General features: G+C 40.0%; 1 protein-coding gene across 22 annotated transcripts; it reads right to left on the bottom strand.

Moving 5' to 3' along the window:
- Positions 1 to 521,126: 521,126 nt before the first annotated feature.
- Positions 521,127 to 1,138,486, bottom strand: MAGI1 (membrane associated guanylate kinase, WW and PDZ domain containing 1). 22 transcript variants are annotated; one of them, XM_045192247.3, is made up of 25 exons: positions 1,137,569 to 1,138,486; positions 756,589 to 756,705; positions 644,342 to 644,461; positions 628,881 to 629,087; positions 624,371 to 624,572; positions 614,696 to 614,778; positions 610,833 to 610,868; positions 605,491 to 605,548; positions 603,172 to 603,293; positions 600,613 to 600,705; positions 595,884 to 596,066; positions 594,728 to 595,348; positions 564,536 to 564,567; positions 555,063 to 555,279; positions 551,425 to 551,508; positions 548,527 to 548,618; positions 545,837 to 546,029; positions 542,784 to 543,074; positions 539,681 to 539,884; positions 532,342 to 532,435; positions 532,150 to 532,210; positions 531,138 to 531,281; positions 528,697 to 528,835; positions 526,588 to 526,676; positions 524,517 to 524,709 (listed from the first exon to the last, which is right to left on the bottom strand). In XM_045192247.3, exons 1-25 carry the CDS (start codon positions 1,137,879 to 1,137,881, stop codon positions 524,653 to 524,655), a joined length of 3,852 nt encoding a protein of 1,283 aa, XP_045048182.2. In that variant the 5' UTR covers positions 1,137,882 to 1,138,486; the 3' UTR covers positions 524,517 to 524,652. The 22 variants fall into 22 exon arrangements, with proteins under 22 accessions (XP_045048168.2, XP_045048170.2, XP_045048172.2 ...); XM_045192233.3 differs by lacking the exon at positions 526,588 to 526,676 and having other exon boundaries at positions 521,127 to 524,709; positions 610,833 to 610,871; XM_045192235.3 differs by lacking the exon at positions 526,588 to 526,676 and having other exon boundaries at positions 521,127 to 524,709; positions 539,681 to 539,881; positions 610,833 to 610,871.
- Between the last annotated feature and the right edge of the window lie 14,947 nt (positions 1,138,487 to 1,153,433).

The raw sequence follows: 1,153,433 nt of genomic DNA, 5'->3' as shown, positions 1-1,153,433 counted from the left end.
TCATTGAATCTTCATAATGACCCCATCAGAATATCATCTTTGTTTTTCAGATGAGAAAATTGAGACTCAAAAAGAATAAAAATATTGTCCAAAATTATTCAGTGACTGAATAATTGGGCTGGGATTTTAGCTATACTCCTTTAACTCCAAAGCCCCTGATCCTTGACCCTACTATCATGCTGAAGACAAGTGTGGGGCACGTGGTGGTTGAGGCAGAGAGGCACAGCATTAAGCCTACCCCTGACTTGAGAGAGCCACCCTAAGTCACTCCCCTCAGGGGCAGGGCTGCTCCCCTGGTGGTGATGGGTGTTCACAACTGGGAGTGCCACAGTTGATCTGTGGCATTTCCTCCAGGAAGCATCTTCCTCATATGTCCTCCTGTTTTGTTCCCACAAGGTTTTGAAATCTATTTCTTTAGTAGTTACAGCAGACAGATGTGGAGAAGCAGTTCCTGAAGAGCTAGATCATTGGTAAATGTCAGAAAATGTGTGGTTTCTAGAAGCTCCCCAGGGAGCTGCTCTTTCACAGGAACAGTGGCACCCTGGCCACTAGAGGTAGGAAGCTAAGCATCTTCCTAGGTTGCTTTTGAAAGAACTGATCATACACTTGAAAGTCTTGTTCTTGACTTGGCAAGTGTGGCTGTCATGAATGATCTCCCCAAGTCTGACCTCATTCCCTCACACCACAGTTCCTCTTTCCCATGGAGATTAGGATCTCAATGGTCTAAGAGGATTTTACTTGCAGAATGAAAGTCTTTCCATTCTCTAATGTATTTGTCTCATGAGGGTTGCAATGCAGTCACGTAAAATGACATCCATTTGGTCTATAAATGAAAGAGGTGGGTCTCTTGAGTGACTTTGGCCATGCAATAATAAACCTATTGAGGTAGTAAGGTATGAACATAAAATGACTGATGTGTGAATGCTTTGAAAAGTTAGGAGCACAGTGGAAATACACTTTGGAGATAATGAGGAAGAGGAGAAGGATGTTAGAACCCTTTTTTCTGGGTGCCCCAGATTTTCACAGCCTCAATCTACCTTGCATCCCAAGCCAACCTAAAAGCATAGATTCTGCCCTTTGTACCCACCATACATACATATATTGACTATTCTTATATAACAATGCCAACTAGTATTTCTTAACATTTTTATGTTTTGAAAGCACTATTCATGGACATTGACTTGTCTAATCTCATTCAAGTGACAAAACAAGCCACTTAATAAGCTGTAGTGATTTAAATCCTGTTTTGCCAATGAGAAAACTAAGGCAATAGAAATTCAATAACTTGCCAAGGCAGAGCTGGTGAATGATAAGAGTGTAACTCAAGCCCAGGGGCCCTGAGTCAAACTCTTATATTTCATCCCTGACTAGGAAAGGATGTTTGGTAGTAGACTCATTCAGAGCAGGAACAGTATGCTCACACTTTACCTGACTCTCATCTTCCTGTGTCTTTGTTTATTCAGGGTCTTTATTCTCTTCTCCCTCCCTCTGTCTCAAGTTAAAGTGTACTCCAGGGTTAAATGTGCAGAATAACTTCATTACAAGGTGGTCTTGATGCAGGCATTCCATGGCTCCATGACCCACTGTGGGTTCTTGGCTTCACCCACACAAAATTTAAATATGAACCAGCATAGAGCTTAAAGTGAAAGTGAGTTTATTAGTGAAGCAGTGAGACAGAGAGTAGGCACTCTACAGACAGAGCAGCCCCGTTTAGTGAAACTTGCTTCCTTTATTGAGGTTCATTTAATCAAGGAGTAGGGCATTCAATAAGGGGGATGAATACTCAGGATTTTTCTGGGAAAGGAGAGGAGATGTCTTGGAAGAGCTCTACTGGCCATTTTGTGTTCTTATTGGGGTTTTCTGTTTCTGATCATGGCAGCTGGGGCATGTCATTTAGCATGCTAATGTATTACAAGGAGCATATAGTGAGGTTAGGGGTTACTATGAAATTAATTGCCATGTTGGATCAAGCTGATCTCTGCCAGTTTTAAGCAATAAATCTGGTGGGGGATGAGGGGATGGTTTCACTTCCTTGTTGATAGAGTCTGTAGCTTTTATCAATTGCAGCTGTTTTGCCAGTACCCTATCTCGGTCTCACCTACAACATGATCCTGTGCCAGAGACCCCAAGAGAGACACTGTAATGAGACCTTAGTAAATTACTATGGACCTCTGAGCTGGCAGCATGACCTGGTGCCTCACAGGAGGTAAAAATCTCACTAAGAGCAGCATCTGGGATGGCATCCCATGACCGTGTAGGCTCACACAGATGGAAAGATGATCCAGGTTGCAGAGAGTCAAAGTCAAAACCCTTGTGCCTCGGGGCCCTTCCCGGTGACTCTTTTACATTCATCACACTATGATGTTTTGGCCTATCCAATATCTATCTCCCCACTTGACTGAGCTATGTAGAGCATAAAGAGTGTAAGGACTATGTCTGCCTTGCACAGTGTCAGGCATTGGGCAAGCCTTCACAAATATGTGGAGAATAAATAAGTGAATGAATAAATGAAGAGTTGATCAAATAATAATAGCTTAATATGTCATTTTCCTAAAAAAAATACTTGCATTTTGAAAGAAGATTCTAATCAACAATGTGTCTTACCTCATTAGAATTCACATGAAAGGAGTTCCACATCAAAGGCCCATTCTGGAGTGTGATGAGAAATGCATCTTTTCAGCATTTCTCAAGTGGTATCCCAGCATTTGCCTTGACAGTCAATCAATCTCATCATCCAAACCAAGAGTGGTTGGACCTCAAAGAACAGGAACTTTGAGGAAGCTCTGAAAAAAAGCACCTGAGGTTTCATTTCATTTCACTCTGGTTATTCTCTCCTGAATGCAAGGCAAACATGAAGAGGTCTTGAGTCACAGCCTAGAAGGCCAAGTTCTTGTGGGACAATAAAGATCTGAACCAACTGCTGGCCCTGCTGGGTTCATCTGTTATTGGAATTAAGTCCTTCTTTTCATTTTATTCAGAATGAAGAAACTTTCTGGCAGGGAGTCAGGTTTCAAATAGAAATGTCAGCCAAAGGCTCGTGAGGCCAAAGTCTGAGCAAACTTGAATCAATTTATGCTTTGGGTAAAAATTCATATGGAATTTAGTGGTCTGGTGGATCCATTTGTTAAATACTCCTCATTTGCAAGTGCTGGACTAAATCCTGCCAGAAGCTGTGTATAAAATCAACATCAGAAGCCAATGTGACTTCTACCCAAAGTGAGGGTAATTCAGTAAATGAATGTGAAGGGCATATTAGAGTGATTTTCTTACCTACCAAAAGAGCAGGAAAGAACTTGGATGTGTTCTAAATTCCAATTTAAACTTTGATCTGTATATGATCCAGTCAAAACTAACCCTATTGATGCTAATAACAACAAAAACAATAACCTTTAATGAATGTTTGCTATATGCCAGGCTTTATGCTATGCACCTTACATTTACTGATCAAGTAATCCTCTTGATGATTCCACGAAGTAGATTTTATTATTTGCTCTTCTTCATAATTAAAAATAAAGCAGAGAAACAGAGGTTCAGAAATATGTGTCAGTTTTTAAGCCAGCAAAGACCAGGACTGAAAGCTGGGCAACTTGCCCCCAGAATCCCCGCCCTTAGTGTTGGTCAAGGACTGGTTGGGTTATGAATCCCACACCCAGAAATATGAACAAGATGCTAACTGCAAGTATAGTTGATATTTCATAACCTACACAGCATATTTCAGGACTCAGACTCCATTTTGGTGGCAAAAATATGTAAGTCCTGTAAAAGAACTTGATTGTTTCCTTCTAGTTCTGGTACAAAGAGAAAGCACTAAGATAATTAACTAGAAAATTTAGTCTCCAAATGCTTTTGTTTTGTACCAATATACTGAACTGGTTAAGATTCCTCCCCATCACATGGGATATTGAAGACATGTTTAAATCAGTTCTTTTCACTCTTAGCATTTAGGTAAAGATACAATCAGGGATTGTCTAGGACTCTGACAGCCCTGAAGATCAGAATTAAAAAACAACATGGCAGCAAGGAGACACTTTGATGAGGGTTTGGCAGGCCTCACCCACTCACTAAATGATTTACAACTATATCCATACTCAGTGCAGCAAGGCTGAATCAAACCCAGGGTTGAATCAAACCCAAACCTAATCAACAGATATCTGAAAAAATGCCCAACTCTAGTAATATGGATAGAAATGCAAATTAAGTGACATTTTTCATATAGTTTGGTGACAGTTTCTAACTTTGATAATATCAATCATATCAACAATAGGAGGAGCAGGTAGGTACTTTTTGCTGATGAAAGAATGAATTGGAACAGCCATTTTGGAAGTATGAAAAATGCACACTTATTCATAGGACTGTTCATTGCACCATCATTTGTGCTATCAAAAAACTAGAGATAGCTGAAATGTAATATATCCATACCACGGAATGTTATACATCTCAGAAGAAGTAGATCTCTATGAACTGACCAAAAAAATGCTTAATTTAAAAATCCATACAGCATGGTATCATCTAGTGATATTAACACACACACACCAAATGGATACAAAAAAGGAATAGAAAAAATGTAAACCCAGAGATGAAATTACTTCTGGGGAAGCTCCATTGATGGTAACAGTAATCATTGCTACTCATCCATCATTCATTCATTCAACAAATATTTTCAGGAACATTCTGTGTCAAGCACTGATGCTACTTTGTGATCAAAAAGCCAGACAAAAATCTTTGCAACCATGATACTTACATTTTAGCATTTTTGTTTTTTTAAGTATGTTTATAGAATAAAAATGTATTTATATGTAATTTAAGTAATTAAAAGTAAGTAAAAATAAAAGCAAATTAAAAAACACATTTTTATACTAACAAAATGTCAAGTGACTATTTATCTGGGCTTCTGAGCATCTTTGCATACAGTCATGACCATAAATGTTGTATTGGTGACTGCTATGGCTACTGTAATTGTTTAAATGGTGTCCTTTGGATGTGCCAAATGGTTGTCACAGACAAGGGTGCAGTGACAGCCTCTCATAGCACAAAGGCTTACACAAAGTTCATTCATTTCTTCTATTAACACTTCTTGGGAGCATCATTAGGCATAAAGTATGAATAAACCCCAATTGCTTATATTTATATTCACCAAAAGACATGTACAGGAATAGTCTTAGCAGCACATTCAATAACAGCCCCAAACTGGAAACTACCTAAGTATACTATATTCACAAAAATAATACTCTATGGCAATGAAAATCAACATATTAAAACTATATGCAACAATATTGAGTAATCTCTCCAATAAAGTGTTTTTCAAATTTATTTATTTTAATTATACTTTATTGATTATACTATTACAGTTTTCCCAATTTTTCTCCCCTTACCCCCCCCACCACCTACCCCCCACTCCCTCAGGCAATGCCCACACCATTGTCATGTCTATGGGTCATGCATAGGTTCTTTGGATACTCCATTTCCTATACTGTACTTTACATCCCTATGGCTATTCTATTTGTACTTCTAACTACCAATTTGTACTTCTTAATCCCCTCACCTCTTCACCCCATTCCCCCCCATCCGACAACCATCAAAACGTTCTCCATATCCATGATTCTGAATCTGTTCTTCTTGTTTGCTTAGTTTGTTTTTTAAATTTAATTCTGGATACATAGGTTTATTGCAATGTTATTGTTTATAGTTTTGATCTTCTTTTTCTTAGATAAGTTACCTAATCTAGATAAAAGATTACCCTTTAACATTTCATATAATAATGGCTTGGTGATAATGAACTCCTTTGGTTTTTTCTTGTCTGGGAAGTTCTTATTTGCCATTTGATTCTAAACCATAGCTTTGCTGGGTTGAGCCATCTTGGCTGTAGGTCCCTGTTTTTCATGACTTTGAATATTTCTTGCCAATTCTTTCTAGCCTGCAAAGTTCTTTTGACAAATCAGCTAACAGTCTTATGGGAATTCCCTTGTAGGTTACTAACTGCTCTTTTCTCTTGCTGCTTTTAAGATTCTCTCTTTATCTTTAACTTTTAGAATTTTAATTATGACGTGTCTTGGAGTGGGCCTCTTTTCATTGATCTTGTTTGGGGCTCTGTGTTTCCTAGACTTGCATGTCTATTTACTTCACCAAATTAGGGAAGTTTTCTTTCATTATTTTTTCAAGTAGATTTCCAATATATTGCTATTATTTTCTCCTTCTGGCACCCCTATGATCTGAATGCTGGTATGTTTGAAGTTGTCCCAGAGGCTCCTTATGCTATCCTCATTTTTGTGGATTCTTTTTTCTTCTTGTTGTTCTTACTGATTGTTTTTTGTTTCTGTATTTTCCAAATCACTGATTTCATTTTCGGCTTCATCCATTCTACTGTTGTCTCCCTGTAAGTTGTTCTTTATTTTAATTAAAGTATTCTTAGTTTCTGAATGGATCTTTTTTTATGCTGGTGAGGTTCTCACTAAGTTCCTTCAACATCCTTATAGCCAGCATTTTGAACTCTGCATCTGATAGATTGCTTGTCTCCATTTTGTTTATTTCTTTTTTGGGAGTTTTGATCAGTTCTTTCATTTTGGACATGTTTCTTTGTCTCCTCATTTTGGCAGCCTCCCTGTGTTTGTTTCTATATATTAAATAGAGCTACTATGATTTCCTGTCTTGGTAGCGTGGCCTAAGTAGTAGGTGTCCTATAGGGTCCAGTGGCACAGCCTCCTCTATCACCCGAGCTGGGTTCTTGAGGTGCACTCTTTGTGTGGGCTGAGTATACCCTCCTCTTGTAGTTGAGACTTGATTGCTGTCGGCAGGTCAATGGGAGGGATTTACCCAGGCCAGTCAGCTGCAAGGACTAGCTGTCACCACTGATCACCAACTTCTGTCCTCCATGGAGGATCAGCTGTGTGGGGGTATGGGGGTGGTGCTCAGATGTGGTCTGTAGCTGTTCACTGGGTGGGTGCACAGGCTCTGAGGTTTCCTGGGTGGTGCAGGCATTGGGCCCCCACCTGTGTTTTGCTCAGGGCCACCCTGCCTGAGCTATAAAACAATCTGAGATGGCTGCTACTTGTTTTGGGCTTGGAGACTCCCAGGCGAAGCCAAGCATTGAATCTAGGCTGGTTGCTACTAATGTTGGGCCTGTGGCCACATAGCAAGGGGTCTCGGGTCTGGGGGCTCACTGAAGCTGGATGTTGCTTGGTTGAGAAAAGTTAGGAAGTTGTGAAGCATGAGCCAAGACTAACCATTCATATGGAGAAGAAGCTTGGGTGGGCCTGTAAGTTGGGTGGAATGGAGTCTCAGGGGATCTCCAGGGCTGGGCAGTCCTAGCCAGTTGATGGAGTCTCAGATATGGCACCCATCTGCCAGTTCTGTGGCTCTGTGGTTCCATGGGGGGAGGGTTCAGAGAAGGGACAATGGCCTCTGCCCACCTTTCTGTCCCCCAGCTCTTGCCTTGATGCCCAACACTTCAGCTTCTTCCTGTATACCACAGATGCTTTTCAAGCTTCTACCCCAATTCTGGAGCTCAGAGGGAGTGAGTTTGAGTAACTCTATTTGTGGGTTCTTTAAGAGGAACTGCTGGGTCCTCCAGAGGTTTTTTCCACAAACTCAGTCCCTGCTGGTTTTTGCAACCAGAACTTATCTTCCTGGCACTGGAATCCTGGGATGGAGGGTCTGGTGTGAGACTGGGACTCCTCACTCCCAAGATAATCCTCCTGAATTTTTATCCACCACACATGAATGTGAGATCAGCCCGTTATGCAAATCCATTCCTCCTATCAGTCTGGATGGATGTGGTTTCTTTAATTCTGTAGTTGTCACACTTCAATTCAACTCCATTCCTGATAGTTCTGAGTGATGGTTGTTCTATATTTAGTTGTAATTTTGATGTGGGTGTATGAGGAGGTGAGCCATGTTTACCTATGCTGCCATCTTGACCAGAAGTCTCAAATATAATGTTGAGTGAAGGAAACCTGGTACAAGAATCCCCTACTGCATAATTCCATTTACATGACATTTGATAACAGGCAAAAACAACAAATATTACCAGAAGGCAGGACGATGGTTATTCTTGGGAGGGAGCAGTAGCTAGAGTGCATTATGGAGACTTTGGGGAGTGTTAGAGATGTTCAGCTTCTGGCTTTGTGTGTTGGTTATTGGGTATGGTTAGTTTATTAAAATGTGTTGAGTTTTATGTTATGATGAGTAACTTTTTATACACATATTCTACTTCCATCAATAGTTTACAAAAAACAAAATTACAACATAAAACCCTAAAAATCAGTCTGTGTTTTTTGAATCTAATCTTTGGCAAGTCACATGCCTTCTCTGGACTTCAGTTTTAGCATCTATAAAATGAGAGAGGAATTTGCTAGCTGATCTGTAAGGGCCCTTCCAGCTGTATGGTTGTGTGTTGTACTTCTTCCATTCCAATTTCTGAAGCAATGGAAAAAAATAGAGAATGAGCCTTAGGTAATTTGTTATTAGAATTTGTAGAAGGCTTACAATCACATGTGTCCCATTTTCAAGGCATTTGTTGTAAATTAAAGACACAATCAATGAGCAAGGGAAATTCTTCCAGGAAAATGCCCAGAGCTAATTCTTTCCTCAAGTGCTTATGGGATAAGTGTGAATAGCCAAATACTGCTGCCAAGCCTCTTCTGTCATGCTAATTCATATACCTGAATTCAGTCAGGAAGAGGGAGGGCTGTTCCTGGTAGGAAGGATGCAGACACTACGTGAGACCACTGCTGTTTAAATAGGCACTTCCTTTCTGAGGGGAATTGGTTCATAGTTTTCCTCTCACAGCCATTGGAAGTCCTTGAATGGCAACATCACAGCTTGTACCCATTCACAACAGGAAAGTTTGACATCCACAGACAATATTCACATGAGAGGAGGAAAAGTCCAGTTCTGTGTATCAGCTTCTATAATAGAACCAGGAAAATACTTTCTAGAGTGCATGTAGATCATGCTGTATTCTTCACACAAGATGTTGGGCTCTAAGCAGGGAAACTTTTCCTATTTTTACGTGTAAGCATCACTAGCATTTGCAAGTCAGGTACCCCAAGAAAAGCAACACTTTAAGGCCCAGACACACTGTTAACTCTAACCACAAGGCAAGGTTCTTTGGAAGTGGGAGACAACCTCTGGTGAGTGACCTCTTTGTAGGGGTGTTTTCATGTCTGTTTAGGGATAGCTGGGCCTCATGTGAAGGGTCATATCTCACAGGAATGCTCAAGTTAGCAACTGAAAATAGTCAAACACAAAATCTTATAGGGGTCTTAGTTCATCTAAATTCTTAAATGATCAGAAGTGAAGGACCAGTTTTGTTATTTTATTTTATATTGTTTGGATATTAATTCTAATCAGTCATTTGTCAATGTAATTTAAAAAATGCAATAAATCAAAATGACTAAAATTTGAATTTTAGGCAAAATACAAACCCTAATTTTTTACTACATTAATCTGTCAAGTGGCTATAAATGTTTGCAACTGCTTCTTAATCTTGTTAGGGACAAATAGATTGGTCAAATAGATTTATTTATGAAAACCTGTTGAGTGATATGCAATGTCTACACATATCTCACATATCCATTGTGAGCCAGTGGTAGTCTGTGGATTTTAGGAACATTTTTGGTTGGACACTTTCTCACTCTCCCAAGACACTCTACTTTGGGATGTGGACAAAAGGTGGGTGCACACTAAACCCAACAAGCACAGGGGAGGCCTGTGTGATGGCCTTACAAACTCATAGACCTAAAGTAACGCATAGGATGGTCTGAAATTACAAACATTCTAACTAAAAGCAAATCATGGAAGGCAGTCATGTCCGAGGCTAGAATCTTACCTGACAAAAATCAGTCTTTACCTTAACCTAGCTTGCCTATTGTCTTTTTGCACCTATAATAACTTATTTGGAATATCAAATTTCCTTTTTCCAGACCTCTCAAAACATAGGACTGCACCAGAGGGAGCCCACCAATCCCCTCATTGTTATTGTTATCATGTTATCATGTTAATTGTTGACTGTTAACTATCCTATACCCATATGTGTGACAAAAAGTATGTGTTTATCATTTTACTTTTTATCCAATCCCAGAGGTCTCTCCCCACTTGCTTTCCCCTGCCTCCTTAATCTATCACCTGTAGATTTCATGTAACCCACTTATATCTTCTCTTTTGATTGTAATGTATAAAATAAGGTGCAAAACTGCCATTTTCTGGAGCATTTCTTAATCTATTGAGGTTTTGCTTCCTGGCAATTGTTATCAGTTTGGCTCAAATAAACTCATAAAATTCTTACAGGTTTGGACGTTTCTTACATTGACAGGGAATAAATAGAGTTACCACAATGCTCAATATAGGGGAAGGGACCGGAACCAGGAAACAGAATATTGTGGTAATGATGGAGACTCAAGAAAGGATTAGAAGAACAGGTAGGAAAGTAGGTTTCTCACAGATATCAACATTTATTGAGGAAGTGATTTTTAGTGCTGATGGGAGGAAACTTCTTTTTTCATAAGAGTAAGACCAAGGAATGTAACAGTAAAGTGCTTTTTCTCTCTGGTGGACTTCAGGCTAATAGGTCCTGCTACAAATATGAAACTGGAAAAGTCAGCATTCATGCTGCCTGTCACTACCAGAACCAGTAAGTAGAGAAAAGGATTGAATCTTTGTGGGTGCTTTATTGAAATGGTCAGTGATTTGAGAAGATGGTGGGTTATGTACCCTTAAAAACCCTCTTAACATCACATCTCAAGCAAACCTATTTATTTATAAGGAGAAGAAAGGGTAGGTAAGGGGTTTGGAAAACAGGTTAATTGGATAAGAGTTGCAGTCCAGGGCAATTTTCTTATTACTACTTTATCTGTTGATCAACAGCTCAGATACCAATTCCATTGCTTGCAGACCCCTTGGAGCACACAGGTGGGTTTGCTTGTGGTCTGATCTCCTGGAGTCACATAGGTCATGCATTCCAGTTCCCGGAATAACAGCTTTCCACATACATTAGTTACTTAAACCAATCAGCTAAGGCTAAAATCTTTAACTCTTGAGTATCCCTATCAGATATGCTTACTGATTCACTAGAGAATTCTTATTGAGGTTTGAGCAGCCCCTTTCTCAGGCAAGAGGTAAGGAAATATGCACAAGGAAGTGACTCCAGAACCAATTCAGATCAGTGGACAGAAACCAGGAACAAAGAGATCTAGAAATTTCCCTCTTTTTCTTGGACCCCTTTTCATTTCCACACTGTCTACAGTCCCAACTCACCTATTCGCCTTACCCATCTTCCCTTCTGTTTATATAGAAGACGCTTGAATTTTGATCTCTCTTCAGATGGATTTAAGCATTAGTTCTCCCAGTTTCTCAAGCTAGGCCTTTTCAATCAATAAACCTTTCCTTATGCCAAATCTCAGATCCATTGGATATTAGCCTTTCTTTTGAAGCATCAGGAACACCAACCTTGTGCCTGTAACGGGGACATCAGTAAATAACCAGACTAATTATGTAGAAGGTGGCACAGAAGTCTCCACTCATTGTGTCCAGTCAATCCTGGTGCTAATCAACAAATAGGTACCACGTGAGATATTAAAGTTATAATTCAGATCAACTTGGGCACACTGGGCAGGTAAAGCATAATTCTTCCCCATGTTTCCTACTGACAAATTGCAGATGGAAACCAATTTTTTACAAACCAATTTTCCTATTTCACTAAATACCAAATATAAGAAGAACTCATATTGATATAAGTACAGTTAAATGATTTTTAAAAGCTAGTTTAAAATTAGGGACGATTGCAACAAAACATTAGAAGAAAGGTTGTAAAACAATTTATTTAAAGTTACAGAAATAATTTCTCACTGAAGCAAGCCAACCATTTCTTCATTGTTTTGGTATTTTGGAAAGGAGACAGATTTAAGTAGGTAAGACAAGAGACTGAAACTCTAAAAGCATTTTAGTTTCTAGTCCCAGACAGCTGCTGGGTGCTATCACCCATCGTGGAAACAGTCATGCATGGAGGGAATTAGCAGATGAAAACTGAGCACACTTGATATGGAGTGTGTAAATTTGCTTTCTAGTGTCTTTCAATTCTCCTTGGAGATAGACACACCTAAAAGTGAAGTTACATGTGTGGATGTTTACATGAAGCATAAAGGATACAAGAAAGGGTATTGAGACATGAAACAGTGGAGGAAGGTAAACATGTTAAGATTCAGATCGTGTTGCTGCCCCAATTCAGAGTCTTTAAAGAAATAGCCACAAGAGCCATTCAACTCTCAGCTTCCTTCGAAGGAATTTTCAACATAAGAAATATCCAAACCTGTATGAATTTTGATGAGTTTATTGGAGCCAAACTGCCAATGATTGCCAGGAAGCAAAACCTCAATGGATTGAGAAAATGCTCTAGAAAATGGCAGTTTTACCACTTATTTTATACATCAAAATCAAAGGGGAAGGTGGAAGAGGGTGATATGAAATTCATTGGTGATAGATTAGGGAGGTGGGAGAAAGAAAAGCAGGGGAACCTCTGGGGTTGGGTAAAAATCAAAATTATCGACACACACTTCTTTTACATAGGTGGGTACAGGATGGTTAACAGTCAACAATTAACACAATAACAATAACAATGAGGGTATTTGTGGTCTCTGGTGTGGTGGCTGTGTTTTGCATCCAGAAAAAGGGAAATTACTGTTATTGCAAAGGCTTATCAGGTATATTATCCTAGAGGCAAAAAGACGACTCAATTAATGTAAAGACTGATCTTTGTTAGGGAAAAATACTGTCTTAGGACTTGACTATTGGCCAGGAACAACTTTAGTTAAAAAGTTTTAATTTCAGATCATCTCCTGTGGTTAATTTTAGGCCTCTTGAGTTTTTAAGGCCATGACACAAGCCACCCCTGAGCTTGTCAGGTTTAGTATGTGGCCCTTTTTTAATCAACAAAATAAATAAAGAGTTTGATATGAGCAAAGGCAGTGCCAAGATAATGCCTGTCACAGTAATGTCTGTCACAGTAACATCTTTCTTAAGGCTGAACATGGACGTTGAAAATATCAACTTTTGGCTGCAGTGACCACAGAAAGTCTTGAGGGTTTGATATTAGGTTCTTCAGAGGAGCTGAGGGAAACCTGAGAGGAGATCAAATTAGACACTAATTAGAAAATGTAGTTACACCAGAGTTTTACTTGAAACAAGTGGCAGAGTTAACCTTCTCATGGCACCTACGGTGAACTCAGAAAAATTGAAATCCTAAAACCACATTTGGAAATGATTTCACTGGAGGCAAAGATAGCTCTTTGGAGGAAGGAAGAGGGCAACAGGCAAACCAGAGTGAGATTCTGAAAGCCAGGGGACCTGGCAGGAACAAAGACAACGGGCTACTATCCTGCCTCAGACAAAGGTAGCCTTCAAAGGCCACCTTCCTCCTCTTTGGTGGAGTGAAGTTGCTTAGAATTACTACCAAAGCATTATACATATTTAAAACTCTCCTTTCTGGGTTTATAATTTTCATATAGGCAGCTTCCTTTGCAAACTTAAGTAGTGTATGTAAGATGATGCTCCTTTGGGGGTTGTAAAGACAATCTAAGACCAAGTCATTTCAGAGGAACAAACTTCACAGCAGGGAGATCATTTCCATTCATAATGCTCTTACCCCTGAAACTTTCATTGTTCCACTCTTACCCAGTTGTGTCATTAGTTTACTGACCTCATGGGGCAATCATTGTTTAAAAATCAAACACAAACAGTGAACTAGCTTTCAATTTATCTTTTCCTGGATAATAGCTTCCCTCCCCCACTTCCCATCACAGAAGGGTTAGGCCCATGTGGGTGATGAACTGCTCCAAGAGTCTGACAGTCCCAAAGAGGGGAAAGAGAATAAAAACAACTAGTTGATTACCAATAGGGAGCAAATTGGCCACATGAGAATTCAGTGGCTAGAATGACAAATGAAAATCCTCATCAAGAGACTAGACTTTTTGATTAGTTCAAGTGCTGATGACCACTTTCCGTGCCTCTCCCTCTCTGCCATGTGATGATTTACATCTAATTGGACATCGTTTTGTATTTGGGACAGACATTTCTAAAAGGGTGTTTGGAAAACTTTGAAGTACTTAATTATAACCAGGAGGCATTTAGGGGCTGAGCAGCGAAGTGGAAGATGCTCTGTCTTGAGCTGTAGAATGTTCATTTATAGAATGAACCCATGTCTGGGTGATTTGGTCTGGTTTTTCATTCCATCACCCCATACGGCAGCCTTCCAACATTTTCTGGACTCTGAAATAAAATAAAACTGAGAGTATTTTTGGCGAAAAGCCCCACAATCAAGGAAAATTCAAGGATTTCAATATGTGAATAGATGGCTTTCTGTTAATAGTCATCAACTACTAAAAATAGAAGTAATTTGTGATTTCTTTAATGGGAGGCCATTTTTACCAGCCCCTAACTTGAACAAATCTATCAAGTGAGGCAGGATATACAATGAACCATAGGTATAGTACCTGTCCTCAAAAAAAACAAAACTTAAATATATTAGCAGTGCTAAGTCATATATGCATGAAGAGATAAAAGAAGACCATCAACTATTACCCTCCAGTTGGGCATAGCCATATGAGCTGTAAAAATTGAGGAGTAAGGGGGCTTTTAAGTTAGGTAATCGGGATTCAGGGAGGAAGGATGATATGACCCAGGCTTTGATGGATGGATAGAATTATAAGTAAATTTCTGGGTGAGAATTGCTTGAATGAACAATGGTACTGTTTGGTGTTTTTTTAAAATGATTTGGTGCAGGGTGGGTAGAATGGTTTGTTTTGAGCAAAGGGGTCTGGAAAAGTAAATCTGGACATAAGTTCCCATGTGTGCATGGGCCTTCAGCACTAGGCAAGGAACTGGATTTGGTCTGAAGGGCACAGGAGGAACAGGAAGAGTTTTGAGTAGAGTTAGAATGGTTTTAGAGGTCTGTTATCTTCATCTGATGAAAAGAAAAGGCAAAACAATGTTCTCTAGCATTTTACCAACCGGTAAGATCAACAGATAAGACTGCCATTTGACTCTTCTTCAGTTTTGACATCTGTGCTATGGAAGAGAAGAATGAATAACACAGTGCCTGGCACATGGAAAAATTCAACTAATAGTGCTGAATAACATTTAGAACTGAAGTAGACCTGAATATTTCCTAGAATAAGTGAAGAAGACTTGAAGTTACCTCAGTCATCTCAATGGTCAACAATTAATAATTTGAAGAGGGCCAGATTAGGAGTTACATGAACTTGTGCATTTAACTTCACCTTCTTCGGTCTGTATTTCCCCTCCTGAAAGGACAGAGTAAGTTCTATCAATGGACTCTAAATGAGGAAGTTTTGTGAGTGTGTGTGTTTGTGTATGTATTTTCTTTAGACAGATGCTTTAGACATAACTTGTCTCAGATGCTCAGAGGGGCTTGTGATCCAAGACAAGGTTAAAAGGCTATGGATTATGTTCTTTTTAAGTTATAAGAGGCTGTGATTCTGAGAGCCCAAGGATGATGTTCCTCCCTGGAAGGACAAGTGGAACACCTGACACCACCACCCTGCCAATTTTATCACTTTGTGGAGGCCTGTGGCTGACGGGCTTGACTGAAATGAGAAGAAAAGAATTTTGTTCCTGTCAACTCAGTCTCAGATTGCCAAGCAATTTAAGGAGCATTATTGATCTGATCAGACATGCTAAGGTGTAACTGACCATCAAAAGAGATGAATCATTAAAAGACATTTGTTCCCATCCAGCATTGGCAACATATAACCATCAAAAAGCTTTTTTTGTAAATTTTTTCTATTTTTACTTCCTTTACAATGGCTTATGTCATAAGGTTATTGGAAAGAATAATAGTTAATGATGGAGGGAAACTACTTGAGAAGATGATATAATTTTGCTCTTAAGGCAATTGTTCAAAATAATATGTAAAAAAAAATTTTAAATGGACAGACAGTACTCAGGAATCACTCTGGTTTTGGGACTTGTAAGATGTTGAGTGGATAAAACACAAGCAGTTAAAGAAAATGTTATCATTCCCCAGAAGCTATTGTCAGTATAAAACTCCAGCATGGAAAGCCAGTTCTGGCAATTTATAATGAGGTAGATTCAATTAATGATTTTTGGCTTAATGTATTAATGACTAGAGATCTGAGGGATAAAGGACTTACAATGTAATAAGGAAAACTCAAGATTAGGCTTTAATCAAAATAAATTGTGGGGTTAAAATTTTTTTTAAATTCAACTCTGTTTCCCTTTATTCATACCAAAAATAAATGGATTGTGGTAAGCTGATTCATATCATTGAAAAAAGAATGGTATTATACTTTAATATAATATTAATAAACTAAAAATACCAATTTTAAAGAAGGAACCAGATATAGGCAAGAACAGATATTGTTTGTGAGAAAATATTTTGCCTATAAATGTCGGTAAATTTACTTTCTCTTTTTGAATAGTGTCTGTCAGATTTAATTATACAGCTGATTAGCACCATAGGAAAGAAAACTAAAGTGGTGATGTTATAAATAATGGCACTGAAACTTACTGTGATTACCTTTTCTTTCTATTCTTTCAATTTCTTCCATTTCTCTAAGTAGTACTGGCATACCTCAGAGATATTGCAGTTTCAGCTCAAGACCACCACAATAAAGCAATCATTGCAATAAAATGACTAACATGAATTTTTTGTTTCCCAATGCATATAAAAGTTATGTTTACACTATACTGTAGTATAGTAAGTGTGCAATAGCACTATGTTTAAAATATGTACATAATTCTATATTTAAAAACTTTATTGCTAAAATATGCTAACCATCATCTGAGCCCTTAGTGAGTCATAAAATTTTGCTGGTGGAGGGTCTTGCCTTGGCGTTAATGGCTGCTGACTGATTGGGGTGGTGGTTGCTAATGGTTGAGGTGGCTATCGCAATTTCTTAAAATAAGACAACAATGAAGTTTTGTCACATCAATTGACTACTCTGTTCACAAACGATTTCTTTGTAGCATGTGGTGCTGTTTAATAGCTAATTTTATCCAAACCAGAACTTCTTTCAAAATTGGAGTCAATCCTCTCAGACCCTGCAGCTGCTTTATCAACTAAGTTTATGTAATATTCTAAAATCTGTTGTTGTCATTTTGACAATCTTCATAGCATCTTCATGAGTAGACTCAATCTAAAGAAAAAAAATTTCTTTGTTTATCTATAACAAGCAACTCCTGAACCATTAATATTTTATCCTGAGATCAAAACAATTCACTAACATCATCAGGCTCTACTTTTCATTCTAGTTCTCTTGCTCTTTTTACTACATTTGCAGTCACTTCCTCTGCTAAAGTCTTTAACTCCTCAAAGTCATCCATGAAGATTGGGGTCAACTTTTCAATTCCTGTTAATGCTGATATTTTTACCTCTTCCCATGAATGATGTGTGTTTTAAAGAAAATTTCAATTTACCTTACCCAGATCTATCAGAATCACATCTGTGGCATCTATAAGCTTATGAAATATGTTTCTTAAATAATAGGACTTGAAAGTTGAAATTACTCCTTGATCTAAAGGCTGTAGAATGGAAGCTGTGTTAGTAAACATGAAGACAACATTATTCTCATTGTGCATTTCCATCAGGGCTCTTGGGTGACCATTGTCAATGAGCAGTCATATTTTAAAAGAAATCTTTTTTTTTTTTCCTGAGGAGTAAGTCTCAACAGTGGGCTTAAAATATTCAGTTAACCAACTTAGCTTTAATAGTATACATTAACTCTGGTTCTCTTCAGTTCTTTACCTTACCTCATGTTATTGTCACAAATTACATCTTTGTATATTGTGTGCCTATTAGCATAGATTTATATGATTGTCTTATGATTTGTCTTTTAAATCATATAGGAAACAAAAGAGAAATAACAAAAAACCACCAGTAATACTAATTTTTATGTAGTTACCTTTGATGTGATAGGACTCTACCTATAGTAATCCTTTTAGTATTTCCTATAGGGAAGGCCTAAGAGTAGTGAACTCCCTTAGCTTTATCTTGGAATATTTTTATATTTTTCTTCATTAGTAAATGCTAGTTTGTCAGATACAGAGCTCTTCTTGACATCTTTTTTTCTTTCAGCATTATAAATATATCACGTTACTGTTTTCTGGCCTCTGTGATTTCAGAGGAGAAATTGGCTGTTAATTTAATCTTATTGAAAATCACTTGCATGTGATGAGTCACTTCTCTCTTGCTACTTTCAAGTTTTTTGTCCTGGTTTTTTTCAGTTTCATTAGAATGTTTTTTGGTGTGGGTCTCTGTGTTTATTATACTTGGAGTTTTTGAGTTTATTAGATGTGTATATTTATACATTTCATCAAATTTAGAAGCTTTATTTTGTTATTTATTCAAATAATTTCTTCTCCTTTCTCTCTTTTCCTTCTCGGACTTTTATAAGGAATATAGTGGCACTCTTCATGGTGTCCCATAAGTCCCTTCGTCTCTGTTCACTATTCTTAATTTTTTGTTTCTTTTTCTCCTCAGACTTGGTATTTTCAATTATCTTATCATCAAGTTTGCAGATTTTCTGGCTGTTTAAATGTGCTATTAAAATCCTTTAGTTAATTTTTATTTCAACGTTTGTATTTTTTAGCCTTTCTATTTGGTTCCTTTTAAAAATTTCATCTCTTCATTGATATTTCTTAATTGTTCATACATCGGCCTCTCAATTTTCTTTGTCTTTGTGCATGGGTTCCTTCAACTCTTCACATATATTAACACAGCTGATTTAAGTCTTGTCTGGTATGTCCAATGTCTGTCAGTTATTTTCCCCTGTGAATAGAAGCATACATTTCTGATTTTTTGTATGATTTGTAACTGGACATTTCCAATATCATAATGTGGTAACTTTGGGAATCAGGTTGTCTTCTTTCTCCAGGAGGAGATGTTGCTTGTAGAGGGGTGTTAATGTTTTAATGACTTCTTTAAACTATTTTTGAAAAAACTATATTCCTTGTTATGTGTGGCTGCTCATTGAAGTCTCTGTTTTGTTATCTCAGCTATCATTTAATGGCCTAACATAATTTCTTTATTTTTTTAACTTTTTATTGTTATTCAATTACAGTTGTATGCCTTTTCTCCCCATCCCTCCACCCCACCCCAGCTGAACCCACCTCCTTCCCCAACTCCACCCTCCCCCTTCATTTTGTCCATGTGTCCTTTATAATAGTTCCTAAAAACCCCTCTCCCCACTATCCCCTCCTCACTCCCCTCTGGCTATTGTTAGATTGTTCTTAACTTCAATGTCTCTGGTTATATTTTGTTTGCTTTTTTCTCCTGTTGATTATGTTCCAGTTAAAGGTGAGATCATATGGTATTTGTCCCTCACCGCCTGGCTTATTTCACTTAGCACAATGCTCTCCAGTTCCATCCATGCTGTCACAAAGGGTGGGAGCTCCTTCTTTCTCTCTGCTGCATAGAATTCCATTGTGTAAATGCACCATGGTTTCTTGATCCAATCACTTACTGATGGGCACTTAGGTTGCTTCTAACACTTGGTTACTGTAAATTGTGCTACTATGAACATTGGGGTGCATAGGTTCTTTTGGATTGGTGTTTCAGAGTTCTTAGGATATAATCCCAGCAACAGAATTGCTGGGTCAAAAGGCAGTTCCATTTTTAGTTTTCTGAGGAAATTCCATACTGTTTTCCACACTGGCCTCACCAGTCTGCATTCCCACCAACTGTGCACTAGGGTTCCCTTTTCTCAGCATCCACTCCAACATTTGTTTGTGGATTTGTTTATGTTGGCCACTCTGAGTGGTGTGAGGTGGTACCTCATTGTGGTTTTAATTTGCATCTCTCTGATGGCTAGTGATGCTGAGCATCTTTTCATGTCTCTCTGGGCCCTCTGTATGTCCTCTTTGGAGAAGTGTCTGTTCAAGTCCTTTGCCCATTTTTTAGTGGGGTTGTTTGTCTTCCTGGAATGGAGTCGTGTGAGTTCTTTATATATTTTGGAGATCAGGGCCTTTTCTGAGGTATCATTGGCAAATATGTTTTCCCATACTGTTGGTTCTCCTTATATTTTAATGCTGTTTTCTTTAGCCATGCATAAGCTTTTTATTTTGATGAGGTCCCATTTGTTTATTCTTTCCTTTATGTCCCTTCCTTTAGGGCATGTGTCTGTGAGTATGTTGCTGCATGGAATGTCTGAGATTTTCCTGCCAATGTTTTCTCTAGGACTTTTATGGCATTACGATTTATATTTAAGTCTTTTATCCATCTTGAATTTATTTTTGTGTATGGTGTAAGTTGGTGATTGAGTTTCGTTTTTTGCAGTTAGCTCTCCAGCTCTCCTAACACCATCTTTTGAAGAGGCTGTTTTTGCTCCATTTTGTGCTCTTGCCTCCTTTGTCAAATATTAACTGACCGTAAAGACTTGGGTTTATTTCTGGCTCTCTGTACTGTTCCATTGATCTATGTGCCCGTTTTTATGCCAGTACCAGGTTCTTTTGAATACAGTGTCCTTGTAATACAGTTTGATATCAAGTATTGGGGTCCCTCCTGCTTTGTTCTTCTTTCTCAAAATTGCTGCAGCTATTCGGGGTCATTTATGGTTCTGTATGAATTTCTGAAATGTTTGTTCTATATCTGTGAAATATGTCATGGGTACTCTAATAGGGATTGCATTGAATCTATAAATTGCTTTGGGTAGTATGGCCATTTTGATAATGTTAATTCTTCCAATCCATGAGTATGGTACATGCTTCCATTTGTTTGTGTCTTCCTTAATTTCTTTCTTCAGAGTTTTGAAGTTTTCTGAGTACAGGTCTTTTACCTCCTTGGTTAGGTTGATTCCTAGGTACTTTATTTTTCTTGTTGCTATATCAAATGGGATTTTTTTTTCCTGATTTCTGTTTCTGCAGTTTCGTTGTTGGTGTACAGGAATGCCTTTGATTTCTGAGTATTGACTTTGAATCCAGCTGTTTTGCCAAATTCATTTATTAGGTCGAGTAGTTTTTTGGTGGAGTCTATAGGATTTTCCATGTACACTATCATGTCATCTGCAAACAGTGACAGTTTCATTTCCTCCTTTCCAATTTGGATGCCTTTTATTTCTTTTTCTAGTTTGATTGCTCTGGCTAGGACTTCCAATACTATGTTGAATAGGAGTGGTGAGAGAGGGCATCCTTGTCTTGTTCCTGATCTTAGTGGGAAAGCCCCAAGTTTTTGTCCATTGAGTATGATGTTGGCTGTAGGTCTCTCATATATGGCCTTTATTATGTTGAGGAATGCTCCCTTTGTTCCCACTTTGCTGAGTGTTTTTATCAGAAATGGGTGTTGTATCTTATCATATGCTTTTTCCGCATCTATTGATATGATCATGTGATTTTTGTCTTTGCTGTTGTTGATGTGATGTGTTATGTTTATTGATTTGCTAGTATTGTACCATCCTTGCATCCCTGGGATGAATCCCACTTGGTCATGGTGTATGATCTTTTTAATGTATTGCTGGATGCGGTTTGCTAATATTTTGTTGAGAATTATAGCATCTATGTTCATCAGCGATATTGGCCTGAAGTGTTCTTTCTTCATTGTGTCTTTATCTGGTTTTGGGATTAGGATGATGCTGGCTTCATAAAAGAGTTTGGGAGTCTTCCATCAGTTTGGATTTTTTCAAATAGTCTGTGAAGGATAGGGGTTAGCTCTTCCTTAAAGGCTTTGTAGAATTCTCCTGTGAAACCATCTGGTCCAGGGGTTTTGTGTGTAGGGAGTTTTTTGATGACTGCTTCAATTTCGTCTGCTGTTATTGATCTGTTCAGGTTTTCTGCTTCTTCTTCATTCAGTTTTGGAAGATTATATTTTTCTAGAAATGTGTCCATTTTAACTAGGTTTTCAAATTTCTTGGCATACATTTATTTGTAGTAATTTCTTACAATCCTTTGTATTTCTGTGGTATCAGATGTAATCTCTCCTCCTTCATTTCTAATTGTGTTTATTTGGACCCTCTCTCTTTTTTTCTTGATGAGCCTACTTAAAGGCTTGTTGATTTTGATTATCTTTTCAAAGAAGCAGCTCCTGGATTCAATGATCCTTATTTTTTTACTATATTTATTGATTATGCTGTTACAGTTCTCCCATTCCCCCCCTCACTCCACTCCATCCTGCCCACCCCCTCCCTCCCAAATTCCCCCCTATAATTCATGTCTATGGGTCATACTTATAAGTTCTTTGGCTTCTACATTTCCTACACTATTCTTACCCTCCCCCTGTCTATTTTCCACCTATCATCTATGCTACTTATTCTCTGTACCTTTAACCCCCTCTCCCCCTCCCACTCCCCTATTGACAACCCTCCATGTGATCTGCATCTCTATGGTTCTGTTCCTGTTCTAGCTGTTTGCCCAGTTTACTCTTGTTTTTGTTTTAGGTGTGGTCGTTAATAACTGTGAGTTTGCTTTCATTTTTACTGTTCCTATTTTTTATCTTCTTTTTCTTAGGTAAGTCCCTTTAACATTTCATATAATAATGGCTTGGTGATGATGAACTTCTTTAACTTGACCTTATCTGAGAAGCACTTTATCTTCCCTTGCATTCTAAATGATAGCTTTGCTGGATACAGTAATCTTGGATGTAGGTCCTTGCGTTTAATCTTGGGTAATGTAATTATGATGTGCCTTGGTGTGTTCCTCCTTGGGTCCAGCTTCTTTGGGACTCTCTGAGCTTCCTGAACTTCCTGGAAGTCTATTTCCTTTGCCAGATTAGGGAAGTTCTCCTTCATTATTTGTTCAAATAAGTTTTCAATTTTTTGTTTTTCCTCTTCTCCTTCTGGCACCCCTATAATTCGGATGTTGGAACGTTTCTAGATGTCCTAGAGGTTCCTAAGCCTCTCCTCATTTTTCCGAATTCTTGTTTCTTCCTTCTTTTCTGGTTGGATGTTTGTTTCTTCCTTCTGGTCCACACCGTTGATTTGAGTCCCAGTTTCCTTCGCATCACTATTGGTTCCCTGTATATTTTCCTTTGTTTCTCTTAGCATAGGCTTCATTTTTTCATCTTGTTTTCGAACAGATTCAACCAATTCTGTGAGCATCTTGATAACCAGTATTTTGAACTGTGCATCGATAGGTTGGCTATCTCTTCCTCGCTTAGTTGTATTTTTTCTGGAGCTTTGAAGTGTTCTCTCATTTGGGCCATTTTTTTTTTTCTTTTTTTTTTTTTGTCTCTGAGCATCTGTTACTTTAAGTGGCGGAGCCTTAGGTGTTCCCCGGGGTAGGTTAACCCTGGTTGCTGTGCTGTGATGCTGTACATGGGGGAGGGGCTGAGAGGGAGCCATGGCGCCCACTTCACTCTCCACCGGACCTCAATGTTTCACTCCGTTACCCACAATCCAACTGGGCCCTTCTGGTGCTGGTCCGGAGTGGGTGGGCTTGTGCATGCCTTAGACCCCTGCGGGTCTCTCCAAGGACCTCTCCTGCGAGGCTGGGAGTCTCTCCAGCTGCCACCCCAACCCCCACAGGCGTTTTTAATCAGAGGTTTGAGGCTTTATTTCCCCAAGCTATATCCCTGGGTTGCGTGGTCTGCTTCACTCCCCGCCTTTTGTCTGGTTTATCTGTGCACGAATGGGGGGCCGCTGGGTGGGTGCTACCCCTTCGCTCTACCTGACCCGTTCTCCGCAACTCTTAGTCTGGCCCTCTCAGTTTATCTGTGCGCAAATGTGGGCCCACAGGGTCTGCTAGTGGTCAGACTGCCTGCCCCGTTCTTCCCACACTCCACCAGTCTCGGTCCCTCCATGGCCACGGGAGTCTTCTCCGCCCCAGTGCCCATCTCCACCCCTCCTACCGGTCTGGATGAATGTTTATTTTTTATTTCCTTGGTGTTGGACTTCCTTGCCGTTCGATTTTCTGTCAGTTCTAGTTGTGCAAGGAGGCGCAGTGTGTCTACCTACGCCGCCATCTTGGTTCTCCCCTGTTGTCCATTGATCCTTAGAATTGTGCTTTTAGTCTCTATGTCATTTAACTCTGCTCTGATCTTGGTTATTTCCTTCCTTCTGCTTGCTCTGGGCTGTCATTGTTGTTGTTCCTCGAGTTCTTATAGGTGTAGGTTAGGCTGTCTGTTTAAAATGTTTCTATACTTTTAAGGTAGGCCTGTATTGCTATGAACTTCCCTCTCAGGACTGCCTTTGCTGTGTCCCATAGGTTTTGGGTTGTTGTGAGTTCATTTTCATTTGTTTCCAGAAAGTTTTTGATTTCTTCCCTAATCTTGTTCTTGACCCTTTCATTGTTTAATAGCATGCTATTCAGTCTCCATGATTTTGAGCGTTTTGGGATTTTTCCTTGGGGTTGGTTTCTAGGTTCATTCCCTTGTGGTCAGAGAAAATGCTTGATATGATTTCAGTTTTCTTGAACTTGTTGAGGCTTGTTTTGTGTACTATTATGTGGTCTGTCTTTGAAAATGTTCCATGTGCATTTGAAAAGAATGTGTATTTTGCTTCTTTGGGATGAAAAGCTCTATATATATCAGTTAAGTCCATTTCCTCTAGGGTATTGTTAAGTGACACAATATCTTTGTTGATATTTTGTTTGGAAGACCTGTCCATTTTTGATAGTGGGGTGTTAAAGTCCCCTACTATAATTGTGTTGCTGTCAAGATCTTTCTTGAAGTCCTCCAAGATTTTCTTAATGTATTTGGGTGCTCCTATGTTGGGTGCATATATATTTACAATGTTTGTGTCTTCTTGGTGGATTCTTCCTGTGAGTATTATGAAGTGACCTTATAGGTCTCTCTTTGTGGCACTTCTTTAGAAGTCTATTTTGTCTGATATGAGTATTGCTACCCCTGCTTTTTTTTCCTGTCCGTTTGCTTGGAAAATTTGTTTCCAGCCCTTCACTTTCAGTCTGTGTAAGTCTTTTGTCCTGAGATGTGTCTCTTGTAGGCAGCATATGTGTGGGTCATGCTTTGTTATCTATTCACCTATTCTATGTGTTTTGATTGGAGCATTTAATCCATTTATGTTTAAGGTTATTATTCATAGGTAGTTATTCATTGCCATTTTGTCATACCTGTGTTCCTTTCTCTTTCTCTTTTCCTTCCTCTCATTAACCCAGTCCCTTTAGCATCTCTTGCAGAGCTGGTTTGGTGGAGCTGTATTCTTTTAGACTTCTTTTGTCTGGGAAACTCCTTATTTGGCCTTCTATCTTGATTTAGAACCTTGTTGTGTAAAGTAGTCTTGGTTTTAGGCCTCGTCTTTTCATTACTTGGAATATTTTTTGCCATTCTCTTCTTGCTTGGAGCGTTTCCATTGAGAAGTCAGTTGCGAACCTTATTGGGGCTCCCTTGTATGTTACTTCCTGTTTCTCCCTTGCTGCCTTTAAGATCCTCTCTTTGTCTTGGAATTTTGCCATTTTAATTATGATGTGTCTTGCAGTGGGCCTCTTTGTGTTCTTCTTGATCAGGACTCTCTGTGATTCCTGGATTTGTGTGACTTTTTCTCTTATCAGATTAGGGAAATTTTCCATCATTACTTTTTCAAACAGGTTTTCTATCCCTTGCTCTTCTTCTTCTCCTTCTGGTATTCCTATTATACGGATATTGTTATGTTTCATGTTGTCCTGCATTTCCCTTATTGCCTCTTCATTCTTTCTGAGCCTCTTTTCCTTTTCTTGCTCTTTCTTGGTTTTTTTTTCTACCTTGTCCTCCAGTTCACTGATCTGATCCTCTGCTTCATCAAGCCTGCTTTTCATTTCCTTGTACTGTGTTCTTCAATTCAGAAATTGTATTCTTCATTCCTCTTGGCCCTTGTTGATAGTTTCTATTTCCTTTTTCATGTTGATATAGTTTGCAGTGAGTTCATTGTAGTTTCCCTGTAGTTTCTGGTATTTCTGTGTGAGCTCAGAGAGCTCAGTGAGCTTCCTAATAACAATTGCTTTGAACTCAGTATCTGATAGTTGAGTTGCCTCTTTTTCAGTTAGCATTCTTCTGAGGCTTCCTCCTTTCCTTTCATTTGGGGATTGTTTCTTTGTCTTCCCATTGTTTGTGAGACTCTTCTTGTTAGCCTCTGCTTCTTAAATTTATCTGCGCTGACTCCCTGGGTTTATGGTATGAACTTCTATGGTAGAATGCCAATGGGATTCAGTGGTGCTGTCTCCTTAATCTCCTGTGCTCACTGGTCTTGAGCTGACATTTATGGGTGTAACACGTTCTAACTCTGGTCATTTCAGCACTCCAGGTTTTCTTGTCTCACCTGTGGGAAAAAGAGAAAGGGGGGCAAACAAAAGGCGGGAAGGAGGGAAAAAGGGAATAGAAAAGGAAAAGAGGTAATGAAGAAGGAAAAAAGAAAGATAGGAGGCAAGGTAAGAAGGATTTTTAACAGAAATTAAAATAAAAGAATAAATGAAAGAAGGCAGGAAGAAGGATTAAAAAAGGTAAAGGATGGAAGGAAGAAGGAATAAAAAAAAGAAAGAAGGACAGAAAAGAAGAAGGAATTCAGGGGGAAAGGAGGAAAGAAAAGGAAAAAAAGAGAGTCTTCTGCTGGCTTTAAACAGGTCAGGTTAGTTCTGCTGGTCTTCCTGTCTGTGGAACAGGAGGGGGTGTTTGGAAGGATTGGTTTCACTTTTCTCCCTTCCTGAGCCACACTCTTCGTTATTGTTCAGCCTTCAGTCTAGTTCCTCAGGGTCCTTCTGCTCCCCACTAGGCCTTTAGTTCATCAGCTGTGCTGTCCTTGAGTTGCACCAATTAGGGGCAACTCACACTCCCCCGTCTTGCTCTTTGCTGTCTTAGATGCTAGGGGCTCTTGGTGCTGCTATGGGGTAGTTCAGCCCCCTACTGGGTCAAGTCTTTCCAGGGAATGCAGTCTCCCCTAGCCCTGCAGCTCCCCTCTGCTGGGCGTTCTGCCTTCCTCCTAGAGAGCCAGTAGGCCCTGCAGGGTTCTGTGTGCAGGGGCTAGGTAGGAGTTTTTCAGAACCCATGCTTTTGGGTATGGTTGCCTGCAGGCAGCCAGGCCATTGATCAGGTTGTGTGGCCGATCTCCGCTTTGGTCCTGGGTTGGCTGCTGATCGCCCGCTTTGGGTCTGTGCATGGGGGCAGCCAGCCACTGATCTGGTTGTGCACCCACCCGAGGTTTCAGGTGTGCGCACCCACCCAGGCACTTTTTGTGCGTGCGCCCAGGTAGCCAGGACGCTTATCAGCTTGCGAGCCCACCCGGGGTTTCAGGTGTGGGCCCCAGGCCACTGATTGGGGTACTCGCCCACTGGGGCACTTTGGGTCTGGTGCTCAGGCAGCTGGGCCGCTTATCAGGGTGCGTGCTCACCCAGAGTTTCAGTTGTGGGCCCCTAGTCCGCTGATTTGGGTGCGCGCCAACTGGGTTTCAGGTGAGTCCTGGGGCTGCTTTTCTGAGTTCACAGTCCAGGGCCTGAGGGGGGAGTGGCACCAGAAGCAGTGGCTGCTGCAGAGAGTTCTCCAACTAGCTGCCGAATGCCTCTATTTTCTTTTCCTTTTTGAGAAATTCTTCCTATTCAAGCCCTCCTTGTCCAAACAAGCACCTGGATGCTCACACAGCCCAGCCTGGCTCTCTCCCAAGAATCCTGCATCAGACTCTGCACCTGGGCCGGGGGTTCAGCCACCCTTGTCCCCATGCAGGTCCCAGGGACCTTATTGTCCTTAAGCACTCTTCTTACAGTCAGATCTTTCAATGTTCTCTATCTTTGGTCTCCAATCTTCATATATGCTGGAATACCGTTGGCTGTTCGCTCTGCTCCTCAGATCAGCTAGGTATTTCACTGGTGTTGAGGGGAAGTGGACTCTGCTCCCACCTATCTCGCCGCCATCTTCCTGAATTAGGGAATATTTTCAAATCTGATCTAAGTCTTGTTCTGATTGCTCCTCAGTGTGTGTAGTCTATTGTGTAGAACCTTCTCAACCTCTGTAATCCCAGGAGGGCATTTCTTAGTTGTCTCTTTTCACAGTTCTTTCTGTAAAACTTCTGATTGCTCTACTTTTCTTACTCATTGTTACCAATATTGTGGAATGATGTGCATCCTCTTGACTGCTCTCCACCAATATCTCTATTTTTTTTTTGACAATACAATGGGCAAGGAATTCAACATGCTTTTTTTTAAATAAGGTCACTCCTTTTGGGAGGAGCTGCAGTGGCCTGCCTCTCCCTCTGGATTGAAGTTCTATTTCACTACACAAGAGCTCAGAATGAAGGAAGAGGCCCACTTTTCCTGGCACTATACCCCTGTTCTATAAGTAGACATTAGGGAGGGGTGGTGGCCCCTGTTCTTCTTGGCTTGACCATCCTGTCATGGGGTTTCTGCTCTACCGGGAAGCTGCTCAATGATGATTCAAGTCCAGCTTTTTAGGCATCATATCTGGCATATCCCACAAATTTGGGCTAGGTGGAGAAACAGATCCCTAGTCTTCTCTGAAGAGAACTTCTGCAACATGGGGCTTTGGGGGAGGATGAAAAGTGCTGGTATCCTCTTCCTTCCATGGTGATTCCATAGATGTAGCTGAGGGGGGGGGTTCATGGCTCAAATATTACAGATACTGTATTCTTACTGAGATTTAGCAAATTTATTTGAATAACTATTTCTCCTGCATGTCCTCAGGACAATATACAGAGGATTTAAGGACTTTAAGTGAGATTTATATATTTATATAATTTGTATACATTTATATAATATGTTTATGTCATTTTATTAGAGGGATATATAGATTATAGATATAGATAGGTATATATAACTCTCCATAGATAGACAGTTTTTCTTCAGGTAATTGTTATTTTGTTGGGCAGAAAGTTTGTTGTGCTCTTTACTCCATCATCCCAGAAATTGGTCTCCTATTTTATCTCTTAAATATCATCTATTACATAAGGATGCCCATGTGCCTGTCTCCCACCCAGCCTTTCATCTGGATGCCAGTCTTCCATATCTAGCAGACTACTTGTCATCAAGAAGTTTTAGTTTTTCTTCCTCAAAAGTGTTTTCTAGAGGTCATCTTTATTTCAGGAAATTAAACTATCACTGACCCAGTTAATCAAGTCAAAAACTGGAGCAACAGCCTGGATTCCTCCCTCTAATCAACCACTTGTAATTTATCAGCAAGTCTCATTAATTCTATCTGTCAAATATACCTAGAAACCATTCATTTCTCTCCACTTCAATGCCCCTTGCCTGGATTTAAGTCATTCCCCTTCTCCTACTCTCTAAAAATAGCCTTCTAATGGACTCTGCTTTCATTCCTGCTCCCTCTCCAATCTATATGGCTTGCACAGCTCCCAGAGTGATCATTTTACATATAACATAAATATATGTCCCCTGGCATGCTCTTTACCACTGGCTTCAGCCTTGTATGAACTGGCAGCTCTTTATTTCTCTTTCTAAACTTATCTGGAGCCCCTCTGGTGTCCACTCTCTTATAGTCACGTTTTCCTCTTTCATAGTGTGCTTTTCTCTGTCTGGGGTTCTCACTCCTCCTTCTCCCTTTGCATAGCTGCCATTTCTTCTCTCTCTCTCTCTCTCTCTCTCTCTCTTTCTCTCTCTTCTAGCTTAAATGTCACCTCCTTTAAGGAGCTTTCTAGGTAGCTTTTCCTCTGTTGTTTCATACCATTTATTTCCTTTGTAGTTTTTATGTAGTTTGTACTTATTGATTTGTTTAATGATTTATTGTCTGCTACCCCTACTAAATGGTAAATTCCAGAGCAGCAAGAATCACAGTTGTTTTGTTCATCATTCTGTGATAAATACCTACTACTAATAATAAGAGCTTCCATTTACCAAGCACTGAATGGGCTAGGACTACTGTTCTAAGATACATATGAATATATGTACACATATATACTCAAATATATACACACATACATACATTTATACCCATACACATGCAAACACACTCATTTAATCTTCATATCACTGTATTATGTTCATTTTACAGATGATTAAACTAAAGCACAGGGAGGTTAAGTGACTCGCCCAACATTACACAGTGAGTGAGCCTCTGAATCAGGCTTTTCCAGAGTCTATGCTCTTCAACATTTCCAAGACTTCTCAGTGCAGTGCCAGGAACAAAGTAGGTACTCAGTATTTGTAGAATGAATGAATATGGAGTGAAACAACATGAAGAGTTTATCATCCCCTAGAGCAATGCTGTCCAACAGAGCTTTCAGAGCTGATGGAAATATTCCATATCTGTACTGTCTTCTATAGCCATCACTAGTCTTATGTGGCTGCTGAGCACTGGACATGTAGCTAGTGTGACTCAGGAACTATAATTTTAGTTTTATTTAATTTTAACTTAAACAGTCGCATGTGACTGCTGACTACCACATTGGACAGTGCATTCCAAGATTTTTATGAGGTGGTATTGCTTTTGAGAACTTGAGGTTTATGCAGTCCTAAATTTAACTCTAAGGACAGAATACAAAATTCTCTTCTGCATTTCTTTTTTCCCTAATGCCTTGTTCCCCCAGTTCTTCAAACATCCTTTATCCTCCCACTTTTCCTCATTCCAGCCTATAGAACCAAGCCTCCTCCCTCATGAGCAACTCCTGCAAAGCCATTTTCCCACCCCTTTAACAGTGTCCTAAACAGTCCTCCAAAAGCACTTAACTAGTCATCAAACATCTAGAGCCTACTTGACAGAGCACTGGCCCAGGTCCTAGGGAGGGGTGTAGGGAGACACACAGACAAGTTAAGGTTTCTGTCAGAGTGAAGAGAGGTAGTTAGACTGATAAACACACTCATAGGAGGCCTTGGTCAAGGGAGAAAGGCCAACTATCTAGGTTTTCAGCCTCAGAGTTCCAAATTGAGACCCTGGAATGTCCACTTTCCAGAAATTGCTAGAAAAATGGTACCAATTCCAGTAGTGCCTAGAACACAAAAATAAATGGGTAGAACTTGTTGTCTTTTCAAAACCAGCTCATTATAGACATGAGAAAATCTTACTGATGTCTATAAAGAGACAACTGGCCAAGAGGGGCAGAACTGTTATTATATTTCACCTTGATGGCCTGGGTTGATATGTGATGGATTTACTTCTTGGAACACAACCCCAAGAAAAAGAAATAATCAAAGAATATAGGTAAAAATCAGACTGAGACCCAAATACTGAAAAAAGAAATGAAAGAAGAAAAAAGTAGTGCACATTAATTGTCCAAATCATGGACAATTACTACTCATATTCTAAACAATATTCAGTAATTGGGGTAGTGAAAATGCATTTTTTTCCTCCCACCATTTGCATACTTGAAATCTCACTTACATTGTATGTAGGTTAGAGCAAAAAGATGTTGCTTTGTTTGGATTTTGCTTCTTCTGTAGAATCCATCATTAAGCAATGTGCTTTTGTGTGTCAAAGAGCAGAACAGCTCCACTTCCTCTTTTCAAAAGAATTTGGGCAGAAGTCAACTACTGTATTTATTTCATGCAGCTCTCCTTTTGATTACTAAATGTGTGCTGGTTGTAGATGACACAGAAAAGCAGTGAATTTTCTCACCAAAAAGTAGTTTCTACCTTAGGATGTATCTTACAGCATCATGCTTCTGAAAGTGAAATTTTTAGTCAGTCATCTAAATGTCACTCGATAAATAGTAAGCATTGAAACATGCAGAAACACCAGATGATGACTAAGTGCTTCATTTCTCATCCACATATCTGCTATCAGTGCACGGGTGAAATGATCATGTCTTTCATTTTCCCCAAACTTCCTTAATTTACTCTTTTCAATAAAAGTAGTTAATTAAGTGCAAAATCAAATGAGAATTCACTGTGATGCCTCTCCAACACTTCTCTTATGAATTACATCACAGATCAGAACATTAAAATATACACAACAGAAAAAACAAGGTCAACTGTCCCTTTCTACTTCAGGCTGATGCAAATACTGCTTAAGAAATTAGCTTCCTGATTGAGAGTTAAAGCCACATTTTCCCAAAATGTGTTCCTGAGAACACTAGTTTTATAAACCGTATAACAAAATTACTACATGGTGAATACTGTAAGCCCATTTGGTTGTGCAAAACAGTTGAGTTGTTTTCATAATTATTTCCAGCCTTCAGGTATACCTTCAATCTCTTATCCCTGCTGCCAAATTATAAGTCTTAAGGTGAGCAAGCCTTAGACAAAATTCTGCCAAGCACACATATGTGTAATTGCAAATAAGCATGGAAAATGGAAATGCATATTGTTCTTTTAAGCTCTGGAAAGTCTGAGTCTGCCTTTAGGGTCTTGTGTAAACCCCTTGCATAAAATATTCACTCTGCCTAAGACAGGCTGAAACCACAGTCCTCTGTTGGCTGGACCAGCTGACTATAGAATTGTGTCAAGTCACAGATTCCTCCATCACTGGGGCTATAGGACCTGAGGATCAAATAGATTAGGTAATTGGCTCCCCTGGCTGGAAGGGTGTGAGACCATGCACTCATTTCAGCTTATAACATATTTGAACATCCCTCATTTTAATAATAAAAATAATTCTGTTTCTGTTTTTAAAATTTACAAAACCTATGGTTCGATTACAATAGTGATATTCAAAATGCCTAAGTAACCACCACTGAAGATAGATTCTTTCCAAGGGTGCTTGAACGATGCTTTTCCTACTGGTTAGGCTAACCTGAGTTTACACATGAATGCACTCACACATAAACAATACTCTGTTTAGAAGCAGCCAAAATGGGGAGACAAGTAAACATGACCTAAATGAAAGAACAGAACAAATCCCCACCCCCGCAAAGAACTAAATGAAATAATGACAAGCAAGAGTTCATGTAGAGTTCAAAACAATGTAAGGATGCTCAACAATCTTAGAGGAAGAATGGATAAAATCAGTGAAAAGTTAAACAAAGAGATAGTAAGGATAAAAAAGGACATAGATGCCATATAAAATAACCAGTCAGAAATGAAGAATAAAATCTCTAAAATGAAGAACACCCTAGAAGAAATCAACAGCAATCTAGATGAAGCAGAGAATCAAACTAGCAATTTGGGAGACAAAGTAGCAAAAAATATCCCAATCAGAGAAGCAATAAGAAAAAAGAACTTAAAAAATATGGATAGTTTAAGCATAAGAACATTTACATAATATGGGCACCAGAAAAAAAAGAGAGGGAAAGCAAGGGATTGAGAACCTATTTGGAGAAATAATGACTGAAGACTTTCTTAACCTGGCAAAGGAAAAAGATACACAAGTCCAGGAAATACAGAGAGTTCCAAACAAGATGAACCCAAAGAGGCCCACACCAAGATATAGCATAATTAAAATGACAAATGTTGAAGACAGAGAGAGAATCTTAAAATCTGCAAGAGGAAATCCAGTTACCTTCAAGGGAGTTTCCATAAGACTGTCAGCTAATTTCTAAACAGAAACGTTTCAGTCCAAAAGGGATTGGCACAAAACATTCAAAGTGGCGAAGTGCAAGGACCTATAATCAAGACTACTTTACACAGCAAGGCTATCATTTAAAATTCAAAGATAAATAAAGAGCTTCCCAGACAAGAAAAAGCTAAAAATGTTCATCACCACCAAACCAATATTGCAAAAGACATCTTTAAGAAAAGGAAAGAAAAAAAGAGGAACATAAATGTGTATAATAAAATGGCAATAAATTCATACCTATCAATAATCAGTTTAAATGTAACTGGCCCAAATGTTCCAATCAAAAGACATAGGGTAGCTGAATGGATAAAAAAACAGGACCCACATATATGCTGTTGACAAGAGACCCACCTCAGAACAAATGATACATACAAACTGAAAGTAAAGGGTTGGAAAAAATATTTCATGTAAATGGAAATGAAATAAAGCTAGTAGCAATACTTCTATCTGATAAAATAGACTTTAAAACAAAGGCCATAATAAGAACCAAAGATGGCCATTGGGTTATGATAAAGGGATCGAGCCAACAAAATGGTATAACCCTTATAAACATTTATGCACCCAACATCAGGAGCACCTAAACATATAAAGCAAATCTTGATGGATGTAAAGAGAGAGACTGACAGTAATATAGTGATAGTAGGTTACTTTAACACCCCAGATAGAAAATCAACAAGGACACAGCCACCTTAAATGACACACTAGACCAAGTGGATGTAATTTATATTTTCAGAGCATTTCACCCCAAAGGATCAGAATATACATTCTTTTGAAGTGCACATAAAACATTACCCAGGATAGACCACATTTTAGGCCACAAAATAAGTCTCAATAAATTTGAGAAGATTGAAATTATATCAAGCATCTTCTCCAACCACACTGGTATGAAACTAGAAATCAACTAGAAGGAAAAATGCAAAAAACACTCAAACACATGGAAGATTAATAACACATTATTAAACAATGAATAGTTAATGATGAGATCAAAGAGGAAATCAAATACCTTGAAGTAAATAAAAATGAAAACACAGCAACCTAAAATCTATGGGAAACTGTGAAAGCAGTCTTAAGAAGGAAATTCATAGCAAAAAAAGGCTTACTTACATTTTCTTAACAAGAAAAATGTCAAATAAATAAACTAACCTTACACCTATAGGAACTAGAAAAAGAACAACAAATATAGCCAAAATTATTAGAATGAAAGAAATATTAAAGATTAGAGCAGAAATAAACAAAATGAAATAAAAATATACATAAGATAAATGAAATAGCTGGTATTTTGAAAAGATAAATGAGATTAATATTCATCAAGAAAAAAAGAAAGAGGAACCAAATAAATAAAATCAGAAATAAAAGAGAAGTGACAACTGACTCTACAGAAATATAAAAAGTTATTAGAACATATTATGAAGAACTATACGTCAACAAATTGGACAGTCTGGAATAAACGGATAAGTTCCTAAAAACATCCAAGACTGAATCAAAAAGAAACACAAAATCTGAATAGACAGATTACAACTAACAAAATTTAAACAGTAATCAAATAACTAACAAATGAAAGTCCTGAACTGGATAGCTTCACAGGTAAATTTTATCAAACATTCAAAGAACTAACACCTATAATTATCAAACTATTCCAAAAAATTCATAAAAAGGAAAGATTCCTAAGCTCATTTTACAAGGCCAGCATTATCCTAATTCCAAAACTAAATACGACACTACAAAGAAAGAAAATTATAGGCCATAACCCTAGATGCAAAAATCCTCAACAAAATATGAGCAAACTGAATTTAGCAATATATTTAAAGGATCATACTCCATGATGTAGTCAAATGTACTCCTGGGATGCAAGTTGGCCACAATATCTGCAAATCAGTTAAGGTGATACACCACATAGAGAAAATAAAGGATAAAAATCATATGATTGCATAGATACAGATAAAACATTTGACAAAACCTAGTACCCATTTATGGTAAAAACTGTCAGCGCAGTGGAAATAGATGAAACATACCTCAACATAACATTAACATAATAAAGGCCATATATGAAAAATGTTTTCCTAAAGGTCAGAAACATGACAGGGATGTTCACTTTCACCACTCTCATTCAACATAGTACTGGAAGTCCTAGCCACAGAAATCAGATAGGAAGGAGAAATAAAATTGGAAAGGAAGAAGTAAAACTGTCATTATTTGTAGATGGCACGATTCTGTATATAGAGAACCCTAAGTATTCCACAAAAAAATTACTAGAACTGATAAATGAATTCAGTCAAGTGTCAGGACATAAAATAAACATACAGAAAATGGTTGTATTTTTATACACCAATAATGAACAATCAAATGGGAAAGTAACAAAACAACTTCACTTACAAATGCATCAAAAAAAACTACTTAGGAACAAATGTAACCTAGGTGTTAAAAGACTTGTAGTCAGAAAATTCTAAGACACTGAAGAAAAAAAAATCAAAGAAGATATAAATAAATGGAAGCATATACTGTGTTCATGGAAAGAAAGAATTAACATCATCAAAATGTCCAGACTTCTTAAATCTATAGATTCAAAGCAATTCCTACCAAAGAATCAATGACACTTTTCACAGAGCCAAAAACAAAAAAAAATCCGAAAATGTATATGGAATCACATAGGATCTCGAATAGGCACAGCAATCTTGAGAAAGAACAAAGTTGGAGGTATCAAACTATACTACAAGACTACTACATGATATAAAACTATACTACAAGACTATAGTAATCAAAAAAGCATGGTACTGACATAAAAACAGACATATAGAGCAATAGAACAGGATAGAGAGCTCAGAAATAAACCCACATAAATATGGCCAATTAATATATGACAAAGGAGGCAGAGAAGTCTATTCAAGCCCTGGCCAGGTAGCTCAGTTGTTTTAGAGTGTCATTCCAGCATATCAAAGTTGTGGGTTTGATCACTGGTCAGGGCACTTGCAACAATCAACCACTGAATCCATAAATAAGTGGAAAAACCAATCAGCTCTCCCTTCTTCTCTCTAAAATCAATCAATAATTTTTTTAAAAAGACAGTCTATTCAATAAATGGTGTTGAAAAAATTGGAAAGATACATGCCAAAAGAATTAAACTAGACCACCTTCTTACACCATATACAAGAATAAACTAAAAATGGATTAAAGACTTAAATGTAAGATTCAAAACCATAAAACTCCTAGAAGAAAACATAGGCAGTAAAATTTCCAACATTTCTCTCAACAATGTTTTTTCTGATATATCTCCTCAGGTAAGGGAAACAAAAGAAGAAATACAGAGGACTATATCAAACTAAAAAGGTTTTGCACAATAAAGAAAACCATCAATAAAATGAATAGACAACCTACTGAATAAAAGAAGATATTTGCCAATGATATATCCTATAAGGGGTTAATATCCAAAATTTATAAAGAACTCATACAACTCAGTGCCAAAAAATAGTCCCAAACAATCCAACTTAAAAAGTGGGCAGAGGATCTGCCTGAAAAGACACTTTTCCTAAGAGGACATACAGATGACCAATAGCCATATGTAAAGATGATCAATGTCACTAATCATCAGATAAATGCAAATTAGAGCTATAATGAGATGTCACCTTACACCTGTCAGAATGACTATCATCAATAAATCAACCAATGACAAGTGTTGGCAAGGATGTGGAGAAAAAGGAAGCCTTTTGCATTGTTGGTGGGAATGCAGATTGGTACAACCACCATGGAAAACAATATGGAATTTTCCCCCCAAAATTAAAAATGGAACTGCCTATGATCCAGCAATTCCATTTGTGGGTATATATCTGAAGAAACCCAGAACACTAATTTGAAAGAATATATGCATCCCTATGCACATTGCAGCATTATTTACAATAGCCAAGATATGAAAGCTTCCCAAGTGCTCAATAGACAAGTGGTTAAAAAAGTGGTGGTACATATGTGTATACAATGAAATATTACTTACCAATAAAAAAGGATGAAATCTTACCATTTGTGACAGCATGAACAGACCTAAAGGATTTTATGCTCAGTGAAATAAGCCAGGCAGAGAAAGACAAGTACCATATGATTTAATGTATACTTAATCTAAGGAGCAAAATAAACAAAAAAAATACAAACACATTTATAAATACAGAGAACAGACCAATCGTTCACAGAGTGGAGGGGTATTGAGGGACCAAATGGAAAAAGTGATGGAATTAAGAAGTGCAGATTGGTAGTTGCAAAATAGTCAGGGAGATGTAAAGTACAGCATAGGGGATATAGTCAATAATACTGTAATAACTATGTATGGTGTCAGGTGGGTACTGGAAATACCAGAGGGACCACTTTGTAAAGTATATGATTATCTAACCACTATGCTGTACACTTGAAAGTAATACAAAATAATATTGAATATAAACTGTAATTGAAAAATATAATTGCAATTAAAAATGCCCAAGCTACAATAATTCTTGCCAACTAAACTATGGCATATTTGAAAAATAAATGAAAATCAAGACTGAACTTAGGACAGTAATCAACACTTTATCAACAACAGACTTTTGCTATCTAAATTAAGTGGTCGTTTAACACCGGCATTAATATGGATGAATTATATAAAGTCATTTTGAAATGCTGTTTTCACCATGTCTATTTAATTCTTCAGTCTGCAGTGATGATCAACATCAAGTACTATTAAGTTTTCAAACATGTAAAAAATATGATTTCACAATGATTAAATATTCACTACAGCTGGCAGAGTTTTTACATCTCCATTTGTCATTGATGATTTTGTCCAATTCAATGACTAGCTTTTAAAAAAGTAAATAGGTAAACATTCCTCTGTTTATGTTAAATGCTGACTAAAGTAAATCACCACGTTGACCCAATAATGGATGCCTGGGTAAATTTACAGAACCTTTTGGGCATTCACAGAACTCATGAACATGCTGAAGGTTCTGACAAGTCTTACAAAAAGGAAACCTTGGCTAAATCCAACAGATTTCAACTGTGTTTGGCCTTGAAAATGTGGACACATACATCTGAGGAAAATACTAATTTTGTGTTCTAAAGCAACCTACTAACATAAACATTGTTTCCAAAGTGGGTTTTGAATAAGAACTGATGTTAGATGTCACGTCAAGTCCAGCCAATTCTTTACATATGAAGAAATGGACATTCTAATTTATGAATCATTCTCTTGTGAGTCTAATGTGCAAGGATCTGCCTTTCAGAGTGTAATATCCTCTGTCTAACATGGTAAAACTGAGTTTCTGAATAAGCAAAATTGACAGGTCATAGCAACCCTCCACTGAGGTTGTAGTATAGACACATACCAGTAATGTGGTACAATCAAAACATAACATCCATCATTCAATTTACTCCTTTCAGTAATATACAGAACAGAAAATACTGCCACTTTTCTATAGAAGAGAAAGCTGAATCACAGAAAGACTAAAGAATTTTCTAAAATCATTGAGCAATTAGGTAGCAGCATTAGGATTAGAATACAGACCAGGACTATTCAAAAGTGTGAACTCTTAACCATCATGCTACACCACACCTGTAGCCAATCACTTAAGTTTGGCCTCCTCTGAGTCCAGGCTTCAGCAGTGAACCAGCACCCTCAGCCAGGGCTGAGTTTGTGGACATGTGATCTGTACAGTTGCACACGGCCCTGTGCTTGCTTTAGTGCTTTGCCCTTGCCATTTTGAAACTCTTGAAAAATTTTAAGCAAGGAGCCCTACATTTTATTTTTGCATGGAGCTTCACAAATTATATAGCCAGCACTGACCATAGCACATGAGCTATAATTTGACACAAGCATTAAAAGCTGTACATAGTTCAGCCTAGATTGCTACCTAGTCTGAAGGGAAGTCCTGGAAGCTAATTTTGGAATATATTTTCCAGCCCTAGGTTATGAAAAAAGTCTGCCTTAAACTGATAAGCCAAAGTTCAGTCCATTGATTTCTCTGGCAAGAGTTTTCAAAACTAATGAGCAACAGGGCAGGAATTCCCCAGCCACCAATATGTGACCCATATCTATATGATTAACTCCAACTAACTGACCAGTTAATGATTGTGTGGTCACAAATGGTTGGTCACAACACTTAGATATATGAGTAAGAATGCTGTCATACTCTTTCACATTGTGGCAGAAACTATTGATTAGATAGTGGAGAACCATTTCTGTGTCCCCTGTCTGCTTTGCCCAAAAGAAAGAAAAAAGCTGAACACTCTTGTTTCCCATTCTTTTTGAGTAAGTGTTATCATGTAATTCAATTCTGCCTAATGAGGCAATAAAGAAAGTCTTCTGGGAGACTTCTGGGAAAAGCTTTTTCTCTTTGTTAATAAAAAGTCAGTGCCACTACAGGAAAAAGCTTTTCCACTACCACTCCCTTGTCCACTTCTTACCTTGATGATGTTTGGAGCTACAGCAACCATCTTGTGACAATGAGGTAAAAATACATGAGTATGCAATGCCAACAACTAAGGTGATAGAATACATAGATAGGAGACTGGTGACACTGTGCTGCAACTGAACCAAGGTTATTTACTCCCTAGTTAACCCATTGTTTATTTAAATCTCAAAGGTTTCTTTACTAAGCACACAATTTTTTGCAAAACTTGACCCCTTTGATTAGAGAACCAGTGTTCTACTCCCTACTGGGGAAGACCCAGTTCACTGGCTATCATGGGTAGCTCAAACTAAGCCCCTTTACACTTTGGCATACCCTCTACTTCAAAACTCAAATAGTTGCCTTTCACCTGTCTGTATCTCTATCACCAAGCTGCATTCACTCTTGTGGTACTGTCTGTGCCGTACCATATATCTCAGTGCCTAGTATAGAGCCTGGCACCAGCAGCCTCTTAGGAAATGTGTTTAATGAGTCAATAATGTACATTCTGTTACATCCCTTGGTAATGTAACAAACTCTTACTCAACAGAAATTTTGTCCTTTTGCAAGTGAATTTAAAAAATGAAATACCTACCATTTAAAGTTTTATTAGGTGATAGCCTAAAAAACAAAAGAGGATACTCTGTTGCATGATAACTGAGAAACACTAAGTATAAAATGGATTGGGTTGTAATGGGGCATCATTGGTTCTGGCCAGGGATTGCTAAGATCTTCCGTGGCATGGCATGTTGTGTGGCATGGCATAGAGGTCAAAGCAAAGGCCAAGGAGCCAAACTACCCAGGCTCAACTCTCAGTGCTGTCTCTGACTGGATGAATGTACACAAGTGTTTTCTCTTCTCAAAGCCTTGGTTTCCTCATTCTAAAATGGGGATGGTATCTAACTCTGGAAGGCTGTATGAAGATTAAATAAATGAAGGAATGAAAACATGCTTAACACAAGGCATGGCATTTAGTAAGCAACTAATAGGTTTTAGTTATTATTACTTTTAATTTCAGGTGCTATCTGGAAGTAATTTCTCAACAAATCTCAACACATTGCATTGTGCATCTAGTGTCTGACACTTAGAAGACATACAATACATATTTAATGAACATTTATATTTTAAAAACATCAGGCTAGCATACCTATTAGAATGGCCAAAATCTGGACAGTGACAACACCAAATACTGACCAGGATGTGGAATGACAGAAATTCTCACTATTGTTTGTAGGAATGCAACATGGTACAGCCACTTTCAAAAACAGTTTGTGTTTGTTTACAAAACTGAACATACTCTTTACCAAAAGATCCAGCAGTCATACTCCTTGGTATTTACTCTTAAAAGTTAAAAACTTATGTCCACACAGGACCTGTACACAGTGTTTATAGCAGCTTTATTCATAATTGACAAAACCTGAAAGCAACCAAGATGTCCTTCAGTTGGTGAACGGATAAATAAGCTGTGCTACACCCAGGCAATGGAATACGATTCAGTACTAAAAAGAAGTGAGCTATCAAGCCACGAAAAGAGTTGCAGGAACCTTAAATATATATTAAGTGAAAGAAACATCTTTGAAAAAGTTACATACCATATGGCTCAAACTCTGGGACATCTGGAAAAGGCAAAAGAATCAATAAAAATACTAGTAGTTGCTGGGGTTGGGTGAGAAGAAGTGGGAAGGGATGAATAGATGATGCCTAGAGGATTTTTAGGATTTTTAGTGAAAATAATCTGTATGATGCCATAGTTATAGATACTTGTCATTTTACATTTGTCCAAACCATGGAACATACAACACCAAGAGTGAGCCATAATGTAAACTATGGACTCTGGGTGATAATGATTGGCCAATGTAGGTTCATCTGTTGTAACAATTTTTACCACTCTAATGGAAAATATTGATAATGAGGAAGGCTACACATGTGTGGGGATGGGGGTATTTGGGAAATCTCTGTACTTGTCTCATAATTTTGGTGTGAACATAAAAATATTCTAGAAAATAAAGTTTTAAGATCCCCCCCCAAAATAAGTATCCATGGGTAATTTCTAAATAGCCAAACTGATCTTTGTATCAGCTCTACCTAGTGTGTCAGAGCTTGGGGCCTAGAGTTCAATGATCTAAAATTCCCTCATGGTTCAGCTGTGCCACCAAATACAAGTCAGTTAACCTCAGAGTTCCTCAGTTTCCTTAACTATAAAATGAGAATAATAACCGTGCCTTCCCTATAGGGTTTTTGGAAAAGTGACTGGGTTCTATCCAGTGTCCGACACTTAGCATGCATTCAATAAATTTTAATTTTTAAAACAAACCCTGTAGGAGGCTCTGATGCACTGTGCTGAACGACAATGTACATTTAATTAAAATGTTGCTTTTTTGCTATCTGAGTCTCTTTCTAAATCTTGTGGCATTTAGCTATCCCTTGAGCACTGGTCAGTCTTGGAGCTTTTTCATGGCCTATGTAACAGTGAACCTTAACATGCTAATAAGTACATAACAGACACCATGTCATCTCTCATTTAATAAAGCAAAGTGCTCCACACAAGGGTAGCAATTATCATTTGCAAATTCACATATAATTAGTCTTTTAAGTGCAATTTGCAAATTGGATTGAAGCAAATAATTCTTGGTATACTTGCTCTGGTGGATGAAGATGACCTGTGGACCCAGTTTGCAGCTTGTCAGATGCTGCATATGGTAGAAAATTGTGTACATGTTTCCCAGGAAATCCCAGAAGAAGCTCCTCCTGACTGCCTGCAACTATAGGCATTGTCCTTCCTTCCATGGTGAGAAGGGGATTGCAAGAGTTTAGTGACAAACTTATAGAGATTAAGAAGGCAAAGGGGAGCCAATGTGACAAAAAGAAAATCACAAAGTGACATTTAATCACATAGGGAGAGAGAGTCAACAGCTAGAGAAGTGGGACCTTGCTGAGGTTCACGTGGTACAGCAGAAAAGTAAAGGGAGACTAAATGCACATCCTTTGTAGGCAAGTGGGCAATTGACAATGGTATGTGGGAGAATTTTATTTTAGGAAAACTGGGCAAAATAGTAATGGGAAACAGAATCCTGACTCAGAGGAAAAGGATGTAAAGATATTTACTGCATTTCCCTGCCCTGGGTCCATGCCTTCCTCTTATGATATCAATGTCTCAGTTTCCTTTGGGGAGTCTTCAGGTGCTGCTGAGGCCAGTCCCTTGACTGGTAAGCATGGGGGGACGAATGACCCAGGTGCAGCCAGAGGGAATTTTGAGAGCTTCTGCTTAAACACTTTGGAAAATCACTTTCTTTCTTTATGGATGCCAAGCAGGCAGGATATAAGCCCAGGTCACCCAAAGAGGGAGCCTGCTTGAGAATAAAATCAACACAGGGAAATGAGAGTAAGGAGGCGAAGAATGGTGGCTTCTCTGGGTCACTGACTGAGAATCTGCATCCATCCAGCCATGAATCCTCTGAACTTCTCAGTCACCAGGGAATTCCCTTCTTGCCCAAACCAGTGTGAGTTAGTTTCTCTCACTTGCAACTGAAAAAAGTCTTCCTCGTTTTTGAGGTAAAGGGGAAATCATACCTACTTACAATATAAAGTAGTTTTTCCACAACTACCACAGATCTTTGGTGTGATCTTAATATCAATGTATGGTGGCCATATTTTCCCAAGTACTGCCCCTTCCCACTGCCCAAATCAGCACATCTGCTCAGACAAGTAGAATTTTATTCATAGAACAACAGAGCAGAATGTTTGAAAATCAGAAGTGTTTGGAAACCTGGGGCATGTGAAGAAAACATACTTCCTGATAGTAATGATCGCCCAGCCCTGCTTCCCCCAGTGGAATCCTGAGGCTTGCATTAAAAAGCACATTCCTTCATTCAATAATCAAGCTAAAATCCATTTGCTACACTGTCTTAGCAAAGATTGAAACACATTGCTCAAATCTGTTGCACCAAACTCTAAACTGGTTACTCAACATTTGGAGCCAATGGAGACAATCCCAGGGCCCACACACCCCTCCTGCCATCTTGTCAGTTGGTTCCTCAGTGTCTCAGTAACCACTGTACTATGCAAGGGGTACACACCTCATGCTGTAGAAAAGGTCTCCTGAGAAGCTGTGCAAACTCAATTTGTTTCCTCCAGACCTACAATCTATGTATTACACATGCTCATTTCAGAGATGATCCACTTCCAACTTGCAAGGATTGGCAGTTGAAAAGGAGTCCTGCTGGTGTGGCTTCTGGTGTGACTGATGGAATCCATTACCTTGCTTTTGTAACCTAGAGAGCTAGCTACCACCAAATTTAGCACACACTATGTACTAGGCACCATAGTGAACACTTTACATGCATTGACCAATTAAATATTCACAAAACCTCATGACATAGATCTATTGATGTCTCTTATTTACAGATAAGGAAACCGAGGCTCAGAGCAGTTGAGCAAAATTCCCAAGATCATACACTTAGTAAAAGTTGGGGCCAGAGCTAAATTCTAGGGCTATCCCCTCTCCTACCTGTAGTCATATTCAGACTTTTATGAAAACTGTGATATTTTATCTGGGAATCTCAGAAAATTTGAAGATAATTGATTAGGCATAAGTGTAGCTGGAATACACAACAGTAAGAGTTACTTAGCACATTCCCTGTGCCAGGCACTGTGTTTGGCTTTGGAAACACAGCAGAAGACAAGAGAGACATGGCCTCTGGCCTTAGGAAGCAGCACAGAGAAGCAATGACAAAGAAGGCACATGGTGTTCTGGGGAAACCTGGGAGTTAGGAAAGCAGATACTTCCCTTCTGGTGCTCACTCTGCCCTGCTGCCAGCTGGCAGTGGTGCCTGACAGAACTGGTTGCTCTTTAAGGTTGGACTAGATGATCTCTAAACACCCTTCCAGCCCTGGCACTTGTTGAATCTCAGGCTCTCTTCCTGGGTTCCTGGAGGCTAAGATATGTAGGCAGACACATGCTAGAGCATAATTCTCAAATTTAGCAAACACCAAAAAAACCTGTGGAACTTGTTAAAAACAAAGACTTCCAGACCCACAACCAGAGGGTTGCATCCAGAAGCTCCAGGATATGTCTCCAAGATCTGCATTTTTAGTAAGTCTCCTGCAGGATTCTGATGTATGAATTGAGATTTGACACTCTGGTATTCAAAGCATTGGCAGCACTTGGGAGCTCTTCAGAAATGCAGACCTTGGGTCTCTCCCAAGGTCCACTGAATGAGAACCTACATTTTTCCAAGGTCCCTAAGTCATGCTCATGTATATGCAAGTGTCCTTAGAAAGGGGCTAACCCGGTTAATCTTGATACCAAAGAAACCACAGTAAACACCCTTAACTACTTACTTTAATTTCTCTTGTAGTACATTTTCTTAACCAGGAGAGATATATAACTGCCACTCCTAAAAGCATCATCTGGAAGAGTGTTTTTCAAGTTGAGTTTGGCAGAGGCCTAAGCTTCAGTCCTCCAGAGCCATTGGGGGGTAGGGATTGTGTGAAGCAGCCTGTATTGAGCTGGTTTCCAGTCTACAAACTCTACTTCAAACAGACCTACTCCACTTTGATAAGCTTTAAAAACTTGGATTCCAGTTTGATTTCCTTTGAAGAAAGTGTTTTACTCTTTTAATTATTTTTTCAAACAGCCTTATCCGCCACAGTGCCCACCAGTGCCATTGGTACTTTTCCCCATGTTACCTAAGAGATGGGCTTAGGAAATAACCTGGCTCATTTTCCTATATACTTCCCTTGGGGACAAAGACATGACCTTCAAATGTCAAAACCTATTCCTGTTCCCAGGAGGACTGTTAAGTTACTTCCCTTCTATCCTTTAATATGAAATGACCCAGAAAGACACTAATATGGAAAATTCTTAATTCAGCTTATATGTCAACCCTATTTTTTCTTCTAACAAAAGCTCCATCTATCTTATAAACCAAAATGTTTATAAGATACCAATGTTTATAAATTCCCATTGACTGGAATTCCCACCAGTCAATGGGAATTTGATCCTTAAGGTAAACATGAGCAGTCCAGATCTTTCTTTCTTTATATATTTTTTATTTTTTTAATTAATTTTAAAGAGAGAAGAATGGAAAGAGAGAGAGAGAGAGAGAGAGAGCAAGAGAGCACTCCATTTGTTGTTCCATCCATCCATGCATCCATTGGTTGATTCTTGTGTGTGCCCTGACCCAGGGCCTAACTGCAACTTTTACGTATTGGGTCGATGCTCTAACACACTTAGCTACACAGCCAGGGTAAGAAGTTTCTTTAAACCAAGTATTTTAAAGAATATCTTTAGTGATTATCAAGTATTAGAATTCATGAGTCTCAATTTATTTAACAAAGAGTCACTAGAGGCCCAAGAAAAAAATAATTCGTTTTAGTAACACCTAATATGTGGGTCTCAGTTGGGTGTGCATAATAATCACCTGGGGAGCTTTGAAAAATCTTGTCACCTAGGCCATACCCCAGCAAACTACAACAGAATTCCTGGGAGTTGGACTCAGGCGTCAGTGAGACTCTAGATGATTCCAATATGCAGCTGAGGTTGACAGCAACTGCCCAGTGCAGGAGATTTGGGAGCAGTGAACAGGCAGTCCTGTAAGACACATGCTCCAGCACATCTCTTGATCTCCTTCTCCTGTGTCCAGATGGTCATTCATTCATTTATTCAGAGGTTATTTACTGAAAATATACTATGTATTCATTTGGCATTGGGAATTAGAAATTCCTAAATCCTGTTCTTATGGAGCTAATAGTTCTACAAACAAAATTTATTATTTTTTTAATTTCAGTTATGAATAGGTGCTAAAAGAAGATAAAATAGGATGTTATATAGTATGTAGACAAAACCTCTCTGAGGTGACATCTAGGCTTGGTGTGACACCTGAATTTTGGGAAGCACAGAGCTCTAGGAAGATCTGAAGATTAAGATCATAAACAGAAAGAATCATAAGTTCAAGTGCCCCAAATTGGGAATGAGCTTGGTACATCAAAAGGACAGATTGTTTTTTATCCTCACCCAAGAACATTTTTTTCATTGCTTTTTAGAGAGAGAGGAAGGGAGAGAGAGAAACATCAATGCAAGAAAGAAGCATTGACTGGTTGCCACCTATATGCACCCAGACTGGGGACCGAACCTGCAGCTTAGGTACTGGGAATTGAACCTGCAACCTTCTGGTTATGGGACAATGATCCAACCAACTGAGCCACAATGGCCAGGGCAGGACAGATTTTTTAAAAGTCAACATGACAGGAGCAAAGTGAGTGAGGAATAAAGTTAAAGGAAATGAGTTGATAGTGGTAGCCAAGAACCGGATGGTTCTTTACAAAGAAATTATATAACTCAACACCAAAAGGACAAACATTCCAGTTAACAAATGGGCAAGGGACCTGAATAGACACTTCTCCAAAGAGGACACACAGATGGTCAATAGACATATGAAAAGATGTTCAGCATCACTAGTTATCGGAGAAATGCAAATCAAAACCACAAAGAGATATCACCTCACAACTGCCAGAATGGCGATCATCAATAAATCAACAAACAACAAGTGATGGCAAAGATGTGGTGAAAAAGGAAGTCTTGTGTACTGTTGGTGGGGATGAAGATTGGTGCAGGCATTGTGGAAAGGAGGTGGAGTTTCTTCAAAAAATTAAAAATGGAACTGCTTTATAACCCAGCGATCCCATTTACAGGGATGTATCTGAAGGTACCCAAAACACTAATTCAAAAGAATATATGACCCCTATGTTCCTTGAAGCATTACTTTCAATAGCCAAGATCTGGAAACAGCCCAACTGCCCATCGGTATATTTTTTATCCATTCATCAGTACATTTAGACAATGTATACTACTCAGCTATATAAAAAAGGAAATCTTACCTTTTATGACAGCATGGATGGGCCTGGAGATTATTATCCTAAGTGAAATAAGTCAGTCAGAGAAAGACAAATACCATATGATTTCACTTATATGTGGAATCTAATGTACAAAATAAACTGATGAACAAAATAGAAACAGAGGCATAGATACATTGAACAGATTGACAGCTGTCAGAAGGGGTGGGGGACTGGGTGAAAGATGGTAAACGGATAAAGCAAAAATATATACAACACATAGACACAGACAACAAGTGTGGTGATAATCAGAGGGAAAAAGGAGGTAAAGGGTGAGTGGAGGTGAGCAAAAAAGCAGGGGAAATGGGGATAGAAAGAGACTCTGCTTGGGGCAATGGGCACACAATGCCGCACGGAGATGATGTTTTATTGAGTTATACACTGGAAACCTATGTGGTTTTGTGAACATTCAATTTTAAAAAAAGGAAAAAAGAAATCAAAGGCATAAGCATTAGAAAGAAAGAAACAAATTTGTCACTTAAAATATATTTTATATGTATAACCCCCCAAAGAAACTATAGATATGTTGTTTGAATTAGAGAATTAAAAATATTTTTGAGGTATACTAACAATAGAACACTAAGTACTACCATTTACTAGAAAACAAAAAATTAAAAAGAAAGCATTCATAATAGCACCAAAAATATGTAAGATTAAATTAAGCAAAAGTTAACATTTCTACTGAGTAAATTATAAAATATTATTAATGGGCATTAAAGAAGACCTAAAGAGATGGTCATGGATTGAGAGTCTTTTCCTCTCGTGGCACACATAAACTAAATACTAAAATTATGCATCACACCAAAAATATATTTTTTGCTGATCTGACAAAAAATAGGTATAGTTTTGATTCATTCACACAGGATGGCTATTGTTGTGTTTTCTGTTGTCATTTTTTAAATTTGACAATCTAAGGTTAAAGAGGTGAGTGCCCCTGATGAAATAGTCAGGTATTCCATGTTTTAAATATTCCTGTGGCATACATGTTAAAAATTGCTGGCTGAGAGCATTGGGAATTCTCAAACACAGCTGGTACCAATAAAATAATCCCATATTTTGGTATTACCTAATCAATTGAAAGATGTACTTATCCCATGACTCAATGATTTCAGTCTTGGGTGTATACCTTAGAGAAATGGGTGCATGTTTCCTAAGAATCTTGCAGACTGTCTGTCTTAGTAGGATGGATAAATTATACTATATTCACACAATGGGGTGCCATGCATTAATGTAGATAAATGTATGGACAAATCTTACAAGTATATATTAAGTCAAAGAAGTTTTTTTATTGTAGTAAAAATATATATAACAAAATTTACTATTTTAACTATGTTTAAGTGTACAGCTTGTTGCATTAAGTACATTCATATTGTTATATAACCATTGCTGTTCATTTTTACAGTTATTTAACTAAAAGTAAAATTGTCATATGCACTTTTCTATGCATTTGTTTTATATATGTGAATATATATAAATCACAAGAAATAAAGCAAAATCAGTACAAATTCAAGGGTGTATGTAAAAAAAATTAGTTACAGAAGTATTAACCATAACACTATCATAGGAAAAAAATCTGAAACATTGAACCACTACTTTGGTCAACAATTCACCTTGCACAATATATTCATTTTTGAATTATATAATAAAATTTCAAAAGTAAATAAACCACTACTTTGGATTACATAAAGGAATTGATCACATACTGTATTTTGCAGTGTCTAATGTGCACCCATGATTTTGTGTGCATTATACATGGGTTTACCCATTATTATACCCATGGTATATAATCATGATACCCATATATAATGCACATCCTTATTTTTCTGTCAAAAAATATGGGGAAAAAGCATGTAAAATACATGGAAAAGTGCGTATATAATCACACACAGAGCCATAGAAGGGAAGCTCACTGAGTCTGCAGAAATGATACCAAGACAAATATGGCATATAGTAACATAGGAAAAGATGTTCCTAATATATTATGCACAGATATTCTAATGTTTTAAAATAAAGTACTATTTATGCAAGAAAAAAGACTGGGAGAAATATACTAAATGTTAACTATGATTCAACTTATATGGTGGTTTTTTGAATGATTTTTGTTTTCATTGTTTTGCTTATTTGCCCATTGGTCTGTCCAGAAAAAGTACAACCATTGTTAATATAATAAGAACAGATTGAGCCCAGGTTGGTGTAGCTTAGTGTATTGAGTGCAGGCCTGCAAACCAAAGGGTCACTGGTTCAATTCCCAGTCAGTGCACATGCTTGGATTGTGGGCCAGGTCCCCAGTAGGTGGTGCATGAGAGGCGATCACACATTAATGTTTCTCACCCTCTCTTTCTCCTTCCCTTTCCCTCTCTCTAAAAATAAATAAATAAAATCTTTAAAAAAATAAGAACAGTTTGAACAATATTGATGTAACCTGGCAACAAAGGAGAGTGGACTGGAATGTACAGGCATGAACAATGATGACTTCACTATACTAGTCAGTGGGGGAAGTAAATGCCTTTGAGTGAGTGAGTGTGTGTGGCTGTCGCATTCAAAATGACTGAGTGAGTAGGGGAACAAATCTGCACCAAATTTTGTGTTAAGCACCCTGGCTGGTATGGCTAAGTGGACTGAGTACCAGCCTGTGAACCAGTGGGATGCTGGTTTGATTCCCAGTCAGGGCATATGCCTGGGTTGCAGGCTGGGTCCTCAGTTGGGAGTGTGTGAGAGGCAACCACACATTGATGTTTCCCTCCTTCTCTTTCTCCCTCCTTTCCCCTCTCTCTAAAAATAAATAAATAAATAAATAAATAAATAAATAAATAAATAAATAAAAATTTGTGTTAAGCTTGAATATTCCCCCACAGAAACTATTTGGATGATTCAGAGGGCTGCAGCTATGGGCAACTTGTGATTAGCAACTTCATCACAACACCACACCTGGCCATGCATCATGTCTTCTGCAGAGTTTTCTGGTAAAACATCAAATCACCCAGCTGGCTCAACCCTCCCACAGCCCACATTTGGTGCCCTGTGACTTCTGGCTTTTCCCAAAACTAAAATCATGTTTGAAAGGGAAGAGATTTCAGACTGTTAATGAGATTCAGGAAAATACAACAGGGCAGCTGATGTTGATTGGGAGAACTGTGTGAGGTCCTAAGGTGCCTACTTTGAAGGGGACTGAGACATCATTGTCCTATGTACAATGTTTTTCCTCTATCTTGTATCTTCTTCAAAAAATGTCTCTATTTTTCATATTGCTGGGCTGGATACTTTATGGACAGGTGTTGTAATTTCAGTTTGGAGTAATGAATATAGATTACTTTTTAAGCACTGAAAAGGGGATAATATATTCTATTTGGAAACAATAACAAAAAAAGAGCCCAGAAATCTCAAAATGGGAGTTAGAAACCTGGTATTAGCTAATTGGTATATTTGGAAAACATCTGGAATCCTACCAGCTACCATCAATCCATTGGAACATAACTTTTCCCTGCAGTTACCTCTTTCCTACATGGTTACCTTTTCCCCTGAGTCCTAGATCTGATGGTAAAATCGAATTCTGCCTGTCTGCTTTGGAAGCAAGCACAGTGGTTAGTACCTTGGTATCCTCTGAGAACAGCCTGCTCTTAATTGAAAGGAAGTGAAAATCCTCCAAATATTTTGGGGAGAGTAGATAGACCATCCTTCAGTTCTCCTTAATCTGGTCTGCTGCCTCTTACAGAAATCTGGCCAGGGAAAGTGAAGTGGACCTAACACAGGAAGTGAAGGTAGTCATTCAGGTGATATAGCACTAGCTCCTGGTAAAACATTAGGGTGGGGTGGGCAATAAAAGAAAGGGCACCTCTCATAGCTCATAACTGACTTCACACAGGGTAGTAAATACTTGAAGGCACAAACAAAGGGAAAGCGAAGAGGACTCCTCTGTCAGTGCACAAATATTCCCACTGCTGGCGTGGTTTCTTCCTACACACACCTGTGAGCTCATCAGAATCAAATCCTGGTGTGTAAGCGGAAGTGTACTGGTTCACCCAAGGTACTGATTGCCTCAGCCCTGGGGGCTGGGGCCTCCTGACAGGGCCATTGCTTCATAGTATAGAGTAAAAGAATTCACAGAATATTTTATGGCAGATAAACGTAGTCAAAGAGCATTAAGTGGAAAAGTATTAATAACCCATTATGTATATGTGTGGCACACAATTTCCATAACTTGAATTATACTTGTCCATGGGTGACATGACATAGAAAAGGTTGGTCAGTATTGGAGTTACTACAGATCATCCATGCATTAAATAAAGTCTGAAGAAAAGGAGGACTAGTGGCAGGGATGGAAAAGGTGCTTGGAGGATGTGAAACTATTTTTGAATATAAGTCTAGTTATAACTAATAAGTATGCTGTAAAATGGGAACAAATGAATTTGGGTAAAGTTAAGTTATATAAGAGTATATACATGGTTTCATGAATTCTTTGGTGCTTTCATTGACTAAAATGCATTTTGACTCTCTGAAATCAAATAATATGGAGTTATAGTGTAAAAGGTTTTTTTTTAATTTTTTAATTGTTGTTCAGTTACACTTGTCCCCACTTTTATCCCATTATTTCCCCTGCCCTACTCACCACCCACCTCCCACATTCAATTCTCCCTCCTGTTGTTTTTGTCCATGGGTCCTTTTTACAGGTTCCTAGACTTGACCCGTCCCTTTCTTTAACCCATTACCCCGTGCCACCCTCCCCTCTGATCACTATCAGTGTGTTTTTTCTTTTCATGTCTCTGGTTCTATTTTGCTCACTTCTTTGTTTTCTTGATTAGGTTCCACTTATAAGTGAGATCATAAGGTATTTGTCTTTCACCACATGACTTATTTCACTTAGCATAATACTCTCCAGTTCCATATATGCTCTCACAAAGGGTAGGAGCTCCTTTCTTTCTGCTGCATAGTGGTCCATTGTGTAAATGTACCACAGTTTTTTGACCCACTCATTTACTGATGGGCACTTAGGCTGTTTCCAGCACTTGGCTATTGTAAACAACGCTGCTATGAACATTGGGGTGCATAGGTTCTTCTGAATTGGTGCTTCAGGATTCTTACCATATAATCCCAGCAGTGGAATTGCTGGGTCAAAAGGCAGTTTGATTTTGAGTTTTTTGAGGAAATTTCATACTGTTTTCCACAGTGGCTGTAACAGTCTGCATTCCCACCAGCAATGTACTAGGGTTCCCTTTTCACCACAACCTCACCAGCACTTGTTTTTTGACTTGTTTATGATGGCCATTCTGACCAGTGTGAAGTGGTATCTCACTGTGGTTTTAATTTGCACCTCTCTGATGGCTAGTGATACTGAGCATCCTTTTACAGGCCTATGGGCCCTTTTTATGTCCTCCTTGGAGAAGTGTCTGTTCAGGTCCTTTGCCCATTTTTTAATTGGGTTGTTTTTCTTCCTGGTATGGAGTGGTGTGAATTCTTATACATTTTTCAGGTCAAACCCTTGTCTGAATATCATTGGCAAATATATTTTCCCATATAGTGGGTTCCCTTTTCATTTTGCTGATGTTTTCTTTAGCCATGCAGAAGCTTTTTAATTTGATGTAGTATTATTTGTTTATTCCTTCCTTTATGTCCCTTGCTCTAGGGGACATATCAGTGAAAATATTGCTGTGTGGAATATCTGAAATTTTCCTGTAATCTGCCTGTAAATCTGCCCTAGGACTTTTATGGTGTCACGTCTTATATTTAAGTTTTTTATCCATCTTGAGTTTATTTTGGTGTATGGCGTAAGTTTGTGGCCTAGTTTCATTTTTTTTGCATGTAGCTGTCCATATCTCCCAAAACCATTTGTTGAAGAGGCTATTTTTACTCCATTTATGTTCCTGTCCCCTTTGTCAAGTATTAATTGACCATAGAGACTTCGGTTTATTTCTGGGCTCCCTATTTTGTTATATCGACATAGGTGTCTGTTCTTATGCCAGTATCAAACTGCTTTGATTACACTGGCCTTGTAATATAGTTGGACATTGGGTATTGTGATCGTCCTACTTTGTTCTTCTGTCTCAAAATTCTGAGGCTATTTGGGGTTGCTTATGCTTCCATACAAATTTTTGAAATGTTTGTTCTAAGCTGTGAAATGTGTCGTTGGTATTTTAATCGGAATTGCATTGAATCTATAAATGGCTTTGGGTAGTATGGACATTTTAATGATGTCCATATCCATGAACATGAAATTCTTCCAGTCCACAAAATTGGTATATGCTTCCATTTATTAGTGTCTTCCTTAATTTCATTCCTCAGTTTTCTGTAATTTACTAAGTACAGGACTTTTACCTCCTTGGTTAGGTTTATGCCTAGGTACCTTATTTTTCTTGTTGCTATTGCAAATGATATTATTTTCCCAATTTCTAGTTTTGATATTACATTGTTGGTGTACAAGAATGCCTTTAACTCTGAATATTGACTTTTTATCCCACTGCTTTGCCAAATTCACTTATTAGATCGAGTAGTTTTTGGTGGAGTCTATAGGGTTTTCTATGTACACTAATATGTCATATGGGAACAATGACAGTTGTACTTTCTCCTTTCCGATTTGGATGTCTTTTATTTCTTTTTCTTGTCTGATCACTGTGGCTAGGATTTCCAATAGCATGTTGAATAGAAGTGGTGAAAGCCGACATACTTGTCTTGTTCCTATTCTTAGTGGAAAGGTTTTAGTTTTTGCTCATTAAGTATTAATGTTGGCCATAGGTATCTCTTATATGGCATTTATTATGTTAAAGTATACTCCCTCTACTCCCACTTTGCAGTTTTTTTTTTATCATAAATGGGTGCTATACCTTGTCAAATGCTTTTTTGCGTGATCATGTGATTTTTGTCTTTTCTTTTGTTTATGTGATGTATTACATTTATTGATTTGCAAATATTGTACCATCCTTGCATCCCTGGGATGAATCCCATTTCATCATGGTGTATTATCTTTCTAATGTATTGCTGGATTCTGTTTGCAGTATGTTTTTGAGGATTTTAGCGTCTGTATTCATCAGAGAGATAGGTCTATAGTTTTCTGTCTTTGCTGTGGCTTTATCTGATTTTGAGATTGGGATGATAATGGCCTCATGAAATGAATTTGGGAGTCTTCCATCTTCTTGGAATTTTTGGAATAGTTTGGGAAGGATAGGGGTTAGCTCTTCCTTAAATGTTTTGTAAAATTCTCCTGTGAAACCGTCTGGTCCAGGTCTTTTGTGCAACTGGAGTTTTTTTATTACTGCTTCAATTTCAACAGCTGTTATCAGTCTGTTCAGGCTTTGTGCTTCTTCTTGATTCCATTTTGGAAAATTACATGTTTCTAGAAATTTGTCTATTTCACCCAGGTTGTCAAATTTCTTGGCATATAGTTGTTTGTAGTCATTTCTTACAATTCTTTGTATTTCTGAGGTATCAGTTGTAATTTATTCTCTTTCATTTCTGATTTTATTTTGGGGGGTCTTCTTTTTTTATTGATAAATCTGGCTAAAGGCTTGTCAATTTCTTTTCAAAGAACCAGCTCCTGTAGTTACTGATCCTTTGAATTCTTATTTTAGTCTCTATGTCATTAAATTCTGTTCTGATCTTGATTATTTCCTTCCTTCTTACTCACTCTGGGCTCTGTTTGTTGTTGTTCCTCCAGTTCTTGTAGATGTAGGTTTAGGTTGTTTACTTGAAATGTTTCTATTTTTTTAGGTAGGCCTCTATTGCTATGAACTTCCCACTCAAGACTGCATTGGCTGTGTCTTGTAGGTTTTGGACTGTTGTGTGTTCATTTTCATTTGGTTCAAGAATCTGTTTGATTTCTTTCTTGATCTTATTCTTAACCCATTCAAAGTTTAATAGCATGCTATTCAGTCTCCGTGAGTTTGAATGATTTTCAAATTTTTCCTTGAGGTTGGTTTCTACTTTCAAACCCTTGTGGTCTGAGAATATGCTTAATATGATTTCATTTTTCTTGAATTTAGTGAGGCTCCTTTTGAGTCCTATCATGTGGTCTATCTTTGAAAATGTTCCATGTGCATTTCAAAACAATGTGTATGTTACCTCTTTGGGAAGAAAGGTTCTATATATATTGTTTAAGTCCATTTGATCTAATGCATCAGTCAGTTCCACAATATCCTTGTTAATATTTTGATTGGAAAATATATCCATTGTTGACAGTAGGGTGTTAAAATCCTCTACTATAATTGTGTTGCTGTCTATATCTTTCTTGAAGTACACCAAGATTTTCCTTATGTATTTGGGTGCTCCTATGTTGGGTGTATATATGTTTACAATATTTATATCTTCTGGATGGATTCTTTCCTTGAGTATTATGAAGTATCCTTCTGTGTCTCTTTTCATGGCCTTTGCTTTGAAGTCTGTTTGTTTCATATAAGTCTTGCTACCCCAGCTTTTTATTTTCCTGTCTGTTTGCTTTGAATATTTTTCTCCAACCCTTCACTTTCAGTCTGTGTAGGTCTTTTGTTCTGATGTGGGTCTCTTGTAGGCAGCATATGTGTGGGTCATATTTTCTTATCCATTAAGTTACCCTATGTCTTTTGATTGGAGCATTTAATTCATGTACATTTAAGGTTATTATTGATAGGTATTCATTCATTGCCACTTTACTCCCTTTGTACCTGTGTTCCTCTCTCTCTCTCACTCTTTTTCTTCATCTTCTCAAAGCAGTCCCTTTAGCACTTCTTGCAATGCTGGTTTGGTGAAGGTGTATTCTTTTAGCCTTCTTTTGTCTGGGAAACTCCTTATTTCACCTTCCATTTTCATTGACAACCTTGCTGGGTAGAGTAGTCTTGGATGCAGGCCTTCACTTTGCATTATTTGGAATACTTCTTGCCATTCCCTTCTGGCTTGTAGTGTTTCTGTTGAGAAATCAGCTGCTAGCCTTATTAGAGCTCCTTTGTATGTTACATCTCTCTTTACCTTATTGCCTTTAAGATTCTTTCTTTGTCTTTGGATTTTGTCATTTTAATACTGATGTGTCTTGGAGTGGACCTCTTTGGGTTCCTCTTGATTGAGACTCTGCATTTCCTGGTTTTTTGTGTGACTTTTTCTCTCATCAGATTAGGGAAGTTTTCCATCATTACTTTTTCAAACAGGTTTTGTATTCCTTGCTCCTCTTCTTCTCCTTCTGGTATCCCTATTATAAAGATATTATTATGTTTCATGGTGTCCTGCACTTATCTTAATCCCTCTTCATTCTTTTTGAGTCTTTTTTCCTTTTCTTGCTCTTTCTGGGAGATTTTTTTCTACCTTGTCCTCCAGCTCACTGATTCAATCACATGCTTCACCTTGCTTGCTTTTGATCCCTTCTACTGTGTTCTTTAATTCAGAAATTGTATTATTCCTTTCTTCTTGGCCCTTGTTGATTTTTTCTATGTCCTTTTGCATGCTAATATAGTTTGCAGTAAGTTCCTTGTGGCCTCCCTGTAGTTTTTGGTAATTGTCACTGAGCTAATTAAGCTTCCTGATAACCATTGTTTTGAACTCAATATCTGATAGTTGACTTGCCTCTATTTCATTTAGCATTCTTTCTGAGGATTCTTCCTTTTCTTTTCTTTGGAGTTTTTTCTTTGTCTTCCCATTATTTGTGAGCCTCTTCTTGTTTGCTTCTTTTTCTTAAATTGATCTGTTTTGACTTCCTGAGTTTGTGGTGTGAACTTGGTGCAGTCTCCTTGATCTCCTGAACTTGATGCTCTTGGGATACCTTTTATGCCATTTTTGTTGGCTCTCTGGATGTAATTGAGTGTTGATTGTTGTTGAGTCATTCTTTGGTGGATCCTTCCTTCCAGTTGATTGACTTAGATTCACTCCATCAACAATGATTGTATGTTATCCTGCAGGTGCTGCCAGAACAAAACCACAAATCCCTGGAAACAAATTATACCCGAAAAAATCCCCCCCTGCAATCTCACTATCAACAGCACATGAATCAGTATTAATAAGGGTATAAAGAGATTAAGGCTATTATAAGAAAGGAGAGTGAATATGAGATCACCTACTGAAAGAAAAATTATTTTGAGAGGGTATAGGGAGGAGCACTAGTAAGAGTTGGACATCGGAGTAATGTGGAGAGAAAAAGTAAAATTTACATCATGAATAAAAAAGGAAATGAAGAATGTGGAATGGAGTAAGAGAAGGGAAGTGTATAGTATTAGGTTTAAACAGAATTTAAAAAAATAAAATAAAGTGAGACAGAGAAAAAAAGGAAAGAAAAAAGTAATTAAATAATAAAAATATAGGAACCAAATTGTAGAGAAAGATCCAACACAGCACTACCAACAATAAATGAACTAAAATTAATATAGGTGGTATGAGAATAAGAGGGAAAAAAAGAAACAAAGAAAGGCTGAAGAGATTTCTAGAAGAATGGGAAGTGATTTTGAAATGATAGAGTAAGAGGGGATCCTAAAAATGAGGAATAAAAACCAGGCTAAAATTAAAATTTGAGATGAAAAGAAAAAGGAAGAAAAGGAAAGAAGGAGAATAAAGAAAAATACAAGGGCAGGATGAAAGAGAACTAGAAGAAAGAAAAACAGAGAAAAAAACAGGCAAGACAGGGCAAAATTAAAAAAGTTGAGACAGAAAAAGAGTTGGAGAGGAGACCAGCGAAATTTGATATTTAAAATACATGATTAGTGAAGATCTAGAGGTAAAATGTTCATGGATATGGACATCATTAAAATGTCCATACTACCCAAAGCCATTTATAGATTCAATGCAATTCCGATTAAAATACCAACGACACATTTCACAGCTTAGAACAAACATTTCAAAAATTTGTATGGAAGCATAAGCAACCCCAAATAGCCTCAGAATTTTGAGACAGAAGAACAAAGTAGGACGATCACAATACCCAATGTCCAACTATATTACAAGGCCAGTGTAATCAAAGCAGTTTGATACTGGCATAAGAACAGACACCTATGTCGATATAACAAAATAGGGAGCCCAGAAATAAACCGAAGTCTCTATGGTCAATTAATACTTGACAAAGGGGACAGGAACATAAATGGAGTAAAAATAGCCTCTTCAACAAATGGTTTTGGGAGATATGGACAGCTACATGCAAAAAAAATGAAACTAGGCCACAAACTTACGCCATACACCAAAATAAACTCAAGATGGATAAAAAACTTAAATATAAGACGTGACACCATAAAAGTCCTAGGGCAGATTTACAGGCAGATTACAGGAAAATTTCAGATATTCCACACAGCAATATTTTCACTGATATGTCCCCTAGAGCAAGGGACATAAAGGAAGGAATAAACAAATAATACTACATCAAATTAAAAAGCTTCTGCATGGCTAAAGAAAACATCAGCAAAATGAAAAGGGAACCCACTATATGGGAAAATATATTTGCCAATGATATTCAGACAAGGGTTTGACCTGAAAAATGTATAAGAATTCACACCACTCCATACCAGGAAGAAAAACAACCCAATTAAAAAATGGGCAAAGGACCTGAACAGACACTTCTCCAAGGAGGACATAAAAAGGGCCCATAGGCCTGTAAAAGGATGCTCAGTATCACTAGCCATCAGAGAGGTGCAAATTAAAACCACAGTGAGATACCACTTCACACTGGTCAGAATGGCCATCATAAACAAGTCAAAAAACAAGTGCTGGTGAGGTTGTGGTGAAAAGGGAACCCTAGTACATTGCTGGTGGGAATGCAGACTGTTACAGCCACTGTGGAAAACAGTATGAAATTTCCTCAAAAAACTCAAAATCAAACTGCCTTTTGACCCAGCAATTCCACTGCTGGGATTATATGGTAAGAATCCTGAAGCACCAATTCAGAAGAACCTATGCACCCCAATGTTCATAGCAGCGTTGTTTACAATAGCCAAGTGCTGGAAACAGCCTAAGTGCCCATCAGTAAATGAGTGGGTCAAAAAACTGTGGTACATTTACACAATGGACCACTATGCAGCAGAAAGAAAGGAGCTCCTACCCTTTGTGAGAGCATATATGGAACTGGAGAGTATTATGCTAAGTGAAATAAGTCATGTGGTGAAAGACAAATACCTTATGATCTCACTTATAAGTGGAACCTAATCAAGAAAACAAAGAAGTGAGCAAAATAGAACCAGAGACATGAAAAGAAAAAACACACTGACAGTGATCAGAGTGGAAAGGGGAGAGGGATAATGGGGCAATAAGGGAAAAAGTGGTCAGGGAAGATGTTAAAAGACTCATGGACAAAGCCAAATGGGGGAAGGATAGAGGATGAGAGGTGGTGGTGGGGTGGGAGGGGGAAGTGGTGTTGGGAAAATTAGACAACTATACATGAACAACAAAATAAGGTAAAAAAAGAATATAGTAGGCTAAGACAGGAAAAACTAATATTTGATATGGAAAAAAGAATAATAGAGGTAATGGTAAAATTTGAGATTTGAAATACAAAAATGGTGAAGATCTAGAGATACGATTGAAAAAGTGCAACAAAAACTACCTTATCCACAACCAACAAGCAAAGATTGCTAACACTGTAGAGAGAACATGGGTATTTTAAGAGAGAGAAAAAGAATGTGAAATGACCATTGACAAGCAAATTGCTTTTGAGGGGCTGAGCAGGGGAGAAATAGTAAGAATGCAGAAAGGAAACAAGTTGTAGCAAGGGAGAAAATAAAATTTAAAACAAAAATAATAGGAGGAAAGAGAAGGAAAACTGGGGTAAGACAAGGGAGGAACAAAATATAAGAATTGAAATAAAATAAAATATAAAATCTAGTGACAATGTGCACAAATTTGCTGGACAAGAAATGAATGTTAAAAACCTATGCAGGGGAGAACCAAGATGGTGGCGTAGGTAGACACACTGGGCCTCCTCGCACAACTAGAACTGACAGAAAATCGAATGGCAAGGAAGTCCGACACTAAGTAGATAAAAAAGAAATGTACATCCAGACCGGTAGGAGGGGCAGAGATGGGCACCAGGGCAGAGAGGACTCATGTGGCCGTGGCAGGACCGAGACTGGCGGAGTGTGGCACGAAAGGGGCAGGCAGTCCGACCACTAGCAGACCCTGAGGCCCCACATTCGCACACAGATAAACCAAGAGGGCTGGACTCAGAATGGCGGAGAACGGGGCAGGCAGAACAGCGGGTAGCACCCCGCGGCCCCACACTGGCGCACAGATAAACCAGGACTAATGGTGGGGAGCGAAGCAGACCCAGTAACCCAGGGCTCCAGCGTGGGGAAATAAAGCCTCAAACCTCTGATTGAAAACACCCATGGGTGTTGGGGCGGCAGCAGGAGAGACTCCCAGCCTCACAGGAGAGGTTGTTGGAGAGACCCACAGGGGCCTAGAGCGTGCACAAGCCCACCCACTTGGGAACCAGCAACAGAGGGGCCCAATTTGATTGAGGGTAGTGGAGGGAGTGGAATGAATCCAGTGGAGAGTGGAGCGGGCGCCATTGCTCCCTCTCGGCCCCTCCCCCACGTGCAGCGTCACAGGGCAGCAACTAGCGTTACCTCGCCATGGGGAACACCTAAGGCTCCGCCCCTTTAAGTACCAGTGCGCCAAGACAAAAAAAAAAAAAAAAAAATGGCCCAAATGACAGAACACTTCAAAGCTCCAGAAAAAATACAACTTAGCGAGGAAGAGATAGCCAACCTATCGGATACACAGTTCAAAACACTGGTTATTAAGATGCTCACAGAATTGGTTGAATTTGTTCGAAAACCAGATGAAAAAATGAAGGCTATGCCAAGAGAAACAAAGGAAAATGTACAGGGAACCAATAGTGATGGGAAGGAAACTGGGACTCAAATCAATGGTGTGGACCAGAAGGAAGAAAGAAACATCCAACCAGAAAAGAATGAAGAAACAAGAACTCGGAAAAATGAGGAGAGGCTTAGGAACCTCCAGGACATCTTGAAACGTTCCAACATCCAAATTATAGGGGTGCCAGAAGGAGAAGAGGAAGAACAAAAAATTGAAAACTTATTTGAACAAATAATGAAGGAGAACTTCCCCAGTTTGGCAAAGGAAATAGACTTCCAGGAAGTCCAGGAAGCTCAGAGAGTCCCAAAGAAGCTGGACCCAAGGAGGAACACACCAAGGCACATCATAATTACATTGCCCAAGATGAAACAGAAGGAGAGAATCTTAGAAGCAGCAAGAGAAAAGGATACAGTTACCTACAAAGGGGTTCCCATAAGACTGTCAGCTGATTTCTCAAAAGAGACCTTACAGGCAAGAAGGGACTGGCAAGAAGTATTCCAAGTCATGAAAGGCAAGGGCCTACATCCAAGATTACTTTATCCCACAAAGCTATCATTTAGAATGCAAGGGAAGATAAAGTGCTTCTCAGATAAGTTCAAGTTAAAGGAGTTCATCATCACCAAGCCATTATTATATGAAATGTTAAAGGGACTTATCTAAGAAAAAGAAGATCAAAAATAGGAACAGTAAAAATGACAGCAAACTCACAGTTATTAACGACCACACCTAAAACCAAAATAAAAGAAAACTAAGGAAACAACTAGAACAGAAACAGAACCACAGAAATGGAGATCACATGGAGGGTTATCAACAGGGGAGTGGGAGGGGGAGAGAGGGGGGAAAGGTACAGAGAATAAGTAGCATAGATGATAGGTGGAAAATAGACAGGGGGAGGGTAAGAATAGTGTAGGAAATGTAGAAGCCAAAGAACTTATATAACCCATGGACATGAACTATAGGGGGGGAATGTGGGAGGGAGGGGGTGAGCAGGATGGAGTTGAGTGAAGGGGCGGAAATGGGACAACTGTAATAGCATAATCAATAAATATATCAAAAAAATCTATGCAGGAAAGAAAATATCACAAATCATGGAGAAGACCATGGTAGAATTTGTCTCATTAGCATCTAGTATTTACCACTATTTTTTCTTTATAGATCTGCCTCTGGTGATGTCAGATGGTGACCCTGTCTGGCCTGGGCAGCCTGTTGGAGACTAGGAGGAATCTACTGTCTGTGGCTGACTTCTTCAGTTGTTAATGGAGCCACTATGAACTCAGCAGTCAGGCTTAAGCAGCACAGGGCCAGGGCAGAGTCCCGCCCTGGGGCAGGGCTATTGCTTCCCCTTAGTGAGGGGAGTGGTCTGCCTGAGCAAGATGGCTGCTGTACTATGATGGATGAGTCACCACTAGGATCCTGGGGGCTACTCTCTCAGTTCTCTCCCCAAAGCCTCCATCCCCAGGCTCTCCTCAAGTGTCTCTAGCCCACTCTGCTTCACCTTTGCCAGAGCCTAGGGTAAGTGGCTACAAGTGAAAATTTGTGCATTGGTCCTCCAAGTGGCTCCTTGCATCTCTAGCTGCCTGTTCTGGCAGAGAGAAACCCTTTTTGCTTCTCATAGGGAGAGACCCATGTCACTTTTCACAGCTGGATATTATGTGTATACTTTTCAGGCTCTGGTGATGTAGGCTGGAGGTCTCAGCTTAGGGTTTAGACCTCACACTTCTCAGGGGGATCCAACTGGCTGCTTTAAACATCCCCTTGTGCACTTCAGCTGCCCCCTGTCAGCACCCAGACAGCCCTCTCACATCCCTACCACAATCCCTACCAGTCACATTGTGTTGAAGCTGTTTCTATCTGTCTGTTGCTGTAAGTTTTCTCTCTTGTTATTGTTCAGTTGTTTGTTCCACATGATTTCTCCACAGATTAGTTGTAATTCCATATTGGTCCTGGGAGGAGGTCAGTGCAACTCCACTCACTCCTCCACCATCTTGGATCTCCTCTTGTGTAAAACCTTTTTGACCATAGAATATCATCTAAGGAATACTCTTTGGAAATTGCTTCAGTAAAGGAATCCCTCTCTCACTGCTTTACCCACACAGAAAAGGGACCATATGTTCTTCTTTTGCATGGTTTCACTGAATATATGATATAGGATGAGTTTTTCTCCACAAAACATTTCAACCATTTTCTATCTGATGATATGGTTGTCCCATATTGGCTTTTCCTTGCATTTATGGCAAGTGATAAACCTGACAAACTACTAACAAGTATCAGTGATTTTGATCAATCAGACTAAGTCCAGAACCTTTGCAAAATGAGTAGGCCGGTTCCTGGAGTGCTGAATACTCACCAGAAAGTAAATTTTATCTTTGTTTTCAGTGAATTTCCTTTCCCAGAAGAAAGAAAACAAATGAGCTCAAAGAAATGAATAGAGGAATATGTGGAAATACCTTAAAAATGGCATCTACATGTCTTTGCCAAATCTCTAAAGAATGAAGTCATAATTTACCTCGGTACACTTAAATGTTTGTCACACATACCTGTCATTCTATATGGCACTCTTGGTTTTCTTTTAAAATAATGGAATGTAAATATTCAGTCAGAGGGATTATCCTATAGATGGAATTTGGTTAATTTGTAATAAGGACCAAATTGATTAAGATCATGGCTAAGAATTATGTAGCCTTCTTACTTCACTTTCTTTAAGCTTCCAGGTAGCCTTTTATTTTGCAGTAATGGAAACTCCAGCCATATGAGTAAATTCAAATGAAGTCAACATGCCAAAAGAAATAGAACTCAGCATTTATTCTCTTTTCCTGCTTACACTTGCAAAGTGTGCTTCCCCTAAGAAGTACATTTGAAAGAATGTAAAAGTGGCTTTCTATTTTTGGCCAGAAGCAGAAAATGAAAGACAATGGAGAAAAATATATTAGCTGAGCTTTCTCAGACTTGAAATAATGTGTGATTTTTGCCGTTTTTCCAACTTTTGAAACCAAGTATGGTAGAATGCTTAATTCACTCAGCTAGTGAACACCTTTCCTTTGTGGGACTATTAATGCCAAGCTGAAATTTCTCCATATGAAGGAAGAAAAAGATTTCAATATAGCAAAGCAGGGGTAGATTGATGCCTCTTCCTCATTTACCCCTCATTGTTTGGAGATCCTGTGAGCTACAGCAGGGCATTACTTAAATGGACCTTCAGGTGTTTCATGCAGACATAATTAAAATTGAAGTTGTCACCTGATGTTTCCTTATGCAATTTGTCTAACTCCTTGCAAATGACAAAACAGAGCTCTTCCTTATGACTTTGTCCTTTTTGATATTGCCCAAGATGTTGCCCAACATTTCCTTGGGATACTCTGGAAAACTGTTGAACAACTGGTCCTCAGCAAGGATTTCCTTAGCAATACATCTGTGTGGTCCACTTGAATGAACCTACCATGATTGGCAAGTCAGTACCCCCACGATATCCTATTTCATAGTTGAACAGCACTGATGACTTTTTAAAAAAATCTTATATTTATTTATTCTCTCAAAAGATATGCATTGCCCATTGGTAATAAAGCCACAATAAGACAATGAGATCTTATCTCTTAGTGGAGCTCATAGTAGCAGAAAGGCAGACATCAAACTAGTAATTAAACATAACCTGTGATGAACACATCAAGAGGAAGTAACCAGTGCTGTGATTTAACCTAGGGGTCATGAAGGTCACCCTCCCTGAGGAAGAGAATTCAAGAAACCTCCTGAAGGATGCTGAATGAAGGTGGGGCTGAGGAAGCTAGGAGCATCAGAAATGAAAGAGCTAGGCACTTGCTCCCTGTCTTTCAGATTTGGGTGAAATTTCCTCTTCAGTTTTACATAGACTAAGACCACTTTCTCCTCATAGAAAACTAATATTAATTAAGATTCAGTTTCCTACTATTTTCATTTCTTTTGTGTTTCTTTAGAATATAATAACTTAAAAATAAGAGCTACTATTTGTTGACCATTCACTTTGTGCCAAGCTTATTAAATTCTCACAAAACCTTTTATCTACTTTTGAGGGACTGTGGGGTTCAGAAGTTCACCCAGCCAGGCCATGGCTGAGCTCGGCTTCAAAGCCAGAGCTAAGTTGTTTGAGTACAGGATTTTAACCACTTTACTGGTGTTTCTTCATGTGTATTTCTACAAACTACATCATTAAAAAGATGGGGATGTTGGTCTTGCAGGGTGTTGGTTAAAAAGACAGATTCCCAGGGCTCACCCAGCTGTTACAAGTCTGAATCTTTGAGGATGTGGTCTGAGAATTTGCATTTTAACAAGTTCCCCAGGTGTTTCCCTTGTATTTGAAAATCATTGAACTTCCTCCTAGTTCCACGCCTTGTGAGAGAGAAAGGGGGTGGGGCTGGGGAATCAGGAGGCAAAGGGAGGGAAAGACAAGAAGAAACAGGGAGGGGGAGAAAGCAGACAAACTACTGCTAAAGCAGTTCATTGGACTCTTGTCCCTATCTTTGGAATGCTCTCCTGACCATTTGATGAAATGCTACAATGCAGAATGGTTATGATTTTCAAACTGCAAGCAATTTAGCCTTATACATTGGCCACATGTGTAGGCAGGATTCAGAGAGAGTGCCTAATTCAGGCTTCAGCCAAGCTGTGAAAAGTGAGGCTTTTTCAGAGGAAGTGAGATAAGACAAAAACTTAGAAAAACAAACATTCTGAGGCCAATGTTCAAAAGGCCACTGCAAAATCTATAGTCTAATGCTAGCGAGCTAAACAAACACATTACTAGCCATCCAGGAAACGCAAAGCAGATGCCTGGAAGAGAATGTGTTTTCAACCTGTGCAGAAATATCCTGGGGAGTGATGATATGGAATCAGACACAAAGTTCAGATAAAAACAACATGGGGTATTTGCAACAGGCAATGTATCCAGGATGGACAAGAGGTACTGGAGTCCAGTGGTTCAGAGCAAGTTCAGGGTAGCAGGGAGACTGAGGCTCCCATCTCTTTTAAAGTTGTATGCCCTACTTTTCTCCTCAACATGGGGATTATCTGATGGCAACTAGTTACATAAGGAGTGGTGGGGGAGACCCAGTGACCAGGGCCAAAGCTTCAGAGCTTTTGAATATTGAAAAGAATGCTCCATTATGTAATTCAAAATAAAAACAATACCATTGAAAATATGAACAAAGGTAGTTCAGCAACATTCTAGATTTTCCTCTGAGAGTAACTCAATGCTCTTTCAGAAATGGAAAATGCCAATTTCTGAAAAGAAAAAAAAACCCATTGGGTGGGTTTATGCTTTGCTGGTGGCTTATTTACAAGCATAACCTGGCAAGACGGTGTTCATAGAGTGTTTATCAAACTCTCTGGCACAGAGGAGGCACTGACTCAGTACTAGTTACTATTATTTTTAGTAACAGGAATGTATGTTCCAGATTACATTTACTGTGGCTTCCTTCCCTTTAAAGGAAACCTAAGGCTCTCCCTTCTGTGGAGGCATTTTTGAGAGTATTTGCTATTTGGCACTGTTTGAACCTGGCTCTGAAATGAGGATGTTGCCCCCAGCTCCTCAGTGTTCAGATTCAGAGCCCAATTCTCTGACGTGGTTTCCCACTGAGCCCACCCTTTTCTGCACCTTCCATGTCCCATCATGACATTTAATTAGTCATCATTCATTGCTTGCTTTTACTTAAAGAAACATTGCTTGCTCTTGTCCTGGAATCATTCTCTGAATGTCATCTAACTCTTGACATTTATTTAGCAAGCAACATTTTGCAGAATTTTAATAGCATGAGTAGTTGATGACTAGGAGAGTACATGGCCTTCTCCAAACACAGCTTCATTCTCCTTCATCTATAATACTAGTTAGGTCAACCCTTAAATTCAGTATGACTCCATGACATTGATATTTCAACTGCATTTGGGAGTTCCATTATCAGTAATAATTGGGAAGATTGTAGTATATTTTAAGGTAAACATACATATATTTTTGCCTTGAAAAATTATATATATTTTCTCAGCAAAAATTTTTCCATGAAAAGTGATTTCTTTTACTACCAGCAATTTTTAAACATTGTAGTTTTCACAGTAATATGTAATTATTAGTACAAATAAATTTTTCCAGACCATAATCTAGGAGAGGCAAGACATACTCCAGGAAAAAAAAAAAACAAAAACTCTTAGCTGCTATTTCCTTTGTTAAAAGTTGCATTCAGGTCACTGAATCCTACTGTGACATGAAGGATGCCTATCTTTATGAAAAGCTGGTTTTACAGCAGGAAAATTGGCTCTTTCCTTATGATGCCTAATGATTCATGGTTGTTAGAAAACTTGTTCACAAAACAAAGCAGATTGGCTTCAGTTGGTGGAGTTTGCATTTCACAGCATCTCTTAGGATCCCTAAGGGGTCAGGGATTTAGGTCTTTGAAATTGTGTTTGGGCTTCAAATTGTCCAGTCCCATTTTCTGCAGTCTCTGAGGGAATTGTAAAATTGGTAAAGAGGCAACAATGTGAATTGAAGCAAGACGCCACTGCCCATGAAAAGACCCAGGGTCACCTAGGGTCTCATTTCTTAGTAATGAGGCAGCAATACTGGCTAAGAAGAAACTGAAGTATGAGCAGTAGAGAAAGGTGGCCATAATAGGGGTGACCAAAATGCATGTAAAATGGTTTGAACTTTTAGAAACTACATAGGCATGTTCTCTAAGTGTGCCCTGGGATGGCCAAGGTTTTCTGGCCTCAGAAGCATCTCATTGAGGGCTGTGAGAGAATTCTGTCCTCTACACACATGCTCCTCTCCCTGAGTTCTGATTTTTTTTTCATTTAGGTCTTTACCTAAGGGCCAATTTTTGGTAATCATGGGACAGATCATGCTTTAACAAACTTATTCTAGGCACTTACTATATTTAGAGTGTTAAATACCCGATTTCCTGAGTTCTATAAAGTCCATCATCAAGTTAATACTGTGGTATAGGGAGAACACTGTTTTGATATAGTCAAATATATACCAAGTTCAAAACTTTAAAAGATGAAAAAAGAGTTATGTTAGAGTAAAGTACTTGTGGGATAATAAAAGAACAGTTATGTTAAGAATATGACTTTAAATTAGACTGACTTAGGTTTAAATCCTGGCTCTTCCATGGGTGAGTGAATGTCAACAAGTTATTTAACCTCTCTGTACTTCATATTTTTCACCTTCAAATTGGGATGTTGGAAACTATTTCACAATTTTTGAAAGGCTGAAAATAATGTGAGTAAATTATCAATATCATCATTGTCATTCTTCTCAACTCTGGGCTAGACATTCAAAATGTGACTAGGGACTAGGTAAGAGGGTAAACATAAGTATTAAGAATTTGGAACTTGCTACCTGGGTTTCCATCTCAGCTCTGCTACTTCTTAGCTGTGTGATCTTTGGCTTACTTAACCTCTTAAAGCCTCAATTTTCTCCTTGGTAAATGGAAATAATAATCTTCAATAATTAATACAAGGGTTAAATTAATGACTATACAGAAAATGATTAGCCTAATGCTTAGTATATGGCAAATATTCGCTATTATAAAATATACATATATAAAATTTATCATTTTAACCACTTTTACCTGTACAATTCAGCGGCATTAGGTAAATTCATGTTATGTAACCATCACCACCACCAATCTCCAGAACTTTTTTTATTTATCCCAAACTGAAACTTTGTACTCTTTAAGAAATCTTCTCTATTCCCCCTTCCCTCAGCCCCTGGCAGCCATCATTCTACCTTCTGTCTCTATGAATTTGACTACTCTAGAGTCCTCACGTAAGTGGAATCATGCAGTATTTGTTCTTTTGTGTCTGGCTTACCTCGCTTAGCCTAATGTTTTCAAAGTTCATCCATGTTGTAGCATGTACTAGGATTTCCTTCCTTTTAGGGATGAAATAACATTCTGTTGTATGTATTTACAACATTCTGTTTATCTATTCACCCACCAATGGACATTTGGATTGCCTTCACCTTTTGGCTATTGTGCATGATGCTGCTATAAACATGGGTGTGTGCAAAGCTTACTAAAATACAGCATCAGGGAGCGTGAGAGAGAAGCAGTGAGGTATGGGGAAAACCCTGGGGCACCCCAACATTTAAAGGCAGGCAACAGAAGACTTGCTCCTTTAGGAAAGTTAGATTATTTGAAGGGTTTTAAGTAAAGAGAGGGTTTGCAGTAATCAGAACTTCCCAGCCCCTTTGAGAAGGATTTGCTATCCTCAGGTACTGCCAGTGTACCTGGTACTGTGCTAAGTTGTTTTTTTTTCTTTTGTCTGAAAATCATTGTAATCACCTTTATTCATGAAAGATTCACTAAACATGCATTTCCCTGTTGACAGTTCATTTTTTTTAAGGACTTTTACTCCTTCCTTCCTCCCTTCCTTCCTTCCTTTCTTGTTCAAGTACAGTTGTCTACATTTTCCCTCCACTACTCCCACCCACCCCACCCATCCCCACCTCCCACCCTTGATCCTACCCCGCTTTGGCTTTGTCCATTTGTGCTAAGTCCCCTTCATCAAACCTTAATCCTCTCTCCTGCTCCAGAGAGTACCATCCCTATCTAGCAGGTGAGGACATCAAGCGTCATTGTGTAACCACTATAATTCCACAGAGATAGTAAGTAGTCAAACCATTTCACCCCAGCATTTCTTCCACCTACGGATACCTGGGTTCAAAAGCAGTGTGCTCTATGCCAGTGCTGAACAAGGCAAAGACTCATTTCATACTCAGTGGAGATTCTTCTGAATCCTTGTCTGTCTTTAAGATATTTCCAGAATCAAAGGTACCCCTTTGATTGTCTAGTGGACTTCATACATTTATACCCATATACTTTTAACTTGTCAAGATGACGCAAACAACAACTCAGCATCTGATTCGCTCCACCCCTACCCACAATCTTTTCTTCTATTCAAGTGATGTATTATATATTATAGGTCAATGCATGGAAAAGCCACACAAAGAGTAGATCAGAGGCCAGGAATTTTTCTTCACCATAATTCTCTTCTGTTTCAGGTTCTCTAAAATAAGGCAAGTAAGAAAATCACTTCTAAGATCTTTAGCTGCCTTCTGAAAATATGAATGGTTATAAATCACATGTGCGTCAATTGTGGAATAGCATAAAATTTATCACTCCCAAAGCAATCTGTGATGTTCTATTTTCCTCTTCATAAGTCACTTATGCCCAGTTATAGAGGTATGAGTCACCCACACCCTGAATATTTCCTTCTTGGAAATATTTGACATGTGACAGATTTGTTGGTGACTCCTCAATAATTAAGATGTTATAACAAGTTTAAAAAATTTCAGGAGACACAATAGGCAAAGGTAATTTTTTCTATAAAATGGTTATGATACCAGCTATAACTCTTTAACAAGACACAAGCAACAAACATGGTGACATATGCAAATGTATATGCACACTGTGAAGTGCCTAATATGTAAGAGGTTATCGTTTTTATTACAAATGGACCCATTTTACATTCAATGTTAAAAACTTGAAAGCACTTTGCATCAGAAAGCTAATGATGTATAATGTTGAACTCTAAATTAGCTTTTTAGTTTCTTGTCTTAGCATACTTACAAACCCAGGAAACTGGCACATATGATATGGGACAAAAGTGGTGATATAGACATAGGTTTCTCAACCTCACCGCTGTCACTACTGACACTGTGGTCCAGATAATTTATTTTTGTGAGAACTGTTCTGTGCATTGTTGGAAGTTTGGAAGTATCCCTGGCCTCTGCTTACCTCTACCCTTGAGTCATAACAATCAAAAAGTGTTTAGAATTACAACGTCCCTTGGGGGTCAAAATTGCCCCAGATTGAGAACTACTGCTCTAGACAATAGAGTTGGAAAGGCTGGCATAGATCTTTCACTGGTGTTCCTGCTCTGAAGCGATCTCATCTGAAACCTTCTCCTTGACCAATATGAGAAACTGAATTGAAGATTCTGTAGAGTGCCACTACATTTTCATGGCTGACTGCTGAGGCTTCTAGGGGATTAGCCATACTTGGCTAAATTAACTTTGGGGATTATATCACATGGGGACTCAGAAATGTCAAAAGTAAAAGCAACTGAGGTAGACTTTATTCTCTACTTCAAATGTTTTACATTTTTGGTATTTTAAAAAAAGACAAATAATCAACATTGTCCACACACAACTCAACATAACACACACAATTTTTAAAGTCTCCAGGATCCTGTGCTCCTGTCTTCTAGGCAAAACAGCAAAAATTCAGAGCAAATCAGCCTGCTAAGCAGTAACTTTTTTTCTTCTTCTTTTGTGAACAAAAAACTTCACCAAATTCTCAACCTCTGAGGAGAACTTTATCAAAGATTCTTGGTGTTGCTACCTACTAAAAAAATCTTTGGAGTTAGCAGTTTCAGAGATATCTGAGACATAAAATATGTGTCATATATTTTCAGTTACATCTTTCCCTGATATGCCACCAAGGACTCCATATTGTAATTAAGCCTTAATTAAGAGGACAGCAAAGATTTACCCATGGTCATGTAAACAGAAAAGGACAGACTAGGAAGAGAACACCAGAGGGATTTTAAAGTCCCATTTCCTAAATTATTTTTCATCCCTGTCTCATAACTTTTATACTTTTTATATATCATTTTGCTTCTCATAGCTTATTACTGAGGACTCTGTTAACATATTCCTTGGCTCACAGAAATATAATCAAGAAATATCTATTACTCAACAAAAGACTCAAACCACAGATACCATGGGAAATAAATTAAAACAACTTCCCACTGAAGATACTATTTGCCTTAAAATAAATGCAATTGTGATGGTTTAAAAGTAAAAGTGCTAACTGACATCACTTTAAATTCACGGCCACAGATCTCAAATGGATGTTCAATAGTGCCCAGCAATCCTATTGTGTAGAACGTCCAATTCCCTGCTTTCTCCAAAATGATGATTTCAACCTCAGAAACTGCACAAACATCTTTGGTGGACTTTACTAAAAATAAAAACAAATTTACAGGCAGAGGTTGGCCCAGCACTGCTTAAAAAAAAATGTGTGCTTTTGATGGAGCTTGTTCACAAGCAGTGGATCTTGTAAAGCCTAGTCAAAAATCTCCACTGCAGGTTTCAGAGTAACAGCTCTTTAGCCTCCACACACTGCCATTTGAAAACAGATGTCATGCCTTCTTTCTTTTCTTATATTCCTTGAACATACACACAGAAAAATAAAAAACTCATTGTGCTGGTTATACTCTGCCTTCGTTCATACTAATATCAGGAAAATGGAAAAGAAACCAAGGGCAAGTATACCTTCTATATCCTTGCCCAAGGAGATAACTACAATGGAGTCATAACTGCACATCACAGGACTCCAAAGTTCAAGTATTTTGCACATTGCTATAATCACAAATATTGTGCTTTGGACTCTTGCTGTCTCTGGCAACAACAAAAAGCCACAATAATGGTTTTCTGACTTCCTTAATTGTTATTTCTCCTGAAAATGCTTAATGGAGTTCATGCAATACAATGAGACTTATGCAAACATTTCACATTCATATCAGCTTTGATGGAGGTCCAAATGAGTACAGCCAACGACAAGAAATGTATAAATAAATTAAATACATCTCACTTGTGTTCCTTTGCCCTGATGCACTTGAACTATTGTAATCACTTGCTGTCACAATTATCTGCTTCCATTGCATTCCTTTTCCAGTTCTAGCTGCAGTGATGCTTCTAAAACGTAAATGGAACCATGTCACCTCTTTGTTTAAAACTCTCCAGAGCCATTTCATTTTCTGGGATCATCTGGCCTCTGCTTGAGCCACCCTCTCAATGTCCCATTTCACTCTTGCCATAGTCTCCTGTCAGCCCAAGCTCTTCCCTGTCTCAGAGCCTTCCCATGAGCATCCCCTAGCCGTGGAAACTTGGCCCTTTCTCACTCTGCACGTGTCTCCATTCAGATGGTATCTTCAGACACATCTTTCCCATGGACTTTATCTACATAAAGATAGATAAGAGATAATGGTGGTCTCCCCCTTTGTTCTTCATCAGAATACCTTGATTACTTTGTTATGTCTCAGTTTGCAACATTTGTTTATAAATAGTTGTGTTTACTTATGCATTTCCTCATCTCTGTACTCAAAGACTGTAAGAGATGGTGCCCATTTTGCTCTCTGCTGCTCAGCAAGTTTCTAACTGTGCCATACATGAGGTAAGCACAGAGATATTCCTTAAATGAATAAACATTTATTATTAGAGAAAGAGGATGATAAATTTGAAGAGACACATTTGCCTGAGAAGAGACCAAATTTCTGCCAATGATAATATATACTCATTTAGCTCTCTATGTCTTTTCTGATCTGTCCTCTTGTCCTCCAAATTTGGGAGTAACTTGGGGTTCCCCAATGTGGTAAGGCCCAAGGAAACCCCAAATCAGTCTATTGTTTATGTTTCATTCACAGATTTTTGACCCCTGTACATATTTTTTAAAGACTTTATTTATTTTTAGAGAGCAGCGGGAGGAAGGGGGAAAGAGAGGTAGAGAAACATTCATGTGTGAGAGATACATCTATTGGGTGCCTCTCACATGCCCCCAGCTGGGGATCTGGCCTGCAAACGAGACATGTGCCCTGACTGGGAATCAAACCAGTGACCTTTTGGTTCACAAGCTGGCACTCAATCCATTGAGCCACACCAGCCAGGGCTGACCCATGTATATTTTAAGAGAAATCTAACCTTGATTCATTTACAGTTGGTGGAAACTATTTTATCTAATTGCCCTCATTTTTAAAAAAATCAAAACCTTTTTTTGCTGACACAGGAAGTTATATTTTGTCAAGACTACATGAACTTGAACCCAAAGAGGTTTGAATTCTCCTGTAACCTCAAAAACCACAAAAATGGGAAAGATTCAGGAAGTCAAATGTCAAATGTCTTTGTGCCTTATCGATTGGATGTAACATTTTGTTCATTTCGTTAAGATTTGTGTGTTACCAGTTTTTACCCCTTCCACAGTTTCTTGGTACAGACATGTGAAACAATGTGGGGCCTCTGACTTTATAAGGGTGTTTTCACAGCAACCCCTTTTAGCCTTTGAGTTTCTAATGTAACCTTTGAAAACAGCTGGTCCAAATTCCATCTTGTCTCAGACCCACACAGACCTCCTCTGCCTTATGTTCAGTTTGAGGACAAAGGAAGTTCAGGGAGGCACACTGAGCTACATGTGATCTGGCCAAGTGATTATAGCTGTTTTGCAAGCAGTCACCCGGAATGGAGATTTTATTGTTGTTCTTGTTTTTTAAAACATTTAAATGATTTACGGATCTATATACTTTTATACTTTTTTTTTCACCAAAGCTGAGATAGAAGGATTAATCCTCCTGTGTGTTCTACCTAAAGGATATCTCCTCATGACCTAGTTAATCCCCAGATACACAAAAATGACTACAGCGTTAATTTCCCTCAATGAGATACAGTAAAATTTAATTAAATAATGTATGTGATACCCTTTGACTTTGAATGAGAGTTGTATGTAGGCACCATAGTGTAAGAGAAGAGATCTAGCCCTGAGTCTGAGGTCAGACACTCTGAGGGTTATATCTTAGCTCTTTTACCTAAAAACTATATTACCTTGACTTCAGTTTTCTCATATGAAAAGCAGGGCTAAGTAATAGAAACTTACATATCAGAGGATTATTCTGAGGCTCAAAGAACTTAATGCAGATAAATACTTAGCACATGGCCTGGCATATTTTATGTACTCAATAAATAGAAGCCAGTATCATGATTATTTCCCCTCCACTCTCTGAATGAGGAATAGGTAACAGCAAAGCTGTCTGAGGTAGAATTTGGGCATTTGTTGGGATCATTCAATAGTGTGCATCAGTCTTGGTACACAGTTCAAGTCCCTGCTTCAGTAAAATGGTGAATGACTTTATGGCATAAATCTTAGAGACTGCTTTCAAAGAGACTAAACTGGAAGTGTTAAGTGTCTGCTCTTTTTAAAATTTCATGTACTGAAATTTGAGATATGAAACTAGTTAAAATTCAACTACATATGAAAATATTTTTCATCCCTAAATTAAGAGTTTCCCTTAACATACCCTGTTTAAAAGATATGAGGAAGAGGTGTTTCCATATACAATTAGTGGGAAAAGAAACTCATACAACATTTTGGAAAATGGTACAAAAATATTTATTGAATTGTAAAGCTCATGCATCTGAAGACCCAGCAATTCCACTGTATTTACCACTAAAGAAATGCATAAATAAACTCAAGATGGATAAAAGACTTAAATATAAGTCGTAATACCATAAAAGTCCTAGAGGAAAACATTGCCAGGAAAATCTCAGATATTCCATGCAGCAACATCCTCACAGACATGTCCCCTAAAGCAAGGGACATAAAGGAAAGAATAAACAAATGGGGCCTCATCAAAATAAAAAGCTTCTGCAGGGCTAAAGAAAACAGCACTAAATTACAAAGAGAACCAACAGTATGGGAAAATATATTTGCTAATGATACCTCACACAAGGGCCTGATCTCCAAAATATATAAAGAACTCACACGACTCCACTCCGGGAAGACAAACAACCCAATTAAAAAATGGGCAAAGGACTTGAACAGACACTTCTCCAAGGAAGACATACAGAGGGCCCAGAGACATATGAAAAGATGCTCAGCATCACTAGCCATCAGAGAGATGCAAATTAAAACCACAATGAGGTACATCTCACACCAGTCAGAGTGGCCAACATAAGCAAATCCACAAACAAATGTTGGAGAGGATGCGGAGAAAAGGGAACCCTAGTGCACTGTTGGTGGGAATGCAGACTGGTGAGGCCACTGTAGAACACAGTATGGAATTTCCTCAGAAAACTAAAAATGGAACTGCCCTTTGACCCAGCAATTCTGCTGCTGGGATTATACCCTAAGAACCCTGAAACACCAATCCAAAAGAATCTGTGCACCCCAATGTTCATAGCAGCACAATTTACAATAGCCAAGTACTGGAAGCAACCAAAGTGCCCATCAGCAAACGAGTGGATCCAAAAACTATGCTACATTTACACAATGGAATTCTATGCAGCAGAGAGAAAGAAGGAGCCCTTTATACCCTTTGCAATGGCATGAATGGAACTGGAGAGCATTATGCTAAGTGAAATAAGCCAGGCGGTGAGGGACAAATACCATATGATCTCACCTTTAACTGGAACATAATAAATAGAAGAAAAAAGCAAACAAAATATAACCAGAGACATTGAAATTAAGAACAATCTAACAATAGCCAGGGGGGAGTGGGGTGGGGACAGTGGGAAGAGGGGATTACAGGAACTACTTTAAAGGACACATGGACCAAATCAAGGGGGAAGGTGGAGGTGGGGGAGGGAGGGGGGTTCAGCTGGGGTGGGGTGGAGGGATGGGGAGAAAAGGCACACAACTGTAATTGAATAACAATAAAAATTAAAATTATAATAAAAGAATGATTATATGAAAGTTAGAAAAAAAGAAATGCATACACCTAAGAAGACAAGTATAAAATATTCAGAACAGTGTGGTTTGAAACTAGGATAACCAAAGGTCTTTCATGTTTAAGAGAAGCTAATTTCTATAAGAAATAACCCTAAACAAATATTTCAACACTTACCAGTTTGGTGTGGAGTTCATAGACAGCCTATTGTGATGAACCAGTGACCCGGTCTTCTATTACCTTGTGGCTCTGCCATCCCCAAGGACTTTGGAATCTTCTGCTAAATCCTTTGCATCTAGCTGGTATATGCATGTTGAGAAAAGGGATAAAAGACCTCTTGAGGTTTTAATAGATCAGGCCTAAAAGTATCATACATCATTTCTCTCCATCATACATTGCACATAACTCAGTAACCTAGTCATAGCTAATTCACGATATGGTCTAGATACAGGTTCAGAAAGGGAACCAGGGCTTTGATGAACATAGTTCCTGTTCTTTGATACAAGAATATTAAAAGAATCAGGTAGATCTATGTTTACTAGTAAATGAGCCTTCCAGAGAATATTACTGAGTGAAAAAATAAGCAAATGACATGTCACGGGATAGGTTCCTTAGGAAGCAGAGAATGAGTTAAAGTTTACTGTTTGGGATATTTATTAAATATTTTTGCAATCAACATCTAAGGAAGCAGCAAGGGGAGGGAGAATTTGGAATGTTATGAAAGCCCAATAGCAGCCTCAATCATGCCATTAGAGATCTCTGAATCTAGAAAGGTTATTCTGAGTTGTCCTAAGTTGGGCCAACATGGCTATACATATAGGTTTACGTTCAACTTGTATAAGAATTTTCACCTTCGTATCCAACAGAACTGCATCAATTATTGGATGTTGGTTGCCTCTGGAAGGGACAAGATTTCAGTTTGACATGCCTAGGAAAAACTGAGGCAGTCCCTGACAGCTTCCCCACTGAGACGATGAGTCCTTCATTGAAGAGGGATTTGGGCATCAGAGTCTACTACATAGTTAAACAATAGAGATAGTGTATTATAACTGTAAAACAAAAGGGCATGCTTATTATCTCTGACAAATTTCTATAGAAATATGTAGAAAAACCTAGATAGAGAGAAAACTAGAAATTTTATTTGTTAATAAATAGGCATCAGGACTGTGGTACAGATCTGAGACTGAGAATAAAGGTAAAAGAAAACCTCAACCATACCTGAATGTTTAATATTTTTAAACAAATAAAATAAATTGATATTTTACTTACATAATAGAAATTTAACAAAATTGTACTTGAGACATGTTTATTGTACAAGTAAGTGTGATAAGGATATTGATCAAAAGAATATTCTACAAGGAGCAAAACCTTCCATTTCAAAAGCATCACATTAAAACAGCTCTTATTTATTCAAGGATTGTTCTACTTTCCTTCTCTCTTCTTCCTCCCACTGCATTTTGGCCATTTTATTGCTCACTAACATCTCCATCAAAGGATGATTGGGGTTGGGGGCACTGGGTGTGGGGAGGAGAGGAAGGAAACTAGAATCAGCAATTTCCATTACTAGCAACTCTGGTAAATAGGTTTAGTGGGGGAAATGCTGAAAATCAGTTATTTGGATTATCTGAGCTGTCAACCATCCACATTACACCCTCTTCCCATTAGCACAGACTCATGAGAATTGGCCATAATTGCATTTGCAGAGATGGTGACTGAAACAAGATTGTTTTCAATGATTATGTGGTTCTGATTAAACTATTTTTTTTCTTTTTCAAATGGCACATTCTAACAGGACATTTTGAGGAAAGAGACATTTCTTATTGTATTTTCACCTGTTACACATCTACACATCTTTCAGAATGAGACAGTTAATCTAGATAGACAAAGATAATTTCCTTGAATTTCAAAGGCCACTTTATCTTTTTTTTGGTTTGGTAATAGAATACAGTAGTTTATTTAGGGTGCCCAGGTGGCAGGAGTTATAATATAATCAATAAAAAGACACACAATAAATATTTGAACAAATATTTTTTGAATTCAATGGAATTAAATATTTTTATAATGCCAGTGCTTAAAATCCCTCTGTCTTTAAAACTCTTTCTTTAAAGTCTCTGTTTTATGACTGCCCATACACTGCGTTTTAACAATATAACTTAAGCCAATGAAAAATGAGCAATTTTCTCTTGGAATTACAATACTGTGGAGGAAAAAGCTTGGAATAAAATTCAAAAGACTATTATTCCAATTCAGACCATAGCTTATTTCACTTAGTAATTTTAAGGCAAATCCCACAGACTCTGACTCAGTTTGTTTGGCTATGGAATAAACATACAAGGACAAATTCTGTGCTTAACGTCTTACATGTATTTTTTATCATAATTTTAATTCAATACTGATGTTAATCAGCTATAGAAGGGTTTCATTAGCATCAAATGGAACTGAATCTTGACTTAACCTCTTATTGGCTGTTTGATGTTAGGGAAGCTAAATAGCCATTCCAAGATTCCTTATCTCTGTCCTCATTTGTAAAATCACTGAGCTGCAATGGATGTCAAAAGTAAAAGAGCATGTTAGTGCATAGCACAGTGCCTGGGATATATATAGCAAGTCCACAGTAACAGGGAGTTAGGTATCCTCAAATCTCAGCTATCCCTCTAATAAGACCCACTCTGTTTTTCTCCTTTTCTAAGAAAAAACACACATTGTAAAATAAGGATTCTTCACTCACAACTTGAAGACATCTGGGAATTACAAAGGCTGAAAATTCCAAGAGTTCATACCAGCTTTCCCTAATGCCACTGATCTAAAGATAAAAAAGAGAGTAAACTGTGTGCCCAAACTCATTTCTAATGATTTCTTCTATCTATCCTTTTTGCCTCTCTGGGGGTGGTTGTGCCTGTAAAAAACATTGAAGTTGTCGGGAGCAGAGTTAGCTTTCAAGATTGGAATGTCAGAGTGCACTCTTCTTTTCCTCAGACCAGAAGGGGCTTGGTTGGGTTAGAGTGTCCAGGTCTGAAAGGAGACAGAGCTGTGACATAGAAACTGATATACATAAAGAGCATAAACACCATGGGAGTCGGTGATATATCAAGAGAGATGAAAATAGGGTAGGAACAAGACCATGAAGCAAGATGCTAAGAAACCAAAAGACCTGTCTACAAGCTTTAATGTGTGTTGCAACTAGAGACTGACTATATCCTAAAATGTTCCAAATTACATAATTATAATGGGTAATGAGCTCTTCCTCATAAAACAGAGACTTGTTTACCCTTTTTGGCTAAAGCCAAAAGTATGAGAAGTAGCCCCATTAGGAAAAGGAAGTATCATAAGAACCGGTACATTTAAGGTGAGTAAGACTGAGATAATTATCAAACTGGATTAATTTTATATATGGAAAACCCTTATTTCTAAAGATGGTGAGAGACAAGATGGGGACACAGATTGTCTTTTTTTGTGAATAGGTCATTAAATAATATATAGTTGGGCATAAAACCAAGGAAAGGCTTCTAATCATCACTAGAACATAAACACCAAAAGGGTGAGCCTGTTTTGTTCACTTTTGTATTCTCAGCTCCCTGGCAATTATCTGTTGAATTAAGTAGCCAGTTGTGAGGTCTTAGGAAAGAACCATTCCATCTCTGAGACTGCTTCATCATCTGTGAAATGTGGAGGTTGGATTAGATGCCCTCTAAGCTTATTCCAATTTTAAATTTTATGGTTCTATCAGAAACTAAGTATGAAAAATGGTCATTACATTTTTATCTCCATCACTCATGTCACATCTTCATTCAATGCATGTTTGACCTATAAGTATTCCAGTATGACTAGGGTAGAAAAGTACCATGGATGGAATATAAAATGTCTTCAATAGTCTAAAGATACATCTCATTTATTTTAAAGAATTATTTGTATATTTTAATATGTGTTAGTAAAATACAATTAGCTTCTCAGCTCAATTTATGATAATGCTATAGTATTTATTTTTCAAATAAATTTAAGTTACAAATAAGACAACTTGAAGAAAATGTTTAAAGTAAATAACAATGCAAAAATCACAAAGGTGGCACCAAATAGCAACTACTGTTTGGGAAATAGTCATCTACATCAGTATTTATGGCATATATCTTAAACTCCAATTTTAACTAGTTCTCAAAGGGAATAAATCAAATAAATCACATCTAAAGTGACCATAACATTTAGCTGGGGGCCTTTAGCACTATACGTATATTTGTGGTGTAGTACATGCCTTAATTGTACTTTTTAAAACATTTTCCTAAAATTAAATTAGGAAAAAGTTTTGGGTGACATTGGTTAATAAAATTATATAGCTTTCAAGTGTACAATTCTATCTGTACATTGCACTGTGTATTTACCACCCAAAGTCAACTTAATTGTACTTTTAAATATATTTGTTCTGCTTCTGGACATGATTGACTATTTAAGAGACCAACTTTCATAAACAATTAGAAAACTGAAAAATAATACATTACAGGCAGCACAAGAGTATGAGCCCTGAGAGGAAGGAAACAAGTGAGCTGAGGTGATAATAGCCCAGACCTTTTTTTGCCTGGAGACACAGTAGTTTTCCCTTATCAAAGGGACATACATTTCTAAATGTCCAGTGGATTCCTGATACCACAGATAGTACCAAACCCTATATTAACATGTTTTTCTTATACATACATTTCTATGATAAAGTTTCATTTATAAGTTAAGCACAGTAAGAGATTAGCAACAATAACAAATACTAAAATAGAACAACTATAATAATATACCATAATAAAAGTTATGTGAATGGCTTTGGGGCCATTTTCAACTAAAATAAGGATTATGAACACAAGCACTGTCATACTGACACAGTTGATTTGATCATATCAGATGGCTACTAACTGACTAATGGTCAGGCAGTGGAGACTGCATGGATACATTGGACAAAGGGATGATTCACATTCCGGGTGACATGGGGCAGAACAGTGAGAGATTTCATAATGCTACTCAAAATGGCATGCCATTTAAAACGTATGAATTGTTTATTTCTGGAGTTTTTCATTTAGTATTCTTGGATCATGGTTGATGTGGGTAACTGAAACTGCAGGTGAAAACCATAAACAATGGAGGACTACTGTACTTTCCAGACTGCCTCTCAGGGAACAGAAACATAAATCGGACATGGAGCTTCGCTGAGTAGAGGCAACAGAGATCAAAGATTGAGGAAACTGATGTTACTGCAATTTGTGGGGCAGAATACTATAGAGAAAGGAGATACGTAAAAAAAAACAGTTTAATAAATATGCTATCTTTGGTTGATACTAAGCTGTACTTTGGTTGATACTAAGCTGTATAGGGTAAGACTCCACAAGGGAAAAAACAAGTACTGAGGTAAAAACAATAACTGAAGAAGTATGAACTGAACAGTTACCACATATCACATTGAAGTGAGATATATTCAAGTTCTCAGCCAGCCAGACAGTGAAGACCCCAGAATGTCCATGCTTCAGGAGTGATGCAAAATTATCGCTAGAACAAAGACTACTCTATACCTTCCTTAACACATTTTAAAAACAATTCTCAAAAAGATTAAATTAACCCATGTATAATTTAACTGCCTGCCAGATCGAAGTGCAACACTCTTTAAAGGAATATAATAAAATCTAGACATTCAACAATTAACATAAGTTATACCCAGCATCCAATCAAATATTACTAGACTTGCAAATGAGTGGGGGAAAAAACATTTCTCCATATGTAGGAAAAAAGGTAGTCAAAAGAAATAGACTTAGAAGTGAAAGACATGATGAAATTAGCAGACAAGGACTTTAAAACAGCTATTATAAGTAGTTTCATTATTTATATTTTTAAAAATAAGTACAGTAAGAGAAGTGAAAACTAAAAATACCAATGAACTTCTAAAACAGAATAATATCTGAAGCAAACAATTCACTAAATGGTTGTAATTGCAGTTTGATGCTGCAAAAGAAAAGGCCAGCAAGCTTGAACAGAAAACATAGAGGGGGAATACAGTTTCAAAAGCTGGTGCTGTAACAGTAAGATGTCTGCATTGAAAAATATCAACTGTGAACCCTACTTCTTACCACATACAAAAGTGAACTAGAAACAGATCATAGAACTGAATGTAAAATCTAAAACTATAAAACTATGATTGTGTGTAGGCAAAGATTTCTTAGGACACAAAAAGTATGCACTGCTAAAAAATGAATTGGTAAATTGGGCCTAATTAAAAAGTAAAAACTTTTGCTACTGAAAAAATATCATTAAAAATAGGTGTTAAGTCAAAGATTGAAAAAAATATTTGCAATTTCTGTTTTAACATAAAATTGTACCCAGAGTATGAAAAGAACTCATAACTCAATAATAAAAAGACAACCCACTTTTTAAAATGAGCAAAGATTTGAACATATACTTTACAAAAGAAAAATGAGTGGCCAATAAAGACTAAAAGACTCGACATCATAGTCACCATAGAAATGCAATTTTAAACCAAAATATGATACCACTCTACATCCACTAAGATGGTTGAAATGAAAATGACTGACATTACCAAGGTTTGACAAGGATGTAGACCTGGAAATGTCACACATTGGGGATGGGAGTGTGAAATGGTATAAATGTCTTCAAACACAGTTTGGTAGTTTCTTGTAAAGTTAAACTCACCATATATAATCCATCAATTCATCTGCTAGGTATGAACCTAAGAAGCATTAAAACATATGTCTATGCAGATGTATATTTGTATATGAATGTTTGTTGATGCACACAGTATGAATGAATCTCAAAAACATGTTGCTGAGCTAATGCAGCCAAACAGAGAAAAGTGCATACCACACAGTTCCATTTAGTACATGTAGATCTGTAACAGGTACATCTAGTCTGTGTTGATAGAAATGCAATGGCAGTAGAGTTGATTGGGAGGTTGTCAAGGCAGGGGTAGAGAGAGTCTTTTAGTGTTCTGGAAATCTTCTGTCTTGATTCTATGATGGTTATTTGTATTTATGAATATATAAAAACTCATTGAAATATAATTAAAATGAATGCATTTATTTTCTAATATGTAAATTATACTTCAATATATTTGATAATATGTACATATTTACACTCTCATAGTATAAAGTTATTTCAGGTTTCCACCTATACATCTTCTGAAACAGATATCTTTTTGATATTTCTTTTGTATCAGATTTGTTATTCTGTGTCTCTCCTACTCCTGATAAGTTTCATCTCCTTCCCCAGTCATGATATATGACAAACACAGCACAACATAATAAATGATAGCTATTGTCATGTCTATAATACCTTCTGTTGTACAAAATGAAAACTTCACAGACTATTCCCAATTAGGTGACATACCTGTGAAAGGTTTGTGGTATACCAATTGAGACCCACAGACCTACAATCTCCTTGCTCATATTAATGCCATAATGCCTAAAATAATTATTGCTTGTGCAGATCTTAAACAACTCTGCATGTTTTTCTTCTTCCCAACACAACAAAGATGTTATCCCAAGTCTCTGCTCCTGAATGCCATGCCTGGGAGTTAAGACTCAACATGCTTTTCATGATCCAAAATCTTCTTTGGACCAAAGATAATACAGACTATGGATTTTTTTTTTGCCAAAGACATCAGATTTTTGGTTTCAGCTCATGATCCAGAAGCTAAAACTATATCAACTGGGTAATTGTATCCAGGAATAATTCAGTTTAATGGTCATTGTAGAATGATAGACAAAATGACTGTCAGGAACATTAAATAGCCAGAAAACAAAAGTACATTGTCAGCTAGCAACAAGGAGAGAATCTTAACAGATGTAATTTATAACATTACTGTTGATGAAGTTAGTAACCTTTGGCAAAGAGACAAAGAATCAATAACTGCCCGAGAGTATGCAGCTGCAGAAACTTTGTGGAAATTGACCTTGAAATCAGGTGAAAGAGGTGCTGGCAGAATATTTAAATCAGATGAAAAAAATTGAGGTTAATTATAAATAAGTCACCAAAGGTGTGGCATTAGAATAATGATTTCTTTAATTTCCTAGGAAAACTGAACAAATGTTTATTAAAAGTATAGAAAACTTAGAGAATTATACAATGATGGATTCATGGAGAGGACTTTGGGGTATGTAAACTGTGGCTTTGAAAGTACAGAATGGGAAAACGTATTTTTAAAATTCAGTGCACGCTCTTCTATTTACCAGTCCCCATCTATTTCTCTTCTTAGATTTTATGGTCTTATTGTTGAAATGCTTCTCAAATAGCCTACTCAATTGGACCATGGTATATCGATGAACAGAGTTAATCAACAGACTAGGTAAGTGATAAGGCCTCAGGGAAGCAGCACCTTAGAGCTCAACTCCAACACAATGAGTCGTTAGCACCTTTGGGAATGTATAGCTGTTGAACAAAACAAGGATGCCATATTGCTCAGGGAATTCAATAAGATCTAATGGGAATTTCAGAGTAAATTTTAAGATGTATAGGAAGCTTAATAATAAAAACTGCTTTTTCCATTCCAAATACAACCATTTCACATCTGTTCATTTAATACTGATCAGTTTCTTAATGCATTATGAGGGAAAGGATGACTGCAAGTAGAGTGATGACTCCAAGTACAGTGACCCTTTTTATCTCTCAATAGTGTACTTAAAACTCCTTCGCAGCCTCCTGGAAATCTATCTCTGCTATCCCAGTAAAGCTATCTTTTGACTTCAGGAAATTTGGAGATTTTTAGGAAGATTACTTTTTACAGTATAAAACACCTCCACACACAAAGGGCTCAGCAAAAATAGAAGATACTGTGAAACTGACAAAATATGCAGGTAATTTTGAGTAACTTCAATGCTTAATGTAACAAATGAGATATGTTTATATCCTCAAACATTCCATATTCCCATTTCAAAATGCATATTTAAAAAGTGGTGCTAAAATAAACCTTGACAGTTTACAAGTTTTTGCTGTTTATCCCCTTACCTACATTTACCAGTGTATCAACTCGAAGGCAGATAGTAAATAGTGTTCTGTGATTTAAAAAAAATAGTAACTATTTCATTTTAGATTCAAGGTCCAAAGATATTTGGACCTCATTCTGTAAATAATTGAGTGACATTCCATAGTTTTTTTCACTTTTCATTGTCTTATTCAGAAACCACAAATAAAACATTACATTCAAACTAAATAAAATTAAGAATGACTTTTATGAAAGAGGATGAAATTTTTAACAGTCATCTCTTTAACTTGGGAAGATTTGATTGAGGGTTTGAATGCTCCATTACTCACACTAGCTCTTTGTGTGTGACCAGTGGCCAACTCTTTTGCTCGCTGCCTGCATTTGTCCCAGTAATAATAGCAACCACAACTACGATATTTTCTCTGTTCAAGTGACTATTCTAAGTTCTTTCCATGTAACTCACTGAGCTCTCTGAATAATCTTACACATTAGTTAGTATCATCTCCATTTTGCTATTGAAAAAGACACAAAGAATAATTAAATTGCCCAAGATCACAGAGCTTAGGAAGAGATGAAACAGGGGTTTGAGATCTGTATAAAATGATGTCCTTAAATGCATAGGGAACACAAGAGGAATGGATATATAAAGTATTACCTGTGAATGTCCTTCAGCTAAAAATACCAGCCAGGTAGAAACGAAATAGCAAAAACCTAATCAGGTAGGGTCAATATCTGTGTCCAATTGAGAACTGAACAGATCTCTCTTACAGTTAGAGAGAGACTATTTAGAGAGTCTATATGAATTTGTGTTAAAGAAGGAACAAATTCCAAAAGTAGGGCAGGGTATCCTTTGGAATAGAATAAAGAAATTTTAGAATAATTTCTGGTGGTACTTCATATTCCTAAAAAGTGACATCCATCAGAATGCAAATTTAAGAGAAGCCACAGTTTGTGGCTTACTAAATGGTGAACTGGTCAAAGATGATGGATTTTCTGGTCTATTACTATGGAGTGGGGCATCATCAATGTTTGCTAAACAGGCACTGAGATTGGCACTTTACATGTGGCATGGCATGTAAGATTAGGAATTATGTCCTCTCTACAGATTTGTAACATGAGGCTCAACATATATTAAAGGTCACACAGCTGCTAGGTGATAATGTTGGGATTCATATTCTAGTCTATCTGATTTCAAAAGCTCTTACTTTCTACTACCCTAAGCTTTGAATCCTAGCACAGAAGCCCTAAATGCAAAAAAAGAATGGATATGGATGTCCAGGATGAGTTTCAATTGTTAGCTCATCTGCTGAGTCAACATTTTGGCTTTGGAAAAGCAAATCCTGGTTAGACTTTCACCCTGTTTTCACCTCTTCTCTTTCAATTTATTTATGAGATGATTACCTTAAATGTTCATGGTTGTCATATCTGGTGATTTCATATTAGCTATATTTTCCAAACAAACAAGGTATAGGAGGGGTAGAAAAATAAGCCAAGCTTGTTCTTGAGAGGGAAGATGCTTAAAGGCATGTGTAAAAAGCCCCCAGGGGAAAATATTTACTATTTTTTACTAGCTCAGTTCAATTTCTGTCACATAATCATTTTCTTATCAGCAAATATTATATATTTACACAGGTGCTTCTCTGACTTAATTGTTTGGAAGCAGTCACTGGAAGCAAAGTGATGTCTATGTGACTCAGCTTTGGTGATGCAGTCCAGCTGGGATCTGACAGGTAAATAATTACCACTAATCAAAGCCTAACTCAATTCAAGTTCTTCAAAGTCGTATGTGGTAGATGGGGTAGGGGTTATAAATGAACTGCTAGGAATATGGGGAGAAATAAGAGCTGGGCAGCCTAGTCTTAGATAAAAACAACAAAGAAAGGAGTCACCATATTTTTTGGGCTATAAGGCTCACTCCCCCCACCCAAATTTGGGAGGAAAATGGGGTGCACCTTATAGCCCGAATGTAGCTTACCTGGCTTACTGGGGGAGGGCAGTGGGCAGTGGTGGAGCAGGGTCACAGGAGGCAGAAGCTGGGTCGCCACTGCAGGAAACCCTGGCGGTGGCAGGAGTGGGGCAATACTGTGGGCCCTGGGCTGGGAGGAGGGGGTGTCCCAGCAGTGCGAAGCAAGGGAGGCAGGAGCGAGTCCCTGCTATGGCATACCATAGTGCTAGGGAGGAGGGTACAGTTGGTGCAGGCACGTTAGGAGAAGAAAGCCTGCGGCGCCCACACATGCCTCCATCACGTGACTGGTGTGTCCCCCATTAACATTAACATAGGCAAATTCCACTGCAGGGTCACCTGTCAATGTGGCCCTGCAATAGTTGCAAAACTACAACTCCCGTCATGCTTGGGCAGGTTGGGATGATGGGAGCTGTGATTTGGCAACAGCTGCAGGGCCACACGGGTTGTGCAAAACTGCTGTCCCCATACAAGAGTGTTGCACAACCTGTGGCCCTCCAGCAGCAGATGCCCCCGTAACAGTGTCAGCAGCAGATCCCCCCATAACAGTGCGTCATCCACTGATGTTCTCAGCTACAGTGCCCCCATAACTATGAAGGACAGAGTGCTGATAGTTCTGTCATTACTGTATTTTGTTGTAGAAAGATACGATAGTGTACCATAGTCTCCTGCTGAATCTATCATAATTGTGGAAAGACGTCAAAGCAGAAAAGGATTTCTGCTTTAAAGGATGTTATTAAATATTTTACCACATTTTTTGCTTCAAAAATTTTTTTCCTATTTTCCTCCTCTAAAACCTAGGTGCGTCTTATGGTCTGGTGTGTCTTATAGTCCAAAAATACAGTAACAACAGTAAGACCTTGGCTGCCAAATGTATTATAGCAGAAAGACTTCGGCTGAGGCTCTGCTATTCCCCGTTCATGCATAATTAGCCTGTGGATTTTCGGATCCTGTCTGTAAAACTGAGTCGGATGATGAGTTAGGTCCTTTTCAGTCCTTGAAGTGTATAATCTCATGATTTCATTATGCAGAATTCAGATTTCTTGACACAGAGAGGGAAAAAATGTCTCTCTCTAGCCTCCGTATCAGTATTATTTAAAATAAAAATTAAGGTTGAACACATTCGCACTTTAAGAGCAAATCATAAGCTCTGAATGCTTAGTAAGTGAACAGAGTTAGGTGAGAGGCTATCCATCATCTAGGGGCTAGAGGCTTTCAGTAGAGATTTCCATGGGGTTATTATGAAGGATACCTTTCCCAAGGTCTGAGCTCCTACATGATGTATTCATGAGCTTTGAGCTTTGAGGACATTTGTTTAAAAGTCAGCCTGACTGACTGTAGAAAGCCTTTCAGCCTTTTTGCAGGACATTTTTCAGCTTCCTGGTAATGAACAAAACAGGTCTGATAATTTTCAATAATGTACTCAGGAAATGTGTGGTGTGGGTCTGCAGCTTTCAAGTAGTTCACACAGAAATCTAGTCCAATCAGTGCTGAGAGCCATGCCTCAAGACGCCTTTTGGGTTTTGGGACCTGCCAGGATGGCTGTATCAACCACAACAAGGCCATATTTTGACTGGTTTTCATCAATTTGACTCAGGCATTTTCTTTCTGCCTCTTGTAAAAACATTTGGCTTCAAAGCAGAAAAAGAATTTTTCAGTTGTAACTCAGAGTACTGTCTTATTGTCTCTCATAAAATGTGGGTTGGAGAATTTACCTTTTGGTTTGGCTCCTGGCAAGAAGTAAGCAAGAGTCTAACATCAGAGGAAAATATTAATTAACCACTTGAGTGTCTCTTTACTGTCTTCTGAGATTGCGGTGCACATCCCTTCACCCTGAGCAGAATTCTTGCTATGACCTTGAATGTGAGGATTTGGAAGAAACACATGCTTCCTTTTATTCAGAATGAGCACCCCAAATATCACCACCCCAAGAAAAAATACCGTTGTAAGGAAATGGCTCTGACTGACTGTGAGGTCCTCCAAGACTCAAAACCATGCTCTGACTCAGGGAAACTTAGGGTGACATGCTGAAAACATTTGCATGTCTGGAAAATAACTGGTTTAATAATTCAAGATGATTTTAAGTTACAAAAAAATACATAAAAACAAATAAACCTCCCTTTCCAAAATAATGTTGTAGGATAAGGTACTTCTGAAATGAAAAAACAGAGCTTGCAATCAAATGTAAATTAGGCTTTGTGAAACTCCTAAACAATTGACAAAGTACCTCACTACCCCACATCCCAAATGGACCAATGGAAATAACTATTTCATAATTTCAAAACATTCAGATGAAAAGTGAAATATTTAGTCAATACCCCAGATGTATTTTCACCTGAGTGTCATACAGCACTGTGCTTGCAAAAGGATTTTCCAAGTGTTTCATATTCCTGGGTGATGTTTCAACCATGCATTGAACACATTTGCCCTCTGCTTTAGTGTTGCTTCCCTAACATTTTAAAATTTTAGCCAGAACAACTATCTTGTCAATATACTACTATAATTTATGATTGAAAATATGCTACTCTTTGAGGATGTGCTCAAGGAAATCAATTACGTACCTCCTCCTTGTCTTTCAGATAATGCCATGAAGTAGGTAAGATGAAAATAAAATGCATCAAAGAATTCATCCATGGAAATCTTTGCAGGAAATAATCTATCAGCCTTTGAGATAGTGAGTAAGGCTCTTAAGCCAGGGTGACTACCTGCATAAAAAACCATATTTAATATATCGATAGAATTAGAACAAGCCCAACACCAGATACTGTCAAACAATGAAAGAAATGGAGCATAATGAGAATTTGACTTCCAAAACGCAGTGTGGATTTAGAATTAGCCAAGGAAATGGGTGTTCTGATATTAAGAACTATTCCTTCTTATCAAAATGTTCTTGGCATAGAGGAATTTGACAGAGCAGAAAGGTGCTGGGCAACACTTTAAAGCAACACTTACCTTAATTTTTAGTTTAAGGTCACCATGCATTCTTCCACTGCAAAGATTAGTTTTCAGAGACAACTCATCAGTGTCCAGTACCAATTTCATTGCCAGAGTAACTCTCACGGAGAAAAAGTAATCTCTCATCTTATATAACAAGGTGGCCTAGTGGGACAAAATGAACCCAGCACAGGGTTCTGTGAAAAAGTGAGTTTCTGAATCTGCATAGCTGTGCAGTGTTCATAGACACCCTCAAGACTCAGCTAAAAATAGGCTGCCACTTTCAACAATCTCCACTGTGGTACCAAGCCTTCCTCACAGATTAGTAGCAAGCATTGTTCTATGCTATGCAGGGATTTCTTGTTGCTAAACACTCCATGAAACCATCTTTTGAGACTCTTGCATATCAAACACATGATACTTATTAATAAACTTCTTTTCCCACTCTATTATTCCAAGGCCTAAATCATTTGCTCACCTAGGTTTTGAATTGACATCATTTATTCATCAGTAAATATGTATGGAATATAATGTGTTACATGCTAGGGACATAATGCTGACTAGGACTTGGTGGCTGCTCACAGTGTGACAGGGAGAGCAACAAGTAAGAGGAAGAATGAGAGATAGCCAAGGAAGGAAATACAGGAAGAATGCTTTTGGCAAAGGGAACTACAAGTTCGGGGCTTCAAGGTGAGAGAGCAGGTGAATTCCATAAGAAAAGGTTTTTAGTAGGCAATATAGTCCTTCAATGCTTCATTTTGGTCAAGTGTTTGCTTTCAATTAGACAAATTGTAAATTTTCCTCAGATCACTGGTGCTATCACATACCTCTAAGGATTTGTAGAATCCCACCTGAGAATAATAAAGGGATTTGAGCCAAACAAATCCAAGCTAAATTCCCTGTTCCAAAGTTGAGTGTCTACACAAGCTTGGGCAGGTCACATGTCATCTTTAAGCCTCAATTTTGACAACTAATAATGGAAGAATAACTACCTTATTGTGTAATTACGACTATTAAATATAGTGATGATTCAGTTAAAGTATCTAATGTATGCCCTGACACATGGTAGGCACTCAAAAGTCATAGCCATTAGCCATCACCGATAGCTGTGTAAAATTTCAACTGGCAAACACTGATAAAGCACCTGTGGTCATAAACCAGGTATATCATATTTAGATTTTCATGTTTTGGAGCCGAAAGTCCTCATTAATAATAATCATCATCTAATGATAATACTCACTACTACTGAATGCTTAGTCTGGGCTAGATACAATGGGAAGCATTTACCGTATTTTTCAGACTATAAGATGCACTCCCCCCCAAATTTGGGAGGAAAGTGGGGTTGTGTCTTATAGTCCAAATGTAGCTTACCTGGCTCACTTGGGGGAGGGGGGCGGCAGTGGAGTGGGGTTTTTCTTCCTATTTTCCTCCTCTAAAATCTAGGTGCGTCTTATGGTCCGAAAATACGGTATCTTAAATTCTTAATTATTCTTGCAACAATGCTATGAGGTCACTTGTATTTCATGAAACACTGTTCCCATTTTCTACGTAAGAAAAAAAAAGTTCATGAACTCAAATATATTTTGACATGTTGGATCAAATAAAGTTAAACAGATTTATGTCCTTCAGACAATGTGCATTATTAAATCTAAATGAGAGGAAGATTCTGAAAGGTTCTCCAAATGCATTTGACCATTAAATCCCTTTTTGGTTGAATGCATATTAAAATACCTTTCAAACACACCTTGTGATAGGTGGAAATAAGAATTTTCAGCTTTATTTTATACTTAGGAAAATTGGGACTCAGAGAAGTTAAGTTGCCTGTCATATAGTCAGCAAGCAGGATGGGCCATGGTTTGAAACCAGGTCTTTCTAACTCCAAAAAGCACATTCTTGCCATGAAACAGTTATTTTCAACATTGTTCCAATTTTTAGAAATTCTTTAGGCTGTGAAAACATAGGCTGCAGTGCTAAGCTCTGACTGTTCTGAGTAGAATAGCCTCCTGAACAAGACTAAAGAAAACCTGAAGTTATCAAGTCAGGAGTCTGAATCTGAAAGGATGGCACTCGCCTCCCTTGCTGGGGGAAGGGCAAGATGGATGCCGGGGCCAATTCTCTCCTAAGCTCTGGATACAAAGACCAGCTAGGCACCTGCCCTTATTGTTTCTTTCTGTACCCTGAGCTGTTTCCCCTAACTCTCAGAGCTCATACCCCTACTATGTGGCCCAATTTTTCTTCATACCTCTCACTATTTCAGTGGTGGCTAGTGACAGCTCACACCTGGCTGTTCCCTTGGCAAAGGCAATTGCAGCCCACCACTGAGCATATTGGTAAAGTAAATAACTCAGCCCAAACCTAATAATCCCTACACAAAACTCAGAGAATATGAAAAAGAATTACCCCATCCAGTTCCCTCGGCATTATGGGAATAGGCGAGACTTTCATTGACTCCAGCAGCCCATATGTTTGAAGGTCAAATAACACCTGGGTATTTCTTTGAAATAAACTAATTGAGCCTGGATGATTTAGAGTCAGTCTTGCTGAAAGGCTCTTGGATTGCCAATGGTTAAGGCAAGACCTTCTTTTGAAAACTCTGGATCCTCCAACGCCAGCTTTGTCAAATGGCAATGAATATTTGATGCTGTTTAAAGATTAAGACCTGGACCAAACTGGGTAAAGAGAAAAAGAAAAGATTGGTTTCAAACTGCTATGAAAGGATCCTCAGCCCCAGGTGTTCAAGGTGGTAAAGAAATCAGAGGCAGCCAAAGGAAAATCAGGCAGAGGGCCTGAAAAGTAATAGTTCTTAGCCACTAAGTGTACATAGAAAGCATCTGGGAAATATGTTAGCATTGCAAATTTCCCTGCCACCTTCTCCTTTGTATCCTTTTTAGCTAGTTTTCATGGAAACCCTCTTTGTAAGAACAACACAGAATTAACATAGACACTGGGAAAAAATATTAACTTCCTAGGGAAAGTTAACATCACATGCCACCACAAAAACCAGTTAGTGGGTTTGCTTTGTGCACAGTCAGCTCCCACCTCAGAGCTGAAGGTGGGCCTGAGGGTGGAAAAGCCACTCCCACTTAGGCTTGGCCTCCCAGTTTACATACACTAGGACTATGTACCTCTCTTTAGCATTTATTGGCATTGTGGTGAAATATTGTCCCACTGGACTGTTAATAACGTTTTCCCCACTAGACTGTGAACTGTGTGAGGGCCACACTAGTCTTAGTCGCTATCACCTCCTGGAACCTAGCACAGTAGGTCTAGGTGCTCCCTAATTATTTGCTGAGTGAGTAAATAAATGGCATTAGAAACCACTGACATAAGGCTAATAAGAATTTCCTGGAGAAAATGTATTGGGAGATGAGTAATTTTTGGAAAAAAAATTGCATAGTCATTGATTTTTATCTAATAATTTAAAAATGTACATTTTTGCTAAGAATTACACTCTTTGGTTTTAACCAAATTCAATCATTACAATTGAGGGAGATACTGGAAACTGGAATAATGATAAAAGTGTAGTTGTAATAATAATGATGATCAGAGCTAACTGGACTTGTGCGCCTGGGCCTGTGCTAGGTTTTATCCATATATTACCTCATTAAATCATCTCAATAAGTCTATAAGGTTATAGACTTATTGAGTCTATAAGGTTATAAGTCTATAAGCCCCATTTTATAAAATGAGGAGACTGGAATCTGACCATGAGAATTCCAGTCTGCCAGTGTTCTCAAACAGTATGGAGATACTACATGAAAAGTTTATTCATTTGTTCATTCATTCATTCAACAAATATCTGAGCACAGGCTAGTCTATCTTAGTACTAGACTATAAAAAATAACAAGTAAACACACATACAGCCCAATTCTTTTTGAGTTTATAATTTAGTGGGGGAGATGCATATTAATCAATAACCATAAAAAAGTATAACTATTGTAAGTGCTATGAAGGAACAGTATATAGTATTAGGAGAAATTAGTTCTGGTCAGCTTTCTTGAGCTAAGGCATGAACCAGTGAAGGGAGAGAGAGAGAGAGAGACTTTCAAGGAAGAGGGAAGAGTTGTGCGAAGGTGCTGTGGTAGAAAGTAAACCTGGTGTTATACAAGTGAATGAAAAAAAGTTATAAGAAGTAAGAATAATAAGAACAAGAAGCCAGATAGATGCAGGGTAGGCTCTAGAGCAGTGGTTTTCTGAACTTGAGTGTAGAAACTAGAATCACCTGGAGGACTTGTCAAAATATAATCTCTGGATTCCACCCCCAGAGTTTCTGATATCTTAGATCTGGGGTGGGGCCAATACTTACATTTTGAAACATGTACCTGGGTGATGCTGATGAATTAAGAGCCACTGCCCTTCACTATGTAGTACCTGGTGGGCCACGGTATGGATTTCTGATTCTGCCCTACGAGGAGAAAAAAGTCATTGAAGGATTCCAAGTACCCAGGTAACATAACCCAATTTATATTTTGGAGAGAAGAAAGTCACTCTGGCTGCAAGGTGAAGAAAGAACTGTCTGTATGGAGGCCAGTGTGGGTGCAGGTAGGCCAATCAGAAGGTCTGTTTTCATTTTAAAAAGACATAATTGTAACTTGGACTAAAGTAATGGACATGAGTTAGAAAGAAGCAGATGGATTTGAGAGAGATTTAGAAGGATGGGATTAATAGGACTTGGTGATGATTATGAGAATTAAAGGAGAGAAAAGCTCCTTGGCTTCTGCTCAAGCAACTAGACAGACAGTGGTGCTGTTCACTGAGATAGAACCTGGACGAGGACCAGGCCTGGAGGAGATCATGAGCTACACCACAGACTTGATGAACAGGAGGCACTTTTGAGGCATTCAAAAGATGGCAATCAGACAATTAATAAATATATGGGTCTGGAGTTAAGTGGAGAGATCGAGACTAGAGATTAAAATTGTGAGTCATCTGAGAATATGTGTGATATGAAACAATGGTGGTGGATGAGATCACTGGTGAGAGGAATCAGAATAAGAAGGGCAGAGGGCCTAGGACCGCCAGCATTTAATGGCTGAGTAGAAGATGAGCCAATAAAGGAGAAAGACAACTAGTAATCGGACAAAACTCAGAGAGAACTGTGCCCTGAAGCCAAGGGAAGGGAGGAAGCAATAGGCAGTAATGCAGGTGCTGTTCAGAAGTCAACTAAGATGAGAAGTGAGGAATGTCTACTGGATTTACGAAGGTGAACGGGACCATGAGGAAAGGGAGTTTGGCAAAGGGAGAGAGGAGATATTGGGAGTAGGCTACTGCAAAAGTTGGAGAAAGAGAGTGTTTCATCCCCAAACTTCATTTGGTATTATTTTCAATTTCCTTTCTCTCCACTTACAGCCCAAGGTTATTATTCTCCCCATTTGTGCCATGTGAATCAAGAATTCACTGTTAGCATTTTTTACCTCTTATTTACTCTTCCCACCACTCTAATTTGACTTCTAATTCCATTACATTTTTATTAAATACCATATCCATTTTTAATTTAGTGTAGCAAACCAAAGAAGAGTTTTAAAAAAACAAAACAAAACTGACCTACTCTTAACAAGAAAGAACCCATCTCTTATTTTTCATTAAAGGAGATCTTAGGAATGCAAGACTGTAGGTCCTATTCCTATTTCTGTCATTCACCACTTACCTTTGGAGAGTGGACAATCATGGGAAGATCTGCTGACTAGACCAGTAGAAGGTAAAAGCAATGTAAAGTTAAAGTTCACAGAAGTCCTGTAATTATGTGAGGAGACTATCTTTATTTATGTGAGGAGTCTGTGTCTATGTGGGAAAATATTTTTTTTCTGGCCCAATCACTCCCTGCTTAATAACAAACTTCAAGTTTGGGATTCAGGGCCAGCTAGACTAGGAAACAGACCTTGGCTTGCAATTTACCTGAGCTTAGGCAATATGCTCAACCTCTCTGAGTTTGACTATTCCTGGCAGTGCCTAACTCACACTAAGCAATTAACTCATTACAACAGTGATTGTAGTGGACCAAGCAAATACAAAGAAGGAAGAAAAGCAGCCCTTCAAGATGGTATTATTTTCCAAATGTTATCCTTAAATCCCAAGTATTTATTTGGGTTTTTCTACACACTAGTTCCTTTAAAGGACTTTTAAATCCATTGCACTTTTAAATTTATTTACTATGTATTGTGCCTTTTTTGGTCAATATTTTACTCTTTCCAAAAAAAGAGTTTGTTGAAGTTGCTTTTTAAAATTAAATACTCCCAAGCTTTTATTACTTAGCTTCTATTTTTAAAAAATGCTGTAAGTTATACAACAGGGAGGAAATATAGTAATTGAACTGTTGGTTTTATTTAGGGATATACAGATATATGAAACATAAGAAAAAATAAAGCAAAGCTCAACACATTTTCCTAGAGAGCCTGGACGATGAAAATGTATACAATGAAAATGTGTACTATCCATCCATTATCCATTGATTCAACAAATCAGCCCTAAATATTCACTTACTAAAAGGACCTGGATTAGAATCAAAGTAAAAAGAATTAGATTTGTTGTTGTTTTTCATCTCCCATCCTGTCAATACAACCTTGCCTCATTGTTTAAAGTAGAAGCAAAGTCAACAGATCAAATGCTAAAGAGAGGAGCAGAGATGTGATTTATGCAAGGATTTTCTGCAGTTTGCTACAAGTAACCAAGAAATTACCGCATCCATATTTATACATCAAGTTCATTATGTACCTATTGCCAAGGACAACAGAAATGTTTGGAAACATTTCTCCATCTGATATCATTACTAATCAGCCCACAAGAATAATATTAGTAATGATACAAACTTTTACCTTTAGTATTTTAAAGCAGTGTGCATGTGTTTGCCTATGTTATCCCTTTTACCCTGGTGGAGAAAACCTCATGGAAGGGACCCTGTCATCCCCATTTCATAGACAAGGAAACAAACTAGGATGGGTTAAGAAATTTGTCGGGGCAAAACTGAGACCTAAAGGCATGTGCTCAATGGTATAACTCTCCTTTTTAAAATTAATTTGCTTTTGTATCCAAAAGAAAAACACTCTCATTCTGGATTTTTTTTAAAAATCTACATTCTTATTTACCCTGTCCACTGACTCTTTGAAGGTCATAATGATCCTTACAAATCAAGTGTGAAATTACTTTTTCCCCCCAGCATCCGTCCCCCATCTTTTTTTTTTTTTGAGCTGCTCTGCAAAGCAGCCTGGGTACCCAGCACATTTTTCATCTTCCAAAACTACCATAGTCTTCTCTTCCATCTGTCCAAGCAGGGGAGCCCCATCTGAGTGGCCCTTGAGAGCTTTCTGCAGATTAATCACTCTGAATTCTGAAGCTCGGCAAAATTGTCTCCTTCCAGCCCAAGAGCAACAACTATTTTTGGCACCAAAAGAATGTTTTCACTCACTAACACAAAGGCTTCTGAGAATCACCAGAAGAAAATGGCAGGACTATTTTTAACTGTGAGGTAAGGTCATCTAGTGTTGGTGGCCCAGAGACATTAGGAATTAGGACATATTTTCCTTAGGGTAAGATTTTCTAGCCATAAACTTGTTATTGTATTGTACCTACTATTTTTTCAAGGATGGTCATCTCCCTAAGGAACTTTTTTAAAAAACCTGGGCCATCCCTGGCTGGGTGGTTCAGTTGGTTGGGATATCATCACATATACCACAAGGTTGCTGGTTTGATTCCCAGTCAGGGCACATACCTAGATTGCTGTTTCAGTCCCTGGTCAGGGCATGTATGGGAGGCATGCATAGGAGTTTCACTCTCACATCTCTCTCTCTCTTTATCAAATCAATAAACATGTCCCCAGGTGAGAATTTTTTAAAAATTAGATTAAATTAAAGTAAAATAAAAAGTCCCCTGGGTAACTCAGTTGGCTGGAGCACTGTCCCTATGTGCTGAAGTTGTAGGTTCCATCCCAAGTCAGGGCACATGCAAGAATCAACCGATAAATGCATAAATGAGTGGAATGACAAATTGATGCCTCTTTTCTCTCTCTCTCTTTTTCTCCTGCCTCTCTAAAAATCAATAAATTTGTTAACATTTTAAGAAATAAAAAAATAGAAACAGAAAACACTTGCTTTTAGGAACAACAACAACAACGACAAAACAGGCTTTCATGGATCATTTGGATTTTCACTGAGACACAATGCTGGTTAGATAAGCATTGGATTTCTGCACTATTTTGGGGTTTACTTTTTAACACAAGATGTAATCATTTCATACTAAGGCAGTGTATGCTTTGTGAATTTTGAAGGCCAGCAAAAGCACAAGAGAATCTATTTTTCATTCAGCGCAGGCTGTGGTATCTTTACACCAAGGATATTCTTGATTTATATTTGAATAAAGTTTTAGAGCATTTATTACACACCAGTCTTTGTGCTAAAAGGTCATATATACTATTGCTTTTATAATCATTATAGGAACTCTTGAATGTGTGAATTATTATGACAGTCGTCCCCCCTTATCTGTAGTGCATAGGTTCCAAGACCCCCAGTGGATACATGAAATCAAATAGTACCAAACCCTATATATACTGTTTTTTCCTAGACAGACATTGCCATGATAAAGTTTAACATTTAAATTATGCACAGTAAGAGATTAATAAAAATAAGTCATAATAAAATATAACAATTATAACAATATATTGTAACAAAAATTCTGTGAATGTGGTCCCTCTTTCTTTTTCTCTTAAAATATCTTATTACATTGCACTCATGTTTTCACTTAACAGAAGCACTTGCAGTTTCTTTGTGGTATATGTGAATTGCCAGGATCACTCCTCTTACACTTTGGAGCCATTATGAAGTAAAATAAGGGTGTTGACTACAAGCATGGCAATACAGAGACAGTTGATCTGATAACCTAGGCAACTACTAAGTGACTAATGGGCAGGTCGCATGTATAGCTTGGATATGCTGGACAAGGGGATAATTCACATCCTGGATGAGACAGAAGGAACAGCATGAGATTTCATCACTCCACTCAGAATAACACACAATTTAAAACTTAAGAACTTTTTATTTCCAGAATTTAATATTTTTGGACTGCCATTAACCACAGGTTACTGAAACAGCAAAAAGCAAAACCATGGATAACTGGGAACTACTGTATTCTTATTTTACAGCTCAGAACATTAAGCAACTTGCTCAAAATGTTGGCAATTTCTGAAGCTGAGTAATGAACACATAAAAGCTTATTGCAGTGATTTTCAACCTTTTCCATCTCATGGCACACATAAACTAATTACCAAACTTCTGTGGCACACCAAAAATATGTTTTTGGCATATCTGACCAAAAGAATAGGTATAATTTTGATTTATTCATACTGGATGACTATTGTTGCATTAGTGTTGTCACTTTTTTATTTGATAGTCTAAAGGGAAAGAGGTCAGTGCCCCTGACTAAACTGTCAGGTAATTCATGTTTTAAAAATTCTTGCAACACACTGCTTGAAAATTGCTGGCTTATTGTACAGCAGGTCCTTGAATAGTATCATTTCCTTCAACATTGTTTGTACATTCTTCCCATGTCTGCATAGGTTTTCTCCAGACTCTGGTTTCCTCCCACCTTCCAAAGATGAGCACCTGAGGTAAAAAGAGTTTCTGAATTGTTCCCATCTGAGTGTGTGAGTGGCCCTGAGATGGAAAGGTGTCCTGTTCAGGCCTGGTTCCCATCACCCTGAACTGGAATAAGTGGGCTGGAAAATAATTATCTTACTTGGTTTTATTCATTTTTCTTAAATGTCTATATAGCTCATATTTATTTCAATGTTTACTATTTAAAATATTTTTTGTCTTTATTAAGAACTTTGGAGATATTTTTGTGACCAGAAATATGCTATAAGCACTTTACTCTTTTTCTTTTCAATTAGCCCATGTTAAAATTGATTCATTATATTAATTTTGCTTGAATCACAGTTTCCAAGAACGTACTGACAATGTTAAGTGAGGACTTACAATATTATTTTCTCTAATTTTATTTATGTTTAAGATATTTCGATTTTTCTGATGAAGATGGCGGCAACATAGGTGGGAGCGGAGTCCACTTCCCCTCAACGCAAGGGAAATACCTAGCTGATCTGAGGAGCAGAGCGAACAGCCAACAGTTTTCCAGCATATATGAAGATCAGAGACCAAAGACAGAGGACATTGAAAGATCTGATGGTAAGAAGAGTGCTTAAGGACAATAAGGTCCCCGGACCCGGGACCACGCGGTACAAGGGCGGCAGAAGCACTAGCCCAGGTGCAGGGGCTGCTGAAGGAGTCTTGGGAGAGGGCCAGGCTGAGCTGTGAGCAGCCAGGTGCTTGATTGGACCAGGGGGGCTTGAAGAAAAGGAGGAATTTCTCAAAAAGAAAAAGAAAATAGAGACACTCAGGGGCTAGTTAGAGAACTCTCGGCAGCAGCCGCGGCTCCTGGCGCCCCTCCCCCGTCCGCCCCTGGACTGCGAGCTCGGGATAAGCAGCACCGGAGCCCCGGCGCTCACCTGAGGCCCGGTTGTGCGCACGCAGATTAGCAAACGGGGGGGCCCATACAGAAACCCCTGAGGGGTGCCCACACCTGAAACCCCCGAGAGCATCTGGAGCAGAGGCAAGCTGCTCCACCCACAGGCCCAAAATCTCGGAACGCAGTGCTGAGTGATTCAGTCCCAGGGCGGCCCCACCTGCCCGAGAGACTCAAGCCCAGGGCAGCTGGATCGGCCTCCCAAGCACAGGGCCGCTGGCTCAGCCGACTGCGCGCTCGCCAAGCGCAGGGACAGCTGGCTGCGCGTTTTCCAAGCACAAAGCAGCTTGCGAGCTTCCTAAACCCAAGGCGGCTGAATCCCCGCCTCCGCTCATCCGCTCCTTCCAAAAACAAAGCTACAAAGCTGCTGGATTGGCTGATCAACTGCCTGATTGCCTGCCAGGGACCACACCTACAACACCTACCTAACACCTGTGCACAGAGCCCAGCAGGGCCTACTAGCTCTCTAGACAAAGGCAGAAAACCCAGCAGAGGGGAGCTGCAGGGCTAGTGGAGACTGCAGGCTGAACAACAGTGAAGAGTGTGGCCCAGGAAGGGAGAAAAGTGAAACCAATCCTTCCAACCACCCCCTCCGTTGCTCAGACAGGACAACCAGCAGAACTACCCTGACCCGTTTAAAGCCAGCAGAAGAATTTTCTTTTTTTTCCTCTTTCCTCCTTTCCCCCTGAAATCCTTCCTCCTTTCTCTTTCTTTTTTTTTTTTCATTCCTTCTTCCTCCCATCCTTTACCATTTTTATGTCTTCTTCCTGCCTTCTTTTATCTATTTCTATGTTTTAATTTTTGTTAAAATTCCTTCTTATCTGCCCTCCGATCTTTCTTTATTCCTTCTTCCCTCCTCCCTTCCTTTCCTCCTTTTCTATTTCCTTTTTCCCTCCTTCCCTTCTTTTTTTTTTCTTTCTTCCCCCCCTTCTCTTTTTCCCACAGGTGAGACAACAAAACCTGGAGTGCTGAAAAGACTAGAGTTAGACCGTGTTAAACCCATAAACGTCAGCTCAACACCAGTGAGCACAGGAGATTAAGGAGACAGCACCACCGAATCCCATAGGCATTCTACCATAGAAGTGCATACCATAAACCCAGGGAGTCAGAATAGATCAATTTAAGAAGCAGAGGCTAACAAGAAGAGTCTCACAAGCAATGGGAAGACAAAGAAACAATTCCCAAATGAAAGGAAAGGAGGAAGTCTCAGAAAGAATGCTAACCGAAAAAGAGGCAAGTCAACTATCAGATACTGAGTTCAAAGCAATGGTCATCAGGAAGCTCACTGAGCTCTCTGAGCTCAAAGAGAACTACCACAAACTACAGGGAAACTACAACGAACTCACTGCAAACTATATCAACATGAAAAAGGAAATAGAAAATATCAACAAGAGCCAAGAGGAAATGAAGAATACAATTTCTGAATTGAAGAACACAGTAGAAGGAATGAAAAGCAGACTTGATGAAGCAGAGGATCAGATCAGCGAACTGGAGGACAAAGTAGAAAAAAACACCCAGAAAGAGCAAGAAAAGGAAAAGAGGCTCCGAAAGAATGAAGAGGCAATAAGGGAAATGCAGGACAACATGAAACGTAACAATATCCGCATAGTAGGAATACCAGAAGGAGAAGAAGAAGAGCAAGGGATAGAAAACCTGTTTGAAAAAGTAATGATGGAAAATTTCCCTAATCTGAGGAGAGAAAAAGTCACCCAAATCCAGGAATCACAGAGAGTCCCAAGCAAGAGGAACCCAAAGAGACCCACTGCAAGACACATCATAATTAAAATGGCAAATTTCCAAGACAAAGAGAGGATCTTAAAGGCAGCAAGGGAGAAAAAGGAAATAACATACAAGGGAGCCCCAATAAGGTTAGCAACTGACTTCTCAATGGAAACGCTCCAAGCAAGAAGAGAATGGCAAAAAATATTCCAACCAGAGGCCTGCAACCAAGACTACTTTACCCAGCAAGGCTCTTAATCAAGACAGAAGGCCAAATAAAGTGTTTCCCAGACAAAAGAAGTCTAAAAGAATACAGCTCCACCAAACCAGCTCTGCAAGAGATTCTAAAGGGACTGCTTTAAGGAAAGAAAGGAAAAGAGGAAGACAGAGGAACACAGGTAGGAGAAAATGGTAATGAATAACTACCTATCGATAATAACCTTAAACGTAAATGGATTAAATGCTCCAATCAAAAGACATAGAACAGCTGAATGGATAAGAAAACATGACCCACACATATGCTGCCTACAAGAGAAACAATTCAGGACAAAAGACTTACACTGACTGAAAGTGAAGGGCTGGAAACAAATTTTCCAAGCAAACGGACAGGAAAAAAAAGCAGGGGTAGCAATACTCATATCAGACAAAATAGACTTCCAAAGAAGGGCCGTAAAGAGAGACCCAGAAGGTCACTTCATAATACTCAAAGGAAGAATCCACCAAGAAGACATAAACATTGGAAATATATATGCACCCAACATAGGAGCACCCAAATACATAAAGAAAATCTTGGAGGACTTCAAGAAAGATCTTGACAGCAACACAATTATAGTAGGGGACTTTAACACCCCACTATCAAAAATGGACAGGTCTTCCAAACAAAATATCAACAAAGATATTGTGTCACTTAACAATACCCTAGAGGAAATGGACTTAACTGATATATACAGAGCTTTTCATCACAAAGAAGCAAAATACACATTCTTTTCAAGTGTCCATGGAACTTTTTCAAAGATAGACCACATGGTAGGACACAAAGCAAGCCTAAACAAATTCAAGAAAATTGAAATCATATCAAGCATTTTCTCTGACCATAAGGGACTGAAACTAGAAACCAACCCCAAAGGAAGAAACCCAAAACACTCAAAATCATGGAGACTGAATAGCATGCTATTAAATAATGAATGGGTCAAGAACGAGATTAGGGAAGAAATCAAAAAGTTTCTGGAAACAAATGAAAATGAACTCACAACAACCCAAAACCTATGGGACACAGCAAAGGCAGTCCTGAGAGGGAAGTTCATAGCAATACAGGCCTACCTTAAGAAGACAGAAACAGTTCAAACAAACAACCTAACCCTACGCCTACAAGAACTGGAGGAACAACAACAAAGACAGCCCAGAGCAAGCAGAAGGAAGGAAATAATCAAGATCAGAGCAGAACTAAATGACATAGAGACTAAAAGCACAGTCCTAAGGATCAATGAATCCAGGAGCTGGTTCTTTGAAAAGATAAACAAAATTGACAAGCCCTTAAGTAGGCTCATCAAGAAAAAAAGAGAGAGGATCCAAATAAACACAATTAGAAATGAAAGAGGAGAGATTACAACTGATACCACAGAAATACAAAGGATTGTAAGAAATTACTATGAAGAACTGTATGCTAAGAAATTTGAAAACCTAGATGAAATGGACACATTTCTAGAAAAATATAATCTTCCAAAACTGAATGAAGAAGAAGCAGAAAACCTGAACAGACCAATAACAGCAAAGGAAATTGAAGCAGTCATCAAAAAACTCCCATCACACAAAAGCCCTGGACCAGATGGTTTCACAGGAGATTTCTACAAAGCATTTAAGGAAGAGCTAACCCCTATCCCTCACAGACTATTCGAAAAAATCCAAACTGATGGAAGACTCCCAAACTCTTTTTATGAAGCCAACATCATCCTAATCCCAAAACCAGATAAAGACACAACGAAGAAAGAAAACTTTAGGCCAATATCGCTGATGAACATAGACGCTAAAATCCTTAACAAAATATTAGCAAACCGCATCCAGCAATACATTAAAAAGATCATCCACCATGACCAAGTGGGATTCATCCCAGGGATGCAAGGATGGTACAATATTCGCAAATCAATAAACATAATACATTACATAACAACAGCAAAGACAAAAATCACATCATCATATCAATAGATGCGGAAAAAGCGTTCGATAAGATACAGCCCCCATTTCTGATAAAAACACTCAGCAAAGTGGGAATAAAGGGAGCAGTCCTCAACATAATAAAGGCCATATATGAGAGACCTACAGCCAACATCATACTCAATGGACAAAAACTTAGAGCTTTCCCAGTAAGATCAGGAACAAGACAAGGATGCCCTCTCTCACCACTCCTATTCAACACAGTATTTGAGGTCCTAGCCACAGCAATCAGACAAGAAAAAGCAATAAAAGGCATCCAAATTGGAAAGGAGGAAATGAAACTGTGACTGTTTGCAGATGACATGATAGTGTACATGGAAAATCCTATAGACTCAACTAAAAAACTACTCGACCTAATAAATGAATTTGGCAAAACAGCTGGATACAAAGTCAATACTCAGAAGTCAAAGGCATTCCTGTATACCAACAACAAAACTGCAGAAACAGAAATCAGGAAAAAAATCCCATTTGATATGGCAACAAGAAAAATAAAGTACCTAGGAATCAACCTAAGCAAGGAGGTAAAAGACCTGTACTCAGAAAACTACACAACACTGAAGAAAGAAATTAAGGAAGACACAAACAAATGGAAGCATGTACCATGTTCATGGATTGGAAGAATTAACATCATCAAAATGGCCATACTACCCAAAGCAATTTATAGATTCAATGCAATCCCTATTAGAGTACCCATGACATATTTCACAGATATAGAACAAACATTTCAGAAATTCATATGGAACCATAAACAACCCCGAATAGCTGCAGCAATTTTGAGAAAGAAGAACAAAGCAGGAGGGATCACAATACCTGATATCCAACTGTATTACAAGGCCACGGTAATCAAAACAGCCTGGTACTGGCATAAAAACAGGCACATAGACCAATGGAACAGAACAGAGAGCCCAGAAATAAACCCAAGTCTATACGGTCAATTAATATTTGACAAAGGAGGCAGGAGCATAAAATGGAGCAAAAACAGCCTCTTCAACAGATGGTGTTGGGAGATCTGGACAGCTACGTGCAAAAAAATGAAACTCGATCACCAACTTACGCCATACACGAAAATAAATTCAAGATTGATAAAAGACTTAAATATAAGTCGTAACACCATAAAAGTCCTCGAGGAAAACATTGGCAGGAAAATCTCTGACATTCCACGCAGGAACATCCTCACAGACATGTCCCCTAAAGCAAGGGACATAAAGGAAAGAATAAACAAATGGGACCTCATGAAAATAAAGAGCTTCTGCATGGCTAAAGAAAACAGCACCAAATTACAAAGAGAACCAACAGTATGGGAAAACATATTTGCCAATGATACCTCAGACAAGGGCCTGATCTCCAAAATATATAAAGAACTCACACGACTCCACTGCAGGAAGACAAACAACCCAATTAAGAAATGGGTAAAGGACTTGAACAGACACTTCTCCAAGGAAGACATACAGAGGGCCCAGAGACATATGAAAAGATGCTCAGCATCACTAGCCATCAGAGAGATGCAAATTAAAACCACAATGAGGTACCATCTCACACCAGTCAGAGTGGCCAACATAAACAAATCAACAAACAAATGTTGGAGAGGATGTGGAGAAAAGGGAACCCTAGTGCACTGTTGGTGGGAATGCAGACTGGTGAGGCCACTGTGGAAAACAATATGGAATATCCTCAGAAAACTAAAAATGGAACTGCCCTTTGACCCAGCAATTCCGCTGCTGGGAGTATACCCTAAGAACACTGAAACACCAATCCAAAAGAATCTGTGCACCCCAATGTTCATAGCAGCACAATTTACAATAGCCAAGTACTGGAAGTAACCTAAGTGCCCATCAGCAAACGAGTGGATCCAAAAACTATGGTATATTTACACAATGGAATTCTACGCAGCAGAGAGAAAGAAGGAGCTTATACCCTTTGCAACAGCATGGATGAAACTGGAGAGCATTATGCTAAGTGAAATAAGCCAGGCGGTGAGGGACAAATACCATATGATCTCACCTTTAACTGGAACATAAGCAATAGAAGAAAAAAGCAAACAAAATATAACCAGAGACATTGAAGTTAAGAACAATCTAAGAATAGCCAGAGCGGGGGCGGGGGGGGGGGGGGCGGACAGTGGGAAGAGGGGATTACAGGAACTACTATAAAGGACACATGGACAAAACCAAGGGGGAGGGTGGAGGTGGGGGAGGGAGGTGGGTTCACCTGGGGTGGGGTGGAGGGATGGGGAGAAAAGGCATACATCTGTAATTGAATAACAATAAAAATAAAAAAAATTAAAAAAAATTAAAAAGATATTTCATACATTATTGTCATTGTTGTTGATTTTACATTGCCTTCCTCAAAAACATCTAGCTCATGCGTACAGCCTATGTCTTCAAACCCAAGTCTAAGTGTGCAGATCCCAACGTCCTAAACTTGAGCCAGGTGTTGACTATTGCCCAATGAATAATGTTAGCCAAGGTCTATATGATGCCAAGAAAACTCCATAGAAAATCAAAACCCAAACCAAAATGAGTTAGTCCATTAGATATACTCAGCAGCAGGTGGCCATACTCAATGGTTCTTGGATCAAAGTCCCTGGGTGTACAACGTTACACAAAGCATTTCCTAGGAGAAATACAGGAGTACCTTATTCAGACCAATCAAAGCTGCATGTTCAGCATGAACAAATTTGTTTGCTGAATTTACTTATTTACTTATTTATTTTGCATGCCATTTGTGGCATAAGCAGCCCCTTCCTAATGGATATCACAGGCCCAGAAAGAGCAAACATGGCATCTGCCTGCAATCCCCAAATAAAATGAACACTATATTTGCTATTTCCTGGTTTTTTGTCCCTTAAAATTGAAACTCAACTCAAATAATGACCAAGGGATTTTTGAGAATGGGTCTAGGCAATCCTTTTATTAAACAACTAATAGCAACATATAGTTCATGTTTCTGTAATCAAATACTATTGATTTTATTTTATGGTTTTATTCCTATGCTTCTTAAAGTAATATATAACATTTATTTGTTTTCTAAGTAAAAGCAATGCTTATTTTCTCCTCATAGAATCTTCTAAGCACCTGTGATACATGCTGCTATCTTCAGATGTTGGGAAACCAGGACTAGGGTTTGCCCTGGCACTAATTCTCTAATAACATCTATGACTAACTCTAGATCCAACTGTTAGAGCCTTCATCCCATGCTTTACAATTTCATTAGATCCACGAGGAAACATGAGATTTCTCCCTCTTGCCTAAGTTTGGTTTAAGTGGACCTCATATTGCCTGAGGGATAATTCTGGAGAAGCATGGAGTTCTGGGAAGCATCAACCATCTGTCAAGGGGTAGAGGAAGCATCACTTGTAAAAAGAAGAAAAAGAAACTCTGTAGAGCTTAAGAACATAAGTAGGGGTCAGGGAGAGACTGTTGGGTTGTATTCTTTACTTATAACTAAAATGGCTTGTTCAGATCAATCTTCCAGTGGATGCCCCTCTGATGCTGTAGTTACTAAACATGAGGAAAACATTTTTGAGCCACTAAAAATGCTGATAAGGCAGTCTTACAACAGTCATTTTCTTGTCCAAATTTGTTATTCCATAAATATCTATATCAGATATAACGTACCTATTTAAATACGGCAAAAAAAATTTAAAGTCATATCTACCTCTTGTTAAACTAGATGACTAAAAATCGATACATTTGAACAGATATTATCTTTGCACTGTAGAGGTAAGATCAAAAGCTGAACAATATTTCACCTCCACTCACTCCATAACCATCCCACTACCAGCGAATTTAAACAAACCAGTCCTTGAAATTCTCAGGCTTGATGTCATAACCCAGGAGTTTTGTTCTTAACAAACCCTACATTCCCTTTCTATTACAAATATTTCATAACATAATCAACCTACATACACATTTTGAAAAATGTTAACATAACCTCACTGTAATATAAAGGAAAAATAAAGAATATTAATATAATAAAATAACACATTTTAAAATCTAAGTGCTTAGGAATGATTACATTAAAAAACATACTGAAGATTTCATCTACTTACATCAAGTCCTTTGGAATTTAAGAAGTTAGAGTTCTCACAGAATGTTCCCATTCCTTCCCTTTCCATATCACATTTTGAAATGGGAACTAAATAAGTAAGTTTGCATATACACACATAGAATTACTATGAGTGTGACAGCAACAAACTCAAACTGATATTCAAACCCAAATTGTCACAAATGGTATTGTCATCAGTGACATGTTTTCTGAAATGGTAAGCAATGAACAATGTTAAAACTCTGCAGGTAATCATGTATAACCTACCCTTTGTAGTTTCATTCCTGGAAAATATAATGATATTAAACTACTTATCCATCTACCTATGCATCTATCATATATCCAGTCTAGTTTCTTTTTTTTTTTTGTATGTATTTTTTTTATTGTTATTTAATTACAGTTGTATGCCTTTTCTCCCCATCCCTTCACCCCACTCCAGTCTAGTTTCTATGTAAGATAATCACATGTAGGTTTTTCAACCAAATGAATGTCCAGTAGGATATTTCAAAGTCATATAGGACACAGGACAATTTCTTATTTTGAGCATTCATCTCATCCATTGCATAACGGCTTGCACCCCCATACTCTACCCACTAAAGGCCAATAGTATCCTCCCAAACGTGACATCCTAAATCATTTCCACAAATTTCTAAAAAGCCTCCTGATGGTTGTGCTCCATTTGTGAACCAATATCTAACAGCAGCACCAAAGCTAACACCCTCCCATGCTCTCCTGCATAATTTATACTGTGGTTCCCACAGGAACACCCTATGCTCACCTTCTTCCTTTATCTCTTTTAGAGCTCAGACAAGTTGGTCCTTTACCTCTGACTTGGTCTGCCACTAACCCTTTTATTTGGACCACATCTCTCCTACTTCTGAATTCCCATTTCATTGATTATCTCTGAGGTTCATGTAATTCATTAACTCCTAGCCCATGCTTAGCTTTGAAAGTTTTATAGGATCATGTGTTATCTCTCTAAATTAACTGTAATTTTGTTAAAAGCAGTATTTTCAGAATTTCCATTAACACAGTTCTGTAGAGGCACTGTGCACTAAGGCTGAGTTAATAAAGCTAAAAGCTTAGGGAAGTGGATTTTGCATTTTTTGGACTTGTAAGAATGCAAATTTGGAGCAATTCAGACTGTAACTCAAAGTGCCAAGTCATGATACCACCTGAATGGTAATCCCACGGTACAAATTCATCTGAACCCGACTCACAGTGCCTGGCACTCTTACTCATACCCATTTTGAATTTATTTTTATGACTCTCAGAAACCAAACCTTCTACCTTCTCTAAAGCAGTTCTCAAATTGAAGCCTGTATATACTGCTGGTGTCAGAGTCAATTGGAGATTCTTGTTAAACAAGATAAAACAAACAAAAGAGCCAACATTAGAGCTGTTCCTGAAATCTACTATTTGAGAAACACAGCTCTGTCTAATATGTGCCAACTCAATTAAGTTTGTTCCTTCATTATGCAACCATTCGACCATGCTTCTTGAATATCAATAGGCCTTTTACATTAAGTAGGGAATCCAGTCAAAATGGCAAGGCAGCCTCTAAGTTCACCCTTAAAATTCTACAGACTACAAATCTCAAAAAGACCAAGGTCAAGGAGTAGAATCATTTTAGCAGTTGACTTTTACTTATACTCCCTAATTTATTTCAGGGTTTCAGCATTTGGTGTTTGCTCATTAATTCATCAGTGTTTTATCTCTTCAATGTATCATTTTGTGAGTCAAAAATCAATATTTTATTTCTTAATATACTCAAATACATACATTTGAAAAAATAAATTCATGCTTAAAGTCCTTCATGAGACAAATTCCTGGGGCAAAAAAAATCAAGAATGGGTAATTCCTGGCAATGCATTTCTTCTGCTGGATTTGAACCTCCAGTACTGTCTGTCCTGTTTACTACTATCTCCTATCCCCCCTTTTCCTACTTGGGCCTGGAACATATTGGAAAATTCATGAGAATAAATGAATGAAACATTCATATAAAAAGGGACTGGAATACTCAACATTAATGACAAGTGATAAATCATTTATTTAGTAAATATCTGTGATTTCCCACTATGTGGATTAAGGCCATGGCCGCTGTTTGCAAGAAGTTAAACCTAATAAACACAATAGCTACATTTATGGAATATTTAATGTGTGTAAAGTACTGTGTTGAGTGTTCCACAGATATTATCTCATTTAATACTTATAGCAACCCCAGGGACACAGCTACCCCTCTCCACATTTTGCAGATGAGAAAACTAAAGCTCAGAGAAGTAAAGTATCTTTCCACTTATAAGTAAAAAACCAGAATACCAGTCAAGATCTATCTGCCTCCCAAGTCTGTGCTCTTAATCATACTGCCCTCTGTTCCAAGTTGGCGTGATGGGAGATTTATGTACAAAGAAAGGCAATGATCAGAGAAGTGGAGGTCACAGGGATGATCAGGATGAAACATCGGGAGCTAATAATAACCTTATAAGGAATGAGTTCAGAGCCAGAAGTGATGATGGAAGGCAGCAATGCAATTGTGGGGGTTGAGGTCATTGTTGGAAGGAGAATGGGATATGCCAAATAAAAGAGGGCATTCTGGGGATGGAAGCCAAGAAGGAGGTAGCACTGTGCCCACTAAATGTACAGGTGGTGGTGGAAGTCCCTAATGAGCAAACAGGCAGAGTGAATGACTCAGAAGCTTGTGGGAGATCCAGCTGGAAGCAGAGAAGGCTAGGGGAGCCCACACAGCTGCCTGCTCTGATGCCTCATAAGTGGCCTGCAAACAAATGGCGTGTGCCTCACGAAAGCCTGTGGCCTTTGTTTTCCAGCTCAGTCAACCAAAGCCTACAAGTCATGCCCTGGCCCCTCACATCTGTCCTTAGCCAATTGTCTGCAGCTATCCAAAAGGAGGGAAAATGGAATTACATGTCCGGCTTTCACTGCAGGCGGGGCTGACTGTGATCATTGGTGGGGTAACCTCTGGAATTCAGGCTTAGTTTGGAGAGTCACCAAGAAGTGGATTACAGCTGCAGAGGGCTTCTGTGACCCACCCCCAGCACCATAGGCAGGAGCAGGTGGATCTGAGGCCATGGCTAAGGGAGGACTACCCTCTAGGAGGGCTGGAGCATTCACCTGTGGTCCATGTCTCCTCCCTGAATCTGTAAGAGCCACTGAGGCCATTTCTTCTCACTGCCTCCTCCCTGAGGACATGGACTACAGCCTGTCTGATCAGGCAGGTTTTCTTCTGAGGAACAGGAGACTTAGTACATACATCAGGAGTGCGTAGGAGTGTGTGCCTCTGTTGAGCTCTGTGTAAAAAGGTGAATCCCTCTCTCACCAAGAAGTGACACTTGTACTCTAGTAAACTCTCCAAATCAAACTTAACACAACATGCAATGTTGAATGCTTAGGGAAAAGGCACCACCAAGCCTATATGTCAAGCCCAGTACTAGACATTTGATATGGAACCATCTTGTGTAATTATGATCACAATAACCCTATAACCTGCGAATTCACAGATGAGAACAGAGGCAGAATGAGAATAAATATGAATACATTCAGTGTGGTATCACACTTCTTTACTCCAAGGTAACTGATGTTAGGGAACAATTTGAGCCTACTGTAAATCTGTAATTTTCGTGTTTACCTCCCCTCATTCCTTGCTTCAAGAAACAGTGAATTCAGAACTGTGCTCTACTGAACTGTGCTGCATGGAAATACGCAGAACGCACGGCTGCACACCCTGCAGTCATCCAGCATCCGTCTCTGCGCACTGCCTGTGTCATGAGCTACACCATCCACATGTGGCACAGCAATTTCCTGTCCCATTTCAGATAACCCTGCTTCTGCCACTTTACAATTGCCCACAAGCTGCCACCTTCCCAAGCCCACTGTCACAAGTAAGTGACAGCCCTTTTTCAGGGGAAAGTGAAGTATTTATTGTCACATTTATGTATTTCCCAGCTATTTAACAAGTGTAAACTACCAGATAATCAATTCCTGTCTCTTTTTTAATGTTTCACTAAGTTTTCATGCATTGTGTTCCTAGCCTCATTTTCCCCATAAGCTCTGTAGTTTTTATGGCTGATTTTGCAAAGCACAGTGATTTTTTAGGAACACATGGTGTGTTATAGCATAACTATTTGTAACTTGCTCAAGATCACATGGCTAAATAGTGGCCCAGCAGAGATTCAGACACAATCTGCTAAGGGACCCAGCCTAGCTTCTTAACTTCTATATTTTTCAGCTTTGATATATATGATCTCTTCTAATCTTCATAGCAGCCTTAAGACAATCTCATAATTCCCATTTTGCAGTTGAAGAAATTGAGATTGAGAAATTAACTCACTCCAGGAAAACTTGAACTAAGTTAACCATAAGAGGTAACTGAAATTCACACTCAGGTCTGTTTTCCTCTAAGTACATACCCAGGTCAGGATTCCACAGTCCATACAAATGGTTAGTGTTTGTGGTGAAGGGGTAATGCCACAGCCCAAACAGGTCTTCAGTGACAGTTCACTAATTCAACTCTACTTGATCAGGTAAAGCATATGTCCTCAAAATTTGAAGCCATTATCTCAACTATTTATTTATTCACTCATTTTTTGTTGTTCCTTTATTCATTCATTCTTTTATCAAGTATTTATTTAATGGTGTGACATTGTTCCCTCTCTCTGGCATGCTCTAATTCCAATACCTGACCCTTAAATCTTACCTGAAATATCTCTCCCATGGCTGCCTTCCACAGTCTATGCCCCACCTGACCAGGTAGGAAGTTCTCTTATTAACAGTATCCTTTGTTGAACTTTTCTAATACTACTAGCTAAGATGACATGATTATTGTTGAAGAGTTCCTTGATCATCTTCCTCAGGTGATGGCAAGTTCAATGAGAGCAGACCATACTTGTGTTTACTTTCATGTGTATCCCCAGCATCCAGTGCCATTCTAGAAACAAGTAGGTACCCAATAAATATTTGACTGTTTTATGGATAACTTTGGACCTGGCACTGATATAAAATGAAGCCCAGAGCAGAGAAAATATCTTCAACCTAGACAGACCCCTCCTCAACAAAAAAGTTTTAAAGATTATTAAAATGCTCAAACTGGAAGGATTTATCCCTGTAGTGTGTGCTCAAAAGATCTGTAAAGAAAAAGTAGCTGACAGACAGAAAATGGATCTACAATGGTTTCTATAAATGGTCCATGAAATCAGCAGGTTCCCTTGGTCTTTTATTTGTTTCTGGATGGAATCCCAGGCAGGAAAGATAACCTTTGCCTCAGAACAATGCAGAGCATCATATGTAAATGCAATGAGATGATGAATTATTCTAGTGTCATTATGCCTGTGATTTATGGGGAGACATTACCTGCTAAAAGCCCAGACTGAAAGAATATTGATTTCACTTTTACTGAGATGGCCATTTAAAACTTTTTAAAGACAGCCAATGATTGTTTAAAAGACTAACTTCAAAAAGCCCATTTCAAGCCATTTGGTGGGGAGGGGTGGGAGGATTCAGAAACAGTGATGCAGTTACTTTAAGAGTCAGTTATGCAAGGTTAGGTCCTCTCGCTCTAGATCCTTCTGGAATACCTTGTACTTCTTTTTAGCCCTTGGCTGCACTCACAAAATTTTATATCAAATTCTACTTTAGGACCACTTCTAGTTTCAATGATGAATTTTATTTTTTCTGGGGAAATAACTTTCTTTATTCTTCTCACCCAATTTATTTTGAAATCCAGAGGCAGCAGATCAATGCTTTTTCTTTTTTTTAAAATTTTTTATTGTTATTCAATTACAGTTGTGTGCCTTTTCTCCCCATCCCTCCACCCCACCCCATCCACACCCCCCTCCCTCCCCCACCTCCACCCTCCCCCTTCATTTGTGTCCATGTGTCCTGTAATCCCCTCTCCTCGCTGTCCCCTCCCCACTCCCCCCATCCATTGTTAGATTGTTCTTAACTTCAATGTCTCTGGTTATATTTTGTTTGCTTTTTTTTTCTATTTATTATGTTCCAGTTAAAGGTGAGATCATGTGGTATTTGTCCCTCACCGTCTGGTTTATTTCACTTAGCATAATGCTCTCCAGTTCCATCCATGTTGTTGCAAAGGGTATAAGCTCCTTCTTTCTCTCTGCTGTGTAGAATTCCATTGTGTAAATATACCATAGTTTTTGGATCCACTCGTTTGCTGATGGGCACTTAGGTTGCTTCCAGTACTTGGCTATTGTAAATTGTGCTGCTATGAACATTGGGGTACACAGGTTCTTTTGGATTGGTGTTTCATAGTGGTAGTGGTAGTGGTGGGGAGTTTTCTTTTCTCCTTTAAATGAAATAACACAATTTTCTTAATTATATATAAGCTATCCTGTTGATAGTAAATTATGCTTCCCCAGAATACCAGCAGAGCAAAATGGTGAATTTGAGAAAATGACAATATGGAACAGGATGGTAGATTTGGTTCTATTGAAGAAATTTGAAGAAATATTTTCCTGTACTCTATAGCATCTTAAATTGTTTGACTGGGTTTTTATTTATAGATAATGTAACCCAGGCCTGGGAATGGTGGGTACAAGCCTGAATTGGAACCCACCTACTGGTCCTATATATTAAATGTTATTTTTTTTTCTGGGTGAGGCTTCTTTAATTCCTGCCATAAAATGAAAATCCTGAAGTTTAAGAGTATCTTAGGGAGATTCTGTTTTAGGCAGCACAAATTGATCATGTATGGTCAATATAAATATAACTCCAGGCATGATTTTTGTTGTAGTTTTTCACTGGTCATTCTCTTTTAGCTGGCATATTTTCTCATGTATATAAACTGATAGAAATATAATTCACATATGATACAACTCACTCATTTAAAATATAAAATTCAATGGTTTTTAGTATATTTATATAGTTAGATAACCATCATCACATTCAATTTTAGAAATCACACCCGAAAGAAACTTGTACCAGTCATTCCCATCCTTCCCCCACAACCAAATTCCCCAGCCTTAGGCAATGAGTAATCTAATTTCTGTCTTTGTGTATAAGCCTATTCTGGACATTTCATATCAGTGGAATCACACACTGTGTGGTCATTTGTAGCTTCTTTTGCTTAGCACAGTTTTTTCAAGGTTTTCCCATACTGTAGCATATTATCATTGGTTTTTATGGTTGGACAGAATTATATCCCATTGTATGACTATATCATATTTTATTCATCCATTTGTCAGTTGATGAATATTTAGGTTGTTTCTGCTTTTTGACATTATGAACAAGGCTGCTAGGAATATTGTTTTGGGACGAACTTATGTCTTCATTTCTCTTGGGTATGTATTTAGGAGTGGAATTGCTACACCATTTAGTAAATCTAAGTTTAATTTTTTGAGAAACTGCCAGACCGTTTTTCAAAATGGCTTCAAATCTGTAATTTCCCACAGTAGTGTATGAGGATTTTCATTTATCCACATCCTCACCAACACTAGTTACTGGTTTTTATAATCATCTTACTGAGTGTTAAATAACCTCATAGTTTTTATTTGTATTCCCCTCATAGCTAAAGATCTTTTAATATGCTTTTGACAATTTACATATCTTCTTTGGAGAAATATCTATTCAAATCATTTACCCATGGTTTAATTGGATTATTTATTATTTTATTGTCATAAAAGTGCTTTATATATAATTTAGATGTAAATCCCTTACCAGATTGATGGTTTGTAAATATTTCCTGCCTTTTATGTGGGTTATATTTTTAATTTCCTTATGGTATCTTTTGAGCACAAAAGTTATAATTATAAAGTCCAAGTTATCTATTTTGTTGTTGTTGTTGCCTGCACTTTTGATGTCTTATCTAAGAATCCATTGCCTAACAAAGTCACAAATATTTACTATTATATTTACTTCTAAAAGTGTTATAGTTTTAGCTCTTGCATTTAGATTTCTGATCCATTTTGTGTTAATTTTTGTATATAGTGTAAGGGATCCAACTTCATTCTTTTGTATGTGGACACCAATTTGTCCCAGCACCAAATACTGAAAAGACTATTTTTACCTCCATTGAAATCTCCTCATGTCTTTGTAGAAAATTGATTTACTGTAAATGTGATGATTTACTTTTAGGTTCTCAAATTAATTCCCTTGACCTCTATACTTATTTATCTTTATGCCAGTACCATACTGCCTTAATTACTAGCTTTGTAGTAAGTTTTTTAATTGGTTTGAGTCTTCCAACTTTGTTCTTTTTCAAGTTTGTGTTGCCTATTCTGGATCCCTGAATTTTCATATATATGTATTCATCTTGTCAATTTTGGTGGGGAAAAAGCCTGTTTGGATTTTGAAAAGGATTGAATTGAATCTGTGGATCCATTTTGGGAGTTACCACTATCTTAACAACAGTAAGTCATCTAGTCCATAAACACAGAATGACTTTCCACTTATTTGGCCTTTCAAAATTTCTTTCAGCAACTCTTTGTAGTTTTCAGAGTGTAAGTTTTGTTCTTCTTTTGTTGAATTTATTCTTAAATATTTTATTCTTTTTTGGTGATATTATAAATGAAATTTATTTCTTAATGTCATTTTTACTTTGTCTACTGCTACTGTATAGAAATACAATCGATTTTTATATATTGATCTGAGTCGCAAATTTGCTAAACTCATTTATTTAGTTTTTACATATGTTAAAAATTATTTTCGAGTTTTCTGTATATAAATAAGATCATGTCATCTGAGGCAGACACCGGCCTGCAGTGTCCACGGCATTGTGGCTGAGACAAGACAAATTCACTGGGACTACTGAGTCCTGTGGAGGAAAAGGGACAGCAGGGCCGCTCTCTCAAAGGGAGAGTGACCCCACCCTTGCCTGGACAGGATTTTATTGCTTTTCTGGGCACAATACATTGGGGATGGTCCTCATTTAATATGCACAGGTTCCCTTTAGGTGTTTACCTTTTACAGAAAACAAAGGAGAGGATGTTGCTAATTACATCAAAAAAGAAGGATATTTACAAATGTAAAGGGAAAAGTGGTTGAACTGGTGACACTCATCCTTGAAAGGTTTAGCATAGATTTTAGGAAGTTACTTTAAAGATATGCAGTAAACATTTGCTGCCTCAATTCAGGGTGAGAGAGTTTTAGCAAAAAGCAAGTCTCAAAGCGGCCTAGGTACAACGTAGGCCTGATTCCCCACAAGAGAACCTATCCATGGGCGTGGGTCCTGTGTGCTGGACCTCACTTTCCACTGACCTTTCCAAGTAGGAGCTGGGCCCACGCCATGCAGAACAGTCTCCTGTAGTCATCTACAGATGAAGATACTTTTACTTCTTCCCTTTCAATTTGGATGCCTTTATTTCTTTTTCTTACCTAACATCCTTAACAAGAACCTCAAGTATAATATTGAACTAAAGTGGCAAAAGTAGATATTCTTATCATGTTTTTTTATCTTAGAGAGAAAGTTTTCAGTCTTTTGCTTTTAAGTATAATGTTAGCTTCAGGGTTTTTACAGATGCCCCTCATCAGGTGGAGGAAATTTCCTTCTATTTCTAGTTTGAGTGTTTTTGTCATGAATGGTTTTAGATTTGTTAAGTGCTCCTTTTTCATCTGTTGAAATGATTATGTGCATTTTGTCCTTGCCTCTTGATATAGTATATTACACTGACTGAGTTTTGGATATTAAAACCAAACTTGTGTTCTTGGGATAAATTCCACCTTTTTGTGCTATATATACTTATTTTTCTATACTGCTGGATTCAGTTTGCTAGTATTTTGCTGAGAATTTTGTACCTATATTAATAAGAGATATTGAATGTAGGCTTTTTTTCTTGCCATGTCTTTGACAGGTTTGGATATCAGGGTAATACTGTCTTTAAAGACTGCATCAGGAGCACAATTTACAATAGCCAAGTACTGGAAGCAACCTAAGTGCCCATCAGCAAATGAGTGGATCAAAAAATTATAGTACATTTACACAACGGAATTCTACTCAGCAGAGAGAAAGAAGGAGCTTATACCCTTTGCAATGGCATGGATGGAACTGGAGAGCATTATGCTAAGTGAAATAAGCCAGGCGGTGAGGGACAAATACCATATGATCTCACCTTTAGCTGGAACATAATCAACAAAGGAAAAAAGCAAACAAAATATAACCAGAGACATCGAAATTAAGAACATTGTAACAATAGCCACAGGGGAGTGAGGAGGGGACAGTGGGGAGAGGGGTCTATAGGAGCTACTATAAAGGACACAAGAACAAAATCAAGGGGGAGGGTAGAGGTGGGGGAGGGAGATGGGACTGGCTGGGGTGGGGTGGAGGGAAGGGGAGAAAATGCAGACAATTGTAACTGAATAAAAATAAATTAATTAATTTAAAAAAAGATATACAAAAGAAAAGAAAAAGAAAAGCCTGCATCAGGAAATTTAGAAACTGCATTCCTTCTCTTCTATTTTGTGGGAGAGTTTGTGAAGAATTTGTATTAATTCTTTAAATTTTTGCCAGACTTTATCACTAAAGTCATCTGGCCCTGGGCTTTTCTTTCTGGAAATTGTTTTACTTACTAATTTAATTTCTTTTCTTATTACAGGTCTAATCTGATTTCCTATTTCTTCTTGAGTCATCTTTGGTAGTTTGTATCTTTCTATAAATTTGTCCATTTCATCTAGGTTATATAATTTTTGGCACAGTTTTTCATAATGTTCTTTTGTAATAGTTTTTATTTCTATAAAGTTAGTAATATTGCCTCTTTTATTTAATTTAGTAGTTTGTGTTCCTTCACTCTTTTGTACTTGTTTGTACTTGCTGAAGGCTTATCAATTTTGTGATTTTTTTTTCTAAGAAGCTAGAAGATAATTCATTTTCTTGCCTTTTCTGGCTTCTGGAGCTGCATTACTTGCCTCATGGACCCTTCATCCATTTTCAAGTCAGCAGTGTAGCATCTTACTTCAGTTATGACATCGTCTTCTGCCTGCTATAGTCAAATCCCCCTCTGCCTCCCTTCACAAGGAAACAAGTGGTGATATTTAAGGCTGACTGCATAATCCAGGATAATCTCATTTTAATATCCTTAATTAATTTCATCTGTGACTATAAGACACTTTATAGTCACATCTGCAAAGTACTCACTTTTAAGACATTTAATTACTCACATCTGCAAAGTACCTCTTGCTATACAAGGTAACACTCCCAGGTTCTGCAGATTAGGACATGGACATATTGAGGGACAGCCTCCTGTTTGCTGGATTCAACATGTAATGACTGGAATTCTAGCAGCTCCTTAGACTATGCGAATGAGGACCACAGGCTAGGAATAGCTTAGCAGAAAACATAGAGAAATATGGTTCCTTAATGAGTTTTTAGCACCAACACAGCAGCTTTGGACAACAGCAGAACCTAATCCTAATATACCATAATAGTCCCTTGATTTAGTAACTCATGCTTCCCCAACTGTTCCCTTTGTAAATGAGGAAGTTGAAACATAGAGGAGGAAAATAACTTCTCCAAGGTCACTTCACTACAAATAGTGGGGTTCAGCAGCCAGGTTCCCAACTTCATGTGAATTCAAGAAAGGCACATTCACTTTAACATTTTCCTAAACTAAATCTGAACAGAATTTAAAGCTACTGTGGCAGCTTGACTACATGAATGGCTGCAGGTCTTCATTTCTCCTTAACTCAGTAGTCTCTATAATGTGACTTTATAGTCCCTCCTGTAAAGAGTAAGAGTCCATTTCCTTATTGCTTGAGTGCGGGCATGCACTACAGTTTTCTCTGACCAATAAAACATGGCAAAAGTGAGGTGATTCCAGTTTCCAGTGGAGATCTCAAGAGACCCTGTGGCTTCTGTTGCCTCTTGGATCCCTGCAACTTGAGAACAAGCCTAGCATAGTCTGATGAAAGATGAAAGATATATGGTCCAATCAATAAATTAACCCAAGGCAAAAGCCAGGCAAACACCAGAGCTGTGAGTAAGGTCATCCTTGACCAGCCAGCCAAAGTCAGGTGACCACAGACACATGAGAAAGCCAGCCAAAATCAGTCAAATCTGGACTAGAACAACAGAACCACCCAGCTGACACACAGACTCTCAAGTAATAAATGATTATTGTTCTAAGACTTCGAGTTTTGAGAAGTTTTTTACATTGCAATGACTCATTGATAAAGCTGACAAAAGAATAGCATCAAAATGTCCCATAAATATAAATAATAAATAGTCTGCAGATTTCATACAATTTTGAATTTTCTTTACTTATGACCTCATCTAAATGTGATATCTATAAACTGGTGGTATGCAAGATACTTTAAAATAACATTAAAAACTTTTAAAATTTAATAGATATGTGTTTACATTAATGTATATTAGATAACACTGATTTTCTACAAATAACAGTTATACATTTTTTTTGCCCTAAATAAACTCTTAAAGCAAAAAGTATCTCAACTTAAAGATATTAAGTAAATGATGATATGAGTGGTAAGCAGATATAGTAAAATCTGTGAAGCTGGAAAACAAATGTCTGGGGTTCAGGAAACATTGCAGGAAGGCAGGTGACTGGAATTGACTGTGGCTTTCAAGGCTTAACCACGGAGCCTTACCCAAGCATTTGGCAATCCTTGGAGAATGTTGGCCTGAAGGAATTTATGTGCTGGGCATGGGACAACAAAACTAGCATAAGGCATGTTGAGGTGATGAAGAAAACAATGTTGTTAGATAATTCAGTTTTGTAGACCCAGCCTTATATCCGCATGTGGCGCATATGTATACAGACATGCACACATTACTTAGTGTTTACACAGGTTCTTATCTGAAAATCTTATTACCCTTCACAAGCTTTAATTAAACCCCACAATACTTCTGATGAAACAGCTATTATTTTAGATGGGTAAATTGAGACATTCTTAATCAAGACTCTTCACACTGATGAGGCAACCTGCCTAAGGTCAAGCAGGAAATGATTATCTCAGCTGTGAACAGAAGCTACTAGTCTTTCTCTTTGGTTTTGCCGCAGAGCCTGAGGGAAGAGAAAATTACCTTTATAAACTGTTTCTTAGGGTATCATGAGATTGTCTCTCTCCCTGGCCTTAACTCATGTTAAAGTAGGATGAACATTTTGCTTGTCTTTTGTTTTTTGTTTTTTAGTCACAGATAAATAGGTTCCTTATTCCTTCCCATGGAGAATATTCCAAAACAGAGGCCTTTCTCAGAAATGTTGTGCAATAATCTATCTACCTGTTACATTAAGGCAGAAACCAACACTCTGCTTTTAGGGAGCATTTTCATCCCTTATCTTCAAAAGCCTTGTGAGTGAAAACGAGCTTGAAGCTGTGCATGTTTGCTGCCAGGAATAATGATCCATGGCTAAGCATTATCTTTGGCTCATTTAGACTTCCTGGAACCATGAGTTCAAATCCCGCCAGGTCAACTGGGGCCTTTATCCTTCCAAATTAGATAAATAAAGCAAAAGACAGTTTACTGCACTAGATTTCTTGGCTAAGACTTTGGAAACCAGAGTTCTAATTTAAAGTTATTGAGATGTTGGTTCTTGAAAAAAAGTGTTGACTTTGCTTTGGATCAGTAGATCAAAACTCAATGCTGCTAGGTAAGCAACTCTTCAAAAGAACTAATAATATTTTCTTTTAGAAATTTCTGCCAGATTTTTTTTACAACAGAGGCTATACATGAATGTTTTCTGGGACATCAGGTTATTTTTCTTGTAACCAAAACAAGGTAAACAATTGTTTACCTTGCACTGAAACACACACACATATACACACAATACAAAATACACACACATAAACATACACTTGAATTGATCTTAATACATATTTTTTACTTATACATTTTGTCAAATATTTGTACCAAACTGGAACAAATGACTCACAGCAGCTGATAGGAAACAATTGCCAGGATCCAAATGGAGTGTTAGGAGAGAGATAATTCTGATTATGACCCTTCAGGTCACTTTCATTGACTTTGGAGAAGTTTCTCAACAAATCTGTATCTTAAATCCTCATATAAACTGAAAATGACAATCATCATCTATTTCATATAGCTACTGTGAGCAGAATGTGTACAAAAGTCCTTTGTGAACCATGGGGAATTATGGAGCTACAATGGGCTAGTTATTTAGGTAATGATTCTTAGCATATTTATTATTTATATATTAATGTATGCTGTCAAAGTCTTTCTGAAAAAAATGTGTCACTCCTAAATAAACCAAACTCTTCTTCTGGAGTTTTATTCAATGCACTACTTTGGTTATAAGTAATAAAAACTTCATCTAATATTGTCTTAAACAGAAAAGGGAATTGGTTGGTTTGTAGCAAAGTCAAACTTGGTATAACAGAATTACTATTAATTTTGTTATGTGTGTTTGTATTGTAGCTATGTTTTTGAAAATACCTTATCTGCTGAGAACACAAAATACAGTAGCTATAGATAAGTGAAGTGATGTCTAAGATTTGCTTCAAAATACTCCAGCAAGAAAAAAAGGAAAGAAATGGTGGGGACAGGGAGGAATGTATTGATAAAATGTTGATAACTGCTAAACTTGCACAATAGGTATAAGTCAGAGCAACAAGTTTAATTTACTTATCTCTCTACATTTACATATATTTGAAAATATTCATAATAAGTTAAAATATAATATTTTTAAGTGCCACTACCAAGCATCAGTCATCATTTCTTCATCCTCAGCTCTCCGTTTTCTTCACTTGGTTCTGTACTCTCTAAAGCGATCACTCCCCTTGGTGATGGTCATGGGATGCTTGAGGCTGACATGGTTCTTATAATTAAAGATCCTCAAGAAAAGATGGTGTGATTTTTTTTTTCCATTGGCTTCAGTGAAATTCTTAGAAGAGTCTAACTGGGCTAAGTTGGGCCACATCCCCTCTCTGAACTAATCACTGTGGCCTCTGGACAGAAGTGTTTTGTTGCGATGGCCCAGAGATGTGAGGCAAGATGGTGCAATGGTTATATCATGCTGGACAACCCAAGTTCAAATTCTGCCTTGTCACTCATCATCACTGAACAAGTTATAGTTATTTAGCTTCTCTGGACCTCAGTTTTCTCACTTGTAAAATAAAGATAATAATAAAAGTACCTACCTCATCCTGTCATTGCGAGGATTAAACAAGTTACCCATAGTGAGTGATTAGAAGAGAGTGCCTTGAATATAGAGAGTCCATTACTACTAAATCAGTAAGAATATATCATTATCTGTCAATCTCTGTAGTAATAAAAGTAAGTCATTTCTATGAGAACCAGGTGTGATGCATTACCACAAATAAAAGGAAGGTTAGTTTACATGAGAGGAAGATATGAAAAACCATGTTGGTCAGATAGAAATTCTTCTACAAGTTATAGACACCCCACCATCATATGCATATGCTTCATTGGTGTAGTCAATCTTCCCAGTGCCCCCTGCAGTACGAGATGTAAGAGGTGCATTCTCATGGCTAGCACATCTAGATAGTTGTATACCTACATTGTTCCAGACTTGGTAAGAAAGAACTGGGCTCCTTACATCATGAACTGTGATCAGTGCCTGACCACACAACAAAGCAAATATTGCAATAAAATGAGTCTCATTAATTTTTTGGTTTTCCAGCTCATATAAAAGTTATGCTTACACCAGCAATTTTCAACTGGTGTGCCACAAAAATTTTTAAACCATGCAATACCTGACTATTTAGTCAGAGGCACTGACCTCTTTTCCCTTAGTTTGTCAAATTAAAACAAAATGACAATAACCAACACAACAATAGCCGTCTGGTGTGACTGTATCAAAATTAAACCTATTTTTTACCAGATCAGCAAAAATATATATTTTTTGATGTGCCACAGAATTTTAGAAATTAGTTTATGTGTGCCACAAAATGGAAAAGGATGAAAATCGCTGGTTCATACTATACTGCTGTTTGTTAAGTGCACAATGTTTCAAAAAGTATACACTTTAATTTAAAAATGTTATATTGCTAAAAAAATAAGCATCATCTGAGCCTTTAGTGAGTTTTAATCTTTTTCCTGGTGGAGGGTCTTGCCTCAAAGTTGATGGCTGCTGACTGATCAGTATGGTGGTTGCTGAAAGCTGGAGTGGCTGTGGCAACTTCTTAAAATAAGGTATCAAGAAAGTTTGTTGCATCCATTGACTTTTTCTTTCACAGATGACTTCTTTGTTGCATGTGATGCTGTTTGATAGCATTTTACCTACGGTAAAAATCTTTATTTTATTTGCAATAAGGTATTGGATGAAAGCTCTATAGATATCCTGACCCCCAGAAAGATAAACATGGGGTTCCCAGCACAAATTAAGCCTGAAACATCGCTGGAGGCGAAAATGAAAAACTGAAGCTGACTGACTTCAGGCACATCATAAGGAAGTCAGGGATCTTTGGAAAAGACAAAAGCTGGGAAAAAGAGAAAGCAGCAGGAAAAAAGGAAGACCAAATATGAGATAGACTGACTCCATAAAAGAAATCAGAGGCATGAGTGTATAGGAGCTGAGCAGGCTGTTGAGGACAGGACATTGTGGACATCACTCATTTATAGGGTCAGCAGGAGTTGGAGCTGACTCAAGGACACATTACACAAAAAACTTCTTTCAAAATTGGAATCAATCTGCTCAAACTCTGCCAGTGTTTTTATTAACTAGGTGTATATAATACTCTAAATCTTTTGTTGTCATTTCAACTATCTTCAGCAGGAGTAGATTCTATCTGAAGAAATCACTTTTCTTTGCTCCTCCACAGGAAGTAATTCATCATCTGTTAACCTTTTATTATGAGATTGCAGCACTTCAGTCACATCTTCAGGCTCCACTTGTAATTCCAGTTCTCTTGCTCTTTCCACCATATCTGCAATCATTCCTCCGCTGAAGTCTTCAACCCCTCAAAGTCATCCATGAGGACTGGAATTAACTTTTTTCAACTCCAGATAATGTTGATATTTTTATCTCTTCTCATAGATTACAGATGTTCTTAATGGCATCTAAAATGGTAAATCCTTTTCAAAAAGTTTTCAATTTACTTTTCCAGATCCATCAAAGGAATCACTAATTATGGCAGCTATACCTTTATGAAATGTATTTCTTAAATAATAAGACTTGAAAGTTGAAATTACTCCTTGATCCATGAGAATGAATGTTATTTTAGCAGCCATGAAAACAACATTAATCTCATCATGAATCTCCTTCAGAACTCTTAGGTGAACTCTTCAGAACTTTTACTGCCTATATTCTCCTCTAGGACTTTTATTGTGTCATGATTTATATTTAAGTCTTTTATCCATCTTCAGTTTATTTTGGTGTATGGTATAAGTTTGTGGTCTAGTTTCATATTTTTTTGCATGTAACTATCCAGATGTCCCAACACCATTTATTGAAGAGGCTATTTTTACTCCATTTTATGTTCCTGCCCCCTTTGTCAATTATTAATTGACCATAGAGACTTGGGTTTATATCTGGGCTCTCTATTCAGTTCCATTGATATATGTGTCTGTTCTAATGCCAGTACCAGACTGTTTTCATTACAGTGGCCTCGTAATACAGTTTGATGTCAGGTATTGTGATCCCTCCTGCTTTTCTCTTCTTTCTCAAAATTGCTGCGGCTATTCAGGGTCATTTATGGTTCCATATATATTTTTGAAATGTTTGTTCTATATCTGTGGAATACATCATTGGTATTGTAATAGGGATTGCATTGAATCTATAAATTATTTTGGGTAGTATGGACATTTTGATGATGTTCATTATTCCAATCCATGAACATGGTATATGTTTCCATTTGTTTGTGTCTTCCTTAATTTCTGTCTTCAGTGTTGTATAGTTTTCTGAGTACAGGTCTTTTACCTCCTTGGTTAGGTTTATTCCTAGGTACTTTATTTTTCTTGTTGCTACATCAAATGGGATATTTTTCCTGATTTCTGTTTCTGATATTTCATTGTTGGTGTACAAAAATGCCTTCAATTTCTGAATATTGACCTTGTATCCCACCATTTTGCCAAATACACTTATTAGGTCAAGTAGTTTTGGGGGGGTCTATAGGGTTTTGTATATACACTATCATGTCATCTGCAACCAATGACAGTTTTACTTCCTCCTTTCCAATTTGGATGGCTTTTATTTATTTTTCTTGTCTGATTGCTGTGACTAGAACTTCTTGTACTATGTTAAATAGAATTGGTGAAAGCAGACATCCTTGTCTTGTGTCTGATCTCAGGGGGGAAGCTTTTAGTTTTTGCCTGTTGAGTATGATATTGGCTGTAGGTTTCTTGTACATGTTGAGGTATGTTCCCTCTACTACCACTTTGCTAAGTACTTTTATCATAAATGGGTGCTGTACATTATTAAACGTTTTTTCTGTATCTATTGATATGATCACATGATTTTTCTTTTTCATTTTGCTTATGTGATGAATTATGTTTATTGATTTCCAAATATTGTACCATCCTTGCATCCCTGGCATAAATCCCACTTGATCATGGTGTATGATCTTTTTAATGTATTGCAGGATGTGGTTTGCCAATATCTTATTGAGAGTTTTAACATCTATGTTCATCAGTGATATTGGACTGTAATTTTCTTTCTCTGTTGTGGCTTTATCTGGTTTGGGGATTAGGATGATGCTGGCCTCATAAAAAGAGTTTGGGAGTCTTCTCTCTTCTTAAATTTTTTGGAATAGTTTGGGAAGGATAGGAGTTAGCTCTTCCCTAAATGTCTTGTAAAATTGTACTATGAAGCCATCCAGTCCAGGGCTTTATTTTGCTGGGAGTTTTAGTGTGCAGGGAGTATTTTGATTACTATTTCAACTTCACTAGCTGTTGTCAGTCTATTCAGGCTTTCTGCTACTTCTTGTTTCAGTTTTGGAAGATTATATCTATCTAGAAATTTGACCATTTTACCCAGGTTTTCAAATTTCTTGACATATTGTTGTTCATAGTAATTACTTACAATCCTTTGTATTTCTGTGGCATTGGTTGTAATTTCTCCTCTTTTGTTTCTGATTTTATTTATTTGGGTTCCTTGATGAGTTTGTTTAAAGACTTGTTGATTTTATCTTTTCAAAGAACCAGCTCCTGTTTTCACTGATCCTTTGAATTGTTCTTTTAGTATTTTTGTCATTTCTTTCTGCACTTATCTTGATTATTTCCTTCCTTCTATTTGCTCTGAGTTTTGTTTGTTGTTGTTCTTCCAGTTCTTGTAGTTGTAGGTCATTGATTTGAAATGTTTCTATATTTTTTAGGTAGGCCTGTATTGCTTAATACTTCCCATCCAGGACTGGCTTTGCTGTGTCCCATAGGTTTAGGTTGTTATGTGTTCATTTTCATTTGATTCCAGAAACTTTTTGATTTCTCCCTTGATCTCAATCTTAAACCATTTATTGTTTAATAACATGTTATTAAGTCTCCATGAATTTGACTGTTTTGAGTTTTTTCCTTTAGGTTGATTTTTTGTTTCAAGCCATTTTGATCTTAGAAGATGCTTGATATTATTTCAATTTTCTTGAATTTATCGAGGCTTGTTTTGTGTCTTACCATGTGATCTATCTTTGGAAATGTTCCATGTACTTTTAAAAAGAATGTATACTTTGATTCTTTGTATATATCAGTTTACTCCAGTTGATATAGGGTCATGTTTACTGCCACAGTGTCCTTGTTGATTCTTTGTTTGGAAGATCTGTTCATTGTTGACAGTGGGGTTTTAAAATCCCCTAGTATAAATGTGTGCTATCTATATCTTTCATGAAGTCCTCCAAGATTTTCCTTATATATTTGGGTGCTCCCATGTTGGGTACACATATGTTCACAATATTTATTTCTTCTTGATGGATTCTTCCCTTGAGTATTATGAAGTGTCTTTCTATGTCTCTTTTTATGGCCTTTGTTTTGAAGTCTATTTTGTCTGATCTAAGTACCCTGGGTCTTTTTCCAGTTCATTTGCTTGGAATATTTTTTTTTCAACCCTTTACTTTCAGTCTGTGTAGTTCTTTTGTTGTGAGGTGGGTCTCTTGTAGGCAGAATATGTGTGGGTCATGTTTTCTTATCCATTCAGCTACCCTATGTCTTTTGATTGGAAAATTTAATCCATTTATATTTAAGGTTCTTATTGATAGGTACTTACTCATTGTCATTATCCCCCTTTGTACCTCAGTTGTTTTCTTTCTCTTTTCTTCAACTTCTAAAAGCAGTCCCTTTAGCATTTCTTGCAATGCTGGTTTGGTGAAGGTGTGTTCTTTTAGCTTTCTTTCATCTGGGAAACTCCTTATTTCACCTTCTATTTTAAATGAGAGCCTTGCTGGGTAGAGTATTCTTGGTTGCAAGCCTTTGCTTTTTATTTTTTGGAGTACTTTTTGCCATTTCCTTCTGGCATATAGTTTTTCTGTTGAGAAATCAGCTGCTAACCTTATTAGAGGTCCTTTGTATGTTACTATCTTTTTCTCCCTTGCTGCCTTTAAGATTCTTTCTTTATCTTTGAATTATGTCATTTTAATACTGATGTGTCTTGGAGTGGGCCTCTTTGGATTCCTCTTGATTGGGACCCTCTCTGCTTCCAGCACTTGTGTTACTTTTTCTCTCATCAAGTTAAGGAAGTTTTCTATCATATTTCAAACAGATTTCTGTCTCTTCCCTTCTTTTCCTTATGGTATCCCTATTATGCAGATATTATTATGTTTCATGTTGTCCTATAGCTCTTCTTTGTTCTTTATGATGGTTTTTTTTTCATATTTTTGCTCTGTCTGGGATTTTTTTTTTCTACCTTTTCCTCCAGCTTGCTGATTCAAACCTCTGCTTCATCTAACCTGGTTTTAATTCCTTGTACTGTGTTCTTCATATCAGATGAAGTTCTGAAATTGGAGTTCTTGGATGTTCTCACTGAGCTCCTTGAGAGTCCTTATAACCATTATTTTGAACTTGATGTCTGATAGCTTGGTTGCCTCGGTTTCGTTTGGCAGTCTTTCTGGTGAGTCCTCCTTTCTTTTCAATTGAGGGCTGTTTCTTTGTCTCCCCATTTAAATGATTTTCCTTGTTTTTTTCTGCTTGTTAGATTTATCTGCTTGACTCTCCATCTTCATGGTATGATCTTTGGTAGGAGACCTGTGGGACTCAGTGGAGCAATCTCCTTGAGCACCTGTACTTGATGCTTTTGTGCTTCCTTTATGCCTTTTATGTGGTTGAATTGTGTTTTGGTTATTGTTGGGTTGTTTTTTGGTGGGTTCTTCCTTGAGGCTGGTTGACTGAGAGTAACTCCACCCTCCACATCTTGTATGCTGTTGAAATGAATGTTAAACAGCTTTGCAGTAGAAAAGATAGATAGCATCTTGCACCTGTCTCTATTTTCTCTGATCTGCTGGGTTTAGTAAATCGGGGCCCAAGGAGCTGTTGTAGTACATAGTGTCCAGTGCAGGGCCTTCTTCTTCTTTCCCTTGAGGAAATGTACACATCAGCTGGAAACTCCTAGGCCTGACTTCGCTACTCTGCTGAGCCTGTAATCCCACAGGTGGGTTCGCCTGTCTGTGAAAGGCTCTGGCTAACTGGGGAAATCTCAAGTATTCAACTCCTGCTTTCCAGCCCCAAGCCCGCTGTTCTCTCACAGGAGGTTCAGCTCAAATTCTCCACTCTGTTCTGCCCTCTGCTTGTGAGCTGTTTTGGGTTGGGTTTTCCCATTCCTTCAGTTTATTCTGTCTCTGAGTGTTTTGGTTAGCAAAGCTGTTGCATCTGGTCATGCACACAGGCCTGTGAACCTGGGTCCCTGCCAAGCCTCAGGTACACCTCAGCTACCCTTTTAAAAGAGTGTCTCTATGACCCCTACACTGTCGCATGGGTTCCTGTGGGGTCCTGTTCTCCATGTTCTCCCTCTGTCCCCCAAATCATAGTCTCTCACAGTCAGGGCTGGCCACCACTTTAAAGGGCCTCTGACAATTTTAGATAAAGTTTTTCTCTGAATCTTTCCTGGATGGCATTGGGAAGATCTCCTCAGCTCTACTATAACAAGGTATTGATGGCATGCTGTTCCTGCTCTCTCCAGAGGTCTTTAACCTCCGAGCTGCCTGTTCCTGCTATGCTGTTTCTGAAGCCCGAACCTCCCAGGCCTTCTCTCTCTGCCCTGGTAACTCAGAGGTACTGAGCTGATTTTCAGCCACCCCAATTCTGTGCAGCCAACAGTGCTAGGCTGGACAGCAGTGGTGGTCCTCCAAGAAACCCGGGCTGTCACTCCCGGGTGCCCCGCACATGGGCCAGTTCCTGCATACTTCTGCACACTCCTCACACTCTCCCCCACATGTGCTCTCACTCACAGACACTTTCACTCACCCTCTGCTCTGAATTCTGACTTTAATTCTTGTCCATGTCTGAGAGCAGATAAATGGAGCTGCCTGCTACTCTGCCACCATCTTGGATCTTCTCCTGTTCTTAATTTTTTGAGGAACATTCGTAGTGTCGTCCATAGTGGCTGTACCAGTTCACATTTCCACCAGCAGTGAATGAGGATTCCCTTTTCTCCACAACCTCTCCAACACTTGTTATTACTTGTTTTGTTGATGATGGCCATTCTAGCAGGTGTGAGGTAGTATCTCATTGTAGTTTTGAGTACTTTTAATATTGTCCTTTTTGTCTACTAAATGTCTGACCCATGAAGGCATAAGCTATATTTCTTTCATTTACCATTTCATCCCCAGAGCCAGGCATAGAGCCAATGAACATTTATTGAATAAGTGAATACTTTGTGTCAGATATGCTAAAATAAACAAGATAAATAATGCAGTCCTTACCTTCAAATACTTAAAACCTAGGGCAGGATTCTCAGTAGAGAGTGGTATAAAACTATTCAATTAATTAAATACCTGAATTAAAGGGCTTTTTAAAAGACATAAAGTTTCAAGTCCCTAAGTCAAGAATCAATAGCCAGTAGGATGTTAAAAGAAAATCTTATCAAGCCCACTTTAATAATAGATAATACTAATGTTGATGAATGCTCTATCTAAATGTAAATGAATACTACTAGGGGAATTTTAAGTGACCTCTAGGAAAGTGACCTTAGTTTTCAGCCTTCTAATTTGAGATTTTAGGTCCTTTCACCAGGGGCACAGTTGGTCATAGTTTGTAACATTTGAGCTTTGATCTGCCAATCCATTACACTGAGGCCATTCTTCCCATAGGCTCCCAGCCAATGACTGAGCACAAGAAGAATACTGAGGCAGACCTGTTTCCTGGGAGAAGAGAGCTCTTCTGATGGGCAACCCTAGCTTGATGATACCCCTTGAGCCAAGCTGAAGAGCACTGCATCTAGGCTTCCTTCCTTGCCTCTTTTCTCACAAGGTCAGACTTGCCTGCAGTCTGATGCCTCTCCCCACCTCCTACATCTCCTTCCCTGTTTTCCTTCGCAGGCATTTCCCCAAATAAAATGCTTGCACACCTAATCCTGTCTTGGTGCCTGCTTTTAAGAGAATCCAAAGTAACACTCCAGACAACCATATATGAATCTTATCCTACAAGGGTAGATGACACAGATATAAATATTTTCCCTGTTAACCAGTTAGGCATAGACATGGAATCCCAAATAATATTTAGTGAGTTATTTCCTTAAGGTAGAAGTTATCATGGGCCATGTTGTCGAAGGCTTATAAACTAAGAGATGGAAGGAAAGAAAGGGAGAGATAGATGAAGGGAGAGGGATGAGAGGAAAGCAGGAGGAGAGGGAAGGGAAAGGAGGTAGAGGGAAGGGAAAGGGTAGAGAGGCAAAAAAGGAAGAGTGGGGGGGAGGGGAGAGGACAGGGGAAATTGAAAACAAAAGAAGTTTGGTAGAGAAGGTGAAGAAAAAATATAATGTCCTTATTTATTCTGATGGAATGACAATCTCTTGTCCTTGGAAGGCCCAGTCAGTCTCCTCTTTAAGAAGCAGGTTTCATCACTGTAATAAAATGGAACCTGTGTGATTACTTAAGTCTAGAACAGAGAGAGGCACTCTTTTAGGAAAAGTATATGTAGGAGATCAGGCTTTACATCAAACAGATTTCATCCAAAGAGTTTAATTTTTAGCTTTAACTCCCCAACCTTTTTTTTCTTTCTGATATTCCCTTGGAGGCCAGGTCACATGGGAATCTCTTTCCCTTCCTTCATTTTCATGATCCAAATATCCTTATCAAACGAATCAGAAACAAAGTGTAAAGGAGGTGAAAGAATGACAATCTATGACTGAAGTCAGACCCAAGAAGAGATTTGACCTGGAGAGGTGAGTGTAAGGATGTGAAATCTGCACTTTCCACTATGATAGCTACAAGCCACATGTGACTATTTCCTTTTAAACTTAATTAAACCAAGTAAAAAATTTAAAAATCAGTTCCACAGGAACACCAGTGACATTTTAATTACATAGTAGCTACATGTCACTAGTAGCTAGCATATTGGAAAGTATACATGGGAAAAGTACACTTTTCATCAGAAGATGTTCTACTGAACAAAGCTGTGTTAAATAGACAAAAGTGCAGCTGGAAAAGAGGATGGAGATGGAAAAGTGTGGGTTCAGAGGGATCTGGCTCTCTGTAAACTGGTTCTAACGTTAGCCTCATGCAAGGACTAAAAATCATGAACAAGGTACCTAGATTAGGAAAGTCCTTCCCACTTTTAACCAATCATGTGATCATGTGTTCTCTGTGAAATGGATTATATAGGTTAAACCTTAAATTCAAATGTATTAGATACTCCTAGGTATTTCATTTATGTACTAAGAGAAAAAATTTGAACTGACTATGCCATATTTTCCTTCTATAACAGTTTCTTGATTTTGACACAATTGACAGTTTGGATGAGATAATTCTTTGCCACAGAATAATTTTTTGTTGTTGAGAGGTTGTTCTGTGTGCTACAGGATATTTAGCCCCATCCCTGGCCTCTATCCATGAGATGCCAGTGGCATTTCCATTTCTTCATTATAACAATTATAACTGTCTCCAGACATTGTCCAATGTCTACACAAAGAATAACTTGCCTGTTGTTAACTATAGATCTAGCATATGATACATGGTGTCTGTAATACTGATATGACCTTGGGCCTGGTTGGAAAACTAAATGCTACCTCCTACACTGAGCTATAACAAAGCAAAAGAAGACTGACCTGGCAAAAGAAGCACTTTGTTTAGAGGAATCTCATAAAGTGATTCTGGCCAAGAGGATGAGCTAAGCTCATAATAAGTACTTGTAGCAAGAAACCACCTCCCAAATGCATGATGTGTACCATGACTGGGATTGACTTAAGGAGGGTGAAGAGATCATATAATTTGCTGTCTTACAGATATGTAAGTAACCCAAATGTGTGTTTCTTTTTTTGGTCTCAAAAGATAACTCTAGAATAAAATTCATCATCACAGTAATTTTAAACTATATCCAGACTGTCAAGAGTCTAAATAACTACATTTTTATTCTCCTCTAAAAATGGAAGACACTAAATAATGCAGCACTATGTTTTAACCAGAGGATTTTCATACTCAATTCTAACTCAAAAATATATCTACTGACATTCATGCTTTGTAAAATAATTCCTGTATTATAATTACGTACCTTGAACAGAATTACAATGCATTTGTGTTGAACAATTGATATATTCTACAGGAAGTGTCTTGAGAATTTTCAATTCTGTTGTTGCCAAGAGAAAGAGGTATTAACCTTTCAGAATGAGATGGTCACACTAGATTTTGTGCATAAAGAAAATCACAACGAAGACTTTGAGACTTTAATAAAGTTTTCTCCAGTGCCTACAATAATCATGACTATTGAAAAACTATAGATTCCTGGAGGATAGGGTCTGCATCTTCTCCTAGTTCCTCCAAGAGTGTTTATACATTTTAGGCACTTGATGAATTATTTGAGTAAACTAACTCAGATCAAACCCTCTTAGTATACTGCTATAAAATACGGATCAAGATACAAGTCTCTCAATTCCCAACCTATCTTGTGTTATAATGAAGTAAAGAGGAGTTATGGTTAAGAGACTGTGCTGCTCTGTATCTAAGGGCCCGAATCTATTTTCAGTCTCCCTGCTTCCCCCATTGGTTATGTGTTAGGTGACCTTGTAAGTTCCTTAATTTTTCTGAATTTCAATTTCCTCACGGTAAATCAAGACTAATCATAATGCCATGTTATTTTGAGGTCCAAATGAGAAAATCTGGAGATGCTCCATGGTGAGGTACACCAGTTGAAGTTGATAGCAATCAAACCAAGACCTTAATTAAAAACTATTAATGTTATACCATGCAGGAGATAACTGACTGACTCAAAATATCCAAATCAATAAAGTTATTGGTGAAAATGAAAAATGTGTCTTTTGTTTTATGGAAAAAAACCAAAACGAACATTTTGACCAACACAATAGAATGAATTTCAGAATCTAAAAAACGAATTTTTCTAGATAGTTACAAGTTATTTATAAATAATTACAGTGGCAATAAGAAGCCACTATTTGAGAGGAAAATCTATTTGTACCTTTTAAAAAATCATTTGAAAAGCAACCCATAATAAGTACATGCTTAATGTTAAGAAATGTGGTAAAAGTGGGTCAGCCTTAAATACAGAAATTTAATAATCACTTTTTCATTTTGATTTTATATAACATTGAATTTATAAATGAATTCAAGGAGAATTGATATAGAGATAATACTGAGTCTTGCCATCTAAAACCATGATTTCTCATTTACTTAGGATTTTCTTGTGTCTTTAAATAATTTTTAAATTATTTTCTCCTTAAAGTTTTTGAATATTGTGTAGTTTTTATGGATTTGTGAGTGGGAAATTATTATTACTGTTACTACACTTGTATCCTGCAAACTTGCTGAACTTCCTAGTTTTTATCAGAGTTTGCAGAATGTTATATATTTGCAAAGTTGACAATCATATGGAAATAAAAATAATTTTGTGTATTTCATTTTAATTTTTATATAAATTATTTTTTTACTTATTTGACAAGAATGTTCACTCACTATTAAATGCAAATAATATTCAAGAGAACTATTTATATATTTTTCCCTGAGTTTAAGGGAAATACTTCTAACAGTTAACCATTAACTATGATATTTGCTATGGTTTTTTATTTGCTAGGAATCCTTTTATCTAGTATGAGTGGACTTCATCACACAGGGCCTCCTTAAAAAAATGTGAAGATTTCTGAAGACTTATGCAAAGACCTTTCAAGCCATGAACATAATTTTAGTTTAATAGTAGAAAAAAAGGGGGGAAATGACACATAAAAGAGAAGAGAAAGTACAAGAGATAGAAATGGTTACATTAAGGGCCAAAAGAACACGTCATTTTCATTGCTCTCCTAAAAGGTCAGCCTGATCTAATTCCTCTTTATGGAGTCATTCCAGGGTAATGAGCAGAAGTTGGTAGAGTGTAGGTTATTGGGAAACAGGCCTGTATTGCACTATTTTTCCATTTTTAGTATTGTGAGACCAAAATGTGTCCTAAAATGTGACAGAACATGAGATTTCTGCATTGGATTGGCTGTTTTCCTTGCTTTGAATATCTAAAGAAGCATGGCCTTATTCACTTGAGATTGGTATATAATTCTATGTATCAAAAATTACCAAAAAATATAATATTCAATAGGTGGTTCCACATGATTTCTTCCCTTCAAAGCAAGCCATACTAACTGCCATACTCTTTCTTAAATGTGGGTCATGCCTGCATCTGCCCATTCACCACTCTTGTGTATCAGGCCCCAGACAGCTGTAGCCTGACCTACATGTTGTAATTTTAGTTCCTCTTCCTCTCTCAGCCTCAAGTGAACCTTTAGAGTTGCCCGGCTGTTCCTTTATTTATCACTTTACCTTGGGTTGGCCAAAAAGTCTGTATGGCTTTTTCTGTAAAATAAAAGACACATTTTTCATTTTCACCAATAACTTTATTGATTTGGATATTTTGACTATGTCAGCTATCTCCTGTGTTGTATAACATTGATAGTTCTCAGTTAATGTCTCGATTTGATTGCTATCAACTTCAAATGGTTGACTTGACCATGGACAATCTCCAGTGAGAAATCTCCATCATGCAGCTTTGCAAACCCCTTTTGACACATTTGATTAGTAACAGCACCTTCTCCATGCACTGCACAAATCTTTTTATTTTTCATTTCAGTTGTGTTTTTACCTTTCTTGAAATAATAAAGCATAATATGTCAAAAATTTGTGCATTTTCTTCCATCTTCAATATTAAAATGGCTACACAAAAATTCATCAAGTTTGATAAGTTTTTTTTAATGTACTCTACTATGACAGCTGTCACAATACAATCTAACAAAATTGTCTTGAATGAATTTAAAGACAATTAAGCACTACGAGAGCCATCTTACAGAAAAAAAACAAACAAAATTTGACCAACCCAATAATTTCCTACCAAAGATTTACAGTTGCTGTTCCATGCATTTTCTCTTCTGTAGGCCCAATCCAACTCTTCCCTCTTGAGACTCAAAGCACATAGTGTGTGTCTGACTTCACGAAGACAGTGACCAGCAGCCCATCCACGGGTCAATCTGTCTTCTTTGTTTCTTCTCCTTGGTATCAATCTTAGGAGTAAAATGAAGCTCCATGCTGGCTCTTGAAGAATATGAATTCCAGAGAAACCCTTTAGATGGAGAATTAGTTCAAGAAGGACTAGACTTTCTGTGGCCACTTAGCAAATCTTTCTACTGCCATATGCCAAGACATCAGCTTCTAGGACTGAGGAGCAAAGTGAGATTTTGATGAGCTGCTCCACTTGCTATTGAGTGCCTCATTCTAAATTTATGGTATATTAGGTGCAAGGTTGTTTTTTCTTAGAAAAAGAAATTTCTGATGATGTAAGTAATAAGTGCTTATGATAGAATTTTAACATAAAAAGTATAAGGAAGATATTAAAATCAATAACCAAACACTGTATAAACACTATTTTATTCTATCTTCACAAGTCAGCTATAAGAGCCATTACTATTGGTATACTTCCCACCACGCTATTTTTAAAAAATAGACTTTGTTAGAACAGTTTTAGATTTACAGAAAAATTGAGAAGGTAGTACAAAATGTCCCCATATAACTTCAGGCCAACTTCCCCCATTATTTACATCTTAAACCATTAAGATACATTTGTTACAATTAATGAACCAATATTAATGCATATTACTAACTAAAACCCACAGTTGTTTTCTGCAGTTTGGGTTTTTTGTTTTTTTTTTTTGCATTTTACTAACTAATGTCCTTTTTATCTTCCATCCACATAATCACATACTAAATAGTCATCATGTTTCTTGAAGCTTCTCTTGGCTACAATAGTTTGAGTATTTTTGGTTTTGATGACAACAGACTTGAAAAAACTTCAAATTTCTATACAACAGGTTTAATGGTTTTGAGAACTACTAGTCAGTTATACACGTATTATAGGATGCCCTTGGACTTTTCTGAGGATTTTTTCATGAAAAGGCTGGGGTAAGATTTTTTTTAAAGTTATTAATTGGAGCTGATTGTATGGATTCTGTTTCTGATAGTAAAACAATCAAATAGCTGTTCTAGACTCCGAAGATGGTGGTGAGGTAGGTGGGAGCAGAGACCATTTCCCCTCCACACCAGTGAAACACCTAGCTGATCTGAGGAACAGAACGAACAGCCAACGGTATTCCAGCCTATATGAAGATCAGAGACCAAAGACAGAGGACATTGAAAGATCTGACGGTAAGAAGAGTGCTTAAGGACAATAAGGTCCCTGGGACTAGCCCTGGGACAAGGGCGGCTAAAGCCCCGGCCCAGGTGCAGGGTCTGTGGCAGGATTCTTGGGAGAGAGCCAGGCTGGGCTGTGTGAGAGGCCAGGTGCTTGTTTGGACCAGGGGGGCTTGAATAGGAAGAATTTCTCCAAAAGAAAAAGAGAAAATAGAGGCACTCAGCCTGCTAATTGGAGAACTCTCCGCAGCAGCCAATGCCTCTGGCACCCCTCCCCCCTCAGCCCCTGGACTGTGAACATCGGATAAGCAGCCCCAGCGCCCACTTGAAGCCCAGCTGGCCAGCACCCAGATTAGCAGACAGGGCGCCGACACCTGAAACCCCAGGTGGGTGTGCACCCGGATCAGTGGCTGGCTGCCCCACACACAGGCCCACAGCGAGGATCGCCCGCACACCCCAGGCCCAAAGCTGTGGATTGCCCGCACAACCCAATTAACAGCCTGTCTGCGGGGGGGGGGGGGGGGGGGGGGGGTGACCACACCTAAAAGCACTGGTTCTGAACAACTCCTACCTAGCCCCTGCCCACAGAGCCCTGCGGGGCCTACTGGCTCTCTAGGAGGAAGAAAGAACACCCAGCAGAGGGGAGCTGCAGGGCTAGGGGAGACAGCAGTCCCCGGAAAGACTTGACCCAGTAGGGGGCTGAACTACCTTGTAGGAGCACCCAGAGTGCCTAGCATCTAAGACAACAAAGAGCAAGAAGGGGGAGTGTAAGTTGCCCCTAGCTGGTGCAACTCAAACACAGTAAAACTAGCGAACTGAAGGCATAGTGGGGAGCAGAAGGAACCTGAGGAACTGGACTGGAGGCTGAACAACAGCGAAGAGTGTGGCTCAGGAAGGGAGAAAAGTGAAACCAATCCTTCCAACCATCCCCTCCCGTTTCACAGACAGGAAGACCAGCAGAACTAACCTGACCTGTTTAAAGCCAGCAGAAGACTTTTTTCTTTCTGTTTTCCTCCTTTCCCCCTGAATTCCTTCTTCCTTTCTGCCCTTCTTTCTTTTTTTATTCCTTCTTCCTTCCATCCTTTACCTTTTTTATTCCTTCTTCCTGCTTTCTTTTATTTATTTTTTGGTTTTAATTTTTCTTAAAATTCCTTCTTATCTTTCCTCCGATCTTTTTTATTCCTTCTTCCTTCCCACCTTCCTTCCTTTCTTCCTTCCTTCCTTCCATTCTTTTTCTATTCCCTTTTCCCCTCCTTCCCTTCTCCCTTTTTTTCCCCTTCTTTCTCTTTTTCCCACAAGTGAAACAATAAAACCTAGAGCACTGAAAAGATCAGTTAGACTGTGTGAGACCCATAAAACTCAGCTCAAGACCAGTAAGCACAGGAGATTAAGGACACAGCACCACTGAATCCCATTGGCAGTCTACCATAGAAATTCATACCATAAACCCAGGGAATCAGCACAGATCAATTTAAGAAGCAGAGGCTAAAAAGAAGAGTCTCACAAACAATGGGAAGACAAAGAAACAATCCCCAAATGAAAGGAAAGGAGGAAGCCTCAGAAAGAATGCTAACAGAAAAAGAGGCAACTCAACTATCAGATACTGAGTTCAAAGCAATGGTTATCAGGAAGCTCACTGAACTCACAGAGAACTACCAGAAACTACAGGAACACTACAATGAACTCACTGCAAACTATATCAACATGAAAAAGGAAATAGAAACTATCAACAAGGACCAATAGGAAATGAAGAATACAATTTCTGAACTAGAGAACACAGTAGAAGGAATCAAGCAGAATTGACAAAGCAGAGGATCGGATCCGCAAGCTGGAGGACAAAGTAGAAAAAAAACACCCAGAAAGATCAAGAAAAGGAAAACAGGCTCAGAAAAAATGAAGAGGGATTAAGGGAAATGCAGGACAACATGAAACGTAACAATATCCATACAGTAGGAATACCAAAAGGAGAAGAAGAAGAACAAGGGATAGACAACATGTTTGAAAAAGTAATTATGGAAAATTTCCCTAATCTGAGGAGAGAAAAAGTCACACAAATCCAGGAAAGACAGAGAGTCCCAAACAAGAAGAACCCAAAGAGGCCCATTGCAAGACACATCATAATTAAAATGTCAAAATTCCAAGACAAAGAGAGGATCTTAAAGGCAATAAGGGAGAAACAGGAAGTAACATACAAGGGAGCCCCAATAAGGTTAGCAACTGACTTCTCAAGGGAAACGTTGGAAGCCAGAAGAGAATAGCAAAGCATATTCCAAATAATGAAAAGAAAGGCCTGAAACCAACACTACTTTACCCAGCAAGGCTCTCAATCAAGATACAAGGCCAAAGAAAGAGCTTCCCAGACAAAACATGTCTAAAAGAATACACTTCCACCAAACGAGCTCTGCAAGAGATGCTAAGGGACTGCTTTAAGGAAAGAAAGGAAAAGAGAAAGAGAGAGGCACAGAGGTATGAAAAAATGGCAATGAATAGCTACCTATCAATAATAACCTTAAATGTAAATGGATTAAATGCTCCCATCAAAAGACATAGAATAGCTGATGGATAAGAAAGCATGACCCACACATATGCTGCCTACAAGAGACCGATCTCAGGACAAAAGACTTACACTGACTGAAAGTGAAGGGCTGGAAACAAATTTTCCAAGGAAACAGACAGGAAAAAAAAGCAGGGGTAGTAGTACTCACATCAGACAAAATAGAATTCCAAAGAAGGGCCATAAAGAGAGACCCAGAAGGTCACTTCATAATACTCAAAGGAAAAATCCACCAAAAAGACATAAACATTGTAAATATATACACACGCAACATAGGAGCACCCAAATACATAAAGAAAATCTTGGAGGACTTCAAGAAAGATATTGACAGCAACACAATTATAGTAGGGGACTTTAACACCCCACTATCAAAAATGGACAGGTCTTCCAAACAAAATATCAACAAAGATATTGTGTCACTTATCAATACCCTAGAGGAAATGGACTTAACTGATATATACAGAGCTTTTCATCCCAAAGAAGCAAAATACACATTCTTTTCAAATGCACATGGAACATTTTCAAAGACAGACCACATGATAGGACACAAAGCAAGCCTCAACAAATTCAAGAAAATTGAAATCATGTCAAGGATTTTCTCTGACCACAAGGGACAGAAACTAGAAAGCAACCTCAAGGGAAAAAACCCCAAACACTCAAAATCATGGAGACTGCATACAATGCTATTAAACAATGAATGGGTCAACAACAGATTAGGGAAGAAATCAAAAACTTTCTAGAAACAAATGAAAATGAACTCACAACAACCCAAAACCTATGGGACACAGCAAAGGCAGTCCTGAGAGGGAGGTTCATAGCAATACAGGCCTACCTTAAGAAGACAGAAACAATTCAAACAAACAACCTAACCCTATGCCTACAAGAACTCAAGGAACAACAACAAAGACAGCCCAGAGCAAGTAGAAGGAAGGAAATAACCAAGATCAGAGCAGAGTTAAATGACATAGAAAATAAAAGCACAATTCTAAGGACCAATGAATCCAGGAGCCGGTTCTATGAAAAGATAAACAAATCGACAAGCCTTTAAGTAGGCTCATCAAGAAAAAAAGAGAGAGGGTCCAAATAAACACAATTAGAAATGAAAGAGGGGAGATTACAACGGATACCACAGAAATACAAAGGATTGTAAGAAATTACTATGAAGAACTGTATGCCAAGAAATTTGAAAACCTAGGTAAAATCACACATTTCTAGAAAAATATAGTCTTCCTAAACTGAATGAAGAAGAAACAGAAAACCTGAACAGACCAATAACAGCAGATGAAATTGAAGCAGTCATCAAGAAACTCCCAACACACAAAACCCCTGGACCAGATGGTTTCACAGGAGAAATCTACAGAGCATTTAAGGAAGAGCTAACCCCTATCCTTCACAGACTATTTGAAAAAATCCAAAAACGATGGAAGACTCCCAAACTCTTTTTATGAAGCCAGCATCATCCTAATCCCAAAACCAAATAAGACACAAGAAAGAAAACTTCAGGCCAATATCACTGATGAACATAGACGCTAAAATTCTCAACAAAATACTGGCAAACCGCATCCAGCAATACATTAAAAAGATCATACACCATGACCAAGTGGGATTCATCCCAGGGATGCAAGGATGGTACAATATTCGCAAATCAATAAACATAATACATCACATCAACAACAGCAAAGACAAAAATCACATGATCATATCAATAGATGTGGAAAAAGCATTTGATAAGATACAGCACCCATTTCTGATAAAAAACACTCAGCAAAGTGAGAATAGAGGGAGCATTCCTCAACATAATAAAGGGCATATATGAGAGACCTACAGCCAACATCATACTCAATGGACAAAAACTTAGAGCTTTCCCAGTAAGATCAGGAACAAGACAAGGATGCCCTCTCTCACCACTCCTATTCAACACAGTATTGGAGGTCCTAGCCACAGCAATCAGACAAGAAAAAGCAATAAAAGGCATCCAAATTTGAAAGGAGGAAATGAAACTGTGACTGTTTGCAGATGACATGATAGTGTACATGGAAAATCCTATAGACTGAACTAAAAAACTACTCGACCTAATAAATGAATTTGGCAAAACAGCTGGATACAAAGTCAATACTCAGAAATCAAAGGCATTCCTGTATACCAAAAACAATACTGCAGAAACAGAAATCAAGGAAAAAATCCCATTTGATATAGCAACAAGAAAATAAAGTACCTAGGAATAAACCTAACCAAGGAGGTAAAAGACCTGTACTCAGAAAACTACACAACACTGAAGAAAGACATTAAGGAAGACACAAACAAATGGAAGCATGTACCATGCTCATGGATTGAAGAATTAACATCATCAAAATGGCCATACTACCCAAAGCAATTTATAGATTCAATGCAATCCCTATTAGAGTACCCATGACATATTTCACAGATATAGAACAAACACTTCAGAAATTCATATGGAACCATAAACGTCCCTGAATAGCTGCAGCAATGTTGAGAAAGAAGAACAAAGCAGGAGGGACCACAGTACCTGATATCAAACTGCATAACAAGGCCACTGTAATCGAAACAGCCTGGTACTGGCATAAAAACAGGCACATAGACCAATGGAACAGAACAGAGAGCCTAGAAATAAACCCAAGTCTTTACAGTCAATTGATATTTGACAAAGGAGGCAGGAGCATAAAATGGAGCAAAAACAGCCTCTTGAAGAGATGGTGTTGGGAGATCTGGACAGCTACATGCAAAAAAATGAAACTCGATCACCAACTTACGCCATACACAAAAATAAACTCAAGATGGATAAAAGAGTTAAATTTAAATCGTAACACCATGAAAGTCCTAGAGGAGAACATTGACAGGAAAATCTGAGACATTCCACACAACAACATTCTCACAGACGTGTCCCCTAAAGCAAGGGACATAAAGGAAAGAATAAACAAATGGGACCTCATCCAAATAAAGAGCTTCCGCATGGCTAAAGAAAACAGCATTAAAATACAAAGAGAACCAACAGTATGGGAAAACATATTTGCCAATGATTCCTCAGACAAGGGTCTAATCTCCAAAATATATAAAGAACTCACACGACTGCACTCCAGGAAGACAAACAACCCAATTAAAAAATGGGTAAAGGACTTGAACAGACACTTCTCCAAGGAAGACATACAGAGGGCCCAGAGACATATGAAAAGATGCTCAGCATCACTAGCGATCAGAGAGATGCAAATTTAACCACAATGAGATATCATCTCACACTGGTCAGAGTGGCCAACATAAACAAATCCACAAACAAATGTTGGAGAGGATGCAGAGAAAAGGGAACCCTAGTGCACTGTTGGTGGGAATGCAAACTGGTGAGGCCACTGTGGAAAACAATATGGAATTTCCTCAGAAAACTAAAAATGGAACTGCCCTTTGACCCAGCAATTCCGCTGCTTGGGTTATACCCTAAGAACCCTGAAACACCAATCCAAAAGAACCTATGCACCCCAATGTTCATAGCAGCACAATTTACAATAGCCAAGTACTGGAAGCAACCTAAGTGCCCATCAGCAAACGAGTGGATCCAAAAACTATGGTATATTTACACAATGGAATTCTACGCAGCATAGAGAAAGAAGGAGTTATATCCTTTGCAAGAGCATGGATGGAACTGGAGAGCATTATGCTAAGTGAAATAAGCCAGGTGTTGAGGGACAAATACCATATGATCTCACCTTTAACTGGAACATAATCAACAGAAGAAAAAAGCAAACATAATATAACCAGAGACATTGAAGTTAAGAATAATGTAATAATAGTCAGGGGGGAGTGGGGAGGGGACAGTGAGGAGAGGGGATTACAGGAACTACTATAAAGGACACAGGGACAAAATAAAGGGGGAGGGTGGTGGGGGGGGAGGGAGGTGGGTTCAGCCTGGGTGAGGTGGAGGGACGGGGAGAAAAGGCATACAGCTGTAATTGAATAACAATAAAAATTTAAAAACAAAACAAAACAAAAAAACAAATAGCCTTTCTATTCAGTTTGCCTTTTCAGTGAAGTACATTGTCAGATTTCAAATGTTATATTTTATAGATTCCTGAGATAAACCTACTTCATCATAATGCATTTTTTAAAACTGGTCCTGTGATTTTCATTTCTCATACCATCCTTGTCTGGTTTTATTATTGTCTCAATCATGTTCAAAAAAGCAAACTCTGGGACAGAGATTTATGTGTAAGTTTACTGGGGAGGTTGTCAGAGCAAAGAGTGAAACTTGAATGAAGCTGCAGCAGAAGCCTCATCAACAAATTTAGGATGGTCCTTCGATGTTGTCCCAAATTAATTCAGTGGATCCAGGCTCTTGGACCTTTGCATCTATCAGTCTTAGATATGGGCTCTAAGCCATTTCTTGGAAAGGGACTTAGCTCTGAGGATCAGCAACCACCACTCTCAGTGGCTGGGAAATGCATGCCTGGGTCCTGAAAGGGACACCTGGGAAGTTTGCCATAGCATGCATGTAATAGATAAAGAATATGCTTTCCTCAAACCAGGATTTCAGGCGGTTTTTCTTCTGAAGAGTGTTAAACAACTCATAGAAGCCAGAAGTTATGTCTTCTGTTGACTATGGTAAAACTCAACATGAAAACCATATGGGACATGTGTGGAGATGGGAAGAGAGGTGAGGGTGGGTAGATATTTGACTCCCAAACTAAATTCTTTAACAGGTCTCTAAGTCCTTTTCCCTACCCAAATCAATGTTGGTTACCTAATTTATATTTTATCTAGATAGAGATCAATTTTATCAGTTTTCAGATTTATTAGCATATAATTTTTCATAATAGTCCTTACAATATTTTAAGTCACAATTCTATAGTTAAGTATATCCCCTTTTCCTCTTGTTTTTTGTACCATTCTTCATTTCCCTGTCTCACCTGGTGCTTGTCTACTTGATTAATATTTCCAAAATCTGTCCTTTATTTTTGCAGATCATTTCTATTGTTTGTTTTCTATTTCATTGATGTTTGCTTTTATCCATGTTAGTCTCTTCTTTCTGCTTTATTTCGGTTTACTCTGTTTCTTTTTCTAACTCTTGAGTTGAGTTATTGGCTCATTGTCTATTGTTTTTCTATTTTAATATATACATTTAAGATTACAAAGTTCCCCTCCAAGCACTGATTTAGCTGCATTGCATGCATTTTGCTAAATGTAATAAAGATTTTCAGTTGTTCTACAATTTCTATCCTATCCTTCTTCCTTTCATAAAAATACACTCAATTTTTAGATGATCATATGACTTCCCAACTAAAGAGTATTTCTCAGCTTCTCTTACAGCTAGAGTGGTCATATTCTGGAAGCAGATAGAGATCCAGGAACTCGAAGCATTTCTTCCAGGACTTTCTGTGTACTAACTCCAATCTTTCAGCAGAAATGAGTTACAGAACCCCCAGGGTGGTCATACAACAGACTGCTCAGTCAGCTTGGAGACCTGAGAGCTTTGTCAGGCCAGGAGAGCACAGGGAAAGGCTAGTTCCCATGATGCTACAAGGGAGGTAGCAGATTGAAGGCTTTTCCCTGGAAGTAATTTGTCCAGCTACAATTTAGAGAGTCCATAACTGAAATGAGAAAGGAAGAGTAGATATTTGACAAGTATAAACAGTATCTACCATAACTGCATGTCAACACACAGGGGGTGCTGCCATGTGATCTTGGTTTAGACAGTGGAGATGTGAGCAGAAGTGATACATGTACTTTTCAATTCATGTTTTTAAAGAGAATGAGCATGCCCTCTCCTTCCCTTTTTTCCTTTCCCATTGGCTGGGAGTCAGCAAGATGCCTGGAACTGGAAGTTATGTTGAAACCTGAGATGAAAAGTGCATGTTGAAGAAAGTTGAACTATCAGCTAAAAGGCTCTGAGAAAAATAGGACCTAGTTAGAGTCCCCCTGGAGAGCTTCCCTAGACTGTCCCAGCTTACAAACTTGGTGTCAGATATAAGCAGGGCAAGCCTCAGCAGCTGGTCACCATGGGGTCCACACGGAAGGGCAGGGAAAGAATTCTAGTGGTGATAGACAAAGAAAACTGCAACCTTACCTGTAGCGTTGTATTTTATTTTTAACAGTTACTTACATATTGCTTACAAAATAAACATTGACTTTTAAAACTGTAAAGAAATTAAAAAAGAAAGAAATATTTGAAAAGAATATGTTCCCAAGTCATTACTGACATGCATTGGTCACATAAGAGATAGGTATAGCTTCCTGGATTGTGGCATGGTGTTACAGGGTAAGGTTGTAGGGCACCCACAATGTAGCAGAGTGTTAAGAGCTTTGCTACACCCGAATAGATTCTGCCCCACCTCTTTCCAGCTTTCAACCTTACTTTCTCTAAAAATACAGCTATTTTGAGGTTCTAATGATACTGTAACTATTATATAAAGTGTTTTATTGTGCCTGGTGTATAGTGAGTACTCAGTTAGTGACAACTATTCTTATTTCCAGAACTTATAGCGCTAGTCCAGCTCTGGAGCCTTCTTGACGTTGTCTCAAGCCCCTTAACTTCCTTTCTCTTTTTCCCTCTCCCAACATAGAAAGACTTGCCACCAAATTCTAACTCTCTCATAAGGTTTCTTAAGTGTAAGGATTCAGCTTCTAAAAAAACATCAGTACCCTGTTTTATGGAAGCTTAAGAATCAAATTTCTATAAAACAGGTTTACATAGAATGACAAGTACTTGTGCCATGCACAGGATTGTTAATGTTATTGTTTCTATGGTTAACTGCACTGAACAATTAGGTATTCAGAAAATAACCTGATGCCATAGAGAGAAAAGGGTCTTCTTTATTTATTAATTCTTGACTTCAATTGCCCTTTGACACTCTTGGCTCACCATTAGATCAGAGTAGTTATTATCACTGAAATGTAAGGTTAACATTTCCATCATCACTGGGGTAAAAATTTGCATACTTCTGCGTAATTGTTGTACACAGCTGCTTGTATGTTTCATCTTTTATCTTGGTTTACACAATTCATCTGGAATTTCATAAAACTAAGCAATAACAATGTTGAAAAAAACTTCAGGGGGAATGTTAAGTTCAACTTTTTAGCAGCATCCTTCACTTAAATAAAAAGCTTCAGAGCCTCTTCAAGACATGAACAGTTTTGACTGAAAAGTTTAATGTCAACCACATGGGCTCAATGATAGCAGAACAAATTTTTATTACATTATAAATCTGCCAAAAACTACAACAGAAAAAGTTATATATCTCTTCCTTACTTCTTGTTGGCATTTTGAAATTATCCTCTTTTCCTTCCTTATTTCCCAAACAAAGCCATGGTATTCAACATTGTCACAAATTCTCTTTGTTAATGATATTCCTTCCATAGGCTGTTGAAATGTGTAGGTCAGATGAGAGGAAATCACACAAAAACTGAAGCCATTTTTTAAAATCAAGATTGACTAAAAAGACTAAATAACTTCCATTTTATAGAATCAAAAGAAATTGGTCAATAGCCATTATGTGAGATGAAGGAAAGGCAGCATAATAGAATAGCTTGAAAGGAAGGATCTCTGAATATTAGCCCTGACTTTGTCTATAGCATCATCCCTCAGCTCCTTTTCCTGTAGGTCAGCTCCAATGTAGTCAAGCTTTTCACATTCTGTGGAATGATGGTTATCTGCTTTCTAGTTTATCAGTTCACCAATCCCAGTGCAAAGAGAGCAGCACTTTTCCCATTGTTCCTTAAAAGTGAGGTGACCTTTGGCTAATCCTTTTGGGTCTCAGACTCAACCTTAAACCAATGGACAATGCAAAATGGCCAGGACTAGACTACTATGTCACACACTGCATGGACTACAATTTAAATTCAGGGTACGATAAAAGTGGGGAGTTCGTGACAAATGGAGGGCAGACAAAAACAATATACTTCCACTGCAACCTCTTTTGGATTTCAGAATACTCAATAAGTTACAGAATTCACAGTTGATGGCATAAAGCTTTTTACTCTAAGATGTTCCACAGAGGAAAGGCTGATTGAAATGAAATATTCATTTTCCTCCTCTACCTTTATTAATAGAACCGCCTACTTTGTGATAGGTGCATAGCAATCAGCAAAAGACTCTTACTTCCTATGCTCCCCTATAGCAAAATGTGGCTATATGACTGACTTGATAGTCTGAATTATGGCCTCCAAAAATTTGATAGTCTGAATTAGGCCTCCCAGGTCCTAATCTCTGGAGCCTGTGAATTTCCCTTATCTGGTAACAAGCCCTTTGCAGATGAGAGTGATTTAAGGTTCTCAAGATGGGATATTATCCTGGATTGCCTAAAAGGTTCCTAAAGGCAATCACAAGTGTTCTTACAGAATTAGAGGCAAAGACAGATTAAATACAGAAGAGGAGAAGGCAGTGACCATGCAAGCAGAGATTGGAGAGAAACAGCCACAGCCATGTGGACACCTCCGTTTCGGCTCAGTGGAACTGAGAGAGAAATGCAAGAGTGTAAAAGTTCTGTGTTTTGAGCCATTAAATTTGTAGTGATTTGGTATAGCAGCCATAGGTAAATAATATAACAGTTCTGACAAATAAAATATGAGCAGAAAGGGAGGTATCCAGCTTCCAGATCATACCCTTAAAGGGAAAGATGTTACCCTCCTGACCTCCTTCTCCTTTGTGCAGTTGGCTGGAATGCTGACATGCTGGTGAGCCATCATGTGTACCACCCATAAGGTGCATCATGGTAACATACTAGGACTGTAGAGCAACAAGAAAGAAGGAACCTGGGTCCCCAATATCTAGCTTGAAATCCCAATTTGAGATACAAAATTCTCTGTGGTTTAAGCCATTGTATTGTGGGCTCTCTTATTATAGCTAATCTATATCCTGACAAAATTACTATTTTTGTGTGACATGAGACTGCACTTCAAAGATTTCTTACAGAGAATGTAATTAACCAAAACCCAAAGGCTGCTATCTGAAATCCACCACCACATCTGCACCCAACCCCACTTCCCTCAAGCTGTTCTCACAATCTGGGCGTGGTGGGGATACTAAAGCAGTCGCATTCCTGGGGGGAAGTGGGAAGAAATGGGACTCCTCTAACAGCCAACTTTAGCTCAAGAACTTCTCAGTGGCTTTACCAAACCCTCCTTAGACAGCATGGCAACCTAAGATGCTTCCACCCACCCTTCTTTCTCTCTTCCTTCACATGAGGCAGATGGTTTCACCATCTGATTGCACTCCCAAACTTACCAGTTCCTTCCCTGTTTTCTCTCACAGGTGTTGCCCCCATTCAAATCCTGGTTTTATTTAATGCCATCTTGGCATCTGCTTCTCAGACTAACACACCATCTTCTTCCAAATGTTGAAGAACAATGAGGTCCTCTGGTGAATTAAAAGATAATAATAATAGCAAGATATTATCAAGTAGTAAAAGTAACTTGTCATAAACATATTTACCCAAGGTAAGTCTCTGTGAAACAAAAATGACTTGGTCATCTTATACTTTATTTTCCCCAAATAGCCTCTTGATTACTTCCAAGTTCTCTCCTACCATTTGAAAGTGAATTGGAATGGCAATAGAGTTTTCTCTCAAGATTTGACAAACTGCATTATTGACTATTCAAAATAAGTGAATGGAAAGTAAAATTCCAACAATTACACAGATGCTTTGTCTAAATATCAAACATATGGATGATTGAAGGGAAGCAGGTAAAGATTCTGGAGGACTAAATTCTTCACTAATCTTTGGCCTGATTTAACCTACAGTAGACATAGCCCATTATCTCTGAATTTCCACAGATTTGCATGTTTTGTCTTGGGAGGTGCTTATCACTTAACATAGATAAGCTAATGTCCACACAATTTGAAGTCTTGCCTTAACTTCCCAAATTAAGTGTCACTCTTCTATCTCACTTCAGTCCATCATTTGCCCCTAGTTATAACTTCTTTATGCTTCATATGTTTATCTTTTATATCATCATACTTTTTATTCATTTTAGTGGTCCTATAGCAATTTCTTGCATGTCTGTCTTCATCACACATTTGCTGAATTGAACCAAATGTGAAAGAGTTGGGAAGTAGGGTGCATTAATATTGCTGGAGACTAACATTTCTTCTATAGATTCTGGCACAGGAGTTGGGAATGTCCTTCCAAGAATGGTTGTTAGAATGAGAAAATATGCCATTGAGAAGATCTCAGGGAAGGAAATATAACTCTTGACAAAGGCTTTGGACACAAACCAGAGAAAATTGAGAATGAAGAGTTCTAATCTTTCCACATATGGTATATTTATAACCACGTTGACTGAGGGAAGCCTCTTAGAAGCTCATTTGCTTGAGTGTGTGTGTGTGGTGTTCTAGGGGGGCAAACACCACGGCTTTTCTGTCTACTGTCATGAGGAACAAAGCTTTTCTACTGCCCTTCTGAAAACAGGATACACACACACACACACATATATATATACACACATATATGTATATGTGTATTATATATATTTTTTAATTATTACAGTCTAGAACTGTTACTGACATAGCTCCCAACTAAACATTTGTTTAGATCTTAAAGGTCCTTTCTTTCTTTTTTTCTTTTTCTTTCTTTGTTTCTTTCTTTCTTTCTTTCTTTCTTTCTTTCTTCTTTCTTTCTTTCCTTCTTTCTTTCTTTCTTTCTCTTTCTTTCTTTCTTTCTTTCTTTTCTTTTTCTTTCTTCTTCCTTCTCTTCCTCCTTCCCTTCCTTCCTTCCTTCCTTCCTTCCTTCCTTCCTTTCTTCCTTCCTTCTTTCCATCTTTCCAACTTTCTTTCTTTCATTCTCCCTTTCTCTATTTCTTTCAATATCAAAGGAAAACACAATATCTGTTCATGTTAATAAGAATATGTTATCAGAAAAAAAGTGATTCTTAGAATTGTGGTATATTAGTCATATTAAACCAAGAAATAGAAAACATAGATTCAGACTTCTAGTTCTGAGTCTACCAACAACTAACAAGGAAACTTGGGTTCGGCACCTAAACTCTCTGATTCTTGTCAACCTAATCTATACAAATAAAAGAGTTGAAGTATCTCAGAGGTTAAAAACTGATGGTTTAGGTATCAAGTACAATCTAAAGATGAGTTTTCTTTGGCCACTTAGCATTTTTTAACTAAATTATTTGCCTAAATATAAATCAAGACATTTTGTCAGAAAAAATATACAATTTATGGCTCCTTTTGAAAAACCAAAAGGTATAACCAACCTCATCTTGTATTTCCACAGGGCAACCACTGGGTAAAGCTAATGTCCCACTGTATACCTGGCCACTCCACTCATTTATGGCCTACTACACCTGACATGTATTTGCACAGACAAGTGCACGGCTTGACTCTCCATGGCCAAAAGGACTCGTCTAATTGTAGAAGCCTATGAGCCTGGAATATAATTGAGAGTCCAGAGACAAAACCATATAATTACAGTCAATTGATTTTTCAGTAAATGTGTCAAGACAACTCAATGGGAAAATAATAGTTTTTTTCAACAAATGATGCTGGGACAGCTTGATAGACAAATGCAACAGAATCAACTTGGACTCCTTCCTCACACTGTACACAAAATTAATTCACAATGGATTAATTCAAAATTAACTTGAAATATACAAGATAAAACTATAACTATTAGAAGAACTTTAAATTTATGAATATGCTGAAAACACAGAATTGTACTCTTTAAAAGGTTTATGTTATAGTGTATGAATTGTATCTCAATTTTAAAAGTACATGAGCCTTCTGTAAGAATCTATATCTTCATCTCTATTATCCCTTTTATCATTATCAATATCATCGAATTACTTTTCACAGTCATAAGTGAACCAGTATAAGCTATTCACTTCACTTTAGCATAAAGCATAGTAAATTGTAGCTAATGTTGGAATAAATACCATTTATAAAAAATGAGATTTGAGCCTCCTCTTTCAAAAAAGGAAAGTTTGGGGAAACTTTTTTAAAGTGACATATTTTACTCTTTTTCTGAAGGTGAAAATTTTTTGTGTTTCATTTTCTCAAATATCTTAACTCTATAGGACCACATAAAGTGTCTCTCCTCTTGTTTGCAGGCTGATTCTTGGCAGGGAGGATAAATCCTAATCAATGCTAAATTGATTCATTTAAGTTTTCATATTATTTTGTATAATTACCCTTACGATTATGAGTGCATGGTCTCTTCTGAATCTTACGTCAAGCTGGGGCATCTGAAAAATCAGCAGCACCTACAGAGGCTCATTTCAAGCCACTTCTCACCACCAACCCCACTACAGTACTCATTCAGGGAAATATCCAGTTGCTTTATACTATGACTAAAAAGAATTAACCTACTAATTGAAGAAGTGGTATGTAAGCAAGTGAATTATACTATCTCCTTAGGATTTCTATCTTGCACCTTGGCACAGCTGAAGAAGAAACCTGCACCACAAAACATACACACAATATTTCCTCAGCATTAACATAGCTGGAGTTCCAAAAGTATTTTCTTCCTGTGTTGACCAAGCACAAAACATAGTAAATTATTTAACATTAATTATTTAACATAAATTATTTAACCAATTTGGATAAAATTTAGAAACTGCCAGTGAAAACTTGCTTGCCCTTAGAAAGGGGCTCATGTGGAAGTGACTATGAATATAAATAAGTATGTGAGCATATGTAATGAAAAGTGGCAAAAAATATGTTATTTCTCAGTTGTCTACTGTTTGATTTGGTTGGAATAGTAGTAGTTCCTATTCTGTGGCAGAAATTTTCCCTTTATTTAGAACACCTTTATGTGTCTCTACCAACCCCCAGTCTACATAAGAGCAATCCACAAAGAGAATAAAATAGATTTACATAATGAAATAAAAACGATTCCTTAAAAAGTGATTTTTCCCATGGCGTCGGGCATGGGGATGCCTTCGGCCCCGTGCCTTACCCTCTCTCCTCTGCTCTATGTTTAGCCTGCTCTCTGTGGACACATTACACAGGCACCTTAGTCCACTGGCTTTCAATTGGGTTCTAGCAATAGGAGATAATTGCCAAAGATTGGAGGGTGGGAGGAGGGTGAGGTCAAGCTGTTTACTCCACAGGCTGTCTTTATGCTGAGCTTCTGGCTGGTAGGAAGCTGGGCAACTCTATCCTTTAGGGCTTCAGAGACTGCTTCTCTGCCCTTGTCCTTTGACTCAGAGTGCAACAGCTCCTTTCTATTTCCAGCCACAGAGTGCTTCAATGTACAGCCAGTTCTGCTATAAGTAATATATGTGTTCCTCAAAAATATCATGCTGTGCAAACTCGTGCAAAAAAAAAAAACATGGGGTTTACGGGAAAATGCACTTAGAGGGGAACACATTTGTGTGTTCTTGCACTGTTTGGTTCAACTGAGTACAGATTTCTGTGTTCACCTAACATAAGCCAATGCAAAACTAAGCTCAAGTTGTTCCTGAATACATCAATGGCATTGGAACAAATTGGCATTTTCAAAAAAAGTGGTATAACACAGCTGACTCTGCACAGTTCATTTCCCTACACCTCACTGCATTCTTCTCAATGACATCTGCATACATTCTCTGTTTCCTGTGAAAACACCTACAGAGAGAATTAGGGGCAGTCTGGGGACAAGAGCTCTGGAAATATGGTGGGAGGTCAGACCTGAGCTCCGAACAGCCTTTAAGAAATTTCTATTGGAAGCAGTTGCCAAGGAACTTTGAAGGGTCATGATGTGTCTCAAAATTCTAATTGTTTCACATGCTATACTATCTAGCAGTCTCACCACAGCATGCCCCACCTTCCAGCACATTACTGCAACAGCTCTGTGTTAGCAGGGCTTTGGGCGTGAGTGGGGAGGAGAGTGGGGTATGGGATATGAAGATGAGCAGAAAGGACAGGGGTCACAATAGCTAAGATAAACAATTGAGACACAACCCCTTCCCTCAGAATCAACCAAAGATAACCTCTGAAAGGCAGCAGGCAGCGCCATTCTGTATACCATACATGTAATTTTGCTAGGTGCTATTCCCTTGATAGAGAAATGGACTCCACATACAGGAAATGTGAATACGGCTTTTACTTCCAGATTTTCCATCAAGAAAAGCTTCTCACCAATACTTTCTATTTCAAAGGCACTTGTTCTACAAGCAACAAAAATCTAGGAGTAAAAATAGTATTTTTTCTCCCCTCAACTAGTCCTTTTATTTTCTTTGCCTGAGTCAGAACATAAATATAACCTGGTTTTTGCCCCGAAACACTACATTAGCCACAGAAGCAGAGCCACATGAAGGGATTATTAATATTCCAAAAAGCCTTGGCAGAATTTGATGAAAGCTGAGATGTATTTTCACACATGTTTGTGCTATGGTATACTGGATTTGAAAAATATTAAACAAAGCAATAACCCCATTTCTGTTTTATTCCCTGAAAACAATTATTACATGAAAAGGTAGACAGGCAGGACACAGTTAACAAACAAAGACTAAAGAGTTGTCATCAGCTTAGAAATGTTCTGGAAAGTAAATGAGGGCCACTTGCCAATAACTTGACTGTAAAATACAGAAATAAAAAACCTATACTGTGAACATACACATACCGATATCCCACATCACAATTTGATGAGGCAAGAGATAAATGGCTCAACATTTATTGTTTTTACAGGAATATGACAACCTCCCAAAGAAGAGAAACAGAACATCTCTCCCCTCACATAAAAAGCAAATTACAGATGGAAAAAAATATTCACTACTCTCAGAGCAAGATTCAATTAAAAAAATATGTCTGGCTCAGACAGGGCAAATTCCAGGCACAGAGTATTTTCATAGAAGTTCATCTTAAAGGAAAGATTTGAATGCTGCAAAAGCCTGTGGAACTTTTCACGGCTTGTCATATTTTCTCCATCATACTAAACAAGGATTTCCGCCTCTTTGGCTCATATTTTTCCCCTAACTGATTCTGCAATATGTCATGCTTTTAACAGTGTACTTCCTTTCGGAAAATCACACTGCATAATAGTTGCATGGTGGATACTGAATAATAATTAATCCTGTGAAACAGCAATATTGTGATATACAGTGCTTTACCAAGGACTGTCTGTGTGTGTGTGTGTGTGTGTGTGAGAGAGAGAGAGAGACAGAGAGAGAGACAGAGAGAGACAGAGAGAGAACACATGATTAAATAACAGGATGAAACTGTGGAAAGGAAGACCAGAGGCAGCTCATCACATCCCCTGTTCCATGAAATACTGCAAAGACAGCACAAATGTCATTATTTAAAGAGAAGATAGCACTAACTCTGAGATATCCATTTTTATCTTCAGAAACTTTAAGCAGGAGCTATTGTCTCTGTGTTGTACAAATGTTGAAGCCATCAAAAAGAGCCTCTAAAAGTCACATGGTTTTTTAGCTTAAACTTCTGCACATGTTCCCCTCCACCTTGTCACCTTTCATCCACTTTGTACAGAGTATCATTAAGTGTTTCTAGACATCGAGTTCTGGATCTTGTTATAATGCTTAGAATGGCTGTTAATGGACAGGAAAGGAGCTCCAATAGTCAGGCTTGAAATGTGGAATAAATACACTCATTTAGGTGTTATGAAGCTGTTCCATTTGTCTTATCATTCATTCTTTATTTGACATTATGACCCCTGGAAACCCAAAGAAGGCATTTCTTCAGTTTTTTACCCTTGACCTCAGAGCAGCAAGGCCTTTATTCTCTGTCCCCCTCTTGCCCTTTGGAGATAATTGCCTACATTTGGGTGCCTATATTACATATGTTTCAACCTGTTCTCCAAACGCTAACTGTTTGGGATTAAAATAGTTTCTAAGAAACATTTGCAGCCTTTCCTTGAACTCCTGCCAATCTATGTTTCTGCACTGAAAGGAAAATGCTGAGCATTAAAAACAAAATGAGGATTAGTCAGAAGGAGATAATAAATAGCACATTACTGCATGTGGCAGAAGCAAAGAAGGAAGAGAGAGAGAGGAACCCAACAATTTGATTATTTTAATGGTTTAACCATGACGACCATTTGAGATCTTTGTAAAAGTAAGAAGAATATAGGCTTGTTTCAGGAAGTAAGAAATGGTAAGAAATGATTGGAGAAAAGCTTTACCATGGAAATTATATCAGATCATCACTATTGTTTCTTTAACATATATTTTATTGACTATGCTATTACAGTTGTCCCATTTTTTTCCCCTTTATCCTCCTCTGCCCTGAACCCTGCCTCCCACCAGAATCCACGACCCCTTAGTTCATGTCTATGGGCTGTACATATAAATTCTTTGGCTTCTCCATTTCCTGTACTATTCTTAACTACCCCTTGTCTGTTTTGTTCCTACCATTTATGCTTCTTATTCCCTGTACCTTTCCCCCATTCTCCTCCTGCCCGCTTCCTACTGATAACTCTCCACGTGATCTTCATTTCTGTGATTCTGTTCCTGTTCTAGTTGTTTGCTTAGTTTGTTTTTGGTTTTGGTTTTTTTTAGGTTCAGTTGTTGACAGTTGTGAATCTGTTGTCATTTTCTTGTTCACAGTTTTGATCTTTTTGTTTTTCTTAGATAAGTCCCTTTAACATTTCATATAATAAGGGCTTGGTGTTGATGAACTCCTTTAGCTTGACCTTATCTGAGAAGCACTTAACGTGCCCTTCCATTCTAAATGACAGTTTTGCAAGATAGAGTAATCTTGGATGTAGGTCTTTGCCTTTCATGACTTGGAATACTTCTTTCCACTCCCTTCTTGTCTGAAAGGTTTCTTTTGAGAAATCAGCTGAGAGACTCATGGCAACACCTTTGTAGGTAACTCTCTCCTTTTGTTGCTTTCAAAATTCTCTCCTTATCTTTAAACTTGGGTAATTTAATTATGATGTGTCTTAGTGTGTTCCTCTTTGGGTGCAATTTCTTTGGGAATCTCTGAGCTTCCTGGACTTCCTGGAGATTATTTCCTTTGCCAGATTGGGACAGTTTTCCTGTATTATCTTTTTCAAATAAGTTTTCAATTTCTTGCTCATCCTCTTCTCTTTCTGGTTCCCCTATGATTAGAATGTTGGAACATTTAAAGTTGTCCGGGAGGTTCCTAAGCCTCTCCTCAATTTTTTTGAATTCTTGTTTCTTCATTCTGTTCTGGTTGAATGTTTATTTCTTCCTTCTGCTCCAAATCATTGATTTGAGTCCAGGTTTCCTTCCCTTTTCTGTTGGTTACCTGTATATATATTTTTTATTTCAGTTTGCATAGCCTTCACTACTTCCTCTATTTTGTGTCCATACTCAATCATTTCTGTGAGCATCCTGATTACCAGTGTTTTGAACTCTGCATCTGATAGGTTGGCTATCTCCTTGTCACTTAGTTCTTTTTCTGGCATTTTGATCTGTTGTTTTATTTGGGCCATGTTTCTTTGTCTCAGTGTACCTGTTGCATTGTATGGGGTGGAGCCTGAGGTATTTGACAAGGTGGGGCCACCCTCTTCCTTGCATTGTGGGGCTGTATGTGAGCAAGGGATCAGAGAAGAAACAATGCTGCTTACTCACTAGGCTCTCACCCCCCTTTCAGTCACTACCCCTGCTAATTCACAAGCAAATTGGGTCCTTCTGGTGCTGACCCCTGGGTAGGTGGGTTTGTGTACATTCTAGGACCCTGTGGGTCTCTCCAACAAACTGTCCTGTGAGGCTGGGAGTTTATCTTACCACCACAATCCCCAAAGAATTTTATAGCCAGAGGTTTTGAGACTTCAGTTTCCTGTGCTGGAAGCCTGGGTTGTGGGGTTTGTCTCACTCCCCAGTTGTTCCTCCCAGCTTATCCATACATGAATATGGGACCCCTAAGTCCGTTGCCTTGTCCCATGTCCTCTGTACCCCAGCTGCCCATCTCCACCACTCCTACCGGTTTGGATGAATGTATCTTCTTTAACTTCTTAGTTGTTGGACTTCCATACAGTTTGATTTTCTGGCAGTCCTTTTTGGTTTTGGTTCCTAACTTTGTTGTTGCCCTTCCTTAGGTTGTGTGAGGAAGCAAACAGTATCTACCTATGCCTCCATCATGGCCAGAAGCTCTAGATCACTATTGTTTATGCAACCAGACTGAGAGTCAATTTAAGTATTCCCACAATGCATTATTTGTAATCAAATATTAATTAAAGTAAGAAATGATGTAATAAATCATGATGAGGATGATAACATAGCTAGGAGTTGGACTGCATCTGCAAGATCCAGTTCTCTTAAAGTTATTCTAATGAAGGGGTGGATCAAACTATCCAAACCTTTCTGCTAGTTTTTGTGGGTTGGGGTAGAGAGTAGCTTTGCTGCCACTTGTGAAAGGAGCACCATAGTAGTAAAATAATAACAAAAACCAACACCACAACTAGTTTCAATTAATAAAAATCCCATGAAATTAATGTACACATTTTCATCCCCATGTTACAGATTAGAAAATCAAGGCACAAAGAGAGGTTAAGCAACTTCCCAAAGTTTACACAGTTGACAGGTGGTAGTGTAAAGATTTAAACCAGAGAAAGATGGTGGCAAGATAGGTGGGAGCAGTGTCCCACACAGGTGAAACACCTAGCCGATCTACTGAAGAACAAAGGAACAGCCAACAGCACCCCAGTGTTTATAAATATAGGAGACCAAAAAGTATAGAGGACACTGAAAAAACAGACGGTAAGGGGATTGCTTCAGGACAAAAAGGTCCCTGGGACCAGAGTGGGGACCAGGGTGATTGCAGCCCCAGGCCTGCACCAGCCGGGCCTGCCACAGGACTCCTGGGAGAGAGCCAGGTTAACGGCTCCCTCCCCTGCTGAACAAGGCTTGAGTAGCACCGAGAGAGACCTGGTTGCTTGAGGTCTCAGGGAGGGGAATAAGGACGAAGTGTGATAAAAACACTGGAGACCATGGGCGCCGGCTGGGGAGAGTTGGGCATGTTGGGCCCTGACCTGGACAGTCCCTGGCCTAGCTGGAGAGGTGGGCTGTGCAAGAGGACAGGCCCTTCCTTGTATGGAGTGGCAGGACTGAGCAGGAGGATTTTCCCAAAAAGAAAAAGACCCTTGGAGGCACTTTGGGGAACTCTCCTGCAGCAGCAGCTCCAGTCTGCTCTCCACCTGGCTGCCCAGAACTCCCGCAGGGCTGTGGGGGATATCGAGCCCAAATCCTAAGCACAAGGAGAGAATGCACACCACACGGAGACCACAGGCACCGACGTGGGACAGTGCAACTCAGAGAGACTTGAAACCAATGGCACCGGGGAGAGTGTGAATCAAGGAAGCCCCCCACCCTCACCCGGTGCACACACACCCATAGCCCGGAGGAGGGTGAATACTTGAACCTGTGGGTCCGGGGGCAGCTGGAGAGCTGGGCTGGAGGCTGCCTGAGTGCTGGGGCTAATTGGGATGGAGAAGAGCTGGGCTAGGCTGCCCGAGTTGTCTACAGACAAAAAAGACCAGCAAAACTGGCTTGGCCAGCAGGCTTGTTTTTTTGTTTTTGTTGTTTTTTTTTTAAGTAATTCTTTATTATTTTTTAATTATTTTTTTCTTTCTTTTAACACCTTCTTCCTCTCTTTCCTTCTTTCTTGTTCTACTCCTTCTTTCTCTACCTTTATATCTCTTCTTCCTTCTGTCTTTTTTTTTAATCCCCAAAGGTAAGACAACAAAACATGGAACTCTGAAAAGACCAAAGTTGGACCCAAAGAGGGCCCATCCCAAAAGCTGAGACAGTGAAACAAATTTCACTTTGCTACTCCAGAGAACTTGTAAGTTATTGTATATTTGTATTACTATTTTATCATTATTCTTACATCACTGATTTTATTAGTAGTTTTGTATCTCTTTTTTCTGTTTAGTCTTCTGCACTTGACTGGTTAATTTGCATTGTTTGACTGATTTCCCCTTGTTCTCTCTTTCACAGTGCGTTGTTAATTAACTGTCTTTCACTTCACTTGGGTTCCATTAGCACACTACTCTAGGACCTATAGTCCCTATTTTAGTTATCCAGATCACATGGATTCTGTCATATGATTGTTGCTCCATTACTATTGTAAATAATAGCTGTTCCATACATCTATAAATACTACACAGAACTTCTGCCAGATCTCAGCCCACTTCACTGTTTCCTTAACTTTATTTCTGGTGTACTTAAATCTATTCTCTCACACATTACACCTATTTTCTACCCTTTACTCTCACTTTACCTCATAATCTGACTTCCCACAAGCTCACAGCTTTCTAGATCCAAATCACAATCCTTCCCCCCCACAACAAGAGTCTTATCTTCTTTCCACCCTTTCTAAAAAGTGGCTAGGTGGGTGAGATATCACAGTTAACACTATATATATCCAAAAGATCTCCTATCTCTTCACTAAGGGCTGGTACTTCAAATATCATATACTACACTCCTGCTGTCTTAAACCACTTCACCTTCCCCCTACAACCTACCATTAAAAAGAATAGGTAGAAGCCATGAACACCAGGATACCTCCTGGAAAAGGAAACCCACCAACAAAGGAAACAACAACAGCTAAGAACAGAAGAAGGTGAAAGAAGGAGTGGAAGTCACAGTAACTCAACCCAGGACCTATCTGGAAATACAATTAAATAGTGAAGAAATTACTAAGAACAAACAACTAAACAAGAGCAAGAGGAAAGCCTCAAAACCTTGTACATATGGAAGAACCACCTCCAACACAACCTGCCCACACCTGCAGAACCGAAAACAAGAGGTAGGGAACAAACTGGCCTTCACATAACCAGCTGGTAGGAAAGACCCACCAAAGAAAGACTCAACAAGAACCAAAACCCGAAGACATACACAGAGCCAACATATACCACAGCCCAAGATAAGTAAGATCGGGAGATCAAGGAGACTGCACGACTGAATCTCAAGGTATTCTACCACAGAAGCTTACACCATAAACCCAGGGGGACAGAACAGAGCAACTTAAGAAGCAGAGGCTAACAAGAAGCGTCTCACAAACAATGGGAAGACAAAGAAACAATCCCCAAATGAAAGGAAATGAGGAAGTCTCAGAAACAATGCTAAATGAAAAAGAGGCAATCAACTATCAGATATTAAGTTGAAAGAATTGGTTATAAGGAAACTTAATAAGCTGACACAGAATTACCAAAAACTACAGGGAAACTACAATGAACTCACTGCAAACTGTATCAACATGAAAAAGGAAACAGAAACAATCAAGAAGGGGCAACAGGAAATGAAGAATACAATTTCTGAACTGTAGAACACAGTAGAAGGAATAAAAAGCAGACTTGATGAAGCAGAGGATCAGATCAGCGAGCTGGAGGACAACCTAGAAAAAACACCCAGAATGAGCAAAAAAAGGAACAGAGGCTCAGAAAGAATGACGAGGGGTTAAGGGAAATACAAGACAACATGAAATGAAATAATACCCGTATAGTAGGGATACCAGACGGAGAAGAGAAAGAGCAAGGGATAGAAAACCTGTTTGAAAAAGTAATGATGGAAAATTTCCTTAATCTGATGAGAGAAAAAGTCACACAAATCCAGGAAACACAGAGAGTCAAACAAAGAGAAACCAAAAGAGGTCCACTGCAAGACACATCATAATTCAAATGGAAAAATTCTAAGATAAAGACAGGATATTAAAGGCAGCAATGGAGAAACAAGAAGAAACATATAAGGGAGCCCCAATAAGGTTAGCAGCTGACTTCTCGATGGAAACCCTGTAAGCCAGAAGAGAATGGCAAAAAATATGTAATGAGAACCAGAGGCCTGCAACCAAGACTACATTACCCAGCATGGCTCTCTATCAAGATAGAAGGCCAAATAAGGAGTTTCCCAGACAAAAGAAGTCTAAAAGAATACAGCTCCACCAAACCAGCTCTGCAAGAGATGCTAAAGGGAATGCTTTAAGGAAAGGAAGGAAAAGAGAGAGAGAGAGAAAGGAATACAGGTAGGAAAAAATGGCAATAAATAACTACCTATCGATAATAACCTTAAATGTAAATGGATTAAATGATCCAACAAAAGACATAGAATACCTGAATGGATAAGAAAGCATGATCCACACATATGCTGCCTACAAGAGACCCACCTCAGGACAGAAGGCCTGCACAGACTGAAAGAGAAGGGCTAGAAACTATTTTCCAAGCAAATGGACAGGGAAAAAATGCCGGGGTAGCAATACTCATATCAGACAAAATAGACTTCCAAAGAAGGGCCATAAAGAGAGACCCAGAAGGTCACTTCATAATACTCAAAGGAAGAAGCCACCAAGAAGACATCAACATTGTGAATATATATGCACGCAACGTAGGAGCACCCAAATACATAAAGAAAATCTTGGAGGACTTCAAGAAAGATATTGAGAGAAACACAACTATAGTAGGGGACTTTAACACTCCACTGTCAAAAACGGACAGGTCTTCCAAACAAAATATCGAGAAGGATATTGTGTCACTTAACAATACCTTAGATGAAATGGACTTAACTGATATATAGAGAGCTTCTCATCCCAAAGAAGCAAATATTCTTTTGAAAACATTCTTTTCAAATGCACATGGAAATTTCCAAAGATAGACCACATGATAGGACACAAAGCAAGCCTCAACAAATTCAAGAAAATTGAAATCATATCAAGCATTTTCTCTGACCACAAGGAACTGAAACTAGAAACCAACCCCAAAGGAAAAAACCCAAAACACTCAAAATCATGGAGACTGCACAGCATGCTATTAAAGAATAAATGGGTCAAGAACGAGATTAGGAAAGAAATCAAAAAGTTTCTGGAGACAAATGAAAATGAACCCACAACAACCCAAAACTTATGGCACAGGGCAAAGGCAATCCTGAGAGGGAAGTTCATAGCAATACAGGCCTACCTTAAGAAGATAGAAACATTTCAAACAAACAACCTAACCCTACACCTACAAGAACTGGAGGAACAACAACAGAAACAACCCAGAGCAAGTAGAAGAAAGGAAATAATCAAGATCAGAGCAGAGTTAAATGACATAGAGAATAAAAGCACATTCTAAGGATCAATGAATCCAGGAGCTGGTTATTTGAAAAGATAAACAAAATTGACAAGCCTTTAAACAGGCTCATCAGGAAAAAAAGAGAGAGGACCCAAATCAACACAATCAGAAATGAAAGAGGAGAGACTACAACTGATACCACCGAAATACAAAGGATTGTAAGAAATTACTACTAAGAACTGTATGCCAAGAACTTTGAAAACCTAGATGAAGTGGACAAATTTCTAGAAAAATATAACCTTCCAAAACTCAATGAAGAAGAAGCAGAAAGCCTGAATAGACCAATAACACCTGAAGAAATTGAAGCAGTAATCAAAAACTCCCAACACACAAAAGACCTGTACCAGACAGTTTCACAGGATATTTCTACAGAGCATTTTGGGAGAGCTAACCCCCATCCTCCACAGATTATTTCAAAAAATTCAAGAAGAGTGAAGACTCCCAAACTCTTTTTATGAAGCCAACATCATCCTAAACACAAAACCAGATAAAGGCATAACAAAGAAAGAAAACTTCAGGCCAATATTGCTGATGATTATAGATGCTAAAATCCTCAAAAAAATACTGGCAAACACCATCCAGAAATACATTACAAAGATCATACACCATGACCAAGTGGGATTCATCCAAGGGATGCAAGGATGATACAATGTTTGCAAATCAATAAACACAATACACCACATAAACAAAAGCAGAGGCAAAAACCACATGATCATATCAATAGATGCAGAAAAAGCACCCATTTCTGATAAAAACACTCAGCAGAGTGGGATAGAGGGAGCAGTCCTCAACATAATAAAGGCCATATATGAGAGACCTACAGCCAACATCACACTCAATGGACAAAAACTTAGAGCTTTCCCACTAAGATCAGGAACAAGACAAGGATGCCCTCTCTCACCACTCCTATTCAACATAGTATTGGAAGTCCTAGACACAGCAGTCAGACAAGAAAAAGCAATAAAAGGCATCCAAATTTGAAAGGAGGAAATGAAACTGTGACTGTTTGCAGATGACATGATAGTGTACATGGAAAATCCTATAGACTGAACTAAAAAACTACTCGACCTAATAAATGAATTTGGCAAAACAGCTGGATACAAAGTCAATACTCAGAAATCAAAGGCATTCCTGTATACCAACAACAATACTGCAGAAACAGAAATCAAGGAAAAAATCCCATTTGATATAGCAACAAGAAAATAAAGTACCTAGGAATAAACCTAACCAAGGAGGTAAAAGACCTGTACTCAAAAAACTACACAACACTGAAGAAAGAAATTAAGGAAGACACAAACAAGGGGAAGCATGTATCATGCTCATGGATTGGAAGAATTAACATCATCTAAATGGCCATATTACCCAAAGTGATTAATAAATCCAATGCAATCCCTATTAGAATACCCATGACATATTTCACAGATATAGAAAAAAACATTTCAGAAATTTAAATGGAACCATAAACGACCCTGAATAGCTGCAGCAATTTTGAGAAAGAACAAAGCAGGAGGGATCACAATACCTGATATCCAACTGTATTACAAGGCCACTGTCATCAAAACATCCTGTTACTGGCATAAAAACAGGCACATAGACCAATGGAATAGAACAGAGAGCCCAGAAATAAACCCAAGTTTTTACTGTCAATTAATATTTGACAAAGGAGGCAGGAGCATAAAATGGAGCAAAACTAGCCTCTTCAACAAAGGTGTTGGGAGATCTGGACAGCTACATGCAAAAAAATGAAACTCGATTACCACCTTACACCATACACAAAAATAAGTTCAAGGTGGATAAAAGCCTTAAATATAAATCGTAACACTATAAAAATCCTAGAGGAAGACATCGGCAGGAAAATCTCAGACATTCCATGCAGCAACATCCTCACAGACACATCCCCTAAAGCAAGGGACATAAATGAAAGAATAAAACATGGGACCTCATCAAAATAAAAAGCTTCTGCACGGCTAAAGAAAACAGCATTAAAATGAAAAGAGAACCAACAGTATGGGAAATCATATTTGCCAATGATACCTCAGACAAGAGTCTCTTCTCCAAAATATATCACATATGACTCCACTCACACAACTCCACTGCAGGAAGACAAACAACCCAATTAAAAAATGGGTAAAGGACTTGAACAGACACTTCTCCAAGGAAGACATACAGAGGGCCCAGTGACATATGAAAAGATGCTCAGCATCACTAGCCATCAGAGAGGTGCAAATTAGAACCACAATGAGGTACCACCTCACACTGGTCAGAGTGGCCAACATAAACAAATCCACCAACAAATGTTGGAGAGGATGCGGAGAAAAGGGAACCCTAGTGCACTGTTGGTGGGAATGCAGACTGGTGCGGCCACTGTGGAAAACAGTATGGAATTTCCTCAGAAAACTAAAAATGGAACTGCCCTTTGACCCAGCAATTCCACTGCTGGGGTTATACCCTAAGAACCCTGAAACACCAATCCAAAAGAACCTGTGCACCCCAATGTTCATAGCAGCACAATTTACAATAGCCAAGTACTGGAAGCAACCTTAGTGCCCATCAGCAAATGAGTGGATCCAAAAATTATGGTATATTTACACAATGGAATTCTATGCGGCAGAGAGAGAGAAGGAGCTTATACTCTTTGCAATGGCATGGATGGAACTGGAGAGCATTATGCTAAGTGAAATAAGCCAGGCGGTGAGGGACAAATACCATATGATCTCACCTTTAACTGGAACATAATCAACAAAAGGAAAAAGCAAACAAAATATAACCAGAGACACTGAAGTTAAGAACAATCTTAACAGTAACCAGAGGGGAGTGAGGAGGGGATAGTGGGGACAGGGGTTTTTAGGAACTATTATAAAGGACACATGGACTAAATCAAGGGGGAGGGTGGAGGTGGGGAAGGGAGGTGGGTTTGGCTGGGGTGGGGAGAAAATGCAGACAACTGTAATTGAACAGTAATTTAAAAAATGTTTAATTAACAACAAAAAAGATTTAAACCAAAGCAGTATAGCTCATAAGAATAGCCCCACTCAACCCTACATTCTTTTGCATGTATGAAGGAGCTGGGAAAGTAGTAGCCTTCATACCATGTACCACATCAGAAGTAGGCATTTATCTAACCACCCATGTGTTCAACAAATACATACTCAGCACCCACTATGTTAATACAGGGTGTAAATACTGGATACTAGGGGTGGGAGGGTATTGATAAACAAGCAGATTAATTCCCTGCTCTTTTGAAATTTTTAATCAGGTTGGGAGGTTGGTGGGAAAATTCAGCCTGCCTACAAAGCTGTGGAGAGAAGTATAGTGAAATAGGTGTGGAAGTTTAACATGCTTCAGAATTTACAAGAGATCTTATTAAAACACAGATTTTAAAACCACAAATCCATAGTTTGTGGGGATATGTTGAGACCCCATAATTTGCATTTCTCATAAGTTTCCAGATAAGGCTGATACTGTTGGGGTAAGAGCTGTACTTTAAGACTATTGTTTAAAGAGCCATTTGGTTGGGTGAGCAATGTTTATGCTGTATTGTACATAGAGGTAATCCTGTGCTTAGAAAAAAATGGTCACTGACCTGCATAGATATAATCTGAGGCCTACCAGTATCTCTCACCCTGTCTTAAAACATCAATATGCTCCCTAGCATAGGCAAAACATCCAGCCACCAACAGCCATTCACACATGGGATCCAACAGAATGATAGATAAATTAGGTAAGTTTTGAAACCATAGATTTGAAAGGAAAGTAAAATATGAGGCCAGAGTGTGATGTCTTGGTACATTTTTGAGGAATGAGAAGGTAATAAGATATTGATACTCTAAAAAGTTGGGGTGCTAATGACAAGAAAAGAATCACTGCAGGGGAATTTTCTACCTATCAATTTAAAAAATGCTTTCATTCTTACAGATAATGATGTACTATATTTTAATTGACATGATAACTAAAATTGCCTCTAATTTCTTGGGTCTGGTTTCAGTGTAGTTGAAAAAAAAAAGGCCTAAGTTATTGTTGTCTATAAAAGTGGAATTTTCCAGGTTCGTGGCTTTCTTGTCTATTGAAAAGATTCATGGCAAGAGTAAAATGAAGTATTTGGAAAGGGTCAATTTCTTTGATAAACATATGTGGATATAAAAAACAGCATTATTCATGATCAGAACAATTATTTATGTATGCATATATATACATATATATCAATATTTTTCAAAAAAGAGCTGATAGAACAGGAGGGCTTCCAATGAAGAAAGGAGTAACACTTGTTCTCATTTGGCTGACCTTCCTTCCAGATCAAGCAGAATGAACTTCTAACATTAGGGATGTCATTTTGTTATACTCTGCAGTCAGTACTAAAGTTGTGAAAGTGCGTATCTAGTTGGATAAATAAATATACAACCTTAAACACAAATGCAAGTGATTTGCAAAGTCATTTAGAGGTTTATTGTTCTATAATATCAGCTATCTGGTTACCCATTCTTTGTCTTGGCCCAGGTTATTAAAATCTAGCTAGTTTTGTTAGTAACCAAATTCCTAAATTGACACCCCATAGGCCAAATCTGACCAATAAATACAATTGCTTAACTTGAATATTATGGCCCTGTTGCTGTGCCTTTAAATGTTGAACTAGAAATTCTCAAATGGAGACTTGCTCTCCTTTGCAAACTTACCCACAATTTTGTAATATCTTTAGCCTGGATGGATGACACCTTTAAGTTACTGGCCAATCCCCTGGAGAGAAGTGAGGTTTTAACCCCGCTATATAATGTACAAAATCTCCCTTCAACTCCACCATTATTTTCTAAGAATTTCATGTTTTTTCTTCACTTCACTAGTGAAACAACAGGATTTTTTCTATAAGAATTGTAATTGTTTCTGGGTGAGTGATATAATACTATAATATATGAAACTTTGGGAGGAAATAAGTCTCACAGAAAGAGTACAGAATTACCTTGTTGTATGATTCATAGTATGGTCCAGATTGTTGATCTGTTTTCAATAGGCTTGGATATTTTGAGCTGATTAAATGAAACAGCAACACTGGGAAGTGCCTTGATTTTAGAAAAATGGGCATGTCACCACTAGACATGAATTAGCCCAGAGAATACATTAAGTATTAGGAGGTTCACAGAGTGGGCTTAAATAAAATTTTTTGAGAAGGCTGAACGAATATGAAGTGCCTCCTGACATGTTCATTTTTATTCTACAGTGAATAGGAAATATACTGCAGTAAGAACAGAATTAGTGATTCAAAAACAGCTGGAGATATTGAAACAGAAATTAATCTTACTTTTTTAACTCTTAAAATTGGTTTAAAAAAAAAGGGAAGGTAGGGTGGAAAGTTGGCACCCAAAGGGAATTGGGATGGTGACATTGAGAATTTGTTACCAGCCCTGGCTGGGTGGCTCGGTTTGTTGGAGCTTTGGCACATAAATCAAAAGATTGTGGATTCAATTCCTGGTCATCACCCATGCCTGGGTTTGCGGGTTCAGTCCCTGGTCATGCATGCAGAAGAGGCAACTGATCGACATTTCTCAATCCCTTCCCCTCTTTCTAAAATCAATAAGCATGTCCTCTGGTGAGGATTTAAAAAAAAAAAAAGGAATCTATGACCAGTCACTTGTAGGTCATTCACAAACAAGCGCAGCAAAGCCCATAAGTGGCAAATCTCACTAAACTGGGGTGATGGACACGTGGAATCATTGTGAAATCTGAAATGCGGACAGTTTATAAGGAGATGGATCAGTACCGCTTTCAAGGGCAAAGACTAACAGCAAATGATTTTCCAAGGACAGCAAGGTCCCACTGGAGGCACTCAGGGGTAAAACCATTGGTAGTTGGCACTTTCATTATAGACCAGGGGCTGCTCCTCAGGTTGTATCAATCACTGTACCACAGTTTGATGTTGCAAAGCTAAGCACATATCCAGCTATCTTATCTATGCTGTTTACGTGATCATTTTCTTCAAAGATGATAGGAAAGTTTATTTTAGCCCAACCTCTTTCCAGAGTGACAAATTTCACAGTATTGGTTGTCCAACATACTGAAGTTGTCCCATGATCTTAAAAGTTTTTACTGTTACAATTGGGAAGTGGCTGGAAATTGAAACAGGTATGTGTGTATGTTTTTTTGTGTATATGTGTATGAAACCTAGTCTTGCCATCTTCTATTTTGCTATAACATTTTTGGTTGAATAGACTAAATTCCAGGAGGCAAATTTGGCTTCCAGCTGTTCATTCTGTGGGTTTTCTTCTTGAGTATATTGAGCAGTGATAGTCATCATGACCAGGGCCTCTCTTCACTAATGAACATTCTGGTGACTCTTGAGCTAATAGAGAATTCATCTGGAGACTCAGTTTGACTGGTGTATATATCCCTAAACCTATTTCGGACAGGAGAATGGTATTCATGTCAACCCTATGTCAGCAAAAGCTCTTAAACCTAAAAAATGATCTTAATAGAATTTCCAAGTCCTAAGTGCTTGTTTAATTCCATACCCAGTGCCCATCAAAGAAAAGACTAATTCAGGATGGTTGCAAATGTCTTTTTGCATTTAGTTGTGGTCAGTGTACAGATGACTTGCTCAGACATCCTGGTGAAGACTGTCTGGGACCCTCTAAGAAGTAAAGAAAAGAATTTGCCTCAAGTATCTTCTCACTACCAGGCCCTTAATCATAAACTTTATGTTTATAATATGTAAAACATGACCTTCTCAGTGAGCCTTTGCTGGCCACTTTATTTAAAATTACAACACCTGCTCCTTAATTTCTTTCCTTAGCATTTATCACTTTGCACTATAAAATTTACATATTTTGCTTAGTTTCTGTCTTCTTCTTCTAGAAGCTGCATGAGGGAGGAATTTTGCCTCTTTCTCACTGGTCCATCTCTGGTGCCTGGAACTATCTGGCAGTCAATAGATACTCAACAAATCAGTGTTATAAATAAGTGAACAAATGACTAAAAATAAATATCTATGGATATAATCTCATTATCTTGTGTGCCAAAGACTCTGCTTCAGGAGGAGCAGGGCTAGAATCCTACCTCTGTTGTTTACGACCTAAGGGCCTTAGTTAAGGGAAAATCTCGTTGAGTCTCAGCTTCTTCATCCCTGAAATGCAGACCCTGATAGTTGCTTCCCCATAAGGATGTCGTAATGTAGAAAAAAAAAAAAGGTTCATGCCAAGACACCTTTTGGCATGGTTTTTGGCACACTGTAAGTGTTCCAAAATTGTTGGCTGTTAATACTGCTGTTTTCTTTGCTCCTAAACTAGAAACTAATGCAGAATAATAATTCAGTGAATATACAGAGTTCCACACCTACTTGTTTTTCTACCATCTTTTTTAAGAGCTCTGACATAGGGCTAGGAGTAAATTGATTGGTGAAGAAGCTGCCTTACACTTGCTCATGTGTTACAAATTCCAGTCTTCAGAGTGGAGGAGCAGAGAGGGCATCCTAGACATAACACAATGAAGGACAGTAGGTAGCAGCTGGCCTGTCTGACTCACACTTGTGTGCTTTGTAATACAGTAGGGTCTCAGGCTGTCCAATCTATTACCTTCCCGAAATCTTAAATATACTTTAAAATCAGTTATTTTGCTTCTAGATTTGGGAAGGATTATGTAAAGAGAGGCATAACTGAGGTGAAGCTCATATTTCAAGGCATGTCAGGTATTGAGATGGATGATTCCCAGATAACAATGGAAATGAATGCAGGTTGGACATTGTAAAAGATAACCTTGGGTAGACTCAAGACAAGGCCCACACAGGGCTCACCCCTGCTTCAGAGTCCAGAGGAAATGGAGCCACAACATGCAAACACAGGGACAGAGAGTTTTAGAAGAAAGGAAAGCTAAGTAATATATCATATTAAGGGTTCCCAGAAATAATGATAATGTTTTAATTGTGTTGCACTGGGGTTTTGTGGGCAGAAATTCTCCAAATGGTGTCAACTTTCCTACTTCTTGTTTTCTGTGTTTAATTGCTTGGTTAGAATTAACAGTAAAGCTATTTTTTAAAAGCATTTATTTGATATCTAAGTGCTTATTTGGTCCTTTTAACAAGCCATTGAATTAGGAAGTGCTTATTCATGTACCCATTTCACAGATTGGGGTAAGAGGTTAAGTCACTTATCTGTAGTCATAAAACTAGTAAGTAGGACAATCATAATTGACACCTGTGTCTGTCTGAATTTAGCTCCTGCACTATTCAACCCCCTGCTCTACACCACAACACCACCAACTATATTAGGTAACCTGTGATACTTTCATAGCTCCTTGTACTTTTTCTTTGTAGCATTGAACTTAATTTGTAAATAAATACACTGTAAGTGTGTGATTACTTGCCCAATACCTGACTGAGTACTAGACAGCATATCTATGTCTGTAGCACAGAGCACAGACCTAATTCATGACAGAAGCTCAGAAGACATCTGTTGAATATTTTAATAAATACAAAGTGAACATAAATTGAAATTTCAAGTTAAGATTGAAATTCACTTAGTTTTTTTAAATGAATAAAAAACACACAAAACTCATTTATGCAGTGATTTTCACCCTTTTAAGGATAAAAATCAGTGTGTAAGTGTTTCAAATAACCCTTCTCATAGTTAGTCCCCAATAACATGGCAAATTCAAATAATTGTGCAATTTATCTCTTTATTATTTGACTTTTCCACTAGACAGCTGCCAGTACAGGGTGGGACCAAAGTAGGTTTACATTTGTGAGTACACAAAACACAGAATTTATTATTGTATTACTATTTATTAATTATGTCATTTACCATACAAACAACTGTAAACCTACTTTGGTCCCACCCTGTATGTATCCATCTTGTGCCCATTTCCCTATTTTACTTTTAGTCCTTAGTAGTCACTCAACTAATATTTGTGGAGCAAACCAATAAAAATACTGCTGATCACCTGTTGCTGATATTTTCATGAAAGTAAAAATGCTGGCACCTTTAGAGCCATTTTTTTCTGAATTTAGAGGTTTTCAATGACAGTTTGTGAATTTATAACATTCAAGACACAACACAGCAATGTCAACCTGATTCAGAGATGAAACTCTGTGGTCATGAACCCAGGCTAAAGAGAAACAGCCTGGCTGATTTAGTTTGGTTTTCCCAAACAAAGTCAGGAGGTAAACCACAGCTTCTGACCACGTATTTAAACATTTGGAAAATCTGCTGAAATTGCTTACATGTAAGCAGCAAGAGATTAATACTGTGTTTTTCAAACTGACTTTAATGAATTCTGTGAGATTTCACCACACAAAAAGTTAAAATGATTGTTCTCAGAAATAAATAAAAGGAAAGTAATATAAAGTTAGCTTTCTCTCAGCAAACAAAATAAAATAAAAACAACAACAAAACAAACACCCAAAGCAGACTAAACAAACAAAAAGCAAAAGAACAAAAGGATCTGGAAAGAATGGAATGGTGAAGAATTAAGAATGGGGGAATATGCTGGGAAGCAGGAAAGGAAAGGTTCCAGTGAAATAAACAAGCAACGCTGAATGAAATACACTGAGTCAGGGAATGGTCAGAGACTGAATACAGAAGAAGGGGATTCAAGCTCCTGGCTAGTGAGCCAAATGCTGCAATAATCCAACTTTAATTATACATGAGTCTCATCTTTGTTATTTGTTTAATTTTATCCCATCTGCAAATACAGAGACAGCTGTTTCCCTTTTGACACAATTATCTTTGTCTAGATAGAGGCTTGGGAAATGTCGCTTTGAAAGGTTTGTAAAACTTACAAGAAGGCTGAACATATTAAGTGACAGATCTTTTGGATTTTAGACAAGGAAGGAATTTCACTCAGGGCTTGAATCTAAGAGCCTTGAACCTAAAAGCCAAAGGATCAGGGATGATGGAACAAAATACTTTGAGATTCAAATAAGATGAATCTCAGCACTTTCTTGATATTGGAATTCAACAACCTGATCATTAGCTTAATTTTTCTGTGAGTGAAAATTGAACCAAGGTGTCAACCCATTGGCTGAACAGCAACCAATCAGACTGTGATTATTGAGAATTTTATCTAAGATATTGCTGATGGGCACTAAAACAAAAAGTCAAGTAGATTTTTGGACTACTGGTCAGGTTGACCATGTTAAGTCAAGAGATAGAAAGAGAAGATTGAGGAAGTCAGTCAACAGAGAGAAAAGACCAAAAGACAGAAAGGAAAAAGACTATGAATGGGATAGAAATACTGAATGTGTGGCCCTAGAGAGATAGTATTATCTTCCATTTCTACTAACTTTCCACCCCCTGTCTCATGAAGACTCAATATCCAAATATGTGACAAATAATACAACATATTATCAAGCACATATCTAAGGCATTGTATATACATTGCTTCATTTCATCCTCAAACAACAATATGAAGTAAAACCTATTATTCCCATATTACAGATAACAAAACTGAGGATTAGAGAGATTAAGTAATTTACTCATACATGTCTCATGATTGGTGACTGGTAGCAATAGGATTAAAACCCAGTTCTCTCTGATTCCAAAGCTGTCACTCCTAAATGTTTACTACTGTTTGTATCCTTAACTTAGCTTCCTCTTTTCTTGAACAAGCTTGAGAGTTTGTTTTTATAGAAATCAGCCTGATTCCTGATTAAGGTGAAATGAAAAATATAAGAAATTGGACAAGGAGAGAACTCTCACTCGACACTGAGATTGTGACACAGAGGCACTTCTGCGGCTTAAAGCCCCATTAACAACTATGGAGGCAGTAAAAAGACCAGTGGTTGCCAAGGGTGTAGGGGGGAGGGATAAACAGGCGGGGCACAAGATTTTTAGGTCAGTGAGACTGTTCCATACAATTTGCAGTGGTAGATCCATGTAATTAAACCCATAGAATGTACGCCACCAAAAGTGAACCTTAATGTAAACTACGGACTTTGGGTGACGATGATATGTTGGTTCATTGATTATAACAAATGCACCACTCTGGTGGAAAATGTTGATATGGGGAAGTTGTGCATGTGAGGGGCCAGGGTGTGTACAGAACACTCCATACTTCCTATTCCATTTGTTGTGAAACTAAAACTGGCCTAAAAATACTTTATTAATATCAGGATTTACTTTTTGATATGAGTTCAGTTTTTAATATTATTTTTCTCCTACACTTTCCTCATTTTTAGATTTTTACATTCATCGAGTTGATTTGTATAAAACACACTTCTTACTAACCTCGGTATTCTGTTGTTCTCTCCCGTGTTCTAACACTTTTAAAAAGATGTGAAGTAATTTAAAGTAATTTTTAAAACTGGGTAGGATAAAAACAGGAAGAGTTATACTTTCAGTAATAAAGCAAACAAAGTGGAGGAAGTTGGATACTCTGGTTTCCTACCAAGTAAATGTCAGAGGCCATTTACATTTGTCCAGATATTTGTGTGTATATCTTTAAAGCTGTCCAGATGCATCAGGTGAACACAGCATGACAATGGTCACACTCTCTGCCCTCTATTTCACTTCTGTACATTGGATTGCCTGAATGTAAATGAAACCCAGAGTGTTCATTTAAACAAGGCACTGGATGTGCTCTCCGAGCAAGCTGTCCAAAGATATTTTCTGTTCCACATACTAGATTTTCAATCTCTTTTCTTTGTAAGATTTCTGTTGGAGAGAAGTGAAGAGAAATTGGAAGGAAGTGAAAGAATATCTGATTTGGGCCTGGAGTGGTCATTAGCTAGTTGTGTGATTTGAGCCAGGTACTTGCCTCATGAAGTGGAAAAATTGAAAACCATATTATTTATATGACAGGCTAAGTAAAGTAATAGTCACCTCTTAGCCGCCGGGGAATATACAGTCCAAGATCCCCAGTAGATGCCTGAAATCATGGATAATACTGAACCTTATATACGAGGGGGAACCCCCCCAAAATCAAAATTACCTTCTGGAGGGGGGGCCCTTTGTAGTACAGGCTTCTCCTACTAGGTGAATATTCTAGGAACCCACCTGCATCAGTGTACCAGCTGGTGTTGTTGTGCAGTTGGCTTTACTGAATTTTTTTTTGAAGATTCTTTCAACACATTTGCCCATATCATGATGGGTGATTTACGAGCACACCTGCCCACACTGTGCTGAGTATTTAGCAGTTTTTCACCAAAAACAGCATGTCCCCCATGCCCCACCCTGCCTATTGACCTGATCTTGTCCCAAGTGACTTTTTTTTTTTGTTTCCCCAAATGGAAAATGTCTTCAAAGGGAAATGTTTTGCCAATATGGAAGAGGTGAAACAAAAAACAGCAGAATCACCAAAAGGCATCAAAATTGACAAGTTCAAAAACTGTTTTGACCAATGGAAAAAATGTCTTGGTAGGTGTATTCCAAATAGATAGTACTTTGAAGGTGACAAAAGTTTACACATGTAAGAATAAATGCACATTTTTAATAAATAAATTATGGGTTTTGGGGGTCCTCCTTGTATACTATGTTCTTTCCTGTAATACATACATTTTCACTTAAAGGAAGCACTTTACACTTTCTCTTTGGTGACTCAAATTGCCAGCATCACTATTCTTGCCCTTTGGGGCCATTACTAAGTAAAATAAGGATTATTTTTTAAAAAGACCATGATACCAGAGCAGTTGATTTATGATTAACAGGCAAGGAGTGTATACAACATAGATTACAGACTGGGATGACTTGAGATTTTATCACACAACTCAGAATGGTGTGCAATTTAAAACATGAATTGTTTATTTCTGGAATTTTCCACACTGCAGTGACTGAAATCGAGGAAAGCAAAGCTGCAGATAAGGGGGTGCTACTGTAAGAAGATTAAGTGAGATAGAGATATCATGGGTCAGATTTAGGGTCCTCGAATGTTTGTGCAATTTGTTGAATGGTGTTGAGAATTGTTTCAAGGGAGCACTACCTGAAACTCTGCTTTTGCTGAAGGAAGAAACCACATTTGTTTCCTGTGTGTGGCATTTGCTTTCTGCTGTAATCTTCAGGATCTCACAAGTTGCACTCTAAGTTGGGTTCCTTTGATTCACAAAATAACAGATGAGGGAAAGCAAGATCGGAACAAGACTGCAATGAAAGAATCTACTCACCCTTTCCTGCCTCAGAATCTTCAGCCTCAGGGCCCCTGCAGATGGGACACAGGTTCACTCAGCCTAGGGGGGCGGGGGGGATGGTGACAGGGAGGCTGCTGTCACATTGCCCCTGGGTCCCAGCCAATGCAGCAGGTGCCAGCTGGCAGTGAAGAGAAGGTGCTTCTCCCCTTCTAATCAGGTGTACATTGTAGGTTCCCTGTCCCAGTCTTATAGTCTTCTGTTTGTAACATCAGAGGCAAGTTTTTCATAACCTATTTAGAGGTACATACACATTTACATGAAAAAAGGTTTCCTATAAGAATAATTTTTAAGCAAATGAGACTTTCAACAGAGAATATATAGTATTACACGTTCTCCTACCCCCGGCAAGTGAGCAGTGTATTTCTAAGGAGGGATGCCCAGCTTGAGAACATTTGTTGTAATTTGTGATCATCAGCTTCTCATAAAAGGAAAGAAAATCACAAGGCCAAGCCACAGTGTCTCACAACCAAAGTAGAGAATTTTGTGGAATCAGGGCGGGGGGTGGTGGGGGGGTTGACTGCATGAATTTAGTTTTTATTTTCATGTTTTTTAAAAACGTATTTTAAAGTATATTTTAAATAATATATTATGCTTATTGCATAACATGCATAACATGATTATGCTATTACAGTTGTCCCATTTTTTCTCCCCTTTATTCTATTCCACCCTGCACCCCTCCTCCCACCAGCATTTCCCCCCTTAGTTCATGTCCATGGCTTGCACATATAAGTTCCTTGACTTCTCCATTTCCTGTACTATTCTTCACCTCCCTCTATTTTGTACCTACCATTTATGCTTCTTGTTCCCTGTACCTTCTCCCCCATTCTTTGCCCTCCCTCTCCCCACGAACAACCCTCCATGTGATCTCCATTTCTGTGATTCTGTTCCTCCTGTTCTAGTTGTTTGCTTAGTTCATTTTTGTTTTTGTTTTTGTTTGGGGTTCAGTTCTTGATAATTGTGAGTGTGTTGTCATTTTCCTGTTCACAGTTTTTATTTTCTCTTTCTTAGATAATGCTATTTCATATTAACATATAATATAATGCTTATTATATTAATATTTCATATAATAAGGGCTTGGTGTTGATGAACTCCTCTAACTTGACCTTATCTGGGAGGCACTTTATCTGACCTTCCATTCTAAATGACAGCTTTGCTGGATAGAGTAACCTTGGATATAGGTCCTTGCCTTTCATGACTTTGAGTACTTCTTTCCAGCCCCTCCTTTCCTGTAAGGTTTCTTTTGAGAAATCAGCTGATAGTCTACGGGAACTCCTTTGTAGGTAACTCTCTCCTTTTCTTTTGATGCTTTTAAAATTCTCTCTTTATCTTTAATCTTGGGTAATTTAATTATGATGTACCTTGGTGTGTTCTTCCTTGGGTCTAACTTCTTTGGGACTCTTTGAGCTTCCTGGACTTCCTGGAGTCTATTTCCTTTGCCAGATTAGGGAAATTCTCCTTAATCATTTTTTTCAAATACGTTTTTATTTTCTTGCCCTTCCTCTTCTTCTGGCACCTTTATGATTCAGATGTTGGAATACTTAAAGTTGTCCTGGAGATTCCTAAGCCTTTCTTCATTTTTTTGAATTCCTGTTTCTTCATTCTGTTCTGGTTGAATATTTTTTCCTTCTGCTCCAAATCATTGATTTGAGTCCAAGTTTCCTTCCCTTCATTCTTGGTTACCTGTATATTTTTCTTTATTTCAGTTTGCATAGCCTTCACTTCTTTCTCTATTTTGTGACCATACTCAGCCATTTCTATGAGCATCCTAATTACCAGTGTTTTGAATTGTACATCTGATAGGTTCACTATCTCTTCATCACTTAGTTCTATTTTTGGAGCTTTGATCCGTTCTCTCATTTGAGCCATATTTTTCTGTTTTGGCATGCCTGTTAAGTTGTAAGGGGCAGAGCCTTAGGTATTCTCTGGGGAAGGACAACCCACGTCACTGTGTTGTGGCACCGCCTGTGGGAGAGGGGTCTGAGAAGGACCAATGCCACTTGCTCAACTGTCTGTTGGCTTTCAATCACTTCCCTCGCTACTCACAAGTAAATTGGGCCTTTCTGGTGCTGATTCCCAAGTGGGTGGGTTTCTGTGTGTTCTAAGACTCTGTGGGTCTCTCCAACAATCTCTCCTGTGAGGCTGGGAGTTTCTCCTGCTGCTGCAAACCCTACAGATTTTTACAGCCAGAGGTTTTGAGGCTTTTTTTCCACATACCGGAAGCCTGGGTTGCACAGTCTGTCTTGCTCCCAAGTTGATCCTCCTGGTTTATTCGCGTGCAAATGTGGAACCTCCAGCCACTGCCTTGCTCTACATCCTCTCCTTCCCAGCTGCCCATCTCTGCCCCTCCTATCAGTCTGAATGAATGTTTCTTCTTTAACTCCCTGGTTGTACAACTTCCATAGTTTTATTTTCTGTCATTCTGGTTGTTTTTTGGTTTTAAATTTGTTGTTGTCCTTCTTTTGGCTGTGCGAGAAGGCAAAGTGTATCTACCTATGCCTCCATTTTGTCCAGATGATCAACTGAGTGCATGGATTTAAAGAGCAAAGGCCAAGAAATGTATCTGAAGGGATGACTAAGATCATCCTCCATCAGGACCACTATGGGGGCAGCAGCCATCAAGTCATAGTGATAGAGTGGACATAAAAACCCAAAGATAAATGAACATATCACAGTGAGCAGAAGGCTGTCCACCATATTTGCAAGAGCCTGAGCAGTTCTTCAGACATGTTGGCACTAAAAGGAGCCAGTGCCCAAGAGAGGAGAAAGCCTTGGGGTATCATATGGCAGGTGGTATCTGGGGGAATGGCAATAAATGGAGGTACAAGGCCTAATGAAAGTGGGATAAGGAGTAACTAAAGACTAGGGAAACCACAGAGTTTGTCATCCAAACAAGGCAAGGACAATTTTTGGAGCATGGGCACTGTTAATTATACCAGGCATCACCTGGACTGTTTTGGGCAATTTGGGACATAGAAGCTCTCTATCAAAAGTTAACAATTGGCCCTGATCAAGCTATTGAGTCTAAGAGTTAGGACTTTGGGATCAACTGCCCTAGTTCAAACACAAACACTACTGCTTACTGACGGTGATCTTAGACAGGTTGTTTTACTCCTCTGTGCTGAGCTTTCCCACTTGTAACAACACCTGCAGAGCAGACTTGTGGAAAGGACTGAAGAAGTTAGTTTAAAAGGCTGAGCAATGTGCCTGGCACATAGAAGTCACTCAGTAACTACAACAATATTATTATCATGAGTTTATTAAGTGCTTTCATGCAGTACACACATGGTGCCTGGGATACCAACTGAGAAGTATTTCATTCAAATGGTTAGGGTAAAGGGAATGGAGGAGACAGGGGGGAAGAAAAGTATCAAAAATTTTCTAGAAAAAAAGTGACATAACAAGGGGAACCAAGATGGCGGCATAGGTAGACACACTGCGCCTCCTCGCACAACCAGAACTGACAGAGAATCGAACAGCAAGGGGGACGACACCAAGGAAATAGAAAATAAACACATCCAGACTGGTAGGAGGGGCGGAGACGGGCACCAGGGTGGAGAGGACTCCCGTGGCTGTGGCGGGACTGAGACTGGCGGAGTGTGGGACAAATGGCGCAGGCAGTCCCAGCACTAGCAGACCCTGCGGCTCCACATTTGCACAGACAAACGCAGAGGGCCGGACTCAGAGTGGCGGAGAGTGGGGCAGGCAGAGTGGCGGGTAGCACCCTGCGGCACCACATTCGCCCACAGATAAACCTGATGAACGGCAGACCGTGCAACCCAGGGCTCCAGCTCCGGAAATAAAGCCTCAAACCTCTGATTGAAAGTGCCCCTGGGGGTTGGGGTGGCAGCAGGAGAGACTCCCAGCCTCACAGGAGAGGTTGTTGGAGAGACCCACAGGGGCCTAGAGTGTGCACAGGCCCACTTACTCGGGAACCAGCACCAGAGTGGCTGAGTTTGATTGTGGGCACCGGAGTGAAAGATTGAAATCCGGAAGACAGTGAGGCTGGCGCCATTGCTCCTGCTCAGCCCCTCCCCCACGTACAGCGTCACAGGGCAGCCACCAGCATTACCCCGCCCCAGTGAACACCTAAGGCTCCGCCCCTTAAAGTAACAGACGCGCCAAGACAGACAAACCAAAAAAAATGGCCCAAATGACAGAACATTTCAAAGCTCCAGAAAAAATACAACTAAGCGACAAAGAGATAGCCAACCTATGGGATGCACAGTTCAAAGCACTGGTTATCAAGATGCTCACAGACTTGGTTGAATCTGTTCGAAAAACAGATGAAAAAATGAAGCCTATGCTAAGAGAAACAAAGGAAAATGTACAGGGAACCAATAGTGATGAGAAGGAAACTGGGACTCAAATCAATGGTATGGACCAGAAGGAAGAAAGAAACATTCAACCAGAATAGAATGAAGAAACAAGAACTTGGAAAAATGAGGAGAGGCTTAGGAACCTCCAGGACACCTTGAAACGTTCCAACATCTGAATTACAGGGGTGCCAGAAGGAGAAGAGGAAGAACAAAAAATTGAAAACTTATTTGAACAAATAATGGAGAACTTCCCTCATCTGGCAAAGGAAATAGACTTCTGGGAAGTCCAGGAAGCTCAGAGAGTCCCAAAGAAGCTGGACCCAAGGAGGAACACACCAAGGCACATCATAATTACATTACCCAAGATTAAACGCAAGGACCTACATCCAAGATTACTGTATCCAGCAAAGCTATCATTTAGAATGGAAGGGAAGATCAAGTGCTTCTCAGATAAGGTCAAGTTAAAGAAGCTCATCATCATCAAGCCGTTATTATATGAAATGTTAAAGGGAGTTACCTAAGAAAAAGAAGATCAAAAATAGGAACAGTAAAAATGACAGCAAACTCACAGTTATTAACGACCACACATAAAACAAAAACGAGAGCAAACTAGGCAAACAACTAGAACATGAGGGTTGTCAATAAGGGAGTGGGAGGGGGATAGGGGGGTAAAGGAACAGAGAATAAGTAGCATAAATGATAGATGGAAAATAGACAGGGGGAGGGTAAAAATAGTGTAGGAAATGTAGAAGCCAAAGAACTTATAAGTATGACCCATGGACATGAACTATGGGGGGGAATGTTGGAGGGAGGGGGTGGGCAGGATGGAGTGGAGTGGGGGGGAAATGGGACAACTGTAATAGCATAATCAATAAATATATTTAAATTAAAAAAGTGACATAACATCTCATAGATTATGACAAACAAAAGCTCATTAATTCCAACCTCACCAATTTTTAAAATTTGTATGGCTACTTAAGCAAGCGTGAAGTAAAGTTATGAATGCGAAATTAAGTTCATCATGTTTGTGCATGTAAATGTACTGTATTCCAGATTACATGGGAGAAATTAAGGTATCATTGAAATAAATTTCTATGCCTTGTAGAATCAGCATTTCAAAATTCACACTTCAGTTCTCTACCATTTCAATAAAGCGGGAGACCTTATATGATAAGATAATCCGGCAGCTGGTTTCAGACACCGATTACCCATGAGACACATAAAATCTTCCTCTTTCATTTTTGCATTTCAGTAACTCAGTCTGATCTTCCACATATTTATATTTTAGCCTCTTGAATTTGTGAGCATTCACTCAGATAACACTAGTTAAAATTCAGCCCTGATGATGGGTAACATTTATGAATTTATGAAGCAACTACTGCACACCAAATAGAATGTTAGGTGCTTTATGAAAACTATTTCAGTAAATAGTTTTGGGACTAGGTCATCCCTATTTTACAGAGAGAGCACTGAGGCCCAAGAGTGGTGAAGTGAGTCACCCTGGCTGACTGAGCTAGGAATCAAACATAATTCAGTCTTAGACCAAGCTCAGGCTCCTTAACCCCACCACAGTAACTAGACTACACAATCAGCAGCTGCCTTGGTGTGTCAGCTTACTTACCATGAGCAACACAAGATGGACCCATATAGGCAAGTTTTAACTATTTTTCTCCTTGACCAGTATTTTTGGAATTACAAACATATATCTCTCCCCAGCTTTGTAATGCCCTTATTACCCCTCCCCCACCAAATCTCACCCTGGAATGTTTTACTTAAAATTTATTCTTCCCTTTACAAACAATTTCCCTGCCTTACAGAATGTGCTCTCCCTGGCCAAAGAGAGAAGGTATCTGTTTGATTTTAATCACTCTTCTTATAATCCCAGCTTAAGGGGATACAGGTAAAAACAAGAAAAAGAGTCAGCTGTAAAGACAAAGTTCTTGGCTCCAATTTGAAAACAATTCTGAATACTCCATATCTGAAAAACGTAAAAATGATTCCTGGGAGGGACTTGGAAAAGAGCTTGCTTTTCACAATAATATGTCAACTGTCAGCATCTGAACATTACAGAGTAAAGACACATGAAGTTCTGCTTTTGAAGGCATGTTCTTGAGGGTACATCAACAGCGATTTATGACTATTTCAAAATCAGTATTTGCAAACTTCACCTATGTTTAAAATCCAACATTTATGTGTGTTATAGGCAGCATATAAAATGATTTTAAATTAGATAATATGTGTAAAAACCAGTGAAAAGTTAAAGCCACCTATAAATGCAAATGTTGTTGTTATTGGAAGAACATTACTATGTAATGCATGTCAACCTCTTACACAATATTGTACTAGAGAAATGGGTTATGCTAGTAAAATATTCCAGTAAATCTGACTTTAAATGAAACATGGACTGACATTATTCTCACATCTCTTGTTTTCATTCTCTGAGTTTGACATATTTCCAATCAGTGAATGAATTCTTAAGGTACTCAAATGAAACATATGGTCTTTTCCCTCCAGAACATTATCACTGGTTACGTGTAATACAGCTGATGAGGACAAGAAATGCAGAAAATAACTATTATTATCTGTACAACCTTTTTAGCTCAGGTCCTGCTAATTTGAACATTTCAAATATTCAGCTGAATACATGCTGAAGTTTGATTCTTGCTGCTTTCTCTGATGAAACTGGTTGTTAAGTAAATGAAAATATAAATAAATAATTCAGAGGAGAAAGTTCAAAATACTTTTTAACTCTTTAATACATTCCTATGCAAAATATCAAGAAATATAATGATTGAATATAGTCAATCACATATTACCTAAACTTTTATACTTCTTTAAAAAGAATTTTTAGTGGTTGGCCACAGGTTTACAATATACATGTTAAACTAATCAATTTGTCTTCAAATAATATTATACTGTATCCCATGGCATGCAAGATGTTATTTAAATTGCTTTCCTTATCTAATAGATGGAAGCAGAAATATAACTAGAGTTATAAGTTCTACATTTCTGTCTATTTTTATTAATTTAGACTGACCAGAGAGAAAAATTTCCCTCTGTTTACACGTAGCTTACTTTTAGATTCTGGGGAACTGGAAATGTTGTCTTGATTTAGGTGATGGTTACCCAAGTGAATACCTATGTAAAAATTCATTCTGTACTTTATTATATGTATGCTGTACCACAATTTTAAAAATGTGATGCACAGTGTAAGTCTTTATTATTGTTCTCCCAAAAGGAACTTCCACATTGTAAAAAAAATATGGATGGAGCATTTTTTTTTAAAGCTGTCTGAGCTTCCTGTGTCAATACTCAGAACTCAGGATGCTAAGTATCATTACTCTAATCCTAGGACGCCTTCTCATCCCAGCCACCCAGCTTAGAGATGTTGTCTATTTCTCAAAATAGCCAGAGTCACATCAAGTAAATTGTATCTTAACCAATGAAACAATAAAAACAATAACTTACAGCCCACATCGCAACTGAAGGATGGTGGCAGATATTTTGTATTCTGGTCAGATATGAAGAATGCCATCTAATTAATGATGGGAAATCCCAGCCAATTGAGAATTATTCACATTTACTCATTCACTGAACATTTGCTGCATGTTTGTTATGTGGCAGACTCTGTGAAGGAATGCACAGTCATTATTCCTAGGAGCTCACTATATTTGGGGATATACAAGCAATTACAATGCAGCAACATGGTGAATGTATGACAGAGGACATGCAGAGTCCATCACAGAGCAGAGTTGGGGTTCCCCTCAAGCTGGAGAAGAGCAAAGGGCAATGGATGTGGAAGTCTTCTTCGAGGATATGAAACATGATTGTTGGAAATAGTCTATCTAGTGAAAAATTCTTAATTTCTAAACATATTCCTCCCTTATTTAACTTGCTTTAGTTACACCATTATTCTTTAAGGCATTAAAGTAAAAAAATCTAGGAGTCCTGCAAAGGGGCACAAAGAATTGTTTAGAGTTGGTAAAAATGTTATATATCTGTGTACTATGATGGGGTTTTAAAGGTGTATGCACCTGTCTACACTCATCTAGTTGAACAGTTTAATAAGATGAAGTTTAATTAATAAAGTAGATTGAGAATCTAAGTTTTCTTTCACTAATCCTTTTCTCTTATCCCAAACTTATCCATAAATGCAATACATTTGATATATTTTTAAAATGCCAACCATCCACTCCTCTTCATTGCTACCACTTTCGTCCAAACTACCAAAACCTGTGGCCCAGATGATCATGGTAGCATCATGACTGGTCTTCTACACCTCTATGCTTGCTCTCTATAATCCACTCTCTACATCTGTTTATGATGCAAATCTGGTCATCTTACCCCTTTGCTTTCTCTCAAAGGGCTTTCAATTACACTTAGATTAAACCTAAATTCTTTACTGGGGCCACTAAGGTGCTACATCAAATCTAAAAGCTTTTGGTCTCAGGACCTTCTTACACTCTTAAAAATTAGTGAGAAACACAAAGAGTTGGGTTATATTTATTGGTACCATATTAGAAATCAAAGCTGATCTTTTTATGCCTCTTGTGATGCAATTTTTAGTGGTTGCTCTAGAATTTACAGTATATTCCTATAGTCTACCTTCAAATAATATTATATATGCTTCACATGGCAGAAAAGGAACTTAAAACAGTGTCTTCTCCCTACATCTATTGCTATTGTTTTATACATTTTTACACATTTATACATTTTATACATACAAGGTCTGTCTGGAAAAAGTCCAATGATTGCTAATATAATGAGAATGGTGGGTGCAACATCTATGCAGCCTCACAGTCAAGAAAAGTGGACTGGAATGTGCATGAATGAACAATGATGACTTCACTCTACTAGGCAGTAGGGGCAGTAGATGCCTTTGAGTGAGTATGTGTACTGTGTGGCCATGACATTCAAAATAACTGAGCAAGTAGAGCAATGAATCTGAATCAAATTTTGAGTTAAGCTTGAACATGTCTGCACAGAAACTAGTTGGGTGATTCAGAAGGACACAGCTATGGGCAACTAGTGATTAGCAACTTCATCAGGACACCATGTCCACCCATGCATCACATCTTGTGCAGAGTTTTTTTGTGAAACATCAAATCATCCAGATGACTCAGCCCCCTGTAGCCCAGATTTGTAGCCCTGTGACTTCTGGTTTTTCCCCAAACTAAAATCACCTTTGAAAGGGAAGAGATTCAGGAAAATATGACAGGGTAGCTGATGGCAATTGGGAAAACTGTGTGAGGTCCCAAGGTGCCCGTTTTGAAGGGAACTGGAGTGTCATTGCCCTGTGTACAATGTTTCTTGTGTCTCAACAAATTTTTCATATTACATGACTGGATACTTTCTGGACAACTTCATATATGCTTTAGATACACGATGTATTATTATTTTCTTTAGAGAGTAAGTTATCTTTTAGAGCAGTTTAAAATTAAAATAAAGGAAACTTTATATTCACCTCCATTAATGTCATTTCCAATACTCTTTATTTCTTCACATGGAGCCAAGTTTTTATTATATTATAGTCTTCTGCCTGAAGAACTTCCTTTAACATTTTTAGTGGAACAGATCTGCTGGTAATGAATCACTCAGTTTTTGTCTGAAAATTTTTCTACTTCTCCTTCATTTTGAAAGGTATTTTTGCTGGGTATAGTATTCTGGATTGATTTTTTCCCCAGTGCTTTAAAAATGTTATGCTGTTGTCTTCTAGCTTGCAGAGTTCTGATGAGAAATCTCTTGTAATTTTTAGCTTTGTTTCTGTTTAAGTAATGTGTCTTTTTTCCTGTATCACCTTTAAGATTTTCTCCTTATCTTCAGTTTTCAGAAGTTTGAATATGTGTCCAGGTTTCTGTTTGGTTTGCTCTTGTTTTTTTAATCAGTTCTTGGTGTTCTCTAAGCTCCTTGGGCCTATAATTTGGCATTCTTCATTCATTTTAGAAAATTATCAGCTATATACTTCAAATATTGTTCCTGTCCTACTTTTTATCTTCTCTTTCTAAGATTCCAATAATATGTATGTTAAATTGTTTAATATTGTTCCACAGCTTTTGGATGTTTGGTCTTTTTTTTCCCCTCTCTCTCTCTTTTCTACAAGTGTTTCAGAGTGGATAATTTTCATTGACCTGTCTTTAATTTCACTTATTCTTTCTGTAGCTGTAATGACCCTACTGATAAGCTTGTCAATGACATTCTTTACTTGTTTTACATTTCTAGCATTTTTGTTTGATTGTTTCCTACAATTTTCATTTTTCTGTTGAAGTTCATCATCTATATATTGTGTGCTGTCCAGTTTCTTCTACTATCACCTTTAACATATTAACTACATTTATTTTAAGTTCCTTGTCTGATAGCTTCAACTAAGAACTTGGTTGGGGCTTCATGCCTTTCCCAGAAGTGTTACTCCCCTCTCCCAGGCCTGCACCACCAGCAAGACTTATTTTGGAACCTCATTCTGCTTCCAATGTTTCTCAAGAGTACCCAGTGAGGACCACGAAAAAGATCCTGTGAGTGGATGTCAAATTCCTTTGAGTCTGAGGCTCCCAAGGGTTCTACACTTCCATATTAGCCATGCTCAGCCTTTGGCTCTCCATTAAAAATATTAGCTGAATTTTTTTCTGGTCAACCTGTGTGGCTCATGTACCTTCTCTCCTTGGAAGCACACAATTTACCTTAAATTTTGGATTAGTTTTTCAACCTCAGAACTCAAATTTTGAGACATTCAATAAAGGTTATGTGTATCATCTGGAAAACTCTATTATATGCTCATGAGAGAATGAAGGTGAAAAGGCAAATACTATTTAGTATTATTCTAAAAATAATTTTAATGTTTTGGATTCTTTGAAAAGTTTTGGGAATTTCCTATTGAGCCTTTGAGACCTGTTGTCCTATATGATCAAATCTTCACCCACCTTTCTGACTTTATCACCAAACGCTGTCCCACTTTACACACTACACTCAGCCATGCTGATGTTTTAATTCTGCCTGCACACCACGCTCTCTGATGACCCAGATTTTTGGACTTCACTATTTCCTTCGCATAGAATGAATTCTGTTTCCTATGCCTTTGAATGACTGGCTCCTTATTATACTCCAAATTGCATCTTGAAAGTAGCTCATTCAAGAGTTTATCCATGATCACCTATTCAGGTATTTAAGATATTTTCTATCACAACACACTATTACTTCATTCAAAAGTTATTTGGAGTTTCAACATAGTTTTTATTTTCTTATTTTCTATATATTTCCATCCTTTTTGACTTATTTACTACAATATTTAGAGTGCCTAAAACAGCATCTGTTGCATAATATCCCTTCAAAATGTATATGAATAAAATGTCTTAGACTATCTTAATGACTGAATTGTATCAATCATTACCAAGTTAACTGTGTCTTTTGTAATCATGAAAAATAACAACAATAATAAAAATATTCCCTTGGGTTTGTGCCACTGGCCAGGTATAGTTGGTATGTAGGGACAAATGTTCTTTGAACTAAACTGAATTTTAATATAGGCCCAGTTGAACTCACTTCAGAGACAGGCTTATCCACCAGAGTCATGGAAGCATAGCTGAGAATCTAAAATACGATTTTAACACATGATAAAGCAAGGCTGTTTCAACAGCATGGGAGATGCAATTCTCTGAACAGCCAACCCTGGCTTTTTGTATCACATTACTTGGAAAACCACTGTTTTCTTTTCAATAATCTTTGGTTTACCATCCTTAGGCAACGTGAAAAACTAAAAGGGAAACTCTGAGCCAGGAGGCTAGTGGAAACGCCCTGCTTTCAATTCTGCTCTACTTGGATTCCCAAAATGATATTTCCACAAATAAAGATGTTAGGAGTTAATGTAGACTCCACGATTAGGTACATGATTAATCTCCTGGTACTTTTCCCACTTATGGAAGACTATGAAAATTGGGAGGGAAAAGCATGGTTCTCTTTTAATTTGGATTTTTTTTGGTCAAGATCGTAAGTGCAGGTAATTTTGTGTTTGTTTTTCACAAGTTAAATAGATGTTTTAGAAATAAACTCTTACTCAACTCTTCCAATATAACTAATCACTTTTCCTTGGGTGTCTGATTATATATGTATGTTTCCCAAGGGCTAAATCTTTCTTAAGGCTTTGATAGGGCATATGCCTAAAAACAAAACAAATGAACAAAAACCCACAAGGGTAGTTATCCATAACAGTCTTCAGTGGTCTGAATAGTCCCTAATTCAGTCTTACAAAAAAGTTGTGATGTGGTAGACAATGGAAATTATGGGGCCAAAAATCTAAACCATATTCATATGCGTATATATTTATGCATATGTATTTATTAACTCAATATATATTATTGAGCTGCTACTGTATGACAGGTGCTAAGCTCGGTGAACAATGGTGAGCACACAGTTATAGCTTCTCCCTTAATAGGCTTCAAAATCTAGGAAAAAAATAAGGACATAAGTATATATGCAAAATACTATATATTGTAAAATGGAACATGCTGTGAGGAAGTAAATAGTTGTATGTATAAGACTGAAGTTCAAAGGAGAGACTAATAATAAAGATGAAATTTTGGGTGGAATCAACAAACAGTGCTATTATGAGCAGATTTCTGACCTATAATGAGAGAAAAAATATAAGACAGAAGGGACCAAAGAATAATATGATTTAAAGTGTGGCTCAGAGGTGGAGAATCCAGCAAATAAGCTTAATTAAAAGACATAGGAAAAAAATTATTGAAGAAACATACCACTGAACTTAAGTCAGTGATTTCAAGGCATGGGTATTGGTTTCAAATACTGTAGAGAGGTCGAATGAAATAAGTACCTAACACAGATGTTGAATTAGACAACATGAAGCTACTCATGATCTAAATAAGATAATTTAGTGGTCCAATAGAAGCAGAAACCAGATCAAAGTAAGTTGAAGAATAATGGGAATTGCCTGCACCAAGTTGATGGCCTGAACACACATCTAATTCACTTCCTTCCAGAACTTCAGTAAGACTACAATAAGAGGATTTTTTAAAAAGCATAAGCAAAAATGATGGGGAGAACAGGAGCAGAGACAAAACCAACAAATTTTGGAATCCTGAAAGCAGATGGATGAGTGATAAATGGCTTAGCAGACTCAGGGAAGCTAAATTCCAACTAGTCATAAGAAAATCAGAGCACAAACCAATTTACACTAGAGTCCTTAACAAACACAGCAGCTGGTAACTTGACAACAATGAGGTTTGGGAAGTTCACCAACATGAAAAGGACTGGGTGAAAGTTGTTTGAAAAACAAATTCCTAGATTTTCTCCTCCATTTTACCTTGTGGAACAACTCTCCCTTTCCTACCCCACAGAAGTCTAGAGGATTTTTCTTTATAGAAAATAAAACAGAAGGTCTCTGGGTTACTTTACAAAGCAAATTCTATAATGAAAACAAAGCAGATTAAATGACCATATATCAAATGCTGAATACAGAGACAACTGCCTCTTTTCCTGCTTGGCTCTAAGATCACAGGAATTCAGAACCTATTCCTTGAGGCAAGAGATAGGAAGACACTTCCTGGGGAACCCAATGAAATCAAAAGAAAAGGAACTAAAAGTACTTACAGTGAGGGTTCATGCAAAATGACCCACCTCCTTGCTCTAAACTAGAACTCAGAGTTGGTAAGCCTTGTCAGTTCACTCAGGTCATCCCATCACTTCATTCCCACCATTCTTAATCATGGGCACATGGTAAAGAATCACCATATGAGAAAAAAAAGAAAAAAATAGAATCACCATATGAGAGAACAACTCTAACGGAGAAGAGAGAGACCATTAAAATATATAAGGAAAAAAGTAACTTGGAGGAAACAGACGCTATGCAGAAATGAACTTCAAAACATTACCATTTCAATATCTTCCAGATGGTAAAGAAAGATATTGCTTCCATAAGCAAAATAAGATGGTCTTGAAAATTAAATACATGATAACAAAAATGAAAATTATGTAGATAAATTGGAAGATAAAATTAAGGAGATAGCTGAAAGGGGATAGTAAAAGAAAGAAAGAGAGAGAGAGTGGAGAGAGAGAGAGAGAGAGAGAAAGTGGAGAGAAGAGAAGAAAAAAGAAAAGAAAAGAAAAAAAGAAAAAGAAAATTAGAAAAAAAAGTCCAGAAAATCCAATTTCTGAGAAGTAAGACTGCTATACACAAAGAACAGAATGGAGTAGAAACCATCAACAAAACAAACTCCAGATTTCCTGAAGGATATCAGTAACAAGACTGAAAGGGTCCCTGAGTAGCCAAAATAAAAGAAAAACACATGAAACAGATGAAGATAAGAATGAGTCTACAAATTTTCAGAGAGAAAAGAAAAAATAATAGATCAAGAACAAAGGATCAAAAATCAGAATGGCTGTGAACTTCTCAAAGCAGCACTGGAAGCAAGAAAAATTATTTTCTACCTAGAACTGCACTCAGCTAAGCTATCAAGTCAAGTTGAGGACAGGAGGATCACAGATAAACATGCATGTCCTCAAGAGGAAGTACTTCCTGTGTTACAATTCTTTAAACACTACCAAAGAATGAGTGCCATCAAAAATGAGAAAATAAAGTAAGAAATGCATACAGAAAACCCAATTCCAAGAGAGAGGCAGAGGGAAGAATCCTGGGTGGCAGTGATGGAAATTCCAGAATGACATCTCTGCACCATACATAGAAGAGTATGAGCCCAGACTGATAAGTGGGACTCTGGAAACAGAATCCAGAGGTTGCCTCACCATTTTACCCTGCTGCCAGTTTACCCTGACCTTTGAACAGAATGCCCCAGATTCTTAACTGTTCTTGGCCAGGATAAGAAACGTGCTGAGTCCCTGCTTCCCTTTCTGTCCTTGCTGCCTAGATCAGCTGAGGACATTTTACCGTACAGAACAATTCTGCTCTGACATATTCCACAAAGGGAAGTCATGGATCACTTAAAAGCAGAATATACAGAGTAGCCCAAATCTTGTGACCATATTTCTGCTAGTCAGAACTGTTCAAAATGCCCAAGTGTGGGGAGCCCTCCATTTTCCTGGTCCTCCCTTGCCCTTGCCCGCTTACTTCTCAGAATACACTCCTATAAATTTTCAAGAAAGTTGAAGCCAGACTATGACTCAGAAATGCTGTTGAGCTTCTCTTGCCCTGAGCCCTTCATCTAATAACGAAAATATTGCCTTTTCCTTGCACAGCTAAGCTTGTGTTGGCTTCTTAGTTTTTTAAAACTAAACCACAGATTAACACATACAAAGATGTGGAAGAGGATGATTAACACAACGCCATAATATGCTTACATTGGGAGTGGGGAATGGGGAAGGACACAATAGAGGGTTCAAAGATATGGATAGTATTGTATTTATTAATTTAGAAAAAAGGTTTATAGGTATTTATATTATTTTCACCCTTTAAACTGCATAAATCATTTATACACTTTTCTGTATATGCAAGATACATTCGAAAGTTTCAAAAAACTTATCATAAAATATAGTAAAAAAAGAGAAATTGAAAACTGGAGTTTTAAGGTTTGCTAATGAGCAGAAGCAAAGAGTAGTAGCTCAAGGAGGAGGTGAAATCCATAAGATTTTATTATGATGGGAGATTTGTGAGTGTGTTTTTATGCTAAAGGTTTTATGCAACAGAGAATTTGGAGCTGTCAGGAAGAACGGGAGCACCAAAGATCCAAAGTCCATTTGTAATCTCATTGCCTATCGCCCTGTAACATAAACCCTCAACTACAGCTATTTGTTGCATTATATGTAATTTACTTAAAAATATTTCAATAACTCAAATAATATGTAGGTATATGCATATAAAAATCTAGAATCCAGTCAGGTGATTAAATCTGAAGAATCCTAATCAAGCTAGCATTTGAACAACATTAATCAGGAGTCCTCAATCAAGTAGTTCTTTTTTTTTAATCATTGTTTTTTTAATCATTGTATTTTTTCCATTACCATTTGTCCCTCTTTGATCCCCCTCCTCCCTGCATTCACCACCCTGTTGTCCATGTCCATGAGTTCTTTTTCCTTTTTGCTGAACCCTCCACCCTCTAGCCTCCATGCTGCTATCATCCTGCTCTCTATCTATGAGTCTGTCTCTATTTTGCTTGTTAGTTCAGTTCATTAGATTCCACATATGAATGAAATCATATGGCATTTGTCTTACTCTCACTGGCTTATCTCACTTAGCATAATGTTCTCCAGGTCCACCCATGCTGTCAGAGGGTTAAATTTTCTTTTTTACAGCTGAGTAATATTCCATTGTGTAAATGTCCCATACTTGTTTTATCCACTCACCTACAGATGGACACTTGAGCTGCTTCTATATCTTGGTGATTGTAAATAATGCTGCAATAAACACAGAGTGCTTATGTTCTTTCAAAGTAGTGTTTTGTGTTTCCTCGGATATTTTCCCAGAAGTGTGATTGCTGGGTCAAGAAGGAGTTCCATTTTTAAAGGTATCTCCATACTGCTTTCCACAGTGGCTACACCAATCTGCATTCCCACCAATAGTGCAAAAGGGTTCCCCTTTCTCCCCATCCTCACCAGCACTTGTTTGTTTATTTATTGATGTTAGTCATTCTGGCCTGTGTGAGGTGATATCTCATTGTGGTTTTAATTTGTATTTCTCTGATGATCAGTGACTGAGCATCTTTCATATGCCTATTAGCTATCTATATGTCCTCTTTGGAGAGGTGTCTATTCAGGTCTTTTACCCATTTTTTAATTGGATTGTTTGTTTTCTTAGTGTTGAGTTTTATACGTTCTTTATAAATTTTGGATATTAAACCCTTATCAGATGTATCAGTGAATATATTTTCCCACTCCATGGATTGTCATTTTATTTTGTCAATGGTTTCCTTTACTGCACAAAGCAAACATTTCTAATATCTCTACCTAAAGTTACAGCAGATGACTCATGCATCAGCATTACAGATGTTGGAAGTAATTATTTCTTTGGTCAAGTGAATCTGATTTAATATACTCTACTCTTACAATGATTGGGGTGAACAAATCTGGTGAGCCCAGTAGCCTAACAATGCTACTACAGGGGAGCCGTTTGTCATATGTAGGCCCACACCATGGCTGTTTCTGTTGCCTCATACAGCTAGTTTACGTAATTCTATCATCAGAGCCTGACCATGATTGTCTTGGAGTGACTCTTTCAAGGTGTTATTTAGAAAACTTAAAACAACAGAGAAAAAGGTTAGCCACAGAATTATGGAAGAGGCCTGTTAGTGTTCATACCTGGCACAAAAATTGGTTTCTTTGTCTCATTAATGACCCACCACCTTATAGAAAAACTTGTAGGGAAAGAGATATCCATTCCACACCCAGTTCTTACAGTCTTAATCAGTAATCGTAGTTACTAAAAGATCTAGGCAAATGTGAATGAACAAACTAGGTCCATTTGTGACATTTATTTACCTTACTTGCTGCATAAGCAATGATCAAGTTTAGCTTTCCTTTTGGATTCAATCATTTCTTTCACTGCCCCCAACTGAAAGTGTCCTGTCTTCTCTTGTACACCAGACCCACTCACCTCATTACAATAGTAAAACCATTTATATAATTACATCACTCATATTACAATATTGCTTGACAACTAAACTGTATACTCAGCTATTTTAATAGTAATAACAATTATAATGATAAGAATCAACCTCTCCAGCTCTCTTGTATGTACAGTGTGCCAAACACTGTTGTATGTGCTTTATATGAATTAACTCCTACACTCTTCACAATAGCCCTAAGTGGCAGGTACCATCAATATCCTCATTTTTGGACCTATCATCTTTTTTGAGGGAAGATGGCAGCGAGATAGGTGGGAGCGCAGTCCATTTCCCCCTCGGCACCAGTGAAACACCTAGCTGATCTGAGGAACAGAGTTAACAGCCAACGGTACTCCAGCATATATGAACATTGGAGACCAAAGATTGTAGAGGACATTGAAAAATCGGATGGTAAGAAGAGTGCTTAAGGACAATAAGGTACCTGCGACCAGCGCAGGGACCAAGGCAGCTGAAGCCCCCAGCCGGGGTGCAGGGTCTGCTGTAGGATTCTTGGGAGAGAGCCAGGCTGGGCTGCGTGAAGGCCAGGTGATTGTTTGGACTGGGGTGGGAGGCGTGGGGGGGGGGGGGCTTGAGCAGGAGGAATTTCTCAAAAAGAAAAAGAGAAAATAGAGGCACTAAGCGGCTGTTTAGAGAATTCTCTGCAGCAGCCATGGCTTCTTGCACCCCCACCCCCTCAGCCCCTGGACTGTGAACACTGGATAAGCAGCCCCAGCACACACTTGAAGCCCAGTTGGTGCACACCCCGATCAGCGGCCTGGGCGCCCACACCTGAAACCCCGGGCAGGCATGAACTCTGATTAGCGGCCCAGCTGCCCAGGCACACAGGCCCAAAGCTTAGGAACAGTGCGCAACCCAATCAACGGACTGGCTGCCCCCAGGCAACCACACCTGAAGCACCAAGGACTGATCACCTCTCACCTAGCCCCTGAGCACAAAGCCCTGCAGGGCCTACTCGCTCTCTAGGAGTAAGGCAGAATGCCCAGTAGAAGGGAGCTTGAGGGCTAGGGAAGACTGCTGTCCCTGGAAAGACTTGACCCAGTAGGGGGCTGAACTACCCTGAAGGAGCACTGAGAGCCCCTAGCATCTAAGACAGCAAAGAGCAAGAAGGTGGAGTATGAGTTGCCCCTAATTGGTGCACCTCAAGGACAGCACAACTGGTGGACTAAAGGCCTAGGGGGGAGCAGAAGGATGCTGAGTAACTGGACTGGAAGCTGGAAAACAGCTAAGAGTGCAGCTCAGAAAGAAGAAAAGTGAAACCAATCCCTCCACCCAACCCCTCCCGTTTCACACACAAGAAGACCAGCAAACTGACCTGATCAGTTTAAAGCCCGCAAAATATGTTTTTTTTCTTTCCCCCCAAATTCCTTCTTCCTTTCTGTCCTTCATTCTTTTTGTATTCCTTCTTCCTTCCTTCCTTTACTTTTTTATTCATTCTTCCTGCCTTCCTTCCTTTCCACTTCCATTCCTTTTACCTTCTTTCCCATCTCCTTTTTTATTTTTCTAACTCCTTTTCCCACAGGGGAGACACCTGGAGTTCTGAAAAGACCAGAGTTAGACCCTGTTGGACCCATAAACGTCAGCCCAAGACCAGTGATATCAGGAGATTAAGAAGACGGCACCACTAAATCCCACTGGCATTCTACCATACAAGTTAATACCATAAACCCAGGTAGACAGAGCAGATCAAATTAAGAAGCAGAGGTGAACAACAAAAGTCTCACAAACAATGGGAAGACAAAGAAACAATCCACAAATAAAAAGAAAGGAGGAAGCCTCAGAAACAATGCTAAATGAAATAGAAGAAAGTCAACTATCAGATACTGAGTTCAAAGCATTGGTTATCAGAAAGCTCAGTGAGCTCAGAGAGAACTACCAGAAACTACAGGGAAACTACAATGAACTCACTGCAAACTATATCAACATGAAAAAGGAAATACAAACTATCAACAAGGGCCAAGAGGAAATGAAGAATACAATTTCTGAACTGAAGAACACAGTAGAAGGAATGAAAAGCAGACTTGATGAAGCAGAGGATCAGATCAGCAAGCTGGAGGACAAGGTAGAAAAAAACACCCAGAAAGAGCAAGAAAAGGAAAAGAGGCTCAGAAAGAATGGAGAGGGATTAAGAGAAATGCAGGACAACATGAAACATAATAATATCCGTATAATAGGGATACCAGAAGGAGGAGAAGAAGAGCAAGGGATAGACAACACTTTTGAAAAAGTAATGATGGAAAATTTCCCTAATCTGAGGAGAGAGAAAGTCACCAAAATCCAGGAAACACAGAGAGTCCCAAGCAAGAGGGACCCAAGGAGAACCACTGCAAGACATATAATAATTAAAATGGCAAAATTCCAAGACAAAGAGAGGATCTTAAAGGCAGCAAGGGAGAAACAGGAAGTAACATACAAGGAAGCCCCAATAAAGTTAGCAACTGACTTCTCAATGGAAACGCTCCAAGCCAGAAGAGAATGGAAAAAAATATTCCAAGTAACAAGAACCAAAGGCCTGCAACCAAGACTACTTTACCCAGCACGGCTCTCGATCAACATAGAAGGCCAAATAAAGAGTTTCCCAGACAAAAGAAGTCTAAAAGAACACACCTCCACCAAACCAGCTCTGGAAGGGATGCTAAAGGGACTACTTGAAGGAAAGGAAGGAAAAGAGAAAGAGAGAGGAACACAGGTAGGAAAAAACGGCAATGAATAACTACCTATCGATAATAACCTTAAACTTAAATGGATTAAATGCTACAATCAAAAGACATAGAATAGTGGAATGGATAAGAAAACATGACCCACATATATGCTGCCTACAAGAGACACATCTCAGGACAAAAGATTTACACAGACTGAAAGTGAAGGGCTGGAAACAAATTTTTCAAGCAAACGGACAGGAAAAAAAAGCAGGGGTAGCAATACTCACATTAGACAAAATAGACTTTAAAAGAAGGGCCATAAAGAGACCCAGAGGGTCACTTCCCAATACTAAAAGGAAGAATCCACCAAGAAGACATAAACATTGAAAATATATATGCACCCATCATAGGAGCACCCAAATACATAAAGAAAATCTTGGAGGACTTCAAGAAAGATATTGACAGCAACACAATTATAGTAGGGGACTTTAACATACCACTGTCAAAAATGGACAGATCTTCCAAACAAAATATCAAGAACGATATTGTCTCACTTAACACTACCCTAGAGGAAATGGACTTAACTGATATTTATAGAGCTTTTCATCCCAAAGAAGCAAAATACACATTCTTTTCAAATGCACATGCAAACTTTTCAAAGACAGACGACATGACAGGACACAAAGCAAGCCTCAACAAATTCAAGAAAATTGAAATCATATCAAGCATTTTCTCTGACCACAAGGAACTGAAACTAGAAACCAACCCCAAAGGAAAAAACCCAAAACACTCAAAATCATGGAGACTGCACAGCATGCTATTAAAGAATAAATGGGTCAAGAACGAGATTAGGAAAGAAATCAAAAAGTTTCTGGAGACAAATGAAAATGAACCCACAACAACCCAAAACTTATGGCACAGGGCAAAGGCAATCCTGAGAGGGAAGTTCATAGCAATACAGGCCTACCTTGAGAAGATAGAAACATTTCAAACAAACAACCTAACCCTACACCTACAAGAACTGGAGGAACAACAACAAAGACAGCCCAGAGCAAGCAGAAGGAAGGAAATAACCCAGATCAGAGTAGAGTTAAATGACATAGAGACTAAAAGCACAATTCTAGGGATCAATGAATCCAGGAACTGGTTCTTTGAAAAGATAAACAAAAGCGACAAGCCTTTAAGTAGGCTCATCAAGAAAAAAAGAGAGAGGATCTAAATAAACACAATTAGACATGTAAGAGGAGAGGTTACAACTGATATCACTGAAATACAAAGGATTGTAAGAAGTTACTACGAAGAACTCTATGCCAAGAAATTTGAAAACCTAGATGAAGTGGACAATTTCTACAAAAATATAATATTCCTAAACTGAATGAAGAAGAAGCAGAAAACCTGAATAGACCAATAACAGCAGATGAAATTGAAGCAGTCATCAAAAAACTCCCAACACACAAAAGCCCTGGACCAGATGGTTTCACAGGAGAATTGTAGAAAGCATTTAAAGAAGAGCTAACCCCTATCCTTCACAGACTATTCGAAAAAATCCAAACTGATGGAAGACTCCCAAACTCTTTTTTTGATGCCAGCATCATCCCAATCCCAAAACCAGATAAAGACAAAATAGAGAAAGAAAAATTTAGGCCAATATCACTGATGAACATAGATGCTAAAATTCTCAAGAAAATATTGGCAAACCGCATCCAGCAATACATTAGAAAGATCATACACCACGACCAAATGTGATTCATCCCTGGGATGCAAGCATGGTACAATATCACAAATGAATAAACATAATACATCACATCAACAACAGCAAAGACAAAAATCACATGATCATATTAACAGATGCAGAAAAAACATTTGATAAGATACAGCAACCATTTATGATAAAAACACTCAGCAAAGTGGGAATAGAGGGAGCATTCCTCAACATAACAAAAGGCATATATGAGAGACCTACAGCCAACATCATACTCAATGGACAAAAACTTAGAGCTTTCCCACTAAGATCAGGAACAAGGCAAGGATGCCCTCTCTCACCACTGGTATTCAACACAGTATTGGAAGTCCTAGCCACAGCAATCAGACAAGAAAAAGCAATAAAAGGCATCCAAATTGGAAAGGAGGAAATGAACCTGTCACTGTTTGCAGATGACGTGATTGTGTACATGGAAAATCCTATAGAATCCACCAAAAAACTACTCGACCTAATAAATGAATTTGGCAAAACAGCTGGATAGAAAGTCAATACTCAGAAATCAAGGCATTCCTGAACACCAACAATGAAACAGCAGAAACAGAAATCAGGGGAAAAATCCCATTTGATATAGCAACAAGAAAAATCAAGTACCTAGGAATAAACCTAAGCAAGGGGGTAAAAGACCTGTACTCAGAAAACTACATAACACTGAAAAACGAAATTAAGGGAGACACAAACAAATGGAAGCATGTACCATGCTCATGGATTGGAAGAATTAACATCATCAAAATGGCCGTATTACCCAAAGCGATTTATAGATTCAATGCAATCCCTATTAGAGTACCCATGATATATTTCACAGATATAGAAAAAAACATTTCAGAAATTCATATGGAACCATAAACAACCCCAAATGACTGCAGCAATTTTGAGAAAGAAGAACAAAGCAGGAGGGATCACAATACCTGATATCAAAGTGTATTACAAGGCCACTGTCATCAAAACAGCCTGGTACTGGCATAAAAACAGGCACATAGACCAATGGAACAGAACAGAGAGCCCATAAATAAACCCCAGTCTTTACGGTCAATTGATATTTGACAAAGGATGCAGGAGCATAAAATGGAGCAAAAACAGCCTCTTCAACAGATGGTGTTGGGAGATGTGGACAGCTACCTGCAAAAAAATGAAACTCGATCACCAACTGACGCCATACACAAAAATAAGTTCAAGGTGAATAAAAGCCTTAAATATAAATCGTAACACCATAGAAATCCTAGAGGAAAACATCAGCAGGAAAATCTCAGACATTCCATGCAGCAACATCCTCACAGACACATCCCCCAAAGCAAGGGACCTAAAGGAAAGAATCAACAAACGGGACCTCATCAAAATAAAAATCTTCTGCAAGGCTAAAGAAAGCAGCATTAAAATACAAACAGAACCAACAGGATGGGAAAACATATTTGCCAACGATACCTCAGACAAGGGCCTGATGTCCAAAATATATAAAGAGCTCACATGACTCCATTCCAGGAAGAGAAACAACCCCATTAAACAATGGGCAAAGGACTTGAACACATACTTCTCCAAGGAAGCCATACAGAGGGCCCAGAGACATATGAAAAGATGCTCAGCATCACTAGCCATCAGAGAGATGCAAATTAAAACCACAGTGAGTTACCACCTCACACCACTCAGAGTGGCCAACATAAACAAATCAACAAAGAAATGTTGTTGAGGATGCAGAGAAAAGTTAACCCTAGTACATTATTGGTGGGAATGCAGACTGGTGAGGCCACTGTGTAAAACAGTATGGAATTTCCTCAGAAAACCAAAAATGGAACTCCCCTTTGACCCAGCAATTCCACTGCTGGGATTATACCCTAAGAACCCCGAAACACCAATCCAAAAGAACCTATGCACCTCAATGTTCATAGCAGCACAATTTACAATAGCCAAGTACTGGAAACAACCTAAGTGCCCATCAGCAAATGAGTGGATCCAAAAACTATGGTACATTTACACAATGGAATTCTATGCAGCAGAGAGAAAGAAGGAGCTTATACCCTTTGCAACAGCATGGATGGAACTGGAGAGCATTATGCTAAGTGAAATAAGCCAGGCGGTGATGGACAAATACCATATGATGTCACCTTTAACTGGAACATAATCAACAAAAGAAAGAAGCAGACAAAATGTAACCAGAGACATTGAAGTTAAGAACAATCTAACAATAGCCAGAGGTGAGTGGGGATGGGACAGTGAGGAGAGGGGATTACAGGAACTACTATAAAGGACACATGGACATAATCAAGGGGGAGTGTGGAGGTGGGGGAGGGAGGTGGGTTCTGCTTGGGTGGGGTGGAGGGATGGGGAGAAAAGGCAGACAACTGTAATTGAATGACAATAAATTTTTTTTAATTCCTCATTTTATAAAAGGGAAAACTGATTCGGAGAACAGTTAGGTAAGCTGTCCAAAGTCACACAGCTGTCATTCAAACCAAGCCAATTGGGTCCTGGAACCCAAAACTCTTAACTTCAAACCTGCAGTACTTTAAGATATAAATGTGTGCTGTTCTAAATCACCAAGATTGTCATAGTTATGTCAGCAATAGAAAATGTGTACAACTATACTACTCTCATATGCAGTCAAACTACAATCACAATTTTCTTCATATAAGAAACTTTACAATGTGAAGATTGTGTAAATATAAATTTGTTGAATTTATTACAACTACCATAATGACTTAGGGCCACAGAAAACAAAAAGTATATAGTTATCATTAGGAAAAGTTACGTAAGTGTGAATTTCCAGGAAGTGGCAAAGGAACCAGGTGTAGAAAGCAGAGATCTTGATTCTGGGCCTCATTTTGTCTAGAGCTGCCTCATGATTTGTGCACATTTCTAATTTCTTTGGGCCTCTGCTTCTAAATTGAATAATAAGCAAGTGGGACCAGGTCATTTGGACTTTTTTTTTCAATATTAGAATGTCTTTCTAAATATGTTTTCTTGCTCTCCATTTATTTGGATCCAATAATAATGTGCACAGTATTTCCTCTGAGATAGCCAAAATATATCATCACTAGAAGCACTAATAATCAGATTCATGATGAAATGCACAAGGAAATGTCTAAAGCCAACCTTAAGGACCACAATCTAATATAAATCTGAAGTTTCCTCCTTCCACTGTAACTGATTCTGTTTAGTGACTTGCCATTCATCACAAAAACTGATCACACAAACCACAAGAGTGTCAATCATATTTCTTGAGTCTATGCATTTGTATAACCTTATTGTCTCCATATAATGTATAGAATAAAAATTTCTGACATCTCTCTCTCCACTGAAAAATAATAGACATTTGTATAATACTAGTGATACTGGTTTTCTGATGGCCAGCTCAGTGGTTTACAGTTTCCAATAGAGTATGCTTTTTATGTATTGTTTTTATAACAGCACTGCTACTGTAAAAAAGTAATGGGAAATCGTGTTGGTGAGAATGAAGGGGTAGAAAAAGAATGAAAGAGAAGAAGTATAGGCTTTAGCTAAGGGAGCTAGAAGACGATTGAAACTATTTGGTCTTGTATCCACAACTGACAAAACCATTTAAATTTTTGTGGGTTGTGTAGCGCTATCTAAAATTCAGTTGGCATAATGAAAAAAATACATAAAAATTAGATGCAGAGAACTGAGCGTAACAATTATCATGTGCAGAAGATTAGAGGCTTCAGGACCAACCTCTGTTGCAAATATTTGGGCAGACAACATAGTTTGGGCACAGCATACATCCCTCACAGCCACATAGAGTAGCCAAGGACGAGGATGAGCAGGACATTCAGACAAAGGAACCCCTGTAAGTCATGTTAACATATGTTCTCAGTAAACAATGGGATTACATCCAGTTTGAGTTGTGGAAAACATAGCCACAACTTTTTATTTCTTTAAATATGTTTTGTTATAAGGGATAAGGATATGGGAGGAATAAAGAGAAGGAGAAAACTTTATTAGAGACAAATATTGTTGGGTGACAACGTGAAAACGAGACATAGGATAACAAGATTTCTGGAAATGGATCTCTTGGGTACCAAAGGAAGCAAAAGTATAGTCTGAGAAGGCAAATAAGTAAGTAAGTAAGTAAATAAATAAATAGAAATACCAAGAGGACAAGAAAGTGGTAGAAAATAAAGACTGATTTTAAAAAAAAAAAAGTTTGTGCAAAAGAGAAGAACAGAAAATAGGAAAAAAATTGATAGGAGAGGAAAGGAATGGAAAAAAGAGAAAGCAGAGGCCTTTTGTCTGTCCTTCAGGTGATGCACATTAGAATCTTTATATATCTGATCCATCATTGCCTCCACCTCCTCTTATACTTTTTTCCCACACCAGAATGGGGAAAATAAGGAGGTGCTCCCAGGCTCCTCTTTACTTCCATCATGAGAGAAATGCACAATTTTATTTTCTGTCCCACCAAGAAAGCAAAAAATTGAGGTCTGTACTAAAGAGACTGTTATAGGGCAGCATGAAGTGGAGCCCGCCAAAAGGAAATCAGTGTACTCTTAGATGATGCAAATGACGTTGGGCAACCAAAATACAATCAATATCCACAACAGAATTGATTCTCTGAGCAGATCCTATCTTGCATTAAGCTCTAATCACTCACAATTTTATGAAGGAGAACTGATAAGCAGAGATACTTAAAATATATATATATAACATATATATATATGTTATATATATATATGAAGCTTTAAAAAGGATAAAAAATAAGTTTTTTGACCCACCCTCATAAATCAAAACTACAAATAAAATCTCAATGTAACTTTCCTAGGCTGTGAATCTGTTCCTACAATGAAATTCCTAGAATAATTGAACTCTGACTTCTTCAAATACACATTAAAATGGGAAAACATCGTTTTACCATGTCCCCAAAATTAAAATTAGCTCTACTCTAAATCATTTTGTAGCTTTTATATTTACATTTGCCTTGTGTTTTATGCTGCCCCACCTCCCATTTTAAGAATTAGGTATTCTAAATTTTATCTCATAGAATGAAATTCATGTATTTATTTGCCATTGCCTAAAACACAAACAACTTTTTTGTTGTTACTTTTGACGTTTAAGAATACATTATTCATTGTATTCTTAATTTTTTAATCTTAAAAGGATCCTTTCATTGGTTTTTCTTCATTGAAAATGCTATTCAAGTCTCCCAGAACCTGTCATGTTATCTTTTTTTCTTTTTAAATATATTTATTGATTATGCTACTACAGTTGTCCCATTTCCCCCCCCCACTCCACTCCATCCTGCCCACCCCCTCCCTCCCACATTCCCCCCCTATACTTCATGTCCATGGGTCATACTTATAAGTTCTTTGGCTTCTGCATTTCCTACACTATTTTTACCCTCCCCCTGTCTATTTTCCACCTATCATCTATGCTACTTATTCTCTGTACCTTTCCCCCCCTCTCCCCCTCCCACTCCCCTATTGACAACCCTCCATGTGATCTCCATCTCTATGGTTCTGTTCCTGTTCTAGTTGTTTGCCTAGTTTGCTCTCGTTTTTGTTTTAGGTGTGGTCATTAATAACTGTGAGTTTGCTGTCATTTTTACTATTCCTATTTTTGATCTTCTTTTTCTTAGGTAACTCCCTTTAACATTTCATATAATAAGGGCTTGGTGATGATGAACTTCTTTAACTTGACCTTATCTGAAAAGCACTTTATCTTCCCTTCCATTCTAATGGGGTCGGGTGGTAGCTTTGCTGGATACAATAATCTTGGATTTAGGTCCTTGCGTTTAATCTTGGGTAATGTAATTATGATGTGCCTTGGTGTGTTCCTCCTTGGGTCCAGCTTCTTTGGGACTCTCTGAGCTTCCTGGACTTCCCGGAAGTCTATTTCCCTTGCCAGATTAGGGAAGTTCTCCTTCATTATTTGTTCAAATAAGTTTTCAATTTTTTGTTCTTCCTCTTCTCCTTCTGGCACCCCTATAATTCGGATGTTATCTTATTCTACCCTAAATTTATACACAATTATTGTAAAATGCATTTACAAATGACTAAATAGCAAATATTAACACACATACTTGCAGACAACTATACACTCAATATTTACCTTATACATAAGATTATTTTTTGTCAGGCTGTATGTGAAATAGATGGTTATTAAAATGTCAAAATCTGGTCCTAAGATTATAGTTTTATAACTTTGGGATAATTATTTATTGACAAGGATTATTGTCAAGAAATATTAGGTGAATAAATAAGCTGCAAACCAATAGGCAGACTGATCTCATTAAATTTTTTAAAAATCATTAATTGTACAGGTATGTATGTATTCATCAGGTTATGATTGATTTTGCTGTGGTAACAAATTAACCCTGAAATCCTAGTAATTAAACACAGTGAAGGTATGTTTTGTTTATGGTACATATATAACACAAGTGTGCAGAATGAAAAGGACTTCAAATACATATAGTCACTCAGGGATGGAGGCTGGCAGAGGTTCTACCACTTTGTATCTGCACTATTTAGAACATGGGTCCCTCAGTCTTTACAACAAGGAACAAAGCTCACGGAGAACTCATTCTACTATTATGTGCCTCAGCCCAGCAATGACACATGGTCACTTCTCTTTATAGCATACAAGCTAGTTTCATGGCCTATCTGAACTACAAGGAAAGTGGGAATGGGAAGAGCACTTTTTTACTGCTATACAGTAGTTAGTGGTAAATGTTTCTGACACACTAAATATGGATATAAAAAGCAAACAAAAATCTCCTGATGGTAAAACCATATTTAATGAGAAGGGGAAGGGAAGGGAAAGGGGAATCAGATTAAGGAATGAATGAAGATGTATATTGTATGCTTCCAATTTTTTTTTTCATTTAAAAAATAAAAAACAAGTTTCACATTTGCTATTAAATAAAAATATCTTAAAAACTGTTAATTATGAGTTTTTCTGAGTTAACCAACTTAAAATAAAACTGATAAATAAGTGGTTAAAAAGGAATAGGCAAACAGTTTTCATCAATGGCTCAGCACCAAGTGTTTAGCCTAGTGTTCAGGGATCAGCCAGGGCTCTCTCTGATTTAGTGGCTGTTGTTTGATCAATGGCTGAAATGATAGAGTGGAAAGCTTGCTAATTAAGTTTATGGATAAACCTATGTTACCTATAACTTTGGGAGCCATGTTTAAGATCCAAACAGGCCTGTCAGAAGTGAGCTGTGGCTGAGTGTGGGGTGTAAGTGTAGTGAGGAGTAAAGAATGAATCTGTGAAGGCTGCAAGGGTCAGCCAAAAAGTTGTTCAGGGCCTCTGGATTTTGTGTAAATCACATGCCAGATAAATGTCTGGAATAAATGGAGTTGTCCCAAGAAACATGGCACTGCTTGGGCATTTCAAGCATTAAGAGAAGACAGTAGTGGAAGGATGAAACATTCAGGGCTTGCTGTATTCAAGATCAGGAAAAATATATGGTATATATTTATTGAATATGGTCAACTGTGTAAAGCCATGTGCTACAATGGCAAATAAAACAGACATCACCATTGTTTCTTTTTTTAATATTTTATTGTTATTCAATTACAGTTGTGTGCCTTTTCTCTCCACCCCTCCACCCGACCCCAGCCGAACCCCCCTCCCTCCCCCACCTCCACCCTCAACCTTGATTTGGTCCATGTGTCCTTTAAAGTAGTTCCTGTAATCCCCTCTCCTCACTGTCCCCTCCCCACTCCCCCCTGTCCATTGTTAGATTGTTCTTAACTTCAATGTCTCTGGTTACATTTTGTCTGCTTCTTTCTTTTGTTGATTATGTTCCAGTTAAAGGTGACATCATATGGTATTTGTCCATCACCGCCTGGCTTATTTCACTTAGCATAATGCTCTCCAGTTCCATCCATGCTGTTGCAAAGGGTATAAGCTCCTTCTTTCTCTCTGCTGCATAGAATTCCATTGTGTAAATGTACCATAGTTTTTGGATCCACTCATTTGCTGATGGGCACTTAGGTTGTTTCCAGTACTTGGCTATTGTAAATTGTGCTGCTATGAACATTGAGGTGCATAGGTTCTTTTGGATTGGTGTTTCGGGGTTCTTAGGGTATAATCCCAGCAGCGGAATTGCTGGGTCAAAGGGGAGTTCCATTTTTAGTTTTCTGAGGAAATTCCATACTGTTTTACACAGTGGCCTCACCAGTTTGCATTCCCACCAACAGTGCACTAGGGTTCCCTTTTCTCTGCATCCTCTCCAACATTTGTTTGTTGATTTGTTTATGTTGGCCACTCTGACTGATCACCACTGTTTTCAAGGAGTTAGAGTCTAATCACTTTTTTTTTTAACATATAGATGTTCTCTCTCTCCCGGTACCTAGTGGAACTGTTCTTTTAAAGCCTTAAGATTTGCAGTGTGGTCCAGGTACAAGCAGCAACAGACTTTCCTGGGAATGGATTAGAAATGCAGAATCTGAGGCCCAATCCCAGACCCACTGAATAAGGATCTGCTTTTTAAACAAGGTTCCCTGGGTAGCTCATGTGAACATTCAAATACGAGAAGCAGAGGTCTGGGTTCTATCTGCCTCTCCCACCCACCCTATTAAGGACAAATGCTCCTTACTTACTTTGCAGTCTTCTTGCCTTTGACTTCTAAAATGCATAGCAAGGGAACTAAAAGTGACATGAGAGGCTAAGCAGAGCTACATAATGAAGAGATGAACAGTCAGGCAGAGTGAGACTGTGAATGAAGTTTAGGAAAGACTGAGACAGGAAGGAGGGAGGTGGAGACCTGTTGTAAGTAAATATGGAAAGAGATGGAGAAAGCATATTTGAAGCATTGCTGTGCAATATTAGATGGGTCTCCATCAGCCATTCTTTGAGATACTTCATAAAAGACTTAAATTTCTTCACTATCTTTAGGTGTCATGACTGGTGATTTTTCTATGTGACACTAGTTCAGAGGGGTCACTATGAACCTTGACTTTAGATGTGTTACATATTTGTGAGCTTTCCTTGTCCTTTTTTAGGCAGGAGGGTGGGGATGTCAATAAAAGTTTAAGATAACTACAATCGAGGAAGAATACAGTTAACATTCGATGCCATTTCTACAGAGGAAGGATTTTTTTTCACAATGATTTGTTGACTTTCATCCATCTTAGCACTGAATTTTTCAATAACACTAAATTAAAGGTAGATTCCAAAGTAGCTATAATTCAGAAGTTCCAACAGACTGGGTGGGACAAGATAAATCCTTAAAGCTGATTTTATTTAGTTCTATATTTCTAAGTCTCATGTAAATGAAAATAACCTCTAGATTATGGAACTGTAATATCAGTGAGAATATTTCAGTCCTGGTTATCAGCTAAGTGAGTTGCTTGGGCATCAACAGCCATTATTCCATGTGTATACAGGGTATTGATTTTGGAGCTTAAATAAAGGATGGTGATAGTGGAAAGGAAATTTATCAACCACTTGGTAAAATATAGTAACCCCAGTATTGTGATTGCTGTATATAATCTGTGTACATCAAAACAATAATAAAACAGAAAAATCTGTCATGAAAAGTCTTTAAAGGTTATTGGAAGGGTTTTCAGGAACTACTATAAAGGACACATGGACAAAACCAAGGGGGAGGGTGGAAGCAAGGGAGGGAAGTAGGCTTGGCTGGAGTCAGGAATGGGGTGGGGAGAAAATGCAGACAACTGTAATTGAACAACAATAAAATATTTTTAAAAGGTTATTGGAGATTAAATCATGGTTCTCTTTAGAAAACAACTCTTAAAACATTTCTTTTAAAAATTGTTTTTAGACTAGAGAAAAATAGCAGAGGAACTTTTCTTGGCTCTTTGCTCTTTTTGGTGCTTATTGGATTTGAACTAAGGTTGGGGATTTTTATGACAACAAAATGAAGGACTTTGTTTTAATTTCAGCAAAGATATTGGTGTTGCATTACCTGCATGTGTGACACATGATCCTGCTTGAATTAGATATGTTACTGTGTATTTAACTATGGAACAATTTCAGAGACCTTCATGGGACTAGGTGCCCTTCTTGTATAAGGTATATTTAACTGGCTCTTGGAAAGAGGTTTTTAAAAACACACACACACAAATACCAGTGGTATAAATGTTGAACTTTATCAAAATATGGCATGAGTACTCAATTTTTATGAGTTATTATCACTAACTGTGTTGTGGATATCACTAAAGTATTCCAGTTGAGAGAGACAAATTGCTGATCTGACTGTGTTTTCCAAAGATCTTATCAAGTCTAACATCTCAAGTGTTTCAGACTATATACGAACATTGTGAAAGCAAAAAATTGTGTTGGGATTGCTGATCTCAAAGCTCACTATGTAAACCTCCAAGACATGGGCACTATATCTCTTAGGAGACTTTTAAATCCTCAGGATACGCTCTACTGTCAATGTGTTTTCTGGCTTGAAATGTTAGTACATGAACTCTAATTACAGTTAAAACACTAATCTTAGATACTAATCTCCAATCCCTCAGCTACCAAATCCATTGCAAAAAAAAATGGCCAAAAGTCAAGGCCAGGGTGTTTTAAGGGAAAATAAAATGCTGAGAGGTATAAGATCCTGTCCATCTTCTGCTTAAATGGTTTTTCATGGCTTTTGGGATTAAGGTAAAAATCTTTAGGATACATTACCTGATCATGCACAACCTGGAATCTTCCTAGCACATGCTGCACCCACTCTTCCCTCAGCTCTCTATTCTTCAGCTGTACCAGCTTTCTCCCACCACAGAAGCTTTGCCCAGATCACTGCCGTGGGCCCACAGCCTTTCTAGCTCTCCTCATCCTTCAAGTTAACAGTGTAAATGTCAAGTCCTCAGAGGTCAACACTCAACACTCCAACTAGATAGTTTGTTCCCTATGTAATGTGATCCAGCAGGACCCTAAACTCTTTTCGTAATGTATACCACAATAGCAGTTATATTTCTATCTATGCAATTATAACTTTTAATTGCCTCCTCTCCTAGGCTTTAAGCTCCAAATTCCTAGTACTGTGTCTATCACAGTCTCAATAAATATTTGTTAACTGAATGATTAAAAAGAAAAAGAGATGTGAGTCATTCTCATAAGCCACCTCAATACTTTGTGCATCTCTAAGGGCCTCTTTTACCAATATTATATTTTTTTGTTTCTTAATCTGTCACCCCAATTTAATTGCTTGAGTTTCTGGCAGAGAGTCCTTCTCTGCCTTTATGCATAGCTAAGGGCCCAGTACATATACATTAGCTCGAAGATAAATGGGGGGAATATATGCAGACAGAAGTGGATGACTAGAAGGAAGGAGACAAGGTAGGGATGTGGTAGGAACAAAAAAGAACACAATAAAGGATAGAGTTTCTCAAGTCTCAAAAGATGGTCATAATCTAATTATTAGTCATTCTTTAAAACAAGTTAGATGAAATATAAATACAAGAGAAGTGTATAATTAAAACCTTCCTTTGGAAGAAGGAAAGGTTTATGCAGTCCTTATAGAGTTCATTACAAATAACTGTGGCATGCTGACAGCATATTTTAAATAATACTGATGAAAAACATTTTTATAAAGATAAACAGAAGGCTAAAATTCCTGCTGCTAATACTCAAATTATTAATAATGTTATTTCCAGGTTAACACTTTCTTGGGGGGAAGAATAGAGGATTTAAAGGACATTTTATTTTATTTTTAAGTATATTATATTGACTATGCTATTACAGTTATCCCATTATTTTTCTGCCCTTTATCCCCATCTGCCCTGCACCCCCTTTCCTCCAGTATATTCCACCCCTTAGTTCATGTCCATGGGTCGTACATGTAAGTTCTTTGACTTCTCCATTCCCCATACTATTCTTAACCTCTCCCTGTCTACTTCGTGCCTACCAATTATGCTTCTTATTTCCTGTACCTTTTTTCCCCATTCTCCCCACTTCTCCTCCCTACTGATAATCATCCATGTGATTCCATTTCTGATTCTGTTCCTGTTCTAGTTGTTTGCTTACTTCGTTTTTGTTGTTGTTTTAGGTTCAGTTGTTAATAGTTGTGAGTTTGTTGTCACTTTACTGTTCATAGTTTTGATTTTCTTTTTCTTAGATAAGTCCTTTTAACATTTCATATAATAAAGGCTTAGTGATGATGAACTCCTTTAACTTTACCTTATCTGGGAAGCACTTTATCTGCCCTTCCATTCTAAATGACAGCTTTGCTGGATAGAGTAATCTAGGTTGTAGGTCCTTGCTTTTCATGACTTAGAAACCAATATTTTACTACTGGTATTAGTGATTCTCTGGGAAATTTGTAATGTCACTTGCTTTCAACAATATGAGGACCAACTCTAAGTGGTACAGAGTGAAGGCCAATGACAAATGCTCACATGCAAAATTCAGACTTATTGAAGAGGACCTGTTGGGCAGCACCAGATTGTTAAGTTAAATTATTAGCTCATTTTAATTGCAAGTGTGAAAAGATATTGCACTTTGCAAGATGGTGTCCAGTCAGCCTGATTCTTAGCTGAAACAACCTCACCCAAAGCATTCTTACAGTGTCAAAGCTTTCAAGTATGTGTTGTCAATATTTTAGTGTTGATATTCTGTATTTTTATAAGATGTGTTAAATATGTATTTGGCTACATTCAATAAATGGTTCTCAGCCCGAAGTCTTCAATTACCTTACATTTTATACTTTTATTTATACTTACTTATCCAAGACAGTATATTTGTTCACTCTCAGAGAAGATGGTTACTAATCTGCATCAACACCTTGGTTTTTTATTTCTAGGTCACAAACTTTTATTGACAATCTTACGCTTTCTGTAGAAAACAAACTGAATGAAATTTATTAGTAAGTACTTCATTCCCATTCAAGGAAAGATGTTTAAATACCTTGGTTTGACAGAGTCTCTTAAGTCAAGCCCAATGAGTTTATAATATAATTAGTCAGATTTTGGCCAAATGCAGGCAAGTGCTAGCTAAACTGTGTGTAATAGCAGATGGTGACAATGAACTGGATTTGGAATGTGTGTAAGTAGCACATCTGAATCCTGGGTCATAAGACTATCTCACACAGAAGCTGGTAACCCTAAATCAAGCAAGATTCCTCCCTTTTCCTCACCCTACCCTATGTTCAATCTAACTCCAATCCCATTAACTTTACTTCCAAAATACGTTTTGCACTCACGCCTTTCCCACTACCTGAGCTACTACAATAGTCTTCTACCTGGGCTTCTGGTTTAGATCCTTTGTTTAATCCATGCTCCACTCCACATGGGCTCAAGGGATCTTTTAAAAACACAAATTTGATAATATCACCCTCAATGATTTCCCTTGCACATAGGATAAGATATAGCAAAACTCTCCACACTGACGTAAAATGTCTTGCTGACTTCCCAAACTCATCTTGTATTATTCTCTGCTGATTTTCTTAATATTTATTTTAATCTTAAAAGTTAAGGTTTATTACCCTGGCTTGTGTGGCTCAATTAATTGGAGCATCATACTCTAAACCGAATGGCTGCGGGTTCAATCCTCTTGGTCAAGATGCATATTGAAGACAGATGATCAATGTTTCTCTCTCATGTAGGAGTTTCTCTTTCTCTCTCCCCCACCCTTCCTCTCTCTCTAAAAGCAATGGAAAAAAATGTCTTTGGGTAAGGACTAAAAAAAAAATAAGGTTTATTAACACCCTGGTGTCCCCACTCATCCTGTACCACTCACCTGGGTCAGTAAGTGTGGTGCTTCTCTGGATGGGGCCCAGCTCCTGTTAGCTTTAGAGGTCAGCAGAAGGAGTTAGGATGTTATTTTAAATGAGAGGGGAGCCACTAGGGCATCTTGATTAAGGTATCATCTGTTCTGGTTTATGTTTTTAAGGAGTTCACTCTGACTCTGTGTGGAGAACAGAATGGTAGTAGGTGAGACCCACTCAACAGACAGTAAGGTCTTTAACACCCAGCACCAAGCTCAGAACAAATGGGAAAGCAGTACTTAGTTGTCAAATGAACAAATTAACTAAGAAGAATTAGTAAGCAATAGAACAGAAGAACAAGTCAAGCCAGGGGTGACTTATAGCCCACAGAAACTCACCCATACCCATTTTGACCCTTCCAGTCAGAAATCAGGACAACTGACCACAGACAGCTGTTCTGGATGTTAGCCAGCCCTGTGCTTGTATATCAGTCAGAGTGCACTTTACAATTAATTTTAATTCTCCTGCCTTTCATAGAAGTAAATCATCTAAACATTTTGATCAGAGGAGGAGAGATGGGTGAATAATCTCTCCAAACATCCCCTTTAAACTTCTTTTGATTTCCAAACCCACACAATCAAGTGGGGACTAAATGGTCATAAACAAATGCCCTACCTCTGCCTGTGAGATCTTGGAGATGACTCCCGCATCTGTCATCACTGACAAGACTGTAATACAGACATGAACTCTACACCCATTCTTGCCTTCACGTCCAACTAACTATAATCCACAGGACAGAAGCTGCCCAGGTTAAAATATGAGATTGCTGTGGTCTCATTCACTTGAGTCCTCACACATCTTTTTTTTCTTTACTGGGCCTGGGCTTTTCACTCCTGGCAGGGATGCCTCTCCCTAATTTGAAGATCTCCTTCCAGAGTCTATCTAAATGGCAGACTTCTTTAATCTACAGCCCAGTCAAAGGTGGCATCTGTATTTCCAACATTCAGCACAGGCAGTCTCCCTGTTGACATTAATTTTCTGTCTTTGCCAGGTCTAGACCATAGGGTTTAGAGAGTGTTAATCTACAGATTTACCAGACACCAAGCTGTAAATCTGCTATAGGGTAGGTAAACTTCTGGCATTTTCTATTTGCTTCTCTCAGAAGACTCTAGGCTTTGTGTGCTCTCTAGGCTTTGTATGGTCCTGCACTGCCTTTGCCCTGAAAGAGTGAATTACTCACAATGCTGAAATTCAGTTTCTGCAGCATATCTTATATCAGCAAAGCTGAGAAGGAGCACAAAAGTACCATCCATTCATTTCAGAAACTGATTCAGAAAACTCAAGGGAAGACATTGTAGATATATGATGTTTAGTTTTTTTGAGGAGCTTTGTTTTCCAATAGAGTAAAGCAAGGGAGATGTTTCTCATTTCATAGTCATGTCCCTAATGTAACACTGAGATTTCTTCTACTTGCAGTATCCATAGGTGCTTTTTAAGAAAACCCATGTTAGGGTGAAAGTTCTCAGTTAGAATACAAATTGTAAAGTGTTTACAAGAGAATACTACCAATAAACTGGATATCTGCAGTATATTTTCACAAAATCTAATTGTTAAATAGCAAACCTGATTTCCCTGTATACAAAATGATAGATCAGGCAATTGTGTCTGCATCATTATATATTGTCTGAAATTACAAATGATAAATGATTTTCCTTGCAAAGTGATTTCATATTTTTGTTTTGACTTTTGTTTCCTCTGAGATTGACTGGGCTGTCAATGTGTGTGGCTACAGACTTAAAGATGATTTTCCTCTCTTCCTCTTGTTTTGTCACAGAAATCTTGGACATACTAAGTAAGTTACATCACTTAACCATTTCTCCTTGTTCTAGCTTAAGAAAACCTCTATTTGAGGATGCTGGTCCTATGGACGAGCTAAAAGGTTGAAAGCTCATACCTTCCAGTGTGAAAGCTTTGTAAATAGTAGGCAATTCTCACTGCAGGGTGGAGGGGAATAAAGGGGGAAATGGGACAACTATAATATCATAATCAATAAAATATATTTAAAAAATAGTAGGCAATTCTCTGTATTCTTTATTGCATCTCTCCCAATAAAGTTGGGGTTCCTTTAAACTCTTGGGATCATCCATATGTGAATATTTAAAAGGAATACCCTAATGTGTACAGAAAGAAATGTGTTATTACATGTGTCAAGAATGGATTGGTAGTGGCTTTTTAGAACTCTTTTTTTGGAAGGATTCTGAAATGATATCCTTTCTTAGTAAGAAGAGAGCCAAGACCAACACAGTGCCTTCCACAGGAATGGGAACTTTCATAATGGCACCATCTTCCCTCTTTTTTTTTTCCTACATAACACTGTTTTTATTTTTTACAAGTTTGACATACAACATTGATGGTCATTCTCATTAAACAGAGCTTTGTGATTTTAGTGATTTGCATAAGTGGTACCAAGTTACATGATTTATAAGGCTTGACAAAGAAAGGAGCCATACTGAATACTATAGAAATGTTCAATCAATACACTAACGCATACATTTAAGATGTGAATCATGTATCTACTGCCATGACCAGAACAACTTATACATTGATTCTGAAAGACATTACCAGGTGCCAGTAAAAGTGAAGGGGACCTTCCAGGACCCCAGTACTTCCCCCATCATTTCTGAGAAAAAGTGTCACAGCACAAGAATGGTCAGTGATAGAGCCTCTGCAGCACCAAGCCATGAAAGCTCCACAGTTTGCTGCTGCTTACTTATGCTTCCAGTACCATTTAATTTCAGAATAAGGGACTGGGCTAGTGATCCCTAGAAATCCCCAAGTACCTGGCATTGGGAAGTTCCCACTGTCAAAGTTAAAGTCACAAGCACCTTCTTACACAACTGACCCCTAATGTGTGTTTTCTATTGATAGACTTCACCTTGAACTGTTCACTTTATCCCATCACTTGATAAATCATTGATTTTTATTCCATTTTTTCCAGTTTACCTCCAAATTACAGACTAGACCATGGACACTCACTTCAACCTCAACTTACCTGCAATATGGCTTGGTCTTTGTCCGTCAGTTTTAAGGTTAATTTTCTAAGTTGCACTAGAATAAGCTTAAGGGAGAATTTTCATAATGAATTATGCTTCACAGATAATATATTTACCTTTTAACACCATTTTAGGGCTCTACAAAGCATGAAAAACAGACTTTCTCCCACATATATGCACATACAGAATTTGTGGTTCATTGCACCATAACCAAAATGGCCATTCCTACCTTGTTATGTCAGCCCTGGAAATGCATTCTTTTTCTTTGCTCATGAAAGCAACACTCAAGAAAATCTTGTAACCTCAGGATTAAAGTCCTTTAAGAAGTGAGCTCTAAACCTATGGCCAGGAGAGGCCAGTATTTTCTTGTAACCATACAGAAAAGATTTGGGTTGCAGTTTTGACTACAGTGCACTTTTTTGAATAAAACTAGCCCAGCATTACACATTAAGTGCAGATTTAAAATCTCTTAAAAAGTGGTAACCAAGAAACAGAGCTTAAGAAACAAACCTCCTATAAAAAATAACCTGGGAAGCAGGGAAATTATCACATGAGGTAAATACACATTTGTAGTCAATGCAGTAAATCATGAAACAGATAAGTAAATTATCCAGAAACATACAAAAATGTTCTCTAAATTCTTCTAATGTGACAGCTCTCCACTGACTCATTACTAAATTATTTGCCGGTTAATGAATTTTCTTTTCTTCAAGCGCTTTTTTTAGTTGGAAGGAGCTGGCACTGATGAAATGCTTTCTGAAAGGAGAAAGCTTGTACCCACACAACCCTAAATCAACTGGTTGTAAACTAGAAAAATTCTGTTGAGCCACAAGAAAGTTTTCTTTTTCTGTAAAACAGTGGTAATCAGCCATTTATTTTACAACACCCTCTTATTGTTCTGAAATAAAATTCAAAGGTAATATAGCACATCAGCATATCATTTAAATAAATAAATATGCCCTAACAGGTGAAAGTCACTTATCATAACATATTGTGCATTTCAATATTTGCATGGTTAAGCACTAAACTAAAATTCATATTTTAAAGGAGTCAGTAGATTTTGTATGTGCTTAGGAGCACAAAAGATACACATACTCTCAAACCTTGCAACAACCAAAATTGTACTCATATATTTCCCACATAACCCCTAGTGGGATGTGTTTTTATTGGGAACCATTGTTTCTATAACACTAAATGATTGGTTTGGTAGTCTTTTGTTGGTTTTTTTTTTTTTGATAGTATTGGTTTGTGGTTTGTTTCACGATTGGCTGAGTTACTACTGAAATAGTCATTGATGAGAACTTAGAACCACAAACCTTAAGTTTTTTCATCCTTCTTTATGAGTATAATTCTCTAAAATTACTATTCTACTGAACACATCTTAGAAACGTGCCCAGTTCCGTGGCCTGCCACATGATTGTACCTATAGAGAAAAATAGCAAGAACTTAGTCCACTCTACAGACATCCAGAGATTTGTCATTTAGAGAGAAGTTATAAGGTATTCTCTACTTCCTTTCAGCTAAGTCTCTAAAACTCAGAAAAAAATTATTTTACTTGTGGTATCTGAGTCTGGAGAGTGGCTTGCTAGTATGCAAAAACGGGCAGTATCCTTCTTGTGTGTCTACACTGGATTCCATTTCTCACTAGGTAGTATTTAAACTTCTCTGTATCTCACCTGTGAAGTGGGGGCTGGAGGTATATAAATGCTCTCACTTATTCTGAAAGGGAATGAGTAAGTTCTCTCTATTAGGTTTTACTAGACAATACTACCAAGATAGAGAAGAATAAATTATTCCCTCAGGGTTGTTCTTCTTAAGTTACCCTGGAATAAAAATAAGTTTGAATTTGTCTTCGGGTGAATTGCAGTGATAAAACAAAAATAAATCAAAGCACTTCAACATGTCAACAGTATGCTTCCTTCTTAGCATAGTTCTGTGATAAGATCTCATACTTGCCAAAATTTCTCTCTCTCTCTCTCTCTGTATATATATATATATATACATATCCTCTCTATCACATTATCCTGTACACACGATCCAGGTATTCAGGCTACAAAAATACTTTGTTCTTTCTATTCAATCACTAATTTACAAGAAGATACCCTCCACTCCTTTGGATAATTTGCCTCCTGAAGAGAATAGATAATTTCCATGATTGGCCCTCAAGCAGGCAATGATTAAAAATAACATAACACAAATACTATACTATCAGTATTGGAAGAGTACAACAGGTACAAACATATACAATGTCAGGACCTGTTTCATGTGAAGCCAATTTCAGAAGAATTGCTCAGCATGTGTATTAGAAAAAGCTTCTGCTCCAGTTTTTAGACCCCACCATCCTCAACACAGGAGCTTTACTCAGGTGGGCTCTCTTTGTGGTCACAAGATGCTGCCACATAGTTCCAGGTTTCATGTGCAGATGAAACTAGATCTAACAGAAGAGACAATGCCTCTTCCTGAACTTAAGAGTGAAATGGAAACTTGTAGAAAAGTTCTTTCTGAGAAGTTTCCCTAGCCAACCTCTCATTTTGAAGGAGCCAGAACTAAAAGAATTTATTGGAAAAGGGAATTCTTGATTGGTTCAGACATATTAGGATCCACCCTTCAGCTGGAGAGAAGTTTATCTTTCATGAAGTAAAACTGGAAGGGGAAAAAAGGGAATTCTATTGAAAAAGAATAAGCGGTTTCTCTCCCCTTCCTTCCCCTTTTTTGTAGTACATGGGAAAGACGTCAGGAAATACTGTCACATAAGAGTTCTAGCAACTGTCAAATAATTTCCATTTTCTAAGTTTTCTTGTTTGAAAGATTCCTCAAGCAATTCCACACGCCACACCCTCCAAAAAGTGGCATTTCTTCTCATCTACACTTCATTCTATCACAGCTTGATTGCTTGTACAGAATTTTCTCTTTGACTTACTCTTCACTGAGACTTCCAAGCCTGGTCATTCAGGATGTTTATAAGAGCTCACTCAGTTGCACATTATTATTATTTATTAATAATTTAAATAAATTTGAAAATTGTCTTTCACTGAGTGTTTACTGGATGTCAGGCATGATGCTAAATGTTCCCCATGTGTGGACTTACCTAACCATCATAGTATATCAGAGGAAGGTACTGTTTTATTATTCTTCTTTGATAAAGAAACTGCATGTCAGTGAGGTTAAGGAACTTGCTCAAGTTCACACAGTTGAAAGTGACAGAGCAGGCCCTTAACACCTGTGCTTATCTGATTCCATAATCTATGTTTAATATTTTCTTTCAGATTAGAAGCTATAGTGAATGAGTAGATATGATTGATTGACTTCCATGTTCATAATTACTCATAGCTCCTGCCTTCCTAATAGCTCAGGGAGTATAAACATTTTGATATCCTGTCCTCAGAGTTTGAAAGAACTGGGAGTGGGTTGGAGTCATTACCCAAATGGCTAAAGATCAGAAAAAGTGAATCAGAGGAAGAGCTGAGAACTGAAATAAGAGCTTTCTGACTTTGAGGCCAGTGTTCTCTCAATAGATCATCGAGTTTCTTATTCAAGAAATAAACCATTCTTCCATAAAGTTTGGGATCTTAGCATCATGGTCCAAGTGACACTATGAAAATCAAGCCAGGAGACATTAACCATTCACACCACTGCTTGAAATGTGGCCTCTAGCCCAATAACAAAATTGAATTTCAGAGCTTTGAGGAACAACTATCCTTGCTGGTAGATGAAGGGCAATTTCTCCATGGGAAAGGGGTGCTGACAAATTATTGCTTTCTCTTTCCAAATATGTATTGGACTCCTACAAAGGTTAATCAGATTTAACATGGGATAAAGCCATTGTGTTTATCTAAAATTTGTGATTTGCAAATAGAGACTGGCAGGATGAACCACAAGTTCTGTTATCAAATATCGCTCAAATGCACTTACTTCTAGTCACTATTTCAGATTCAGAGCAGCCTGCTTCTGGGAGGACAGAGAAACACTTCAGGAACTGATATGAGTGTGGGTGGCAGGCTTAATGAGATGATGTTGCTTTGGAATTCTCTTTGAGATATTCATAAGTTAGAGTATTTGTGTTGTTATAGAGGGTTCTGTGACTCTTCAGACCAAGTTGTAATCCCTAATATATATTCCAAAGCATCCTAAACTTTTCCTTTGTGGTATCATGTGCTCTTAAAATTATATACTTAATTGGTTAGAAGTGTTTATTAAATATCTGCTTTCCTCTTGGGATAAAGATCGTAGAACGTGAGGATTGTGTGAGTCTTATTCTCTGCTGTATCCTCAGAGCCTAGAAAAAGTATGTGACACATTATGGGTACTTCGTAAATACCTGTTGCCTATGGATGAATGCCTAATTTGTGCAAGCTGCTTTATGAAGCTTTGGGTTGTGCGCTAAGAAAGACACATGAGTATTAATCCACATTCAGGAAAAGATTATGCAATAATATTTGCATTGATTGAATTAAACAGACATTTAATGAGCACCTGCTTTTTGCATATGAATAAGAGTATTGCTCCTCAAGGAACTCACAGTGTAAGAGGAGCAGAAGTACTAATCATTTTGCAGTATCTATTTTCCACTTTTTCCCATTAATAATGGAATTTTCATTCACCCACCAAAGTGTCAGTAGGACATGTACTACCTTTGCTAGAGACAATTTTTCTAGCCTCCCTTTAATCAGATATGGACATATGACCAAATCTAGCCAATGGGATGTCAGCAGCAATGATGCATGCAACTCTGAGAGATAACAATAACTAGAGTTACTTCCTTGGACCCAGTGACAGAAGTCCCACATTTAGGATGGTACAGACATTCAGGACTGTTCATTCTTTATTCTCTGAGAGAAAAATAAAACTTGAGTTTTGTTTTAGCTACCATATTTTGGAGTCTCTCTCTGTTACTGCAACTTAACTTACATTCAAATAATAGGGCCAAAAAAACAACAATATATTATGCTAAGTGCAAGAACAACAGAAGTATAGCAGTAGAGCCTGATCTTACCAAGATATTATTAGTGTCTAAAAATAAATGTTTTGCATCATCTACATTATCTCTAAATGACCCAGAAAATATAGTAATAGTCAATGTTTCTCATGGCCTTTACATTATTCTTCAATTCCTCCAGAATATTGAGGAAGTCTCAACTACTTCCTGAACAAAGTATCAGACATCAGTGTCTGTATTGGTAAAATGCCTGAAATCATTCACTCGTTCTTTCTCCATGTTTTACTTTCATGCCTGCCTCAATTTCACCCACTGACTGTTGTATGCACTTGAGCTTATGTAAGTCTTGAGGGCATATAAAGGTCTTCCATGGAGGTGAATTTAGTGTTTAACTCTGTGTCTGATGAGTGGGGCATGGAATGCTTTACAGAAGAGATTAACAATATTCCACATGAAAGGAAAAAGTGAATTTGTTCATATCTCTATCAGACATGACATTCAAGACATTTAAGCTACTGGATTTGCTGAGGCTCCTCCTGTCTGATACCATCTTGAGTGATTTTATATATCCCATCATTCATTTGCTCCTCTCCAGAAGTTGTGATACATCTCAGCAACCATGGCCATGGGTGCACCTGTGCTGACTGGGTGCATGTGTTTATGACATGTAATATGCTATGACACTAGCTTTGTAAAAAGCATTGGTCACAGACTTCTGGCCAAGATGGAGGTGTAGGTAAACATGGTTCACCTCCTCACACAACCATAGCAAAAATTACAACTGAACTATAAAACAACTATCACCCAGAATCATCAGAAAATTGAGCTGTATGGAACTCTGACAGCCAAAGAATTAAAGAAGTCACATTCATCCAGCCAGGTAGGAGGATTGGAGAAGGGAATGGAATAGGCAGTCAAAAACCCATGTGTGGTAGATAAATATCAGGAAGGATACCTTGGCAGCAAGGGATCCCAGCCCCACACTAGACACCCCCAGCCCAGGATTTCTCTACCAGCAAGATAAGTCCCCATAATTTCTGGTTGTTAAAAACAGTGAGGGTTGGGTTGGCAGAAGAAACTGCAGGATTCTCAGGTGTCCCCTCTTAAAAGGCCCACAATGGACTTAGGACTTACACAGACTCATTCCCTCTGGGATCCAGCACTAGGGCAGCAGCTGGAAGAGCACCAGTGGCATACGAGGGAAAACTGAAGTGTCTGGCATCCGGGAAAGTGCCAGGGGACAGTTTCTTCATAGGAAAAATTCCAGAGGCCAGGCAACAGCATTATTACCTTTCTGAGCCCTCCCCTGCACAAAGCCACAAAGTGGCAACACCATATCACAGACTCCATCAACCTGGTTTAAATGTGTTGCCCCTCCCTGGTGATTACCTAAGATTCTATCCCATCTAACTCACAGGTGGGCTTTTCTAGAATAGGCCACACTACTTAGACTGTGATTCAAAGCAGCTCACCTGATACATAAAAACAAACACAAGGAGGATGCCAAAATGAGGAGACAAAGAAATATGGCCCAAATGGAAGAACAGAATAAAACTCCAGAAAAAGAACTAAACAAAATGGAGATAAGCAATCTATCAGATACAGAGTTCAAAACTGGTTATTAGGATGCTCAAGGAACTCATTGGGTACTTCAACAACATAAATATGATCCAGGCTGAAATGAAGATTACACTAAGTGAAATAAAGAAAAATTTACAGAGAATCAACAGTGGTGTGGATGAAGCCAAGAATCAAATCAATGTTGTGTAACAAAAGAAAGGAAAAACATTCCATCAGAGCATCAGGAAGACAAAAGAATCCAAAAAGAAAATGAGAATAGACTAAGGAACCCTGAGACATGTTCAGACATACCAACATTCAAATCAGAGAGGGCCAGAAGGAGAAGAGAAAGAGCAAGAAATTGAAAACTTATTTGAAAAAATAATGAAAGAAAACTTCCCTAATTGGTGAAGGAAACAGGCATACAAGCCCAAGAAGCACAGAGTCCCAAACAAGATGAATGCAAAGAGGACCACACCAAGACACATTAAAATGAAAATGTCAATGCTTAAAGATAAAGAGAGAATCTTAAGAGCAAGAGAAAAGCAGTTAGTTAGTTACCTACAAAGGAGTTCCCATAAAACTGGCAGCTGACTTCTCAAAAGATACTTTGTAGGCTAGAAGGGACTGGCAATAATCATTCAAAGTGATGAAAAGCAAAGACCTACAACCTAGATTATTACTCTATCCACAAAGCTACCCTGTACAAAGGACAGGCAGAGAAAGTGCTTCCCAGACAAGGTAAAACTAAAGGAGTTCATCATCACCAAGCCATTATCATATGCAATGTTAAAGGGACTTATTTAAGAAAAAGAAGATCAAAACTATGAGGATTAAAATGGCAATAAACTGGAGAGAAGATGATGATGAGATAGGTGGGAGCGGAGTCCACTTCCCCTGGGCATGGGTGAAACACCTAGCAGATCTTCTGAGGACCAGAGCAAACAGCCAAGGGTATTCCAGTATATATGAAGACTGGAGGCCAAAAATTGTAGAGGACATTGAAAAATCATGGTAAGAAGAGTGCTTAAGGACAATAAGGTCCCTGGGACCAGCGCAGGGACCAGCACAGAGACCAGGGTAACTGAAGCCCTGGGCCTGGCCCGGGCCGAGTCTGCTGCAAGATTCTTGGGAGAGAGCCAGGCTGGGCTGTGTGAGAGGTCAGGTCCTTGTTTGGACCAGGGGGCTTGAATAGGAGGAATTTCTCAAAAAGAAAAAGAGAAAAAAGAGGCACTCAGTAGTTGTTTGGAGAATTCTCTGCAGCAGCCCCCGGCCTCCTACACCGCCATGACCACAGCCCCTGGATGGTGCACACAGGATCAGCGGCCCAGTTGCCGCAGGCACCCACACCCAAAGCCCCAGGGACAGAACACCTCCCACCTAGCTCCTGCACATAGAGCCCCGCAGGACCCACTGGCTTTCTAGAAGGAAGATGGAATGCCCAGCAGAGGGGACATCCGTGGAAAGACTTGACTCAGTAGGGAGCTGAACTACTCTGAAGGGGCACTGAGAGTCCCTAGCATCAAGGACAGCAAAGAGCAAGAAGGTGGTATGTGTTGCCCCTAATTGGTACACTTCAAGCACAGAGCAACTGGTGGACTAAAGGCCTAGGCAGGGAGCACAAGGGCGCCGAGGAACTGGAATGGAGGTTGGATATCAGCAAAGAGTGCAAAGAGTGAGAAGAGTGCGAAGAGTGCGAAGAGTGCGAAGAGTGCGAAGAGTGCAGCTCAGGAAGGGAAAAAAGTGAAATCCTTCCCCAGCCTGATGCAGACAGGAAGACCAGCAGAACTGGCCTAACCGGTTTAAAGCCAGCAGAAAGCTTCTTTTTTTTTTTTAATTCTTTCTTCCTGTCTGTCCTTCTTTCTTTCTTATCTTCCTTCTTCCCTCCTTCCTTCCTTTCATTTTTCATTCCTTCTTCCTGCCTTCTTTTATTTATTTTTTTAATTTTAATTTTTTTAATTCCTACTTCCTCTTTTTCCTTCTTCCTTCCTTCCTTCACTTTTTTTTTCTTCTTTTCCCACAGGTGAGACAATAAAACCTGGAGCTCTGAAAAGACCAGAGTTAGACCCAAACAGGAGTCATCCTAACCACAGAGATGGTGAGACAAATTTCACATTGCTACTCCAAAAACTTGCCAGGTGGGAATGGTGAACACCAGTACACCTGCTGGAAGAGGAAACCCACCAACAAAGGAACCACCAACAGATAACAATAAAAGAAGGTGAAGGAGGAAGTGGAAGCCACACTAACCTGAATCCAGGACTGATCTGCAAATACAACTAAACAGTGGAGAAATTACTCAGAACAAACAACTGAACAAGAGTGAGAGAGAAGCCTCAAAACCTTCTACACGCAGAAGAATGAGCTTCAACACAACCTGTCCACACCTGCACAACAGAATACAAGACGTGGTGGATGGAGTGACCCTCAGGTAACCAACTGGAGGGAAGGACCCACCAAAGAAAGATCCAACAACAATAAAAACCCAAAGACAAACAGAGAGCCAACATAAACAAAAACGCAAGAGCAGAGATTTCAGATCAAGTAGACTACAGCACTGAATCTCACAGATCTTCTACCATAAAAGTTCACATCATAAATCCAAGGAGTCAGAACAGATCAATTTAAAAGCAGAGGCTAACAAGAAGAATATCACGAACAATGGGAAGACAAAGAAACAATCCTCAAATGAAAAGAAAGGAGGAAGTCTCAGAAACAATGCTGAATGAAAAAGAGGCAAGTAAACTATCAGATATTGAGTTCAAAGCATTGTTTATAAGGAAGCTCAATGAGCTCACAGAGAATTACCAAAAACTACAGGGAAACCATAATGAACTCACTGCAAACTCCATCAACATGAAAAAAGAAATAAAAACTATCAACAAGGGCCAAGAGGAAATGAAGAATACAATTTCTGAACTAAAGAACAAAGTAAAAGGAATCAAAAGAAGGCTCAATGAAGCAGAGGATCACATCAGCGAACTGAAGGACAAAAAAGAAAAAAATACCCAGGAAGTGCAAGAAGAGGAAAAGAAGCTCAGACACAATGAAGAGGGATTAAGGAAAATGCAGGACAACATGAAACATAATAATATCTGTATAATATAGATGCCAGAAGGAGAAGAGGATGAGCAAGGGATAGAAACACTGTTTGAAAAAGTAATGATGGAAAATTTCCCTAATCTGAGGAGAGAAAAAGTCACACAAATCTAGGAAACGCAAAGAGTCCCATGCAAGAGGAACCCAAAGAGGCCCACTGCAAGACACATCATAATTAAAATGGCAAAATTCCAAGACAAAGAGAAGATCTTAAAGGCAGCAAGGGAGAAACAGGAAGAAACATACAAGAGAGCCCCAATAAGGTTAGCAGCTGACTTCTCGATGGAAACGCTCCAAGCCAGAAGAGAATGGCAAAAAATATTCCAAGTAATGAGAACCTGAGGCCTGCAACCAAGGCTACTTTACCCAGCAAGGCTCTCAATCAAGATAGAAGGCCAAATAAAGAGTTTCCCAGACAAAAGATGTCTAAAGGAATACACGTCCGCCAAACCAGCTCTGCAAGAGATGCTAAAGGGACTGCTTTAAGGAAAGGAAGGAAGAGGAGAACCAAGATGGCAGCGTAGGTAGACACACTGCGCCTCCTCGCACAACCAGAACTGACAGAGAATCAAATGGCAAGGGGATCCGACACCAAGGAAATAAAAAATACACATTCGTCTAGACCGGTAGGAGGGGCGGAGACAGGCACCGGGGTGGAGAGTGGCAGGACCAAGATTGGTGGAGTGTGGGACAATCGGGGCAGGCAGTCCCAGCACTAGCAGACCCTGCAGCCACACATCCGCGCAGATAAACCCAGAGAGCCAGACTAGGAGTGGCAGAGAGCAGGGCAGGCAGAGTGCGGATAGCACACCGCAGCCCCACATTCGAACATAGATAAACCGATGAACGGCGGGCAGCGAAGCAGACCTCGCGACCCAGGGATCCAGCTCAGGGAAATAAAGCCTCAAACCTTTGATTGAAAACGCCCGTGGGGGTTGGGGTGGCAGCAGGAGAAACTCCCAGCCTCACGGGAGAGGTCCTTGGAGAGACCCACAGGGGCCTAGAGTGTGCATGGGCCCACCCACTCGGGAGCCAACACCAGAGGGGCCGAGTTTGATTGTGGGCACCGGAGTGAAAGATTGAAATCTGGACGAGAGTGAAGCGGGCGCCATTGCTCCCTCTGGGCCCCTCCCCCACCTACAGCATAATGGCACTGCAACCAGCGTTACCCCGCTCCAGTGAACACATAACACTCCGCCCCTTACAGTAACAGATGCGCCAAGACAAAAAAAGAAGAAAAATGGCCCAAATGACAGAACACTTCAAAACTCCAGAAAAAATACAACTAAGCGAGGAAGAGATAGCCAACCTATCGGATGCACAGTTCAAAGCACTGCTTATCAATATGCTCACAAAATTGGTTGTATCTGTTCGAAAACCAGATGAAAAAATGAAGCCTATGCTAAGAGAAACAAAGGAAAATGTACAGGGAACCAATAGTGATGCGAAGGAAACTGGGACTCAAATCAATGCTGTGGACAAGAAGGTAGAAAGGAACATCCAACCAGAAAAGAATGAAGAAACAAGAATTCAGAAAAATGAGGAGAGGCTTAGGAACCTCCAGGTCATCTTGAAACATTCCAACATCTGAATTATAGGGGTGCCAGGAGAAGAGGAAGAACAAACAATTGAAAACTTATTTGAACAAATAATGAAGGAGAACTTCCCTAATCCGGCAAAGGAAACAGACTTCCAGGAAGTCCAGGAAGCTCAGAGAGTCCCAAAGAAGCTAGACCCAAGGAGGAACACACCAAGGCACATCATAATTACATTACCCAAGATTAAACGCAAGGACCTACATACAAGATTACTGTATCCAGCAAAGCTATCATTTAGAATGGAAGGGAAGATCAAGTGCTTCTCAGATAAGGTCAAGTTAAAGAAGTTCATCATCACCAAGCCCTTATTATATGAAATGTTAAAGGGAGTTACCTAAGAAAAAGAAGATAAAAAATAGGAACAGTAAAAATGACAGCAAACTCACAGTTATTAACAACCACACCTAAAACCAAAACAAAAGAAAACTAAGCAAACAATTAGAACAGAAACAGAACCACAGAAATGGAGATCACATGGAGGGTTGTCAATAGGGGAGTGGGAGGGGGAGAGGGGGGAAAGGTACAGAGAATAAGTAGCATAAATGGTAGGTAAAAAATAGACAGGGGGAGGGTAAGAATAGTGTAGGAACTGTAGAAGCCAAAGAACTTATATACATGACCCATGGACATGAAGAATAGCGGGGGAATGTGGGAGGGAGGGGGTGGGCAGGATGGAGTGGAGTTGGGGGGGGAATGGGACAACTGTAATAGCATAATCAATAAATATATTTTTAAAAAAGAAAAGATGAAATAGAAACTGAAAAAAAAAGGAAAGGAAGGAAAAGAGAGAGAGAGAAAGGAACACAGGTAGGAAAAAATGGCAATGAATAACTACCTGTCAATAATAACCTTAAATGTAAATGGATTAAATGCTCCAACAAAAGACATAGAATAACTGAATGGATAAGAAAACATGACCCACAAATAGGCTGCCTACAAGAGACCCATTGCAGGACAAAAGACCTACACAGACTGAGAGTGAAGGGCTGGAAACAAATTTTCCAAGCAAACAGACAGGAAAAAAAAGCCGGGGTAGCGATACTCATATCAGAGAAAATTGACTCCAAAGGAAGGGTCATAAAGAGACACCCAGAAGGTCACTTCATAATACTCAAAGATGAATCCACCAAAAAGACATAAACATTGAAAATATATATGCACCCAACATAGGAGCACCCAAATACATAAAGAAAATCTAGGAGGACTTCAAGAAAGATATTGACAGCAACACAATTATAATAGGGGATTTTAACACACCACTGTCAAAAATGGACAGATCATACAAACAAAATATCAACAAAAATGTTGTGTCACTTAACAATACCCTAGAGGAAATGGACTTAACTGGAATATATAGAGCTTTTCATCCCAAAGAAGGAAAATACACATTCTTTCCAAATGCACATGGAACATTTTCAAAGATAGACCACATGACAGGACACAAAACAAATCTCAACAATTTCAAGAAAATTGAAATGATATCAAGCATTTTCCCTGACCACAAGGGACAGAAACTAGAAACCAACCCCAAGGAAAAAAACCCAAAAAACTCAAAATCATGGAGATTGAATAGCATGCTATTAAACAATGAATGGGTCAAGAACGAGATTAGGGAAGATATCAAAAATTTTGGGAAAGAAATGGAAACGAATTCACAACAACCCAAAATTTATGGGACACAGCAAAGGCAGTCCTGAGAGGGAAGTTCACAGCAATACACGCCTACCTAAAAATAATAGAAATATTTTAATCAAACAACTTAACCCTAGGCCTACAAGAACTCGAGGAACAACAACAAAGACAGCCCAGAGCAAGTAGAAGGAAGGAAATAACCAAGATCAGAGCAGAGTTAAACGAAGTAGAGATTAAAAGCACAGTTCTACGAACCAGTGAATCCAGGAGCTGGTTCTTTGAAAAGATAAACAAAATTGACAGCCTTTTTTTTTTTTAATTTTTATTGTTATTCAATTACAGTTGTATGCCTTTTCTCCCCATGCCTCCACCCCACCCCAGCAAAACCCACCTCCCTACCCCACCTCCACCCTCCCCCTTGATTATGTCCATGTGTCCTTTATAGTAGTTCCTGTAATCCCCTCTTCGCACTGCCTGCGCCTCCCCACCCCTGGCTATTGTTAGATTGTTCTTAACTTCAATGTCTCTGGTTATATTTTGTTTGCTTTTTTCTTCTATTGATTATGTTCCAGTTAAAGGTGAGATCATATGGTATTTGTCCCTCACCGTCTGGCTTATTTCACTTAGCATAATGCTCTCCAGTTTCATCCATGCTGTTGCAAAGGGGATAAGCTCCTTCTTTCTCTCTGCTGCATAGAATTCCATTGTGTAAATATGCCATACTTTTTGAATCCACTCCTTTGCTGATGGGCACTTAGGTTGCTTCCAGTACTTGGCTATTGTAAATAGTGCTGCTATGAACATTGGGGTGCACAGGTTCTTTCGAATTGGTGTTTCAGGGTTCTTAGGGTATAATCCCAGCAGCAGAATTGCTGGGTCAAAGGGCAGTTCCATTTTTAGTTTTCTGAGGAAATTCCATATTGTTTTCCACACTGGCCTCACCAGTCTGCATTCCCACCAACAGTGCACTAGGGTTCCCTTTTCTCCGCATCCTCTCCAACATTTGTTTGTGGATTTGCTTATGTTGGCCACTCTGACTGGTATGAGATGGTACCTCATTGTGGTTTTAATTTGCATCTCTCTGATGGCTAGTGATGCTGAGCATCTTTTCATATGTCTCTGGGCCCTCTGTATGTCTTCCTTGGAGAATTGTCTGTTCAAGTCCTTTGCCCATTTTTTAATTGGGTTGTTTGTCTTCCTGGAGTGGAGTCCTGTGAGTTCCTTATATATTTTGTAGATCAGGTCCTTGTCTGAGGTATCATTAGCAAATATGTTTTCCCATACTATTGGTTCTCTTTGTATTTTAATGCTGTTTTCTTTAGTCATGCAGAAGCTTTTTATTTTGATGAGGTCCAACTTGTTTATTTTTCCTTTATGTCCCTTGCTTTAGGGGATGTGTCTGTGAGGATGTTGCTGCGTGGAATGTCTGAGATTTTCCTGCCAATGTTTTCCTCAAGGACTTTTATGGTGTTACAACTTATATTTAAGTATTTTATCCATCTTGAGTTTATTTTAGTGTATGGCGTAAGTTGGTGATCAAGTTTCAGTTTTTTGCAAGTAGCTGTCCAGATCTCCCAACACCATCTGTTGAAGAGGCTGTTTTTGCTCCATTTTATGCTCCTGCATCCTTTGTCAAATATTAATTGACTGTAAAGACTTGAGTTTATTTCTGGACTCTCTGTTCAGTTCCATTGGTCTATGTGCCTGTGTTTATGCCAGTACCAGGCTGTTTTGATTATAGTGGCCTTGTAATACAGTTTGATATGAGGTATTGTGATCCCTCCTGCATTGTTCTTCTTTCTCAAAATTGCCGCAGCTATTCAGTGTCGTTTATGGTTCCATATAAATTTCTGAAATGTTTCTTATATATCTGTGAAATATGTCATGGGTACTCTAATAGGGATTGCATTGAATCTATAAATTGCTTTGGGAAGTATGGCCATTTTGATGATGTTAATTCTTCCAATCCATGAGCATGGTACATGCTTCCATTTGTTTGTGTCTTCCTTAATTTCTTTCTTCAGTGTTGTGTAGTTGTCAGAGTACAGGTCTTTTACCTCCTTGCTTAGGTTTAGTCCTAGGTACTCTATTTTTCTTGTTGCTATATCAAATGGGATTTTTTTCCTGATTTCTGTTTCTGCAGTTTCGTTGTTGGTATACAGGAATGCCTTTGATTTCTGAGTATTGACTTTGTATCCAGCTGTTTTGCCAAATTCATTTATTAGGTCGAGTAGTTTTTTGGTGGAGTCTATAGGATTTTCCATGTACACTATCATGTCGTCTGCAAACAGTGACAGTTTCATTTCCTCCTTTCCAATTTGGATGCCTTTTATTGCTTTTTCTTGTCTGATTGCTGTGGCTAGGACTTCCAGCACTATGTTGAATAGGAGTGGTGAGAGAGGGCATCCTTGTCTTGTTTCTGATCTTAGTGGGAAAGCTCTAAGTTTTTGTCCATTGAGTGTGATGTTGGCTGTAGGTCTCTCATATATGGCCTTTATTATGTTGAGGAATGCTCCCTTTATTCCCATTTTGCTGAGTGTTTTTATCAGAAATGGATGCTGTATCTTATCAAATGCTTTTTCCGCATCTATTGTTATGATCATGTGATTTTTGTCTTTGGAGTTATTGATGTGATGTATTATGTTTATTGATTTGTGAATATTGTACCATCCTTGCATCCCTGGGATGAATCCCATTGGTCATGACGTATGATCTTTTCAATGTATTGCTGGATGCGATTTGTTAATATTTTGCTGAGAATTTTAATGTCTATGTTCATCAGCGATATTGGACTGAAGTTTTCTTTCTTCGTTGTGTCTTTATCTGGTTTGGGATTAGGATGATGCTGGCTTCATAAAAAGAGTTTGGGAGTCTTCCATCAGTTTGGATTTTTTTGAATAGTCTGTGAAGGATAGGGGTTAGCTCTTACTTAAATGCTTTGTAGAAGTCTCCTGTGAAACCATCTGGTCCAGGGCTTTTGTGTGATGGGAGTTTTTTGATGACTGCTTACATTTCGTCTGCTGTTATTGGTCTGTTCATGTTTTCTGCTTCTTCTTCATTCAGTTTTGGAAGATTATATTGTTTAGAAATGTGTTCATTTTCTCTAGGTTTTCAAATTTCTTAGCATACAGTTCTTCATAGTAATTTCTTACAATCCTTTGTATTTCTGTGGTATTAGTTGTAAATTCTCCTCTTTCATTTTTAATTGTGTTTATTTGGATCCTCTCTCTTTTCTTCTTGATGAGCCTACTTAAAGGCTTGTCAATTTTGTTTATCTTTTCAAAGAACCAGCTCCTCGATTCATTGATCCTTAGAATTGTGCTTTTAGTCTCTATGTCATTTAACTCTGCTCTGATCTGGGTTATTTCCTTCCTTCTACTTGCTCTGGGCTGTCTTTGTTGTTGTTCCTCCAGTTCTTGTAGGAGTGTGTTCAGGTTGTTTGTTTGAAATGTTTCTATCTTTTTCAGGTAGGCCTGTATTGCTATGAAATTTCCATCTCAGAACTGCCTTTGCTATGTCCCATAGTTTTTGGGTTGTTGTGAGTTCATTTTCATTTGTTTCCAGAAACTTTTTGATTTCTTCCCTAATCTCATTCTTGACCCATTCATTGTTTAATAGCATGCTATTCAGTCTCCATGATTTTGAGTGTTTTGGGTTTTTTCCTTTGGGGTTGGTTTCTAGTTTCAGTCCCTTGTGGTCAGAGAAAATGCTTGATATGATTTCAATTTTCTTGAATTTGTTGAGGCTTGCTTTGTGTCCTGTCATGTGGTCTATCTTTGGAAATGTTCCATGGACACTTGAAAAGAATGTTTATTTTGCTTCTTTGGGATGAAAAGCTCTATATATATCAGTTAAGTCCATTTCCTCTAGGGTATTGTTAAGTGACACATGATCCTTCTTGATATTTTCTTTGGAAGACCTGTCCATTTTTGACAGTGGGGTGTTAAAGTCTGTACTATAATTGTGTTGCTGTCAATATCTTTCTTGAAGTCCTCCAAGATTTTCTTTATGTATTTGGGTGCTCCTATGTTGTGTGCATATATATTTTCAATGTCCATGTCTTCTTGGTGGATTCTTCCTTTCAGTATTATGTAGTGACCTTCTGGGTCTCTCCTTATGGCTCTTCTTTGGAAGTCAATTTTCTCTGATATGAGTATCACTACCCCTGCTTTTTTTTCCTGTCTGTTTGCATTGAAAATTTTTATCCAGCCCTTCACTTTCAGTCTGTGTAAGTCTTTTGTCCTGAGATGTGTCTCTTGTAGGCAGCATATATGTGGGTCATGTTTTGTTATCCATTCAGCTATTCTATGTCTTTTGATTGGAGCATTTAATCCATTTAAGTTTAAGGTTATTATCGATATGTAGTTATTCATTGCCGTTTTTTCCTACCTGTCTTCCTTTCTCTCTCTCTCTTCTCCTTCCTTTCCTTAAAGCAGTCCCTTTAGCATGTCTTGCAGAGCTGGTTTGGTGGAGCTGTGTTGTTTTAGACTTCTTTTGTCTGGGAAACTCTTTATTTGGCCTTCTATCTTGATTGAGAGCCTTGCTGGGTAAAGTAGTCTTGGTTGCAGGTCCCTGGTTTTCATTAGTGGGAATATTTTTTTCCATTCTCTTCTGGCTTGGAGCGTTTCCATTGAGAAGTCAGTTACTAACCTTATTGGGGCTCCCTTGTATGTTACTTCTTTTTTCTCCCTTGCTGCCTTTAAGATCTTCTCTTTGTCTTGGAATTTTCCCATTTTAATTATGATGTGTCTTGCAGTGGGTCTCTTTGGGTTCCTCTTGCTTGAGATTCTCTGTGTTTCCTGGATTTTGGTGACTTTTTCTCTCCTCAGATTAGGGAAATTTTCCATCATTACTTTTTCAAACTGGTTTTCTATCCCTTGCTCTTCTTCTTCTCCTTCTGGTATTCCTATTATACGGATATTGTTACGTTTCATGTTGTCCTGCATTTCCCTTATTGCCTCTTCATTCTTTCTGAGCCTCTTTTCCTTTTCTTGCTCTTTCTGGGTGTTTTTTTCTACTTTATCCTCCAGCTCGCTGATCCGATCCTCTGCTTCATCAAGTCTGCTTTTCATTCCTTCTACTGTGTTCTTCAATTCTGAAATTGTATTCTTCATTTCCTCGTGGCCCTTGTTGATAATTTCTATTTCCTTTTTCATGTTGATATAGTTTGCAGTGAGTTCATTGTAGTTTCCCTGTAGTTTCTGGTAGTTCTCTTTGAGCTCAGAGAGCTCAGTGAGCTTCCTGATGACCATTGCTTTGAACTCAGTCGGATAGTTGACTTGCCTCTATTTCACTTTGCATTCTTCTGAGGCTTCCTCCTTTCCTTTCATTTTGGAATTGTTTCTTTGTCTTCCCATTGTTTGTGGGACTCTTCTTGTTGGCCTCTGCTTCTTAAATTGATCTATTCTGACTCCCTGGGTTTGTGGTATGAACTTCTATGGAAGAATGCCAATGGGATTCAGTGGTGCTGTCTCCTTAATCTCCTGTGCTCACTGGTCTGGAGCTGACATTTATGGGTGTAACACAGTCTTACTCTGGTCTTTTCAGCACTCCAGGTTTTCTTGTCTCACCTGTGGGAAAAAGAGGAATGGGGGGAAAAAAAAAGAACGGAAGGAAGGAAAAAGGGAATAGAAAAGGAAAGGAAGGAAGGGAGTAGGAATAAAGAAAGATAGGAGGCAAGATAAGAAGGAATTTTTTAACAAAAATTAAAACAACAGAATAAATAAAAGAAGGCAGGAAGAAGGAATAAAAAAGGTAAAGGATGGAAGGAAGAAGGAATAAAAAAAGAAAGAAGGACAGAAAGGAAGAAGGAATTCATGGGGAAAGAAGGAAAGAAAAAAAAAAAGGTCTTCTGCTGGCTTTATACTGGTCAGGTTAGTTCTGCTGGTCTTCCTGTCTGTGGAACGGTAGGGGGGTGGTTGGAAGGATTGGTTTCACTTTTCTCCCTTCTTGAGCCACACTCTTCGCTGTTGTTCAGTGTTCAGTCTAGTTCCTCCGGGTCCTTCTGCTCCCCACTAGGCCTTTAGTTCACCAGCTGTGCTGTCCTTGAGTTGCACCAATTAGGGGCAACTCACATTCCACCTTCTTGCTCTTTGCTGTCTTAGATGCTAGGGGCTCTGGGCACTGCTATGGGGTAGGTCAGCCCCCTACTGGGTCGAGTCTTTCCGGGGAATGCAGTCTCTCCTAGCCCTGCAGCTCCCCTCTGCTGGGCATTCTGCCTTCCTCCTAGACAGCCAGTAGGCCCTGCAGAGTTCTATGCGCAGGGAGTAGTAGGAGTTTTTCAGAACCAGTGCTTTTGGCTGTGGTCGCCTACATGCAGCCAGGCTGTTGATCGGGTTGTGTGGCCGATCTCCGCTTTGGACTTCGGTTGGTTGCCGATCCTCTGCTTTGGGTCTGTGTGCGGGGGCTACCAGCCACTGATCAGGTTGCTTGCTCACCCAGGAGCTTTTTGTCTGTACTCCCAGGCAGCTGGGCGCTTATCAGGGCGCCCGCCCACCCGGGGTTTCAGGTGTGGGCCCCAGGCCACTGATTGGGGTACGCACCCACTGGGGCACTTTGGGTCTGGTGCCCAGGCAGCTGGGCCGCTTATCAGGGCTCGCACTCACCGGGGGTTTCAGGTGTGGGCCCCTAGTCTGCTATTTTGAATGCGCGCCAGCCTGGCTTCAGGTGAGCACTGGGGCTGCTTTTCCTCTTTCACAGTCCAGGTGCTGAAGGGGGAGGGGCACCTGAGGCTGGGGCTGCTGCTGAGAGTTCTCTAGCTAGCTACTACGTGCCTCTATTTTCTTTTCCTTTTTGAGAAATTCTTCCTATTCAAGCCCCCCTGGTCCAAACAAACACCTGGCCTCTCATACAGCCCAGCCTGGCTCTCTCCCACGAGTCCTGCAGCAGACCCTGCACCCCAGGCCGGGGCGTCAGTCGCCCTCGTTCCCGCGTGGGTCCCGGGGATCTTATTGTCCTTAAGCACTCTTATTACCGTCTGATCTTTCGATGTCCTGTATCTTTGGTCTCCGATCTTCATATATGCTGGAATATTGTTGGCTGTTCGCTCTGCTCCTCAGATCAGCTAGGTATTTCACTGGTGTTGCGGGGAAGTGGACTCTGCTCACACCTGTCTCGCCACCATCTTCCCTTCAATTGACAAGCCTTTAAAGTAGGCTCATCAAGAAAAAAAGAGAGAGGATCCAAATAAACACAATTATAAATGAAAGAGGAGAGATTACAACTGATACCACAGAAATACAAAGGATTGTAAGCAATTACTACAAAGAACTCTATGCCAAAAAATTTGAAAACCTAGGTAAAATGAACAAATTTCTAGAAAAATACAATCTTCTAAAACTGAATGAAGAAGCAGAAAGCCTGAACAGATCGATAACAGCAGTCGAAATTGAAGCAGTCATCAAAAAACTCCCGACACACAAAAGCCTTGGATCAGACAGCTTCACAGAATTATACAAAGCATTTAAGGAAGACCTAACCCCTAACCTTCATAGACTATTCAAAAAAAATCCAAAGATGAAAAACTCCCAAACCCTTGTTATGAAGCCAGCATCATCCTAATCCCAAAACCAAAGAAAGAAAACCTCAGACCAGTATCACTGATGAACATAGACGCTAAAATCCTCAACAATATATTGGCAAACCATGTCCAGCAATACATTAAAAAGATCATACACCATGACTAAGTGGGATTCACCCCAGGGATGCAAGGATGGTACAATATTCGCAAATCAATAAACATAATACATCACATCAACAACAGCAAAGACAAAAATCACATGATCATATCAATAGATGCAGAAAAACCATTTGATAAGATACAGCACCCATTTATGATAAAAACACTCAGCAAAGGGGGAATAGAGGGAGCATTCCTCAACATAATAAAGGCCATATATGAGATACCTACAGCCAACATCACACTCAATGGACAAAAACTTAGAGCTTTCCCACTAAGATCAGGAACAAGAAAAGGTTACCCACATTCACCACTTCTATTCAACATAGTATTGAAAGTTTTAGCCACAGCAATCAGACAAGAAAAAGCAATAAAAGGCATCCAAATTGGAAAAGAAGAAATGAAACTGTCATTGTTTGCAGATGGCATGATAGTATACATAGAAAATCCTATAGACTCTGCCAAATAACTGCTCAACCTAACAAATGAATTTGGCATAACAGAGGGATACAAAGTCAATATCCAGAAATCAAAGACATTTTTGTACACCAACAATGAAACATCAGAAGCAGAAATCAGGGGAAAAAATCCCATTTGATATAGTAACAAGAAAAATAAAATACCTAGGAATAAACCTAACCAAGGAAGTAAAAGACCTGTACTCAGAAAACTACACAACACTGAAGAGAGAAATCAAGGAAGACACAAACAAATGGAAACATACACCATGCTCATGGGTTGGAAGAATTAACATCATCAAAATGGCCATACTTCCCAAAGCAATTTATAGATTCAATGCAATCCCTATTAGAGTACCCATGACATATTTCACAGATATAGAACAAACATTTCAGAAATTTATATGGAACCATAAACGACCTCAAATAGCTGCAGCAATTTTGAGAAAGAAGAACAAAGTGGGAGGGATCACAGTACCTGATATCAAACTGTATTACAAGGCCACTGTAATCAAAACAGCCTGGTACTGGCATAAAAACAGGCACATAGACCAATGGAACAGAACAGAGAACCCAGAAATAAATCCAATTCTCTACAGTCAATTAATTTTCAATAAAGGGGGCAGCAATATAAAATGGAGAAACAATAGCCTCTTCAACAAATGGTATTGGGGAGCTGGACAGCTACATGCAAAAAAAAAAAAAAGAAACTTGAGCACCAACTTAACACCATACACAAAAATAAACTCAAAGTGGATAAAAGACTTAAATATAATTTGTGACACCATTAAACTCTTCGAGGGAGAATATAGGCGGGAAAATCTCAGATATTTCACGCAGCAGTATTTCCACTGATATGTCCCCTAGAGAAAGGGACATAAAGGAAAGAATAAACAAATGGGATCTCATCAAAATAAAAAGCTTATGCATGGCTAAAGTAAACAGCATTAAAATACAACGAGAACCAACAGTATGGGAAAACATATTTGCCAATGATACCTCAGGCATGGGTTTAATCTTCAAAATATATAAAGAACTCACAGGACTCCACTCTAAGACAAGCAACCCAATTAAATAATAGGAAAGGACTTGAACAGACACTTCTCCAACGAAGACATACAGAAGATCCAGAGACATATGAAAAGATGCTCAGTATTGCTACCTATCAGAGAGATGCAAATTAAAACCACAATGAGATACCATCTCACACTGGTCAGAATGGCCATCATAACCAAAGCAACAAACAAGTGCTGGAGAGGTTGTGGAGAAAAAAGAACCCTAGTGCACTATTGGTGGGATTGCAGACTGGTGCAACCACTATGCAAAACAGTATGGAATTTCTTCAGAAATCTAAAAGTGGAACTGCCTTTTGACCCAGCAATTCCACTGCTAGGATTATATCCTAAGAACCCTGAAACACCAATCCAAAAGAACCTATGCACCCCAATGTTCATAGCAGCACAATTTACAATAGCCAAGTGCTGGAAGCAACCTAGTTGTCCATCAGTAAATTAATGGATCAAAAAACTATGGTACATTTACACAATGGAATTCAGTGCAGCAGAAAGAAAGGAGCTCCTACCCTTTGAGACAGCATGGGTGGAACTGGAGAGCATTATGCTAAGGGAAATAAGCCAGGCGGTGAAAGACAAATACCATATGATCTCACCTTTAACAGGAACCTAATCAACAAAACAAAGAAACAAGCAAAATATAACCGAAGACACTGAAATTGAGAACAGGCTGTGACCAGAGCGAGAGGGGAGGGAATTTCAGGTGAAAAGGGTGAACAGTTTGTAGGTACAATTATAAAGGACACATGGACAATAACGGGGCATGGGGGGGATGTAAATGGGAGGGAGGTGGGTAGGGCTGGGGATTAGGATGGGGTTGGGGGAAAAAGCAGAGAACTGTACTTGAACAACAATAAAATTCAGAAAAAATAAAATAAAATAAAATGGCAATAAATTCACAACTATCAACAAATGAATCTAAAAAGCAAACTAAGCAAACAAGTAGAACAGAAACAGAATCATAGATATGGAGACCATTTAGAGGGTTATCAGCTGGGAGGAAAAATGAGGAAAATGGGGGAAAAGGTGCAGGGATTAAGAAGTACAAGTTGGTAGGTACCGAATAGTCAGGGGAATGTTAAGAACAGTATGGGAAATGGAGTAGCCAAAGAACTGAAATGCAAGACCCATGGACATGAATTAAGAAGGAGGGATTGCCAGAGAGAATGGCTAGGTACTGGTAGGTGGCAAAGGGGAAAAATTTAAGGCAACTGTAATAGCACAATCAATAAAATATGTTTTTAAAAAGCATTAGAGAGAAAATATTTCACATCATCTACAATAAGCCTCGTATAAGAAAATAAATGTCACCTAAATGGTAGATGTTTTAATTTTTCATTTAGTATATCCACTTGGCTTATAATGAAGGCTTACTGCCAGTGAATTCACATGCTGGTCCAATTCTTCATTTCATCTCAAAACAGAATCCCAGAGTCTATATCTTGTTATGCTTTTCTCCTGAGAGCTCCTGAGATTGTGGTCAGGATAATAGGAACTAGCTACCTCACAACTCAATTACTCTCCATGGTAGTTTGTCTGCAAAAATAGTCTCCTACAGTTACGCCCATCCCTCACACACATGCCATGCCTCCTACCAAGTGTGGAGCCTGGTCCCCTTACCTTGAACCTGGGCTGGCCTCAAAGCTCTCTTTCACCAGTAAAATGCAGCTGGAATGATGCTATGTTACTTCTGGGCCCACACTTCTAAAAGACTTTGCAGGCTCCACTTTGGCCCTCTTGGGATCCAGCCACCATGTAAAAAAGCTGAAGCCACATTGTTGAAAGATGAGAGATCATGGAGAGACAGAAATAGAGGCAATTCAGTCCCCTGTTGTTCCATCCTCCCTAGCTGAGGTTCAGGCATGTGAATCAGACCATCCTGGTTCCTCCAGCTCAAGTCAAGCCCCACCAGCCAGCACCACATGGAGCAAAGATGAGCCATCCATGCCAAGCCTTGGCATAATTGTGAGAAACTAAGTAGTTGTGGTAATTTTAAGCCACTAAGTAGTGGGTGGTTTTTTTTTTTAAACCATTTAAAACTAAAACAGGCAAGGAGAATGAAGCACAAAGTTCACCATAGCTAGTCAAGTTGCAAAGCTAAGATTTGAACCTAGGCAACCCAGCCTTAGAAGCCACACCTTTAACCACGATTCCATGTTGACTGCTTGGATGTAAACAAAAAGCAAAGCAGATGAAAAGGTAGATCAAAACCACAGTCTAAGAGGCAGGTACAATTAAAGGAAGGAAAAAAAACACAAAGTGAAAAAAGGTCAGGCCAGACATCTGAGGTAATGTAGTCAAGAAAGGAAACAGCACGAATTTTAACATCTTTTTTCACCCTTTAACCCCTGTCTGAGGCAGGACACATTCACCTTGATCTTCATACACATATACTGTCCCTTAGGAATTCCATAGGAAAGACAGTGCTTAAGAGCTTGACCTCTCAGTGAGGTATCTCCAGTCTCAACCCCCTTCATCTTAGCTGTGTCGTCTTGTCACATCACATTTCTGAGCCTTAGACTATCCATCTGCAATGTTGTCTAACTCGATTTATTGTAAGGATTAATTCGAATAATATACTCTTGTTTAAATCTCAGTAAATGAGAGTTATTATTTTGATGGAAACCTACTCCACACTGTGGCCCAGAGACCTTCCCCATCATATTTTTGGCACTGTACTATGTTTGGTTTGGTTTCAGATCTTCCACATTCTACCTCCAAATTCATGTGCAATGTCAGCCACCAGATGTCTGTTCTCCCACAGGGCTGTAGATTAATTAGTCTTTATGTGCACACTGCTAAACTGCCATACCTGTTTGGCCTAGAGGTTCAGAAAACTCTAGTTTAAGCCCCCAATTGATTGCCAAATCTGTAATCCCCCTTTCCAACTCAGGAGTCTCATTTTGCATCTCTTGCCATGTTAAAAGGAAATAAATTACTTCCCTGATCAAGGCAAAATCTCTGTCAAAGGGCCCTTCCCTTTTCTTTCTTCTCTTATCATCAATCTTTGTGGCTAACCAGGTCATTTTTTCATAATGACATTTAAGCTCTCTGCTCCCATGGGCTTCTGATACAGTCTGCTCTGTCTCAGTGCATAATGTCCCAGTCCTCCCTCTCTTTTCCCGTTATCTCAAATTCCCCAATCACTGGAGTGATACTAACAAGCCAGCCACTCACTTGGCTGCCAGACCTCTTCTCAGCACTCATTAATTCAGCTGGTGATTAAGGAGCAACATGCTTTACCACCAGGCGAAATTCCTTTCCTTCACTTTTCATTTTCCAGGCAAGGTGCCTGCACCTTTGAGTAGCCATGATGGATTGATTTTTACTTTAATTTATTCCAATGTGCATAAAGAAAGCATGAAGATCCCAATTCCCTTGATTAATGTACCAATCCACCCTCAAGAGCCTTCATTTTTTGCTTCTAATCATTTTCAGAAACATTCGCTCATGACATGTAATACTGGTAGTTGCCACATTACCTTGGATGATATTCCTTCCCTGAGTTTCCTCAGACTCAACCTGGAGCTTCATCCTCTGAGCTGGGGTGGCTTGAAAACCATCCCTCACCTTAACTTCCATCATGAGTTTTGCATCTTCACCTTCTTCTTGGGATATCAAGAGACACTTGACTTTTAGAAGAAACATAGAACACATTCTCCAAGAACCTGGCCCAATCCCATAATGATACCTCACATTTCCAGCAGTGAGAAACAAGTCACTGTAGCATAAAGCATCAGTGGTTCCTACCCAAAATACTGCTAGCACTTAAGGAGGGTTTCCATAGAGACAGAAAGGACATTTTACTCAGAAAGAGAGAGGAGAATGAGTCCAATGACATTTGCTCACTTTCTAAAAACTTGAAAAACAACAGATGAAAAGATAAGTCAACAGTCTCCTCACAAACCCATTTTCCTAAAATAGTTGGGAGAGATGAAGGCCCAGATAGAGCCAACCCTTCTTTTAGGGAATAACAGGGATATTTGATGAAAGTGTCAGAAAAATAATGAAGACATTTTTGTTTCAAAGCCATCTTTGCATATTTTTACTACAAACTGTACAAAAATTATAGAATAGGTCTGGAGGAGTGGAGGAAAAGGCTTTCTTTGTTCACTGCATATAAATGAATAGATCACAAAAACGTGAGGTCTTTCTTTCTTTGGGATCTTTGGCACTAAAAGTGGGAAGAGCCAGGAAGAAGGAGAACCCTATGGAGACCAGGAATCAGGTGACAGCAATGCTGCAGCATCTATCTAGTTAAACACAACTTTATTATCAGTAACTTAACATTTGAGACATTCCCCTCAAAATGAGGCTCAAAATGTAAGTAGAGAGCAGATAATGGAGAAAATTTTAGGCCAAATTGAGGCAGCCTTCTTATTCACACCTCATGTGGCTTGGGGCATAGTGCTTGATGAGAAGCTACTAATTGTTTATTAAAAATCCTTTCTATCCTTCTCTCTAAAAAACACTTGTTTTTTTTCAAAGCTCTGCACAAGGCAGCCTGGAATAAAATTTGCATTCCCTTGCTCCGTTTACAACTAGTTATAAAACCTTGTTAACTAAGTGGCTTGTGAGATAAAACCAGAAATGGTGTGTACAACTTTTAGGAAGTTTCCTTAAAGAACGCAGGAATGCCCTTTGCCACTCCTTTCTCTTTATTGTGGGTTAGAATACAGGTGCAATAACTAAAGTTGAACAGCCAGGTTGGACCATGAGATGTACATGGGAAAGGAAATCACATGTACAGAAAAATGGGAGAGAAATCTTGTTTTCTAATGCCATGTACCATTACACCAGCACTGGATGGATTTCCACTAGTTTTTTAAACATGAGAAAGAAATTCACTTCAACCTTCTTTAATAACTGTGAAATGGGGATTTTTTTGTTAATTTCATTGAAATTTAATTTAAACCAGTGTTAAATATTTTTTTAAATATTCACTGTGCATTTATTCTTTTTTAAAGTTTTATTGTTATTCAATTACAGTTGTATGCCTTTTCTCCCCATCCCTCCACCCCACCCCAGCTGAACCCACCTCCCTCCCCCACCTCCACCCTCCCCCTTGATTTTGTCCATGTGTCCTTTATAGTAGTTCCTGTACAGTGTTAAATATTAAACTAATGCATTAAACTCCTCTAAAATGTTAGTGCACATTTTAGGAAACTGGCATAATCAAACTGGAAGATAAATTTTCCTTCAAGGATTCTAAGCAAGGAACTTTTTTTCATAAAATATGGTTTTTACTTTCAAAGGTTTGCTGCTTGACTACTTAAGGCACATCCATTTTAAAAAGAATACCATTTTAAAACACATTCTTCAAATCACTGGATGCTACTGAGCAAGTCAGTTTCTTAACAAACCAACTTACGGAGGGTGGAAACAGACATCTTCCAGCAATCTGACTAGATCTACTCAGACCACAAGAACTCATAACTAGAATGGTGGACATCTTTTGTTCTGTCTTTTCAATACCTGAGAAATTTTATGAAAATTAAGATTCTGACTTTTTATGATTTGGGACACATCTAATTTGGAGACAAGAATGGATGTAGTCCCAAACTCTTCTTACTTGCCCTCAGATGCCCTGTGTTTTCCTACCTGAGAACTCACACCCAAGAAGGGTAGTGCAAGGTTTGAGTCACTGACCCCAGGCATTTTGCCAGGAGATGGAGGTAAGGCAGACCACTTACTGCAGGGACACTGAGTAAGAGATGCTTAGGATTGCCACCAGACATCTGCATGGAGCATTTGAGGTTTCCACCTCTAGACATGGGGAAGTTAAAGATAAGCAGAATGCACAAAACAAACACATTATCCCTTAACTTTGGAGGAGGTGCTAATGTTCAGCTGTTGATCTGGTCATAAGCAAGGGTCAAGCTTTTCTTCCATGCGTCCCAGGAAATAGCTAAGTCTAAAAAAGGTGGAAATGACCATGGGTTTAACAAATAAATAAGCTGTTTAAAAACCCTCACTGGTCTTTGGTGTGATTCTACGTCAGTCAATAAAAGTAAGAGCAGAAGAGGGTTTTGTGAACATAGATCTAACTCTGCAGTGACAGTAGAGCAAATGATTGGGGTGCAGAGAGAGGAAGTCAGTTCCCTGTAATTACACAGCTGGGGACTTCTGAGCTAGCTCCACAGTGGGGCATTGGCTCAGCTTTTCTCTCTGGGACATCATGCTGGGTGGAGGTGCCCCACCTCCACTGCTTCCTTCTGTTCCTTCTGTTCCTTCTGTTCCACTGCACAAATTACATTGTGCAATACCACAGTGTCTTCAGGAGTCCTGAAAACCAATGTGAGTGCAATGATGCTGACTTCTGTCACCACTTTTCCCTGCCTCCTCCTGAACTTGTGGGAGGGCTATGTGCTGACACTTGCATGGGAATAAGAGAAGTGGGAGAAACAGCCATAACCATTAACTGGAATGCTCCAGTGTGAAGGGAAGGCCTTTGTGCTGCCCACAACCTCCACAGTTCCTTTGTTTAGCAAGGCCTGCCAGAAAAAGAAGAGAAAAATGGGAGTCTAGACTACTGATCTTTCTGTTCCCATTTTTCAGATGAGAAAACCAAGGAATGGTGGGACTAAGGCCCTACCAGGATTCAAACTCAGGTCTCCTGATTCCCATGGTAATGCTTTTCCCTTATGACACTCTGCTTCCAGTAAACCTCAGTATGAGAGGACTAAATAGTAATGGGGAAAAAATTAAAAATAATAAGTAAAGGGGGGAAATCTAAGAATGCAAAAAATTACCCAATCCTAACAAAGTAAAACAGATTTCTATTATGAGCTAAGTGTGTTCCATGGAAAAGATATGTCAAAATCCTGAATGCTAGTAACTCAGAATGTGACTTTATTTGGAAAAAGGTCATTGCAGATATAATTAGTTAAGACAAAGTCACATTGGAGTACAGTTGTCCCCTAATCCGATATGACTATTGTCCTCGTAAGAAGAAAGCCACGTGAACACAGAAAGAGAAAGACAGAACACCATGTAATGATGAGGACTGAATAATGCATCTTCAAGCCAAGGATGCCAGAGATTGCCAGCAAGCCATTAGAAGCTAAGAAAAGACAAGGAGGTGTTCTCTCTCCCATTTCAGAGGGAGCATGGCCCATGGGCACTAACCTCCAGAACTGAGAGACAGTAAATACCTGGTGTTCTAAGCCGCCCAGCTTGTATAGTTTATTATAGCAGCCCTACATAATTAATATAGTTTTTATTTAGATAATTCATAAACAAGAGGAAAATATAAACAGTTTAATGTCTGATAGAGAGAGAAAAGCACCCAAGCAGATTCACTTGGTTTCTGGCTACAGCTCTAATTCTCCATGTGACTAGGCACATTACTTCTTTTCTCTTTCTCTCTGTTTAAACAACAGTAAAGTAGAGATGGTAATAGTAGCCCCCATGTAGTTTGAGGTAAAGATTACATGAAGTAATACATGTCAAAACACATATACAGACAATACCCAGCACCTAATAAGGACTCAAAAATGTTACTATCACCATTACTAATTTTTAAGGCAGATTTAAACATAAGGGAATACTTTAAGAACTTAATAGAAGTCTCAATAATCAATCTACTGTTCATAAATATTACAATTTGCCAATGAGTAGCTACTAGTCATATGTGACTATTTAAATTAATAAAATGAAATGAAAATTTTAGTTCTCAGGCATACTAGCCACATTTCAAATGCTTAACAGCCTCCCATGGCTACTGGCTATCATACTGGACAGTGCAGAATAGAACCTTTCTAGCATTGCTGAAAATTCTATTGGAAAACAATGTCACTACCCTTGCTACTTGGAGGCCTAAGGCAGTCTTTGCAGAGATAAAGGTTGAGTTGTCAAGGGTGTGTTATATTCTTTTCCAGCTTATAAAGGACTTCCAATGTTGCATCAGTAATTAGACATTTATCAGTAGTAAACATAGAAGTTGATTTTTATCACAACTTCTAATGGAATGCATAGCTACCAAGACTTTTTCATCTGTACTTGGAGATAGTAGAAGTCATGAAATAGAGTGTGCATTAATTATTTGAATACCAGGATATGAATATTTTCCTTAGCAGTATCCACAAAAATGGAAAGGGCTTTGAATTGTGGAAGTAAGAATTGCTACAAACACATGTAAACCAAGCCCCAAAATCACTCCAGATTAAGAGAGGCCATTCTGGTGTAACATGCTGACCACACAAATACATTTTTAAAGTTCAGCACCTGGGATGGATTAAAAACCACATGGGTGAATGTAGCCAAAGCAGAGAAAATACAATAAAAAGTGATAGAACAGAAATCAAATTGACAATATAGTTTACAAGCCTCTGGTTAGATGTCACCTAAAATGCTTTGTTCACTGTAATTATTCTATCAAGAAGACATTATGCTATGAAAAACCCAAGAGACAGCCCATGAGGTCTCCAATCTTGATACAATTTCTGGAAGGGGAAAGAGTCCAATAAGAAAATCATTGATGACTCAATAAAAGGGGGAAATCATAGTTCAAGAACAAGCAAATCGAAATGGAGAAATAAAACTTAGTTTCCTACTAAGCATAAATAACATTGAAAAGGATGACTAAACTCTTAGATTTAACCCCAAAACTCTAAAGAAATCATTTAATTCCAAGGAGAAGTGGGCAATAGGATCATGATGCTGGTAGGCAGAGGTGTGGGTAAAATGAAGTTCAGATCTCACTGAGCCTTTCGTAGCAAGAAAATGGCCTAACCAACAAAAGTGATAAGGCAGAGACATGTGTTGGAAGTAAATCCAAAGGAGTCATCATGAAAGCCCTTTGGCCTTCTTGTCTAGTCGTGCCTTATCTCACAGACATAGCTCACCATCATATGAGTTCCTAGGATAGACCATGAGTGTCTGCCAGTCACTGTGTCAAGACCTCCCCTGACTCAGGTAATGATCACTTCCCTTTGGTCATTCACATCGACTCTTATGGACTCTCTGGGCTATCTTCTTTCTGTCTCATCAGTGTCAGTGTGGGAGATGAAAGACTCTGGGGAGCAGTGCTCAGTAAGTTTCTTCCTGAAACTACTGTCTATTGAGACCTCTCTCTGGAAAAATAAGTAAAAGAAGAAAGATTAATAAAAAAGATGATTCACACAAAGAAAAGGATCAGAGAAAGAACAGCTGAAGAAACAGCTTTTCTTAAGGAGGAGGAACCCTGCAATACAAACTCACCATCACCTCTTTGACAGTTCAAAAAGAAATCTCTGAGATTTTAACATCAAGGGAAAAACCCACCAAAGTCTCCACATCCCTTTCCTATTACACCTGCCTACCACCTGGAGAGATGGGCTCTGCTCCTTTCCTGAGAGGGTTTCTACAGATGGCAAAGTGGCCTCAAGTCAAAGGTATGCTGCAGGTTGGATACATAAGGGACAAGTCTTTGAGATGTATATGAAATCAAATATTGAACTGTTCCTACCCCCAGATATTACACAATAGCTATCATACCCTTGCTATTTTTATTGTTGAGAAACACAAGCAATATATTGCATGATTTATTTCTGGATACTCCCCTTATACCTAAAATAGGTTTGTTTCTCTACCTGAGCAAGATGTTCCAGGCTATACTACCATCTAGAAAATATATACTTTAAGATAGCATACACATTTTGCAAGATAATGACTGAATTCATTGTTGAAAGTTGAGGTTAGTAAAAAGAGTGATATCAGAAAATTACTCCAAAGACATTAAAATGCCTTAGTAGAGCCCTGACTAGTGTGACCCCATGGGTTGGGCATCATAGTCCCCCAAAGCAAAAGGTCACTGGAATAATTCTGATCAGGGCACAAGCCTGGGTTTGGGCCAGGTCCCTAGTAAGGGGCATGCAAGAGGCAACCAAGCGAAGTTTCTCTCCTGCATTGATGTTTTTCTCCATCTCTTTCTCCCCCCTTCCTCTCCACCTAAAAATAAATAAATAAAACCTTTTTAAATTAAAAATTAAAAATTAGAAAAAAATATGTCTTAGTCAAAATTTTAAGAACACTCTCCATCCATTCTAAGAACCTAATCACCCATCAGACCAATAGAGGTTGAAGTTTTTAATACATATTGGTGATAAGATAAAAAATCTGTCACCATCTGGCTTAAAAGATTTGTTTTAAATCATCCCGGCATGGGCATGGACAACAGTGTGGTGGTTTCCTGGAGGGAGGGGCAGGGGGAGAGTATAAGAGGACTAAAAGATAATGGAAAAAATAAAATATTAATTAATCAATCAGACTGGATCCCTGACTCAGAAGCGACATCGAGAGGGTCTCAACCCCCTAGTTTTTTTTTTTTTTTTACCAGTGTCCACATAGACTGATGGATTTTTTTTAATTTTAATTTTTATTCTTATTCAATGACAGTTGTATGCCTTTTCTCCCCATCCCTCCACCCCCGCCAGCTGAACCTCCCTCCCTCCCCCACCTCCACCCTCCTCCTTGATTTTGTCCTTGTGTCCTTTATAGTAGTTCCTCTCATCCCATCTCCTCACTGTACCCTCCCCACTCCCTCCTGACCATTGTTAGATTGTTCTTCACTTCAATGTCTCTGGTTATATTTTGTTTGCTTTTTTCTTCATTGATATTGTTCCACTTAAAGGTGAGATCATATGGTATTTTTCCCTCACCACCATGCTTATTTCACTTAGCATAATGCTCTCCAGTTCCATCCATGCTGTTGCAAAGGGGATAAGCTCCTTCTTTATCACTGCTGCATACAATTCCATTGTGTAAATATACCATACTTTTTGCATCCACTCGTTTGCTGATGGGCACTTAGGTTGCTTCCAGTACTTGGCTATTGTAAATTGTGCTGCTATGAACATTGGGGTGCACAGGTTCTTTTGAATTGTTGTTTCAGGGTTCTTAGGGTATAATCCCAGCAGCGGAATTGCTGGGTCAAAGGGCAATTCCATTTTAGTTTTCTGAGGAGATTCCATACTGTTTTCCACAGTGGCCTCACCAGTCTGCATTCCCACCAACACTGCACTAAGGTTCCCTTTTCTCCTCATCCTGTCCAGCATTTGTTTGTTGATTTGCTTATGTTGGCCACTCTGACTGGAGTGAGATGGTACCTCACTGTGGTTTTAATTTGCATCTCTCTGATGGCTAGTGATGCTGAGTATCTTTTCATATGTCTCTGGGCCCTCTGTATGTCTTCCTTGGAGAAGTGTCTGTTCAAGTCCTGTGCCCATTTTTTAATTGGGTTGTTTGTCTTTCTGGAGTGGAGTCCTGTGAGTTCTTTATATATTTTGGAGATCAGGTCCTTGTCTGAGGTATCATTAGCAAATATGTTTTCCCATACTATTGGTTCTCTTTGTATTTTAATGCTGTTTTCTTTAGCCATGCAGAAGCTTTTTATTTGATGAGGTCCCACTTGTTTATTTTTCCTTTATGTCCCTTGCTTTAGGGGATGTGTCTGTGAGGATGTTGCTGCGTGGAATGTCTGATTTTCCTGGCAATGATTTCCTATAGGACTTTGATGGTGTTAAAACTTATATTTAAGTCTTTTATGCATCTTGAGTTTATTTTTGTGTGTGGCATAAGTTGGTGATCAAGTTTCAGTTTTTTGCAAGTAGCTGTCCAGATCTCCCAACACCATCTGTTGAAGAGGCTGTTTTTGCTCCATTTTATGCTCCTGCATCCTTTGTCAAATATTAATTGACTGTAAAGACTTGAGTTTATTTCTGGGCTCTCTGTTCAGTTCCATTGGTCTATGTGCCTGTTTTTATGCCAGTACCAGGCTGTTTTGATTACAGTGGCCTTGTAGTACAGTTTGATATCAGGTATTGTGATCCCTCCTGCATTGTTCTTCTTTCTCAAAATTGCTGCAGCTATTCGGGGTCGTTTATGGTTCCATATAAATTTCTGAAATGTTTCTTATATATCTGTGAAATATGTCATGGGTACTCTAATAGAGATTTCATTAAATCTATAAATTGCTTTGGGTGGTATGGCCATTTTGATGAAGTTAATTCTTCCAATCCATGAGCATGGTACATGCTTCCATTTGTTTGTGTCTTCCTTAATTTCTTTCTTCAGTGTTGTGTAGTTGTCAGAGTACAGGTCTTTTACCTCCTTGGTTAGGTTTATTGCTAGGTACTTGATTTTTCTTGTTGCTATATCAAATGGAATTTTTTCCCCTGATTTCTCTTTCTGCAGTTTCATTGTTGATATACAGGAATGCCTTTGATTTCTGAGTATTGACTTTGTATCCAGCTGTTTTGCCAAATTCATTTATTAGGTCGAGTAGTTTTTTGGTGGAGTCTATAGGATTTTCCATGTACACTATCGTGTCATCTGCAAACAGTGACAGTTTCATTTCCTCCTTTCAAATTTGGATGCCTTTTATTGCTTTTTCTTGTCTGACTGCTGTGGCTAGGACTTCCAATACTATGTTGAATAGGAGTGGTGAGAGAGGACATCCTTGTCTTGTTCCTGATCTTTGTGGGAAAGCTCTAAGTTTTTGTCCATTGAGTGTGATGTTGGCTGTAGGTCTCTCATATACGGCCTTTATTATGTTGAGAAATGCTCCCTTTATTCCCCCTTTGCTAAGTGTTTTTATCATAAATGGTTGCTGTATCTGATCAAATGCTTTTCCCGCATCTATTGATATGATCATGTGATTTTTGTCTTTGGAGTTATTGATGTGATGTATTATGTTTATTGATTTGTGAATATTGTACCATCCTTGCATCCCTGGGATGAATTCCACTTGATCATGGTGTATGATCTTTTTAATGTATTGCTGGATGCAATTTGCCAATATTTTGTTGAGAATTTTAGCGTTTATGTTCATCAGTCATATTGGCCTGTAGTTTTATTTCTTTGTTGTGTCTTTATGTGGTTTTGAGATTATGATGATGCTAGCCTCACAAAAAGAGTTTGGAAGTCTTCCATCTTCTTGTATTTTTTGGAATACTCTGTGAAGGATGGTGGTTAGCTCTTTCTTAAATGCTTTGTAGAATTCTCCTGTGAAACCATCTGGTCCAGGGCTTTTGTGTGTTGGGAGTTTTTTGATGACTGCTTCAATTTCGACTGCTGTTGTTGGTCAGTTCAGGTTTTCTGCTTCTTCTTCGTTCAGTTTTGGAATATTTTATTTTTCTAGAAATGTGTCATTTCACCTAGGTTTTCAAATTTCTTGGCATACAGTTCTTCATAGTAATTTTTTACAATCCTTTGTATTTCTGTTGTTTCAGTTGTAATCTCTCCTCTTTCATTTCTAATTGTGTTTATTTGGATCCTCTCTTTTTTTTTTCTTGATGAGCCTGCTTAAGGCCTTGTCAATTTTGTTTATCTATTCAAAGAAACAGCTCCTGGATTAATTGATCCTTAGAATTGTGCTTTTAATCTCTATCTCATTTAACTCTGATCTGATCTTGATCATTATCTTCCTTCTGCTTTCTATGGGCCGTCTTTTTTGTTATTCCTGGAGTTCTTGTAGGTGTAGGGTTAGGTTGTTTGAAATATTTCTATCTTTTTAAGGTAGGCCAGTATTGCCATGAACTTCCCTCTCAGGATTGTCTTTGCTGTGTCCCATGGGTTTTGGGTTGTTGTGAGTTCATTTTCATTTGTTTCCAGAAACTTTTTGATATCTTCCCTAATCTCATTCTTGACCCATTCATTGTTTAATAGCATGCTATGCAATGTCCATGATTTTGAGTATTTTTGGTTTTTTCCTTTGGGGTTGGTTTCTAGTTTCAGACCCTTGTGGTCAGAGAAAATTCTTGATATGATTTCAATTTTCTTGAATTTGCTGAGGCTTGCTTTGTGTCCTATCATGTGGTCTATTTGGAAATGTTCCATGTGCATTTGAAAAGAATGTTTTCAAAAGAATATTTGCTTCTTTGGGATTAGAAGCTCTGTATATATCAGTTAAGTCCATTTCCTCTAGGGTATTGTTAAGTGACACAATATCCTTCTTGATATTTTCTTTGGAAGACCTGTCTGTTTTTGACAGTGAGGTGTTAAAGTCCCCTACTATAGTTGTGTTTCTCTCAATATCTGTCTTGAAGTCCTCCAAGATTTTCTTTATGTATTTGGGTGCTCATATGTTGGGTGCATATATATTTACAATGTTTATGTCTTCTTGGTGGATTCTTCCTTTGAGTATTATGAAGTGACCTTCTGGGTGTCTCTTTATGGCCCTTCTTTGGAAGTCTATTTTGTCTTATATGAGTATTGCTATCCCGGCATTTTTTTCCTGTCCGTTTGCTTGGACAATTTGCTTCTAGCCCTTCTCTTTCAGTCTGTGTAGGTCTTTTGTCCTGAGATGGGTCTCTTGTAGGCATCATATGTGTGGGTCATGCTTTCTTATCCATTCAGCTATTCTATGTCTTTTGATTGGAGCATTTAAGCCATTTACATTTAAGGTTATTATCGATATGTAGTTATTCATTGCCATTTTTTCCTACCTGTGTTCCTCTGTCTTTCTCTTTTCCTTCCTTTCCTTAAAGCAGTGCCTTTAGCATCTCTTGCAGAGTTGGTGTGGTGGAGCTGTATTGTTTTAGACTTCTTTTGTCTGGGAAACTCTTTATTTGGCCTTCTATCTTGATTGAGAGCCTTGCTGGGTAAAATAGCCTTGGTTGCAGGCCTCTGGTTCTCATTACTTGGAATATTTTTTTCCATTCTCTTCTGGCTTGGAGCGTTTCCATTGAGAAGTCAGTTACTAACCTTATTGGGGCTCCCTTGTATGTTACTTCCTGTTTCTCCCTTGCTGCCTTTCAGATCCTCTCTTTGTCTTGGAAATTTGCCATTTTAATTATGATGTGTCTTGCAGTGGGTCTCTTTGGGTTCCTCTTGCTTGGGACTCTCTGTGATTCCTGGATTTGGGTGACTTTTTCTCTCATCAGACTAGGGAAATTTTCCATCATTACTTTTTCAAACAGGTTTTCTACCCCTTGCTCTCCTTCTTGTCCTTCTGGTATCCCTTTTATACGGATATTATTATGTTTCATGTTATCCTGCATTTCCTTTAATCCCTCTTCATTCTTTCTGAGCCTCTTTTCCTTTTCTTGCTCTTTCTGAGTGTTTTTTCCTACTTTGTTTCCAGCTTGCTGATCCGATCCTCTGCTTTATCAGGTCTGCTTTTGATGCCTTCTACTGTGTTCTTCAGTTCTGAAATTGTATCTTCATTTCCTCTTGGCCCGTGTTGATAGTTTCTATTTCCTTTTTCATATTGATATACTTTGCAGTGAGTTCATAGCAGTTCCTTGTAGTTTCAGGTAATTCTCTGTGAGCCCAGTGAGCTTCCTGATAACCATTTCTTTGAAGTCAGTATCTGATAGTTGACTTGCCTCTATTTCACTTTGCATTCTTCTGAGGCTTCCTCCTTTCCTTTCATTTGGGGATTGTTTCTTTGTCTTCCCATTGTTTGCTAGACTCTTCTTGTTAGCCTCTGCTTCTTAAATTGATCTATTCTGACTCCCTGGGTTTATGGTAGGAACTTCTATGGTAGAATGCCAATGGGATTCAGTGGTGCCGTCTCCTTAATCTCCTGTGCTCACTGGTCTTGAGCTGACGTTTATGGGTGTAACACAGTCTTACTCTGGTCTGTTCAGCACTCCAGGTTTTATTGTCTCACTTGTGGGAAAAAGGAAAGGGGTGGGGGAAGAAAGGAGAAGGGAAGGAGGGGAAAAGGGAATAGAAAAGGAAAGGAAGGAAGGAAGAAGGAATAAAGAAAGATAGGAGGGAAGATAAGAAGGAATTTTAACAAAAATTTAAATAAAACAATAAATAAAAGAAGGCAGGAAGAAGGAATAAAAAAAGGTAAAGGATGATAGGAAGAAGGACAGAAAGGTAGAAGGAATTCAGGGGGAAAGGAGGAAAGAAAAAAAAAGTCTTCTGCTGGCTTTAAACAAGTCAGGTTAGTTCTGCTGGTCTTCCTGTTTGTGAAACGGGAGGGGTTCTTTGGAAGGATTGGTTTCACTTTTCTCCCTTCCTGAGCCACACTCTTTGTCTTTGTTCAGCCTCCAGTCCAGTTCCTCAGGGTCCTTCTGCTTCCCACTAGGCCTTTACTTCACCAGTTGTGCTGTCCTTGAGTTGCACCAATTAGGGGCAACTCACACTCCCCCTTCTTGCTCTTTTCTGTCTTAGATGCTAGGGGCTCTCGGTGCTGCTGTGGGGTAGTTCAGCCCCCTTCTGGGTGGAGTCTTTCCAGGGAATGCAGTGTCCCCTAGCCTTGCAGCTCCCCTCTGCTGGGCGTTCTGCCTTCCTCCTAGAGAGCCAGTAGGCCCTGTAGGGCTGTGTGCACAAGCACTAAGTAGGCATTGTTCAGAACTGGCGCTTTTAGGTGTGGTGGCTAGCAGGCAGCCAGGCCTTGGATCAGCCAATCCCGTGCTTCTGGCCTGTCTTGTGCGGCTGACCGATTCACTGCTTTGGGCCTGTGTGGGGGGCAGCTAGCTACTGCTCCTGGTGCGCACCCACAGGAGGTTTCAGGTGTGTGCGCCCAGGCCACTTATGGAGGTGCCCTCCCACCCTGGCGCTTTGTGTCTGTGTGCCCAGGCAGCTGGGCCGCTTATCAGGGCGCGTGCCCACCCGGGGTTTCAGATATGGGACCCAGGCCACTGATTGGGGTATGCACCCACTGGGGCACTTTGGGTCTAGCGCCCAGGCAGCCTGGCCGCTTATCAGGGTGCACGCCTACCCGGGGTTTCAGTTGTGGGTGCCCAGTTCGCTAATCTGGGTGCTGGCCAGCTGGGCTTCAGGTCAGCGCTGGCGCTGCTCATCCTGCGTTCACAGTCCAGGGGCTGAGGGGGGAGGGGCACCAAAAGCGGGGGCTGCAGTGGAGAGTTCTCTAACTAGCCGCTGAGTGCCTCTATTTTCTCTTTTTCTTTTTGAGAAATTCTTCCTATTCAAGCTCCCCTGGTCCAAACCAGCACCTGGCCTCTCACACAGCCCAGCCTGGCTCTCTCCCAAGAATCCTGCTGCAGACCCTGCTCCTGGGCTTCAGCTGCCCTGGTCCCCGCACAAGTCCCAGGGACCTTATTGTCCTTAAGCACTCTTCTTACCGTCAGATCTTTCAATGTCCTCTATCTTTGGTCTCAGATCTTCATATAGGCTGGAATACCATTGGCTGTTCACTCTGTTCCTCAGATCAGCTAGGTGTTTCACTGGTGTTGAGGGGAAGTGGACTCCGCTCCCACCTATCTCGCCGCCATCTTCCCAACCAATCACCTGATGGATTTTTGATTCCCACAAGAGGATATCCAAATGAGAAGACCTGGGATTATAATTTGCTAATTCGTATCTGCCTTCATGTTATAAAGACCAGTACAGCTGTGAACCACATGAAAGGCAAGACAAATGGGTAGATCCAAAGCTTAACACAATTCAGTAGCCATACTAACATGATAATCCCCAAAAAAGCAAAAATTACTATGTGCTTACTATGTGCCTGACACTATTCTAAGTAATTTACCTGTAATTCGGTAAATCTTTGCAACAACTCTATGAAGGAGGTGCTATTAGAATCTCCATTCGACACATAAAGAAATCAAGGTATGGCCAGATTTTCTTAAGTAAGGAACTTGCCTAAGGTCACACGCACAGGCAGAATATTTCCAGAGACTCTGCTCTTGACCACACTCTTCTGCTGGCAAGGGGATGTAAATAAAACAGCATCCTTGTTGCTTCTCTTCATAAAATACAAACAAAGGCAAAGACTGTGCAATGTACCATTAGAGTGAGAACTTTAGTTCATACAAGATATTTTTAAAAAGGAAATTGTCTTCAGGTGTTGCTATACACAAGCATAGAATAGTATTGGATGACTTGAGACACCCCTTATACTTGTGTGTCCTAGCTCTGTGGTCAAGTTCAGTGGAAGTTGCCAGTGAGAACCTATGAGCAGGTCATACGTGTGATATTTAGCCCACAAAATATTTTCAGGATTTAAAAATATTTGTTGCCAAAATACAAAAGTTGAAGATTTTTTACATAAATATCCAGAGTTCAGACTTTTCTAAGAGAAGCAGATTTGTCTATGCTCCCTATGCAACACATGGTGAAAGCTAAAATGTAGTCTTGTCCTTTACATGGGGCATGTACTCTAGTTTGTGATACTCACCACCATCCCCTATTGTACTATACCTGAAAGCTTCTGTCACTTATATTTACCACTAGGAACTCATAAAACATTTGAGCACAAGGGCCCTGATTTAGGGAAAAAAAGAAGTTACAGAGGAAAGGATTCTGAACCAAGAGGTAAAATAGAGATTCAAGCTATGGTACTGGTGGCACTATCTTACTCCCCATATACTCATTCTTTAAATGTAAAGCCAAACTAGATACTAGAGTTGCACAGTTTTTAAAACTTAGAGAGGAAATTGAGGCAATATGTCACTACAGTGAGAAATGAGATTTTCACTATTTCAAAGGTTGCCCAGGACAGTCCCTTCCTGTAGAAGACATGACAAAGAGAAGAAATGCCTTGAGATGGTTAGATAAGACATGAACAGTCCTTTGGGGCATGAGAGGCAATTCCCAATGTTGCTTCTCATTAGTGTATTTAGCTACTCTTCAGATAAGAGAAAATAACTCTTTCACACTGCAATGTTCTAAGCTTTCCACTTCCACCTTGGTATTTATAGGTGAATGGTTTCCCCCTTTTTATTTATTCATGCATATATGCACAAATTTATTAATTCATTCACTAAATGAGAATGGTGCTCTGGGCACTGTGCCAGGCACTATGATATGAATCTACAAGGTGAAATATTGGGTAAATAGAAATTAAAGTATACTTTTCCAGATGGCTGCCATTGTGGGGAAGTTTCTCACAATACCTGAAGGTCACTGGTAATTCCCTGGATGACTAATTTTGTGGGAGTGACAAGTATGCTGACAAACATTCTGATCCAGTGCTTCTTCAAGGCCAGATCACCTTAAGGTACCTCTTAAGGAGATCCTAGGTACCATCAACTCCCTTCTTCCCAGAGTCACAGGTTTAAGGCTCCAATTCCTGTCCTTTTCTTTCCCATAGACTACCACTCAACTACCCATCCCCAACCCCCAATTCTACTTTCTTTGTTTGGATCACTTGGAAAACTCACTGCCTTATTTAGAGAAGATTCTGAATTCATCAGGTAAAACTTTGGTTGATTTTCCCTTAGAAGAGGAAAGGCTTGGTTATTAAAACAAAATTATTTAATTCCATTTCAGGAAAATGAGAGGAAATATTTACTTGTCATCCTTCAGGAAGACACCTCCTACCCAGGTGGGTTAAATTACCTCTTCCAAAGTAGCAGCAGCAACAAAATATCTTCCACATCAGAACAGATTGAACCTTAAACTACACTGTGTATGTAACCTCACTTTCTGGCTAAGCATGTTGAATTAGGAGAAAATTTTACTTTTATTTTTCAAGTTCTATATTTGGTTGGACGCTACTGAAAATTTCAGTATGGACCAACAAAAACTTCTTATAGACTGGCCTGAGTTACAGAACAGGGAACAATTATAAGGACAAAGCAATACCTTGAAATTCAGATTAGTACCTGAATTCATCTAAATTCCAATTCAAACCTCAACTTAGATATTTAACTATTGTGTATACTGAGCCAAGTTACTTAACTTCTCATAGCCTCCAGCTTCTAATCTAGAGAATAAGAGCGATAAAGATTCCCGACTCTGCATGGCCCTAGGCAATACACCACTGTTGATATATGGACAAGCACACAGCACATGCCTGAAACAGAGCAGGGACAGGACACACAAATAATATCAATGCCTTGGCATGGAGAGAAAGCAACTAAAACCAATAGAGTTGGCTCTTACTGCATTAATACTTAACAGAGCACCAGATAAAGACTAACATAAGACTAAAGCTTCAACTGGTAGAACAAACTATTCTTAAAGATAATTTTTTGGGGAAAATAATACCAAATAAATATATCAAAAATTCACAAAGTGCCTAATAAATAGAGAGCTATTCCATGTTCAGAAAAGGAAGACTCAATGCTGTCAAGGTGTTGGTTCTTCCAACTTAATCTATAGATTCAATGCAATGCCAATCAAAATCCCAGCAATTATTTTATGAATATAAACAAACTGATTCTAAAGTTTATATGGAAAGACAAAAGATCCAGAATAGCCAATACAATATTGAAGAAGAAAAACAAAGTTGGAAGACTGACACTAACTGACATCAAGACTTAATATGAAGCTACAGTAATCAAAACAGTGTGGTACTGGTGAAACAACAGACAGATAGATCAGTGGAACAGAATAGAGAACCCATAAATAAACCCACATAAATATATTCAACTGATCTTGGGCAAAGGAGCAAAGACAAAACAATGAAGCAGAGATAGTCTTTTCAACAAATGGTGCTGGAACAACTGAACATTCACAGGCAAAACAATGAATCTAGACACAGACCTTACACCCTCACAAAAATTAGGTCAAAATGAATCATAATATAAATTATAAAACACAAAACTAAAAATTCCTAGAAGATACCATAGGAAAAAAACCTAGATGACCTCGGGTATGGCAGCGACTTTTTAGATTCAACTTCAAGGCACAATCCATGAAGAAAATAATTGAGAAGCTCTACTTCAGTAAAATTAAAAACTTCTGCGCCCTGGAAGACAATGTCAAGAGAATAAGAAAACAAGCCACAGACAAGAAGATGCTTGCAAAAGGCAAGTCGATAAAGAATTGCTGTCCAAATATATACCAAAAAAAACCCTCCTACAACTCAGCATTGAGAAAACAAACAAATTGATTTAAAAATGGGCCAAAGACTTTAACAGATACCTCACCAAAAAAGTTACATACATGGTAAATAAGCATATGGAAAGATGTCCCACAAATGTCATCAAAGGGACCAAAACCCTGAACAATGGCAACACCAAATGCTGACAAAGATATGGAGCAACAGTACTCATTATTGCTGGTGTAAATGTAGAATGGTGCCACCAGTTTGGAAGACAGTTTGTGGTTTCTCATAAAACTAAACACATTTTAACTCCTAAAGGAATTAAAAATGTATGTCCACAGAAAAACCAGCACACAGACATTTATAACAACTTTATCCATAATTGCCAAACTTGGAAGCAACCAAGCTGTCCTTCAGTAGCTGAAAGGGCAAAATGTGGAACATCAAACCAATGGGATATTATTCAACACTAGAAAGAAATGAGCTATCAAACCATGAGAAGACATGAAATAATTTTAAATGCACACGACTAATAAAAGAAGCCAATCTAAAAAGGCCATATGCTGTATGATTCCAACTGTATGACATTCTGAAAAAGGCAAAACTGTGGAGACAGTAAAAAGATCACTGGTTCTTGGGAGGACGGGGAGAGATAAACAAGCAAAGCAGAGGGGATGTTTAGGGCAGTGAAATACCTGTATGACATTATGATAAAACATGTCATCATACATTTGTACAAACACAAAGACTAAACCATAATGTGAACTTTGAGTGATTTTGATGTGTCAATGTAGGTTCATCAATTGTAAGAAATGTAACACTCTGGTGGGGGATGTTGATAATGGAGGAGGTTGTGTTTACATGGGATGAGTATATATGGGATGTCTCTGTACCTTCCTTTCCATTTTACTGTGAATCTAAAACTGTTTTTTTCAAGTAAAGTTTTAATTTAAAAAAATTCAGTTGTTAAACAACATTGATTTATTCTACATTGAGTAACAACTTTATATACGATGAAAGCTAAGACTAGGGGTATAATGGTGAAAAAGATCCAGTTTGTTCCTGTTATCATGAATCTATGAGAAACAGAGGTAAATAAACAAGTGACAATATTACATTGAGATAGTGCTCAGGAAAGTAGAGGATACCTGTGCCTAAGAAAGACTCCGTTGGGAAAGAGGGCCATCTCAGCTGAGCTCTGCAGGGCCAAGAGGAACTAGGAAGGTGAAGAAGGTGCGTAACAACAGGTACAAAGGGGAGGTGAAAGCAAATACGCACTTTCACAGAACTGAGAGAAGTCAGGGAAGTTACAGAATGTAATGGGGCCAATAGGTGTGCTTGGAAACTCAGTGAGGTCTAGGTCAGTGATCTAAACATTATTAACATAACTGAGAAAGCAAATCAAGAATTTAGAAATAGGAGAGGGGTAAATATAGCATCTTTAGTGTAATGCATTAATCAAGAGATTTAGATCATTTGAGATGCAGACCAGGCACTACATCCTTCAACATGAAGTACTCAGAAATCAATATCGTGAAGATGTCAGAGAAACAAACTGGAAAGAAGCTTACTTTGAGACCTTCTAATTGGTTTTCAAATTTTCAAGAAAAAGCCTGTTTTTTTCTTTTCCAAATGAAATCTTAAACATATAATATGTACAATATTACTTGAAGGTTAAACAGGATGGGGAATGCAGTAGGGACACACAAATTATGATGACTTTGTCATCTTTATTTCCTAAGCTTAATCCCCCCCCCAAGAACTCGAGGCAAGGGTCCCTCAAACAGTATGAAATGTACAGAACTAGATTCAACATCAGCTCACAGAGGGGAAGCTAAAGCTCTTAACACTGGAAAGGATTTGTACAGATTGTGGGTTAGTGCAGACTAGGGGCAAGAACACAGACAAAATTCTACAAACACCATGGCTTTGCCCCCCAAAATGATTAAAAAATAATTGCCAGAAATTAGAATGTGTGATTCAAGGAACTGGAGTGACAGCCGGAGCAGGACATCTCTTTATGGACCTCCTTAGCCCACTTTCCAGGAAGCAGTTGTAAGAGGATGGTCTGGCTAGCTCACTGGGGGGCAGGGAGAAAGTCCCATCTGACCTGAGAGGCTGCCCCACCCAAGAATGGAGGGATCAGAGGAAACCCCAAAGTGGAGGATTGAAGCAGCAAACAACCAACCAGTGAAAGAGCCTACCTTCCTGGAGAAAGGAGGGACCCCTGAGAGGGCTTGGGAAGTGCCAAAGACAGCCTGAGATAGAAACTAGAGCTGGGGTGCGGTTCTATACCCCCAGGCAACAGTAAACAACTAACACATCTTGTGGTACTGCTTGCACAGAGCCTGTGGGGACTGTGGGGGCTGAACAGGTCACAACACATGTGCAACACGGTGGCATCCTGCTTCAGGCTGAGATGCTTGTGCCCCTGTGTGTGGCTAGAAACTCCTCCCCTTCCAGATGATGGCAGCCAGAAGAGGGGCAGACGTGCTGCAAAAAACATGATGGATGCTGGCTTGGATGAATGGTGCATGTGTCAGTCCAGTGAAATTGCTGGGGAGAGGAAACACCATCCTACTGTCTTCTGACATGGGTATGATTTTAAAAATGGAGCACATGTAGAAGCTTGGGTTTTTTCCTTCCCCTAGCAAGCTCGGTCAGAGGTTAGGGGCCAGAGCGTTCCTAGGCCAGGAGTCCATGGAGACTGCATGGCCAGGTGCCAAGCCCCAAGCCCATCCTGCACAGAAAGCAGTGGCAGCATGCTGTGCTGCACTGTCCTGCTCAAACAAGTGCATGGATGCACCCGTGAGCCAATGGCCTAAGGAATGGAACACAAGTGCTGGGCTGGCAGGTAGTGGCCAGAGGAAGAGGCAGCACACCACAGGGATGCCAGCACACACAGACTCCAAAAGACATCTAGAGCCAGACTGACCGGGAACCTGCCAAGCCACCTGGATAATCATGTTAAAGCCATGGATGTATCACAAAGGATGGTGTTTTAAAATGGGAGAAAAAATTCCAGGTGCATCCTTGAACTGAGTTGGCTAGGGGTGGAGAAGTTATTTGCCTTTGGGTGTGTTAAAGGGAATGGGCTTTGAGTCAGGAGCCCATTATTATTCTAAAAATTGTTGGTTTTGAATAAATAACCCCTTTTCTTTTTCACCAAACCTCTACCTCAGGAGTTTATTGGTGGTGAGCAGTATAACCCCACATGGCTATATGATATAACACAGTCAAGTCTGCAGGTGGCCACCTTCCATTCTGGCAAGCATCCCCCAGGCAGTTCTGTGTATTAGTTTGGATTCCAACTTACTGGCTCCATTATAGGGAAAGGCTGAACTCAGTTATTCTTGGCATGGCCAGATCTCCAAAGGACTCTGTCTCACCATCTCTTGGCTGAGCTTTCCTCTGTATTTCTACATATTGAAGACAGATTCTTTCCACTAATGTGGCAACTGACAACTCTGAGTTTAAGTTTCCTGACATCTAAGATCCTGAAGCATTCCTTCAACTCTTACCTGATAATTCCAGCAAAAAAATCTCAGGAAATCTTTGATCTGCCTGATTTAGGGCAGGTGCACATACATCCCTGAGCCAAACATCATTGTGATCAGGTGAAATAGGATTGACCCAGTCTGAGTCTTGAGCCCACCACTAGAATTTCAAAGTAGAATTATCCTCATCTGGAAAGTGAGGAAGATTGAAAATCAGAGATTGGTGGTTTGTAAATGAACACATGCACTGCTGTTCTCTAAAGAAAAAGAATGCTTGGTCAGCAAATACAAGACATGTCCTTGATAGTTTGTGTCTATATCCAGTCACTTCCTACTTGCTGAAAGTGGGACTGTCTGTAAAAGGGCACACTTAGAGGTCTACTGTACAAGGTGCTACGCTTTTGTTCACTGTTGTGAGTAGTCAAATATTACAATCCTAAGTGAATTAGGCCCCCAAAACTAGGTTGTGTCAACTAGAACTGAAGTGAAGTCAATCCAGCTGAATTATTGGGTGGGCCAAAAGACCATTTTTTTTCCATAAAATAAGACACATTTTTCATTTTCACCAATAATTTTATTGATTTGGATATTTTGAGTTTATCAGCTATTTCTCATTATTGTCTTTTAGTGGGTAGAGGCCAGGGGTGCTTCTAAATATCTTCCAAGGCATAAGAGAGCCCTACAGTAAGGAATTATTTGGCCAAAATGTCATTAATACCAAAAAACTGCAAACCACTTTTGACACATTTGATCAGTCACAGTACCTTCTCCATACACTGAACAAATCTTTTTTTGTTTTTCAGTTGCATTTTAAAACTGTTGCTTATGTTCTTCCACCTTCAATATTAAAATGGCTACACAAAAATGCACCAATTTTGACAAGTGTTTTTAAATGCACATTGATGTGACAGGTGGCACCATACAATCTAACAAAATTATTTCAAATGAAGTTCAAGACAACTAAGCACTACTAGAGACTTTATACAAAAAAAACCAAAACAAAACAAAAAAACAACCCTCAATGAGTGTTTTGGCCAACCTAATAAAAAATTTCTGTTTTGAAATTTATTCTATCAGGGTACTAGGGTATAGGGTTTTTTTTTCTTTTCTAAATCTCTCCTTTTAAACCAATTTCCTGTATGAAAGTAATTAATGAGATCTATGCAACTTCAATGAGGGCAACTTGTGATTCAGTGATTAAATAAAAATATTTAATGTTATACTTGGAAAAAAAAAATTTCTGTTTTACTTGAAGTTAGATGGTTCCCAACCATTACTGAAAATGCAAATCCTAAACCTGATATTGCCGCTTATTCTTTGTCTCTACTACAGGTAGCTATAGGAAAAAAAAAGAGTATTTGAATGCATTTTATTAGACTTATTATATCCACCCTTGGGATAAATAAAAAAGTTCAAAAGTTCCAAACATGATACAAATTTTTAACACCAAATTTTAAGGATTTATACAAAGACCACAGTAGAAAATGTTGTATGTATACCTATAATTATAGTAGCATTAATGGGGTTTTTTTATGAACACCATCTTCTCAGAGCATAGAAAAAATGCTTAGCATCTACTTTTTCCTTCCCTGCACTATGGGCAGGGGGAATAAGGTCAAACGCATGTTTTGGAATTTAAGCATTTCAAGTTTTCTACTCCTTAGGTTTCCAAAGAAGCTCTCAAGTTTCCTCAAAGGTTTATTCACAAAACAGAGCTAAAATATAATGAGAAAAGGCTGAAAGAAAAGCTCTAACCCAGGGACATCAGGTGCTTTGAGAAGCACTGGAATGACAAAGCTGAAATCGACATCTGTTAGCACCTTTAATGATGCCCCTTGGAAAATACACTGAATCCACTTAACTCCTGGCATCCCACAAGAGGCAACAACTATTAGATGCTCTAAACAGGAGCCATGGACTGGCTCCGCTGGGATAAAGACAAAAACAAAAAGAACCAAAATAAAACTCACTGCTCTTTGTTTGTCCTGCCCTGAAGGGAAAGATGGGGAAATCCACAAGGGCTAAATCTCTACACAAGTGAACCATGGGGAAGGGCTTCAGGTCAATCCAGGACAGGAGAATGACATCTGTTAATGTTTGGGGATGGAAACATTCCCTGGAGACCTTTAGAAACAATGCCAGCTTTGAAATAATGTTGGTCAGTACCCCCCTTCTTCCCCATATAAACATTATCCTTTAAACTTTAATAATAGGAACCAAACCTCATGCCACACGTAACATGGCAACATAGCTGTTCCATGACTTTGCTATGGAGAGTCTTTTTTTTTTTAAGCAAAAAAGTTTGTCTACCATGCTAGCAGAATGCAACTGTTTAAAAAATGCTTATGGTAAATAAATTCAAAAATTGGATGTTTTGAGGCTTTAAAATGTTATCTTCCAGAACTAAGTTTAGCGGAATCTTTATTCTTACTTAAATTACTCCTTCTATAAAAAGCAGTCCAAGTAATCCAAAAAATGTATGCAAACATGTTTCTTTTGCCCAGAGTGAAGCACATGTCTGTGAATACCTCTGTAGGGAGAATGAACTCTAGGAGAATATTGTGGAACTCTGAGGAGATTTGCACCTTGACCTTAAGTCCTCTAGTCTTGCTCTTTTAGCTGACATTTTTTTTGAAGGCCTAATATATGCCAGACTTAAGAAATACAAAGATGAGCAAAGTTCACCGACACACAAGTCAGGGAGATAAACACATAACAAAATGATTACAACCCACGTGACTATTGAAAGCAGGTGACCAGTAGCCACAGGGAGGCTAACTTAGCCAGGCAAAAAGAACATCATTAGGGAAGATTCACTGGGTAAGTTACTTTTGACTTTTAAATTTAAATAAGAATTCACCAGGTGGAAAATGATGAGTGGAGGGGATAAAACAAAGAGCAGTGAGCATACTCCAGACCAGAAAGAAAAGTGGACTTCATCTCAAAGCACTACCCTAATTGATTGGGAGGAACTGCTCAAAGTGTGGCAATGAAAAAGACTGGAGCTATGTAGCAGACATTATTGGAATCCCACTCCATAATGCACCCCATAATGTGGCCTCACTTAACAGTTCTTTTACATGCTGACAGCCTCCCATTTAAACCACATGCAGTGATCTGCTTTGCTGACTGAAGATTTTCTCTGACTCCTTAGGAGCAGTGCCTAAGGGCAAAGCAGCCTGGAAGTATTGAGGATTTAATACCCCCATAGGCAACCTTCATCCAATGAGGAATGGGAGTCTGGAAAAATACACACACTTCCCTATCCCTTGGTAATAAATTCTCAGGTATGAACTGAACAGTCTTCAAAGGCTCTCCACTGGGACTAAGCCCAGTTGCCCACATTAACATACCCTTTATTAACTTATCTCTCTTCCCTGACTCATTTTCCTCTCTCCCTCATTTAAACTACTTAAAATCACCTTTCAAACATTACACATTAGTTGTCTATTACTTGCTAACAGGTTATCCCCAAATTCAGCAGCTTAAAACAACTGTAAACATTTATTATCTCTCATAGTTTCTATAGGTCAGGAAGAAAATCAGAAGAAGCTTCACTGTGTGGTTCTGGCTCAGAACCTCTCCTGAGTTTGCAGTCAACTGAAGGTGTGACTGAAGCTGGAGGATCCACAATGGTGCACTCAGGTGATTGTCAGGTTGGTGCTGGCTGTGAGGATGAGGCATCACCATGTGGATTTCTCCGTAGCCAGAGGGTCCTCCTGACATGGCAACTGGCTGCCTCCAGAGAAGCAAATCTAAGAGAGAGTAAGACGGTAGTCACACTGTCTTTTATGGCTTAACCTCAGAAGTCACACACTTATAGTTGACTTGTGCAGGACTCTATTGGTCAGACAGGCCAGCTTTATACAATACGGAAGAGAACTATATGGGAATCTAGGGCCATTGGGGGCAGACTAATATACTTTATCTTAGAGTTTATCAGAGAAGTTTCTCCTGTTCCATTAGTGATATCTGTCTTGAATGGATATGGTAATACTATCCCTAATTCATTCATGCATGCATGCTGGGGATCTATTACCCTAAAATCCTGGGTTGACTCCTCCAAAATTTCAGAGATTTATTCTGAAAATGCATTCCCATTTTGAATGGATTTTTTCCAAAATTAAGGCAACACCAATTTCCTAATAATTTATTCTTCCTTTTTGGGTTCATGTAGCTGAACAGGTCTGGCATGATACCTTTCCACTTTAGTTAGAAATGTTTGCAGATCTTTTGATTGTTTATGATAATGCTAGATAACTTGAGGCATCAACACAAGTTCAAAATTCTAAAGATATTCCTCCTTCTAATTTGTTCTTTATATCATTTTTTTAGCCAAAATCACTCACTAGGGAAAAGCAACAGAAAATCTCAACTACAATGAACATAGGGGCACTTATGTTCTTTCAAATTAGTGTTTTATTGGACATTTACATAATGGAATACTACTCAGTCATAAAAAAGGAGAAAACTTTACCCCTTGGGACAGCATAGATGGACCTGGAGAACATTATGCTAAGTGAAGTAAGCCAGTCAGAGAAAGACAAGTACCATATGATTTCACTCATTCAGAATCTAATGAAAACACTGAAATAACAAGGAAAATAGAGACAAATTCATAGATAGAGAGGAGGATGACAGTTATGGTGGGGGATAGAGAGGTTAGAGGGTGAAGGGATTGAGCAAAAAGGAAAAAGGACTCGTGGATATGGACAACAGTGTGATGATTACAGCAGGGAGGGGAGTATAGGGGAGCTAAATGGTAATGGAAAAAACACAATAAAAATGTATAAATAATCAGATAATTTAGTTTACAGATAACAAATCCAAGCCTTCATTGTCCTCTTATGGCAAACCTAAAATAAATATTACCAGTGTCACATAATTGTCCAATGGCAAAAGAGATTCACCAGGAGGAAGAGTTACACTTGATCTATGTTTCAACCTCTCCCTGAAATAACTTGTCAGTATATAAAATGAACAGGATCTTTAGTTTGCTCCCATGGGATATTTAAATTGCAATACAATTTTGCAATTACAGCTCCTCAGGTGTACATCTTTGGTGCACCAAGACCATAATAGCATATAAACATGTAGAATTTAAGTTAGCAAACACAGAGCAAAACATAAATATTTATGTATATGAACACCTAAAAACTAAAATCTTTAAACTCAAACTGTTGAAATTTCTTACATGCCCCCTCTTTTTACTGATGCACCTGGTTATATCTAACAGCAATTAAAAGCATCCCAGCAGGAAATTATTAAATTATAATATATATTCTTGTGCATCCAAGGGGCTGGGAGTAAAACATCAGTATTAAAATGTTAAAATAAAATGTGATCATTAAATAAACAAAGATATTTATCTGGAAAGGAACAAACCAAACCAACAAGAAATACAAAAAAACAGTTCATGTTTGAAGTCACCTTCATTGCCAAAAGCTCAACTCCTTTGTCAATTCTTATCTTTGACTATGACATAGGTAGAAGAACTTAGTTTTTCTTTTGTAAGGACACATTAGTGTATTTTTCACCATACTGCAACTTAAGGGAAAAAATATTTAAAGTCTGAGATATAGGTTTTATTTAGGATTCCAGGAAGACAGATTCCAATTAATTTAATCACAGTGAAATCTCACAATCTAATTTGTTGAAGGTAATCTGTAGAGAGAACAAGGCTAGACAGTTAAGGATCTAACAAAAAGCCTTTTTATTGTTGTTAATCAAGAGCAGAATCATCAGGCTGGGAATATTCTGCCTAAACCTCCCCTTCCTCTTTTCCTCTGCCCAATTCAAGTTCAGTGACCAAAGTGACTTGGATGTGTTTATGGGTAATCCCATCTCCACGTGGTGCCTGTGAAGAAATCTGTTTTAAATGGGACCTCATCAAAATAAAAAGCTTCTGCATGGCTAAAGAAAACAGCATTAAAATAAAAGGAGAACCAACAGTATGGGAAAACATATTTGCCAACGATTCCTCAGACAAGGGTCTGATCTCCAAAATATATAAAGAACTCACATGATTCCACTCCAGGAAGACAAACAACCCAATTAAAAAATGGGTAAAGGACTTGAAGAGACACTTCTCCAAGGAAGACATACAGAGGGCCCAGAGATGCATGAAAAGATGCTCAGCATCACTAGCCATCAGAGAGATGCAAATTAAAAACACAGTGAGGTAGCATCTCACACCAGTCAGAGTGCCCAACATAAACAAATCAACAAACAAATGCTGGAGAGGATGGGGAGAAAGGGAACCCTAGTGCACTGTTGGTGGGAATGCAGACTGGTGAGGCCACTGTGGAAAACAGTATGGAATTTCCTCAGAAAACTAAAAATGGAACTGCCCTTTGACCCAGCAATTCCTCTGCTGGAATTATACCCTAAGAACCCTGAAACACCAATTCAAAAGAACCTGTGCACCCCAATGTTCATAGCAGCACAATTTACAATAGCCAAGTACTGGAAGCAACCTAAGTGCCCATCAGCAAATGAGTGGATCCAAAAACTATGGTATATTTACACAATGGAATTCTATACAGCAGAGAGAAAGAAGGAGCTTATACCCTTTGCAACAGCATGGATGGAACTGGAGAGCATTATGCTAAGTGAAATAAGCCAGGTGGTGAGGGACAAATACCATATGATCTCACCTTTAACTGCAGCATAATCAATAGAAGAAAAAAAGCAAACAAAATATAACCAGAGACATTGAAGTTAAGAACAATCTAACAATAGCCAGAGGGGAGGGGGGAAGCAATAGTGGGGAGAAGGGTTTTCAGGAACTACTATAAAGGATACATGGACAAAACCAAGGGGGAGGGTGGAGGCAGGGGAAGGAGGTGGGTTTGGCTGGGGTGGGAGAAAATGCACACAACTGTAATTGAACAATAATAAAATAATTTAAAAATTGGATAAAAAAGAAATCTGTTTTGTTTGTCTCATCGATAATAGTGATATGTGATTATTACATTCTGTTTAATGTGTCCGCAGTGTTTCAAAACAGTTTGGCTATTTTAAAAATATAAGTTACAAACTCCTGAGTTCTGCTGAGTCATTCATCCACAGATGACCTGAGAGCATTAATTGATAATAGCTGGTGAATTCATTTTTAAAAAGTAGTAATAGCTTCATTGAGATATATTTCACATGCCATAAAATTCATACTTTAAAAACACACAGTGTTTTTAGTATATTCACAAAGTTGTTCAATCATCACCGCAATCTAATCCCAAAACATTTTCATCACCCCCAAAAGAATGCCCATACCTATTGAAAGTCACTCCCCACTTTGTCCTCCACCTAGCCCTGCACCAATTTTCTTTATATCTCTATAAATTTGCCTATGGACAATTCATTAAAATGAAATGCTACAATAAATGGCCTTTTGTAATTGTCTTCTCTCAGCATATGTTTCGAGGTTCATCCATGTTGTTGCATATAGCAGTGTTCACTCTTTTTATGGCTGAATAATATTCTACTTATACATATTTCAGGTTTTGTTATACATTCATTATTTGATGGACCATCTGGCTTGCTTCTACTTTTGGATGTCAAATAATGCTGCTATGAACATTTGTATAAACATTTTTTCATGGACATATGTTTTCAATTTTCTAGGTTATATACCTAATATTGGTATTTCTGGACCATATGATACCTCTATGTTAAATTTTTGAGAAACTGCCAAACTGTGTTTGAAGTAGATGTACCATTTTATATTTCCACCAGCAAGAAATTTCCAAATTCTCCATATCCTTGCCAACACTTGCTACTCTTTCTCTTTTTGATAACAGACATTCTAGTGGGTATAAAATGATAGCTCACCGACATTTTGATTTATATTTCCCTAATGACTAATGATATTGAGCTTGTTTTCATGTGCTTATTGACTATTTGCATGACTTTTTTTAAAAAAGTTTTATTCAATACTTTGTCCATTTTTAATTAGTTTCTCCTTTTGTTGTTGAGTTATAAGAGGGTTGTTTTTTTTTTTTTAATGTATTCTGGATACTAGACTCCTACCAGATGATGTGCAAATATTCTCCCATTATCTGGGTTATTCTTCTTTCAACCATGGTGTTCTTTGAAGCACAAAAGTTTTTAATTTTGAAGATTACAATTTATCTATACTTTCTGTTATTGGTAATTATTGTGTTGTCATTTTTAAGAAACTATGCCTGATTCAATGTTGCAAAGATTTAAGTTCTTAAATTTAGATATATGATCCATTGTGAGTTAATTTTTGTATATGATGTGGGGTAGGGATACACCTTCATTCTGTTGGATGTGGGTATCCAAATTGTCCCAGCATTACTTTTTGAAAAGATTATGCTTTCTCCACTGAATTGTCTTAGCATGCTTGTTGAAAATCAATTTAAGCATAAATGAAATTTAATTTAAGCATAAATGAAAATCAATTTAAGCATAAATGAAATTTAAGCATAAATTTCAGGGTTTATTTCTGGACTTTTAATTCTATTTCATTTATTTATATGTGTACCCTTAATACCAGTACTACCCTGTCTTGAAATCAGGAATTGTGAATTCTCTAACTTTGTTCTTTTTCAAGATTTTTTTTGGCTATTTTGAGTCTATTGCATTTCCACATTAATTTCAGGATCAGCTTGTCCATTTCTGCAAAGAAAGGCAACTGGAGTTTTGAAAGAGATTGCATTAAGTCTATAGGTAAATTTGGGGAGTATTGTCTTCTTAACAATATTAATTTTTCCAATCCATAGACACGGGCTGGCTTTCCACTTATTTTAAATACTTGTTAGCTTCAATCAACGATGTTTTTTAGTTTTCTGTGTACAAGTTTTACATTTTTTGTTAAACTTATTCCTAAATATATTCTTTTTATATTATTTAAAATGAATGGCATTTTAAGTTTCATATTTAACTTATTTATTGCTAATATAAAAATACCATTGATTTTTGTGTTCAGTAGTTCCCCTAGATCTATGAGGATATGTTTCAAGATCCCCGGTGGATGCCTGAAACCACAGATAGTACTGAGCCTTACATTTTCTGGTGTTTTTTTCCTATACATACCCACATTTTCACTTAAAAGAGACATTTTACAACTTCTTTTTGGCATACCAAAATTGGCACCATCACTGTTCTTGAGCTTTAGGGTCATTATTAGACCAAATAAGGTTTTTTGAACACAAGCACTGAGATACCAAGACAGTCAATCTAATAACCTAGATGGCTACTATGTGTGTTACTAGGCAGGTAATGTGAGCAGTGTGAATATGCCAGCTATAAGATGACTCACATCCAGAGTGGGACAGTGAAAGCTTTCATCACGCTGCTCAGAAGAGCATGTAGCTTAATACTTACAAATTATTTATTTCTGGAATTTTCTATTTAAAATTTTCAGAGCACAGTTGATCATAAGTAAATAACTGTGAAAAGTGAAAACATGGATAAGGACTGCTGTATAGGTCTGGTGTCCTGCAACCTTGGTGAACTCATTTATTAGCTCTGGGTGGGATTCCTTAGGATTTTCTACATAGATTTTCTGTGGCCTTCTTGATTCCCAGGAATATGTCAGAGATTTTAAAAGTCCCCTATATCGGCCCCCCATTCTTCAATTTGTCCTTTCAAGTATTTTGTTCAATCCCAACTAGTAATAGTACCTCAAGCATCTGTAATGTTAAACAGTTGCCACTGATAGTTCTAACAAATATCCTAGATGGAATGCTGTTCATACAGGGTTATGAGTCAAGTTTAATAAAAACAAGCCCTGATGATGGAGCTTTTCAGAAATCTTTGAGACAGGCCAAACAGTGGAAGTTCTCTGTGGACTAAGTTTTAGGGGAAATACAAACTGTATTCCCCCACTCCAAAGGCTGGCAAGCTGCTGGTTCCATAGTTGTTATTGTACAAGGCTATTGTTAGCTTGCGAGACTATCAGAGCTGAAGAAGGGGGTAGAATTATGGCAAGTTTTAAAATGTTATCAATATTGCTGTTCTTGCCAAAATTCAGCAATTTACCTTGAATAAACACTTTCCAGATTGTTGCAAACTTTTAGTTAATTTCTGGAGCTCCCCAAAAGTTGATATAGACAGTTTTTGCCAGTGTCCTCATTTCTTATATGGAGGAGTGAATTTTGGATATCCTAACTCCACCATTCCAGAAGTTATCCCAATGCCTTTTTAAAAAAATGAGATTCTTACTCCAGAATTCTGAAAAGAATGATCAAAGATAAGATCTGAGCCAGTTTCCTTGAAATATGCATTTAATAAGAAGTGGACAAGTGGAGTAGTTTCCAATTATAAAAAATAAAAAAAATTAATGTGCCAATTAACTTAAAGTATTGGAAATATTTTCCTTAAGTGACACAGCACAATCTTTGTATTTATAAGGTTCTTTTCCCTTTGCTTGCTATAAGTTCAGAACCAAACAGAATTGGAAATATTATTTTCATTATACTATGTATGCAAGTCCTTAATTATATTTCTTCATTGTAATAACTGTTGAGAGTGAAGAGGGGAGAATCCCTGTTTTTGTGAATTTTCCATGCCAGAAGGATGTCTCAACTGCTGTGTTACCAAAATGAAGCATGTCGAGGCAGCTACCATAGATGAGGGAAAATGTTGAAAAATTAAACCCTTTCAGACTTGTTCTTAAAAAAATTTAACCCTTTAGTGTGATAGCAACATCTCAGGGATTACTCCCAAATTCAATGGAGGGGGAAAATATCTTACTGCTAATAGTAATACATACATTTTTTTCAGTCTGGATTTTTTTTTGCAAATTTAGGAAAGCACTTAATATTCAATTTTCAAGATTACATAGAATCTAAACATTTGTGGAGACTACTGTATGAAATAGAAACATTTCAATATAATTATATTTCTCGACATTATACATAACTGATGGCCCTAAGGAATCCATCCTATCACTTCCCAAATCAGTTGGTGATGTTATCAGCGAGAGGGCAGCAGAAGTTATCCCCTTCAGATATATCCACAGAGCAGCACCTACTACTCTATTTATAGTTCAGGCACCAAACTAGTATATGCTTCAGTGAGATGGGAGCAAAGCAAGATTCTCAACTTCAATATGAACAAGCTTTGAGACAGAATAATGGTGTACTATGTTCCTTTTTTGATTCAGCTAATTAATTACTGAATGACATTTTAATAAGCACTTGAAATAGGACAACCCTGCTATTTATATTAAAATTAGCCCAGAGCTACAGACAAGAATTTTGACTATAGAATCCAGCAGGTATGCCTGGATACCAAGGCTGGGCATGATAAAAACACCCCAATCACTGCATATCTTTGAAGTCCATAATGAAGACATAGAAAAACTTGATCCCCTTCCTATGAGAAGAACCAATTCCAAAGGCTAGAGCACGGGTAATTTCCCTACATGCTGTTAAAATCCCAATTAGAACTTCAATTGGAAGATTCTGACAGTTATTTGCTCTTACTTTATCTGTACTAACATATAAGATGATTGGTTTGTGATCTTCCAGAAAACCTTGTTTCAGGATAAGCCCTTTCATCTTTCAAATGGCTTGGGGCATCTTTCACAGTGCCAGGAACACAGCCATCCATTTCACAAATGAAGCCAAATAATGACATTACTTGGCCTTCCTTTCACAAACTTTCTTCCTCTTTCTGACGAGGCAGTGAGTGTTTCAATGGCATCTGAGGCCTACAAATTATCTCTGTAAATCTCCTCACACAAGGAAATCAATAGATGTTTTTAGAAAGTCAAAGAGTTTCCCTATATACTAATAAGCTTAACACAATGAGGAAAAGAAGTGTTGGAGGATTTTACTTCTATGATGAATCTTATGGTCCCTTGGCCTGTTTTCCTACACTAAGATTGAAGCCTGAGAGAAGACAATTTTCCTCCAAAAAAGGCAAGTTAGTCCTTAGCCAATGTGACCATGAACAAATCACCTAGTCCTCATTTGCTTCAATATTCCCATATACAAATAGGAATAACAACAGTACCTATCCTATTGGGTTGTTCTGAAGCATAAATTTACATACATGCCCAACACAGTGCCAGGCTCCTAGTCATGCCCAATAAATGATAGCTCTGATGACAACAAGGATTAGATTTGTGGACAAAAAGGGGGCTACACAGTAAACCCGACAAGCTCAGGGGAGGCCAGCATGGCAGGCCTTACAAACTCAGAGACGGAAAGTAACCACACAGGATGGTCTGAACACAACCACACCTAAAACAAAAACAAAAGCAAACTAAGTAAACAACTAGAACAGGAACAGAACCACAGAAATGGAGATCACATGGAGGGTTATCAACAGGGGAGTGGGAGGGGGAGGGGGGGAAAGGTATAGAGAATAAGTAGCATAGATGATAGGTGGAAAATAGACAGGGGGAGGATAAGAATAATGTAGGAAATGTAGAAGCCAAAGAACTTATAAGTATGACCCATGGACATGAACTATAGGGGGGGAATGTGGGAGGGAGGGGATGGGCAGGATGGAGTGGAGTGGGGGGGGGATGGGACAACTGTAATAGCATAATCAATAAATATGTTTTTAAAAAATTAAAAAAATAAAACCAGTACACACACACAAAAAAAATTCTAACTAAAGGGAGTCACTGTACGTAGTGATGTCCTAGACTTGTAGCTTCCCTGACAAAGGTCAGTGCTTACGTTAAGTGAGCCTGTCTGTTGTCTTTTTGTGTCTAAGATAACATACCTTTGAAATGTGAGAGTGATCTCCTTTTCTAGACCCCTGAGGACACACCCACGCACCAGAGCAGAGACCAAGGAACCCCTCATTGTTACCTTGTTCCCTGAATACCTTCCCTATGTGCTCTATATGTTAATTATCTATCCTGTACCCACCAATGTAAAAGAAGTATGTATCTCTCCCTTTTACTTTTTATTCAATCTCTGAGCTTTCCTTGCTTTGCTTTCTCCCGCTTCCCTAATCTATCACCAAGGGATTTCATGTAAACCCCTTACTCCTTTTCCTTTGATGCTAATGTATAAAATAAACTGCAAAATTGCCATTCTCCAGAGAATTTTCTTGATTCTTTGAAATTTTGCTTCTAGGTGATTGTCTTCAATTTGGCTCAAATAAACTCATTAAAATTCTCTATAGGTTTGGACATTGATGATTGGTAATAAAGAGGGTACTGATGATTGCCTGACATTGACATTTAACTCAGAAACTCCCTATTCTTTTGATCATCTCCTTTCCCTCTCACTTGCTACGCTCATTTCTCAGCACTCAGAGTTCAGATCCCCCAGAGAGTATCAACAGTGTAATAACTTCAAATATCTGCAATTTAAGCAGGACTGTAAGAAAACAATAAGTACTGAATTGCCTGAGCAACTTTTTGTGGGTAACCAAAGAGAAAGGAGTGAAGGAGAACAACTGAAAAGTAGAAGCAACAGAGACCACCTAGATGATGGTCTTTGCAAAGTCGATCCAAAGATATCACTACAATGACACCTTTGTTGGAAGAGCTGTGCCACGGTGACTTTCCCTAGTGCTGCCTGGTTAGACTACTACACAAAGCAGCACAAATGTAATCTTCCCTTCTCTCATCCTAATCCCCCTCCTCTCAATTTTGCAGATTGATTTGATTACTAAATTTAATTTTTCAGTTAATTAAGGTATTTCTTCCCTGCACTAGGGTTATCCTGTTTACTAGATGACAATAAAACTTATTTCAAAAACTAAAAGGAAGTATTAAATTCTAATTTATATAAGAAAGTACATTTCTAGGTATTGTGAAGAAAAGTGCATTCTAACTATAAAATTTAAATTCCTAGTTTTTTTGTGGCAGGGTAATGGTGGTTTTTGTTTCTGTTTGATTTCGAAGATGTGAGTATTGATGATTAGAAAAAATTTTCCAGTTAGTAAATATATGGAGGGCCAATCTGGTATAGAAGTAATCATACAGAGGTTGAAGTTGAAGACCTGAAATCAAATTCAAACTCTGGCTCTAATAAGCTGTGTTACCATGAGAAAGTCATTTCATATTTCCATGCTCAGTTCTTTCACTGGTAAAATGTGAGAGCTTGATAACCTATTTTCTTTTGTCCACGTGCATTTAAAAAACTTTATATATTCTTATCATGAAAAAAATCAGGGGTATGTCAAGGTAACAGCAAATGTCCCCCATCCCCAATTCATTGCCCACAATTCCCACTGCTCAGGGGTAACTACAGTTAACAGTTTGCATACATTCATTCATATGTATGAGATAAAGACATATATTTTACAAAACAAATTATTCTACTATATCAACAATTATGTAATTGCTTTTTTATTCCTAATAATGTCTCATGAACTTCATTTCATGAGTCCAGATAAATCTACTTCATCCTTTCAAATATTACATAGTATTCTATATGCAATGGTTTATATAACTTCTTGTCTATTTGGAAACTTAGGTGTTTTTATTTTTGTTGCTTAGCCCCTGCAAATAAGGCAGCCATGAACATTCTTGGCCAAATATTTGTGTGCACTTAAGCTCATATCCTTGTTGACAGTGACTACTATGCAATATGTCTAAGAAATTCATAGTTTTCTTCTTTCCTAAACCATATTTTTTGTCTAAAAACATGTTGTATGGAGATTTAGCACATGATTCTGAATGGCCTCTCTTAAAGAAATAAAGATGCAAATGTAATTACATTTTACTGAAAATATAACAGAAAATCTGAAGAAGGGCTTTCAGAATGTGTTATTTAATGTTATTTAATATCTTCAATAATGGAATAGAGTTTAACCTGTCAAGCTCCTCAGAATTTTAAAGAAATATTTAGAACTTGATGAATGAGAATAATAACAAAGTAATGGCATGGTGGAGAAGGGAGAGAGATGTTAATTACCTAAAGGAAACCACATAGAGCTCAGCTGAGAAGAAAAATCTCCTTTCTGACTGACATAACTGAACAAAGAGAATAATTTAACTTCAAAGCCAAAACAAAAAATTTCACTACTCACTATGATTTAAGAGTAAGAGATTGACAATTTGCTATAAAAGTTAATCTCCTGATTCATGTTTAAGGTATTTTTTCAATAAAATAGCATCATTTATAGTATTGCTTAAGAATGAATAAAGTTTGCTATTGAAGATTTTACAACTTCCTGTGTTTAAGAAAAAAACCTCTTGTAAAAAGAGAGAGAGATGTCATTTTCGTTGTTGATGCCCCTTTTGACTCAAATGCTGCATATCATGTCAAGTCAACAAATTAAAACCAGTCAAATTCACTACAAAGGAAATGTAGGCTATGATGGATGGCATGTTCATCTGTTTGTGAAGGTGGAGTATCAAGTAGAAGAAGGGGAAGTCAAGTCAATGACAAGACCACCCTCTTATTTTCTTTCAACAGTGCATTTATCCAGCAATGCCCATTTAGCTTTCATGGGCTTTATATTTATTGTGAGCATCCATCTTCATCTATGAATGCAACACATTTTCTAGATGTAAAGGAATATTTTCAAATTAATAAGTTATTTATGTATAACATTTTATGAATGGAATAAGAAAAATGCAATGAGAAAATTACCAAACCCAAATCTTTTAATAGACAAAATGTGTACATTTGCTCTTTAAGGTAGCCACTTGTAAGGGGACAAAATGATTCCAGGAACCATTCTGGTTGGGACAATTATTTATATTAATGCACTCTAAAGGAATTCCTGAGTCCATAATGAGGCCATGTAACAAGTAACTAAAACTGAAGTTTTTATGATTTCATAATATTCAATCCTTACTTTCTCAGAATTATCCTTGTGAACCAAAAGAGTTCTATAGGTTTCTAATATTTTCAATGTTGGTCAGTATTATTTCTGTTAGTGTAAAATTTCCAACATAGAGAAACAGGTATGTTTTTTTATAAATTTCACAGAAATGTTTATTTTAGGTAATAATGTTTCACTTGGAAATATGCCATTAAAGAAGTATGAATTTCTATGCAATGACTACTTGAGAGAGAACTCAAGCCTGGATGTTTTCTGTTGTTACCTGCCTGACTTCCATTCTTTCATCTGTTGCATCTTGATTTTTCTTGTACCACCCTTTCCATAATTACAGTAGGGTGGTATTCATCATCTCCATAGCTCCAGAGGTAGACATGTGATTCAAGCCTGACAAATCACAGCCTCACATCCCTGGGACCAGAGTGATAATTGATTAGTTCAGGGATGAACAAAGGAGCTCAATTCAGGCTGCGTAAAGACAATGAGTTTCAATGTCAGGACTCTACTTTGGAAGAGAGACTTTCTGTTCCATGGGGTTTGCTTTTAATTCATGCATACCTTCCCAAGTAAAGTTTCCTTTATTGTGGTTTTGGCCACCTTCTCAATTTGCTCAAAGCTTTTGGCAAATGAAATCAATCTCAAACTTGGTTATTTCAGCCTTTGTTTGTTTGTTTGTTTTTCTTTGTTTTGATCATTTGTACCCCACTTCATATTACAGACTTTTTTCTTAAGTTTTACTCTGGCCAACTCTCTCCACATCTAATTCTTTTAGAACCACAAGAACTCTGTGTGTGTGTGTGTGTATTCTTCAAAATGATCAGAATGTAGTCACCAGGTATAATTCCTTTTGAGAGTTTTTTACATTTTTTTACAAAACAAAAATAAACAACTACGATCAACATGTAGCCAACCTTACGCTTCTCTTTTTTCTTGTAGCTTGGCTAGGTACTCTGCAAAACAAAGCAATTGCTGGCAGCTTCAAGTTCATGCAACAGTTGAAAAGTTAACTCCAGTGTAGCAGTTGGCTTCAGGATGAACTGGATTCTGGATGCAAATGATCTTAAGACCCATTTTCCCTCCCTGTCTTCTCTGTCTTCCACTGTGTTGGCTTTATAGTGAGAATCCTCATGGAGACACTGAAAAATTAGGGCTTGAGTACCCTTTATAACTAGAAAAAGAGAAAGAATATGCAATCCCTTCATTCATTCATCAATCCCTGTTTCCACAGAGTTGTTTTCGGTTTACAGACACACCTCTGATTATTGCACCCCTAAGATGGCTTCAAATCACCAGTCTGTATGATTTTCCAACTCATCTCTCCAAAGTTAACTAATTCAATCATTGTGCCTAATTGAAAAATCCTGGAGAGAGGCTCTGATGGGGCCATCTGTGTCTACCACTAGACAAATCAGAGGAGCTATCAACACTCTTTCAGGCCTGCAAGGCAGTCTCTACAATAGTTGAGTAGCAAGAGAATAATAGACCTCTCACCATGATTGGTGTGGTTCAGTGGGTTGGGCATCGTCCCACAAACTGAAAGGTCGCTAGTTTGATTCCTAGTCAGGGCACATGTCTGGGCTGCGGACCAGATCCCTGGTTTGGGGTATGCAAGGCAACCGATTGATGTTTCTCTACCTCTCATTTTCCCTCCCTTCACTTCTCTCTAAAAATAAATAAATAAAATATTTTTTAAAAGAAATAATAGACCTCTCAAGCTTAACAGAGTCCCCATCACAATAACACATATTTCAGAGATACTTAGGGGTCTTCCTAGTGTGCCAACCTATCCCCCCATGTGGTATAGAGATGGAGAAGAGGTTGGAGAACTCTCTTCATTCAGACTAGACATAATTTCCATTTCCAGCCTCTCCCACGTACTCCTAACAGGCAAGCTTCCTCACAGACCACTAAGAGAGGGTCAGCAAATCCCTCAGATTACTCTCTAAACACAAATGAGTCCAGTGAAACCTTTAGTCAACTCTAGCTTAATTTCTAACTCAAAGAAATTAAGATACTAACTAGCAGTATCTAACTGGCCAGATATGAGTTCAAATTTTGACTCCATCAGTGATAAGCTATGTTGCAAGTCACTCCATTTCTCTTTGCCACATTTTCTTTGACTGTAACATGTAAATCATCATTTTGCAGTCCCTCCTTCCTAACATTCATGGGTTATGATTTTCCACAGTAGGCCTGTTAGATAATATTCTCTTATATTTAAACCTCTGTTGATACTCTAAGTTTTCTACTACCAAGTAGCACTAAAATGATTATATGCAAGAGCATCAATGTGGAAATACTAATCTGAGTTCTCTGCCCAGCCCTGACCCTAGTCATTGTGCTGCCTGGAGAAGGCCCTCAATTTGGTCCTCAAAATAAAATGAGGGAACTGGAGTAATTGTCTCTGTGTTTCCTTCCAGCTTTATGCTAATAATACCTCTAAGTGTAACAACTATTTTAAGATGGAACTTGAGGTAACTTCAGTGTTACTGTCATGGAAAAATTAAGATGCCTTTGTTAAATAAAGGAAGTACCAGGATGCTGTCAAATATGGAATTCTCTTGTACACATGTGGCTGGAGAAAAAAAATCAGAAAGCAACCTCTAAGCCAGGCTTCTGATAAACTGAGGGAATATCCTGAGAGACTAGAGCTCCAGATGCCTGAGCCCAGCACTACAGAAAATAAGAGAATATCCAGAAGAGTTTCCCTTGTCATATGTCACTAGTCTTTTGTGAGTCTGTATTTTTCCCCTTCCTTGATTCTATATATTATTTACCTACTAGTGGTTTCCTTGGCCAGGTAGTAAACCCCATTTGTGATATATAAAATGGATTCCAAAGCAATATTTGTTTTGTTGCAAGCAGAGAAATTGGCTTGCTGTAACTATGGCCTTGGGGTTCTGAAGGAGACTTAACCTGAACACAATGTTATTTCTGAGTAAGGAGTTGAGCAGTACTTGGGCAGCCACAGCTGTATATTCATGGTATGCCAGGAAATATACTTTGGTTTAAGAATAATTTCAAGTCACTGCCCAGGCCTCTCCACTGATTCTGTCATTACATTCTCTATGACCTGTGCTTGAGCACAAATATGTTTCCCCACAGCATTCAACACTGTTCTGTGGAGACTCCAGCCTCAAACTATCCTAGAAAAGACATGGACAGAGGATACCTAGCTTCACAGCATAACTACTTTTGAGTATGTGCCCTTTTTTGTGAACCTAATCACACTTTCATATAAAAAGCAAAAAAAATTAGAGAAGCAAAACTGGGTATGAATAGGTATGATATCTGGCACTCTAGAGAAATAAAGATGGTGAAAGAAGTCATTTGTTGAGCACTTAATACTGGCTTATCTTTAAATGCATTGTCAAATTAAACCCAAATAAGAACCCTAGAGACAGACTTCCTCTTTTTATATGGTTATGAATCAACTTGCCCATGGTTGCTTAGCTAGTCACTAAATGAGCTGGGATCTGACCTCAGGTCTTCAACGCCTGTGCTTTTTTTCCTTATGCCCCAAATACTCAAATATCATTTGACGTAATTGGAAGGGCATGTGTCTTGTTTCCTAATTTACATTCACATCGATACATATTATATGATCTGTCCTACATGGTAAGCCGGTCCTCCTTCTGTGGCATTTTCTTAATGCCCTATAGAGTGAAGTTTTTCTCCAAAAGAAACACATAGAGAGAATGTTAATATCCTGCTCACTTGTAAAGGAAGATTACACTCCATAATCAAAACAAAATAGCTCCCCCTACAGTTTTTGCTCCATCCACATCTTAGGCTTTGGCAAAGGAGGCAGAGAGAAACCTCAGGTCAGATGGGAGAAGGCAGATCTCTGGGTTTGCCCCTTAATGATGAGGAGAATTTTTAGTCCCTTTGCTTAGAGAGTATCAGCAGTGTGCTCAAGAAAAGGAGAGGTCCCTTTTAACATTTTCCTCACTTTCAGCAGAATGAATCTGTAACTACTGAAAGATATGTTGATTTTGACAGGCTCCAGACTGGAGTGAAAGTGAGCCTTCTGGAGGCCAAATCCCCTTCTGACTCCAGAGTATAGCTGGCAAAGGCATTCTGTCAGCCTTCCAAGTGCTGAGATTCCTCTGTGACATCACAAGTCCCAGCTCGGCACGGTGCCCAGTGTTGCTTTGGAACTATTTGGTGCCTCATAGGGCTGTGCATCAGCATCTCCTCAGGTCAGGGCCCAGACGAGCTCTCCCATGGGGTTGCAACCAGGGGAACAGGGATGAGACAAGGGCTGGTGGGAACTTCTCTGCAGTGTCATGGTGCTCAGGGGCCTGGGAACAACATGACTTTGAAGTAGTCTAATGCCATTTGCTCTCATCATCATCCTTTCCACAAATAGTCCATCTCCTCCCCTCCACCATTTGAGTCCCTCTCCTACAGCATTTCCCAGAAAACATGGGGAGGTGGTGGGGACCCCTCATATATCCATGTAAAACCTACCTAAGTGGATAAACTGAGATGGATAATAACCAGACCCCCTACACACACACACACACACACACACACACACACCTTATTGATAAAGATGATTAAATGAGCCCTGGCTGGTGTGGCTCAGTGAATTGTGGGCCTGCAAACCAAAATGTTGCCAGTTTTCCCAGTCAGGGAACAAGGCTGTGGGCTAGGTCCCTAGTTAGGGGTATGTGAGAGGCAACCACACATTGATGTTTTTCTCCCTTTCTTTTCTCCTTCCCTTCTCCTCTGCCTAAAAATAAATAAATAAAATCTTTTTTAAAGGATGATTAAATGAGAAAATACAGTTGAAGAGGGCCCTGTAAAATTTAAAGCAGATAGAAATAGCAAGAGCTAGCATCTAGTGAGTTCTTTACATAGACTAACCACTGTGTTAGAAACTTCCCATGAAATATTTCTTTAATCCTCAAAGCAAGTTTATGAGATCAATTCTACCAATTGACTCAATCTGCAAAGGAAACAAATTCACAGAAGTTAAACGATCTCACCAAATGCCGAGTGTAAAATTGAACCTATATCTGCAGTACTCCAAAGTCAGAGTGCTCAGCACTCTGCAGTAGTGCTTTTACAAATAGAAATTCCAGCTGTTAAGTAGCTATTTAGAATGGAAAGTACACTTACATCCTGCAATGAGACTTACAGACACAGATACTTGAGAAAACTGAAACTTTAAAAAATAAGCATTCTCTCCCCATGGAGTTGTCCCTTGCATCCATCAATCTCAATGACTGGACATGACAGTTAATATGTATAAAATGATCTGCAGCTTTTTAAACATTTCCACATATGCCATTTTAGTAGATACTTCCAGGAATTTCTGAGAAACAAAGGGCAGGCAAAAATTATTATTCCCACTTTCTAGCCAAAACAACTAAGGCTTCAGGAGATTGTGACATAGCCAAGGTCCCATAGTTTAAAAGAAGAGTCTCCTGATTCTCAATGCACAGCTTTTCTACACTCCTGGATGCCTGAAACATTTGATAACTTCAATCCTTCCACCTCCCACTTACAGCAGACCTGCAGTCAGACCTGCCTTCCTCCATCTCAAAGACATTAACTGTGCTTTCACTTAGACATCCCTATCCAAGCACAGTATTAAGTCCCTTATTTGCCCTAATTCTCCCTGACTGCCCTATTTGATCAGTGGCTTCTTCAGAAAACTCCCCAAGTTCTCTTAACCAGCTCAAACTGGTGAGCAATGGAGAGAATTTCAGGCAGGAGGGATGAGAAGGAGTGTGGTAGACATCTGGAGATGGTATTGCCTAAAAGGGCAACTTTATTTTAATCAAGTAGCTTAGGTCAAACCATGATTAGCTCTCCCATGTCAACTGTATCAATGGAATGACCTCCTAAAAGTTCTTGCTGATCTAGTCTGGCCACTTAGGTCCATTTTTCAGTGAAGCCAGTATAATCTTACAAAAATGCCAGTCCCTCTCTAGCTTTAAGCCTTTCAAATGTTTCCTAAGAATTTTAGGATTAAGAAACCAAATCCTTCTAATAATGTATGACCCTATCTTACCTGTCCAAATTCCTAGCTTATCCCCATGTACTACCTTTCCCTTCTGAGTCTTCAACTTGTCTTCTTTGGTCAGTGTACAAGAATTTTCTTTACAGCATCTCCAACAATAACCCCCAACCAAGGCTTAGGCATCACCAGAAATAGCCTGGCAAGGTGACATTTCCCTTGATAAGCACACCAAATTATCATTTGCTAGTTGAATTTCAATCTGCTCCAAGAGTCACAAAGATATGGGCCCAAATCTCATTCTATTATGGCTGTGTGAGCTTTATCTCAGAGCCCTAGTTTCCTCATCTGAAATATGGGCAACCTCATAAAGTTGTTATAGCAATTACATGAGAACATGTTAGAGTGCTTCAAACAATGTCTTACATAGAGTGTTTTCCATAAATATTAGTCATCACCATTATCATATCACTCCCCCACATAACTTCCATTCGCTTGGTACACACATCAAGTTTCTTCAAACAATGCATAGTAGTGTTAACTACTTTAAAATTCAAGTCCCCACAACACATAAGACCCACTGTCTTCTTATAGACAGAAAATGCCCTGGATTATGGTTAGAAGTTTCCCAACACTACTGCCAAGTTATGAGTTTACTGACCAAAACCACAGCCTTCTGCTACCCCTTTGTGGGGAGGGTGCCAGAAAGCCATGCACACCTCATGCCCAGCACACAAACCAAAGAGTAAATTAATTTCCCAGTTCAGTTGCCCTTAGACATGGATTTCTAATTCAGCTTGAGTTTGCACTACATCAACCCTATAAGTGTATAGGGAAGAAGCAAGAAGGGAGATAAGCTAAGACCAGGGGCAGCTGCACAGAAAACTTCTTTTTACAGAAAGATGGAGAAATTAAATAACTAAAATAAAACAAAAACAAAACAAAAACCAAACAAACAACAAAACCCTTGACGTAGTACTCTCATTTGTGTTTCTGGTTCACACTGAAAAGTCATTGAAGTCCCTGAGTCTCTGTTTTATAAGAACTCAACCGCTTCCTACTAAACCCCAACCATCTGTTTAGTTACTACCTTTCACAGGGATCCAAAGTGAGACATTAATTTGCACAGCATGAACTGAATTTCTGGAGGCATCACAGGGGGAGTGTGTACAGGAAGAATCTATGGGTGCCAGTGAATGAATCACAGTGCCCTGCACTGACACTATGAGAGTCATGCTCAGCCACATGTCAGCAGACTACCCCTATTTCATCATGCTCATGTCCACAGCCTGGGGGCCATGCCAGATGTATCATGAAGAAGCACTATATTTTCTCTGTTCCTATGGCCTCTTGTAAACATGAAGAAGTGGGTAAAACAGACAACTGATAAAAACTGTAGGCCTGTATTTTTTCACCCAAATACAGTATACTGACTAGAGTGATGAAACATATGGGAGAGAGGAGTTTGATCCATCTTTAAAGCATAAATTTTAAGTGATTCAAATTAAAAAACATCCAAGAAATCCAGCTCATCAGGAGGATAGCCACTCCTGGTGAGGAGAAGAAATCAATTTCTTGGTCCACATTCTCTTTACAATTCCTCTGCTCTCCTCACAGTGTCAGGCTCCGCTCTAAGCAAATACAGTTGAGAAAGTTTACAGCAACACCTTCTCTCGTCATCTTCATGGCCCTTCTCCCTCATTGCTGCCACCTATACCCTTCTATCCTGAAGGCACTAAGAACATTGCTCAATAATTCATTGGGACTCCTTTTTTTTACAAGTGACAGAAACTAAAATTAGTTAAGCTAGACTAGAATGATTGGCTCAAATAGTGGGGAAATCCAGAGGTAAACTGGACTCAGTTTGCCCAGTAACTTAGTATGATTATGTTTAACATCTCTCTTCATCTCCCAGCTCAGATTCCACCTAATGTTTTCCTTCTAAGCTATAGACTGGCTTATTCCTTGTGGCCAGGGTGAGAGATGGAATGGTAAAAGAAGTGTGAATGCAGACAACTCCAAGCTTCCATCATTCCTGCTTAATCACATGAAAGCATCTCTTTTCCATAGCAGGAAAAGATTCTGATTGTCCTGAATAGGGTCATGTGCTCATTCTATGGCAACAAAACAGGTTAATATGGTGGGCCAGGCCTACTTGTGTTCCATTCATGTGGCCACAGGACTAGGTCTTATGATTGGCAGCTCCTCAGAAAAACATGGGGTGGAACATGAACAGTTAGTTCCTAGGAGGATGAAGATGTTTGTTGTACTCAGAAGGTGGATGGAAAGACAAAAATAACAGATATTCACCAGATCATCCCATTAAGCTTTTATTTCCAGGATATTTACATACTCTGACCTTCTTTCACCTTAATGCACAATCTCTGTTTCCCATTCAATATTCCATGTAATAACCCTTAAGAAGGCAGACCTTTTGGGTCTAACCTGAAACCCCTGCTTTTTTTAATGCTACCTCTTTCCATTTATTTTGGTCTTTTCACTTAGTAAAGTTTTAAAAATATTTTTATTTTTTTCAGTTATAGTTTGCATTTAACATTATTTTGTATTCGTTTCAGATTTATAGCATAGTGGTTAGAGAACCATATACTTTGCAAAATGTTTTCCTTGATGAAATCCCCATTTCTAATCTCATTTTCATATTTAAAGAAATTTATCTTGGTAATTAAAAGTAGTAAATAAAAACCAGTTTCAATGTTTACTACAGTTTGATAAGTAGGAACACCAACCTATGAATTATTCTTACAATACCCAGAAAAACATTCTCATACCAAGCATTCAGTGTTTCTCACACTTCAAGATACATGAAGGCTGCTCTCCAGATAGTCACCTGCTCTGCTCAGACTGACAACTGCTTTCCAAATCTGTCCCACTGTGCATTTTCCCCTTAATGTTTCCATTATTTTCCTACCATTTGCTCTTTGACTTTACTTGAGTACGTAGCTAGAGTCTGCAGACATTACCATTCCCAGTAATATATAATAAAGCCCAAGAAGCTGATGATTGACTGAGAAATATATTTGGTTAAGGAGAAGTGATGGAACCAAGCTGGCAAAGGCAACTTTTTCTTTAGCAGATGAAGGAGGAAGAGGTCTGTGAATGTTCCCATGTAAATAATATTTTCCAGCCATAGCCTATTCACTAAAATTCCAAACAGTTGACAACAGCCACTATTTTACAAACTCAATCATGGCCAAGCAAGGTTGTACAAAGCATGTGGCACAGACCATGTTCTCATGAGATGTTACATCAGTCTTTGTAATTAAATAAATTTAGGAAATGTTTTATATTATATTCTTCCATTTAAAATTTATAATGTTCTGCAGTAAAAAAAAATGTGTTTAACATGTTTTACCTGGCATTTCAAAAGTAGTTTGTTGATAAAAATCTTTAAGGTAATACCAATCAACAATCTTTGGAATATAATTTGAGACTACAACACCATGAGACATGTGATAATAATGCCATCTCAGGGAGCATTTCCGTTTTTTGAAAGGTTCACCCCAATGACAAAGCTCTGATTGTGGAGACACTGGTCATTCATCTGGCTAGGGTTAGGGACATGACAACAGGACCCTCTGGCAGCTAGTCTTCCACTGAGTGTGTTTTGTTTAGAATTGTTTTCCATACAAAACTGCTGAGTTACTGGGTACCACAGGTAAGAGAAGAACAATTGTGGTTCTGTTAGAAGGCTTCCCTCCCATCAAACCAATTTAATGCTTTCACAGCTCCTATTGTACCTTGTGATAGTTAGCAGTTTCTTACAAAAAGGGCCAGGTGCCAGTATCATTGTTTTAGAAACTTCTCCAGGCTTCTTCCACATTGCAGCTTTGGAATGTGCTTCCTCCATCTTCCTATTTCTGGTTGAAAATCTTTGGTTTCAGACTGGGTTCCCATCTCTCTGTCCAGCCCCATTTGATTTGTTGTTTTGTTCCAGAGGTTTAGCTCCAACTCAAAACTACTCTTATAACCCATAACTATCAGTCAGCCTCACCTTATTGAAGTCAGATTTCAGAATCCCAGCTCAGGGATGAACTTATAACCCACAACTGGAGTTATTCTCCTTTAAAATATCCTCTAAAATTTTACTTCTTTCTTTTGTCATACTTAGTGTTCCCTACTGCATTATAGGTATGTGTATACATGACCTAAATCCCTACCTCCACCTCAGACCTCAAATTTCTTAAGGACAAAAATCTGTATCATTTTTTTGTATCTTTCACAATGCATGGATAAAGTTCATTGTATGCAGTAGGCACTAAATGAATGTTTATTAACTCATTAAATAAGAGAATGAATGATATCTTATATAGCAAATGAAACTGTGCTTTTCTGGACCAGGAGGAAAGACAACATATTTATTAATGCAATGCATAAAAGTAAGATAACATTACCTGTTGTTAATTTAGGATTCCCTAATCTGAAACCTGTGTTAATTCCCATAGTGCAGTGATTTTGCCTGCCTCATTCCCCTACCCCCAGGTACATCTAGCAATGTTTGGAAGCATATTTTATTGTCACACTGGAGTGGGGAGAGCAGAGCTATTGACATCTAGTGAGAAGAAGCCAGGAATGCTACTAAACATCTTACAATGCACAGCCCCCTAAAACAAAGAACTATGTGACCCAATATGTCAGTAGTGCCACTACTAAGGAACCCTGCAACAGAAGTCAGACAAAAGCCTCCTTTTTCACTGCCCAATAGCAAAAGCTTCCTAAGAAATCAATAGCCAGACATCAGAGAAATGGCATGCAAGAGATCCTTTTGGTCTCTCCCCTTGAAGTTTCAACAATTTAAGTTAACTATAATTCAACAAAGGATTCTCTATTCAATGCACAGACACATTTGAGAGATCCATGCATTGAGACATCTAAAGGTGAGCAAGTGGGAGTAAACCAGGAAGGTAAGGGAGAAAAGTTGAGACAAGCCATGGCTGCAGCCCTGCAGCCCAGAGCTCACTGCAGGGCTCAGCTGGGAGAGGAGGAGGAATCCAAAAACCAGTGGAGGTGCAGGGGGGACACCACAGAAGTCCACTAGTTGCCATTGCTGGCTAGGCAAAACAGCAAAGCAGGCAGCTGGGTTCCCCTAGCTTGTCTCGCCCCTAAAAATCAAGGCTGCACTGCCAGCAGCATCTGGCTGCAGGGGGCAGCACTAGGATTTCATGAATTTGGAGGCCCATCACCTACCATGTTCCCCTGCAAGAACAGTACCCTGGGACTGGAATGATTGAAACATGGGGGATACACCCATCTTCCCAGGGAACACAGGCCACATTCCACCATACTGCAGAGATTTGAAAAGCCGGAGAAGTACAGAGCTTGGACTGGGGCGGGGGGGGGGGGGGGGGGGGGGGGGACACGACAACCTTGTGATTTAGTGCCATCTACTGGAAAGCAATAGAAAGACTTCTTTTCAATCTACTAGAGACGTATCAGTCATACAGAGATGCCTAGACAGAGAAGGAATCCCAAAAATAGCATGAATAACCAAGATAATAAGATATTCAGAAAGAAAATGTAAAATATCCAGAAAATAAACTTAAAGACATGGAAATATGTGACTTAATAATAGAGAATTCAAGATTGCAGTTCTGAAAGAACTCGACAAGATGCAAGAAAACACAAATGGGCAGTTTAATGAACTCAGAAACAAAATCAATGAACAAAACAAATATTTTACCAAAGAGATTGAAACTTTAAAAAAGAACCAAATAGAAATTCTGGAGATGAAGAATTCAATAAAAGAGATCAAGAATGAAGTAAAGACTATAGGAAATAGAGCTGAACAAATAGAGGAAATAATTAGTGATATCAAAGATAGAAATCTAGGAATAAGGCAGAGGGAATAGGGAGAGACTTGAACATAAAAAAATGAAATTTATATACAGGAAATACCTGACTCCATCAGAAAGAATAATATAAGAATAATGGCTATTCCAGAAGAAGAAGAAAGGGAGAAGGAAATGAATAATCAAACAAATAGTTGACGATAAATTTCCAAACCTATGGACAGCTAGATCCTCAAATCCAAGAAGCAAACAGAATACCTGGTTACCTCAACCCAAAAAGACCTTCTCCAAGGCATATGTATTAAAACTGTCAAAAAATAATGACAAAGAAAGAATTCTCAAGGCAACCAGGGAAAAGAAGGAAGTAACCTACAAAGGATGCCCAGTTGGTTATCATTGGGCTTCTCAGCAGAAATGCTACAAACTAGAAGAGAGTAGAATCAGATATTCAAACTCCTAAAAGAAAGAAATTACCAGCCAAGAATAATATAGGCATCAAAGTTATTTTTTAGATATAAAAGAGAAATAAAGACTTTTCTGGACATACAGAAGCTGAGGGAATTTATCACCAAAAGATCTCCATTTCAGGAAATATTCAAGGCGGGAATTCTACCTGAAGCAAAGAACAAAAGTATGAGTAAGATCACCAGCAAACTTACAGCCTAAACAGGGATAATTTGTGACAACAAAAACATAAAAGTGAAAGGGTAAAGGTCTGAATTTGCAAAGAAGGATGGAGATCAGAAGCATTTAAAAGAAAAAGGACTACTGTATATGTGGAACTTTTTTTCTTCATAAACCTAATGGTAACCACACACAAAACCCCAAAATGGAGATACACAACTTTAAAAATAAAAGGAAACAGAGGGAAAATATGGAATACTACCAAACAAAAACAACAGGCAGAAACACAAACGAAAAGCACCAATGAAGAGGAGGCACTGAGCTTCCAGAAAACAAATGACAAAATAGCTATAGGAAATCCTCATACATCAATAATCACCCTAAATATAAATGGATTGAATTCACCAATAAAGAGACACAGAGTAAAGATTGGATCTAAAAACAAATCCCAAACATATGCTGTCTTCAAGAGACACATCAAAGCTGCAAACAGAAAGGTAGAGTCAAAGTGAAAGGACGAAAATAATTCTTGGAGCAAATAACATCCACAGAAAAGCAGGTGTAGCCATACATATATCTGACAAAATGATTTCAAGCTAACAAAGTTAATAAGAGACAAAGATGGACATTTTATAATGATAAAGGTGGCACTACATCAGGAAGATATAACACTTGTCCATATATATGCATCTAATCAGGGAGCACCAAAATATGTAAAGCAACTACTAACAGAACTAAAGGGAGAAACTGGCAAAAACATAATCATAGTAGGGGACTTAAATATTCCCCTGGCAGCTCTAGATAGATCATCCAAACAGAAAATCAGTAGAGAAATATTGGCCTTAAATGATATATTATACCAAATGGATATATTTGTCATTTACAGAGCCTTTCATTTCAGAACATCAGATTATACATTCTTCCCCAGTGTACAGAGAACATTCTCATGGATGGATAATACGTTGTGTCACAAAACTAGCCTCAACAAATTTTAAAAGATTGAAATCATTCCAGCATATTTTCTGACCTCAATGCTTTGAAATTAGAAATCAACTGCAAAAAGGAAGTAAAAAGCCCCCACAAATGTGAAGATTAAATAGCATGCTACTAAAAAAGACTGGGCCAAAGAATAAATAAAGTATATAGAGACAAATGAGGATGACAATATGATATATCAAAACTTTGGGGATACAGCAAAAGAGTAATAAGAGGGAAATTTATATCATTAGAGGACTATCTCAAAAAACAAGAAAAATCTCAAAAAACAACCTAACATTACATCTTAAAGGACTAGAAGAAGAAGAACAAAAGCAGCCCAAAGTCAGCAGAAGAAAGTTTCAAAAATTAGAGCAGAATTGAATGAAATAGAAGACTAAAAGACTATGCAAAATATTAATAAAACAAAGAACTGTAAATGATTAATAAAATTGAAAAAAACACCTGGTTAGACTCACAAGGAAAAAGAGAAAAGATTCATATATAGAAAATCAAAACTGAAAGGAAAAGTTACCACAGACATCACAGAAATACAAAGAATCATACTAAAATGTTATGAAAGACTATATGCCACCAAATTCAATAACCTAAAAGAAATAGATAAGTTCCTAGAAATATATAACCTTCCTAGACTCAAAGCATGAAGAATTGGAAAATCTAAATAGACTGATAAACAGTCAGGAAATTGAAACAACCATCAAAATCCTCCCCCAAAATGAAAGTCTATTTTTGAAAGTCAACATGGCTTCATTAGTGAATTCTACCAAACATTCAAAGAAGATGTGATACCTATCCTTCTCAAACTCTTTCAAAAAACAAATTAAGAAGAGGCCCCAGCCAAACCCCCCTCCCTCCCCCACCTCCACACTTCCCCTTGATTTTGTCCATGTGTCCTTTATAGGGGTGGAGGGATGGGGAGAAAAGGCACACAACTGTAATTGAATAACAATAAAAAAATTTTTTAAAAAGAAGAGGCAGCAAACACTTCCTAACACATTTTATAAGGCCAACATATCCCTGATACCAAAACATGGCAAGAATACCACAAAAAAAGGAAAACTACAGGTCAATATCTCTGATGAATACGGAGACAAAAATCCTAAGCAAAATACTAGCAAATTGAACACAATAATACATTTAAAAAATAATAATACATCATGATCAAAACCTTATCCCAGAGGCACAAGGATGGTTCAACATATGCAAATTGATCAATATAATACACCACATTAACAAAACAAAGAATAGAAATCATATGATCATACCAATAGATGTAGAAAAAGCATATGATAAGATACAACATCCAAAGGATTAACCAAAGAACATATTCATATATGCATAACCCATAGACACAGACAACAGTGAGGTGATGGCCAGAGGGAAGGGGGAAATGATAGCTGGGTGGAAGCAGGCGAGGGTAGGGGGAAGAATGAGGACATATGTAATAGTGTGAACAATAAAAATAAAGAAAAAAGATACAAATCCACCTATGACTAAAATAATAAAATAGGTATAAAAGGAAAGTACCTCAGCATAATAAAGGCCACATACAACAAACCCTCAGATAATATCATACTCAGTGGTGAAAGACTGAAAGCTTTTCCACTAAAATCAGGAACAGGACAAGGATGTTCACTCTCATCATTCTTATTCAACATAGCACTGGAAGTCCACTGGAAGTCCTAGCCAGATCAATCAGGCATCCAAATTGGGAATGAGATAGTAAAAGTGTCACTTTTTGCATGTGATGTGATTCTTTATATAGAAAACCCTAAAGATGCCACCAAAAAAGAAAAAACCTATTAGAAACAATAGACAAATACAGTAAAGTTGCAGGACACAAAATCAGCATACACAAATTCAATGCATTCCTATACACTACCAATGAAATTACAGAAAAAGGAATGAAAAAAATATTTTGCAATTGCAAAAATATAATAAAATACATAGGAATAAACTTAACAAAGGATGTATAAAGGACCTATATACTGAAAACTACAAAGCATTATTAAAAAATATTGAAAAAGATTCAATGAAGTGGAAAGATACTTTGTGTTCATGGATCAGAAGAATCACATAGTTATAATGTTCATATTACACAATGTAATATACAAATTTAATGCAATCCCTATCAAAATCTCAAAGATATTTTTTAAACAAATAGAACAAAAAATCATCAAATTTGTATGGAACCACAAAAAACCCAAATAGCCAAAACAATTCTCAGAAAAAAAACAAAGATGGAAGTATCACACTACCTGATTTCAAATTATGCTACACAGCTACAATAATCAAAACAGCAGGATATTGGCAGAAAAACAGACACACAAACCAATGAAACAGAATTGAGAGATCAGAAATAAAATCACATGTATATGGGCAAATAATTTTTGACAAAGGAGCCAAAAACATACAATGAAGAAAAGGAAAGCTCTTCCATAAATGGTGCTTGGAAAATTGGAAAGTCACATGCAAAAGAATGAAAGTAGACTACATTTTGTCTCCATATACAAAAATTAATTCAAAATGGTCAAAGAGCTAAATATAAGATCTGAAGCAATAAATTAAATAGAAGAAAACATAGGTACTAAATTACAGACCTTGATTTTAAAGAAGACTTTATAAATGTGATGCCAAAGACAAGGGAAGTAAAGGCAAAAATAAATGAATGGGACAATATCAAACTAAAAAGTTTCTGCACCAAAAAAGAAACCACCAACAAAACAAAAAGGCAACCAACTGAACAAGTGAAGGTATTTGCAAACAACAGCTCTGACAAAGGTATGATATCCAAAATACATAAACAATTTATACATCTCAACACCAAACAAACAAATAATCCAACTAAAAAATGAGCAGAGGCCCTGGCTGGTGTGGGTCAGTGGATTGAGCATTGGACTGTAAAACAAAGGGTCACCAGTTCTATTCCCAGTCTAGGACACATGCCTGGGTTGCAGGCCAGGTCCCCAGAGGGGGTCGAGTGAGAGGCAACCACACATTGATGTTTCTCTCCCTCTCTTTCTCCCTCCCCTCCCCTCTCTAAAAATAAATAAATAAAATCTTTTTAAAAAATGAGCGGAGGACCTGAGCAGACACTTCTCCCAAGTAGCCAACAGATATATGAAAAGCTGTTCAACTTTACCAGCTGTTAGCGAAATGCAAATCAAAACTACAATGAGATACCACCCCACACCTGTTAGAATGGCCATTATAAATAAGACAGGTAATAACAAGTGTTGAAGAGGTTGTAGAAAAGAAGCCCTCATTTACTGCCAATGGGAATGTAAACTAGTACAGCTACTATAGAAAACACTATGGAGACTCCTAAAAAAATTCAGACTAGACTTACTATATGACCCAGCAACTCCCTTTCTGGGTATTGGGTAGGTACTTGAAAAATTTGAAAACACTTATTCGCAAAGATATATGCACTTTGTGTTCAGTGCAGTGTTATTCATAGTGACCAAGAAAGACATGGAAACAACCAATGTCCTTTGATGGATAATTGGATAAAGAAGATGTTAGCCATGAGAAAGATGAAATACTGCCATTTGTGACAACATGGATGGACCTTGAGAATATTATGCTAAGGGAATTAAATCAGTCAGAAAAGGCTAAGAACCATATATTTTCACTCATATGTGGAATATAAAACTGAAACTTATAGCCATAAACTACAGTATGGTGGTTACCAGGGGGAAGGGTGTGGGGAGGTAGTAAAGGGTAAAGGTGGCCAAATATATGGTTACAAAAGGTGATTTGACTTTAGGTGGGGGGCATACAATGCAATATATAGATCATGTATCATAGAATTGTACAGTTGAAACCTATATAATTTTATTTAGCAATGTCACACTAATAAATTAATTTTAAAATATAAAATAAAATTAAAAATGCATCAATAGCCTAAAAAGATTGCAAATAGAATTCCATCTTTTTCAAGTGCTTTAGGCAACCTGATTTGCTTTCATCAAAGAGTAGACTTCATTATTGTTATTATTATTCTACCTTGTAATCACCCAGAATTCTTTGCTCATACTATGTGTTCCACCAATTAATTGGTGAGTTGAATTGCTTAAATGCTTTCTCTTCTTAGTGAAGCTTTTGTCTATGTTACAGGATAGGAACCAAATTTAACCCCTAGTCATAAGACAAATATTTACCACAAACAATAGCATTCTGACAATTTGAATCCTTAACTGCCAGCATAGCTGTTACAAAGAAAATTATAAACACAAATACTCCATATTGAAAGGCCCAACTGCTCCTAAGCCAGACAGCACATGCACAAATTATCACTTTCTTCACTTGACAACTGCTATTTATGTCTTGATACATCCACTTAAAAATTATTTCTGACAAGAATCTTAACAGCTTTAAATCAGTCTAATTAAAGGTAATACATTTTTTCTAGAAAAATGTTTGAAATTATACAGTATTGCAGATGTCACTTTTCAAATGAAGTTACTGAGTGCATTAGCAAATGATAAAAACACCTCCATTGACATATGACCTTCTATCAAAAGGAAACACTTCTGTTATTTTTATGGAAGTTCCTAACTGCAAAGTAATTGATTAAAAAAATGCTTAGAAAGTTTATATGTAGTTTAGCAGCACCATTTCCTCAAATACTGCTTTGTATCGATGCAGCAGGCAGTGTCTGACAGGGTTCTCAGTGATGCCTGGGATTCACATCCTTGCATAACCCACTTCCCATCAGTGCGTATGAGACCTAGAGGCTCACTTCTAGCAAACAAAATATAGTACACGTAATGGGATGTCATTTCCATGGTGAGATTATAAAGGAGTTTAGCTTCCATCTTGCTAGTTTTCTCTTGTTTACCTGTGCTCTCTTACCTTCTTCATCCTTGCTACCATGTTGTCAGTTTCCCAGGGAGAGGTCCCCATGGAAAACAACCAAGGGTGCTCAACAGCTCATGAGGAACTAAAACTCAGTTCAAAAATGTGCAAGGAACTGAATCCAGGCAACAAACACATGAGTGAGCTTAGAAACATATCCTCAGTTAAGCCTTGAGATGACTGTGGTCCCGTGAGAGAGCCAAAACCAGAAGACCCAGATAAGTTGAACCTGGATTCCTGACACACAGAACCTGTGAAATAATAAATATGTTGTCATTTTCAGCTGCTACATTTTGGGGAAATCTGTTGTGCAGCAATAATAGAAAACTAACATATGATATGAACTTTGATTCATTCTCTTTTTAAAAATCTATTCTTACATGAAAGGCTCATTTCTCCTATTCCTTGATAGATTTTTGTTATGGTTTCACCATGCTCTTAAATTGAATTCTGCATCTTCTTACCTCCACACACATCACACATGTGTAATCTGATGTCTATGTTTTTCAAAAGCATGCTCCTTTACACCTTTTTTCCTCTTCTCCAAAGTCCAAATGAATGCGATGAGAAGTGTAACCCCAGTCATTTGGGTTCTGAGCACTGATGTCATCATTAATGTCTCCATTTTTTGCCTTGATAATCCCACACACAGTCATAATGCCCTCACATGTGCACCTTTCCTTCACAAAGGCAGCCACACCTCTCCTCCCTTCTTATTGTTTCTTTTTTTCTCAGAACTATTGTAATTGTTCAAAACAGATTTCTTCAATTCATTTTGTACATATAAAGCCTGGCTACACCTTCTAAAATAGCTCTCATTTTACATGAAGCTTTTGCCTAAAAATCTAGAGAATGCTCGTTTGTGTTCAGAAAATTACCTTTGACCATGACATCCAATCTGACAGTGCACCTGGCATGCCAGTTCTATCTCTTTTGTGACCAGAGTTTTATGAGAACGCCTTCTAAGGTTTAGTTTTTCCAAGTCTTAGAGCAGAATAAAACAGCACAGCCAATTTGATATAACATATGCATCTAGGATGTTGTGACAAGTCAGGTTCCCAGGAAGCAGACTGTGAGCTGGGGATTCTTACCATGAGAGAAGATTGTTAGGGAATTCTTGTAGGTTGATTGTTTGGAGTGTGGGGAGTGGAACTGGGCAGAGGGAGAAGTTGGGAGACAATGCAATTATTATGAAAACCTCAGCCTTATTCAGAACAGCATCCTTACTCATAGAAGAATAAAATTGGGGACAAGGTAATATTGTTCATCAACGAAATCAATTGTGGAGTATCAGACAAGAAATATATGCACTATTTTTTTCAAATACAAACTACTTTTAATTTAACAACATGGATGATTTTCATAGACATAGAGTGATCAAAAGAAATCAGTCACCCAAGGGTAATTACTATAGGATTCCATGTATATGAAGTTGAAGAAGTGACAAAACTAAGCTATAGTAATAGAGATCAGAGTAGTGGTTCCATCTTAAGGGAGAGGGGTTATTGTCTGAGAAGGACCATGAGGGAACCTTCGGGTACATGGGGACTGACAACCTTGTCTTGATCTGGGTGGTTGCCATATACCTATGTAAGAATTTCTCCAACTGGAGACTGAATATCTGTGCACTATGATGTATGCATGTTATAACTTCCTTTAGAAGGAAAAAATTAGTGTTAGCCTAAACAAAATAACAATTATCTCAGACAAATATATTCATCTTCCTCGACCAATGAGCTAAAGTTGCAGCCAATTTATAACTTTCCTCAGCTGTAGGGCTATGTGTGTACCTCTATTCATAAAGTATAAGATACATGCATTAAAACAAAAGGAAGACACTTGAATAACAACAATAGTAAAATCTGGCCACTTTGATTGCATGTAAATTTTATTTTCTCTTTTTTACCTCTTTGATTTTTAAAAAGTGAACATTGATTACTCTTTAAAAATAGATTATAATTCATTGGAAATGGGCTCAAATAGAAAGGCAATGCCAAAAGTGATGTTATAAACATTGTAGTTACTTAGACTCTAAGTAATTTAGTCTTAGAGTATGTGATAAACAGCAAGGTGAAATAGTGTGGTTTATTTTTTCCAGGACATGAGAGTGAAGATTAGTATAGAATGCCAGTTAAAAACTAGCTGAAAATGACCCACACTGAAATGACAGTGCATTCAAATGGGACCATCTAATGTAAAGGACCACAGCATAACTACTGACATCAGTGAGGGGTTTCTGGCAAGCAGCAGGCAGAGACAAAGGGGCTGTCCCAGCAACATGGCTCTGATTTCCCAGGAGGCCAAGAGAGAACCCCATCCTCTGACAATGAAGGCTTTTCCCATGGTGGCAGCTTCCAATGCTGCACAGAGGACAGGCTATGCAGATGCAAAGCATGAAACCCTTTCTGTCATTTCCAGATGCCAGGGTAACCGGGATGTCAGCCCTGTTGCCTAGGAATACTCAGAGTAAGCCACAGTGACAGGTAAATATAGAAGTGTGTGAATTTGTCGGGTTCCTAAGGCTTCCAGCCACATGGATTCAGTGCCTACTAAAATCATTTCATGATGATCAGACTATTTCAGGACCCCTGCAGTGAAGCATTGCATTCTCTGCCAGCACAACTCAAGATCATGGATCCCCAGGGATGGCTGAAGGAACACAGAAATTTTCATGTAGAAGTTTTATAATAACAGGGAAAAGAGACTCTCTCCCACAAAGAATGCTGAAAGCTCACAAAAAGAAAAGGTTTAATTTCTTTATCACCTAATAAAAGTAAAACAATAATAAAAATAATTTAAAGCTTTATATTTGAGGAAGGAACAGGTAGATAGAGCAGCAGCTGTGAAAAAAATGCCATTTGTCTTTGCAGAAGCAAAAATAGCCTTGAGATTAAAAACATTAGTGTTGGCTGCATGGCCTCAGATAGTTTACCTCTCTGTGCATCAGCTTCCTCCTGTATGGAGTGGGAGAATGATAACACCCATCTCATAGATAGGTGTCAGTGAAGAGTAATGGAGTCAATATATATCCTGTATACTTAATACAATGCCTGACACTTAACAAGCATGTATTAACAATACATGTTACCTAATACATGATATTCTTGATTCCCACTATATATTGGCAGTTCTCATTATAGTCTCTTTTGACACTTCCCAGTTTCATTCCTGGTGTAAAGTCTTCTTTCATACCTCTTGTGTGTTCTTATTTCTAAAATAGAATCTAGCCTTACAAAAGGTATGACAAAGACTAGCCCAAGCCAAGTGGCACAAGGTCACAGAAAATGGATTGAGGGCAACACATTACAAATCAAGAGAGATAGAAGCCTAGTTAAGACAAACAGTCAAAGTCAGCTTACCTGGTTTTTCCTATTGGAGAGACATCAGAATCTTGACTCATAAAGTCTGGTGTGATCCATCTAAGTACCTACATATGAAAATACCAACATGTGTCCTTTACTGTAATCAAAACAGCCTGGTACTGGCATAAAAACAGGCACATAGACCAATGGAACAGAACAAAGAGACCAGAAACAAACTCAAGTCTTTACAGTCAATTAATATTTGACAAAGAAGGCGGGAGCATAAAATGGAGCAAAAATAGCCTCTTCAACAAATGGTGTTGGGAGATCTGGACAGCTAGGTGCAAAAAAGTGAAACTCGATCACCAACTTATGCCACACACAAAAATAAACTCAAGATGGATAAAAGACTTAAATATAAGTCGTAACACCATAGAAGTCTTAGAGGAAAACATTGGCAGGAAAATCTCAGACATTCCACGCAGCAACATCCTCACAGACACGTCCCCTAAAGCAAAGGACATAAAGGAAAGAATAAACAAATGGGACCTCATCCAAATAAAAAGCTTCTGCATGGCTAAAGAAAACAGCATTAAAATACAAAGAGAACCAACAGGATGGGAAAACATATTTGCCAATGATACCTCAGACAAGGGCCTGATCTCCAAAATATATAAAGAACTCACACGACTGCACTCCAGGAAGACAAACAACCCAATAAAAAAATGAGCAAAGGACTTGAACAGACAATTCTCCAAGGAAGACATACGGAGGGCCCAGAGACATATGAAAAGATGCTCAGCATCACTAGCCATCAGCAAGATGCAAATTAAAACCACAATGAGGTACCATCTCACACCAGTCAGAGTGGCCAACATAAACAAATCAACAAACAAATGTTGGAGAGGATGCGGAGAAAAGGGAACCCTAGTGCACTGTTGGTGGGAATGCAGACTGGTGAGGCCACTGTGGAAAACAGTATGGAATTTCCTCAGAAAACTAAAAATGGAACTGCCCTTTGACCCAGCAATTCCACTGCTGGGATTATACCCTAAGAACCCTGAAACACCAATCCAAAAGAACCTGTGCACCCCAATGTTCATAGCAGCACAATTTACAATAGCCAAGTACTGGAAACAACCTAAGTGCCCATCAGCAAATGAGTGGCTCCCAAAACTATGGTACATTCACACAATAGTATTCTATGCAGCAGAGAGAAAGAAGGAGCTTATCCCCTTTGCAACAGCATGGATGGAACTGGAGAGCATTATGCTAAGTGAAATAAGCCAGGTGATGAGGGACAAACACCATATGATCTCACCTTTAACTGGAATATAATCAACAAGAGAAAAAAGCAAACAAAATATAACCAGGGACATTGAAATTAAGAACAATCTAACAATAGCCAGAGGTGAGTGGGGAGGTAACAGTGGGGAGAGGGGATTACAGGAACTACTATAAAGGACACATGGACAAAATCAAGGGGTAGGGTGGAGGTTGGGGAGGGAGGTGGGTTCGGCTGGGGTGGGGTGGAGGGATGGGGAGAAAAGGTAGACAACTGTAATTGAATAACAATAAAAATTTTTTCTTAAAAATGTGTCCTTTAACCACAAAACCTGAGACTCATAGGTAGATGGAATCCATATTCTGTAAGGAAATCTACATTCTGTGAAATTGATAGTAAAAGATGAATAGTCTCTAGTCACTTCTTATTAAGTAATTGGTGATAACTTCTAAACAATGAAGTTGAGGAAAGAGTTCTCATACCATGTCTGGTAACAGAGAAACTTATTTGGCTTAGGTATTTGCCAGAAGCATAGTATCACAATAAAAAGGCAGACTTTGGCATCACACTGCCTGGGATTCTAACCCAGCACCAATATCTGCTAAATGTGTGACTTGGGTATGTTAGCGTTTCTGTGCCTCAGTTCTGTCAATAGTAATTGGCATTAACAATAGTACCTATCTCAAAAGACAACTATAAATATCAAACTTATTTATGATAATGTAAATAAAGCACTTTAACCCCTGCACACAGCAGTTAAATCTTTAACTATTTTTATTAATACATTTTTTATCAATGAATGTCTTTTATTGGCTTTTTAATCATATTCACTTTAGAAATTTCAGAAAATAAAAGGGAGAAAAATAAATTAAAAGAAAGAAATATCTTATTATCTAACCTCTCAGAGTTAACCACTATTAATGTTTTAGAAGTTTCTTTTTAAAAATATAATTCAGAACAAGACAAAAGTATACTAAAAATTTTGTAACCTAATTTCTTTCAACTTAACCACCAATTATGGCAGGGGCAATGCCATATTTTTCATTTAATCACGCTTTCTGGGAAAAAAATCCTTGTCATTAAATATTCTTCTACAAAAATATTTTGCCCAAAAATGCAGAATATTACATTGACTAGGGATACTCATTTAACCATACCTTCATTATTGGGCATTTTAAAAGTTTCCAAATTTGTATTATTTTAAAAAAATTAAAGTCCATCCTTAAAGCTGAATGTGCAGATCTAAAATTTTTTCTTCAGATAAATTCCTAGGAGTGGAATTTTCAATATCTGAAGAGAAAAACATTATTAAAGCTTTTGATATATTTAATGGATTTCTATTGTAATATATTATTTCTTCTAAGATGTTCTTTAAGACCTGGCTGGTGTAGCTCAGTGGATTGAGCACAGGCCTGTGAACCAAAGGGTTGCCGGTTTGATTCCCAGTTGGGACACATGCCTGGGTTGCAGGCCAGGTCCCCTCTACAGGGCATACAAAAGGCAACCAAACATTGATGTTTCTCCTCCTCTCTCTTTCCCTTCCCCTCTCTCTAAAAATAAATAAATAAAATCTTTTAAAAAATAAATAAAAATAAAATGCTTTCTAATATTCTTGCCTGGAACATGTTATGCTGCAGCTCTTTGTCTCTCTGATCAACAGGTTCTTTCTTCATTTCTGTTATGAGATCCACATTTTCTTCTGTGGCATTAGGAAGAGCTTTAAAAACTCTGATTGGAAAGAATCCTCCTCTCTTGCCTGCAATTGGATTATGAAAAAATATGAACCAAGATACTTATTGTGCAGCCTCTGGCAATAGCATCCCTAGATGTTACCTTTTCATCACTTGAAGCTCAGTGTTTTATGTTTCATTTTTCACCTGTTTGATGCTCAGCTATAGTGAAGAGCTTCGACACTTCTTGACCATCTCTCCACTTTCCTTTTTCACTTTCTGAACTTGTGATATTACATTTTATAGGACAAAGTAAAAGTTAAAAACATTAAATCCCCAAACTTCAACTATTTTACAAGCCGATGTTTGCATTGAATTTCCTCTAGTGGCACCTCCTTGGAATTAGAATATATATCAAACACACTGACATGAAGAACTAGCCCCTGGCTATTCTCCAACTGCTCTGCTCCCATCTCCCCCTTGCCTACCAAATTCTAGTCATACAAAATATTACTCAGGTCCTTTAACATGCCAAGAAATTTTGACCCTGGAAACTGGGCCCAAGCTGTTCCCTCTGCCTGGAATAATGTTTTGCTCTTACTTGTCATTCAAATCACAGCTGAAATGACATCTGCTCACAGACCTCCCCTGGCCAATCAGTCTTAAGATACCTCTCACTTACTTTCTGACGTCACCCAATTTAAATCTCTGCATTGTGCTTGTCATTTTCTGATCTTGAAAAACAGAAAGGACCTCAATTTTCTTGTTCCCTGATGTAGCCATTGGTACTAGTGCCTGGCACATGGTAGGTGCTTAATAAATATGCACTGGAAAATTTTGTTGAACAAGTTATAAAAAAATTGCTTCTTATGCCCTGCTCAAAATTGCCGTCAAACTTGAGTTCTGGATCAGAGGACTCAAGAGGAATGTTGTAATGAGAATAAGGTGAACCCCTGTAATAATAAATCTGTTATATAACTAGTTTTAGGATACCAATTGTGAGCTATAGATATTGGATAGGATATGATAGGTTTGGGGACTTTTAAGTGACGGAGAAATGTCTTCCTGATTGTCAAAAAGTGATGGAATGAGAAAATGAACAGGATTTAGAGAAGAGAGAAATGGAAGGCGAAGGAAAGAAGGGAAAGGGGGAGGAGGTAATGAGCAAGGAAAAGAAAGAGTGAATTCAAAGTTGGTCTTTGAAATGCTATGTGGTTGAGATCTCCTAGGGAGGGGTTTCAAGCTCATTTTCACTGGGGGGCCACATTAGCCTTGCAGCTGTCTTCAAAGGGCCAAATGTAATTTTAGGACTGTATAAACATAACTACTCCTTAACTGTTAAATGAGAGCTCGGCACTGCCTCCCCGTAGAAACAAGGTGCTGAGCCGCATAAAACAAGGCAGAGGGCTGGATTCGGCCCATGGGCTTTGTGTTTGCCACCAGTGTCCTAGAGGATTGAGCCAATGTAATGATGCACATAAAGCAAGAATGATATATTATAGGGCCAGCCAACCAAAGAGAGTTTCAAAAAGGAATTTGAACTGAGCTTGAATAATCAGTAATTTTTTAATAGGAAGAAATGAATAAGAAAAAACAGAGGATCCTGAGCAAAGGCAAGTGAAAATAAAGTGCATGGCTGGTTCACAGGAATGGAGGTCATTTTGTTGGGCTGCTGTATGAGGAACAGGTGGTGATGGGAGGGAATTCTGATGGCTAGTACCCCTATATTAGGTACACTTATTCCCCAGGAGAAATGGTGAGGCCTGGCCAGTTTTGACCTGTAACAAGAAGAGAAGTCAGTCATGAAATCCATGTTCTTAGTGGTTTTCCTCAATTTTCCTTTTCCATTTTTCTCTTTCTTGGTATCTTTATTGAGATATAGTACACATACCATCCAATTCACCCATGTAAATGTACAATTCAATGGTTTTTAGTATATTCATTGAGTTGTGCAACCAACATCACAATCTAATTCGAGAATATTTTTATCATCCCCCCAAAGAAAGCCCATTCTATTAACAGTTAGCCCTCATCACTACCCTCCATCCCCAGGCAAATATTAATCCACTTTTATCTCTATGGATTTGCCTATTCCAAACATTTTATATAAAGGACTCCCACAATATGTGGTCTTTTCTGACTGTCTTCTTTTACTGAGCATAATGCTTTCAAAATTCATCCTCACTGTAGCACCCATCATTATTTCAATTCTTTTCATGGCTGAAGAATATTCCACCTTGTGGGTAGACCACAATTATAGCTATTCATCATTCGACATATATTTGGACTATTTCCATTTTTGGATATGGACTTTCATGTACAAGTATTTCTGTGAACATATGTTTTCATTTATCCTGGGTATATAGCTAGAATTAGAATTGTTGGGTCATAGTGTTTATGTTTAATATTTTGAGGAATTGCATAGCTGTTTTCCAAAGTGGCTGCACCATTTTACATTCTCACCAGCAATATATGAGGTGCCAGTTCTTCTACATTCTTGCCAACACTTATTACATCTATTATTTTGGTTATAGTCTTCCTAATGGATGTGAACTGATATCTTTCTGTGGTATCTCATTACAGTTTTAATTTGCATTTATGTAATGACTACATGTTGAGCATATTTTATTGTGCTTTTGGTCATTCTATTCTGCCCAATCTATTGTTCACACTGTAGCAAAATCATAGTCTTTATCCTATACCAGATCTGAATACTACTTACCTAAAACTTTCAAAGGCTACCCATTACACTTAGACTAAAATCCAAATCCCTACTACAATATACTAAGCCCTGCATGATATTACAACTTGCAATTATTTTGCTAATTTGCACGTTTCATTTGGGGGTATGTTTCAGGCTTTCCCACTCAGAAGGGCAGAAATAATGTCTACCTGTCCTCCATGAATCCCCATGTCTAGAACAATGGCTGGCATATGTAAAACAAGTACTCACCAAATGCATGAACAATTAGGAAATTACAAAATAAATGATTCCTCCAAAAAATAGCTAAATAATATACAATACTATGTGAATAAAAAGTGACAAAAATGTGTGTCCTTTATTTATTTATATGGAATAATAATAGTTTGTTAACCTTTGTCATAAAAGTATATATACTAGTTGATCTAGAAGTAGAGGATGTAATTAAAATCAACCTACTTATTGCAGTTGATTCAATTCAACCACAGTCCCTAAAGAGTGTGTCAGCTGTTGTGATATTCTCAGCCAGCACAACTCATATCTATGTGCTGTATATTTGCCACTCTGAACTATAAAAAAGAAGAATAAATTAGTCAAGCAACAGGCCTATTACCATTATACAGATATATAATGCAGGCTTGTTTGTATAGATTGCTATTGATGTGGTTATTCTGATTGTGTTAACAATGAATGTGTAACAGCCAGGTGAAAATGTCAGCTGCTCCATTGTGAGTCTGTGTCTTAACACATTCCAAGGATACTGTGATCATTCCACAAGTCAGCCTTTGTTCAATAAAACATAAAAGTCATTTTGAACTATGCTATATGTGTAAGTGTCTTTGGGGTCTTGATGTTGCTATTGCTACACCCTTAGTAATTTAAAGTAATTAGAAGTTAATAGAGAAAGAAATTATTTATGCCATGTGTTACTTAAAATGTAAAATCATCATTACAATGACTTGTGATCTTTTACATGGAAAGCATCATTTGCCCTGGCTGGTGTGGCTCAGTGGATTGAGTGCCAGTCTGTGAACCAAAGGGTCACTGGTTCAATTCCCAGTCAAGGCACATGCTGGGTTGTGGGCCAGGTGTCCCCAATGTGGGGGCGAGGGGTGCACGAGAGGCAACCACACATTGATGTTTCTCTCCCTCTCTTTCTCCCTCCCTTTCCATCTCTCTGAAAATAAATACATAAAATCTTAAAAATAATTTTAAAAATTAAAAATAAAATCTAAAAAGAAGAAAGCAACTTTTACCTTAGTCTTTCTAAATGTATGGCTTCGAGGATTCTGAACGAAAAAGGAAGTAGTTCCCACCTAAGCCTCACAGACTTCTCATACTTTATATATTTGCCGCCCAAGAACTCATCTTGTTTAATTATTTAAACTTAGGTAGGTTTACCTCCCACATAAGGATTCTAATGAGTCTATCTTATCTTAAATCATCCACTTCTTTCCACCTTGTCAAGTCACCACCATGGTCTGAGACACTCTTTTCTTTTCAGGACAACTGAGCCAGTACCCTCGTGTCTTCTGCTCCACTCATGCTTCCCTCCAACAAACCCTCCACCAAGCAGGTCAGACCCTGGCACTCCTATCACTACTGAATGAATAAATCAGTGAATGAATGTCTAACCTATGTGGGGAGGAGCAGCAATTCTAATGATAATATTCTCATATGTACAAAGCATTTGTTCATATCTTCAAACCAGCATTTTGATGAGAATATGTAAGAAGTATTATTATTATTTGCAATTCACAAATGAAGAAACTAATACTGGAATAATGGGATGATTTTCTCAGAGTTCTACAGCTAGTTTGGGGGCAGATAGAGCCAAGATTCTAACTTGAAATTCCAAATCCCCTGCCCTGTGCTCTTTCCATGATGTGTCCTCTGTCTTCCCTACCTAAACACACACACACACACACACATACACACCCCAATTCAGGTAGAATCTAGGATGCCCAATCTGCTTCAAAACAAATCTAAAAGCTAGTTATGTTTTCTGTCTTCAGACTGAAAGAAACTACTGCTTGAACATCTGCAATAGCAGAAGTATACCAGTCGGAGATTATTACATTTCCAAGACAGAACCAACCATGCTGTCCTCAGAACCGCCCAAGAAGAAACTCCCAATCTCAGAACATGAACAAAATTCAAATTATCAGGAAAGCCACAGAGATAAGAAAGCCTTGATCTCCTTTGTAAAGAGCTGCCTCAAATTAATGTTCTGTTGAGCATATCTAGAAAATACTTTCAAGCAAGTTATTTAATGAGACAGAGCTCTTTGTGAGGCCCCTTTTTCTTGTAGCTCACAAAAGGAATTTACAAGATAATGGACGGATGCTCTGATTAGGCAGGGCAAAGGAGAATGGAGAAAATCTAATAAAAAATAAAGAATCATAAGGTATCTTCATACCAAAATACATCTTAGAACAGAACACACGCAGGGTACACAGTGTCACAAAACTATTTCACCATGCCATCTTATTTCTTAAAAACCATCTTAATCTCCTTTCTCATCCAGGACAAGAATGACACCCTCACTTTCTTGAAAAGGTGGTCAGGTAAGTACAAGGAAGAAAACGCTTCCATGGTGACATGAAGGAGCTGGTTTCCATATGGTACATTTTCTTTCTTTTTTTTTAATTTTATATATTTAGGGAGAGGGGAAGGGAGGGAGAGAAACATCAATTCATGGTTGTCTCTCACGTGCCCCATTACTGGGGACCTGGCCCCCAACCCAGTATGTGCCCTGATTGGGAATGAAACCAGCAACCCTTTGGTTTGCTAGCCTGCACTCAGTCCGCTGAGCCACACCAGCCAGGGCCCATATGGTACATTTTCTATAACTAGTCAAAAAAAGTAACTCAGACCTAAAGGAAACTAAGGGTAATCAAATAAAATTATCCTAGACCAAGGAATCTAGAAGAAAAAAAGAAAAGGTATGATTCAGAGCTTGAGTTGGAAATACTTATAAAGTCAAAAATTCTTCTTCAAGACCTACCTCCTCATTTCCACATGTATGTAGTCCCTCTTACCTGTCTCTTTACAATTTCTGCTTGGTTAGTTAGTACCACACCCCACCCAGGTCAGTTCCTCTTTTTTCTCTTGATTTTTAAGTATGGAAAGTTTTAAGAACAAGTATAATTGACCTGTGGACATGGACAACAGGGTAGGGATTGACTGTGGAAGCAGGAGGTGGGAGGGGCAGGGGAGAATAACAAGGGGAAATTGGGGCAGCTGTAATAGAACAACAATATAAACAAAACAAAACAAAAACTTTCAGATGCCTAGGTAAGTGAAAGCAGAGCAGCCATGAGCTGCCAAGACCTTTCTTCTACCATATACAAGTCTCTCTCTCTCTCTCTCTCTCTCTCTCTACTTTAACCACTCCACATGTTTGATTCCTGGGGACCTTCAAACATTTTTCTTTCCTCCTCCTGGAATGCTTTCTTTTACTCCTCATTTTTTGGGGGGGTGCTTGCCTTGAACCTGCCCCCTTTCCCTCTTTTAACCAGACCTGATTAGTTCACTTTGTCTTACTCTCATGGTACTTATCACAGAAACAAACTAGTTAATGAAGTAATTATAATTATTTATTGTGTGTCTTCCAATTAGACTGGGCAATACAAGAGGAACATGATCTAATTCTTCTATTGGAATCCCAATGCTTAACTCATTGCCTAGCACATAAAAGGTGCTCAATAAAAATTTGTTGTTCCTTTTGCTACCTGTCATCTTTCAAAATCTTTCTATTCCATCATCTTTCTCAAGTTGTAATTCAGTATATACTGACCTGGATATAAAACACAGGTGACCAGAGGGAGGCTCTTAGGCTTAATGAGCAAGAAGCAGTAGGGTTGTCCCTCTTCCATAATTATCTAGTTGACACAGTTCACCGTCCCTCTTGCTGCATCACCAGAAATCTAGACATCAGGTTTGATACCTGTCTCTCCTCATCTTCACATCTCAAATATTACCCAGGAATGCCTATTTTTATCTCCTATCTAATGCTGTACAAACCACTCTCCAAGTCCCCTTCACAACACAAGTCCAAGCCACCATTCTATCCCAGCAACAGCTTTCTTCTCACTGGTCTCACTACATCTCTGTTGACCCTTTCTCCTTCATTCTCCACTTGGCTGCCAAAGAGTCTCTTATGAAACATCTACCATGCTGTAGCTCTGGCTTCAATGACTTCCCATGATTCTTAGGATAAAGAGTAAAAGACTTAATTAGTCTATAAGGCCCTTGTAGAGAAGACCACTGTGTACCTCACTAATTCCTTATGTGCTCAGCCATCTTATTGTCTTGTGGCCTGCTAAGCCCTTGGTGTCATCTGTCTTTGCATGAATTTCTCTCAGTCCACAGTGCTCTTTTAACTCCCTCCCCCATGAACTCTGATCATTATTCAGATTCCAGCTCAATTTTCTTGCTCAGGAGAGCATTCATTGACCACATTCCCTTCCCAACTCTAAAGCCAATTCCTTCCCTTTACAGGTTTAGATGTTTCCAGATGTTTCTAACTGTGCATTCCTTCAGTAGGACTGAATGAGGAATTCCTGTCTTTTGTACTTGACTCTAAGTTCCCGGACAGCAGAGACTTGATATTTTAATGCATCCTCAACATGTAACACAGTGCTAAGTGTATATAGAAGGCACTAAATAAACTTTTGTGGATGGATGAATGGACAGATGGATGACTATTTTAAGATGCCATTTATCTGTCAGGTAAGGCATTACAAAATCCTCCCTAGGGCTGACCAAGTGCCATAAATGTGTGAATTATGCTGGGGGTAGTAAAAAGAGTAGTAGAGAGTGCATTGAAATTTAAAATTTTCTTGAAACATTAGGTTGGAGCAACAAAATGTTTGCTGGCTCTTCTGCAGCTTTTAGTTTAGGCCTCTGAGGAGATTGTTCCAAGAAGCTCAAGTCCCACCTACTTGGCCCTCAGAGAGGAAGGAAGGCTTTGTTGCTGACAGGTCATGACTACAGTCTCTCCCCCAAGACCTCTGGTTTCAGAAGGCAAGTTCTGTTCACAGGAAGCAAAGAGTCTCCACACAAGTCCAAGTCCAGTGAAGAAGGCTATCACATAACCAAGAAGCCAGAGACTGGAGTTCCACTTATACTAATACATACCATGGAGCTTAAGAGACTAAAAGAGGTTTAAATCTTAAACATGTGGTATAACCCTAACAATTCATTTGTTCAATATTTTTTTTCAAAAGAAAAAGAAAGGAAAAAGTTAAAGTTAGTAACAATAGTATGAACACAAAAACATTTCCTGGGAGCAAAAGGAATATTGTGTCTTTGAAATTCTGCTTTAATCTTCATGAGAAAAGCAAGAGCTTACAAGCTGAAAAAAAATAAGTTTCCTTTTGATAAACTCGCAGGCTATTGCTTCACCTGACCTCAACTGATTTTTTGCTGATCTATGCCTTGACCATGTAGAAATGTTCAAATGAAAATCGATGTCATTTTCACTTATTGTTCTTATTCTTTTCTACAATGAGAACTAAATATATTCTAAGTTTACATATGATTTTACAAGATTTTTGCCATTACAAGTCTGTTTTCCCTTAATTGCAAACCACCTGATTCTGATTTTCTCTTTCTGTAAATCTGAAATTTTATAACATTTTATCTGGAATTTACAACAGATGGGCTATGAACCAAGAAAAATACAAGGGGAAGAAAGAGAAGATAAAAATTATTGGGCAAAACCATACAGAATATGAAACAACTCTCAGATAGAATATGATGGGGATGAAAGATGTAGTCCCAACAAAACAAAAAATGATTTTACCACTAACTTTAATGAAAAAAACATATTTTCTTTATTAAGAAAATTAATAAACAGCTGCATTCACCTTTAGTGTTGTTGCAACCCACAAAAAAAGAAGCAGCCTTGGCATTTTATCAACAATATTTTTATGTGCTGCCATCAAAATTTTCTTTCCACTGTTTTCTGCGTACTATCTGGTCATAAAAGAGGGTGGCCATTTTCATTGATATTAAATCCACCAGCTCCTATACTCCACCCCAAAACTGCATGTTTTCCTGAAACAAAACTCAGTAGACAATTTTCACCAGGCTTACAGAAAGACATTATAGAAACTAATGTCCATCCAAATATTTTAGAGAACACACAGGTAAGCGCAGTCAATTGACTAAAGGAGTGCCTACTATTTTAAAAGTGATGCTAAAATTCATGATTAAAAGCAGAAGAACAATTTACACTTGATATAAAATATTTAAATAGGAAAAGTTAAATTCATCATATATGTACTATGTACTATGCTTATATTATGCCAAACAGATTACTTGATAGTTGCACATTAAAATAGCTGTCTTCATGTTAGCAACTTCTAATTTCTATATGGTTGTGGTCCTGTCAAACTTGTCTGATGTACACTATTATCCTATTTTCTAAAATCCCTTAGCAGAAATTCAAGAACTGCCTTTATCTGATAGAAAAACCCCATCTTTCATTTTTTTAAAAAAAGCCATTGATTAAAATTGACTTTCAATCAAAACCAAACATTCAGTTTTTAAAATCTCTACAACGCAGCTTTCAGCAATTTAGAAAAACATGTAGATTAGAGTTTTTATCATTGTCAATTTTTACAAGGATTTATCCCTTTTGTATTAAAGGCTCATTTGGTCCCAAGTAGCAGAAATTTATTGAATCTTGCTTTGGGATGGAGGAAGAACAAGAATACATTTTAGAACTCAAGGACAGGAAACAGCTCAGGAAGCACAAGACCCAAAAGCTGGATAACCAGTCCCTGGATCACTTGATCTCTCTGCATGAAGTCCGCCACCACCGCATCTCTGCATAGTCAGTGCTGGTCTTCTGTCTGTACAAAAGCCTTCTCTACCACTAAGCCTGCTTAACAGAAACTGCCATTCCCTCAGCTTGAAGATTGTGGGTTCCCAACTCAAATGACTAGACAGGCTACCTTTTCTGATTTTAAATTTCCAGATGGACTTCAACTGTCAATCACCTTTTAGCAGAGGGGCACATTTTCATTGAAGAGTAATCCAGAACTACTCAGGCAAATTATGTCTATGCCTTTCCTAGAAATTCTACTCCAAGGAGCGTTTCACAGAGGTATTTAAAGGGACATGATGACGCTGCAGCACCAAGTTAGGGGCTCATTCCTGGGAGAAGAGATTAGGCAAAATTCAGTGGATGCCCATCTCAGAGTATTAAGCAGAAGTTAGAAGCAAAGGACTACATATAGCCACATGAGAAATCTTTGTTGAGTTCAGGGTTTAGTCACATTATATGTAAGCTTCACATGGACAGACTAGAAGTCCCAGAAAAAAAGGGCAGCAGCCAGAAATTGGCCACATAGTTGCATTCACCACAGCATCCCATGAAAAGATGTTCTGAGAACAGAGTACAGCCAAATGTATCATGGGCCGTGTGCTCCAGGTGGGAGAACCACCCCTCCTTCTAAGGCTTGTGAGAGCTGCCTTGCAGAGCCACAACAAGCAGTGTGATAGTGTTGGCTCTTCAGGGGAGTTGTATGTCCATGCTAATTCCACCTGGAGAAACTTCTGGGAAATTGAGGCTGGGAGCAGTCCACCTCACTGGAGAGAAGGAGCTCCCCAAATCCCAGCCAGCTTCCAGCTAACGGGAAGAGAAGACTGGATTTACCAGGTGACATTTTCATGGTCATTGCAAATCTTAAATAGAAAAAAGAAATATAAAACCACAATGAGGTCTCACCTCACACCAGTCAGAGTGGCCAACATAAACAAATCAACAAACAAATGTTGGAGAGGATGTGGAGAAAAGGGAACCTTAGTACATTGTTGGTGGGAATGCAGACTGGTGCGGCCACTGTGGAAAACAGTATGGAATTTCCTCAGAAAACTAAAAATGGAACTGCCCTTTGACCCAGGAATTCCACTGCTGGGATTATACCCTAAGAACCCTGAAACATCAATCCAAAAGAACCTATGCACCCCAATGTTCATAGCAGCACAATTTACAATAGCCAAGTACTGGAAGCAACCTAAGTGCCCATCAACAAATGAGTGGATCAAAAAATTATGGTACATTTACACAATGGAATTCTACACAGCAGAGAGAAGGAAGGAGTTATACCCTTTGCAATGGCATGAATGGAACTGGAGAGCATTATGCTAAGTGAAATAAGCCAGGTGGTGAGGGACAAATACCATATGATCTCACCTTTAACTGGAACATAATCAACAAAAGAAAAAAGCAAACAAAATATAACCAGAGACATTGAAATTAAGAACATAGTAACAATAGCCAGAGGGGAGTGGGGAGGGGATAGTGGGGAGAGGGGTCTATAGGAGCTACTATAAAGGACACAAGGACAAAATCGGGGGGGTGATGGTGGGGCTGGGGGAGGGACATGGGACTGGCTGGGGTGGGGTGGAGGGATGGGGAGAACATGCAGACAGTTGTAACTTAATAAAAATAAATTAATTAATTTAAAAAAAGAAATATAGAATCAGAAGGAGTACCATTCACATAAACAGGGGAATGTGTGCTAATAAAATGGGGTTAATGATGAACAAATAGAACAAAAGAGAATTTTTCACAAAACGATGATGATAATGTGGCAGCAACTGACCAGAACTCAACTGGATCCTTTCTACTGGAGATCCATCAACAATGACAAACAGAAAAAAATTGTAAAATAAGTAAATAAAAGACTTATATGCCTGCAGTTTCAGAAGGGCTGGGGGTGTCAGGCTGAAGAGATTGCCTCAGAGCTATTTATGAAAACCTGTCCCTAATCAATTGCACAGACATTAGATTCTGATTCTGAACCCAAAATGAACGTTGTTTTACAATGTATCTGGAATGACCTTTAAATCACAGCCTCTCTGTCAGCAGGGTATTTTTCACTGAACAGTAGACTGCTAAGAAATAAGATTAACTATTTTTTCTCTGAAGGTGATAGTGATGGTGAGATCAAATACCCTCTTGACCTCAAAAATCACATAAATAACAGCTCAACAATCTAATGCTTTATTGTTCACATGGGAAATCTTATCAATGAATATTTAAGCATTTGTAGAGAAAGATGAAAAGGAAAGTATCTGGCAAATATTTTGATAAATCTTTACAGCTTGGAAATGTGTCTGAAAGTGCATGGCATAAATTGATTTCTAGATTTCTTATCTTAAAGTCTTGAACACACTCAATATCTGTAATAACACATCTATTTCAATCCTCATCACCTTTAAAATAAACTTAAAATGAGTCTAAAGTAGTCCATCTAAAGTCCAAAAACATCTTTGACTAATGTGGAACAGGCATATATCCTACATCAGAGGACAATTAGACACTGGATTTTTTTAAATTTTTATTGTTATTCAGTTACAGTTGTCTACATTTTCTCCCCATCCCTCCACCCCACCCAGGGAAACCCACCTCTCTCCCCACCTCCATCCCCCTTGATTATGTTTATGTGTCCTTTATAGTAGTTCCTGTAAACCCCTCTCCCCACTATCTCCTCCCCACTCCCCTCTGGCCATTGTTAGATTGTTCTTAACTTCAATGTCTCTGGTTATATTTTGTTTGCTTTTTTCTTTTGTTGATTATGTTCCAGTTAAAGGTGAGATCATATGCTATTTGTCCCTCACCGTCTGGCTTATTTCACTTAACATAATGCTCTCCAGTTCCATCCATGCTGTTGCAAAGGGTATAAGCTCCTTCTTTCTCTCTGCTGTGTAGAATTCCATTGTGTAAATATACCATACTTCTTGGATCCACTCGTTTGCTGATGGGCACTTAGGTTGCTTCCAGTACTTGGCTATTGTAAATTGTGCTGCTGTGAACATTGGGGTGCACAGGTTCTTTTGAATTGGTGTTTCAGGGTTCTCAGGGTATAATCCCAGCAGCAGAATTGCTGGGTCAAAGGGCAATTCCATTTTTAGTTTTCTGAGGAAATTCCATACTGTGTTCTACAGTGGCCTCACCAGTCTGCATTCCCACCAACAATGTACTAGGGTTCCCTTTTCTCCGCATCCTCTCCAACATTTGTTTGTTGATTTGTTTATGTTGGCCACTCTGACTGGTGTGAGGTGGTACCTCATTGTGGTTTTAATTTGCATCTCTCTGATGGCTAGTGATGCTGAGCATCTTTTCATATGTCTCTGGGCCCTCTGCTTGTCCTCCTTGGAGAAGTATCTGTTCAAGTCCTTTGCCCATTTTTTAATTGGGTTGCTTGTCTTCTTAGAGTGGAATCGTGTGAGTTCTTCATATATTTTGGAGATCAGGCCCTTGTCTGAGGTATCATTGGCAAATATGTTTTCCCATACTGTTGGTTCTCTTTGTAATTTGGTGCTGTTTTCTTTAGCCATGCAGAAGCTTTTTATTTTGATGAGGTCCCATTGGTTTATTCTTTCCTTTATGTCCCTTGCTTTAGGGGATGTGTCTGTGAGGATGTTGCTGCGTGGAATGTCTAAGATTTTCCTGCCAATGTTTTCCTCTAGGACTTTTATGGTGTTATGACTTGACACTGGACTTTTAACTATAAACTTTCAATTACACATCAATTTAGGCTTCCAACTTTTGCCTTGTACACAGACCAGGATTGCCAGAGGGCAGGTTTCAGAGGGTGAAATGCTAATTAAAGCCAAGCCAGGGTAGAACGAGGAGTTGAAAAGAAGTCTGCTCTTTTCCCTGGAACTTCTGGGGCTCACAGAGAACACAGATGATTGAGTCTGCAAGGAGACAGGCCCCTGGCCACCAACAGGCAAGCAGAAGTTCACTAGTTTAACGATGTACACAATGTCATGGTGACCCTTCACTTCAGTCTCAGGGTCCACAATTTCTAGTTTGGCATTATGTGACCTCTGGGAGTTTATTGAGAACCATTAGTTTTCATTAGTAGATTTGTTTTAGCTCCAAGTTTTTTTTTATAGCTCACCTCCAATATTCTTACAAAGGGCACTATGTTTATAAAACAACTCAACATCCAAGAACTTGGCTGAACCAAGGCAACCCTGGAAATGGCAACAACTCTTTTTGTATTCCAAACCTATCAGCCTTCTGTCCAGTGCTGTTCTATTAAACCCTCCCTTCCCCAAATAGATAACCAGACCTGCATCCTTGGTCCCTACACATATTTAATTTCCCCTGCCCTGGCTGCCCCTCTTCCAACTTGGGTTTTGCTAGGAGACTGCTGATAATAGAATGAATTCAAAATGTGCAAGAATCAATAGGTGCCAGTGTTTTAATACCCAGGTTCTCAAAGTTCGGCACGTGTCAGTAACTACACCTGATATTAAGTAGCATCTGTTCTGATAGCTCAGCGCCCATGCCACATTGGTTGTTAAATACTTTAACATCATTGTGCATGTGGAGCTTCTGGAAACTGCATGTCATTCCTTCCCTTCCCTCTGATTTCTCTGTTCCATAACCCCAATCCAAGATTCTATGTTATGCCCAAGTGTGTCACTATGACTAATGAATACATATAGTAATCTGTAGGTGTTTTAATTCAGAAAAAATATATATCCAAGGACCAGAGCTTAACTTGTTATTGCAATCATTTCCAAGCCTGGCTGTAAGTTAGAAAATTATATGGGAGGGATTTTTTATTTTTTAAACACTGATGCCCAGTACTACCCTTTGCCAACTAAATTATATTTCCTTTTAGATGTTGAATGGCATCAATATTTTTAAAAGAGTTTTCTGGTGAATCTAGTTTGCAGTCATGGTTGATAACCACTGGCCTTGATGTTTTTCTGTGCTTTAGGACATACAATGCTTTAACTCAAAGGAAAATTTTACAGAGAATTTTCAGCAACTGTAGCTGAATAGAAGAAATATTTTTGATCAGTTTGGATATCACATTATGTAGACAATTTTTTTCCTTCTAGGCATGGGATGACAGCATTTTGTCTTCATTCTCATCTTATTTAACCAAAAGGGAAATCAAACTGGCTGAAGACTAGTGAGAGGTGCTCTGGTACCCACTGGGGTGTGTCTGATGAAAGCCTTCTCTTGGCAGTTATGTCCATGCATGGAAAAGCAAACTCCGTGGTACTGTGCTGTTGAACATTGAAATTTAAAAAAAAAAAAAAAGCAAAACCTTAAGACACTCTACTTCATGCTTGATTTAGACTACTTAAGTTTACTTCATGCTGGCATTTCTATATTAAATTATTTTTCCTGCTGTCTTGTATTTTAAAGCCCTTTGAGGAGTCCAACATTAAATTGGCCACACAATAGAAAATTGGAAGAAGCAGAGTTCCTCCCACCCTCTTTTGTTACCATGATTGTTTTTTATTAAGTAAAGTCCAAAATGAAAACCACAGGGGCTTTCCATCACAGACATCCATCATAAGTCATGTTGAAGGCATTCTCAGAATCCTTATTAGAAGCCCTACTCATGTAAACACAGAGAAACTTGCTTGAACATTCTGATATCTCAGAATCATTTTTGAAGTGTCAGGTTGGGGATAGAGGTACAGGAAAGGATCATCAAGCTAAACTACTCAAGATTAGAGAAACATCTCCCTAAATTAACATTTTTTTCTATTAAAGTTTTTCCAAAATGTTATCATCACAAAAATCCAAGTGATTGTTTAATTTTTATGGGTTTGGCATTTCTTCTCCACTCAGTTGTTTTTGTCTGTAATTGTGAATATTTTCTATCTTATTCTGATGCCTCCATACCAAACTTCGTATACCATACATAGTAAAGTTTTTCCCCAGAGAGGATGGTGGCCAGGGCATTTTTATTTGACACAGAAACTGCTATCTATTTTCCTAACCACAGATAACAAATATAATAAATGCAGCAATCACGTATTCTGCTTACAACAGATGCTTATGGGCAGTGACTGTTAAAGGCTCACTTTAGGAGGGCTAGCCATAGCTTTGTCATACAACTATCACTTATTAAGTCTTAGTATGGGCCATGCATACTGTTCTCATTTTAAATCCAATTTCTTGTTTAATCCTCACTATCGATATTATTCTCCTCATTTTGCAAATAGAGGAACTCTCTCCATAGTAGTTAAGTTACTTGATCAAGGACACACAAATAAAGAATGGAAATCCAGTTAGTCTCAGCCCAAAGATCTCCATAGCAACTCTCTTTCCTTGTGTGACAGAGACTATTAAACAAATGGTGAAAGGGAAAGCAAATGCACACATATATTCTGGCCTGAATCCTCCTGGGCCACTTTGACTGACACTGGATGGAGGAGGTGGGGAGTGTGCAGATCAGGTCATTCATGTAGGGCAGGGTTTCTCCACCTCTTACTACAGACAGTGGGGCTGTCCTGTGCAGTGTGGCATGTTTAGCACCCTTGGCCTCTACCCACTGTGTACCAGGAGCAACCTTTCCCAGTTGTGACAATGTAAAATGACTCAAGACATATACAATGTCTTCTGGGTGCAAAATCATCCCCAGATAAGTACCAGCTACACAGACTAAAATGGGGAAAGGCTCCAAATGAAAACTGAGATCCAAATGAAGTAAGTCAAACCAAAACTGAGTGGATGCTACTAGAACAGAGTGGTTTCAGACTCCTCTAACCAGCAATTTTCAACTGGCTTGCTGCAAGAAATTCAAAACATGCAAAACATACCCTATTTATTTCTAAGGGAAAAGAGGTCAGTGCCTCAATTGGCTCATTTTTGTTAAAAACAAAAATGACAACAGCCAATACAGCAATAGCCATCCGGTATGAATGAATCAAAATTATATCTATTTCTTTTGTCAGATTGGCAAAAAACACAATTTTTTTTTTGGTGTGCTGCAGAATTTTAGTAATTAGTTTATGTGTTCCATGACATGAGAAAGGTTGAAAATTACTGCTCTAAAGCATCTTTGCACCACCAGATTGACTGGATTGGAGTCTGCACCATTCCCCAAGCCAGTGAATCATTACTTTACAGACAACCCTTGTTCACATTCTTTTAGGATCAATGTAGTTGGTGTCACATTGCCATGTCTGGTTTATGTCGCATCCTAAGAGATCTATTGTATGCTCTGTGCTGAAGTCTGCATTTCCCATCTTTCAAAAGCAGAACAGAAAATGGAAGCAGTAATGAAGTTGGCAGAGATGAAGTCTAGAGGTCAATGTGCAAAGTCTGGTTTCCTTCACAGCATATACATTATTCCTGTTCTACAAAATGTCCATCTCATGTATTCTAAAGATTTCTGGCCTAACATTATTCAAATTGCTGACATCGTCTTTCACCCTTACCACCAGCAAGAAAACTAAGCAAACTGAGCCATAAAAGGCAGTTCTTTAAATCTTGGGATGTTAGGCTTACATTAGAATTAAGACCTTGACAGGCTCATGTAATGAATTTTAACCTGAACACCAGACCATTAACAAAAAAGAGTAACCATGACACAGATTGAATTTATTTGTTGGTCTTGGCATTTTGATCTTCTTATCTCCCCAGTGTTGGTCCTAGTAGAGTTGCAGACACTTTCAACTCCAATTCAAGGCAAAACCTAGGATGAATGCAAGCCTTTTCATTAACAGTTGATAACAAGTAAAGTGGGAGTGGGGACAGGAATTCTCTAAGATTCCAAAGGCATTTTCTCTGGACCAACTTGCTCACAAGTCTGTCTGCAATTTGTTTCCTTTTTTCCAATGGGTTCAAGTCAGGGGGTGCTGCACACAACCTTGAAAAGCTTTTAAAGCTTGGTCTTTGCACGTCCTGTTACCTGCTGTCATCTCTGGGTGTCAGAGGAGGTGTTATCCCCTTGTTGTCATGTCAACAGGATGCTCCTAGTTTGGCTGCCAGACACTGGACCCTGGAAATGATATTCAGGTTACATGGACACTTCTCCCTTGGCACACTGGAGTCCCAAATTGAACCAATGACATTGTGTCCCTGCTAGGAATAACTCCAGGGATTTCCCTCAAGTGAATTGGAGACTAGGCCCACACTTGGCCTTGAAAGTTCTTCCTCCCAGCCACTTAACAGAGCCCACAGGATGAGTTATTTTGGGCAGAAGAGACTCCTTTGAGCCTAGGATTTCTATGTTCCTTCCAGATGACTCTAACAATAAATTCAATTTCTCCTCCTTGTTGCTAATGTTCAAGCCATGTGTGTGTCTCACAAACATTTTCACAAGTGGGAAAGTAGGGAAAGAAGAAACAAAGCAGCTCAGTCACTCATCCACCCATAAATTTTTTTCTAGTACATAAGCCTCAGGGAACTAAAAAATCATTGGCTGAAATAAGCACATCTGAAAATGTGACTTTTTCTGGTCAGGATTATGCCATGTTTTGGTTTTATCAATACCTGTGAGTTGGCAAGGTCTTAAGCCCTAGTGCTTGGCATTGCGATTGGTATGTCGGGAATATGATGCACATGTAAAGCAGGTGAACTCACTCAAATAAACTCAGAGTTTAGAGGATGGTAGTCAACAAAACACAGTCCAGAAATCAAAAGAGAATTCAAATACATGAACTCTTTACACCCAGAGAAACACCAGATGAGGAGCCCCTACCTGGTCTCTCTGCTTCCTCTCCTAATCTTCAGCAGTCTGTCTCCCATAAAGCAACCAGAATGAGCAAATGGAAATAAGGCCATGTTACCCTCCACTTAGGACCATAAAATCCAAAGTTTTATCAGGGCCTCCACGTTCTGGCCCATGATCAGCTACCTCTCTGATCTCATCTTCTACCTGTGCCCTCTTAATGACTCAGTCCAGACCTCTAGCTTTTTTCTTTTGCTTTGTGAACTAAAGAGGGCTATACAATAAACCTGACAAGCTCGAGGCTGGGGGACATGGGGAGGGGTGTGGGGAGTGGGGAGCGGACGGCACAGGTACATGGAAGCCCTGACAAGCTCAGTGACTGAAAGTAATCCTACAGGATTGTCTGATCACAAATTCTTAACTGAGCAGGTCATAGAAAGTAGTCACGTCCCAGGCCTATTGCTTCCTTAACAAAGGTCAAACTTCACCTTACATGAGGTCCATTGTTCTTATGCATCTAGGATAGCATACCTTTGAAATGCCACAGTAATTTTCTTTTCCAGACCCCTCAAAGATATAACTGCAGACTCAAGAGCACAAGACAACCAGATCAAGAGACCACGAGGCCCCTCGTTGTTACCTTTTTGCCCACATTCTACCTGTATTTACTGTAAATGTTGTGTTAACCATTCTGTACCCACCAATGTAAAAAAAATGTTTCTTTATATGTTGTCTTTTATCCAATCCTAGAGATTTCCCCACCTTTCTTTCTCTTGCCCCCTTAATCTACCACCACTGGATTTCATACACCTTTCTTACATCTTCTTCGTTCAATTCTAATCTATAAAATAAGCCACAAAACTTATTCTCTGGAGTATTTGAGGTCTTGCTCTCTGGCAAATGTTGTCAGTTTCACTCAAATAAACACATAAAAATTCTCTACAGGTTTGGATGTTTCTTAGGTTAACACTTTCAAAGTACAGACCTGTCCTTACCTGGTTCAAATATCTACCAATCAGGACTTTGCTGACTGGTCAATATAGCCTTGTCACAGCATCTCACCCAGATTTTTCTCTTTTTCCCTTACCCTTACTTGGTTTCTTATCATATTAAACACTAATTAATCTTTAATCAATTTACTTGTCATCTCCTCCCAAAAAGGTCAGCTTTATGAAAACAGAAAGCTTGTCAGTAGAGTGGTCAAAGAAGGTTTCTTTGAGGAGGTGACATTTGAACAGAGAGCTCAGTGATCCCAGATAACCAGAGGGATCAAACTTGGGGAGGAAAGCTCCTTCCAGGACATAAACACAAAGACTCTGAGACAGGGCTGGGCTTAGCAATTACGAAAAACAACAGGAAAAAATTAATAATTTCTTAATGTTAGTTTCCTCTCTTTCTGGGGAAAAAAAAAACCACCTCTTTCCAATGCAGTTCATTATATTTGATAGAATTAGATTAAGCCTTTGTGTTTGTGCAGATTTACAAATTCTCTCGTCTGAGCTTGAGTATTCTCTGTAGTAAGACAAGTGGAATCAATAGATGTTTTGTGAAAGATGGCATGCCAGGGGAAAAGAAAGTATAGACTGCCAATTCATCTCTCTTCTAGTTACAGGAAGATTTGCCTCTGGGAGTTTTAAATGTTTTCTTCCAGTCTGAGTCCATCTCTAATGTCTTTAGGAAATAGAGACTATCTAAGCAAATGAATTGTCACCTTGACTAATCAATCCCCCAAAACACTAGTTTACAGAGTAAACAGGCTAAGTCCTAATTTTCTAAAAGAATTTTAGAAAGACAGCCCAGATGTCTGTCTTCAGAGAGTCTAAGTTCTAATTCATGGTTTGTTACTCCGTCTTGCACCCCTGTATGTGTTTTCTTTTCTTAGGGAGAGGTGGTGTTACAGGATTTGTGAATCTGTGAAATGCATATGAGACACACATACCAAAGCTTAGTTTAGAGCAAGGAATTACCTGCCAGCTAATACTTGTGGGTAGATGAGAGAATTTAGGCAAGGCATCTGTAATTCAAAAGAGCTGAATTGGTCATTTTTTAACAAGCTTTGACCTCTTTACATACTTCTGAATATGGAGCCATAGGGGATACCAGACCCATCCACCACCCAGCATTCAGGAAAGGATCTTTTAAGCTTTTTCACTCCAAGGAGATAGAAGCTTAATCTGCTACTTCTCCCACAGTTATTTGTATTATAATTTCACGTTGCTAAAACATTTATTAAGCACTTACTATGAACAAGGCTTTCTGTTCACTGATTAAACCTGTCTTATATCAGTGATTCTTAATAGAATGGGGCCATTAGAGTTAAGTTGGGGGTGGGCATAAGTAGTTTTTAAAAATATGTATACTAACTATTATTTTATGATATAAACTATAGAATCTAAAGCTCAACCAAATTCCTCTTGGATAGTTGCCTTGTGCCAATTGATTCTAGACCTTGAACTTAAGTAATTCTACCTCTTCTTTTTGTCCCTCGACCCTCAGAGTACACATCCTGCTGTTGCTATCTGCTTGCTAACTCCTATTGGCTTCTCAGTCTCTCTTCCATCACCCATATGACCAATTCAATGCAACATATCCTTCAATTTTAAATACAGAGAGTTCTGTTTTTATGGTTGGGTCCTAACTGACACAGAAACCATACATAACATATCCAAGGTCATACTTAAAAGAGGTAGAACTGGGAATGAAACTCAAGTCTGCCTGCATCCAAAAGCCAAACTCTTTCCACTACTTCTTGCTACTTGGACAGATTAAATCATTCAACAAATATTTATTGAGCTTCCACTGTCTGCAGGCACGGGACGAGGAAGTGGATAAATAAGATTCTGAAAGCAAAGGCTTATAACTGATTCAAAGGTGGTCCTAGCTTAGACCCTGTGGTAAGAGGGTTCCCTTCCCAAACATGAGCTCTCCCTGCACTTAAGGCCACATACTCCAGCTCAGGCACTGAGGGAATGCTTGCCAGACCTCAATGTCTAAGAAATGAATCACAAGAATCTCCTAATTTTAGGAAATTATTTTGTCCATTTACACTAACATCAGGAGTGGCAATTGTGCTCAGAGATGGTCAGAGGGGTTGTCTGAACTCCACAACTTTCACCACTCCCACTTCCTAGATACATTCTGTCTGCACTCATGGGTGTCATCTCCTGATTTGTTGAATCCTCAGAACCATCCTCCCTTTGTCACCTCCCCTACAGAGACAAGCTGGCAGGGAGTCTGGTCTCAGCACACAGGTTGTCATAAATTACTGTGTCATTGTCTCCTGCTTCCATAGCAGGTTACCCCAAATAATATCATGAAATCCATCTTGCTTTTCCTTCTTTTCCTGTATCTTCCTGTGTGATGTGTGTGTGTGTTTCTTTTCACTTTTTCTTCCTAGTGCTTTCCACTGTAATTTTTAATTTCTTTTGGTAGGTGGTGGATATTTATAAGTTCTTAAAGCTATTTCCATTTCTTTTATTAAAATTACTGAAGGCAGGAAACAAAGCTCTAATTCAGCTGTAAATTCTACAGTAGGCACAGGTTTCAATTCCTTGAATAGAAGTTCATGGAACTACTTATTATCAAAAGAATAATTAAAATCACGTAATCATTTAAATGTCACAGTTAACACTGCTCGCTCTTCTGTTTATTCACATAACTTTCTTTTGCTTTATTAAAAGTTTCCTTCACCATCAAGATATTATTTTAACTTGCAAATGATTGTAATAAAATCTTGGGTTTATATCATATGTTGCTTCTTAAACAAAGAACAATCTGATCTTTGGCTGTAAAATTGTCTCTTTCTGTATCTTATCAGCAGGGAAAAATTGAAGCATGTGATAGTGACACAGAGACAGTGGGATTTATTGAAAGGCTGAGCATGTTAATTTTAAGATTTATGGGTTAAGGCATCTAGAGGAATTAGGTAAGATACATATATAGGAGGGCTTTTGTTTTGTGTGTGTGTGGCTGAGCACCTCAGGCTGTAAGGTTTGTGGGGCTTAGACATGAGCTCCTGAATGCATGAAACCCCATGCCCAATATAGCCTGACAGAGAATACAAGGTACATAAAGATGACATGATTTTCCCAATGTCATAATCTGAGTTTGTTGCAAATAGAGCTGCAAGTCAGCCATCAAAGTTTTTCTCAGGCAGGAAAGAATGGCTGCTTAACTTGTTTTGGCTAATAAAACATTTTAAACTATTTATTTATACACACACACACAAACACATGCAATTGTAAGTTTAGAAACCCTTCTACAAATAAGGCATGAAAAGAGATTAGACAAATCTAGAGAGTAAAAAGCCATTCTACTATTTGGCATAACTTTCCTCAATAAAAATAATTATTTACACAAGAAAACAACCCCCTAAATATATCCAGGACCCTCTGTACACACAGGAAATACAATGGCTCACAAAAGAGTGAGTACGCTGTCTTCCCCTCACCAGGAGCATCACTCAGGTCAATAAATAAAAATACCTATCTCGGTGCATACATAAATTCTCAACATGAAATTGAATTTCTTTGGGATTTGGAGTACTGATTAAGAAAATATATGTAATTTTTTCTGGTCTAGAAATTAAAGACCTCAATTCTTAAACTTAGTGAACTTATCACCTTCCTCTGTTAAACACACATAGATCTCAGTCAAACTTGCACTCATGTAGGAATAAATGTCAAGTGCTAGCTCAGAAAGGCAAAAAAGATTGTTTTTAATTTTTATGTTATGGTTTAAAAATGTGTCCACAAATTCTTTGAAGCTCCTCTCATTAAGAGCAGATTCTCGCCCTGACTGGTGTGGCTCAGTGGTTGTCATCCAGCAAAGTGAAAAGTTACCTGTTTAATTCCCAGTCATGTTATATGACTGGGTCACTGGCCTGGTCCCCAGTTGAGGTCTGTGTGAGAGGCAAATGATCATTGATGTTTCTCTCACACATTGATGTTTCTCTCCCCCTCTTCCTCCCTCCCTTCCCCTCTCTTTAAAAATAAACACAAATTTTTTTTTTAAATGTAGGCTGACGTTCCACTCCCCTTAAATATGGCTCCCTTCTAAGGAACAGAAGGCTGCAGAAGTGACACCATGTGACTTCTGAGGCCAGATTCCTCCAAGGTACCTGGCTGCTTCTCTTGGGACACAGACCTCTGGAGCCCCAAGACATGGTATAATAAGTCTGGCTACCTGCCACACTGGGGAGACCACAGAGAGATAAACAAGCGATTCCAGCTAGTAAAGTCTTCCTAGGCCAGGTACCAACTATGAGTGGCGATAATAACTCCAGGTCAGCCACCAGATGGCTGCAACAGCTTCAATGACCTGAGTGAGAACCATCTAGCTGAGCCCTGTCAGCCCACAGGACTGTGAGAAATGGTAATAATAAATGATTATTATTGTCTAATGCCATGAAGTTGGGATGACTTCTTATATAGTCACATACTGCATAACAATGTTTTGATTAACAACAGACTACATATATGACAGTGGTGCCAGAAGATTATAATGGAGCTGAATTTCCTATAAGAAATGGAAGAATATGTGGTTCAGGAGGAATTATTTTCCTATGACAGGAGCAATATCTTTGAGATGTGGCAATAGAGTCCCCACTCAGTCACAGCACCTCAATTTTAAGTTCACAGATGACATCCCAGTCAGTCAGCCAGTAGCAAGTTTCAGCACAGAGGAGCCAGACCCCCAGATCTAACTTGATGGTCTTCAGAGTACGTTGCTGTAAATTCCTTGTTGGGGACCTAAGGTTCTATACAAGGACACAGGTCCACAGGAGCTACGTTAATAAGTACTAAGTGCCACTGCCACTTGAGTGAAAGCTTTCTGTGGTTGTGTGGGGCCAGCCTGTCCCTGGACTTTGGGAATATTTTCAGGTTGAAATGATGAAAAGCATAGGTAAGTTTTATTTCTTCCAAAAATTCAATGCCAGAGAGAGTCTTTTCTGCTAGATAGGGTTATTGAAACCAAAAATAAGTTTCCAAGGTCGAAATATCAAGTCCTAAGTTCTACATGTGAAACCTCCTCTTTTTTCTATGAATACCACAAAGTTCCTTAATCTGGCCACTGCTCCAACATGCAGTAGCCAAAAACACATTGCCATGTCAGTTCCTTGTGCTCCTTTATCTTTCCATGTTGATTTCTTATTTCTATACTAATCCTCAGGCCACCTTCCACTCCTTCCTGATAGTCACTGTTGTGGTAATCTATGCCTTACCCAGTCTGTTCCTCTTCCATATTTCTCATCAGTCTAGCCCACATCCCTATTCATGGAGCTGCATTGACCTTTCTTTCTGACCCCACTGGAAGGACACAAGGCTTGTGGGATAGAATTTATAAAGTCTACAGTAGTGTCCAGTCATATGTTATGCCTTCACATTCACTGACAACTCACTCATGGACTCACCTAGAACAACTTCCAGTCCTGCAATCTCCATTCATAGTAATTTTTACAGGTGTATCATTTTCTATCTTTTATAGAAATACTTTTACTATACGTTTTCTGTATTTAGATATGTTTAGATACACAACTACTTAGCATTGTGTTACAACTGCCCACAGTGTTCAGTATAGTAACATGTTTTATAGGTCTATTGCCTAGGAGAAATAGGCTGTACCATATAGCTTAGGGGTGGAGTAGGCTAGGCCATCTACGTTCATGAAATTGCACTCTGTGAAGTTTGCACAATGACAATTCTCAGAATGTATACCTTATGTTAAGCTATGCATGACTTTATAGCAATAAATAATCATAACATCCTAAGAAATAGATTGTTACCTTTCTACTTAGTGCACCTCTGGTAATTTTTAGCTACCTAGAATTTCTCTTTTAGGAATTCTTCTCTTTCCCAATTCCATATGATTTTTCTGGAACTTTCCACCAGATAACGTGGAGCCTTCTGACTCAGGGACAGATGTGTGGCCCAACCTAGACAATTATAGTATGACATCTCAGATAGTGATTGGTTCAAGACAGGGAACACATGACCTAGCAAGTCCCATCAGAGACCCTGGAGGGAATCAATGCAGACTTTAGAAAGAGGAGATGGTGTCCTTTTTTCTGGGTTTTCTAACTTTGGGATGGGATCTTTGAGAAGAAGAAAGAGTTAACATGGAAACATGGATGGGAAAAGAGAATGCAGAGTGCAGACACAGAGCTATGGAAAGCAGAGGTGAGGAAGTGAAGAGACAGAGAAAGTGATTGAGTCACAGGACCTGATTTGACCTCTTAGCATCTAGTCATGCTGAAGGCAGGATCCACCTTCTTGTATTTTTCACACACATGACTAAATAAAGCTTCATTTTTGCTTAAGCTACTTTGAATTTTGCTTCTGACACATGCAAAGTGAGTTCTATATAATTCAATATGTTTTCTTTTTTTAAATTTTTTATTGTTATTCAATTACAGTTGTGTGCCTTTTCTAGCCATCCTTCCACCCCACCCCAGCCGAACTCACCTCCCTTCCCCACCTCCACCCTCCCCCTTGATTTGGTCCATGTGTCCTTTAAAGTAGTTCCTGTAATCCCCTCTCCTCACGGTCCCCTCCCCACTCCCTCCTGTTCATTGTTAGATTGTTCTTAACTTCAATGTCTCTGGTTATATTTTGTTCCCTTTTTTCTTTTATTTATTATATTCCAGTTAAATGTAAGATCATATGGTATTTGTCCCTCACCGTCTGGCTTATTTCACTTAACATAATGCTCTCCAGTTCCATCCATGCTGTTGCAAAGGGTATAAGCTCCTTCTTTCTCTCTGCTGCATAGAATTCCATTGTGTAAATATACCATACTTCTTGGATCCACTCCTTTGCCGATGGGCATTTAGGTTGCTTCCAGTACTTGGCTATTGTAAATTGTGCTGCTATGAACATTGGGGTGCACAGGTTCTTTTGAATTGGTGTTTCAGGGTTCTCAGGGTATAATCCCAGCAGCAGAATTGCTGGGTCAAAGGGCAATTCCATTTTTAGTTTTCTGAGGAAATTCCATACTGTGTTCTACAGTGGCCTCACCAGTCTGCATTCCCACCAACAGTGCACTAGGATTCCCTTTTCTCCGCATCCTCTCCAACATTTGTTTGTTGATTTGTTTATGTTGGCCACTCTGACTGGTGTGAGGTGGTACCTCATTGTGGTTTTAATTTGCATCTCTCTGATGGCTAGTGATGCTGAGCATCTTTTCATAAGTCTCTGGGCCCTCTGTATGTCTTCCTTGGAGAAGTGTCTGTTCAAGTCCTTTGCCCATTTCTTAATTGGGTTGTTTGTCTTCCTGGAGTGGAGTCGTATGAGTTCTTTATATATTTTGGAGATCAGACCCTTGTCTGAGTTATCATTAGCAAATATGTTTTCCCATAGTGTTGGTTCTCTTTGTAATTTGGTGCTGTTTTCTTTAGCCATGCAGAAGCTTTTAATTTTGATGAGGTCCCATTGGTTTATTCTTTCCCTTATGTCCCTTGCTTTAGGGGACAGGTCGTTCAGGTTGTTGCTGCGTGGAATGTCTGAGATTTTCCTGCCAATGTTTTCCTCAAGGACTTTTATGGTGTTACAACTTATATTTAAATCTTTTATCCATCTTGAGATTATTTTTGTGTATGGCGTAAGTTGGTGATTGAGTTTCATTTTTTTGCATGTAGCTGTCCAGATCTCCCAACACCATCTGTTGAAGAGGCTGTCTTTGCTCCATTTTATGCTCCTGCCTCCTTTGTCAAATATTAATTGACCACAAAGACTTGAGTTTATTTCTGGGCTCTCTGTTCTGTTCCACTGGTCTATGTGCCTGTTTTTATGCCAGTACCAGGCTGTTTTGATTACAGTGGCCTTGTAATACAGTTTGATATCAGGTATTGTGATCCCTCCTGCTTTGTTCTTTTTTTTTTAATTTTTATTGTTATTCAATTACAGTTGTATGCCTTTTCTCCCCTTCCCTCCCCCCCACCCCAGCTGAACCCACCTCCCTCCCCCACCCCCACCATCCCCCCCGATTTTGTCCATGTGTCCTTTATAATAGTTCCCACAATCACCTCTTCCCACTGTCCCCACCCCACACCCCCCTGCCCACTGCTAGACTGTTCCCAACCTCAATGTCTCTGGTTGTATTTTGTTTGCTTTTTTCTTTTGTTGATTATGTTCCAGTTAAAGGTGAGATCATATGGTATTTGTCCCTCACCGCCTGGCTTATTTCACTTAGCATAATGCTCTCCAGTTTCATCCATGCCATTGCAAAGGGTATAAGCTCCTTCCTTCTCTCTGCTACGTAGAATTCCATTGTGTAAATATACCATAGTATTTGGATCCACTCATTTGCTGATGGGCACTTAGGTTACTTCCAGTACTTGGCTATTGTAAATTGTGCTGCTATGCACATTGGGGTGCATAGGTTCTTTTGGATTGGTGTTTCATGGTTCTTAGGGTATAATCCCAGCAGCGGAATGGCTGGGTCAAAGGGCAGTTCCATTTTTAGTTTTCTGAGGAAATTCCATACTGTTTTCCACAGTGGCCGCACCAGTCTGCATTCCCACCAACAGTGCACTAGGTTTCCCTTTTCTCCGCATCCTCTCCAACATTTGTTTGTGGATTTGTTTATGCTGGCCATCAGAGAGATGCTTTGTTCTTTTTTCTCAAAATTGCTGCAGCTATTCGGGGTCCTTTATGGTTCCATTCAAATATCTGAAATGTTTGTTCTATATCTGTGAAATATGTCATGGGTACACTAATAGGGATCGCATTGAATCTGTAAATTGCTTTGGGAAGTATGGCCACTTTGATGATGTTAATTCTTCCAATCCATGAGCATGGTACATGCTTCCATTTGTTTGTGTCTTCCTTAATTTCTTTCTTCAGTGTTGTGTAGTTTTCTGAGTACAGGTCTTTTACCTACTTGGTTAGGTTTATTCCTAGGTACTTTATTTTTCTGGTTGCTATATCAAATGGGATTTTTTTCCTGATTTCTGTTTCTGCAGTTTCATTGTTCGTGTATAGGAATGCCTTTGATTTCTGAGTATTGACTTTGTATCCACCTGTTTTGCCAAATTCATTTATTAGGTCGAGTAGTTTTTTGGTGGAGTCTATAGGATTTTCCATATACACTATCATGTCACTGCAAACAGCGACAGTTTCATTTCCTCCTTTCCAATTTGGATGCCTTTTATTGCTTTTTCTTGTCTGATTGCTGTGGCTAGGACTTCCAATACTATGTTGAATAGGAGTGGTGAGAGAGGGCATCCTTGCCTTGTTCCTGATCTTAGTGGGAAAGCTCTAAGTTTTTGTCCATTGAGTGTGATGTTGGCTGTAGGTCTCTCATATATGGCCCTTATTCTGTTGAAGAATGCTCCCTCTATTCCCAGTTTGCTGAGTATTTTTATCAGAAATGGGTGCTGTATCTTAGGAAATGCTTTTTCCACATCTATTGATATGATCATGTGATTTTTGTCTTTGCTGTTGTTGATATGATGTATTATGTTTATTGATTTGCAAATATTGAACCATCCTTGCATCCCTGGGATGAATCCCACTTGGTCATGGTGTATGATCTCTTTAATGTATTGCTGGATGTGGTTTGCCAGATTTTGTTGAGAATTTTAGCGTCTATGTTCATCAGGATATTGGCCTGAAGTTTTCTTTCTTGGTTGCGTCTTTATGTGGTTTTGGGATTAGGATGATGTTGGCTTCATAAAAAGAGTTTGGGAGTCTTCCATCAGTTTCGATTTTTTGGAATAGTCTGTGAAGGATAGGGGTTAGCTCTTCCTTAAATGCTTTGTAGAATTCTCCTTTGAAACCATCTGGTCCAGGGCTTTTGTGTGTTGGGAGTTTTTTGCTTACTGCTTCAATTTCGTCTGCTGTTATTGGTCTGTTCAGGTTTTCTGATCCTTCTTCATTCAGTTTTGGAAGATTATATTTTTCTAGAAATTTGTCCATTTCACCTAGGTTTTCAAATTTCCTGGCATACAGTTCTTCATAGTAATTTTTTACAATCCTTTGTATTTCTATGGTATCAATTGTAATCTCTCCTCTTTCATTTCTAATTGTGTTTATTTGGATCCTCTCTCTCTTTTTCTTGATGAGCCTACTTAAAGGCTTGTAGATGTTGTTTATCTTTTCAAATAACCAGCTCCTGGATTCATTGATCCTTAGAATTGTGCTTTTAGTCTCTATGTCATTTAACTCTGCTCTGATCTGGGTTATTTCCTTCCTTCTGCTTGCTCTGGGCTGTCTTTGTTGTTGTTCCTCCAGTTCTTGTAGGCATAGAGTTTGGTTGTTTGTTTGAAATGTTTCTATCTTTTTGAGTTAGGCCTGTATTGCTATGAACTTCCTTCTCAGGACTGCCTTTGCTGTGCCCCATAGGTTTTGGATGGTTGTGAGTTCATTTTCATTTGTTTCCAGAAACTTTTTGATTTCTTCCCTAATCTCGTTCTTGACCCATTCATTGTTTAATAGCATGCTATTCAGTCTCCATGATTTTGAGTGTTTTGGGTTTTTTTCTTTGGGGTTGGTTTCTAGTTTCAGTCCCTTGTGGTCAGAGAAAATGCTTGATATGATTTCAATTTTCTTGAATTTGTTGAGGCTTGCTTTGTGTCCTATCATGTGGTCTATCTTTGAAAATGTTCCATGTACACTTGAAATGAATGTGTATTTTGCTTCTTTGGGATGAAAAGCTCTATATACATCAGTTAAGTCCATTTCCTCCAGGGCATTGTTCAATGCCACAATATCTTTTTTGATATTTTGTTTGGAAGATCTGTCCATTTTTGACAGTGGTGTGTTAAAATCCCCTACTACAGTTGTGTTTCTCTCACTATCTTTCTTGAAGTCCTCCAAGATTTTCTTTATGTGTTTGGGTGCTGCTATGATGGGAGCATATATATGTACAATGTTTATGTCTTTTTGGTGGATTCTTCCTTTGAGTATTATGAAGTGACCTTCTGGGTCTCTCTTTATGGCCCTTCTTTGGAAGTCTATTTTGTCTGATATGAGTATTGCTATCCCGGCTTTTTTTTCCTGTCCGTTTGCTTGGAAAATTTGTTTCCAGCCCTTCACTTTCAGTCTGTGTAGGTCTTTTGTCCTGAGATGGGTCTCTTGTAGGCAGCATATGTGTGGGTCATGCTTTCTTATCCATTCAGCTATTCTATGTCTTTTGATGGGAGCATTTAATCCATTTACATTTAAGGTTACTATCGATAGGTAGTTATTCATTTCCATTTTTTCCTACCTGTGTTCCTCTCTCTTTCTCTTTTCCTTCCTTTCCTTAAAGCAGTCCCTTTAGCATCTCTTGCAGAGCTGGTTTGGTGGAGCTGTATTCTTTTAGACTTCTTTTGTCTGGGAAACTCTTTATTTGTCCTTCTATCTTGATTGAGAGCCTTGCTGGGTAAAGTAGTCTTGTTTGCAGGTCCCTGGTTTTCATTAGTTAGAATATTTTTTTCCATTCTCTTCTGGCTTGGAGCGTTTCCATTGAGAAGTCAGTTACTAACCTTATTGGGGCTCCCTTGTATGTTACTTCCTGTTTCTCCCTTGCTGCCTTTAAGAGCCTCTCTTTGTCTTGGAATTTTCCCATTTTAATTATGATGTGTCTTGCAGTGGGCCTCTTTGGGTTCCTCTTGCTTGAGCCTCTCTGTGTTTCCTGGATTTCTGTGACTTTTTCTCTCATCAGATTAGGGAAATTTTCCATCATTACTTTTTCAAACAGTGTTTCTATCCCTTGCTGTTCTTCTTCTCCTTCTGGTATTCCTATTATACGGATATTGTTATGCTTCATGTTGTCCTGCATTTCCCTTATTACCTCTTCGTTCTTTCTGAGCGTCTTTTCCTTTTCTTGCTCTTTCTGGGTGTTTTTTTCTACTTTGTCCTCCAGCTCGCTGATCCAATGCTCTTCTTCATCAAGTCTGCTTTTCATTCCTTCTACTGTGTTCTTCAATTCAGAAATTGTATTCTTCATTTCCTCTTGGCCCTTGTTGATAGTTTCTATTTCCTTTTTATGTTGATATAGTTTGCAGTAAGTTCATTGTAGTTTCCTTGTAGTTTCTGGTAGTTCTCTTTGAGCTCAGTGAGCTCAGTGAGCTTCCTGATAACCATTGCTTTGACCTCAGTATCTGATAGTTGACTTGCCTCTTTTTCAGTTAGCATTCTTTCTGAGGATTCCTCCTTTCCTTTCATTTGGGGATTGTTTCTTTGTCTTCCCATTGTTTGTGAGACTCTTCTTGTTAGACTCTGCTTCTTAGATTGATCTATTCTGAGTCCCTGCGTTTATGGTATGAACTTTTATGGTAGAATGCCAATGGGATACTGTGATGCTGTCTCCTTAATCTCCTGTGCTCACTGGTCTTGAGGTGATGTTTATGGGTGTAACACGGTCTAACTCTGGTTTTTCAGTACTCCAGGTTTTATTGTCTCACCTGTCGGAAAAAGAGAAAGGGGGGGGGGGGAAGAACGGAAGGAGGGGAAAACGGAATAGAAAAGGAAAGGAAGGAAGGGAGAAGGAATAAAGGAAGATTGGAGGCAAGATACAAAGGAATTTTAACAAAAGTTAAAACAAAAGAATAAATAAAAGAAGGCAGGAAGAAGGAATAAAAAAGGTAAAGGATGGAAGGAAGAAGGAATAAATTTAACAAAAAAGAAAGAAGGACAGAAAGGAAGAAGGAATTCAGGGGGAAAGGAGGAAAGAAAGAAAGAAAAAAAAGTCTTCTGCTGGCTTTAACCCAGTCAGATTAATTCTGCTGGTCTTCCTCTCTGTGGAACGGGAGGGGGTGGTTGGAAGGATTGGTTTCACCTTTCTCCCTTCCTGAGCCACACTCCTCCCTGTTTTCAGCCTGCAGGCCAGTTCCTCTGGGTCCTTCTGCTCCCCACTATGCCTTTAGATCACCAGTTGTGCTGTCCTTGAGTTGCACCAATTAGGGGCCACTCACACTCCCCCTTCTTGCTCTTTGCTGTCTTAGATGCTAGGGGCTCTCGGTGCTGCTATGTGGTAGTTCATCCCCCTACTGGGTCGGGTCTTTCCGGGGAATGCAGTCTCCCCTAGCCCTGCAGCTCCCCTCTGCTGGGTGTTCTGCCTTAGTCATAGAGAGCCAGTAGGCCCTGCAGGACTCTGTGCACAGGGACTAGGTAGGAGTTGTTCAGAACCAGTACTTTTAGGTGTGGTCCCTGGCAGGCAGCCAGGCCTTTGATCAGCCGATCTGAGGTTTTGAGCCTGGGTAGAGCAGGGCCAGTCTTTCTGCTGCTTTGGGCCTGAGTCACGCGTGCGAGCGCCTGGTCTGGTCCGTGGGCCGCCTTGGGCCTGTGTGTGGGGCAGCTAGCCTCTGCTCCTGGTGCACACCCACCCACCCGTGGTTTCAGGTGTGGGCGCGACTCCGGGGTCTCAGGGTTGGGAGGCCAGCTGGGGTTTCACTTGTGGGCCCCTAGTCTGGTGATCTGGGTGCGCGCAACTGGGCTTCAGGTGAGCACTGGGGCTGCTTATCCCACCTTCGCAGTCCACGGGATGAGGGGGGAGGGGCGCCAGAGGCCGGGGCTGCTGCGGAGAGTTCTCTGACTAGCCCCTGATTGCCTCTATTTTCTTTTTCTTTTTGAGAAATTCTTCCTATTCAAGCCCCCCTGGTCCAAGCAAGCACCTGGCTGCTCACACAGCTCAGCCTGGCTCTCTCCCAAGAATCCTGCAGCAGACCCTATGCCCGGGCTGGGGCTTCAGCAGCCCTGGTCCCTGTGCAGGTCCCAGGGACCTTATTGTCCTTAACCACTCTTCTTACCGTCAGATCTCTCAATGTCCTCTATCTTTGGTCTCCGATCTTCATATATGCTGGAATACCGTTGGCTGTTCGCTCTGCTCCTCAGTTCAGCTAGGTGTTTCACTGGTGTTGAGGGGAAGTGGACTCTGCTTCCACCTATCTCACCACCATCTTCCTCTCTGGAGCCATTTTTGACTGCAGTTCTCAATATGTTTTCAAAAAGAAGCATTCAGGAAAGAATCAAAACAAAATTATAATTATTCATATAAATCTTACATATTAATGATGGAAAACAAAACATGCAATTCATTATTTTATCCTCATCTGAGGACATTTTTTCATTGCTTTTAGAAAGAGATAAAGGGAGACAGAGAAACATTGATTGGTTGCCTCCCATATGCTCCCAGACAGGAGATCAGACCAGGCATCAAACCCACAATGCTTCGATTACAACACGATGCTCCAACCAACTGAGCCACACTGGCCAGGCCACAGTTCATTTTTAAATACACATTACATAATCTAACTGAAAACAAATGAATAAAAGTTCAAAACAGAGGGTCAGGATAAAGATTGGTATTAGGCTTAGTAATGATTTTATTTAAGATGTAAATATTACTTTAAAACTTAAACTTGGTGGTCTAGAACATTTATTATCTCACAGTTCTATGGGTCAGTGATACAGAAGTGGCTTAGCTAGGTTGTCTAAGGATCTTTCAGGCTGAAATCAAAGTGCTGCCCAGAGCTAGGGTCCCATCTGAAGGCTCAACTAGGAAAGGATCCACTTCCAGGCTCACTTCTGTAATCATTGGAAGGATTTTTATCCCCGTGGGCTGTGGACTGAGAGTCTCCATTCCTCAATAGGTGTTAGCAAGTGGACACTCTCAGCCCCCAGCAATGTGGACTTCACCAAAAGCCAATTCACATCATGGTAGCCAGCTCCCATCAGAACAAGCAAATGAGAAAGTGTGAGAGAGTGAGAGCAAGGCAGAAGTCACAGTCTTTTATAACTCAATCCTAGAAGTGACATCCCCTCACTTTGCCTTATTCCATTCCTTAGAAGCATGTCATTAGGTCCAGCCCACTTTTACACAAGGATGTGAATACTGGAAGACAAGGATCACTGAGAGCACTTTTAGAAGTGAAATATCTCTACAGAGGTATTCTCATTTCACAGAGGGTCTCCATGTCCTTTAAGGCCAAACTTAAAGCCATAAGAGTCTTATAATAGAGTTCTCAGAACAGAAAGCAACAATGGCAGAAAAATCCTTTTAGGAAATTGAAGGAAGGGATTCTCCCAAACCTAGGCTGCTCAGAATTTCTATATATTGGGGGATTATGTTCTATAGTCTTTTTAAAAGATGAAAACTAGATTTCTCTCATTTTCTTTTAGTTTGTCTGTGGTCAGTTGAGGAGTGGGGGTAATGAACAGAGGTTATGATGGTACTGGACCTTCTCCATGCCTCAGGTATACCAGCATCAGAACTTTTTGAGACATAACACAAAAGCCACGACTTTTTAGTCTAAAAGAAAACTGGCCTTGGACCAAAGCCTTTCCATTCAAGTCACCAAGGTCACTCTCACTTTTCACCCCTGCTGAGGATCATGGGTGCATTAGGATCTGTAGGAATGGGGGCTAAAGTCCAGAGCAGATGAACTGGTGGAATTGTAAGAACATCACAAGCTATCTGTTTATTGGAAGCACTTGGGTCCCCTGTAGTTGTTTTTTTTTTTTTTTTAATGTTTGTGCCTCCTTCTTTCTAACCACTGATTACTCCATAAAATTTTGTTGGCTATTGTAAACATGTTCCTACAGCTAAATGAGTCTGTAAAATAAAACTGACACCATTGGAACAGCTCTTTGTTGAGCTTTAGAAAAGGACTAATCATTGTTCTTATGTGGCATAAGGAAAAGAATAAAATTATTTGCATAAAAATCATTGGATGTAGAATTTTAAAGGAAGCTTCAGACTTCAGAGTGCTTTATTCTAAAAATAGTTTCACTTTTCTTTAAAAAGCATTTATAGAAGTAGTTGTTTATCATTTTTAGTTACTTTTTCCCCACATAGAGAGGTACATTCTAGATTTTGTATGTTTTTTACTGATTCTTGAGTAAGTACCTCTATTTACCCATTTTTGTGAGAAGCAGTGTTAGATTGTCTCTGGAGAACAATGGGCACAAGCCAGGAGGTGGAAAATCTCTCCTGTGAGTGTGTTTCCTGCGTGGAAAGGCCAAAACTGAGGCAGAGATTAAAGTCTCTATTGAGACTAATTCTCAATAGAGAATTTTCACAGCTTGATTCAAATTGTGTATGTGTTAAGTTCACTCAAGAACCCAAAAAATGACCTGCCATCTAGCTATTATTAAAACAAGACATGTGATCTACAGAAGAAATTGTATGTTGCAGAGATCTCTGCTACTTCCCACCACCAAAATACCAATATAATAATTGATACTTGATAGTTGGTTCTCACCTTTAAAATTGTAACCAAGATTTCTTAATGTTCCTTCCCAAACTAATTATGAACACTGTAAGCACAAAGTTTAAGACTTGGATGGTTCTGTGAGAAGTAGTGTGAATTTTCCTCTCCTTTCCTCTACCCTTTAACACAAGGAATACAAACAAGGTCAGTAAGGACACATGTCTCCACTCTGTGTTCTCACTCAGTGTTGTCCATGAAAGGCATCTCACATAAGTGGGACACTGTGTTAGTTAGAACAGTTCTCAAGTCTTGTGGCTAAAAGGGTGACAACCATACCATATATCCAGGAATTCCAAGGTGGAAGTTGCCCTTGAAGCCATTTTGAAGTGGCTTGCTTCAATACATAATTCCATTGGATGCAAACATGGCAGGGGACATGATAATCAAAAATGTGGCCTTATTGATCTTCATTCTCAGATCCTCCAGCTCCAATGCAAGAGTCCTGTTTTTCCTACCTGCACAAGGAAACACTACATTTGTCTTTTCTCTATCCTAGCCCCCCTACCTTTATAGTTGATTCTCAGTTATGAACTACTGAAAACTTTTTAACTGGACTTAAATTATTTTTAGCAATATTATCTAAAGCCCCAGATTAGACATTGTGATTATCTCCAAATATTTATTTCACTTTTTCCCAACTGGGAAGAAGACACAGAGTTTGGGAAAATGGACTTCATGCCCAGGACCCCCAGTCCAGATGGGTTGTGTTGAGGTTTCCCAGTTTTCATTTCTCACGGGAGACAGCCTGGGGACTAGGAGCACAGATTTTGCTGTCAGAGAACCTAAGCTCTAATTTTATTTCTGCCTCTTACTCTCTCTGGGCTTAATTTTCATCATATCATATTGGGGATGATAATGGTATCCACTTTATAAGCATGTTGCATGGGTTAAATGAGACAATCTTTTACTTTTAATAGTGCATATAGTAGACGTTCAAAGCATAGCATAAATTGGAATATAGCAGGGTTCAATACAAGGAAGTAAATGCCATCATTATATTGGTGGCACCAAGTTTGTGAAAATAGTGACTTCTTGCATTCAAAAACCAAAAAAAACCCCAAGAAACAACACTCAAAGAGTGACAATGCAAATGCACAAGTTTCAAATGAAAGTGTAAAAGGTGGGTGGGAAAGAGAGAGCCTGAATGGACCAGTAGCTGGACAATTGGTTTGTGTGTACTGTGTCTAGAATGATGAGACAAGGAAAACACAAGCTCCTGTGCCTTTTGAGTTATTCTTCTCCCAACCACTAGGGCCCTGATGAGCTCATGACAAAGTCTTAGTCCTAAGGTCATAGAAATTTAGAAGTATCAAGTACAATCCTCTAATTTTATGGGTAAAGAAATGACAGCCCAACAAGGTGAAATGAATTCCCCAAGGTTATGCAATGCAACTGCTTTGTGGCGGAAGTAGTAATGAAATACAATTTCATGGCAGCCAGGACTGTATTTTTGTATCCACCAACCAGTATCTAATTAGCTTTTGCTTTTTTCAAACTAAATTTATTGGGATGACCTTGGTTCACAAAGCCATACAGGTTTCAAGTGCATAACTCAATAAAACATCATCTGCACACTGCCTCGTGAACCCATTGCCTCAAGTCTCTTTCCATCCCCATTTCCCCGCTTTGCTCATCTCCACATAGCCCCCACACACCTTTCTCACTCGTTTATCACCACACTGTTGTCTGTATCTATGTGTTATGTATATATGTTTTTTGGTTAATCCCTTCACCTTCTTTCATCCAGTTACCCCATGTCCCACCCCTCTGACAGCTGTTTTCTCATGAGTTTATTTTGTTTATTAGGTTCTACATATAATTGGGATTGTGTGGGTTTTGTCTTTCTCTGACTGGTTTATTTCACTTAGAATAATAGTTTCCAGGTCCACCCATGATGTTGCAAAAGGAAAAATTTTCTTCTTTTATGGTTGCATAGTATTCCCTTGGGTCAATGTACCGCAGCTTTTTTATCCATTCACCTACTAATGGGCACTTGGGCTGGTTCCACATATTTGCCTATTGTACATAAATACTGCAATGAGCACAGGCGAGCACAGATTCTTTCAAGTTAGTGTTCTGGGATTCTTAGGATATATTTCCAGAAGTAGGATCACTAGGTCAAAAGGCAGTTTCATTTTTAATTCTTTTGAGGAAACTCCATACTGTTTTCCACAGTGGCTGCACCAGTCTGCATTCTCATCAACAGTGCACTAGGGTTCCCTTTTCTCCACATCCTCACCAGCACTTGTTGTTTGTGGATTTATTGATGATAGCCATTCTGGCAGGTGTGAGGTGATAGTTCATTATGATTTTAATTTGCACCTGTTGATAATTAGTGGCATTGAGCATTTTCTCAGATGTTTATTGGGCAACTTAGGTCCTCTTTGGAGAGGTGTCTATTCAGGTACTTTGCCCATTTTTAATTGGATTGTTTGTCTCCCTGGTGTTGAGTTGTATAAGTTTTTCATATATTTTGAAGATGAATGCCTTATCAAATGTATCATTGAAAAATATGTTCTCCCATTCTGTGGGTTCCCTTTTCATTTTGTTGATGGTTTCTCTTTCTGTGCAAAATCTTTTAGTTTGATGTAGTCCTGTTTGTTTATTTTTTCCTTTGTTTCCCTTCCCTGTGGGAATACATAGGCAAAAATATTGCTATGAGAGGTGTTTGAGATTTTTTTGTCTATGTTTTCTTTTAAGATTTTTTATGTTTTCAGGATTTACATTTAAGTCTTTTATCCATTTTGAATTTATTCTTGTGTGTTAAGTTGGTGATCATGTTTCTTTCTTTTTGTTTTTGCACATGCCTGTCCAATTTTCCCAACACCATTTATTGAAGAGATAGTCTTTATTCCATTGTATGCTGTTGACTCCTTTGTCAAATATTAATTGAACATAAAAGCATGTGTTTATTTATGGGCTCTCTGCTCTGTTCCATTGATCTATATGCTTGTTCTTATGCCAGTACCAGACTGTTCTTATTACAATGGCCTTATAATATAGTTTGATAACAGGTAGCATGATTCTTCCAACTTTGGTCTTCTTTCTCAAGGTTACTGAAACTATCTGAGTTCTTTTTGTGTTCTATATAAATTTTTGAAATATTTTTACCAATCTGTGAAATATGCTGTTAGTATTTTAATAGGAATTGCATTGACTCTATGGATTATTTTTGGGTAGTATGGACATTTTATTGGTGGTAATTCTTCCCACCCATGAACATGGTATATGCTTTGTATTTTCCTCCATTTCTTTCTTCAAAGTCTTATAATTTTCTGAGTACGGGTCTTTTAACTCCTTGGTTAAATTTATTCCTAGGTACCTTTTATATTGCAATAGTAAATGGGATTGTTTCCTTAATTTTTCTTTCTGATAGTACATTATTTGTGCATATAAAAATGCCACTGATTTCAGAATATCAATTTTGTATCCTGCTACTTTGCCAAATTTATTTATTATATCTGGTAATTTTTAGTTAAGTCTTTGGAGTTCTCTATGTACAGTATCATGTCATATGCATGTAATGAGTTTTACTTCTTCCTTTCCAATTTGGATACCTTTTATTTCTTTCTCTTGTCTGATTGGTGTGCTAAGACTTCTAGTACTATGTTAAGTAAAAATACTGAAAGAGGACATCTTTGTCTTGTTCTTGATCTTTTAAAAAATGCTATTATTTTTTGCCCATTGAGTATGATGTTGGCAGTTTTTCATATATGGTCTTTACAATGTTGAGGTGTTATCTCTCTACTCCAACTTTGCTGAGAGTTTTCATCAAAAATGGGTGCTGGATTTTACAAAATGTTTTCTTTTGTATCTATTGAAATAATTATGTGGTTTTTATTCTTCATTTTGTTTGTGTGATGTACCACATCTATTGATTTGCTAATAACATAGCAACCTTGCATCCCAGAAATAAATGCCACTTGATCATGGTGTATGATTTTTTAAATGTATTGCTAGATCTGATTTGCTAATATTTTGTTGAAGATTTTGCTTCTATGTTCATCAGGGATATTGGCATATAATTTTCTTTCGTTGCAATGATTTTATCTGGTTTTGGAACTAGGATAATGCTGGCCTTGTAAAAATGTCTTGGAGGTCTTCCTTCTCCTTGAATTTTTTGAAATAGTTTGAGAAGGATAGGTGTTGCCTTTTCTTTGACTGTTTGGCAAAATTTACTTATAAAGCCATCCAGTTCAGGACTTTTTCTTTGCTGGGAGTTTTTGAGTACTACTCCAATTTCATTAGTTGTTACTGGTCTATCCAGGTTTTCTGCTTCTTCCTGAATCAGTTTTGGAAGATCATGTTTCTAGAAATATATCCATTTAACCCAGGTTGTCCAATTTGTTGGCATACAACTGTTTATAGTATTTCTTACAATTCTTTTTTTTCTATGATATCAGTTGTTACTTCTCTCTCATTTCTGATTTTATTCATTTGGGTTCTCTCTCTCTCTCTCTCTCTCTCTTTGAGGAGTCTGGTTCAAGGTAACTCAATTTTGTTTATCTTTTCAAAGAACCAGCTTCTGGACTTATTGATGTTTTGAATTTCTTTTTAGTCTCTGTCATTCATTTCTGCTCTGATCTTAATTATTTCCTTCCTTCTACACCCTTCAGTATTTGTTTGTTATTGTTTTTCTAGTTCTTTTAGGTTAGTGTTAGATTATTTATTTGACATTTTCTTGCTTCTTGAGGTAGGCCTGTAATGCTCTCAACTTCCCTCTCAGGACTGCCTTCACTGTGTCCCATTGATTATGGGTTGCTGTGTGTTCATTTTCACTCATTTCCAGGTAAATTATTTCTTCTTTGATATCATTGATAAGCCATTCATTATTTAAAAACATGCTATTTAGCCTCCATGTATTTGAATGTTTTTGAGTTTTTGAGATTGATTTCTAGTGTCATGCCATTGAGATCCAAGAAAATGAATGATATGATTTCAATTTCCTTGAATTTTTTAAAAATATATTTTATTGAGGACCAAGATGGCATCCTAGGTAGACACACTGCGCCTCCTCGCACAACCAGAACTGACAGAGAACCGAACAGCAAGGGGGACCAACACCAAGGAAATAGAAAATAAACATTCATCCAGACTGGTAGGAGGGGCGGAGGCGGGCACCAGGGTGGAGAGGACTCGCGTGGCTGTGGCGGGACTGAGACTGACAGAGTGTGGGACAAATAGCGCAGGCAGTCTGAGCACTAGCAGACCCTGCGGCCCCACATTTGCACAGATAAACCCAGAGGGCCGGACTCAGAGTGGCGGAGAACGGGGCAGGCAGAGCAGCGGGTAGCACCCCGAGGCACCACATTCACCCACAGATAAACCAGACAGAACGGCGGGGAGCGAAGCAGACCACGTAACCCAGGGCTCCAGCTCAGGGAAATAAAGCCTCAAACCTCTGATTGAAAATGCCCCTGGGGGTTGGGGCAGCAGCAGGAGAGACTCCCAGCCTCACAGGAGAGGTTGTTGGAGAGACCCACAGGGGCCTAGAGTGTGCACAGGCCCACTTACTCGGGAACCAGCACCAGAGTGGCCCAGTTTGATTGTGGGTAGCGGAGTGGAAGATTGAAACCCGGAGGAGAGTGAGGCGGGCGCCATTGCTCCCACTCAGCCCCTCCCCCACCTACAGCATCACAGCGCTGCGACCAGCATTACCCCGCCCTTGTGAACACCTAAGGCTCCGCCCTTTAAAGTAACAGACCTGGCAAGACAAAAAAAAAAATGGCCCAAATGACAGAATACTTCAAAGCTCCAGAAAAAATACAACTAAACGACGAAGAGATAGCCAACCTATCGGATGCACAGTTCAAAGCACTGCTTATCAATATGCTCACAGACTTGGTTGAATCTTTTCGAAAAACAGATGAAAAAATGAAGCCTATGCTAAGAGAAACAAAGGAAAATGTACAGGGAACCAATAGTGATGAGAAGGAAACTGGGACTCAAATCAATGGTGTGGACCAGAAGGAAGAAAGAAACATCCAACCAGAAAAGAATGAAGAAACAAGAACTTGGAAAAATGAGGAGAGGCTTAGGAACCTCCAGGACACCTTGAAACGTTCCAACATCCGAATTATAGGGGTGCCAGAAGGAGAAGAGGAAGAACAAAAAATTGAAAACTTATTTGAACAAATAATGAAGGAGAACTTCCCTCATCTGGCAAAGGAAATAGACTTCTGGGAAGTCCAGGAAGCTCAGAGAGTCCCAAAGAAGCTGGACCCAAGGAGGAACACGCCAAGGCACATCATAATTACATTACCCAAGATTAAACGCAAGGACTTACATCCAAGATTACTGTATCCAGCAAAGCTATCACTTAGAATGGAAGGGAAGATAAAGTGCTTCTCAGATAAGGTCAAGTTAAAGAAGCTCATCATCACCAAGCCCTTATTATATGAAATGTTAAAGGGAGTTACCTAAGAAAAAGAAGATCAAAAATAGGAACAGTAAAAATGACAGCAAACTCACAGTTATTAACGGCCACACATAAAACAAAAACGAGAGCAAACTATGCAAACAACTAGAACATGAGGGTTGTCATTAAGGGAGTGGGAGGGGGAGAGGGGGGAAAGGTACAGAGAATAAGTAGCATAGATGATAGGTGGAAAATAGACAGGGGGAGGGTAAAAATAGTGTAGGAAATGTAGAAGCCAAAGAACTTTAAGTATGACCTATGGACATGAACTATAGGGGGGGAATGTGGGAGTGAGGGGGGTGGGCAGGATGGAGTGGAGTGGGGGGGGGAAATGGGACAACTGTAATAGCATAATCAATAAATATATTTAAAAAATTATGGACACACACAAAAATAAATAAATAAAATAAAAATATATTTTATTGATTATTCTATTATAGTTGTCCCATTTTCCCCTCTTTATTCCCCTCCTCCCTGCACACCCCCTCCCACCCACATTCCCCTCTTTTAGTTCATGTCCATGGGTCGTACATGTAAGTTCTTTGGCTTCCACATTTCCTATGCTATTCTTAACCTCCCCCTGTATATTTTCTACCTACCATTTATGTTACTTATTTCCTGTACCTTTCCCCTCTCTCCCCCTCCCACTCCCCTGCTGATAACCCTCCATGTGATCTCCATTTCTGTGATTCTGTTCCTGTTCTAGTTGTTTGCTTAGTTTGTTTTTGCTTTAGTTTTTATTTTAGGTTCAGTTGTTAATAGTCGTGAGTTTTTGTCATTTTACTGTTCATAGTTTTGATCTTCTTTTTCTTAGATAAGTCCCTTTAACATTTCATATAATAAGGGCTTGGTGATGATGAACTCCTTTAACTTGACCTTCTCTGGGAAGCACTTTATCTGCCCTTCCATTCTAAATGATATCTTTACTGGATAGAGTAATCTTGGATGTAGATCCTTGCCTTTCATGACTTTGAATACTTCTTTCCAGCTCCTTCTTGCCTGCAAGGTTTCTTTTGAGAAGTCAGCTGATAGTCTAATGGGAACTCCTTTGTAGGTAACCACTCTCCTTTTCTCTTGCTGCTTTTAAGAGTCTCTCTTTATCTTTAATCTTGGCTAATGTAATTATGATGTGCCTTGGTGTGTTCCTCCTTGGGTCCAACTTCTTTGGGACTCTCTGAGCTTCCTGAACTTCCTGGAAATCTATTTCCTTTGCCAGATTGGGGAAGTTCTCCTTCATTATTTTTTTTTGAAATAAGTTTTCAATTTCTTGCTTTTCCTCTTCTCCTTCTGTACCCCCTATGATTCAGATGTTGGAATGTTTAAAGTTGTCCTGAAGGTTACTAAGCCTCTTCTCATTTTTTTGAGTTCCTGTTTCTTCATTCTGTTCTGGTTGAATCTTTATTTCTTCCTTCTTCTCCAAACCATTGATGTGAGTCCTGGTTTCCTTCCCATAACTGTTGGTTCCCTATACATTTTCCTTTATTTCACTTTCATAGCCTTCACTTTTTCCTCTCTGTTGCAACCATAGTCAACCATTTCTGTGGGCATCCTGATTACCAGTGTTTTGAACTGTGCATCTGATAGGTTCGATGTATCTTTGTCACTTAGCTGTATTTTTTCTGAAGCTTTGATCTGTTCTTTCATTTGGGCCTTTTTTTTTTTTTTTTTTTTGTCTTGGCTCTCCTGTTACGTATAAGGGGAGGAACCTTAGGTGATCAGCAGGGTGTGATAACCCACATCACTGCATTGTGACACTATATGTGAAGGAGGTGTCCAAGAGGGAACAATGCCACTTGCTTCACTCTCTGCCAATTTTTAGTTACTTCCCCCACTATACACAATTAATTTGGTCCCTTTTGGGGCTGATTTCTGGGTGGGTGTATGTATGATCTAGGACCCTGTGGGTCTCTCCAATGAACTCTCCTGTGAGGCTGGGAATTTCTCCCACTGCCTCAACACCCACAGGTATTTTCAGTCAGAGGCTTTGAGGTTTTATTTCCCTGTACTGGAACCCTGTGTTGGGTGGTCTATCTCGCTCCCCAGTTTATCTGCATGTGAATGTGGGACCACCCAGTCTGCAAGCTGCCACCTTTCCTAGTCTGCCAGCCACCTCCTTGCCATGAGTCCTCTCCACCTGGCTGCCCATCTCCACCCCTTCTATTGGTCTGGATGAATGTTTCTTCTTTAACTCCTTGGTTGTCAGACTTCCATACAGTTCGATTTTCTGTCAGTTCTAGTTGTTTTTTGTTTCTAAATTTGTTGTTGTCCTTCTTTTGGTTGTTCACCTCCATCTTGGCTGGAAATGCAATTTTCTTGAATTTGTTAAGACTTATTTTGTGTCTTAACATGTGGTCTGTCTGAAAATGATGCATGTGTACTTGAGAAGAATGTGTATTCTGCTCCTTCGGGATGAAATGTTCTGTAAATATCAATTAAATTCATTCAATATAGTGTATCATTTAAGGTCACTGTTTCCTGGTTGAATTTTGTCTGGAATGTCTATCCACTGATGACAGTGGGGTGTTAAAATCCCCTGCTGTGACTGTATTGCATTGATCTCTTCCTTTAAGTCCACCAAGATTTTCTTTATATATTTAAGTTCTCCTGTATTGGGTGTATACATGTTCACCAGGGTTATGTCCTCTAGTTGGATCAATTCTTTTAGTATTTATATAATGACCTTTTTTTGTCTTCTGTTATGGCCTTTGTTTTGAAGTCTATTTTGTCAGATATAAGTATTGCTATATCAGCTTTTTTTCATTTCTATTTGCATGGAATATTTTCTCCATCTCTTCATTTTCAGTCTCTGTGTATCTTTTCTTCTGAGGTAGGTCTCTGGTAGACAGCATATATGCAGGTTGTGTTTCCACATACATTCAGCTACCCTATGTCTTTTGATCGAAGTATTTAATCCATTTACATTTCAGGTTATTCTTTAATAAGTACTTATTTGTTTTCATTTTATTCTTTATGCCTATGTTCCTTTCTCTCTTGATTTTTTTTATTTCCTCTTCTTGAAGCAGGCCCTTTACATTTCTTGCAATACTGTGTTGGTGGGAATGGACTCCTTTAGCCTTTTGTGGGGGGTCTAGAAGCTCTTTATTTTGCCTTCAATTTTAAATAATACTCTTGCTGGATAAAGTAGTCTGGTTATAGATCCTTGATTTTCATCATTTTGATTATTTCATGCCAATATCTTCTGGCCTGAAGAGTGTCTGTTGAAAATCAGCTAACAGCCTTATGGGAGCTCTCTTGCAGGTAACTAATTGCTTTCCCCTTGCTGCTTTTAAGATTCTCTCTTTGTATTTAATCTTTGACATTTTAATTATGTGTCTTGGTGTGGGCCTCTTTAAATTTATCTTGAATGGTACTCTCTGTGCTTCCTGAACTTGTGTGACTTTTTCCTTTGCCAGGTGAGGAAAGTTTTCAGCCATCATTTCTTTAAACATCTTCTTGATCCCTTGTTGTCTCTTTTTTCCTTCTGGTACCCCAATACAGATGTTGTTATGTTTGATGTTGTCCTAGTGGTCCCTTAGACTTTTCTCATTTTTAAAAAATTCCCTTTTCTTTTTGATGCTCTGCTTAGGTTCTTACTGTTATCTTCTAGATAACTGATTTGCGCCTCTGCTTCATCTAACCTGCTGTTGTTTCCTTATAGTGCATTCTTCATTTCAGATATTGTATTTTTCATTTATGAATGGTTCATTTTCATGGTTCCTGTGTCCTTTTTAGTGCTCTCTGTATTTAAATTCTTACTGAGATCATTCGTTCTTCCCCTAAGGTCCTTGAGCATTCAGAGCCATTGTTTTAAACTCTGCATCTGGTATTTGGGTTGCTTTCATTTCATGTTATTCTTTTTCTGGAGATTTTCCTTGTTTTTTCATTTGGGGATGTTTTTTGTCTCCCCACATTCCTTCTGTGTATTATGTAGATCTGCTATGACTCCCAAACTTGTTATGATGACTTTATAATGAAAGTGTCTTGTTGGGCTCAGTGGCACAATCACCCAGATCACCTGAGCTCCCTGCTCCAAGAATGTTCCTTTTAGATTATGTACATCCTTCTGTTCTATTTGAGTCAAATTCGGTTGGCCCTTTCATGGGTGCAGTTCCCTTCAGGTTGGATGACTATAAGGGTAAACTTCAATCACTGTGAAAGAGACACTGTGTGAGAGACACTGTGCAAGGTCTTCCCACTGAGGCAGAGTGGTTCCCAGCAGGTTCTGGTGCCTACTGGAATCCCCCTTTGGTTGTGCCGCTTGTATATCTAGTTGGGTTCAACTCTGGTGTGGTCTGAAGGCCACCACTGGTTGTGTTGGTTCTGGGTCCACTTGGGTGGGGTTCAGGTATAAGTCAATATCAGATGTTATGTGTAACTGGCTTTGGGCTACCTGTGCAGAGTTACCATGCTGTTCACTGTTCGTGGCTGTGTCTACTGAGCCTGTGTGTGCATGGGAGGGGTCAATGTGTATATAAGGGTCAGCTTCCTCCATCTTACATCTAGGAGAAGATCTATAAAAGGGCCAAGGCTCCCTGAGGTCCACCTCTACTTGTTAGCTCCTCCACCTCCTCCTGAGGTTGCTTGGTTTTCCTCCAGGGTCTTCCAAAATAAACTGTAGAGTAGACCCAGACTGGCCACACTCCACAGACCCTTCCACAGGTGGCAAGCTCAGTAGGGCTGGGCAACTGGGGTTGGGAAGACAGAAGTAGTGGTTCCCCTGCTTGGGTGTCAGGGAGTCAGGCACTCAGTGAGGGGAAAGTGGCTGCTACACCAGAGCCAAACCACTCAGTCTCTGCCATAGTCTCCAACTCTAGTTTCCCCAAGAGGGGCACACAGCAAGTTCAGGTTGGGTGCAGCCAGGTGTCCCCTCTGCAGGAGCAATCTCAGCTGGTCAGAGTCACCAGACTCAGGGAGACAAATTAAGAGTCTTCATTGGGGGTAATACCAGCCCAGCCTACAGGAGGGGATTAAGCACTTTGTCCCAGTCTGAGACAATAGCTTCTGAGGGACTCACATTATGAATATCTCAGCTCTGAGCAGCTCTCCTTTCCCTTGCAGAACTGAGGCCAGTGTAGCAGGGTATCCAGGACTTGACAGGACAGTTCCAAAAGTCTCCTATTATAGGTGATGCCTACAAGCCTGTAAGAGGGTGGTGGGCACTTGTTTCTCTTTCCAGGGTAGCATGAACTGAGCTTGCTGGGGAGATGAGAGTTGCCCTGCCCCTATAATGTAGCCACACACCCCAGCACCTGCCCATCTTGTTCCCAGACAAAAGTTTTCCCAAGAGACACACTCCAAAAGTCCCCACTCTGTGCAGCACTCTGGTCCCCCTGCACAGTTGAACTCAGCAAGTGATTCAACGTGTGAGGGGAGTAGCACCAGCTGTGCACTCAAGGGGTGGGGGTGGGGGGGCTGCCTTCCTTCCAAAGCCACACAGTTTAGTTATTGTCTGAGTCTACATCAAGAGTTTCCCCATAAGAAGAGAGTCCCAAAAGTCACTGCTGGGTGCAGCCCAGAAGACCCTTCCACAGGACCAAGCACGGCAAAATGGCCTTGCCAGCATTTTCAGACTGTGTAGTACACTCCTGAAGCTGGTGCTATAATAATAGGAGTGCTTGTCCCTGGGAAGGTGAGTCTCTCAGGAAGACTGAATTCTCACTGATTTTCACCACCAGATCTTATGCAGGCTCCTCTTTCCTTCTCTGTTTCTCAGGGTTAGGGATCACTGCATGGGGTTGAGAACTTTTGCTCCTGGGGAGAGGGAGTTTTGCAGCCACAATATCCTTCTGGCTTCTCAGCCATTACACCTGGGTGTAGGGGCCACACCTTTTCATGTCTCTGCCTTCCTTACTAGTTTCTATGTAGCTTCTACTGTAAATCCTTGACTATAATATTTCAGTCCAGCTAGATTTCCATTGGTTATTCAGGCTGATTGGTCTGTGCTTTAGCTATAAATCTTGTTTGGGGTCAGAAGCAGGTGAGTGTAGCTTCCTCTGCAGCCATCTCGGAATCACCTACTAATTAGCTTGATTATAATATCATCATGAAAGTGTTTCAGGTGTCATGACTTACAAATCAACTTTGCACGATAAAAGTTTTTAAAAAACAGTTTAAGTTTGCATTATTGAGGAGGTGAATGTAGCAACCCAAATTACTGTTCATCAGTAAGAAATCCAGAAAGCAAATATTATTATTGTAAAATTCCCAAACCATTGGATCATTGAACAGAATGAACTTACATTTAGAACATCGATCTATACATAAAACAGAGCAAATCACTAAACACAAACTGGATACAGGCAGAATGGGGAGGGGTGAGATGTTGACTAACAAAACTGGTCCAAGATAAACCAGAAGTAAAAGTACTCTCTCCAACCCCAATTTACCATTTTATTCCTTATAACTGTCACGAGACCCAGGACACAAAGGCCTACATTTCAACTCTCTTCTACTTACTAATTATGTGACTGGAGCCAGTTACTTAAACTCTCAGGGCTCCAGATTCTGCTTCTATAAACAGAAGATAATAACGTCTGACTCACAGTGCTGTCTTCATGAGGCATTAGAGAGAAATTGCTGATGATATCCAGAGTAGTGCCTGGCCCATGAAGTTTGGCACTGCCTCTCCCAATCCAGGTATAGTCAAAGATTCATGTTCTAAAAAAGCAGTAATTATCTGTTGCACAGCAAGTCTTTCCTAATTGGGTTTTTGTTTTGTTTTGTTTTAATGATTTCTCCAAATTAAATAGAAAACAAAGAGCTGGTTTAGATTACAGGGTCACCACAAAATAGCTGAAGCTGTAGATATGACCTACTTTTAAGCTGCCACAGCATAATTGGGAATATATTTTTTTTCTTGGAAGGGAGCCAGAGCTGGAAGCCTTCTCTCCTCTGCTTTGTAGGTCATATCAACAAGGCAGCCACTTTGACAACTCCAAGGCTCTGGTCCATGCCTGGTAGCTTCCTCTGAACCTTCCTGAGGTTCCTCCCCTGAAGGCTTGCTTAGTACACTTCTCAGATTTATTGAAATTCCCTCTACTTGCAATTAAACTCCAACCAAGGTGATCATAAATGCATTTATGATGCTATTGATGAAACATCTAATGCCTCTAACTCCAGTGAATGGCTTTGCTGAATTCTACAACAATTTGTGGTGGATTTTCTCCAAAGATGGTCACAAATTCATCTTATGATAAATACTACAGGAAGTTTGTTAGGCTGAATGAAAGTATTCTGAAATAGTAATCTGACTCCACATACATACACACACACAAAAAAAAAAAACAAAGTACACACCAGTTAAGGTGATTACGTAATTATAAAAAATATCATGAATGCTTATTGCTTTTTCCTTCTTCTCTCAACTAATTTAAGTAGCAAATATACAAAAATATGTATATCATTGTATTATTAGGGATATAATACATGGAAATATGGAATATTTGACAACAATAGCACAAAGGTAGTGGGTCAGAGCAAAACTGCATTGGAATAAGAAAAGGACACCAGATGGTAACTTAAATCCACAAAAATGGAAAAAAAAAGAAATGGCAAATAGGAAGGTTAATATAACAAACTCTATAAATATATACTTGCCTTCTTTTTCTGTTTATTTATAGATATAAATTATACAATGCAATAATTATAACAATGAATTGTTGTGTCTGTAGCATATATACATATCATATTATGACAACAGCACAAAAAGGAGCAAAAGGAATAGAGATATATAAGAGCAATGTTTCTGTATCTCACTGGAACTTCATTTGTACAAATCTGAAGTCAATTCTGACAAGATCGCATGTATGTGGTTCAGCCCTAAAGCAACCACTAAAAAAATAACTCAAAATATATAGTAAAAAGATCACTAAGGAAATTGAAATGTTTCACTAGGAAATATCTACTTAATATTTTGCAATAATATTTTACTGCAAAAGAAACAGTAAAGGAATAAAGGAGCAAAAAAAATGCATCATATAGAAAACACAATGTAAAATGTCACACTTAAATTCAACTATAGTAATAACATTAAATGTGAATGAATCAAGCAATTCAATTAAAAAGCAGAGACTGTCAGAGTAGGTAAAAGAACAAGATACTACTATTAACTTCCTACAGGAGACACACTTTAAATTCAAAAACACAAATAAATAGAAAGTAAGAAGATGGGGAAAAGATGTCATGCAAACAGCAAAATAAAAAAGCTATCCTAATATTAGACAAAATACATTTTAACCACAAAATGTTATTACAGACAAAGAAGGACATTTTATAATGGCAAGTTACAATTTTTTGTAACTCAATCAGGAATATATAATAGTTATAAATGTCTATAGTAAAAACAGACCCTCAAAATACATGAAGCAAAACTAGGAATTAGAAGGAGATATAGACAATTCAATAATACTTCACTTTCAATAATGGATATAACCAGGGTATCAACAAGGACACAATAAACTTGAGTAACATGATAAACAGACATTTATAAAACACTGCAACCAACAACATAGAGGATACATTTTTCTCAAGGACACATAGACCTTGAGAAAAGACCTTTCACATTCTTGAAAATAGGCCATATGCTAAGCCATAAAATAAGCCTCAGTAAATTTAAAATGATTGAAATAATGTACAATATATTTTCTGATCCAAATAGAATGAAATTAGAAATCAAAACAGGAATAAAATTTGATATTAACAAGTATGTAAAAATTAAGCAACTCACTCCCAAAACTCCAATGTATCAAAGAAAAAATCACAAATAAAATTAGAAAATACTTTGTAAAAAATTAAAATAAAGACACAACACCACCAAAACTCATGGGATGCAACTAAAGCAATGTTTACAGGGAAATTTATAGCTATAAATTACTACATTAAAAAATAAGATATGATATCAATAACTTCCACTTTAAGACACTTGAAAAAAAAGAGTACACTAATCCCAGAGTAAACAAAAAATGGAAAATAATAAATATTAAAGCAGAACTTAATGACTTAGGGAATAGAAAAACAGTAAAGAAAATCAATAAAATTAAAGACACCAATAATCCATCTGTTTTTGGACACACATGCAGCTTTTCCCATAAAGAAATGGGAGTCTATTTCTTTTCCATATGATTCTCTACTCTCATTGTAATTTGCACTGACTAATCAAATAAGACAGAAATGATAGTTAAAAGAGACCATCATGTTATATAAGTCCAGACTACCATGCTGTGAGAGAGGCCTCATGAAGAGTCCTGGGAGGATGAGAGAACATGAGGGGAAGATCCACAGTTTCCTAATCATCAACCAGCACTGAAACAGGATTTCTGGAAACAGGATTTCTAGAGCCTTTGAGCCCTGCCCAGCCACCAGCTAAATGTAACTTCATGAAGTACTCTTGCCAACACCATGTGTAGCAAAAGAACCACACAGCCAACTGATAAAAGTGTAAGAAATTACACGTGGTTATGTTAACCCACTAAGCAAGATATAACTGAAAACAGTTTTTATTTTTAAAGCTCAAAAGTAGAGGAATTTCCAGTAAATGTTAGCTGGATCTCAATCTTATGTCTCCATAATGTTGAAAATAAGAGGTCTTAGCCTCCCCTAGATGAAACTGGATGAAAGTTAAGTTTCTCTGGTTAAATAAAGATGGTGAACTCAGAAACCTACCTGTTTGGCCTCTTTCATTACCCCTCCGAGGTTTCTCCCAGCCAGAACCTTTGAAAAACAAAACGTTGTTAACATTTTTTGAAAATCCGTGATTTAAGTTGACAGTGTGATTTTACAAACCAGGCAGCTCTGGAAAGGAGAGAAAGGAAGCTGCCCAAGTCATATAAAAAGTTACTGGCTTACTTGTAATCAAAGTCAGGTTTCCTGAGTGTCATTCAGGTCTTTACCTTCAACACCAGGGCTTTTCTGAAAACTACTTCATTCCATGACCATTTGGGGGACCCTTTCTCACTGTTAATGGGCCATAGACTTTGGAGTCACATTTCCTTAGTAATTGTGTGACCTTAACCTCTCCCAGCAGCAGAGACCAACACTGAGTCTCTGATATGACACCATTCTCCATGGCGGTCACTCAATTACCTGGCATCAGATTGATTATATTGGACTACTTCTATCATGAAAGGGACAGCAGTCTGTTCTTACTGGAACAGACACTTATTCTGGATACGGACTTGCCTTCCATTCATGCTATTCTACACAGCCAAGCTCCTGATCCAGGAACTCACTTCATAACAAATGAAGTACTGCAATGGGCTGATGCTTATGGAATTTCTGGTCTTGTATACTCCCTACCATCCTGAAATGGTTGGCTTGATAAATTGGTGCAATGACCTTTTGAAGACTCAGTTACAGTGCCAGCTAGGTGTCAATGCCTTGCAGGGTTAGAACAAGGTTAGTCTCCAAGAGACTATAATATTTTCCAAATCAGCATCAAATATATGGGGTGCTTTTCTTTCATAGGCAAGATTAATGGGTCCAGGAATCAAGGGATCATCTACTAGCTAACATCCCTAATAATCCACTAGCACATTTTGTGCTTTCTGTCCTGGCAACCTTTCCTCTGTTGAACTAGAATTCTTACTTCCAGAAGGGGAAATGCTTTCACCAGGAGACAAAATAACAATTCTATCAAACAAGAAGTTAAGAATGGCACCAACTAACTCCGGGTTCCTCATACCTCTAAATCAACAGGCAAAGAAATGATTTTCTTTGCTGACTGGGATAACTGATCGTAATCACCCAGGGGAAATTGCACTGCTACTCCGCAATGTAGGTAAAGATGAGTAGGTGTGGGTTACAGGATATCTCTTATTGTCTCTTAGTACTCTTTTGCTTTGTGATTGAAGTCAAAGAAAAACTAAACAACTCAGTTCAGGCAGGATGACTAATGAATGGCCCAGACCCCTCAAGAATAAGTTTTGTTTGGGTCACCCCACCAGGTAAAGACTTACAGCCACCTAAAGTGCTTACTGAGGACAAAGGGAGTATAAAAAGGGTAGTGGAGGAAGGTATAAATAGCAGCTCTGACCACATGACTAGCTATAAAAATGGGGACCCTAGTTGTTATGTATACTTCCACATTTGGTCATAAATGTGTGTAGTAAGCTAATATTTTTTTCTCTTTCTTATTCTTTTATCACATTAAATAATATGCATTAACTTTACATTATGGTCCTTAAGTATTGTTAATTTTACATCATAATATTTAAGTAAGAGGATATCAAAAAGTGTATATCACTGAAAAAATTTGTATCTTTTTCAGGGAAAAATATTAGTACATTTTTGGTTGTAAATGGACTATTTGTATCATATTAAGGAAAAGTATGACCTAGTTATTGTTTTTATCAATATACAGCGATTAAATATAGTTTAAGGGGATGTATATAGGTGTCAGGTTGATAAGAGGTAGACCATAATGGTTAATTTTATGTGTCAACTTGGCCAACTAACCAGAACTCTGATGGTTAATTTTATGGTGCCCAGTTCCTGCTCAAACACCAGTCCAGATCTTGTTGTGAAAGTATTTTTTAGATGTAACTAACATTTAACTTAGTAGAATTTGAACAATACAGGTTATCTTCCATACTGGGGGAAAGGGGGCTGATCCAATCCACTGAAGGCCCTAAAAGAAAAGTCCTCTAAGGAAGAAAGAATTCTGCCACCACACTGCCTTTGGACTTGAGCTGCAACATCAATCCTTCCAGCCTGCCAGCCTGCCCTCTGGTTTTTAGACTTGTCAGCCTCCAAAACTGTGTGAGCCAGTTCCTCAGAATAAATCCTTCTCTCTCCTTCTCTCTCCTTCTCTCTCTCTTCCCCTCTTCCTCTGCTTCTTACCATAGAAGGCGATCAATAGATAGATAGATATTCTCTTATTGCTTCTGTTTTTCTGGAGAACCTTCACCAATAGAAACACTACATAAGCATGTGCTATTATTATAATATACTTTATTATTTTAGGTATCATTTTATGTCATCTCAATTTTCCTTTGAACTATTAGATCAATTTCTATCCATGCAACACTTCAAATCACAGTGTAGATATTGTTCTCCCTTTACTAAAATGTAAAATCTTGAAGACAAAAGCTAGTTTTATCCATCTTTATATTCCTATAGCAAATAGCAGATGATTGATAACTATTTTTGAATGGATAAATGAATGAATGGATGAAAAAATTCTGCCTTATAGCAGACACAAAAGTCTACTTTCTCTTAGTTCATGTCACATTAGTCTGATCAATTTTGTCAATGTAACTGATGGCTAAATTGTGGTTATGCTAAAGGAAAAAAAAATGCTTGATGACAACTATTTCAGAGATGAACCACTTATTATAGGATCTATAATGTCTCTGTCATTCTTTAGATAACATGTGTTAACTAAAATTTTCCCAAAGTTCTTAATCATAACACAGGAAAGAATCTATTCAGGTTTCTAAAGTCAATTACTACAGTATAAGTTGTCTTCAGGCTGAAGGTGCTTAAGAACTATGAAGGCATACTTTGAAGAAACATGAGCAGCTCCCAAATACTTTGTGATTTCTCAAAACCAAAAAGCCAGAAAGAAGCGAAAGCCCATAATCCTCAGTCCATCATCCTTTACCTGATGGCATGGAATTAGTGTGATGAGCATTTAACTTACTACATCTTGGTCACCTATTCTTAGCAATTTGTTCTGTCTTCCATTTTAGCATATTTGTTGAATTGGTGCAAACCAGAAGACAAGTAGTATATCCGAAACAATCAGCACATACTTCTGTGGGCTAATGAGAATCAATTGCTAGAATTTCATCAGACACAGTCTTGTAATTATCATTATAATTAATAATAATGATAATAAGTAATCTTCTAATTAACAAAGGTGAAATAACTCAAGCTTGACAGATAATCTCAGTCATGATTATAGGCTCATCTTTTTAGCTGCTTGGAAATCTAACCATTCTCTTGTCACTTTAAGGACATGAGCTTGAGGATTTTGGAAATTTGGTTTATAATAAGTCATAGAATCCCAGAACCTCAGAAGGTCAAAGCTAAGAAAATGATCTATATTCAATCTCTTTAGAAGAAGTTGATATATACTGGTGTGGGAAAATGTACAAACTTTATTGTCGAGTTGGACACAATAAATTGTGAGACAATACATATAGTACCAATTTTTCATAAACATAACAACCACAAAAATAAAAATAAATAAAGTGTTTTCTGAAAAATATGTATTCTCTAAAATAAAAATAAGTGTAAGTATTTTGGATAAACCTAGAACACTATACATCAAAATAGTAACAGTGATTATTTCTGAAGGAATAAAGTTATGTAGTGATTACAAAAATAGCACCAATTATTTCCCCTTCCTCTATGTATGATGCTTTTGTGATTTTACAACTCCCCCAACCAGAATGTGGAGTTGGTTTCTCCTTCCCTTGAATCTTGGCTGGTCTTGTGACTTGCGTTGGCCAATATAAGCAGCAGAAGTAAGTGTGTCAGTTACAAACCCAGGCATCAGTGGGCTTCCACTTGTTCTTGTAAGGTCCTGCTCAGCCACCACGAACAAGCCCCAGGCTAGTATGCTGTGTGATGAAAGATGCAACTCTCTCACCCCACTGCCATTGCCCTGACAGTCAGCACCACCAGATTTGGAAATGAGACCATCCTAGACCAGTCGTTCCCTAGCCAAAATACCAGCTGACCACCGACACATAAGTAACCTCAAGTATGATCTAATTTTGGATCAGATCAGCAGAAATACCCAACTAACATTTACAGTTCTGAGCAGTAATTAACACTTATTTCAAACCACTGGATTTGAGTGTGATTTGTTACACAGCAATCATTAACTGATGCAACCTAATGACAGTGGTGTGGACATAACCAAATGATCCACTTCTATAATGCCATAATTTTAAAATAAGCATAGATTGATTTTTAAATCAGACAACAAAATATTTTTTAACTACATAACTCTTTAAAGAGAAGCAACCTGAAGGCCTGAAGAGGAATTGCCCTACTTGTTACAACTAATAAAATCTTCATTCACAGTTTAAGCAAATCAGCTAACTTACTGATTCACAGGAACTTCAAGTCCAAGTGAACATTTTCAGTTTTGGTAATAGGTGAATTCAGGTGATCAAATCTTGTTTGTCCGGAATACGTTTCTCTTCTTTTACATTGCTTTTCTTCTAGTTTGGCTTCATTCTCAGGCAGGCACTCCTAACAGTGAGAAGATGGCCATCTACAGGTTTAGCACAAGAATTCTCCTTTTCCAAAAATTCTAGCAAAGTCTCAAGATTCATTGTAATTGACCCAGTTTAAGTCACATTCCCATCTATCATTCAATCACTCTTGTTCTTATTGGCCAGGCCTATTCATACTCATCCTTCAATCAGGGATGTGCCCTGAATGAAGAAGGAGCAGTTGCTCAAATGAAAATTGGGGTACTATTTTCCTAAGAAGGGACAAGTGAGAGTTTGACAGGAAAATAAAAGGTTCACAACACCCAAGGATAAATAACTAGTAAGTAACCAAGTTGGGATGAACCCCCAGATCTCTGACTTCCAGTACCACCCTGGAAAAATGCCATTCCACATCTTGGCATAAGATGGTATTCATTTCTGCCCTTGCACTCTTCCTCTAACTGGCAAGAAGGCTTAACAATTATGAAATGTTTTGCTGCTATGATACCTTGTGACAAAATACTGTGCTTTCACAAGTTAAAATGAAGTAGCTATAGCCCATTATTGGGAAGCAACAAAACTTGCATTCATTCATTCAGTAACTATTTTGTGGCCACCACTGTCTACTACATGCCTTAGTCTGTTCAATGATTCAATCAGCACATAAATGAAAAGCAATAGACACTAAAAGGGAATAAAGTTTAATTTTATCCTCTCACAACTCATCTGTTTCTCAAACTTTCTGGAATAGAATGGAAAAGATGCCTTATCACAGCAGAGGCACAAGGAGGCCCTCATTTGATATGTGAAATGAGCTGACTGTAAAAACAGAACCTTAATTTTTAAAAAGATATTATTTATTTATTATTAGAGAAAGGGGAAGGGAGGGAGAGAGGGAGAGAAACATCAATGTGTGGTTGCCTCTAGCGCACCCCCTACTGGGGACCTGGCCTGCAACCCAGGCGTGTGCCTTGACTGAGAATCGAACCAGCGACTCCTTTGTTTGCAGGCTGACACTCAACCCACTGAACCATACCAGCCAGGGCTAAAAATAGAAACTTTAAATGAACTTATACTAGAGTTAAGTAACCTTCATGCTTTTCTCCTAAAGTTTCAGAATATGTACATATTGTCACACTTACCACAACCTCTCATAGCTAAGCCTCCTGTTCACTGTAAAATTAAAGAACATTAAACCCCAGAGAGAGAAACCACCATGCTCAGTTTCACTGTTTGACTAGATGTGTGTCGGCTCTGATGATCCAGGAGTGGAAGGATTTTACCCAGTGGGAGGCAGAGACATTTTCTTCCATATTTTGATATCACACCGACAAAGGTGGTACATATGGAAAGCATTTGATGTCCTCCTCCTCCGATTCATTTGGTAATTAATCATGGACTGCCTTGTAGTATTCCTCCTTTCTTCAGTTACTTTGAACTGAAAGTTTAATCTTTCTACTTTACTATTTTCATGTTTGCCTTGGAAACAGGGACTCTATATCAAGCCAGCAAAGATCAGCAGGGTGTTTCCTGGTGTACCCTCTTCAATCAACTGCTGGTAATTGATGGGGTGTTGAGAAGTTTGATGCCAAGGTTCTGTGGGAAAGGGGACTGAAGTCACCGTTAATCCCTACCATGACCTCAGGCAGGTATTTGATTTGACTCCACAACTTCTTGTCTTTCTTGAAACATTGACTAGTACCCTTTATCTAGGATATAGCTTTGTATGGGTGTGGATTGATAAATGTTAGATATGCTCGTATTCTTTCACAAAACAATTTTTTTGTTTTCCAATCAGAAAATGATCACGTGCTTTCTGTAGTAAATTTAGGGAAAATTACAATAAATATAATATGATAAATAAAAATTAATTATGTCATCCAACGATAACCACTAATATTTTTGGAGTGTTCCTTGACAGTCTATTTTTCTATTTGGGTTCTCCCCACATTTGGTTCATGCTAGTATATAGTTGTAGATTATTTTTATAACTTAGCACTGTATCTTGAAGAGTTTAGGTGTAATTATTTTTCAAAAAAAAAGTGTTTACCGACCCCACTCCAGGAAGACAAACAACCCAATTAAAAAATGAGCAAAGGACTTGAACAGACAATTCTCCAAGGAAGACATACAGAGGGCCCAGAGACATATGAAAAGATGCTCAGCATCACTAGCCATCAGAGAGATGCAAATTAAAACCACAATGAGGTACCATCTCACACCAGTCAGAGTGGCCAACATAAACAAATCCACAAACAAATGTTGGAGAAGATGCGGAGAAAAAGGAACCCTAGTACATTGTTGGTGGGAATGCAGACTGGTGAGGCCACTGTGGAAAACAGTATGGAATTTCCTCAGAAAACTAAAAATGGAACTGCCCTTTGACCCAGCAATTCCACTGCTGGGATTATACCCTAAGAACCCTGAAACACCAATCCAAAAGAACCTATGTACCCCAATGTTCATAGCAGCACAATTTACAATAGCCAAGTACTGGAAGCAACCTAAATGCCCATCAGCAAATGAGTGGATCCAAAAACTATGCTACATTTACACAATGGAATTCTATGCAGCAGAGAGAAAGAAGGAGCTTATACCCTTTGCAATGGCATGGATGGAACTGGAGAGCATTATGCTAAGTGAAATAAGCCAGGTGACAAGGGACAAACACCATATGATCTCACCTTTAACTGGAACATAATCAACAGGAGAAAAAAGCAAACAAAATAAAACCAGAGACATTGAAGTTAAGAACAATCTAACAATAGCCAGAGGGGAGTGGGGAGGAGACAGTGGGGAGAGGGGATTACAGGAACTACTATAAAGGACACATGGACAAAATCAAGGGCAAAGGTGGAAGCAGGGGAGGGAGATGGGTTCGGCTGGGTGGGGTGTAGGGATGGGGAGAAAATGCAGACAACTGTAATTGACTAACAATAAACAATTTTTTTAAGTGTTTACTCCAGTAATATTCCTTTACATGTGCTGATTTTCAATTTATTTGAGGATTTACAATTATTAAACTATATCAGTTTTGATGATTTATATAACTATTTATAGCTTTCCTTAAAACAGTGGGATTTCTCACTGCATTATTACAATAAATAAAACATTTTCACTGGTTATGCTTCCAAACTGGAATAACATCCTGAACTCAAGCCTCAAATATCCTGAATTCAAACCCCACCAAGACAACAATAAAATAATTTTAAAATAAAATAAAATAAACTGGGAAGGAAAAAACCCCCACCAAGATAACAATTTGCCTTGGCTATACTGCTGGAAAAACAGTATTATAAGGAGAGGAGAGTAGTAGTTGGGTTATATGTGTCTATTGGAATATGATATGGAAGAAAATTATACTTTTTATTCTTCTTACTGAATTAAGAATTTACACTAAAGCCATCTAATTAACTTTTTCCCTTAATTGCCCTTAGAACTTCCACGGCCTTGAATCTAGGAGAAGTAGTTATATTACCAACAGAAAATTTCCCTTTAACCTCCTGGCAGATAATACAGTCTTCACATTTTATTCAGGAACATTCCACAGAAGCTGTCCTTGGGATAAGATCAGAGTGAAAAAAAGCCGGCAAGAGCTAGAATCCAAGATAGATCACCTATAAGCATCCTTATTTTTTCATTGACTCAAAAAGAAACTTTCAGCTTAACTATGATTAGTGTTTTTCAAGTTACTTAATGTTGGTATACATTAGCATGTCCTAAGTTCAGTTGTGCATAATAAATACCTGGGAGCTTGTTAAAGTTTCAGATTCCCAGACTTGACCCTAGACCTACTAAATGAGAATGGTAGAGTAGAAGAGAGGGAAGCCAGAGATTGTGTAGTGTAGAAAGTTCCCCAGGGATTCTGATGCAGCTCATGGAAAACCGCTCTCTGGAAACAAGTAGAATTTGAAATCACAGTCAATAATCTGCTATGTCATCTGCATGATTTGATGTCAAACACATTGAATAATGTATTTTGATGAAACAGAGTCCCCTATCCAAGCCAACTAATAATATATTAAACATTAACAAGTTTATCTATGTTCTCTGCCAATGGTTTACAATTTTTTCTCTATCAAACTATATGGGTCTGATAACTGGTCCACACACATCCCAGAAATTTTGTTATTGGCCTCAGCAACCATCTGCTATATCTGGCAAATAAGAATAAAACATGTATTACCACCCTGTTCATATAGTTCCAGCCAAGAGAAAGAAAACTGACATTTTGGTTGACCCAGCTATCTTTAGGATGGGAAAATATAAATGTCTGGTTGACATTTTAAAATGCTAAAAATAAGTCAAGAATCCTCATATGCTAGTCTTTACTTACAAATCTCTAGAGGTGTGGGTTTACTAGGAGAGCAAAGTATAAGGCATATCCTTACTTAAGAAAATCAAAAGGGGATGAGAACAGAATTTATTCCAAGCAGCAAAAAGGGGAAAATATAAGACACTGAATAAACAAATGAAGGAAGGATCCTAAGTACTAGAAGTTGGTGACCAGAAAAACTATATGAGATTTTTTTTCTCTAATTACTTTAGCCTTGCTGATAGAAGCTTGCTTACAATTAAATAGTTTATCGTAATTTTTATTTTTAAATATATTTTGTTGATTATGCTATTACAGTTGTCCCAATTTTTCCCCTTTGTGCCCCTCCACCCGGTACCCCCCATTTCCTCCAGCCATCCCCTCTTTAGTTCATATCCATGGGTCATACATTTCAGTTCTTTGGCTACTCCATTTCCTGTACTGTTCTTTTTAAAAAATTTTTGTTATTCAATTACAGTTGTGTGCCTTTTCTCCCCATCCCTCCACCCCACCCCAGCTGTACTATTCTTAACACACCCCCCGGACTATTTTGTGCCTACCAATTTGTACTCCTTAATCCCTGCACCTTTTCCACCATTCTCTCCCTTCCCCCTCCCAATTGATAACCCTCCAAATGATCTCTATATCTATGATTCTGTTCTTGTTCCTCTTCTTTTGCTCAGTTTGTTCTTTAGATTCAGCTATTGATAGTTGTGAAATTTTTGCCATTTTAATATTCATCATTTTGATCTCCTTTTTCTTATATAATTTCCTTTAGCATTTCATATAATAATAGCTTGGTGATGATGAACTCCTTCAGTTTTACCTCATCTAGGAAGTACTTTATCTGTCTGTCCATTCTACAGGATAGCTTTTTGGGATAGAGTAATCTAGGTTGTAAGTCCTTGCTTTTCATCACACTGAATACTTCTTGCCAGTCCCATCTAGCCTGCAAAGTTTCTTTTGAAAAGTCAGCTGACAGTATTATGGGAACTCCTTTGTAGGTAACTAACTGCTTTTCTCTTGCTGATTTTAAGATTCTCTCTTTATCTTTAACATTTGGCATTTTAATTATGATGTGTCTTGGTGTGGCTCTGTTTGGGTCCATCTTCTTTGGGATTCCCTGTGGTTCCTGGACTGGTATGTCTATTTACTTCACCAAATTAGGAAAATTTCTTTCATTATGTTTTCAAATAAGTTTTCAATTTCTTGCTCTTCCTCTTCTCCTCTGGCATTCCTATGATTTGGATATTGGTATGTTTAAAGATGTCCCAGAGGCTCCTTATCTTATCTTCGTTTTTTTTATTCTTTTTTCTTTTTGTTGTTCTTAATGAATGTTTTTTCTTGCTTGTATTCCAAATTATTGATATGATTCTCAGCTTCAGCCCCTCCACTGTTGGTTCCCTGTAGATTTTTCTTTATTTCACTTAGTGTAACCTTCATTTTTGCCTGCATATTTTTTATGCTATTGAAGTATCCAGTGCATTCCTGGAGCATCCTGATAACCAATGTTTTGAACTCTGCATCTGATAGGGTGCTTATCTCCATTTTGCTTAGTGCTTTTTCTGGTGTTTTGTTCTATTCTTTCATTTGGGCCATGTTTCTTGTCTCCTTAATTTGGCATCCTCCTTTCATTTGTTTATGTGTATTAGGTAGAGTTGCTTTGACTCCCTGTCTTAGTAGCATGACCTATTATAGAAAAGCACACCTGTGAGTTGTATGGGGCAGAGCCTTAGGTAGTCACCAGGGTGGGGCAACCAGTGTCACTGCTCTGTGGCTCTGTGTGGTAGAGGGATCAGAGAGCAGACAATGCCATGGCCTGGCCTCTAGAGTTATGTCCAGGAGGAAGCTATCTCTTGGCATTTGCCCTGTTGCCAGTCACTTCACCTTCTCCCTGTCTGCCACTGATGCCCTTCCAGGTGTTGCCCTGGTGCTGAATCCCAGAGGGGATGGGTCTGCATGAGTCCTAAGTCCACTGTGGGCCTTTTAAGGGGAGTCTGTTGAGAACTTCAGCAGTTTGTTCTGCTGCCTCAACCTCACCCCTGACCCTAGTTTTTAGTATCAGAAGTTATGGGCACTTATCTTCTTGGTTCTGGAACCCTGGGCTGGGTAGTCTGTGGCTGGGACCTCTCACTCCTGGGGTATCCCTCCTGATTTTTATCCATCACATATGGATTTGGGACCACCTGTTCTACATCTCCATGCCTCTCCACCTCTCTGCACCTCTCACACATCTGTGCATCTCTACCACTCCTACCCATCTAGATGAGTGTGGCTTCTTTAAATCCTTGGTTGTCAGACTTCCATACAGCTCTATTTTTTGACACTTGTGGGTGATATTTGTTTTATAGCATAGTTGTAGTTCTCACTATAGTTGTGCAAGGAGGCAAGGCATGCTTACCTACATTTCCATTTTGACTGGATATCTTTGTGATCTTTATTTTAAATGTGTCAGTATAATATCATCTCTGGATCCTGGATGGGTTAACCATTTTTGTTTGCTAATATATTTCAGGAACTTTTTTGAAAGCCTAATTTCAACCATGAATCAGTCAGTTAAGACTCTAAACATACAATCCATTTAAAGAAGCAACTATAATTCATCCTGTCCTTCTGACCTTACTAAAATAATTTTTTTTGCCACAGCAATGGCAGTTTTTTAACTCCATTTGATAAGGAGTTAATATCCAAAATTTATAAAGAACTTATAAAACTCAACACAAAAAAATCCCAACAATTAAAAAATGGGCAAAGAACCTGAATAGACACTTCTCAAAGGGGACATACAGATGGCCAACAGACATATGAAACTATTCTCAACATCTTAATCATCAAAGAAATGCAAATTAAAACCACAATGAGATATCATCTCACACCTGTCAGAATGGCTACCATTAACAAATCGACAAACAACAAGTACTGGTGAGGATGTGGAGAAAGGGGAACTCTATTGAAATATTGGTGGGAATGCAGATTGGTATAGCCACTGTGGATCTGCCTTTCAACCCAGCTATCCTGCTTCTGGGAATATATCCAAAACATTAATTCAAAAGTACATAAGCACCCCTATGTTCATTGCAGTTGTATTTACAAGTGGCAAGATATGGAAACAGCCCAGGTGTCCATCAGTAGATGAGTGGGTAAAACAACTATGGGACATTTACACAATGGAATACTGCTTGGCCATAATAAAGAAGGAGGATGGACCTGGAGAACATTATGTCAAGTGAATAAGCCAGTCAGAGAAAGACAAATGCCATCTGATTTCACGCATATATGGAATCTAATGAACAAACTGAACTGACAAGGAGAATGGGGACAGACTCATAGACGGAGAGCAGGATGACAGCTGGGGATGTATGACTAGGGGGTGAAGGGATTGAGCAAAAAGGATAAAGGGCTCATGGACATGGACAACAGTGTGGAAAATAATAGTAATAATTTTCACTCAAGCAACCCAGTTGTAAATTGCCCAAAATATGTCACTTACAGAATGGTTTGTCATGTAAAATAAAGAGGGGATTGATCAGTTGTAGCCAGCATCATTTCCCTATCTCACTTGGAAGAAAATTTTTCTTTTAATGTAATGGAAATTAGCATTTAGAAAGCAAATGCTACTGAACATTGCTATTGATATAAATGTATTTTAATATTAAATATAACTTCAGAATATTTGTATTTCAAAAAACTTTATGCTATAATTCCACCAACCAGAAAGAAGCACTGTTAACACCTTGGCATATAACCTTCCAAATCTTTACCTAAGTGTATCACATGCACACACATAGATATATTTGTATAAAATACATGATAAAAATATAAAATTATACATAATATATTTTATAAATAAGGGATCATGTTATACACACATGTATAATCTGGTTTTTCAACTCTACATGCATATATATTTTTCCATATCAAAATGTTCATCTTCAATGTTATTATAATGGATAATTTGAATTCTATTAAACAAATTTGCCAAAAAATGTATTCAACAAGTTCCACATTGTGAGGTATTTAGATTTTTTTCATAAATTTTTTTCTATTTTATTGATATAAAACATAACAATGAACATTGAAAAGATAACATATTTTCTCCAGTATTAGTTATGTTCTGAGAATAAATTTCTTGATTTGGAATATGGGGACCAAGTATAAGCTTGTGGTACACATAATGCCAAATATTCCTTGGCCCCAGCCCAGACCAGAACGATTTACCTGTGTTCTCTGCATCAGAGGGGAGTAACTGCCTGGCACACCTATCTTTCTAAATAATATCGGTCTCCTGTCCTAACACACATTATAGTCCTAACACATTAAAGGAGCAAAAAGACCTCCTCCCCACTACAGGTGAGTTGAGGAAGGTCAGTAAGGTGAAGGGTGAGAAATTTCACCAGGCACATTTCATTCATTCATTCCATGAGCAGTGATTAAGCATATACTTTGTGTGAGGCACTGTGTTTTGTGATGGCAATTCAAAGTTCACTGAGCAGTATTTTGAATAGAGATAATCACAGATTCTCATAGACAATCCTAGAAGGTTATGTGTACCATGTGAGAAACTTGTGCAGGGCACCTTGAAAGCACAAAGAATAACGTCACAGACTCTACAAGAGAAGTCAGAGTCACAGGTCATAGAGAAGGTCACTTATTTGCAGCATACATGGAAGGACATTACAGTCAGAGGGAACAGGTGTGCAAAGGCTTACCAGCCTGTGTGAGAATGGAACATTCTGAGAAATTTTAATATAATTGTGGCTATTAGGGAGCACAGAATCCCAGGTATAGACAGGAGATGAAGATGGGAATGTGACCTGGGCCAGACTTCAAAGCCCCTAAATATCAGGTTAAGGAGTCAGGACAACAAAATATTTCTGAGAAATATTTTTCTGAGAAAAATATTGAAGAAAGAGATTTTTTATTTTATTTATTGATTATGCTATTACAGTTTTCCCATTTCCCCCCCTTTACTCCACTCCATCCCGCCCACCCCCTCCCTCCCACATTCTCCCCCTATAGTTCACGTCCATGGGTCATACTTACGAGACCTTTGGCTTCTACATTTCCTATACTGTTCTTACCCTCCCCCTGTCTATTTTCTACCTACCATTTATGCTACTTATTCTCTGTACCTTCCCCCCTCTCTCCCCCTCCCCCTCCCCTGTTGATAACCCTCCATGTGATCTCCATTTCTGTGGTTCTGTTCCTGTTCTAGCTGTTTGCTTAGTTTGCTTTTGTTTTTGTTTTAGGTGTGGTTATTAATAACTGTGAGTTTGCTGTCATTTTTACTGACAGCAAACGTTTCAAGATGTCCTGGAGGTTCCTAAGCCTCTCCTCATTTTTCTGAATTCTTGTTTGTTCATTCTTTTCTGGTTGGATGTTTCTTTCTTCCTTCTGGTCCACACCATTGATTTGAGTCCCAGTTTCCTTCCCATCACTATTGGTTCCCTGTACATTTTCCTTTGTTTCTCTTATCATAGCCTTCATTTTTTCATCTAATTTGCGATCAAATTCAACCAATTCTGTGAGCGTCCTAATTACCAGTGTTTTGAACTGTGCATCTGATAGGTTGGCTATCTCTTCATTGCTTAGCTGTATTATTTCTGGAGCTTTGATCTGTTCTTTCATTTGGGCCATTTTTTTGTTGTTGTTGTCTTGGCGCACCTGTTATGTAAAGGGGCAGAGCCTTAGGTGTTCACCAGGGCAGTGTAATGCTGGTTGCTCAGCTGTGATGCTGTACGTGGGGGAGGGGCCAGGAGGGAGCAATGGCGCTTGCTCCACTCTCTGCCAGATTTCAGTCATTCCCCCCACTACCTACAATCAAAATGGGCCCCTCTAGTGCTGATGCCCAAGTGGGTGGGCTTGTGCATGCTCTAGGCCCCTGTGGGTCTGTCCAACAAACTCTCCTGTGAGGCTGGGAGTTTCTCCTGCTGCCACCTCAACCCCCATGGGTGTTTTCAATGAGAGGTTTGAGGCTTTATTTTCCCAAGCTGGAACCCTGGGTTACGCTCAGTTTCGCTCCCCCGCAGTTCATCCTGGTTTATCTAAGCGAGAATGTGGGGCCCCAGGGTCTGCTAGAGGTCGCACTGCCTGCCCCGTTAGTCCTATAATCCATCACTTCTCTGGGTCCAGCTGTGTTGCTGCGACTCCTGTCCACCCCGGCTGCCAGTCTCCGCCCCTGCTACTGGTCTGGATGAATATATCTTCTTTATCTCCTTGGTTGTGGGACTTCCATGTGATTAGATTTTCTGTCAGTTCTGGTTGTTTTTTGTTTTTAAATTGTTGTTGTCCTTCTTTTGGTTGTGCGAGGAGGTGCGGTGTGTCTACCTACGCCTCCATCTTGGCCGGAACTCTCTCGAGATTTTTTATTTTTAAAGACATGATCTCATTTGACCACACTTAGAGTGATTAAACATAAGGCTTTGAAGTCACCTTAAACTGGAGATATTTGTCTTAATTATTTGCCATTAATTAAGTTGACATTCATAAAGAACTCAGCAACTGCATGAGTTATACTCTGCACTCAATAAATAGTAGATGTAGATGACACAATAACAGGCATAATAGTTTATTATTAATCCTCACAGCAACCATTCAAAGGAGGCACGAGGGGAAAGGAAAGTTCAAAAGCTGAACATCTTGCCTAAGTTCCAATAGATATTTGCGAACTTGACTTCAGCATCAAGTTTTGTGGCTTTAGGTCCAGTGTTCCCTTTTTTTCACATCACACTGGGTTGCCTCCACAATGTTTTAACTGACTGGAATGATTTCCTCTGATATTCAGCCAAGATGGAGCAAATTGGAACCCCTTTAAAAGACCATCTCTCCAGCCTCTCCAGGAAAGCAAGGCTAAGAAAAGTAACAAATTTGGGCTAACCACTAGCTTGATTGAAAATAACAACATCAATGATAAGACTAACACAGCAGTTAACAGTATTAACAATCATGAGCTATTATTGAGCATTTTTTAGGTTCCAGGTACCACATTTTACATGCCTTACAGTGTAACAACCTCCAACTCCCACCAAAAATTAAGCCATATTCTACAGGTGAACAAATTGAGAATCGTAGAGTTTAAACAACTTGCCCAAAGTTTCAAAAATGTAAGTAAGATTCAAACATGAGCCACATAATTCCTAAGTCAGTATTTTTAGCCTCCATCAACATTTTATCCAAACAATCCAGATATCCCACTTTCAGAAAAAAAAGGAAGGGAGGAAGGGAGGGAGGGAGGGAAGGAGGGAGTGGGAGGGAGAGAAAGAGAGAAAGAAAAGAAGAAAGAGTCTTGACAAAAGTCATCATCAGCTTGGACATAGGCATTTTCCAGAACTGATGTTCCTGTGTTGGTCGCCAGAATCACTGGCTTATAAGGCCACTGAGTGACCCCTAGCATGCTATGATTCTGTCTCTTGCAGAAGGACAATCTCACATTTGAAAGGCCACACTGGGAAAAGGCTCTTTGCTACTTTAATGGGCTGATAGGATCATTTGTAACTGAGTATCACTGCCTGGCCATGCACCAAAGGTCAGTGATGAATGGAAGGTGAGAGTGAAATTTATTAAATCAAGTAGCATCCTCCATGCACAGGAATGAGGAGCACAAGTCAGCAAGAATGATTCACTGAACCTGCTTTGGCAATCGGTGAAGACTTTACTCCAGACGCACAGCAGGAAAAAATATCCTTAAATTATATTACCCACATAGCTCTCTGGGAATGAAACCTATCATGTCACTATAAGGGGAGAAAGAGAAATAAGCCCTGCAATTGTGCTCTGTGTCTAGTGACTGACCACTGCTGTCAATATTCAAATGTCCCCCAGATGTGCAATGAGATGACATCAGCAACACCTGGCCAATGGGCTGGGGAGGCTCCACTGGGCTGTGAGCAGCTTTGAGGTGGTAGGAAAAAGCCTCATTGCATAGAGGATGAGAAGAGAGCTTGCTTGGAAGGCTCTACACTGTCAGGAGGAAAAAAGCAGAATTCTAAGATGGAAAACACACTGCATCTATCTTCCCTCATGGTCAGTCATCGTCCTCCTAAACCAGGGGTGTCAAACTCATGTTCACCGGGGTCCACACCAGCCTTGTGGTTGCCTTCAAAGGGCCGAATGTAATTTTAGGACTGTATAAATGTGACTACTCTTTAACGAGGGGAAAGGAGCTCGGCACTGCTGCCGGGTAGAAAGAAGGTGCTGGGCAAGATAAAACAAGGTGGAGGGCCAGATTCGGCTTATGTGCCTTGTGTTTGCTACCTGTGTCCTAAACTGAGTGTGAGCTTGATATGAGGTCCAGCCTCTGTGCAGGAGAGGTGGGTCAAATGCTTAGTAGTAGTCATGGGTAGGGGGAGGCAGAAAAGCTTTAGCAACTACTTACCACCTCATCCCCTTCTCTAACCATATTGTCTGCATCATGAGTCCTAATCTTTGTTGAGCCCTCACTATATGCCAGGTACTGTGCCATGTTACGTCTATTTGTAAAACAAACCTCCAAAATGGGGATTACTGTTATCCCTATTTTATAAATGAGCTTTTAGTGACTTGCCTGGGGTCACCAAAGTCATGAGTAGCTTTTCCAGGATTTATATAGAGCCTTATAATCTAACCACTGGGCTCCCCCACCTCAAGTGCCTACACTAGGTTCTGCTCTCAAAGGTCATTGCTACATTACTACTTGTAATGGGGTGATACTGAACCTTTATTGATTTCCCAGTTCATTTCCTGTATCATACAGAGGTGGGAAAGTAGTTTTTATGGGGGAAAGGCAGGTTTTGATTATTACTATAACTTTATCAACTGTGTGTTTTGCATACTCACAACTGTAAACCTACTTTTGTAGTCTCCTCTCCTAAATTCATGTCCACCCAGAACCTCAGAGGTGATCTTTTTGGAAATAGTCTTTGCAGATGTCATTAGTCAAAGATCTCAAGACTTAAAAAAAAAAATCCTGGATATAAGGTACACCCTCTTCCTTCTAAGAGGAGATATTACAGAGCAACACAGAGAGCAAGTCCACATAAAAACACTGAGACAGAGATTGGAGGTATGTTGCCATGAGCCAAGGAATGCCTGGAGCCACCAGAAGCTAGAAAGATCAAGATTTCTCCTCCAGAACCCTCAGAAGGGAACATAGCCCCACTAAAGCCTTGATTTCAGACTCTGGCCTCCAAAACTATTAAAGAATACAGTTCTGTCATTTTAAACTATCCAGTTTATAGTAATTTGTTATGGCAGACCTAGGAAACTAATACAGTAGTGACTGTACTTGAGAATACAGCTTAACTTAAATACATCATTCATACATACATATAGAACAACAGCAAGTGACCCAAATTTGAAGCAGTTCAGGGTCCCTCTGGGAATAAGCTTTATGAATAAAAGTCTTAATTCATAGACAAGATGAATTACAGAGACAAAATCTTCTTAAAATGATTCATTACAGGATCTCCTCAGAGCAAGATTCAATTTAGCAAAATGTTTACTCACAAATTCTCACCCCACACTTCTTGAGCAAAATAAGAATAAATTATAAAAACCATTGTCCTTGAATCAACCACATTCTTTTTCTTTGCCTGATAAAATGAGATAGACTGCTTATTTATCAGACTTCTCCCTTTATGACCTTTTTTAGTAAATGATTTCATTAAAGTATAACATAGATATGTGAAAGTGCCCAGCATATATATATGAGACTCAATAAATTTTTACAAATTGTTCACACCCATGTAATCAGACAAGAAATAGAATGTGACTCACATTTTAGAAACTTTTCTCCTGCCCCTCCCAGCCACTATTTTAACCGCTAACACCTTTGACCAGTGTAGCCTGTTTTGAATATGTGTAACGGAATCTCACAGCATGAACCCTCTGTCTGCTTGTTTGCCCAACATCACGTCTTTGAGATTCATTCATGTTATGCATACACAGTAGTTTGTTCTTCTGTATTTCTGTGTAAACAAAACACAATTTACTTATCCTTTCTACTGCAAATAAAATTTGGGTTGATTCCAATTTCATAGCTATTAAAAACAGCACTTCTATGAACTTTCTTATATCATCCTTTTGATGCACATTTGAATACATTGCTTTGAGATATTCAACATATTAGTGTTGAATTATAGTGTTATAAAAATACATATATGCATTCAGCTTTCCGACATAGTCAATTTTAGTCAATTTAATGGATTTCTAGTGGTATTTCATTGTGGTTTTAATTTGCATCTCTATGATAATTAATGATGTTGGGCACCTTTAAAATACTTTCAAATATTGATTGTCTACTTTGTTATCCTCTTTGGTAAAGTGCCTGTACAAGTCTTCCCATGTTACAAAAAAATTAGGTTGCCATCTACCATATTTTTAGTTTCAAGTTTTCCACAAAATTATTTTACAAAGTTCATGTGAGAAGAAACATTTTAACTGACTAAGTACTGTAAACATAAGCCTGACTACAGGAGTTCCATTTTGCTATGTGATTACAATGCTTCCGTCTTTTGTTGGACAGGCAAAAGCCTTAGAAAACACTAGGCTTTGGAGTATTGAGGCTAGAGTTCTATTTTGGGCCACAAAACCAGAGTTACTATTGCAAACAGGCTGTGGAATTCCCGTGGGAGCCACTTGGAGAATATTTTAAATCCTTAGTTTCCAAGTTAGCAGCCATGTTTTTCTCTCTTTCCTTTCTCATAAGTAATTTGAATGTAGTACAAATGACTGAGGGTCCTTATACCAAACTGATTTAGGACCTTCAAATGCTCATCTCTTTATCAGCTTGTGGGGAACTCATTCATCAGAGACCATGTTGTCTTGATAGGCAGAGGTGAGGTTTTTCAATGTCAATCCCTGAAAAGGAAAAAAAAACAAGAAGAAAAAGGAAAAAGAGAAATCCTTTTTTTTATTAAAAAGAATTGATTGTATTTCTAATTTCACTTTGCTTTTAGAGAAAATATTTTTTATAATAAGTATAATTGGTTGGCTTAGATCTGATTTCTGTCCATACTGTGCTCTTTCTACTAATTACTGAAGTGACCAATTTGGACTAATTTGTTCTCATTGATGGTAAAATGATACACTTTTCCAGAATTCAAACTGTGAAGAAGTTACCTAAAATAGAGTGAAGAAACTTTTATACTCAATGGAGAAATCACAGTTCCTACTGGTGTTTTAGACTTTGGATCTAGAGGCAGCTGTACAGAAAAACCCTGGGGAAAAAGTCTGCAGAATTGAATATGCAGTCCTCAGGCATTTTTATTTTTATTAGGTGAATTTCCCAAATACCATTCTGCAATGTTAACACTGAGACACCTGAGAGTAGTTGTAGCCTTGGAGGATGCTGGATGTAAGTTGGGGGGGGGGGTGCAAATTTCATCATTCAGACAGTCTTTTCCTCCATCAAAGACCCACGTTTCTACCTGGGGTTCACATGCTGAACCTAGTGGAAGACCTCTCAACCAACACTGGTGACATATAACTTTGTTGGTTCTGTTTGCAAACTATTCTAATGAAATAATTAAGATGTACACAAAGAGTTGCTGACAAGGATGGTCATGTCAGCATTATTTATAATGGTAACACATTGCCAATTGCCTAAATATTAAACAGTAAAAGATTGGAGTTATGTGTTATGTTTTCCTTATTTTTGCTTATGTTTTCTCTCCATTTTCCCACAAAATTTCTTGTTTAATTTAAAATATTTTAAAAAATCAAATGATACTAAAATCAGGTTAGATTTTTAAAAAAGAATACAGGAGAGTAGTTGTAAAGAAGTATTCTACAATCTTTGAATTAGAGCTTCAGGATGGGGTGGGTGGGGCTGGGCTTCCAGTTGAAGAAACTTTCTTTAGAAAAGGAAGATAATGGAACAATAACAGATGAGGCAGCTGGTTCCTGTAGAGACTCTTGTTTGATAGAAAATAGTAACAATGGATTCATCCTTGGGTCTAGTGATAGTTACCGTTTAAGTGCCATGTCAGACCACGTGCCAGACATGATAATTATATGTATCACTTAATTCGGGCAAAGATGTGATACAGACTTCACGACCTCCACCTCTTCTGCAACTCCATCCTTCCTATCTACACTACTTCCCCAACCCCCCACTCCCAATTCCTACTCCATGTCTTATTCCCTACCTTCTGTGTGAGGAGTTGTGCTGCCCTCCTCTCTGCTAGTCATCCAGAGCATTCTGGACCGACCATCTCCACACCCCGCAGTCATGTTGTGTACAGCTAACTCCCTCAGTCATTCATTCTTCCACTCAACATTGAGTAAAGACCCAAACTCAGATAGACAAACTCTGGAATCAAGCACTTCTCACCACTCTGTTCTAATAGTTCAGGGTAAATGGAGGCAGCCTGGCTTCCTCACCCAAGTGTCTGGGAAACTAAGGGAAGCAGTCTTCCCATAACTTTGAATAAGCATGATGAATACTGTTCACAGCCTTGAGACTGGGTCTGATAAATGGTTCCCATCAATAAAGTGGGCTCGCATGCACACAAGCATGCTATGTTATATAATTTATTGGCTTTCACCAGCTTTTTTTGTCTCTAGTACTTCAGCAGGTAGGGGCTTCTCACTAGAGGGACACATAGCTTTCAGCATTCGTGGCTTGCCCACCTGTGAATAAAGGCATGTCAGACATCCCAATGGCTCCATGAATATTCTTCCATCTGCTCGAATCCTGTAAACCTGTCCAGCTTTGAATGGTCACAACACAACTAACCTTGGCATACATACAAGCTTTGACCTACATAGAGAGGGTTCAAATCCCTATGCTTCCAGTTTCCAGCTGTTTAAAACCTTGGGCAAAAGTTCCCTAAGCCACACTGTCTTTACTTGTAAAAATGGGTTTACCAATGATAACTATCTCATAGGCTTAATGTGAGGGTTAATTTAAATAAGACAATGAGCAGAAGGTCTTGCTCAAAGACTGACATATAGACAAATTAGTTTGATTGATTATAATTGAACTGAAAAATTGGCCCATCAAATCAAGTTTCTGAAAGAAAAAATTATTTTTTACTATAACACTTGGGAAGTGGTGGGAAATGAACCATGTCAGCGGAGCTTTTTGGTCAGTATAAATACTGAGTTTCTGTTGAGGTCAATTTGTCCCCAGTCATCTCAAATTATCATTTTATAAAGGGCTAATTGAGGGCCTTCTGTTCTGAGAAGTAAATATCTCCTGAAGCAAAGTTTTCTCTAACTTGCTTCTCTCTCTCTCTCTCTCTCTCTCTCATCTCTCTCTCTCTATCTCTCTGATATAATCTTCTGATCTTTTTGATTTGCCACAGTAAGATTTAAAATAGGATATTATGTTATCATACCACACTCAAATATTTACAGAGTATTTGAAGGAAGGAAAGACCCTCCAAGATTATCCCCCTTGTTGCTTCTCAATCTTTAATGTGCACACAAACCACCTGTGGTCCTTCTTAAATATGGCTTTCCATTCAGCAGATCTGGAGTTGGGCCTGATATACTGCATTTCTAAGAAACTCCCACATGATGTCATGCTGCTGATCTAAGGATCATACCTTGAATAGCACAGCAACAGAGCCCTGGTTTTCAAATGTCCCCATATATTTGAGTCACCTCAGAGCTGTTAAAATACTGATGCATGGTTCTCATGCCCAGAGTTCCTGATTTCAGTAATGTAGGGTGCAGCCTGGACAGTGGGTGCATTATAGCAACTAAGAACAATAGTTAGTAGCTATACATACAAGATTTTAAAGAAATGGTAGCATGTTTTTCTTGAAGTACTCACATATCATAAATGCACAGAATGTACTGTGATCCCCAGAAATAAGAGGATAGATGCTTATACACACAGCCCAGATTGCTTTCTGTCAGATAAAATCCCCAGTAAAGGATAGCTGCTAATTACTGGGTCTCACTATGTACCAGGAACTTTGCTAAAAGGCACACATATTTCACCTGACTCTAAGACAATTTCTGGGTTAGATATTGTTAGACCCATTTCACGTTTGACACTCAAAAAATTAAGTGATTTCCCAAGCTAACACTATCAGTGAGAGGCATAGTCGGGACTTAAAACCAAGTCTGTCTGATGGCAAAGTGTGTGTTTTTTAATTTTTTAACAGCTTTGAGGCTTATTTGACATACAATAAATTATGCATATTTAAAGGATATGACTTGATGAGTTGTAAAATATGTCTACATCTGTGAAGTTACCACCACAATAAAGAAAAGGCTTCTTTCCAAAAAGCTTTTTTCTGACCTTTTATCATTCCTCTGTCCATGTCCCCACCCCATGCTCAGGCAACCACTACCTTTCCATCACTATACCTTGGTTTCCTTTTTCTGGAGTTTTATATAAATGGTATCAGAATGTGTGCCATTGTGAGCTGCTTTCCATGTTCTTGAGTGTATCAATGGTACTCCTTTTTATTTCTGAGTACTATTCCATTGTACAGATATATCACAACTTGTTTATCTATTTACCTGCTGACAAACACTAGAATTGTTTCCAGTTTGAGGCTATTACATATAATCTGCTATAAGCATTCAAATATAATAATCAAATATAACATTTGGGTTGATATGTGCTTTCATTTCTCTTGGGTAGATAACTAAGAGTGGAATGTCTGGGTAACATGTTATCTGTATTTAACTTTTTAAGGAACTTCCAGATTGCTTTCCAAAGTGTCTGCACCATTTTACATTCTCACCAGCAGAGTAGGAGAGTTCCAGTTGCAGCAAATTTTTACCAGCATTTGGTATGACTTAGTCTTTTTAATTTTAACAATACTGATGGACATGTACTGATACCTTGTTGTGGTTTTAATTTGCATTTCCCTGGTGACTACTAATGATGGTGAGCATCTTTTCATATTCTTATTTCAAGTACAAGATTTTACATTCAATATTAGTGTTTCTCAAACTAATACCATATGATTGTTTTAAGTGAAAAAATAAAATCAGACCCATCTCCGAGCTTTACTTAAATAAGTTATAGTGACATTTATTTTATTATAATATTAATAAAATGCCAATATAAAACCAGGCAAACATTTATTTTACTTATAAATTTGATATAACTATAAAAATTAAATCCAAACAAATCTAAAAATTCATTCTAATATAAATAACAATGAGACATAATGTTGTTTGTTGACCCTAAGTCATGACTTGCAAATTTTTTTTGAGTCATCGACATAGTATCCCATGATATTATACAGCCTTCCTTTGGCAGGAAGTCATAATTTATGCACAAGTCTGTCTTCACTCTTTAGCTGGTGTCAACCAAAGAAGATCTACCTTGTTCCAACACTGTCATAAACACCAATGCAAATGTGGGCACTGGCATTGCATGGCAATACTGGGTTATAAGGAGAACCAGATGATTCAAAACATGTTTATATCATTTTTGTTAGATTTTCATCCAAATGAAAAACACAATATTGAAATGCCCTCACAGTCATCATCCCCTGAAGACAGGGCTATGATACCTTGTCAGATTGGGACAGCCCATAGTTAGAAAGTCTCCATGCTGTGATATGGTGCCCTGTGCTGTCTTAACCTGACCACACATTCTGCCTGCACTCAGTGTCCAATACTCCTTGCATTATCCCATGTGCTAATGACTCTTCCAACAGTTTATATGTCATTGTGTCATTGATTCCCCTTCCCTGCTACAGATTTCTGGATGAGGAAACTGAGGCTGAGAACTCTAGGTAAACCCTCCCACATTCATATAAAAGAAACTAGTGGAGTCAACACTAAAGCCAGTTCATCCAAGTCCAGGTTGCATTTTTTCCCTATATCACAACCTCCCTGGCCATAGTACTAGAAGAAACATTCTGGAGAACATAAAAACCTGGAGCTTTTTAACTAGCTCTTCTTATGATCAAACAACAAATGTTTCCACCCGTCTCATTTCCACTAATCCAAAACATATTCAGTGCCCTTTGCCTATAATTCATGTCTATTCTTTTAGTCATCTCTTTATCCTCTTCAATAGGATGCCCAAAGTCCTGAGCACACAACTGGGTATGACACAATCCAGATGCCACCCACATGCAGCTACTGCCCATCATGTAAAAACAAGGACCCTTTCCTCCCTCATTCCTGCAGACAAAACCCTGGTGTTTTTATAATCACACCAGCTTTCCGTATTCTCCACACATTCACATGTGTCATTAAACATGCCACATTTTTTTCCATGTGGACCTTTTCAAATAAAGCTCTAAAAACAATTACAACAGAACCACGACGCCTGCCATTCCTTGAGCTTTTGTTTCAGACCAGGCTTTATGCTAAAAACTCACATGTGCCTCATCGCCATGCCATGTCTCTTGTGAGGCAGATGCTACTTATTCTCATTTGGGAAATACTGCAATGAGTTCAGAGTGACAATTTTGCACAGCTAATAACTAGTGGAGCCAAGAATCAAACCTGTCTTTTAAGTGTCAGTAATGCATGCTGCTATTACCTCAGAGAGGTCATTCCCAATTTCTGCTAGCTGTAGGGAATAGTTCCTTCCTCTAAAAAGTCATAACCCTTCAATTATATCTCTTACTCTACTTAGCACTTCTGACTTTGCACACTCTTAAACTGTGAGTCTCATGCAGGGGTTAGCACACTGCTGCATCTATAATGGGCATTTAGTAAAGGTCTATCTTTTTTTGGGAGGGCTGGCTAAATGACTGGATGGGTAGATACGTGGATGAAGAGAACCCAGTTGCTTTCCTCTGCCTAGCATCCTTATTTCCAGTAGTGGGATAGCACCCACTACCATTACCACCTGTTCCATGAGTGGACAATCATCCTGTCCACTCCCTCGCCTAATCATATGAACAACATGATTCCTGAATTTCCCTGCAATAGCAATTGATCCAGAAGGGTCAGTTTATCCAAGCAGACTCACTTTCTGAAGTCTTACATGGACAATGGCAGAGAGAAGTACCTCTTCCTTTTGTAATGGCTTAACTAGGACAATGTGACTCTGAAATAATTGGAGCTTATTTTTCCACACCTTGAAGAGAGAACCTCCATGTCAGATGAGGGAAATATCCTTTGAACCCTGAATTCAGCCAGCCATGCCTGAAGCGTGAAACCCCACCAGGCTTATTAATTAAGTGAGCCACATTTGGCCTATACTCATTTGAGTACTGGTCACTTCCAATTTCAAGTGGCCTGCAAAATATAAGAAACAAGGGTCTCTATAAGAACAGTTTCATTTACATAAATTATAACTGTATTATTATTATGAACTTGGTGATGGTACATGAGGAAGGTAGACATGACACATGAATTTTATGGAATCTGTCATCATTCACAGGTCAAATACTATTTCACAGAGCTAAGATACCATGGTCTTCACAGGGATATTCTCCTCTAATCTTTTATTTCTATTTTTGTGCATTAAAAAGAGCAATTGATTTCCTCACCTAAATGCAAAGTCCAGAAGTAAAGCTGATTTCAGGGTAGAGTCAAACAATACCATCAAGGACCTGGTTTCTCCCTTTCTCTTCAACCTGATTCCTACCCTGTTGCCTTTACCCTCAGGCTTTACATGGTGGGTGCTTGGTGGCTCCAACCTCTCTTGTCATGGTGTCAAATGGCTGCAATATTTCCAGCATCACATCCTTATATTGCACCATACCAAGAAAAAGGAAGACTTTCTTCTTTTATTTACATATATATTCTTTTTTTGTAATCCTCACCTGAGGATATGTTTTTCTTAATTTTAGAGAAAAAGATAGAGACAGACAGAGAGAGAGAAACATCTATCAGTTGCCTCCCATACATCCTCTGACTGTGGACTGAACTCACAACCTAGGTATGTGCCCTGACCAGGAATTGAACCCACAATTTTTGGTGTATAGGCTGATGTTCCAACCAACAGAGTCACCTGGCCAAGGCAAAAAGAATCTCTTCTGGTATCTCCTACAAGAGAGCTTGGTATAACTGAGGTTGTCAGTCTCCAATCATCACATGATTAAAAAGGGTGAAAGAACAGGGCATGTATATGCAGAGAGAGAGAGAGAAAATAGAGCTCAGGTATGGTAAAAAGAAAAATTAAATCTAGGTGTGGAAGGTATTTGGGATTCAGTTCAGTGCATTATTTTTTTCAACAACTCTATACATCTATAATTTTTATGATAAAATGTTGATAGAAAAAGAGGATATGGAGGTCATTAGTGGTACCCACCAAGTATTCAGTTCTCAGCCTTTCCGACACAGAATGAGTTTACTCTTCCTCCTTTCTTTGAATTTTGATGTGGATAAGTGAGATGTCGACGTCAAAGTGAGGCTTTGACCTGTGAGATGTGACTAGTGTCACTTCTGGAAGAAGCTCTATAGGCCCATTTATTGTGATCAAGGAAGTATATATTGAGATGAAGCCTCCCTCAACCTGGATCTCTGAGAGACTGTACGGAAACCACCCCAGGCAAACTACAGTGAGTATACATTTAAGCAGGAAATAAAACTTTCTTGTTACCCATCTCTAAGATTTGAGGGTTGTTTGTTATAGCAGCAACACTTAGATCATCCTGACCAATATAAAATTGATGCTATGCAAGAAAAACAATACTACTCCATTCATAAAGTTTTAATTCCTAGATCATTCCTAAATAGGAGATTTCAAGCACACACTCAGAGTAGGCTTACAATATTGATTTTGTTTTTATTTAAAACAAAATCAGTTAGATCATGGCCCAACACCAAACACAATGTGTTCACTCTTTTAAGATATCTGTGCTGTTAAATAACATTGGGGAGATAACCCCAATTACTGTATTTCCTTTCTTTTTCTGTCCTCCAAGAATGCATTCCAAATGGTGCTGGAGCAGTAGGCAAGAACTTTTGTACAGTGCTGGAGTCTGTCCCATTGGCTGATTGCTTGTGGACATGAGCATCCGGCAGCACACTATAAGGCAGATCACTGCCCATTATATCTAACTGTAAGACATAGAAAAGCAGCAAATGTACCTGGCCCTTGGAAAGTTTCCAAAAAGTTGTAATAGTAAAGTGGAATGAGAATGAAGTCACCAGCAATATCAACCAAGGAAGTAAATGACTTCTCTTCACTACTTAGAGGAAGTCTTTCTAAACTGTTCAAAATCCATTGCACCTACTCCACAAGCATTGCGTGTGTGGTAAGTGGCACTCGGTAGGTCAGTATTGGATTTTTAAAAGTAACTGAAATGACCTCTCCAAAGAGAAATCAGTTAAAAGTGAAGAAGTCACCTGGAGTCCAAATTCAATGTGGAAAAGATTCTCTGAGAACAGAGAAAAATAGGTAAATGGCCTGATGGATAGGCCTGTATTTTTTGGCAAGAAAGGATCACAGAATTTCTGGTGAATGATGGGTCCATGTTGACTGCAGCATAGGAGTGGCTCACACCAACCTTTGAGGCCCCACCCCCTATGTTACATCTCAACAATTCCTTCAGCAGGTGTCTGAAACCATCATATTTTTCTCCATTGACTTAGCAGCCATGTGGTCTTGGGTAAGTTACCTAAAATCTCTGAGCTTCAGTTTCCCCATCTATAAATGGGATAAGGCTATTGTAAAGATTAAACAAAATCAAAATATAAAGTGCTTAGCAAGGCTTGGTACATAGTGAAAACTCAGTAAATGTTTAGTGGCTATAACTATAACCTTTGTGTCTTTCTTGGATATCTTGTGTGTCTTTCTGTGTTGGCTAGCCTATTCCTTTCTAACTCTTCCAGGTTTCAAGTCATTCTTTTCCTTACTCTTTAATTCAAGGATAGTGAACTATGTGCCAGGCACTTTCCTCTAGGTTGGTAACAATGGGTGAGGCAGATTTACTTGTCTTCAGTAGATAAAACACAGAATATAATGTGATCAGGTTGTAGGTGGTGGCACCATGGAGGAGGGACACAACAGCTGTTCTATGTTCTGGCTCTCCTACCCTATGGAACAGATATCTGAATGGAATTCTCTCCACAGGCCCAGCTCCACCCCTAGCAGGACCTGCAAACACCACTCTACCTGCACTTGTTAGGAAACTAAAGCAAAACTCCTCACCCAGCTTTCAGGGCTACTGAAACTGGCCTGAAGAAAAAGCTTTGGGAGTCACAGGTAAACCCTAGACTCCAAGCTATTGGGCCTGGGGCTTGAGGTACCAGTAGGCATGGTTTTCTAGCTTGTGTATTGGACATATTCATAACAAAAAACATAAAGATAGAACTTCTATTCCAAAAATATTAAGAAAACAATTTCAATTGCTGTCTATCCTTCTTTCTGCAGTTTCTGCAATAGGCATTTCTCGTTGCATACTTGTGTAATAAAGCCTTACTGGACAGTCTCCCTGCATCTCCACATCTGACTTTATTGTTTCAGCAAAACCGGAACATGATATTAGTGTGATCATACGTCTTGATTAGGTTGGGATAGTCCTGCTTTATGCCTACTGTCCAAGTGTAATTGTTAGTAGTATTACCTTTCACTTTCAAAGGTGTCTTAGTTTCAATAGTAAATTATAATTATACACTGAACCTAATTTTAGTAAATCTCTCTAAAATTAAAAAGGTTTAAGGGTATTTTGATGCTGAAAATTCCTTACAATTATAAGAAAAGTTGAACTCATTTTCAATATTATTTATATCATTGATAGAATCATAATAGTAATAAAATTATATACCATTTATTAAAGAGCAAATATGTTAGTCATTATGCTAGGGACTTTCCTCATTTTATTTCCTATAAACTTCATAGTTTCATTTTGACTACTTTCTACAGATGTGGAAATGAAGCAGAAGACAGGGAAGTAGCTTATTGAGGAATCGTCAAAGGGTAGGTGGAAGTATGCAGTAGGGGGAGACAAAGGCATGGTATCTGGAGGGAATAGGGAAGATGCTAGAAGAGACAGGCAAATAGGCAGAAAGCAAAGATAAAGAAGTCTGCTTTGTTCAAGGCCAGTCATACTCCTTGGCTAGCACCTTGCCAAAGTTGAAACACTAATGATTCTTGGCTTTGGAGCTTGAGTCAAACATTCAGCTGCCCAGATGCTTAAGTAAAGCCCTGAAGACCGCTGATCCTAGAACACTGTGATGCAAATCTTTGCAATAATGAAGTTTTTCTCATCTCAACTATCCATCTCCCCAGCTCCCACCCTAAGCTTTGTGACCTCTCTCAAGAGCTCTCTAGAGCAATATCAAATTATAAAGATAAGCATGACTCAAAACCCAAGGATTATCAAAAATGAATTTGAGAGTTGTCATGGCCTGCAAAACCCCTGATGTGGCTCAGTGGCTGAGGACAAATTTTATACCTCTTCTCAGATTAGTCTACACTAAACTGAAGCATGGTCAGTGAATCTGAGCACTGGGAGGGTGGTTCCAATCTCCCTTCTCATATTATTCAGTCTCACTGCTACTAGCATAGGAGTCTCATTTCCAACATCATGATTAATCTGATCTTTCCAGGTTTTCACTACTAATCACATCTTCATAAAGTTTAATTTAATGTAATTTAAAGTAATACTGCCCTCTTGTGCCTCATTGCACAAGGGGCCTTTTGGAGGAAAGATTTATTTTTAATTAAAAATAAAATTTATAATTGCAGCACCTTATTGAACATTATGATGGGAAAAAGAGGACATATTTCTTGTTTATCTCCCTTCATCATTTATCCCAGCCTTTTGCCACATTGGTTTACATCATTGATAACTGCTGGCCATGGAAATCAACTCTAAGGGTAGACTTCAATGTAAATCCATATGTGATTATTTTAAAGTAGCATATGGACGGAAATAGAAAACAATGAATCCAGGCTGCCCGGGAATGAGGAGTGCAGGAGAAACTGAGTAAGAAATCAGGAAATGAAAGAAAGTTATTAAATAGACTTGCCACAGATGGCTTAGTGATTTCAATAGACTTGGTTAATGGAAAAAACAATCATAGAGAGCCCTTTAATTGCTTTTCAGCTGAGCTCCTTTCCACCTCTTTATGTTTGCAGAGATTAATTAGGAGTCCCAATCACAACCTAAAGCTAAACTCAAAAAGACAGATCAGAGAATTTTTTTTAATGGTGGCATGCTCCAGAGACTTCTGAGCAGTGTGGCCCATAAAAGCAATGATCAGTGGCTCTGGTTTGCAGAAAATTACTTGCAAGGAATAAGTAATATAAGTACGGAACCTAACATCAGATACTACACAAATCACCACTTTCTGAGTCTTGTTTCTATTCCAAAAAATAGATCTTATATTTTTCTCTTAACTATCCACTGGTCCACACTCAGGGGGAAAAACTAATGGGAAGGAAGATTATCTAGAAAAACTTAGATATTCCATAAATCACCAAAGAAGAAAGGTTACAGCCATGCTGACCTCCAAGATAAGGTGGAACACAGGGGCTGCATACACACCTCTGGAGGTGTGCTCTTCACTCTTGCAGGGAAAGATCTTCCAAGATTGTTTCATTTCCATTTGGTTTTCTGACTCCAGCCTCCATCTCTGTGATTATCTCAAAAGATGGGTATGTTGGCCAATGATAGATATCTGAGAACGGGGTACGTAGCAGGGGTGCCTACTTTTCCCCACCCTTACTCATCTCCTCTTAGGTCATACTTTGCTTTCTGAGGATCTCTTTTTGCCAAGTCCAGAAGTTTTGGCTTTGCCTTAGGCTCTGGACACTCCTAATGTCTTAAACTACCAAGAAGCCCCCTTTTGCTTTATCTTGTATTCTCTTTTTCATTTTGTTTTCAACATTGTGCCCCTTGCTGGTCTGTGTCACCCAGAACCCCATCAGGGTTCCATGACAGACAAGCAAAAACTGAGCTCTGAGAGATTGGGAGGGTCAACTTACCTAGTTTGGCAGGTTTCCCTAAGGAACTTTCACTCTCCTTGAAGAAGAGGGCCCTAAGGGTGGGTAGGGGAAGAGGAGGGTGGAAGGAGAGGAGGATTCTTTCCAATGGGAGACATAGCAAAGGTGAAAATCAGAACAAAATAAGGAGCTCAGTGTGTTGGGAGAATTTATAAAATTATAGTTAAAAGCAAATAACTATAGAAGGGTGACAGTGTGATGAGATGAGACTGGAAAGGTACATTTTATGCCATTTTTTAGGAGAGATTAAGAACTCTTATGATCATTATACTATGGTCCCCCTTTCTTGATCCTGGATATCCCATTTCTCAGGGCACACAAAGTTCTACCTCTGGCAATTCTCTCCATCCATCAAAATTACATCTCAACCATGCAGCTGATGAAAACATGGTCACATGGAGAAATGACTACAAAGGCTGCATGAGTCACGCCAGTTCATGAAGTCTTGGTAAACTACAGAGCCCATAGAATCTGTACATAGCCTGAATTCAAATCCAGTGCTTCACTCTCACCTTCAGTTTCCTCATTGGTAAAGTAAAAATATCAATAGCACCTTCCTCATAAAGCTTTTGTGAGGCTTTAACAAGATAGTAAAAATAAAGCATTTAGTATAATGCCTAGAGTATCATAGCAGGATAGTCTTCGCATTTTGATTATGGGAACAAAGCTTTAGGTAGAAGGAATAAATCCTGGTAGAATTTTAGGTGAGAGTGAGCTGGAAAGGGATTTAGGGATATGCCTTTTGTTCATCTTGGAGTCATGTGCAGATCTCCAACTTGGCACATCGAAAAACAACATTTATTATCCCATGAAGCAAAGTGGAACACACTTTATAAACCACTTCATTGTGCCTTGGACCACAATGACAGTACAGTATTTATCTTGGAGGGGGCACCGGAAGTGTTTCTTCTTTTTTTTCTGACTGGCTTATATTTACAGATCTATTGGTAATGAACATGAACGGCTTTTGCAACTTAAGAACACATTTTTTAAATTTAAATTTAAAAACATTCTTCAAAGAATTTTTATAGGTTTGGATACTTGCAAGCCTATAAAATTTTACTTAAAAAATTTTTACCAAATTTGGATGTTGAAATTATTTCACTCACTTTATCATATACTATGTACATTTTTCTTTTGCAGCAGTATCTATTACTATTTAATGTAGAGTAATAATCATATTTTCCCGATAAATCATTACCTTTTGTGTATGGAGCATTGATGTAGACAGTGCACATATGTTGAGGTTGGAGAAGATATAGGAAAGGGGGCAGAGACTAATGAGATTTTAAATCCAGAGACTGATGAGTTTTAAATTCAGAGGAGAGTCATACACACACGATTAACTGCTCCACAAGGCGGGAAAAATCAGTGCCTTCAGAGGTAGGTATCTGTGGCTCTTAGCCTTCAGTATACATCAGAGCCACTTGGGGAGATTTTAAAAATTGCAGATATCTCAGTCTCACCCCTAGCAATCCTGATTGTTCCATCTGTCTGGAGCAAGATCCTGAGCATTTGTAATTTTTTTTTAAAGACTCTCAGGTGATTCTCATGTGTAGCCAAGGTTGAGAACTACTAGTATAGATAAATAGGTGTGGGGATTGAAAAACGTATGAGGTTATTTGTTCTTGAAAAGAATGAAAGAAAGAAAGAAGAATGAAACAGTGGCTTCATAGAAGAGGTGGCATTTTACATGTAAGTACTTGGGAGATGAGTGCTAGTGAACATATATGTGATGTCATCCATGTACCCAGCCCCAGACAAGCACATAATTATCAGTCATTCTTAACTCAAGAACTGCATAGACAGGTAACCACCAGTGTAAGATATCTTAGAGATTCTCAAGGACAAAACCAAACACAAATGTGCAAGGAGCCATTTCACATGCCATCAAAAAAGGTAAAATACTGCTTGGTGGAAAACGGAAAGGACTTAAAATGTTGCAAGTTTGGAATTAGTACAACTCTGTAGTTCTAGAACTACAAATTGGTAAAATGAAAAAGCACATCCTGTTGTTACAGGAAATGTTACGCTCAGCCTTTCAGCTGATAAGAGAGAAGGGGGTGATGGGTGCTGTGAACATGGCAGCGGTACTAATCGCATGTGCACTCTCTTCCTTGAGTATCCCAAAGTGAAAGGAAGAGCTCCAATTGCTTCTTTCAGGTTTCTGCCTTGCTGAGAAGGTGAGGAAGCAGAGGAGACCTCTCAAACTCTAAAACCATCCTGTATTTATTCTCTTTCCTTTCCATCTCCATCACACTTCTACTTTTGTTTGAAAGGATTGGAATGGCAATGGACATCTTTGGGATTAGGCTAAAGTTGGGAATATGCTTTGTTAGTATTTAGTGGGTGGTATTTACATGTTTACAGTCATTTCCATGTAGTGACATGACGATATAGGGCTAGGAGTCATATCCCACTATAACTTGTCCTACAGTACCCTGCACCACAAACATGTAGAAAAGAAAAATAAGTAAATTGTGTAGAGCTAGAGGCTCGTATGTAGATAATTTTTTCAATTCTTACAGGCTTCCTAAATTTGACAATTCTAAAAATATTTAATACTGCCAAAAATATGTGTGAAGTTGAAATTAACTTTTGTAAACCACAAATAATAAAAATTAAATGATAATAAAGTATGTTAAAAAACAAGACTAACAACAATATTATAAATTTAAATGAAGAGGAAGTCAATTGCAGAGATGTATCAAGCAGTTAACTAATAAAAGTACATTGTTATTTTTCTGGATTTTGTGTGATGTTTGTGATATTTGTCAGCTTTTTGAAATCTATAATTTGTTATGATTTCTCATTCTAAAAAAATAAAAACACACTATGTTTACATTAGTATATTGTTTTTGCCTCTCCTAAAATTTGCAAGAAAAGCATCAAGGTGAATACTTTAAATGTCGCAAGAATGTGTCTAGTCTTTAATCTCAGATGAAAAAGAAATGTTATATTTATTTATATATTTAAATCAAATTATCTGATTCCCAGCTTGCCATGGGATCAGGGAATTGTCAGTCATTATTGGTGTTTCTGCTCCCCAGGATTGTGGGAAGGTCCCAGGGACCTTGGGATTGTACTCAACCAGAAGCATGGGGGGATGGTGAGGAGGTGACACTGTTCATTTGCTAGGCATCTGTGGCACACTGCTCCCAAGGAGAGGCTCTGTGGCTACCATGCTATGCTGAGCAAATGAGAATCCTGGACTAGTGCTGAAGCCCTTGAGCTTACTTATATTCCTGTCCCTGGGCTCCCTGGGTAGGCCCGACCCCTCCACAACTCAGGAACACAGCCTTAGATAGATCTGCTAAGCTTCCCGTTGAGCTTCACCATGTTTAGGCTCTTCCCCATTCTTCCTCTTATCCTCTATCCTTGACCCCACAAGCTTAGATTCTTAGTCTCATATCTTCTAAAAGCTTAGGCTCTTCAAAAGGCAAGAACAGTGTTATCCTTAGGCAACTTTGGCTACCAATATGGGACGGGGGAAAACATGACTAAGAGGAAATATCAAGGGTCCGGCCACTTGGAACAGAGAGAAGGGAGAACTACAGGAAGAATACTAGCCAAAAATATTTAAATAATATCTCAAATTAAAAAACAAATATGGCCATACCACTCCCTAAACTACATCTTTTCAGTGGCTTGCCATCACCTACTAGGCAAAGCATGTATCCATTACTGAAAAGACCATTTATGACATTGCTCCCATACAATAAACTCCATACAAGTTCTTTCTAAGATTCAATGTGCATCAAATTGTTTGGGTTTTCTTAAAATTCAGATTCTGATTTAGGAGGTCTGGAGTGGGGTCCAGGCTTCTGCATTTCTAACAAGTTCCCAGGTAATGATGCCAAGGCTCCTGCTTCAAGAGCCACACACCAAGTAGCAAGGGATAACAGCTTTCGCCTCTCAGCATTCCAAGCCCTCCCGGGCCCACTGCCAGTCTGGAGTGACTACACTTCTGTGTGGCTTTCAAGCATCCATGAATACATACTTTAATCCTTATATTCTGTCTGCTTGGATGTCTTCCTCGCAGCTTGTGAACTACTTGAGAATAAGAAATTCTTTATCATTTATACACTATGGACATTACCCAGTGCCAGGGATGAATAAATGGATGGATGAATAGATTGATGGACAGACAGATAGATAAATAATGAATAAATCAAGTGCAGATCAGTCTTTTAATCTAGACACATACAGAAGTTTTACTTGAATGAAATTCATGGGAGTAATTTAAAATACATTTACTTAAAAACATAGTGATGATTGAGGAAGATGGCAGCAAGATAGGTGGGAGTGGAGTACACTTCCCCTAGGCACTAGTGAAATGCGTAGCTGATCTGAGGAACAGAGTGAACGGCCAATGGTATTCCAGCATATATGAAGATCAGAGACCAAAAATTGTAGAGGACATTGAAAAATCAGATGGTAAGAAGAGTGCTTAAGGACAATAAGGTCCCTGGAACCAGCGCGGGGACCAGGGCGGTGGAAGCCCCCCGCCAGTGTGCAAGGTCTGCTGCAAGATTCTTGGGAGAGAGCCAGGCTGGGCTGTGTTAGAGGCCAGGTGCTTGTTTGGACTAGGGGGCTTAAATAGGAGGAATTTCTCAAAAACATAAAGAGAAAATAGAGGCACTCAGCGACTGTTTAGAGAATTCTCTGTAGCAGCCGTGGTCTCTTGCGCCCCACCCACTCAGCCCCTGGACTGTGAACACCTGATAAGCAGCCCTAGCACACACCTGAAGCCCGGTTGGCACACACCCAGATCAGCAGACTGGGTGCCCACACCTGAAACCCCGGGTGGGTGAGCATCCTGATCAATGGCCCGGCTGATGGAGTGCACAGGCTCAAAGCCCGGGATCAGTGCACACCCAAATCAGCAGCCCAGATGCGTGGGCACACAGGCCCAAAGCCCCCGGTGGGTGCATACACCAATCAGCAGCCTGGGCACACACACCTGAAACCCCAGGTGGTGCAAACACCAATCAACAGCCTAGCTGCCCCCAGGCAACCACACCTGAAGCACCGGGGACTGAACACCTCCCACCTAGCCCCTGGGCACAGAGCCCTGCAGGGCCTACTGGCTCTCTAGGAGGAAGGCAGAATGCCCAGCAGAGGGGAGCTGCAGGGCTAGGGGAGACTGCAGTCCCTGGAAAAACTTGACCCAGTAGGGGGCTGAACTACCCTAAAGGAGCACTGAGAGCCCCTAGCATCTAGGAGACCAAAGAGCAAGAAGGTGGAGTGTGAGTTGCCCCTAATTGTTGTACCTCAAGGGCAGCACAACTGGTGGACCAAAGGCCTAGGGGATAGAAGAAGGACCCTGAGGAACTGGACTGGAGGCTGCACAACAGCCAAGTGTGTGGCTCAAGAAGGGAGAAAAGTGAAACCAATCCCTCCACCCACCCCCACCCTGTTTCACAGACAAGACCAGCAGAACTGACCTGACCAGTTTAAAGCCAGCAGAAGATGTTTTTTGGGTGTTTTTTTTTTAATTCCTTCTTCCTTTCTGTCTTTCTTTTTTATTCCTTCTTCCTGACTTCTTTTATTTATTTTTTATATTAATTTTTTTAAAAATCCTTCTTCTTTGCTTTCCTCTGATCTTTTTTACTCCTTCTTCCTTCCTCCCTTCCTTCTTTCCCTTTTCTATTTCTCTTTCCTTCCTTCCCTTTTACTTTTCTTTTTTTTTCTCCTTTTCCCACAAATGAGACAATAAAACCTGGAGCTCTGAAAAGACCAGAGTTAGACCCAAACAGAGGTCATCCTAATAACCAGGACAAGTCAGACAAATTTCACTTTGTTACTCCAGAGAACTTGCAAGGTGGGAATGGTGAACACCAATACACCTGCTGGAAGAGGAAACCCACCAACAAAGGAACCACCAACAGATAACAATGGAAGAAGGCGAAGGAAGGAGTGGAAGTCACACTAACCTCAAACCAGGACTGATCTGGAAATACAACTAAACAGTGGAGAAATTACTAGAACAAACAAATGAACAAGAGCAAGAGAGAAGCCTCAAAACCTTGTACACACAGAAGAACCAGCTTCAACACAAACTGTCCACATCTGCACAAAAGAATGCAAGACATGGTGGACAGAGTGACCCTCAATTAACCAACTCCAGGGAAGGACCCATCAAAGAAATACCCACCAACAATCAAAACCCAAATACATACAGAGAGCCAACATAAACAACAGTCCAAGACACGCAAACTAGGAGATTAAGGAGAGGGCACCACTGAATCCCACTGGCATTCTACCATAGAAGTTCATACCACAAACCCAGGGAGTCAGAACAGATCAATTTAAGAAGCAGAGGCTAACAAGAAGAGTTTTGCAAACAATGGGAAGACAAAGAAACAATCTCCAAATGAAAGGAAAGGAGAAAGCCTCAGAAGAATGCAAAGTTAAATAGAGGCAAGTCAACTATCAAATACTGACTTCAAAGAAATGGTTATCAGGAAGCTCACTGGGCTCACAGAGAATTACCTGAAACTACAAGGAACTGCTATGAAATCCCTGCAAACTATATCAATATGAAAAAGAAAATAGAAACTATCAACAAGGGCCAAGAGGAAATGAAGAATACAATTTCAGAACTGAAGAACACAGTAGAAGGCATCAAAAGCAGACTTGATAAAGCAGAGGATCAGATCAGCGAGCTGGAGGACAAAGTAGGAAAAAACACCCAGAAAGAGCAAGAAAAGGAAAAGAGGCTCAGAAAGAATGAAGAGGGATTAAAGGAAATGCAGGATAACATGAAACATAATAATATCCGTATAAAAGGGATACCAGAAGGAGAAGAAGAAGAGCAAGGGATAGAAAACCTGTTTGAAAAAGTAATGATGGAAAATTTCCCTAATCTGAGGAGAGAAAAAGTCACCAACATCCAGGAAACACAGAGAGTCCCAAGCAACAGGAACCCAAAGAGGCCCACTGCAAGACACATCATAATTAAAATGGCAAAATTCCAAGACAAAGAGATGATCTTAAAGGCAGCAAGGGAGAAACAGGAAGTAACAAACAAGGGAGCCCCAATAAGGTTAGCAACTGACTTCTCAATGGAAACGCTCCAAGCCAGAAGAGAATGGCAAAAAATATTCCAAGTAATGAGAACCAGACGACTGCAACCAAGACTACTTTACCCAGCAAGGCTCTCAATCAAGATAGAAGGCCAAATAAAGAGTTTCCCAGACAAAAGAAGTCTAAAAGAATACACTTCCACCAAATCAGCTCTGGAAGAGATGCTAAAGGGACTGCTTTAAGGAAAGGAGGGAAAAGAGAAAGAGAGAGGAACACAGGTAGGAAAAAACGACAATGAATAACTACCTATCAATAATAACCTTCAATGTAAATGGATGAAATGCTCCAATCAAAAGACCTAGAATAGCTGAATGTGTAAGAAAGCATGACCCACACATATGCTGCCTACAAGATACCCAAATCAGGACAAAAGACTCACACAGACTGGAAGTGAAGGGCTGGATAAAAATTTTCAAGCAAACGGACAGGAAAAAAATGCCGGGGTAGCAGTACTCATATCAGACAATATAGACTTCAAAAGAAGGGCCATAAAGAGAGACCAAGAAGGTCTCTCCATAATACTCAAAGGAAGAATACACCAAGAAGACATAAATATTGTAAATATATATGCACCCAACACAGTAGCACCCAAACACATAAAGAAAATCTTGGAGGATTTCAAGAAAGATATTCACAGCAACACAATTATAGTAGGGGACTTTAACACCCCACTGTCAAAAATGGACAGGTCTTCCAAACAAAATATCAAGAAGGATATTGTGTCACTTAACAATGTCCTAGATGCAATGGACTTCACTGATGTATATAGAGCTTTTCATCCCAAAGAAGCAAAATACACATTCATTTCAAGTGTACATGGAACATTTTCAAAGATAGACCACATGATAGGACACAAAGCAAGTCTCAACAAATTCAAGGAAATTGAAATCATATCAAGCACTTTCTCTGACCACAAGGGACTGAAACTAGAAACCAACCCCAAAGGAAAAAATCCAAAACACTCAAAATAACAGGGATTGAGTAGCATGCTATTAAACAATGAATGGGTCAAGAAAGAGATTAGGGAACAAAGCAAAAACATTCTGTAAACAAATGAAAACGAACTCAAAACAACCCAAAACCTATGGGACACAGCAAAGGCAGTCCTGAGAGGGAAGTTCATAGCAATACAGGCCTACCTTACAAAGATAGAAACATTTCAAACAAACAACCAAACCTATGCCTAAAAGAACTCGAAGAACAACAACAAGGACAGCCCAGAGCAAATTGAAGAAAGGAAATAACCAAGATCAGAGCAGAGTTAAATGACATAGAGATTAAAAGCACAATTCTAAGGATCAATGAATCCAGGGGCTGGTTCTTTGAAAACATAAATAAAATCGACAAGCATTTAAGCAGGCTCATCAACCAAACGGAGAGAGGATCCCAATAAAAACAATTAGAAATGAAAGAGGAGAGATTAAAACTGATACCACAGAAATACAAAGGATTGTAAGCAATTACTACGAGGAGCTATATGCCAAGAAATTTGAACACCTAGGTGAAATGGACACATTTCTAGAAAAATATAATATTCCAAAACTGAATCAAGAAGCAGAAAGCCTGAACAGACCAATAACAGCAGACAAAATTGAAGCAAGCATCAAAAAACTCCTAACACACAGCATTTAAGGAAGAGCTAACCCGTATCCTTCACAGACTATTCGAAAAAATCCAAAATGAAGGAAGACTCCCAAACTCTATTTTTGACACCAATCATTAGGATGATTAGCACCATCCTAATCCCCAAACCAGATAAAGACACAACCAAGAAAGAAAACTTCAGGCCAATATCGTGATGAACATAGACGCTAAAATTCTCAACAAAATACTGGCAAACCACATCCAGCAATACATTAAAGAGATCATACACCATGACCAAGTGGGATTCATCCCAGGGATGCAAGGATGGTACTGTGTTCGCCAATCAATAAACATAATACATCCCATCAACCACAGCAAAAACAAAAATCACATGATCATATCAATAGATGTGGAAAAAGCATTTGATAAGACACAGCACCCATTTCTGATAAAAACACTCAGCAAACTGGGAATAGAGGGAGCATTCTTCAACAGAATAAAGGCCATATATGAGAGACCTACAGCAAGCATCATACTCAATGGACAAAAACTTAGAGCTTTCCCACTAAGATCAGGAACAAGACAAGGATGCCCTCTCTCATCACTCCTATTCAACATAGTATTGGAAGTCCTAGCCACAGCAATCAGACAAGAAAAAGCAATAAAAGGCATCCAAATTGGAAAAGAGGAAATGAAACTGTCACTGTTTGCAGATGACATGGTAGTGTATATGGAAAATCCTATAGACTCCACCAAAAAACTACTTGACCTAATAAATGAATTTGGCAAAACAGCGGAATACAAAGTCAATACTCAGAAATCAAAGGCATTCCTGTACACCAACAATGAAATTGCAGAAACAGAAATCAGGGAAAAAAATCCCATTTGATATAGCAACCAGAAAAATAAAGTACCTAGGAATAAACCTAACCAAGGAGGTAAAAGACCTGTACTCAGAAAACTACACAACACTGAAGAAAGAAATTAAGGAAGACACAAGCAAATGGAAGCATGTACCATGCTCATGGATTGGAAGAATTAACATCATCAAAGTGGCCATACTTCCCAAAGCAATTTACAGATTCAATGCGATCCCTATTAGAGTATTCATGACATATTTCACAGATATAGAACAAACATTTCAGAAACTCATATGGAACCATAAATGACCCCGAATAGCTGCAGTAATTTTGAGGAAGAAGAACAAAGCAGGAGGGATCACAACACCTGATATCAAACTGTATTACAAGGCCACTATAATCAAAACAGCCTGGTACTGGCATAAAAACAGGCACATAGACCAATGGAACAGAACAGAGAGCCCAGAAATAAACCCAAGTCTTTTTTTTTTTTTTAAGATTTTATTTATCTATTTTTACAGAGAGGGGAGGGGAAGGAGAAAGAGAGGGAGAGAAACACCAATGTGTGCTTGCTTCTCACATTCCCCCTACTGGGGACCTAGCCTGAAATGGAATCCAGGCATGTGCCCTGACTGGGAATCGAACCTGTGACCCTTTGGATCCCAGGTATGTGCTCAATCCACTGAGCTACACCAGCCAGGGCCTAAACCCAAGTCTTTATGGTCAATTAATATTTGACAAAGGAGGCAGGAGCATAAAATGGAGCAAAAACAGCCTCTTCAACAGATGGTATTGAGAGATGTGGACAGCTACCTGCAAAATAATGAAACTCGAATACCAACTTACGCCATACACAAAAATAAGCTCAAAATGGATAAAAGACTTAAATATAAGTTGTAACACCATAAAAGTCCTCGAGGAAAACATTGGCAGGAAAATCTCAGACATTCCACGCAGCAACATCCTCACAGACCTGTCCCCTAAAGCAAGGGACATAAAAGGAAAGAATAAACCAATGGGACCTCATCAAAATAAAAGGCTTCTGCATGGCTAAAGAAAACAACACCAAATTACAAAAAGAATCAACAGTATGGGAAGACATATTTGCCAATGATACCTCAGACAAGGGTCTGATCTCCAAAATATATAAAGAACTCACACGACTCCACTCCAGGAAGACATACAACCCAATTAAAAAATGGGCAAAGGACTTGAACAGACACTTCTCCAAGGAAGACATACAGAGGGCCCAGAGACATATGAAAAGATGCTCAGCATCCCTAGCCATCAGAGAGATGCAAATTAAAACCACAATGAGGTACCATCTCACACCAGTCAGAGTGGCCAATATAAACAAATCAACAAACAAATGTTGGAGAGGATGAGGAGAAAAGGGAACCCTAGTGCAGTGTTGGTGGGAATGCAAACTGGTGAGGCCACTGTGGAAAACAGTATGGAATTTCCTCAGAAAACTAAAAATGGAACTGCCCTTTGACCCAGCCATTCCGCTGCTGGGATTATACCCTAAGAACCATGAAACACCAATCCAAAAGAACCTGTGCACCCAATGTTCATAGCAGCACAATTTACAATAGCCAAGTACTGGAAGCAACCTAAGTGCCCATCAGCAAATGAGTGAATCCCAAAACTATGGTATTTTTACACAATGGAATTCTATGCAGCAGAGAGAAAGAAGAGCTTATACCCTTTGCAACAACATGGATGGAACTGGAGAGCATTATGCTAAGTGAAATAAGCCAGGTGGTGAGGGACAAATACCATATGATCTCATCTTTAACTGGAACATAATAAATAGAAGAAAAAAAGGAAACAAAATATAACCAGAGACATTGAAGTTAAGAACAATCTAACAATGGACATGGGGAAGTGGGGAGGGGACAGTGAGGAGAGGGGATTACAGGACCTACATAAAGGACACATGGACTAAATCAAGGGGAAGGGTGGAGATGGGGGAGGGAGGGGGGTTCAGCTGGGGTGGGGTGGAGGGATGGGGAGAAAAGGCACACAACTTTAATGAATAACAATGAAAAAATTTGAAAAAAATATTCAATGCATTCAGAAAAAAATAATTACATTACCCAAGATTAAACAGAAGGAGAGAATCTTAGAAGCTGCAAGAGAAAAGGACACAGTTACCTACAAAGGAGTTTCGATAAGACTGTCAGCTGATTTCTCAAAAGAGACCTTACAGGCAAGAAGGGGCTGGAAAGAAGTATTCCAAGTCATGAAAGGCAAGGACTTACATCCAAGATTACTGTATCCAGCAAAGCTTTCATTTAGAATGGAAGGGCAGAAAAAGTGCTTCTCAGATAAGGTCAAGTTCAAGGAGTTCATTGTCACCAAGCCCTTATTATATGAAATGTTAAATGGATTTATCTAAGAAAAGAAGATAAAAAATATGAACAGTAAAAATGACAGCAAACTCACAGTTATTAACAACCACACCTCAAACAAAAACAAAAGCAAACTAAGCAAACAACTAGAACAGGAACAGAACCACAGAAATGGAGATCACATGGAGGGTTATCAATAGGTGAGTGGGAGGGGGAGAGAGGGGGGAAAGTTACAGAGAATGAGTAGCATAAATGGTAGGTAGAAAATAGACAGGGGGAAGATAAGAATAGTATAGGAAGTGTAGAAGCCAAAGAACTTATATGTATGACCAATGGACATGAACTAACCGGGGGTCAGGGATATGGGAGATAGGGGGTGGGCACGTTGGAGTGAAGGGGGGGAAATGGAACCACTGTAATTGCATAATCAATAAATAGATTTTTAAAAATTAAAAAAAAAATGATGCAGCCCAGGCCCACACCATGCCACTTGAGTCAGAATCTCCAGGGTAACACACAGGCAATTGTGCACTAGCCTATCCCCATCTGCAGTTTTGCTTTCTGCAGTTTCAGTTACCTGCAGTCAACCACAGTCTGAAAACACTAAGTAGAAAATTCCAGAAATAAACAATTGTTTAGTTCTAAATTGTGCGCTGTTCTGAGTTGTGTGATGAAATTTTATGCTGTGTCACTCCCTTGCTCCCAGAACATGAACCATCCCTTGGTCCAGCATCTCCACACTGAATATGCTCCCCACCCATAAGTCACTTAGTAGCTGTCTTTGATATCAGATCTGTCATGGTATTGCAGTGCTTGTGTTTAAGTCACCCTTATTTTACTTAGTAATGTCCCTAAAGCACAAGAGCAGTGATGCTGGCAATTTGAACATGCCAAAGAGAAGTTGTAAAGTGCTCCTATAAGTGAAAACATTAGTATAGTATAAGATACTTGGAGAGAATGAAAAAGAAAGATGTCATTCACATAACTTTTATAATAGTATACTGTTATAATTGTTCTATTTTATGATCGGATGTAATTGTTAATATCTTACTATGCTTAATTTTCAATTAAACTTTATTATTGTTATATATGTATATGAAAAAAACATATATGAAGTTTAGTACTATCCATGATTTCAGGTATCTGCTGGGGGTGTTATAACGTGTCCCCCATTGATAAGGAGGGACTATTATACTTCCTAAATGTCCCCCAAGTAACTCTGAAGATATAAACTGATATGTTTATCAGCAGCTGTCTTTGTTTGGTGGGATTATTAGTGTTTTTATTTTCTTCTTTTGGCTTATTTTTTTCCTCCTATGAACATGTAATGCTTTTGTGATAAGGAAAAAACCCACTTTCAGTCAAAGCAGAGGTGGGGAGAAGGGTAGAATGGAGACAATTTTTAACATCAGCCAGCTCCTTATGAGAAGGAAGCATAGTGCACTGTTTAAATTCAATTCCACAGCTCAGTACTACATGCGGGTCAACACCAGCCACTGGGAAAATGATTAAACAATAAGCTGGGAAGCTCTAAACCCTGGGCTCACTTTTCTTTTTCTTTTTTTTTTTAAATTGAATTTGTTAGGTGACATTGGTCAATAAAACCATACAAATTTCAAGTGTACAACTCTATAACACATCACCTGCATACTGTATGTTGCACTCACAACCCAAAATAAGACCTCTTTCCATCACCTTTTATTCCTTGCTTACCCTCTTCCACCTCCCCCAAACCTGCCCCTTCCCTCTAGCAATCACCACACTGCTGTCCTTATCTGGTTTTTGTTTTTGTTTTTGCTTTTGTTTTTGTTCTGGTTTGTTTTGGTTTTGCTTCATCTCTTCACCTTTTCCACCCAGCCCCCCAACCTTCCTCCCCTCCAGCCCCTCTCAGTCTGTATCTCTCTTCTCAGTAACACTGAGCTGACTTTTCAAGTTTATTCAACTTTTTGTTCGTTGAAGTCCAGCTTTAACTGTCCAGTGCCATCAGACTTGCACTAAGAGAAGATAGTGTTCACAGAAGCCCCCCGATAGTCCCTAAGACTGCCTGAGATGTCTTAGGTGCCAGTGGTTACTGTACAAACAAATGCAATCCTCTGCAATGTATAGAATTTGAAAATAATGTCTGAGATCTCTCTAGATTTCAAGATAATCATAAATTTCAGTATTTACATAAATAGTGGGCTGGGTAGGGAGATCTGAGCCCACCCTGAATATCTGCAGGTCCTGGATCAAGAGTACAAATGGAGGCCCACATATTAGATGTCTATCTTAAAGTCATCCTAACCTAAGTGCCCAGCAGTAAATGAGTGGACCAAAAAACTATGGTACATTTACACAATGGAATACTATGCAACAGAAAGAAAGTAATTCCTACCCTTTGCAACAGAATGGATGTAACTGGAGAGCATTATGCTAAGTGAAATAAGCCAGGCAGTGAAAGCGAAATACCATATGATCTCACCTATAAGTGGAACCTAATCAACAAAATAAACAAGCAAGCGAAATATATCCAGAGACATTGAAATAAAGAACAAACTGACAGTAACTAAAGGGGAGAGGGGAGGGGAATAATAAGAGAAAAAAGGGGAAAGGTCATCAAGGAACAAGTATAAAGGACCCATGGACAAAGCCAAAGAGGGGTATGATTGAGGGTAAGAGGTGGGGATGGGTGGGGTGGGGGAGAGTGGTGGGGATAAAATGGAGACAACTGTACTTGAACTACAATAAAAAAATCCCCCCCAAAATAAAGTCAACCTAACAGACTGTTAAATAAGAAAAAACTAAAGACACATGATAACCAAACCAAATGTAACATGGGATCCATGCTTAGATCCTCTTGCTATAAAGGACATTAATGAAACAATTGATAAAACTTGAATGGGGCCTGTGGATTAAATGGTTGCCATTTACTAATGTTAATTTTCTGATGTTGTGTTGGTCATTGTGCTGTTAAATAAGATAATATCCTCGTTTAGGTCAGGTGTACGCTAACATCTTGGGGGATGACTGGGCATTATGTTTGCAGTTTACCCTCAAGGAGTTTTGGGAGGAGAATGAGTTAATTGTACTGTTTCTTTAACTTGCCTGTAAGATAGAAATTTAAACACTGTTTTTATTTTTTATTTTATTTTTTAATTAAATTTATTGGGGTAACATTAGTTAATAAAATTATATCAGTTTTAAGTGTACAATTCTATGATACATTATCTGTATGTTGCATTGTCTGCCTACCGCCCAAAGTCAAATCTTCTTCTGTCACCATATAATTGACTCCCTTTACCCTTTACTATCTCCCACCCCCATTCCCTATGGTAGCCACCATATTGTTGTCTGTGTCTATGATTTTGTTTCTTCATTTTTCTGGTTTGTTCATTTGTTGCTTTCAGTTTTATATCCTACGTATGAATGAAATCATATGGTTCTTAATTTTTTCTGTCTGACTTCATTGAGCATGATTTTCTCAAGATCTATTCACATTGCTACAAATGGCAGTTTCATCTTTTCTTATGGCTGAGAAATATTCCATTGTATATATGTACCACATCGTCTTTATTATCAACCAGTAATAACAAGTGTTGGAAAGAATGTAGAGAAAAAGGACCCCTCATTCACTGCTGGTGGGAATGTAAACTGGTACAACAACTATGGAAAATAGTATGGAGATTCCTCAAAAAATTAAGAATAGAGTTACCATACGACCCAGAAACCCCTCTTCTGGATATCTACCTAAAACATTTTCAAAGATGTATGCACCCCTATGCTTACTGCAGCATTATTCATGGTGTCCAAGACTTGAAAACAACCACAGTGTCCTTTGATAGGTGGTTGGATAAAGAAAAGAACAAACTGACAGTAACCAGGGGGGAAAGGGGAGGGGAATAACAGGGGAAAAAGGGTAAGGGTTATCTGTGGTGGGGCTCTGCCCACAGGGACACCCCACCCCCAGCCATCTGCCATGGATAAGAATAAGTATACCAAGACATGATCTGCTTGGGGAGGAAAGGTGGCTGATCTCTCAAAGGAGAAGGGCCAGGAACCTGTTCCTCAATGGGCTTTTATTGGGTTTAATTTGCATAGGAATACAGGTAAAGCTCATCAGTCATTGTCAGATAGTAAGGATCAAACAATAGATAACATTCAAAGAACTATGAGGGCTTATTCTGAGTCAGGGTCAGTTAGCTAAAAGGCTATAAAATTTGGGGAACAAACTCACTTTATGCTTGGCCCCTTATCTGAAAACTAAGGACATTCTTAACAAAGAAGTTTTCACAGGACTTTATGCATTCTTTCTTAGGCCTGATCACCCCAGAGAACTGCTCATTCCTGCCCAGGGCTGTACCACCCTCCAGCATTGTTTCAGGCTTAAGTCAGATGAGGGAAGTAAGGCAGCCAAGAGATTAGGAGACTTCTTACAGGTAGAATGAGGACTCAGGCTATGTCAAAGCCAAGGGGTGAGGGTCCATCATCCCCCTTTTTTATAGCCACCCAAGTCCTTCCCTGAGGGCCCCTTCATGACCATGTCTGTCTTAGGTCATCCCTCCCGTGAGGAATCTTACCCATCATTGGCTAACCAGTCATCCGCCTGGGGCCAACCAGGGTGAAGTAAAAGGGGACAGAGGTGGCTCCCTTGCCAGGGAGATAAGCTTTGTCTCCTTAGTGGCTTATGGCCCCAAGGTCTCTCTACTCAGCCTTTGCCATGGGGGGTTACAGCTTCTGAAACCAGGCAGGGCGGTTCCCAACAGTCATCAAGGAACATGTAGAAAGGACCCATGGACAAAGCCAAAGGGGGAAAGGATTGAAGGTGTGGGGTGGGGGTGGATGTGGTGGGAGAAAGTGGTGGCAGGAAAATGGAGGCAATTGTACTTGAACAACAATTTTTAAAAAGGACATAAAAAATTAAATAAATAAATAAAAGAAGATGTAGTGCATAAATATTGTTTTTAAATCACCTATCATCCTGAAATTTCACAATTATTGACATTACTAATTCTTCTACTATAAAAGCTTTATTCTCTCCTAACTCCTCTTTTTAAACTACTAATACTCCTAAAGGAGATTAACACTTTCTATGATCTATGATTGATTGATTCATTAAATAAAATTTTACCCATTTTTCAATAAATATTTTAGCACCTATTATGTTCAGGGACTATATTAAGTGGTAGGAATATGTTGGTGAGTAAAATTAGTCTTGATCCTTGCCCTGTTAGGCTGCTGATCTAGTAAGGAAGACACAAATTAATACAAAAGTCACATTAGCAGCTATAAAATTCCAATGTGACAAATATTGCAAAGAAATGTGAGGATATTATAGAGGAATTGACCTAGTTAGTTTGGAGCACTAAAGATAACAAAGTCAATGGAATACACATTTGCTCATAGTGTAATTAAGAAAAAATATGAAACACTTTATTACAATATGATAAGTCAAATAAGAGTAATGTGAAAAAATACACTGGGAGCTCAAAGGACAATATGATCTTAATGTAAAAATCAGTTCATGGACTAAGTGCTGTCTGATCCAAATCTTGAAAAATGAGTAGGCAAGGAAGTACATCTGTATTCAAGAGATTGCATAACAAATGTGGTGGTGGTAGTAAGGGGAGGGTTACAAGTCTTATTAAGAAAGAGGCAACTGGACTCTGAGAAGATGGCGGCAACATAGGTGGGAGCGGAGTCCACTTCCCCTCAACGCCAGGGAAATACCTAGCTGATCTGAGGAGCAGAGCGAACAGCCAACAGTATTCCAGCATATACGAAGATCAGAGACCAAAGATAGAGGACACTGAAAGATCTGACGGTAAGAAGAGTGCTGAAGGACAATAAGGTCCACGGGACCCAGGACCGCGCGGTACAAGGGCGGCAGAAGCGCCAGCCCTGGCGCAGGGGCTGCGGCAGGAGTCTTGGGAGAGGGCCAGGCTGCGCTGTGAGCAGCCAGGTGCTTGATTAGACCAGGGGGGCTTGAAAAGGAGGAATTTCTCAAAAAGAAAAAGAAAATAGAGACACTCAGGGGCTAATTAGAGAACTCTCGGTAGTAGCCGAGGCCCCTGGCACCCCTCCCCCTCCACCCCTGGACTGCAACGCTCACCTGAGGTCCGGTCGCGCGAGCGAGCAGATTAGCGAACGGGACCCACACTTGAAACCCAGGAGGGGCGCCCACACCTGAAACCTCCGAGATAATTTGGACCAGAGTCTAGCTGCTCTACCCACAGGCCCAAAACCTCGGAACCGAGTGCCGCGTGATTCAGTCCCAGGGCGGCCCCGCCCGCCCGAGAGACTCAAGCCCAGGGCGGCTGGATTGGGCCCCCAAGCACAGAGCCTGTGGCTCAGCGGGCTGCGCGCGCTCACCAAGCACAGGGCCGGCTGGGTGCCTGTTTTCTAAATACAAAGCTGCTGGCGAGTGTCCTAACCCCAAGGCGGCTGAATCCGCCACCTGCGCGCCAGCGTTCCAAGCCCTGGCGGCTCTATTGGTCCGCCGGCTGCGCGCTCAGGGCACAAAATAACGTCACAGACCCAAAGCGGCTGGATTCCCCTGCTGCGCGTGCACGCGTCACAAGCCAAAGCAGCTGGATTGGCTGATCAACGGACTGATTGACTGCCAGGGACCACACTTACAAAACAGCGAAGAGTGTGACCCAGGAAGAGAGAAAAGTGAAACCAATCCCTCCAAACACCCCCTCCCGTTGCACAGACAGGACACCAGCAGAAATAACCTGACCGGTTTAAAGCCAACAGAAGTTTTTTTTTTTTTTTTTTTTTTTTTTTTTTTTTTTTTTTTTTTTTTTTTTATCCTTTTTCTTTTTTTTCCTTTCACCCTGAATTCCTTCTTCCTCTCTCTTTTTTTCTTTTTTTTCATTCCTTCTTCCTCCCATCCTTTACCATTTTTATGTCTTCTTCCTGCCTTCTTTTATCTATTTCTATGTTTTAATTTTTGCTAAAATTCCTTCTTATCTTGCCTCCGATCTTTCTTTATTCCTTCTTCCCTCCTTCCTTCCTTTCCTCCTTTCCTATTTCCTTTTTCCCTCCTTCCCATCTTTCTTTTGGTTTGTTTTGTGTGTGTGTGAGTGTGTTTTTTTTGTTTTTTTTTTTCTTTTCTTTCGCCCCCCCTTTCTCTTTTTCCCACAGGTGAGACAACAAAACCTGGAGTGCTGAAAAGACTAGAGTTAGACCGTGTTAAACACATAAACGTCAGCTCAAGACCAGTGAGCACAGGAGAGTAAGGAGACAGCACCAACGAATCCCATTGGCATTCTACCATAGAAGTTCATATCATAAATCCAGGGAGTCAGAACAAAGCAATTTAAGACACAGAGGCCAACAAGAAGAACCTCACAAACAATGGGAAGACAAAGAAACAATTCCCAAATGAAAGGAAAGGAGGAAGTCTCAGAAAGAATACTAACCGAAAAAGAGGCAAGTCAACTATCAGATACTGAGTTCAAAGCAATGGTCATCAGGAAACTCACTGAGCTCTCTGAGCTCAAAGAGAACTACCAGAAACTACAAGGAAACTACAATGAACTCACTGCAAACTATATCAACATGAAAAAGGAAATAGAAACTATCAACAAGAGCCAAGCGGAAATGAAGAATACAATTTCTGAATTGAAGAACACAGTAGAAGGAATGAAAAGCAGACTTGATGAAGCAGAGGATCGGATCAGCGAGCTGGAGGATAAAGTAGAAAAAAACACCCAGAAAGAGCAAGAAAAGGAAAAGAGGCTCAGAAAGAATGAAGAGGCAATAAGGGAAATGCAGGACAACATGAAACGTAACAATATCCGTATAATAGGAATACCAGAAGGAGAAGAAGAAGAGCAAGGGATAGAAAACCTGTTTGAAAAAGTAATGATGGAAAATTTCCCTAATCTGAGGAGAGAAAAAGTCACCCAAATCCAGGAAACACAGAGAGTCCCAAGCAAGAGGAACCCAAAGAGACCCACTGCAAGACACATCATAATTAAAATGGCAAATTTCCAAGACAAAGAGAGGATCTTAAAGGCAGCAAGGGAGAAAAAGGAAGTAACATACAAGGGAGCCCCGATAAGGTTAGCAACTGACTTCTCAATGGAAACGCTCCAAGCCAGAAGAGAATGGCAAAAAATATTCCAAGTAATGAGAACCAGAGGCCTCCAACCAAGACTACTTTACCCAGCAAGGCTCTCAATCAAGATAGAAGACCAAATAAAGAGCTTCCCAGACAAAAGAAGTCTAAAAGAATACAGCTCCACCAAACCAGCTCTGCAAGAGATGCTAAAGGGACTGCTTTAAGGAAACGAAGGAAAAGAGAAAGACAGAGGAACACAGGTAGGAAATAATGGCAATGAATAACTACCTATCGATAATAACCTTAAATGTAAATGGATTAAATGCTCCAATCAAACGACATAGAACAGCTGAATGGATAAGAAAACATGACCCACACATATGCTGCCTAAAAGAAACCCATCTCAGGACAAAAGACTTACACAGACTGAAAGTGAAGGGCTGGAAACAAATTTTCCAAGCAAACGGACAGGAAAAAAAAGCAGGGGTAGCAATACTCATATCAGACAAAATAGACTTCCAAAGAAGGGCCATAAAGAGAGACCCAGAAGGTCACTTCATAATACTCAAAGGAAGAATCCACCAAGAAGACATAAACATTGTAAATATATATGCACCCAACATAGGAGCACCCAAATACATAAAGAAAATCTTGGAGGATTTCAAGAAAGATATTGACAGCAACAAAATTATAGTAGGGGATTTTAACACCCCACTATCAAAAATGGACAGGTCTTCCAAACAAAAGATCAACAAAGATATTGTGTCACTTAACAATACCTTAGAGGAAATGGACTTAACTGATATATACAGAGCTTTTCATCCCAAAGAAGCAAAATACACGTTCTTTTCAAGTGTCCATGGAACTTTTTCAAAGATAGACCACATGATAGGACACAAAGCAAGCCTCAACAAATTCAAGAAAATTGAAATCATATCAAGCATCTTCTCTGACCACAAGGGTCTGAAACTAGAAACCAACCCCAAGGGTAAAAACCCAAAACACTCAAAAGCATGGAGACTGAATAGCATGCTATTAAACAATGAATGGGTTAAGAACGAGATTAGGGAAGAAATCAAAAACTTCCTGGAAACAAATGAAAACGAACTCACAACAACCCAAAACCTATGGGACACAGCAAAGGCAGTCCTGAGAGGGAAGTTCATAGCAATACAGGCCTACCTTAAGAAGTTAGAAACAGTTCACACAAACAACCTAACCCTACGCCTACAAGAACTGGAGGAACAACAACAAAGACAGCCCAGAGCAAGCAGAAGGAAGGAAATAACCAAGATCAGAGCAGAACTAAATGACATAGAGACTAAAAGCACAATTGTAAGGATCAATGAATCCAGGAGCTGGTTCTTTGAAAAGATAAACAAAATCGACAAGCCTTTAAGTAGGCTCATCAAGAAAAAAAGAGAGAGGATCCAAATAAACAGAATTAGAAATGAAAGTGGAGAGATTACAACTGATACCACAGAAATACAAAGGATCGTAAGAAATTACTATGAAGACCTGTATGCTAAGAAATTTGAAAACCTAGATGAAATGGACACATTTCTAGAAAAATATAACCTTCCAAAACTGAATGAAGAAGAAGCAGAAAACCTGAACAGACCAATATCAGCAAAGGAAATTGAAGCAGTCATCAAGAAACTCCCATCACACAAAAGCCCTGGACCAGATGGTTTCACAGGAGATTTCTACAAAGCATTTAAGTAAGAGCTAACCCCTATCCTTCACAGACTATTCGAAAAAATCCAAACTGATGGAAGACTCCCAAACTCTTTTTATGAAGCCAACATCATCCTAATCCCAAAACCAGATAAAGACACAACGAAGAAAGAAAACTTCAGGCCAATATCGCTGATGAACATAGACGCTAAAATTCTCAACAAAATATTAGCAAACCGCATCCAGCAATATATTAAAAAGATCATCCACCATGACCAAGTGGGATTCATCCCAGGGATGCAAGGATGGTACAATATTCGCAAATCAATAAACATAATACATCACATCAACAACAGCAAAGACAAAAATCACATGATCATATCAATAGATGCGGAAAAAGCATTTGATAAGATACAGCACCCATTTCAGATAAAAACACTCAGCAAAGTGGGAATAAAGGGAGCAGTCCTCAACATAATTAAGGCCATATATGAGAGACCTACAGCCAACATCACACTCAATGGACAAAAACTTAGAGCTTTCCCACTAAGATCAGGAACTAGACAAGGATGCCCTCTCTCACCACTCCTATTCAACATAGTATTGGAAGTCCTAGCCACAGCAATCAGACAAGAAAAAGCAATAAAAGGCATCCAAATTGGAAAAGAGGAAATGAAACTGTCACTGTTTGCAGACGACATGATAGTGTACATGGAAAACCCTATAGACTCCACTCAAAAACTACTCGACCTAATAAATGAATTTGGCAAAACAGCTGGATACAGAGTCAATACCCAGAAATCAAAGGCATTCCTGTACACCAGCAACGAAACTGCAGAAACAGAAATCAGGAAAAAAATCCCATTCGATATAGCAACAAGAAAAATAAAGTACCTAGGAATAAACCTAACCAAGGAGGTAAAAGACCTGTACTCAGAAAACTACACAACACTGAAGAAAGAAATTAAGGAAGATACAAACAAATGGAAGCATGTACCATGTTCATGGATTGGAAGAATCAACATTATCAAAATGGCCATACTACCCAAAGCAATTTATAGATTCAATGCAATCCCTATTAGAGTACCCATGACATATTTCACAGATATAGAACAAACATTGCAGAAATTCATATGGAACCATAAACGACCTCGAATAGCTGCAGCAATTTTGAGAAAGAAAAACAAAGCAGGAGGGATCACAATACCTGATATCAAACTGTATTACAAGGCCACTGTAATCAAAACAGCCTGGTACTGGCATAAAAACAGGCACATAGACCAATGGAACAGAATAGAGAGCCCAGAAATAAACTCAAGTCTATACGATCAATTAATATTTGACAAAGGAGGCAGGAGCATAAAATGGAGCAAAAACAGCCTCTTCAACAGATGGTGTTGGGAGATCTGGACAGCTACGTGCAAAAAAATGAAACTCGATCACCAACTTACTCCATACACGAAAATAAACTCAAGATGGATAAAAGACTTAAATATAAGCCGTAACACCATAAAAGTCCTTGAGGAAAACATTGGCAGGAAAATCTCAGACATTCCACGCAGCAACATCCTCACAGACACATCCCCTAAAGCAAGGGACATAAAGGAAAGAATAAACAAATGGGACCTCATCAAAATAAAAAGCTTCTGCATGGCTAAAGAAAACAGCACCAAATTACAAAGAGTACCAACAGTATGGGAAAACATATTTGCCAACGATACCTCAGACAAGGGCCTGATCTCCAAAATATATAAAGAACTCACTCGACTCCACTCCAGGAAGACAAACAACCCAATTAAAAAATGGGCAAAGGACTTGAACAGACACTTCTCCAAGGAAGACATACAGAGGGCCCAGAGACATATGAAAAGATGCTCAGCATCACTAGCCATCAGAGAGATGCAAATTAAAACCACAATGAGGTATCATCTCACACCAGTCAGAATGGCCAACATAAACAAATCCACAAACAAATGTTGGAGAGGATGTGGAGAAAAGGGAACCCTTGTGCACTGTTGGTGGGAATGCAGACTGGTGAGGCCACTGTGGAAAACAATATGGAATTTCCTCAGGAAACTAAAAATGGAACTGCCCTTTGACCCAGTAATTCCGCTGCTGGGATTATACCCTAAGAACACTGAAACACCAATCCAAAAGAATCTGTGCACCCCAATGTTCATAGCAGCACAATTTACAATAGCCAAGTACTGGAAGCAACCTAAGTGCCCATCAGCAAACGAGTGGATCCAAAAACTATGGTATATTTACACAATGGAATTCTACGCAGCAGAGAGAAAGAAGGAGCTTATACCCTTTGCAACAGCATGGATGAAACTGGAGAGCATTATGCTAAGTGAAATAAGCCAGGAAGTGAGGGACAAGTACCATATGATCTCACCTTTAACTGGAACATAAGCAATAGAAGAAAAAAGCAAACAAATTATAACCAGAGACATTGAAGTTAAGAACAATCTAACAATAGCCAGGGCGGGGGTGGGGGGTGGGGGCGGGGATAGGGGGAAGAGGGTATTACAGGAACTACTATAAAGGACACATGGACAAAACCAAGGGGGAGGGTGGAGAGGGGGGAGGGAGGTGGGTTCACCTGGGGTGGGGTAGAGGGATGGGGAGAAAAGGCATACAACTGTAATTGCATAACAATAAAAAAAATTAAAAAAAAAAAAAAAAAAAGAAAGAGGCAACTACCACAGTTTATCTGCCACACAGACTCTGAGAAAGAATGGTAGGAGCTGTGGTATCAAAGGCAGTTTAGGATTAGATTGAGAAAGAACCAAAATTTGACCTTTTTCAAGGCAATGTGGAGCCATCAAAATTTGTAAACAGTAGTTATATGGCCACTTCTTTGTTTAAAAATTAACTGCACTCACCCACAGAATTGAGATTCCAAAATGTTCCATGAATAAATGAATTAATAAAGTAATCTTACACCTAAAAAGATGGCTATTAAAAAGACTTCTGAGAAAAGTACAAGATATAATCTAATGTTTATTGCTGATACGGTCACTCCAGATTTAAATGATACAACAACACTACCCACTGTACTACCACAAAGGGCTAAATTGTCCAGACTCTCACCCACAAAGAGCTCCAATTTATGCCTAAAGTGAGCCTCTCAGAGTCCTTCCCACATAACTTTTATCAATGAGATGTGGATTCCTATAATAAATAAAATGCTATAATCTTATACAACCTCTATGGTCATTTTTACAAAAAGGGGTGGTTTCTATCTATATATACAGGAGGGGGCACATCAAAATATGTTGATTCACATAATTATGAGTCAGAACTTTGTAATGTAAGTAACAGAAAGCCAACTGAAACTAGAATAAGCAAAAGGGAAATTCTAGGGTCATATAGCTGAGGAATCAAAAGGTTGATAGACAGGCGCAGTTTGATCCAGAGGTTCAAATGAAATCAAAGGAATTCTGTATTTCTCTCCATTTCTCACATGTTCCTGAATCTGACATTATTTTCAGATATGTCTGTCAGGATGGGCAGGGATATCCACCTGGCAACCTGAGCCCGAGGGGAACCAGCAATGATGGATTGTTGCTTTGTTCGAGGAGACCAATCCCTAGCCCCCAAGGAGAGCCAACCAGAATTTGGTGCATAAAACCCCGCCATATTCCCTGCTTGGGCACAACTTCCCTGGCCCCACTCTGTGGACCAGGGAACCTCGCCCGGGTGCACAAACCCCAATAAAGCTCTGTACTGCCTAATTTTGTGGCTGATTGGCATTTCTTCCTTGGCGGAGCCTAAGAAAGACTTTCAATGACCTCTTTCCATGGCGACAAATTACCAGTTAGCAGTTCATATCCTGAATGTTTAGGATTCTCAGTAGTAATAACAAGCTTTTTTTATAGCACTGGCCACAGAGCCTTGGAGAAGACGCTAACCATGTCCAGGGGACATGCTCATCTAATTGACAGATCTGAATCAGTGTCTACCATTGAGTGAATTGTTCCCTCACAGAAAAATTAATAAGTAAATAAATTCTGTTTCCAGAAGAAATAGGATGATGTGGTACCAGGCAAAAAACAACAAGAGATGTGGTAAATTGTGCAGATTAGCTCATGACTTTCTACTCCAACCCACTTGTAGCATGCCTTCCTGGATGCTAGAGGCTGGAAAGCTGGAAACTATGCATCCCAGACTCCCTTCCAGCACAGATGTGCACAAGGCAGTCTCTGCAGAAGACATACTCATGCAAAATTTAACAACTTATGTTATTTATTCTGGCAAGTGCAGTCATGGAGGCATTTGGGTGAGATAATTATAGATGGGCTCCAGCTTCATGGGCAACAGGAAGAACAGTTTAGGGCATCTAATTTGCTGGAAAGGGTCATGGCTGAGACAATCTGGTCTTGGAGCCAATAGCTATGGCAACAGCTTGCTCATCATTGCTGTGGTAGCAGCTCCTTTGGTAAACCACTTTTGTAATGTTATTTTGGAAACACTCCACGTGAGCCCAGCCTACAGCCTGCTCTTCCAGTCCTTCCAAAGACTGTGTAAGCCCCTAAATGCTTCTGTATTTAATCCCTTCCTATTTAAATCAGGTCAATTATTTTCTGTTATCTTCAACTGGACCTTGATCAGTAAAGTTATCCACCATAATTTTTGAATAATGCTCAAAAAACTTTCTTCTTTTTTTATTTTTATTTTTTAAATACAGTTGATATTCGATAGTATACTAGTTCAAGTATACAGCATAGTGGTTAGACATTTATACAACTTACAAAGTAATCCCTCAATACAAAAACTTTCTTCTGAATTTTTTACATAAATGGAATCCAGCTTAGTGGAGTTATCTGTCCTTTCACTGATGGGCCTCAACAGTTTGAGATAATACTTTTTTATTCTGATATACTATACTTCATGGATTTGTTCTTCATCTTTATATTATTTGCTATTAAACTCATCTATTAGGATGTTAATTTTGATTCTTATAGTTTTCAATTCCCATGTTTGTGTTTTGTTCTTTTCAAATCCATTGTGTCATTTTTCCAGTTTCCTGACAAGATTTTTAATTTTTCAGGGATAGTGACTTTGAAACACGTTTGATCTTTTTAACATTTGGGTAAGGCTTAGCTCTACTTTCTATTGTTCTATTTGGATTTAGTCATGTGTAGTCTCCTTGTGTACCTGGTTATCTATGGATATAAATGTATTTGAAAAAGTGTTCACAGAAATAATTTGAGAAATCACGTTATTTTCTTCCAAAGAGGAGTTTCCACTTACTTTTGTCAGGCAACTAGAGTCATTGAGAATATAGAATCACTTCTATCCAATTTGTAGGACCACTTAGATAATTCAAAGGTGTGCGCTGCAGACTCTACGTTTCCCACTTATTATATATACCCTTTACTAGTTCTCTACCCTTAGTGGGTACTGAACTTCAATTTTTGTCCCCCTAGTCCCACCAGATCATCAGAAGCAGTGCTTAGCCTTCCAATGCCGCTTCCAAAATCAGCCAGTGCACCTGGGGTTCAGGCAGCCAAAACCACTGGTTTCCCCTCTCTAGAGTGCTTCTGTCTCCTGCATCTCAGCCCAATAATTTCTCATAACCTAGTTAGCTCTCTTAAACCTTCAAACAGAATTTTTATATATAATGTTTTGTCCAGATTCCTGGTTGTCACAGATGAGAGGGTTGTTCCAAATTACAAAATCTGCCAAAATCCAGGGGCATTTTACTTTCTGAAATCCCAAAATAGCTTTTCTTTAAAAAAAAAAAAATTTATTGTTATTCAATTACAGTTGTGCGCCTTTTCTCCCTATCCCTCCACCCCACCCCAGCCAAACCCCCCTCCCTCCCCCACCTGCACCCTCCCCCTTGATTTTGTCCATGTGTCCTTTATAGTAGTTCCTGTAATCCCCTGTCCTCACTGTCCCCTCCCCACTCCCCCCTGTCCATTGTTAGATTGTTCTTAACTTCAATATCTCTGGTTATATTTTGTTTCCTTTTTTTTTTCTATTTATTATGTTACAGTTAAAGGTGAGATCATATGGTATTTGTCCCTCACCGTCTGGCTTGTTTCACTTAACATAATGCTCTCCAGTTCCATCCATGCTGTTGAAAAAGATGCTCAGCATCACCAAAATAGCTTTTCAAACTCAGTCTATCTCACATTGTACAAAGACTTAAAAGAAAATTACAAATTTGTATAGAATGTTCCAGCTGTTTTTAGAAAATCAGACTGGGTACACTTAAGGGATAAACCAACCATTTTGAGGAAGTTAATGGCCAAGAACTTTTGTCTTCCCTCAAACACAACAGTAACTGGAAACTCTCTTGTGAAGCAGCACTCTTCATGGTAAGACAGGCAGTTCTCACACAGGAGTCTGCTGCTCAGGGAATCTTCATTACTGACAGCTACTCTGCTCTCTCCTCACTCTTAACAAGCTGAGAATGGTTCTCCTAGTAAACTTTTTTATTTTTTGGTCATATTTCATTTTTAGTTGGCAGGGCATAAAATATGTGTTTTGGGTATAAACAATTTTCTCTCAGTGAATAAAAATAAAAGTAAGAAGGAGGCTTGCCTCAAACATGTTCTACAAAGGATTTAAGTTTTAAATATATATGAGATTTCATCATATTTTGTATGTTTTTCTTTGGCATATTGCAGGAAATGCTCCTTTAGATGAACTTTTGCCTACATTTAATCCTTATCAAAAATCTGACCTGGTCTAAGCCTGGCTGTCTTCACAGTCTCTTAGCATTTGCTTCAGTCCTGATGCTGAGGGGTAACAATCACAGTTACCTCTTTGACTTAAAGTCATTGAGTAGAAACATCATGCAGTAGCACCAGGAAGCCCCAGATGCCCTGCTTTCTCTTTATGAACAAAATTTTTCATTCCTTTGTATAAGAAAGAGAGTCCCTCCATGCTGCTCCTCTGGTAGGCAGATTCATTATTGCTGAGAAATCCTGGAAAAGTTCCCATGAAATACTAAGGACTGCCATGTTGATTGCATTTATTAAGCAACCAAGGATAAAATATCAGCTGCAGAATTCCGCAAAATGACCCATGAAAAACAGTAACTCTCAACAGGTCGGGGGAAGGCTAGAGAGGCTGGTCATCAGAGCTGCCCAGAAAAAAGTTATTTTTTGTAAATTGTGCTGCACTATAAGTTACTAACATGAAGATAATGTACAGAACAATGAGACATAGTCAAAAGACTAAGAAATTAAAACTCATATAAAATGAATGTCAGAGAACATAAGAACATAGGTCTTTGAAGTTTAGTTTTTCTGTATGGACCTATGCAATAGAAAAACAATTCTCACAAAAGTAGATTAAAAGTGAGCTCATTGCTTACTAGTTGAATGAGTTTGAATACATTTCACAGTCTTTCTACACATCAGTTTTCTCATCTCTAAACTCCAGTTGGTAACAGTTGCCATCCTCAAAGATCAATTGTATATGAAGAGGTTAGAGTAATCTCTGGCATAGAGTAAGTGATCAATATTGTTATTGTTGATATTTCCACAATATTATTAAATTATCTTTCCATGAAAGCCAAAGTACAAATGACAAAATCAAGTGGTCCCCAGACAAACTGATGTTAGCCAAAGAGGAAGACAGTTCAGTGGCTTAAGACATCATAATAAAAAATCCTTAAATAAAAATCCGCTACTTCAGATCCAGTAGTGCTATAAAAAGTGCCTCACTGACATTTCCCTTTGAACCACTGATTTTTTAAAAATGTTTTTAAACAAATGAAATAATGGAAAGCTGATTATATGGATTGAATATTACCAACTTCAAGAGAAACAGGAATCTATATGCCAGGTCAGTACTCAAAGGTGACTCTGCTTTCAGACTTGTTTAAATAATAAACCACATTCCCCTTGGCAGAGAGCTGTTCGTACAAGCAACAAAGGTTCTCCTCTCATTTCTATGATATTCCTGTCTTCACATTCTTGGCAAACTTCTGTACATCCACTTGCTTCTTAATTTGCATTATCCCCAAATCCTGGTGCCTTGCTCTGCTGGAAGATGTACCAGTCAGGTCTTTTTACTTGTGCATGCAGAACCTCACCTTGATTTGACTTCACTTGAAAGCCAAGGGTCAATTGGGCATCAGCATGTGAAATTCTGATGATCAGATGATATCCATTAGGAATCTGCTTTTATCATGTCTCAACTGTTTTCCAAAGTGGTGGCTGGCTCCCCTCGCAATCACAAACTGACCACCAGATGCTGATCTACTTAGAACACCAGCAGAAAGAATGAAAACTCTTTCTCATACATTCATTATATATTGGAGCTGATTCTTAGTGAATTGACTTGGGCCCCTTGCCTGTCGCTGAACCAGTCATTGTGCCAAGGGGAAAGAGAATACATTTAGCCAGACCTCTATTACATATCCATTCCAAATATCATAAAGTGAGAGTCAATCACATCCAGTCTACCAGTCTGAGAGCAGGAGTACAGTGACCCAGAAGAAACAGGTAGGTTCAACTAACAGAAGGGAAGCTGCGTATACAGAATAATAATTATTGCGTGCTCTAGGTCTTTCCTGGTCTGGCTCTACTGTCTTCTCCCAACCCTCTGCACACTTTCTACTAGTGAAACAAAAGGAATACTCCTCCTCCCCCCTTCCCTCTATAAATGTAATCTTCACTCATCTTGTAAGACTCTACTCAGTTATTACTTTCTCCAAGAAGTCTTCCTGACTGTTCATATCACCATAACCCCAGGCAGAGTTAGGAACCCTCACTAATCCTGAAATTCCCTTTTCTTCTATCATGTACTTACACATTTATGTGTTACTCTCTACTCCTCCACTGAATTCCTTGAATATAAGGAATATCTAAGTCAATTTCATATATCTTGAATTTCATATACTAACTGAATACAGTAGGCATTCAGTTAGTCTTTGATAAATGAATGAGTTGATAAAAAAATTCAACATAAGGTCAGATGCCAAATAATTATACACACACATACACACAAAGAGATGATACTCAAAATTGTCAGCAACCTGTAAATTCACAGACCAATCAGAAAGAACATGCTGGCTGTAGAAATGGGGCAGGGGTCTGGAGGTACCCTCCAAGAGTCAAAATTTGCCACTCAGCTGCTGGATCACAGGGAGACTGAGTTATGAGAATGACAAGACGAACACTCAAGGGCAGCAGCTATTTACCAAGTTCTATGGGGATATCTCAGTATTTCCTCAGGACAAATAGTTTTACTGATGCATACTTAGTAATTATCAGCTGTATAAGTGTTTGTATTTATATGAACATATAGTTAATATACATATGTATGTATGAAATATAAGCTTTCCATCTGTTTCCATTTTATACATTCTCCGATCTAAAAACTTTCAACAGTATCTAGGCAAGTCTCAAGATTTCTGAGAAATAGTGTGTGTGAGCGGGAGTGAGGGATGCTGGCATGGGGTGTGTGCATCTGGAACACTCCAGAAGCCAGGCTGCTTTCAGCAATATCTCCATTGTTTCCCAAGTTAGTTCTTTCTGAGCTCCACATGTTCATCAGATGGTTGAGGCAGCTTTAATTTCATCATCCTCTTCGTTCAAGCCTAGCTAAGAGAAAGTTTATTTCCTAATAGTCAAGCAAAACCCCAGATTTGCTTCTCTTGGCATGATAGCCTGTTTTGAGCTGCATCAAAACCATAACTGAGACACATGGTATGATGTGCTGATGGGTGTATCCTGGGTCATATACCCCATCCTTAGACCCATTCTGGAGGTAGCTTCACTGGGTCCTCTGAAGCATAATAGAGCTTTTGTGGCAAGGACAAGTGGTAGTAGACAGACACTGGGTGATCAAACCACAAATATCCATCTGCCAAGTTTGTCATTTTATTCTCCAAATATTATAGTCACTGGTAATGAGGTAAGTGATGATTTGATTTACAAAGTTACGCTGAACAGTGATTTGGTCTTTGGATTCATTTATGGTAGATGAAATTGAAGTCTCAACACCACACCATTAATCCAGATTAGAGAGGGGATCCAGGATGGCAGAGGAGTAAGTAGAAGCTACACTAACCTCCTCCCAGGACCAATCTGAAAGTACAACTAAATGGCAGAGAAATCATCCAGAATAAAGAACTGAAAAATAGTAGGAGAGACTTATAATCATGGACAGACTGTAGTCTGTAGTGCAATCTCTACAATCTGTAGTGCATATTGTAGCTGCACTACAATATGACTGGTACAGGGTGCAGAGGAGACATGAGAGGGCTGACTGGGCTCCCACAGGTGTCAGCTGAAATGCTGGAAGAATACTTCAGCAGCTGGGGGTATCCCCTGAGAAATTTGGGGTCTCAACTCCAAGTTGGGCTCCCTAAACTATAGCACCAGAGCTCAAAAAGAGCCCAGATAACATCCAGCTGTGAAAAACAGCAGGGTTTCTCTCCACCAGGGACAGATGTCTGGAATTACAGAGAGCCTTTTAAAGGTCCAATGCAAAAAATTTCATTTGCAGCCACTTACCCAGGGCTCCAGCAAAGGGGGTCAGAATGTACTGGAGACACTTGAGGAAAAACTGGGGACAGTCACTTTGGAGAGATAACTGAGAGAGCTGCCACCAGGACAATGGTTCTGAATCATCCTCCATACTCCAGGAACCACCCTGCTCAGACAGAGCACTCCCCTCAAATTGGCAGCAGCCTGAGGGGAAGCACTAGCCCTGCCCACAAAAATAACTCTACACCGCACTATGGTGCTTAAGCCTGACTGCTGATCACAGAGTGACTAGATTAACAACGAAGGAATCATCCAGAGACTAGATCTCTGGTAGTCTTGAACAGATTGCCTAAGGGCAGACTGGGTCACCATCTGACATCACCAGAGGTGAATCCAGAAAGAAAAAACAGTGCACCTGCACAACAGCATATAATACATGGTTGGCAGAGTGACTCATGGTCAGCCAGATGGAGGGAAGGATCCACCAAAGAATGACCCAAGAACAAGAAAAACCCAATTACAACTAGAGAGCTAACATAAATGGCATAAAGGGCATCCCAAGAGCATCATGTTCAGGAGATCAAGGAGACTGCACCACTAAATCCCACACATTTCCTACCATAGGAGTTCACACCATGAAAACAGGGAGTAAAAGCAGATCAACCTAAGAAGCAGGAACGAACAAGAAGAGTACCTAAAATGGGTAAACAAAGAAACAACCCCCAAATGAAAGGAAAGATAGAATCCCCAGAAAGAGTGCAAAATGAAATAGAGGCAAGTAAACTATCAGGCATTGAGTTCAAAATGATGGTTGGTTATAAGGAAGCTCAATGAGTTCAGTGAGAACTACAGGGAAACTACAAGGAACTTACTGTGAACTATATCAGCATGAAAAAGGACATGTAAACTACAAATAAGAGCCAGGAGGAAATGAAGAATACAACCTGAACTGAAGAACACAGTGCAAGGAATGAAAAGCACGCTAGATGAAGCAAAAGACCAAATCAGTGAGCTGGAGAACAAGGTAGAGAAAAATTCCCAGACAGAGCAACAAAATGAAAAAAGACTCAAAGAGAATGAAGAGGGTTTCAAGGAGCTGCAGGACAATATGAAGTGTAATAAATTCATATAATAGGAATACCAGAAGGAGAAGAGGAACAAGGCAAAGAAAAGCTGTTTGAAAAAGTAATGACAGAAAACTTTCCTAATTTGATGACAGAAAAAGTCACACAAGTCAAGGAAGCAGAGAGGGTCCCAATCAATATGAATCTAAAGAGGCCCACAACAAGATACATCATAATTAAAATCACACAATTTAAAGACAAAGAGATAATATTAAAGGCAAGAAAGGAGAAACAACTAGTAACATACAAGGGAGCCCGGCTAAGGGTATACACTGATTACTCAATAGCAACACTACAAGCCAGAAGGGAATGGAAGGAAATATTCCAAGAAATGAAGAGCAAATGCCTACAACCAATACTACTCTACCCAGCAAGACTCTTATTTAAAATGGAAAACAAAATAAGGAGCTTCTTAGACCAAAAAAAAAAAAAAAAAAAAAAAAGGCTAAAAGGACACATCTCCACCGTACCAGCATAGCAAGAGATGCTAAAGGGACTGCTTTAAGAAGCTGAAGAAAAAGAGAGAGAGAGAGGAATACAAAAACAAAGGGGAAAATGGCAATGAATAAGTACCTATCAATAATAACCTTAAATGTAAATGAATTAAATGCTCCATAAAAAGACATAGGGTAGGGGAATGGATAAGAAAACATGCCCCGCACACATGTTGCCTACAAGAGACCCACCTCAGAACAAAACATATACACAGACTGAAAGTGAAGGGATGGAAAAAAATATTCCAAGCAAACAGACCTGAAACAAAAGATGGGGTAGCAACACTTATATCAGACAAAATAAATTTCAAAACAAAGTCCATAAAAAGAGATAAAGGAGGACACAACGTAATACTTAAGGGAACCATCCATCAAGAAGATATAACCCTTGTAAACATATATGCACCCAACATAGGAGCACCCATATATATAAGGAAAATCTTGGAGTTCTTCAAGAAAGATATGGAGAGCAACACACTCTTAGTAAGGGATTTTAACACCCCACTGTCAACAATGGAAAGCTCTTCCAAACAAAGAATCAACAAGGATATTGTGGCATTGAATAACACTCTATATCAAATGGACTTATTGATATATATAGAACTTTTCACCCCTAAGAAGCAAAATATACATTATTTTCAGATGCCTATGGAACATTTTCAAAAATAGACCACATGGTAGGTGACAAAAAAGCCTCAACAAATGCAAGAAAATCGAAATCATATCAAGCATTTTCTCGGATCACAATGATTGAAATTAGGAAGCAACCTCAAGGAAAAAACCTAAAAACATTCATATTCATGGAGACTGAATAATATGCTATTAAATAATGAATGGGTTAGCAATGAGATCAAGGAAGAAACGAAAAAGCTTCTGGAAACAAACAAAAATGCACACACAACAGCCCCAAACCTATGGGACACAGTGATGGCAGTCCTGATAGGGAAGTACATAGCAATATATGCCTACCTAAAAAAGATAGCAAAATTTCAAATAAACAATCTAACTTTACATCTATAAGAACTAGAGGAACAAAAACAAACAAGGCCCAGAATGGATAGAAGGAACAAAATAATCAAGATCAGAGCAGAATTAAATGACATAGAGACTAAAAGAATAATTCAAAGGGTCAATAAATCCAGGAGTTGGTTATTTGAAAAGATAAAAAAAATCAACAAGCCTTTAACCAGCCTCATCAAGGTGTGTGTGTGTGTGTGTGTGTGTGTGTGTGTGTGTGTGTGTGGAGAGAGAGATAGAGAGAGAGAGAGATGTAACCCAAATAAACATAATCAGAAACAAAAGAGGGGAAATTACAACCAATACCACAAAAATACAAAGGACTGTAAGAAATTACTACAAACAACTATATGCCAAGAAATTTGACAACCTGGGAGAAATGGACAAATTTCTAGAAACATATAATCTTCCGAAACTGAAGAAGAATCAGAAAGCCTGAATAGACAGATAACAATTAGGGGAATTGAACTGGTAATCAAAAAACTCCGAGCACACAAAAGCCCTGGACCAGATGGGTTCACAGGAGAATTTTACAAAACATTTAAGGAAGAGCTAACCCCTATTCCAAAATATCCAAGAGGGAAGACTCCCAGACTCTTTTTATGAGGCCAGCATCATCCTAATCCCAAAACCAGGGGTGGAGGGGAAATGGAGACAACTCAAACAACATAAAAAAATAAATGTGAAAAAAAATTTAATTAAATTATATTATATTACATTTAAAAAAGACACAACAAGGAAAGAAAACTTCAGACCAATATCACTGATTAACATGGATGCTAAAATCCTCAACAAAATATTGGCAAATGGCATCCAGCAATACATTAAAAAGATCATACACCATGATCAAGTGGGATTCATCCCAGGGATGCAAGTAGGGTTCAATATTCACAAATCAATGAATATAATACACCACGTAAACAAAATGAAAGACAAAAATCACATGATCATATCAATAGATGCTGAAAAAACATTTGATTAAGTACAACACCCATTTATGATAAAAACATTCAGCAAAGTGGGAATAGGTGGAGCATATCTGAACATATAAATGCCATATACGAGAAACCTACAGCCAACATCAGACTCAATATGCAAAAACCACAAGCTTTCCCCCTAAGATCAGGAATAAGACAAGGATGTTCACTTTCACGACTTTTATTCAATACAGTTTTGGAAGATCTAGCCACAACGATCAGACAAGAAAAAAAAATGAAAGGCACCCAAATTGGAAAGAAGGGAGTAAAACTGTCATTATTTGCAGACAACATGGTAATGTGCATTAAAAAAACAGAGGTTCCACCAAAAACTGCTCAACCTAATAAGTGAATTTGGCCAAATAGCAGGATACAAAGTCAATATTCAGAAATTGAAGGCATTATTTTATACCAACATTGAAATATCAGAAACAGAAACAAAAATCTCATTTACTAGCAAAAAGAAAAATAAATTATCTAGGAATAAACTTAACCAAGGAAGTAAAAGACTTGTGCTTGGAAAACTACAGAACACTAAAGGAAGAAATTTAGGAATATACAAACAAATGGAAGCATGTGCCATGTTCATGAGTTGGAAGAATCAACATCATTAAAATGTCCATACTACCCAAAGCACACCATAGATTCAATGCAATCCCTATTAAAATACCAATGACATATTTCACAGAACTAGAACAAACATTTCAAAAATTTATATGGAACAAAGAATGACCCCAAATAGCCACAGCAATCTTGAGAAAGAAGAATAGAGTAGGAGGGATCACAATACTTGATATCGAACTATACTACAAAGCCACTGTAATCAAAACAGTCTGGTACTGGCATAAGAACAGACATATCAATCAATGGAACAAAATAGAGAGCCCAGAAATAAACTCATGCCTCTATGGTCAATTAATATTTGACAAAGGGGACAGAAACATCACATGGAGTAAAAATAGTCTCTTCAACAAATGGTGCTGGGAGATCTGGAATGGTACACACACAAAAGAGAAATTAGATCACCAACTTATACCATACACCAGAATAAACTCAAAATGGATAAAACACTTAAACATAAGCTGTGACTCCATGAAAGTCCTAGAGGAAAACATAGGCAGTAAAATTTCAGATATCCCATGCAACAATATTTTTGCCAATACATCCTCTAGGGCAAGGGAAATAAAGGAAAGAATAAACAAATGGGACTACATCAAATTAAAAACCTTCTGCACAGCTAAAGAAAATATCAGCAAACTGAAAAGGGGACCAACCATATAGGAAAACATATTTGCCAATGTTACCTTGGACAAGGGTTTGATCTCCAAAATATATAAAGAACTCTTATGACTCAATGCTAAGAAGACAAACAATCCAATTAAAAAATGGGCAAAGGACCTGAACAGACACTTCTCCAGGGAGAACATGCAGAGGGCCCATAGGCATTTGAAAGGATGCTCAGCATCACTAGCCATCAGAGAGATGCAAATTAAAACCACAATGAGATACCACCTCACACCTGTCAGAATGGTCATCATTAACAAATCAACAAACAAGTGCTGGCAAGGATGCAGAGAAAAGGGAACCCTAGTGCAGTGTTGGTGGGAATGCAAACTGGTGAGGCCACTGTGGAAAACAGTATGGAATTTCCTCAGAAAACTAAAAATGGAACTGCCTTTTGACCCGACAATTGCACTGCTAGGATTGTACCCTACGAAACCTGAAAACACCAATTCAAAAGAACCTATGCACCCCTATGTTCATAGCAGCGTTATTTGCAATAGCCAAGTGCTGGAAACAGCCTAAGTGCCCATCAATAGATGAGTAGATGAAGAAGATGTGGTACATTTACACAATGGAATACTACACAGAAGAAAAAAAGAAAGAATTCCTACCTTTCATGACAGCATTAATGGAGCTGGAGAGTATTATGTTAAGTGAAATAAGCCAGACAGGAAAAGGCAAATACCATATGATCTCACCTATAACACAAACCTAGTGAAAAGAACAAAGAAATGAGCAAAATAGAACCAGAGGCATGGAAACAAGCAACAAACTGATAGACAGGGACCAGAGGGGAGGGAGCAGGGGGATAGGGGAGGAAAGAAGGGGAAGGGCCTAGTTAAAGAATAAATATAAATGACCCATGGACATGGACAACAGGGTGGGGATTGACTGTGGGAGCAGGGAGAGGGCAGAGCAGGGGAGAGCAGCCAGGCAAAATTGGGACAACTGTAATAGAACAACAATAAAAATTAATAAGTTACAATGAAAAAAAGATTTCTGAGAAATATATCTTTGCCCAGAATGATAATATAGCACTCTTCTTCATTATACTTTCCACCAAAGAATCATCTGCTCTGACTTGAGCTCCCAAAACAACAATTCCTGTAAGATTTCTGGAGATGACTCAAAGATGATGTTCGTCTGTGACTGTTGCTCCTACCATAGCAATCTAGGCATACTCGTAGCCTTCCCCCAAGCTTGCATTCATTTCCCAAGAGGCTTCACAACCCTTCTCTAAAAAGATGAAATAAACATTAAGAGTCTTCACTGATCTAAAGGCACCTGGTTTGGGAAAACCTTTAAAAAAGCTAATTTTGCATTCACAAAGGAAGTGGCAGTAGTCAGGTCCTGCCAGTGAGTGAATTTACAACATATAATTCTTTCAGAATGAAATATGCAAATTAAATCAATTAAATCCTGGCTGTGCTTGGCCATTCTAATGTGCACACTCATCAACATATTAATTGAAACGGCACTGAAGGAGTCTTAAATTCAGAGTAATAAGTTGTGTCTGAGATAATCAACAGGCAATGCATTAGGGCTGAGTAGAAATAGCTGATTCTAAATCATTCAAGAAGTAAGCATTGCATGTGAGAGAGGCTAGTCATGTGGAGCTGGTAACCAAAAAAAAAAAAAAAACAACCCTGTTTTTTGATTATATTGGTAAGAGGCACAACTTGCTCAGAATAGCTGTTTCCTCCCCCCACTCTGGACACTGAGCAGGCATGAGGGTGAGGAAAAGCAGTAAGTAAGATCTTGACTTAGCAAGAACTCAAGAGAATAAAATTAGGCCAATTGCTAGAAGTCAAGCAAGACAATTCCCTACCATGTGGCAGTGAGTAGCTTAAGACAGAAACCTGGTTGTTATCCTGGATTCCTACCCTTCTGATGATCCCTTTCCACCAGCCCATCAGTCAGCAGATCCTCCTTTTTCTGTCTCCTAATTATACTCTTAATCCATCAGCCTTCCTCAATTTCCATTGGCACCACCACCCTAGACCAAGCCATCACCATGTCTTCCCTGAACTTTTGTAATTGCTTCCTCATTGGTTTTCCTGATTCCACTTTTGTTTACTTCATCTATTCTCCATGGTGGCTTTTATGAATAGAAATCTGATCATGTTACTTCTTACTTTAAAAAATCTCAATGGTTTTGATATAGGGTGCAGCCAGGAAGCCCCCAAATAGGAATTTGTAATGGGGTCCAGAACTCAGGGTGTCCAGGAAATATTAGAAAAAAATATATATAGGATGTCCTCATCCCCCACAAGTCTGAACTGGGGGATGGGACACATGGAGCAGAGCCATTGAGAACTGTTTTGCATAGCAACAGCTTTGCAGCTAACCTCTGGCATGGTCATTTAACATATCTATAACTTTTAACTGGTTTCATGGATATGTTAAACAACTGTGGCCATGGTTTGAGCCAGGGAGATAGGAGTGACTTCAACCCATGGTGTAACTGGGAGGCAACTTCCCCTGGTTACAGAGCCTGAATGAGAGCTAGAAGATGATTGGCTCCACACCATGGGGCCATGCCTGCCTGGAATTACTGTGGCAGCCCAATAAAGCTGGAAAAATTGTGGGAATGCTGGTAGGTGTAACTCATTGTAGGAGGAGTCAGAAATGGGGCTGCAGAGGAAGACTGGCGCTGGGATTTAAACCCAGGAACAGCAGCCATTGTTGATGGAGACCACGCAGCTTTGGGGTGCTTCCTTTTGCCACATAGCTTAGGAAACAGGAGAGACTTTTCTGGGAAGAAAAGGGGTGAAAGGATTCTTGCTGGTGGGCCATGAGAAGGTGCCACATGGTTTAGGATTAACTGGAGATCACGGTGGCGACACAGCGGATGGTGCCGGAACTGAGGGGCTACCTGAGCCATGGAGTTTGACTTCTTTTTCTGAGATACAGTACCCCCAACTGGGCAGAAGGAGAAGGAAGGACTGTGTGTGTTTGTAGGTATTCTAAAGGACTTTAATATATTAATGAAGACATTAAGTCATTACTCTAAGTCTGTATAATTTTTTGACTAAATAATTACTTTCTTTTTCACCAATCTCTGGCATTGAGAGAAGTCTTTCCCTGGTGGTAAGCAAGGCGAACCTAGTATGGGGGAGGGGGTACCCCTGGAGCACAAGGGGGGGTCCATTCTGTAATAGTATATCATTCACCACCCCCCAACCCCGGGTCTGTTCTGTAACAGTTTCCTATTGCACTTTGAGTAAAAGCCAAACTTCGCATCGTGGTCTAATTGACCAAGCATAATGGACCCTTTCCCCAGTTTCCCCAATCTCTTTTCCCCCACTTCTCCCCAACTCCCTAATTATATGGACCACCTTTCAGTTCGTCAAATATACCAAGTTCTTTCCTCCCTCAGAGTATTTGCTATGCCGTTCTCTATACCTGGAACATTCTTCCCCCAGCCTCATCCCTAACCTCTTTTTATGACTGACTCCTTCTGATTTTACTGGTCTCACCCTAAATAGGACCCCCTCAATAAGCCCTTCTCTTACCACCCTACCCAGAGAACATTCCTTTCCCACTCCAAAGCCCAATGCCATGCAACCCCACCTCCCCCAAAGGAAGTTTGACACCAACTTCCAAGGTTTTCACAGTATCCTGTTTAGCTTGTTTAAAGAGACTGAGAAACAGAAACCCCAATTGTTACCCAGGTCATCTGAAGCCTGTCATTGCTACTGCAATAGCAGTGAAAAATTAAGTACTCAGAGATCTGCTCCTTCTGGGATCCATTTCCTCTACCAGCAGGCATGCTCCAAAAGGAATAGCATTTGGATGACTAGGACCCACTGGAGCTGATTTGCCTTAAATCCAGTCAACAGACAAGGCAATTTAACCTCACATTTAGTACCACTTGCTTTGCTGAGTACATTCTAACAAGTTTTAATGATCCAGGGAGCCTTCTCTCTACGTACATATAAGTTGATTGGTTGAGAACTTTGATTTTCCCACTGGTGATGTCCCTATTAATCCATCATTTATTAAGCCATTAGTCAAAGATTTCAGCACCCCAAACATGCTATCATTAAGATTTTTGCTACTCTCCTATCTCTCACCCTTCTGTTCCACTTCTTGGAATGACTTCTGGGTGCTGCTGCAGCCTGAGGGTATCTGCCTCCCAAACCAATGGAATCCTCATCCCACCTCATGTTCTGCCCACACCCTTCAGCCTTCAACTCTGAATTACCCAAAAGCCTCAACAGAATTGCCACAGTAGTCTTAACCAACTTCTCTACTTCTTAATCTAACTTCACCCATCTTGGCTCTGTAAGGACTTTTAATATGCCCAGTGAGAGCTTCCCATTTTTTCTCAATTGATTTGGCTAACACACTTAATTAGATCCATCTTCTGAAAACTCAATCACTTTTGCAAATATGCTTGAGACTGTGACACAAAAGAGGTATATATAATGGATACTTCTCTACCAAACATAGTCCTTCAAATTGCTAATTGAGTATAGCTGTTTTTAAATGTACTTTTTAAAACAGGATCTTCTCTTTTTCACCTTTTCTGGGGTTAAAGAAGAGAAATCTGGGGGGGTGGATAATAACTCCTTATCACCACCATCGTATCTTGTTAACAAGACATGCTCTTCATACTAATCTACTCATATAAGATAATAAGCATTATTCTAGGAGCAAATCAGGAACTCACAGAATCAACCAGAAATTCAAGCAGGATTGGAAAATGTTCAGGAAACTGGTACACTGGGAAGCTGGGTTACAATATTTTGGCCAGTTACTATTGTTATAAACCCCAAAAGGCAATTATGTTTACTGTTGCTATACCCTATGTGAATACTAACATACCCTTCTTCTTTGTGTCCATGGATAAGATTGCAAGTCCTTAGAGAATATGATGAGCTGAGCCAGCTCCCGTACACATGCCATAGAAGGCAGGCATCAAGGAAACAGGGAAGCTGGATCCAGGGATGTTGCCTGCTGATGGTTTACGGATGAGTCTCTCCTGAGGAACCACCCTCCACTGGGAGGAGCTTCCTCACCCAAGGGTACACCCTCTACTGAGGGCAGTCTGCATTCAATGGCTGGCTGATAGGAGAACACAAAGGCTGATCTCTGTGCCTCAGTTTGGGACATCTTTGAAGGGCCACCCTAGACTTAGAGCACCAGTGGTGGTAGCTGGAGTCTCTAATGCAAACTATGTTATATCACAGTTCAATGCCATCCTCTCCCAGTCCTTCGTTCCTCAGTCTCTTACAGGTGTTGTTCCTAAAGTACTCTCTAGTGAACCACCTATAAACAAATGTCTATCTCAACATCTGTCTTCAAACTATGACAGCTCCCTTCAGCTTCCATGATAAAAGGAGTACCATGATAGGAGAGTCTGTCATAAAGAAGACAGGGCTTGGATACTGGAAACAAAATGAAATGTCATGTGTTCACTACATATCCAAATACTTTTCCATGGTGGTTAGATTAGACACTGTCATTAGCAGATAGTTTGCCATTTATAGTTTTATATTTTTAATCCTAGAAAATTCCTATCAAGTCAGGTAAGCTTTCTTACCTCACTCATCTGTCCCTTCCCCCTTCTCCCTCCTATATCTCACTTTTGTCAATATGCCCATCTATATACTTCTATATCTCTCTATGTATCTATCTCTACCTCTAGAGATGATAGGGATGAAAGTAGAGATGGAGAAGGAGAGGGAGAAGGAGATACAGGTACAAGTATAGACACAGACAGAGATACCAAAAGAAATTTTACTTCTGTCTTCCCTCATGTTCTTCTCCCTTCATGGAATTTCCTCTTCTTTTCTATTTCTGCTGGTACAAATCCTACCATTCTTATTTATAAAACCAATACCTCACATTTGAAAAGCACTTGAATAGTTCAAAGTGCCATAATATACTTTAATCAATTTGATCTCACACAATTACCATGAAGAAAGCAGAGCAGGTATTCTTATTCCCATTTTGCTCATGAGTAAGATCTCTCCTGGAGATGTCAGATACTCATCCATGTTCATTTTTCCGTCATGTATTCTGAGAATCTCCATACCCACTTTGACTCTTTTCTAAACTACTGTAGTGATTACAGTTTATACACTAAACTGGATTTAGAGCATCAGGTACTGTTCTCCTGGTATTCCTTGCATGGATGTATTTTGTTTCTGTCCAACACTTCCATCTTCCAGCCCACCCCCACTCTGCCCCAGGCTTCCTGGGGATCAGGGCCTCATCTTTACTCCTACCACACTACCCAGAATGGTAAAAATTCAGAGACCCTGTCCTGGCTTTAGCTCTTCCTTGCTGGTTGATCCTTAAACAAGTTGTTTCATTTTTCTGAGCCTTAGATTCTTCATCTATAAAATGATGAATGCCTACTTTACAAAGTCACTGTGAGAATTAAATAAAGTAAGGCATTTGGAAAAACTTATATCTGATTGGCAAAGCACCAATAGAATGACTCACTTTACTCAGATGTCTATTTTCACCCAGTATGATGGAGTCATGGAGGAGGATAGTTACCGTATGTAATACAATCATAACTGCAGGTCGTCACTTCTGTGTGTGTGGAGTCAGACAATTTCTCAGAGAAAGAGCAGCTCAAAAGTAGCTACTAGAATAACCTTGGCTATTAAAATGACTGCCTAGTATTCAATCATCTGGCTTCTCCCAAGCTTCTCAACAATGGGCACCTCCATTTACACATTATGACAATTCATGCATAAAGAGATATGAACTCTATAACAGTGCCACAGTCATGTAGGTGCACAGCTCAGTTCTCCTTTCAAAAGACTCTGCCATCTCAAAGAGATATTTGCATACCCATGTTTATTGCAACATTTTTTCACAATAGCCAAAGGTAGAATCAAGCCAGTGTTCAGTAACAGACAAATGGGTCAAAAAATGTGGAATAAATATATAATAGAGTATTACTCAGCCTGAAAAAAGGATGGAATTCTGAGAAATATTAAAACTTGGATGAACATTAAGGACAGTATGCTAAAGTGAAATAAGTCAGTCACAAAAAAGACAAATCACTACATGTTTTCACTTATATGAGGTACCTAATAGAGTCAAACTTTTAGAAACAGAAAATAAAATGGTGGATGCCATAAGGAAAGGGGGTACTTGTTCAATAGATATCAGATTTCCGTTTTGCAAGATGAGAAAGCTCTAGAGCTCTGAAGTACAGCAATATGAATATTTAAAATGGTTAAAATGGTAAATTTTATCTTATGTGTTTCTGAAGAGAGAGACAAAGAGGAAAGACAGCTGTTTGTTTCCACCTGTGGGTATCATCTGGCTGCTTAAATCTTCATGGAAGGCCCCTGGTCCCAGGCACACCCCAGCCAACGACAGACACCATGACAGCACAGGACTCACCAACACAAGATACAATGTCTGAGCACCATGAGAGCATAGGTAATCTTTTTACCAGTGCTCGCTTTGGGCTGGCCAAGACTTTCTCAGTGCTGTCCTGAACTCTGGGACTCTTCCTTCTTCTCCTTACTTTTCACAGGTGTCAGCCTGACTTCAGAATCTGGAGCTTTACCTGCCTGTTCTTTCTCCCTTCCTCTCACCTTTCATAGGAAATATCCCCAATAAATCTCTTACCCTTCCACCTCTGTCTTGTCATCTGTTTTCCAAAGAATCTACCCTTCATAAGTCACTAAAGCTACACACACAAACAAGTTGTCCCATGCACCCCAAAAGAACACCATAGGGGAAAGCCCCCTGAAGGCTGACAGTGACTTCCCCCAACAGCTTCATCTTTCCTCTATTCCCATTGCATTTTAGCACACTTAGCACATCTATTCACACTTAGCACTTGTTTAACAAGTCCTTGATGCCACTGTGAATATGCTCCCTGAAGGCTAAGGACTTAACCTTATTTATTTCTGTATTCTGAGCAACTGCCAGGATTCTGGAAGAAAGGACATATTCAGAAAAAAATTAAGGAAGGAAAGAAGAAAAGGCAAGAGGGAGAAAGTGAAGGAGGAAGAGTTAGAGGATAGGGACCATTCAATACCGCCCACCCACAGGTATGTGTACAGTCTGCACCTTCCTGTGATCCACTAAACAGTTAATAAATATATACTGAGTGCCTAGTTGTGCCATATGGAGAGAGACTGTCACCACATGACTTATGCCTGTGGTCACTGTCCTGAGCACCAAAGCACAGGGGCATTTGATTGTACTGTAATCAGTTGGTGTCCATGTTTTCCCCAGCACTATTAGGTCAGCAAAGCATCCCATGCACACTGTGGATTTTAGGAGGAAAAGTAAAAGTCACTGCTCAGGAAAATAGACATTGATGTCACTGATGGTTCTTCCAAGAAGGTACATGGAAACATTTCACTTAATAAGCCATTAGTCATTTTCAGGTATAGCCTATTGTTTCTCCTCTCTAATTATGTTGACCTTTCTTGAGGCAAAGATTTACACTGTGAATATATTATCTCTTTCAAGAATCATTGGTTTAGAGATGTAATGATGTCTTGGTGCTTGGGGAGGTTTGCAGACTTGGCGTCATGAACATTCCTTCCATTTGGAAGATTTTACCACACTTACGTCATTTAAGACCTTAAAACAATTGTCCCAACAATTATAAAATCATGACTTTCTTCAAGAACAAATACCACTAAGTATAGCTGAATTTTAGCTCAATCTTTAAAATTTGTATTGCTGACTTATCCTGGCTTTGGGTGGATTTCTGAGTTCCAGAGTGGAGTGACCAGTAAGTGATGGAGATTGGTTCAGTTCAGTGTCCCTTAGCAACCATAATTTCACTTTCCTGTTGCCATAACAACCATAGCAGGAACATCAAGGTCATCAAATCCACTGAGCCTCTCTCAGGAAGCTCAGCCTCTCATACTCTCTAGGTTTCTCTTCTCTGTTTGCTCTCACAGGAAATGTATTATGGAAAACGACCTTTGCTTCTCCCTTCCTCCACTCTGTGTTGCTTGAGAAAGCAATCTATTTAAATAAACAGAGGAATCCATAGTGAAAGAGATGCAAAGACCTCACCTCTAGATTGAAAGAGCCACTGTCATCAAGCATTACAATTGTGCAGTATTTCAATTTTTTGTTTTAAAAGAATGGAGAGATAACATGGCAGGAGGAAGAACTTTGAAATTCTGAAAGTCTTGAGTTCCAGTGACATTTCTCACAATCTTAGGGCTTAGGTAGGTCCTCTAGCTTGTAGTTTCTGGAAAAGAGGGAGAGGCTTAACTTGATAGTCTCTAAGGGCCACTACATAGGTCTTACATTTTGTGAATCCACATTTCAGTGCATCGCATTTTTCAAAGGCTTGCTTGTAAGTGGTAAACTGAAGTTAGTCCCAGCAGGCTTGTTCAGCTCCAATGAAATAATCAGCTTCATGGAACAAAGGCAAAAGGCCCCTCTTGATATAAGCTTTTGTGCTTGTTCCTATGTACACAGGGTAGAGATGGCACACCAGAATGTTGAATCACTATGAATAATTATGCAGCAGGGAGACTTCCCTTTCTCTGTGTTCTCTTAAGAATTGTAAGCAGTCAACATTAAAAAGTGGCTTTTTGCCTCAGTTCTCACCCAAAATCAGAGGAATTAGCTAGGTATTAGCACTTGGAGATAGTGTAGTTTTGTAGCTCTATTAAGGCAGACAAATCAATCTCCCAGCAAATTGATTCCACTTTGGGGGAAAGAGTAAGGGATCCTGAGCACATTCCTGGCAGGCCCTATTTGCCAAGCTTTCCAACCATTATTGTCGACTGCAACCATCTTCTGAAAGTCTGCACTGCCATTCACGCAATGTAGGTCTTAAAGAGTGTCAGATAAATTTGATTTTAGGACATGTGCATGTGCTCATTTAATGAACTGAAGACCTTATCTTTTTTCCTCTTACTTTTTATTGATTTTTTGTTGGAAAAAATATTTCATTAGTTCAAAATACTTCTTATGGTATTTTGCCTTTTTCTATTTGCCAAAATGTTTATAACATTGTTGCAAGGTTTTTCTTTTTTTTTCCAAGATGCACTGCTAGCAGGTGTTGATGTTTGAAATTACCATCTGGCCCCTGGTTAGCTCTTCCAATCCACACTAACATCAGAATCTTACTGTTTGTGGCCTTATCCCCCACCAGCATGCACACCTCCAGAAGCTGCTAGGGGGAAATGGGGCACCAAGAACACCACTGACATAGTTGAAAAATTTTTTTTCTTTGGGGTAAGGAAGAACACAGTAATAAAGAAAGGCTGCTTCCTTGGTTGCCCTGGTTTTACCAGTAGTTCCTCGGGAAGGGAAATAATGTCTCTTGGCAAAGGAGGCAGGACACCTGGAAACTAGTCAATAACTTCCTCCTGAAGGCTGAGACCTGAGTAGTGTGTTCCTTAGAACTGGAAGAAGATGACAGATACAGAAAAAATGATAAATTCCTAAATTCCTAAATGATAAAATGCTAATTAGAAACCAGTGCCTGGCACACAGTGGACACTTAATAAATATCTACAGAATGAATGCATGAATCCAATGTCAGTAATTAGCATGTGATGAGTGCAGGTAAAATAAAGTTGAAGCACTGAAGAATTAAATCAAAGTCATCCACTCATGGATAATCCACATAATTCTATGTCATATTTATAATGTATATGGCATTTTTGCTTTTCAGTTCTCTGCCGAATTCTCTCACTGGCACTCACAATATCCCTAAGGGCAGAAAATTTTCCTACTCCCATTTTATAGGTGAAGAAACTGAGATGGACATTAAATAACTTCCTGGAAATCATATAGCTAAATAGCTACCCAACTAGGGCTTTGGTTTTCCTGACTCCAGTCCAGTGGCTTTACCTAAGGTGGAAATTTTTTTACAAGGTAGGTGAATTTGGAATTAGAATTCCTTACCTATAAAACACAGTTAAAACAAAAAAAAAAAATTAACAAAGGCATCAGTTAGGATTCCTGGCTGCAAGCAAGAAAAACCAGCAGTGACCACCTTTAGCCAGAAGAATTAATTGGAAGGATATCAATGGCTCTCACAACTGGCTGGAAATAGGGGTTGGTAATGGCAAGGGCTCTGGGGCTGATTTGCTGGAAGCAGAAATCCCAGTAACTCTCTCTCTTCAGAACTAGTCTGGTTAGACATTGTACGGGACACTGCTCTTGTCACTGCCAATATTGCCATCGATGGCCATGAAAATTCATCCAAATATTTTCTTTATGCTTATTTCACTGCTTCAAGATTAAAGTCCAAGGATAGAGTGTCTGGTTGGCTGAACTTCTGACTCTTTCAGAGAGCAGGTAGAGCAGGAATCTGCTTTCCTTGCCCCATCCATCAGTTTCTATAGCAGAAGATGAAGGATTACTGATCCAAATGAAGGTTAAATACTTGCTATTCTAGGTTACAGACAAATATATTATCCATAGAATTTTATGAGTAAGTTAAAGTCCCAAATATAAAGAACTGGGCCACCACCCATCATTTGGACCCTCCTGAGGTCCCAGAGGTTCACTCTGGGAAACAAAATGAAAAGAGAAGCTAGGAAGACACATAGACTCTGAGAACACCTGGTTGACTTTGAGAGATGATCTGACATCACGGTAGAGGATATCTTCAGTTCTGCTTAAAAGAGAATGTTTTTGCAAAGGCTGGTGCTGGTTAGCTCTGCTCTACACTGCACTGTATTTCCTCACTGGCCTCCCAGTTCCATGTACTCCTCCATAATAAGTCACAGCTCACACCTACAGTGGGGTTCTTACTAGTAGAAAAGAGAAAAATAAATCAACACATCATTTTGCCTTTAATTTGGAGTATGCCGCTGTGGGTCTCATCTGTTGATCTGCTGAACCCTTCAGGCCAATTAGCTCTTCTTTCTAAAGCTGTTTCCACCTCTTAGCTTCATGGATACTTGTCAGTCTTAGAAGTATGTTGGCACCACAGTGAATTAGTTTAGTCTATCCAGCCCCTTTTCTTCTTTCTTCCAGACATTGCCTTGGGGTTCTGGCAGAAGGAAAAATGCCTTCTCTATCTCAGACTTCATGGTTCTGGTATGGCTGACTACACTCTCCCTTGATCTGGGATGAACATGACCAAAGCCTGAACAAATCCTTCCACATGGCAATAATGATTGGTTCAGGAAATATGTGTGCTATTCAAATTGGACCAATGATATTCAAGTCTGGGACTTCTGATGAAAGTCTCAAGAAAAATAAGCTTTTTTTTAGTCTGAGATGACTAAATTGTGAGGATGTCATCCTGCAGTGAGCCAGTGGTAGTCTATTCACCATAAGGTAACAGATTACCCTACACAGGAAGAGAGAAGCAGAGCTGAGAGATGGAGACAAGAGATTTGATCCCTACTGGGTACTTGGATGTAGTCATTCATGCATCCATTCCTGAATGTATACCTGAATTTTCAATTACGTGAGTCAATAATTCCCTTTTCATGATTGAGTCCCTTTGAGTTGTATTTTTTTTCTCCATGTTTAGTCTTCACAGTATAAGAATGATAAAGCTATCCATTCACTCAGCAAATACTTATTGAATTCCAGGCACTCTAATAGGTAATGGGGATATGGAATGTGTAAGATAGACTTGGACTTGACAGTCTGGGACTGGAAAGAGACATTAGTCAAGGAAACACACAGATAAATGTTTTGAGAAATTGTGACGAATGCTAAGAAGGATGATATAGAGCAGTATAACATTGGACACAAAAGAGATTATGAAATGTCTACAGGTGAGTTCAGGGAAGATGGCAGCGAGGTAGGTGGGAGCGGAGTCCACTTCCCCTCGGCACCAGTGAAACGCCAGGCTGATCTGAGGAACAGAGCGAACAGCCAACGGTATTCCAGCATATATGAAGATTGGAGACCAAAGATTGAGGGCATTGAGGATCAGACGGTAAGAAGAGGGCTTAAGGAAAATAAGGTCCCTGGGACCAGCGCAGGAACCAGGGTGGCTGAAGCCCCCAGCTGGGGCACAGGGTCTGATACAGGATTCTTGGGAGAGTGCCAGCCTGGGCTTTCTGAAAGGCCAGGTGCTTCTTTGGACCGGGGGGGGGGGGGGGGGGGGGGGACATGAATTAGAGGAATTTCTAGAAGAGAAAAAGAGAAAATAGAGGCACTCAGCGGCTGTTTAGAGAACGCTACGCAGCAGCCCTGGCCTCTTGAGCCCCTACCCCCTCAGCCACTGGACTGTGAACACTGGATAAGCAGCCCCAGCACACACCTGAAGCCACGTTGGCCCACCCCAGATCAGCGGACTGGGCACCTACAACAGAAACCCCAGGCGTACCCTGATCAACGGCCTGGCTGCCCCTGGGCAACCACGTCTGAAGCACCAGTTCTGAACAATTCCCACCTAGCCCCTGGGCACAGAGCCCTGCAGGGCCTACTGGCTCTCTAGGAGGAAGGCAGAACACCCAGCAGAGGGGAGCTGCAGGGCTACGGGAGACTGCAGACCCCAGGAAAGACTTGACCCAGTAGGGGGCCAAACAACCCTGAAGGAGCACCCAGAGCCCCTAGCATCTCCGACAGCAAAGAGCAGGAAGGTGGAGTGTGAGTTGCCCCTAACTGGTGCACCTCAAGGACAGAACAATTAGTGAACTAAAGGCCTCAGGGGGAGCAGAAGGACCCTGAGGAACTGGACTGAAGGCTGGACAACAGCCAAGTGTGTGGCTCAGGAAGGGAGAAAAGGGAAACCAATCCCTCCACCCACCCCCTCCCTGTTTCACAGACAGGAAGATCAGCAGAACTAACCAGACCAGTTTAAAGCCAGTGGAAGACTTTTTTTTTTTCCTTTCCCCTAAATTCCTTTTTCCTTTCTCTCCTTCTTTCTTTTTTTATTCCTTCTTCCTTCCATCCTTTACTTTCTTATTCCTTCTTCCTGCCTTCTTTTATTTAATTTTTTTTTATTTTAATTGTTTTTAATTCCTTCTTATCTTTCTTCTGATCTTTTTAAATTCCTTCTTCCTTCCTTCCTTCCATTCCTTTGCTATTCCTTTTTCCTTCCTTCCCTTAGCCTTTTTTTTTTTTCTTTCTCCTTTTCCCAATAAAACCTAGAGCTCTAAAAGACCAGAGTTAGACCCTGTAAGACCCATAAACGTAAGCCCAAGACCAGTGAGCTCAGGAGATTAAGGAGACAGCACAACTGAATCCCATTGGCATTCTACCATAGAAGTTCATACCATAAACCCGGGGAGTCAGAATACATCAATTTAAGAAGCAGAGGCTAACAAGAAGAGTCTCACAAACAATGGGAAGACAAAGAAACAATCCCCAAATGAAAAGGAGGAAACCTCAGAAAGAATGCTAAATGAAACAGAGGCAAGACAACTATAAGATACAGAGTTCAAAGCAATGGTTATCAGGAAGCTCAGTGAGCCTACAGAGAACTACCAGAAACTACAGGGAAACTACAATGAACTCACTGCAAAGAATATTAACATGAAAAATGAAATAGAAACTATCAACAAGGGCAGAGAGGAAATGAAGAATACAATTTCTGAACTGAAGAACACAGTAGAAGGAATGAAAAGCAGACTTGATGAAGCAGAGGATCAGATCAGCGAGCTGGAAGACAAAGTAGGAAGAAACACCTAGAAAGAGCAAGAAAAGGAAAAGAGGCTCAGAAAGAATGAAGAGGGAATAAGGGAAATGCAGGACAACATGAAATGTAACAATATCCGTATAATAGGAATACCAGAAGGAGAAGAAGAAGAGCAAGGGATAGAAAACCTGTTTGAAAAAGTAATGATGGAAAATTTCCCTAATCTGATGAGAGAAAAAGTCACCCAAACCCAGGAAACACAGAGAGTCCCAAGCAAGAGGAACCCAAAGAGGCCCACTGCAAGACACATCATAATTAAAATGCGAAAATTCCAAGACAAAGAGAGGATCTGAAGGGCAGCAAGGGAGAAACAGGAAGTAACAAACAAGGGAGCCCCAATAAGGTTAGCAACTGACTTCTCAATGGAAACGCAACAAGCCAGAAGAGAATGGCAAAAAATATTCCAAGTAATGAGAACCAGAGGCCTGCAACCAAGACTAATTTACCCAGCAAGGCTCTCAATCAAGACAGAAAGCCAAATAAAAAGCTTCTCAGACAAAACAAGTCTAAAAGAATACACCGCCATCAAACCAGCTCTGGAAGAGATGTTAAAGGGACTGCTTTAAGGAAAGGAAAGAAAAGAGAAAGAGAGAGGCACACAGGTATCAAAAAATGGCAATGAATAACTACCTATCAATAATAACCTTAAACATAAATGGATTAAATGCTCCCATCAAAAGACATAGAATAGCTGAATGGATAAGAAAGCATGACCAAATTGCTGAGAGAAGATGGCGGCGAGATAGGTGGGAGCAGAGTCCACTTCCCCTCAACGCCAGTGAAATACCTAGCTGATCTGAGGAGCAGAGCGAACAGCCAACGGTATTCCAGCATATATGAAGATTGGAGACCAAAGATAGAGGACATTGAAAGATCTGACCATAAGAAGAGTGCTTAAGGACAATAAGGTCCCTGGGACCAGTGCGGGGACCAGGGCGGCTGAAGCCCCAGCCCGGGCGCAGGGTCTGCTGCAGGATTCTTGGGAGACAGCCAGACTGGGCTGTGTGAGCATCCAGGTGCTTGTTTGGACCAGGGGGGCTTGAATAGGAAGAATTTCTCAAAAAGGAAAAGAAAATAGAGGCACTCCGCAGCTAGTTAGAGAACTCTCTGCATCAGCCCTGGCCTCTGGCGCCCCTCCTCGCTCAGCCCCGGGACTGTGAACACGGAAAAGCAGCCCCAGCGCTCACCTGAAGCCCAGCTGGCGAGCACCCAGATTAGGGGACTGGGGGCCCACAACTGAAACTCCGGGTGAGCGCGCACCCTGATAGGCGGCCCAGCTGCCCGGGCACACAGACAAAAAGCGCCTGGGTGGACGCACACACCTAAAACCCCGGCTGGGCGCAACACCTGCAGCCTCGGGTGGTTGTGCAACCGAATCAGTGGCTGGCTGCCCCCGTGCACAGACCCAAATTGGGGGATCAGCAGCCAATCCAGGACCAAAGCGGAGATAGGCCACACAACCCAATCAACAGCATGGCTGCCTGCAGGGGACCACACCCAAAAGCATGGGTTCTGAAAAACTCCTACCTGGCTCCTGCACACAAAACCCTGCAGGGCCTACTGGCTCTCTAGGAGGAAAGCAGAACTCCCAGCAGAGGGGAGCTGCAGGGCTAGAAAGACTGCATTCCCCGGAAATACTCGACCCAGTAGGGGGATGAACTACCCCATAGCAGCACCGAGAGCACCTAGAATCTAAGACAGCAAAGAGCAAGAAGGTGGAATGTGAGTTGCCCCTAATGGTACAACTCAAGGACAGCACAGTTGGTGAAGTAAAGGCCTAGTGGGGAGCCGAAGGACCCAGAGGAACTGGTCATGAAATGTAATAATATCCGTATAATAGGAATACCAGAAGGAGAAGAAGAAGAGCAAGGGATAGAAAACCTGTTTGAAAAAGTAATGATGGAAAATTTCCCTAATCTGATGAGAGAAAAAGTCACCCAAATCCAGGAAACACAGAGAGTCCCAAGCAAGAGGAACCCAAAGAGGCCCACTGCAAGACACATCATAATTAAAATGGGAAAAGTCCAAGACAAAGAGAGGATCTTAAAGGCAGCAAGGGAGAAACAGGAAGTAACATACAAGGGGGCCCCAATAAGGTTAGCAACTGACTTCTCAATGGAAGCGCTACAAGCCAGAAGAGAATGACAAAAAATATTCCAAGTAATGAGAACCAGACGACTGCAACCAAGGCTACTTTACCCAGCAAGGCTCTCAATCAAGATAGAAGGCCAAATAAAGAGTTTCCCAGACAAAAGAAGTCTAAAAGAATACACTTCCACCAAAACAGCTCTGCAAGAGATGCTAAAAGGACTGCTTTAAGGAAAGGAAGGAAAAGAGAGAGACGAACACAGGTAGGAAAAAATGGCAATGAATAACTACCTATCAATAATAAACTTGAACATAAATGGATAAATGCTCTGATCAAAGGACATAGAATAGTTGAATGGATAAGAAAACATGACCCACACATATGCTGCTTACAAGAGACCCATCTCAGGACAAAAGACTCACACAGACTGGAAGTGAAGGGCTGGAAACAAATTTTCCAAACAAACGGACAGGAAAAAAAAGCAGGGGTAGCAATACTTATATCAGACAAAATAGACTTCCAAAGAAGGGCCATAAAGAGAGACCCAGAAGGTCACTTCATAATACTCAAAGGAAGAATCCACCAAGAAGACATAAACATTGTAAATATATATGCACCCAACATAGGAGCACCCAAATACATAAAGAAAATCCTGGGGGACTTCAAGAAAGATATTGACAGCAACACAATTATAGTAGGGGACTTTAACACCCCACTGTCAAAAATGGACACGTCTTCCAAACACAATATCAAGAAGGATATTGTGTCACTTAACAATGCCCTAGATGCAATGGACTTCACTGACGTATATAGAGCTTTTCATCCCAAAGAAGCATACTACACATTCTTTTCAAGTGTCCATGGAACTTTTTCAAAGATAGACCACATCATAGGACACAAAGCAAGTGTCAACAAATTCAAGAAAATTGAAATCATATCAACCATTTTCTCTGACCACAAGGGACTGAAACTAGAAACCAACCCCAAAGGAAAAAAACCCAAACACTCAAAATCATGGAGACTGAATAGCATGCTATTAAACAATGAATGGGTCCAGAACGAGATTAGGGAAGATATCAAAAACTTTCTGGAAACAAATAAAAATGAACTCACAACAACCCAAAACCTAAGGGACACAGCAAAGACAGTCTTGAGAGGGAACTTCATAGCAATACAAGCCTACCTTACCAAGATAGAAACATTTAAAACAAACAACCAAACTCTATGCCTACAAGAACTGTAGGAACAACAACAAAGACAGCCCAGAGCAAGCAGAAGGAAGGAAATAACCAATATCAGAGCAGAGTTAAATGACATAGAGACTAAAAGCACAGTTCTAAGGATCAAAGAATCCAGGAGCTGGTTATTTGAAAAGATAAACAACATCTACAAGCCTTTAAGTAGGCTCATCAAGAAAAAAAGAGAGGGGGTCCAAATAAACACAATTAGAAATGAAAGAGGAGAGATTACAACTGATACCACAGAAATACAAAGGATTGTAAGAAATTACTACGAAGAACTGTATGCCAGGAAATTTGAAATCCTAGGTGAAATGGACACATTTCTAGAAAAATATAATCTTCCAAAACTGAATGAAGAAGGATCAGAAAACCTGAACAGACCAATAACAGCAGACGAAATTGAAGCAGTCATCAAAAAACACCAACACACAAAAGCCCTGGACCAGATGATTTCACAGGAGAATTCTACAAAGCATTTAAGTAAGAGCTAACCCCTATCCTTCACAGACTATTCAAAAAAATCCAAACTGATGGAAGACTCCCAAACTCTTTTTATGAAGCCAGCATCATCCTAATCCCAAAACCACATAAAGATACAACGAAGAAAGAAAACTTCAGGCCAATATCTCTGATGAACATAGATGCTAAAATTCTCAACAAAATATTGGCAAACCACATCCAGCAATACATTAAAAAGGTCATCCACCATGACCAAGTGGGATTCATCCCAGGGATGCAAGGATAGTTCAATATTCGCAAATCAATAAACATAATACATCGTATCAACAACAGCAAAGACAAAAATCACATGATCATATCAATAGATGTGGAAAAATCATTTCCTAAGATACAGCACCCATTTCTGATAAAAATACTCAGCAAACTGGGAATAGAGGGAGCATTCCTCAACAGAATAAGGGCCATATATGAGAGATCTACAGCCAACATCATACTCAATGGACAAAAACTTAGAGCTTTCCCACTAAGATCAGGAACAAGACAAGGATGCCCTCTCTCACCACTCCTATTCAACATAATACTGGAAGTCCTAGCCACAGCAATCAGACAAGAAAAAGCAATAAAAGGCATCCAAATTGGAAAGGAGGAAATGAAACTGTCACTGTTTGCAGATGACATGATAGTGTACATGGAAAATCCTATAGACTCCACCAAAAAACTACTCACCTAATAAGTGAATTTGGCAAAACAGCTGGATACAAAGTCAATGCTCAGAAATCAAAGGCATTCCTGTACACCAACACGAAACTGCAGAAACAGAAATCAGGAAAAAAATCCCATTTGATATAGCAACAAGAACAATAAAGTACCTAGGAATAAACCTAACCAAGGAGGTAAAAGACCTGTTCTGAGAAAACTACACAACACTGAAGAAAGAAATTAAGGAAGACACAAACAAATGGAAGCATGTACCACGCTCATGATTGGAAGAATTAACATCATCAAAATGGCCATACTACCCAAAGTGATTTATAGATTCAATGCAATCCCTATTAAAGTACCCATGAGATATTTCCCAGATATAGAACAAACATTTCAGAAATTCATATGGAACCACAAACGACCCCGAATAGCTGCAGCAATTTTGAGAAAGAAAAACAAAGCAGGAGGGATCACAATACCTGATATCAAACTGTATTACAAGGCCACTGTCATCCAAATGCCTGGTACTGGCATAAAAACAGGCACATAGGCCAATGGAACAGAACAGAGAGCCCAGAAATAAACTCAAGTCTTTACGGTCAATTAATATTTGACAAAGGAAGCAGGAGCATAAAATGGAGCAAAAATAGCCTCTTCAACAAACGGTGTTGGGAGATCTGGACAGCTACGTGCAAAAAATTGAAACTCGATCACCAATTTACGTCATATACAAAAATAAGTTCATGGTGGATAAAAGAATTAAATATAAGTAGTAACACCATAAAAGTCCTAGATGAAAACATTACCAGGAAAATCTCTGACATTCTACACAGCAACATCTTCACAGACATGTCCGCTAAAGCAAGGGACATAAAGGAAAGAATAAACCAATGGGACCTCATCAAAATAAGAAGCTTCAGAGGGAACCAAGATGGAGGCATAGGTAGACACACTACGCCTCCTCGTGCAACAAGAACTGACAGAAAATCAAACCGCAAGGAAGCCCGACACCAAGGAGATGAAAAAGAAGCATTTATCCAGACCAGAAGGAGGTGCGGAGACGGGCAGCTGGGGCTGAGAAGACTCGTGTTGCTCGATCCAGAGACAGACAGAGTGTGCGCAGGCAGTCCGACCGCTAGCAGACCCTGTAGCCCCACATTCGCACATAAATGAACTGGGAAGAACGGCAGGGGAGCGAAGCACACCACACAAACCAGGGCTCCAGCACGGGGAAATAAAGCCTCAAACCTCTGATTGAAAACACCCGTTGGGGTTCAGGTGGCAGCAAGAGAAACTCCCAGCCTCACAGGTGAGGTCACTGGAGAGACCCACAGGAGCCTAGAGCATGCACAAGCCCACCCACTTGGGAATCAGCACCAGAAGGGTCCAATTTGATTGTGGGTAGCAGAGGGTGTGACTGAAATCAGGCAGAGAGTGAAGCAAGTGCCATTGCTCCCTCTCGGCCCTTCACCCACATACAGGGTCACAGGGCAGCAACCAGCATTACCCCACCCAGGTGAACACCTAAGGCTCCGCTCCTTTACAGGACAGGCGTGCGAAGACAAAAAAAAAAAAAAAAAAAAAAAAAGGCCCAAATGAAAGAACAGATCAAAGCTGCAGAAATAATTCAACTAAGCAGCAAACAGGTAGCCAACCGATCAGATGCACAGTTCAAAACACTGGTAATTAGGACGCTCACAGAATTGATTGAATTTGGTCGGAAACTAGATGAAAAAATAAAGGCTATGCTCAGAGAAACAAAAGAAAATGTACAGGGAACCAATAGTGATGGGAAGGAAACTGGGACTCAAATCAATGATGTGGACCAGAAGGAAGAAAGAAACATCCAAAAACAAAAGAAGGAAGCAACAAGAAGTCAGAAAAATGAGAAGAGGCTTAGGAACCTCCAGGACATCTTGAAACGTTCCAACATCCGAATTATAGGGGTGCCAGAAGGAGAAGAGGAAGAACAAAAAATTGAAAACTTATTTGAACAAATAATGAAGGATAACTTCCCTCATCTGGCAAAGGAAATAGACTTCCAGGAAGTCGAGGAAGCTCAGAGAGTCCCAAAGAAGCTGGACCCAAGGAGGAACACACCAAGGCACATCATAATTACATTACCCAAGATTAAAGAGAAGGAGAGAATCTTAGAAGCAACAAGAGAAAAGGACACATTTACCTACAAAGGAGTTCCCATAAGACTGTCAGCTGATTTCTCCAAAGAGAACTTAGAGGCAATAAGGGGCTGGAAAGAAGTATTCAAAGTCATGACAGGCAAGGACCTACATGCAAGATTACTGTATCCATCAAAGCTATCATTTAGAATGGAAGGGCAGATAAAGTACTTCCCAGATAAGGTCAAGTTAAAGGAGTTCATCATCACCAAGTCCTTATTATATGAAATGTGAAAGGGATTTATCTAAGAAAAAGAAGATAAAAAATATGAATGGTAAAAATGACAGCAAACTCACAGTTATTAACAACCACACCTAAAACAAAAGCAAACTAAGCAAACAACTAGAACAGGAACAGAACCACAGAAATGGAGATCACATGGAGGGTTATCAATAGGTGAGTGGGAGGGGGACTGCGGGGGCATAGGTACAGAGAATAAGTAGCACAAATGATAGATAGAAAATAGAGAGGTGGAGGGTAAGAATATTATAGGAAATGTAGAAGCCAAAGAACCTATAAGTATGACCCATGGACATGAACTAAAGTTGGGGAATGTGGGAGGGAGGGGGCAGGATGGAGTTGAGTGAAGGTGGGAAATGGGACAACTGTAATAGCATAATCAATAAATATATTTTAAAAATAAAAATAAAAAGCTTCTGCATGGCTAAAGAAAACAGCATTAAAATAAAAAGAGAACCAATAGTATGGGAAAACATATTTGCTAATGATACCTCAGACAAAAGCCTGATATCGAAAATACATAAAGAACTCACATGACTCCACTCCAGGAAGACAAACAACCCAATTAAACAACGGGCAAAGGACTTGAACAGACACTTCTCCAAGGAAGACATACAGAGGGTCCAGAGACATATGAAAAGATGCTCAGCATCACTAGCCATCAGAGAGATGCACATTAAAACCACAATGAGTACCATCTCACACCAGTCAGAGTGGCCAACATAAACAAATCAACAAACAAATATTGGAGAAGATGTGGAGAAAAGGGAACCCTAGTGCACTGTTGGTGGGAATGCAGACTGGTGAGGCCACTGTGGAAAACAGTATGGAATTTCCTCAGAAAACTAAAAATGGAACTGCCCTTTGACCCAGCAATTCCGCTGCTGGGAGTATACCCTAAGAACACTGAAACACCAATCCAAAAGAACCTGTGCACCCAATGTTCATAGCAGAACAATTTACAATAGCCAAGTACTGGAAGCAACCAAGTGCACATCAGCAAATGAGTGGATCCAAAAACTATGGTATATTTACACAATGGAATTTTATGCAGCAGAGAGAAAGAAGGAGCTTATACGCTTTGCAACGGCATGGATGGAACTGGAGAGTATTATGTTGAGTGAAATAAGCCAGGCGGTGAGGGACAAATACCATATGATCTCACCTTTAACTGGAAGATAATCAATAGAAGAAAAAAGCAAACAAAATATAACCAGAGACATTGAAGTTAAGAACAATCTAACCATATCCAGGAGGAAGTGAGGAGGGGACAGTAGGGAGAGGGGTTTATAGGAACTACTATAAAGGACACATGGACAAAATTAAGGGGGAGGGTGAAGGTTGGGAAGGGAGCTGGGTTCAGCTGGGGTGGGGTGTCGGAATGGGGAGAAAAGGCATACAACTGTAATTGAATAACAATAAAAATTTTTTAAAATGTCTGCAGGGGAAAAACACTGTTGATGTTAGAGAACAATGAAGTGTTATCTTCAGGAAAGATCAAACAAAGTGAGGCAGATCAGGCCAGCTCAATAAGGCAGTTTTACCTTAAATTTATTAGAGTATTCCCATTTTTAAAAAATTGTGGTAAGAATACTTATCATAAGATCTATGGTCTAAACATATTTTTAAGTACACAATATAGTATTGTTAACTGTAGGCACAATGCATGGCAAATCTCTAGAACTTATTCATCTTAAATAACTGAAATTGTGTACCTATTGAAAAGAAACTTCCCATTTCCCTTTCCCCCAAGCCCCTAGCAACCATCATTCTATTCTGAGTTTCTATGAATTTGATGATTTTAGATACCTCATATAAGTGGAATCATGAAATATTTGTCCTTTTGTGATTGACTTATTTCATTTAGCATAATGTCTTCCAGATTCATCTCTCATATATGACAAAGTTTCCTTTTCTAAGGGTAGGCCCTAAAGAAGGCAAACAAAGAACCATAAAAACTCATTGTCCTTAAGGGGCTCTCAGTGTTGGTATAGATGAAAGAATAAAAGTAGTCAGTTTACCGAGGGCATGATTGTGTGAAGCACACAAACCATGTTCAAGGCCAGTAATTCTCAGTGGAGAAGGAAATGATTGATATTTAAAAAAGCATTAAATACCACAAAAAACACAAGGCTTTACTAAACAATTTTATAGCTGGTACAGATACAGAGAAAACAGCTAAAAAGTGTTCAGGGAACATGGGTTTTTAAAGGTGTAGAAATTCTTTTTCTAGAGGAGAGGTTCAGGACAGGTGCAGCAGTAGCAGAAGGCAGCACTTTTTTTGGCAGTAGGACTTGAATTGGATGATCCAGGCTTCAAGTCCTAGCACTGGCACGCACTAGTTATAAGGACTGGGACTCAGGACATGTGCCTTCACTTTTCTGATTGATATGCCTCTTTTAAACAATAGAGATAATAATGAGGGCTACTTTACTTTTTAATTTTTTTATTATTGTTTATGCTGTTACGGTTGTCCCAATCCCTCTTCCCCCCTCCAGTCCCCTCTTCCCAGCCTGTCCCCCACCGCCATAGCCTGTCCCCCATGCCATTATCTATGCCCATGGGTCCTTCATATATATGCTCTTTGACTAATCCCTTCACCATCTTTCAAAGTGTCCACCTTCCTCCTCCCCTCTTACCACTGTCAACCTATCCATGATTCTATGCCTCTGGTTTTATTTTGCTCATTAGTTTATTTTGTTCATTAGATTCCTCTTACAAGTGAGAATATATGATATTTGCCTTTCACCAACAGGCTTATTTCACTTAGCATAATAGTCTCCAGTTCCATCCATACTGTCACAAAAGGTAGGAATTCTTTCTTTTATCTGTTGTGTAGTATTCCATTTTCTGCTGTGTAAATGTACCACATCTTCTTTATCTACTCATCTACTGATGAGAACTTAGGCTGTTTCCAACTCTTAGCTATTGCAAAGAGTGCTGCTATGAACATCAAGATGCATAAGTTCTTTTGAATTGGTGTTTCAGGATTCATGGGGTATATTCCCAGCAGTGGAATCATTGTGTCAAAAGGTAGTTCCATTTTTATTTTTTTGAGGAAATTGCATACCATTTTCCACAGTGGCTGAACCAGTCTGCGTTCCCACCAACAGTGCACTAGGGTTCCCTTTTCTCCACATCCTCATCAGCACTTGATGTTTGTTGATTTATTAGTGATAGCCATTTTGGCAGGTGTGAAGTGATATCCCATTGTGGTTTTAAATTGCATCTCTCTGATGGTTAGTGATGTTGAGCATTTTTTCATATGTCTATGGGCCATCTGTATGTCCTCCTTGGAGAAGTGTCTATTCAGATCCTTTTCCTATTTTTTATTTTTTATATATTTTTATTTAATATTTATTGTATTTGTTCCATTACTGTTCAATCTTTTTACACTCTTCTCCCTCCTAGAATCACTACACTGTTGTCCATGTCCATGAGTCCTTTTTCCTTTTTGCTCAATCCTTCCATCCCTCAATCTCCACACCTCCAGCTGTCATACTGCTCTCTATCTATGAGTCTGTCCTCATTTTCCTTGTTAGTTCATTTTGTTCATTAGATTCTACATATGAGTGAATTCATATGGCATTTGTTTTTCTCTGACTGGCTTATTTCACTTAACATAATGTTCTCCAGGTCCATCCATACTGTTGCAAAGGTAAAATTTCCTTCTTTTTTTTGGCCAAAGAGTATTTCATTGTGTAAATGTCCCATAATTGTTTTACCCACTCATCTAGTGATGGACACTTGGGCTACTACCATATGTTGACAATTGTAAATAACACTGCAATGAACACAGGGGTACTTATGTACTTTTGAATTAGTGTTTTGGGTTCGGATATATTTCCAGAAGTGGGTTCGGATATATTTCCACCCAGAAGTAGCTGGGTGGAAATGCAGATCCACAGTGGCTGCACCAGTCTGCATTCCCACCAACAGTTCAAAAGAGTTCCCCTTTCTCCACATCCTCACCAGCACTTGTTGTTTGTTGATTTATTGATGGTAGCCATTCTGACAGGTATGAGATGATACCTCATTGTGGTTTTAATTTGCATTTGTCTGATGATTAATGATGTTGAGAATCATTTCATATGCCTATTGGCCATCTGTATGTCCTCTTTGGAGAAGTGTCTATTCAGCTCCTTTGTGCATTTTTTCATTGGGTTGTTTGGTTTTTTGGTGTTGAGTTTTGTAAATTCTTTATAAATTTTGGATATTAATCCTTTATCAGATGTATTGGCGAATATGTTCTCCCATTCTGTGGTTGTATTTTTATTTTCTTGATGATTTTCTTTGCTGTGCAAAAACTTTTTAGTTTGATGTAATCCCATTTATTTAATTTTTCTTTTGTTTCCCTTGCCTGAGGAGATATATCAAAAAAAATATTTCTATCAGCAACATCCAAGATTTTGCTGCCTATGTTTTCCTCTATGATTTTTATGTTTTCGGGTCTAACTTTTAAGTCTCTGATCCATTTTGAATTTATTCTTTTGTGTGGAGTAAGAAGGTGGTCTAGTTTCATCTCTCTGTGTGTATCTATCCAATTTTCCCAACACCATTTATTGAATAAACTATCTTTAGCCCATTGTATGTGCTTGCTTCCTCTGTCAAATATTAATTGACTATAAAAGTGTGTGTTTATTTCTGGGTTCTCTATTCTGTTCCATTGATCTGTGTATCTGTATTTATGCCAGTACCATGCTGTTTTGATTAGTATGGCCTTATAGCTTAGTTTGATATTAGGTAGTGTGATTCCTCCAACTTTGTTCTTCTTTGTCAGGATTGCTCTTGCTATGCAGGGCATTTTGAGTTCCATATACATTTTTGAAATATTTGTTCTAGTTCTGTGAAATACATCATTGGAACCATGATAGGAATTGCATTTGAATCTATAGATTGCTTTGGGTAGTATGGACATTTTAATGATGTTAATTCTTCCTATCCTTGAACATGGTATGTGCTTCCACTTATTTGTATCTTCTTCAATTTCTTTCTACAATGTCAAATTTTTTTGAGTACAGGTCTTTTACATTCTTGGTTAGGTTTATTCCTAGGTATTTTATTCTCTTTGTAGCAATTGTGACTGGGATTATTATCACCATTTCCTTTCTGTTAGTTCATTATTAGCATATAAAAATGCAACCTATTTATGGATATTAATTTTATATCCTGCTACTTTGCTTAATTCATTTATTAGTTCTAGTAGTTTCTTGGTGGAATCTTTCAGGTTCTGTATGTACAGTATCATGTTGTATGCATATAATGACAGTTTTACTTCTTCCTTTCCATTTTGGATGCCTTTTATTTTTTCTTCTTGTCTGATTGTTGTGGCTAGGAATTACAGTACTATTGTTGAATAAGAGAAGTGAAAGTGGACATCCCTGTCTTGTTCCTGCTCTTAAGGGGAATGCTTGTAACTTTTTCCCATTGAGTGTGATGCTGACAGTGGGTTTGTCTATATGGCCTTTATTATGTTTAGGTATATTCCCTCTGTTCCCACTTAACATAAGTGGGTGCTGGATTTTTATCAAATGCTTTTTCTGAATCTATTAATAATGATCATATGGCTTTTATCTTTTATTTTGTTTATGTGGTAAATCACATTTATTGATTTGAGAATGTTGTACCAATCTTGCATCCCCAGAATAAAATGCACTTGATCATTCTGTATGATCTTTTTGATGTATTGCTGTATTCAGTTTGCTAATATTTTGTTGAGGATTTTAGCATCTATGTTCATCAGGGATATTGGCCTATAATTTTCTTTTTATGTAGTGTGTGTACCTGGTTTTGGAATTAGGATACTGCTGGCCTTTTAAAATGAGTTTGGGATCCTTCCATCCTCCTGAATTTTATGAAGAAGAGGTGTTAGTTCTTCTCAGAATATTTGGTAAACTCACCTGTGAAGACATCCAGTCCAGGGTTTTTGTTTGTTGGGAGTTTTTTTATTACTGCTTCAGTTTCACTAGATATAGTCTGTCTATTCAGATTCTCAGATTCTTCCTCATTTAGTTTTGGAAGATTGTGTTTCTAGGAATTTATCCATTTCATTTCATCCATGTTGTCCGATTCATAACATTTTCTTACAATCTGTTGTATTTTGTGGATGTAAGTTGTAATTTCTCCTCTTTCATTTCTGATTTTATTTATTTGTGCCCTCTTTCTTTTTTGTTGTTGATGAGTGTGTTTTAACATTTGTCAATCTTGTTTATCTTTTCAAAGAACCAAGTCTTGGATTGATTGATCTTTTGTATCATTTTTTTAGACTCTATATTCTTTTTTTCTGCTATGATTTTATTATTTCCTTCCCTTTACTTACTTTGGGCTTCTTTGTTGTTCTTTATCAAGTTCTTTTAAGTGTAAAGTTAGTTTGTTTATTTGAGCTTTCTTGTTTTCTGAAATAGGCCTGGAATGCTATGAATATCCCTCTTAGCATTTCTTTTCCTGTGTTCCACAGATTTTGGACTTTTGTGACCTCATTTTCATTTGTTTCAAGGTATCTTTTGATTTCTTCTTTGATCTCATTGTTGACCCATTGATTGTTTAATAATATATTACTTAGCTTCCATGTCTTTGAGTGATTTTCAGTGTTCTTCTTGTGATTGATCTCTATTTTTGTAGGATTGTGCTCAGAGAAGATGGTTGATATGATTTCAATCTTCTTAAATTTATTGAGACTTCTTTTGTGTCCTAACACTGGTTTATCCTAGAAAACATTCCATGCGCACTTGAGAAGTATGTATATTCTGTGGCTTGGGGGTGAAATGCTCTGAAGATATCAATTAAATCCATTTGATCTAGTGTGTTGTTTAAGGCCTCTGTCTCCTTGTTGATTTTCTGTCTGGAAGATCTATGTATTGAAGTCAATGAGTGTTAAAATTCCCAACAATGACTATATTTCTGTCAATCTCTCCCTGTATGTCCACCAAGATTTGCTTCATATATTTAGGCACCCCTATGTTGGGTGTATAAATGTTTACTACAGTTATATCCTCTTGTTGCATTGTTCTCTTTGTATTTATGTAGTGTCCTTCTTTGTCTCTTATTATAACCTTGGTTTTAAAGACTATTTTGTTGGATATAAGTACTGTTACCTCAGCTTTTTTTTCCTTTCCATTTGCATGAAATATCTTTTCCCATCCCTTTACTTTTACTCTCTGTGTATCTTTCAGTCTGAGATGTGTCTCTTGGAGTCATCATATATACAGGTCTTGTTTTCTTATCCATTCAGCTGCCCTATGTATTCTGGTTAGAGCATTTAAGCCATTTACATTTAAGGTGATTATTTTTAGATACATATTTAGTGACACTTTAATGTTAGACTATTTTCCTCTGTTGTTGCTGTTGTTGTTGTTGTTGTTGTTGTCATTGTTGCTCTTCTTCTTCTTCTTCTTCTTCTTCTTCTTCTTCTTCTTCTTCTTCTTCTTCTTCTTCTTCTTCTTCTTCTTCTTCTTTTCCTCTTCTTCTTGTTCTTTAAGCAAGCCCTTTAATATTTGTTCAGTACTAGTTTGGTGTTAACAACTCCATCAGCTTTTTCTTATCTGGGAAGCTCCTAATTTCTCCTTCAATTTTAAATGATAGCCCTGCTGGGTAAAGTAGCCTTAGTTGCAGGTCCTATCTTTTCTTCACATTGAAAATTTCACACCACTCCCTACTTACCTGAAATGTTTCTGTTGAGAAATAGATGACAGTCTAATTGGTGTTCCCTTGTATGTAACTACCTACTTTTCTCTTGCAGCTTTTAGGATTCTTTTCTTGTCTTTAAGCCTTGTCATTTTAATTATGATGTGTTTTGGTTTAGGCCTCCTTGAGTCTAACTTTTTGGGGACTTTCTGAGCTTCCTGGACTTCTGTGTCTTTTTCCATCTCCAGATTGGGGAAGTTTTTGGATGTTATTTTTTTCAAATACATTCTCAATCCCTTGTTCACTCTCTTTTCCTTCTGGTATTCCCATGATGTAGATGTTGTTACACTTTATGTTGTCCAAAATGTTTCTCAAGCTCTCCTCATTTTTAAAAATTATTTTTTCTTTTTGCTGCTCTGCCTGGGTGTTTTTTTCTACCTTGTTCCAAATCACTGATTTGATCCTCTGCTTCATCTAACCTACTGTTTATTCTTTCCAGTGTATTATTTATTTCAGATATTGCATTCTTTTTTTCTGACTGGTGCTTTTTTATGGTTTCTATGTCTTTTTTCATGCTGTTGAATATCCTTGTAATCATTACTCTAAGTTATCTGATACATTGCTTGCCTCCATTTCATCTAGCTCTTCTTCTGGAGAATATTCATGTTCTTTCATTTGGGGGTCTGTTTCTTTGTCTACCCATTTTGGCTGCTTCTTTTCATTTGTTTCTATGTAGTAGGTAGATCTGAACTCTGGTAGAGGCCTTTGTCCAACACTGCTTGTGACTGACCCTGGTCAACTTGTTGTTTGTAACTATCAGCAATCCACAGCATGTGGCTTCCTCTTCTGCACCTGTTTTTGCACAGAAAGAACCAGGCTGTGCACAAAGTCTGGCTATTATCAGCACCAGGCCTTTGGGAGGGTCAGCTAAAGTTTCACAGAGCTCCCAGAGATCTGTCTTAGTTGTTATTTAGTGATATAACCTCAAACTGTAATCAGCAGCCCTGCTTAAACTCCACAGGGTAGGGCAGAGTAATCCCTGTGGGTGAGACTGTTGTTTCCCCCAATTCTGATACCATTCAGAAAGGAGTGCTCTGCTTGCTCTGCTTGAGAAAGGGCTTCTGCAGCATAGGGAATGACTCAGCACAGGGATCCTGGCAGCTCTTCCTTCAGTTCTCTCCCCACAACCACCAAACCCCAACTCTTCTTAATAATTTCTAGTCCACTCTCCCCTCCCTCTTCTGGAACCCAGGGTAAGTGGCTACAAACAAAATTTTGTGCATTGGCCCTTTAATAGGCTCTCTGAGTCTCCAGCCATTTCTCCTTGGAAGACAGAAGCCTTGCTGCTTTTCACAGCTGGCTATTATCTGAGTTCCTTTCTGGCTCTAGTGCTATATGTTAGGAACTCCAGCTCAGGGTTTAGACCCCACACTTCTCAGGCAGCACCCCCTGGCCACTGAAATACCCTCCAGAACTGCAACTGCCACCCTTGGGAGCCCAGCCAGCCCTCTTGCACCTCCTCCACACTCCCTACCAGTCTCATTGTGGTGAAGTGGTTTGTTCTGTCTGTCCTTGGTTATCAGGCTTCTCTCCAGCTAGTGTTCAGTTGGTTGTTCTGGATGATTTCTCTATGATATAGTTGTAATTCCAGATTGGTCCTGAGAGGAGATTAGTATAATATCCACTTACTCCTCTGCCATCTTGGAGTAATTGGATACTACAATAGTATCCACTTGGTACCAATTGGGATACTAGTACCCACTTAGTGGATTGTTTGTCTTCCTGGTGTTGAGTCATATGAGTTCTTTGTATATTTTGGAGATTAAACTTTTTTCCAATGTATCATTGGCAAATACGTTCTCCCATACAGTCAGCACCTTTTCCATTTTGATGATGATTTCTTTAGCTGTGCAAAAGCTTTTTAATTTGATGTAGTCCCATTCATTTATTTTCCTTTATTTCTCTTGCCATAGGAGATATACCCACCAAAATATTGCTTCATGAGATGTCTGAAATCTGAAATTTTACTGCCTATGTTTTCTACTAGGATTTTTATGGTATCACAAGTTATATTTAGATCTTTTATCCGTTTTTAATTTTTTCTGGTGTATGGTGTAAGTTGGCCATCTAGTTTCATTTTAATGCTGCCTATTTTAGAAGTAGTTGTGATGGCAAGATGAGATATTTATCAAAAAGGACTTTGTATTGTCTGGTACATAGTAAATACTAAATAACTCTTAGTTATTATCATTAGTATTATTGTTTTGGGTTTTGATGGATGCAGAAAGTGTGGATAGATTTGGCTCTTGAAAACTAACATTGCCCTAATAGCTAATAATAATAGTTGACTTATATAGAATATTGATTCCATTCCAGGCATTATGGGGCACTTATAGCACACTAAGGAGTTACTATTACTACCCTCATCTAACAGGAAACAACACAGGAATACAGAGAATTTAAGGTACCAGTCTAGGCTTGCACAACTGAGAAGCAACAAAGCAGAGAGTAACACTATACAGTCTGCCTCAGAGGCCGCAACGTCCACCACTATGCAGTGCTGCTCAAAGCATGTTCACCAGAGTGTCCAGTCTTCAGAACTCCTGCAGAAATTTTTTCCAAAGACTTTGTTTTAAGGTCTCACACTCAAGTCTTCCTTTCAGTAAGTTGGGGTGGGGGTAGCTAGGAATCAATATGCTTAAATCACTCCAGGGGATTGTGAAGATTAAAAGATTTTAGAAACCCAAGCCTTAAAGGGCTATGACCCTGATCACTCTGGCAGGGAGTTAACTGTAGCTGCCTTCCCCCCACCACACCTCCTATTCTGGCCTTCAGGTAGACAATGCTGAGTCTCTCTCCATTATCAAAGAATTGTTTTCCCGCAGTATTAACTCATTTGGAACCAGGTATAACTCAGTAGGCAGGGACTTATTCCATGGGCTGATTCCCTGCATCAAAGTCAAGAGTGTTATTTGCCCAAACTAAAGACCACTCAAATATTAATTTTAGTTCCATTATAAATCATGGTTGTAGCATGTGCCTACATGCTTTTAAAATGTTTTGAGCTTCCTAGACTGATAAAGTCTGTGATGAAACTCCCCTTCAATTTACCCTACTTTCTCCAAAATGTTTGGCTGTCCATTAATGACCATCCCTGGTTCCCCAACTCACGCCAAGCATGGCTTCTCAAACACTGCGGAGGAGACAGAGCACTCTCCACGTGGTCCAGAGCCAAAGCTCCCATTGCAACTCTCATGTAGGCTCAGAGCAGGAGTTACTTGCTTGAGTGGTCTCACTATATGCGTGGCACAGACTCACTGCACCAAGTAAAAGTTCTATTTGATTTTCTGGGAACACTGAGAATGAACTTTGCTCTCAGAAGGTCACCTAACCAAGACTGGAAGTTGTTCCCTATAGCTGTAAAAACTGCCAGAACTGAGGGCTGCAAGCAGGTGGCTGTCAACTCAGTCCAAACAAAGCTATCACGTCATTATATGATGCCAGCAAGCCATTCAAGACATGTGGTACTGATACCCATATATTAATAATTCAGGTTGATATATCTACAGCATCCAAAGTTAAGGGTTCCCAGTAAATGTTTAATCGTGGCCCAGAATTTACATGCAGTGGAACTATTCAGCTGCTAAACTCTTTTCCACCTTTTCTGGCATGGTATCCCAGCAGTCATTGCTGCTACCTGGTGCAGCAATAAACCTTGTTTAGACAAGTGTTTGAAGCACATTGTTCACACAACAATGGAAAGAGAGACATGAGCAAAAGCGCTGTGCTTTGACTGATGTGTGGTATAGCCTAAGGTTGACATATTATAAAATATTTAGTTGGAACAATGAACATAGCTGGAGCTCTTATGCAAATATAAGCACTAGCGCCTTCACAGCAACTTCCTCATTATCTGCTGGGGGCTGTTCTGTACGGTGCCTTTGCTTTATCCTCTTGATAGAGCACTTTTGGGATCTTCTTCTACTGGCTTTCCTGTGTTTTTAATATACATTTTAAACTTTATTAAAGATATTTTTTAACTCTAGTCAAGAAATCTGAGAACAATGTACTCTGAAATCCAAAAAACTTTATTTTCTTCTTGAGGAAGGGTATGAAGGTAAGCAATGCTACCTGGTAAAAAATGATGTCAATCTGTGAAATGGGTCTCCTTAGGATATGTGTAGAAAAGTAGGAAAATGACCTGCTTTCCAGGTGATCCCCCATGACCTCCTGCCCTGGAATATGCATTTAAAATAAATTCTCAGCATGTCAAATAACCTATTCTTGAATTCCAGATGAACAAGCAAACCATGAAATTAAATGGAAACAGGTGAACTTGGGGAATGTCAACTCTAAGATTTTTCTACCCCTATTTCTTGTTTCTCTCCATAAAAATGTTAAATATAACTATGTCCTGTTATTCATGTGTCATAAAACCTATACTTTTGTGCCCATGGGGAAATTTATTCTCTGTTAGTAAGAGTAATTTCCATATTTTTACAATCTATTCCTTGCTCCCATTTTTCTTGGTTAATGGCACATTTAGGATTCACTTTGCAGAGCCTATTTAATTCTCAATGCTGCAGTGATTAAACACATTCAAGTGACAAACACATATTGAGCATATCATGTATGATGAAGACATAGCCTCTACTCACAAAAAATACTAAAATCAAAATAAGGCACACATCTTATTCTTTCCCTCATCCTTCCAAATGAGCAGCTCTCTCTTCACCGCAGTCACCAAATCATCATTTGAGAGTAACCATTTTCTAAAATGTTGTGACAACCTCCTAGTTTTTGTTGTCTGTTTATCTGTTTGGGCTACTTAAAGCCAACAACAGTACCTCAGTTGCAGACATAGTTGGTCATGGCAGTTAAACCAGAATAATGGAAAAAGAAAATTAAAGCTTAGTGGATAACTGGTGGCAGTTTCCCATGCTCCCTCCCTCTCCTTCCTCAACAGCCTTCCATGTAAATTTGGAAATCCACATGGTTCTGGGGAGCTGATTCCACCCCAAATTTCAGCAGGGGAGCATGTGACCTCAGCTGAACCAATCTACACATCTCATCCTCCCCATTAGTAATTGGCTCAGGAGTATGTAGGTGTTTTTAAAAGGAGATGGCTGTAAATGGGACAGAGACACAAAATTAACAGTGACTTAAGCAAAATCAAAGTTTGTTTTTCTATCACATAAAACTTAAACTGGTATGATGACTCTGCTCTTTAGGGACATCAAGGGCCCAAGCTGTCTTGTTGCTCTTCCATTCCTAGAGTTCTGCTCTTGTCTTCATGGTCCCAAGACTGCTTACAATTAGGAAAGTTCCCATGTTTCCTCTTCTTTACTTTAGGGGCAAAACCCCCCAAAATTGCACAGAATAATTTCATTCACATCTCATTGGCTAGAACTGTTACATGGCCACACTAGCAGCAAAGGAGGTGGAAAATACTATCTTTGGTCAGGCATATATGTGCCCAGCTAAAATTCTATCACTAGGAAAGAAGGGGAGACTAGATATTAGAGGTCAACCAGTAAGTAGCTTCTACCCAGCATGTGACTTAAACTATTCCAGATCCTCATGTTTTTGCTTGAAATCCAGGAAAGTAGGTGCATTGTCCCTCTGGATATATGGTTTGCTGAAGTGGGAACTAGAGTAACAGTAGCAATATTTGCATCCCTAAGGAAACCAATATTAGGATGAAGCTGACATGCAGAAGGGGGCATGATCAAGCAAGTCCCAGAGAAAGGTACCTGGGTATTTAGTGGTATCATAAAATTCTGGATTAAACTACATCTGAAACTCTGTCTCAACACTTTTCACTTATGTCAGCCAATAAATTTTCTGAAAATATATTTTCTGAAGAAGCTTAAATTCTATATTCTAACATATAGAATAAAAATGGACAGTGAGACAGGGAGAAAGACTGTGAGGTAAAGATCAAAAGCTACCAGATAGCCATTAACATGAAATCTTGACAAAAAGTCACTTTCAGAGTCTTGAAGGGTGTAAGCTACTTAGAACAGAAAAGCTGAATAGTAACAAAAGCAGGGAATAGCCTAAATATTATGAAAGCTTCTTAGAACAAAGAGCTGAGGACAAATAGCTGGTATTGAACAGCCAAGAAGTATGTTTTAAACAATTCTTTCCAAAACTGTTAGCTTGGATTAAACTCTGCTGTTACATCACACTCAGTTCCACCATCTGCCATAGAAAAGGATTTGTTGGCTCAGATAATGCCTTGAATATAAAACCTCATTAGATTGGCAGTTTTTCTAGATCAAAACCTTCAGTAGATTCTTCAACAAATTCTACTGTGGTGTCAATGTGAGGCTGTGAAATCTAGCTTTGAAACATTTTAAATATTTAATCTATGGTCCTTTAACTTTTGGCCCTGAGGACAAGACCAAGCAATTATGCCCCTTCCGGCCTATATTTTTCCCTAAGATCATCATCATAAGCAAAACTTAGAATATAAAGGAAGAAGAAATAGGTACAATTATTAAGGAAACTATTAAAGGAGTTTCTTTTTTCTACAGGATAAGTCAAAGTTGAACAACAAGACATGTTTGAATAAGAGATTAGAAAAAATAAGATGGAAAAGATTTTGTTCTTCAAAGTCACAAATAAATTAGAGATAGAATTGGCATTAGAATTCAGATCTCTTGTTGTGATAGACATCATACCAAAAAGTTCTTCCGTTTTATTGATTTCTAGACTGAGAAGACATATATAGTAGCGGTAAATATTGAGAGAAATATTGCTTAAAATTGGCATTCTCCTAAAGGGTCATTAAGATTCAAAAGCAAAAGCCAGACATTTCAGTAGATATTGTCATATATTATTTTTCATGTGAGACAGGTAAAGCTAAGAGCAAGACTGTTAAGAATACAGATTATACAGCAGGACTGTGGGGGTGCTCTGTCCCACAGAGCCCTCCTGGCTGCCACAGGTGAGAATAAGTCTACCAAGACATGATCTACTTGGAGAGGAAAGGCTGACCAGTCTCTCAGAGGAGAAAGGTCTTTAGTCTCTCTCTCAATGGGCTTTTAATTGAGTTTAGCTTGCACAGGGATGCATATCAAAGAAAGGAGGTATAGTTTCTGGGATCACAGGGGTCCTTTGGAGTCAGGGTCTGGTAGACAGGGTGATGCCAATCAACTGTAAAACCTTGGGAAACAAACTCATTTTATGCTTGGACCCTTAACATTTCAATTGAGGACATTCTTAGCAAACTAGGTTTCACAGGACTTTATGCATTCTTTCTTAGGCCTGATTGCCCCCCCACCGGGGAACCACCATTTCCAGCACAGGGCTGCACCCCCCTTCGGCATTGTTTCAGGCTTGAATCAGGCAGGGGAAGCAAGGCAGACAAGAGATTAGGAGACTTTCTACAGACAGAATGAGAACTCAGGCTTTGATAAAGCCAAGGGGTGAGGGTTTTTTGTCCCTACTTCACAATCCCCTAAGTCCTTCCCTGATGACTCCTTCATAACAGTGCCTGTCTTAGGTTGTTCCTCCCTTGAGGAATCTTACCCATTATTGACTATCCAGCCATCCTCCAGGGGCCAAGCAGGGTGAAGTAAAGGGGGCAGAGGCTGTGCCTCTGCTGGGAGGATAAGTTTTGTCTCCTTAGTGGTTTATGGTCCCAAGGTCCCCTAGCCATGGGGCCTTTTCTCCTGTCAGCAGGGTTACAGCTCCTGAAACCAGGCAGGACAGTTCCCAACAGGGTAAGAGCAAGACTGTTGAGAATACAGATTATAGAGCAGGACAGTCATTCATTCATTCCACAAATACTGATTACTCCAACCACATGCCATGAACTACCCTGGGTGCTGAGTATACAGACAAGAAACACCGTCCTCAAAGCCCTCACCAGGTAGTGGTAAGAGCTAAGGAATTCTGTGATAAGAGCAGGGAAGGAGGGACAGTTTTAAGTAGGGTAGTCAGGGAAAGATTTTCTGAGAAGGTGACAATATAGGTTGTCTTTTACTCCATAGAAAATTACCTCTAAAACTTTGCATCTTAAAACAACCAACACTTATTATTTCACCATTTTTGTGGGTTAGGAATTCAAGACCGGCTTAGCTGATTCTGACTCAGGGTCTCTCATGAAGTTGCTGGTGACCAGAAGTGCAGGCGTCTGAGGCCTGCCTGGAGCTGGAGAACCTGCTTTCCAGGTGCAGGTGGTCACAGCTGTTGGCAGGCCTTGGTGCCTGCATGGACTTGCTGTGTGGACTTGCTCTGTACACCTGTGTGAATGCTCACAACATGGCAGTCAGCTTCCCTCACCCCGTCACCCCAACAAATGATGACCGGGAGAAAAGCCCAAAATCAAAGCCACAGTTTTTATAACTTGATCATAGAATTGACAATAGCCCTTCTGCGGTGGGGTCTTGGTCATGGACTAAAGCTGGAACGTTGTGGGAGGTCACTTCACAAGGGTGTCAGGAGGCCAGGAGCAGCAGGGGCTCTTTTGGAGGCTGGATAACTCTGATATTGAGGAAATAATATAAAAGAGGTAAGCTTGATGTCACATAACTTTAGGCAAATCACTTAAATTTTATAAATTTCAGTTTTCTCATCCACATACTAGAAATTTTTAAACTATCTATGCTGTAGTTGTATTGAGAAGACTTAGATAATGCAAACAAATTTCTTTAGCTCAGTGCCTGGCATTCCACAAATGAGCATTACGTGTAGCTATAATTACTATTATCATTATTGTTGATGTGGTTATCATTATCGTCCTCATTTTGCAGATGAGAAAACTGAGGCTTCAAAATTTAAATACTCAGTGACAGTCACGCCCCTGAAACAGATGATAATTACATTCAAGCTTTCTGAATTCAATAGCTTCTTTATTTAATTGTGCTGCCACATATATTCCATGGGAAGGATGAATCAAAATGTTAAAAATTAATCCAAAGCCGGAATTAGAAAATTAGCATTATATGAGGAGTAAAAGTCAAAAGAATATTCAAAAACTACCCCACTGGTAATAACCAAACAGAGCTGTTAAGAGTGCTCTGGGCTTAAAGTAATAGAAAACCCAACTTCTCCCTGGCTCAAACAACAAATATAAAAGTAGATAATTGCTCACTTTGATCCTGATGGTAACCATTTGGCTTTTTGTCTTCATGCTTGTTTGCTCATCGTTACAAGTTGGCTGCTATAGTTTCTGACACCACAACCACTCTGCAGGAAGAGTGAAGGGCGGTGTCCGTGAGCTCTGCTTTCTAAGAGGCCTCAGCAGACTTTCATTTATACCTAATTGGCTAGAACTGTGTCAAAGGTTATCTTAGTACAAGGGTAAGAGGTAAGTGTATAACTTAAACCAATCACAATGCACCCCCTCCCCCCAGGCCCAGACACATTACTGCCCGAATAAAATCTGGGTTCTGGTTTGGCAAAAAAGAAATGTCCATGTCTTTCTTAGGCAATTGATCAGTTCTGCCGCAGTCAGTGATTTCCCAGACAGAAAATCACCCATAAAACAGGGTTATCTGTTCCACACTTACCAGGTTAAATCCATTCAAAGTGAAATACTTTCATGATAACAGCAGAGTTACCATAATTTACTAGAGGTCAGAGATAAAAAGTGCAGATAAGCCCCTGGGCAAATGCACACCTGCCCACTGGAAGCACTCCACCTTGTTTATATGAGGTCTCAGAGCTGCAGATAAGAGAAACCTGCCTTCTTCATCAAGGTTTTCAAAGGGCACCAAAATAAATAAATAAATAAATAAAGTAAAATAAAATAAACTCCAAGAAACCCACCTGGCAACTCAGCTGGTGCGTACTGTCACTGCCCCTCCATCTAACTTCACTTCCCTCCCCACATGACTACACTGAGAAGTATTCCCTTTTGTGGTAATTCAGGATAACAGTTCTTGCTCTCAGTAGGCAGTAACAAATGTTCTCATTATTCCAAACCACAGATATGCTCATCAACATGTAGCATAGAATGAATCATTTTTCATCATTTTTCAAATGTGATATTTTGTGACTATTTTGCACTCTTCGTGGGCCCAGAGACAGTCCAGAGATACATTTTACAGAGGAAAAGTTTTCAAAGGCTAACAGAAGTTTAAGACAGACTTTAAAAAAAAAAAAAAAAGACAGTCTCAGATAATCAAATGGAAGCACAATTCAGAGGACTTTTAAAAATTAATTCAAAGAAAGCAGATGATTTTTTTAAAAAACTTCCTTACCATTGGAGTTATGAGGTGGGGTGGTATATTAGGAAGAGCATCCAAATCCCCAATTCTAAGCCCTATTTGTCCAACTATAAGCCCTGAGGCATAAAGTAATTCAACTTTGCTAAGGTGGAGCTATTTTCTGCCAATTCCATAAGGTTGAGAGGCGGGCATAGTACTGACCAAAAACATGATATTGTTGTGTGGGAGTGCTTTCTAAGTAGCCACATTTTATTATGTGACAAGTTTGTGGAAAATGCTACAATGAACAGTTTACACTGATCTCACTTGCACCTAATCTACATAGTAGATACTGTTGTCACTGTTCTAAAGCTGTAGAAATTGTGGATCAGAAGAGCCAAAGTGACTTAGTCTTGATTACATAGAGAGAAAATCATCAAGCTAGATTTGGGCCTCTATGGCTCTTTCCACCACAAAATTATTTTCAGTTCAGAATCAAATACACACACACACACATGAATGTACTACCTGTATTTATATTCTCTAGCCTTGTCTACTTTCCAAAACATCTCCTTGTCCTTCAGATCTGCCCATACAATATTTAAACAAAATCCAGCCACTTACTTCAGTATCTCTGTCCTCCACCAAGAAATCTATTATTCTAGAAACACATGCACATATATACAAACTATTTTGGATTTTTTAGTTTGGAGTGAATAGTCAGAAAATGAATAAAGTGACTGAAACACACTAATTGAAAAAATGAAAGAAATAAAATTGCTGAAGCTACAAAATGTTTAGAAGCCAATAATTTTGGGACAGAGAAGCTTATCGACATTTTGAACAGACTGAGAAATCAAAAAGATGAGAATTAGGAGGAGAAAATGATTCTGCCTTTTAAAAATGCAAGGAAGGAGGGAAAAAGAACCGCATAAGCTAGGGAAGTAATTATACTAGAATACATTTAGTCTCAGAAAAAAAGTTCTTTGATAACCAAAAATACCACTTTATAAACTTAGAGATGTAATACTTGTAAGTCCATTACAGATATAATCTTTACCATGCTGGAAATAATTGAAAAACATAGTCACACAATTGACCACTTTACGGCTTCTTTGATTTCTCCATGCTGTTTGAAGTGTTGAATTCTGGAAAGAATTTGAAAACTGGTCATACCAATCCTGACCAGCTAATTGTCAATGAAGAGAACGAATTACTCAGCAATTATATTAAAGGTGAAGGAGGTCCCAGGGAACAACTCTAACAAAAAAAAAAGGGCTGACATGGGATAAAAGCTTGACTAGTGACAGCCATGACTATTAAGATGTTGAGCCTGAGTTCAAAGGGAGGACAAGATCAACTTCATATCTGACAATCTTTAGACAGGGTCACCACCCTGTACCAAGCATGTGCCAACTTATTCAGATGCTATATTTAATTTCATATATCCTTTCTTCAGCCACCAGAGTTTTAAAATGCTATCAGATTTGTTTACCATGACTTGTACCTGAATTTGTTCAAAAAGTTTTCTACCCAAGTTGGCCATTATCAAGCTACAGATAAATGTAAGACAAAGCAGAATAAATAGACATTCTTCTAGAGCTGTAGATGGTTAGTCACCTTATGGGACTCATTAATCCCAAAAGCTGATAGAGCTTTAAAATAGAAATAGATTGCAAGCAGGTTTTGATAATTCTTGGATGACAGCTCATAATGTATTTTTTTTAAAAAGGGGTCCAAAAATTATCTATGGAACCTCTACTGGGGTTGCCACACACAACACAAATTTTAACCCTATTAAATTTGAGTTTCATATTAAAAAATGAAAAATATTTTAGTATAAGCATATTCCATGCAGTATTTGAGACTTATTAGTACTAATAAGATATTGTTTATCTGAAATTGAAATGTAACTGGTCATCCTGATTTGTTTGGTTTTTTGTTTTGGGGGGTATTTTGGTTTTGGGGGGTATTTTTTTTCTTGATGGTTTCCTCACTTTCTTGTCTGCTTGTTGTTGCTAAATCTGGCAACTGCATCCTCCTTTGTTATGGAGTACTATCTCCCATGGGTTAGTTTCTTAGTTGGTAAGGAAAAAATTTCCTGTCTTACAAATTATCATGAAAAATCTCCTAAATCACTCAAAGTCAAGTCTACTTGATTTAATATTATTGTACTATTTCTCAGTGATTCCAGAACATACCATTTTGCCTGTGTTGAAAAGTTCTCTAAGTACAAATTGTTAATATTTCCCAAATGCTGCAACATCTCTGCTACACACCCATGAATAATATTTTCCATTTACTTAAACACATCAGTTCCATATTTTTCTTCCCCAAACACCTTCCACCCAGAGCTTTCCACCCCTTTTCTCCATTTTATACCTTCCTTTCTAGACCTGCTGATCAACTGACATTCTTGGTCTTTTCCTTTGTAGTTCTCCTGTGTTGGAGTGCCGATTGTTGATACCATGTTTGCTTTTGTTGTTGTTTATCCAAGTATTGATAAGAGCACACCCTCCAGAATCTTCCTAGGGGAGGCTACCCTGGAAGTAAATATTTTGAGCCCTTGCAAGTGTGACAGTGTCATTTGTCTATTCTTATTTGACAGACTGAGTAGAATTTTAACTTGAGAATTATCTTCACTCATAATTTTGTTGGTCCATTGCTTTGAGTTTCCAGTGTTGCTGATGATGAGAAATCTGATGCCATCCTGACTCCTGATTCTCTACATGTGACTTATTTTTCCCCTTTTGAAGCTTTTAGAACTCATTCTTTAACTTGGGGTTTTAAAACATTGTGATTTTTATTTTTTTTAGTGTGGATCTAATTTCATACATAGGGTTGGGAACTTGTATTAGTTTCCTAGGACTGCAGTAACAAAATACCACAAGTTGGGTGGCTTAAAGGAACAGATATTTAGTGTCTCCCATTTCAGGAGGCTGGAAGTCTGAAATCAAGATGTCAAGAACTTGGTTTCTTCAGGAAACCCTGAGGGAAAATCTGTTCCATGCCCCTTTTCCAGCATCCAGTGGTTGCTAGAAATCCTTGCCAATCCTTGGCTTATCATTGTATCACTACAATTTCTGTCTACTATCACATGACCTTTTTCTGTGTGTCTCCTCTGTGTTGCTGTATGGCCTTCTTACAAGAACACCAGTCATTGGATTTAGGACCCACTCTAACCCAGCATGACTTCATCTTAGTTTAACCAATTACATCTTCAAAGACTGCATTTCCAAATAAGGTCACATTCTGATGTTCCTCGTGAACACAAATTTGGGTGGTCATTATTTAAACTACAACACTGCTGAGGGGGTCCTGGCTGGTGTGGCTCAGTGGATTGAGTGCCGGCCTGCAGACCAAAGGGTCACCAGTTCAGTTCTCAGTCAGGGCACATGCCTGGGTGGCAGTCCAGGTCCCCTGTTGGGGGCATGGGAGAGACCACCAATCTATGTTTCTCTTCCTCTCTCCTTCTCTCTCTCCTTCTTTTTCCCTCTCTCTAAAACTAACTAAATAATATATATATATATATATATATTTTTTTTTAAACCACTGCTTAGGGGTCCCTTTCATTCTGGAGGTCACTGCCTTCACTTCCAGATGTTTTTCTTAAATAATTCATGTTTTCCTTCCTCCTCTTTTTTTCTAGTTTTGCTCTCTGAAATTCTTATTATTTGTATCTTGGGCTTCCTGAAATCATTCTCTAATTTTCTTATCTTTTCTCGGTTGTCCATTTTTCCTTTTTTGTTATGCTCTTCTATAAAACTTTTAATTTTTTTTATTTTTAAAGATTTTATTTATTTATTTTTAGAGAGAAGGAAAGGGAGGGAGAAAGAGTGGGAGAAACACCAGTGTGTGGTTGCCTCTTGTGCACCCCCTACTGTGGACTTGGCCTTCAACCCAGCATGTGACCGGACTGGGCATTGAACTGGCAACCCTTTGGTTCGAAGGCCAGCACTCAATCCACTGAGCCACACCAGCCAGGGCCAGGGCTAAAACTTTTAATTTCAGCTTTTGTTTTCATTTCAGTTCAGCATTTAACTTCTAAAAGTCTTTTCTCTTTCTTAGATTTTTCCTTTTTATATCATCTTGTTCTCACATCATATATGCCATATCTTATAATATCTCTGAGGATATTGATTACTCTGTTGTTGCCACTGCTCTTGTTGAAAATATCCCTCTCTGTCAAGTTGAAGGCTTTTCTCAAAAATGTGGTGATCCTTTGCTCTTCTTAACTAAAACTTGAGATAGTAAAAAGGCAAATTGGAATCTCTTTGTACAAGAATGGGGGTTAGTTGCAGGATGATGACAAAATAAGCCACTTCTCGATTCAATTTCTCCAGAAAAAAAATATCCAGTCCATTGTCAGGGATGGATAGGGAAGGGTAGTCTACTGACTAAGACAGTAGAACAGAAAATCTAGGCTCTAATAGCACCACACATATTTTTTTTTTCTACCAATCTCTGTTTCTTCAACCCCATTCATCACCCCTGCCCCTGGTAATAGCTTCTTGAATCAATACAAAGTAAAAAAATAACCTGTTTTTCAGGGCTTAGTGTATACCACACACTTTAAGAAAGTCATATTTCTAGCATTTGAGGCTGACATCACCCAAATCTTCTCAAATATTACTTTTTGAATAATGATAAGAATGACTCAAAATGTCCTACCTTATATGATATAAAAAGAAAGAGATGGCATTTGCTAATATCCCATCAAAGCTGCTTTGGGGAGTTCCAGAACAGGTACGGGGTGAGGATGCAGTATGGAGTTGAGAAATCCCTAAATGACTACGATGCAATACTAATTGGGAAATAATAGTGCTAGTGGGCTATACATAGATAAGGTCAGTGGGGGTGGTATGTGGGAAAGATGAGGCTTCCGTGCTCAGGACACTTGTGATCAAGAACTGGGGTCTGAGTTTGAGTCCCAGCTTACATGTCTTCTCACCAGCTCTGGCTCCAGTTTCTAACTCATGCTGAATTATCCTGCTTTGCTCAGAATCCTTTCCTTGCTTGCACTTTTTTTGAAGTGCATTGGACACACCCTAGTGCCTTCATACCACAAAGTATGCAGACAAAAGATAATGTATAAGCTCCTCTATAGATGTTTTAGGAAAGAGTGATGGGGCAGTGGTAAAAGAATGGGTACTCACTCATCACAGAGACTGACTAAAGTCATGTTTTCTTTTTTTTTTAACCTTCTGCAACTCCACTGGCTTGCAGTTTGTCTCTAGCTAATTTGCTGGCTAGCTCTCCTTCCTCCAAGCCCCATTTGCTTCTTTCCAGAGTGGCTCCTGAGAGCTCTCAGATTCATATTTCATTATGAGCAGAATTTAGTTCTCATTATTTCACTTTTCTACTTTGAGGACCTGTACAGAGCCCATCATTTTGCTGATAAATGGCCTATTTAATGTCTTTTGCTAAGCAAAGGTTATCTGATCTAGAAAGAAATGTTGCCAACCCTTAGAGACAGATGTGTCTACACATGTTTTACTAGTAAAGAACAGTCTGTTTTTCTCATATTCATAGGGTCAAATAAGTGTGGTCACACTTTTATGACTATATATGTGTGTATCCACATACACATACACATACTTCATAAAAAGTGTGTGTATGTTATACATATAAATATATATTATACAAAGTTCATACATATATAGAGAAAAATAAAGAGAAGTTTAGAATAGTATTTGCTAAAATTGTAAGTAGAACAATAGAAATTATCTCTGGAAAGTGCCATAAAGAGCTTTGGTTTGCTGCATTTTCACAGGGATGTATTACCCAAATAATGAGAAAATAAAAACAAAGCCATCTCCATTTAGAAAGAAAAGGTAAACTGAGTATGTGTCAGATGAGTAATAAATACAAAATGTCTAAAGAGGACCACAGAGAATTTAAAAAGAAAGAAAAGATACATTTATAATAGAGAGGGAGGAAGTCATAGTCTTACAAAATTTATTAAACAGAGGATAACACATATTTTGTAACTTTCCAATAATAACAAAACAGAGGGCCTAAGTGCATTTCATGAAGCATAAGAAATACAACTAAAGGTTAATGAAGAGCTAAAATGGCAGAATTTCATTTTAAGACTTGCAAAATCTATGCAGTCTGGAATTGCATTCACATTAAGGAAGTGGGTGGCTCATACTTCCCTTCCCAACTTACCTCTTTATGGATATCTCTGGTTTTTCTACCAGATTAATCTAGCCTAGATCACTTTCTTTATGGAAAAATGTTAAATAAGCTAACTAAGTTACCCAATTTGGTTGATCTTATGGAAAAATGGTAGTTATGTATACAATCCCACATCCCATAAAGACAAGGGTTATGGCCCAAATTTCATTGCAGTGGTTACCATATGCTCACTTCACCTCCCCTTCACACTCTGAAGATGATGGTTGCATTGGGAAAAAAATATGGATTCCAAGAAGCTAGAAATGATCTCAGTTAAGAAAAGAAAAAAAGGAAGGAAGAAAGAGAATAGGATATAAGTTACATAAAGTTTTAAAGTTCCTGAACTTCTTTTTTTTTCTAATTATAAAAAGGAAACTGTTATTGAAGATGATTCTTTAAAAAGTTGATGAGGTGTAATAACAGATCAGGTTACAGTGAAAAAAACTAAAACCACTGCATTAAGCATTTGTAATCCTTTTAACAGCTTCAAAGAGCTGACAAAATAGAAAGGAAATACTAAATAACTACTAAAATAAAAGAGGTAAATGGAAAAGTTCATAGTTGCTTTAGCACTGGAGCCATCTGCAAATTGGGAAGAAACTGAGCTGTGTTTTGGATGGCTGTGTGGTCTCGGGAACAAAAGTTAAAGCAGGAGGCCCATTCAGTCTTGTGTGTCTGTAAACCACCTGCCAGAGGCATTAAACTGAGGTCTCAGAAGGCTACAGCATCAGGGAAAAGATAAATCAGGAGTATATCCACCCCCCTCCCCCCTTCTCCACCCTAGAAGTTTTTGAGAGATGTACCTTGGCAGTGAGCAGAGCAGGAGAAGATAAAAGAAAAGAAGAAGGAGAGAACTGTCCCTAAGAAAATATAAACCATGGATAGCATTTTCAAGGATGTACAGCCCCAATTTTGTAGTATATAAATGGTCAAAACATGTAAACTTATTTTAAATTAAAGTAGTTCTTCAATCATAAGGAACTACCCTCCCCACACCCCTTCCATCCCACCCTACCCCCCACACAAATAGTTGTTTATGGGCAGTGAGCAGCACATAGACAACAAGTACATAAGGAAATAAGGTACCATGAGTGAGAACCAACAGAAATAACAGGTACCTAAATATTTCAGATATTATAATTATCAGACATGGATTGTAAAAAGTTATGTTTCTATGTTTAATGAAATAAAATATAAATTGAAAATAAAAGAATGGTACAGGAAATTATAAAAAGTGTGTTATAGATTTAAAAAGAACCAAATTGAACTTGCATAAATAAAGAAAATGCAATAACCAAAATTTAAAACTTTTTCAATGTCTGCAACTAAAAAAACTGATATGATCAACAGATATTTATAACAGCTTATTAATTACAAAACACTGTATTAAGAAAGCATTACAGTTAAAAATATACATGTTATCACATGTGAAATATATGTTCTTTCTTGAAGAACAAGAGCTTCATAAAGATTTTGTGAGGGCAAGAGGGACCTCAGTTCTAACCTGATTCTTCTACTTGCTTGCTGTGCAGTTTAAACGACTTATGTAAAGTCTATCTGAGGTTCATATTCTGTTTGCAAAATGGAGACAACAGAATCAGAAGAGGTAGTACACAGAAAGCAGTGACAGTATGCATGGAATTTGGTAGATGCACAGTAATGCAAGTGTGATTGCATTATTAAGTGAAATTATTTTTTTGAGGCACTGGTCTTGGAGAAACTTGCATATAATATTTAATTTCAAATTACTTGTGAATCTACATAATCTCCAAAGCCAGTGAAGTGCTGAAATCTATCCTCTGATTTTAATATGGTTACCTAACAATTTGTGGAGAATATTACTAGTGCCCTACCCAATACGTATCCTCCCTTCTTCCTAACAGAACCTAAAATGTATCTGTGGCAGTAATATGCTGAGCTAATAGTCTGTCTCCCAGACCCTCCCTCAGAAGCCAGAGCATCCATGTGGCATACATCTGGCCAATAAGGTATTAGCCATGCTGCTGTATGAGACTCCTCACAAGCCCATTTGGCCTTTTACCCCTCCATCACCTTCCTGCCTGGCATGCAGATGCAGCTCCTAGATGTGCAGCAGGCACCTTGTGAGCATGAGAGCAAGCCACACAGACGGGCAAAGAAGGAACACAGACGGAGCCTGGGTCTCTGTCACTGGGCTGCCATGTCAATCCAGTACTGCCTACTCCCAGACTACTTTTCATGTGAGATAAGTAGACTTCTTATTTATTTAAGTTTTATAGGCTTTTTTATTACAAGCTATATTAGCAGTGTTCTCCAGAGAAACAGAACCAACAAGATGTAGATGATGATAGATGATTGATTGGTAGATGATAGATAGATAGATAGGTAGATAGATAGATAGATAGATAGATAGATAGATAGATAGAAAATAGAGATAGGTAGATTTATTATAAGAATTGGGTACATGATTATAGAAGCTGAGGCATCACAAGATCTGCAGTCAGCAAGCTGAAGGACTAAGGTGTAAGAAAAGCCAATATTTCTATTCACATCCAAAGGCAGGAAAAGACAGACATTCTGGCTCAAATACTCAGGCAGGAGGAGTTGCCCCTTACTGGCAGAAAGGTCAGCCTTTTTGCTCTTTTCAGGCCTTTGGTTAACTGGCTCAAGGCCACCCACATTAGGTAGGGCAATCTGCTTACTCATCTACGAATTCAAACATTAATCTCACCCCAAAACACAGATACACTCAGAATATTGTTTAACCCTGTGGCTCAGTCAAGTTGACACAAAAAAATCAAGCATCACACAAGCAGTCAGAGACAATCCTGATATACCAGCCCAGACCTTCTCCTGGGTACCTGTAAAAGAAAATCCAAGTTCTCATTTAAGAATAAGCTTCTTATTCTTATTCATTCTTCTTATTCTTAATGTATATGAAGCTTGGAGATGAAGTGTCCCCACCATCTACAATTTTACTTTTAGAAAATCTAAGAGGGGACAGGTAGTAGAACATGGACACAAATATTAAGAGAGTTAAGAATAGCAAAGGAAATGGGCTACTGTAGTATAAAATGTTAACTAGCCCTCAAGGAATAGCTGTAGTAAAAGTCTGGGGAATAATTAGAGAAAAATTATGAAGGACACCCTCCCCCAAGATGTCCTTTATAATTGCTCTGAAAGGAGTTTGGAAATCTCAGTGTTCAACTGGAAACAAGATACAAGCCACAGGTCACACCACTGGCCCCAAGAGAGAGAACAGAACCATGTACCTCATCACTACTACAAAAGCTTTTATGATGTTCTTTTAATCATTTTCCCTGTTACTTTTGAATTTGTGTATAATGAGCATGTAAGGCACAAATTTGTTTACACAATAAAAGTGGTTTGATGAGCTCAAAGAAAGGTCCTAATTTACATGTGACATTTGCTCACTCATTCATTTACTTGTTGGATAAATTATGGAGAACATTCTATGTGTCAGGCTCTGGGGATACAAAGTCAGGCACTCTGTGAAGAGAGTCAAGGAGCCAGTTCTTCCTGTAAGAGTTAATAATCTAATATTAACACTGACATACATGCAAATATTTCATGGCACAGAATAAAAGAATTCATTTAGGACATTCTCAGACAGTGAAGTATTTATGTCACAGACAAATTAGCTTAGCATTGAAGTTAACGTTTGCAAATAAAAGTAATTGGGAATGTAATGAAATGTGTTTCTGCATGAACTTCCATTCCCAATCTAGCTGAACGACCTTGGGCAAGTAGCAGAGCCTCTGTGAACCTCATGCTCATAAAGAAAACAAAGATAATATCTAGCAAAGCAGATTCTTTGATGATTAAATAACAGCTTATAAGATACATAACACATGTAGCCCAGTGTGCAGCACAGAGTAAGTGGAATATAGTATTAATAGCTGCTCCTACAATCATCACAATTGTTGGAATAATATTAATCTCACTAGAAAAGTAAAGGGCTTTATATACCACAAGCATGTTTGAATTTCACAGACTTACCATTCTGCTACCAAAGAGTCAAGGTCCTTAAACTAAGTTCTCATCAAGGCAAAAAGTTTTATTTGAGCAAATAGTATAGGGGGCTCAAATTATAGAAAGAAACCAAATTAAGTGATACTTTTAAGTGCTTTTCCAGTCATGGAATTAACTATGTCTATTTCATGTTATCAACTACTGGTTTTCTGAAATTTCTCAGTCAATTAACCTGCTTCTTAAAATGAGCAATTTTTTTTATTGTTAAACATTATTTTCTAGGTCCTTCTTTTAAGGCACTCATATTTCATTTTAACAACACACTACTTTTATTCATTTGTTTACTCTTTTATCAAAAATATGTTTTTAGTACCTACTAAAAGCCAGTTACTGTTTTGAATTTAACATGTTAAATAATATCACCAAGATAAACACAGTTCCTATTCCCAGGTACCTTAGTCAAGGCTGTTGTTCCATCTAAAATGTCTTTCAGATCCTCTCATGTCATGTACTTTCCTGGCTGATCATTGTACACTTTCGTCCCTTCAAGATGGTTCACAACATAAGTGTCTACTAAACCTCCATCTTTATTTAGAGACTATATTTCATCAAGCTTATTTTGATTTCTGCTTCTGTTCACTAATTCTGAGTTTCTCAAATTAGTGGGTCCCAGTATAGACAGAAGTATAGATACCTAATTTTGGTGCTTGGAAAACTGTTTGTGTTAAGGTTTGATTGAACAGTAACTCATTCCTCTGACACAAATGAGATCCTAATGCCATGTGATGATGACACATGAAAAGGAGGCTTTCCAATAAATTCTTTATAGTTTTCATCAATTCAGCAGGTAGAAGAGACTGAATATCAGCTCAAAGCATATGTTTTTCAGAGATACCTGTACTAAGACATAAGCTATCACTTTTCCAAGCAAGATCTGAAACTCCAAGTACTGCCATGTTACAAGACATGAAAAAGCACTTAGCATTCAGTGCATGAATTACAGTCGTTTGCTGTGCGGGGACCAGTGGGTAATTCTGTGCACATCAAATTTTCTATCTCTCTCTTGACGTTAATGCTGGCCTTGGCTGACCCCCATGAAAGAGTAGTATACACAGACCAGGCATTCAGAAAAACCTCAGCAAATTTCTGGGAAGAGTTGAAAGCATGTTTTTGTTTTAAATGTTCATCCACCTGTTCATGTGAGATGAGATAAACACATTTCCAAAGTTCAGCAAAACATTTTCAGAAGTTAAACAGAAACTCCTAGAAAGCTGAAAGGTATTGATTCCTTCCAGCCCAGCAGCGCTGTCCCAGACAAGCACTTAACAAATGGTGGCACAAAGACTTATATTGATGGCTTTTCTGAACCACGTAATTTATACCCAGGAAGTGACTCACACAGCAGGGCTTGCCTCTTTGTTTAATCATCCACAAACCCCAGTCATGATGATAAAGCACATCACTGGTCCTGCTGCTGGTTGGCAGGCAGAAGCACCCCTGAGTGCTCACGGGCTTGCGAGTTCTCTGCCTCTCAAGTTGCCTGCCTCATGCTTGTCTGTCAGTGTCCACAGCAATCTGACCAACTGACTCTCTGCCTCTGTGTCTATCGCTGTTCCGGATTCGCCCCCTCTCTCCGTTTCTGTCACTATGCGAGTCTGTCTCTGACTCCCTCTGTTGGCATGCCTTTCTTTCTGCTGCTCTCTGTATCTATCTCACTGTCTCTGCATTTCCCTATTTCTCTCTGTCTCTCTTTGTTTCTGTGTGTCTGTACGTGTGAGCTTTTTGCTGTCTCTCTCTCTCTGTCTCTGTATGTCGCCCTCATACATGAGTTATTTTTCAATCCAGTAGGTACACCCACCATACATTTTTGCAAATATATATATAATTCATATATATAAATATAATATATAACAATGCAAATATATATAATTATATATTATTGAATTCATATATATGAATCTTATGTGTGCATTATTATAATATATTATATAATGATGCAAATATATATTATATACAAATTATATATTTGCATTATTATGTGTATTATAACATATAATCTAATATATGTAATATATTGTATGTTATTATAATATATGACTATATATTATAATATATATAATAATGCAATATATATAATTCATATATATATGTATATAATTCAAGGTTTCTTAATATAGAATCCACAGATGTCCCTAGGGACTCATGAACCCATGAAGCTGAATGTAATTTCTTGCCTATAAACATTTTTCAGGAGAAAAGTTCAGAGCTTTCAACAAAATTCCCAAAGGAGTTCTTATCATACAGACAAGAAAAGTTTAATCATCAATGTGGTTTTCATTTTCTTTTTTTAAATAATATATTTTATTGATTATGCTATTAGTTGTCCCATTTTCCCCCCTCTATTCCCTTCTGCCCTGCACACCCCCTCCCACCCACATTCCCCCATTTAGTTCATGTCCATGGGCCATAGAGATAAGTTCTTTGGTTTCTACATTTCCTATGCTATTCTTAACCTCCCCCTGTATATTTTCTATCTACCATTTATGCCACTTATTCTCTGTACCTTTCCCCCCTCTCTCCCCCTGCCACTCCCCTGTTGATAACCCTCCATGTGATCTCCATTTCTGTGATTCTTTCCTGTTCTAGTTGTTTGCTTAGTTTGCTTTTGGTTTTGTTGTAAGTGTGGTTGTTAATAACTGTGAGTTTGCTATCATTTTTATTGTTCATATTTTTGATCTTCTTTTTCTTAGATAAATCCCTTTCACATTTCATATAATAAGGGCTTGGTGATGATGAACTCCTTTAACTTGACCTTCTCTGGGAAGCACTTTATCTGCCCTTTCATTCTAAATGATAGCTTTGCTGGATAGAGCAATCTTGAATGTAGGTCCTTGCCTTTCATGACTTGGAATACTTCTTTCCTGCCCCTTCTTGCCTGCAAGGTCTCTTTTGAGAAAGCAGCTGACAGTCCTATGGGGACTCATTTGTAGGTAACTGTCTCCTTTTCTCTTGTGGCTTTTAAGATTCTCTCCTTCTGTTTAATCTTGGGTAATGTAATTATGATGTGCCTTGGTGTGTTTCTCCTTGGGTCCAGCTTCTTTGGGACTCTCTGAGCTTCCTGGATGTCTATTTCCTTTGCCAGATTGGGAAAGTTCTTATTATTTGTTCAAATAAGTTTTCAATTTTTTGTTCTTCCTCTTCTCTTTCTGGTACCCCTATGATTAGGATGTTGGAATGTTTAAAGATGTCCTGGAGGTTCCTAAGCCTCTCCTCATTTTTTTGAATTCTTGTTTCTTCATTCTTTTCTGGTTGGATGTTTCATTCTTCCTTCTGGCCCACACCATTGATTTGAGTCCAGTTTCCTTCCCATCACTGTTGGTTCCCTATAGAATTTCCTTTATTTCACTCAGCATAGCCTTCATTTTTTCATCAAATTTGCGACCAAATTCAACCAATTCTGTGAGCATCCTGATTACCAGTGTTTTGAACTGTGCATCTGATAGGTTGGCTATCTCTTCGTTGCTTAGTTGTATTTTTTCTGGAGCTTTGATCTGTTCTTTCATTTGGGCCACTTTTTTTTTTTGTCTTGGGGTGCCTGAGCCAAGAAAGGTTGGTTAAGTGCCTAAGGCAGGTTCTGCTGAAAGGACTGACGCACCTGATTGTCTTGGAACGTGCAGGTAAAAATGCTAGAAGAACTTGTCCCTGTGTTAAAAGTCTACCCACATTCACACAACTGCAGTTCCTCGGAAAAAAGTACGTTCTTGGTGGAAGGGACCACTGCTCTTTTCTTTCCAAGTTTTCCACCTGCCACATTCCTTCCCTCAGCACATCGGCCTCATTTTCAATAAATTATAAATTTATTGTAAAGGTTTAATTTAGGCCAACATATACCTTACCAACCAAGGATACTCACAGGAACACACCACTGTTACATGAAAGGTCACAAACCATTTCACAATTAAAATGGTACAAGTAACTGCTTTACAGGCTTAGAAATTCTGCCTACAGGGAAATTTCTCATTTGGCACTGCTGTTATTTTTCAATCTTTTCTTTAATATTTGAGACCTACTTATGACATAGTCTGATGAGCTCCATCTCCATAAATTTTTATCTTTCTGAATATTTCCACAAGAATCTTTTTTTTTCTAACATAGCTCCTTAAAAGACACTCATAGGTGAGGGTAGAGACATGAAGCTTTTAGGAAGTAGCACATTCTGTTCTCTACAAGTAGTCCTACGCAAGTTGTTCTAGAGAAAATTGTGAAGAGGTTATATACTGTCTGGCTTCTCAGTGCAGAATGAGTTTGTGTGTTTGGCTTCAACAACTCCCCAAATGACAAAACCATAGAAAATGGTCAAGGTTAATTCAACATAGATACTTCACTTTAAAATGCAATTGCCATTTTATTTTATTTTTAAGTATATTTTATTGATTATGCTATTATAATTGTCCCACATTTTCCCCCTTTGACCCCTCCCTCCAGTGCTCCCCATCCCTCCAGCAATCCCCTCTTAGTTCATTTCCATGAGTAATCACGTAAGTTCTTTGGCTTCTCCATTTCCTATACTATTCTTAGCAACCCCCTATTTTGTACCTACCAATTATGTTTCTTAATCCCTGCACCTTTCCCCCCATTCTTCCCCTTCCCCCTCCCAGCTGATAACCCTTCCAATGATCTCCATATCTATGAGTCTGTCCCTGTTCTGGTTGTTTGCATAGTTTGTTTTTGTTTTTGTGTTTTAGGTTCAGTTGTTGATAGTTGTAAGTTTGTTGTCATTTTAATGTTCATAGTTTTGATCTTCTTTTTCTTAAATAAGTTCCTTTAACATTTCATGCAATAATGCCTTTGTGATGATTTTCTTTAGCTTTACCTTGTCTGGAAAGCACTTTATCTGCCCCTCCATTCTAAATGATGGCTTTGCTGGATAGAGTAATCTTGGTTGTAGATCCTTGCTTTTCATCACTTTGAATACTTCTTGCCTTCAAAGTTTCTTTTGAGAAATCAGGTGATAGTCTTATGGAAATTCCTTTGTAGGTAATTCTGTGCTTTTCTCTTGTTGTTTTTAAGATTCTCTCTTATCTTTACCCCATGGCATTTTAATTATGATGAGTCTTGGAGTGGTCCTCTTTGGGTCCATCTTGTTGGGGACTCTGTGCTTCCTAGACTTGTATGCCTATTTCCTTCACCAAATTAGGGAAGTTTTCTTTCATTATTTTTTCAAATAAGTTTTCAATTTCTTGTTCTTCCTCTTCTCCTTCTGGCACCCCTATGATTTGGATGTTGGCACTTTTGGAGATGACCCAGTGTCTTCTTATACTCTCTTCATGTTTTTAAATTCTTGTTTCTTCTTTCGGTTCTGGTTGAATGTTTATTTCTTCCTTATGTTCCAAATCATTGACTTGAATTCCTGCTTTCTTCCCTTCACTGTTGGTTTCCTGTGAATTTTTCTTTATTTCACTTAATGTAACCTTCACTTCCTTCCTCATGTTTTTGACATACTCAACGAGTTCTCTAAGCATCCTAATCACCAATGTTTTGAACTCTGCATCTGATGTGTTGGCTATCTTGTTTTCATTTAGTTCTTTTTCTGGGGTTTTTTTTTTTTCTGTTCTTTCATTTGAGCCATATTTCTTTGTCTCTTCAATTTGGCAGCTTCTCTGTGGTGTTTTTTTTTTTTCCCTGTATATTAGGTAGAGCTACTTTGACTCCTTGTCTTAGCACAGCTGTTAAGTTGTATAGGAGGAGCCTTAGGTATTTGCCAGGGTGTGGCACCCCATTTTACAGCTCTATGGCTGTGTGTGGTGGGAGGGGTCAGAGAAGGGACAATGCTGCTGCCTGGCTTCTGGGGGTTTGCCTGGCACTTACCCCATTTCCAGTCACGTCACCTACTTTCCATATGCAACTGGTGCCATTCTAGCTGTTGTTCTGGTGGTGATTCCCAGTGGGTGAGTTTGTGAACCATGCAGGCCCTTTAAATGGACCCTCCTGAGAAACCGGCAGTTTCTTCTGCCATCTGAACCCCCACTGATTTTGATAGCCAGAAGTTATGAGGCTTTATTTTCCCAGTGCTGGAACCCCAGCATGGGTAGTCTGGCCTGGGGCTGGGATCACTCACTCCCATAGTATCTCTCCTGATTTTTATCCACCACGCATGAATGTGGGACCGCCCTTTGCACCACCACCACTGCCACTTCTCCAGCCACACTGGGTAATCTCTGCCCTGACTCTGCAACTCCACCCCTCCAATATGTTTGTATGAATATAGCTCCTTTAAATCCTTGGTTGTCAGACTTCCATACAGTTCAATTTTCTGGCAGTTCTGGGTGTTTTTGTTTTGAGGTTGTAATTCTTCTTGTGGTTTTGCAAGGAGGTGAAGCATGTCTACCTATACCTCCATTTGACCAGAAGTCCCAATTGTCATTTTATTTATAAAACAGATCTAAAAAAAAATGATTGCTTGGAAAATGGGTATCTAAGCAGAGAATCAAAAACAAAAAATGGGTTACTCAGCAAGGATGCTGACTTCAGGAAACAACATGAGGCCAAGGATAGAAACATCCTTTAATAAGTTCCATAATGCCAAAAGACAAATCTTTCAGACTGGACTTCAAGGCTCCCTAGAGTGTAGCACTAAACTCCCTAGAATGTAGCACCATCCTGATCTCCAACATTCTTTAACAGCCAATCTATCTCTTTCCTTCTATTTTGAACCCAATATTCTAATATCTCTCCATATCTTTCTTTGCTACAATGGCAGAGAGAGTACAATGTGTCCACTGATATCTCCAGTGTTCCTGGCATCCACATCTTTGTATTATTCTATGCTTGGGTGTGTACATCCAACAAACAGAATATGGCAAAAGGGATATATTACACTATGTAAGACTGGAATCAATCTCTCTCTTTCTCTCTTTCTCTATCTCTTCCCCAACCCTTCATCCTTCATCTCTATTGTTTGCTTTAAAGAAGCAAACTGTCATGAAACCTATAGCCCCAAGAAATTCTGCCAGCAACTCAATGAAACCTGAAAGTTTATCCTGCTTCAGTTGAATCTCTGATAGATCCAAGCTATTGTCACCACCTTGATTGCAGGCTTCTGAGATCCTGAGCAAGGAACCCCATCCAGCTGCCCCCAAATCCTTAACCCACAGAAACTGTGAGATAATAAATGTGTGTTGCTTTAAGCTCCTAAGTTTGTTACATGGTAAAGAAAATTCATAACTATTAGTACTTTTCTTTTCTTCTAGAATTCTCTCACTCCTCCTTTGAAATCCTGTCCCTTTGTCAAGAATCAGATCGAAAATTTCTCCTTCAGCTTATTCTCACCTAAAAACTGGCAATTTGTCTCAGGACTTTTCTAGCAATTTGATTTTTCAGCCTCTCTCCAATGTCCCTTACCCACATGTGTGACTTTGGGCCTTGCTGTCTTGCAGGAATGAGTCTGCATGTTGCCACGTGGATATACATCTGTATAATTGACCACTTGGCCTGATTACTTCCTCATGGCTTTGATCCTGTTTCCCTGGGCACCTCACTCCTCCTTTTCCTACCACTCACCTCTCTTCCTTTCTCCACAGCAAAGGTATTCCCTATGCTCTACCTGACTTTAGTGAGACCACAGCTTTAGACATGTGGCCTGGTTTCTCCTTGGCTCTGAACCCAAGCTGATTTCCCCAGCTGACCAAACCCTCTGTCTCAAGTTTGAGAGAAGGTATAAGGGCTTGAATCTGAGTGTTCCCATCAGTGAGCACAGGTCTCTCATCTGATCAAGAAGGCCCCACCACTGGTACACTACAGCAACAGCTGTGACACAAGCCTCTCATCAGGCCCCCATCCACCTTTTTTAAACATTCTATGTGTAGATGAGCCAATATTTGAGTTCACATCCAGGCCACAATAGATATATCTCATTTACTTGACCTGGGCTCACTAAACATAAGGTGAGGTTGAGCTGGCTTTCAATGCCCACAAGGTATTATCCAGAAGGGAGTGTAAACTGGGAAAGTCTTTTTTGGAGGACATTTTGAAGTATATATCTAAATATAAGAAATTATACCCTTTGACCAAGCAATCCCATTCCACTCTGATTAATACCATAGAAAAATATCCTCATGGGTGTACAAGACCATTCAGTGGAGCATGGTTTCTAGAGTAAAAATCTGGGAAAATGTGGAAGATGGGTGAAATAATTATGATATATCCATACATTCATACTATAGGCTGGTACACAGCAATTAGAAAGGATGCTGGGACTTCTGCCTCCAGGAAAAGTAAGTAGACATACTTGTGTTTATTCCTCCTGATAAATATAACTAAAAACACTGGACATTATATATAAAACAAACATAAGGAAACTCGGAAAAGAATGAAGAAGGCAGATCCGCTGGGGGTCTGCAATCAGGGAGATGGCATGGCAGCCAATGTCCTAGGTTTCCTTTTCTCTTTACATCCTAAAATTGGAGTTGAGGAAGGTCACAGCCCACCTGTACCTGAATGTTTGTAACATTCTTAATGGCCCCAAATAGAAATAAGCAAGATGTCTTTCAATGGGTAACAAAGGCAAATAAACATTGGCATGCCCACACTATGGAACACTTCACAACAGTAAAAAAGGAATTATCTATTAATACATCTAACAACAGAATGCATGTTCAGAGAGGTGTGTTGAGTGAAAAGAGTCAATCCCAAGATGGTACATATTATAAAATGCTGTTTATAAAATGTTCTTGAAGTCACAGAATTATGGAAATGGAGAACAAAGTAATAGTTTCTGGGTTTACGAAGGGGGTGGGGGCAGGAGAGGAGGAGGTGCAGATGTAAGAGGCTGACACAGAGTACCTGTGGTGATGGAAAGGTTCTCTATCTTGACTGTAACAATGTCAGCATCTGGGTTTTGATATTGAACTTCAGTTTTACAAGCTGTTCCCATTGGGTGACACTGTGAAAGGATACACAGAGGATCTCTTTGTTTTTCTGCATGTGAACTTACAATCATCTCAAAATCTTAAATTTTTTTAAAAAGGAAATCTAATCTCTAATTCCTCCAAGATGCATTGTTAAAAAAAGTAAGTTGTAGAACTCACCTAAGTATGACCCCATTTAGACTAACAACATTAACTAAACTTTACAGAGACTTACTGGGTGGCAGGCACTGTTCCAAGTCCTTTACATACATTCACTCATTTTATCCTCACTATGACTCTATGAGTTAGGCTTTACTATTATGTGCATTCTACAGAGAAGGAAACTGAGGCTCAGATAGCTCAGCCAAGGTAACTCAGCAGAGAACAGAGTTAAGATTTGAATTCAAGCTGCCAGACTCCAGGATTCATGCTCTAAACCTTTAACTCATTTTTCTAGCTATCAGTCCAAAATGAATTTTTACATGTAAATAAGTAGAAAAGTGTCTTAATAGATATACATGACAAGTGGTATCCTTCTAAAAAATTATTTGCAGGGGGAGCTCTAATTTGTATTCTCTGACAATTTACATAGCACAAATATGGCCAATTTCAAGCTATAATGTGATGTCCCTAAACACAAGCACTGATAGAAGCCAGCTCTGACATATCACTGGTTGTTGTGTCCCAGTGTGTTATACCACACATTGAAACTAGGATGCCCCTGGGGAGAGGAAAGGAGAGATACCATGTGATCTCACCTACAAGAGGAATCTAATGAACGAAATAAACTAACGAACAAAATAGAACCACAGGTATAGAAACATGGAACAGACTGACGGTGACCAGAGGGGTGGGGAGAGGAGGATAATAGTGAAAAGAAGGGAGAGACTTGTTAAAGAACAGGTATGAATGACCCATCAACAGGAACAAAAGTGTGGGGATTGACTGTGGGAGCAGGGGGTGGGATGAGCAGAGGAGAGAAATGGGGGATAAATTGGGACAACTGTAATAAAATGACAATTAAAAAATCTTTAAAAAAAAGAAAATACAAAAAAAGTAAAAATAAATAGAATGATTTTACATTCTAAATTAACTGTTTACAATAAGAATACACACATTGCTCATGTATTTGAAAAATACAAAATAAAAGCAATTTAAGGATGTATCCTATAGGCTTAGAACTTAAAATCCTTTATGGTCCCAGGTCCTTCTAACATACAGGGTGTGGCAAAAGTAGGTTTACAGTTGTGAGTACGTGAAACAGAGGGTTTATTCTCGTATTATTATTTATTAATTATTGTACTGCTTTCCTTATGAACAACTGTAAACTTGCTTTTGCTGCCGCTATATTCTTGTGCTCAAAACGCATCAGTGCACCCATTGCCCCAAGAAACACCTCAGTCCCCTTCTCAGGACGTACATGTCCTCCGAAGTATTTGGCCTTGGTCAGGTCCCAGCCTCACCTTGTGCCTCTCCATCCACAAACTCCTGGGCCTCGGACTACTTACCATGCACTGTCTGTCACAATGCCTTTGTTTACCCCGTTTCTGCTCTGGGCGGTCCTTTCCCACCCCATGTCCCCATGCATGCACCACAGCTGACATAAAGCCTCCCACTGAACTATACCCTCCTTGATAAAAGGAATCATTTCTTGGAGAACCAAGATGGAGGCGTGGGTAGACACACTGCACCTCCTCACACAACCAGAACTGACAGAAAATCGACGGCAAGGAAGTCCGACACCAAGGAGATAAAAAAGAAACATTCATCCAGACCGGTAGGAGGGGCGGAGACAGCAGCCGGGGCAGAGAGGACTCGCATTGCCGTGGGGGGACCAGGGGGACCGAGACTGGAGACCAAGACTGGAGGAGTGTGGGACGAACGGGGCAGGCAGTCTGACCACTAGCAGACCCTGCGGCCCTACATTCATGCACAGATAAACCGAGAGGGCTGGACTCAGAGTGGCAGAGAACGGGGCAGGCAGTGTGGTGGGAAGCACCCTGCAGCCCCACACTCGTGAACAGATAAACTGGACAAACGGCGGGGAGCGAAGCAGACCATGCAACCCAGGGCTCCAGCACTGGGAAATAAAGCCTCAAACCTCTGATTGAAAACACCCGTGGGGGTTGAGGTGGCAGCAGGAGAAACTCCCAGCCTCACAGGAGAGTTCCTTGGAGAGACCCACAGGTGCCTAGAATGTGCACAAGCCCACCCACTCGGGAATTAGCACCAGAGGGGCCCAATTTGATTGTGGGTAGCGGAGGGAGTGACTAAAATCTGGCAGAGAGTGGAGGAAGTGCCATTGCTCCCGCTCAGCCCCTCCCCCACGTACAGCATCCAGTGCAGAGACCAGCTTTACCCTACCCCCACCTGGTGAACACCTAAGGCTACGCCCCTTTAAGTAACAGAGGCGCCAAGAAAAAAAAACATGGCCCAAATGAAAGAACAGATCAAAGCTCCAGAAATAATTCAACTAAGCGAGGAACAGATAGCCAACCTATCAGATGCACAGTTCAAAACACTGGTAATCAGGGTGCTCACAGAATTGGTTGAATTTGGTCAAAAACTAGATGAAAAAATGAAGGCCATGCTAAGAGAGACAAAGGAAAATGTACAGGAAACCAATAGTGATGCGAAGGAAACTGGGACTCAAATCAATGGTGTGGACCAGAAGGAAGAAAGAAACATCCAACCAGAAAAGAATGAAGAAACAAGAATTCGGAAAAATGAGGAGAGACTTAGGAACCTCCAGGACATCTTGAAATGTTCCAACATCCGAATTATAGGCGTGCCAGAAGGAGAAGAGGAAGAACAAAAAATTGAAAACTTATTTGAACAAATAATGAAGGAGAACTTCCCTCATCTGGCAAAGGAAATAGACTTCCAGGAAGTCCAGGAAACTCAGAGAGTCCCAAAGAAGCTGGACCCAAGGAGAAACACACCAAGGCACATCATAATTACATTACCCAAGATTAAACAGGAGAGAATCTTACAAGCAGCAAGAGAAAAGAACACAGTTACCTATAAAGGAGTTCCCATAAGACTGTCAGCTGATTTCTCAAAAGAGACTTTACAGGCAAGAAGGGGTTGGCAAGAAGTATTCCAAGTCATGAAGGCAAGGACCTATATCCAAGATTATTGTATCCAGCAAAGCTATCATTCAGAATGGAAGGGAAGATAAAGTACTTCTCAGATAAGGTCAAGTTAAAGGACTTCATCATCACCGAGCCCTTATTATATGAAATGTTGAAGGGATTTATCTAAGAAAAAGAAGATAAAAAATATGAACAGTAAAAATGACAGCAAACTCACAGTTATTAACAACCACACTTAGAACAAAAACAAAAACAAACTAAGCAAACAACTAGAACAGGAAAGAACCACAGAAATGGAGATCACATGGAGGGTTATCAATAGGGGAGCAGGAGGGAGAGAGTGGGGGGAAAGGTACAGAGAATAAGTAGCATAAATAATAGGTGGAAAATAGACAAGGGGAGGGTAAGAATAGTATAGGAAATGTAGAAGCCAAAGAACTTATAAGTATGACCCATGGACATGAACTCTATGGGGGGAATGTGGGAGGGAGGGGGTAGGCAGGATGGAGTGGAGTGAGCAGGGGGAAATGGGACAACTGTAATAGCATAATCAATAAGTATATTTTTTAAAAAGGAATCATTTCTTACTCATCTTTCTCTCCTTTAGTCCCCATAGCAACCGTACATAAGGGGTCATTTTTTATCCACATTTTACAGGTAAGGGAACTCTGATTAAGAACTCATTCAATATGTATTAATTATCTATTGCTGCATAACAAATTACCTCAAAACTAAGCAACGTAAAACAATGATATTTATTTTTCATAGATTCTGTGGGTCAGAAATCTGGGCACCATTGAATGTCTGGCCCATATTCTCTCACAAGGCTACACCAAGTGTTGCCTGCAGTCTCATCTCAAAGCTCCACAGGGAAGGGTTCACTGCCATCCACTGATGGTTGTGGGCAGGACTGGCCTCCTTGTGGACTCTTGGACTGAGGGCCTCAGCTCTCCACTGACTGTCAGCTGAAGCTGCCTTTGTTTCCTAGCCCATCAGCCCCTCTCTAGGGCAGCTCAGAGCAGCGCAGCTCACTTCATTGCAGAGCAAGGGAGAAGAGTCAGAGAGAGAACATGCAGATGAGCAAATAAGCCAGTCTTCTAAAACCTCGCATGGAACCCCTTCCCCCACATCTCCACATGCATTGCTCCCTTTCTTTCTTCATGTCTCTGCTCAGAGAGGCCAACCCCTCCCTCAACATCCATCTTTATTCTCTTACCTTTTTCATTATCTGATATAATTTACACTTTCTGGTTTGTGTGTTTATTCCCTGCTGTCCCTCAGCACCCAGGACAGTTCTTGGCACATTATATGCATTCAGCACATATTTATTAAAAGGATGCATATAGTGAGCTAGAGAACACTAGCTGTGTACGAAGGCAGATAAAAGACACTGGATATCCATGTAAAAATGCTGGAAATGTTAGTATGTCTGCATTCGGCCCCTGGGCAGCTGCTAACAAATGGTGCCCATGACTTCTGCCGCCTCCTGGTGTCCATGCCCTTTTGTAACTCTCTCCCTTTGTGTGAGAGTGGGAGCTAGTAGTGACTTACTCTAACAAATGAAATGTGGCAAAAGTGATGGGATGGTACTTCCAAGATTAGGTAATGGTGGAAGAGAGTTCCAAGCAGAGGGAACAGCAAATGCAAAGGCCCTGAGGTGGGGCTATGCCTGATGGGCTCAAGGAACAGAAAGAAGGCTCAGAGGGGAGTAAGGGGTTACGATGGAGGGAAAAGGTCAGAGGAATTGGCAGGGCCTTGCAGGCAATGGTAAGAACTTTGGTATTTTACTTTAAGCATGTCAAGAAGCCACTGGAGGGTTAAAAGATTTCTTTTCAAGACCCACTCATGTAGTGAGAGACTGAAGTATTTTTTGAGCCTTTCTCTGACCCTCACCATTGTCCTGACTTTGACAGTCTTTCTTTTATCTGTTTCAAAGGAAGGAGATTTTACAAATCGTCAGCACATCACGTACCCATGCCAGGGTTCACCATCATGAACCTAATGTCCTTGCACTGAAGCCTTCGCTTTTCTCTTTCGGGTTTCATTTAGGAGGTCAACAGCAAGTTGCCAACAAAATGGCAAAGAGATATTTTTTCCTTTCCTTTTTTAGGCAAACCCCCTGAGTTTTGTCTGAACAAACACCATCCAGTTTGACTAATAACACACAGACACTAGCCAAAACGAAGTCCAAAGCTGCTTAAGATGAAAGCCAAGCTGAGCCATTGAGAGCACCTGTGTAAACAAACATTCCCACACTGTCCAGTGTGTACTCAGGGAGTCCTCGCTGCTTAAAGAAGCTTTGTGTCATCTCTATGTGTCTAGATTTAGACTTCATGCTTATCTTTTCCTTCAGATTTGAAGCAAGTAGATCCAAGTTCTGATCTGTCTATTGCAGGAGTAAAACCAAGGTTCTCAGCCTCGGGGCTACTGATGTTTTGGCCTCCACAATGCCTTGCTGTGGGGCTCACCTATATACACTGTTGGACATGTACTAGCACCTGGCCTCAATTCACCCCTCTGAGGTGAATGCCAGCAACACCTTCCCAGTGTGACAGCCAAAATATCTCCAGACATTTGCCCTCCAAATGTCTGTTGGAGGGCAAAATGGTTCCATTTGAGAATATAATTCTATAAAGGCTCAGCTGTGTGCCTTTGGGGAAGTTACTAATGCTCTTTGTCCCTCAGTTGTTCACCTAGACAATGAGAAGAATATTACCCTAAATGCCTAAGAATAGGAAACTGGACAAGGTGACTTTCTGAGAGCTCTGTTCAAGAGGCATGTTTACGTAAATCTGTGATACTCAGTGAAACCACTACATTCAATTGAGAGTATTCCTGTGATACTCTGAGCTACTTGAAGGTCAGAATGAAATCTTCCACAGCATTGTGTACCAATGTCCACTTTGTGACATGCAGTACATTCTTAATAAATGTTGGCTTAATTATGATTAAATATTATTCATAGTGTTCTCATGATTGCACTACTAGACATCTTATGCCTAGTATACCTAGGTACTTAATAAATGCTTAATGCTGTTATTTAGTGTGGTGAGGACACCTTAAAATCAGGTCCATTGTTAATTCAAAAATGTTCAAGTTAACTAACGTATTGATTATTGACAATCACCCAAATACTGGACAGATGGATATAAATGGAACATGTCTCCTGTCTGTCAGAGAATCATGCTAAGTGACATAAGGCCCACATAAGAAGAGATTCCACTCTACAATGAAAGATGTTACAGTCAAAGATGACAGAGGGTTCCAGAGACAACTGCATGACTCTGCCAATCATTTCCTTGCATGGATCTCTAGGGTAAGGAATAGTGGAGAATTGAGGTATATTAATAGTATAAACTATATTTTATACAAATTAAGTCATTTCTTGGTAAGAACTCTTCATGAGATGGGTCACACATTTCCCCACCTTCCTAAATGAATCACATGTATAATTGAATCCAGTGATGGCTTCATGTTGAGTGCCAACTTTGACACCTATTTGTTTCCAGGAGAACTATGTCAAGAATGATGCTAAGGCCACATTCAAGCCCATGCTCAATGTCACCATGGGTCCAGCATGAAGAAATGGTGGTTCACTTCCAGATATTGACCATCTCTGATTTAACCTCTTCTTGAAAAGTCATGATAACATTGTAAATACAGTCCACCATGCCAGTAAATGACAATGCCATCATTTCATTTGCTTGGGCATAAGTCTTTGGAATCATCCCAAATTCCTCTTTTACTGTTACAGGTCACATCTAAATTGTTAGCAAATGCTACAGTGCTACCAGCAACAAATATACACTTCACTGCTTCCACCCAGGTACAAACCTCCATCATTTGTTTATCTCCAGCTACTCTCCTTTCCACCATACTATTCATTGAACTACCAAGAAACCTCCCAACTCAGGACTTTTGAGCTTCTACTTCCCTCTAGCTGGCATGGTCTTTCACCAGGTAACTTTACAGCTTGATCCCTTACCTCCTCCAGCTTCTCAAGGAGGCCTTTCCTGGCCTTCCTATTTACAATTGTAACTCCAGCATCCTCCCCTTTCTCTGACTTATAGGTATCACTCATCAGCAGCTGATATCCTAATGTTTTTATCATTTATTTAGTGGAGAAATCTCCCCACTAAAATACATGCTGCATGAAGACAAAGATTTCTCTCCATTCTGTTCACTGTTATATCTCCAACACCTAGAAAAGTGCAAGTGCATGGTGGCTGATTAATAAATATTTATCAAATAAAGAGTGGATAAACAAGTGTATGATAAGAGCTATAATTCAAAGACACTCAGTGATTGTGGTATTTTAGGAACCCCTTTGTTCCTACACTAAGTGACCCAATACAATAATGCTTTGGTTACTTAATTACAGCAAGGAAGTCTGTCTGGAGCTGTACCATCTACTATTAGAGCTACCAGCCACATGTAGCTTTTTACATTTAAGTTTACACTAATGAATATTGAGTAAAATAAAAATTTTTGTTCCTCAGTTACATTAGCCATATTTCAAGTGCTCAAAAGCCACACGTAGCTGGCAGCTACCATATTGGACAGCACATATGTAGAACATTTTCATCATTGCAGAAAGTTCTCTTGGCCAGCACTCTTCTGGAATATTCACTCACACTACCCAAAATCAATGACTATAATTAATCTGCTTATTTAGAGATCAATTAAATCAGCCTGTGGGTGGGGGGATGGGTGGGGTGAAGGGGAGTTGGCAGGGGGAAATGGAAACAACTGTACTTGAGAACAATTTTTTTAAAAACCCTGTGTACAACAAGAGTATCTGTCAAGGCCTGAAGAATTCTCCCATGAGATTATTTGCCTGGGCTGATCTATACTGTATCCTTCAAAGTCTTTTCTTCCTTCCTTTTGGCTTTTTTTTTTTTTTTTTTTTTTTTTTTTTTTGCTGTTCCAAAGTGATGAATTTGCCCAATAGATGGTCTGTAGTTCAATGAGTTGCTATAGTATCACCTCTACCAGATAAAAATTGCCCCCTGAACTCAGAACTCTATTTTGTCAATCTTTATAGATAACGGACATATGACACAACTATCAGAAATAAAGATAGAAGTGGGAAAATATTCTCTTTGCGTTTGAGGATCAGAGGAGGGGTAAGTGGACCACTTATGAAGACTGGTGGACAGAATATTGTAATGTCAATAATAGTTGAGATTCATAGTATAGGATAAACAGGTACAGGAACATGGTATACATTCACAGTTTGAAGATTCTTGTCAACTCAGGAAGAAAAGTCACATAAATTTGAAGGTCTATCATAAGGTTTTTTTTTAGTAGGTTATGGGACCCACATACTGCTTCACTATTGACCCCTCCCATATATACCTCCAATGCTCTTTAAATAATCCAGCCAAGCCACCTGAAGAGGTCACTGTGGGCAAACATCCCTGGAAAGGACGTATTTTACCTTACCCGCCTTTCATTCTCTCCTGGCCTGAGGACAAACAGATCTGTCACTGATGAGGGGAGTCTGCACTTCAACACTTGTAACTGTCACCTTCAGAAACCACCTCAGTCTCTCTCCCTCCTCTTGCTTAATTACAAACTGCCTTCAGATCCATCTAAGGAACTTTATCTATCCCTGATTGACAACAAGCCTTCAGAGCCCTCAAAGCTAAGATCAGAGGTTGAGTTTAAAGGAGCTACCTGTACAACCTGACCTAATTTTTAGCCCTGTTAACTAACTAAAGGGAAAATTTTAAGCAAACTATTTAAAACAACACCCAAAATGGTCTTTTAATCTACAATTAAGTTATTTATTTTTAAAATGTACCATGCCCTGGATGGTGTAGCTCGGTTGGTTGGGGCGTCGTCATCTTGTAACCGAAAGGTTGCCGGTTCAATTCCTGGTCAGGGGCACATACTTAGGTTGCAACTTTGATACCTGATCCAGCCCAAACAATTACCAGCCTGGGCACGTGTGGGAGGCAACCAATCAATGCTTCTCTCCTGCATTGATGTTTCTCTGTCCCTTCCTCTCCTTAAAAGCAATGAAAAAATATCCTCGGGTGGGGATAAATTAAAATAAGATATGCTACATTTTATGTGTTTTACCCCTTCTTTTTTCTAGTCTAAGGAGTGTTTTGCATTTCATAGCCAAAATGTTCTTACTGTTTTCTGAAGGCCAAATCTTTAACATGGTGACTTTTTATTATTTAATGTTGTTTCATGAGTAACAGGATTGTGTCCTAATTTCCTTCCATGATTAACTGGTTCTCCCCTTATCTATGCCTCCATTCCATATTTTACAAAGCTGGCCAGTGGATCTTTGAGAATTCTGAATAAGTCTTGTTCACTTTTTGTGTCCCTCATGGTGCCTGATAGATAATTGACCATGAACTGGTGTGCCATTCTTGAATAAATGTAGGATGAAAGAATGAATGAATAAATACAGAATAACTAGGGGAAGACTCATCACAGCTCTTGTCCTGTGTGTCTTCACTTCGAGAATGCTCTCAGAGCCTGCAGTCAGAAACACCTTCACCAATGGGACTTGGCTGGTGTGCAGGATAATCTAGCTTGGTCCAGTTCAAGAGTAATCAGGAGCAGATCATGTAGAGATACCATGTGAACACAGGGATGGAACACAACTTTGAACAATAACAAAGACTCAGATAGATGCCATGTTCCTGAATGGGTTCCTGAAAGGCAAAGCACAGGTGCAATACGTAGAATGTACCAGGGAACAAAGAAAACATGAAATTGCTCTCTTTTAAGCCACATACTGGCACCTGGATTATCGTTTCTGAAATGGTTCTCGGTCACTCCTCTGTTGGTGTCTAGAGTGGCAGTGAAATGCAGTCTGAGCTCTAACTTAGCAGGCCACCATGTAAACACAAATGCCAAGGCGGCTGAGCATCAGAGACTCTAGAAAGCTAAACTAATGGTCAAGGAATGAGTATGGTCTCTGAAACCAGACTCCCTGCTCTGCCACTTGTTAAGTCATACTTGGCCATGATACCCAGCCAAGTTACACCTCTGTGCTTCAGTTTTCTCATGTACCTACCTCGTGGGGTTTTTGTGCAGATTGGCCAAATTGACAAATGTAAAGCACTCAGGGCAGTACCAGGCATGTAGTATGTCATCAAAAAGTTATTAATGCTATGACAATAATGACAATGATGATGATGTTGGAAATACTTTACTTTAGTTATAAATTGCCATTCTAGGATGCTGCTTGTGATGTTGGCCAATCTCGATTGTGTTCATAAGCCTATGTTCCATTACACATTCCAGATTAAGGGTTCCACTGTGCTTCCACGTACATACACACAAGCAAGATGATTCTATAACACAGATGTCTGGTCCAGCACCACAAAAGCAAGAGGCAGCAGAATGTAGTGTTTATGAGTAAGAGTGGCGTGAGCTCAAATCCCAGCCATATCACTTACTATCCAGGCACTGTGGACAAAGTAGTCAACCTCACTCTTTCCTCTTCTATGAAACAGAGATGAAAGCAGTGCCTGTTTTCCTAGTACTGCTGTGAAAATGAAATAAAACACCACATGTAAGCTTTTTAGTCTTTGGTGCAGATGAATTGTTCAGTAGAAGGTAGCTATCATAATGTGTCCTTTTGGTTAACATGCTGGTGGCAAACATTGACCTGTTTCTTTGAGTCCATCTCAGGACTTTGATTCAAAGGCCCCTCAACTCTCTGAACCGGAAAGGGCTCCAGGATCATTCACGCTATGGTCCTTTCTTTACAGATGAGAAAATCAGAGGCCCAGAGAGGGGAATTTATTTGCCCAAGCTTACCCACATGGGTGAAGTCAGAATTGGGATTAGAAGACAGTTCTGATTTCTTAGTCTGGGGCTCTGTTAGCTGTGTCCCATGCCCCCTGTGTGAACATGACCCTCCTCATTCCAAGACACTGTTTTCTTCACCATGTTTACTGCAGCAGGTGCGTTCTTGCCACACCTTCACCCTCAGCACTGGTTACTCAGCGCATAGTGTCACTGTTGGGGAACACCTCTGAGGATGTACAACACAGTCCCCCCAGGACTGGGCCCCAGCAGAGGTAGTCTGTTCACTAGTGCACCTTGAATTGGCTTTATTTTATTCTCTTCCTCATAACCTTCCCAGTGCTTCCTGGGATCACCAAATAAACTACTTGTACTCAATGGCCGATCTTGTGATCAGCTTCTGGGGAACACAATCTAAAATACTCACAAATAGGATGAATGCTTAAAAAAGGGAAAATGGAGGAATAAAATAACAGGGAAAATAGCACAGAATGAAGCATGTGGCTTGCAGAGTACACAGATGTGATCTGGGCATCACAAAGAGTTGAGTCAGTAAAAGGTGAAAGATTTATATGATCTGAAGAGAGACAAAACCAAGGGGGAGGGTGCAAGCAGGGGAGGGAGGTGGGTTTGGCTGAGGTGGGGTGGAGGGGAGGGGAGAAAATGCAGACAACTGTAACTGAACAACAATAAAAAATAAATAAAAATAAAATAATAAAATAAAAATTTAAAAATAAAAAAAAAAACCAAAGAGTTGAGTCAGGAAGTGCAAACTGGTCATTGGGAGCAACTCAGACTAAATAACCTCAGGTTCAAGTACTCTGTCATGTCTCTGGATCAGACCTTCAGTTGATGGAAAAGTCACTGTGCCCCCCCTATGGACAGTCCCACAGCACAACACAGCACCTCTCTCCAACAGCAAGTACCCATAATTCTGCCAACCTATAAAATATCCTTTTTTTCTTCTCCCCCCCAAATTTCCCTTCCCACCATGTACTCTTCAAACAGAAAGTCCTAACCTCAATGAACTCAGTTCCTCATTTGCCTTCCCATATACATGAATGGTGAGGGAAATCTTTCAGACTGACTCTGGGCTTAAGTTTTACAGCCAGAACAGCTGGTTCACCTCCAGGCTTCAGAGCCACTGCTAAATAGGATAAGCTATTTCAGCATGATAAGCTTTAGTTTCTGACATGTAAAATAAAGGAGTAATAGCTGCTTGAAATAATGTTGTGATGACACAATACAGTGTCTGTAATGCACAGACTGGCATATCGAAAGGGCCAACAAGCAGCAGCAGCACTGAGCCTGTACTGCGTTGTTGTTGTTCTTGCTCTGTAATGGCTTCATTTGTTCCCACTGTCATGGCCTCCTGGGGCTCTTTCCTGGGTGGCAGGTACTCTCAGAGAAGGTTTACAGAAGCAAGCTTCCTCCCTTTTCATCATAAAAGACTGATTTGGAGTCTGTCTTTGAGCCACTAAGCAAGGAGAGAAATAGAGAGTCCTCTAAAAATAGAAACAGCCTGCTAACAAACCTGAAGGAATAGGCCTTAGGAGCCAAGGGCCAAGGTAAAACAAGAAAAAAGCTATTGTGATGAAGTTTAAAGCTTCCTTGCAAAAATTATGCATGGCTCTCTTCTTCTAATTTAAGTTTCACTATAGCTTATTGGAGATCTTGAAGAAATATGCCAATTCTCCTCATTGTTTTTATAATCAAGACAAGTCAAACTCACACAAGAAATTCAACAGGGAGATGAACAGCTTGATATCTGTTTCAAAATATGAGCACCATCAAGTCAGGATTCTTCTATATTACACTGAGGGAAGAAATTATTATTTGTGAAACCACAGAAGCCCATTAATGCAATGAGCCTGGGATAGCAAAACAAAGTAACAAACAACTTCTGGCTAGGGGTGGGCTAGCTGCTGTAACAAATAGACCCTAAAGCATATAGTAACACAAACATAACACAATTTATCTCTGACTTATAAACAGGTCTGAGTAGGTAAATAGGGTGGCAGGGGTCCTCCTCATGCAGTTGTTAGGGGATCCAGACTGGCAGAGCTCTACCGTCACCAGCACAGGACTTCCATGAGTGCCTGGAAGCTGTCTCCATTTGATCCACCTGGCAAGGAAAGAGCCTGGAGAACTGTGTGTGGGAGGCTTGTGGGTCAGCGCCCAAGTGGTGCTCATGCGTCCTTCCCAGTCCATTGACTAGAACTTGATCTAGTGGCCTCAGGGTATTTGAGGGAAGATGATATAAATGGTGGTGTGTACACAACAGTGTCTTCCACAGAACCCCAGGTTTTATTCAAGAGCCATGACTTCTAGACCTAGCTACTAACTAGCAGTGATAAAGTAACTCAACACCTCTGAGTCAAAAGGAGAAGTTGGAACCATTTTTATAACATGAATGGACAGTGTATGAAAGTGTTCTGGATGAGTTTCTCAAACTGCACAGTGACTCCAGGATGGATTCTCTAGACTTGAGCACTCTAGTATGACACCACAGCATTGCGTCCCTGGTCCAGCATCACTGGCGCTGGGCACTGATGGCAGTATATGGCATCATGTGTTGCTGAGGTGGAAATAATCAGGCTATAGCAGATGCCTAAGGTTGCTTTCAGCTCCAACTTTCAACAATTAATACTCCTGCATATAAAAACAGTACACCAATTATTCCCCTAACAAGATAACAGTTGTTATTGAAGAGAGTGGAAGCTGTAGTCTGCACTTACCCGTCATGTTCTTCTTTATGTCTTCTTCTAGTTACAGAACACAGAGATCCAAAGCCAACACGGAATGCAAGCAGAAGCTAGGGAAGGAAAGAGGGAGAAATCTCTGTGACATTATATGAGATCCTGGATTTGAAGGTGCCTGAAGACAGCACAGCTCCTGACTTCCTAGGTCACAAGCTAATAATTCTTTTTTACTTGCATATCTTAAATTTGATTTCTGTCATTGGCAAACAGGAGTACTAACTCATACAAGTTCTTGGGTAATTAGCAAATTTGGACCAACAAAAGCATAACTTAAACATAAAATAAATGTATTAGAGGGTCTTAATAATTACAGCCCTGTCCAGGTAGCTCAGTTGGTTGGAGCATCATCCCAATATGCCAAAGTTGTGGGTTTGATCCTTGGTCAGGGCATATACAAAAATCAACTAATGAATGCATAAATAAGTGGAACAACAAATCAATCTCTCTCTCACTCTCTCTCTTTCTCTCTTTCTCACTCTCTGTCAAATCAATAAATTTTTTTAAAGTAATAATACACAGAGGCAAAACAAGAACAAAACAACCAGAGAAGCTGACAACCTCTTTAGGTGTTCACTTACCTCCTTTCTGGAATAGTGTCCAAACATGACTTGGTTCCAAAGCCTTCCATCTATAAGTACTACCGTTTGGGTTTTCCAATTCTTTGGAGAAAAGACTCTAATTGGCCCTACTTGGTAAAGACATCTCTGCACTTCCACAAGGGTTTCTCAACCTCAGCATTATTGACATTTTTGTCAGGATAACTTCACTGTGGGGCCTGTTCTGTGCATTGCAGGTCATTTAGTAGCAACCCTGGTTTCTCCCACTAAAATGCCAGTAGCACTCACTTAAGACATTGACAAATGTCCCCAAAATGCAAAATTGTCCCTGGCTGAGAACAGCTGTCTTACACTGATGAGCTCTGACTAGGAGCAGGTCACACCAACTTGGTCACTGGGACATTTGGCGAAAGCTAGACAGCCAGCCTAGTGTATGTCTACTCAGAAGATTTCTCCCTTCAAAATGAAGTTCACTGAAAACTCTTCCTGCAGGTATCTCTGGACATCGCCATGTGATATATAAAATCAAAGAGAAATGCAGTATTTTCTCTTGAACCTGTTTCCTCTCTTATATTTGCTATTTTTAAATATTGCCTATCATCATAGTAATACTTTTATTGCAATTAATGCTTTACACAAAGAAGTATGGAGTTAACGTGCCACTGTTTTTGATTAACCATCTAATAGTATTCTCATTGAAATCACTTGAGGAGTTCCGACCAAGATGGAGGCATAGGTAGGAACCTTTTGCTTCCTCACACAACCAAAAGGAGGATAACAACCAATCTAAAATCAATAAATAACCAGAAGTGCCAGAAAATCAAACTTCATGGAACTCCGACAACCAAGGAATTAAAGAAACAGTCAGAACAACCAGACTGGTAAGGCAGCGGACCATGGGGGTGGGGCTGGCTGTGGCAAGGCGGCAGGCTGTGTGGGAGGGGCTAACTTAAGGGGCACCTGAGACACAGAGGTGGCTGTGAACTATGGCGGCAGTTGCCACAGTGGGAGAAATCCCAGTCTCACACGAGAGAGTTTGTTGAAAAGTGCTCTAGAGATGAGTAGGCAAGCTGCATTGTTCCCTCTCTGGCCCTTCCCCCACAGGCAGCATGGCAGCACACCAAGGAGGTTTGCCCTGCCCTGGTGAATACCTAGGGCCTTTCCCCTTATAACTTAACAGGGCCTGGAACAAAGAAATAGGGCCAAAATGAAAGAACAGTGCTAAACCTCATAAAGAGAGCTAAGCAACGAGGAGATAGCCAACCTATCTGATGCAGAGTTCAAAGCCCTAGTAATGAAAATGCTCACAGAACTGATTGAGCTTGGTTGAGAAATGAAAGAACAAATGAAAGATACCCAAAATAAAATAAAGCAAAATACTCAGGGAACCAACAGTGACAGGAAGGAAACCAGGTCTCAAATCAACGATTTGGAACAAAAGGAAGAAATAAACATCCAACTAGAACAGAATGAAGAAACAAGAATTCAAAGAAGTGAAGAGAGATTTACAAACCTCTGGGACGATCTGAAACGTTCCAATAACTGAATCATAGAGGTGCCAGAAGGAGAAGAACAACAGCAAGAAATTGAAAACTTATTTGAAGAAATAATGAAGGAAAACTTCCTCAATCTGGCGAAGGAAATAGACTTTCTGGAAGTCCAGGAAGCTCAGAGAGTCCCAAAGAAGCTAGACCCAAGGAGAAACACACCAAGGCACATCATAATTACATTACCCAAGACTAAACAGAAGGAGAGAATCTTAGAAGCTGCAAGAGAAAAGGACACAGTTACCTACAAAGGAGTTCCCATAAGACTGTCAGGTGATTTCTCTAAAGAGAATTTACAGGCAAGAAGGGGCTGGAAAGAAGTACTTGAAGTTATGAAAGGCAAGGATCTACATCCAAGAATACTCTATTCAGCAAAGCTATCCTTTAGAATGGAAGGGCAGACAAAGTGCTTCTCAGATAAGGCCAAGTTAAAGGAGTTCATCATCACCAAGCTATTATTATAAGAAATGTTAAAGGGACTTATCTAAGAAAAGGAAGATAAAAAATATGAACAGTAAAATGGCAACAAACTCACAAATATCAACAAATGAACCTAAAAAAATAAAGAAAAACAACAAAAAGAAAAACTAAGCAAACAAGTAGAACAGGAACAGAATCAGAGAAATGGACATCACATGGAAGGTTTTCAGTGGGGAGGGGGAGGGGAAGAATAGAGGGGGAAATATACAGGGAAGAAGAAGCATAATTGGTAGGCATTAAATAGACTGGGAGCGATCAAAAATGGTATAGGAAACACAGAACTGAAAGAACTTATATGTACAACCCATGGACATGAACTAAGGGGGGCATGCTGGAGGGTTGGGGGGTACAGAGTGGATGGGGAATAAAGGGGGGAAAATTGGGAAAACTGTAATAGCATAATCAATCAATAAAATACACTTTAAAAATAAATCACTTGAAAAGATGAATGATAAGTTTTGGGAAAATTAATTTTAATTTGAAATCAGAATATTTTCCTACTAAATACAAAGAGAAATCCCTGTAATTTATTAAGAATTCTCCACCTCATCTTTTCCTGTACACTTTTTACTTTTTAATAAGCTTGAGGTGCACAGCATTATAATTCCACATCTGTATACACTACAAAATGATCACCACCACCAGCCTAGTTGTTATCTATCACCATACAGTTGACCCTCTTCACCCATTTGACTCACCCCCTAACCCCTTCCCCTCTGGTAACCACTAATCTGTTTTCTGTATCTATGAAGGTTTTTTTTTTTGTTTTGCTTTGTTTGTTCATTTGGTTTACTTCTTTTAGAGTCCACATGATTGAAATCATATGGTATTTGTCTTGCTCTGACCTATAAGCATAAACTCACAAGCTTCAACCATATTGTTGCAAATGGCAAGTTTTCCTTCTTTCTTATGGTTGAGTAGTATTTTACTGTATATATGTACCATATCTTCTTTTCCAATCATTCATCACTGGACATTTGGGTTGTTTCCACGTCTTGGCTCTTGTAAATAATACTGCGATGAACATGGGAGTGCAGATGCCTTTTTGAATTAGTGTTTTCATATTCTTCAGATAGACACCCAGAAGTGGATTGTTTGCTATCTAGACAAATAGTAAAACCGCTGCCCATTCTCCCCAAGCTGACACATGACTCTCACCTCAGCTTCTTCATCACCCCTACCCAACTTCTAGGCCGACAAACTCTGCCCAGCTTGTCCCACAATCCTCTTTCTTTTGAACCCTAATTCCCATAGTCTCAGATTTGGCCCACATCATTTTTCGCTGGACTTTGACAATAGCCTGTTGACCAGGTTCTACCAACACTCCTCTTGGCTGTCCATCTTCCAATCAACAGGGTGATCTCCCAACAATTGTATCTCGTCCTGGCACACCCCTGCCCAAAGCATTGTGTGCTCTTATTTCTTTAAGTGACCAGTTCAAATTTTAAGATTGGGACAAAATGTCATTCCTTTCATTGCTTCAGATTACTTTTGTACATTTTCTTTTCCTTTCCTATTCTTTGTGTTACACACGCACACACACACATACATGTCAATGTTTCCAGAGGTATGCCATGCTGTTGTCATGCTTTTATATGCACTACTGTATCATATTGGAACATATTTTGCTTCTCTTCCAAATAAACTTCTCATTCTCAAGTGTCTCTAGGGCACAGTCTGACATTCTCAGAAAGAGTTACATGTTCTCTTCTCCAAGTTTTTGCTGTGAACTGTGCTTCGTCTACTATGGCAAGCCATTGGTGGAGTTAAACTGACCTGCTTACCTGTTAATCTTCTCCACAAACTCATTGCTTCTCAAGTCAGTGGTGATATCTGTCCAGCACCTAACAGAGTACAGGACATCCAGCAGACAGACAGATGAGTTTTACTTAATGTGTTTGTTCATTGAAAGTTTAGGCTATTATTTCAAGGGCAGCCTAAAATTGTTAAGTGTATGGGCTCTGGAATCAGGAAGAGCCAAGTTCCCAAGCTGGCTTTTCCACCCATGTTACCCTGCCTTTCTGCCTGAGTTTCCTCATCGCTCATGTGGGGATAGGCAGACCAAGCTCTGCATGGCATTATTATGAAACTCATTAAATGAGGGCTAAATAAGATCACCTCTGTTAAACACTTACCCAGGGCCTTTGCAAGCCCTAAATAAGTATTAGCTGCTATTATTTGCAACATCACCATCACTATTATCCATTCATACTCTGCCAAAAGGCACTTAAGTCCTCTGTTGAAAAGCCATTACTGACTTTATGTTGGAAGAGAGCCAGAAAAAACTACCCAGATTTGAAGGGCTGTGGCCTGGTGACATTACTCAGTACAAGCTCTGCAGGTAGTTAGTGCTTTAATGAGGCTGAACGTCATCATAATGTCAGAGTGTTTTGAGGCTCCAGACAATGGTGTGACCCTCATACCACAGTTGGGAGGCCTGTGGGGATGGGGAATCTGGCTTTAATCCTCCACCCATCAAACTTTGGGCAAATGGCTTCTAGGCCTCAGTTTCCTCATCTATAAAATGAGCACAAAATTATCATCTATACCTCTCAGGGCTATTGGTAATGACATTTTATTGTCATAGCATTTTGCAAAGCTTTAGTACTCAGTACTAATGCAGGGGCTGTAGTTTTTCAAAGCCAGTTGTAAATGGTCTCCATCAGGTGTCCAGAAGAATGGGCTGGGCTGAGGATATTCAATCACAAGCAGGAACAGAGTATTCAGAGAATCAGACTAGAAACTTGGCCAATCACTCAAACGATTCAACACACACAGGTCACAAGGCTGATGGGATGCATGTTAGTGCACACACTGAAAAGACACCTCAGATTCCTTAAATAGGAGCATTTCAGGGGAAAGCTTGTGGCCCAGGGTCATGAGGTAGGTAGTGGAAGAAACCTGTTAGAACCCAATCACAGACTGTCTCTAGATGAAAACATAAACACTGGAGTTTTCACAGAAAAAAATATTGCATAGTTAAGGTTTTTAGTAAAACTGCAAAATGCCCCTACTATGTTATGTGTCAATCACTTTATTATGCATTATACATACTTTATTCTTGATCTTTCCCCAAATTCTAAATCCCATTTTGTTGGGGAAACGGAAGCCCGGATTTTAGCCTGGGTCACACAGCTTGTTCACAGTAGAATAAAATTTGAACCAAGCCCTCCTCCAAAGTTTGAACTCTTCCCACTCTGTGACATCCTGCTTCATGTTCATATACACCTCCTCCTTGAAATGTTAATTGTCCTAGTTACTTTCTCCTGGACTTGGCTAACTTAAATTTTGCAGCCAACACAACAGCTGCTCAAATGTGATTCAAAGAGCTTCAAGGCTTCTGAAATGGAAGACCTTAGGGGGTTTATGGAGAGGGAACAAATGCAGCTTGTCTCCTAAAGGGAAGGTAATTTGGATAAGCAAGGCTGGAGTCAGGCTAGCCTGCAGGCTGCTTTCCCAGCTAGAGCGTCTGTGGGAGTTCAAGGTTGACAGGAAATCCCAAATGAGAAACTGAAGTGCTCAGCCACACATCAGAAAGATTGCAAAAAATTAATTCTTTAAGGAACAGGCTTCAATGCCATGAAAAGCAGACAGCTTTTGATAAGGGCAGAGAAATAGGACCATAGCCAAAAATCAGGGACGTCCTTCAAGGAGGAAGTGGCTTCCTCCATTTTGCAACCTTTGTGACATCCAGCTAAAGGTTCCCTGTGACAACTGGTTCTCTCAGGTCAAGATCATTTTCATGGTTACCATGGCTATTCATTCATTCAGCATCAGAAGTGATTAGTTATTGTGTGTGTGTGTTTGTGTGTGTGGACTGGGGGAGCAGAGGTGGGATCAAGGAAACTATAGAGAAATGGGAAAGGCCCAAAATGAAAAAAAATTAACATTAAAATATAGAAATGGCACTGGCTTGTGTAGCTCAGTGGATAGAGCTCTGGCCTGCGAACCAAAAGGGTTACTAGTTCAATGCCCAGTCAGGGCACAAGCCTTGGTTGCAGGCCAGGTTCCCAGTAGGGGGCGCATGAGAGGGAACCACATATTGATGTTTCTCTCCCTCTCTTTCTCCTTCCCTTCTCCTCTCTCTATAAATAAATAAAATCTTTAAAAGATATATAGAAATGCCAAGTCTTTGAAAAATAAAATTTGAAGTCATTCTATGGTACAGAAAAGTCAAGAAAGGGAAATAAATGACTTTTTTTAAGCTCATACTTTTGCATGAACAGAGGACACTCACTATATTCTGTTCATAAAAAACCCCCCAGAAATTCACACTTTAAGTTAGGATGATCATGTCAAGCCTCCTCTGCCAATGCCAAGTTGGTGCTGAAGGAAACTGGTAATTTTGTCTGGGAGGGAAAAGCTGCCGAGAACATGAGGTTAAGCAAGCAACTAATCCAGTATTGACAGTGGGTTTGCTGACAGACTGACAGCTTGGTGTGATCTGGCTTCTAGCTGCCTCGCATATAGACTTCACCTGTATTAGTCATTTTTTTATTGGGAAGGCAAGTGAGAAAGGAAAAAGAAATAAGCATTTGTCAAAGGGTCAGAGAATCTGGGTTTTAATGGATCTAGCATTTCTATGTAGGACAGACTTACAACAAGGCATGGGGAAAGTGTGAAAAATTAGAAGGGAGAGGTGAGAAAATTATCTTAAAGCTGCATTTGAATAATCAGCACTAAGCTGTTCTTTGGGTTGTATGTGTCTTTGCAGCATTTTAAAAGAGCTGATAGACACGTGGGTGGCTTTGCTTCTTACTAGCCACATGGGACGTTCAAAGTTATTTAACCTGTCCAAACCTCAGAGATCTATCAACATTTATTGAAGGCCTACTGTGTGCTAGACATTGGCTCAGACACTGAAGAACCAGTGGTAAACCAGATGGATGTCCTGCCCTCAGGAAACTTACATTCCAGTAAGGGCAAGAGACAAAAAGCATAAATATACACTCTAATTCCAGGGAGTGTTATGCTGGATGCGGGAATAAGGAATGAGTGGGGCCAGAAGAGGAAAAAGCTATTTCTTAAAGAGTATGTCAAAAGCTTTCTCTGAAGAGAAAACAATTAAGCAGAGAACTGAGTAGGACCAGGTTTCCCATCAGCAGTACTACTGATACTTGAGGCTGGATCATTCCTTGTCACAGGCTGACCTGGGTAATGCAGGATGTTTACCAGCATCCCTGGCTTCTTCCCACTAGATGCCAGTAGGGCCCCTTCTCAGGGTGACAAATATGTTTCCGAACACTTGTCAAATGACCTCTGTGGGGCAAAGCTGCCCCCATTGAGAAGCACTGGAGAAGAGGGATGGGGAGAGCAATCCAGTTGTCCAGAGGTAGAACCTTCCAGGTGAAGGAAGGGCAAGTGCAAAGGGGTTGAAATGAACCGGTGTTTTGGAAGAACAGGAAGAAGCCTCAATGGCTAGATGGCTGAAATCAGAGAAGAAGAAACGGGTAGAAGGTGAAATCAAAGAAGTAGTGAGGGACTAGATCATTCAAGGCCTAAGTGATGGCAGGAAGAGGTTTAGGATTTGACCTAATCTTCATCTTGAAAGATCACTGTGGCTGCTATGAGAGAACTGACCCTAGAGGGGAGAACCACTGACAGATAGATGCTCAGGCATCTAAGGAGAGATGCTAGTGCCGAAGACTGTGATGATAGCATGGGGATGTGCAGCAGTTGTCAGATTTAGGTTGTACTGCATTGGAAGAACTGGCAGAATTTGATGATATATTGGAAGGGAGAAATAAGGGGAACAGAAGCCAAAGAAGTACAAGTTGGAGGTGTGAAACCTGGGTGGGACTGGGCTGAGGAAGACTGGGCAGAAAAAGATTGGGGTAGAGGAACCAAAAGTGCCAACTTGGATGTGTTGACTTTGACATGCTTCTCCAGAATTCAAGTGGGGGTTTTGCACAATACTGGCTCATAGCAAGAGTTAGATCAATAGAGCAAGAAGATTCGGGAAGGTGGGGAGGGGAAGCAGATACACCTGAACAATCACAGCATAGAATTATTTACTTTACAAAGGCTTATGAACTGTTCATTTAAATTATGCATTATCCTCATGCATTTCAAATAAGACAACTATAAGTTTATTCATGTCATTTGCCCATTGCTTTTAGTTCCCAATATTTCCATGCTAACATGGGATAGTTGATAGGAGGAACTATTTAAGTATCTGGGATCCATCATCTCTGAGAAACTTGGTAAATCTTCATGACTCTCCCTCTACTTATTTATTTATTAGACAGTAAATTAGTGGCAGAATTAATTGAAATCAATCTCTTTATAATATTTTTCTCTATGGTTTCTTACATTCCAAAAAAAGTTGCACTTTAGAGAGAAAGATTACAGACTCTGAGATGTTGACTACAGAGAAAAGCGATTTTTCAAGGAGTTTAAGGGTGACATTTATACTTAGAACAACCTAGACTCCTGTTGTTCAGTAGAGAAATTGCTTCTGGTCATTACTTACATAACCCCCGCTGCTTCTCCCTGGGCAGTGTGTGTCCACGTGTCCATGTGAGAAGTACCTGCACCCCACAGGGGTGGCTGCCATTCGGAGCACCTACCTCTGCAACTTCAGGTTTCTGCTTCTCATCTCAAATTGCTGTTTTCTCTGCCCTTGCCTCTTCATCCATGTGGAACATCTCTTCTAATTATTAGTACATAGAACCTTCATTTTAGGTATTCTAAAGCTGAGATTGGCAAACTTTTTCTCTAAAGGGTCAGATAGTATTTATTTTAGACATCAGAGGTCTTATAGTCGCTATCAAAATTATACAACTCCACCATTGTGGCAAGAAAGCAACCACAATAAGTAAATACATGAGTGTGACCGTGTTTCAATAAAACTTCCTTCCCAAAAACTGGCCATGGGTGGGATTTGGCCCATGGGCGCACTTTGGCAAGCTCTGCTCTGCAGGATTAACCTCTCTCAGATAGCAGCCAAGTCATCTGTATAATGACTTCCACATATACAATACAGCCATATTAAGAAAATCATATGGAATATAGCCTTCAACACTGTTTAAAATCTATAGTAATGCATATAGGTAGAACTATAATATCTTTTCTTTTTCAAGTTTTGCATTAGAACATTAGCATTTGTAATTTCAACGGAAAAAATATTTGGTAGCATATCAGCTATACCTGTTACTATTATGAAGAAATATAACAAATCACTGCAAAACTTAGTAGCATGAAACAACAGCCATCTTTCATTTCTCCAAATCTACAGATCACCTAGATGGTTCTGCCAAGTGGACCTGGTTTGCTGATCTTGGTCAGGCTTGATTTTGTGTCTGCAGTCAGTTGCTGAGCTGGCTGGGGCTGGCCGGTCTCAGATGATAGCCCTGACTAGGATGACTTGGGTATACTCCATGTGGTCTCTCATCCTCCAGAATACTAGCCAGGGTGGGTGCTCATGGCATGGCTGATGCTCAGGGCATGGCTGGCTGGTGTCCAAGCACGAGCAGAAACAACTGAGCAAGAGAGCAAGTGAAGTGTGCCAGGCTTCTTGAGACTTAGGCTCTAAAGAGTCATGCTGTCATTTATACTACATTCTTTAGGCTAAAGCAAGTCACAGAGCTGGCCCAGAATCATATTGAAATGGAACAATACAATTTTGGGGCAGAGGAATGAATATAGAGAGGCCATTAACCGGGTCATCAGTGCAGATGGTTTATCATTATGGCCACTCCAATACCAGCTGATTCCTGGCATGCTTTTGCAGGGTTGGAATACCTCATAGTATCACTTAAATAAGGAAAGGTGGGAGAAATCAATTAATTGATTCAGAGTCTTTGAAAACCTGTGTTCCAATGATCACGTTTTTAGAATAGCTGAAAGATGTCATTGTTTATTTCCTCTATCTAACCACGATTAAGAGAAGTACTTTATCATTCCAAGGTTATCACCAGAAAATATACTTTTCCCCCAAAGTTAGTATTTAACAGAGACCAGAAGTCTCAAGAAGTAAAATGGTGCCAAAATTCTCTAGTTGGATGGGCAAACTAAAGGGGGAAAAAATCCAAAAAACAAAAGCCTGTCAGTAAATCTAAATACAAAGCACTGTGCCCCCCACCATCCTTCATATAGTCCTCTTCTGGGCCAGGAGTCATATTGTTAGGCCACCTGAGTGATCTGAACAAAAGTCTCCCACTAAGAAAGCACATCAAAGATGATCCACTTCTTTTGTAGCAAGCTAGCAAGCTCCATGGAAACTGTATTCATTTAAACCTTCTGGCTGCAAGTAACAGAAACTAACTTGAACTAGCTAAAGCATTTTTTAAACGTTTTAAATAAGGGTACAGATTGTCTCTCAGAACCCATGGACAGAGATGCTACTGAGCTTTGGGAGGAAACTGGAAAATTAGTCAGGAACCAGGATAATTCTCCTGTTTGCTTACTTCTCCCTGATTTATTCCCTCTCTCTGCAGAACTAGCTTTTTCTGTGACTTAGCCCACATGGTAGAAAATATGGGGTGGATGGCTATCCCATTATGCCTTCTATTTTTCTTAGCTGAACTAAAGTGCCCAAGTACTAACTCCATATTTCTGAAAGAACGAATTTCATCCAGGCTGGTTCAGAGAGCCATTCTGGTCCAACCATCTATGACCAGCATTAGAAACTATAATCATGGTTCCCAGGGCCCTGAGTTTTGTGGGTGAAGGGGCACTTAAAGAATAGTTGGTAGTTGTTCAATCAAGTCCAAAATGCTTATCATAGCAATTCTCCCCAGCTGTAGGATGAGTGTCAGGAAGAGGGAAAGCAGTGAAGCTTGTGATATAATAAAGAGGAATCATTCAAACACTCCTGATTTTATGAAGCTCTTTGGTTCTTTATGTTCTCCCACTCATCAAGCACAAGGGCTATTAGTGATCTAACACCAAGAAAATACTCCTAAGTGTTTAATACTGTCTTGGTTTGGGAACCCTCTCAGCAACAGACCCCGAGTTAAGGATTTGACAGCAAATAGCTTGTTTGGGAGGTGGTTGTAGGAAATGCCAACACAGAAGTAAGAAAAGTAGACAGTGACCAGAGAAACCAATGCCGAATTAACAAGTGAGTTAACAAATTACTACTGTAATCAACTGAAGCTTAATCCTGCTGGGCAACTCTGAGAAAGAGTGTGGGTCATAAACCCAAGGATTGTCAAGCATTGGTTGAGGGCTTTCTGGGGCTAGGATGTTAATTCCCTGGCACTGCCAGCCTGCAGCTACATGGTAAGAACTGGCTCCACTGACCAGAGAAAACTCACAGGCATCAAAATCTGGGTGCTTGCCATTGGAAGTCCAGCTGGTGTGCACTGAAATGATTGACATAACCAGCAAGCACAATGGGTGTGATGAATTAGGGAGAGGCCACCCAGGCAGATACAGGACAAGACCTGACCTACTGCTAAGAAGACCCACACTAGAAGGGGACAAGTGTGGAAGCAGTAAGATCAATTCGAAAGCTATTGGATTAGTCCAGGTTCAAGATGCTGGTATCTTGAAAGAACACCAGTGGTAGGAGTGGGGAGAAGTGGTTGACAGATGGTAAGGGTTCTAAGGAAATCTAAGGAACAACTAATGGGTTACAAGGTGACAAGGATGACTCCAAGGTGGGTTTGTTGGATTTGTTTGTTTTTATTGTTAGGAAGGGGATGGCATTTGAGGCCAAGCAGCAGCCATGGAAGAGGCAAGTGCCAGGACATGCTTTCTTTAAGCCTGGGGTGCCAGGGTTGGACAGCTTCCAGAAAGTTAGGTCCAGGTCTGATTCTGAGAGGCAAACACTGCCTCGTCTTGTATAGGGAAGAGGGACACAATCAGATCTGTGTTTTATAAAGCTATGTTGGCCAATTATGGAAATCAGATTGTCAGGGGAAACTGTGTGGAGGTCAAGGGGTTCAGTTACAAAACTAACATAATCCTGAAACATTGAGAGGATGAGGGCAGATTGAGGCAGAAGCATCAGCAAAGAAGTGAGAAAAAAAGATTTGAGAAGCATTTCAGGTTTGCAGAAGATGAGTCGAAAGAGCTGGTGACTGGATGTGGGGCTGGAAGAGAAACACCTGGGTCAAAGGAGGCTCTGAGGATTAGCACTGGGTGGTTAGGAGGATGGTGAAGCTAAGGAGCACAGGCAGAGAGGCAATTCAAAGACAACCGTTTTGTCTTCTGTGGAGCTGCCAGATAAAATGTGGAAGGCCCAGTTATGTTTGAATTTCAGATAAACTACAAATATTTTTTTACGATAATTGTGTCCCATACAATATTTGGAATATACTTATGCTAAAAACTATTCATTGTTTGCCTAAAATACAAATGTATGGAGCTTTCTGTATTTTTACTTGCTAAATTAGGCAACCCTACTCTTTGGAAGAGCTGGATTTGGGGTGTCCATTGAATAAAGGGCACAGGTGGAGACATGTCTCACATTGAGGGGCAAGGTCTCTGCTAAAGGCACACACTTAAGAATCACAGAGAGGAGGATTCATACCTCTGGTTCTCGTACTTGGCTGCAGTTTGGAATCACCTAGAGAGCTTTAAAAAAGAAAAACACTGATGATCAGATATTCTGATTTAATTAGTCTATAGTGCAACCTGGGCACTGGGATATTTTTAAGCTCCCGCAGGTGATTCTCATATGCAACAAAGTTTAGAAAACGCTTATCTAAGCCATGTAAATAGATAAAATCACTAACATAGAAAAGAATGCACAAGGTGGTTCTGTGAGGGTATGTCTTAACATACCATCATGTCTTAACACGCATAGGGACAAGGAGACCACAAAGAGTGGTGAGGATATAGGGCGGAGGGGGAGGAAGGAAACAGCAAAGGCCAAGGGGAGAGTCAAGGAGGATGTGATCAGCTGTGTCCCAGGCTGCAGGAGTGGGGAAGTTCCACTGGGCCTGTCTATTAGGACTGGGGGGCTTTTATGAGCTCAGAATCACAGGGGGGCAATGTGGAAGCCAAATTGCAGGGGTTGAGGAGCGTGTGAGAGATGAGCAAGGTGAATTCACCAATGGACTTGTTGGTATTTGTAGGACAATGCCTCATCTCGTCTCCTTATCTGAAGAACTGAGACAATGCCACCTTCTCTACTAGATTCCCAAGAGGACAAAAGTTGGATAGAAAAAAAAGGGGGCAGTGAAATTTCTTTTAGATGAGTTTCTAGAAAGAATACAATATTGATTTTGAAACAATTAGTCCCAGGGTGATCGCTTCCCAGCTGTGATCGAGACAGCAGCCTCTGTGAGCCTTAGTTACTGCAAACTGGGGATAATGGTACCTATGTCAATGGTGACATGAGGATGAGATGTCGGATTCAGCCTCCAGGGCAGTACCTGGAATATTTGGGCTTCCATTTTTTTTTCCAAGCTACAAAATGCTATGCAAATATAAGATGATGATGACAATGACAATGGTGATAGTTATTAGGGAAGAAGGAAGCAAACTCCAAGGGGGTTAAAGATAACATGTACATGTTACAGAAAAGCCTCCCTGCCCCTGGGGGTCTTGTTATTCTATGGTTGTTTTTGCCTGCTGCTGATAGGAAGCGTGGCTTTCAATGCCAGAGTTTAGAAAAAAGGAAAGGAACTTTTTATTCCAAAATTACAAAGGTTTAGAGTAATGGTGGAATGTTGCTGTTAAATCTCAAAGCTCCTTTAAAACACCCACAAACACATACACACAGTCCTGCCTCACCTTGCCAAACCAGGCCAGTCAGCAGTACCATATCTCAAGAAAAGAAATAGAAGTTCATAGCTCAGCTAGGCTCCCATTCTTAATCCCAAACTGCATCCTCATGGTGGGCTGGGAAATCCTTCAAGCGCCACAAGGCTGCTACATCCTGCTTTCTTGCTTTCTAAGCTGCATGGTCAAGAGAGCCCCCTCTCCACTCACAAACCACATAGTAAAAAGCCCCAGCATGGCTGCAGGCCTGGGTTTAAATCCCAGCATGGATCTTTTTCCATAACCCCATTTTTGATTCTTCCCACATTGGGTTACACCTGCCAGTAGTCTGGTTTCTTCTGCCTTTCTCAGCTGCCATTGTTAGTCCAGGCAAGTGTGGCCCATGATGTAGGACCCGCCTCCAAACCTCCAAGCCCTTCTGGCTACATCACCTCATGGGTTAGAGTCACACCCATCTCCCTGGCTCTGAGCAAAGGCACAACTTTTAATGTTATTAAAACACTGGCCAAGTTTTTCAGATATGCAAAGTAGTTCTCAGTGGCCCTGCTCCACTCCCCTCATCCCCCAAGCAATAGCTATGCGGATTTTCTCCATTTTGTGGGATCTCCAGCTCAGTACCCTGTTACATACACAGAAAATAAAGATTTCCCTAAGTGTGGTTTACTTGAGACATTTCTACCAGTCTCATAATCACGCTGACCTCTTCTTGTCGGGGGTGGAGGTGGGGTAGCATGGGGGAAGGGAGGTGGAAGGAAGAGACAGTGAATGAATGAATTAATGTGAATGAGAGAACACAGCATTTCTCTAATTTACTTATTGGTATTTCAGAGGTAACACCCTGAAGTCCTCCATCACCACTAAGGGATTTTAATTTCCTTTGGGGATGTTTTTCTCTTCATCTCACCACTAAAAGAGAATCTGAAAGTAGCCATCACAAAAGAGGTTTGCATTTTTCCACTGTGAGATGACTGCTTATTCCACTATCCTTCCTCCCAGTGAACCAGCTGCTCAGGCAAATGAGCAGACAGACAGGATCAAAGCTATTAGCAATGACTAAAAAGTCCTAATTTGCTTAATTATAATAGTTAGAACCCGAAGTGAATTTTTTATCTTTAAAGCCCCTTACCAAAGTTAACTAATTAATCCCCGTAACACCTTCTGAAGCATGTACTATTGTTTGTTTTTTTTTAACTCAAGGTGAAGAAGCTTCAGTTGGTGGCTGAAATTTAAATCAAGGCCACTTGATAGTGAGAAGTAATATAACTGAATATGCAGCTGAACTCAGGTTGGCTGTTAATGTCACACACTGTTCTCCAAGGACCCTGCGCGTTACCACTGAGAAATTTAACAGACTGCTTCAGTATCAGTCTGAAAGCAAAACAAGGAAATTGTTTACTAAGATATTCCTTTCAAAGAATCATTGAAATCAGCAATTTTGGAGGAATTCACACTTATCTAAGAATTACATCTTCTGCAAAATTAAGATGTGAAGCCCTTGTCAGGTGGCCCAGTTGACTGGAGCATCATCTCATGAACCAGAAAGTTGCTGGTTCAATCCCTGTTCAGGGCAGGTATGGGAGACAACCAATCAATGTTTCTCTCTCACATCAATGTTTCTCTCTCTCTCTCTCTCTCTCTCCCCTCCTTCCTCTCTCTCTAAAATCAATGAACATATCCTTGGATGAGGATTAAAAAATTAAGTTATCAATAGTCTTTGAAATTATTTGCCCCACTGCAAGGCTCCAGCATATTTCTATCATTTGGCTTAGAGCACTTTTTCTTAGCCTTGGCACTACTGAGTACATTTTGGCCTGGATAATTCTTTGTTTTGGGGGATGTCCTGTGCATGGTAAAATGTTTAGAAGCATCCCTGCCTGACCTGTACTTACTAGATGCCAGTAGCATACCACCCTCTCCTTCCCCCAGTTCTGACATTCAAAATGTCCCCAGACATTGCTAACTGTACCCTGGAAGGCAAAGTTGCCCCTGGGTGAGAACCACTGGCTTAGAAGAGAAGTCAAGTTATTCTTGTCCAGTTTTGCACACATCTAGATGGCTCTTGATTTACCAGGAAAGCAATTTTTTGTTTCTTCAGTGGGTCATTACTCTTTGATCTCAATGAACAAAGAACTCCAGATTTTCTCATGGTATAAGGTGACAGGTATATGCACACAGAAGGTTCTCAAAGGTGCACAGAATAAAAAATGTTGCATTTTGGTAAGTGGGTGCAAATACTGCTGGACAGTTCTGGGTAGTGGTTGGAAACTGGCCTAGGGGTGTCTCCCTGTAGCCTGGAGTTTTGCTGTCTTCCCAGGTTACCCACTGGAAATGCTAATTTTCTAGGAAGGCATGTAGCCCCCAAAGGACATTTCCAGCCTTGCTTGACTCCTCCAATTTTCGATCCTCAGATGCCAGATTCTCCCACTTTCTTAGCAGGGGCGAAGAAGCTGAAAACTCAGTGTGCTAATGAGATTGAGTAATTGGATATCAGTCTTTTAGAAATCAGTCTTTCGCTTCCCTATCCCTCCTCCTCTCCATTCCCACTCTCTAGCCTTTCCACACCCCCAAAGATGAAGGAAATCTTGGTGTCTTTTATACCAATCAGACAAAATCATGTTGTAGTTAAGCTTTAAAAAATGTAAATGAATTTATCCCATGGCAGGTAAAGCAAAATGGATGGACTAAATTGTGTACCTACAAAATTCATGGGTTGAAGGCCTCATTCCCAATGTGACTGTATGGAGATAGGGCCACTAAGGAGGTAACTAAGGGCAAATGAGGTCATAAGAGTGGGGCCCTAATTTGAAAGGACTAATGTCCTTATGTAAAGAGCGAGACACCTGGAGTGCACATGCACAAAGAAAAGGCCATGTGAGATCGTGGTGAGAAGGTGGCTGTTTGCAAGTCAGGAAGAGTCCTCACCAGGAACCAACCCTAAACCTTGATCTTAGACTTCCAGGATCCACAATTATGAGAAAATAAATCGCTGTTGTTTAAGCCACACTCTCTATAGAATCATGTTATGGCAGCCTGAGCATACTAAGACATTATAGAATACTATCCAGAATTTTAAAAAAAAGAGAAGAGAGGAAAAAAGGCACAAGAATCCTCGCTAATGTGGAAAGATCTACAAGATGTATTAAGTAGGAGAAAACAAATACCACCACCGAACCACGCGGACATTGTCATGCACTGTCATCTGTGCACCCCACGGACAAAAACTATCTATGTGGATACGCGTTTGCACAGACACAGCGATGTGTCTGGGAGAAGAGCCCCGATCTGGCTATAGTGACTCAGGGAAGGCTGGGGTTTGGGACAGGTGTGGCCATAAGGGGCTTTTATATTATTTGGGCTTTTTAAAACCAAAGCTAAGATAGTATGTGTTAATTATTTCATAAAACAAATAAAACTTTAAGCCTTTTAAAAATCTCATCTGCTGTCCTTGTATTTTCAAAGCTTGAGTTATGTTCTCAGTGATGCCCACACCTGGCCCCTCCTAAAAGTAGTATAAAACCATAGAGAATATGGAATTCTTTTAATCTAAATACTATAAATGAATCAATTTCCTGACATTTGAATGTAATATTCTGCGATGCTGTGTTGGGGGAGGGTCACAAAGGAAAAAACCCTTCCTCAAAATACAAATTAAAGTTCATTAATAGGAAGGAAAATGAAGATATTGTCATTCTGTAGGCCTGTGACCTTGAGATCTCTTGTTCAACTCTTTTGATTGGAATTCAGGGAGAGAGAGAAGAACTTGTGATAAAAATGAAGATAGAAATAGGCAATCCAGACAAAATACACTGAAGTAATAAACCCCCCATGAAGTAGATTACTAAGATAAAACCAGAATTGGTTGAGAGGAGCAGATATTAGAACCCTGACTGGGTAATTTCATGGGATCCATGACACTGCTCAATCATTCTGCCCGTCTGACTACAGGAAGTGTTTCTCTGTGGTGAGCTTATAATAAGACCTGCCCCATAAAAGACAGTGACTGGCAGCTAAGGCAGTCCCACGCTAGGCACGCTTTCCCTGACCCACATGTTGGCTCTTGCAGGAAGAATAAATAAAATATTTGCTCTTTTGTAAAAAGGAGACGGATCAACACAGGATTCCCCCTGCATATGTTTGTGGTTATTCTAGATTTTAGGATTACAGAGATTTAGAATGCGGGCTGTTCTCACTGCTTTTTGTCACAGGAGTTGTTTTAGCATTGGGCCGGGAATGTAAATTCACAGGTGATTCCCTATAAATTGCTCCTTTGGTCTCTTCTCTCCCAGAAGGAATAGGCAGTGTGCCTCTCTCCCTGAGACTCACAGACACTTTCCAGGTCTTGCTTCTCTCGTCTTTCTTTGCCATGCTAGATCTTCAGGCCTGCAGGTTGGGACTTGCTGTGCTCCAGGAATGAGCATAAGGCCATTGCCCAGGTGGGGCTTTCTCCTCAGAAAGCCATGCCTCCTCCTTTCGTTGCCTCACCCAGACTAAGCCCCTCTTATAGACAGTCGTGGTTACCACATACAACTCCATAGGTCTTACCATCATTTCACTCAATTGTCTAACACTTGTCTGTCCTGCTAGACTCTAACGTCCAGAAAGGCTGGGGTTTCTGTTGCCTTTGTTTGACACCAAGTATCCAGCAGCATGGCTCCAAAAGTCCTCAGCAAGTATTTAATAACAAACTGTTTTGAACTAAAATATATATTTCAGGAGATAATAGAATAAGTTAAAATCAACTAAGAAATAATTTCCAAGGATAAGTGAAGAGCCTGCCTCAAAAAAATTCTTTGTGCATGGGGTGACCATAGGGAGGGCTATAAAATTGATGGGCTGGGAAGATAAATGAACTTTTCAGTGGTCTTGCCACAATTAGCAGCCAATGAAAGAGGGGTACTACTAATCTTATATTTCAGGACCATTTCAACCTTATTCTTAAGTTTCCCTTTGGTGAAGAGTTAGGGCTAAAAGGATCAGGATGGATTCTGCTCCACTGGCCTGGGTCAATGTTAGAGTCTCTTCTGTTCACACAGGAGTCTAGGTAGGCTGCCTTTATTCCTAGCAGTATTTTCCTGAGATTTTTGTTCCCCTTAAAATTTTTTTCCTTTTTATTAAATTTATTGGGGTGACACTGGTTAACAAAATTATACAGGTTTCAGGTGCACAGTTCCACAACACATCATTTGTTCACTGGACTGTGTGCTCACCACCCCAAGTGAAGTCTCCTTCCATCACCATTTATCCTCCCTATATCCTCTTCTACCTCCCTCTACCCCACCTCCCCCTGGCAATCACTGTACTATTGTCTGTGTCCATAAGTTCTTCTTTTTCATTTTTGCTCAATCCCTCCATTCCCAACCATTCTCCCAACAGCTGTCAGCCTGCTCTATCTATGAGTCTTTCTCTATTTTGCTTGTTATTTCTTTAGATTTCACATATGAATGAAATCATATGGTACTTCTTTCTCTGACTGGCTTATTTCACTTAGCATAATGCTAGTTTCCCTTAAATTTTAAGGCACATGTGTTGTTTTAGTCATAGGAATGTCACATCCCCCTTATTCAGCCATGACACAATTACTCAGCCCCAAAATTGTCTACTGAAGTAGTTGGGGGGAAGGGGTTGAGTAGCATCACAAATACTCCAGAAAAACTTGTTAGAAAGAATCTTTTATCTGCATGACTGCTAGTCATTATTGAATATTCTCCCCTTTTCATTAGGTTTTAATATAGCACATGTCCCATTTAATAAGAGCACTAAAATATTTCTCAAAGTAATTTAAGTGAAAGTGTTAGTGGCGAGAAATGGTGTTAGATCTTGGTTCATCCACCTCGGTACCTGAGTTTGGCTTGAAAGAGTTCAGAGTCAACGAACTCAAATTATAAAGGAAAGTTTTTTTAGAAAGTTTCAGAAATAGTAGAAGGGCCCTTGGAGCTTAGGAGATAGAGGGAGAGATACATGCCTTGAAGAATAAAAGAGGGAGGGGAGGTTCAGGAATGAGACAGAGAGAGACTGAGAGACAGAGAGAGAGAGAGAGAGAGAGAGAGAGAGAGAGAGAGAGAAAGAGAGAAAGTGAGAGAGACCCTCTTCACCTGGCTTATCGTGTCTACTTGGCTCCTGCCTAACTACCTACTACAAAAGTACTCTGGCTAAATCTTGGATAAATGATAGTGTTTGATCTCTTGTCAAGAATGTAGACGGCTCTCAATTACCCTTATTACTGAATAAGTTTAGTGGTAACAGGAATATAGAACAGAATTCACAATCGACACGCATGTGCCCATTATGTTTATATTCTGCTAATAAATTCTTGGAATCAGAAGACTGTTTAGTTTACATTGGAGAAAAATACTTTCTAACCATTTTTCCTTGGGGCTGCTGCTATATTGCAAACTAAAACCAGGCAATGGTAAGCAACATAAAGAGAGAAAGAAGCACAGCAGACCCACTAAATCCCAGTCTATGAGATTACAGCAGATGACAAATGTAATGGCTGCCTATTACCATCACCTGTGGGGACAGACTCTTAGATGGAGAGCAGGCTGACAGCTAGTGTGGTGGCAGGGGGAAGGCTAGGAGGTGGAGAGATTGAGTAAGAAAGGAAAAAGGACTCATGGACAACAGTGTGGTGATTGCTGGGGGGAGGGTGGATAAGGGGACTAAAAGGCAATGGAAATAAAATACAATAAAGATTAAATAAAAAATAAAAAGTAAAACACTCAGGCCACACTCAGTCTGATTACATAAGAATCTCTGGAAGGCGGGCCTAGACTTTTTTAAAGCTCCCGGGCTCCCGGGTGATCCGAATGTGTAGTCATGGCTATGAACTGTGCATAGTGGCTTCACTGTGCTTGGTAACTCTCATCTGATGAGATACGTAGCTCTGAAGCCTGCAAGTACTTTGCTAAAAACAGTTGTTTCCAATGAAAGCATGAAAACCCTCAATAATATCAGTGTCACCAGAAATAAAAAAGAACTAGGAGTCACAATGTATCCCTTCAAAAGTATTTAAACCAAACCACTCGCAGATACCAAGTTTTACATATAAGGTTGTTCACCGCAGCATGTTTTTGTAATCCATAAGGGACTAGTTAGACAGACGGTGATCAACTCCAGGACATGAACTGCTAAGAGAGACCAGGCAGAATACTTCTATTTCCTGAGTGCCTACTATGTGCAACTACTAGAAATGTGATCTTGTTCCAGGGATTTGGAATTCACCAGAGTTCAGGACAAAGATCCCTACCTTTGTGAAACTTACCTTGTAGATAAGGTATATCAGCTATGTAATTTGTGGGACCCAGCACAAATTGAAAAGGCAGTGTTCCTTGTTGAAAAATTACTATAATTTCAATATAGTGACTGCAGAGCATGAAACCAAACCCAGGGCCCTTCTGAGTGCGGGCCTTGAGTGACTGCAGGGATGGCATGCCTGTAAACCAGCCCAGGTTATAGAGGGAGACAGGTGATAAAACAGAGGTAAGTACATAAATTATCCAGCAGGTTAGAAGGAGATAAGTGCCAAGGAGGGGAAAAAGGTAGAACAAAGAAGGGAAATCAAGTTGCAATTTTAAACAGGGTGGTCAGGGTGGGCCACATTGGAAGAAGGAGATTTGAGCAAAAGTTGTAACAAAGTGAGGGAGTCAGACGTGAACATTTGGGGAAAGAGCTATTCAGACAGGGTAAGGGGCTAAAGCAAAGGCCCCAAGGAGGTGTGGGAGTGTGCCTGGGGCACAGCTGGAGCAGGGATGGTGAGGAAGGGTCAGAGAGGAAAGGAGAGGCTGGACCACACAGGGCCTTTTTAAAAGAATTGCTATGGCTGCTGGATGAAGACTCTGTGGGTGGATGGGCAAGGGTAAAGGAAAGAGAGCAGCAAGGGAGCCACTGCAGTAATCTGGGAGAGGGGAGACAGAGAATGAGGATAAATTTGGTATATGATTATATATATACATATATATACACACACACACACTATATACACTGTGTGTGTATACATACACACACACAGAGTGACACAGAAAATCACCCACAATATATGTGATAAAGGTACATTGCATAAAACAGACTGTACTTAATGACACATTCTTTTGGTATAAAAACAAAACCCCAAACTATGTGTAGGAGCCTCCCCTTACCTGCATGGGATACGTTTCAGGACCCCCAGTGGATGCCTGAAACTGCAGGTAGTACTGAACCTTATATGTACTATGTTTTCTTTCTATACCTATATACCTATGATAAAGTTGTTTGTAAATTAGCCACAGTAACAGATTAACAGCAATAACTCACAGTAAAAAAGAACAATTATAACAATATACTAGTAATAAAAGTTATGTAAATGTGATCTACTTCCATTCATATCTTCCACAAAATTTAATGCCTTTTCCATCCTAACTAAGCACTTACGCACTGTGGCTATAAGTTTTTCAATTTGAGGTGCAACAGCAAAACTTGCACAAATTTATTTTTTCTTCACAATTTCACAGATAGATCCATTTTTACTGTAGAGCTAAGCCACCTTGGCATACGATTTTTTTCCTTTCCTTATTAAGTCACAAACTTTCACCTCCTCGCTTAGAGGAAGCACTTTACAGCTCCTCTGTGGCATATCTGAATTGCCAGCATCACCCACATCTCTTGTGATTTGAGGCCATTGTTAACTAAAATAAGGGTGACTTGAACACAAGCACCATGATACCCTAATAGTTGATCTCATCACCACGACAGACATCTACTGAGTGACTGACGGACATGGAGCTTCTATAGCACGCAGACTCTGGGCAAAGGGAGGGTTCATGTGTGATGGACACGATTTCATCACACTGCTCAGAATGGCTTGCAATTGAAAACTTATGACTTATGAATGGTTTATTTCTGGAATTTTTCATTTAATATGTTCAGACCACAGTTGATAACTGAAACAGCAGATTGAAACTGTGGATAAGGGGGTTACTACTATATATACATTTATATATAAATAGAAAAAGATAACAAATGTCAAAACCAAATTATTAGCAATAGATATTTCTGTGGCTTGGGAATTTTAGCTGGCAAGGAACAGCCTATGTTTTTATTTTATACTCTCCTGACATGCTTGAATATTTTACTGTAAGTATAGTTTTGTAAATTAAAAAAACCTGCTTCTCAAAGTAGGCTATCATAGGAGCAGCCCCTCTCTCAATACTCAAACATGAGGAGTATCTGACAAAGACGACATAATAATTGGGCTTCTATAGATTGAGAAAGACTTCATTAATCTCAAAAAAAAAGAAGTGAAAACAAGATTACAAGGTTTGAAACCAGGATCTGGAAAAAAAAAAGTGGATATTTCTAAACCTAGGGAAGACCAGATAGCATCATAAATGACTGACTTTACTCAAGAAATCCAGTACAAAGGGAAAAGAAGAAAGGATTTAGATTGGAGGGAAAATGAATTCTTGTAAGAGTAAACATGGGCCTGGAGACTTCGGCTCTGAGAAATTCTGTCTGACCTTGGTTTTCCATAAGGGCTGCTGCCTGGGCTCACAGACCCTAACTGTATTCATTCCCAACCTCCCCTGTGTTGTTCTGAGGCTATTTTTCTGAAGCTCAAACCTGAGGTGGCCACCATCCTCTGGCTGAGCTCACAGGGAGGTCACTGGGGGCCCCGTTAACCTCTTCAAAGGTTTCCTATTACTCTTAAATCTAAAATTCAAACAAAGCCAGCCAGACCCTTCATGGTGTAAGCCCTTCCATTTTGTACCAATCACATCTGGGCTTTGGACTCCATCTTTCCCCAGTTCATTCCTTCTCCACCTTCTGGAATTATAACCTTCCTCAATCTGGCTAACACCCCTATTAACTACCTTCAGAGGACTCTATACATGGTTCACAGGTATTTGTCTTTCCCCACCAGACGGTAAGCTCTCAAAACCAGGAAGTAGTTTAGTCCCACCAAGTACCTGGCAGAGTCAGTCCTCAGTAAGTATTGAAAATGAGTAATCTAGTACCAAGCCTTGTCTATTGTGCATTAGGGAATAGTAGCCTTTCTGAACTATTTTCTGTTCAGCTCTGATCCTCTGAGATCAGAGATTTTATTCCCTGAGGGATAAATATACTTAACTTGCAGCGCTTATTAGTGTGGTATTTAGAGGTCCAGGCTGCGAAGACCAAGTGGACCTCCTAGGACATCACAGTGAAGTGGAAAGGTGATAGAGGGTAGCAGTCACATGCAGTACTTGAGTATCTACTGTTAATACCACCTTGCTTAAATCCATCTCCTTTTAAAAAGACGTGGTGATGCAGTGTTCACCTCACATTAGGGATTAAAACCATACTCCTTTATAAAGGACACATGGATAACAACAAGGGGGGTGGAAATGGGGGAGGGAGGTGGGGAGGGCTGGGGTGGTGGGGAGAAAAGGCAGAAAACTGTACTTGAACAATAAAACATTTTTAAAAAAATTAACTTGGAAAAAAAAACCCCACCATACTCCTGCTCCTGATAATGAGCACAAAGCATAAAAATCTCAGTGGGTGAAACCAATCAAAAATTTTTCATAGAAAGCCCATTCCTACAAAAAGCACCTCAAATAAATATTCTGGAGTGCCCAGCTTTGTCATTTCTCAGCTTCAAAGCTTGAAATGATGTGTATCCCAAAAGCAGTAGGATCTTATTGGGCTGAACACCCCACCCCCAGTGCTGATCATGTTGTCTGATTATGAGAAAAACCACCTGGAAGAACTTGAAAGGCCTCTTCCTTTAACGATTAATGGAGATCATCAAAGGTGGTCTCAGGCTGCTCGCCAGCAGGAAAAATCCCCAAGAGCTATGATTGAGTCATATCCAATTTTTTTTCGTGTGGCTATTTATGGCAGGCAAAGAACTTGTGTGACTTAGGGTTTTACAAATAGCTTCCAATGTCAGTTAAGCCAGAGACCATTTCCAGATGCCACCTTTAACAGAAAAGATACTAGTAAAGTGAGCAGTGTCCATAATTATCACGTTGGTAACAAAATAAAGCAAAATACAGCAAAAGAGACAAATTGTAGGAAGGCCTACTATTAAACCCAACACCCCTCTGAATGCCCAGGAACTCAGGTTCAGTAGGAAGCTAACTACTAAATTATACTGAAGAAACAATCCAAAACCTGTGTGAGGGAACCTGGAATATCATTAGAAACTATAGGATCAACAAAGCCATATATTAAATCACTCACTAATAGGTTATATTTTTCATCTAGTATGACTAGTTAGGAGCATGTCTAACTCCACCTTCACCTCTATCTCCAAGTTATTCTCCTAGACTATTTTTGTCTTAACTTTCACAGCACAGCCTTCTGGTTTCATATTTCAAAACACTGGTGAGTGCAATTATACTTGTGAAGTAGCTTGAGCCATATTGTTTGTGAACTTTGTCATTAAAATGTAAGGCCATCCTCCCCATTTTGAGCAAGAAAATATTTCTTCATTTTGACTGGAAAATAAACAGAATACTGATTGCCATATAGATAATTCCTCCTTCCCCTCCCCCCCAAAAATTGTCTTTCACTGAGCATTCTTCTGATTGTCAGAGGTGTGCTAAGCATTTTGCATTTATTCGTCCCAACTCTTGAGGTGTGGCCTTTCAAAGATGAGGAAACTGAAACTTAAAAAGAAGTTAAGGAATTTTCCCACAATCACAGGTAGGAAGTGACAATGCTCTTTGTTTTTGAAGGCTTTTCTTATTGCCAGGGTTCCATGCTCTACCATGCTGCTCAAACTTTCCTGAGCCTACAAATTAGCTGGGCGTCTTGTTAAATGCACATTCTAACTTGGTAGGTTCAGGGTGGGACCCGAGATCCTGCACTTCTAAGAGGTTCTGCAGTGATAATGAGGCAGCTGGTTGATGGACCACTTTGAGTAGCTAGGTCCCACCCTGCTGCAAAGGTGTAATTCCTTCTCTGTGAAAGGAATAGTATATTTCATCCAGCTGGAGTCAGACACTCTCACTTGACTACTTGACATTGATACATTTGAGACAACACAGAGACAAGAAAGATATCAATCCAGAAGCAGTAGTGGTTATGGAATGCATACATTTCCATGTATTTTTACAGTAAAAATGCATTAAAAAATCTTTCACAAAAGAAACTTAAAAAATACAAGTAGGGTGTTCAGTCCCCCCACCCCGCATTCTTCCAGGGATTAACTGTGTAATGGGTGGGAGGAAAATTTCTAAATGGTTTGATTTCATCGTACAAAATACTCATCCATCATCTCTCATCAAGACATTTACATGAAGTGGGGGATTAGGGAAAGAAGGCTCACAAGAATCAGTCTCCAATTTAAGGTTACAGTAGTTCAGAGAAAACTATATCTTTCTGTTTAGTGCATAGTCTCTGTACAGTAATTTCCAAAGCAAATCTGTGTGAAATTCGGAGGAAACTGCCATACCAAGTGTTCAGATTGAGATAGGCGCAGGTGGGTGGCACACAGATTTTAAAATGTCAAATGTCATCTTTGAGAACAAGAAAGACATCAAAATATTAACTTCAGGATGTACTCCCCAAATCTACTTTGACTTCATTTATTTAAGACTCTGGACCACAACTGAGAGCATCAATCGTTTAACATCACAGATTTTGCTAGAAATAGTGAGAAAATTCCTAGCAGTGGAACCTTAGGAATAAAGTCCCCATGTTGGCTCTTTGGAAATGGATGAAAAAGAACATCATTATTCAGTTGTATTCTTCCTCGGCCTTACTGCTACAGCTCAATGTACGCTTTGTATGGAAAACTTTGGGAAAAAAAAAAAGCAGCCACAGACTTTTCCCTCTTTTTTAGATATAGAATGTTCATTGTGTCTGTTCCAGGAAGTGAACCTGTTTTGTGAATGTCCACACAACTATAGTTACTCATTCTAATGTTATGTATAAACCCATAAGTCAAATAAAGCTATGAACAATGTAATTTTATATATGCATAGTGTTTTATAAAAAGATTGGCCCGCATACTGCTTTTCATCAATACAGAAACAGCATCAAATCCATAGCACACGGTAAGAAATGAGTGAACACAATGCAAACAAGTGCTTAATAATTCACAAGCAGGCTCACCATGGAGGAAATGATGATATTCAAACTGACTAAATCTTTAGAGAATTACTTATATAGTCTCCCACTTTAAAACAGCTTTACATACCTGATTTAGTTTACATTAAAATATATCCCAATTAATCAATTTTTCCATATTTAGAAATATGAACACATCACATTCCTCACAGCTAAATTTTTTTGTCATAAATTCTCTTTTATACAAGGAAAAAAAGGCAACATTTTTTAAAAACAGGCTCTATTAATTACAATTTTTAACTCTGTACACACAATGATTGGCTGGTTTTCTTTGTTCTTGCCTCCCCCCCTTTTTTAAACAGTACCATGAGAACAACAGTGATTGACTCGCAAAGTTTTGTGTCTGTATGGAAAATGCAAAACAGTACTACAGAAATATACAATGTATTGTAAGCAGCGGTTTGCTACAGTGGTCCAACAAGTACAAGCAAACACTTTGGCTCAGCTAGGCAGTAATCTATTTCACCACTTCCTGGGGCTACAGCCGACCCAACTACACCTTATGTGGGATTGCAGAAGAATAGGTCTTTTCTAAAAAGGAGAATCATTATGTTTTGTTCTGCTGTCCCAAAATTCAAAGGACAGGGTCAGGAAGACATAAGTTTGCCAACTAGATCTACAACCATTGAGATCACGTCCTTTCTCCTTCATTCGTTCTGGAGACAGTTACGGTTTCAAAGGGAAATCGGCATTTCTAAGAATAAGCACCTCCAACCCTAAAAATCAACAAAGAGCTAACTCCACCAAGGTACATTCCCTTCTCCCCAATTTGGCAAAGGGCAGCCATGGCCTTGTGCTAAAAAGGGGGATAATGTATTGTGGATTTTTACGGCTCCTTCACACTGGGCATCTTGTACCTCACTCCATCTACTCTTAAGCCTCAAATCAGACATGACAACACAGAAGGTGTTCGTTGTGCATTCCTTGCAGTAGTTGAGTGAAGCTGTGACAGCACTGCCTTAATGAGATCTTGGTAGATGTTGGTAATGCTAATGAACCTGACCGTCTGCACTTGGATAATGGCAGCCAACCTTCTCCTCTCTATGCCTTTCTATGGCCAGGGGAAGTCCAAACTGTTTTCTGAACCAACTATGACTCAAGAACATAACATTCCTGTGTGTGCTGTGTGGGTTTGCTATAAATACCCTTCATTTGCAGTAGTAGTCTCTTCATACAGTTTGATTGATTTTAGGATCATTGGCAATCCTAACCCATCTCAAAGAGTTCTCAGCTTTTACAAATATAGCTTTGCCTTTCTATGTAAAAGGAAATCTAACTACAGTATAGCACTATATCATTACATAACAGTCTATATCAAATTAATTAAACTTAATAACATCCCCTACTTGAGAAAATGATCAACAGCCCTATTTAACCAGGAGAGAAAGAGATTGCCCAAAAAAGGGAACAATTCTTGAGAATTCTACAGTTTATGTAGAAACAAAATTTATATCCCTTTGGGGCAGCATTTGGCAAATAATTTCCAAAAAAGTATGCATTTAAAAATACTTTCTTTAATATTATACATCAGGCACAACACTTTTCATATATATATATTTTTTATAAGATTTCAAATGCATAAAATGTTTGTTGCTATTCATGGGGTCATCAGGTGTCAGATGCTTCATTAGGTAAAACTAAATTATTTCATGTTTGTGACCTTCCTCATAGAACCTTTGACATGGTAAAGGTTGGAATGTGACTCCGAGCTCAGATACTGAGGTCGGTGCTGCATTCTTTGTAAGGCCTCCTTCTCTGCTCGGCGGCATGCCTGCCACTTCGGCTGGCATCCTGCTTCAGGCTCGGCTCTTCTCGTTCTCGGGGGCTGACTCTGTCCTCTCGGTTCCTTTTCTCAAGGGACCGCTCTCGCCTCCGCTCGGGGGACCTTGCTCTCCTGCGGTCAGTCGATTTTGCTCTCCTTTCAGGCGAGCCCCCCCTCCTCCGCTCTGGAGACCTTCTCTGATCCAGCAGCCTTTCCAGAGACCTCCTACGCCGGCTGGGCGAGCCGTCCCTTCTGCGGGTGGGCGACCGATCTCGCCTCCCCTCAGGAGAAGTCTCTCTTCTCTTGTCGTGCTTCTCCCTCCTCTCCAATGTGTTGTCAGCGCTCCGGGTGCCTTCCCTCCGCTTCTCTGGGGACCTCCTCGTGGGGCCATTGGTCACCAGCCGCTCAGGTGGGGCTTCTCTTCGCCCCTCAGACGCCCGGTCCTTGGGTCGGCAAGCCCCACTGTCGAGTGTCCTGGAAGTTCCGTTCCATGTGTGATGCTCACTGGGTTGTCTGCTGTACTCTCGGCTGCCTTTCGAATCTTTCCCGTGTGCCCGCTTTTCCCCATGTGGTGATGATTTGTGAAGATCGGGTAGATAACTGGACTCCAATGGCGGGTGCGCCCGGCGGCCGGCTGGCCCAGGCCTCATTTCCGGGACACCCTGTGCCGGCCCGGGCCTCATTTCCGGGACACCCTGTGCCCGCCCGGGCCTCATTTCCGGGACACCTTGTGCACCGGTGGAGGCGCCGTTCCGGTCGCGGCCGGGGTCTGCAGGAAAGTAAATGAGAGCAACAGCTGGGTGAGAAGGACCTTGGGCTCCCGTCCCCACTCCCACGCTTGAGCTGTCATTAGTGACAACACACACACAACTGTTAAAGCAGTCAGAATCAAAGCCAGCTGAGTCCTAGTTAAGTATAACTGCAACTAGTTCGGTTAAAAACTAGTGCGCACGGATTCTAGGGTCTAGCCATACTGTTCTCTCTACTCAACACATAGACGATTAACGGAACTTAGAACATAAAGGCATGACCTTATCAATAGGCTGTCTGTCTCTCTAGAGGTACTCAAACACTCCCACTTTGCCCCTTGCTCTTCTTCCCCCACCCACCAACCCTTCTCCCTTACCCACCCCTCCCCTGTCCCCATGAAAGAAAATATTTCCTTTAGAGAATACTTTTTTAAATTTGCTTAAAAATGATCTGGGCATGAGCAACTCTCTGGGGGAATGTTAACAGCCTGTGTTTTGATCTGGGTGGTAATTAAATGGGTGCACAGAGGTGAAAACTCACTGCACTGTATAGTTAGGCTTCAGGCATTTTACTGTATGCACAGTACATGTCCATTTCAAAATACTTTTATTTAGAAAATAATAATAATCCAGGATGGTGGTTGGCTCTATGGAGCCAACACAACCAGATGTGGACAACTGGCAAAGGTGACATTAAGTGACGGTCCATTAAACATTTTCTATGCCCTTGCATATGTTTATTCAGCTATTTAATTTTGTGTAAGTTTAAGAAACCTTTTAAAATATGGAGTCTTCTGACAGGTAAAAGGGAGTGGAAGGGAGGTTGTGAGGGACACAGTTGACATCAGATGGAGTTCAGATAAAGTCTTTAGTTTAGAGGCACTTTTCTTTATACTCGGCCATAATTCCACCCATTAGCCATGGAGTTGCTGGACTGCTTCTTACAACATCAAGATATCTATAGATTTAAAAGCAGGGCAACACTCATGGGCTTTTGTTTACTATTACACTATTTAAAATAACACTGTGCATGTAGGTAGAATCCTGAATTTATGAGAGCTCTTTCGAAGCATGGATGCTTTGTTACCACTAAACCCAATAGGTCTTACACACTACTATACCATTTTAGGCAAGGCACCAGGGGTGGTGTGCTACAGCATGGTGGGCAAACCAGGGGGACGGCCACAGAGACAAAGCAGATGCTCTGTAGGGATCTTTCATGAAGCAACAAGATCAATAGTAAGCAATCTGTTTCATGAATGATTTCCCACAACCTTGGGTAGGTGTTAACAAAAGCAGGAATATAGTCTTGAGCAGGGGCTGGCAAACTTTTTCTGTAAAGGGCCAAAGAATAGATATTTTTGGCTTTGCGGGCCACATAGTTTGTTACAACTACTGAACTCTGGCACTGTGGTATAAAAGCAGCCTTAGACAACACATAAAATGGGTCGTGTCACTCAACTTCACTTGCAAAAATATGCTGTGCACGTTTTGGCCCATGGGCCGCCCTTTGCCAAGAGATAACTGATCAAGCAGGAAATCTCATCTTCTTGTCTAGCAAAGCCGTATATACCTATATACCTGGGTGAGAGCTCTGTGATATGATGTTTGTTCTTTCTAAATGCTAGGTAGGCTATTAGAATTAAAACAAGCCATTTTAAGATCTGGGTGAGGGGAGGTGCTTAGATTGTTATCATAAATCTAAACTTGGGGTTTCTTACACCTACTTTTAAGGTAAGGGACAGCAAGACTTCAACAGGGTCAGCGGTGTACTTACAATTCAAAGAACGCAGGGTGCTCAGAATGAATTGTCAAACATATCAAAATAGAGCTAAGCAGAAGCAATGAGGAAATTAGGCCACAGCACAGAAACACCTAGTATTGATTGAGCTACAAACCGTAGTTTGATTATGGCCCATAAGGTAGAAGCAAGCCTCCCCGAGCTTTTCATTTCTCATACATGCAGCGATATTAGGAGGTATCATCGCTGTAGAAGGGAGGGCCCAGCACCAAGAACAGTCAGAGAGAAAGAGAGAAAGAGAAAGAGAAAAAGTTGAACATTTAGATTCCCTATAACAAAGAGGAAAGAAAAAAATCTGCATTTGTTAACATAGGGCAAAGAGAGTTTATTTGTCCAGTCAGACAGTCTAAGGCAACACTCAAATAAGGCTGCAGAGACCGCAATCAGAACAGTGACGTTTTCAGACAGCCATATAAGGTGACTCGAGGACCCAGACAATAGATGCATCCTTTTTTCTTTCTTTTTTTTTTTTCAAACAACTGGAACAATGACAGGCTGGCATAGGAAAGCATTAACAATAAACAACAAAAGAACAAAGTCCCTCCCACCCCCCTTAAGACCGCGGCAATTAAATTAAGTACAAAAAACTCATTACAAAAATAGCCTCACAGAGAAGCAGGTTCCAATCAAGTCAGAAAAATATTGGAACTTAACATATTATAACCCATTTGTGACTCTAATCAATAGAATTAGAGAGATTTAGTCCAAATGACACATGGAGACATTACAGCAGCACAATCCTGGCATGTTCAACCCTTCTTGGAAAACCAAGTATTTAAATGATCTTTATTTCTGGCCCAAAGAACATCTGTTAGTGTTGGATTTTCATCCTCAGTGCAACAGACATAGGTTTTGAGAGGGTACACAGGTTACTGACGGTGACTCTCAAATGGAATATCACATCCAACAGAAGCATAGGGAAGACAGAAAAGGGAAACAATGTTACACAGTTTCAGTGACATCAATATACCTATCAATGGTTCAGTATGCACAGCTGTAACATCTTAGCGTTGTCAGACTACCTTCCCCGTTCGTGGCTGGCCATATCTAAGGGGGCCTGATCTGATAACCACCCATCTCCCACCTTGGGCCCCTCATACTTTGCACCTGTATGGATGTCCAACACCTGGGAAGACTATCCTTCAAAGGAGTTATCTTGTTCTTGAGCTGCATCTGAATTGAGGATCTCAACAAGTCCAAAATGCAACTGGGAATTGTGCAGAATGACTTTCAGAAAAGAGGGTGATAACAGATAAAATCCCTAATAAAGGGGACCGATGTACGTAGGGACCATTCAATCACAGTTTCTATAGAAACTTTTGTAGACCTTTGGTTGGGAAGAAAAGCCCTACATCTAGGGCATAGCTTTTTTTCTTTTTTAAATTTTTAAACAAGAATCTCAAATAAATAGGACATAATTATTATAATATATAATATTTTGCCATCAGGACACTAAGCTATGTAAAGATCATTGCTGTTCAGTCAAATCACGTCTATAGATATGACAAAGGAACTCTATGTATAATCTGGCTTTCCCCATAGGAAAGGTATAATCATGTGTTTCCCTCATGATGAGCACTGGGAATCTATTTTACCCTTTATCATTTAAAAACATATGGCTAACATATCAACAGTTTTGTCTGTTTTCTAGTAGTGGGCTCAGGTGGTTTGGGTTGGGGCAGGGACCAGAGGGGGGGGATGCAGAAGTGTTGTATACAGAGCATAAAGGAGGTGAGCAAGGCCCCAAATAATCTCAAAGTTTCACGTCTCATAAATAAGACATCAAGTTACCACAAAAGAAAAAAAAAGAATTGTGCCTCAACATATCACTCAGGAAACCTGCTTTCCTGCTTCTTAAAAGGAGTATAGTCATTTTGTGCTAACAATTGGATCTGAGAAACAGTTTGGCACAGTTCAAACAATCATTCCTTCGCTCCTGGTCGGACTAGACAAAGTGTTCTCTCTGATTATCAGAAAGGGGGCTATAAAGATCTTGTCTTAGGCCATGCCCCAGTCCATGTAAGCAAGCAAAAGGATGAAATGTGTAGAGATTTCAGAACAAGCGAGGCAAATAATCACATGGTGCAAAAGGCTGGTAAGACACTGGTGAATAGGGGAAACAAAAAGACTTTCCTGCTGCAGTTCTGGAGACAAATTCATGGAGTCATGCCAGGGAAGGAAGGAATGTTTTCATAGTTTGACCCACCATATTCCGGTACTGAGCCGTCTCCCCGCTTCAGAGACAGACGCACTCTGCGGCCACCATTCTTGATCAGTTCTATAGCCCGAGAATGCTTCATGTTTTTGGTGGTTTCACCATTGATCTCTAAAATTTCATCACCGATCTGCTCAAAGCAAGAGAGAACAAAATGAGAACATCACAAAAGGGGTTCACCAGCTATTGAGGTGTTTTATTATTTAAAATTCTTTCATTTATTGATTTCCTAAATATTTATTGAATGTATACTAGAAAATCTATGGCTTAAGATGCAGCAGTGAAAAAATTCCTGCCCTGATGGAGATGACATTCTAATGGGGGAAATACAATTAACAAGAAAATTGGAAAATTACATCTATGTCAGATAGTATTAAGTGCTAAGGAAAAAAACTAATAAAACAGTAAAGGGAATATTAACTGTTGGAGAAAGGAAGATGTGGTAAGCAGCTTCTGGATGGCCCCCAATGATCCCCACCTCCTTGTATTCACGTCCTATGTAATTTTCTTCCCTTGGAATGTGGTTTGAAATTGGTGACTTGCTTCTAACAGAATACAGCAAATATGATGAGAGGTCAGTTTAAAGATAAAGTTATGAAATGATTCTGGCTTCTGTCTTGCCCTATTTTGTTCTCTCACTTGTTCACTCTGATGCATGCTGCCCTATGGAGTCCATGCTAAGGACATATAGGGAGGCCCAGGCCAGCAGCCCGATAGGCACTGCATCCTGCCAATGACCCTGTGAGTGAGCTTGGAAGCAAGTCCTTCCCCAGCAGAGTCTTCAGATGAGACAGCAATCTGGCTGATATATTGACAGTAGCATTTCCAGGCACTGGAGATAGAGGAGTAAACAGAAAAGGCCAGATCTTCCTGTCATGGAACTTATATTCTAGAAGGTAGAAGAGAAGCCCTGGCTTTGGACTTTAAAGTCTTGAATTTGAGCCTATCCTTTGTTAGTTACGTGATCTTGCTCAAGTCCTTTTAATGTCTCAGAGTTCACTTCCTCTCCTATAGAAGATGATAATATCCCATGCTTACCAAGCTCAGGATTTGAAATTGGAGAATACATGTAAACGTGTCTTGTGATCTATATAGCATTATACAAAATATCATGATCATAGTATTCATTCAATCAGAAACCCTTTTAAGTGAGTAAAACCATGAAAAAGCATATCCCATGTGTTTGAAGTTTAAACAAAAGAAATATATACCAGTATACAGGGTCCAGCACAAATAACGCCTTTTTTATTACAACATCGTAAGCATGTAATTCTGTAACATAACAATATCACACTGAAGCACATCATATGACATTTTAGGTGAAATTCTCAAATTAAAACTATAAATCATCACACCCATATCATTACCCCACCAACCACACTCATACAGGCGTTACCTCGCCGGGCCCTGTATATTGACTTGTACAGGCACAAATTGTGCATGTACGTGCATGAAGAAACTGATACACGGTTTGATCCAGGGAACTGTATTGTGATTATGTAACACTTTTAACTGTTTAATTTTTAAAAACCACCCATGTGCTCTACTTCCCCAATGGAAAAGAACACTCATAAAAAATTGAATCTGAAGAAACTTAAAATTCAAGATTGTGTCTTAAGTACCAGTATTAAGTTCCCTACCCTTGGTCACTTTTTTCCTCTTTCTGCCCAGGCCCAGTTTCATTCACTTTTTTTTTTTCCTGACCTGACTCCTGATTTTTTTTTTTTTAAATTTGCTGCCAATTGCTTCCTATGCGTGTATCTCCATCTATGTGACCTATCTATAGCAAGCAGATGAGTTTTCTTTTTTTAGTCATCTAATCTGCCAAGGAGAGCAACACATTCATATGCAATAACAGTATCAGATATCTAAACAGAGCAGAGTGGATTTTTGTATTTAAATTTTGTAGTTTTGACTACTATAGAGTGACCCTGAATATTCATGCCATGGAGTGACTGTCCCTTTGCTGAGGCAGAGTCAAATGCTGCTGAGGCTAGGGTAAGATGGCTGGTGACTAGCTAGCGGCCAAATGGAGCTCGCCATGCAAAACCTACAGAACTACAGAGCTCTCCTGCTCTCTAAGCATCCTGGTACACTCAGGAATTCCTATGAACATAGTGATAGGTCTGCTTCATGAGATTAAGTATAACAAGTATGAAATGATATTCAGAAAATGTCTCCCTTAATAATTTTGTAAGTAATTTTAATCCTTTTTCCAACCCCAAAGAGTTGAAAGGGTTCACCGAACCTTGGCAGCTACATCTAACTATGTTTCAGGGAGAGATCTACACTAGGGTGGGAGTCACGCATTTCGACTGCCCTGAAAGCTGTAAAAAATAAAATTCTCATGAAGAAGTTTCTAGCCATATAACGTCAAAAAGTCGCTACAGATGATGTATTTACATTGACTCTGAACTCCTCTTCCGACTTACCCTCATCTTTCCACACCTTTCTGCAGGACCATCCTCTGCTAAGCGCAGAACATAGAGGTCCATGTTATATTCTCGGCCCCCTCGAAGACTAAAGCCAAATCCCTTGGCTCCTCTTTCCAGTTCCACAGTGTAAAACTCCTGCTCCTATTTAAAAAAATTTAATGTAATCACTCTGGGAGAACTTGTATCCACACATATTTCTCTCCATCTCTTCCCAAACATTCTCTATTATGATGATTTGACCAAAAGGCATAATCACTATCCCCTTCTTGGTGATCCTCACTTGTTTGTTAATATCCATTAACCTTAGAAGTTTGGAGATTCAGAATTTGAAAACATTCATGAGTGTGCCTATAGACTGCATGCCAACATGCATGTATAAAAATTGAAATCAGTGAGGCTGCAATTCTCCATTTACTGCAGGAAAATTCATTACATGACGCCCTGCAAATTGTGGGACGTTCAGCCTCCCTGTCCAATGACTGAAAAACACCAGCAGTGCTCATTATTAGGGTACCAAAGGGCTTGGAAGGCCAATAAAAAAGGAGCCTGCTTAACTTTGCATCGTACAATGTTTCCCAAATTGGCTTCACCTGCTATTTATTATTTATGCGCCCTCCACCACTACTGTAAAAGACAGTTTGCTCTGTGGGTCCCACCTGAAATTCACAGGTCTGAGACATACCTGAAGAAAAAGACATCTTAGCATAAATGCAATTAGGAATACCATGAGCAGATGTCAGCTGTTTTGCTCTTCCATTGGTCACCAATTACAGCTTTTTATTTTGTTTTTCCCCCCCTAGAAAAGGATATCTAGAAATATTTTTCAAAGGTAGTAAAATAAAATGTCATTTCCTAGACAATCAAATATGAGTCCATATTTAGTGCATTACCTCACAAAAGGTTATTTATTTTCATTGGGTACCTTGTAAAAGATATCTCATAAAAATAGCTCAGAAAGCTAGAAGGAAATGTACAAAGTAAACAGAGAAAAAAGAGAAACAGCCCTCACCTGTGTTGCCTGGGGTGCTTTGAACTCAAACTGAGATTCCAGCTTTGGTTTGGTGGTATTCCTGCCAAAGTGAAAGAAATATATAAAAGCAACTCATGGGGAAACTGAGAAAGAATGAACGACAAGTGTCATCATGCCAGGAGTTACTTTTCCCCCTTTAAGCTAACAAAAGAAACGACAGCTATGTCTGACCTGGTCTCCTGGGCCCCTGGCTGAGAAGGGGTGTGTGTGGTGGTGATGGTGGCAATCTTCTCTGCATTGGTTAGCAAAGTGGCATTCGAAGACTCTGTAGGATGAGACAGAGCACAATGAAATGTGGGCCCCAGAGAAGACACTGTCACACTAGGAGGTATCCACAAGCCCCATGTCTGAATGACAAATTGGGCTTCTCTGTCACCGTTTCAGAAAGTTCTGACTTGAATTTGTAAATAATTAAGACTTTAAAGTACTATTTTAAGATATTCTATGATGTGAGCCATGTAAACCCCATTCCCTTTCTTCCAATCAGACATCCCAACAAAGGAAATAGTTTGCCCAAGAAAATGGCCCCCTAAAACTCCAGCCAAGGCAGGTGTCTCCCACCCCTCCCCCACCACTTACACGTACTGCACCAAAATTACTTCCTAGAATTTCACAGGCTGGTAATAAATATCTTTCCAAACGTTTCCTGCAATTTATTAGCAATATTTAACGAATCTTTATTTCCTCATGTGAATATTAAATTTAGAAATGTGCAGTGTCTTGTTAAAAACACACCGTCTACTTTCTTGCCCATTGCTTTTAATGAAGTACAACGGAAAATGTGGAGTTCTTGACAGATCTCGTCTAGTATCACTCATGAGAAATTAATTTTAAAATCTGCAATTGTTAGAGCTACAGTTTGTAAATATAAGCTGTATAAATTATGAAGCCACCCTAGCATAATAGATGTGATTATATCCCTAGGTAAATTGACTTTCTTCTCTACTAATCACATTCATAGACAACTTCATTAATCTCTAGAAGTGCGGAGACCCAGATATAGGAAATGTTCATGGACATGTCTACACACTGCACACCAATGCACACATTAAAATGTAATCATTCGTATAGTAATAATTACATGTTCGTTTAAGAATCATCTCTCATTATGATCAAGGCAGACAGCAAGTGACTACGAGCAAGTTGCACTTGTTTTTACGTTGACTGTTGGAACATGGCGTACGTTTTCTGTTCAAGAAAATGATAAATATGGTGGTGAGATTTTAAGATCAGCCACAAATGCCTGTTTAATTCACAGTGTGTCAAGAAGTCTAGAAGTTTCTAGAAGTCCTATGGCTTTTAGGAGGCACTCTAATGTTTATATCAAATACATATATCTACCCATGATGTATAACGAAGTTTCTGCGGGGAAATGTTAAGTATCCCCACCTGGGATACCTGGACTACATTTCTTTTCACTGCAGTCCTGTGTGAAAAGACACCCCTCCAATCCCAGTCATTTGTGGTCTGTCTTCCATTATGTGTTAATTTTCATTACACACAGTTGGTAAAAGCGTGGACTTGAGATTGACACCAGGTTCAAATCCTCCTTTCCTCACTTATCAGCTGAGTGACTTATTTTCCTCATCTGATAGACATTAGTTCTTTTCCCTTGGTAATGTATGAAATGTTTAGTACAGTACCAGCCATAGAGTAAGCACTCAATGCTTATTTCCTGAAGGGCTGACCCTTGCCACTGCTTCTACTTTTTATTTACTACTGTGAACTTGTATAAATCATTTAAATTCTCTGCAAAATGAGAAAGTTGAAATATGATTTTAACAGTTCGTATTCCAGCCATAAAGCCAGTGATTGTTACAGCTAAAGTACAAGTTAACAAGAAAATGTAACTAGATCTAGTGAACTGAAATGTGTATCCTGCTCCCGCATGAGGACAATGTTTCTCACAACCTGTTTCGCCAAATGTTTCTGCAGATTCTGAAGGAAAAGGAACCTGTGCTCAATTAAGGGTGAGAGACCATAGGTGAACAGAGTGAAATGTTCCTGCATGTCTGTGTTTTCTTTCCCGAGGCCTCCTCCAAACCTTTAATCATGTCACTATGCCTTGTGACCCTCTGAGCTGGGGAGGTGAGGCTTCTCAAGTTTACTGGGAAGCAGTTTAGCAGAACAGTAAGTAGGTCAGATTCTGAAGTCAAGACTATTTGGCTTTGCATCCCAAGCTCTGCAATTACCAGCTGGGACCTTAGCAAAATTACTTAAACTTTCTATGCCTCAGTCTCCTCTACCGCACATGTGGGAGAACAGAAATATGTTAGAGATTTGGTTATCTGAAACCAAATTATCTGAAAGATTATCTGAAAGAAAAGTGTACGTGATAGTGCCTAGAACATAAAAACTGCCCCCAAAATGCTTAGCATATTTTTATTGGTAGCATGTGTTTATTACTGTATCATAATACTAAAAGCATATTTTTATGATTGCAGTTAAGTGGTACAACAAGGTGATAAATTTAAGATATTTCATAAAGTATGCCCACTGTGCGAGTATAAAGGAAAGGACTAAGACTGCACAGCCTCTCATTATGATTCACCAGACATTTCATAAACACTTGTACTGGACCTTTAAAAAAACCTGATATTGCTCACTGTAGTTAAATTTATGGAGACTCTCTCGGAAATCACAAGGTGGTCCGTCCGGGCCATGGGGAAATCATAATCAGGATACCAAAAAGGATGTTCTCTTGTAATTACAATGATTATAACTACCGAGTTGAGTAGGGGTTTCACTTCAGAGTGCTTGTGTGTTTTGGAAGCCAGAGTTCTCCAGGAAGATCACATCTCATTCTCAAACAATTTTTCTATTTCTGCTGCTTTCATGATTGCTGCGATATAAAAGATAACTACTCAATATGCATTTTAACAGAACTATTTTATTAATTTTCCATCTATAATTTGTTATTTTTCACCGATTTGTATGCAAATTGGTTTTGGTTGAAGCTAAACTTTAAGCATTTAAAAATTAACATTTAATATGCAGCCCTGACTGGTGGGGCTCAGTTGGTTGGGTGTCTTCCCATGAACCGAAGCATGCCTGGTTCAATTCCCCATCAGGGCATGTGCCTAGGTTGCAGGTTCGGTCCCTGGTTGGGGCGCTTGCAAGAGGCAACTGATGAATGTTTCTCTCTTACATCGATGACTTTCTCCCTCCTTCTCCCTCCCTTACCCGCCTTCTAGAATCTATAAAAGAAAAAAAATTAATATGCAAATAGGCCTATTTGAGCTTCTTGAATTTCCTTGTAGTTTCTCTTAATCTATGAACAACCACCATTTCCTAGTAATTTACACTGTGCCAAGAACTATGCCAGGTGCTGTATCACATGCATTATTTCATTATTTATTTCAATGAAACAAGTGTAATTAGTACCCCCATTTTATAGATAGAGACACTGAGGCTTAGAAAAGACAGGCAATATGTTCAAAGTCTGGCAACTTTTAAGTTTTCACTTAGAATGAACCAAGACTTTAAGTGCTGAAATTCCCCCCAGTGTTTTAAAATAGAGAAATGAAGCCCACTATTATAAACTCCTAACTCTATTCTAAAGTACAATTTACTGCCTATAATAGAAAAAATATAAAAGAAGAGCCTGATATAAGAGTAGGCTCCAACAGCATTACTATAAAGGTGTGTCAATGTATTTGACTTTTAAAACTCCAAGGCAGATGGCCAGATTGGCTGTTTTTATGATAAATGACAGAAAGTACCCTACATCCTTGATTGAACAGTGCTTATACCTATGTTAGCTCCCTCAGAGGAATGAAAATGGATATTACTACACTTTGCATAGCAATTGTGCACCAAGAAAACCATGTGCGAGCTCTCCAGGTGCTGTCAGGGTGCTCAGCTAAATCAGGGAACTCACTTCTGACAGCAGTGTCTATCTGGGGTTTCAACATATCTCCACAACAAGAGATTACAGTTCTAACCTTGTTTCCATGGTAATATCCTTAGCCTCCCATACAGAATCCACATTACAAAGCCAAGCAAATCAACAAAGGATACAATCATTCCTTTCATAAATATTGTAATGCACAAACACATATATAATAAACATCTGAAGGAAGCCTTTGGGAGACTTTTTAAATGTGTGTGTTGGAACCCTGTTCTTTTGCCCGAGTCTATGCTAGCCTCATGTCCACAGAGCCTTCTAGTAAGATAAAGTTACACTCCCCTGTGCCTTTACCAAGGAAATAGCAATACCTGTGCTGCCAAGCCTTACCTCTTATTTAAACAAATACTTTGAATCAGAGTGATAAGTACTACAAATTCATGACCATAATTTAAGAAATATATTTTAAGCTCATAAATATTTTCATTATCTTGAACTCGACTCAGTCTGATGGTCCCATGTTAGCCTGGTTCACGCCAGGTCTACCCTATCTAATTAAAGTCTCATTTCCATCCAGACTTCAGAGAGCATCTCTATACAACCCAAGTGGTAGGAGGCGTGTGTGGGTGAATTCGTCAGATTTCAAGTTCCAGTTCAGTATAGTTATGGGCTGGCTTTAGCTCAGCGGGTACTTCAGTTCAAGCTTCACTTAGTAACAGTACAGTCAACTCTTCTCTGGGCCTTTTTGTGATGCCATTATGTACTTCCTATCCCGTGCCTTTATCTCATAGGAGAAAAGGATCTGTCCTACTCCACCTCCACCCTGGTCCCAGATATAGTAAAAGCAGAGATGGTGAGGCCTCCCCTGGTCTAGGCCTGTCCAACATTGGAATGTCACAGAGCTTTTGTTGGAGGGGGTTGGCAGAGAGAGAGGGAGAATGGAGAGAGCAAGATGGAAGACAAAGAAGTGAGGAAAACTATAGACCCAGATAAGTGAAGTTGGAGAAAAAATGAGGTGAATGATGATGAGAAAAAAGAATTAGGCAGCACGAGTAAGATAAAGAAGCAGATTTGGAGTGGGTTTCAAGCACTGTCCAACCAAGAGTGCATCCTCCTGAAATGCCTCCCAGGATTTCTGAGAACAGTTCTCTGGACAAAATGGATTCCTAAGAGCTTTAGAAATCATTCTGATTGAGGAATTCAGTCTCCTCATGAGGATCACAAAACAAACTGTCTTTGGGCTATCTGGTGAATTAAACATTAGAATGAAAGATCTGAAGGAGACCAGAGAGCACTTCCCTTTCCCCTACACTCCATCATGTCTAAACCACTTTCACAGAGAGGAAGTGGAACCACCATGCATTTCCCTTCATCAAAGTGCAAAATCCTCCAGGATGGCTCCAGCCTCTGCCCAGAAATCTAACTCCCCTGCCTCAATGCTAACTTCCAAGAAAGCAACTGTTGACCCCAGTTACGAGATGAGTATCACAAGCCCACCTCTGCCAGACTTGACTGACTTCTGGCCTCCAAAACTTACACAGTAACTGATGGAGAGTTTTGTTACCATGGCAACGAATTCCTGTAGTGTCTTGGATGAAATTGTGAAATTGCATCCTTAGCAGTGCACCAGTCCTTAACTATATTGTATCAACTCCAATGTTTACTTCTTCTAAACAAGACTCTCTGTAGATATTTCTATCTGAACTTTACATTTTTTAAACTTGAATTTTTAAAAAATGTAAACTTCATTTTTTAAACTTATATTTTTTAAATATTCAAGTTTAAAAAATGTCTTTTCATCAATAACTATTATTGGATAGTTTACCTTGCATTATATTTTTTGTTTTTCAGGTTTTCCAAAAATATTTTCCATTGCGCTTTTTAAAAATCAAGTCAACACTTAGTATGTGCACAGTAGTATAAGTTGCTTCTATTTCTGTCTTTCCTGACTTCAAACTTTTTTGCCAAGCCCTTTCCTCAAGGAAGTGCTTTCTTTCCTTTGGACACTGTCATTTCTACATTAAGGCTGACCAACATAGATTCGGCAAGTCAATTCTCGTGTCCAGTTCTTTTGGACTAGTTTTTTGAAATCTTTCCACGTGTTTAAATTTATATACTACATTTGCTTCTCTCAACCATTTCTTATTTAATTTTTCTGGTTTTTTTTCATCCTTTCCATAAGGAACTTATGCTCTATCATCTTGTGATCACTTTCCTAAATTATAATAGCTTTTCAGGGTGGTGAACTGGTGGAATGGACTCCAGACCAGATGGTCCATTACTAACCATGCATTTGAGCCAGTGTGGAGGAGACCATCATTCAAGTAGTTAATTTTTCCTCAACGTTTGGTATGGGGTATTTTTGTGCAGAGAAAATTCTTTCTTCTTGGAACCAACAATTTTCAATATTATTGTTTGATTTTGGATTTACTTTTTCTGAAAGTCATAGTCTATACTACCCAAATGTTAAATTATAAAGCTCACTTTCCAATAATTCATATATAAAAACATTCATCTGGTGAATTATGTTTTGATAAATATCTCTAATTTTAAAAATTGTACATATCAATGGCATAACACTTCTATCACACTAGCTCTATAAAACCACATTTCCTCTTGAGAAATACTGACTTTTAGAGTGTATATTTTATTTTATCACATGCATAGCAAAAATGAAAAAAGACATTGAAATATTTTGGGACAGGTAATCAGTTTCCTTCCAAGGGCCAAATCTACTTAAAATGAGGTCAATATTCAGCACTTAATTCTCTGAAGAATCTATACTTGGTGACATTAGTGCATCAACTTCATTTTCATTAAATATGAATAATACAGTGAATAATGATATTTTTGGTTGGATAACTTTTTGGGGGGCAGCTGTCCAGTATACTGTAGGATGTTCAGAACCATCCCTGGGTCTACCCACTACATGCCATGAGCACTCCCTCCAGACAATACCAAATATACTGGGGAGCGGAGGCGGGGTGGGTCGGGGGAATATCACCACTTCTGGAAAAGAATCAAAGACCTGAATTTAACCAACCAACCAAACAAGAACAGGCCAGTTTAATGTATATAAAACCTGTAATTAAATAAAAATATAGAGACTTCATTCATATGTAAAAACTAGAAACAAATCAAGGCTAAACAAAACCCTAAGGCTCTCCCAATTAAATAAAAAATGAGATACATTCACTTATTCTGAAAAAAAACAACCACTACTGGCTCTGCACTGTCATTATGTAGATTTTGTGATGTCACCATATTATACAGTTCAATTTTAGTAATTATTTAAAGGAAAAATCCTTAGTGATTTCCAGATGGAATATCAGGAGGTCTTTACCACCTATATTCAAACTATTCTATTATTTTAAAGCCAGGAGCACCAAAACCAAAATTTATTGGGGAAAGTTGAAGACTTTCTGAAATGTTCATATCTGCAGCAAGACAGGTCTTAAGGCCTAGAGGATGAAGTAAAGAGGGTGAGGTGAGGTTTGGTAACAATGGCTCACATTTGTTTGATGGCTATGCTCCCTTAGGGATGGACAAGGCCACCTTAAATCAACACTATTCAATTACACGAACACTAACCATAAAGAGATCAAGAGACAGAGATATAGGAAAAAGAGATACAGAGAGAGAGACACAATAGGTATACTTTACCATCCCCAGGAATGATGCGGAGGGTAACTGTGTTTCCTGCTTCTTTGATTAGGTTGACAATGTCTGAGTGGGACTTGTTGGTGATGGAACATCCATTTACCGCCAAGATCCGGTCTCCTACTTTCAGCTTGCCACATCGGTCAGCAGGGCTCCCCTCAATAATCCGACCTATTTTGTGAGGCATAGCCACACATGCATTGCCTGCTTTGATATTGAGTTTTAATTTTTTTTTAAGTTACGTGGGAATATTGTATAGGGAGGAGAAAAAGGGTTGAAAAGGGAAAGAGAAGGTTAAGTTGTTAATTAATTAAAGCATTAAGCAAATGTTATTAAAGGAGAGCTCTGCGTCGATGGTCAAAACATTGGCAACACTCAGGGCGTCCATGTAAGAAGCTACCGCCCTGGCCTGCAGTCCTTCCCTGACTACAGGGGAAAACTGCAGTGCCCCTACTTGAATCAAGTATAAAATTTGGGATACTTAGCAACTTCAAAGATTCTCAAGAGCCCCAAGATAACTTGCCATTGGCTTATTTTGGGACTTCAAATGTGAAACCCAGAGCTGGGATGGATGCTTTACACATTCTGTGTTCATGTCGCTTCACTTTCGCCAGCTGTTGTTTCAGCTTCTGCCAATGTTTTGTTCCTTCTCCATTTAGAAAAATAATCACTGGGAGTCTGGTGAGGCATGAGAGTCTGCTAGCAGCAAAAATTCCGTCTGAAAACACCTACTGGACAAACACTTAAACTTCCTGCCTTCTCGCCAGGATGAAGAAAGCTTTGGAAACTAGAGATGAGCCAACAAAGCTCCCAAGCTTGACATATATTTTTGCTTTTATGACCCTCGATCAACCAGCTTACTTCACTTCGTGTGCTTCCAGGGTAGGACCCAAATGGCTCATGAGCTCTGAAATCATCCTCCATCCTCCCGAAAATCTCAAAGGAACATGAAAATCTAGTTCCTACTCAAGCTGAGGACAGTGATCCAAAGCTAGGTTCAAATCATTCCTCAGTGCTTTTCCTTTAATCATTTCCTTTCACATTATCAGTTACTACCCATCAATAACACGAAACACCAGGAAGAGTGCATTTGAAGAGGCAGGTTTACTGTGCACTTTGAGGGATCCCACGTCTCAACCAAGAGCATTGTTAACTTCTGAGCGTGGAAAATGGGCTTTGAAGACTGACACAGAGTTTTCAGCTAATCGTATATTAGTTTCAAAGTTTCTTATGCATATTCACCGATTTGGGGAATTTGTCTTTCTGGGGACTGTGAAGACAGTTATGCAGTTGAGCCACCTTTTGGAAAGGGTGACAAAATTAACATGGGAGACGGTGAAACTGAGTAGGCTCTTCTAGCACAATTTGGACCTTGAGGATAAAATGTGTGGGGAAATAAGCTATAACTCATTTGAATTTCATCATATTTGCCTGAGTTTGTATTATCAAATGTAACATTATGGCAAAAAGAATTTTTTAAAAGGAAGTTAGACAGTGTTTTTCTTTCCCTGAATCCAACAAGCAGGTGTGGTGGAAAGTTTCATACTCAAATTCAAGGTCATAAGTTTAGCCCATCTCCAAGGACAACCCAAATGAGAAAGGTATCAAAGAGCAGGTATGCAGAAAGCTCTGCATAGCTTGAAACAGAAGTCTCATGCAAGGTATTAGGGATAGTTTAATTCATTCATTGTAAGAACCAGAGAAAAACAATCAAAGACCAATTATGAGTGAAGACATTCAATATTCATTAAATAACACATAGCCTCCCACCTCCTGACATATCTGCTACTTCCTTCTAAAAAGTAAAACAGAATTCTGAAATCCCGCAAACATTAAAGGGTGCTTACAGACACTAAAAATGTGGGTCTGAAGTTTCACTTGGGAGTTCTCACACCCCCTGCCTTTCTTTTTATTTTTAAATTAAGCAGAAAAGTCTCCAAAATTATTTTAAAAACAAAAGATCCTTGCCTTGATGTCATGTCACCCATCCATGGATTATTAAAGTCACTCACAAAAGCAATGTTAGTAATGGGTGTTTGTTACTGCAGCCACACATGCACAGACCGGCAGACTCAGTCTCCTTGAAGACAAGCCTTAGGGAAAATAGCTTTAGCACTAAGCAATGGACAGAGGCAAGGGAGCTCTACAGAAGCAGGAAGCTAAAGGGATGGAACATGTAGCTGAGCTCAGCCAGCAAGTGCCCTGGTCCACTGATCCTCAGACTCCTGGGTAAGTCATTTGGGGATAGAGCTGAGGTACATTGCAAAGCCTGCACAGCCCTTCCCACCTCCCATTATATCAGCAAATGTACTTGGGGAATAACAAATGACTTTTTATCCAATGAAAAAGGTGGATCATTCTTGGAGTACATATATATAATCCATTCAATCAGAAATAGATTCATAGATTAGTAGTTCCTGGAATCATCTGGTTTCCTCTTTGTCTCTGCTGGTGCACCCAGGAGAGAGTGAACCTTTTGAGAGGGTTACAACTGAGTTTCTCTATACTCTGCTGAAATCCCTAACACATGGATGAGATGGGGAAATCACCCCTGTTAGAATTCAAGGGCAATGAAGACAAATGACTCTCGGATTTCAATTAGACTTTTAACCAGGTGACAGTAAAAATATTATTTAAAATTAAATTTAAAAATTTCAAATGGGGATAGAGTAGGGAAAGGACACAGTGGAAAGGGCATTTCATATAATATTGTTACTCCTTACACCTTTAGTTTTTCCTAAGTGTATTTTTTATGGCCATAAGCTTCTTTTAAAAACTCTCAGACTTTCTAATGCTACTGCTATCAATGACATCTCACCCAGGACCTTGCAAAAGGTTTTCCCTGGCAAGAATTTCTCACTCTCTATACTGTCAAGGGGTTGTTCTGCAAATTTCATGCAGATTTCATGTATGCTTTAGGTTGCTGCGTGCCTGTTTACAGGCATTCAGGGTGGACGCTAAATGGTTACCAAAAAACCCCTCCAACCTCCAGGAGGGGAAAAGCTACCAAATAAACTGCACCCCCAATTAAGACTGTAATTACATGAAGCAAAAAACAGGGAAGCATTTCTGTTAATGATACTGGAGAAGAGCTGCCAGCACTCACCAAAGGTTGTGCCTGCCTCAGGCCGGCTCACTGACGACACGATGACAAAGCCGAAGCCCTCGCTGTCCCCTCGCCGTATCTCCACGTCATAGGGCTGCAGCGCACTCACCACACCGCTGCCCCCTCCCCCGCCACTGCCGATGCCGCTGGTGCTGCCGCTGCCCGAGCTCACTGTGTTCAGGGAGTTCTGGCTGCCCTGTGGGGTGCGCTTGTCCTCGGTCAGGGAGGCGGGCTGCGTACTGCTGTGGTGGGAAGAGGCGGGCGAGGGCACCTCCGTCTCCGCTTTGGGGGCTGTGCAAACAAGGTATGAGCCTCTCAGTAACCTGGCTGGGCTCAAAGCATGCCTGACACCCTTCCTCCTCCTCTCCCAACTGCAAATGGGCAAGAGGTTAACGTGGCCTCACAGAACCCAGACAGAAGAATTTCAAAAAGCTTCTCGGGAAGAAAAGTATTTACTTCTCAGTATTTACTGACACTGACCCATGGAAATGCCAAAAAGGACAGCCAAAACGTTTCTCATTTACAGCATACTAATGCATCAATATCCACACCCCGACTCCAGCTGCAGCACTCTGAAGTCACTCTGATTTGTGCCCAGGGCACAAATCAAAGGCAACCTGAAGGAAGTGCAGGTGTGGTCCACAGCAAGGATGACCCCGTCCTTGCCTCAGACAAGTGCCCAGGGCAGCACATTAATATTGCCGTTACCCAGAAGTCTCAGCCTACTCAGCTTTCCAAACAGTTTCTGCTTTTGAGTTTTCCATCAGGCAAGAGATTGTAAATTGACAGTACTATTGAGGTTGCCATCCTGTGGGAAATCTGACAATACCTGTCAGAGGTATACTTCCTAGTTTCCAGGTGTCAATTACATGCTCTGATCACACACTGGATACACCAGCCTCCCTCAGCATTCCCATTTTATAAAATCCCAGTGTGACTGCTTTGTCAGGTGACAGGGCAAAGCACTCCTAAACTGCCACAACCGTTGGTGGTACCAATGTATGTTTCATGCCAAAACCAAAAGGTGTTGTGCACAGCTTTTGGATAAGATTACATTTATTCAAGAAATCCTGCCCTTTCCTAGATTTCTTTTTTATTGTAGTAAAATAGAAATATAAAATTTATCCTTTTCACTATTTTTAAGTGTACAGTTCAGTGGCCTTAAGTAGTCCCACTGTTGTGCAACCATCACCATTATCATCTCCAGAATTCTGTCATCACCTTCCCAAACTGAAACTATGTACCCATTAAAGGCCAATTAACTCTTTCCCTCTCCCCCAGCCCCTGGCAGACACCATCCTACTTTCTGATTCTATAAATCCGACTACCCTAGGTACCACAAGAAAGTTGAATTATGTAACATTTGTACTTTCGTGACTAGTTTAATTGTCTCTTCATAGATTTAATATCTTTGACTCAGAGCTAAACACCCAAAATACTTAAGATTTAAAAAATAATTCTGAAATAGACAAAAACCACATTGCTCTACTATTTTTACTTAGGCCAGTGAAGTTAAAAAGTTTTCATCGTGCAGCAGAGAGAAAGAAGGAGCTTATACCCTTTGCAACAGCATGGATGGAACTGGAGAGCATTATGCTGAGTGAAATAAGCCAGAAGGTGAGGGACAAATACCATATGATCTCACCTTTAACTGGAACATAATAAATAGAAGAAAAAAGGAAACAAAATATAACCAGAGACATTGAAGTTAAGACCAATCTAACAATGGTCAGGGGGGAGTGGGGAGGGGACAGTGAGGAGAGGGGATTACAGGAACTACTATAAAGGACACAAAATCAAGGTGGAGGGTGGAGGAGGGGGAGGGAGGGGGGTTTGGGTGGGGTGGAGGGATGGGGAGAAAAGGCACACAACTGTAATTGAATAACAATAAAAAAAAAGTTTTCATCACATCTCACAAGCTACTTGTGACTGACTGCTACTGGTGGCATGGAGTACTATTTGCAGAAAGATTCTGAGGACATAAGTGAGCTCTAGGGACCCTACTGGTTAACACTGTTTCCCATAGCTGCAGTAGGCAGGACTCTCACACTGGAACCTAACATCTTCATTCTGTAATGAATTATATACCATTTAAATGACTTACACTGGTTTTTTTTTTGAGAAGGTGCCAGTTGATTTTATCTGATAAGTATTTGTTTGACTAATATTAAAACTACAGAGAATTCATACTATTTCATATCACACTTCAGTAACTCAACTGATACAACACTGTTTCTATAGCCTTCTGGGTTCTGTCTTGGACATTTGGAGGTGGGGGCTGCAGACAAAGATTAACCACCAACAGTGTGCTTTCAGGAAGCTGGTGAGTGAGTGGCAAGGACTGACACATGGTGAACTGTCACTAACTGGTAGATTCTGATATAGGAGTAAACCCTGATTCACAAGAATGGCAAGAAGGGAATGCTAAAATCTGGAGGCATTTGGAGGAAGGAGGGACTATCTGAGGGTGTCACAGAGAAGGTTATATTTGAGTTGGGCCTGAAAGGATATGTAGTAATTTGAGAATTCAAGTACTTCGAAGCTTTTAGGAGGAATGAATTAAGTATGACCTAGACCTGGGCAGCTTTATGCCTTTCTTATAGAGGAGAAAAAATCTTGCATTAATAAATATTACTGTCAACAATAGAGTAACTTTTCTATGAGCTTATTTTGTGATACAAACCTAGTTTTTGTTCTCTTTATTTGAAGTTACAATGCTCCTGACTGTCACAGTGACCTCTTTTGTCAAAAGTTATCATCAGATGAAGAGGACAGCGAGGGTCTAGCTGGCAAGAGGTTGGGGGAAGTAATATAGTTCCAACTAACCTTCTTCTAGAAGTCTTTGCTGAACAGGTATGAATGGCACATTGAAGTACTTTTGAACGACAGTAGTTTTGCAGAGTTTGAGATGCAAACCATCTAGAAATTCTGAGCTTAGTCACAGTTGCAAACATTTGCTAAAACAGATGCTTGAGGAGGCAGATATAGAAAGGGGTCCTCTTCTGTGCATGAAGTGACAATGCTCTGTCTGAAGGAATGAATGAGAAACATACCCGAAAATACCACTTTACGTCGCACTGTGAGGTTGACATGGCCTTGCTTGGCGGCTTGCTGCATAAGCTGGACCACAAGCTGGTGTGATTTTCCAATTACTGGTGTCCCATCCACACAGATTAATTCATCCCCAGACCTGAGGCGGCCATCTGTATCAGCAGCACCCAGTGGTACGATGTGACCAATATAAATCTGTTGAGTAATTGGAGGATGGATAAAACATTGACCTTTTGGTTTGCTATTATACTGATAGCCTTCACATCTCTGAGAACATTTTAATCCATCCATTCATTCATTCATGTCTGCATCCATGCCAGAAACATTTACTGAGTGCCCACTGGGTACTAGGCACTGTGCTAGGTACTACAACAGTTTTTACAAGGTGGGAAAAACAACTTTTTCTTATTTGGTTCCTTGACATTTATCTGTGGTGACGATTTTCTTCTTCTCCTTTGCAGAAATAAATCACTTTTGTTTGCAAAATCCTCGTTCCTTTTCTATCTACCTAAGGACTCTCCTTTCAGAAAACTCTGCTAATTATACTACTTTCTTTAAAATCAAGCAATGCACCTTGCAATAGCAAATGCACAAAAAAATACTGTTAAATAAAGAAATGAATCAAGCAAAGTCTTGTCTGACACTCCCATTTCTGTACTCCCAGCACCTGCATCCAAGTAGTCTTTATGTAGTGCCTTGCTATTGCATTTACCATGCATTAAACTTTAGTTGAAATATTGGTGCTTTCCTTGCCTTCTCGCTAGGTAATAACGCTATAGCTACCTTTGCATGACCTGTATAGTTTACAAAGAACGTTGACAAAAAGACTGGTTAAAAATATGGACTCTGGAATCAGACCCTTTCCAGTCCTTCCATTTACTAATTCTATAATCTTGGGGAAGTTAATTAACCTTTTTGTGTCTTCATTTGCTGATTTGAAACAGGGGGATAAGTTCATGGATTTGAAGAATAAATGAGAGAATGTATGTTAAAATCCTTTAGCATGGCATCTGGCACAAAGTACTCAATAAATAATAGTTTTTTTTATTATGATGAGGGAATTAATACCTTTCTTTAATTCTATTTTCCCCTTTCAAAAGGATTCTCTAATGTAATCCTAAATTCATTCATTCTAAAGATGAGGCCCAGAGAGGTTAAATGTCTCCTGATTGTTGTTCAGGATTCTTTCTCTTCTTTTGTAAAGACAGGGTCCTACTTTCCCTAATCTCTCAGGATGCCGTGTGAAGTGCTCTCCCTGCTGTTGCTACTCAATACACAAAGGCAGTGGCAAATCTAACAGAATTGGCCAGAGGACCAGGCCATTTTTTTCTTAATTGATACCAATTCCTATTTTGCTTTTTGGTTTCATTTTCTTTGATGGGCATTTCAGATGTATTAGCTCCCAGTTTTCACATACATGAACATAAACTTTTTTTCTCTTTTTTTAAATATATTTATTGATTATGCTATTACAGTTGTCCCATTCCCCGCCCCCCGCACTCCACTCCATACTGCCCACCCCCTCCCTCCCACATTCCCCCCCTATAGTTCATGTCCATGGGTCATACTTATAAGTTCTTTGGCTTCTACATTTCCTACACTATTCTGACCCTCCCCCTGTCTATTTTCCACCTATCATCTATGCTACTTATTCTCTGTACCTTCCCCCTTCCCCCTCCCACTCTCCTGTTGATAACCCTCCATGTGATCTCCATTTCTGTGGTTCTGTTCCTGTTCTAGTTGTTGGCTTAGTTTGATTTTGTTTTGATTTTAGGTGTGGTTGTTAATAACTGTGAGTTTGCTGTCATTTTTACTGTTCATATTTTGTATCTTCTTTTTCTTAGGTAACTCCCTTTAACATTTCATATAATAAGGGCTTGGTGATGATGAACTCCTTTAACTTGACCTTAGAAAGGATCTAGTGAACTGAGGGTCCTTATGTCTTTGATTAAATTTAGCTTTAAATCCTAGCTCTAGCAATCATTTCTCTGTGTGCCTATACCCCTCAGAGACCTAGCCTTTCCCCAAGGTAATCAGCAACCCCAGAGGCAGGAGAAGACAGGAGCCCAGACCTGACTAATGGTCACAGGGTATGGACCTCTGGCACCATAAAGGTAACATCTCCAACCTAAGTTATGTTTCAGCTCCTGAGCCCTAAGTGGAATGGTGCCCTGGCTACTTTCGCATGAGACTGGACAGAGGGATGCTGGAACAGACCTCAGAGCTGTGCTCAAGACCTAAAGAAATTATTTACTACCCTGACCTCATCTCCCACCAATCAGCTCCCAGGATGACCCTGAACCCCTAACCCATAGTGTCCTGTGATTTTTCCCTATATAACCTGTATACTACATGCCATCAGGGAGTTTGGCCTTTTGAGTATTAGCTTCACATTCTCCTGAGTGGTGCCATTCATGGTAAAACACCCGGTCTTCCTCTACTGCAATTCTCAGTGTCCAGTGTTTGGCTCTGCTAGCACCAGGTGGACGAACTCTTCCTGTTTTCTAACACTAGTCTCTCACCTCAAGACAAAAACATCTCTCCAAAACCTAAGGAAAACCTCCACTGCCTGAGATGAAGCAGTGTTACACCTAGAGGGACTCCAATCTTGGTGATTTGTTACTGCTGCCAATTTGCTTTGAAGTCGTAGAAAAGAACACTTGGAGAGGGAGGAGGGAGACAAAAGACTCACAGGTTCCCCTGGTTCATTTCCACCAAGAATCCTAAATCCAAATCCAGTCTCTTTTCTCCAGAGGAAGATGTCCTGTTCTTGGTAATCTGGACCTAGAGAGGGGAGAAGGAAGAGAGAGATTACTTCTCTGATCAAAGCAATCACACCCCTAGGTTACACAGTTATAGAACCAACACTGATGGTGTTGAGCAGGTGACAGTTTTCGGACACAGACAAGGCAACAACATAATCTGGACGTGAAGTGATGGAGGATGCTGGGCAAAAGTGAACAATGGAAGTAGTCATTGAGCCCTAAGTTTTTTTCAAAAGACTAATAACCACTGTTCGATAATTGCTAATCAAGCCCAAGTCATGATCCCTGACGAAGCCAGAAATCAGCATTGACTGCTCTCCTCGCACTGCTGCAAGGGGACTTAATTAAAATCATCATGTGCTGCACCGCACTGTGGACGCCCGTGTCCCTGAGAGCGATGCTGAGTCAGAGCGACCTCTGAAGCAGGGGATGGCCCGCCCAGTGGATTTAGGAGGCCCGTTAAGTCACCTGATGTTATAGCAAGTAAAAAAGTTTGCAGTAAAGAGTGTTTTCTCAAAAAAAAAAATCACTTCTTTCTCCTTTAAAGTAATCAAGACCGGCAATACCAGTAATTTGATTTGCTAGATCATCTTTGCCAAGAAAAGTTAGCCTTAAACATCCTAATATTCTTAAATTTGCAAAGTTTACTATGGTTTCAGTACTATTACCATAAAGTAGCCGGACTCCTATAACCTAAGATTTATGGCGACAACAAAATTGTTCTGCATCAATGAACCATACTTCATTGTTAAAATGACTGACTGCTTTACTCCAAAATTTGCTATAGTGTTTCAAAGTTCAAAGTATTAGTTTATTATCAAATAACTTGATATTTCACTTCTAAAACTCAATAGTTCAGGGTTTAAAATTTTTTTTAAATCTCATTTTTTAAAAATGAAAGCAATTTTCATAAAAGCATGCTCACTGCACATGAAATTGTTCTATATACCACTGTGTTACTTAACTAAGGTAATAAAAAGGGTTATTTGTATTTAATTCTTATTTTAATATTTTAACATATAGTATTTTATAGTCTGTAAAATGACACATCTTTTATTTAAAGAGAAAGAATATAGTTTAGTGGCAGTGAATCTTAAAAAAGAATTTCAAATACTGTTCTGCACACTTTCTGGTTTATTTAATTAATTGGATTTTGGGCTGAAGCAATGTATGGGCCTGAGAATTTAGCTCTCATCGACTCCAATTCTGTACGACACAGAATAGGGAAGAAGGAGGTGGTGTTTACGTTTTAAGCTAATGAGAGATGTCCCTCTTCAGTGACTCGACCACAAGCTTAAATGTACAGTGACTGAATGTACCGAGAAAGAAGCAGCTAAATACACGTCAGAGGGGTTTGAATCCAGTATTTTGCTTGAGCTATCTTAATGCCATGGCTTTCAACTGTGCTTTTTATCCAATGCTTTTTTATTATAATTACTGAGGCTAAGCTGTGAGACACCATGGGACATGGAGTTAAGCTACATCATGGCGCTCCCATAAACACGATTTGAGGATAATATTTTCTTGAGCATACGAAGGTAACAACATTTTCTTTCTGTTTGAGTAGCTGGCTTAAGGGTATTTACTATAATGGACTCATTGAAACTACAAATTAAATCAAGTTGGGTCTCCATCTTCGTTTCACTCAAGCAGAGGATTATTCCCAGAACAGGCCACGGGGCTTCCCAGGCAGCACCAGGGGCCAGGTAGAGTGGGCCTGAGTCTGCAGGGCCTTTCTGTGAACAAGCAAAGGGCCTCTGCAGAGACTGCAGCCCATCCACACCCATCTTTCCCAGCATCATTTATCTCAGGAACACTCGTTCATCCTACAATGACACCAAATGTAGCAAGTTTTTGCCTTACACTGCTCAGTTAGGTGTAAGCTAGCACAGTCTGGGCGGTTGTAGCCAATTGACTTGGGCTTATCATACAGATTAGTCCACAGGAAAAAAAGCATTTGTTTTTCTCTGTGAATCAGTGGGAAATGGCAAATTTTATAAAAAGCTTCCTGTTGAAAAACAAGATGCCCAATGATACCAAGACTGTTGAGGACTCCAGTGATGAGCCAGAAAAACAGAGACACAAACACAATACACCGACACACGGAGATACTGCAAAGAAAGTCTTTCGGCACCTTAGCTTTGGCATTTTAACAATTACACTCTTCTTCCACCAACCAAAAGCCAGGGACACAAGTACGTAACTTTGGTGATAAATTGGTGCTGCCACATAGAGAATTACAGAATTTCTTTCTCTGTATCCTCAGCTGCCAGGGGCACTAAGGTTTCTAAACTACTCCCCCAACAGGGTTTATTCTCTTCTTGATTTCAGGCAGATTCCATTATAATCACATTTTTAGGAAGTAGCAGGGTAGAGCCGTCTTTCTAATGTTTTTATCATTTTGCTTTTCTTTTCAGTGAGGCTAAATAAAAAAGAACTAAGAAAACCTTGTCCAGCTTTCTTCACTTTTAAGCCCTTGCATAGGAGACAATCTCAGCAGTTAATCTCCTTTGGTAATGCAAGCGACAACTCAATAAAGTGGTCAAAAGACTTCCTTTGATAATTAGAAAGAATGGAATCACCAGGTTTGCAGAGAAACCTCCCAGTGTCTCCATTACTACAGAACACACATTTTCAGACTTAGCAAAAACATGCCCATCACTTTTTATTTCATCTTTTCTTTGGTCCATGCCTGGTCCACAATAATAGCAAAACATTTTTGTTCATGGCATTTCTCTTTCTGAGTTTCTCCCCAGCCCCCCAGACCAATGGGAACATCAAACAGGATGGATATAATGAAGAAAAAATTTTCAGTGAATCCTTACTCTGACATTCTCCAAAATTCGTGGAATTGATTTCTCTCTCTCTTTCACCCTTGCTCAATCCCGATGCTGGCGAAGGTGACATAGCTGGAATATTAATTTCACAATTTTGCAAAGCTTAATGCATGTGCTTTCTCTTAGTTCACGTTAATTTCGCTTTGATTGATAAGGAACGTGCAGTTAAGCTTTCACAGTAAAGGTCATGGCTGCTGTGAAGTTTAAAAGACTACAGTTTGATTCTGCTTTATTTTTTAACCCATGGTGCTTTGCTTGTCAAAAAGCTAGAATTTACAATTGTAGTGTTGAGAATTTCATTAAACTCCCATTACCATCTAAGACTCTTCATATTTAATTAAACCCCAAAGTATACATTCTTGTATGACCTTGTTTTAATCATGTCATGAACTTTAGAGTCATCTAAACACTTATTTCCTTCAAAAAAATTAAGTATACTTTTGTAACTGCCACACTGTGGCATTTATTTATTCCTGATGGAATTCATTCCTGTGCTAATACCTGTTCAGGTGAATTCTACACAGTTCAGCCAGAATGGTGTTTTCTTTGGATGCACAAATCATCAGATCTGGCCAAGGTCTGATCATGCACAAATAAGAACTGTCATAATAGCTCTTAAAATCTAGAAGTGCACACAAGCTCCTTAAACTCACTTTGAGGAAGAAGCGCGTCCACCGCTTCCAAATTTGTAAGCATGTCTCTCCCGAGCAGTGCAGCTTAACCTTGGTTAATATGACAGCTTGGATATTTTTTCTTTCCAAACTACTTTGTAAACAGGCAAAATTTCAACTGGAAGTTTTAGACTTTCTTTCAGAGTAAACACTAGTGGATACTAGCTGGTCCTGAACATTAACTAATAAGATTGCATCAGTGTCATTTTTAAAAGCATGCACACAATAGGTATGTCACCTGGAGAAAACACAAAACTGGCCATGTGGCTCTTAAAGGACTTCCATGGTTGCCTTTGTTTTTAATTAAACATGTAAGCCCTTCGAAGGGGTTTATTAACACATCTATAATTCCAGATTGATTCATCTGACACTGCTGTTTTGACAGATGGCTGTATTAAGAATATGGTATTTTGCACAGTAGTTAGACCATGTGAAGGAACTGGATCAGACTATTAATCTTCTCCACATTACCGCTCACAATAAAATGAAATATAAGGAAAATATATTTTCCTCTAAAAGGGGGCATAAATTAAGGGTACACTTATGGTACTATGGCTGACTTCAATTTTCTGGGAATACTTTGCTCATTGTAATGTCTTGCGGGGAGCGGCATCAAATCACATCGTAGGCTACACATTTTTTTCCTTCAAAAAACAAGATAAAAAAACAACCAAGAGAATGTCAGAAACGTATTGGGGATGAAGCAAAATACTAAATAAAAGGCAAGATTGATGTAGGTTCAGTCACAGGTACTGTGAAAAATAGAAAATCTGTGACAGATTCAGAATAATTACCATTGGGGGAAAAGGTTTCATCGTTATTCTCATTTAGAAGCTAGGAAGAAATCCAAGTGAATCTTACCATCAATTACGTGTCTACAGTCACTCAATTACCGAGCCTCCAATCACCAAAAAGAAATAGATTCTCATTTGTGTGGCTGGATTCTTCAGATGATAAAGAAAGGGACGACGCAAAACCGGCCCCATCCCAAACATTTCAGTTTGCCTGCCACCTGAACAATTCTGATGCTTAAGGCGGCTGGCTATGGCAAGATTCTTATTGTTTGGGGCGTGGGGTGAAAATGTTTTTTTTTTTTTTTAAATGGAATAAATACTAAATTCTGAAGAAATTTTGCTCCCATCAGGGTAAAAATGGCATTTGAGCTGCAGCTTCCTATTAACTGGATTAAATTAGCATCACCTGTCAATTGTGATGTTCCCCCAGCGCTTCAGAATACGATTTCTTTTATCAGGAAAGGATTCCTACATGGGGAACTCAGTCCTAAATGTGTGCTGTACTGAGAAAAGCAGAGGCATGGTCCATAAAGCAGTATCTCAATATCAACAGAAGTTGGGCCATTGATTGGAGAAGCCACATGGTTAAAGAGAAATGTGAAGAGAATTCTAAAACATCCCTCTTTGGAAAACAGTTCTTCAATGAACTCAATACATTTTGTGAGAAGACACAGTCAGAACAGACTCCAGGTCCATACTCAGTAAATACTGCTTATGAGAGACGTTCCAAATGGGACCGTCAGGGTTACTCTAGGGGTCTCTCCAGTCCAGGGATGACATAATAAATCCCTCCTCAAATCATGTGGCTTTTGTTGGCACAGAGAACCTTTAGTCAAAACAGCCTATTTAATTCCACGCACAGTTGGGAGAAAAGGGCAATTCCCCCTGAGGAGGAAATGATGGAGGGACTCCTGAGTGTCTTCTAAAATTTGATAATCAGCTAGACTCCATCTTGTCTCGTGCCACGTAACTGCTGAAGTGCCCCCGGTAGTGTGTCCAACTTTCCTTCTCCGACAGGGATGCTGGCTTTGCTCCCCTGTTTTGTGTTTTGTTTGGGTCACTGAGGAGTTGCTTCAGCCAGCAAAGGAAATGCTTCCTAGCCACGTCTGGCGAGGTGGGCCGGAGCTGGGGCGCCTCCCACTGCCCCACCTCCTCTGTGCCTCATTCTCCAGGGGGCTCTGCCTGAGAGGTAGCGCACCTGTGCTGAGGGGGATGGGCAAAGAGGATGGGCTGAACAGTTCTCTTTTCCCTTCCAGTTCTAATCAGACCCTTTACCAAATGCCTCCTCCACCCTTCAACGCTCTATCCTATACCAGTCCAACAGGAGAAAATGAAGTGCGTGTCCTCCACAGTTGCTTTGTACAGACAATCATCCTCGGGAGAAAAGGTCAGCAACAGCAACAGCCAAAACAGGACCCGTTTGTATGCCCCCAAATTAAAGCATTCTAGGGACTTTTCATCAGTGATAAATTAAATGAAGATTTTTTTATGGTGAAGTCTTTGGAAATCACTGCATAATAAAGTTAATATTTTGTTTATAAGAATCAAAAAGTTATGATGCATGCCACCACTAGCTCATATTTATTGGAAATGTACAGCCAGAGGAACACATTTAAAACCACAGTATAAATAATTAAAGTACAAACTACTCAAAAATTTTTTTTTCTTTCTAAGGGGAATGTTTACAAAGACTGATAATATTGGTAAAAAAAAAATTACCAGTATTCTTAAAAACTAAGAAACCGCTAAGAAAGAACTTAATTTCTTCTCATTACTCCTGCAATCCGAACCAATCCTATGTATGTTCTAGTATATACTAGAGCTGTTTCACAAGAGCATGCTACAGTCTCCACACAGGGGAAAATTAATGAGACGGCAGCTCTTATCTGCTACTTCTTTAAACTGAAAAGAAAAAGAAATCCATTATTATCCAGGTCCTTTATTTGACGGCCGTCCATATCCATCCCTCCCCAAACTGAGGACATAATGGAGCCTCCATGACCATCCAGCAGATTCTTTCACTGCTGAGAAGCATTCACCTCTCACCTTGGTTCACCTCTACCTGGTCTACACATTGAAAATCTATTTTTAATAAGCCTCGAGAGAAAGTTGAAGCCCTGGAGTGGGGTCGCGGAAAGGCAGCAGCCACAGTGCTACTCACGTCGGCTTTCATACATGCTCCTGGACTGGGCCCAGATTTTGAAAGGATCTGGTTTTTTCTGCCCAGTGCTGTCGGTCTGATCTGGAGCTGGGGCCTCTGCAGGTGGGTACTCAGGGAGCGCCTGCGTGCTGTGGCTGGGGGACGCGGTGTGGAGGCTTCGGTGGCTGGAGACACTGTGTTGGGAACTGTTCTGGCTGTCTTTTCTTTCCAGAGGTTGCTGAAAGTAAGTGAGTGAGAAGGGCAAGAAGAGAAGATTATTGGTTCTCTAAGTGGGTGTTTTCCATCAGTTTGTCTTTGTTCAGCATTTCTGCACACACATATACAAATACATCAACAACATTCTGGCTTCCACCTTCCTCCGGCTAATGCTGAATGCAGATAAAACCCCAAGTGATTGGCTGACAGAGAGGGGGTGGGCCAGATGCAGAGACATAATCACAAACCTTCCTGCCCTCTGGGCTGTGGCAGAAAACAAATCCAATTTTCATCAAAGGTTTTTGGCTAAGACACTGGGCTAATTTACGATGAGATGCATCAGTTTTAATATCCTCATTTTTTCACAAAATGTGTGACACAAAATACCACTAGTAGTTTAAATGTAAGGCTATGATAGCCAAAAGAAATACAATCAGTGCTAAAACCGGTTTAGGATTCCATGTCTTTTATTGTTCTTTCAATGATAAAATACCTGTCTCTTATCTAAGGGTTTGCCATCTGTTTTTCTGGACCTTAAGAAAGGGAGATTAGATCTTTTAAAAATCACTGTGTGTGCACTTGAACTTGTAAGTATATAAATAACTATTATATGAAGAGTTTTCGTAATTCTCAGGCGATCAGTTTTGCAGGCACCACTTCCCGCCTTTATCTCCTGACACTACTGTTGGCACCTTATATTCGGGTTGGCCTCGGGGGTTAGCCTTCTTAGGTCTGCACTCTGTTCAAAGTCCAAGAAGTATTCTAAGGGAAAGAATATCATTTAAATTTCAACAAAATAACAGTTTCCAGTTCCTTAAAACATGCCCAGCAATGACCCTTCCCATTTTATGAAATGTTCTTTATTTGAATGGGGAGCAAAAAATAAGGGGAGGATATGAAATAATTTCAGTTCTTATTTCTCCAATAAAAGATTTGTAAGCCCAGTTGTTTGGTTTCCCCCATTCAAAATTAAACCCTGAGATCTTGTCCCTCACATGATGGATGCTATGTCCCTACGCATCCTGAAGGGACAGAGGACAGGAAAGGGAATCTCTGTCCTCTCTTACAGCTCTTGTACAGCTTATGATTTTGAACTACTTAATAAGATCTTTGGCCCAGAGCATTCTGGGTCTCTATAGTTATTTACAGAATCAAAATCTTCTCCTTGGTCTTCAATGAATCTTATCAACAGTTCTTTGCTTTCTCCCTGGTTATCCTCCATTTTTCATTCCCCATATTGATGGAAATTTCCATGTTCCCCTTCATTTAAAACTCATGTCTCTCTGCCCCTCTCCACCCAGTCCTTAATTTAAAACAAGTATCTGAAGAAAGCCCATGGAGGACAAAAGCTTCATTTGCCCTTGATAATTACAGATTACAATCTGAAATCAGGTTTTGGCAAGGATTCGAAATTGAGGAAAATTGGGCATGCATTTAATAAAGGTAAGATAGACAATTGAAAATTTTCGTCTGTGTGCCTGTGGCAGAAATTTGAGGACCATATTCTATACTAGCAGAGAGGTCTTGGTAGACTGTGTGAGGGGTCTGACTCAGGACATATTTTGTGGAGGGGATGTTGGGAAAAACATGGTTTGAGTGCTGACAAAAACCATCAGAAACCCACAAATCATCCTTCTCTTTGAGGACAAATTACTCGTCTCAGACCTGGGTGGATCAGCATTCCAAAGACTTGGAATAGAACCTGGTTCTGCCAACTTCCAACAGCATCCTCCTCAACATCGAATTTGGTTCTTCAGGCCAGCTATCTGATTTCTGCCCCAGAGAGTCAATACCTGCCTTCTGCTTCCCCTGGAGGGCACACTGAAGATTTTCAGAATCAGAAAACATCAATGGCAGATAGAATCTCCATTCTCTTCTGTGCACAGAAATTTGTTTTTCTCTTCACTGTGATCTTTACCAGGATGGTCTTCACAAACCAGCAGGAGCAGCCCCAGCCCGGTTTGGGTGTGAACACACATTCACATAAACAGAAAGGCCTGGGGTTCCGGGTGGGTTTTCCCCCCCTCTTCATACTTCCTTGTATTGCCTACTTTTAATTGCAGAGAATGCTTTTTATTATCGACACAGAATTTAAAGCTATTTTAATTTTGAAATTAGCCTTGGTAACAAAAATTAATGGGGCTTATTACTTCTATTTTTACATTTTGGTGGTACTTTGTTTTTGTTCACCTCTGGGGTGAGGGAAGGAGATTTTAAATGTAAAAGCAAATAATTCAATGAAGGATCTCCCAGTTTACCCTGGGAGTTACTTCCCTTCCTTCAAATGCCTACCCTTCTCTTGGTCTCTCAAATAAGTAGTAAATGCCACATCGTGGGGTCTGTCCCCCTGACACTACCTTCTGTTTATAGTTAAGTCTCTCTGACCTTTGAAGCTCCGGTCTCCCTCTGGTTCACACTACTCTTTTCAAAGTCTCATGGGGACCCCAGGTGAGCTGCACTGCAGGCTTACCTGAGGGACACATCACAGTTCTTCCTACCTGGGGTTACTCTGTAGTCCCTGGAACCTCAACTTTAACCTCTTCCATTAGCTCCCTCTTCCTGAACTGGAGAAAAATCTTCCTGGCAGCCCTGCCCCACAGAGGGAGTCTGATGAAGACTGGGCCCTTTTCCTGCTGAGAACGTACACGAGCTTCTCCACGCGCACCCACAGGGCGTGCAGAGTCTGCACGTCACCTCGTGGGTGCTAAGACCCTTCCACAGCTGTCCCAGTGTAACCAATCTCTGGCACGGAGGACCGGGCCTCCTTAAATGAAACGAAGATGTAGCTTTGGTATAAAGAGAGGTGCAAATGAAGTCTAGTGGACACAGTTTGAGCCATTTTTTAACTTCTAATGCCCCTTCTCACTTCCCCAATAAATGAGTCATATAGGTCCAATTTAACACAAAATGACAGATACAGTTGGGAACAAGTTTGCAAAACTGTCTCACAATCAAGCTGCACTTCTGCAACCCTTTTAAATGCCATCTAGACTTGGTTCTTGAATTTGGAAAAGAAACAGTAAAGCGGCATCTTGAGAATGTGCCCTAAAACCGGCCACACTGGGCTTTCGTGAACTGGCACGTTTGTACCCACATGGAGGGCTAACTACATATAATGGTCTGGACACTTGTCGGATTTCCCCCCAGGTAACATTGGCCTCACTTTGTTTCTTCTCAAGTTCAATTACGAAAACTACTTAATTTGAAGATGCATTCTTTATTACATATTTTGCTGGCACTCTGGGCTTTCTGAAGTTTTATGTTCTCCGTATGTTGAAACGTGCCTTTTTATTAAATTAAAAAATGTGCCTTTTTCTTTTCTGTGAGCATGCTAGTTAGCTTTGGCGTTGTCTTTTATCTGGTTGGAGCCCAGAATTGTCCAGGAGGAAAGCTATGTTTGTGTTTATCTCTCCAATCACAGTCAACTTATGTGCCTCTTCAGCAGGCTGCATCCCGTCCCAGAGACTTGGGGCATGAGAACAAATTCACTTCTGAATTAGTTATGAGATCAGGATCAGATCTGCATCTAATGTGATTGGCTTTCACCTCATTTTCTAGGTGAAAACCTGGCCCAAAGACAAATATCTGCAGACAAAGATACGCTTTCAAACCTGTTGCAGTGATGAATGCAAACCAAGCACCGGGGTGGAGGGAGCACCCAGTTCAACAATGACAGAACACCCAGCCTGGGGCCTCCTGAGTAACTAACTAGCTGCAATATATTTATTCCCTCCTCCAACAAGTACAGACGGACCACCTACTGTGAGTCAAATTCTAAGGGAAGCAGTGCATAAATAAGAAAGAGATGGTAGCTGAGCTCTTAGAATTTATACCTCTGTATGTATGTAGGGTTGTGTGTGTGTGTTTATGTATAGATGCATATTAATCAAATAATTGTAGCAGACTGATAACAACATAATGCAATGAATGCCCTTTAGCTAGGTAACAAGAGGTCTCTGAAAGAACATTCCATTAATGGAAGCAGCATGTGCTAAGTCTTCAAAACAAAATGAGTTTGGAGTGTTTGAGAACAGAGAGAAGGCTAGTGTGGCACAGGAAGGGGCTGGGGCGATCTTAGATGAACTTGGAGACTAAATAATGTAAGGGCCTTGTGGGCTACTTTAAGGAGACTGAGTTTCATTCTTAGTTCAGGGGAGGAGGGATTGTATTTATATAGGAAAGCAGATATGCACCAGGAGCCACCTTGCATCCAGAAAGTTTGCTCTGGCTGCTGGGTGGTGTAAAGGTTGGTGGGGATGGGAGTGAAAGCAGAGAGCAGTCAGGAAACTACTGCGTGTCCAGGGGAGGAGCCCGATGAGGTTTATACTAGGGGAGAGGTAGTGATGAAGCAGACGGACAAGTGAAATTAAAAGACATTGGTTGCCAGAGTCAATAGGGACTGCTCACAGGCTGAACAGGGGACAGGAGCAGGAGGAGGAAGAGATCTCACAAACATGGGCACTCACTTCCCAGGTCCTGGCTTTACTGACTGGTTGGAAAGGGTTGCCATGTATTGAGGTGAGTATTTCCAATGCTCTGTTGTCACTGTGCTGATATTTTTGAATCAAGATTTTAATTTCTGAATATAAAATCGGAACCAACTAGAAAAAAAGAAATGGGCTTAATTTTGAAAACTCCATAGAAGTCCTTGGCCACATACTAGCCATAAGACTTTTAAAAATAAAATTGTACCAATCTCCCTATAATGAATGATTTCCTTACTACTGACAGGCCAGGGAGATTGGGAAGATGCAATGGTTTTTATAAACGGAAATGGGAAAAAAATCAGCTCACCAGTATTTCACAAATGATTTCAAAATGAAGGTACTTATAAAGTGAGCTGAAAATATTCGCTTGGAAGAGCAAATGAATTATAGACAGCACTTAGGAGCTTTAATGATGAAAAGAATTCATGTAGCTTAAAAATGACAAATCAATACATTTTAAAACAAAATTATTTACAGTTCACTTATCTGCCAAGATTGAAGGCCACTGCAGCAATTTACATGGACAACAAGAAAAATTCCAAGTGCTGATGAGATATTAGGCCAATGTCGTTAAAGGCTGTACGGAAATCACAGACTCAAATACAAGGCAAGCAGGTGATGGTCCTTGTTTTTGACTCTTTCTTTTACTATTTATAGGTCTAAGTCAAACAACTTCTTCTTCCAAAAAGGCAGGCCAAGAGGAGGTAATGGAGAAGAAAAGGGAGGTATTGATTGGAAATGAAAATGAATTTTAGTTCACACTGAATGTAAAGCATCTAACACAACTGCAAAGTCTATTTTCTAGGACTGCAAAGGGTGAAGTTGCTATGGGAGGTGAGAGACAAGGAGGCTTACTTAAGTGCTTCTCCTGTCCATCCACTCCTCACCTTGCAGCCTGCAGGAACTTTTGATGGGTTTTATTGTTGCCCTGGCTGAAGGACAAGTGGCATCAGAGTCCTGCTGACAACCAGGAGAGGCAAGACAGATGAAACCGGATGAGCCAGTCTGGGCTCACTCACAGTGCTCGGCCTCTTAGAGAGCTCTCCCTGACATCTGTCAGTGAAGTCCTTAGCATCCTTCCCAGGGGAAAGGAACAGAGGACAATGGAACAGAAACTTGTCACTACGGCTAGCTTTCAACTTGCTACATTTGCAAGAGGTTGTTGCAGAGATGTCTTTGCCCCGCATTCAGTGCCCACCTTGTGAAAACTCTGGCGTGAGAAGTTTTTTAGTAACTGGGAACATTGTATCTCCTTAGTGAATGTGGCATGCTTTCTTTGATTTGACACAGTAAATAATGTGGTTTCCTACATTGCTCAGGCTGCTAGTGAACTTCGATGAACTCCACAGCTCAATCATAGCACCTAACTCAACTTCGGGTCTTTTTTATGGCTTTGTATGACTACTGAACTTAGGTTACTGCAGTTTAGAGCTGAATGATTTTCATTAAATGTGTACTTGGTTCTGCTTTGTCAACTTTTGAAAGTATATGCTCATCAGACTTTAAGCCCTGTGAGGAAGGTCTATGTCAATCTGTGTGGCTGTTGGTCTCTCCTCAGCTGCAGGAGGGCAGGAACGGTTTCTGTTTCAGTTCTTGTTGTACACCGGCACTGGTCTGACAGAGAAGGTACTCAGTTAACACTGATTGTTGGAACAGAAGCATTACAACATTTTGGTGATTTGTGACAATGAATCTATTTTTTGAAAGTAACAATCAATAAATTTTGTGTTTGTAAGCTCCAAAAACAAAGGTACCATGACGTCTTATTTATTATAGCATTCCCAGTGCCGCACACAACACCTGACACTTAGTAGGTTCTCCACTCACTTGCTAAATAAATGAATGGATATTTGGATTAATGAATAAAAGATAAATGTATTGATAGATAAATGGAGAGATGGTGGTTGGACAGATGGACAAGTGGACAGATGAAGGGAGGGAGAAACAGAAGCACAAGTTAGAAATGAACAAGTGAGAAAACATAAATGGATATTAACTTAAAATTCTGGGTTTTCTATGATATTTAGAGTTTTAAATCCTTACACACAAAACCCTTGTATGTGATCTAAACCAACACTCTGTTACATGGGTTTCCAGTCCGAGTGACTACGTTGGGCCACAGAATCAGTTTCCTAGTTAGAGCTGAAACCTGACAGCCAATATGTCTTATTCTTGTCCCTGCCATTTGGCAGAAAAATCTCTGATGTTATGGATGTCCCAGTATTAATTTAATAAAATTTCATTAAGACAATGCCATTGTTCCCAGTGAGTATATAAACCATAAAGTCAACATTTAAATTAAATCTAGTAGGTGAAATTGCTTATTAAGAGTGAGCTATGAAGGCCATCCAGGAGGGGAACCTAGATCAAAAAGATAAGTCCCTCTGTTCTATTAAAAGCCCAACTACTTAATTATTGAAAGCACTATTTTTTTAAAAAAAGGCATGAGGGCCAAAAGAAGCTGTCAGTCACATGAGCAAGCCAACAATGTCAGGAGCCTCTAAGAAAAGAGAAAAACACATGTTGCTGGGTAAGACAGTATATTCACAGAGCTGATGGTAAATCTTCGCACATCACAGCCCAGGCATTTCACTACACAGTTTGCAAACCTGGCCCCGTCTGTCATTACTGAATGGTTGTCTGGGACCAAGACATGCAGCATCCCCATGGATTCCCTCAGACCCCACCGGAAAAGCCCCATACTCATCTGTCTCTCTGGCAGGACATCACCGAAATTCAGACTGGGAAAGGGAAACAGCATTCGGCCCACCTGTACAGCGCTTCCACTGATCACAGATGTTAGCCATGCTCCACTGGCAGAAGCAGACCTTGCCTGAAATACCCCAAATTTTGTATAGCAGGTGCCAGAGTGTGCCAGCAGTGCTGTTGAAAACCATCATCCTTGTCCTGGCACAGAAATTGGGCAAGGACAAGCCCCAAGCTAGGGGCTTCTTCTTCTCTAACCCAGCAACACTCCAGCCTCTTGGCTTGAAGTAATTAAGAGCCAGCAGACTGTGGGCAAAGCAGTTGAGAGAGCTTTTTTCCTAGGAATGCAGTCTGAGTAATTGGCTTGCTCTTGCTAATGACATGGCTTCTACAAAAATAAACTGTCATTGGAAATTCTTTCAGCTGACTCTGAATACAGGCTCTATACCTGTCTGATACCTTTGAGTGCATCAGGGAATTCCAAAACACTTTGGGCAAGAGGAGTTGCAAATCAATCTACAAAAATCCTCGTGCACGGTAAGTTTGAATGGGATGCAGAACAAAAAGAACACCATGCCACTTGATGTCTTGTTGCCTGTGAAAAACGGCTGAATCTCCCCAGTATGTTCCTGGTCAAGACTCCGTTCCATGTGGGTGTGTAAAATAAGTCCATCGTGTAGCATGGCTGAGGGTGGGGGAGAAAAGGGATGGCTCCCACTAACTCAAGCTCATGTGATACATCCTCCAGATTTCTTCTCTTTTCTGCAGGCTGAACAGGTTCCTGACTGTGACCCAGAGATGGGAAGGCCCATGTGCATGCGTACACACACACACACGCACACAGACAGGCTGTGGCATCTTGGTGGGCTTCTACCAGCACTTTTCTGCCTGGACATTAACACAAACTGACAAGGGAAGGAGCCCTGAAGTCACGTGTCCCAATCACCATGGCATTAGGCCATTGCAATCACATCAATTATTGCAGTTTTTCTCTTAGGAGAACTTGGGAGCAGGGCTTCAGAATGCAGGAAGCTCCCTCTCTCATCTCCTTAATAAACTTCTGCCTCCTGCTGCCAGGCTTGGAGGCAGGTGGAAAGAATTCAGCTGCAGCGCCATGAGCCACAAAGTTTTAAGGTTCTCCTTTCCTGGTGACAGTAAGCTGTAAAATTTCCCTCCCCCAAATATTCTAAGCCACATGGAAGTGACTGCTCTTTATCTGAATGGCAATGAATTGGGAAGCCTCTTCCACCCAGATCAATTTCACAGGCATCGGGGTTCCAGATTTTGAGTTTGTAAGTAGCATTCTAATTTGTTGTCAGTGCCCCAGGAGAAGCTCATACCACCAATCAAAACACTACAGCCTCTAAGCTATTAGCTAACATGTCAACTAGGTAATGCATCTTCAGGGAAACCAGATTAGAAAGGACAGCAAACATTGATTTTTTTTAAGAATCCTATACCTGCAGCATAATGCTGCTAAAGCTAGCAAAACAACAAAGGACTTCCACAGCAAGGAAATGTCTTATTCTCAGCGCCGGGGCAGTGAACATTGTTCCATGTGAGCATGGACATGCATCCAGGGCACAGCGTTCTTCCTTAAACCTACAGGCTTTTTAATTTTGTAAATCATTAGTCATCCAGTGCATAGGAAAGCTCGGGGGAGCATCTACCCATGTGAACGACTGGAAACACCAGTTGAGAGCAAGGCTACCCAGGAAGCAGGTGGAGCTTTTTCCCCCTTCTCCTCCCAAAATAAACAATAGCATTTCTCTCAAGTTAAAACATCTAAGAAACTCATCCATTTGAAAGAGAGTTGTAATGCATTGATATAGAGAAGATTCCAATCCTGCATTCTTTATCCTGGTTCCCGCAGCCTTCCCACAATCACTAGACAGTTAAAGACAAACCCAAATACCTTCTATACTAAACAGATCCCCAGAACTTAATCTACGGAGCCAGGCTCCTGTCTCCCCATCTGCTCTGAAACACACGTATTTTAGTGGAGTCAAGCCAGATAGCATCCCCTCCCACCACCAACAGCCCCCCACGCCCCAAATAAGCACCAAGTAACTGGCAAGTCCTTACCGACTTAGGGCTCTTCTTGGGAACTGGCAGTCCTGGAAAAAAATGCAACAAGGAGGGGTTGGGGTGGGGGGGAAGATCATTAGCATATAAATGTTACCTTTTCCTGAAAGAACAACCCCCAGGTGTTTCAGGGCAACCTAGCCATCTGCAGAGTTATGTCAGATTCCTCCCCAGCACTGGAGTTACCAGGCTGTTCATATCGAATCAAAGCCGGGGAGGAGGAGACGGGAGGCAGGAGATCTATCTGCATTAGCTATGCTGACTTGTACTGCAGCAGCCTGGAGGCTGGGAAAAGAAATTCACAGACCTCCTCGGCCTGGGCAATTGAACACTTGGACAGAATCTCAAATGCTCTTCTGGATTAAGAGAGACTTAATTTACAATTAAGTCCAGGGTATTTCCTTTCCACCGATCCACTTGTCAATTGAAGTGGACCAGTAAGAACAGAGGAAGGGGTGTATATTTAATTTCAGTGGAGTACATGGTTAATATTTATTTATTTCCTTTTTTTTGTCTTTTCTTTCTTTTTTTTCTCTGCCTGTCAGCAGAGGAAATGCTGTCTTTATTTGGATGAGGAGAACACCCAAACAAAGATGATGCTCTTCTGCCAGCACAGAACAAAATTTGAACTGGTCTAGGACCCCCATCAGGGTCATGGACACACCTCTCCATGTGCAGCAGTCACCCAGGCAAACTCCTATTCAGCCTGCTGGAAAGAACACAGCTAGGACCAGCCCCTCACGGGGAAAGCAGGTCGTTGGGGAGTAAAAAAGAAATTTTACAGAGCTGAGAGAGAAAGATAATAATGGAGAAAGAGGAAGGCAGAGGGAACAAAGATGGTCACGGAACCTGGCTGGCTCTTCCAAAACCCTGTCCTTAGTGGGAGTAGGACAGCTGGAAGGGACCTTGGATCTCCTCACTTCCAGGCAAGTCTGGAGGGATGGGGCAGAGCATGGGAAATGTGCCCCCAGGGGAGTGTAGCAAAGGAGGTATAGAAAGGAAAATTGAAGCACCCAACAGTGTTTCAAAAGTAATCATTTCTGCGAGCTGCTCTCTCAAATTTTCCTTTTTTTTTTTTTTTTTCTTTTCTGGTTTGAGCAAGGATTAGAATGCAAAATGCAGATTCCATCTGTACTAGACACCAAAGATATCTTTGGGATCTGATGACTTTGCACTGGAAATTTCAACCTTTGTAAGGAAAATGATCCCCATGTAGTGTGAGGATGTCTGTTCTTTGTGAAGTGACTTGACAAACCATGAACCAATCTTAAGTTCAGTGCAAGTAGCACAAAGCCCCGGAAGTGGGTGAGTAAGGAAGAAGCCGCATCCAGGAGCAACGGGAATGTGTCCACTGTAGTTAGGCCTGAGGGGGGTCACTGGTCCTCAGAGGCATGAGGGCACTCTTCTGGCAGGGCTTATCACATCACGAAAATGAGGTCACCACGGTCTGGCAGAGTGGCTCTCGGACTTCAGAGTGCTTAAGGCGCACCTGGCAGCTTGTTAAAAATGCAGGATCCCTGGGCCTCACCTGGCAGGGGCCCAGGAATCTGCATAGGAACAAATATTCCAGGGGTATGAGGACCACATCTAAGGAAACTGCAATACACTATAGAGAGTATTACTCCTTCAGGTCAAGTAGACTCAAGAGGCAACTTTCAGTGAGCTGCTTTAGAGCCCTCTATGCTTCAGTTTCTCAATTTGTGAAAGGGAGATAATAAGACTCACCAAGATTGTTATGGTAAATAAATGGGCAGAATGTTTAAAAGCCTCGTACCTGGTAAGGGGTAGGCCCTCCATCGTCCTCCCTTTTTCTCTTCCTTTGCTAATTGACACCATTCAGGAAGGAGGTGGCTCTGGTTTTTTTACTCTAAGCAAAATCACTTGTCTAGCATGTTAAAATATAAAACATATTGTAGGGGAAATATTTTACCTATGGATGAGAATAACTGTTGGAAAATTTAGATATGCCATTATTCTTAAAAAATAATTATTATTAAGTGCTTTTTATTTATTCATTAATATGATTCCATTAATGAATGTTATCAAGTTATATTAGTGTGGTTCACTGTATGTACTTCAAAATTACATAACATTACATCTTAAAGTTCAGACTTTTCCCCAATTCAGACTGACCATATTCATTAATTAGAGTGAATAAGGTTTCACCGTAGTTAGCTAGACTTGGCTTTACCCAGGATCCCTAGGACTTCTACAAAAATTTACAAAGTATGTCCAACTAGGAAAGAGGAGTCAGGGAAAATGGCTTCAACCCACACTTTGCTCGTCATTTATAAGGCTATGGCCATCTTCAATGCCTGGCCTCTAACGATTTTCACATGTGAAACAAAGGGCACCTTTCCTTCTCTGTCACAGAGATACATACGCGTTCAAAGGAGCCTGTGTAAGGATGCTCACTGCAGCATTGTTGGTATAAAGGGAACCTGGAAACCAGTGGAAGTTCTAAATAAATGATGGTACAGCCAACCTATAAAGCAGTCCACAGAGGTTAAAAGGGATGAGCCATCTCTGTGGGTAACACCATGGATGGTTTCTAAAACACAGGGCTGAGTGAGAACAGCAGGCTGCAGAGTGGCAGGTGCGGGAGGAGACGGGTGGTAACCTCACTGGGACGCAGGCACAGCAGCTGCCTTCCATGACAGTCCGCACCAAACTGGTAACACGGGCATTTCTGGTGGGACAAGGAAAGGTAGGGCTCTAGGGACTAGTTTAGGCAGAATTTAGCCTTAAATTAGTATTCTTTTTCAGAAACACCATATTTACATTTGGCTAAGACAATGAAATATTAATTTTAAAATGTCCACTACTTAGTGAATGGCCCTTCCACCACTAACTGTCTGAAGCACACTGGGGTGATGAGTTCCTCTGAGGAGGCCGCCCATGGGACATTTTGACGGTCCCAGCTCAGCTGACACAAGTTGTATTTTACAACAAAAACAAACTTCTTTTAATTTAAAGAGGAATTTGTTCCTGTTTATTAACTAGTTATTGAAAACCTACTTTTTAAAAAGCCACACTTTTTACAGGATGTAAACTGGCCACAATTTAGTTTTAAAAGTCAAAAGTCAGGAGACTCCATTTGACTGCTTTGTAAAACAACAACAAAGATTTGTTTGGGGTCCATGCATTCATCAGGTTTTACAATCTAATGAATATGAATGCTGGAAGAAAGCTTCTGATACAACTTATAATTTATTTTATCCCAAACTATTCAGATGGACTGAAAACAGCTGGGAGACTAATGGAAAACACTCAAAAAAGGTCACCGTTTGGCAGAATCCTCCAAGGCCTAGCAATAAGAGGATATCTAACTGGAGTTAACTGTAGGCTACCCCATAGTGGCTGGAAGACAGCAAGAAGCTCAGTCCCAAACTTCACGGCACATAGGTGGTTTTCCTTAGGACAAATGCACACTTCGTGTTCCTAGTGGGAAGATTTTGTTGTATAAATCACATGTTCCATAGGAAGCACGTGAGTGGAAAAGAGCACCTGGCTTAATAGGTTCATCTGCTCCCTCCAGGAAAAGGAAGGGGGATTGTGAGAGGAGGCAGAAGAAAGAATTCATGGATGGCACCGTCTGCTCAGAGAGCCTAGAAGGTGGCAAATGCTACTTCAAAGGGGCCCCAGAAAACTTTTAAAGGGAAGCGTATATTCAAAGCATGAATCCAAGTGCGATTTACAGAAGTGAGAAAAGCCTGGCAACTGAATTTTTAAAGGTCCCATCAATAAGGTGTCCCTTTGGAGAAACAAATGGCTAATTGTCTGCTAGTGACTGGGATCTGACCAATTAACACGAGGAGGAGGAAACTCCTTCCTTTTAAATATCAAGGCCATAAACTATGCTTCTGAACATGTTCTCATATAACTAAATGGCAAATGTTATTCTGGTGAAATTCTATAATGGTGATACACAATTTATATAAAAAAGTAAAAATATAACAGAATACACATGCATTTGGAAACAAAGACTCAAAGGTTATACACCAAAACAGCATCATTCTTTTAACTCATGGGATCCAGGATGGCTTTATTACTTATTTTACTTTCTACAACATGAAAAGCTTTATTCATTTATAAATACACACATACGTATATGCACAGACACCACAATAAACAAAGCTGTATACCACCTTTTTAAGCAAGTTAAATTTCAGGACATTTTATTGCACTTTTACATCTGTAGAGCCCTCACTGACCTCTACATCCAAGAGTTATTACTTCCATACACACAGAGTTTCTTTAAGCATCCTGTTGAGATTAAGACTTGTGTCTTCCCTGTTGACTAAATGGAAATAGGAAGAATAGGAATGATGTTGGATAGCTCAGCTGCGCTACCTGGGAACCAGGCAGAAGCACAACCATGGGAGCACAAAGATGAGCAAAATCTGAGTTGTTTGGAAAGAGATGGGACTTCCCTGAACCTTACTTATTCTTTTAGGTTTAAAGAAAGTGAGAATGTCAACCAAACTCACTAACAGAATCAAGAAAATTCTACAAAAGGCTTTGAAGGGGTAAATTCTAAAGTCACTATCACATACAAAGTGGATCAACAAATCATAAAAATCTACTTTGTCATTTTGGTTTCCTCCTCAGCATTCTAACAAACACTGTGTCTATGTCACTAATCCACGTCACTGAACACACAAGATACTTCAGAGTTTTGCGTAGCAAACGTTGCATTAAAAACTGTATCACACCTGAATCAGGTAATGCGATGTGCAAGGAGCAGGGAACTGACATATATATATATATATATATTTAGAGAAATAGAGCGAGAAAGAGACAGTAGTTCGTGGAGACCACCGGACAGCCACTGAAAGCAGAAGACTCTGAAAAGTTGGTTAGGGGATGATGTTAGGTACAAAAGAGGACAAGGCTACTCCTGAGTACATTCATCTCAGACCCCTAGCCTTCTCTCTTATTCTACAATCTATCAATGTATAATCCTAAATGCAGGACAAAAAAAACATAGCTACCTTTAACTCAATAAACTCATTGTTAGGAGTTTATTTTAAGGAAATAATTAAAATGCCTCCAAGATTTATATAAAAAAGATTTGCAAGCCCTGGCCAGGTAGCTGAGTTGGTTAAAGCACCGTTCCGATACACCAGGGCTGTGGGTTCAATCCACGGTCAGGGCACATACCAGAATCAACCAGTGAATGCGTAAATAAGTGGGACAACAAATTGATGTTTCTCTTTCTCTCTCTCCCTTCTTCTCTTTCTAAAATCAATAAATAAAAAAATAAAAAAGATGTTCAACACAGGATTATTTAAAGAAGATTAAAAACTGGAAACAATATGAACTTCTCTGAACAGAGGGCTGAGCAAACAGATTATATCAACAAGTTCAAAAATTATGAATCTATTAAAAATTAGTACACAGAAGAATAGTGATGTGGAAAAATGGTAATGAAAAGCAGGACAGACTGCCATAGAATATAAATTTATTGTTTATATATATATATATAAACAATAAACACATGCATATATCATACACCCAAAGACTAGAAACAAATGTATTAAAATACTGTTTCTGAATGCTATGATTAATAGGTGATTCAAGTCTTCTTTTCAATATTTTCCAAGTTTTCTAGATTTTACATAAAACACAGCTAGAAACATGAACAGCTAAGCAGTGAGTACTGCAGCCGCCCTGAGTGGGCTTTTCACTGGCTTTAGTGCAGTGTAAATTACAAAATAACTGGAGTTCTAGCTCTTTCTTGATTCAGTGACTGCCATTTCTACTCAATTGTCTGTGTTACTAAATTACTGGTCCATGGCTTGGTTGAGGACCTTAGCATTAGAAGCTGTTAAGAGCCTTTCTCAAGCAAAGCTACACAGAAGCACACACTTTTGCACATTATTTTAAGCAGTCTCTGAAATCTAGACCAGTGGCCTTGAGAAGCCCATTCCGTAGGGTCCTATAATCCTCAGGTTAAATAATCCTTGCCCAAGCACATCTCTATGGTGTTAGATGCAATCCCTAGGGTGAGATCACACCACCAAAGTTTGCGCCTCTGATAAGGGCAGGGTATGTAAGATACTGTATCTGCAAGTAGAAGTGACAATGAGAAGGATCAAGCAGAACAGGAAAAGTTTCATTGCTTGCTTCTCCCTTTCTTTCTTGGAAAGATCTAAAGGGCACATTAAAAAAAATTTTTTTTTGAAGGGAGAAAATTCATTAAAGAACACACCAAGACACTAGTATTTATCAGCAAAATGCTCCTGCATAAAAAATAATGAATCTTATAGGTAATTGAGGAGGAGTATGATGACGGAGCAGAATACTAAGAATTCAATGAAGAAGAGATATAGAGAGGGGTGCAGAAAAAATACAGTGAGAAAATCTATGATTTGCCCAGAAATGCAGAATTGATGGTTGACTGCAAACCAGTGGCTCTAAACAATTAACATTAATGACCAGTAACCCTTATAAAAAGAAGCCGTGTGCACCATCCTCTGCCAACTAGTTCTTTTGTTTGTTTCATACATAATATATAAACCATGAAATAAATATTAAGTGCCCTGACCTTACCAATAAAATGCTAAGGACAGTCCAGAAAACTGGAAAAGGTAGGTAAAGTCAGTCTTAACTTTTTCAGCTGAGGGCAGGAAGGAAAATGGGGAAAATTCACTTACTCATTTAATCAAACTGTGCTAAGGGCCTACTGTGTGTCAGGAGTTGGTATGAAATAAAGCAGTGAACAAGGCCTATGAGAGCCTGTTTCCACAGTCCTCACGTTCTGTGGGGAAAGAGGGAATAAACAACTTAGTCAGTAATTGCAGTGATAACCTGGGTGAGGAAAGTAAAACAGGCTAACGAACAGGATGTTCTTGGTATGCAGAGCTCATTGTACTGGGCGTTCAAGCACATCTTTGTTTAAGAGACAGTATTTGAGCCAAGACCTGAGTCATGAGAAGAAACCGACCGTGTGGCTATTCAACCTTACAAGATTTACTGAGCTCTGCCATTTGCCAGGTAAAGCATTACTGAAGAGATAAAGGTAAATCAGACATGGCCCTGACCTGGACGAGTTCACAGTCTATCCTTTAAAAGAGAAGGAAGCAAAGTGAGTTATAATTCAGCGTGGTCAGTGCCCAGGCCATGACACAAAGAAGCAGGGCGCTCCCGGGAGCACAAGGAAGGAAAGCGAATCCAATGTAAAGACGGTCAGAGGGATGAGCTAAACACTGAAGGAGGCCCGGCACCGAGTCAAGGGGCGGGGACTGGAGCAGCGTGCAGCGATCGACGCTTCATTGCGCAATGGCCACGAAGTCTCTTAAGGTTATTTTATTTATTTATTTTTTTAATTTAAAGCTAAATTAGTGTGCCAGCATAAACTCAAGGCCAAGTTTAAACTAGAGTACATTTTCATTGAAAGACCTTACAAACAGTATATATCACAAAACAATCTATAAAACCAAATAAAAAAATGGTTCTAGTTTAAACATGTTTCATTTTTTTCTCCTCTCTCTGGTCAAATGTCATAATCAACCCCATGGTACAATTTTTCAATATAAATATGATACCAGTTGCCAAGAATAGAAGCATCAGACCCAACGTCTCCAAAAAGATGAAAACACTCTTTCCTTTGGGAACCTTGTAATGGTCATTATGATATATTATAGCCATCACAATTTAGAGAGATGGTTGGACTTCAGATGTTTAGAATAAGTAGCTCCCAATGTTGTGTCAGTTGGCATTTTATTAAGAAGATTAAGAGTATGATTGTATAGCTTTACAGCTATGGAGAAGCCTGATTCAATTACACAGTACGTATACCCTAATAAATATGTCCTAAGGAGAAATAATGGCTTGCAAAGCTGGTGACTGCTAATGGTTTACAGAACCTTTCACCTGAAAGTCATAAGCCCTGTACTGGCACAGGTGAGGAGACACTTGAAGTCATTAATACTTTGAGCTGCTCAAAACGCTAGGTAAGATGGGTAAATTGTCATCATGCAGTTCCTGACAGATAAATGGTCTGAAGTGAAAAGGTGTCATTGAAACAACAGAGAGAGTCCTATTGTTGACTCTCAAAAGAAGGTAAAGTAAACCGTGAAGGGTCAAAAACTTGGCTTCTCTTTACATTTCTAAAAATAAAAAGAAAAGGCTGAGTGCAAAAATAACTAGCAAGAACTGGGAGCTTTGGCATAGGTGTATACTTCATAACTGCTGTTTGAGTTAGGCACTAACACCATCCCTATTTCACAGATGAGGAAATTGAGACACTGATGGTTAAATAACACGGCAAGGTCACAAAGTCAGGTGCGCGGTTAGGAAGAGACTTGGTCGAATGCTGGGCCTGTGCTTTCAAACACTGAACTGTCTCATTCAAAGATGCTTAATCGGTTTTGGATCATAACCACCTATAAAGGAATTAAAACAACACTGTACATACTAAATGCATTCATAGAAAATTCTGCTCATAGCTTCATAGAATATATGGACATCAGCCCACAATTGTGTTGTGAATTTAGGAATTTCCTTTTGCAGATAGCATGGAAGTCTAAGCATAGTCAACTGAGTTCTTCTCATGTCTCTGATACGTTACTCCAAGTGACAGCACCCAAATCACTGACTATTCAAAATCACACATGTTAAACATGGGTCTCTAATTTGGGGGAAATGAAGCAAGTCTTTAAAGCTACCAAATTAACAAGTTGGCTGGCCACCAATCCATATGAAGTACTTTCAAAAGTGGGAAGGAACTTTATCTAGCTTGTAAATGTATTATGACACTCCCTGATAAGAGAACTGTTTATAAAATAAGGATGGGGAAAAGATGGAGTGAAAATTGTAGGGTGAGCTACAATGTCTTCTCTCTAGAAGGGGAAGTAAAAGAACTGTCAACTGAAAAAGACCACTAATTTGTCAGGATGGACCTACACGAGGCCAGTCTTTCTTCTCTGGGGAGTATTTCTACCAAGATCTACCTTTTTTAAGGGTGGAATTAAACCAGCTTCTCAAATAGCTCCAGGAAAACTCTCTAGCTCTATGTGGGTTGAAAATATTCATAACTAGGCTGTTTAGGCATAGGGTCTTACTTCAGTCTGTAAGTACTTCTACTTCTGAGAAGAGACTCCCCAGCTGGCACACTTACAGCTTGACTTTCCTACCATCTATATGTCACATTTGAATTGCTTTTTGAGCAACGGCTTAAGGATTGGCCCTGTTACCCATTCTTCTTATCCACGGTTCATCGAGGTCTCCCTGGGATAGGGAAGACAACTTGTGTCCTGGAAGTTCCAAGTCAGTTCCTCTAAACTTGAAATTTTGATTCTTAGCTACATGGGATGCATGGGTGGTGGTTGGCGGGGGGAAGGGGAGGATATGAAACAATAGCTCAAAATAACTCACTGATAGAAAAAAAAGTAAGTATTCCTTTTTGGGGTTGGAAAAACAGGATGCTGTGTGAGGCTTTTATCTTAAGGTCATTGGCCCTAAAGAGAAACCTATCACTGTAATTGGTGCTGAGCTGTTTCCAGGTTCATATATATATAATATGCACCATGATCCTTTATTTCAGGATTACTGACTTTTAGGATGATCCTTACCCCGCTTGCTTATTTTTAGCAACATAAGTTAGGCACAGAACCAAGAAAGAGTATACTAAATTTTATCTTTATAGGACACCAAACCCCTGAAACATACACACTTCTTGAACATTCTTAATCTCTCCCACCACACATCTCCAAAACATATCCTGACTCCATCCATGTTTGTCCATCTCCACTGCCACTGACCTTTCTTTCCTAAATGAGTTCAAGAGCCTAAAACCTGGGCTCTCTGCTTTATTCTCCAACCCCCTTAAGTCATCATCCACACAGAGGCCAGAGACATCTCTCTATGGCATAAATCAGATAACATGGTCTCCTAGTTACATGTCCCTGTGGCTTCTGAGCACAGTTTTCATGAAATACAAATTCTTTTTCCTGTCTCACAAAGCCCTCCTTGATCTGACCCTACCTACCTCTTTAGTTTTACTTGCTTCTCTTCTCCTTACTCATTTTGTTCCAGCCAGGCTGGCACCCACTACTTCTGGGCTAATTCCTTTCATTCCTCTGGACATTTCCACTGGCACTTCCCTCTGCCTGGAACACTGTGCCTGCACAGCGATGTGTGGGTAGCTTCTCATCACTCAGGGCTCCCCTCAAATATCACTTCTTCAGAGAAACCATCCAGGGATACAGGCCATCAGCAGATCTGAAGTGAGGCTTCTTGTCACACTTTATTCACACAACCCAGTTTGTTTTCACAGATCCTAGGACTCTCTAAAATTATTTTTTGTGCCCTGGCCAGGTAGCCCAGTTGGTTAGAGCATCATCCCAATACACCAAGGTTGTGGGTTTGATCCATGGTCAGGACATATACAAGAATCAACCAATAAATTCAGTGAATAAGTGGAACAACAAATCAATGTTTCTCTCTCTCGCCTTGTAAAATCAATAAATAAAAGTTTAAAAAATAAAATAATTGTTTATTTTGTTTGCTGTTATCATTTACTTATTTCCTGTCTCTATTTCAGGGACCTAGTCTCTTATTCTAGGGCTAGTTCCCAACTCAATAAACATCTTTTGAATAAATGTGGGAATGTGTTGCGCTTATGAAGTGAATTTGTATCTCGAGGGCTGCAGGAAGAGCTGATGCAGTGAAGGGAGGGGCAGCTTGGTCTTTCTTTTGATCACCATTATCACTGCTGTGACTACCTCACAGCTCTTGATCCTTGGGCTGCTCCCTGATTTATTGGTGAGCTGCCAAGCCTAGCTCAGCTCACCACTCCGTCCCTCCATGCAGACAGCAAGGTTCTGCTGTGCCACCTTGTGTTCTAAATTCCTATCACAACGGATGGATCAAGTCCAAAGTTAACTGAAGGCTTACAAAGAACCCCAGACCCTACAGCTCTTAGCCTCAGTAAATGGATATGTTCCCTGGGATTCTTTGAAAGTCTAAAAAAGCTTAAAGACACGTTGGTGTCTTTCCTTAGAAAAGCATTTTTATGACAAAACTGAGTTAAAAGGCTCCAAATGCCTCACCATTCCCCACAAAAAGCACTCACTCACTCACTCAAATGTCACTGATGAAAAAGAACATTTCAGATCCTTTTCTCTAGCCAAATCCATGAATCTCTTGAGGAGTTTTAACAACCTCATTGGCGTGACAATCACTTTTCTGTTGCAATGTACTTTTGCAAAATAGGAGGGATATTTTCCTGTTTTCTCCATAAGGGCATCTGTTATTTAGCTACTTCAATTAACTTTATTACCAAACTGTTTAATTGCACTGTAAGCCAACCCTGGCATCATATAAAACTTTATCCCAATCTCTCAAATTTAGGAAATCATCTTAGACTTAGAAAGCACTGGTCATGGCCAACAAAGACAAGGTGATCCCATGTTGGAACCCTGTAGCACTGCATTATTCAAAGTGTCTGGAAGTCAGACCTAAAGAGCCATTTACTGAAGGAGTCAGGTTTTTCCAAAGAGCAAAGGACATATGATGAAGAGCCCATCCATCTCCCACGGAGATATTAAATGTCTTGAAAACCCTCTTTCTGAAACAATATCTGAACTGGTTTTTAGTGATTATGTGAAATACAGAGGGAATAAGGCTGTTTCCTTGACTTCGTCAATTTCTTATGAATTGCTGCCCCAGACGGCTATGGAAAGCAGGCGCTTATGCTCTCGTCAAATATTCGATTCAGGTTTCAGAGAGTCAATACTCATTTTGCCAATTGGATTTGCTTACAGGCAGAAGAGGGGAATCAGTTTCACTCACACACACCACAGCACACACACTGTCCCAATCAGGATGAATCTCAATTAAAAATAACTTTTATAGGTCAAGTACATTTAAGATGCAGGGGAAATTCAAGAACTGCAAGGTTATTTAATGAAATTTTTTTATCAGGAACAAGATGTATCCAAGAGGACCAAGGGCAGTGCCTTGAAGGAGTACTTTGTATTTTCCGCAGGGAAGGGTAAGTAAAAAAATTCACACTGGCAATGAAATGTGTGCTTACCCAGCAAGCGTTTACAGCGAGGAAGATACTCAACAAGTTTCTCACACTGGAGATCAAGTGCCAGGATAATTTTGCTTCCTCTCCTGTCTGACTTTGGCTATTCCCTGTTGATTTTTCTAGGTAAATGAGGCTCTAATCAAACTTAAAATCAAGGTACATGGAGAACTTCATGCGAGCAGATACTCGTACAATGGAATGGACTTTTAAAAGCTGTCAGAAAGTTTTGAGACTGCTTTGTACACACAAGAAATCAGCCATAGATACTTTGGGATGTCTGGCACACAGTAAATTTACCCAATTTTTCTCTTACTTTTGGATTTAACATTCCTCAGAACAAAAGAATTCATAAAAGAGTCAAACCCACAAAGGTAGTATGTAAGGGCAACATATAGGCAAGTGATGAAATCTAATCCTGGACTTGAACCCAAACTCAGCCTCTCTCTAAATTAAGAGGTCTTGGGAGCAATGGGCAGAGAAAGTGTGGAGCTCCCACCGCCTGCCTCTGCTCTGGATCCCAGTCCCCACTCACACATCTCTCCTACGCATCCCCATTCCTATTCTGTCTTCCCAACCTCCTCCAGGCCTCCTAAATTTTAGATTTCACAGACCAGAAAATTTTTGTAAAACTGATTTAAGCAAATGGTCACAATCTGTCAATTTCTTATTTTGTAAATTAGGAACATTAAAAAGGGAGAAGCAAATAATCAACCACCTTTCCATAAGTAAAAGCCTATTTCATCAAAAAAAAAAAAAGATAGGAAGGATATCATCTGTAAAGGAGCATTCTTCACCTTGGAAAAACTAACTTCATGAAAAACCTATTCACCTCTAATTTTTCTCATTTCCCTGCTTACTGGAAATCATGTCATCACAGACCAGAAGGAACACATCTCCAGCTACCTTTTCCCCGAGGCTCCTACCTTATTGCCTTATCTTTTTTTGAGCCCAGAAAATTACACTAAAACAGTAGGAACACCTGAATATTTCCTCATCTCCTTTCCCTTGGGCCCCATCCAATTGAGCAATAGACCCTTCATCAGGACAGGGTGCCATTGTGGGTCTTGTTCCATGCTTAGTACAAAGCAGAGGAAAGTACAGTTCCTCTCATATTTCAGATGACAACGCAGAGGCTCAGGGACACTGCCCATGGCTGACCCAACCTGCACTGCTAGCTAGCAGCAGAAAGGAGGTTGGAAAGGAGATTGTGACACCTGGCCAAGTAGCTACTTCCATTACTGAGATGATGCAGAAGCAACGACTGAGAAGAAATGGGGGAATTCTCACATGAAATTTCTCCCATCCGAGTTCTACAAAAAATAATCCATGAAATGATTTCATTGGCACCTACACAAAATAGAACATAGCATTTTTAATAAGCAAAACAGATGGATGTCAATGGGGTTAAACAATGGTTCTCAATCAAGTTTGATGTTGTCCTTCAGGGGACATCTGCCAGTATCTGAAGACACTGTTGGATGTTACCACCAGGGAGGACGGGGGGTCTTACTGGCATCTGGGCAGGGAGAGGCCAGCAAGACTGCTAAGCATCCTGTGATGCGCAGGGCAGCCCACACAGCAGAGAACCATCCAGTCCAGGATGTCAACAGTGCCCAGTTTGAGACACTGTGACAAAAACAGCTGTTTCCTCCTCCTCCAGTCACCAAAGTCTAAGTGACAGTTGCAGGGGCAAACTACATAGACGATGAGTCCCATTCATTCATGGGCAGTGCTATTGTTTTTAATGAAATCATTTCCCACTTTTGTAAATGATATTTATGGCAAAAGTAAGCACGGAGAAAATTTTAGAATTTAGAGTTGACAGAAATATCTAAGGAAGTAAAGACCTAATTCCAACTAGTTCCCAAAGATTAAAAAATAAGTTTATGTAAATATAAGAAAGCATTTTTAAATAGTTTTTTTTAGATGACCACATCATGACAGGCCTCCTGACAAGCCAACTGCCAAAATAAAAGTATAATAAACACTCAGGTGGCTGAATGAGGTGAGTTGATAGCCGACAACAGGGACAGAAAGAGATTCCTTCTGTTGCTGTCTTATCATTGGCCCACGTTTCAGTTTCCTAGCTACCGTGACTGCTGCTCTACAATACCGCACAAAGGATAGTTCAAACTTCCTTGCTTCAAGTGTTAAAATTAAAAAAAATAGTATATTAGAATTTTGCATCATAAAGGTTATATATCAGGTGAGCTTTCTAGAAAAATAATTAAGCAGGAAAAAATGGGGAGGATATGATTAACCACACTGCATTTTTACAGATGTTTGCTTGCATGCCCTTATCTATAATGGAAGATTAACACAGTGTTGATGTTTGGTAAGTGAAAGAAAAAATGAACGGTGTTTACCACATATGGTGAGAAACAAAAAATGTTCAGAACATTAGAAACATAAAAAGAAACAAAAGTATGAAAAAAAGCCAGGTAACAACTTGGCACAAAAAAAAAGGCATGTTGCATGTTGCCAATGGAAACAACACTCCTATGGAAACAACACTATTTTCAAAGACCTTAGGATTCCACCAGTGAGATTTCCAAACCAAAAAAAGATTGTGTTCATGAATAGGGGACATGATTAATATCTGAGCAGGAATACAACCAGGGAAAATACCAGGTAAGGTAGAAGCTGGGGAACTCTTTAAAAACCCGCAGGTGGCAATGTAAAGACAGCTTCTGTAGAAACCATGGCAAATATTTCACTCCAGATGGTGGTAAAGAATGCGGAATTTCATTTGAGGGCAATGAAGGAAGGTGAGAAAATGTTACATACAGTAAACTCCCTGCCTCAGATAAGTTTTTAAAATGATCAGAACTGAAAGAATACTGAGAGGAGAGGGGAGGCTAGAAACATACCTCTTGCAATAAAGAGAAATTCAGCGAGATACGGTTGCAAAAATAGTGTCAGCGAAGGGAGAAGCTGTTATAATGTTCCCCATGGCAGAGACTTTTCACACAGGAGACACCATCCAAAGGAGGTGATAACTACAAAATTAATTTTTATATGGAAGCAAAGTAAAAGTAGAAAATAAAATTAATTTTTATATGGGACCAATACAAAGTAAAGGCAGAAAATTAACTCAAAATTTAAAAATAAAAGTCTAAAAAATATCTTGTTTCTTCTGTTAAAAAAATGTATACATGAAACCAAAAAGGAAGGAAAAGTAGCCAGTTTCTGGTATTTTGAGAAGATGGTGGTAAAAAGAAATTCCTGAGAAATGGTCCACAGGTGGTCTATGCATGTCTCCTGGTACATTCATTCACACGTGCTGTCTTCAGTTTAAAAATTAATTATCAGACCAAAACCAAGAATTTCTTAAGATGCTGAAAGTGAGGGAGACTTTTTGTGTGTTATATAATGAAATACAGACCCAAAATAGAGACATTTTATATTTGTCTCATCTTTTTCTATAAGTCATCTCAAATATAAATATGATTTAACATTCTATAAAAAAATTCTGAAATAAAATCCTTGATAACTGTACACCATGCAATGAACAAAAACAGCAACTTAAAACTGCATTAGTAATTAGCCAGAAGGCTCCTTACTAGCAAAGGTGACTGCTATGCTGGTCAGCACCGTGGAAGTGCTAGAAGTTTGCTAATTTAACTTGAACAACTTTTAATAGCTAGAAACATACTAGGCTGCAGTGGATCTATCTACAGGATTCGACTTCCAATATTGTTAGAAAACTAAGCACCGTCGTAAGCAGGAAGGCCAATTAGTTTGAGATACCGAATCAGATACATACTCCAGTGAGACTGCAACATCTTTTTATGTGGCTGATAGCTCGTGTGGCAGATTATACATTACTTTATATGTAAGAATTTAAAGTGAATCTTGTGTTTTAAAGGTTCTTCCTCTTTTTGGGTTAAAGCTATTTTACATAATAAAATCACCTAAATTAAGCTTTTTGAACAATGTCAGTTCAGTGTATGTGAAGGTCCTATAATTCCCATTAAAACTTGATAAACTGTTCCTCCCCAAGTGCTAATACATTACAAGTCTTTTAATTTCTTGAGTCTCAATTCCCTGTGACACCTTAACATCTGGTTACCAAGTTTAAAGAGCTTGAAGTGGTGCCTGCACATGGAAAGAATTGAATAAATAGGATCTATTATTATCATTATCTGTATACAACAACCCATTCACCATGAAGTTGCTTTCTATTTCATATTTTCCTTATATTCCAAGGCATACAAATAAGAGGAAGAGTAAAATAAGAAATATTCAATGTTGGGAACTGCCCTGCCTGGTTTCAGAAGCTGTGACCCCCCATGGCTAAGGCTGAGTAGAGAGACCTTGGGACCCTAAGCCTCTAAGGAGACAAAGCTTATCTCCCTGGCAGGAGCATCGCCTCTGCCCACTTTACTTCACCCTGCCTGGCCTCCAGTGCATGTCCGGTTAGCCAATAACGGGTAAGATTCCTCAAGGGAGGAACAACCTAAGACACGCACAGTCACGAGGGGGCCCTCAGGGAAGGACTTGGGGTGCTATAGAGAAAGGGGGTGATGGACTCTTGCCCCTCAGGTTTGACATGGCCTGAGTCCTCATTCTGTCTGCAAGAAGTCTCCTAATCTCTTGGCTGCCTTACTTCCCTTGCTCAGCCTAAGCGTGAAACAATGCTGGAGGTGGGTGCAGCCCTGTGCTGGAAAGGGTGGGTTCCCTGGGACAATCAGGCCTAAGAAAGAATGCATAAAATCCTTTGAAACCTGCTTTGCTAATATCCTCAATTTAAATGATAAGGGTCCAAAAGCATGAAATGAGTTTGTTCCCCCAAAGTTTTATGGTCCTTTAGCTATCTGACCCTGACTCAAAATAAGCCCTCAGAGTTCTTTGAATGTTATCTCTTTGATTATTACTGCCTGACAATGACTGATGAACTTTCCATATATGCCCTGTATTCCTATGCAAATTAAGCCAATAAAAGCCTTTCAAGGCAAGGGTCAGGGCGCTCTCCCCTTGAGAGAGTGGCCGTGCCATCCCTTTTCCTCCACAGGACTCCGTGTGAATTTGTCTTGTCTCAGCCACAATGCCGCGGACACTGCAGGCCGGTACCTGTGTCAATTCAAAATCTCACTTCTGAGGGTAGAATATGAAGCTCTCTAGAGCAGTGCTGTGCAATAGCACTTTCTGTGAGGACAGGAATGGTCTATGACTGAACTGTCCATATAGTAGCCATAAGCCACAATGAGCTCTTCAAAGTGACCAGCTGGACTGAAGAGCTGAATTTTACATGGAATTTAATTTTATTTTTATATATATTTTTATCCTCACTCAAGGATATGTTTATTGATTTCAGAGAGAGAGGAAGGGAGAGAGAGAAATATTATGTGAGAGAGAAAACTGTATTAGTTGTCACCCTGAAGAGGACCAAACCAGCAACCTATGTATGAGACCCAACCAGGGATCAAACCCACAACCTAGGTATGTGCCCTGACCAGGCATCGAACCTGCAACCTTTTGGTGTATGGGACGATGCTCCAACCAACTGAACCACCTGGCCAGGGCTTTGGCATTTAATTTTAATTAATTAAATAGTCACATGTGGCTAGTGACGGCTGTGCTGGATGTTGGAGAACATGCTTATTAATTGGACCAGTGATTCCATGATGTGATTCTCCACTGCATTTCCTTGTCATGTAGAGTGGCCTGCGACAGACAGCCCAGGCTTTGAAGGCAAACAGGCTGTCAACTTTCTACTATGTGCTTTTGAGATGGTCGATCTCTCCTGCCTATTTCTTCAGCTATAATGATGACGTTCACTTTAGAAAGTGCTCTTGAGAATTGGTGTTTATGAAAACAGAAAGCCTGGTATTAATTTCTATTTTTGTTCAACAAACATGACTATGTGAATACCTTAATGTTCCAGGCACAGTTGTAGGTAGTGGGGGTGAAGAAATGGCTGAGACCAAGCCTCTGCCCTTGAGGAGATCACAAGGAAGTTTAAGCGCCAGGAGGGAAAAGAAGGGAGCAGAGAATGACAGTGGTGGATGCTACTTGATTTTCTATAGAGGCCAGAGTAGGCTTCTCAGAGAAAAGGACCTTTGAGCAGAATCCCGAAGAACGTGCATGAGCCCTGTGGCTCTCTGGAAGAGGGAAAATACAGAGCGAGGAAAAGTGCAAGCACTCAGGTCCTGGCACAAGACTTTAGAGTTCACTCTGAATGATGAGAAGACATTCCGACATGAGGAGTGACTTGATCCAGTGGATGTTAACTCACTGTGGTTGAAAGTGGACTGCAGGAAGCACTGAGACCTGTTGCAAGGCCCCTGCAAGGCCAGGTGCCACATGGCGGCTGGTGGAGGCCAGGGGAGAGCTGGGAGGCACACCAAGCCTGGGCACATGGAGATGAAATGCTGACACCGTTTGTTGGTGTGCATATACCGAACTATTAGGCCATCACTCTGCAAGCAACCTGAGTTCCCTTTTTAGAGGCCCTGCACCTCAATTTGAGAGCTTCTGGCAGTTAAATACTTAAGCAGCGTATTTACAATTCATTCTCCAGTCAAAGACCAAGGGCAGAGAGAGGAGTGGTGCCTGATCACCCCCAGGTTTAGATCTCTAGCACATAGCTCACTGCAGTTCTGATTATGATGGTTGTGCATCATTTCAGAAGGAAAAAATACACACATAAAGAGGGTCTGATGCTAATGATGGGCTTAGATGATAAGATTAGATATTGCTTTCCCTATTTGGATCAATGATGATTAGTTTAACTAAATACCATCATTAAATCTTGATGGACATTAAGCGGCATCAACTTGCCCATGGACTTCAGACTGTATTCATTCCTTTATGTGCAAAATATATTCCTTAACAATTTAACACATAAGGCTGCTTAGTATAGTGGTTAGGGCCTCAGTCTCTATGACTTACATTCCTGGGTTCAAATCCTGGCTTTGCCAATAATCAGCTCTGTGATTCTGGGTAAATCATTGAACCTCTCTAGACTCATAGTCCTCCTGTCTAACATGGAGTTAACATTTTCCTTACCTTAGAGTGTTCTTTTGAATTATGAGATAAAAATCTGTCTAAAACCAATGGTTGCTGGCACATTTTGAGTGTTTATTGTTTTTATTACAAGGGGTTTATACATGCTTTTCTAACCAAACCAGAAATTTCCCCTTTCAACACTATCAACAAAAACAGTTTCTCAATTTCTCACCCTCTAGCGTAGAGACCAACAATCACAGACTTCACTGCCCAGAGGGGCCTACTCAGAATTACACTGCGAACTGGTAGCAGTTCCGGTGCAGTCACAACAACAGATGTTGTGAGGTGTTCTGTGGGTGTATGGCTTGTACCATAACAACAAGCCTGGCACATAGTAAGTACTCATCGATGACAGTAGTAACAGTATCATTACCATCACCACCATCTTCATATTTAATATTTGCCTTTTAGCATCTCTTTATCATCTTTCTACAGCTATGAGGTGTGACTATAAAGCTCTATAATTAATTTTCTATTGTGACTTGTGGAGCAAGTTTAATTTATTTAGCTAGGATTTACTGAGATCTTACCACATGCAATTTCCCCTGAGGTACCAGGGATATAAGTCCAAGGTAGAATGCTAACATTTCATTACTTTATATTCATATCCTAAAATTACTTAGTGACCTGACAACAGTATTCTGTATATAGTTTGTACAAATTAGAAAGCAAAACATCACTTCTATTACTCTTGTGATCAGCAAAAGTCACTGGGAGGTTGTTCTCAAAATGAACATTTCTGAGATCAAGTCCTCCCTTTTGTTCTCCTCAGAAGTCAAAAAATGTAGAGCTTGGGAGCTGAAATGCACCTTAGGGAAGACTGAGAAATCTGTTGCTTATAAAGCAACAGGAAGGATAGGATATTTATCCTTTAAAGGAAGGATATTACTCTGAAATCAAAGTAGTTATTTAGTGTTTTTATAAACTTCTTTCTCCCTAAGTTATATGTCATAGAGTCAGAACTAGAAGGATCCATGAGGGCAAGAGCTTAACACTGGTTACAGCTCGGGCTGCACATCAGAATTGCTGGCAGAGCTTCTAAAAACATACAGAAGCCTGGTGGTCAAGCACTGAGATTAAGATACTATAGGTCCAGGCTAGAGCTGTTTTAATTTTATCTTTTTAATAAATAAAAAGCCAACCCTAGCCAGCAGCTTCTAATATTAGGTAATATTAGTAAAATACCACTAGTTTATCATGTGACTACTTCTATGTCAGGAATTATCACAAATGCTATCTTATTTTTATCTCTATCATGTGCAGGCATGTGCAAAGTAGGTGTTACCTTTCCAATGTTTTGAAATGACTTGCCTAAGGTCACAAAGCTAGTAAAGATAGGAGCTGGAATTTAAATTTGCACAATCTGGCTCTAGAATCCTAAAAACAAGCCAACAAGCACAAAATGGAGTCACTTATGCTAAGCTCCATATCACCAAACCCAGACTTTAATATTTTAATTACAGTTTTGGCCTCTATCAAGAATGGAATATTAGGACTTCTGGCCAAGATGGAGGAATAGGTAGATACACTGTGCCCCCTCACACAACCAAAAGAAGGGCAACAGCAATTTAAAAACAAAAAAACAACCAGAACTAACAGAAAATCCAACTGTATGGAAGTCCGACAACCAAGGAGTTAAAGACACATTCATTCAGACAGGTAGGAGGGGTAGAGAAGGGCAGCAGGTAGAGAGAACTCCGAGCAAGGCGACGGCTGGTGGACCAGGGCAGGCAAGGCTGCAACTGCCCGGCAAGGAGCAGCTGGCTGATCCAGTAAGGCAGTGGCTGGCAGACCCAGCAGTCCCACATTCACACACAGATAAAGTGGGAGGAACAAAGGGGGAGCAACACAGACCCAGCAATGACAGGGCTCCACAGCAGGGAAATCAAGTCTCAAACCACTGGTTGAAAACACCTGTGGGGGTTGAGGCAGCACTGGGAGAAACTCCCAGCCTCATAGGAGAGTGCATTGGAGAGACCCACAGGGTTCCAGAACTTACACAAACCACCCACACAGGAATCAGCACCAAAAGGGCCCACTTTGCTTGTGGCTAGTGGGGGAAGTGACTGAAAGCCGGCAGAGAGTGGAGCAAGCGCCATTGTTCCCTCTTGAACCCCTTCCCCACATATAGTGTCACAGCGCAGCTACCAGCATTACCCCGCCCTGGTGAATACCTAAGGCTCTGCCCCTTTAGGTAACAGGCACTCCAACACAAAAAATAAAAAAATAAAAAGGCCCAAATGAAATAACAGATCAAAGCTCCAGAAAAAATACAACTAAGCAACGAAGAGATAGCCAACCTATCAGATGCACAGTTCAAAACACTGGTAATAAGGATGCTCACAGAATTGGTTGAATCTGGTCACAAATTAGATGAAAAAATGAAGGCTACGCTAACTGAAATAAAGGCAAATGTATAGGGAACCAAGAGTGATGGGAAGGAAACTGGGACTCAAATCAACGGTGTGGACCAGAAGGAAGAAAGAAACATCCAACCAGAAAAGAATGAAGAAACAAGAATTTGGAAAAATGAGGAGAGGCTTAGGAACCTCCAGGACATCTTGAAACGTTCCAACATCTGAATTATAGGGGTGCCAGAAGGAGAAGAGGAAGAACAAAAAATTGAAAACTTATTTGAACAAATAATGAAGGAGAACTTCCCCAGTCTGGCAAAGGAAATAGGCTTCCAGGAAGTCCAGGAAGCTCAGAGAGTCCCAAAGAAGCTGGACCCAAGGAGGAACACATCAAGGCACATCATAATTACATTACCCAAGATTAAAGAGAAGGAGAGAATCTTAGAAGCAGCAAGAGAAAAGGACACAGTTACCCACAAAGGAGTTCCCATAAGACTGTCAGCTGATTTCTCCAAAGAGAACTTAGAGGCAAGAAGGGGCTGGAAAGAAGTATTCCAAGTCATGACAGGCAAGGACCTACATTCAAGATTGCTCTATCCAGCAAAGCTTTCATTTAGAATGGAAGGGCAGATAAAGTACTTCCCAGATAAGGTCAAGTTAAAGGACTTCATCATCACCGAGCCCTTATTATATGAAATGTTAAAGGGATTTATGTAAGAAAAAGAAGATCAAAAATATGAACAGTGAAATGACAGCAAACTCACAGTTATTAACAACCATACCTAAAACAAAAACAAAAGCAAACTAAGCAAACAACTAGAACAGGAACAGAACCACAGAAATGGAGATCACATGGAGGGTTATCAACAGGGAGTGGGAAGGGGAGAGAGGGAGAAAGGTACAAAGAACAAGTAGCATAAATGGTAGATAGAAAATAGCCAGGGGAGGGTAAAGAATAGTATAGGAAATGTAGAAGCCAAAGAACTTATATGTATGACCCATGGACATGAACTAAAGGGGGGGGAATGTGGGTAGGAGGGGTGTGTAGGGTGGAGGGTATTGAAGGGGGTAAAATGGGACAACTGTAATAGCATAATCAATAAAATATACTTTAAAAAAGAATGGAATCTTAAACCAGTCAATCCAGAATTACCTGGTTAGCACTAGTGAGGTGATCTGCCTAAATAGACCCCTGACATCCCCTAAACAAAGGTGACCTAACAAAACCACTCCATTTTTTCATATTATAATTTCCTGCCCTGCTCCCTCTGCCTGTAAGTCTTCCACTGTGTACAGCTCCTTGGAGCTCCTTTCTGGCTGTTAGATAGGATGCTGCCCAATTCACAAATCACTGAATAAAGCCAATAAGATCCATAAAATTTACTCAGTTGAATTGTTTTTCTACACATCATGAAGTCATTCTTTGCATAAAGTTTTAACTAAAGGGGTCACCCTAAAGGTGATCTAGTTCAAACCACTCATTTTTTTTTTTTGATAGAGAAATGAGTCTCCAGGCAGAAGCAGTAACCTGTCAGAGGTATAGAGAGGTAAGGGCAGAGTTTGAACTAGAGGTTGGCTCCTGACACACTCAGTATAGCTTTCTTTTCAATACACACTTTCTCTCAAAAGCAAAACCAAAACATAAGTTTTCCAATTTCATAAAGCACTGCCAAATCTTCTTTTGAAACAGAGTATTCTGATTCAACCCAAACTATATCTTAAAGAATGACTTACCTATTAATTGGTATGAATTAGCCAAATACATAAAATATTTTTTAAACATTTTTAAAGAGATTTTATTTATTTTTTAGAGAGAAGGGGAGGGAGGAAGAAAGGGAGGGAGAGAAACATCAATCAGTTGCCTCTCGAATGCACCCCAACCAGGGTCTTAATCAGCAACCCAGGTATGTGCCCTGGCCAGGAACTGAGTTGCAACCTTTCACTTTGCAGGATGTTGCCCACACTGGTCAGGGCATATAATATTTTATGCAGAAGGGCAGAAGTACTTATATGCTTCATATAAAACCTTTCTTTTCCTTTAAAAAGTAAAAAACCTTTATGGAAGAAATTATCTTAGTAAAGTAAAACAAAAACCTATATTTTAAAACAGTAATCACCTTCTAGCATAATTTTCCAAATACCTAAAAAAAGTCTCTAGGGATCCAAGATGGTGGTAGGGTAGGTAGATGCTATACTCACCTCCTCCCAGGACCAAACTGGAATTCCAACTAAAATAAAGAACATCCAATCATCCAGAATGAACAACCGAAAATTAGCTGAGGAGAAGTCTTATAACCAAGGATTTACAAAAGAAGCCACATCGAGACTGGTAGGGAGGGTGAAGACACGAAAAGTGCAGGCCCACTCCCACAGGCTGTGGCTGAGGTTCTGGGTGGATATGTCAGCTGCAGCAGGGAGTGGGGTCCCCTGTGAGAAGTGTGGGGTCTAAGCTCCAAGTGGGGCTCTCCAGCCCAGAGCAGTAGAGCACCAGAGCCAGGAAGAGGCAACTACATAACATCTGGCTGTGAAAAGCAGCAGGGTTTCTGTCTGCTAGGGAGAGATAGCTAATGACAGAGGCATCCTCTTAAAGGGCGAATGCACAAAAATTTTTTTGCAGCCACTCATACTGGGCTTTGGCAAGGGGAGGGCAGAGTGACTAGAGTCACATGAAGAGAGTGTGGGGTTTGTGGCTCTGGGGAAGGAGTTGAAGGATAGTTGCTAGGATCTCTGTGCTAAGTCATTCTCTGATACTGCATATACCGTCTTTCTTGGGTGGAGCATGCAACTCCATATGGCATTAACCCGGGGGAATGCAATACAACCACCTCTGGATTCCCTCTTGTCCCACCCTGTGGATCTTATGCCCTGATACGGAGTGAGCCAGAAGTTCTAAGTGAGTGAGCCTAATAAGCAGCCTGCAGCAGAGGCAGGTGGAGGGTCTTGAGATGGCTTGGGACTTTTGCTGATCTGGCCTGGGCCCAGGGCTGGTGAAAGCCAGCCTTGGTGCACAACTTTGTCCTTTTCATGTGCATTCAGGCCCAGCAGAGGCAGCCACAAACTTTGGATTGCTTTGTAGCTCCTAACAGGTTGCCCAGAGCCAGTCACAGTCAGCACCTGACACTGTTCTGCTCGGTGACCAGCTTCTGAAAATAACAGAGCAGATTCCAATAAGATCACAAGCAGCATAGCAGCATATTGAAAGGGAGATACTGCAGGCACCAAAGCTTGCGGGGGCAAATTCCACTTCGTGAGGTCTGCACCTGCACAGCAATTTGCACACTGTGGTCAGAGTTGAACCCCACAGTCTGCTAGCCAGAGGGTCAATCCGAAATATGAACAAGCCAATAGGAATCAAGACTCAATTACAACAGGAGGGCCAACACAACACATGTGGGACATTCCCAGTGTACCCAGGTCAAGTGATCAAGGAAACTGCACTACTGGATCCCTCGGGACAGCTACTGTATAAGGCCACCCTACCAAGACCGGGAGTCATAGTAGGTATACCTTACACATAGAAAGAAAGACAAAGAGGCAGCCAAAATGAGGAGACAACATGCCCCAAATATAAGAACAGAAAATTCTGCAGAAAAAAAGAGCTAAATTAAATGGAGGCAAGCTATTTATCAGATATGGAGTTCAAAGTAATAGTTATAAGGATGCTCAAAAGCATAAAAAAAGACAAACTACAAAAAGAGACCAATTAGAAATGAAGAATACAGTATCTAAAATGAAGAATATAGAAGGAATAAACAGTAGGTTGGATAAAGTGGAGGATCTAATCAGTGATTTGGAAGACAAGGTAGAAAAAAACATGCAATCGGAGTAGCAGAAAGAAAAAAGAGTTTTAAAAAATGAGGATAGTTTAAGGGACCTTGGGACAAGACGAAGTGTAAAAACACCGGAATCATAGGGGTAGCAGCAGAAGAGAGAGAACAAGGGATTGAGAACATATTTGAAGAAATAACAATTGAAAACTTCCCTAATCAGGTGAAGAAAAAAGACATACAATTCCAGGAAATGCAGAAAGTCCCAAATAAGATAAACTCAAAGAGGCCCACGTAAAGACACATCATAATTACAATGGCAAACATTAAAGACAAAGAATGAATCTTAGAAGTTGAAAGAGACAGTTATCTACAAAGGAGATCCCACATGATTGTCCACTGATTTCTGAACAGAAACACTTCAGGGGACAATGGATTGGTATGAAATATTCAAAGTGATGAAAATCAAGGACCTACAACCAAGGCTACTCTACTCAGCATGGCTTTCATTTAAAATTAAAGGAGAAATAAAGACCTTCCCAGATAAGGAAAAGCTAAAGAAGTTTGTTACCACCAAATCAGTATTACAAGAATTGTTAAAGGACCAGCTTTAAGAATAGTAATAAGAAAAAAAAAGAGGAACATAGTTAAAAGAATAAAATGGTAGTAAATACATACTTATCAAGAATCACTTTAAATGTAAATAGCTTCAATGCTCCAACCAAAAGACATAGCGTAGCTGAAGGGATAAGTAAACAAGACCCATATATATGCTGTCTACAAGAGACCCACCTCAGAATGAAAGATACATACAAACATAAAAGTAAAGGGATAGAAAAAGATATTTCATGCAAATGGAAAGGAAAAGCATGCTGGGGTAGCAATACTTATATTAGACAAAACAGACCTCAAAACAAAGGCTATATTAAGAAAAAAAGAAGGAAACTACATAATGACAAAGGGGTCAATCTAACAAAAGTGTATAATCTTTGTACATTTATGCACCCAGCATAGGAGCACCTAAATATATAAGGCAAAGCCTGATGGACATAAAGGGGTAGACTGACAGTAATATGGCCATAGTAAAGGATTTTAATATCCCTGAAGAGACACTTCTCCAAAGAGGACACACAGATGGCCAATAGACCATAAAAAGACGCTCAACCTCACCAATTATGAGAGAGATGCAAATAAAACCACACTGAGATATCACCTCATACCTGTCAGAATGCCCATCATCAATAAACCAACAAACAAGTGCTGGTGAGAACATGGAGAGCACACCGTTGGTAGGAATGCAGACTGGTGCATCCACTGTGGAAAGCAGTATGGAGATACCTTGAAAAATTAAAAATGGAACTGCCTTATGACCTATCTATTCTACTTCTAGGAATTTACCTGAAAGCACTGGAAACACTAATTCAAAGAATACACGCACCCTCTGTGTTCACTGCAGCATTACTTACAATTGCCAAGATTTGGAAGCAACCCAAGTGCCTATCAGTAGATGAGTGGATAAAATAACTATAGTACATTTAGACAATGGAATACAACACAGCTGTAAAGAAGAAAATTTTACCCTTTGGGACAGTATGGATGGACATGGAGAGCATTATACTAAGTAAAATAAGCCAGTCAGAGAAAGACAAGTACCATATGATTTCACTCATATGTGGAATCTAATGAACAAAATGAACTAACAAGCAAAATAGAGACAGGCTCACATATAGAGAGCAGGGGGACCACTGGGGGGTGGCGCTGGGTGGGGGAGTGTAGGGATTGAGCAAAAAGGGAAAAAAAAGAGAAAGAACTCATGGACACAGACAACCATGTGGGAATTGGAGGAGGGCATGGGTATAAATGGTAATGGATGGAGACTTGAATTAGGGTGGTGAAGACACAATACAGTGCACAGATGATGTGCTGTACAATTGTGCACCTGAAACCTGTATAATTTTGTTAACCAGGGTCACCCCAATAAATTTGATTGAGAAAAAAAATAAAAAGCTAAAAAAAGAATCACTAAACAGGCAATGTGAATGCAAATGCTGTTAAAAAAATAAATAACTACAAAGTATTCTTCTGACTGCACAGTAGAGGGAGAAGGAGGAAGGAGAGGCACGGTAAGCTGGGGGCCAGGCACAGGAGGAAGGTGCCACCCTGCAGAGAACTTGACTGACAGACCTGTACGCAGCAATGTCCACAGAGAAGAGATTTATGAACAAATAAGCGATGGCCCCAGCTGCCAGGGACATGGATGGACACTCCCGGCAACTCTGAGCCTGACCCAGGAAACTGACTCCAGAAATGGACTAATGATATTTCAACCTCTGTTTGATTTCCAGGTTGGGAAAGGAGGGTGGAAAAGATGAAAAATACCAAAAGCCAAGATGTACCTGATTCTGACAAGAACAAAAAGCAAAAATGAACTATGAGATTAAAAACTAAAACAAACTACAAACATAGTCACTTATACCCCAAAGTAGAAAAAGGAAGTTCTTTAAAGCAAAGAAAGCCTCATCCTCAGACCTAAAGTCCTGAGATTCATAGAAGGTGTGGATTTAATGAGTTTATCAATCTGCTTAGTTGGAGTTATGAAATGAGATTCATGAGAAAGAATCAGTGAAGTGGACCTTTATGTTCTCATTAACTGAGCTTCTGTCTTTGTTGCCTCATCAAACCTTCTCAGTTACACCCCACCAGGACAGGTGATTAAAATGTCAGTGCTGATACAAATAACTAATGTGCGGCAGAAACAGATATATTTATATGCTGTCTAGAAAAATTAATAGTAGCTACTGCTGGCCTGCCAACTGAACACGTTCAAACTTTCTGTCCTACATGTAAATCAAACACAAGGCATATGGTATATTTTAAAGATTGCTCATGTTACAGTTATCCTAAATCATTCAGGTCCTAGAGTAAACTATGCAGATATTGACTAATGAGGCAATATATTCTGGGTCTTTCCATATTAATTTAATGTTATAAAATGTAATAGCACTAACAAAAAGGTCTCAGAAATTAAGAAGAGAGAATGCAAACATTTGAAATCAAGAGATATGTTTTTATAATCAGTTGTTGCTAGTTTGGGTGTATTCATTATAATATGATTCCAGTAATCAGTGTCAGTTAGTAGATTGTGATGATACTGTATTTTTTGGTCCCCTTAAAAGTGAATCTAATAAAAAAAAAAGGTAAACTGAACACACTGACAAAAGAAGGAGCAAATAAATTAGGTAGGAGAGCAGAGTGCTTTGTGACAGTCAAATGAGCAGGGGCGGAGCACAGATGCCCCAATGAACTAAAGACTGCTGAACGTTTTCCACGTTGCTAACTACGGAAATCAACAATTATGTGAAGATCAGTATCTTTCAGAGTTAAGGAAGGCAGAGTACTGGACTGCAAACTACAGACTGCATACCATTCGCAGTCATACCATGGCCTGGCACCTCCCTACCTCTCAGGGACATGGTAAAAATGAGAGGTGTGTGACAGTGTGAAAGTGCTTTGTAATTTGCCAATTTATGTATAAGTGCCAGGTACTATCATCGTTATCCTTACACTCAAGCGATCTAGACACGAGAGACTTCGAAGTTGTATGGGTGGAAACATTTTTAAGAATCACACCTGCACAATGGCTTTTATAACTGTTCAAGAAAGATCGAACATTTCAATTCCCACAGACAGCTGCTCTGAATTTTGAGTTTCCTTCCAATGACACTAATCATTTTGATCACAGAATGCACGGCTTCCTGAGAGCATGAGAACAGGCTGCTATGACAGAAATGAGTGCAACTGTTGCAATGGAATCAAGAGAAAATGAAAGCCTGGTTCCTCATCTCTTTTCAGAGGGTCAGAATATGCTATGCCCGAAACAAATCATGTTGGCAAGGATTGAGGGGACAATCAATCTTAGGCACATTGTGTGAGGTGATCAATCAATACTAGTCACAAGTACATATTTAGAAACAAGACATTTCAACATTGTAAAAAATATTTCTCAGTGTGAGGTCCTGGGAGTTCTGGTGGAGCAAGGGTGAGCATGAAGGCAGGGGAAAGGAGGAAGTCTGATGTCTCAAAATTTAGCATATTCCACTTCTCTGAGATCCTCAATCACTTCATTAAATCATGGGTATGCTGAGATATGTTGTTAATAAAATCGGTGGAACTGTTGTTCCTGACAAGTATAGATAATCACATACTCATTCATTCATTCATTCAATACCTATTTATTCACGAATACCTAGCAGGAGCCAGATATCGTGTTAAGTGCTGGGGATATAGCCATCTACATTCAGATATGGACCCTGGCTTTGTGTGTCTTATATTCTAGTGAAAAAGAGAGCAGCAAAAAATAAATATACAAATCAATGACTTGTGGTAATCACGATGAAGGCTATGAAGAAATGAGGTAATGCAGTAGAGATTACATAGAGGTGTTGGGGGGCTACTTTAGATAAATGATAAGTGAAGCCTTCTCTCAGGAGATGACTTGAATGAGACTGAGCCAGCCAAGGGAAGAGTTGGGAATAGTATATGCCAAGCAGAGGGGCCAGGAAGAGCAAAGGCTCTGAGACATAAGGGGCCTGGAGCTCAAAAGGCACTTCAGAAAAGAAGCCAGGTCACTAAAGCATAGTGAGCAGGGGAGAAAGGTGTGGGAAGAGTGGCCAGGAGCCATACTTCGCAGGCATGCCCGTGCAGGCCAGGTTCAGGAGAACTAAAGGATAAAAGTTTTTAAATCTTAATGGTCATTAAAAGACACAATCTGATTTATATTTAAGAGTATCACTCTAGCTGCACATGTGTAACCTAATGTATAAACACAATCTTTATTCTAAAGATTCTGGCATTAGAAGAAATTAGAAAATATCTTGAATGCATTTGCAAACATTTAAATAAAAAAAATCTTAGAAAAGTAGACATTTAAAAAGCTCTAAATAGCCAACTGAAAACCAGTTAAGTTAGACAATGATCATGGGTTAAAAAAATAATCAAAGAACAAAATAAACCTACATACCTCCTCGTTGCACCAACAATGTGACCTCACTTCCCTTTGGACATTCGATCAGCATATCCACGACCTGGTTGTGAGTCAGAGCCTGCACATTCTTCTTATTCACTTCCACGATAAGATCCCCTTCTTTCAGACCTCGGCACCTTGGACTGTCAACAATCTGTTTCACTCTTTGGCCGCCTCCACCAGGACTGTCTGCGATAGTAAAACCAAAGCCCATTGGCCCTTTGACTATATGAACAGTTATAAGTTCTGGCTGAGTGGCTATGGAGGAAGCCAAAGAGACAGTGTCATTGGGGTAACCATGGGAACTGTTTGAAGCCACGTCTGCTGGGCTGCTTGGCCTGGCATCCTTCATGCCATTGACTTTGCCTGTTTTACTGCTGTGACTGGCAGGCGAATCATAGTTCTCTTGACCATTCACAATAATTGGTTCTTTGTCCAAAATGGCCACGGACGTCACTAAACTCGTATTGGGGTCATCTGGGTCAAAAGGCAACGGATAACCTCGGCAGAGTTCAAGGTCCACGCTGGCACCAATGGGAATGGACTGGAAGATTTTCACAACTTGTGCATGTGTGTGTCCCAAAACACAAGTGTCGTTCACACTGACAATTACATCTCCTGCAAAAGGTAAGAGTTTGGGGGTTAAAAAAATACACAGAAAGTTTACATCAATATAATAATATAAATGCATACCAATAGGAAACTGAACTGAAGCTGGATTTGGGGGTGGTACAGCAGGACAGAGAGAGACTACTTACTTTAATGGCTGATAAGGCATTCTTTTAGAGTCTAGTGTCTTCCCTGCCAGCGAGAATATAAGATCACTGAAAGAACATTGGAGCTTTCTTCTAAAACAAATCCTCACTGCGGAAATCCAAGCTCAGAATTCAGTCACTCAAACATCTACAATTTTAGGAAATTACTGCTTTACTCTACTCAACAGCACCTGAAGAGTTCCCCAAAGTTGAAATGGCTTCTAAGGTTTTCCTCTATACCAGGGAATGCATTTATGTAGTATAGGAACTTTGCTCACGTAAAGTTTTTACAGGAGATTTATAAACTCATGAAATCATGCTGCTGTTTGGTCCTGTTTGAGTGCTGGGTAGAAGTCTCAGCACATAAGGAATGCTGCAAGGCCATGTGGTCTCTCTACCTGTTTCCATCTTGCCGTCCAATGCAGCAGGACCATCTAGGACCAAGCTCTTGATCTGCAGAAACTCATCAGGTTCATCCCCTCCAACAACCGTGAAGCCAAAGCCACGGCTGCTCTTCCGCAGCTTCGTGTGAATGAACTTGCCTTTCAACTCTGAAGGGTTTCGTGTAAAAAAGGGTTTGCCTAGATTAAAACAAGAAAAGTATGAAGAAAGTCATGACGAGTGAAATGGTGAACTAAATAAGAGATGATACAACTTACAGATAATTCTCCAAGCTCCTGTGCTGGGGTATTTGGGTACATAAGTGTCTAAGAGAGTCCTCTCTTGATTTCCATAATTGGGGTGATTCTAGGTCCCTTTGTTTAAGGAGGGGCACATGGAACCGGTGGCCTGTCAGCATGGAGATCCAAAAGGAAATATAAGAGAAGGATCAAACAGATGACCGTCATCTGATACCCGCCCATGGTTTCAGTTCATGTGGTTTGACAGCAGTGGAGCTGCCACAGGGCCCTTTACAGAAAGAGTGGGCCTTCGCTTTGTGTCTTTTGTGTTGTTATGATTTATACTTTGCAATACAGCTTCTAATGTATTGCTTTGAGGTTGGCTCCCATTTGTAAAACCAAATCAGCAAAATGTTTAGCTTTTAATCAAACAGAAAACCCTTCTGAAAATACATAGATAATACTAAGAAACATAGTATAGTCACAAAGAATAATTTGTTAAAAATGTACGATCACTACTTTCAAAATGAAAAGTTATAATTTTACTTTGATTTAAATTCTAAATTCAACTGATTTTTCCTGTTAATTTGCAACTTTTAACAATCTGTTAAATAGTCTAGATACATCTACTGCTAAAATTTATTGTTTCAAAAAAAATTTAGGGGTAGGGAGGTAGCTCAGTGATATAGTGAGTGCATGCTTTGCCAAGTATGAGGCCCCAAGTTCAAACCCATGCATCAAAACACAAATAAATTTAAAAATTTAAAAAATTTTAGAAAAGTGGTTTGGAATATTTTAAAAAATAAAACAAAATAAAAACCTAAATGAAGGGAAATATTTACTAATAAGAGTCATATAACTCCAAATTCTGTTGTTTTATTTAAAATAAATTGATATATAGTTAAATAACTTCCAAACATGCTGCCTAAGGTTTTATTGAATTTTCTTGATAACATTCATAAAAAAGACGTTGTACAGAAAGAAACCAACAGTTTTGTGTTTTGTTAGTTGGGCATTTCACTGTAATTTAGAAACTTACTGGAATTTCTCTGGTTTTCCCAAAAGCTCAGACTCTTTCAATTCTCCTAATTATACTTCCTGTCTCATCCTTCCCACTGTTTCCTTATATGCCCTGTTTCTTTCCTATCAAAAATGTTATTTAAAAAAACAGAGGAAAAACTCTCCAAAACCCCTGCTCCAGAGCCTGGCACCCAGGAAAGTTATTTTTGGTTAGCTATAACTAAAAGGCCTTTTAAAAAATGTCTCTGGGAACACATAGCATTTCTAATTGCATATTTCAAAAGCTTCTGGCTCTTACTGAGGCTCTTTAAATTGCCTCTTAAATTGGAGTCACAGGTCTGCTCCTCAAGCTCCTCGTCTCTGGGCCAGTCCCAAGGCTGGTGGAAGCCTGACAGGCCCCATCACCATGACTAACGGAGGTAAAGACACAGCAGGTTCCCCGTGTAAGGCTGTCTGCCAAGGCACCAGGAGGCCAGGTAAACTGCAGCCAGGGCTTCTGGGGCGACAGCTGCCATGGCCATCATCCACTCAGGACAGATAAGATGACCCCCAAAGTTTACTTTGGGGAGTGTGTGAGTAGGCTGTCTGAGGGCTTACAGGGAACACTGCCAAGACACGAGTAGCTGTCACCTTCTCAGTGAGGCCTTCCTGACCACCGTATGAAAAATTATAACACCTCCTCCAATATTCCCAACCCACTTTTCTGCTTCATTTTTGTCCTTAGCATTTATCACCACCCAACACAGTCTATGTCTCACTTACTGGTTTGGCATTTTGGCTCACTGTCCCTGCCCCATGTGTGAGGGGCAGCACATGTGCACACACGGAGGACCGCTAGATGGAAATTCTGTGAGGGTCTCTGCTTGTACATCCAGTGTGCAGAATACCGTCCCTTTCATTTTACGTGCCCCCCAAACATGTGCCGAATGAAGGAATGAACAACAGCACAAAGAAACGAGATTTAACATGTGTTTGAGAAGGCTGGAGGAGGTGGGTATGTGTTTAAACTTTCCACCCTATTACAGGAGAAGTTAGAAAAGGTGGAAATGTACCTGGCAGTTCATCTGAATGAATTTTTAAAAGGCATTAGCATATTTTCAGCTTGGTATGTTTTACACTTATTACAGTCATGAGCAAAAGTTTGAAGTTGACCACTGACCTCATTTTCAAGACTTAACGAGGGAGGGACGATCAGAGGGTTTCACACCTATGCACATTTTATTGCGTTTTATGTATGGGAGGGTCATCAGTTAATGAAGCCTGGGAAAAGCAATGCCTTTCTACCCACAAGCAGTGAATTTGGAGCTCTCTCTGCTGCAGCCCTGTGGTACATGTCATTTTCCAGGAGATCTTAGTCTGTTGTTAGCTGCCAGTTGTAATATCTGGTTATGGGAATGTCCCTGTTTAGCTCTTTATTAAATGTACTCATTTTTAGGGCCAGCACCAGACTCACTGAATCAGAATCTTCTGCATCGTGGTCCTCAAATCTGCTTTTGAACAACCCTTAGGTACCTGCTTCCCTGTGAGGTTGGTACCATTCTTGGCACCACTGTGTAAAGGCCCTGCACCACCGAGGTCCAGTATAGGTTCCTTGATGAAGTTAACTGTTGAAAGACTGGGCTCAGCATGGAGACACATAGCAGAAGTGCTGGAAGAATCTGCATGGTCCCCAGGGAGAGTGCCGTGAGCCTCTCCCAAATCCCAAACCCAAGTGGGAATTAAGAGTGTCAAAGAAGAAAAGAAAGAAAAAAAGGTCTAGAAAAAAGAAGGAATCTGAGATGAAACTCCTAACACAGATAAGTAACTTTGGACCCTTACCTCATCAGTGCACTAAGTTTTTGTCACCCAGATCTGAACCTTTAAAGGTTTAATTTATTTAACCTCTAAGAGAATTCTTTAAGGAAGCTGGGCTGCTTAGTATGTATGTATGTATGTATGTATGTATATACACCTACATTCTTTCACTCCACAATGAATTGATATCAAAGGAACTCTGCCTAGTTTGGAATACCCCACAGTGAAATAAACAGTCTCCTGCTCTGTGGGATTTAAAGTCTAAAGAGAAAACTATTGTCAAACAGCTGAACACAAATAAAAAATTATAAACTGTTAAATTCTATAAATGAGAATAAGATGGGAAGACTGAATATAACAGGAGAATCTAGCAATAACCTGAGATGGATAGAAGTTAGCAAACACCAGCAGGAAAAGACAGTTACAGAGGGAACAGCATATGCAAAGGCTCTGACATGGTCTAAGTTCTGCTGGTTTAAGGAACTAAAGAGAGGTTCAAGGAACTGAAGAGGTAGTATAGCTAACTTACCAGGAGAGGGGCAAGTAAGACAACATGAGGCTACTGGAGAAGTTCTATATTTAAAAAATATGAGAAGGCCACAATCATGTTGATATTAACTAATGTTATTATCTGCTATGTTATATCTTTATTAAAACCATTATCACCATAAAAAAGTACATACAAACCAACAAAAGTTATTTTATATAAGTTGATATTAATACTTATCTCATGACAATATCAGCTAGCAGGGAAACAATTTCTTTCTTATGATAATTATAACGGAGGAATCAAAATTAGAGAAAATAATTACTTTACTTATTTATATCTCTTTAAAAATGGAGAACACATTTTATAGTCTTTTTAACAGTTTTGTACCACAAACATTCCTTAACTCTTATCAAATATGATGCTTGTTCTATTTTTTTATTTTAAAAGAAAAAAACTAAACAAACCCAAAAACCTTTTCTATCATTGAACAGTAATGAGGCCTGAAAGTAGTAAGATTTGGGAGCTTTCAATTTTCAAAAATGAGCCTCTCTAGGGGATCAAACTTTTTGTGAATACAGAGAAGTAAGCCCCAATGAAATGTTGCAAACCATGTATAAATGCCAAAACTGCAGCAAGAATCAGAGATGAGAATGTAAAACAACATCGAACCATTTTAAAAGTACAGAAAAACTTTGGTTAAAAGCAAGTATGTTGACTACAATCTTGAAATATCTAATGCTTAGTTTTCAATTTACCTCATTTAACAAAGTTGTTAAGTATCTGTGGTCTCTAAATCAAAGGTTCACCGCTCTGGATGACACCATTGAGACATTTCTGATTGTTACGACACGGGGCGGGTGGTCCTGGCATCTCGTGGGTGAGACCCGGCATGCTGCTAACCATCCTACAGGACAGCCTCAACATAGCATTATCTGGCCCCAACCATCAACTGTGCTAAGGTTGAGAAACCCTGGCTTAATTCATCCTTAATGACAATTAGTCATTAATTTTATAGCATTACAAATAGCTGGAGAAATTCATAGAGCAAAGTTTCTAATCTTTTTTGACAATTCCGATTAATTCCAATCATTATGGTTTTTACTATCAAAAGAATGGGCTGGACGTTACAAGATTCCACTCTTTGAAGTACCTTTAAAAATCAGGTTTTTGACCTGAAACAATGTGACTATAAAAACCCTTTACCCTGAAGTGGAGCTTCTCTGGCAGGCTCCGGATTGCTTGGAGGGTGGTTGGGAATAACAGGAGGCACGAGCGATGAATGGTCTTCTGTCCATTCTGCAAGAAAGGGAATAAATAGCTCACTTAGGATTCACCTTTTCCTTCAGTATAAAACTGCCCAAACCAATAAAACCAGGGCCCAATAACTTTTTTTTTAAAAAAAGTTATTTATCCTACTCTATGTTAAGAATTTCAAGATTTTCTCTCTGTCTCTTTTTTTCCTAAGGCCTTGTGGATAGAAATATTGTGATATACCCAATAAATCTCTAGTTCTCTCTGGCTAGAGATTCCAAAGTGAAACCAAGTCAAAAATATCTGAAAAGATCCAGTCAACTAAAGTCAGCCCAATAAGGGAGACACTTCTCTAACGCAGTTGAGACATGGGCTTGGCTGCTAAGCCAGCCAAGGCAGTGAAGGTGAATTTGCTAAGGTGCTCTCTCCTATCACCTCTGAACTCCAAACTGGTCCCTCACTGTAGTCCCATTCCCCTTGGAGGCCCAGAAATAACTCAGTGAGTGACCCTTGACATTTACCCTGAAGTTCCTTTCCAGCTCAGCTCACACATTCAACTGAACACTCCCATTCCCCAAACTCCACTAACACTACCAAGTTTTACCAGCCGAGGAAAATATTAAAAAACATTTTTTAAAAAACAGAAAAGAAATAGAGGTAGAAAGAACAACTTTTTAATAGGTGAGTATTCTCTCTCTTTCTCTCTTTAAAATGTAGTCTATGGCAGTGGTTAGCAAATTATAGCCAAAGGGCCAAACTAGGCTTAATGCTTGATTTTATACAACTTGTGAGTCAAAATGGCTTTTATGGTTGAAAATAGAAAGAAGAATATTTCATAACACATTGGCATTAAATGAAGTCTAAATTTCAGTGTCCATATATAAGGCTGCTGGAAAACAGGCAGGCCCACTTGTGCACATGCTGACCACGCTGCTCCCACCCCGCTACGCACAGCACATGGAGGTGTAAAGAGACTGTGTGAACAGCCCACAAAATTTACTGCATGCCCATTTGCAGAAAAGTATGCCTGTTTCCAATCTATGATCTATTTTTATTATATGCAATATTATAATGAGAAGTGTTATATTTGACATTCATGTGTTATATACTAAGGGTGTATTAAGCCTATTGTTTTAAAAGAGTGCAATAAAAACTGGGAAAAGCCTAAGCATCTATTAATAAACAGATGGCTAAATGAAGTGGTGACATTTATAAAATAGAATATCATTCCATTAAAATTATAAAATAAATCTATACTAACCAACTTTCAAATATGTGCAAGGAATATATTTAAGTGAAAAAAAAAAACAGGTCACAAAACTTAAATATTGGGTTAGCCAAAAAGTTCACTTAGGTTTTTCCATAAAATAAAAGACACCTTTTTCATTTTCACCAAAAACTTTATTGATTTGGATACTTTGGGCATGTTGGCTATCTCCCACATGGTATAATGTTGACTGTTCTCAATTAATGTCTTAATTTGATCGCTATCAACTTCAACTGATCTACCCAACCATAGAGCATCATGCAGCGAAAAATCTCCACCACGAAACTAGGCAAATCACTTTTGACACGTTCCATCAGTCACGGCACCTTCTCCATATACTGTACAAATCTATTTTTGCATTTCAGTTGCATTTTTACCCTCCTTGAAATAATAAAGCATAATATGCTGAAAATGTTGTGTACTTTCCTCCTTCAATATTAAAATGGCTATACAAAAATTCACCCATTTTGATTAAGTTTTTTGGCAAATGCATGCTTATGTGACAGCTGTCACAATGCAGTCTAACAAAATTGTTTTGAATGAAGTTAAAGACAACTAAGTGCTACCAGAGCCATCTTACAGAAAAACAAAAAACCTTGACAAACTTTTATATGTGTATCTAGTGGCCAAACCACTAGATACACAAATAAAATATGATCTTATTTTTTGCTAAAACATGCATATTTGTATATACCTAGAACATTTCTGTGCAGTTTTTATCTCTGAGAATGAGTTGGGAGCAAGCAGGGGAAATTTTAATATTCTATACTGAATTGTTCACATTTTTACAGAGAGCATGAATTAACGTGTAGTTTTTAAAAAGCTGTCAAATCATCAGCCTTCTGTGATACTTGCATGTAATCTCCCTAAAAGTAAAAGTCAGTTTCGTACCCAGTAACTTCCCCTAAGGTGCTAAAAGTGGTTTAGACTTAGACACCAGTTGCTGTGCAAAGGCTGCTGGAGAAAGAGAATTCTTTCACCATCAGTAAGTTCTCCAATCTAAAGACAGGTCCTTTCTAAATTAAAGTGGAGATTTTGGTGCCTGTGAATGGGGCCCCCCCCTTGAGCTGTCTAAGTTCTCGGGCAGGAACTCTAGCAGCTCTGTATTCCTCCCAGCAGGACATCGAGTCCTTAGGGCAGCAGGAGGACTTGACCGAACAGGCCAGCTCTGGCCACACGGGGGTGTCAGTGCCAAGACTTTGCCCTGTGCTCCTCGGCCCACAGATCAGGAGAGAGCTGCCAACCTTCTGATGGCTGCTGCTGCTGCTGCTGCTGCTGCTGCTGCTGCTGCGGCTGCTGCCCAAGCTGCTTCTTCCGTTTGGCTTCTAGAACTGGGTTCTCATATTGTGTCTTCCTGTTGATGTGGCTGGAGCAGAAGGCAGATAGTACCCAGTTAGAAAATATTTCATCCCACAAGCAAAATGCCAATCAGGCCAACTCCCATGATTAGCGCCTGAGCAAAGCAGGTGATCCGAGATGCTGACCATCTTGTGTCAAATGTGCAGTTAGGTAGAGGAAAGGACAATGATTTCCAATACTGACTCCTTCTATGTACCAAACATTGTGTCGTGAGATATATGCACACTTTATTTTAAAATCTTTAATAAATTCCAAGAGTTAGGTTCTATTATTATTATTAATATTTTATGGATTAAAAAGGTAAATTTCTGAGCAGTGAAGTAATAACTCACCTAACATAACATAGTTAGTAAATAGTAAAGAGGCAGACAAGCTCAAGTCTGCCTGCTTGCAAACCCTAGAACTCTCAATGTTCACGGAATGCACTCTCCCAAACAACAAGGTTCAGAGAAGGACTCTACAACATCTGTCAGCTATTCGGATCAACAGACACTGGGTCAGGATTAAAAGTATAAACCTTAGGAAAAAGACTCCAAATGTAACTAACCTAACTGTGATATGTACAAAGTAACAAAGACCCACATACTTTAGATGGTCCTAAAACTAGTGAGGCCATGGCAAAATACACACACACACACACACACACGCACGCACAATATGAATACACAGATGGTTTTTTGACATGGCCATATTTAGTGTATGTATATATACATACACACATTATATAAATACACACAAGCATAATAAGCATATTCATATTTTTTCTTTCTTCATCAAAATTATACTTCACTAGAAATTTGGGACCATATCAATTATATGATTATTTAGAATCACATAAGGTGGATAGACTACCCTTAATTCCTATTGTACGACTGCTTGTTTCTTTCCCAATTCTTGTAGGCAATTTCATGCTAAGATATACTTTAACACTAACCAGCCATTAAATCTGAAAAGATACAGGGAGGTAAAGTGTAGAGTAGGAAAACAACTTGCCACTTAAACCAAATCTCTTCATCAAAGCTGCGTTACCTGTTCCTTTTCTGTTAATACACAGTTAGCTGAGCGAGCACTCAAAATGAGCCCCAAATAGGCAAGAACCTCACTGTACCGGTGCAAGAAAGATGATATGCTGGGCACATAAAGGGATTTTATTTTATGAAGGTCAGAGAAATGACTGAGCCTGCCTTTCTGTTGCCCCAAATCACAGTCCTGCCTGTTATGAAAATAGGGGGCGATGTGAGTAAAGGCCAAGGACACCTGCCATTTTTTACAATCAGATGCTGACATTTTATGACCTGGCATTTTTACATCCTATGTTCTTATCTCCAGAATATTACACAAATGACTTTCACTGCCAGCAGCACGTGGGACAGAAAGCTTGCCAGTTATTTCACTGTGGCAGGTAGAATTACGATGACAGGCCACTTACATGGCATTTGTGTCTTTCAAAGGATCTTTTATTAGTTATTTCTCATCTTCCTCAGAGGAAATGATATAAAGCGTATTTATTCAATGTTTAATCACTTGGGCTTCTTTTATTTTCATTGGTGTCACCCTACTAATCGATAGGTTGGAGGAAAAGGCAAAGTCCATCGCCGGTGCCAGAATAAGGTGCACAGGGAAGAGGTCATGATGAGGGCTTGAGGCTCTTACCAATGGCACAGGAGCCACGCGTGTGGCCCTCGGGCACGGGAGAGACAAAGGGGCATACAAGATCTTGCAGGTGAGGCTACTTCTCAGTTTCCTTCTTTATCTTGGCAACATTTCATACATTATTAAGGTTTGTCTGACCCAATAAAGTCTGAATGAATAAATAAGTAATTCTGAGAAGCTTAGACTTGGGCAGGGCAAAACGTAGGCAATCAGGTCCTCCTCCTGAAATAGTCCCTGCTCATTTGGTCTATTAAATTTTTGCTTTTCTCATTCATTCATCCATTCAACTAATATTTACTAAGTACCTGCCATATGCCAGGACTATGTTGGGCCTTAGCAATGCAGTGGTAAACAAAAGACACAGCTATGTGTAATATGATTTGCTACCTTCAGATTCGCTGAATATTTTCTCATTCATTAAAATAGACATATTTTCATTATAAAATATTATTATCATTATTTATATTTTATAATGATGGCAAGTTCTGTACAGCATAAATGTACATAATAGCAGAGGGCACAAACTAAAGTGTGGATCAAGGGGCACTTACTCTACATAGTAGATACCATAGACAGGGTCTTCAATCTTTTCCCAACCAGCAGGCAGTTCTGAAAAATAAAAGAATATTCAGAGTAAGAAGAGCATACTCTTAAAGAGCCTAGGGATTTTCAACAAGTTAGGCAAAAGAGGAAACTCATAGAAGTACCTTAAATACAATAGAAATTGTGTATCCTAAAAGCAAAGCAACCACTGTTTTTATTTTATCGATGTATTTTTTCTACATGAAGAACAATTATTTACTTATATTTTAATCAAGCAAATGAAACTTAATAATATGTAGTCCCAGGTGCCTTCATTCTAAGCCAATTATTAAATTAGATTTTAATAAAAATAGAATTAAAATTCTGCCTTGAATACCTAGTTGCTGTTTTAAATATTTATAGTTTTCTCATTTTATTTTTAGACTATGTTAACAAAAAAGCGAAATTGGATAAACATTAGTTTCTTTTCATGTTCGATAGAATAGTGCTGTTTTTCTCTTCCTGCAATAAAATAAAATTTACATATGGTTTTCTCCTTATTCCTAATTATAGTGCTACTGAGTAAGAAAAAATGTCCACATTGCACTGGGTGTTTGAACTGCACGCACCCATCGCCCAGATCGCTGTATTCGGCCGGCCTGTCTTACCAGCAGTTTGCCTACCAAAGCAGAAACACAGGTCCTGCTCTCCAAGAACTCACCAGATTTTATTTTCTTTAAATATGGAAATTGTAAATATGTACATGGGAAATTGTACTGGCGCATACACATGCCTTTCTGTAAACTCAACTGTGCTCTACCACACTTCACTTTGTAAGGTTTCATATCAAAGGTTGGAACTTGATTAACTAGGTTAACAGTGAGTTCTGTCACAAGACTCTATTGTGAAAAGGCCCTCTGCAATAGATAATCTGACTTGGTGAAAGCAGCAGCCAGGTGGTTGTTTTGTGTCATTAAGCAATTCTTTCAGGCAGAGAATAATTACTCAACTTAATTTGAAAGGCACCCAGATACATACATAGATACATAGTTAAGGCGAGCTTGCATAAAACAGTGCTCCAAAGTCAACCATTGTTCCTGGAAGTAGCCATTAAGACCAGCTTGAATGGAATATTACAAACTCTTGAAATATCACTTATTTTGAAATACTAGATTTTTTTTAATTCAAGGAATCATTTGATCACTATTTTCAAACAGTGACTGTGTCACCAGGGCTTACACATGTCACAAACAGTTCCATACTGAAATGGGGTCCTGGGTGTCACCCAAACACAAAGGCTAATTGCTGAAAATTTATGTTTTGCTCAAATTTGGCTGTACATCAAGACACATTAATTTCACAGTTTTTGCTCCATGTTACATATTTGCAAACAAAGAGATACGGTTTTCCCCCTTTCTTCTAAATAAAAAAAATCCAGCAGGTTTTAAAGAAGTCTTTGAATTCTGGGAGATGTAAGCTACTAAAAATGCAAAGAAAAGTCCAATTTGCAGATGTTGATAGAACTTCGCATTTTTATACGCAGTCTTGTGCACTAATGCAGATCAAATGCTGGGAAAATGGTTTTCCCTTACAAAGCTGGAAATTACCATTTAAATTAAAAGGAACCAGGAAAAGAATTCCAAAAGCTAGGAAATTGAATATTAAAAACATGCAAGTTGATGCACAGTCATATATACTCATTCTGGTGTGGGGCGGAAGGACAGGTGACTGTGAGGGTCTACATTCTGCTTAATGAGTCACATCTTTTCCCAAAATCTGCACACTTAAATATTTGGCCCTATTATCTCTAGATAAAATAGGGAAAATAGTAAAAATTCAATTCACTCCATTATTAGTCGTTAAACATTTGTTGAGTGCCTACTGTCTGCCTGAGAGGCACCGGGACACAAAGATAATCACGAGTGTGCCATCTGAGCAGGCGGCTCAAACACCACAAGCTAAGCACCCGATGGGGGTCCAAGAGGATACCAGAAAAGGTGCCACTTCTGACTTTGTCCTGTCAGCCAGTCAACAAAGAGAATGAGGCTGGTCAACGAGGGTTTCTGGATTCTTGTAAATTTAAACACATTTTGTGGGACATATTAGTAAATGCCAAAAATTTTTCAGTTTTTTAATTAAACTTCATTTAAAATTGAAAAGGTAGATTTTGATTTCTCACTTCCAAAATGGCAATTAACTTAATTATAGGAATTAGTCCCCTATTGCTTAAAATACAAATGTTTGTCCTTTAATTTGCCATTTGGTTCTAAAAAATTGAAAATAGAAAATATTAAAGCTTAGAAAAAGATGACATGACTCTTCTTACTAAACACTCTGAAGATGCCTGAAGAGCCACACTGCCCTCCCTGCCTCGTTTAACCACTGCTGGACCTCAGGCCAGACTGCACAGCCTGTCACAGACGCGGGGCAGCCAGGCCCATGGGGTGGCCCAGGTCTGAGATGAACCTTACCTCCACCACCTCACAAATCTGGAGTTGAGCTACTGAACATCTTGGAAGCAGACCTTTCTCTTGGATTTACCACAAAGGTCAACTGCAGAGGACATGGGGTTGTTTGTAAAACATTTTGCACAGCCCCTTACTGGCACACAGGCTCAGACAACTGTTCTGGGAAAGCAGACGAGGAACTGTACAGATCTGTATGGTCCACTTGCTGTTCCTGCCTCTGTAAACCTCACACTGTGCCAATCATCACCACAAAAGCAAATATGGAGCAGTCAAATGTTCCAAGTTCTTTTCAAAAGGGATGTGTCAGCATACAGATTGGAAGTCATGTTCATAATCTGAGATAAATCTCAAAAATGTGACTTAGTTTTGGTTGGGAAGAGACTTCATTTCCACCTCTCAACCTCTCCTAGTTGGTTTCAGAATAAGAATATCCTATAATTCCAAAAGAAGGTTTTCATGGGCCTTTCAATTCTGGGGAGATGTTATCACAGAGGACGTGGTAAATTCTGTAAACCAAAAGTGCATAACGGAGCTACTGACCCTGATCAAACAATAAGAGTTCAGAAATGACAACTCTATAATCACACGATCTTTGTCCAACACCCATGCCAACACCCTGTCTCTCAGAGGCAGATTATAGAGAGGGCTTCCTTTTCACACCTGGAATTGCATTTTCCCCTGAAGACCTGATAGTTGCCTTGTTTAAGATTAGGATCCTCTTATTACAAAAATGGGCAATGAGCGTATCAACAGATTCTGGAGTGAATGCGAAAGAAACATGTAGGTATGTACACCACTCTTTACAGTAGACATGTGCAGGCAAAAATCAGAGTAGAAAACCCTATTTCTACTTTACCCACAAGGAAACATTTGGGACATTTCTACAGTACATATGCACCTCTCCTGTCCCACACTAAAGGCAAAAAGTACCATAAGGAAGTACTGAAAAGTCCAACAAGAGGGAATTCGGTAATAAATAATAAAATTGACGGGTATGAGGGGGCTAAATGGTAATGGGAAAAATACAATTAAAAAATAAATAATAAAACTGGTAAAAACAATATGAGCTGATCACAGGGACAAATATTAAAACACATCTACAAAGTCTCCTCAACAAGCACCAAGGGAGCTCGTCTTTCAGCTTCTCCGCAGATAAGGAAAGGGAAGCTAAGAGAAGGTAAATGAGTTGCTCAAGGTCATAAAGCCAGCGAGGGCAGATTTGAGGCCAGGAAACCTTAAAAAAAAACAGTCCTTGATTTCCAAACCACCTCCTGGAACTGTGGCCATGACGGATACTATGCAGCCACTAAAACTTATTTGTTAGAGTCCGGATATCATAGGAAAATTCTGACAATATTACAGTGACTTGGGAAAAAAAGAAACAGACACCTCTTTCCTAAAGAGGAAAGACACCTCTCCCAACATTCAAAGTTGCACAGAAGCAAACTAATGTGTGCTGGGTCCTGGGCCGTACCATCTCCGCCAGCCACACACAGACAGCAGTGGTCACACACATATTAGGTGGGCAGCAAGAATGGTTCGAATCGGTTCAACAAGTGATTAACACACTCATTTTATGTCTGGAAAACCTAGTTCTTTCTTTTTCAATTACTTTGTCTAATGTCACTGGACTGAAAATTTTCAAAAAATAAAATTAGTTTCAAATTGTTCTATTACACAGGTTGAACCTCAAGTTATTCCTACTCTAGTGACCACAAGGATAACTTATTAATCATGTTTAAAAATAGATCTATCAATGGTTATCAACCATCACTGGCATATGCACCAATTACCATAGGATATGTTCCAAACATGAAGAAAAGCAGACCTAAATTCTAGTATATCATAACTCCAGTCACCCATGATTATCTTCATCCATATAACAAACAAAATCAAATAAAAATAATAATCTCTATTAAATATTATTTTCAGTTAAGGCAATCTTGAAAATGCTAGGCTGATTATTCAATGATCTCATTATAGTTCCATTCACAGCGATATCAAATAATTTTCTATTTTAAAAATATTCTATGGTCAATTTTTAATCAGCCAAGGCTTTCTTGTACGGTTTGGCCAGAATCTGAGTTTTCTCATCTGTCCTTCTGAGGAGGAATGAGGTGGAATGCAAACTGACCTTAACATTGTTCAAAGCTGAACTCTAAACAGCTAACTTAGGGAACACCATTCAATATATTCCAGCAGCAAAGATAAAAAACAGTTTGGCATTTTCTGCTAATGTAAATTACTTCTAAACTATAACAGCTAGGGTAGTAAAGACCTGATTTACATAGATACATACACTCTATGGAAAATGGATACATAAACAAATACAGCATCTGGTTTTCAAGTCATTCACGACAGTTACAAACTTGTGGCCAATAACTTAATAACAACATTATGCTGAAGATATTAACTATTTATTCAGTTAAGAATCGCTGAAGTTACTGTACTGCTGTCACTCCTACGATGAACCTTGGATAGTCTGATAGGTTTTTGCTTGTTTTGCTTTGCTTTTTTTGTATTATCTATGTAGATAACTACCCATAGCAAACAAGTAACAAAATGAGGCTGAGACAGGTTATACGAGAGAGTGCAAGGGACATGGCAAGGATCGATCCCCTCAGTTTTTTCTTAATCCTCAATTTACAAGAATACCTAGCAACCATTTGCTAACTCTCATCGTACTCTCAATTCACTCAGACTTTTTCTTTGCAGATGTAATTTATTACAGCTCTGCATGATGTCTGAAGCTAGACATGTGGTGTAAGATTGACCTTTTGAGGATAAACTGGAAAATCAGAACTGAAGAAGTGTAAACTAAAGAAACTGGGAGGTTAAGCAATTCACCGGAGACAAAACCATTCGGGACAAGCCGTGCAGCAGCCGCAGGCTGGAGGGTTTACCTAGTTCGCTGTCCAGCTCCTCGGTGTGGACCCCTTCTTCTCCAAAGGAATAGCAGGAATGAGACAGAAAAGAGAGAAAGAAAAATTCAGACACCAGCACCAAGAAAGAAACTCCCCTCAGAAAAATAGCAGCAAGCACATCACTTGATTTTGTCCTTACCTGCATTGTGGCTTATTTCATTGGCTTGGCTAACAACCTCGAGACCTCAGTGTAAATCATAAAATGGTAGGAGCTGGGTGGTATTGGCAACATAATTACGTGGCTCATTTCCTTTCATACCAAAACAGGGTTTGATTGGTGGTAAAAGATGGTAAGTACCTTTGCAGTTTCAATGTTCTTAAGCATTGTTCTTAAGCAGAAAGCCACTTATTACAGGCCTTATTTCAAGCCAACAAAGCTGTTAGACCTTTCAATATCAGTCCTTTCAATCCTTCAATAATCCTCTAATCATCGAGGTAATTATACTCACAATTAAAGCATTATCTTTAAATGATACTGCTGCCTGAACAATGAGTGGTGAGGTCAAATTGAGAATGCAGATTGTAAAATGAGCTACACTTCAAGATCTTTTAAACAGGATTAGAAAGATGAATTATGTCATGATGATGTACATTAGGGAAGCAAAGCTGGAAAGCTACCCTGAAGGAGGCAGTTTACTTTATATATTTCTAAGTCAAACAGCTCAGAAGTATTATAATGAAAATGTTCTTAGTGATTTCAGTGAGTAAAACAAGTCAAGACCCTTTCCATGCAGACCCCTCTTGCTGTCAGTAAAACATTTCATTGCCTGTGGGAACACAGGACAGCACACACAAATCACTTCATACATCAAATCTCTGCAGCTGCGGAGGGGCGGCCGTCCCCTCCATGGCAAGCTCCACAAGCCAGGGAGCAAGCCTGTTTTCAGTAAAGCAACGGGCTCATGCCCAGTGTAGTTTTGCTACATGAAGGGGGCAAAACAATTTCGCAAATTTATGAAACAAATGAATCTATTATTGACAATAGCCAACATGGCCCTAAACACCTTATACACTTTTTAAAGACTATACAATTGTAAACCGTAAGTTCTGACACTGGCATTATATCTCAAAGGGGGAATATGATTTAAATAAAATATTTCATGAAAATGCTCATTTAGGTACTATTTAATAATGTCTTTGCAGGAATTCATTTCGTTGACAATTATTTAGTGAGACCAACTATGTGCCAGTCACTGTGCTAGGTGACCGAGATATCAAAATGAGCACAATCACATCTCTATCCTTCTGGAGGAGAAGACAAGTCCAGAGCTCATGCAAATAAAAATTAAGTTAAAACTGTGATAAGTTCTCTAGAATAAGACATATAAAGAGCAACCTAGTCATATCTGGGGGCAAGGTCATAGGAAGAGTCCCCGAGATATAATTTGAAGGATAGGCAAAATTTAACAAGAAGTCGTGGAGTGAAAAATGACTAGAATTTAAGTCCTCTGAAAGCAAGGCTTTTTGTTTATTGTGTTCATTCATACATCTGAAGTTCCTAGAACACATGACGTGTAGAAGACACTCAATATATAGGTGTGGGACTTAAGAGTTTTTGAGGAGAGAGACTTGCACATCTAACTGGCATGTAGCATGTTGTCCACAGAGAATAGAAAGAAATACAGAAACAAAACTATGACCTGCAATGTTATTCTTCTTTGTGTCAGGATATAAACAATAACACGAGGCAGCTTTGTGTTAATCGGCAACAGAAAATGCAGGTATGGGAGCCTATACTTGTCATGGTGGTGTAATCTGGTTATATGTTTCTACTGTTTTGTACACAGGCACACAGACATACATATAATTTCTACTAGAAACAGAATATAGAGATTATAATGTTGAAGGGATAATTACTAAACTAAGTACATTTGGTATGAATACATACTTGTTTCAAAGGAAATAACATTATAACAACAGTAAGAAACCTAAGAATTCAAATTTACTAGATTTGGTAGCAAAATCATGGAGTAATTCTACTCAATACTTTCACTGCATTAACATTTTTTCTCAGTAAAAACTATTGGAGTTTTCTACAACTTATAAAATTATACTAGCAGGTATTTTCATACATTCCATACAACTATAATGGACATTGACATGGAAGACCCTACAGTAATAAGAATGCCTACACATGCCTTAGATATCACCAGGCTTCAAGTAAGTTTAAATTTTGTTCCATGAAGTTTTACAGTTAAATGTATTTTATATTCTGATCTTTGAATATTGGTCACCTATACATATCAAACAGAATATTTGGATATTCAGGATAGCCCACTATCCCTTAAACATTCAAAATAATGCAGTTGGCCACACCTATTCCACTCCTTCAGGGAAAAACCAAGCAACCCAAATAAAATGTGCATCTCAGTCATGCCCTGTCAGTCAAAGGATTTGTATTTCTACTCGAAGTCCATGAGTTAAATATGAACTTGCAATTCCACGTTCACTTCCTGTGACCTGCAGTCCATGTATAACGGGAGGATCTTGGAGTACAACGTTCTGACACTACTATACTTTCTTGGCTTACATTTTCAAACCAACCGCAAGGATACATATAACAACCTGCCTCATAGGGTGAATTACTAAAGTCTCACTATCTTACTGTGTAATATATATTCAATAATTATACGAATTCAAATGTAAGAAATGAAAAACGAGTAGCAAAGCAAACCATTTCCCTTTTGATTTGTCCATGTCGAAAAGTAATTTTGGTAGAATTTGGGCAAGACTTCAGTGTACTGAAAAGGAACACAGTGTTCCATCTTACTTTTTTTTTTCATTTTGGAGAAGTCATTAGAAATCCCAAAGCCTTGAAATAAACTTTTTAAAATGGTTACTTTTATAGCCAGTTGGTTCTTTTTTGATGTTAACAAGGACAGAGAGGTAGAGTGATACCTCAGCCTCTTTCTTGGAAAAATACACTGTTCATGTACCTAGGATACACTCAAAGTTACAGGGGTTCCCAAACAAGTAGTATCGGCTTTCCCTACCAGGGGTGTCCAATCTGCGGACTGCGGGCTGCACGGGGCTCAGGATGGCTACGAATGCAGCCCAATACAACCTTGTAAATTTACTGGAAACATTATGAGATTATTTTGTGATTATGTGTCACAATGTATTTAATGTGTGGCCCAAGACAACTCCTTCCAGTGTGGCCCAGAGAATCCAAAAGGCTGTACACACCTGCTACACCAAGACTGGGAAAATAAGAGTTATAAAACATGGACAGTTTAAGAAAAGCTGATATTTCTGCCCCCTGCCCCCAAAGACTTTCATAATAGAGGATTAGTGTTCAATAAGTCAGTCTTTATTCTTAGACTTTATAGAGTTTTCTCCAAGTTCCTGAAGGTAGAGGTTGTATCTTCATTTAAATAATTTCTGACTGTGTAAAGTTCTGTTTCCAATGGAAATATGACTACATATCTGCCCTTTTGTATAAATAAGTCATTCTCTTAAACAATTCCACCAATTTCCCTTCTGCCTTTAGAAACCTCAGTGCATTACTAGAAATTGGATTACCTTTTTAAAAAAAGATTTTATTTATTTAGTTTTAGAGAGAGGGGAAGGGAGGGAGAAAGAGGGAGAGAAACATCAATTGTGTGGTTGCCTCTCGCGCGCCCCCTGGCCTGCAACCCTCTGCATGTGCCGTGACTGGGAATGAAACTGGTGACCCTTTGGTTCACCAGCCTGCACTCAGTACACTGAGCCACTCCAGCCAGGGCTGGATTACCTTTTAAAAACTCATTGTTAAAACTGGTTTGACCTTGCCACAACTCCAGAATACGCGTGTGTGAACAAACAGCCAATGCATTTAAACTGAGACCTTCTGAGCCCCTTACCATCATCTTCACACTCTTCCAGGGGCTTCTGCTGCTTGCTCAGGCACCGAGGGTCTAACCATGATGTTGTTTTTGTGTTATGACTGAAATCCAGAAACAGAAACAAGAATATGTTTGAAAAGGAAAAGCAAAGAGCTCAATGACAAAAGACTTTTACACCCTTGAATATTTGTTCTTCAACCAATCAAAGATGCTTTCACAACAAACCCAGACCAGAGGAGTGCCCGAATTTGGAATTATAACACAGCTTAAGGAAGATCTCTGGCAGGCTTTTTACTTATGTAAGATCATCATTCCATTATTGCGAGCTAAAATTGTAATATAATACCAGTTTTGTTTTTTAAAAAAAGAGTTCCAACGACACACCTTGTCTATACCGTCCACCATCATCTAGACTTATTTTAGTCTTCACCTCTGCTGAAGAGCGAACTCCAATTTATTTCAAGTTTGCTATGACTTAAATCTCCAATGCTGGAGTTCACAAGGAAGGCTGCTATTCCATTCATTCTACTACACAAGAATTCTCATGACATTGGGGAAACCCCCACAATTCGTACATGTAGTTCAAAGCAGCTAACATGTATCATGAATTGCAGTGTCTCAAATTATGATGTAGATCTAGTGAAGGCGGCCTAAAATCACTTAACATAAGTAAAACCTGGGCCAAGAAAAATCTTCAGGAAGGTCAACATTATACCCAACTGCCTTCTGGAAGGTATAACTCTAGATGAAATGTTTGAACAGACACTGATTTGGGCCTTGAAAGTCTGAAGTATACGGGAACATTTCAAAGAATGCTGGCTTTAATCGTATTAGATGTGTCACGAGAATGACTGGCAGAACTGGCCAAACAGATCAACACGGGGGCAGCTCTGCTTGAGTGTCCCATACACTCAGCGCACACGAACGAGGAGGGCAGAGGGCTGCAAGTCCAGGAGCTCATGCTGCAAACCAGAAATGAAAATAAAAAACTAAAAATAAATTTTTTGAAGTTTAGGCAGTAACCTAAAAATTTTTGAACTCTAAAGTTTAAGTTGTAATTATGTTTTTAAAATTGCCACAATTTTAATCTTAGATTAAAATCTTACTGAATGTTGGAAAATAATTATTTCAGTGAAAAAGAGAATGTGCAAATGTATGTAACACGTCATCTCAACTGGGTTAAAAGAAAGGTATATAGTAACAAGTATTACCACCAATACTACTTATTTGTCTGGCTACAACTGCCAGAATCTGTTCTTTCACATGTTACAATTTATTTAATTCTTTCGATAACCCTATGAGAAGAGTATTATTAATATTGAAATGATTACTCCCCATTTTACAGATAAGAAAACTCAGGCCACAGAAGTGAAGGAATTTGCCCAAGGGCACTGCTGATACAAGGCAGACCTGGGGATCAAACCCAGGGAATCTAGCACTAGAACCCATGGTTTGCACTATCCCTGCACAGTAAGACAGTAAACATGGTCATTGCTAGGAGGGAAGAGTATGTATGGTTAAAAAAAGAAAAAAAAATTTTTAATTTACTTTTTAAAATAATTTTGAGATAACTGCAGATTCACATGCATTTATAGAAAAAAAACCCCCAACAGATATTCCCACATTGCCTTTTCCCCAGTTACACCACTGGTCACATCTTGCAAAACTATAGTACAATACAATGCCACATCCAGGAAACTGATGTTTAGGCAGTCAAGATGCAAAATATTTTCCATCATCTCAAGGATCCCTCCTGCTGCTCTTATACCCATACCTGGTGCCTTTCTAATTCCTCCTTCTAAAACCCATTTTTAAAATAGTGGCAACCACTAATCTGTTTGCCAATCTGTAATTTTATCATTTGGAAAATGTTATATAAATGGAACAATACATCATACAATCATTTGGGGTTGGCAGTTTGCATTCAGCATAATTCTCACTGAGGTTGTTGCGTACAGGGGTTGGCAAAAGTACGTTTACGGTTTTAAGTACGTGACACACAGAATTCATCCTTGTATTATTATTTATTAGTTATTGTATTATTAATTTGTATTACAAATATAAACCCACTTTTGCCCACCTCTCTACATCAGTAATTCTTTTATTGTTGAGTAGTATTTAATGGCATGAATAGACCACAGTAACCACTGAAGGACATCTCGGTGTTTCCAGTTTTTGGTATTGGGTTGGCAAAAAAGTTCATTTGTTTTTTTCCATAAGATGGCTCTAGTAGTGGCTAGTTGTCTTTAACTTAATTGAAAGCAATTTGTTAGATTGTATTGTGACAGCTGTCATATCAGTGTGCATTTATAAAAAACATCAAAATTGGTGTATTTTTGTGTGGCCATTTTAATATTGAAGATGGAAGAAATATGCAACATTTTCAGCATATTATACTTTATTATTTCAAGAAAGGTAAAAACGCAACTAAAACACACAAAAAAGATTTGTGCAGTGCATGGAGAAGGGGCTGTGACTGATCGAACGTGTCAAAAGTGGTTTGCAGAGTTTCATGCTGGAGATTTCTCACTGGACAATGCTCCACGGTCGGGTAGATTAGTTGAAGTTGACGGTGATCAAATCAAGACATTAACTGAGAACAATCAATGTTGCACCATGCGGGCGATAGCTGATATACCCAAAATATCCAAATCAATAGTTATCGTTGAAAATAGAAACGTGTCCTTTATTTCACAGAAAAGACTAAGTAGACTTTTGGCCAACCTGATATTTTGAATAAATCTACTTAAATATTCATGCATGCGTTTTCATGTGAATGAAAGTAAATGTTCACTTCTCTGGCCAAATGTGCACCTGCTGGGCTATATTGCAGTTGCCTATTTAGTCTTTTAAAAAACCGCCTGGCTGTTTTCTAGAAAGCCACACAATTCTACTTACCCACTAGCAATATATGAGTGGTCTAGTTTCTCTGCATGTGTGCCATAATTTAGTGCTGTTACTTTTTTTTCATTTTAGCTATCCTAATAGGCACATAATGATATCTTTGTAGTTTTAATTTGCATTTCCCTAATGGCTAATGTGTTGAACACTTTCTCAGGTACTTATTTGCCATCTGTATATCCACTCAGTGAAAATTTATGTTCATGTCTTTAGCTCATTTTCTAATTGGATTTTTATTTTTTACACTGTTGAGTTTTGAGAGTTCTTTATATATTCTAAATTGACATCAGTCAATTTTTAAATGTGGGGTTTGCAAATACTTTCCCCAGTCTATAGTTTGTCTATTCATCCTCTTACCAGGGTCTTTTCTTAAGCAAAAGTTTTTCATTTTGATGAATCTGAATTTATCATTTATTCCTTTTATTTTTGTTTTTAATCACTATTGCTGACATCCCCTTTGTTCCCCCTATCATTTAATCCTTTTAGGAATAATGTGTATGATGTAAAACTAAGAATTCCTTGCCTATTCTCAGATCTCAATCTAGGAAAAATCTGTACATTTTGTTACAGTTTTTCCACCTAAGTTTTATTGCTTTACTTTTTATATTTAAATGTATGGTGATCTATTTAGAGGTGTTTGTTTGTTTGTTTGTTTGTTTTTGTATAGGTGTGAGGTGGAGGTTGAGGTTGATTTACTTGTCTCTGGCTCTCCAACTGCTCCAGCACCACCTTATTGACAAGGCTGTCTTGCCCACATTAAATTGCTCTCTGCTCTTCATTAAAAATCAGTGAGACCCGCATGTGGGTTGGTTTCTGGATCCCACCGACGTGTGTGTCTGTTCGTCAGCACCACACAGCCTTTGTCTCTATAGCTATATGAAAGCCGGCATCAGACAGACTGACAACTCTGATTTGTTCTTTTATTTTCAAAACTGTTTTACTTATTCTAGTTCCTCTGCCTTCCTATATAACTTTTAGAATAAACTTGTCTACACTAACAAAAATGCCACTGAGATTTTGGGAGGATGTGCAATAAACCTGTATAGTCATTTGGGGAGAAGTGACATCTTCACTATACCAGTTCTGAGTCTTTTGATCCATGAATAGGGTATGTCTCTCCATTTTATAGACTTTTCATTTCTTTCATCAGCACGTTGCAGTTTACAACTTACAAAATCTTGTATGTTTTGTTGGATTTAAACCGAAGTTTTTTAAAGTAAATATAAATATTTTATTTAGAATTTTGTTGTCCGTATATCCAGCGCTAGTATATAAACATACAACTGACGGTGTATGCTCACCTTTTATCTTGTAGTCTTGATGAACTCACTTATTCTAGAAATTTTGTACGTTTCTTGTTATTTTCTATAACCATAATCTGCAAGGAGGAATAATTCTATTTGTTCCTTTTCAATTGTAAGTCTTTCATTTCTTTTTATTGATTTATCATCCTGGCTACAATTCCAGCATGATGTTGAACAAGAGCCGTGAGAGCTAACTAATATCCTTGGCTTATTTCCAATCGTGAGAGAAAAATATTTTCTTCCACCATGAAGTATGTTAGCATTAGATTTTTTTGTAGAGGTTCTTTATCAAGAAAATTACCCTTTATTCTTATTATTCTGAGAATTTTTATTGTGAATGAGTGCTGAATTTTGTCAAATGCTCTTATTGCATCGATGATTATGATATGATTTTTTTCCTTAGTCTCTTAATATGGCAAATTATATTGATTAAATTTTCAAATATTGAACCAGTTTTGCATCCTTTAAATAATCCCCACCTGGTCAAGGTGTATAATGTTTATCTAAATTACTGAATACCATTTGTTTATATTTTGTTACAGATTTTTGCATCTATTAATACATGAAGATATTGCTCTGCAGTTTTCTTTTGTTCTGGGACCACCCTTGTTTTTGGTAACAAGGTAACACTCACTTCATAAACATTGGAAAGTATTCTTCCTCTTCTACGTTCAGGAAGAGAGTGTAGAAATTTAATCCTTTGAATGGTTCTCTAGTGAAACCATCTGGGCCTGGAGATTTCTTTTTCATGAGTTTTTAAATTAAAAAATCATTTTCTTAATAGTTATAAGGCTATTTATATTATCTATTCCCTATTGGATGAGGTGTGTTCACTCACGCTTCTCTAGGAAGAGGTCCATTTCATCTAAGCTGTCAAATTTAGGTGTGCAGAACTGCCAACGGCATTTGCTTACCTTTTTGATGTCTCCAAGGTCTGAGGTGATTTCTTGTTTAATTCCTAATATTGGTAACTTATGTCTTCTCTGGGTTTTTTTTCTTTTTCAGTTTTGTTAGAGGTACTTCAATTCCATTCATCTTTTTGAAGAATCAGCTGTTTGTTTCATTGATTTTTCTCCACTGTTTTCACTCTCAATTTCACTGATATCTGCTCTTTATTATTTCCTTCCATTTATTGATTTCATGTTTAATTTGCCATTCTTTTTCTAGATTCTTGAGTTGGGAGTTTGGATGGTTTATTAAAGACCTTTCCTCTTTTCTGATACATGTGTTTAGTGCTATAAATTTACCTTTCTCTCTCTCTCTTTTTTTATTGTTATTCAAGTACAGTTGTCTCCATTTTCCTCCCACCACTCCTCCCCACCCCATCACTTTTTTGGCTATATCACACCTATTTTGAGATGCTGTATTTTCATTTTAATTCAGGTCAATGTATTTTTTAAAAATTTCCCTTGAGATTTCCTACTTGACCCATAGATTATTTAGAAGTATGTTGTTTAGTTTCTAAGTGTTTAGAAATTTTCCTATTTTATCTGATATTAACATGTAACTCTTACTTTCTTCTGATAAATGTTGTAAGGTATATTTTTCCAAACTTTTACTTTCAACTTCCCAGTATTTTTTTTAATTTGAAATTAGTTTTGGTAGACAGTAGATAGTTTGGTCATATTTTTAAATATCTGCCATTCTCTTTTAAATGTTGTATTTAAATTCATTTAATGCAATTATTGATGTGTTAGGACTTAAGTCTTCCATTCTGTTTTGTATTTGGCCTGTTTTTTCCACCATGTGAGAACACAGCTGTCTGTGAACCAGGCAGTGAATTCTAATCAGACACAGAATCTGCCAGCATCTTGATCTTGAACTTCCCAACCTCTGGAACTGTGAGAAATGTCTGTTGTTTAAGCTACCCATTCTATGCTATTTTTGTTACAGCAGCCCAAATAGACTGTCTCTCAGTATATATATATTGTCTCTCAGTATATATGGTCACATATCTAGCCACTAATATATATGTGTTATATATATATATATATATAATACACACACACATATATATAATATATACTATATTATATATATTATATTATATATATAATACACACACATAAATATCCCTTTTCCCACCCTCATTGATAATAAAATTGTCTTAAATATTTTCTGTACATCCACTTAAAAGATATTAGACAATGTTATCATTTTTGCTTTACTCTCAAACCTAATTAGAAAATTTAAGAGGAAAAAAATGTATTTTATTTACCTATAGTTTTACTCTTTCATTGTTCCTTCTTCCTTTCTAATGTTCCAAGAATACTGCTATTATAATTTTATTTTTGTTTAGCAAATAACCTTCAGTCATTCATTTAGTACAAGACTTGGTGGCAAATGCTTAGTTTTCCTTCATCTAGGAATGTCTTCATTTCCTTTCATTTTCACTGGATACAGAACTGTGCATTTATCTTTCTTTTCCTTCGGTACATGAAAAATGCTGTACTTCTTCCTGCTGGCCTGTGGCTTCTGATGAGAAATACAGTGTCATTTGAATTGTTTCACCAATATAAGTAGTGTATTATTTCTGTCATTGCTTTCAAGATTTTTCTTTGTTTTCAGAAGTTTGACTGTGATGTGTCTTGGTATAGTTTTTTGGGGGGAGTGAGCCTGTCTGCATCCACTGAGCTTCTCTGTAGGTTTATTTCTTTGGTCAAATCTGGAGAATTTTGTTCTTTGAGTACTTTTTCAGCCCCACTCCCTTTCAATTCTCCTGGGACTCTGAGGATACAAATATTAGATCTTCTATTACTGTTCCAAAGTCCCCCAAAGTTCTTTTCATTATTTTACGCAGTTCATTTTCTCTCTGTTGTTCAGAGTGGGCAATTTCTATTTTCTACCTTGCAGTTTACTGACTGTTTCTGCTCTCCCCTCCATTCTGTCATTGACTCCACCTACTGAGCATTGTATTTTGGTTATTTAATTTTTCCATTGTAAAATTTCCATTTTTTATAACTTCTGTTGCTTTCCTGAGACTAATCTGGATGGTGGTGAAAGTACTGTCTCTCCACCAGACCTCCTCTGAAACCATCCTGATAGGGAGGAGGAGGCTGCCTCACTACTTCGTGGTCATGGTGAGGGGCCACGCTTTCCCCCACATGGCTTCCACTGAGTCCACACAGGGAGAGGGGGAATGTCTGATATCGTCTGGCTACAAGCAATGTTGCAGCTTTCTCTGTGCCACTTTTGACACCACTGTGAAGAGAAGTTTGGGCTCCTAGTTGCAGCCCATGGAAGGTAGGGCCTAGGGTCCCCACTTGGCCTCTGTTGGCAGGGGCAGGGCCACAGGTTTTTCCTTGTTGTTGGCTAGACTACAAAAGTTATTGAAGAAAAGCTTTCGGTCTTGTAGGGTGACCCTTTCCTGGTCCTTTGGCTAGACAGAGCAGGCTTTTAGTGGGCCTTTTTTTTTTTTTCCTGGTCTCCACTTGGTATTTCTGGGTTACTGGTTTCTTCAGGTCCAAGTTTGGGATATATAAGGTAAAAACTTACTTTGTTCCCAACCTTCCCAGCTAGTGTGCCTTTTCTTCCATTCAAAGTCTTCTTACATTGTTTTCTATATTATGTCCAGGGTTTGTTAGCCCATGCTTCATTTTTAGTATTCCTTCAAATTCCAGCATTTCTTAGATTCCTCATAAACTATATATAAATATTCACACTCATACATAAAACCAGGCACATCTGATTCTATAGAAATTTAACTTTGCTATTCAAGGTAAGATATTCTAAGATGAAGCTCTTCAGAATTAAGGACACCTGAAAACTCATTAATCAGGATATGTAATTTAGGCTAAAATATAAATGGTGTACATCTAATAACTTAATATTCACAGAATTTGATAGCTTCTGACAAAATCCCATTGTTGTCAAAAGCCACACTTTTGCATAATTTTTCTATTAAATATTAGGTAAATGTCTAATATTGTGGAAAACATTAGCATCAGGTAAAAGCTAAATCAGGTTATGAAAAGTAAGCATATTACTGCAGTCTCCTAAAAGTTAGCCAGTCTTGGGTCTTCACCAAATATCTTCACCAAACATCAAAATAACCAATTCACTTTTTTCAAATTTATGAACTCAAGCATTAGCAAAAATTATTGGTACATTCTTTTCCCAGAATGTGAGTTTCACATATTACTCTGTATCAGGAATTCCTATTATATTTCCCCTTGCTCCACATAATTTTTCCTACTAACAGATGTACTTTCAAAAGCAATTTATTGCAAAAGCTAATCGCAAAATCCTACGCTTACAGTTGAAATCCATTTTTATAACAATATTTGAAATCCTCTGTAATAAGCAAAGGATGATCATGAAAATGTAACTGTGACAATAATGCTCACTAATTAGTACTAGTGCTTTATAGCCAGTATCTCATCAAATTCTCATGACAATCTGACAAGGACGGTATGATTCATAATATTCACACCTTTTACAGATATGGCAAATTGAGATACAAAGAGGTAATTAAACTCAAGTTTCCAAGGTCACACAACTGGTAAGTAAGGGAAACAATATGACTTTCTTGGTATGCTCTTAACCACTGTATCTCTGGCTCCAAGGAAAGGACTACATCTTCCACCTCTGTCTTAAACAAGCATTTGTCATTAACGTGAAGGCAGAAACGCGGACTGCCCCTCCTTCTGGATGGAAGACAGCACAAGAGCTCTAGTTCACTTACCTCAGATTTCCTAGGTTGGTTCTAAAAGAGGGTGTTCTAAGAGCCAAGCCTTTCCTTCGCTCTTACTTCTTTAAGAAAATTATACTTTCTTATCCTCATGATTTTTCTAATTGTAAAATATATGCTCAAATATAAAGGATCCGGAAGGAGTAATACCTGCTTGAGTGTGGTTGGTAGGGTAATAATACGGGTGTAATGATTTATAGTTTTAATTTGAACTTTTCACCTAAAATGTCATCTGCCATGCTCGAGTGTGATATCATGTTACAGAATTACACAGTTATGATTCTGTAATAAAAGATTTTGTAATAAAACAGGGGTCTTATTTTTGCCAGACCCCGTATATTGAATGGGAATATATACTTAAGCTACACAGAAATGTATTATATGGTTAGAAAATAAATTCATTAAATTCTTTATGCAACTTCAAGTATTAAGATACTTCTAGAATTTGTCTACATACAGAACAGTATCTATTGATACATATTCACAGAAACAAATGGCTAATGGCTAGATATATTCTTTATATATTAGACCATAATTTATATATACACCATAATTTAGTTTTCTAACACTTTAGGTAAATTATCAACCTTATGTTTTCTCAAGCCAGTCAGGCTCAATGACTAGGATGATATGCTAACTGCCTTTTTTGTGCAAAGCTTGTTATATTGTATAAAAGAATACCACCAGCCTGTGATCCATCCTTTCAGATTAAATCTGTATCTGAAGCTGCTAGACAGAGGGAAGGAACGGGAATAAAAGAAAGGGAGAGATTCGGGTAGAAATAATGGTATACTTTACTCTATAAAATAGACTTCTCCATTTTCGGTATAGGCCATCTCCCAGTTTTCAGGTAGAGGACCTAAATTATCCTCTGCAGAAAGAGGTAGGTATTGAGGGAACTTCTGAGAAGGGTCCGTGATGGGAGCAGCGATGATGCTACTATTCACAGGTGGTAGCGCTGTTTCTTGGAGGGGGCGTTCTTCCTGATCACCAGAATCGGCTATTTCATCATGGGGAGAGAGAGAAAAAACAAATCATCAATCATACCCCACACTGGGGCCTTAGCCCAAACACTGTGTGCATCTAAAAGCCCTCATCCTTTCCTACTTTCTGACCATTGACTATATTGTTTTGTATAGATAAGAGTTTTTAAATATAAAACATAAAAATGATGGACCAAGTAGATTTTATCTAAAAATAAAGAAGAGAAAAACATGTTTAAATAATGCATTGTTCACTATCTTGGACATGTCAAAGAAGAAACACATCACGACTAAAAACAAACCCTTAAACTAAGAAGGCTGTCAAAACACAGACTGAGATGCCCTCTCATTCCGGAGGCATCATTTGGCTTCATGACTCAGAGGACTTTTGAATGCAAGAAAGAAGTCCGTGATGAAAACACAGATCTAGTAGTATTATTGTCCATTTCATATAAGTTATTTAAAACATTTTTTGTAGACAGTAGCAAAGACTCACAAATCAAGCTGGAAAGCACATAAAAGTTTAGAAGTTAGAGACAGCTATACCAGTGATTCATACTGAGTATATTGTGTGAAAGTGAGGAGATTGTTCCTGTGAAAACCAAGACAGTCACCCCAGAACAGTATTATGTGGGTGGATGGATTTAACTTGGGTCTTAAAAGAAGGCTCTAAGTATGAGTCTGCTTGCCTTCTTATCACTAGAGACATCAAGATGTGATGTCATCAAAGCATCCACACACTGCGGCAATGTTGACATTCACGTTGAATTTTTATAAAGGCTGATGATATTAAATATCAGCCTCCAGGGTGGCTGAAAACAAAATCAGGAATGGAGTTACTTTCTATCTCCCCTAGTGATTATCCCGTCGACATTCTGATTTCCTGAACGCAGACTGAGGTATAATGAAGGGCTGTAACTAGAATCTTTCTCTGATCAGTAGCTCCCAATGACAAACATGAGAACAAAGGTAAACAATAGTTAGATGGAGGATGTCAAGCCTGTGAAAGAGCCACCGCCACCAAAACCCAAAAACCATTGAGGAGGCTGTCTGTGGTCTTTCCTTACTCTGCATCTATTCCCTCCTCTGGGACCACCACTCAGATCTCCCTTTAAAAATCATTCCCTCTACTCTGGGTCCAGGGGGAGACTGCCTTAAATGAACTCCTAGCTTATGTGGTGGGCCCAAGTCACACTCCTATCACTCTTGCCTTTGTGACTGGACCAGGTGCCTGATCCAAGCCAAAGCAATGAGTGTCAGGCATGGAAGTTTTGCTCTTATCAAGGTGGCCTCTTGATGCTGAAGTTACTATGTTGATAGGTTCCTGTACCATAGGTGCTAGTGGCCCTCTTGACACAGCTTGTGAAGACCTGTCTGACACACAAGCCTACATAAAGGAAAGCAGAGATGAAAGATACAGAAAATCACCTCATACCATGAGCAAGCCCCTGATTTCATGTCTGAAATCAAGGCTACCCACAATCCCCTAAATGCCCATTCCTACTTAAACTAATTTGAGTTGGTTTTATAATTTATATCCAGGAGTGCAGATTTAAAAAAAACAACTATAAGTTTAAAGAAAAAAAGGGAAATTAAACCAAGAGAGAAGAAACCTTTTGAAATTACTAATAAATATAAAATAAACTCATAATCTGGCAAGAATGAAAAGATTCATCCTTACTTCTCTAGAAGCCAACATGTATTCATTGCTAGTGCATCTTTGGAAGGTATGTAGGAATCACCAGGAGAGACTGTTAACATGCAAGACCTCTATTGTCACTCTATGGTCAAGGTGGCTGATGGATTGCCACTCAAAGTGGTGCAGAGTGCAAAATGCTTTGACACAGTTTGATACACACATCATTGGCTGGGTGGTGTCAGTTATTTGAAAGAATTTATGAATTAGCATATCACAGGTTACCAGCTGTCATTGGTTGTAGTTTGGTAAGCGAGGGCATTCATTCAACATATTTCTTACATCACAGGTGGCAAACACAAGGCCCGCGGGCCGAATCCAGTCCTCCACCTTGTTTTATCTGGCCCGGCACCTTGTTTCTATCCAGCAGCAGCACCAAGCTCTAGCTTAACTGTTAAGGAGTAGTTACATTTATACAGTCCTAAAATTACATTCGGCCTTTTGACGGCAACCACGTGGCTGATGTAGCCCCCGGTGAAAATGAGTTTGACACCCCTGCCTTACATCAACACATTCCTTACACACTGGGATGTCCCACTGCACATGTATATATTGAGGCAGTTCGTTCTCTGTGCACCCTACAGGTTTTCTTGTTGTTAAGACAGGCACCCAAAAAAGACCCCCAGGTGCCACTTTTTGGTGCAGAAACTGATGATCAGACTGACTAGCAAAGATGATCTGGGCTCAGTTTTCCTTTGATGCCAGGATTTCAAGTGGAGATTTTATGGCAACAGATTTTTTGAGGCATGACATCTAGAGACAAGAGATTTTTCTTGTTAGAAATAGGAAAAGCACCAAGACCTGCAGTCAACACCCCTATGTGCTTTCTATCAAGAAATATGCCTAATACATGAAGGACAAATAAAGACACATGCTTCCTGGGGACCATTCAGCCGGCTTAGCAGAACTATTTCACTGCACGTTATTCCAAAGGTCTTCTGCTTCTGTACCCACATCTGCATTTTGGGTTACATCATGATTTACTATTCTTATTTGTTGAAAGATTAAGACATTAAAGTATTAGCTATTTTTAAAAGAAATATTGACTTTTTAAAATAATTTGTTCTTGCATCAATGAGGGCTACTAATTATAAGTGGATAAAATATTTATTTTTAAGTGGATGAAATCACCTGATTTCAATAAGGCAAATATAAAAGATGGCAAATTTCTCCCAGCTATTGCAACTACAGGTTAGCCACTAGCCTAACCAATTCTAATTGAGAAAATAAAAATTTTCATGGAATCAAATTGTTAGAGCTAGAAGGGAAGTACATAAGATGATTTAATCCTAGGTAGTCATTTTAGCGATAGGGAAGTAGATATATTATGTTTAGGAACCAAGCAGGGATACCAAACCGGGTCCCCTCCTTCTTTTTCAAATGCTTCTTGCAGAGGGCTTGGGCTACTGTTGTAACAATAATGTTTTTGATTGTTTTTACATGTTGAAGAATTTTAGGTTTTTGAGCTTAAAGAATGAGAAAACCTCAGAGAGGCCCATACAGGCTGCAGAAAGCATTCAAATAACACAAACTTTTCCCTACATATTCTATCAGACTTGGTAGTACAAAGAAGAAAATACAGAATTTAAGTAATTTCCCTTCATTGGGGTTAAGTTTAACCAAATAATGACTGAATATGGTGAAGAGGCCACTACGAGAGAGGAAGATTTCAAATACTGAAAATGGATACCTCCTTGAGAACTATAACCCCAAAATATTAAAGAAAATATTTAAGTATAAGAAAAATAGAAGAAACAATATATTGTTCTAAGCCATAAAACTGTAGAAACTCACATATCATGCAGTTGTTACATTTTGAGTTACTCTATAAGGTCAAACCCCCACATAGTGAAAAACATTTTTCACTATGGTCACTGCACCAACTCAGGGAACATGTATCACGCCTCTGTGAATGGTCCCTCCTGGAAATATGCAAGACCCAACCTATATAGTCTTACCCAGAGAGGCCTTTCCTTGAAGATCTCTCCATAAAATACACATACCTAAGTGTGGGGGTAGAGAGCCCTGAATATATACAAATAGATAATGCAATGAGTAATATATGCTATATAATATAGAATGCATGTGCAAGATTAATCAGTTATTTCTTATCTTCCACCTTATCGGGCATATAGTAAAATTCACCTGTGTTAATAGAACAAGTGATATATTTCCACTGTATCTCTACTTACAAAGGTATGATGTAAAAGGATGATGTTAGCCTTCTGTATGGCATCCATTGTTATTAAACTGTTAAATTCTCATATGTCTCTTTATAAGCAATCAGCCATAATTATGGAGCAGTGTCAAGGCCAGGAAATAAATGAACAAAATACAAATATGCGTATTTTATATATAATATATATATATTATATATTTTATATATATATATAATTTTGAAGAGACAGAAACAATATAATTATTCTCAATGCCCTTCTACAGACATTTCTCTTAGGCCCGTTTAAGATATTTGGGTAAAGTTAAAATAGTCTTGTGAAGAAGCTTGAAAAACAGATTAGAGGAAAGTCCACCTCTTCCAACATTGTGTGGTCAGAGTTTGAATTTTAGTGACCCCTCCCATTGCCCACTTTCCCCAAGTCCACTGACGGGAGTGTCATCTGGTTTTTACCTGTAAAGCTACTGTTCATTTCAGGAATGTCATCCTCCTCCTCATTCTCCGCATGGACTATGCCAGCATTTTGCATATCATTGTAGGACTTGGTTCGCTTTGGGGTTGACTGCTTGGAGCCAGACTGAAGGCTTTGCAAGGCATCCGTTGTGATCACTTTCCCACTGACTGGCTGGCTAGGAGGTTTGGGTGTCCCATAATAGTTTCCTAGGTGATGGAAAGACACATTTGCATGTTTCAGAAAGAATACTGTTTTTTTTCAAGACTTTATATCCAAATCTCTCAGCACATTTAGAAAATATTAAAAAAACAGAACAAACTGTATTTCATTTTGGAAATGGGTTAGAAAAGATGCTGACCCTACTCAGCCAGACAAGATGATTTCAGAAGCTAGAAGGAAAGCTGCACTATTTTGGTGCAAAGACCTCGATAGGGCTCAAAACAAAGGAGGCTGCGCTGAATAGTACACTTCACCCTCATTATATTTGAATTCAGTTGGTCACCTTTTTACATACATATGCACTAGCCAAAGCTGAATCCCATTCAGAATGAGCCTCACAGAAAATTAAAAATTCATTACTGCCTGTGCCCTTACAGGCCAACCAAGTAGAGGTCATCTTCCTTTAATAAGGGGACTCCTCGAGGGGGAACCAGGGCAATATTTAAAAAGAAGGACAGTGACCACCACGTGGCGCCTCTTTAACTGAATGGCAGGCTTGACTCTCAGGGCCATTCAACCTTGCCAAGTTTTAACAGAAAACTGTGTCAACAGTGGCACCCCTTACGGGTCACTCTTTTAGTAATTACCCGTCTTCTTTCAGCCGCTTTTCTCTAGACTCTGGTTCAGGTCTAAACAGAATGTGCTTCTGAGTAGTACATGGATGGATTTCAGCATTTTAATAAAAGTGTATATTAACAAGTACTAGAAAAAATCTAACTAGTAAATTATGGTAGGAAAATAAAGTTCACTTTCCAAAGTTAAGTGAAAAAACAGTATTTTTAAAAATTGAGTTTTTTAACTTAAAGTTTAAAAAAGCAATTATATGTAATAAGAAATTAATCACCTAAGTAAAACATAACAATGATTATGAGGCATTTCCTTTTGAAAACTTAAGTTAGAAAGTAAGCTTTTCAAAAGAAAACTTTAATAACAGACATTATGTTCAGATCATGAAGGTGACTCATAAATGGCCAAAGTTTGAAAAATAGATCTTATAATCAATAAATTCCCTGACTAGATGACAAACAACATCAACATCAGAATGCCATTGATTTATTCACCATCTCACATCTTTTAGAATAAGCCCACAGAGAAAAATCACATTGAACCCTTCAATAAATCCTAAACTTGTGTTGTTATTCGGTGCTTAGTAAAGTAGAATTGTTACCGGAGGACAGTTGGTCAGACACCAGGTAGTCTCCCTGCAGCCAACGTGGTGGTAGGGGAAGGTTCTTATACTGAGCCTGGGAAAAGCCCTTCCTCCCTTCCAGACTGGAGGCAGGACCAGAGGAAGGCAAGCACATGCACCATAGAAGTCAAAATAGCAGAAGGGGGAGGTGCTACAACAAAGAGGCCTGTCAGTCTAGCCTGGGGAAAGAAGGGATTGGATGGGAGATGGACCCACTCTAAGCACATGAAAGTATGGGAAGTTGATTGGTCATTTTGAGAAAGCACCTAGTCCATCCCACACCCAAGTTAAAATAATTCCAGGGAAAGAAACACTCTCTTGCTCATCACTCTTGCTGGTGACCTGGACTTGCACAGTGGACTTGTCTCTTCTCTCCATGGGCCACATGGCCCGTGGCCTCCAGAAGGGAACTTCTCTCTCTTTCCCTCTTGCCCACCTGGGACACACTAGCCTGTGTGTTTGTATGACCTTGCGGCCTTAGCAGCCCAGTCGCCCATGGCTGAGCAAGCTCCACATGAAGCCTCCAGGAGGGGGCCAGAAATGAAAAGCAGCTGGGAACAAGCTAAGCTACCTTTAACAGCTGCCTGCAGGTTCTAAAGGACTGGACTTTAAATCGAAGCAGGAGCTTTGGACCCTGGATTTTGTCTTGGTTTTGCGGAGGAGATAAGCCCAGCATCTGTCTCATGAATTTGGCTTTTGATGGCAGCAGGCAGCTGAACCTCCCTTTTTTTTTTCCAGTAACAGAATTTGTAAATCACAAAAAATCCTGTACATGCTATTTTTTTTCATGGATCTCATCCCATTGTCTAACTTTTGTTCATAACATAAAACATACATTTAAAAAAACATACATTTTATGATACAAGCACGAAGGGTAAGAAGACAGTGAGGTGTTGCTCTTCATGATACGCAAGCAATGAAGAACTTGCTTCCATAAAGCTGTATCTTTATAGTTAAAATGTTTAATTAGTATTATTTCTCTAAAATACTTTTCGAATCACCAAATTTATGAATATACACACCCACTTTCTTTGACAGGGGTGTAATACTCGTCAGTAGAAGAATGCCGAACGCTGAAATTTAAAGGTGCAGTGGAGTAAAGGGCGCCATGTTTGAATTTGAAGGATACCGGACAGAAGCGTCATACACACGTCCTGGTGAGCTGTACTCAGGCACCGTAGTTCTTTCACAAAAGGTGATAGATGTATCAATCTCTTAAATTTCTTTCAGGCTTCCAACTCAAAAGGTATAGGGGCTGAGCAGAACTAGCTTGAAGAATGGTACCCGATGTGTATTTTTAGGAGCTAGTGGATGTGTGCAAGGAAGAAGGCGCACATATGTGAGCCAAGACTCAGCCTGCACTTCTACAGAGGTCACACTGGAGGATGTCCCAGGCCTCTTCCATTAACAGGAGACCTTTAGTGAGGTTTAGGGAAGTAAAGCAGCTAAATATATTTTTTTAAATCTTTAGAGTGAACAAAAAATAGAAATAAAACTTTACTGAATTTAATTCTAATTCCTTCCCATTACACCAAAACATCATGTGTATTTTTGATAAACAGGTTAAACTAAGGCGATGCCTATAAATAAGAGTCTTCCCCTGAAAGATGTGACTGAAGGTTGGGTCCCTTAATTCATAATTTTATAATTAAATTTTACAATCATATCAATTTTCAGTGGCATTAAATTCAAGTAACACTCATAAAATATTGTCATTTAAGCATCAATTAAAACTTAGAAACCCTCAGTTTATGACAGAAATAAGTGTTTGGAAAATAAAAGTTGTACCTGAATCTGACAAATATATGTGGATTTTCCTCAGTTTTCAAGTTCAGGGTCTTTCTTAAGTTAATAAATGTTAGCAGATTTCTAAACACAGCTAAAAACACAAAAACAACCCCAAACAATCTACCTGTTCATAGTTGTTTCCTGTTTCTGGAAATTAGCTTAAGATTGACTGGAGACAGATACGGTGCATTTCATTAGGTCGAGCCAGAAGAAACTGCTCTTGCAGAAGACGAACTGTCAACATTGGCAGTTTCATGTGGGTGAATCTAATGAGAGGGGCCTTCGCAGCACTCAGCACACCATCATGGTAGTTCAAACTCCAGATTCACCACCCGCTCATTGGATTCTAAGAGTACCTAGCTTTGACCTAGAATATCTGCTATGGGGATACAATGAGACAGTCCATTTGAAGCCTTTAGTCCATGCTGTAGCCACTAGGCTGAGGCTTGATAAATGTTTATTAATGTTGATGGTGTAGGTTTCTAATCTTTAAAATGAGGCTTGTTACAGTTGTTGGGAGGATTAATGAGACAATGTGTCTGAAGTGCCTACCACCTGGTAAGCAAGTATTTTTCCTTGATATAAAGGAATAAGCAAGAGAATCTACCAATGACCAAATAACCTTGGGCAAGTTTTTCATACTCAATCTAATACTTCCTCTGAGAAATGGGACATTTCTCTCTGACACAGCACCAGCCCTAGCAACCTCACAGGATTATCATAAAGATCAAATAATATAACTTTCTTGAAGGTGTCCTGTAAACTATAAGATGTGGCAAGCTGGAGATGGCGGTGTCATTCAAATCGCTCTAGCATTTCTCACTTTCCATACTGCTACCACCTTTACAGAAAGGCTTCTACTTAGCGGTTTCTAACTGCAGAGTGTTCGATTTCCTTTGCAGATGTGAGTCTTCATATTTTAAAATAAACAATTATGAATTAGTGACTAAATTTATTGCAAAAACTGAATATTTCAGATTATGCAGCCCCCCCAAATTTGCCAGTTACCCAGAGGTCTCCACTGCCTCAACCACCCTAGTACACCCTACTCACTCCCTCACTCTACCTGTCAAGTCCCCACACCCCCTGCCCTAGAATTTGAATTCACATCTCCTCCCTTCCACTAAACTCTTGATCTTGCCAACAGTTTGCACTCCGGTCATAAATAATCAGGCCAAGCCTAGCCATGGCAGAAACACAATTTTTATAGAGTACGCACAAGAGACTTACTGTGAAGAATATATGGATCACTTAATGGTATTAAATAAAAATCATGTGAGGAATTATAAATGACTAAAAAATTAATTTGGTTCATCACTTGGCAGGCTGCACAGTTTCCAGGAGACATGAGCCGGACTCCCCCCAGTCTCCACATTAGTCAGCACGCACTTCTGGAGGTGACTGGGCTCCCTCCCACGTGGGGATGTGTGTGTTTCTCTTGCTATTTTCAGAACTGGCTCTACAATAAAACTCAACAGGGATGGCAGCTAGACAGAGGGGAAGGGCAGGGCACATTGTACAGGGAAGCCACTGCTGGTCTTAATTAACTGGCAGAAACTTTGGACACCACCTAGCCAAAGAAAACATTTTCTGATATGCATTTAAAAATTAATGAGGACTGCAAATCAATTCTTAGAGCTTGATAAAATATTAAGGAGAACTATACCCTAAGTTTTAAGTGAGAATGAATCAAATCTATACCACCTCTCACTATGTAAAAATTTAATATTCACTCATTTATTTCCTTAAGAGAAGCTTTTTGTGCCAGACACTACACTAGGCACCAGAAATAAAATGTAAAACTGGGACTAAAACACTATCTTCACAATTGCTCTGCATGGTATACATCAGTTTCTTTAAGCTTTGTGCAAACAATACAGTTTCACACTAAATGATTCAGTATGCCAGGGTGGGGCCTGAAATCAAGAGTTTATAGCCAGTACTCAGGTGCTGCCGACGCAGCTCATCCATGGACTACCCTTTGCACAGCAAGGTAAACAAACAGGGCAGTGCATGAAGGACAATGAGACCCAAAGCAGCAGAAATGCCTTTCTTAGCTTCAACCTGACTGGTCCACAGTAAACACCACTCAGGCCCTTTGTCTGCAGGCCCAGGTAGGGGGAGGGAGAGAGACTTGTCTGTCTTGTTATAGGAAAAGCTTTTAGAAATGAGAAGAATATGATGGTAGTGATCACCAATAGCTGGGAATCTAGAGCATACATTTTCAATGGGACAATGTCAGCCCCAAGAGGGTAAAACACAGTTTTATTGGGCAGGGGTTTGGTATACAGGTCTACACAGAGAATGTAAAGACATGACATCCAGCACATCTGTTGGATCCACCTTGGCCCAAGGCCATGTATAACTACCCTTCCTGGCTCTGCAGGCACCTTCCATAGTCATTGTCCACAGCTCCTTCTGCTCTAATCCCACTGGTTTTCCTTCAGCCCACACGCGAGCTGTGCCCACCTCACCTCACAGCTCTTGCATCTTCTCCTCTCTCTGGTTAACACCCTTCCCTCTGCTTCTTTTCCCACTGTCACAAACTCACCCTCAGGGATTCTATCTGACCCCACACACTGGATCAGAGCTGCTCTTAGAGGTTCTTATGTGTCCTCAGGGAACTATGTGCCTCTTCTTCCCAACTCCCTTTGCTGTATTTATCAAACTGTTTAATTTAAATTAATCAATACCTGTCCTTACCTGTGGACTATGAAGTCCTTGAGGGTAGGGACTACATCTGCTCTTATGCACCACGCGTTCCATACCTAACACGGTGCCAGGTCACTCAGGAGTTCTTTGTAGCATGAGCAACTGAACATACGGAGCAGCACCCATATTGCAGCCATGAGTTGCTATGCTGTGGATCTGGTTTTTAATAGCATGACTCAGGGCAGTTTCTTTTCAGTCAAATTATATGTGAATCACCTCAGATCCACATCACTTCCCATCACCCCTTGCTAGCTCAACACTTGATGGCATCATTCATAAAATCCTCATCACTTTCTTTTCACTCTTCCTTTTCCTACCTGCTCTGCCCCACAGAACTATGAATTATATGCACAGAAGGTCGATAAGCCAACATCCTACAATTAGATGTTTGTTCTTGCCAGAGTCATTTGGCTTTAAATACAAGACCAAAGAGGGTAATGTAAGTTAATAGTTTTGTTATCCTGAGCAGGTAAGGGACCTCCTTCTTCCCAGCCTCAGTTCCCATGGTATAAAATAAAGACAGGAATAGCACCCATCTAACAGGGTTTTTGAGAAGACTAAGTTAGGTGATATATATATAGTACTCAGCAATGCGCTTGGGACAAGGTTAGCAGGTAGTAAACCGCAGAGTCTTAAATTGTACCAGATGCTGGAGGCAGATGAAAGCTTTACACTATAGAAGAGGGTGTTGTTATCAAAACACATATTCAGAGAGTATTAACCAAAGTTACATTTATTATGTACCTACTAAATGCCACTAGCCTTATATTCACTTACTCTAATCTTCATTAACAACCCTACAGAAAAATGTCATTAGTATTTCCATTTTCATATAAAGAAACTGAAATTCACACAATGTGTGATGACTGGTATGTACACACAGGTTCCTGTGTCTTCAACATACATGCTCTCAACTGTAGAAATCTTCTGGGCTCTCAGAATAGAGAAGCAAGTGAAATGTCCCTAGCCCCAGGCCTCCTCCTCTTCTTATGCAGAGGAACAGCCAATAGCAACACAGATTCCCTCTGGTTACTTTCATTATCAACAGAGGCCATTCTATGGTGGAGTTTGCCAACAGCGCTTATTATAACAGAGGCTTCCAAGGCCTGCCAAAGAGCAGGACTCCAGCCAGTCTCACTTTCCTTAATGACAAACAAGAACTCTCTTCACCCCTTCTTTATCTCTGAGTCCCCCATAAGTATGTCCATGCAGCTGCTTTTATGCAGACCTTCTAGGAAGCAAAACAATAACATTATTGAATGCTGACATCCCCCTTCTAATTAGCATGCAGAAATATGCAACCCTTAATTTCAATTTGAAATGTCACACTGGCACTACACTTCCAAGCCCAGGGAAAATCTCTGCAGTGCTCAGAGTGCATAATCAGCTTCTTCTGCCCAGAGGCATTTGTAAAAACTGGCATGCATGGAACCTCCCTCACGGAAGAGTCTGTCCCTTGTAAACGTTCTCCTGGAGAAGTCCCACAGGGTGGCTGAGGCAGCAACCTGTCTTGCTGAGAGAAAATATGAAGAGGAAAAAACAAAAAACTGAAAGCGAGGCAAAAGGGAGTTGCTATAACTGATTTCCAGCGCCATGTCAAATACATGAGTGCCACTATTAGGAAGGTGGACCAAAGAGGAAAGACATATTTACTCTTGTCCTCTTTGCCTTGACTTGTCTTGATACTGATTCTGTCTAGTGACAGAAAGAGAAGTTGGTTCCAATTGCAAACTGGAAATCAGTTTCAAGCTCTTTGCCTTGTGAGGGGTGAGTTAGGCACTTTACATAACCAAAAACAGCCTCAACTCTGTTGGGGTCTACATGACTGTTGGCATTATAGCTGGTAGGGCTGGACAGTTTCATCAAGGAGCCCCTGCCCCACACCTGGCTTTCTCCAGTGTTTCACATTTCAGCAAATGGTAACAGCATCTGTCCAATTATGCACGGAAGAAACTAGGAGTCATCCTAGTCATCCTCGGAGGGTTATCATCACCTGCTTCCTTCCACCCTTATTATGATACTACTTTACCCAGCCCAGCTTTTCAATCACTTAAGTATTCCTATATTAATTGACTGATTACCACCACCACAACCAATGTGGTCCAAAGCTAACTCCAACTAAGGTTGCCAAACAAAATGCCAGATTGGGTCTTTTATATATTTATTTGCTAAACCTAGCAACTCGACTCCGGCTCAATCATTAGAGCTCACCTCAGTTATTACTTCTACAGGGGAAGCTTTTCCCAAATCCACAGAGATCAAATCTCCCCATCCCACAGTCTCCTTTATAGTTCTTAACATTTACTATAGTGTATTTATTTCTGTGATTATTTAAGTAATGTACCTCATGCATTAGACTTTAAGACCCAGAAGGATAATGACCTTGTCTGGTTTTGCACAGTATTTCATCTTTAATGAATGAACAATTTGTAACAGAGTCTATAAAACAAATGTCAATATTCAGGCAGCAGACATGGGAAATGTTGGCATTCTAGTCCTGCCTGGGACATGACCTAGGTGACAAGCGTTTGGCCAGGCTTTGTGCCCCAACTCCCTTTAGTGTCTTGACCAGTCTCTCTGGATCTTAGTTTTACCACCTGAAGAATAAACTCTACCACATTTCTAGCTTTAAAATCTACAACCTTGCAATTCCAAATCCCAAAGAAATATTAGGCCTGAAAAAAGGTTATCAGGCCCTGAGGTTTCATTGGTTCACTATATTTGTCTGCCATATCGCGTGTCGCTGAATGTATTCCCAAAGGAAGATCATCATTCCTCTGTAGTGACATTATTTTAGGGAGAATTTAATCTTATACCTTTTTTAAAGGAGCTTAACACTTAGAGATGTACTCAGCTCTCTGAAGTCAGCTGGGTGAGAAGGGAAAAATCTTTCTAAAGAAGTCCTTACACTTCCTTGCAGAAGCTTTTATTCTAAAATTGCACTGTAAATATGGCAGCCACCAGGCACATGTGAAACTTGTTAAATTAAATCTGAAATGAAGTTTCTCAGTTGCAGTAGCCACATGTGACTAGTGGTTACCATGTTGGACATGTAAGAATACTGAGCACTCATTTTTATCACTTAAGAAAGTTCTAAACTTGTCTTGGTTCATCATCTTGCTTTCTCTAGATTCAGGTGTGATGGCCAGCGCTGACTTTGAACTGAAACATAGTGATAAGCCTGTCACTTAAACTCATGAAATCTTCTGACAAGCTTCAATTCAAATGTCACTTTCTAAGGGACCCTACTCTGATTAGGGATTAGATGAGATAATCTTTTTAGCTGCTTCTGGAGCACCCTGTTGTTCCCTTCTCAGAGCAATCATCACTTGTCTTGAAATTTGATTAAATTTCATTGCCTCACGAGATGGAGGGGCTGAAGAGTATGGACCCTGGAGCCAGACTGCTTTGGTTTGGATTCCAGCTTTATCTGGAGCTTACCACGTGAACTTAAAAAAAGATAACTGAGACCTCTGGTCCAGATGGCAGAGTACACAAACATGGTATTCACCTCCTCCCACAACCACTTCAAAATTACAACTAAGCTACAGAACTTCCATCACTGAGAACCACCTGAAGTCTACCGAAACAGACATCCTATAACTAAGGATACACAGAAGTCATGATTAGACTGGGAGGAGGGGCAGAAATGCAGAATGGTCTAGTCCTAGACCCATGTACAGTGTTAAAAATCAGGAGGGATAGCTTGGCTGCAGAGGTCCCTGCCCCACACTAAGCTCCCCAGCCCAGAGTTCAAGTGCCTGGAACAGAATTCCCCATAACTTTTGGCAATGAAATCCAGGGGAAATTGTGGCTGAAGCAGAAGATGCTGGAGGCCCATGCATTCCTCTTAAAGAGCCTGCACACAGACTGACTCGTTGGTGGACTCACTTGCTCTGAGCTCTAACACTGGGGCAGTAGCTAGAAAGGTGCATGAAACATACGGAGAGAAATGGAATTGTCTAGCATCAGGGCGAGGGTTGAAGCGGCAGCTTTCTCCCAGACAGAATGCTGGCAGAGGCCATTGTTCCTCTGTTGAACTCTCCCCCTACAGAGCAGATAGGTAGGCACCAAATCTATGAGTCTCCGTGAACCTGGCTAATACCATTCACCCTGCCTTGGTGATTCCATGACACCCAGCCCCACCCAACTTGTGGGCCCACCCAAGTTGCTTCCAGTGGCTTTTTCATATAAATGGCCTATTTTGGCTCATGATGCAGGTCTTCCCCAAATCTCTCAAAGGTCCACAAACCACAGACAAGCAGCATCTGACCTTGGCCTGTCCCAACCCTCTTGCTAAGGAGCCCCAGGCCTGGCACTAGTGGTAGCTGGCCTCAGTTTGCAGCTTAGCTTCTTAGCTTCTTAGCTCCAAGCCTAGCACAAGGGACAACCATTTGCATATCACTTTGTAGCTCATACCAAGTAGCCTGGGGCAGGGCACAGGCAGTGACTGAACTTGGCCTGCACCAGAGACCCTCCAAAGAGGTCCCAGAAACAACACACTCATTGTTCCACTTCAGACAACACCAGAGCACCACCCAACCACCTCCACAAACCACACACCTAAAGAGCAGACTCGGCAGGCACCAGAGCCTCGCTAAGGCAAATCCTGAACAATAGCCCTACTGTAGTCGTGGCCAGTCCTCACCAGCACTCAGGTTGAGAGATAATCCCTCCCATTGATGTGCCAATAGCAATCATGGCTCATCTACAACAGGAGGCCACATACAACCCACACAAGCAACACTCCCAGATCACCAGGCTCAGGAGATCAGGGAGACTGTGCTACTGGGCCCCACAGGCCACTCTACCAAGACCGGAAGGCATAGCAGCTATTCCTAATATATAGAAACAAACAAAGAAAGGCAGCCTAAATGAGGAGACAAAGAAACATGTCACAAATGAAAGAATACACAGAAAAAGAGCTAAACAAAATGGCCCTGGCTGGTGTGGCTCATGGACTGAATGCCGGCCTGCAAACCAAAGGGTCACTGGTTAGATTCCCAATCAGGGCACATGCCTGGGTTGCAGGCCAGATCCCCAGTAGGGAGCATGCGAGAGGCAACCACACATTGATGTTTCTCTCTCTCTCCCCCTCCCTTCCCCTCTGTCTAAAAATAAATAAATAAAATCTTAAAAAAAAAGAACTAAACAAAGTGGAGAGAAGTAATCTACCAGATGCAGAGTTCCTAACACTGGTTATAAGGAGTCTCAATGAACTTAGGGTAAGAAAAGAGGAAGTTAATGAAAACTTCAATAAAGAGACAGGAAACATAAAAATGGAGATAGAAAACATAAAAAAGAACCATTCAGAAATGAATAGTACAACAGATTACGTGCATGTAGTAGAGCACTGAACCAGTGATTTGGAAGATAAGGGAGCAGAAAACACCCAATCAGGACAGCAACAAACAAGCAAAAAACAAAAAATGAGAATAGTTTAAGGGGCTCCTGGCACAATATCAAGCATATCAACATTCTCAACATTGGGTACCAGAAGGAGAAGGGAGAGAGCAAGAAATTGAAAACCTATTTGAAGACATAATGATGGAAAACCTGGCAAAAGAAATAGACAAATAAGTCCAGGGAGCGTAGAGAGTCCTAAACAAGATGAACCTAAAGAGGCCCACACCAAGACACATTATAGCTAAAATGTCAAATTTAAAGACAGAGAGAATTTAAAAGCAGCAAGAGAAAAGCAGTTAGGTACCTACAAGGGAGCTACCATCAGACTTCCAGCTGAGTTCTTAACAGAAACTTTGCAGGCCAGAAGGGATTGGCATGAAATACTCAAAATGATAAGTATGTCAACCATAACTGAAATATTAAAAATTATTTTAAAAAATATAACTGGCATCTCTGTGCCTCATATTTTTCTTCTGTAAAATGGGGATAAATTGTAACTACCTCATAGGATTGTTGGACCATTGAGTCAGTTGGTGAATGTAACACCCTTTGAACAGCACCCAGCACGTAGCGTACAATGGACAAGTGTTGGCAAAAATAAATAACTAAAAAGCCTAAGCACCTTCAAAGGCAGAGCTGCTTTGGTCTTCTGCCCCGGACGCCACACTCTGTGGCTCAGGACAATGACCCAAAGTAAATGCTCAATATATACCTGTTGAAACAAACTGTACTTCTTTAAAAGGGCTTGCCTTGAAAATACACTGCCAGAAATTTAATCTATAGACATATTCAAAAGTGTAGTGAAATATTTTACAGGAATGCTCACTATAGCATTATTTACAAAAATACCTAAGTGTCCAGCTACTACAGGGCGACTAGTTAAATAAATTACATATATTCATACACTGGGATACTGCGCCTCATTTATAAAGGATGAAGTGGAACTGTATGGGGTAATGTGGAGAGATCTTCCAGAAATGTAGGTGTGAAGGGCAAGCACAGAGTGAAATATACAAGAACACACGTGTATATGTCATTTATGTGTAAGTTCTCTGAATCTCTGCACCAGATCCACAGTGGTGACCTACAGGTAGGAGGGGAAGCAACAGGACTTAAATATTTTTAAGTTCCTCACCATAGGAAGTATTCCATCATGTACATTTATTACTCTTAAAAATGTTTCAAGTGTCTTACTTTAAAGAGTATTTTGTGTTGTTGCAGCGTAGTTTTCCTCTCTGGAGCAAGGATAAGCTGAGGGAAAAAAAATTGAGCAGGGAAAAAAGATGGTGAGTCCCTGGAAAGCACATAAAGCTATTTTCCTGGCAAATCTATTGGCTTACTGACCAGTAGAAGGGGAAGGGAATGCCCTCAGGTGGCAATTTAGTACCAGTCGTGTGTGGAAATAAACAGTACAAGAGCTAATGCTGACTGAAAGCTTGCATGTGTCAGACACTGGGCTCAGCCCTTCCAATTATTGCATCATTTCATCCTACCTATGATGAGGCATGATGATTATCCTCGTTTTTCCAAAGAGAAATGGAGACATGGTGCATTAACCAACTTGTGGGAGGCACACAGCTCAACAGCAGAGCGGCCAAGATTCAAACCCAGGCAGAACCAGTCTGCGCCCCTTTACAGTCCAGCAGACAGGAGCCACCACGGAGGGGTGATCCAGGGCACACGAAGGCAGAGGAAGCTCTCAAAACTCTAGTCAGGCCTATTCTTGTCACAGCACCTGGCATTTAATAAAAATTCCACTTTGCTTTCAGCTTATAAGAGTCAACATCAGAGACTCCAGTTGGTCCCAAAAAATGATGAGCCATTTCATATGGTAGGTAAATTATACAGCTAAAAGGTCAAAGAATGAAATACAGTGCAGTCAAATGCCTTAAAATGGAATGGATTAATCTTGGGCATAAGAAAATTTCAAGCCCAAAATAGCTGAGCAACATTCAATGAAAACCTGTTTCATATGAGATGATCAGACATTTTTTGAAAAACATCTCTGTGTTGCCACATACCAGGAAGTTAAGTCAAGCTACTAATGCATTGTTTTTCCAACTTTTTAGTTACATCTAGGATATTCCTTTTTCGAGATTTTCAGAAAAGAGTATGGGATGTAAAGGTCAAACTGAGCTGGGTTTGGTTCCTGGCTCTAATATTCTAGAACTAGCTGTACAGCCTTGAAAAAGTACAAGCTTGAGAAAATTACTAAGTGCTACTTGGCCTCAGCATCCCCATCTAAAAACTGGTGATAATAACTACCTCTGTCAGAACAGTAAAATTAAACAGGAGAAGAAAATGATTCCACCTCTGTGTCACCTGCAACATAAACAGCTCAAAGGAGTTCATTTTTCTTTTTTCCCAGACCAGCTATTGTCCAGGTCACATTCTTTGCCTTTTCAGCCCAATACTCTTTGGCTTTGCACAACCACTCTTAATCTTAACCCTTCCCCAAATGCAAACGGATGCTTTTTATACTAAGGGACTCAAGCTCCCCAGGTGGGCATAGTAATTGATTTCAGAAAAGGACTATTCATTTTCTGCTAACCACAGAGCATTCACATTTGCTTTGTCCTCAGCCACTTGGATTTTTAACTAGATTCACATCTATAAGACAACATGTAGAAGATGTTCCTAGTATCCCTCCCTCCCCTCACCTCACTCCTAGTCCTTAATGAGCATCTTGCTTTGGGCATTCTGAGATCCCCTCCTAGTCCCTCAACCAACAGGATACTAAGACAACTGATAATAACCAGTGCTCAAAGGAAATATTCCTGAGTTCACAATCAGAAATTTGATTAATATCTAAACAATGTCCATTATATATTCACAATTTGGAAATCAGCACACCTAAGATTCATCATCACTTAACCGTTAGCCACTGCCTAGAACAGGGGCTGTTCTCACATCAAGGTCATGTCCCTAATAAAGTAATAGTCAACTTTGTATTTACCTCTGTTTTTAAATTCAATCTTGAAAATGCCCCTGTAATATCCAATAAATCCAAATGTTCAGCATTCATAAAGAGATATGATAATAATTTGACTAAGTTAATAATTTGACCTAGGTAATAGTATCATATTATATCCTCCTGTCTCAAATAATAACACCCAATAGAGCAATCAAGCTATAATACTGTTTCATAAAATGTAAGTTTAATTTTTTCCCGACATTTGGCTTTGACCTTGCAATCTCATTTGTGGTATCTTATCCTATAGATATATTTTCACTTGCGTGAAATGATTCATGTCCATGTCATTCAATGCAATAGTGTTTTAGAATATTAAAAATATTTATCCAACAGGAACCAGTTAAATAAATGATGATATGCCCATACAAAAAGATGATATAGCCACTGAACAAGAAAACAAGAAGTGCTGTGTTACTGAATTGCAAAGACCTATTAAGACATACTATTGAATAAAACAGCAAGGTACCAAACCTTGCCGTTTGTATGTATTATACATACAAACATGTATGCATACAAACATGCCATGTATGTATTATATACTACCTGTTAGGTAAAATAGGAAAGAAATATGAACACACACATAAAACACACACATGTATGTACACACACATCTGTATTTACATAAAGAAATTTCAGAACAGTAATCACAAACTACTAACATTGGTTATAATGTTGGGAGGAAAAAGAACTGGAAATTAGGCAAGTGGAAAACAGGTATAGGAAAGAGATTAGTTATTGAATATTTTTGAAATATTTTGCTTTATGAACCATGCAGATATATTATCTACTCGACAAATCCATTAAAAATCAATTAGTGGTAAAATGACATTTCATTCCTTCAAGGTTAAAACAACAGTACCAATAAGGTCACATTTTGCTACTGATCATGATTCTTGTTCATCTTCCTTCTAATACCATACATGCTCATATTAAAAAACAAAACACATATATTTAAAATAAAAAATCAGAAACAGAAGAAAAAAACCCCAAACTGCTTTTAAAGAGCTAAACAAAGCTTTATTCCATGTATTTTATTATTCACATTAAGGTGAACTGCAATGTTAGTTGTTTAGTCCTCACTAGTCCACAAAGCACTACTGCCTAGATAGCCCTGGATCTGCTGAAGTGCCAGGAGAGAGATGTCCTTGTCACTGCCACACACAGAAGCTCACCTTCATAGGTGCCGACTTCCAGAAGAGTCCCACTCTGCTCAAGGTCCAGGAACTCCTTCACAGTCAGAAAGTTGTAGTCCACGCCAGGCACTTCTCCTTCCCTCCGAGACCGGGTCGTGCCTACAGCAGACAGGACAAAGACATAAGAAACCATCAGTCACATAAAACAGGAAGCTCCACATCCAGGTGTAATTAAAACAACCTGTTGGGTAAGCTGGAGTACGGAAGACTCTTAGGCTGATCTGCCCAGACAGGGGCCTGGTGAAGACAATGTCTAACAGAATGACATCCTCACCTCCACCTGGCCAGTGCCTGGGACTCTCAAATAGGAGCAAGAGAAAACCAAGCACAGTGTGGTAACCCAAGGAGAGTTTTATTCTTTTAAAAATGTACTGCATGAAGAAGGTGAACTGGATTTTATACAACATTCATCAGCAGCAGCTTTGAGGACTCTAGTAAATACTAAAAAGTTATCCACCTTAAGCTCAAAGCCTAAGGGGTTTATATTTTTATCACAGTCCTCGAGATTCTTGTGTTCCTCAGTACATCCGGCAAGCTCCAATGTAATAAGCCCTTTGATGAAAATGACACCCACTGCACAAACACATCACTAGGGAAATGTGATTGCCCAAGAGCTGTGGTTGGTATCTCCCGGGGACTAAATAATGCTGCGCTCTCCATGTAATTAATATGTTGGGTAAAAAGAGGCCACCCATAGTTTTGACTGGAGAGAAAGGATACTGCATTTTGCTAGATAATTCTCCCCTTGAATTAAGCTGGCTATTCTGGCAATGACTAATAAATAGAACAATTCCTCTTATGAAATAATAAATATAGAGCTTCTACAGAATATAAGTGACCCAATTCAGGTGCTAGGCATTGACCTATCATTTTAGTTCAATCTTGACTGAAAGTGTGGAAGCAATGTGGAGTTATGTGGTTTACACATAAACCAAGAAAATAAACCAAGAGGCAATTATGTATAGCATAGTAGGAATCTATGTTAAATATTAGGAAAGACCAACCCTCCCCCCTGCAAAAAAACAAAAAACAAAAAACTACCCCACAGAACAGCAAAACACAAGATTTCTGCTTCCATGTTCAAGTTAGGGGATATAATTGACATAGTTCCTTTTGAAAGGCACCATCACCTATGCAGCTTTAAGGTCAATATTTTCCTATACAGAAGACAGGGATTTCCCCCTATTCCAGGGAATTTTAAAGCAATTAAACAACCAACTGTATATACCTAGTGGCCCTAATGTTCCTAGCACAGTGCAGTCCCTACTCACTTACCTATATGACTGATCATACCCACACACCTACAGTGGATATCCATAATTTTCTTAAGTCAAAAAAAAACTCAACACAGTTTGTGTATTTTACTCAAGATAAGTACATATTATCTAAAATCTGAGTGTTTTCAATAGTGGCAAATTTTCCATAGAATGGTTATATTACAAATGTTTGCTTATCATGCTTAGCATGCTGGGGCTGTCTGGTAACACAGCCTGCTTGTGCAGTACTCAGAAGTCCACTCTTGTACTGTTTCCTGGTTTGTTCCCATTTCTGGCTTCCTTGGCATGCGATGACAAAGAAGTCCCTTAAGGTAGCTCACAACTTTTCAACTTCCAGCGTCAGGCACATAGTAGGAACTCCAGAAACATTAGGAGTATCATGTGGGGTAGACTAGCAGGGGTCTGGAGTGTGAGCAAGGGGTTCATGGTCTGGCTCCCCAACTTGTGATCTTGGGTAAGTTCCTTAGCTTCTATTATTTCTCAGTTTCCTCACCTGCAGCATAGGGATCATAATGGGACCTCCGCCACAGGATTTTTGTGTGTATTGCATGGAATAATCCTTTTAGAGGACTTAGCTCAATAATCATTAGCACATATTATAGTTTATAAACAATAACATCATTTGTTATTGTTAGAATTAAACCAGTTAGTAGAATCTTGGAGTTCAAATGATTTATATATTCATCATTACATAGATCCTTATTTTCCATTTATTTAATAATTTTTTTCTGAGGTTCCAATAGATGCCAGGCACTAATTTTGGCACTGAGAAACACTCATGAAACAACACAAAGCCCCTACCCTAGTGGAATTTATATTTTACTATGAAAGACAGAAAGTAGATGGGTATGTAAATAGACACAGAGTTTAATTCCAAGTAGAAATCATTCTTTTGTAGGAAACATAGGTTAAAGTATTAGAAAGTATTTCCGAGCAACATAGATTAAAGGGCTTAAAAATGTCTTGGAAGAAGGAAAGAAGGTGGAGGAGAGTAGAGAAGTGATTTTAGAGAGGTGATTAGGAAAAGCCTGGCTAGGCAGGTGCCATCAAAATTGAAAGCCCTGCAAAGGTGATGGGGAGACCATCCCAGGAAGGGGTTCAGGCCCAGAGAAACTGCAGCCCAGCAATGGAAAAGAGGTTAGTTAGAAAGAAAAGCCAGGGTCCAGGTTGTGTAGCCACAGAAAACACTTTCTATTTTATTCCAAGTGTGAAGGGAAGCCACTAGCAGGGTGTCCAACCTTTTGGTGTCTCTGTGCCACACTGGAAGAAGAGTTGTCTAGGGCCACACATTAAATACATTGCGACACATAACCATATGCACAAAAAAATCTCATAATGTTTTAAGTAAACTTATGATTTTGTGTTGGGCTGCATTCACAGCCATCCTGAGCTGCACATGGCCCGTGGGCTGCAGACTGGACACCCCTGCACTAGAGGGTTTTGAGCAAGGTGATGCCATGATTCATTTTTAAAAGATCACCTGGCTTTACAGAGAACTGTCTATGGGCAGAGTGGCAGGGGCATGTAGCCAAGAACAGAAGCAAGTAGGCCATTCAGCTGCCGTTACAGTGTCCAGGACAGAAATCAGGGCAAGGACAGGAACAGTAGAAAGAAGGTGGCACGAAGCCCTCAGATTTCTATCACAAATTACTGAGTATCTTAAACAGCGGTAATGTAGTCCACAGCATAGACGTGTTAAAAGTACATCAACTCATCAGGCCATGGTAGGTCTATATCGTTGACAGAACTTGCTGACGGAGTGGATATAGTATGTAAGAAAAACGGAAGAATAAAGACTAACATCTAAATTTTGGTCTGGACAAATGGGTACTGCCATTTTTAGAGATTAAGAAAATGGGAGAAATGATTTTTAGGGAAAAAGAATTAAGTGAACTCTTAGGTAAAGTTTGAGATGCTTACTGAGGTGTAGAGAGCTATAGACAGTTGATTACATAAATCTGAAGACCAGACTGAAGGTTGGGACATAAACCAATGGTACTTAAAGACAAGAGAAAAAAAACAGCCAATTGAGGGACAGAGAGCGTAGAAACAAGGAAGCCAAAAAGTTTGGGTTGAACACTAAAACCTTGTGATATGTAGAAACTGGGCGAAGAAGGGAGATCCTCAATGGAGACTCAGAGGCAGCAGCCAGCAAGGCAGGAGCAAAGCATGGGAGTGTGATGTTCTGGAATCAAGTGGAAAAGCTGGTCAGCCAGCTACTTGGGAAACACTACGTTGGGAATTCCAGCGCGGTGCAAGAACAGAATCTCTCTGAAACTTGCTGTGAAAGGATCTGTCCTAAATAGGTTCTTTATGTTGCCATTAACTTAACCCCCACCCCCACCCCCGACTCCCACCTAGTAATAAGCATGAACAAAACCAAACAAAAGATTTGTTGGGTTTTTTAAGTCTTACCAAACCAGACAATCACCCCTGAGTCTTAATTTCCTGAAAGGATTCAAGATAAGGAAACACTTCAAAAATGCTACATTTTAGAAGAAAAATGAAACTAGCAGATACCATTTTCCCTTGTAAACGAATATACTTAGATGGCCTTTGGTGGGGGGAGGGGGTGGGCACGTCTCGACCCACAAAACCTTCAGGGTTTATTACCGGACAAAACCTTCCCACTCCGCAGGCTTGCAGGAGGTTTACTCCCAGTCACCCTCTGAGCAACGCGCCCTGGGTCTGGGCCAACCTGACCGGGCTCCATTCAGTGATGTGAGGGAGGAAGGAGACTCTGCCTCCTTTCTTACAGCAGAATGACAGGCTGTCTGCTGGACACACGCCTGGCAGATGGCATTTCAAAGGGTTTTCAGAAGCCATCTGGGGTGGGTACAATTATTACAAACCATGCTTCTAACAAAGCCAGAAGGGTTATTTCCTGGCAGAAGAGATGTAAAACAAATTCTATCATGTTTTTCAGGGACAGCGTATTAAAAAAAAAAAAAAAATCACCAGGCTGACAAACTGGAGTTTTCTACAGCCTACAACCCTGCCTTCTGCTCATCTAGCTAGAAATTGGCCCAATGATATCTTGTTTGTTATTAGCTTTAAATAAATAAATACAGTGCCCACCTCCCATTTTCAAAAAGAAAATGGAAAGAGATTATCAAATACTAAGAAAAGAACAGTAACTTCCATTTATTGTATATTTCCTTATGTCACTCTTAGGCAAGGTGGTAAGCATGCACTTAAGACTATTGTATATGACCTTCATTAGAAAGGCAGAAGTAAGGATCGTATTATACTCATTTTAGCGATGAGGAAGCTAAGAGTCACAGAAGTAACCTGCCCAAGGTCACACAGCAAGTAAGCTGGGCAGCACGATGATTTGAACATAGACATTCTGACTTTGGCATTCCTCCTTCCAAACCATCACTGTCCAATGGAACTTTCTGCGGTGATAGAAATGGCCCATATCTGTGCTGTCTAACGTGGTAGCTGCTAGTTACATGTGGCTATGGATAAATGCAATTGTGACAGAGCAACTGAATTTTAAGAAGTTTAAATTTAAAGAGCCACACGTGCCTGGGGGGCAACGGGATTGGTCAGTGCAGCTCTAAACCATCAGGGTACTCGAGTTACCCGCACTCCACTGGGTCTGGTTCATGTCCCGCAAAGCACTTCTGCTTTCAAAATGATAGCGAGGATCACACTTACATTAAACAGCAGACATCTTGTACTCACACAGGAAAGCTTTCTGTTTAAAAACTCATGCTTTGAAAAATGATCTAGTGTAACTCTGTTTCATAGTAAAAAATCTGTTTGGTTCCTATTGGCTCTGGTCTCTTAGAAATAAAACCTCCTTCAGTATTTCTAACAGCATGGTTTGTAGAAAACAACAACCAAACAAAAGCAGCCTCCAAAACAAAACATTTGAGTGCCCATTAATAAAGGAATGACTGAATAAAATAGGTATTTTCACCCTTAAAATTTTGTTCACTATGTAAAGGATAGTTAGATCACAGTTACCAGAAGGAACATCCATGATATTGAATGAGAACACAAATTACAGAATAAAATGCAAAAATGTCACTGCATTTTATTGAAAAATAAAAAAGGAAGCCCTATGGATGCTGCATATTTTATGAGTTAATAAACAGTTACAAGGGTAGAATAAAACTAGAACTTTAACAGTGGTAACCTTTGGAGTGTGGGTTCAGAAATGGGAAGAGAGGAAATGATTATTTAAACACCTCTCGCATTGAATTGTATCATGTGTATGTAGTTGTTGTAGCATTTTATAAATTGAATAAAATAATTGCTTAAGGAATCTTGACAGACCTAATTCTTGGGCATCCTACTCAAATATCTTCAATAATAACTTAGTCCATTCAGAAGCATGCACAAAAATACAGGGTCCAGCTGGATCAAATAAACACATGCTCCAAGGTTTCCCAGCTCACAGACAGCATCTATGCCAACAATACCTGCCTACAGTCATTAGTGGGAACATACTGCAAACACAGTGGAGATACGGTGGCACTACTTTTCTGCCTGACTTTGTTTTAAACCTCAGACTCACTTAAGCAGAGTTCTTTTTAAGTTTTAAAATACCTACAAGATTTGTACCAGAGTAATGAATACTATACTATCAACCCTTTCTGCCCCCAGATAATACCTTAATTAATTTGAGCTATGCCCTACTGCATGTCTCAGTATGAATTAGCAATGCCCCCCCAAATATGCCCCTTAAAACTTGAATGGCTGCTTGCTTCTTAAGCACATTTTACGGTTCATAAACTTTTAACGTACCTGGCTTGAGTGGCCCTTGCAGAGGAAATCAGAAAGTGACCTTCCTTATCCAACTCCACAAACCATGGCAACAGAAAGGAAACCATATTCAGAACTCTTATGCTCTCTTTCCTTATTCAACTGGAAATTCTCTTGAAATATTGAGCTGAGGTAACAAAAGTATCCTAGAGCCGAGACGCTGTCACACCATTCACTTGGCTCCATGTTCCTGACACTATCAGGTCCCTGGCGTCAAGGCCAGGCTGCTAACAGAGGAATCATTACCCTATGAAGATTAATCAAGTTGCTAGTACTCAGTATCGCCAGGTATTACCTTAATCTGGGCCCTGCTTATCAAAATCTAACAATAAGACTTCAAACATTATCGTTACCTCAACTCCATGTTAAGAAAAGATCATCATTTTCCATAATGAAACAAGTGCTTGTGTTGCTTGCAACGGTTAGATACCCAGGACAGCCTCACGCTCCGCATCCTTCAGCTGATGGAGATGGAGGGCAGTGGAACACGGTGTTCACTCAGCTACCTACTCAAACACCTTGGCCGAATCTCAGGACCAGCAGTGGTATTTACTCAATATCCTCCCTTCAAAACAAACTGAATATATACATTCTCATTCATGTACAAAGGAAATATTAACTGCTACACACCTATTAGTAAAATATCTACACCTCAGGGTTCTGTGTGAGCATCCAACCCGGCTGCCCTGCTGCAGACCCCATCAGTGTCCAGTGTGTAATTAAGCATCTGAAACAAACAACAGGTGTAGTTGATATTCAGCCGACTTTGATTTGGCTGGCTTAAAAACTGGGATGTGAATCTCAACACCATTCTTAAAGATATGATCATGGCAAAAATCTCTATGCTTATGACATAGCTACAATATATATTATTTCGTGTTCATGCAAAATATCGTCAAAGCCAAACGTGCATCGTTCTTTGGATTCTGGCCTTCAGTTAATGCAAACTTCTGTGCCCTGGCTAGTTTTCCCGCCTGTGTACTATTTCAATCCTGTTTCAAAAGAAAAATGGAGACAGCATACACCCTACAGCTAGGCAGTCTTTATGTTTCCCCCCTGAAGGGAAGTCCTGACTCCTTGGCACGAATTCAAGAATGATCCTGTCCTCTTTTCATCCTCCCAGAAATACAAATAGTGCAATAGTTTACACATCCAGTGCAAACTATTCTCCAACGAACTGGTAAATGGTACATCCCTACGATGAACACCACTCCACAAACAACGGACACACACGGTGACCCTCAAATTCACGTGCTAAGGGAATGAAAAGCCTTTTTCTTAGGGAGCCTAATCAATCACGGTAAGGATGTAAATCTCTTTATCCTCAGAGGTTTGGAAATAATGCCTACAAATTCTGACCATAGCCTTATATGCATGTTAAGGACTCAAAACACTAGTGACTTTTCTCTGTGCCTCCAATGTAGCACCAGGCACTCACATGTGCAGCCACGAGCATATGCACTGCTTGTGATCTTCCTGGAGTTTTTAAATAAAATGTATGCACTTTTACTGAAGCTTTTGTGTTATTAATGCCGCTAGTTAACAAGAAGTATTGTCAGGGAACTGCGAGAGAAGACCAATAGACCTTTTCTCCTAAGAGGATGTGTCTGTGTTTAACACAAGGTCACCTGGCTTCTTGCTTGTGTCCTTTCACATCCATGTCCCTTGGAAAAGGGGGTCTGAACTGACTGTCCATAACTGTGGGGCATAATAGGAACAATCAGAAAGCATTTGAGGAGAGGGAGAAAAGAGCTAAAGACAGGAAGCACAAGGCTGGCCCTAACATGACTATTGAAAGTATTGCCTCATTAAGGAACACAGGAACAATAATATTATTAATAGCTACTATTGATTAAGCACTTATTAGGTGCCAAGGAATTGCTCAGTAAGTCACAGTCCTGAGGCTTGGTAAGAGTAAAAGTCTTTAACATCACCCACTTTCTAACGGATGCTTGCAATTCTTTTATTATTCCAACAACTATTTCTAAAGTGCTTACTATGTATGGGCCACATACTGTGTAAGATGATGGGGGTGAGCAAGACAGACGCAGACCCTTCCCTGAGAAAGCTTAAAGTTTCTGTGGGGAGGATAAAAGCAAGTAATCACAATAATGAACAATAAGTGATGTTAAGGAAAAACTCGAGAAGGCTCTCAGTGGTCCCATCAAAGAGACCTATATGTGAGAAGACCCAGGTGAGAGGAGGATATTAGAGTGTAAAAAATTCCAATGGGACAACAGGAGAGAGTTCGACAAGATGGTCATGGAGCCACAGAAAGGTCTGGAAATATTCTGTGGCTTAAACTTGGTGTGTGTGTGCAGGGGAGGGGCAGCAAAGGAGAGGGGGTGAAAACCCATAATACTGTTGGTCGTGGATGCGACAGCTGTGTTACTCAGAATGGCCACAGGAATGAATGGGTCCCAAGCCGTCATTAGTGTCACTGAGCATCACACACACACACACACACCAGCTGTGCTGCGTTTCCAGCAGAACAAAGCTGAAAAGGTAAGGTCCCCGCTTCAAAGAGCTCAGATCTACTGGGCCTGTGTCCAATAAGAATTGATGTCTCATCATAAATGGGAAAGCAACTAAAAAAGGACATGACTGATTAAAATAAAAAGAAACAAAGAAGGGCACCCTAATCCTAGGGCTGCTAGAACCGAAGTTTTGAAGCTGTGGATATGTTCTTTAATGCTCCACATGGTGATCATGACTCATGGCCTCTCACTTCTTCCCTTCCAAGGCCTCTGCACAGGTATGAAGGTTAATTTCATGTGTCAACCTGACTGTGTTAAAAGATGCCTGGTTATCTGGTAAAATATTATTTCTGGGTATGTCTGTGAGAGTGTTTCCTGAAGACTTAGCATGAAGTCGACAGAGAAAAGACATTCACCCTCACCAGTAAGGATGGGCATCAATTCATCCATTGGGGGACTAAATAGGACAAGAAGGCACAGGAAGGGCAAATTTGCTCTTTCTGCTTGAGCTGAGTTACTGATCTATCTTCTGTCCTCAGACTACAGGGCTCCTGGTTCATGGGCTTTTGGAATCAGACTAGTACTTACAACCCATCAGCTCTGCTGGTTCTCCAATAAGTTGAGGGCAGATAGTAGAACTTTAGGCCTCTGTAACCACATGAGCCAATTCCTATAATCAACCAGCATCTCTACGCACACACACACACACACACCCACACCCACACACACCCATCAGTCCTGTTTCTCTGAAGAATTCTGACTAATACACAGGCAACATAAATCACCCCTTTTGAGAAACACCATTTTGACTGAGTATTGTCCCTCTCCAAATCTCCCAAGCCTCCTAAAAACGGTCATAAGCAGTACCCTTATCCTTCTATCCTGGCCACTCACACAAAATACTCAGTACCTGTGCATGTCTTGAGTGGAACACTGCCAAGCTGCTCAGCAGTGGGTTGTCAAGATAATTATTTCATGCCAGCTACAACTCACGTGCTTGGGGTCAGAAGACCCTTTCAGGTTCCATCTTGCACATGGGAACACTGTATGATGGAGGCACAGAAATCTCATCCACCACTTGAAATAAGCAAGGACCTGGCATTTATTCCATGATGCCGATGATTCAGAGAAGTGCTGTAGATATCAGGGATGGCAAACAACTGATCTGGTTTTCAGTTTTTCTCTACAACTGTGATTTAGGATAAGATGAAGAGAAAGGAGAAATTTTTGAGTGCTAGATCCAGTAAACCACCTAGTTGAAGGCAGCTCAATAGGAACTGTTCAAATTGCCCATACATCCTTTTCTTGGAGGCCAGTTGTCCTCTGTTATTAGGAGGTGTTGGAACATCCTACCTTTTAAGGAGATCCACCCAATGACCGCTGAGTGAATCGCATTATGATACAAAATGAGGGTATATTTTTCCTATGAAAGCCTTTGGCAAGCAAACAGCTCCCCAAAATAAACAGAGGCAGCAACTGAAAAGAACTGGTATAATAAGAAGAATCAAGGTCTAGTTTCAGCTCTGCTACTAAATAAATGATGCCACTGACCTTGGACAGTTCCTTTTTTTATGTACTCACATGTCCTTATTTGTCAAACCAAAGGGTAACCATTGCCCCAGACTATATCACAGAATAATTACAAGATAACAAATGGACTCCGGTGCAAAGACACAAAATCTCTGGTAAATTTAAGGCATTTAAATTTTGTTCATATTAAAAAATCTGTACTTTGGCCAACATTTATACTTTATATGTGTTACCTCATAACAAGCCTATAAGGTAGGTACTACTACTACCCTGACTTCACAGATAAGAAAACATGCATAGAGAGATGAGGTGACTTGCCCAAAATTAACCAGCTGGTAAGTGGCAGGGCTAGGATTTGAACCCAGGGTGATATTGCCACATAGCAGCAAAGGCTTCTGTACCCAATGTACATATTAGAATGGGGGAACAAATTGGTGGGGGGAGGACAGCTGAATCTTCGCAGCTTTCACCTGAGGGTGAATGAATCCTCACCTGAATTATCAAAGAAAGGAAAGGGGTGCTGATGGAGTTGAGTGAGGGGGAGAACGTCCCTTTCCCTTGACCTCCTTGATCCAAAACCCAAGCTTTCAGAAATTGTCTTACTACCTCTTAACCGGAATAATAAGGTAAATTATGCCAGAATCCATTGAACAGGAAAGTTAAGTACAGTACTAACCTGAACTTGACTGTTAATCATTCTTTCTCTTTTATACGAGAGAGTAAACTTTGGTACCCGTAAACTCATGGAAACCATTGCATTCATTAGGAAGAGGAAAGTGAAAGTTCTCAAGCTGTCATTTTGATTCATTTCAAATATTCAGCATTCAAAACAAAAGATAAAAATCCTCCAATACTAGAGACATGCTTATCAATAATCAGCTTCTGAGGAGGGTTATCTTGAGGCATTTTTACCCAGAAAGGAACTCCAGAAATCAGTGGTGCCATATCCTAGTACTACAGACTCTTTATGTAAAGGTGGATTAGACCAGATAAACCTCTGTTTTGATTTGTAATCCTTTCACTTTATCTGAGTTAATGACAGAAACTGATTATGTAAAATTGAATGTACAAATTCCAATTATTTCAACCAGATAATTTCAAAAGCATAGGAAAGAAAATGATTATTTTGATGAAAAGCTACAGTTCATTAAGAAATCGAGTTTCCACAGATTAGGTGACTTCGTATAAACAATATTGAATGTTTCTAATATTTGGCAGCTTTCTCTCTCTACCTTAAACAAATTCAGAGTGACTGCAAACAGGCACACGGCTTTTGGGGGGTATGAGTATGTTCTAACATTAGGTAGTTGCAATGGCTCCAGAGTTCTAGGAATATAATAAAAATACTGAACTGTGCACTTTAACAGGGTAAATTTTATGGAATGTGCATTATATAACAATAAAGCTGTTAAAAATAACATTAAACTACACAGTTCAAAGACAGAAAAAAGTGTCTTCAAGAATGTCATAATTTAGTAGACAAATTGTTGTATTTCCATAAACAACATGTTTATGGAATGATTCATTCTTCAACAATTTCGTAGCCCCCTCAATTAGTTCTTCTAATACATGAACCAAGAACAAGTGTGAGATGAGAAATTACTGACCATGTTATGGTATTTTCCTAAAAACTGCAGGGTTCCAGAGTTCCCCCAGAATGAGAGTATGGAAAAATTGTTACAAAAATCTAAAAATCAGACTTGGTGAGTTCAAATTCCAGCTCTGATATTTACAAATTGTGCAGCCATAGCCAGGTTAAACATTTGAGGTATGAGTTTCTCATCTCTAATAATACCGACCTCATACGACTGTGTAACGATTACAAAAGACAACATATACAAAATGCTTAGCAAGGTCATAATATGCATTCAATAAACACTGGCCATAGTAACAACAGAAGCACCATCACCGGCACCACACACTCTGCTTTTAAAGGGAAACGGTTGTTAAAGAAAGGAAAGAAGCTAGCTATTGATCTTTTTTTCTGCTGCTAACATTGAACATAGGCTTTCTACATGTAATGCCTAAATCAATGCTCCCAAGAGGGGCATATTTTCCCTATCTTCACATAATTTTCTCTCCTTAATTACCACTTTTCAAAACTTCTCATGCAAATGCACACAACTCCCAACTACAATCCTTTGAGTTAACCTTTGGAAAGAATTCACAAAGTCTGAAGAAAAAAAAAAGAAATCACAAAGTCAACACACTCTGTCAATACCTTAATTGTAGTTCACTGTAGTTCACCATTCGTTACTGAGCACTAGCATCCCTCTGTAAGAAAATGACTTTGTTGGAATATAGTGTCTTAGTTTGAGGACCTCAAGTCCCCTAATTTCACATTATCATAGTATTCATGATTAACTTCTAACAGAATGGATATGATACATAATTATTCAACAAATACTATGTGGTTGGATATAAAGAGAGAAATCAACATAAATCTAATACTAAACAATGTAATCACAAGAGCAAGTCAAGATGAAGGTAAAACAAAAGCAGTTTGTGTTGATTTAATAAATACACTGGTTCCCAGTCGACCTACGCGTGCTAGTTCTTGAAGCCTTCTCAGGCATACGGCCAGATATTCAACTCTGTGTAGATTTAATTTTGGCTCCCATCAAGTGTATGTACTGTATGTCAAAGTACACAAAAGGGAATATTGTGTAATGTGGATATTAAGCCTGTACCAATGAAATATGTACTACTGTATCACTTATGTGCTTCCTTACTGTGTACGGCTGCTTTCATAGTATAAAAGAAAAGAGAGGGAACAGTATAATTTCTAGGATTATAGTTCAGCATGGCATTGAAGGGTTACTGAGTGAAGAGTGTAAAAACTGGATGTTTCTTTCCACTTTTAAACATGTGCTTTTTCCTTTTTTTTAAAAATAACAACATTCACCCTGAAAAAGCTTTACTGATACCCAAAACCCTAACATTCAGAAAGCATTTTATGAGCAAAGACAGAAACTTGAGCATTTGAACATCACTTAAGTGGGGGGCAGTGCCCAGGCAGCTGAATTCACTCTTGAGACTCGATTGCTCATGAGCAACTTATGTTTGAAATGATGACATCAGCAGGCTCCTGGAAAACTGAATTACCACCTTGACTACCCCTCCCCCGGGACCATCCCTTACCTCATCTAATGGTTGCCAAATATCTCTATAACTGTAAGTCAGAACCCCAAAAGTGTGAACTTGGATTAATTGCAAAATGATCTAGACCCTGTTGATTAACTATAATTGCCTTCACTGCAATTAGTTCACTTCTCAATGAGCAATTATATTCTCTTATTATGCACTATTTCTCTTGTCATAATTCTGGTTCATTTTATGTCACAGACTGTACTTTTCAAATAGATGAGTTCTATAAATTATTATTTTTCACTTTGACTGTTAAGCCAAATTAGGTAGCTTATAGAGGTGAAATTATAAAAAAGTACTAATGCTTAGAAAATGAGAACAACAATGAATAGAAAAGCCTGTGCTGATGTGATAAAATTAAAAATCTGGTCTTTGCCCACATTCACTTTTTTAAAAAATTGTTTCATTAGAATACTATATGAAGTATCAAGTGTATTATGAGAAAATAAGTGGACCGTTTTTTTTAAAGATTTTATTTATTTATTTTTAGAGAGAGGGGAAGGGAAGGAGAAAGAGATGGAGAGAGACATCAATGTGTTGTTGCCTCTCATGCGCCCCCAACCGGGGACCTCGCCTGCAACCCAGGCATGTGCCCTGACTGGGAATCCGAACCAGTGACCCTTTGGTTCGCAGGCCTGCGCTCAATCCACTGAGCTACACCAGCCAGGACCGAAGAGGCCAGTTTTTAAAATGTAAAATCAAGAGGAAATCTTCATTATTATAAGTCACTAAGAATGATTACTATATAAAACAATAATTATTCTATGCCTCCATCTAATAGAAGTTGGTGGTTTCAAACAAGACTTGCTTCAGAGATGTCCGTTGAGTGAGTGCACTGCCTTCTAAGACGGCCACATCAGTTTAAGACTCCAGACTCCCTCAAATGCAAACTAATAGCACTTAATCTCTCATTTTTCTCTTCAGATATAAAAAATGCATGCTGTACAAAATGTGGAACCCACAAGAAGAGCACAAGGAAGACAAGCATCCCCACCACTAGAAATGGACACTATCAACAGTGAAGGATCCAAGATGTCCTTGTCATCTGCACAAACGAGACCTAATGTGAGTCTAGATAAAATCAAATCAACAACTTTTTATTAGAGACAGGAATTGCAAGATCAAGCCATTAAAAGATAACACCATTTTAGTTGTGACATATATGCAATGTATTCTTCAAAAGCAAAAATTGAGTGGTTTCGTTTGTTTCTGCTTTGCTTTATTTCATACATATACATATACATATATACATATACACATACATATATATAGTTATATATATATAGTTATATATACATATAACTATATATATATAACTATATATATATAAATTAAGTGTCCTATCACACAATGCTTATTGGTTCTCTCTCCTGGGTTTCATCTAATTCATCATGCCTGTCAACAGCCCTGCTGATCAAGGGCAAGGAGAGGGGAGAGACGATCTTTATTTCCTGGACTTGGCAGTGGGGTCTGACTGCCATTAGCTCCCTGTCAGCAGGTGATGTGATAGACGGTCCTGGAGCTCTCACAAGGAATTTTCATCAGATGCCTGCCTCTTAACCTATTTACCTCGCAATTACACTCTCATCTTCTGGGAAGCCCACATTGTTGCCCAGCGGGGAACAAAGAGTCAAAGTCTTTCAAAAATCCAGATGCTGCCACCAAGGCCTCCTACAGTCTTGGCTTCTCAAAACAAACCAAATAAGTAAGAAACAAAAACAAATGGGTACTTAAATGAGCCAATGAGAAATGCAGAACACTTCTTCTAATCTCAATATATAATACATTTGAAACGAGTAATAAGAGATTAAAGCTATTCATTTGTAAAGTCAGCGACTTCACAAAATTTTATAGAAAAAACTTTTGGTTTTATATAGGTAAAACAGGAAATGAGACATTTAAGAGAAAACAATTGGTTTTCTAAACCCTTAAATGAACACGGGCTAATATCAATTTATGATATTTACACCCCCCAAAAAATAGCAGTAGAAAATTAAAAAAATCACAAAATAGGACCTGATCAAATTTTGGATAGAAGTGGTCAACTTTAAAACTAATAACACTTAATCTCTTATTTTTCTCTTCAGATGTAAAAATGCATGTTATAGAAAATGTAGAACCCACAGAAGAGCACAAGGAAGACAAGCATGCCTACCACCTAGGAATGGACACTATCAACAGTGAAGGACCCAAAGCCCCCAGTGACCACTCCAGGCCCACGGATGAAGTCCTGGAGTCTTCAGGGAAATTCTTGGTCCCAGAATTGTCACTAACCACTGCAGGCTTCATTACAATCAACACTCAACCACAAGCCAATACTTTGCAAGGAGAAAGCATATCGGCACCCCTGCCACTCACCTGCTTTAGGTTACATGAGTACTGAAAATGAAAGTGAGAAACATCACAAAATTTATTGGAAAATGAAGTACTGACTGATGTACAATTTAGAAATCTTTAGGTGGGGTTAAGGGATTGGAATAATAAAAATCCCAAAATTTATCAGAAGCAATTTCTTGCCGTAGGTATTAAGCCCTAGATCATCAAATAAGTATTTACTACTACTACTACTAATACTACTACTTGTAATAATGAGTAGTAATGAGGAGGAGGAGCATAAGCAGTAATAGCAGATGATCAATTAATAATACAGGTCTACTATTATTACCAGCACAACCAAATTTTAGTAAGCATTTACTATATGTCAGGCACTGGGCAAGTACTTGAAGATTCTTTCCCCCCTGAGACCTTATCACAACCATGAGCATAGGTTTAATATCCTCACTTCTCAGGTGAGAAAACAGAGGATTGGAAAGGACATATTGACTTGCCTAAGGCCATCACATAGTTAAAGAGGGAGATGAACTGGGATTAAAACCCAGCATTTTCTGATTCGAACCTAAGCTCTCAAGTTTATTCCCTTATGGCTTCATGTGTCACTGTGTCAGCCATGTCGGTCTCCTCATTGCTAAAACACTCTAGGCAGGTTCCTGCCTCAGGGCCTGTGCACACTCTCGCCAGGGCAACACCCTTGCACCAGATAGCTTCGTGGCTGCTCCCAAACCTCCTTCAAGTATTTGCTCAAATGTCACTGGTGTTGACAAAATCGTATCCTCCCCCCACCTCAGTTTACACGTTGAAACCCTAACCCCAGTATAACGGCATTTGCAGGTGGGGATTTTGAGCAGCCATTAGGTTTCCATGAGGTCCTGAGAGTGGGCCCATGATGGGATCAGTGTCCTTATAAAAACAAACACCAGAAAGAGCTCTTGCCTCCCCCTCTCTCCTATTCCCTCTCCCTTTCTCCTCCTCTCCTCTTCTCTACTTCCCCTCCACTCCCCCCATCTGCTATTTGCACAGAAAGAAAGTAGACCATCTGCCGGCAAGGAAGAGGGCCCTCACCACAACCCAACCATGCTGGCACCTTGATCTTGGACTTCCATTCTCACTGTTCAAGCCACCAGTATAGGGAATTTTGTTATGGCAGTCCAAGCAGACTAGTCATCTTCTCAGTAAGGAGACCCCCAATGTCTTATTTTAAACTGCAACAGCCTTCTCCCACTCCCCTCCACCCCTACACTTTCCCTTTCTCCACAGCACATATCATTTTTTTCTGGTTATTAAAGTAGTCTGAACTCCAAATCTGCCCTTCCATACACAGCTCTGGGAAGCTAGAACTAGAAGTCTGCAAACTGTATTTCCCAGGACTCTTGTGCGGTAGAAGCCAACTGAGGAGGATTAGGAGGCAGGAGGAAAGGAGGGCCTTGCTTCTTCCTGCTGTTTGCTGTCAGTGTGTCCCCAGCAAGGGTCCTTAACCTGGTAGCGCAGCTGGTTTAGGGAATAGCTCCCAGAACAAACTGTACCCCATCTGAGAGGTACCAGCATCATGGGGTAGGCAGGCACCTGGGGCTGTTTCTAAAGTCTCAGCTCCCAGTCAACTCGGCCCTCCTCTCAGCTTTCAGAGTTAAACCCCAAGGACTTCATTTTGGTCCTTCCTCCCTAAGAGTGCAGGCTGCTCCATGGCGCTATTTTCTTTGTAGAACCTCAGCTTCCATTCTGGTTTTTGAGATCTCCGATACTAATTCCCTTTAATGTCATAGAGTCACCTGTTGAAATACCTAATGTTGTTTTTGTTCTCTTGACAGAACCCTGACTAATATATTACAAAATAGTACACTATATTTTAATTGTAGATTATAAATGACATTTAGAAAATACCTTCTTACATGAGAATGTAAGCTCCATGAGGGCAGGGCTTCATCTGTCTCATTCCTGCCGAATCCCTGGAACCTGGAACGGTACGTAGTGCATGGTGGGTGCTGAATAAACATTAGGTGAATGAATGCTCCCTGTAGTGAGTAGCTTAAAACTAACCAGAAGCCACTGTCTAGGCTTCAGCCTAAAGACCACGTTGCACCCGAAGCCTTCCCTGACCCTATTTGCAGTTAGTCCCTTCTAACTGTCCTTCACAGACCACTGGGGATTTATTTTACAGCACTTTTCACTAGCTGGAAGGGCTCGATGTATTTACACACTTATTTGTCATCTCTCTCTTTCACCGTGATATTAATACCATCAGGACTTGGTTTATGTCCGTCCCCCATGCCCTCAGTGCCTAGCACAGCCTGGGCATGCAGTAGCTACACAATTATTTGCTGATAAAAAGGTGCTTTGGGGCTTAAAAACCTCACAGGACAATAATCCCTTTTAATGTTTCCAGAAAGACAAAGTAGGAGAAAACAGGAATTAGTGTGGTCTCACCCTGGAATTCCTCAGGGTGACCTGGAAACCCAAATGACTGTTAAGCCAAATATGATGTCCCATAGCATTATGAGACAATAAGTTATGGTCATAAATTTAAAAACTTCATAAGCATCAATACTATGAAAAACTAAAACCTATGTTAAAATCAAGTTCCTCTGTGTAATCAGTGACTATTTACTATACACCTATTATGTGGCAGGTGCTGTTCAAGGTGCTGGGATACAGCAAAACAACAACAAACACACCAAAGTTTCTGTCCTCATGGAGATTATATTCTAATGGGTGGAGATATACCATAAATAAGCTAATAAATATGTAGAATGTCACTTAGTGTAAAGGAGAAAAGGCAGAGTAAGAGTGGGAATTCTGGGTGATGGAAGTAGAATTACACTTTTCTATGGTCGGGAAGGGCTCACTGAGAAGGTAAAATGTGCACAAAGGTCTAAACATAGTGAGAGTGGGGACCATGCAGAAAATGCAGAAAAGTGTTCTAGGTGGGGCACAGAATAGCAAATGCAAATGCCCTGAGGCAGGAACGTGCTTGGTGTATGAGTCACAGCAAGGAGCAGAATGAATGGGGTAAGAGTAAAATTTTAGATCAGACAGATAACAGAGACTTGATAACAAAGGGAGATGTAGGCTACCAGGCCACCGTAAGGACTTCAGGTCTTACTCTGAAGGTGATGGAAAGACACTGGAGAGTTTTCACCAGAAGTGTCAGGACAGTTTACAGACTGATTCTAAAGAGGTCGCTGCAGATGCTGGGTTGACAATAAACTCCATACTGCACTACAGAAAGAGGAACAAGAGTTAAGAGAGTGTTAGAGTAACTGAAGTAGTAGATTGTGATAGGGTCAACGAGCCACTAATCCCTTCCATTAACATGGAGTCCCCTTGAATCTGTACCCGCTCAGTGACTTGCTTGACCAAGAGAATATGGCAGAAGTGACACTATTATTTCTCAGGCTAGTCAGAATTCTTGCAGCCTCTGACTTGGCCTGGTAGAACACTTGCTCTTAGAACTAACTGCCACACTGGGTGGTAGCCACAGAGACCCAGGGGAGGAGGAACTGAAGCTCCACCCCCCTGCACCCCCCAACAGCCCCAGCAAGGCTCTCAGGTAGTGGCCAGCCAAGCCCTGCAGGCCCTGGAGTCAACCAGCATAGAAGTGAACCCTCAGGCTCCGCGTGAACCAGCCAGTCCCCTCACACTGGAACAGATAGAACTACCTCACTGAGCCCTGGCCTAAGTGCAGACTCATGAACAAAATACGTGTTTGTTATTGTTTGGGGTTAGGAAGTGCTGGGGTGGTCTGTGACACAGCGATAGAAAACTCACGGGGTCCTGGACCAGCCACAAGGATAAAGATAAGTCCTAAGCACTAACTTGGGAGATGTTATGTTAATACAGTTAAGAACTTGGACTTTGGAGTCAGAACGATTTGTTATTTGAACCCAGCTGTGCCACTTAACAGCTGACCCTGGGCAAATTAATGGATTCTCCCCGCCCCAAAACGTCAGTTTCCTCCTCTGTGAATGGGATTCATAAAAGGGCCTGGTTCCTTGAGACAGGGTGAGGTTATACTGAGGTAGTGTACGTAAAACGTTTTGCCGATGCCTGATACACGATAAGTACTCTTTAAAACGAACAATGAGCTAACAAAGGATTGGTTTTTCACCTTTTTAAAAACGGCACTATATCACTGAATATATGAGGAAAATGGGAGCTTCTGTGGCATGACTCCCTGACTCCTATCACATTAAGAGTTCATATGCACAAAGAGTTAGTCCCAGAGAAGTCCACCGCCACAGCTGTTGACCCACTCACCTTCTAAAAGCAAGAACAGTGTTTAAGATGTGGTAAAAGATCTGCCAAACAGCCTTTCAGAAGCCCCTGGTGACTGGGGAGCTCCGTGGGAATGAAAGGAGCTAACTGGTCCCAACTCTCATCACACCTTCCCCCAGTGTCAACATCCTCACATCTATTTTAGCAAAGACTTTAGCTGACTCAGTAAATCAAACTATAATAGCACTCTGTAAATTCATAATGAGACTTTGTAAATTCATAAAATAAAGAACATAATTTTATCATTCCGTCAAAATTTTTCTGCAGAAAATGAGTGTAAATGCCATTCCAAAACCCTAGATATGTGACCTAACACGGACCACACAGTGGGAGAGATTCAAACAGAAGGATCGCTTCAGCACTTTATTAACCTGGGCTTGATAACAGATCACGGAGCTATTCACATGCACTTCCACTTTATTACAGAGATTACACTGAACAGAGAGCTGATTTTAACAGTAAGAGTCTTTCTGTGGCATTTAGCCAGAAGCAATAAAATTCTGACCTAATAGCTATAACAATACAGAACAACCCACTGCCACATATGTCTATAAACAACCAGACTTCAAGATAAATCATTGGGAGGATGCTCGCTGAAAAGGAATGTTGCTTAAAAAATATCAGTACCCCATGACACAGAAGCAAGTACAACAGACGTTTAGAACTGGTTTGATAAGTGTTGAAATATGTACGCCAACATGCCATTAGTTTGTGAAATATAGATTTCAGAAAATATTGACTTGAAGTCACTGAGAAGATGCAAAGTATAATGAATATTCATGAACAATGAAAATTCACTATTTTAATGTAAATATGCATACCTGAGTTCCTAAGTGACTTAGCTTCCTATTTGCTGGCTGTTAGATTATGATAAATGTTATGTTCCTTATCATATGTTAATGAGTAATTTAGAGCACAAGAGCATTATAAAGAGTCAAGTTTTCATTTTAAACTACAAAATGTTGAAATGTGTTAGAAAGTCATTACAAACTAACAGTCATAAAACTTACCATTTTTACAAGGAAGCTACCATTTATCTGCTGAAGCATAAATGAGAATTTTGTTATTTTTAAAAACTTGTATTGGCTATTAAACTTATTGCTTATTTCAACAGAATTTAATGTATCTGGGATGTGTTCCACTATCATTTTCATTATTCCTCTTTATAGCTACATAAGCTTAAAATGAGTTCCCCAAGCCCTTTTTATTGCTACAGAGAGGTAGAAATAAAGGGAACATACTATCAGAGAGGAAAGAAAAACACCAGTTTCATTCCCCCTTCACTCTCTCAATGGCCTTCACACAGAACTTTGCTTGCTCCCAGTGTGGCCTGCCAATGTTAACATATTTTCATCAATCAAGAGATGAGAGTCAAATAATTTTGGAAAATACTAGGTTTAATCCAATTAAAATATTTACTTCAAGACTTCATCGAAACCCTTAATGTGCTGATACTCAGTGAGAATTTTTTTCCAACTCTTCCTTCGCCGGGCCTTTCACAGGACTAGGGAACCCTGGCGCACATTTTGGAAAACAGCACAGGTTCTGAGTACCATTTTCCTTAATCCCGTAGGCAGCTTACTTATGTTTTTATGTCAAAAAAAGATTCTCGTTCTTATTTTCTCCTCCACATAAAGCCAAGATTAGGGTGAAATCTCACAATGATTTATGAGGCAGGGCACACTTTCTAGGCCTAGAAGACAAAAATAGCAAATAAAAATCTAATTATAAGGGGAGACTCCCCCAAAACCCTGGAATTATCTTCTGGAGGGAGGGCCCCTTGTAGTACAGGCTTCCCCTGGTAAGTGAATGTTCTAGGATCCCATCTGTGTCAGTGTACCCGCTGGTGTTGTTGTGAGAGGCTGCATGATGGGTGATTTATGAGCACACCTGGCCACACCATATTGTGTTCAGCAATTTGGGACCAAAAATGGCATGACGCCTGTGCCCCATCCTCCCTATTCACTAGATCTTGCCGCAAGTGACTTTTTTTGTTTGCTTGTTTCCCCAGATGAAAAGAAGCCCTCAAAGAGAAATGTTTTGCTAATGTAGAAGAGATAAAACAAAAAACGGCTGAAGCACTAAAAGGCATCAAAATAGATGAGTTCAAAAACTGTTTTGAGCAATGGAAGAAACATCTTGATACATGTACTGCATCAAATGGAGAGTACTTTGAAAGCCACTGAAGTTTAAACATGTAAGAATAAACATACAGTTTTTTTAATAAATAAATTCTGTTTCTTGGGTTCCCCACCGGTATATCATTCCGCTGTTTGAGGTCCTCCGATGGCTTTCCAACGCCACAAGAGAAAAACCAAAATTCTGTAGAATTCCTGAAAGTTTTTCTAATCCAGTCATGTTTGTCAGCAACCAGACCCCAATTCTGGTATTCCTGGCTCCTTGCACACCCTTCCCAAGTAAGTGCCCCAGTGGCACAGAAGTCTTGGCTAATTTAGCTCAATGTGGCACCCACTCTGATTGTCCACACTTGGAGATGTTACACCTATTATTCCTCTATAGGAAAACAGTACACTACCAATTACAGCTGGGTTTCCACATGTTATTTTAGCTTTAGGTTCAGCTTAGACATTACTTCTTCCAAGAATCCTTGGACGATACACAAAGGCTGGGCTGGGTATCAATATTACGGGTTCTCATAGCATCCACTCCCTCCCCACACCACAGGACTTACCATTCTCCATTAAAATGACCTCTTTACTTATTTTAACCAGCATTTATATCCCTGGGGGCTAACGATGGGGTCTTTGCATATATATCATTTCTAGTAGAGTCTCTTCACCACAATTAATTGTTAACGTATATGTAGTCAGTAGTGTTGTTTACCCAATGCATGCCTACCATTTAATCTCAAGAGCAGAAAATTCTCCCTCAGATGCTCTGGATGTTTAATGAGACCATGCTTCTACTTCCACCATTGTGAAGGTCCAAGAAACGGTTAGAGGGCAATCACTACAAACACCATTTAATGTGTGCAAACTTCATGAGTGGAGTCAGAAAATACAGGGAGCGGAGGGAGGAAAGAAAGGATGTGAGGTACAAAAACAAGGGAAAGAGTGCCGTTGTTTGTCCACTTCAAGGAACTCCCATCCTGGGTGACCAGGAGGTGAGAGGCTGTGCTCCCACTGGCTGCTGCTCCACATGCATCTCAGAGTGATCGCCTCGCCCCACACAGTGTTAGACGCTGCACAAGTTAAGAGACTTTCAAGGGAAACCTTGACCTTAACCAATGTTGTTTTCCTATGTGCTTGGAAATGGACTCATTTGTAAGTTAGGACCAACTGCCTAAGTATTCTAAGAAAAGAATTATTTCAGTGTTGGCAAGACCTGGAAATAGTGGCTAGAACTAAAATGTAAACATAAGTTTGCTACAGGGGCTAAAACATCCCTTCCAGAATTTCGTGTCATTCAGGATAACCAGCATAAATATTTCCAGAATGCACATCCTGGGAAATCTCACTATAGAAGAGTTGATGATATCTTCTTGCTCCTGACATCAACAAAAATTCGAATTTCAAGACCACATAAAACACAGGCTGTAAGTTACTACAGTAGCTGTTACGAAACAAATGCTCAGTGAAGCTTTGAAAAAGGAAGGAAGGAAATGAGAAAGGGAGTGAAGGCAAGTAAGAGAAAAGGAAAAAGAGAGGGAAGAAGGGAAACAAAGGGGAAGAAAAGGAAAAAAGGGAAAGAAGAAAGGAAGGATAATTTTGGCCTTTACAAGAGCTTTGTTATTCCAAAGCAACCACTTACAATTAAAATTTTAATCTACACTCTCAAATCACAAAGCATGGTGAACAATGAAAACAGATAATACTTCCCAGTGGAAAATATCTGCTGTGTTCATTTTGGAAACAATGGAATCTCTCCTAAATTCCTAAGAAGAAAAACAAAGTGTCATAGGTAAGACAAAAGTCCTCACTGTAATCAGCAGCTCAGAGAATTGTTCTGAGAGTTCTCAGAGACAAGAAAAGGAAAGTTTCTTTAACACAAAGCTTGGCCCTTCCCAGGACTTAATGAACATTAAGACTCCAGTTCTACTGCTCTGTTCTGGCTTATAGAAAAGTGACAGGCATGTAGCTGTTTTCTGTCAAAGTTCCAGGGCAAATGCTGGACCCTCAGAGAATCACTCAGCTCTGCAGTTGGCTCTGCTAGAATGGGATGGGACCACATACGACAGACAGACACAGAAAAATGGAGCAAATGTGACCCACTCCACAGGTGTCAACCCATCCTGCCCTCCTGGCCTGCTGTGAAAACAGGCAAATAGCAAAGGGTGTTGTCTTTATTAACCAAGTTGAGGAAAACAACAGAGGATGACAGGTGGATATTTGGACGAAAAGTCCAGCCATGCATAATTCCCTGTGGTCACTTACATTTTGACTCTTTCAGCTGCATGGGCTCCCTCTGGAGGTCAGTGCCCATCTACAAGGGCCTGGCAGTGATCCAGAAAATTTACTGGGAAAAGTGGCAGAGCTCCCAGCCCAGCCCATCAAACCCTGCAGACTGTCACGACCACAGGTCTCGGAGGCGCAGCCTCACATATGTCTTCCAGAAACAATATTTGAAAACAGAGGTTCATCTGTGCTGTTTGCTAGAAATGGTTTCCTCTTCTGTCAGCTCTAACCTTCCTCAACCCTGATTTTAAACACCTACTTGGAACTGCATCTCTAGACTCAAACTGAAACACTGTCTCGCTATAATAGGTCCATGGTCCCTTTCCAGCTCACGACCCTCAGCAGCAAGTTCCCCCCCTCCCCCGCAGACGCAGCCAGCCCTCTGCCTTGATGTCATAGCTGCCTCATTTGTGGGTAACCTTTGGGGAAAATTCCAACGTGGGCTGAACAGAGAACACCTCCCTCAATTGGCAGCTCCAATTGATTTCCTTACCAACTCCATCAGCTCTCAGTTGATTCCCCTCTTTCCCCTCACAGTCTTTAGCCCAAGCACACTACTTGCTGTACTGAGGTTGTCCACACAAAACCATCAGCTAATGTTAGGAGTACTTTGAAAATCTATACAATTAAGATGAACTCATGATACTCAAATATTTTATTGTCACTGAAGGATCTGAGAAGTGTAAATACTAAGTTTAGAATAGTGAGGTGTCAAGTCTACTAAAGTAGCTTCTAAGAAGGTAAAAATACGATGACATCTTAACTTAAAACATGGACTATTGTCTGAAATAAATCTATATGCTCCACTGTGTTCTCTTTTGAAATTAATGTCATGGAGTATTTCAATCACAAAGAAACTCTGATGAGTAAAAATTTATGAAAAAGCAAAAGGAAACAAAATAATTATCCGTGATGTAGAATGTACTTAATTCTTAATATCCACAAGTTCAGTGACAAGAATCCGCTTCATTATACAAATATTTACTGAGCACCTACTATGTTCAGTCCCATGCCTGGTGTAAGTGATGAGAACAGACACCACTCAGTTCCACAACTGGCCATACTAGAATGGAATGGGATCGGAGCATGCTCACTTCCCGGGGACTGCAGTGACTTTACCAAATCACAGCCAGGGAGAGACGGCAGTTTTTAGAAAATGTGTATAGAAAAAAGGTTTCCTGATCTTCACAAAAGCAACATAGAATCTTTTGTTACATATAATAGTTTCCAAAAACTAATCTCACACTCTCTGTTTTCATCACAATTTACATTACTCTGATTAAGTAGAACTGCAAGTTAGCATCTATTTTGATTTCGCACTCCAACAACACAACAGGATATCTGATTCCTTTTCCTGCCCTTCATGATGCTCAGTTCACTGTAAAGGTGTTGACATCATTGCCATCTTTTGCCAAAATGGCTGCACACATTAAGGTAACTTGGGAAATTATTGCCTGTAAAACAAATGGGGCGTCACTGAAATGGATACTTCTCGCTTGTATATCATTTGAAACTTAACAAAGTCAGGGAGATGGGTCCCACGAGCATACATCTAGTAAAAGCTCCAGCTCTCACTAGCAACGTATGTTATGCAGTAATTACGCTACCAAGCTGTCCAGAATTCCTATCTGCATGCAAATTAGTTCATATGTGCTCCAGCTGCTATTATGACAGTATTAAAACAAGAATGTGATAATGAAACTATCCTCTTTACGCAAACACCATTCAGTTACTCTGGTAACACACTGCACGTACCTGCAATTGCTCACCAACGGAGCAGCCTATTCCCTCCTCACATGCAGGACCCTGCTTTTGACCCATCTTTTTATTGCTGTAAATAGGTCAAAGAACAGCCAAGAGAATTTCTGGGCTACCTTGGACAGACCGAACTCTTTCAGTGATGTGGTGGGAGTACTCCTCAACTGACAATATGGGTAATTGGAGCACTCAAGATTCCCACAATCCTCTAAAGGTTAAACAATTAAATGGCTATCAAACCCACAGCTGTTAGCTCCTAGCTTTGACGTCAATCATTAACATTAAGGCCTGGGACTTATTTTAAAGGCCACCAGCAGGCAGGAGTAAGCGAGGAAAAAAAAAAGAATATAAGCTTCTAATTCCAGGACTAAAGCATAAGCATAAAACTAAGAATGCAGGTTCTAAACCATTTAGAATGATCATTATATAGGGTGGGCAAAAGTAGGTTTATCGTGAGTACACAAAACACAGTTTATTCCTGTATTCCTATTTATTAAGGATTGTATTATTTTCCATACCAACAACTGTAATCCTACTTTTGCCCCACCCTATTTATAGGAAGGCTAACTTTCACACATATTCTCTCCTTCCTCTGGTGATTTTCTAGATTTCTCGAACAGCTGTCCTAAATCATTGCTTTTAGGTGGAACCTGCAGGGAAAAGTAAGCTCTGCTGGTCACACCAGCCACCTTCTTTCCAGGATACTTTCCAGGAAGCATCCGCGGGTGCTGAGCTCAGGATTTCCCACGAAGGCCCTTCGAGTCTCACACCCACATACCTGTAATGTTGTTTTCAAAGTTGAGAGCAAGTGGCAGGCAAGTGGCAATTTTGCAAAAAGTGGGGAGGATTGATCTTCACATAAAGTTTTTTTTTTTAATCCTCACCTGAGCACTGAAATCATGCTTAGTGATTTTAGAGAGAGGGGAAGGGCAGGGAAAAGAGGGAGAGTAACATCAATGTGAGAGAGAATCGTTGATTGGGACTGAAACTGCAACCTAGGTATGTGCCCTGATTGGGAATTGAACCTACACCCATTAGGTTTACAGGACCTCGTCCCAACAAACTGAGCCACACCTGCCAGAGCTAAAGTATTTTTATAGACTGCCTTGTTTGGTTGACTGAAAAAATACAAAGGCTGTAAGAGGACCATAAATTAATCCCAAACTGCTTACATATTTCTCCTTTCCCCTCACATCATAAAAGGACTGAAACACCTTGAAATAGGTGGCTTGAAACACTTTCTGAAACAGAAATACCATATTTTCCCCCCTGACTTTTACTCTATATCAACCGATACAGATTTATCTAACGGTGCAAATTCCATCTTTTTCCTTAAAACTGATCTTTTCAAAGTGGTTCAATTACCAGGAAATATGGTGCTACTTTACATAGCTGAAGGTCTCGGCCATTCATTCACCAGATTCAATACGTACACCACAGCAGGGCAGGCCTCAGGGCCTGAAGTCCCCATGGATGAACAAGGACAAGGGGTGCCTGTCCCCTCGGAGCAGAACCCTCATAGGAACAGCATCTCACTCTGTGAGACACCGGACAGATTCCAGGACTACCTCCATCTCAACTTCTGAATCTGTAACATGGAGAAAATGCCCCCCCCAACAAAAAACTGTTGTGATTATTTAAATTGATAGCATAGTTCAGCACTTCTCATGGGCCTGGAAAAGAGCAAATATGTACCAAATGTCAAGTCACATTTCCTTCTTCTCCCCAAGGTGCATTTCACCCCTGCCCCAGTATATTACTTTTAACTATTCAAAATATTGCCATTAATTATCTTATTAGAATACTCTCTTTTCTAAAAATCAAAAGGAAATCCAAATTTCAGTTCCCATTTTTAAAGCAAAAGATTTTGAATATATATTTTTATACTGGTAAAATATAAAAACAAAAGTTCCACCATTTGACCTACTTTAAACTGTACAAGCCAGCAGCATTTACTACATTCACAACGTACTGCCGCCATCACTATCTAGTGCCAAATCTTCTCCATCACCCCAAGTGGAAACTCCATACCCATTCATCCCGATTCCCATCTTCCCAAATTTCCTGGCAACTGCTATGGATTTGCTTACTCTGGATATTTCCTATAAATGAAACCACACAGTATGCGTGCGGCCTTTTGTGTCTGGCTTCTTTCCCTTAGCGTAAGGTTTTCAAGGTTCATTCATGTGGTGGTATGTATCTTCTTATAGTATGTAGTATTTCCTTCCTTTTCAAGGCTGAATAATACGATCTTGTGTGAATATACACATTTTGTTTATTTAGTCAGCCGCTGATAAACGTCTGGGTGGTTTCCACCTTTTGGTTATTGTGAATAGTGTGTTGCTGTGAACATTCATGTGCAAGTTTTTGTTTGAACATTTGTTTTTAATTATTTTGAGTATATAACTATGGAGTAGCATAGATTTTAAATATTTTAAACATACACACAAATTAATATAAATATATACATAAAACATATAAACACATATATACAAACATACAGTACATATACATACATAGATATAATACCTAAATACATGTTGTCCCTTGAACAACATGGGTTTTAAACTGCACAGGTCAGTAACAGTTGCACGGAGACAAAGAGATATGGCCCAAATGAAAGAACAGATCAAAGCTCCAAAAATAGAATAAGCGATGAAGAGATAGCCAACCTATCAGACGCACAGTTGAAAACACTGGTAATCAGGATGCTCACAGAAATGGTCGCATATATTCACAAAGTAGAGGAAAAAGTGAAGGCCATGCAAAGTGAAATAAATAAAAATGTACAGAAACCAGCAGTGAAGGGATGGAAACTGGGACTCAAATCAATGCTTTGGAGCAGAAGGAATAAATAAACATTCAACCAGAACAGAATGAAGAAACAAGAATTCAGAAAAATGAGGAGAGGCTTAGGAATCTCTAGGACAACTTTAAATGTTCCAACATCAAATTCATAGAGGTACCAGAAGAAGAGGAAGAGCACAAAATGGAAAACTTATTTGAAAAAATAATGAAGGAGAACTTCCCCAGTCTGGCAAAGGAAATAGATTTCCAGGAAGTCCAGGAATCTCAGAGAGTCCCAAAAAAGTTGGACCCAAGGACACACACACCAAGGCACATGTAAATACATTACCCAAGACTAAAGATAGGGAGAGAATCTTAAAAAGCAGCAAGAAAAAAAGGACACAGTTACCTCCAAAGCAGTTCACAGAAGACTATCAGCTGATTTCTCAAAAGAAACCTTACAGGCAAGAAGGGACTGGAAATAAGTATTTGAAGTCATGAAAGGCAAGGACCTACATCCAAGATTACTCTATCCAGCAAAGCTATCATTTAGAATGGAAGGGCAGACAAAGTGCTTCCCAGATAAGGTCAAGTTAAAGGAGTTCATCATCACCAAGCCCTTATTATATGAAATGTTAAAGGGACTTATCTAAGAAAAAGATGATTAAAAATATGAACAGTAAAATGACAAACTCATAACTATTAACAACTTAACCTAAAAACAAAATAAACTAAGCAAACAACTAGAACAGGGACAGAATCACAGAAATGGAGATCACATGGAGGGTTATCAGTGGGGAGGGGTTGGGGGGAAAATGGGGGAAAAGGTACAGGGAATAAGAAGCATAAATTGTAGGTACAAAATAGACAAGGAGAGGTTAAGAATAGTGTAGGAAATGGGGAAGCCAGGAACTTATAGGTATGACCCATGGACATGAACTAAGGGGAGGGGGGCAGAACTGGTGGGGCGGGCACAGGGTGGAGGGGAATAAAGGGGAGATAAAATTGGGACAACTGTAATAGCATAATCAATAAAATATGTTTAAAATGCTAGAGAGCAAACATTTTTCTAAATGGGGAAAAGGTAGGAGTAATACACTAAAAAAAAAGAAAAGAACTGTGCAGGTCCACTTCTACATGGCTTTGTTCAAAAATTATTCAGAGATTTCCTTACTACCATGAAGCAATCAAATCTATTACACCAGGCTACCATAAAGCAATTATGTTGCTGCTGCTTTGTTATCGGTACATGAATCTTTATACCTATAAATAAATATGAATTTCTTTTTCATATTATCTTTTCATTTTTGATGTCTAGTGTTAATATGTATAACATCTACAGTGTTTTTGTATCATAAAAAATAATATTTATGTAGGTGCTGACACTGATGATTCATCTTGTAATCAGGTGATTAAAATTATGGTATTGATACAGTATAGTACTATAAATGTATCTCCTGTACCTTATGATCTTCTTAATAACATTTTCTTTCTCTAGCTTACTTTGTTCTACAAAAGAATATACTGTAAAAGAATACAGTATAACATACAAAATGTGTTAATCAACTGTTCATGCTCTTGGTAAGGTTTCCAGTCAGCTATTAGTAGTTAAGTTTTGGGAGAGTCAAGAGTTACACATGGAGTTTGGACTGTATAGGGGGTTGGAGTGTGAGGGCCCCTAACTACCTCCTTGTTCAAGGTTGAACTCTACGTAGGTAATAGAATTAACAGGCAGTTACACTAAACACACATGTGCCCACAGCAGGCAACTTCTGCAGCAAGCCTTCACTGTACTTGTTCAGGTAAGGACTTTCCTGTTCCTTTCTCCATCATTAGAGGATTTTGACCCCTCCCACCTTCACATTTATAATCTCTTAAATGACCTGTGTCCTCTCCATGCTCCACCTACCTTTGTTACCCATATGTCCAGGAAAGTGCCTAGCTCCTAACAGGGTTCCATAAATGTTTGCTGAATAAATGAATGAATGAAGTAGTACCCTGGATACAGCAAAGAAAGATAAAGTGTGCACTCGAGGGAAAACCAGCCCCATAGTCATCCAAGGTTAAAATAAAGAAGGGCATTCTTTAGTGTTCAGAGGGCTACCTTGAATGTCACTGAATACCTATCACCAATGTTACCCATGCTGTTGAATCAGCAAATGCTGAGACTGACCTTGATTTCTCTCTTTATTATAAAATTCCTCCAAATGGTTTATTAAAGGGGTTAAAAACACAGGTTTGGAGAGAGATATCCCAGTGTTGGCATCTCAACTGGTCATGTTACTGTTTGCAGTTCCCATAAGCTTCTATTTGCCTCTCTCTAAAAAAAAAAAAAAAAAAAAAAAGGACAATAATCCCCATGCCTTTACGTTACTGTGGGAATTAAATGACATAATCCCCATCAAGTGCATGGCACACAGGTAGTGTAATCAAAGGTACCTTTTAAGTAAGTAGGTTCCAAGCATGAATGAAATCTCTCTTAGGGCATGCCTGAATCTGTGGGAACTTCAATACCAGTTGCTCCAGTCCAGACTCATGGTTCTACATCTGTATATTGATGAATCTCAAATTTATACCTCAAATTTAGAGCTAGAGTTGCAGTCAGAGCTGCAGACTTGCCTGTTATCCAACTGCCTATGTGAAATCTCCACTTAACTCTAAGATCTTTGAAACATCTTAGAATTAATATAGAGCCTGATGAAGACATTATTATTGAAGGAATATACACAGGAACTCTCTGTATTATGTTTGCACCTTTATGTTTGTCTTAAACTATTTCAAAATTAAAAGTTGTTAATAATAATACTAAAATTAACATGGACCATACTCACAGATTTGCTCTCCTGCCCTAATTTGCCTATCGATCTCGGCAAATGAGCCACAGAGCACCCAGCCACTCAGGTGAAGCACTTAGCATCACCCTCAAGATTATAGAGACAGCAGCAGTAGGAGCACACGCCCTGAGGTCAGACTGCCAAGTAACCTTGAGCAAGTTAATTGACTTTCCCATACTTCAGTTTCCTCATCTGTAAATGAGAATAAATGGGACCTATGCATAGAATTATTATGAAAATTAGTGAGTCAATTACTAAAGTGCTGCAAATGGTGCATAGTGCATTCCACGTTTTCAGCAATTAGCCCTTATTTTTCCTGTGCCTTATACCCACACCCAACATGTATTCAAAACCTGACTTGTCTAGCTCGCCCAACTGCCAACAGCTATAGTATAATCCACACCACCATCTAGTCCCATAAATCCGCATATCCTCCTCCCATATGTCTCTATTCCCTTTCCTGTCCTCCTACATACAGTTAATTTTCCATAGCAGTCAGAGTAAACTTTCTAAAACCTGAATCAAATCATCTTATCTTTTATACCACTGGTTTCTGTTCAATGCTCCAAAGGTTTTCCATTAAGAAACAAAAAAAATTTTTTTAATTCTAACAATAACCTAAAAAACTCCAACTTCTTTCACCTCATCTGTCTCCACTCTTTTCACCAATCTCCAGTCTTAATGGCTTGAACATGGCAAAGCTTTTGCACTTGCTGTTTGTGGCAGGGATTGCTATTGACCTCCAACATCCACTCTCGCATTCTTCCTTAATCAAGGAACTCCCAATTTCTCATGGCCACATGGTGTCCTAGAATGGAGATTGCATGTCCAGTCTGCCTATGGTTAGATACAGACCTAGATGTAGACACAGGGGACTACATTCCAGCCAGTGGAATCTAAGCAGAAACATGATGTGTGACTTTCAGGAAAAGACCTGAAATCCAGAAAGCACATCTCCCTTGAGCACTGCTTTGGTCAGACAGGCTGCTGTGTAAATATGACAGCTGAGGCCTGGATAGCATTTTGGAGCACAAAGTTGGAAAAGGAAAAGCAGCACGACAGGAGGGGCCAGAAGCCATGGAAGGCAAAGCACGAACGTAGCAGGAATCTGGGTCCAGGAGATGGTCAGGCTCCATTATCACCTCTGGATTCCTTATCTCCATATTGTTAACTTGAGGGAGAAACAGACAGTGCTCTCCTATTCTGTTTAAGACACTTTAATGTGAGTTGTCTCCCCATTTCTTTGCAGAACAATTTCCCCTCCAGATTTGTGCGTGGCTGCCTCTTTCTCATCAACCAAGTCTCCCCTCAAATGGCACCACCTTTGGGAGGCCTCCCTGACAACCCTGATTCGATAGGACCCTCATCTGCCTCCTTGTGTCTCTACCACATGCTATATACTTTCTTCTTTGTAGCCCTTGATAGCACAAGAAATCTCTTTACTTCTTTAATGTCAGTCTCCTTTCACCAGTGGTAAGCTTTTCGGGGGTGGGGGGGGGGGGTCCTCTGTACCCTCCAGCATTTAGAGCAGCTCCTGGCTCACAAAATGAATGACATACTTATCTTTTGACTGACTGATTGGTGGTATGGTGAATGAATGGCTTGGTTTTGTGTTTTTCTCCACATACTGGTGACCTTCTCATCTCAAATTAGTGGGTTTAATTTAGTTAAACATTTATTAAATACCTACTGTGTGGAGACACTGGAGAACAAAGATAACTGAGACCCAACCACTGTCTAGGGTGGGAGGGGAGGGGAGGGGCTTCATAATGTGGCAATAATGTATTCCACATTTCTCAGCATATCATTAAATATTCAAGGAATAAATAGTAAGTTGATAGCTAATTTTGCTCTGTGTATACTTAGAAGCTTAGACATTACCCATTATTTTCATTTTTGAGTCTAGTTTTGAAACATACTGCAATCATTACATTAGTTAGTGTTTTGACTATCACAAAGTATGGACATCTTCCAAAATACAGTTTCAAAATGTCACTAAACACCCAGTTATTGAGAAAGTCTGTGATTGCACCATCCTCCCCTGAAAAATCACTCTCCAGAATTCAAAGACTCTAACTACTCCCTGAGAATAGTAACAAGTAGGATTCTACCAAGTCCTTTTAATGAGGACAAATGTTCCCACAAGAGACAACTCCTAACAAATCTCCTCCATCAAAACATTTTCTGTGCATCTGAATAAGAAATTATCTACACGGTTAAGACAGTCTCTTGGTCTAATTCTACGTAAATTGGAAGCCTTGAAAATTAAACCTGCAAAGTCTTGTGAGACTATGCCACACATCACATCCATCCAATCCAAAATTCTCAACTGTCTAAAGAGCACTTGTGAAAGCTTGTATCACTTCAGTAAAATCTAGACTTGGATGTTTTATAAAAAGCATCAGTACTAATGGTCCCATTTCCAGATTATGTTATGAGTTGGAATACAGAATAAAAGTATAACTTAATATTAGATAGTATCTTACAGTGAAAAGGTACTACTACTGGTTAAGAAAATGGGATTTATAAAGACAGAGTCTGAAACTGGCATGAGACCTGTAACTCTGACAAGCAAGTGTCTTAATCACCATTCCAAGCCTCAGTTCACTGAGAGCTGATATGATAAATAAGTAAGATCTGGAAAAGATCGCAGTGCCTGGCATAAATGCTCATTATGTTTGTCAGTGAGACCAATGACATAATAGCATCAGTGAGCCAGGATTTGAACCCCAGTCTGACTACCTCCAAAACGCAATCTCATTTCACTATCTCTTGTTTAGTTTTTTTCATTGCTGATCGTCAATCTACAGAATATAGAGGAGGCTTCACCTCTGATTTTTACGGCACAGAGTCTCCAAAGCCTCTGGGGTGGGGGGGGGATGAGTTTGTTCAGCTATGGCACCATGGTAGATAATTTGTGTAGCAGAAAGAACAGAGATTGAATGGAGAAAAAGTGCCAACTCTCCATGTGGGGGACGAGGCACCATATGGCCCTGCAATTAGGGAGGAAGAAGACTGCCAAGGGCAAAAATAACCCTGGCCAATCCAATACCGCTGGTAGGAGATGCCAGCCAGGGCAGCTCTTTTTTGGAGTTTTTCTTGCTCCCCAAGGGATTTTATTGTCACCCCTAACCATGACTTTGAAAAGGATTTGAAAGATGAAAAGGAAGTCTGATGTTAGTGGATATTTCTAAGGTCAGGTCATTAAAACAATTTCCCTCTTTCCTAAAAGCCTCACATGAACAACTCTTCAAAGGCAAGATCTGATTCAACAGAAGATCACTGTTAACGTTGAGGAAATTTAACAACCTCACTCTCCTCTCCTGTAAAAGAAGTGAACCACATGAGATGCCTTGTCTCTTGCAGCTCTGACATGAGCCTCTGATGCAGCCAATATGCTAGAGACAGCAACAGGGAGAAGAGGAAGGAAGCTGTATAGATCATCCTACAGTCCCAATGAGTGAAGTTCACATTCAAAGGAGAAGGGGAGGGAACTTTGAAATAGCATCCATAACGATGTGTTAAGACCTCAACTATGTTTCTACCAGTATACAGGTTTGTTTCACACCAGGACAATGAACATGGTAATCTTTTAAACCCAGAAAGTAACCTAAATGTTCCTTTTCTTTCTCTTATAATGGAATAAGACTATCAATGACATTCAAACACCACCATTCATTCAGCTGAAAGCTATTTATGCATTTGACTACGAGGAGTGATTCAAAGAAAAACAGCTAAGGCTTGAATTTGGCAAAGTTAAAATTAATATTTCTTAAAATAGAGATCAGTTAGGTAATCTCTATCTTAATGTGACACCTCAATATTTTTGTCTTGACAGCTTATAGTCAAAATCACATTGATTGCTGCTTCTCTAGTTAAGTAGCAGCTGAGAAAGCTGGCTTGGATTCAAGGACTATGTTGAATTAAAAAAAATACATAATAAGCACTAAAACCACACCGACTTGGTCATCACGAGGGGCACACGGAAACAGAAAACAAATGCAAGAGGCCAGTTCACGCCCTAACTCCTCTTCACGTGGACAGCCTCACCTATTGTTTATAGGGTTTTTTCCTTATAGATTGTTGATTTTCTGGTTTTTATATACTCCCATTTCACTATATTATTATTATTTTTGTTCTGATCTTATCCCCCCACCAAGCTGTAAATTCTGTAAATACAGGATTCATCTTTTTATAATAATTCCTAGCACACTGGAAGTTTCTAGCTTCAACTTCCTACACTCCAGGTTCTCAGGAGCCCGGCAGTGAATAACATGAATGAAAAAAAAAAAGTGATCTGATATTATGTAGCCATATTTCATATTTAAAGCCATGGCTTTAAAAAGCCATAAAAATATTGCTACAGCCTACCCTTCCTAAAGATTTCTACAAAAAGGATGAGCCTCTGTGTGGCCCCCTTACAGCAGTTATGAAGGTAAAATAAATCAGAAAGGATTCCAGGGTATTTTCAAAGGAGCCAATCCTTTTAATTGTGTGGGGTTGAATTGGTAGTATGGGAAACGTACTGTTTTGGCCTAACTAGTCTCCATTCCCCGTTTCTTCTGCAACCAGCTCCCAGTTCCAGAGATCAGCTCATGACCCTGACCTAGCCCATCAAACAGTCTTTTCTCCACCGAAGCGTTCAGGGCTGGCAGTATAACTCCAGCTAATCCAATTGGACTCAATCTCTAACTTTGGTTGTAACCAATAAGAGAAAGAAACTTATTTTCAGGGAAGATACTAAGCACAAGGATGGAAGTCTAAAGCTGCCAGGATTAATCCCATCCCACCAGAGATGAGCCTGTTGATGAAACCAACACAGCAGAAGGCACAGCTGAGGTAGAAGGACAGGTTCACAACAGCGACCTTTGGGTACCCAGATCTTCAGCCACGCCTGAATGCAGATATGCATCTTTGAACTTTTCCATTGTATAAGCCTATAAATTCTCGTTTCTGTTTGAGTCAACTTGAGGTCAGATTCTGTCTCACTATGTTATTGCAAAGGGTTCTAAGTGAAACATGGGAGCCACTGAGGATCAGCAGAGGTTCACAACACTCAGATCCTTCACAACATACCCTCACTTACCTTCTCTAACCCCACATGCCATCATCCATCATTCATTCCACGCATTTAAACAATACACACACTCCACCATATATTGCCCATGAGTAGACCATGCACATTTATGCCACCATACCTTTGCTCATGATGTTACCTGTCTTGCAAACTCCTGTTGATGCTACAAAGCCCACCTTTCTGTGTTAGCCATTATCAACATTCACAAGCAGAAACAAGCACACCTTTCTCCATGAACCCTTTGCATTTTCTGCACGATGTATGGCATCTCAAGCCATTTACCACACTGGATTATTGTTATTTCTTCATTTATCTCTCCCCCCTGCTCAACAGTCCATACTGAAGAATTATAACTTATTCTCTTTTGTCTCCTCATAGCTTAATGTTCAATAAACAACTGGGAAGGAAAACAGAATCAAAGGGGGGAGCACAGAAGAAAAGGATGCTTTCTGAACAACAGTCCCTAGGACCCAAATATACCTTAAAATAAAAGCAAAAATCAGGACACCAATATTGCATTCAAGTACGTATTCCCAAAATAACATTTTAATCTTTCAATATACAATGAGAAGTCACTAGATTATTAAGTAAATGCAAAGGAAACAATCACTGTTAAATTAATAGTCAAATTAGGATTCCATGTTCTTCCCCACACCCTGAAAATTATACATTTAATGAGACACAGAATGAAGTTACTGGTCATTTAAATGCAGTCCAGTTGCTTCTGGCTGCCACTTTCCCTAACCTGCAGGTGGAGCCTAAGAATGAAGCCAGAGGGCAGAATTACAGGAATCAGGACAGCCAAGGCCTCAGAAGCTCCAGAGTCTAATATAATCAACAAACTGCCTCAGCTAAGTTTGAGGCTTCAACTGGGATAGACTCAATGGGTAATTTCTTGGCCAGACTAAAAGGTACACAGCACACTTTCAGGGTAGTGAAGCACCAATCTACCTTCCTCATCCTGAAATATTTGTTAAGCATTTCCTGAAAGAAATATACCTATCTAGAAATCGCCTACAGGTAGATTCATGCTAAGTTAGGCCGGGTTTACCTGTAATATTACAAAAGCTCTTTGAAATCTGGAAAATAAAACACATCAAAAGTAGCCTGTAATTGAGCTGAAGAATTAATTAGTCTCAGAGTAATTCTCTTCACCTGGTAAGAGCCGCTAGATGCCGTGCTGTCACCTAACTCTCAGAAGGCAAGATTCACGGCAGAGCCGCAGGGGTGTGTTGGGCGGCAGTCAGACCCAGGGCGGCCACTTTCTTTCCTTTCGATGCTCAATATTTTTGTCTTATTAAACAAAACACACATACCAACAACCGTCAAACAGAAAACTCTCTTCCCCACAATGCTGCCCAGGGGCCATCTGAAATGGATATCCCCAATTCTCCAGGGAATGAGCACCACAAAAAAAGATGCCGGTGTCCTTTTAACCTGTATCCGCATTTGTGATCTTGGGCCAAAGCAAATGTGCTCAATAACGGGGTGTAAGGAAACATATGTTAAATAACTCACTATAGCCCAACTGGGATCAAAAGCAGAGCCTTTCCAGGCTATTCCTAGACACAAAAAGAGCTGGTTTCCTCTATACTCAGCAGACCCAGGGCAGCTAGTTAGCATATGAAGAGAGGCCTGTCATGGATATAAATATAGTTTACATACCAATGGTTTCTAATTAACCTATTACCAGTAGTTTTGACTACAAGTGCCTATTCCTTCCCATTCTCAGGAACCTAGGGAAGGACTAACTCTAGACTTAAACACTGCCTGGATTTGAGTACCAACTCTGCTACTTAGGAGAAATGTGAACTTAGGGCGGCAATTTAACCTCTCTCACTCCTCACACACTTCCATTGAAGCAGCATCATAACTAACTCATGAGAACAATAGGAATACGAGATTAAATAATATATGGAAAGTAATTGCCATGAAAGGGAAAGTCACCAACCACACACAGTGACAACTGGTAGTTAGATGTTCATTAAGATCGAGGTCCTAATGAATATTCTGGAATATTCTGGAATATTCTGGAATGAATAACACAGCTTTGTTATTTTACATGACAGCATGTAGCATTCCTTGGCATTTCACATTTACTTGAGGTTTACTTTCTGTATCCATGAAATTTGGTTGAGCTCACTGCTACACCCTCAGTGCCCTTAGGAGTGCCTGGCAAAGAGGAGGCCCTCAGTAAGTACTTGCAGGATGATGGAATGAATGTAAGTAAGGTCAAAATGTAGGGAGTTATAAACTTTTATATTTGGTTTTAGAAGGGAACTGTATTTTATTAAGAGAATTCTTAAAATTGCAGGTTGCTTTAAGTCTGAAACAGGACTCACATCTACATAGGCAACAAATATTTACTAAACAGCCTATTTTACAAAGCTGCCTGGTAGGTACTGAAGAAGAGGTACTTACCAATGAGATTCTGGCCTTAAAGAGGTATTGGAAGAATACAGTTCATGCACACTGGGGTGCATGAATGCACAATAATCCTCCTTCACTGGGATCTTTCCCTTTCCCGTCCACATGGTGACAGCAAATGCAGCCATGCTGGTAACATGCAAAACCCAGAGTGCATGAGAGGGAAGGAGGAATCAGATGTTGGGAGCAGCAAAAGAGGCTGAGAATTCCAGGGCTCCCCAGGTGCCACAAGTCTGATTATCAAATCTAGGGATAAAATTTTTGTTTGAAAAATAACCACACAATACTTCAGGAGAATGTTTTACAAGTATTTACATTTCTATGTTTCTACGAAAATCTATCCAAAAGAAATAAACAATAATTTAAGCATCATTAAAACACGAAGATGTTGATCACAATAGTTACAAATGAAAAACTGATGATTTTAGACAGAATAATTTAAGAATGTGTCTGTCTGTATATATGGAAAGAGGGAGGCAGAGGTAGATGTGTGTGTGTGTGTGTGTGTGTGTGTGTAAAGGAAATATCGCTGAGTGTTCACAATGATTATTCCTGGGTTATGGAATTCATGTAAATTTTTATTTTATTCTTGAAATTTTTTATACTTTTCAGATTCTTTATAATGCATAATTACTACTTTACAAACAAAATGCTGTGTTTCACTTTAAAATATTACTCAAAGGCCCTGTCTGGTGTGGCTCAGTTGGTTGGGCATCATTCCACAAACCAAAATGACCCTGGTTCAATTCCTGGTCAGGTCACATACCTGGGTTGCAGATCAGGTCCCTGGTTCAGGATGTGCAAACTATTGATGTTTCTTTCACACACAGATGTTTCTCTTCCTCACTTTCTCCCTCCCTTCCCCTCTCTCTAAAAGTAAATAAATAAAATACTTAAAAAAAATAAAATATTACTCAAAGACTTCTGAAAAGTTCTTCTGTTTCTAAACATCTAAGTAGCAAATGCTTCAAAGACCACCAGGAACATACTATAGTTGAAAGAGTAGGCTAATGACTCATTGCAAGAGGGAGAATGTACCCTATGGGGAATTGGTGGTACTCAGTAGGAAGTATTGATTGCAACGGGCTTTTATAGGAGTCGGGCATGTGTCCACCAGCTTCAAGTGATCTGAGGAAGGGTTCAAGGAAGTAGGGCTTTGGTCTGGACTTCTCTTCAGAAGTAGAGGTAATTCTAATGTGTGTGTATCCTAATAAATCACACCTGGAACCCTTCAGGGATGGGTTCCTGGTTGCAAAAATAAAGAAGCAGAAGTCAGTCATACAGAAGCAGGGAAAAATGTTTGGTCATTTCTGTGGTCTAGACAATTTTTAAGTTTCTGTCTGTGTTCAGACATGATTATGAGTAGTCTTGTTCTGATCTATCATCAAAACCTAATTGATAGGAGCAGGCCAAACCCACAATGCTGTTAGAAACAATGAGGAAAAATCAGTATGATTAGTGTTACCTCTGATAACAAACATAATGCAAATTTGATGAGGTTATTTTCTGCATTAAGTTATACATACACAAGAATAACTTACAACCTTCCATAACATGTTAATATGTTGCTAACATCTTCACTATCACTGTCATCTATATCCATCACTTCTAGGACATAAGGATCAGTATCTCTTTCTGGAGGACTACAATAGACTTGTGTGCATTATTTTAGTTTACCAAGATGGTCAAGGATAATGGAAATAAAGACCCAGATCTTAGGAATTCACACATACTAAGAATTCAAATAACAATGTAAGATAGATAGTTCTTCCAAACTCTAATGTCATTCTTCAAAATTTCATAAGAAATTAAAAAATGTAATATCTATCTAAAAATACAGTACCTTAAAAGAAGCTTAAGAATTTAAGGAAAGTGTTGGCAGAGGTGAAGTGGCATACTGTGGGCAACTAACTTTCAACAGTTCAGTCAAAACAAATCAAGCAATGAAAGAAAGCAAATACTATTAATATTTGGGCTATATAGGATGTTTTAAAAATAATAGTTTAAAATTGTACAGACATAGAACTTGAGATAGTTTCTTCCTGCATTCTCATGGGTCATCTTGCACTCAGAGCAAAGACCTATACAAGAGGTCAGAATTTTAGAAGTATGTATTAAGATGCTTCTCGAAGGCTAGAAAGTACCCATCTTGAAGCAAAAATTGCTTACTTTGAGATCTGCCCTTATTGCTATGAAACTATAAATTCTTGGGTGACTCAGACTCTAACCATCTATTCACTTTGAAATCTCTATGGAGTTCCTGAAAAGGACAAGCCTCTGTCTAAGGCATGTTAGGTTTACAAAGACTACAAAGAACAACAGTAAGGTGTGCTTCATGAGCAAACTCACAGGCAGGACAATGCACCACTTACATAGGAATCCCATCTATAGGCATCCCCCTCCCCTTCCATGCTTATTATCCTATCAAAGGGTTGCTGTATTTAAACAAGGCAAAGAAATTAAACAGCCTGTAATAAAGTGGTAACAAGAAGGGCGAGTTACACAGAATAAAAATTAAAAACAGGGAGGAGAACCAAGATGGCGGCATAGGTAGACACACTACGCCTCCTCGCACAACCAGAACTAACAGAAAATCCAATGGCAAGGAAGTCCGACACCAAGACACTAAGGAGATAAAAAAATAAACCTTCATCCAGACCGGTAGGAGGGGCGGAGACAGGCAGCCAGTGGGGAAGAGGACTCCTGTGGCCATGGCAGGACGGAGACTGGCGGAGTGTGGGACAAAAGGGGCAGGCAGTCTGACCGCTGGTAGACCCCGTGGCCCCACATTCGTGCACAGATAAACCGGACAAACGGCGGGGAGCGAAGCAGACCGCATAACCCAGGGATCCAGCGAGGGGAAATAAAGCCTCAAGCCTCTGATTGAGGACGCCCGTGGGGGTTGGGGCGGCAGCAGGAGAGACTCCCAGCCTCACAGGAGAGGTCCTTGGAGAGACCCACAGGGGCCTACGGTGTGCACAGGCCCACCCACTAGGGAACCAGCACCAGAGGGGCCCAGTTGGATTGTGGGTAGTGGAGTGAAAGATTGAAATCCGGAGGAGAGTGAAGAGGGCACCATTGCTCCTCTCGGCCCCTCCCCCACGTATAGCGTCACAGTGTCACAGGGCAGCGACCAGCCTTACCCCGCCCCCGGTGAACACCTAAGGCTCCGCCCCTTTAAGTAACAGGCACTCCAAGACAAAAAATAAAAAAAAAATGGGCCAAATGACAGAACACTTCAAAGCTCCAGAAAAAATACAACTAAGCAAGGAAGAGATAGCCAACCTATCGGATGCACAGTTCAAAACACTGGTTATCAAGACGCTCACAGAATTCGTTGAATTGGTTCAAAAACCAGATGAAAAAATGAAGCCTACGCTAAGAGAAACAAAGGAAAATGTACAGGGAACCAATAGTGATGGGAAGGAAGCTGGGACTCAAATCAACGGTGTGGACCAGAAGGAAGAAAGAAACATCCAACCAGAAAAGAATGAAGAAACAAGAATTCGGAAAAATGAGGAGAGGCTTAGGAACCTCCGGGACATCTTGAAACGTTCCAACATCCGAATTATAGGGGTGCCAGAAGGAGAAGAGGAAGAACAAGAAATTGAAAACTTATTTGAACCAATAATGAAGGAGAACTTCCCTAATCCGGCAAATGAAATAGACTTCCAGGAAGTCCAGGAAGCTCAGAGAGACCCAAACAAGCTGGACCCAAGGAGGAACACACCAAAGCACATCATAATTACATTACCCAAGATTAAACATAAGGTGAGAATCTTAGAAGCAGCAAGAGAAAAGGAGACAGTTACCTACAAAGGGGTTCCCATAAGACTGTCAGCTGATTTCTCAAAAGAGACCTTACAGGCAAGAAGGGGCTGGCAAGAAGTATTCCAAGTCATGAAAGGCAAGGACCTACATCCAAGATTACTGTATCCAGCAAAGCTATCATTTAGAATAGAAGGGCAGATAAAGTGCTTCTCAGATAAGGTCAAGTTAAAGAAGCTCATCATCACCAAGCCCTTATTATATGAAATGTTAAAGGGACTTACCTAAGAAAGAGAAGATAAAAAATAGGAACAGTAAAAATGACAGCAAACTCACAGTTATTAACGACCACACCTAAAACAAAAACAAGAGCAAACTAGGCAAACAACTAGAACAGGAACAGAACCATAGAGATGGAGATCACATGGAGGGTTATCAACAGGGGAGTGGGAGGGGGATAGGGGGGGAAAAGTACAGAGAATAAGTAGCATAGATGATAGGTGGAAAATAGACAGGGGGAGGGTAAGAATAGTGTAGGAAATGTAGAAGCCAAAGAACTTATAAGTATGACCCATTGACATGAACTATAGGGGGGGAATGTGGGAGGGAGGGGATGGGCAGGATGGAGTGGAGTGAGGGGGGCGGGAAATGGGACAACTGTAATAGCATAATCAATAAATATATTAAAAAAATAAAAAACAAATTCAGGAAAATCAGGCCCTCTGATTTTTTGTTGTTGTTGTTTTTAATTAGTACACGCACATAGTGGTGAATGTTACAAATAACCAACCAATCAACACAGTCACTCCCCTCCATCCCCCCCATCCCTCCCTAAAAACAACCACTGTTTTCTACTTGTGCACAGACATAAATTCATTCATTTAAAAACATACATGACAACGAACTAGAGACACTGTTTAATACCTTGCTTTGTCTCAGCGAACACTATTCACTCAGTTGTTCAATTATTTACGAAGCAACTTTTAAGTAGCAAGCACTGTTCTAGGAGGTGTTAAACATGGATGAAATTCTTGACCTTATGGATTTGGTATTGCAGTGGTCCATCCCATACCATCACATAAACAACACCTCATTCTTTTGACAGGGGTCTATTCACCTCATTACAATTATATATTTACACAGTTTACACTATACAATATCTTTAACCAGTCCCGTATTGATGGGCATTTAGATTGTTCTCCATCAACACATTCTGTTTTATAAACATTGATCTTACAGCATCTTCTTCATTTGTAAACAAATTTCTTGGTCAAACTCTAAACAGCTGTTTAAAACACATTAATCTGTATCAACAATGCATTTTTGAAACTTTCACTCAAAGACTTCTTTTCACTTACCAACATCCATAAAACCGTATCTGAGAAGAAGCTCATTCTAGAATTGTGTAAGTTAAGATTCCAATTGGTTATTTGTAAGTTTTCAGAATGTGTAATCGATTTTAAGAACCTATGGAGAAAGTAAATGTCATAGTCAATCCGTTTTTTCCCTTGTAACCGTTAGGTGTGGTGCTAATTCTTCCAGATGGTTTTCAGACAGCTTTAAAATTAACTCTGGTGTTTCCCTAGCACTTAGAAGTCAGAGTGATTGCTTTGCCAACAGAAACGGAGCTCTTACAGAACTCGGAATTCACTCCGTTCTTATAATTTCAAGTGTAGACATTCTGGGGTACGTGCATGTGGGTCTGTGTGCATGCACACACTCAGGCACGCGTGCCCAAGAACATGTGTATGGGTGCACTTGTGTGCCGACAAACTCCTTAAGCTAAGATTTGTATCATAAAGGTATATGATGCCCCGCAGTCCAAGGAGTAATGCAGAACCACATTAATCCAGATATTACAAAACTGGTGACCCAATGCAGTAGCCTGTACTGATTTACAAAAAAAAAAAAAAAAAAAAAAAGCGCAACAGCAACATTTCGTGAGCACAATGAATGCATGCCAGGCCACGTGCTAACTGATTTAAGTACATCTATCGTTTGGTTGCAAAACAATCCATACTACAGACGTGAAAATGGAGGCTTAGGAGGTTTCGGTGTTTTGGCAAGTTCATTAGTCCCAAAGTGAAAGAGTTAAACATAAGCGCAGACAGCCTCTGCTTTAAAGTCTATAACTGTTATGGCATTGTGCTTGCAACTACATAATACATCTAATAATATCTTTATGAATTATATGCTAGACATTTTATACTCATTATTGTATAATATGCCATGTCCGATTTATACAGGTTAACCAGAAAATTCTGTAAATGTTGAATCCAAGATGCAACCTAAATCTATCTCATTCCACAGCGAAGAGCATGAGCTCTGCACAGATTCAAATCCCAGTGGAACCATGTGGTAGCTGTGGACACTGGATAAATTAATCTCCCCGTACTTCTGCTTATGTTAACTGGGGATTCTTGACTGTGCATCAAGGAGCACAACAGGTGTGAAGAACCAAGAACAGTATGTGGCCTGTGCTTACACCCTCCATACAACTGGCTGTTGTGGTTATACTGCTTGTATTCATTCTATAACAGACCAACAATTACACGTTTTCTCCCACATACAAACCACCGCTGGACCACGTTAGGACAGAGCCTGGGGTTGGGACATCCCACTTGTAGGAAAGTCCAAGTATGAAGCTGCATTATTAGGAGACAATTAAGGACAATTCTCAGCTGAGGAGTAACTGGAGTAACTGAGGAATTTCCAAATTTCTATGTAAGACTTCCCCAAGCAAAGGTCTCTAATGAACCCCCAACCCAGACTAGAATACAGGCAACCCCCTGATGGATCCTATTTGGTCTGAAGGAAGGAACTCCGCTCAAAGTATGATGGCCAAGAGGAGAGTTGCATTTCCTGTGAGTGGGCAGGGAAGCCATGGAAACTAGAGTCAGAGAGTATCTGGGGGCAGCCAGGTGAAATGGAGCCCTCACGGCTTCAGAGCTGCCTTTGGCTCACAGAGGAAGAATCCCAATAGGGGAGGAGATGGGGCAGCTGACAGACAAGCCAAGGAGCGCAGTGGCCTAACATCCATCTTTCTGTTTGGGGGACCTGCGGAGACTCTGGGTGGGAGAGAAAGCCTGCTCTACAATGGGGCTCTGCATACAAGGGCCTCTTCTTTTCAGACCCTCTCCATTTTCTCCAGCTGAGCCCAATTTTATGCAAACAACACTCTTAAAGGAGCTCAAAATATAGGCTGGGGGTGGGGGTAAAGGAAGCCAACAATTCATTAAGTGGCAGCAGGCCAGTCAAGTGGGGACAGCAGAATGGGAGGCGGCGAGGGAGAATGGAGCCCGGCTCTCAACTGACCGGAGGCAAAGTAAAGCATCCTCCCCTTAACCCCCACTCCTAGCAGCGCAGGCCTGGAGGAGACTGGCCATTTCCATCTCTTTTCACCTGCGCCCACGCCGCCGCTGAGGCTGTCCCGGCGCGCTGGCTTGCCGCTCCGCCGTGCCCGGGAAGCTCGCCCAGAAAACATGGCTGGCTGCGTGCAGCCTGCCGAAGCGCGGGAGCGTTCCGGGCAGGCAAGCGGACCGCACCCGCTGGAGGGGAGAGGTCGGAGGTGGGGAACTTGAATGTCTGGTGTGGCTGCAAGTGCAGCGCGTCCGAGCTGCTCCCCGGCTTGGCTCCTTCCTTCCTCCCTCCCCAACCCTCCCCCCACCGCCTCTTCCTTCCTTCCTTCCTTCCTTTCCTTCCTTTCCTTCCCTTTTCAGCCTTCCCCCTCATTCTCATCCCTGCCCAGCCTCCACCCAGCCCCCCGCCCCTCCCCTCCTCCGGCTGTCACTTCCAAGCCCAAGGACAAAACCTGCCAGCGGCGCATGGTTACCTGCTGGCCCCTTGGGCCCCGAGGTCCGCCTCGGTCACTGCCGGAGCCCAGGAGTGCACTCAGCAGTCACCAGCCTCATCCCTGCGCGTTTGAGCGGCCCCGGCAGCAGCTGCTCCTTTTATGGGGCCCGCTGGCAGAGGCAAAGCTCCGTAGTCCCCAGCCCGCGCGCTCGCTAGGGTGGCGTCGTCGTCAATGCGCACTATTCACACTCCGAGGCCGCTGCTGGGTCCCTCGGGAGTACAAGGCTTCCAGCCCGCCCCATCCACAAAGTCTGGGTAGGGGGGGGTGGGAGTGGGGGTGGGGGTATAAATATTGCTTTCAGGGCACCCAGCAGGGGAAAGGAGGTCACGTGGTTCGGTCCCTGGGTGGCCAGGGAAATATGGGCCCCACCTTGGAAATGGATGTGGAGGTGTGGGTCAAACAGGACAGGTATTTTATACGTTAAAATAAAGCAGGAATATCGCTGAACCATCCACGTTATATTCCTTATAATAACATTTTTAAATAGCACCTGCCATTTTATTAAATGATTATTATAGGCCAAAAAATATTCTCTACTGGTGCAGACCATTTTGAAAGCACGGTGATGGTATTACAGTCTACCACGCCCACTTTGTTCAATAAAAATCCAATCATACCTCGACTCTTCTGGAAACTTACATTGGCCCCCAATCCATGAAATACAAGAAAAACCCCTTAGCTTCACATCCTAGGTCCCTTAAAATCTATCCTAGCACTATGCTCCAGCCACAATATGGATGCATCTCAGCCTCCTGCAACCCAAGAAAGGGGTAACTATTTGTCTTCCCTTTGAAAGATGGGAAAGGTGAGGTTCAGAGAGGTTAAATACCTGCCAAAGGTTACTTAACTAAGAGGTACGTGGAGCAATGTCTCAGGTCAGTCCCAGTTCAAAGCCTTGGGTCTCCGTCTCCCCATGCTACTACTGCCTTTTGTGAACTCTAAGGCCAAGAGAGCATGCCTTTTGAATTTTGAAACGTAATTCATTTGTTCTTTGGCAAGGATAACGGCCCTCCCTGCCCCCAAAAAGAAGGAAAGAAAAACTGGACTCCCAGGGCTACAGGAAAAAATACAAAACTCAGAGAGCCCCCTTGAACTTGTCACCTCAGGGCAGCTCATCCTTTTGACTCATACAGCATTTTGGTTCTAATTTCAGGTGGACTGTGGCAATAGTGAGAGGGCATTCATGGGAAATAACTGAGTTGACTACACTGGGTTTGGCCCCTGGCATGCTTGCATCACTGCCCAGGACAGCACAGCCTCTGTCAGGGTGCGAGCCAAAAAGCCATTATTTGATATACTTTATATAATGTTAAAATGATTTTTCCATGTGAATTATAGAAGCAGGACAATAAAATCCACAATATAAGTTTGAAACAGGCCTCCCCTCAAGGGTGTGGAAATGCATTAGCCAAATGAGAGAATAATATCACATTCACTGGTGTCTATTTTTTTTGTAAGCTGCCACAGGAAACGGATTTGACAAGAGGGGGTCCCAAAAGCAAAACCAGTACAATTTTCATTGTGTAGAGCTCATCAGAGAGCCCTGATTCTGATAAGATGCAGTAAAGGAATGTCTAAGTAACTTCAAAAGAGAAGGGTGGGGTTGAGATAGTGAAAGTGATTTTCAATTTTAAATAATTACATTAGGTCATTCAATGTGTCGAATGGAGTGTCTGTAGCACAGGGCGTCCCTGCTGAGTGTCCTCAAAGGCAGAGTGTTAGGTGGCAGAAAACCTGTAATTGAAGCCCTGAAGCACCCACCTTTCCTTAAAGAGGGCTGGGGGCAGGGGAAGAGCCAGAGCGAGAGATTCTATTTCCCAAAATTACCATCTAACTATACCAAGCCTTATGAGCTTCAAGGGGGTGGGAAAAGAAGAATTAAATGCAAAGGGAAACAAAAAGGCCACTTGAATAGAACTCTAAGAAATGTGATTTAAAGAAAGAAATATTTGAACCCACATGCAAAAGAAGCTTGGTCTAGCACAGGGGTGGTTTATCCTTTGAAGCAGCCAGCAAAATCCCTAACCACTCAGATTCTGAGCTCCACAAATTTCGTTTCATTTGCACTTGTGGTAGATTTTCTTACAAGCCCTCTCAGTGCTGCTGGGAAATGCCACTGGGAATAAGAAAATGAGGACTTGGTGTGATGTCACCATCCTTTTGTCTATCTCTACTCATATATATTAAAATGGGCTTCTTTTGAGCCATGCTACCCTCTCTAGAGCCCTGATCCTCGGAATTATGTACCTTGGGAAGGGCTCTGAAAACTGACATTTGCACTTGGCTGTAAGGGCGTAGTTGGGCGTAGTCTAACTCAGTTTTGTAGCCACTCCTGAACCTTCAACCTGGCTCAAGCAGATGCACGTGTTATGTCTCAGTAAAGATTATAAAGTGAACTTTTTAAGTTTTGTGTAATATGCTAATGTGTTTCTTGTTCATAGATGGTTAAAGTAAAATTTCTTAGGGAGAGGAAATTTCAAAATTTCTGGTACATCCTCATACAGCTCGGGATTTTGCACATGTGTCCAATGCAATGAAACATCTCAGGTAGGCTGAGTCCCCACCTCAAACATTAACAGCCGTCCTTAATACTCAACTGCTTTATATCTCACTCAATTGTATTATCGTCAGTCTATCTCAAAGAATAATACTGTGGGTTCTTTCAAGCCCCTCAAAATGGATGGGAAAATTAAGTGTCATTTAATCTCTCAGCCAAACAAGATATAATGATATTAAGTTATACATGTGGAATTTGAGTTGATAGAGGTGGTTTCTGTATCAAACTCAACTGGCCACCCAGAACTTAACTTTCTCTGTGGTAGGTATGAGTCTTCTATATATTGGTGGTTGGTGTTTATTTTTTTTAAGTACAAACATCATAGCTCTAACATCAAAACAGAATTAATTCAGTTTGGCTTTGATTTTTTTTCTTAAACTATAATATCCTTTCCTCTTTATTCATTCAACACATATTTTTTGAGCACTTCCTATTTGTTGCATTGTTCTGGACACTGAAGATGCAACAGGGAACAGACAAAAGGCCCTGCCTTTATGTAAGTTTATGCCTGTCCCTGAGTAGAATCCTAACATCATTGCAAGTGTACACGGAGCGGACCTGCAATTATTTACCCTAATTATAAGGTAATATAACAAGAAATCCCAATAAATAACTAAGCCTAGAAAAGTTTTCCTTGATTTTAGGATACACTATGTATTTTTTTCTATTGACTTTCTTTTTTTTTAGTCCTCACTTGAGGAAATGTTTCCATTGATTTTCAAAGAAAGAGGAAGGGGGGGTGTGGAGAGAGAGACATCAATGTGAGAGAAACATCAGTTGACTGCCTCCTGTACATGCTCCAGAGACCAAACCCCAAACCCAGGCATGTGCCCTGACCTAGAATAGAAAACACAACCTTTCACTAAAAGGAACTATGCTCCAACCAACTGAGCCTTGCGGCCAGTGCTAACTCATTTTTAATATGAATAAGGCTACTCATTGATAGGGATGATCAGTGTTTTGACCTTGGCCTTTGGAATCTAGGATATCCCCTGTGCCCTGGGCTCCGTGACCTTGGGTAAGTTACTCAATTCCACTAAACTTGTTTCCTTATTTGTATGTTTTAATGGAGAGAATAAGAATACTTAATTTGAGGGAATGTTGTAAAATTAAATGAGATAATATAGGCAGATCATTTGGCCTAAATCAATGTTTCTCAACCTTCTTTTCATTATCAATCCTACCAATAAGCCTTTTTAGATTTCATTTCCCCTAGTCAATCCCCCCATAAAACTTTAATACTATAGACATCCTGCATGTCTTTTCAGTTCTATCTGTACATATACGTGAAAAGAGTAAGATTTTTTTCACCCCTTCCCCAAAGAACCAATGTCTGCACCCTTAGGGCAGTATCATTCCCCACCGAAAAGCCTGGACTCGGATCTGGCATCTAGTGCTTGCTAAATCTTAGCAAATATAATAGTAATAAGAAAAATAAAATAAATATAAAACCTTATGTCCCCAGATGGAAAAGGGTGTAACGTCTGGTGAAACGATGATGAAGCACATCTCTAAAACCCAGGAAGCCAAAGCCTGAGTCCAACCGCACAGCAGGGGGCATCTGGTGGCTGGGCTTGAGCCCCCAGCAAGAGGACCTGCTTGCTGATGGGGGCACGGTGGCTGGACAAGGAGTGACTACAACTCTTAACCAGTCAGCTAAGGCTCCCCATTAACTTGCACATGCAAAGAAGAACCGAGATAGCACCAAAGGGCTCCAGGACAGGTATGTTTGCACACCATTCTCCTGGCATGAAAGGTCCTCTTTCCATTTTTCTGTCAAGTAGCACCCTTCCGTCAAGCCCACCAAAAGTCCCACTTCCTTCATGCGGTCCTTTCCAGTGTGAAGTCTCGGCCAGCCCTCAGTCATCAGTTAACCCTAAAGTGAAGGCATTTTACAAAATAACTGACTACAGCTCTTCCTTGAAAATGTCAAGGTAGTGTAGGACAGGGAAAGACTGAGGAAGTGTCTCAGATTTCAGGAGACATGACAAATCAAGGCACTGTGTGGGGTCCCGGACTGGATTCTGAACCAGAGGAAGGACATGAGTAGGAAAAATTGGTGAGATCCAAATAGTCCTTAGCTCACTTAACAGTGTTGTGACAATGGTAATTTTCTGGTTTTGATCATTGTACCATGTTGCATAAGATGTTATCAGGGGAACCTAGGTGGAGGATATATGGGAACTCCCCATAATATTTTTGCAACTTTTCTCCAAATCTCAATTATGTCAAAATAAAAAATTAAATTAAAAAAAAAAACATGGTGATTTGCTCATTCTTTCTTTCAACAATTGTATCCTGATGGCCTATCCCATGCTAGGTCCTTTCAGGGGCTTGGGAATCAGCAATGAACTAAATTAGACAACAATAGCCACGAGGCAATACCTATGGGCCTTGTCTTGTCTATTATGGCCATGCCACATCCATTTCCCCATGGCGTGGTGTAAGTTGCTCAAGGGCAGGATATGGCTGTTGTTCTCTGTCACTCAAAGGAATGGATGGGAGAGGAGAGCTGTTAGGTCCATTGCCTGGCATGTAACAGGTTCCTAAAACAATGTTTGCTGGACAGTAAATCTTTGATGGGCGAGGAAGGTACCATTTTGAAAAATATGAAAGACCTTGACACAGAGTCTGGCACAAAGGAGGCGTTCAATTAAGATATTTCTTGCCTAGAATATAAGAATAATCAGCTCCTGATCCCCTTAGACTTTCAAACATTGTAATTTGATGACATGTCATAATTCTTTTACAAATAAGAGTATATGTGTGTTTGTGTGTGTGAGAGCAAGTTAGTGAATTCATTTTGGAGGTACAGGGTAAGAGGAATGGAGACCTGAAATAATATATCATACTTGATAAACCGTAAAAAATTACTTCAAAAATTACTTAAACTCAGATTTGAAAGATTTCAACAACTTGCTTTAAGAACAAGAATGATAATCAAAAGAGAAATACCAAGAATTCCCTATACATTGCCAGACTTCAGCACCTCACATAAATTAAAACAAAAAACACCACCTGTCATATGGTACTAAAGGTGCAGCATGCTTTTGTGAATCAGAGTGGGATTACATTTTTCTTGGCAAAGACCTGCCTGCTTATCTCCATACTTGACCAACCTGATACAGCTACTCGATATATGCAATGACATCTCAGTTCAGGGTCATTTCTGTCATGTCCCCTTCCAGGGTTCCCTCTCTTGGTGAATGTTACCTCAATACATCCCATTCTATTAAGTCGGCACTTCTGCAATCATCCTGGATGACCCCTGAGCTGCATCTCTAAGTTCTGATAAATTTTCCCCTGAACTCATCACGTTCATCACGTCCTCACGTCCTCATCTCCATTGCCAATGTTCTCATCTACCGTGTTCTTTAGCCTGGACAACTATAACAGCTTCCACACTGGCTCACAGTAAGAAGAAGTGTTGTTTTTTTCTTTTTGTAAAGGGGTAAATGTGATTAGGTCACTCACCAATTTAAGTCTCCAAAAAACACAAAGTCTTAGACTTTAAAGAACATGTTGGTCTGGTCCCTGCTGACCTCTTCGGCATCATCTTCCAGCACATGATTCCTAGCTATTTCTGCTCTATTCATGCTAGCTTTCATTCAGTGTCAAAACATACCATGATCTAACCACCCAGGAAAGGCTCTCTACCATGCCCCTCCCCCAATCGACCTACTCATCCTTTGTATCTCAGCTTGAACAGCCTTCTCAGAGAAAACCTAAGAAAATCCCCCAGACTCAGTGAGTTGGTGACCTCCAAGATAGCCCTTGTTGGTTGGTGCCCCTTTCCTGCTATTTCAACTTATGTATTCTCCATCCACAGTGTACTAGGGGTGCTCTGCGGGAACAATAGAAAGTAGGAGAAGTGATGGTATAGGTCACTTTCAAGGTTAGGTTATAAGACTTCCAAGGAATAGGGGCTTGGCCAGTACTTGCACTAGATTAACTGTAGTGGCCAAGGTTGTCCAGCATTCCTCAAATATACATTTTCAACTGTAGTGCTGCTTTAAAAAATACACAAAGTAGCAAAAACATATAACAAAATTCACCCAACTAGATTCACCCAACATGTTTCTACCAACTAGAGACAACAAAAGCAAACATGTGGGATATGTGTATGTATGTGCAAACCTATGTTGTTTATTTAAGAATCATAATATATATTGTCTTGTAACCAACTTATTTCACTTAAAATATTCGGAACATCTTTCTATGCCACCAAATTTTCTACCATGTCAAAAAAAATTACAGATTTAGAACCCCATCCCGATCTATCCAGTCAGAATTTCCAGAGAAGGAGCCTATGAATCTGCATTCTAACCAGTAACTCAAGAAATAGACTATACAAGCTCATGTGACCTAAAATCACTTCCACTATAAAGGGCTACGATCCCACAAAAGCACATATTTGCTCTAATACGGATGACAGAAAACTAAGGAGAACAGTGACAGCAAAAAACTTTAGGAACTTCATTCTCAAGTGTTACTCTTCCTGTAAATTGGGCTTCTCACAAAGGAACTAAAGGATCAAGTTATACACAGACTGCACACCAGAGAGCTCAAATCGTTTGCAGGGCAGGTGGGGGTAAAGAAAAGTCATACAACAATGAAAGTAACAGCACTCTTCTTGGAGTTCACTTTCATGAATGAACTCACATGTGAGGAACCCCAACTTTAATATCTCCTTGAGGATACCTCCTTCAAAAGGTAATCATCAGAGGAAAACTACCAGAAAGGTTTGGTTTTGTCACTTATCACTATTAAAATCAATTGTGTTCCAAGGCAGAGGACTTAAGCATCTTTACACTTTTCTTAGCCATTCTTTCTTATCACATCAGGGATCATGAATAAGAAGCTGTTTTTGACCTGAACTTCCAACCCACTTTAAACAACCCTACCTAAAAATCTGAGGGACATTTCCATGTGATTGGCTGATTCTGCAATACTATCAGTTTTGAAAATACTAATTATCTATTTGAAAACATTTGTCTGCATCTACTTTAAATTTAGTTAAAATATTTTTTCCTTTGCCCTTTGTTAAAATATCTCCAAAATTCTTTGGGTGCTTACTTAGTGTATGCCAGGTGCTACACTGTTATTTAACCCATTACTTATTTTAATCTGCCCCAAATTCTTACAAGGAAGGGATTCTTCCCTTTATATAGATCAGAAAATGGGGGCTCAGAGGGGTTACAAAAGTTCGCATGGCTCATGGGTGATGAACCAGGATTGAAAACAAATGTGAATTATCCCACAATCCCACTCCTGAGTATATATCCAAAGAAAGTGAAATCAGTTTCTTAAAGAGAGATTTGTATTCACTCCCATGCTCACTGCAGCATTATTCACAATGCCAAGATGTGGAAACAACCTAAGTAAGTTTCTACCCATGGATGAATGGATAAAGAAAATGTGAAAAAGTATATACAATGTATAATATACATGTACGCATTATTATATTATATAATTATTAGTAAGCATTATTCAGCCATAAAAAAGTAAATCCTCCTACCTGTGACAAACGTGATGCACCAGAGGACATCGGGCTAAGTGAAACAAGCTGGACACAAAAGGTAAACACTGTATGACCACTTATACGTGGGACCTAAAACAGCAGAATTAATAGATCCAGAGACCACAACAGTGCTTTCCAGGGGCTTGGGGGGTGGGGAAAATGTGGAGAGGGTGGTCAAAAGGTACAAATTTTAAGTTATGAAATGAACAAGTTCTGGAGATCTAATGTACAGCAAGGTGACTGTGGTTAGCACCCTGTTTCATATACCTGAAATTTGTAAGTGAGTGGGTCTCTTTGAAGTATTCTCACCACACACAAAAAGTAACTGTGAGGTGACGGATGTTTGAACTTGATTTTAGTAATCAGTTCATAATGCAATATGCCACACTGTATACCTAAAATATATATAATTTGTATTTGTCAATCCTACCTCAGTAAATCTGGAAAAAATTAAAATAAAACAAATCTGACATCAAGCCTGTTTTTTTGGCAAAATACCAAACTCCAGATGCAGAATAAAAATAATTAATACCGTTCCATTGTGACATTAAAAAGATTGATTTAAGACAAGTAGATAGGGGATTCCCTGGCCCATATCAGTGTTTTCTATTACTCCAGAGAAAGTGATACAACATTGCTATTAAATCATTCTCTTTTAAGTTAAAATTGTACATCAGGATGGTGCAATGAAAAATGGACCCCCATCACTTACTCTGACCTTTAATAAGTAGAGACTACAACTGCTAGACTGAATTCTTAAGGCAGTTTTGGAGTCTAAAAATGCCAGCCACCTGTCAATTAATTCAATACAATTAGAGGAACTTCGACCTGTTTCCTATCCCCTACGTTATGCGATATGGAAAGATGGACACATGAAAGAAATGGCACTGTGCGTGAAAAAGGAAGGAAAGCCGCCAAGTTCAGAGCCACAGTGCTGAAGTTTGTCCCTGGGGGAGAACTTCCTGTCATGGTGACCATTAAAGACAATGAGGGACACATGGCCAATCTCCAAACACTGGGGAGTTGGAGGTGAATGCTGCTCTGTGATTAATCCAGGTGGCAACTGCTAAGGTTGCTGATTTGAGCACCACAGAAGGTGACCCACTGAGAGAAGTGCTTGCGTCGGTACAAATCATGCCCACTTTTTGAAGATGTACATGCCAGTACACTGTTCCTTCAGTAATTCTTATGGGCACCACACAACTAGCATGGCTGATATGTAGAGGAAAAATAAGCACAAGCTGTTGAAGGCATTTAAATGTTGGATCTCGTGCTTTCCCTATTGCTTTAATGGACTCTATAAATGGGGGTTTTATTGAGCCTTTGGACCTCCAAGTAGGTAAAGCTTTTATAAATGTTCAAACACTACTAAGAAAACTCAAAGTACAGTATAACAATGATTTTTTTCTATCAATAACTCTTCCTTATTTGACAGAGCTTTGAGCTATAGATCCCTTTATGAAAGTATTTTGAGAGCTTTTTTCCCTCGGTAGTTGTACTGGCCCCCAGACGGACTGGCTAGGGAACTGGCAAGTCAGAACTCCAGATGGATTAAGGTGGAGGACACTGGTGAAGGTCTGAGCCTTAATGAACAATCCATAGACTCAGAAGAATTCAGAAAGTTCTACTTTACGTATTTTTAATGAAGAAAAAACCTTAATACAGAAAACTGCAAACTCAATAAGCAAAATTCAAGCATGTGCTTAGGTGTTCAGGAGCAGGCTCTGGGTGGTCAATTAAACCCTGAAATCACAGGCAAACTTTGGGAACATGCCTTACGGAGCGGACACTGTGCGTTGCAGAGGGCTGATGGAGCTCATCCTGTTATAAAGGACATCTGACAGCCCCCAACAGATTAACAATTAAATTCTATTTTCCTCTAGAAAAGACCCAGAATCCTAGAATGTTCAAGATGTCAGGGCATTTAGACACAATTTATTTCAACTTTCTCATTTTACACATGAGAAAACTTAGACACACAGATGTGATGTTTACTACCTTCACTTTGAAAATGCAAAATGTGAGTTTCTCACTTTTTAAATCAGGTCACTGCTTTAGAAAACTTTATTAATAAATTTAGACACACTAAGTTAAGCAAACCACATCTGGGGAGACACGCCCTCCTCAATTCTAACAAGGAATTCACATGTATTTGACATATTTTCTAGAAAATAAAATCATAAAAATGACCATGTTTAATCAATTATAAGACAATTATAGTTTATGAAGCAGTAAGGCAAAAAAGTACCGCCAACTAAGTGACAACAGGCCATGATGACAGAATGCATTTCAATTTCTCAAACATTAAAATGCAGAAAACAAATCTCAGAACTGACGAAATATGATATTGCAAGAACTTTCTTGCAATGCCTTGATTTATATGGTTCTTAAAAGAAAAGAATGTGGTGAACTTCTTTTTGTAATAATTAATAGGTAGGAAAGAGCCTGTAGAACATCTCATACAGTAAAAGCATTTTTTCCAAAAGGTATGAAACCAACATATAGTAAATTAATGAAAAGAGTTCCACAAAATAAATCAGAAAAATTATTCATATATACATGAAGTATCTTATTGTAACATACACAGCATTCATTAATTCATCCATCTTTAAATTAGATTAAGAACATTTTTTTAACCTAGTTTCCTTTTTTGGGATTCTATAGAATCTTTCTTGGTATATACTAGTATGCTCATAATTCAGAGTCTAACATTTCCAAATCGAAATGAAGTGATAATGGAAAGACACTTGCAAAGTAATTTGAGTGCTTTAGATTTTTAATGACTTCTCTTTATATTTTATAATCCTTCCTAAACATGATTTAACCATTTTTAAGCAACCAACCTTTGTCAAGTAAGTTTTCAAGGAAACATCTCTTTTTTCTCACTTATGTTTCATTGGTTTATGTATATTTAAGTATATGTCATTTTGTTAACAATATAGTAAGTATAAGCAGATTTTGGAATAAACAAGGGACTACTGGAAAGCATGCAGTAGGAAGAGAAGTGTGCAGATACCCACTTTCCAGGTGGCACCCACTGATTCTTGCCCTCAGGTATTCAAGCTCCTATGTAATGTCCTCCCACATTGAACAGGGCTATCCTGATACTTCAGAAATGATGAAGTGTGATTTCTGAGGTTAGGTCATAAAAGACATTACAACTTGCAACTAGCTCTCTCTTTGGTCTCTCACTGGAGGGAAGCCAGCTCTCATGTCATGAGGTCATTCAAGTGACCCTATGGAGAAGTCCACGTGTCCTCTGCCAACAACCAGCATGAACTAACTAGGCACGAAGTGACACACTCTGGAGGTGGATCATGCAGCCCAGTCCAGCCTTTCAAAGACCACAGCAACTTAGGCTGACATGTAGACCCCAGTCTCATGGGACCTTGGCTCAGGACTACACAGCTAAGTCATCCCCAGTCTCCCGACCTATAGAAACTGTATGAGGTGACATATGCTTATTGTTTTAAGCCACCACCAGTTTGCTACATAAAGGTGATAACTAATATGACAGTTTACTAGCTGATACGGACCGTCAGCTGGCTGTGGGCACCTTTTAGAATGAAGAGTAAGCTGGTTCCATAAGAAAGGTTCTCTGGATTTCTGGGCTCACAGAGTCTAAATATCCCTTTATAGGTGAGGCTCTTATATCCTTTCCTAATTCCCCACTGGGGAATTATGAGTAATACTATTACTCGTATTCTTACAAATATAGGAATAAATTAAGGAAGTGTAAAACAGCACCATCCAGCCACAGGATTGGGTTAAAGACGAATAAACCCTGTACACAAAAGGAAGCTGGTAAGAAAAGAAGATACCAGAAAACCAGGTCTTCCCTGTGCTCACAGCCTCCACGATGGCAAACAAGTGCCCACAGCCAGGCATCCCACCCTGACACCGACAAGAGGTGTCCAGCCACGAACCTCAGTACCACCTGCAGGAAACATATCCCACCTCCCAAGGTCTACACCCAGGACAGCCTGACCCTGGGAACTGTCAGGCTCGAAAGAATGGATCTCTGAAGCCCACAAACAAATCTGTTTTATAACAAAACAAAATCGAGGGCATCACAAACAAGAAAAAACTGATCCAGAAAATACCTACATTTCCAAATATTCTATCCAGTTCATCTTTGTATGCAAAGAAAATCAATTGGCAGAAACAACTGCCATCCTAGTCAAATCCCACTGTCAAGGCTTAGCTAAACAAATATGTTTTGTAAAATACAGAAGTAGGCTAAGGTATTTTATGAGCATGTGTTCAGTGAAGCAGACCTCAAAATTCACAGAAGGACAAGAATGGGTTTTGATTGGCACTAAGAGAAATAGATGCCATGGGTCTCAGGTGCCCTGAATATACTTTATTTCTTATAATTACCCTATAAAGGCCATCTTATCATCCCAACTTTACAGATAAGAAAACAGGTCATGGAGATTAAAATTCTACCCCCAAATCATAGTCAGCTTAATTTCAGTACACCCATTATTTCTGCTATACACTAAGAAGGGACAACTGATATGTGGATGCTTCTCTCCCTATCCTTTCTCCCTTAGGCACTGGTCAGAGCGGGGGCATTCAAGCTGCTCACTCTCTGGCATGGTGGCAGATTCCCTCTAACTAGCCACCAATTTCACCAGCTATAAGGAGAGTAGAAAGGTTGCAGAGAGAACTGAAGAGGAAAATCACAGTTGAACTCCACTTCAAAATTAGGAGCCTGATTTTGGAAAAAATACAGGTGATTCCCTCTTCAGTTTCTGGGTCTCCAGGACTGAAATGACTAAAATAGCCCTGAAGATAGAATCTAGGATTGAATTCAAAACTCAGCTCCACCTCTTGTGAGCTGTGTGAATATTGGGTTAAGTCAGATAAGACTAACATCACCAGGTTGTCACAAGTGTAAATGAAAATGTCTATAAAATGGTTGCAAAGAGCAAGCACCTATTAACAAGTGGTACTGATCACTAATATTATCGGTGCCTATGTGCACAAATGTTGTAATCATCCCAGCCTGGGTCTGAATCCAGGCTCAGCCACTTACTAACTGGGTAACTTTGGGTGAGGTGCTCCACTTTCCTAAGAATCAACATTCCCACAAATAAAATGGGGTTGGCCACTGTGTCTACTCATTGGGTTGTCGCGAGTTGTTAAATTCAATATAAATATTGCTAACAAGCAATTATTACTGAATACATACTTATGTCAGAACACTGGGCCAAGCCCTTATATTCACAATCATTATTATGGTGATAAGCCTTCACAGTCCTTATCTTCTCACCTGCCAGGTAGGTACTAGTGCACAGCATTGGGAAGTACTTAATGAAGGCAGCTTCCATCAACAGCACATGTGGTAAGTAAGCAGTCCTGCAACTACAGGCGGGGCTGCAACAAGACACAAGTCCTGACTGGCCAAATGGCTGGCCCCAGCTCCTGCACATTCCCCTTTCCATTCCTTCTCCCCTACCAAAGCCGCCTTCCTGACTAGGTCAGTAAAAACCAATAGGAAGAGCATTAGTGTGCAGGGCTGGCAAGTGACCTCATGAATCCTGGACAAGCTCCCCTGCCTTAGACAAGACTACAAAAATAGATAACAAATCTTTTAAGGAAAAAAAGGCAGAACAAATCTATTTTAAAGATTCTTTCCTTCCTTTTACAATCACAATGTGCTTCGCAAGTGCCCTGATTTTGGTGTTTCCACTGCCATCACTGCCCTTGCATTTGGCTGTCTTCCACATCTAATTTTGATTTTTCTTGTTCGCTGAATAGATCTATCCAAGGCAAAGGACAAATAGATGGCATAAGAGTAAATGAGATTTATTTTTTTAAAGAAAGATCCCCAATAAACAACTCCCGGCAGAAATTTTGAAATAACTGTAGATAAGAATTGTCATCCAATTTACAATCCTAACATGAATACAAAAAAAAAGGAAGGAAGGAAGGGAGGGAGGAAGGGAGGGAAGGAAGGAAGGGAGGGAAGGAAGGAAGGAAGGAAGGAAGGAAGGAAGGAAGGAAGGAAGGAAGGAAGGAAGGAAGGAAGGAAGGAGGGAGGGAGGGTAGGCCAAGTAACGGCTACACCTGAATCCTCTGGGACTATTAACAATGGGCACAGCCCTGTCTCACGTTCAATAGCAACCTAAAGATTTATTTGCTTAACATTTTGATGGCCTTACAGCATTCTAACCTGCAGCCAAGGTCTTTAGCAGAGAGACTACTTGTCAAAAATGCTCTTAAATGGCAGCATTAATGTTTTATCATTAAATGCCTGTGAGAATAAATTTACCAGCCCCACAGTGCCAACTAACTCAGAAACACAATATGTTTCCAAAGGCTTCAGACCAAATGGGACAACAACTTAAAAACAGAGATGAGCCAGAAGGCTACATACCCAGAGTACTGGTTCCCCAGAGAACACAACAACAGACCTTCCTCAAGGCCAGTGGAACTGCCAAGACACCGTCTAGCTCCTTCTAAATCAAGACACCCACAAGCATCAACACAAGACCATATGCAATCATGCACACATGTACATACACACACGTACATACACACAGAAGCAATTTGTTAAAGGGTTAAACACATCTCTAATGACAAATGAGAAAAAGTGTGCATGATTTAAGATAACTTCTCCCTTTTTCTTTTCTATTATCAGATGCTGTGACCTCTATCAGATGCAGACTCTGATAGAAAAATAAATATTTTATCAATGGCCCATCATATCCCTTGCTGTTAAACCACAATACATAGCCAAGTCTAGCAAGCCAATACTAATTAGAAAATCTGTAGGAACAGGCACGGACAACAAATACTCTACAAGACTGGAGCGGTAGTTTAAAAGAGTAAAAGCGCACCACAGCCATTTGCACTCATGGTCGTGAGGTCCAAGTGTTGGGTTGATTTACCATCCCCGCAGTGTGGTTGTTTGGGCACTGCAGCTGTCATTAGGGAACATTTGTGGAGCAACCTCCACCGCCTCCAGCAGGGTGCTCGGGGACCTGAAAATCTATCACACAACACAATGAGAGGGAGCCCTTAACAATCACGTGGCAGTTAGAGGAACTGGAAAAGAAAGATGTCACAACATTTTACATAGAAAAAAAGGACAAAAAAGCAGTTTTGGTTACTATAGACAGATATGCTACATATCGACGTGTCACCTGTATGTGCACCAAAGAAAGACAGGAAAGATGGCAGCACCAGGTGTTAACAGGGACTAAGTAGAGGGATTCAAGGTGATTTTGGTTTCTCCTATTTCGCTTCTCTGTCATTTCTTTCTACAATAAACACAAATAATCTCTGTAATAGTCACATTGACTGCAAATGGTAACAAAGAAAAAAGTACACACTTCATACTAACAACCTGGGGGAATCTTGTTTCCAAGTTTCTTGTGGCATTGGCTAACGTGACAAGTTAACTGAGAGGTCAGTTCTCCCAGGTTAATGTTACTGAGGTTTGTGGTTTGTTTGTTTTGGAATGTGGACCATATGCTTGCACAAAAGAGTTTAGGGATTTACCAAAAAGCAACCCAACATACAATATAGGCAGTGTTAATAGCAGAGTTTCTCTAAAAGCAGGCAAAATCGATAGGGTGTCTGTCTGACATGTCACAAGAGGCCCAGGATGCATGCAATTTTTGAGGCCTTCAAGTACAAAAATATCCATAAATGGTTATGAAAACTATGGCTTATCTTTAGATGTATTGTGACTACATGCATGTGGCTCACATGCCCACTTACATTTGGAGAGAGTGTAGAAGTCTAAATCCGAGGCCCTTATCCCTCCCCAGCCACCCTGATATGGGGAAAAGGAATGCCTGCCCCCCCCAAAAAAATGCTACTAAAATTTTAAAATAATTTTAAAAGCATTTGATGGCAACCCCTATAATTATGTCCTTAACATTTTGGTTGAATCTAGGAAAAGAAGGAAGAAGAGGGTGGGAAGTTGCGAGCGCTGCTCAGGCTGCTGGGACTTCACACACTGCTGGGACATGGCCCACTGGGTGTCATATTCACACATTTACATAACTGAGGCCACCCTCAACTCTAGCAACTGAATGTTTCCTTCAAAGGGATGTCAGGATATAAATCCTGGCATCAGCTTCCACGTCAACGCCAACACAGGAACCTTTAAGAGCACCTTCCTAAGGGAACCTATTTCCCAGGGAAGCGACACGACCAGAAGGCATTAACATGAAAGTGAAAGGCTGGTGGTGAAGGTCAAACATCTACGTAAGACCAACTCTTCAAAAGTCCTATACCCATCTGTAGCAAGCAGTGTTCTTATAAGTAGTAAAGCAGGAATTATTTCCCCATCTCACTCCCCCTTCTCTCCCCAGTTCAGATCCCAAGCTTTGTGGCAGAGAAAACAAAATAATTTTTGACTGGGAAAACACAATTTTTTTCCTCTCTTGGTTGTTTACTGGAGGTTAGAGAGGCCTTATTATATCCATCCAAGCATCCCAGGTAGTGCCTTGCTCTCAAGTCAATCCTTAACTGTAATCAAATCAGGGCACAGAATGGAGTCATCTGTGGGAATCCTCAAGTCGGGGAGCACAGCACATGAGAAGGGAGCTGTGGCTTGATTATGCCCAGGCTCCGCTCAGATGGGTGATTCGCCAACAGTGTACCGGATAATAGGGGCTGTGCTCTCGGCGCTGCACTGTGTTTGTTCCTTCTCTGTGCACCTGCTCGGCGCCCGCTTTGGGCAAAGCTCCGTGCAAGGTTCTGGATGCTGGTTCCCAGAGGAAGAGGACTCCTGCCAAGTTTCCTTTAGAATGTGAACCACACTGAGTATGAAATGTAAGTGCTGGGAGTCTTGAAAAGTCTCTGATAATGCTTCATAAATTTCACTTAGAAAATTAGCCAAGCCTTTAAGTAAGTAGACGGAAACCTGTCCCATTAGTGTAATTTCCAGGGTTACTTTACCCTTCGTGCTTCCAAGGTTTCTATGACTTATAGCAATGAGTTAATAATAATGCGTACATATAGTTTTATTTTCTATGTATGGCGGCCAACACAAAATGGCAGTCCACGTGCTAAATTCAGCCAGCTGAGAAGTTTTTTTTGTCTGGCTGACGAAGTGCTTTCAATTCTGTTAAAAAAATGAGTTGCCAAGCACCCCAAGTATACATCAGTGGATAACTGGATACGCAAAATGCTGAATACACACATAATAGAACATTAATTATTCATTCTGAAGAAGGAAGGAGATTCTGGCACATGCAACAACATGGATGAACCTTGAGAATGTTATGCTAAGTAGAATAAACCAGTCACAAAAAACCAAATATTAAGTGATTGCATTAATATGAGCCCCCTAGAAGAGTCAAATTCTTAGAGACAGAAAGTAGAATGGCGCTGGCCAGGCGCTGGCGGAGGGGAAGTGGAGAGCTGTGTAATGAACCGGTAGAGTTTCAGTTTCACAGGATGAAGAGCTCTGGAGATTCCTGGTAAAATAGTTAAATGTGTCTCACACAGTTGTACACTCAGTGTGAATGTAATGCGACCAAATTGTACACTTAAAAATGATTAAAACTGTACATTTTATGGTATATATATTTTAATTCAATTAAAAATAATTAGTTGCCTTAAAAAATGGAGAAGAGCTGGCAGCACGGGCCTGCACGGCTGCCCGTGCCCCAGTGCCCCCAGTCTCCACCGCCCCTGCTGTCACTCTCCACAGCACACTCCGTGTCTCCTGTCGGAGTTCCCAGCAGGAGTGCACGACGGCTCCTGATGTGAATTATGACTCTTGGTCCCAGTTCTAGCCAGAGCACTTTATCAACACCATGAGAGCTGGTGTGCCCAACAAAGGGCACCACCTCTTCTGAGGACCAGTACATTAGAACTGCCTGATTTATGAACACATGAAGCCTGACACTGGATGGATGGAAGTTAGAGAGCCAGATTGGGCAACAGCTCTAACTAAGACCAGCAGACTGGGACTCACTAAGGATGAAAAGCCCCGAGCTTTCCCAGCTCAATGACATGGGCTCTCTCTGCAGGGGTGAATGGAGCCCTCCATTCTCCAAATACAGAAGGTCCAGTCTCTGAGCAGAGGTTCTGAGCCTTGCTCTGTCCAGAGGGCATATCAGAGTCAATTCACAGTGATGATCCCAGTGGTCACTAGGAACAAACATCCTTCTCCCTCTCCATGGTGACTAATGGACCACTGCAGACACCCATCTAGAGATAAAGTCCTGTAGCCTACTTACGCCCCCCCCCCACCCAAGGATTGTGTGTGTGGTGTGTATATAGGAGGATCTCTTTTAGACAGAATCATTTTATGTAGACAATCTTTTGTTGTTTGGAATAACTCCATAATAATAGAAATTACTTGAAAACACTACTTCCGGGCAGTGTCCATATGACTTTACATCCAATTGGGGGAGTGAATATAAAGCAGTTTGCAAGTCTTAGACCCCACACATTTGATGGAAAGGTAATGCCTACTAACTCTGCCTCTCCTCCCCCTCCCCCTCCCCAGCAAGGAAGCATTCAGAAAAGGTGTGAATATGATTTTCACTGGCACATAATGAATGATATCCAGTATTCGTGACAGTGTCACACAGGGGAACTCTCCCACCCAAACGGCCAATAAGACCCTTAAATTAAGTAAAGAGAAAACCACGCTGGCATTGGCAGCCCTCTAGCATGTGCCCCAGGATGCAGAACTGTTGCACCAACGCCAGAATACTAGAGCTGAAGTCCCGAGGTCTGCCTGCAAATCCGAATACCTTATATCTATTTGCAGGCCTATCGACTTTCTCAATCTCAGTTTCCAGATCTATAAAATGAGGCCAGTGACCCCTGCCCACCTTCAAAGATTTCTGGAAGTTCAGATAAAACACGGATAGCAAAGGTTTTTAACTATGAAGCAAAGGACACATTTAATAGAAGACTTTTAAAAAAACATGGAAATAATGCAAATGCCCGTCAACAGATGAGTGGAATAAAAAATGTGGTAAGATATGTATATATTGGAATATTATTCAGCCCCCGAAAGGAAGGAAATTCTGACACATGCTATAACGGGTTAACATAGAGAACATTATGCTAAATTCACTAAGCCCCTGTAAAAGACAAAGACAAGGTAATTCCACATATATGAGGTACCCTGAATAGTCAAATTCAGAGAGACGGAGAGGAGAACTGTGGTTACCAGCAGCTGGGGGAGAAGGGAACAGGGAATTGTTATTTAATGAGTACACAGTTTCAGGTTAGGAAGATGAAAGAGTTCTACAGACAGATGCTGGTAGTGCTCGCCCAACAGTGTGAATGTACTTAATGGAACTGAATTGTTCACTTAGAATGATTCAAGTGGTAAATTGTGTCATTTATATTTAAACACAACAAAAAGTTTACAGAAAACCTTCCTCATTTATAAAAATGAATATATGAGCATTGTGGAATCAGAAAATACAGATAAATAAAAGAAAATATAAATCCTTCCATAACTCAAATAATCACACTCATTATTTTGGTTTATATCATCCCAGGATTTTTTCTCTTAAGATCCTTTAAGATGAAAAATGTTCAAGCAGACCTATGTGGTGACGACTGACTTGTACTACTTTCACTGGATACTCAGCTGGGCCAAGACAAGGAGGGGTTCGCGGCATTAGGAGGAAGGTGAGAGGCAATTCTGCCTCTCGACACGGAGGTAAGTTCCTGTCACTTCCACAACACTTCTTAAGGAACACATGTAATCAAATCAAATTAAAAGTATAACAATGAAAGGAAAACATTATAAACAGAATGGAAATTAAAAGCTATACTAAAAAATAAAGAATACCAAGTATTATAAAAGGTTTTCTAGCTATAAGACTTCTAAACCGTATCAAACACAAATGCTTGAAATGCTTACAAATGAAATTATATGCGGTCCAGAACCTGTTTCAGGACAATCGAGTGAGCAGAGGAGAAAACTGGAGGGGATTACAGATGAAAGAAGAGTGACCAAGAGAGGATGATTATTAAAGCAGGTGACGGGTACATCCAGATTGATTATAATATTCTTTTTACTTTCGGAGTGGGTGGGAACAGATGAAGTTAACAACAGAAAACAGAACAAGATACAAATAAGGACTCAACTTTTTCCACTATCACACTCCACTTCTAGCTGTCAGTTGTTGGTGACTATTTTAAACTCAGGGGTTCAACAGAACTACTAATTTTTTTAAAAGCACTCACACAAAGCTCGTTCACTACTGAATAACAAATTCAAGTTTGCCAACTGTATCTGTGGAAAAGTAGGTTTATGTGTTTTGAGAAATCAGGTGCATTTACTAATTTTGTTTCCTTGAATACAGCGGACAGAAAGGTCATTTCTTTTTCTGGAGACTTATAAACCCGTTTGCTTTTTATTGTTTTTCATTAAAATTTTAAACATGAAATATGTTCCAGCAAGTGAAAACTCCAATGCACCAACCCACATTAGGGATTAATTGCTTGGAAAATTCCATTTCAAAAATCACGGTGTTTGAAACTAAGGGGCATTATTTTATGTTTTGCTCTTTACTCAACTGCATGCGAAGTATTTTGTATAACTCTTGACCAGGGCAATACAAATATATAATAGGAATTTTTCCTCAAATTTTGTATCTCGGAGAATATAAAAAGAAAATAAATGTTCTTTCAATGGTTTTTTAAATTATGAATACATATAATGAAGGCCTATCACTCAAAGAAAATTGTGTAGTGTTATTTATAAGAGCACAAAGATGATCTTCAATTAAATGTATAAGCTAACATTTCAGAGGGCTTTATTAAATAGAATTTTTCTTTTTTTAAGATTTACTTATTTGTTTGTTAATTTATTTATTTATAGAGAAAGGGGAAGGGAGGGAGAAAAACTTTAATGTGTGGTTGCCTCTTGCATGCCCCCAACTGGGGACCTGGCCCACAACCCAGGCATGTGCCCTGACTGGGAATCAAACCCGCGACCCTTTGGTGTGCAGGTCAGCACTCAGTCCACTGAGCCACACCAGCCAGGGCTATTAAATAAAACTTTTTACTTAATAAGTTTGTGAAATGGACCCTTCAAAAGCAATTAATGATTATTGGGATAGACCATGGGATTACCGAGAAAGAATTGTATACAATCAACTTCTTTGAGTAATTCTTACGGTTCTATACTATAGAACACAGGTCAAGGAATATAGCAAAGAGTGTCTGGATTTCAAAAGGCATTTGGTAGGGTTTTCCTTTGATATCCCTAAGAAGGGAGGAGCCATAGTGAATAGATAACCACACCAAAAGGGTATTAATTAATGGGTCAATTTTCAGAGATGTCACCAATCTCAGATTTGGCTTTGCCCCATTCAGTGATGTACGCAGGTTTTAAATGAAAACACAAATGGCACGCTGATCAAATATAGCTCTAGGACAATGCCGATAATTTGATCCATAAAGGGAGGACTTAAAAGCATTTTGTCACGTTAGACAAATATACCCAACCTCACAAGAAAAGATTAAAAAATAAAAGTCCTATATTTTTGGGTGAGTAAAAAGAAAAAAATATTTCACATATACACAAATTGGAAAAAAAAAAACACTTAGGAAAAAAGGAGACAGAAGGAAATTATCCTGTAACAGAGAAGTAAGGTATAAAACAAGGAATGTATTAATCCCGTTTATTTTTGACATGTGAGGATGAAGTAGATCAGACAGGTTTATAGTATTGAGTACTTACTACATGCCAGGTACCATCCTCAACACTTTACAAGTATTATACAAGGAGACAGCATTATTAAGACTCAAGGGGGTTAAAGAAAGATCTAAGGTTACATGAATTGAGAGCTGATTTGCTTCCCAGGCTAAGAGAAACATAATGAAAATACAAGAAATTAAGAACAAGCTAAAGGTGTTAGAAGAACAGGAAGAAAGCCAGTGTTGCCAGCGCATGGTATGTGGGACAAAATGAGGGGAAGCTGGACGACCAGCTGGGAAGTTATTGCTGACCTCACCAGTGGAAGAGTGAAGACTTCACGTTCCTAAACATCTGTCCTTCAAAGTGGTTAAGCAGAGGTAAGAGATCACTTGTCAAACGTGGGGGCTGGATGTTGGCGGTGATTGTAAAACTAAACTAGAGACCTGGAATTTCTTTGATTCTATCAATAGGAGCAGCAGGAATAGTGTTAGTAGAGATTACATTTTTAGAAAATGTTCTATGTGCTAGGTTTTTGTATTATCCTTTATCCTTATAATAATAATTGTCCATTATTATGCGTATTTTAAATGCAGAAAAACCAAAGGCCCATAGCAAGTCAGGATCCAAGGTCAGACATGTTTCGTTACAAAACCCCGTGCCCACCACACTACTTTCCTTCCCACAAGAAAACCAGAACATGGGAGCATTGGATTTGTTCAACAGCTTTAGGAAGGACCCAACACCAGCCAAAAACCAGATTGTTTCCCTCCTACTTACATGGTTCCCAGAATTTTAGCCTACCCATGAATTTCAATTTAGGCTTGCAAATTTTTTTTTGAAGTGATGAGGTTGCTGGGGTTTTTTTTAGGATTTTATTTATTTATTTTTAGAGAGAGGGGAAGGGAGGGAGAAAGAGAGGGAGAGAAACATCAATGTGTGGTTGCCTCTTGTACACCCCTTACTGGGGACCTGGCCCACAACATAGGCATGTGCCCTAACCAGGAATTGAACCAATGACCCTTTGGTTTACAGGTGGGCACTTAATCCACTGAGCCACACCAGCCAGGGCTAGGCTTACATATTTTTAAAAGTAGACATATTACAGACATATGAAGGCAAACTTAACTATCCTGTCCCTTTCCCTCAAATACATTCCAAAATAACCAATGTAAATATGCTGGTGTTTATATTCACTCCTTTCATACAAAACTATATAAACATAGTTTTTCTTTTTATTCCTTTCAACCAGATAGAATAAAACTATACATTAATGCCCAACATCTCACATAGATATTTATATAAAATTCTAAATAAAATATTAACAAATCAAATCCAACAATAAATAAAAAGGATAATAAATCATGCCCAAGGGGGTTATCCCAGGAATGCAATATTGGTTTAACATAAAAACATTTATTAATATAATTTGCCACAGTGATAATTTAAAAAGAAAAACCCTATGATCATCTCAATCGACACAGAAAAAGCATTTGACAAACTTCGACACTGATTGCTGATAAAGTAAAAAAAACCTTGGCAAACTATAAATAGGAAACTTCCTCGACCTGATATAGGGAATCTATGCGAAACCTAACATCACACTTAATGGGGAGAGGGCAAACAAGACATCTTCTCTAACCATTCCCATTCAACATTTTCTAGAGATTCTAGCCAGTGTAATAAAGCAAGGAAATAAAAGCATCCAGATTGAAAAAGAAAGATGTAAGACTGTATTATGTTTTCAGAGAGCACATTTGTTCATGTCAAAGGTTGGAAAACTGTGGCAGTTTTGTAAATAAAGTTTTATTGAAACACAGTAACACCTAATTCACATATGTATTGCCTATGACTGTCCTCAAAACCCTCTCACCAACAATGGGGAAAAGTTGAGGAGTTGCCACAAAGATTCACAAATCAAAAATATTTACTATCTGGCTTAAAAAAAAGTTTGCTGACTTCTGATCTATGTAGGAAATCTGACAAAACCTGCAATACAATTGAATAGACAATTTTAGCAGTATTTCAGAATACAAGATCAATATACAAAAGTCCATTATGTTTCTATATACTTATAATTTATAATCAGGAATTAAACATTTAAATACATTTATAATAGCACCAAAATTGTAAAAAATACTCAGAGAAAATCTGATTAGAGATGTGAATGAACTGCATGAAAACTGTAAAAATTTACTGAGAGAAATTTAAAAAGATATGCACTGTTCACAGTCAATATTTTTTAAATGTTGATTCTCTCCAAACTGACCTATATATATAGGTCAATGCAATCCTAATCAAAATTCCACCACACTGTTTTGGAGAAATGGACAAACTCTCCCATCAATCAAGTAACACTTATTAATAATCCATTCAACAGTAATGTTAACACCGGCCCTGTGGAAATTCTGTTAAAGGCACTAGAATAATCTATACAGTGACACCAACACAGCGATGCATGTGACATATTAGCATGGAACTAGTGATGATCCACAGCACCCCCATGCAGACCTTGCCATTGGTTACTGCACTTTCCTCAATGGGCCTGGATAAAGGATTCGAGTTAAAATAGCTTGGAGCTAGTACCCTCTTTAATATCTCAGAGATCTGATGGATGCTACTGATTAAGGTAGGCAAGTATGTTTATACCTTTATTGTTTTTGCCCAGCCTTCTCTACTATTTTTTGCTTTGCCAAAATCAAGGAAAACGGGTTCTGTATTGCGGGCTGTATTTAGTCTTGCATTTAAATGTTATGTTCACATACTGTTCTCCTTTAAGAACAAATATACAGCTCATATATTGCAGGAAGCTTCCCAGTCATTAAGCCCATGTCATAATAAGTTTGACTTTCTCTGAATGCTTTCAACCCTATATTCTGTGCTAGACAATGCCATACTCACTTCTCTGCTGCTAGGGAGACTCTATGAGCCTCATTTTTCTCGCCTGTAAAACTGTGAGACTGTATCTGTATCACAGAGTTGTGAGGACTAGAGAAGATATGTGGTTACCACTGGGACGTTAGCTCTACAGTATCTGTATTTTGTCTAATTTGTGTATTACTGTAACCCCAGCACCTACAATAATGCTGAGTACATAGAAGGTGTTCAATAAATAGCTATTAAATGAGTGAATGTGTAACTAGCTTTTTACATATTATGGCACATAAAAACAAGTTCAATTCATGTGCATAGTTAATATTCTTTTGTGGGGGCCATAAAGTCCATTTGGTTTTTTCATAAGATGGCTCTAGTAGTGCTTAGTTGTCTTTAACTTCATTGGAAACAATTTTGTTGGACAGTATTGTGACAGCTGTCATATCAGCGCACATTTAAAAAACTCATCAAAACTGGTGAATTTTTGTATAGCCATTTTAATATTGAAGATGGAAGAAAATAAGCAACATTTTCAACATATTGTGCTTTATTATTTCAAGAAAGGTAGAAACACACACAAAAAAAGATTTGGGCAGGGCACAGAGAAGGTGCCATGACTGACTGAACATGTCACAAGTGTTTGCCAAGTTTCGTGCTGGAGATTTCTCACTGGATGATGCTCCATGGTTGGGTAGACAGACCAGTTGAAGGTGAGAGCAATCAAATTGAGACATTAATTGAGAACAATCAATGTTATACCATGTGGGAGATAGCTGACATACTCAAAATAACCAAATCAATAAAGTTTTTGGTGAAAATGAAAAATGTCTTTTATTTTACAGAAAAAACTAAGTGGACGCTTTGGACAACCAAAAAGTCCAAGATATATAGTAATTTTCAGCTATTTTCATCGATTGGCTCACAAAGTACTAAAATTTTGCAGCACACCAAAAATTATATATTTTGCCAATCTGACAAAAAACAGCTATAATTTTGATTTATTCACACTAGACAGCTATTGTTGTGTTAGGTATGTTGCCACTTTTTATTTGACAATCTAAGGGAAAAGAGGCCAATGCCTAAATAGTCAGGTGTTACATGCTTTAAAAATTCTCGCAGCACAGCAGCATGCCATGGCACACTGGTGGAAAACCGCTGTTTATGAGAATTGAGCCGCTTGAACACAATCACCCAAGGTCCTCTATTTGTCCCCTGGAATCATATTTTACCCAGGGCTTCTAAAGTTAGAAATTAAAGCAAATACCACAAACAGAGCCAGACTAGAGTGAAAAAGTAAGACACAATCCTGGTGTGCAAATTTTAAAGTGCCAGGAAAACACAGTAATGAAGAGAAATAGTATTTTCATGCAATATTTTTTAAAAATCAAAACTAATACAAAAAATTTCATGGTGAGCAAAATCAGTTTAAAACAAAAACAAGATCAGTTAACAGTATCATGCTAAGCCATACTGAAGCCTGACACAAAGGGGGGAAAATCGGTAGCACTGATCTTATCATTATTTGAAATAATTACATTTTAAATATCACATTGAAATACTATTTCTCTCAGTTATCAAGTTTTTATCACCCCCTGAAATTCTGTCTCAGGTGAGTGTCTCACTTGCTTCCCCTAATCCCAGCCTTGCACAATAGTCCAAGTTGCCTTTGAAAATCCCTTAGATTGTCCATGAAATAACATAACATTCTATTCTTCATAAATTCAGCTCAGTCAAGTTTGTGGCCACTGGTGGAACAGCTCACCATTTCTCCAGATGAGCCCTGCATGAAGAAGTTGGCTTACGCTGAAGGAGCCATACTATCCACAAAATGTGTGTCTTTTACCAGCAAAGCCACCCTCAGCTCAGGGAGGTGCTAAGACTCTCCTGGTCACTGAAAACAGCAGAATCATGTCTCCCATGTCACCATTAGTCCTGGCAAGGCCTCCAAAGCAAGTGGACCCACTATACTATTTCATGTATGTTCGTTCTTGCTTATATTATTCCTCTCTCTCTCTCCCTCTCTCCCCCCCTCTCTCTCTCACACACACACACACACACACACGCACGCACAAACACAACCTGTGTGATTTGGATGCATAAACGATGTGACTCTGATAGAAAGCCCTTTGGCTCTGCCCAGCACGCCTGTTTGCTGACCAATTGATTCTGTCCTCAGGAGCCTCAGCTCCCACAAATCTCCCACAATTTGCTAGTGATTTCCTTCAGCTGCCAAGACAAAGGCGACTCTGGAAGCCAGGCCATGTGTTCCTCTTGCTTTTCCTAAGTACCCATACCATGTTGCTTCCCACAAATTCACAGTTTTATCCTGAGATGAAATTGCACCATTTCTGCCAGGAATCACACATGGAAATGGTTTCATTTTGCTTCTGGACATACTGTATTTGATAAAATTAAAAAGAAGTCAGCATATCAACATTTCACACAAGAAGAAAGGGGGAAAAGAGGAAAGTAAAACTCAACCAGCTATGAGACCTAGTACGGGAAAAATATGAGAAAACATTCCTTTCCTTAAAGGCTCCAAACCTAGAGGTATAAAATACCCTCGTATTTCTCTTTGTTCCCACTATGGCATCTAGCCAGTCACCAACTGAGAGCTGGGTGCCAACTCCTTTACATGTATTTAAACGTAAATGCTCATGAGGGGAAATGAAATCTCCCTGTCCAAGTCTCTCAGTGAGAACAGATATTCCCTGCAAGCTCTCTGAAATCAGCTTCATTCTTTGGGTCACCGACACAAAACATGGACGTGGCACAGGACAGGCCATGGCGGAAGGCAGGTCTGATAACTATGTTCATGTAAATATCTATTAGGTGAACAATCTTGAAGTTGTGTTCAGGCGCTGTCCAACACCACCACTGCGCAAATGCAGGAGGCAACAAGTAGCAGACTCCACATGTTTCTTCCAGGTGCTTTCCTGGAGATAACAGGTGAAGTAACAGGCTTAGCAAGGCCAGGTGACTTGTCTTCGGTCACACTGACAGCAGGTGCAACCCCCCACCAAAGCTTCTGCCAAGGAACCATGATGGGTTCCTCTGCCCTGGGGTAGGACCATTTGACCCATGGCACGTGTTCCTCATGCAGCCTCTCCCCATGATGAGGGGAGTGAGACCCCCTCCCCAGTGCAACGAGATGTGCCACATGATATGAGTGGTTCTAGAAATGCAGCTAGGAGTCACACAGCCAGCCACAAATACTTGCTCCTCTGAGACCACAACAGGGAGAAACGCGGATGCAGAGTGATTCATAAAAACTCACTCAGTGCTGGTACACAAAAAAGCCAATGACACAAGTTCAATTGCATTCTTTCTTCATTAATCAATGTATCCTTTTTCTAATTATAAAACTATAATGATATCACAAGGCTATTAGCCCCCTAACATTGCAAAACCTTTTTCTTTCTCTCTTGTTCATTGGTCTATTCCTCACCAGGTCAGAATCTAACACTCAATACACATTTCCTGAATAAATGAAAAGATACAGATAAATAGATATACATATACACACACATAATACATTCATTGATAAAATCCCCAAAACATGGGAAAGTATTATAAATGAAACAAAACTCTCCCATCATTTCACAAGACAGATTTACATTTTAGCTACATTTACGATTACATTTTAGGGTATTCTGTTCAGAATGTATTCAATCTAATTTGAGATTAGACCATATATAGAATTTTGTATCCTTTTTTTTTTTGTCAACTAACATATCTTGCTTTTAATTTTAGCTTTCCCTTTGGTTCTCTTTTCTTCAACTCAAGTGCATTCGTAGCTAAAGACCGCAGAAATAAGTAAATCAATATACAGTGTCCCAAAGTCATCCAACACCAGAAGTTGCTGGAGTTAAACACTTTGGTGGAGTAGAGTCGCTCAGAACCAGTACTTCCTCACTCCTAACACAGGTCATTTTTTTCAGTTAACAAGTCAAGCAAACACCAGGACCACTATAGTCACACTCAACTTTGTAGTATTCTTTGTATAGAAAAGATGTCTTTCTACTAATGTACAGCTAAAGAATAGAACTGAGGGACAATAGCAGAGATGCGGAAGACAGCAATCCTGCGTATGAGATTACTCAAGCACTTCTGAAGACCGTGAGAATCACGGATTTGTTTCCAACTATTTCACAATGTGCACATTGTTTCTAAATATGAATTGTGCATTTCAACTCAGCAGACTTCCCTTTCAGTATCTCTGCTTGGATACCTAGTATACAGTGAGACCCATGTTCCATAGTTGAGCAATAATCTTCCCCTTCAAACCTGCAACCTGCCCACCCCATCTCAGTAAATGATGACTCCAGGTTTCCGTTGTCTCAGGGCAAAAATCATGATGTCATCCTTTCCTCCTCTTTCTCTCACACCTCCCACCAAACCTCTACCTTCAGAACTGACCCCAAATCTGACCACTTCATATGCTCCCTGGGGAGGCACCCGTCACTGCTCACGTTGATGACAGCGTGGACATCCCAACTGGTCTTTCCACATCCATGCTTGTCTTCTCACTAACAGCCACAGGCCATCCTGAATTGTCCTTTAAAATGTTAAGGCAACAAAGTGGCAGCACAAGGAAATCTTCTGGAGTAATAAAATGACGATGGACTCTGTATACTGACTATGATAGTGGTTAAAGAACTGTGTATGTTTGTTAAAGTTCACAGAACTATATACCAATAAGGGGAAATTTTCTTATATATTAAAAAAATTAAACCAAAACATAAATCAGACTACTGAAGTTCTCCGTTCAAAACCTCTAGTAAAAGTGGACTTTGTACATGACCCAATTCCCTGTTATGTCTTTGACTTCATTTTCTAATGTCCGTTATCCTCTTTACACACGCTGGTCCAGGTACACTGACCCCTTGCTGCTCCTCAGACAGGTGACTTCGTACACAGGCTGTTCCCTCTCCCTGAGCGTGTTGCCCCCACTCCCTACCTCCCAGATACATGCAAGGTTGACACCCTCCGCTCCATCTCTTGAAAAAATGTTACCTTCCCTATTGTGCTTTATTTAAAGATGCCACCCATCTTCCATCAGCATTCCCAATAGCTCTTACCTTGCTCTGACTGTCCTTGTTCTTTTGTAGATTTTATCAATTTCATACATTCCATAAAAATGACCTACTTATATTTTGTGGCCATTGTCTGACTCCCCATTACCCACCTCCAGTGGAATTCAAGCTCCTGAGAACAATAATTTTTCTTTTGTCCACCAATATATCACCAACACTTAGAAAAGTGCTTAGAGTAGAGTACGTGTTTAATAAATATCGACTGAATGAATGAGCAGACACAAAAGGTGCCTACTATATGTGAGGCGATGCACTAGCCCCTACAGTAGATTACAAATGTAAAATGACACTTACCCTTGTTTTAAAAAACGGGTAGGGCTGCATACTCCCCACGTAGCCCATCTCCCCGCAGCTCACAAGTTCATTCCAAATGAGTGTTTTAAATTACAGGCTACAGCAGAATGAAAGCTCCCCAAAGGCTGGGATCTTAGCTTTCTTGCTTCTATCTTCAGTCTCAGAACACTGTGTGGCCCATAGTAAGCACCCAGTATCTGGTGAACAAGTAAGCTCCCTGTGGACAAGGAACACAGCTCTTGTTGGTTCTGAGCTTCTGATCCTCCCTAGCACACAGAAGGAACATCAGACACGGAGGACCCCGCCCTGGGTCTGTTGCCTTTAGGAGACTGGCAACAGTGCACACAGACTTTCCTCAATGTTCTTGGGAACATCAGTGAGAAGGGTGATTTTTAGCATGCCACAGGAGCACTTCACTTCAGGTGATAGCCCTTTGGGATTCCTACTGGGCACATTGCCTCAAAGAGAGGCTCACCCAGGGTGACATGGATTCTAAGCATGAGAACAAGGTCAACAACTAAAACGCCTATGGACAGCAGCAAGAAACTGCTGAGTTTTCCTTTGTATTATGACCTCGTGACCTCATTTCTTCATCTTAAACCTCACAACAGTCACCATGAGCCCAAATATCCAGGAAAGGAACCTCAGCCATCATCTACCCCAAGGCCTTCTGCTCCGCCAGAACTCTCAAAGGCTTTGCATCCCTGAATGTGAGTTTTCCAAAGATGGAAATGCCTCATTGGCAAGTGAACAGCACCTGAGAGATGACTTCAAGTTCACAACCATGGTCACATGCAGTGTTTCAGCACTGCTCAGTAAACACGTAATGTGAACAACAGGTTTGATGTTAACTTACATATATGACATTAAAAAGAAGTAAAAAGGGACAAGTGAAATTAATTCAATAATATATCTACTCTGACTCAATATATCCAAACTGCTACAGCAGGAGTTGGAAATGGCGCTGCAGAGGAAGACTGGCACTGGGATTTAAACCCAGGCACAGCAGCCATGACTGGTTGGGCCCATGCAGCTTGGGCAGAGAAGAACCGTGAACTTCTTTTTCTTTTTCTGAGATACGGTACCCCGGACTGGGCAGAGGGGGAGGAAGGACTGTGTGTTTGTGGGTATTCTAAAGGACTTTGGGATCTCAGTGAAGACATTAAGTCATTACTCTTAAGTTTGTATAACTCTTTAAATATATAATCCCTTTCCTTTTCACCAATCTCTGGCATTGAGAGATGTCTTTCCCTGGCAGTGGGCAAGGCAAACCTAGTACAGGGTGGGGGACCCCCAGAGCACAAGGGTGGGTCCATTTGGTAATAGTATATCATTCACCCCCCCTCCAGGTCTGTTCTGTAACAATACCACTGAAAGATGTTACAACTGATTTTTATAAGTCTTCTAAGCTATACTGACATCACTTCCATTATTTTTAGCTTCAAGACATCTTCTTGTAAGGCACTTAAATAAGGCAGCATCACAGAAGGAAAGGGCTTCTCAGTATAGCAAAGCTAGCCTGTCTCTCTCACTTACAAATAATATGTGTTTCTCTGACCTCTAACCTGAACCCATTTCATTGAATTCCAATGACTTCCTTACCTGTTTTGTGTGGTATTTCTTACCGATGACAGAGCAAGTGTGTTCTGACTACTAGGTATTTTGAAACAGCTATGTCAACAACAACAGCAAATAGAAAACTGAACAGAAACAAAAAGGAGCCTGGAAGCAGGAGGAAGTTCAAGGGCATTTACTTTCTTATTATAATTGCACTGCTGTATTCCAGCTCCTAGTGTTTTAAGAGGTACAACCAAAATGAGGCTTAAATGCAACAGGGCTCTTTAAGGACTCGGCATAATGTTCTAACCAAGTTTTTAATGAAGGGGAACTAAAAACACCTTCAGGTTAGGTGGTAATTCACCAAGTGAGAAACTTGCTTTGAAAATCTGTACCAAGTCCTTGTCATTTTTTTCCTTGAAGATGAGAATATTGTTTCTACTAGTCTCTCAGAGATGAAATGGATTACACATGAAAGGCAGTTCAACAATTTGGAGAACTTTCCAAGGGACAGCAGTGTGAAGTTGGTAGCTAAGTGGAACATAAGATAATTAACACATCAGAGAGCATACAGACTCTGACGTTCTCAATCCCCTATTTCCATTTTCCATGACCTCAGAAAGCTACTTTTGCAAAAGAAAGCAATCTGGATTAAAGTTAACTTTCAGTGCAAGATTGGTTTCAAGTATTTCTCAGCCTACGGCATGAGATATTCTGGCCCAGTTCTAACACCTGACTCAGCAGACCAGCTACAACAATGCTTTTCAGGAGACCAATGCTGAAATTGGTGAGACTCTGGAAGCACCATACTGAAGTTGGCAATTTCTTAAAAATGAGGTCACATTATAGGACCCCTGATGCTGTATCTACAGCCCTGGTTTCTTGGAGAGAGGAAAAGACCAGCCTAAAACATACTCCCTATCCTAAGAACAGCCAAGAAATAATTGGCAGCAACCTCAGTAGAAATGATTGATACTCAGCGCTTGGCAAAGAGCTGGGAAGCAATTGATTTGTTCTGCAATTACTTGCAGATATCACCTTGAAGGGGAAGAGAAAGCTAAGAACCTGTCATGGACCATGGCTCTTTTGGCCTTTGCAAATGCATACAAAAGCAGAGAGAAGAAGAGGAAACCACATGGCATCACAAATCCTTATGGCTTCAGCCTCCGAAAATAAATTTGAAGTGTGTGAATAAAAAGACCAATGACTACAGCACTAAAATTAATGGAAAATGTAATAAAGGTACAACTCAACAAATACTCCTAGATTCAGGACAGTGCCTAATATCACTGTATTTGTGATATTTTTGATGAGTCACGCACAAACAGTACTCATTCTTTTCTTCATTCATGTATTCATTCAACCAGGCCATCCAAGCCTTTCACATGTGGGGTACATGCCAGACACTGGTATCACAACGGTAAATTAAACCTGCTCATCCACTACGAGCAAGGCAGACATAGCTACATAAATTCACCTGAGTCAGTAATATTGATAATATTTGTAACAATTGTCGTTTAGTGAATGCCTAATGTGTGTTGGGTTCTATGCAAGGCATTAACCTAACAACCATCAGCAAATAGGAATTAAGACCAATTCACAGATGAGGTAACTGAGTCTTATAACTTGCCAAGGTCATCCAGATAGTAAATGACAGAACCAGGACATAAGCCCAGATTTGTCTAACTCCTATCATACGCCTAATGTTTGAAAATAAGATGTTTGGCCCTGACTGCAGAGGCTCAGTTGGTTGGGTGTCATCCTGCAAAGTGAAAGGTTGCTGGTTTGATTACCAGTCAGGGCACATCACTGGGTTGCAGGTTCTGGGTTCAGTCCCAGTGAGGGGGCATACTAGAGGCAACTAATCGATGTTTCTCTCCCCCTCTTTCTCCCTCCCCTTCCCTCTCTCTAAAATTAAATAAATAAAATCTTTTAAAAATATGTTTGAAAATATTATCACGATATTTTGAACAAATTAGGCCAATCAATGGTTAGCAGGATTGAGTGGTGGTTTGTGCATGCCATTAAAGTTCCTAACTGAAGAACAGCAATTTACAATATGCATAAAGAATCTGACAGCCCCGGGTAGTGTGGCTCAGTTGGTTGAGTGTTGTCCTAAAAACCGAAAGGTTGTCAGTTCAATTCACAGCCAGGGCACATACCTGGGTTATGGGTTCAGTTCCTGGTTGTGGTGTGTACAGAGGCAACCAACTGATATTTCTCTCTCTCATCAATATTTCTCTCCCTCTCTTTCTCCTTTCTTTCACCTCTCTCTAAAATCAAAAATAAAATAACAAAAAAGCCCTGGCTGGTGCGGCTCTGTGGAGTGAGTGCCAGCCTGTGAACCAAAGGGTCATTCGTTTGATTTCTGGTCAGGGCACATGCTTGGGTTGCAGGCCAGATCCCCAGTAGAGGGCATCCACACATTGAGTTTTCTCTCCCTCTCTTTCTCCTTCCCCTCCCCTCCATCTAAAAATAAATACAATCTTTTAAAAAATTAAATTAAAAAAAAAATTTGAACAGACCCTTCACCAAGGAAGATATATAGGTGGCAAATAAGCACATGAAATCATGTTCAAAATCTTTAATCATATGGAAAATGCAATTTAAAATTACAATGAAATACCACCATACTATTAGAAAGGCAGAGGGTTTATTTGTTTGTTTTTTAATTTGACAACAGAACATGCTAGTGAAGGTGCAAGCAACTGGACTCTTGAGTCCAGAATGGTAATTGGTTTGGAAAACAGTTTGACATTTTCTTATAAAGTTAAACATACTCACCGTACAACCTAGCAACTTTACTCCTAGGTATTTACGCAAGGAGAATGAAACCTGTTTACCACAAACCTCTCCAATACACACTTGGTTCTTTCCCTGGGGGTTTGAGCCTATTCTCTTGCTTTCTTTGGAAGCTCCTTCAGTGACTTTATTCATAATCTCCCAAAACTGGAAATAACTCAACTATCCAAATGGATAAGCATATTGTAGTACAGTCTCACAATGGGACACTATGTAGCAATACAAAGGAACTAATAATACAAACAAAAAACAACTGATAAACCTGAAAATGAAAGAACCTAAATCCAAAAACTTCATACTATATTATCCTGATTACACATGACATTCAGAAAAAGGTAAAATTTTTAGAACAGAAAACTGATGTGGTTGCCTGGGGGTGGGAGATGGGGGGTGGGGTGGGGTTGACAAAACTATTCTGTATGCATTTGTTAAAACTCAGAACTGTATAGTAAAGTGAGCAAATTTTATTGTAATTACATTCAAAACATGAATAAAATTCATTTCAAAAATCATGATTTTTAATGTGAGAAATTAAACACCTCTCATAAATACACTGAACTACTTAAAAGTCATCTAGCTTAAAGCATCTCAAACTACAAGAAGTTTTCTTGATGACAAAATGTTGAAACATGCATATTTTCAAACTGGCAAGTAATTGACTTTTTTTTGTAACACCTTCTCTCTGGTTGGCAAGCAACACAGTTTGCTCCAGCACCTTCACTCTTCATGGGGGGAAATGCAAACAGCGGGCAGGACGTTTCTGGAATGGGGATGCAGGTTTCTCCTCAGCCTGTAATAAGTCACAAAATCTGCTGTAGCGAATGTGTGTCTTCACAGAGGAGAAACTGCCAGGAAGCTGTACTTTTCCAAAGGCTTGCTGATTTCTCAGTGAGAGAGACACACGGTAAGAATAACCTGGTCAATTGCCTGGGAGTTTCTATCCTTATCCACTGCTGGTAAGTGCTCTGCTGTCAAAGTCCTGGTTACAATCCCTTTGTCATCCTTTGTCATTGCCAATAAGATATTGTGCTCGAAATCTTTCCTTACCATGTGCTTCTTTAAAGTCACTCACCCTCCATCCCACTTCTTTGCATGATATAACACAAAGACACCTAATACAGGACACCAATCAGTCAGCCAGTGATTTTACAAGCATCTGGCAGGCTGGAGAGGAGCTCACCTCGGTAGTAGTGCCGGGAGAGCAAGACCCCTAGGTCTCTACTCTCCAGCACACACCTGGTTCTCCCGTGGGGCCCTGGGGCCCCAGGGCCTGTTCTCCTGCTGTCCGTACAGGCTCCTTTGACAACTGCCCTCAAGCTCTGGCTCATCTGCCCCCCAAAGACTCACTCAAAACCCTGTATTACAAGCAATCCAAAGCATGAAATGAAAAATGATGCTCTCAAGAACTCCTGCAAAGATGAAGACAGGAAGCTGCCAGAGCCTGTGTCCTTCATTTTCCATGTCAGTTTTCAAGAATATAGTTACCAGCACGCAATATAAGATAAGAATATGGGTGGGAAGAAGCATTCCTCCCTAAATTAGACCCCATTAAGGCAGTGCTTTTGCAGTGCAAGATAAGTCTGGTAGGGCTACATTAATAGAAAAAAGAAAAACTTCAGAATCAAAACTCACCAGAGTAAAGATGACAAGCAATTCCCTTATATAAAGGTGTATTAAAATAATGAATTACAGAGAACCAAGATGGCGGCGTAGGTAGACACACTGCGCCTCCTCGCACAAGCAGAACTGACAGAAAATCAAACGGCAAGGAAGTCCCACACCAAGTAGACAAAAAAGAAACATACATCCAGACCGGTAGGAGGGGCGGAGATGGGCACCGGGGCAGAGAGGACTCGTGTGGCCCTGGCGGGACCGAGACTGGCGGAGTGTGGGATGAAAGGGGCAGGCAGTCTGACCACTGGCAGACCCTGCGACCCCGCATTCGTGCACAGATAAACCGAGAGGGCCGAACTCAGAGTGGCGGAGAGCAGGGCAGGCAGAGCAGCAGGTAGCACCCCGAGGCCCCACACTCGTGCACGGATAAAGCGGAACAACAGCCGGGAGCGAAGCAGACAAAGCAGACAGAGTAACCCAGGGCTACAGTGCAGGGAAATAAAGCCTCAAACCTCTGATTGAAAACGCCCCTGGGGGTTGGGGCGGCAGCAGGAGAGACTCCCAGCCTCACAGGAGAGGTCACTGGAGAGACCCACAGGGACCTAGAGTGTGCACAAGCCCACCCACTCGGAACCAGCACCAAAGGGGCCCAGTTTGATTGTGGGTAGCCGTGGGAGTGGCTGAAATCTGGTGGAGAGTGGAGCCGGCACCATTGCTCCCTCTCGGCCCCTCCCCCACGTACAGCCTCACAGCACAGCAACCAGCGTTACCCCGCCCCCGGGGAACACCTAAGGCTCCGCCCCTCTAAGTAACAGACAGGCCAAGACCAAAAAAAAAAAAAAAAAATGGCCCAAATGACAGAACACTTCAAAGCGCCAGAAAAAACACAACTAAGCAAGGAAGAGATAGCCAACCTATCGGATGCACAGTTCAAAACACTGGTTATTAAGACGCTCACAGAATTGGTTGAATTTGTTCGAAAACTAGATGAAAAAATGAAGGCTATGCCAAGAGAAACAAAGGAAAATGTTCAGGGAACCAATAGTGATGGGAAGGAAACTGGGACTCAAGTCAACGGTGTGGACCAGAAGGGAGAACGAACCATCCAACCAGAAAAGAATGAAGAAACAAGAATTCCGAAAAATGAGGAGAGGCTTAGGAACCTCCAGGACATCTTTAAATGTTCCAACATCCGAATTATAGGGGTGCCAGAAGGAGAAGAGGAAGAACAAAAAATTGAAAACTTATTTGAAGAAATAATGAAGGAGAACTTCCCCAGTCTGGCAAAGGAAATAGACTTCCAGGAAGTCCAGGAAGTTCAGAGAATCCCAAAGAAGCTGGACCCAAGGAGGAACACACCAAGGCACATCATCATTACATTACCCAAGATTAAAGAGAAGGAGAGAATCTTAGAAGCAGCAAGAGAAAAGGACACAGTTACCTACAAAGGGGTTCCCATAAGACTGTCAGCTGATTTCTCAAAAGAGACCTTACAGGCAAGAAGGGGCTGGCAAGAAGTATTCCAAGTCATGAAAGGCAAGGACCTACATCCAAGATTACTGTATCCAGCAAAGCTATCATTTAGAATGGAAGGGCAGATAAAGTGCTTCTCAGATAAGGTCAAGTTAAAGGAGTTCATCATCACCAAGCCATTATTATATGAAATGTTAAAGGGAGTTACCTAAGAAAAAGAAGATCAAAAATAGGAACAGTAAAAATGACAGCAAACTCACAGGTACTAACAACCACACCTAAAACCAAAACAAAAGAAAACTAAGCAAACAACTGGAACAGGAACAGAACCATAGAGATGGAGATCACATGGAGGGTTGTCCATAGGGGAGTGGGAGAGGGAGAGGGGGGTAAAGGTACAGAGAATAAGTAGCATAGATGATAGGTGGAAAATAGACAGGGGGAGGGTAAGAATAGTGTAGGAAATGTAGAAGCCAAAGAACTTATGACTCATGGACATGAACTATAGGGGGGGAATGTGGGAGGGAGGGGGTGGGCTGGATGGAGTTGAGTGAAGGGGGGAAAATGGGACAACTGTAATAGCATAATCAATTAATAAAAAAGGAGAGAAAAAAATGAAGAGGTTAATAAATATACAATATATCAGGGAAAAACTAGTTACATGGTTAAGTGTTACCACGTACAGACAGTAAACTTCATGGTTGGGCAGGAAGTGGAGAGCGCTACTTAGGCCTGAATTCAAGACAATACCTTTGTAAAAGAAATGGGACTTGAAACGGGCTTACAGGAATAAGTCACTGATGATACACAGAGGAAGAGGAACATCATGTGAGATGGAAATAGGGGAGCGCCTTCAAGTAGAGGAAATATGAGAGACTTGGAAAACAGATTTCAGGTCTGTGGAACAGACATTGTTCCTTGATTTTCTTTTCTCTCTTTAAAAAGCATTTATTCGTTTGTTTGTTTTTTCTATTTATTATGTTCCAGTTAAAGATAACCAGAGACACTGAAGTTAAGAACAATCTAACAATGGACAGGGGGGAGTGGGGAGGGGACAGTGAGGAAAGGGGATTACAGGAACTACTATAAAGGACACATGGACAAAATCAAGGGGGAGAGTGAAGGTGGGGGAGGGAGGGGAGTTTGGCTGGGGTGGGGTGGAGGGATGGGGAGAAAAGGCACACAACTGTAATTGAATAACAATAAAAAATTAAAATTAAAAAAAAATAATGAATTACTATACTCTTGACTGGGAATCAATCACATCGTTCAATCTGGACAACCCAGATGAAAGTCTCACCACTCTCCTGGTGAGATGGGCAGTTCAAGTTCCAGCTCTATGCAATTTAAACATCTGTAAAATAAGAGCTGAGCAAGAACAAAACCTCAGAGTTCTCTTGCAATATTATGCTTCATAGCTTTATGAATTAGAAAAGCAGAGACGGCAATATATTGTCTGTCTTCCGCTCTTAAAATACAACTTCCATGAGGACAATCCTGGTACCCTTAGTCTAGCAAAGTGTCTGGCATATACAGTGTGCTCACTAAATTTTTGTTGAATGCCTGAATGAGTCATATAAAAGGCAGGATAAGTTTGCTTTGCCCCATCATTTGACTATCAGATTCTACAATTAATAGTTATACACCTAAATTGTGATTTCATGGTAAACCTGGTAGGCACAGAAAAGAGTATGAGACCCTGAACTTACCCTTGATGTTCTAGATAGAGAAATAAATGTTTACTTGAGCAAAGAACAATCTGGGCAGTAAAGAGTCTGCACTGAAACTACGCAACGGTTCCGAGCAGGGACAGGTCACAGTGCAGAGCGCACAGCCTGCAGTCTACAGAGAAGGCTTCCTGGAGTGTACAGACATGAAGCCAAGCCTCACCTGACTGGTCAAGAAATATTAAAAATGGCAAAGATGGGGTTCATGTCAAGAACAGGTTACTATACTGGGCATTGGGATAAGGTGCTTCTGGACTTTTATGTATTAACGAGATATAGTGAAAGCTGGTCCAAACTTAAACTTCACATTTTGAACACCCACTTATGCCACTCCCAGGTTCATTTATCCCACAGTGTGCTGCACATTTCCATGTAGATGCCCCTGCAACCTTCCGGTGTACCTGCCCACTCTTCCCAGGACACTCTGCGCCATCTTGGACTCCTCCCTTACCTCCTATTCCATCTCTCACTAAGTTCTCTCTCCTGAATACCTCTTGGGTGTCTCCCTTCCTCTTTTGCCTTAAGTTGTACTTTTCCTTTGACCATATAGGTTCCCTGCTGCCCCTCCTGCATGGATTTTATGCCCTATATCAAGGGTCAACAGAGTTTTTCTATAAGGGGCCAGGTAATAAATAGCTTAGACTTTGAAGGTCATACAGTCTCTGTCTCAACTACTCAACACCAGCATTGTTGCCCAAAAGCAGTCATAAACAGTATGCAAGCCAATGACTGTGTTCCTATAGGATTTTTTAACAAAAAGAGGCAGGGAGCGGAATTCTGCCTGAGAACCACAGTTTGATGACCTCTCCCCCCCCCCCCCCCCCTTGGATGACTACCACAGTACCATAGTGGTTTACAAAAAATACAAATAGAACCATGCTATTCTCCTGCCTAAACTCTTTCAAGACTCCCACTGCCCTCAGGATAAGTTCCAGGGTCCTTGGCAGGACATACAAGGACCTCTGTGTCTGTCCCGCTGCCTGGCCCTCCAACTCTTACCACTACACATTCAACAATCAACGACTTGATGCTTCCCAGAAATACTAGCCTCTTGTGCCATAATTGCACATGCTTGGGTTCTATTCATGTAAGATCTCCACTTCTCCATCTGGGAAGCTCTTGTCTGTCCTTCAAACCTACAGCCAGTCAATGTCTCTTCCATGAAACCTTTGCTGACCGGAATTCTGAACAAAGTCAGGCCAGTCTCTACTCCCCAAAGACCTTTACATTCTTTTATGGCGCATGTGACATTGGACTGTCATCGCCAGGTATGTGTTTCTCGCCACCATCAACTCCACTAGACCCTAAATGAGGGTAAAAGCTATATTTTGCATATCTTTGTATCCCCTGGATCTAGCAAAATCTAGCACATATCTGGGTCATGGCAACTATATGTTTTATTAATCTGTAAAAACAAATCACAAATATTGCAACCTGGTTCTCATTTGACCTTGTATAACTCAAAAGAAATCTGATTTTTCTCAACATTCTAACTACTGTGGTTACGCCAATGATTTAAATACAACACCTGCTATTAAAATTTGTCCAAATGTCACAATGAATTGTTCTTTCTCAGGATGTTATAACTCAAAATTTCCTCTTTTAACAGAGAGGTACTTTAAAAACTGCTACTTAGCTGTCTCCCCATTTGTCTTTCATTAGCTGCTTGAACAATGGTAAACATGTTACATCCTCTTGCAGACAGCGTAAGTCCTCAGCAATTAGTTTGTCCCTCCAAACACAGGTATACTTTGTTTTACTGCATGTCACTTTTTTGTGTTTTTTACAAAGTGAAGGGAAGTCCCTTCACCAGCAAAAAGATTATGACTCGCTGAAGGCTCAGATGATAGTCAGCACTTTTTAGCAATAAAGCATTTTTAATTAGGTATGTACATTTTTTAGACATACTGCTATTGCACGCGTAATAGACTACAGTATAATGTAAACATAGCTTCCATACGCACTTGGAAACAATTTTGCATGACTCCCTTTATTGACTTATTAGCTTTATTAGGGTGGTCGGAACTGAACCTGCAACATCTCTGAGGTATACCCGTGTGCCCTGGTCACCACATGCCCACAATGAGCAAAACTTCACAGAGTGGGGAAAATTCCTGTGTCTTCCAGAAGCTAAATGGAGCCTGAGGCCAGAAGACACATGAGCTCGTCTTTTTTTATAGTTTGTACTGATGAGCTCGTCAGTACAAAGTATAAAAAAAATCTTTCAACCATCAAGCTGGCAAAACTTGAAAAGATTATATTCGGTTTTGGTAAAGATAAAAGGAAAGATAAAAAGATAACTTGTACACACTGATGGGAATGCAAATTATACAGTTCCTTTGGGGGGGTAATTTGGAAGTACTTTCTACTCCTAAAATACACACCCTCTTAAACTCGGCGATGCCATTTCCAGGACTTTAACCTGTGGAAAGATTCACAGTCGGGCACCCAGCCCTGTGTGTACCGACGTGCCTTTCAGTGTTGTTTCTGGTACTCCCAAACTGGGAAATGACCACCGGAACCAGGCTATAGTGATGTTCTCCATGAGCTTCACACTCTAGGCACACTGCCTTCCGGACAGCCCGCTTCCATGTCTAATAGAAAGACATCTTAAACTCACAAAGTCCAAATGAAACTCCAGATCTTCAACCAAAAGATGGCACAGCACAGCATTCTCCATCCAGGGAAGGGCAGCTCCGCCCTTCCAGTAGTCCAGGTTTAAAAACACCTTGGAGTCATTCTCAACACCTCTCTTTGCACAGCCTTCATCTTATCCAACAGACAATTCTCTGGGGCATACCTTCAAAATACATCCAACAACCCCTTTTTACACCATCTTTACCACTCCTATTCTGATCTAGCCACCATTAGTAACAGCTTCCTAATGGTGTCCTTTGCTCCCAACCCTCCATACGTCCTTAACACATTACCTAAGGTGAGACTCTTTCAATGTTGAGGCGTGTCATTATCCCAGTCAAGACCCTGCAATGGTTCCCATTTTTCTCTGAGTAAAGTTAAAATGGTCTGAAATGCTTGGCATAATCTGTCTGCTCTCTCTTACACTCTGACTTCTCCTTCCATATTTATGACACTGCTCTTCCTGTTCCAGGCCACTCTGGCCTCCCTGTGGTCCCTCAGACAATGCACGAACCACTTCCGCCACAGGGCCTTTGCACAGAGCCTTTGCACTTCTGCCACAGAGCATTTGTACTTTACCCAGGTACACACATGGCTCCTGCCTTTACTGATTCAAGTTTCTGCTTAAATACTACCTTCCCCATGCAATCTACCCTGACAACCCTATTTAAAATTGGGGCAACACACCCTATCTCCACAGTCTTGACCACCTAACTCTGCTCTTGACCCTACCTTTAATATCACTTACCAGTTTCTTCTTTTTAAGATTTGATTTATTTTTAGAGAGAGGGAAAGGAAGGGAAAAAAGAGAGGGAGAAAAACATTGGTGAGGGAGAGAAACAACTGATTGCCTCTTGCATACCCCAACCAGGGACCTGGCCCACAACCCAGTCATGTGCCCTGAGTGGGAATCAAACCAGTGACCTTTCAGTTTGCAGACTGGCACTCAACCCACTGAGCCACACCAGCCAGGGCTCACCAGTTTCTAATATACAAAATAATTTATTTATTTAGTATATTACTACTTATTACAGTCTCCCCGACCAGAATATAAACCCCATGAGGGACCTTCATTTGTTTTGCCCAATACTATCCCACATAAAGTTTGCTAAATAAATATTTGCTGGATGAATACATATATCTTAGACTTTTTGTGAAACCAAAATGAACCAGCCCTAGCAAACAGCCATCTAATCAATTTAGGTTCCAGTTATTATTAGAAAGAATGAAATAGGCATACGTATCCTAATGTGGTAAGGTCCCCTTAGGTAATGGCTATGAGAAAAACCAAGCTGGACTAGGGTGCAACAGTAGTTATTACAGAATTGTTGGTAATACTGAAAAGATGAAAGCAATCTATAATCTCTCCATCCAGGGAATGGTTAATTAAATTATACCAACCCTCACCTCCATGCTTTGGATACCAGGTAGTTCTTACCAAGAATTATATTATTGTATTAAGATACCAATTTTAGGTGGGAGAAAAAAGTGACTTATTGATTGAATAGGAAGTAGAGTGTGATACTATTTTCTTTTAAAGAAAAAAAATCTTTGTACATATTAATGCAAAAAGGTTTGGAAAGAAACCAAATGAAATATATATGCAATAGTTACTTTTGAAGAGTGAGGGTTAGTACTTAATTTTATACTGTATTATTCCATTTTGCTTAACTATTTTTGCAAGCAATCAAGCAAACTTCAGTTTTGCCAACCACAATACTTTTTGGGAACAAAATTTTTACAACCGAAAGATTTCATTTTAACTAATCACTTCAACCTTACTCCCTATTCCCTGATCTTATTAAGCCTAAATTAATATGGATTTTAATGTAAGTTTTAAGAGGGTGTGTGGCAATATGAGGAGCGTGGGGGTGTCTGTTTTGTCTCCTGCACTATCCTTAATACCTAAAAAGTGCCTGGCACATAATAAGCACTCACACATTTATAAAGAAAGTTAGTTCTTGTATGAGATCACCTTCAGGCAAAAACATAAGTAGTGAATTCAAGGGTCCAAAAAGCTATAAAAAGAAATAGTAAAGGCCTCAGTAAACTCAGTAAACTGGAGTGTTAAGCCTCATAAAAAGGAGTTAAATGTTTTAGAGTGTTTTTGCTTCCCTTTCAGATCTCTATCTACAATCAGTGGGTATTTTTAAAGCAGCTCCCTTTGGCAGTGTGCCACAATTAATTAGAAAATTAGCCCTGATGCTGTGGCTCAGTGGATTGAGCACCGGCCTGCGAACCAAATGGTCACCAGTTCGATTCCCTGTCAGGGCAAAAGCCTCAGTTGCGGGCCAGGTCCCCCCGTTGAAGGCATGCAAGAGGCAACCAATCATTGTTTCTCTCACACATCACTGTTTCTCTCCCTCTCTTCCCCTTCCCCCATCTCTGAAAATAAATAAAATCTTAAAAAAAAAACATTACAGCACTTACTGTCTTATAGGCAAGTATTTCATGTGGTTGTTGTTAAATTTGTAGATTCCCACGGATCTAATCTTTACTGCAGCAAAGAAACAGACCCAGTGCGATAATTCAGGAAAGGTAGTGAGAAAAGGAGATTCTTTAAAAAGAACAGCATCAACCTTTAAGATCAATTAAACAGTGAATAGAAATCTAAATGATTTTTATTCCAGTAGAACTACATGATAAACTAGTTTATAGAAAAGAATGTGTATTATTAAATACAAGGGAAAGCTGTTCCCTTTTTTCCTATTTTTAAAACTATTTTTCATGGGATTATACTTTTTGCTCTATTTTGGTAATAGTAACTCCACTCTAGGAACCAGCCCAAACTTCTCAGTGACTGGTCAGAGTTCTCAATTCATCCACTCATTCAAGAATTACTGAACACACATTATGTGCTAAGCATTGCGCTTAGAACTGGGATGTAGAAAGAAAAATAGAAACACTCCCCATCCTGACAGAAGTGTTAAGACTCACAAAATAGAGTTAAATGCACTACGTTTTTCTGCTGCCCTTTCAAATCAGATAAGCACAAACATTCAAACTGTGAACATCTTTTCATTTAAGAGAGTTCCGTGCCGTTCAGATTCATTTTCTTTCTTTTGTTAAAAATTTTATGTATTGAGTTTTTTAAGAGAGAGAAGAGAGAGAGAAAGAGAGGGAGAGAAACATTGCTTTGTTGTTCCACCCATCCGTGCATTCATTGGTTGCTTCTTGTATGCGCCCTGACAAGGGATAGAACCCACAACCCTGGCACATCAGAGCGAAGCTCCAACAGAGTTAGTGGGCCAGGGCACCCAGTGATTGATTCATTTTCAAGCTCAGACTTCCCCTTTACTCTCGTGCTTCAGATGTCGAACATCTTAGTAAAAATTAAGTGATATTTTCCCCATCCTATTTTTACTCTTGAATCTGACAGCACACCGAAAGTTTAAGGGATGTCAACCTCATTATGAGGAGGAATAAAAATCAATAAGAGCAGTTCAAGGATTGTCTCAGACGGGGGGTGGGAACCCCAACAGACAGCTAGATAGTGTTTAGGCATCAACTCATTAGACTACAGGGGACTGAGCAGACTTAGTGACATTGTTGGCAGCGTGCAACCACACATCAAATGCGTTTGCCAATGCAAAGCGGCCCCCACACCAGTAACGAGCACGGTTTGGGCATCATCTTCCTGGCTTAGGGCACCCTAAATTAACTATGCACGTGTGCTGGCAGCCGATAATGGCAGAAATGTGCCATCAAGACCTGATCAGTAAAGGAAGGCCAGCAAGGTCTTTGGACTTCGGGTTTATACCACTTCAAAAGCCTGACAGTCATCCAGGGCCGACACCTGCTCTCAGACACAGTCATCCACAGGGTGGCTGAATTCATGGTTGGCATCGCTGTCTTCTCTTCCTACCAGACTTCTCAAAAATGCTATGACAGTTTTTCTGGTGCCAGAGGGTGTCAGTGTGACTGCAAGGGATGTGCTTACAGGCAAATATTTGGGGTCTGATTAGCAACATAAGAAACATTTTTTTAAAAGAAGGAACAAACATGTTGACAAAATGGTGATTACCAAACTAACTAGATCTTGCCATAAATATATAGTTGCAAAGAAAACGTGAAATGTTTTGACCAGTGTGAAGGACATCTTTTTAAACTATCATTTCTACATTTATGTTTAACTTTAGAAATCTTTTACCTTTAGTTATAGGTGTCTCTCAAATTATTTTCCCTACAGCAACTCTAATAAGCCAACCCCCAAAAAACCCATGTGTCTACATTGTTACTGCGATCATTAAATGGGCAGTCACAGCTGGTCTCACATCACCTGCTTTATATGACACGGCGAAGAAACAAGGTCAGAATTCAGTTTTTCAGTAACTCAATTAATCCCGGTGGCAGGCTCCTTTGTGAACATGGAAATCTCATTCTCTCCACTTTTCCCTCTCCTCTACCCACACCCACATGCCGAGAGTGAATAAAAACCAAGGTGGAGAGGAGGAGTGCCTTATTAGCAGCCTCTGCTAGATGTGTCTTAGTAATATCTGCTAGAGTCATTGCTTATGGTGCCTTTAACAAATGGGTACAATCTCTGTCCCTATACATAAGGGTGTCAAAGACGTATAGCTCAAAACAGTGCTAGGTATGAGAAAAAAATAAAGCGGTTCAAGGAGATCCCTTCGGTTAATGAAACGTATCTGCAAGTTTTTGGAGAACCTGGGTCAGGCAGACACACCTGGGACACATTATAAACTGCTTCTTCTGGCCACAGTTAACTTAAAAGGCAGGGAGGCTCTGGTCTCCCCTGGGGGAGGTCTCTTAATAAACGCGACTGCCCGTGCTTTTTGCTCAGCAAGGACTGGCAGGAAAGACTCAAGTCTAAAGGTAGTAATAGACCCATTCAAGAGCCATAATTAAGTGAAAAGAACAACAAACTGACCCCATGCCTGTTTATTACAAGCACAACAAAGCCAAATACTAAACCCCCAAATTTTTTAAAATGCTGCCACAGAAATACAGCCTGAAATAAGCAGCCTAAGAAAGAAACCACACAGAAATGCAAACCAGTAGGGTGGGGGTGGGAGTTAGAGCTGAGTGTCCCCAGCTGGGACCCTCCCCTGGGCCTCTTCCCCTTTCCCAAAACCAGAGGAGGAAAAGCCTTGGGAGGCAAGGGCAGACTGCTTCTGTTCGCTCAGTTAAGAAATGCAGGAATCAAGTCTCTGTTGACATCATCAATCCACTAGAGCTTCCAACAGCACTAAAATTCATTGGCAAGTGATGAGCTGTGTCTTGTTGACAAGTTACAGTGCAAGTTAAATTATGAAAAGAACCTAAAAGCATATCCAATCAATACTCGAGGGCTTCCAAAGTTACCATAAAGCACTAATTTTCAGAAGTTAATAGCCTTACAGATGATAAAACACAAGGTTTGCTCAGCTAAGAAATGCATTTATTTTCCCAGGATGACAATGTTATTCTGTGGGTTACCCAGTTAATGTACATGGGTTCGGGTACATGGTACATATACCCACACTTAAATATTTTTAATATAAAAAAATCATAATGCCCTCATGCAAAAGCTTCCAGTTTTATAGTGAACCCCCAACAAATATGTCTGAACCTTCTGAAAGCACTGAATACTTGTTCAAGAGGAACGTCAAACAGACAACAAGCCCAGACAGGGTTACTTGGCCTGCACACACTCTTGAGTAGTCTCCTAAAAGATTCTCAGTTGACAGAGCCCTAAGCATGGTGGGTGAACTCTAGGAAAGAGAATGGGAACTACGCACCTAATCCTTCCTTATAAATAGGCTACACGTGCCCCCAAGTAATTTGGCCCAGGTACAAATCCACTCCCTTTTTTTGTGAGACAAAGTGCATGTACCAACACCATGGACATGACAGCTTCCTTGCTTTCAGGTACCCAAGGTAATCGAACTTAGGTCTTAAAAATACCCCAGCCTTCCTGACTTGGCCCATTCACTTACAAGAACAAGATAGGGAGACTGGCCTTTCAGCTCCCAAACACTCAGCAAACCAGACCCTGGATTCCAGTTCCTATTTTCTGGATGCCTACAGATAAGATAGTGCTCTGACACACACATGTTAATTTCCAGGAAACAAACCCAAAAAGCCTTCTGCAAGTACATTCTTTCCTTTTAAAATGGGGAAAACAGCAGGGAGTGCAGATGCAAGTCCTTCCTCTTTTATTAATTCCCGGGAGCTTGCAAAGCCCTCCAAAGTGCAAAGGTATTTGCCACCGCGTCTGCCCGGGAGAAGCTGCTCTCCCTCTCCCGGCCTTCCCGGCCTTCCCAGCCTGGAGGCCTGAACAATGCAGCAATATACATTTACCAACACCTGCTGGAGCCTATTAATATGCACGGGGACGTATTGATTTCCCCCCTCTCCTTCCCCTGCCCTCCAAACTGAGCAGGCTTTCATCTCCTCCTTTACCATCCATCAGGAACTCATTTCGCCGGCCCCCTCCCCTTACGGCCCCCAGTCCCCATTCAGCCGAGCCCCTCGCTCCAAAAGCCCAGACTGACGAGCACACTTTGGAATGCACTTCATTAAAATTTAGCTGCCCAATTCCAACCTGCAATGCGGAGGAGGCAATACAAAGAGCGCGCCACACTTCCTCCAGCATCCCCTTCAAAAGCCCCATTGTTCGCCAGGCATCTGCTCCAGAGCCCGGCCTCTCCCTACCCACTGACCCGATTTTTTTCTACCCCTCCCCCACCCCTCCCACCCTGCCCGGCCAAAGGGGCCAGCCCGGTGAATTAAAACGCAGCCTCAGCCATCTGGCCCTCCCAAGCTGGCCCGGTTTCTCCCGCCCCTCCCTCCCTGGTCCACACACACACACTACACACGGCATCTTCACCTCCATGGATGTTCCCACAACCCAAGCGCAAACCTCCAGCGGCCGGGCACCTCTGCCACCGCCTGCCTGGCCCCAGGCTTCCTCCAGCGGCGGAGCGTTTGAGTCCAGAGGTGGGCAAGGCGCAGCGGGGGTCGGTGAGGAGGAAATCTTGGACCACTTGTACTTGCCTGCAAACCCCAGCCCGATCGCCAAGATTAATCCTTCTCTTTGTGAGCCTGAAAAAGCCTGCCACCACGATCGTCCTCGGCTCTGCAGCGACTGTAAAGAGAGGCGGGGGGTGGAGGTGGGATCCGAACCCCTTCCTCGGCGAGTTGGGGACGCCTCGGCCACCTGACCACAGAGCGGTTTGCGAGGGAAGAAGGCTCTGGCAGCAGGAGCAGCTGACCGTGCGAGAAGGGAGAGAAGATGCCCAAGCTTGCGCCTTTTATATTACTGGCGACATTTCTAACACATGACAACAATTTCCATCTGTATTTAAGCCGGGAGTGTGAAAAAAAAGAGCATTACATCACAGAGCCCGGGTTCCCAGAGGCTGCCGATATCTAGGCCAGGGGGATTAAGGCCGCACCTGTGGAGCAGGCGGAGCAGAGCGGGGTGGGCACTGTCTCTGGGGCCAGGCATGTCAGGTCCCCATGGCCCGCGTGGCCCTGTGGGAGCCCCAGGGGAGGGAAGGCGGGAAATGGGCTGCTCCATTGGCAAGACGCTGGAGGCTGGGTGGACGAGTGGGTGAAGGCAGGGTGGGGGTAGTGAGGACTCTCTTGGCTTAGGGTGCAACTCTGACTTCAGGAGACCAGGGGCAGAAGGCTTCCAGGGAGCTCCCATGGGTCCCACTTCTGCCTCTTCTATCATGCTGCCTCTTCCCCAAGTCTGGAGGGAATTTCAAAGATAATAACTCTCATATTTGAAATAATATTTTCTGTGGAGTTAAGATAAAGGTAGATGGAGAGGCTTAGAATATTAATTTGAAGAATCCACTTTCAAGGAACAGCCACTTCAAGAATTAAGAATAGAATCTGGTTCAGAATCAAGCTGTTTCTTTATTGCTTATCTCTATGTCATTCAAACCCATTCTTTAAAGAATCTGTAAGAGCCCAGGTATTATCTCCATATTGTTCCTGATGAGACATCCCTCCCCTACCCCTCACCCTCCTTGGTGAGACAGGCTTTGGAGAGGTAAGCTTTCTCTGTTGTCGAATGGCCAATCCTCAGCAACTGCTGAAGCCACTCCTTGTCATAAGGCAGAGAATGCCCAGACTGTCAAAGCAGAAAGTCAGCACTGCCGGCCTTTCCCTCAGCCAGGTGTTACACAGTCAGGTGCAACCATCCTCCAGGAATTCACTACCTACTACGGTTCAAAGAGAAGGAAATGAAGGGGCTGGAGGAGGCTCTGAGGTGAAGAATAATAAGAAAATGGTAAAGGGAGGCAGAAGCAAGGGACAGTTCTCCTTGGGAGTGGGGGGACGGGTAGGGAGGAAGAGGCAGTGCAGACCCTTGATTCAAAATGGGTGGAGGTCCATGTGATGAGAAAGCAGTTTTGAGAATGAGAGTGGAAAGGTGATGGGACTGCAGAGCTGTTCAAGAAGGTAATAGATCTTTTCCTCCAAGGCAGTCAGTGGGATTTCACAGATAAGAAAATTTTTTCTTGTACATTCATTTCTCAGTAAACAGTCACTGGGTGTGTGGATGTCTGAGTGCCCCATTCCCTGAACACCCACAGTGTGGAGCATTTCTAATGCTCCTTGACCTTCTGGTCACGCATCATGGTCAAAGACTCAACTCTCAAGTCACACTCACTGGGTTCCAACCCACCTCTCCATTTCCCTGCTGTGTGACTTTGGATAAGTTACTTTCCAGGTCTGTGCCTGTTTCTCCATGAAGAAAAAAGTGGAACAAAACCTACCTACCTGTTGTGAGGACAATGCATACCTAGTGCCTGGCGTAGTTCACCACACCTGAAGAGCGCTCACTAAATGTCACTTATTATTACTTTCATTATTATGATCCTATCTCTGTGTAAACTGTCTCCACAAAAATGAAAGCCCCATCCTCTACTCCTGCAAGACCTGCAAACTGGAAGAGCTCCCAGGGCTTCAGTTAGCAAAGTGCAGAGGCCAGCACCCCGGACACCACTCAACCTGTCAGAAAGAGTGAACATAGAGGCCTTGAAAGAAAAACATATTCCTTTGCTTTTTGCTTTTTCACATCTACTTTTAGGAAGGTGAAAATACCTTAAGAGCTGCATATGAAGTATTAGTTTATATTTTTGGTTTGAGGGAGAAAAATAAACTTAAGGGAATAGTGTCTTTCTTAAGGTATTTATTCATTCATTCATTCATTCATTCATTCATTTTTAGAGAGGGGAAGGGAGGGAGAAAGAGAGGAAGAAGAACATCAGTGTGTGCCTGCGTGTCCTCCACTGGGGACCCAACCCACAACCCAGGCATGTGCCCTACAGACTGGGAATCAAACCAGCGACTCTGGTTTGTAGGCTGGCACTCAATCCACCGAGGCACATCAGCCAGGGTAGGAATAGTATCTTTATCAACCATGAACATAATACATGTGGACATTTACATCATATCCCCTTCAATCATTACCAAAGAAGAAAAAGAAAGCAAGCAGATTCGACTTAAAACCTTTGCAATCCACCCTCTCTGGGTGGCTCAGTTGGTTGGAGCATTGTCTCATGCACCAAAGGGTTTTGGGTTTGATCCCCGGTGTTCCTCTCCTATTCTCTCTCCCCTACACGTTCCTCTCTCTCTAAAATCAGTGAATATATTCCCAAGTGAAGATTGAAAAAACAAAGAAAAAACTTTTGAAAACCTTTAGCCACAACCTAATGTTGAAAAATGGGATTTGTATTTTATTAGTTTTCCACAAGAAAATGATTGTGCGGTATAAATTAAATTGCTTTTTTGCAAGGAAGCTGCACAGAGACTGCATGGAAGGGAACAAAATACAATAGCCATTCTCTCTATGAAAGAAAGAAGAAAGGTTTTATTCAGTAAGATTCAAGGATAGCTCCCCAGTCTTCAATAGAAGGAGAATAATAGCCCTCATTTGGTTTGGAAATATCCTTAACAATAACAAATTATTTTCAACCAGAGCTCCAAAGCCCAGGTTTCTATGCATAAGTAAAGTAGAAGTAAAAGAGTCTATGAAAACCTACTTGCTTTTCATCAGAGTACATACTTGATCTCAAAAACCAAGCCTTTCTGAGCTTGTGTGGTCTCCAGCATAAACCAGGAGAGATGCTTAATTGCATTTCTTCTGAACTCTCTTTTGTCACACACAAAAAATTAAAACCAATAGGTCCTGGGCCAGCCTTTCTTCAGGGGTGCCTGACTTCTCAACCTTCAGGTCAAGCTATGCAGTGTCTTCAGGGCACACTTTAGCATGGCAGCAAAGTGTAGACACTTCTTCTCCAGCAATTTTTAACAAACAACTGTGAGAAAAGGGCTAAGAATTTACCTCAATGGACAATTCAAAAGCAATTAGGGAAATGATCAGGAATCAGGCCAATTAAATGTTGTGAAAATGTGACCATCGATAGGGCTGGTTCCAACCCACCTGGGGCTGTGTAAGAGACTTTACCGGGCCACACTTTCACTTTCTCACTGGGGAATGGGAACTAAGAGTTCCTGCCTCACGTGACTGTTATGAAGCCTGAGACGTACAGGGCAAAGCACTTAGATGAGCGCCAGGCAGAGAAGAGTGCTCAGTGCTAGTTTTCAATGCCATGCCAATCACTTCTAGCACAGGTGTGAATTTCCTCCAAAAGCTTATTCTGAACAGAAGAATACATGTTTGTATTATTCCATTTATATGAACTTCTAGAACAGGCAAAACTAATCTAAGCTGATAATTCACAACCATGGCTACCTCTGGAAAGAAGAAATATTCAGTAGGAAGAGACAGGACGGAGCCTGCTGGTAGCTCAAGTGTCCTATATATTTATCCGGGTAATTGTTACATGGATGGATGCATATATGTGTACATGTGGGAGCACATGTGTGTATGTGTGTGTGTAAAAATACATCAAGCTCTGCACTTAAGATGTATAGAGCTTACTATGTGTATTTAATACCTCAAGTTTTAAGAAAACTCTGTTGGAACCCAAATATGCCCAGGTCCAGTAACTGTCATAACTGTTCCACAACTTGGCTATTCCAGCGGAATCTGGAAGATGGGGAAGAAATACACCAGTTTGTGGTAGAAGGAAAGGGAAGAGAGAGGAGGAAGGAAATGGAGAGAGAGAAGTGGGAGGAAGGAAAGAACAGAGGAAGGGAGAGAGAAGGATGATGCAGCAGGCAAGTCAAGCCCCTAAAGCATATAATACAATTTCAGAATAAAATAACGATGCACTGGCTGGTGTGGTTCAGTGGTTGGGCACCCGCCTGCAGATCAGGGGGTCACTGGTTCGATTCCTGGTCTAGGGCACATGCTAGGTTGCAGGCCAGGTCCCCGGTAGGAGGCGCACAAGAGGCAACCACACATGATGATTCTCTTCTCTTTCTCCCTCCCCCTCTCTAAAAAAATAAATAAAATCTTTAAAAAAAAAAACCCAAAACAAAACAGCAAGTGCTATTATTAACAAGTTATTTTTTTATCTTGTCAATGTTTCTTAGAGATAGCATACTTGTTAAGTTATATCTGACAGTGTTTCTCAATTTTTAAATGATCCACATCCACAATGAACTGAGAAGATGGGAAATTCCCCCACAGGATCCCAGACACAGAAGATTTGCATGGGGTGTCTAATTCTAGCGAAATAAAGGAGTCTGAATGCCCACAGGTTCAGTGGGTAGCCTATGGGAGGACAGATTCAGCAGCAAACATGAAACTCAATCAGACCTCTATTAGCCACAAATTTCTATCCCCTGGGAAAAAATTGGGAGAGCTGGGTCCAAGACTTTCTTATAGATTCCCAGAATTAGCTGTGGTCAAGCAGGCAACACTGCCAGAACTTAGGCTGAATTTCAATCGCCCTGATGCTTTTTTTCATTTTCAAGTCATCTCATACACATGAAGAACATTTCATCCACTACTCAAGCAGTATTTCCTCAAAATTCCACTGAAATAGGTGTGGTGTTTTTTCCCCCAAATCACTAATTAAGTGAAGTTGAGACTGCAAAACCATTTAGAGATGGAAATAAGAAATATACATTCCTCAGAGCAAATGATGATGAAAACAAAGAAGACAGATGCTGTAACTCCTAGCAATCCTGTAAGATCTGTTTGTAGTGATGTCATCCTATGAGACGGGAAAGGAGAAAAATGTCAAGTTCATTTATGTACAGCAACTGCAATTAGAAAGCCAAAGTAATAAATATTTTACAGGTCAGCAGCTTGTTGACCTTGAAAATTACTTCATTTCTAGCATAACCAAATTTTGACTCACTTTTCAAAGCAAAGCACTTAAGGCAATTGTATGGCTCCACTTCAATTAGGCAGGTCTCGAGAGCAGAGAAGTCCCAACTAGAAATGTGGCAACCTCAGAAGACATGGTCCAGGAACAAAGATTTTTCTTCTGATGACAGGAGTGATGAGAAAGGCGACGAGAAGGCTGTGCCCTGGCAACGCTGGGATTCTGGTAGCACCAACCTTGCCTGCTTACACAGTCCTTGAGAACTGTCCCTCGCCCTGCTTAGATGTCTTCCATTAACAAGCAGCAGACGCTGGGTATGAAATAGCCAAGCCTTGGCTCAGAGATGTCACCCCATAACCCTTCCTATCCCTCAACAGTACCAAGGAAAGGAAAGGGCAAGAAAGTCATTTGACCCAGTCATGAAGGACATCCAATTTAGACTTTCATTCTCTTCAAATAAAGTTGTGCCCACAGTTACAAAGATACACTAAAAGGAATAAAAGATATTTAAACCTGGGGTCTATTACCAGACTATTACTGATTTTAGTGCCCCTCGAGTTAATGTCTTTTCATCTTGCAATTAGTCAATAGTACAATTATATTGCATTTTTTATGTGTGGTAAAAGCATCAATTAAATGCAAACATTAAAACCATGTCCTAACTTGTGCTGTTGCATTGGTATTTGTTGTTGTTTTTATATTTCAAGAGACTGAAAAACCTAAGTGATCTCACAAACCTTAGGAGGTCCTCAGGAGCAAGCATCATCCAAAGGACTTCATTATCTAGAGACTGGGCCTGAAGATTAGGATTCTTAATGTATCTATTATACCCCTAATAAACAGATTGCTTTTTAAAGAGAAGTTAAGCTTAGAGATGTTAATTTGCCCACAATCACATGGTTAGATCGTTCCTGACTCTCCGTGGGAAAGAGGTTCCACTACTTTCATTTCACCTCTCCTTTGGTATTTATAACACTTCCTGGTCACACTGAGTCACTGGTCTCAAGATGCTGGTGCTGGTCCTTGTTATGTCATTCCATCCTGGACTTACCTGATCTTGGGATTTACCTTACTCTGGTATAGCCGCCTCCTATTTGTCTTCCCCACTACACTGAGAACTCCCTGAGAGCCAGAAATGTTACCTGCTCATATTAGTATTTACTACATGTTTGTTGAATGGACAAATAAATGGAAGAAATATAGAATGGCAGGGTAACTATAACTACATGGATCAATTGATTGATAGAAATAAAAATGCAAGAAATAGTAGTTACTACCCAATAAGATCCAATTCTAATACTGTGTCCAGCCTTGAATTAGCTGAACTAAGAATGGAGAGATCTTCTAACTTGATTGGATTAGGCTTCTGGTGTTTAACGTCCCAGTGGATATTAGCCTTACTGGGGTAAGGCACCACCTCACCATATTTGGAGAGGGTGACTAAGGCATGCAACTCCCAAATGAATGAAATTTGATTCTATCTCTCAGGCTTTACATCTAGCTGAGTACGTACAGTGAGAACTCAGCCACTGCAGTAAAACCACACAATCAGGGTGCTGCCAGCAGGGCACCATTCACACAGATTACAAACTACATGGTGCCCTCTGGAGCTGTATAATAGTGCCTTTGATGGGATCTAAGACTAGAAAGTACATAGAAAAATAGGAGAAGACACCACCTCAAAGAAGAGGTGGTATATGTTTTCCTCTTTTTTAAAAGAAATCTTTTCTGGCACTATAAAATAGGCAATATGAGCCACTGGTTAAGAGCAAAACTTCTAGAACAATACACCGTAGCTCTACCACTTAACAGCTGTGACATCCTGAGCAAGTTATTTAACCTTTTTGTTCCTCAGTTTCCTTGAATGTGGAGAGCAATACCATCTACACTACAGGGCCACTGAGAGGACTGAGTAAGTTACTATGCTAATATGGAATAAGACCTAGCACATAGCAAGTGCTCAATATGTTAGTGATAATAATTATTATATTTTTATATTCACCTAGAATCTCATTAGCATATATTTGAATCATTTAAAATATGTTTTCTTTCTTTCTAAAAATAGTCAGTATGTGCATATGTATCTATACATATAGACGTGCACATACATGGTCTGAGCAAATCAAAGGTGGTGGTGACTAGGAGGAGCTCTAGTAGCCATCTTGATGTGGATCCCAGTCCCATTCCACACCTGAGAGGCAAGTCACTGAACAGAGCTATGCCCCAGTTTCCTCACCTGTAAATTAGAAAATATTATTAAAATATTTAGCATATTCTTGGTATTCCATAAGTGGCCGATCTTTTTTTCAATATATGTACAATGTTGGCTCTGGCTGGGTATTTTATTTGGTTAGAGCATCATCCTGATACTCCAAGGTTGCAGGTTCGATCACTGGTGAAGACACATGCAAGAATCAACCAATGAATATATGAATAACTGGAGCAAGAAATCAGTGTCTGTCTCTGTCTCTCAAATCAGTAAATAAAAATTAAAACAATAATATATGTACAATGTCTTTCAGGCTAGTCTCTCTATACTTCAATAACAAAATCTCAATTATAGGCTAAAAACACTAATGATGAATAAGGTGGGAAAATAAAAACATAATACTCACATGTAATCCCTTTCTCCAAATTATACTAATTGCTTTTTAATTTTTTGTATGGATTTATTTTTTAAATATTTAGAAATAATTTCAAATTTACAGAAAACTGTAAAAATAAGAATAGTACAAAGAATGCTGCATACACTTTACCCAGATTCACCTAATATTGACTTTTCAGCCTATTGGCTTGTCATTTGTTCTCCTTTTCTCTCCCCACACATAATATATTTTTAACTATTTTTAATGATTTGCAGCCATTCAAGAGCAAGTTGCATTTACCGCGGCCCTTTACATTAAATACATTTGAGTGCATTTCCTAAAAATAGGGACATGTAATTGCTTATTTTTAAATGCAATCATAAAATATGTCACTGAGTGAAGTCTACTCATATTATGGCTGAAATAACACAAGTGACATATTCTTATTTAAATTTAAGGTGATAATTTGGGGCAGTGCATTCCCTTGGGACTTTGGCAAGCCCATCAGAATATCGCCGGTGAAGTGACCCGAGCTGGGCCTTAGCATAAATGTGCATCATCCACTACAGAAGCTGGAAAATCATCTGTAATATTTTTGTTGAACATATTTGATACAAGATTTGTATTAAAATATATTGTACTTTATTCCCTTTACTTAAATGACTCTTGGAAAACTAAAACATGCCATCTCGTAAATAATAGAGGGTAAGGATACTGTGAAAATGTCCATATCCCTACATAAATTGCTGTGGAAATTGCTTTATAATTGCAACAAATCTTGATGAAAAATGTTAGCTAAAATTATAAAGCAATTAAATAAAATAACATGACTACCACAGAGATATTTTAGTATCCTAGACCCAGCCAAGGACTAATCCATAGGTTATTAAGACTCTTTTTAAAATTCAATGCATTAATTTCTAAGGGGACTGCACCCAAAGAAATTCACCAAGACCTTGGACTCTTGGATGCACTTAAACTGAAGTTGAATCTGGGTTCCATCATTAGTAAACTGTATCCTTGAACAAGCCACTTACCTGAGCTCCCCATATCTCGACTGCCAAGCTCATAATATGGGATGATAACACTATGCCTCTCAGGGTTTGGAGAGGATTAAAAGAGACAGGACTTGTAAATCACTTAGCACAGTGCCTGGTACATAAAGTAACCACTCAATTAATGATAGATATTATTATTAAGCAGTGAGGCAGGTCTAACATGTTTTCATAAGAAGATTATAAATTACATCCTCTCTAATTATACTTAAATATAAACTCCTATGTCTTTTCCTTTTCTCCAACTCCTGAGAACCTTAGAACAAAGAACACCAGCCAAACTGTGTTTATATGAGTCTATTAACACTGGACATATAAATCAAGTCCAGTGTTATGAGCTCTTAAGTTTGTAGCTTTTCTTTCGTTTTTCCCCCAATGACTTCATCTACTCAGCAAATATACAATGGCAACTAGGGTAACAACATATAATAAGAAACAAAAAGAAAAAGAACACGGAGGAATTAGCTGACGCTGGGAAAATGCAGTGAAAGTGCTGTTTCAAGCACGCCTGCTCTTGGCTAGCTCGCCAATTGTTCATCTTCATATGTTCTTGCCTCGCTTCTAGTGTTAGGTTGTTCCTCAACAAATGTTAGAAAATCATTTTTTTAACTTAGCTTGCTCCCCCCCCCCAAAAGAATCATACAAATCATACAAATCATTAAAAAAAGAGAAAGAGTCATATAAATAAGGCACAAAAGCTTAATGAGAACTTGAAAAGAAAAAAGGGAGAATGTGGGCTTGAGGAGTCATGCTAGAAAAGAAAGGGACAGAGATGTCGAAAAAAGAAGACTGATATAAAGGAGGACCTATGACGAGCCGTGCTCACTGCTGGGGGCTTCTGTAATTCTCATAAACATCAGTAATGGTGATGAGGAAATGGAGTCCCACAAAGTCTCCGTCACCTGCTCAAGTCAACAAAACTGGTAAGTGGTTAAGCCCGCCAGCCACTCTAACCCACCAAACCTGAAAGTCCATCACACCTGAATGTTCTGGCCCCAAAGAAAGGAGGAAACGCCTGATTCAGGAATGTACAAATCCTCCTCATGCACTCACTGATGGCAACTCAGTGTGGATTCCAGCCTGGCGCTTTAGTGCTCCTTAAGGGATCGTCCAGAAATGAGATGTGCCGTTGTGTTTTGGGTGGTCACAAACATGGGGTGTGCTCCTGGCATTTACCTGGTGGGTGTTAGGAGAGTAACAGACAACTTTCACACCCCCTCACAATCCTCAGTGACCCTCCCAACATTCATGTGGAAGAAAATTTGTTCATAGTTACCTGAGCCCAGACCCTAATTCCAAATTATATCTAAATAAAAAGTAATTTTTCTAATCTCATGTTTCTTTTAATTTGACATTAAACTCCTTACCTAGACTACTGCGTTACTTTGTAAAACAAATCATATTCCAGCTTATACCTGGTAGAACAGCAAACTGTATGAGAAGTGATCCAGCAAGCAGAGGGGAAAATGCCCTTGATACAGGCAATCCTGTGTTTAAAGTGTTTTCCATTTATATAATGCTGGGCCAAGCACTATAAGAAGTACAAAAACAAATGAAAAGCATAAGAATTCAACCCTACCCATGAATCTGCTTTGTTGGCAGAACATCCCATTGGGTGTTTTTAGCAGCACCACATTTAAAGTCATCTGTTAAAAAATATATATTATGTAGGATGGAGAACCCTATACCACAGTATGAACCACTCACTTCTTCGTTTTAAGTCTTGGCCTCTTTGAGGACAACCCAATGGGAATCCAATGTAGAACAAATACGTTTTGATGGAGAAGGAAGGAAAGGCTAGGCGGCGGTAGTAAGGTGGTGAGTCAGTGACTGGGAGTAATCTCAAGACCACAGACCAGCCAGAGCACAGGAGAAAATACAATATTGATGGGTAAAGTTAAGGGCGGAGAAGAGTTGAGAACTGATGGAGAATTAATGAAGCCAAATACTGATTATGTTATAGGCAACAAACATGTTTGATTGAGTAGAAATAAGGCAGGATTGAAGAGACAAATGGGCTTGAGTTCAGACCTCTAATAGTCTGTGTGTCCTCGATGAGGCCAGAGTTAGAGAGGACACATATATAAGGATCATGGCAGGTACCTCATAGGCAGCAGGAGAGGCCAAAACTGAAGAGCTATTACTGCTGCTCCTGGTGAGAGTTTCACAACAGGCTAGGCTTCGTAAAGGCTGAAGTGATACCTGTTGTAGACCGCACTTCATTTTGCCAGAGGACAAGAGCAGTACACACAGTGAGAAGTTCCCAGTGACTTTTATCTGATCAGTTCCGGGGATGCTTGTAGAACTGTGTAGTTCATAAATTACAACCTGAAGCATTCCACACGTACCAGACACAACCTGAACACAGGGATACACATTCTAGGAGAGAAGCAGAGTGCCAACACCCAGTTCTTTATCCTGGCCCCCTCCTAATAAACTGGTCTAGCTCATATCATCAGCTCGAATTCAAGAATAGGTTGACTTTCGGCAAGCAGTGTTGGAAATAGCTATGCTTAAGAGAAATGAATAGGTTCAAATATGTTTAGAAATGGCACAAATAAAATTAGGATCCTTTATGTTTACCATCACATTTAAATTGTCTTGTAGATCTAAGCAATTTAATCCCTTTGTAAACTTTAAATCCATGATGAATGCCTCTTACACAGGTTACAACGGACTTAGTGTCAGGCAGAGCCTGGATCAACAAAGTGTTAAGCTAAGAACAAAAGTGACCTATCCTTTCCTCTTTCGGATGAACTTTGATTGAAAAATAAAGAGACTATCATAAACAAATCCACAAACAAATGTTGGAGAGGATGTGGAGAAAAGGGAACCCTAGTGCACTGGTGGTGGGAATGCAGACTGGTGCAGCCACTGTGGGAAACAGTATGGAATTTCCTCAGAAAACTAAAAATGGAAGTGCCTGTTGACCCAGCAATTCCACTGCTGGGACTATACCCTAAGAACCCTGAAACACCAATTCTAAAGAACCTATGCACCCCAATGTTCATAGCAGCACAATTTACAATAGCCAAGTACTGGAAGCAACCTAAGTGCCCATCAGCAAATGAGTGGATCCCAAAAGTATGGTACATTTACACAATGGAATTCTACGCAGCAGAGAGAAAGAAGGAGCTTATACCCTTTGCAACAGCATGGATGGAACTGGAGAGCATTATGCTAAGTGAAATAATCCAGGCAGTGAGGGACAAATAGCATATGATCTCACCTTTAACTGGAACCTAATCAACAAAAGAAAAAAGCAAACAAAATATAACCAGAGACACTGAAAGTAAGGACAATCTGTCAGTAACCAGAGGGGAGGGGGGAGGGGATAATGGGAGGAAGGGTTTTTAGGAACTACTGTAAAGGACACAGGAAACAAGGGAGGGAGGTGGGTTTGGTTGGGGGTGGGGAGGGCAGCAGGAGGCCAGAATGCAGACAACTGTAATTGAACAACAATAAAAATAATAAAGAAAAATAAAGAGAGTTCCTTAGAGTGGAGCCCAGAGAAGAGAAGAGAGGAGAACGGGGCTGGGTATCAGGGTGTCATTCAGCATTCCAAAGAACCAGTACTACAGGATGAGTTGTATCTTGTTTTGACAGCCACAGTGTAGTAAATGACAAGCCCTGTCAGGTGACACATTTGTCTTCACAGGAAAAGCAGGCATTCCAAAGCAAGCGCCTCAGATGTCATATCAGCTCGGACAAGAAGTCATAAAGCGGGAAGGCTATCAGTGCAGGAGGTGCAGGGTGTCCAGACTGTAATCAAAGGAGTGTGAACGAGCACTGCAGCTCCCAGCTCACTGGAGCCTGGACTTTCCCCTGGGCCTGGCTTATCAGCCAAGTAATCAGTGGAGTCCTTATCAGCCATGTAGAGGCCCAAGCCTCTGAGCAGCCTTTTATTCTAAAACCTTTAGGCAAAAACAGCCCTGCTGTTTCTCCCAAATGCAAAGTAGCCAAGAAAAAAACAACAAAAACCAAAGGGGATCTTTATCTATTTCTTCATTTGTTCATTCATTCAACAAATACTTATCCCAGGGTCCAGGCACTAATCTAGGTACAGGCTGGTCATTGAGGTAGCTACAGCCCCCAACCTCAGAAGAGTTAGATTCTATTAGGACAGACAAACACGTAGGAAGTATGATGGGAGTCACAGAAGGCGATCCTGGGAGCACTGAGGAGGGCAGTAGATGCAATCCATGGAGGCCTTCATGAAGGAAATGGTCTCTGGGTTAAAGCTTAAAAGAAGGCTGTGAACTGGTTACACGGAAAGTTAGGGAAATAATATGTAACCAGTTATAAAAAGACACCAGGTGTGTTTGGGGAGTTGATGAAGTTCATACGGCTGATGCACTGAGGGAGAGAAGGTTGAGAACTTAAATAAATTTGAGGGGCAGGACACGGGAATATTATCCAAATGGCTCTGAGGAATCAGAGAAGTGAGCAACATGGATGACATTTACATACATTTCAAGTCCATTCATTTAGAGGTGGTTTTCCATAAGTATACTAAGAAGAGATCCAATAAAAAATAAGATAAACCTAGATACCCCAAGAGAATCCTGTAATGATTTTTTAAAAGCTAAATAGTCATTAGCAATTATTAAAATTCCATTGTACATACCAGTGAGTTACACGAAATTCAGGAAGAAGACACTTATTTTTAAGATATAGTGTCTTACATAGCCCCCCCTCCCAAGACAAAACCCTATGATTTTAAACAGCTAAAACTATGAAATTCAGCAAAGGGAAGCTTCTTTCCTTTTTTCTTCCATTCTCAATGGTCCACATTCTACTGCTCTAATGAGTGTTATTTATTACACCCCACTCGAGACTTCGAACTGTCTGAACCCTGCCCACGTCACTTGCTAACTATGTGACTCCAGGCAAGTGATTCATCTAGCTGAGCCTGATTCCTGTGATGGACCCATCTCTGAGGGTTGCAGGCAGTGTGTGGGGAGACGGTGATTGCAGTGGGTGCTTCTATTTCCATTTTACTGAAGCATAAACGAGACCAGAGAAGTTACATGATTGCATGGGCCACACAGCGACACAATAGCCCCAGCCTTCACATCAGGACTTCTGACTCATTTTACATCTAGTTCTCTTTTCTTATTTTGGGGGCGGTGGTGATTTTCAATGGTAAATATAATTATATTTCAACTGCAATGACCTTTTTCATATTGTGGAAAAAACAGTTTTTGAATAAAAGGGGAGTGGAGAGTAACAACTAACAAAAATAGCACTGGATGAATATTTTTAATGGGTGAATTGTATGGTATGTGAATTCTATCTCAATAAAGCTATTAAAATTAAAATAAAACTAGATGAAATGTGGGTAATGAGGCCTTTAGAGAGGTTTGATTTTGAGGAAATCATGTTTGTTGCTTCATTTTCTTACCTGTGAAGTGGGGCTACCATTACCTGCCCTGACTTTGCTTAGGGGTGAGGATGAAACGGACCCTCAGTGGTTAAGCCCTCACAGTGCACATAAGGCTGTACTGCACTAGAGGACACTGAAAAGAACCAGAGAACAAAGGGGGCTTTATTTATTAATTTCTAATGATATGTGAGCCTGCTAAAATGTACAGGTAAAGAACGCTAGCCCAACTGGCAAGCACCTGTTCATGAGGTCATCCCTTTTCAAAGTACTGAAGTCACTAAAGTAGCAGCAACAGGAAGTTCTGGGAAACAGAGATTACGTGAGCTTGTTTCCCTATGGCACAGTTATACAAACCAGGAAAATCCGTTCTCCAAATCGATGGCTTCCTAACCAATTACCACGACAGGTTGGTACAGAGGTTCTGCCTTACAAGTCACATGGGTCAAAGAATCAGAATAAACACAAACGTGGCTGGAGATTTAGAGCCTATAACAGGATCCTAAGTCCCGCCTGGCCTCCTCATGTTCAAAGGCACACACACTGCGCCAGACACGGAAACAGACCTCTTCTGAATTTCCTTTCCATTTTATGAAGGAAATGTAAAATGAAATGTAACTTGTTTTCTTTTTCAGTAGGAAGACCATTTCCATGTTCCAAATTCCTAATTTATTGGTTTCATAGAAATGCAACATCAACACCAAGGCCTTTATACAAGCAAAGATAAAACATGATTTTTCACAGTTTTTAAAAGGCTGAGATCATTTTTGCTCCAGTTCCTACATACTGGTAAGCTTAAAATCAAGCCATTTAGCTCACAGTCAGGTGCAATAAAATCAGTGGAAAACATAAATGGGAAAGCATGCCAAAAATGTAACCATAGTAACACCACAGATGCGTCAAGAAATGGTGTGCTGGTGTGCTTCATTTCCCATTTCTTAAATTGGAATCTAAGTAGGGAAAAAATTACACAGAGAACAATCATGATTCTGCAACTACTAAATTCTGCAAAACTGCGCTCAGACTGAAGTTCTAGAACTTCAGAGGCAGCTACAGTACAGCTACAGAAACAGCCCTGATGGCTTAAGAGATGGCACTTAGCAGTTACCTCATCTCCCCATGACTGTTTCCTCATCTCTAAAATGGGTATTAAAAATTCCAACCTCAAAAGGTTTTTCTAAGAATAAAATTGGACAGTATGTCAGAGGCAGGAGACCTGAGGCCCTGGTCATCGTTAAGCCTGTTTTTATTGTCTTACCTTAGTAGTGCCTTGGTTTCTTGATCTATAAAAATAGCATGATAATCCTGCTTTACCCATGTGATTAATATTAAAAATTATTACTAATCCAAGCATAAGGAATTATTATTAGGATATTATTAGGATTATAGTTTTCAATTCCATGTTGAAAGCCCAAGAGAAATGACAGCCAGAATTTCCCATTAATTCATTATGACATTTTCTCTGTCCACTGCAGCGCTGCCACTCTGCAGAAAGGGACAACTTTGGGGCACTGACACACGTTACTTAAAGTCATCCTCTCTTCCTCTTGAAGCCTTGGTTCTTTCAACAAGTACAATGGAGGGCAGGGGTCTATTCTAGAATCTGATCTCTAACGGTCCCACTCTAGACGCATGGGCTAAGTCCTTGCAGAGCTGTGGCACACCTTCGATTAGGTTATGTTTATTATTTTGCAGTAGTATCAGGAAATATTCACACTCTAGCACATTTCTTGCGAAATACTATGTTTTAAAGAAAACCAAATCACAGCAATAAGCAAGCTACCTTGAACTTCAATTTATTCTTCCTTTCTTTTCCTGGTTAAAATACAGTATTTCTAAAAAGACATTTCAAACCTTGAAGGATGGGATAATAGAGAGGAGACAAGAAAACTTCCAGAATCATTCTTTCTTCTATTTTGAAGGAAATCGAATAATTGTACGTCTTTGCAGGTTTCCTGCCTTATGCCTGGCTGTACAGGGCTGAAGTTTGGTAGCACGCAACAAGGCTTCACTGCAATTGAGCGGCCAATAACCTACCTCACAGGCATCCCCCTGCCTCAGTTCTCAGTCTGAAGACCTGGTCCACACCATGGAGAACAATTACGGTTAACATTTATGGAGGCTTACCCCCTGCCCATACTAAGCAAAATTGACACACCTCATCCCATTTACTCCTCATAGCAGTTCTATGAAGTTATTAGTATGACTGAGATATCCTTTTCACTGATGTGAAAATTGAACCTTAAAGGAGAAATAACATGCCTGGCACTATAAGCCAGTAAGTGGCAGAGCCAATACTTGAAAGCCACATAATTCACCTTGCAGTGTTCTGTACGTCCCATTGTTGGTTATGATTCCCTGACTTACGGAGCCACTGAGTGAGCAAGCTGTCACGTGTTCCAGACCAGCTCTCCTCTCTCCCTCTACTTTTCACACACCCACCCATCAGTAAGGTGCCCAAACTGGCTACTTACAAGGCACAGCATGGCGATACAGATTATCCCTTATTGTCTGCTGGAGCTCGTGATCGGGAGACCCTTTCTGGAACCGCTGGTTGAGAAAGTGTCGTAGGTCCTTGTTCAGCTTTCCTCCTGCAGGAAATGTATAAAACACAAAATACATCAACAACAGAGCTTCCCAAAGGCCAAACAGCCTGAGAGCTACGTGGGAAAGCCACAGGAAGCCCTTCTGTTCAGCCACCTTCAGTCATTAGGAGGACTGACTGGAGGTTTTTCTCTACAGAAGAGGAAGCAAGCAAGAATGTAACAATGATAAAGCAGCATAAAAACAGCATAAATTTGGGGGCCCATTTCACATAACACTAGAAGTCTAAGAATTTAAACGAGAATTTACACTATTACATTAAAAATATGTGGCACAGACAGTTGCAGACACTATTACAGAAAGAGAGTAAATGGCTGACACCCTAAAGAGGACAATTTCACAGTAGATGAGAAATTAGGAAATGTTCTTTGCCCAGGGATCCAACTGGTGAAAATTTGCCCTATGGATATGCTTGCAAAAGTCTCCCAGAATATCCACTATTGTTAATCACAGCATTTTTTATAACAGCAAATAAATAAAAATTAAAAAAACACATGGAAACAACCACCAGGGATCAACAAGTTAAAGCAGTTCATCTAAATAGTGGACGCTTTGCAAAAGCTAGATCTTTATATATTGATAGTGTAGGAAAACATGTAGAACAGTGCATGTTGTCTCATCCCTTCTGTGTACAAATAAAATTAAGAAAAGGAGAGACCATGTAATAATGAAAAAATTAATCATCAAAACATTTTTAAGTGTATTTTATTGATTATGCTATTATTGTTGTCCCATTTTTCCCCCTTTACCATCCCCCACCCGGTACCCCCTTCCCTCCAGCATTCCCTCCACTTAGTTTATGTCCGTGGGTCATACATGTAAATTCTTTGGCTTCTCCATTTCCTGTACTATTCTTAACCTCCCCGTCTATTTTGTACCTGCCAATTATGCTGCTTGCTCCCTGTACCTTTCCCCCACATTCCCCCTCTCCCCCTCCCCACTGATAACCCTCCATGTGATCTCTATTTCTGTGATTCTGCTTCTGTTCTACTTGTTTGCTTAGTTTTTATTATTTTAGGTTCAGTTGTTGATAGTTGTGTTTGTTGTCATTTTACTGTTCATAGTTTTGATCTTCTTCTTTTTCTTAGATAAGTCCCTTTAACATTTCATAAAATAAGGGCTTGGTGATGAGGAACTCCTCTAACTTTACCTTATTTGGGAAGCACTTTCTCTGCCCTCCCATTCTAAATGAAAGCTTTGCTGGACAGAGTAATCTTGGATGTAGGTCCTTCTCTCTCATGACTTTAAATAGTTCTTTCCAGCCCCTTCTTGCCTGTAAGGTTTCTTTTGAGAAATCAGCTGACAGTCCTATGGGAACTCCTTTGGAGGTAACTGTCTCCTTTTCTCTTGCTGTTTTGAAGATTCTTTCCTTATCTTTAACCTTGGGTAATTTAATTATTATGTTTCTTGGTGTGTTCCTCTTTGGGTCCAACTTGTTTGGGACTCTCTGAGCTTACTGAACTTGTATATCTATTTCATTCGCCAGATTGGGGAAGTTCTCTTTCATTATTTTTTCAAATAAGGTTTCAATTTCTTGCTCTTCCTTTTCTCCTTCTGGCACCCCTATGATTTGGATTTTGGAATGTTTGAAGTTGTCCCAGAGGTTCCTAAGCCTTTCCTTGATTTTTTTATTATTGTTTCTTCATTCTGTTCTGGTTGAATGTTTCTTTCTTTCTTTTTTTCCAAATCATTGATTTAGTCCCAGTTTCCTTCCCTTCACTGTTGCTTCCTTGTGTATTTCACTTTGTATAGCCCTCACTTTTTCCTTTATTTTGCAGCTGTAGTCAGTCAGTTCTGTGAGTATCCCAATTACCAGTGTTTTGAACTCTGCATCTGGTAAGACTGCTATCACCTTGTTACGTAGTTCTTTTTCTGGAGTTTTGCTCTGTTCTTTCATTTGAGCCATATTTCTTTGTCTCGGCACACCTGTTATGTAGTGAGGGGTGGAGTCTTAGGTATTTGCCAAGACAGGCAACCCACCTCACTGTTTTGTGGCACTGTATGTGGGGGAGGGGTGAGAGAGAAAACAATGCTGCTTGCTTGGCTCTGGCTCAGCTCCCACTCACCTCCCCCGCTACCCACAAGTGAATTGTGCCCTTCTGGTGCTGATTCCTGGTGGGTTTGTGTACATGCTAGGACCCTGTGGGCCCATCCAATAGACTCTCCTGTGAGAGTGGTAGTTTTTCCCACCACTGCAACCCCCACAGATTTTTACAGCCAGAGTTTTTAAAACTTTCTTTTCCCAGTGCCGGACCCCTGTGTTGCATGGTCTGTCTCACTCCCTAGTTGTTCCTCCTGGATTATCCACACTCAAATGTGAGTCCACCCAGTCCACCAGCCCCTGCCTTGCCACGCATCCTCTCTGCCCTACCTGCCCATCTCCATCCCTCCTACCAGTCTAAATGAATGTTTCTTATTTAACTCCTTGGTTGTTGGACTTCCATACAGTTCAATTTTCTGGTAGTTCTGGTTGTCTTTTGTTTTTAAAGTGGTTGTTATCCTTCTTTTGGTTGTGCAAGGAAGTGAAGCATATCTTCCTATGCCTCCATCTTGGCTGGAAGCCTAGATGTTTCTCTCATCAGAAAGTTTTAACAACAGTTTCCTTTAGGGAGAAGGTATTGAGCATGGGAAATAAAGCAGATATCACTCTTCCTCATATAGACAGATAGAAATATAGAGATCTTATTATCCTGTGTTGATTTACAAACACTAAATACATATTTCTTTTTTTATTAATGTTGCTGTTTAAGCACTAGTTAATTGGGTGGGGCTTTGGGTTTATTTCTTTGAAATTCCCTACAGTAAAAGGATAAAAATAAAGCTAAAAAAATTATATTGTTACAAATACATGCCACAGAAAGAAACTAAATGTTTTGTTTTAATTATAAATACAAATTTTAGTCTACAGCATCTACAGAAGGCCTGTATATCAACCTAGATAACATTCATTCTTATGGAGTATGACACTTCAGTGACAGCTAAAAATAACAAGGCTCAGATTGTCCTTCCAATTTAGACAAGATAAAAATTAGGTAAGCGCATTTCTAGCCTTAGAGAAACAATGCAGTAATTCAGTGTCCATGTGAGCCACAGTATTCACGACTTCAGATAATAACTTCCCCATGGTCAGAAAGAGTAAGTCACGAGGGTGACAGGAATGGTTAGGATGATGATATATCCTGCCTAGGGCAGGGCACTACTGATCTTTATTCTAATGCTATGTTCAAAACAAGATTCCCTGCTATGGTTGATCATTTTAGAAGATACCAATAAAAAAAACCCTGAACTATTTTATTTGAGTTGTATTATACCTATAGTTTCAAGTGGCCAAAGGAAGATACATGTATTCAAGTCAAGCTCAGGTCATTCAATAAATATTCAATTAGTCACCAGATATTTGCTTGTTTATTTATTATGTTTTTTTATCCTCACCCAAAGAGATGATTATTGATTTTACAGAGAGGGAGAGAGAGAAAGAAAGAAAAGGAGAGATACATCGATGTGAGATAGAAACATGTATCAGTTGCCTGTTGCACACACCTGACTGGGGACCAAATCTACAACCTAGGAATGTGCCCTGAGTGGCAATCAAACCCAGGACCTTTTGGTTTATGGGACAATGCTCCAGACAACTGAGCCACACCAGGCAGGCCTCATCAAATATTTATTGAATGAAGAAGACAAACACCCACACACCCTACTTCCCCTCTAAATTGGGCACAAGGTTTAATCAGACATTTCACAAAATAATATATATGACTGGCCATTAAGCACATGAAAAGATATTCAATGCCACAATTATCAGAGAAAGGCAAATTGAAACCACAATAAGATCCTATGGCATACCCACTAATATAGCAAAGTTAAAGACTGACAATTTCATGTGTGAACAAGATTGTGGAGCAATGGAACTTCTATATACTCCTAGTGGGTATATAAAATGGTTCATTCTCTTGGGAAAACAATTTAGCTGCATCTTATAAAGTTAAACCCAAACTAACCAAATGACCCAACAATTACACTCTACTCAAGCAAAATGAAAGCAAGTCCACACACACACAAAACTTGTAAATGAAACCTCATAGCAACTTTATTCATTATGCAATTGTCTCAAGTTTGAAATATCCCAAGTGTCTATCAACAGGAGAATGGATAAGCAAACTGCACTGTACTCGAACAATAGGGTACTATACCACAATTAAAAGGAGTACATACATAATATTAATAAATCTCAAATGCATAATGTTAGCAAAGAAGCTAGGCACAAAAAAGAACATACTGTACAATTCTATCTTTACAAACAGTTTTAGTAAAGGCTAGCCAGGTTGAGAGTGACAGAGGGCAGTTAAGTGGTTACCTCAGGGTAGACAAAAACTGCAAATGGGCACAGGGGATTTAAGATCTATGGAGCATATCATCATCATCAATTTCTTGGCTTTGCAATTGTACTACAATTATGTTATAATCAGGGGAAACTGAGTGAAGGGTACACGGGACCTCTGCATGCACAATGATTCCAAAATAAAATATTTTATTTTTTTAAAGATTTTATTTATTTATGTTTAGACAGAGGGGAAGGAAGGGAGAAAGAGAAGGAGAGAAACACCGATGTGTGGTTGCCTCTTGTGCACCCCCTACTGGGGACCTGGCCTGCAACCCAGGCATGTGCCCTGACTGGGAATCAAACCGGAGACCCTTTGGTTTGCAGGTCGGCACTCAATCTACTGAGGCCCACCAGCCAGGCAAAATAAAATATTTTTAAAAGGGGGAGCATAAGAAAGCTTTTGGGAGGAGATGCCAGTAAAATATATCTTGGTTATGATAGTGACATCACAGGTTTATACATTTGTCAAAACTTACAGAGCTATACATTTGTATGTAAACAAGTGTATTTTATAATATGCAAATTACACTGTAATAAGATATATTTCAATTTTTTAAAACACACATAAAAAATTATTGAATGACTATGTGGTAGACACTGTTCTAAATACTTAATTTTCAAATTCTTAGAAAACTGAACTAAAAGAAAGAGAATAAATCTTATTAGTTAAGACAGCCCTGAGTTTAAATCCTGGACACACTGTTTATTACTAGTGAGCCCAAGAGCACTGCGTAACCTCTGAACTGTACTCTTCTCATCTGCAAAAACAGAGCCCAGTGTCACAGTAGTTCCATCACAAGACCGCTGTGAGAATTAAATGAGACTCGCAGGGCTTGGCACCAAGAAAGCACTCAGTAAGTGATGGAAATTACCATTAAGAGAATACAGCATGGACAACTGAGGCAAGAGAGAAAGAACTGGTATCAGCCCAAAGGCAGACTGTTACTTAAAAAAATTTTTTTCAGCTAAACATAAAACCTGTCCTGTTAGCTTAGAAATACTGAAAAACGAAATATAAGCCTAGGGAAACATGGATTACATGATATTTTTCGAGTTTCTAAAAGGGAATAAAATACCGCTTGTGCTCAAATGGTCTGGACATTTGTAAACTGGTTAACACACATTTAGTACATGATATATTCCAGGCACTGTTCTGGAGTTGAAGTTCAGGAAATGAAACCAACTGGTAAATCACTGATATTTGATAGTCATATCTGCCAACTCTACCTCTAGGTATAAAGCACTCTGGAATTTGACCAAAAGGATAACAATGTTTACCAGCAAAATCTCTATTACCTAGAATCTAGGGTTTTATATTCCCCTTAGGAGACCAGAGTGCTAGACATTAAAAAGACAGTGACAGTTATCATTTGAGCCTTGAATACCAAAGACGTCTATGGGATCCAAATGTACTGCTTGAGTCAAAAGCAAAATTCCAAAGAAGATTCAGGATACAGTACCTCTTCATCCTATATATACTGTAGGCTCACACATGGCATTCCTATCAAGATAAACCAGAGGTTGGGAGGCATTAAGATATAGACACTTGGTTTACACTTGAGCTTTACATTAAAACTAGCCAAGCCAGCCTCAGTTTATGATCATCGAAGTAAAACTCCTCTCTACTGCGCATGTGTCAAAGGGCAGGGTTAACTATGTTGCCCGTTAACATTTACTCTATGTTCCGTGACATTTGCAAGCGAAAAGCCTCAACCTTTGCATTACATTAACAATACTGTACTTTTTGGCATCTAATCTCAAATTAATTGCCAATTATTTAGGGGGCCTGTCTATAAATCTTCTAATTGTCAAGGGCAGTGAGCCAATGAAATAATAAATTGCAAGACAGAATTTGTCACGTATCTACACTGTCTTTGAAATTCAAGATTTGTTTTGCAAATGGAAAACATAGGTCAGGAATACAAGGAACTTTTTCTAGGAAAAGGATTCAGAGCTTAATTTAAGACATTTTATAATATGTCTTATTATAAGTGGGAAATGGGGTTTAGACAGCCACAGATTTACCATTTTATATTTTAATATTTTATCTACATATCTGGAATTTTGTTTTTACATTTAAAGCAATATATTGCTTTTTAAATTTGCATTAGTTTACAGAAATTTAACCATGTCAACTAATGTATTTTTTGTTATTTTAAATGTTGTATAACATTTCATTTAAAAAATATACCAAAATACATTTCTCCTTCATAGGATACTGCGCTATCCCCATTGCTGCAATATTACTGTAATGCCTTTTTAAAAAACCAATGTGTTAATTTTTTTCTCTAGACTATCTAAACATGGAAATGGACATAGACATCTTCAATTTACCTTGATATTGGTAAATTCTTCTCCAAAATGGTGATGCCAATTTACCTTCCAGCAACAATTTTTGGAGGTCCTGCTTCCCCCACACTCAGGGCGATGTTTGCTACTATTAGCGTAGCAGGGGTCCCTGACATCACCCCCAGATTTGCTGATTCACTATCGGAATTCACAGGACTCAGTATAAGGTTGCCTCAGAGCTATGATTTCTATAGCAAAAGTGTGCAAAGCAATACCAGCAAAGGAAAAGTCTCATCACAGGGCAACAAAGTCCAAAGGCCTTCAATGCCAGCTTCCCAGTGTCCTCTCCCACTGGAGTCACACACTCAACTCCCAGTACAAATGAGTTATAACAATACTGCGAAGTGTTGCCCATTTGACACTCTGAGAAGCTCATTAGACACTCAGGGCCCACAGTTTTTATTAGGAACCAGTCAGGTAGACAGCATGTGCCTGACATGAAACAAAAGTGGACTTGTAGAAGGAAAGCATAAACTGTATCTTTTGCACAGAAAGTTAAAGCACAGTGAGTCAATGGAGAGAATCCCTCTTAAATCTAAGCTCCCAGATTCCAGCCAAAAGCCAGCTTGATAAGCAGGCTTTCGGGTGAACAGTCATTAACTCTTCTCTGCAGAGTCCATCTTTTTAAAATCTTTCTAACTTAACAAGGATAAAATGACAACCTGGTGTTATACTAATTTACAATTATTGATTACTAGTGAAATTGACCATTACATCTTTTTTTTGTCTTTTATATTTCCTCTCCTGTGACTTCCTGTTCACATTCTTTGTGCATTTTCCTAATGAGTTGTTTTGTTGTTCTTGGTAAGAATATGATATGATTCCTTTAACAATTATTTAGGTTGGAAATTTTGCCTGTCACTATTTCAACACGAAAGGATCCCCTAACAAAATTGAGGGGTGCCAGTTTTCCAACTTTTCCTCTCCTACAATAGACAGTTTTCTGCCAACTCAGACAGAAGCACCATTTTCAAGGTGATGCGATTTGAGGGGACTCTGCTTGATCTGATATTTGCCTCCTAAGAGAGAATGTAAATCAGTAGAAATAATCTTCATGGTCAAGAAACTGGGTTTTCAGTGAGAACACTTTTCGGCACTTAGCTCACCTATTTCTGACCAAGACGTCAAAACACAACTCTCCCTGTGCCATGTGAGCTCTAGGTGATCCACATCTACTTGGTCAAAGAACAGTGTTTCATCACAATTAGAACTTAGACTTTAATACATTTCACATTTTCAATGTTGAAGAAGACTTGCATATGAATATTAAACTAATCATACTTCCAGAAGATTCTGCTTTAGCACACAATTTCTTCATGAAATGATTATAGTTGTAGGAAAGACATTTATTAAGGCAAGAAATAGTTTGCACTGTGGTGAAGCTATTGCAGCAAAAAAAAATCTGTCAGTTCAGCAGTTTAGGTTTAGAAAGAAAAAATTTTTAAAGATTTTATTTATTTATTTTTAGAGAGAGGGGAGGGCAGGGAGAAAGAGGAGAGAAATATCGATCAGTTTCCTCTCATGCACGCCTCGTCCAGCTACCGAACCCACAACCCTGGCATGTGCCTTGACCAGGAATTGATCTGGCGATCTCCTGCTTTGTGGCATGATGCCCAACCAACTGAGCCACACCAGTCAGGGCAAGAATAACTTTTTAAAACCAAAACTATAAATGGAAATACAAATTAACTAGTTTTATAGTCACTCAAACTTACAATCCAAAATACATTGAAATGAGCATTGTTTGAAAAAGATGTTTGCAATTTGTTTCTTTCTGATACATTTTTCCAACTGTAAAAACAATATAAATTATTGAGGAGTTAGTGATTTATGGGTAGGGTTTCCACTAGGAAAAATAAAACCTGTCTGAGGACAGCTGGTGGCGATGGCTGCACAACAAGGTACTTACTGCCACAGAACAGTAAACTTAAAAATGGTTAGCATGACAAATTTCATGTTATGCATACTTTGCCACAATAAAAAGGTAATATACATTAATTACAATATTTGAAAGTACACAAAAGTACAAAGAAAGTTAAAACCAAGTGTAACTTGATTTGTATCACTCTTAACATTTTGATTATGTATGTACACATATATATATTGTACATACTTACACACTTACAATACACTTAGACATCTGAGGAGATCCATTCATTCATTCAACAAATATTTATTAAGTGCCTCCAGTCCTTAAGATCCAAAAGGACAATGCAGAATCCCTGAGAAGGGACTGGCGGGCAGGCAGACAGGGTTGGCCTCCAGACAGAGACAACTGTTAAGATGTGAACTGAAGGAAGACAAGAGGCTGGCTGGCTGGCTGGCTCTGAACCATGTGGGGAAAGAGCATTTATACAGAGGGAACAGCATGTGCAAGTGGTTTGGAAGTAGAAAAAGGCAAGCATGTTGGAGGAACGGCAGGAAGCTCAGACAAGGGCTGGCACAGACTGAGGCTGAAAAGAGACAAGGAAGCCAGATAGTTCTGTGCCTCACAAGCCATGCTAAAGAGCTGGCATTTTATTCCAAGCTCAGTAGAAATCCACTGAAGTGAGTTTAGTCAAGGATGGGGGAAGGTGTGGTCTAAATTCTGAGATGACTTTTGCAACTGTGCGGTGGGTAGGTGTAGAGGCAGGTGACAGGATGAAGCCAATGGGACTGATCACAGACCTGGAGTGCTGGGATGAAGAGATGCCCCTGCCAGGAAGAGGTCAGGAAGGGACAGAGAGGAGGCGTCCCTGAAAGCTGGAGCAGATAGGGTTTGCTAATGTGATGGAGGGCAATAGCAAAGACAAGGGAGGAGTCAAAACGAATCCAATGTCTGGGCCTGGTGATGAACGGGTCTGAGGGAGCACAGAGTTGCTATTAGGTTGAGATGTGTAGGTTCGTGCTGTATACGTGCATTTTTATCCAAATATCCTAACACGGAATTCAGAGCATTCCCAATATACTACTAGTACTCAAAAATATAGTTTTATTAGCTATATACTATTGTATTTTCTCATTACATCACAGTCTACTTATTACCAATTACTAAGCATACATTCCCTGTGATTAATCTTCTTGTATAAATGTTATCTGTATTTCTGGTTATTTTTCTCATGATTCCTGAAATGAAAATATTGAGACTAAAAAGATAAGAACATTTAAGGCTTTTGATACAAATTCCTTCCAAAAAGATTTTATCAGCTGTCCTTCATCCATCTTGATATTAAATGGCTCCAAAGTAGTAATGTGGCTTCATCATATTATCAGGTTCATGTTAACTGACATTTAGATATACTTCCTTTAAAAAAAACTAGTATAAACAATGCTGCCATGAAAAATTTTGAATATAAATTTTTGCTGAAATTTCCTAAGATAGGAATTACTAGAGTAATAAATATGAACATTATTTTAAATATTCTTGACACAGTTACAAATTGCTTTCCAGAAAGGTTATACCAGTTTCTAAAGCCAAAAAGAAATACAATATCACTAATCTGACAATTACAGTATCAAAGTGAGAATGATTTTTCCCCTTTTAATTGTGTGATTTTTTAAATTTTCTACCTATACTTCAAATGTATGCCAACACTGTATTAGTGAGGCAACATGGGTGATAGAACTATGCTGCTTTTCATTTTGAGAAACTGCTGATTCCAATAAGAAAATTAATTTGCAAAATGCCCTGTTCAGAAGTAATGAATGAAATTCCATTACCATATATATTTAAGTAAAAACAATAAAGAGAAACACACAAACAAAAAAGCCCCTACCTATAAAAAAATACACAGATTGGGAAAACTGAGTGTGCCAGTTCCTTACCGAATTACTTCTAAGCCCTCTTCTCTCAAATGACATGAAAGTGTTGGTCTAGATTAGGGGTCAGCAAAATTTTTCTATAAAGGGCCAAGGGCCAGATCCATATTTTCCAGCTTTGGGAGCACATCGGGACCCTGTCCAACTCCTAAACCCTGCCTTTGTCATTTGAAAGCAGCCATAGATTATAGGTAAACAAGGTTGTTTTCCAATAAAATTTTATTTACAAAAACAGGCAGCATACATGGCCTATAAGCCATAGTTAGGCTAACGCCTGGCCTACATGTTGGCCCTGCATCTCCAGGTGAGCAATTCTCCTTAAGCAATTCTTAGGGTGGAGGTGGTGGGTGTTCACTGTCTCCAAGGTTAGCCTAAGCAGCATTACCCAGAAACTTGTTCAATGCAAATTTGAGGTTCCATCCCAGACTTACTGAATTAGAACCTCTGGGGTAACCTTTCAGCAATCTATGTTTCAACAAGCCTTCCAGGTGATTCTAACAGAGCCTGAAGCTGGCAAACCAATGGTCTAAGCCACAGCAAAGCCCCCTAAGAAAATGTGCACAGCTACGCTCTGAGAATGAGCCTGTTGGCCAATTTCTCACATATGTTTCTCATCTCTGGCAAACCTCACTACTGCCATTCTACTACTGGGCTAATAATAACACCTTATAACAACAGGTACAGCAGAAATGACTCCAAGCAGGTGGTACCTAATCAGACATGCAGAGATTAAATCCGTTCGTTCCCCTAGCGGTACAAAGACAGTTATTCTTTCAGGCGTGTTTCTGGACAACTTAAATAAAATGAAAAAGAAAAATGTGCAGTGAGTCTATGGTGTGAAAGAGAGACTGTGGGACAGATCCGTGTGTGCTGATGAAGGTCTAGAAACTACTATTGACCTTGAACTCCCCGCATGGACAAGAACAAAACATTCCGCTAGCACTTCAGGACATTCACTTTATTATTTTCTGACTGCCTTCCCTGTTCTTTTTCTCCTGGAGAATCTTTTCATAATAAATTATGCACAGGAAGAAACTCAAGGTTTAAATTCTATCACCTCTGTTTTTTAGTTATTTCCAGCTTTTTTTGCTTTTTTTATTTATTCCAGCTACACTAGGGTAGTAGAATAATATCTGTTAAAAAGTAAATAAAAATAAAGATTTACATAGAGAAATCAGAAAGCAACACTGGCAAAGTAACGAAGCTGACGAGAGTTTATGACCAGTCTTAGCCAACAAACAGCTGCGTGTCCTCACTGAAAGCTTCAGTCAGCCATGTCTATACTCAGAACAGTGAGTGAGTGGGATCTGAACATGTGTGTGTGAGTGTGTGTCCATTTGTGCATGGGTGTGTGCCCTTCAAGAAAACGCTATGCCCTGACCAGTGCAGTTCAATTGGTTGGCATAATCCCACAAAGCAGAAGGTCACTGGTTCGATTCCTGGTCAGAGCACATGCCTGGGATGGAGTGTGTGCAAGGGGCAACTGATCGATGCTTCTCTCCCTTTCTTCCTCTCTCCCTGCCCCTCTCTCTAAAATAAATAAACAAAATCTTAAAAAATATATGTAACTCTAAAAAAAGAAAGAAAGAAAAACCTAATTTTTAAGACAGTCACTGGGATCTAAAGAAAACTCTGCTCAGATGCCCTGCGGGACTGCAGTCGTAACAGTGAACATTTCTTAAGCACTTTTGACAGACCAGACACTGTGCTCAGTAACAACTTCACAATCCTCGCGCCAACCCAGGAGGGTGGTTCTATTTCCAGTCCCATTTTACAGAAGAAGAAACCAAGGCTTGCAGATTGCCCTACCACCCAAGTAATTTGGCCAAATGAAAATGTGTACGAATTTAGAGAGATGGAACAGGTATATGAAGATGTGAATAGCCGGTGAGCCTTGGTGACAGAGGTGCTGTTCTTTCAACAGCAGTAGGGTTTGAACTTTTTCAAAATAAAAAAGTAAAATAAAATTGTTTTCATTTATACCATGCCACTAGAAAATATCTATGTGAATCTCAATATAGAAACCAAAGAATGACTTCCCATCTAAATTATCACATTGAGATACCCAATATCCTTCTCAACGCTTAACGTTTGCGGAAACTGAGAAAGTGACATCTAAACAGCACTGGCCTCCAGAGAACACCCAGCCAGGATGTCACATCAGCAAGTTTCCTTCCCAGAAACCATCAAGGCCTTAGGACATTGCTGACAAATAAGATGTTTTAAATGGTTTCATGCAAATGCAAGCTGGAATCCTGCGACATTCCAGAGCCTGGAATATCCATAGTAATTAACGCGGCTGTGGCCCTGGCCGCCTAGCCTCACCCTAATTCATTCTCAGACAGGTATGGATAGTCTGGATCACAAACTATTCTAATATAGTCTGATATCACTTACACCACAGCGGGTTGGGACCCGAGTTCCAGGCACTCTGACCCAAACTGGGCAATCTCATACAAACGGGGTTACAATACAGTGCGCCACTTGAACATCTGCTGGATTACGCGAACAGGGACCACCAGCTATATCCACATCATTTGATGGGTCTGAAAAAGGTGAGACCAGTTCTCCTCAGCAGAGCATCCTCAGGAGTTGATTCTTTGCCCAAGACCCCTCTTAAACATCTTTCAAAGATGGAAACAAAACAGAGAATCACATGGTCCCAGCCCAGCAAGAATGCAAAGAAAAACATCTCAGGCATCAGTAAGATTCTAGAGCAGGGGCACACACAAGTTTTCTGTGAGGTCAGACAGTGAGTACTTTAGGCTTGCAGCCTGTGAGATTTATGTTCCCACTACTCAATTCTATTTTTTTGGCAGGAAATTAGCCCTAAACGATATGTAAATGACCACATGGCTCTATGGTAATAAAATATTATAAAAATAGGCAGATTTGGCCCACAAGCTATACTTTGCCAATCCATTCTAGAGGATTGTGTCTATCAAAACCACGCCCCATTTTCCCAATCATGCCACGGTGTGCGTGTGTGCGTGTGTGTGTGCATGTGTGCAGGACGCTCTGGGTGTGAGAGCCATTCCCTTAGGAAAGGAGTGGGAAACTGAACCATGGGTCTGAACTGAAGAGAATTTCACAGAAATACTGACCATGTTAAAAATACCCCTTCCCCACATCCTCTGGAAGGTAAAATAATTTTACCTAATTTAATTTTAAAGGCCTGGATAGCCTTCAAAGAAATCTATTGAATGACTACTGGAGTAAAATTTGTTACTGGTGTCAATCTCCAGTTTATACAAATATGCAGAATAGAAAAACTCATACGTTATAAATACAAATTTCCCTTTGATGGTTATAAATTGGTGCCTTATCATAAATTGCTTTTATGAGTATTATCTCATTTATCCCTAATAAAACCCAGTGAGAATGGGGGCATTATTCCCACATTTAAACAGATGAGGAAAGTGAGACTCCCAGTGCTGAAGCAGTCAGATGCAGGATTGGAACCCAGGTGTTCCCCCCAAAGTTCTGCACTTTCCCCTCTTCACCTGAGCGACTCCAAACAAGGTGTTCATCCCGCAGTGAAGAGTGAAACTCAGTTTTGTTAAATCCACATAATGATATTCTTCAAAACCATCAAGGTCATGGAGAAATGAGGGACAATTAAGAACCTGGTACAGACTAGAGGAGTCTAAGAAGACATGACAAATAAATGCAACGTAGAGTCCTGCACTGGATCAAGGACAGAAAAGGAACGTTGGTGGAAAAAAATGGTGAAATCTGAGTTAAGAGCAGAGCTACTAATACACTGATATTAACTTACTTTTGACAGATGTACCATGGTTATGCAAGACACCAGCTTTGGGGAAAATGAGTAAAACGAGATTCAGGAACTCTGTACCGTCTTTGCAACTTTTTTCCATCTTAAATATTCCAAAATAGTCATTTATTTTTTTAAAGATTTTATGTATTTATTTTTGGAGAGATGGGAAGGGAGGGAGAAGGAGAGGGAGAGATAGGTCTATATGTGCAACAGATACATCAGTCGGTTGCCTCTCTCACGCCCCCAACTGGGCACCTGGCCTACAACCCTGGCATGTGCCCAGACTGAGAATGAAACCAGTGTTTGCAAGACGGCACTCAATCCACTGAGCCACACCAGCCAGGGCATAAAATAGAGCCATTTATTTTTTTTAAATGTAAATGGTGCACTGAACACATAAATGTGCCTATGTGCAGGGTTCTTGGGCTCTTTTGTATGTTGCAAACCCACTAAGGTAAGAATTCTTACAGATTCATCTCTCTGAATTCACCACAGCTCCCATTTTTAGAAATGTAGTGCACAGTACACCTGGTTAAAAAATATTTGGGAGAGTTCGTTCTCATCCCACAGACTGATCATCCGATATTTCTAATCCCCATAATTCCATAAGCAATGACCATTTTCACGTTCTATTTTCATTCCATCTCACTGGAGTCTTTCAGCTGCTATTGAAAAGTGATTATAAATAATGGGGCTATAAAAGCCATTCAGTAATCAGGACACTCACTGGCCATATGCCCACCTTGACAACGGAAGTGATTCATGTGAGGCTGTTCAATCACTCAGCTCGCTCGGCTTCCCCTCTGACAGGCTCTTCAGTTGCTCATCAACATCATTCTTAAGAGTGTTTCATTTTTTGACGAGCAAGCAGGCCAGCAGGCCAAAGTGCTCCAGCTTTCTAAAGTTTGTATGCCAGTAGAAAAAACAACCTGAACTATTTCCTGTCTTGCCATGGCACACATCCGGAGGACAGGAGGGAAAGCACGGAATGTAATGAATCGACGCAAAGTCCCAGCCTTTGTCATAGAATGGCAGAGACCCAAGTGCAATCAGAGGACTAAAGAACTCAGACCTGGCCAACTTTGGCCCTCAACACGCAAGACTTCAGTACACAAGCTTAAGCCCACTGCACGACTCACCCAGTGTCTCTCAACAGGACCGTGGGCATCTTGGCAAGAACAATTCTATGTTGTTACAGGGCCCCCTAGACATCACCAGCCCTGTTCTTGGCAGCCCCCGCAATTATTGTGACAACCCTAGTGGGTGAGTCCCATGGTGAGAGGTAGGTAAATGAACAGCAGTCAGAGACAGTTATTGCTTAACGGTTAATTTCATTTCTTTTTCTCATTTAGCTCCCACAGAATATTAAAACAGAATATTACAAAAGGGTTCATATTGGTGCAGACTATATTTGCGATGCATAGGCTCATGTTAATATGCATGTCTTTTGGTCCAGGGCTCCTGACTTCGAGGCTGGGGAGCTCAGTGCTGGTACGCAAGGTTTGAGCTCACGTTCCAGCGGCTCAGCAGAGGCCTCTCTGACAAGGCCCTCTGCAGGCAGCCCTCCATCAGTGACTGTCCCGTGCTCTGGACGACTGTGCTCAGAGCCATTTTCTTTGAAATAATTTATTTTCCTTTTTTCTTATTTGTTATCTGTCACTCCCATACCAGGAGGTTTTCATATGAGAGCTGAGACCCTCTCCACTTAGAGGAGGAGTTGGCATACACGTAATGACTGACTGGATGAATAAAAATGGTAATACTAATTACAATGATACAAGCAGTAGCCAAACCAAAACCAGGTCTCACCCTGACTTTGCCATTTGATGCCTTAATCACTCGGAGTCCCAATCAGTAAAATGGGGACAATGACGGGATGTACCAACATGGCTCTCATGAGAAAGAGTTGAGAGCACACCGACATAATGCTCCATAAATGTTAGGTACCCTCTTCATCATGACTTGAAAGTAACATCTTTTTTAAAAAACCTTTCATGAAATTTGGTTTGTTCTCAAAGTGAGATATTTTTTGAAGATTTGTGATTATGACTAAGTATATAAAACAAAAAAGTTAAACAACCCAGCCTTTCCATATCACTAGACAGCAAGTTAATTAAAACCTAAATGTTATCGCCAGATTGCTTCGACACGCCCACTCCTGTTGGGAGTACTCTGTATGGGCGAAGGTGTGCAAACTCAGAGACAGGATTTCCAGGTTTGTGTGAACTATGACGACAGTGCACAGTATCAAACAACTGTGTTCTTCCCTCTAGACTAGGCATCAAGGTATCTGGTATTCATTCTTTACTTAACCACTTATATATATACATGTCCTTAAAATATGTATTACAATGTTTGTTCATCATTTTGATTTGGATTACCCAGATCACTACTGCTGTGCAACATCTTCTCATGTACTAGTGTGTACTCTAGATGCTAGTCCTTTGTCAGAGATATATTTTGCAAATATCTTCTCCCAGTCTGTGTCTTCTCTATTCACTTTCTTGATGATGTTCTTTAGATAAGTGGAAATTTTGATTGCTGATGAAGTCGAATTTATCAAGTTTTATAAGTTTTTGTATGTATTATTCATTTATTACAGATGAGTCAGCAAACAGCATAATAAAATAGATAGAAGAACTGTTGGTGAGCGTTAACATACCTGGACATGAAACCTAAATCTGTGTCATATTTGGTTTGGGGAAGTCATTTGTGAGGATTAATTTTCTTAATTTTTATTGTTAGTCAATTACAGTTGTATGTCTTTTTTCCCCATCCCTCCACACCACCCCAGCCGAATCCACCTCCCTCCCCCTTGATTTTGTCCATGTGTCCTTTATACTAGTTCCTGTAAACCCCTCTCCCCACTTTCCCCTCCCCACTACCCCCTGACTATTGTTAAATTGTTCCTAACTTCAACGTCTCTGGTTATATTTTGTTTGCTTTTTTTCTTATGTTGATTATCTTCCAGTTAAAGGTGAGATCATATGCTATTTGTCCCTCACTGCCTGGCTTATTTCACTTAGCATAATGCTCTCCAGTTCCATCCATGCTGTTGCAAAGGGTATATGCTCCTTCTTTCTCTCTACTGCATAGAATTCCATTGTGTAAATGTACCATAGTTTTTGGATCCACTTGTTTGCTGATGGGCACTTAGGTTGCTTCCAGTACTTGGCTATTGTAAATTGTGCTGCTATGAACATTGGGGTGCATAGGTTCTTTTGAATTGGGTGTTTCAGGGTTCGTAGGTTATAGTCCCACCAGTGGAATTGCTGGGTCAACAGGCAGTTACATTTTTAGTTTTCTGAGGAAATTCCATACTGTTTTCCACAGTGGCCTCACCAGTCTGCATTCTCACCAACAGTGCACTAGAGTTCCCTTCTCTCCTCATCCTCTGCAACATTTGTTTATGTTGGCCACTCTGACTAGTGTAAGATGGTACCTCATTGTGGTTTTAATTTGCATCTCTCTGATGGCTAGTGATGCTGAGCATCTTTTCATATGTCTCTGGGCCCTCTGTATGTCTTCCTTGGAGAAGTGTCTGTTCAAGCCCTTTGCCCACTTTTTAATTGGGTTGTTTGTCTTCCTGGAGTGGAGTTCTGTGAGTTCTTTATATATTTTGGAGATCAGGCCCTTGTCTGAGGTATCATTGGCAAATATGTTTTCCCATACTGTTGGTTCTCTTTGTATTTTAATGCTGTTTTCTTTAGCCCTGCAGAAGCTTTTTATTTTGATGAGGTCCCATTGGTTTATTCTTTCCTTTATGTCCCTTGCTTTAGGGGACGTCTCTATGAGGATATTGCTGAATGGAATGTCTGAGATTTTCCTGCCAATGTTTTCCTCTAGGACTTTTATGGTGTTATAACTTATCTTTAAATCTTTTGTCTGCCTTGAATTTATTTTTGTGTATGGCATAAGTTGGTGATCGAGTTTCATTTTGTTGCATGTAGCTGTCCAGATCTCCCAACACCATCTGTGGAAGAGGCTGTTTTTGCTCCATTTTATGCTCCTGCTGCCTTTGTCAAATACTAATTGACCGTAAAGACTTGGGTTTATTTCTGGGCTCTCTGTTCTGTTCCATTGGTCTATGTGCCTGTTTTTATGCCAGTACCAGGCATTTGGATGACAGTGCCCTTGTAATACAGTTTGATATCAGGTATTGTGATCCCTCCTGCTTTGTTCTTCTTTCTCAGCATTGCTGCAGCTATTCAGGGTCATTTATGGTTCCATAAGAATTTCTGAAATGTTTGTTCTATATCTGTGAAATATGTCATGGGTACTCTAATAGGGATTGCATTGAATCTATAAATTGCTTTGGGTAGTATGGCCATTTTGATAATGTTAATTCTTCCAATCCATGAGCATGGTACCTGCTTCCATTTGTTTGTGTCTTCCTTAATTTCTTTCTTCAATGTTGTGTAGTTTTCTGAGTACAGCTCTTTTACCTCCTTGGTTAGGTTTATCCCTAGGCACTTTATTTTTCTTGTTGCTATATCAAATGGGATTTTTTTCCTGATTTCTGTTTCTGCAGATTCGTTGTTGGTGTACAGGAATGCCTTTGATTTCTGAGTATTGACTTTGTATCCAGCTGTTTTGCCAAATTCATTTATTAGGTTGAGTAGTTTTTTGGTGGAGTCTATAGGATTTTCCATAGACACTATCATGTCATCTGCAAAAAGTGACAGTTACATTTCCTCCTTTCCAATTTGGATGGCTTTTATTTCTTTTTCTTGTCTGATTGTTGTGGCTAGGACTTCCAATACTATGTTGAATAGGAGTGGTGAGAGAGGGCATCCTTGTCTTGTTCCTGATCTTAGTGGGAAAGCTCTAAGTTTTTGTCCATTGAGTATGATGTTGGCTGTAGGTCTCTCATATATGGCCTTTATCATGTTGAGGAATGCTCCCTCTATTCCCACTTTGCTGAGTGTTTTTATAAGAAATGGATGCTGTATCTTATCAAATGCTTTTTCCACAAATATTGATATGATCATGTGATTTTTGTCTTTGCTGTTGTTGATGTGATGTGTTATGTTTATTGATTTGTGAATATTGTACCATCCTTGCATCCCTGGGATGAATCCCACTTGGTCATGGTGTATGACCTTTTTAATGTATTGCTGGATGTGGTTTGCCAATATTTTGTTGAGAATTTTAGCGTCTATGTTCATCAGTGATATTGGCCTGAAGTTTTCTTTCTTCATTGTGTCTTTATCTGGTTTTGGGGTTAGGATGATGCTGGCTTCATAAAAAGAGTCTGGGAATCTTCCATCATTTTGGATTTTTTCAAATAGTCTGTGAAGGATAGGGGTTAGCTCTTCCTTAAATGCTTTGTAGAAGTCTCCTGTGAAACCATCTGGTCCAGGGCTTTTGTGTGTTGGGAGTTTTTTGATGACTGCTTCAATTTCATCTGCTGTTATTGGTCTGTTCAGGTTTTCTGCTTCTTCTTCATTCAGTTTTAGAATATTATATTTTTCTAGAAATGTGTCCATTTCACCTAGGTTTTCAAATTTCTTGGTATGTAGTTCTTCGTAGTAACTTCTTACAATCCTTTGTATTTATGTGCTATCAGTTGTAATCTCTCCTCTTTCATTTCTAATTGTGTTTATTTGGATCCTCTCTCTTTTTTTCTTGATGAGCCTGCTTAAAGGTTGTCGATTTTGTTTATCTTTTCAAAGAATCAGCTCCTGGATTCATTGATCCTTAGAATTGTGCTTTTAGTCTCTATGTCATTTAACTCTGCTCTGATCTTGGTTATTTCCTTCCTTCTGCTTGCTCTGCGCTGTCTTTGTTGTTGTTCCTGCAGTTTTTGTAGGCATAGGGTTTGGTTGTTTGTTTGAAATGTTTCTATCTTTTTAAGGTAGGTCTGTATTGCTATGAACTACCCTCTCAGGACTGCCTTTGCTGTGTCCCATAGGTGTTGGGTTGTTTTGAGTTCCTTTTCATTTGTTTCCAGAAATTTTTTGATTTCTTCCCTAATCTTGTTCTGGACCCATTCGTTGTTTAATAGCATGCTATTCAGTCTCCATGATTTTGAGTGTTTTGGGCTTTTTCTTTTGGGGTTGGTTTCTAGTTTCAGTCCCTTGTGGTCAGAGAAAATGCTTGATATGATTTCAATATGCTTGAATTTGGTGAGGCTTGCTTTGTATCCTATCATGTGGTCTATCTTTGAAATAGTTCCATGTGCATTTGAAAAGAATGTGTGTTTTGCTTCTTTGGGATGAAAAGCTCTCTCTATATATCAGTTAAGTCCATTTCCTCTAGGGTATTGTTAAGTGACACAATATCCTTCTTGATATTTTGTTTGGAAGACCTGTCCATTTTTGACAGTGGGGTGTTAAAGTACCCTACTATAATTGTGTTGCTGTCAATATCTTTCTTGAAGTCCTCAATGATTTTCTTTATGTATTTGGGTGCTTCTATGTTGGGTGCATATATATTTACAATGTTTATGTCTTCTTGGTGGATTCTTCCTTTGAGTATTATGAAGTGACCTTCTGGGTCTGTCTTTATGGCCCTTCTTTGGAAGTCTATTTTGTCTGATATGAGTATTGCTACCCCGGCATTTTTTTCCTGTCCGTTTGCTTAGAAAATTTGTTTCCAGCCCTTCACTTTCAGTCTGTGTAAGTCTTTTGTCCTGAGGTGGGTCTCTTGTAGGCAGAATATGTGTGGGTCATGTTTTCTTATCCATTCAGCAATTCTGTGTCTTTTGATTGGAGCACTTAATCCATTTATGTTTAAGGTTATTATCGATAGGTAGTTATTCATTGCCACTTTTTTTATACCTGTGTTCCTCTCTCCTTCTCTTTTCCTTCCTTTTTTAAAGCAGTCCCTTTAGCATCTCTTGCAGAGCTGGTTTCGTGGAGGTGTATTCGTTTAGACTTCTTTTGTCTGGGAAACTCTTTATTTGGCCTTCTGTCTTGATTGGAAGCCTTGCTGGGTAAAGTAGCCTTGGTTGCAGGCCTCTGGTTCTCATTACTTGGAATATTTTTTGTCATTCTCTTCTGGCTTGGAGTGTTTCCATTGAGAAGTCAGTTGCTAGCCTTATTGGGGCTCCCTTGTATGTTACTTCCTGTTTCTCCCTTGCTGCCTTTCAGATCCTCTCTTTGTCTTAGAATTTTGCCATTTTAATTATGATGTGTCTTGCCGTGGGCCTCTTTGGGTTCCTCTTGCTTGGGACTCTCTGTGTTTCCTGGATGTTGGTGACTTTTTCTCTCCTCAGATTAGGGAAATTTTCCATCATTACTTTTTCAAACAGGTTTACTATCCCTTGCTCTTCTTCTTCTCTTTCTGGTATTCCTATTATACGGATATTGTTACGTTTCATGTTGTCCTGCATTTCCCTTAATCCCTCTGCGTTCTTTCTGAGCCTCTTTTCCCTTTCTTGTTCTTTCTGGGTGTTTTTTTCTACTTTGTCCTCCAGCTCGCTGATCCGATCCTCTGCTTCGTCAAGTCTGCTTTTAATTCCTTCTACTGTGTTCTTCAATTCAGAAATTGTATTCTTCATTTCCTCTTGGCCCTTGTTGATAGTTTCTATTTCCTTTTTCATGTTGATATAGTTTGCAGTGATTTCATTGTAGTTTCCCTGTAGTTTCTGGTAGTTCTCTGTGAGCTCACTGAGCTTCTTGATAACCATTGCTTTGAACCCAGTATCTGATAGTTGACTTGCCTCTATTTCATTTAGCATTCTTTCTGAGGCTTCCTCCTTTCCTTTCGTTTGGAGATTGTTTCTTTGTCTTCCCATTGTTTGTGAGACTCTTCTTGTTAGCCTCTGCTTCTTAAATTGATCTGTTCTGACTCCCTGGGTTTATAGTATGAACTTCTATGGTAGGATTCCAGTGGGATTCGGTGGTGCTGTCTCCTTAATCTCCTGAGCTCACTGGTCTTGAGCTGACGTTTATGGGTGTAACAGGGTCTAACCCTGGTCTATTCGGAGCTCCAGGTTTCATTGTCTCACTTGTGGGAAAAGGAGAAAGAAGAAAAGAAAAAAAGTAGAAGGGAAGGAAGGAAAAAGAAATAGAAAAGGAATGGAAGGAAGGAAGGAAGGAAGGAAGGAAGGAAGGAAGGAAGGAAGGAAGGAAGGAAATGATCGGAGGAAAGATAAGTAGGAATTTTAACAAAAATTAAAATAAAAATATAAATATAAGAAGGCAGGAAGAAGGAATAAAAAAGTAAAGGATGGAAGGAAGAAGGAATAAGAAAAGAAAGAAGAACAGAAAGGAAGAAGGAATTTAGGGGAATAGGAGAGAAAAAAAGGAGATAAGGAAAAAAAACGTCTTCTACTGGCTTAAAACGGGTCAGGTTAGTTCTGCTGGTCTTCCAGTCTGTGAAACGGGAGGGGGTGGTTGGAAGGATTGGTTTCACTTTTCTCCCTTCCTGAGCCACACTCTTAGCTGTTGTCCATCCTCCAGTCCAGTTCCTCAGGGTCTTTCTGCTCCCCCCTAGGCCTTTAGCTCACCAGTTGTTCTGTCCTTGCGGTGCACCAATTAGGGGCAACTCACACTCCACCTTCCTGCTCTTTGCTGTCTTAGATGCTCGGGGCTCTTGGTGCTCCTTCAGGGTAGTTCAGCCCCCTACTGGGTCAAGTCTTTCCTGGGGACTGCAGTCTCCCCTAGCCCTGCAGCTCCTCTCTGCTGGGCGTTCTGTCTTACTCCTAGAGAGTGAGTAGGCCCTGCAGGGCTATGTGCACAGGGGCTAGGTGGGATTTGTTCAGTCCCTGGTGCTTCTGGTGTCGTTGCCCCCAGGCAGCCAGGCCGTTGATTGGGTTGTCACAGATCCCCGGCTTTGGAGCTGTGTGCCGGGCATTCGATCCCCTGATCCGGGTGTGCACCCACCCAAGGTTTCAGGTGTGGGCGCCCAGGCCGCTAATCGAGGTGCGCGCCCACCCAGGAGCTTTGAGCCTGTGCGCCCATGCAGCGGAGTAGCTGATCTGGATGCACACTGATCCCCCACTTTGGGCCTGTGCACTCTGGCAGCCCAGCCGCTGATCAGGGTGCGCGCCCACCTGCGTTTTCAGTTCTGGGCACCGAGGCCGCTGATCGAGGTGCACGCCCACCCGGGGTTTCAGTTGTGGGTGCCCAGGCCTCTGATCTGTGTGTGAGCCAACCGGGCTTCAGGTGTGTGCTGGGGCTGCTTATCCCACATTCACAGTTCAGGGTCTGAGAGGGTAGGGGCGCAAGAGGCCAGGGCTGCTGCAGAGAGTTCTCTAAATAGCCGCTGAGTGCCTCTATTTTCTCTTTTTCTTTTTGAGAAATTTGTGAGGATTAATTTTAAGTGTCAAGTTAAGTGGGCCATGGGGTGCCCAGATATTTGCTCAAATATTATTGCGCATATTTCTGTAGCTATACTTTTTTAACATTGAAATGATATACTGAGTAAAGCAGATTGCCCTCCCAGGTGTGGAGTGGGCCTCACCCAATCAGTTGACGGCCTAAATAGAACAAAAGGGCTGACCTTCCCAGGAGAAGGAGGGAATTCCTCCTGACTGAGCCATCAAGCTGGCTTTTTCTGCCTTTGAACTCAAACATCAACTCTTTCTGGGTCTCAAGCCTTCCAAGGCTTAGGACTAGAACTTACAGTATCAGCTCTCCTGGTTGCCAGGCCTTCACACTCTTAACTACAGCTATACCATCAGCTCTTCTGCATCTCTACCTTGCCATCTGAAGATGTGGGGACTTAGCAGCCCCTATAATTGTATAAGCAAATTTTTCACAATATCTTTAAATATATACATATGCAAACATGCACAGGCATTCTATTGGCTCTGTTTCTCTTGAACACTAATACATCATCTGCCTCTTTCTAGCTCCAGCACAGCATGGAGCATTTTAATAGGTGCTTAATGAATGTTGCTGGAATCTCTAATAAATTGGCCTGGTTCACATGTTTGTAAATGAATGAACTGGATTTGACAATCTCACAGGTCTCTCCCATTCTGAAAATCTCATACTTGGTCTCACCTTTCCATTCCAGCAACGCCTTCTCCCTGGAGTGTCCTCTGCCAAAATTAATTTGACTGTGCCTCTCAGAAAAACTGACAAAGCACCCTCCTACCTAATCAACTCATCAGTCATTCTAACAGGCCCCTGCTCTATAGCATCCTGTTCCAGCTTGCTCTCCCACGTGGGGGAGCAAAGCTAACTCATGGCAAAGTAGCTGGCATGTTTACTCTCAATAAGGGTGGTAGCCAGTGAATTCTTTCAAGTTCTTCCTTTAAATATATTCTCGTCTACAGACATACATCTACAGACATACTTACCCCACTTCTGAAATAACATTTTTTAAACTGCAACAAAGATTTCAGCTGAGCTAATAAAACCAGTTACTGACCCACTGTTGGGCAAGCAATTCCCCTGCACTCTGGAGTTACCAATTCACAGAAGGGGTTCAACATTTGTCAGAGGAACAAACAAGCATGTCAACACCTCAGCCTCTGGGAACGTGTGACACCCACTCTTCCCTGCTTTGTTTCAGACCTTCCCTGAAATTCCAGAGAGAAACTGATCTTTAGAAATTAAATAAACTTAAGAAAATTAAATAAATTAACTCTAATAAAATTACATAAATTTTGCAATGCCTCTTGAGACTAGCCTATACCCTAGGGAGATGCCAAACCACAATTGAGAATTCTTACTTTATAATAAATTTATATTAAAGAAGAAAATTAGGTGATAGCAATTAAGAGTTATAGTGGGAACCTGGAGAAATTCAGCTCCCTGGATTCCCTGACAAATGCAGAGAGCTGCTCACTCCTTTGATCCTGGAATGTTCTAGTAACAGGGAACCAGGCAAGTTTATTCAGAATTTAAGTGGTAAATGGGCGTTGCCTAGAAGGGAGCAGTCTGAACCTGGCTGAACATGGGAATCACCTGGGGCACACGTGCAATAACCCTTGCTTAGGCCCAGATCCCCGGCCAATTAAGAATCTGTGGGGAGGAACTAGGCTTTTTTTCCCTTGGGGGCGTAGGGCAGGGTGGGGTATTTTCCAGTGACTCCAGTGAACAGCCAGGGTTCTAAGCCTAGGCTCCTTCTCTGATCCTGATTCTCAGTGGATCCACTAAATGTGAATATCTACTCAGAACATTCTGTTTATAGAGCATCTTAGCAGATCTCCTAGGATGAAGTGCCTGAGCTTCAAAGCAGAAATATGAATCAGAAGCAGGATGAGATGGATGGCAGTGAAGAACATCAAGGGGGAAGGGAACTAAAAAACCCCAAACACCCTCTTAAGAGTCACGATCCTGGGAATTTACACTAAGTTTCTGCCAGCCCTAAGGAAGAAAACACAAATTAGCTGGGTAGAAAATTCATTTCCAAGAATCAGGGGACCCTGGGTGGCCTGGACTTTGAAGTCCTACTGTGGTTCAGCCACCTTTCCGCTTTTCACACCAATTCCCTGAGAACAGTCATAAGATACTTATATTTAGTTTGAAGAACACACATCAAATGTAAAGGGTGGGGGGGGGCGGGGGACCACAAGCTGACCCCCTGGCTGTAATCGGTGAAAAAGAGAAAGGTGAGAAGGGCTGTGAGAGCACAAAGGGGGGCTTTCCCTCACTGAAATGCTGCCTCTGGCCACTTCAAGTGGCACAGGCTGACCTCTGAGGCTGAGGCTGAACACAGCGCCAACACATTTAGAGATAGCTAGAGAAGAAGAAAGAACAAACAGAAGGCTCCAGCAAATGAAACACAACTCAAATGTGTCTGATGTCAATCGAGTAATTCATATGTTGATGCATGAGACACTCAAGCTAACAATGAACATATGCTACCTCCAAAGGTTTCTTCAAGGAGTGACACCAATTGAGTGGCCTTCGGCCACTCCCAGATCCTGATGTACCTTCAGTGCACAGAGGATGAATTTCCTGTAATGAGATATGATTCTGCCACTGGTCACGAGTACAAGAGATATTATAGCTGGGCCCTCTCTCCAAAAGACTCCCAGGGAATGAATGAAAAGGCTTCCATTTTTTTCCATCAGCAAACTAAAAATATTTAAGCCCAGCAAAAACCCTTTCTTCATCCAGATACCAAAATTTTCTGTAAACTGTTTCTACTCTGGCTTACCTAAACATCCACACTCTCTATAACCTTGATATGTTTTATTTATATATACTGAAAGCACACTGGTCACTTAAAAGTTCAAGCAAAATCAAATTACGAAAATAAAGCTGCTATGCTTCTCTTCTTTTTTCTTATTGAAAGAAGACTAGCTTAACATTTGCTTTTCTCCTCATAATTAGAAAGATTCTGGAAAGAAAATGTAGTCAAACAGGCTTGAGCAGAACATAGCCAAAAATGAAGTCTTGTATGTAAAGGAAAAACAAGTAAAGAATAAAAGCTCCAGCTCTCACTTGATAGGTGCTACCTGCCTGGAAACGGAAACATCCGTTGTGCTATCTCCAGAGAAGCCTTCTGTTCCCAAACAAGGGTCCAATGTTTGACTGGTACAAGCCAAACCAGCCGGAAGAAACAGACGGCTCTGCAAAGCTTCAGCAGAACAAGCCCTAACAATATGTCAAGAACACGTTTGGCACAACAGAAGTAGAAAAATATTTTCAAAATCAGTTCTTGGCTTAAATACAGCATCTGGTACCTCAAGTAAACACAGAGAAGAAGAACACACTTGGTGATGTCCTATGACTTTCTGAACTGCACAGGCCAGCCGGTGGGTTGGTTATTCATTTACCAGGCTCTGCACCCTCTATGCACTTCCATCAGCAATTTCCCAGTTCAAGGCTCCTTAGATGGGCTGGAAAGAAAAGTACTGCAGAAATACAGACAACTAACTTTCTTAACTATGCTGATAGCAATATCTAATGCCATCTCAACAACTCTCATTATTAGATGTTCTGGATTATAGAGTCAAGCTGATGTCTCACCTGCTGCCTATAAAAAGTAAAGGGGGAATACCTCCCCCTCTGGGAAGATGGGGCAGAGAAACGTTTGCCTATTCCTCCCAAGTGCAACAACAGATCTTGGATGTCACCTGTAAGACAAGCAAGAAGTCTTGAAATGTAAATAGAGGAAGGCAGACAAGCTAGAAACCTCCGGAAAGACTTCAGCATAGAGGCAAGTTCCATGGGTTTTCTCTACGCCTCAGATATCCCAGGATTTAGAGTGAAGAGCTGGCAAGTGGCAAACGCCAACGAATCAAGACATAAGAAGAGAAAAGCCTGCTTTCTCTGGCTAAAGAACCAGAAAAGATGCAGACTAACAGCACAGAAAACAGTAACTGCTCTGTTCCAGCCAAATACACAGGAAAATACAGTGGTCCCAGCAACACCCAACCTAGAAAATTTGGACACCCTATGTGCTCCAGGCTATAATGGGGTGTCCAATCTCCGCGCTCCACATCAGGGTGCAGTCAGAGAACACAGCAGAGACACAGAATTTTCAAGCCACTGGATTGAAACGAACCTTTCTCCTCCCTTCTCTCTCCCTTTTACCCCATGTGTCCCATGGGAAGTCACAACTTCTGCCCACCGGAAGTAATAAGAAGTCTCCCCACCCCCAGAGAGTATCAAAGGAAGAAGAGTAAAGACCCTGGACTTCCACTCACCCCTGCAGTAATAAGGCATCACCCCCTTCCTCTGTCAAATGATAGGAAACAGAAAGTTTAAATAAGATTCAGAGTTTCCTGGCCAATGTGGCTCAGATCAGAGCAGTGCTGTCCTGTAATCTAAGGGTTGCTAGTTCAATTCCCAACGGGGCCACATGCTGGGGTTGTGGGTCTGATCCCCAGTCTGGGTGCATGCAGGAGGCAGCCAATAGATCTTTCTCTACACATCAGTGTTTCTCTCTTTCTCCCTTCCTTTCTCCCTTCCACTCTCTCTAAAAGCAAAGAAAAAAATGTCCTTGGGTAAGGATTAAAAAAAAAAAAAAAAGATTCTGAGTTTCAAAACATAGTATCCAGATTGTCCAGATTTTAATTGAAAATCATTCATCATAACAAGATCCAGAAAAATCTCAAACAGAATGAAAAAAATCAGTAGATGTCAACACTGAGAAGGCAGAGATGTTGGGATTACCTGACAAATACTTGAAAACATTCATTGTAAAAATGATTCAAGAAGTTACACACTTGAAACAATGAAAAAGTGTAAGGTCTCACCAAAACAACAGAAGAGACATTACAAAGGTAAAACAAAGAGAAATTTTAAAACCAAGTTAAAATCAATGAATAATAAAGGGAGGGCAAAGGAAACAATCACTCAGCTTAAAGGTAAAATTTTAGAAATTATCCACCTGAAAAAGTGAGAAAATGGGAAAAAGAAACAGTGCCTCAGATATCTGTGGGAATATAATGAAAAATCTCACATTTGTATCACTGGAGTCTTGAAGGAAAGGAGAAAGAGGGTAGTGTCAAAAACTTAGTTGAAGAAATAAGGATTGAAAACTTCCAAATTTAGCAAGAGACACAAACATACAGATTCAAGGTAAGCAAACTCCAAAACAGAATAAAGTTTTTAAAATATACACCAAAATACATCATAATCAAATTTTTGAAAGCTAAAGGAAAAGAAAAATTTGAAAGTAGTGGTAAACAACATCTTACCTAGAAAAGAGAAATAGTAAGTATGACTGGATTTTTCATAGGAAACTATTATGGAGACCAGAAGAAACAGGTACAACATTTTTCCAGTTCTGGGAAAAAAAGAACTGTCAAGTTAGAATTCCACATCAGATAAAAATCTTCTTTAGAAATTAGGTGGTAAGTAGGGGAGGGACGGGGGTTTGGCTGGGGTGGGGAGGAGGGATGAGGAGAAAAGCCACACAACTGTAATTGAATAACAATAAAAAATTAAAATTAAAAAAAAAAAGAAATTAGGTGGTAATCAAGACCTTCTCAGATGAAGGAAAATTAAAAGACTTTGTAGGCAGGAGAACTTCCCTACAAGGAACTAAATAAAGAAGTTGTCTAAACAGAAAAAGAAAGTTGTAAAAGTAGGAATGTTATTATAAGAGGAAAGAAAAAAATAGAAAGAGCATAAATGTCAACAGATACAATATGTAGTATTAATACAGACACTACTCCTCTAGAGTTTTCTAAGTTAGAGTTGATGGTCAAAACAAAAAGTATGACACTCTCTCATGTGGCTCCAAGTGTACACGAAGGAAATATTTAAGATAGTGATGTTATAAACAAGGATGTAAAAGAAGCAAAGTTTCAATAGTTCACTCACCTGAACTGGTAAAGTGACAATAGTACACTGTGTCAAACATCTATACCTAAAGCAACACTGAAGAATATTACAGACAAATCAAAATAAAATGCTAAAAAATGTTAAAAATAACTCACAGGAAAGCAAGAAAGAAAAACAAATGAGTAAAAGATAAACCAAACATACACACACACAAAAGTGCCAGACTTAAGCTCTATGTTGTCAATAATTACATTAAATGTAAATAGTTCAACTGTATTCCATCTATAAGAAACTCACTGAAAGTGAAAGAATGGAAAAAGTTATACTGTGTAACATTAATGAAAACAGGACTGCTATAATATCATCAGATAAAATACACTTCAGAACAAAGAAATTAATATGGACAGAAAAAAGCATTATGTATTGACAAACTGGTCAAAGCACCAAGAAGAAGATAAAAGTGCCAAAGCACCAAAAGACGCAGTGATCGCAAATGTGCGTGCAGCAAACAAGAGTACTGCAGAATACATACAGCAAAACTGACAGAACTGAAGGAAGAACAAGTCCTCAATTATAGTTGGAGACTTCAACATCCCTCTCTGAACAACTGATAGTATTAAACAGAAAATCAAAGATGTAAAAAACTCACCTTTAAGCAACAGCATCAAATGGACATTTATAAAACATTCTGCCCAACAACGCCAGAATGCAAATTCAAGTGTCCATATAGGTCTTATTGTGGATGATAAAACAAACCTCAACAAATTTTATTTATTTATTTTTAAAGAGAGGGGAGGGGAGGGAGAAAGAGTGGGAGAGAAACACCTGGGAACCTAGCCCACAACCTAGACATTTGCCCCACTGAGCCACACCAGTCAGGGCCTCGACAATTTTTTAATTATTATTTTTTAAGTATATTTTATTGATTATCCTATTACAGTTGTCCCATTTTTTCCACTTTATCCCCTCCCACACTGCACTCCCTCTCCCACCAGCAGTCCCCCTGCTTAGTTCATGTCCCTGGGTCGTACATGTAAGTTAATTGGCTTCTCTATTTCCTATATTATTCTTAACCTCCCCTTGTCTATTTTGAACCTACCAATTATGCTTCCTTTTTTTAAAGATTTTATTTATTCATTTTTAGAGAGAGAGAGAGGAAGGGAGGGAGAAAGAGAGGCAGAGAAACATCAATGTGTGGTTGCCTCTCACATGCCCCCTACTGGGGACCTGGTCCACAGCCCAGGCATATGCCCTGACTGGGAATCAAACTGGTGACCCTCTGGTTCACAGGCCAGCACTCAATCCACTGAGCCAAACCAGCCAGGGCCCAATTATGCTTCTTATTCCCTGTGCCTTTTCCCCCATACTCCTGGCACTGTTCCCCTCTGGTAACCCTCCATGTGATCTCCATTTCTGTGAATCTGTTCCTCTTCCAGTTGTTTTCTTAGTCTGTTTTTGCTTTTTTAGGTTCAGTTGTTGATAGCTGTGCATTTGTTGTCATCTTACTGTTCATAGTTTTGATCTTCTTCTTTTTCTTAGGTAAGTCCCTTTAACATTTCATGTAATAATGGCTTGGTGATGATGAACTCCTTTAACTTGACCTTGTCTGGAAAGCACTTTAACTGCCCTTCCATTCTAAATGATATCACTGCTGGAGAGAGTCATCTTGGATGTAGGTTTTTGCCTTTCATGACTTGAATACTTCTTCCCAGCCCCTTCTTGTTGAGAAATCAGCTGATAGTTTTGTGGGAACTCCTTAAAGAACTGAAATCATACATATAGAGTGTATTCTTTAAGCACAAGGACGTCAAACTTGAAATCAATAAAAGATAAGAAAACCTCTAAAAACTACAAACCAATACACTTCTTAGTCTCAAGGAAAATAAAATATAGTAAACTGAATGAAAAATAAAAGTGAAACATAAAATTTGTGAGACACAGCTAAGTCGATGCTGAGAACAAAAATATATACTACTACAGGATTATATTAGAAAAGAAACATTTCAAATCAAAGTCTGTTATTACCTTAAGCACTACAAAAGGAAAAGCAAAATCAACCTAAAGAAAAGGAAACCATAAAGACAGAAATCAGTGAAATTAGAAACAGAAAAACAATGGAGAAATATCTGAAACAAAAAGCTAGTTCTCTGAAAAGATCAAACAAGTGACACATTTCTAGCAAGACTGACAAAGAAATTACCAGTAGCAATCCAGCAATATATAAAAAGAATTATACGTCATGATCAAATGAGGTTTCATGGATGCAAGGTTGGTTATATATTTGAAAATCAGTCACTATAATCCATAATACATACTAACATGCTAAAGAAGAAAACTCACATGATCTTATCAAGAGATCCAGGAGTATTTGATAAATCAATATCTATTCATGACAATAACTCTCAGAAAATTATGAAAAGAGGAACTTTCTTAAGTTGATAATGAACATGTGCAAAAGCCCACAACCACTTTATACTCAATGGGGAAAGCCTAACTAACCACCCGCCTCGCCCCGATGGGAAACCGCACAAAGCTGTTACCCTCTCGTTCAACAAAGTGCTAGAAGGTCTGGCAAGAGTGCTGCAAAAGAGACCAGAGAAGAAAAAAGAAGGCATACAAATCAGAAAGGAAGAAATAAAATCATCCTTATTTGCAGATGACAAAATTATTTATATAGAAAGTCCCAAGGGATCTACTGAAAAATAAAAACAACTCCTGGTATGAATAAGTGACTTCAGAAAGACCACAGTGTACAAGAAACACATCCAAAAATCAGTTATATTTCTATATACTAGCAATGTACACAATGAAATCTAAATTTAAAATATAATTTACAATTGTTCAAAAAGATGGAATCCTTAGGTGTAAATTTGACAAATCGTGTACAGGACCTGTTTTCTGAAAACTAGAAAACAGTGATGAAATAAATAAAAGAAAACCTAAAGAAATGTAGTAGAAAATATATGACAACTCATGGACTGAAAGTATCAGCATAGCAAAGACGTCAATTCTCCTCAAACTGTCATACATATTTGATACAATTTCTATCAAAATGCCATGAAAGTATTTTGTAGATATAAACAAGATTATTCTGAATTTCATATGGAAAGGCAAAGAAATTGGGATAGCAAAAAAATTTTTTAAAAAAAGAAACTTGGAGATATCAGTATATTTAATTTCAAGATTTCGTAAAGCTAAGTATTCAAGCCTGTGTAATACTGATGTTGGGCCAGACATGTAGATCAATGGGACAGAATAAAAAAAACAGAAATATATTCACACAATATGCCCAACTGATTTTTCACAAAGCAACAAAAGCAATTCAGTGGAGCAAGGACAACCTTTCAACAAATGGTGCTGAAACAACTGGACCACTAAGGGAAAAAAGATGGATCCTAACTTATACCTCATACCTTGTATGAATAACTCAAAATGAATGATGAACTTACATGTAAAATGTAAAACTATAAAATATTTATGGAGAAAATAACAAAAATCTTTGGTATTGAGAACAAGGTAAAGAGTTCTTATTCTTGACACCAAAACCACAATCCACAAAAATAAAACAATAAATTGAGCTTTATCAAAATTAACAAGCTGTTTTTCTGCAAAATACCATAATGAGGATGAAAAGATTATGAGAAAATATTTGCAAACCATGTAGCAGACAAAGACTTAATATCTAGAACAGAAGAACTCTCAATACTCAATAGTAAACATAATAATAACAAATGAGCTACATAGAAAATAGGCAACAGATATGATCAGATACCGAATATGAACATTTTACCAAAGAAGATATACAGATAGAAAGTTAGCATGTGAAAAGATATTCACCATCATTAGCAAACAGGGAAATGCAAATTAAAAGCATGAGCTACTGCTACACACCTATCAGAAGCGCTAACATAATGACACCTGGATCACTCATACTGCTGGTGGAAATGCAAACTGTTAGGCCACCCAGGAAAAGTATGGCAGCTTCTAGAATATCCACACAGGCAACTACCATATGACTCAACAACTGCACTCCTGGACATTTATTCCAGAAAAATAAAAACCATGCTCACACAAAAATCTGTGTGTGAATGTTTATAGCAGCTTCACTTTTAATGGCCAAAAAAGGAGAAACCTCCCTTCAGTGGGTGATGGTTAAATTCAGCAATTAAAAGGACAGAACTGTTGATACATGCAACAACCTAGCAGAATCTCCAGAGAATTATAAGGAGTGAAAAAGGCCAATCCCAAATGGTTACTTTCCATATGATTTCATTTATATAACATTCTTGAAATGACAAGCAGGAAGACACAAAGAAGAGATTCTCCCCTACACCCTCTGGAGGTGGTTTTTAAGCCACCAAATTTGTGGTCATTTGTTACAGTAGCCACAGGTGACTAACACACTTGCTATATCAGCAGCCTGTAGGAACTTGCTGGGAATCCAGATTCTCAGGTCCTGACCTGGACATAGTGAATCATAACCAGCATTTAAACAATGTTCCCAGGTCATGGGAATGCAATTCAAGTTTCAGAAACAATGATATAAACTACTACTGTTCTTAATCTATCATAGTGATGAATTAGTACCAGCATAGAAAGCATTTATGATCCAATGTATGTAAAGTAAGTAGGGAAAACATTTGAAATTCCATATTGTTTGTGTGCATTTTTTGTGTCAAGGCCAGGATGGAAATAACCATACAGATGGCTTTTGGGGGAGGAGAGGGATGGGGACTCCTTCCCCTCAAACTCCCACTTTGTTCTGAACACTTCTCATAATTGTGCTAATGTGTTTTATAATCATTTGTAAGGCCAATACAAGCTTATACAGGGATCAATATTTGCTTTTTTTGCTCACTGCTCTCCTAGAATCATGATGACCAGTGGAATTCAATCCCACACATGGGCGTACCCAGGCTCATTAACAACCAGGACTACAAGGGCCCTGGAGTGGGTTTAGGCAGTGCAACTGCCTGCGAGAAGAACAAAAAATCGTGGTCTGCAGCATGCTCAGCATTTGAAGGGCCACCCAAAGCAGCTGAAATAGGCTCTACAGGTGAGGTCCAAGTGATCAGTGTAGTCACACTCCCTGCATGGTCACAGTCTGGGGTCATCTGCTCCTGGATGCCTATCTGGCAGCAAGATCCCACTGTCCACCAGGAATGCTCAATGCGATGGTGGTCAGCTGTGTGCCTGGACACCGTGGCCTAAGTATGTACTTGTATGGTAAAGCCACTTTTCCAACCACACAGAATCAGTAACACCAAACAATACAATCAACTGATGGGTTGCAGTGAGTCTTGTTCTCACTGCAGGCAGATGTCCCAGGTGTGCCAACCTTGCAAACAGGCACCACGAAAACGCCAACAGACTTTCAGAAGATCCAAGAGATCCTCTTTTTCACATATTTGAAAGTAACAATGTGTTTCGCTCAACCCCAAAGTTAATTTTTCAAATGATTCATACTAAAAACCAACTCTCCCACCCCTCTCATCTTAAAATGACTGTATTTAGATGAAGTTGTCAGCTCATCTTTAGAGAAGGTAGTGCTCCAGTTCAAACATGTCCTGGGAATATTTATATATAAACATCTAAAAACCCACCTCCTTTAACTATACAGTGAGGGGGGAAACACTTTAATTAAAGGGATAGTACTAAGTTGTCTGAACAGAACAATATCTACTTCCAAACTCCAACAATTATTTATATGCATACCATCCAAAATGAAAACTAAATGAGTTTTATTATTGTTTCTATATTAGTCACACTCATACTATGAATTCATTAACTATTTTAAAAATCTGATTATCAAAGGGTAGATAATTAAACACTCTTCTAAGAAAATTGTTTTCACTTCTAAATATGAAGTCATTTGTCATTATTTTAAGACTTCAAGAGGAAAGTAAGATTCATGGTCATTCAAAGTGAGTAATAGAGAGCAGAAACAATACCATAACACCTGGAGAAATAAGATATTACTTCAATTCAGGGCTCTCAACCTTAGCACTGTTGACATATGGGGCCAAATAATTCCCTGTTGTGGGGGACTGTGCTGGGCATTGCAGGAAATTTAGCAGCATCACTGATCTCTACCCACTAGAGATCAGATGCCAATACTTCTTTCCTGCCAGGTGAGAAAACCAAAAACACCTCCAGACATTGCCAAACATAGCTTGGGTGGTCCTTAGCTGAGAACCACCTTTGAACTCAAGCAACAGGGCAACCTACTTGAATTCTGAGATGTAACTGAATTCTCCCTTTGCCCCTAGGGGTTTAGTGGTTTGCCAATCCAATAGAATGATTATCACTATTCAGCTTCCTACGACCACATTTTAGGGATCATCCAAAAATAAGCATATTTCATGAAATGCAAGGCCAAGCATGCAGAAGCTTCAGCTTTACCAGGACTGAAATAATAACTGGTCATTGGTTTTCTAGAGAATGAAGGTGTAATTCTGAAGCCTAAAGCCAATGACCAAAGTTACTATGAGGAATACTTGAGAAAGTCACTCTGCCCCCAAACATGGAAAACATATTGCAGCCCTGGCCAAAGGTATCCTCAAAAATATGACCCCCTATTAGCATAAAGTGCTGGAATTGAGGAAACTTGGATAGTCAGAAGACTATCAGGTAAGCCAACTCATCCAGCAAACATCCAGGGGTCACCTGTGGTTTCAGAATAACCTCAACGGGAGTAAACAACCCTGTACGTTATTTTTTTCTTTCCCAATGGAAATTTACAGTAAAATCATAACTTGGGGAGGAAGAAAGAGCATCTCTCTGCTCCTGAGAGTCATCTTTGACTTCCTCCACCTTCCATCTCCCCCACGTCGCATCCATTGCCCGTTCTCCCAAACCCACTCCTGTGTTTCTCCCGAACAGGCCCAGTCTGCCTATCACATCCTTTATTTCTGGACTGTAACAAAAGCTTCCTAAACACCTACCTAGCTTCCAGTTTTATCCTCTTCCACGGGACAGAAAGCAATCTTTCAAAAGCATGAATATGCCCTGACCATTGTGGCTCAGTTGGTTGAGTGTCACCCCACAAAATGAAAGGCTGCAGGTTCGATTCCTGGTCAGGGCACATGCCTGGATTGTGGATTCAGTCCCTGGTCAGGGCATATAAGGGAAGCAACTGATCAATGGTTCTCTCTCACATCAATGTTTCTCCCCCTCTCTTTCTCCCTCCATTCTCCTCTCTCTAAAAATAAATTTTATACATATATATTTTAAAGCACAAATCTGGTTGATTTTTTCCAGCTTATATTCCTTCATGGGTTTCCAAATGTGCTTAAAAGAAATCCAAATACCTTTGAGCTTCTGTGTATTTGGACCAGGATTAAATACAAGCCCGAGGGTGAGGAGGGAAACAGAAAACAATGTCATGTGCAATGGAATACACTCTATGCAGAGTTTGGTACTAAAAGAGTTTATGAAGCCACAATCGTGGATAATTGAAATTACACCTAAAAAAATCACTCCACACTGCCAGCACCTGGACTTTTGGGAGCTCAAAGCCCAATAATCCACCTCTCTAATTTCTCTTTGAATTTCTGTTGTAACTTAACTTTCCCCAACACAATGAGAGGAAGCTAGGCTAAGGTTAGTTTAAATTTGGCAGGAGTGGAGGTTGTGGAAGTTACATTGTTGATAAACTTTATTTACAATGTGACTTCAGAATATAAAACACAATTCCACCTATGTTCAAATATACATGCACATATGCATCCTATTTCCACAGGTGGGAGGAGGAGAATGGGCTGTTACACACAGACTTTCATGCAGGACAAATGAGCCAAGAAGAAATACAGCCATAGGTTAACAGGAATACCTCTGGATGGTGAGACTAGAGACAATTAATTTGATACTCAACACTTCCATGTAATTTCCATACTGTAAATAATGAAATAAGAAAAATAAAAACTCTAAAAGGTTACTTTAAAAAAAGTTTTATATGTAGACCTAGATATAGAACAGATACAAAGGTAGCATCAAATTGTTTTAGAATGGAAAGATTGGTCACTTGCCCTTATTCTTCTCAGCTACAGGTAGTTGTGTCTAGAAAATGGAGCATAGGATGGAAAATGTTGTCATTTGTTGTTTTCACAAGTCCCCCCCCCCCAAAATCAATCATCTGTAAGGTGTTTCACACCCACACAAAGATACACAAAAATGAGAGCACAAAAATTTCCAGTAAAATTGTTAATGGTTGCAATAGTACATTAGTGTGATGTGTTAAAGATGGAGAGAGGGATGTGGACATTGTGAACATAAACAAATGGAGAACAGTTTTTAAGTTTGGATGCCTACGACTACCTCTGCAAAGGTTTCCCTGCCACTTTCCAATCAAGGTTCCATGAATAACAAAAGCTTCCAGTTCACAACTTCATCTGACATGCACAATTAGGACTCTTTCTGTTTGCTAGTGACATGCATAGTGACTGTCTAACTTTCGCCCTGAAGAATGTCTTTTTCATTATGGGTATGGTGATGCACTCCCGTGAGAAATTTTACCTACTTCTACCTCTACTTCTCCAAAGCCACAGCATGAATCTTGGTCAGGGCAAAATGAGCAGATGTATAGAGACCACCGACTGCTCAGTCTCCTTCTGACCACTGAATTTGTCTTCCCAAGTTTCTGAGTGTCGGGCCTTTGAGTGTAAGAATATCAACTACATTGACTTTGCTGCCCAATGGTTTTATAAATGTAAAACATTAAGCATAGTTTGCATGTGGAGTGATTATATGTATTTCACAATTCTCAAATAACTTAAATTTAATCAGGACAAAGCCTCTCACTATTTTACCCCATTCCTTTCATATCAGTTTCAAAAAATGAAATTGCTCTTGGAACAGCAAGACCAGTTGTAATCAACACAGGGGCCTTTCTCAGTTCCGTTCATTACACACATGTGTTCCCCTGCCAATGTGATGGCCAGTGTGTGTGTGATTGGGGGTGGGTTTCTCATTCAACCCCCTGGCATTCTAGCAGCATGACCACTGGGAGTATAAACACAGGGAAGGCGGTTGGAGGGAACATCCCACCACCAGTGAAAAACACGTCACTGAAAACCCATACAGGCTGAAAAATATACGAAGCAATGCACTAATTAAAGTCGAGATCTACATCCATCCATACAGAGTTACTGCACAAATTATTAGATACACATCAACTGTGACTTCTGAAATAGAGCAGAGTCAAACTCCAGCAAAACATAGATGAGAAAATAAAGAGCTCTTCTGTTTCTCCTTCCCCTGGGGGAACAAAAGAATTCATACAGATTTATTAACGCAAAGAGTCTTTCCATTTTGTTCCCCTTGGCATATAGAACAGAACTTTGAGTTGCCATCACCCATTACCAATGACAACAATTTATTACGGGACTATGCTAAGCACTCACATACATTATTTAATTCAATCCTCTCCACTGTTTGAAATGAGAACTATCGTTATTGCTGTTTTAGAAATAGGGCACGCAAAAGTTGAGAAAGTTGCCCGAGTTCACACAGCTTAATAAGAGGTAGAGACTGTGCTTGAAGTCCGGCAGGTGAATTCTAGTGTTCTGACGCCTGCACTCTGTGTGAAGAGTCTTGTTATTTAACAAAGAAATAATCTCCTTAGGTTTGGGGTTTGGGATTTTGGGGGGGTTTCTTCTCAAAGCTTGGCTATATCTTGAGTTCACTGATAACCCAAAAGCTTTTTGTGTCAAAGACATTAGCACTATCTATTCATAAAGGTGTAGATCTCCCAGCTAACCATTCCAGATTTCAATTTTTAATTAAAATATAATCCTCTAATGTTGCCCAGTCTGCATCAGGGCAAGGAAAATGAAGTTTAATGACTATTCATTTTTTTTAAGTTTCCCTTAATATTATCGAGGAAATTCTAGGTAGTACATTGAGAAAATTCATTCTTCTTAATCAAAAGCTAGAAAACATGCATCCATCCCAAAGCCCCTTGGCCTCTGATGAATTCTACTGTCTCTTAAACTACATACGACAACACTACAAGTGTCTGCTCTGTTTGTGTTTCCAGTAGGCCAGCCAGAAGGTTTAATATTGGAAATGAGGTGAATGAAGTCTGACGTAAGTTTTCAAAGAATAATTCACATTCACAGAAGTCAAATCCTATACGCCAAGCCACCATTAAACACAGAACAATATATATCTTTAAGTGATTTTCAATTCTAAATATCATGCATATAAAATGTTATGGAAATTGAAATAGGATAACGGAATTTAAGATAATCATCAAAGGTAGAAAAGACCCTGGAAACTTTTTGTACAAAATTCTTATTCCAGAGGAGAACAATGAAGCAGAGTTATCTAATAAAATATGGGAATCAATGAAAGAGTATCTATGTGTTCTACAACAAACACAGGAAACATCAGGAAGTATCAGAAAGAGACACAACAGCAAACGTGATGATAATGAGAATAAGGACAATAATATCAATAGCCAATATTTATCAAATGTCTTCTGCCTGCCAAGTATCAGGTTAAGAACTTTGTAAGTATCCCTGCCTTCAAACACCGCAACATTCCTAGGAGCTTAATACTACTGTTATCCCCAATTTAAAGGGAAGGAAACAGAGGCAGAGGCAGGCTAAGAATCTTGCCAAAGGTGCACAGTAAGTTTGGAGCTGGAATTTAAACTCCAGAGTGAACATGTGCTAATCCAGACAGAACAAACAGAAAATAGTATAATGGGGTAGGGAAAGTGCCCTTAATTTTGTAAATACAAGAGCAAGAAATGTGGAAGCCGTTTGCTGCTAGTTATTTAGGGAGCAAAACATACTAATTTCCCGAATGAACACCTCTGTTAAAGGAAAGAGTAAGTTGGATCCCTGCCCCCGCCCCCTGAGCAACTGGGGAATGAGAGTGCAGTTAAACCCACCTTGCCTCACAACCTGGCTAAAGTCAGGTTTCTATTAAAACCTCTACTTGGCTGCATTCTAATTAGCCTAAGCTTTGTGCAGCCAAAATTGGATAGCAAAGACACTTGCTTCCAAGTCTGGAGCAAAGTCCAATAAAAATCAAACCACCTTGCACAATCCTCCCTCCCCCCTTCAAAAGAAGTGAGAGCAGCACTAAAACCTGGGTTTAAATCTTGATTCTGCCACTGAATACAGCTGCATATTACTGAGAAGAACGCCTGCATTCTCTGAGAGTAATTTCCTCAACTATCTAACAAGCCTAACACTGCCTTTCTTAGAGGGTCATTGCTAATTGAGATAATACATGTAAAATGCTTAGCACCATATATAATGTATTGATCAGTAAATCACTGTGTACATGCAGGAAATAATTTGGGGGTTAGCACTAATTCAATATGCTAGGATGTTAAAATGACACAGAAGCCACATCAAGGAAAATCACCAACTTCATCACAAGTTCCTGGGGAAAGAGATTTAATGCTAAAAACCCCCAATTTGTAATAAGAAGGTAGAATAAGGTAATGGTTCATTAAAATTAACTGATTGTGGTTTGCTTTGGGGTTTTTTTGTTTGTTTGTTTGTTTGTTTGCTCAAAACCACTTATGAAACCTTCCTGTTGGGCTGTAGAGAATTGTAAACTTCTCTTTATAAATATCACTGTTGACTTTCAATAAGGACATGATAAACCAAATATCAATTACATCAGCGTAGGAATACAAGCTCCAGTTTGAGATTCAGTTAAAACCCAGTGGTCAAGTAAAATGCTATTATTTTAATAATCAAGATTAATTTTGATTAACCTTCTAAGACAGAGATTACCTTCTCTGTCTTCCCACACCATCATGATAGTAATCCAATTAATCTAACAAACAAATGAATTCCTTAGGACAGATCTTCTCAAATGTTACGTGCCTCTCAGTCATGTAGGCATTTTGTTATAATGCTGATTTTGGTTCCATAGGCCCAGGATGAGCCCTGAAATTCTGCCTTCTACAGGCTCCCACGTGACACCAATGCTGCTGGTCCGTGGACCACCCTCTGAGTAGCAAAGCTGTGAGACATGTCATCTCTCTTTCTCCCCCCTAGCTTTATATTTTTTAAATCAGCTCAGAAGCCATTTTTTGGTCCTCCTACTGCAGAGGAAGTTTCTCTCCAATGTCAAAACCAAATAAAATACCTACAAAACACAAAATTGTGGGGAGGGGCGGGGTTCTAAATCTGAGATTTTCTTGCCCTGTACCTTGATATAACTACATCAGGATAAAAATACAATACTAGAAATCAACCAGAACTTATATCCACACCTCCTTTCTTTAAGGATTAATGATAATTGTTCTTTTTTTACATGTTTTATGCCAGTCCTTTATGTTGATCTAATCCCAACAACCACCAGGTAGGTCCTATTTTTATCTCTATTTTGTAGAAGAGAAGAGTGAAGCTCAAGCAGATTAAATAACTTGTTCACTGTCATCCAGACAGGAAGTTTAGAGTCTGTCTGACGCCCAAGTCAGAGCTTGTAACCACTGTTGTGAGGTACAATTGTCCCAGACCTTTCCATTCTGCTTCTGGAGTAAAGGGCACCAAACCACTCACCCCGTGTCACACTGATCTCCACCCATGCTGTCCATTTCTCAGATCCGAAATCTCGGAGTGAGCGCATGGAGAAGGAGGCAGGTTCCCAGAGTTTGGCTGCGGTCTGTCCAAGTGCTACACGGAGCCCGTGGTTTACAGCTTGCCCAGAGCAACACTGAAAGACACCAATTCTAAGCTGACCACACAGAAATCACTCAGCTATCCCATTTAACTGGTTAAATCAAAAAATGATTCCTCTATGCTGTATTGTGAAGTAAGTACAGGAAAGAGGTGGTGGTCAGAGAAAGACAAATACCATATGATTTCACTTACATGTCGAATCTAAAACGCAATAAACAGTAAAACAAAACAGGGAACAAATTGATAGTTTCCAGAGGGCAGAGGGGAGAGGGGATGAGTGAAAAGGTGAAGGTAAATAAGAATACAAACTTCCACTGGGGATGTGTTGTACAGCATAGGAAATAGGGTCAATAACATCATAATAACTATGTACAGCGGCAGGTGCACACTAGATTTATCACGACCACTTCATAATGTGTACAAATATCTAACTGCTATGGCGTACACCTGAAACTACTAGAATATTGTATGGCAACTCTAATTTTGAAAAAATTAAAAAAGAAAGAAAGGAAGGGAAATGGGGAGGGCAGGCTGTTAGCCTCCAAGGGCATCTAATATTTTTGGTGAGGTAAGACTCCATGGTTTTCATTCATTTCACAAAAACTCACTAGTGGCTGTGCTGTGTCACACTCTGTCCTAGGGTACTAGGGCCATGAAGGTAAACATGTCAGATGAGAGCTTCACCCTCTTTGAGTTCATAGTCAAGCAGTAGAGAGAGACACTAAATAAATAATTATACAATACAAATAATCACAATTGTGGTAAGTACAACCAGGGTCAAGTACAAGATGTTGAGGGAAGTCCTGGCCTAGCCAAAGGGCACGGACAAGACATCCTAGAAAACTTAGACAAGGTGAATTCTCAAATACCCATAATTACTTGCTTTTGGGGGGGTCTAACACAAAATGACTGTCCCTCTGACAACTCTGAAATCAACACATTTTGGGGGAACAAAAAACATTATTGCCTTTTGAAAAAGTTTCCAGATTTCATTAGGGGAAAATGGGACAGATTTCTGCTCTTAATGGGATGTTTACTTCAAACCATGCTTAAAATCACAGAAAGCGAGGCTGTTGAAAAGTTGTCTGACATCTGTCTTCTAGCGATACTTTTCACTTTCAATTAAATGAATTTTGCTCTGATGAAACACAGCGAACAAGGAGCTCCATCTCTACTGGAGGCCACAACATCTAGTTTTCCGTAGTTACCTATTACAGCACATTGGAATCATCTATAGGAGGCCAAAGGACCGATTATTACTAGAATTAAATTCTGGGAATAAGATTAGTGGTGAGAATAGCACCAAGTTCAAACAGAAAAACACTCATCACACTGGTACCTCATAGGCACATCAAACAAATCTCTAAACTATACCCCAGGATTCCAGCATGAATACTCATTTCCTCAAGTAAATTAGATACCCTTCAGGACATAGAACCATCTTCCCTGACATCAGTTTACAGCTCTAGAAAATTAAAAACTAATTGAAAACCCAAATGCATATGCGTGTGCACATTTGCTCACTGGATGGTTTGCAACTAGATTAATCGGGGCAGAAATAGCCTTTCCAGATCCCTGTTCTAGAAATCTGGAATGAGTAGCAAAAGAAGCAAATGTCAAACATAACTCCATCATCATATGTAAATTACAGGGTAAATGACTTCCTGTCAACAAAATAAAAATTCTGTATGTTATAGTGGATGTGGCATTTTATTAAACACACAAGTTATTTTCATAATTAAATAAGGACAAATTCCGCAGAAAACAGCCATTTAAAATGACATTGTGGTTTTTCAGGAAAGAAGTCTGAATGTGAACATTAAAAATAATATAGTGAAGCATAAGCCACATCAACACATCAATAATCAATAGGCCCTGCTGTTTAAAGAATTAAAACTTGACTCAGGTCAAGTCAGAACTTCCACTCTGCTCCTTCTTGACTGGGAGACTTGGACAGACTACCGGTCTTCTCTGAGACTCAGTTTCCCCATTTGAAAATAGGGTGTGACAGATTTGCTATGATGTGAAGCATATAAAGTTCAGAGCCAGCACCTGGCACTCGTAACTTACCTGTTGTTACCGTTCTTATAATCATCTTTGTATTTCTTTATTGTTGCAACCAAAAAAAGCAGGGCACTAGCATAATGAAAAAACAGGCACTACCAAGAACTTTACTAACGAGATTGGGATAGACACTCAATCAGTTCAAACTAGAAGGTGAATTAAACGAGCAAAAGAAAAAAATTTAAATCAAAACATTGGATCCCTCCCTCCCAACCCCCAGCTTTAACAAGTTGGACTTCCAAGAAGCCAAATTATTTACACAGGCAAATGTAAATGAGCAGCCTAGCCTGGGTTTAGATGAAAAAGTACTCATTTAAATTAGGGAGCAACAACCATTTCCAGTAAAAGGCCAGGCAGTAATTATTTCAGGCTTTGCAGACCATGGTGACTCTACAGCAACTCCTCATTCAGCTGTTCAGCTTGAAAGTGGCCAGGGGCAATGCAGACAGTAGGCATGGCTGTCTGCCAATAAACCTTGACTGAAACAAAGTACCCCTGATCTAAGAGGGTTTCTCAGAGGTCCGTGTGGTAGCTATCTTCCAGTTTATAGTTCTTCTAGTAGTTGCTTCTGACCACCTCCTGAGATTCCAGCATCTGGGAGGGACAGGGAGTGGATGGTGGAGCACAGTGGGTGGCTGGGCAGGGTCATGAACAACCTGGTCTAAGGAAGGGCACCTGCCTGTGACTAGCATATCCTGGAAGCTCAATAATACATCCACCATGTTTTATTTCTTAAAAAAAAAAAAAAAAAAAAAAGAGCAAAAGGTGACAGAGTGAGATTGAAACAGAGATCCAAACATGAATTTATAAAACAAAATGTCAACATCTGTGAAATCTTGGAAGTGGGATTCCCAGGGCTGGCTACCTGTGCTTCTCAAACTACCAGAGGTGGACAACTAGGGTTTAAAGTGCCTACACTGCTGCGGACCGACATTTTGCACTTACAAGACAAACATCACAGTGTTGCCCAGTTGCTATATAAATGACTCAACTCTTACTCCCACCATCTTTACCGGTCTCCTGAGAACTGTATCAGTCTGCACCCTGGCCCTACTTCCCAGGCCACAGTTAGTGCACTGCTTATATTATTTTCTGTGTTCTCCTTACATAGGAAATATGGCACAATTGATACTTTTAAAATAATAAAATCAGAAAGGAAGAGATTAGTCAAAGAGCTGAATCTTAAAATGTGGAGGTCATACAGCCCAAACCAAAGGACTAAAGGTGCTGCAGATCCATTCAAGAGGTTGAACTACTGAGGGCGCATTGGGTATCCACTCCAGGGTCAGGCTTCAGGAGGGTGAACAAGCCCCAGAGCGTGCCTTCGAGAAATCTTCAAGTTTACTTTAGGGCTTTTCACTGTTGGAACCCGTCAGTTTGAGCCTGATAGAAATTCGCTGTGGACAGATGTCCTGTGCATTGCAGGATGCTGAGCAGTGTCTCTGGGCTCTGCCCACTAGATGCCAATAGCACCTCCCCCAGTTCTGACCAAAAATTTCTCCAGACATCAACAAATGAACCCCCAGCATCAAAATCACGTCCATTGGCCTAAAGCAAAGGAATGCTGATTACAGTTAACAAAAATTATAACAGGCCAATGGTGGAGAAGGGATTTTAAACTCAAAATGTTAAATCCTCACAGGAAAATCATATCCATTATAAAATGTAAATCCCAACTAAGTGATAGTTATCATCATTAGGAAAAGGGTAGACTGCACTCATACTGTTCCGTGATGTTGCCACAGGTCCTGTGATGGGCTTCGGAGCAGACTGAATTGTCTCACCTACGGAATGTCATGGAACACTCACAACAGCCCTACCAAGTATTACAGTACGCACTCTGCCTGGAAGAAAATGCAGAGATCCAGACACTACATCAGATTTACTGTCTCCAAGTCTAGTATTATTACCAACAGCACAAAAGTAACATTTATTCAATATGCATGTATTGTACATAACATTCCTATGAGCTAGCATCTGACATTGCCACAATTTACAGGCGAAAAACATGTCCAAGGTCACACCATTCTCAAGTGCTGGAAGTGGGTTTCAATTCTGTCTCACCAGTGGCTCCACAATCTAGCTTCATATGGAAAAATAGTCAATGCTAACTATTCTCTAGTAGGTATTTGTGTATACTAAACTAAAATTTACTTTTAACCCCCACTCACCAAAATGTATTTGTAACCCCTAAAATCAACACTTGTGGCACTTTTATGGCCATTTACAGACCCACACAAATCAATTAAAAATTTTAGTCAACCAATGTGCATGTTATTGGTGAGATCAAATAAATCGAAACTCTGCTTTCCTGTTTCAGCTTTCCAATTATAAACAAGTATCCTTTTCATATCTTTTTAGTGGCATGTTTTCACATTTTTGTGATGGGTCTGTTTTAAATGGTTCTCAAGTGCAGTTCTCAAGTGCAATGCTCAAGTGCAATGCTCAAGCTCTAGTGTTCCTAAGTGGAGAAAACTGAGATGAGCCTTACAGAGAGAACACACAGTAAATAACCTTCGTTCAGACACGAATTATGCTGGGTTGGCCGTAAGTTCCTGTTTTCAATAGGAAAGTACATCCAGAAAAAGCAAGAGAAAATCTGCCAATCTGTAAATTGGGGGATTCTTCAGATGATAACCAGGAAAAAAAAAACCCAAAACCCCATAGTAGACATTGTTTTGAGAGTGAAGGCCAAAGAAATTTACAACCATGTAATCCAGGGTCAGGAAATGTTAAATCTTTCTCATCTATGGTTTGATTATAAAGAAATACTATAAGTATGATTTATAAGAAATATAAATTACATAAAGTATCTTCAAGTAGAATCACAAATAAAACAAGGATATGTATTGAGCAATGAAAACATTGTGGCCAGGAGCTCAGAGGAACTTAACCCTGTTTTTCCCCTAGGAGCAATGGCTTAGTATTTGCTAATTCAGTGCTCCTTGCGAGTCTGACTGAATATGACTACTGGAAAAAAAAAAAAAAAAAGGATCGATTGTAACTGGGTCATAGTTAGAAATTGCATATGTATGGGCTTCATCTCACAGCTCCTGATATAAAATTTTCAGCAGTAGGGCCAAGAAATCAGAACATTTTAAATCTCTTCATCCACAGACCTGTGTTTATGAGTCGCTGTGAGTGATATACGATGCTCTCTAACAAAACTGAACTATTCGCCCTGGTTTTTAGCATCACCCTGAATTTGATTTGTATGACAAAGAACATTGCCCACAGTCATACAAGGCTCATGCTGTGAAATTATTTGCCTTACACCCTTGCTCCAAGGCAACAATTCCTTAAACTATTGTGAGAAAAAATTCAAACACCTTCTATATGGTCATTCAAAAAGTGACCCCACCCAAAATTCTAACTGGAAGTGTACCTGCTGAGGCGGAAGGCTTTCTGTACTAACAATGGTTACACGGACTCGGGTTGGTCAATAAATGGGTTCATCATCAACTCCCTGTTCTAACGTCCCACTCCTTTAAAACTTTCCATTTGTATGTTTGTTTGCCACGTACTATTCCATTAGTAATGAGAGCAATATTCAAATAGCACTAAAAGACTCAGACTTGGAAATAGTGATTTAGAAATGTACTTTCTTAAGAGAATAATGACCGACCCATGCTCAGGGTAGATCTTAGGGTCATCCCCAAATGTCCAACAATTTTTATCTCCAACACAGAATTCCCCAGAGGTACTTCTGCTGAACACAGTCACTTAGAGTGCTTTGAGAAGAAAGAATCCTACAGCAGGTAAGTCTGGAAAATGCTGGATGAAACCTTGTACACACTCAATCACATATTAGTGTATTAAAAGCTCTGAGAAGCCCTGAGAGCAAGATAGGAATAAAACATATCTAAAATATGTTTCAGTGAGCCGTTCCCAGCCGTAGACACCTATAAATTCCAGGGAACAGAGGCCACAGAGAACGATAAAACAATCCACCACTAATGGCATTTTCAGTGCTCTGACAGACCCTCCATGACTCCTCACTCTTCTCCCTCCCATGGAAAACTCACAGCAAACAAATCACCAACACAGTCTTGGGCCTCTTTAGAAACTCCTCAGCTACAACCACTCGCTGCCTCACCACAGGTAAGGGCCACACTTCGGAGGAGCTGAGCACTAGGATCCACTCCCCTTTCCTCCATGACAATATCCATCCCAGACTAGGTAATATGGCCCAGGTGAAGCTTTTGGAAACATACACTCTATCCCACTGGGAGAGATGAGCATGAGAAAAGAGGGTTTTCATACAAGAAAAATGCAGAAGAAGTAAAATGGCTTCCTTCTGCCTAGAATAAGAACAGAGGAAAAAAGTCTTCAAATGAAGACATTTTCATTTTCAAAAGCCTTTATCTAAATTATTTAGTGACACCAGCAGAGATTCCATGAGCAAAGGAGCAATGGGCTATTGTCCCTTGAGGGACAACTCAAAATGGTAAGTGGGACTTGTGGTATGTGTGACGATGGGTGGGCGAGGAAGGTGGGGAAAGATTTCAAAGTGGTTTAAATAGAAGAACAAACGTAACACAGAGAAGAGTTTGGTTCATCAGAATTCCACAGTGGCCAAGCCCTGTGAGAAAAGCAGCCAGAAGGTAAAACTTAATTAGACTCTCCAAGGCCTCTGGAGACATGCCTGCACCAGGGCTGCAATGCATGCTCAGCACTGGCTGGGGAAGGAAGGACCCCATGTGCGCGAGAAAACAGAGCCGGGGGAGTGAGTGTCTTATCAGAATTCCAGACCCTTAAGGAAAATTTAAATGAATAACATTAGAATTTCTGAGCAATAACAGTGTAATGCTGAGGTACAGAGAATGAACTCTAAACCCAGGCTGCCTGAATCCCCATCCCAACTCTGCCATTTACTAGCTGTGTGACCCGGGCTAGTTGCTTAAACTCTACATCTGCAAAATGAAGGCAATGATAGTACATCTATTTCAAAAGGTCTGACGTGAGGTTTAAATGAGCTATCCACTTTAAGCTCTTAGCACAGTACCTGGCACATGCAAATGCTATTAAGCAGTCATGTACTGAAGCTGGTTGTCCTGGTTTGTGATAGCCACTCTCTTCCCAATTCTGTGTTCAGTGATGTCAGGCTCACCAAAGCCTGAGTCAGTTGTTAAACACTTACCAGCATATCATACATATATACATGCATACATACGCACACAGAGGCATGTATCTGTGTATACACACATACATGTTATTTATATACACATACATGCATACCTCTATGTACATACATGTGCGTGTTATCTATGCACACAGGCACATACACACATATGTGTATATATCCTTGTGTATATGTGTATATACGTGTGTGTATATACACATATATTCTGTATATGTATATATACACATACACACACACACACGAGGTCTGTCCAGAAGTTATCCAGCCATGTAGTATGAAAATAAAGACATTTATTGAAGAGGATACAAGATACAAGAAACACCGTACACAGGGGAACGATGTCTCAGTCCCCTTCGAAGTAGGCACCTTGGGACCTCACACAGTTCTCCCAACCACCGTTGGCTGTCCCTTCATATTTTCCTGGATCTCATCAATGGTCTGAAATCTCTCCCCTTTCAAAGGTGATTTTAGTTTTGGGCGCTAAATCTGGGCTGTAGGGGATCTGAGTCACCTAGATGATTTGATGTTTCACCAAAAAACTCTGCACAAGATGTGATGCACGAGCGGACACGAGGTCGTGATGAAGCTGCCAATCATCAGTTGCCCATAGCTGTGGCATTTTGAATCATCCAGGTAGTTTCCACGGAGGAATGTTCAAGCTTAATGCAAAATCTGATGCAGATTCATTGCTCTATTCGCTCAGTCATTTTCAATGCCTCAGCCACACAATACACATGCTCACTCAACGGCACCTACTGGCCCCACTGACTAGTACAGTGAATTCCTCATGGTTCATGCATGAGCATTCCAGTCTACTCTCTTTGGCTGCCATGTTACATCGATGTCACACAAACCATTCTCATTATATTAACAATGGCTGGACTTTTTCCAGACAAACTTCGTATGTGTATTTGCCATCATTCTAACACTACTAATACATTTTTAAATGCAACTCAAGTAGAGACTGGGTCTTCTGAATTCCTGGCTTTTATATAAGTTACACAAAAATTCTGAGGTTGCCCCCAAATCCTCAATGGTCATGAAGTGCCAGCAACATGTCTCGCACAGGCAAGTCATTATGGCCTACACATGAGACCCAACAAAGGTCCTTGCCTTAAGCTGTTTACAACCTAGTTAAGATAATACCAGAAGACAGACCCAAACTCACCCAATGTCCCCTGCCCCTTCCCCTGTCTTCATCTCTCACAGGATAAAAGGAAGAGCAGCTGGCAATCTGGGACCTGCTGAGCACTGCTTTCCCTGTGATCATTCTGAGCATCCCTGGGACTTAGCTGCTTTTACTCCTGCTCAAGAACTCAGTTATTCCCACAGTTAATATGGATAAATATTGCCCTTGAAGCTGTGCACATTTGCTACTCATCCCTTTTACAGATATATACTGAGAGAGAGACAGAGACAGAGAGAGAGAGAGGAGGGAAGGAGGGAAAGAAGGGAAGGAGGGAGGGAGGGAGGAAGGAAGGAAGCCAAACCCACTTTTCAATTTAAATCAACAAGCCTATATTAAGTCCTTAGAAGGTGTCAGCGGGTTTTTTGTAAATGTCTACATTTGGGGGCTATTCTTTCACTATTTTAGCTAAGCGTTATGATGTTGTATTAAAACAAAAAGGCATGCACTGTAATGATAGTCAATTATAATACCTAATGTTTACTAAGAATGTCCTAACAGCCACACACTCTTCTAAGCTCTTTACATTACTCCTCACAACCCTGTCAAGTACCCTGTTACTATCCCCATTTAACAGATGGGAATACTTCAAGAGCTTGAAGAGATCAGGTAATCTGCCTAGGGTCACAGGGGCAGTAAGAACTGAAATTTGACCTGGAGTTTGGCAAACTCCAGAGCTGCACATCGGGTGCCTCCCAAGGTTGGCGTGACTGGCATTGGCTTGGGTAATCCCTTGCTGTGCACCATTTAGCATCATCTCTGACCTCTACTGACAAGATACCAGAAGCAATTCCCACTTGTGACAATGAATGTTGTCACCCTTAAGAAACACTCATCCAAACGAGTTTGCCAAATGTCCCCTCTGGACCAAAAGGGCACAGGGTTGAGAACCACTGCTGTAAATGGACAAAGCAGAATAGAGGAATTCCTAAACCTGGCTGTATATTAGTAATGCCATGGGAATACTTTTAAAAATAAAATGAAGCATGGAGATGTCAGGCCCTACTACTGCCTCAGCAAATCAGAATTTCTGGGGGTCCAGAATGATGGCCCAGGAAAACTATTAGGGGAGACATCTGCCACCAATGAGTTATATCATCTTGGGAAACTACTTGCCCTCTCTGTGCCTCAAAGCCTTTATCTACAAGCTGAGCAGACAGAGCCAGACTGCGAATGAGGCCTCTCGCTGCTAACAATCCGTCTGTGACACCATCTGATACCCACAGCTTTCCTCCTGGCCAGACTTCCACCCCACACTGCACATAGTGGCTCAAATCCACAGAGGAAAACGGTTTGTACAACTACAGTCCTCATATAACTACGAAACAACCTGGCCAAAGACAGATTCTGTGACAGATTTACAATCTCTGCAACAGAGACACAAAACTGGGGCAGAATCATTGCCAGAAAAGGGCTGGTTTCCACTTCACATCTGAGGGATGTGAAAATTGAATCCCAAATTAGCAACGCATCATTCCACCATGCAAAGTGTCTGCTACATCTCTGAAGAAACAAACAAAACAAAACAAACACAACAGTAAGTATTGCCATAAACTGGATGCACCTGAAATCTGACTGGAGATTCCATGCTCATGCCTTCAGATTCACAAAATACATTCACGTCCTTTGTGTATTAAAAGCCAAAGGGGAAAAGCAGGGGTATACCATACACTATACATGAGCAGGCTGTAGTCTAAAATCCCCGGGGCCTATCCCCATCCTGCCCAAATTCATTCCATGACAAGAAAGTACTTTAGAGAGTCAAACGATAATCACTCTATCGGTAAATACTGGTTAAGCCCCAAATGAGAAAACTGCCGACGGACCATAGCAACAGCTTGAGAGAAGGCATTTTTCTCTGCTTGTACCAGTTTGTGGATGATCTGCAGGTTACATTAGTTTAGGTCACTTTGACTTTATAGGCCCATGTGTGGAAATGGAATACAATGGTTACATTTGAAAGTGTCTGAGGTTGATGAAGAAGCAGTGACAACCACCAGTCTTTAAGTGGGAGGGAGAAATACTCCCTGCAAGAATGTTTAATAGAAGGGAACCACAGGGAGGAGAGAGAAAGGAGAGATTTCCTGGATTATAACACCATGCGTCTTCTGTATGTTATCCATTAACTAAGAGAGGATCAGATACCACTAAATCAATTTAGTAGAAACTGATTAGTAGCTGTAATTACAAATCCATTCCTGTAAACATGTACTACCAATACACTCTATCAAGGGCAGACATTACTTAATATTAAAGTATTAAAGAAATTATTCCCACTTTCTTGGTGAGTATGGAATAACATAAGAAAGGAATCAATTGATTTTAAGTGGTATGCTGCCATCAAGTATGAATGACTGCTTTCTTCTATCCTGTCTTCTTAATTGATGGGTGAGACAGGTTCTGAAAAGGTGTTAAAAAAACCCTTGCTCCCAAGCGCAATAGGGCATCACCTAAACAAACCACTACCGCCATCTATTGCTCATATACAGTGTGGCACTTGTACATTTCTTGGTTCACACTGGATCAAGGTGCCTTCATTCAAGTTTTCCATGTGGAGAGGCATCTTTTGACTCTTCTTAATGGTGTAGTACAGAAAGTCTAAAACATTTCTCCTAACATTTGTACTCCGAACATGGCTAAACCCTGAATGGATTCCCTGTAGTGATCTGGAGGTAAAGTCTAAAGTAACTGGTACTTTAATTCCCTGGTCTATAATATTTTGGCTTGAAATTTCATCTGAATTTTGTGCTGTATACCAGAGTAATCCATGTTGCTGGTGCTCTGTAAAGGTATTTAAGACTATTTACAGTTTGACTGCTTTGTTTTCTCACCAAATATTTGGGTTAAACTGATGAGTCATTTGGTTACCATATTTAGCCTCTGGTTTCACGTAATCCTGGATACAAATGATCTCCCAAAATACTCTTGCCCCAATTTGAAAAGAATCTGAATGAACTTAAGCTCAGCTCTGCCACAGCCTGCAGTGCCCATGCTCAGCTTCAGATTCCTTATTGGCGAGGAAGAACCTAGGACAGGATCTTAAAGGATGCTCCCCGCCCCGGCAGCTTCTGCATCAGACCTCCATCAGACCTCCAGACACAAGCCTCACTCCTCTCTCTACAGGTGAGCTTCCGCTGCACATTCTTATAAAATGTGGGCACAGAAAATGTAATAATTCTATTATGTTATATAATATACAAGTAAATTACTAAACATTATAAATAGACATTTCTTATTTCATCTATATTCCTAAAAGCTCTTGTACACAAGTTGGAAAAATTAAAGTTCCTACCCAGTTCTTGTCATTAGCAAAATGGGAAAAAGCCTACATCAGGGGTCACCTCGTGTTGAAGCATACACAGTAACTCAGTCAGCTAGAGTTCAGGAGTGGAGCAAAAGGTGACACTAGAGACATAAGCAGTGACCATGTCAAAAGAAGTCTCAAAAGTAATGTTAAAATCCAAAGAATCCTTAAAACTCAACAATAAAAAAACTAATTAAAAATGGGCCAGGAAGGGTTGTGAGACGGTAACGGAGTAGGAAGATTCTCGCATTTCCTCCCAGAACTAAACTGGAAATAAAACTAAAGAGGGGAACAGTCACCCAGAATTACCTACCTGAAGAGGACTACCTGAATACTACCCGAAGAGCAGACTTTTAAACAAGGATGGGCAGAGACCACCTCGAAACCGGTAGGAAGGGCAGGGTGGAAAAAGAGGCCAGCCCACTCCCACAGGCAGCAGGCCAGGGTTATGGATAGACAAGCTGTGGGAACTGCCCCCTGAGAGAAGTGAAGCCTGGACCCCAGACCAGGCTCCCTAGCATGGATCAGCAGCCCGTGTAGCATCCAGTGGTGAAAGGCAGTGGGGTTTCTGTCCAACAGGGAGAGACAGAGCCCACTGGAAACAAAGCCACATTTTTTTAAGGGGCCAAAGCACAGGTTTTTCATTCTCAGCCAATCACCTTGGGCTCCTGTGAAGGGTGGGCAGTGCAAACTGGAGTCACCTGAGGAGAGTCAGGAATGGGAGGCACTAGGGAGAGACTTTGAGGAGTGGCTGCTGGAATACCTGTCAGGGGTCATCTTTCAATATCACAGCAGCCATTTTTCTTGAGAAGAACAAGTTCCTCCCAGGGGAATCAGCCTGGGGAAAAACAATTACCCCACACTGTGGGCTACCACTTGCTCTGCCTTCTGGAATCCTGCTTCCCTCACCTTGCAGCTTTTTCCCTCCACTCTGCATCTCAACCCCTGCTGAGGAGACAGCTACATAAGAAGACTCATGGGGTGTCAGAGACCAGCTTTGAGACCAACCTTTCTCTACACTTTCCAGGGAACTGGACTAATGCTTCTCCCTCACAGGAGCGCCTATAGAAACACCTGTTACAAACACACTCATGATCTCCAAAGTCTGGGCTCCAGGCTCCACCCTCTTGCCTACTAGGAGCTCTGCCCTGCCAAATAAAAAGAAATAATCCAGAACAGACTCAGAGGTGAGCCCTGAGGGCAGGGTAACACACCCACAGTCTTCCCTGAAGTCTGAAAGGCACCTCCCCCAGCAATGGGAGACCCAGGGTGCCCATCCTCCTGATTCAGCCAGAAGCCCTTTCAGAAACAGTCAGTGTCAGTCCAGCAGGCAGAGGCAGATCCTGCAGTGCCCCAGGATGTTTGCGGACCCATCCTTGGGGCCTGTGCTGGTAAAAGCCGGCCTTGGATCTCTGCTCGGCCCATCCTGGAAGTGGCCAAGTCTGGCAAGGCAGCGACAAGCTATGGATCACTTGTAGCCTCAAACATGCAGTGGAGGGTCAGACACGGACATCAGCTGACATTGGCTGACACCAGCATCAGACAACACTGGACCAGTAAGTACCCAAAGGGAGCTTGCAGCAGGCATGCACTAAACTCTGCTGAGACAAAGTCCATTTTGTTCTTTTCCATTATTTTTGTTATTTTTTCTTTTTCATGGCCTTTTTATTATTTCTTTCTTTTTCTGCTACTTTTCCTTACTCTATTTTTTCTTCTTTTGCCCTTTCCTTATTTTATTATTTCTATTTCTTTGTTCTTTTTTCACTGTTTTTCTTTGTATTCCTTAATTTTATTGTCTCTCCTCCTTCTCTCCTCTCATAATCATTTTTTTTCCTTTAGTCTTCCCATATTCTTTTTATTTCTTTTTATTCTATTTCTCTTTTCTCTTTTTTTCTCTTTTGTTGTTGACTTTGCTGTTGTTGTTGGGTATTTTTTTAAGTGTTTTTCTTTTTTTTCTTTCAATTTTATTTATTTAGTTTTAGAGAGAGGAGAAGGGAAGGAGAAAGATGGAGAGAAACATCAATGTGTGGTTGCCTCTCATGTGCTCCCCACTGGGGACCTGGCCTGCAACCCGGGCATGTGCCCTGACTGGGAATGAAACTGGCAACCCTTTGGTTCGAAGGCTGGCACACAATCCCTGAGCCACACCAGCCAGAGCTGTTGTTGGGTATTCTTTTTACTTCATTCTCCCTTGTGTTTTGTGTTGTTTGGTTTTGTTATATTCTGTCAGCACCTCTACAACAGCATGCAAGTCATGGTGGAAAGTAGCCTCTTAGCCAGCCAGCCAGTGGGGAGACCCTACTGATGAACTGGCCAACAATAAATACAACAGGAGAGCCCACATAACCCACACAAGGGACATTACTAGAGCATCTAGCTCAGGAGATCAAGGAGACTACACCACAGGATCCCACGGGACTCCTACCACATATGGTCAATGCATGAAGATGGGGAGTCAAAACGGATCTATCTAATACATAGAGACTCACATCAAGACACATCATAATTTTAATGGCAAAGGTTAAAGACAAAGAGAGAATCTTAAAGGCAGCAAGAGAGATACAGTGAATTACCTACAAGAGAGAGCTCCCAAGGCTGTCAGCTGATTTCTCAACAGAAAAACTTTGAACCACAAAGGATTGCCAGATATTCAAAATGATGAAAAGCAAGAACCTGCAACCAAGACTACTCTATCCAGCAAGGCTCTTCAATTTAAAATTGAAGGTGAAAAAAGGGCTTCCCAGAACAACAACAACAAAAAGCCCTACAGGGTACAGGAGTCAGAAGAGATAGGGTAGCTGAATGTATAAGAAAATATGACCAATATATATGCTGTCTACAAGAGACCCACCTCAGAACAAAAGATTTCCACTGCCTGAAAGTGGAAGTATGGAAAAAATATCCCATGCAAGTGCTGGGGTAGCAATACTTATATCTGACAAAATATACTTCAAAACAAAGGCCATAACAAGAGACAAAGAAGGTCACTACATAATACTAAAGAAATCAATCCAATATGATGATATAACCCTGGTGAGCATATAGGCACCCAATATAGGAGGTCCTAAATATATAAGAAAATGTTGGTGAACATTAAGAGACCAATAGGATACAGTCACAGTACAGGATTTTAACACCCCACTGTCATCAATGGATAGATCTTCAAGATAAAAAATCACCAAGAGTGACCTTAAATGACACACTAGATCGAATGGATTTAATTGATATTTACAGAACATTTCATCCCAAAGCAGCAAAAATACACATTCTTCTCGAGTGTACATGGATCATTCTCAAAGACAGACCACACGTTAGGACACAAAATAAGTCTTAACAAATTCAAGAAATTGAAATCATAGCATTTTTTTGGATGACGATGATGTGAAACTAGAACTCAACCTCAATCCTTTTTAAACTCAAAAACATTCAAGTACATAGAAGCTAAAAAGCATGTTATTAAATAATGAATGGATTATCAATGAGATCAAGGAAGAAATAGAAAATTACCTGGAAACAAATGAAAAGGAACACACAAGAACCCAAAATCTATGGCACACAGCAAAAGCAATCCTGAGAGGGAAGTTTGTAGCACTGCAGGTGTACCCAAAGAAGATAGAAAAATATCAAATAAACAACCTAACCCTACCCCTAAAAGAACTAGAAAAACAACAATGAACAAAGCCCAGAGGGAGTAGAAGTAATGAAATAATTAAGATAAGAGTGGAAATAAATGACAAGAGACTAATAAAAACAATGCAAAGGATCCATAAATCCAGAAACTGGTTCTTTGAAAAGACAAATATAATTGATGAACCATTTGCCAGACACATCAAGAAAAAAAAGAGAGAGGACACAAATAAATAAAATCAGAAATGAAAGACCAGTAACAACTGATATCACAGAAATACAAAGGATTGTAAGAAAATACTATGAACAACAATATGCCCACAAATTGGACATCCTGGGCAAAATGGATAAATTTCTAGAAACATACAATCTTCCAAAACTGAATAAGGAAGAAACAGAAAATCTGAATAAACCAGTAACAACTAATGTAATTTAAGCAGTAATCAAAAAACTTCCAGCAAACAAAACCCCCGGACCAGATGGTGAATTTTACCAATCATTCAAAGAAGAGCTAACTACCCTTCTCAAACTATTCCAGAAAATTCAAGAGGAGGGAAGACTTCCAAGCTCTTTATATGGAGCCAGTGTTATCCTAATTCCAAGATCAGATTAAGGCACAACAAAGAAAGAAAATTATAGGGCACTATCCCTGACGAACATAGATGCTAAAATCCTTAAGAAAAATTAGCAAACTAAATCTAGCAATACATTAAAATGATCATATACCATGATCAAGTGGGATTTACCCCAGGGATGCCAGGTTGGTACAACATTCACAAATCAATAAATGTGATACATTACATAAACATAATAAAAGATAAAAATCACATGATCATATCAATAGGTGCAGAAAAAGCATTTGATAAAATCCAGCACCCATTTATGATAAAAACTCTCAGCAAAGTGGGAATAGACAGATCATACCTCAACATAATAAAGGCCATATGCGAAAAAGCTACAGCCAACATCATAATCAATGGGCAAAAACTAAAAGCATTTCCCTTAAGATCCTAAACAAGACAGGGATGTCTGCTTTCACCACTCTTATTCAACATACTACTAGAACTCCTAGCCACAACAATCAGAAAAGAAGAAGAAATAAAAGCCATCCAAATTGGAAAGGAGGAAATGAAAATGTCATTATTCACAGATGACATGATAATGTACACGGAAAACCCTATAGACTCCACCAAAAAACTATTAGACCTAATCAATGAATTAGGTCTAGCAAACTAGACCTAATCAGAAGCAAAGTAGAAGGACACAAAAGCAATATGTAGAAATTGACGGCATTTTTATACACCAATAATGATCTATCAGAAAGAAAAACCAAGAAAACAATCACACTCACCATTGCAACGAAAATAAAATAAGGTACCTAGGAATAAATTTAACCAAGGAAAAACAATAAAAAATAAAAAAATAAACCTAAATAAATAAATTTAACCAAGGAGGTAAAAGACGTGTACTCATAAAACTATAGGACACTGAAGAAAGAAATTGAGGAAGATACAAATAACTGAGAGCATATAGTGTGCTCATGGACTGGAAGAATTAACTCATTAAATGTCCATACTACCCAAAGCAATCTATAGATTCAAAGCAATTCCTATTAAAATGCCGATAGCATATTTCACAGAACTAGAACAAATATCCCCAAAATTTGTATGAACCAAAAAAGACCCTGAATAGCCTCAGCAATCTTACAAAAGGAAAACAAAGTTGGAGAGGTGATAATATGTGATATCAAACTATACTACAAGGCCACTATAATCAAAATAGCCTTGAACTGGCGTAAGAACAGATATATAGATCAATGGAAAAGAACAGAGACCTCAAAAATAAACACACATTTATAGTCAATTAATATTTGACAAGGGAAATAAGAACATACAATGGAGTAAAGACAGTCTCTTCAATAAATGGTGTTGGGAAAACTGAACATGCAAAAAAATGAAGCTAGACCACCAATTTATATCATATGTCAGAATAAACTCAAAATAGATTAAAGACTTAAATGTAAGTTGGAGTACCATAAAAATCCTAGAGGAAAACATAGGCAGTACAATTTCAAATATCTTACATAGCAATATTTTTGCTAATATATCTCCTAGGGCAAGAGAAACAAAGGAAAAAATAAACAATTAGACTACATCAAATTAAAAAGCTTCGGTACAACTAAAGAAACAATCATCAAAATGAAAAGAGAACCCACCATATCAGAGAACATGTTTGCCAATGATACATCAGATAAGGGTTGAATTTCCAAAATATACAAAGAATTTACATAACTCAACACCAGGAAGACAAACAATCCTATTAAAAAAATGGGCAAAGGACCTGGATAGACACTTCTCCAATGAGAACATATAGTTGGCCAATAGACATATGAAAGGATGCTCCACATCACTAACCATCAGAGAGAAGCAAGTTAAAATTACAATGAGATATCACCTCACTCCTGTCAGAATGGCCATCATTAATAATCAGCAAGTGCTGGTGAGGATGTGGAGAAAAGGGAAACCTAGTGCACTGGTGGTTGGAATGCAGACTAGTGTAGCCACTGTGGAAAACAGTATGGAGTTTCCTCAAAAAATTAAAAATGAAACTACCTTTGACTCAGCAATTCCACTTGTGGGAATATATCCTAAGAATCCTAAGAAACACCAATTCAAAAGAATATATGCACCCCTATGTTCATAGCAGTGCTACTTACAATAGCCAAGATCTGGAAACAGCCTCTAAATGCCACCAGTAGATGAGTGGATAAAAAAGCTGCGGTACTTTTACACAATGGAATACTACACAGCAGAGAGAAAGAAGGAACTCCTACCTTTTGCAACAGCATGGATGGACCTGGAAACTATTATGCTAAGTGAAATAAGCCAGTCAGTGAAAGACAAATATCATATAGTCCCACTTATACTGGAATCTAATGAACAAAATAAACTAACAAGCAAAATAGAACAGTCATGGAAACATGGAACAGACTGACAGCTGTGGGGTGGGGATTGTGGGGGGAGAATGGATGAAAGAAGGTAAAGGCATTAGCCAAAGAAAATATTTGCAGTTCCGGCAAAGATGGAAGTATAGGTAGAAACCCTTTACTTCCTCACACAACCAAAAGGAGGATAACAACCAATCTAAAATCAATAAACAACCAGAAGTGCCAGAAAATTACACTGCATGGAACTCCAACATCCACGGAATTAAAGAAACAGTCCAACAGAACAACCAGACTGGTAAGGCAGTGGAGGGAGAGAACCTGTGGTGAGGCGGCAGACCATGGAGCGGGTCTGACTTAAAGGGAAACTGAGACTCAGAGCTGGCTGTGGACTATGGTAGTTGCTGTGGTGGGAGAAACTCCCAGTCTCACTTCAGAGTTTGTTGGAAAGTGGGGATAGTGCCCAGCAGGCAAGCTGCATCATTCCTGCCCTGGCCCCTCCCCCACAGGCAGCACCACAGCGCAGCAAGGAGGGTTGCCCTGCCCTGGTGAATACCTAAGGCCCCGCCCCCTTACAACTTACCAGGTGTCCCTAACAAAGAAATAGGGCCAAAATGAAAGAACAGAGCAAAACCTCAGAAAAAGAGCTAAGCAGTGAGGAGATAGATAACCTATCTGATGGAGAATTTAAAGCCCTGGTAATCAAAATGCTCACAGAACTGATTGAGCCTGGTTGAGAATTGAAAGAACAAATGAAAGATACGCATAATGAAGTAAAGCAAAATATTCAGGGAACCAACAGTGACAGGAAGGAAGCCAGGACTCAAATCAACGATTTGGAACAAAAGGAAGAAATAAACATCCAACTGGAACAGAATAAAGAAACAAGAATTCAAAAAAATGAAGAGATTTTTGAACCTCTGGGATAACTTGAAATGTTCCAACATTCGAATTATAGGGGTCCAGAAGGAGAAGAACAACAGTAAGAAATTAAAAACTTATTTGAACAAATAATGAAGGAAAACTTCCCCAATCTGGCAAAGGAAATAGACTTTCAGGAAGCCCAGGAAGCCCAGAGAGTCCCAAAGAAGTTGGACCCAAAGAGGAACACACCAAAGCACATCATCATTAAGTTACCCAAGATTAAAGACAAAGAGACAATCTTAAAAGCAGCAAGAGCAAAGGACACAGTTACCTACAAAGGAGTTCCCATAAGGCTATCAGAGGATTTCTCAAAGGAAACCTTGCAGGCAAGAGGAGGTGAAAGAAATATTTGAAGTCATGAAAGGCAAGGACCTACATCCAAGATTACTCTATCCAGCAAAGTTCTCACTTAGAATGGAAGGGCAGATAAAGGACTTCTCAGATAAGGTCAAGTTAAAGGAGTTCATCCTCACCAAGCCATTATTATATAAAATGTTAAAGGGACTTATCTAAGAAAAAGAAGATCAAAAATATGAAGAGTAAAATGACAACAAACTCACAACTATTAACAAATGAACCTAAAAAAAAGAAAAAGAAAAACAACAAAAACAAAAACTAAGCAAACAACCAGAACAGGAACAGAATCAGAGAAATGGACATTACATGGAGGGATTTCCGTGGGGAGGGGGAAGGGTGGAATGGGGGGGAAAGTTACAGGGAATAAGAAGCATAATTGGTAGGCATTAAATAGATGGGGAGAGGTCAAAAATGGTATAGGAAACAGAGAACTCAAAGAACTTATATGTACAACCCATGGACATGAACTAAGGGGGGCGACATGGAGTGCTGGAGGGTTGTGGGGTGCAGGGTGGAGGGCGGATAAAGGGGAGGAAATTGGGAAAACTACAATAGCATAATCAATAAAATATACTTAAAAAAAGAAAAACATATTTGCATGACCCATCATCATGGATGACAATGTGGGGATGGCCTGAGGGACTGGGAGGGGCTGAGTGGAGGGGGTAAAGGGGGAAAAATTGGCACAACTATAATAGCATACACAATAAAATATTAAAAAATAAAAAATTTTAAAAATAAATAGAAAATAAAAATGGGCCAAAGACCTTAAGAGACCTCATGAAAGAGGAGGTATGGATACAAAATAAGCATATGAAAAGATGCTCCATATCATGTCATCAGGAAAATGCAAATTAAAACAACCAAGGTACCACTATACAGTGATTAGAATGGCCAAAATCTGGAACACGACAACACCAAACACTGATGAGGATGTGGATCAACAGAAGTTCTCATTCATTGCTGATAGGAATGAAACATGATGTGGCCATTTTGGAAGACAGTTTGGAAGTTTCTGACAAAACTGATTGTACTCTTTACCATCAATCCAACAACCATAGTTCTCAGTATTTACGCAAAGCAGTTAAAAAATATGTGTTATGTCCCCACAAAACATGCACACAAATGTCCATATCAGTTTCACCCATAATTGCCAAACCATGGAAGCGACTGAGACATCCTTCACTGGGCGAACAGATAGATAAACTGTGATACAACCAGAAAATGGAATATTATAAAACGCTGAAAAGAACTGAGCTATCAAGCTATGAAAAGACATGGAGGAATCTGAAATGCATATTACTACGTAAAGCCAATTTGAAAAGCTACATACTGTATGATTATAACTATATGACACTCTGGAAAAGGGAAAACCATGGAGACAGTAAAAAGATGAGGGGTTGGAGGATGGAGAAGGATAAGCAGGTGCAGCTCAGAAAATTTTAAGGCAGTGAAAATACTCTATATGACACTATAATGATGACTACATGTCATCATACATTTGTCCAACCCACAGAATGTACAACACCAAGAGTGAACCGAACATAAACTATAGACTCTGGGTTACAAGGATGTGTCAGTGTAGGTTCGCCAATTGTAACAAATGTACCTCTCTGGTGGGGGAGGCTGGGGGTGGGGAGGGATGAGGGCATACAGAAACTCTACCTTCCCAATTTTGCTGTGAACCTAAAACTGTTCTAAAAGAAAATGAGTCTCAAAACATAATTTTTCCCCTTAGATGTACGCATATAAAGAAAGAAGTTTTCCCCACTTGGTGGCCTGTGGGTTTTTATGCTCCGACAAGCCCGACAAGCTTACACACCAGCACAGAGAACCAAGCACGGCCTGATGGGCACGAGGCCTTCAGTGTCGATTCCTGCAAACAGAGGAAGGTAAGCTCTCAAATAAATTTTCCAGAACAAGACCAGTCATTTTATTTCTTCCCTGTGGTGACAGACATTCCCAGTCCCATGAGGTACCAGTGACACTCCACATATGGGAACTATATTTTCCAGAAAAAGGCCACAGTGTCAGAGGCTGAGTATCACAAGAACAACCCCTTCTTTCTCCATTACTGACAAAAGCCAACTTTCCCTACTTTCTGCAGCAGCTTTACTTCCCAGGCTTTATGTTCTCAGACAAGTTTCAACATAGCCTTGCTCCTAGAGTCACTACTAAAGAAATAGATGAAATTTCCAGTGTGCCCTTCACCTTTCCACATCCCCACCTCGTGCCCCACCCCGCACCCCACCAGCAGGGTAACTCAGACCTGCTGCACCTCCCAGTCACGTGGGTAGTCTAAATTTGTACTACAATGACAGCTTCAAGCAACAATCAGTTGCAAATCAAATATTAAAAATGAGAATTAACCTCATCACTGCAGCCCAACAGATGTGTTTAGTGTTAATAAATAAACTTGAAACCTCCTGCAGATGCTGTGAAGTGAATCCCCAATTTGCTTTTGTGCCTGGTTCCTGATGGAGAGCGCTCCATTGAGATGCTGAGGCTGCACTGCCCAAGGATTCTAGCAGCTGGCTCTGCAGAATCTCAGAAGACAAAAGAATCAGAGGAGGAGAAACATTCTGACCTGATGCCCTCCAATCTCCCTAAGGAACTTTTAACCACACCCTCGGTCTCAGTCACATTGTGTGGGCACTAAGATTCATGAAGCCAATAAAAAATAAAATTATGATAGTCATTGATGTGTGTGATGCAAGGGTCGGTGAAAAGCTCCACATGTTTGCCGTTTTCAGTATAATTTAAAACAGCAGCATATCGGCCTTAGAAACAGAACCCCCTAAATTTCAAGGATAACAGAAGCTGCTTGGTCAGAATAAATCAATTTGGAAGGCTATACTCATCAGCCTCAAAGTAATTTCTGCCAAAGCATAAATGACAATATAAATATGGTAGGGCGCTAGAAAAACTATTGCTTGAACATTTATTAATAGTATATTACAGAACATATATAAAAGTCATGTACTAAGGAATATGTGAAAAATACACAGAGATACACTCATACGAATGCATGTAAAAATGTAGCACAGTGAATTCAACAGTATGTTGAAAACAAATGCAACGCACCATGGACCACGTAGGGACAATCCACAAATTTAAGGCAAGCCACTAGATCTATTTAAGTAGTTCCTTTCAATGGTAGAGCATCATACATACATCTAACTTAAGAATTTTAACTGTATAACTGAGCTAAAAACAAGATAAAACAACAACATAACCAAGAATAATCATGTTTGGTGAAGGATGTTTCTTTAACACAAACCAACCATTTCATAGGCTCAATGAAAGAAACGATAAGCCATTCCACTAGTGGAGGACAATCTGGCCAAGTTGTCCCACTGAGAAATGCTAGAACAGAAATGGGGATGATTTAATGGGTTGTCAAAGATAATTATAGCAATAGTCAATTTTTACCTTGTTCGATAACTTTAAACTTTAATACCCCCTATACAGCAATAGTTTAGAGGGAAAAAACCCACATAATTACCTCAGCATATAGTGTAAAGAAAGCATGTGATAAAATAGAGCACGTATTCTCGATACACTTTTAGTCTAAAGCACAAGGAAATTTGTAGTATTACTATTTAATAGTAAATTTTGGAAACAACCCCCCCCCCAAAAAACCTTATGGTACATTTATACTACAATTCTGAGTAACCATTTTAAAAAGGAGATAAACACACAATCGTGAAAGATGCGAACTAACGGGAAGGATGGAAATATAGTTGCGCTTTTATGAAAGTCATGACGTGCACACACACGTGTTTCCTCACGTAAAGTAAAAAGTGTGAAGACATACATCAGATCATTAATAATGGTTTCCTCTGGGGACAGACATCAAGCAGAGGCTTTCATTTTTTACTTTATACCGTTCTGTGCTCACTTTGTAAACCGTTGCGGGTACCACGCAGTACCATGTGACGACATGGGGCCCCCGGGTGTCCTGTAGGGCCTCTTGGCCTGAGTGGAGGGGCCCCTTCACGTAATGCGGCACTACCGTGCCCCGCCTTTCCCCTCATTGCACTTTATAACGTTCTGAAAACTCAGATAAAAAAAAGATATTTTGTAATTAAAAAAACTAGAAAATAAGAAAAAAAAAAAAACCTTGAATGAAAACCACAGAACTGGAAGCAGCCCAGACAGATCACCTAGGAAAGGCTACATGCACCATCCCCATCAAAGACGACGCTCCTTCTGTGAAGACTGCAGGGAAGGAGGTGGCAGAGTTCCTACGTAATCCAGTCAATTGTTATACAGCCTGAACAGTGAAAAAATTCCTTTTATCTACCCCCTTCTTCTTATCCTAGCTCAGAAGCTAATCATTTTGTTCTTCCTTCAGAAGCTATAGAAAACAGATGGTCACACCATCCTTTGAATTCGTCAGTGAACCACACAAAACCAACAGTGCTCTTCTGAAGGGACAATACTGTTGTGTTGACAATACGGAATGACATGTCCCACTTTGCTCCTCACACAGAAACTCATCAGACTTCGTCACTAATGAGCTATTCAAAGGGATTTTACTAGATGTATTTTCATTCAACAACTATTAATTCAGTGTCTCCAATGTACTTGGTATTTTATTATGAGTTATGAAGGGTCCTATAGAAATTTAAAATTTCATGGTCGGGAGGAGAAAATGACAAAAAGGAAATAAATGAGTCAGGATGGTTTAAAATTAACTAGGAGAATGCACTCATGTCATTATTATTATTAAAGCATAAACTAGATCTTTAGAGTTGAAGCAAGGCTAAACAGGGGGAAGAGAGAAAACTTTTATGACCTTTTAAAATTTACTATTTTATTTTGTCTTCCTCTTTAAAGAGTTGTTTTTTTTTTTTCTTTTAAAGCTATATTATTTGCCAGCAAGGTTGAATAAGGTCTGAAAGGAGACCAGTGTAGGTCAGGCCAGGGCACACTGCCAGGTGGAGGCAGGAAGGCTAAGGCAGAGGCTTTTGGGTCATTAGGCAGCCAGTGAGGACAGCTGGCAGATGCAGTGACCCAGACAAGTGAAAGAAGACTTGACCAGGCTTGATGACTCAACCCAGAAAGGGCGGTTCCCATAACTGACATAAACAGAGAAGCACAGTGTCTGATTTGAGAAGGGTGCTGAAGGTAATGTAAAGAAACTGTCCGTACTGGAAATAGAAAGGCCGTCTCAAAAGTCAGAATTGGACCCAGATTCACCACATGCAAGAATCATCACTTTGTTGCCTCTCCACGTTGTACACCTCACAGCTCCCTGCAGTTAGCAGGGCAGTTCTGTGGCAACTCCACTCTCTCTCACTCTTCCATATACATGTCCAAAGGCAAATCTCTTCATAGGCCAAGCAGGCACCTCTGCCTCACCCAATCACAAAAGAATGCACCAAAGAACAGACATCACTCTATTAATTACTGGTAGGCCGTGTGTGTTTCCTTCCTATTAAAAAAATTGTGTCTCATACTGCAAAATGGTAATATTGTGTCATTTTCTATTAGTATCCACCTTGCAGCCCCAGAAACTAAATCAATGAATGGTCCTTGCTAATAAAAGAAAGTGAGTGTTAGCCCTGGCTGGGTAACTCAGTTGATTTACAGCATCGTTCCCATACACCACAGTTGCAGGTTCGATCCCTTGTCAGGGTGCATACAAAAATCAACCAATGAATGCATAAATAAGTGGCAACAACAAATCAATGTCTCTCTGTCTCAGTCTCTCTCTCAAATCAATAAAATTTAAAATTAGTTAATTTTCAAAAAAGAAAGAAAGAAAAGCAGGTATTACTTGAGGTCCTGTAACAATATAAGAGGATTAAGGGAATATGCAGGTACCCTTGGGTCTTAGTGGAAGGGGCAGACAACAGACTCTCGTCAAGTCCACTCTGTTCTTGGACTTTCTGCAGACACAGGGAACCCACTCTTGTTTGGTTACACTGACAGGAACTCACAGCTTGCCTTGCTAAAAGGAGGAAGTTCAGAGACATCTTTTTTTAACTTGCTCATCAGTTCTGTTCTTTTCATACTTTGTCAGCCTGTTGTGCTAACACTTTGAATAAGGAAACTGTCAATGGGTATAAAATTTCTCTCCAACACTGAAATTCAACAGACTTCTGAAAATCTGCAAAATTCCACACATACGTACTTATTCTAGGAATTTTGAGAATCTTTTACTGATTTCAATTTACTTTTTCACTTCAGACATAGTTATCTTCTATCCTCATTGACACCCAAATAAATAATTAGAAGCCACTCAACCTTTCAACATTAATAATGGCCTAAGTGGTTACAGAACTCTTTTTTATGTCCATGTTTATTTGCTCAGCTTTTCCTCCTCAATCATGTTGTTTAATGTCTCGTCAGCTAAGCATATCTTTGGACTAATAAAGCATTTTCCCCTACAGTATGTCGTTTTTGCAGGGAACATTTTCTGTTTACCTGCCTACATCCTTGAGCTCAAAAACATGAATGAGGTAGACTTAACTGTCTCAAATATTCTGCATTTGCATTGTGTTTGATACATGAATTACACAGAGTCAGCCATGTCTTCAAATTGAATGCTTACTGGTTACTTCATCTTAGGACCATCTTTTCACAGGCATCCATGGTGATAAGAACTGTTGTTGAGGTTTCCCTGGGGATTCTTTGATAAATCTTATCATTTCCTTAACAGCATTCCCACAGCTTAATGAAAACCAGCCAGAAAATCCATCAGAAAAGAAGAGAACAAGTCCAAAGCACAGGACCACGGGGGATCTTCCTGCAGAAGCTCTGCATGTTACCTGTACAGAGGACTCAAGGCTCACGCTGAGTAACGTCTCCACTCCTGGTCAGTAGTTCTCAACCCCCACTATCTGCCCACAAGGGTAGAAAGAATGTCTCAAGAAAATAATCAAATGTTCAGGTTTGCAAATTATTTTCTATTTTTCCCAAACTAGAATGAATTGGAGGCATGTTTATAGAAAGGTACTCTCAGATCTGCATTCTAATATGTCTTCTTGAGTTAAATGAGAAGTGTGTGAATTTATACCTAAAATGTAAAACGTTCCACCTAGCCCTTATCTATGCTGGAACAAACAGTAACAAACACTTCTCAATAAAAATTTTTAAGATCTCAAGTTAATTTCCTTCTAAAATAACACTTTTTGAGATATTATAAATTGCTCATATCATTACTTAGGTGCTTTAAAAAAATTGCTAAAAATTCTATAGTTGCTCTGATCCCGCTCAGAATTGTGTCATTGCAAACTCCTTAGAGGCAGAATGACCAGGTCCAAAAGCCACACATCATGAGCCACACATCAGGACAGGTGTGGCTTTTAAGAAAGCCCCTCTTTCTTATCTTCCTACCACCCTCCAGGAAGAGCACTGCAATGGTGGGAGAGGGTAAAGGGCGTTTCAGCCGTCTCTAACGCTGGGTGAGGTTTCACCTGCTCATCAGAAGTCTGACTGCACGGGGCTGCTGAACCTTTCCCATCACCCAAGTGTCCAGGAGGCTCTTGGGCAGTAGGACAAGGGTGTGCCCAGACAACTCTGATATTCTGGCCTTCTTCATTCTCTTGATGAAGTGGGAAGAAGGCAGATCCTAAAGCTTTCTCCCTTCCTAAGATAAGTAAAAAAGCAGCAAGGGCTTCCTATAGAAAAAGGTCTTGCATCTCATTTTTGTTTTTCTTTGTACACTCTTACTCTTGCATGCAATTAGGCAGAAGAGGTCTGCAGGTCTCTCCCTTGGATTCCCATGCCCTACCCCAAACTCACCTCATTCAAGACATAGCAGTGGACAGTAGGCTGGGGTAGGTCTCCACTAAGCATTAGGCAGACGCTTATCATTCACCCCTTCCTTGTACTGTCTCTAATTGAATGTGTTATCACTATAGTGACCACATAATTTATCATCCAAATAGGGACACTTGAGAATGAAGTAATTAAATTGGGACACCCAGAGATGTATACCATAGGTGTTCCAGGCAAACCAGAAAATTATGGTATGACTTCTTTCTCCTTATTGAGTGGCAAGATCAGATATTTGCTTTTGGGCTTGGGGAACGATGAAGGACTGGTATGAGCCCACTCTAAGCCATTCTGGAGCGCCGGCAGGGCTCAGGAAAGTAGTTCACAAGTTCATAGGTCCAGATGTACTTAATCAAGACCTGCAGGGGGACTTCAGAGCAAAGCATCTATGTTCTTATATTTTGACTCATCACCTGTGCTTAAGAGTCTCAGAGACTTTGAGAACAAAGTGCAGGTACTCCTTGGTGTACTGGCTAAAACGCCATCACAGAAACGTCACAGCACCCATTCCATATTTACAACACAAAGAATAATTCTAAATCATTTCTCCCTGTATTTATTCCCTCTCTCTTCCAAAGGCATGGGTCTCACATGTAGACCACAATCTAGAAACGTCTCCACACTAGCTATTCCCTCAGAGACCTTGAAAAGTGACAAGGGCTTACAGGACTCTGAGAGAGAAAAATCATCAGTTTATCTTGCCATTATTTTTGAATGTGAGTGATATCATTTTCACTTTAAATGAACCCCCCAAATATTTTTAAGAAAAAAACTCTTCATATGTTTATATATTCCACAAGGTCAGGCATTACAATTAACACTATCATTTGCTGCCACACTGTTCGGGAATATTTTCCAAAGAAGATAACTCCCAAAAACTTTCTGTTTAAATCAACACTGGCTGACCCTCAGCTCTTATACTTATGCTCAAGTTCACTGACACTCTGACTCAAAGCCATCTTGCTTTTTGAACAGAATACTATTGGATGGCCAGTGGGTAATCATCCCACATCCCAATCATGTAGATAAGCTTGAACAAAATAAAAAGAACTTAAGAACTGGATGCCCGAGGGAGCGGATGATACAAAAGCAGAACAAGCCCATGGCAAGTTGTTTAAAAGATTGACAAGTTTTAGTAGGCATAAATAAAATTATTCACAATTTAATCTTCAGGACACTCAGAGAAAAAAAGTAAGACAGGATTCCCCAGGAAAGGGAAAATGTTCCTTTGGTAAAACAAAATACCCTCTGGAGGGAAAATTGGAAAATGAATCCAGGGCTGAAAATCAGAAGGCGCTTTTACCCTTTGCAACAGCATGGATAAAACTGGAGAGCATTATGCTAAGTGAAATAAGCCAGGCAGTGAGGGACAAATACCATATGATCTCACCTTTAACTGGAACATAATCAACAAGAGAAAAAAACAAACAAAATATAACCAGAGATATTGAAGTTAAGAACAATCTAACAATAGCCAGAGGGGAGTGGGGAGGGGACAGTGGGGAGAGGGGTTTACAGGAACTACTATAAAGGACACATGGACAAAATCAAGGGGGAGGGTGGAGGTGGAGGGAGGGAGGTGGGTTCAGCTGGGGTGGGGTGGAGGGAGGTGGAGAAAAGGCATACAACTGTAATTGAATAACAATAAATTAAATTTAAGAGAAAAAGAAAATCAGCATCACAAACAGACATGCAACACCAGAAAAGAAGACCTGTCACCACAAGCAATCCAGCCTGAGAGTGGCTAAAACTATCCTGATGAAGAAGAATGAAGTGGGGGAATCACTCTACCCAATATTAAGGTTCATTATGTGTCTCCAGTAATCAATGGTATTGGCAGAGGGATAGAGATAAATCAATAGAACACAGAAACAGACCTACACATATATGCCTGACTTTGACAAAGCTACACAAAAACACTGAATGGCAAGAAGATAGTCTTTTCAACACATGGTGCTAGAAGAAGTGGACATCCACAGGCAAAAAAAAAAAAAAAAGAATATTGACCTAAACCTCATAGTTCATACAAAAATTACTCAACATGGATCATGAACATAAATATAAAATGTAATATTAGGTTTGACACCAAAAGCATGAGCCATAAAAGGCAAAATTTATTGTTTGAATCTTATCAAAATATAAAACTTTTACTCTGTGAAAGCCTATTTGAAAAGTATAAAAAGCAACCTACAGACTGGGAAAAAATATTTGAAAATCAAACACATGTTAACCTAAAAATAAAAGCCCTTTCAAAGTGAGAGGCAACAAGCATTTATTTGAGATCAAAGCTATGCAGCAAGCACTGACTCAGAAGGAAGCCCACAAGGTGTTCTAATCAGGAGACAAAGGCAAGGGGACAATTATATCAATGGAAGAAAGGCATTTCTATTGGTGCAGATTACCTAACATAGTGATCCTAATTCTAAATGTTTTTTTTAAAATTTTCAGTCCAATAATCATTAGTCTGGTAGTCATATTTCTGCCTTCTTGTTATCCTTGTAAACAGTTCTGTGGGGCGTGAGGATGCTTTAGGCACAGTCCAAAGATATTTTGCCCTGTTTTAACATCCAAAGGTTTGAGGCGTGAGTCATGCAAGGCAGGTCCCCTGGCATGGCAACTCTGGCTCCATTTTAAAGGAGCTCCATTTATATATTTTTTTAACTCACATGACAAAAAAACTAGTATCTAAAACATATAAAGAACTCTCAAACTTCAAACATTTTTTTAAAAAATCCAATTAAAAAATGAGAAGAAGACCTGAACAGACATCTGACTAAAGAGAATCTGTACATGGCAAACACATGAAAAGGTGTTCAATGCTATTAGGCAATTGGGAAATGCAAACTTAAAATACAATGAGATAACTTGACACGCACCAGTACGGATACAATGAAGTAGGCATGCCACCACGTGCTGGTAAGGATGTGAAAACACTGCACCACCCCTATGTTGCAGGTGAGGGTGCAGAATGGCGCAGCCACCTCAGAAACAGTTTGTCAGTTTTCTAGAAACTAACCACCAGAAATTACACTCTTGTGAATTTATCCCTGAAGAAAAGGAAAATGTTTATTCAAAAAGGGAAGAGAAAAGAAAAAATACCCTGTAGAATCAATCCAGATGTCTTTCACATGAGTGGTGAAGCAAATTGTGGTACGTATAAAAACTATATATACAAAATAAATACTCCTAACAACCTAGATGAATTTCCAGATAATTATGCTGAGTGAAAAAAGCCAATCACAAAATGTTAATAGGTATGATTACATTAACTTAAAATTTTTGAAATGACAAAATTTTAAAACTTGAGGGCAGATCAGCAATTGTCAGGGGTTGGGTGGAGGCAAGAGGTGAGAAAGGCCAGAAAGGGAAATAGGAGGGTCCTTTGGTGCTGAAACAGTTCAGTATTTTGCCTGTGGAGGTGAACACATGAACCTATACAGGTGATACAACTGTACAGAACTAACTACACATAACCACACAAATGAGTACAAGTAAAACTGGAGAAATCTGCATAAGATGGGTAGAGTGTATCACCATCAATGCCCTGGGTGCTGTACTACACCACAGTTTAGTGAAATATGACATTGATGGAAACTGGGCAAAGTATATGAGATCTTGCTGTACTATTTCATAAAACTACATATTAATCTACATTTAACTAAAGTTCTTCCATTAATGAAATAATAATTGCTAACAATAAAGCATCTTAATACTATAACATAATATTAAGTACAAATACTAACATACAAAACTAGTGGACCCACACTGATTTTGTTAAAATGTGAGCTTGGTGCCCGTATATTTATGTTTTAAAAACAAAGATTAAGATTGTATTTATAGTGGTTCTCAATTCTGGGTGGTGAGACTATACATACTGTTACTTGCTTTTTTTAAAAATTGTTGTTCAAGTACATTTGTTTCCATTTTCACCCCACCATGCTCCCCACCCCCCCATCCCTGCCTCCCACCCTCTAACCCACCCACTTTGATTTTGTCCATGTATCATTCATACATGTTCCTTGATGCCCCCCCACCCCTATTATCCCCTATTACCCCTATCTCTCTCCTCCCCTCTGGTTACTGTCAGATTGTACTTTATTTCAATGTCTCTGGTTATATTTTGCTTGCTTGTGTGTTTTGTTGATTAGGTTCCAGTTATAGGTGAGATCACGTGGAATTTCTCTTTCATTGCTTGGCTTGTTACTTGCTTTTTAATACTACTCTCAAGTTTCTAATTTATTTTTCAAATAGTCTACAATGAATAAATTATTTTTATACCTCAGTGGCTTTAAAAATGCTTGATATCAAAGGGGGGGATCATCCCTATCATACATATTTCTTATCAAGCACAATATCAAAGAATGCAGTTTGTCTGAGGGTTAAAGTATTTTAGAAACTGTGAGGCAGTAAGTAGTTGAATTTAGAAAAGAACATCCCTTGAATACAAATACCTCTTGTGATGCAACTTAATAAAACCCACTCTGCATACTCCTGTTCGCATTCAGTTAATCAGCCTTTTCTAAGTTAGAAATAAGGCTCTCAGTGCCCATCTTTAGAGGGCGCAGCAGCCCTGAGAACTGCCCTCTCCACCAGGAGACACAGTGGCCTCGGGTGTTGAGAACACAGGGCCACTGGGACCCATGGAGACTGAGCTGGAAAAACACAAATCAGTCTGGGGTTACCAGGAAGTTAACACTCACTTTCTTCTTCCCCCAAATTATCTTCATTTGTTTCAGATGCTTCACAGGCCTCCACTTAACACCTCTTACAACGCAGTGCCAAACAAATCTGTCAGCTGCAAATATGGCCATAGCAACTTTCCCCCAATTACTAGGGCAACAAAGTGAACAGCAGAGAAAACACCACCGAAAAGAATGTACCACTCTGCTTGCCACATGGGGTGCGACAACTGTGACCCTATTTTCCTGGATTGTGGGACAATCTGCTTAAATAAACTATAGGTCTTCACATCACCCCATGAACCTCCCTGTGGCCTATTTGTTTTTAATTGTCCTTTGGGTTCAAAGTTCTCAACAGATGGTAGGTCCTCCTGGGAGGCATCTTGGAAATCTGTGGGATGTTTTCTAAATATGGAGAGGACCGGAGCTGCCTCAGCAATGGGGGGCAATCTGGGATTTGGTGGCTGGGGTGTCTCAAAGAACTGTGCTATGATGCGTCAGGACTGCCAAGCATCTGAGCCTAGAACCTTCCTTTGGGTCACATAAATGCAAAACATGATTTTTACAGTTTCAAATAAAATGTATGCAAAATTGTGTAACATGGGAAGGAATTGCTACTCTTCTTTGTTGGGAACTTCACCAAGGTTTGTTTACCACTTCAGAAAACGGCATCACCAACTCTCCTTTTCAGTATCCCATTGCATGCACCTGCAGCAGTCGGTTTTACGGCCGGAGTATCACAGGGATTCTGTGTGGAGGTGCAAGCAGCTGATATTCCAATACATCCTCCAGCACCTTGCTATTCAAAATGGGGTCCAAGACCTGTGGTTGTGGTGTCACCTGGGAGTTTGTCAGAAGTGCAGACTCTCAGGCCCCATGCCAGAGCTGCTAGTCATAATCTGCATTTCCCCAGGCCTCTTCTGAACTTGGACTGAAGCATGTAGCACACATGCACCATTTATTATAAATTACTTTCCTTTTTTAAATTTTCTATAGTTAATTAGGTCACTACATGACTTTAAGAATTAGGTCAATTGAAGGATGTATGAGGGGGGATCCCCCTCAAAAAATGGCATCATCTGCTGGAGGGTGGGTGCCTAGTAGTACAGGCTTTGCCCACTAGGTGAGTGTTCTAGGAACCCATCTATATCAGTGCACCAGCTGGTGTTCTTGTGGGAGGCTGCATTCAGCTTCAGTGAATTTTTTAAATATATTTATTGATTATGCTATTATAGTTGTCCCATTTCCCCCCCTCACTCCACTCCATCCTGCCCACCCCCTCCCTCCCACATTCCCCCCTTATAGTTCATGTCCATGGGTCATACTTACAAGTTCTTTGGCTTCTACATTTCCTATACTATTCTTACCCTCCCCCTGTCTATTTTCTACCTACCATTTGTGCTACTTATTCTCTGTACCTCCCCTCCTCTCTCCCCCTCCCACTCCCCTGTTGATAATCCTCCATGTGATCTCCATTTCTCTGGTTCTGTTCCTGTTCTAGTTGTTTACTTAGTTTGCTTTTGTTTTTGTTTTAGGTGTGGTTGTTAATAACTGAGTTTGCTGTCATTTTTACTGTTCATATTTTTTATCTTCTTTTTCTTAGATAAATCCCTTTAACATTTCATATAATAAGGGCTTGGTGATGATGAACTGCTTTAACTTGACCTTATCTGAGAAGCACTTTATCTGCCCTTCCATTCTAAATGATAGCTTTGCCGGATACTGTAATCTTGGATGTAAGTCCTTGCCTTTCATGACTTTGAATACTTCTTTCCAGCCCCTTCTTGCCTGTAAGGTCTCTTTTGAGAAATCAGCTGACAGTCTTATGGGAAGTCCTTTGTAGGTAATTGTCTCCTTTTCTCTTGCTGCTTCTAAGATTCTCTCCTTCTGCTTAATCTTGGGTAGTGTAATTATGATGTGCCTTGGTGTGTTTCTCCTTGGGTCCAGCTTCTTTGGGACTCCCTGAGTTTCCTGGACTTCCTGGAAGTCTATTTCCTTTCCCAGATTAGAGAAGTTCTCCTTCGTTATTTGTTCAAATAAGTTTTCAATTTTTTGTTCTTCCTCTTCTCTTTCTGGTACCCCTATAATTCAGATTTTGGAACATTTAAAGATGTCCTGGAGGTTCCTAAGCCTCTCCTCATTTTTCTGAATTCTTGTTTCTTCATTCTTTCTTCCTTCTGGTCCACACGGTTGATTTGAGTCCCAGTTTCCTTCCCATCACTGTTGGTTCCCTGTACATTTTCCTTTGTTTCTCTTAGCATAGCCTTCATTTTTTCATCTAATTTGTGACCAAATTCAACCAATTCTGTGAGCATCCTGATTACCAGTGTTTTGAACTGTGCATCCGATAGGTTGGCTATCTCTTCCTCACTTAGTTGTATTATTTCTGGGGCTTTGATCTGTTCTTTCATTTGGGCGATTTTTTTTTTTGGTCTTGGCACACCTGTTATGTAAAGGGGAGGAGCCTTAGGTGTTCACCAGGGCGGGGTAATGCTGGTCACTGTGCTTTGATGCTGTATGTGGGGGAGGAGCTGAGAGGGAGAAATGGCACCTGCTCTTCTATCTGCCAGTTTTCAGTCACTCTTTCTGCTACCCATAATCCAACTGGGCTCCTCTGGTGCTGGTTCCCGAGTGGGTGGGCTTATGCACGCTCTTGGCTCCTGTGGGTCTCTCCAATGACCTCTCCCGTGAGGCTGGGAGTTTCTCCCACTATCACCTCAACCCCCACAGGTGTTTCAATCAGAGGTTTGAGGCTATATTTCCCTGCACTGGAGCCCTGGATTGTGCAGTCTATTACGTTCCTCCCGCTGTTCCTCCCAGTTTATCTATGTGCGAATGTGGGGCCTGCTAGCTACAGCACTGCCTGCCCCGTTCCACAATCCACCATCTTGCTGGGTCTGCCAGCCGCTGCCTTGTAGCGAGTCCTCTCCGCCCTGGCTGCCCATCTCCGCCCCTTCTACACGTCTGGATGAATGTTTCTTCTTTATCTCCTTGGTTGTCGGACTTCCATACAGTTCAATTTTCTGCCATTTCTGGTTGTTTTTTGTTTTTAAATTGTTGTTGTCCTTCTTTTGGTTGTGCGAGGAGGCACAGTATGTCTACCTATGCCTCCATCTTTGCTGGAAGCTTCAGTGAATTTTTTTTGAAGACTTTTTCAACACATTTCAACACCTATTTCATCATGGGTGATTTCTGAGTGCACCTGCCCACACCATACTAAGTGTTCAGCGGTTTTTAACAAAAACAGCACAATCCCCATGCCCCACCCTTCCTATTCACCAACTTGCCCCAAGTGACTTTTTTTTGTTATTCCGGAGGAAAAAAGTCCACAAGGGGAAACATTTTTGCCAATGTGGAGGAGGTGAAACAAAAATCAGCAAAAGCTCTAAAAGGCATCAAAGTCAACAAGTTCAAAAACCCTTTTGAACAGTGGAAAAAAGTCTTATAGGTGTACTACATCAAGTGGAGAGTACTTTGAAGGTGACTAAAGTTTAAACATGTAAGAAGAAATACACTAGTTTTTATAAATAAATTCAGGGGTTTGGGGTAGATCTCCCCTAGCATTATTTATTAATTTCCTTTGAGGATAATGAAAGGAACACTAAACGTATTTATTTTAAAACAGGAAGTCACTGGGTTGAGAACTACTGAGTAAGAAACTATTTACATGTTGCCAGCTCTGTTTGTAAATTTTCTACAATATCCCCAGCCCTGGAAAAATTGTTGAATTGTAGCTGACTACAAAAAAAAAGACAAATGTGAATTTTCCTGGACTAAAATTTTTGTGTCCCAAATTGTCTTCATTGAGTCAGTGTAATGTTATGTCACTAAAATATGGCATCGCACTCAATTTGCCACTCACAAGTGGAAATATCTAAAACCCATCATCCCTCTGAAACCCAGACATCAGCACCTTGAAGAGAAAACGAATGCTCCGAAAACACTTCCCTTAACAGTGCCGTTACAGGATAAAGCATCCCACCTACTGCCCTTCGTGAGGACACAGGCCTACACTTAACATGAGAAAGTTCTGTCTTGAACTGAAGTAGATGAAATTGGACTTTCCCATGACACAAGCAATGGGCCTGGGGCCCATGGTCCCAAATAGCAACTGTCCCACCAGCAACTCCAATGCATTTAAGTTGCAAAATCACCCTCAGCATCTTCTCTCCTAAATCTGCTCTTTCTCCTTTGTTCTCTTATTTCAGTTAAAGACACCCCTCCCACAAAAAAAAAAAAAAAAAAAAAAAACAATCCCCTAATTCTACAACAATAAGAATAATCATTGAGAATTTACTATGCCAGGTCATGGTGACGCCAACATGAAAGAGACACAGTCACCCTGGTGGAGAGGCTCACAGACAAGGAGGGCTCCTGGTCCAGTCATCGCCTGGACCATTTTTGTCATCTTGACTCCTCCCTCTCCTGTGTCCCCACACTGAATCCATCATCGAGACCAGCTGGTTTTATTTCTGTGACATCTTTCCCATTTGTTGACTCCATCATACCTAATTACCTAACAAACTTAATTAGCTGCAGCTTAGCTGACTAGAAGGTCAATTAACTGAAATACTTTTCCTTCAACATGCAGCAAAAGAGCTTTTGACAAGTCGACAAACTAAAATGGCAGCTGAATGGAACACCTGTTGTTTTTACCTGTCAGACATATATTCTTCGGGTCACAGCACCTCCATTTACTTTTGGGCATCCATCTCCCATGTCCTCACCCTGGCTCAGTGCCTGTGGTCACAGTGGGGTTGGCCCTACCCTTTGGCATAAGAGACAGCACACATCCCAGCCTTGCCATCAGAGGGCTAAGAGGGGGTGGGAGGAAGACAGTTGCAGGATGAAACCAGGCCAATGGGATTTCCGTCTGGACTTTGTTAGAAGATAGCAAAGAAAAGTTTGATTTGTACTGCAAAAGCCATGTGAGTAGACTGCTGAAGTCCATTTGCTACACAGGCAAGGCTCTTCCTGAAGAGTCGAATGACTACAGACAAGAAAATCTAGCAGATGGAGTGGGGCTGAGTCCTGATGACACACTCTCAACACATCTCTCTCCTGATGCTTTCATACTATTTTTAACTAAAGCCAACTGGAACTGGCTATCTGACATTTGTAACAAAAAATAGATGTTTTATTTTTTTAATTGCTAAGTTTAGTAATAAACTCACAGAAAGAGCTATAAAACTTTAACCACTATAATGGTCTGTTTTAAAAACTGGCATTTGTAATGATGCCTGTGAAATACCAGGATACAACACTAGGATACCCTGAATGGGAGAAGACAACATTCTGATAAAAATACCACATTTACCAAACCAACAAACTCTGTGAGCTATTTTAGATTGTCTGGAGAGACCGTCTCAAAGATTATTTCTTAGGATTCCAGTCTCTCAGGAAGAAAGTCTGGGGAAAACAGTGTGAAAGTCTGCGTGCTGTAGTCCCCACTTGGAAAGCGACAATGTGCACTAGCACTGCCAGGGCTCGGCGAAGTTCTGCCTTTCAGAAACCCGTTTTCCAATGCTCTTTCACTACATAGCTTTCTCGTATTATGTTTCAAATTTTCATTTACTGATTTTTAGAGAGAGAGAGAAAAGGGGGGAGAGAAAGAGAAACATCTATTTGTTTTTCCACGTATGTATGCATTCATTGGTTGCTACTTGCAAGCAGCCTGACCAGCGATCAAACCCACAACCTTGGCATGTGGAGACAATGCTCTAACCAACGGACCTGGCCAGGCCTCTTTTATTATAATTTTTACTTATTCTTAGCAATACCCAGGAGCATCTCACTAGGGAAGCACTGCACACAAGGGCCCACCAGCTCCATCTGAAGCACAACCCTATTCTTGTTCTCCCCAGTCTGCTGCTGTACTGACAAAAATGCAAGCACCTTGACTTTCAAATGCTAACAGAATTTGAATCCTACTACCACAGCATATCCCAAGATAATATACTTCCAGCAGTTATGCCATCAGCACTGTGTAGCATTTCTCAATTTTGTATTTGAGACTGCTGTGGCTGTTTGTGCTGTATGTGAGGGGGCGGAGGGGAAGGTAAGTGTAACCAGACTGAAACCAACCCAGAAAATAAATGGAAAACAATTCCAACCTAATCAGTTTCTCGTGGAAGCTGAAAACCTACTTTATATAACCAAATAGCTATTATTAAATCAAAGTGTTGCATTTCAGAACAGAATAAACTGCAAGTTGTTAACTAATCACTCCAGAGTCAAAATTTAAATATTCTTTATTTGTGATTTAATTACGTGATTCTAACATCATTTGTGCTGAATCAAGTTAACAAGTATAGGCACATGAGATTTCTTTTTAAAAATGTAACCTGGACATTCCTAGATCGGTTGTACTAACTTAGGAACACAGAAAAAGAGAACTGAGAGAATCAGCTCAATGTTAGAACATTTGATACAAATACATGTTTTAAATGTTTCAATGGTCAACCAAGTATGGCATCATTCATTCATGTTTGCATGCATATTCATTCATCTAATAGCTAACCATTGATGGCCTACTCTGAGCTAAGTGCTGTGCTACACGATGGGGAAAGAACAGTTAGCAAAATCAGATTTCTTTCCTTCCCTCATGTTATTGACTGAACTGTGCCTTCATCCCTACCCCTGCCAAATGCACATGTTGAAAGCCCAAATGCCAATATCACAAAACATGACTGTATTTGGGGATGGGGTCTTTAGAGAGGTGATTAAGTTAAAGTGAAGTCATCGGGATAGATGACTGGTGTCCTTATAAGAAGAGGAAATTAGAACAGAGACACACACAGAGGAAAGACCACACGAAGACACAAAAGGCAGGCGGTCATCTACAAGCCAACAAATGAAGACCCAGAAGAAATCATCTCTGCTGAGACCTCGATCTTGGACATCTAGCCTCCAGAATTGTGAGAAAATTAATTTCTGGGGTTTCAGAGACCCAGTCTGTGATACGTTGTTACGACAACTCCTACAAACTAATACACACATAAAGCCTGAACTCTATTTGGAGAGACAGACCTTGATCAAGTATCCACACAAATAAACTCAGACCTATAGCTCTGACCTGGTGCATGAGATTTAACAATAGGTACTTAATAACAGAAGAGAGTGCCCTTGTAGGGGAAATCAGTAAGATTTTCCCTGCGAAAGTCACTCTTAAACTGAGATGGAATGACAGGAGGGACGGGAAGTATATTCAAGGCAGGGGAACCAGTATGTGCAAACGCCCTGTGAGGAAGAGTATCATGACCAGAGGCACACTGTGTGTTTGTGGAGCAGAAAGCAAGGGAGTGTGACAGGAGGCATGTGGCTGGCAAGGGAATCAGAGGCTAAGTTGTAGTGCATAAGACAAGAAAGGAGTTATTAATAAGATCATATTCCAAGGTCTGGGAACTTGAACAGAAAAAAAAAAATCACATTCTTGTTTTCACTACCTTTAACTAAAATTCAGCATTTCCTTCTGTTATGAATGTAGGCAACAAGTCATTGTAGTATTACAGCAACTTTTTCACCAATAGAAATTAGTGGTATTTTCATATAATGCTGAGGTTCTTGCAGACACCTTGAAATTAATCTGTGCTCATCACTACTTTGAAATTACAGAGTTATTATGCCTAGCTCTAGATTTGCTTACTTAAGTCATTTAAAGAAGCTCCTTTGTTACTTCTATGATTTTTATGGAACAAGTTTATTTAAAATATTTTGCTAACTACGTAATTATTTTCTTTATAATATTATGTTATTTTGTGCAGTTAAAAACAGCATTCTGAGGTTCTTTCCATGGTGGGGGGCAGGTGACAGCCAGATTCAAACTTTGAAAGATCATTATGGCTCCAACGTAGAGAAAGCCTGAAAGGGCTCAGAGAGGAGACCCAAACAGAAGACTCCTAGAGCAGTGTGGCAGTTGAAGAATTTTCTAATCTAATACTATACTATTCAGCAGAGAAAACCATTCTTCAGATCAGATCTTAAATAGAAGTCAGATACATAAATCGGATAAAAGCAGCATCACTCCAGTTGAAGTTGGGTGTGCAAGCTCGGTCCCATCAGCTCAGCATTTCTCTGCTCCCAGAAAATCAATTCTGACACTTTTATCAGAAACTGCCGAATTGGCAAAGACCGTAATTTGAAGGACTGTTCAGGACTGTTCAGAGTTACCTTCTGATAGGATAATTCTGAAACTGCCCAAACTGTTAAAGAGTCCCAGGTTCTTACAAACTGTAGGATCATCCATTCTTTAATTTACCTGGATGTTCAGTTTCAGCAGAGATTCATTCACTCATTCATTCATTCATTCATTCATTCAAAAGTCTGGAGTGCTACTCTGTGCCAGGCACTGTCCAAGACACTGAGGATACTTAAAGCATTAAGTGAAAAATCTAGAGGACAGATGAGACAGAAAATAAACTAAATAAGGGAAATGTATACGTAAATGATATATGTTTGTATAACACCATTATCTAGATTAACGCCTATGTGGCCATAATATTGTAAAGGTCACAAGCCTATCTCACTTCTTGGCACAGCCTAATATTGATGAGATTCTAGACCACCTCCTTGATTTTTTTTTTACATCCAATGTTCTTCTCTTTTATCATAACTTCATTGTTTTTTATTTCTTCCAAGCACATCACCATTTGTCTATCTTATCTTTATTTTAAATACCTCTGACAGTGATGCCTTGTGTCTATTTCTTCTATTTTCCCTCTTTTCCAAATACGTTTTTGTGTGCTTGTTATTCTTTGGACAAATTCCTCCTGTATTTTCAACCCCCTAGCCATGCAGTGAGTCAGCACCTCCTTCTGAAGTGGCATGCAGAGAGCTCTGTCTCTAACCCAACACACTGTTCTTGGAAAACCATCCAATGTGCCACCATTTCCCCCAATTCTGATCCTCAACCTACAGGATGAAAAACTTGTTTAAACTGTTAGGCACAAGGGGCCGAGTGGGGAAGAAACTAAGCTCTATGAAGGCAGCACTGTCCCTGACTTGTTCACTGTTGTATCCTAGGGCTCGAGGGGCATTAGATGAGAGTAGTACTCAAGGCTGAGGAGAAGGATGGAGGGATGAACAGATGGAAAGATGGGTGAGTAGGTGGGTGGGTGGGTGGACTGTTGGATACATAGAAGAATAAAAGGGAAGAAGAGGGGGTAAGAATTAACATCGTGAGGAAAACTACCTATTGAGGAGAAGGTAGAATACATAGAAACTGAAGTATATTATTTGAGAGGATTTGAATTACCCTATATAGTTTTGTGTAAGTCACATAACCCTAAGAGATTATGTGAGATGAGATCCGTATAAATGTATGAAACCTAGTATCACCATCAACATCATCATCACTGCCGCCCCCATTTTGTAAACATGGGGGCTGAGACCTTTAAACACAAAGCTATGACTTGGACCCTTGTCCTCACTGCCCCACACTACTAGGTTCCGAGGCACCTGGAGCATAAGAAATAACACATGAATTGGCCATGTTCTCAAGAAAGACAAGTGAGATTCTGAAAACATGGAAAATGAGAAGTGGAGGGATTGTTCAAGATCATAATGTCTCAGAGGATCTTTTCTGATATATTTGAAATGCCTACTCCCCCATCACCAAAGGGAAATCAGGGTGAGTCTTCCTGGAGGGCCCCAAGAAGGCCTGGCCCAAGAGGACAGCAGATGCTGTGCTCTAAGGGAAAAGAGGGGTTAAAAAAATTAAAAACACACTTTTTTATCAGCAGAAAAACAAAGATGCAAATTAGTGCCATGAAATGGAGCTAGAAAACTAAACAAACGAAAACCAAGAGGGATTAAGTACCTGACCTCCTATACTCTGGAATATAGTTAAACTTTTTTTTTTTTAAGTCAAATTTAAACAGTAGCAACTGTGGTTATTTCCTTTGCATGAACATTTGACATCTGTCTGGCACTGGACTCAGCAGGGTGCCCCTGAGCAACTCCCTTACCTTTTTAGTATCATGGTTTCCTCAGTGGAGACACGGAGATACCAGTGTCCACCCACCAGGCCATGGTGAGGAGTAACTGAATTGGCATCTGTAAAGTGGTTTGGAAAGTGCCTGGCAGGTCATACATGCTCATAACGTGAACTGTTCTCATCACCACCACCCTGGGTCCCTCCTTATAGCAACCCAATAAGGCGGATTCAATCAACTCCATTTTATAGATGAGTAAACCAAAACTCGGTGAACCATCCTCAGGGGCTAGAGAGCAGAAAGGACTTCCTTGAAAGCCCCTTTAATTCAGACAGTTACAGACAACACTGACAACTGGTTCCGGCTGAGTTTTCTGCTCTTACCCAGTCACACCTGGAAATTCCTTCCCTGCAAATAGTAGGTGCCCTGATGCTTCCCCTAATTCCTGCTCCTGTGACTAACCCCTCAGCTATACTTGCCGGAACAATGCCCAATAAAATGAGGGTACTAAAACGCAGAAACCTATTATTTTAAACCAAAGACTTCCATGACAAAATATTTCAATTGCTACTTGTTACTCTGGCTGGATGACTCTCTGAACATGAAATAATTGGTTTCCTTTATATATTATTTTTCCTATGAATGACATTTTCTGTGTGTATATTTTAGCAACTACTACATCAGGGTACAAAATGAGAAATGTCTTTTGTACATAAAGTTACTTGTGCTCAAGGAAAATCTTACTATATTAGAGGGGAATTTATTACAAAAAAATAATTATAGAGGGAAAGGGGGGAGCAAAAGGTCCCCAAACCAGTAAGTTTTTTACTACATAAATGTGATGTGAAACCTATTTTCATATCTTCCCCCAGAAAATCCTCTTCAACACGGGTGACTGGTAAGATGAAAAAAGGAGGATAAAAGAGAACTGAATTAGAGGGAGGGAAGCAATGTGGAAATCAGTGCGGGAGACAAGTGGTACTTGGGGTGGGAGAGTGTTAGGAGGTCCAAAACTGATGGAGGCATCACCCCTGTCAAATGGTTCAGAGACTTGCCAATCATGTCACAGGGAGCGCGCTGCAGAGCTCATACTCAGCATGGACCGAGAAAAGAGGAAATGCGCCATAGACCCTGCCCACCAGTAGCAGTCCATCGTGCCACTGGGGCCTCGTATGTGTTACTCCCTGAGTCAAAAGCCCTTCCCATGATTCAAATGGCCAACTCCCCATTTTTCAGATCTTAATCACACCATGTTTCTTCATAGCACTTAGGATCTGAAATGATTGTTTATTGACTTATGGACTTTTTATTGTCTGCCTCACAGTGTTCAATATATAGGGTCTGGCACAAATAATGCCCCCTTTTTATTATAAAACCTTTTATTACAAACTCATAAGCAAGTAATTCTGTAACATAACGATATCACACTCAAGCACACCATATGACATTTAGGTGAAATATTCCAATTAAAACTATAAATTATTACCATCCCACCAACCCCACTCAAGCAGGCATTACTTCTGCAGGATCCTGTATATTGTGGATGACTGAACGTATCTGGAACAGATGCTGAGACCTCTCCTAAGGATAAATAATGCATTCATAAGCAGTTTGATGTATGAACTGTTGGGACAGAGATCTCATTTCATGTGCACACTCCAAGCTCAGAGCTGCCTGCAGGCTGTGTTGAGAGGTCATCCCCATCAACAGGTAGACCACCAGGAAAGGACTCTGCGATTGATTTGTGATGTCTGCCATGTGCACAGCAACAAGTTTGCCAGTGTTTCACTCACGCGTCACTCATCCTACATCACCTGGAATGCTTTGCTTCCATTCCCCATAAGAAGCCTGACTGCTGCTTCTTCCAAAAATAAAGCAGACCCTTTCACTGTAGTTTTTTTATCCTCACCCAAGGACATTTTTTCATTGCTTTTAGAAGAAGGGGGAGGGGGTTGAGAGAGAAGGGAAAGGAGGGAGAAAGAGAGGGAAAGAAACATCGATGTGAGAAATGTCGATTGGCTGGCTTTTATATGCACCCAAATGCAACTGACCAGGGTCCGAATGGTCAGCCTAGGCATGTGTCCTAACCGGAACCAAACCTGTGACGTTTCAGTTTGTGGAATGGCACATCCAACCAACTGAGCCACACACACTGGCCAGGGCGTCACTGTGCTTCTCAAAACCCTCCCCTGACACCCCTTCTCACTCAGAAGAATCCCCCCTCCTCTATCCCAAAGGGTCCCAACTGCGTTGGCCTCTTTGCTAGTCTTCACATACAGCAAGGACACTCCTGCCTCCCTGTCCTGGTAGGCTTTCCTCCATCAGAAACAGCCTCCTTCCCCAAACATCCATTAGCACAGACCCCTCACTGCGTGCAGCCAACTATCACAGTACCAGTGGCCTCCCTTGCTTGTCTGATGTAAAATAGCCCTCTCTCATTGTCACTTTCTATAATTCCATCCAGTTTATTCTTTATTAAATTTTCTTCTTGACATGTACTGTAGTCATTGACAGCTTCTTCCTTCCACCCCTCCTGCTTCCATCCAGTACCTAGAGCACATTAGGGAAGGAATCTTATCTCCCTTATTCATGGAGTACCTGGAACATTGAGAACATACCTGGTACATGGGAGTCCCCAATAAATATGTTGAATGAATGAATGAATGAATTCCCACTGATAATTAAAGTGATTAATGCCTTTCACCTCTGTAGGTTCTGATGCACCCATCAAAACGGGTACTGAGCCTAACACCTTGCTACCTTCCTGCCAGATACCATAAACCCAATTTTGCAATTTGAAACAACTGTGGGTGAAAAGCCAAATAGAAATACACATTTGGATTCTCAGCAAAAAGCTATATACCTCATCATGAAATGCATGTAACAAAGAAACAAGATGGGCAGGGAGCTCTCCCATGTAACCCCTTACAAGTTTTCCCTGAAGCCATAATTCTCCTCACGTGGTCCCTACACGGAGCATTAGAACTCCCTGGGCACTTGCTAGAAATGCAAGTTCTTGGGCCCTACTCCAGATGCCCTGAATCAAAAGCTTTGAGAGTGGGGGCCCAGAAATCTGTATTTTTATAAGCCCTTCAAAGGACTCTGACACATACTCAATTTTGAGAACTATTGCCCTGAAGGAAGTTGTGAGAGTTTAGAAATTTATTTTAGGTAGGCATAATTTTACTCTTTTGGCTGGTAAATTAAAAACATGATTATAAGGTAGGCAAGACAGCCCTTAAATAATAAACAGCAAATTTTACCCTAGCATCTAAAAGGAATTGTCATTTGGCTAGAAACTATCACAAATGGATCTAATGTTTGGAATAATTTCGTTTTATCAAGCTTTGGATTCCATGGCTGCCCTGGGTGTACTTACAACTGAACAACCCTATCTAATTTCATCCTAATGTTGTGATTGTTTCAGGTAGCCTTTCTGATAATTAGCAGGAATCAGCAAATTAAAAAATGACAATAAAACGTTGTATAAGAAACCCTTGAAGGATAGAAAATGTAAAAGTCTAACAGCCCCATGTACAGAAACCTCAAAAAAGTCTTTACCTGAAGCTGTTTCTTTAATTGCTTCTAATGAAGTCAGTGCCTGTGTTAATTAAATATTAAGTGCAAATGTGAGTACTCACAACATGCAGCAGAGCTCCGCAGAGCATAAGTGCTCTAGCCGCTCCCCCAGTCTACGGAACACGAACACCTGGGGCCCCAATCACTTGGTCAGCTGCCCTCCTGATGCACTGGGGCCACCATCAAGGTGCTCGTTACCAAATTCCAGAGACAAAAATTATGCCCACAACACGGCTTGAGGACAGTTTATATGAACAGGTTAAGCAGTAGTAATCGCTGGCCTTGTGCTAAGTACTACGTACCTTTTGTTTCATTTTCACAATAGCCTATGACATTTATATTTATTTCCAGTTACAAATGAAATAACCGAGGTCTCAATAGACAAAGTAACTTAACTAAAAATCTACAAATCGTAAGAATAAAGCCTGAACTTGAATCTAGGTAGCGATCAATGCATGATTTACTTTTTTTTCCTATCACATTTATAGCTCCCATGAGCTTCCAAGACAGGCCCCAAATAAAGGCACTTTTACTGCAGGACTAAGAAAGAGGGACGAGGAAGGGCTGGATGCAAATTTCATTTGCCAACAAATGGCCTCTGGCGGATGCAGACATTCCCTTGTTTTTCACTGATGCTCTGCTATGAATCACAGCTGTACATTTCCAACAAAAAGAAATATATGAATTACAGTCAATACAAGCAAAAGAACAAAACAGAGGGGAGAATGGCTACACAGGTCTCCATGAGAAAATTTTAATTTGAACATTTTCTGAGACCAGATTTCAGCTTATCAAGTGCTGCGAAAATCACACACAATGCCTGCATATATTCCCCATGCCTATGATTTTTTCTTTCTTTTTTCCCCCCACCTAGGATGTGGCCCTTGGGAAATCCAAATACTAACAACAGAGCTCTGATCAGCCTCGTGGCTCAGTGCTCAGGCGGGAACATTGGCTGTAGCGGACAAATCTCAGAGAGGTTTTTGATCGGTATTCCGTACATACGTTCACAAACAAGCCCACTGGTCTCCTATAATGGCAGCATTAAATCCAAATGTCAAGAAGAATTTATACACAAATATTTTTTAAGTGTCAGTTTGAAAGACCTCAGACCCATTACGTGCAGACTTTTGCCACCCTGCTTCTTTAAAAATCAAGGCACACACACACACAACAAACCACTTTCGGGGAGTACCCATTAGGCCTTTGAAATAAGGATTATAATGGGAAGAAGGGTGGTCCAATGCCACCATGGCTTCGGGTCACTGTTGTAATGTGTCAGGGCAATTGCAGGCTACCCCGGAGACACCTCTCACACGGCACACTCCTGTCGCTTTCTAGAATTATCGAGCACTCTCCTCCTTGGCCTTTTCTCTTGTTCTTAAACTCTTCTTGATTATTCTCCTACATCTATCCCCTTTGTGCCCTTCAGGACTCAGTTTTACGGCCCCTCCTCTGAGAAGCCTTCTCTGGCTAATGAAGGCCATCTAATTATTTTCTAACAGAATACTTGTATCACCTGTAATTATTTTATTTATTTTATCTGTATATCTCTCCCAGACCTGAACACCTTGAAAGCAAAGACCTGTGTTGACAACCAGGGTATCTCTAAAAGCCCTGGTCTTTAATGCATGCTTGTCAAATCTATGAATAGATTAGCATCTCTTTTTTTTTGTTTATTTTTTAATTTCCACTCCTAAAAGCTTGGGCTCAACATATGATGGTGAGGAACTTCATTTTTTTAGCTCTCTGAGATGCAGAGCTCCCCCACATCCTCTAAGATCACAGAAGGAACTTGCTTTCAAAGCATACTTTCAAGCAGAATCTGGACCAGAGGCACTGAGAGAAGGGGCATACACGATGTGCTCCAGACTGTCGGGGCAGAGGGTGGCTGGCTTTCAGTCTTTGGTGCTGTACAACTGAACCAGTAGACAAGCCAATCCGACAGCTGCTCTAGTGCTGAGTAAGTCTCACGAGAGAAATGAACACCATGAGGGCAATCACTGAACTCAGGAGCAAGTTGTGGAAGTGAGGACACATGACCGGTGAATCAATTATCTATTCAAATGCTAGCAAGACTGCCCTGCTCAACTTCTCTCACTTATTAAAGACCCAATAAAAATTTGCCCAAGAAAATTTAAATATACTCCCAGCACCCTTTCTCATTTCATTAGAAGCAATGCCCTTAAGTGGTTCTACCCAAGCCCAAGTCTTCAATTATCTCTATGCTGATAAGTCTTCCAGGCTGGACCGTTCTTCTGAGAAACAGTCACATACCAACTGCCACTTGATCACTGCTACTTGGATATCTTGTAGGCATCTCAAACTCAAAATTGTGCAAAACTTGCCTAAGGTCATACTGATAGAAAGTGGCAGGTTATTTCGGGGGGGGGGGGGGGGGGGCGCTGGTACAATCTCTGAACAGCCTTTCACTGCTTACGTTGATTTTTAAGAGTCTCAGGTAATGAAGTACCTCCCTGCGAAGGGGGTGAGGAAGTATAGAAGAAGAAAGGGGGTCACCAATAATTGTCCTCACAGGAAAACACCATTTCTTGTACAACATTCTACAAGTCCAGCTGGCTATGTGTTCTGCCTCATTTCTTCTACATGTTAGCTCACCGACACAAATAGGTGAAATTATTCTCTTCCTGAACAGAACTGTGTCGTCTATTTGCAGTTTGTTTGCAAGCTTCAACACCTCCCAACTTTCTTAGACACAGTTGTTGACAAACGAGCACCAGCCCCAGGATTCAACTCAGCCTACTCGCCCAGGGACGAGCATCCCTCCTCCCCAGTGGGAGGCTCAAACCAGACTGGCTGTCCTATACTGCCTCATTTGAACATGCTTCCTCAGGGTGTTTTGGACATTACCACTTGCCAGGTTTCTCCTGCCCTTGATCTCCTGCTTCCCATTATCTTGGTATAGACAGATTATTTTGATTTGGATTTTTTTCTCATCTGACTTGGCACCAAGAACTTGCACATTTGACAAATGAAGTCAATGGGGCTTAGACGGTTTGTAAATTTAGGGATGCTATTGTAGGTCCGTTTTCTTTTTTACAACAGTTATTTTAATCAGTTCCTGAGAATTTCTGTGCACCGGTACTTTCTGATCAGTACTGACTGATCAGTACTTTCTGAATTCCTGACCACATAATGATTCATATTTTAGATTCATTTTTAATGCCGCAAGTAGCATTTAAAATACTTTGTAGAGATGCTTCTCTAGGGTGAGACTATGTCTCTGCATTGTTAGTCATGCAGCAGACCCCATCTCATTCCACTCTGCAGGAGGTCTGCACTGGGAGCTCTTTCTCCTATTTACCTGCCCTTCCCAATAATTCCTATTACTTTCCTTTTAAACCCAAAACGCAGCTTTCCACTGTTGCACAGATTCCTCAGGGGCCCTCCCAAATCCCCACTCAATTAAAAATGTCTCTGCCTGGCTAAATTTTTGGAGACCTTTGCCGAGGTTAAGGATCAGTCACAATTCATCTCACATTACTTTCACTCAAATATTGGGTAGGACACTGACGCAGAGAATTTCAGGAGATTTTACAAAAGTTCTCATCCTCATGGTATTAAGTCAAGCTATGTTCCTATCAAGGTCTATGTGAAGTAGAATATCATGTCTAAGCTTATACTTGGATAATAAAGTGTTATTTTAAGTAATTTAATGCTTTTAGAATATGTTAGCTTAAGTGAGTATTTTTTCTGCTCTGTGAAATTTCACTAAGCAGCTAGCATTCAATGGCATACCAAAGCCAGCTGAGCAGTACTTCAGAAATTCACCAAAACTCCATTTAAAGAGAGACAGTGTGTGTGTTGAAAACTCCTAGAAGGACCCATACCAACTATATACCTAATCCCTTAAAAAGCAATTATGTGCATACATTTTAAAACGGTTAATTTTGTGTTATATGAAATTCAGCTCAATTTTTAAAAAAGCAGTTGTGCAAGGGACTAAGTCCGTCTAAACAACCCCAACGGTGATGCTGCTTTGTTACATGGGCAGCCGGTGACTGTCATAGTCAGTCGCAGAACCTCCACTTTACGGTTTTGAATGATAGATTTTAGACATCTTTGCACCCTATTTTCTTGTTCACACAGGGCTAACAAGTTCGGGGCTACTGTCTTTTCAGTAAGGAGTCTAATGGGAAGTTAGCACGGATATTCTTATTAATTAACAAAGGAAAATCTTTCGGGGAAGAGATTATTTCCTTACTGCAGCACCTTTCTACTTGAATTGTAGTTTCAGCATAAAACGTATCCCAAGTCCATGAGGCAACAAATTCTTCTCTAAAAGTACAAACTAGAATCATGCTTATAAAGGATAGGCCTTTCAGTACATTCTATCAAACAAAGAGTCCAGTAGGACAACACTAACTTCTCCAAGCATTTTTTTCCTAACACGTGTAGTGAAAATCATAGCACTTCTGTTATGTCCTGTTGGAAAGTCCGCTGGCACGATAGATGGCACATAGGCAAGTTTAACATTCGCTTCGCTTTGCAGATAGAATTTAAAACAAAATAGTGTTAACTTTATATCAAATTGATGCCTCTGTCTGAAAGCACAAACTTTGTATTCAAAACAAAGAGAAAAGCTCCGAAAAAGCAAACCATGGCAACTGCTGACATGAATGAGCAAAATCTGAGCAGAATTTTTAAAGCCTCGCTGGAATGCTTAGCACCTATTCCAGAAGGAACAGGAGCCACATTAGAACCTTGGTCTTTCCTCAGCTTAACCAGGCTCATTCACTGACTCAACACACGTGCACTGAGCTCCTTCCATGCGACAAGCAGAGTGCTACGAACGGGAAACTGTCAAAAATGAGCCAAGGCCCCCCGTGTCCAGGAGCCGGAAAGCAGTGTCAGCTAGGGTAGCATCAGCCATGTGATATGGGCAGAGGGGAGCCTGGGGTGTCAGCAGGTGTCCAAGCTGGTACAGCTGTAAGTGGAGTGAAAGATGAGGAGGATCCAGGCATGGAGGAGAGGCAGAGATCCAAGACAAAGGTAATGGAAAGGCAAGGATCCTGAGACAAAGTCAGTCCACGAGCACCATACCTTTCTGTTGACTACAGTGTGATGATGGCTGGTGTCAAAGTAGCACGAGATGGGGCAGAACAGCAAGAAGAGGCCAGCTACCACAGGGCCTGTTGACCATGGCAATAAGTATCTGCATTTTATTATAATTTCAACAGGAAGACACTGACAGCTTTGATTCAGGATGTTCCATTTTCTTTAAATCCACTCCTATAATTCCATCTTTGCATGGCATAAACAAAAAATTAACACACCAAAAAAATCACCTATGGGTTTTATTCATCATTTCAAGTGCACCACTATCTCAGCACAGCAGTACGATAAACTAAAGACCTGGCAAAGGATTCAGGAAGATGACAGCTCACTGATCGCACATGAGTGTATTTACTATACACTCAGTTACTATAAATGGTGCAGGAATTTCTACCCCCTCACAGTTTGAACCTTAGATGTAGGAAACTTTTCTCCACCGTTGACTAGCAGGGCTGCTAAGGTAGAACTTTCAAACTAAACCTGCCATTTCACACTTCCAAATTCTATAAATATTTCCTTACTCGTATGCTGCAGGGTTAACACTATGCCACACAGAGGCACTTTGGAAATAATCAAAACAGGCAATCAAGATGGCAAAGAATCCCTGGAAAAGAGAGTTATTAAGCCACAAAGATAAAAAGACATTTCACCAGCCATGGATTTCAAACTTCCCTCTCAAGCTTCTTTCACAGTAAAGCCTTTAAACTACGTCAATAGCTGAACCAGAGAAAAGCAAGTAAATAAAATATTGACAATTAGAAGGTTTGTTAAGACCCAAGGTTATGGTCACACCAATCCAATCTGGGGCAGAGACTGTGTGAAGAATATACAACCAAATAGGTACAAAGAGTTAAGCATCATTTAATAGATCATCAATGGATACATATTTAAAAATCATTTCATTATCAAGGAGCATGAAATAGAGTATAATTCTCTGCTATTTACCAAAATAATCAAACCTATAAATGTAACCCACTTTCTGTAAGTTGAACAATAATCTTTAGAAGCAGCCTTAACAAAATCAATGCCTCTTCCACACCTAAACTTTCTCCAACCTAGGTTCAACATTGCTTCAATCATTAACAGATGAGACTCAACCTAGCTTCCCCCCTTAAAAAAAAATCAATCGCAATTAAATATGGAAATAGTTTAAAAATGAACAAAGCCAATGAAGAGAAGGTAATGAAGGCCACGAGGGGAAAAGGCCCACTTTTGCTGACATTACAAATCCTCTGTCTGGCCCCTTACAACTAACGTGAGCAGTGTGGGCAAAGCTCTCTGTCCCTGTAGGAAGGGAGAGAACGTGCTCAGATGCACAGCCCTAGTTGCTCACTTGCGGGGAGGGGCAGGGATGGGGAGAGTCCAGTCATAGATGAGCTAAAGAGAGACCAGCTGAGAGATGCCACTTTGTCATTGATCTAGAAAAGCTTTACCTTTTTAAAAATAAATTTGGGGAGAAATGATTAATCACTTATTTTTTCTAATTAGAGCTTCGGTAAACAATGAGGTTGGCAAGTGAGTTATTGGTAGTGGAAAAAAGACAAAAAAATGAGGAAGATAAATTGAGAAAAGAGAAAGGGAGGACAGAAGAATAGAAGGTTGCGAGTAGAGAAGAAGGTGAAAGAAGAAGAGAAAAGAGAGAAAGAAGAGGAAGGAAAGAGAAAGAATAGATAGGAGATAGCATTCCATTTCTTGTGGCAGCTTCCACAGAGACATTGCCATTCTTTTCAGTTAGCCCTTCCCTATTTTCTCTTCTTCCCACCAGAGGCCAAGGTGTCTGAAGCATATGAAGAAAAAGGAGGGAGGGGAAGTTCAGCCAAGCAGAGAATAATGTCCCACCTTCTCACCCTCTTTCTCAATGCTCAGTGGGCCCTGGAGCCTTAAAGGCAGAAGTCAAAGGTTTCCTAAGAGTCAACAAATTGTTCTAATTTAAAAAGAACCCAGAAGATCAGATAGACCCACACACCCCAGCTTTGGCACAATAGAAATTAAATTTAAAACTGGTCAGTAATTTTCAAACAAAGATGTGTATATATATTAAATATATGCCATATATATAATAGATTTCTGTTCCCTTTTGTGTGACAAAAATTTGTTCTGCATCTACATTAACATTGCTCAATTTTTTCCAAGTAAAAAGAAGGGCAAGGGAAAAATGTGCAGCCAGATATACTTCTTAATCCAATCTCCAAGGCAGGGCAGTCAGCGACACACCAGAAAATGAAAACCTTCTTTCTCTTGTTTCCAGTCTGATGCTTAGCACACCAGATTACAGGGCCGTCAAAAGTTTTAAGAAAACTTTTATTTGAAGCTGTGTCTTTTACCAAGTTTCTGCCTTTAAAAGTGACTTGGTTCTTCCCCACCTATTAATACTTTCGACGTTTCCATCCACATTTAAGAGCCACTGAAAGGACCAAATTGAGGACAAAATAGTTAAGCCTATTTCAGGAACATCATAGATGAGCTTTAGGAAAATAAAGATGCAAAATCAGAGAGAAAGAAAAACATCAGCAGTCTTACTGCATTTCTTTGCCATGTGAGCTTTTAGTAAGACCAGATGCATGTATTACCTGCCTTCCCCTGTCTTATCCATGAGAGATGTGTGTAAGCAAGCCCGTGAGCAATTCTGACCGCTCGGTCAGCACATCAGAGAGTGTTCACTTCCTGTGTTGAATGTAACAGGTTAAATATTCAAGATCTGCTTTGGTCAAGCAATTTTTTAAAAATTTGAATGACTCAAGCCTCTATATTAATTAAAACATACACCATAACTGGTATAGCACTTGCCTAGAAATAGCTGATGTGCTTTAAGTTATAAAAAATAACTGTGTCCAAAACTGATGTTCTTATGAGTAAAGCTTGTCCAAAAAGCCTACTTGGCGGGAAAACAGTGAACTGTGACAAATAAAATCCTAATGTTTTACCTTCTGAACATTCTGTTGTAGACCACCTCATCATTAAAGAAAGTTTGCTAAGAAGTTATGCCACAAGACTCCACAAGCATTTTCAATCATGGTTTAGAAAAGAAAATACAGGGTTGGCCAAAAAGCCCCTTCGGTTCTTTCCATAAGATGCTCTAGTAGCGCTTAGTTGTCTTTAACTTCATCCAAAACAATTTTGTTACATTGTATTGTGACAGCTGTCATATCAGCATGCACTTAAAAAATTTATCAAAATTGGTGAATTTTTTGTGTAGCCATTTTAATATTGAAGATGCAAGAAAAGACAACATTTTCAGCGTATTATGCTTTATTATTTCAAGAAAGGTAAAAACACAACTGAAATGTAAAAAAATGTGTGCAGTGTATGGAGAAGGGGCTGCGACTGATCAAACGTGCTAAGAGTGGTTTGCAAAGTCTCCTGCTGGAGATTTCTCACTGGATGCTGCTCCACTGCTGGGTAGACCAGCTGAAGTGGATAGCGATCGAATCGAGACATTAATTGAGAATAACCCATATTCAACCACACAGAAAATAGCCAACGTACTAAAAATAACCAAATCAATAAAGTTATTGGTGAAAATGAAAAATGTGTGTTTTATTTTATGGAAAAAAGCTAAATAAAGTTTTTGGCCAACCCAGCACTACTATATGACAGAACAGGAGGGAGACAATTGAGTCACAATTTAAAAGACATAGTCTTAACCAGGTAAGTTTAGATGATTCTTGATTTTGACTATCATTTTTTCCCCTTACATTTCTAAAGCATTTAGTACTTTCTAGAAGCAGTCAACACCTTGACTGCTTTTGAAGCGCCCACACCCTGTGGGGTAGATGGTTGCAGAGAGACACAATTATTCTAATTTCAAATATGAAGAAACTGAGTTTTTAGGACCAGTTTGCCCAAGATCACACAACTAATCAAGAGAAGCAAACTGGTACTAATGTTTTCTAATTTCTTACCATGCACTTCTTTCCACCAGACACTTCTGGACCAATAGTTCCATTCTTGAATGTGTTCTTCCTAGGCGTCCAAAGACATGGACATTCTTGAAGTCCTACCTCCCTGCCCTCTCTCTAACTACTGCTTTTTCTTTTGCCCATTCTCCTTGCTGTATCCCTTAAATATGGTATGATGGTTAATTTTATGTGTCAACTTAACTGAGCTAAGTGATACTCCAAGCACTAGTAAAACATTATTTCTGGTTGTATCCATGAGGCTATTTCTGGAAGAACTAGAATTTGATTCAATACACTGAATAAAGAAGATCTCCCTCCCCCAGTGTGGGTGGGTATCATCCAGTCTGTTGAGGGCCCAATAGAACAAAAGGACAGTGGAAGAGGGAATCATTCCCTCTCTCTTTTTGAGCTGGGACATCCATTTTCTCCCACCCTGGGCATCCATACTCCTGGTTCTTGAGCCTGTGGACTCCAGGACTTACATCAGTGCTTCTCAGGCCTTCACACTGGGAGTAACATCACCAGGTACCAACCCTGGTTCTCAGACCTTTGAACTCAAGCTGAACTATACCACCAGCTTTGGTTGTCCCGGCAGACAGAAGATCACAGGACTTCTCGGCCTTCATAGCCATGTAAGCCAGTTCCTATTCATTCATTCATTCATTCATTCTCTCTCTCTCCCCACCTCCTCTTCTCTCTCTCTCTCTCTCTCTCTCTCTTTTTCTCTGGAGAACTCTGACTAATATAAATGGAACTTCTGCACTTTCTTTTCATACACATTCCTCCTGGTGTTCCCACCTATTTTCATGACTTCTATGCAGATGGTTTTCAAATCTTTTGGTTTTAGTCTATATCCTGAACCCCAGTACATACATTTATTCAACAAATGCCAACTATGTTCTTAGTACAGTAACAGGTTTCAGGGATGATGCAATGAATGGGAGAAGTTCTTGCCTTCATGGAGCTGGCAGTCTAGCAGAGAAAAAACAATTCTTAGTACAAACAATTACTGTAAACTCCATAATGCCATGCTTGTTGAACATAAATTCTTTTTGAGCATAGAGATGGGATCAATCAGGTAACGACTGCCAGAGGAAATGAGGTGAAAATTTGGAAGCTAGACTTCTTTAAATATACTTTGTAAATTTTACCTTGAAACAATGTAAACATTTTATTTCAACATAATAAAAAAAATTAAAAGCAACCCCTAAAAACAGAGAGAATACCAAATGATTTAAAACTGGGTAATTTGAGTTTACATCCAAAGTAAGATACAGACAAAAAGACCTGCAAAAAAAACTTCAGTCAAATCCCTATTTTGAGCTCTACTGTGTCCCTTCAAAATTCAAATGCTGAGGTCTTAATTCAGAGGACCTCAAAGTATGACTGTATTTGGAGACAGGATCTTTAAAGAGGTAATCGAGATAAAATGAGGTCATATGAGTGAGCCCTAAGCCAATAGGACTGATGTTCTTATAAAAAGAGGAGATTAGAACACAGATATGTATGCACAGAACACCGTCCAGGTGAGGACACGTGAGAAGACAGAACTTGCAAGCCGAGGAGAGAGCCCTCAGGAGAAACCAAACCTGCTGACCAGTGATCCTGGACTTCCAGCCTCCAGAACTGTAAGAAAATACAGTTCTGTTGCTTTAGGTCCCCAATCTGCAGCATTTTAGGGCAGCCTGAGAAAACTAATTTGGTCCCCGTATTACAAGCTCTCGGACCACGGCCCTATCACGGCCCTTACCACACTGCAATTTACCCTCTACTTCCATGTTTTTAGATGGAAGTCTATCTCCCAGGCTATAAACTACATGAGGACAGAAAGAGGGTGTGTTTCTTCAACGAGCCCAGCACATAGTTGGCACTTGTGGTGGTTTAAAAACATAACCTAAAAAGCCTTTGGAACTTTCTCCAATTAAAGGTAGGACCTATGTTGCCTCCCCTGCAATGTGACCTGTGCCCGTGTCCAGGCTGAGAGCAGAGACTTCCAGTTCCTCTCTCCTGGACACTCACTGCTGGAACCCAGCCATGATGCAGTGAGGAACTCCAGCCACTTGGCGAGGCTGCGAGCACATGCTCTGGCCGACAGTCTAAGCAGCAGCACCAACACCACACATGTGAGTCAGTGGTCCTGCAGGACAAACCCACAGCCCCAGTGACCCTCTGAAGTGCAACCACATAAAAGACCAGAAGCAAGAACTAACTGCCCCTGAATCAGGAGAGATAATAATAAAATTGTTGTTCTAAGCCACATGTTTTGGGATGGTTTCTTATGTAGCAATATATTACCTAAATATATTACTCTAACAATATTTGTTCAATGAAATTCTTTCTGGAATATTTCTACAAATTTTGTCTGTAAGTGCTCTTGGCTGTCTGTGGGAACCTTAGCAGGTGAATGTCATTCTACCTCCATTCTGTCACTGGTCCCCAACTAATCATGCATTCAGGAAAGTCAATGTCACAGAATTAATCCTACTGTCAACTCTTGGCCCCTAATATAGGCAACCCTCTCAAAAATGCAATGAGGAGAGAAAGCATCACAGACAAAAACAGCTTTTCAGGACCCATTCCTTCCACCCATGAGCCAGTTTCTCTCCACTCTTATCGGCTGCAAACCCTACTGTTTGTGGTCATAAAGGGTTTTGTTACTTGGTAATGCAACATCATCACCCTGTCTAACACTTCCTCTCCCTGCCACACCAGCTCTGTTAAAGCTGCAACCATCACCATGGAAACTAGCCTAGGAAGAAACTCATCACTCTTGGTCAAACCTTCTATGCTGTCACCCACAGGGAGCTAGAGAGAGAGACTAGTATTTAAGGAAAATGGTTATTTTTGACTCTGAGAGGCACCCATTTGGGGTTTTTTGGGGGGGAGGCGGGGGATTGTTTTCTCCCTATCAAGCTGCAAGAGAGATTAAAAACATAAAAATAAACGAATCTCTTTCATTTCTAACTGCTTCAAAAATAATGTTAACCGCCTGCCTTATAGGAACTACTAAAACAATCCATACAAAACTCTAGCCCCAAGGATGTTTGAGTACTGGGCTGGTATCACTACTAACTGAAGAGGGCAGAGATTAGTAATAGTTAAGAACAAGGCATCAGAGCCTGACAGGCCTCAGTTCAAGTCCTGATTCCATTACTCAGTATTAGGGCAAACCCACTCATTCATTTACATATTCATTCAATAATTTTTTTTCATGCATCTACTAGGTCACAGGCACTTTGCTCAACACTGAGAAAGCCCTCAGGTTCAAAGCAGACACAGTCTCAAAATATGTACCCCATGCCTCCCACATACCACCAGGTACTAATCTAGCTGTAGGAAAAGCAAAGGCGAACAAAAAGTCCTCGCCTTTGAAGAGCTTTCACTTCAGTGGTAGAGACAAAGGAGAACATTTAAATAACATAACCCATCATGATAGGAACAATGAAAGAGATACACAACAGACTAAAAGCAGAAAATAATAGAAAGAGTCTCACTTTAGGGCAGTGGTCAGAGAGGCAATAGTGTGTACACTCTTATGCCTACCTATAAAGCGGCATACCGCTACACTGGGTTGTGGCAAGTTAACCCGTGCAGAGACGTGCACTGTTCTCGGTGTGCAGTGATGTGCAGCAGATGGCAGGTGGTGTTACTGATATGACATATGAAAGGAACTTGGGGGACTCTTGGGCGTAGCAACCCACCATGGGCCCTGAACTCCTACTGTCCCCGTTAAGAGTGCTAAGCCCTGACTACTCTTAGCCTGGGCTGTCACGCAGAATTGTTTCTGCAGTGAGCAATCTTGAGGGTAAGGTCAAGGTTCCCTCCAGGGCCAAGAGTAGGTTTGCCATGAAAACAAGTGGGTTCCCCAAGCTCAGGGTTCCTTGGCTTCAAAGCAAACCCAGTGTGCACAATACCCACTGGGGTGCCTTTGCATCAACCCCCTTGGGATTTGGGGAGCTTGAAAGCAGACACAAAATGATGCTCATTCTGCTTTCGGTGCTGGGGGTGATTAAGTCCTTTATCTCTGCCCCAAGAGTCTCGTGGCTTCTGTCAGCATGCATAGAACCATAATAGGCAAACATTAGCTTGTCAGTAGAATAAAATCCCAGATCCTAATAGTGTCCTTCAAGAATCAGCAGTGAGCCTTAACTTAGTTTTCTATAGTTAAGTCTTGAGTCACTTCCTCTCTGACAGAGTAATCTCTTTTAATGACAGTTCATAGGTATCATTATCATGAAATACAGCACACAATACCAGTCTAAATCATCCCAAATTTCTGTTCACAATTACACTGAGCCTGGAAGCTTCTTTTTTTCCTCACCATTGGAGATTATGGATATTAATGATGTTTTGTTTCCCCACAAAGCCAGAAAGAGCTGTGACCACAGACACAGCTTTCGAATCAGCAGACAGGATGGTGAACGAGATAAAAGATGATGAGAGAGAGAAAGGGATGGAGGGGAGGGAGAGTCAAAGAATCATAAAAACCAAGAGATTGGCAAATTTGCAAATACGGTATAGAGCATAGATCTGCTCTCAAAATGGAGACTTACCTAAAAAGAAAAATGATCTCAAACAAGTAAGTTTTAATCGGCAATGCTTTACAAAAGGCACTTTGTCAAGGACATACCACTTTTATCAGATAATATTATGTAACCCAAGTAAAAGTAAAAAGTGCACAGGCAGCAGGTATAATTTTAGCAGGTCATAAAGGATTTCTTGGTCCCCTTATACTATTTTCTTCCTTCTCTCCTGGCCAATTTTTGTTAAGAGCAACGGTGTAAGTGGAACTTGCTAACTCTTGTTATATATGGCAAAAGCTCAGACTTTGAAATGCACTTTTAATTAAGTGTACGGCTGGGAATTTGGAAATTCCAATTGGACCAGCATTTGTCTATTTCATCCTGACAGCAAAAAGCAGCACCACCCTCCTCTCCCGTTGCCACTGACTCCCAGGGTCACATGGCCAGTCCAGGGAAAGAACTGGCAGGTACAAAGAGACTTGTACACACATGAACCACAGCTTCAGACACACATTTTGTTTGTTTAAAAAAGAAATCATCTGGAGAAAGGAGCAGGTTGATCACTCATCCCAGGCACTAACCATGCTGTGAAATCACATCACATCAAAGATAACCGCATCGATGAAATATTCGTGTGCACTTATTAGAGGTAAACACTCCATTCTACAACCAAGACTTTGTGCTGCTTAAGTAAAAAAGAGGGAAAGTTTAGGTTGTAGAATTTGTTCTGGCTTGGATTTGTAAATTTTGTAAACTAAAGCCAGAGCAGCTCCCATCAGCCGAGATGTCCTTCAGGCAACCACAGGTGCTGGAAGCAGTTTGTGAGAGTACAGTTTTCAAAAAGTTTCACGTTCCAATTAAACGTATGTGAGATTCAGGTCTCTGTCCTCTGGTGCCTGCAAAAACAAAAAATCAAGTTCCAAGAGAGCATCTGCCAAACTGAACCATTCAGGCTCCCTTGGCCTGTTTTAAATTAAAGGCATCCTCTGGTCCTTACCTTCAGTGCTACTGGAACAGACACGGTCTACCCAGCAGTGAGGCAGAGTCACGGGCAGGAACACCCTGAGATCTGGGAGGGTTTCTGAGGACACGAAAGGCAGAAATCGTAGAAATAGCCAGGTACGCTATAGGCCGGCGAACTGTAATCCCAAAGGGACTAGTGCCGTCTCCCTGTTAGAAAACCCAGTCCCAGAACACACAAGGAAGAAACACGGAATACTTAATCTTGAGAAACTGATCTCAGAAGGATAATAAAAATCATAAATTCTTCTCCGACCAGGATTGATTTGTCAGCCACCTGCCTCAATGTACAATGCACAGAAAACAAAAGGACCAAAGAGCAGCAATTAGGCCAACCCAGAAACAGACTACCTCATTTCACAGAGTGGGAGGAACAGTGCGGAACTCGGCAGTTCCTTACTGCCTGACTCTGAAATCCCCAGCTCTTTAAAATTACCTAATTGCTTATCTTTCCAGGGGATGTTTACTTCCTTTCTCTGCATTCCCTCTCCCAGAGCCCTGCCTAACAATTCACCGAGTAGAGCTTCTGATAATTCTCCTCCAGGGACCCAAAACAAATGGAAAGAATAAACCCACATGCACTGAGTCCACACGGACGGACACTGTGCACCAGGCTTTCTGTCAGGGACCAGGGTGGAGGGAGAGGGGAGGGAGCAGAGCGGTAAAAAAAAATCTGATTCTAAAAACTGCAGCCTGATTGAGATAGAGGTTTCAAACACTAGGTCTCGGACATTTCATTGTTAACTCTTAGTTGCAGTAACTGAAAGTCAAATCAAACTAGTTCAAGAAAACATAAACTCCGTATATCTGGCAGGCAGGACAATGGCTCCCAAAGAGGTCTGTGTCCTACTCTCCAAATTTGTGAATGTCACTTTACATGTTAAAAGGGACTTTGCAGAGGACCTCGAGATGAGGAGACGATTCTGGATTATGTGGATGGGCTAATCTAATCACATAAATCCTTAAAGGAGGAGAACCTTCCCAGGCTTTGGTCACAGATATGATGACAGAAGCAGGGTCACACAGATGGCAGCAGCAGAAAATTAATATAGTACAAATGACTGAGAAGTTAAAGAGTTACCTTCAAACCCAATTAGATCTGGTTGTTTCAATCAGTAGTTCTCAACTAGAGACCATGTTGTCCATCAAAGGCCATTTGGCAACGCCTGGAAACGTGTCTGGTTATCACATCTGGCCATGGGGATCGTGCTATGGGCAGCTAGTGGGTAGAGGCAGGAATGCTAAGCACCCTACGTTGCATAAGACACCCTCTACAATGGAGAATTATCCAGCACCAAATGTCAGTTGTGCCCTGTCTCACCTTTTCTCTACATGTCTTGTTTTCGCATGGCTTTATTCTCAGGTAAGAGCTCCCGATACGCTAGCAATGTGGCCGCACACAGCTTCCAGTAACAACTTTCAATCTCAGAAACCCCTTCTTTGACAGGTCTGGCAAAAGTCTTTGCATTGATTCTGACTGGCCAGCTTGGCTCACACGCTGACTCATGAACTAATCGCAGTGACCGTGAGGATGGAGCACTATCCTGATCGGCAGAGCGTGGTAACATACCCACCCCTGGGCTGAGTCAGCTCCAGCTCCACACACACTACCATGTAATAATGGAACGCAGTTACCAAAAGGAAACAATGTAAGAAATAATTTTTTAAGTGTCTGCTATAGCTGTAGATTCTGTCTAGCCCAGTGGACAAGGCACTATTCTGGAGGGCTTTATGAACACCGCATAACAACACCTTCCACGCACAGGTCTCCGCACCTCCACACAGAACTATGAATTGATCGGTATACTAATCTAACACCCCATCAAAGTGTTTTTCAGGAGGTCACAATGAAATAGAACTGATATCTGTGTTGTCTGAAATGTGACATGAATTTGGTCAATGCAGACTTTCCTTTTAAGAGTGCTGTGAGCAGTCACTCAAACAAGAGGCAAGCTCTACAGCGTTGCCAGGAGCACTGTGGCTGGATCTAAAATGTAGCTTCCTGAGATGGTGGGAAGAAGGATCACTCTGAGAACCTGATACACTTCTCTTCACAGTACATGCATCCAGAAGGAGAGGGGGATGAACCAATCTTTGATCAGCTGCAATGCTGAGTATCTGCTTTATTGTTCCAAACCACGCCTATCACACGTCTCTCTGCAAAGCATGGGCACTAGTAATGAGCCTTGACTTCACATTTCTTCATGTTTTCATAACTCGTACAAACAGTCAAAGTGGCCTGTTGATCAAGGATTTCTGTACGCATTTCTGTACACATACTGAGGTCAAACCATTATGAGATTCACATGTAAACATGTTAGATGAACCTGGAAATTAGCATAGCACTAAGAAGGACAACATAAAAAGTGAAATTTTTTTTAAGATTTTATTTACTTACTTTTAGAGAGGGGAAGGGAAGGAGAAAGAGAGGGACAGAAATATCAATGTGTGGTTGCCTCTTGCACGCCCCCTACTGGGGACCTGGCCCACAAGCCAGGCACGTACCCTGATTGGGAATCAAACCGACGACCCTTTGGTTCACAGCCCGCACTCAATCCAGTGAGCTACACAAGCCAGGGCTGAAATCTTTTTTTACATTACTCTCCCAGAAACAACATATTGGTCATTTCGGGATTCACGTTTCCCAGGTCAGATATCACTAGGCATCCTTCACAGACTTCCACCTGTTCTTTCAGACTGGACCACAGTATTTTCCTTCGTTTGTTTGTTTCTCCTTCCTTCCTCTCACAATCCCTTAAGAGACAGTGTTGATCCACTCCCCCTGTCCTCTCTCTGCTCCTCAGCCCTGGCTCTGCACTCCCTTCCCGAATGCCCACCCAGCAGCATACAGTCCTACAAAGGAAGAATACATTGCAAATGCCCTCAACTGCTGGATGCTAAAAATGTTCTATAGAAATCCTCTGAAAAATAACTTTAAAGCAAAGCATTACATAGTCAAAAGAGAAACATCAGAAGACAGCTAAATACAAGGGGATCCACAGAGTACAGTATCCAGATGAAGCTTATCTGTATAAACACACTGCTATGGATTTGTTCAGACTGCATATAAGGTACATGTGGATTATATAATTTATTATATAAAACACATGCAATGTATAAATATATACATATATCTGGACTTACTATATATAGTTCCACTTTTGTAAAGAATACTATATTTAATATACATTAAGTATTTTAATAAGCAATAGAATATTTTGTTCTACTTTATAACTAGCTTTTTATAACTAGCACTACACATTGTGAATACTGTTCTATTCCAATTAATATTAGTCTATGACATCATTGTTGATACATAGTATTTTCTTGAAGATATACCATAATTTACCTACTCAATCCCTTATTTTTACATATTTAGTTTTTTGTTAATTTTATTATTTTAGTGTCAAATTTTTAAATGTTTCTACTCAGATAGCAAGACTAAATGCAGCTTCTTAACTTCCTTTAGTTCATTTAGTCTTCCTTAAGAGTTCTCCTTTTCCCTCCCCCGCCCCATGGCTGAGTAGCGTTAATTTATTGTTAACAGTATTTCAATTTCTTATTATCTGAATGAGGTCCTTGAGTAAAGCCATCGAATGTAACTCCCACAAAGGCAGGGATTCTTCCCCCCACCCCTTTTTTACAGATGTGTTCCCAGTATGCAGAGCAGTGCCTGGCACAGGGATACATTTTCAAAGAACAAATCCATCTCACTGATGACATTGCAAACCGCACGCCCTCCATTGCCCCTGATGCCTTCCAATGCCCCGGAAGACCGCCCGGTGCAGGGCAGTCTTACGCAATCTTGTGACAGTGGGGAGTAGGGCCCTGTGCTGGGCTCTTGGTCCCCTGTTCTCTGCCCTGAAGCATCTTACCTCCCTGGATTTATCCACAGCTAGACACTGAATTCAGCCCCAGGTGACTTGGCTCTGCTCTCCAAGCATAGACAGAGCCCTGTGTCCTCCTTTCCCAACTCCATCCTACCTAAACGCGTCCAATTTCTGGTGAACTGTCTGGGTCTTGGTCCTACCTTCCAACCAACCCCTGTCCAGCCCACTTAGGCTGTACCCTCCAGGCTGTTATCTCATGCTCCCTAAGTCTCCCCCATGACAAATCCTCTGGTTTTCTAAACATCCCCCCAAAGAACACTTCAACTTGCCTTTCACGTCAGGTGGGAGCCCAGGTGCTCAAGACTGACAGGACCTCTTAGGCTTTCTCTGCCTAAACCCACATTCTTATCATGCTTCTGCCAACCTGTCTCCATGAGGTGACCCTGCACTGTCGTCTTCCTAGGGTTCCAACGACAGTGAGGCCAAAAATAGTATCACCACTTTCAGCTGAGATATCCGCCAGCACTCCAAAACACAATCATTGGAATTCTGACCTTGGAGAGAAAGTAAATCACAAATACATCAACTGCCTTCTCCTTCCCCATATTCACTGGGGCTTGAGGGCTCAGCAGCTTCTCATTCCACATTCTTTGTGGCATAGATTTCCCTGTAATTCATCATCCAAACCAGAAAACATCTGAGAGTAAAGGCGGCGCTATTAATAATAGGCCAGAACCACGTGCATGAACAGAGCCATCCTAAGCAACGTGGTAAGTACGGCCACTCTAATTATACTGAACCTGACACTCAAGTCCACTAGTCCTAGTTCTTGATAATCGTCATGGAGGCTTAAGGGACTCAGAAAATGTTACTTTGGTCAAAAGTTGAACACTGATTTTTCCTTCCTGCTCTAAGAATCCTCATCTCTTGAGGCAAATGGACGCCTCTCAGTGATGAGGAAGGTGGTGCCATGCACAGAAATATAGAAGAAAACACATTAATTTACTCAAAACGATTCGCTCTCTATTGACGTTTTCTAAACAATGTAGCAAAGGCTACTCATGGAATTAAATCATGGCACACTTGCTCCATGATTTTGTTATGCTTATGTTAAGGAACTGGGCTTACAAAGACTTGATAATTACTGAAGAGGCTTGGGAGGAAAAAAATCATGCTGGAAGCCTACTAAACAACTTAACTTCCTACTTACATAGTGTTTCTCAACTCTGGCATGCTGTTTCTTTTCCCTGCAATGCCCTCCTACCATCGCCTCCTCCCCTCCATGGTGAAGCCTTCACTGACTGTCCTCCATCCTCCTCCTAAAACTTCCCTACTCTCAGTCCCTGGCTCCCTCATGGTCTTCGCCTGTGTTACTGCCCATGAGAGTATTTCCCACAAGTTAAGAACTCATCAACCAATTTGTGCAATGGAGGTAGGTAGAGCATTCCCATTTCACAGATTAGGAAACTGAATTTAGTAAATCATGGTACAAGTACTCTCACCAAGGTTTACCCAACAATGTCTACCTCACCTGGTTTTTTGTTGTTGTTTTAGGTTTTTAAAGATTAAATGACCTATTGAATGTGAAAGGCCTTGGAAACAGTTGAGGAGGTGAGCAAATATAACAAATTTCTTTAGGTCCACTTTTTTCTACCTGAATGTTAAAGTCTTGGATAATAAAGACTAGATTTTATCTAAATGCTAAAACATTAACATGATATTAAAAGCCTCGAGAAATTCTTAATAAATTAAATGTTAGCAAAAGTCTCACGTGAGCAAACGCAATTCAGCCCTCCAGTTGGCCCCATTTCTGGGAAGAAACAGCAGCATCACCATGTGAGTTTCCTGCCACTGCTGCATCTAGAACCGGGTCCTGGGGGCAGGGAGACTGAATGATATCTTTGACTTCATAGATACTGGAAGCAGATATCCATTATTCTTAAGGAAGGTTGTAAATAAGAATTTGGAGCCCCAAGATCCCTGAGCAGGAATGACGACTATTATGACATCCCTGATGGACTGAGGTTGACTGTGGTCACAAATCAGAAAAGAATGGCAGGGATTCCCAAGCAAAAACTAGCTTAGAGTTTGGACTAGTGACCAACAATCAACAAAGCCTAGACGCACTGAGAAAAGGAACAGGACAGGCTAGGGTGCGGCTAGTGGTGAGACCCCTACGGCACTGAGACTACACCATGGAGAGGAAGACTGTGCATGTATGTGTATGTGTATACATGTAACAAAGGGCTACATCTCCGAAAACCTGAATACCAGACCTGCTGTGCAGAATGTCCAGTATCTGGTGTTCCCTCACCCCAAGGTGGCTCCAAAAGAAAGCTGAGAATCTGCAGGGGCAGAAAGAACAGCAGGGGCATATCCTGACCCCTCTGGCTGTGGAAAGCCCTGGAACAGCAGTTCTCAAAGTTTCAGGACCCCTGTATGCTCTTCAAACCAGTGCTACACAGGGGCCTGGATTCTATAGATGCTGTATTTGTGACACACCCAGTCACTTCAGCCATCACACATAATAAACTGGGGTCGGTGCCTCTCTGACACATACCTCCTCTGCAAGCAGTGATCTCTCACTAACGTTAGACTTGAGCAACAACAACAAAAGATGACAAAATTAGTAAATCCAATATCTAAAATGCACATCATAATCACAGTTTTGGTGGAGAACTTGAGCTAAAGTGAGAGTAATAAAATCTTAAGCACATAGGAGGGCCTCACTAGAGCTTTGAGTATTTCATCTTCAGTGAGCTGCAGTGTGTCACAGAACTTTGTGTGAAAATTAGGGTGTTTTGGATTAGAAAAAGTGAGAATTTCCTGGTGTACCTATGAACATATATATATTAAAAATCCTATCACTTGCAGACATACCATCATCTCAAACAAAGCAATATGGATACTCTAAGCAAAGCACTGACAACTATAAGCCTGTACTGATAGCTTTAATTAGCCTGAACACTGTGGATCTTAAAAAAGACAATACACAAATTAGAGCTTCTTCTACCACAACCAGGCTTTATAAAAGCACATGTGTTTATATATAAACTCACACTGTCCTGTCAAAATTATGATGTAGTGGTGGAGAGGGATGCTAAGAAAAGTGGTTACCATAGCAACAAAAAAATTGCCACCACACTGGAGATGTCTGAGTGATTCTGTCTCATCTCTGAGGTTCTTGCCAGAATGACTTGCACAAGTTATTCTTCAGCAGTCCCGAGGACCGTCCTTTAGGCCCTGGACTCTGATTGTTCCATCACCTGAGTACAGTCATAGTTACAAAGTCTCTGGGCAGGGAATTTACTGCATACCTGGCTCAGAGGATCGATCAGTACTGCCCACTGAGTGCAGGCTACCTGAGAGGAGGAATTTTTCCCTGTTTTTGTCCTTTGCTGAATCTCCACTATCTAGGACAATGCCTGGCACGTACTAGGTGTTCAATCGATAAGTGTTAAATAAATTATCACTATGAAAACCACAGTGGTTCTCATTACCACTAATGAGAACCACAGCTCAAATTTCCATACTTTGTTTTAAAATCTCAAGGCCCAGGATTTGAGTCAAAGAATTCAGTTTTTCAATCTACTTAAAAAAAGAAAAAAGGAAAGAAAACCCATTCAAATAAGATTTCAACATATCACAGCTCAATACTGTATCCCTTCCAACTTACCATTAAGTCATTCAACTGAGACGAGACAATACAATGGTTGGTATGTGAACTCTGTAACCACAGCGCCTGGGTTTGAAACCTGGCTCGATCACCGTGTGACCTTGAAGAAATCACTTGATTTCTGTGTGTCCCCTGTCTCCATGTGAAAAACAGAGAGAGTACTGGGATCTACCTCAATGTTAATATTATAGTTGAGCTTACACCATAGATAAAAAGATGAATAAACATACAAAGTGTTCATTACAGCACCACCCACATGGTGCTATACATCTTGTTGTATGCGTGCCATTATCTCAAGTCAGCAAAAGCTGGTGTAAAATTTCCAACAGTTGGGGAGTAGACTTTAAACTCCACCAAATCTTTGAAGATCATACCACGACAATTATGTTTATATCATTAGCTATTCTGAAACAAAGGCTAGAAAGCAAACATAGGGGCTAGCTTTTTCATCCTCTGGCATAGCATGGAAAAGGAAGAATACAGGGACTTCAGGTGAGACAAGCTAAAGGAGTGAAAGACAGGAATCAGTGGGTCCTTCACTCTCTGGCCAGATCCGGAATGAGTGGCACCACACTTCATTCCAACTTAGATGGTCGCGGCACAGCATTAGCTGCCGATCATACACAAGTGACCTGGCACTTAGGTTACCAAAACCCTGCAAGGTGGTTGCTCCAACAGTAGAAAAGTCTGTGCATAATGGAAACATGTGGAAGCTCATCTCTAAAAACTGATTCTAGGTAATTTAATTAGTAATATAAAAAAGGAAAACAGAAACTGTTATGTAAAGGGCTAAGAGACTAGTTGCTTTTCAAATATTTTCTGAAGCCAGGATAGCAGGGGAAAAGTGATTTGTATGAACAGATTCTTGGCAAGAAGAGTATAGTACAGAAATATAAAATTATGCAAAGTCTTGTTGACATTAAATGAATTACTGTAGCATATGAATCAGTCTTTTTTAAAGAAGCTATACAGTATAAAATAGACAGCCGTGTGGTTGATTAGATTTGCACTTCCATCTTATTTAAACTATGCCACCTGGAAATAAAATAATTCAATGCATTTTATATAAAACTCCTAAGGTTAATATTTCATAATGAGAAGCACTGATTTTGGATTAACTTATGCCAAAACAGTAGTCTAGGAGAAAAGAATATTCAGTGTGTGGGATGCTAGTCATTCAACCTGGTAAAGACACTAAGTCTCCTGCATTGGATGACTATTGCAATGTACATTTTCCTACAATTGGGAAGTGTGTTTAGAAACGCTACCAATCTTTGATAACCTGACCATCAGGCAGGATTAAATTGCCATGTTTTCTTATAGGGGCACCAAGTTTCTGCAGCATTCAAAGCCTAGAAGTCTCTGAATAATGCAATTCTCAGTTCATAGATGATATCTCAAAAATAGACAGAATTAGTCTTCTAGATACACTAATGTGAAAGAAGGCATAAATTCTATAGGTCACTGTCCATAAGTGTCCTATAAAGCACAGCTCCGCAACCGAGGTTCCTAGATAAACTGATGCTCTTAGCCCTTAAGGTCCTGGGTGGACAGTAGGGCAGCTGAAGGCCTCAGGTCGGTCATTCTATGTGCATCTTGTTGGGGCTCTAAACTCCCTGCCAGGATCATGTAGATATCACCACTGTGTATTTCAGCCATGGCCTGCAAAAAGTAGAAGGCACATTGAGAGAATATAGTTAGTTCCACACAATGTTAACAGGAGTTTGGAAGAAAACAAAATACACAGGGATAGAGGAGATTCTTTGGCCAAATATTGTTAATGTTGAGAAACAAGTAATAGAGGTTTCATCACTGAGGAACTTTGAAAAATTCTTTAATATGCTAATGGAATGTACTAAGGGATTATAATACCACTGTATTTCACCAACTTTTTTGACAGCAAACTCTTTTTCATGAAGTTTCATTGAGATTAATAATGAGCAAACCAGTTTGGGAATAGCTGCTTTAAGAATCTAACTTGTGTTATCTGATGAATGAAGGGGCTCCAATAAGCACTTCAGTTAAATATGAATTATTTTAAAAGTAAATTTAAAAAGAAAAGAGGAGTCATTCCACATGGAGTTCCTAATGAGGCAGATGTTTTATAATAGAGTCCACTGGCTGTGGCCAGGAGAAGTAATAATATATTTAGATGGCCTACATTAATTCTCCCATTTCCCTTCTAAAATACCCCAGGTATATATTACATTGTTTGTGTTTCCTTTCATTTTATTCAAGGAGTGTTTATGAGTGTATACAGGTGCTCCAGGCACTGGGAAACCTGGTCTCCCTTGCAGACAAACAAGATGAATAAACAAGGTAGGCAAGCTGGAACTTCCATTCCACAGAGGGAGATGGACAACAGAAATGCTGATATATAAAATAAATTGAGAATTAAAATTATGTTATTCTTTTAAGTGTGACACATCAGCCTGGGTAATGTGATAAAGACGGGGTGGCTACTCTATGGAGGTGATGTAGGTGCTAAGTTCAAAGCCATTGAGAAAAAGACAGCAAGGCAACAATCTGGGAAAAGAGATTTCCTCACCAGGCAAACAGATGCAAACGCTCTGAGACAGACATGAATGGAGGGGAAGCTGAGAACAGGGCAGCTGTAACTGGACTATTGTCTGAGAGAGAGAAATGTCAAGAGACGGCCAGAGGCCCAGGCAGGAACAGACCATGTGGGCTGCACAACCCAGGGGTAACAAACTTGGATGTTCATCTGAGGGAATCTACTCAGCAAGTTTTAGCAGGAAAAGGCCATGCCATGATTTCCATTCTTACAAATGGGTGCCATTATATGAAAATCAGCAGGAAAGAGGCTACAGCAATGAAGCGATGTAATTCACACCTAAACATGGCAGACGCCTCCTCAAACTTCAGGGTTTCAAAACCCAAATCCTGGAGGAAGGAGACATACTCAGTATTCACCAGCTAAGGAATGAACAGATGTATGTCACACAGATGCACGTCACCCCTTGACACAGTATTGTCAGAAGAGATACAGTCATCCCAAAGAAACAATGCAAAGAAAAAACACATCTACTTTAATAGTATTTTGCCTACTGTGCTACTGTTCTTAACAACTTTCTTTTGAATCTTAAAGAAAAACAAAAACTTGGTGATAAAACTTACAATTTCAACTACGTAAGCACGATTCCTCCAGTAGAACTCAAGTGTGAATCAGAGCCAATTATTAAAAAAATAGTAATGCTTTACCTTGGTTCTTAATCAACACCCACAGGACAGCTCCTCACAAAATAACTTACCATGTTTAAAAATTGCTGAGATTAAAAAGAAGCAACAGTAAAACAATCAATTCTGACCCTGTTAAATCAGAGCTTGTAAAAATTTGGATCTGATAATCTGAATCTGTATTGTTTTATCCAATAAAAAAATTCTGGTCTACAAATTAGCAATTAACATACAATTGGAGTTCCAGCCAAGATGGAGTAGGTAGAAACCCCTCCTTCCTTGCACAACCAAAAATCTAAAATCAATAAACCACCAGAAGTGCCAGAAATATCAAACTGCATGGAACTCCGACAACCACTGAATTATAGAAACAAAGAGAACAACCAGATCGGTAGGTGGTGGATGGACAGAAACTGCAGTGAGGCCACGGACCGTGGAGGCGGGGCTCACTTAAGGGGAAACTGAGACTCAGAGCTGGCTGTGGACTACCGCAGTTGCCACGGTGGGAGAAACTCCCAGTCTCACACAAGAGTTTGTTGAAAAGTGCACTAGAGACGAGCAGGCGAGCTGCATTGTTCCCTCTCTGGCCCCTCCCCCACAGGCAGCACCACAGCGCAGCAAGGAGGGTTGCCCTGCCCTGGTGAATACCTAAGGCCCCTCCCCCTTACAACTTATCAGGGGCCCCAAAAAGAAATAAGGCCAAAATCAAGGAACAGTGCAAAACGCCAAGAAGAGAGCTAAGTGAGGAGGAGCTAGACAACCTATCTGAGGGAGAATTTAAAGCCCTGGTAATCAAAATGCTCACAGAACTGATTGAGCTTGGGCAAAAAATGAAAGAAATAAAGCAAAATATTTGGAGAACTAACAGTGACAGGAGGGAAACCAGGACTCAAAGCAACGATTTGGAACAAAATGAAGAAATAAACATCCAATCGGAACAGAATGAAGAAACAAGAATTCAAAAAAATGAAGAGAGGCTGAGGAATCATCACCAAGCCATTATTACATGGAATGTTAAAGGGACTTATCTAAGAAAAGGAAGATCAACCTGAAACGTTCCAATATCCAAATTATAGGGGTACCAGAAGGAGAAGAACAACAGCAAGAAATTGAAAACTTATCTGAACAAATAATGAAGGAAAACTTCCCCAATCTGGCAAAGGAAATAGACTTCCAGGAAGTCCAGGAAGCTCAGAGAGTCCCAAAGAAGCTGGACCCAAAGAGGAACACACCAAAGAGGAAGAGGCATATCATCATAATGTTACCCAAGATTAAAGACAAAGAGACAATCTCAAAAGCAGCCAGAGGAAAGAAAAGAGTTACCTACAAAGGTGTGTCCATAAGGCTATCAGCGGATCTCTCCAAAGAAACCTCGCAGGCAAGAAGAGGCTAGAAAGAAGTATTTGAAGTCATGAAAGGCAAGGACCTACATCCAAGATTACTCTATCCAGCAAAGTTCTCACTTGGAATGGAAGGGCAGATAAAGGACTTCTCAGATAAGGTCAAGTTAAAGGAGTTCATCCTCACCAAGCCATTATTATATGAAATGTTAAAGGGACTTATCTAAGAAAAGGAAGATCAAAACTATGAAGAGTAAAATGACAACAAACTCACAACTATCAACAAATGAACCTAAAAAAATAAAAGAAAGAAAAACAACAAAAATTAAGCAAACAACTAGAACAGGAACAGAATCACAGAAATGGACCTCACATGGAGGGCTTTCAGTGGAGAGGGGGAGGGGAGGGATAGGTGGGAAAAGGTACAGGGAAGAAGTATAATTGGTAGGCATTAAATAGATGGGGATCGGTCAAAAATGGTATAGGAAACAAAGAACTTATATATACAACCCATGGAATATGAACTAAGGTGGGGAATGCTGGGGGTTTGGGGGGTGCAGGGTGGAGGGGGGATAAAGGGGAAAAAATGGGAAAACTGTAATAGCATAATCAATAAAATATGATTTTAAAAAAGCATACAATTGGTGGGGGTGGGGGATCAACTTCAAGCTGAAGAGAACAAACTACACAGAAATATACAGAACCGACACACTAGTCACCAAGTGCTCACCTATTCATATAGGAGGCCACCAAAAGATCTCTATTACATTATCAGACTTCTTTGAGGTTTCCTATACCTGCATCTTAGTAAATGAATGTATTAATTTAAAAGTATTACCTAGTTGAAAGTTTTCAGTAATTCTAGCTAGTTTTAGAATATAGTTCATAGAAAAGATTCACTTTGGTTCAAATCACATGAAATCAGTATTTTTAACATTTTGGGTATAACATCCTGTACAACAAACAATATAAATAGACATTTTATCCAGTCACTTGTAGATTTTTTTTTCTAAACTTATAGGTGGATTAAGCTCCAGCCATTCCGGTTTGGAAATGATCCTGAATCTATGGCTGAGAGGAGCCCCTCCCCGTCAAGGCCAGAGTCCTTGAGCAAGCCCGTGAAGGCCTTCTCTGGAACCCATCTCTGAGGATCCCAGCACTAACAAAAGTGAACTCTACCTCCTGACCTTTTCAGCTGCTCCAGCCATAACCGGAGCCTCCTGCGAGAACCGCTGAGTCAATTTACTGTATATACAGTACTACAGTCTAAGCAGAAGACTGGACTAGATTTTAAAACAAGTGGTTAGCAACAAAAGACAGCAACTAAAATCACCATGTACTGTAATCGTGCTAGTTCTGATCTTCGGTGATTCAGTGGCATAGGATGATTTAATTAAATAAGAAATTCCGGATTATTTTTTTTCTGTTGCCAAATATTTTAGGGCCGCATGTTCAATTAAAAATTAAAAGTTGGCCACACATACCAAGTCTAATTACATTTCTCAACATCTGTCTTTCATTCCAAGCCAAAAGAAAAATAATATTTACAGAATAGCATATTGAGGCAAAATATACTTCTGTCTTTTCATCTAGTTGAATTGGTAAACATCTCCATTACATAATTTGCCTTTTAGATGGTGTGTCAGTTACGAATGCTTTTGGCTACAAATAAGAGAATCCCTGAATAGCAGTAGCTTCAATAATGAGTGGTTTATTTTTCTCATAGAAATCTGGAAGGAGATGGTCCCTAAGGACAACAGCTATTCAACAATGTTGTCAAAGATGCAGCTCTCTCCTTCTATCCCACCATCCCAGCATGCTACTTTTCTTCTTCAAGCCTGTTTCCTCATTGTTACAACATGGCTGCTGTATTATAAAGCCATGTATCTTCCTTCAAAACAAGAAACCAGAGACAAAAGAATTTATTTCGTGGGTCCTTGTCTTTCTTTTTTTTTTCAGAAAGGCACTGGCTCCCACTTTCCCTTATGTGTCACTGGCCAGGGTTGAGTCACAAAAACAACTCCAGACCAATTGCTGTGGAAGCAAAACGGGTTAAGCAGACTGGCTGAGACAAATCATAACTCATCAAGCACCACTGGGGACAGGCCTACTTTACCTGAGACCAAGTAATTGTGCTGACTAACCACAAATCAGGGTTCTAATTGTAGAAACAAGGTGGGGCTAGCGGCTGGGGAGGCCAGGAAGTAGTGTACCCCACAGGTGCTTCTGAGAATGGAAGTGTGTGTCTATGAGTAAACAAATAGCCATTAAAGGAGAAAAGTAACCTCACATCTCTGTCTGCTCTAAAGCTTGAATACTGTGGGAAGCTGAAGTGTCAGGGCTGTAAAAGAGAATGACTTACCATGAACTTTCCTCAGATTTTTCATTCATTGTTTCTAATTAGAGAGGTAATCATCTCCATAGCAAGTTTTAATGTTCACTGAAAACAAGCAGGACAAATGAAATCACCTCTGAAAATATCTTCCAACTCCAGAATTCATTGATTAGATAACTCAAAAGGGTAACCAAAGCGCAACAGGGTATTTCATCCAGTTTTCCAGGAAGGTCATTTAAATATCCATTTTGAATGGGTGGTATGTAAAGAAAAGGTAAAACTTACAAATACTCCCATCAAGGAAACCTGTCCTCAGACTGATATAGCTCCAAAGGGAAATGAGGGTGTGTGTTTGCCATGTTACAGCTAAAAATGCCATTACAGAGCCAAACTTAACATGTGCCGGCAGACTGGCCAAAATGGACTTGTAGCAGCAAATAAAGAAATTTACATTATCATGCATAAATTAACAACTTCAGTGCTTTAAATAGTAAATGTTACTTCTTATAACTCAAGCATCAAGCAAACTGTACATACTTATCCCCAGAATTCAAGGCCTGATACAAGAGCATGAAAAATTGATCATAGCCAAAACTGGAACATAACATATAATCTCCCTTCTTCCCTAGGTCTACAAGCACAGGGCAGAATGAGTCTCCAAATTTTACCAACAGTCAGTGTAATATAATTGGCGGTGGTTATGTGGGGTTCATATAAAATATTAAGATGATAATTAAATGCTGATTAATTAAGTTAATAAACAATTCTGTAAGTTTTGTGAAACTCTACCCCTTTAAATGATATTGCTGCCTACTAGAAAGTAACCGTGTAAATCTGTTAAGCAAATTAGCTATTGCTTACTTGTTCAGGAATACAATTAATTCATACTTGGCCTCAAGAAGAAGTCACAAATCTAAGAGAGACAACAGAATCTAGAGTGAAAAAGCTCCTGCCTCTGTTGACGCATCTCTGCGCTAACATTACAATCCAGTTGTTTGGCACTTAGCAGCTAAGCAAAACACACATGCAGGTTGTATTTGGCTACTCTGATTTAAAGACACAGAGACTACAGGAGACAAGACAGAGGAGGAATGAATGGAAGCCACACTGACCTCCTCCCAGGACCAATCTGGAATTACAACTAAATTGTGGAGAAGTCACCCAGAACAAATAACTGAACAATATACTGAGAGAGGAGCCTCATAACCTCAGACAGACAGAAGAATCAGCTTCAGCACTAACGGACTGCACATGTAAAACAGCACATAAGTCGTAGTGGGTGGGGTGACCCTCAGTCAACCAGCAGGAGGGAAGAACCCACCAAAGAATGACTAAACAACAATCAAAACCAAATTACACCCAGACAGCCAACATAAATAGCATCTCAAGAACACCAAGTTCAAGAGATCAAGGAAGTCTGCACCACTGAATCTCACAAGTCTCCTACCACAGAAGTTCACACCATAAACTCAGGGAGTCAGAACAGATCAGTTTAAGAAGCAGAGGCTAACAAGAAGAGTCTCACTAACAATGAGAAGACAAAAAAAAAAAAAAAACCCAAACAAAAGGAAAGGAGGAAAGAATGTTAAATGAAAGAGAGGCAAGTCAACTATGAGATACTGAGTTCAAAACAATGGTTATAAGGAAGTTCAATGATCTCATTGAGAATTACCAAAAACTACAGGAAAACTATTAGGAAAATACTGAAAACTGTATCAACATGAAGAAGGAAATAGAAACCATCATTAAGGGCCAAGAAGAAATGAAGAATACAATTTCTGAATTGAAGACCACAGTAGAAGGAATCAAAAGCAGGCTAGATGAAGCAGAATCGAATCAGCGAGCTTGAGGACAGGGTACAAAAAACGTCCTAGAAAGAGCAAAAAAAGGGAAAAAAGACTCAAAAAGAATGAAGAGAGGTTAAGGGAAACATAGGATAACATGAAATGTAATAATACTGTATAATAAGGGCACCAGAAGGAGAAGAAGAAGAGCAAGGGAGAGAAAAACTGTTTGAAAAAGTAATGATGGAAAACTTCCCTAATTTGATGAGAGAAACAGTCACACAAATCCAGGAAGCACAGAGGGTCCCAACCAGGAAGCCCACTCTAACACACATCATAATTAAAATGGCAAAATTCAAAGAGAGAATCTTAAAGGCAGCAAGGGAGAAAAAGGAAGTAACATACAAGGAAGCCCCAATAAGGCTAGCAGCTGACTTCTCAATGAAAACATTACAAGCCACAAAGGAATGTCAAGAAATATTCCAAGCAATGAAAAGGAAAGGCCTGCAACCAAGACTATTCTATCCAGCAAAACTCTCAATTAAAAAGGAAGGCAAAATGAGGAGCTTCCTGGACAACAGAAGGCTAAAAGAATACACCTCAACCAAAGCACCAATGTAAAATATACTAAAGGGACTCCTTTAAGAAAAGGAAGAAAAAGAGTGAGAGAAAGAGGAACACAGGCATTAAAGTAAAATGGCAATGAATAAGTACCTATCAATAATAACCTTGAATGTAAATGAATTAAATGCTCCAAACAAAAGACATAGGAGAGATGAATGGATAAGAAAACATGACCCACACATATGCTGCCTACAAAAGACCCACCTCAGAACAAAAGACTTACACAGACTGAAAGTGAAGAACTGGAAAAATATATACCAAGCAACTGGACAGGAAAAAAAAAAAAGCTGGTGTAGCAACACTTATATTACACAAAATAGACTTCAAAACAAAGGCCATAAAAAGAGACACAGAAGGACGCTTCATAATACCCAAGGCAAGAATCCATCAAGAAGACATAAACATTATAAACATATATGCATCCAACATACGAGCACCCAAATATGAGGAAAATCTTGGAGGACTGCAAGAAAGATATAGATAGCAACACAATTATAGTATGGGATTTTAACAACCCACTGTCAAAAATGGATAGACATCACAAACAAAACATCAAGAAGGATATTGCAGCATTGAACAATGCCCTAGATCAAATGGGCTTAACTGATATATATAGAACCTTTCATCTCAAAGAAGCAATGTACACATTCTTTTCAAATGCACATGGAACATGTTCAAAGATAGACCACACGGCACAAAACTAGCCTCAAAAATGCAAGAAAATTGAAATCATATCAAGCATTTTCTCAGATCACAACAGCCTGAAACTAGAAACAAATGTCAAGGAAAAAACTCAAAAACACTCAAATTCATGGAGATTGAATACCATGCTATTAAACAAGGAATGGGTCAAGAATGAGATTAAGAAAGAAATCAAAATGTTTCTGGAAACAAATGAAAATGAACTCACAACAACCCAAAACCTATGGGACACAGCAAAGGCAGTCCTGAGAGGGAAGTTCATAGCAATACAGGCCTCCCTAAAAAAGATAGAAACACATCAAATAAACAACCTAATCCTACAGCTACAAGAACTTGAGGAATAACAACAAAGACAGCCCAGAGCAAGCAGAAGGAAGGAAATAACCAAGATCAGAGCAGAATTAAATGACATAAAAAATAAGAGCACAGTTCTAAGGATCAATAAACCCAGCAGCTGGTTCTTTGAAAAGATAAACAAAATCAAAAAGCATTTAAGCACACTCATCAAGAAAAAAAGAGAGGACCCAAACAAACAAAATGAAAAATGAAAGAGGAGAGATTACACCTGATAACACAGAAATACAAAGGATTGTAAGAAATTCCTATGAAGAACTACATACCAAGAAATTTGAAAACCTAGGTGAAATGGACAACTTTCTAGAAAAATATAATCTTCTAAAATTGAATGAAGAAGAAGCAGAAAGCCTGAACAGACCAATAACAGCAGACGAAACTGAAGCAGTAATCAAAAAATTCCTGGCACACAAAAACCCTGGAGTGGACGGTTTCACAGGAGAATTTTACAAAACATTTAAGGAAGAGCTAACCTCTATACTTCTCAGACTATTCCAAAAAAAATCCAAGAAGAGGGAATACTCCCAAACTCTTTTTATGAAGCTAGGATCATCCGAATCCCAAAACCAGATAAAGACACAACAAAGAAAAAACTACAAGCCAATATCACTGATGAACATAGACGCTAAAATCCTCAACAAAATATTGGCAAACCAAAACCAGGATTACACCAAAAATGTCATACACCATGATCAAGTGGGATTCATCTCAGGAATGCAAGGATGGTACAATATTTGGAAATTAATAAATGTAATACATCACGTAAACAAAAGAAAAGACAAAAATCACATGATCATATCAAGAGACGCAGAAAAAGTATTTGATAAGATACAGCACCCATTTATTATAAAAACACTCAGCAAAGTGGGAATAGATGGAGCATTCCTCAACATAAGAAAGGCCATATACAAGAGACCTGCAGCCAACATCATACTCAATGGACAAAAACTAATAGCTTTCCCATTAAGATCAGAACAAGACAAGGGTGTCTGCTTTCACTGCTTCTATTCAACATAGTGTCAGAAATCCTAGCCACAGCAGTCAGACAAGAAAAAGAAGTAACAGGCATCCAAACTGGAAAGGAGGAAGTAAAACTGTCACTGTTTACAGATGATATGATAGTGTACATAGAAAATCCTATAGATTCCACCAAAAAACTATTCAACCTAATAAGTGAATTTGGCAAAACAGCAGGATATTAAGTCAATATTCAGAAATAGAAAGCATTTTTGTACACCAACAACAAAATATCAGAAACAGAAATCAGGAAAAAAAATCCTATTTGCTATAGCAACAAGAAAAATAAAGTACCTAGGGATAAACCTAACCGAGCATGTAAAAGACCTGTATGCAGAAAACTACACAACACTGAAGAAAGAAATTAAGGAAGACACAAATAAATGGAAGTATATACATGTTGATGGATTGGAAGAATTAACATCATCAAAATGTCCATACTACCCAAAGCAATTTATACATTCAATGCAATCCCTATTAAAATACCAATGACATATTTCACAGAAGTAGAACAAATATTTCAAAAATTTATATGGAACCATAAACAACCCTGAATAGCCTCAGCAATTTGGAGAAAGAAGAGCAAAGTAGGAGGGAATCACAATACCTGATAACAGACTATATTACAAGACCACTGTAATCAAAACAGCCTGGTACTGACATAAGAACAGACACATAGATCAATGGAACAGAATACAGAGCCCCCCCCAAAAAAAACCCAAGTCTCTATGGTCAATTAATATTTGACAAAGGGGGCACAAGCATAAAATTGAGTAAAAGTAGCCTCTTCAACAAATGGTATTGGGAGACCTGCACAGCTACATGCAAAAAAATGAAACTCAACCACCAACCTACACCATACAAAAAAATAAACTCAAGATGCATGAAAAACTTAAATATAAGTTGTGACACCATAAAAGTCCTAGTGGAGAACATGGGCAGGAAAATCTCAGATATTCCATGCAGCAGTATTTTCACTGATATATCCCCTAGAGCAAGGCACATAAAGGAAAGAATAAAAATAATAAGTTTCTGCACCACGAAAGAAAACATCAACAAAATTAAAAGGGAACCAACTATATGAGAAAACATATTTGCAAATGAAAATGATACCTCAGACAAGGGTTTGATCTCCAAAATATATAAAGAACTCACATGACTCTACTCCAGGAAGACAAACAACCCAATTAAAAAAAATGGGCAAAGGACCTGAACAGACACTTTTCCAAGGAGGACATACAGAGGGCCTAGAGACATATGAAAGGATGCTCAGCATCACTAGCCATCAGAGAGATGCAAATTAAAATCACAATGAGATACCACTTCATACTGGTCAGAATGGCCATCATAACCAAATCAACAAACAGTAATTGCTGGAGAGGTTTTGGAGGAAAGGGAACCCTAGTGCACTGTCGGTGGGTATGCAGACTGTTATAACCACTATGGAAAACAGCATGGAATTTACTCAGAAAACTAAAAACAGAACTGCCTTTTGAACCAGCAATTCCACTGCTGGGACTATACCTTAAGAACCCTGAAACACCAATTCAAAAGAACCTATGCATCCTAATGTTCACACCAGTACCATTTATAATAGCCACGTGCTGGAAGCAACCGACGTGCCCATCAGTAAATGAGTGGATAAAAAAAACTGGTACATTTACACAATGGAACACTACGCAGCAGAAAGAAAGAAGGAGCTCCTACCCTTTGAGACAGCATGGATGGAACAGGGGAGCATTATGCTAAGTGAATAAGTCATGCAGTGAAAGACAAATACCACATGATCTCACCTATAAGTAGAACCTAATCAACAAAACAAGCAAGCAAAATACAACCAGAGACATTAAAATGAAGAACAATCCGACAGTAACCAGAGGGGATGTGGGAGGGAATAATGGGGGAAAAGGGGAAAGGGTTGTCAGGAACATGTATAAAGGACACATGGACAAGGCCAAAGGGGGGTAGGATTGAGGGTGAGAGGTGGGGATGGCTGGGTAGGGGGGAGTGGTTGGGGTAAAATGGAGACAATTGTACTTGAACAGCAACAAAAAAAATTTTTTTAAACACAAAGACTAGCTAAAATAGTTTAGATACACACACACTTCTTATTTGATTGATTCCTAGGGGCACAATAAACAATCCTAGCCGAGAATACAATGTTCATCCCTCTTCCCATATGTGCCAAGAACTTTCTTTAGTCCCAGGATTATCACGCAAGGAAAACAGGAAGAAAAGGCTTCTGAATTATTCCAAACCAGTAGCTAAGTCCCAGACTCTATCCTTCAGCTGCTTTCTATTTCCCTCTGGAGGATGTCAATATTACAGCAGGAAAAGAGGGACAGCTCCATTTTCACATCATTGCATACTTCTTATTCACTGATGACTTAGCAAACAAGATGTAAAATTGATTTAAAATGAGGATTTCTTGCACATAAGATTCTGAACTCTTAAGTTTTTACATTTCAACTATTTTAAGAAAATCATGCAAAAATCTTGCCACAGATTGTACATCATAATTAAGCATAATTAACCCAATAGCCCACAGCCCCACATTTTGTCTACTTCCTGGAGTTTATACATCCACTGCCTGTACCAGGTACTAGACTATCTGCTCTCTAAAAAGTGTCTCGAAGTCCTAAAACCTATGACTCGGTGATTCTTAAATTCAATGATTAGAAACTCAAATGAGAGAAATAAACTAGGCATAAAACACTGGGGAGAATGCAGTGACCGGTGTGGCTCAGTGGGTTGGTCACAGGTTCCATTCCCAGTCAGGTCACATGCCAGGTTTGCCGGCCAGGTCCCCACTTGGGGGGCATGCCAAAAGCAACAGATCAATGTTTCTCTCCCTCTTTGTTCCCCTCCCTTCCCTTCTCTCTAAAAATAAATAAAATAAAATCTTAAAAAATAAAACATTAGGGGATGATAAAGACTGAGACAAACTGGAGATCTCACACCCATGAAAGAGGTTCTTGCTGATTATGTGGATCCATTGTTGCAAATCACCTCATTTTTTTTAAAGAAGGTCAAAATTTTTACATAAAAATTTCCATATTTGATATGTTTAAATTACCTCAAAACACTGTATTGGGAAAAAGAATTCATGGCAATAGATTGGGTTCAGCTCACCGAGCAGACATATCTGCTCTAAGATCATCTATTTTTGGCAACTGCAAACCAGGAGAAAAACCAGAGAAGGAAAACTCATGCGTCTCTCCTACAGTGAGATGCATCCTACCAAAAGACATCTGGTTAATAGGGATAGATGCTGCAGTTATGGTAATTTGAAGAGTGCTTAAATCTTCAGACAGTCCCTTCGTTTGTGTGCTTCATTTTAATTTTGAAACAAAGTGGTTTTCTATGGCATATTAAAGCATAAATTAATCACTCTAATATTCTGGGCTATTTCTTCTCCTGCTGGCTCAGTCCAAAATCTCAAAAGACAGATAGTTAGATGGACATTCCCAAGGAGGAAATGGAGGCAATGGAACAGAGTCACATATGCAGGAGGCCCCATGGCCACATCTGCCATTAATCCTCTCCCAGGGAAGAGCAGCCAATGCACGTCTCGGTCTCGTTAAACCTGCAAGTTTCAGCCTTAATTCCTACTCCTGCTTTTTTCCCATCTTGGGTTAGATTTGAACTTCAATCTATCCTTCCTAATGGCCCTTTCTTACATCCGTTTATCTTTTTAAAAAATAAGTGCATACATTTAGTCCATTTTCTCTACAGCCAACAGACCATGGGATAGATACGGAATAGATTCAGCAAAAGAGGACATGTTGACAAGATGCCAACTTGTTTTCACTTGCAGGTTAAATAGATTGTCTTATCTATATAACCTTTGTTATCATTAGTCAAATCTCTATTTCAGCATTAAAAACTCCTTACTGACTGTTCCCAACTTAAATACATGACCTTTGAAGACTCCTGAAGGAAGCAGACTTCCTAAAATCTAATGAAAGGATCCAATCCCTCTCAATATATTTATGCATTTATTAAAAATCCCTGGGGTGCTAAATCCAGTATTAAATCTAGGTTAACAGCTCTAAAAGAGAGAGACAAAGCAAGTAAGGGAGAGAGAACAAATCCTAAAATTATCCTACTGATCATTGCTAATTCACAAGAGAGTTCCTCTCTATATATTAAAGAATGCATGTACATGTACATATAATTTACTTGAAAATCTGGCCAGATCTTTACTGATAATTTAATAATAAATTACTCCTGAAGGAGATACAAAGTTAAATTTAAAGACCTAGGGAAATCATTTATCCTCCAAAGAATTCTTCAGATTCCCACTGAAATTGTGCTATATTCCCAGCATTTCTTACCCTCGCCCCGAAAATGAATGAATGGGAGCCATACAGACTGCTTGGTTTAAAATTTCACTTTATCAATTGCTGTCTGCAAGTTTTCTAATAATAGGCAAATGGAAGCAGAAATTTATATTGTTCAAGCCTCTTCTTTAAAGTGGTTAAGGCCCATTTTTTAAAGTTATGTTTGATTTTTTTAAGGACAAGAGGTCAACAGAAAATATAAATATTGGAAGTAATACCTAAGGTTATGTAGGCAGTTAGAGGGAAACAGTGCCAATCAGAAGTGTGGGACACTGGGATTCCATGGACTTGCTATATCATGCAGAAATTATAAATCAGAAGAATCAGGAATGTTGTCAAAGGGACAAGGGCAAGCTGATGACTCCATTGGTGCTCAGATGGCATTGAATTTGGCGGGTATCCGCTTCTCTTGGTAGGGATCATCCTGACCCAGCAGAAACTCCCTGAGCTGCTGTAAAAAGGAACTGCCAGGCACCAGGGCAGCAAAATCAGTGGTGATTATTGTCAACAGCCCACTGAGGACCAAAAACAGGTAACACATACTGACCAAGGAGACCCCACAACTAGAGAGCCATCCTTTGCTAATTCTTATTTACAACAAAAGAAATCATGTATTTCAATACAAGTAAAGATAATATTTAACCATCAAATATTAGAATGTTAAAGGCATTGTGCCAGGCACCTTACAGTCACTATGTCAGTAAATCCTCCAGATATCTCATGAGGCTGCTGTTCCTATCCTCATGGTCAGATTTCACGGAGGCCCCTGGAGACTGAATGACCTGATGGAGCTCACACCACAGCGAGTACCCAAGCTGCAACCAAACCCACATCTTTACCCAAAATTCTCTAACAGTTAGAACTCACACACACAGAATTTCCAAAAATTAACATTGATATTTTTAAACTGAATTCTCAATCACAAGAGGACTTTCATTTATATCATTCTATCTCAAATCCATAAGAGAATTTCCGAGAAACAGAAGAAGCCTCACCTATCTGGGAACTGCAGGTGGTGATTTTTAGATCAACAGAGCCCCAGGTGACAAGAACAGAGCTCCCACTTAATAGGATACTATTAATTTCAAAGACAACATCATTCAACAAACATTACAAACACCTGATTATTCCTTCAAGCCTTTTAAAATGTGAGTGGATGGATGAGTGGATGGATGAACAGACGGACAGACGGTCCAAAATGAATAACAAAAGCAATTTCTTTAGGTAAGAGACAAGTCAACCTTTAGAACTAATCCACTTAGTTACCAAGTACACCTTGAGTTAGCACCCAGTAACCTGTTAGTCACTGGGATCCAAATGGCCCCAAGACAATTATGTTAAGTTGCTCCAAACGAACAGGTCCAGTAGGGGTGAGCAGAGTACTGTGGGACCATGGCAACGAGGCACTATAACCCTGTCCTGAAGACACCAAGGTCACCTTCCTTCACAGCTGGCAAATGTCTACAGCTCCAGGCAAGTGACGTCAGTGAACTGTGGGACGTGAATGCATGCTTCAGCTACTGTTCCACAGCCACTTGCTGCCACATGTGGCCAGGTCTTCCAACTCTTTTGAAAGGCAGAAATTGAAGATTTTAGATGAGTAGGCAGCTGGGGTCAGATCACAAAGGCCCAGGTGAGTCACGTCAAATTAGAATCAATAAAAGGTTTTAAACAAGGAAGTGAGGTCATTGATTCTGCTTATGAACCTCACTCCAGTTGCATGTGACAGGTTGGAAATGGGTGAAGGTACAAGTCTGAAGTTTCACTTGACCTGTTACTGAAAACACACACTTACACTAGCCTGTGGAACCAGCCTCATTAGACCTCCTAAAAATAGATTCTGCATTCCCTTACAATTTTCTAACTTGAGAAAAACTCACTGCAAGCAATAGTGTTTTTAAAAGCCTTCCAGTTTTCTTTTTTCTTTGTGTCAATGGCTTCAGGCCACATCTCCTCACTCCAGCACCAAAGTGTTCAAATCACAAGTTTATACTGAAACCAGTGCTCACCCTGCCAATATCCTCCAAGAAGACTTATAATGGTTTTTGTGTTTATCCAAAGCCTTGGTAGTACACTCGGAAAACACAGGCACTCCCACCTACACACACACACACACACACACACACACACACACACACACACATCCAACCAGCAGCCCATATTCTTGTTTCTGCCAGGAAACACCATGGATCAGCTTCCATTGGGGGTGCCTTTAAGGTTTTTATAATGATCGACTGACAATGACACTAATGACAGATAACGACACTAAAAACATCTTCTACATGCTAGACATTGTGCAAGGTACATTTCGTACATCACCCCAACATTTGATTTAATCCTGACATGAATGCTAGGAGGTTAGAACAATTATTATCCCCATTGTCCCAGTAATACTTTGAGTGGTTAATGAGCTGGCCAAAGGTCACACTCCCACTATGATGCTGAGACCTGGATCTGGACAGCCTGACTCCCACCCATTTCTATATGCCATGCTCACTATATCAAGTGCAAGAACAACAAAGGTTGTTCTTCAAAGGCTTCTGCTGTTATGTATCAATAACAAGAACAACAGCAACAATAGGCATTTCCTAGGGGGCAATCAGGGTGCATCAGATACCATGTCAAAGATTCCACATCATCACATTTAATTAAAGGGGAGATTCTCAGTCCTTGCGCCCATGTTTTGAAACAATGCATGTATCTTTTTTCCTTTTAGAAAAATCCAACACATCCCAAACATGCTTCTCATTTCAATAAATCTTTTTTTAGAGGGAGCAAGTAAGGCTTTGGAACATGAGGCATCAGCGTGTGAACTGTGACCTGTACCATGAATTTTTCAAGTGGACTTTGGCAAGTTTTATGGTCTCTGAAACTCTCTGCTCTCATCTAGAAAGATTACAGTGTCTTCGCAGAACCCTTCAGAGGCTTACCTAAGACACCGTGTGAGCAAACGTGTGTGCGTTGCCCAGTGCTCAGAATGGTAACTGAACAATGGCTGCGCATCGTCTTATTCAAGAAAAGACCTACAGCCAAACTGTTCCGTGTGTTCTCACAAGAATTCCATTCTGTAAGAACTGTCCTAAGAGTCATCATCAGATTTCCACTGGATTCTGCCGAGTTGGTTAAGCTTCTCCATCCCTGAATCTCTGAAAACCTAATAGAACTTGTCATACAATCGGAACGCAGGACACAGGCTTAAGAAGCTGCCGTTAATTGAAGAAACCTGCTGATGGACAATATGTCTGGAAAATGACTGTAAGCAAACTCTGAAACATCTACCCACATAAATGTCTGAAACAGATATGAAGATCAGCTTTTAAAGAAAGGAGGGTACGTGAGAGGTAATGTAAAATAAGCCCTATTTTATCAACCGCTGAAAAAAGTCCTAAATGCTTTCTGTGTGCAAAGCTGTCTGCGTGCATTCCTGGCTGCTCAGGCACGGACAGGCACACAAACATGAGTCACACCATCCCACTACCACCACTCCAGTTTTCTTGAGATCATGTATTAAAATAATACATCTTTATTCCTGTGGTGATAATATTCATATCCTAGTGTAAAAGTTCTTTCCTTTCACAACCTATTTATTCACTGAACTGCATATCAGGTTTCTACTATGTGCCTAGTACTATACAGTGAGGAAATAATAGAAGATTCCTAAGACTTTATCCACTCAGTTCATATTCTACCATCCCCCTTCTAAATCAACCAAGAAAAATATTTCAAAAGCAGTCCTAATAATGTTTCTGCCAGTGTTTAAAAAAAAATCTAAAAAACATTTCCACTTGTCTCATTAAGGCTTTTCTGAAATAATTTTTCTGCATCTATATTTAGTATATATTCATTTTCTTACATTGGTTCTCAAATCTTGAGTGGGATAATTTTAATATAAAAAAGAAAGGCTGTGGAGAATTAATTTACACATAAGAAAAATATATATTCAGAAGACACAGTTATCGTCTGTGGGCTTTGTTCTTCCACTTCTTAAAAAAATGATACTTCACACTTCTTCCCCAGAATTCTGGTAAGGAGAAGCACTTGCGTTTTTGTTGGGTTTTTTTTTGACACCTCTTTCAAATTGTTCATTATATTACAAATCAGTTTTTAGAAGAGGTCAAAAATATGAGTGTCCACCAAGAGAAAAAAGAAGAGCTGACTCTGGAAAATACTTCCAGTAGTTTATTCACGCCCAGGTTACGTTCAGACAGTTTTCAAGTATTAGAATTGAGTGCCCCAAGTCAGAGGACTTTTAGGACCAGAGGAATGTTATACAATCCTAGACCATCCACCCAGTGTCTCCCAAAATACACTGCACAGAACTTCTTTGCATAGGTCAGAGGAAATGACTCGACTGCTCAGGCCCAATCCTGGCTTCCCTGTAGTGCAGGTGTGTGGCACCCAATGAGTGGTCAGCAACCACCTGGTAATGAATGAAAGGGAGGTATCAGCATAAACAGAAATAGGCTGAGAAGGATCATGGTGGTACTTGGTCGTTAATGAATGTGTCTGATTAGAATGAACTTTTATGTAGCTGACGGTATTGATGCACCTCTCTTACTCAATACAATACTGGAAGTCCTAGCCACAGCAACCAGACAAGAAGAAATAAAAGGCATCCAAATTGGAAAGGAAGAAGTAAAAGGTGGTCTTTTTTTGCAGATGACATGATACTGTACATACAGAATCCCAAAGATTCCACCATAAAACTACTAGGACTGACAAATGAATTCATGAAAGTAGCAGGACACAAAATTAATATCCAGAAATCAGCTGCATTTTTATATGCAGTAGTTATATATACAATGTCATACAACCATCACCACTATTTATTTGCAAAATATTTTCAATAATATCTCAATAAAACTGGTGGGAAACCCTTTTACATTACCTAAAACAGAAATTCTGTAATTTTAAGCAGTAATTCCACATTCTCTCCCTTCTCCCAAACCCTGGTAACCTGTCCCTAAGAATGTGTCCATCCTACAGACTCCATGTAAGTGGAATCATATACTATTGGTCCCTTTGTGTCTGGCTTATTTCAATTAGCATAATGTTTTCAAGGTTCATCTACAACTGATATTTTTTAAATGTATTTTTGTGTATGTGATTTGTTATAGTGAAAATGTTATATATGGGAAATTGTCAGGCTTTGTGTTTGAAATAAGGAGTGAGATTTGAGGGAAGGCACCCCTGCAGGATGAACAGGGCAGCGTAGGTACAGAGGGCAGACATGGGCCTCCCCAGCGTGTGGGGATGAGTACTAACAAGCAGTGCTCAGTATGTCAGACTGCACTCTGGAATCAACCTAACAGAGAGTGTATATAGCCCAGAGTATCTTCCATAGCTCTTACCTCAAGATCCACCACACTGAAAAAAAGCACAGAGCATTTTACTTACAATCGGAGCCCTAATTTTGCAGGCGAGCGTATTTTTGCATGATTTGGTAGGTTACAAACAAATGCAAGAAGACAGCGTCTGTCAAATTCCTTAGGAAACCGGGCAGAACCAAATGTAATTCCTTACCTGAAAAACATAAACACGCAACACACATTAAAATTCAACTCGCATAATTCTATGTCTTTCTTAGTCATTTAAGCCACATGTTTAATCAGTGATTTCTTCTTCTCATGGCAGGCTGGCAATGGCACATGGAGATAGAATTCTTAATTCAATACACATTTATTCCTGAGTCCAGACTGTTTTGTTGCAATGTCCCCATCGAGGACGTATACTTGATAAGTGCTTCTAATGCAAGCATGTTAAGTCACTGTGTCAAACATAGCTCAGAGTTGACAGCAATTATTAACAGTGTAATTAGGCATTTCCAGGACACAATACTCAAATAATCAAATGGACTCTCAACTCCCTCTTGAAATCCCATCTAACGCCTAAATCCATCCACTCACTAGCTGAATATCCATCCATTCACTCAGCACATCTACTGAGCACAAACTCTGCCTGTTAATGATACACAGAGGAAAAGCATGATTCCAGTCATCAAGGACTTCACAGTCTAGTGCAGAAATAAATCATGTGCAAGCTTCTTTTTCCCTTTTTACTAGTAAATTCCAAATGGACAATAATTATATTAGTTGCCATTTCTTCTGCCTGGTCAATCATTGATTCAATAAGTATACGAAGGGCACTGGTGCTAGGACTACACCGTACAGCAGTGACCAATCCTTGCCGTTGCAGAACTCACGGTCTAGTGGCAAATACAGGCATTCTAACATAAGCAAGTGTGTGATGCAAAGGCAGAACAGAGAGGTCTAGTCTAAGGTAAGAGAGGCCTCCGTGACAACACACAGCTCAACTGTGACCTAAAGGATGTTAAAGGAGGTGCCATCTGGGTGTATGGGAGTGGTTCTCAATGTGTGGTCAGGGGGTTCCCAAGGCCCTTTTGGAGAATTCACAAGCTCAAACCGTTTCCTAATAATACTAACATATACATAACACTTCACTCTCATTTTCTCACCAGTATACAGAGATGGTTTCTAGAAGCTATGTGACTAGTGACATCACAGCAGACTGAAGCAGAAGCAATTATTAGATGCCAGCTGTCTTCTATTAAACCGGACCATAGTGTAAAGATTGGAAAAAATGTAAAGAAATGCCAGTTATAATTTATAATTTCTCAGTTTCAATTTCTGAAAAGATATACAAAAAAACAAAAGCCCTTTTGTGTTCTCAAATATATTTATGAGTATAAAGAATTAAACTATGGACTTTAAATAATACATTGATATTGATTTATCAATTGTAATAAATGTATCCACTAATACAAAACTGTTGGGAGAGGGGAGACATATAGGAACTCTATGTACTTTCTGTGCAACTTTTCTGGAAACCTAAAACTGCTCTAAAAATTAAAGTCTATTAAAATACAAAGAGTACAAAAGTGCTGAGATAGAAAAGTTTGAGAACCCCTGACCCACAGTACAGCAGAACGGAAGCTGGGGAGGGAAGTGGGCTGAGAAACCTCTAATCACGAGAAGCGGCGCTAATTAGAACAAAGGTGTGGCTGTAAGAAAGCTTTCCACAAGACACTGTTTTCTAGCATGACTGCCAGAAACAGGATGCCATTCTCCTCAAATAATGACATCTAAGGGGACAAAGAAAACATAAAAGTCTCAGAGACAGTCAAGCTAATGAGAAAGAGCTGACACACCTTACTAGCAGAATTTAGACATTCAGTTTGTTCACACTTGCTCTGACCAACTTTAGGAGAATTAAGATTTTTGAAAAATATATACCAGGTAATTCAAAATGTATCCTCAAAAAATCAGAGAGGAGCAGCACTAAGCCAGTTCATGTCCACTGAAGTTACATTCTCCCGTGGCAAAGAGAAGGAAACCGAGCCATGAGTGCAGAGACATTTCGATTCTCAAGTTCAAGTCTTCTGGAAATGATCAATGCAGAGCCCAGGGCAGGGTATGAGCCTTCAGATCTTCTGACTCTCTTCTGGGTTAGGAATTTGAAAAACTGAGCAGTAACCCCCAGAGAGTGCAGAATGCAAGGCAAATGCAATTATGTATCATTTCAGACACAGGATGATATATTTATAAATTTCTACCTACGGCTTTGTACTGCTACACAATACAGGCAGGCTAGGTTCAGCTGTTCATTCATTCAGCTCCTACTGTGTGCCAGACCTCACATCAAGACCTGGTGATCAATCTGGAGAAACTGGTTAAAAAGAAAGAGTTTGGTATGTTATGAGAGAGAGAAAGGGCGCTATTAGCATTCAGAGGAAGGACATGAGGAACACGTCTCTCTGGAGGAGCTGCTGTCAAAATTGAGGCCTGGTAGACAAGTAATATTTGGCCAGATTATGAGTACAAGGATGGAATGCACAACGGTGCTGAGACTAGGGGAACCACATGTGCGAAGGGGCAGAAGCAACAGAGGATCTCAAAGGAGTTCTGAGAAGGGAGACGAAAGCAGAGGCAGGAGAGTGGGCAGGATGGATGACAGCAGTCCCGCTGGCATCCGCTCTGAGCTAGACCAGCAGCAAGGGGCGGAGAGAAGTCCACGGGCTCTGAGATATTTTGGAACAGCACTGATGGGCTCGGGGAATAACTGGGTGAATGGAATAAAAGGGAGAAGCACAATGTAAACAACCAAATCTCTATCATGGAAATGTTAATGGGCTTCTACAACTCAGTCACGTAGGAGGAGAAGCTGGTGGCCAGCAAACCCTAGCAAAGGTAGTGGTACAGATTAAATGAAAGAATACTGAATGCCTGTACACAATCAGAAAGACCTGTTGATGCTATTATTATCATAGCTGTCCTTGTAACTGAGCATCCGACCAAATAAATAAGGTGACTTTGACTCTGTTTTATATAAATCATGCCCAAAATCAGCTCTAAAGCTGTGCTCTTAGCCAATCATCTATTATGTGAGTGAGGTTAAAGGTTATATCCAGGAAGAGCTGGTATTACTTAATCAAATGTTGGCCACGCAATCAAAGGGGAGGCCTCAAGTTATATTCCATATCTTTATTTCAAAATGTTTTATTTTTCCCCCCTCTGGTAAGGTCCAGCTGATATAGATGGAACATACTCTTCCCACCTACTCTATAACCTTAGGGGGAGCATTTAAAGTCAAAATGATGATCGAACAGCCAGGGTCGGAAAGTCCACAGCACACAGGGAAATCCAGCCTCCCAGAAGCCAAGGCTCTGGTTAGGGGCAGACAGAATAGGAAGGGGTCCAGTGGTTGCTGAAGCCAGGACACACGCCACCAATTAAAGTCAGAAGGCAATGCCCTCAGGCAAACGCCAGAATAAGAGGCGCAGATAACTGGCAAAATGATGGTCAGGGATGCAAAGCAACCATCCAGTAATTTTGTCAAGTGTCCCTGATGGACGGAGGAACAGATATCTGGAGGTACAAATGTCACAAAGGAAAACAGGCTTTAAAAGGGTGATAGAGGAACTGGGATTTAGAACTAGAGAGGTGAAAAAGGAATCTTTAATACTGCCTCTCAAGTAGAGATGCATCGTCGAGACAAAATCTGGCATTAACAGATGAACAAGAGAATGAGTTCATGAAATTTATAAAAGACCTCACAACATGCGTCTTCTAAATTGTGGTTAATTTAACAAATACTGGTTTACAAACATTTTAGAAACCCATGCAGTATAACTAGTGCCTCTGAGCATCAGAATTAGCTCAAAATTTGCTATGTAGTTAGAGTCTCTCCACACATGGTCGACGGACAGCCTACATGTGTCTCACTTGAGGCATCTGTGGCAAATGCACATCTTTGGAACCAAATTCAGATACTTTGCTTTAGAATCTTTGGGTCACAGAACATGAACTTTCTACAAGCTCCCTAAGGTTATTGAATACACTAAAATTTGGAAGTCCCCAGGGGGAAGCAAGTAGATCTTGAAGGAAGGGCTCCTACATACTCCACTGTTCTTGATCAAAACAGAAATAAAATGCCATTTGGAATTTGTGTAGCCAAAGAAAGAATTTTACAATAGGAGGTGTCAATGAACATTGAAATGAATTGTCAAAGATGCTTATAAAAAATCTGTGAACCTTTCTTCATATAAGATGCAGTGGACAAGTTATGTCACCTCTCTGAGCCTCAGTTACCTTATCTTTAAAACGGGGATTAAAAATAACATCATGAATCTGTTATGAGGGTTGATGTAGCTAATGCATTTACTATAAACACAGGGTCAGGCACACACACAAATCTATGAACTGTACAATATAAGCAATGATTCTGTAACATATGGTTAAAATGGTGTGACTAGTTCTTCATTCAAAAGAAAAAATGAATGTGCATAACATTCTGCCTTTACACTTGCCCTAACCAGCTCAGAATAAAAATAAAAATAAGGCCCTTCAGCTAGCAATGGCTCATGAAGAAAGAGACAAACTGTCCTGCCCCCTGCTGGGCAATGGAGTAATAACAGAAAGAGAAAGAGAAAAATGTTTGTATCATCACAGCCTGGCTGCAGTGTTCTCATTTTGTGGCAGGGTCAGATTCAAAGAACAGAGTCTCCCTTTGTCTACTTTGATGTCCTTTCTCAATCTAAGATTATGATGTTGCACTGACCTCCAGAGAAAAGGGCACTGTTCCACACGGTTTTGATAAGCTGCTTTCTAAAAAAACACTTCCTAGCAGTACTTCTTACCAAGAGAACAAGATGATGATCATGTCATTTAATAGTGGCCTTAGGAAAGAGAGACAGATGACAAAGGCTGTTTCCAAAGGTCACTGGAAACTGGTCCTTGAGAGTGTCGCCGAGTCCGATGTGGACAGTATGCCTGTACGAATGTTTACGTGCATCTGTTATATGCACTTGTGTATTACATACAATTTTTCTCTCCCTAATTGAAATATATAAAATCCTACACTCAAGTTCATGTAACACTTTTACAGTTTAAAACAATATGTATAATATTTAGAGTCAAAAGACCTGATCACTAACCAATTTTTTTATTTCCTTTTTTATTCTGTTCTTTTACAAATTAGGAATTCCTAACAGGATTTTTAAACAGTATTTATCTTTAAAGAAGTCTTTAAAGACTTAAAGGTATTTTTAACAGCTGGAGTTAAAACTTAGATTTTGTCACTTCAATATAATGTTAGGCAAGTCAACCTCTGTAAGCTTCCATTTTCTTCTCTAAAGTAGGGGAAATGCCTACCTAGATTTCTTGTGAGTAAGTGAAATAACATATGGTAAAGTGCTTTATGAATGGCGATTACATAAATGGAATTTAAAGTCAAAATTAAACCATGTGATTAATCCAAAATGACTGCTCTCCATAAAGTTTAGAAATGATCTTGCACAGCTACACCTGTAAGCCCACAGGTAAGATTTTTAGTGTGCGGCATGGAGCTACTAGGGGGTGGTGACAAGCAGGCATCTATTTTTGATGGAGGACAGGCCTTGCTGGATCTCTGTGGACTGACAAAGACTCTCCTTGACCAGTCCCTGACCCTGGACCGGTCTTGCCCAGACCCATTTTAGCAAAGACTCCTGTCATCCCCCAACCCTTGAAGTCTGCACCTTGACCTGCCTTCAGCCAGAATAAAAAGTCTGTTCATCACAAAGCCCCACCTACCCATGATGTTTCCTCTGAGTAATTTTCCATCCACTGACCACCCCCCAACTCTGCTCATTGCTTATGAATGCCCATTGTCCTTCTAGTAGTCAGAGTTGAGCCCAAACTCTCTCCCCTACTGTAAACCCTCATCGTAATCATCCTGAACAGTCTTAAGTGCTGTTTTAACAAGAGTCAATAATTTTCTCTCTAACAGTCTGTAAAAGAAAAATAGAAAAAGCATGAGCTCATGCCACAGGACAGTGACAAAGATGGCAGAAATAAATAAACATAAGAAAATGAGGGAAAAACCCATATATCCTGAATTGAAATGGATTGCCTGAGAATTACAGGGAAGCATTTGATCTCTCTCTCTCTCTCACCCCCCCCCTCTTTCTCTCTCCCACTCCCTTCCCTCTCTCTCTCTAAACTGTCTAGGGTCAATGAAATTTGTGGTGGCCCAAACACATTGCCACCATCACCAATGAGAAAAACCAAGAAAAAATACTAAGAAGAAGCACTCTTATGTCTATTTTATCACTGAATATTCACAGAAGTAGGGAAATTAATTAAACAAGGGACTCTTTAAACAAAGATTGCTTTAAAGACTTAGACTACATACGCTGTTCAAAACCTAAGCTGAGAATGCCTCAAGACTAAGAAATTGAAACCAAAGGACAATTACAAATAGTTTTCCTAAGTGAGGCAACCACTTACATTCCAGGCAATCAGTTTCCTGGCTTTGCTTCAGCCTCTTCTCTATAGAAGTCTCTCCTGGGCTCCCATGGGTGGCGTACTCCTAACCACCTTCAGGTTGGCTATGCCCAAGTTGAACTGATGTTTGCTCAAGTAAACTCTCAAAAGTTGTGCTAACCCTCAGTCTATCTTCTAACATAGGGATAATTATTATCTCCATTTTATTTGCGAAATAACTAATAATTAGAAAGGTAAAGTAATTTGTGCCAAGTTATACAGCTAGCAAGTGGCAAAGCCTGGATCAAACGAAGGTTGGTTGGTTCTCAAGACCATTCTTTTCACCACCATACAAAACTGACTCCTTGGAAGCGATATTCAGGAGGAAAGAGGAAAAGGAAAACTGAAATTCCAGGAGAAGTGGGGGACCCAGAACTAGAGAACCATGGCCACAGGGATTCGGGCAATTTTTGAACGAGTACCTAATGTCTAACAGAACAAGTAAGTTAGTCTGCCCTCTTCATTAGTTATAATCACACAAAATCTTTCTAATTATTCTTCAAATATTCCTCCCAGAGAACTTTCTTCTCTTCCCTACTCCATTTACTATTCACTTGAAACCTATCAATGATGGCTATTGCTATAATACAGTAACACTTGTTTTTTTACCAATTACTTTAAAGCCTAAAAACAGAACACATCACTGACGTATGTATGGTTGAGAGACAATTTTGATCACCACCATGAAGAGTGAATCAGCAAATATGCCAGGATCTGATGTAAAAACAATGGCACATTAAAAGTTAATGTCCGGGAGGGAGGTGGGTTCAGCTGGGGTGGGGGGGAGGTAAGGGGAGAAAAGGCATACAACTGTAATTGAATAACAATAAAAAATAAATTAAAAAAAAAAGTTAATGTCCATCCCCATTAAAGTGACATTTGCAAGAAAAGAGGGGAAAAAATAAAAAGCTAATTTGGGATAAAATGAAAAAAATGAACTATTTAAGACATCTATCAAAGACATCAATGCTCAAGGCGCAAACACATGATCACCCAATTCTGTGCTCACTCACTCATGTTGGTCCTCAGATTTTTATCCTCATCATCATTTTTCAAGAGCAAGAAAGTTATTTCACAAGCACTCAAAGCAAGCATTTTATTAGGTGTATATCACTCTTTGGTGTTGTCAGTCTGCCTTTTCATCAGTGCCATTGTCAAAGGCAGCGCCTTAAGGAAAACAGTTTTGTGTAAACCAGCACCACCAACCTCCCTGCCCCCCGGGCAGTGTTAGTTCCACGCATATGAAAGAAGTAAAACTTAAGAGAAGCCCCTCTGGTTTTCAAATTCTTTATTCTCATTTTTTGCACCAAGTATGCTAACTTATAGATAAACATATGGCAAATTTCTAGTCAACCAGTTTGGAAAGTATTTTGGAGGCTAAGCCAATTTGGAGTACATATGAAGTGGCTGCTGGGGTTTTCTGTTTGTTTGTTGAAGAGAGTATCTTCCATATGAAAAGAAAAGAAAAGGGGGTACCTGTTCAACACCTACTATACACCAAAACACAATGAATTTACATTTTCTCAATTCTTTTACCCACTTCCCCCAACCCCTAGCCCCAGCCTCTGACAACCTCCAAACTGTATTGTCTCTATGAATTCAGTATTTTTAGATTCCATACATAACTGAGATCATACAGTATTTCTTTCTCTGTTTCACTTACTTCACCTAGTACAATGCCCTCAAGATCCATCCACGTTGTCACAAACGGCAGGCTTTTCTTCTCTTTCTGGATGAATAGTATTCCATTGTAACATATGTGTATACATCACATTTTCTTTATTCATTCATCCAATAAGGGACACTTACGTTTCTTTCCGTGTCTTGGCTATTGCGAAGAATGACGCAATGAACATGGGTGTATAGATATCTCTTCAAGATAGCGATTTCATTTCCTTCAAGTATACATATACCCAGAAGTGGAATTGCTGGATCATATGATAGTTCTTTTTTTAATTTTTTGAGGAACCTCCATACTGTTTTGCATAATGGCTTCACCAATTTACATATTATCTCAATTAATGCTTAACAACAATTCACCCAACGAGGTAGTTACCTCCTTTAGACAATTACAGAGAAAGAGTTTAGAAAGATTAGGTAATTTGGTGCAGTTGTAGTCATTTCTGACCAGGTCCAGCCCATACTTTTCCCCTATATCTGTAGTCTCTGATATTGGCATATTTGCACAACTGTGTGTGAGTTTAACAGTACTCCAGGGCTGGACAGCACGAGCACGCCTTATGAACATGACCTGGCCACTAGCCGGCAGCACCTGCTGTCAAGCCTTCCCTACGCATCTCTGTGCATCCTTGGATATGTCCTTGGCCCACTGCGAACACTCCAAAGTGAATTATGGTGGCATAATCTCTTCCTATAAATGACATTTATAAAAAATTGTGGTCATATTCCCAAGTGACACATTCTGAGGTAGATATGTACAATACAGAGTACTCAGAGAAGACAGCTAAAATAAAAACTCCACACAATGTCTAGACTTAAGTCTTAACTAAAACATAATACCCACATACATGAACATACCATCATACAAAGGAAACTTAACTCTATTATCTACCCTTGATGAAAAAAAAAGTTCTTTGGTAATGGGTACCCTATACCTAACCCTCTATGTGGAAGCCAAATGTGAAAGCATTTCAGGTCAAGAGAGTAACTCTTGCCCTGGCTGGGCAGCACTGTTGGTTAGAGCCTTGCCCTGATACGCCAAGGCTGTGTGGTTCAACCTCCGGTCAGGGCACATACAAGAATCAACCAATGAATGCATGAATAAGTGGAACCTCCTCTCTCTCTCTCCCTCCCTCTCTCCCATTCTCTCTCTCTGTCTCTCTTTCTCTCAACCCCCTATCAATAAATAAAAATACTTAAAAAATAACAAAACATAATGAAATAATTCTATTTTAGACACTGAAAAGGATATATTTAAAATCTCATTATATATCATAGCTTTGGTATCATACCTTTTCAATGAAAAGTTTGTAAAATCATTTAAAAGCCCTTCTCCAATCTTGTAGCTTTCCACTTGACGTTTTTTGAAACAGTAACTTGGAGACAAAAACATATTTGATTGTCTACACTGACTCTTTTAATCTTCACTGAGTCTGAGCTGAAACAAGCTCTAATTTATAACCATTTTAGACGCCCGAAGCTGGGATGAGGGAGAGGGCGTTACAGAAAAGAGATTCTCTGAAACGTGGAAACAAAGAGAGGATGCTGGAGAGAGGAAGGGAGGGAGGCAGCACTGTAACAATATATCCAGTTGAGTTTGTAATGTAGTACAAATTCAACGTCTATAAATAAAACCTTACCCTCCCAGGGACTTAAACCATGTTTTCAGAAGTGGTTCAACATTATGCAGGGGCAACTAACTACTTGTATTTAAGTTTCTCTGTCCGTTTCTCTGCCACCTAATCCATAAGAAGGAATTCTCAAATAAATTATTTTAGAAACTAAAAAGAGGGGAGAAAGGAAAATATACTCATTTCTCTGGGTAAGTTGAAATTTTCATCTTTGATATTGAAACAAAAAAACAGAATTTTAATTAAATGAATCATCGAATTTCCTTTGAAAAATAGAGATAAACATTCTGTTTCAGGGAGATACTTCAGAGCATTTCTTCTCCTGCCAGAAACTTCTCTCAGGAGGAGCTGACGTGAGAGGCCCGTTTCTGTGATGTCTCAGCACCTTACACACGCAGAGCTCACAGACACTTGAGACCCTAGAGCATAATGAAGTGGGTTCCAACCCGGAGAAGGACACTGCTGACTTCAAGAGTGTATTGATTCTCAAGGAGCTGCATCTCCCAGTCCCCGCTGAGTCTCTCAGAGAGGCACAGAAAGAACCAACTAAAATGGAATTGTTGAACCAATCACCTTCTTATGTTAGGAAAACAAGGTGGGAAAAAAAAGATTTTTCATGAAAATGGAAAAAAAAAGCTAGGGTAGCAATACTTATACCAGACAAAGCAACTTTAAAACAAAGGCTATATAACAAAGAGACAAAGAAGGACCAAGCAATGCCACTTGTAGGTTTTTATCCGAAAAAAACAAAAACATTAACTCAAAAAGACATAAGCACCCCTGTGTTCGTTGCAGCATTATTTACAACAGCCAAGATATGGAAGCAGCCTAAGTGTCCACTAACAGATGACGGAATGGATAAAGATGGGGTTCATGTATGGAATATTACCAGCCATAAAACGAATGAAATCCTACCATTTGCAACAACACGGATGAACCTAGAGAACATTATGCGAAGTCAAATAAGTCAGATAGAGAAAGAGACACACCAGATGATTTCACTTATATGGGAATCTAAAGAACAAAATAAATGAACAAACAAAACAGAAACAGACTCATAGATACAGAGAACAGACTGATGGTTGACAGAGGGGAGGGGACTTGGGGACCTGGTTGAGAAAGATGAAGGGATTAAAAAGCACAAATTGGTAGTTACGAAGCGGTCATGGGGTTGTACCGTACAGCGTAGGGAATACAGTCAATAATGTTGTAATAACTGTGCATGGGGCCGGGTGGGCACGAGATTTATCAGAGGGAACAAATTATATAATTGGTAAATTATATAATTGTCTGACCACTGAGCATACACCTGAAGCTAATATTGTATGTCAAACATAATCGAAAAATTAAAAATTATTTTAAAAAAATAAGGCACAGCATGGGGGGAGGGGGGAATATAAACAAAGGGAAGGGAGAGAAGGAAAGGGTATTCATCCTTTTCGAAGATGTGTCCTGCTACTGATTTTATTATATTCGGAACTTTCCACACATCAGACAGCCAGTCTGTCCTGCTGTCTTTTTCCTATAATCACATGGAGCTCCTTCCCAAGAAAGGCGCTCCTGAAATACCGGGGACAAGCCCCTTTGGTCCACAGTGCGCAGACTTCACAAACTGTCCACATGAGCCCATCGCCGCATTTTACCCAGCGTGCAGTATATTGACTTTTAAGCTAATTCTTTGCCAGTATAGAATCCCAGACCAATGGCTCTCAACTGGGGTTGCTATTGCCCCCAGGGGACGTTTGCAATGTCTGGAGACATTCTTGGTTATCACACCCAGGGGGACGCTGCTGACATCTAATGGACAGAGGCTAAGGATATTGCTAAACCTCCTACAATACGCAGACCCCTGGTGACAGAAGTACCCAACCCAAAATGTCCACAGTATCAAGGGTGAGAAACTGCCCTAGAGAAATCAAAAGCATTTTTTTGCCTTCACTCATTGAGAGTAGTGTTTCACGAAAGAGTAAACTTTCTGACTCACACCTTTTCTCTAACTTTAACATATACCTTCAATAAGTCTGAAAATGGGCAAATATTTACTTACCTCTACATTTAAAAAATAAGACACTCAATAAACACATATGCTTGTGAATGTTAGCAGAGTTCACATTTTAAACCCACTAAACACTTGCAAGCTTCCCTGTATGTTACGTCATATGCTTCACCACAGCCCCACAAAAGGGGAAGTGTCATGCCCATTGAGGAAGAAGGAAAGTGAGCTTGAGGGAAGTACGGTGATTTGTCTGGATTTTCCCAGTGTGTGCAAAGGACAGCAGGGAATTAAATCTCGTCCCTAATTTTGGTTTTTCCTCCTGCAGCATGAGGTTCTCCTCCAGAACGGTTTTGTGACACGCAGGTGAGCTGCTAAAATTGTTGCCATCCTCATCGATGCCACATGCTCACAGATGTTACCTAACCTGTGTAAGTCTCCGTTTCCTGACGTATGAGTGGGGATGTGTTGTGGGGAGGAAATGGGACAGAGCTCTCAGGTCTGTACTAAGCGTACCATGAATCTCAAGTACAAGCAGCTGCTGCTGATGCTGTTAGTGAGATCTCGGGCTAACGTGTGGAATTACAGCACAATGATATCTGAGCAAGCAACTCAAAATTGGGAGGGGAAAGCCAACCCCAGAAACATCTATTGCAGTACATGAGCAGAGTAAGCCCGGGGGAGACTGCTTTCAGGTCAGATGGGGCATGGGGTTGAATAAACGAGTCTTTGGCATTTGCCTTCACTTCCTTTTCTGCGATAAAAGACAAGGCAAGGGCACTTGTATGGCTAACAAATGTGTGGACACCTTTGTGCCAGTTAAATTGAGTACATGTCTCCTTACTTAAGGGGATAGTGAACAGGTGAATTAGACTCAAAATAGAGTTCATTTTCATGTGAGAATGTGACACTAAAATTAAAGCTCAAGGTCCAAGAAACAGATAGCCTGGATTCAAATCTTGGCTCTGCCTCTTACTAGCTGTGACCAGTAAAAAGTTAGAAACTTTCTAACCTTCAGCTTCCTTGGCAAATTTGAGATTACAACAGTACCTGCTTCGTAGAAATTGTTGAGATTCAAATGACACGACGCATGTCAAACTCTTCACACAGTGCCTGGCATACTGCACATGTAAACTTGAACCATCACTACTGTAGTTGCTGTTATCATCACCACCATCATCCGAAAGGCCCAGCTCTATGCCCAGCTCAAGGCAGACTGACAAGAAATGTCTGCTGATTAATAATGGCTAACATTTAATCAGTGTTTACTATGTATCAGACAATGTTCTATGGGGTTGCTACTATTTATATTTACAAAGTACAAATTGGACACCAGAGAGGTTAAGAAACTTGTTCCAGGTCCCATAGCCACAAAGTAGCAGAGCTGGTATTTAAGCCCAGGCTGTGAGGCTGGGCTAGCATGTGACACTGCCTTACTATGGAGGAAAGTGAAAGAGAGGTTAAGAAACTTCTTGTAATCTGGGATCCCTATCACTGAAATAGGCAGATATTTGGGGGTGAAAAGACAGAGCTTTTCCACAGGATAGACAGCAAAATACCACACGTGATTTGAAACCCTCAACTTGTTCTGACTCTCACTGGGCAAGTACAATTTCCAGAGTGTCCCTGAGATGTAGAAGCCAAAAGATGGTATATTTGTGGAAAAACAGCTTTAGACATCACAGCCATAGAACTCCACCATCTGATCACAAACTAAATTCAGAGGAATAATTATTAGATGTGAGGTGATAACAGAGACTCCCATGCAGCAAGAGAGGGCAAATGGAGTCAGATTAAAACCAGACATTTTTATAAGACTAAATCATAGTTCCTATAAACCGAGGAGTAGATTGTCACAGTCAGGACCCTGCAGAACTACAGCAAAATACCAAATCCTAACACTGTCAAGCTGTTTCCTATAATAATTACATGAGGTTTCACTTCTAATCTCTGGAAACGCTTTTAAGTCTGTTTTCTAGTGGGAAAGGCAGAGGTTAAGAGGAGAGAGCTGTTTTGTTGAACACAAGCCACAAACCGAATGCATGATGCTGAGAACGCTGTCTTCACACTGCCAGCCAGCCTGGTCGTATCCAGTGGAGAAAGAGCCCAGAACGCTCAGTGTCATGGTGATCACAGAAAGCAGATGTCTGTGGCTGCAGGTAAAACTCATGTGTTTGCCTTGTGGTGCCACTTGGTAGGAATTCCTTCCTTCCAGATTTCCAGACCACCAAGTGTCTGTGGAACGAAGTCAGGTGTAGGGACAGTACTACTGAAACGAAAAATGGTCTGGATGAGACAAACACTGCATTTCCCATCTTGTTTTAAATGGGCCCAGAGAGACACAACACGAGGGCTGCTTAAACCTTTGGACCCATGACTCCATGGAGCACAATGGAACATGAGCCCAGAAAGTTTTCAACAGAGCAGTGGGGGATCTTTACAGTAACTCACTGTCATTTACCCAGCGCTCCTAACACCCCAGAATGACTGCATGTCAACAGGTAAAAAGCGCTGCAAATACCCAGGTCCCCTCAGGCAGGCAACTCATGAACAATCACAGCTCAAGTGGTTCCACTTTTTCCCTCTCTAGCAAGGACCACGAATGTGTCCCTGGAGGGGGTTCCCACGGGCAGCTCCTTCGACATCCGTCTCTCTGCTCTGAATCGGAAATTCTGCACAGTGGCTGCAGACCTCTGATGATGGAAAAGAGGCAGCACGGGAGACTCCTGGAGCACCCATTCATCCTCCAAAATCTAGCCTCCCTTAGGACTCTCATTACTGCACAGCAGATGGACATAGGAAGTAGAGAGAGTAGGAGGGAGAAACCCAAAGGCCAAAAATGTGCAGCTCTCAGAAGGACACCACCGTTATTTTACTTCATAATAATCCCAAGAAAAGACTGAATCACTCACAGCTTATTTGTTCATTCACTAGAGAGACATGAGCAGGCTCTGAGGAAGCAACATTATCAGTAAGAGTAACAACTTTATCTCCACTTCTTTGGTTAGTTACATCATGTCTAGTATATTTATTATGGGTCAGGCACTCTGCTAAGTGCTTTTCTCATTTAATCCATAGACCCACCCACTGAAGTAGGTCTATTGTTTCCTTCCATTTCATAGAAAAGCAGACTGAGATCTTAAAGACTAAATATCTCACCCAAGGTCACACAGCTAGTAAGTAGCTGAAATAGGATTTAACTCTTGTCTACAGTAACAAAAAGAAATACAGCAGCATTCTCTGTATGGTATTAAAGTAGCTTGCATCATACTACCACCTCCAGAATGTGGTCTAAATGCAGACATAATTGGTGAATATACAAGAATATTCATTGCAGCACAATTTGGAACCCAAAAGTAGGGGTGGGTCAATCAACAACAGAAAAGCCATACAATGGGATATATACAGTCATCACAAAGGAAAAGTGAGCTAAGTGAGGCGATGACAATGACAACTTTTATATAGTACTTACTACTTATTGGGCACTTTTCATATATTAGTTCATTTAATCCCCACAACCCCAGGGAGTAGGGGGGGGAAACAGGCACAGAGAAACAAAGTAACTTGCCCAATCATATAGCCACCAAGTGCAAGAGCCAAAAATCCAACCCTGGTTGCTTGGCTTCAGAGTCTATGTTCTTAAGCATGACCCTACACTAAGGTAACAAGACAGCACAATCTCCACGTTGGGAGTGTGTGCATATTCCCTCATTTTGTACACACGCATACACAGACACACACACACACACACACACACACACACTTTTTAGGGAAAAAAAGAACTCTGATTGTGAACAAGGGTTATAGTTGGATAGTAAGATGGTCTTTCTCTTCCCTTTTATAATAAACATGAAACACCACAATACAGTTAGCAAAATTTTTACATTTCCCCCCCAAAATGATATAGATGTCAAAATGGTATGATACTGAATTATCAAGAGCTGCTCAGCTACACAGTTAACGTAGGCCAGCATAGCATTGCTTACTGCTGTGATTCATTCTCTCTCTGCCTCTCCTCTCCCCTTCTCCCTCCCTCTCTATTCAAAAAGGAAAGGGAAATCTGAATGTCCTGCTCTGACATTGCAAGGGTTGCTGTACTCTATTTCACTGTTTAAAAAAAACAATTTTAAAAAAGGGAATGTCAGTTTTATTTAATTTGGTTCTCCACTTTTTATTGTTGTAAAAATTAGTAACAGAAACCTCACACACACAACGTTCAACAGAGAACACTCTTCCCCGCAGGAAGGGACTACCTTGGGTCTCAGACAGAAGTGGTAATACTTGCCTCCCACAGCAGGAGGAAGGAAGGACTCCTGCTTGCCCAGTAACAGCTCAGCCAATGGGAGACTGTCACAACCAACTACTTGGAGCCTTCAGCTTCCTCCATTGGACTCTATTTACAACAGCCCCTCCCAGGTCCGTAAAAGAGCATTCCTCTCCTTTGTTCCTCTAGACTTGGGCTAGCTTCACTGTTAGACCAAATGCCCTGAGTTGCAATTGTTCATATTCAAAGCCATTTTGCAGGAGAACAATCTGGCCATCCCATTAAGGTCAATATTCTAAATCAGGAGTGTCAAATTCATTTTCACAGGGGGCCACATCAGCCTCAAGGTTGCCTTCAAAGGGCCGAATGTAACTTTAGGACTGTATAAACGTAACTACTCCTTAACTAGGGGCAAGGAGCTCGGCACTGCTGCCGGATAGAAACACGGTGCAGGACCAGATAAAACGAGGTGGAGGGCCGGATTCCGCCGAGGGCCTTGGGTTTGCCACCTGTGTTCTAAGTCAAAGTTCAACTTACCTGAAAGTTTTAAAGAAGGTCTGGCAACAGAGGCCTTTTGAAAGGATCACCTAACTTGCTAGAATGCTTAGCAAAAAAAATCATGGAGAGTCCTACATTTTGCAGACAACAGCCTTCAACTATAAATCAGGGGTTTGGGGGTTTGTTTGTTTTTTTTAAGTATCCTCTTTAGGATACGGTGAGAAAAAAACAGTATCACTTAACATGAAATTGTAAAGGATTTCAGAAATTAATTTATTTCTGGGATAATCATAAATATGCACAGAGATTCACAACATGCCCAGGGCCTACTGATTTCTTCTAGACATTTAAATATATCACCTCTTGTTCTGTCTATTTTCATGTCTTTCTTACGTGGCTCACAAAGTAACATGGTAACAGACTACTATTTCCTTGGGATTCCACCACTGAAGCAAGAATCTGACAGAAAAATGGACACAGTCACCAAAGAAATTATACGAACTTAATTAAGTCAACCAAACAGTGAGGATGGTTCTCATAAAGGGCTGTGGCCCTGGGTACACAATGCATACGTTCCATCACAGGGCCAACAGATGGCCCCCAACATTGTGTCCTTCGTGCTACAGAAATTAGTAACAAACATTATCTGACTTATTTGTTCCTTCTCATTAGTATAATATATGACATCAACTTCATTAGAATGAAAATCTTTGGCAAATATGATAAATTCCATTTATAGCTCCTATGTCAGGAAATGGACCAACACCAAAGGGTAAGGCTACCCACCCCATAACAAGATTGCTATTAGGGGGCTTCATTTGCATTTGACATAGCACCAATATTCAACTTTATCACAGCAACTGGTAATGGTGACAACTATAAATTTACCAATACTTGAGTGCACACTAAGCTCAAGAGTTTCATTATTACTCTTAACAACCTTAGAAAGTGTGTTATTAACTCAATTTCACATAATAAAGAAAAATGAATTTTCAAATATTTAAGTACTTTACCCAAAGTCACTCAGCTAGAGAATTAGAAGTGTCAAGATTCAGCCCTGGCTTGTGTGGCTCAGTGCACTGAGTGCCAGCCTGCAAACCAAAGGGTCTCAGGTTCGATTCCCAGTCAGGGCACATTCCTGGGTTGCAGGCCAGGTCCCCAGCAGGGGGAGCTCAAGAGGCAACCACACAGTGATGTTTCTCTCCCTCTCTAAAAATAAATAAATTAAAATCTTTTTTTTAAAAGTGTCAGTATTCAAAGCCCAGGACAGCCTAACACCAAATCCATTAAGCTATAAGTGACTTTGTACCACCATCTTTTAACTTGCCTTAAAAAGTTGCCTGAAGAAGTATTGAGACTGGACTTTAGAAATACTCACCTAGAAGCTGTATAGCCTTTTAGAATTAATTTTGTAGAGAATTTAATCACTGGTTGGGGAATGCCAGTGATTCCTTCACTGTAAAATCAGTTTTTCCTCATACAAATCAATGGACAATCTTCAACATTTTCAGAATTTCTGTCTTTCTCAACTTCGTTTCTAGGCAAAGCAATGCCTATACAAAATAATTCACATTTCTGCAACATCTACCTAAATTGTTAATAAGTACATAACCCTGACAGTATACAAAAATATTTGCCTCCCTTAACTAGATAATTTGACTTGACCACCTCAACCCGCAGTCCCATTTGTGACTTAATTCTTGCTACATATTAAATGGAGAAGAACAGGTTGGGCTGAACTATGCCTAACATTTTCCTGCTTGTACAATTAACAGCTGTGGATATTTGCATTTGTTTTCCTAACATATTTACTATCAAGTAAACCTCACATACGCAGCACAGCTCTTTCTACAAGACACAGCACAAGTTGTTAAATTAATCCTCAGAAAACATCGGAGTAAGTGGGGGGATTAACTGCTTCAATCAGAAGTGGGGATTTTAATAAGCTTTGTTTGCATTCAATGTAGTGTATTATCTAGATAAAGGGAGATGTCCTGCTCTGGTGGGCAATAGGTAGAATATACCTGAGCTATTGCAATCCATTCTGGTACCACATTCTAAGAGGGACACAACTGAATTGATGCAAAGGAGAGGTGGATGAAAACCAGGTTCGAAACCAGGTTGGAAGAGATTCAATGGTTGTCTCAAGCAGTAGAGTGTTGGGTATATACTTAAAACAATGTTCCTTAAATTAGCTCAAAGCATAAGTTTAATAAGATACACCCCCCCCAAGAAATTGGGTCGGGGGGGGGGGGTCTTATAGTCAAGTGGTTGGAACTGATATGTTACACATCCTATCCTCCACTTAGAATTTGAAGAACACTAATATTCTAACGAATATATTCAGGGAATAGATGCTGACGTTTTACGTGGGCTTTTTAACCTGGCCTAGATATCTGACACCAGTTAGCAACTACTGCTCGCCAGCAAGAGCTTGAAGACAACAGAATGACAAAGGAGTTCTCTGGATAAAATGCAAATATGGGAAATGTGGCCTGCTAAACTGAAAAAAAAAATCATCATCACACCTACGGCTGCGATGAAGCAACAGAAAAACACACTAGCCTCAAGGTAAAGACGCCTGAGTTCTAATCCAGCCCTGGCTGGTAACAGACCACCATCTGGGGCAAGTTAACCTCCTCTGTGAGATTCCGTCTCTGGTCTCGGCTCCAGGGTTTGGTCTGGATTACATCGCAGGGGTGGCAGAATCGAAGCATACAAGGCCAAATGCAGACATGCTCTGTTTGACCAGCATAAACCCTTCAGACCCTCACAGCTGCTATCTCCCCATCATATCAACAATCACCTATTCACACATTTAAGTTCCTGCCTGACCCCTTTGTGATCCCTAAATTCTATACTAATTCTCCCTGATCCAAAAATATATGTGCTTTCTCTTTCTGAATCCTCCATGGTTTTGTTTGTTTTTTAATAAAGACTTTCCTCAAAACATTTTCAAAATTCTCATCACCTTAAATTGGATAGTATTTTTATATCATTTAGGAAGCTCAAAGCCATCCATTCCTCGCACGGAGGAATGCACACCCAGGAATGAAGCTCTGACAACAGAATTAGGCAAGCATCCTCTTCCTACTGGAATCCTTTAAACAAACTGCAGGAACAATTACTTAGGAACATTGGTTCCACTGTATGGAATTCAAGAACTGGTAAAACAAAGGTCATTTGCCACAATTTTTTTTAATTTAATTATTTTTTTTTTTGCTTTACTAAAGCACGCACACACACACACACATTGGAACCAAAGGAGAGAAAGTTAGAATGCTTTCTGAAACCTAATCACTCCTGCAGGATTCACATAATCACGCCCGCTGTGTGCAAGAATGACTTTAGCCACATCTATTAAATAAATGACAAAGATGAAATGCAGCAGCGGAGGCCCATTTGTTCCAGTTCAGGTAAGCGCCCAGGAGTGGCCTTTGAAACTTCCTAGAGCTTAATTTGTATATCTCTACTTTAGACCACACTACACTGCATTACATTAAAGGAATCATTATCTTTTGAAAACTGTGTAAAACATGTTTTTAAAAGATAAAAACTGTGTGGCAGAGAGAATATTTTCTTTTAAACTCCAAGGGCAAAGCAGATTTTCCATCTTACTGGAAGCCACTGGATTCTGAGAAGGCATGTCTGTCCAAACTCAGTGCTAAGACACCTTGGGACTTAAATCAGTAAACAGCTCTAGATAAATCGGGGTATTTTAGTTTTATAGCCAACAACACCTTAACAAGAAGCACCTTGGGAAAAACTGGGAAAAACTTGAACTCAAATTTTTGAGTTCAACCATTGAACAAAAGAAGTAAGAAAATATTCTTTAAAAGTTGCCAATCCTTTTTTTATGGCAAAAGTTATATAAGCAAAGCCAAATGATTACATAGGTGTATACGATCCTCATATGTGTGTCTGTAGAGGTCTGTGTTTCCTTTTGATCTTTTTGTAAAATGAGTTCATACTATAGATGCCCTTGGTTTTGCTGCTCAAAGGGCATCAGTATCTCAGGGAGGTTATTAAAAAATACACAATCTTGCCCTGGCCGGGTTGCTCAGTTGGTCGGAGCGCCATCCCATACACCAAAAGGTTGCAGGTTCGATCCTCATGTAACAGTGGTAAATTTTAACAGGGAATTGTAACCCACCCCACCATTCATTCTTTTGACATTGTCTCTGTAAGTGCTCACTCTGACAAATATGTCAGCTTGTAGATGAACTGTATGTTTGTGTAAGAATCCTAGAAACTAACTTCAAAATATAGACCTTGACCTTCAGGCATGCCAGCCCCAGGAGATTTGCTGGCCTTCAACCATGGAAGCAGAATGACGTGGAGCCAGGATGACTAAACCAGGACGATGCACACCGGACCTCGGAACAGACTGTACTCATCTGCACGTAGAGAACTTTTAAACTCCCTCCTCTGATCTCTTTGTTCTGTTCCCCCCTCCCTCCTTATAAAAGCCTCTGCCTCCACTGAGAGGTGGAGCTGGGCGTTGGGACATGAGTCCCCCATCTTCCAGATGGACGGCATCTGCAAATAAACCACTTTCCTTCACATGAGCCCCTGCCTCTCGAGCATTGGCTTTCATAGCAACAGGCAGTTGGATCTGTTTTCCATTACACTGCACCAGGGCACAGAGCTAGGATGGGGGTTCGATCCCGGGCTAGGGCATGTATGAGAGGCAACCAATCGATGTTTCTCTCTCATATCAATGCCTCTGTCTCTCTCACCCTTCCTCTCACTCGAAAATCAATAAACTTTTCCTCAGGTGAGGATTAAAAAACATACACACAAAAACATACACAAGCTCAGGCCCTACCTCGGGTACAAACTGCACTTGAACAATATTTCAAGGGGATTCATATGCAAATGAGGGTTAAACAAAGCCCTGGGTATAGAATGATTATAAAGCACCAATCTGATTCCTCTGTGATGGGAAGATACAAGTACTGATGTTGATAACACACGCTGCCGGAAGCCAAAGATGTAGTTGCTGTCTCCATATAACAGTGCCTCCAAAACCAGCATGCTCGTCTTTTTTTTTAAGAGCACATCCATACAGGATAAGGTCTTATTTAAATAAAATTAAATTAAATTAAATTAAAATAAACAAATAAAGTAAAATAAAATAAAAAACATTGAGTTCCAACCACTGTAAGCAATTTTCTAATCTCATTATCCATCTCATTTGATCTTGGTACAATCCATTTCATATCCATGTTTGACTTGTGAAGAAATTGAAGCAGAATGATAATAAAGGGGGCCTTCAAGTTCAGGTTCTAGGGGGTGGATGGCCTTTGGCAACAGCTTCCCCACGTTGCATCAATTCTCTAATAATGTGGCTCAAACACCATCCATGAAATGAACTCTCCTGTCACAACCTCTGACAAAAGTCACTGTATCCAACAGGGTCCTTGGGCAAAGATGTTCACGTCCAAAATGCCCAATGAACGCCTCAAGCTGCAGATTCATGCAGTGCTCAGGAGGTTGCTAGCTGGGGCTCATGCCACTACTGCAGCTCTCACACACCTTATTGTTGGGATGCGGGGCAGTGAGGGAGACAGGAGAAAAGAGTGACATACCAGAGGGCAAACTGCTCTCTGTGCCTACCATGCATGTGGGCTAAACTCCTGCCTGCAGAAATGTGACCCTGGGGCAAGACATTTAAGGTCATTCGACTTTTCCCAGACTCTATACCTTCTCCCAATTCCAAAGAAGACCGCCTCCTGAAAAACTGTAATCAGGATTCCCAATCTTTGTATCAAAATTGGTCAAACTAATTATCAGAAGTATGTAAAATGCTGGCCATCTCTGCCTTTTCGTAACCATGGGACATCACTGGATAAATTTTATCTCTGATCCATCTTGCCAGGTAGAGTAAGAAACAGAGCTGGGAGGAAGCCTGCTTGTCAGTCCTTTCTCTGAGCATGCCCAGTAGCCCTTGACACAAGCAAGTCACTCCATGTGTCCCAGTTCACTCTTGTGTAAGTAACATCTGTTTGCCTCAAGTGTGTCTCAAAGTGTGGCTCACTTCCCATGGGGAGAGGTGGAAAAGGACTGTAAAAGATGATTTTAACAGCTGTTCAATATTAGAAAACTACTGGTTCTTTGTAAATAGATGGGTCTTGTAGATTGTATTATTTTTAAGGAAGTCAACTTAAAGACTACTATTAAGCAAATTTCAGCTCAGATGATATGTCAATGTGAGGGAAAAATCTTGAAGATGGTTTTCAATCTTTTCAGGAGGCAGAGCACCCAAAGGTGAGCATTTATTCCAAGAATATAGGGAAATACTGAGATACTATATTTTGATATAAATACAGGGAAAATTTTATAACTATATAATATAAAATGGTGTCTATTAGATTACGTATCTGCAAAGTTTTTAAAAACCTCATTATCAAAAAAAGATACAACCAACCTACTTGTTGGTTAATAGTTGTTTGCTATTAGTTTATATTGTTTTTCTTTTGCTAGCATTCAAAAGTAAATAAGCTAGAGTAAGAATCAAAAAATTTTAAAACTTTGATCAAAGGAATAGCTTAATGAATTGAATTTTTTATTCAGTAAGACTATGACTATTTTACTCTATTTCAGCCTTAACCATGACTCTCCAATGCTGCTTGGAACATGCTTTAAGAAGCAGGGGCCAGATTGTGTCTGAAGTACATTTTATGATTCTATATCATAATTTATGGTTGTGAATATTTTAAAAGAATGTTATATACTAGGCCAGACTCCTTCCCTTAGGGGTCAATTTCCTCTTTCCTCATCAAAATGGAGACTTTATGACTCTATGATTCTATACTCAAAGATCTGCCCATTAGGAAGGTCAGACTGTGGGGAGGATCTATTCCTTCCCTGTCTCTACCCACTCTTCAGGGGACGCCATGGGACCCCGTACAGCCATCCATCAGGGGACCTGGCTATTACTGACACGGGAGCCCGGTGGCCAATCAACCCTGATGTACGCGTGGGATCCAACAGAGCCAACGGAGCTCTAGTCAGAGAATGACAATGGCACTGGAAGGAAGGGTGCCTCTTGACTTGGGACCACGAGATGTGACAATGAAGTGAGTCAGGAGCTGTCGTGTGGAGACCATTTTCCTGAGACTGAAGCAAACACAGACAACAGGGAGCAGAGAACAGAACGCTGGTGAATCCTGGAAACCAGGTAAGTCCCAAACCAGGAAGCTGGCAGCCTTCAGAGGAGCCACAGGATGGCTTTTGTACACCAGTCTGTGTTTGGGACAAGACCTGTGCAGGGACCTGATTGTGTGACCCAGGCCCTGAATGCTGAACAGGCTGGTGGGGATTTTTTGCCTGCACGATGACAGAAAAAGTACACAGAAAGCAGCTAACGACCTGAGAATTTAGGGAGGGAAAACAACGTGGAGAGGTGGGAAATGGGAGGTTATGGGGTCTGCAGAACTGGACCTGGATCCAGTCCCCTCCTACCAGACACAGCCTCCCTCCTCTGAAAAATCTGAAAAGTGACTGGACCCTTCAGGGCCTAGTTTCTCCACGTGTTAAATAGAGAAGCTACCAGCATGGCAGTGCTGTTGTAAGAAATAAGTGAAATCATATGCATGAAGTTTTCAGAAAAGCACCAGCCTGGAATAGTCCCTTAATGTTCGCTGTTATTACTTTTACTCCCATAAAATGTAAAGTTAAAAAATATATGTAAACTCCCACATTCTCACCAGTCCTGAAGTGCTACGACCAAGGAATAATATATTAAAACCACCACCAACACCTCCAAAGATTAACGGCCTGAATGCGGAGGAAAGGGTCACTGGCAGATCCACTCAGAACACTCTGGCCCCAGGTGCAGCCACATCATCCTGATTGGTTAACGTCGGCTGCTGGCTGGGAAAGTTCCATGGGTTGTGGTGCTCGTGGGCAGGCCACGGAGTTCTATAATACATTGCAATCACCTTCAATTTGCTCTTTGATCTACACACTCACAAGACTGCCTTCTGGAGAATATTTTGAATTCATAAGGAAAACATCACTGTATTCTAATTTGCCCTTCTCAGGTTTCAGATTGCGTTGAGTAGGCTGGTTAGCATTAATCATATTTGTCATTACTTTTAATGACATTTTTGTAATTAGATACAAAGATTAGAATTTTTACATCCCATTGTACTTTCCTTTTAATACAAATTACTTGTGGTTTTTGAATGAGTTACAAATTACAATAATTTCTTCCAAAGAACAGAAAGAAGAATTCACAGGAAGACAGAAAACTCCAAAAGATAAATAACTCTATTGCAGAAATTACACACTCCAGAATCCCTAATGCAACTGCCCAATAATTACTTGGCATGTAGACATTTGTTTTTATAGCCCCAGAGTCTCCAGCTAATAAACAAAAGTAAAAAATTGGTATTTAATAAAGATTTAGTCTAACATTGGAGTTAACTTCCCATTGTTATAAATGTCTACTTTCAACATAAAATTCTGGCTGCCCCAAAATTCTGGGGTTTTTAAAAATGTTTGTTTATTTTATTTATTTATTTATATATTTTTAGAGAGGGGAAGGGAGGGAGGGAAAAAGAGAGGCAGAGAAACATCAATGTGTGAGATTGGTTGCCTCCAACTGGGGACCTGGCCCACAACCCAGGCATGTGCCCTGACCAGGAATCGATCCAGTGACCTTTTGGTTTACAGGCTAGCACTCAATCTATTGAACCACACCAGCCAGGGCAAAAAACTCTGGTTTTGACAAACACAGAAGTCCTGAGCAGAATAAAATAGTCATTATCATCTTTGGTGTTGCTTTTAAGACATGAAATATATTGATCACAAAATCATTGATCCCTGTATGATCTGTCTGTGGTTTTTTTCACCCATGAATTTATTGCAAACATGAAATGAGCCCATTTTTTTTTCCTGCGCTGCTTCCTACATAATTAGTTTCTGAGGTGTAAATCTGTCCAACTTTTAAAATGTCAGGGCAAAGAGTTCCTTCTTATTTTGAATGCCCGGGGTTTTGGTGGAAACTACCCTTCATAAGTGCTCACATACTTTCCCAGAAGCCTGCTGGTATTTGTCCCCTAAAAACTCAGTCTGCCAAGCTTTTGTTCCCATGGTCTGTGGACGGACTGTGCACCCATTCTTTACCTTGACATTGGTCTGCTTCACTAACAGAAATAGCATGCTTAAAACACTTTCCCATTTGGTGATGAACAAATACATTGAATTTAAAGACCACAAGTGATGTTAAGTAAGAAACAGCCAAGAAATTCAACCAAAGAGCCAAGTGGTACTAAGCAGATGTTCTTACCTAATAAGGGGCCCTGAGATCCAGGACTCAGCTTAGATGGCAGGGAGGTAATAGTAAGAAATCAGCCATTGAAAGCAGGTAAATCTGGGTTTGATTTCTGCATCTGCTATTGATTATCTACATGAGTCAATTTCTGAGCCTTTCTAAGCTTCAGTTTCCTCTCCATAAATTCGGGATAAAAATATTAATATTGGCCAGTACTGAAAATTTCAAGTGACAACATATATAAAGTCCATAGTGCCTGGCATATAGTTAAGAACTCAATAGTACTATCTATAAAGTTTTTGTCATTATCATTCCTACTATCATCATAAAGGGCCATATTAATACAGCACGAATAGTTAGTTTATTGATCCCAAATGCATTTTTTATTCTTAGTTTTCTAAAATCTGTGATGTAATAATTCTGTCCTTCCCCACCTCCCGCACCCTTTAAAAGTACTGCTGCTAACACTGCTGAACAATAACAAACATCACAACAGGCAGTATCTCAGGATGAAGATCGCACGGTCTATATGTGAATGGATATGCATAGAGAAAATCTATAATCGCTGAAGTGATCATTGTTATTATAATAATTGGTAAGTATAGGTCTCTTTAACGGCATTTTCTAATTGTTCTCTGATGACATATTACATCTGAAATAAAGAAATTAAAATTTGTTTTGTGAAAGAAACAGAACATACAACCCCAACTTATATTGTGCCCAAAATCTAATAGGATAAATTACATGAATATAGTTTTTGTCACTCTTCCTACACAGTTTGCAATTTTTACTAGTCCCTGGCAATATAAATAGGCATTCCTCTGCCTTCTCCATAGGTGGTCTGCAAAGAATGAAAGAAACCAATGCAGCGTTCTTTACTACTTGCTGCATGAAACACTACTGGCATCAGACAGCTGGGGTTTTATGGCTTCTGAATATTTTAACTTCCATTAATTAAATCCTACTTACAATTATTTATAAAAAGCCACAAAAACATTAATGTCAAAAAAAAGTGATGAGGTGAAAGAATGGAAGATAATAGTTCCAAAAAGTTTTCAAGGTCTCCTGAGTCCCAGAAAACACCATGTTGAAAATGGTAACCCTTATTTAAACACACACACACACACACACACACACACACACACACACAGAAAAAAGATCTCCTTCTAAAACATATTAAATTATAAATTGGACATCAGTGTTGTAAAGGCTGATTTCTAAATCATAATGGAACACATCTGGGTGATTTTCTGACTCTCCTTGAATATTTGGTTTTCTTGGCAGCAACAGGAAATCTCTGGGCAGACACAGAGCTAAAATAATTAATGCCAGCTTTCAGGCACAATGATGAAAAAAAATTCATGACAGCAACAAAAAATGGTACACCCCCAAAAAATAACCACAGAGATTTAATGTAAAACATGAATCCACACGGCCTCTAGCCTAGAGCAGCTGAAAGATATTTGTGTGATTCATGAACAAAGAGTCATTCGATCTCTTCCTTCAGACCATTGCTGCATTTTCAGCCACTTTTGTTTACGCCCAACACTGGCTGCTTCATTCATACCCTGGTTTTGTCTGTGCTGAACTGTGCTCCTGATTTCCACCACTGGTTCCAACAAGGCCTGTGCCTTCTCCTTGCTCCTAAGCTCCAACAAATGCAGAGCCCAGCACAGTGCCTAGAACAGAGCAGACACTCCACCAAACACGGAGTAGATGCACTAAAGGACAAATGAGTGTGTGAATGAATCAGCAATGTATGAACAAAAAGCAAACATCAAAAACCAGAAGTTTTCCCTGGTTCTAAAATGGCTTCATTTCAAAAAGGAAAAAGGACTCATGGACATGGACAACAGTGTGGTGATAGGTGAGGGCAGGGGGTGGTGTGGAGAGGCAAGGTGGCAGGGAGGAGTAAGGGGAATAAACAGCAACAGAAAAAATACAATTAAAAATCATTTAAAAAGATGGAGGCGTAGGTAGAAACACTGTGTCTCCACACACAACCAAAGGAAGGGCAACAACAAATTTAAAAACAAAAAACAACCAGAACTGGAAGGAAATCAAACTGTATGGAAGTCTGACAACCAAGAAGTTAAAGAAGAAACATTCATCCAGACCAGTAGGTGGGACAGAGATGGAGAGCCAGGTGGAGAGGATGTGTGGCAAGGCAGCAGCTGGCAGACTGAGCGAGGCAGCAGCTGACGGAGCAGGTGGTACCACATTTGTGTGCAGATAAACTGGGAGGAACAACTGGGGAGCGAGACAGACCATGCAACCAAGAGTCCCACTACATGGAAATAAAGCATCAAAACCTCTGACTAAAAAAACCTGTGGGGGTTGAGGCAGTGGGAGAAACTCCCAGCCTCACAGGAGAGCTCATTGGAGAGACCCATGGGGTCCTAGAACATACACAAACTCACTCACCTGGGAATCAGCACCAGAAGAGCCCAATTTGCTTGTGGGTAGTGGAGGAAGTGACTGAAACCTGGCAGAGAGCTGAACAAGCAGCATTGTTCCCTCTCAGACCCCTCCCCCACATACAGCGCCACAATGTAGTGACATGAGTTGCCCTGCCCTGGTGAACACCTAAGGCTCCACCCCTTACAACATAACAGATGCACAGAGACAAAAAAAAAAAAAAAAGGCCCAAATGAAAAAACAGATCAAAGCTCCAGAAAAAATACACCTAAGTGATGACGAGATAGCCAACCTATCAGATGCACAGTTCAAAACACTGGTCATCAGGATGCTCACAGAAATGGTTGAGTATGGTCAAAATATACAGGAAAAAGGGAAGGCTATGAAAAGTGAAATAAAGGAAAATACACAGGGAACCAACAGTGACGGAAAGGAAACCAAGACTCAAATCAATGGTTTGGAGCAGAAGGAAGAAAGAAACATTCAACCAGAACACAATGAAGAAACAAGAATTCAAAAAAATGAAGAGAGGCTTAGGAACCTCCAGGACAACTTTACACATTCCAACATCCAAATTAAAGGGGTGCCAGGAAGAGAAGGGGAAGAGCAAGAAATGGAAAACTTATTTGAACAAATAATGAAGGAGAACTTCACCAATCTGGCAAAGGAAAGAGACTTTCAGGAAGTCCAGGAAGCTCAGAGAGTCCCAAAGAAGTTGGACCCAAGGAAGCACACAGCAAGGCACATCATAATTACACTGCCCAAGGTTAAAGAGAGGGAGAGAATCTTAAAAGCAGCAACAGAAAAGGAGACAGTTACCTACAAAGGAGTTCCCATAAGACTGTCAGCTGATTTCTCAAAAGAAACCTTACAGGCAAGAAGGGACTGGAAAGAAGTATTCCAAGTCATGAAGGCAAGGACTTACATCCAAGATTACTCTATCCAGCAAAGCTATTATTTACAACAGAAGGGCAGATAAAGTGCTTCCCAGATAAGGTCAAGTTAAAGGAGTTCATTATCACCAAACCCTTATTTTATGCAATGTTAAAGGGACTTATCTAAGATGAAGAAGATCAAAATCATGAAGAGTAAAATGACAACGAATTCACAACTATCAACAACCAAACCTAAAAAAAAACCAAAAACACAAACAAACTAAGCAAACAACTAGAACAGGAACAGAATCACGGAAATGGAGATCACATGGAGGGTTATCAGTGCGGAGGGGGAGGGGAGGACTAGGGGAAAAGGTACAGGGAATAAGAAGCATAATTGGTAGGTACAAAATAGACAAGAGGTGGTTAAGAATATTATAGGGAATGTAGAAGCCAAAGAACTTATATGTATGACCCATGGACATGAACTAAGGGGGAGGAGAATGCGGGTGGGAGGGGGTGTGCAGGGTGGAGGGGAATAAAGGGGGAAAATGGGGCAACTATAATAGCATAATCAATAAAATATATTTTAAAAGTAAATAAAAAATAAATAAAAATTAAAAATCATTTAAAATGAATCAAATGGATATATTGCCATATTGCTCTAAAATGAACACATTTATATTTTCACAAAAAAAATTAAAAAATAAAATGGCTGCATTCATGAAAACAACTATTCTACTTTTCATAAGCAAACAGACAGCATGTTCAGTAGCTGTGTTACTTCAGGGAAATCCCGCCCCCCCCCCCCCGCCCCGGTGTTCCAGTTTCCTCACCTGTAAAACAGCGAGAGCAACAATGTCTGCCTTGGGGTTGTTGGTAGGGTTAGATTAGTTTCTGTTTGTAAAATACTTCACAGAGTGACTGGAACAGAATAAATGTTACAAGTCCAGAAAAAAGTAATAAAAGCAAATAAACATCTTATTCACTGTCGCTATTCTATTAAAGCACAGGGCCCATGGATGGCATAAACACCAAAGGACTCGAAAAATATGTTCAGCCTCCCAGAAGATGGGGAAGAAATGTACACAGCTGGCTTCGAATCCTGCCTGTTTGATCCGGGTGTTGTGTAACCTGTGGGACTCTGGAGACCATCTTTAAACCGAGATGGTAACAATAGTTCCCACCTCATAGGGATTTTGTGAAGATTAAATGAATAATATGTATAAAGAATTTATCAAGCAGTGTGGCGCGTTGTTAATAATCAACATATTTTAGCTAACCCTACCGTAGTGGTATTTGAGGATCTGCTACCATCATGATTAAATAGGTGGTACATAATAACTAATGTTGTGCACCGTTTCTTCATGCATCTAATGCTCTTGGGGCACTTACATCATATCAAGCAATTTCAAATACCATATTCTGCACAAACCACAATAGCCACATGAGACAGTTTACAGCACGAACTTCATTTAAAAAACAAACAAAAATACACATTAATTTTCAAAGAAAAGCCTTTTGAGAAATATAGGAGAGGATTAAAAGAAAGATAGTACTGATTAAAGACCCAACATATTCCAGGCCCCATCAAAGGCCCTTCCCATATATGATCTAATTTCATCCTCACAAAATACCAAGAAGACTGATGACATTACTTCAGCTACACAGGTGAGGACACGCAGCAGTTGAGCCACTCACTTGCCAAGACCACACGAGTCACAGAGCCAGAGTCCCAACTCAGATCTACAGACTTTATGCCCATCTCTTTAAAATGTGCCAAACAGAAAAATACAAAGATAAATAAGCCGGTCAAAATTTATCTTCACTTTTAGTAACTTTCAAAAGACAAACTGTCATCTCAGCTCAGGTTGACATAAGTTTCCAAAGATTCTAATGTATTCCCCAGATTTTCTGTGGGAAGGAGTATGCCCCCACGGGACACTGTCAATATCCAGACAAAGGACTGGTGGTCACAACTAGGGAGGAGCTACTGGCATCTAGGGGTTGAGGCTACGGATGTGGCTAAATACCCTACAATGCACAGCCGCAGACAACAACGTCCAAAACACCAATAGCACTGATATTAAGAAACACCGTGCTCACCAACAAAATGAAAATCTTTGAATTTCCATAAAGTTGTCCAGTGCTTGGCCATGCTCTAGAATTCCACAGGAATAACCAACCAGTCAGTGTGCTCATGTTTCTCCACTATGAAGCTTATGCTTCAGCACACCTTACTGCTAAGATGACTTGGTCCATCACCCCCTGGGCTCAGCCAGCATTCATGCATGGTAGGGGCCCTCCTCTCCATGCAGATGTGAACAAATGGACTGGTGATGGTTTCAATGATACAGAAGGTTCCCAACTGGCTTGTAAAAGGGTTCAGCCCAAGGTAAGGTCAGGAGGGGGCTCTTTCCAGTGCCATATATTTGCACTGAACATTTTTCCAGATACAGCACATCTTCAGCCCAGCACTGTGGTCTTCTTTGCCTGTGTTTTCTGGCATAAAGAACTGTGAGACCATTTAAAATGAACTTTGGAAGGTAAAGTTGAATCTGCTAAGAGCAGGAATTGCAGTCACTTGATAGATTTATCCCCTAATCTGATAGCCTCTGCCCCTTCCCAGAAAATTTCAGCTTAGGATTTATGGTTCTCCTGTGGGAACACAAGCCTTTGAAAGTCAGTCTAATGAATTTTACTCACACCGTGGAGGAAAAGCTCTTGATTCCTGAAGGTCTCCAAGAGCCATCTCTCTTTTGAAAGTGACAAGTATATGTTGTTAGGCCAAGCAGTAACAAGTAACTCTAAGCTTTTCCTTACTGGCTAGATCTGTTACCTGTTCCATGTGAGGAGAGCATGAATTTCCATGCAAATCATAGCATGGAAGAATGACAGCTGTTAACACATTTGACGAACATGAAGATGGGGTGGCACTCGCTGCTTGCGACTGTGCTGTCACCTTAATGTGTAAGAACAGGCAGGGAGAAGGAAGGGCAGTCTATTCTATGTCATTGCCACCAAGTATTCGAACAGGAAGGCAAAAAGACTCCCCCTATCAAACATATACAGATTAATTTAAGTCAATATTTAATTTTAAAATACTAACTTATTCTAAGGACATGCAAAAGCACTGCAGACAATTTAAAGCAAAAGTTCTACAACCACAATACTAAGGAGCCTGAAAGGACAAGAAAGCAGATCTGAAACTAATGAGAGGAATCCTGGAGGGCTAACTCACACATTTATTCACGGAGAGCTTTAGTGCTCAGGTTCAAGGTTACTCAGGGTCACCAGGTGTTAACAGCTAAACTCAAATTTTCACTTTTAGGGAAGAATCCATTTTTTTTAAAGATTCTAACATTTTTTTAAAAATCATTATTGTGATCAATTGAATGAAAAAAAAACCCTGTATACATATTTTAAGAGCATGTGTGGACCGTTTGTAAAACTTAAAGAAATTAAGGAAGGATGAGTACCAAATTGTTAACAGTGCTTTGCAGAAGATAGGAGGACAAGAATCTAGCCCACACAGTGCAGAAGGTGTAGAAACACTGCTTATTTAATACTTTGTAAGGGCTGTGACTATGGGTGATTTTTACCTTTTTCAGTATTTTTTAGTGTTTTATGTTTTAGTGATTCTATTTTTTACTTTTAAAAGTTTGTTCTTGGTGCCTGCAAACCGCACCAAGAACAAATGTTGGAACATCACGCGCTACTTCCCAGCACTGGAGGGGCACTTCTCAGCGCCAGGCCCTGGGCTAAGGCGTCCGTGATCGTCTGAGTCCTTGTCTGGTTCCTCTTCACAACTGCCGTATCTATCCTGATCAGGGGCTGGGGAAGACTCTTTTTAACTAAAAAATCGGTTGCACAGAACTAGGTTCATTAAATGAGTTATTATAGAAATTATATAGCAATTGCAGATTTTCAAACACCAAGGATATAATGAAATTGACTAGACATTAAACTCACAGATAATTCCGTTTCATCTCATGAATGAAAAGCTGTTATGGGATCATTTCAGCTTCAAGCCAACATTGGCAATACCCCGAATAACGATGACTCCCATGACAGTGACCCGCTAATAACTTCAGCTCAGTTCTCATCGATCTCTATCACTCTGCCCCCTCCGAGGCTACAAAATCAGTTTAGGTAGCTTTCCTGAAGTCACAGGGGTCAGTGGGAGGCTGAGCTATCTGACTGTTCTGTAAAAATAGAGATACATGAAGAGAACCTTCTCTGGGTGGACTGGTAGATTTCATTGTCTCCAGGAGTTTGGCATGGGATGCATTTCATGTCAGTTCATCACTCTAGTCTAGATAACCCCTGGCTATCAAAACTCTGCAATCATGCTGGCAGAAATTATAATTAAGAAGTGTGGCAGGCAGAACAATGGCCCCCAAAGATGTCCATGCCCTAATCCCCAGAACCTGTGAATATGTCACAGTATGGCAAAGGAGAATTAAAGTTGCTAATCATACTGACCTTAAAATAGAGAGATTATGCTGGCTTATCTAGGAGGGACAAATCTAATCACAAAGGCCCTCAAAAGTAAAAGAGAAGAACCAGAGAAAGACACTACTGTGGGAGAAAGGCACAGAAAGATACAACATTGCTGGCTTTGAAAACAGAAGTAAGAAGCCAGAACTGGAGAGCATTAAGCTAAGTGAAATAAGCCTGTAGGTAAAAGGCAAATACCATATGATCTCACCTATAAGTGGAACCTATTCAACAAAACAAGCAAGCAAGCAAAATAAAACCAGAGACATTGAAATTAAGAACACACTGACAGTAATCAGAGGGGAGGGGGGAGGAGATAATGGAGGGAAAAGGGGGAAGGGGAACATGTATAAAGGACACATGGACAAAACCAAAGTGGGTAGGATCAAGGGTGGGAAGTGGGGATGGATGGCTGGTGGGTGCGGAAGGAGTGGTGGGGGGAAAATGGAGACAACTATACTTGAACAACAATAAAAAAGTTAAAAAAAAAAAGCCTCTAGAAGTGGAAAAGTCAAGGAAACATTCTCCCAAAGAGCCTCGAAAAGGGAACGCAGCCCTGCAGACTACTTGCTTTGAGCTCATTAAGTCCCTGTGGGACTTCTAACCTGTAGAACTGTACGACAATAAATTTGTATCTTTTAGGACGGTAAGTTTGTGGAAATTTGTTACAGCACTAAGAAGGAAACTGATACAGGAAGTAACTACTGAATCTTTCTCTAAAACCTCTTGTAACAGGAAGAATATCAGCTATTTGAAAAGGAATTATACGCATTGTTTTAGCAAAAGAAAAAAATCACTTTTGAAAGTTGCACTTTATTATGATTGTTTTCCTCAAAATATCTGCCTTCCAAAGTAATTGATATTTACAATTGCAGTTTAGGGTATAACCTTGATGGTTTGAAGGGCTGTGTTTTAGTAGAGCTGGTATGTTTTCAGGTCAGGTAACCATAAGGATAAACATTTACTAAGTGTTTACTGTGATCCAGGTATTGGTATCATTTCATTAAGTCCTCCCAACAACCTATGAGGCAGATACTATTACTACTGGGCCACTAGTAAAAAGTAATTTAATGGATCATAAGCCTTAATAAAATAGGTAAAACTATAAAACCCTTAAAAGAAAACACAGAACTAACTTTCATCACCTTGACTTAAGCAATGGTTCCGTTGCTCAGATATGACTAAAAGCAAAAGCAACTAAAGAAAAAAAAACCCATAAATTGGACTACATCAAAATTTAAAACTTGTGTGCTATACATAATGATATCAAGAAAGTAAAAAGACAGCCCACAAAATGGGGGAAATATTAGCAAAACCTGTATCTGAAAGGATCCATTGTGCATAATATATAAAAACTCAAAACATGGGTCAAGGATTTTAACAGACCTTTCTTCAGAGAAGCGATCTTATGTTGAGCACATAAGAAGATGCAAACATCAGTGCAGTACACATTAGGGAAATGGGAATGAAAAGCACAGTGGGATACCGCTCCACATCCAATAGGAAGGCTAAAGTCAGAAAGGAACACAAGTGCCCTGGCTGGTGTGGCTCAGTGGATTAAGTGCCGGCCTGTGATCCAAAGGGTCACTGGTTCAATTCCCAGTCAGGGCACATGCCTGGATTGTGGGCTAAGCCCCCAGTGGGGGGTCATGCAAGAGGCAACCACACACTGATGCAATGATGTTTCTCTATCACTCTTCTCTTTAAAAATAAATAAGTAAAATCTTTTTTTTTTTTAAAGGAACAATGAGAACCCTCATGAGTCAGCTACTTTGGAAAACAGGTTGGGAGTTCAAAAAGTTAAACACAGAGCTACGATATCACCAGCAATTCCACTCCTGCATATACACCCAAGAGAAATCAATGTCCACACAAAAACTCATACATGGACTTTCTTAGTAGCATTATTCATAATAGTCAAAAAATAGAAACTCCCCAAATGCCCATCAACTGATGAACAGATAAATACAAGGTGGTATATCCATACAGTGGGATATTATTTTGCAATAAAAAGAAATGAAGTACTAATACACGTTACAAAATAGACAAACCTGAAAACAAGGTAAGTGAAAGCAGCCAGTCAACAAAACACCCCATGTTGTCTGAATCTATTTGTATCCATTTGTCCAGAATAGGCAAACTGATAACGGACAGGAAATACATTTGTGGTTTCCTAGGGCTTCGCACAGGAGAGGGTGGGTTGAACAATAAGTATGGGATTCCTTCTGGAGCCGACAAAATACTCTAAAATTTGATTGTGGCAATGGTTGCACAACCCTATGACTCTCTTAAAAACACTGAATCTGTAAATGACACATGGACAAAACCAAAGGTGGGCAGGAAGAAGGATGGGAAGTTTGGATGGCTGGGGTATCAGGGAGAGGCGGGGGAAGATGGAGACAACTATACTTGAACAACATTAAAAAAACTGAATTGTACATGTTACATGGATGAAGTGGTATATTAACTATATCTCAATAAAGCTGTTTTTAAAAATGTTATTTAACTTAATGTATTCCATACATGTCCATGAATTAATATATAGTTTTTATATAAGAAAGCAGATATTTGAGAAAGAATTGTGAAACAACCAGTCAACCACAAGAGGGCACTTTCTTCATAAGCACGGAATGAGGAGGTTCTACATTACCTAGGTAACACAGTATTTACCAGTTTGACCTCATTCCCAGCCTTATGTGGGAGCCAATGCGCAAGGCCTGGGGTGGGGGTGTGGCAGTCGTGAGCTTGTTCCATCCAATACATTTAAACCAACAGTGTCACCCTAGCTGATGATGGGTCAAACAAATCATGACAAACAGATAAAAAGTAAATATCTAAACTTCAGTAATAGATAAGCGGCAGACAGAACAACACTGGGTTCATTTCTTTTCCTTCTGGCCACACAACAAATTATACAAAGTTGTTTATTTAGCATAAAACTCATTAAGATAATACAAACCATTCCAAGAAATGAAACGTGTTATAAATACTTGGTCTGTGGTTCTCTGCTCTCTATTTCCAGCCCCCAGAACAATGCCTGGTATAATTGGCACCAGATAAATATATATTAAATGAATGAGAAAATGAAAAATGAGTGAGATACACATTTCTTAAATTTCAGAAAAAAAATTTATCTACTATGCCTTGAAGACCACATCAGACTATCTCCCTTCATCCATACGGCAAATATATATATCACAGTCATTTCACAGAATAAATCTCCCTCAGACAAGGTCATGGAGACATTCTGTAGTGTTAAATATAATTCCTCAGCCAAGAGTCGCTTAATATTGACTGACGCACTCTCTCAATGAGTTTTAATGTTCTTCAATCAATGTATCTCTTAATAAACCACAAGCACAGAACATTTCATTAGTGGAAACTGGATTCCTCTCCAACCATCTCCTATTTCAAACGGTCTGGCATGAGAACACTGTCTGGACGCAGTAATAATTCTGGCCCTGATTTCCTCCACACAAGCCATGTACAACTGCAAAAGTTATACTTGACACTAAGTTCCGTCACCACAAAAATTAGGCAAGTTTTTAGAGGCATTTTTCATTTCAGAGTAACAACTAGGTGAAGAATGAGCTGTACAGACCCAGGAGAAGGATGAGCCGCTGCAGAGCTTATCAGGCACCGGAGCATTTTCATAGCAACACACTCTATGAGACACCGGCTCACCAAACGATAAACAACTTGAAAAGTCTTCTCTGCCATTTTTTTTTTTGTGAACAGTCTACTGTCAAAACAAAGATGTCATGTTTAGCTGGTTCTAGGCAGCCCAGAGACTTAAAATAGAATGCCAAAGCACTTTGTATTTGAGCGACAAGGGAACTAACTCTCACACATCATTCATTTATATGTCTAAAAGTTATTCCATGTAACTAGGTGCTATATAAGGTGCTTGGAGATATGCTAGAAAACAGGGCACATCAGCTGCCCTCTAGGAGCACACAGCCTAGTAAACCAGATGGGCCAAGAAGTGGGCAACAACAGAAGAGCATGGAATGTCAGGGTAAGCCCAAGGTGCTGTGCAAACACAGAGGATGAACTCGTAATGTAACCCTGGTTACACAGCTGTAACTGTGGTTAGTAATAACTGTAAAGGGATGTGATAATACAGTGGGAAGTCAGGAGAAGGAGGTAGCCATTGAAATAAGTAGGAAAATCACCTAAAGCAGAAGGAAAAGCCTGTGCAGAGTCCCGGAAGCAGGACAGCTTAGCAAATTCAAGAAATGAGAGAGTTCAGTACGGTTGACACCAACTATGGAACAAAGATTAAAACAGGTTAAGGAGGGAAGCCCAGGCTAATCATGAAAAACATAATAAACATTTTGATCATTAGGAAGCCACCCTGTAAGGGCCCCCCACATTTTCAAGACCCTTCTAAATTTCCTTGAGGTCAAACTAGAAACCTTAAAAAGTACTTAACACATGTTGTCACTCAACTGTGCCCAAGTTAAGTCCACAGAAAACAACTGCAAGAAATTCTCCAAAAACCCTTTGGGGGAGACTCACAAGTCATATGTATGTTAAGAGCACTTTACAGTTTTACAAAGAGTTTCCAGGTGCGGATTTCCCAGCAAGCACACAACCATCCCATGGCATAAGCGTTCTCATCCCAGTCTAACAAACAATATTACTGAGGCTCAACAAGGAGAAAGAACCAAGAACCAAGGTCATGAACTCAGTAACAGGGCTTGGACTCCAACTCCAGGCCACTTTATTCTAGACCACTAGTTCCAAGTCGCCCAAGCGCCAAAGCAAGCTTACCCTCAGCCCGATTTCACCCAGCAAACCCAACATTAAAAATCAAGATGCAATATTCGAAATTAATAAAAACTATGAAACCTCTGGACCATAATAAGGAAAAACAAAAGATAAAATGCTTTGTTTGACCTTTTAATCTATCTTACTGCCTTAGAAATTACAGCAGTTTATGTCATTGGGAAGAAGGAAAAGAACAAGGAAGCCCACTGAGGCTGCCTATCAAAACATTTGCCTAGAACAGGTCTACCTAAGTTAGTCCTTCACTAACCCAGACCCAGCCAGCTTTCAATCCAACCCCTCTGAAATCTAGTAATAGTCCTTCTTTTGATGAAGCCAAATGAGTAGTCATTTCATTGGTTAAGCAGAAGACATGACTGTCGAGACAAAAACACAGCCTATTTTTCCCAAAACACGTAGATTTAGAGCTTGATAAGATAATATTATAATAGTCATGTTAAATTGGCTATAGGATAAAAATGCTAAACTTAAGTTAATAAAGTGGGGAAAATAGTAGCCTTGACTCAAAAGCATCATGGCATATCCCCCCGACAATCTCAGCTTCCCGGGGAACACGGGCGAGCCTTTCGACTCCACAGCAGTAAGAGATGGGTGCAGTAAGTGAATGTTCAAACCAACATGCCTTAAACATGCCATGCTTTTGCCACAGACACCCTTCACTGTGCTTGCTGTCCCCCCCAAGCCTGTCAACTTCTCACTCCAGGCCCCTGATGACTGCAGACTCAAGCCTCCACAGGAGGAACCCATGATCTCCTGGACCAAAGGTGAGCAGCCCAGGCTGGGCCCATCAGCACTCCACCAGAACTCAGAATTGGGACACAAGGCTAGGGGTCTGCTTATAGCCCTTTCAGGGTGTGCAGCTCTCAGGCCACAGGCTGCACGTGGCCCAGGATAGCTGCGAACGTGGCCCAACACAAAATTGTACATTTATATAAAACTCTTTTTTTGCTCATCAGTTTTCATTAGTGTTTGTGTATTTGTGGCCCAAGACAACTAACTCTTCTTGTCCAGTGTGGCCCAGAGGTGCCAACACCCCTGTGGCTGACAGGTCCCAAAAAGCCTGCGATGGCCATTTTTCCACCCTGTACAGGAAAAAACAGAGAAGCTGGTGTGGAGGAGAAGGAAAACAGGGTAGACACAAAAAGTTATGAAAGGAAATGAGAAAACGAGAAAATACAAAGTGGGACCCCAGTTACTGAATTTCCACCAACCAGACCAAGCCCCTATGGCACCTGCTCTTTTCCTTGTTCTTGGCCTCTAAGAGCTGCCCTTGGGTCCTTCGGTAAATTTCCCTTTGTGCTCCAGCTAATTTGAATAGGTTTCTTTTTGTTAAAACCTTTGGCCTGATATCTCCACTTTGATGTAGAATTCCACCATGAGGTATAATTTTCTCAAGAAAATGTTTGGACAAATATACTAACACATGTAGTCTGTATATAAATATACTCACTGGGCAGAAACTTAAACGACAAGCTTTACAGGACTGGTTACATAAATTATGATTCATACATTCTGATACTGTTCAAATATTTATTTACTATCACCTACGGGCACTGTTGCAGGCATTGGGCTCAGCTGGGAACAAAAGGAGGTCTCTACCTTCAGGGAGCCTATCCCTAGTGACATGTGCTAGACAGTGATTAAAAAGCACATGGTTAAAAATATTAATGTTGGACAATATTTAAGGGACAGTAAGTGGAACAAGTTTACAAACGAGACTCTCTAAAAATTATCAAATTATCATAGATATATAATTACATATTTTTAACATACAAGGACAGAGGGAGGGGACAAAAGAGGAAGAGATGGAGGATTTACCATCTTTCCCCTCAAATGAACAATAAGATAAATGTTTTTACTGGTAGTTTATAGGTAGTGTTTACTCTCTTCTTCATGCTTTTCCATTTACCAAGTTTTTTACACATAAGACTGTTACTTTCTACACATAGGGAAACAATTTATTTTTATTTATATATATCCATGTGTACAGACATATAGATACATTCACATCCCCCCCGCCCTTGGTGTTTCTGTAAGGCCTTTGTAATTACAGTGCAGTTTGAGCTGGGACCATAGCCAACATATCTGCCTGTGGGAGCCTTCAAACAGCATTGTAAGTTCCCCTCCAGTCCTTTCAAACCAGAACCTCTAAGGTGAGGCCCTGGAACTTGTATTCTCAGCATCTGTGCCACTCAAGCACACCACAATAAAAGAACTACCACTGCACTTGAGTTTGAAAAAGTAGTTCATTATAAGGCGAAATTCTGATCCTAATGATTTCTTCAGGCAGCCAGCTAAGTGGAATAGGTTTCTTATCTTGCTAAGAAACCCTTTGAAGACTGTCTGTAGGGAAGCCAAGCTTAGGAAGGCAGGGGCTTTGGAAAGCAGGGTTGGGGACTCAGAGTGGCGATTACCACAGGGTTTGATCATTTTCCAGTGGATATATACCATTTAGGCACCCTGCGGGCTTAGCTGAAGGCAAGAAGCCCATTTAGCCAGAACAGATGGAATATGGGCTGAATCTATCTGTGACCATCTTTAATAAAATTTCTCAGGCCCAGGCAAGAAAGAAAATGAATGGTGTATAAATAGGTTAATTACATACAATGGTGGCAATAACAAGAGCCTGAGTCATTAATCCAGTCACCTTCCACTGTGAATCCCGGAATCTCAGAATGCTACAGGTGCAACAGGAGGAGAAATTTTCCAAACCTCATCACTGACTGAGGCATTACTCTGAGTAAACTTCAAGGTGTTAGCCTAAGAATCCGGGTGCTACCTAGAAGAGAGAACAATGAAAATACAAGAACAAACACCTGCCCCACTGCCGGGCTGGGTGAAACGGCTGGAGACCTATACCTGTCTGGGAGGACTTCCAGGGCCATCTGCCCCTGGTTTCTCCTCGCAGTTTGTCCACACCACACCCTAGCAGAGAATCTAACGGTGGAAGTGATAAAGAAAATATATTATACAGATGTATTTCTCTACCAATGCCATGCAGATAAAATCCACTCCATTGCTGCTATTTGATGCTGGCTCTTGCACCAACCTTCCCCTAGGACTGACGACGCGCTTCCGTGAATGCACACTCTGCTCAAACACACTCCCTTCCTCCTTGGAGCAAAATGGCCACAGTGTGTTGGGTAAAGCGCATTTTCACAATACAAATCATGCCTCACATCCCGTGTCCTTCCCTTTCTGGACCAGACCCTAACGCCGGAAGATACCAATGAAAGTAAGAGATGAGATGAAAGTCATGGCCTAAGGCAACATCCAGACAAATTTCTCTGCAAATTCTTACTTAACTCTTCTTCTCAGTCACCTTACATATATTGCAAACTGATTAAAAAAAAAAAAAACACTGGTTTCTATTTTAGATGTTTACGAAGAGATAAAGAACAACTCTGAGTAAAGCATTTTTTTTTTGGCTAACATCGTAGATCTAAAAGTTTCCAATGGAAAATTCATTTTTGAAATGCCAATAAACTACCATAAAAATTCAGGGGGAAAACAGATTTCAAAACCAGCAGGTGTTTAGCTTCCAGTCATACAAAAGCACTGATGCGGTCAACACTGATGGCTCCAGTGCTCCCAGACCGAACACACACAGGACTGGTTGTTGTGTTTTGTATCTTTTTATAAAGGGGCACAAAGCTTTGAACTGATAAAAGTTGCTAAGTTTTGAGATCGGATGCCAAGTCACAAGATTCTAGAAAAATGCCAGGTCTCTGAGATCTTAGATTCCATCCAGATGACTAACAAATATGGAGAAAAATCTCTGCAGTTGGATCACTTGGCGGAAGCAGCATCTTAGGCGAACTTGGTTGGAGGGACGTCTACATCATCAAGGTCTGAGGAAGGTCTCCACAAATCTGGGTGTTATCGGGAGGGGGAATTTCCCCTTACCCTTCTGAGTTCCGAATGGCTGGTCTAACAATGAAATAGACACAGGCAGAATTACAGAGAAAAAAAATATTTACACATATGAATGTCTCATAGAAACGGGATCCAAGAAGTGGCCCAGGCAGGCTGCTCATATACTTTAGACAAAGAAACAATTATTTGTGAAGATATGACAAAACTACATGTTTTCCTCAGGGTAACAAACTAATGAAGAAGTAAAGAAGTTTGTTTATACAGATTTCATAGCCTTGAATTCCCTAACGTTGCTGCTAAGGATGCCCTCAATTCTCCTGGTACAAGAAACAGGATGCTTTCACATGGGTGACTTAGCTCCGGCTTTCGGGGGAAAGGGCAGGGGAGATCAGAGAGTTCTTGTAGCAGCTGTTTCTCAAGTAACTTTAATTCAAAATAATCAAATGCCCACGCTCATACGTTGAGGTTGCCTGCTCTAGGCCCCAATCGCTACCCATCTCCCCGCAGCCTCCTCACTCTCCAGTTCCTCCCCCACCACCTGTCCCGTACTCCAGCTCAGTGGCTCCCAACTTTTCCCAATGCGCAGACACATATTTGTAGATACATATTCGTATTCAAGTGTAGTGGAACCTAATATGACAGTAATCAAACTTTTAATATCAGTTGGTTAAGAAAATACATGTAAACAAAAAACAGCAAGAAATTCACTGAGTTTCTATTTTATTAACCCTCAAAGCACCTGCATTAATTTAAAAATAACCATTCAATTCAAATTTATTTCAGCTCCTGCTATGTGCTAGATATTGTCTGCAGAACTTGAGCAAACCCTCTCTTCCTTCCTCCCTGACCCCTCCCACCTCTCTCAGAAGCAGTCCGAATGAAATGGTTACTTCTAGTAGGGAAATTCTTAATTCTCTTTGGTTAAGGGGAACAAGGGAAGAAAGGGAGATGGAAGAAATTATCCCTTTGTCTTTGGGGTTTTAATTTTTAACCACATAAATGCATTAATGAATTACTCATGTAACTGAAACTAAAGGGAGGGGACTAAAGCATTTGTGTGAGAGAACTTTAGAAAAAATTCAAAAAGACCTTTGCAGTGACTTTAAGGCCTCCTAAGACTATGAGATACCACTCAACCATGCACTGCACAGCGGGACAAGAAACCAGTGGCTCTGCCAATTGGTCCTGTCAATGCAAAATCAGTGAACTGGTGGCAATGCCCGGCAAGGACCACCTTTCTTCTGTTCATCCTGTAGCCTCCATCAAGCACAGGATGCCTGGCATATGACTAACACTCAGTTAAGGAAGTACTGAGCAGCTGGCGGAAAGAATGGGTAACTGAGACCTAGTACTGAATGCCTGACCATTTTTTCATCCTTGGTGACTCTAACACCCTTCACAACTCTCCTCAAAGGATCACCTCCTCTGTGTATGTGTCTTTGGCTGACATCTAACTTACCCACGATGCAGAACACAAATTTCAAGTCGACACCTGGATGTTTTCTGCTGTTGAGCACGCCCATGCAGGTAAAGACAGAGACAACATTTTCAGTGCCCCCAACAGACTCGCTCTCTATCGCTTCCTTTATCCTTTTAATAACATGTTCATCCATTTTTTGTTTGTCTCTTGGTTTTCCGCTACTTGAAAAGTGAAAGGGGTTTTGAATAAAACTATGGTTAAGTAAGCTAACTTTTTTAATTAGAGAGAGCCAACATCTTTAATCTGGCAAAGTGGAATGAACTCAAAATAGTATGAGGAATCTAACAGCATTCTATCAGGAATACGAAAATTTAACTCTGGGCTAAAATTACATCAGTGACATTTATCATAATGGGCATCATGAGCACGCAAATGTATTATAGATTTAATTGTAATACCTTTGTTCTCGACAGTCAATGCTTAAATAATTTTTATTTACATGTTTATTGACTATAAGCAGAATAAACAGTAAGGACATACTCAGATGAGACACAATGTGCAACCTCAAAATCCTCATCTTAAAATTGTTGCATTTATGCCCCGGCTGGGTGGCTCATTTGGTTGGCACATTGTCCCACACACCAAAGGGTTGCAGGTTTAATTACTGATCAGGGCACATACCTACGTTGAGGGTTCGATCCCCAGTAGGGGTATGTACTGTCTGTCTGACTGTCTGTCTGACTGTCTGTCTGTCTGTCTCTCTGTCTGTCTCTCTCCCCCTCTCCCTTCCTCTCTTTCTGAAGTCAATAAACAAACCCACAGGCCCTGACTGGTGTGGCTCCATTTTAGGGGCATTCTCCCACAAAGCATAAGGTCGCCGGTTTCATTCCAGGTCAGAGCAAATGCCTAGGGTTTGGTCCCTGGATGGAGCATATACGGCCACCGATCTATGTTTCCCTCTCACATCAATGTTTCTCACCCTCTCTTTCTTCCTTCCTTTTTCTCTCTCCAAAAATAAATAAATACAATCTTTTTTAAAAGTAAATAAATACATCATTGGGTGAGGATTAAAAAACACATTTTTTAAGAAATTGTTCCATTTATGAAACCTTATTCAATCTATCACAGTGTCAGGAGGCAAAATAATTCATTAAACAGATTTTGAAAACAACAAAATACCTCAGATCTCCTTTTGCACAGGAATGACAACATGAGTGCTTCACATACGATGTTTATCTCAGGTTTATAAAGACTACCTAAATCATTAAGGTAATAATGCTAAATTAACAAGAACCCAGAACAAACTGTATAAGGCATCTCTAAAATCCACTTCCACCCCTCCCTGGGAAAACCCCAAGAACATTCAAGTCCCATAAATAACACTCAAGAAGTTTGAAAAGCAAACATGTGTCTTATCGACATAAAAGCCCAGAGAAGTCTCACCCCATCAGCTCCTCAGCACAGCCTGGCACAGAATCTGCTTGGCACAGAACACAAATAAGGAAGGCAGAAAGTTCCAAATGTGTCATTTTGCAAACAGAGCACTTTTCAGATGGCTCAGAGAAAGGAACACAGTAACCCCAAACCATCAAAACGAAGAAACGATTTCCAGATGTTATCAGTGACTGGTGTGGACAGTTTATTTACATCAGTGTTTCTCAACCTCAACACTACTGACACTGGAACCATATTATTCTCTTCTGCATTTTTATTTATTGATTTGAGAGAAAGAGAAACATCGAATTGCTGTTCCATTTACTTATACATGCATTGGTTACTTCTTCCACGTGCCCTAACCCAGGGCTGAACCACCGACTTCAGCGTTTCGGGACGACACTCTAACCGACTTGGCTACTGGCCAGGGCCAGATCATTCTTTTTTACTGGGAGGCTGTCCTGTGCGCTGCAGGTTATTCAACATTGCCCCTAGTCTCTACCCACTAGAGGCCAGTAGCATACCCACCAACATGTGACAATCGAAAAACATGTCCAGACACTCCAAAAGTCCCCTGGAAGAAAAAACAGCCCTTGGTTACGAACAACCGATTTACAATGACGACCATGACGACCATGATAGTAACAATAGCAGTGATAAGAATAAAACACTCTCGTAATTTCCACCTCTTCAGTGTTCTCTATCAGATGTTACGCTGAGGACTGCATGTATACTTTATTCTGTAAAACAACCCTATGGGACAAGTACTATAATTTTCCATATTTTATAGATAAAGAAACTAAGGTTCAAAAGTTAAATGTCCCACTCACGGTCAAACAGTAAGAGGCTGACCAGGGATTCAAACCTAGGGCTAACTTTTAAATCTTCACGTTTACTGACCACGCTATATATTGCCACCTCCACACAGAGGCTGCTCTCCACCACAGCACCAGGCTGCTCCAAACAGAGGCAAATGTAGAACATGGTGTGCGAAGGACACAATAAATGATGTGTAGAGGCAGTGGAAGCAGGCTGCCGCTGGACAGGGAACTCTCATGTGGCTTCTATTAATAACATGTGCTTCGTGTGCTCACATGATCTCAATGACCCTCAGAGCAACTTTCAAGACAGATACCATTATTCCCATGTCACAGGTAAGAAAACCTCATCCAGAGAGATTGAGTAAATTATCTGAGGTCACATAATTGGCTTTTCTGGTGGAGCCAAGAGTTAAAATGAGACTGCTCTGACGACTGAGTCTCTATTACTGTGGGCACAATGACTTTGTGGGCTGAGGAACAACAATAATGCAAACAGCTGACATACACTCAGCAGTACCTGATGCAGGTTAAATACCTTTGGGTCCCACTTTGTCGTGAGACCCTCATAAAACCAACAGAATTCCAGCCTCATGCTCCAACCACCTCACCAGCTGTGACTGTTCCGGTCTCCTGTCACTCTGGACTTACTCAGGTCCTGAATGGGTCTTGGCTTTTCAAATCTCATTTTAAGTAGAACCAGATTTCGGGGGATGGGGTGTGTAAGTGAATTCTCCCTTCACAGAAGTATTAACATCACAGCTGAAGCTCATCAGGGACATGTGAAGTACATGAATGATGTGGCTCATGGATAACCCAAAGGGAGAAGGATGGAAACAAAGGGAGATTTATGGTGGGAAAATGAGAGCAATACCCAGGGTGAGAACGATCTAAAGTACAGACATTTAATCTGAAAGAAATATTTGGATGTTGGGAATTCCACAGAACTGAGCCCATGATGAGGGTCAAGCCAGGCCCGTGGGCTGTTATTAAGAAATGTGCTGCCATGGAAACACTAGGCCACACACGCGCACGTACCAGAGTGGGGTAAAAGTGCCTTGTGAGGCTGCACAGGGCACTGCCGTCACAGACAGTGATGACATGCTCCAAAAGCTGGGATAATTGACCACGCTGGGACCCAAAGCTTCTTTCCGGACACTTCTGCAGCTCAAATGTACACAGAAATTTAAATTTAAGGCCATTAGGACACAGGAAGAGTTGTTACCATTTTCAAGGGGAGAATAAATAAGTAGGTGAAAGAATTTATATAAACCTTTAGCAGGGTCAGAGAATTCAGTTCTCAGATGCCATTGGTTTTAAGTTCCATTGTAATATGTAAATACCAGAGCATTTGCAAGTCAGAGAAGTGGAGGCAATAAAGGTGGCAGGGAAGAGACATCAAGGGGTAGGAAAGAACCATGTAATTGGGGGTCTTTTAGAAACACTTTGCGACGGCTGTTCACTTTGTTCTGCTCAGTCCCACACCCTGCAGAAATCCTGAACCATCGGGGGTCTGCGAGAAACCTTTGAGTTATGACGAAAACCCAACTCAAGTGAAGACAGGACACTTTCGTCTGCTGACCTGGGCGCATCTGCAGCCCGGAGCCCAGGAGCCAGGGATGAAAGTAGCACAGTACAGGGCAGACTGCCCTGGGAGAAGTGGCACCCAGGCACACTAGTAAAGGGGAAGGGATGCAATGCAGGAAAAAGTACAGACTGCACATTCAGGTCAGTCTGGTCATGCAAATACAGTGGCAAACGGTCTGCTTTCTAGAAAAGCTCAGTCTTCAAAACTCACCGGGCGTCCTTTCCCACTACTGCCCTTCTGCACACCCTCATCTTGGGTGACCCTCCCCCAGCTCTCCTCCCACTTGTCCTGTGTGCATATCTGGGCTCCCCCCCTCACACACACCCTCTATCATCTATCACTCTCCTTCATTTCAGTATCTCTTTTCCCAATTATCTTATGATTTCGTCTCTGCAAGAAACATAGCCAATAGATAGATGAATTCATTCATGAAAAGTTTCTACCAGCATCATTCTTGCCTGTAATATCACATTAAGTAAAGTCACCTTAACTGGAAGGCATGTGTACTAATGGTGGGATTTCAGATACTGTGGGAAGACTAAGAGGACCTTTCTTCCTAATGGCCTTCGAATCATGCCATGGAGACAAGTGTGCCTCTGGAGTCCAGCCAGCAGGAGGCCTCTCTCTTTTACCCAATTTCTACCCCATACGCCTAAAAGGCCAATCCGTGTAGCACTAATGCCTCTACCTGGACTAGCCATCCTCCCAAAAGGTTGTTTCCAGACAGATTGTTAAATGAAACATGAGTAATTCCATTACAGTGTTGATTAGGAACTCAAGTCAGAAACTGCTCCTGACAAGAAACTAGTAACCTCAACAAATGGAAAATGAACTCCAGCCTGGCTCCCCAGAGAGAATCGAATGAGCTGATGATATTTTCCTTCTCTAATTTCCGAGGATCCCTTGCTGTTAGTGACGCTGAGTCCGTTCCGGGGATGGCAGCAGCCCTCTGTCGGAGCACTAGCAGTCCTCAGCCAGCCAGGGGGAGGTAGCCCGATCTTGACACACGGCAGGAGATTTCTCCACTTCCACGAAATATGGGTGATACAAATTCAAATTCCACCACTCTGCTCCTTATACAACATGCACACACGCCACACGTACCTACCAGTGGGCTGGTCAAACTGCAGGATAACTCACAAACAGCACTACCACTGGAAGAATGTATCTGCCTTCTTAGCAATTTCACTAAATACTCGCTACAGTTATTTCCTTACAGTATACACATTTTTTAAAATGTCAACCTTGGAATCTGTCTTCCAGTTTCAACGTATGTCCTGTGCGTTGACTTTCTCAAGCCACGCCTCTGAATGTCGTGACAAGACACCCCGTATGCCCAGATGCCTTAGGTGAAACTCATCCCTCTGGCATCCAGACCTCCCGGTGACACACCTCGGCCAGCCTGGGACAGTCGTAAGTCTGCCTTGCTTTGCGCCCTGCCTGCAGAAAGTTAGATGATGCCTCCACTGCAACCCCAAAGGCCTCTGCACCTCTCATCCCCAGACGCACATGCTTGTTGTCCTATAAGCCTTGTATTACAAAATGCACTATGAACCTTGTGAGTTTGTTAAAAAAATAATAATAATAACAACTCACCATCTCCTAGGCCCTGATCTCCCAGGCTCATTCACACCGCAATCAGCCTTGCTCATTACAACTCAGCAGTATGACTGCCTGCCCTTCCGTCTACCTGGAAAGGTGTTTGCCCAATCCTTTCCATTCTTGCGATCTCTATCCCATGTCACCTCATCACAGAAGTCTTTTTCATGACCTGTAAATAGTGGCATGGAAAACAACCCCATGCCTCCCCCAGGTCACCTGATTCTCAAACTATTTATGTCCTTCATGGCACCTACATATCTCATTATTCTGTTTGTCTTGTTCTTCATGTACTTGCTTATTCTTTCTACCCTGCTCCTCCATGAGACTGTATTCAGGAGGGCTCTGGGCAATACCCTTGTAAATACCTGGCACAGAGTAGGCACTTAACACATACTGATTCGGATCATTAACCCACTGGTTTTAAACAAAGAATTGATGAGTAATTTAACGAATGCCTACATATTGTCTTAGTCAGCTATAGCTGTCATAACAAAATGCCATAGACCAGGTGGCTTAAATAGCAAGAACTTATTTCTCATAGTTCCTAAGACAGAGAACTACAAGATCAAGGTACCCACTGATTGGATTCCTGGTGGGATCTCCCTTCCCGGCTTTCAGACAGCTGCCTCCTCACTGTGCCCTCACATGGTAAAGAAAGAGTAAACTCTGGTCTTTCTCCTCTTATAAGAACATATCCCATCACGGGGGCCCCCTTCTCAGGACCTCATCTTAACCTAATTACCTCCCAAAGGTCCCCACCACCAACTACTATCACGTTGGGGGTGAGGACTTCAACATATGAATTTGGAGGGGACATGTACATTCAGTCCATGTCACACACAAAGAAGACTCTTCCTCTCAAGGGATAATTGATTTTTAGTCACTGCAGACTCAGCTACAGAAAATGTTCTACGATACCTAAGTGTGTATACAGGAAGGCAAAAATGTGCTGTATATACTTTATTTACCTCCACATAGTTTCACAAAGCAACTTTTGTATCCTGGCCTCTTAATATATGTTGAGCATCTATTGTTATGGTATTTGTTCCCCTCACTCTTATCATTCAGTCCCTACTGACAGGAACAAACAATGAAGACTACGTTTGCTAATGTTTCCTGCTTAGAGTCTAGTATATTAGTGTCTAATTGCTGGGTTGCTTTTTTTCCTTATTATATTGGACATCTTTTGGACTGCCTGCCAAGCCCAGAAGCTATCCTTCTTCTCAGGAACCTCCCTGCCAGACCTCCATGGGGAGCGCAAGGCAGCCCTGTTTGCACTGGGATCCAAGGCCCACACTGGCCAAGAGCAGTCATCTGACCCAGGCTTGGCAAAGGAGAGCCTTTCCAGGGAATGTGGAACGGCGACCGAGAGTCAGCTAGTCAGTCTCCATGGGTGGCTGGAACTGTAGTAGGAGTTAAGGATTATTCATGTTTTCTTCCTCATGAAAGCCACTCTGCAGAGACAGAGAAAAAGTAGCAAAAACAAAAAAGCAGAGACCAGAGGGAGAAAGTCCTCACGGTTTTTCAGGTTTAGATTCCAGTCTATTTCCAAGAACCAGCTCATTCTCAACCCTAAGTGGCATGAGATACCCAGATGTAATAAAGATCCCCTCTCTTTTTCTTGTTTTACTTAAGCTAGTTCATTCATTGTAACTGAACATGAATGTTCTAATTTCCTGAGAATGTGAAAATCTTTTGTATGTTTACATACACATGTGCTCTCAAACACACACGCATACACACACACACAGCTATAAACACAAAAGGATTTCTTTTTGTGGAAACCCCCATGGAAACTCTGAGGGAGGAAAGGGGAAAATTACCATAACAGAAATTAGCATTTCTAGAACATGTACGCTGTGTTATTATATCGCACCTATGCTGAGTCAGAAATGAGAAAAGACTGGCCAGCTTGGTGGTGCATTATTATTTTCCCCTTGCACTTAAAAAAATTTGTTATTTGTCTGGGGAAATGGTTAGCTTGGCTTCTAGTTACAGAAGAGGGGAGGGAAAAATTATCATATTTTGACGTGTATAATGCACTCCCATGTATAATATGTACCCATGTCTTTGGCCCAAACTTTCAGGGAAAACAATCTTTCATTTTAATTTTTAATTCAATTATTTATGTATTTATACTTAGAAGCAAAACCAATGATCGTGTTCCAGGGTATATTTTGCATACGGATATCATTATTGTTTTCTAGAGTTATACTTTTAACACATAAGTGTAAATAAAAGAATTAAAAACATTTATATAGATAAGGAATTAGCACTACCCATGTATAATGTACATACTTGTTTTTCCCTCAAAAATTTGGTCAAAAAAAAGTGTACCTTGTACATGGCAAAATATGGTAATCTCATGATCTCTGAATTAATCCAGCCTGAAACTCATCTGTGTATCTCTGTAACTCAAGGCCAAGCTATCTAGTGAGCTTTCAGAAAACATTTCACTAGACAAATAACAAATATTTTTTACGTGCAAGGAGAAAATAATAATGCACTGCCAGGCTGGCCAATCTTTTCTCATTTCTGACGCAGCCTAGGTGCGCTATAATAGTTGGCACAAAGTAGATGTTCTAGAAATGCTAATTTCTGTTATTATTGCTATAAAAATATTGCAATATACCTGCTCTTGACCCCGTGCTCCCAAGTGGAGCTGGCAAGGTGAAGTTACATGATGTTGTGACTCTAAATCCATAAAAACATTTTCTGTGAGCAAAGACTGAATAAAATCATGGGATAATTATGAGTCAACCATAGCACTTGGCATTCTGTATTCTAAAATTATTTTAGAATATATAAAATTAATGACACAAAGTGGTTAAAATTGGTTTACATTTTTTAAAAGACAAAAATGCCAATTTATACTTATTAAAGAGAAAAATACAAAGTCACAATGGCATTTGAGGAAATGCACACATCTTCATTCTTCTGAATAAATCCAGGAGTGAGAGGCATGGCATTCTGGGACTGCTTTCCAAGCTCCCCTCTCTTTTTCTCACCAAGACTCACACCCCCATTCCTCCCAGCTCTTCCATGGATCCAGCATGGCTGGGTGAGACCTGTGACAGCTGAAGGCCCTTTACTGTTCACCATCTCCCCAGCCAAAGAAATCCTACAGCAAAGCATGACTACCCTCCAGCAAAAGTTGACCAAAAGCAACTTGGGAGAACAAGGGAATAAAAAAGGGAATAGGAAGGTGATAGGATTCTCTAATCACTGTCACTGGCAGTCGACAAATCAAATGGAAACAATGAGAGTCTACTATCAAATGGGCAGTTATTCAGGAAAAAATATATACTCCAGAATGATAATGAGGAGGCGGAAAAAGTCTCTAGCTTGATTGGTAGAAGGGTAACTTGTCTTAAACTGTCTAGTGCTCTTCGTTAAAATATGCATCATCTTGGGCCCAGCAATTCCACTTCTACAAATTGATCCTACTGATATCATCAGAAAGATGCAGAGTGCTTGGGGGAACACAAGTGTTCCAAACAATGAAAACCATAAAATGCCTTACAACAGGGAGAAAATGGCAACCATCTAATGATCCCATCATGGTGGAGGGGTTCCCAGAAATATACACATGCATGTATTTAAGCCCAGGGTTTCCTCAAATTTTGTTCTGAAAAGCACAAGAAGTGGCTGATCTAGCTAAAGATCTCCTGCAGCAGAGAGAGGGGAGTTCCAGTGGATGGGTCTCTTCCCCATTCATCCCAGACTTACCGTGCATTACATACTAGGCATCCACCTAAAATTATGTGTAATGAAATTATTCTATTGCACAGGTGGCAAACACAAGGCCCGCAGGCCAAATCCAGCCCTCCACCTTGTTTTATCCAGCCCAGCACCTTGTTTCTACCCCGCGGCAGCGCCAAGCTCTTGCTTACCTGTTACGGAGTAGTTGCATTGATACAGCCCTAAAATTACATTCGGCCCTCTGAAGGCAACTGCGAGGTTGATGTGGCCCCCAGTGAAAACGAGTTTGATACCCGTATTCTATTGCTTAAGAAACAAAAAATGGTTGGGTACTGAAAACTATTATGCAACTGTTATAAATCATGTAGTATAAAGACTAAAAAGGGTAATTAGCTCCCCAAAGACCTAGCAGGTTCCAGTGGAGGGTGGGTCTTTAGTACCTACTATTTAAAGGCACAGATTTTCCTGATATACACTGAGGTTTTCATCCCTAATAAGCTTAAATATGGTGCAACCTTCTCAATTCCATCTGTGTAAAGAAACAATGATAAAATCTCCCTCCTAGGATGGTAATGAAACTTAACTGAGATAATTCATGTAAAAGTTTTTAACTCAATACCCGATACACAATATTCCATAATGGAAGTCCTTTCAATATATATCAGCCTAAAGCTTAGAGTTTCACATTTAACTACTGGTTATCCCTCACTTCCAGTGATGTAACAAGTGAAAGCAACATCAGCTCAGACATCCTCACAGGCATCCATGAATCCAAGTATTTTATATATATAGTTAAAAATTACTTCTCTTGCCCAAAAGAATCCCTCTTCGAAATGTACAGGCTTTTTGTTCTGTCTTGTTTTGTTTTTGTTCCTAAGGAAGCGACCACTTCATTCCTTACGCAACCGCATATCCTCACTAACAACCCCAACAGGTCACCTTTCGCCACAATCCCAGAAGTACGCAAAGACCACTCGACCATCACAAAACGTTACAGATGCCTTTATGGGGAAAAGTAGGGCTGCAGAGTTTTATGTCTTTGAGAAATGATGATAATTCAGGTTTCCTTTCTATAGTAATTTGATGTGATCATTTTAAAACACAGACATAAAATGGTTCATTTATATAAGCAGTTGCTAAGAGTCTTGTTGTTTTAATAGGCAGCTTATAAAAACATACCTTTTGAAAGAAAATACTAGTGTCTACAGACAGGAAAGGGATGGAAGAAGCTCATAAAATGTAACTGCATTTTAGTTTTGACTTGGGGAAATCAATGCACAGATCCACTGATACATTGCTAAATCCGACCTGCTACAGTTCCCAGCCAACTGCTGCCACGACAGCCCCTTTTCAAAAGGTAAGTTAGCACGAAACAGCAGGAAATGACATCTGCCCCTCCACCAAAACCTCTCTGCTCAACCTCATGGAAGTCTCAGTGATTCTAGGAACTGGAAAGGAGTTTCTCTCTTCAAAACCTGATAAGGCTGGGCCTGCTGGTCAGAGAATAAGAGTGTCTTGCCTAATTCAGGCCAGGGTCAATAGCCAGCTGTTGACTGCTCTAAGAATGGAGGTGGTACCAGCCCCAGTCATTTCTCAAGAGAGAACACCAGTTAAGAGCATTCAAATTCGAACCTGTTCAGCAACTCTACGGTGTTAACCAAGAAAGCAGAGCAAGCAACTTGTGGTAGATACAACAAACTCTACAGAAGCCTTCCTGCCCCAAACATCTCCCCATTCATTTAAACACTGGTACCCAAATCCCCATCTTGATTTCCCAGTGCATACAGAAAAGAGAATATTTAAAAGTTCCCTGGCAGGGAGGGCAAAATTCATGAAGACAAATCATGTAGTATTATCTTAAGAAGAATTTTATATTATAAAGTTATAAATACATTTTAAATATTTTATTTTATGCATCACAAAATATATTTTATTATAAATATATTAATATTAAGGGCTTATGTGCCAGGAACTGTCACGACTGTTTTATATACCTTATCTTAATTAATCTTTACGTGCTCTAAGGCAAGTACTACTATTATCTACATTTTACACATGAAGTAATAAAAGCTCAAACTGGTTAAGTAACTGGCCAAAAGTCACTCATCTCGTAAGAGCCAGAACCCAGGGTCACTCAGCTCCCAAGACATTATATTCTATTGTCTCTATCTAAGCATGTTCCAAAGGAGGTAGTTTGAAAAAAGACAAGTGTACCAAGTTCAAGGGACAATGATTTGTGCATCAAAGAAATAAAATGCTATTATCTAGAATGGTGTTAGCAGGTGACTGGAATCACTAAGGGAATTTTTTTAATGTTAGTGCCGGAGCTTTACCCTCCCCACCCCATACACAAACCATTCTGATTTCAATTGGCTTGAGTACAGGAATTTTTAAACGCTACTCGGGAGATGTTTGTGTAGAGTCACGGTTAGAGACCACACCTGGAAGGATCTGAGGCCAAACTTAAATGTTAAGAGAAGAAGCTAAGTGAGCAAATGAGGTTTTGGAAATCTCCAGAGCAGCACAGTCTGAAAACGCTTCCTTCAGTGCAGGAGACATCCAGTAACCTGCACCGTCCACATGGTAGTCCCTGGCTGCACTGGCTCGCGTGACTAAGGAAGCGGATTTTCAATTTTATTAAATTTTAATGAATTTAACTTTAAATAGCCACATGAAAAGAGTGCCATCGTGCTGGATATCAGTGTGCCTCACTTCACTGGTTCGAAATGGGTGACGAGGTTTGCCAACTGTAAGCCAAGAGGCAAAGCTGAGGAGCGCTTACTGTCAGTATTTAACAGGACCACTTCTCCAAAATGGGCCTCTATGAATGATTCAGGTACTGTGAGGAACTAAGAGGGAAAAAAATCACCAATGCCTTTGAAAATAGGTCAAATGTGTTCAGCCAGATATCCTTTGGGGACACAACTCTTCAGGACCATTCTTAATGTTCTCCGTATAAAGCTAATTGTACAGTTTAGTACCAGCTGCTAGCCATGGCCATCATCTATACCGTATCATGATGATAATGCAAAGAAATGAATTGAGGATGTGAGAAACTGTGCACTCATAAATCTTTGACACTACCTCAATTTTCTAAATATATATTCAATGGGTTAATTCAGGGGTTTTCAACTGGTGTGCCTGAAGAATTTTTAAAACATGCAATACCTGACTATTTAGTCTGGGGCACTAACCTCTTTTTTCCCTTAGACCACAGAAGGCAAACACAAGGCCCTCGGGCCAAATCCGGCCCATCACCTTGTTTTATCCAGCCCAGCACCTTGTTTCTACCCAGCAGCAGCGCCGAGCTCCTTGCCCCTAGTTAAGAAGTAGTTACATTTATACAGTCCTAAAATTACATTCGGCCCTTTGAAGGCAACCGCAAGGTTGATGTAGCCCCTGGTGACAATGAGTTTGACACCCCTGCCTTAGACTGTCAAATAAAAAATAACAACAGCCAACACAACAATAGTAATTTGAGTGAATACCTTGTCTTGAACCATAAATATATAGGTCATATAATAATGGAGCTGCTTCTTATTGGTTATGTTGTATAATAAGTTGCATCTGATTGGTCAATTCTTGGTACCAGAAATTCTTATATACAAGTATAGGCTACTGATTTTTAAAAAGTCACTTTGCAGCAAAAAGGGTACGTAATCACTATTATTTGTATGTGTTTGTGTGTAAATCAATCAAAATTATACCTAATTTTTTTTCAGCAGATCAACAAAATAAAGAATATATTTTTTGGTGTGCTGCAGAATTTTAGTAACTAGTTTATGTGTGCCATGAGATGAAAAAGGTTGAAAGTCACTGGATTCGTTAATAATGTAATAACAGAGCAATTATGAATATATTCATCCAATATCTTTAATATTGCAGCTAATCATACTTGAAGAAAATAAGGGATTAGAGATAAGTTACCATGTAGAAAAGCTATAAATACACCTCACTTTTATTACGATAAGAATTTTTTACATTCGCGGGCACATTACATGCCTGTGTGCCAAGCTGTGCACTTCATTTGGGCTACAAGACTGCATTTCAATGGACTAATTCCAGAAATGTGTATGCTTCCCTAAATTCTGCCATAAAATGATATTTCTAAAAGCCTCGGATTTATCGAATTTTGCATCAGATATCTGAATTCAATTTAGAAAAGCCTTAGCTAATTACACATGTGAATACCTCCACAACTGAAAATGACATTATATTCTGAAGAGCACTTTAGAAGAGGAAACATCACCTATGGCTCTACATTTATCTCTACAACACAGTCATGCCAAAACCTGGGCATGGGACCAATCTAAAAGCAAGCAAGAGCTTCATCTGGTAAATTAAATTGTCTAGAGATAAGAAACCCAAAAACTTACTGATACACTTCTCATTAACTCAATAATAAAATTGAACTTGCTCCCATTTTCCAAAACGAAGCCTGACTAACCACTGAGTGGCTGTTAGAAAAGTGAGAGGGAGCGTGATCGATGACACGGAATGCACCACGTGGGCTCAGTCCGTCAGCTGCTTTGAGGACACTCGCCCCTGGACCAAGCCTATTCTACTCCACCTCATCGAAGTGATGGCTACTCCTCTGGTCTTGGTAGGTACCATTTTTATGACAGCCATAAAAAGAAAAGGTTTGCCTGTGTTTTTAAGCAAATGACATAGCAAATATATTAGAACAAGATACATGGTCTAATAAAAAGAAAAGCAAATCCAACAAATTTGGACTGTGATACTGGCCTGAAATAGTCATTTCCAATGCAAGAAATCCTATCTTCTGATCGTTCCTTTCTAGTTAGTGAAAATCAAAACATACAACATATTAACTGCAATCAGAGAACAACTCAGTGAAATTATGAGGCTGTCTCCTTTTCTAAATAGAATGTAACAAGGAGTGGAGTCTTTTAATTCTTTTAACACTATATTCTATATCACTCAAACACTGTCCTAGTCTAGAAAATGTGGGTTAATTTATCTTCTATGGATTCTCTTACCCATTTTTCTACCACAGAATTTACTGCACTATTTTGTATTAGTTTGTACATCTATCCCCAACATTTAATTCCACAAACATTTATTGAGGGACCATTTGTCAAGCACCATACCAGATACTGCAGACCTGATAATGAACTTGGTAAGTTTCATGGTCTGATGGAACAATACATAGATTTATGGCTGAATAAGGGCTGATAAAGGCAATAAAGGGAGTAAGTACAGGGTGCTTTCAGAACATTCAGCGGGAGTCCCACCCAGATGTGGGAGTGAGGAATGGCCTTCCGGAACGATGTGACCCACAGCATGAATTTAAGTTGGCCAAGAGAAGGAGCAGAGGGTAAAAAAGTTAAGAGCATCACTGGCCTACAAAATGACATGCACTACCACGTGGCAGTGAGCACAACCCTAAAAGAAGAAGAAGAAGACAACGTTCAGTAAGCTCGAGGGGAGAGGAGTGTGTTCAAGATGAGGCCAGAGAATGAGCAGAGGTAACCACTGAAGGCCGTGTACTTCCTGTTCAGGCATTTTGACTTTTATCTGGATAGCATGGTGGAACCAGACTTGAGTTTTATGGGACAATTGTTCTGGCAGCTCGGAGAGAGGAAATTGGAGTGGGGAGGAAGCCAGAAAGCAGAAAACTCCTGCAGACTGCCTCCCAGAATGCAGTTTAATGAGCTCAATGTAAAATCAATAAAGTTGATTCAACTTAATTCATGCTGGAAAACATATCCATTTACTAATTCACTCAAATATATATATTTCTATCATTTTTTACTGACAATGTATGTGCTCCCCAACAAGGGAACATGGGGTTTGAGCTATTTAGCTGCCCTAAATTTTATGCACTCTACCTCCACCCCATTGCCCTCACACCCCTCATTCTGGTGATCAGCACGTGCTCGGTGGCAGGCCAGAATTAGAGACCCCTGAACCAAGTTAACTCATGTTGTCATAATGTTGATTCCACCAGTGTGATAGTCTGCCCCAGCATTACACAGCAAAAAGCAAAGTTAAAGAATAAAGGCAGCTTGCGTGTACACACAGAAATGGTTTAGCAGAATTACGTATCTTAAGCATCCACGCCGCATGTGCACAGGTGTGTCCCTCAAGAAGCATCCCACTGGACCACTCTGGGCACCATCCCTGCAATTTATCATTCAATCACAGAACGGGGATCATATTTAGATCCTTATTCAATCAGAGAGAAAAAACTATTTTACAACATTTGATAATTAGTCATTTGAACATTAACTGGGTATTTGCTGACTAAGGTATTAAGCTAATTTTTTTAACTTTACTTTTTTTAAATCCTTCTTTCTTACAAGCACATATTGAAAGATATATGAAGTATAATAATATCTACAAGTTGCTTCAAAATAGGAAGGACAATACTGAGGAGAGCTTTTGCGGGGGGGGGGGGGGGGAGGGGGGCCACACAGGGACGGGTTCATTATACTTCTCGGTCTCCTTATGTTCCATTTCATTTTCTGGAGACAGAAACTGGGTTCCACAAAAGCAGGGTCTTAGCCATTTTGTTCCCTGTTACATTCCCAGTCCCAGCACAGTTCCTGACAAAGAAGGGCTCGAGAAATATTTGTCAAATGAAGGCAAGGACATTCCCACTACTTCATGTTATCCATTTCACTAGTCTAAGTTCAGTAGCAGCTATGGACAGGGTCCTAAAAAGCTAAAGCTTCTCCAGCCGGCTTGTACTGACACGCGCACTGCACACTCTGCTGCTGTGGAAAGCGTCTTTTTATTCTCGCCCCCTTTTCACTACAGACAGCTTAGTACATAATCTGCGTTATTAGGTAAGTGGAATAAAAGTGGGGAACCTACCCCTAGTGATCAACATACATATATATATATATATACATATATATATATATTATACTATACACATGTACCATATATTACATTTATCCATATATATTTGTAATCTGTACTGTCCGCCGGAACTAGGCACTGAGGATGCTTCGTGGCACTCACATTTCTAACGGCAGACCAGTGCCGGCCCCTTCTCCAGTGTCCCCGGGTGAGAGGTGGAAGTGCCCACTGGGCTCCAGAATGTAAGGGACCAGGTATGAATCTGGTTTGCCATCTACCAGATGGCAGGACACCACATGAATTATTTATACCTTCTTCACCTCCGTATCTTCACCGGTAAACTGAAGAACATTTAAGTGTTTCCTAGAGTTGGTATTAGAATTAAACATAAAGTGCCTTTCATAATGCCCAGTAAATAAAATCAAAAAGTTACTGACTGTTGTACCAATTTTCTACCCTAGGAAATTTTAAAGAATCTGTTTTAACTAAAATAAGATTAAAAGTTATTTAGCTGAGCCACCTATGACTGCTCACCATCACTGCAAATTTGGAAGTTGACATGATTTTGACATTCCCTGCCCTGCCTTCACCCCAAGCCCTTTCGGGATCTTGAAGGAGAGATACAATTAACTGCCAGAGCTGCAGGTGTGCAAATAGTGGATCCTGTCTGCAAGTCACATCCGAACAACTTTCCATTTCCTTGCTGGCCAAGAACTCTTCGCAAGTTCCAAAGCAATACATCTTATTTGTGCCGTTGCTACGAAGGGTAAACGAACGCATCCCACCGCTGCATGGATGGAAGAAAACAAGGGTGGTCAGGTCTAGAGCCCAAGGTTAATCCCCAGACTTGGAGCTCTTAAAAAACGAATGAATGGTCATGAAGACATTAAGAAAGTTGCATGTACAAGCCAAATGGATTGTTGAAAGGGTTTTGCATAAGAACTACTGTCCTCAAAAATCAGTCTCCTGTCAGCTGACCAACCTCTTTCCACCATTCACTAATTCATGAGCAAAGAAACAGACACATTAGCCCTCCATTTCCTCCTGAAAGTGGCCACCTAAACACCTTTCATAGCTAATGCAGCATTCAGAGCTTAGGGTTTTTGATCAAGAAGGCAGAGGCCATTTTTTTTCTTGTCTATCAATAACTTAACCTTGCTGAAAATGCCGTGTGTCTTTCTATCTTACCTCTTTTGTTCCCAGACACCAAAGCACCCATGGGAATATTAAAACATATTTTGAGATTAAATGGACACTAAATATTTACAGATGCTCCCTGGGAGAAGCATGGTCTGCAGTCCCTAGCCCATGCCAGCAAATATACACACATCAACAACCTAGGGTAAGGTCCATGAAGTAGAGAAGAGAGTAATATCTTCAAAACGCACAAAGACACAGGAAATGCATTAACTACTTTAAAACAACATATTGGTTTAAGATGTTTTAAAAGATTATCTTTCAAAATTGAAGCACGAGGTTAGTTTCGAAAAACTAAAAGAAGCAGTGAGAGAAAAAGAATTCGATAAGTTATCAATTAAGCATTTTGGCCAAGAGCAGGCATATTTTGTGGGGGTTTCCCTAGCTGACAGTCTCTCTTAACACGCTGGGAATCTGGCTAGTGTCTAAACAATACTTCTCTTAAATAACGATCCTTAAACTCCATCGTTTAAAACTTTAACTTTAGCAGTGTGGTGCTGAAGCTGGCGTGTCCTGGCTCACACAGTCACACCTCCTCACTACTCCATGTTCAGTTTCTTCATACTGGTAGCTGGACACCAGCCATGGTGGTGGTGTACATACACGTACCATGGGAATCAGGGATCCAATCAGGGCTCTTTTTCCCCCAGAGAACCAGCTGTTGAACACTTACTGACATACTACTGAAGCTAAATGCCCATCAAAAAGGAATTTTTAAAAAATATTTCATGGCACAATTATACAATGGACTTCTAAAATACTTTGAAAGGTAGTATAGAACTATATATTTATCAATGAGGAAAGATGTCCACAGTATTTTAAAGTTAGTATTATATACATATATTCACATATAAGTATTTTATATTATGAGCCCATTTTAGTAATACATACACACCCCTATAGGAAAAAATCTGAAAAAATATACATCAAAATGGTAAAAACATATTATTGATGAATGGTAGGATCATGAGTGAATTCTAGTTTCTTCATCCTACTTTTCTGAACACTCTAAAGTTTTTGGAATGAATAGCTATGATTTCATAATGGACAGGGGACCACAACAAAACTTAAATAAGAAGAGATTATCATACTAGCAATGCTAGCACAATGAGCTACTTGTACGTGAATGTGACTGGGGTAATAAGAAATAGAGGGGAGTATTATTTTTTAAATGTTCTGAAATGGATTCAATATCAGACTTCTCTGTAACTTTTCAAAAGTCATTTTGGCCCAAAAGAACCTTCATCTGCTCTGGGTCAATTAAGTATGGCTATTCAATCTAGTAACACTTTGAAAAAAATCAGTAGATGATTAAGAAGAGAATTTTTCGTAGTAACCTTTCCTATCATTATATACACTGGTTACATCCTTCAAGACTCGGTATATTCTGTGCCCAACTCAGAAGACCAAACCAACCCAACATTTATTAGTGTGGACTTTTCTTAACTCCCTCCCTCTCTAGCCACTCTAAGGGCTTTGTACTGAGATGTGGACAGTTTGCCATCAGCACGCTCTAACAAGCCGATCCTCCAAAAGCCCTTTGCTATAGGTTTTGAAGATAGGACACATGACCAACTTCACATTTCAAATGCTTACTCCCAAAGCCTTTTAAACATATTACCAACAGTAACATTAGTGAGAGAAATAAGAACATCTTTAAAAATAAATGACAGCAGCCCTGGCAAGTGTGGCTCAGTTGCCTGAAGCACTGGCCCACACACCAGAATGTTATGGGTTGGGCTCTGGTCAGGGCATGTGTGAGGCAATCAATGGATGTTTCTCCCTCACATCGATGTTTCTCTCCCCCCACCACTCTCCCTCTCCCTTCCCCTTTCTCTCTAAAATCAGTAAGTATGTCCTCAGGTGAGGAAATAGATAAATAAATAAACAGAAATTGATCCATTCTATTAGCACTGCCCTTGGCGATATTCTTCCGTTTCTCCTCCCGTTCCCTGACTTGCTCTAACCTCACATGAATTTGTGCTGCCACTTCCTGCAGCCTGCCCTTTAACAAGGCTTCCTACTTCTCAAGAAGCTTCCACATTCCATAATCCTTGAGGGTTCCATAACCCAGGGTAATCACCTGATCAATAAGGAATTGCTTTTTCCCATTCAACTTTCTTAGAATGGCCTTGTTTTTCTTGACTTTGACAGTTTTGAAGAACACTGGCCAGGCATTTTGTAGAATTACCTTCCATTTGGGTTTGTCTGATGTTTTTCTCATAATCAGACTAGGGTTATGTTTTGGAAAGAATACCAAAGGGTGAGACGCCCTTTTCGTCACATCATATTAGGAGTGCTGTGAGCATGGCCTATCGCTGAGCATGCTGACCTTGATCACTTAGTTAGGGTGGTGTCTGCCAGCTTTCTCCACTGTAGAGTCACGATGTTTCATTCCCCACGTTCTAGTCTTTGCACGTGAGTCACTAGGTCCATGCCACACTTCAGGAAGCAAATAAAGCCCCCTCTTCTAGAGGTGGAAGTATCAACCTAAAGTATTTGGAATCATCCTGCAAGGCAGGTTTGTCTCTTCTTCCCCATTTATCTATCTATTCCATCGTGTACTGTTATCATCATGGACTCAGTATTTCATTTTATTCTTTGGGCAATATTCTAATGCTGCCATTATTTATTTTCCTGCTATTCATATTTTCAGCCTGCACAGTTTTTGAGAAATTGAGGTCTAGGATTTTTTCATCAGTCACCGTGTTAGACAGAAATAGTTCATTCATCTTAAATTTATATTTTCCCAGCTTCAATGTCTGTCCCATAGTTCAAGGACCCTGAGATTTTCTATGCAATTATATTCCACCTCCAGGGGCCACCACACTGCATAGCTCCAGGGGGTATTGATCACATAAAGAATTTAAAATAAAGAATTTTCTTTATCTAGTCTCCAAAACCTCAGTGCTGCTTATAAACCTAAATCTTTACCACTAACATTGGTAGTTCTCCTTTTTCTCCTTCGCATATTCTAGTCTTCTCCCTGATACAAGCACAGAACAGCAATATCCATGGCCAAAAGCCTAAGAGATGTGTCAGACTTTAGGACATTAATACTGAATTGGGAGATGAGACAGCAAGCAGGAAAGAGATGGGGGGAAAAACTACTTCCATTCATTGATCACTTTGCCTTATACAAGGCACAGGGCAGACAATATTATTTTTTTTTTAAAGGTCTCTTTAGGAGACTACATTATCATTAGAATTTACACAGCAAAATGAGACAATGCAGAAGTGTCACAGGGCTGGTTAACTGTGCAGTCAAGTCACCCTTGCTCCAAAGGCCTTTCTCTTAAGTACTGTCCTCTTCTGCCTCAAAGCAGGCCTCCACCTAAACCTTCAAATGCCTTTGATCTAGGATGTTGTGTCAAGGGGGTCGAATGCAGACATGCAGGTGCATCTTTACTTCAAGGCTTACTCATCTACACTCCCTCCATGACACACTAAATTTCTAGTCCCTGGGCTGTTCACTCTTGGCACGGAGAAGTTTCTACAACTGCTGACATAGTTACTACAGAGGGGGATGAGCCTTCTCCCATCTCATTTCAGTACTCAGAAGTACAGGTCTACTCACATTTATGTAACATATAAGTTAATGTTCCATCAAATCCTTCCAACTGACGACAGTACAACTTTTTTTAAAAAGGGTACGTGTACAAATAAGCGGCATCATTACATCTACCCTTAGAATGCGAGACTTAAATCCATTCCAAAAATGCCCTGAGCACTTCCTTCTAGGTAAAGCAGTAACTACCCACTCATACAAAGTGCATGCTCACCCAGAACTGGTCTCACACTGCATTAATTAACACAGCATCGCTCTGCAGTGACAAGGGCCCCTCTGCTTTCTTGGCAGCAAAGAAGAGATGGATTTCAAGTCAGCTTCAGGGGCGCTGAGCCTGGAACATTTCTATCTGCACATTAAGCTGGAAGCTCTTATCTAGTTCTATTTTTCAGTGTTAGCTCAGCAAATCTTAACAGATTTCTTCAACAGGTCACAGGAGGTCCATATTTATCCATCAAGATCCAGCAAAACAGGCTAAGTCCGAAGCTGAACTTCTGGAGCTGAACTAGGAAGAAGGAGACCCATCCCACCACGGTAAGATTTTTCACTGCTGAAACCAAAAGTAGAAATTTATCTACAGCTAGACCCCCTTTCTGCATTGGTTTTGTTCCCTGGGGGCAGTGTAATGTCAAATCAGTGGCTGGACCTCTTCAAATGTCTCTTCCTGAGTGCCCTGATGGGGGACTAGAAGGAAGGGTGTAAGCACTGTTGATACTGCTATGTGGTGAGTGATTAATGCTCTGCTCTCCAATTCCAAGGGCAAAAATCTAAGCAAATTAACATGGTTTCAAGTTTAAAAGTCAAATAATAGGTAGGCTGTGGTAGGCAGAATAACATTGCCCAAAAAATGCCCACATTCCCAGTGAATATGTTACCATACATTTCAAAAGGACTTTGCAGACACAGTAAAGGACCTGGAGGTGAGGAGATTATCCAGGACTACCCAGTGGGCACCACCTTAAAAGCTGTGGACCTTTCCTGGTCAGAGAGATGGGACAGGAGGAGGAGAGATCCCCAGAAACAAAAGGAACTCAGCCCACCGTGGCTGACTGTCAAGATGGACTCACAATGGCATGAGCTAAAGAAAATGGGTTGCCTCGTGCAGTTGAGAACAGCTCTCGGTTGACAGCCAGCAAGGACACAGAAGCTCACTACTCCGGTCACGACAAACTGAATATCGCCAGCCACCCAAATGAGTGAGAAAGGAGATCTTACCCTGGAGCCTCCAAAGAGGAACAGAGCCAGCTGACACTTTGATATTAGCCCAGGGAGACCCATGAAGACTTCTGACCTTCAAAACATAAAATAAATTTGTATTGTTTCAAGTCACTAAATTTGTTGTCATTTGTTCTGGCAGGAATAGAAAACTAATAGATAGTCTCAGGGTAAATGAACCCATTTCTCAACATATAGGCCCTAGTTTTTTAAATCAAAAGGAACCATAACATTTACATAGCGCTCTACTGTCTACAAACCCACTTCAGTAAGAGCTGCTGCAGAACCACATTTGTGATGCCGAAAATCGCTGCTGGTGTCGGGCAGTCTCTGAGAGATCACTACCAGAGATATTGACATTAAATCACCCCAGACCACTCGGAAAGGCAATGATAATTAAACTGACCTGTGATCCCAAGTTTTTCAAGTGCAAGGAGCATTTATAGTGGTTAAAAAAAAAGGCACAGATCCTACATGAAAGTTGTGCTTTCGGTAACGTGGACTAATAAAATGCATAATCCCCCAAATCTGGTCTGGACTCACCAGTGTTTGTAAGTGAACTGCTGTCTCATTAATCACAACAGCATCCATATACCGGTGAAAAACTGTACTCCAGACACATGAGGAAATTATTTATGCAGACAAAGCCTGGGACACATATGGACGCAAATGTCCCTCTGTGTCCTGACCACCAGCACTATCCAAACCTATAATACGAAAACAAGAGTCACGGACTGAACACACCATCAGCGTCCTGGCACATATGTGGCACAGGGTACCTCAAGGGCACCACAGTTTTTGTCATTTCTATCTAAAGGATGAGTCTGATTTTCTCATAATTACAAATCCACCTGAGGCTATTTATGTACTGCTAAAGCCACACTTGGGAAATATATTGTAAAAGGAATGAAAGGATTGACTATCAAGAAAAAAAAGTCACTTCCAGAAAAGAAAACTTGAGGGAGCCATGACTGGAATGGTTCAGTTCATTACCAACCCATCAGTGGTTTAACCATGACTCCAGTGAAAGTTCTTATAGAAAACATGAGATAACTTTTAACAAAGAAAATGGATTCAAATAATTTTCTAAATATTAAATCACAGATAACCAATAAGCTACCACACACATCACCTCTCAGTAGGTATTACTTCCACCAGGCTCCCGTAGTCTGACTTTGGATCACACACCTTACTAATACCAATTCAACAAAGCTGACTAGTATTTGCAATCAATGCCCAATGTAGTTCACGAGTGACAGTATTACAGTATGCAATCCATTAAAAATAATCAGATGTTTCCATGCAATTCACTGGAACGCTTGCCCAAAGCTCCTCAAGAGAACAGGACTTCCAATTTGTTATTATGAGTTTAAAAATGTATGAAAAGATGACAATACCTCCATTGTTTATTATGAACCCCACTTGTGACTTCTGGTGGAAAAAAAAATGAAAGGTTTATAGTATTAAATTGAAGCCAGCAAGCATGAAATACTGAGGAGGTGTTGACATTAAATGGCTTTAGGAGGGCTATATAGTATTAAAACCTTTAAAAGTAAACACTAGTCTGGCACGTAGAAACTGTCAATACTCAGCTGTGCATCTTTAGGCCAGTAACTGAGCCTCTCTGAACTTGTGCTTTTCCCCTCATTTGTGAATGGAGGAGCAAGTGCACATCTGATTCTGCATTCTAAATTCATGAATGCTACATGGACTAGCAGTATCCCTAACCATGACTTTTGATTCTTGATAATGTTCCTCACTTCTGGCACAGAACTAGAATCATCCTGCCTCACTGCTCTGAGCCCTTCCCTCTATTCCACGGACAACCTTGAGCAAGCGTGGCTTCCCTGGCAAGCCTCAGTTTCTCCTCAGCTCTACTTACGAGGAAGAATAGGGCAACCTGGAGAGAAATTTCTAAATAATTTAAGTAGCACTACTGTTTACAAAAACTAAAACAAGTGTGGACTAAAACCCAGAACTAATGAGTTCAAGTTCGTTCATACTTTTAAGAATAGATTGTATAAAGGAAAGAAGTATAAAGACAAAGCATCTCACCATAACCAAGCACACTGATGGATCTGACCATTCTTTTTCCAAAGTACACAAAATAGAACACTTGCGATTGTCCTCTAACTGTTGACGTGTGGCATGCAGCCACAGCAAAGAATGCCAAGATTATGAACAAAAAAAGCAAAGAACTAAATGACTCTGGCTATTAAGATTTGGGTAGGAAAGCCCCAAACAAAGCTAAACAAAATTCCCCAAAGATTTTTACAAGGCACAATTTGAAAAGTGCCTACTGGAGAAAGCCTATGTGCATGAATGGAATTTTAGATAAAATGCCCGCACTGAACTACATTGATTTTAAAAAGATAGAAAGAAAAAAGGAAGGTGGCAGGTATTTTAAGTGTTTGTTGCAGATTTAAAATTGAAAAAGGCAAATGTGAAGTATGTCACCACAGATGAGAGACCCACACTCAGTGAGGAGCACTCCATCATTTTCTAATTTACATACGTCATCCATTCCTGGGCTGGGGGATGCTGAGTACTGATTGTGGCAGCCTGGCTTATAACATTGTGCCAATACTCTCGGGAGACTTCAGACTGTCATTTATCAGCAGGTTTTTAACATTTCGTTGTCATCCCGCCTGAGTGCCTCTTTCTCTGTGATGCTCCCAGCCGCCCGTTTCTGAGCGCACCTCTGTCTGCCCGCAGACGAAGGTTTAACAGGGCTGCACAGGGAGCGAGGGCTCAGCCACCAGCATAAACCCCGCCGAAGACCCACTCACCACATTTAACTGGCAGAAGTGATGTCTGCCATAGAGTTCCTACAAATACAGCTGGCTTGGGTGTGGTCCTTGTGTCTTATAATTTGGCTAAGGCCAAAATTATGCCAAGGGGGGAGCTACGAGAGAATCTTCAAAATGATAGTGAGACTGTCAGTGTGCATTTAGCACATTTAATAAGCCTAAACACGGAAAATGAAACTACTAGGGATGGGCTTATTCATTCCTAGTAGTTTAAAAAATAATAAAAGGCTTAAAAGGGAATCCTTCGTAGCCAAGCTGCTAGCACTTCTCTGGACAGGGGGCTTCCATGCCCACCTGCTCTGCACGCGTACTCTGCCTGGTTGCCTCACCTTGATCAGGGGAACATCACTCATCCTTCCAGACTCCCTGGGTAAAGCTAGATGCTCCCCTCTCTCTCTTTGCCACAAAAGCTCAGACTTTCTGTTCCAGAAATTACCATGTGTTTTGTAGCTGTTCATTTTTCTGGCCATCTCTCTCAGAAGAACAGAGCTTCTTGTTCATTTCTCTAACTCAATAGCTTGGTCCCACCCAGACACATGAGAGATACTTCGTGTATCTCTCAATGGCTATCAAGAGATAGCAATGGCTATCAAGCAGGCAAAGTATCTGCCTTAAATGTAAACAGCAGGATCTCTATCTACTTCCATGAAGATGTAACACCGTTATGAATACTGCTGAGTTTTCAAGTCTGATTATTATTCACTGTGGTGGGGGCTTGAAGCCTACACACAGTTTTCCCCCAGTATATAATTATGTCAAAGAGACAAATGAAACATGCATTATTTTTTTTCCTTAAAATCCTCCCAAAAACTCTACAGAGGTGCTCTTATCATTGCCCTCCTTACGGGTGAGGTAAGTAGGGCTGGTAGCGAACTGACTTTTCCAACATCTCGCAGTAAGAAAGTCAGTGACAGAGCCAGGACTGGACCTGTCAAACTCCCAACATCCAAGATTTACAACCTCCCCAACTCACCCAACAAACAGCCTATGTTCAACTCCCATTCAAAACAGAAAAACTAAAACCTTGAAGGTGACTTTTCACTTAATGTGCATTTGTATGTTCAAATACTTACTTAACAGGGTAACCACTATTTGTTAATCATTTATCTATTTGCAAATTTTTCCCATGCCACATGAACTAAAGAATATCCATTTCTAAATCCCAGTGAATTTAAAATTCACTGATGTTGATCTTTATTTCATTATTACAACAAACTTTAGGGAACTACATGCCTTTTTCCACAAGTTAAGTTTGCAGACTTCTGAATGCTTTTGAGCACGCCCGACCTATTTCAATCCACGCTCCCATGAGAGTGTCCTTTGTTGGGCTATCAAATACCTGAAACCAAAGGTTAGCTAACCAGAGAAGCTAGTTCTCTGCTTCATTTGCATGCAAGAAAGAGTTTGTTTACCAACTTTCACAAGATGATCCCCTGTGGCTTTCTGTGGGAGGAGAGTATCTTTAGGTAACTAGAGTACACGCGACTACCTAGGGGATACAAACCCACCGTCCACTCAGCACCTTCTGCCCTGGGGGCTGGGGATACTGTGTAGCACAGTATTTCCTACTTTTCTGGAGCTAATATTCTTGTGCATAACAGTGGTGATAAATAAGTAAATAAACAAAAACAGTAGCTTCAGATAGTAATAACACCCGGGAAGAAAATGACAAAGTGATACAAAAGTGGAGGGAAGGGTGAAGACAGGAAGATGGTAGCAAGAGGGCCATGCAGAACCTACTTGACATAAGGTAAATACAGGAGTTTTTGAGGCGGTGTTGAATTTAGAGCTCAGAATGAATAAGCCAGGAAAATATCTAAGGGAAGAACATTCTAGACAAACTACAAATGGTGTGAATGGTCTTACTATATTCAAGACACAATACAGTAAGTCCAAGTAGCAGGAGCTATCTTTCCCTTACTGATTTCTACTTCCATTCCACTGTGATTGGAGAACATATTCTGTATGATGCAATTGTTTCTTTTTAACTTAGTGACGTTTGCATTATGGCTCCGGGTATGGACACTCTTGGTATATGAGCTGTGAATGTTTCAAAAGAACTTTTATTGTGTTCTATAAATCCTCATGGCTGATGATGTTGTTATTCAATATCAATTCCCTTAAAATCTCTCTGGGTGTTCTATCAGTTGTTGAGGGGGTTGTTGAACTCTCCAGCTGTAATGGTGCCTGCTGCATTTGTCTTTTTTTTTCCCATCACATGGTTTGCAGACCTGTTGTTTGGTGCATAAACACTCAGAATTGTTATGTCAACTTCATGGAATGACCCTTTTTTATTTTCTCTGAGGTCTACTCCATCTAATATTAATGTAGCCGCCTTTGCTTTCTTTATTTGTGTTTCCATGATATATCTTTATCTGTCCTTTCACATGGAACCTGGCTATGTCACTTTGCGTGGCACCTGCCAGTCTCTGTCACGAAACTGATTATGCATGTAGGGCGTTTGCATGTAATGAAACTACTGATGTGTCAGGGCTTCAGTCTACCATTGTATTTCTTATTTTGTTTTTTCTCTCTTCTTTTCCCTGCCTCCCTGTGGGTTACCTGAATATTTTTAGAATCCCATTTTGATATGTCTATAGTGTTTTTGAGGGCATCTCTTTGGTACAATATTTATTTTATTTTTATCCAGGGGCTTATTATGTGCTAGATATTATGTAATTACTCACATCAAGGAAACAAGAGATTACAGCTACATCATAAGGATATCTTAAAATTTACTGGGTATTTGTGTCTGGAAGGAAGAGAAGTGTCAGAAGGGCCTCTTAATAGCAACGATAAATGTACCAGCAAGTTCATTTATATCAAGCAATGGAGAAAAGACTCACTTTCAACCCAAAGCCAATGCATTTTCTAATTCCATGCATCTGCATTTGCTGACTTTCTGATTCTTACCATTTTAACAAATAGAACTCATGAATATGGTAAAAGCCATTCATGGTAAGCCAATATTTGAAAATAGAAGACTGTGTACAAGAAATTAATAACTCTGGTGTATTTACTTTCATTGCCAAATCAAATATTCATTAATATTACATTTTTATGGTGAAATACTAAGAAATTTAAACTATTTAAATGTAAACGAGAACATTCTTATTTCACACTAAGTATTTATAGGCCATTATTTGGCAGATTTAATGACTTACATTCACAATTTTAGCACCCACTGCACCATATATACTCTCCTGTCCTGTGCTTGAAACCAGAATGCAGCCCTCTGTCCAACAGCCCTGTTTCTCCCTTGCGGATTACACTACGCTTTTTATTTAGTCCTGCTTCAGTTGTAAGTTGGTATGACGGAGAACAGGTGAAAGCAGCGCTGAAGTTCCTATCACTAAAAACCAGCCAGGCACTGCCTGCGCAACCTGAGGACCAGGACCAGGACACTGTACTTTGGTGGCTCCTCCCTGTCACCCACATTCCCTGAGGCACACACTGCCATGGTCTACCAGCTCCATATTGCCAGGAGCAGGGTGTGTGACCTGGACGGGAGTGAGGCATGTCTAGTCCTGAGTAAGAACACACAGCACCACAAAGTCGAACAAAGAGGATGTATTCATTGGAAAATCTGAAAACTTGACTCCACAGATCAGAAGAGTAAACAGCTCTACTTAGCAATAGGCTGAATGGCCACGAAAAAGCTGATCTGATTTTGCATGCATGGTGTGATGCTTCTGCAGTTTCACTGGTTTCTTAAACGATCTCTAAAACACAGAGGTCGAGGCCCACTGGCTAAGTGACAGGGGTGGCGAAGAAAGGAAAAATGTGAGGGAGTCCAGGGTAAAGACAGAATCAGGTATGTTTCCTTGTGAAGCACTGTGATATCTCAGTTCCACGGCGACACAGGTGGGATCTGGGAGCCAATTCTGCTAGAAATAATCCCAAGTAAAATATAGTTTCCCAGGCAGGTAAACACCTCCGTGGCCTTGCACCTCCATGCCGGGCCCTGTGTGTCATCTCTGCAGCAGCTGGCCCACCTCCCAGAGGTAGGACAGGGCTCCTGGATTTCTCCCAGCCACATTCTGCAATGCCCACACACCTGCAAGGTCACACCGCCACAATATCCATCCCTGCAGCTCACCGCAAGGCACTACCACAGCCAGTAGGTGCCTTGGTCTTTTGCTTATGTCAAATACACAGCCACTAGCAACCAGCTGCTCACCCAAGACACAGCCAACCTCCAGCCAGGCTCCTGCTTCGTGGTAACAGTGTGCATTTTACCTGTGGTAAAAAATGCATATGAACATAAAGCACGCAGTAACTCAAATTTGCCATTTTCTTTCTTTCTGCAACACGTTTTTCTCCTTTAGACTCACAGGAAGGTTTTGTCAGCATTCTAATCTAGGTTGGTCTACTTTGCTCATCTATCATGTCCTGTCTGATACTATTATCTGATGCCTTAAAGGCATAACCCCGAATCTCATGCTTCCTAGGGTTTCTCAAACTGAAACTCTTGACATTTACAGCCGAATGATTCTTTATCCCCGTGGGTTTGCCGTGTACTGTAGGACGTTTCACAGCATCCCTGGCCCCCGACTTGTGACAATCAAAAATTTCTCCAGACATTTCACAATATGCCCAGTGTGGGGAGTAGGGTCCTCGCATTTGGGAAACAAATGAACCAGATCACAACTGGCCTAAAATGAGCCAACTCCAACAGCAGGAGGGACGTCAGCAGTTCACTTCAAAAACAGGATCATCATCTATTTTGATAATGTAGACACAAGGGAAGCCAGTCCCAGTAATGAAATATTTAAATAACTAAATATTTAAGTATCAGTGTGAGCATTTTTATCATTCCACCTTCCCACTTCCTGCTCCAGACCTCCCTACACAGGCATTTTGGCCTCAATGAAATTTTATTGCCATTTTGCTAACATCAAAACAGATGCTGCAGCTCTGAGTTATGGAGCAGTTTCCTAGAGAGCAGGAAGGAGTTTTTCCCTCCTGGGTGTCCTAAGAGATAGCAAATAAACAAGACCACCTTTTGTAACACCATCATTTACACTCTGGCAAGGGAGGAAGTAGAAAAGTCTTAATCAAGCAAACAAATTCACACCTGTTCTCTCCTCCTTTTTTTTCCTCAGTTCTGTCTCCCTTGCATTTTATAAATGTGTGGTTTTAGCCTAATATTGTTTCCTGCTGAAAGAAATATTTGGACTATAGCAAAATGCTTCTATGTAATTCCTTCCTTACTTCTACTAAGCTTCAGAGCCCACAAGGTTCCTGGGGTGGCAACAGGGGTGCAAAATCATGCTGGCCAACTGTTCCTGATTTATTTCCATACTCATGGACCATGAAATATGATACAGTGAGAGACAGTAGCTTTTTGTTCAACTGTCTGTCTCCTCACCACAAATGAAAACTGAAGCATGTCTCCTCTACCAAGAAAAATCCGTCCCTATTACCACTTCTGTGGTAGGTTATAAAAGATCATCTCTCCTGTCTTCGGTTCTCTCCCTCATGCTCTCCCATCCTTCTTCCTGGAAGAAGTTAGGTGCCACATTACGCAGCTGCTGTGTGGAGAGGTCCATGTGGCCAAGGACTGAGGCGTGCCAACCACGAGATGATCTTGGAAGGACAGTCCCGTGCCACCACAGTCGGGCCTTAGCTGACACTGCAGCCCCAGCAGACGGCAGTGGGACTGCAATCGCAGCAGAAACCTTGAGCCGAGGCAGCAAGTCAGGCCATGCTCAGATTACTGACCCACCGCAACTGTGAAATACAAAATGGTTGTTGTGGTAAGCTGGTCAACGTGGGGGTCATTTGTTATATAGAAGTAGGTAAATAACTAATAAACCTGCCCAGCTAGAGGCCTCCACAACCAAACTAAGACTTGGTCAGCTGACTTCACCCACTCATTTCCAGGAGCCTCTGTTTGCAGAAGACCTTCCACTGCAGCTCTCCTCACCAGGTTCCTCATGGAGAAGAAGTCAGTCATCACCACGACTTCTCTCTGTGGAAGGTTTTTCACACTAAAGCCACCAAAATGCAATGGAAACAAGAGAAAGTAAAGCTCAACTTTTTCATGTGTTTTCAACACTTGTCTCAGAAGAGCTCTGTTAAGAGAGTTTGTCAGGGTCAAAACTATTTTGACAAGCTATGCACTCTTCCTGGAGAACACCAGGGTTTCTTACCATGTTGAGAACTCTGAGAATCCTACGAAGGAGCTCTGCTGAACTTCAAAACACTCTCCACACACCAAGTATCTCCTGCAAAGGTCCTACTGAACCAGTACAAACAACACACTTCGGGGAACAGAGGTCCAGGGCAGCAGTTCTCAAAGTGTAGCTTTAAAAGTGAGTGAAAACCCACTTCGCACAGGTCTTGGTCTTACTTGACAGGGTGCTTCCCACTGCAGATTGCAGCTTATTCTAAAAGCATGAAAACCAAATGGTGAATGGAGTGATACTGATTATTATTTACCGCTCTTTCTCTAAAGGACATGCCAGGGGCCATGAGTCCACTCTCACTACAGATTTCAAGGTTAGGGAGACATCAGCGTTCTAGGTGGCTGTGTATAAATTTGCTCAGCCCTTTCTTTCTTTCTTCTGCCAATCGAAATCCTTGGGAACACAGTGCAGTAGTTAAGATGATGGGCTTGGAGTAATTGAACTTTATTTCTGCTCCATCACTTACCATACATGTCAATTAACCCCTTTATCTAATATAAAATATGGATAGCAAGACCTCCCTCACTGGATTAGATATTTATGTTTAATTCTGGCACAATGTCTGGCACAAAGCAGGCACTCAATACATGTCACCTGTTTGGTACTGCTATCATCAGCCAATGCATCGGACCTTACATTAACCACTTTAACTTCCTGACAGAGTCCCAACATCACCACATGTCTCAACCATGCCATTCACAACTGCACAGGTGTTGTGAATGCCTGTGCAGTTGCTATGCACGTTGCTATGTCTTTGCACTGCCAGGTGGAAGAATCTGATGCTTTACCTTCACTCTCACGTGGTAGCTCCTAGCTCTTGACCCTCACCTGTCTCAGCCTTCTCTAGTTTCCAACTGCAGGAGATGCCATAATAACCGCCTCAATTTTAGAAGTTTCATAGACGTTTACAAAAGGTAAGCTTTGCTGTTTTGCAGCCAATATCATTCATAATACCACCCAATATTTTACTGTGCCTAGAAGACAGATTAACCTGCAAGGCCTATCAGAGCCTTTTGTCCTCCTTATCTAGTTCAGAGATGAAAAGTAGGTAGATGACTAGGCTTAAGAAGCTTAATTCTTTTACTAAATTTAGAGATCAGAGCTACAAAGCAGTGGTAACAATGCCACACTCAGCCCCGTGTTTGACCAGCTGAGGACCCAAGGAAACTGAGCAGGTGTGCGGGAGATCGGGTGGCTGCGCATGCAGCATCTGCCGGCGCCATGCTAACACTAACAGAAGGCAATGGTTATGTAAAAGTGCTATTTTCAAGATGCTCACTAGAAGCTCTAACGCTGACTACAGGCTGTCTGGAATGAGTGTCATTCTGAGATGCGAGCCATGAGGTAATGTGGTCTCCAGTGAATTAACAGCTGGAGAGGGAAATTTCACCCTACACTCTGCAACATGGCAAACCTACATCAAGGTTGAGACACCCATGCAGCTTGGCCTTTAAGTGACCTTAGTAAGGCATGTAAGCTCTCTAAGCAACACTTCTTCCTTCATAAAACCAGAGGCATGGTCTGGACCGTGTAGGTTGTCAGTGGGAAATGCTGCTCGGCCACTAATGACATATGTGAGGACAGCTCCATGAGGGTCCTTATATTAGTCCCAAGTAGCAACTGGCTCAAAATACCAACATTCACGCTTCCAAGTATTTATTCTGTAAAAACACGTGTGCCATACCTTCTGCCTCATCACAACCCTGACGTAGGTCCTGTTGTTATTCCCACAACAGATGGGATAACGGCAGGCCTGAGGGGCTAAACAACTTTATTCATGCAGCTAGGAAATGCTGGAGCTAGGATTCAAATCCAAGGGCCTAGCCATTGTAGCACACTGCCTCCCTGAGGAAGCATTTCATATGTATTTGCGAAAGGAAGGATGAATTGTCAAGGATAATTATTTGGGTTTTATCCTGTAGCGCTCACTTTCTTTTTTCCAAAGGAAGAAAACATTGATTCGTTCTCCTTGCAGATTAAAAAGAGCAGCAGCTTACTAAACACCAAACATTTCTTTACACTGATTTTAAGACAATTACTTCCTGAACCAAATTTTTACTACCCGAGGGTGGGTGCTTATTTAAACACAGCCACTTAATGAGTGAGGGTCCAAAAAGTAACAGCTGGTCACTACGGGCAATTTTTTTTTTTTTGTAAATACTAAAATCCTATAGGCTAAAAGAGTGTAGCATAACAAATCACAAATCAGAGACAGAGCCTTTGACATGAGGATTTAAAGCTCAAGAATTTCAATGTACTTAATAACACTAAATCTGAGACAGATGGCGGAATGCCTTAAGAAATCCCAAATTGTTAAGGTTACCCTGGATGGAAAACTGCTTAGCTGTCTTTGTATTTCTCCTCCCTCGATCAGAAAATGGCTGGCACCACCTGGTGGTTTTTCCTCTAAAAATCTAAGTCTTGATGAGCCAAAAAACTAAGATCTAAACAATATTCTTGCTGTCAAAGAAACTGACCTTATGTAAGAAAGCAGTCAATCATTAATTTATAATTTATTCATGTAATTCTAACTGAAGTGTAAACAAATTCAGTTTTTATCTATATAGAAATATTCTCACCTCCAGAGCACTCCCTTAAAAATAGAAAATATATCACCCTGGCCAGTGTGGTTCAGTTGGTTGGAGCATCGTTCCATAATCAAAGGGCTGTGGATTCAATTCGCAGTCAGGACACATACCGTGGTTGCAGGTCCAATCCCGGTCCAGGCACATACAATACCCAGTCTAGGCACATAAGGGAGGCAACCAATCGATGTTTGTCTCACATTGATGTTTCTCCCTCTCTTTCCCTATGTTCCTTCCTCTCTCTCTAAAAGCAATGAAAAAAATGTCCTTGGGTGAGGATAAAAAAATAGGAAACATCCCCAAGAGTCACACCCAGGACATTGTGAATGCTCCTGAACTTACATATAGCGTGGGTACCACGAACATCATGCGTTCAATCAGGCTGCGGATGGAAAGATGCTTTCCTGTAAGTTAAATGTACTTTCAGTGATGCAATGCCACTGGGTACCAAGCTCTTCACCATTTTACAGATGAGGACACTGAGGCTCAGCCTGAATTTGGAACCTGTCCCAGAACTAGGAAGGAGTGATAAGTAGCGTATCTAAGATTTAAGCGCAGTTTTGTCTGTTCGCACAGTCCTGGCTATGCTGTGATTTGCTTCACCTTGATGGCCATGATGCCCACCAATCCTCACACAGTACACGAAAACGGGTGAGCTCTAACGAACGCTTAAACCCCATTAACTAATGGCAGTTGTGTTAAAATTCTCCTTTGCTGGCAGTCCTAGAGTCAAGGTGCAGCTGTACTGGACACATACCAGGTGCTCAAACATTGCTGATTTCTTGGTTTAAAAGCTCAGTTGACCTTGGGTAGCTCTGAAGCACAAAATGTTCTTCCCTTATGGAAGCACAAAGGGATAACCAGAGGATAAGAATTATCCAAATGGTAGGAAGGACATTTCTCAAATTTATGACCAGCATCAACAAGAAGAAAAAAGTTGGAAGAAATCCACGTTTTCCGACCACGTGTCTCTGGGTTACTACAAGTATCGTAAACATGGAAACTGTGTGTGTTATCCTGAATGAAACTTCAAGTAAAGAAAACCAAATGGGAAACAGCAGGGATAGTTAAAGGTGGGCAAAGTGAAGTGACCTAAAATGCTTCATAGCCTCTGTTGGTTCTGGACAATCGTAATTAGATGCTCCAATTGACGTCCTCTGGACTGGCAACCCAGTTCAGCGTTTCGGTACATTTTCCCTCACCCAGGGACCCATTATTGCTCAGCTTCACCATAACACATTTACAGAGAGCTGACAGGCAATCTTTAAGCAAAATGAACTGGAAATGAATGACTTGCATAAAGAAAATGACTATTTCTTTGGGAGAGTTACCAAGCTTATGTTGTATCCAGTTTGTGTGTGTACGTTTTCCTTCTAACCTGAGAGTTTTTATTGAAGGGAAGAAATTGCCCTCGCTGGTGTGTCTCAGTTGGTTAGAGCATCATCCCGTACACCAAAAGGTTAGGGCTTCAACTCCCGGTCAGGGCACATACCTAGGATTTGAGTTTAAACCCAGTCAGGGCACATGGCGAGGAACCAGTCAATGCTTCCCTCTCACATCAATGTTAACTGCCCACCCCCTCTCTCCCTCTCTAAAATCAATAAACATTTTTAAAATAAAGGAAGAAATTAACCTTGAAATTTATTGAGAGAAAAAAAAATCTGTGGTGGAAAGGCTGGCGGGAAAGGCAGCTAGGTAACTTGTGTTTAAGAGCTTGGCTGCTGGACCAAAGTTTGAGTACTGAGTTTGAGTCCTGACTTTGAGCCCTGACACCCACAAACTGAATGCTCAGGGCCAAATTACTTAAATCAACTGAGCGTCAGGTTCCCTACCCTAAAATGTAGATGACTTCCTGCACTCTGGCCCTGGGCCTTTGCCTTCAGGAACAGAGAAGGTAAACACAGCCCTGCCCCCTCCCTGATAGGTAAGGTAGGGCTGTGTGATTAGTCCTGGTCAGTAAGTTGTATGCAGATGTGTGGTGTGTCTCTTCCAGTCTAAACACAGAACCACAGGTTCAAGACCATCCTGAGCCTGGTTTTCCCTTGTGCATATAGCAATGTCGGAAGAGGCTCTATGTCAGCCCTAGGTGACTAGGATGACTGGGATGCTCCCCACCCACTAACATGTTTGACGCACACGCATCTTGACCTAAAACCAAACCTTCTCTTACAACACTGGTATTTGTGGGGTAGCTGTGTCTGTTACTGCACATAATGCTGACTGGCTACTTCATAAGCTGCTTCTATGGAGCAAATGAAATAATGCTAAGATGTCCATTAGTATTCAATGAGTGATCTGTTCTCCTTCCTTCCTCCCATACTCCCATCCTTTCTTCTTTCCATCCTTCCTTCTTTCTTACTTCCAAAGGAACAAGCACTTCTCCTAGATGGGTACAACATGGTTAGTACTGCAGAGGTACACTGGAGGTATATTTTTCTTTACACCTAGTAGAGAAGGAACTTAGCTGAACTAAAATATAAATCAATAAACACTTTCTTTCCTTCTTTTCAGGTTCCACTCAAGATTTCACATTGGTTTTTGGAAAGTATAAAAATTTAACCCCAAGGAAACCAGCTCCCCCTCCCAGGATTCAGCTTCAAACTAGAGAACTTCTTTGCAATATAGATAAGTAAGTTACTTTACTAGTTTGGTACAAAGCCAAGAATACACATCAAAAATTAATAAACAATTATGGTCTATTATGGTTGAGGGCTATATTATATTTTCCTATGAAATAACTGATATTAGAAGTGAAGTAAAATATCACCAGCCAAACTCACCTGGATACCCAGTTTCTGTATAAAAATAATGCTAATTTTAATCCACTACTTGGCGAACGTTCTCAGATTTTGAACTAGTGTTCTGTCATGTTCCCCATTACAGTACACGTGGCCCTCTCACTGCCAGTGTGCGATCAGGGTGACCAACTAGGCCCATTTCGTCTGAGACTTACCCAGTTTTAACACCCAAAGTCCTGCAAACCTGGAAAACCACTCGGTCCCAGCAAACCACACAGTCCGGGACTGTCTCAGTTTTAAGTACGTCTGCATCCCAGAAGCACCCTCAACCCAGGATGAGCCAGCATGGTCGGCCACCCTATGCAGAGACAGCCACAAGCACAAAATAAGCAAGACACGTCTTCCCGGGGTGGAAGACACAAGGCAGGGGCACTACATCATCTGAAAGAGTTTTACTTTAAAACGAAGATATGTAACAATTACTATACAAATTCTGGGTCGACTTTTAGGAGAAAACTCAGGTGGTCAAATTAAGGTTGAGCGTTCTGGCCTGTTTTTACAGGGGCACACAGGTGGAAAAGACTGATAAGCAAGCCTGCAGAAGCAAAGCCACAGACACAGAAACACCTAGGGTGCAACCTTCACGCCCGCCCTACTTTGCTGCATGAACTTAGCCCCGTCATTTAATCTCTCTAGGCCTCAATCACGGTTCCTTGATTTTAAAACCCTGCCCAGAAAAAGGCAGGGACTTTGCCTTGTTCGTTGCTGTGTTTCCAGGGCCTGGCACTATGCGTGGCACAGAGGAAACGCTTGCTCTGTGGTGTGTTAGTGAGCACCCACATGTCTACATCAGTGATAAAACTGACACCCACGTGAGCATCACTGACATTCTCAAAGATTATACCTGCAGAAGTTCCGCACGGGAACAGGGGCAGTATGAAAGTAATTTCCATTCCTTTTACAAAGCTCTTCATTATCTTCTTTCTCCATTCAGTGACTCATGGATTTTGTTGAGTAGTAGTGATGGAGTGTAATTTGCAGACTTCAGTCAGGGAAAATCTGTGAGGCTAAGTTATATATTACAGTAATCTCTCCTGATCTGCAGTTTCACCTTCAGCAGCTCCAGGTGTCTGTACTCAACCACAGTCCAAAATTAAATGAAAATTTCCAGGAAGAAACAATTCATAAGTTTTAAATTTCACACCGTTACGAGTTGTGTGATGAAATCTCAACACGTCCCGCTCCGTCCCACCCAGGATGTGAATCATCCCTTTGTCCAGCGTCCCCACACTGTTGATGCTCCCCAGCTGTCAGTCACTCAGTACCAGTCTCAGTCATCGGTATAACGGTCTTGTGTTCAAGTGACCTTTCTTCTACTTAACAATGGCCCAAAGCACAAGAGTGGTGATGCTGGCAATCTGAGTTATAGGCCACAGAGAAGCCAAAATAGCTTCCTTTAAGTGGAAAGGTGAGTGCAGTCCCATATTTTAAAAGAGTGAGAGAGAGCACATTCACAGAACTTCTGTTGTTATACTTGTCCTATTTTATTATTAGTTATTGTTGCTAATCTCTTACTGTGGCTTATTTATAAACGAAACCTTACAGAGGAATGTACGTGCAGGAAAAAACATAGTATACACAAGACTCAGTACTCTCTGTGATTTCAGGCACCCACAGGGGGTCTTGAAGCCTTATCTCCCGCAGACAAGGCGGGACTGCTGCTTAAACTTATGTGGCAATATACGTTTGGAAATATTTTCTAAAATATATCATACTGGCAGAAATCAAATGTTTGTACTCAGTAATATCAAACAAAGTTTACTCACAAAGTTTGAAGACATGTGCATCATAGGGAGAAGAAACTGCACAGTTTGATCTACGAGAAAAGGAGGGAAGGAGAAGAATACGAGAGACATGTGCATGAAGGCTGAGGGGGACCACAGTTCACTCCAAAATATGTCTTTTGGGATATTGATGGTTATAAGCTAGTTATTTTTAAGAAACGGAGACTCAGGAAAAAGCCTTTGATCTCCTCCCTAATTGCCTAAAAGGAGTTTAGATAGAAGACCAGAGCTAGGAAGGAAGGTATCATCACTGAGAACTATAGTTTCATACGAACTCCTGCGTGATAGTCAGGGAGGAAGCCCTCGCTGTCTCCCTGTTCCAGATGGCCCAGCAAACACTTAACAACATTTGCTTTCCACCTCCGTGTGAACTGCCTTCCTGCCCTCTGAAGTCCCAGATAACTTCCCCCCACTTCTCCTCAGCTCCAGATGGCACATAACCCTCCGCAGCCCAATGTGTCCATATTCTCACGGTGCCCCCACATGTACATCCACACTAAAGTTTGGACATTTCCCCCTGTTAATCTGTCTCATGGTAATTTGATTATTAGCCCAAACAGAAGAACTTAAAAAGGTAAGAGGAAAATTACCTTTGGACCTCCAGTGGGCCAAAAGCTGAGATGGTGTGAGGAAGGTTTTTATGGACAGAAACAAGAGAACACATTGAGCCAGGGTGGGAGGACCCCAGAGCGCCTGGCCAGGGGCGAGATCTCCACTCTGCCACCTGGTGGGGTTAGGCCCAGCCTAAACACCAAGCTTCCTGGGTCACTGCTACCTACACCTGCCTTCCTTTTTTGTCCTTCATATAAGGAAGAAATCCTAGCCAAGGTTATTTCAGGTGACGCAGCGTCTAGTAATGGGAACACACACTGTCTGGGATGGGTATCAGATTTGAGCCTGCCCAGAAAGGGAAGAGGAGGACAGTGAGGAAGAGGAGGATAGTGAGGAAGAGGAGGACAGTGAGGAAGAGGAGGACAGTGAGGACACTGTCCCAGTGTTATCTTTGGGATTGTGGATCGAATGTGAAACTCTACCTAACAGGGAAAACCAAAACACTAGACGTGCGTATATAAACACATCCATTATCATTACCATTTTTTTTCATTGTTAGAAAACAGGTCTGACACACATATTTGAAATTATGGGCAAAGTATTAGAAAATACTTGTGCTTGTTATTTTGAGACACATCATCAACATCCTGTGTTGATTCATAACTCAAGGTTCAAAAAGGACTCTTGAGATTTATGATGTTCTCTAGCTGGCCCCACCTGACACGGGTGCAGCAAAGGGCTGAATGGAAAGTGTAAACATGACCTGGCCTGCGTGACAGGAAGGAACAGGTTCACGAGTGCACTGTGGCACTTCCTGGCAGCGATAGGGGACTCAAAAGTTGGAAAATTTTAGTTTAAGGTAAAAAGTTATAAGCCTAGTAAGTAATGTATATGTTAAAGCTTTTGTTTCAGAAACTACAGCTAGATAAGGTCCATCCTGGCTCCTGGGAAACAGCCGACCTCCTGGGGCACTGCTGAAGATTACCGCCTGGGGACAAGTGGAAGCATCCCGGCCTTTGTGTTCCAGGGAGAGACAGACGACCACCCGCCCCTGGGAGCAGCTAACTGCCCAGGACAGGGATGTTGTGGTTTCTTTCACCTAATCCTCCCTGAACTTCAAAGCCCCTCACCACACCTTGTTTATTCCCTGCTATAAAAACCTTGGCCTGGAAAGAAAAGGGAAGATGGTCTGTTAGGGTATGAACCTGCCATCTGCTCAGATCGCCAGCCATCTGAATAAGGCGCCCATAGAGATTTGATCGCTGCCATTACTTACTGGGTTTGGTAGTGACAGGCAGCCCGAACACCAGTGTCTCTTCCGGTTTCATCAGGGTCAAGATCTTAGCTCATTCTTGTATGGCTACCCTGTGCTGATAAAATTTTTAACACAAGTATCCTCTCTCAAATATCTCAATACCAAAAATCTAAAACTCACACCACACTTTCTCTGCTCTGCCCACACTGCCCTACCCCTCAGCTTAGTACTAGAGAAATGTAGGCTGCATTTCTGGATCAATAAATGAAACTCAGACTTGTCCAAAAAGGGCGGCTGGATCTCAAGGAAACAAAAGCAGAACCCTTTGAAATACCTTACAAAAATATTTTGGTTGCGTGAAAATTCTAGCCTATTTAAAACTATGTATATTTTTAAGCATACAGAAACAAAGAAACATAAATGCAACACACTTTCTCTCTTCATTCAAAACATGCCATCCTTGACAACTGTGAGACAGGAAGGGGGTTGCAGAGCAAGGTGAAAAAAGTGAAGAGATTAGTAAAAAAACACAAACACAAAATCTGGTAGACACAGACAATTGTATGGTGATTACCAGAGAGAAAGGGACTGAGGGAGGTAGAAGAGGGTAAAGGTGGAAAAAATGGTGGTGGAAGGGGACTTGACTTTGGATGGTGAACACAAAATACAATATACAGATGATGTATTACAGAATTGTACACCTGAAACCTATATCATTTTATTAACCAATACCACCCCAATAAATTCAATAAAAAGGAAAATGTAGGCCATCCCAGTAACTTAGTGCTTTGTATATAAAAACAACTATTCTTTAAATAAATGAATGAATGAGTGAGTGAGTGAGTGAGTGAGTGACACGCATCTCCCTCTATTCACAAAGCTCAGGAATCCCTGTGCCAGCAGTTCCACAACCACGATTTCCATGTAATTTAAATAAAGAGCCTACCAGATAAATAAAAAGTGGTTTCAAAGGCCAGATTTAGAAGAACCACCCTTTCTGCAACATGAATAACTTTCAAATATGGTCACAGAAAACTTCAAAGCTAGTCTTACAAACACCAATTCAGGAAGCCCTGCCTGGGGGAATCTGCACAGGACCGCCTCCCTGAGGGCACCCAGTGAAGTGGCTTCTACAAATGAAGCACAGCCTTGAAAACAAAGCTAGTCTCTGCCAACTAAATGGGGTGCTATGTTATGGGGCTCAACTGGACCCACAACCCACAGTTCCCACACCTACCAGGGCCTCACTACAGAAGAAGAAAATACACAAAGCCCACAACGAGGGAGAATCTGGCACCTCAACGGTCTGAACAGCGCCCTCTGGTCAGGGGCCTGGAAGGGAACATGGGTCACCCACCTGCTGGGTATCACACAAGAGGGGACATGCTGGCTGCAGCTGGAGATGAAACTGAGAGTACCTATGACTTTCAGTAAATTTAGCTTTAAATCCTAGCTCTAGAAATCATCTCTCTGTGTGTCTAAACCCCTCAGAGACCTAGCCTTTCTCCCAGGTAATCAGCAACCCCAGAGGCAGGAGAAGACAGGAGCCCAGACCTGACTAATGGTCAAAGAGCCTGGACCTCTGGCACCATACAGATAACATCTTGACCTAAGTTACGTTTCATCTCCTGATGAAAGACCTTAAATGTCTAAGGTGGAACTGGCTACTCTCCCATGAGACCAGACAGAGGGAGCTGTCAAGAAATAATTCATCACCCTTCCCTCACATCCCCACTGGTCAGCTCCCAGAACAACCCCAAGCCCCTAACCCACGGTGTCTTGTGAATTTACCCTATATAACCTGTATCCCACACACATTAGCTTGGCCTCTGTATTGGCCAATCCAATATTAAACAAGTTTTCTTTCTATACTACAAACTCCTGCCTGTGCATTTCTTTGTGCCAATGCGCACAGGCAGGTAAACTCAAGAAAAAATTGGGGTTTCGGTAACAGAGAGGATATGCCACACCTGAAGGATAAAAATTAATAGTTAGTTAAACTCTGGGCTGATCGAGTAACACCTGTCCAAATCCACAGGGGCGTGAGTTCCCAGCCTCTAGAAGGAACACATCTCCATGAGGCTGTGACAGGCTACAGGTGCCAGCCCAGCACTCACTCTTCTCTCAGTGCTTGTGGAGGGAGCGGAAACCGCACGGGAGGCAGAGGGCCAGCTAGAAGACTGCATGTCCTTGTGTCCTTCGCAATGAGGTGTCCATACAGCTATTGGGTGAAACTTGAAGAAAAGCTCTTTAAAAGACTGCATTCCCTTCCATTTCTTCTGTCTTAAACTCCATCCAGGAGCCTCCTGTGAGTGAGGTAAGGACAAGGGCCTGACAGAGGGATGGCAGGACAGCAAGCAAATGTGGTGATACTGTCGTGCACCTGACACTCTGGACCACATCCCCTGGACTTTTCATTTCCTGGGAGAAATGTCAATCATGTTTACGCTACTATTTTAGAGTTTTTGTATTATCATCCCAACACAATTTCTAACTGACACAGAGCCCTAGGGGCTTCTAAAGTCAGTCAGAACACTGATTCACAGGGAAGCAATAAAGACACGTTGAGAGGTAGCCAGTCTAGGGGCCTTGAAGTTTTGATAAGGATGTGACCACTGGCTCTGCAGCATTCTTGAGAGCTGGCTCTCCTTAAGCAAATGTCTTAACTTAAACAAACCAGCAGGCCCCAGCTTTCTCACCGGGTCCTCCAGTAGTACTACCTTTAGGAAGAACACCTGGCCTGCATTGAATTGTTTACCTGAAGCACTTCCCACCTTAGCCGGCACAGAGGATGTGCTCAGTAAAAGGTGTCGAAGGGAGTGGAAGCCCAGGTGAGTCTGCAAAATGGAAAAGGGCTTCTGAAATGTCTGCTTTGAGATCTGCAGACAAGAGATTAACAGCATCAAAGAACTGTGAGGAAATGTAATGCAGTAAATGAAGTCAGAAGGAGGCAGATGGAACATGTAAACTTGTAAGAACCAGGCGTGGACAGCCATTACCGCCACAGGACATCAGCCTGGGCAAAAGAAAGAAGGACAGTGCTAACCCACTCACATGTAGTAAAACCCAGTCACCATTTACTCACAGATACCCACTCACTCACTCCTATACTTGCTCGTGCCGCAGACAGTCACCAGGAGCTTCTCAGGGGCCAGGGACCCATGGCTCGGCACTCAAGGCTTGCTGGTGAGCACAAACACACGCGTGCACACACACAGGCTTTGCTATTCCAGGGCCAGGGTGTGCTGTCTCTAGTGCAGTACACCAGAGCTTTCTGCCATGACAGAAATATTTTAGATCAGCACTGGCCTTTACAGTAGCTACAGAGCACGTGAAATTTGGCCGGTGGGACTGAGAGATTGAGGATTTCTTTATTGTATTTCACTTTCATTTACTGATATTTCAATTTAAATAGCCACATGTGGCTAATGGCTGCCAAATGGGCTACTGCAGGTCTAGGCAGAGCGTGCAGGAAATAGCCCCCAGCCTGGGGAGAAGAGAGGAGAAGGAGGGAGAGCAGAAGACCCAGAGGAGAGGAGTGCAGGTCTTCCCTCAACTCCCCTCATATCCTCATAACTTTCTGTACCTATCAGATACCTCGTGTGTTCAGCTTTTTCGGTCCTAACTCCTCCAACTTTGAAACATGCCTTCCCGGGTAGAAGCTAACATTGAATGGCAGAGGGTGACAAACACTGAAGGTGCCCCTTTCCAAGGAACTGTCTACCAAAGGGCTGAGTCAAGGAAGTCAGATGCCACATCCAATTTAGTCCTAACTGCATGCAGCCTGGTGCTGCTCCCTCCCCAAACTTCCCTGCAAGGAAAATGACAAGGTCACTTTTCCATCAGGTGACAAAAATGCTGTCATACTATAGAAAACAAGGAGTCTCGGAAAACACACCTCCGGAGCCTTTACTCCTCTCCATTCTGACGTATTTCAGATGAGTAAGTGAGGATGTGGTATGTTAAGCCTTCATGTCAATAGCACTTTTTCAAGATCAACTTGTCCCCACTGTATTGATGCCTGGGACACAGGGCAGGGAGCTGATGGTCTCAACAGCTCTGCAAACCTGGAGTCCTTGTCGCCACAGCCAGCAGTGTGAAGGAACGGCACCTTCTCCCTCCAGGGGAGCTCAGGGGTGAGCTGGGGTTTCAAGGATGCCTAATGGTAGGGGACTGCAAATTGCTCGAAGGGCCAACCTTCCTTCTCTTGAAACCAAGTGACATATTAGAAATTGTCGACTAGTCTACCAAAAATACAGAGCTCACAAGAAAACCAATATAACCTGATTGCCCCGTTCACCTGACAGGAATCAGTGAGCCAAAACAGAGGTGACAGGCTTCAGTGGGGTCCTGGCAGAAGGGCGGCCCTTGTCTCCCAGTGAGAGCTGGCCTTAGTTCATTGGGTCAGTTGCAGGAGTCATGGTCAGCAGCGTTCTGAGCTGCAAGTAGAACAAATCTGTGTGAGGGCTGGCAAGCAGTTTCTTGGAGGGAGAAACGTGGAAATATGGCACAGAATCTAAGACTTTTGGAGTTTATGAAACATTAAAATACAAATATGATGCCAAGCAATCTATGATTTTAGATATGTCCTATTTTTCACATTTAACAACTTAAAAATTTTTTTAATTATATAATTATCGCCCTAAGATAGTTTGCAAATCAGAACACTTTATCATGGCTGTTTTCTCATTTAAACCTGCTAATCCTCACATGACTTCAGCCAGTCAAGGTCACCACCCCCAATTCACCTGGGAGAAAGCACAGTTCAGAGCAGAGTGGCTCTGACTCCCCGCAGGGCTTTCTGGTATGTCATACACTGTAGGGTACTGGTCAGCAAGGCTGTGGTTTTTAGCTCTTTTGTCTTGTATTTCCGCCAAGGAACAACCTGAAAGGAACAGCAGATGCCTCCCCCAATACGCCTCTCTGGCACAAAATTATCGTGAACTGGTTATTTTTAAGAAATTACAGACACATAAGAAGCTCTGAAAACTGAGTGGCTCTTTTATAAGAGCCATTTATATTTACAAGGGAGATGTCCATGCGTAAGTGTCTCACTCTGTGTACCAGAAAGAGGAAGGTAACTAACACTCTCCATCAGTGGAAGAGCCGGATGTAAATAGTCATACCCTCGGCTACTGGGCTTCTCCTGGTCGCCTCCCATAACTGGCCTTCTCCCCACACACAGCATCTCTCTTTTGTCTTCAGCTGGAGATGGTTTTTAATATGACAGCTTGGGCCATTTCATGGAATTACTCAGTTTTCCTGGGCATCGCCCATGTATATGAAAGTATTAAATTTGTTTTTCTCCTATGAATCTGTCTTTTACTACAGGAGGGAGGGTCTCAGCCAAATATCTAGAAGGATAGAAGGAAAATTATTTTTCTTCTCCTACAAACCTAAAAAGGCATAAACCCGAGATGCTGCCTTTCGTGAAATGGCATGAAAGAGCCCTCTGGGACAGTGCCTTACACCTGAGAATCCAGATAGGTGGTGATACAGTCTGCCACCCACAGGACAGATACAGGTAGGTCCTGCTTTACCTGTATTGGATTCTTTTCACAAGGGAAACATTGACAACATCCCTTCAGGCATTTCAGACCAGACAGAAAGGGAAGGAAGGAAGGAACAAATTGGCTTAGCTACACACATTTCCATGATTAAATAAAGGTTCGTGAAAGTGTAGTGTTTTCAACAGTGTTAACTCTAAAACGATGATAACAAGTACGGTATTTTAACAATGGCCTAAGTATAAATGTGACCATTACCATCGAACAGAAATTCGTGACAAAAGCTTCTAGATGATTACAGAAGGAACTCATTGCTCCATGTTCACATGATAAGACGTGATGCTATAAATGATGGAGCTAAACAATGGGATTAGGAAAAATGTCCTGGCTCACATCTATGACACAAGCCAGTTGCTATGGAGACGATACATCAATGGGTCTCTGCTGCATTCAACTAATTTTTAATCTTGTTGATCTGTGAGGCTGCTTGGCTGGTAATACTGCTTGGGTAATACTATTAATAAATATGAAATAATGAGAACGAGCATTTTCCACGTTCTAGTACAAGATAATTAAATAATTTTCTTCCCCACAGGAATCAAAAATGCCTTTACTTTGAACTCTACTGTACTCTTATCACTTCATGGGGTATATTTGAGACTATCTGTCTTTCGAGAAGAGGAAAAAGGAGGACAATTACATTGTGACCCTAAAACTTTGCTTTTTAAAACCACCAAAGGCCTGCTTTTCTCATCTCTGCAAGAAAACCCTCACCTGCAATGAGGGGGCAAACACGGCAATTTTCAAGAATTATTTTATGCAAATGTATCATCTCCAATTGCACCTACACTAAAATAGTTATAAATCAAATCCTATTTTCTCATTGACTTGTACTATTATTTCAGAGTTAATCCATTTTCATTTCTGAATGAGCTAACACCAAGTTTCTCTGAATCTATCGCAAATGCAATTGGACTCTTCAAACTTACAGAGCAAAAAATTCATACCAAGGCAAGAAAAGGTAAGAAAAAAAGATCAATTATATGTTGAATGCCTGCCATGTGCCAGCTGCTTGCTATGTGCTTTAAATATGTCATTTTATTTAGTCCTTGTACCAGAATTGTGGACAAGTGTACTGACAGAGCCATCTTTACAGGGGGAGACAATGGGGCAGGGTGGAGATGGAAGTCGAGGAGCTGGACAGTGGGCCACCAGTGTATGCGGGTCTGCAGCCTCCGTGCTTCCCATCCCTCCACACTACCCCAAAAGGAGGAGAAGTCCTCGGAGGAGACCACAGGGATCTGGATCCATTCCTAACAGGGGCTACGGGGATTCACCATGGTGACGGCATCCTCAGCCAGGTGTCCTAGGCAAGGGGCCTCTGGGACTGCGCTGGGAGCTGGCCCTCCCTAAGGCCGCTGGTGCCACTGAACAGAATGCTCGGGGGAGAAGAGCAGGATATGTGCGAGCGTGTTTGAGTGTGTCGGGCTAACAGCGGGTAATTTTCTCTCTTCTTCCATTAGCATCAGCTGCCTTGAGAGGTGGACTGTCCTTTATAAAACTAGGTTTGACATGACAAATATATTGTCTGAGCATTTTCAAAGTATCAAACAATAATCATTACTTTCCCTTGCTTTCTCATTGCTTCCAAAGTAGCCTGCAGAATCCAAGCCCAGGCTCGGGCTGTGCTTTCATGGACATCCTCATTTCAGCAGCATTTCCAAGGAGGTGAGAGTCGGCCACAGCACTGTAGCCATGGGGCCGGCGCCGCCCTCAAATTAAGTTGACAGAAAGCAAGCTCTCCTCTCTCTAGTTTTTCAACTAGGGGGAGGTTGGGGATGCCACATCCTGTTTACGTTGCTCCTAGTTTTCAAAGATTTCTCCAACATGCTATATTCCTTACAGGACGTCACAAAGTAGAACTTGGGGCCCAAGCACAGCCCTTGTATTTTGTTTGCCAACACAAAGGGCTTTGTTTTTTAAAATGGAGTTAACAGTTCCTCAGACCAGGTGTGGACTCGCTTGTCTAGCCAGCACCCCACTTATTCTGACCAATTCTGACTTAGCCAGGCAGTGTCACCGTTGTGTATCACCTCCCTGACCCCTAAACACTTTGTGTTCGCAAACCCAGTTCTGTATATTCAGAGGGGAAAATGATGGACAACTCAGCCCCACAGCAAGTATGCCCCCATCCAACCTCTCTTGTATATAAACCCAAGACACTGGGGGCTGTTAATATCCTAACTGAGGAAACAGACCCCAGAAATGGTCATAATAAAGAGAGTAAACAGCACAGCATGAACAGGGAAGAGGGGAAACCACCTCTGACCAGGAGGTTAGGGCAAGTTTCAGAGTGGGGGACCCTTTGACCTGGTCTTCAAGGTGAGGGGAAGCTTGCTTGCAGAGGGGAGGGACACCCTGCGACAGAGATGTTCACACAATGAAGAGTAACATGGCTCAAAGGCTGAGTCACAGGGCCTCGCTGTGACTCCACTGCCTCCACTGTCCATGTAAAATGTGCGTCCTTTCCTTTAACAACCGACACAGAGGAACCAGCGAAAACCCTTACAGAGCAGCGTTAACAGGCGAGTGCAATACCTGTGCTAACCCGGGCCTGGCCTTGTGTGGTGGCAGGTGTGGACCTCGGAAGGCCTCATGCACCAAGTCACACAAACATGCCTCACCTTTCTACCTGGCACCAGCAAGCCCCCACGCATGACATCTTTTCATCTTGACTCCTCTCTCCCTCACCTCATTTCAGACATGGCTGTCTTTTCACCTTCTCTTTCCTTCTGCATCCCCAGAATAACTGCATGGTCAGTTAGCAAGAGGCAGGCAGTAGGGGTTAAGAGCTCAGGAGCTGGGCTAAGACCAGCCTGGGTTGGAATCCTGGTTCTTCCAATTTTCAGCAAATGACCCCCTAGGCCCAAGTTTTTCTTCTGTAAAATGGGGCAAGAGCAGCACCTATCACATAGGGTTGAAGCTCCTGCCACACAGTGAGTATTTGGTGAATGTTAGCCTTCATTATTCATGCCTTCACCAAACAAGTTGTCACATAAATCATGACATAGCCATAAATGGAACGTTATAGCCATAAAAGTGGGTATAGTCCCCTCTTTTCCCATTCCAGTTCCACCTCCACATCTGGTAGTTCAGGTCACAGCTAAAGTGCCAGCCCTCAGGGATGAAGTCCCCTCTGCTATTCACTCACAGAGCAACTGTCCTTCAGGGCTGCTATGATGCAGTATGATTATTTGATTATTATTTGTCTTTCCTACTAATATTAAATGAATGATGGTGGAGTATTTCCTTTTTATTATTAAATAGGTTAGTGAATGAACAAATGAACATTCAACAAAATATTTACATGAAAAAAATAACATACTTGTAATTGAAAAAATTAGGTTACATAATATCAATAGTATGTTCAACATAATCCTACCCTGTGGAGGAAAAATGTTGTGCCCACCGGTCAACACACACACACACACACATACACACACACACACACACACACTTGGATGGTACTACACAAAATATCAACAATGCATTTTTCTAGCCCAAGTTAAAAGTATCTATATGGGGGGCAATTATGACCCCACTCAGAAAATTTCAGGCTCATCTTTCCCCCTGGTACAGTCCAGGGCAGTTCCCCACCAAGTGATGGATAGAATGGACATTTCCGTGAGCAGGTGGAGGAGGAGCCTGCCTCCCTGCTTTGCTCACCAACTGCAAACTGCAGCTGTGATGCCCAAGTGTGGACTGTCCTGGCCGGCCGTCCACCAGCCACAGCAAGGTGGCAGAGCCCATGGCAGGGGCCTGTGGCCAGACCAGCCACATCCAGCACTACCCAGCTATGTTAGAACTAGGAAAAATAGCACTTTCCACCCCAGTTTCCCAGCGTGAGCCAGTCCATTATAGAGAAAACCAGGTGGTTTTTCATATCAATTCACTGGAAATACTGGACTAATGCGAAAGTCCTACCTACGCATTCTATTAAAATCCAAACTACATCACAAAATGGCAGCAATAAAAGACTATCTGCCAAATATGATAATGACGGCCATAAGCTCATCCCTTCAATACATCAGATAAAAGCATCTGTACCTTTGCGATACATACATACACACACTTAACATACATATATACAGGGTATAATAATACAGCGGAACCTCAGTCCTCAAACTTAATTCATTCCATTAAACTGTTCAAGAAGCAATTTATTCAAAAACCGTATCTCCCTTGTTTGTAGCCTGACATATGACTAATCATACAGGTATCAGCACGAAAGTGTTATCGGGTTGAGAATCGAGACCCGAAGTTTTGTTGGACAACCAAGACATTTCTTTCCACAAACAACTTGGTCGAAGTCAAATTCTTCAAGAATCAAGACGTTTGAAAACTGAGGTGTGACTGTATATGGGAATGTTTATAAAAAAACAGAAGTTGGGGAAACTATATACCCTTTGGTGGTACAATTTTCTGCTGCAAATTTATCAAATAAATAACCTAGGATGCGTGCCAATATAGAAATGTGGAAATATTGTAAACAGTTAAATAAATCATGGTACACCAAAAAGGAAGCACTTCACAAAATTTTAAACCCACAAAGGCAACTGCTGACATAGAATAATGTTCATGATACATTATTGAGAAGAAAATAACTTTCAAAACACTATATATTGTTTCATTCAAATTTTATAATATAAACATATACCTTATATGTATGAACATGCAAAAATTCTATTAAAGTATAAATATTTTACAGAATATAAAACTATATGAGACATGTAAAATGAATGTATACTATGTATAAAGAAAGTTGTGGCCCTGACTGGTGTGGCTCAGTAGATTGGGCACTGGACTGCGAACCAAAGGGTTGCCAGTTTGATTCCCAGTCAGGGCACATGCCTGGGTTGTAGGACAGGTCCTGCCCCCCCACCCCGGTAGGGAGCTCTCAAGAGGCAACCACACATTAATGTTTCTCTCCCTCTCTTTCTCCCTCCCTTCTCCTAAGATGAATGAATAAAAATCTTTTTAAAAAAAAGTAGTTATGGTTGATATTGGCTATCTTTAACTTTTTATTTCATTTTTTTTCTTTAAGAATGAGGTATGTGATTAAAAAAAAAAAAAAACAAGGTAGGGTAGAGAAGAGCCATTTGAGAAAGACCAGGTCACAACAGAATAGCCCATGCAAGTTGACTCCGGATTTAACAGATGTGCTATGTCGTCTATATGTTTAAGATGGTATTTCCCATGTGGGCACTGCCCACTATATCTATCCTCCATTCCCCGTCCTCCCAGGCAACTAAACTTGACTGTTTTCTGAAGTTAATTGTTTTCTATGGCTGGAGTGCTACCACATTCATGAAATAAACTTGAAAAACAAACTAATTCAAGGTTGCTCACTACATGAGAAAAAGGCCAGGTAATGAGCACAGAGAAGAAGACAAAGAGGCGTCACAGAGCAGGCAATGTGGGGATGGTCAATCAGCAGAAAGAGCAGACACCCAATTGCCACTGGCTGTCACCGGACAGGACGAGAGCCCAACCGTGTCAATCCATCCTCAGGTCCTTTTAAAAAGAAGCTGAAAACCCAGATGTCTGGGAAATGTCCTGCTATTTCAGGTGTTCATTACTACATGGGTATGCCCTTGGGTGAGTTACATAAGCTCCCTCTGCCTTACTCCCCATCTGTAAATCGGAGATAATAGTATCTACCTCACAGGGTTGTGGTAATGTTCAAATGACTTAATCCACAGAAAGTGCTTAGAAAGTCACCTGACCCAACGTAAGCACTTAGTGCTTATCGTCATCCAACCGTGAGCTCCCACAGGTGACCCCTGAACTACCACTACCTAATGACTAGGAGCAACCTGAGGACAGGGCCTCCGCCAGCTTCCTTCGCCCAAGTACTGCACAGTAGCTGGCACACTGCTGGCAGCAGTGTTTTCTGGATGTGCGAATTAATCATGGGATGATTCCTGAGAAGTGAGATCCATGAAGACCTCTCGCATCACCAGGCCAGACCCATGTGATCTCACAGGATGTGAGTGAGCTGCACAGCAAGCAGCCTCCCTGGAAGACTGCCCACACCCTGGTCCCAAGGACCCCTGCCCTTTACTCCTGTTTTCTGAATTCCACTTAGGGTTGTAGACTGGAGATATGGCAAGTCTGGCAATGACTGGAACAGATGGCAGTCCCAGGGATGACTCCTGTAACTGCTGATCTATCAGGAATCCACAAGCCACTCCTCCAGGCCCTGTCATTTGTTTACATATCCACCTGCTGAGAAAAATCCCTGGGGGTTCTTTGGGTCCATATGCTGTTCTGGAAAGTTGGCCTGTATTGGCAGGAGGAAGTAGAAGTGCCAGGGCGTCGCTTCTACAGGCTTCTCACCTGGCCTCAGCACGGAGGCTTTGTGCCACTAACTGTCCCCTGAGCCACCCTGCCAGGAGTAGAGCCTCAAATGATCCTGCAGATGAGGACAGACAACAATGATCACTGTTGTGACAACACACGTCAGACTCCACGTTCAACACCGTCAACGATCCTTACGTGGACGTACCAACAACCCTTTGCACAAGCATTAGCATTCCCACTCCACAGAAGAATTCAAAAGGTGGCCTGACTCTGAAGACAAGGCTTTAATCACCTCACTGTACCTCATGGAGAGGTTCTCCGTGCTCTGGGAAGACATCTCGGAATCTCATGTGTCACTGGGCCACCCATGGAGCGTGTGCTCAGCACACATCTCTGGGAGAGTGCTGACTGACAGTCAGTCCTCCCCCTCTGAACTCCACAGCAAATCTGTCCACACCATTCCCTGAAGTGACTAATTACCTCATAGAGGCTGAATGATCTTTGAAAAACTGCTGATGGATAAGCCATTCCTGTGTTACCCAGCTCAACAAAGCCTTCTCAAATGAGGACAGAGTGGTCTTTTCACTATTTTGCACTTTTTACTGGATTCGCCACTTCCCTATGAAGTCACCTGGACTCTTCCATTTAATACTGTAATCTACTAAACCCTGGACACTGTTAATCCCCTGACCATGCTCTACTTTTCTTGATTCCACAGCCCTTACGAACTGCTAACATATTTCTTCATTCACTCGCTGATTATGTTTATAGTTTATCACCTAGCCTATGCTACCTGTCCACCCCCACTAGAATACACACTATACAAGGGCAAGATTCTGTTTTTAACTGATCCATTCCAAGTGACTACAAGACAGCCTTGCACATAGTAGGCACGCCACAAATATTTCTAATTGAGCTGAAATGAAATGCAGGTTCTCACTGTTGGTGTCTCATGTTCCTTACCTGCAACCAGCGGTTGCAGTGCTGCCCACTCCACATGTTGTCACAAGCATACCCGGGCCAGACACAGTGTGGAACACTTGGTGTGACGCCCAGCACAGGGAAAGCGTTCAGTGCAGCTTCCCTGTTCTTTTTTTTCATTGTTGTTCAATTACAGTTGTCTGCATTTACCCCTTACTACTCCCCCCCAACCACAGCCAAACCCACCCTCCTCCCTTGCTTCTACCCTCCCCTTGGTTTTGTCCATGTGTCCTTTATAGTTGTTCCTGAGCTTCCCTGTTCTTTAACCCACAAAATGAAATCCACACTATAGACTGTACTTGGCTTCGTATATTGAGCCATAGACTGCTAACCTTCCGGCAGATCAAGCCGATTCCAAGGTCAGGAAAGCCATTCTTCATTAGATGCAGTTCCTCTTAGAAGTAGCTATTTATTCCACCAGAAATACTGAGCATTTATTTCTTTTAGGCAGGAGCCTATAATGGTGACAAATGTCTGGAATTATCAGTAAACAAACATGGGAAGGGTAGGAACTGAACTTATTTTAATAGGCTGCCTGAACACTGGGGATACATTTTTTTTTAATTCCCAGGAGCCAAGGTCAATTCAGTATTGGAGTAACAGGCCTGGGCCTCCAATGACCCTTCTGTTTCATTCTAAGTGAATGAGGAGGACTGTACAAATGATAAAAACAAAGCAAAACAAACAAAGGAAAACCTTTGTCGCAATTAACAATTCACATCTGACTTCTGCACAAGACCTTGATCTCCCAGCAGGTAAGGGCAATGTCTTACTGTATCTTTATGTCCCTTGGCCCCAGCACACTGACTGGACCAGATTAGCAACTCACTGAAATGAGGAAGGGAGGCGGGAAGAGAAGGAAAGGAACCAGGAAGTAAGAACAAGTAAGGAAGCCAGCTGGGAAAGGGTTGGCAGGGGAAGGGGGAAGGCAGACAGAAAAGAGGAGAGAAGAGGAGGCAGGGAGAGATAGGACTGTGTGTATAATGACACTATCATTTTAGGTTAAAAAAAAAAAGGTTTTAGACTATGATTGTTACACTTTTATATGTTCCCATAGGTGTGAAAATTACAGTCACCTGATAGCACCTGGGGTGGCACCGAGGCAGCATTGAGATTTTAGGGGGTGGGAGATGTGTTAACATTTTCTTTTTCTTTTTTTTAAGATTTTATGTATTCATTTATTTTTAGAGAGAGAGGAAGGGAGGGAGAAAGAGAGAGAGAGATACATTGATTGGTTGCCTCTCACACACTCCCCAACCAGAGACCAGACCTGCAACCCAGGAATGTGCCCTGCTGGGAATCAAACCAGTGACCTTTCAGTTTGTGGGATGACTAACCCACTGAGCCACACCAGCAGGGGACGTTAACATTTTCCTCATGCACCTCTGTAATGTCTGATTCGCTCCAGTACTGGGGTTGTGTGACCACAGTAAGTCCATCCCAATGAGAGCACAACACTGAGAGAAGAGACTTGGGGACCTGCTGAAGGGAAAAGGGAGAAAAATAATTATGGAATCCTGGGTACTTCCTAGGAGGCCAGTACTAGATATCAGGGGCACAGCAGTCACCAGCCAAAGGGTGGTATGAGACCAGGACAGCCCACAACATGGCAGACAGGGAGAGAAAGGGGAGGGAAAAGAAAGGCACGTTTATCTGGGACCATTCTCAGGAAGCACACTGCAGAAGGGGCAGGCTGGGGGACTGTAGGCAGAAGTGGCGTGAGTGGGGGTCTGGACTGTTCAATATCACCTCAATGCAAACTCTTCCAGTGAATGCTGGGAAACTCAAAACTCAAAACCTTGCCCTGGAGATGAGACATACTATGGAAAGAGATGTGCCAACTTTCCTTTCTCCTTCATCTCAACAGTCACCGTTCCTTCTTGGACTACTCCAGAAAAGCCTGGGTGAATCACTTGGTGATTTATCCTGCCTGTATCCACAATGGTTCTTCACTTGTTCATGTCTAAAAGCAAGTGCATGCCAGCCTACCTCCCATGGTCTCTGTGATCAATATATCGATGTCAACCCATAGAGTTCCCACTGTACTAATTTACCAGTTCTGTGACCTGGGGGCACATTACTGAGCCTCTCAGACCTTTAGCTCCCTAACTGGTAACCTGGGAAATAAAAGTGCATAACTCACAGATTGTTGTGAAGATTAAATTACCTAATTACTCAATACATCAGCACAGTGACTAGCACCTACGAAGCTCTCAACACATGTAAGCTTTGACTTTGAGACAATACTTCATCTGCTGTCTCTTTCCCTCCATAACCTATACTTGCCTGGCAACGAACTCTCAGCCAGAGCTTAGAGAGGGATGTGAACAGGAAAAGAGGATCAAAAATCAGGATCCACTTAGCAGTGTCTTCTGGAGACAAATGCACACCGACCATCCCACCTAGCTCTTCCATTCCTGCGTAAATACACAGAAGAAAGGACTGCTTCTGTCTGCCGAAGTACCGGGACATGAAGAAATACAGCATTTTAACTGAAAATAGCCCCAAACTACAAGCTACACAAATTCCTATGAACAGAAGAATAAATATTATGGTACATTCATATAGGGGAATATTACCTACACTGTATGATATAAAATAAAAGCAATAATAAATGAACTACTGACAGGCACAATAAAATGGATGGGTCTCAAAAACATTATATTGAACAAGTTAAGCCAGTCATAAAAGAGCACATACTACAGTTTTATTTATTTGAATTTCAAACATAGGCAAACAAACGTGACCTCTTCGGGAAGGGAGCTTTGAGAAGGCAGAGAGAGGAGGGAAGCTTCGGAGGTGCTTGCAGTATTCCAGACCTTGATCTGGGTCAGGGCAACAGAAGAATGCATAGGTTAAAAGGTCACCACGCTGTGTACAGTATTAGTGTGCTTTATGTACTCTAGACCTCAATTTAAAAAAGAACAAGGGTAATACAAATATCTAAATCCACTTCACTGCAGAGGTGTTGAGGTCCCGGGGCAGCAGCCAAGATGGTGGGCTTTGGTGCTGTCCACAGAGTGCTGACTTGTCCGCTGGCTAAGACCTGAGACAACCCTGTGTGCAGGAGGAATGGGAACAGGTGGGTCAGGACACACCCACTGGAGTCACAGCCAAGTGCATCTGCTGCTCTCTGCATCTCTTAGTCCCTCAGGCCTACATAGGTCTGCTGCAAAGGCTAAAGCACAGCTCATCCACAGCTGGGCAACTTGTGCTTATGCTACATCACGTTCTTTTGGTAATCCTCAAAACTGATTCCTAGTTCATATTTTCTGGCACAGTTGATGGTTGTTAGTTGGCACAATATTATACTTTGGTTCTCTATCTTCCCCTTATTTGAGCTAGAATGAATCCCCCAAGATTATTATTCCTTCTGGTCACAGAGATTTCACACAAAGGAGATTGTTAGAACCCATTCAATTTATTATCAGGCACATTATCATATCAGTCACCCACACTCTGAGGGACAGAAGGATAGCGTAACAGTATGTCCAAACCCCTGAAGATTTAATTTTCAACAAGGGTGCTGAGACAATTCAATGAGAAAAGAATAGTCTTTTCAACAAATGGTACTGGGACAATTTCATATCTACATGCAAATAAAACAAGGAAGAACCCTTTCCTCACAACATACACAAAAGCTAATTCAAAACAGATCACAGACCTAAGTATTGTATAAGACCTAAAGCTATAAAACTCTCAGAAGAAGGCATAGGGGGAGTAAATCTTCAAGACTAAGAGTTAGGCAAAGCCTTCTTAGATATGAACATAAAGCGCCAACACAAAAGAAAAAAACTAGATAAAACGTTTGTGCTGCAAATGACACCAACCAGTAAGTGAAAAGATGCCCCACAGAATAGGAGAAAATATTTGCAAATCATACAACCAACCATTAAGGCACTTGTGTCCATAATATTAAAACAAAACTAGCCATGGCTGGTGTGGCTCAGTGGATTGAGTGCCGGACTGCAAACCGAAGAGTCACCAGTTCGATTCCCAGTCAGGGCACATGCCTGGGTTGCAGGCCAGGTCCCAAGTAGGGGCTGTGTGAGAGACCATACATTGATGTTTCTCTCTCTCTTTCTCTCTCTCTTCCCCTGTCTCTAAAAATAAATGAATAAAATCTTTACAAATATAAAAATTTTTAAAAACCTATACAACTCATTAATAAAGACAACACAATTTTAAAATGTAGAAAGCATCTGAATAAATATATCTCCAAAGAAAATATACAAATGGCCATTAAGCACAGAAAAAGATGCTCAATATCATTAGCCACCAGAAAAATACAAACAAAAACCACAAGATACCACTTCAAGCACTTGAAATTGGATCCCTCATACACTGCTGGCAGGAACACAAAATAGAGCAGCTGCTTCGGAAAACAGTCTGGCAGATCCTCAAAAGGTTAGGCATAGAGCGTCCATGTGAACCAGCAATTCCACGCCCAGGTATGTCCCCACAAGAAATGGAAACATATATTCACATAAAACTTGTACATAAATATTCATGAGGCAAAAAGTGGAAATAACCAAAATGTCCATCAACTGATGAGTGAACAAAATGTCTATCTCTACCATGGAAAACTATTCAGCAATAAAAAGGAATGAAGTACTGATACCTGCTACAACATAGAGCAGCAATTTCCAATCCCTGTGTTACAAGAGTTTTTGAAACGTGCAATACCTGACTATTCATCCAGGAGACTGACCTCTTTTGCCTTAAAGTGTCAAATGTACAAATGACAAGAGTCAACACAACAATAGCCATCTGGTGTAAATGAATCGAAATTATCTTTTTTGGGGGGGGGTCAGATGGCAAAAAATACATTTTTTGGTGTGCCACAGAATTTTAATTAGTTTATGTGTGCCGTGCAATGAAAAAGTTTGAAAGTCACTGGCATAGATGAGTCTTTTTTTGAAGATTATTCTTTATTTACTTATATCTTCATTCATTCATTCTTAGAAAGGGGAAGGGAGGGGAGGGAGAGAAATATCAGTGTGTGGTTGCCTCTAGCACACCCCCTACTGGGGACCTAGCCCACAACCCAGACATGTGCCCTGACTGGGAATCAAACCAGTGACCCTTTGGTTTGCAGGCCAGTGCTAAATCCACTGAGCCACACCAGCCAAGGCTGACATAGATGAGTCTTGCAAACATTATATTAAGTAAAAGAATCTGGTCACAAAAGGCCTTACATTGTAGGTTCCATTTACATGAAACGTCCACAACAGTCAAACCCACTGAGACAGGAAGTAGATTAGTAGTTGCACAGGGACGGGAATGAGGAGAGTAGGGCAAAAGGGTGCAGGGTGTCTTCTTGAGATGATGGGATGTTAAGTCAGATTTTGGTAATGACTGCAACTCTGTGAATATATTAAAACCATAGAATTGTAAAATTTAAGTGGGTGAACAGTACGGTATTTGAATTATATCTCAATGAAGCTGTTCTCTATTTTTTAAAAGAAAGAAGTTAGGAAAGAAGAAATGGCTATGACACTTCTAAAAAATAGAAAGAAAACAAAACAAAATGCCCTGCAGGCTACTGAGGCGGCATGAGGAAGCAGAAAGAACACCTGACTGTGACTGAAGGAAGAGGGCAGCGCTCTAGTTCTGCTCTACCTCTGTGCCAGCTGGCCCCGTGACCTTGGCAGAGACACATATGTCCTCTTGGTCTCACTGTAGAGAGAAGGGTTACGCTGCAGCTGCCTCCCAACTGTAATATTTCCCGATTATTACAGATGCATTGCAGACTAGTGATCACAGTATAACATGATGAAGAAGAGGAAAATAACAAAAAAGAAAAAGATTAGCAGTAACTCATATTGACTGAGCTCTACTTCATGCTACTGGCTTGCCTACATTAGCTCATTCAATTCTCACAATAACTCCCTGAGACAGATAGCATCCCCAAAGTGCAGATGAGGAATGCTGGCTGAGAAGGGTTGAGACCCTTTGCCTTTCAAGGATATTACCATGGGAAGCTTCAGGGAAACAAGTGTGGAACAGACACAGAAAAAACCCAGTGCGGATCAGAACAAGAGCACAGAAAGCAACAGGAGAAAAGCCTCCAAGCATGTTTTGTTTTGTTTTTTTAAGGAACTGAAGGATTCTTTTATTATTTTTGCTATGTTGGAAGCATTTTTCAGTTCTGCTGTAAAGCATGGGGAAAATTAGAGATGAACACAAAGAAAACTAAGCAAAAAAGCAAAGAACTTATCAGTGTCATAAAAAGTCACTTTACTATACTATAGGGCTGTGAATGCTTACCCAAAAATGCCGATATGCTGATAATGATATGTAGATACCATTAGCAGGGTAGAGAAAGAAAAGTGTGAGTTTTAGGTGGAGTAAGAAGATGAACCCTCAACTTCTCACTAGGGACAAGTGCAGGTAACCTGCATTTGAAACTGGTTTGTAAATCTGGAGGGAAATATCAGATGCAGCAGCTTACAGAGTTAAAGATGGCACTCTCTCAGGGGTCCTACTAAAGGGTGCAAAGGGGTGATGTTGGGGACTCCTATTTTTTGTTAGAAATCTTAAAAATACTTTTTGAGCTTCTTAAAATTATCTACATGTATTACTTAAATAGCATTAAGTGAAAACAAAATTAAAACTCTTGTCCAAGTTTGAGCTGGGATTCAAACACAGGACTGAGCACACAATCCATGCCATGGGATCATTATCCCTACGAGGTGTATGTAAAATGCCCTCGGAGATGTCTTAGAAAATATCCTTAAATAAATTAAGTCATTTTTGACATAGTCGTCAATGTGAGTTACTTCATGGCACATTAGCGATGAAACCCACACAGCTCAACTCTCTCCACCAACACTTAACCCGCACACTCTCATGCAGGCAGAGCCATAAACACTGACAGCCTCCTGTAAATATGAGCATCTCTCAAAATCCTGCAGATATTTTATTGTGTTTTTCTCCACTTCTAACCGTGGGGACTGGTTTCCCAGAAACATCCTTAGGGTATATCCAGATACAGAGTACAGGCCTCACCCCCGGAGAAAGTGCCGTAGCTCTCAGGCACAGGTTCAGTAAGGTTAGAAAAAGGAGAAATATTTTCCCACCAAAACAGCCACCTGGATTTTCCAGTTAACTACTGTTCAGAAGCTTTCCAGTCATCAGAAAAGAATCTGATCTCCTGCAAGAACAGAATTGCTGGTAACAGAACAGGACCAACTGACTTTGGAGGAAATTCTCCACTAATAGGGTGTCCAGGCTTAAAGTTGACAGATGGGATGTAAGACTGTAGGTCCATTCTTTAGTTGCCCAAATAAAGATAAAATAAATTACTATTCTCTCCAGTCCTCGCATAAGTGTTTATTACATCTGCGATTAGAAGAAAGAAATAAAAGCAATGGACAAGTGACACCAGAGACAAGTGGAAGTTTTCCTGCCTTGACGGCACAACACGTTTGTGACGGTTTAAATAGTGTATTCAGCTTCCACACTGTCAGCCTGGCTACAAACAGCCCAGCGCCCTGCTCCTCCTAATCACAACCCAAAGGAAACCTGCTGGGCTGATTTAATGACCAGCTCTGACCAGAAGCTGCCTCCAATTTATCTATGGAAAAGGTGGGGCAGACGGAGGAGCTGAAGGTGGGAACTGGTTTTTGCATTTGGCAGTTTCTATCTCCAACACTTTACCATTCATCCCATCTGAGCTGCATTCGCCTGCTCCTGTAGCCAGAGCTCCACCAGCTGGGGGCTGGATTGACCAAAGTCAACACAGACCTCACTCGGAATGGATCTGCTGCCATCAATCCACCTCTAAATAAAAGCTCCTCAGTAAACAAGAGTATCCCCACCAGGCAGGCCCTCAGCCTAATTGGAGGTGAGTCAGCTCACCAATGCACCAGAGACTGGCTGAAACCTCCTTGAACATTTCTCAACTTGTTGATGCAAAGCCAGAAAAATGAGGTGGAAGCAGAGAGGGAATAGAAGCAATTTAAGTTCAACCGGAGTCCCAGGATACACAGTCAAACCCCTAAAAAGCAATCACTCTACCTCTGCCTCAAGGACTGTAGAAGACCAGGTCCATCTCCAGCTGCAGCAGACAGAATGTCAAGATGGGAATAAAAGTGCTGTGCAGAGAGAAGTCAGGGTGACCTCCACGAAGGAAGAAGCAGGCTTCCTTGATGATTAAAGACTAGCTTGTGATTATGTTATGACACTTGGAATAAGTGTTGCAATGTGCCAGGTGACATCACGCTCAAAGCATGACATGTTATAACAACCTTGGGCAACCAGACCACCTGCGTCCCAGTCGCAGCTCCCCTGCACACTGGCTGTCCTCAGGCGAAGTTCCTGCTTCTCTGAACTCAGAATCATCTGTAAATGGGGAATCATGATGATTCCCACAGCCCAAAAGAGAGTTAAAGGGTTTGAAGTGGATGGTCTGGGTAAATGCCTAGTACATTCTAAGTGAACATCATTGTTCCCACCTCACAGATAAGGAAAGCAGCCCGAGAAGGGGTCGCAATTTTGTCTCAAGTTACACAGAACTTAAGTGGCAGAAATGAGTCTGACTGCAGAGATCACTCTTACTAGTATTACAGTCTCTCCTCCCCCCTCTACTCTTCCTTTTATCATCCTTAAGGGATAAATGAAACCATCTCTTGGCTTGTCTATGTGATTAAAAAAAAAAAAAGTCTTGGAAGAAAAATTAAAATTCCTTAGAAACCCACATAATAGTAATAGTAGTAGCAGTAGGGTTGTTGTCATCGCCGTGGTAGAACTCAATATAGGAGTGACCCCTGGCTGCCACTCTGGGCTCATCAACTCTGTTTGAGAGACTGCAATTCAGCTAAAACATCAGGTATTTGGAAGTGGCAGCACAGAAGGAGAGAGATATGTTGGCAGGACGATTATAAACAAGAACTATTGCTGAATGGTTCCAAAATAAGCACCCTCTGACAGAAAGGGGAGGAGGACCAGCATAGCCAATGCCCATGTCATAGAAGCAGGCATCACAGACCTCACATCTAAGGAGCTGATGGACAGCTGGCAACCACAGACCACTGGGAGACGGTCCTGACTAAACCAGCCAGGGCGGGAAGAAAGGGCCTGAATTTTTCTCCACCAGAAAAAAATCACAGTGAAGTCACTGTACTGAGAGGAAAATCCAAAAATATAGTTGTAACCTCCTAAATTAAAAAATGAAATAAAATAAAGACAGTACTCTTGGCCAGGGACACATTTAACAATGGCACATTTTCATCCTCTTTCACATTTTCATGAAAAATGAAACATCTCTGGGTCCAATTTTAACTCCTCTTCTGTAGCCCAGTCTCTACAAGGGCAGGGACTGGTGCTGTTCACTGTTGTACACCCAGGATCCACAACAGTACATGGCACAAAGTAAGTATATAATAAATATTTGCTAAATGCCTAAGTGATGTTTCTAAAGCTCGTAACAGGCAAACACTAAGAACTAACTAAATAGGTGCTAACTGATTAGCATTATTTTCTATTTTTCTCTACAGAAGGACCAGTTTCTTTCTTTGAATCTCCACAATTCTCAAGCCTTAAAAAGTTCATACTCAACAAGTGCTTCATGAATACACAGAGAAAAGTATTAACATTTGCCACGAAGCAGTTCCCTGCCACCATAAATGAGGACTTAAACCAAAATCATACACACAAAGACACATAAGTACACACAAAACCCCTGAAATTTATTGTGTGTATACTGAACACTTCCTTCCTAAGAAGACAGAAGAATCTACACAGTAGAAAAAGGAATTAACCAAACAGCTGCTTTTTATAACCTGGAAACTCATCACTTTGATTCCTCTCTTCCAACAGAAAGCAAATTCCTTGAGGCCAAAAAGTGAAAAAGAGGAAAATCCAAGATCGAGACTTCAGTTGACCAGAAAAAAAGATAAATAGTAAAATTAAAAATTTAAGTTTAGTACAGACCTCTTTTGAAGATAATAATGTCTTAACAAAAAGGAGATGCTTCCCCATACCAATGTTTCTGGTTACTTGCTCACACCTATTCCTACTTTTACTAAAAAATTCATGATATTTTATAACTAAAAGAAAAAATCAAAAATTATCTAATGACTGAACTTCTCATTTTCCCAACAGAGAAAGAAAAGAGATGTGGCAATTTCATGAGGAAACTACATTATACTCAGGACATTTAATGTTCCCAGAACATACTATAATTAAAACAACCTTATTTGAGATCTGTAAAGGCCATTGACACCACTTTAAATATATGCAGTTTTGTCTCCATTTCTGCCTTGTTCCTTTCTTTCTTCACTCCCCAGTTTCCATGTATCTTATAATTTGACATCTCTCCTAGGAACTCGTATGTACAAGAAGGAATTTCAGCTGCAGGCCAACAGGCATACCCAAATCCACCTATAGGAAGGGATAACAAAGACCAGAGCCTCACGGGCAGATCAGTGGGTAAAATGTGGTTATTCACTATGAGTACTCACCCAAGTTAAGCAGGCCCAACCCACCCTGAGGAAGCCTTGGCTTCATGCCATGGGTAACACACCCAGAGTCCAAGAGGTTGTGGTTCCACTACACACTCTGTGATCTTAGCTCATCCTTCAAGGTCATGAGCAATATTTTCCTGTTACTCATAAACTGAAGTCCAAAGCAATGAGATACGGGAAAGGAAACTCAGGTTTCCTGATTCCCAACCCTGTGATCTTTCTATGACCCTGATCAGACAGAGACCATATAAGAGGGCCAGGGCTGCAAAAACACAAGCGCAATTTGTCATATTTTGGCACCTTCCCCAGCTCCCACAAACTAATTCAGTTCATCTTTCAAGACTAAGCTAAATGTCATTTCCTCTGTGAGGTCCACCTCGTCTTCCCCTAGCCCAGTTGAGATCAATCACTCCTCAGTCTACGTCGTCAACTCAGCCCTTTCCTTGATCTGTCATTTAACCTTCAATTCAGTCAATCCTGTGATGAACTTTATCATTCACCACTTGTCTTGTCCTCTGGACTGGAAGCTCCTCACTGGCTGAGTTCACCTTTCTACTCTCCTGTTCACCCTCAGCGTTTCACGCCTTGCACATTTGCATGTACTCATCAAAATGTTAACTTGTCTGACAAATATTTACTAAGATCCTACTTCATTCCACACATTGCACTAGAGATATAACAATGAACAAGACAGAAACTGGAACTGCCCCCATGCACTCTTCACTCTTAAACAGAAAGAGTCACGTTAAAGAATTACTCAAATAATACTGAAGGGTAGTACTGACTGATCAGGAAAAAAAATGCACTGTAATTAAGTGGGTAGGAATGATGGGGGTAAGTAACAAGCAAGCGAAATGCTACTTGTGAGGGGTCTCTATGTGGACATGCATATTTGGGGGCATTCTGCATATTCTGTACCGGTAGTAGGGTGCATTCAATCTGAAATTTGTGGTGATCGTGTTTGCACCAATAAAAAAATATCTTGGGCAGTAAAGCCAAGAGGAATGATTAAAAGTCAAGTTCTGACATGTTTGTGACTAAAAAAGGGAGGGAGAAAATGAAGTGGGACTTTGGAGAAAATTTCTAAAGAACACTACTGAGATCAAACGTGAAAGGATCAGAGCGGTGAAAAAGTTTCCCCAAGGGAGAGTTTTAAGCTGAGAACTAAACTGTAACTAAGAGTAAGGTAGGTGGGTTGAGGAGGATGAGAACCAGAAAAGGTATGGATTGTCCCAGGTGGAAGGAATAACAGATTTATATCAAGCCTGAAAATTATAAATAATACACACACTATAGGCATCCAATGGTTGTGAAAGGAACAATCTTTAGGTTCCTTCATCTCATCTTCCACCACTAGAATCCAAACGTAGCAGCCAGATGCTGCCAGCCTGACATGTTGATTCCTCCCAAATATCATTTCAGACAGGTTTCATTTCCCAAGAAGCATCACATATAAATTTAAAATTGCCCTTGTCTTAAAGGACAAGATGGTCACAGGGCAGACATTGCACAGAAGGAGTTGGAAAACTTGGGCTTAAATGCCAATTTTGTGGTTAATATACCAGTTGGCAGTTCGCAAGTCAATACACAACCTTCTGCCTTCCATTCTGTGTCTATAAAATGATTATCCAGAGTGACCCTGTTTTTTAAAACACTGCAATGTTACGCTGTCTGTGGAGATATACCACTGAATTTGCTTTAAAATAATTCAGTAATTCAGTCAATTCAAAAAAGTGTTTATAAGTATTTAAAAGTTGTTTGTTGTTTTGATGCAGAGGAATTTTATTCCAAAAGATTGTGTCTTTTTTCCTACATTGTGTGAAGTCTACACTACAGCTTTTACATTAATTGGAGAAACAACAGATGGCCCAATTCTTAAGCCATGCAACAACTGGAAATTTGAAAGTAGACACACTACAGGCTAGATGTCCATGGCCCCACGTGTTAGTGCTTCAACAGTGCAAAAGGAACAAAGAGCAGAGACGACACTTTGGAGATGACAGATCTCAGTGTGGATTCTTCCTCCCTCACCTCCCAGCAAAGTAGCATGACTTCGGGGCTTACCCATCCAAGACTCATTCCTCGCGGAGTAAATGGAGCTCAAGTTGACCTTAACTGGCAGTTACTGCCGAGAACCAACTTCATTATACACTATTAACAAAATGTAGCACAATATATGGCACATACCAGATGCCGAGCAAGTGCTAATCCAACTTGACCTCAGAAATTAGAACAAGGAAGGCCACTTTGATAACCTACGACTACTGATTGAATATCCAGCACATGCACAGCTCTCAGTGTGCCAGGTCCAACAGTCAAGCCAAATAATAATTAAAACCCTCAAGATGTGCAGGGTGGGGCAAACCTAGATTTACAGCTATAAGTATGTGAAACACAGAGTTTATTCTTATACTATTATTAATTACTGTGTTATTTTCCATACAAACATGGGTAAACCTACTTTTGCCCCACCCTGTATCAAGTCACTTAATTCTCTCAATAGCCGAATGTGTACTATTATTGTTTCCCATTTTACCGGTGAAATTATGCCATTGAGAAGGTAAACAGTTGTCAGCCCAAGCAGGCAAGTTCCAGAGCCTGTGCCGTTGACCACTAGGATATGCTACCCCTGCAGAGAAACAGGGAGGCACTCTCTATTCTTCACCATAGGAATACTACGATCAAAGAATTTTCTTAGGAAAATTATTCAGGCCATATTAACAAAATTGAATGAAGGAGACTAAAATCAGAGAAACCAGGTAGGTTTGTTAGGGTACTCCAGAGGAAAGTGAAGGTAACAGGAAAGAAAATAAACATCAAGGGGACCAGCTTTCCAAAGACCCACCAGACTCAGGCACATGACATAAAACACGTGGGGATATGAAGTCCGGCTGTATTTCTAGGGAAAGCTGGATCCTTTGGCCAACCACTAGTCTATTACCAGGTATCCTCCAAAATCTTAGCAGAAAAAGAAAAACTGGGGGAAGGGACAGGGGATAAAGCTGTTCCTCTTGACCAAGGGCTATGAAGAGCCATTTTGTAGGGTGAACATGAGGTTGTCTCTAATGTGTACTGGAGAATTCAGAAACACCCCGGGTCCAACCCAGATGGTCTGGTTGTGATCCTAGAAAGTTAGGACTAACATGTGGGTGCAATGAGCTCATCTCACATTTGTAGTAAGCTCATATCAAATGACTGTACTTGGCCTAATGAAAGTCTAGATATATAGGAGAATGTGTTCTCAAATGTATAGTGCAGGACTTCAGCTCCTGGTGTTCTTCTGAATTCTTCTAGATCTATTTCCTAGCAGGTGAGCTCCAGTGGGAGAGAAAGCTCAAAATTCTTCTCACCTGACTAAGCAGTGGTCAGAAGGGCATGAGAGCCTCTGGAGATCTAGTGGAGGAAAGGACGGGAGGTGACAGTGCCATCTGAGCACTGGCAAGAGGACACCAGGTTTCAATCGTGGATCATACAAATAACCCATCCTATTCACCAAACAACCCTCTGTTTGGGGCAGACTTCCCAGCTGGCTTGACAACAGGAAACAACTGCATTAAAATGCTACAATAAGCATTCTATCCTACTGATTGATTTTCTAAATTCATAGATGATCATTCTAATTTGTGTATCATTCTCTCTAAGGTAAAGTAATGTGAGTTTGCTCCAGGCACTGGGGCGAATATTCCTTCCAGGACCCCTGGCTGCTGCAAAAGCTTCGTTGAACCATCATGAAATGTTTATTCCAGATAGGCTTCTCTGCTGGCAACAGAAACAAAGGCTAACTTAAAAAAATAAGTTTCTCATGTGGCCAGAAAATAAAATAAAAAGCTAAAGAAACAGCCTTAAAAAGGACAGGAACCAAAATATTTTTAAAGATCTAGGCAGGAGGAGTTAAGTCTTTTTTCACCTCTGGGTCAGTAGTTTTTACATTACTCAGTTTCATTTCAGTTTCAGGAAGAGTGAGTCTGATTGGCTTAGCTTAAGTCACATGTTCTTCCATCAGGAGGCAGAGAACCTTGGCTGACCATCCCATTAAGACTGAAAGGGACTGTTTCCAATAAAAGGGGTGGGGACAGAGGAAGGAAGGGAGAGAGGGAGAGAGAAAGGATGAATAGGAGCGGAAGGGGAGGGAGGAAAGAGGATGTGCACTGACCCCTCCATGCAGAAAATGCACACGTTCATCTTACAAGCATTCAGGGAGCCCATAACAGCGATTTATACAAATGTTTATCCTCCCAATTTCTTTCACATTCCAGTTACTTCATGGGTTGAGATATATTAAAAAAGGTTGAAGTTCAGGTCTGAAAATACAATGGCCTCTCATGAGAAAAACATAGTTAAAATGCATATATCAAAAATGAACGAAGCCCTGGCCAGTGTAGCTCAGTTGGTTGGAGTGTCATTCCAAAAACCAAAAGGGTGTGTGTTCGATTCCCAGTCAGGGCACACACCAAGGTTGTGTGTTCGGTCCTAGTCAGGGAACATATGACAGAAAACTGATAGAGGTTTCTCTCTCACATCGATATTTCTTTCCCTCTCTTTCCCTTCTTCCCCCTCTCTCTAAAATCAATATGCTTATCCTCAGGTGAGGATTTTTTTTTAAAAAAAGCCAAACAATCAGTGAGAGCCATAAAAAAGGATTCAGTTATTTCATTACATAACGTTTATTGAAGATGGATTTTGTGATACCTCAATGAGTTGAAAATAATCTTTCAGAAAATATACCCATGAGGAAGTTGCACTTGTCTAAAAGAACAGTCAAAGCAGGTAACTCTGAAATAAGACCCAAAGGACAAGACTATCTCTTTCACAAACTGGGTGGATCATAGGAAGAATTTAATACTTGTTACACAAACAAGTATTTGGAACAATTATAACAAAGAGTTATGTCTAGAATTCCACTGAAACTGGCAATTTGCTCAAAGATTCTACTGCTGTAAGACCACTCAGTTTAAACAGAATGTGTCAATTACTGAATTGCTAATATTCACAATTTTCAAAAGATATTCTTTAGAAGAGATTTGTTGCTTTGAACAATGGTATTAGAATATCCATTTGTAAAACACATGATACACATCAGGACTTGCTACTGTTCCAACCCTTTCCATGGTCTTATTTTCCCTGCCTCCCACCCTCAGAGAGAAGGAGAAAGGATAGCTGCAATTGGAACAACAGTTCATCTTGGGATTTTTTAAATACGTAAATCGCCTATGGGCATTTGGTAAAATATGACTTCTCCAAGTAAACCAACTGGAGACAGTACATCTCCTGTTTATCAAGAAGAAATAAGGCTTTCAGTATTAATTCCCCAGACTACCAAAAAGAAAGAAGGAAAGAAATCTTTCAAAATTGTTTCCCAAATAAGTGAAAGAAAGAAAATGAGATTATAGTAGGAAATAAGACAGGAAAAAGGATGAGAATGAAAAGAGGAATGAAAATACTGATCAAACAATGAATTTTGCTATCAGGTTAGCACAGATTTAAATTCTATTCTGTAGATACTATTCACATGTGAAAGTCTCATTATTAGCAAAAACACACTTTTTGACAAACTACATAAATTGATGAAAACAAGGAAAAATGTAAATAGAAAATCACTATTTTTCACTTCTATTTGGTACATCAATGGAATTTTCACTTACCATATTTTTCAGACTGTAGTCCTCACTTTCCCCAAAAAAATTGGGGGGAAAATGAGGGTGCATCTTATAGTCTGAATGTCGCTTACCTGGCTCACTGGGGTGGGGGGCTGGGGGGGAAGCAGGGTTGTTTTTTTTTTCCTATTTTCCTCCTTTAAAACCTAGGTGCGTCTTTAGTCTGGAAAAACTTGGTAATTGAGAAGCCACCACCCAAAGGCTGTATTAAACGGATCTAAAGTTGACGGTCAACTAATGCAATTCCTGAATTCACAATACAACAGAAAGAGGTACCTGCCCAAATAAAGCCACCAGCCTCCTCTCCCCACCTCCTCATTTGCTGTCTACCCTTACACACCACAGGGAGCTAACGATGGAACTAAGAACTTGAGGTATCTGAGCTCGGGCTCATTACCAGCATGGAAGGACACACCCTATGACAGGGAGTGGAAGAACAAAGGGAGAACTTGACTTCACCACCACCTAGAAACACACAAAAATGCCGAACAATGAACAAAAGTAACTCCCTCAAATACAAAAAGCCATAGTTTCAAAGTATAGGTAAAATTAAAGAATAAATTTAAGACAATTTGAATCAATGCCCTATGAAAATACTGAACTATCAAACAATGAATTTTGCTATCAGGTTAACAAAGATTTAAATTAAAAAATAAACCTCCAGGGTTGCAGAGAATGTAAGTAAATTTGTATAAACAAGCTATATACCAAAAACCTTTATTAATATATTTTATTAATTACGCTATTACAGTTGTCCCATTTTCCCCCTTTACGCCCCTCTGCCCTGCACACCCCCTCCCACCCACATTCCCCCCCTATAGTTCATGTCCATGGGTCATACTTATAAGTTCTTTGGCTTCTACATTTCCTATACTATTCTTACCCTCCTCCTGTCTATTTTCTACCTACCATTTATGCTACTTATTCTCTGTACCTTTCCCCCCTCTCTCCCCCTCCCACTCCCCTGTTGATAACCTTCCATGTGAGCTCCATTTCTGTGGTTCTGTTTCTGTTCTAGTTGTTTACTTAGTTTGCTTTTGTTTTAGTTGTGGTTGTTAATAACTGTGAGTTTGCTGTCATTTTACTGTTCATATTTTTTACCTTTTTCGTAGATAAATCCCTTTAACATTTCATATAATAAGGGCTTGGTGATGATGAGCTCCTTTAAACTTGACCTTATCTGAGAAGCACTTTATCTGCCCTTCCATTCTAAATGGAAGCTTTGCTGCATAGAGCAATCTTGGATGTAGGTCCTTGCCTTTCATGACTTGGAATACTTCTTTCCAGCCCCTTCTCGCCTGTAAGGTCTCTTTGGAGAAATCAGCTCATGGTCTTATGGGAACTCATTTGTAGGTAACTGTGTCCTTTTCTCTTGCTGCTTCTAAGATTCTCTCCTTCTCTTTAATCTTGGGGAATGTAATTATGATGTGCCTTGGTGTGTTCCTCCTTGGGTCCAACTTCTTTGGGATTCTCTGAACTTCCTGGACTTCATGGAAGTCTATTTCCTTTGCCAGATTAGGGAAATTCTCCTTCATTATTTGTTCAAATAAGTTTTCAATTTTTTGCTCTTCCTCTTCTCCTTCTGGTACCCCTATAATTCGGATGTTGGAACATTTAAAGATGTCCTGGAGGTTCCTAAACCTCTCATTTTTTTGAGTTCTTGTTTCTCCATTCTTTTCTGGTTAGATGTTTCTTTCTTCCTTCTGGTCCACACTGCTTACTTGAGGTCCAGTTTCCTTCCCGTCACTATTGGTTCCCTGTACATTTTCCTTTGTTTCTATTAGCATAGCCTACATTTTTTCATCTAATCTGTGACCAAATTCAACCAATTCTGTGAGCATCCTGATTACCAGTGTTTTGAACTGATAGGTTGGCTATCTCTTCATCTCTTATTTGTATTTTTCTGGAGCTTTGATCTGTTCTTTCATTTGGGCCTTTTATTTTTTTTTTGTCTTGGCACCCTGTCAGGTAGTAATGGGCAGAGCCTTAGGTGTTCACCAGGGCAGGGCAACCCACATTGCTGCTGTGATGCTGTATGTGGGGAAGGGGTCCGGGAGGGAACAATGGCGCTTGCTCTGCACTCTGCCAGATTTCAGTCACTTCCCTGTCTACCCACAATCAAATTGGGGCCCTTCTGGTGCTGATTCCAAGTGTGTAGGTTTATGTACGCTCTAGGACCCTGTGTGTCTCTCCAACGAACTCTCCTGTGAGGCTGGGAGTTTCTCCTGATGCCTCAACCCCCACAGGTGTTTTCAATCAGTGGTTTGAGGCTCTATTTCCCCCGCACTGGAGCCCTGAGTTGCACAGTCTTTGGCCGGGTCCTCCAGCCACTGCTTTGCCATGAGTTCTCTCTGCCCAGATGCCCATCTCCACCCCTCCTACTGGTCTGGATGAATGTGTCTTCTTTAACTCCTTGGTTGTCAGACTTCCATACAGTTCGATTTTCTGTCAGTTCTGGTTGTTTTTTGTTTTTAAATTGTTGTCCTACTTTTGGTTATTCGAGGAGGCACAGTGTGTCTACCTACACCTCCATCTTTGCTGGAAGTTCCCCAAAACCTTTAAAAAGTATAAATTCCATCACCAAGCAAAACTGCACGTAATAGCTGTCTCAAGGAAATATTCAGATAAATATACAGCATTGTATATACAAACATATTCAACATGGTATTGTTTTTAAAGTCAGAAGTTCAAAGAAAACCTAAACATTAACCAATAAAATTCAATAAGTAAATTATAAAACACTGGTAAAATGAGTATCTGAATAGTGATGAAAAAAATGATGTTTTACATGTACTGTGGACATCATTCCATAGATCATATGGTTAAAAAATTCAGACTGTGCAATAATTAAAACTTACGGGACAAATGTTCATGCAGTAGTAGGTCATATATGTGTATGTATCTATTAACATATACACACATTTGCATACACACTTATACACACACGCATCCATATATACATATGCTATTTAAAAACCAAACATGGCACAGTGGTTATCTTGAGTAGAGGTATCACAGTTTAGTTTGTCTATATTTTCTAACTAGAGCAACCAAGTGTGATAAACTAAAGCAAAGATACTTTACAAGGATAATGTGTCATACTGACATATAGGTTAGAACAGTAACAGGCCAAACTTCAATCAGACTGAGAAATAAACTGCTGTATTCCAAATCTCCCTATTTTTACATAGTTTCATTACCTAGTAAAAATCTCACATCACATCTATTCTGCAGAGACTATTCACATATGAAAGTCTCATTATTAGCAAAATTATATTTTTTGACAAACTACATAAATTGATGAAAACAAGAAAAAATTTAAATAGAAAATCACTTTTTTCACTTCTATTTGGTACATCAATGGAATTTTCATTTAATTGCAAAATGTTAACATTTCAAGATTCCTTTTGAACCAAATTATAAAGTCATACTCTTCAGCAAAGACTATGAATTGCCAACTAAAATGCATTCTCCCCGTCCTCCAAATCCTCAGCTGAGCATATGGTTGCCCTGATTAAAGTCTACCGCTGCATCTGGTTATGGCCACATGAACGAGGTCTGACTACTGAGATGTGAGCAGAAGAGATGTGTGCAATTTCCAAGACGTGTCTGTGAAGAGACCTGCCCTCCCTGTTCCCTTTGAATGAACATGGAGGCTAAAAAAGACAGTAATACTCTCTTAATGGCAGAGCAGAAATGGGATAGAACCCAAGTTCCCATCCCCACAGAACCACTACATTAGCCATGGACTATTACAGGGCTGGACCACTATATAAAACAGAAGTGAACTTCTATGATATTGAAGCCACTATAATGTGGGGTCATCTGCTAATGCAGTCAAACCTATATCTTGGCAGATAAACAGAAAACTTGACTACAGTGGAACCAGTCAGCTATTTAATTTCTCCAATCTGATCTCATACATCTCTCCCCCCCCCAAAAAAAAACCCCTCAAAATGAGTTGTCACTTCTTAATCATTTAGTAGAGTACCTAGTTAATGTCAAGGGCTTCTGTAACACATAAAAATACTAGGTGTACTTACAATAAAATAATGATTAAGGATAGTCTAAGTTGAAAGCAAGATTTTCAGACAAGAGTAAAATATCTGCCATCTACAGAAAAAAAAAAATCCCAAAGATTATATGTATATGTGTATGTATGTGTATATGTATATGTATTAAAAAAACTGAAAAAATATATCTTCAATTGTTTACCTCTGTAGGATTAGAATTTTTGGCTGGGGATAGAGGGAAGTAATGGAAAATGTACTTTTCTTCTTTATATACCTTTGTGACAAACATGTATTACTTGAATAATATTTTAAAAGCTACCAAAAAAGCATATTTCAAAACTGTTAAGTTATACCGAAATTAAAAATGACAGGGGCAGGGAAGGCAATGAAATTTCTATCTACAAATAAAACCACAACCTTCTGAAATCAATGAAATAAAATTCATAAACTTGTAACTTCTACTATACTTTAAAAAACTATAGCACACCATAAACTGTAAATCTATTTCTTTAACTTCCTTAACTTTAACAGATACCAAAATTTCTCTTAGAGATGGTAAACAAAAAAAATTAAAACACGGAAAATTAAAGGGACAGAAAAATAAGCGTTCAACACAGGACCACAGGGCACCACTGGCATCTAAGGGCAGTGTTTTCAAATTGGATGTTAAGTCAGCCCATCTTTAAGCCTCAGTCAAGCTCTGATGGCTCTCAAGGCCTTATTCGGATGTGGCAGGCAGCCCATTATCAAATGCAGGCATTCATTCATTGCAGAGGACTCGCTGCCACAGAAGAAGTGCATAACTACACTACACTGGATGATAATGCACTTCAAACTTACGTTCATGTCCTATATACACTGAATGTTAGCAACTACGAGAGTTCGTATAACACAGTATCAATAACTGACTATGTCATTCAGGTTGCCATTAGTCCAATACAGTATATAGTATTTCGTGAAAAACACCATCAAATAACACTTCTTTAGATCAGCAACGCCCAATTTTTACTAAAGGTACACCCAGTTGATTAGCTAAATCACATTCTCACTATTGTAATGGTAAAAGAGCAGCCACATAACTGTGGGAAATCATCAACTTTACATTTTCCTAGAAAAGAGTGCTCCTAATCTTCATGGAACTTACAATCTAAGAAGCCATATTAAGCATCCAGAATTAATCTCAACAACCTTACAAAAGCCCAAGGGTATTCAAAGATAGGCAGAGAAAGGAAGGGCTGTATCTTTCATCTCCAAGGGCAGAACCAAGGAAGGTGTTGAGCATAGAACAGGGACTTAGTCCATGTCTAGTACTGGCAACCGGAGAATTCAAGAAACCCATTATAACTCTGAAGATCCAAGTGAATTCCGAAGAGGCTCAGCTAGTGTACACTGCAAGTTGCTACTGGCAGAAGTTATGGAAATACAACCACTCAAGCAGAAAATGGGATAAAATTTCTAATATCAATGAAAGCAGTTTTAGAACCTATGAAAATGCAAAAATTAATTCACAAGTCTTAAACACACACACACACACACACACACACACCTAATTTTAAAATGTTTCCAAAGCTTTTAATTCCCCCATTCTAAAAATAATAGTAATACAGACAGCATAAGTTTGCCCAACATGCACAAGACATTAAAAGCCAATGCTCCCATAGACCGTGGGTCACAAAATCTGATAGAGAGAAAAGTTATTCCCAGAGGTAGGGGATTCTATATGTACGTCAAAAATTATCTGTATGCTAAATATATGTAATTAAAACATAAATATTATCTACACATATACATGTGTAATAGATATTATATGAATGTAATACATAATAGGCATTACTGGATTCATGGTAATTTTACAGAACTAACAGATTCTGAAAGTACAACTAATATTAAGTGAGCATCTGAATTTTGGGGTTTTTTTAATATACACTCCATAGACTCTAGAAGACTGGAAACCACCCCCCTCTCCGGAGTGATCTTTCCATTGACCTACATAATATAATGCCTGGTAGATTGGGAGAGTAACTAAAGTAGCCCTAGGTCAGAGGGAAATGGCTACATTAATGAAGCAGCGGAGAAAACACGCATCTGATTATGTTCTGGAAAACGTGTGAAAGGAGAAGAGGAAGTTCCATCAATGTAAAACAGGCAAATGTGTTTAGAGGTGCAGTTTCTGCTGCAGATTTGGGATCAGCAGAGACCCCGTTCTCTGCTGGGCTTAGGGACACCTGCAGCATTTTCAGTGCAAAGTCATAACTCTCTGTCCTCTTGGCTACTCACGGACATAATGAGCCACAATAATGACTATTTTTAATACCTCTAATGACTTTCAACAAATTGTAAGCTTATGCCAACCAATTTTAAACATAAGTGATGTAGAGGAGTAACACTCACCAGACAGCTGCAACTTGAGACAAACATCGTTATTTCAATGTGAGGAAAACATAAGAGTTTAATTTGAGAGGCCTTAAAATAACAACAATGCAAAATTATTCAAAATAAGGAAAAGAAAAATAATAATGGCCATCACCATCTATCGAGAGCTAAAGTATTGGGTAAATTTATATTCATTAACTCCATAGGACAATAGGCTCCAAAGGCCAGGAAACCCACCTTTGAGCTCTCCAGTTTTATAATACATGCCTTGGAATCAGTAGAATGGGCAACATTCTGTTTTCTACGCAATCAGAGGAAAACAAAGGTGTAGGTTATTCGAAGTCACCAGACAACCATTATGGAGTCACCACCCCATTGGAATTTCATCTCATTAAACTGGTAATAAAATAAATATACACTTCTTAACACATACCAAAGGCAGTCAGAAATGGCTAAGTAGAATAAAATGTGTAAGGATTTAATAAATTAACATTGACATTAAAATACTTTAATACTCACTTTCCTAGTAATACACTATCAAAAAACAATACAACTTTGAATAATTCAAGCCATCACATTTACATTCTCCCTTAACTTAGTGAAAAGGTATGAGAAATACCTCTCTGAATTTTAACCAACAAGCTGAGGAAAATAAAGCCAGAAAAAGAGCAATATAAACCCCAAGATGAAATATCCATGCTCTGATTACACTTTGTATTATGCAAAAGAAGGAAGAGTAGTCAAAGTTAGACACAGAGACTTCGGTTTTAGTAAACGTCGATCTGTCCATCCATCTATACATTCATATGCAGGATGTACGAGTCACATGAATTACATACAAATGAACTGCTATATACTAATATGTAATGAGCATCTATGACGGGTCATGTGGGGCTATAAATATAAAGGAAGCCGTGTTTACCCTCAAAGAACTCTTGGTGGGGAACTGCAAAATAAAGTAGACAAACTTTAATAGAAATATGTGTGGTACAAAATGAAGCATGAAAACAGGCACTTAATCGGGAAGAAAGGAGATGCGGGAAGACCTGGAAGAGGCTGTCAGGTGAGACTGCCTGGAGGAGGTGCCACCAGAGCTAAAACCAAAGGCAGAAGTAGAATGTAAATCTATAGGCATACAATCACAGGCATAGGTACGAGGATGTTCACATATGTATATGGATGTGCACTACAATGTTCCTTATTAAAGCCAAATGTGCCAATAAGCTTCATAGCTTTCAACAGGTTATAATCTTAACGCCCATCTTGTGCTGTCCCTTAAAAAAGTATGGTAACTATATGCATACACACACACACACACACACACACTTCACACATACTTACTGTGGTTATCATTCACAATATATTCGAATATGGAATCATTATGCTGTACACATAAAATTATTATCATATTATGTGTCAATTATATATCAATTATTTTCAAAGACAACAATAATTTTACCTTTCATGACTTCTGACTCAGGATTTTTGTACAGAGCACAGTGGAAATGTCTCGTCTCTGCTCCTTGGTGCCTGGAGCATCCACTATGAAGAAGAGGCAACTCAACAGCCAGAGGCTAGAATCCTCCAGGGCCTGGGCAGGGGATAGCCAATGAAACCCCTCAGTGGCAGTGTGTTCCATGAATCTGCTTCAGCTTCCTCACAGCCTGCTAGCTATGTTCCAAAATCAAATGTCCCAACACCATCAGGGAGAACACACGTCCCTTTGTACAATCCTGTCTTGGAATTTTCATAGCACCGCTTCCTCCGTAGTCACAAACCCCCAGATTCAAAGAGAAAAAACACAGACACCACTACCCCGTTCCTCCCCAGAAGCAGTGCCCAAGTCACTCTGTAAGAAGAGTATGTTATCACTTAACTCAATTTCTGCCATAATCCCTAAAAAAGCAATGAATATCATGATTCCTAAAAATGAATGAAAAAATCGAGTTTCAGAGGCTGTGTGAGTTGCCCAAGGTCACACAATTAAAAAGCCATGATACTAAGATGCTAAACCAAGCCTGTGTGACTCCAAATCCTGTGGGATTCCCATCACACCATTTGTAAAACATGTCATTGAAAACGTGCTCTGCTTTGGTGAAAGTCAGGACACATGTATATTTTTTAAAAAATAAAGAAAAGTAAATCAGCCCACAAAAGTTATGTTAAAAGAATATCCAAATATGAATTACCACATTTTGGAAGGTTACCAATTAGAAATCCTGTTATATACTTTTTTTTTTAATTGTTATTCAATTAGATGTGTGCCTTTTCTCCCCATCCCTCCACCCCACCCCAGCTGAACCCACCTTCCTCCCCCACCTCCACCCTCCCCCTTGATTTTGTCCATGTGTCCTTTATAGTAGTTCCTGTAATTCTCTCTCCTCACTGTCCCCTCCCCACTCCCCCCTGCCCATTGTTAGATTGTTCTTAACTTCAATGTCTCTGGTTACATTTTGTTTCCTTTTTTCTTCTACTTATTATGTTCCAGTTAAAGGTGAGATCATATGGTATTTGTCCCTCACCATCTGGCTTATTTCACTTAACATAATGCTCTCCAGTTCCATCCATGCTGTTGCAAAGGGTAGGAGCTCCTTCTTTCTCTCTGCTGCGTAGAATTCCATTGTGTAAATATACCATAGTTTTTGGATCCACTCATTTGCTGATGGGCACTTAGGTTGCTTCCAGTACTTGGCTATTGTAAATTGTGCTGCTATGAACATTGGGGTGCACAGGTTCTTTTGGATTGGTGTTTCAGGGTTCTTAGGGTATTGACCCAGCAATTCCGCTGCTGGGATTATACCCTAAGAACCCTGAAATCCTGTTATATACTTAGCTTTATCAATACTAAGCCTATTTGTTTTTAACTGAGGATTAGTATAAGAAAAGAGAAATAAATACCAAGAGTATTCTGCAACTAAAGTCCTTGAAATGAATAGGAACCACCTAGGACAGTAGTACTACCATCCAATGAAGCCTACACAGGACATGCCCAAGCAACCCCATGAGCCAACTCATCTGATGACAAGTCCAAAAGGGGCGTTTTCAGTCGTCACCACTGATAGCCTTGAAAGTGCCAGTCCCAGCTATGAGTGTCTCTTCTGGCATGGGGAATTTCACAACACATCTTTCCTGCAGGCCAAGGACGCTTACGTCACCCAGATTTGTTGCCTTTTGAAAACCTGCAATGTGAATGTTTACTGTTGTTATGGAACCTTCACATGAGGTCAAAATAATACACACCCATCATTGTAACATTTCCATATGGGACTAATAATCACAATGATGGGAAATAGAGATGTTTGATAATGTATTTATTACAACAAATCAAGACACCTCTTTTTTCAGTGTCTGTGATGTTCCTGGGGGACTGAGTAGTATGTACACGCTCTTTCATAATTTGACAATAAGCCCATCCGTCCTTCATTTCACCATTGGGGTGAATACAGTGCCAGCGTCATCTCTGGCTCCCTCGATGGGTTCATAGCAAGTAGAAGAGGCAAAATTGCTTCTTTAAAAACCCAGTGCCTCTTTGCAATCACTTTTCTCTCCACCCAGTGCCTTGACCAAGATATTAAAGAACACAACGTGAAATGCACAGCATTCATTGGTCTGGGTTTGATCAAGCAACATCTTGAGGATTCAGAATAAAACGCCACCTCAGAGCCAGAGACCAGAATTCTCAAAATCACTATCATTCATTCCAGAAGGCAAGGCATAGCAGATACTCACTTTGTCTTCAAACATTAATCAGACTTTTCTTTCCAAACCCCTACAAGAATCTTGATATGACTAACGACCACCTGTCCTATAGCTTTCTTTATGAATGGGAATAACCTAACCTAAATTAATTATAGTTTGAAGTGCCAAGTGGGTAGTTAATGACTAAAATGAAAACAAAGTCATCTAGATGGTAAAGCTTCTTCCAAAATTATCCCAAATCTCTCTTCATGTTAATCTTGAAAAACAATGCCCATCTCTCCTGTCAAAACACTAAACACTTTTATCCTCTGAAAGAGTTCTTCAGTAATAATTGGTATTAAGCCCAACTGAATACAATAGCATTGTATTCAACAATAGCATTGAATACCTCCCTGGAAAGCAATGAATTGTTCAGCATTCCCTGGCTGCCTTGAAGCCCAGAGATGCCCAGGCTGTTCGGAGATGGAAGGAAACACTTGCTCAGGACTCCTCTGGGGTGGAGAGGACCACAGACTCTCCCCCACTGCAACACTCAGGAACGGGTGCTCACAGGGGGATCAGATCAATGACAACGGACAGCCTGGCTCACAGCCGGAAGCTGCACACAGACCACATCTCTACCACGTCTTTCGGTAGTTGTCTCCCTAAAGGCAGTGGACAAAAGACAAATGTTGCAATGCATCTCAAATTCACACATGAGTAACAAACACACTTAGGCACAGAAGGAAACTGAGGTTCCGGTCACAAAAGCGAAGCCACCAGGATGTTAAATGACAACAACAACAACAGGGGTCACTACAACAAGAGCACAACCGTGCCCAGTGCTGATGGGAAAGTTATGGACAGCAGACACATCAAAGTCTTGGGACTCAGAAATTCTGCTTCTGGGAAGCTCTTCCAGGAAAATTATGAATGTGTTGGACAACGATTTAGCTACAAGGGTGTTCCTCACAAAGTGGCTTAAAACATGAAAACCTGAAACAGCTGAGATACCCAACACTCAGGAAGCAGTTACATAATATGTGCATCCCACAGCACACTAAGCAACCCTTAAAAATGACAATGTGAAACCACTTGGGTGTCTTTTCTGGCAAGGCACATATTAATGATATTTGGAAATGGAAATTCAAGTAACAACATGTACATATTTCAATTTAAATTTTACACACACATACATAATATATCTAGAATAACATATCCCAAAAGAATTACAGGTGATTTTTAATCTATTCCTTCTAATATTTTTGTAACAAACTTGCATTAGAGAATTCATAGAAAGCATTTAAGCCACAGGTGGCAAACAGAAGGCCCACAGGCCAAATCCGGCCCTCTGCCTTGTTTTTATCGGGCCTGGCACCTTGTTTCTACCCAGCAGCAGAACCAAGCTCTTGTCTAACTGTTAAGAAGTAGTTACATTTACACAGTCCTAAAATTACATTTGGCCCTTTGAAGGCAACCGCGAGGCTGATGTGGCCCCCAGTGAAAATGAGTTTGACACCTCTGATTTAAGCATTTCACCAACATGCTTTCACACAGAGCACTTATAAAAGTGTACTGTTTTCAGGAGCCCAAATCCAAATATTTAACTCAATAAAAAGCCATCAGCAGCTCTTTCTTTCTGTAGAACTCTTAAGAATGAATGCTTCAGATAGCCTAACCATCATCCAGAACGTTTGATATGCCAGTCAGTGCAATGATTCTTTCTGTAGAATCCCTGTTCAAAAGGTCTCCTCAAAATATCTATTTTTGCCATGTGTTTTCACCCACAAATCCCATGTTGATTATGCCATACAAAGTCAAATCCTTATTCTTCCCAAATAATAGTCCACTGAAAACTCTTTTTCAAGAAGGGTGTTGGGAGAAAAGGTGAGGATAAATACTACTTTACTACACCCAAGGAAAAGCAATAAAATAGAAGTTTAGTGTGGCAGCATATAATGTAGGCATTTACATATAAAAATTAAATACATACACTTGTATGTATAAATACACAGGTATACGTGTGTGTGTGTGTGATTATACAACAAAAACAAAACGATAACCTGAAATTCATATTGTTGGTAAGTACCAAATATAGGAGTGAGTTGATGGCTCCTCCCTTTGCATGATGCATTTCAGCAGAAGTTCCTATCACTATTTTGCAATGTTTATTACACATGGCCCCCCAAAATATATTGATCTAGAACAACAAATAAAAAAACAACAGCAGCCAATGACAAAGCCATACATTGTCAATATGTCTTTCAAAAACAGACATATTGTGAAATCCCACTAAAAAGATTCAGCTCCATGAAAGCAAGCATCAGAGGCAGGAAGTTCACAATTGTTAAGTCCATTTTCTCTCCATGATGACTCTTACTAATAATATGTACCTTTATGATCATTCATCTGCAGAAATCAGGCCTACCATGAAATGAAAACAGATCACAGGAAGACAGGGAAGGAATGTCAACCTCAGGGACAAAAAGAGATCCTTTCAAAGTTGCTGAGAGATCATGGAAATGTCACCCATGCCAAAACCACCATCCCTTTGACATGACTGGGTTAAAATCCCTTAGAGACAGCAATACCAGAGAAATACAATGAAGAAGGCTGGAAAGAATAGAAACAATTACAAGCTGTCCTTATTTTTTATGTTGGAAAATTAATTTATAGCAAGGACCTTGGCATCAATGTTAATTCTCCTTACACACATGAATGACCCACAGAGATTTTTAATACAATTTATAGTATACTTCACCTAACTTGCTTTCATTTTGAATTAGACCTCCAAAGCAGATTAAAGTTAAAACTGGATTAAAAAACACAAATCAAAACAAATTCTCCCTGATGCATTAATTTTCTAGATACCATATAAGGCTTGGGAAAGTCCAAAGACTTCTATGTCCAAAGACTGAAATGGCCCTAAGGCCACGGAAATCCACATATTGCTTTCAAAGAATAAGGAAAAGGGAGGTTTTTCATATACCTTGCTGTTAATCACTTGTATGCTTAGATCAAAGAGAATAATTAAATATAGGTCCAAAAGAATTTCAGATCAGCTTTGTATTCATTAACTACTTAAAAATCACTACCCAGGCAAAGAAAGGTATAAATCAAACATCACTAACCAACCTGCAAATGACTTCTCACTCACTATAATAAATATGGATAAGAAGCAGACAGAAAACACAGGGTTATCACTGGGAAGAGGTTATAAAGGGGTGGATAAAAATGAAATTGAGGCATGAATTAGTTGTCTAATTTTAGCATTGAAACAGGGCTTAGCATATAGTATGCACTCAATAAATGCTCACTTAGTGAGAGTATACTAGACACAATTAATTTGCCATATCTGGTTGCCAACACCCTGCACATAAGTACTATTGCTTGACTAGCTTCTAAAGTAGGATTTGGGATGGGGAGGAACTTAATAAGAGGTCCAACAAACAAGGATAAAACCCAACTGTGGAAACCACAGTGTTTCTGGGCAAGTGCCTCATCCCCCAATTTTTGAGCCATTGTAGCACTCCTATCTCCTGGGTAGAACTGACACACTTCCAACAGACACACATCCAGCCACCAGATTTACATGGAACTCACTATATTGGTGGTTTGTTGATCCTGGCCCTTAAGGACCCATTGGAGCCCCTCCCCTGAAATTTACAACAAGGACTAAAAGATTCCAGCCTCAGCCTGGCTGAGACCATGAGAGGAAGAGATGTATGCTGGGAGCTGTGGGCAGCCAGGTGCTGCTATGGTAGGTAGAGTAGTCTATTTTAAGAGAAGAATACTTAACCAATCAATGCATAAATAAGTGGAACAATAAATTGATGTTTCTCTCCTCCTCCTCTCTCTCACCTCTCTCTCCTCCTTTCCTCTCTCTCTCTAAAAATCAATAAATTTAAAAAAAAAATAGAGAGAAACAATAGAAGAATGAAGCAAGAGCACATTAAGGGGGAAAAGACAGATACCTACAGAAAAAAACTGATAAGGCCAAAGTCCTGGGTCCCACGGTGTTTCTAAGGCTTGACTATATCCCTGAACTTGGGTATCCCTGAAGTATCTTACACCCATAAAATACTCGTATACACCCTCTTTCTACTGGGCTCAAGAGCATTACACAAGTTGCAACGCAGGGTCCTACACAGAAGACTCTATAAAAAAATAATCAACAGAGAAGAAAAAAATAAGATGAGGCCACAGGAAGAGGAAGGGCCAATAACCCAGGGTGGCCCCAAGCAGATGAGGAACACACCATGCAGCGCCAGAACGGAGAAATGGGAACTCAGAGAGAGCACACAAATTACAGCTCTGTTCAGCCTCCGTGGAATGTCAGAGGAGTGACTAAACTGGCAAGAGTATCAGTTGTTTTCACAGTGTTTTAGTATCTGTGAGTACCACATTCTTTTCCTTCTTTGCACAGTCTTGTTTGAACTCTGGCAAAATGCTGCAGAGGAAGAAATTGAAAGTTCTGAGATTAAAAACATTCTCTCACTCACCGCTTGCTAACACCATGGAATATAAAGAAGGGCAATGACGAGGTTTTCTTCATTTTGAAAAATATTTCTGTCGAGCTCGGAATGGGGAAAATCATCTATCTACATACACAAATTACCGCTGTTCTGGCTACACCAGGGCTCTGGTCCAATCCTCAGTTTCTGGGAAAACTGGTTAATTTTGTATAGACTAATTCTACTGTTCTCATTTCCTAAGCGACCTCCACGAATTTGCATTTATTTGTCCAAGAATGCCTAAAAGCTCCCACAATTGCCTGCTATCCCACAGAGTTCCAATTATTATTCCTTTTACTAGTGCATGCTCATTCGGCTTCAAGAGATAGCTACTGAGTTTAAAAAGTCATTCTTACTAATTAAAAAAAAACCACCACTTTTACCACACAAAAGAACTCCCAAGACTGTTCCCTCCAAAAGGTCAACATACCAAATTTTTCAGAAAGACACTAAATACAAAAAGAATACAACAATAAATCCCTTTGTGAGAATTTTCTGATATGAATGAATGACAACTTCTAATATAGTGACAGTAGGGGATGAATATTTCAGTTTGCTTCTGTTACTGAACAATCTCACAGGTTGGGATGTTAGTATTATACACACAAAAGGAAGGCAGACAAGCAAAGTTGAAGGAGAGAAATCTCCCACAGGTCTGAGCTGATCTTCCCAGAGTACTGGTCTCCCCAGCACTGCTCCGACCCCCAGAATGTCTAACAAGGACAGGAGCCACAGATTGACACCCTCTAAATGAAGCCCAACTTTAAAGAGTAGAAAAAAAACAGAAGGAACCAAGATGGCTCCTTCACAATGAAATTCCAAGCAATGCAGGGAGTCAGCAGCCTAGACATGGACTTCAGAAGGCAAGAGTAGCACAGGCCCCTTGACTAAGTAAAATAAACCCCCTATGGAGTCTTTCATTCCTGCAGGAAGCACCCAGGGCCTGCAGGAGTCACAAGCAGAAGGACCAAGTTTGGCTGTGAAGAAACAGAGGAGCTTGAGCTCCGAATCTCTTACCTGTACCTGCCTGCGGCTCCCTCCCCCGTATTCCAATTAGGGAGAGGCAGCCAGGGCACCTCCAGCAACCCTGTGAAAGGGGAGGGGCTGCCTGAGCTCTGTTGGCACCTGAGTAGAGCAAACTGAGCATGCTCCCCAACCTGGGAGAACCACACTCTTCATTTCTAGTTTAAGAATAGACCAGACCAGCAGTGTCCACCTTCTAACATTACTATTAACCTAGGAAAACATGAGCAAAAACTAAAATTGCCCTAAGGAGCTTTACGAGAGTTAGAAATTAAAGATCAAAGGAAGGGAGCCAAAGGGGTCTTTGGGGTCACTAAATGGGTCCAACAAAGCCACAGGGCCAATCGGGTAACAACAGCAATGGAATTTGTCCACATTCAGCCAGGATCGCTTTGACTGAAGTCTAAAGACAATGCAGGAAGAGTGGATAGGAGTTCAAACTGTGGGACCTGGGTTTTCATTCTGACTATGCCATTTCCTAGTTGGGTCTGACCTTGGGCAAGTCACTTCTCTCTAGGGTACAGTCTCCTCATCCACAAAATAGAATAGCAGTGCCTACCTCACATGGCAAAGTAAGAATTAAACTCCTAGCATAAAGAAAACAGCCATGAAATGTCATTATCAAGCACAATGCAATCTAGGAGAGTCTACACACACACACACTCACTCACACACGCATACCCTTCCCTGGACATCTGGTACTTCCTGAAAAGTTTTTGTTTTTATTCCTTGCCAATAGGTTTGCTTTATTCAAAGTTTCTAAATGTCTTTTCTAAATAGCCTAGCTTTCAATTTGCCTAAAATCAGGCATAGAAAATAATTTAAAATTCTGTGAAACCACGTATATCTAGCAAATTAGAAAGAAGTACAGGGTCTTTGGGAAGTCATCTAGATTCTGTAAGAGCTTTTGGATTCAGCTAATCCCAGACAGCACAGTAACACTGTCACATTGATGGCTTTTAGTTCTACAAAGTACGTGGCAAAGAGAGCTGGTGAGGGCCAGAGTGACCTGCACTGCTTTATCTTCTATTTAGCCTGCTTGGCCTGAAATCAGCCTCAGAAGGGCAATAAGGCTACCCAATCTGAAGGCCCTTCTCACCTTTGGCATCTCCAAAGGGTTATTCAGCCTCTGGTGATAACAACCTGGGGGACGAGAAGTTCACTGCCTGCTTAACGTCCTCCAACAGCTGACCACTGCCCTTCGAACAAATTTCAAATCCCTTAGCATGGCCTTCAAGGCCCCGTGGTGTGTCCTCCACTGCTCTTCCTAATCCAGTTCCCAGCACTCTCCCTGGTCCCAACCTCATGAGACATTCCAAGGTCCATCCACTTCTAGGATTTTGTTCCCACCATCCCTCAGCTCAGAGTGTCCTTTCTTTCTTATTTCCATCTCTAGCTCTTTCTCATTCTCCAGGTCTTAGACCATCCTGCCTCATACAGGCCCCTAGCCATGTGGTTCACACCGGGTTTACAGCCCATCTCCCTGTCCCCCTACACCAGAAGCCCCATGAGAACAGGCACATGAGCTGATTCCCAAGTATATATGAAGCACCTGGTACATAAGAAGGGTGAAGAGACAGGCATGGTGTGGTAACCATCTCCAGAAGCTGCCCATCTCCTCTTTGGATAGCATTCTGAGACACAGCTTAAACAGGTAACAGGAAAAAAAAAGTTCCTTCTTTTATGGAAATCTCCAAGAATACACAACCCTAAGCAAAATGTCACGTACACTGTACAGAGAATCTCACCCTTGACCGTACATTACAATAAGAAGGGGAGCTTGAAAAAGATATTTTAAAAGAAAAAAAAAAGACTGATGACAGGGTTCTGATTTAATTGACATGTAGTAAGTCCCCTGGCACAGGGAGATCCGACAAGCTCCCCCAGGTGAGCCTCAATGTGCAGCCAGGGTTGAAAACCACCACTTTAGACAACTGCTTCTCAAACACTGGTGGGGAAGAACCAGTTGTTTCTTGTTTTCAAAAGTATCAATATATAGTAAAAATGAATTACTAGAAAAATGAAAACACAAACTCATAATTACTTTTATTATTAAAGTCAAAAGATGTACAATTGCTCTGTAAAACTATTATTAAATTTCTAAATGCTGACACTGGATTTCTGCATTTATACCATCGTGCACGGGGAAGAAACAGAGTTGGCACAGGTCTACAGAGCGTGCCAGAGCAGCACTGCCCAGAGGTACAGGAAAAGCACAAATGTAGGCTACCAACCACTGCTGCCCCTGGGTACAAGGACGGGCCCTCTGAGAGTTCTTACAGTGAAGAAATTTCTGGAGTGGTTTGTGCACAATTTCCTGATTAAAAACATAACCTTACTTGTGTTCGCTTGCTTTTTTTAACGGTGCTGTACTGAAACATGAATTTGGTGTTACCTGATAATGAAGAGGTGTGTCATTCTTCTCCCTGAAAATATGCTCTTATCATGACTGCATGTGTTAATAATGATACATCTTACATTAAGAGAAAATATCACTGATGTAGAACTGAGATGGAAGGGGAGACGCACGGCCTAAAATAAATTCAGGGATGGGAGTGATCAGGGTGGGTCAGAGGAGCAAATGAGGGCCTTGTGGAAAAGGAAGCACCAGGCGCAGGCTTAAAGAGGCGTTAGGATTAGACATGGAACGAAGGGAAGGTTTTGGCCCTGTCTGGAGGACAGCAAGAAGACCGGAGAGTTGTGGCACAGGGCGCTGCACAGCGAGGGAGAGGGGCAGTGGACAGAGGGAACCATATCCCCCAGGCTCCCAGGCATATGCTGCCTCTTCAGTATCCACAGAAGACAATGCCTTCATTAAGTTCTCAAAGGAAATACCATAAACAAAGAAAGGCTTAAGTATGATCTAAGCCAAAGGGGTCTTCGTAGTAAGTTTTAAAAAGGAGAACTTGATAATGTACTTCCACACTAGAACTGTGGTGAGGAAAATGAGATTTCCCTGTTGTCTCTAGCACTGACCCACAAATTCAGTAGGATGAATCTTGCTTCTTGTGTACTTAAAACAAAGCAAAACCACGGGAACAGTCTCCACTTGGTGAAGGTTAAGGATTTTTTAAAAAATCAGCTTGATTACAAATAATATTAGTGCTAAGGAGGGCCCTTAATCATATGTTTCAAAGTGCTAAGAATATTTCCCTTTGGTTTCCAATATGGCACGACATGTAATATTTTATGTACGTTATTCCCATTTCTCTTTCAGATAACCAGAGTAAGTGGATGGATATCACTCTCTTTTTACAGACTGAGGCCTTAGAGAGGCAAAATTACTTATCAGAAGTCCCACAGATTGTCAGTGACAGCAGTCAGCCTTCTCTGGTGCCAAATCCTTTGAAGGTCACCACCTGCAAATTGCTTTCACTCCGCTGCCTTCCTAGATCTCGTAACAGATCTGCCGGTCAAGCTTCGGCTAACAAAATATAAGCAAATTTTAAAGCAAAGAGGACATATTAAAAGCAAGCACAAATATCGTTTTAAAATCTGCTCTGTGGAAATGGTCAACCAAAAGGCTTGACATTTTTCAGGCTGAAGTCTTCGACAGACCTGGTGTTTCACCTGGGCCAGCCCTGAACCCTCATTCAGCATCACCAGTAATCCTAATGGGTAACTTCACTTCACTGTCCTTGAAGCCTCTCTCACGCTATTCTTTCTCCACCACAATTACTTTCCTCAAATATGCAGTGGCTTTTTCAGACTTGTCCCTGTCTCAAAGCCTTGGCACTTGTCATTTGCTTTGCATTCACCCTTTCTTCAAATGTCCATGTTCCTGGGCTGGAACTATATTTGTGTCTCAACTCAAACACCACTTCCTCCAAAAGGCTTTCTGGGAATACCCTGTCACAGGTCACCCACACTCTGTCACCCTCTGCTTTACTTGCTCTTGAGTGTGTACCAGTACCTGAGATTGTTAGCCATTGGACACGCAACGTCCACGTGAGCCCGACTTAAAGGAAAAAAGAATCAAAGTTAACACAATAAATAAACCAGATGCCACACATATCAGAAACAAACATACCCTGAAGGAAATAAAGCTAAAGTAACAGAAGAGGCCAAATATTGGTAAGATTGCTAGCGCACGCGTAGCACACAGTAAGAAGCACTCAAAGGCAGTGCACACAGAAATTTCCTCCAAACGACAAAACACCAATCCTTCTTCCTGCTGTTTAACACCCTCTCCTCCACCAATATTGTCTGTGACAAACTTTAATGTTTCTAAAAGGAACAACTTTTTAATTGTGGCCACACAAATTATTTCCAGTATAGCCCCCTCTATGAAATAGGAAAACTGATAACTAAGCTGTCCAACACAAAGTGTATGAGGACTCCCTGTGCAACTTCCCCCTCCAGAAAACTTGGATTATTAGTCTTTCCAACAGACTCCTCAGGGTCACTTTCCCAGGTGCCTTATCATTAGAAGGTTATCGGCCATAACGACCATTCACAGGCCCCTCATTTCCATCTGCAACACACGAGCTGAAATGCAGAGTCTGCTCCTTACCCAGCATGTTATAGTGATGCACATCAATGTTTTAATAAAAGTGCCAAGTTTACAATTTTAAAATATAGAGGATGACATCCAGCTTTGACAAAATGACCCCTTTTCTAGAGACGGCCCTCTACAATGCCAACCCCATGCACACCTAGAAAGCACATTCAAAGGTGACCGTTTCCAAGGAGAGTGTGTGGACTCCTACTGCAGGATATTCTCTGATTGCTGTGCCTGCCCTTCCCGGGAGAGCACCCTCTAACTGTATTCACAAGTGCAAAAGCTCTCTTCTGCAATGCAGTGCTAGCGTGGAAATGGTGTTCCACAGCCCACCTCTTCTTAAAGCAGCTGCTGTCAGCTTTATTTCAGAAGTCTTGGGATTCCGAACAAGATAAGCAAAGCCAGATAATACCTACACAACATAAACTCATAACCACAGGTGTTTGGAGAAAATTATATACTGAATAACAATATAAAACAATAAATAAATCTGAAGACTTAAGGGGTACTTTTGTTAAGAAATACAACTGGCAATGTCAAAGTTGGAAGGAGATTTTTATCCCCATGAAAAAAATGTACCAGTTATTTCAAAACAAATATGTAAAAAAAATGACAATATTGTGCTGACAATATACAAATCTGTCAAAGGTACTATCCAGGGTAAAAACAAACACCATTAAAAAAAACTCTGTGTAGCCTTAGCCGGGTGGCTCAGTTGATTGGAGTGTGTCCCAGACATCGAAAGGGTGTGGGTTCAGTTCTCAGTCAGGGCACACACCGAGGCTGCAGATTCCACCCCCAGTTGGCACATGTGGGAGACAACCAATCGATGTTTCTCTGTCACATGGATGTTTCTCTTTCTTTCTCTCTCTCCCCTTCCTACCACCATCTTCCTCTCTCTTTAAAAAAAAAAAAAAAAAAAAAACCTCAATAAACATATCCTTAAGTGAGGATTTAAAAAAGAAAGAAAGAAATTCATGAAAAACAGTAATTCAGCAGAAACTAGTATGACAGGGAACATGCAGATATGAGGTAGCTAGGGAAAATGATAATCCAATCTAGGAAAAGAATACTCTTTATTAAAACTATTTAAAATAGCTTGCTACAAAAAAACAGGAAATGACCCTTAACCTCCACCAAAATCCTACAATGGCTTCCCATTACCCTCAGGACATAATCCCAAACTACCTCTCCCTCCTTCCCATCATCCTCTAGACACAAACAAATTGATCAAGAATGAAATATCTGTCCATCATCTATCCACCATCATGGGTGAATTTCTACTTCTAGGTTTCTTTCATACATGGTGGAACACTGCTATCCAACATCCATTTCCCATCTCCTGGTAGGAGCAAGCCAATGTTGTTCAAAGAAAATATCCTTTCTTCACTGGCTATGGGTTGTGGGACCAGCAGGCAAGCTGGTCTGCATAGGAATTTTACACAAGCTGAACAATTTGAACATTTGTTCATGTATTCTTAATCTCAAACTGAAAATGGTTGGCGTAGACTCATCCTCCAGGGGACACGACAGAGACGGTACATCAGCTCCCCTCCACCCAGCAGCCTGGAGCAGCCCAGTCTCTCTACCTTTCTGTTCCCATTTTTCAGGTGACCCTCAGATTCTATAACCTACACTTTGTTCCTAGTATTTGTTTTTAACACATTTATTTTTTTATTTAAAGCAGATTCAGGGTAGATTTTTCAGGGCTGCTTCCAACCTAAGTATCTAAAACTCACATGCTTACCAAGGTCATTCTTGTACCTAGGTACAAAAGCCCAGCCCCTGATTATTTTCAAGCCCCTCAAAGCTACTAACGCAAAACCATGACCCTCTCTCCTCAAAATTGTGTAAGTCCTATCATGTCCTCTTACTTTCCATTTACCCCATGTTTCAAAATAAAATACAAAAGCATAATTTTGCTTTAGAGCCCATTGGCGTGTGACTTTCCAGCACTGAATTTGCCACCTAGATGGTGATAAAAGTTCTTTTTTTTAATTTCCCATTACACTTTGAATGAGAGCTTCCAACCAAGATGGAGGCATAGGTAGACACACTGCGCCTCCTCCCACAACCAAAAGAAGGAAAATAATTTAAAAACAAAAAACAACCAGAACTGACAGAAAATCGAACTGTATGGAAGTCTGACAACCAAGGAGATAAACAAGAAACATTCATCTAGACCAGTAGGAGGGGCGCAGATGGGCACCCGGGGCAGACAGGACTCGTAGCAAGACAGCAGCTGGTGGACCCAGCGAGGTGACGGATTGTGAAACAGAGCAGGCCAGGCTGCAGCTAGCCAACCCCATGGCCCCACATTCACCCATAGATAAAATGGGAGAAACAGCGGGGGAACCAAGCAGACCACAAAACACAGGGCTCTAGCACAGGGAAATAAAGTCTCAAACTTCTGAGTGAAAACACCCATGGGGGTTAAGGTGGCAGCAGGAGAACCTCCCAGCCTCACAGGAGAGTTCCTTGGAGAGACCCACAGGGGCCTAGAACATGCACAAGCCCACCCACTCAGGAACCAGCACCAGAGGGGCCCAATTTGATTGTGGGGAGCAGAGGGAGTGACTGAAGTCCGGCAGAGAGTGGAACAAGCACCATTTCTCCCTCTCAGCCCCTCCCCCACGTACAGCATCACAGTGAAGAGACCAGATTTACCCCACCCTGGTGAACACCTAAGGCTCCGCCCCTTTACATAACAGGTGTGCCAAAACAAGCAAACAAAAAGGCCCAAATGAAAGAACAGATCAAAGCTCCAGAAATAATACAACTAAGCAGTGAACAGATAGCCAACCTATCAGATGCACAGTTCAAAACACTGGTAATTAGGGTGCTCACAGAATAGGTCGAATTTGGTCACAAATTAGATGAAAAAATGAAGGCTATGCTAAGAGAAACAAAGGAAAATATACAGGGAACCAATAGTGATGCGAAGGAAACTGGGACCCAAATCAATGGTGTGAAACTGAAGGAAGAAAGAAACATCCAACCAAAAAAGAATGAAGCAACAAGAATTCAGAAAAATGAGGAGAGGCTTAGGAACCTCCAGGATATCTTGAGACGTTCCAACATACGAATTATAGGGGTGCCAGAGGAGAAGAGGAAGAACAAAAAATTGAAAACTTATTTGAACAAATAATGAAGGAGAACTTCCCTACTCTGGCAAAGGAAATGACTTCCAGGAAGTCCAGGAAGCTCACAGAGTCCCAAAGAAGCTAGACCCAAGGAGGAACACACCAAGGCACATCATAATTACATTAGCCAAGATGAATCAGAAGGAGAGAATCTTAGAAGCAGCGAGAGAAAAGAACACAGTTACCTACAAAGGAGTTCCCATAAGACTGTCAGCTGATTTCTCAAAAGAGACCTTACAGGCAAGAAGGGGATGGAAAGAAGTATTCCAAGTCATGAAAGGCAAGGACTTACATCCAAGATTACAGTATCCAGCAAAGCTATCATTTAGAATGGAAGGGCAGATAAAGTGCTTCTCAGATAAGGTCAAGTTAAAGGAGTTCATCATCACCAAGCCCTTATTATATGAAATGCTAAAGGGATTTATTTAAGAAAAAGAAGATAAAAAATATGAACAGTAAAAATGACAGCAAACTCACATTTATTAACAACCGCACCTAAAACAAAAACAAAAGCAAACTAAGCAAACAACTAGAACAGGAACAGAAGCACAGAAATGGAGATCACATGGAGGGTTATCAACAGGGGAGTGGGAGGGGGAGAGAGAGGGGAAAGGTACAGAGAATAAGTAGCATAAATGGTAGGTAGAAAATAGACAGGGGGAGGGTAAGAATAGTATAGGAAATGTAGAAGCCAAAGAACTTATAAGTATGACCCATGGACATGAACTATAGGGGGGGAATGTGGGAGGGACGGGGTGGGCAGGATGAAGTGGAGTGAAGGGAGGGAAATGGGACAACTGTAATAGCATAATCAATAAATATATTTAAATAAAATGCCCCATTACTAAGTACTTACTATATGTAAGTCACTGCTAAGTGGCACACAAGATAGGAAGAGTTGTCCCATTTCATAGGTGAGCACACCAAGGCTGAAAAGAGATTACTTACCCAAGGTCACACATACACAGCTACTAAATGGAGAAACCCGTCAAAAACCTAAATTCCTAACCACTATAATGATAATACTTGGTGGGGAGAGGGGGTGGAGAGGGGAGGGCTGAAAGTAGTTGTATCTTGGGAAGTTTTATTTCTTCACTGACCATTAATAACCAAAACCATATCATCTCTTGGGTCTGGTATGAAACTCTGCCTATTTGAATGCCCATGAACCATGTCTTAGAAACTATTTAGAGTTAAATGCAACAGTCCATTATTTCAGCTAAACAAAAAAAAAAAAAAAAAAAAAAAAAACTTGTCCTCTTTAAGAAAGGGAGAGAGAGTTGTGCTGCCTGAATCATACATACCACGTTCCCAGACTTTGGGGCTGGGTTATAAGCTGCTCTGACCAGGTGATGGTGGAGTCAGAGAGTCAGAAACAGCAGGGAGGGAACAACCCAGCAGCCAGGCATTAATAACTACTGCAAGTGGAGAATAATTCGTATTTGATCATTTGGATTTGGGTATGCTTAAAAATAAGATTTGGGTATGCTTAAAAATAACTCACATCTGGTTTTAGTTAAGCTCCTGTTTTGTCTAACAAACCAGTGCCAAAAAGTAACAAATTCTGACTTGTGGCTTTTTAAAAATTGGGTAACATAAATGTATTTTTCAAGTCACACAACAAGTTGAGTTAGTTAAGAGAATGGGCACCTGCAGCAACGACACCTAATTCACTGAACTAACACACCAAGTGACTTCATCTCCTCGGGCCCGTTTCCTTACAAAATAGGGAAACATTTTTTTAGTTGCCTCACAGGATTACAATGAGACTCAAAAGAAAGTATTTTATGTGGGAAAGATTTACAGTCATGAGAACAAATATACCCCGAGGAGGCAGAGAAGGTCCATCTAAGTTGACATTTACACAGGCGTGTCTAACATGCCATAAGCTGCAGCATCCGTTGTAAGTCATCACAAGTCACCAAAAGAGAAACACAGTCCCCATATCACCTGGTGATGTCACCCACCAGACATCATGAGGAATGATACAAGCTTTTATTTAGCATAGACTTTGTGAATACTACAAGCCTTTAATTTCAATTCTTCGTTAATAATTGTTCATATTTTAAACTACACACCTACAATGCTCCCTCTGAGGCACAGGGACCACACTGAGACTGTAAAGCCAGGTAAGAGGGGCATGATGGGCAGACAAATGTGACTTCATCTACAAACTAACCCTCACCCTTCATTGAACTTGGACCCAGTTGCCCTATAATCCTCAAGAGTAAGGAATGACCGAAAGAAACGGGGCAACTGTAACCATTCAGAAACTCCTTTCTTTAACAGGACTCTTTCTCCTTTCTGTTCATCCACTCCATTCATCCACTCCGTTCCTTAATCATTAAGCCCTCAAGACATCAGATTCTGATCAGCATCAAACTTTCTTAAAAATAAAGCCTCAGGTACATCTTGACTTCAGTTGTGTTTCAGCCCCAAGCCTGAGAAAGCAGAACCACCCCACAGACCACACACTCACGAAACCAGACAGAACAATGCCTTGGCTGACGTCAAGACCTGATACAATGATCGACTACTCCCTACCCTGGCCCCAGCCGATCCACAGGACCCACAACCCCAACTCATTTAGCCACTATGACTAATGATTTTCCCCTGTTTAACCCATCCCCTGGAAGCCATCGAGGAGCCAGGTCTCTGAGCATGAGCTCACCTGTGACTCCAGGCATGGCACCATTTCCTTAAAAATAAACCTTCACTTTCTTAGCTGAAAAAAAAAAAGTGGTTCATATTTGACAAACTTGCACTTTACAAAGTAAGTCCATTGAAATGAAACTGGAATTAGGCCACTGCCCCCTCAAAAAAATGAAGACATGTTTTCATGCTTTTAGGCAATTTCTACAGAGAGGCAATGTCAAAGTGTGTGTGGCAGGAAGCTAATAGGTGCAGGTTGTTTTGTAGGATAGGAAATGGTGTCCAGGAAGTACAGATTCTACAGCGGGTTCTCTGGTCAATTAAGTTTGACTGACTGTGTTAGGCAAAACTAAATATGTTCCTTAAATATGCTCCTGCTCAGAGTCTTTAATATCTTATATATTTCAAATTCCTAAGTAGGTGTCAGACAGAATAAAAAGCATTTCCCAAATGTATTTGTATAGCACATCCTATGGACAAATATTTCACAGGAAACACACTAATAATGTGGCAGAAGACACTTACAGATGAAAATACAAGGAACAGCCCTGGCTGGTGTGGCTCAGTGGATTGAGCACAGGCCTGTGAACCAAAAGGTCACTGGTTCGATTCCTGGTCAGGGCACATGCCTGGGTTGCAGGCCAGGTCCCAGTAGGGGGCACACAAGAGGCAACCACACACTGATGTTTCTCTTCCTCTCTTTCTCCCACCCTTCCCCTCTGTTTAAGAATAAATAGGTAAAATCTGTTTTGTTTTGTTTTTTTAAAGTAAATACATGGAACAGAAATTTCTTCAAAACATACCACATGTAGAGAAGTCATTGTCCATAAACGGTGGGGTGAGGAGTCCCGCCCTGACCCCGTATCCCAGGTTCTCCAGTCCAGGGGTCCCAGAGCCCTTGAGGAATCTCGATAATTTAGAAGATAATCACGTGGGACCAGAATGTAATTTAGTGAAGCTGGACAATCAACTGGCAAAGAAATAAAAGCAGGAGGGAGGAGAAAAAAAAATCACAGACCCTCCTTTTCTACCAATACTTATGAACAAATAACTGACTGGCTTTCATTGTTCTTTCTTCAGTAGATGCCCTGATGATAAGTCACCTCAGGGCATATTATCAGAATGAATCAAACATCAGCCTTCAGGAAATGCACCATATGACTCTGTCCACAGGTCAGCAGACAGATACTCAACAAATTTAAAGAAGTTGGAAAATTCTACAAACAAAGGGCCTTCTGTGAAAATGTTAAAAGTGAATTGGTAGTAAAGTCAACCCATTGTTTGATACTGAGTAATGTAAATACCAGCAATGGTTATTTCAGGACAAAAATTGATTTGTTAATATTAATGTGAACCAACAAACAAATCTCATTAACTGTTATATTTCCCAATTTAACGGTTTCTGCCATCACGAATACAAATTCCACCACAAGCCAGGCAGATAAACTTAGTGAATGAGGCAGGCAGGGCCCAAGAAAATGAGTACTTATGGGGACTAAGGGGGAACTTGAAGGTACGAGCCAAGCCTTGAGGCATTCGTGCTCACTTCAATTAAAACACAGTGCTTCCCTCCTTCACTGCCCACCTCCCTCAAAAAACAGAACAGGTATAGTCCCAATTCTGCCCATAGGATGCTCGTTTCAGACTGTGGGAGAGCTATCATCCTTAAGAGGGTTTGAACCTACTTTTCTACAAATGCCTGAAAAGCACATTAAATCTACAAATCACCAAGTTGAGTAGAAAGTATCACCCAGATGTGTCAAATATATTTGCTTGTAGTGGATGAATATATGCAAGGTGGGTGTGCAAACGTAACAGGCTTTCAACACTGCATAACTGAGCTGAATGCCTGCTCAGTGACCTTGAGCAAGGTGTTCCCTCCCTGAGCCTCAGTTTCCTCATCCAAAAAATGGAGATGAGAATGCCAGCCAGATCCTTTGGGAAGTAGTGAAGGTTACACCGGAATATGTCTGACACACTCTTAGCATATAGCAGGCATGCCATTAAATAGTAGTTAATCATTGTTTTTACAAGGTATATTTCTGTTACTACTACAAGTGATGTTTAGAACAATTCAGGTGAGGGTAGAGTGAACTTCACAGGCAAACTGTTGGGTAAATGATGCTGAAAACTGCCTTGGAAAAAGCTCCTTATCGTGTGACCAACCTCAGCCACTGTCCAAAAGTCATGAAGAGATGTTGGTGCCATCTCAAGGAAATGCCCAGAGCCCGGAGGAGATAATTCAAAAAAAAAAAAAAACCCCACCTCATACTGTTCAAATTTGAACAACTGCTTCAAATTTGGTCAATAGCTTACAAACATTTAACAATAATTCTGTAAAATACTCAAATCAAAAGCTCAGACCCCAACACACGGGATGCAATACGCCCAGTCACTTGCTCTCCATAATTCACACCCATTAAGGTCACCATTCTCACCTTGTCTTCGAGCAGAGCATCTGTATTCTTGCCCTTTTTAAGATATTGAATGCTCTCCACTACAGAAAATTTAAATTCCAACTTGCTGGGCCTTTTTTTTTAATCCCTGAAGAAACCAGACTGGGAAGAGGAAAACTTAGCACGTACGTACAAACACACAGGTGCTTCCTACCTAATTAAAAGAGAAGTTTACAGCTGCACTGGTCGTGATTCACCCCTGCAGTTACCCACGTGTGTCCTTTAAGAGGCACGTAGCTCCATCCAGAGCCATATTCCATATGCTTTCCTGAAAACTGCCTTCTCTTCACTGGGTAAAATGATGACTATCAGGCAACTAATGGTATTTTCTGCTTCCTGTCTTTCCTCCCTACAGACATCCCAGTTCATTTGTTTCCTTAATTCTAAAAATAATTAAGCAACCTGGAAGCAAGAGGCTCAGAGCTTAGCAAATCAAGCTTTGATTTATATTGAATCAAAGTGTGCTGTCAGTGGGGGGAAAAGCTACTGGCAAAATTATGTATATGTTACCATTTGTTTCAAACATGATGCAATATATATTATACACCCACAGCCTCTAGAAAAGCCCACTGGTAAAAGTGAGGGGAAGCTAGCTGGTTGAGGGAGGAACTACTTTCTTTTTATCTTTTTATTTAATAGCCTTATCTTTTGAAAATTGTATATCTAATGAATACATTAATCACCCTGAAAATTTATCTTTGACTTTGAAAATTTATCTGGACTGCCAAGTGTTTTCTTACATTTCATTACTAATGTCAAAAGTGTTTAAATTAATCTGATTCTTATTTCATAAACTTATCCAAAGGTATTTGTTTTTGTATAGAATTTAACAAATACCTATTCGTCATGATGAAAGATATACATCAGACCACTAACTCTGAGGATGAGGAGTTACCTGGGGCTAGAGGTTTTGCTTTTTTCTCTATCCTTCTGCAATGTTACCACTTTTAAAATTGAAAAATAAAAAGTCACAGAGGAAAAACAGTGTGTTACCACTACACATCTATTGGAATGGCCAAATCTAGCACAGTGACAACCTGGAATCATCACAAAAAAATTCCTATACTTAAAGCATTTTTATTAAATGCCCAGAAAGACACCTGCAATTTAAACATAAACTTAAATATTTATATGAGGTTAATTTTCTGTAATCTTTTTTTAACTTAATTTATTAGAGTGATATTGGTTAATAAAACTACATGGGTTCCAGGTGTGCAATTCTGTAGCACACCAACTCTGTATTGTATTGTGTGTTCACCACCCCAAGTCAATTTTCAGCACTCTTTACTTTTGCTTATCTTGATTAAAAAGCTGGGGCTGAAAACGTTCACCTGCTCATTGCTCCCTTCTGAGGATCTCTGAAAATATCTAGCGCCACAACATTCTTCAACTACTCTCTTCTGGCAACAAATGAGTTGCTCTCATTCTAATGCTTGGAGGCTCAACATGTCAGCTTAAATTTAATTGCTTAAAGTCAGAATATTTAACATATTCTCCTTTTCAAATTGTCCCACCTACAAACAAATGTAAGATAAGAAGAATGCTTGTAAAGTGTTGAAGTGTTAAACTCTATCACAGGGAGACCTATTTTTCTTAAGGAAGAATAATACTCCTCATTTTCCAAAACAATCAAACAAAACAAAATGAAAATTAGCTAAAAGGGGATAAAATTTGAGTCCCATTTTATTCTGGCAGGCAGCGGAGTGTCTACCAGGGCCTTCACTGCACGGGAAACCAGGTAATATGATGAACACTGGTCTGCAAAGACTATCAGTTTTCATGAGACTTGCTCCACAGAATTTCATCAGCTTTTCCTTTGGAGAAGAGTGAATTAATTTCATTGAATTTGAAGATTTTTTTTTGTCCCAGGAGATAAAATGCTGACTTCTCATTCTAAAATTATATATGTAACAAAAACTTGATTTTCTATTTCTTAATCCCCAAAATGCTTATACAAGAAAAGAAATGCAGGAGGTAACTTGCGTATACTCCCATTCATTCATTCATTCATTCATTCTCATTCTCTCTCTCCCTCTCCCCCTTCCCTCCATGTTTTATTCATTGTACCAAGTTAGAAAAATGCTCCCCACTCCCTAGAGAGAATAAATTTAATTATTTTATTTAAAAAATGCAATTTCCCCCAATTTTTGGTTCTGTTTTTTGTTAACAATGGCCATTAAATACTGCTGGAATAATTTTCCCCATACCCACTCTTGGCCTCCTCCCTAAAATCCAGCTACTGCTTTGTACATCAAAACTCCACTTCTTAGACAAATACCCCACACCTTCACCCACTGTGCCCCTTTTCACTTTCTCCATTTGTATCCCATTGGGCATCATCCTGGAAATTCAGTATCTAGGTGGTCACCTGGCCCAACTTCGAATCCAATCTTTGAGTCCACTCTAAACTTCTGCTTGGAATGACCCAGCCTGGGCTTGGGAAGGTCAGTTACCAGTGAAAGAACCACCTTTCTAGGTGATCATATCTCATTTTAGGGAGCTTTGCATGTCACCAATTACTCCCCAGAATTCTGTTTACGTCTCTTTGGGCCACAGAGAACAAACTGCACTTCATTTACACATACTGACTCTTCACCCAGTCAGTATTAACCCTCCACCCAACTGCATTCCGCTGCGCTCTCCTCCTCTAACTATGCACTTCAGACCATGCCCTCCGTTTCTCTGAGACCTCTGTGATAGTCATTAAAGACAGTGATATTGAAGAACAAGGGCTTCCGCATTGACCTTCTCTGTAGTTTTAAGCTGCACATTGGATCTTCAATCACATTGTCAGTCACACACAAACACCGTATGGATTTCTAATCCTGAACCATCTCTTCTTGAGGCCCTAATATCTGTTCTACTAGATTCAAGCACCTCAAGTCACTCCATATTCATAAGCTTCATTCTCTCTTGGAATTTAAAAATATTTTTAAAACAATATGGTCTAATTAATTTTAGTCCATTTTGCTTCCTCTTAAACAGATCCTTAACAACATGTATTCAATTTCACATTTCAGAACAAAATGAAAATTAAAATTAACTTGAATTATCACAGGTGACACACAGGTTTTAATTTATATTACATTTACTAAGCACAAAATAGAATTGGGCTACACTTTTACACTTTTAATCTACTCTACCATCAAATGAAGTTCAGCTCAGATTATAATTGCACAGAAAATGCAAACATATTTCTTTGACTTTTATTACCATTTCAACCCACTGCAGAATTACTTAACATGGTTTTGCCAAATTGGAAAAACCAAAACACATGATCTCTTGCTCAAGCCAATGTTCAGCCAAAAGAATTTGATGTGAAAAGATGATATTCTTAAGTCAGTCTGTATTTTAGCACTGACTTACAATTTTCTTAAAACTGTTACCACCATATTGGAATAATCTCTAATCAACACAAAAGCTCTTACCTCTATTGAAATCTTCCTCAAGGAGTGACCAATCCACCCAATCAATCACAGAAGAATCAATCAAAATAATTGATAATTGGCAACAACCTACTAATAAAAGTTAACGGAACAAAAAAGAAAATCAGAATTGATTTGGAAAATCAGTAAAAAGAAAATCAGAAAATATCTTAAGTTTTGGCTTCAGATGAAGGAAAGAAATAATAATAAAAGTATATTAAATGTTTTTTCCATGTACTGGCAACATTTTACATGGCTTTCTGCATCACCTCACTTAACCTTCAAAACCTACTAAGAAACAGGTACTATTACTAGTCTCCTTTTGCAGAATCGGAGTCTGTAAGAGATGACATAAATGTACAAGGTCACACAAAGAACAGAGCCTTGACCTAAACTCATGGACTGGCCACTATGGAAAAGAGGTGAAACCTGGTGTACTGAATTGAATAGTGTCCCCATCCCCCTAAAATTCATGTCCACCTGGAACCTCAGGTGACCTTAATTAGAAATAGGATCTTTGCAGACATTGTTCGTTAAGATGAGGTCCCACTGGACTAGGGTCAGCCTTAAACCCAATGTGACGGTTGCCCTTACAAGACAAGAGAAGACACTCAGAGACCCCGAGGGAAGGCAGCCATGTGCAGAGGGAGGCATAATTGGCTTGATGCGGTTGCAAAACAAGGAATGCCAAATACTGCCAGCAACCAGGCAAGGAAGAGCTAAGAAAGGTTCTTTACCAGAGCCTTCGAAGGAAGCATGGCCCGGGTGGACACCTTGGTCTTAGCCTTGTAGCTTCCAAAACTGTGAGAAAATAAATTTCTGTTGTTTTAAGCCATCTACTTTGTTATGGTAACCCTAGGAAACCAATGCACCTGGGGAGAGAATATAATGATACGATATAACATTACAGCCTGAAGAAAGTCTGGAAACAGCAAGACAGTATTAGTAACCACAAGTCAGAAGATCACCAGGTTAGTGTCAAATAACCACTGGTGTAACCCCAGCCGCTTCCAACAGTCATTAGAAGCCCCAGTGTGCAAATATGTGTATATTGAGATCTGGTCGCACTGCACATAGTAATAAAATGTAACACTTTTTCTTCCTAGCAGGAACATCTGATTACGTGGAACACAAGAGATTCACAACAGAAGAGATTTGCAAAATATAGCCTCCCTGAAGGCTGAGAAGCACTTAGATAAAACTTGATTTCTCCGTACCAGTCTGCAAATTTGATTTTAAGATCCTAGGCCCATGTGTCCCAGGCAAAAGATCTCTAATTCTTCAATGCAAGACCTATGCTCTATCCATTCCATTTGTACCCATCCTTCAACCCATGCATGCAACTGTCAAGCCTGCATTCAATACACATCATAAACAATAAACACAATAAAGAGCCTACTAGGTGCCCGGTATTTGCCAGCTCTTAGAGATACAGCAGTCAAGATGACAACATAGGGTTACCCTCCAGCAAGAATGAGGCATTCAACAAGTCCTTTGAAGCATGATGAGAGTTACCCGGGGGGCATGAAGGGTGTTGTGAGGGGTATGCAATGAGGCTAGCCAGTCCCGTGCAGAGGTGCAGGCCACGCACTGCACAAGGGCACCTGGCCAGGGACCGTGTTGGGTGAAGGTGCAGCCCTCTCCATGTGTTATTTTCCCATTACCACAAAGAAGCAATTTGAACTAGCGTCAGCCCTGAAGATATAGAGGACAGAGGACAGAAATTGCAGGCAGCATTAGTGAATTTGGATTTTGTATTAAGAGTAATAGGAAATAATTGAAGAGATGTTTAAGTATTAGACTCAGCTGTGGCGGGGAGCAAGGCAATAATTTACCCAACATGATTTCATCACTTGTGTAATACCAAAATAATTCAAGGAAATAAATAACTAAATGAAGTTAAGACCATCTGTTAAAATGCCATTTTGGTTCTTGATGAATTAGCATGCATTTAAAACCTGGTGCAGCATGTAGCATTTCTGCATACTTTTAACTTAAGGAAAATTTAAATGGCTTATTAATCCAATGTCCTTTCAATTAACTTAAGTAGGATCACAGGCCCTATTCACACCCGTCTTCCCTTTCCACATATCAAGTCCTCACCTTCAAGAGACGCTACTGAAGTTCTCAAATGAAAAAGGGCTGGTCTGCAGAAATGGGATCTGTTTCCCCCATCCAGGAGATTGTCAAGTTGAAAAATTAAACCTGCCACTTTAAGATATATGAGTCCCACTTCAAGAATTTCTAGCATCAAATCAAGCAAGACTATCATGAGAGACCAATGTATGCAGTGCAGGGATTCTGAGACAAGCCATCATTTCCTGGGCAGAAACCAGAAGGCCTAGTACCATGAGGTCAGAGTGAGGCCATCCTACATCCAAAATTATCTAAGTGAGAGTCTCTTTGCTAGAGCATCAGAGCAGGTTTCCAGGTCTCTAATCTCACAAGGTGCATCACAGAACCTGTCTCTGATGAGGTAGGCTCAGGAAGCCCTACCTCCTATACTCCATGCTTCAGGTGACTCATATACCAAATGAGAACATATACATATGCTTACCTCAGTGGGTTGTTGTGAGGATTTATAAGTCAATTCATGTGAAATACTCAGAACCATGTATGGCATATACTAAGTAAGTGCTAAATTAAAGTTAACTGTTATTATTTAACATTTTGGAGCATTATGGTAGATTTTCATACACAAAGTCCTCTGAGAAGACATGCAAATAGATAAATCTATTGAGCTTTATGTATCCCAGTCTTTCCCACACTTGTCTGCCCACCTCCCCACCCCGACCCTGTCACTGCCCCATAAAACACTTTCTATCACTAGAGGACCTCAAGTCCCGCACAGCTCACCTTGGGACGTGCCACCTCAGGCCTGTGTCTCTCTCCGCCTCCTTCTAAGTGCTTATCCAGTAATCCAGGAGATTTTATTTTTAATTTAAACCATGAGATGGCAGAAGAAGAGAAAGCAGATCCATACTTAAGCCAGCTTCAAATTTTCAGTTCATCTATTGAATCACCCTTGAAATTTCCTTTGAAATTTAATCCCAAAGTAATAAATGGCCTGGGTCCAAGGGGTGCTTTTGTGTATTACTTATAATAAGAATTGTCTTAAAGGTCAAACAAAATGACAATAAAGGGCACCATGCCCCGACTTTGTATAAAAAAGCCCACCTTGACCCAACAAGAACAATTAGAAACAACCCAGGGCCAGTGAAAACATAATTCTCCAATGAGAAACTGGGAGAAAAGCAATGGTAGCTTTGTTCATAATATTAACACAATATGGATTATTTCCTTTTCAATTTACATGACGTAGAACACTAAGTGATACTCCTTTCATAGCTAGGGCATGTTGGTTAGATTGATGAAAATGAAGAACAATATCCCCTTAAAAATAATAATAAAAATAATAATAGCTCACACTTATATAGGTATAACTATCCTTAATGCATTAACTCATTTAATCCTCACAACTACCCTTTGAGGTAAATACTTATATCCCTAGCTTTCAGATGAACAAACTGAGGCACCAAGTAAATATTAAGTACCTTACCCAAAATCATACAACTAACAAAGGAGGGATTCAAGCCCTGACTGGTGTGGCTCAGTGGGCTGGGCGTCGTCCTGCAGACTGAATGGTCATTGGTTTGATTCCCAGGGTGGGGGTTGCAAGGACAGGTCCCCCACTGGGGGCATGTGAGAGGCAACCAATGGACGTTTCACTCCCTCTTCTTCTTTCTCCCTCCCCCTTTCAAAAAATATATATAAATATATATGTATATATTTATATGTATATATAAATAAAGGTCTGAAAATTTTATAAAATCCTTTTTTAAAAAAAGGAGATTTGAATCAAGAGTTTGGCTCCAAAGTTTATGCTCTGAACCACTATTCCAACTACATGATCACGGTGAGATATTTTTAGGTTTTAAAATGTTGTTACTTATCTTTTGACCTGGGCTAGTAAAAGGATTTATGTCTACTTCTGACCCTGCAGTATTAGACAAATATTAACCAAACTTCAGACATTGAAGAGGCAACTTTATAATGTGTCATACTTGAAAAACACCTATCATTTATGCGTATTTGCTTAAATGACACATTTTTAACCTGAATAATTTAATTTTATTTCATTATTGTGAAATGAAAATCAGTATCATCTACTCTAACTAAAAGGAAGCCCTAAAATATACAATGTAAATAAAAGAATGTTATTAATTTCTAGCTCAAAACTGTCATTTGCAGAAGGTCCAAGATTGGCATTCTCTCCCTCTCACTCTGTTCCCCTTTTCTGAACAGGTGGATCAGCAAGGCTGAAAGATACTAAAGACCCACTTGCACCAAATGAGACCGTCTCAACCTCAACACACCCACGACGGGTGACTTACAAGGGGGAGTGACCACCTCACCGCAAGATTCAATGCCATTTAATGCCAATCCCTCACGTATAACGGTTAGCCCCGCACTTTAGAAAACACTGCTTCAAGGAGAATTAAGAAACAAAGATGTCACAAATGCAGACTTGTTTGCCAATAAATCAGTTGCCCCTGCAGGTTTTTTACATAATGAGAAACCACAGAGATAAAATATAAAGGACTGATTCTAGGTTCACTCAATCAATGGTAAAATGATACACTGAGGAAAACCAGGCTTGGCTGGCAGGTGCCCCTGTTGGAAACAGATGTGTGTTTTAGGCCAACCACAAGATCAACACCAGCCAAGAATGTGACATGGGTCCAAGGGCAGGGAAGGGCCTCTACCCATTAAGGACCAAACCAAGGGAAGGAAGGGGAAGGGAGCCCTGCCTGCGGTGAGCCAGGCAGACCACACCTGGTGCTCAGGAAACACAACTAAATACAGCACATCCTTTCCAGGAGAGGCAGTCAGCAAAGGCAGAAGGTCGAAAATTAACTGATCTAAGGAGGTAGTATCACCTTATTTAAAAAATTTTTCACCTCCTAACAGGAACATTCATTACTTTTACATGAATTTGTTGTCTACCTCCCCCCACCAAGACGAGGATATTTTACTGTTTTGGTCCCTGACACACCCCTGGTGCAGAGAACAACACCTGACACCTAACAGATGCTCATTAACCTGAATAAATTAGTGAGTTATTTCATAAGAATTGTGGATATTTACAACTGGAAAAGAGAAAGCTTAGGGGAAATGCAATCAACTTTTAAACACTTAAATAATTATTTATATTTTACAATAATTACAAATGTAGACCCTAGAATCAGAAAGACTCAAGTTTGAATCTCAAACACGCCACTGAGAACCAACTCCACTCTGAGGTTTTGGACAACCTCAAATCTTATCAAGATGACTAACGAGATGAGAATCCAAGTACTTAGAAATAAAGGCTGAGATGAGTAACAGTACTTATTTCAGTCTGTGCTCCTTAAATAATGTGTGTAAAAGAGCTTTTAAAGCTCCTAATCCCAGTGAACCATTATCCACTCTCATTTATGGTTATTATATTATCAGTCATCATACCTTACTGTGTATGGAACTCAGTGGTAGCAGGAACCACCTGAATTAACACCAAAGAGCCAACTATATGCAACTCTACCCAGCTCTGTGTTCTGTGCCTGTACATTAGTCACTTCATATTGGCCTTTGTGGGAGTATTTACACAATGGAAATGGGCAAACACTGCACAGAGCAGGTTGTTAACCATTAACCAGCGTTCCCAGACTACAATTTGAGAACAGAATTAGGGGCAACAGCAGCTGAGATCTCTTCATGCTGCAAACGCTGTAAAAGTGAAAAACTAAAATAAACCCCACACACAAGGGGCCTCAGAGCAAACCTACTCAGGGTAAGTATTTGGAGTAAGAAGCCAAGGGCGCCAAAGGGCTGTAAGTGGATAACGGGCTGGGTCAGAAGTGCTGGGTCACTAGTCCATTCTCTCATGTCCTAATACTGATGTGACTGGGCAAGCAGTTAGACCAAGTTCTAGTTTCCTTCATCAGCAAAAGGAAAACTTTTGTGTACCTCACACCTGCCCTAGAAGGATAAATCACTTCAAGTATGTAAAGGTACGTTTGTTATAAACAAACTCTGTATAACAAAAAGATATGCTTGTATCTAAAGTAAGCATTAAGTCTTCCCCATTTTATTTTGGTCCTTATTACTAGCTTCTTGTAATCAGATGGAGTATTTATCAAAACACCACTTTCCGTTCTTATGTTCAACTTCTTTTCAAGTTATATTACAGGGTAAAAACTTACACATTATTCCCAGGGCACAAGGAAACCTGCTATTATTGTGAATTTACACACAATTTTGGGTCCAGCACAGAGATAATCTCCACATGCATTTTCTTACAATTGACTTTTCATAGCCCTATAATTAGCATAGATATACACTCATAGAAAAGCCTATGACACAAATTAAACCATGTGTTTTAAAATATACTCTCTCCACTGGAATACCATCACATATAAAAAGACTTCATTGAAGCTTGGAGTTGCCAAACATTCCAGAAAATAAGCCATAGAAATAAATTAAGATACTGGGAATCCAAGCATTTTGGAACCTCATTAAATTACCTGTTTGTGGACAGAAATATTTACAAACACTTCAAAAGGTTTCATTATGTTTATTTTTCAGTAAAGAACACTTCAAAACTTGCACATTTTACATCTAATCCATACATCATTTTCTTGCTCATCTTCTATTCTGTTCTGCATAAAACAATGCAAAGAAGGCCTTGAAGGAGACCTACGGAATTATCCTGCACTGAAATTACTTCACTGTATTGTTCATGAGGAAGTATTTCAGATGCCTTGGCCCCAGCTCCTCTGTGGCAAATAAGAACATCAGAACTGTCTCACGTATTCAGCCCAAGCTCCAAGAGATGCTTAGGTTCACACTGACCAGAACAACATTTGCTTTTCCCTCTACTCTTTCAGATGCATATTTACAGGTGACAGTTTTGACTAGCCAACAACACTGACTTCCCTTATAAATATCATAAAAGTACATTATCAATATAGTCTTTGATTTTGGCTTTTAGGGTATGTAGTAAGTATTATTTTACCCCCAAATACAAAAGCTCTTGGTTGTAAAAGGTACAAACCCAGGACCTACGTAGAAAGGAGGAAGGAGGGAAAAAGAATAGGCTGTCTCAGTGATCACTGCTTTGCATAGCAGTGGGTTGAAATTTTGCTGCTTTATAAAGCTGAGATGGCACATCATGTTTTCTAAATCAAGTTCTCTCCTCTGGTAGCAGATACCTTTCAAGTGCCTGGGGGTCTCACAGCCTCCTTTTTTAGAACCTTATCACTTTTGCCACCTTCCCCTCAACACACACATTCCATCAACAGGAATGTGCTCCTGGTAGCCCTATGGCCCCCTTCCCTCACCCCCAACACCCTCCCATCTCCACCTACCCCCACACACAATGGCTGACTGGTTCAGGAAAGAACATCTGGCTGAGGAGCCACCAAATTATTTGGGGAAAACTAGAACACAGAACCTCTGTGTGACTAAAACTGTCACATAATAAGTTAGGAGGCTGTAGTGCTTCCAAATTCCACCTTGAAGATGGAAAATCAAAGATCTAGAGAGAAATACACTCAAGGCAAAGAAGACATAAAGTAGAGTCCTTGCAACTTTCTATTCCAGTTCCAGAACCTCCTTGAGGCCCTACTCCATCCTTACCCTTGAGTTTCATGAGCCATTCCTCTCTATATATAATAAATTCTCCTTTCTTCTCATGTTAGTACTCACAACCAAAGTTGATTCATAATTAGGTATAGTAAAGCATTATTCTAAACTATCCTAGAGCAGCTGCATTTACTTAACAATTCTATCTTTTCAACATTTTAATCTTATGATGTAGGAATAACATGAGAGATGAGACCATCCTACCTGTCTCTAAGTAGCATCTGACTAAATGTCCCATTGAAAATTGGGCATCCGGTAGATGATAGTCACACTTCTCTCAATAACTAGTTATACTGTGTAAATATGCATGGCCGGGAGGACCTTTTCCAGGGATAAACTCAGCCAATCCAGTTGCAGACGAAGGCTAACTTCTTTTCTTAAGAGTCCACAGAGAATGCAAAATGGTTGACGTATTAGTTCTCTATTGCTGTGTAACAAATTACTCCAAAGTGCAGTAGCCTAAAACAACAATCTCACTTTACTATCTCACACAGTTTCTGTGGGTCAGGGACTTGGGAGCAGTTCAGCATGATGGTTCTGGCTCAGGGGCTCTCATGTCATTGAGTCAAGATGCTGGCCAGAGCTACAGTCATCTGAAGGCTTGATCGGTGCCAGAGGATCTGCCTTTCAGAAGTTCATCATATGGCTGTTGGCAAGAGACCCGGGCTCCTCACCATGAGGACAAGCCCAAAAGGCTGCTTTCACATCCTCATCATGTGGAAACTGGCTTACCCCAGAGCAAGTGATCCAAAAGAGCAAAGCAGAAGCCACAATACCTCTAATGACCTAGCCTCGGGAGTGATGTGCTGTCATTTCCACCATATTTTATTGGCTCAAATGTCAGTCCTCTTATATTGTGGGGATTTTTGTTGTTATTCTTTATTTTGCTCTGAAATTAAAGCATGCAAAATAAAGAAGATGCAGTTTTATTTTAAAAAATCAGTCCTCTTCAGTGTGAGATTGAACTATACAAGGTATAAATACAAGAAGTGAGAAGTGTTGGGGGCAGGGTTGGGGGTGGAGAGTTCTTGAAGGCTAGCTACCACAACCAAGTAGATTGGAATATACACTAATGGAAATTCTGAAATAAAACACTAAATACAGTGTTTGGGGTAAAAAAAGAAGGAAGACATCTTGAATGAGCCAGTGTTTACTATTTAATTATGATAGTATGCACTGTGAAGAAGGAAATAAATGAGGTATAAAACATACTCCTTTCTCTTCAAAGAGTTACATCTAGACGAGAAGCTAAGACTTGCACATGGAATAATTAGAGAGCAATTAGGGTGACAAGCTGATTCTAAACGCAATATAGGTGCAGAAAGGAGGAAATAATAGGGTGGATGAGCTGAGGGAAAGCCTTTCTTAAATTAGTATCTGTAACCACCTATTTTATAGACTACAGGTAAGATCTTTTCCAAACAGTTATTTGATGTTAGCAAGTGATTTAACAGGTCTAATGGCTTAGTAAGTAGGTCTAAGAGAAAGGCTTCTAGCCTAATTATATCACCAAGTCCTCTTCTACTGGGCTATTTCTTTGAGTAGAAAGGGATAAAGGGGGATGGCGGGGATGGAATGAGATATTCCAAAAGGGAACATCAAAATCATCTTGTGAGCAAATGCCAATAATGGATGTGCACCAATTTGATCCGCACACTACAAGTATTTCTTTCACACCAGCCATTACAAATAAGCCAGCCCCTGGGCGGGGAACTACACACACAACAAGAGCGAGACAGATACCAGTCCTGCCTCCTGCACTTTAAAGTTTACAAGGAAAGATTAAAAATACAATCATCATCATCATCATCATTATTATTCTCTCAAAAGAGTGATGAATGATACTAGGACAAGGAAAGCAAAGGGAATCATTAGATCACAGAAGAGGGACTACATTTCCCTAAACCCAGGGCGTGGGCAAGCAAGAGCTCCCTCATTAAGTAACAATGAAGCTGAGATCTTTAGTACGTTAGCTGGAAAAAACAGGCGAGAAAGAATATTCCAGGTGGTGAGAAATACTTATTTCCAGGCCAAAAGCTGAAGAACAAGCTGAGTTTAAGGAACTTAAAAAACTTAGTGGCCAAAATACACGATGAAAGGGGACATATGGAAAGAGTCCAGAGGAATGGCTTGGCAGGCTGAATTCTCTACAGCAAATACCATCAAGAGGTGGAGTCTGTTTCTTCATCCTTTGAATTTTGGCTGACCTGGGACTTCCTTTGACCAATAAAATGTGGAAAAGGTGACAGTGTGACTGCCATAGCTTGGGCCTCAAGGGACTTTGCTTCTACCTAAACTACTGGGCAATGCTGCCCTGACACAACCAAGTAAGAAAGCCAGCCAATCCAGTCCTAATGGACATAAAGACACCATGTGGACAAGAACCAAGATGACCCCAGTGAACAGCCAGCACCAAAGGCCAGACAGTGGGGAAAACCACCTTGACCATCTAGCTCAGTTACCTTTCCTATTAAACATAAAAGATGAGCCAGCCCAGGTAAAACAAGCCCAAGAACTATCTGGCCAATCCAAAAAATCATTAGAAATAAGAAGTTATGGTTTTTATTACTTTTAAGATTGTATTTATTTATTTTTAGAGAGAAGGGATGAGAAGAGGAAAAAGAGGGAGAGAAACATCAATGTGTGGTTGCCTCTCAGGCACACCCCTACTGGGGACCTGGCCTGCAACCCAGGCATGGGCCCAGAATGTGAACTGAACCTGAGACCCTTTGGTTTGTAGGCTGGCACTCCATCCACTGAGCCACAGCAGCCAGGGTTTGTTTTTATTTTTTTAAGCCACAAAGCTTTGGTGGTTTTGTTAGGCAGCAAAACAAAGAGGTCAGAAGAACCAGGTTAAGGATGCTGACTTTCATCCTGAAATCAAAGAAGAGCCACAGAAAGGTTTTAAGAGAAACTACCATAATCCATCAGCACCACAGACATTATGCCTAGGCCAATAAGTTTTCCAAGGGTCTACAAATTTTATAATTGTTTTTAAGACAGAGCAAAAAGAAGATGGTAATGGTGTTGGTAAGATTGGACAGATACATGTAGAAAAATGAAACTAGACCACCTTCTTATACCACACACAAGAATAAATTCAAAATGGATCAAAGACTTAAATGTTAGATCCAAAACCATAAATATCCTAGAAGAAAACATAGACAGCAAAATCTTGGACATTGCTCATAGGAATTTTTTATCAGATATATCTCCCCAGGCAAGGGAAACAAAAGAAAAAGTAAACACATGGGACTTTATCAAACTAAAATGTTTTTACACACAAAGGAAATCATCAACAAAATAAAAAGACAATCCACTGAATGGGAGAACATATTTGCCAATATATCTGATAAGGGGTTAATATCCAAAATTTATAAAGTACTTATAAAATGGAACACCAAAAAAACAAACCAACCAATTAAAAAATGGGCAAAGGACCTGAACAGATACTTCTCCAAAGAGGACATACAGATGGACAATAGACATATGAAAAGATGCTCAACATCGCTAATCATCAGAGAAATGCAAATAAAAACCATAATGAGATATCATCCCACATTTGTCAGAATAGCTATCATCAATAAATCAAAAAACAACAAGTGCTGGAGAGGATGTGCAGAAAGGGGAACCCTTTTGCACTGTTGGTGGGAATGCAGATTCGTGCAGCCACTGTGGAAAGCAGTATGCAGGTACCTCAAAAAATTAAAGATGGATATGCCTTTTGACCCAGTGATCCCACTTCTGGGAATATATCCAAAGGAACCTAAAACACTAATTTGAAAGAACATAAGCACCCCTATGTTCATTGCAGCATTATTTATAATCACCAAGATATGGAAGCAGCCCAAGTGTCCATCAAGAGATGAGTGGATAAAACCACTATGGAGCATTTACACAATGGGATTCTACTCAGCCATAAAAAAGAAGAAAATTTTATCCTTTGCCACGGTATGGATGGACCTGAAGAACATTATACTAAGTGAAATAAGCCAGTCAGAGAAGGACAAATACCATATGATTTCACTCATATGTGGAATCTAAGGAACAATCTAAACTAACATACAAAATAGGGACAGACTCATAGATGAGGAACAGATAACAGCTAGTAGAGGGGGGGAGATTAAGGGGTGGAGGGAGTGGATTGAGCAAAAAGGAAAAACGACTCAGGCACATGGACAACAGTGTGGTAAGGGGAGGGGAGTATAAGGGGACTATATGGTAATAGAAAAAATATAATAAAGGTTATATATTTTTTAAAAAGGGAAAAATAGCAGTCGGAATTCATCCATGTTTCAGTAGATATGTTAGCCATAGCATGTCAACTGTAAATCAGTTCTTATGTACATACATGTTATCTTTCATCTGAGAAGTGGGTACATTTCAATTAATTTGATTAGCCATGGAGGGAGGATTCTCCAAAATACCCTGTTCCTTTACTGTCTTTAAATGGCAAAGATGGAACAGAGGGGACTCAGAAGTCAGGGTAGCAAGCAAAGAGACCAAGAGGTGGAACCATTCATATAGGAAAGAAGAATTATATTTACCTGGCCAACCAAAAATAAAATAAAGAAAATTCAGCAAATTTGAATCAAACTGTTTTAAAAAATTATATCTAATTTTCTCTGTGGACAGCATCTTTCATCCTGAAGATGAACAAGTTTGTAGAGCTTACCAAAAGCACAGCCTTCACCAGTGTGGTGACACCACAAAGGGAATCTCACCAAAAAAGTAAACCAGCAAAGAGGAGGAAGTCCCATGTTCTGCCATTGAAATTCCAATAGCAAGGTATTACTGCTTGAGATTTCAAGAGCTGTCAAAAGAATGGCAGCCTAATACCTTGAAAATGCTTTCAAACTGACTGCAGACCTCAGCCTGCTCTTCCTGGTCACATCTCCCTTGCCCTTTTCCCTCAAATTTCCAAGGCTCGCTGTCTTTGTCTGTTTTGAATGAGAGTGCACAGTGTTCAGCTAAGGAAATCCCCTCCTTCCCAAGCTGGCTCACCAGAAAATTATTTGGAAGTCAGTGTTTTCCCTGGAGGTGATCTCATTGCCCACAAGGAGAGAAAGAGCTAGGAACACACCCCTGGGAGGCCAGTTTGTGGCTGATGGGTGTACACGTGGCCACAGGCAGCCATGGCAGCCTGAGGCACCTGTGTGCCCATGTTTCTATACAGCTTGTTCTTGATAAGCACACCCAAAGCTCACTGTCCCTCACCTGCTAAATACAACTTTTAAGCCACACCTTTATTTGATTTTATTTATTTATTTTTTACTTCCAACTTGATTAACTTCTGGCAAACAAGACAGCTATTGCAAAGGGTGATGTTTTATTCAAAGAAGGGGAAAGAGGCAAATAACAAAATTGCATAAAATTGTTAGATGGTTACTTTAGCCCAGAAGTTATTTTACTGAAATCAGGCCGTGTCAATCTAATAAAAATATACATATATGGAAATTCTTTTATTTTTAATTTAATTTTATTTTTATTTAGGAATTTTTAGAAAAAAGTTGTCAAAATCAAGAGTATGAACAAAGTAATACTCTTCTAAAAAGGAAATGTTTTACTGTGTGCCCTAACCTTAAGAAGTATATTCCATATTAAATGTCAGTATAATCACTCTTTCTTCTCAAGTTCACATATATACAAAGAAGATAAACTTCAAGCTACTGAGCATTTTTTCAATTATCCAAATTAAAAATAAAAACAGTTCCTCCCTCAGAAATGAAGAACTTGATCTGTCAAAAGGAGTAATTTCTTTCAATTTACCTTAGTTAATTGAAGTGTTACAAAATGATGGGGGGCTGGATTTTGAATCAGCCTTCTTTAAAAACCCTTAACAAAGGCTCTGTTTCCACTCATCTGCTCAAGGCAATTCAAGTATTACACAGAGCCTGTGACAGGGTGACCAACCTCCAAATGCCGCCTTCAATCTGGTGACACTGTCAAAACGACAAGCTCCCCACTAGTTAAATTCTGTGCAACTTGATGCTTTTTGCCTTTCTCCATTTAGACAGGCCAATTTAAAGCCCAGAACACAATACAACAAAAAGTATCAAACACACACCTTTGAAGGCAGACTGCTCGTATTGAACATCGGCGGGACACCCTAATTATCTAATGCCTCAAGATGTACTTGTTCTTCGGTGTAACAGTGACGTAAGATTTATTTATAGCTTTCCCAAGACTCATTAAGCATTTCCTGAAATGAGACTGATTCACTCAAATCACTTTATTGTGGTAAGATGGCAGAGCACAAAGGACAGCCGTCCTCCAAGACTAGAAGGTTCTGCCTGAGTCTTTGGAGCAGAGGGCGGGGTTGCAGCCATTGTAGGTGAACAGGGAGAACTCGTTCCCTCTGTTCCATCTTGTCCTCTTCAACTCATTAATTCAGGTGACTCTAAGCTTCCAGAGTAAACACTAGCATTGGGAACTCTTTTGTAACTACCCCTCAAATCTCTTCATTGACTATGTAGCTAAAGAGAACAACATAAACCCATCTACTTATTCTTTAAACTAACAGATCACACATGCAATGGGCTATTTAGATCACCACTCATTTGAATTTATTTCCCTTTTTTTAATTGCCTTTTGCAAGTCCTGAATATTTCCACATTGCTATTACTAGGGGCAGGAAGACTAATAGCAAAATGTACAGTCTTTATTATTTAAAAACATACGAACTATATTTTACTACTGAGATTATTTCATACTCTTTCATGTTTACCCTGTGAGGGAAAACAACCAATAACCAGAAAGATTACTGATACTGATTCTGGACAAATTACAAGTAGCTAAATGTAGACAACTATAGAGGATCCTGAATTCCTTACAGACACACTGAATCATTTAAAAGAATTCCAAAGAAACACTGTCAAATGGTCTTAAAGATGGTTCGTTTTCTAACTTCAGAGAAAATATTTCAATAGTGAATTTCCCATTATGAGCCCATCTAAATGATTCAGTCGGAGTGGTATAGGCTATATAAAATACCAGCTCCTACTTCTCCACCACTCAGAGCAGCCCCTCTGATCTTCCCTAGAATGTGTCATCTGCATCTAAGACCCTGCAAAACAAGAGGATGATTGGTTTGGGGAGTAAAAAGATTTAAGCAATGATGGTGTCAAGTTTGGGGCTAATGAGGATTTGGAAGCAAAGCTGACATTCCTCATAGTCTTTGACATCAGTGAGCACAGTGTGGACAACTGAAAAATGGTTGCTCATAATATCACTTAGTTTCTGGATCATTTTATAGTCTTTGGACATAAAGAAAAACAAAGTAAGAAAGAAGAACCTTACGTGACCAAAAAAAAAAAAAAAAAATTAGAAAGGAATCTTTGAGTATCATGGTGAGAGGCTGCAGATCACCCATTGTCCAGCCTACCCATTTGGCTCTTAATAACAGAATCCACGTCACTGGTAACCAAATGCCAAGAGCTGGGCTAGGCGGCCAGCAGGGAGGGAAGGCCCTACCTCATCGGAGTCACGCTTGGGAAAGAGTTCTCTCCGAACCTCACTTCTCTTTTTCCCAAACAAAGCACAGCTCACAAGGACAGCAACACTAGGAATGCACCGTGAAAGAATTTTCTATTTATGCCACGCTTCCATAAAGAATTAGGGAGTCTATTGGTATTCTTTCCTCTTCTTTAAAATAGGTGAGATTTTGAATTTTATTGGATCTTATGAGTAAGCAAAACATATGCAAAGTGCTTGTCACACTGCCCAACCTGGGCCAACCTGAAACATGTTGCCACAATTTACTTTGTTCCTAGCACATGCTTCCGCATAAGATCATTCAACGTCTCATAAACTCCAAACTGGAAAGAGCCCCGTCCAAATTCAACAATTTTCCTGTCCATGGACACCACCTTTCACCTGTCCTCTTCATTGCAGCCCCTGCCCCCCAGAAATTTGCAAATGGACATAAAACAGTATCTAAGAAAAAGAATTTTAATGAAATCAAGGACGAGATAATCAGGATTCTATCGCTCCTAGTTAAAAAACCAAGACAGTTTCCTCAGACAGAACTCCATCGAATTGCTCTGAAGCAGCTTTCCCAACCTTCCACAATTCACATTTGCGGCTCGATAATTCTCTGCTGTGGCAAACTGTACTGTGCATTGTAGAATGTTTGAGCAGCATCCCTGGCCTCTACCCTCTGGGTGCCAGGAGCACCCTCTGAGTTGTGACAACAAAAAAATGTGCCCAGACATCACCAAATGTCCTCTGGACACCAAAACAGACCCTGTTGAGAACCACGGCTCCTCGAACACCAAGGAATGAGAGCCACACGTCTCCAGTCAGAAGCTCTTGGGTTTAGCTACTCTCATAAGCAAATAAAATAATCTATTTAGGAATCAACAGTGTTTTTCAGTAGTTATGGGGCATTAAAGGAAGAGCATTAGCTTTCTCAAAGAATGCCACTTTCTGTTGTGGTGGAAGAAAAAAATCTTTTCCTTCTACCCTTCTCAGTTCTCAGCCAGGCATCTGGATCAAAAGACAGATAAACATTAACAGGAGAAAAGCATACAAATTATTTCATATAAGGTTTTTTTATTGACTGATTTTAGAGAGAGAGGAAAGGGAAAAGAGAAAGAGAGAAACATTGATTTGTTGTTCCATTTATTTATTCATTCATTGGTTGCTTCTTGTATGTGCCCTGACTGGGGATAAACCCACAACCTTGGCGAATCGGAAGGATGTTCTAACCAACTGAGCTACCCAGCCAGGGCTCATATAAATTTTAAGTGACGTGGAGCCCTCCTAAGGAAATTAAAACCCCAAGGAAGCAGTTCAACCTGAGCTTTTTAACTGCTAGTGTTAGCGTACACAGCTAGTTAGATATGTTAACAAAAGAGAACAAAACTGGCTAAGCCTAAGTCTGATTAAGTCTGAAGTTATAGCTTCAGACACCCCAAAGAAAAGCTTCAGAAACCAAGGGGACAGCCACAAACTCCACCAAAGGGGACTTCTCCAACCCCAAGACCAGTTTTCCAAGCTGGAGTGGAGTGTTGGGAGGCACACTACTGGCCATTAGCAGGGATTACAAAGGAGTGAAATTCCTGAGTTGGGCACATGCACAGGAGCCAAGATGATGCCCATACAGGAAGGTATGTAGCCTGGAAAAAAGATCGGATTGGATAAGGGACACAGAACCCTGGAAGATCTAAGAAAGGGACTGGCTACAGGGAGGTCTCAGCACAAACCCTCAAAGGACTGGGAAAGAGATTGGCTAGTTTGAAAGCCGGCCAGCTCCTCCTAAGCCCAAGATAATATAATCAAAGTTTAACAAAGGCCCCTCTCAGTAGCACGTTTGCCAGTTAGTTTGTGACATTTTGTATTCTTTCTTGTAGCAGTCGTGAGGCTCCAAGCATGGCCTTGGGCACGCAAGAGTGGCACCAGCCAGGGCACAGCAGGGAAGAGAGACTAAGCTAGCCAGACAGGGACATACATCGAGCTGGACTAAGCTTTGGCGTGGACCAAACAGAACTACAGCAGCTTCAGATACCCTGCCAATGCCGGTTAACAGCACAGCATCTCTGGACCCTGGCCCTTCTTCTGGGCTTGGGGAAGACAAGGCTGGACTTCTGCTGCAGTGGATGGAGCTGAGCCATCTGGTCAAGGATGAGACACTGGGCACCTGGGGACAGTCCTTTGTGCTAGCTTGGGCTCCAAAAAAATCTTACTAGTACACCTCATCCTCCTATACGTGAGTTCCTGAAAATTTTTTCTTGCAACTCCATGGAAGAACCCCATTTCCACTGGCAACACTAGGTTTGATGAAGAGTGGAGTCCTGGAAACTGTGACGGGACCGAAGGACATGAGTAAACGGTAGCAAACTAGGGCACATCAAGGCTTGTACTTTCCTCCCAGTGTCTTCCCCTTCATCTCAGGAGATAAGGATGCTCCTCTCCCCCAGGTATGGGACATATGACCTTCTTCAGGGGAAGGGCAGAGTCCTTCCTGAAAATGCCATTTCCCAGACTCCTTCAGCTTGAAATAATAAGCCAAGGTGCAATATTTGGGGGTAGTGTGTTCTAAACCCCGTCACCTTCAGACTCACCACTCAGCATGTCACTATATACACTGTTATAGTTACTGAGAAGTGTCACTTCTACTCTCATCTACAAGAAAGGCAGGTGCAAAATCAAACAAAATCAAAATCAAAACAAAACTCCTTATGTTTAAGGAGCAACCCCGACACCGGGGAATATTCCTTACTGAGGGTAACTGGCCGTCACGTGCAGCGGCCAGAAACTAGCAAGCAGTATTTGAAGAAGTTCTATTCGTTCTAGAGAACTGTCTCTTTTAAATAGTCCTCCACGGTTTGTTCTAGTGTCTAAACATAATTTGCTTTGTCCCCCAGCCCCATTACTATGGGGCCAGAAAGAACATCGCCCATGATCACAACCCTACTGTAATATGGGAGGCTTCTGGTTTTGATCTTCAATTACCATGACTAAACATGAGGTCAAAGTTACACATACTAGAGTAATTACTACTGTCACTTTCTTATTTTATAGTTAATTATATCATACAGAATGCTAGCAACTACTTCACTTTTTTCACCCATAAAATGGGGATAAGAACAGAAGTACGTACACCCTAGGGGGTGGTTATGCAGATCAGATTAGTTAATATTGTAAAATGCTCACAACGGTGTTGGCCCCTGGTGACTACCACATGTCTGTTGAGTAAGATGAATATTGCTCTGATACTTGAAGAAGAAATCACAGTGTTCATGCTCGCACTCTTCATGTCAATTTTCACGTTGTTTTGTTTTTCTTTTGATGGGAGGAGATGAAGAAACAGTCTTTTGAAATGTCCTCTTCTGCCTCTGAACTCCCGGAACACTCACACACCTACAAAATACCTTTCGGGAAACAGGACCCTACCGTGTGTGAGGCACGACTATGTGTGTGTGTGTGTGTGTGTGTACGTAAATTCTGGCTGGAACCCGCTATATGGATTTCACTACCCGTAATCATGAATCATGTCCTGCAGTTTGAAAATTAGCACTTTAGTATTCCCCAGAGAATATTCTACAGAGAAGTGACATCAGGAGACATTAAAGAAAGGGTTCCATAGTCAAACAAGTCTGGGAAACAGTTTACTTCATATACCCCCAAAACAATACAAGTCTTAAGAAATTCTGTATTTAAGAAATCTAGTAATTCCGTGTAACTCCAAAGGCCCCAACCTTACTTGTGACCTGGGAACATTTTTCTTCCATTATAACAGATTAGCATCACCTATCTTAAGAAACTGTAGCTAAATTTTATTTCTCAAATTAAAAAAAAAAAAAAGAAAGGAATACCAGCAGAAACATTGTTCTTGTCTCAAAATGCCCAACCTAGGCCTAATCCAAGAGAAGTGCCTAGGAATCCCTGCTCTACTCCACTGAGCTGTTCTAAAATTTCTTGGTGAACGTTAAACAAAAAGAGGTTCCAATTGTTTTTCCCTTAAAAAGAAATGTACTAGTTAAACAAGTAAGACAGCAGGCATTGAAAGTGCTGTATAAATACTAACAGCTTTAAGTCTTTCCTGTTTTTGTCCCGCTCACCCATTTATTTATTGATCTATTCAACAAGTATTTATTGACAATCTACTAAGTACCAGACACTGCACTGGATGCCGTGTGTGTGTGTGTGTGTGTGTGTGTGTGTGTGTGTGTGTGTGTGTGTGTGTGTGTTTGGGGGTAGGAGAATGTTTCACATTTCTAACCCCCCCCCCCGTTTTACTGTGATATAATTCACATGTAACATTGTATTCATTACGGTGCACGGCACAATGATCTGATACATGTTAGACTGCAAGACGATCACCACCGTAAGTTTAGTTAACAGTCATTATCCCACATAGAACTTTTTCAATAGTCTTTTAAATAAATAAGTACACATTTTAAAACCATAAAGGAAGTCATTTGGATATTATATCTCTTTTCTGCAAGAAACTTCTAGAAAAATACTACCAGCTCACAAAAAGAAAAACTATATGCCAAAATTCCTCATACTTTGTAGCATTACAAAAATAACAGAAATTTGGGGGCTATCCAACAATAGGGGATTGGTTAAATATTGCTTATGCCAATTTTTTTTGATAATCAAAAAGTATATAATAACTGGGTAAGTGTTCACAGTACTGGCATCATTTGTTATAGTTGGTATATTCGTTAACATAACATTTCTGGGGTGAGGTAGGGAAAGTGGACTAGGAAATGGGCGCTACGATCTTTACATTACAACATATATATGAAGAGCAACAGGGAACTGGAAATGGTATATTAGGCCAGCTGTTCTCAAAGTGGGAGACACACTGACTGGAGAAGACTATTAAAGATGCAGGTTCTCTGGCCTCTCTCCTAGACATCCTGACCCTGCAGGCCCAGGGAGTGCCCGAGCATCTGCGTTTGTAATGGCCACCCAGAAGCTTCTGAGCCGGTGGACTATGGACCATACATTCACTCAATGAAAACTTACTGGGTATCTAGTATGTGCCAAGTTCTGCGCTTGGAAATAAAACAGAACAGTGAATAAAGCCACATTTGTAAAATAAGCATTAGGGTGGTAATTATTTTTTTAAATTCTTTTAAATGAAAATTCTATTTCTCACATAAATTTGAAAAAAAAAATCAGGGGCCAAAATGCCCCTGCTCTCTAATTTATTTTTTATGTAAGAGGAAAAACACATGCGACAGACAGCTCTCTGGGCTGACCCTCAGGTCAGCCTGAGGCTGGGACCCTGGAAGGGGATGGAATTAGCTGGCTGTGGAGGGCCAGCAGCCACCTGGAGAGGGCTCCAAAAATGAGGCCTGAGCATTTCCTGCCAAGCCTGTGTGCCCTCCCAGGGAATTAAGGGCAACAACCGGAAGTCAGAAAGGGTGGCAAAAGAGAACAAAAAATGTGTTACCTCACCTTTCCAAAAACACAAGTGAAGGGCCATTTAGAAACTGCAATTCCTCCTCTGCCTCTTTCTGGTTGTTGACACTGACCTCTGAACTCTGTGCCTGGTAGAATTTGTTCCCTAGCTTTCCTGAATTTTATCATTTATTTCCAGACTTGGAATATTAAAACCTCCCTACCTCCTGTTTTGGTCTTTGTTTGTTTGCTTTTTTTCTTTTGGATACAAATTTCAAAAAGCTTCTCCAGGTTAGAGAAAGGTAGAGCCAAGGGTGGAATGAAATCCAGCATGGGCATAAGCTGCCACCGACGGGGACAACTCAGTCCTATTTGTCTTGGCAAGATGTCCGGTGAGCTGCTGGTTATGTCATCTGCCCACAAGCAGGCAGGCCTGGCTGGTCTGCAGTCAGCCACTTCCCAAAAATGGGATCCTGGGCACACACACAGCAGTACCCCACCCCCTCTGCTCCACTCCCGAAGAAACAAGACCAGGCAGGAGCGAATGAAAAACTAAAGATACGAGCCGCATGGAGCCAAACACATAAGAACTTTAAATATTAAAATATTTTTTCACCTGCAGAGTAGCAAACTACAGGAAAAAGCTGACAGCTAGAAAATTTTATCTAGCAAATGACTTTATACAACACACTTTTGAAGTTAAATCTATAATGACAAAACCATGAAAGCTAAACAATACTCAAAATTCTACCACTAAAGTGTTTCATCTCAGGTATTTTATAAGAATTAATTTCAATTTACAATTCAATGTCAAGGAAAATTGGTTTCTTTCTCTATTATGTTTTATTTGGTGCCCTAGGGCCTTTAGGCGCCTCGTAATTTAAACTTAAGTAACATTTTATCCTGATTGTTATGTAAAATAATTCCCCAGCTTTTGCTGCCTTCAGTCCCTGAAGGAAACGAATCCTACTGTTGCAGGAGAGTTAGAACTGTAACCCGCAGCAAACAGTTCCTGAAAGCAAACCAACCCATGTGCGGCTCACACTATGTGCCTTCACATTCATGGCTGCGTCTATAGGAACTCTGGGATTGGAATTTCTAAAACCCCCAAAAGAACAGCAAATCAGATGATCAAAGTAAGATGGGGTAATAGGGTGACTAAAAAGCAGCATTTCTCTAAATTCAGGCATAATTCAGGATGAATTGTGAGGATTAAAAATCCTGTATTTATATTTTAAACATCATCAAATGAGTACACTCAAACAAGCTATCATAAAATTATCGTGCTCATATTACATTAATTATAAACGCACATTTCTGATGAACTGTTGAAGCTGTTAAGGGAAGCTTTTAATCAGTGAAATCTTTGTTAAAATCTTTGGCAACGTTGCTCCGACCAAGCTGAACCTGATCTAAGCCCTGAGCTCCCACGAAGGAGCCTGCTGGAGACACGCCCCCCCTCAGAGACCCTGTGTGTTCAGAGAAAGGACTGACTGCAAAGGAGCACTCTGCCCATCTCCGCCCTTTCCCAGTGATCCCTGGCTTTATAAAATCCCACGTTTTCTCTCTCCACTTTAAGACTTCCCTCACCAATGAAAATTCTCCCCATTACAACAGCCTGACGAAAATGTCCTCTGCCTTCGCCCTTTCATTACAATAGAATCCAAACTGCCCAACAGAGTTTATGGTAACTTTTGGCCAGCCTCACTAAACTACAGTTCATGTTAGACTCAAGAGTCTGAAAATTCTTGTAAAGTTGGTAGGGCTAACTAAAAAAAAGAAGAAGGAAGGGAGGAAGGGAGGAAGGGAGGAAGGGAGGAAGGAAGGAAGGAAGGAAGGAAGAAAGAAAGAGAGAAAGAGAGAAAGAGAGAGAGAAAGAGAGAGAGAAAGAGAGAGAAAGAGAGAGAGAAAGAGAGAGAGAAAGAGAGAAGAGAGAGAGAGAAAGAGAGAGAGAAAGAGAGAAAGAAAGAGAGAAAGAAAGAAAGAAAGAAAGAAAGAAAGAAAGAAAGAAATGGAAGAAATGGAAGAAAGAAAAGAAAAGAAAAGAAAAGAAAAGAAAAGAAAAGAAAAGAAAAGAAAAGAAAAGAAAAGAAAAGGAAAAAAAATCAAATCAAAATCCATGGTTGAATTTTGGAAATATTCCCTTTAAAAAATAAGGGCACACTATTCAGTATATTTGAAAAACATTCACTATGTATGTCACAAGCAAAGACATCTATCTCTAGCCATGGTGGCCTTACAAACTCAGAGACCGAAAGCAACCAACCACAGATGGTGTGAAATTAAAATTTTCTAGCTAAAAGCATGCCATGGGTGTAGTCCTGTCCTAGGCCTGTTGCTTCCCTGACAAAGGTCAATCTGTACCTTAACCGAGCCTATCTATTGTTTTTTAGCATCCACAATAACATACCTTTGGAATGTCAGAGTAATTTCCTTTTTTTCCCCTGACCCCTCGGGGCACAACCACTAGAGCAGAGAGCACAAATCCCCTCATTGTTATTGTTGGGATGTTTATTGTTGATGGTTAACTATCCAGTACCCACCTCGGTAAAAAAACACACCTTTCTACTCCTTTTACTTTTCACCCAATCCCAGAGGTTTTTCCCCACTTTGCTTTCTCCTTCCCCTCATCTATCACCAGTGGATTTCATGTAACCCCTTCTGCCTCCTCCTTTGACTGGAATGTATAAAATAAACTGCAAAACTGCCAGTCTCTGGAGCATTTGATCAATCCCTTGAGATTTTGCTTCCCAGAATTGTCGTCAGTTGGGCTCAAATAAACTCATAAAAATTCTCTACATGTTTAGACATTTCTTACATTGACAATGCCTACAAATAATATTTAAGCAACTGTATAAACTGCTTAAATTTTAAGTTGCTTTAAATCGTTTTCACCACTTAAAATCTGTTTTGATTTTAGCATCATAACATCTCTTAGCAGCCCTTTAATTACAGAGTCTCTGGGGCACAAAGATGATGGTATGATAACTACCGATGAATCATGCAGCTGAATTCTTTTCCCAAAGCAAGTGACTGAACTGCATCATCCAGTCTCTTTTAAGGTCCCAGAAACCATCCCAAGATGACAAGACCAGAATGAATGAAGAGCAAGAAAAAGATAAGCAAAGCAGGCCAGTGTCACTCCTTCAAGTCTGTCCTCCTCTGACCTACCTATATTCTTCAGAGCACCGATCACTTCCTGAGCAAAGATCCTTCGCAGCCATGATAACGTACACCTTTAAAGTGTATCCACTCAACTCATTAACACGCCAGTGTGCTGGTGCCACATCAGACCTGCTCCACCCCTGCAAAGGCAAACTGTGTGTCCACTGTGTTGGCTGCTGTAGTCTAGAACGGTGCTTCACACAGAGCGGCCACGCACTAAACATTTGTGGGAGGAATAAATAAATTCTATTTCTGTTGTTATTACTACTACTTGGATGGAAATTGCTAAGTTTCTGTTAGGTGTAGAATTTAAAAAAAAAAAAAAAAAAAACAGAATCCATGGACAAACCTGTCTCAATCAGCATTTAGACTTTTCCAACTTTACTGCTTCATTTTACAAAGACTACAACTCCTCAAGACCAGAAAACATGTCTTTCATTCTGTTTCAGAAGCCCCACCACAGTATAATATTCAGCTGCGGTATGAGGCATGCATCCAGGTTTCAAAGGGCCAAAAGGTTTAACATTCTCTCCAAAGTGCACAATACACCAAGAGTTACTACTGGTGGGCAGAATTCACCTACTAGCAGAATACCCTCCACATCTTCCTCACCCCCAGTTTTTACACTTGGTATCTAGGAAACAGCCAACTGGATCAGGACTAACAACTTTATTGGTTCATAATTTTTTTCAGACCTTTACAATTTTATCAAAGGAAATGAAAAAAGCCACATTCAGTATCCAAATCTGACCCACATATTAGCAAATGAAAGTAGAGCTCACTGCCCAAGTGACTAATTTACTGTTGGCTGAAATCACCTAGCTTTTGGAAACTCACCCCTGGAAAGGAAAAGGCGTTTTTAACAACTTCAGCCAGTGGGAAGGATGGAGCCTCACAAAACCTTCATGGGAAACATCCCCCATGCGGATCTGCAGATCCTCTTGAGCCCCTAAAAGACTATTAAGACCCGGCCTGCACCTGCCCGAGCTAGTGAATGATGAGCAGTCAAGGAAGGTCAACCTGGAATCCAGGAAAGAAGGGCACAAGATGAAATCAGGTCCTTCAGGACACCAAGGGGGTGGGGTGGGGTAAAACAAACAAAGCCCCAAAAATGCATGTGTAAATTAAATCCTATTATTATGCCAAAGTTTGCTGAAGAGGAAAAAAATAGAATCTTTCATCTCCAAGAATTTGTAAATCCCTCTTCAAAGGCTGAAATGGAAATTACAAAATTCCACCCCCTACTGATCTGCAAAAGCCTTCTCTGAGTCACACAAAGCCCCAGCCAGAGTCTATTCTCTGTTATCTTTATTGAAGTGAGAGTCTGGGGACAGGCGGAATGCTGGGGACACCTTAGGGAGAGAATCCCAACAAGCACCTGCTGCACTAAACGAGGTAACAAAAGATCACGCTGCAGTCTCACGCAAGTCCCCGGGATGCCCCTTCCCTGTGTCCTCCTGTCCGACACTGGAGTTCCACGCTCTACTGTGGGCCACAGGCAGGGGCCAGGGTGACTGGCAAACTGAACTGAAAATTGTATTTAATCTTTTAAAAAATACTTTTATCTTTTGGGTTTTTTTAAAGGATTTTATGTATTTACTTTTAGAGAGCAGGGAAGGGAGATAGAAAGAGAGGGAGAGAAACATAGATGTGTGAGAGAACATCAATTGGTTGCCTCCTGCACACCCCCAACAGGGGACCTGACCCACAACCCAGGCATGTGCCCTGACCAGGAATCGAACCAGTGACCTTTCAGTTTGCAGGAAGATGCCCAACCCACTGAGCCACAACAGTCAGGGCTTTAATCTTCATTGACTTAAATTTTAATGACTCAAAAGTTAATGGAAAACTTTTCATTGTATTTGGAACTGAATCTACTTTGCCAACTAAATTCTGTTAAATATAAACACACACCCAAGTATTGCCAATAAAACTTACAGCATCCGAAATCAGATGTACTCTAAGTAAAAAACACATACCTAGTTTCAAAGATTTAGTATGAAGAAAAATGTAAAATATCTCATTTGTAGCTTAATATTGACTACCTCTTGAAATGACATTTTGAATAGATCAGTTGAACTGATTATTAAATTAATTTAATCAATAAAAATTTTTATTAAAATAAAATTATTAGTATTCATGTGACTTGTTCCATTTATTCTTCTTAAAGTAGCTACTAGAAAATTCTCAACTGCATGCAGCTTCCATCATGTTTCTATTAGACAGCACCACTCGAGAGATTCAATCAGCTTGAACTTCCCCCTTATCACTCCCTGTGCCATGTTTTTGTGCCTGGACTCATTTGGCAGCTAGATGAGATCTATGGGCCTTTCAGACTGGTGTTTATAAATGAATAAAATAACATATGTAAGAGTACAAAGGAAACCAATTATACTGAAATACAGTTTAAAAATACTTAAAATTATAGCTATGCTTTCTCTAAGTTAAGGCACTGAATACCAACAAACAGTGGTGAGTCTAACAACTAGTATAACTTCTAAGTCCTGATACGCACAACCAAACTGCAGTGCCATACTAAAACATCTAAGATTTCTATTGATGACAAAGTCCTGAGAACTGTTTATGCTGCTGTGGTTTGTTGCCTACATTCATAATTGAAGGAAATGCTCAAGTTCAGTTAGGGGTGAGGGAAAAAGGGGACGTCATTTTCACCCCACCCAAATGTATGAGGCCCTGACTTCTATCCACAGGTCCCCTGGGGGGTGCATGGACTCCAGGTTAATAGGGTTGTTCTAACACCTGGCGAGTTCCAGAGTCTGTTTACCAAAGATGAACCCCGTCCTTGAGATGTCATTTTACCTTGGCTCATTCCTGTTAATTTGGAGGTCATGACTCATCATTCCTGTTTTGAACCACAACCAAACCAGTACTCTGAGGAAGCGCCCGCACTTGTTTTTTCCCCCGATACTTTTGCTCTCCAAAGGGACAGGAACAGCAGTAAGGAATGTACATTTAAAAGGAAACAGTCTTAGCAACATACCAAAAAAAAAAACCCAACTCTTTTTTTTTTAATTTTTATTGTTATTCAAGTACAGTTGTATAAAAAAACCCAACTGTCTTAATCTAATGATTAAGTTCTGTGTGTCAGAATGATCAGCAATCAGAATGACCACAGAAATTTCAGTGGCATTTCGTATAATTGTACAAAGTATTTCCCATTTTATTTTCATTTACAAACACTTCTACAACACTTCTGTGCTAGGTACTATTCTAAGAACTACAAATATTACAATCTTAATCCTTAATACAACCCTATGAGTTCATTACTTTTTTTTAAAGATTTTATTTATTTATTTTTAGAGAGGGGAAGGAAGAGAGAAAGAGGGAGAGAAACATCAATGTGTGGTTGCCTCTCGAGCGCCCCCTACTGGGCACCTGGCCCACAAACCAGGAGTATGTGCCCTGACCGGGAATCAACTGTGACCCTTTGGTTCTCAGTCCTGTGCTCAATCCACTGAGCCATACCAGCCAGGGTCATTACTTTTTTTATTATCCGCTTTTTACAGGTGAGAAAACTGAACTTGCCCAAGGTCAAGATGGACTTCCAACAGAGATCAGCTAGCTTGCCTGAGGTGTTTTCAAGGAGCCTGGCAATACCAAACAATGGAACCTCAAGGCTAACCCACTGCAAGTGAGCAAAGGGGATTAGCACTCCCATTCCCTTTCCTAAATTACTTGCTGAAAAAGTCAACCTAGATGGGGGCCACCTTTATGCCTTCTGGCCTATCCACAAGCAGCTTTCAAAATTAAACCAAATGCCTTTCTTTGTCTGTAAGGAAAAATAAAAGTTCCTCTGTATCTTAGGGCAGCAAATGCTGGGCCTGGCATTTTTCCACTCTTATCTAAAATATGTTGCAGGGGAATCTAGGCCCAGTGATAAGCCAAGTTTCGACCTCACCACACCAGCTTAAGAGAGATTACACTCATACTCGGGACTTAACCAGCAAGAGGACACAGAAACCTCTGTTCCTCAATCCAGTCACTGTGGACTCTCCGTTGCCAGGGCCCAGCCAACCACCTGTGTCAAGTGCTGAGCAGTGAGGTTTTATCAGTGAAACCAGCCCTACAGGTGTATCCAGGGAGCAGGTACACAATGCCACATTCCTTCCTCCCCGAACAAATGAAGGTTTGTCTCCTTGCTGTTTGGGGCCAGAGAAGCCTCCCTCTCACACAGTAATCTCAACACAGGAACATTTTCGCTAGCTGCCAGTCTTAACACTGAAAGTAAAATGGCTTTAAATGCCAACCACAGAAAAAAAAGAGGCAGATAGTATTACAATAACATTTATCTAGAAAGACAATGCTCGTTAGGTAAAATTTAACTACTGCATGAATCTTTTGGGCAGATACAATCAATAAATACTGTGGCTCTGAAACTCTGCTGCTACCTTTTAAAAGTCTTTTCCACTAATTTAAAAGCTTTATCTTGGCTGTGTGAACTGCCATCCCTTTTCTGGAATGATAGAGTCCCAGTGGTAGCTATAATATTAAATAAAATGACCTCATTTCCTCCAGAGAAATATTTTTACCTCAACCCCCACACTCTGGTACTCAAATACACAAAACTCCAATATCAGGGGCAAAAAGTCAGGACTAATAGGCCTGGATCGTTCTCAGATTAACAACCTTGGGGGAATAATCCTATAAGAAAATATTTTAAAGATTTTGTGTAATAACATTTTTGCACCAGATGAAATTTGTTAGAGTTTGCACTCTTGTTTCTAAAAACCTCTGAAGTCATATTTTTCCCACAGTTTTTCTCAGAAGCTACTTTGTGGGAAAGAAAGCCAGTCCCCAGGCTGCACGCCAGCCAGAACGGGGTTGCTCTGAAAGAAAACCAGCCCTGCCAAGGCTGGGCCAGATGGCAAAGCTCCTGCCAAGGAGGTTAATTTGTTACCTTGGGAGAGCGGTAGGTGCTGCGGTGGAAGAACGTTTGTGACAGAGCGCACCATGGAGCAGGCAGATCACATACAGAGTGAGGTAGGGCCCCAGGATGGTTTCCCATTACAGAGGAAGAGTTCTGGCAAACTGAAATGGTTACCTCTAGAGAGATGGGGGTGTTGTTTGGAGGGACAGTGGGAGAAGAGCGATACAGTGATTAAGAACAGATTCTACAGCTAAACTACCCCCCATTCAAATCCCAGCTCTGCCACTTCTTACCTGAGTAATCTTAGTCAAGTTACATAAACACTCTCTGCCTCAGTTTCCTCATCTACACATTGGAGCACACGAACAATGAATGGGCTGTCGTGGATTAAAAGAACTGATGTGTGCAAGTACTTTAGGTAACTGCAGTTATTATTTTTGCAATTCTCAAGTGTTGCTTTGTAACATTTGTCATTTTTAACATAACCCTCAGACCTTAGTGTCTCCACAAAGAGATGAAACAAATGCGGCTGAGAGGAATCAAGGAATTTGCCGGAAACCCTGCAGGTAGTGAAGACATGGAGGGAGGCACAGCCTGAGTGTAAATTCCAAGGCGGCAGTGCCACCCTCTAGACTCCTGTCTGCCTTTCCTTTGCTTACCTTACTTTCTCTTAAAAAAGAAAGACAAGGGATAAGTAAAGAAAACATGCTAGGTATATACTTTTGCAACTAATAAAAATAATCTTAGCTAATTACAAATGGAAGTCCACCAGGTCAAACTCTAGGAAGCTGCAAGCTGAGGGCTAGCCCTCTCCTGCCCCCCACATGGCTAGTACCTAGATTCAAGCCGCGTGGCCCAGGCAGAGCAGGAGGAGGACAGTGAGGCCGGCAGAGGGAAGCCAGGAACTCAGCCACCTGAACCAAAGCTCCCGTGTCCTTGATGCGGTTTTGCTGAGGCTCAGGGGGCCAAATGATAAACCGGGGTACTCAGGGGGGCAAATGTGAACAACCTTCGTGACTCTTTTGTTTTTTCCTCCTTGAAATGCCTCACAATTTCCCTCAAAAGAAAAATTTATCTTGTCGTTCTTATTTCTCTGGACATCACTTTTTCATTTCTGGAACTGCTACGACTCTCTTTCCAATATCAGAATGACAACCACTGATCTTTTAAAATGCCACCCACGGTCACCACGCAATGGTGAAAAAGGAAAAAACAAGGACACAGTCTGCCAGTCACAATATTTACCAGGGATGGAAAGTTTGTTTGTCCTCAGTGGAGGATGCAGAGAATTGACAAAGGAAAAACAAAACTCTGTGTCAAAACATGAGCTGAAGATGATTTCCCTCTCCGAGTGGCCCTGTGTCAGCCGCACACAAATCCAGAGTGGCCCAGGGCTCCGGAAGTGTTTATGGTCCCGCGGAGCCATAAACATGCCATCCTTCAAAACAACACAGAGCCACACGAACATCAAACAAACGGGGTAGTTCCACAGAGGATATATTGGGTTTTGACGTCGAATGCTCTGAGTGCAGTAACTGTGTTTCCCCTAAAAATAGATAAACTAAAATAAATATCAGAGTGTTCCAAAGCAGTGCAGCCAGCCACTTCCTCCTGTGACTCACGGCAGCCTCATCACTTCTTTTCTATAATGACTATGGGGCAGGAACTACGTGCTTTCTAGTGGATTGACTTACATACTCTGTATACCAACTCTGTGAGGAACCTACAATTATTCCCATTTTGCAGATGAGAAGACTGAGGCTCACAAAGGTTAAATAACTGTGTAAGTTCACATAGTTTGCCACTGGCTTTTGGACCCTGGTCAGATTCTGGAAGCTCAAGTCAAAGAAGGCTGCCTTATACTCCGTTAAGGTCACACACAGTCCCTGAGTGGTCCTTCAACCAGGGTACAAGCGAAATTCATTCAAGGTTTCTGGGCTCCAAACCTCAGCTTCACTTCTTTTCAACAAAATACACATACACCATAATGATTAATTTTAAAGTAGGCATACTTTTAAACGGCTAAAATTAAAAGATTAGCAGTTCTAAGTGCTGATAAGAATTTTTTTTGAGATTTAAAAAATTTATTTGAGACAGAGGGGAAGGGAGGGAGAAAGAGAGGGAGAGAAACATTGATGTGCAAGAGAAACATCGATCAGATGCCTACACGGCCCAACCAGGGACCTGGCCACAACCCAGGCACGTACCCTGACTGAATCAAAGCAGGGGCCCCTTCGTCCGTAGGACGAGGCCCAACCAGCCAAAGCTGCCTTTTTTGTTGTTGTTGTTTTTTTAAAGATTTGAGAATGTTGTTAAACAATAGAAACACATATCCTGCTGGTGCAAATGCAAACTGGAGCCACCACTGGGAACACTCTTTGGAACTGTCTACTAGCATTAGAAAAGTCACACCCCATGACCTGATCCCCAGAGAAATGAAGTACATCCCAGGTTTACCAAAAGACATGCATAGTCATAACATAGTAACATTATTCATAATATTCCCAAACTCCAAACAATGAAAATATCATCAAAAGTAAAACATATGAGCAAGTGTTGCTATCTACATGTCGTAACACTATACAAATGAAATGAATGAACTATAGCTGTGAACTGTGCAACATGGACAAACCTACGTCAAGCCTAACATTGAGGAAGTAAAACCAAGTGCAAAAGAATACATAATGAATGAATGAATCCATTTACACTAAGTCCCAAAACTCATTAGTGGGGACAGAAGTCAGGGTAGTGGTTACGGGGGGGGGGGGGGGGGGGGGGGTAGTGAGTCCTAAGGGGCATTCTTTTTTATTTCCAAAGATTTTATTTATTTTTAGAAAGAGGGAAAGGGAGGGAGAAAGAAAGGGACAGAAAGAAATACTGATCAGCTGCCACTTGTACACAGCCCGACCAAGGACCAAACCAGCAACTCAGACATGCAGGCTGACCAGGAAGCAAACTGGCCACCGGCTGCTTTGCGGGACAACGTTGACACAAGAGCCACACCAGTCAGGACCCAAGGGACATTCTGACACCTTGACATATCCACTGCATACTTATGATTTATGTGGCTCTCTTTCAGATTACAGCAGCCCTCCCTGACCCACAGTTCCACTCTCAGCGGTTCCAGCTTCCCACAGTCAACCACCCAGTCCAAAAACATTAAAGAGAAAATTCCAGAAATAAACAATGTGTAAGTTTTAAATTGTGTGTCATTCTAACTAGTATGATGAAATCTCACGCCACCCCATCTCCACCCCGCCTGGGATGTGAAGCACCCTGTCTAGCATATCCACACTGCAGATGCCACCCACCCATCAGTCGCTTAGTAGCCATCTTGGTTACCACATTGGTCATCCCATCAACTGTTGAGGTCTTGCAGTGTTTGTGTTCAAGTCACCCTTATTTTACTTAATAATGTTCCCAAGTGTAAGAGTAGCGATGCTGGCTATCCAAACATGCCAAAAAAGAGCCATAAAGTACTTCCTTTCAGTGAAAAGGTGAGTATAGTACAGGAAGATATTTTGAGAGAAAGAGGTCACATTCACAGAATTGTTATTACAGTATATTATTAATATAACTGTTGTACTTTATTCTTAATTATTGTTGTTAATCTCATACTGTGACTTATTTGTAAGTTAAACTGCATCATAGGTATGCATGCATAGGAAGCAATAGTATTTACAGGGCTTGGTACTGTAGGCAGTTTCAGGCATCCACTGGGGCTCCCGAAACGTATTCCCCATGGATAAGGGGGACTACTCTACCTCCTCTCTAAAAAATAAGGACATTCCCCTAAAACCTGTAAATCTAAACCAAATTTTTAAGATTTGAACAAAAAAAAAAGTAGTACAATGAGACACATTCTTACACTAGCTCAATATTCTTAACATGCAGAAACAATTCTACAGAGAAATTACTTCAACAGTATTTTAAACAATGTTTGTATTCAATAAACATCTGCTTAGTGTGGTATCAACACACACGCAATCCATTTCAAGAACAGGTACTCACACACAGTGCCTAGGGTTTGAAAGTATAACTCTTGTTACAGTAATGAAGCCATTTAGTGTTCTGGCACAAAACACACTGAGCCAGTGGAAAACTGAGTATTCTCGTTCCTCACGGTGCTACTCGCAGTAGTCCCACAGAAGACAACAGGGCTCTACACGATATGGCCCATGTATTTGAGGTAAAGAGCCAATGCCCATGGTCCTAGTGAACAAAACTACTCATTTTGTCCCTTGACCAGTATAGAAAGAATTCTAGTGCTTCTTACATTTGCCAAAGCAGAACTCTCCAGAAACCCAAGGGCATGGCGACTCTGAAAGATACAGACCCTGGGACTGACTGAACTAGCTTCCTCTCCAGCCCCTTCATCTGGGTAACTCTCAAAAAGACTTCAGACTTACCTCAAGCTCACTGCATCCAAGCTTCCCCTGGCCTCTCTTCCCCTGTGTTGGGTCCCTTCATCTTCTGCTTCTTTAGACTGTTGATCCTTTCCTACTAACCCTTTCCTCAAATTGTCATTATATCCTTATCTGCACAATTATTTGATTCATCACAAAGAGCATCACTTTTCTGCCCATCTTTGATTCTCTAAAACAAAGGGCAATGTCTGTGCTTAGTAGGTACTTGATAAAGTCTTAATGGACAAATGAATAAATTCTCTCTTATAACAACAAAAACAACAGAGACAAAGATCTTTCCATTCTTCCCAAACCAACAGCCGCAGCCCCGTGCATTTCAGGAGCGGTCTGAACTCGTCCCAGAGTGGTTTTTGACAGTCAAGCTGATTGTCCTGTGAGCCTCATTTCCCAGGTGGAAAAGCTCCTAGAAAGGCTTGTCTAGATAAGGAGAGAGTGATGTCTAGACAATTCTGCTCTAGCCTTCTTCTGGGAAAACCTCCAACTACTTCACTGAACCTCATACAACCAAGTGAGAGTTTACATTTTACAGATTCCTCATGAGGGTTTTGGCATTTTTGGAGAAGACAGCTGGGGGAAGGGTGGGCAAACATCTGTCTTGAGAGTGGTTTCTAACAAAGTGATGAGTACAAACAATTCTAGGACAACTAGGATGTCACTGGTCCCTTTATCAAGTGAGGCTGCCAAACATAAAGCAAGTCTGTCCTATGGAACGACTCCGAAGAGTGAAAAAGTACCTAGTCATGATTTCATTACAATATTTAATCCGGAAATCACAGAGGAGAAAATCACCCAGGTCTGAAGCTGGAATTGTGGATCTCATTGTCCACAAAAAGCAAGATTGCCCTTGAGCAGAACTATGCAAGAAGGTAGTTCTTTGTCACCCATTTCAATTCTCTCACTTTTCCCTACAATTTTCCACTTTGTCTCCGCATCATTTCCCTATCCTTCCTCCTACGTGGCTTCAAGAAAAAAAACTCTGACAAATGGGCTTAAATGCTCCACTTACATGCACTCCTTTGTTTTCGGTTAATAACCCATCACTCTTGCTGACCTTCTCTACCATGCCTCTACACTCTTAAGCTCTTGGTGGGCAGGGACTCATGTGTCTTTTCCATGTTATAGGCAGCTCAGAGTACAGGCCAGCCTGGCAGAGGAGGCATGCAAACAGTGATGGATGGCACATAGCCTGATGCGTGCTAGATGTATGATTTAGGTTCCTATTATGCTTTGAAATAACATGAAATCCTAGAATAACTTTTGAACTTCCATGACACCATGCTTCTAGGGACAAAAACAGTGGGGTTACTCCTCTTTCCATCTAGCACACCCCAGCATCAGGCTATGTGCACTTGCTGAGATACATCAGAAAGGAAAAAAGAGAAAACTAAGTGGTCTCTGTCCAGTTATTCAATACAACCCTGGCCAGGTGGCTCAGTTGGTTGGAGCATTGTCCCACACACCAAAATGTCACAGGTTTGATTCCCAGTCAGGGCACATACCTAGGCCACAGGTTCGATCCCCAGTCAGATCAAGTACAAGAGGCAACTGATTGATGTTTCTCTCTCACGTCAATATTTCTCTCTGTCTCTCCCTTCCCCTCTCTCTCTCTAAAAATCAATAAAATACATGTCCTTGGATGAGGACTAAAAAAGAAATTATTCAACACAAATGTATAGAAATAAAAGTCATCTTGAGCTTGGTACTACTTACCCAGCATGCATTTCCCCCACCTCTCTGAATTTACTGTGATTCGGCCAATCCCTTCCTGGGTGGTAGTTACCAATATTGTTACTCTCAAGTCAAGGTCCTCAAAGCAACACTAAACATGAACACATGAACTGTACACTGTCAGCACTAGGTATTGGACTAGGATCTTGTAGACTCCTGATGTAAGTTAAGAAAAAATACAAAGCAGCCCTGTACGTTATGGCCCGGTTGGTTGGGCATCATCCTGCAAACAGAAAGGTCATGGGTTCAATTCCCAGTCAGGGCACATGCCTGGGTTACAAGTTTGGTCCCTGTCAGGGTGTGCAAGCAGCAGCTGATCAGACAGTTTCTCTCACACATCAATGTTTCTCTCCCTCTTTTTCTCCCTCCCTTCCCCTCTCTCTAGAATCAATGAAAGAAAACAATAAAAAATTTTAAAGCAGTACAATACAAAAGTTCCACTGAAAACTGCTTTGTGGCATTCTGTATGGCTGGCTTTAACAGCGGAAATGCCTTTGTATATGTACTCTGCTGGGTATGCTAGGAAATAATGTTAAAAGGAGCCCTTCTGAAGATCCCAATGAGAAAAGGAAGGTCAAGGGCCTAGACAGTGCCTCAGAATACACTGTGTGGAAACCAGGTATCCTCATCTCCAAAACAGGAGTGAACTGATAACCCAGAACTGCATCCAGTCATGTCATTTTACATATTTCAGAAAACAAACTTTCCAGCAAGGACAGACTCCATCCCTCTTCCCCCTGACCTTCCTGTTAGGCTTCCCTTACTAAGGTTTCTACCTGATAAACACCATGAATGTTCTATTGTGCCAGAAGAAAGATGACAGGAAATTGCTGGGTTAGAGCTAAGAGCTTGGGAGGCACCTGACCAATCAGCTAAGTAACTTGTAACAGGTTATTCCTCCAACTGGGACAGTTTCCATGATCTGAATTAGCATAATATTCATCCAAGGGTTGTTTTTCCTCTGTCTCTCCCTCGTTGCAGGATAAGAAATAAGCACATGCGGCTTGTCTGTTCTTACGGACACTGCTCTGAACCACACTATTCAAGCGCACTCAAGTTTTCCCAGGAGACACATGCACACACACACACACACACACACACACACACACTCCAACTCAGTTACTTAGGAAGATGAGCATTGTTACATCAAAACATTGACTAACGAATCATGACACAATGGGCAGTGAAATTACTTTTCATCTTATGAGCAGGCAAAAAAGAACATTAAAAGAATATCAGTTTTTAAAACACTATGTATAAAATAAGTAATTTGTTCCAAGTTCTGTTGTTAAAATAATGACAACCCAAGGTAGAATGGGCAGTTCAAAACTTTTCCAAAATGATTATTTTATAATTTTAAGAAGAGCTCTATGCCAAGCCCTTTACAGGCACTATTTTATTTAAATCTCAGAGTCATCCTAGACGAGAGGGGGAAACACCACAAGGGCGGGAGCTCTGCCTGCCTTTTTCACCCATTTATCTCAAGATCTGGTACAGCGCCATGCATACAGCAGGTACTTAATAAAATTTGTTGATTCAAGGTCAACATTTTTTATATGTTAGACAAATGCAGTTCATAAAACTTAAGCAACTTGTCTGAGACCATAAGGCTGGCCAGTGGCTAAGCCAGGCCTCCGATGAAATACAGTGGATCCCTGAGTCCTTTTCACAGCATTTCCAAGAGCGTTAACATTAGCCCTCATTACACCACATCTCAGCAAAGCCGTCACGACATACCACCCTGTAGACAGAAACACAGTTTTCACCCAGTAACCCCCGTGACAAGGCCCTCACTGTCCTTTCACTCTCCCTTTACAGCGAAACTCTGTCCCCAGTAATTACCTTAGTGTCAGAAACCCATGGGGGAGCCTAAAGACCTTCAGGACTAGAGAGAAGCCAAACCATTAACCTGACAGCACAGCTGCACACTGTTGGAGGAACTCCCCACCACACTGATATCAAAATCAGACGCTAGGAGCAGGAAGAAGGAAAAGAGGCTCCTGTAAATCACCTTGACCGTCCCGACAGGCCTCAAATCTCTAGGTCAGGGAGTCAATCAGAGAAAGAGAGCTCTTCACAGAGAAGGGGCCTGAGTCGCTGGCTCCTCTGTAACCGAGAGGTAAAAAGAGTCTTCCTTACAGCCACCTGAGAATCTTTCAATCTCTCAATCTCTCTCTCTCTCTCTCTCTCTCTCTCTATATATATATATATATATATACATATATACACACACACACACACCACACACACATATATATATGTATGTATATATATATATATATGTCTCAATATCCCACCCCTCCCATTTGATCCCACGCTTAAGAGGCTCCAGGAATTGCCAACATTTCATACCAGTGAGTATCTGGTTCTCCTTCCAAGGTAAGGATCTTCCCTGTACCTTCCCTCCTTTCCAAACTTCAGGTTATTTAGCACTAATTCAGCTCAGACCGATTTTCTGAGCGGCAGCACGCCTTTATCTCCCTAAGCGGAATCCCTAAGACCAGTGCACATCCTCAGGCTTATCCTGGGTTCTCTTTCAGGGGACTCCCTGAGCACCTCGCTTTTTGATTTTCATCTGCCTCCTGAAGCCACCCACGTCTAGTAGATTTATAGTACCCATTTCTTGGATGTATGGCCAAGTAAAAATGCAAAGAATTTCAATAAGAAGTTGGAAACATCTGCATCCAACTCACCTATTCTGGGTGCTGATGATACCAAGGACTGTTTCATGAAAACACGCCTGCTTGGCCAAAGCCCCAGGGCATAACTAGCCTTGCTCTCAAACCTTCCAAGGAGGCCAGAACTTACTGCATACATTTTCCTTAGCCAAGAAATAGATGCAGGGTGTAATGATTTTCCACTGAGCATGTCCAAAACACATGCAACTATGAGGGGGGACCCAGAAAAAACAATTTATTCTTACATGTTTTAACTTCAGTCACCTTCAAAGTACTCTCCATTTGATGCAATACACCTATTGAGACGTTTATTTCCACTGCTCAAAACAGTTTTTGAACTTGTCAATTTTAATGCCTTTTAGTGCTTCTGCGATTTTTTTACTACCTCTTCCACGTTTCTCTTGGAGGACTTTTTTCATCCAGGGAAACAAAAAAAGTCGCTGGGGAGAAATTGGATGAATAGGGAGGGTGGGGCATGAGGGTCATGCTATTTTGGTCAAAAACCGCTGAACACTCAGCAAGGTGTGAGTGGGAGCATTGAAAGAGTCTTCAAAAAACTTCACTGAGGCCAAACGCAGCCTCTCACAACAACACCAGCTGGTACACTGATACAGAGGGGTTCCTAGAATACTCACCGAGCAGGGGAAGCCTGTCCTACAAGGGGCCCGCCCTCAAGATGATAATCTGGTTTTTGAGGGGGTATCCCCCCTCATATCTGATAAATGTTCCCTCTGTCCAAAGCATCCAGTCAATGGAAACTAGACAGACAACCTGAGGATCATTTAGTGCAGGGGTGTCCAACCTTTGGGCATCTCTGGGCCACACTGGAAGAAGAGTTGTCTTGGGCCGCACATTAATATATTGTGACATGTAATCACAAAAGAAATTTTCACAATGTTTTAAGTAAATTTACAGTTTTGTGTTGGGCCATATTCATAGCCCTCCTGGGCCACAGGCTGGACACCCCTGACTCGTGTTTATAAACTCCCATCATTTGCACCGCATCCTCACGACTTTTGCCACATCTCAGTACTAACTCTACTATTCCATCTTAACTTTTAAAAAAAGTTTCTTTTATGCAATTAAATGTACTTTAAATGAAAACATTCATCTCTAAGGAGACCTACAAAATTAGCTGCCATAGAAATAAGGTAACTCAAAGAAAATAGAGTGAAAACCAAATGATACTAAGACGTACAGCCTCTCAGTTACTAAGGGAAATTAGTAAATGTTAAGGTGCGTTAAAGACACACTGGCACTTGGAATTAATGGGAAAGGGGGAAAGGACTGAATCTGAATTAAGACGGGAACTCCAGTGAGAAGACAAAATTTGAGGGCTTTATTTCAATCTCCTCTTCACCGTGCACGTATACGCTTAACATAGCTTTCAGTGGACCACTTCTCATAGACACTGATGTTACCAAGGCCAAAACTTTCACCCTAACGCAGGGGTTTCAAACTCATTTTTACCGTGGGCCACATCAGCCTCCTGGTTGCCCTCTAAGAGCCGAAATAACTTTAGGACTGTATAACTGTAACTACTCCTTAACTGTGAAGGAGTAGAAATTACATTTGGCCCTTTGAAGGCAACCGCAAGACTGACGTGTCTCCCAGTGAAAATGAGTTTGACACCCCTGCCCTAAAGTAACTGACTGGGACAAGGCTTCTCCTCAAAACATCCAGGTCTATGAGAGAGTCAGTAGTGATATTATTTTTCTATTTCCTATTTTCAACAAAAGAGTTTGGACAGCAAACTAGCAGTAATTTTCTAGCATCTGAGACATTAAACAGTCGACAGATGAAGGCACTGCCAAACACCCCGAGGAAATTCCGATTGGCTGGGTCAGCCAGAACTCCAGACAGCAGGACCTGGGACTGGCAATGCTAATAGAAGGGAAGGTGTGTTAGCGAGATACAAAAACAGCAACGTGTTCTTTCTTCGGAAATATTGACCTTCAAGGTCACAGCAAAGTCGTAAAACCTTGGGTGCTTGTACCTGCTTCCCAGAGTTCAGATGAAGGGTTTCTTTTTTTTTTTTCCAACCACAGAAATCACTGCCACCTTACACAATTCCTGAAATGTCTCCATTGTGAGGTCAAAAGACAAAGGGAAAAGCCTGGAGATTATGCCTGACATGCAACAGATCTGTGACTGAATCCCAATGCTGCCACTAGTGAGGTCTCAGTCTGCTCATCGGAAAATGGAGATCATTTGAGGATCAAATGAAACAATGGACTTAAAATATCAGGCACAGTATCGGACACACAGTGGCTTCTCCCCTAAAATCCATAAAAACCCACAAAAATCTTTGAAATTAATATTAATTTAGCACTTACTTTATGGCATGTACTACATGGTTAATATGGGTAGTCTCTGTTCTAAGTGTTACAAACATACCAACTCATTTAATCTCACAGAACCGCATGAGGTTGGCACTAGTATTATTACCATTTAACAGATGAAAACACTGAGGCACAAAAAGGTTTGGTAACTTGCCCAAGATCACAGGATTAAACAGCGGAGACAGGAATCAAACCTAGGCAGTCTGGCTCCACAGCTCACGCCCCACCCACCCCCAACCCCCCACCCCCCCATTCCACAATGCCTGTGAAATGCCAGGAAAAAAAACACTAAAAGAGCGCAAAATACTGACTAGAGGGTTAGCTACATAATAAAGCAAGCATAGTAAAATATTTATGGCAGAATCTATTTGCAGGCATATGGCTGTTCATTACAAAATTATTTCAACTTTGCAGTACGTTTAAAATTTTTCAGAATAAAATGTTGGGAGGATAGCAAGGAAGAGCCCAGAATGTCACTTTGTGCTCAAAAATGGTAGACCGCTCAAGAGAGGCTCTGCCAATGTCTTGGGGAGAGGATTAAAAAGACAGTGTCCCAGTTAAACTCTACAAGCCACAGAATCAAGTTACAGGTGACTCCAATTGGGGTCATGGGGTAGGAAAGATAGAGAACCATGTGGGCTGGAAGCCCAGGTCCCCTGCCCCCTTAGCGAGAGAAACCATCTCCCCTGTGAACATGTTAATGGAAATGCTGGGCCCAAGCAATCATCTGGAAACCGAGTCTTGACACTGTACATGCAAACAGACTGTGCTTCTTCTGAAATGGCTAAGAATGCAGTGGTCCAACCACGGCTATCTTTAGTGCTGGCACGTACCCAAGACAAGTGAAAAGATTTCAACTTCTCAGGCGCTAGAGATAAATACCAGCTCTTAAAAGCCTCCCAGGGAATGAAAGGGAGGGAAGGGTGAGGAAGAGGTTTCACCGAGATGCAGCTGAGCTGGCAATTAACAGGGAGAACAGAAGTGAGTGTCCACGGAGGAAGTCTGAGCAGTGCTCAAAAAGGGGACAGGTTTGCGTCTTTCCAAAATACGCCCTCAACTTGTGTTCAAATACTTCATTGAGAAAAACCTTCTACTGAAGGCCTCCCACCTTCTAGACGGCGTCTGGGGCTTGGAAGGGAAGAGAGAAATGGAAAGGAAAGGATGATAAGGAATAAGGGGATGAAGTTTTAGGTGTGTCCATATATGTTAGTAAAACTAGAAAATGGTTTATTTTGGAAGGGCAATTTGGCACTGTAATAAACCCATAAAATGAATTTGCGTTTTGAACCAGAAAGTCCACTACTGGGATTTTCCTTTATAAATAGAATTATATGTGCATAAAGATCAAGGTACAAGACTATATTACTCATTGCTGCATTATCTGTTAAAAACAAAAGGCTGGAAAGGACCCTAATGCTCATCAGCAGGGGTCTGGTTAAATGAATCGTGTATGGAACAGTGGCAAGAAGGGGCACTCTAAATCACTGAGAAGAATGAGGCCAATCTCAGTGCTCACGGAAAAGGGCTCCAAAACAGAGCTGTAAATGTTAACTGAAAATAAGGAGTGGAAACTGATATATATATATCATCAAAAGATACATAATGTATATTTGCATATATACACACATATACATATACACACATACATATCCTGCTTTCTATTTTTTCTGTGTACTTTAGTAAAAGAAAGGAGGGAAAGGGAAGAGGAAAAAGAATATACTTATAATAGTATAAACAATTTCTAGAGAAAAAAACATCTGGGAGAAGTCAAGGGATCAAAGACTTTTCACCCTTTTGTACCACTTGAATTTTTTATTCCACATCTATACTCCCTTTTTTACTTTAAATAAAAGTAATTACATATGGATATTCCAAATCAGCCCACTGAAAGGATATTTCATATAGCTTCACAGGGCATTGATTGTGTTGTTTGTCAGTTTGTACTGAATTATTTTCTAAGGGGCTGTGACAATTAGAACTATACCATAAAATACTGTACATTAGTGTAGGACTTTAAAGTTCACTTTCATATGTATTAACTACTCTTGATTAAAATCTCCAGGACAAAAAAAGTGTCACTTCCATGGACATTCTATCAAGGATCTCTTGAGTGATAAAAAGCAAAGTCTCAGGCTGTTGATTTTTGGAAATCAAGTTGATTCACAGTTTCCAAATGATTAAAACTCAGTCTTCTTTAAAATCATAGGTCTCCCTTTTAAGTACATATAGATCTTTCAAGTGATGCAATGCAGAAATTCCTCAGATACCACAGCTACATGCTGGGATAGTAAGATTCTGAAAAGACATTTTACTGATGCCCTTTGGTTACCAGTAAAAACATGTAAGACTAAGATCATCACTAGCCAAGAGACCACTATTAAAATACTGTGAGGCCCCACTGTTTTTTTAAAAAATATTTGATTCATATAGAATCTAACAGTTTATTTGATATTTAGTCAAAACATCTCTGTCAGCCTACTGCAAGTAAATGCCTACTATGTGTTCGATATTCCACAGGACCCATAAATCTAATACTCAGTCTACACAGGATGTAACTAAAGGACAGCGCTGTGAAATAACTTGTTCTATCAACAGCATTTAGCAAAAGGCTAAAACAAACCCCATCCAAAATACTTCAAGTGAAACAGGAAAGGTTTATAACACTAAGGTTCTTGACAGAACCCCAGCAAAAGAAAGTGGCTAATCTCAGGAAAGAGAGGTGGAGGCTGGAACCTGGTCGGGAGTCCCTCTAGCCCTGTGGCTTCATTTTCTCTCACTGCACACCAGCCTCTTCCACATGCCAACAACATGGCTCTCAGTCCCCTGTCCTTATGTGTAACCATTTCATCAGGAGCAGGGACATATCTCATGTTTGGAATTAGGAGCCTTTGGAGCCACAGAGTTCTGTGCTGTGGGGAGGGTGTCCTGTGCACTGTAGAATGTTTAGGTGAGATGCCCAGTGGACCTCCCTCCTCCCGCAGCTGTGAGAATCACATCCTGTCCAGCCACTGCCAAACGCCTCTAGGAAGTAAAGTTGCCAGTGACCTACAAAAGCTGACCCACCTGCTCAGTTTGCCTTCCTAATTGCTGAGGGCGGGCAAGTGCTGATTGGTGGGCTTGCTGACAAATAAACTATGGCAAGCTTGAATTCACGAGGTGACACCTTGATAGACTTGTGGGTTTAAGGGGACAGTTTCCTGAAGTAGAAAATTGTCATTCTACCATTGCTAAGTGGTTTTCCCTAAAACTTTTCCATCAGCACTGTCCAATACAATGGGCACTAACCACAGATGGCTATGAATCACTTGAACTACAGCTACTGCAATTGAAAAAATGCATTTTAAATTTTATCTCACTTCATTAAGTTATATTTAAATAACCACATGTAACTATTGGCTACCAAATAGGGCAGCACAACTTTAAGTATTGAGAGAGTTCAGCTTCCTTTAGAACAGCTACTGGGACATACAGGGCCCAGCAGAAGTAAGGCCTGTTTGAGTGTAATAATATGGTAGAGTAATAATATGGTTGTAATAATTTATAGTTTTAATTTGAACATTTCACCTAAAATGTCATATAGTGTGACTGAGTGTGATATATTTATGTTACAGAATTACATGCTCATGATTTTGTAATAAAAGACAGAATTATATGCTTATGATTTTGTAATTTACAAGGGCGTTATTTGTGCCACACCCTGTAGTAGGTACTAAATAAGTATTTGGTGAATTATTGAATAAATGAATGGACACGGCTGGACCCAGAATGCAACAAGGAGAAGATTATTAAACAAAGGCAGGTGGCTCCAGGCTAGGCAGAATGAGAACTCAGCAACAAAGAACAGGAGAGTGGCCAGTCAAGAAGGAGAGTAGGCAAACACTGTGCTCACCTCCTCCCACAACTGTATCAAAACTACAGCTACCGCACTTTGCCGCGCATAATGCGTGCTTTGTTGCCCAAATTTCTGAGGGAAACTAAGGATGTGCATTATACACGGGTAGTACTAATCCCATATCTATATAAATGATTTAATTATTTTACTTATGCTTATGGATTAAAAGTATAACTCGAGATAGCAACAATGATATCCATATCCAAAATAATACCCTGGATTAGGAAAAGCAGAGAGTTACCTACAAATGAGTTCCCATAGGATTGTCAGCTGGTTTTTCAAAAGATACTTTGTGGGCTAGAAGGGACTGCTAAGAAATATTTAAAGTTATAAAATGCAAGGACCTAGATGACTCTATCCAGCATAGCTATCGTTTAGAATGGAAAGGCATAAAGTGCTTCCCAGACAAGGTAAAGCTAAAGGAGTTCATCATCACCAAGCAATTATTAGTAAAATGTTAAAAGGACTTATTTAAGAAAAAGAAGATCAAAACTATGAACATTAAAATGGCAATGAATTCACAACTATCAACAACAGAATCTAAAAAACAAACTAAGCGAACAAGCAGAACAGAAACAGAATCATAAATATGGAGATTATTTGGATGGTTACCAAGTTGGGACAGGGAATTGGGAGAATGGAGGAAAAGGTACAGGGATTAAGAAGTATAAATGGTAGATAGAAAATAGATGGGGAGGTTGAGATACTATGGGAAATGGAGGAGCCAAAGAACTTATATGCATGTCCCATGGACATGAACTAAGGGCGGAATTGATGGAGAAAATGGGGGAACTGGGTAGAGGAGGATGAAGGAGGGAAAATTGGGACAGCTGTAATAGCACAACCAATAAAATATTTTTTTTTTAAAAAAAGCTATAACAAGAGACAAAGAAGGACCCAGCAATTCCACTTCTGGGTATTTATCTGAAGAAATCCAAAATACTAATTCAAAAAGGCATATGCATCCATATGTTCACTTCAACATTATTTACAATAGCCAAGATACAGAAGCAACCTAAGTGTCCCTCAAAAGATGAACGGATAAAGAAGTGTGTGTGTGTGTGTGTGTGTGTGTGTAAATGGAATGATTCAGCCATAAAAAATAGAATGAAATCTTGCCATCTGCCACAACATGAATGGTCCTAGTAGGTATTGTGCTTAGTGTAGTGAGTCAGACAGAGAAAGATAAACGCCACATAATTTCACTTACATGTGGAATCCAAAAAATAAAATACTAAAACAGAAACAAACTCATAGATACAGAGAACATTTTGATGGTTGCTGAAAGGGAGGAGGGTTGTGGAGATGGGTGAAAAAGCTGAAGGGATTAAGAAGTACAAATAGGCAGTTACAAAATAGTCATGGGGACGCTAAATACATAGTAGGGAAAACGGTCAATAATACCGTAGTACTGGCTGGGTAGCCAGTTAGTTACAGCATTGCCCCGATACGCCACGGTTAGAGGTTTGATTCCAGCTTCTTCTATGTGATCCTGGTCAAGGCACACAGAAGAAGCAACCAATGAGTGCGCATAAGTAAGTGGAACAACAAACTGATGTTTCTCTCTACCTTTCTCTCTCTCTAAAATCAATAAATAAAAATAATGATATTGTAATAACTATGTATGGCATCAGAAGGGTAATATATTTATTGGGGTGATCACTTCTTAAGTAATATAAATGCCTAAGCACTATGTTATACACCTGAAACTAATATAATATTGTATGTCAACTGTAATTGAAAAATAAAAAAGTATTTGAAATATTTTTTAAAAGCAAGAATCAGGAAATGTAGTAACCCAAGTGTCCCCTGACATAGACTTATAATGCAATATTATTCAGCTCTAAAAGGAAATCCTGACACAGGCTACAACATGGATGAATCTTGAAGACATTACATTAAGTGAAATAGGTTAGTCAAAAGACAAATATTGTATGAGTCAACTTATATGTAGTAACTAGAGTAGTCAGATTCATTGAGGCATAAAGGAGAATGGCAGTTGCTAGGGGCTGGGGGAGCGAGAAATAGGGAGGTAGTGTTTCGATACACAGTATCAGTCTAAAATATTGAAAAAGTTCTGGAGATGGATGATGGTGATGGTTGCGTAACAGTGTGAATATAATTAATGCCATAGAAAGAACTGTCCACTCGGAAATAGTTAAAATGGCCATTTTAATATTATGTACATTTTACTATAAAAGAAAGAAGGAAGAAAAGGGGGGAGTATGAGGGAGGGAGGGAGAAGGAACAAACGGGGAGAGCCTAACGCAGTACAGTAAGCAGAACCTCACGGTTCTTCACGCCTTCCCTGTATTAAAATTATACACCCATGCCCTCTGCCACGCAACTGCCCAGTTCTTTCCGAGATGGATGGAGTACACTTCTCTGCACCGTGAATCCCAGGACTGACGCGCATTCTGCTTTGGCCAATGGAATGTTCCTGGGCATGACAAGACACAAGCAGAGGCTTCAAATGTGCTCTTGCAGTCTGCTAGCCTCTTTCACTCCGGTGATTCACCATGAGCAGAACACATCAGAGCAGCTGCGAATCCGAGAAGAAAGAAGAAACAAACAGAGCAGACCCCAACCCAACCCCATAATCTAGAGCAAAGACCAGCCTGACGTAGAGTCACCCACGAACTGAGAGAAGGACATCTTTGTAGGCTATGGGTTTGGGAAGCAGTTTGTTGCACAGCAAGTGTAGAGCAAGAGCTACCTGATACAACGAGTTTCAATGGTTGTGGCTTTGCCATCAAAAGAATGATCAAAGAATAACGAATATTTGCCACAAGGGCGGTTAAGAATCAGATTATCAGTTCTTTTAAATATAATGCCCTGAACCATGTACTTTAACGAGTCGTTATTTAGAAGGCCCACTAGGCCTCAGAGCCTTAAAGAAGGTGGGTGCAACATGGAATTGTGCTTCATTCTTAAGGGGCTGTGGCTTACGGTTTTAAGTGGTGTTGAACCTGAGGAAAACACATCCTGGCACCCCTCAGAACTCATTATCATCCCTGGAGACAATCTGATTGTAAAAGGATCCAATTTGAAATGCTCCCTGAAGCACTTCAGGCCTCACTCAACATTCTCCTCTTAAAATTTCTCCTTTCAGCAGCCCCTGGCAGTCACTCTGAGCTAGCAGCCAACATATTCTACTATCTGAGGCCCTTCACCCAAGAAAGGAAATCAAATTTGCATCCAAGTCAAGCACATGTTTGTATGCAGTTCAAAAAAATCAAACCAGAGAAACTCGGCGGGCTCACGGGAGCTCTGTCATCACGCAGAGATTTGTGAAGCTCACTCAGGGGCACCCTCACTTCCACAAGACAGTATGCCTCCCTGCAACCGGCTAGGGGGAGCCCTGCCCAGCTTCCTGACAATTCACTTCCCTGGGCTTTAAACAGCTCCACACCCAATCCCAGCTTCCCTACCCCTCTGCACCAAGTAGCCACAGAGAGAGATGGTTTAGAATTTTAGTCCCCCTAGGGAATAAACTGCCTACCCTACTATGGCCCAAGCTCAACACAGCTTCTTCTTGAGCACACTCACTCATCGTGCGGTACCCAGCAAGCAGGAGCGGAAAGATCCAGGGGCAAATGGGAAAACATCCTATGGGGCTGGGAAGGAGCACGCTTCAGAAAACACTGGCTCAAGGGAATAAGGGCAAAGGGGTTAGTCAAGACTCTCTCAGCCCCACTGCCTCCATCTGAGCAGCCGGACTGATCCCTAAATCTGCCACATCACATGGCAAAGTGGATCCATCACTTGTTTGGAAAACCGGCAGGACATAAGGCAGCAGGTAGTGGGAACACATACAATAGCAGTAGAGAAAGAAGTGAAAGACAGAGACCATTAAAAGAGTTAGATTTATGACAAACCCATTGTTGTAAATTTAAATGGTTTGCTATTGTAAAAAAAACAATTCAAATTGCCTCACTATTGTTAGAAAGATGTTCACTAGCCTTGGCCTGTGTAGCTCAGTTGGTTGGAGCATCATCCCATAGACCAAAGGGTCATGGATTAAATTCCCCATCAGGGCACATACCCAGGTCACAGGTTTGATCCCTGGTTGGGGTACATATGAGAAGGCAACTGATTGATGTTTTTCTCTCATATCAACATGTCTACTATCTGTCTGTCTGTCTGACTCTCTCTCTCTCGCTCTCTGAAAGCAATAAAAAAAATGTCCTCTGGTGAAGATTTATTTTAAATGTTCACCAAATAATGAAATTTTGCTGATTACACCTTAGCAATTTTAAACATTTTCTGATGCAGTAACATTCCATTGCCCAATGCATATGTCATATGCACATGACAAACACATTCGGTTTTTTCCTTTTATTTAAACTGCAATTTAATTAATTAAGTAGTCATTCCTTTTAGGTTAGTTTCTGTTATATATCCTCCTGGGCAGTCAACACTGTCTGAACTTTACTTGCCCAGAACCATTTGTTCCCTGATCTTTATTTCAAGTTTCTGTTCAGCCTGACATGTCATGTATTCCTGCTAAAATGGTTATGATCCCTTTGGAGGGTTAGGGTTGAGTGACAGAGGCTGCTCATGATGAAAATAATGAAGAGGAAGAGAAGAGAAAATCAGACAAGAAAGGGATCTTACATTAAACTATTCATGGTTAACATTTATTAAGCACGTACAAGTATATGCATATACTCAATCCTCAAAACAACATAAGCATGTTAAATTATTCTAATTTCATATATGGGAAAATAAGCTCAAAGTGCTTAGGCTTCTTGACTGAGGTCACATATCTGGTGAACAGTGGTGCTCTGATTAAAGTCCTGTGCTCTGAACAACGTCACTAGTGTCCTGCCCTCCAGGTAGGTGCCAAATACCTTTATGAAGACAAGAGGTAATGGAATTGCTATCCTTCCAGGAGACATCAGCCCACTCATCTCAGCCCCCTGTCTTAACATTGATTAAAATTTAATGAGATGAAGTACATTTTCATGAGGCCTCTAATCTGGTATTTTCTCGTCCTGTCCCCTCGCTTCCTCCTCCTCCTTTTTTTTCTTCTTCAGCACCTTCATAAATAAAGTACCAAAAAGTTCCTTTGTGTTACCCACAATTTGATAAGATACTCCATTTAAAGTTTTGACTATTGCAGCCTACATGATATTCTGATACCAATTTGGCCAAACCATGTCGTAAGGGCTCTGTTTACACATAGCAAACAGTAAAACTAAATGTATCCTGGCAAAACTACAGAACTGCAGAAACATGCAGCGTGGTACTATGCGACTGTACACAGTACAAATACGTACATGAACGGCAGAGTAACTACCACCTTGAGATCTGGGTTTGAAACTAACCTCCAATTCTCACTGATTTCTGGACTTTGTGCTTAATCTTAGTTTCACTAAAAGTAAAATGAGGATGATCATTGTATCACCTTGTGAAAATTAACAGAAGAAACATACATAAATTGGTGATCATTTTGCAATGTATACAAATACCAAATTGTTATATTGTATACTTGAAATTAATAAGCTTATAATGTATGTCAATTGTATCTCGATTTTTTTTAAGTTTAAAAAAAATATCATTTCACAGTTTCTGTGGGTCAGGAATCCATGAGAGGCTCAGATGGGTGGTCCTGGGTCACATCTCTCACGCCTTTCCCAAGTGTCAGTGGGAATGCAGTCAGCCGCAGCTGGCAGGGTCTAGAGAATACCCTTCCAAGCTCACTCACAAGGCTGTTGACAGGGGCTTCATTCAATTCCTCACCACATGGGCCTCTCCACTAGGATGCTCACAACACGGCTTCCCCCAAACAGAGGGACCTAAGAGAGAGGAGAAGGGAAAAAATGCCCAGGACAGAAGGCAGGCTTTTATTTTATAACAATCTCAGAAGCGGCATACCATCCCTTTGCCTGTCACTACACTACAGGTCACACGAGGAACACCTCGGAGAGTGTGAGAAGAGACTGGGTAAGGGTGTGAATCACAGGAAGCAGGAATCACTGGGGGACATCTCTGCAGGCTGTAAAGTTTGAAATCATCAAATCTTCTAAATCCTAGAGCCAAACTCAGACAACGAAAATATCACACAGCACCACAGGCAGAGTTATTTTTGCTCAGCTGCAAAAACTTATGCAAACCATTCACGTTATATTACAAAGATAAAAATAGAAATATCTATGGAAAAGAAAAGAATTATCCATAAGAAATATCAACTTTTTTTCCTATACCAAAAATGACTGAAATGCTCCTGCTACCTAACTTCCACTCATGGTAATCCTGATTTCCACGCTCAAAATTCAGGACTTGGCTCAGCAAACACACCAGTGCCCAGATGGTAAATTCCCCAAGTTACGTCTCTCTTTCTAGAGCGAAGGCTAGTCCTAAATGAAAAAAAAAGAGTTTAGACCACCAAATGGTCTGTCACCTCTAGCCTGTGCATAGGCAAAAACATTTTAGTAAGGCATAAAATAGAAGTAAACACTTTTCTGAAACACCATATTATCCAAGTCTGAATTAGAAGATGGATTTTACATCATGACGAGCTTTGCACTGATTTCTCTCTTCTCCTTCACTTGAAATTAAATGTCACTCAGACTTGGACTAAATTCAAGTCCTAACTGACAGATGTTGACTCCCCTCAGGCGGAGCTCTCACATGACTGGATCGAGGCCATGGGTAACTTTACTTGGCACATTCTTCTTCGTTTTAAATATTTCCAGAGGATGGTGACAATGGGCAGCATGGATTAATACAAAATACTTCAAATTATATTTTTGAGCTAGAATTAGGAAGAAACAAATGCCAGGCTGAACATGTTGCAGCTGAATGATGGATAGGGCCTCTTCTGCAAAGGGCAGACTTTTTTTTTATGGCTGCTTCCCTTCCTGGTTCCTTCAAAATTGCCCTTTTCAAGTATTTCATCATAGTTCCACTCTGAGTGCTAAGAAGCCAGAGTGTTTGGTGAACTCAACCGCATCTTTCTGTGTGGGCCGTCCACCCCTGACTGACCCTCCCTAGTCAGCCCATACGTGATCATGTAACAGCTACTGAGTCACAGTCATTCACAATTAAAGCAAATCACCACTAGGCCCTGGCCAGGTAGCTCAGTCAGAGCACTGCCCCCCTATACATCAAGGCTGGGGTTTGATTCCTGGTCAGAGCACATAAAAGATACAACCAATGAATGCATAAGTAAGTGGAACAACAAATCAATGTCTCTCTCTCTTTCTCTTTCTCTCCCTCCACCCCACTTCCTCTCTCTATAAAATCAATTTTTAATAAAAGCAAACCACTACAAATACCTTCAAATAATGGAATTTACCGTACATGACTACCTTTAAACAGAGTGTGTGTATGGCGGGGGGGGGGGGGGGGGGGGGGGGGCAGTGTTAAAATATAGACCCTACAAAATTTACTTTAAAAACCTTTCTTACTGACGAGCGTATTGATGGTAAAAAAATAAATTATCGTGAACTACAGTTAATTATTCTTGCACTTGACCGTGTTACTCTTTTAAACCAAACTTAATTACATACAAGAATCAATCAAAACACACTTAGCCTAAAGGGTAGCCATGAAGAAGTATTAGAAGTTGTGCAGCATGCCCTGACTGGTATGATTCACTGGGTTGGGTGTTGTCCGGCAAACCAAAAGGTCACCAGTTCAATTCCCAGTCAGGGCACATGCCTGGGTTGCGGGTCAGGTACCCAGTTGTAGGTATTTGAGAGGCAACCCATCAATGGTTCTCTCCCTCTCTTTCTCCCTCCCTTCCCCTCTCTCTAAAAATAAATAAATAAAAATCTCTGGGGAAAAAACAAGGAGTTATGATCCTAAATTAGCAGAAGCTTTATTACCTGCCCAAATCAAATCACACACTTTCACACTTGCTTTGTGAAACAACAGGTAGAGGGCATCCTCAAACATTCTCAGCAGTATCTCTTACAGGTATTTTCAAGTAGAAATCAATTGCACATTTCAAGTTAACAAGGAATGGAAACCACTCCAACAGGCAATATTTCAAATTCCAATTCTAGGAAACCAAAATGTCAATTAAAGCACTTACCCTTGGACCTTTTTAGAGATGCCCAATACTTATTTATAAGTCGTGGTGGTATTGTAGGGTCTGCTTCCATTTCATCTGTGCTTAGGTATTCTCAGCATTGGAAAGGAAACCAGAGCTCACCACAGAGTCTAACCCTGTGGTGTGCGGACACCCCTTGTCCCAACACCATACATGGAAGGATGTTACCCTCAGCCTGCTAGCACTCCACCTGACTTCATCCTGAGACCACACTCAGGCATGGGTTCCAAAGTAGCTTTTTCAAAACCAGATCATGCCACTGCTCACCTGAAGACCCACCATCTTACAATAAATTCCAACTTCATCTCCACAATCCACAAAGCCAGGCATGATCTGGCCATGGCCTTGTCTTTGAGCCATCTCCCATTTTTGTGCCACTGGAGCCACATTGGTCCTCTGGGTCTCGCACACTCACTGAGTTCTTTTCTGCCTCAGGGACTCTGTTGGTGCTGCTCCCTCTGCCCCACATCTTCATAGGGCAAATCCTTGGAACCCAGGTCCTGTCTCAAACATCAGCTTCTCTAGGCCTTCCCTGACCATCCTATCTGATAGTGCTCCCCCGCTATCCCTATCGCCGGCCGCTATTTTTATCTGCATTTATTCATTAACATGCCTATTATCTATCACATGGGTATGCAGGAGAAGCAAGCTCTATAGCAATACAGTTAATAAAAACTAAGACTTATTTTTTTATATAAGACTTATTGGGTGCAGGAACAGTTCCAAGCACCTTAGTTCTCATAACAACCCAACAAGGCAGGTAAAAGCATTAGCCCCATGTTACAAATAAGAACACTAAAGCCCACAGAGGTGAAGTAATTTGCCAAACACATAGCTACTAGGTAGTAAAACTGGGATGTAAATCCCAAGTGTGTGACCCCAGAATCTGTGCTCTTAACTACCACTTCCTGCTGCCTTCCCCATCTAAATAAATAGGAACCTTCTCTGTTCTGCTCAGCTGCATCTCTCAGAGCTCAGCACTTGGAAGAACAGCAAGAGGAAGAAGCTCACTCATCTCCTATACCAGGCCCACTTCCTTCCCTCCTATCAGCCCCAAATACCTCCAGCTCAGGGGCCCTGTCCTCCACCCCCGCCAGTGTTCTCAGCTTCTTCATTGCAAGTGTAATCTGAAGTCACCCGCACAGTGACTCAGCCCTACATCACTTCATTCACAGAGCAATGATGGGAAGGATCCAAAACATATCTCTTCCTTCATTCAAATATCCGTTTCACTGAGTGCTCATTTTCTTACATTCCAGAAAAAGGAGTCAGGTTAGGGAGAACAGCCCGGTTTTTGTTTGTTTGCTTGTTTGTTTGTTTACCACAGCTACACACAAAAATCTCAAGATCTCTGGAACAACAGGTAAGAACCGAACATTAAGCCCAGATCCATTTTCTTAAAGTAACTTATCCAGCAAGGCACAACCTCTGCTTACAAAAAAGCCCTTCGTGCTATTCCAGCTTCTATTTGGGCCATAATATTTCTATCTTCAAGAGATCACATTACCAGGGCTGGGAAGCAGCCTGTTGCTTAATCAAACCACTATCCAACAAAAACCTTTCTAGCAGCTGAGAAGGGTCCCTCCAGGAGCAGTTGGCTGAGAGCTCACTGGGACGTGCGGTTTCAGCTATTCTTACTCCTCAGGGCAGGACTATTTCTCCTCAAAGCTATGTAGCCCAGCAACCCCATGGAAACCTGAATAACTTCTTTGGTGATGTGCTCCTAAAACTCATAGCTCTCTCTACTTCAGGGAATTTTAATGACACACCTCTGTTTCACGACAGCCTTACAATACCCACAGGAATATGAGCAAAAATTAATACCTCTTCTGGAATAGTCTTTCTCTCTCCTAGGTCCTTATTTTGTTTTCAGAATGCAGGTCAGCTTAGGAACTGAAAACTATACCTTATCTTGATGATGCAGGGTCCAAGGAAGTTCTTAATAAGTGAATAGCTTATGTGTTAATAGGACATGCCAATTTCTCCACCGTCTGGGGCAGCCCAGCTTCGCTGGTTCTGGCCGCAGGCCATGAAACCAAGGATTCAGAAGCAGTCTCCTTACAAACTGCGGGCTCAGCAATATTCCAGGGTTCAACTGCACTCTTGGTCCCAGACAGTCATTTTGAAAGTATGTGTTGGTGACTCAAGATTAACTGGCCTACAAAGTGAGTCAGTACAAACTGATTACCATTCCTAAAAAAGGCTGCCAAGCCCTTGGCCCTGAACAAGAGCATTCCTGCGCAACCACCAGGACTGGGATTACAGTGTGAAGAGTAAGGCAGGGACGTACAAACGCAGGGCTGGATCCTGATTGTATTAAAAACTTGGTATTTTGTTCATCATAAACTTTTCCATTAATTCTGAGTTTTAAAAATATTACCTTGAGCCCTGGCTTCTGTGGTTCAGTGGCATGGGCATCATCCCACAAACTGAAAGTTCGCCGGTTCAATTCCTGGTCAGGGAATATGCCTGGGTTGCAGGCAAAGTCCCCAGTTGGGAGCAAATGATTGATGTTTCTCTCCCTCTCTTTCTCCCTCCCTTCCTATCTCTCTCTAAAAATAATATACAAACTCTTTTAAAATGTTACCTGGATTATTGGAGTTGTTAGTGCTCCTTAACTTTTGCGCCCAGGGCAAGCACCTTACCTGCCATACACTAGTCCCTGCCCTGACATCCCATCTCTTTGAATTAATTGCTCACACCCAAAGCTTCATACGGCAGTTGATTTACTCATCTCTGTCGAGTTATTCAACTTAATCCTCATGACAACCTTACAAGCTAGGCATCTGCTATTATCTCAACTTTGCTCAGGATACTGAAGCACAAGGCAGGCTGCATGCTAGTGACAGCAGGGACTCTCAGGGATCCATCCCAAAGCAGCCAGAGTGGAATTTGTAGCTGTGCTGGTATTCCTTGACAGGTAAGCTTAAAACCCCTTACCTGTATTGCCTACTTTCACTTAAAGAAAGGGCAGCTGATGAATACAACATAATACTCAAAGTGTAAACCCAAAAACAGCTGGAAAGAAGAAACAGCTTCTTGGACTACCATAAGCTAAATATAAGTAATGTAGCCCTTATGCTTAAAAGACTATCTAAACAAACAAGCTTCTAAGGTTCCAACTGACATTTCAAATATGGCTAATGAACCACAGGAGAAAACAATCTCAGTTCCTGAATCCGGGCCAGAACCAAACTTGCTGAAATCCTGGTAAGGGACACACACACCTCAGAAAGGAAATCAAGCACACGCAAGGTGGCAGGACCAAGGATGCGCACATCTGCACCTGGGGAGCAGCAAAGCAAGAGCTAATTTTAGGACTGGCCATCCTGTTAGAATCCCTTCACCTTAATTATATACTCCTGTTAATAGAGCTTAGAGATTTAACCAGATTCAGATGAAAGAGACAAATTCAGGTGCACCCCCCAAGTCATCTATGGATAAAATTAGTATAGGTTATAAGTGTATTTATAGAACCTCTTCAGCTGAACCTAAGGATCTGGGCAAATATTAATTCTTCTACTAAGGCAGTGATTTTTTAAAGATTTTACTTATTTTTAGAGAGAGGGGAAGTGAGGGAGAATCATAGATGTTCAAGAAAAACATCAACCGGTTGCCTCTCGCACGCACTCCAACTGGGGGACCAAACTCACAACCCGGGCGTGTGCCCTGACCGGGAATTGAACCTGCAACCTTTCGGTTTGCAGAACGACACCCAGCCAACTGAGCCACACAGGTCAAGGCAGGCAATAATTTTTTTTAAGTTAATTTAATATCCCTGGCCAGGTGGCTCAGTTGGTCAGAGTATCGTCCTGCACACTAAAGGGTTGTGGGTTTGAACTTCAGTCAAGACACATATAAAAATCAACCAACGAATGCATAAATAAGTGGAACAAAGTAACATACCTCTCTCTCTCCCCTTCTCTCTCTCTCCCCCCTAAAATAAATAAACATATCCTCAGGTGAGGATTTAAAAAGTTTATTTAATATGGATAAAATCTGGACCACATCATTAAAAAAATGTCATGTCATAAATAGCATACAGTTTGCACTCCATGTGCCCGTTTCAATACACTGAGAATAACTTTGCAAACAAATCTACCTTTGGTGAGAAAAGGTGCCATGACTGAGCAGCTGTGTCTGCCCAGGATGGGGAGTCAATGACCAGTGATGTATGTTCATCTAACATATTTGCTCCCCCTCTCCTATATCCTTGCCCTTGAGCTGATTATCCAAAAGCCAACACAGAATAAAGAATCTGTGAACCGGAGTAGATATCTTTACAAATATATGCAACATTTACCACATTCTTCTTGACTGAGGTTCTAAGTCAAGTCACAGAGCATGTTCAAATGGGCACTATTTTAACTGTTTTAATTCTAATTTTCAACTTTGTATTTCACCCTCTCTTGATTTTTCCACAATGTCACTATCCTTTTCACCTCAACTCAGAGATGCAAAAAATGTGAGCTAAATTGGGTCCATCCCAACTCACTATCTGAACTCACTGCCTTCTTATGACCATAGCTCCTGTTGTTCTGAGACAATAGGACATTTTCTCCAAACCGAGAGTTAGTAAACACACAATCAAATACTGGAAATGAAGTTTACTTTAGCTTCCCAAGTGCCAGGGGGGAAAAACATAAGAGATTCCTACTTAAGACCGTTTATTAGTTATACTACTATAATTCTGATTCTACTGAGTTCTTCCGCATATACCATCTACAGGAACTTTCAAAGAGACTTGAGAAAGACATGCATTTTCAACTTTACCAAACAGCATATCATTTTCAACTTTACCAAATAGCATTTTCAACTTTACCAAATAGCATGTACATTTCCAACAAGGAGATGCCGGAATATCAGTTAGCTCCAACTAGGCACTGAGAATACCCCTGCATGTGACCAAATGATCAGGCTACCAAAATGGGCACTACAGTCATTTTGGCCATCCTTAGAAGAGATTAAATTCATGAACAAAGTCTCAGCTTGAATGCTTCCTTGACCTGCCACCTGCAATACAGATAATGTTAAGAACAACCTGTCCTATGTTCCTAAAACACTCTCAGCATTCTTCCAGCTACGTGCTCAGGGTAAGAGTATGGCTATCCAATTCATCACAGAACTCAAGGGGCTCACAATGCATCTCAAAAGTGACACCTGCTCAGGAAATGAAGAGACACTGGGGTTGCCATCAGCAACAAAAAATCGCAGAGAACTGGACTCAGAGGCGGAAGGCCTGGGCCTCAGCCCTACTCTGACCCTAACCATGAACCACAAAAATTGCAGCTATCTGTCCTGAAGTTGCTCCATTTGCAAAACACAGGCAAACCCCTCCTCCTCTCCATGGCACATTAATCTGAGAATAAAATGGCATATTTTGAAAAAACTATTTTAAATTTTTTTAATATTTTATTTATTTATTTTTAGAGAGAGGAGAAGGGAGGGAGAAAGAGAAGGAGAGAAATATCAATGTGTGGTTGCCTCTCGTGCGGCCCCCTCCTGGGGGCCTGGCCTGCAACCCAGGCATGTGCCCTGACTGGGAATCAAACCTGCAACCCTTTGGTTTGCAGGCCAGCACTCAATCCACTGAGCCACACTAGCCAGGGCGATTTTAATTTTTTTTTAAAAGGGGGTAAGGGAGATATAAATATGAAAATTGGCCATCGCCATTTCAATGAACACTTCCATCTCAGTACAGAAAACTTTCAAAAAGTAAAGAAAACTTTTTAAAAAAATAAGTAAATGCTAGGTTCAGAATCCATGAATGCAAAACCACACCTTTCTATTAACTACTAGATTCCCAATACTCAGCACACTGCCTTTTAAAAAGGCATTTAATTACCATTTGATGAATAAGGGAGGAAGTGGATGAAAGAATGAGGATAATAAGAACAAAAAATAATAATGATAACATATCGAGTACTTCCTCAATAGGTACTACTCAAGGCCCCTTCTATGCATTAACACATTTAAATTCCCCACCACCTTCTAAACTGTACCTATGGTACTTACCTTCTGGGTTTAGTACTAACGAATACTCTCATTTTACAAATCCGAAAACAGAGAGGTTAAGTAATCCAGCAAAGGTACCGATGCGGGAAGTGGTTGCTCTCAACTAACGTCTCCAGCCACACCCGGCGTACTCAGTGAGTGACCGAGAATGAGGGCCTGAGGAATAATAAGATAACTGGAAGGAGGGACAGGGAAATGATTTATTTGAAAGACTGCCCACCAAACCCTTCAGTTTGATTTTTTTAAAACATGATATTTATCTAAAAAGAAAATGTATTTAGAGAAGCGGATTCGAATTTGGAATCATGCTAAGTCTCGTCTGTTCGAATTCTTTTAATCCAAATTATGTGAGCAATTTAAGAGACAGCAAAGTCCCAAGTTTCAGTGCCTTAACAGTCATTTCACAGAGACCTTGGAGAGCCACATTATCCTCTTCATTCTTTGGACAAAAGGACTTCATTTAATTTTCACAGCTTCAAAGGACAGACAAGCAGACAGCAAGCGGTCCATAAGTCAGTGACTACTGAAGCTGACGAGAGAAATAAATCACAAGGCCACATAACAAAGAGAAGGGAAGGAAGCATAGGGGTGGGCAAAAGCAGGGTTACAGTTGTTCCTATGGAAAAAGACATGCAGGTTCTGACTATTACAATAGCTTTATTAACTCAAAGGGATAATACAAGAATAAACTCTGTTTCACGTACTCACAACTTGAAAACCTACTTTTGCCAACTCTGTGTCCATGTCAGGAAGCAAGTGGCTTTTTCTTTATGATGTTCCCTGACCCCCACTTCTTTATGAAACCCCGCACATGAAAATACCCATGTTCCTGGCTGTTAAAATTTTTTTACAAAATATTTTATAATATAAACCTTGCATTCACGAGGCCTATCATGAGAGCTTCTGAGAGCTTTTAGTCCTGGGGCCTCTCAGTCAGACTTCTGGCAAATTCTCATACTGAGCTTAGACACAGTGACTCTGACCTACCGACCAGATTGAAATTATACTGCAGTCATGACAACTGTACACACGACCCCATCACTGGGCTACGCATGCTCCAAGACATTGATAATTAATACTGCTTATGAAGTCATAACTATCTAATAATGGTGGTCAGTCCACACAGCCTATTATGTATGCATTAAAAGTGCCAATTTATTCAACATAAATATTTAAAATATACCATCACTTTTATAGCCGTGTTTTGGCGTGTTTTCCCTGTACAAATACACCATGGAAATTTCCCAAGTGTCTCAAACCCTGCCCATAACTGGGGGTGAACTGTCTCGCTAGTGAGGAGGAGAAGGGTAACAGAACAGAAATTTGCCTTTTTTCTGAAGCTGCACCTTGCATACGAAATATCACACAAGACAAGTAGCATGCCACTTGCCCACGTTTAGCCAAGTTTAGTCCTTGAGATAAGTAGAGGGGGGGAATTAACCCGCAGGCTGGTCTCAGGCTGAAGCGGTTGTGGAAACCCTCTCCCTAAGTTAAGACCTCTTCCCAAAGCCACTCAGAAAGGGCCAGATGCCCAGGGAAGTGGGCCAAGAAGTGCTGGCACTTGTCTGTTGATCACACCCAGCTCCAGCTGAAAAGGCAGTGCAGGAAAAATACCCCTTCACTTGCTTGCTTTGAAAGGCATGATTAAGGTCTCCATTTTTGCAAGGTCAGGAGGTGCTGCGATGCAGTAGTTGTATTTGAAGAGCTGGGGCTCTGAATGCAGACAGAGGCTCCACCTACAAGACCTGGGGCAAGTGCTAAGCTATACATAAAAGATAAATACCATCTTTTGAGCAGTTAGTAAACACAGTATCTCATGTAAGATTTATAAGAAGTCTGTAAGGAGGCTATTATTGTCAATCGGATAATTTGTGGAAAAGCCAAGATTTGAACCATTAGTCAGTATAACCCCAAGATCATCTTCTTCATGGCCCTATTTTACCAAATCCCCCAAAAGGCAAACTGTGGGCCACACGGTTCACCTACCTGCTAGAGCAACATCACCCAGTAACACTTCCAGTGACGAGTGGAATGTGTTCTGGCCAAGCTATCCAATACAGTAGCCATCAGCCACGTGTGGCTGCCGAGCTCTTGGCATGTGGCTAATGTGACTACGGAATTAAATTTATTATTTCATTTCATTGTAATTCCTATAACTTTAATTATTTAAATTTAAATATCATAAACTTAAGAGAGGGTAAACATTGGTGCACGCAGATGACCCAGCGCAGGGCTGGTGCTAATCAGCAAGCAAGCTCTCAGGCAGGTAGGTGCCTTTCCACAGTGTCAGACAGCAGGAGTCCCGTGGGCCAGTCCTCCACACACATCATTTAACCAGTCTGAACCTGAGCTATTAACTAGCAACTCTGTGCTAAGTCGCCAGGCTTTCCACATTTACCCTTTTATTCTTCATGGACCCATGAACTGTGTTATTACAGGCCACGAAAATGTGGCTCAGAGAGTCTAAGTAATTTGCCCACATCACATAACTAACAGGTGGAAGGAGCCAGGACTCAAAACATTTACCTTCTGACTCCCTTCCTTAAAGTTGAACCTTAGCTGCCACTGCCATTTACTTGTATAAAATGAGGAAAATTCCTTTCCCAACTACCTCATATTGTTATAAAAATGAAATGAGATCATGGATCTGAAAATGCACTGACGATATAAGACAGGTGTAAGTTATTATCTGGACACTTTTTTTAAAGTTTGAAAAACGAAACCAAAAACTTCTCAACTTTTCAGCTTACTATTGTAAACTTATGACATTCCAATCAAATAAAAAACCTAGGTCAGTAAGTATTGGAAATATTCCGGAACCTCTCCAAGTCACTCAAATCTACAGTCAACCCAAAGTTCAAGGTATTCATTTATGTCTGTGAGATCCCCCCTCCTTTTTTGTTCAGCCTATGTTTCCCAAAGCCAAAGTGGCCAGCTATTTTCAAGTTGAAGGTTAAGTCAGGCATAACTGTGTTCTGGACAACGTTAGCAACTGGCCACAGTATAGCGGGGACCCAGACAGCCCCTAAGTCCAGTGCAATGTCTCTCTTCACCCCATCACTCCATCGGAGCCAGCGTCTGCTGCAAAGCAAGATTTCTACCAGTAATGTGGAAACGTGCAACTGCCAAGGACTCCACCCACAAATGAGGGCAAATCCAGAGCCCACTAACCCACACGGGTAAAAACAAACACGTGGAGACAACAGTGAAAGGGAATCTAACCTCTAGATACGGCAATCAGGCTGTGTTTTTGCTTAGTTGTAGTTAGCAGCTGCTGTTCAACAAGCATTCAGACAAGCCCAGCTGTCCTTTTCTGCGGACTGTGAGCAGTCCAAGAGTGAAAAAATGGGCTATATTCTATAATTATAATCAGCAAAAAGTCATTTTTTAAATCATCACCAATAGTGTGAAATGCATTGTCAAGTCCTTCCCTATTGTTTAATCTTCACCCAGCCTTAATTAATAATAGTTATATGCCATGATACCCTTAAGAAAGTTGACAGAACATTCTGAAAATACATTTTCTCACTTGACCCATACTCAGCTCTGGGAAATATCGATGGTATACATTAGTCTCTCCATTTGACAACAGACTTAACCACGGCTCAGAAAGATGTAGTCAATTGCCAAGTTAATAAGTGGCAGAACTAAGCCTAGAACCCAAGTCTCCTCACTTTCACTCCAATGCTGTATCACAAAACTATATATTTTAAATGTCCCCGATGCTGGCACTACTCAGAGCACTGTGACAATTTCTGTCTAACTAGTAAGTCTCAAAAAAGATACTTTTAAGAGTATTAATATAGAAATAGAGTAAAACATGCATTAAAACGGGTAGAGACTAAAAATAGTAGGACTATATGACCATATTCCGGGCCCAGTGTTTTTCAGTTTTGGTTACACGTTAGAGCCTCCCCAGAAACTTTTTAGAAAAACTCTCTATACCTACATCCCATTCCCAAAAACTCTGACCTAACTGGTGGAGCTTCGTACATCAGGATTTTTTAATCTTCTCCCCGCGACTCTAATGTTACACTTCAGCTAAGAACCACTGCTAGGGGTCAAAGGTTGCTCCCAATAGTACATGGGCAAGGCACAATTATTTTTTAATGTTAACAGTTGTGTGTTCATTTTAATGAATATTTGAAAAAAATTAGCTGTCTTATAAAAATGATAATTTTATTTATTTTTACAGACTGAACTTTAAAAGGTGTTTGATTCAAAGAAAAATGTAAGTAAAAAATAGTGCAGGTGGTCCACAGATTAGTTCAAGGATGACCAAAGTCTAGCCACCTAATGAGGAAAGCTGCAAGGGTTCCAGGGGCAGGGGAGCAGACACTGGAGGGAGAAGCAGCAGAGCCTTCACAGTGATCTGAGTGATGCAGGGAAGAGAAAGAGAGAGCAAGAGTCAACCAGGACAAAGCCAAGTACTTGCTTCAAGTACTACCAACACCTGGTAGGTAGGAAATAAGCATCGCACCAAAGGCAGAAATGGAAGGGTTAAAAGCCCAGGAGGTTACAGATGCAAGACCAACATCGAAACCAACTGCTCAGGATTGTTTCTTTAGACAGATGTACAAGGCGATTATAATTGGTGCCACCTACAACAGCTGCCTGCCAAAGAATGGCCCCGTGGTATGGGAGACTCTCCTTATTTAGCTGAAAACTCCTAGGCCAGGGCTGTCAAACTCATTTTCCCTGGGGGCCATGTCAGCCTTGCAGTTGCCTTCAAAGGGCCAAAATCACTTTAGGACTGTATAAATGTAAATATACCTTAACTGTTAAGGAGCTGAAGTTACATTTGTCCCTTTGCAGGCAACTGCAAGGCTGATGTGGTCCCCAGTGAAAATGAGTCTGACACCCCGTCCTAGACCCATACAAACATAACTGTCAGGCCACTTTCAGGTATATGCTTCACGTTTCATTCTTCAAATTTTGGGCCTGCCAGGGCGCTGTGGATCTTTGAGCCAGTTTGCCTCCTAACACAGGCACCTGAGAAATAAGAACTTCCGTACAGGAAACTCTCCTGAAGCACAAGTGTTGTAATCTGGACAACTTGCTCAGAGATAGCGTTAGACAGAGAATTCTGCCCTGGCTGGTGTGGCTCGGTGGACTGAGTGCCAGCCTGAGGACGGAAAGGTCGCTGGTTCAATTCCCAGTCAGGGCACAAGCCCGGGTTGTAGGCCAGGACCCCCCAGTTGGGGGTGTGCGAGAGGCAACGGATTGATGTATGTCTCCCACATAGAAGTTTCTCTCCCTCTCTTTCTCCCTTCTTTCCCTTCTCTCTAAAAATAAATAAATATTTTTTTTAAAAAAACTAAAAATGAAAGAGAATTTCAACAGTGTAAACTTATCTTCAGTCTTATTCGCCCATGTGCAGAAGACCTTAGATGGTATACAGACCCAGAAAAAAGTTATATTCAGAAAATTATTTCCTTTCTAATCCTCTTTCCTCCCTTCCAATTTTGGATCTCAGGAGGTCACAGTTTGGAACCGCAAGGGTTTTGTCACCTACCACTGTTGGCGAACTGCACACTTGAATGAGGAGACAACAGGATTCAGGCTCAGGAGCCTGGATTTATGTGTGTTACACCCATGGCAAATAGTGTGGGTTTCCATTTATGACTGTGATATAAAGTGTGCTCTCAAAATTTAATTTTTAAGTGACTCAGTCACAGAAAAACAAGTCAATCATATAGAAACAATATGCAAATGTGGCAAAAAATTGTTAAGGTGGTTTCCAAGTGACTCACATTTGAGGCCTTTGCTTCAGATGCCATGTTTTACTATTCTTCAGTGGTATTGTAAAAGTGTTTCTCTGCAGCTTCACTGTATCTATGAAATGCAGGTGTTGGAAATGCAGAATGAGACACCACTTTTTCTTGTTCCCAGGAAATTGAAGAAATAGCTTGGACGAGCTCATTCTAGCAGACCGCCTCGGGGCCTGCTTCTGATGCAATAAAATTCAAATATTTACCAACCACTGCATTTCAGACTTTGGACCAAATGTGAGTTTTGGTGTAGACTCTTTTCTTGCTTAGATTCTTCCCTAAATCATATATTGATACCAGTTTTAAAAACACCATCAATGCCGTGAGAAAGAAGTGTGCAGGAGGATGGCAGAAGGGTGAGGTGCCACAGAGCTGTGGAGTGTGATCACAGGCAAGTTAACCTCATAAAACCTGCATGTCCTCATGAAGGTAGAAGAAGACTGAATGAAACAATGTACAGAAGGTGTCTCATACACTAACTGACGTTTAACAGGCACTTCGTAAAGGTCATTTTTGGAATAACCCAGCCAGTTATGCAGTTAAGAAAACACTACCTCATCAGTGTCCTGACAGAGACATTCATCCATAAGTAACTCAGCACAAGTATTTGCTCTCCGTCCCCAGGAACTGAGTACTATCCTTGAGTACCTATAATGAAATAACGTGGGCTGGGTACTGAAGAAAACCTGAGCCAAAACAATGAACAGCTCTGTGATCAAAGTTCATTGTGTAGTAGCGATTGTATCTTACCTGCCTAAAAGCAACATTTTTTCTTTTAACTGTCATCACATTGCTTCCCTTCAATACCAGGACCATCTACCCAAACCTTTGATAACCCTCCGAACCATAAGTTTACTGCCTCAAGGTAGTACCTGGGGATCTTGATAAAATGCAAATTCTCATCTAGTAGGTCTGGGAAGGGGACTGAGATTCTTTATTTAATAAGCTCTCAGGAGCCCTGCCTGGTGCGGCTCAGTGAATTGAGTGCCAGCCTGTGAACCAAAAGGTCGCAGGTTCAATTCCGTCAGGGCACATGCCTGGGTCAAGTCCCCAGTAGGGGGCGCTTGAGAGGCAACCACAAATTCATGTTTCTCTCCCTCTCTCCCTCCCTCTCTAAAAATAAATAAATAAAATTTTTTTAAAAAAACAGCTCTCAGGAAATGCTGACGCTGCTGGCCGGTCCATGGACCACATTTTAAATGGCAAAACCCTAACCAACAACAATGTCTTGTAGGCCAGCAAGGAGACCAATGGAAGGAAGGGCATAGTCCTTATCAGGTTTTCACAAATTCTCTTCTCTTTCCAGGAGTCTGACCATCGTGTCAGCTTTATTCTTGGATGTTCCAGGAAGGAAATGAAATATCTAACTGAAAATCCCATTTAATGAAGCATCACTGCAACAGACCATATGGAGCTGGTTATAATAACACATTACTAATTTGCTTACTTCACGTGATTTTACCAACAACCCATCTGATGTCAGTTTCCCCATGACACTTGGAACTGACAGCTCTGCCTGTTATCCCGCAGGATGTGGGCCTACATCGGGAGAACAAGAACCCAGGTAGCTAGAGGCCGGTGTGTCATGTTAACAACCCACTGGCAACTAGAAGAACCAACAAGCCCTGACTGAACACCTGGCCAAGAATAACTTACGTCCAAGTAGACCACACATTAGTCATTCATTCAACAAATGCTTGTGGGGTGTTAACCGATGCCAAGTACTCTTCTAGGTTCCACCACCTGACCCCAAACATGTTTACTACTGCAACCTTTACTCCTCTGGGAGACACTTCATTTTTCTAATCAAACTGAATGAAAGTTGATCACAGCAAGCCTATGAGTTACTAAATTCAAATATAATCTCATCAGCCCTGGCTGGTGTGGCTCAGCAGATTGAGTGCCAGCCTGCAAAGGGTCACAGGTTTGATTCCCAGTCAGGGCGCATGCCCAGTTGAGGGCCAGGACCCCAGTTGGGGGCATGTGAGAGGCAACTGATTGAGAGGTAACTGATTGATGGCTCTCTCGCACATCCATTTTTCTCTCTCTCTTTCTCCCTCCCTTTCCCTCTCTCTAAAAATAAATAAAATGTTTTTTTAAAAAACAACAAATATAACCTCATTAGACCCTACACTACATCATCTTACATAATTTTCAGGCTCCATGTGGTAAATAAACATCTGTGGCGCACTCACACACACACACACACACACACACCCCTTGAGGTCATTAAGTAAAATTCTCCCAAGTAACACAGCTAGTAAATGCCAATCAAATCCCGCCTGAGTGCAAGATCCATGGTCTTAGTTTCCAGTCTGTGCTCCTCCTCAGGGGACAAAGGCAACTCCCTGCCTGTCCTCCAGAAGTTTATCATCATGTGAAAGAAAAAGAACAGCCCACAGCTGGGAGGTAGTTAAACAAAACAGTAAGTGGTAAACAAAGTGAACGTTCCAACACAAAATGCTCTAGAACTCAGCATCCAGTGAGAGCCCACTACCCTTTCCAAAATACTTTTAACTTGGAAAAACGTATCGAATATCTTTCTTCCTACCCATACACTGAGCTCCCTGAAGGACAGAGACCAGCCCAGTGATGGGCCCACACTTAGTGCTGGCTAAACATCCCCCAAATACATCTTTATTATCTTTTTTATACCAAACTATGCAAAGCTAAGTGACTTAGAACAACAACCATTTAGTTATTTCTCACAATTCTCAAAATTATCAGTTAGGAATTTGGACAGCGAATAGCAGGATGCTCTGTCTTAGCTCCCTACGATATCTACTGGGCTGGAACATCCAAGCAAAATGCCTTCCACACTCACAAGTCTGGGGTCCCAGCTAGAATGGCTTGCACAGCTGAAGCTGATTAGTAATGCTTACAAAGGGTTCAATGGTCAGGTCCTAAATGTGAGGGGCATGGAGTTCTTGGGCAGGAAGCTCCTCCACTAACACACAAAAGTCCCTCCTTATCCACGGTTTCAGGTACTTACGGTTACCATGGTCTGAAAACATTCAATGGAAAATAGCAGCAATAAACAATTCATAGGTTTTAAATTGCTTGCCTTTTTTAGTAGCTCACTTCATCTCATCACACAGGCATTATTTCATCTCACGTCAGCACACGGGCAAGCACATTGCAGTAAGATTTTGAGAAAGAGATCACATTCACATAACTTTTATTCCAGCATACTGTTATAATTCTTCTGTTTTATTTTTACTTACTGTTGTTCATCTTTTACTGTGCCTAACTTACAAACTAAAATTTAAAATAGGTACATACCTATAGGAAGAAACATTATATATATAGGGTTTAGAACTATCTGTGGTTTCAAGCATCCACTGGGGGTCTTGAGGTGTATCCATCCCCATGGACAAGGAGGGACTATTGTATAAGCTTCTGGGGGGCAGGAACATTGTCTTGTTCCCCACAGATCCCCAATGCTTACACAGTGCTGGCCCCAGACAAACACGGAAGGAACCGTGACCTTCTGATGAGTCACTTAGCTTTGGCTTCTCCCTAGTGCAGACAGACAATAAGAAACACATTTCCATGAAGGCGCTGAGATAAGCAGCAACATACCGTATTTTTCGGACTAGAAGACACACCAGACCATAAGACGCACCTAGGTTTTAGAGGAGGAAAAAAATTTTGAAGCAAGATGTGGTAAAATATTTAATAATATCCTTTAAAGCAGAAATCCTTTTCTGCTTTGACATCTTTCCACAATTACGGTAAATTCAGCAGGAGACTACGGTACCCTATCGTATCTTTCTACAACAAATACAGTAATGACAGAACTATCAGCACTGTGTCCTTCATAGTTATGGGGGCGCTGTAGCTGAGAACACCAGTGGATGAAGAGAGATCTGCTGCTGACACTGTTATGGGGGGATTTGCTGCTGGGGGGGCCACAGGTTGTGCAACACTCTTGTCTGTGGACAGCAGTTTTGCACAACCCGTGTGGCTCTGCAGCTGTTGCCAAATTACAGCTCCCACCATCCCAACCTGCCCAAGCATGATGGGAGTTGTAGTTTTGCAACAGCTGCAGGGCCACATTGACAGGTGACCCTGCAGTGGAATTTGCCTACGTTAATGTTAATGGGGGACACACCAGTCACATGAGGGAGGCACCTATGGGTGCCACAGGCTTTCTTCTCCTAACGTGCCTGCACCACCTGTGCCCTCCTCCCTGGCACTATAGTACGCCTCAGCGGGGACTCCACTACTGCCTCCCTTGCTTCCCACCGCCCAGGCACCACCTCCTCCCAGCCTAGGGCCCTGCAGCATTGTCCCGCTCCTGCCACCGCCACCGGTTTCCTGCAGCAGAGACCCTGCTCCTGCCTCCTGTGACCCCGCTCCACCGCCGCCTTCCCACCCCGCCCAGCAAGCCAGGTATGCTACATTCGGGCTATAAGATGCACCCCCATTTTCCTCCCAAATTTGGGGGGAAGTGCGTCTTATAGTCCGAAAAATACGGTAAATAACAAACGCAATATGGTCTCAGATGGACTGGCTACCCGACAGGGCCTGTCCGGAGGGGTTCAGCAGTAGCCAATAATTACAGTGAGTCATTAGTAGGTAAGTGTCTAGAGCTGTCCCAACACAGGGGAACGAAGAAATAAAAAACAGATTTGGTCCCAGTGAAAGGTCAAGTTAATTAGAAATTAAAAATACTTTTAAACAGTATCATTGATAGAAACAAGAGGACACACTGTTCATCCACTTTCCACGTAGGGAGTTATAGCTCCCCAAAGAGTCTTTAAAGATGGGGGTCAGATCCAAAGTCTGTTACCAGGCCCCAAACAATTAATTCAAATCCTACTCCAGCTATACTCAGGAAAGGAGGGAAAATAAAAGAACCAGCAAGCACATTCCTAAAACAGCAAACTTAACCTCTCATAATTTCTTCCAGCTGAGAAGGCACTGCACAGCTGGGCCCTCGTATTCCCATTCGTAATTATTCAGGTGCGATCGTTTCCATAGTGCTCAAGTCTACCTAAGTCCAGGCTCTGGGAAACCTGAGAATAGATTCTTCCAGACAAAAGTCTGTGCACCAATTCGAAAGGCTCTTCTTCTTTCAAAAAATAAAATAACATAACCAGAGTTCTAAATATTTGGGCCCTGGAATATGCAGGGGTGGCTTAGAATCTGGAACCTTCCACTCGTTAGCTAGGTGGCTTCGGGCAGCTGCTGCACTTCTCTGAGCCTCAGCTTCCTCGTTTATAATGTCAGAATTATAATAGCGCCCAACTCACAGGGTGGTTGGAAGGATAGAAAAAAAAATGACACTATGTCTGTCAAGTGCTTCTTCCACAAGGCACCCAATAAGCTCTCAATAATTGCTAGCTACTATTATAACTTGTCTTTTTATACTACAGCTAACCCTAAATTAACAGTGAGACAACTTTGTTTTAAGTCTCATAATTCTACTCCATTCAAATCTTACTGAATTTAAAATATACACCAAAAAACTTAAAAAAAGATACAGGCACAGCTGCCAAATGGCAAGTAAAAAGCCATAATTTTCCGTCGTTAGAATATATTTAGTGATAACTATAAATGAAAAACGAAGGGAAAAAAATTCCCCAACTTAAAGTTACTCTCCCAGTCTGACAGTCTAGAAACCAAAAATGAAGTTAGACTTCCGCCAGCTTTGCTCCTTTCCACTCCTGTCTGTCAAGGTTGGGTGAAGAACTCCCACATTTCCTGTTCTGATCCAGAAGCACTCTGCCAGGTAAAGCAAGAGACACTCCAGCTTGCATTGGACAGCTGGGACCTTTGGAGCGCTGGGAACTCAGGAAGCTTTCTCCCATTATTTCTGGGTTATTTCTGATGGTATCAGCAACCCTGAACTGTGAGAGGGCCCCAGCCAGCCAGGGTAAAAGTTCACTCATTAAGTGCCTAGCATGCCTACATCCTAACAAGCAACTCCTGTTTTACCATAAAGTTCCAATGACATCATTTCTGATACACACCTTGTTGGCTGTTCTAGTCCTAATTTCTCACAGCTGAAAAGCCACTCGCCTGTTGGCTCCTCATTTTGCTTAGCAGAAGAAGAAATTTAATTGGGGTATGTATGATTTCTTAGATTTTCTTCTGCAGATTATGTACCCTGCAGACTTTACACACTCTAGGCCACAGTGTCTGATTTAGGGGGCACTTAAAATGTGTGTTTGTACAGATGTCCCCCTTGATGGACATCAGACATTCTCAGTTACACTAACCAGCATGTGCAAAACTTCACAGAAAATCCCAACCACCAAAACCTCCACCACCTTATCCACAAACCAAAATTCAGATTTGCCAAAAATTATATGAAACTATTGCAATGACATACTAGAAAGGAAAGAGCATCAGCCCTAAAGAATTCAATAAAAATGACAAAATATGCTATGAATACATTTTACCCAGTCATGTTCTACCACATCACCCGGCCTCTATGTGAAATTATCTTCAACTAATGTGTTTAACTGTTTTTTCTCTATACCCCGACTCTCCAAAATGAGAATGTAAGATCCATGAGAGGAAGGACTTTTTCAATTTTGTTCACCACTGTCTAACTCTAGTCTCACAAGAAATGGCAAATAGTAGCTGTGGTGGATTAGATTATTTTTGACAAATATTGTCTCCCTGCTCCTCCAGTTTCTATGGAAGCAACCCATACACTTCACTGACGTGCCTTGGACATGCGCTGAAGCGGCAGCATCTTGTCAGCTCCAAGACCAGGCTTCACTGTCTACCTGCTTTCCCTTCTGGGAGCTCTGAATCGGGGCACCAGAAGAACCCCCCCACATACCACTGCCCAGTCCAGCCTGCGCCCCCGAATGAGACAGAACCGAGCTCCCTAGCCAATCTGTAGACCCAGGAGTGTGAGAATAACTACTTAATGCTCAATGCCACAGTTTTGGTGACTTATTACAAAACATTCTTATGCCAATAGATGACTGATACAGCAAGCTCTCAATGAGTGCCTGCTTAACAAGTGAAACAATTCACTTGGTATTAACAAATTAACAAAGGAATCAACAATGAAAAAATTCACTAAGTACTTCTAAAATCCATTAATTGTGAAATTCTGCAATACTTTAAGTTTTAAGCCTGGTTTCTGCTTTGGAATACACTCCTTTGTATAATAAAGAATACAATCAGAAACTGAAGCCAAAAGATAATGACCATTTCCTCCATTTGTGTAGATTATACTAAAACCAATGATGGTTGGGTTTTGGGGGGTTTTTTTTACCCTCTCCTTTCCTAAAATGCTGGTGAAAGTTTTAAGCTCATAAGATACCAATTTTTATAGGGTTGTATTCCTTTCATCTAGTGCAAAAAGCCCTGAAGCTCATAAAAATGAGGCTATAAACTTTTAAGGCATATAGCTTCATAGGGTTACTGTCAATGTGTTTCCATTACTTGAAACATTTAATGGAAGTAGGTCTACAGTTCACTTACATCTCGTATTTACAATTATTGCATTTCTTAGCAGAAAACAGAATCACATCTAAATGGGGTAAAACCAAGTTACAGTTCATAAGTTACCTTTTCATTCTCACCCTTTATTATTCAAGGCAGTGGCTATAAAAGAATCCCTTTTTAATGAAATTACAACTGGGGCAAGACAGGGATAGGGAGGTGGATTGACAGACAGACAGAAAGGGGGTAGGACCAGTAAATAGGAAACCAATATGCTTCCCATCTATGGTATTGATACTCCTAATCTGAATGTGCTAAACATATGAAATACCACAATTTCATAGGAGCAGATGGTTATAATCTATCAACACCTCCCCCTCCTCCAAGTGTGAAAAAATATGGAAGCACCTAACAGAGTACCCAGAACCTTATGGTGAAATATTCAGTGAATAAAACAAGTCTATTTTAATATATATTTTAATCACCTAAAATCCGATTAATTCAAAATGTTTTCCAGGCCACATGGAAAGTCCATAATTTTTCCTTTGTCAGAAAGCTCAAATTATTTCTTGATGCACGTAGTAACATTGGCTTATTCCCTTCTTTATTACCAAGTTTTTAAGTTCCCTTTTAAGACATGACAGGACATGCCAGTGGTCCACAATCCTTTTGCTATCAAGAACTAATTGCATCATGTTTCAAAAATACAACCCAGTTGTGAGAAGTCTGAGCTCCCCACAGCACTAACGAACTAATGAGTAACTTATCTACCCCTGAGACAGCCAGTGTAACCAACAGAGTTGAGATAATTCCAACTAAAAGTAAAGAAACTTGACTTTTTAGTTAACCTAAGTAACCATATCTTTAGAAAATGGACTCTTGTCCAGTGGGCTTTGTTCTCCTTTAGCAATGAAAACAGCTTGAGATTCCTTCCCCAAAAGCCTTTTAAGGACTCCAAAGAGAGTCAGGGAACCACGTTGGGAGGTAATGTTCAGTTTTAATCCCTATTTTCCCTTCTCTCTCTTCCTACCCCAACTAAATTTTCTTACTGAAATAAAAGTAGGTTAAAAAAAACCCTTAATATGACTGAGGCAAAAATACCCTCTGTACACTCTGATACTTCTAAATAAAAGTACATGATGGGCCTTGTGGGGAATAAAACCTAAGACATCCAAAGGCAGACAAGATGAAAGGCGTTCCAACTGGAGACCTGCAATTAGGAAGCAGGTGGGCTGGGAACTCGGCTCACATCCTGGGCCGCCTCTGGTGGCACAAGGGCCTGGCATGCACTGGGTTCTTGGTGAATGTCACTCCCTGTCAGCAACAGGACAATACTTCATCTCTTGGACTAAACCTTCCACATCGGGCTCTATAAAAAGTCAGCAAATACTAAATTCTCTCAGCTCACCAACCTCAGTGAGAACCCAGTACACACTAGGCCCTGTCTAAAGGGCTGCACACCCTTTATTTCATTTTCTCATCCCAATGGTCCAGTGAGCAAGAGGGAAACCGAGGCTCCAAGAATTGCAGGCAGCATGGGAAAGACATGAAGATGACTTGTCCTAGTGCTGGGTGACTTATATAATCAGCACCTTCAAGACTGCTCCTACCTGCCCTTCAGATTCTGTTCCCTGTCCATTTCATAATAATGTGTTTGCCTAATCAAAAACAAGTAGTCTGAAGAACAATGGAAAATTGTGGACATCTGTGCCAATTAATAAAATAATCGCTTGCCCAAAGGCCAAGCAGCGAAAGCTCATAGAAAAAGATGGACATTGAAACCACTTATGAACATCAAACAAAAAGCTACCTAGAGAAGACAGGCAAGGACCAAACCTTCCCCAAGCCTCTGTCCTTGTTCCCAACAGAAAGCCCAGGCTTACTGAACCACCTCCTGCCTCAGTCCTTGCTGTGAGCCCCAGGGCACTCAGACCCTCGAAAGCAGGTGAGGCTGCCTTCTCTATTCATAGAGTGAGTCTCATAAAGAAAAACGAGGAGCTTGCCAGTAAAGGGTCTCGCATTCGTTCTCCTTAGACAAAGTATGAACTTTAATAATTAGCTTAGAAATAAAACATTTGTAATTAGCATTTTTGTAAACAAATGGAAAACTGGCAAGAAAAAAAAATGTCTGGATGAGTGAGATGAGACCTCACTGTGTTAAATGTCTCTATAATAAAGAATCCCCTAAGCTATCAATCTTAATCACTTGATATTTTGCTTCCGCTTAATGTAAATATACAGAAGACAACACTACATCTCCAACTTTATCTGTAAGGATATAGGTCTTAGGCAAGAATTAAGGCCTATCTTTAAGACATTTTGAAGGACGGGAAGACCTGTGTCTTCTCCAAAACGACTGGGTGCTACTCACCGGTCCCAGTGTGACTATTTTTGTAAGTGGTGCAACTGACTCACTACACTTCAGAGTTTGCCTCTCTGATACTTACAGGGCATGCGAAGGGCCACTTGCCCAGGTGGGTAAATTACATCTAACTAGTGACACTAAAAGGAGAATTAGTATAGGACTGGAATTAACAATAACCACACACACAGGGGCAATATTCCATCTACTTCATATATTAGGAAAAACTTCCCCTTGAACTACTTTGACCTGTCCGCCATGAACGTGATGAACAGAGAAACGATACCTCTGATATCTGTAAAACTGTGAAGATGAACAAAACAACCGATGCAAACCTGCAAAGACCTTCCCGCCTGAACAGCAGCATCACAGGAAGGCCATTAATGCTGATTCTAGCTCTTCCTTCCATTCCATCCCCTTGCCCACTAGCCATGGGCACTGTGCATGAAGACAGAACACAAGACACAGACGGCCATCCAGTCACAGTGTGATGGCAAGTGCAGATTTGCCTGGTTGATTCCTAAGGTTCAAGGGGCAGTAGGCATGAGAGAAAACTATTACATTACAGAAAAGGGAAGAATCTATGTCAAATTATTTGTTCCTATCACTCACAGGCAGATAAAAAAACATTTAATATACTAGGAAAGGAATGCATTAGTTCCCAGGGAATCTTCCTGTGAACGTAGATAGAGCCTTTATTGACACAAAGCCCTACTTTAGGCCACTCCGTCCTGAAGGACAGCGTGATGTCTGGGAAAAGTGCTGGCCTGAGAACCAGGAGGCCACGGCCCCTGTCTGAGCTCTGCCACTTCCTAGCTCTCATGCATGTAAAACAAAAAGCCACCTATACAATGACTATCAAAGGCCTAACCTTGGCCTTGCACTTAGCTGGGTGAGTTCAGGCTAGTCACTCTTTCCAGGCATGGGTTTCTGTAAGATAAAGGTAACAGATAAGGTGACTGCTAAGGTCCCTTCATGCCCAAGACTCTTTAATAGAAAATGTTCTTTACCAAATAGCCATTAAATCTGGTTTAGAAAATTCATCATGGGTAGGAAGTTATGAAGGAACTGGGAACACAACAGGTCTATGGGATGTCAGGAAACCAATATGCTTTCTATGTTTAAGGCTAACCTGGTAATAGCTTAAAGCAAATTCTCACTTTTTGGTTTGTTTCTAATAATAGAACAGTACCAAGAAAAGGTGAGTACAGCACAATAATCTTCCTCTACCCTCTTTCTAAGCTGACAGTGTTTACTTCCTTTACACCTGAGAAGCAAGCTAAAACCATTCATAAGGCCTTGCTTTATGCTCCCCAAAAGTAAATTGGGGGCAGAGGGAATCCCATTCAGATTTCATTGAAGGAAATGCCTTTTTCTATCCATTCTCAGTCTCTCTCAGTCTCTCTCTCTCTCTCTCTCTCTCTCTCTCTCTCTCTCTCATTACTAATACTCCAAAACAAACCACCCCAAAACTTTGGGGTATAAAACTACCATTTTATTGTTCTGGGTTTAGGAATTCAGGTGGAGTGCAGTGGAAAAGGTTGGACTCTACGGTGTCTCTGGCTTCAGCTGGGGGTGCCCTGACATCTGGGCACTGGAATATCAGGAAGCATCTTCACTCACATGCCTCGAGGCTGACACTGGCTATCAGCTACAACACCTACAAAAGGACCCTCCGTGTGGTCTCTGAGTGGCCTAGTTTGGGCTTCCTCACAGCATGGAGGCTGCGTTCCAAGAATAACACCTCAAGAGGGCAGTGCAGATACACATGGCAATTTTATGGTCTTGCCTCAAATGGTATACAGTGTGACTGATTTCTGTCATGCTCCGTTGGTTGAGACCATCACAAAGGTCTGCCCAGGTTCAAGAGGAGGAATATGTGGGGAGGACAGTCAAGGTCATGTTATAAGATGAGCATGTGGGATGGGAGATAGTTTTGCAGCCATCTTTGGAAAATACAATCTGCCACGTGGCACCACCACTGACAAAGAACCCCACAAACAAGGTTGAGGGCAAAAATCTGGGTCTCGGCATCTTTGACTATTGCGGATTTAAAGCAAACACTTTGGTAGGCAAAAGATCATGGCCCAGAGCTAGAAGAATGACAAACCCACCAAGCTGCCTTTGAAGTGATGATTACAAACACTAGTCCTGGTAACAACTGGAAGGGTCCTCGACACACATGCCTTCGTCGTTTTATTACAGCTTAGTTCTTTCTATACCCCACTGACATTTGATTTAAATGTACAAGGGTATTAAAACTTCTGCTGAATTATAATTCCAAAGTTCAGAAGGCATTGATATGAAATCTATGAAACTATGAATTCATCATGTTAAATAGGGTTTTTTTATTTTTAATGGAATACAGAGAGCAGCTGTTTATAAAGCAACCCCATATGCAAAGCCATGGATTTGGTTTAATTTGCAGCTGATGTGACCTATGAATTTTGGACTTGTTGCAGAAGAGACCTCAGTCTTCAATAATGCAGCATGTCATAGCAGTCCTACTCTTGGGGACAGGAGGGGAGGGGAGGCAGAGGAGGTAGTCGACACTGAGCATCCCATACCTTGGTTTTCGGTACCCTTTTTCCCCTTCTTAAACCTAAAAACCATGTTCCAGCCTCTTCTTCTATTTTAAGGACGTAACAGGGCCATCTTTTAGGTTTCTAGTTCCATCACTAACCAGGATCACCATCAGATATTAAGCTAATATGCTTATTTTATAAGAGTCCCACCCCAGTTGTTCAAAGACTCAATCTTCACAACCTTTTTGCCTCTCCTCACCTGCTAAGAAAATATTTGGCCTTGCCCACTCAGCATTAACCCCATTCCGAACTGTTTTCCCCTTCTCCTACTCCTTCCCCTGTGTCTTACTCTGCAGGTTGCGGCAGTCTATGTGTGAGGGTCAAGGAGGGGAAGAAAGCAAAGGGACATAAGATAAGAGCAGCTGAAGGATAAAGAAAAAGGGAAGGGAGAAGAGACACAGGCAGAGTGCCAGGAAAGATTTTGTGGAGGGAGGGACATACAAAGAGGAGACTCTCCGGATATCTACCAAGTACCAAAAACTGAACTGAAAACAAATAGGCAGAGTAGGAAAACAATGTGGAAGGCATTCACCTGAGTTCCTCAAAATGTTCTTTGAGAGGCAGAAGATCAGAATCACTTCTGATGGCTCCCGGACTTTATTTCTTTGAATGAGACATGCTCCAAGGTCAGTCAGTTAGGATCCCCAGATATCCATGGTTCTATGCAGCTGGTGAAAATGAGGCTCAGAGAGGTCAGTAACTGGGAAAGTAAAAGCTCAGTTCTACTTGTCACTGAGGTTAATGACTTACCACTATCACACCGCCAGTAAACAAAAATCTACACAGATTCATTCAGCCACTATCACCAACTGGTCGTAAGAATCAGCGAAGCAGCAGGCCAAAACCCAGAGCCAATATAAAGCATTTATGTTGCTACTACTCAAAAAACATCGGCCAATGAGAATTAGCTGGCAAGACACTGGACAACTGTTAGTGCCATTGATGGATGTGAAATAACATCAATTTCCACTTTCTAAGAAAGAAAATTTTAAAGTCTTTAAAACTTCTTATAAAGTCAAACAAGTAATTTTGTTTCAATAAAAGAAATATGAACTTTACCCAGCACTGTGGTTCTCAACCTGTCCTCATGAGAATATTAACTCCTGAAGCTAAAAAAAAAAAAATTTATTAACAATAAAATAAGCCAAATAAGAATAATCATTGGCATGTAACAATGCCAAGCCCTCACCTCACATTTACTATTTTGTTAAGTCCTCACAGTAACTCTGTGAAGCGGGTGCCACTATTAACTCCCATTTACAACAAAGGACACGGAGGATCAGTCACTTCCTCAGGCTCCAATTGTGCCTCCAGCTTTAAGCAGGCTTCTGACTCCTCAGGGCCCCCAGTGGGCATCGCCCTACATGGCGAGCTGGCAGTTCCCAAAGGGCTCCCCTACTCACCTTGAGCTCTTTGAAACATGGGAATATTATGCTGATGTTCACTGATTCCCAACAAGGCCTGGTGCACTCAGATCCTCACTGAGTTAAAGCTTCAATGAAGGAGCCCACCCCTAGACTGAGGGTAGAAACAGGTAAAGGGTAAGAAAGGCTGAAACTTTAATGAAGTCCACCTTCATAAAAGTTCCCCGCTTACACATGGCTTGGCTGGACTGCGGTGTCCTTAGTAGGCCACCTACCTTAAAATCCCTAAGGACTAAATTTTGGTAAAATGTACAGTAACTTCCTCTTCTGAATTTCCTGCTTGGACTCATTGGAGGAACTGCCTAATCCCTGCTTTATTCAACCACTAACTGCCTTCATCCTTCAATTTTGTGCATACCACAGACACCGCTAACTTGGTATTTACAAAACACCTTTGCCCCCAGGATCTCCAGGCAGCGATGAAAGCACCGAGGAAAACAGTTTGTGACTGGTTCTATTCCAGTGCTGTAGGGGGTGTGCACAATGCCAGCCAGCTATAAGCACAGGGCCAGGAGTCAGCTTCTCAGAGGAAGCCAAGTGTTACCTGTGGCATTTAAATGGTAAAGGGCCTTGAGTCGAGTGTTTTCCCAGGGAATTGGAGGGACACCAATTTACTCAAAGTTACCCCTGGCTGGGGAATATAATAGAGGGCTAGAGTTAGACTTCGATTCCACCTGATGACTCATTTAGGACAAATGATTTTACCTTTCCTTTCATACCCGGGACAAAAGGTATCTTGGAGAAAGCCAATTCAGCAAACTTCAAGGGTGTCCACACCACAGCAGACCTAAAGCCACATGGAAAATGAAAGGACCTGCCCAACATATTCTTTTCTATGGCAACTAACATTGCAACAGTCACACAGCAGCAAAAGTAGAGGTTTGGGAACTAGTCAAATGTGAATTGAAAACGAAACACATCCACTTCCCAGATGTGTGTTTTTGGTCAAGTTACTGAAGACAGTGTCAATTAAATTAATATGACCACTCACACACATGCCTGCATTATGTGCTCATATGCAATGAACACTGTGCTATGCCTCCAGGGTCCCCAGTAATGCCTGCACTGAGCCTCCTCCTCCTCCGTCACATCCCCTTCCCAAAAGAGCCCACACCTAAGGGTAGCTGACCCGACAAGCCAGCCCTCTCATCTCAACTCAGGACAACGCTGCAGAACCATGTCAACTCCCGAGTTTCCTGAGGGTCGGCCTGGGCCTCCACTGAGATCACCTCAAAATTCAACCAGCCCCCCTGTACAGGTTGACTCCTAGGCATTCCCTAACAAATGTCCTGCCTGGAAATCTCCATCTCAGTTTGCTTTCCAGTGAGCCAAAGCATATACTTCACCAAAATACTGGAAGGAGAAATAGTACAATACCACTTGGTTTGTCATTTTTCCAAGTAAAATGCAAATCTGAAAAAAACTGACTTAACTCTTTACGTAGCTGTTATGATACCCAACACTCGACCTTTCCTTTTTCCTCAGCTCTAATTCTCCCTACATCATACAAACTGGTCTACACCAGACTTGTTTTTGTTTTAATTAGGATGAAGAGCAAAGTGGGTGTTTGAAAGTTTTATCTTTGAAATTAAAAAGAATGACAGCTAATGAAACAATCAGCTAAACTGCAATACCCAACTTTAAAATGCATAAAGGCTTTAATCTCTCAAAAGCTTTACTAAAACTTTTCTTGGACAAGTAATATATTAGAAACTATTTTTTAGCATGGGGCAAACAAATTACTCCATGATCCCCTAAATTTGAATAATACACACTATATCTAGGAAATATTCATTCTAAGTTGTTCTTACAAATATAAATATAGAGATAACATTAGAAGTCCCCAATCACCAGCCTTTCCTTGAAACACAAAGAAAAAATATTCAAGCTCAGTAATAATAAGCTGATTACTAAAAGCAGAGGTGGGAATGGATAAGAGGTAAAAAGCAGATGGTGAGCCTGTGTTAACTAGTTTAATTCACTTAAAAAGGACTTCCTGGGAATGAGCCTTGAAGTGGCTGAGAAATAGACCAATGTGTGGAACAATGACCAAATACCACTAATATGTCACCAAATGTCCTAGGCGGCACTTTTTGAGCCTCTTGCTATAACTCTGAATGGAGTCCTAGGGTTATGGCACATCCCTGACTGAGCAGGGCAAAGAGAAAATAATATCTGACAAAGGATGGGCAAGATTAAAAAATTAAGAAATGTCTTCTTGGTTCAGCATTTTTAACCTCTTCAACATTTTGCCGAGCGCCATCCATCAACGAATAGGATTTTCAGCTACTTTTTTTCTACTTCCCCAGGTAATGAACAAAAATGAAAAGCAAGAAAATTAGACCTGGAGGGAAACACAAACTGCCAAGTATAAGGTCTGTCTCACTTTGCCTGACTACTCTTAAATCTTGATTTGTCTGGATTCTGCAACATCCTTCAATTTTGGTGTAGTAAAGTCATTCTTAACCAGGGACTACTCTGTCTTCCTCTCTCCAGGGACTTCCAGCAAAGTTAAAGAAATTATTTGGTTGTTACAACTTGGTGGAGATGGGGACTGGCATTTTACAACACCCACCACGTCCCCCAACAATAAAGAATAACCCAGCACAAAATGGCAACAGTACTGAGGTTGAGAAACGCTAGTGGAATGAAAGGAACACTAAACTTCCAAATCAAAGAAGCCTGATTTGATTCCCAAATACCTGGGTCAGGTACTTAGCTCTTCTGAGCCTCTGTTTCCATATGTATAAAATGGTACTCATAATGCGCTTCAAGAGTTTTAGTAAAGAATAAATAAGATGGCAGATGGGAAATCACCTACATAGTGTCTGGCACATCAAAGGTGTCGATGAAGTCCGGTGAGTCTGAATCACTGCTGTTTTTTAACTGCTGCTATTTCCCGCCCGACCCCATTTCCTCTAGGGTTTTACTGGGAAGCAAAGAAAAGGGGAACCCAGCCAACTCTAAAGCCCCATCTAAGTCAACAGTCTGCATGTAGTTCACTTAATAATTCTGATTCCCATTGTGTCTAAATTTATGGTGAGGAACCTGGGGGTGGGGAAGGCCACAATTTCTACATTTTTTTAAAAGGTGTGTTGTTTTTCTAAAGAAGAATTTCAATTCAATGACCTGGGAGCCAAATGAAAGAAGGAAATATAAAAATCCCCACTAGGTCTTTAAAAAAGCACGTTAATGTGGAATGCTAAGCACTTTTCTCAGACAATAAATATCTTTAATGAGTTAACTGAAGACATTTAAATAGAACAAAGTAGATGCTCAGATATCTGCTGCCCCCCCAAAAAATGGTAACTTCTTCCTTATTAATGACCATATAGGGTGGTTCAGTGGTGAACCACTACATAACGTATCAGGGCCCTAATACTCAGTTTACCTTATAAAAATGTGTGCCTGCTGTGAACTATACCAACAAGTCACATGTGTAACAGTCAGTTTCCATTACTTTTGCCCCAATCCCAATCCTCAGAGGAAGGCCAATAATTCATCACCCAAACTAAGACACTGAAGACTGAAAGGGGCACTATTAATAGTTAGGCCAGGACAACAGGTGTAAATCAGGTATTTCTCAAGCAAACTAGGACATATGGCCACCCTACTCAGAGGCTGCCAAGGGTATACAGTTCTCTGCACACAAAAATGTACCCACCTAGCTCAGTGAACAGTTACACAAGTGCAACTATCCTATAGATGCTGCCCTATCTCTAGCTTTTTTAATTTACATATACCATGAGATGTTTCCATGATCAACCTCGTTCTTTTTAATTGACAGCAGAATATGCCACTATAGGGAGATGCCATAATTTTTAATCACCCATAGCACATATGAGGTCTGTCTGGAAAAAGTCCAGCCACTGTTAATATAATGAGAACGGTTTGCACAACATGACAGCAATATAACCTTGCAGCCAAGGATAGTGGCCTGGAATGTGCGTGCATGAACAATGGCAACTTCACTGTACCAGGCAGCGGGGGCTGTACATGCATCTGAGTGAGATGTGTACCGTGTGGCCATCACATTCAAAGTGACTGATGAATAGAGCAATGAATCTGCACCAAATTTTGCTTTAAGCTTGAACATTCCTCCATAGAAACTATCTGTATAATTCAGGAGGGCGCAGGTATGGGCAACTAGTGATTGGCAGCTTCACCATGACAATGTGCTCACTCAATGCATCACATCTCGTGAAGAATTTTTTGGCCAAACATAAAATTACCCAGGTGACTCAGCTTCCTACAGTACAGATTTGGTGCCCTATGACTTCCAGCTTTTCCCAAAACTAAAACCACCTTTGAAAGGAAAGAGATTTCAGACCGTAGATGAGATTCAGGAAAATACGATGGGGCAGCTGATGGTGATTGGGAGAACTGTGTGAGGTCCCCAGGTGCCTACTTTGAAGGGGACTGAGGTGTCATTGTCCTGTGTACAATGTTTCTCATATCTTGTATCTTCAATAAATGTCTCTCTTTTTCATATTACATGGCTGCATATCTTCTAGACAGACTTCACATGAGTCAGCTTTGCATTTTTTGTCATTACGAGAAACGCTATAGAGAACATGGCACTACACCCATCTTCTACAGGTTTGAGTATTTCCAGGGAATGGGTTTCTAGTGATGGGAATGTAAGGTGAAACTCTTACCATTTATGATGTATTCTTACCAAATGCTCTCCAAAAAGGATTTAGAAGTCATATCAAAAACAACAGTTAATGACTACTTCTGAAATTCTGCAAAGCTGAGAAAGGGAGCATGTTATCTCATTCCATTCCTTTTTTGCATGTTCCCTCATCTCCAGACAGTCGCAGCCATGGGTGTACTAGGAATTTTCCCGCCTCTAGGTCTGTGTTCATGTTTCTTAAACGGAGCCTCTAATTATCGTTGCTCACTGGATCCAATAGTAATAATGATAGTTAATAGGTACTGAGCACTCCGTATGTACACTGCACTGATGAATAGTTCTCGTGCATCACCTCATGTAATCCTCACAAACATTCCGTGAGGTAGGTACTCTACAGATAAGAAAACTGAGACTTCAAAAAGTTACAAATCTCACCAATGCCAGAGATGAAGAAGGGATTCAGAACCATGACTGCCTGACTCCAGAGCCCCCTTAACACATTCCAGAGTATGTGCACCTTAGAGAGAGAAGTCAGCAGAGTCCCCAAACCTCCTAGTTTTACTTCCATAGAGATTCTTTCATAAAATATAAATTCCTTTATATGTGTGCAGACTGGATTTTCAGAGGGGGAAAATCCTGCGACCTAGTGCAATCACTACTCAGGCATGTGTGCCTGTCCCTTATCCACCCAGCCCTCACCACACCTCCCCACCAAAGCAGCCAAATACAGGGTGGGGCAAAGCAGGTTTACAGTTGTGAGTACACACAACACAGTTTATTCTTGTATTATTATTTATTAACTATTATATTATTTTTCTGTATGAACAACTGTAAATCTGCTTTTGCCTCACTCTGTATTTACTTTAAAAATAAAATGAGCCCTAAGGGCAGGGACAAATGAAACAATCCTATAGAGGGCACATTTCAGATCTCCAAGGCCAGGCTCAACCAACGTCCTTCCAGTCAAGGGGATCCTGGACTTGACCTACACTGTAACCTTCAGGTCCAAAAACATACCCCTGCAGTTCTACGGCAGCACACTGCCCCGAGAGAGGAAACATGGCGGGCACTCCTACAGTCTGGGCACTGAGTCTAACTGAGTCTTGAACATGCCCACCCTGTCAGGAACTTCTGGCCCCGCAGTGGGTTACTGTGAACCCTCAGTCCTCAGGGACACAATGAGCAGAGACCACAGCCTCATGACGACTACAGTTTAGTAACTTCACTGAATTCCAGCACTGTGTCTTCACATCTATGCTATGGCACAGCATTCTTTCCACAGATGAAGAAACTGAGGCATGGTCCTGGGCATTTGAAAGTAGAAATAAAATGGGACTGCCAGTGAGTAAGCCCAGTATTTCCCCACAGCAGCCACACTGATGCGCTGCATCATTTGCAGGACTTCTCCGAAATGGTTTGGGAAAATGTGAAGGGAAAGGTGTAGTGGACATGTACTAAGTGATACACGAAGACAGCCGTGGTAAATCAAAATTAGCTTGGGGTATGGCATCAAAGACCTGGGCAGAAAGTTCTGGCTCTGTTGATCTCAGAGAAGTCCACTTACTTACTGATTAGTGAAGACAGAGTCAACCACCTCCCAGTGCTGATAAGTGCATCCACCATTCCTGCATCGGAACCTGGTTTGCATCCCAGCTCTGCCATTAGCAGTAGAGACAGAAAACATCTTAACTTTTCTGAGCCTCGATTTCATCTGCAAAATGAGGATGATTATAGTAGCTACACTTCATGGAGTTGTTTGAGGAGTAACAGATAATATAGAGCACTTACAGCAAAGTACAGTACACACTAAGGATGAAATGAGATTAAAGCATACATAAATTTTTATAAGCAATAAATGTCTACTTCTTCCTTTTTTATCTTTCACAGCTGAAAGAATCAATTAAAAAAAGAACTGACCCAATCATGCATCTATTTTATTACAAAATGCCTGTGTGCATTTGCTACCCTTCTGTCTTGACACCAATCACTCTAGAATTCTAAAGACTCCAAAATCATTTAATTTGTGCAATAATCATTTAAATTTAGTGGTAACTAAGTTCAGACCTCCAGTAGAGAACTAAGGGAAATAACATGAAGACATACAGATAGTATACTTAGAATGTGTTTCTATCAAATCTGCTCCATATAATTTGGTCCAACAAATTCAGCTGCATAAAATCTAAGAGGAGGTGGTAGTGCCAGGAAAGAAGATAAAATCCCAGCATGTTAAACAGAACTGTTCTGAGTCCATTACACAGTCAGTTCAGCGCCTCCACAAACCTAAAATCAAAAGTTATCAGATTCAGTTGGTTGGCGCATTGTCCCGATATATTAAGGTTGCGGGTTCAATCCCCAGCCAGGGCACATACAAGAACCAACCAATGAATGCATAAATAAGTGGAACAGCAAATCAATGTTTCTCTCCCCTGCTCTGCCTCTCTCTCCCCTCCCTTTCCTCTCTCTCTCTAAAACCAATAAATAAATTTTAAAAATTTAAGTTATCAGATTCAAAAGAGGAAAACTGACCAATGGACTATCGCAACTATCATTTATTCAACACTGCCTCTGCTCTGTGTTCCATACTGAGAGTTTCACTGTAACATTTCCTTAATCCATACAAGGTGTGTTCTTATCACTGTGTCACAGGAAAATCACACTCCCAAGGTCAAGGAGCAGGTGAGCAGCAGGACTGGGCTTGGGCCCAGCTACTTGAAATGCAAGACTGTGAGCATAACTACTGATCATATGCCTCGAACCCAGCAAGGTGGAATGTTGGCCAGGTCAAAGCTGATGGTGGGATTAAAGCCCCTAAAATCAGATGAGCAACGTACATACCCTTACCCAACTGCTCTAAGTTCCAAAGAGATGACAAGGAAACATTCCCCATCCTTACAGCTAGAGACATCAGGCAATCGGTAGCCCTGGGAGACCTGGGAAGGACAGGCACAGCGATGCGAAAGGGAGAAAAGCAGAAGGGAAGCCAAGACACGGAGAAATCTAACTGCACCTGCTTCTGAGGGCAGAAAGAAGATTAAATCAAACAGAAAAGGTCAAAACCCCAATGTCCACTGGCAGATCAATGGATAAGCAAATACCACACGTACGTAGGATGGAATATTATTCAGCCTTTAGAAGGAAGGAAATTCAGACACACTCAACAAAATGGATGAGCCCTGAAGACATATATTAAGTGAAATAACAGGCCGGAAAAGGGCAAATACTGTATGATCCACTTACATGGGTACCTGGAGTAGTCTGAATAAGAGACAGACAGTAGGACAGCCAGGAACGGGGGGGAGGGGAGCTGATGTTTAGTGGGTACAAAGTTTGGGATGCTGAAAATGTTCTGGAGATGGATGGTTGTAATGGTTGTACAACAAGGTGAATATACTTAATGCCACTGAACTATACAATTAAAAATAGTATAAATGGTAAATTTTGTTATGTACATTTTACCACAATTTTTTAAAAAGTCAAATAGAGCCATGATGGGTGTTGTTCAGTGGACTGAGTGCCAGCCTGCAAACCAAAAGGTCACTGGTTCGATTCCCAATCAGAGCACCTGTCTGGGCTGTGGGCCAAGTCCCTAGGTGGGGTGTGAGAGAGGCAACTGATGGATGTTTCTCTCTCTTTCTCCCTCCCTTCTCCTCTGTCTAAAAATAAGTAAATAAAATCTTTTAAAAAGAAAACAGAACCTTGCTCTGTCCACGCAGTACAAGTTCCATAGCCTCAGACTATGTCCAAAGAGACAGCTGCAATCATCAGTGCAGAGGACACAGGCACTGTGTCTGGACCTGCGTAGGGCACAGCTGGAGATGGACAAACAGAAGCTCTGAGGTGTGAATATCCACACCCACCACCCAGGCACACACATTGTGCCCCTCAGAAGGCACAAGGACTGTGGCCCGCCCCAGTGCAAGAAAGGGTGGCTAACTGCTAGACCACACCTGGAACTTTCCACACCCTAATTCACAAGATGGCGTGGTACAGTCTGAGGGGATCCCACCACGTGCCAAGAGGCAATAATGCAGCTTCTGCTGACAGCCCGGAGGGTCTCCAAGTGTGAGAAAACCCATCGTTGTCACTTCATCAGCTGAGTACCTGGGACTCCTTAAATGCCTCAGTGTCCTGACCTCTACAATGGGGGGACGGTGCACAATCTTCACAACTGAGCCGAGGATGAGAGATTATCTCCTGTGGTACTCGGAGCAAGACCTGCCCTGACAAGCACTGAGCTGAGTTCCACTATTGCTGGCATCATCCATACTTGTCTTTTCCCCCAGGTTTTCACTCCCACACTTGAAGGCCAAGAGGCACATGACACAACAAGGTGAGGAGGTGGGAGCTGGAAGGCTTCCCACCTTTGACAAGAAAGAAGGACTTTTAGGCCCACACAGTAGAAGAGAAAGCCAGTGAGCAAACAGTGAGGATGCCAAGAACCAATGATAAAAGAAAAAGCAAAAATCTTTACTCTTCTTTAGGAGTTAATGTCTATAAATTGCTGTATTATATTGCATTCATTTATTTTTTCCTTCTTCCACCTTGGTCAGAGATGGGGTCCCTAATTATTGCTGGCTGTACTCTCTCACACGCACAACCAGGAAGCAAAGGTTAGGACACTGGTGTGTGTGTGTGCACACACATTTCATGTTGTTATATTTTACAAGTCTAGAACAAAATACCTTTAACCACCCCTCCCATCCACACACACACACACACACACACAGAGCTCCTGCATATTTCCACATTTGTAACTTTCTGCTCTCACCAGTTAGGGTATGTAAAAGCAGATGGTTTTCCTCCATAGACTGTATATCTGGTTAACAGCATTTGGCTCTCTTTCCCAACAGACGGCATCCACTCTCCTCTCCAACCACCAAACAGTATTATAGCCAGGATTTGAACTCCGTCTGCACTTCTTAAACTCTTAAGCACTGAGCTGTGTGGCCTCCAGCCAGACACTATTATTATCATCACTTTTTATAGATGAAGAAACTGAGGCACAGAAAGACTAAGTAAAGTGCTAAGGTTGCACAGCTGGTAAGGGGTGGAGCTGAAATTAAAATCAGGGCAGCCCACTATAACCACTTAGCTATCCCGGTTCACATAGATCATGGTCCCTTGTGGCCAGGTTTCCAGGTGTACCTGCTGAAGCCTTTGGTGGCCATCAATGGGATAGTGACTTTCTTTGCATCCCCCTGCATTCTGAGCATTCAGGGTCTAATCAGCTGCCCAAGCCCTGTCTCTCACCTCACCCCGCATAGCACGGGTTGTTCCAGTTACAACTTATCTCCCTATCTCCTCTTCACATCACTTCTCAAGTTTGACCAGCAGAGCAAAACCTTGTCTGCTCTTCTCTCACTCTGCCCTTAGGGAATGCAGTGTGTCTCCAAAGATAACCAACACTGTTCAAAGCTTCTGGCTAACTGTTATATCTTTCCTGAACCATGTCCATATCTGAAAATACCTACCCACCACAAGAAGGAAGCCATTTGGGTTGGTTCATTCATTCACTCATTCATTCATTCATTCATTATGCTGCTCACCTGCCAGGTGCCAGGTACTGCATAGTCATAATAACAATAGAGTATAGGGCTCAGGTTCCTGCCCTCAAGGTAATTACACCCCAGTGGTACAGAAGAAATAATCTCAGATGGTGAAGAGTGTTAAGATGAAAGCAGAGTGGTAAGTGACTATAGGGGGAGGTTCTATGAGAAGGTAACATGAGTCTAGACCAAAGTTTCTAGATCTTGGTTGATCATTGGTATTTGGGGCCAGGTAATTCTTTGTTGCAGGGGACTGTCCTATGCACTGTGGGATGTTTAGCAGCCTCTCTAGTCTCTACCCACTATATGCTAGTAACCCCTGCCCAGCTGTAACAACCAAACCTGTCTTCACACATTGCCTGATCAGGTGTGGAGGATGGGAGCAAAACCACCTGGGTTGGAAACCACTGATCTTAAATGATGTTTAAGAGCACAGGTTCTGGAGTTAGAACCAGATTAGGATTGCTGCTTACTAGCTGCTGAGTTGAGGCAAATTACTTAATCTAAGCTTCAGTTTCTTCATCAGTAAAATAGGTAAAATAATATCTACATTAAAAGTTACTGTGAAGAAAAATAATACCTGTTGTCATAGACTGAATATTTGTGTCCCCTCCACCCCAAATTCACATATTGAATCCCTAACCCCAAGTGTGGCTATATTTGGAGAACTCCTAAGGAAGTAATTAGGGTCAAATGAGGCTATAGGATGGGGCCCTAATCCAAAAGGATTAGCACACTTATAAAAAAGGGACACCAAAGGTAAGAAGGTAGCCATCTGCAAACCAGGAAGAGAGCCCTCACCAGAAACTGAAATTTGTCATTACCTTGATCATGAACTTCTAGCCCAGAGCTGTGAAAAAAAATCTGTTGTTCAAACTACCCCATTTGTGGCATTATGTTATGGCAGCCCAGACAGACCAAGACACATTTTCTGTAAAGAGCCCATAGCAGAGCTACAATAAGAAAGGGTGAATAAATGGAGCTGTTACTCTTCTTGAATCCACCAGCTGAACTCATATCCAAGGACTCCTTTCTTGCTTCATCTATACTCAGTTACAATTGAATTTCCCATGGCATTTGTCCACTTTGACTCCCTCTTAATTCACCATCCTACTGGGGGCATGTGCAACAATTAGGCATCAAGCCCTGACAAGTGTGGCTCACTGGGTTGGGCGCTATCCACCAAGTGAAAGATCACCAGTTGATTCCCGTTCTGGGCCTATGCCTGGGTTACTGGTTCAGTCTGCAGTCGGAGTTCATACAGGAGGCAACCAAATGATGTTTCTCTCCTTCTCTTTCTTCCTCTCTCCCCCTCTTTCTAAAAATAAATAAATAAAATATTTTTAAAATTTAAAAAACTAGGTATCAGTTACCAGCATCCATCCCATGTCTTCTCCCTTCTTAACAGTCTATTTGTCTCCCCCACTGGAACAGTCACAGGGCCTGGATGAGAATTGACTTTACCCCTACTGCAAGTACTTACTGATTTGCATAAGCTTTAATGATTGGTGTAGAGATTGCAGTCCTAAGCCACTCAGCACACAGCATGTGGCATTACTCTAGGCCTCCCTGTAAATAAGCAAGAACGTCACCCCTTTTGCCACAGTCACCCATCTGCAAACAAGAGAAGCTGTCCTAAGGCCAAAGCCAGCACAGTGCAGAGTGCAGTGCTGAGAGAATCCAGACTGTCCTTGACAATATCTGGGTTGTGTTCTCACAGGTGGTGATTATGGGCTGAAATCCAGGCCTGCTAGGATGTGTTTGCCCAGAAAATATATATGAGAGGTACTGTCTAGTTTGAACAAGGGCACCATATGAGCTAATTGCAATTCTGAAGCAAATCAGAAACATGACCCATGTCCTGATCAAACCCTACCTGAAGCACCCTCTGTTTTCTGAAAGTCTTAGTTACATGCATCAGCCAATCCCCTTTGTTGTTTAAGCCAGTTAAGTTGTTTTTTTATTACTTGTAACCAAAAGCCTCAAGGTAATTAAAATACTTTATGCAACCAAAAGGAAACTTAGAATCTCCCCTCTGTACAAAATACTCAAACTAAAATCATTTATGTAATCATCCATTATATCAGCTGCTGGAGACACAGCAATCCCCAGAAACATCATGCCGACCCATGTGCAACATATCTGTTCTGAATAAATTACTTCACTTGGGAGAATCAGCACACTCCACACACCGAGCTTCTTAAAGAAAACTGTCATCAGTAAACACATTGATAAAAAAGTTAAAAGGAACACTCAAAAACTACCTATCCCAAGCTTTCACAGTTAACAAGCATCAACCCATAGTGTGACTCCAGCCTCTTCCTGGTGGAGAAGGTAAATATGACAGCAAAGAATGCGCCTGTCCTAACCATCTGTAATGGCACTGTGTCCTGTGCTGTTCAGTTCGGCAGACACTAGCCAGCCACATGTGGCTACTGAGAGTTAAATTTAAATTCATTTTATGAAGATAAAATGAAAATACTCATTTCTGTAGTGTGACTAATGAAATGTGGCCACACTAGCCACATTAAAAGTACACAATCTCCACATGTAGCTAGTGGATAAAATACTGGACGAAGGAGATAAAGAACATTTCCACTATTGCAGAATGTTTTATTGGATAGTACAGTTTTTCCTCCAGAGTCTCTTTGCTATTTTAAAAAGGCAAGTGTGGTGTTGAGGAAGAGGTCCCTCTAAATTCACAGACTAATGCCAGGATCCAGAAGCAAGAAACTGACCTTCCACCTACACATATGCACACACCCGGTATTTGCCGCCCTACAACTGGTAGCTCAAATCACTCAATTAGTCTTTCTCTTCTTTACGGTCACCCTCAATCAGTGGTCATTCGAATAGAAAGTACGGTCTCTGACCATCATTTATTAGGTAGCTGGAATTGAAAAGGCCAGTATTTTAGGGACTGGAGCCTCAAACTTCAGACTTCCCATAATCAGCCAGAACTGTTTCAAACAATGGATTCACAGGGCCCATCACCCAGGATTCTGATTCCATAGGTCTGGGCAGGGGCCTGGTGACCCCATATTCATAAACACCCTGTATGATTTTGAGTCAGTGCTGCTTGTGGACCATTCTCTGGAGCTGGGGCATCAGGTTGCGCAGCGCAGGTAGACATGACTCCGCACCACTCAGAGTCACCCCTGGACTCCCACAGCTTGAAAACTCCCCCAGGCAGTAATTCTGGTGCACTTTCCTCTCATGCAAACCCAATTTGTAGGCCCCCATTTCTGAAGCTGATTTTGCCAAGTACCTCTGCCTGCAATCTGCTGGCAGCCACCAGGTGAATATAAGTGCCTGGTAGCAGGTGCACAGGGCCACAAAATTCCCCAAGCCTTTTTAGAACATCTCTTTCCCCTCAGGAAATCAGGCAACGGGGTGACTCATCATGTTTTATTAAACCCCATGGGTAGGCTCCTTCCACCAAAAAAAGACTTCAATAGTAACCAGCTCTCATATCCCCATTAATGCCTCCTTCCCACAATCATTTTCCTCTGAGATAATTATTTCACAAAGAATTGCTTGAGCTTCCACTTTAAGGGGAAATGAACCTCAGAAACAGATTCACACTCTTACGAAAGCCGTCCCTTTCTTACTTACAGCAGTACTTTCCCACAGGTTTAGGGAGACAGAAATACACAATAGCTACGTGAATTGTTTTCCTTGCTGGGCATCTTATCTCTCTGAGTTCCCTCTTCTAAATAATTAGATGTATACAATATGTAAATATTGAAAGAACAATCTGTGCTTTCTAAAGAATTTTTATATGCACATGGAAGGGCCTAACTATGGCTTTGCACTACAGCATGACTCACTGTGGCTAGATTCTAGTCTTTACCAAAGACCAAAGCTGAGGAATTTTATCAGGGATCACCTGTACTAAAACACCATGGAATATAAGCTTTTCCTGCTATATCTTATCCTTAGCATTTTAGAGAAACAAAAGCCAAAGTTCATGCCAACTTAGGGGAATTGTGGGTGCACCAAAAGCGCTTATGATAAAGGAAGTGGATCCGGGTACACAGTAATCAAAACTTGAAAACTGTCCTGAGCTTTGTCTAACATCCAAAGTCCTAAATCACATACAGAATATTCTATCTAAACTTTGAGTTCCTAGACAGCCTATTAGAATGTTCTTATTCTGTCTGATATCAGTATGGACAGAGGGAAGGAGAACAGAAACACAATACAAATCCAAACCAAGCAAAACTGAAACTCCATGTTGGGCTTCTGCTGCCAACTGTATAGTTTTCATTTTATAGAGGCCCTTCCTTGCTTGGCTCCTTGATAGACAAACTGCAGTGACTAAACTCAAGTCTGAATTACCTGAGTCCCTTTGGCCATCCCGCTGCTGCAGACCCAGTGCCCAGCATGAATCATGCAGGACAGTCCAGGACATAGGCAGGAAAGCAGGAAGGGCTGCACTGGTTTTCCAAGAACAAAACTCTACCATATAAAGCCGTCCCTGAAAACCAGATGCCCACTGATGTTAGAGGTGAATCATGTTCTGAAAACATCCACTCTTGAAATAAAGGTTAGGGTCCTTATTTATCTGTAGAATATCCAAACAAGTCATGTTACTAGGGACTTCCCTACTATATTTAAAACCAAACCTCCCTAAAAGGTGTACATAAGATTCATTAATTCTTTTATTTGTAAGGTCACATACTTCACAGTAAAATCACTTAAGAGCAGAGAATACATATATATGAGTATATATACTTCCAGTACATATTCATATAAATATGTTATCATCAGGATGCTACTTGCATCCAGTTTTAAGAGTCAGCAGACCAGAACCATGAGATAAAGTATTCCAAGAATTATGATCAGCTGTCAAAATATACCCTCTCCCCAGCTCCTCAAAATTAAAGTGGAGGAGCTGTCACCAGGTGGGCCCCAAATAAACTTCCACGGACTAGTGACAAACTAGACCACTTCTGGAACTTAATATCCACTCTGACGCACACTTACTGACCGTCACTGCAAGTTGGTCGCTCTCCTGGGCCCTGAGAATACAGACGAGGGTAAGAAACGTGATCACTGCTCGTAAAGAGATGAAGTGTGAGAGACGTCAAGTGAGAGAGACAAATACATAAATAAAAGGTTGCAAGCTTGTCGCCTGAGGACCAAATATGGCTCCCAGATGTGTTTTGTTTGGTTCATCCATGCTTTTGAAATAACTTTGAACCACCCTCTTGAAATTGGTGAAGTTTGGTTTTTTAATGAACTCGAGTTCCTGGGTTCTCCTGAAAACTTGAAAAACCTGGCAACACTGGGCCAGTGTTCCCACATGACAGCAATAAGCTGAAGCCAAGTGGCAACTGCTCCCTTTGAACACAACACGACCTTCCAGTTCACCAGAAGCCCCACTGCTCCCTAATGTCTATTAACATACCTACTCAGTATTGGAGTTTGTGATGACTATTATCAGGTAGAATCTGTTATAACTGAGATTAGAGAAGAAATACAAGACTCTCACAAACTCAAGTTGGCATACTTTCTGAAGAGCACTATAATGGTAGGAATTTAAGTCTTAAAAAGACAAAATTCATGTGGGCCAAGAATTCTAGGCATCTATCTGAAGAAAATGTCTAAAGAATTCACTACAATGTATGTATAAGGATATTCATCAATGTGTGTGAAAAATAGAGAACTGAAAATAGCCCAAGTGTCCATCCTTTGATATAATACAACAAATATAATGGTTTAATATATTATAATGCAACCAAAACATGGTTTAATATGTCATCATACAACCAAAAATTGATTCCACAGTCACTGAAATGGTAAAGTAGCTATATAGGTAGTGAATAAAAAATACCCATGCTATACTGTTAGGCACAAAGAAAAATCCCACTAAAAAAAAACATACATTGTATGATCCAATTTTCATAAGAAAACGACTCTGAGAAAGTCTATCAAAAAAACATATAATATGTTTGTGTGTGTTTTACACATATGTGTGTGTTTGTGTGTGTTAACACAACAAATAGTGTTAACACATTGTACTTCTCTGCAGTGGATGAGCAATGTGGATACATTTTTCTTTCGTATTCACATCTTTCTATATCGCACGCGTTGTGTAAATGAGGGGACAAAATTAAATTTCACCAGAAAAAACGTAAGCTGTAGAAGCACAGACCAACTATGGGTAATGATTGACAGCCACACAAGGTCACAATACTATCTGAGTTTTTAACAGATTAGAAACTGTAATCTAGATGCCTGTGCTTTAATTTTTAAAAAAATAAAAATTAAAAAACTCACATGCTCCAAACCATAGTAAATTCTTTTTTAACAACTTGATCTTGAGTTTTGAATTTTTAACCAAGTCACACAGACTTCAACAGGCTAATAGAGGAGGAAATGAACAGGCTTTCCCTATCGGATGTAAATCCTAAAGTTTGGCCAAGAATCCAGGTGGTAAAATACTGACTATTTAAATCAAGCCAAAAGTGATGCCTTCTGTGGCCACATTACACAAGCAATAGGTTCAATCACTGAACACATCTGGCCAGAATAAAGGCCCTCTGTGACCTTCAACACAATTAATTCAATATTTTCTATACAGTTCGAAATGCTACAACTGGCAGACAACCATCTTAAATCTTCACAGAAAAGTCAGACATATGGCTAAGTATATTTAATATGCCTTAAAAATAAGCCATGGATTTTCTAGCCAACAAGATCTTAGGCAAGAATTTTTTTTAATTTAAAAGTTATGCCTACTTGTTATCCTCAAAAAGAATTCAATTCGAAAAATATTCATTGAGCTCCTACTGAGGACAGAGATGACAAGGAGCTCGAAAACAGGGATGCTGGCTTCAAGAATTCAAGAAACATGTAGTCCACTACAGAAGAGCCGCAGTCTGCAATTATATCCAAGACCCTACTGTGACTCTTGAAATCAAATGTTTGTTGGGGGGGGGGGGGAGAGAGAGCGGAGAGAGGAAGGAATCAGCAGGACTGGGAGGGAGATCAGGGAAAACAGAAGACGGTAAATGAGCAGAATTGCTTGAAACTAGGTAGCAGCACACTGTGTGTTCTGGCAGATAAACACTTCAGGAATCAATGTTGTATTTCTAGGACAGTCTTCAGCGGGGCCACCTGGCATGTTGTACTCAGGCAACAATGGGACAGCCTCCAAGAGGGGCATCCACACTGACTGCAACAGTCAAAGGACGTGGAGTCAACACATTTCTGATGTAGAAACTTACCAGAGAAAAATTCTGAAATGCCCTGTATTAAATTACAGCAGGCTGAAGGAGGGAAGAAGAAACAAGGAGAGTTAATCAGTAATCAGCCACAGGCAAAAACCAACAGACTGCTCACATACCTGAATGTATATTAAAACGTTGAATCAACTTCCAGGCAGCTATTTCAGTTCTTATCTAACAGGATTAGCCGACCACCAGATGACACCACATCTTGCTTATGCATGAGCTTTCCAGATTGTTTCCCACAACCAATCCAGAAGCAGCAAATACCTCATTACTATGCATCTGGCCCAGAACTTTCTCTGCTTCACCTTCTCCCACCCCAATGCAAACTCTTTCAAAACAGCTTATGGCTTCTTTCTCCAAACTCATTATAAAAGAACCCTGTCAATCCCAGGATGGTGCGGTTTGTCTTCTCCATCTGACCCTGCTGCTGGCGCTCTAGACTACATGCCCCAGGGCCTGGTCCTTTTTCTGGACAAAACCAAGGATAAGAATTTTAAAACCAGGAATCTCACCTATGTCAGCTGCCAGGGGTCCAGGATATACCACTGACCTCTCCAGCTAATCTTCTCACGGCTAAAATGAGACTGACATCATCTACCCAAGTGAAACCCTAACCAGATGTCAATGACATGTTAGAAAATCGGGGTGGGGGGGCCGTGGTAGGGGGACTGGATATAAAAGGTGAAGGGATTGAGAAGTACAGATTGGTGATTACAAAATAGTCAGGGATATATGAAGTACAGAATAGGAAATATAGTCAATAATATTGAAATAACTACACATAGTGCCAGGTAGGTTTTAGAAATATTGGGGGGAACATTTTTGTAAAGTATATGATTGTCTGGCCACTGAGCTACACACCTGAAAGTAATACAAAATAATATTAAAGATAAACTGTAAGTGAAAAAAATTTTAATTAAAAAAATGTTAAGCCCTAGCTAGTGTGTCTTAGTGGATTGAGTGCCAGCCTGCGAACCAAAGGGTCACCTGTTCGATTCCCAGTCAGGGCACATGTCTGGGTTGCGGGCCAGGTCCCCAGTAGGGGGCACACGAGAAGCAACCACACATTAATGTTTCTCTCCCTCTCTTTCTCCCTCCCTTCCCCTCTTTCTAAAATAAATAAATAAATAAATATTTTTTGAATTTTTAAATAAAACATAAAGGAAGATCAACAAATAATAGTTTGATTATTAGTTTAGCACTCCTACATCAGATTCCCAGGCTTAACTGTGCAGCTTTACCATACAGCAGGTTTCTCAGCCTCAGCCTTATTGCCATGTGGGGCTAATAATTCTCTGGTGTGAGGCTGTATTGTGCACAGTAGCACATTTAGCAGCATCCCTGGCCTCTACTCCCTAAATGCCGGTAGCACGTCCCACCCTTGGTTGTTAACAACCAAAAATGTTTCCAGACATTGCTAAATGTCCCCTGGGGGCAAAATTTCCCCTAGTGAGAACACTGCTTTAGAGGAACTCACTGATGAGTCTCCATTTCACAAATGAAAATTATCACAGCTGTTAGTTACTATGAAGGTATTTCAGCAAGCACTCCTTAGGCACCAAGCAAAGGACTGTTTTGCATACATTTTCTCATTGCATCCTCACAACCACCCAATGAAGTAGAGAGTACTCTCATTTTCAACGGAAAGAACTGAGGTCCTGGGAGGTTAACATGTCCATGGTGACTCAGCTGGCAAATGGCAGGGCCTGGACTTGAACCCAACCAGTCCGATTGATTCCAAATCCTTATAACACCAAGCTCCACTGTCTCCCCAGCCATTCCCAAGGCTCTGGGAGCCTAGGTGTGATGCCAGAAAGAACAAAGGACATTCTCGAGGGTCATCCTTACTGCCCAGGACCCCCAGAAAATAGGGAAAGGCCTTGTCCCTCCTTTATGCCTTACCTTAACCTGGGGCCTGATGACAATCATTAGATTCAATTGTCACCAGTGACAACGTGGTAGAAGTTCAGGCAGCTCAGACCTCCACCTATGCTTGATGAGGTCTAGGGGTTTCCTTCTTACTTGCCTGAACTACTCTAGTCCCGGCCTTTTAAAAAAGCAGATCTGAAGCATGCAGAAAAATGAGGGGTTTTTCTAGACTTGAAAAGCTCTCCAGAGAACTGTGTACAATCTCCATCTCTCAAGAGATTCTTCTCTTCCAAACGCTTTCAGACAGGGAACCTCCAAGTAATAATGGAAGCCAACATGCACTGAGTACTCGCTATGTGCCGGGCCCCGCGCCAGGTGGTTTACTTAAATCTCAGGTTATTCTTCCATCAGCCCAAGGAAGTAGGTATCATTACTTTCCCATTTTCAGAGGGAGAAATCCTTAGGCAAAGAGGGGCAGGCTCTCGCCCTGGGTCACCGAGCTAATAAGTGGAAAAGCCTGCCTTCTAACCTCAGCCAGCCTGAGTCCAAAATCTGTGAATCTATAACACATTGAGAAATTGATATCTGTGGATTACCTTACAGTCCTATTAACTGTACTGCAGTCCTTTTAACACTGTATGTCGCAATGATTTTGAAACATGGCTTATAATCAGGGCATAATTGCCTCTTAATTGCACCATCAAGCCACTGTCCATAAAGAGAGCTTCGAATCTTGTCTCATAATGGGCTGAAAGATTTGCCTTATTGTGGAAAACATAACTGCATCCCATTAAATGCCCACCAAATGCCTCCGCTAGCAGTAAAGACACCTTAGATGCAAGAATGTAATTCTCTTACGTAACTTGTTCTAATAACACTGGAGATAAAAAGTCTATACACACAGCAGCTGACGGTCCCGGAAGAACCTCTCACAGTCCATTCGAGGCTGACAGAGTTTGCAAAGTTCCCTGACACTCAGCACATGGGGTCAGTGATGCTCATTGTCTTCAAGAATATTCCCACATCAATCAGTTAAGCTCTACTCAGCTCCAGTCAGAGGCTGCCAATGCAAACCCTTAGCAAGCTGAACACGATCCATCACGAATCACCTAAGTTGTCAGAGACTTCCAAATATCAGAAATTTTTAGAGGCAACTGAGCTCAGCAAAGATTTATTCTAGTTCTAAATTTGATAGTGAAGTCAGGAAATACTTGAACGACTACTGTGCACTAAGCACTATTCTCAGTGCTGGGGAGGCAGCAGGGAAGAGAATCAAATACGTCCCTGCCCTCTCAGAGCTTGTTTTAGAAGGGACAGAGAAAACAAGGAATTTACTTATTTTCAAGTTATTTATAAATATACAGTAAAACAAAGCAGAGAAAGAGAATAGGGAATGACAAGTGGCACTGGACTTACAGTTTTAAATAATGAGGTCAGAGGACGTGTCACAGTGAAGGTGACATTTGAAAAAGACTTGAAGTTCATGATGAAGCAAACCTTCGACATGTCTGAGTGGGAAAGGGCAGGCCACGGACAGGACAGAGAAGGAATGTCGTGGGCCACATCACAGGGGGACCTGTGAGTCCCTGTAAGGACTTGGGCTTTCCCTCTGAGACAGGGACTATAGCAATGACTATAAATAATGGGTTATTCCATCATTTAATTACTTAGCTATAAAAAGAAAAGATTTAATCATAAAAGACATTGTTAAAATTACATTTTCTAATTTTGCTACATGCCTTCCAAAAAGCTGACATCCAGAACACACTGGACCCCCCCCCCAGGACACTTGACTATAAAGCAGAAGTCAGTATGGCAGGCATGTCCTTGACATCATGGGGGTTCAGCTGTGGAAACACCAACACAAATTCACAAGAAATAGTACATGAATGCAGACATCCATAGGATGCAGGAAGGACAGCGAAGCTCCAGTATTTCCTAGGATTTTTCAGGGTTATGGATCTCACATATGAACTGCATGAAGACAGACAGGAACGCAGTAACCTACTTTTTTAGGATGTGAATGTCAGCCCTTAACAAATTTGACAGCCTTTATTCTCAGTGTGTACAAAATCAGTGTATCCTGTTACACATATATACAAACTCAAGGAAGAGACCACTAACATCACAGACGGGTGTTTTGCATTAAATAACCATCGTTTATAAAGCAACATCCTTCACATAAACCCTTGTGGTAAGGAGATGTCAGAATGTTTTTGCTTATAAACCACTTAATTCCCCTCGGTGGGTATCATCAATTCTGCCATCTAAAACTAGCCGGGGAATGAATGCCAACAAATGCAGTGAACCAACTGTATGCCGTTGCATCATAAGGTGAAGTGAATCTATTTTTAAATAACACAGCCATTGGCCAACGGTGGCCCCTAGACACAATGTACAAGTTGGGATGCCTGTCCTTGCATTATTTTTTGTAAAAGCCATGGAATGTTCCAAAGTATGACCCAAAAATATCTTTCGGAGAGTGGTCTTTCGGCACCAAGAACAAAAACAGATTGATTTTTGAAAGTTTACGTTAAAAAAAAAAGACAAAGCAATTTAAGAGAAGGAAAGGAAAAAAATCAGACTTTCTGTACCAAAGATCTGATTTGCTCTTGGTTGGGAAAATTGTACAGAGAGAGAAGATGCTACAAGGAAATGGAGGTACAGTGTCATTCTCATGGATCTTAACATAGAGACAGCCCCACATCAACAGAAAACAGAAAAACCCCTCATCATCCTGCCTGCTCAACATCTGAATTTTCACTTCACAAAGTCCAGTTAGAGTCAATGGCAGAAATACTTAAATATAATTCATTAAGCCTGTCGGTCATTTATTTATTTATAGCTCAGTCTAAATTATTAGACACAGGAAACCAGCTAAATGGAAGATCCGGTGATGAGAAAATGAATATATTGTGATCCTAAATGAGAAGAAATAAAAGATAAATAGGGGGAAAAAAAGGAAACATGTTGTAGATGGTCTAGTCTGCACTTACCTAAGAAGCGACACTGGAAAATTCATTCATGCAACCAAGACATTTTAGTGAGCACCTATGATTTGATGGGTACTATTTTAGGCAATGGGAAATAGAAGGGTGAACAAGTGAGTAAAGCTACTTGTTGTCATGGACCTTACATTCCGGTGGGAGGGGAGACAGACAATAGAGAAGAAACAGTGGATGCTGTGAAATTTTGGCAAGGCTATAAAGACACAAACAGGAAGAGGAATGGCACGGGGTTCCAGGAGCTGTCTTCCAAGTGGTCAGTGGAGTGCTGACTCTCACAGAACTGATTACTCTCAGCTCTTCCCAACTCAGTGATGCCACAGAGCAGGGCCTCCCCATCCCAGAGCTGGCTGCGAGGCATTTAGCAGCACTTGGGAGAAGGAGCTCAATGAGGGTCTCTCTGAAGGGACACCAGGAGAGGAGTCAATCTTGTGGCGTTCTGGGGGAAGAAAAAGCAAGCCTAGAGACCCTGAAGCAGAATTTATGGGAAACCAAGAAAGACAAGGCGCTGTGTTTTAAGATAAGAACAGAATTTTGTTACAGAACTATTGTAATATATTCCAATGGGTCAAAATAAACACATAACATCAAAACAAACCAAAGAAAAGCACAAAGAACTATATTCAATTGTATGTGGTCATAATTCCCTCATTATGGCGAGGGAAGGGTCAGGTGGTGGTGTTGTGGTTTTTAAATTGTATCTTATTTATTTTCTCCATTCTGTCTCAAAAATAAAAAGTAGACAGACCAATTCAGTTCCTGGGTAATTTGCAAAACCACAAAATTCACCTATAAAAATATGTAAGCGTGACCTATAATATTACCAGTTTGGGAAACTACAATCACACTATCTTAAACTTTTCAAGTCTGGGTTATTCGTGGAACTGTTGCATTCATTTTCTCACAGTCGGTCTGCACCCCACAGCAGTGGTGCTCAAAATTGGCATACGTCAGAATCACCCAAGGGCTCGTTTAAACACCCCACAGGCTGCACCCCCATGAGCTTCAGAATCAGTGAGGATGGGGTGAGGCCAGGAAATGTGCACGTCTAACCAGTTCCCAGATGATATTGGGTTGGCCAAAAAATCCATTACATTTTTTCCATATGATGGCTCTAGTGCTCAGTTGTAACTTCATTTGAAACAATTTTGATAAATTATTGTGACAGCTGTCATATCAGACAGAAGAAAATGTGCAACCTTTTCAGTGTATTATGCTTTAGTATTTCAAGAAAGGTAAAAACACAACAAACGCAAAAAAAGATTTGTGCAGTTGCAGTGTATGGAGAAGGTGCTGTGACTGACTGAACATGTCAAAAACGGTTTACGAAGTTTCTTGGTTCCACTGACATTTTAGACAAATAATTCTTTGCTGTGGGGCTGTCTTATGCACTGGAAGACGTTTAGCAGCATCCCCGGACTCTACCCACTAGAGGCCAATAGCAGGAGATAGCTGACATACTCAAAATATCCAAATCAATAAAATTATTGGTGAAAATGAAAAATTTGTCTTTTATTTTATGGAAAAAACTAAACAGACTTTTTGGCCAACCTAATAACAATGCCATTGGTCTGGGAACTGTACTCGGAGACCCACTGACCCAGTAATTTAGGAGTATGGGTTTTTGAATCCAACACAGTTGAGTTCCAGCTCTAGTTCTGCCACTTGTATGACCCATGAAAAAGCCACGCAAACTCTCTGGACCTTAGTTTCTGACATCTAAGTTATGAGGAAAAAAACCCGAAATACCCATGTAGCATTAGCTTAGCCAAAGACCTGGCACATTCTAAAGCAAGTACTTAGTAAACACTAGCTACATCCTATAGCAAAGTCTCCTTAGTTTTTTTCTTTTTGCACATACACTAGAAGGGCTAAAATTCAAAAAGTCAGACAAGATAAAAGATGAGCAAAGATGTGGAGCAAATGGAACATTTATAGCAGCTTTATTCATCTAGCTATTATTCAATAGCCAAAATATGATAAACGGTCCAAATGTCCATTGATGAGCAAAAACATAACAACAAACTGCCCTGACTGGTGTGGCTCAGTGGGTTGGGTGTCATGCCGCAAACCAGAGGGTCGCTGGTCAGAGCACATGCCTGGGTTGCAGGCCATGTGGCCTGACAGAGAAAACTAATCCATGTTTCCTCTACACATCAATATTTCTCTTCCTCTCTTTCTCCCTTCCTTCCCCTCTCTCTAAACAATAAATAAATAAAAATCTTTAAATACACACATATACACACACACACAGCCCTGACTGGTTTGGCTCAGTGGGTTGGGCATCGTCCCATAGACTGAAAAGTCCCCAGTTACACTCTGGGTCAGAGGGTATGCCTGGGTTGTGGGCTGGGACCTTGGTGACGAGTGTGAGGAGCAACAGATCAATATTTCTCTCACACATCAATGTTTCTCTCTCTTTCTCCCTCTCTCTCTATATAAATAAATAAACAAATAAATAAATAAAATATATACATATATAAACAACTTGGTATGTATATATAATGGAACACTACTCAATAATAAAAAAGAACAATGATGCACACAATATGAAATCTCCAAAAATATTTTGCTAAGTGAAAAAAGCCAGACACAAAGAGTACATACTACATTATTTCATTTGCATGACTTTTAATAATAAATGAAACTAATTCATAAATGGGGAATAAATGTTGATGGAAGGAAATGTGACGGGGTGGTGATCACACAATACAATATACAGATGATGTATTATAGAACTGTTTCTCTGAAACTATATAATTTTTTAAGATTTTTATCTATTTATTTTTAGAGAGAAGGGAAGAGAGGGGCAGAAGCATCAGTGTGATGCTGCCTTTCACAGGCCCCTAACCAGGGACCTGGCTGACAACCCAGGCATGTGCCGGGACCAGGAATGCAACCAGCGACCCTTCTATTCGCAGGCTGGCACTCAGTCCACTGAGCCACACCAGCCAGGGCTGAAACCTATGTAATTTTATTAACAAAGGCCACTCCCAATAAATTCAATTTAAAAAAATAAAAAACAACATCAAAAACAAGTAATTGATGGTGGAAGCAATCAAACAGCCTTTGCCTCTGGAGGACGTGGGGGGAACTGGCTGGAGAAGAACATGAGGGAAATTTCTGGGGTTCTATATCCTAATGTGGGTAGACGTAACATGAGCATATAAATGGGCAAAATTCAGCAAACCATACACTTAGGATTGTGCATTTTACTATAGGTAAATATATACTTATAAAGTATACATATATGCTTTATCACATATAAAATAACATTTATGTAGCATATATATACACACACACATATATAAATTTTATAGGTTCTTTGTGATAAAAGAGTGTCTTCTCCCTTCAAAATGAGTCAACTCCAACCTGGTAGAGCCATTTAGCTTGATTCCTTCACAATCCAGTCCTGCTTCATGTAATACCATTTACTATAGACTATTTTGGCATGTGCGTCATTCAGAGGCCTGCATTAAATAGAAACAGCAGAATTTTCTCCCAGAAGAAGACCGTGACATTTCCATATAGACAGCACCCACAGTGACCCATGTCCCTGGGAGGAGCTAGCTCAGGGGGCAGACAGCACCAAAGTAACATTTTCCTTTCCTTTGTACCAAGTAAGAGGCTATCTGATATGATTAAAACACAGTAATGACACAGTAAGAGCAATTCTGTCATAATTTAAATTATATTCTCAATGTAAAAGAGGGAACAGAAGACCAGTGAAATGCTTTCTAGTGCCATGTTTCTGTAATGAAAACGTTGAAGAGCTAACTGTGCCCATGTAATTACCATGTGAAATAGTAGCTTTCATTTTGTAGTGGATTCCAGGCCGTTCGAGTGTCTCCATCCACTTCTTTATTCTATCCCACTACAAGCAGGACAAGTTGATTTGCACACACACACCTGCTGTGAACATTCCTGTGCAGCACACACAAAGGTTCCAGGGAAGGGAAATAACATAACACTTGGAGACACTACCATTTCCCTCTAGCCCAGAGGTGTCTGACTCCAAAAGCACTTGATTATCTGACCAACCCTTCCTAAGTTCATTGACAAGGCAGCCCTGGGACAATGCCTCTCAGATCTTTGATAACCGGTGGAAGAGGCTCAGCAACATGCAGCATCTTGATGTGGAACACCAGCTCCCACGCAAAACCCAATGGACACCTGGAGGTCCCCCACTAGATGGTACCCCTGGCTGTCCTTCCTCCAGCCCTTTCTCCAGAAATGGCTCTGAACTGAGACCTGTAGCTGCTCCCATCAAATGATTTTACAAAGTACTTCCACTACAGTTCCAACAAGAAATTCATAAGCCAGGTTTCTAACACTAAAAGCTAGACTTAGAAATAAATAACTGCTCAAATTCAATATAAATATAACAATAACAGCTAATTTTTATTGAGCACTTACTATGTGCCAGGCACTGTTCTGTATACTTTCCACTTATTAGTTTATGAAACAACCTCAAGAAAGCCAGTTCACGCTGGCTGTAAGGGCACAGTCTCCAGTGACGCCAGGGATTGGCCCTCAAGCAAAGTCGGGGAAGATAACCAATGAATGAAGTACTCTTTCCTCTGGTGAACTTAACTACCTTGTATAGAATTGAGGCAAGAAGAGATCGAACTCACAGTTTAGAATAAAGAAAAAACTACAAGGTACACATTTATGGGACCCCAGAGAAAGAAGGATTTGTTCACCGTGGCTGGTTGCTCTAGGGCTTCTTCTTGAAGTAGGTGTTCAAGTGGAAACTGAGGACATAAATGGAAGGACTTTTCCATAGCTAAGTGTCAGCCCCTCAGCTCCCAAAGCTAAAAAGCCAGGTCTACTCCACCTGGTCTCTGTAAGCTGGAACAAGCCAGTTTCCAAGGCAGGACCAGCCAGCCCTTTTTCCCTTAGACATGTTCCTCCAGCTGCTGCTGCCCCTGCAGACCAGGCACTCACGGGAACTTTTCACCACACTCTGCCACCTCCGCCAGCGCTTTCACGGAGAGGAACTGCATCATGACATTGGATGGTACCAGGCAGGCTTTTACTGATACAGGAACAACCCCCTGCCTGCACTGACTGAGATGTAACGGACTCTCCACGACCCACAGCCATCAAAGAGGCAATCACTCCTCTACTCACTTCTGAGAGGAATTTGCTTCCACTCCTTCCTCACAAGTCAGCCCCTCCCCTCCCCAAAGGTCAGCTCCCCACCTTTTCCTCCTCAGTGCTTAAGGCTGTGCAGCAGGGCTCAAAACCTCATTCCGGTATCTGTGTGATCTTGGACAAGCAACCTAACCAATGTCAGTCCCAGTTTCTTTATCTGGAATATGGGATTTATAAGAACAACTCGCCCTCAGGATTCTTGTAACTCAGAACGAGATAATGCAAGAAAAGCATTTTACAGAGACTGGCACGCAGTAACTTAACAATGAATAGTGGTTACCCTTATCACCATCATTGAGGGTGATGATGACGGTGACTGGTGGCTATAGTAGTGGCAGCATCGCCTGGGGCTTGATTCGAGCTAAGTAAGGAATACCCCTCCTCTCCCTCTCCCCATCCACCCCCCACGCCTTGGTGCTGAGCCACAAGGAGGAGACACATGCGTCATCCAGCTGTGGAGTGAGTGCAGGATCTTCAGGAGGCTGGCTCAGGAACATCCGGCGCCCTAACCCACCAGGAGGGTTGCAGAGTAAAAACGATTTTCTAATGGAGGAGGTCCAACAACCATAGATCCTCTCCTCGTTCATACCCATTCTCTAGGTGTGGACACAGACAACTGGCAAAAGAACGCAGCACTGCGCCTGCTGCAGCGCTCCCCCAAGGAGCCAGAAGAGCCTCCACTCTGCTCCAGCCTCAGTTCCCCAACTCTTCTCCAGGAACAGGCATAGCTGCACTGCACTTGGTGGCTGAGATAACAGGTTGGCAAACAGGCCGGGGGAATGTCCCCCCGCTCCCCGGCGCAAATCCAACCCCCTCTTCCCAACACAGGTGGGCAAACTACCCACAACCTCTCCACAACTTCGTGTATTTAACCTACCACCCGGCGCACAGCCTCAATTTCCCCACTAAGCTGTGCTCGGAGGAGCGAAGCGGGAAATCGAGATGGGGGGGCGGCGGTGGGGGAGACACTCGGCAGGCCGCTCCCCTTTTCTGGAAGCAAACTGGAGGCGCGTCCTGTCTTACCTTGTCTGACGGCTTTGAAGGTGACGGACTCCTTGCAGCTGTCGATGACTCCCAGCACGTCATAGCGGGGCAAGCCGGACACCCGGATCCCCTGCACCTCCAGAAGCAGCTCTCCCTCGCCCAGCCGGGGGCCCTCACCGCCGCCTGGAAGCCCTGCCGCCTGGGCCGCTGATACTGCTCCGACAAACAGAAACTCCCCATTCTCCGCTCCCCCCAGCACCGTCACCCCCAGTTCACCCTGAGGTCCCCGCTTCACGGTGCATTCGTGAACCTTACTAGTCCAGTGATTCTTCTTCTGGATCACTTTCGACATGACGAGTTATATCCCTCCCACCCCCCCAAAAAATAAAATAAAATGAGAGACAGGTGCCCCCCCACAGCGCAGCCCCCAAGCCCCCCCCGCTGGTTCATGGGAGAGACATCTCCCTCCAAATAACGCAACGAGAGAGAGAAACTTGGCAGCCTTTCCCCCCTGCACACACTCGCGCACTCAAGCCATCATAAAACAAACTTTCTGGGCTTCCCTGTGAGCCCCGCACCGGCGACCGCGAGCTTTGTTTGCATTCCGGTGCTTCTCAGTCCACGTTCTGGCGCCCGATCGTGCTCCTCGGGACCAGAGTCCACTCTGCGCCGCTTGTGTTATATTTTTTTTTCCTTCCTTCCTTTCTTTCTTGCCTCTTAGAAATGCAGAGTCTCCTCTTTACCTCCAGCCTGGCTCTCCTGTCCTCGCTGGCGGACTGTTCCCGAGGGCGAGGGAAGCCCTTCCAGCCAGTTGCTGGGAGCCCTGGAGACGCTGTTGCAGAGTGGGGGTGGGAGGAGGGGTGGGCAGGAGGGAAGTGCCTGCGGCCCCTTTAAGCAGATACAAAGGCTCGGCTTGTTTTGTTACAGTTCATTCTATTCCGCGCCGCGAAACGCAGCGGCCGGCGAGAGGAGACGCGCGCGCATGCGCCCCGCGGACGCCCGCCGGCCAGCCCGCCCCACCCCACCTTCCCAAAGAGCGAGATTCCAATGTGCTTCCCTTTGGGTCCTAAAACCGACCCTCCACGGAAGGCAAGTTACCCTCTCTCAAACACCCTTTATTCCTCCTTTTCTTTCGGTGTCCTGGACGCAGCAAATCCCTTTGGAGCTAGGGGGACGAGCACGTGTTTTACTCCAACTGTTTGCAACTTTTGAAACAGGTTAATCTGGCTTTGACATTTTAAAACCATTTCAAGCAGGTGGGGGTTGCGGGAGGCTTACACACTCACCCTTACACTCACACACTGTCGCCGGCCTAAGCCTCCTAATCGCCTCCGGCCAGTGAGCTGGCCCCGCTGTCGGCCCCCCCCCAGTCCAGCTCGTCCACCGCCCACCCCCCGCCACATTTCCCTCCAGTGCCCCTGTACCCTACTCGGAGGCCGGCGTCTGCTCCCGCCAACACAGCGCGGGAGGGTTCGGGTCCCGGAGCTGGGTCTCGCCAGAGTCTACGGCTAGAGGAGCTGGGGGTGGCGGGGGTCCTCTGGGACCGCGTCGCACACTCCCACACACAGATACCCGCACCTTTAAACTTAGGGCCCAACTTTTTAAGACAGAGGGAAAACTATAGACGAGAGAAATAAGCCAGATGGTAATAGTGGGTTGGGGGCTTTTTACATGCCCTTCCGGAAAAGACTTCAGAAGTCGGTCCTCTCTCTCCCCGGCTCCAGTTTCTGGCTGACTCGGGAAGGCTGCGGACCCGCTCCGGGGCCCGGAGATGCGGATCACCCCGGCTGTGGGATCTGCACGCGGGTCCCGGCGCCCGCGGGGGCGTAGGCGCGGCAGCCACTTCTTGAAATTCGCAGCCCCGGGTGGGTACCGCCCTGGGGCGGGGGTGGGGCGAGGGGTAGAGTGAGCGTCCGGCCAGAGCTGGGGAGCTGCCGACTGAGAATACCCTGCTCCCACCCGAAGCCTGCCCTCCCCGAATACTCCCCAAATCGGCCTGGGTGGTACGTTTTCCCAAGCAAAATTTTTCCTCAGTGATTTATAACTTGTTTGTTTATCTTTTGTCACAGGAGAGTCCAAGTGCTCAGTAAGGGAGGTGAGTGGAATGGACTCTCGGGAGGATGGGATGCTGCAGCAGCCGGGGGTGAGATCGAGGTTTAGGTTCCCACTGGTCCAGTCTCTTTGTGTCCTTGCAAGATCCGTGACCCCGGGAGCCTTCGTTTCTTACGTTAAGTGAGCATAACAATACCTCACATGGTTTTTAGTAGTATACATGGGGGAACCCTTGTAAAGTGCCCAGCATGTAAAGTGAATACTTTTAAGTGGAGTGGAATAAAAACTGATACTATTAGTAGTAGTATCACAGCATATGGAAAGGGAATTGGGAAATCATTTGGGGTTTCAAGTTACATGATGATAATTTTTCTTCTTCCTTTCTAAAGCTTAAATTAGTATACAGAAATACATTTAAATATTTTTAAAGCACTGGTTGGAGGGTGCTGCCTAAGCTAATAAATATGAGGGAAGAACGTTGATGCTTCTCTCTTGAGATATCCAGAACTGAAAATCCCATAGCCTTGTAGTATTTGTCAAAGGAGGAACTGGCCAATTTTTCTTGGCTCTTCTTGGTTAGGAAAAGTTCATTTCCATGCTCTTTTCTCAGAAGCAGTCAGTTTATCTCACACCTGACTGGATAAAAATGAGTGGGAGCTTCAAAACATTCCTTCCCAAGCCCAAACAACCATCCAGCCCATCAGAAACTGAGGACTTTTAAGGTTCCCCTTAAGTGGTACTGATGCCTAACATTGAGGACCACAGATCTAGCATCTTGATTCCTGAATGTTTTTTACATCACAGACCATTTTGGAGAATAAACCTGTGTTGCACATCTTCCTCTAGAATGTGAGTTCCCAGAAGGGCAGGGAACGTTGGCAATCTGGTTTATTGGTATATTCCTATTTCCTGGAACTGTGCTTGGTACCAAGTTAATGAACAATTTTGTTGAATGGAACAGCCCACAAAAAAGCACATTTTTGCATACCACCTTAGAGTGGAGTCACAGATTCCCCTACCAATCACTAGTAAGCTTTAAATCTTACTTCACCACTCCATATTCTAGTAGTCTGATTGCTTGCCAAGGAGCTCCCCACCTGCCTAGAATCAGTGGTCTCCTCTCTGTTTCCCCGGTACACTCTGGCTCCCACCAGCAGGAGTCCATCTCCCACCAAAGGATGGATGAGACCAAGTGTTTTGTGATTCCTCCCACTGCACAACATCATCGTCCCTCTCTAGGATTGCAGCTGTCCTGTAGCTGAAAAGGAGAAAGAACTTGGAATTTGTCACAGTTCAGATTTTAGATGTGGAATGACACCAAGAAGGGATACCTGAGGGTACGGAGGGCAGGACAGAGAGACACACAGAGAGACGTATTAGAATACAAGAACGTAAAAGTATGTTGACGCTCCAAAGCAGCTAGAACTGACAATGTTCAGGCACTTAGTTTGGGGAAACTCCCGTCCTCTGACCCTTTCTGTCTACTCTCTTTCACCTGGTCCATTTCCTGTGTCCCATTACCCAAAGAAACTTCAGGGCAGAAATACATGTCCGATTCAACTTTGCAGTTCCCAGCACCCAAACCCATGCTTTGTGTGGAGTGAGCACCATACATACTTGTTGAATGAATACATGAGGACATAGATAAAGAGTGACATTAAACTTCAGAATATGTGGCCTTTGATACAAAGCCTAGTTAGATCTGGTGGCTAGAACCAAGGTATTTATAGATTGTTTTCTTGAAAGAGCTTATCGTTGTCTCATTTTGAAGTAGATTTTCTTAAAAGATGTGAAGTGGGATCCGAGTTCTCGGGCTTCCTTCACTTAGGCTATGACTGTATTACATTCCAGTGGGGAAAACAATGCCCTAAAATACCAAACTTGGAGGCTTGCCATATGTGCCAGGATAATGATGCGCATTTTTTCATTTAATCATCTCAACAACTGTGTAAAGTAGGTATGACCTTGATCTTACATGCATGACCTTGATTTTACAATTGAGGAAAGTGAAACTAGGGAAGTAAAGAAACTTGCCCAAGAGCTTGGAAGTAACAAAGCTAGGCCAGAGGCATGACCCAAAAACCTGTGCCCAGAACACTGTGCTATGAGAGTGTCGGATGTGGCCTCTTGCCATGTAGCATATTTGGCTAACAGTATTTTTTTGGCTCTTGAATCTGTCACAGTGTGGGCACACTAAGTCTCTTTCCTATCTCTTCCCTTTACTGTGAACGAATACAGTGTTCCACTCCGGCATCCAATCTCCTGTTCCCCATCTGTGGGCTCTGAAGATTGAATAATTTACTGGAGTGTAAGCGGGGTTAATTTACAAACATTTCTAAAGTGTTTGGAGATCTATGGGATGTGGTACTGGTGATGTGCTAAACATTGTTATACTTTTATTACATTAGCATTTCAACAATGAACTTTTAATAAGCACAGTAGATTGAGGTAAGAACTAAACCGTAACTCTACGCAAATTAAGATCTTATTTTCATATAGCTAGTTCCACTAAGGGGAAGAGAAAAACCCACGAATATAAAATGTGCATTTCTTCTCTTTTTCCCAAATATGTTTCTTCTCAAAGTTCTCCATTTGTGATTAAAGAAATTTATATTTGCTGTTTTAAATGGTGTTTTACCTCATTTTCCTGAAAATGTGAGGATGGAAAATAAGTTGGTGAGCTGTGAGGCAAAGAACATATAAATTGGTTATCATTTAATGTTTTTTTCTGGAAAATGCCACTAAGAGGCATATACTATAGATATTAATATAAGTATGTTGCACGGTAACTAACTCCAAACGGGTGATTTAGAAAGAGAGGAGGTTGATGCCATTAGTTCAGAGAGGAGGTAAACTGCAGGCAGTGAGGCATTTTTACGATTCACTTGATAACTTGTTCTGTACCTCACAGGAGGCACATGGGTAGTTTTCTCTGACCACAGTATTTCTTTCTCCTTTTAGTACTTTCAGCTAGGCAAGAATACGTAAAATCTTAATTCTTATGACCTTCCTAGACAACACATGTATACTATTATTTTAATACCCCAGAGAAGGAACTCCAGGAAGAGAATGTAATCTTGATTCATGTTCTGTTTCACTTCTGCAGGAGAAATGAATATTGGTAACTAGATGATTTGAAATTCTAGAAACCCAAGAATTTATTATGGGAATCTCTCCTAAAATTTCCCAAATTATTAAGCTACATAAAATACTATGCATTCCACCATGGCCTGGTAGCTCCGTTGGTTGGAGGACTGTCTGCTTACACCAGGGTTGCAGTTCAGTCCCAGGGCGGGCACATGCAAGAGTCAATCAGTGAGTGCGTGGATGCGTGGACTGCTGGACCAATGTTTCTCTCTCTCTCTAAATCAATAAATAAAACTAAAAAAACCCCTATGTATCCCATATGAGTTATCCTGCATAATTCTACTGAAAATATATTTGTTAATCTTGTTAATTTCCTTGAGAATGGGACATTTGTTTTTTCTTGATTATAGACTTTTGTATCTCTTTTAATCCATTTCTCACCAACTCTATGACAATATAGTAATCTGAACACTATAGCTATTTAAAGAATACAGGATTTTCGCCCTGGCTGGTGTGGCTCACTGGATTGAGTGTAGGCTGCAAATTAAAGGGTCGCTGGTTCAATTCCCAGCCAGGGCACGTGCCTGGGTTGTGGGCCAGGTCCCCAGTGGTAGCCATGTGAGATGCAACCACACATTGATGTTTCTCTCCCTCTCTCCTCCCTCCCTTCCCCTCTCTCTAAAAATAAATAAAATTTTTAAAAAGAATATAGGATTTTATTATTGAAAGTATTCCCTCTCTTCTTTCTTATTGTATATCTTTTTTTTAATTTTATTGTTGTTCAAGTACAGTTTTCTGCCTTTTCTCCTCACCCCATCCCAATCCCCAGCCTTCCCCACCTCCCTCCAGTTTCCACCCCCCACCCTGTTATTGTCCATGTGTCCTTTATAATTGTTCCTACAAACCCTTCACCCTTTTCCCCTTAAATCCCCTCCCCTGTCCCGTCTTGTCACTCTCAGCCTGTTCTCAATTTCAGTGTCTCTGGTTATATTTTGCTTGTTTGTTTTGTTGGTTAGGTTCCTGTTAAAGGTGAGGTCATATGGTATTTGTCTTTCTTATCGTATATCTTGAACAATTTATTGCACCAAAACAGAACTGAATGAATTCACACTGAAAACATGGGTGGAATAAGCATATTTTTTTTAAAACCCCTACTGATATGTTTTTGTCAAACAATTTTAAAATAGATAAGTAAAAGGCAGCATTAAATTAAGATATTCAAAATTCTATTAGCTAAAGATACCTACTTTTTACATTTGGCTATATCTCTCCCAGGACTTTGGCCAAAAAAAATACACACACAGACCTCTCTCTCTCTCTCTCTCTCTCTCTCTCTCTCTCTCTCTCCCCTCCCCCACCCCCACCAACACACACACCTTTTGAGATTTATAGCTAATTTATGGAATAAAATCATCCTTTTCACTCACCAATATATCATCAGTTTTCCTATTTGTAAATATAGACCTATATTTATTATTTTCCACAGCTCAACAATATTCCATTCTTTGAATGTTTCAAAATGTGTTTAACCAATATGCTAGTAATGATCATTTAGGGTTCTGAATGGGGCTAAAGTAATTATTTCTTTAGGATGTTTTGGTTACCAGGGACAGAACCCCAGGTGAACTGGCTTAAGCGAAAAAGGAAATATATTACCCAGTATAACTGGCAACATTAGAAGTGAAACTAGTTTTCAGCATGGCTCTGCCCTCCGCTCTCTCTCTCTAACTCTTGGCTCTGCTTTGCTCTGTCTCTCGCATCCTCTCCTACTACATCCAGATTGGCCTTGTCCAGGCAACCAGAATAGATAGCCACAAGCAGCTTGCATCATCCAGGTTTAACGATGTCAGAAGAAAGGAGATTGTCACTGACAGTTAGAAAAAAGCAACAGAGAAATCTCAGTCTATATACAGCTTTCAGTTTTCATTGTTGAGGGTAGAGGTAGAATCTGCCTACCTGCCAGTGGCTTTGACAATAAACACATGTCACAAACACCATCAGCTGCCTGATCAAGCCTGGCAGAGTATGTGTGGACTTGGGGAGACTCAGGGAAACCCCAGGAAGGTGGGTCCTCCGTAGGCTCTTATCAAGGTCACCTTTCCTATAGTTAAGAGTTCCAAGAACTCAAATGTAGTGAGATTTGGGTTTCAATCAAAGCTGCAGTGGTTGGGCCACATTTTGGTAGATTTTGAAGATACGCTGAGGCTGGCAGCCGTTCAGGTTCAGCCCTTTACAAAGGGGCCAGTCAAGTGTTTTGCTTGTTTAACACAGATGCTGTGTTACATTGCATAAGACTGATTTCAAATGTTTTGAAATGAGTTTTAGTTTCTCTGAGGCTACACTGAAAAAGAAAATTAAATATTCCAAGATGGCACATGACAGTTAATCATTCATTCATTCAACATACTATTTTCATTCAGTCAACTAATGTTGATTAAATTTTTATTTCATCAATTCCTACTAGGCATTGATAGTTCAAAACTAAAAGATATACTTTTTTTTCTGGAGGAAGTTTACCTCCTAATTGTATACGCAGACAAGAAAACAATTGTGTTTGGTAAATTCAGCGACAGGGAGCCTGGGGTGACCCTGGAGGGCATCTCATTAGGGAGGGTTGTAATGTGCAAACACGGCCTCAGAGATTAAAGGTACCATTGTTAGGAGAAAGTCTTGCTCCTCCCACTCTAGTTTATTGTGATAGTATTTTAAGAAGTGAAAGACAAAGTCCAGTTTTATGATCACATGATGGTACTCAAAGGTATGTTTTATTGGAGCCATTCATAGAGTTCTCAGTCACCCTCAGTGTAAATATATGGTTCCATAAAGCACAACACTATCTCGATACAAAGCCGATCCAGCAAACACTAGGTAGAGTTTCGGAAAATGACTCAGGACCATTATTCAATCTGCAATCTGCACAACCTTGATCCATGAACTGTGCCATCTTTGGAAAATTGTTCCCCACAAAATCTAATAGCCAGATTAATGAGGAACCACCACCAAAAATGTATAATTAATTTACCAGATTTAGTGCATTCCTAGAATTTTAAACCTATTTTTATAGCCCATTTCCCAGGTGAAGGGAGGCTTGCGCAAACCCAGAGTGGTTAAGAGCAAAATTCCCCAGGGAGTCAATGCCCACATTTAGCGTCTTTGTGGTGTGAACACTCCTGCCGCTCCTGGCTACGAAACTCAGCATGCTGAGTTTGGGTGCCCAAAGGATTATGCGTGCAGCAGAGAACTGCTGAATTAAGCTAAGCATTGGAAGACACTGCAGTTTTAATTATTCAGTTAGCCCTCTGCCTTAGTGAATACACAAGCTGGCATAGGCTTGGGAATGTTTCTGCTTCCAAACTCATAGCATCTGCATTTTTCAGATATTTGACCTTGTTCTTTTGACCTTTCCTCTAGAATCCTGAGTGCTGGGAACACTCACAGCTGAGTGATGGGAGCAAAAAATTAGACAGCAATTTTTTTTTTACCTAAATCCTAGACTACTCTGTTTTAGACTAGACTCAAGTTCCCTTTTAGTTATTGATTTTATTTTGACATACTACTAGTTATGACTTTTTGAGTTGACACCATGAGAGCCTAAAACTACCAAAGCTGCGTGATTCCCTCGCTGAGGAAAACCGGAGTTTCCTGGCACTGCTCGCCAGACAGCCAAGGTCCTTCTCTAGGTTAGTGTTTCCAAATTTTTGTGATTGCTGTTCAGAACAAGAAATGCATTTTGTTTCTCTACCCAGCACACTTACACATCTATACACATTATGGAAACAAAAGTTTCATGAAACCACATTTGTTCTTTCTGTGTGTGACACACTATGCCAGGTGTCGGGGTCCACAGTGAAATCCATTCCTTACCCTTTCTCTTTGTGACTGACCAATGAGCTAAGAATGATTTTACATTTCAAATGGCTGAAAATCAAAAGAAGAATAACATTTATATGATAACATGGATTTACAATATGTCATGCACTCTTAAATCTTTGCATTTATCATCTCATTAAATCTTTACAATAATTTATCTTTGTCTTAATCAAAATCATGACCATAACAGAAAATGGTGGTTAACACTGTTTGGGTGAGTGGTCGTTGTGTCAGGTGGTCTGGTGAATGCTTTAGATGATGTGTTTATTTAATCCTGTCTATGAGACAGGGAGTATTAATATTTCCATTTTACAGATGAGGAAACAGAGACTCCATGGGAACACAAACAAATTAGGTAATTGCTCTTTTCTTGAAAAAGTAAGCAATCGGCCCTGGCTCATGGGGCTCAGCTGGTTGGAGCATGGTCCCGTAGACCAAAGGATCGCAGGCTCAATCCCCAGTCAGGGCACATGCCTCAGTTGTGAGTTCAGTCCCGGGTCTGGGCATATATGAGAGGCAACTAATCCGTGTTTCTCTCTCTCGCATTGATGTTCTCCCCCCACCCCATGCTCTCTAAAATCAATAAGCATGTCCTCAGGCGAGGATCAAAAAAAAAGAAACAAACAAAGTACATGTCTCATTTGTTGATTGCCAAACACTGCAGGTAAGTGCTCTCAGCAAGTTTTCTCATTTGATCCTCATAATGACACAGCGAGATAGATGCTATTCCTATTTTTCAGAAGAAGAGACTGAATGTCAAAGACATAAAGTACCTTGTCTGAGAAGATATAGCAGTATTCAGACCTGTGTGACTAAGAACATGTTCTTAATCACTCTGCTATGTACCTTGCTTCATTAATTTCTAATGTCACTGTAATACTACCTACCCCATTTGTAGGCAAAATAAGCAATGTATCAGAGCCTTTATTAATAACTATAATGTTTCCCAATGATATATTTCTCTATCAAAAAGTTCAAAATCTCTTGGAAGAAATAGAGGAGGAATAGAGATGCCTTCTGGTACATTTCGTAGAGAGATTGCGTTCTTAAAATGTTGTTATGTGAGCTTCACTAGTTTTCTGTAAATCTAACATTAAGTTTATTTAAAAAACACTTTGAAGCATATGAAAACTATTTAACATCATTAGTCAGAGAAATGCAAATCAAAATCACAGTGAGATACCACTTCACACCCACTAGGATAGGTATAATTTTTTAGTGGAAATTGATAAACGTCAGTGCAGATGTGAAGAAATTGGAAACTTTATTGCTGGTGGGACTATAAAATGATGTAGGCACTATGGACAACAGTTTGGTGCTTCCTCAATAGGTAAAACATAGAATTACTACATGAGCCAGCAATTCCACGCCTGGGTCCATGTAAATACACAGAAGAACTGAGAGCAGGTGTGCAGACAAACAAAAACATGTGCAAGAATGCGCACAGCAGGAATGTCACAATAGCCACAGGTGGAAACAATCTGAATGCCCATCAACAGGTGAATGTACAAACAAAATGTGATTATCTATATGATGGAATATTATTCCACTAAAATAATAAAGAATAAAGTAGTGACATATACTATTACCACGAAGAAGCCTGAAAACATGATGTTGAGTGAAAGAAGCTGGATACGAAAGCCCACAGTGTATGGTCCCATTAATATGAAATGTGTAGAATAGGCAAATCCATAGAGACAGAAAGTAAATTAGTGGTTAGCAGGAGCTTGGGAGAAAGAGGGAAGGACAGTGCGCCCCATGGTTATGCAATTTCCTTTGGAATGATAAAAATGTTCTAGAATTAAATAGTGGTGATGGTTACGTAACATTGTGACTGTATTTAACACCGCTGAATGATATACTTTAAAGATTTTATTTATTTATTTCTAGAGAGAGGGCAAGGGAGGTAGAAAGAGAGGGAGAGAAATACTGATGTGTGAGAGAAACATCGATTTTCTGCCTCTTGCATACACCACACCTGGTACCAGCCCAGAACCAGGCAAGTGCCCAGACTGGGAATCCAACCAGTGACCTTTCGCTTTGTAGAACGACACTCAACCAGCTGAGCCATGCTGGTCGGGGCTGAACTGCACACTTTAAAATGATTAAAGTGGTGAACTTTATGTACCACTTTATGCAAATTCAACCTAAATTCAATAAAACACTCTAACACCATGAAAAAATTGTGATTTAATAAAAAAATGTAAAATGTGCTGGAGCGAACAAGGTAACTTACACTGGATAAAGTTTAAACATCACATGAAACACCGGTGCCCGCACAGCATCTCGGTGAGAGCGTGGACTTCCTTCACGGGTAGCTCTGACACCAAAGCCCTGCGCTGTCGCTTCACGAACGGCTCGACGTCCTCAGGTAGGTGTTATAACTTGTCTGAGGCTCACTGTCCTCATCCATTATCTATGTGTTATTGCTGTTATTGTGAAGAAATATATATTTTAAGTGTTTATGTACTTATTTCTAGAGAGAGGGGAAGGAGGGAGTGAGAGAGGGAGCCAAGCATGGAAGCAAGAGAGAAACATAGTTCAGTTGCCTGTCATGTGCCCCAACCTGTGAATTGAACCGTGACCTTTTGTTTTCTGGGGTGACACCCAGCGAACTGAGCCGCAGCAGTAGGGCTGCGATGAAATACCTTTATGTAACAGTGACGATGATTAATATTTACCTCCTTATATTTTTCCTTTGTATGTGAAAGGGTGGCGCTAATCTTCCTAGTGATCATTACATTAAAAGTAAAGTGGTCTGGTTTGGGGAGATAATCAGATTTTTATCTCCATATTTGGCTTTCTACATCCCAGGAAAATGATACTGTGAACAGGTCTTTAAAATAGTTTCCACAGGAGAATAGCAATCCACTATAACTATTATGTGGAATTATAATAAAATTTATGTTAAATTGCTATTACTAAAATTTCTAGGCTGATCCCAACCTATTCCCAAGTAAGAACAGGTATGGAATCTAGGAGCTAGATTCCATAAAGGAGAAATACTTTATTAATTAATAAAAAAGATACCTACTCTTCCCTTTCCCTTGAGGATAACTCAGCTGTTGCCACAAATATCCAGACTGCTATTTCTTCTGGTATTTGCATATGGCATAGTCCCAGGTAATTTATGGGGCAAATCCTAACACAGCTCCAAAAGAAACCATGTAGCTGCTTTAGAATCATTAGTTACCAAAAGGCCAAAACGTTTAAAGAGGCAGGTGAAATTCATCTTCCAAAAGGCTGACACAGGACCCTCCCTCCACTCTATACCGTAGCGGTTCTTCCACCCACACAACTCAGCCTTTGTAAGTGAGAGAACACTTCTAGAACTTAGATCTCTAGCCCTGCTCCTTGTCCTCTCTGGCTCTCCTGGGAGTTGAGGAATGCCGAGAAACAGCTTCAGGGGCTGGCTTCCATTTGGTCAACCCTGACACTAATTTCTGGATGGGACACTTTTAATCTCTGTTCTTGGCAATGAACAGCAGGATGACAAAGGCTGCCAGCTGCGTGAAGAGATACATGTTGAAGAGCAGCAGAATGGGTCAGATGCAGATCTGGGGAGTGTGAGTTTTTACGAGAGTTCCCATCCCTGCTCATGCATTCTAGTCTTAGCGCAACTGTAACAAAGTTTGGCTGATGTTTGGCCTATTGGATTAACACAATCAAAATGACTGAGAGCCCCTTATTCTTCTAGGTACTTTATGTGACTCCTCCAACTAGGGTAAAGGCCCTGTATTTTTTTAATAGTATATGTATGTCTTCATTCAGGCATTCATTCATTCAAAAATATTTACTGAGTTCCATTCAAAAATATTCAAATGGTTAGTGCTAACCATTTGCCAAACACTAAGTACTGATTCATTCAGCCTTTCACTGAATATTTATTGAACATCTAATACCTGTTGGGTATTTGAGCTACTAGAGAAAAAACATTTGAGAGAGGTTTGTTCTGACAGAGCTTACATTTTAGTGTTGCAATACACAAATGAGAAAATAGCCTTTAAATAACACAGGTGGTATGAAGGGGGAAAAGGGAATTGTGATACCCACAGTGGGATTTGCTATTTTGTGTAAGGACGTCAGGGAAAGAGAGTGAGCCTGGTGGCTCTCTGGGAGACAGTGCTCCAGGCAGAGGGAACAGAAAAGGCAAAGGACCTGCAGCGAGAGTGTGCTTGGTGTGGCATGGGAACACAAGGGTGAAAACAACAGACAAGACTCTGTCCCTCACAGATCGTTCAGTCTGCGTGGGGAGCCACGTGGTAATCAAATATCTCCCAAATAGATATCTCGTTCTGAAGGGTCGAGGTACCAAGAGAGAAACACTGTTGGGCTGAAGCTCCAAAAAGGATATCTGATCCAATCTTCTGAAACATAGTTTAAAACTGAAATCCAAAGAAGAAAAGGTTAATCTGGTGAAGGAGAATGAAACTGGGGGGTATTTTCTGTAAAGAGGACAGTGTGTGTTTAAAGGGGTGGAAGGAAATAGAGCTAGTTCTAAGAAATAAAAGATCCAGGTACCTGCCTTGCAGGGAATGAGGGGGAAGCAACTTAGATAAGCCAGAAGATATGAGAAGGGGACACATCCCCCAAGGACTCCACAGTTTGTATTTATGTAACTGTGTAAGTAAATCTGTCTACAGTCTGTCTTATGTGCGGGAGCGGGCCCCTAGGGGCTAGGCCCTGGCCTTGGTCTCCACTGCATCCCTCCTGCCCAGAATGCGTGAGGTCCAGAGCAACAGGTCAGTTTGCATTGACTGCCGGGTGTACATCTCAAGCCACCTAACATCCATCTGAAACCCTAATAATGAAACTGCAGCTTGGGTTGTATGAATAGTTGGCTCTGCCAAATTCCGGATTTAGAAAAAGCCAGGGCCCTGGCCAGGAAGCTCAATTGGTTAGTGTCCACCTATACACCAAGGTGGCAGGTTCAGTCTCTGGTCAGGGCACACACACAAGAAGCAACCAACAAATGCATGAATAAATGAAACAAGTTGATGTTTCTCTCTCTCTCTCTTTCTCCTCCTTCTTCTATTTTCCTAAAATCAATGAAAAAACTTTTTAAAAGAAAAGACCAGTAGACTCAGCAGTATTCCAAGCTGTATTTTCTATTTCAAAACCATAAATAGGCCTGGACAGGTGGCTCAGTTGGTTGGAGTGTCATCCCATGCACCAAAAAGTTGTGGGTTTGATTCCCGGATGCCGCACATACCTGGGTTGTGGGTTCCATCACCAGTCAGGGGTTATGCAAGAGGCAACCAATCAATGTTTCTCTCTCTCTCAAATCAATACATATCCTCAGGTGAGGGTTTAATTAATTAATTAAAAGAGCCATAGATGAAAGCTGACTGTGACCATGGCGAGCTTCTCCCACCGAGAAGCAGCATCCACACGGCACCTTGAAACCTTGGCTGTACTCAAATGAAGCAGAGTTCTCATCATTACTAGGCTACAGTGCCCTTCTCGGATGGGTGCTCGTTTGCACAGTAGTGAAGAGTTAAACTGTCAGATACGAAAACAACTTTGTTCTTTCATTTCCAGAGCATGTGTGGTGTTACCTAGATACCTGTTGTCCACCCAGTAGACTGATTGCCTAGCCATCTTCACTGGGAGAGAAATGAAGTACAACATAACTCAGGGACACAGTGCAGAGATTAGGCAAGTCCTCATTTTGTAAGAAGAAAGATCAGCCTTTTGGACACCATTCCTCATATTTGTCTTTTGGGATTAGGGTAACAGACTTAACACTTGTCTTCAGACCTCCACTTCCCCCTTCCTCTTCCCTACAGCCCTCAGCCTCCATTTGAAGATGCCTGTGCTTCTGGGGAAGCGAGTCTTTCCTCCCCAAAACAGAAGCAGATTATCCCAGGTGCAGCTTCTGGGTTCATTTTATTCACCTGGTCCCAGTCACAGATTCAGCACTGCACAGGTGACCTAGGCTGGTTCATTGGTGTGAACCTTGGTAGTAGCACTTGGAATGCTGGGACAAATGGTCCTTTCATTCTAGACTGTTACAGGGCCTGAAGCACAGGTAGCCATTTTTGCCACCAATACTGTACGCCAGCCTGCGACCAGCATGAATTTAAAAGAGGCCTGAGTTAAGAGAATTAAAGGGAAAGAGCTGTGAAATCCCCAAAACACTGTGAACCTCATAATCAAATGACGCCTGGCTCCTGCCCTGCTTCTGGACTCCTTCATTAAGCCCATACATTCTGTTCATTGTTTAAACTGAGACTTCTGTAATTGGTGGTCAGATCATCCTGGATGATGAGGGTGATAACAGTTCAGAAAAATTTTCTGTTCTCTAAAAATACAGCAGGTCACCCCAGCAAATTTCATTATAAACAAATAAACAAACATAAATAAACAAACAAATAAATATATAGCAGCACATACAGGAAATCAGAATCTGGATGGAATTGCTCCATGACATCTTCTCTTAAATTTGCAAATGAAATCTTCCAAGAGTTAATTCTTTAAATATATTAATGAAATTTTGACTAAGATATTTTTTTAAAGGCCAAGAGTCAAAGGGGCACACAGCGAGAAGAGGGTCTCCATCCCAATCTTCAATGATCTTCAACGTTCCCTCCCAAAGGCAACATTTTAACTACTTTTCAGTTTCACATGTATATTTCCTAAAATATTCTGTACATACATTTCTCTCTTTTTTTATCCTCACCTGAGAATACGTTTATTGATTTTAGAGAGGAAGGGGAGAGAGAGAGAGACAAAAACATCCATCAGTTGCCTCCCATACCCGGCCCAAGTGGGGATCAAATCTACAACCTAGGGGAGGGGACAGTGGGGAGAAGGGTTTACAGGAACTACTATAAAGGACACATGGACAAAATCAAGGGGAAGGGTGGAGGCGGGGGAGGGAGGTGGGTTTGGC

Source organism: Desmodus rotundus, chromosome 8 (genome assembly GCF_022682495.2).
Source record: "Desmodus rotundus isolate HL8 chromosome 8, HLdesRot8A.1, whole genome shotgun sequence".
NCBI lineage: Eukaryota > Metazoa > Chordata > Mammalia > Chiroptera > Phyllostomidae > Desmodus > Desmodus rotundus.
This window is presented reverse-complemented; position numbering and strand designations above follow the sequence as displayed.

Coding starts and splice junctions, on each gene's coding strand:
- MAGI1 (XM_045192233.3), bottom strand. CDS start 1,137,881: ATGTCGAAAGTGATCCAGAAGAAGAATCACTGGACTAGTAAGGTTCAC. Junction 610,872..614,695: donor GGAAGAGTGTGAAGATGATG/GTAAGGGGCTCA, acceptor ATTCCTTTGGAG/AAGAAGGGGTCCACACCGAG. Junction 532,211..532,341: donor CCAGGGGCCCAGGAGACCAG/GTCAGACATAGC, acceptor TCACTTTGGCAG/GAATACCACCAAACCAAAGC.